The following is a 1,112,180-nucleotide window of genomic DNA, read 5'->3' on the forward strand; positions in this document are numbered from 1 at the left end:
ATCCTAGAGGGGAAATGCCATGAGCAGATAGATCTATGCCCTACAAACCAGCAGTGAGTAAGACCACTCTAAAGGATACAAATGGCGGCAAGGGGCATCATAAAGTCACTCAAACAATATGAACTATTTGATGAACTATGTGGAAGCCTGCAGAAAGGTTTTGTGAGCTCAACAGGTGGAAATGGTTTGTTTCTACCTCAAGGTTAAGATCGCTAACAAGGACCACAAATGCTATGGGCCAAGTTTGGGGGAGGAAAAGGGAAACATTTTTAAAAAGTCTAGAAAAATAAATGGTATTGGGAAATGCAGAAGAAACAGAATCAAGGAGCCTTCCTTGGGGAAGGTTTAAAACTAATTCATCACTGGTTAGTAGCTAACATGCTACCTACCTACAGATGATGTTGGGCTATACAGTTCCCAACATCTCTAACCACTGACCATGCTGGCTGGCAGTGTTGGGAGCTCAAAGTTCAACAATTTTCGGAAGGCACCACTTTGGTTCTTGCTAGGGTGGGGAGCCTGGACCCAATATTGATTCTCTCTCTTTTAACCAGGGACTGAATTACTGTGGGTTTAAGGCTGTCCAGCACTCTCCCCAAATAATCCCTGTGTTGTTGGTTTTTTTAAAAAAAAAAACACCACAGCCAAAGGACCCAATTTCTCCCTGTTTCCATGTCTTTGTATGATTTTAGGCAGGGTTGTGTTATAAAAAAGAACGGCGTCTTTTACTTCTCAGAATTGCTTCTGCTGCTTTTTCAGCACACACAGAGAGAGCTCAAATCGGCTTCAGGTACAGACATAGTTCATATCACATCCAAGGCTTTAAACAAGCACATTACATGTCAGGAATAGCATGGAAGAAGATGCCCACCTGCTGCTGTCTCCAACCCTGAGGCTGCAAGGGCTTAAAGCATCAAGGCCTGTCGAAGACATTGCTTCTCTCAGAAAGCCAATTACCCTGCCCCCTCTTCTTCTTTAAACTGTTTATCCCTCTCCCGTCATGTTACCATACCTGGGTCTCTCTCAGCCCACCCACCGCATATGGATGCAGCTCCCACTCAGTGCCTGCAGAGCCATCTGCCACCGAGTGCTTCCTGTTGCAGTTCAGCTGATTAGCAGCACACAGGAAGCGCCAATCTGGAAGGTGTGATTTGTCATTCCACTCCAGTCACCCTGCCGTGGGGGCAGCTTCCCACTCGGCTTTGCAGGGCGAGGTTTTCTCCTGACCCTGAGATATTGGCTGGCTGGATTAGCAGGGAAGCTGCTCCCATAGACCTTAAGCCATTATAAACAAGCTGGAAAGGGTTGGTGCCTGCCTCCGACAGACACTGCCTCCTGCTAGGAGCCCCATCCATTCACATTTTCAAGCGGCTGCCTGCAGACCCAGGAGCTGCACAGCTTTCCTGTGGGAGTCACATGGCATGTGCTATTCCCCGTTCAAGTACTGGCACAGGAACATTTAGTCCCACGCAGCCAGAGTTGGCAAGAGCTTGTGCGAGGCACCCCTTGTTTGCCAAGAGAGGTGTCTGCATTGATTCCATTGAGTCATGAAAGCGACGTGTGTGCCCTTCTGAGATGAAAGTACAGTGCATGAAGTGACAGCCAAAACCAAGCAAATCACTCTTCCTTTCGAAAGCTGCAGGTGCCGGGCACCCAAGCGGGTTAGGATGGATGACACTAGATCTGTTGCAAAGGCAAGAAGAGAGGAACTGCTCATGAACAATCTTCCATAGTTGAATTATAAATACTTAACGGGGGGGGGGGCTGTGAGGAATTATGGGATGCAGAGTATCCATAGTTCAAGTGCCATACACACAAGAACCAACGGTCTCACTCTACAAACTTTTGGACCTATTCCATTTTCTATAACCCCTCCTTCACTCCGCTGACTGCCAGCAGCCTGCTTTTTTCTCAAAGGACACCCCTTCTGTCACCTTCCACTTCATGTGGTAAAATCAGCTTATCATAGCACCACAAATAATGCAGTGGACCACAGAGCAGCTAGGGCCTTTCCTCTCCGCCTTGACTGCTGTCTAGCAGAATCACTAAGAACAGGATCCAGATGCTCAGTCCTTGGTAGGGCACTGGAGAACCCAGTGACCTTGCCCTCTTCCCAGTGGCCATGTCCCTTTATGAAAACAGCAGAGCTAAGCAATGCTTCACCATCTGCTAGGCATCACAAGAACAGACACAGCTGAAACAGGCACAACTTTCATTGAGCAACATCAGTGATGGTAAAGGAGCATCCAAGCCGTTTTTGTTTTTTTTAAAAAAAAACCTCTCTCACAGAAACAATTGCAAATGCTGAAGCAGCCCAGGGATTCATACCAGCACACAGTGCAGAAAACAATGGTAGCAAGACAAACTGCAGCTCCATAATTGCTAAAACACAACCTAAGGGTGAAAGAATTACAAGTGACTTTCACATGCAACAGACACAAATTGGAAGAGGCTTTGATCATTGGCTTGCCACCCTGCCTGTGGAGCTGCTAAAATTGTAAATAAGATCCAAAAACAGTTATACTGGCACGAGATTTGGTGTCCAATTCTATTATTCCTGAATGACTAGTGTGAGTCCCACACTGAATGGCATGTGGGTCTTTACTCAGCTGGACTTTATTCAAATATGCCTGAATGTCACTGTGACTGAACTGGAGGCATCAACCACACCAAACCTATGTCACTACTTTTAAAAACAAACCTGTTCTCGTTTCCATTAGGGCTGGTGTTTCTTTTTAAAAAGTACATTCACAATTCATGCTAGTTGCAGCAGAATTGCTGAACTTCATTTGACTTTTGCAAAGATAAAATTCAGATTGGAAGTAGTAGGTGGTTGAACAACCCTCATAAAAATGTAGGCTTTTCGTTCCAAGTTCCTGGCAGCCAGATGATTGCAGAAACGGTTTTAAATTTGCTGCCTCTCCCCGCCGCCACCACCTACACAGAAAATATGAGTCAAATTCATAATAAACACAAGCACGACATTTATTTAGGAAAGTAAAGAAACAATTTAGGATGAGAGGAGAATAAGGAGAAGTATGGGGCTAACGTTGTGGGGTGGCCTATTTTAAGTCACTGTCCTTGAAGCCCCGCCACGAGGATCTTCGCCTGCAACACATTTTTAAGTGATTGCAAATTCACATTAGAGTGGGGGAAAGGGTCGGTTTAGAAAGAAAAGAGCACCAACGGGCCGGGTAGTCAGAGACGTCCATGGCAAACCGAGGCTTTGCCTTGCAACACAGGAAGTCCTGTCTCCAGATAAAAGGAATGACCAGGCTTCCCACTGAGCAGCGCGCGCTGATTTTGACGGGCAGGTCCACAGCCAATGAAAATAGGCGGGACCGAAAAGGAACAGCCCCACCCACCCTGGAGGTACCGAGCGGAAGGTGACCGAACTTCGAGCCTCCGGGACTGGGCGCAGCGGCAAAGGAGATGGAACCCCCGGTGAGAAACGCGGGGGGGGGAGGGGGGTTCCCCGGGTCCGCCCCCCAGAGGGGGGGGGCTGCGCCCGCGTGAAGCAGCTCCCGCTGCTCGGTGAGCAGACCTTCCCACAATGCTCCGCGGGCGGGTGTGTTTGTGTGTTGGGGCTCCCAGCATCCCCTTCGGAGGGGCACGAACGTGTGAATGGACTCCCTTCTACTGCTGCCACGCTAACTGTCCGCATAGGATTGTTCCTGGGGGCGGGATACGGGCCGCGCTCCAAGGCTGCTGGCTCCCTTTCTCTCCCCCAGCCCCCGCTTTTCAGAGCTGCGAGATGAGCACAACTGCAACATGTGAAACAAGTCTTCTCCACAGGCACACCCGGCCAGTATGGAGATGTAATTGGGGGTGGGTGGCAACTCTTCTTTATATCTCCAGTCAAAAGAAAAAAAAGTTCCTTTCGCAGTACTTCAGCATCCCTCTACTCTTCCCCCTCCCAAAAAAATTTAAAAAATCACGTGCACACAAGGTGGGAACCGTCACGGCTCTGAAACATTTGTTTTTTAGCGTGTTGACCTGGCATGGTTTAAGAACCCTGAGCGCATGGGTGACTGGATGTGGCACGATTTTAGGTTGCTACAGGGGGAAAGTCTTAAGGTGGTGGTGGAGAGGGGGGTGGTTATCTTTATTCTTTGTCACCACACTGTTGTTCCCATATATCAAGTGGATTATTAGGGTAAGGTTCCTCACTTGCTTCGGAGAAGGGAGGACTGAGTGTATGAAGTAGCTGTTGTAGCAGAGAGAACGGGACTTTGAACTCTTGCACTAAAGGAGACCTGTTGCTTTAGGGCAGGAGTGGCTGACCTTTGGCTCTTGGACACAGTGTGGCAGGTAGATTGGGTGGAGGTGTCCCTCTGCTCAGCTCTGCTGGCCTCCACCTGCACAGTGGCATCATTCTGCCAGTATGGACCCCCCCTGTTCTGCCTGCTGAGCCTGCAAGTGTATGCAAGTGCCACTGGCAGGATCCCCGTCAGCAGCGCCCCACACAAAGCCCCAAAATTGGGTGACGTGAAGGCAGGGAAGGGCTGAACCAGCCTGAGATCCATTGCATTGCAAGTCAGCCTCACTGCTGATGGTACTGGACCCTGTCTCCATTCAACTGCTGCACCAGCTCCAGGCATCCCCACACCTTCCACCCTGGCCAGCCGAAACAGCATGGGTGTAGCCAAGGGGGGGGCAGCTGCCCCCCTAATCAATAAAAACCAGCAAGAATGCATAGCTAACTGAGGTTCTGCCCTCCCTAACAAAAGTCCTGCCCCCCTAACAAAAATCCTCACTGCGTCCATGGCAGCCATGGCAATCTGATAAACAGTACTTCTGTCTGCTCAGGGTTTGAATTTTGCAACCTAAATGATGTTGGACTCTCAACTCCTACCATCTCTGACCACTGGTCATGTTAGCTGAGGTGGAGTCCAACAACATCTGGAGGGCCACAGCTTCCCTATCCTTGGTTTAGAAAAAAAAACACAAAGGAGAAGGGGGAGCTGGGGGAGCAGGAAGGATATAGGAAGAGTTCTTCCTGGACACCTTTCCAAACAAAATTCTGTAGTTGTAAGTGGCCCAAGGTTATTCCCTGATGGCACAAATGAAATGTTAATGAGCAAGGGAGGCAGGGAATGTTTTTACCCTCCTCCTATTTAGCTTCAATGACAATTGATGTCTCTTTTGCATGGAAGTTGCTGATTCGGGATCCTCACATGCTTGTGAACTTTTCAGATAGAAGGAGTGATAACTGGCCTTTAATTACCATGTGATTGCCTGCCCTGCCTTTCCAAAGTAAATAGTGTGCCAAATGTAGCTATTGAAACTTTGTCCTTCCACAAACCATGTTTCAATTGCTGCAGGCTGCTGGGTTGATGAATGTATTGGTAGTTGAAAAAGCACCTTTGCTGCTGGTACAGAACAGACTTCCTGGTTTTGTCTGTTTCAAAAACAAGTAGACAAGAAACATCCAGCTCTTTTCTGTTTTGGATTTCAAACTTGGGACAAAACAAGTCTTGTGTGTCACCTTAAAGATTAACTAAGGACCCAGAATGTTCCAGGAGAAAGGACTTATAAGTAATATAGATTGTGTATTGGTTGTGGTGGAAAACTGAGCAGGAGACAGGGAGAAACATACACCCTATATCAGTGTGGCAGCTTAATTTGCTCAGAAGCAGGTGATGAGCTTCTCTCTCCTATCTACAGCAGTGATGTGATTTTTCCTGTATGCACATCAGTACATCTGCTTAGGTAAGAAAAGAAGTTAGGAGCAGCTGCTACAGCCAACCTTCCTCTAACCTGCAGAAGGTGCAAAGCCAGGACTGCTATGTCTCCAGCTAGCTGTGTGCTCTCTCCTTCAACTCACCAAAGTGTCCCCACCTTACATGCTTCCTGCCCTCTGTTCCAGCTTCTCACCCGGAAGCAGTTGTTACTTGCCACGAGCAAAGGGCTAATTGCAAGCATGTTTGTGTTGCTTTTACCTGGAGTTGGTCCCAACTAATTATGCTGCTGCTTTCTTTTTATTGTGCAGTTGTTGAATGACGCAGAGGAGATAGCTGCCTTGTATCGTGAGCTTAGCCAGTTCCCATCTCTTTCCAGTGCCTCTATTGGGCCAGAGGTAACAACTCAGTATGGTGGGAAATACTGCAACGTTTACACAGGTAAACCCTCTCCTTCATAGTTGCCAACATTAGTTGGGACCCGTGTTTATATTGCGATTCACTTTGGGATGCCTCATGAGAAGCAATGAGTACATTTTTCTTTGCCTTGCCTTGAACCATCACTCCTGACAAGATAAACCAGGAGACTAGCTGTCAGCACCAGAGTTTCTGTGGCTTTGACTGGCTGCTTCAGTATCAAACCAACTTTCATCTTCCTCTGATGATCATAAGAAATAAAGCCCAAAGATAGGGCTGTTGGCATTCTTGGCCATGGAATGGGCATGATGGGCCTTTATACATACATTCAATGTATAGGCGACCCTATAACTTCTCTGGGCAGTTCTCTGGGCAGCTTAATGGGATTTAAAACACACACAGAGAGGCCAAAATTAACAGTAAAACAAACTACAATCTGTATCATTACATAGTCACTAATCACATTAAAACAGGTCCCTGGGTATGGTCTGAATGCACATGAGGTCACCGCTTTGCTGAAGCTAAGCAGGCCTGAGTATGGTCAGTGTCTGGATGGGAGACCACCTGCCAACCACGTTGTGAGCCATGACAGAAGAAGGGTGGGATATAAATGTAAGAAAGTAAATAAAATATTTTTTGCAGCAACAAATCAATGTAAAATGGGGGGCAATGGAATAAAATCTGCAGAAGTCAAACCAGGATGAAATCATATCTTTAGACATGGGAAAATAAAGTTATTTGACTGGTGCTGGAAATATATTAAGGTAGGTTGACAGGCAAGTCTCTTGTGTGGGGAGGCTCCTCTTGTCTGCTCCTGGTCTTGCCTGAAATAGTTGGGGGAAGAGGAGGATGGGACAGTGATGTTGGGATTTTTTGTGGTAGAGGAAGATTGGTTCTTTATGTGGTAGGCTGGACAGAAACTGAGTTCTCTCATTCCCTTTACAGAGTGGTCTCAGCGAGACTTGGAAAGAGCTGAAAATATAAAATTCTGCCATCAGTACCTCATCTTCCATGACAGCCACTCCATCGTGTACTCAAGCCCCTCTGGCAATTGCACAGAAATCAAGGGAGAGTAAGTCTCTTGTTTGTTGTGTTTCACCACGCTTTCTGCAGAAACAGCATATGACTACCCAAAGCCTTGTGCTGAAGGGGGTCTCCCAAGGATCAGCACAGCCTTGAACCTCCAGTGCCAGGGATACATGTTCTGCACCAAAACAATCCAAACCCTTTAATGAGATCAGACTGCTGTATTTTCAGAATTATTTGAGAGTCCATAACTTTGGACCGAAAGGGCCTCTAAGGCAGCTGACTGAAAATCAGAACACTAAAACAATGGTTAAGTGCCCTAATCTGCAATATCTAGCACTGTCAGAAGCCACAGGGAAAGACAAAACTGCAAACCTGCCCAGCAGCATACACTTACTGAGCAGGAACTTCTGGGAAATCCCAGTTTTTACTGCTTACTAAAGATAAGCAGGCCTTGGTTGGCAGGGGTGTTCCACAGCTGTGGCACCACACTTAAAAAGGCTCTCTCTTGTGTCATCCTGCCCTGAGGAAACGTGAGGTGAGGTAGTTCTTCTAATACATTATATGTATTGCCATACGTTTACTTTATTACCAAATGACAATGGAGATGATCCACATGACCCATCCACCCCTTGCAATATCCTAGCTTGGTGTGTTCCAAAGCCTCTTGTGTGTGGTGTTTGTTTGTTGCCCTTTGCATCAGAAGGACCCCTTCCTTGGTGTCAGCACTGGCTGTTTCTCCCAGGACAGAGGGGCTGCTCCCCTCAGGCATAGCCAGCATGGCCACTGATGGGGAGTGGGGAGCCCAACAACACCTGGAGGGCCACATGTCCCCTGCTTGTCCTGGAAGGATGGGCACAGTCTGAGCTGCCTTCCTTTCTGGTACCTTCTTTGTCCTGGCCTGTGCCTGACCAAAGCCATCTTTCCTAGGCTAACCATCCCGTTTTCCTTCTTAGGCTGCTCAGTCGGGACTCTCCCAGTGGAGCACAGAAAGCCGTTCTACGAAAGACTAGCAACACCAAAGGCGAAGAGAAACAGTTCCTAGAGGTATATATAGCTGGCTTGAAGAAAGCTGAGCGAAGAGACATACCCTGGCTCTCTAATATGTTTATTCTGTGTAAGGCAGACCTTCCAGAGATGCTCTGCCCTTTCATTCCCAGAGCAACGTGGCTTCATATTTGGCCCGTTTGCTCAGTGATTCTCAAACTATCCGTCATGCTTCCAACCCGGGAGGCAGTTGTATGGCAGCTCTGACTTGAGTGGCTTTTGCTTCTTTTTGTTTGAAAGGAAAGGGGTCAGTTTGTGGCTCTTTCATGTGGCTCAGGATAGGTCCGGTCTCTGAGAAGACACTGGGTACATAAGAGACTAAATGTGCCATGTGTCTGCTCCCACAGGTGTGGGAAAAGAACCGCAAGGTGAAGAGCATCGAGTTGACAGCCCTGGAGAAGCATGGCCAGGTGTACGAGGACGGTGAGCTTTCCTTGCAGCTCTGTTTCCATTTGTAAGAGACAAGGGAAGAGGATAGCTAGGCTCCAACATTCATCCTTTCCTTGCAGCTCGGGAGTGCTGGTGGTGGTAGGGTGTCCTCCGATATCCCTGATGTGCACTGATAACGGAAGTCATTTTTGTCCTGTTTGAAAAGGGGACCTGGGAAACCTAGGAATGCTTCTGGTCATTGCATTTTTGATTGAGGTCAGTCAGTGAAATCTATTGTCATCTTGTTTCCTGCCCCAGATCAATTTGGCTGCTTGGCCTGGTCACACTCCGAGACGCACCTTCTCTACGTGGCGGAGAAGAAGCGCCCCAAGGCTGAGTCGTTCTTTAAGCCAAAAGCCCCTGAGCTGAGCAGCGAAGAGGAGCTGGCCAAGACAGAGCGACCAGACAAAGCCATTAAGGTAGAATGAACTTCTGCTTTGCCTTGTGTCCTGCGAGCCAGTATTTCAGTTTCTCTTCATCATCACCATATGCCATTTTTTTCCATACTCAGAGCAGCTTTATTCATAAGGCAATGCACTACCAATTACACTTATACCTGAAATGCAGTAAAGCTAATGCTTGCATCTTGAACAGTTGGCTCTGAGGGAGCAGTTGCCTCCGAGGGTGATGTCCCTGCAGTGGAACTGCGGAGTTTGTAAGCAAATGGGGGGGGGGCTCGCTCACTCTTCAGGAAGTGGGAAGCGCTTGACTGATGCCAAGTTGAAAACCAGTGATGCGGGCGCTGGCAATCTCCCAGGCAGGTGAGACTCCCTTTGCTGTCACTCGAGCTGCCTCTGCATCAGGATCTCTCTTTGCTTTTCCTAGGGAGAGCAGTTTGTGTTCTACGAAGACTGGGGGGAGGCCCTGGTGGCTAAAAGCACCCCTGTGCTGTGTGTATTGGATATTGAGAGCAACAACGTTTCGGTCCTGGAGAGCGTTCCAGAGCACATCTCCCCTGGGCAGGTCAGTACAGGATAAACTGAGGGAGAAGGTTGGCACCCAGTTAAGCCCAGTTGGATAAGGGTATTTTTATTTATTTTAAATACTTGCATTCTGCCTTCTAGCCCCAAGGAGGGGCTCTAAAAGGAACTTACAGAAGACTTCCACAAGTGTAGTATCTGGAACAGAAACAATGTGGAGTCATCCTCGATGTTGCCTGTTACTCCCACCCCCAAAAGTGTTATTTGCCAACTCCAATACTATAATAGCTGTTCCAAAATGGCTAGGATATAGTGGGAAAGACTCTGTGCTTGTCGGCCAAGATGCTTCCTTCCTGGAAAGATAATTTCAAAATTATCTTCTAAGACAAGAGCCAGGGGGTGTTCCCCATCCATTTAATTCCAGGTTTCCATGGTACAGTCATACCTCATGTTACATTTGCTTCATGTTCCTTTTTTTCAGGTTGTGTCCCGCAGTGACCTGGAAGTACCAGAAAGGGTTACTTCCAGGTTTCGTCACTCGCGCATGCACACAACCGCCAAATCGCGCCATGCACCATGATGCGGCGCTTCAGGTTGCGAACAGGCCTCCGGAACGGATCCCGTTCGCAACCAGAAGTACCACTGTATATATTAGTTGGGTCATTATACATCTGCTCTTGTCTTCCAACCTATCTTAACCCCGCATGTTGGAGATATGCTAGAGTCACCCACCTGCCTCTCCACACCTGACATGGCATTCCCTTCTCTCCCAGGCCTTCTGGGCTCCAGGCGACACTGGGGTGGTGTTCACAGGCTGGTGGCACGAGCCCTTCCGCCTAGGGTTGAGGTACTGCACCAATCGCAGGTAAGTTTCCTACCAGGACAAGTAAGAATCCAAGTGGGATTGACTATATTAGATAGATGAGGGACCAAATTTGGGGGGAGTGGGCCTACAAACATTCTGGGGTCTTTGGGGTTGGAGGTACTTTGTATGCCTGCAAAACACACCTGTAGCCAGGGAGGATGTGGTCTTGTGGCTATGGAGGAGCTTGTGTGGCTTCATGCAGATGAAGTAGGTGCCCAGATTGGATATGGGCCCTTTTTGATTCTAGAACGTGCCCATTTTCTGTTTGGGAACCACCCTGCTGCCTCATCAGGAAGAAGTCACCTCTTCACCCTGTCCTTTTAAACAGGGGCGGGAATTGTTTTTGTTTGTTACTATGTTACGTATTTTTGTGATTTTATATTGTAAACCACCCTCTGATCCTCAGATGAAGGTCGGTATAAAAATGTAATTAATAATAATATTCCTGTTATGTTCCTGTCTGGGTGATGAAGGAGACACTAGCTTGCAAGGAGACGATAGATGTCCCCACCCCCTTAGCCAGTCTCACGTGATGTTCTCCCATGTAAGCCCCACTTCTGTTTTGTGGTTTTCCTTCCAGATCAGCTATCTTCTATGTGGACCTGACAGGTGGTCGTTGTGGTGAGACATGTTTTCCTGTTTTATCATCATCGTCATCAGCCATGCAGTGACTTCTCAGTCCTCTTTTAATTCACTGTCTCCCTTCCCATTGCAGAGCTATTATCGGACGACAACAAAGCTATTTGGTCTCCACGCCTGAGCCCAGACCAATGTCGCATTGTGTACCTGGAGAACCCGGCATCTGGGCCTCACCAACAGTGCAGCCGTCTCTGCATGGTGAGTATTGCTTTTAAGCCTTGAGTCTTTGCATGAGAGACGAATAAGCTCCTGCCCTCTATATAGACTCCGGAGGTGAAGGCACAAGGAACACTTCTGAACTGGGCCCAGAGGTAGCAGGGGACCCAGACTCTTGAGTTTTCATTTTGAAAAATGTAAATATCTAGCCCTTTCCAGAAAGAAGGGTGTTACGAAGCAAAATGCGGAGGCATCAGTCTAACCCACTGCTTTGTAAGAAATGAGCTGGCTCCTGTCTTTCTGTGTTCCAGCTGAAGGAGTACAGTCACAGTTGTGAATGACTGATGAGTGCCGTAGAGAAATATTAGTCACATACACACCAGGGAAAAGCAAATTACAGCTTCACAATGTGTTACAGCTCATGAAAATTGAGGTTTTTGCCTGGTTTGGAGTTGGCACCTGGGGGAGAATAGTGTCAGGTAGAAATTCAACAGGTCACATATTTTCTAGGACAGAAACAGAATTACGGGGAAAGTTCCAGCTTTTGGCTTTCTGCCTGCCAGACATCTTATTACTTGTGTGTGGCCCCTGATTTATTGTTGGGTCCTCCTCCCTGCCCGCGGAAGAGAATGTCAATTTGTATGTATTTGCATATGGCCCAAATTGTATGCAAATTGGAGGCCTCTTCTGCAGATAAGGAAGTGGGCCCAATCCCCATGCAGAAAGTCCTGTTGGCAGCTTTGTGAACGAGTCATTGAGCTCTTTGGCCTTTGCCAAACTGATGTGTGAGATATCAGGCAAAGCACTGCATGAGCCTGAGTGAATTCTGCCTTGTTGGCAACCATCGTGGGGAATCCATATTTGCTGGCAGGGGCTATGAGGGTTGCTTCTTGGAGAGCTTGGTCAGAGGAATTGAGGCAGAGCTCTTTAGTGAGAGCATAAGGAGAACCAAGGCCTGTCATTGTCCACCCAGAACTATCACATCAGGCCACCTCAGCACCTCCGTGAAGCATGTCTTGATGCTATAAAATATTTGTGGGGCAGGAAGCTGTGCACTGCCACATCCTTTTTTGATGCCTTTTTATCTCTTTTCCCCCCAGTATGACTGGTACACAAAGCTCACTTCCGTCGTGGTGGAGATTGTGCCTCGGCAGAGCCAAGGTGTGTATTACAACCGTGCTGGAGCTCCCAGGGGTGTTTGATGGGGTCTGATGGAACCCTGTGGGTGCGCCAAGCATTCCATGTGCAACAACAAGCGAAGCCAAATGTTAGGACCACTGCATATCACACACAGTCACATATCTTGTTCAGAATGGCCAACATTTATCACTTCGTTAACTATAGGAGTGTGGAATGTGAAATCTGCCTATAGGGCTGTGGATGGTTTGGGAGAAACAAGGTGGTGTTAAGGAGGAACGAAAGGAGGAGATTCTGGGGCAGTAGGGAAAAGACCTGAGCATTGGGAAAACATGAAAACCAACCACAGGCTGCTCATGGCACCTTCTCTGTTAGGGTGTCTCTGGAAGCACCCCTTGGAATCTTTCTATATGTGTTGGAAGCCGCCCAGGGTGGCTGGAGCAACCCAGCCAGTGGAGCATAAATAATAAAATTATTATTATTATTATTATTATTATTATTATTATTATTATTATTATTAGCAGCAGCTTCTTTGCCTGCCTCAAGTTTGGAATCGGCAATGGCAATTAGGTTCTGTGTCTTCAGCAAGTATTTTTCTACAGAATCTTTTGCCAGTTTTTTTCAGGAATTCAGAATCCACTTCACCATTAGAAAAGCAGGCTCAGTAGGCAGATCCTGGCTGTGGAATATCACGGGGACTGGCTGCAAAGAGGGATTGGGGGGCCTTGGAATATATATGAAGAGAGACAGCATCACGGCTGACCTTCTCATTAGGCAGGGTGAAGTCACTCGTTATAGGTGGCAGTTTATTATCATTTTTGTTACCCTGAAAGGGCAGGAAATTGCCAATAATTGAATTTATTTTTTATCATTTTTACCACTCTGGGGAGTGCCAGTTGGGTTTTTGTTTTGTTTTGTTTTGCCTTGGTGTCAGAATTTCATGGGCTATTTCTGGCTGGCATCCATGAAAGGGGCTTATCATGTGGCTTCCTGGCCTAGGGGCATCCCTGTGTTTTCCACCAGAAGGGCAGCTGTTGTTTCAGTGAAGGTGCTTTGTCTCTTACAGGTGAATTCACTGGGATCTATAGCACAGCACTGTCAGAGCACTGCTGGGCAGCAGACAGCCAGAGGGTTGTGCTGGACACAATTCAACGTAGCAGGCAGGTAAGAACGAAGCGTAGAGTACCTTGAGCTTCAGACTGAAGCCAGGGGTAGTTCGGGCAAACTAAGCACAAAGGGCACCAATCAAAGGCTTTATTTGGCAACAGGCAAATTGAATCAGCACATCTAATATCTTTAAACTTCATGGGGATCTCACATTGATCCATATAACAAAGCAAAGGATTATAGCACTATCTGAACATTTGGCTCTTTCCAAATAGTGCGGTGGAGAAGGGATTGTTGTGCAAATCTTGCAGAACCTTGCTCGTGTATGTGTGTGTCTCCCCATTGATGAATTGCAGGACAGCTTGTTGTGTGAGAAGGTGCTTTCTGGATGCAACTGAGAGTAGATCTCTCTCATGCTGTCTTTTCCTCTAGGAGCTGATTGTAGTTGACACAGTGTCAGGCAGTGTGTGCTCTCTGACCAAGGGTAAGTAGCAAACTCCATAACTTGGCCCTCCATAATTAGTTCCTTCCAGTAACAGCAGTCTATGCTGTGTCCTGCCACTGCAATCCTCTGATCTTCTGGCAGAAGTGAGTCCTAATTTGTTTAATCTGTTTGGGGCAAAGCTATTCCAAGACAACAGACAAGCCATCTTGCAGTCTGTTGTTCAGGGAGTTCTTCAGACCTTTGTCATCAGCCAGCACAGTTGGAGATAATTGTATCTGGTGTCCTCACTTGCTTATCTTTTGCTTTTTCTCCACCCTTTTTAGTATCTCACTATACTGCCTTTGTAAGCATTTGGGTGAAAGATGCATCCCAAGCCAATATATTTATCCTAGTTTCTTAATGCCCACTGATCATCCAATGTGAACACCCCCATTGTTCTACTGACCTTTGCTTCACATGCACTGCCCCCTTCTCCAACCCCCTCCAAATTCTGCCAACGCTGCATTCTTAATTTTAGTTCAGGTTCCAGCCGTCAGCAGTTGGAAATTGGGATGCATCCAACAAAGCGATAACACTTGCAGAATGACTTACGTTTGCACAACAGACCTTTCCCTATCTCCTTACCCCACGACGACAACCCCCTCCCAAATCTATTCTGGGAGTTTCCCCAAGCCCTGGAGCCGATGCGGGGAGGAGAGTGAGGTGAACCTCCATTGCACAAGCAGGAGGACTTCTCTGGATACAACCCATTTTGTTGCATATTCCGTCCATTTTTATATATTTTTCCGCATATCAAGTCAGTTTTTCTCTGCCCCAAAGCTTTGCTCGTATCAGGCCAGCTTGCCCAGGCCTTCAGTGATCAAATGCTAACATACCAGGTCAGAAACAAAGCGGTGAGGGCTGCATACTCCACCTGAGCACAGAATATGGGTGAAGAGAAAACTTTATTCTTTTACTAACCTAGGTTCCCGTCTTGGAAGCTGGGCCCTGCTCACTGTCGACCAAGATCTGATGGTGGCCAGATTCTCCACTCCAAACTGCCCTCCCGTGCTTGTAAGTGTCCAGTGGCCAAAGGTTTGGCAGAGGGACCTGGGCTTGACACTCCTCAGAATTGCTTGTTGCAGTAATTCTAAAATAATACTTCCTGTGCTTTCTGTCACTTTACATTTTGCTTAGGACTATCCAAATATTAAATAGACCAAGCCTGTAGACTTTGACTTAGGAACTGGTCTGTATCAAATTAATCATTCGGGGCCCCTTTATCCTCAACTTGGAAAGTTATTTTTTTCTTTTTTTAAAAAAAAAAAATATTAGTTTTTCAACACAAATCAAACACAACACAGCATAAGCACATAAACGTACAAAAACATACAAACATATAAACATGTATAATTTCATAACCTTTTTTTCAATAAACCTTACTTCTCGGACTTCCCCTTCCCTCCCCTTCTCTGCATCCCTGTTTTAAAATTTCTTCAACAACCCTTCAGGCCAATTAACAAATCACTTATTTTCTTTTTAAATTTCTTCTCATAATTAATCAATCAATCAATTACAGCTGTAATTCTATATTTTCCTTTCCCTTGACATTTTAGTACTCATCAATATTGCAACAGTTCTTAAGATATACTTTAAATTTCTTCCAATCTTCTTCCACCGTCTCTTTTTCTTGGTCACGGATTCTGACCAAGTTATTTTTTCGTCTTATGTCAAAAACTTGTTTGGCTGAGATTTCACAAACTTTGTGGCCAGGATGCAACATCCTGTTAGTTATGTGCTTAACTGATTCTTTTTTTTTGGGGGGGGGGGGAGGGAATTCTGATGAGGGCAAAATATGAGGCACTGGGCATCATGTTTTGTTGCCTATAGTACAGATTTTTACAGCCAAAGCTGAAACAGCACAGAGGCTGTAGGGCCAAGGATTGTCGGCAGTGCAGTGTGTGATGATTAGGAGCCCAGGGACAGAACACAACGTCCACCCCCTGTCCCTGGTATTTCCATTGGGCTTGCCTCTTTTTTTCTTTTCAAATATCAGACGTGTGCTGCTATTTAGGGGACATGCTCTGCTCCTTATGTTCTGGGTGACCTTGTGTGGTCCGAGTAAGAGAGATCTGCTCCAGTGGTGCTGGATTCCTCTATGTCCTCTTGCTGCAGATGGTGGCCTTCCTGCCTCCTGCTGGCAAGGAAGCTGAAGTTAACTGGGTGTGCCTGGAAGAAGCCAGCCCAATTCAAGAAATCTCTTGGGATGTCCGTACCCTGCAGCCTCCTCCAGAACAGGACAACCCCCAGTATGGTGAGGGGCCAGAGAAAAAGAATTGGACAGACATTGCCAGAGATCAAGGAATTTCATTCCCTGCTTTGAGCCGGGGAAGAAATTGGGGCATTGAGGCTGTGATAAGCAGATTGTGGGAGGAAATGGACACCACTCACTTACGCTAGATCTGCCATTGCAGGGAGATGGAATTATCCTCCTCTCCTTCCCCTGTGTATTGTTCTGGGAAGTTCTCCTGACCCTCCACAGCAGATTGGAGGGAAGCACAGGGGGAAAGGCCTGTTGCTCTAGTGGGAGCCCTTGCGTTGACTTCTGTGAGTGCACTGGGTTAGTTGAATCTAGGCCTTTGTGCCTGATTTTCACCAGATCTGCAAACTGTGGTCTTTCCTCACAGCGGGCCTCAGTTTTGAAGCCATCCTACTCCGGCCCACTCAGGAGCCAAAGAAGGCCAAGTTTCCATTAGTGGTGTCACCCCATGGTAAGTGCTTTGTCTTCATCGCTCCCTTCCCCTCATTCAAGGCACAGGCCCTTCATCTCACTGGCACTCCCGTCTTCTCCTTTGCAGGAGGCCCACACTCGGTGTTCACCACCAGCTGGATGCTGTACCCAGCACTGCTCTGTCGGATGGGGTTTGCTGTGCTGCTGGGTAAGTGGTGGCCCAGAGCATTCTCAGTCACCCAGTGGGCTGCCGGGGTCTCAGTTTATCTTTGAATAGGGCATCACAATTAGGAGACTGGACTGTCAATGGATCCTCTCCCATGACAGCAGTAAATGACTGCAGCGTGGTCCAAATAATTTGGCCTTTTCCTGTCTAGTCCAGTCTGTCTCAGTTGCTCAACAGGTGTGCTATGGGAGTGACACTGGAGGAGAAATGACAGTAGTCAAGTTCAGGTAGCAGGTAGGGAGAGCTGGAGATTCCTGCCATGGTATCATCCTTCCATTAGAGGAAGCTATGACGATAGACTGCTCTGCCTCCTTTCTTTTAGCAAATGCTTTGTGCCACTGGGAAAGTGGTAATTCTGCATTGATTTGTTTTGGATGTTTGTATGTGATGCCAATAAAAGGTTTGATGATGATGATTAGAGGAAGCATCCTCCTGCCCAGTGATTCTGCAACCTGGTTGAGCAGAGTGACACCTCCTTGGAGAGCAGGAGGCTCAGCTCTAGCAAAGAACTGGAGATCTCAATGAGCTTGTTTTTCTCCCTTCCCTAAGTGAATTACCGAGGATCACTAGGCTTTGGCCAGGACAGTGTGGACTCCCTTCCAGGGAAAGTGGGCAGTCAGGATGTCAAGGATGTGCAGGTAAGAGGGTTTCAGTCCCCCTTTCCAGGGCAAGCGGGGGGGGGGGGTGGAGCTGTAGATTTTTTCACTGGTGGGAAGATGCTGCAGTGCGGTTTTCCCCGCTGCTGCACCCACCGCCTTCTTTGCAGTTCTGTGTGGAACAGGTGCTACAGGAGGAACTGACGGATCCACAGAGAGTGGCTGTGTTTGGTGGCTCCCATGGAGGCTTCCTATCCTGCCATCTCATCGGCCAGTACCCTGGCACCTACAAGGCTTGTGTGGCCAGGAATCCTGTGGTCAACGTGGCCTCCATGGTCGGAAGCACTGACATCCCTGACTGGTGCGTACCAAAGGCAGCCTGAGCAGCTGCAGTTTCTCCTTCATGCCTGTGGCTACTGTAATGAGGACACAAGAAGGCCCATACACTCCTGCATCCTATTCTCCCAGTGACCAACCAGCTGCTGATGGGGACCTGCAAACATGACCCAAGGGCAAGAGCACTCTCCCAAGGTGGTTCCCAACAATCGGTATTCAGAGACGTACCACCTCACGGTGAACACACCCATCGTGGCTAGTAGCTATTGATAGTCTTAACACACACATACCATGAATTAATTGAATTGTCCTTTAAAACCATCCAAGTTGGTGACCATCACTATATTCCATAGTTTTAATTTGTTTATTTATTTACCCATTTATAATCTGCACTTTCATAAAATGCACTGGTCCCAATGTACAGGGTTTACCCCGCTTTCTGCACCTGTCAGCTGGAAGAACTTTCCATTTATTCCTGCTCTCTGCTTCCCGTTCCCTCTGTTTTGATACCTGCTGTGCTGCTACTCCTAGGTGCCTGACGGAGGCTGGCTTACCGTATGACCAGACTGCCCTCCCAGATCCCAGGCAAGGGGCAGAGATGCTGCTTTGTTCACCTATGCAATACGTTGACAAGGTACAATACACACAGACCTTCCCTCTCCACATCCATTGGTCCAAGAACTCCATGATTTCGCTACTTCGTTTTCAGAGCTTTGGTTTTTCCACCTGCCTTGATATCTTTGCCCTTTTTCCTCCTTAGGTTCAGACACCTGTTCTTTTAATGATAGGAGAGGAAGATAGACGTGTACCCCCCAAGCAAGGCTTGGAGTATTACCGTGCTCTCAAGGCCAAGGGTGTCCCAACCCGGTAAGCATAATAGGCAAACAATGCAAAGGAGCTGGCTGAAAGGAGGCTCTGTAGGGACAAAGGGGTGGTGGTCAAGAGGCTAGAAATATATGTGACTGGGTTAGGAGGGGAGAATTGTGTTTGGGTAGAAGGTCTGGCAAGAGAGAGTGGTGTGAAAAATAACCGCATTACACCTAATATTTGTGTCTCTCTCTTTCTAGGATGCTGCTTTATCCGGGCAATAACCATTCGCTCTCTGGTGTGGAGGCCGAGGCAGACGGTTTCATGAATATTGCACTCTGGCTGATCCAGCACTTGAAATGATAACTACAGAAGCTGGCCTACTCCTTTTGTAACCCGCTTCCATACTAATAAGCAGCGTGGCCAGCCAACATAATCCAAGGCACTTCAATTCCAAACAGCCACCATAGGGACTGGTTACTCTGGTATTCATGTCATCCAGAACTTGAATAAGTACATGGCAGAGGTCACCTTCATCACACACTTTGTCAGATCTTGCCCTCTGATAAGTAGTTCCACCATAGCAGGTGGCTTATTTGGAGGTGTCAGGTGCTGGGTACTGATTTTTGAATCTCTGTCTTTAGCCTTAGTCTTTGGGGACAACAGGTAAACTACAAAGACTCCTGCTGCAAAAGTAAATAAAACACACCTGATTGTCTAAGACTGCTTGCTCCTGACTTTTGAGAGGCTGACTTGCAAAGTGTAATTCTTTATAGAGATTGGGAACAACTGGGGCTTGTCAACTACTGAGATACAAACTTTATTGGAGAGTACTGGATATTTTTTTGAAGAAGAGATAACAGGACTAGCAATTTTTTGACTCAAAGGGAAAAGAGGCAATTCACAAAGAGGATTTGTGGAATGTAATGCTCAACTGTTGCTTTTGCTCTTCAGAACTCCTCCCATCCAGCTTACAGCTACAGATGTCACCAGGAACTAAATCCCAAACTGATCATAGTGCATATGAACCTCTCATGCTGTGTTGTCTCAGGACAAATTCCTGCTTGACACTCTGCTATATAATTTTTCTCTTGTATATACAGGCACTGTTTTCTCTGGTGCTTCCTGATACATTATCATGGAAGTAGACTCTACAATTGGTCTTTCTTTTGAGTAGAGGGGGAATTCAGAGACCCTTTACCCTATCTGCTGCTGGTTTCTGTTGGGAACTGAGAGGTGGACTATCAATAGCCACCTTAACATTCTTGTTATTTTCATTGGCTTTGTCCCATCCCTTGTCAATTTCCCCCGATTATTATTATTATTATTATTAAAATGTCTATACCACCTGTCATCCAAGGATCATAGGGCAGTTTACAGTATAAAACCCCAAAACACAGTAACAAACATAACAACACACACCAGTTTAAAAGGCCATAGAATGTCTAATTAGCCTTGAATTCTTGAAAATGCAAGTATTTTTTCATTATTTATCTATCCATTTAAGAAACCTTAAATGGAACAGGAGGACATCTGATATTAATGTACTTGAGTGTATCACTAATTACCACCATTCTTTCTAAAAACATCCTGTTAAAGTTCCTGTTCACCTGTTCCTTCAGTTCTGCTTTACATAAGCCCCAAAGTAGCCAAAAACCTTCAAGACAGATTGGGTATTGTTAATACTTCCTGGGCTTTGAAGATGCTCAAACTCAGGACAAAAGGGAGAAACTTACTAAGAGGAAGGCATATTTGGCAAACCCTCGCCATGATCAACTCCCGCCCGGAAACCTATGTCCCCTCTGTGGAAGGACATGTGGATCCAGAATTGGCCTCCACAGTCACTTACGGACTCACTGTTAAACCATGTTTATGGAAGACCATCCTACTTGGCTACGAGTGATTGCCAAAGAAGAAGACTACCTTCATTTGTAAGACAACCACTTTTGGTTGGGTTGGGAGCCTGTGGCTCTCCCATTGTTGTTGAACTCCAGCTCTCCTCACCCCCATCTATCATGGCCAATAGGTAGGGTGTCCCTGTAGGGGCCAAAGGTTCCTCATTCCTTTCTTAAGATAGCTGCTTTGCATTTGTGCTGGGAACCAAGTAACCAGATTTTGTATTCCTACTAAATAGAAGATAGTGTAGGATTAACCATGCCACAATTTCCCAGTATTTTTGCCATTTTCATTCCAAGGGCTTGGGTCAGATTAAAATGTATTTTGATTCTCATGCTGTGTTCTGTTGGTTAAATTGTCCACTTAGGCCAGTGAACAGAGCTACAATTTAACTTGAATCTCCTATATTCACAGTCTGCCTCCTGTATCCCACTGCTTTTTCAGCAGTGCTGCATAAGAGTAATTGGTTGCATCCTTTGCGTTCTCCATAGGCTGTAAATGAAAGTGTTGTAACAAATGAAACGTTGCCAAGAGACCGCTACTGAAAGCACCACCCTGATCCCATCGCCTTCCTTTAGTTCTGCTGCTGCTTCCAGGGGATTGACCTTCCGTTGAGAAAATGTCTTGAGGGAGATGCACACACCAGTATGACTTGTTAAATTGTGCGCAGTTGTGGGTGAGACAGCATGAGCTTATCTGATATATATAACACCAGGTTCCCTCACAGCAGGGGACTATAGAATGGAGATTGGGGTCTGGGGCTAGGAGCGAGTTTTATTCACAGCAGCTGGTGTTCGAGCGTCTGTGTAATTGCGTTCTCGTCACCTGTGCGGTTTCCCTTCCTTCATCACATTGTTTTACTCTCGCCCTTCCAAGCAGCTTGCGGCAGGGCAGCGTGCAAGCGTGGTTCTCACGTACCCAGCAACCCTGCAGGTCAGCTGAAGTGAGTGAATGGTTATGAGAAAAAGGAAGAAGCAAAACTTTGTTGTTGTGGTTGCCTTTATTATGGGCAGGGAGGGAGACCCCCGATACAGTCAGTTCTCAGTGGGATCCTGCGCGTCTCACAGGGATCAGAAACAGCGCCGTCGAACACAAGCCTCCCCTTCGCGTGTATCTTTAAGTTTAGTTGCCTGCCTGGAAAAAAGGGAGCGGCGGGATCGGGGGCAAGAAAGGCCGCCACCCCTTCGGCTGGGCCTTCCCAGCAGGGATTTCCAGGGGGAACCGCGAGCAGAGGCCTGGCTCTGTCCCCGCCTCCTCTCCCCGCCCGGCCAATGGCCGTCGGCACCGCCCGCTTCCCGCCCGTGCGCTGTGGCCGCCCTGCTGTCCCGGGACAAGCGCCTCTCGGGCTGTTTCGGGGAAACTTCCAGGGCGATGGCTTCTAGAGCGGAGCGGGCGGAAGAGGCGGTGAGGCTGCGGAGCAGGGGAGGAGGGCGCTGGGGAAGCAGGTGCCGCCGGGCAAGCGCCTCCATTTGCCCTGAATAACGCCGCCTCTTCTCTCCTTCTAGCCTCCAGCGGGGTCGGGTCCTCTGGGCGCCCTGTACCGGGAGCTGAGCGGGTTTCCCCGCGTGACTTATGCCAGTGTAGGAGTCGGGTTTGCTGCCTGCGGCGGCGCTGCTGAGTGCCTGCCCCTCTACACGGGTGAGCCAGTTGCGCGGGTTGGGCGCTCTCCTCTCCCGGACCCCGCTTCAGAAAAGCCGAGCTTGTGTGGACAAGCCCAGTGGGAGGTCGGGCTGAGCTGTTGATGGGCGGGCAGTTTCCCTCCCCATTCTCTTTTCGACGGGCATCAGCACTGCTCCATTAAAAACACTGTCACATGGAATTAAAGTAGTGAACAGCATGTTGCAAGTGACTCAAGCCCACGCTGGGGAATAGACTAGGTTTATAAACCCAGAGAGTCTTCTGCTGGTTTCCTCACTTCCAGAAGTGAAGTTACACAGGGACTTTTCTGTAGTAGTGGCTCCGTCCCAGTGGGAACACCTTCCCTTCAGGTGTCAAGGAAACAAACAACTATCTGACTTTTGGTGCTTTTTGAGTCTGGTTATATATATACCTGGTCCTTTGCTGTTAATCAGTTGTTTTAAAAGCAAATATTAATATGCAGTGCCATCCGCTTTGGGCATCTCAGACCCCGAGCCAGTTAAACATGGAGTTGCAGTGGCCTTCCATTTGAACTATACAAATTCCTTCCAGTAGCACCTTAAAGACCAACTAAGTCAGTTCTTGGTATGAGCTTTCGTGTGCATGCACACTTCTTCAGATACAACAAGGCTACCTATCTGTAACTGTCATTTGAACTATGTCACAGAGAGAGGTTGACATAAGACAGCCAGGACACCTCTTACTTGGTAGCAGATGAGAAAAATATTGGATTGCCCCCCCCCCATCTCTTGCCTGTTACACCTCTGGGATTAGAAGTATCATGGCATGGAGGTCAGAAAACTAAGTTGCCTTTTCAACAACCTGCCTCCATTGGGGCCTTGTCTTAGGTCCGGAGGAGAGGAGTTGGCCCAGTCATTTAGAAACTCTCAGGTGTGTTGTAATCATATGCACTGCAAAAAGCTGACTTCACTGTGTAAGAATAACACCATCCCAGCCCATACATCTCAAGTTTGCAGTTACTTCCAAGTTAAAAGATGATGTGTAATTTATAAAAAGAAAAAGAAAATTATCACATATGCTGAATGCAAGGGGGGTGGGGAGTGGCTGCCCCCTTTCTATATGGTAAAGTAAGAGACTTGTGTATAATGTCAAATTAGGAGCCAAATATTATAAGTAACATGATTTGAGACTGTGGTTAAAAAAGCTATGTGCTGTCAGGCCTTGCAGCATCTCATGGCAACTGACAGTTTTCCTGCAGTGAAAGAGATGTTTAGGATGGGTTGTCACTGCCCACTTGCTCTACTGGCAGGAAGTAGAATCCTCCAGGAGGGGTTACCTGAGTGGGCTGGGCAACCTCTTTCAATATGCTAATATTCAAGCCTGAAAACTCTTGAGAACTATGATCAGTAATGTGGCAACCAAGAGCTGTAAGGGAGGAAAGCTTAATGGGCTGGATTGTAACAGTAGCTAAGAAATGAAGACAAGAGAGATGGCCGTATAGATAGGGAAATAAGAGAGGGAAACCCCTCTCCAGACTGCAGGATAAGGACCCCTGTTTTAAGTATGCTGATGGTACTCATCTTTATACACCTGGTTGTGGCTGATCCTAGTACCTGCAGTAGCAAAATATTACAACAGGGCAGGCCAACACCCCTTCTCACTGCAGAAACAGAGCTTAACACAAAGTCCAACATTCTCTTTTCCTTCATTGGAGGAGGGGAGTTTAGGATGAGTTTGGGTGCAAACTATGTCCCTGTGACCTGAAGGAAGCCTTTGCTGACACATATTAGCCCAGAGGCAGCTCTGGTAGAGGTGGCAGCTCTGCAAATCTGCCCTAGGAGAGCCTTGGTCCCAAATGTGGCAGGTGCTGCTACACTTCTGGTGAAGTGTACTATGATGCTCTGGTGTCCTTGCCTTGAACAGAGCCCTCCAAAAATATTGAAAAAGTTGCTATCTCAATATTTCCCATTAGTTTTCTCTGACACACAGAAAAATAAGTATATTTCCACTTTTGCTGCTCTGCCTGGTGTTGGTGAGAGTGGAAAGCCAGGCAGTTGGGTCTTGAGCATATGTAGAAGTTAGGTCCCAGTCCCACTCAATGAGGCTGTTAAGATAAAGCTGCAAAGTGGGCCAAGAATCTCACAGCCTAATTTGTATCTAATGCTAATGATTTCCAGCTATCTGTAGAATGTCAAGTGTCTGTTCTCAGTTAGAAAAATGTCACTTATGCTGAATTTGTAGCATGAAAGAGGATGATAACTGCATTATGTGTGACCTCTAAACAATGATAAGCAAAAACGTCTCTTGAAATTACCAATTCCAGAAGTCTTTAGTGAGACCCGTTACACATGCTGTTTACTTGCAATTTCAGTTCTGATGAGCTGCACTTCCCCTAAATGTCTCTAAACACAGTTAACTGTCATCTCTCACAAGATTAATTCTGAATAAAAAAATTCCTTCCAGTAGCACCTTAAGGACCAACTGAGTTAGTTCTAGGTATGAGCTTTCGTGTGCATGCACACTTCTTCAGATACGTCAAAACAAAATAAAAAAATTCCTTCCAGTAGCACCTTAAGGACCAACTGAGTTAGTTCTAGGTATGAGCTTTCGTGTGCATGCACAGTATCTGAAGAAGTGTGCATGCACACGAAAGCTCATACCTAGAACTAACTCAGTTGGTCCTTAAGGTGCTACTGGAAGGAATTTTTTTATTTTGTTTTGACCATGGCAGACCAACACGGCTACCTATCTGTAACAAGATTAATTCTGGTATAACACATTCTCAACTCCTTTATTGCTGGATGAGGTGCTCTTTCTCCCCGTAGCTCTACAGTCAGTTCTCCATTTCTGAACTCTGGTTATCTTAATCATGGTGTCTTGGAGCAGAATCGGTGTCTCTGTCTTGCTGGCTTTCTGGACTTTGTGCTTCCCACAGAATTCCACATAAAATTCAGAAACAGCAGTACTACACACTGGGATAGGAGATTCCAAGGCTCAGATACCCGGTCTTACCTCCCTCCTTTCCTGCAGAGTGGTGCCAGCCTGACCTGGGGCGCCGTCAGAAGCTGCATTTCAGCCGTCAGTATATCCTACACCACAATAGCAGAGCAATTGTCTCCGTTACTCCTGTTGGCGTTCCAGCTGAGATCCAGGACCAGTACGTAGAGCATCCAGTTGCCCTTAGCATACCTAACCATGCTTTAGAAATTCAATCCAGACTTGGATTGGGATAACCTGGCACAAGATAAAATATAAACCAGAGGAAGGATAATCAACTTTTCCCAAGGAACCAAGATAGGTTAGAATGGGTTGTTTTCAAGGGGGTGCTTTAAGAGAACATAACTCTTTTTGCCTTGGTGACAAATTGTGCTACCCTATTAACACTTAGCTATAACTGGCATCAGTTTCCGCAAGGCCAGGATCCCTCTTTGTGCAACCTGAAAGTCTTCTACTGGGAGTGATGGGAATCATAGGACTATTTAGCTCCTTTCCAGGTTGGAGGGTTTTCCTTAAAGCAGATGGAAATAAATGGGCTTTGACCAAATGACCTATCTATTGATTGACTTACACAGACTTTATGTAGAGGTCAGATTATATCGAGTCTTTAATGAGCATTCCTTCTACTTTGTTTTGGGGGCAGTTATGCAACAGTGAGTGCTCATCCTGACTTGGCTTTGGGTTGTTTTATATCATCCTGTCAATTTGCTCATCCCATACTTTGTGATGTTAGGAAAGTGACAGGGAAATGAATTTAAAAGTCCTTTTTAAAAAAAAGGATTTGTTGCACTAAAGTAACAGAGTGCTTTAACCTACTTTAATTGTGCAAACCTAAAGTTTTGGTGTGCGCTTGAATCCCTCCTGAAAAACACTGATGGCCTTTGGTGGTGGTGGGGAGTAGGGTGTACTTTGGTTTAAAATGCCTCTCAGAGCTGGCTGCTGCTCATGTTGTCCCTATCTCCTGTGCCACAGACTGCTGATCAGAATGTCACCCACTGGGATGCATAAGGCTGTTTTCACCCATCACTTGGAAATGGGGCAGAAGCAGGAAGTGATAGAGGTAAAATGGTGTGTGTGCGTGACAGTAAAGTGCATGCTAGCTAGGCAATACCCGTCACACCTACAGAGCAAGGATGGTGCTGCAAAGACTTATTAAATGCTTTGTGTAGAAAGAGTAGGAATAGTGTTGCTGCACCCAGGTTTGTGTATTTAGAATTTTGTAGGAATATACTTTTACAATACTGTATACAGCCATCCGCTTGTGGGCTGTTATTACCTGCATTATAAAATATTGTGGTTTTATAATAATAATAATTTGGAGAATTTGGTGGGTTGTTTTATTATTGCTGGTTCACTGGGGGTGTTTTGTAGAAATAACCTTGTATTTTACATTTTAAAACTGATGCTGTTGTATTATTTATTTATATTTTATAATGTAAACTGCTTTGAAAGAGTTATTCTCAGGAAGGCAATCTATAAATGTTTTAAATAGAAATAAATAGTCAAAGCTGGTTACTACAGGCCTCTGGATATAACAGAATAACTTGATAATTGCCTTTTTGTTAACATGAAATCTGAGATTCAGCCACGGATGAGAAGGAAGGAAGTCTGCAGTATTATGTGTGAAACATCTAGGGAATCTGCCTTTATGGGGATACATAGACAGACCAAAGGTGAGGGATTACATGCACAGTCCCTTTGGACTGGTATCACTGGGCACATGTCTCTTAAAATCTGGCACTGCCCTCCCTCACCTCTTCAGCTCCCCCATCTTTTTCAGTCCTAGCAGTGGAGTCAGGGAAGAAAGTGGTTATGGTGCTTGAGGGAATGTAGCAGGCCTGTTGCATGGTAGTGGTGGGCATTGGCTCTTGCTGATCTCTGTTTCTCAGCAGGTCTGGAACAAGAGTGGAAGGGTGAGAAGCATTAATCTCACAGCACTGGATAAACATGGCAGAGTATACACAGATGGTAAGGGCAAAAGTAGTGGGCTTGGCTGTATGCTGCTACTCTGCAGGCAAAGCAAGTGATGTTCCCTCAGTCCTGTGTGCCCTGCTCTCTCCCAGCACAACACTTGCTCATGCTTCTTCCTATTAACATCCTCTCCCTAACGCCAAAGGAGAATTTGGTTATCCTACGCTATATTCTTTCCTCTTCCACTGCCCTTTCAGGCATCTCTGGGTGGTGTTTATAAAAGGTCCTCCCTAACTCTCACTGGAACCAGGTTTTCAGATCTTAGTGACAAGGCTAGGCTGAACTGCTTTAGTGAATGTCACACTAGCCATGCATCTAGGTCACAAAGCACACACGCCTTTACATGTTTCTGTCTGTGAAAACAGGCTGAGGTAGAATTCTGGTGAGGCCACATTCATATTCAAATACACAGCACAATTTGAGACCCGGTCTATGCTACTTGAGATTTCACTGTCTGCCCTACTTGCTTAGCTTGGTCTTTAGATCGCAAATCCCGAGCTCTTTGCATCTTAAGCATTAAACTTCCACACAAAGGGGGAGCTTGGTTTTTAGGCACAATGAACAATTATAACCCCAAAAGTAGAGTAGGACTGTCTTTGGCTGATATTTACACACTGTTTAGTAACTTGTGGCTTTTCTCTGGGACAGTTTCAAGCAAATAGTTGCATCAGCAGTGCAACAAGTCCTACCGATGCAATGGGGCTTCCTCCCCCCCATGCCCCCCATCAGCTCTGAGGGGTCAGGATAACCCCAAAATAGTGTGCAAGGGGGAGAGAGGGGGAATTGTTCCATCAGCACAAGCAGAAATGCTTGCTGTGACAGAGCAAACGCCTTAGCACGATGCTGGATTCCACCCTCAGTCTTCACTAACCATTGATTAGGACCTCAGGAGAACACTCTCTCTTTTTTTTATATAATAGCAGGAGCTGCTGCCTTATACTAGAGTGCTAATTCCCCTGCAATGGCTTTGGGGAAATATCAGATCAGTCAGTCAACCTGTTACCCATAGTTGTGTGCTCAGCATTATGAACTGCTTCTCTTCCCACTTGTGTTCTGCTTTAGTGAGAGGGGTCAACCTTTACCTTTACCTTTAAGGAAGATCATTACCTATTTTCCTATCTGACCTTATGCCACCAGAGCAGTTTGGGTGTGTTGCCTGGTCCAGTTCAGAAACACAGATCCTTTATGTTGCTGAGAGAAGACGCCCCAAAAGGCAACCACTTTTCCCTCAAAGCAGGTCCCCCCCAGGAGAGGAGCCAGGTGAAGCAAGAAAGGTATCTACTTTTTTTTATTCGGCATTGAGATGCTTATACTGTGCCACATGCTTTACTATCTTTATTCTGTCATAGAATCAGAATTGTAGAGCTGGAAGGGGCCCCAAGGGTCATCTTGTCCACCCCCTGCAATCTAGTAATATCAGCTACAGCATCCATAACAGATGGCCATCCAGTCTCTGCTTAAAAACCTCCAAGGAAGGAGAGTCCAACACCTCTCAGTGGAGTCTGTTCAGCTGCTGAAGAGCTCATACTGTCAGAAAGTTCTTTCTGATGTTTGTTGGAATCTCCTTTCTTGTGACTTGAGTCCATTGGTCTGGTTGCTACCCTTTGGAGCAGGAGAAAAGAAGCTTGCTGCATATTCATGTGACAGCCCTTTAGACATTTGAAGTTGGCTATCATATCTCCTATCAGTCTCCTCTTATTCAGGCTAAGCACACCCAACTCCCTTAACTGTTGAGGCCTATATGTCTTTCTCATGGGAAACTCTATACCTGTATTCCTGAAGGAGCGTCTCCACCCCCAGTGTTCAGCCCAGACACTGAGATCCAGCACCAAGGGCCTTCTGGCTGTTCCCTTACTGTGAGAAGTGAGGTTACAGGGAACCAGGCAGAGGGCCTTCTCGGTAGTGGCACCCACCCCGTGGAATGCCCTCCCATCAGAAGTCAAGGAAATAAACAACTATCTGACTTTTAGAGGACATATGAAGGCAGCCCTGTTTAGGGAAGTTTTTAATATTTGATGTTTTTTCACATTATTATTATTATTATTATTATTATTATTATTATTATTATGTTGGGAGCCATACAGAGTGGCTGGGGAAACCCAGCCAGATGGGCGGGGGTATAAATAATAAATTACTGTTGTTGATGATGATTATTATTTGGATCAGGAATCTTCACAAGACCTTCCCCTCTGCTTTTTTTCCTAGGAGGAGCACTTTGTATACCATGACAATTGGGGAGAGGCACTGAGTGATAAAAGCTTCCCTGTCTTGTGCGTGGTGAATGTTGAAACCAGTGAAGTTTCAGTGCTAGACGGCATCCCAGGGCATATCTCACCTGGACAGGTTAGTGCAATGCAGCATGGGAATTTAATGGGACACTCCTCAAGCCACCATGGATTGCAAGCATTTCAGAATAATGAAGCAAGATTTAAATTAATAAAATGGGAGGAGGAAGTCTCTGACCCATTTGTTTTATTTGGTTTGCAGAAGAATCATGAAGCGGACGTACAAGGCGTCCTGGGTCATAGAGGTGGTTCTGAGCTCACAAATTGCATTTCTCTTGATGATTCTTGCACTTTTGCACCCTTAGCTTTTGAATAGTGTTGAACTGAACAAGGGAATCCGACAGTGGATTTCCATATCCTCCTAGAAGGTGCTTTTTCAGAGCCAACTTTCCCTCAGCCCAGAAAGAGGCTTCCACATACAGGCAAAAACAGACAAACCATCTCCCAACCCATCATGTTGCCTGTTGCAGTTGACGATCTGTTTGGTACAGGATGCTGTCACATTCGCTCCCCACTTAAATGCAGAAGTTCACATCCTCTCTGTTTCATGCAAAAAGCACCTTTGCAAAAATAAATTGGTGCTGGAGTACAGAGGTCTATTCATTTGTGCAACATCAGTTCAAGCACTAGAGGCTGGAGCTCAGCAGAAGCCTGCTGGAGAAAATGCTGCTTTCTCAGATCCATCACCTGACCCTTCATCATATCCATACCTCCCATGCTTTCTGCTTCCAAACACTTGTAACAGTAAAGTAGTCTGGTGCCTGCAGAGCCCTGGAGATTGGAACATCTCCCAGTAAACAGCCTTGTTGAATTTCAGCCGCTGCAGCAGCATGCTGCAAATCTTACGGGGAGACAATGGAGACGTAGCTTGGCCCATGGTGCAGCACACCCAGATGTGAATGGCTAATATTTTGGTTTTGCTTCCCTGGCCAGGCCCTGTGGTCCCCAGACGACAAAGGTATACTGTTCGTTGGCTGGTGGCACGAGCCCTTCAGACTGGGTTTGAATGCTTGCTCCAACAGAAGGTAGGCAAGGTCTCAGTCACTCTTAAGTGTGAAACCATGGATTCAGCTCTCCAGTTGGCCTTCCCAGGACCAGCCACTGCCTCAGGGAAAATTATGAGGGCAACATTTTGCTCAGTTTAGAGAAAAAAATAAAACAAAAAGGGGAAAAAACATGTCCTGAACAATAATGAGATCTTAGTCAGTGATCTCGGTGATCATTTCTAAAAAAGTAGAATCGGCAGAAGGTGATATTCTTGGGTTTGGAAGGAGCCCAATGGGTTATTTATTAGTCCAGCTCCACCCCTGTCCTTCCTAAAATAGTATAGACTATATCTAAATGATTCCTGATGGGTGCCAGCCCATATTTTCCTTGGTGAAAACCTCCAAGGAAATGCATTCTCCTTCTCTAAAGTAGCCTGTTCCATGAAAAATATATAAACAAATAACCTTGAAGATTTTCCTAAATCAATGGAAGGTGGAAGGGAAAGCCTCAAGATCCTCAGCTTCACTATATTTTAAGTGCAGTGTGTGAAAATTTAATCCTACAGGGACTAACATTTAATTCATCATGGGGTGGGTGGGTGGGTGAAAAACCCGGTCCTGTTGGAGACGTCTCACCCATTCCCCTCTCCCTGCCATAGGTCAGCCCTTTTTCTCTTCGATCTCTCTGAAAGTAGCTGTGGTAAGTCATCTTGGAGGCAGCTTATCTCTTGTCCCTCCATGCAGCGCCTTTCCTTCCCATATTCCTCCAACAGTGCTGGTGGTGAGGTGTACCTGTAGCTTCTCAGTCACTTGAAGCCCTAGGTGGATTTCCTGACAGTGACAAATGTTTGCACAGTTAGTCAGGGCTAACACATTCAAATATGTCAATGATTCTTTGTTGTAACTTCACAAATGGAAGCATTTCAGCAAAAACATTTCCTGCCTTAGTACTGCAAAGAAAGAACAACAGTGACTGCCAAATTTACAATCTGTGTGTATGTGCAAGCCAAAAGAGCCCAGTCTTCCATGGAATTCGGCAGCCCAGCAGAATCTCAGTTTTGCAGCTTAGTTTGCCTTTTGTAAGGGAGCTTAAAAATATCCAGAGATATGGCCTTCTAATGTTTCAGCAATCAGACATGTGGTTTGCATGGCCGGATTTAGGTTTGATGAGGCCCTAAGCTACTGAAGGTAATGGTGCCCTTTATATGTCCAGCTGTCCTTTGTCAACATCAAATTGTCACTGTTTTTTGTGTTGAATATATGCTATATGGTAATTTATGGACCTAATAGGTCCATACACAACACAAAACACTGTTGCTGTATGTAGGTTTTATTTTATTTGTTCTTTTATCTTATATTTTGGAAATGTACATCCAGATTTTTTTCTTTAAATTTTTTTGGGGGGCCCCAAGAGAGTGGGGCCCTAAGCTATAGCTTGGTTAGCTTATACTGTACATAAATCTGGCACTGCCTTTACAGGTTACTTGTTTCAAACTTACTTTGCTTTCCAAAGATGTCTATAGTTTCTTCAGTTACTATTGCTCCTTTCTTCTATGTTTTATTTTTTTCAAAATGTGAGTAAAGAAGTGTTGTCAGAAGAAACCTCAGAGGTAAATTTACAGGGACTTTTCAGAAAAGGAATTCAGATTGTCCACTGTTAATGTTTTTCTAATTTCATCACCTGGGGACTTCTGGCCAATTGCCTTTATGAGATGGGTCTGTATGTCTGTATGTCCTGATATTGCATTGTATCTGTGGTTGCAGAGTTGCTGTCCTCAGATTCCGAGGCTGTTTCCTCTCCCCGGCTCAGCCCTGACGGAACTCGCCTGCTTTACCTTGAGTGCCCTGTATTTGGGCCTCATCGCCAGTGTCTGAAGCTACAGATGGTAAGTGTGGAGCTTCTGGTAGGTAGTTTCTTGGAAAAGAAGGGACTGTGGGTACAGGCAGGTCATAATAGCAAAGGAACTGTGGAATTTGAAATGAGTATGCAACAACAACAAAAAACATTTAGAGAGTAGAAAAACTGAGTTCAACATGGCCTTATTATAAAAAGTTAAAATGATATAGTTCTTAAATGCAACTAATTCTGATTGCAGAATTAAAACATTGTAGAATTTAGCATTTATTGAAAGATGCTGTAAGGGAGATTAGCTTGGAATCGACTACTGAAAAGATGCAGAGCAACTGTTCTGTGGGATTCAGTGGAGGAGGAGAGTGAAGTTTGCTGCTTTGTATTCATTACCTGATTTTTCCCCTCCTGCTTAGCTCAATTGGCAAACTAAACTCACATCTACAGTGGTGGACATAGTCAGGACTGCCACATCTGGTAAGTCTCAATTTCAGAGACGGAGCATGCAAAATTAGAGTTGCTTTTTTATCGCCTTGCCTCTTTAGTTCATACATGTCCTACCACCCAGCTCCTGCTACCAGATACAAAAAGAATGCTAAGGCTTGCGTTTGTTACCCAAAAATGGAGAGTCCTGCAGTCAGCCATATACCTCCATATACACCGTATTCCACACAGTGTCTTTTTATAATATCTGTTTGATGCTGTTCTCCAACGTTTCTCCAAAGCTCCAGACTTCAGCCATGTTTTACTTTAACCATTTTCTCCCGTTTCAGGGTTTTTTGGGATTTACTCAGGGGCACTGCCTCTGCTTTGTTGGGCTGCTGACAACCATAGAGTCCTGCTTAGCACTCCTCAAAGGAGTAGAAAGGTATGCTGAGACCAGAAGGTAAGACTTCGGGGTGTGAAGATGGTGTACCAACGCAAGTTTGCAAATGCTTTCCACCAGTCCTGAGAATTTGCAGGATGTATAGGAAGATGTTCAGGTTTATGTAGTGTGAATGCAAAACAATTGGCTTCATAGAAAGTGTGTGTGTGTGTGTGTGTGTGTGTGTGTGTGTGTGTTTTCATATATTTGTCTTCCACCAATAACCTCAGAACAGAGCTTTAAGACTCACAACAATCCCTATGATGTTGGTTGGGTTTAAATATTGTTGTGACCTGCTCAGTGAGCTTTGTATTTAAACAGGGATTTGATCTTGGCTTCTCCATGTCCTAATAAAGCACTTTTGCCACTCAGATACACATTTCAGAAATGTAAGAGCCAAGCTTTAATTACAGCTGGGGAATGTGAACCATGTGTACTGAACCTGAAAAGGCTCATGAGGGTGTAAAAAGTATCTGTTGGAAATCAGAGATGAAGAAACTGTGATTGAGAAGCTGGCATACAGGAGGCCTCAAGGCAGCAGTGGCTTTACTTCCCTCACTGCCTTAGACAGACAGGAACATGGAATCAAACTTGGAACTAATTTGCCAGTTCCTGAGTGTCCTCCCCAGTTCCTTCCCTGCCTTACCTAGGAACTGAGCCTTTCTCTAGTCTTGGATTACTTCAGAGGCAGCAAAAGTTGTGTCCTCCAGATGCTGCTGGACTTCCATCATCCCTGAATACAGTCATACCTTGGTTCTCAAACGGCTTAGTTGATGAACAAATCGGCTCCCAGACGCCGAAAACCCAGAAGTACGTGTTCTGGTTTTTGAACATTCAGAAGCTGAACATCCGATGCAAATTCCACTTGAGTGCAGGAAGCTCCTGCAGCCAATCGGAAGCTACGCTTTGGTTTTCAAACGGTTTCAGGAGTCAAATGGACTTCCGGAATGGAATGAGTTCAAGAACCAAGTTTCCACTGTATTGGCCATGCTAGCTGGGGCTGATGGAAGTTGGAGTTAACACTATTTGGAGTGTTACATTTCTTCAAGTGGCTACAGCACATCCCCCTCCCCCCCCCCCCGGATTACACAATAGATTTTGGACATACTGTGGTTCCAATCTGTGTCGTTCCTGCCTCAGAAGAATGTTCTCTGCCTTTCTTGTTCTCTGTGCTTTGACTCTCCATCAGGATACAGAACTGGGGATACAGAACTGGCTTTAGGACCTTGCTAGTTAGTGCAAAGTTTGATCACATATCCCTGACTTTGGTGACTGGGTTAACACATTGTTATTTGAAGGGTTCTTTCACACCCACTGACAGGAACCTTCGTGACCAGTGTTCCAAAAATGGGGAACACTGCATCTTCTCTGAGATGATGTATGTGGGGGGGAGGAAAGAGGAAAAGCTTTTTTCTATTATTAAGTTTCCATGGGCTCTTGTAACAGAGCAGCCGCTTTCCTAGCCCTCACTTTCCTTCCTTTATTATTTCTTGCAGGAGCTGCTGGTTGTGGATACCGAGCTGGGGAGTGTGAAGGCTGTTACAGAAGGTACAATCAAATCTTAGCTTGCAAACTCCTGTGGCCGTATTGTGTTTGCTGAGATCTGTCCCAAAGACCAGGCACGTTAATTGAGAAGTCTCCCATATCCTGTATTTCTGCCCATTTCTGAGATCTCAGGGAAAAGGAAGGGGCTAGAAGGCTACAGCCAAACTCTTCCACTTCCTGTATGCTGGCTTACATTCTCAACAAGAGGCAGCCACTACTAATCCATGCCAGATCTAGTTCCCTTTCTTTATAAGGGGTCTTTTTTTGAGGCAAATGAAGCTAGAATATTGGTGCTAGACTACTACTTCTGTTCATTGTGCACATGTTTTTTATATGTGTATAGAACTGGCCTCAGCTACATTTCGCATCATTCCTTGCTGGGGCCAAAAAGCCTCCTGAGTGTTGCTTGCTTGCTTGTTCTCCTATGAAGCAGCCAGCATTCTGTTACATCTGTAGTTGTAACCCATTAATCGTGTGGCACCTTGATGTTTTCCATTGAGATTATGATCCCAATGTGGGGTCCCACTGAGATTGGATACGAATGTGCCCCTGAGATACATCAGTAAAAAGCTCTGGCAGATCCTTCTATGCTGTTCAGGATGAGAAGGAATTCTGTGATCCTATGAGTAGGCTTCTTTGCTTTATGCTTCAGCTCCCAGGGGACTCTTTCAGAGAGTTGGGTCTTTCATCACTTGCTCCATTCAGAACATGGTTCCTGTTAGATGTTAGTAGCTGCTCCTTGCTCCCCAGTATTACTTGGGTATGCAACTGCTCATCTAATTTCATCAATAAAACCAGTTCTCCTCTTTCCCCATTCCCTATGTGAACATTTGCATTTTAATATCTTAATTTCATTTCATTTTTGAGGATTATGCCCACCCCCTCTCCAGGGAAAGAGCACCCTCCTCCTTTTCTTCTTCTTCTTCCTCTTCTTCTTCTTCTTCTTCTTCTTCTTCTTCTTCTTCTTCTGTGATCACTCATAGCCGAGTAAGATTGTCTTCAATGAACGCCGTATTAACAGTGAGTCCATAAGTGATTGTGAAGCCCAATTTTGGATCCGCCCGTCCTACCACAGGAGTTGATCATGGTGAGAGTTTGACAAACATGCCTTCCTCTTAGCATGTTTCTTCATTTCATCCTGAGTTCAAGTGTCTTCAAAGCCCATGACACCTTTGGTAAAGGCTGTTCTTCAATTGGAGCTCTCACAGGCCAGTGTTTACCAGTTGTCGGTGTTTATACTACAGTTTTTTAGATTTGCCTACCTACCTACCTACCAGTTGTCGGTGTTTATACTACAGTTTTTTAGATTTGCCTACCTACCTACCTACCTGCTCTATTCTCTTTCCCCCTTTAAATAAGCAAAGAGCAATGTAGCAGGGAGACATTTTCTTTCAAAGCCAGGTGCTTTCTTTCCTCCCCTCTTTCCCCTCCTTCCTGTCATAGCTGACCTGTTGAGTCACTGACAGCCCCGATAACTCCTAAGCAATATTCTCTGTAACCCGTCCCAGGCACTCCAGAAGGTAGCTGGACCCTGCTGGGAATTCAGCAGGACCTCCTGGTGGTGAGCTGCTCATCTCCCAATTGCCCTCCAAGCCTGGTAAGAAACTTACCTTGCAGGTCAAGGTGTGGGTTGCTTCACCCTCCAATCCCCTCGCCATTATTCCTAGGGGAACCTGATAAAATTGGCAGGTGCCGGAGTGAGCTTTCATACTATGCTCTTTTTCATAATGCTTGTATGTGAATTTTTAGCAAGGCTGTAGCCAAAAAACCCAATGTGAATGTTTCTTTAGTGTGACTATTTAGCTTTGTTCAAACCACAGATATGCCTCTGTAGCCCTCCAGATGTTGTTGGACTCCAACTCCCATCAGCCCCAGTCAGCATGGCCAGTTATCAGGGATGCTGGGATTTGCACTCCAACAACATATGGAGGGTCATAGATTTCCCATTCCTGATTTTCACACTGGCCTAGTTCACACTGAGCCATGGTTTGTTTGTTTGCTAGCAGCAAATCACAATGTGAAACCAAGGTTTATTTCTGGCTTATGAGTAATGGTTTGTTTTATCTGTGGTTGGTGCTATGTCCAAATTAGGCAGCCTTACTTAACCATGGTTTATTTGGCCACTTCACCCATATGCTCAACAGGCTACAGAGGAATTGAGGAGAGAATAGCCGGAAAACAAACCAAGCTTTAAAAAGCTGTGGATTGTTTGCTCGTATGTGAGATGATATGTGGTTTGTTGAACAAATTGTGGCCAATACAAATTATGGTTTAGCATTACATTTTAATGTGGTCACTGTATATAGCAACACAGATACAGTAAGCAATGTCATCTTGGGAATACCTTCAGAAAGAAAGAGAGCCAGTGTGGTGTAGTGGTTAAGAGCGATAGTCTCGTAATCTGGGGAACCGGGTTCGTGTCTCTGCTCCTCCACATGCAGCTGCTGGGTGACCTTGGGCCAGTCACACTTCTTTGAAGTCTCTCAGCCCCACTCACCTCACAGAGTGTTTGTTGTGGGGGAGGAAGGGAAAGGAGAATGTTAGCCGCTTTGAGACTCCTTAAAGGGAGTGAAAGGCGGGATATCAAATCCATACTCTTCTTCTTCTTCAGCCCAAGCCCTGGAGCCCATCAGCCTTGTGCTTGGAATAAAAGCTCATTCATGATTTGTGCTAATTATAGTTAAGACACCATAGGCAAACCATGGTTTTGAGCTGCTTGTTTGCTTTAGTTTTCCTTTTGCTCAGCACTCATTTCTCCCTGAAACAATTGGCTCCAGAGGTAGAGCAACATCTATAATTGAAGTTTATGAATTCTGGCAAACTATGGTTTGATATCTTGGTTTGGCAGCTTATCACAAACACTTACTTTTGAAATAATATAAGTTCAGCCATAAAACAAGCCATGATTTGCACTTACAAACCATGGTTTGGCATGTCAGTTCGAATATATCCTTAGTGAAACAAACAGTTGTGTAAATTCCCTTGTGGATTGCAACAAATGCAGACTCCATCAAAGATAGATATTTGAGGACAAAGCTAGTGCTATATAGGCTACTTGCAACGCTAAGTGCAGCACACTGTTTGGTCCTTCAGGTTAGGTAACAAACTATTATACCTGCTTCGCAGAAGGTAGGAGTGCTTCCCCCTGCAGGATGTGAGCTGGAACTGCAGTGGACGAGTGTGGAGGAAGCCTCTGAACTGCCAGATATGGAATGGAAGATTCTCACAGTACATCCTCCCATGACTGAAGACAACCAGTACAGTAAGGATGCAGGAACAGGGAGCCTCGGGCCAGGCACTTGACTCACTCTCTCACACGCACTGTTGGTTGTGCTTTACTCTGTACTATGCAGTAAGTTTGTCTTAAGTGGGACTAGGTTTGACTGTCTGGCATAAGTACAGTTTGTAGGGAGACAGCCTGGCTTATGGGAATGGTCAGGGCTCCTGCATAGGTGAGGTGCATTCTTCATTAATTCATTTTGTGTGTTGTTGTTTTTTAAAAATCTAACTAAAGAGTAATCTGAGCTTGGTGTAGAAATTGGGGATAGATTCATCACCTTGCCCTGAGTGCTGGGACAGCCCAAACAGAGTTAAATAGGATGAATGGAATGAAAGAGTTCAGCATTGGGTAGCCTGGATTCTTCATCCATAGTGTCACTGTAATGTTTGAGCTGCAGAGGAAAATTGGGAAGGACTTTGCACTGATAGTCCTTCGTAACATAAATTAAAGTCTTAAGGCAGGCATCCCCAAACTTGGCCCTCCAGATGTTTTGGGACTACAGTTCCCATCATCCCTGACCACTGGTCCTGCTAGCTAGGGATGATAGGAGTTGTTGTTCCAAAACATCTGGAGGGCCGAGTTTGGGGGTGCCTGTCTTAAGGCCTTCTTTTGCATTTGGGGCCCTGAGCAGGAGGAGGTGCTAGGTGGAGGAGGAGGGGTGCCTGTAAAGCTCTGGGGTTACAGGTTGACTCCCCCAGGGTAGTGAAGTTTGAAAAATGGCACTCAGCAGCAAATAGCTAACGTGTGGCCTTTTTTGCAGCTGGCCAGGCATTTGAAGCCCTGTTGCTGACTCCTCGGGGGAACAAACGAGGAGAAAAGACATTTCCCCTTATTGTTTCTCCACATGGTAAGTCACCACAGCTCTTTTCTGCTGCCTGCCCTGACAGCTGGCCCCATCCTTCTTTGCTTCCTTCTTGTCGTTCTGTTAGGACCCTATCCAAGGTGATCATTTTACATTTTTCCCTATGAGAGCAGAAATCTTAAGACTGAATTCTGGAATGTAAAGAGGGCATTTCCAACCTGTTGCCTATTTTCTTATTTCCTGAACACAAACTTCTCAGCTGCTGATTGTGAAGGGGGTATATGACAGATCGGTGGTGCCTTGACTTCTCTGAACTCTTTCGCCAAATTGGGAGATGTCCTTTAAAGCTGACATTCTGTTTCCAGGTGGCCCGCATGCTGTCTTTGATGCTTGTTGGCGTCCTAAAATGGCAAGTCTCTGCCAGTTGGGTTTTGCTGTGCTCATGGGTGAGTGCCAGAAGACCCCTGTCTCCCAAACCCACATACACTCCTTGCTGCTGATCCTGAGGGCTTGGCAAGAGTGTCAGCACATGCATTTTACTGTGTGTCTAACAATCCAGTGTACAGTTGTGTATTGGATGGGAGAAGGATGCCTTGCTGAAAAAGAATAGCCATTTGACTTCTTGAAGGATGTCCTCAGATTTCCAGTTTCCTCTCAGCCCTCCCACCTGCCCCCCTTGAGAAAAAAATGCCATGAACAAGCCAGGAAGTTATTTCCAGTTCTGCAGAGCTGAGTTAGACTAGCCTTTTTCTGATTTATTCTTACTCCTTGAGAAATGACTTTGCTTGAGAAATACCTCACAGGTTTAGTATGCATTGTGACAAAAAGAGGGTGAGATTGTCTTGGTGTGTCCTAGCAGAAGTTGGGAAACAGAACAAGAAATTCCCTGTCAAATGGCCCTGAAGGGGTTTTATGTGTGTGAGAAGACAGTGGAGCCTCATTTGACCTAAAGCTAAGGGTATGCAGAGGCAGAATTTTCTGTACTCTGCAACCCAGGCAGTGGCTTGCAATTCAGTTTCTAGGCAGCACTTAAGCCAGTTTCCTGGTTCAAATATTATGGCGAACTGGGATTTACCTGGAAACCAGGAAATTCGCTCTCAAGCCAGACATGTGCCAAGAGTAGAGAAGCACTTGAGGTGAGTGCTTGTTTCCATTCCAACAAATCAGTTTATTGTAATGGCAACATTATGTCTAAACTGGACCAACAATATCCAGTAATTGTGCCATAGGAAATTGAAAGCGGGATATTGTCTTGCATGTGGTTTGTAACACTTCATATTCAAACATAAGTGTTCCCTGCGCTGCATGTTCCCTGTGCCAAGCACACCTCAGGGGAGCAGGAAAGCCCTGAATGTCCCTTGAGGACATAACAACTCACACTTTGCTTTGCCTTTTTTTCTGGGCAGTGAATTACAGGGGTTCCCTGGGCTTTGGGCAAGCCAGCATCGAGTCTCTAATCTCCCATGTGGGAGTGCAAGATGTGGAGGACACACAGGTCAGCCCCTTTCCTTTCTTTCTCCATTCCCTAGGGTAAGGCCAAGCTTTGACGATAAAAGAACAAAGGATGATAATGGCACTGAGTATCAGTTTGCACTGCTTATAATAGCAGGCAACCCATTTCCCCTTTAGCAGCTGGTGGGGCTGCATGGGTGGGGCTCTGTCGCTGTCCTGGCTTCCCAACACGATGGGCTGCTGCAGCTTACTGAAGGCTGAGGGGTAAGGAGTTCAGCGCATAGTGGCAGAGTCATTGAATGGGCTCACAGTGCACCATGCTACAGGGTGGGAAGGAGAGGTAATCACAAAGCCCACCTAAAATTATCTATAGGCTCTGCACACATGAAGACTGTTCCTTCTGTTCAACTCCTTTCTCCCTTTCATCTCAGCAGCTTGTGAGAAGTCATGGCAAAGCCATACCTGCCAGCTTGACTGATGGCATAGATCTTCTTGGTCAAGTGTGAGATATGTTTTTGAACAGCAGAACCCCTAGACCTTGAGCCCCAGGGCGCTAATGGGACAGCTCTATACAGAGACATCTGTCCACATATCTCTGCCAGCATCCCTCAAGAAGACATACTCTGCCTTGTGCAATCAGTTGATGTTCACTGAGCTTTGGGGGATGAAGTCAGGTGGGGCCGGGGAATCACATGTGAGAGTGGATATGATAGGCTACAGGCTCAGGATTGAGGGCTGCCTTCCCCACCCCTGTTGGTTGAGCCTTTTTGGAAAGAGGTTTGCACCAGTCCCTGCAAACATACCTGACTTTGACTTATTTCGGCTCTGGCAGCTGGCAGTGAAATTGGCATTACGGACGGAACCTCTGGACCCAGACAGAATTGCTTTGCTGGGAGGGTCTCATGGTGGCTTTGTCTGCTGCCATTTGATTGCCCGATACCCAGAAATGTACAAAGCTTGTGTAGTCAGAAGCCCTGTCATCAACATGGCCACTCTACTGGGGACCTCTGACATCCCTGACTGGTAAGGAACTTCTTCATTTTTTTCTGCCTTGCCCAAGCCATTTTCATTCACCCATCTCTCTGCCATGTCCCCTTCCTGTGTCAGTTTGAGCCAATCTCCCTAATCCTCACTATTCAGGTTGCATTCACCCTCTCTTCTTCTCTGACCCCATTGCCCCACTCAACAAGGCCACTTCTACAGCTATCTGAAAATAGTTTTTTGTTTGGCTCTTTGGTAGAGCTGAGGATTGAGGGCATGATGCTAATGGACTGCATCGTTTCCATAGGAGGTATGCAGTGCTAGGTCTGCCATACTGCTTTGAGAGGATTCCTACTGAGGAAGACCTGACTGCCATGCTGCTCTGCTCCCCTATAATTCATGCTGCAAAGGTAAGAGACAGTTAGTAGAACTGTTCATTGGATGTAGCATGTGTCCCTCTAGGAGGTGCCGTTTTTTGTTGGGTTGTCCCCCAGCCCACCCTTTGTGCCATATGTAGGGCTCTGTGTATTGCCCCAGTTTGGCACCAAAACTGTACTGCTGCTTAATTTGCATTTGCAGTATGGAATTCAGCACCCTAAGAACCCTTATGGCTGAAGACAGACTTGACTGTACATGAAAAATGCTTCCTGATATTTGAGCAGCCAGAAGAAAAGCTAAATAGGATTTCTGGAGTGTGTGTGCATAATCTCATTGTCCTTAATGGCAACAGGGATGCCCTTGACTATATCTATAAATAGCAGAAGCCAAATAGGCATCTAGGTTCCACTGGCTTCATTTGCATGGTCTATATAGTTTTCTTGGCACAGCATTTTTATTTTTTACTTTAGTGAAAAGGCAGATTTTGGTACTTGGCTCCAGGCAAGAAGCAGGGCCTTGTTTTTGTTAGTCACGCACTCCTTCTCCTACAGGTGCACACACCATTACTGATGTATGTGGGTGCCAAGGACCGGCGAGTGTCTCCGTACCAAGCTCTGGAATATTACCGTGTGCTGCGAGCCAGAGGTATCCCTGTGCAGTGAGTTCTCATCCTTTGCCTTCCACATATTTGGGTTAGCAATCTTCACACTTTTGCTTGAATGGAATCCCATGCCCGGTAGCTGAGCTATTCTCTCTTCCAGAATGTATTGAAACAATCAGTGTTTGTAGAACACAAGTCTCTCGCAAAACTAATCCAAATCTGAGAGCATGCATACTTTGAGGAGTGTGTGTGTTCCTTGTGCAATCCTTCTGTTCCCAAAACATGCCAGGACCCTTCTTCCAAGCTTTTCACATTGCATATGCATAACTGCTCTGGTTTCTCCTCAGTGTTGTTCCTTATGTTTGGCCAAGGCCTTCTCTTAAATATGGAGAGTGAACACACCAGGGAATTAAGGTTTCTCTATATTTGACTACAGTACGCTTGGAATCACTGGCTTGGTGGCTGTTGGTGGAATAACACCCTCAGTCACTTCCACTTGATGTTCATGAAGCTTCTGAGCCCTTCCTCGGTTTGCTGCCCCATTCATCTTGAGGTGGTGAGAGTGATTACCTTCACACCCTTCTGGAAAAGTGCATGGAATTGAATGGGGAAGCTAGAAGAGTAATGCTTCTCACTTCCTCCTGTATATGCTTAGACTCAGGTCAGTACCTGAGTGGCTGAATGGTAAGCAGAATAACTAAGAGGAGAGGAAAGAAAGCAATTTGGGAGTCTAGGAGGAGGACAGTGGAGCAACTGGTAGCAGGTGGAGGGAGGAGGCAGAGAGGTGAAAATTGGGTGCTGCAGGAGTCAGTAGAGAAAGAGAATTAAGTGCCAGAGAGCAAAGGCACACACATGTATTTTCAAGTTGGATACAGTAAAATTGACCCTCTTGAAATGACATAATTTATAATTTATGACATAATTAAGCATCACCAGCATCATTGTGTATGTCTGCATTGATTGAACCATGAAAATGACAGCTCTGGAACTTTCCAGTCCTGCCATGGCACAAAACCATGGATCCAAGGCACAGATCATCCTGGGAATTCTAGAGGATCAGCTTTAATTCTACTGGATCTGATTTTTACCCAGACCCCATAGGAAAGCGAAGTCTCTCTCTGTGTGTGTCCGTGCATCTGTTGTGAGGGGAAATGATTTGAGAAGGTGACAAGTAGAAAAGAACAACTGGAGGGGGTGGTGCTGATGGCATTCTCTCATAATTCCAAATGTTCCCAGAGGACCAAAAAGGTTGGTGACTCCTGAGCTATGCCATCCTTGCCTCCTTTTGCCCATTGTGTCCTGCCTAAATGAGGTTTCTTATCAGGAGAAGCAGCAAGCTAACCAGTAGGTGGTGCTGGTGCTTCAGTATCTACCCTTTCAGTCAAAGGAGAGAAATTCCCTTTATGCAAAGTGTACTAGGTACACTATATTATTGCTGCTTTGATCAGTTTTCACTCAGTTAAGCAACTGTCCACACTTTGGATACTCCTTAAGATCATTTTTTGCATGTCTGTGTGGCATAGTTTCTTTTAAAATTGTAGTATCAGGAAAATGATGCAATATGTAACAGATCTAAAGTTGAACAACTCTGTATCTGGAAAGACTAGCTTCAGCATCTAACTTGCATTACAAAAGAGGCTAAATGGACAGGTACAAGATAATCTGTTAGTGCTAGAAGCACATTATGGAGGACTTCAGCAATAAATATCTGTGGCTGGGTTGCAAGGCATCAATACCAAAGGGGGAAGTAAGGATTGAACTGAGAGTAGATATGGAAGGATAAAAGAAAACATTTCAGAGTTACTTTTCTATATGGTAGCTGTATGGACATTTTGGTCATAAATAACAGTATAAGGCAGGGGTGGGACTTGGATGAAACTACATTTTATAATCTGTTCTGTTTTTGCTAACCTGTAAAAAAGGCCATGTACAGCTAAAGGAATTGATTTCATATAGTGGTTTTGCCAGCCCAATGCCCACAGGAACCATGGTGCCTGCAAAGACTGTAACTGGTGCTTACAAGCAAGGTCCCCAGACTCTGAGCTGCTTCTTTTTTAAAAAATGAATGTCTCTAACCCTCCTAGAAAGAAGTTATGGAGCCAGTGTGGTGTAGTGGTTAAGAGCGGTAGTCTCGTAATCTGGGGAACCGGGTTCGCGTCTCCGCTCCTCCACCTGCAGCTGCTGGGTGACCTTGGGCTAGTCACACTTCTTGAAGTCTCTCAGCCCCACTCACCTCACAGAGTGTTTGTTGTGGGGGAGGAAGAGAAAGGAGAATGTTAGCCGCTTTGAGACTCCTTCGGGTACTGATAAAGCGGGATATCAAATCCTCCTCCTCCTCCTCCTTCTTCTACTTCTTCTTCTTCAACTGGGGAGGTACCCTTCTAAATGATTTCTGTAAAATGAGTGAGGCTGGCTTCTCCTGCCTGTCATTGTTTCTAATTATTGAAGTTAGAGCTGTGATTGATAAGTGAGTTGTTTGAGCACCAGGCAGCAGGAATTGCTGGGGTTCTAAAGAGCTGCTGTGTCCCTCACCCTTTTAGTGTACCTTTCCTGCTCTGTTTTTCTGGAGTCCTTGGAGTGCCTGGAATCTCCACTATTTGCCCTACTCTTTTTCCCTATCAACCAGGATGCATTTTTCCTGTGTTGATTTTGTCTAAGATCAGGTTATTTTCTGCAAATATTACTACACAGCAGGCGAAGCTTGGTGTTAAAGAATCCCCTCCTCAAATAGCGAATGCAAAACATTGCAATGAACCTTAAGACATTTCTGTAGGTGCGGGAACTGTTGTCCAGGCACTCGTTTAGAATTAATTGTATAGTTAGCTTAAAGTATAATGGTGTACATGTCTTATTCAGAAGTATTTCTCCTTGTGTTTAATGGGGCTAACTCCCAGGTAAGTAGGTGCAGGATGGCAGCCTAGGCTTTGGTTTAGGATTGGCATGGAATAAAACAGGGTTCTTGATCTGTAACTCCACACTGACTTCCCGTGATAAATTTGAGGTCTTCTGGTAGACAGGGGAGCAGCAATGGCTGTACACACTAATTTGTGTTACATTTGTGGCAGCCATTTTGTGACAGGCACCCTCAGCACTCTCAAAATTCAAAATGTGCTCAACTGGTCCAAAGAGGTTGGCAACCCCTGTCTTATATGCTAATTTACTACAAAATCATGGTATGCAAAATATTGGGGAAAGGCTCAGATACCAAACATGACTGAGTGGGAATTGACAATTTATTAATAGGAAGTAATGGGGAAGCTTACAAGTTATATAAGGGGTAATGAAGGGAAGGAAATGATTAAGAGACTTGTTCAGAACTGGGAAAAGATGTATGTTTTTTATTGGTATAATAAGGCACATACTTCAGGAACTTTACATTTTTTTACTTGACATGCTGTAACAAGAAACAGGTAGTGAAGGGCAAAATCAAAGTATGGATGTACTATATAGCGTGGAAGTGTTGCATAGCCTAGTTATGTTATTAAACTTGAAATGCATATGTATTGCATTCCTAAGTAAATTCCAAATGGCGGCTGCAGTACACAGCGGAAACCATAGTTCGTTTTTGGTTGCACTATTATGCCTACAAAGTAGGTTGCAAACTTTCAAATCTTGTATGTTCTTTCTCAGACATAGCTGTTTAAAGGAAATCTTTTTTTAAACACTGTGTTCCGTTTTATAGCAGAAGAGCCGAAGGGAAACAGAAGGGCGATGGAAAGGGTGGCACAAAGACCACCCCTGTTAGTACAATCAGTTTCCTATATCCACAGGCATCAGAATATAGTACAGTGGTACCTCGGGTTACATACGCTTCAGGGTACAGATGCTTCAGGTTACAGACTCCTCTAACCCAGCAATAGTACCTCAGGTTAAGAACTTTGCTTCAGGATGAGAACAGAAATTGTGTGGCGGCAGCGGGAGGCCCCATTAGCTAAAGTGGTGCTTCAGGTTAAGAACAGTTTCAGGTGGACCTCCAGAACGAATTAAGTTCTTAACCCGAGGTACCACTGTACATGGTCCACAGATAATATAACTGGTGTCCCAGAATATCTATTAACATCTCATCCTGCAGAGCAATATGGTTCGTTCTTACAAAGCCAAGTAGGTTGTGGAACACCCATGATTTAGCAGACCTATTTTCCCATGCCTAGGCTAGGCTGTAGGATCACCTGGAGTAGCCAGAAGATGAAGTGATATCTGAGCTTTGCCCCAAAGGGGCAGTTCAAACATCATTAGAATTGCTAACAGAAAGCCGCACAAATGCCTTGTGCTTCCACTTTTTCAAGTTTTCCGAACATCTCAATATAACAAACCTTTGGCTACCACAGCCTATGACTTACGTCAACCGCGACTAATGGTTTTCTAACTTTCTTTCTGATTTTGCATGTTATTTTAATAGTTATTGCTATAAAATCCAAATCCTAAATAAACTCCTTCTTAGTCCTTTTTTGCAATAATTCATATAATTCTCCTTACAAAACTTTTTGCAACCCTACAAGCGATGTCAATTGATTGCAATTGTCTTCCAAATATATCATAAATTTCTTCCAATCTTTCAGGAAAGTCTGGTCTTGCTCGTTCTGAATTTTCCCAGTTAATTTCACCAACTTGGCATAGTCCATCAGTTTTATATGCCACTCCTCTTTTGTTGGTAGTTCTTGCTTTCATCGCTGGACTAATAGTATTCTTGCTTCAGTTGTTGCATATAAAAACAATTTTTTATCATGCTTGTAAATCTCTGTACGTCATTTTCATTATATTTTCCTTTAAAGCACTGCTGGCAGTGAAATTTATTCCCTCTTTCCATAATTTCCCCCAATCTTCTAATTGTATATTATGACCAATATCTTTAGCCCAGTGTATCATAACTGATTTAACATCTTCATCTTTCAAATGCCACTCCAGTAATAATTTATACATTTTGGATAATACTTTAACTTGTTATTTATCATCTTTAAACATTTTGTTAATTTGCTGATAATGCAACCAATTATTCACAAAACCTTCAACTTCCTCATAAGGTTTTAATTTCCATTGGTTATCCATCTCCACTATTGGTTCATAGGTGGCCCAATTTTTATTCATATTTATTTTTTTCACACTCATTGTCTCAAAATGCATCTATACTCTTAAAGGTAAAGGTAAAGGGACCCCTGACCATTAGGTCCAGTCGTGGACGGGACCCCAGTCTGGGGTTGTGGCGTTCATCTCGCTTTACTGGCCGAGGGAGCTGGCATACAGCTTCTGGGTCATGTGGCCAGCAAGACTAAGACGCTTCTGGTAAACCAGAGCAGCACATGGAAACGCTGTTTACCTTCCCACCAGAGCAGTACCTATTTATCTACTTGCACTTTGACGTGCTTTTGAATTGCTAGGTTGGCAGGAGCAGGGACTGAGCAATGGGAGCTCACCCCATTGCGGGGATTCAAACCGCCGACCTTCTCATCGGCAAGTCCTAGGCTCTGTGGTTTAGACCACAGCGCCACCTGCGTACTCTTAAGAGGACTCAATTCCATGAAAGGTCCTGAATGTAGAGCCTGAGCGGAACCAAACTTAATCTCTCTCTCTCTCTCTCTCTCTCTCTCTCTCTCTCTCACACACACACACACACACACTCTCCAAAAGCAAAAAGTTAGTACTATCTAAAAGGTCCAATCCCTGCTCAACCATACTGATTGTTCAGAATTGTGGACAACAGCAAAGGCTATCCCCAAGTATACAACCTGCTTACATATATGTTGACAGGATTTTGTAAAGTTGAATATGATGTAGTGCCACATGTAGGAGTATGCCACTATTGCTGAAATGTGATTGGAGCATGATAGAACAGAAGTGTAGGCAGAGAACGGGGGGCATTATATGGAGGAGCAACTGCTAGCAGCAGAAGGCAGATAAAAAGTTAAGGACTGTGGCGATCACACAGGGTCCCCGGACGTTTAACGGTCTATTGATCCCTGTGCCACCACTGCGCTCTCTTCCCCGCTGCCACCAACCCGTTACCCTCAGGTAAAACACTGAGTCCAGACAGTTGTTAAAAGTGAACCAAATAAACAAGTTTATTTTATAAACATTAACAAGTTTATGGTTTCTCAGATAATATTCCTTTCAGTATCTTAACTTTAGTTATCTTTACCGATCTATACCTTCCTAATACCTTCTGACTGGTTATCTCAACTGTTTGGCTGACTCCTCTTAACAAATTCTCTCACTCTCTCACATCAGACTAGCCTAACCCACAGACTTATCCTCTCTGTCTCTTCTAACTCCAGACTATCTTCTCAACCACCCTAACTCTAACTAACTCACTTCCCTTGGGTTCCCATTGGTTAGTCATTTTACAATTAGTTAACCCTTTCCTTATGAACCCAGTATGATGTCACACACCTAGGAGGGCAAATGCCACAAGGACGCAGTAGGTGGGCACAGCATTTGCTAAAGAAATGATTTTTAAAAGTCCAAAGCAATACATAGAATTATCACGACTATACAAGCATTTCATTTGTTTCTTCTTTTCATATGTGTCAATTGCTGCAATGCCTGTATTTCAAAAACAATTAATAGATAGCCTAATAGTCTGAAAACCTAAAGGTCCACAGTTGTGAGTTTGCATTAACCACAGTTTGAAAACAGTGACCCAGTGTTGTTACCTAGGCATCATTTCAAAGATAGAGTATTAGTTAGTTTAAAATGCCATGACAAAGTGATCAAGATTCACAGGGTAATGGGGGAGGGGTGCTATTGGATTGCTGTTTTTGTTTTTATTAGGTATTTTGTGGTTTTATATCTTGATTTTATTCTGTGAACCGCCCTGAGACCCCCAGGTATAGGGTGGTATATAAATTCTAATAATGATGATGATAATGATGATGATGATAAATTATAGAATCATTCAGTCAACCAGTGCTAGGATAAAGTTCTCTTTAAGGTGGATGAGCTGTTGAGGATCAGATTAAATTTGAGGTTTGCTTGCTTGCTGACTGGAAACTGTGGGAAGCAAAAGATTGAAGCCACCTGTCACCATACCATAGTCCCAGTCCAGCTTCCTCATTCCCTTCAGTGTCAGCTCTTTACCTTAAAAAACACACACACCAAAAAAAGCAACCTAGGGCACTACATGACAATTATGACATTTAAAATACCTGTGATATTTTTTAAGGCTTTGCTCCTGAAAGAATCTGGGTAGCTGCCTGCTTGAGTTTGGGATTAACAAACACCAGGAGGATACCGTGAGCAGAGGGGCACATTAGCTGCACCACTGAACACATTATTGAACCAAATCTCTGTTCTGATTTTTCATAGTATTGAAATATAAGCAATAGGTGTGCCATGTAAAAAGTGACATAAATGATCAGGAAGGAGAGCACTGTCCCAGCTGCCTTGATATGAGCTGCTGTTTGGCGGCTCCTGAAACTGGTTCCTTTACCTGTCATATTGCAGATATGTCTGCAGAGCGAGGCTACAACCATGGTGGAGCAAAGTAAAGTCACAAGAAGGGGACAGCTTGAACCAGTAATTAAAAAGAAGAGTTGTAAAGAACTGCCAGTTTCTATCCATGAGTATCCTTGAGTCATGTTTGTTATGTTGGCTGTTGTGGTGTTCTGATGTTGCACTGAAATATTATGAAATGCATAGGCAGAAAAGAGCAAGGAGGCAGCTAGAGATACTGCAAGAAGCGAGGGCACCAGGTGTGATATCCTCAGCTTGCACCAAAGGAAGAGGGAGTGGGTGCTGTTCACTATCTTGATGCAATAGAAGACGCAGAACCAGGCAAGGAGCCAGTATCGGAAGAATATGACAGAGGCTAGAAAGACATGAATCATTCTCATCGTTATGTGGTTGAACTCCAACTTTAAGTAGTAAGTGATTATTGCTGGAATCATCAAAACTGTGACACAGATACTGGACGTTCCCATGGACAGAAGAAGTTGTTCCTTGGCATCGAGGGTCCTGCATTTAGCCCATTCAGCAACCATCACTGCAGTTATAAAGCTATTGGAGATGAACCCACAGAGGGCCATGTCGATTACAACCACCAGAAAGGCAATGATTTGGGAAGAAGGCATATTTCCGGATTCTTGCAGATTGCTGTCTAGGTAGTCGTTTGCCAGCCAAAGTTGTTGAGTTCAAATGGAGAGTGCAAGTGTGGTAGCAGATCAGCGACATGCTTTTTAATGCATTGGGAACTATGCAAATTAACTGTGTGTCAAACCACCAATTTCCATAATGCTTTTATCTGGGGTAGTGGTGTTGATACTAACTATATAGAAGGGCTTCCTGTCACACAACTTTGTGTGTATCAGGAATGCTGCTTCAATTTGGTGTTTATGTGAATAAGAAAGTTAGCCATAGGCAACCCCTTTGTGGCCCAGATTTTACTGCTCACTTAAAGAATAACAGGAGCTGGAAATACTGCTGTTGAAACAAGGAATAATCCGCCTCTGTAAACTATATTTAGAAGATGTTAGCTGGCTTGCTTGCCCTCAGGTCCCCCTCATTTTGGTTTCCAGGAACTTCACAGCCAATTCTTATATTTGCTCCCAGATCATAAGCAAATTCTCAGGCCCCAAACCAAAAGCTTGTACAGCCCTTGTCAGTGCACTTTACCTTCCTAGTTCCTAGCTGCTCATCTCCTCATATGCTCCCCCAAAATATTGCTTCTTCTTCATGAAAAGATGCACAATGGACGAGGCAAGCTAGAATCCAGCATGGGATGGTCATAGTAGCAGGGATGGCTCAGAGGCCTGTGGTAAAACACTCTTTTACTTTTTTAAGCTTAACCAGAAGCATTTCTACTTATTTGGAGTAGTGTATAGTTGAACTACGGAAGCATAAATTTTGGTGACCAGTTCTCAGCTGACTTACTAAATATGCTGAATGCCTATTGATGCTTAAATCAACCTCAACCCTGCTCTGTCCCGTAGGACACGCAAAATGTGAAACAAGTTTTTTTGTCAGGTGCTTTCATTTCTTCTTTTTAGTTTTAGTTTTCTTTTTAGTTTTCTTTTTAGTTTTCCCCAAAGGGCCTCAATACTTGTCATCCTGAGTAAAGAAATTTACAGTGCTCATGGATGCTGTCTATGCCAAGATCTTCTACTTATACTGAGTCAACAGACAGACACAGTCCAACTCAGTTTATTTATTGGCAGTTTTTAACACCCACCATTGAAACTTAATCCTATGAATGAATGAATGAATGAATGAACCAGGATAAAAAAACAACAACATATAAATAAAATAGCAGTTAGGATTTTTTTTTAAACTGATAAATGTTGGAGCAAATAAGGACAAAGAAACAAGCATAGGATAAAACATCTGAATAAAATACAAGATTAAACATGGATAATGGATGGATAAAAACTGATAATTAAAGGGGTAAAGGGGACCCCTGACCATTAGGTCCAGTCGTGGCCGACTCTGGGGTTGCGGCGCTCATCTCACTTTATTGGCCAAGGGAGCTGGCATACAGCTTCCGGGTCATGTGGCCAGCATGACTAAGCTGCTTCTGGCGAACCGGAGCAGCACACGGAAACGCCGTTTACCTTCCCGCCGGAGCGGTACCTATTTAACTACTTGCACTTTGACATGCTTTCGAACTGCTAGGTTGGCAGGAGCAGGGACCGAACAACGGGTGTTCACCCCGTCACAGGGATTCAAACCGTCGACCTTCTGATCAGCAAGTCCTAGGCTCTGTGGTTTAAATAAGGACAAAGAAACACGCATAGGCTAAAACATCTGAATAAAATACAAGATTAAACACGGATAATGGATGGATAAAAACTGATAATTTAATCCTATTACGTTATATGGGCTTATTCTTAGGTAGGCGTACATAGACATCTAGGTAATTGATGTGTTTATCTTTCAGATTACGATAGGCTTTTTTTTTATTTTGTGCAGGAAGGAGAAACCTATAGCCTCCAGATGTTTCTGAGCTACAGATCCCATCAACTAGCTTTGTTCAGGGGCGATGGGAGGTGTAATTCAGCAATATCTGGAGGTTCACCACACCTGCTTAAAAAGCACTTAGGTTTGTTTACAACTATTTACCGAAAGTGAAATGTAAATATGGGTCCCTGATAAAGCACAGTGTTAACTATATCCATTCTTTATTTGCATTCCTGTAATTGCCGCTGAGGATTAAGTAGACTTAAGGTGACAGCAGATCATCTATTAACTATGAAAATAATTCCAGTTACAGATAGGTAGCCGTGTTGGTCTGCCATAGTCAAAACAAAACAAATTCCTTCCAGTAGCACCTTAAAGACCAACTAAGTCAGTTCTTGGTATGAGCTTTCGTGTGCATGCACACTTCTTCAGGTATCTGAAGAAGTGTGCATGCACACGAAAGCTCATACCAAGAACTGACTTAGTTGGTCTTTAAGGTGCTACTGGAAGGAATTTGTTTTGTTATGAAAATAATGTTAGGGAAATGTAATGGATATAATATCCCTATTTACGCTGGATTCATCTATTTCAAAAAAGAGAGCCTTCAATACAATCGAAACCTGGGCTATACAGTGGGTCATACAAAACTGCAGATTTGACAGCAGATATAACCAGCTATTGCAAGAAAATAGGAAATAAGGCAACAGCAACATATCATCTCCACGTAAAGACCCACCCAGTACCTTTAAAAAGAGGCATAAGGCAAGAAGTTAGCTTATCACCTAAACTACACTCACCTAAGCTATTTACATTCACCTTGGAAGGTGTATTAAAAGCTGGAGTGGTAAAAAAAAAAAAAGGAATCTGTGTTAACAGAAGATATCTAAATTTTCTATGATATGCAGGTGTTGTAATAATGAAAAGTCGACAAGAGCTACAAGAAATGCTGGAATAACTGAACAAAGAATCAAATGAAAAATAAAAATATTTCTTTAGACTCAAAAGCTAAAGTGTTCAATACAGTGGTACCTCGGGTTAAGAACTTAATTCATTCTGGAGGTCCATTCTTAACCTGAAACTGTTCTTAACCTGAGGTACCACTTTAGCTAATGGGGCCTCCCGCTGCGGCCACACGATTTCTGTTCTCATCCTGAAGCAAAGTTCTTAACCTGAGGTACTATTTCTGGGTTAGCGGAGTCTGTAACCTGAAGTGTCTGTAACCTGAAGCGTCTATAACTCGAGGTACCACTGTATGTGCATATTAGCTGTGATGTGTTATGAAGAAGTGGACACACAAAGAAACATGAATATTTAAAGAATAATGCAACATGCCATGGGACTCACAATAATAGGAATATCATTAAAAGATTGAAAAACTAATAATTGGGTACAAGAAAGACTGAAAGTTGTGGTTGTAATGGAAAAGGCTGTGAAGCTAAAGTGGGCAGGTCATGTGTCCAGGGACGATTCAGGCCAATGGAATAAAGCAGTGTTAGTATGGTGACTCTACAGTTTTAAAAGACCCCCTATGAATTTGCTGCCAAGGAGTGTGGTGGAGTCTCCTTCTTTGGAGGTCTTTAAGCAGAGGCTTGACAACCATATGTCAGGAGTGCTCTGATGGTGTTTCCTGCTTGGCAGGGGGTTGGACTCGATGGCCCTTGTGGTCTATTCCAACTCTATGATTCTATTCTATGATTCTATGTTCTCTAAGAAACCACAACTATTTATTTTAGGAATAATGACATCTGATATTAAAAACAAAATAAGACTGCAGTTCATGTATGCAGTCACCACCGCCAGGAATCTAATAGCCAGAAATTGGAAAAGGGAAACACCACCACCAACCAATAGAATGGCAAGCTAAACTGGTAGAATATCTAATGTTAGCGAAAAAAATGGAACCAGTGAGAGGAGCCTCAGAAAAGGAGGTAGACAAGGAATGTAAAATGGTGAGAGAATATCTCCAAAGATACTGCAGTAGTAGAGGCTTTCTGACATTAGAAGAATGAGTAACAACATATGGTATTAATACAAAAAACAATAATGACAAAATTAAATAATGGATATAAGTAGGAAGACGATGTTTGGATCTAATGGTTACAGCAGGAAGAGTATTATGGACTTAATTAGAAGTATTCACATTTATTTTTATTTCTGTTTGTTCCACTGTATATAGGCATGTTAAATTATATGTAGGTCGCTACGATTGATTGAGCTGGAACATAGATTTGTGCAGTTTGTAAACTTAAATGCTACATTTTTCCTTTATGGGAAATCTTTTGCTATTTGTATTTTCTTTCTGGTTATTATTTTCTTTGTTTATAAACTCAATAAAGATTTTTTTTTAAAAAAAAAAAAAGACCACCTATGTGATGGTTGGACCATCCAAAATTAACAGCAGAGCTTATGTGGTTGCAGGAAGCAAACAACAGAAAGTGATGGAGAGAACTTGAAGAGGGGTATATCCAAAGATCAGTGGAGGTGAGGAACAGGTTTAAGGATCAAAATTCTACAAGGCAGGCTTAAGCAGTACAGTGGTGCCCCGCAAGACAAATGCCTCGCAAGACGAAAAACTCGCTAGACGAAAGAGTTTTCCGTTTTTTGAGTCGTTCCGCAAGATGAATTTCCCTATGGGCTTGCTTCGCAAGACAAAACGTCTTGCGAGTTCTTGTGAGTTTTTTTCCTTTTTTTTTTTAAAGCCGCTAATAGCCGCTAAGCCGCTAATAGCCACTAAGCCTCTAATAGCCGTGCTTTGCAAGACGAAAAAAACGCAAGACGAAGAGACTCACGGAACGGATTAATTTCGTCTTGCGAGGCGCCACTGTATGTGGACTGAGAACACCCAGAAGTGAGGACTTCCGGGTTAGCGCCATCGGCAATGGCGGTGTTCCTCTGACTGAGAGGAATCCGCTCCGTGGAATTTGGGTTGTGCCGCCGCGGCGAAGGCGGAGACCCTTTAAAAATCCTAGGCGGAGGAAGCCTGGGAATGTGGGATTCGGCTGACACCAGGAGCCGCAGGGAAACCCCTTTTTTGGGGTTCCGAAGTGATGTGGGGTGAGCGGCGCGGTGTTTTGAATTGACCGCTATTTTTTACTGAGTGAAGACGCGTAGCCGTTGCCGGAGAGTGCTGACTTTTTCTTGTGGACAATTGGATTTCAAACAACAACCTGTGAGTAGAACGGAAATTGGATTTTTAAAGTATTTTTAAATTGGCACCGATCGGGGAAGGTCTAAACAGGAAGTCCACCTCCCCTTTCTGTAAATAAACTGAAGCAAAGAACTTGTTAACTAAGGTCATGGAGAGTCTTACCTAAAGGATTAAAACTCCACTGATTGAAACTACTATCAATACTCTTTTGGGAAGCAGGAAAGCTTGCAGGAGAAGGTTAAAATTTGGGAATTGAAGCACCACTTCCCTAAACCCGGGAGCAGTCTGCGAGAGCCCGTGGATGGTGAAGAAATAAATTTGACAGCTAGCTGTCAAGATACAAAAGAAGGACTTTGTTGCTATTGTCAGTTTCTGTGTTTAAAAAGAAGGAAGGCAATTGGATCTGCTACAATTTTACGTTTGGGACTTTTGGAACTGTGCTAGAAGGAGTGTAAATGGAAACTGTGTCCCTCTAGAGGGAGTTTTGGGATAGTGTTGCAAGGTTCTAAAGATAAAGTCTCTGAGAAACTAGCTTTGACCTTGGACATTTCAAGGATGGCGGATGAGAAGGAAGTCGCGTCTGAACTGAATAGGACATTTTATCTGCTGGGAAAGCTGCAAGAACAGATAAACGTCATGGCTACTAATGTTGAAATTTTGGGAACAAAAGTGGGCATCAGCAAAGAAGTAGACAAGAACCCGGCACAGGAATCTCTTTTAATTGAACAAATTGAAGAATCAGAGAAGGAGAAAGTTGCTGCTGTTAAAGTGATGCAAGGGGGAGTCGTAACCCTACAGAGGCAAATGGTGGATTACAACTTTAGGCCTTATACATTTGCAACTAGGAGAAGCCAGTTTTTGGAGATGAGAGCCTGGCTTGGTTTGGAAAATGAAAGATGGAGAGATCACCCTATGTGGGGATTTTGGGATTTGAATCTGAGTCAGGTGGTGATTGGAGCCTCTGGGGCCTTTGGATTTGGTAGGAGTGTGAAACAAAATTTGGAATATTCTATGGGCCCTACCCTTAACTATGGAAGTCTGGCAGACTTGCTAAGAAGGAATATGACTGCCGTTGGGTTGGAGCTCCCCGAAATTTGTTTTTTAACACCAAAGACTATCAAAAAGATCGGCAGAGGGGACATGAAAGAGAGTTAAGAGCCTCGGACTTAAGATCTCCGGGTTGATGGACTTTTGGAGAACTGTTGGCAGGGGCCGAGACCGGGGAGGGGAGATGGTGAAAGAAAAATTGGGAATTTAAAGTGTATATATTGTGATATTAAAAAAAAAAATCTTTTAATGAGAGATGGGGAAATCGTGGAATGGAATTTTTGTGACCCTAGGGGAAACGTCTTAAGAGAATAATTTCAGATATATAAGTTCTAAGGAGAAATAAGATTAGATAAAGTAAAAGTGGATGGCTAATTGGCGAATGAGAGAATGGAAAATTACAGTATATTAAGATAAGTTATAAGGATAAAAATAAAGTTGAAGGATTTGCTGAAATATCTATTTGAATTAGAATACAAAGAGGGGAGGTGTGAGGAGGTCAAGGAGATTAGTTAAGAAAGGGAGTTATATTAAGGTTTAACTTGTTCTTTTGTCTTTTTTGATTGTATCTTTTATTCTTTTTAGCTGTTTTTGCTTTTTTATTTTTTTGCTTTTTTATTTTTTTTTCTTTCTTGGATATGTTTTGTTTTTGTATATTGTGTTCTTTTTTGTAACCTTTGAAAACTTTAATAAATATTATTTGGGGGGGGGGGGAGAGAACACCCAGAAGTGCAAGCTTGATTTCGAAGGGGCAGAGGAACCACCAGAGACCAAATTGCAAACATGTGCTGGATTATGGAGAAAGCTAGAGAGTTTCAGAAAAACATCTACTTTTGCTTCATTGACTATGCAAAAGCATTTGATTGTGTTGACCGCAGCAAACTATGGCAAGTTCTTAAAGAAATGAGAGTGCCAGATCACCTCATCTGTCTCCTGAGAAATGTCTATGTGGGACAAGAAGCTACAGTTAGAACTGGATATGGAACAACTGATTGGTTCAAAATTGGGAAAGGAGTACGACAAGGCTGTATATTGTCTCCCTGCTTATTTAAGTTATATGCAGAATTCATCATGCGAAAGCCTGGGCTGGATGAATCCGAAGACGGAATTAAGATTGCTGGAAGGAATATCAACAATCTCAGATATGCTGATGACACAACATTGATGGCAGAAAGTGAGGAGGAATTAAAGAACCTTTTAATGAGGGTGAAAGAGGAGAGTGCAAAATATGGTCTGAAGCTCAACATCAAAAAAACTAAGATCATCGCCACCGGGCCCATCACCTCCTGGCAAATAGAAGGGGAAGAAATGGAGGCAGTGAGAGATTTTACTTTCTTGGGTTTCATGATCACTGCAGATGGTGACAGCAGTCACGAGATTAAAAGACACCTGCTTCTTGGGAGAAAAGCAATGACATGGAAGTTAGAGCTGGACCATAAAGAAGGCTGCTCACTGAAGAATTGATGCTTTTGAATTATGGTGCTGGAGGAGACTCTTGAGAGGCCCATGGACTGCAAGAAGATCAAACCTCTCCATTCTTAAGGAAATCAGCCCTGAGTGCTCACTGGAAGGGCAGATCGTGAAACTGAGGCTCCAATACTTTGGCCACCTCATGAGAAGAGAAAACTCCCTGGAAAAGATCCTGATGTTGGGGAAGATTGAGGGCACAAAGAGAAGGGAACGATGGAGGACAAGATGGTTGGACAATGTTCTCAAATCTACCAACATGACTGCGGGAGGCAGTGGAAGACAGGAGTGCCTGGCGTGCTCTGGTCCATGGGGTCATGAAGAGTCGGACATGACTAAACGACTAAACAACAACATATGCAAAGATGGATGTGAAATGCTATAGAAGAAGAAAGAAAGAAAGAAAGAAAGAAAGAAAGAAAGAAAGATGGCAGTATCTTTATTTAGATGCCTGAAAAGTCTAATTCTTTCATTACCGCTGTGCTTCAGTTGTCCCTTGGGATTTGGATATTAACTTGCATATAAGGCAGGAGAAAATGCAGACTAATGTTGAAGAAAGAATGTGTGATTTGAGCACACAGAAAATTCAATTTTACACAATGTTGAGGGAGAGACATTTGGTGTACAATGAAGGAGAAACAATACGCAAAGAACTGATCATACAGAAACATCAGAGCAGGGGGGAAAACCGTATGCATGTTTACTCAGAAGCAAGCCCGACTCTGGTAATTTTCTTCTGGGTAAGCAGGCATAGGACTGGGCATTGTTCACGTATCTTGATACAACAGAAGATGCAGAGCTAGGCAGAGCCAAAATGGGGAGAATATGACAAGCTGCAAATAGAAAATGCTGTGAATTCTCCAAGTGGTTCCTAAACACTTTATACAATAATTAATGAAAATTGCAGTCAGTAAAACTGTCTTGCAGATATTGGGCATAGTTTGGGACAGAAGATGTTAACTAGTAGTGAGACTCCCATGTTTAGCCCATTCAGTGATTATAAGTATAAAGTCATTGCAAATGAGCCCGTAAAGGACCAAGTCAGCTGCAGTTCTCCAAAAGCCAATGTTGCAAACATTGCCCAAGGAAATACATGGGTTGAACCCTCTTCTTTTCAGCCACTGGTTCTGGTTTTTTTTTTTAAAAAAATAATATTTTATTGGGTTTTCACAAGAAAAAAGTTAACAACAAAAGATATACACCAGAAAAATGCAAAAACCAAAAACTCAACACAGAAAAAGAAAAAAGAAGAAAAAGAAAAAAGAAAAAAAGAAAAATCCCTCTTTTCAATTTCTCACCATTCTTTACCTACTTTCCTGACTTCCTCACACCTCCCTCCTTGTATTCCATTTAAAAATTTATTCAGCAAATTCATATATATATTATTACTTCATATTTTCAATTATGATCCAACCATTCTTAGAAATTCTTATCTTACCTTATTTCTCAAACCACTTCGTTTTTTACATTAATTTCATTAATTTTATCTTGCCCTCAAATCGTTGAAATTTCAAAGTTTAACCCATATTTTAACTTCTAACCTTTCTGCTAAGGCCAATTTCTTTCTTTCCAACATCTTTTAATATTTCATTAGTAATACACTAATTCCATAAATGTAGTTTTATTACAAAAAGCGTTTCTCATTCTAAGTTTATCCAAAAGTCCCTTTTCCTGGTTCCGGGTAATGGCAGTCCTTATGCCTTTATCCCTCATCAGTCAGGTGTTCTAATATCTGAGGCTCTCAAGTCACTTCCAAGCCCCTTCTGCGGGTTTTCTTGTTCCTGTTTGTAGTTGCATAGATCCTTATTCCCTGTTGGGTTCTTTCGCCTTTTCTTTTCTTCTCTTTCTCCTTGGGGGGCCAATCTCCGGGGAGTTCCATACAGTAATAATCTTCATTTTCTTTTATCCAGTTGTCCCATTCCCCGGTGTTGCACTCCCCAGTATTTAATTTGTAATCCAAAAAGTAGTTATTCCTAAAATGATCTTCCACTTGTTTCACAATCCCGCCAGAGATAAAAAGTTTCTTGACTCCAAAATTTTCCCAGTGTCCTCCAAGTTCAGTCTCCCAGTGTTGCAACTTTTGATCATGTGGGACTTTACATCTCTGTATCTTTTGAGGTGCATTCACAACCACTTCCATCTTTCTCTGCCCTTGCAGTTGCTCTGTTAGGCCATTTTCCTGGGTAGATTGTTGTACAGTTTCTATAACTGCATTCCCCATTGGCACCTCTTTGCCAGCTGCAGCTGATATGTAGTCCATCTTTTGATTCATCAGAGACACTTTCTCGTCCAGCTGTAGCAGCACATCATATATTTTGCCCAGGGCAGATAAAACTTCCTCTAATCATTTCTGTCAAGGTCAGGGAGCTGGTCCCACGATCTAATTTTCCTAGTTACTATGTTCTCATTATAAATTACTACAAACACACTGGCTGACTTCCTCTAGGGGGTGTTGTTACTTTCTGGCATCCATTTTTTAAAATGTATCCAACAAGAAGAAAATTACTTTCGATTTTCCGACATTTTGTTTCCTTTCAATATAAAACCAAACAGGCAGAAAGCAGCATTGGAATTAATTTTTTCCTTTCCAGTTCTATCTGTCAATCTTTCTATTTCAGTTCTCAAGTTGTAGGCTTCACCGACGATTTCTTTCCTGTCATTCCGTCCCCAGGTTAGGGACAGTGGAGACTCATTTTCTTAACTCTCTCTCTGCAGGCTTAAAAAGTCCAATTCCCCCCCCCTTTCCTCCTGCTGTCTAGGGGGACTTGATGGTTAAAAGTGCAGGAAATTTCAGGCTGTCAATTTTCCGGGCACTTAGCTTGTAAAATCTTTGCTTTGATCTTTATACAAAGAATGGGAGGCGGACTTCCTGTTTGCACCTTCCCGTTTCGGGTCAAATTCAAAGCTATATTTTGATTTGAAAGTTTCAATTGTCCTACTCACGGGTTGTTGTTTAAAATCCGAATTGTCACAGGAAAAAGGACAGCGCTCTCCGACATCAGCTGTGCAGCTTCGCTCCGCAGAAGTAGCGATCGACTGTCAGCACTGCGCCAATCACACCCATCTCACTCCGGAGCTCCTTGCGGAGTTCCTTTGCAAAACGGGGGCGCAAAAGGTGCCCGCCGAGTCCCACGGTTGCAGGCTTCACCCGCCTGCGGTTTTCGAAGGGGTCCCCGCTTCGCTGCAGCGGTAAGACCCGATTTCTGCGGAGCTTCTCCCTCCAATTCAGAGGGAATCCGCCATTGTCGGTGGCGTCGCCTCTGGAAGTCCCTTTTCAGCCACTGGTTCTGGCTGTCCCTTTCATGAATCCCCCCCCCAAAAAAAGCTAAGCACTATTAGTCATATTGGTTAAGTGTCATGCCACAGAGCTGAAGCTCAGCTGTGAGGACATTACCATCCCAGAAATCTCATTCTCACAAGGTGCTGAAAATAGGGATGAGCTTGAAGCTCCTATGAAATGCAAGGAGGCACTTGGTTATGCTCCTAGGCTGAGAAACATCCAGGCCCCAGGCAATAATCAGTGGTAGTAGTATTATAAGCATTGTTTGCTTAGACACGACACTAGGTTTTTAGAAGATCAGCAACAACAAACTACTGCCTCTGGTTGAGAAGTGCTGAAACAAGTACTGGCTTATACCACAGAGCAGGCATTTCCAACTCCCAAGAGACTGTGATCTACTCCCAGTACAAAAAAACTGGCAGTGATCATTGGCATTGAGGGAGGGGGAGCTTGCGTGGGGTCGGTGGGTGGGTGAATTCCACAGAGTTGTTGAACTTTTTTGGGGGGGGGGGAGGACTGCACAGAGTTTTTTGGCTTTCCCCCATAACTTTTTGTACACAGTCAGGATCCCGCAATCTACTAGGATCAGCCGGGGATCTATCAGTAGATCACTATCTACTGGTTGGACATCCCTGCCATAGAGGTTTTTCCTGACTTACCACAGGGACACCCTCATTCTCAGAACAAGTTCCAGCTGAACTGAGGTACTTGGTAACAATAAACTTAGAGTTCAAAGGGACCCAGAGGGTTGTTTAATCCAACCCTTCAATACAGGATTGATTGCTGCTTTAATTGATATGTTTATCTGTCAAATTAAGATAGGTTTTTCTTTCATCAGTATCTTTAAAGGCATACATTTGTTTGCAGCTGTTTACAGAAAGGAAAATGCAAAGATGTGTGCCAGAGATAGCAGAGTGGTAAATATATCCCTTCTATATTTGCATCCCTGTGATTGCTGGTGAGGATTAAACAGGCTTGAGACAGTGCCTTTGTTTAGATTTATGAAACTTCTAATTCTTTCATTTCCTCTCTGCTTCAGTTGCCCATTGGGATGTAGATAACAACAGAACAGAAGGAAATGCAGACAATTCGTTTGACCAATATGGTTCTACATGTCTATACTTTTGAATAGCTGCTCTTTTTTGTATAAGTGAATATGGAAGGTCAATATCCAATCAAATGGCTCTGAACTAAAGCTCATACATCAGTCATAAGGATAATCCCACTGCCCTGCAGATGAATAGATAGGATTGCTAATTTCTTTCTAGTCATTCATATTACTTACTCATTCCGACTAGGCATAAACATTGCCAGCAAGGTACTCAAAAGGGCTGTTGAGATGCCTATAGCAACAAGTCGTTCATTTGAAGTTACCCAGCAGCTCCTAGTTTTTCTGCTGAAATAGACATCTCAGTAGCCCTTCTGTGTTTTGTGCAGTGCAATTTTGGGGAAGATAGCTGTGGAGTTGGAAGGTTCTCGTGGTGACTTTGCTGCCACTTATTTGGTTGATTCCCAGAGATGCCCAAAGCCTATGCAGAAAGCTGCCCTGTCATCAACATGGCCACTTTACTGGGGAACTCCGCTCGCCCCTAACTGGTAAGGAACTTACCTGGTTCAATAGTTCTGCCTTATTAACTGTAGAGTTGGAATGTTTAGTCAGAATCTTCTTTCTTGTTATATGAATCCATTGGTTCAAGTCCTGCCCTCTGGAGCGGGAGTGGGGGGGGGAGAGAGCTTGCTTCATCTTTCATATGACAGCTGTTGAGATATTTGAAGACGGCTAGCATATCACCTCTCAGTCTCCTCTTTTCTAGGCTAAACATACCCAGCTCCCTCAACTGTTCCCAATAAGGCTTAGTTTCCAGACCCCTAATCATCTTGGTTGCCCTCCTCTGCACACGTTCCAGCTTGTCAACATCCTTCTTAAATTGTGCCCAGAACTGGAGACAATACTCCAGGTGTGATCTGACCAAATCATAATAGAGCAGTACTCTTGACTTCCCTTGATCTGGACACCATACTTGTGTTGATGCAGCCTAGAAGAGCATTAGCTTTTTTTGCTGCTGCATCACACTCTTGACTCATGTTACACTTGTGGTCTACTAAGACCCCTGGATCCTTTTCACATGTACTACTGGCAAGCCAGGTGTTCCTCATCTTATATTTGTGCAGCTGGTATTCCTGCCTAATTGCAGAACCTTATATTTGTCCCTACTGAAATTCATTGTGTTAGTTTGAGCCCAGTTCTTCAATGTGTTATGGTCATACTGAATCCCAATTTTGCCTTTTGTGGCATTAGCTATCCCTCCCAGCTTGGTGTCACCTGTAAATTTGATGAGCATCCCCTCAATTCCTTCATCCAGATCTTTTATAAAGACATTGAACAACAGCGGACCTAGGACAGAACCCTGTGGCACCCCACTGCTCACTTCTTTTTGGGATGATGAGGAACCATTAGTGAGCATTCTGGGTTCAGTAAGCCTGAGACCTGTGGGTATAGGGTGGTATATAAATCCATTAAATGAAATAAAAATCAACCCAACAGGGACTTCCGGGTTAGCGCCATCGCTTAATGGCGGATTCCCTCCGAGCTCCGGAGGGAATTGGCTCAGCAGGGGTTGGGTCATGGCGATGCGGGGACCCTAAAAAACCACAGGCGCGGAAGCCTGTGGACTTGGTGACTCGGCGGGACCATTTGCGCCCCCCCAACCTGCGAAGGAGCCTTTTTAAAGGCTACGGAACGGGGGACGGGGAGCGGCGTGGTGCTAAGAGTCCTCTGCTTCCCCTGCTGAGTGAAGCCGCATGCCATGGACGGAGAGCGCTGACTTTTTCCTGTGAACATTCAGATTAAAAGCAACAACCCGTGAGTAATACGCAAATTGGACTTAAAAGGGAAATTTTCTTTCTGAATCTGGCACGATCGGGGAAGATGCAAAAAGGAAGTCCGTCTCCCCACCTTGTAAACAACTTAAAGCAAGGACTAAATAACTAAGGTCGAGAGAATATCTTCTTCTTTATTGAACAAAAGTTATTAATTTCACGATTGGACAGTACAAGTAATTTTGCTGGAGGATAAGAGTTGATTTTGAGAGCTGAAGTGTAACCCCCCGGGACCCGGGAGTGATCTGCGAGAGAGCCTGTTGGAAAGATACAGAAGACTTTGACAGCTGTCAAAATTAGCTGTCAGAGTTGGGGAATAAAAAGAAACATTGTTTTTGTTGCCTTTGCCGGTTGGATTTGCTACAATTTGGTTATAAACTGTCGAAAAACAATTTATTTTGATTTTGGGATTGGAATTAGAAGGATAGTAAGTATCCATAATCCCTCTAGAGGGGGTTCTGGGACACTGCAAGAATGGCTGCAAGTGGAAAAATACTCATTGAGCTGAACAGGACTTTTTATCTCCTGGGAAAGCTTCAAGAACAGAGTGATATTTTGGCTACAGGGGTCATGGAACTGAATGAAACAGTAAATAATTTTACTGAAAATGGAAGGGACTTGACTCAAGTTTTTGTTCCTGAACCAAAAGCCCTTGTAGCGGAAACAAAAGTCTTTGCAGCTGAGCAGGAAAAGAAACTTGATAAATCTGAGAAAGCAGAACAAGAGATACATGATGATCTGGAGGGAAAGGAAGGAGGAGTTACAATGCTGCAGAAGGCTAAGGAAGGCCAGAGGCCTGGCAGGAAGGACATAAAGGAAAATAAGAACTGGATGATGAAGACTTGGCCTGAATTGGAAAATGAAGAACGGAGAGACCTACCTAGATGGAGACCTGAAGACCTATGGATTACAAATTTGATTAAGATGGAAGTTGGAGCTTTTGGGACACTTAGATTCAAAAGGATTAAGAAACAAGATTTGAACTCCACTTTCGAATATAGAGGTCTGGTTAGAAGAAAAACAGACATTATCGAGACAGGGTTTCTCCGAGATTTGAGGTTTTACACAAAGGACTACCAAAAAAACTGGCAAAGAGGAACTGAGAGAGAATTGAGAGCCTCTGGTGTAAGGTCTCCGGGCTGAGAATAGATAGACTGATATATATTGGGGATTGAAACCGGGAAAGGGGGGGGGGAGTTTGGGAATCCAAAGGGTGTATAATCATATTTTGATTTCTTCTTTCTTCTATTTTGTTTTGTTATGAGGATAAAATGGGGAAACCGTGGAAGAGAACAGGGGTCGATGTTAGAAAAAGATTTTAAAGTATAAAGACTGAGGTGTATAAGGTAAAATTGGTCATATAATAAGGAACTAAATATAATAAGGAACTAAATATAATAAGGTTAAAAATTGGGGATAAGAACTTGTTGAATCAAACATATGGAATTGGAATACAAGAAGGGGAGGTGTGGGGAAGTCATGAAAGTATGTCATTGGAAATAAGGTTTAAAAGGTGGTTTATTTATTTTTTTTGCTCTTATTTTGTATTTTTTGTATTTCTTGAAAGTTTTAATAAATATATCTTAAAAAAAAATAATCAACCAAACAGTTACCTTGTCCAGCCTACATTTTACTGCTTCTATACAGGAAATAATAACCAATAATAGCATAATTGATGCAACTCATGAATGCTAAATATGGAGATGTGTGATAGTAATGTGTTTGGGTTTGATTCAGCTGTTTTTCAGAAGCAGGGCTAATTTGCACGGTTTACCTTGGAAAAAATGTTGGGTGATATTTCAGAGTACATTTGGTTTGTCAGGTGACAGATCAACCCTAATGGTAGACACACTGCTATGATTAGTACTAGATGATCGTTTCTTTCCATGTCTGTTGTGATAACTGTCTTCGTATGCAGGGAAAGTCCCTAACTCACTGAGGGTTTGAGACCCATCAACTTCCCTCACCTGGTTTAGCCAACTATTCGAAGCCATTACCAGGGTGTGGCCACAGCTGCATGCTGACAGCTTCCAGAAGCCACAAGTGAGAGCTGAGTGCAGGGTGGGGCCCAGACATGGACAAACTACACTAGAAGGAGCACAATGTATTCCCCATCAGAGGTACTACCCCTTCCAGCAATTCCTGAAGCCAAGCTGGTGCCAAACGTATTGCTCTGCATTCCTTTAGACTGCATCAGCAAGGCTGAAAGAGGGTCTTGTTGTCTGGGCAGCCCAGGACCTCCCTACACACTGCTCAGGCTTGCACTTTGGAGAGGTCACTTTGGTGCTGCTAACACAGCGGTTTTTCTTCATCCCAGAGGCATACTCCATTGCCTCTTGGCACTGACGGAATGCCAACAACAATGTCATAGCTGACAACACAGCTACAGATAATGAAAGGTCAGCTTCTCTATCTAACTTGTATGACAGGAGATGCAAAATGGCCAGGCACAAGACAACCAGTTAGTGCCTTAAGTATACCAGGAAGGAGCACATTGTTAGGGTTGAGCAGAAGTGTTAGGAACTTAGGAACATTTAATAGTAGGCAAAGTGGTCTAAACCACTTGGGCTTGCCGTTCAGAAGGTCGGTGGTTCGGATCCCTGCGACGGGGTGAGCTCCCTTTGCTCAGTCCCTGCTCCTGCCAACCTAGCAGTACAAAAGCAAGTCAAAGTGCAAGTAGATTAATAGGTACCACTCCGGCGGAAAGGTAAACGGCGTTTCCGTGCGCTGCTCTGGTTTCGCCAGAAGCGGCTTAGTCATGCTGGCCACATGACCCGGAAAAACTGTCTGCGGACAAACGCCGGCTCCCTCGGCCTGTAAAGCAAGATGAGCGCAGCAACCTCAGAGTCATTCATAACTAGACTTAACTGTCAGGGGTCCCTTTACCTTTATCTAAAGGGGAATTAAGCAAAAGCTTCTGTACTTGAGTAAGGATTAACTTAGAGAAGGAAGGGAAGAGGCAAAGAAAACATTCAAAGTTATGTTCTCATATGGTATCTGTGTAATGAAGCAAAGAGGTTTTGGTCATCGATATAGAATATAACAGACAAAAATGACACTGCGACAATTTGGATTTTAGAATCCATTATATTTATACTAACTTGTACAGATGAGTCCATAGTCTTAATGCCATGTATCATTGTAGCTGCGAGATTGTGTTATGCAGAATAGGTAGGGAAAGGTTTGTGGCAAAGTGGGCGACATAAATGTAGGAATATACTGTAATAAGAAGCTTAGGCATTGCATAAGGGTGAAAGGAGGAGGCAAAAAATTAACAGATTTGTTCAGCATTGGAAAATGTTTCTTGATTAGTAGCCAAACCCCCCAGACACACCTTCTGGTTTTTCCTTGTGAATGTAAGGCTATGTTTTCAGAAGCATCTGCGTAGCTGCCTGCTTGAGCTTGGGATTAGCCAACAGCAGGATGGCACCCTGTGCAGGGGAGTACATTAGGATCACTGTTAGACACACTGAATAAACAAGGGTGATTCTTTCAATATTTTCAAGTACAATTATGGAATGTGCCACGTAAAAAAAAATGTAAAGGATCAGGAGGGAGAGCACTGTCCCAGCTGCCCTGACATGAGCTTTTGTTTGGAGGCTTTGAAGACTGGCTCCTTTACCTGTCATCTTGCAGACATGTGTGTAGAGTGAGGCTACAATCACAATGGAGCACAATAAAACCACAAGAAGGGGACAGCCAGAAGCAGTCATTAAAAAAAAGCCTTGCAGAGAACGAGAAAGTTGGGTTGCTTTCTTTCCTTGAGTCACATTTGAAGTGTTGGTTGCTATGTTGCTCTGGAGCTGAAAAGAAATATGTGGGATTGTAATCAAGGAAACAAAAACCGAAAAGACTTGGGATCCCACAAGAAGCCAGGGCAGCAGCTGCGATATCCTCAGCTTGCACCAAAGGAAGAGGGTGTGGGTGCTGTTCACTATCTTGATGCAATAGAAGACGCAGAGCCAGGCAGTGAAACAAAATCGGGTGTATGAGACGAAGGTTGCAAAGAAGTAGAATATTTGAAACACTAAGCCGTTGCTTGAGTTGGTTATTAAGAAATTAGTAATGACTGCAATCTCACAGGCAGTGGCAAAGATATTGGACGTACCCAGAGAGAGAAGTAGTTGTTCACAAGTTGCAAGACTCTTGCATTGAGCCCATTCAGTGACCATCACTGCAACTATAAAACCGTTGGAGATGAGCCCACCTAGAACCCAGTCACTTGCAGCCACCAGAAATGCAATGATTTTGGAAGAAAGCATATTTCCAGATTCTTGCAGACTGCTGTACAGGTGGACTGACCAAAGTTCTTGAGTTCATGCAGCGCACAAGTGTGATGGTAGCAGATCAGCAGCATACTTTTTAATCCATTGGGAACTATGCAAATGAACTGAGCATCAAACTATGTAAATCAATGCGCTACCAAGTTCCACAAGGCTCTTATTTGGGAGAGTGGTGTTGATACAGACTGTATAGAAGGGCTTCCTGTCACACAACCTTTTGTGAATCAGGGATGTTGCTCCATTTTGGGAGTTATATGAATAAGAAAGCTTGCCACTGGCATCCACTGCAGTGGCCCAGATGTTTCTCTGCAGGGAAAAAGTGTTAGGAGATGGGGAAATGGCCCTTGAAGCAAGGAAGGAACATCAATAAATGGAATTGGAAGATACTCGTCGTCTTGCTTATACTCAGACCCCCTTAGTTTTGGTTCTCATGACTTTTTAGCCTATTACCGGTACAGTTTACTATTTTTTGGTGGCTGCTTATTTCTCTGACCCCAATCCAGCTGTTGACATCAATCTGTCGTTTTTCTTCTTTTTGAACAGATACACAATTCAATGGCGCAGTATCAAACTTCAGCAAGTGACAGCAATGGAGTTAGCTCAGAGATCATTTTTCCATTGCACATGCTGCAGTTGCTGCTCTGCTTAAATCAGCTCCAGCTCTGCACTGACACACAGTATACTCATAATGTAGAACCAGTTTTTAATACTGTCAAATGCTTCTGTTTCTTCTATTTAGTGCAGCCAAAGGACTTCATTGCCTGTGCCATTCAAAGTAATGTTTTCGATTGTACTCAAGGGTGTTGTTGCCATGCTAAACCTCTGAACCTTTTAAATATATATCTGCATTAAGGGACATAAACAGCCCAAGCTATACATCCTTGAAATTCAATCATACTATATTCAATGGGCTTACTCTATGTACAGTGTGCATATGATTACAACCTTAAATTATAGGTTTATTTGTTAAATAATTATAGGTTTTTGTTTCCTTAGTGTATTAAAAGCACACAGATTTGTTCGTTACTGTTTTCCAGGATGGAAAAAGATTTAGTGTCTTTTACTAAGTCTAGTGGTAACTATTTCTCTTTTCTTGCATCACTATACAGTGGTACCTTGGGTTACAGATACTTCAGGTTACAGACGCTTCAGGTTACAGACGCTTCAGGTTACAGACTCTGCTAACCCAGAAATAGTACCTCGGGTTAAGAACTTTGCTTCAGGATGAGAACAGAAATTGTGCGGTGGCGGCATGGAGGCAGCAGGAGGCCCCATTAGCTAAAGTGGTACCTCAGGTGAAGAACAGTTTCAGGTTAAGAACGGACCTCCAGAACGAATTAAGTTCTTAACCCAAGGTACCACTGTAATTGCAGCTGAGGATCAAATAGGCATAGGACAAAATCTTTTATTAGAGTCATGAAACATCTAATTCTTGCATTGCTTTTTTGCTTCATTTGCCCCTTGGGATGTGGATAACAACCTACCTAAAGGGTGGGCAGGGGAGCAAAAAATGCAAACTAGCATGTAATAAATGTGTTGTGCTTAGAACACACGGGAAATGCAATAGCACCATGTTGTCGTGCGACCTTGTTGTACATAAATCAAACTATTCAAAGTAGACAAGAGCACAGTATGATCAGAAATGTCTAACTCCAATAAATAACAACCAACCACATGTTCCTACGAGTCAACAGACAGCACATAAAAGTGATTGCCTACCCATTCTTTCCACCTGCAGCATGCTGAGTCTGTTTCTTTCCACATGAAGGCTCCATTTAGCTATTCTGATGAATAGCCATTGATAGACCTGTCCTTCATGGTGCATCTAATCCTCTCCTAAGATCTAGGGGGGACAGCAGGTGGCTTTGAGGATGGAGCAGGTCATGGCAGACTTCAGAGGGAGATGAGGCTGTGATGGAGACAGGCCTTAGTGTCCTTACAAAGAAGGAGATGGGACTGAAGGGAGTACATAGAAGCTATAGATGAGAGTCTTTGCTCATCGTAGTCCACAGGAACTTCTAAAATATAATTTTTTGTTGTTACCTTTGCAGGCTGTTGTGGTACCCAGAAGAGAATCATGCTGTAAGTGGAATGGAGGCTGAAGCAGATGTCTTTATGAACAGTGCACAGTGGATTATGCATTACCTTTCTAAGGAAGCAGACCCTGAAAGTCAGCAGCCAGCTGAGAAATAAAGGATCTCAAATATTAAAAAGCAGCCAGCCTGTGGAGATACACATCATGCCACATGAAGATTGCCAGATAGAATAGATCAGGGGTCAGCAAACTTTTTCAGCAGGGGGCCAGTCTACTGTCCCTCAGACCTTGGGGGGGGGGCAAACTATATTTTGGAAAAAAGGGGGGGGGGACGAATTCCTATGCCCCACAAATAACCCAGAGATGCATTTTAAATAAAAGCATACATTCTACTCATGTAAAAACATGCTGATTCCCAGACCATCCGCAGGCCAGATTTAGAAGGCTATTGGGCCGGATCCGGGCCCCGGGCCTTAGCTTGCCTACCCATGGAATAGATCTAGCCTTTGTATCCCTGACAGGAATCCCTTTCCTCTTTCAGTGTATTCTTAAAAGATGTGCTGCTGGTGCCTTGGAAGCAGCCTTGTACAGAGTCAAACCTTTGATCCCTGCAGCCCAGTACTGTCTATGTCGACAGAGAGCTGCTCCCCAGGATGTCAGATATCTGAAGATGCTGAGGATTCAGGCTGGGACCTTCTGCTTGGGCAGATGTTCCAACACTGTGCCACGATGCAGGTCCTTTTCAGAAAATCTGCAGCAAACAGTCAACTGTCTAATTGAACTTAACTCTTGTAGCAAAGCTGACGTCTTAAGAATTTGTATTGCTGCTTATAACTACAAGGCTTTGTGGATAGTTCTTTCTTATTTATTTACAGGACGCCAGATCTTGGAATAATAGGTGCTAAAATTTAAAAAAAAACCCCTCAACCTTCTTGTTTTTATTGTTATATCTACTAAGCTATACATTACCAAACTGGTCCCTGAGGGAATTAAATGTCATATAAGATTATAGCTTCAAGACTGTGGTATGCAAAATATGTGGGAAACACTGATATACCAACAACAACTATGTCACAGTGAGAACCCTAAATGTAGGAATATACAACAATGGCAAAGCTTATGAGTTTTATAAGGATGAAAGAAGGAAGGGCAAAAATTAACAGGTTTTTCCCCTAAGATTGGAAAATGTTTGTTGATTATTGGCATAATAAAGCACTTACTTCAGGAGATAATAACACTTTTATTTGACAAGATAAAAGAACAACAAATAGGTTTAAAAGCTAACAGATTTAAGTATGTTATGTTATCCTGAGTGGCAAGTACATATATAAATATTTTGGGTGTGGTGATTGTAAAATGTGAGGTTAGAGGGAAATGAAACGTGCAAAACCTCCGACAATGAGAATTACGTATTTAGCAGTTGTAGTTCACAAAACAGTTTTTGATGTCCCAGATATTGTTGCATTGGTAAATAAATACAATGTGCTAAGAATTTTCTTTTGCTGTTCCGTCAACAAATATTGCAGTGAAAACTCTTGATGTGTATTGTAACTTAGTGGATTCACATTGTAGTGTACAGTGTACCAGACAGTTAAAATGCATATTGCCATTTCTGATGTCCGATTTTTGTCCATTTCTTATTTTGCATAGAGATTGCCCTGTGTAAAATGCAGAAGGGCATAACTGGCAGATGGCATATATCACATGAAGAGGAGAATCAATCCCTTATGTTGCTGATGGCATTATCAGGCCCGGGAAAGGCACTACACTCTAGTTTGGCCCTAAGAATTTTCTTAAATAATCCTTGTTATTGGTATTTTTCAGCACAGGAATAAGAAACCTGTGTGCCTAACAGAACAACACGGGGGGGGGGGGACACCCCAAACCAATAACTTAAACACAATGCTCTCTGTGTGGCCAGTGTCAATGTCCTTAAGAATTGTTAAGTCTCTGTTTTTGGAAACATCCTGGCAGCCGCCTGCTTGAGTTTGGGATTAACCAACACCAGGATGGCAACCTGCACAGGGCATTACATTAGTATCACTGCTACACACACTAAAATAACATATGTGGGTGGTTTTTTTACCCTGTCCAATTGTAAGCAAGGTCTCTGTCGGGCAAAAAGAGAGCATCAGGAGGGAGAGCACTTTTTCAGCTGCCTTGATGTGAGCTACTGTTTGGGGACTCTGAAAATTCAATCCTTTACCTGTCATCTTGCAGAAATGTCTAAAGCGTGAGGCTACAACCATGATGGAGCAAAGGAAAACCACAAGAAAGGGACAGCCAGAACCAGTAAGCTGAAAAATTCATTCTTTCTTTCCTTATGTCACGTTCGTGACATTGTTTGGTATTTTGCTGTGTATTATATTATAAATATTCTGCACTGCAAACGGGGGGGGGGGGGGGACAGTGAGATGAGATCCCACAAGAAACCTGGTATCCTCTACTTGCACCAAAGGAAGGAGGAGTGGGTGCTGTTCACTATCTTGATGCAATAGAAGATGCAATAGAAGATGCAGAGCCAGGCTGTGAGCCAGAATCGAGAGAATGTGACAAAGGTTTTAAAAACAGCATTTGCGGCATTAAGTACTAACTGGTGAAAAATGGAACCATGAAACCTGTATAGCAGACACTGGACATACCCAATGCCGTAGTTGTTCGCTGACAGCAAGGTTCCTGCATTCAGCCCATTCAGTGATGATTACTACAACTATAAAGCCATTGGAGAGGGCCAAGTCCATTGCAGCCACCAGAAACGCAATAATCTGGGAGAGAAGGCATATCTCTGGATTCTTTCAGACTGCTAGACTTTCACTAGCATTGAGATGGGGGGTCCAAGTGAGGTAGCAGGTCTATAGTATACTTTCTCAATGGTTGGGAACTATGGAAATGAACTATGCATCAAACTATGTAAATTCATGGGACTCTTGGCCTGCCCATTTCCATGATGCTTCTAGATAGTGTAGTGGTGTTGATGACAAACTATATTGAATGGCTTTGTATAAATTGAATTGGTGCTTCATCTTGGTGGTTATATGGAACAAGAAATTTTGCCCAAGAGAACCCTGTTGGCGGTCTAGATTTTACTGCTCAGGTAAAGAATAGGAGGAACTGGAAATACTGCTGTTGAATCATGGAAGGACCACCCCTGGTGTTTACAATATGGGGTATCATAGGGCACTATTCTATCCCCATTGCTGGGAGCAGCCATTAGGACTTTGGGGGCCAGGTGTGATTTGTATGCTGATCCTCAGCTTTCTTTATCCAGAAGTTCTGAATCAGGAGAAGCGATGTGGGCCCTGGGCTGATTCCTTGATACAGACTTGGGATGGATGAGGGGGAATAAGCTTGTTTGTATCCTGGCAAGATGGCTTTGATCTGTGGAACTGTCACGGTTACACAAGCCACATAATATCTGTTCAGTAGCTGTAAGAAATTGATCTTTTAATGTGGTAGCACCTAAACTGGAACTCCCTGCCTATTGATATCAGACATATGCCTTTGCTGTGCTCTTTCTGGTGCCTGCTTAAAACGTTCTGTATGTTCTGTGCAGACGTACAGAAGTTACAGTCCTTTACGTAATCCCTGGTCAGTGGCGTAGCGTGGGGGGTGCAGGGGGGGCCGGCCGCACCGGGCGCAACATCTGGGGTTAGGGCAAATCCACGGGTTAGGGGGCGCAAATCCACGGGTTAGGGGGCACAAATTACTTGCCTTGCCCCGGGTGCTGACAACCCACGCTACGCCACTGCCCCTGGTTACATAAACTTTGGGATGAGCGCGTGGCAAACCTGGAAGTATTTTACTGGGTTTCGCTGCGTCTGCATGCACAGAAGCGGTCCTCAGGTTGCAGAAACCTCAGGATCCGACCGGACCTCTGGAACAGATCCTGCCCGCAACCGGAGGTAACACTGTACATGTGTTTTTCTCTTTTTCGCTACTGTCGATTTTAATTAGTATATTTTGACTGCTTTTAAATACATACAGTCGTACCTTGGTTGTCAAATGGAATCCGTTCTGGAAGTCCGTTCGACTTCCAAAAACGTTAGACAACCAAGGCGCGGCTTCCGATTGGCAGCAGGAGCTTCCTGCACTCAATTGGAAGCTGCAGAAGCCGCGTCGGATGTTCAGGTTCCAAAGGACGTTCGCAAACCGGAACAGTCACTTCCGGGTTTGTGGCATTCAGGAGCCAAAACATTTGACTCCCAAGGCGTTCCAGAACCAAGGTACGACTGTACTTGTTCTTAAACTTTTTATTGAGAATTTTTTTGTTTATATTTTTGTAACCAGTTAGAAGGGTTGTGGGGTTTTTTTACAGTCAAGGGCACATAAATTTTGTTAAATAAAATAAACAGTAACTCCGGCTCTCCACTGACCCACAGTATATTCATAACATAGAAAAAGCTGTAATACTGCAAAATGCTTTAGTTTCTTCTGTTAGTTTAGCCAAAAGACCTCATTGCCCGTGTCATTCCAAAGTAACATTTATCACTTTGCTCAAGATTGTTGTTAATTTCTGAAGTATGTTTTTAAATTAAGGGACACAGACAGCCCAATCCTATGCAACCATGGAATTTAATCCTACTGTATTTAGTGGACTTACTCTAAAGTAAGTGTGCACAGATTGTAGCCCTAATTGTTCAGTTTACCTGTCAAAACATGATAGGTTTGGGTTTCTTCAGTGTCTTAAAAAGCATAGAGATTTGCTTGGTGCTGTTTTCCAGAACAGAAAATGGAAATATATGTATTTTATTAAGCAAAGCAGTAACTAATTCCATTCTATATTTGCATCACTGTATTTGCAACTGAAGATCAAATAGGCAAAGGACAGTACTTTTTATTAGATTTCTGAAACAGCTGGTTCTTGCACTGCCTCTGTGCTTCTGTTGGCCCATGAGATGTGCATAACAACCTTCATAAAGGGCAGGGAGAGAGAGAGAGAGAAATCAAACTAAGCTGTAAGAAATATGTTGTGTTCTGAGCATGCAAGAGCTGCAATCACACAAAATGTCGAGGGGAGACATTTGATGCATAAAAAAGAGCCACAAAAGCTTCTGGTAGTTGGTGTTTAACAACATCTGCAAGTGGTGGGTGGTAGGGTAGCTTTCCAGGCGTCCAAATTGCCTAGCAAAGTTTGAAACGCTTGTGGTTGATGAAAAAGGAAATTATAAAGGTCTAGCCTTCCTATAGACATGCAATATTCTACTGTTGGTCATCTGTCCCAGATGAGGGCATTGTGGAGAAGGGGACCAGTTGCCAAGAGGAAGTGGGAAGAAATCGGAGAACTCCAGGGAGGGAGAAGCTAAATCCATTTCATAGGACACTCTGGATATAGGGAAGGGAAAGTGTGGGACAGAAGTAGATGAAGAAGAAGACAAGGGGGAATTGAAGGAGGTACAATAGGGCTTCATGATCCACATTAAGCCAATGTATGGATGGTGTGCCTATTGAACTTAATCTTGCTGGCAAGGTTGTCGAATAAGAATTTGATTGCAACTTATGATTTCTGCCATTATCTTCAGCCAAAACAGATTAAATAGTGCTTGCTTGATCGCTTCTTTCTTTCTTTCTTTCTTTCTTTCTTTCTTTCTTTCTTTCTTTCTTTCTTTCTTTTTCTTTACAGGGTACCTGATTTTGGTATAACAATTTCTAAAGACAAAATCTGACCTTTGTCATATTACCCTTGTTATATTTTATTAACATATAAACACACACACACACACGGTCCAAGTATAACAGAGGGAATTTAAATTTTATGTGAGTAGAGTTTCAAGGCTGGTATGCAAAATGTTTGGAAAAGGCAAAAACCATGACATAGTGAGAATTCAAAACGCAGGAATATGCAGTAATGGCAAAACTTATGAGTTTATACAAATGAAACAAGGGAGGCAAAAAGTAAGATGCTTATTATTCAAGATAAGAAATTGCTTATGGATTGTTGGCATAATAAAGCACATCAGTAAATAATAAGACTTTTATTTGACATGCTGTAACAAACAAGAACAGTGAAAAGTCGTAAGGCAGAAAATAAAAATTATAATATTAGTAGTAGTAGTAATAATAATAATAATAATAATAATAATAATAATAATAATAATTTCTACCCCGCCCATCTGGCTGGGTTTTCCCAGCCACTCTGGGTGGCTTCCAACAAAACCTGAAGATACAATAGTTCATAAAATATTAAAAGCTTCCCTAAACATTTTTCCCTATAGAAAAAAATATACAATTATTCTGAGTTGCAAGGGTATGTTGGGGTGGTGACCGTAAAAAGTAAGATCAGAGGAAATAAAATATGTAAAACTTTGGACAGTGATAATTACATGGTTAACAGTGGTAATTTCCAAAACAATTTTTTATGAAGCAGATATCATGGCACCATTAAGTACAAGGCAAATGGACAAGAAATTATTTGGCTCAGTTCACTCCACAAATGATAGCACTGAAACTCTTGATATATTGTGATTCAATGGTTACACGTTGCAGTGTCCCTTTGAAGTTCCTTTGCTGTAAGACGGCAACTTTAAGGTTATAGAAGCATTCTGCCAAAGGCTTTTTGAATATTGCAATCTCTGATGTCAGACTTCTGTCCATTTCTTATTTTGCATATAGGCTGGCGTGTTTGTCCTGTGTAGAATGCAGAAAGGAGTTTCTGGTGGTGGATATCATGTAAGAAGATTGCAGATATCACATTGGAAGATGAGGAGGTGAACAAACTCCTGATGTTGTGAACAGCATTCTAAGGCTGTGTAATAGTATTGCCAGAGTGAATTTGTGGACAGAGATGGCATCTGCGTCTGCCACAGGGGCTGCTGGTATACAGATGCCTGGTGTAGGTATGTTGTTTCTTGGGAAGAGCTGTTCAAGAGCAGGAGGTGCCTGTAAACATCACGTTCCTTTGTTTTTGTTTTGCTGTTTTCTAATCTCGGTCTCTCCTATGGCAATTCTTAGATGTCTTGACCAATGAGCCTAATGTTTCATTTTAAGAAAGGAAGTAGCTGACTTAGGGGGAGGAAGCAAGGCTGCTTGTGACTGGGGCAAGGTGGGGCAGGAATCTTTAACCACTCATCACCCCCCATCCCAATCAGAACCACAATGGGAGGAAATCTGCTGTTGGCATCAACAGGCCTTTTCTTCCCATGGCAAGTGGCAGGCATGATAGGAGGGGTCAATTCCAGTTTGTGTGCTGGAGAAAACATGCACACTCTACTCCTGACCAGGCTTGGGGCCCCTGAGCTAGCTTTTCACAAAAGGCAACAGCTAAGGATGGTTAAGGCTTTCTTCTTGGAAGCATCCTGACAGCTGCCTGCTTCAGCTTGGGATTCACCAACACCAGGAGGGCAGCCTGCACAGGGGAGTACATTAGTATCATTGTTATACACACTGAAATGGCAACTATATCTTTGTTAATACAGCCAGTTATAAATAAGATCTTTGCCACGTAAAAAGAAATGGAAAGCACCAGCAGGAGGAGGACTGTCCCAGCTGCCTTCGTGTGAGCATCTGTTTGAAGGCTCCTAATATTGGATTCTTTCCCAGTCAGTTTGTAGACGTGTCTGTAGAGTGAGGCTACAACCATGATTGAGCAAGGAAAAACTATCAGGAACGGGCAGCCAGCACCAGTAATCAAAAAGAAGATTTTGAAATTAGTAGCAAAATCAACCACTGTCTGGTCTTGCGTCATGTTTGTAATGCTTCCCTGGGATTTAATATACGCACTCTGCAGTGCAAAGAAGGAAACAAGCAAGGAGATGGCTTGAGATCCCCCAAGAAGCCAAGGTATTATCCGTGATATCCTCAGCTTGCACCAAAGAAAAAGGGAACAGTTGTTGTTAACGATCTTGAGATAATAGAAGAGGCAGAGCCAGGCAGTAAGCCAGAACCGGGAGAATGTGAGAAAGGTTCCAATGAAGTAGCATATTTGTAATATTAAGGGGCTGCTAAAGTCAGAGATTAAGTAGCACTTAATTAAATATGGAGACAGAACACCCGAGAAGCCAATATTGGACATACCTAGAGACAGAAGAAGTTGTTCTCTAGCATCAAGTTTCCTGCTTTTAGCCCACTCAGTGACTATCACTGCAACAATAAAGCCATTGGAGATGAGCCCACCGATAGCCAGGACAGCTAGAGACGCCAGAAAGGCAATAAGTTGAGGAGAAGGCATCTCTCCGTATCCTTGCAGATTACTGTACCAGGTGGCCTTTCACCGATCCAAAGTTGCTGCACTGAGATGCAGTGTGCAAGTGAGACAGAACATCTGCAGCATCCTTATGAATGACCGGGGAACTATGCAAATGAACTATGAACCAAATTATAAATTAATGAGACTCTCCAGCTGCTCATTTCCATAATTTCCATATGCCTCTATCTGGCATAGTAGTGTGGACAGAAACTGTATCAGAGGGCTGCCTGTCACTCCACTTTGTATAAGTGGGGGGGGGGTTGCTCCATTTTGCTGGCCCCGTGAATAAGAAAGCTTGCCACAGGCAACCACTTTGCAGTGGTCCAGAGTTTATGTAAAGAATAGGAGGAGCTGGAAATTCCAGCTGGCTTGTTTGTCCTCAGACCCTCCTGCTTCTGGTTCCCAGGCCTCTGCAGCCTTTTCTTTTATTTGATCCCAGATTATAGGCAAATGCTTCTTCCTCAACAGCATGCCCCAAAGTAAAATCTATCTGCAGTTATTTCCAATGAAGTTTTCCTTTCCTTTGCCTGCCGCTAATTTCTTTAACCGCAGTACAGTATTTATTCTTTTAAAAACAGATCAATGCAAGCTCAAATTGCAGTGTGTAGCAATCACAATAGCAGACTTAGCTGCACTCATTTTTCTATTGCACATTCTGCACTGCTGCACATTCTCCACTCCAGTTCTGCATGAACCCAGTATATTTATAATGTAGAAGCTATTTTTAATACTACCCAGTAGTTTTGTTTCTTCTGCCTAGTTTTTCCAAAAGACCTCACTGTGTGTGTGATTCAATTACCATTTTGACTGCACTGTTGCCATGCCAAAGATCTAAACTTTTGGATCTTTAAACAGAGGGACATGTCCAGCCCAGTCCTACTATATTCAGTGGCCTTTCTCTAAGGTTAGTGCACCTGCGATTGCATTCCTGATTGGTAGGTTTACTTGCAAATCATGATAGGATTGTGGGTTTTTTAGTGTCTTAAAAAGCACAGATTTGCTTGTTGCTGTTTTCCAGAGCGGGATATGCAAAGATGTGTATTTAATTTAGCACACTGGTAACTGGATCTGTTTGCCTATTTGAGCCTCAGCTGTAATTATAGCAATGCAAATAGCAAAGGACAGCATCTTTTATTAGGGTCTGTAAAATGTCTAATTCTTGCACCGCATTTGTGCTTCCATCACACTTTGAGCTGTGGATCTCAACCTTCATAAAGGGCAGAGAGAGGAAGAGAAATGCCACGTAACACATTAAGAGAAATGTGGTGCTTTGAGTGATCAAAGTTGGTTCCAGTAATATTTTCAGGCAGGAGCTGACAATATGGCCGGGTAAGACAGCACTGCCGCTCAGGGTCCCTCTAGGTTGCTGCAAGAGAGGGAAGCAAGGTAGCAGAGGTCTCAGTGTAGTCCTCCGGGTGGCTTGAGTGCACCAACCTCCTCACCCGAATTGCCTTACTCATATCTCCTCCCTCTCAGTAATAAGCATGGACCTCGGACTTGGGAAGTGAGGAAAGCAAGACTGCCCAATCCCACCAACAGCTGCTGTCTGCAGGACATTAGGTTACCACACGGGTGGCGCTGTGGGTTAAACCGCAGAGCCTAGGGCTTGCTGATCAGAAGGTCGGCGGTTTGAATCCCCACAGTGGGGTGAGCTCCTGTTGCTCAGTCCCTGCTCCTGCCAACCTAGCAGTTCGAAAGCACGTCAAAGTGCAAGTAGATAAATAGGTACCACTCCAGTGGGAAGGTAAACGGTGTTTCCGTGCACTGCTCTGGTTCGACAGAAGTGGCTTAGTCATGCTGGCCACATGACCCGGAAGCTGTACACTGGCTCCCTCGGCCAATCAAGCGAGATGAGCGCCGCAACCCCAGAGTCGGCCACGACTGGACCTAATGGTCAGGGGTCCCTTTACCTTTACATTAACTTATTTCACTATTACAGGGATGGGGAACCTGTGGCCGTTCAGATGTTGTTGGACCACAACTCCCATCATCCCTCACTAGGAGGACCAATGGTCAGGGATGATGGGTACTGTAGTTCAAAAACATTTGGAGACCCAGGTTCGGGAAACTCTGATCAACCCCCTGCCATGCAGGAATCTTTCACCCAATGAGGGGCTTATTTTTGGACCTATGAAATGAACAGGTATAAGAAAACAGGACCTACGTTCTGTCCTGTTTACAGTGTGGGCAGGCAGGCATGATACAAAGGCAAAACAACCCCAAGACAGGCAAGTGGGCTTCAAATCCTATAGAAATGTATGATAAAAGTGACTAACAAATTTAGTAGTAGTAGTAGTAGTAGTAGTAGTAGTAGTAGTAGTAATATCATCCTTGGGAGAAAGTAACTTACAGTGATGATACCTTTGATTTCTGAAACATCTAATTCTGACATTGCCTCTGTGCATCAATTGCCCCTCAAGATCAGGCAATAAGCTTCATAAAGGACAGGGAGGGGGGAAGCAAACTAATGTAATAAATACAGTATGTTGTGTTTCGGGCACACAGGAAACGCTATCATACACAATATTGTGGGAAGAAATAGATGCACAGAGGCTGATCCATCCCATTCTGTCTAGTTAATAGCCATTGGTAGACCTGTCCTTCACTGAAGCATTAATCCCCTTCTGAGATCCAGAGGGAGAGCAGGTGGCTCTGAGGAAGGAGCAGGTCATGGTAGGAACTCAGAGGGAGGTGAAGCTGTGATGGAGACAGACTTTAGTGTCCTTACAAAGAAGAAGATGAGACTGAATGGCGTTCAAGGAAGGAAGGAAGGAAGGAAGGAAGGAAGGAAGGAAGGAAGGGTATATGGGAGTCTTAACCCCTCATAGTCCACTGGTATTGAAAATGTATGAATATGTTGTTTCATAAGGGTGAAAGAAGGGAGGCAATAAAGTAACAGGTGTTTTTTTCAGGATCAGAAAATGTTTATTGCCTCCTGACATAATAAGGTACATACTACAAGATATAATTAGGCTTTTATTTTACATCATGTAAAAACAAGTAAGAATGGTGAAGAGACTCAAGGCTAGCACATTTATGCATGTTGTCCTGGAGTTGCCAGTACAAATATACGTCTGGGTGTGGGCAATCGTAAAAAAAATAAGGTCATAAGGAAATGAAAAGTGTAAAACTTCAGCCAGTGATAATTACATAGTTAACAGTGGTAATTTCCAAAACCGTTTTTTAAATGTGGATATCATGGCACCGTTAAGCACATGGAATGTGCAAGGAGTTCTTTGTGTCGGTTCAGTTCACAAATGATATTGGTGAAAACTCCTGATGTATTGTAATTCAGTGGTTTCATGTCTCAATGTCTCTTTTGAAGTTCTTTTGCTGCAGGATAGCTATTTTCAGGTTATTTACACAGTGTCCTAGGACCTAGAAGGTTTCAGTGTTCCACCACTTCCTTTTGAATATTGAGATTTCTGACATCAGATTTTTGTCCATTTTGTATTTTGTGGCTCATTCCTCCTCTATAGAAAGCAAAAGGGCAGTGCTGGCAGATGATGGCAGACATCATGTTGGAAGGTGAGCAGGTGAACAATCCCCTGAGGTTTGGGATGGCATCATTAATCCTGAAACAGTTTTCCCAGAGTAAGTCTGTGGACAGCATCTGCATTCCCCATCTCCATAGCCCTGTCATGGGCATGTTGTTCCTTGGGAAGAGCTGTTTTGGTTTAGGAGATGTCTGTAAGGATGTATAAGTCAACAGCCAAGGCGTGTGAGAGGGAAGTGTCATTCTCCAGACTTGGGTGTCGATAACTGATGAAATGTGTGGGTGGTTTCATTTGGGGGCTGTAAGTGGCATCTGCTTTGTTTTGCTGTATTAGATGAGCCTTGTACTTTGAGGAATGCCTGGTGTAAGTTGTTCAGCAGTGAGTCCTTATCCCGTGATCCTGAAGAGATGTAGCAGGCTTCATTTTAAGAAAGTAGCTGCCCTGCGGAGGGGGTGGGGAGAGAAGGCTGGTTGTGACTGTGGCAAGGAGGGCAAGGGACTTTAACCATTAATCCTTCCTTTTCCCGATCAGAATCGCAGTGGCAGGATAGCACTGACTGGAACCAAGAGGGGCTTTCCCAGCATTGCAAATAGCAGCCATGGTAGAAGCAGGACAATGCTGATTGAAAACATGAGAGCAAACAAAGTGTTACAGTCCTTTCTCCACTTTACACCCTATGCTTAACCAGGCTTGGGCCTCCTGAGCCAGCTCTTTTTACAAAATGCAACATCTAAGAATTATGAAGGCTTTGCTCTTGGAAGCATCCTGGCAGCTGCCTGCTTGAGCTTAGGATTCACCGACACCAGGATGGCAGCCTGCACAGGGGAATACGCTATTATAACTGTTAAACACACTGAAGTAGCATATATGTTTTTTCCAGCTTGTCCAGTTATAAACAAGGTCTCTGCCACATAAAAAAAAATGGAAAGAATCAGGAGGAAGAGCACTGCTCCAGCTGCCTTGACGTGGGCTTCTGTTTGAGGGCTCCTAAATTTGGATTCTTTACCTGTCATCTGGCAGACATGCCTACAGAGCGATGTTACAACCAGGATGGAGCAAAGGAAAACTATAAGAAAGGGACAGACAGTATGACCAATTAGAAGCAAGCCTTCAAGAAAGCAGTCAAGATTATTCTCTGTCTTCCCTTGTGTCATGTTTGCATTGTTGACTGTTGCATTGCTCATGAGAGAATTGCATTGCTCATTTTGAATTGCAATGAAGGACGCAAAAAACGTGATGACAAGAGAGCCCCCAAGAAGCCAGGGCACCAGGCGCGATATCCTCAGCTTGCACCACAGGAAGAGGCAGTGTGTGCTGTTCACTATCTTGACGCAATAGAAGACACAGAGCCAGGCAGTGACCCAGAGTCGGGAGAATAGGCCAAAGGCTAAAAAGTAGAAATATACACCAAATATTATGCCTTCGCGGGTGCCAGACTTTAACCCGTATCTAATTAAAAATGAAGTCAGAGTAAGTGTGAAGAAGATATTGCACGTACCCATGGATAGAATAAGTTGCTCCCTAGCCGCGAGGGTCTTGCATTTAGCCCATTCAATGACTATCACTGCAACTACAAAGCCATTGGAGACGAGCCCACCGAGGGCCAAGTCAATTAAAACCACCAGAAAGGTAATGATCTGGGAAGAAGGCATCTCTCCGGATCCTTTCAGACTGTTGTACAGGTAAGACTTTCAGCAACCAAAATTGTTGAGCTAAAGTGGAGAGTGTGAGTGAGTTAGCAGGGCTGCGGCATACTTTTAAATAGGCTGGGGACCATGCAAACGAACCATGTGCCGGACTATGTAAATGAATGGGATTTTCAGGCTCCTCCTTTCCTTACTGCTTCTATCTCACATAGTGGTGTTGATACACTATACCAAAGGGCCTCCTGCCAAAGTTGTCTTGAGTGAGGATGGTACTCCTTTTGGGTGGTTTTGCGAATAAGAAAGTTAGTGGCCCAGACTCTACTACTCAGGCAATAAATGGCAGGAGCTGGAAATTCTGCTGTTGGCACCTGGAAGAAACCACCTTGCCTTCAGACTCTCTTCAGCCCACACTTTTTATTGGTTCCACTTTAAAAGCAAGTTCTATTTCCTTAACAGTAAGTTAGTTTGCGTCTCCAAACTAAAAGCCTTATGCAGTCCTTTGTAGCTGGTCATTCCTTTCGTAGCTGCTCATTTCTCCACCCCAACACACTATTTCTTCTTTAAAAACAGATACAAGATTCTTAATACAAGATCAAAATCCAGCATGTGACAATCAAAATAGAAGTTAGTTCAGAGATCCACCACCACTCATTTACTCATTGCACAGTATGCCTTTCTGCTGCTGCTTAAATCCACACCAGCACCACACCCATCCAAAGCTTATTCATAATGGAGTTTCTAATACTGTCAGATATCTTTGTTTTATTTTGCAAAAAGACCTCATTGCCTGTGCCATTCAGATTAACATTTTTGACTGTGCTCAAGGTTGTTGTTGTTGCTGCTATGCCAAAGATCTGAACTTTTGAGGAGGTGGAAATCAGTGCTGTTCACAATCTTGATACAATGGAAGACACACAAAGCCAGGCAATTACCCAGAGATGGCAGACATGTACAGTATATATATTTGATGAAACACACAGGTATACTGCCCAATCCTATTCATGCTTGGAATTTAATCCTAATATATTCAATGGGCTTTTTCTAAGGCAAGGGCAGATAAGATTGATCAGTTTACCAGTCAAATCATGATAGGGTTTTGTTTCTTTGGTGTATTAAAAAAGCACACAGATTTGCTTGTTGCTGTTTTCCAAAACAGGAAATGCAAAGATGTGTCTTTTATTTAGCACAGTGGTAACTGTATCTGTTTTCCATCTCCGATGGTTCCTCATCCTCCTGGGGGAAAAGTGACAAATGAGGTGCCACAGGGTTCTGTCCTGGGCCGATTATTGTTGTTCAACGTCTTTATGAATGACTTGGAGAAAGGCATTGAGGGGGTGCTCATCAAATCTGCAGATGACACCAAACTGGGAGGGGAAACTAAAAGACAGAATTTGGGGACTTCCGGAGGCGGCGCGAACGGTAATGGCGGTCCTCTTCCTTTCGTGAGGAGGAAGCTCCGCGGAAACTGGGTCGTCCGCTACGGCAAAGCGGAGACCCGCATCAGAAACCCACAGGCAGCAAGAGCCTGTGGTCTTGAGACTCGGCGGGCGCCAGAAGCGGCTCCCAAAACGCAGAAGGAACCCCGTAAGGGGCTCCGGATCGTGGAGGGGGTATCGCAGCGCTGTGAGTCGATCGCAAATCTGTGGAGTGAAGCCGCGCAGCTGCTGCCAGTGAGCGCTGACCTCTTTTCCTGGAAACTTTTGATTCGGAAAAAGCAACAACCCGTGAGTAAAGAAGGACTTTTATAATTTGAAACTAAAACATTGAATTTGGCTGAAAGCGGAGAGACGTAAAACAGGAAGTCCGTCTTCCGCTGTTACTGAACTTTAAAGCAAGGAGCTGGAGGAGTGGAGGCGTAGAAGAAACTTTCAATCCAAAAGATCTAAGCATCCATTGAAACTGCTTTTAAACAAAGTAAGGACTTTAATCATATGATTTCTTCCCTTTATCTGGACTGTGCTAACTTTCTTCTATTGGAACTACAATTGGAATGAGAAACCCAGGTGCCGGAGCTGCCTGAGTAACAGAGCTGTCAGTTTTACAGATTTGGTTACTGTGTATTAGGACTTGTAACAATCTGAGGGTTTTGGACCTGTTACTTTGAAACACCATCTGAAATACCAGTCAGCACTGTCAGAAACAATGTAATGCTGTTAACATTAACTCTGCTTAATACCTGCTACTGAAGGTCCTTGGGCATTAAATTTGACTTTAGTAATTTTATTGGAACTGGATTCTTCCCTAAAGACATTTTAAGCTCCCCCTAGAGGATTTGGGATTTACAGCAGTGACATCATCTTACTTTCCTTTTCCCTACCTCCTGTTTGACTGTTTATCTCTGGGCTGTTGCTTTCTCATGGGAACAACTCAGCTTGACCTTGACTTTTAGATAACTTTGGAATGAGTGGCGCAAGAAAAAAGGGACCAAAAACTAGACAAACAACTTTAACAACTTTAACCTCAGCCTTGCAGACACGTAGATCATCTGTACCTACTTTGCCTTCGGAAGAAGAAACTGTGTCTACTCTGCCACTGGCAGGGGAGGGAGAAACTGAGCAGTCACAACTGGAAGATATGGCCTCAGGAGCAACTGCTTCCATTTTAGAGAAAATTTATGAAAAATTGGAATCTTTGGACAAGAGAGTGGAATCTTTGGACAAGCAAGCGGATGAACAAACAGCTAAGATTGATCAAAATACAGACTGTCTAAATAAAATAACTGGGCAGGTATCACAGAACATACAAGCAATTGGGCAGCTGACGGAGGCCACAGCAGAAAATCGTAAACTGGCTGAGGATACTAGCCAAAAACTTGAAAATTTAGAACAAGAGGTAAGACCACTCTGCAAACAAGTTGGTGAACATCAGACTTATCTTTCTATGATAGAACTGCGGAACCGGGAGAGTAACCTAAGGATAAGGTCGATACCAGAAGTTGAAGAAAGTAACCTAGCTGAGTTCTTGACCAAAGAATTTTCCAAGTTTTGGAATATAGAGGAGAAGGACTTTAAAATTGTGTCAGCTTTTAGGCTTGGAAGATTTGCAAAGAAAGAGAAGCCCAGAGATTGTTTGATAACTTTGAGATCAAAGGACGAAAGGGACAAGATATTGGGCCTACACTACGAAAAATCATTGGACATATTGGACAGAAGAATTGAAATTTATAAAGATATCCCGAAACAACTGTTGGACCTTAGATCCGCCTATCTTGAACTGGTCAGACTGCTGAGGAGCAACTCAATTATTTTTAGGTGGGAATTCCCCCAAGGACTATCCTTTACCTTCAGAGGGAAGAAGGTTAAAATTAGAACATTGGAAGACAGAGATAATTTTTTTTACTACATACGGAGAGGACCTTCAGAAAGGAATTGAATCACCTTCTGGGCCAGGAGCACCGGCCGTTCCTGCACCCTTGGAACCTGAAGACCCAGCGAAAAAGATACCACCCCCAGAAAAATAACAGATTTATTCAGGATGTCTCTGCAACTTCTGAGCTGGAACATAAATGGTTGTAACTCCCCGGAAAAAAGGAGGAAGATATTCCACATATTAAAAAAAGAACCATTGGACATTATTTGTCTGCAAGAAACACATGTGACCAGGCTCCACAAAAAAGTGTTAATAAATAAAAGACTTGGCCAAGAATTTATATCTTCGGATCGAGTAAAGAAGAGAGGCGTGGTGATATATGCAAAAGAGAGCCTGTCACCTAAATTCCTATTTAAAGATGAACATGGAAGAATTTTGGCAATTGAGATACAACATCAAGGAGAGAAGCTTTTGATATTAGGAATCTATGCACCAAATGAGGGGAAATCGGAATTTTATAAGAAGTTGCATGAGAGCATGCTGGATTATCTGGACTATAACAACATCATTATGATGGGAGATATGAATGGGGTCGTATCAACTAACATGGACAAGTCACAAAGCCAAAATGTTACAAAAGATGGCAGACTACCAAAGACTTTTTTTGAAATGACAGACAATATGGACTTGATTGACATCTGGAGGACAAAGAACCCCTTGGGAAGAGAGGGAACATTCTTTTCTGAAGCCCAACTGACATGGACAAGAATCGACCAAATATGGATATCTAGAGGTCTGGCACCTAAGACCAGAAAGGTGGAAATCTGCCCAAAGACTTGCTCCGACCATAATGCAGTAAAGATGGACATGACACTATTACCAACCGGCTCCTTTAGATGGAAGATGAATGACAATCTGTTTAGAGATCAGGAGATCATCAAGAAGGCCCAAAAAGTTTTGAAGGACTATTTTGAGATAAATTTGAACACTACGGTGGAAAAAAGAATCATCTGGGATGCAAGCAAGGCTGTGATGAGGGGTTTTTTGATACAACAGAATGCTGTAAAGAAAAGGACACAAAATGAGAAAAAAGACAAGATCCTGGAGAAAATTAAAGAATTAGAGAAGAAGTTAAGGTTAAATCCGAAGTCACAGCCGACTCTGAGAGAAATTAAACTCTATCAAGCACAATATTCTAAATTGATAAACCAGGAAATAGAGTGGAAAGTTAAATTAATGAAACAAAAAACTTTTGAATCGGCGAATAAATGTGGGAAACTGCTAGCTTGGCAGTTGAAGAAGAGACAAAAACTAAATACGGTTACAAATTTGGAGATTGAAGGAAGAAACATTCAGAACCCTGTGGATATTAGAAAGTGTTTCCAGAGATATTTCAAAAAACTATACACTCAAGGGCCGCAAGACGAGACCGAGATTAAACAATTTTTGAAAAAGAATGGACTACCAAAATTGTCACAAGAAAACAGATCAATCCTGAATTGTAAAATAACACGTCAAGAGATCGAACAAGCCATCCAGAACATGCAATTGGGCAAATCTCCAGGGCCAGATGGGCTGACCTCCAAGTATTATAAGACATTGAAAGATTATTTGATACAACCACTGATGGAGGTTAGCAATGAAATTATGGAGGGGAAGAAGGCGCCGGAAACGTGGAAAGAAGCTTTTATCACATTGATACCAAAATCGGAAACTGAAAAGACACAACTCAAGAACTACCGTCCCATCTCTCTCTTAAATGTGGATTACAAAATATTTGCAGACATTTTGGCAAGTAGACTGAAAAAAGTTTTAAATGAAGTAATTCACAAGGACCAGGCAGGCTTTCTCCCAGGTAGACATTTGTTTGCTAACACAAGGAACATTATTGATATCTTGGAACTCCTGCAAACAAATATCAATACAAAAGCAGTGCTAATTTTTATAGACGCGGAGAAGGCCTTTGACAATATTTCTTGGAAATTTATGAAGGGAAATTTAGAAGGGATGGGAGTGGGACGGGGTTTTGAAAATGGGATTGACGCAATTTATTCAGAACAAAAGGCTAAATTGATAGTTAACAATGTGGTTACAGAAGAGTTCAAAATTGAAAAAGGAACACGACAAGGTTGTCCTATCTCCCCATTGTTATTTATCTCGGTTCTGGAGGTGCTCTTGAATATTATTAGAGGGGACCGGTTGGTGGAAGGAATCCAGGTCGGAGTGAAACAATATAAACTTAAAGCTTTTGCAGATGACCTAGTTTTGACCCTGCAGGAGCCAGAATCTAGTACGAAAAGAGTACTACAATTGATTCAAGACTTTGGTGGTGGGATTTAAATTAAACAAACAGAAAACTAAGGTATTGGGAAAAAATTTGACAGATACAGAGTCAGAACGGTTTCAGAGAGAGACAGAACTAAATGTGGTTAAAAAAGTAAAGTACCTAGGGGTAAACATAACAGCAAAAAATCTGAGTCTATTTAAGGATAATTATGAAAAATGCTGGTCAGAAATTAAGAAAGACTTAGACAGCTGGACAAAACTGAAACTTTCTTTGTTAGGCCGAATTGCTGCTGTCAAGATGAATGTATTGCCAAAAATGCTGTTTTTGTTTCAAACACTACAGATTGTGGACAAAACAGAGTGCTTCCGGAAGTGGCAGAGAGACATTTCCAAGTTTGTCTGGCAGGGCAAAAAGCCCAGAATTAAGTTTAAGATATTAACTGATGCGAAAGAAAGAGGGGGCTTTGCCCTGCCAGACTTAAGGTTGTATTATGAGTCAGCAGCTTTCTGCTGGCTAAAAGACTGGCTACTTCTCGAAGACACTGACGTATTGGATTTGGAAGGTTTTAACAATGCTTTTGGTTGGCATGCATATTTATGGTATGACAAGGTTAAGATCAATAAGGCCTTTAAGAACCATATTGTCAGAAAAGCAGTGTTTAATGTCTGGACAAAATATAAAGACTTATTGGAAAATAAAACTCCAAGGTGGCTCTCACCTTTGGAAGCTAAGGCCCGAAAAAGACTCAATATGGAGGCCAAATGGCCAAAATATTGGGAGATATTAGAAAAAGATGGAGACAATTGGAAATTGCAGAGTTTGGAGAAAATGAAGGATAAAGTGCGAGACTGGTTACATTACGCTCAGATTAAAGAAGTTTTTAAAAATGACAAAAAGTTAGGGTTCCAGGTGGAGAAATCAAAGTTGGAAACAGAACTGTTAGAACCTAGGACTAAGGTACTTTCAAGAATGTATAACTTGCTGTTAAAATGGAACACACAAGATGAAACGGTCAAATCGGCTATGATAAAATGGGCACAGGATATTGGGCATAATATTATGTTCGAGGACTGGGAAAGGTTGTGGACCACTGGGTTGAATTTCACTGCATGTAATGCTTTGAAAGAAAATGTTATGAAAATGATGTATAGATGGTACATGACCCCAGTCAAACTTGCAAAAATATACCATGTGTCTGATAATAAATGTTGGAAATGCAAAGAGAATGAAGGAACATTCTTTCACCTCTGGTGGACCTGTCCTAAAGTGAAGGCCTTTTGGGAAATGATATATAATGAGCTGAAAAAGGTATTTAAGTATACCTTCCTTAAGAAACCAGAGGCCTTCCTTTTGGGCATTGTCGGTCAGAGGGTGACAAAGAAGGACCGAACTTTTTTTCTGTATGCAACAACGGCAGCAAGGATACTCATCGCTAAATATTGGAAAACCCAAGATCTACCCACACTGGAAGAATGGCAGACGCAACTGATAGGCTACATGGAACTGGCCGAAATGACTGGCAGAATCCGAGACCTGGGAGAGGAGAGGATGGAAGAAGACTGGAAGAAATTTAAGACTTATTTGCAAAAACATTGTAACTTGGTTGAATGTTAAGAAGGATGCTGGATCATAAATAATTTGGCACCACTAAACTAGAATGGAGTTATGAGGATAAGCTACTTAAGAATTTAATTTTTTTTTGAACAATTACTAGATTATATTTAATCTACTAAGATTTGGTCACAGGGTGTTGGAGATTAGAAAGTTAGATAATAAGAGTGAAATTAAGATGATAAATTGCTGGCAAAATTTTATTGGAATGAAGCGGGAGATGAGAGGAAGTCCAAAGAAGTGGTGAAACTATGTTGAGATATATGTTATACTGTTTTATTTTTATGTATTGTATTAAAAAAAGCCTTAATAAACATTATAAAAAATAAAATTTAAAAAAAGACAGAATTTGGATTCAAAATGACCCTAACGTATTGGAGAACTGAGCCCAAACTAATAAAATGAATTTCAATAGGGACAAATGTAAGGTTCTGCCCTTAGGCAAGAAGAGCCAGCTGCACAAATATGAAATGGGGGTTGTGGGCTTGAGCCCCACATTGGACAAAAGATTCCTGCATTGCAGGAGGTTGGACTAGATGACCCACGTAGTCCCTTCCAACTCTACAATTCTATGAATATACAGTATGTGTAAATAACCATATATCATAAAGACACCACAGTCTCCACTGTGCCTCATTACCAAAAGGAAACATGAACCCTGAGTAAGCACCTGGACCCTGGTAATCTTGCATCACTTGGAGATTAGGGTGGTATGCAACAATATTATTACTATACTATACTATACTTAGAGCCTTTTTTCCATTGGAAAAGTAAGTTACTTTGTGAGTTCCCAGGCACTGATAAGGTCAGCCATGCATTGAGCTTCAACAACGTTAGAGCATCATGCTTTGCATTAAGTATTGCCTGTACTCTGTTATTAATAGTTTCAGAGGAACTTTGAACTGCTTGTTCAACTTCAGAGTCAGGACTTTAAAAGAGGATTTCATTAATGGTTAAAAAAAACAGGTTACACAAAGCCTGAATAATGAAGCTTTCTTTCAGTGAATGAATTCTGACAAAAAGGAATGAATTATTACTATTAATTTATTACAAAGTTCTTTTTTAATGACATAATAATAATACCAACAATATGGAAACTTATTTTGTAACAAGACAGACAGACAGATGGAAGTTCTTAGGAAACTCGGTGCCTTGCTTAGTGGGGGATGCAGTGACATGGAGCCTGCGGTGTGGCCTCAGCCTATATGACAGTCCCTGGGAGGGAGAGAGGAAACCTTCCTTCAAAGAGATGGGAAAGTGTGTAAAAGAGCTACTGCAATGGGGTTGCTGCTGGAGAGAGCATGACACCATATTATTTGTTCAAACCTTCTGAAAGTGTGTGTTTCTGTATGGAAGGTACATAACCAATGTAAAAGCCTGACTTGAAATGGTTTTTAAATTAAATACACCTGGGATAGCTCAGGTTGTAGAGCATGAGACTCTGAATCTCAGGGTTGTGTGTTTGAGCCCCACATTGGGCAAAAAGATTCCTGCATTGCAGGGGTTGGACTAGATGATCCTTGTGGTCCCTTCCGACTCTACAATTCTGTGATACATGGGATTGTGTTGTGATGCATTCAAACAAATTACTACTGTATTGGTTTGGTGGTGTTTTGTTCTATTGATATACCTGTGATTCCATGATGACAGCTATTCCTGTAGAAGGAGAAGAAAAGTGTGCCTGGGTTATGGCAGCATTTGTTTCAAAAGCATCGCCTGTGTGTTCCAAAAGGGCAGGCTCAGCACAATGTTCCCCCAAAGTTCACAGCCTGGCTTGGAAAATGTCCCCCCATTTGGCAACACTGATCCTTATTAAAGGACCTCAAGGATGGTGATTGTGGAGGAAGGAAGACTTCATGAGGAGTTGGTTCCAGCCACACAGCTCAGCTCAACTTCATTACTTTGTTGATCCAGTCAACATAAAGGGAGACACGGATGAAGGTGGCAGGCTTCTCTTTGTGAGCGCAAACACGGTTGGGGGTGATCACCCCTTCCAACACCCAGCAGTCATGAGTCAAGCAAGCCAAGGGGCCTCCAAAGTCACGCTGCAGGTGTGAAGCGGAGAACAAAAGACAAATTCAGTTCAAACAAAAAATGGCTCAGTGCCTGTAGGGTAGAGCAACACCATCAAGGCACAAGAGATGGTTTTTCTTCTTCCTAGAATCTGCTCAAGTATTTATGTCTCCCCTTTCCCTGTCATGAGTTCCTTTCTTTGTGGATCCCCTCATCCACTTCTTCCCTCAGAGGACTGTTTCCTGGTACTGATCTTAACCTTTCTAGCCTTTTCCTAACCCTTCCCTCTCTGCAGGTCCCTCCTCCTCTTGGGAATCTACATGAGAAGCAGAAGGAGGATATGTGTCTCACCTCACATATCAGGGCACTCAAAGCAGCTCAGTTCAGCCCCTCACATACCCTGCCTTGCTTACCTCACAGGCTCCCACAGGTACGTTCAAGGGTGCCGTGCACAATTCACTCTCCTTCACACGGCCTCGAAGAGCCACATTGCAGTCTTGGTTGCTCATGATTGGCAGCTTGGCCACATTGAGGACATTTTCATTACCAGTTCCTGCATGGGGAGCAGAATCAGAGGCTTAGGACCAACGGTTGGGGGTCGCCCTGAGGGTGAGGGCAGTATCCCCCCCCCAAAAAAAACTTTGTTTATGGCTTGCAACCTGGGTAGGTGGGGGGTATGAAAGGAAAATTAGTGTGGAAGGAAAATTATTGGTTGCCTGTTTGGCTTCAGACCTATGATAATGGTGGGTATAAGGCTCCTGTTAGTGAGAGCCTGTCTAGGAGTCTCTGAACTACCCCAAGTGAGAGATGGGGGCAGGCTCCCTGGATACTTGAAGAGTCTCTCAGAACCACACTATGGGATGCAGGTATATTATACAATACTTTTTTTTTCTGTGTTTGGCAGTAGTCTAATTTTAAGGTGTTAACCTAATTTTAACTTTTGTATTGTTTTATACAATGTTGACTTTTTGTACTTATTTATTTGATATTATGGTTGTTTCTAATAATATTCTTAGAACTGTTATCCTTATTGCTCATTTGATATGCTGTGAGCCACTCTGGGCACAGACTCCTGGAAATATGGCATACGAATCAACAAATGGTGGTGAGGATGAACTGGCTTAGGCAACCTCCTGTATAGCTGGACCATGTCATGAGGGACACACTCTGTGAGGCAGGGTCAGTGAGTGGGTCCAGCATGCATCAAAGCTTTTTATTCGACTGGGGAACATAAGCTCTGTAGCTGATGTGGCAGAAGGAAGGAAAGTGAGAATAGATGGAATTAGAGAGTAGCCACTAAAGAAGTTCCTGGCAAATTGGAAGGGTGAGTGGCTGCCAGACCATGATTCTGTTTAGAGAATTGAAATGTGTGGTGTGTGGGGTTGCCTTTTAGAAAAGTTCAGAAACTACAGTTGGCCCAATATAAGACTACAATATTTCTAACTGGGACTGAGTGATTCAGTCATATTACTCCAGAATTTTGTTAGCTGCGCTAGTTCTCAGTCCATTTTCAGTCCCAATTCAAAGTGCCAGTATTAACCTTCAAAGTGCTGAATGGCTTAGGACCAGGTCAGATCAAAGATGGCCTCCTTCCACATTTATATACCTGGACCTTGAATGTTCTTCAGTGGCCTTTCTTCAGGTGCCCCCACCAAGTGAAGCAAGATGGCAGACTGCCTGGGGGAGGGGACTCCACAATGGTAGCACTCGGTTGTGAAGTGCCCTACTCAAAGAGACTCACCTGGTACCTTTGATATGATAAGTTAAGCACCAGATAAACACTTAAAACAAATTCCCAAATCTGAGGTTTTAGTGTCCTGAACCATTATTTATGTGCTGTATATTTTTATTATCTGCTTCTATTCTTATTTTAATATTGTTATGCTGCACACTCTTGTTTCAATGATACAAAATAAAAGAGAAAAATAAAAAACAGAGTCACCCAGATAACAATCTTACTGAGTGGCCTTGTATAAACATAGTAAATAAATAAAAAAATCATCTACCCACCAATTGTTCCCCAATACCCTTTTTCTGAGACTGTACCTCTGGTGTCTCCCCATCCTGCAATCTCACATATGGTGTTCGCAGGCACAATGTAACGCTCAGGGGGAAGACAGATCAGTGCCACACGCTGATTCAAAATTGCTGGCCTTCAGAAAGAAAGAAAGAGGCTATAAAACCACCAATATTCAAATAAGAGAGCCAAGATAATACCTTTGCAAGTTGCTGGCTGTGCCAGCGTCATGCCTGTGGCCGGCTGCTCATGCAACTGCAACGCTTACCGAACTTTTCCATGTATAAGTTAGGTTTTTTTTACTTTAAAATAAGGTTAAAAATCTGGGGGCGTCTTATACACGGATAGTGCATATGCCCATTTTCTAAATTTAGGGTCTCCAAAAGTAGGGGGAGTCTTATACATGGGGGCGTCTTATACACGGAAAAATACAGTCATTCTGTGTGTGTGGCAATAGCTTCTACACATAGCTATGAGCAGGGAGCAGATCCTGTAGGAGATGTCGTTGGGCTCCAGCTCCCATTAGCCACAGCTAGCATGACCAATGGTCAGGGATGCTGGGAACTACAGTCTGACCACTTCTGGAGGGCCATTCCTGGGTCAGGTCCATTCCTGATTTAAGTTGGTTCAGTTTCTGAGATAAGTTGGTTCAGTTTCTGAGAAAAGTTATCAGTAGAGGCAAAGTAGGGTTGGCTAGCCTTTCAAGAAGGGTGATGTAAGTAAGATTCCTACTTCTGGCAAGGGCTGTTGATGACCATTGAAGTTCCTTCTGTTGTGCTTCCATTATTCCATGGCATAAGAGCTTTGAGATATGGAGACAACCACACAACTCACTGAAATCCACTATAGGTGAGAATTACAATCGCACTTCCCTGGAACTCCCCAGGGAAGAAGAGTCTCAGAATTTGGCTTCCAGGAGAACATCACCGTTGCTAGGTCCAAGAAAGGGAGGTGCCTGTCAATCAGGCAGAGGAGAAACAACATCCTCAAAACCTAAAACTGCTGCTGAATTTAGCCTTGTCCTGGATATCCTGTCCCACCTGTTAAACACTCCTGTTGAAATCCATCCATCACATCACATCACTTTATCTTTCTCATCTGCCAACTCCCTCTTGCACATATCACTGCCTTCACAGGCTGCTCCCCTGAAGGCTATAGTTCTCCATAGAATGAACCACAGGAGTAGAATTCTAGCTGAAGATCAGAAGATGGTGTCCCAACTTCCAAGGTGGTAGGAGGCACTCTACACTTGAGCCATCATTTAGTGTTATGCACCTAGGCCAAGAGGCAAGCCAAACAAAAAAATATATTGGCGTCTACTATAATAATAATAATAGTGTGTGTGTATATATCTTTTGATGTAATAATAAAAAGTATCTGTTTTCTGTTAACCTAACACAAAAAGGAGCATAGGAAGCTGCCTTATACTGAGCCAGACCTTTGGCCTATGTAGCTCAGTTCTGTCTGCTTCAACTGGCAATGGGGTTCCAGACTGGAGTCATCCCAGCCCTATAGGGAGATGCCTGGGATTGAACTATGCATGCAGAACAGATGGCCCATCACTAAACTATGGCCCATCACTAAGCTATGGCCCTGCCCCTATTTAAAAATAACGGTTAAATGCCAAGACCCCCAAGATAAGAACAACTTGGCAGGCTGGTCCCCCGACCCCAGATTGGACTGTGGAATTGCACTGGCAGGTATGGAACACCCTCAGTCTTCCATGCACTGCTCAGTCCCACCTCATTCTGCTAAATGTGTGCATTTATGGGGGGTGACGGTCATCATTCCCTTTCCAAGACTTGAAGGTTTCACAGCATCCAGTTGGACTATCCAATGTCAATGAGGGTGGTCTCAAGAACCAATGTACACATATTCAAGAATGTGCAAGTGCAATGGGTAAATAGGATCCATCCACATCTTCAGACAGAGCTAGGGAACCTGAGGCCCTAGAACGATATCCAGGCCTCTCTATCTGGCCTCAAAACTCTCTGCAGTTCACACACACTCATTGGCCCTGCATCACACCACAGGTGTTTTTGCCTGCCTAGAATGTGTCATTGAATTCTGAGGGTGCCTCTTGCTTGTCTGGATAGGTGTGTGTAGAAAGTAGCCAGCTGTACAAAGATAGAATTTACATTTGTTGCTCTGCCCACTTTTGCCTCTGGAACTGTTTGCCACTGGCACATTGCCTGGAAAGGGATGCAGGCTGAAAAACATTCCCCACCCCTGTTTTAGGATACAAAACATGGAAGCCACATCCATTCTGTAGTAGACACAGAGCCCATCTCCAAAAGGCACTCACCTCTCCAGTTTCAGCATCACCAGAAGAGACTCGGAGGGGCCACACACAATCTTGGAGATGGGAATGGCCTGTTTGTCAGGGTCGTTGGGACCAGGGTTCCTAAAGAGTGTCCCAAGCCAGACTTGATAACCAGACAAGTCAGCTTCACTGCCAATAAGAGGAACACAGTTATCATAGGGGTCCAAAGATTGCAATCCTAAGTGGCAGCTTCCCTACTTGAGCTCCTTTATAAGTGTGTTATGACTGCACAAAGGAGAGGGCTTCTTTGGTGTTAGCATCCCAACTCTGGAACATCCTCCTCAGGTAGGCTTGACTGGCTTTGACATTACAGTCGTACTTTGGCTCCTGAACACCCTGGGAGTTGAACATTCTGGCTCCCGAATGACCAAGAACCAGAAGTGAGTGTTCTGGTTTTCAAACTTTTTTTGGAAGCCAAACGTCCGGTGCAGCTTCCACTATTGTTTCCGACACGCCTGAGCAATCAGGAACCAATCGGATGCCACACCTTAGTTTCCGAACTTTTCAGTAGTTGAATGGACTTGCGGAACGGATGCTCTTGTCTTTCCAGACATTTTACATTTGTTTATAGTTTACTTTTTGGTTTTAGCTGTTGCTAACAGAGGTCACAGCAAAAGCCTATTAAGACAAGCCATACTTTTTTTTAAAAAAAATGCAGTTTGCAGCTTCCTCCTTTGAAAGCAAACGTGAAATGGATTTACATTTCCTGAATGCAACTCTGGGACAGGAACTGAAGCTGCTGTTGACTGGGTGCTTTAAATGAGCTGTGCTAGCTTCTGCAAACCACGTGCCCTTTGGATATTATGGACTACAACTTTCCTCAGCCCTAGCCAGCATGGCTGACTGGAGTTGTAGTCCAAATCATCAAGAGTTGGGGAAAGCTGAGCTAGGGTCTTTCTTTACCCAGGGCATTCCTCCCCCCCCCCCCACCTTTGCAGAGGCTATTTCCATCTAGGATAAATGACTGGCCAACAGTCAATGGTTTCAGCAAGGTGGCCCCTCAGCAATTTCCTGTGCAGTATGAGGAATTAGGCTCTGCCACAAAACAACAGTACAGTGGTACCTCGGGTTAATAACTTAATTCATTCCGGAGGTCCATTCTTAACCTGAAACTGTTCTTAATCTGAGGTACCACTTTAATGGGGCCTTCCGCCACTGCCGCGTGATTTCTGTTCTCATCCTCAAACAAAGTTCTTAACCTGAGGTACTATTTCTGGGTTAGTGGAGTCTGTAACCTGAAGCGTCTGTAACCTGAGGTACCACTGTACTGCCTTTCCCAAGGGGCACCAGAAGGAGATAGCGGAGGAAAACTCAGAGGAAAACCAGATAAAATGCTTACCAGGAAGAGAAGCACTGGCGTGTGCTAATGACCCACTGCTCATTCACCAACGATCCTCCACAGAAGTGGACTAATTCCCTGTAAGACATATAATACAAAAAAACCGATCAGCTTGCCAGCCTGCTGCTGAGAACTTTCCCTTTTGCAGTGCTTTCATTGCTTGGAACACACAGTGAGAGATGAGTAACGAAGATGAAGGATAAATGAAATGAGGCGGTATCACAGGGCTGAAATCTCCCCTTGAAGCCATTGGATTACTGAGGTGGCTCTTTTCCCATCAGTGCTTCCTGCTGGACAGATTCACTCTGATTTCTTCCCCATAGCAGATTTGTCCAGACCATTGAAAACTTTTCATCTTCCTTATGGAACTCTACCACCAGCATTCGTATACTTCTCACCGATTGCGGATGCTGACCGTCCAAGGCGAGTTCCCAGGTCGCCCGCCCACAATACGAGCCCGAAGCTGCACTCGTTCGTCCCTCCTGCCACATTGGTCAAAGACCACGTTATCTGCAACCAGGAATGTGAGAGCGAAGTCAGGCACAATGCTCTCGGTGGTTAAAAGCAAAACAAGAGATTTCAACTTCCAAAGCTTGTTGGCAAAGTCCAGGTTCCCCAGCCCAGCTGCACTCCCTTCTCATCAGAACTGCCTCCTTTCCAACTGTCACAGGCATCAGGCACAGGAGACTTACCCGGGTTCAGCAAGTTGGACAGCTTATTATCACCGGCTAAAAAGAGGAAACATAGGGCTGGTTTACATGTGCAAACACAACACTTGCTTTCTGTACACCATTTGATTATTATATACTTCAGGGCTGGTGAACCTGCAGGCCAAATCTATCCTGCCAAGTCTCTGCAGGTGGCCTGCCAGCCCTCAGTAAAACTGGATGCCCCATCTCAACTCTATGCAAGAACAGGGCAATTTTAATCTACTCATACTTAGGAATAGACCACACTAATCCCCATCACAGCAATGGGCTGAGAGAAGAAGTTAAATCCTTCGAAGACAGAGGTCCTCTGGCTGGGACGGGACGATATGGGATTGAGGGGGCAACTCCCATCTCTTGCGGGGGTGCAATTAGTGCCAGCACCGTCCGTTAAGAGTTTGGGTGTAATCTTCGATACCTCCCTCTCCATGGAGGCGCAGATTGCAGCTATAAAAAGGCGGCATTTTTTCATCTCCGCCAAGCTAAGCAGTTGGCTCCTTACCTCTCTCGCCCTGACCTAGCCACTGTGATCCATGCGACGGTCACCTCCAGACTGGATTATTGTAACTCGCTCTACGTGAGGCTGCCCTTGAGACTGACCCAAAAACTCCAGCGGGTGCAGAATGCCGCAGCGAGACTCCTTACGGGGTCTTTGCTGCGAGATCACATTCATCCGGTGCTATACCAGCTGCACTGGCTCCCGGTGGAGTACAGGATCAGGTTTAAGGTGCTGGTTTTAACCTTCAAAGCCCTATACGGCCTAGGACCCTCGTACCTACGGGACCGCCTCTCCTGGTATGCCCCACAGAGGAACTTACAGTCTTCAAATAAAAACATCTTGAAGGTCCCAGGCCACAGAGAGGTTAGGCTGGCCTCAACTAGAGCCAGGGCTTTTTCAGCTGCGGCTCCAACCTGGTGGAACGCTCTGTCACAAGAGACAAGGGCCCTGCAGGACTTGACATCTTTCCGCAGGGCCTGCAAGACAGAGCTGTTCTGCAAGACAGAGCTGGCCTTTGGTCAGGGCACAGCCTGACTCCCTCCTTTGGCAATCTTTACAAAACTTTAGTTTATGGTTGCCATCAATTTTGATTTTAATTAATTTTTATAATGTTTTTATAATGTTGCACTGTTTTAGTGTTGTTAGCCGCCCTGAGCCCGGCTTCGGCCGGGGAGGGCGGGATATAAATAAAATTTACTATTATTATTATTATTATTAAATTTCTCCTTGCTGCTGTATGTTGCAATGGGATGATTTGTCCAGCACAGCACTAAGCTGTGGGAAGAGGTTTAATGCTGATCAACTCCGTAATGGAGAAATTGTCCTGCTTCAATGCTAAACTGAGAAGAATGGTTTAACTCTCTCCTCTCAGCCCAGTGCTGTTAACAGGGTGATTTTAATCTCCAACCACATGCAATCTTCTATCACATGTGATCATTTTTGCATGTTTTGGAATGCTGAAACAGAGCAACAGTGTGCTTTACAGGCCTTCTTCAAAACAGGTGTAGGGGGTCAAGCTGGGGTTTAAAACCTGAAATACAGAATGTGTGTGTCAAATGTTATTCCAATATCAAAATGCCCAAGGGGGTTGCTGTGTTGCAGACAAACCTACAAACTAACCAATATAGAACAGGCAAGGTAAGCCAAAGGCTTCACTCCATAGAGTGCACAAAACAGCTGGCAGGGGTCGCAAGTTGCCCACTATTGGTAGAACTGACCAGGACAGGGGGGTCATGTTCATCATGACATTGGCCTAACTCTCAACATTGGCTCAGAGACTCACCACATGGCTTAATAGCACAGTAATCAAACTGAGTTTTCTGATCCATGGTGTAGCACCAGGGGCCATGGCTGTCATTGTCAGGGTTACGGCAATAATTTTCTTCAAGATGCACAGTGGGGAACATGACAGGGAAGACCCTAGGAGAAAGAAAGGACAACCATCCCTTCAGCACATGAACACTTGATTGCCTCTTGTTCCCTAAATCCCCAAGGCCTATCTGGAAGAATTCCTTGTCATGCAACAGATACCCTACTTTCAGTTATTTGTTGTGGTTGATTCAGACATTTGGGAGCACCTGCATTGAGCAGGTATTTGCATTTCCCAGCATACAAATGACAATATTTATATTGTCAGGGGGTGTGCAATTCTTTCCCCACAGCTAGTGATACCATCTCAAATGTAATTGCACAAGCAACATAACATAATGTGCACTAGGCAGAAGGGGTTAATTTTTGTATGTTTTCTTCTTTTCTTTAGAATAAAAGCCAAGCTAAGCCACTCATATGTGGAAGCACCGACTCAGGTAGTTATCCGCAATTTTTAAAGTGATAAACACTGGCAAGGCTACAACATCCCACTCCAATATCCCATTTTGTGGAGCTTCTCATTTTATTTTATTTTTCAAATTTAGTTCTTTGAGGGCTGTGTACTCCTTTCTCCAGTGCTAGTACAGATTCCCCCCACAATAAGACAATCCCTCTTCCTCACTGTTGCTACACAGGGATGTGGTATGGTGCCGAGTGTACTGATTCTGTACCAATACAGTGCTGGCAGGTTCAGGTAACCTGAAACATTAAAAATGACAAAGAAGTGCACTTTATTTTACTCTATTCTATCCCCCCCATTTATTTTGGGGATGTACAGGGCTTACAGGTTTGGGGAAAGGAATTGATGGCTAGGCCCCAAAATCCGGGGGGGGGGGAGGCTCTTTACCTTCAGAACTCATATGGATGAGGGCAGAAATTTTCATTAGGACAGACCATCACATACTCACTGTGGTTTGTGAGGTGACTGCTCTTTCCACTTCTGGCAAGTGATTCCCTTCCGGGTTTTACTAACGGTGCCTCGATATTCGACTCCATTTCCATGGTAACAGTCTGTGAGGACAAATGACCCACCTGAGTGCCATTGCCTACTATACACTTCAATATCATCTCTAACACAGCAAACCGTAAGGATATAAAAACAGCCTGGTGGATCAGGGCAATTATCCAGCTAGTCCAGCCTCCTGTTCTCACAGGGGGTAACCAGATGCCTATGAGGAGCCAAGGAAGCCATCCCTGTTGTTGTTGCTGTTGAGCCACCCTGAACAATTAATCAGCAAACCTGGCAACCTCACTGTTTACCTGCTAACTCTAGGTCATTTATGAACAAGATAAAAAGCACAGGTCTGGATACTGATCTTGGAGGGACTCCACTTTCTCCATTGGAAGAACTTTTCCATAATTCCCACTCACTGCTTCCTGTTTCTGAACCAGTTATTGATCCACAAGAAGACCTCTAAAAAGGAGACTCAGCATCACGGGCCCCGGTGCCGTTGCTTTGCGAAAGTCAATTGCAACCGAGAGTCAAGTGTCAGCTGGACCACTTCTATCTGTTTGCTTCTTGGCATTTCCAAAGAACTCAAAAAGGTTCGTGAGGCAGGTCTTAGCCTTACAGAGGCCATGTTGGTTTGACTTCAGCAAGACTTGCTCTTTTATATAGTTAGGTGATTCTATGCTTGGTAGCTGTAAACTTGGAAACCTCCATTGCAGCTCTGTCAAACCCTCCAATACCAAATCACATACAAAAGCTTTTTTTATGGTGCTATAATATAATATAATATAATATAATATAAATTATAATATTTTATATTATATTGGCACTACCCAGACTTGAATAGAAAGAGAAAAGAAAGAATCACTGTTGAAAGGATCCCACTTGATCCCAGCTCATCATACCAGTCCATCCAGCTCTCACCTTCTGTCTGCACATCCTCAGCACAGCGTTTGATCTGCAAGCAAAAGGCCGTCCTCATGTTGGGGAGGCTAGTGAAACACCAAGGGGCCTCTGAGCCATCCGGATTCCGGCAATAATTCTCCTTAAGGCCCCTAGATATTGCAAGACAGAATATCAGCAGCTTCCTCACCTGCCCACAGAAGCACCAAAAGACTCCTATCTGGGCTCAACTTGCACCTGGAACTTCTGGGAACTGGGCAAATTCAAGAATCCCTCCATGTTGCTGAATAAGGACCTACTTGCACTCATATTTCTCAGGCAGGAAATGGTGACGGTGAGGCATCTGAGAGTCCCAGCGTTGGCAGGGGATTCCCGTTGCAGTGATGTTCACTTTGCCTCGATAGTCTTCTCCTTTCATTCTGAAGCAGCTGGTTGTAGACGGGAGGTGTTGGCGCTTCTCTACTTCCAGGTGTGGAAAAAGGAAATCAAAGCCACAATTATTTCAAAAACCAATGTTACCACACCAATATAGTAGCATACATCATAAATAAGACAGAAAAAACATAGCTACAAAACTAATTCTAAACACACTTCAAAGGCCTTGTGAAACAAAATTTCAAGTTACTCATTTGTGGGAGAGGGTTGCAGCTGAAGTTTCAAAACTGATATTTTACGTATGTGCTTACATTCTGGATGTTTTTTAAATTAATGATGATCAGTTTCAGAATTGATTTTTAGACTTTCAAGACAGCATTATACAGACTTCACAGGAAAATGCAGATTTGTGTGCATCACCCGTTTTGGGAGTGGAAGTTTTGGGGTCAGAGGTTGCATGCATCAGGTAGATGCTGAGGTGAAGATAAATGGGAATTTTTCACCTTGGGCACCTGTGCATATTTAATCACCTATAGCTGAGTCCCTGCTAAGTGAATTTAGGATTGTTCAGTGTGAGTTTCTACGGACATTTGCACACTCCCCTTGAGAGCAAACATATCATTGCCAAAGCTCATTGTCACTGGCTCTTGTGTGGACCTTGGGTTAAAGTGGGCCCAATCTTCTCTATCGAACTGAAAGGGAAAGAGGTGTCTGTTGCTAAATGGCTGCTCTGCCCGCTCCCTTTTCATTCCATAAGAACACTTTGTACTCCCTGTCCTCGCACATCAGCAGGTGAAACAAGCCCAAAATTTCTTGGCTCTCAAGTCACTAATAACAGTAGTGGTGACAATGCCACCTCAGAGGGTGAGCAGAAGAGGGAAACCCAGCAGGCAGGGGTCAACCTGCTGATTTTTTCTTAGGAACAGATTTCACTCAGTAGCATACCCTTTAAGACAATACTCTCCCTACTGTTGCTATCAGGTGGACCCTGAAATCAGGAGTGGAGAAAGGGGGGTGCGGTGGGGGCGGATTGACCTGGGTATCACCACTGAGGGAGGTGACAAAATGCCAGATGGCACTCACCGCAGGGCCTGCAATGCGCCCGAGCCACGCGTCTCTCCTGGGAATGACTGGGTGGCTTGGGTGCCCACAGGCTCCAAGCTACCCCAAGCGGTCCGCCTGCCGCCTCCGCCTCTGCTGTAGGGCAGCTGAGTGGGAGGAGGCAAGTAGACTCCTGGGAGGCCCCACAGAGCATCCTGGCCTGGCTGGCCCTGCCCCGTGGGCAGCTGGCCCCGCTCCTGGGTGCAGGGCACACACATCGCCCCAGGCGCCCAATCGGCTTGCTCCGCCACTGCCTGAAATCTCAGGAGGACTTACTGCATTTCCGAATGTGGCAATATTCTCGCTCCTTAGTTGGATCTGTTGTGTAACACCAAGGACGCTCAGAACTGTCAGGATTACGGCAGTAATTGTCATCTAGGTCTTTATCATGGTATCTTTAAGCAGCAGGAGAGAGAAGAAGGATGTGTGTGAAACCATGTGCACATTGTTTCTATTTTCACTTGCTCCTACAGCAAACCACGATTTGCACCTCCTGCAAATCTGTCCTATTTGAATATGTCCCATCCGATATGCACACATTTCACTGGATGTCAGGACTGGATATCCCCCACTCTGAACAAAGGAGAGATGCAAATAGCTTCTCCTTCTCAACAAGCACCACGGTGGCTGGTGTAGGCACCTTTTTCCATTGCGGGGGCGGGGGGCATGCCCACACCTTTTCCTCTCCTCTTTTAATGTGGGAACCATTTTGTGCTATGCAGACACTCTACAAAGCAGCCATTTTGTGACCAACAATATTTTCTCAAAATTCCAAATGCGCCCACTGGCCAATTTCTGTTACGGGCCTAGTAGTTCACTGTGAGGCACCAACGTAGCTTGTGGCAGATTCATAGCTGTCAACATTTTCCTTTTTTTAAGGGAAATTCCCTTATTCTGAATAGGATTCCTCGCAAGAAAAGGGAAAAGTTGACAGCTATGGGCAGATTCCCACGTCTGCCAAAAAGCTCCATAACGAGGGGCTCCTCAGTCACTTTATGATGTGAAATGTCCCTACCCTGCCCTTTAATATGTTTCCTAAGGACTGGAACTTAGTACTTGTTTGGCTGGTATGGGTGCCTGTGAGGGTGCTGCAGGTCCCAGCGTTGGCACTCTCTGCCAGACTCAGTGTGATCCACGAAGCCACGATAGTCCTCCCCATTACAGGACAGACACGCAGCTGTAATTCAAAGACAGACAGAGAGAGTCACTGCAGAATAAAGCCTGCTCAAGCCTCACCTGACACCTCAGCTGGAAAGGTGAAGAGAGGACACATTCTGCAAAAGTTACTGGCATGAGCAAACCCCAGAAGACACGAGCAGATGAGAAAAACCTGAGCAAGCAAAGTGTGCCCCAGGCAGCTGGTTTGAGGTATCCTGAAAGGGCAGTAAAATATACTTGGAGTTGTGTAGTGATTTCATGCTCCTTATTGCAGCTCGTAAACAGTGAATGAATTTCCACCGAAAACCTCAGGCTTTACATACATTATTTGCACAATGGGTCCCCTGTGATTGGCTGACTCTGCTTCCCTCCTGGAGCCTGATTGGGCTGCTCCTGCAGGCCTATCGGTGGTTGCATTCTAGAATCCTACCAGCCTAATTGGCTGATTAACTTCCTCCTGAGGCCTGATTGGGCTGCTCCTGCAGGCCAATCAGGTTGTTGCGTTCTAGGGTCCCACCTGCCTATTGTTCTAGGATCCAAGCTCAGTACATAACAGGCAGCAAAAGTGATTGGTAAGTTCTTTAATTTACTACAGCAGGGAAAGGGAAAAGCACTTGTAGGGTTTTCTGCCTCAAGTGCCACAATCAGTTGGCCGCCCATGGCTCTTAGGCATGTTGACTTGATCTATTGCTCCACCTTAGGCAGCAAAATGTCTTGGGCTAGCCTTGTCAGCAAGCACCGATACCAATGCAAGGCAATGTGAACGTACACATAGAAAGAGAAGACACCAGGCAACTTGAGCAGAGGCCAAACAAGCAAGATCAGTCGGAGACAAGATATGAGACTCCTGAAACCTAAGCAGATATCAGACAACACAAGCAAAGCAAGCTGACAAGAGCCAGCATGCAGTGAGATGAGAGAGGACACCAGACTGGACGTAGGTTGATAACCATCAGCGCCATCTCACACAAATAAACACGCAGAGACAGCAGGCAATGCCAGACATCAGACAGAAGCAGGTCTCAGTATCATTGCACCATATTTAACCTTAATGCTTCTTGCATGTTGCTTCAAAATCTGCAGCAGATACCGTACAACTAGCAAGACTAAATTTCGAAGGGGGAATTCACGTCATCTTCAGTTATAGACAATCAAATTAAAATAACTGAGCAGTGTCCAACTAAGGTTTATGCAGAACAGGCCCATTAAAATTAATGGACCTAGCTTAGTCATGATCATTGATTTCAGGAGGTCTATTCTTGAGTAAAATACAACTCATTGTTTGCACAATCACAGCAAGCTGGCGCTGGCCCAGAAAACATGTCCTCCTGATCCACAATATTGTGTTCCCATATGGCAATCATGGGCTCAGCATAAAGGGGGAACAAAAGTCCAGACTAGCTGTTTTCATTACTGACTCTGAGGAATTCTACCTGGGTTAGTGCTAGTCAGAGACAAGATCTTGGGCTAGTTCTTGGAGTTAATTAAAAATGATGTTGGAAGAGGCTTCACTTTATTTGAAAATCCCACTGGCGGCTTTCACCTGAAAGGCTACAATATTGGGTCCATTTTTCCAAAATTATTGCAGCATTGAACCTGGCAATACCAGTGCTTCAAATGACATTTTTGTCCTTGAGATATTTGAAACTGAAACCTGAGTAGTGCAAATGCGTATTTGCCAATAATTGTAACTTTGTGAATAATTTTGTGAGATTAGTCGGTGGCTCAGCGAGTGAGTGGTATGCAGGTTTCTCAAGCCAATCTACATACCATTTTCACATTTCTTGATGCCACAGCTTTGGTGCCGGGTTGTAGGGTCAGTTGTGTAGCACCAGGGGCCATGCCCATCATCATCAGGATTTCGGCAATAATTTTCTTCCAAACCATTATATCGTGATGGGGAAAACCTTACAGAACAGAGGCAAACTGTCAGGCTCAGGCAAATGCTCCAAACCAAAAGGATCCTTTTAGCAATTAATCTAGAACTCTCTGCAAAAAATCAACCCTCTGTTTTATTCAAACAGAAACCTCAATTTTGAAGCCACAATTAATTAAAACAAAAGTTAAAATACAGTTGTACAAGTAATTAAAATACAGTTTGCCCTGACAACAGTCCAGCAATCAGCACAGTCAATCCATTCACTTTCAAAGGCTTCTTTGAATATGAAGGTCTTAACCTGCTGACAGAAGGATAACAAACAACTCCCATCATCCCTGATCGTCATGCTGGCTAGGACTGATGGGAGATGGAGTCCAACAACATCTGGAGGGCCACAGGTTCCCTACTCCTGCTCCTGGTCCTGCAATGTTCAACAATGGACATTTCTTAACTCATCTAACACACACAAGCCCTGGGAAGAAATAATAATAATGATGATGATGATGATGATGATGATGTATTTTTATACCCCACCCATCTGGCTGGATTTCCCCAGCCACTCTGGGTGGCTCCCAACAGAATACTACTACTACTACTACTACTACTAATAATAATAATAATAATAAGGCGACAAAACATCAAATGTTAAAAACTTCCCTAAACAGGGCTGCCTTCAGATGTCTTCTAAAAGTCAGATAGTTGTTTATTTCCTTGACATTTGATGGGAGGGCGTTCCCACAGGACGGGCGCCACTATCAAAGGGTACAGTAGGACCATGTTCTCACTATTTACACTGCACCTGTATTATGTTGTTGTTTTAAGGATTTCTATTTCACTCTTACTTCGTCCCTCATAAAGATTTACCTGTGGTCGTGCGGAGTCTTTTTGCCCCAATGTTGACAGGTTTTCCCCTTCTCAGTCACCGACTGGTTCCCTCTGTAGCTTGTCCCATTTCCCATGATGCAGCGCCTTATGTAACCTGCGGAAGGGAGAGATGATAAGTGATGGGAGATACTCATAAAGCTCATGCACAAAGGCACAGGACATCTGAGCACAGCAGAGCAGTGTAACTGGACTTCTGTCCTTTGATAAATTCCAAGGTGGCATGACACAAGCGGATTAGCATAGAGCAAACGTTAGTTGCCCCCTCATTTTCCCATACTCCACAAAAACATGTGGGGGGTTCTTAATGGGTATTTTAACTCTCAGCCCCCACCCTGGCCTGCTCCTGGCTGCCCACGGTCATCTCCCTCTTGACCTGCTTAAGTCAGTGCTCTCACTTACAGCTCACCCAATCATTGAACAACTTTTGTTCTCCAAATTGCAGCAGAGTCATTTCTCTGTCTCAAAATAAATACATCTGTTGACTGAGGGCCCCCCCCCCAGAACATATTTCCATTGCACATTTGTGATGATTCCTCACATTCCCCTTCTTTGCAAAGTTCAAGTCCGCCCCATCCTACCTTTTTTCTGGTAGAGGTCATAGTGGACATTCCTCTGCAACTGAGTGTGGGGTGTATTCTGGGTGAAATTCAGCAGCTGACATCGATTACTGTGCAAGTTGTAGTGAAAGGCTCTGGAGGAGCAACACAACAGCAGAATATTCATTGGCCCAGAAAAGCAACCAGAATATCCCATATCCTATTTTGGCATTTGCTTCTATATACAACAGATTCCCAGTTAGCTTCTGCTTTCTATTGTTATGTGAATTCTATCTTGGCCGCCTCCTCATACCTCTGCTAATAATAAGCATAAAGTCTTATTGTGTTCATAAATTATTTCGGCAGTCCTGACAGCAACTATGTATGGTAAGTCAATATAATTCCTATATTCCAGCTGTGAAGGTAGGGATGCTGAAGCTGAGATAGCAGCTTCCTGAAGGCCACCAAGGCTAGATAAGCCAAAGACCTAGGTTTTAATTTTGTTAGATTTCTATCCTGCCTCCCCGCCCCCGACCACCATGGAAACTAAGGCAGTCTACCAGTGATTCTCAAGTGGCCTCCCCATGCAGGCACTGACCACCAGACCCAGACCTGCTGAGCTTTAGCAAGGTGGTGGCCTTGCGTGCCTTCAGACCATCTCCTGGGACCAAAGGCAGGTCCTTCTGTTTATCCCTGTATGATTCTGTAGTTCCTGTGCCCTTGTGCACCCAGTGTTCTGGCTTTGCCTCTTACCTGCAGTCAAGCCACAAGACACAACCCCGTGCACACTCTTCTAAGGCCTTGGGCTGCTCCGCCCTCTGGTAGGACAAATGGATTAGCTTAGTCGCTTTTAGTTTCTGGAAGTCATTCAGAGGAGAACGCTGGCCTGGAAAGACATTTTTAAAATGCACATTGCTCTGGCCCCTTGAAAAGAATCCAGAATCCAACCAGCTCCAGAAGATGCAGGGCACAATCCAGAGAAACAAGCAAGCAAGCAGGGCTTCTAACACTTAAGATGTTATCACCTAGCAGTTTGTGAAGCCAGGGAGTAAGGAACAGTTTTGGAGCTGGGGATGGAGAAATCTGTCAATTTTGGTTTCCTTCCATTTCTCATTTTTTCCAATCTTAAATTCTGTTCTCATTTACACATTGCTTTACATTTTTTTTAAAAAAAGAAAAAATCATCTGCAAATTTCTCATAATATACACAGTTTTGGAAAGCAATTTCTCCTGACGTAATATTAATGTTATTTTTGATTAATATGTGCGGGGGTTTGCACACTTTAGTTGAGTACATGCTTTTTTTGCATGCATTAGCTATAGAACTGCATTGCCAAATTCAGACCCACTGAATGTTGGTGATGAATCTGTCAAAGGCTCTTGAGCCCTGCCAGGGGAGAGAGGGAGGCAGAGACACTGCCTAGAAGTTGGGCCAGATTCAACTCAGGTGTTGCTCTAGCTGGAACCAGTGCAACAAGTCCCACCAGCACTATGGGGCTGTTCCCCTCTCTCCTCCCTCCGTGTGCCTCCACGCCCCCTCTAAATCAGCTCTGGTAGGTGAGGGAGTCTGGAGAAGCCCCAAAGCAGGGCATGGAGGGAGGAGAGGAGAGATTGTTCTATCTAGCAAACAGAAATACCTGCACAGATGAAACAACCACCTTAGCGCAATTTTGAGTTCCACCCATTGTGTTTGCTCTTAGCAATTGCTTCTTGCTTGCTTATCTAGAGCTCTGAGGGGACATGAGAGATTGGGATAGCAAGAGTTGGGAGGAAGACAAGCTCTTTCTCACTCTGCTCAGATTGTGTGCTTCAACAGGACTAGAGGCTCTTCCAGACAGCCTGCTTATTGAACATCCATTCCAATTCACATGCACAAAGCTTACACTGTGGTTAATGTTTACTGAGCATTTGTTTTTGATTTGCTCATGGGGAATTATACAACCACACATGCAGAATTCACCATTTGCTTGAAGTGTTTATAAGTCTTCCTGTTAATCAAGTGTTTGTTCCAAACTTTTCAGCCTGTTTCCCCATCACTTTCCAAACCACAAGGGATTTGTCACACTAGAGCACTTTAATCCACGGTAATCATGCAAACCAAAATTTCCAGTATAGAACTGAATCCGTCCCATAAAATACTGACAGTTCGGAGGCAGCCCAGAGTGGAAGCACCTCACCAGGAATTCTTACCCACCTCTAGTCAGCATATACTCAGAAATGGGAGAGGAGGTTTCTTACCTGTGCTGAAGGTACAGCCCAACAGAAGGACCAGAGCGCCCACGGCCTGCATGATTCCCACCGGCAGCACCAGCCTTCCCAGCTTGGCTAAATGGATCTGCCAGCTGGGCTGTGCACACAGGAATATCCCAGCAGGAAGCAAAGGCACAGAGCCCCCCTGACCCCACTGGCCAAATATTTACCCAGAGCTCACGTGTCAGGAATAATTCTGGAGGAGGGAGAAGTTTAGAGGGCCTGGGGTACAGTTGCTCATGGGAGACTTATCTGAGTGGACCGCCTTAAGTACCTCTCCACTTTTTCTTTCCCAGCTCCTTCAACCAGTGGGCTGGCACCTTCCCCAGGTCCCAGCTGACACAAAACACTCAGAATATTTTGTTTTTAAAAAATCAGTATGATGCAATGTCAAGTTAGGAAATTGCTCCCACCCAGTCCGAGCTGGCCCTGACTCAGGAGCCTTCCCCTTCCTGTAAGTGGCCTGATGGGTGCTACGCCCCACATTCTCAGAAACCCTCCCCAGTGAACAAGCCTCAACGGAGGAAAAAGCTTAAAAAAAGAAAGAAGAAACAGTCAGCGCAGAGTGAAGATCAAGAGCCTATGGAAACTGTTTGCAAGGTTATAACTGGAACTTCAAGCCGAGGGCAGCCACATCCACAAAGGGGTAAAAGAAGGCACTTCGGAAGAGCAGAATCCCTAAAGGAGTGGGCAACAGAGCAAAAGAGAGACTTACAAGGAAGTGCACAGCCTGGGGGCACAGAATGAGGATGCGCACCTTAAATGGATCAAAGCTCTATGTTCTTTAGGCCGTATCTGAAGAAAAGCAGTACCTGCTGCTTTCTGCCTACTATGCAGCTTTAAAGGCATGTGGCCAGGAAACCAAGGTCCACTGGGAAACTGCTGTTTACACACCCACATCATGCCAAAGTAGAGACCAACTTGGTCCCATCCCTTGGCCAGAGAGGGAGCAGCTGCAGGGAGCTTGCTTCAACCTTACGTGCTAGACGAAAGCTCTTATTCAAACTTATTTGAAATAACACTTATAAGAAATAAGAAATAGTGTCTGAATTTAGTTTTTTTCCTTGTCCTGCCCGATCCCTTTTCCTTTTGGGCTGCGTCTTTTAGACTGAAAGTTCAAGGGTGTCTTCTTATGATTGTTGTAAGCTGCTCTAAGAGCCCTCTAAAAAAAAAGAAGAGCAAAGTAAAAATACTTTTTAAAACAAGCAAGCGAATGGGGGTGCTGCCAAGAAAATGTGTGGCTATTTACACAGTCTAGGAACAGAGAGGTTATTGCTGAGAGTATGTTGATTTGGAAAATAGATATCCCAACCAATTTTGTTTCCTTGAATGTATTTGCATACACATTAATCAAAACAAGGGCAATTCCAAGTTAGATTTAAGCCACCTTTTCCTCCTGACAAGGAGAAATTCAATAGGTAACGCTTTCTCCAACAGTAACAGGGCATGCACCTGTTCAGTTTCTTTCCATTATGCAGCAGTAGAACGCTGAAAGGCACTGTCAATGTCACACCTGAGGTACACCCTGACAGCATGTTCTTAAGCGTATTTGCTTACAAGTTCTACTGAGTTCAATGAGACACTCTAGTTAGTAAATGTGTTTGGGGTTACACCCTAACAGCTAGATCTTATCATGCACACACGGGATACTTCCAGAAAGGGCTTTGTACAGATTTCTGGGAATATGGGAACGCCATTTAGGTTGCCAACTATTTAGTTCATTTTTATATGTTTCCCATCATGACAGACACTGGATGCTATGCATCTGGCACTGAACTGTGTTGAATTGTCTAAACAATCAGGCCTGGTTTTTCTCAGTGTGTGATTGGCACACTAGCTTTCATGCACTTCTGACCCCAGGGATGGACACTGCTTGCCATTCACACCAATGGGCAGAGCTTCACACAGAATGCACATGGGCTGTGGTTTTCGTCTCTCCCCTCCGAAAGCCCTGCCCTTTATTTCTGTACCCAAACACATGCATCTTTAAATATGAAATTCACCGGAAATACACAATAGCAAATGTTATTAGTCCTTAGTTATCATGCTTCACAATAGGCTTGTACTTTCAAGGGATGCGGGGGGGGGGGCAATATCCATTTACCTACATCAATCTGGAATTTGATTTGGTGTTGAAATAGGTGGAAACGCACAACTGCAATAAAATATTGAAATCATTGTCGCACTCACGCCATTCATTTAAAGCACATGGCTTCCCCCAAAGAATCCTGAGAATTGTAGTTTATCCCTTGCAGAACTACAATTCCCAGCAACCTTAACAAACCAGAGTTTCCAGGATTATTTGGGGGAAGCAGTGTGCTTTAAAAGTTTAAATGTATTGTGGGATTGTGACCTATCATAATGAGGTCTTGTGCAAAATCACTGGATTATTGTACGTCTGTTGTATGTACTGTGATGACAGACTCCAAGGTAATCTTGCACATTGTGAAGGTCTTGAGAGGATAGCTCCTCCGAACCAGGTTGTTTGAATCCAGGCATGCTTTCAGCATATGGCAATAGGTGGATACAAGCGTCTTTTGTTTGGCATTGGAAACTAACCCTGTGCCCGGGTAAGGAGCAAAACAGAAGTATAGACCACCTGCCAGAAACATCACCACACTTGTGACAAACTACCCACCATGAAACAAAAGAAATGATTACTTTTCACACCAGCGGTGACTGTGGATGTGTAACAGGTGATAAATATTTATTGGATTTTCCATGGTAAAGGGAACCCCAGATTTGTTCACATATTTATTGAAGTAGAGGCTGCCGTTTTGATGACACCGGACACTGCAAAGATGTTCGTGTGCCAGTTCCACAACAAATTCTTGTCTGGAAGCACCCAGACTTGAAAAGGCCCACTAAATTCAACGGAGCGCCCTTTCACATAACATGGCAGCTGAAAAGAAATCCTCCGAGGGTTGTCAGTATGGGCGGAGGAGGGGCAGACTTGAGAATGGTGCTTACCAGCGGTGAATATAAAGGGAAGAAATCTGCAACAGTTTTAGTCGATCCGGAGGCTGCTCGACGTGGCGGCATCGGAAGAGAGGCCACGGAGCAGGCTGGAACAGGCACAGAAATATAATTAAACACAGGCATATTCGGAAAGGCTGAAGAGTGCGGTGGACCTGAAATGACAGCAGCCTTCTAGTAGCAAAGGTGTGGCAGGAAGGGAAGGTGCTGAAATTTCCAGAAAGGAAACGAAGCGGCGCCACCCACCAGAAGGCGACCACGACGAGCACTATTGCCATTAATGGGCGTGCGACTCCTGCCGCAGGAAGATCCAAGCGGACATCTCTTTCGGGTGGAGCAACGCAAATGCTTGCAGCTCCTCCACGCCGAGGCTGTGCTCCGATTTCTGCAGCCAGCCTGCTCTGTAATGCCACTGCATCCTCCTGCGGGCAGGACAAATGCTCCTCCTTAGCAATGCCGGTCCTTTTAGTTAATGAAACTAAAGGTACGGTGACAAAATGGGACCTGACAAAATGGGATCCACGCCTCGGTCGCCAAGTGCATCTCTCTCTCCCCCTCCCTCCCGTCGCCGGGTTGGGAAGACACCCGTCCTGAACTTCTGCATAATAAAGTTGTGGAATTTAATCCGCCTCCGCCCTCGCGCCATTTCCCCGCTAGAGAGCGCGAGCGCCAATACATTCCAGCGCCTAACTCTGCACGAGCCGCGCGGGCGACGCCGAAGCCACAGGTCCAGCCCAGGCGCCGAAACGTAGACCGTAGGCTTCTGGGAGTCGTGGTATGTTTGGGCCCCGCCGAGCGTTGCCAGTGCGCGCCTTGATCCGTGGGACTACGCTTCCCAGCAAGCTCCTGTAGGGGGTGGGGTCAAGCCGCGCGGAGCATCATGGGACTCGTAGTCCAGCCGTAGCGCTGTCACAAAGCTCGCTGGCTCAGCAAGGCGGGCCTGCCAGGACTCCAGCTCCCAGAGGACACGGCGGCGGCGGCGGCGGCACCGGCACCCGCTTGGAGGGAGGAGGAGGAGGAGCGGGAAGAGGGCGAGTGATCTATCCAGAGAAGGAAGATGGTGGAGCAAGCGGCGTGGTTCCCTCGTCAGGCAGCGACCGGCCCCGTCAACCCGCAGCAGCGCAGAGATTCTTCCCGGCCCCGAGTCGCCTCCTGATAACCGCCCAGCCCGGCCATGCCCCGCTCACGCCGGGGCGACGGAGCCCGCCGGGGCGGCCGAGGTGAGCGCGGGGAGTCGGGGGCTGCTTCTCGCCCTCTCTCCGGCCGGGGTTTGGCCGGGAGGTGGGGTGGCGGGCGCCGGAGTCGCTCTGCTTAGGAGAAATAGAAATCCGGATCAGGTGCTTAGTCCGCGCGCGCTTCTGCTTCGCCCGGGGATCCCGGACATCTGTTGCGCCGCGTGTCCGGACGAGGTTGGCGCGCGTTCGCCTGCGGGACAGATCTCCGCCTCCTCCGCCCCTGCCAGTCTCTCCGCTGCCCCTCTCTCTCTCCCGCAGGGCGGAGGGGCCCGGGGGCTGATGTGGGAACGGGGTACGAGGAGGGCTCAGTAGGCAGCTGCCCAGGCAGCCTCCGCGCCTCGACTAGAGAAGCGGGAGCCGCCCGAGCGGAGCTTCTCCAATGAAGGCATTTCAAAGGGGGCGGGGGAGTCCGGGTGGTCTCCGGGCTCATTGGGAGCACGGCTGTCCCCAGCCCCTCACCACGTGGCCTTTGAGAGAAGCCGCCCGGCTTTTCTGTTTCCTCGTTCTCCAGTTGCACATCCCGTCCCAAGGCGCCTTCCCTTTCTCACTTCCTGCTGCCGCGCTTCACTTCAGAGCGGAGTGCCAAAAGGGCTTTAGTCCGACGCGTAAAGCCATGGCGGTGTTTCCGAAAGTGACACGTGTATCTCTGTCTCATGTGCATGCATCCCCCTGCGTGCGAGGCGAAGCACATGCGTTCAGGCTTCCTCTTTTGCCCTGCTGTGGAAGTGCTTCTGAAACTCCCGAAGTGGCTTTGGCCTTTGCTGCTGGGCTTCATAGAGGCATCTGGTTGTCCACTCTGGGTAGCATGAGATTGTCCTTTATGGGACTTTGGTATGATCCAGCAGGGCTGCCTATAGCAGTTGAGCAATGGAAAACAATAAGCCACAAATTAAGCCTTCCAGATAAGTGGATGGTAGAAAGAAACACAGCTTGACAGAAGTAATTGCATGTTCCTATAGCGTACATTTGTTCTGAAATGCTTATTCAGTATCTTCTGGTTGCCACTTTCTAAACCCTGAGCAGTTCCTGGGGCAAATAGGGATGCATCTGATATGATAAACTGATTGCAGTTTGCTGGTTTCTTTGGCCAGTTAATAAGAAAGAATGCCATTGCTTAGAATTTGTTGCTTTTATATAACATAGCTTGGCTACTTGTAAGCAACAGTTCAGGCATCTGGGCTCACCCTTCTCTCCATTTGCATGCTCATCTAGCTTGTCTTACAGTTGGATGCTGGGCTTTTCCTGTTTGTTCTGTGATGGAAGTCAAAGAGTTAGATCACTGCTGTTGCAGTCTTAGTTCTTACTGAGGTCGTAAACCTGTTTTGTGGTCCATACCACTTCAGGTGGGTGAGATACCATAATTTACCCCCCCCCCCCATGAGGGGTTGCCAGCGTGATGCCTACCTATCCTGGCAATGGTGCTCTTGAGGTCTTCCCTTGGTGCACCTCTCTCTTATAGCCCCATGGATGGGTCATGAGATGGATGAAGCTGCTGTCAGTCAGTGTAGATCAGGCATAGGCAAACTCGGCCCTCCAGATGTTTTGGGATTACAACTGCCATCATCCCTAGCTAACAGGACCAGTGGACAGGGATGGTGGGAATTGTCGTCTCAAAACATCTGGAGGGCCGAGTTTGCCTACGCCTGGTGTAGATAATACTGAGCTAGATGGACAGCGGGCCTGACTCGGTATATAAGGCAGCTTCCTATGTACCTATTTCAAGCTTGTGTCTTTTCAAGGTTCAGATTAATTCTACTCAATCTGATATTTACCCTTGTAAAAGCAAAGTGTGTGTTTGCACTCTCTTTGTCTGGGGGGAGAGCAGAGGGGAGGCTGATCTGAAGGAGATTAGAGAAGTGACTTTAGTGCACTTTGCATGTGCTCAAAAATCCAAATGTGCCCAAGGGCTTTAAAAAGTTAGTGACCCCGGACATGTAAGACAGTTCTCTGTACATAGAAAATAAGGGAGAAAAAATTTAAATTGCTCTGCATAGAGGGGCCTTCAGTCTGGTGGCAGCATGAAATAGTAGAGTCCTGGCATAGTTTTCGTATCTCGGAAACATCTAGGCTACAGAGAGTGATGGTTAAACTTTCTAGCTTCCAAGTCCATAAAGAAGCTAACCATATGTTACATACCTTGGTGTAAATCTCTTATCGGATGCTTTGCTTTCTTATAACAACCATTTGATGACTGTGTTCTTTGAAGTGTTTATTTAAAGCAAATAATAGGCTCAAACTCAGGATCAAACTCTCACAAAGCAGCTTCCAGCATAAAAAATTCCAATGTGTAGTCGATAATCTATTACTTAGATGCAATAACATTACCAAATTAGTGTTACTGTTGGTCATTCAAATCACAAACCTTTCCAGTAAAAATTATGAAATCAGATAAGCAGCTTAAAATTAATTCCTCTGTTTAAGAGAGATAGAGAGAAGGCAGTTTTAAACAAATGGCTCTTAAGGGCCTCCAGTGATGGAACCTTACATTGCTCAACTAGAAAATAATTTTACAGCCATGGGCCACCACTGAGTAGTTCCTGTTTACTGCTACACATGAAACTGGAACAACCTTGAGAAGTGAAGCTCTGCTTTAAGCAATCTAAGCTGTTTGTGTCCAGACATCTTCAAGTTATAAGGTGTAATAGAGCAAATACGGGAGAGTGTGCAATTATAGAAGGTATGCATTATGGTAGCTTTATGATCCTGTGTTTAATTCTTCAAAGTCTGTAGACACCTGGATTGACTGTATCTCACGCTGGTCAGCCCCTGTGTAAAATTATAATCCTTGGCTGGAATTACCCGCTGTGTGACTTTTTTGTACCTTCTGGTATAGCCCAGGCCAGGCCAGTGTATGGCTCAGTGGGCCAAGCAGCATTGCTAGCCATCTAGGCAAAATTTCTGTTGCGTATGGCACAATAAAGTGAAATTATTTAGCGGAGTCTTTCTGGAGGCTTGGAAACAATTACATTTGTGGAAGGGTGGCTTTGCATTGTGCTTTTTTCTTTTCGTTTTAAAGGCACACTGCTGCTTTAAAAATTGCCTACAATGCGGTGGGGGGGGGGAGAAAGAAACAGCACTTTGTGACCTTTACAGGTGTACTAAACAAATTTGTTTGCCCCTAAGAACACACAGCTGTAAGTGTCCCAGTCCTTTTATGTTTACTTTTTGACATCATCAGCAGGAGAAGCACCTGCTTCTTACCTGTGTGCTGTGGAACTCTCTGGGAATCAGCATCTGTCTTTCAGCTTGGTGTCATCTGGAAAGCATGCAATACTCTCTCCACAGATATAAGCTGATGCTGCTTATGTAACAGTCTGGAAGCATGTGTATCCTGGGTGCTGCCATGCTCAAGTAGGTCTTTTTAGAATGTTATTATGGAGGCAGTGCTGGAAGCATGTGTTGTAGTTCTAGAAACTTTTTGGAAATTGAAGCCTTTTTGTACTGTGGCAATTGACAATAGCCTGGCCACAGTTATCCATGCTCGAGCAGCATCTTTGGCTTGGCTACTGCCTTGCATTGTTTGTGGCGTGAAAGAACTCTCAGAAGGCTGATTTGGTTTAAAATACAGCAGATAGGCTGCTGTCTGGCATGGACTATGTGAAACAGATCTCAGGCTTCCTTATGTTTTCAGCCGTAATTATTGAAACTGTTCTTTTCTCCCCTTGTTTCTAAGAGGATAAGCCTTTTCTGTGGTGGCTGTCTGCCTGTGGGTTGCCTGTCCTAGGTCTGTACAGTGGTACCTCAGGTTAAGTACTTAATTCGTTCCGGAGGTCCATACTTAACCTGAAACACCACTTTAGCTAATGGGGCTCCTGCTGCTGCCGCGCCACTGGAGCCCAATTTCTGTTCTCATCCTGAAGCAAAGTTCTTAACCTGAAGCACCATTTCTGGGTTAGCCGAGTCTTTAACCTGAAGCACATGTAACCTGAAGCGTATGCAACCTGTGGTACCACTGTATGCCCAACACCCAGTGTTGTGTTTTAAGCACCAGGTAAAAACGTTTTTATGCACCTAGGTCTTTTAGTTTAGTGTGCGGATAGTGCCCTTTATTTCGTTGGCTGCCTCTCTTTGAATTACAGTATTTTAGTTGGGTGGGCTGTATGGTGAGATGTACTCTACGCTTTCTATTTAAGAGGTCTGTGGCAGTATCCTAAAAAGAGAAAGCCTTACAGAAGTGTCCTCCTTTAGAAACCACAATTTTGTCTCTTCTTGTATTTTGTCAAGTACGCCTTTTACACTGGAGCTGCCTCCCAAACTCATTTCAGTTAGTTTCCCTCCCACTCTCCAAATGTTGTTGTGACTTTTCCTCACAGGCTTCCTTGCCAGTTCTAATCCCCCTTTTAGCCTCCCTCTCTCTGCCTTTAGAGATGCTGGATTCCCATCAGCTTCATCCTGCATTGCCAGTAGCCAGGAATGGTTGGGAGTTGCAGTCCAGCAATACCTGAAGGCCTGCAGTCCCTCATCCCTGCTCTATATAACACCCATGTATTGCTTTACAGAAGACGTTTGCTATAGGCAAGGGCAAGGCACAGTGGGTGCTAAGCATTTTTACATCCTGTTGATTTCAGTGGGAGAGTTAAACATATGCTGGATTCTGCTCTGTGAGTCTTAACCTGTTTTATTTGCATAGTCTATCTTTATCTCCTGAGCTTGTAAGTCTTTGCCACTTAAGAATCCTGGCCTTTTGCTTTCCAATGGGCTGCTCTTGACAGGAGTATCAGAGGCCTAGCAAGGCAAATACCACATGCCCAAGAGTGCTAGAGGCATGATCTACACTAGAACCTAACTACATGCCATGTTATGCATGTGATTAGTAATCACGGGGTTTGTGTTTAAAAATTAAATAGTAGGAAGAGGTAGGTACCAGGATCAGCACAAAGCAAAGGGAAATGCAAGCTCTTCTTCCCCAGCCAGCAGTCTCCGTGAAATTCCCAACCCCAGTGCAGCAATTAGCATTGGGACAGCCGAGGCAGCAGTGCTGGTACACTAGAAAAATTCGCAAACCAGTAAGAAGACAATTCCTTTATTAGGACTCGCAAAATAGTGAGGTGGCTTTTAAGTGATGCAGAACTCCTTATCAGGCTGGGTGTTAAGCAAAGCAGATGGGGATGGGTGGAAAGGAGGGAGGGAGGGACGGAGGGAAAACTGGCTTGATGTCTGAAGCCACAGCTGCCTTTAATCACACTCCTGAAGGCAGAAGTCCTGTGCTGTAGTAGATTTGAGGCTTAATTGGATTAGGTTGCACTAGGTGGCATGAAGGTGTTGGTGAGGACCGCCCTGACATGCCTTCAGGAGCCACCCCAGCCCCCAAATGGTGCAAAGCCACTCTCTCCTTGCAGCTCGGCAGAACTCAATGTACTGTTCTTTTGGCATCTGTGGAGCAAAGCATTTGTAGCCTCTCTGAATAAACACAACCTCAGCCGGATGAGTATGTTAAAGTTCGCACATGCATCTCCCCCCCCCCCCCCGCTAGTTTTGCTGGTAAATTATTGTTTTTGCGAGGGACACCGTGTGAGACGAAACCCTTTGCCCTGTTGTCTGTTTTGGGGCTGGAGTGCCTGCGTTCCTTATTGGCAGCTAGCAACCCCTGGAGTTGGCGGTGCAGAATGCTTGCTCCAGCCTCCCTTCCTGGGTGCCACCATGCTGCTCTGTTCATTGTGGGGCCCAGCTGTGTACTCAGCAATCTGCTTTCATCTGGCTGGTGCCACCAGTGCAGCCCTCTCCTTGTATGGGGCTTTGAGCCAGAAGCCTCTTAACCCTTGAGTGGCTGCTCCCTTGATGTCACGCCTGCTCAGCAAGCAACGCCTGCTGCTTTGGGTGATGATTCAGTAGCGTTTAGCATCCCAGCTATTTTGCAGTCTAGCTGGCTCCTAGGGAGCAGGAATCAAATTCCCTTTCCTCCTCTCTCTCTGCTCTGTTCTGCCATAGCCCTAAAGCAGGGGTCAGCAAACTTTTTCAGCAGGGGGCCGGTCCAATGTCCCTCAGACCTTGTGGGGGGGAGGACTATATGTTGCCATGATTATGACCCGCATTTTTGGCAAAAAACCTTAATGGGACCAACCCCAACGTTGCCCAAATGTGACTTTTTTTTGGGGGGGTTCCCTCATGCACCCACGCTGCTTCCTTTGTGTTTTATGCGTTGACAGTTATTATTTCTCTCGTAAGGTGGGGTGGGGGGGCTGAGGTAAGTGCGCCATTCCTGTCAGCCCTGGAGAGTGTTTGCGCATGTGTGGGTGAAGGGGAAAGCCATTGGCCACGCTTAGTCAGGCCGGTGCCACTCAAGCAAAAATGTTCTTTTCCCCATGTGAAGGAAGATGAGTCAGTGACTGTTTACCTTTCCATGGCTCGCACCGTGTAGCTAACAGAGTGCAGAACTGATTTGGAGTGCAGCCGCCCAGGCGCTCCCCGCTTCCTTTAGCGGGGAGCACCACCGCCACAGACACCGGCGGGCATTGCTCCCGAGGCGCCTCTGAGCCCCTGCTGCCGCAACTGCCCTTCCTGAGGTCAGTCGCTGGCAGCTCCATGATGGAAATCGGAACTGTAGCTCCTTTTCCCTCTTCCCCACCCCATAAGAAAGTATTGCTGCTCGCGATGGACAGAGAAGGGGCTTGTCTCAAGCAGCCACCTGCCTTACTTTTGACCCCCAAGCCTGGCTGAGTCACAAAAATCATTGTGCGTGTGTGCTCTGCCAGCTGCCTGGATTCCTGGACTGTCCGTCTGTCTAGAAGGCAATTGGACCTGATCTGGCCCGCGGGCCTTAGTTTGCCGACCCATGCCCTAAAGCCTCAGTCCTTGTCCTTTTCTAGCCTTGTATTCTTCAGTCTTTGGCATTTCCACGACTCTGCTGTTTTTAATAGGAGATAGCAAACAGATTTGGTCTCTTGTGCAACCCAAAAGCCAGGATGTCCTAACACATTTATTTCATCAGGCACCACAGTGCTTTTCTACAAACATGATGTCTGAAACAACGCTGTCGAATTGTTCTGAGCTGTTTGACTGAGCCATTGTCTGCCAGCTGTAACAATAGCCTCGCTTTTCTGTACAGTTCTGCTTTGGGTTTGCTTTCTGTGCTTTAAAAATAAATAAATTAAAAGCTTATCTGCCTATGGTAGCTCATTTGACACTATCATGGCAGCATCTTCGTTGTTCCATGCTAATCCCCACCAACACATTTGGGCTGCATCCAGCCTAATGGATCACAGTTTCTGCGAGCATAGCAGGGGAAGGACGGGTGGCCCAGCATAGCAGCTTGGCTGCCTTCCAAGGCTGCTTCCTCCTTGGCTTCTGCTTGGGGCTAGCTGAGGTGACAGAGCTCTCTCAGGCGGCTCAGCTGCTCCAGGATGCCCTGCCTAGGATCCTTTGCACCTGTCCGTCAGGGTAAGGCAACTGCTGCAATCTGTGGGCAGACGCGGCCCTTGAAGTCATTCTGCTGCAGCAGGAATGAAATTAACGCAGTTGTTGGTCCAGTCCGGTGTGATTTTGATTAGCTGCTGATACAGTTCAACAGTTGGGAGTGTGAACTTGGACCTGTGAAGCATCTGCTGGAATCCAAGTTTATTCAAGGCCACACTCTGTGGCACTGAGTCGTCATTCCTTTTGCCATGAGTCTGTCAGGAATGTTGAATGACAGTGATGAAGATGGGGGGTGGACAGGAAGTTTAGAAGCATAATAAAGTAATTTGCACACAAATGATAAATAGCAACGGTGATAGTGTAGACCACCTTTCCTCAATCTGGTGCCCTCTTGAGGTTTTGGACTACAACTCACATCATCCCTAGCCAAGACAGCCTGTGTTCAGAATAATGGGAGTTGTAGTTGGCAACAGCTAGAGAGTACCAGGTTGGAAAATGCTGGTATAGACATTGAATTTTCAGCATGTTTCCCATCCCCCTTGGGACTGAGGTGGTTTGATGGTGGATTTTGGCATATGTAACTATCACCTCAAGCTTTCTGCATAGCTATCATTTCTGGTCCTATATAGATTGCTTGTAAGCGTGCATCAGGTCCAGCTTTTCTCTGTCCTGTATTTCTGTCTGCAAATCTGGAGTCCCCAGTTGGTTACCCAATGCCTTCCCCAACTTAAGACTAGACAGAATCATAGAATCCTAGAGTTGGAAGGAACCACAAGGGTCATCTAGTCCAGCCCCCTGCAATGCAGGAATCATTTGCCTAACATGGGGTTCAAACTCACGATCCTGAGATTAAGAGTCTCATGCTCTACCGTCTGAGCAATCCCAGCTAATAGCTACCTGAGACTATTCTGTGCCATTTCTTTACCTGCCTACTAATGGTGGGATGGGGGGGGGGAGGGAAGTTCCTCCTCCGGTTATTGAAGAATTGAGATCCCTGGTTAAACTTGCAGAAGAGATGAGGATTAATTTTATTTGCAGATTACAACAAGGTCATGTCAAACCCTGGCTGAAATGAACCCCGGTATTAACCCCTCTATGCTTCTAAGTCATTTGGATAAATCTGAATTTAATCATGCATTTTATGAAGTTGTGATCTGTGCGTATTGATTGTGGCAGTGCTAGGTTGTTTTGGTTTTGCAATTTTACCATAGCCTATGGGTGAAACAAATAAGCTAACAGACTGAAGCTGTGCTATTATGTTTTTGCCTTCACCACGATACTCCATTTTCTTAACCACTTGCTTCACAACTTGGCTACTTCTGTTTATTTCTATCTGAAAACAATCAATAATAACTATGAATTTACCCAAGCGTCTTTTCCTGGTAGCTTTAAATAGTTCTAGAATGGATCCGACTCAACTTATTCCTTTGGGTGCTGAAAAATCATTTGACAAAATATATTGGCAGTTTTTATTTTGTTACTTTGTAAAAAATTGGATTTCCTCAGGAATTTATGAAGTGAATTAGAATTTTATACCTCTCTCCTAAATTGTATGAACAAATGGTTCCTTCAGATCCAGATTTTAACCATATAGGGATTAATGGCTGATTAACAAAAGTTGACTTTGAGCCTTATGGTGGCTAAGAAACTTATGCTTTTTTGCTGTCCACTATCTATTACACAATGGTTTAGAGACCTTACTTCCTTGGTTACGTTCAAACATATTTGATATAGGTGCCAATCTCATGCAGATACCTATCTGGACATATCAAACACTTATATTAACTAGCATGTCTATTTTAAAATCTATGTACTGATGGGCATTGTATTTGCAATGGGAACATATGGCAATTTGTTAATAGTATATTTTTATTTTCTCTTTTTTCAGTAGTTTGCTTATTTTTTTCTTTCTCCTTTCTGTTCCTTGTTAAAGCTGCAAGAAAATAAAATATTTTTTTTAAAGCTCTGGTCCCTTAAAGTCAGAAAGGGTTAAAAGGGGGCCCCCTTCATCCCCTTCCATATGGTTCTGATTATCTCCTGGTCCAGGCCTTGAACATTTATCAGTAGGGTGTGTCAAAGCTGACAGTGCTGACTTTAACCAAAGGCAGTAGCCGGCTAATAGCTATCCAGGGATGTCAAGGGATTGGGCAACTCGTCTTGCTTTAGGTGAGTGGGAAAACAGGGTTGTCCACCCTTCCTTTCCTGACAGGTGACTGCAGTTTTCCGGCTAATAGCTATCCAGGGATGTCAAGGGATTGGGCAACTCGTTTTGCTTTAGGTGAGTGGGAAAACAGGGTTGTCCACCCTTCCTTTCCTGACAGGTGACTGCAGTTTTTCTGCAGCAGAACTGCCCTAGCTTACTTTACCGTTAAGGCTTATGCAGTACAGTCTTGGACAGTATCATTGTTCACTGGAGCTTGTGAGAATGAGGTTTCATAGAAGCATCTTAGACTTGTTCTTTACAACAAAAAGAAGCATAGTTGGTTAAAATGAAGGTGCCATTTTGGTTGTTGTTTAGAAGGGAAATGCAGACACAGTTAACAAGTCAGGGTGCATACAGATTATCACTTACTAGGCAACAGCACATCATAGTCTGCATGGAACTACTTGATAGGGCATATGAGCCCGTATAAACAAACCATTCTGCAGTTGCTTGTTTGTCTGTACAGTCATACCTCGGAAGTCGAACGGAATCCGTTCCAGAAGTCTCTTCGACTTCCAAAACGTTCAGAAATGCAGGCGCGCCGGAAACAATAGCGGAAGCTGTGCCAAACGTTTGGCTTAAAAAAAACACGTTTGGAAACCAGAACACTCACTTCTGGTTTTCGATCATTCAGAAGCTGGAACATTCATAGAATCATAGAATCGTAGAGTTGGAAGAGACCACAAGGGCCATCGAGTCCAACCCCCTGCCAAGCAGGAAACACCATCAGAGCACTCCTGACATATGGTTGTCAAGCCTCTGCTTAAAGACCTCCAAAGAAGGAGACTCCACCACACTCCTTGGCAGCAAATTCCACTGTCGAACAGCTCTTACTGTCAGGAAGTTCTTCCTAATGTTTAGGTGGAATCTTTTTTCTTGTAGTTTGGAACCATTGCTCCGTGTCCGCTTCTCTGGAGCAGCAGAAAACAACCTTTCTCCCTCCTCTATGTGACATCCTTTTATATATTTGAACATGGCTATCATATCACCCCTTAACCTCCTCTTCTCCAGGCTAAACATGCCCAGCTCCCTTAGCCGTTCTTCATAAGGCATCGTTTCCAGGCCTTTGACCATTTTGGTTGCCCTCCTCTGGACACGTTCCAGTTTGTCAGTGTCCTTCTTGAACTGTGGTGCCCAGAACTGGACACATTACTCCAGGTGAGGTCTGACCAGAGCAGAATACAGTGGCACTATTACTTCCCTTGATCTAGATGCTATACTCCTATTGATGCAGCCCAGAATTGCATTGGCTTTTTTAGCTGCCGCGTCACACTGTTGGCTCATGTCAAGTTTGTGGTCAACCAAGACTCCTAGATCCTTTTCACATGTACTGCTCTCAAGCCAGGTGTCACCCATCTTGTATTTGTGCCTCTCATTTTTTTTTGCCCAAGTGCAATACTTTACATTTCTCCCTATTAAAATTCATCTTGTTTGTTTTGGCCCAGTTCTCTAATCTGTCAAGGTCGTTTTGAAGTGTGATCCTGTCCTCTGGGGTGTTAGCCACCCCTCCCAGTTTGGTGTCATCTGCAAATTTGATCAGGATGCCCTTGAGTCCATCATCCAAGTCGTTGATAAAGATGTTGAATAAGACCGGGCCCAAGACAGAACCCTGTGGCACCCCACTAGTCACTCTTCTCCAGGATGAAGAGGAACCATTGATGAGCACCCTTTGGGTTCGGTCAGTCAGCCAGTTACAAATCCACTGAGTGGTAGCATAGTCAAGACCGCATTTTACCAGCTTCTTTACAAGAATATCATGGGGCACCTTGTCAAATGCCTTGCTGAAATCAAGGTAGGCTACATCCACCGCATTCCCTTCATCTACCAGGCTTGTAATTCTGTCAAAAAACGAGATCAGGTTAGTCTGACATGACTTATTTTTCAGAAATCCATGCTGACTATGGATTCGACTCCTAAGGCATCCTTCGGGAGCCGAGGTATGACTGTGTTATCCTGGCACATGGTTAGAAAGTTGTTTCTGCACAAGTGCAAAGTAAATGAAATGGTTATCTATATGGGTTCCACGGCATTGTCCTGCCAAATGGTGAAGATTAGACAAGGGCCATAACTTAGTGGTAAAATATATGTCTCAGGTTCAGTCCTTGGCATCTCCTAATCATCATCATCATCATCATCATAATCATCTGGGCGGCTCACAACAGAATATTAAAAACACGATAAAACAGCAAACATTAAAAACTTCCCTAAACAGGGCTGCCTTCAGGTGTCTTCTAAAAGTCAGATAGTTGTTTATTTTCTTGACATCTGATGGGAGGGCATTCCACAGCGCGGGCGCCACTACCGAGAAGGTCCTCTGCCTGGTTCTCTGTAACCTCACTTCTCGCCAGAAAGCCCTCAGAGCTGGACCTCAGTTTCCAGCTGGGAAAGATTTCTGTCTGAAACCCTGGAGAGCAGCTGCTAATCAGTGCAGACAACACTGGGCTAGATAGGACAGTGGTCTGAGTGCTCCTGCTTTTTCAGATTTCTGATTAGGTGTAGAAGTGTGGCAAATATCTCGTCTACTTTGAGTGGGCACTTAGCTTGTTAAGTGGCGGATTTCATACCATGGTAAATTCCTTCTTTGCAAATAGTCATCTGTAATCCCCCTTGGTCTCAGGTAGGGAAAAGGAAGACCCTGTCTCATGCTCCACATTCTTCAGACAGGGTGCATTCTAGGGAAACACAGCATGCATCCTGTAAGTCATACAGGTGAGCGTCTCACTTGTTCTGACCTTTTCTTCTCTCTTCTGCTTAGGAGCTCACCGGATTGCAAAGATGGAGTCTCAGGCCAGTGATGACGAGGCAGCCAGTGATGTGCTGAGTCACTACAGCAGCGCCAGTGAGACGACCAGTGTGACTGAAGAAGTGACAGGTGAGGGTGGGCAGAAGTTAGTGACGGAAACCCTGGCCTTCTGTGTATTGAGCAAAACTTTAGATTTCGTAAACACTACTTTCAAACCTCAGGAAGCTCCGCACAACATAGTGGTTTTTCTTCCTGGCATTTTTTTCACCCTTCAGAATTTAGAGGGATGTGTGCATGTGTGTGATAATTTTGGGGGTGCGGGGTGGGGAGTCATTGAGAAGGAAGACTTGCTGCTCTTCAAAAAAGATTGGGGACAGGAGAATACGTGAGCTTTTTAGCAAAACTTCCACCACATGTTCAGGTTTGTTAGAATCTCCTCCAGGTCATAAGACAGGGAAAGGTGACAAAATTTGGTTATTTTGGGTTGCAAATTACATTAGCAGATAACATCTGCAGACTAATTCACAAGCTTGCAAAAGAAAAGAAAAGAAAAGAAAAGAGAAAAAAACCACCTCACACAACAATCTGGTATGTGGAGTGTCTTGGAATCAACATAAAGAGTTTTAGGATGCTGTAATGGATGTGATATACCCCACCATGTGACCACATAATAGGCACACTTCCAGAGACATCGCTTTGTAAGCATTGTATGAATTTTTTTCCACCGAGTCGGTACTCAGAGTGGCTTTCAACAAAGCAATTTAAAGCATGGATGTTTTAAAAAAAACGGGTGTGGGTGTTGTTTTTTTGCTGTTACTAAAACTTCATTAATTACAGTATAATTCCATTTGAGCTGATACAGTTAAATGTCATATCAGTTGCCAGGACAATTCATAACTCAAGACTGGCCAAAAGCCTGTTGAACAAGCGTCTCGAACATAAAACCTGTTGAAATGCTACGATAAAGAATCCACTGGCAGTTCTGCCAGCACTGTTCAGACTTTCAACCCTTGTTCCCCTTTCTTTAGGGGTACAAGATCTGCTGGCTGTGGGTCTGGATGGTCCAATCTTACTTTGACGCTTTCCTCCTCTGCTCCCATTTTTTTCTGTTTTTCCACAGGAGGTGAAGCAGTGGATGAGCAGGCGCAGCAAGAGGAGGTGGAAGATAAACTGAAGGAGTGCATTGACAATGTGATGGACAAGAGGTGGGGCTCATAGGCTGTTTTTAAGCTAAATTCAGATGTTGTGCCAAACCGTGGCTCTGGAAGCTTATTCCATGCCCCCTGAGGATGCTCAGTCCTCCCTGGATTGTTGTTGTTTTTCCCCCACCCCTTTAAAGTTTTCCCTCCCAAAAGTTACTTTTAATTCTGGAAAGTAGTTCTGATTCCTCCAAGCCTGCTCTTACGTACAGAAACATAACACTCATCACTTGGGCTGCCTAAGAGGCGGCAGTCAGAGAACTGTGTTCCCTGTTAGCATATAGACTGCTTCAGTGGCAAGCTGCCAACCGGGATAGGCTGGGTGCAGCTCCATTGAGAAGAACTTGGCAGAAGTGCACACAGCACTTGTCACTTCTCCTCACTACAACAGTATGAATTACTGCTGCCCTTCTGGCCATGCAGCCTTGATTATTCAGAGTGAACTTCTGAACTGGGGTGGTGGTCTGCACAGTCCACAGAACATCATTGACTTAGCGTGCCTTCTGATCTCTGTCACACCATGGAATTATTAGGAGGTGCACACATGGTATATATCATTCTGGTATATTTCCTGATATACAAAAGCGGTTGGTTCTGAGCCTCAGAACTACACACTGCCCTTCCCCAGTCACAAAAGATATGTTTCTTGTTCAGTTCAGAGCGCATGCCATGTACCCGTTAACTTCACACTGAATTCGTATGGGTTTTGTAGCAGGTGAAGAATTTGCTGAACTGTTCGGAAAGATGAAGTAAACCTGCAAAATTCGTTCAGAGCGAGCTGACTTTATTTGGCACTGAACTTGGATTCTTGTGAGGCTCTTGCATGGCTCTTGTTATGACTCCCATCTCTCTCTTTCTGACATCTTTTCAGTGCCAAGACACGGCAGGTTGCTCTAGAGAGCCTGCGGCTGGCCTTCTCCTCCAAGACGCTCTTTGACTTCCTGTTGGAACGCAGGCTCACCGTCACAGACTCCTTAGAGAAGTGCCTGAAGAAAGGTGGGTCTTTGCAACCTTTAGTACAGCGCCATTATGTAATGCAGACGGGGGTGATCCAGCCTAACCAAAGCACTTCCAAGTCCCATTTGGTTTTAGCAGGAGCACCTGCTTTAATTAAATCTCTCCCACTGACAACAACTGGGCACGAAAGTGGTTTGGGTGGATTGTGTTAGCAGTTTCATACTTTTCTAAATAAGGTAACTTCTGGTCATTTTTATTGTCCTTTTGTAATTTGATACTTCTGTTAAGCGTAAAGATTGTGAAGTTACCATATTTGATGCATAATAATAATAATAATAATAATAATAATAATAATAATAATAAATTATTATTTATACCCCTCTCATCTGGCTGGACTTCCCCAGCCACTTTGGGCGGCTCATGTAAACATTTCCACATAAGTTTTCATCCATCGTTAACAACCACCTTATAAGATAGGCTAGTGTCATTATTCCCTTGTTACAAGTATGAGTAGAGGGCGACTGCAACTTGCTGCAGGTTTACAGTGGTGCCTCGCAATACAAAATTAATCCGTTCCGTGAGGCTCTTCGTATAGCGGTTTTTTCGTCTTGCGAAGCAAGCCCATTGACAGCTTAGCGGATTAGCGCTATTAGCGGTTTAGCGGCTTTTAGCGGATCAGCTGATTAGCGGCTTAGGAAAAGGGGGGGAAAAGGGGAAAAACCCGCAGGAACTCGCAAGACATTTCATCTTGCGAAGCAAGCCCATAGGGAAATTCGTTTTGCGAAGCACCTCCAAAACGGAAAACCCTTTCGTCTAGCGGGTTTTCCGTCTTGTGGGGCACCACTGTACTGTGAATTTTGAACCAAAGCTTCCTGGCCCTCTCACAAAATGAGGCACGTTAGTGCTGCCGTTCTCCCATCCGTGAAGGACTGGTAGGTTTCTGTGACATCTCCATTGTTATATGGCAAAGGGATAGAGCTTTACTTCTCTATGTTCATTTTAACACCTTGCATGCTTCTTGCCTGCCCTCTTGATGTTGCCTTTGAAATGCCCTCTGCATCAGAGATGGTGAGTCTTTGCAACCCTCCCCGATATTGGGCTACAACTCCCATCAGCCTCAGCCAACATGGCCGATGGTCAGGGATGATGGGAGTTGTTGTCAGACAACATCTGGAGGGCCACAGCATCTTTGTCCCAGTTCAACATCCTGTAGGCAACCTTTTTACTTTAAAACCGCTTTGGAATATTGTGAGACAGTACTGCGCCAGGGCTAAAAAGATGCCTCTTCTGGTGCTCTGTGCCCCCACAATTCATAAGTTTCATAACAGCTTATTCTCTTCCTCCTCTCAGGTAAAGGGGAGGAGCAGTCCCTTGCTGCTACTGTCCTTACACTACTGTGCCTTCAGATGGGCTCGGGGCCCGAGGGGGAGGAGGTGTTCCGCAGCCTGAAACCCCTCCTCACCACCATCCTCACAGACTCCTCGGCCAGCCCAGTTGCTCGGCAAAGTGTGAGTAGCACCTCTTTTCTTCTGCCTCGGAGCAAACCTTGTGGGAGGGAGATGTTACTGGGCACTCTGGGAAATGGTTTCTTAAAATGGCTACTCGGAATGGCTTTGACATTGCCTTATCCTGTCTTCCTTTTTCTCTTCCGTCTCCCCTGGTAGTGTGCCACTGCTCTTGGGATGTGCTGCTACATCGCTGCTGCAGACATGGAGGTAACTTACACTAATGCTTTAACTTGACAGGCGGTAGCCAATGAAGCAAGAACCTAGATCTCCCTCCCCTCCTGTATGGGGTGATGTAGTAGTAGGGGTCAGCAAACTTTCCCAGCAGGGGGCCGGTCCATTGTCCCTCAGATCTTGTGGAGGGCTGGACTATATTTGGGGGGGGGGGATGAACGAATTCCCATGCCCCACAAACCCAGAGATGCATTTTAAATAAAAGGACACATTCTACTCATGTAAAAACATGCTGATTCCCTGACCGTCCACGGGCCAGATTTAGGCGATTGGGCCTGATCCAGCCCCCGGGCCTTTTTGTCTACTCACGACTAGAGTGTAAACACCCTGTCTTTGAATACTGATCCTTGGAGTTTGTCAGGTCTAGATTAGTTGTAAGAGTGCCCGACTCCACCATGCTCTCAAATTATTTCAGAGAGTATTTGTTACTTTCTGAAAAGTGGTTAGCCAAGTATTTTAGGGAAGCCATTCGTTTTGCATTGAGAAACAGCCCCTTGGCTACTGATTCCTTGCATAACTCAGTCTATTGAGACTCCTCCACAGTCCCTTCTGATTAAATAGCTCCTGGTTTTTCCATCCACAGTTTTTATCCCATGCTGCTTCTCTGGTATACCGCTTAGCTATTGCTTTTGTAGCTACACAGAGGACTGACAACCTCACTAGAGGTAGAGCCAATTCCTTTTGGATCAGCCCAGAGAGGTGGGACTAAGATGAGCTGCTCTCTGCATTAGGTCATGGTCATAGCTGGACTTACCTATTCAAGTTGAAACTGTTTAAGGCTTCATTCACCAAAATGGACTCATTCTTCATGCGCAGGAATACTTAACAGATTTATGGGGGAAAGCACATACTGTAAGTGCTTTGGGGTGTGCATTTCATTTCTAGAATAAAAGAGAACAAGAAAAAGCACTTAGGGTATCATAGAACTTTAGGGGGTGCAGTCTACCCAACTTTCCTGCAGTGGCAAACCTGGCTCCCTCAGAGTTGATTGCCAGCGTAATATGAGCCCAGATTGTGTGCCACCCTGAAGCCCCAGCGTAGTTCACCAGAAACTTAGACACTCTTCTGGTTTATTGTATCCTTTTTAGTTTCTCTTATTGTTTCTGTGAGAACTGACTGATCACTTCCCACCCCCTTCAGGACTTGGTTTCCTGTCTTGCCTGCCTAGAAGGCATCTTTGGCAGTTCCTGCAGCACGGATGCCAGCTTGGTGCCCTCTCATCACAGTCCTCTGCTCCAGACCTTGCATTGCAATGCACTCCAGTCATGGTCTCTGCTCCTCACCATCTGCCCAAGCACCCAGATCAAGAAGATCCTGGACAAGTGAGTGTTGAGCTTGATGATCAGAATGGGGAAGGGGCTTCCCATGGGCATCTGGTTGGCCACTGTGAGACCAGGATGCTGGACTAGATGGGCCACTTGCCTGATCGAGCAAGGCTGTTCTTACATTCTTACCTTGTGCTCTCCTTCTACAGTCACCTACCCAAGTTGCCTCTGATGCTGTCCAGTGATAACGTCAACCTTCGGATTGTGGCAGGGGAAACGATTGCACTGCTCTTTGAACTGGCTCGAGACATGGAGGTAGGATATAGCACTTGCTGATACTTGCATGCACACATGTGAGGTCCTTCTTGTGCTTGTGACCATTCTCTATTGGAGGCAATAATGCCAGCTTCTGGGGGGCACAAACGCCTGCTGCCTTCATATCACAGAGCCCTGTGATTGCCCATTGTGAGGAAACAGGTTGCCGAACTAGATAGGCCTTTGGTCTGGTCCAGCAAGGCTCATCTTGGATTCTTGTGTCCCCTGAGGCCTTTGTCAATAAGCTGGGGGGGGTGGCCTTAAGAAGATCCCTTCTGGATTAGGTCAATGGCCCATCTACTCCAGCCTCCTGTTCCCACAGTAGCCAACCAGATGCATATGGGAAGCCTGCAAGCTGGTTGGAAGGCCCAGTGAAGAAAATAAGAGTCTTGACAGCAATTCCAAATCTATCAACTTCCAAGTTTCATTCCCTGTATGCACACGAACACACACACCCTTAGTGTCTTAGGATATGATAATTTGAGGCAAACCCTGCAATGTCCTTTGGCTTTGTTTTGATAAAAGACTGCCTTAGAAAATTTAATCTTGAGTAAAATGCTGTCCCACTCAAAATTTGTGAGTCTATATGAGGAAAGGGTGGATCGGTCTATTTTTTTGTCTTTGTCCATTTTGCACATATTCATGAGTTGTTTCGTATGGTTTCTGCAGCCACCTTTTTATTGCAAAACACTCATTTTATCCTTAAATATACATTTTCTAAATGTATGTCCGCACATTGTTGCTGTTTTTTGAACTGAGCGTTGAATTGCAAAATTCATAAGTGTGAAATCCAAATGGTAAACTAATTTCCAATCTACACATTAGTCCAGGAAGTCAGATTGGGTTGCAGTGGAATTCACAGGAATTGAGTTCCTCAGATCCCTAGATCTGAGGCATAGGATCCTGTTCCTTAAATGGATGTGGACTGATAAAAGACTGATAAAAGTACATGCCTGGACAGCAGGTGCCGGGAGCCCCATTTCAGGCCACAGTGGGTTTCCCGAAGGAGTTGTGAGATACAGATAAAAAAGTAAAACTAGGGAAAGAGCTGCGGCCTCTCTATCTCTTTGCACCTCTCTCTGCATTTGGGGTAGCCTGCAAGTTGAAGCTTCTGCTTGACACTGTTCATCTCCTTTTTTGCCATAGGAGGATTTCTTTTATGAAGACACTGACCTGCTCTGCACAAAACTGAAAGCCCTGGCCACAGACAGCAACAAGTACAGAGCCAAGACCGATCGGCGCAAGCAGCGCTCCATCTTCCGCGATGTGCTGCATTTCATTGAGGTACCTTGCCTGGCTCATGCCGCCCTTGCCTAGTTCAGAAGAGGGCTCCTCCCTCTACACTGCTTCAACCCTTATATTTCCCAGAAGAACAAGGCGCAGGGACTTGAGGGCCTTTATATAATTGCACTCCTTTAACTCTAGCTTTGTGATGCACAGGCTGCGACTATTCTGAGGAAAAATGCACTCTATGCATGTACAAGAGGCATTCTCCTCTTTTTTTGCCCCCATAATGTTTCATGTGTTCCAAGCTTATGACCTGGTCTTCAAAATCTGTCTCAGATTAAAACTCTGGGCTTACCCTCTTGTTCCTGGGAAGGGAGGAAGGGAGCCTGTCAGTAGAGGGTTTTCTCTATGAGAACTTAGGGCAGCTCTACTGTCCTGCTTTCCAGGGCATAGTATCCCTGGGGTAGGCACTGGGGTAGTGTGGTGCTTGCATGAAATGCCTGTGAGTGGCTTTCTTCTGCTGTGAGGTAGTGTCCATGGAGCTGCCACTCTTAAGCATTAAGAGAGACAACATGGTGCCGAGCTTTGCTCGTGAGATGTGGGGTGGGATGAACTTCTCTTTCTCTACGGAGTCTCCAGCTGCCTTTTCTTCCCTGCTCCAGAATGGGGAGTGCCATGAGGAGACTATCAAGTTTGGACTGGAGTGTATGTATGTGGACAGCTGGGCAAGGAGGAGAACATACAATGCCTTCAAAGAGGCTCTTGGCTCTGGGGTCAGGCACCACCTTCAGGTAAGGGCAGAAGAGTCCACGTGGGGCTCCTAAGGTTTATTCCTTGCCTTTGTGCTTGTCTACCTGGGCTGCTGCTCTCACAGCTCCAAGATTTTCCACCTAATGGGTGTTGTCGTCTTGCCCACAGAACAATGAGCTCCTGCGTGAGATATTTGAGCTGGGCCCCCCGCTAGTGCTCGATGCTGCGGCTATTAAAGCCAGCAAGATATCACGTTTTGAGAAGGTACGTCAACGGTGCTCCTAGTATTTCTGCTGCCGTTAGCTCCCTTGCTTTGCTTTGTTAAGTTTTGGTGTTATTTTCTTCTCTGCAACACCAGCAAACCTGTGTGCATCTTTCCCCACCAATGGCAGCTTGCCATAGATAACACATTTCCTAGTAACAACCTTTAGGTTATGTGACCACTCCGGCCCTCTAGAGAAATGTGCAGTGGCAAAGCCAGATTATGGCTGAAATGCAAGTCTTCAGATGGTGTGGAGGTGACATGTAGAAACCAGTAAATGTGTGTGTTTTAGGCAGGGGGTGAGGGGTGTGTGTGAATGTAATATAATAAAACCAGGTGCTGGGGGGAAAGGAGAGGGGGTTCTTGCCGTGCCTGTGAATGTCCCTGAGGCATGGCTAGCAACTTCTGCAGACACAATGTTGTACTTACATGTCTCTTTTGGTCTGATTTGGCAGAGTTTTTCTGATGTTCCCTCAGCTAATTTCCCCCTCTGTCTCTCTTTCTTTTCTCTTTCTGCATCCCCACCAGCACCTCTACAACTCGGCTGCTTTCAAGGCCCGGACGAAAGCAAGGAGCCGTGTTCGAGATAAGCGAGCCGACGTCCTTTGAATGAGGCTTGTTTCCTCCTCTTCCTCTTGCTGCTGCTGCTGCCGCCTTCCATAAAAGCCAATGCGCTACAGACCTGGAACACTGTGAACCTTGTGGGTGGAGGGAGAGCCTGTGGCAAAGGAGCCCTGTTGCCTTCGCTCTTTACGAAAGCTGGGCTTGTGCCATGCCCCCCTCTGCTCCCCCACCATTGTCTGGGGGCTTTTATATATGTACAGAATAATATTTAAATGTCTCGAATGTTTGAATCGTGGCGGGATGGCAATGGGCAGGTGCCATTTTTATTTTTTTAACCAAAAAAAAATATATCTAAGCGAGGTTGGGTATTGGGGAGGCTTATTTTTTCTCCCCACTGCTTTTTTAAGCCAGTGATTCTTTTTTCTAAAAGCCCCATCTTTCCCCCTGTCTCTGATGCTGAACACATCCTGCAGTTGCCGTTGCAGTGTGCGCAGTGAAATCAAGGACTAGATCTTCCCACCCCCTTCTGCAGTGAGAACCCAGTGCAGGAGGCTGGCTTAGTTGTAAGGCTAAAGACTGCAGTTGTCCAGGATGGAGGTGGCAAAAGTACCGGCTTGAGGTTTGGTGCCTTGGGTTCTTCCCCTCCGGTGTTGAAGATATTTTGCCTTTGGGTTGAATGAAATGTACACTAGAAATCAGTGTGGTTGTTTATTAAAGGCTGGGCTGACAGCACCATGAAAGGGGCTGTACCTCTTCTCTGCTCATGCAGCTGCTATTTTTCGCAGCCTCTCTATGACACCCTGCCCAACACTGTCTTTAATTCTGTTCTCTCACGTGATTATAACACTCAGTTTTGCTCCGCGCTTGCATGGCTGCTGCTTCTCTTTTCTTCTTTGATGGCAGAATGAAAAGCCAGCAAAAGCCTCAGGACAAAGAAATGGCCCATCCTCTGGCCATCCTAGCAAAGCTCCTCCTCATAGTGGAGCATGTTCCCCTGTTGCAGGAGAAGGGTTATTTGGTTGGTGTAAAGTTGGTGTGTGGTGCTTTGCCCTGCTCAGTGGGCCCTTCTGCCTTCAGAAAGCTGAATTCTGTAAGCATATATTGCATAATTTATTTTAAGTCTGCTATGTGGTGGTGGTGGTGAGCTATACAGGGGCCCCATTACTTTGACAGCTGCAATTCTTGCTATCCCTCATCATTTTTTGCAAAGCATGGTCTACGTGCTTCCTCTTTTGTGCATCTGTAAAGACTGATATCCAGATTAATATATAATAGGAGTGATCTGGACCAGCTAGTTGTATTATGTTTCCATTGATTTCAGCGCGGCTTAGGTGAAACTAACTTAGTTTGGATCAGATCCTGTATAAATATATACTATGCTTGTGCTCTCTCTTTCATTCACATACTTCTACATATTCTTAGGAGGTTGGATTCTGTGCCTAAAGTTAGTCTGTGTTTGTGCAGTGCTCACTTGCACAGAATCCTAGCCTTGCACTTGAGTACCAGGAAATCAGCAAATGGAGGAATCTGGCAGTATGAAGAACTGCCGCTCACCATTTTGCTTCCCTCATTTGGCTTCTCTAACCTTTGCTGTCCAGACTGGAGACATAGCACATCATTGTCACAGAGCAAAGTTAATGGAAAGTATGCTTTTTCTCCTGGTACCTTGCTCTATTGATCTCTGAAACACATTGCCTCACTTTCATAGTGTTGTCAGCAGAAAATGCCCACGTTGGCCTATTTGGCTTTAAATCGAGAGAAAATATTAAACATAAAGTGGTATGTGAAAAGCCATATTCCTATCGACATGACCTCATCAGTGGTGTATGGGCATAGAACTTATGTCTGGGGGTTCAAGAGTTTCAAGCTTCATAGATATTTGCAGAATTAATCAGGGGTGTCCTCTTGTGCGTCCTGCAGCTCAGGAGCTGTGCCGTGCCTTTCCTTCCCATACATACTCCGACTCCAGCTGAGTTGTGCAGATCCGTACAATGAATGCATGCATTATTATTATTTATTAGGTTTGTTAGTCGCTTGCGATCTGAAGGTCTCCAAAGGACTTACAGTACTTACCATGTGATATGTACCCCCATATCGCAAGACATCTTGAGTAGTTGTTTCCAGAAAGCAATTGCTCAAGAGGATTTGCCCTTGCCTAGTGCCAAACTGAAGGGTTGTCCTAACTCTTGTGGTTGGGCCATCTGAGATTCTGCTGCTGGTTTCCTGCCATTCTTTTTACTCCGGGTTCAGTTGTGAACTTTGGGGCTGGTGCATCAAAGCAGGGAGTCTACATGTCTGCATTGCTATGACCGTAGTTAGAATCAGAGTGTAGAATTCGGATAATTTCAGCTGTCCCTTTTTGTTTTAAAATAAAATCTAGCTGCCTTGAAGAACAGATTGGGACCATACACCCGGTTTTTTCCTTCAGAAACGGTCTTGAAAAACGAGTATTGGGAATCCTGTGCACTGTCGAGTGGGGGGGGCAGGAATTAGGCACTAATTAAGGACAGGACAGGCTCATATGTCACATTTACATGTAATTGTTCAACAAAAGCAAGGTATTCTGGCTGCAGAGAGGTTTGACACAGGTAGTTCGAGCTGCTTCCGTTTTAGCAGCCTGAGAGAACACAAGGGTTCCTTCTGCTCTGCTCCAAGCCTAGTTTGTAGGCCGACAGTCCCTCTTCACCAGATAGAGCCTGGGCAGATTTTATGCTGATCAGCTGAAGAGAGAAGCACAGCTTGGCAAAGGAGTCCTGTGAGTTTCATCGTCATTTATTAAAACATCTCTGCAAAGGTGCCCCATGGGCAATGATTAAAAGGTGGGTATAAAGTAGAGCAACATAGTGCAAATAAGGTGCTGAAAATAGTTCTCAAATAAAAGCAAAAGTGTATCTGAGGCGCTGAGGAAAGGCCCTCTGCATCAGTATCTTCCTGTCTGTCCCTCCTCTCTTCAGGAAGATTCCAGTTCTGCAGCCAGTGCTGCCCATAGGGCACATCAACCTTGGCAGCACCCCACCGGTGAGTTGGGGGAGGTTGCTTAAAAGCTTGCATAGTCTAGACCAACACATGTCCATCCTCAACGTGCCAAGCAGTGAATCAATTTTCCCATCCGGCTCCCCAAAGAAAATGTTTGTGGGGGGTTGAAAGGTAGGACTCTCTCAGGTTTGAAATCCTGAATCGCTGGCATTTAGCTGCCTCCATAGCTGTAAGCTCACAGCTCTCATTTCTCGGATGGCCTCCTCCTGGGACTCCAGCCACTGGGCAAGGACACGCAGTGACTCACGCTGCAAGACTGCAGAGAGGAGAAGCAGAAACCACGTGACTAAACAGCCTCTCCGTTTTATTTTTTGAAGAAATGTATTGCAGGCACTGTAACTTTCACTATTTTGACACTCATTCTCAAGAGCAGTTTACCACCAGGCACATCAGACTTGTACGTTGCCTTGCTAAGAGCGAACTGAGGAGCTCTTCTGCCAATATAAATCGTCTGAAATATTTTACAGACAGAATGTTGATGAAGCAGCACTATGGGAGCCGTCACCAGAACGGTGAGGGAGCAAACTCGTTCTCTGGTGGAGTTTGAGGGACCCCATTACATAGAGAGGATTCCCCCAAATCCAGAGGCCACAGAGGACAATCCTAATGCTGGAGATTACATACCTTGGTTTATATTATTCTTGGACCTCAATAACTCAATACCATGCTTTCCGTTCAGGCGATATGTAAACGGCCCTAATATCCTCAGATGAAGGGCGGTATATAAATTTAATAATAAAATAATAAATAATTCTGGTGACAGACTCCTTCATCAAAGCAAGGGCTGAACAGCCATGCTGTAGTGGTTTTCCTGCGTAAGCCGAGGGCTGGACTACATGGTCTTTTGAGGTGCCATCAAGGGACCCCAAGAGTCCTCTCGTCCAACCCCCTGCAAATTCTAAGGCCCACTAGCTGAGGGGCAGCAGTCCTCTGCTAACTAAGGGGTGGTTTGGAAAAACTTCCTATTACATTGGTCAAGAGTACTTCACATTGGACTTCGGCATAATCCGTTTCAGTCTGGGGATACTGCTTTTTAGCATGTCCTTAGGTCACATCTGTGGCAGCCCTTCGCAAAATGTAAGCTGAGGTATAGCTTCCCGGAAAGCTGGATGTGAGGACAATAAGTTTACAATAGTTGCATCATTAGAAGTGGATGGGTGAGAATTCAAGTGCTCAAGGGGAACAGGCTGGATTCTGTACCCCACAAAGTAATGGCTCAGGATCTATGGTGTATATATGCATTTGGAAATTTGACAGAAAGGGCTGTGGATTCCACAGAATGGGGTGCCGTTTGAGCTACTGTTTTAAGCCTATGTTTTTCAGTGGATGCCCAAATAACTTACCTGTTTTATGGTACTTTCTCCTGCATTGCCCAGGAGAACCACTATGGGGCATGATAGGTCCTCAGTTTCCTACCACCCACATTTCATCTTGCATACGGTCTGTTACCTGGGACTGGCCAGATGAAAGTACTTGGGTCCCACAGAGCCACCCTCTTCCCTGGCCCCCATGGTGGTAGGTACCAGTTCCCACCAGGAGCTCCTTATTGTCAAGAATGGCCCACCAGACCCTGAACCTACCACTCAGATACACGGCCAGTGTGGCTAGGCCAAGGCTGGCCACTACGAGCACCCCGAGGAGAGCAAAGAAGCTTGAAGGGCAACATGTCGGACCAAAGCAAGGGCAGCAGGTGAACGCAGGGAGGAGATGGAGATTCTGGACGGGTAGAAAGGATGTGTCCTCTTCGTTTGGGAAAGTGAAATGTTTGGAGGAAGTGCTGTGAGGAGTCCATGGGCTGTTGGGCTGAGATGGGCTGCCCCCTGGAAAAGAAGGGGAGAGAGAGGAATGAGCAGGAGTGGGGAAGCAGCCACTGTTTATATTAGGCTGAGGGGGGCTCTTGTCTAGGGCCTCAAACTGCCCCCTTAGGCTTCTGGCTGACATGGGGCTTTCCTCAAGCCACAGCCTTCATTGGTCCCTCAAGTTCTTTTATCTTGTGTCCTTGAACTGTTGGCAATGCCTTGCTTACCTGGATCAAAGGACTGAGAGATGTGTGTGAGAGGAGGTGTCGAAACCTCTGACTTCTGCAAGACTGGAATATAGCCTGCTTTACACAGGTTAGAGTCGCATCCACTGCTCTGCCCACTTCTGCCTCTGCCACTCTCACCCTGCTCACTGCCTGCTGGTTGCCCATGATGAAATGTGGCCTTTGGGCTGAAAAAGGTTTCCCACCCATATTAGCCCATGTAATAGCCCAGTGCCAGCTCAGCTCACAGTGTCCTGTTTTCATGGGGAAAGCTCATTACTGGTCTGGGGTCTTCTTCCTACTGCTGAACTGCTGTTTAGTTACTCTGGGCACTCGTGAGGTTGCTTGAGTTCAACTCGGGGTGCTGGGTACTACATACCTTCTGAGACCCTGGTGCTCTCACGTCCGCCGGATGCATAATGCAGGTCACTAATGGACTCTACCGCGTGCAAGTTTATTTCTGCCATGCCATTTTCAATGAGTTCCCTATCGGAGGAAGCAGCATCCTTTGCCATGGTGTCTGCACAGGAAAGAGTGGTTTGGCGTATGAGAGGTGGAAGTGCGTCACAGCTATTTTCTTCAGTAAGGAATAAGGCTTTCCTAGAAAGTGCAGGAGGATAAGAGCCTCCCTTCCCTCAGTAGTCTCCATTCACTCTCTCCACCATCCCACCAAGTCTTTTGGTAGATACCAAAGAAGCCCCTGCCCGTAATCTGTTCTCTTAACAATTGTCATTTTTCTAGAGCTGCTCTAGTCATTTTTCTAGAGCTCCCGTGTGCCTTCTGTTGTTACACTTGCTGGTATGTTTGATGCGACGGCTCTGCCTTTACCCATTTTGTGTGAGATGAGGCCCTCAGAGACAGTAACTAGCAAAGATTTACACCCCCCACCCACTCAGGTTCTTGTGAACCTGAGACCATCTTCCATTACCAATTGGCTGAGGCAGCTGAAGGCCCCCCCCCCGACTTTAATACTTCAGATTCTGCCACTTAAGAGAATATGCACCACTTACCCTTGCTGTGTTTCTGCCCTTTCCCCATTTAAACTTCTTAGCAGCACATCCAGGGACAGGATTTCCAGTGCCTCTTTAGCAGGGATGGAATCCTGGACAGACTCTGCTGTCCTATGTAATAAGCCCCTGTACCTTAATATAACCACTGGCCTGATTGTACACATACCATATGACCCAGAGGCTCATTTGTCAAGCTGCAGAAACTGTAAGCCTGAGCTGTATATGTTGATGCTACTGCTACCTGGCTGTCATTCCTTGCCTTTCGAAAAGCAGATTTATGCTTTCGCATATAGATCTTCCAAGTTACTGACTTTTTATTCATTTCCTTGTGTTTCTTTGTGCTTTCCCAAACTCTTTAATGGTGACACAGGTAAACATTCAACAGGTGAAGCCTATCAGAGAATTGTAGAATTAGAAGGGACTATGAGATAATATTTCGTCCAGCCCATTGCAACACAGAAATCTTTTGCCCAACATGGGGCTTGAATCCACAACCATGAGATTAAGATTCTCATACTCTACCAACTGGAGATCTAGACAACTTTGCCTGGGGAACAACTGCCTGTTAAATAGTAGCTGAAAGAACAACACTCTGCCAGGGTGGGGAGAGGACTAAGTTGGCAACCTTATCCTTAGCAGGAATGCTTCCCTGATTACAGAAGTGTTGCTAGCTAGGTCTTGGCTCAAATTGACAGGCACTTTGGGATCGTATCTTTCAAGGACACAAAGGACAACGCGGCCTAATTACACTTAGCACAGCAGTGTCACCTTTTCCCAGACAGGGAAAATACCTTTAATTACAGGCTAAGACAGAAATTCAACAGTGACATTCTCTCAGATTCTCTGCCGGAATAAAAAGGCCACAGTTGTGGAATTTCTCTTTGCTGACCATCTGTTAAAGGCACAGTAGCAGCACTGGAAAAGTTCTTACACTTCCACATGTTTACCCAAAATTAGTTGTGCTGAGATTACATGTCTGAAATTACTTTTGTGGGTGTGTGTTTTTTTTGCCATTTTTAAGCACGTTTTATAGGTGAAATAGGTGGGCTGTACACTACGCAAGTGCCTAGACAAAGAAAATGCCATGTTAATTAATCAAAATAAAAGAGGTTAATTGTAGAATTGTAAAAGGCTACCATAAAAATGCTTTGGTTGAGTGGAGAAGAATGGTCCTTTCAATAAAAACATTGTGTGTGGGCCAAATTGCTACATGATGTTAATTGCTATAACACGGCCCTCAGATTGTGTTAGGGAGCAAACAACCATGTTAATTGATAATATGAATACGGTTGTAAAATGGAGTGGTTATTATAATCAGGGTGAATGACCATAAGAACTGAACTGAGGATTGAAATGGGAGGCATTCCTATGAAAGTTGGAAGCCCATTACACGTAGACATAATTGCATGGCAGGAAGAGCCAGGCTACATTGCCTGATCTTTCCTGTAATATCTCACATCCCAGCAACCCAGATCCCTATGTCCATGAGTTGAAAGCAGACATCTGCAGAGGGATGCCTAGTCACACACAGTTGAACATTTATTTATTTAATAGCATTTATGTACTACTTGGCTGTAAACAGAACCTCTAGTCTAAGTGGTTTACAAAAAATAAAATTCTAAGGTTGTCAATAAAAGACAAGTTTAAAACGGGTATTTTGAAAATTCAAAATATAATTTTGGACTACAACTCCCATCATTCCTAGTTAGCAGGACCAGTAGGTTGGGCATGTGATGGCAAGAGGGACAGTTCAACCCTATATGTGAAGATTTTCTGAATAGTGCTTTGGTTGTGTCAGAATCAAAGAGTATAAAGCATTTAGCTGTGGGTTATACTTCAATGAGGGACGCGGGTGGCACTGGGGGTAAAAGCCTCAGCGCCTAGGGCTTGCCGATCGAAAGGTCGGCGGTTCGAATCCCCGCGGTGGGGTGCGCTCCCGTTGCTTGGTCCCAGCGCCTGCCAACCTAGCAGTTCGAAAGCACCCCCGGGTGCAAGTAGATAAATAGGGACCGCTTACTGGCGGGAAGGTAAACGGCGTTTCCGTGTGCTGCGCTGTCTCGCCAGATGCAGCTTTGTCACGCTGGCCACGTGACCTGGAAGTGTCTCCGGACAGCGCTGGCCCCCGGCCTCTTGAGTGAGATGGGCGCACAACCCCAGAGTCTGTCAAGACTGGCCCGTACGGGCAGGGGTACCTTTACTTTACCTTTTTATACTTCAATGTGACTTGGATTGTGATATATATTTTCCAAGTTGTCATGGCAGGGTATTGGGAAAAGTTGGCAATTAACAATAATCATGCCTTGGATTAACCTCATTGGCTACGATACTGCCACTGTGCAAAGCTAATGGGACTTGGATTTACCTCAGCAGTAAAAAACTAGTGCCTATGTCTGGGCTGTACCACGTCTGAATGCAAGGGGCATAGAATCATAGAACCGTAGAGATGGAAGGTACCCTGAGGGTCATCTAGTCCAACCCCTTGCAATGCAGGAATCTCAGCGAAAGCATTTGTGGCATAACACACATCCTCAGTGTGTGCATGTATGTGTTATATGTGTGCTTGTTCCCTTCCATACAGAAAGACTCCCTGAAAAAGGTAAAACTAGATGTGAGGGAGAAGGGCTTCTTTTCGCTGACATAACTAGCTTTCTGTGTAGAGGAAGGCTTGCCCCCACCCCACCACAGATGTGTCTTCTGCCATGTGAGCTGAAACGGTAACAGTCCAGGCACTGCTGTTTGAGATAAAACTGGGCTCACTTGCTGCTATATTTGCTAGACTGTGCAGAAATATTCTGGTGGGACGTTGCAAACTCCCCTTTTAATGCAGTTAACTTACAACTCAGCCTCCGGAAGTATTTTTCTCTTTGAACATCAGTTCCTTTGCTTTTAAAAGTAGTTTGTAACAAGTTTATTTGACTGATGTTCAAATGTTCATCTGGTTCCCATTGAACTTAGAGGATGTTTCTGATTCCGACAAGGAGACACATTCACATCTGAGAGCGATGTTCTCATACAATCAAGCTCAGCTAGAGCTGAAATGGGGTCCATTAACTATCCAGCTACATTTTGAGGGCCCATCATATTTCCTGCAGCAATCGAGTTAAATAGGATCTTAAAGTGTAACTTTGGCCTTTCTCCAATGTTCCCTTCAGTTGCCAGTTCCATATTACCCAAGTATCATTTCCACAGTGTGGAATGCAAGGAATACCAAGAAGCAGAACAAAGCTTTTGTTCCTAACTACAGTTTAGGGCAGTCTTGCTTTCCACATTTCAATCATCATGCAACAATGTGTTTGAATAGGCACGCAAAGAACTATTTTAGGGCGACATCTGTCTTCACTGTAGTTGAGTGAGCAGGAAGCAACTTTTAATTGCTTTAATTTGCATTGCATTGAGAAGGAATTGTCTGTGTGAATCAGGTCCTATTGTCCTATATTGGCAACTCAAGGGCAGGTCGTCTTGTAAAACACCACAACTGTATTATTTTGAAACCCTATGTGGTCTGCGTATTTTGCTGCGTGGGCAGAGTCCTACAGCTGAAGCAGGTTTTATTGCTGAAGGAACAGGTTATAGTAGTAAATAGGTTATAGTAGTAAATAGGCCCACATGGTTGGGTAAAAGTGGAATCTTTCCTGAAGCAGCAAATGGGACTGCGGTGAGTAAATGGTATGAGGGAGGCTTAGTGTTGGGGCTTGCACCGGGCTCTTCAATAAGCAGCCACTGCCTCTGAGTCAGGAGCCGGTCACTCTGAGTCAGGAGCCGGTCACTCTGACTGGACAGCTTCCATGACTTGGACCGAAGGCAGCAGGAGTGACTCAGCCATGTCTGAAGAAGTGTGCATGCACACAAAAACTCATACCAGTAACAAATTTAGTTGGTCTCTAAGGTGCTACTGGAAGGAATTTTTTTTTATTTTGTTTCAGCCATGTCTGAGAGAGAGAGTTAGTAAGCAAGGGGAGACCTGTGGCTTAAATCTCAACCAAATAGGCTTGCACCTAGATAATTTCCGTCCCTCTTGCCTGTGCCAGGATCAGGCTCTTATGGACAATGTGTTTCATTCTTTTGAACCTGTTCAGCTACAGCAATATGCTCTCAAACCTCTGCTTTGAATTTCTCAGACCTGCACCAACTACAGCCACCAGCCAGGATAAGCTCAGGTCCTTTGACAAGAATTCCCCCACAACACCTATATAAAGTCAAGAGCAGCCAAAATTCTCTCTCATTTCCAGCTGTCACCCTCATTGCTCACTGTGCCGGTGGCAGTGACAGACGAGCTGTCTTCTGTCCTTTGAACATTGCGACATGGCTTGAGACCCAGGCCTCCTGTTGCCAGGAAGGCAAGAGAATCAGATCTCCTGGTTGAGTTTTGCAGCCTGGCCCTCCAAAGAGGTGCTAGAGTCATGTCTCAATGACTAGAAGATTAACCCTACTTCAACACGCTCTCTACAACTCTCTCCCCCCCCCCTCCCCAAAACCCCCAGACCATACCTTCTCCAGTGTCACTGGACATCCCTAGAACCAGAGTCCTCTGTGTGTGGCTGTTGCAGAAGCTGTGAGGGGCCTGTGTGCAGATCCCCCTGGAACCTGATGGGGAAGTAAACACAGGCTTCTGCCTGTCATATCAGCTGCTCAAGCTTAAAATAGGAATAAGTGGAGCCCAAGGAGGAGCTATAGATAGAGACCAAACAGAGGGGCTGGAGAGGATACAGTGGGGGCTTATGTTAAGTGAGTGCTGGGAAAAGAAAGAGCAGGCTGGCAGAATGCAGAAAGGCTACTGCATTGGGGAGAGACAGACAACTGTGGCAGGAAGGCAACAGTTTCCTAAGAACAGCAAAGGTAGGATGAAGGAGTCAGTATGGAGGAGGGGGAAAGCACGGAACCCTTATTTTATTTATTTAGTTACTGGCTCTCCCTGTCTCCATATTATTAGATCAGGCTGAGAGTGAGTGACTGGCCTAAGGTCCCTCACTCAGCTTCATGGCCGAGTGAGGATTTGAACTCAGGTCTTAGCCCAACATTCCAACCATGGCTCTTAGGTTAGCGAAATGGAAAATCAGATTATTCTCCTTCCTGAACAGAGATTCCCCCCCCCCAAAAAAAAATGGTATCAGAAAGCAGCTAAGCGGCATCTGACATCTCCCGAGTATGTGCTCAAAGAAGCAGGCTGCACATTGATTCATAGAACAGCAGGCAATCAACCATGGGAGCTGTGTGCAATAGGCCAGTGGCAGATGATGATGATGAATACTATTATTATTAATTTATACCCCACCCATCTGGCTGGGTTTCCCCAGCCACTCTGGGCAGCTCCCAACAGAATATTAAAAACACAACAAAACATCAAACATTAAAGACTTCCCTAAACAGATGTGCTCATAGCTCTCCATTGCAGAAGACTGAGTTTGCTTGCAAACCGGATGCTTGGCTTCAGTGCTTAAACTATCAAAGGGGACGATCACAGCTATCATTGCAAATGTTTTATCCAATTTTAAAACACCTGAACTAGTACACTTCAGTGTGAGTCAGTGAACGGTGCAAGACTGAGATTTTTGCCCAGGGAGCCAAACTTGTATATTTCCATATGTAATTTTGTACAGATTCTACCTACTTAGAGCCAGAAGAAACGTCTTCAGGTAACTTTTCTCCTTGTTTCAAACATAAACAAGTGTGAAAACAAATGTACCCCACAAATATATATAAAACCCCACTGTCATGCATTCACAGTTTGCCCTTTGATATTTGGATCCGTATTTGTTGTCTCGCCATTTATCTGATACTTAAAATATGCTGGCTGACACTGTATAGTGGATGATATTCAATAATTATGCAAAACACTACAAAAGCCTTGAACAATTCCAGTTCTGAAAAGGAGAGCACCCAGTCCCAGAGCAAAAACAAGAGGAGTGGTATGACTTGATCTCGCTGTACAGCAGCCTGCCATTTTCCCAGTTAATGATCAACCCTACATCATCCAGATAAGCCCATTCAGTCATATGGAAACATATTGTGTAGCCTTTCAGGCACAACCAACCAGAAAATGCTCTTTTAAACTAATGACTGTTCCTATCAAGTTGGGCTTGCCCCCAAAACAAGCACGGTCGAATGCTGATATCATTTAGCATTTCACAGACAGAATTTAGATTTAAAAATCCAAAGCTCCTAAACTAAGAATCCTGGAAGGAGATAAAGCAGAAAACGAAACTTACATTGCTTTTATGGTTATTTAAAGAACCACAAAGAATTGCTTTGAAGATGCTTTTATTGAAGTTATGTTTAATCCATTTTTAGCCCATTAAATTTTCATACCATTATTCTAACACCATCCTTAACTTTCTCCTTTAGCTACTTGAAGATTAGAAGGGAAGGGACAACAATCAGTGTGGCCTGTCTTGTGTAGAAATGCATTAATGGTGCTGGGATGCTAGTATCTATAATTATTCTTGGAAGCTGTTGGGTGTATTGTTTTGGAAAAAGCACTGAAACCCTTCTCTCTTGATGGAATGCCAGCCTGGGCTGAGATGTGATCTTACTGGGTTCTTTTTAACTCGTGGAATTAGCCATAATAGCGGAATTGAATTCAGCATTGAAACCTACCACGTTCCGGGGTAGCGTGCTTGTGAATATCTCATGATAGCAAAAGTACAAACAACTGGGTTGGTGGGTTGATGTCTTGCTCTGTTTGTGGGATTATTGGAAGCATGTTTGGCAAAGGATACTGGACTCTACTGAGTCTTCTAACCTTCATTTTTTATGAACTTAAGATTGAGTGACACCAATACTTGGAATTGCTGAGACAGAAAAAAAGAAACATGTGGTTTATTTAAGGAGCCAAAAACCCAGCACAGATGCATTCAAAAGCTAGGCAACTGGACCAGAGCCTCCCAGGAAATTCTGGGAGAATTCACAAAGTCAGGGGGAAGAATTCAACATAGTACCATGGCAATCATTCTACCAGTGCAAGCATTGCAGCTTGGCCAACAAGCATTTTCCCTCTCCTCCCCCACTCCCTGCATGGTTCTGGGTTCTCATCACCCCCCCCCCCAAACCAATTGGGGGAAGGGAGGGGTGGCACATGGGGGAAGAGAGGGGAAAGCCTCAAAGCACTAGCAGAAACCCTTGTTCAGGGCTTCTGCTAGCAGGTCTCATTAGGTGAATCTGGTGCAGGATGTTTTGGTCTCACGTAGGGTAGACTAACATACCGGCAGACACACACTTCAGCATATAAACATATGTAGCTGCCTTATATTGGTCCATCTTGCCCCACACTTTAATTGGCAGTAGCTCCCCATGGTCTCTGGCAGATGTAATTTCCAGCCCTGATAGCACCTTAGACAGGAGACACTGGAGAATGAGTCTTGGTCCTCTTTGTGCATGCTTCCAGGGAGGGCTACCCATTTCATGGAGGAGCTGCTATTGTATCACACTGCACGCCAACTGTCCTTTTGTTTACAGTAGTCTTTTCTCCATCTGTGGCAAGGTCCTGGTGGGGAAGAGGGAAGACTTGTTGGTGCTCACAACACTTTTTAAAGGCTAACAGCCAAATTGAGGGGCAATAAATAGGGCTCGGCATCTAAATAATTTTAGTTCAGTTGGACTTAATACCACCCCCCAGCAAAAAAAGGATGCAAGGGGTCAGAGTTGTGTCACACCTGCTGACAAGCCTTCCCCTATCTAGTGCCTTCCAAATATTTTGGCTATAGTTCTCATCCTTGACCACTGGTGATGCTGCCTGGACCTGATGGGAGTTGTAGTCCAAAATATTTGGGAGGCACCAGATTGGGTAAGGTAGTTCTTGACCAACAGCCTCGTGGACACTATCCAATAAGTACCCATAATACTCACACATCTCCCCATTGCCCTGCATTCACCATCATGGTAGTAGCACTGCCCTGTGTCTGATAAAAGGCAGTTAGCTCACCCAACTATTGCAGTTTCATCTGGGAAAGTGCAATATCCTTGTAGCAGTAACACAGGTGAGAGGAAATGAACCCAAATCTTGCATAATAGTTGTTCAGCTAAGTGTGCTAAAAAAACAGACTGAGGGAGTAAAGTGAATGAGAGAAGCCTTCCAACTCACTTGCTTTCTCATAGCTTTTACTGAAGTTGGGGGGGAAAGAGACAGAGTGGTTATGAAAAGGTAGTTATGACACCAAGTTCCAGACATCTGTCTCCTTTAAGCTGTAGTGCTAACAAGTGTAGGAAGGGTGTGCAATGATGACTTTCATGGTGGTAGTGAATGCTTCCATTTCCTAGCATTGCACCTGCCAGATCACATACAAACTCTGAAGGTATAAGGTGCTCTCATGCTACAGCTCTTTAGGGTTTCCAAGTGTGTCTTTGTTTTACTAGATGTGCTTGGCTACAGTTTCGAAACCCAACAATGCCTAAGCCCTTACTTTAGGCTTACACCTGAGATCATTTTTAAATTATAGCGCACCATCAAAGAAGGAAAAAGTGTGTGTCTGCTATTTGTCTACATCCAGACCCCACTCTGTTTGGAAAACGGAGGAGTCACCCAGTCAAGAAATGTCTAGAACAGATATCATCAAAACTGCCCTTGGAGTAAAGTGCTGGATCTGCAAATATGTGTTATTGGAATTCTGTCTTTTCATCATAAAAGGAAGGAGGACAGATGTTTGACTTCACAACAACATTGCTGACATACCCTGCATGAAATATATTGTAATACTGTTGAGCTTGACTACACTCCGGTCCTTGGACAGGCTCCAGCCACAGTGGTGTCTCACACGAGGCTCCAGTCCACTGAGGATAGCAGTGACACTGAAATTGTTCCCATGCGAACATGTCTTGATCTGGAAAATCTGTCATTGAGGACTCCTCTTCCCACTTCTGCGGGTCCAGGTGGAGGAAGGCTTCCAGTTCGCTGGGGTCCTGTCTCATGCAACGTCCATGCCCGTGGCACAGCTCACGGCTGCACATGCGCGCTGCCGTGGTTACGTTGACGATGTATGGGCCCAGCGTCGTGGTGATGTAATTCTTGAGGCTCCTGCAGCTCTCCTAGAAGATGGAAAGCTAGGATTACAGCTGAGAACATTCTAGGGATTGGACCCATCGGCACTGAGGATGGGAGCTTCTAGACATTTCGGTTTAGGCAGAACCAACCACATAGGCAGGTGAGCATGGTCATTAGTCAAGGTATCAAGAAAATTGGGAGAGGAGTGGGAGAAACAAGTTATCCTATCCCCACCAAAGCTGGAAAGTAAGGGAATAGCTGCTGGGCTACCGATGAGGTGGGCAAAGAGGGTATCTGTTTTCTCTCTCAGGCTGATTCTCAACTTAGGAAGTACAGTGGTACCTCGGGTTAAGAACTTTATTCGTTCTGGAGGTCCATTCTTAACCTGAAACTGTTCTTAACCTGAAGCACCACTTTAGCTAATGGGGCCTCCTGCTGCCGCTGCGCCGCCGGAGCACGATTTCTGCCCTCATCCTGAAGCAAAGTTCTTAACCTGAGGTACTATTTCTGGGTTAGCGGAGTCTGTAACCTGAAGCGTATGTAACCTGAGGTACCACTGTATATCCTAGGAAGAGGGCCTTCTTGGCCATGGCATCCCACTGATCAAATGCTTTCCCCATGGATGCTGGCACCTGTTTTGGTGCCTGGTAAGTAGCTTTTTATTTCCTTTAAATAGTAAAAGTTTTAATATAATTGTTTAAATCTGCTGCATGATTGTTTCACGGTAAGGCTGTATTTGAATACATTATAGGTATTCTCAGGAAATGTAATTGCAAAGCATATAAAGGTGGTTCATGAATTAATAGATGGACAGGACATTGTTTCAGAGGTACTCACCGGTGACTGGGAATAGGAGAGGTCACCCCAGAGCACAACCCCAGCAGCCCCAAGTGCTGCACTCTCTCCAATTGTATACACCAGGTCAGCCTGAATGGAGAAAAGGAGAGAACTGTTAGCACTGGGCAGCTTTCTACATGAGAAGTGCAACGTATCACTTTGGTGATATTAGCACATTGCATTAGGCAGGTTTTCTGGCTAGTTACAACGGATAGATTTTCACTGAATTTTTCTGGCCCAATTAAGTTCTCAGGTCAAACATGAGTTGTAGTTTCTGTAATGCTTCAAAAGTCTGACCAATTTGCTTAACCAGACAGCGCAGGAATGTGGATTGTGAACCCCTTTTTGTACATCATTTTATTCTATGTTTATGCAGCATTTTCCTCTAGCTATTGCTTACCCACACTTTCTCCTCCCTAAATCCAGAAATTCCAGTTAATCAGCAGCTTCTAGCCCATTGGCCAAATTTGGTCCAGGATGGATAGACCCCCATTTGGCCCGCAAGGCTAATTCCCCCACACCTGACGGAGCTGGATCACCTGTGTGACTGAGTACCTTACAGGGTTTGTGATCATACAGCCAATTCCTGTGGAAAGCAGGGTTGAAGTCATCACCCATCAGTGATGGGCAGTGAGCTCAGGCCTACCAGACTGTCTGTTACCAAGTTCCCCATGAGGAACATAGTTATGAGATGATTGACAAATGGGTTGCTCCACCAACCTATCAAAGTTGGCGCACAGAATTGGGGAAAGATGAGGGTGTTGCCAGCTGGGCCAAAAGGATTCCCCATCCCTGACAACACCTTTCTATTAAAGCAGTTAATTAGTTGCTTCCTGTTCACTCATAGCTGGCTGCAGCATTAATGAAGTGCCTCAATTAATTAGTTACTGTGACTGCGTGCGTGCGCGCACACACACATACACACACACACACACACACACACACATATATATAAAAGTGAGAGCTGGACCATAAAGAAGGCTGATCGCCGAAGAATTGATGCTTTTGAATGATGGTGCTGGAGGAGACTCTTGAGAGTCCCATGGACTGCAAGAAGATCAAACCTATCAATTCTTAAGGAAATCAGGCCTGAGTGCTCACTGGAAGGACAGATCGTGAAGCTGAGGCTCCAATACTTTGGCCACCTCATGAGAAGAGAAGACTCCCTGGAAAAGACCCTGATGTTGGGAAAGATGGAGGGCACAAGAAGGGGACGACAGAGGACAAGATGGTTGGATAGTGTTCTCAAAGCTACCAGCATGAATTTGACTAAACTGCGGGAAGCAGTGGAAGACAGAAGTGCCTGGCGTGCTCTGGTCCATGGGGTCACGAAGAGTCGGACACGACTAAACGACTAAACAACAACAACACAACATATATATATATATATATATATATATATATATATATATATATAATGGTGCAACATTCCATCTGAAGCATTAAATTGACTGAATGGCCTTGGGCCAATAATTTTCTCTCAGCCTAACTAGCCTACCTCACAGGGTTGTTATGAGAACAGTGTAATGAAATGTGACACTCCAGGCTCCTTGGAAGGACAGGATAAAAATATAATAAATAAATAATGTACAGTGAGGGGGGAAAGTATTTCATCCCCTGCTAAATTTGGCCGTTTGCCCTCTGATGAAGAAATGACCAGTCCATAATTTTAATGGTAGGTTTATTGCAGCTGAGAGAGACAAAATAACAACAGGGGATCAAATACTTTCCCCCCTCACTGTATGGTGGCAGCTAATATTCCCCACAGAAGGAAGTTTCCAGCTAGGTAAGAGATCTGCACCACAGTCCTGGCTGTGTTTACTCAGAGGTAAGTCCTACTGAATTCAGTGGGGCTTACTCCCAGGTTAAGTGGGTTTAGGATTGCAGCCTTAACCTTTATTCATTTGCTACCATTGTTGAAAAGTGCCTGGGCCTATCATACGCAGTTGGCACCTCTCAATTCTTACCTCAGTCAGGTACCGTGGAGAATGTCTGTAGGAGACTCTGGAATATGCGATCACAGGGAGAGGCTGCTTCACGCCAAACTGTGCCACGCGAAATGCTTCTTTGAGGCGGTGGTGAACATAACTCTGGTGGTAAGATGTTGGGAGTTTTGGTGGGAGGTAGATACTGGGATAGAGGGCAGATGAAACCTTCCAGAGCCACATGAGATGATCATTCCACTGGACCTCTGTGGGGTTGCAATGACCGGTGTAGTTCTCTTCGTTTTCCCAGTTGTAATTGAAACAGTCAGGGAACCCATAGAAGCCCCAGAACCCCTGTGGCCTCAGAGACTTCCCCATTTCTAGAGTTCTCTCCATGAAGGCCCGAGCTGCCTGTTCAAACTCTATCTCCGCAACATAGGATTGCTCCGTGAGGGGTTCATCAGGCCTTCTGTTCCTTGCCCATTTTTCAGAGGCCACCCTATACACGATCTTGGGGCCCCAGTTCCGCCTCCAGAGAGGCCGCCACTCCTCCCAGTCCACCACGGCCAGTCCCTGGAAATCAGGCTTCAGGCTTTCCAAAACATCTCTTGAGACTGTCTCCAGGTGCTTCTTCAGATCGACGTTCTGAGGTATCCCTCCATTGTGCCATTTGCCATCTGGAGAGATGTAGGGATAGAGCCCAAACTTGTTCTTGTAAAAAATGGTTATGTTCTGGCCACGAAAAGCATTGTCCTTGTTCTCCACAATGCCATAGGCTTCCAGAGGCAGGGTGATCCCAAATTGCTCTCGACACTTAACTGTGGGCAAGTTCCACACCACCACAAATGGCTCCTGCTGGAAAACAGAGCTGGCCGTCATTTGCTCCCAGCTATACCCTCTCAGGCACTGGATGACCCCAAGGAGGAAGATGATGCGGACTGAAATGGTTCTGTCCAGGATCATGGTGGGTGTAAGAAACCAATGTCTCTTCTGGGGCCCCTCCTGCTTTGTTTACAAATGTGCACCCTGGCAGGGAGAGGGGAAAGACAGAGTAAGATCTTCCCCCGAATTTCAATATCTGACACACAGGGCCAGGGTAGTGTAGCAGTTAGGCTCAGATTATGGCTAGGGACAGCCAGGTTCAAATCCGCTTACCAAGGTGACATGATGTGCCAAGGTAAGCAAGGCAGTTTTGAATCCATGCTCCCCATAAATCACTGGGTGGCTTTGGAAATCATTCTTCCCCTGCCCAGGGAGGTGGGGTAGGCGGGTCTGGCCCCCTCAGGTTGGATCCAGAACTGGCCCACCCTCCATAGGCCGCTCTGACAGGTGTACAAGAATGCTATTCAGCAATTACCTGGAACCATATTATGTGAAGTGATTAAAATTTAAACCTGCAGCTGCAAACTTAAGATTGCACTCTTCATTTTTCCTTCTGAATTGGGCACTGGGGCTGCACCTGCTATCATGTGACAGGTGACCATGGTTTGGGCCAAACCACCATACAAGAAGGCCTAACAAGGTCTCACGGATTTTACAGGGAAGAGGCAACCATGCCAGTCACCTGGAGCTCCTTCAGAAAATGCGGAACATAAATATAATTAATTCAACTAGCCTCACAATATTTTAAATTGTATTTTAAACCTGGATATCTGGGCTTGACATGGATTCCAAATGTGATTGCTTACCTTGAATATCAAGGTATCTTGGGGTAAGTGTCTAAGTTTTAAGGGAGATAAATTCATGAGGTAAACCCAAGGAGAGGGAAAGGCTGAACACCAGGAAGCGGAGAGCTGGCTGTACTGGCTGATGTGTAAACTTACCTAAAGTCACCTTACTGGGAACAGAAGCTGTTTGGATTACACAGGCATCTATGCTGCCAGGTATTTTTCCACAATGGAGAAGCCCAAAACACCAACTGGGCTGCTTCCACTTGTTGGTTCTGTTTTGTTTGCTCTGTGTCATCCCCCCTGGCTTCATTTCCCACTCTAACACTGCACTACGGAGGATTAGAATAATACCTAAGAAACTGCATGCCAGGATCCTTCCCTAGTTGAACAACTGACTAGCTAGCTAGCCTCTGAACTAGAGACGAGCTAATTAATTAATAGGGCATATTGTCTGAGCCAGCCTGTCCAATGAATCAGGTGTGGCTTAGGATCAGAACCACATGGCCACTCTGAAGCTAACACGTCATCATGCACAAACCCCCAGTCCACCCCCTCCCTGCAAAGGAACACCAGGGTTCAAACTCAAACTTTATTAGACAGGCCAATTCATTGACTGGTTTTGCAATCATCTTGGGACTAGATAAGCCAAGCCATCATCTTGGGATCAGGTAAGCATTCTGCTTCCTGAGTCAGCATGGAAAACCCCAGCCATCATCTCTCTGCATTGCAATATTTCCTTTTAGTGGAACAGGTGTGACAAAATGTCCTTTCTCTTAGCCTCTTTCCTGCTATGATGTGCACTCTGATCTTCATGTTACTGGTAATGCATAGAAATCATAGCATTATTTTCCTTTCTCCATCTTTTCTTCTAACCACAGTTTGGTGTAAAGCTACTGCTAGATGTCTCAAGAGTTCTGAATTTACTAAGGATATTTGGCTTCACTTAAGTGTGTAAAGTGTTCCTTATTGCAGAAAAGATCTATGCAAATCTACTCACAAATTGAAGTGCCCAGTGCACAGAAGGGGTGAAACAAAAAAGGGTCTCTTGCGCCCTTGGCAAGAAGCTGTATTGATGCACTCCCCCTGAAAAACCCACTTTACCGCAATAGCCGCATTATTTGTCTAAAATCACCCCCTCTACTCCAGTATCTCAATTTTTTCTGAGGTGATTCTGTCATCCAGGCAATCTGTCTCTTGCGACCTTTAACCCACACAACTAACTCTCTTGGTCAGAGCAATCTGGGGAGATTTTTGCAGGGGCCAGTTTCACCATCCCATAGGTGCTCCCCTGAGCATACAAGCTAAGAATTATCGTATTAAGTGAGCTGTCAGAAATAGCCTCACATGCTCAGAGATGGGACTCGACAACCAGGAATTGGACATTGCTGTACAGCAAAATCACACTCCCAGGCTTGAAGAAGCCCCTTTGCATAATTAAAACATTAATATGTAAAATGGGAAGTGCTGGAGTCGAATCCTTACCCTTACAACTCTTAAATCACTAAGGTATAGATGCTGGTTTTGGTTACTCAGTACTGTAATGTGAGAACAAGACTCTCACATGCTTATTTCATGTTATTTCAAAGCTCAGCTCTGACGCTGAAAACAGACTTTTGGGCTTTGTGCAGTTCAAAAGAACTCATTTGTCATTTCCACCATTTCCTTCTCAGCAGGCATGCTGATTTGCATAATTCACCAGCTTTTATAACCTCGACTCAGGAGTGATGTATTAATGAACCAGGTGTGTACAGCAATATGGATTAAAGAATATATGAAGGTACAGTAATGTTAGCCTAGGAGTAGAAGCAAGAGTCGCCATTCATGGGGAAGAAGATTTGAAGATTAGTATGTTACAACTGCAACAATTTGATCAAGGCTAGGGCGTGCATTATTCTGTTTTTTTAAAATTACATATTGCTGAATTTGGTGAATATAAAAGCACCAATCATAGCCCAGCCAACTTCCCACCAGAAAAATCTGTTTATCGAGGAATTTTGTATGGGAGAGTCGGATAGGAAAAGTAGAAACGAACCAAATTATACAGTCTCACCATTCTAACAATACCGAAACATTTTGATGTGCTAATCTACATGCAGGAAAACATCCTGCTTCCCTCTACTATGAAGTCTTAAGAGCAGACAGCTGGCAACAGGGATCACTTTACTGAATCCTCCCTCCCATTATTAGTAGGCTGAGTTTCCTGCACGCTGAAAAATGGAATAAATTGCAACAATGAACTTACAAATAGCACAAGTAACATAAGAATAATATTTGTCACCTTCAGCTCCTTCAGGTGCAAGAGAGGGAAGTATACTGAATAAATAATTGCGCTTACTCCACAAGCTGGCAGTCCGCTCTTCTCATTCCACAGGACATCTGAGCCAGAAGTGCTGATGTGACCAGCCCAGCTGCATTGTTAGTACCCAAATGGATGACATCATCACCTACTGCACCCCATTTCTATCTGGGGCGGCTATATCATGGCAGAACGAGTTACTCAGTAGAACTGAGCCAGACTCAAAACAATTGCTACCTGTATGGTTGCCTCAGGGCAGCCACCTCATGGCAACATGGTTAGAAAGCTGATTCTGCTCTTATGGTAAAAGATCCCTAAGCAAGTGTCATGGTTAACTAAATCATGTTTTGTTGACTTACGTTGCACCAGAAAGTTAAAAAAATTAAAATATAACAAAAATTCATTTTTTCTTGCCTGATTGTTCAGACAACTTGGTAGGTTTAAATCTACAGGTTTTTGTAGAAGTAAACAAGAACTCAAAATGGTTTGCAGTTTGCCAAGTTCATTGTGGAAGGCAGCAAGTGTGGGAGGAAGAAGAACATGTAATAGCTGCTAATGTGTAGTTACACAGGCCAATTCACGTGCTTCAGAGTCTGATGACTTGGACTGACCTTTTTAAAATGCAGCTTGTTGTGTTGTGACTTTTTTTTAAAAAAAACCACACTTATTTAACTTGTTTTTCACCTGAAACCAATCGGTCCCAACAATAATAAAACAATAAACTGAAATAATTCAGAAGCATAACACACACAACCCCCAAACCAATCCCTAAAAAGAAAACAATAATAACATTATTTACAACTGAAAAGCAACCCCAAACATATAAGCCTAATTATATTCCATCAAATATTTCTCATATTCTGGGATGTAGGCGATGGTTTTAACCTGGCACCAAAGATGTGAGTTAGTACCAGGAGGGTTTCAATGGAGAGAGCATTACATAGATAGGAGTGCCCTCTCCCTAATTGCCACCTTCTGAACCTGTCTTTAGGGGACACTCAGAGAAGAGCCTCAGATGATGCTCGCAGGGTCTGGGTATGTTAGTTTTTGGAGCAATCTCCTTATCAGTCTTCTGTGTATGGTGCTTAAAGCATGAGGCTTTCCCAGCTACATCAGTGATGTGTACTTTTGCACAAGATGGGTTCAAAAGAGCAAAGGTGTGAAGCCAAGAAAGACTCTGATCTGTAATCTGGACTGACCTTTTTAAAATGCAGCTTGTTGTGTTGTGACTTTTAAAAAAACCGCACACTTATTTAACTTGTTAAAGCTATATAGTCCATGTTGCTATATAGTCCATGTTGCTATTTCAGCCTGTGCTCAAGTCTCATACAATCAAATCAGCACACACAAACTGGACTGAATTCAGACAGATCAACCATGTTTTGGCCAGATGTGAACTGAACTAGCTGAACTAGCTACGTGGCCAATTCTGTGCATGTGCAACAGCCATCATAGTGAACGGTTCATGTGAACAGGCCCAGCAAAGGGTTTAAGAAGCAGAGCTGAAGCTGCTCTGTCTGTCAGGCAATCAAGGGTATCCCTTCCCCTTAGGAATGTAAGAAGCTGCTTTAGAATTAGAATCAGACAATTGGTCTATGAAGCTCAGTGTTGTCCATCTCTAGACTGGCAGTGGCTCTCCTGGATCTGCATGCAAATAATGAACCCTACTATTGACTTGCTGTCCATTTCCATTACTTCATGCCACATAAATTACCTATAATGTGCAGAGAAGGATGAAACATTGAAGGCGTAATACTTGTGGCATGGTCAATTTCTTTGGCAGAAAGTGTCAGATTCCACAACACCTTCACAGAAGAGGAACAATCCCTACATACAAAAGAGAGGTGTCCAGAGCATATATTCGTGATTTTATTTGTATGATCAGAGGAACTTTGTATAAGGTTTTTTTTTTGGGGGGGGGACTTCATTTTCCTTCGAGGAACTAGAACTCTGAACTGCCCTGAGACCTGCAGGTATAGGGCAGTATATAAATTCAATTAGTAGTAGTAGTAGTAGGTACAGAGGAAAACAACCCAAGGTGACCAGACTTTAGGAAATAAAATGTGGGAATCCTGCAAACCACACAGATCTATTGTCTCTTCCAAGAAACAAGGGACAAAGCTACTGGTGTGGTTTCAAGCATTATTACTAGAAAAAATATAAGCAGGCTTCTTCACATGTACTTAAATGAAAATGCTTCATAGGAAAATGCATTGAATAATGTACCGGTAGATAGTAATACACAAGCTGGCAGCTGTGTTGCATTGAACCTGCAATGCCATTTGTGCAGTTTCGGGTGAGGGATTGCAAGAGTCAATACTTGGTATGAGTTGGAGATTATTTTCTGTTAATGGAAACCTCAGCATACAATGCACAATTCAGAAATGAAAACATCTGTGATCAAGCACCCAATACCCTGCATGTGGAATTGTTGTTTGATAACGGACACATAAAAGTTGCACTCTCTCCTATAGCAGCCTTTTCTCAGCTGCATCCACAGGACTGCTGTTCCAAGGCTGGAAAGGAGGAAATTCCAAATGGGCTTGGGCTCTGCATTCTTAAGAAGGAATTGTCAAGATTTTGATGTCGTAAATGAAAAGAAATAATAATAATAATAATAATAATAATAATAATAATAATAATAATAAATTGTTTATATACAGTAGAAGTTTGAAGTTGCATCAGACTGAGACGTATTAAATTTCTGTGATAAAATAGTTTCATGGTTGTACAAAGTCTTTAATTACTCTTACTGTATTTTGCTATTGTGACTATAGGACATGGGATGTAATTCTCCACAAAATTGTGGCATTTATTTTCTAGCTTTGGGCTCCATGGAACAGACGTCACACTTTTGACTGTCCCCCTCAATGGAGAATGTATTTTATAATACCAAGAGCTGAGCCAGCCTAGTTTAGAAGTATGCTTCCTACAAGAACACTGAAGGAGAAAGAGTATTAGGGCCATCTCACGCACTACAGTTTTAACATGTGCAAATGATTTCAACCTTACCTGCAAATGCACATGACCAACACGTGTCTGCAAAGGAACACAATTAATATATAGAGGGATGTTCCTAACGTGCAAAGCATGAAACTGCCTTAGAAGTGGGATACTGCCTTGAGCAAAATTTAACTATGGCAAGATGGCATACAAATAATTGATGATGATAAATTACTGAAATGAAATGAAACCACAGGCTTAAGAACAAATAGTCACAGAAGGAACAGTGAGCACTTTTACTTAAACACACACAATTGGGTGGCGGGGTGGAGAGAGACTTGACTTTCCTAGAAGTTTTTAACACGTGTCCTTCACTGTAGGAACCTGATCCTGTAATTCCAAATTGTTGGGCCTCACAGTGGTTGCTCAAGAGTGAGAGGAAAGTACTACACATTGGGTGGAATTCAACGATTTGCTAAAGAAATTGTTCCATCGGGCAAACATAAATGCCCTGACAGAGCAATCTCCCTTCTCCCCCCATCCCTGTATGCTGTGCTGTGGTTATCCCGCCCCCCCCCCCCCCACTGATTTAGGAACATGGCTTGAGGAAGGAGAACCCAATTATGCTAGCAGGTCTAATTGAGCTGGCTTCCAATAGCACAGCTATTTAGCAGAATCCAGCCCACCATCAGGGACACTCATTTCACCGGCCTCATTTTAACTGTGATCATTACCTCATCTATTACGAGGATAGCATCACGACAGTTAAATTAGGCTATGAAGTTGATCTCTGCCTCAGACCAAGTCATTAACCTGACAATTAAAAAACACCTTTGCAATCAGGCAAGCATTCTGTTACAAACATATTTCTGGAATGCAGGCTTCCCAGAACAGACCAAGAGGCCAAAGAATGATACAGGTTTCCAATTAGAATCGTGTGTGTTTGTGAAGGACAGGCCTGCTCTGACATTATCCTACCAAAATACATCTTTCTCTCGGTTTTATCTAATCTTTGTGGGGACACTGTTGCCTCCTAGTGCTACTGCACTGACTTCTGTTAGCATTAATTCCATGGGCTCTGAAATACACCTATCTGTGCATCCGCTGCAGAGTCAGAGGAGACGGTTCAGATATTTCAGAGGTGCTTTATTGATAAAATGACATCAAACTTGAAGGCAAGGCAATTTACGATACACAGCTCAGCACAGGCCCACTCAGCTATGGCAACCACCACTGGAAGACAATGGGGAACAGTAGATGGCCTTGAAAGTGTATCCAAAATAGATCATTGTCTAAGCGAATTTCACATTTTTATGGCATGAAAATGGGCTCTTGTCTGAAAAGAATTCTGGTAAAACAACCGTGGAAGATAGAATCTATTGGCTTTGTTTGTGTTAGAATAGTTCTCTCACAGCCCATCTCACTGGATCCAAAGCTGAGCTTTTCTTCTCAGCATCTCTCTGCTCCTTCAGCCGTCATTTCATCTTCATCACACTTGCATAGGCACATGGTGAAAGGGTCAGATGTCCTTCTCCATCCAGAATATGGGCCGCCCCTTCAGGTCACGATATGGCGTTTCTAGAAACAGCTGGCTCTGGGCTTTGTCCCCCGATGGGCCAGAAGAGGCAGAGTTACAGGAATCGGGATGGCCTGCCGAAAGGGCCATGGACAGAGGTGGAGGTGGAGGAAGAGGAGGTGGGGGAGGAGGAGGAAGGTTTGCAACCAAAAGAGGCACGGTGGCTGATTGCGAGGGCGGAACAGAAGCATTCATGGCCTGGGAAGAGGAACTGTGGGAAGCTACAGAAGCTGACAGGAGGGAAGGGGGAGAAATGGTGGCAGCTGCTGGCGGATAAGAATGAACAGGAAGCAATGGGGGTGGTGGGGGAGGAGAAGCCGCTGAACAAACCGTGAATGAGGAAAGGTGTGCTGAGGGTGGCAACGGAGGAAGGCTTGCTCCGCATCTCCTGCTGAAAGATGTACTTGGCTCATGCTTCCCAGACCCTGTGGGAAGTTCCTTGTCCTGCTGAAGGGGAGAGAAGCTCTCCAGAAACTCCATAGGTACAAGGGAACTCGCGAATCCTGCACACTGAACTGGCTTGGACAAGCTGTAACCCAGGTGGGCATAGAATTGCTGCTTGTCGTGGGTGGTGAGGTGCAGGCGCCTATAGCTGCGGGACCTGGCGTAACGCTCAACAGCTTCCATCAGCTTCCTGCCATAGCCCTTTCCCCGGAGGGCCTTGGCAACAACCACCGTCTCCACAAACAAGCTCTTGGGCTGGCCAACCACACGGGACAGCCTGGCATGCCCCAGGAGTTGGCACTGACTCTTGGCTGTCTTCCCTTCAGCGGTGTCTTCCACTGACCTCTGGGTCCTAATCAGCACCAGGCACATGGGGAAGCTGTTGCTGGATCTCTGCAGGGAGTGGATGCGGGAGGTCCTGCTCCTCTTCCACTCTTCATTGATGAGGTCGGCACAGGCCTCTAGGAGATCGGGCCTCTGGTGAAGGGGCACCGCTGTGAGCATCTCTGAAACAGACCCCATTCTTCTCACCACCAGAGGACCAAGCGGCGAAACCTTACATGGGACACAGGGAGCTTGACTCACTCCTGAAAGCACAAACACAATGAAGTGTGTTTGCAGTGCACAATCAGTTCCAAGAGACCTACTAACCCTTTCGCAGGGAAGCCTCACCTTGCCAGGATCAAACCCAAGCGGAAGGAGCTGCAGCATCCTCTGTAATCATCCCATAAAGCAAAGGGCTGCAGATGCCAAGACAGCCTTAGCTCTTGGTCTTACAAAGGCACAGATAGCCAAGGCAGTGTGATTCTAATGTTGTAGCCCATGACTCCCAACATCCCTATTGGCTATGCTGGCTGCAGCTGATGAAAGTTGTAGTCCAACAACATCAGGAGGACATTGCATTGGCTATTCTTCCACTTGGTCTTTTACCAAGTGCTGATTTGGGGGCATGCGTAACAAGACATCTAGTCTGCATCCTCTGCTACAGTGCTGGAGAAACTGTGGCTCTCCAACTCCCACAGTTCCTGAAAACTGGCCATGCTGGCTTTGGCTGATCAGTTGGGAGTCCAGGAACATTTGGAGGGCCACAAGTTTCCCAATCCAGTTCTACTATAAAAACATCTGGGAATCAGCGTAGACTATAAGCCAATTCCTATAAATGCTTGTTTGAAACTCGGCTTTTATTTTTCCCTTGGGGACTGAAAAGGATTCAGTCATACAGAAATATGGTGTACACCCTCCCAAGGAACAGAAGTACGTAACATGGTTCACTTACTATATTCATGTAAGTGCAGTCTGGCTGAATGCAACTCATCCCTTGTCCATTGGAAGGCCCACTCAAGCTCTATGAGTTTCTAAACTGCCAACATGTTCCCACATTTAATTCACAATTATGGGAGTATGCTCTGTACTCCATGAGATGATGATGGCCATGGAGATTCCTGGGCAGCCAGACTGCAGACCAGATACAACTTCTTAAGCTATGAGTGAAGAGCAATCCACTTTAGAAGAAAACTCAGGTTCCGTTTGGCTTCTTTACCCTTCTTACAACAGTCCAGTTGGGACCTTGATTCAAGAGTGGTTTAAAATTGAAGGTACTCTGATATAGCTTAGGTACTCGGTGGCTTCTTTCAGGACTGTCACACCTCCTCTCAAGAGATGACACCTAAATATACAACACAAGTTGTCTTCTCTTTGCATCTGCCTACACTGAAGATCATTCAAGTGAATATTTGGATATACCGTGCATTGACCAATAACATGCCCAAACTGTGAAAGGCAGTTTCCTTTTTTAAAAAAATAAAAAATCCAGCAAAATCTTCCTCATAAAATGGAAGCAATGATCCCAAGGACCACCTTACATCACCACTTTTGTCTCATCTGGAGCACGTGGGAACTGGCCAAGCAACTTGTTTCCACATGTCTCCATAATGCAATGTGCCACTTCCTCCAAAATCTCCCAGAAGGGGACTCAGCTATAGGTTTGGCAAATTGCAAGCAGGTGGTATGTTGAAACGTTCCCCTAAGCAGTCCAGAATGTCACAGATGAGCCTCAAATGGTTTCAAGAGTCAGCCCACAGGGAGAGTTCAAACATTGTATTAATCTCATTGTACTCTGGTTGGCTCATGAATTTGCTGAGAGGCAGCTGTGTTGAGCAGGACCCCGGCCCCCCAGTGAATGTTAGCAGGTCTCGTCACAACTCTATCCTTCTCTGTATATTTTTGGAGGTGGTGGTGGGGTACATACAAGTGCAAGGGGCATAGTAAGTCAGTGACAGAGCACACACTTTGCATGAAATAGTTCCCAAGTTCAACTCAGGTATCTTCATAGATGGGGCTGGTAAAGACCACTGCCTGAAACCCTGGAAAGTTGAGAAGAATATAGAAAATATTGAGTCAGATGGCAATGGTATGAAGGTATCTTCATGTGTTCAAGTGACAGGGGGAGGGTGGGCTTCCATTTACACAGTTTTGTCCTCTTAACTCTTCATCTCTCTGATGTTTCAGACAGCACAGAGAATTCTCTTCAGGCTGCCTGGGAGGAAATGGAGGAAACTGGGGAGAGAAAAATGTTCTCATTCATTCTTTTCCCCCTCGCTCTTTCTCCTTTGGATCTCCATACCTTCCACACGGTGAGACTCAACGTTATCATATAGACTCTCACTAAACCCATGAGGCAGCCTCCAAATGGGAGCCACACTGGAAGGTGAAAAAACACCCAAGAGACAACAAGAAAATTAATCCTTTCACAACCCTTTATGAAGTAGCTTATGAAATTATACCATGCAGCCACTGCACTCAGGTTATGAAATAGGAACAGAACATGCCCTCCAAAAGGTGGGCTGAGGAGATTCTCACGACAGGGACATTAGCTGGGGGCAAATCCTAGAGCCACGTAAGCAGAGGGAACTCTAGGGTATTGCTTTAGAGCCTTAGCATCATCCAGTTACTGCAGCACTGAGTTTAGAGAATGCTATTTTGACAATACTGTGTTGCATCTGCAGACATGCACAGTTAAGTCCTCATGATTGCTTATGTCTGCTCTCATTTACCCACAAACAGCAGATGACTCAGTTCCATCTCAGAGGCTAGATGTAGCCCCCTCACACAAGTTTTCAACACAGCCCGTGCTACCTTTTCTGCAAAGGTGCTCTGTGACATTACTGGAAAAGCCATATGTTTGGGGAAGGAAGTGTCTCATACAAAGAGTTTTCTCAATAAAGGCTAAGAACACCACAACTTGTGCCTCCAGTTACTGGCAAGGACTGCTCCTCAAGACAAAATTTGGTTGTGCACCAAAAGGAATTAATGTACATCTTTTCAAAGTTGTTGCATTAGCAGCCCACTCAAGTCACAGGAGTGCATTCCCACCAGGGCAGAGAATCAGTCCAACGGTCTAAAACTATTTCAATCACCTCTCACAAACATCAATTACTCATGCTTATTACTAATTATGCATATTAAGTACATAGGCACTTTTCCAGGCGCTTCACATGAATTCCACTGAAGTAACCCTTACAACAGCCTTGTAAGGTAGACCAGTTTTATTATCCCAGTATCACAGTTTGGGTGGGTATGGGGGGTGGCTGAGGCTGAGAAAGCAATGGCCTGCCTAAGGCCACCTAATGAGTTTGTGATTGACATAAAGATGGATGTAAAATTACTGCTGAACTCTTTTGATAGGCTGGTACTAACATTTTGCTATGCACTGCTGTCTTCGTTATTTTCTTCTGTATCTTAAGCCATTTGGGGAAGCTCTTGAGGGAAAGGGACATACAAAGGGACTGACAGAGGTGATGATTGGTAAGGCGAGGTTTTCACTGGTTTGCCAACCACAGCTCGTTCTCTAACCATGCACAATGCCAGCTTCCACAGCCTTTGCCCTCCTGTTGCCCGCCAGATGTTTTAGGCTGTGGTTCCCCTCAGCCCCACACAGCATGGCCCCATTGGCTGGGGCTAGCAGGCGTTGCGATCAAAAATATCTGCAGGGCACTAGGTTGGTGAAGGCAGCAGCAGAGAATATGCCTGCGCTGCCTAGGGTCGGCCCGCTCCCAAGGGGGGCAGGGTGTGCTCCTTAGGGGGGCAGAGGGGTGCCCTTCCAGGTGTGGGATAGTCGCTTGGCTGCAGAGAGTGGCATGTGCGCCCTGCAGCCAGGGTCGGAGCGAGCCACTCATGGGTTGGAGCAAGCCGCCCATGGCAGACATTCAGTGCGCTGCCACCCACGACTCCCAAGCCTCCCCCAAGGTGTCAAAACGAAAGGGGAAGGGGAGAATGCCGCCGGCTAGGCGTTGCAGGTGGGCAGCGCACCAAATGTCACCCCTCTCAGCGAAGACACCCGGTCCCACTGCATCCCCTTTCCACCGCCCCGGGTGAAGGCTGCCTTCAAGCAACAGATATGCACACACAAAAACGCCTCTAAGTTTGCTCTGGACTACCTTTGTCACCTGTGAGCCTTGCCAACGTGGGGATAGACTGCTAAAGGGAACCTGAATTTACATTCTCGCCCATGTAGGTTCTGCATCCGCATTACAAATTGATTTAAGCACCAGGTGTTCAACTGCTTTGGGAGCTTGCTCAGCATCAGGTGTCCAAGAATACACAGAAAAGGCACTCATCATAAGACCCCCTGGAAGGAAGAGACCCCAGGTATGGCGTGAAGGCACATGAGCCTATCTATCACCTTGCTGGAGCTAAAGAGGCTGCCACATTGCCTGGATGAGTGACTGCCTGAGAACCATGCACATACAGTGGTAGCTCAGGTTAAGTACTTAATTCGCTCCGGAGGTCTGTTCTTAATCTGAAACTGTTCTTAACCTGAAGCACCACTTTAGCTAATGGGGCCTCCTGCTGCTGCCGTGCTGCTGGAGCACAATTTCTGCTTTCATCCTAAAGCAAAGTTCTTAACCCGAGGTAATATTTCTGGGTTGGTGGAGTCTGTAACCTGAAGAGTATGTAACCTGAAGCATATGTAACCCGAGGTACCACTGTACTGCCTTGAATTCCATGACTAAATGAATGACACAGAGGTCAGAAAATAAATAAAAATCATACAACTTGCCTTGTGTGCACTATACAAGACTCCCTTGAAGAAGAGATGAGAAAAGTAATTAACGCACCATACGTGAATGACCTCTGTTGCATCACTCACAGACCGTTGTGGAAAGCACTCTAGCAGAGAACAGGGCAATCAGAAAATAGCATACCCCTAGGTAGACTGATAAGCCCTACTTGTGCTAAATTCCAAGTTACGAGGCAGGCCTGGAAGTTCTGGTCCAAGTAGCTTTTCTGACAAAAACCTCTATATCCAAGGTATGCACTGCTACAGGGGATTTCTTGTTTTCAAGAATCCTGGCTCTGGAAATAAGCCGGCAGTGTCATCACAACACATCACTAGCAATACCACCCAAAAATGTCACACAGTGTTTCCTTTTTCCATTTCTAAGCATCCTGCTGCCAACTTGGGCACTAGGATTCCCTACCCCTCCTGCTAAAATCAACAACACACTCTACACATCCTGGAGGAAAAGAAGAAGAGGCTGAACAAATTCCATTCATCCACACCTACTCCCAGCTCTACTAGAGCAGCACTAGATGAGAATCGCTCCTTGCGTGAGGTAAAGATTCTATCCATCTTAACAACAGCCAGCAGAGCATCCCTCATTCCTCAGTTTCTACTGGTACCTCTCAGAACCAGGCCCACATGACAGCATGACCCATATGATACCCTGGTCCCAAACTTTCAAAATTCTGAACAGGCACCAAACCTACATACTTTATATCCTGTCCATCCCAGTTTTATATTGCCTGTTCCTCTAGTACAGCTGCCTGAGCACAGTATACATGTTTGCTACAGGATCCCTTTATAACAGGATGAGAAACTCATGGCTCTCCAGGCGTTGTTGGACTTCATCTCCCATCAGCCCCAGCCTGCCTTGCCAGTGGTCAGGATTGATGGGAGCTGTATTCCAGCTAGACTTGGAGAGCCACAGGCTCCCCTCTCCTGCTCTACAATAAGACCACCAGCAGAAGAAAAGAAGTGCCAAATACCTGTGGCAAATGGGAGCTGCCTGAAGTGCCGCTTCCCTCCTTTGGAGATTCTGCTTGCAATGCTAAGGCTCAAGGGAAACTGTCTACTTTCGCAAGAGCATGACAGGAAGCTACACATGCGCCTACAGCTCATTTCTTCTTTTAAAGAGTGAGCTGTCTGTTTACTTGACACCCAGGTCTTGGAATGTAAATTGTGTGCTGAGTAGCCCAGCCCAGCCCTGACAGGAGCCAAAGGCTGGCACCCATCCAGACAACAACAACAACAACAAAGCAGACACAGACTTCGTCTATGGGGTTCCCAAACAGATGCCTTCAACCACTACAGCTCCTAGGTCCAAGTGTAGGCTGAAGTATCAAAGAACTCTATTTTTGGGTGGTGGTGGGGGGGGGGAGAAATGGACCCATTTAGATTCTGAGAATCCAGCCCCTAATAAGCATCCAGCCAACTCACTTTGGCAACAGCAATTCTATCATGAGTAGAAAGGAAAGGGAGCAGGGCTCGCAACCATCCAACAGCAAAGAAAGCAGGTGGGCAAGGAAGGCAAACTGGGCTTGCTGCTTACCGTGCCTTAACCCCTCCCCAATACTTCCATCTCCACATATCACAAAGTGAGGCTGCTGAAGCAAAAGGCTGGTAGTAACCCAGACTAGCCTTTGTACAGTAGTACCTTGGGGGGACGCAGGTGGCACTGTGGGTTAAAGCCTCAGCGCCTAGGACTTGCCGATCGAAAGGTCGGCGGTTCGAATCCCTGCGACGGGGTGCGCTCCCGCTGCTCGGTCCCAGCGCCTGCCAACCTAGCAGTTCGAAAGCACCTCCGGGTGCAAGTAGATAAATAGGGACCGCTTACCAGCGGGAAGGTAAACGGCGTTTCCAGAGCAGCGATGTCACGCTGGCCACGTGACCCGGAAGTGTCTCCGGACAGCGCTGGCCCCCGGCCTCTTGAGTGAGATGGGCGCACAACCCCAGAGTCTGTCAAGACTGGCCCGTACGGGCAGGGGTACCTTTACCTTTACCTTTACCTCGGGGTACAGATGCTTCAGGTTACAGAATCTCCTAACCCAGAAATATTACCTCGGGTTAAGAACTTTGCTTCAGGATGAGAACAGAAATTGTGCAGCGGCTGCAACAGGAGGCCCCATTAGCTAAAGTGATGCTTCAGGTTAAGAACAGTTTCAGGTTAAGAACGGACCTCCAGAACGAATTAAGTTCATAATCTGAGGTACCACTATATTAGTCTACAGCAGGGGTGGAGTGGGGGGGGGGGGCTTGAGGCCCTCCAGATGTTGGACTCCAACTCCCATCAGCCCCTGCCAGTGTGGCCAATGGTCAGGGATGAAGGGAGTCGGAGTCCAGCAATATCTAGAGGACCAGAAATTCCCCACCTCTGATTTCAGTTCTCAATGCTCTCTTGCCACAGCACAAAACCCCTCTTGCTAGTACAGGTACTTTATCTTCTTGATTAGAGGCATGTTTCCAAGCTGTTATACCTACACACCAGTTCTATGAACATATAAACTTCGGCTTATTCAGTGTCAACAGTGGATTGATCTACAGAGCCAAACGGAGCTTATGTTACTAGAGTAATAGATGGAAACCAGGCCTACTGGGGTGGGGTGAGGAGGCCAGGGAATCCACTGGGCAGAACTAGGACATTGCCATGAAGACATTCATCCTGCCCAGTCTCCAGAAACGACAGGATGGATGTTGTTTACAAGGTCTCAAAGCACAGAGGCTTGTTCTCCTGTGCTGTCTTCCAGTGTCAACACATAGTGCAACACAAGGAGGAAACAAACCTGCTCTGTGTCTCAGGTAATTTTGGGACGCACCTGCTACCAACAAACACTCCTTGGTAAAAGGTCACAAAACTCATGAAACTGGGGACAAGACAAGGTGGTTAGACTGTCCACAGGCAATGCAGTAGTCTGTTTCCTACCACTATTAATGTACCCAACACAGCTTTTCCTGCAATGGAATTAAAAATACCAATTAAGTTTCAATTCCCTTCCATATCCTGACTTCTGGAAAACAGTCATATTCTGTTTGGGGACACAGAAAACATTCATATATTCACAGAGCTCTGAATAAGTGGAACTGCTGTTTACCCATTGTCGGATGGGAAACATAAGCAAGCAAAAGGGAATTGTGACTATGCCTCAATGGACAAAAGGCACTGACAGCACAATCCTACTATACATGCCTACTCAGAAGTAAATTCATTGAGCAATGGGGTTTACTCCCAAGAAATTGGGTACAAGAATGTAGTCTTAAAGTCAGTCATAATGAAGCCCCCTTTCAGTGCTTTCCATGGGGCTGAGTTACAATGAACTTCTGTCATCCAAGTTGGTGGCTATCACTATATCTAGAGGTCTCAAATTCCATAGTTTAAAGATGCGTGTCTAGTGTTCAAAATTCACATGCGACCAAGTGAAGATGTTCAGCCCCCAGGATGGCGCCTGATGTCTCCACCATCTGGAGGTGCATGCCTGGGGATCTTTGGGTCTTGCCTGTTTTCACACAATAACAACACATCCTGTAGAATTATACCCATTATATTTTATCTGCACAATCAGAATGAATTTCAGGAACCAAAAAGTCATGGTGAAAAATATGTCTTTCAAGCCAATGTGGCCCCAAAATGGCAACTAGGCATTCTGTTTTGGCAACTGTAACCCTGGTTTAAGGAGCCATTTGGCACCTAGCTTTTTATATGTGAGTTTCTAATAGTGGATCATGTGTCATGTGAAGAAGTACTTTCTTTTATCTGTCCTGAACCCCCCAATATTAAACTTCATTGACGGTCCCAAGTTCTAGTACTACAAAAGAGAGAAAAGCTTCCCTTAGTTTATCTCTACCCCATACATAATTTTATACACTTCTATCACGTCTGTCCTTTACCCACCTTCTCTCTATGCTAAAAAAGCCCCACAAGTTATACCTTTTCCTCGTAGAGCAGTTTTGGCTACCATTTTCTCAACTTTTTCCAGCTCTACAATACTCTCTTTGAGGCAAAGGAACTATATTATTTCAAGTGTAGCTGCACCACAGATTTGTATATCATTACAATATTGATAGTTTTATTTCCCTTTCCTAACCCAGCATGCAATTCACCTTTTTCACAGCTGCTGCTGCAGGCTGGCTCAACATCTTAGTTGAGCGAACAGCAATGACCCCAAAATCTTGTTTCTGCTCAGCCAACCCCACTTCAGATCCCATGAGCATGTATGTGAAGTTAAGATTTATTTACAGTGATACCTTGGTTTACAACCATAATCCGTTGTAAACCAAAACAGGTTGTAACCCAAGGCGCGCTTTCGCCAATGGGGCCTCAAAAAAAATAAAATGGTTGTAATCCAAAAAAGGGGACACACACTTCAGGGTTTGACGTGGTTGTAATCCAAAACGGTTTTAATCCAAAACGGTTGCAAACCAAGGTACCACTGTATTTGCCCCACTTTACATTTGCTTTCACTGAACTGAAATTACCTTTTTTTTGTAAGGGAGAATCTTATAAAAGCATAAAATGAATTGTTCATCCTATGTTGGAGCACTCACAAACCCCTTTTCAAATGGACCTAAATTTGTGTGCCTGCAACCCACTCACTAGGATACAGCCCACTAAGGATGTGGGGGACAGTGGCTGTGTAGCTTCAACAGACAGGCTATTTGGCCATATCTTCCCTAGCTAGTGACCATTGGCCTCATTGGGATCACAGTAAGCTACCCTCTTCTACAAGAGAGGCTCGCCTGGCGCCTTCATTACATATTTTTAGGCACTAGGCAAAAAAGTTTCTATTCAACCAGGCATTCAGCTGATTAACATTCTATGGCTTTTTAAAGTGTTGTGGAAGGTAGGGAGTTCATTGGTTTGTTTTGATTTGGTATTTTCATTTTATCTTTTACTTTTGTGAACCACCCTTGGATCTTTAGATGGAAGAGTGGTATACAAATTTAATAAATGATAATCATAGAATCATATAAATGTAGTGTTGGAAGGGACCTAATAATAAAAAGCTTTTGTACTGGTGCACCCTCTCACATATTATTATTCTTTTTCTGATTATGCAAGCAGTTCACATGCACTTCATCCAAAGCACTGGGCAGTGGAGAATCAGAACTAGGTCTTTGCAGTACAAGTCCTGGATGCATGTACCTGTCATGTGTGGTTGGGTTACTCTCAAGAGATGGCTTGGCCCTCTTTAGTAAAACTGGGATCTGCCAGCCAACAACACATCCTTTCCCATGGGTGAACGGATGCATCGGTGTTGTTTATGGGATTTCCATCCCCAACCCTCTCTACTAGTTATTCTGCCCAAGAGTCATGCTGCAAAAACCACTGTCTAGACCCAAAAGAGAGGACAGTCAATAGATCACAGTTAAAATTACCAAAGCGCAGGGAAACCCTAATAAAACATTTTCAGCCACAGGAAGAGTTGAGACCAAAGGTCACTTCTATAAACAACTTAATGCTGGGGAAAGGTGAGTTCATGCCAGTGCTTCTCACATCCCACTTATTTCCAAATGAGTGCTTGGTCCTCCTCAAGGCCTTAGCATGCACTGTCTTTAAAAAAAATTTTTTAATGAACTACATGAACTAAACTCAGATTCATTCACACATGCAGTCGAATCCTATGCATGCTTAGTCAGAATATTGCTGAGTAAGTATACAGTGGTACCTCGGGTTACATACGCTTCAGGTTACATACGCTTCAGGTTACAGACTCTGCTAACCCAGAAATAGTGCTTCAGGTTAAGCACTTTGCTTCTGGATGAGAACGGAAATCGTGCTCTGGCGGCGCGGCAGCAGCAGGAGGCCCCATTAGCTAAGTGGTGCTTCAGGTTAAGAACAGTTTCAGGTTAAGTACCGACCTCCAGAATGAATTAAGTACTTAACCCGAGGTACTACTGTATAGGATTGCTGCCTCTCAGGTGCACATCTATAAAGAGAACTGAATTGCGCACTGGTTCTCAATCTCCTCCTAGTGAAAGAACACAAAAACTCAAATAAAAAGCTGCCTACACATTACAGGGTTTAGGGATGGGTTCATTGCTGAAAGGCAGAGGTACTGGTTCATAAACAGCTGATGCCCAAAGCAATATCCTCCAGCCCTGCCTAAGGCAAATCCAAGGATGATAGAGGAGGCAGTGTGCCTTGCGCTGGCAACACACATGGTACTCCTCTCTCCTGAGACTCATTATTATAATTCAAGGATGCTACAGCCCCTCTAGCGCAATATGGATAGAGTACAAGAGCGACCTATTTCAGTAATGGGGTGGGTTAGATATTAGGGAGGAAGCACTTCAGTTGCCTTGTCCCGTGTGCACCTGCGGGAATATTCTGTTTCAGATCCCTGGGGAATCCACCTTTGAACTCTGAGCGGATGTTAGTCATTCTGCAGTGGCTCTGCAACCTCAGCTGAGGTCGATGGCCAGCCCTGCTGCATCCCTTCCCTTTCGCTCTTTCTGCTCCAAGCAACTGCCAGCAGCCCCTTCTCTGGCTCCTGGTCCGGTGGATTGGCGTCCCTCGTCCGCCTCCCCTAGGGCAGAATCGCAGCTCGAAAGTGCTTTCCAAGAAGCGACGCGAGGTGTCAGCAAAGCTCCTGCCAGCGCGCTAGCAACCCGCCGCCTCCCCCCGATCTAAGGGGCGGCCAGCCGGGGAAGGCGCTCCCTTCCTTAAAAGCAGGCCTTTCCTCTCCGGGGGCCGCTCTCCAGGAGGCACCCCCTAAGGAGAAGCGGGCATCTAATATTATTTCCCCCTTTCCTTTCTTTCTCGCTCACTCGTGCCTGCGCGCAAATACTGGACTAAGAAACTCTTGCAAGTCTTTAACTTGAGTCACTAAGCTGGATCCCAGGAGGGAGGGAGGGAGGGAGGGACGGGTGTCCTCGCCCGCTTCCCGCAGAAGCCTCTCCTCCTTGCCAGAAGAGGTCCAAGCCCTTTTATGGGCACAGCCTCCTGCTTCCTCCGAGATGCCACAGGACAGACGCCGCCGGGCCGGTCCCCGCCCCCCCGCTCGTAGGGGCCACCCTAAAATCCGGCACGCGATTCTGCCCCCCCCACGCCCCGAGAGAATGGGGGTGTCGCCCCGTGGAGAGCCCTGCTTCCCGCTGGAGGGGATTTCAACCGGGCGTAACCTCCCCGGCACCACCTCTTCCGACCCGGGCGCATCCCCGGCTGTGCGATGATGGCGAGGCCGGCTCCGCGAGCGCTTTAAGCGGGGACGGGGCGGGAAGAGATACTGACATGCTAGCGAACGGCAGGGACTCTCAGCCGCGCGCTCAGCTCTCCCCGCTTCCTCCGGCTGTGCAGAGCAGAACTACCCCGCTTTCGCCCTCGCTCGTCCCTTTACGCACAAGTCGAGGAGAGGCGGGAAAGAAAGACGTCCTGCTTCTTCTTCTGGAGGCCACAGCGCCGCGCAGCGGCAAGGAAATTTCTTCCTCAGGAGAGCCTCCCGCTCCCCCCCACCCCATCGCGTCTTGGCTTTTTCAACCACGCGTCTAGAAGCATGTGTGCATTCGGAAGACGCGCGTACGTCGTGAAGGGGAGATTAATGCATATTGTGCGCGTGGAATCCGCAGAAGAGAAGAAATTCGACTGTCCGCCATGCAGTTGGAGAGACCATTTGAAACCCTTGTTTTGCTTGGAAGAGGCATCTGTTCAATTTAGCATAGACTTAATAGATTTAGTAAGCATACGTTAGTAAAATTAGGTACAACATAAATATTATTACTTAGTTTTTAGTTTTTCTTACAGAATAAGAAAACCCTGGCAGGATGTGAAGAACATTACCTGAAGCACCATTTCTGTTTTCTTTTTTTATATATATATAATATTTTATTAAGTTTTACAAGAGAAAAACAATACAAAAGAAAAACAATACATATCAAACATACAACAGACATCAAAACACCAACAAATACAAACAGTTAAAACACAGCAAAGAAGAAAATATATAACAGAAGCAAAAAGAAAAAAAATTTAAAAATTAACAAAAAGAGAGGAAAAAAAACCTCTTTTCAAATTCTTATTATTCATAAACTTAATTTCCTGACTTCCACCTACCTCCCTTTCTTGTATTCCACTTTAAAATTGATTAGCAAATTCATTCTTATTAGTTTTATCCTTAAATAATTTCCCTCACGTATTATACTTTCCCGATTTTCATCCAATATCTATCCTTTCTTTCATACTCTTATTTCCCTTATTTACTAGAACCCCTTCATTTCATTTCAATGTCATCAGCATTCAAAAATTTTACAGTGTTTTTGTAAATAGGTTTTAAACTTCTTCCAATCTTCTTCCACCCGCTCTTCTCCTTGATCTCGTATTCTGCCGGTCATTTCTGCCATTTCCATGTAGTCCATTACTTGCATCTGCCATTCTTCCAAGGTGGGTAGATCTTGTGTCTTCCAATGCTTTGCAATAAGTATTCTTGCTGCTGCTGTAGCATACATAAAGAAAGTCCTATCCTTCTTTGGCACCAATTGGCCGACCACCATTTCTGTTTTCCTTCATGATACAGGCTTCAATCCTATGCAAACTCACCTGGTAGTAAGCCCCACTTAACTCAAGGGAGCAGACATTTACAGCATTGCATTGTTTTTCAGCTACATACTGGAAGTACTCATATTAGCATATGTTTTTATGTGATAGACAGTAGGTAGGTTAGTTTATTATATGTCCTTTCCCAGACTCAGTTCTTAAGAAGGATGGAAAGACCTGCTGTCATTGGTTCCCAGGGGTAGTGTAGACAGGCATGCTTTTACTCAGATCTCCAGGATTTCAGGAGAATTTCAGAAGAATTTGCACTTCCACAGTAGGACACAGCAGGGAGGGGCCTGCTGTCACTCTACCTCCATTAATGAAGGCCTGGTACTTGACTTTGTACAAGAAGTGCATTTTCAGGAGAACAAACACTTCCAGGAGCTTTCCCATCACAAGTCATTTGAGAATGGGCTGCCCATATAAGTAATGCAAGAGTGGCTAATCCTAGTTTGGGGGCGTGATCTGCTTCTACAAGCAAATGTTTCTGACTTCCCCTCCATGACCATACTGATTTTAGGTGTAGCAGGAAAAATAAACACAACACTGGGATGGGGAAAACCAAGAGCATAACCTTGACGGGGGTGCAGGTTGCTCCTTCCCAGGTAATTAGATCTTTTGATGAGCAGAGAGGGGACCATTACCCCTCCTCTCAGCTGATCTGCATGGATTAGCTAAGGAGGGGAGGCTGCGGGTGTGTCTTGTGGGTGCACGCATGCAAAAGTGGCCACACTCACCACTGGTATGTGGCCTGTGGAAGGTTGGCCAAGGGTGAATGTGGCCCTAGTATCCAAAAAGTGTTGGGAGGGGTGAAGAAGGTGCAACATGGAACAGAAGTGCCCATTTGCAGATGTATTTATGTGCAACAGGTTCTAACAGATAATGCAAACACGGACAGTAGTTTAGACATGTAGTATACCACTTTTTTTTTTTTAAACACAGCTGATTTTTATTGATTTAAAAACTTTGCAATGATTTTTGGTTCTTGCCAATAAACCGAGTAGCATAAAAATTATAGCAGGGATCCAGCCTCTACCTCTACATGCAGGGAAGCATGAAGAGTGGCTTCTTCTGACTAATGGCCTAAGAATTACTACCCAAAACCCCCAGAAGCAGGATCATACACCAAAAACTATATGCTGGGATACCACATTCAATCTGCTGTCCTAATTCGGCCTTCCCCAACCTGATGCCCCCTAGATGTTTTGAACTACAACTCCCATCATCCCCAGCCAGCCCATGAATCTAAAACATCTGGAGAGACCAGCTTGAGGAAGATTGTCCTTATTCAACTGCAACACAACAGCCTTGCTGTGTTGCCATTGGGTCTTATTCTCTGGTAGCTGCCTGCCACCACCAGCCTCCCACTTACTCTTGCAGCCCAAATGGGTGATGACCTGGGATGCACCAAAGCAATTGCTTTTCAAAAGGTCCCGAGCCACTGCACCTGGCATTCCTTGGTTCACAAACTGCTAGGGAAATCAGGACTAGCTTCCAGCTGCCTTATCCTGGTCCAAGCTCAAAGTAACTTGATTGTTTCCCTGGCAGACCACCCCTAACTTCCTCAAACCCAAGAACTCTGAGACCAAGGGCACTGTGCATGTCCCAGACAGTTCCCTTGTCAGTTACTCAGAGTGTAAAGACAGCCCACACTCCCTGAGCCCTTCCCAGATCTCGGAAGAGCATGCTGGTCTCTTATACTCTGACCTTAAACTTTCAGTAGCATAAATTCCAAGCATCTCTAGGCACATGGTTACGGTGGAACCTAGGTAGACAAAATAACCTGCCACCTCCACTCCTTCATGGTCTCCTGAGAAAGTCGGATGCCAATATAAAACAAGTGGGGATTCTAAAACTCTGAGGCTGGGAATAACACACACTTCAGTGGTCAGCTTAGGAAACTTTATTAAATCTTTATGAAAGGTAAAGGAAAAGCAGGCAGGTGGTCAAAACAGAATACAAAATAAACCAGGACACTGTGGCTCTAAAACTAGACTAATCCTAGCCTAGCCATTACAATATGATTCTAATTTATTTATGAGTAGACAACAAAGATGATCAGCTTTGCATAAAGTCCAGTCTGAATCCTGGATGGTGGGAGAGAACACAGAGGCAGCTAAGCTTTCTTAAAGGTTCTCTCTCCCTTGTCTTCTTGAGGGAGTGACTTCTGACAACTGCTGACCAAGGGGGCCAATGTTGAGGCCGCTGTAGTCTCTCAGGTAGGCGTCTTAGGTGCCCTCCTTAAAACTGAAGAGAATTGGCAGGAGATACTTGACAAACTGGCTTAGAGAAATGGTGGGGCAAATCAGGGCCTTTCTCCACAGTCCTAATAACTAACAAATCTGAGAATAATTTCAGATCTCCTGCTTGAAACATAAAGTCTACTCCTGAAGACAGCCAGGAGGGCAAAAGTCATATGTGAGATAGGACAGAGTGTTGTGAAATATTGCAATGGCAGGCCAGCAATGTATCTAATAGGCATTTAACAGTTTGATTTAAACACATGCACACTGGTCTATTGATATGCATGCACATGGTTAGTTTTTTATAAGGACAGGCGGTGTGCTATAGTGCAGCCATGCCTGAAAAGCATTCCCTCTCTCAGTCTACTTCTGAGTAGATTGCATATTTCAGGAGAAAGCCAAGTATGTGCTTCTGGGGAAAGTATGTATAAGCACATGTTGACCAGAAGGTACATGTGGAGATCCTTTCATAAGTGTGTAGTGGTGAGGGAAGAGAGAGAGAGAAGAGATTTTTATATCCCTAAGGAGTACAGGCTGGTGCAATGTGCCTTTCCTGCAGCTTTCCTTGCCAATTACCATATTTTTCGCTCCATAAGACACACTTTTTTCCTCCTAAAAAGTAAGGGGAGTGAATGCCTATGGACGGCGGCGGGATCCTGCTGCATTTGTGAGCAGAGGATCCATGGCTCTCCTTCCTTCCCTCCTCTGAGGCTCGCTTTAAAGCAGCAAAGCGGACAGGAGCTGCCCGCTTTGCTGCTTTAAATAGTTTAGTACAACATTTGATTCAGAATATTTTTCTCCGTGTTTTCCTCCTCTAAAAACTAGGTGCGTCTTATGGTCAGGTGCATCTTATGGAGCGAAAAATACGGTAAGTGCCTGTGCAAACAGATAAGGTGCCTCTCTCTCTTAAGTAGACTTTTTCTCACACTGCGAGCCTTCCCAGCCGCTGTAACATTGGCATGCGAATTCTTTGGCCATCTGGACTTGCTCCTTCGCTGACATCTGACCCCTGACAACAAAGTGTGGCTCTTCCGAATGCCTCTGAATAGAGAAGCTGGCAGGAGTGAGGTGCAGAAAAGCATCGAGGTGCCCGTCCTGCCGCACACAGCGGCCATTCTTTGAACACAAAATCTGGCTACACAGCCTGGTGCTGCTGGTCACGTTTACAATGTACGGACCAAGGACAGTGTCCACGTACTTCTTCACATCGAGGCAGGCTTCCTGAAAGGGGCAAAACCAAGTCCAGGGGAAGAAAGTTAGCATTTTCCCATTCCAAGTGGGCAACAGCCAAGTTCCTTCAACACATCCTTGATGTTGTAGGACCAAACCTTTAAGAGCATAAATGGGAGGATTCCTCCTGCCACTGCCTGATCTCCAAGCCCCATCTTCAGTCCCCCGTGAGCTACTCACAAAGCGAGACCAACATCAACACACACCTAATCACAGCACTAACAAAATTAGGCATTCGCCTTCATGACCTTAATTTTCATTTTTTTAACGGTGTCTTATGTTTTTAACCTTGTATACCACCCTGATATTTTGTGCTATGGCAGTGTAGACTTTTATAAATATAAATAAATAAGCCTGGCTGGTTAGCTGACTTGATGATGCAAAAGGACTACCACTAACCCCATCCAAGCTAATAACGGCATCCTACCCCAGAGGTTCTCCTTCAACCTATACATTTGTAAATATAAAAAGTTTTGCAAAGAGGCAATAAGGTTCCAGGGCACATTCAGGACTGTCCCCTTCAACATAGACTTGTACCATAAACTGGTACTTCCCATCATTTGGTAAAGGAGGAGAAAAGCAAGTCAAAAAATAAGGATGCTTCACCTCTCTCTTAAGGGACTTGCAAATCTGAGCACCTCATAGTCACAGATTTATTCACAATCACAAGGCTGCTACCGTAACTCACAGGTTGATGTACAAAAGCAGAGAGAAATTTATGTACTGCTTGGTTGTAAGAAAACAAAACAAAACTCTGCTCCATAGCTACAGGATCCTGCTGCTGTCCCCTGACTGCTTCACTTATTTGGCCTCATTTTTTTCCCTCAAGGAGCCCAAGGTAACACATAAAGTTCTTCCACCCTCCCCCAATTTATTCTCACAAGAACCCTGCAGGGTAAGTTGGGCCAAGTTACTGTGACTGACTCCAAGACCCCCCAGTAACTTCCATGGCTGAATGAGGATCTGAACCTGGGACTCGACAGGCTCCCTACACTCCAACCACTGAACCACACTGGCTCCCACTCCCAATCCTGCTCCTCTGCATCACTCACCTCAGAGTTACTGTCCTTTGTGCTCCCCCACAAGATGACCCCAGCAGCACCTTGAGAAGCACTCTCACCAATGGTGTGGACCAGGTCCTCCTGCAGAACAAGCAGAGCAAAAACAGTGAGTTCACCAGTTGTCTCTTCTCTGACATCTGGATTTGCATGCCCATTATTGGGTCCTTCTTGGTCCATTAAAACCAGAGGTGAGGAAACAGTGACTTCTTGAACTCTAGCTCCCATTAGCCCTGGCCAACATGGCAATGGCCAGGGGCGATGGGGAGTTATAGTTGAGCCACATGTTCCCCACCCCTCCTTTAGACAGCAGCAACACCCCAGCAACACTCTGGGATTCTTGGCCATACTTAGGATTATGTATTAGGAAAGGAATCAGGAAATGATCAGTGATTAAACATTTAGCCTGCTGCCTTTAACAAAGTGTTTAAAAAATAAACCTTTTTTTTTTTTTGAGATCTAACTCCTTCTCCTCAGTGGCTCCTTTGTTAATTGACCTTTGTGTGGATGACCTTCAAATCCATCTGATTCTATCAGATCACTTGTCTCAAGATATCTTTCTGATCTGACACTTCCTCGTGGACATGCCAGCATTATTATTACAGGCCCCTGTCTCCCAGGCATGCAATGCTTTTCTTAGTCATCTTCAAATTCCTCCACAGTCAAGTCATCACCCAGTGTTGATGCTCCTTCCTCTTCAACATTCTTAGAAACCACCTGATTCCTCCTCTCATCCATGCTCTGGTCATATCCTGCCTTCGCTGCTACAAATCCTGCTGCTCATCACTCTCTGGTCCTCTCTCCATTTCAGCAAATTCAGAAAGCCTCAGCTAAAACGATCCCTCTCTCTAAAGATCCTGTAGTAAAATTATTTGGATATGTAAAGTATAGTGTACTAGAAAATGATTTAGAGATGGTGATTACTTTGCTAACAGCGGCCAGGCTCACAACATGACAGAGCCATCCACTGGCACATTGAGTTAATTGGATAGGCAATTCCTTGAGAAGGGAAGTTTGTTCGTCTCTTATCGGAACAACAAAATGCAGGATTCAACAAAAACCTATATTTGCCACTGGTTTAATCTCTTGGAATATGTTATTTATTATTATTTATTTAATAAATGTAAACACCTCTTGATTATTTTTTTAAAAAACCTCAAAGCAGTTTACAAAATTGGAAGTACAGATCAGGAAATTTAAATACAAGAAGCACTGTACAGCAATATGCTTAGTATGCTCAGCAGGAAGAGGGAATCATATGTTCTTAATTACATGAATATTTCTTAGTATACGATATTTATACTGGCCTGTTTTCACACTGACTTTGTTCTGTGCAGGCATGGGGTGGGGGAGCAAAAGTGTTTTTCAGAGCTTGCTTGCAAGGAGATGCTCGCTATGTGGAAATAGCGTGAGAGGAGCCTGGGTTTTGCAGTCACCACCCACCCCAAATCTTCCCTATGAAAGGGGCACAAGGTGAGAAAAGGGTAGAAGAAGCAGTGGGAGGGGGAGCAATGGTGTCTTGAAAAAGCCTGATCCGAAATGAAGCTCTGGCTCATTTCCCTGCTACTCCCTACTAAATATATGGAAGAACCTCTCCCCCTCTGTTGTGTCACCATTGCAGTGTTTCATCTCTTCCTTTAAATAGCTTCCCTCTGCAAAGTCTTTCCTGGGCTCCCATAGATTCACTTGTTCCATGCCTCTCACTAGCTAACTCCTCTACAGCCTTCCTTCCAAAACATCCTCACCCCACCTCCCTACACCCCAAATCAAGGCTTATTTTCTCATTAGTTCTGCCCATTACTGACAAACTGAAGTCTGCTGAGCAGGGACTGTGCTAGTCTGAGGTTTTGCAGTACATTTTCATTACTGACACAACATCAACATTTATATATTTTTTTTAAAAAACCCGATTTTCTTAAAAGAAATCTGAAATAGGAATAGTTTGATATTTTTCTTTCATAATATTTACTTATAAAATGGGGGAAAATTAAAATACATAACAACATTCGAAAACACAAGAATTTTCAACATTGGCTTATTGAAAAACAAGAGCCTTCACAATATTTCTGACCAAAAATAAAAGTGTGACATATACCAGAAACAGTTGCAAAAGGGAGAACAACAACAGCTTTTTTGCTTAACCAGGAGAAATGTTATGAACATCTACATGTTGGGGTAAGTGTTTTTCTCAAAATAAAATATTAGAATATTAATATTAATATTAGAAATATTTGACATGGCTACCGCTCATTCCCTGGGAAATCACTGTAGCAGATTCTTAATGGCAACTGCACACACTGAAGCCAAGATTCTCCAAGCATCCCGACAGAGAAGAATCTCCCACTTCCATGTTGTGTTTTCAGGTTAAGTACTTATTGGCAAAGATTGGTCGTACAGTATTCTGCATTGGGACATCTGGGAAAGCTTACCTGTGACAGGAAGCTCTGTGTCTGTGTGAACTGATATTCAATGGAAGCATAAGGCAAGACTGGGATGCTTCCATTCCCCGTCTGGTTCACTATCCTGAATGCCTCTTGGACTCGATGACGGACAAACTCAAGAGTCTTGTTGAGGAATCTGAGCTCTTTGGGAAGATAAATACTGGGATAGAGAGCTCGGCTTTGGTTCCACAGCCACTGCAATTCGTCATTCCTCTGCTTCTCAATCTCTGGACATTCTCCGGTGTAATCGGTGCTTTTGTATCCATTGTTATAGCAGTCAGGGAACCCATAGAAGCCCCAGAAACCCTCCGGCCTCAGGCTTCGGCCAAGCGCCAAAGTCAGCTTCATGAACGCCCGACTCATTTGCTCGAATTCTCGCTTAGCTTCCCTAGCCACCTTATCAGCAGGCCAGTTGGGGTGCTGCTCCTTCACCAGCTCTATGGATTTATTCTGGTAGATCTGCATGGAGTCCCAGTTGCGAACCCACAAGGGACGCCAGCTCTCCCAGTCCATGACCGCCAGACCTTTGAAACCTGCCTCCGAAATTGTTTTTTCAATATCTTGCCAAGTCTTCCAAAGATGACTATTGAGGCTGGCGTTTTGGGGGGTGCCCCCATTGACTGCTGTGCCGTTCTCAGTGTAGTATGGATAATATCCTAACCTGTTGCTGTAGAAAAGGGTAATGTCGCTCCCTGTGAATGATTCATTCTGGTTGGCAACCACATCAAAAATCCCCAAGTCAAGGGATACTCTGTATTTCTCTTCACATTCTTGACTGGGAGCATTCCAGACAGTGATGAATGGGTGATCCAGTATTACAGGGCCTCCACCAGCCATTCGACGGCTCCAAGCCACTGAGAAAACATCCAGCAAGCAGACCCACAGTGTCAAGTATGCTGTAATAACTGCCATTTTGAAGCTGATTTCCTAAGATACCTTTGGAAATTGCTCTAGGCTTTCACCTCCTTTTCAGCACCACCTGCTTCTGGCAGAATAATGTCCCTTCCAGCAAATGGGGAAGTAACCTCAGCAGAGAGTCAGCAGGGAGAGAAGTTATCAGAGTCAGCAGTTTGCTCTTCTTACCCCATCTCTCAAGAGGAAGAAGTTATAACAGAGGACAGCTTGTTGGTCTTCATAATTTTCCTCCTCTGTTTCCAGATTCTTCCAGAAGCAAACCAAGCAGAAAATACACGTCAGAGCCCTACAATGGAAATGTTGCTGGGGCTGACCTTTGGTCTTTGCTTATCCAGTGACTTTGACAAACATTTTGATAGTGTTGGCAGGGTGGGCAAAGGGATCCTTATCCCTTGGACTGCCAGTTCTTTGGTTAGCAGGTTTGGCTAATGTCTCTGTTTCCATCCTCAAGCAGAATCACGTTCCTCCTCTTCTGGATCATTGCAGGGTCATTCTACAGAGGCGGCCCTCACAATGAGGAGGCTGGATGTGTGCAAATAGACAGGACCCTCTGAATGCAGGTCAAATCTCCTATGGTGAAAAAGGGAAGCATCAAGGCAAAACAGGGATCAAATAATGGTACTGATGTAGCACATTTCAAGTGTTCAGTGCATTTCAACAAAACATTACCTCAGAAATCCTTACAGCAGCCCTGAAAGGTATTACTTTCTCAGCACCCTTAACAAATTACAGTTTCCAGGATCTTTTGTGGGAAACCATTAATGTTTGAAGTGGCATGAGAGTGCTTTAAATGTATGGAGCGAGCGATGGTGGTCTTGTTTCAGTATCAGCAACAGGAGAGCTTCCTCCAGCACACCTGGTGACATCAACATAATTACAGGGATGCAAAACAAGCCACATGGCATAGGTCAGGGGTGCCCAAACTTTTTTCAAAGAGGGCCAGATCTGATGAAGTGAACATGCGTGAAGGCCGACCAAAGTTGTTGAGCTTTTTTAAGGATTTGATTCCTAAACTGCCACAGGGGCTGGATTAGACTTTGTAGACTTTAGACATGCCTGGCATAGGTAACTCTCTCCCCCAGTGGAAGGGCACAGCCAGAGGGCATAAGAGAAAGGGCTATAGAGCTGCCGCCATTGGCCTCTCTTCTTTGCATGTGTCTATTGAGGCAATCAGCTCTCTCTGCCTAAAAATACAGTCAGCTCTGTAGAGGAGCTTTGAGCCATTAGTTGCATTGTAAGAGTCAATAATGTTGCCTCAGACTCTACAAATCAAACAGTTCTGAAAGCCACCCACCCGCTTCAAACAGCAATCTGAAATAAACATGGGGGGGGGGCGGAAAATCACATCATTTTCTACAGATGCTTGGTGGACATCTTGCTACTTGTTTGCATAAAGTACAGCACTGACAGGAAAAGTAAGTACAGGTGACTGAGAAAGAATAGGTATGTAGGCGTGGATAGTTAAGAATGTATTTCATCCTAATATTGCACCCCTAGCTGCCATTCTTTGAAAGCATTTTCCCTCCTTGGTACTTAGGAAGCTGTTCAAGCACTTAATCCCGTTCACTATAGCAAGACCAAGTCATGTGAGATCATTTGAGCCTGCCAGTCATTAGCAATCACTGACCACCATGTAGGAAGAAAAGAAGCTCCCAGGACAATACCACTACAATATGAAGACACTCACAGGCATAAGAGCAGGGAGATAGTCTACGAACTGTTGGTCCTGGCGATCATGACGATGAAACATTTGTAGAGTAATAAATTCTGGAAGAGCTGCAGCAAAAATGAGAGTCTTGTGGAACTTTATGAGATGTAATCAAGCTAAGCATTGACACTCCCTGCCCATATCACTGCAGACAGATGCTATGGTGGCCTTTTTCTATGCACTCCAATTCTGAGCTTAAGGAATCTAATTTAGATGCCAATTAGATCAAAGTGATGCATCAGCAATTTCCTTATTTTTATTCATAGATAGGCAGGGGGGCTTTGCAAAGTATTTCAGGCTTTCAGCAACAAGGCTCAAATGTAAACTTTGACAGAGAATAAAGGCTGGGGAATGGAAACTCATTGATGTTGTATAACTCTTAAGATCTAAGTACCATGAGTAATCTAGCCCTGAACTGTGTAATCAGACAGACAGTTATTTCCAAGTTTCATCAGAATTCTTTCCCACCCTTGTTAGCTGGAGAAACTGGTGACTGAAGCCAGAATTAAAAATGCGGTTTTTGAAATTAAAAAAATAATAATTAAAGCAGATTTTTAAAAATGATTGCTTAACCATTCCCCTCTTGAATTATGAAACAACACATTGTTTCATGCAGTGCAGGACAAGAGGTCTTGAGAATTCCGAATTCATTGGCAGACGCTTGGAGCAACCGGCCAGAAATTTTGGGTGGGAGTGTTTCATTACCGTGAAGGCTGTCGGCTCCCGCGAAGAAGAGGGGATGGGAATTAATGGCCAGGAAACGTGCGAGGAAAAAATACCGCACATTAAAAAAAGAGAGACTTACCGGCTCCTGGGGAAGCGGAATATTCCCCAACCCCGCCCCTTTCCCAAACTTTCGGCCAATGGGGATGGAGAGCGGGGACGTCACTTCCAATACAGGACGGAGGGGGCGCGTGGGTGCTCGCCAGCTTCATACACGTTCATGGGTGGGATTTAAAGGCGCGTTTTTGCGGGAGGGGAAAGGAAAGTTGGCGGGGACAGGCGGGGTGGATGAGGAAGAAAGGGTGGGAGATCCGGGGTAGGGCGGGGGTGTTGCTCGAAGCGTTTCTCGTGATGCCCTTGTTGTAAATCTAGCAGGCAGATCCGGCTATTATGCTGCACCCCCATGGAGACCGGAGCTCTGCCGCCTTCACCGCGAAAGTGAAGGATTCAGAATTCCGACGCAACCACTGTACACGTGTAAAGTTATATTGCCGTACGAGGCTTCCGCGCCGCCCGTTTCTGTTTTCCAGGAAGAGGGTCGAGAGGGAAATCGTTCTCTGTTTCTCTCCCGGGCGCGCTGTTTTGGAGGTCGGGCCATGTGGGGGGCGCTGATCGGCAGAGGGCAGCAGCGATCCCACGCCTGCAACCCGGGAGGGCGAGGCGCCAGGCGGGGGAACAAATCCCTCTTTCCTTCGGAGTCTGGTTTCTATTATGCAGCCTGTCCCGCTTGCTTGGGCTCCGAGGAGGGGGCGGAAGGGGTTTCGGCGAAAGGAAACAATTAAGCTCTGCAGCTTCTGGAGGCAAAAGCCCGGGCTGTGCAGCTGTGGATCGTGGAGGCTTAACTCTTCCCTTTCCAGGACGGGCGATGCAAACCTAGAAATTACTAGAATTTTAAATTTCACAAAGGCAAGCCAATGACTTTCCCGTTCAGATCTCTCACCTGCACCGATAGCTGCTCGACGGGAGCCTTGATGAGGCAGAGCAATCGAAAGTGGGCAATTCAAAGAGGCAGCATTTTAAAAGTGATAAAAGACGCAGGCAATCAATGGGGAGAGTGACCTGATGGGTACTGTGCTGTATTTGAAGCCACAAATATTAGACTGACTTCAGTTCACACACCTAGGGTTAACTATATATATTTTCTAATCCCCGAGAAACTTCTGTTCTACCCTTAAAAGCTGTATGATAGACAGGAGTTCAACAGGCACAGCTTCCTCTTGCAGTGTGATAAATGACGGGAGTTGGGGGAAAGCGGCACCTGTTCTTTTCCTCTTTCTAATGTTACAAGAGCCCTGGCGGGTGGGATGAAGGAGAAGTAGCAACTTGAGTCTAAGCTTTGAGATGGTCTTTCCTGCCACTGGAGGCTTAATTTGAGGCAGACTTTGCCCTGGAAATATTTCAGCAGCTGGACTCAGCCTTCAATTACACAAAATAAATGCAGTACAGCACCTTTTGACATATACAGAGCGTTCCCTGTCGCTACAATCCACCAATTTCATCTGGGCTATCAAAGCAATAATTTAGGCACAGTCTCTTGCAGTTTTTAAACAAAAGGGTTGTTCTGTGCACAATTGAAAGGCACTCTGCATATGCTCAGAGCCACTTTGCCATAATCGTTTAAAAGAGTGTTCCCAAAAGAAAGACAAGAGTTTTTGAACACTAAACGTAGTTGTTGTTTAGTTGTTTAGTCGTGTCCGACTCTTCGTGACCCCATGGACCAGAGCACGCCAGGCACTTCTGTCTTCCACTGCAGTTTGGTCAAACTCATGTTTGTAGCTTCGAGAACACTGTCCAACCAACTAAACGTAGTAACCACACTCTAATTCAACCTTCCTCAGCCTGGCACCCTCCAAATATTTTGGACTCCAGTTGCCCATCACCCCTGACCATTTACCATATTGGGTGGCGTGGATGAGAGTTGGAGGCCACTGAGATCGCCACCCCTGCTTTTAGACACTGCCTGTTTCTCAGCATCAGCTTCTAATTATTAGCAAAGTGGAACAACTGATTCAATCCAGCTAATTATTGTCCAGTTGGCTCAGTTATGCTGTGAAGAGCTGACCTCAATTACCAGAACTAATTCAGTCTTGCAAAGTGGATTTCTTTCTTTCTTTTGTCCAGCTCCCTAAAACATGTCAGTTTAAATTAGAATATGCCATCCTAACTGGAAGATGAAGCAGTCCTGTAAACAACTACTCACCCCAGTAAAATGCGACACAAGTTATACAATAGAGAAAGATAGCTTCCCCAAAGCATCCTGGTCTGGGAACTGTAGTTCTGTGGGGGAAATCACAACCCCCTGGTGCCCAGAACAAGCTACCCTTCTTCTCAGGAAGATTTGGGCAAAAGTCCTGGGAACTATAGGTTGCTCAGGGCACCTGATCATCACTCTCCTTGCAGGGCACTGGAATGGACTGGCACTGCTTGGAGTGTGACTTCAAAGGTACCTCTTGCAGCTGTGAGGATGTCAGCACTTTCAGGCGCTAGATGCACAGCAACAACCCCCACGTATGTCACTTCCTGTCCTTTTATATTCCAGGATCACCGCATCGCACGGATACTATCTGTTCCGCCTTGTGCGATGGGCGGGATTGAAAAATCATTTGGACAAAAATTGGGATAGGAGCCTGGTCCCCCCCAGCCACCTCAGGCCCCAGGCTAAAGTGAAGCAAGCAATAAGCTGTTTGATTTCCTTTTGGCCTAAGTCCCAGCTGCAGCCACCTGAGTACCAACGTCTGTGTGCTGCTCTGTTACCAACATTCCCTGGCAGCATGATGGCAGTTTCCATGCACAGTCCTTAGTCTCTGATGAGTTGTGGGGTGGGCTAGTTGGGCATTTCAAACATCCAGTACAGTGGTACCTTGGGTTACATACGCTTCAGGTTACATATGCTTCAGGTTACAGACTCCACTAACCCAGAAATAGTACCTCGGGTTAAGAACTTTGCTTCAGGATGAGAACAGAAATCGGGCTCCGGCAGCGCAGCAGCAGCAGGAGGCCCCATTAGCTAAAGTGGTGCTTCAGGTTAAGAACAGACCTCCGGAACGAATTAAGTACTTAACCCGAGGTACCACTGTATTTTTATGTAAAGGGTCACAGCATTTTCATCTGATCCATTTGGGCTTGCAGTACATGTGTCTGTGGCACAACTGCAGAAATAGAAGGGACTGAGCAATCATAACAGAATTCAGTGGGGAAAACGTATCCACACAACATCAGTGTAACTTTGCAGCAAATGATAAATGAATATGCATTTATTCTACCACCCCACCCCATCCCCCCAAAACCCCAACTGAGTATGTGGGAAAGATCCCTAGACTGTGGCAACAGGAGTCACCAGTAGATGTCTCCCTCATTCTTGTCCTAGATTGTGCAATTCAGAACTGTTCTAGTGAGAATGATGAAACTGAGCTTTGGGAAAGGCGATAGTTGTTGGATTTATGAGAACAACTTTCTGTAAATTCTTTGTCCAAACAAACCCCACAAATTAGGCAGAATGGTGACCCTATTGTGTTTCCACAGCTGGCCTACACAGATTCTCCTGGTGGGGAAAGTGACAGAAAATTGAACTGCAGGGATCAGTTCCTGAAATTTCAAGATACAGTGGTACCTTGTGTTACAAACACCTTGGGTTACAGACTCCGCTAACCCGGAGTAGTACTTCAGGTTAAGAACTTTACCTCAGGATGAGAACAGAAAATGTGCGCCATCAGTGCGGCGGCAGCGGGAGGCCCCATTAGCTAAAGTGGTACCTCAGGTTAAGAACGGTTTCAGGTTAAGAACGGACCTCCGGAACGAATTAAGTTTGTAACCAGAGGTACCACTGTACCTAGGTATGGGGTTTGGTGGGTAGAGTAGACTCTCTTCTACAGCTCGCTGCAAACATTCCCGTCAGCCCCTGCAATAAAACAAAGAGGCTTGGAATCCTTGCCTTTCTGAAATGATAAACGTTATGGTGGGTGAAGAGCAATCTCCCTTGATGAGACAGAGCTTGAAAATGGAGGTGGGTGGAAGGAGGGGAGCGGCGAACATTCTTGGCAAGCGCATCAGAGGAAAAAAGAAAGCAAACACTCTACGTGGGGTTCAGTTTCTCTCCAGGCCTCCTACTCTGTTGGTCTCTGCGCTTTCCAGACAAATTTTAATAAACACACTTTCACTGCTGAACTCACAGTAGTGCCAGTCCAATGTCAACAATAGTATAGTATTCTGTTCCCATTAAATAGGGAGAGAGGGTCATGGTAGCTTTCTTACCAGTTTTTAGGGATGGGAAGAACAGCCTCTCTCCTGCCTGACACTTTAAAAAGAAAACAGGAAGGATGTGTGCTGGAGTTCACACCCTGTACTAAGTTAAGTTTCCACTTCTTAATAACTGAGAATAACAGAGAACCTACAAAGGACAAATGGGATTGGTGGCATTTTACCACTTTTAAAGAAATATATGTTTCAGTGGTGTGGTTGCATGCAATGCAGCTTTTGCATGAAATTGCAAGGTAGGATGAACTGAGCAGGAAAGGGTATTACTTTTCTCAGTGGCAGAGTAACATGTCCCTTCAGCAGGCATAGAGGAAAGACATCTGGATCTCACATAAAAAATGAGAAACCACTATAGTTACCCTTCTCCCTAGGCCTAAATAGGCTCCAGGACTCCTGTTTTCTAAGGCAGCCCATAAACTCTCTGCAAAATCTTATTCAACCCACATTTTAAACAACTCTTATAGCCTGATCCTAGGCATCTTTACTCCAAAGGAAGTTCCACTAAGTTCAGAGGGGTTTACTGCAAAGTAAGTTTATACAGGGTTGCAGCCTTGTATATTGGATTGCAGCTGCAATCGAGGGAGGCATATCTGTAGAAAACTAACCCACGCACCCCCAATAAGTTTAAAACCATGTAGGTAGTGCTTCTACCTTCAAGTGTAATTTGGAATCAGTTTTACAACCTGCTAAAGAAGACAGACTGTATGTTGTCCGGAACTAGATATGAGGGAGGGAGGTGGCTGTTGTGCACATTACCTACTAACCCAGTGATGTGGTCTCTCTATGTCTATCTCCCACACATTGCACCCCAACCCCCAGACACCACTACCTTTCTCCCCAGTTTGCACTCAGAAAGACTCCCTCCAGCACCCATTCTGCCACTTACCCAGTATTGCCTCATGTATGACATTTTAGGGGCCTTCCATCGGGGCACGAGGAGACCTTTTGCACCTTCATACGAACAACTGGATCCCTAATAACATGAACTGCAAGACTGCTCAACTATCTATAAGGATCAGGCACACTCAGTAACACACTAAACATTGATTTGGAGGTGCACTCTTAGAAGGCCCTTCACACCTGTTTCTTTTTAAGAAAGGTGGGGGGGGGGAGAAATCTCCAGATATACAACTTCATGTAATGCCCCCCACTCAGTGCAGCCCTAATGTGGGTGCATACCCTCCAACATTTCTCCGATGGAAATAGGGACATCCCGTTCCATAATGATACTTTTACTATTTATACGCCACACATCTTATTACAAACCACTCTGGGCAGCTTCCAACATACATAACCACTTATTAACCACTCTGGGCAGCTTCCAACATACATAAAAACATACTAAAACATTCAACATTTTAAAAAACACCCTTCCCTATACAGGATTGCCTTCAGACAGCTCAGGGGTTGGATAACTCCATACCCTCCAACATTTATCTGGTTGCTCACTGTTAGAACAGTGTGCTGGACCAGATAGATGGACTTTCAGCCTGATCCATCAGGGATCATATTATGTTCCTAAACAAGGATGTGAGTGGGGTAGTGGGTGAGAAGGAAAGATTTCTTTGCTTTACTGCTGGGTGATCTGCTTTGCTCTGCATAAAGAGTCCTGGTTGGCTTTCCTATCCCCCTGCCCAGTAGCAATGCCTATGCAAGAGGCCCCCTCTCCCCCTCGCTTCCTTCTCTGTTGTTCTGTGGTTAGGATTAGCCACACAAAGCCCTTTTTCAGTACCAGACTCGAGGCTGTGAGTGGCCACAGCAGTGAAGGCTGATGATTATTTAGTGGCATTAGCATGATGAAAGCGGAGAGGGCGATTCCAATGGCCCACAGAGAAAGCATTTCATTCACCTCCCATAGCTATTGACATCAGCATGAGAACAAGGGGGTGAAATTTGCCATTGTGCTATCAGGGGCACCAGTGGTTTGATCTCTAGCTCTCAGAAAACTCAAGGCAGTGGATGGGAACCATCAGCTCTCGCTCGTCTTCAAGGACCTCTAAACCAGGGATGGATGAGCCGTGGCCTTTCAGGTATCACCACAACATCCCCGTCCATTGGCCAGGGTTAACAAGTGTTTAGGTCCAAGAATATCTGGAAGGCCACAAATTTCCTAACCATGCTATAACTTCTTCCCACCTCACAGGATGATGGTGATGCTGCCATGTATGCCTTTCTCTCAAACACCCCCCCCCAAAAGAGGCTGCTACTTCTGCTCCCTCCTCCCAAGGCAGCACTGCCACACCTCATGGTGGGTAACTGAAGTATCTCTGAGGAAACTGAATCAAAGCGCCTTTTGAAAATTGCCACCACCTGAAGTTCTTTGTCATGCACTGAGCCAAACTAAGAGACAGATCTCTTAATGACCAGGCCAGGAAGCTTTTAAACAAGAATTACAGTGGTACCTCAGGTTACAGACGCTTCGGGTTACAGACACTTCAGGTTACAGACTCTGCTAACCCAGAAATAGTACCTCGGGTTAAGAAGTTTGCTTCAGGATGAGAACAGAAATCGCGCGGCGGCAGTGGGAGGCCCCATTAGCTAAAGTGGTACCTCAGGTTAAGAACAGTTTCAGGTTAAGAACGGACCTCCGGAACGAATTAAGTTCTTAACTCGAGGTATCACTGTAATTAACCCACACACACCCCAGCAAGAGAGCTTTGGGGCTGGGGTAGGAGGTCTTCTGGCTCACACTTAAAAATACCCAGGATTGTATCCACGCTGGGTTTGAGAAACTGTTTTGAAGTACAGGGATTGGAATTTATTTTAAATGATCGTATTATACAGAGGATTGGCCACAGAACAAATCTTCAGGAATCGGCACATTGCGGATTTTGTAAAAGTGCACTGAACACATTTGTTTTGTGTTCGTCCTTTGAAACAGAATGACACATCTTCTAGCTACATAACTGTGACCTATAATTTTGTAATTCATGATATATATATATCTATATCTGTCATGCTTAGCCACTGTTCTCTTTCAAAGAGTGACGGTTAAAATGACTAGTTAAAGAATGATAAAAGCTGGGAGTTTTCTGCTTTTTCAATACATACCTATGGGCAAAGTGCGGGTGGCAATTCACGTTTAAGTGACTATGAGTACCGAATCAGGGGTAATCATTAAGAATTCTAGATCCATAAATCCAGAGTAAGAATTAGGAATTTGTGTAGGTGCATAGACTGGCTGGTTCCCTACAAAGTGTTAAAACTGTAAGCATTCGCACACCACATCCCCAAGCATTTCACATGGCTTTTAGTAACCTTTCTCCAAGTCTCTCTGCTCAAGAATTTGGCATGGCCTTAAACAAAAGACAACTAGTTTCTGCCTGACTATGACAAGTAGAGGTGGAACTTGACAGCACAAAGCATATTCCAGACTCAGAGAGGGAACCGTGCAATCAATGTGACAAAAGAGAGAATAAAACAGGGGAAATGCTTTCTGTTCCAGTGTCTTGAATATATGGAAATGTGTGTGGGGAAAGCCATGAAAGGCTGAGAAAGGGAGCACATCGAAAAGCAAGAAGATGAAGGGAGAAAACATGTTCGATCCTGGGAAAAAGATTTAGAGAAGGGAAAGAAATGGCAGCCTGCCATCAGATCAGCCGTGGGCTGGTATATACTCTGGAGAAATCAAACACAAGGACAAGCCAAGGCTTGCATTGGTTGTGGCTTCCGAAAAAAACTACAGATAACTGCCCACATAAGCAGCACTGGCAATCCTTGTGCAACACTCTGCCCTCCTAGGGAGATAGCAACTGAGCTTTGATTTGTTGGCGCCCTTTGTGGCACTAGGGGGCGCTCTCCTACTGAACGGAAAGCAGGAGGACGTTCGGCACTGACCCTCGCACAGTAGATGTTTTGACAGGGACCCCCAAGGGAGCGATATTCCTTGTTTTTCCAAAGCTAAGATGGAGAAATTGTGCACTCCTGGTTTTCAGGCAAAGGGTGGGGAACAGACCAACCTCCCTCATCCCCCAGCTCACACATTTGTCTAAAGAAACAAGTGGACTAGATTTGCCTCTGGACAAAGCATCTTCATGCATAACCTCACAAATATTATCATCCACTTTGATTTTTTTTTTAAAAAAATAAAAGTTTCTGGCATTAATAGGACATGAGATGAGACAAAGTGTACAGACACTATTCTCATTTGGGGGGGGGGTGAATTAGCTTGCTCCCCCATTTCAGCATTTTACTTTGTGCCCACCCCCAGAAAAATTCCTGTGCTACTGTTATAGGTCCTGTTTTCCCTTTCCCAAATAGCAGTCTAATCAGATGCTTAATTGCTCCAGTTATCTGAACCGTATCCATGGAGATTAATCTTATACAGGGGTCAGCAAACTTTTTCAGCAGGAGGCTGGTCCACTGTCCCTCAGACCAAACTATTTTTTGGGGAGGGGGAATGAACGAATTCCTATGCCCCACAAATAACCCAGAGATGCATTTTAAATAAAAGGATACATTCTACTCATGTAAAAACGCCTGACTGTCCACGGGCCGGACTGAGAAGGCGATTGGGCTAGGTCCGGCCCCCGGGCCTTAGTTTGGCTACCCATGATCTTATGCCTTTTTTCAAGCACCTACTTGCCCTTTATGCTCTTAGGTATATGGCATCACATTTTATGAGGCTCCTGGGGGCAATGAAATAAATACCTCAATGGACAAAAAAACAAACAAATGAAGAGCCGTGTACCTCCTTGCTCCCCCAGATTGTCTCTAATCAAAATGTGTGTGCAGTGAACAGCAGTACCCCTGGCTGAACTCAGCTAGCAGAGGAATGCTCATATTTATAGCACTGGACATGTGCTGTACACGCCTCTTAATCCTATGATTTAAAGCTGGCTTGTGCCTCTTCTCACAATTAAAAAAAACATTCTCCAAGGAAATGCAAGAACCACAGCTCACCCCAGAGTCATCTTGCATTCTTCTGTGCCCAGGGACTGTTCAGTTTTTTGGACAAGATGTCATTATTTCTGGAAGTCTTCAGGTGGGAGTTTTAGGTAGGGTTGCAAGTCCAGAGCACTTTCCAGTTCACCTAGAAGAGCACGTGGACAACACACACTATGTTTCTATACAGGGATGGTAAACCTATGCCCTTCCAGATTTTGCTGGATCCCAACAATCAGCCTGAGGCAACATGGCCAGTGGCCAGGCATAAGGCTGACTTACAGTAGGCAGAAAAACTAGCCCACCAAGAGCCATCCCAGAGGAGATGCCTGCTCTCAAGAGACCCATCTTAGGCACCGTAGCAAGAGGCATTTTATGTGCAAGAGGATTAGTGAAGTTTTTCCTTCACTGTGAAACAAATAATATCCACTCACATCAGGAATTTCATTTCAATAAACCCCATTCCCTTGGCAGAAGATGACCTGCAGCCCAACCCCTGGGCAGAAAACAGGGAGGAGTTGTAGCTCAGAGTTACAAAACAGGCGCTGGAGGCTCCAGGGTCAGATCGTAGCATTTCTCAGCTCGATCACTTAACTGGATGTATTGCTGGAAAACATTTTGGTAAACAGAACAAAGAGGTTGGCTGCTGCCAACTGCTTGACAATACGAGTGGGTTAATAGTACTGGGCAAAATAACCCACTGACCTGGTGCAGTGCGAGGCAGCTCCCTGTGTTCTCAACACCAATTTGATCACAGGCAGCTGAAGGGCAGATAAGAAAACAGGCTGCAAGTTTGACGCAGCTCTACCTGCCTGTTCCCCAAGTCAGCCCAAGGTGCCTCTTAGCTGCCTTCCAAACCAGCAGCAATCCCCCCCTCACAGAAGACAACCCCATGAAGCACCACAATTTGGTTCAGTATTTCCAAGCTTGTTTTCTACAGATGCCCAGCCTCTTCCACTGCTTTTAGAGATGAACAAGTCAGGATCAGCCAAGAAACAAGCAGCCAAAGAAAACTAGATACACTCCTAAAATCAGGGGTAGGAGAGCTCAACCAGCCCAAAGACCAGGTTGCTCTGTCTTCCATCCAGTGAAGCAAGGAGGTATCATCAGAATTCAAAGAAAAGGCAGGCGAAAACAACAGAGGGTGCAGTGCACAACCAGTGGGAGAGGAAGGCCTAGGGGGAGGGGGTGTGGCTTGGGGGTGAGCCCTGTATGGCAAACAGAGAAGGTCCTCTGTCGACTGTAAGAGAAGCAGGGAGAAAAGGAACACAATGGCAGTCAGGCCGCGCCCCTGCCTGCAGCCTCTCACTCTCCTGTGCAGGGCACATGACCCTGACAGAGACACCCAGTGTTCCTTCCACTTTGGCAACTGCTTGGCTTTGCCAGCCAAAACTCGTTGACTTAATTACAAGGAGCAGGAAGTCCGGACAAGGAGAGGCAGCCCCTTGCTGCTCCAGTAGAGACAAAGAGCAACACTGGGAAGGAGAGCTGAAGGCCAGGCTGGCAGATGGCCTCTGTACAAACAGCAGAAGGGGAGAGGGGGTGCAGCCACAGCAGCAACAGGCCTCTTTCATTGGGGGTCTCCAGACTCTCTGGCCGCACCCGAAACAGGAAGAGCTGAGGGAATTGTTAAGGCAAGTAAGAATGATCTGGTTCAGGCGCAGCTACTCGGGGATGGTCACAGGAGGGTGACCAGCACTGGCCAGAGCCACAGTTCTGTGATGAGAAGGACAAAGCCACACACGATGGGGGGAGGTGTTAATGAAAAGCCGGCCAACGTTTTATTGGGGTCTGAAGGCAAATACCACTCACAGCTGGAGCCTCCTTATTGGCAAGGAGGAATGGCATGAAGGGCCCCTCGGGGCAACGAAGCAAGCTCCCAACACACAATGCAGAACGCCAATTACGTTTTCTCGGTGTGTCTTTAATTCTGAGGTAAAACTTTTTTGGTTTTCCTGTAACGGATGCAGGGCACCAGCTCAGCACCGGCCACACACGGACCGGGGGCATGGCACTCCCGCACCCCACGGCTGCCCTTCTCAGAGCAATACAAATGTTGTTTGCCCACCCACCCAGTCGGTCAGCAAAGGGCATTTTCGCCACCAGAGCTTTCTACTCTCTAGGTTAAACCCCACTGGCTGGGGAATGCTTTCTCTCCTTCTCTATCGGCTATCCTAAAGAGGCATGTTTTAAACAGCAGCAATTTTCTCCTCACTACAGCAGCTCCACCAAACCCATCACACCTCTCCTGAGGCCTAAGCAGGCTCCAGGACTCCCATTTTCTAACCGTGCCCCCCTCCCTCCTTACAACAGAAGAGCCAAACACCCCTCTCCCTAATCCTCGCCCAAAAGAATGCCGAATGTGGGCACCTATTCCTCCCTCCTCCCCACCCCCAGGTTACCCTTCGACAACTTTCCCCACCCTCAAATTCCTGCTTCTGTTTGGGTAGCTAACCCAAGGCACCAAATCGATTCCTGTGTTGGAGATACTTCTGGACAGCAAGGGAAAGGCAGGAGAGGCAAGGCCTCATGGCAGCCCCCCTACCTTTGCCAGTCCTCACCTCCAGTCACCCATCTGCCTGCGCACAGAAATACTGTCAGTGGGGGGGAAGGTCCTTTTTCACTTTTTTGCCCCTTAAAGGGCCAGTGGCACAGATGGGAGAGGTAGGACAGTCTCTTAAATAGTAGGTCTGCTACATCACTGCTAAAGAAATATATATATATAAAAACGAGAGGCTGGCGGCTCTTATTTCTCCCTTTCCGCCTATCACCACTGCCTGCTGCACCAGGAACTAGTTTGCGGCTGCAGAGATTCCAGTTGGAGGCAGCCTAGTGCAAGCAGGCCAGCAGACAGAGAGTTATCAGCAACTGGAGTCCCAGGTTACTGCGAAGATAGGGGCCGCCCCCAGGAGGGTTCAGCTGCTCCTTGCATCCTTTCCCGTGCCATCCCTGGTAACAGTGGCACTGGAAGTGGGCCTTGAGGAAGGCAGTGTCATCCTGAGAGAAGTTCCCCGTGGCCTCAAACAGCTGCTTGCCCTGCCCAGGAGCGTTGCGGTGGATCTCGAAGCTGGCTGGGTTGAGATGCAAGAAGACGTCAGTGTTGCTAAAAATGCGCCGGCAGCGCCCGTGGCCGCTGCACAGAGCGTGGCTGCAGAGTTCGGCAGCTGTGGTCACGTTGACGATGTAACGGCCAAGGCCTTCCTCTATGTAGTTTTTAATCAGCTGGCACGTTTCCTGCAGAGAGGATTCAAAATTAGCAACAGGAACTGGGAGACTAGCAGCTATAGCCAGGTGGTGAGATTTCACTCTTATTGAATCCCTGATGCAAGAAGGTCCAATGGAAGCCTCTATCCATACATCCATCCTGCAATCTAGCAGTTTAGATTTCTGAGCCAAAATACATATCTGAGAGTAAATTCCATTTATTTCCATGGAGTTTACTTCTTGGTAAGCATGCATAGGGTTTCTGCCTTGGTCAGTATTTATCCCTTTCTTAAACCCTAATAACACATTACTTATGTGTGGAGCATTTCTGTGTGGACCCATGCTTCCAAGTCTTGAACCCAGGTCTGCAACCCCCTCAGCTTGCACCCGACTTCGTCTGCAGAGAAAATTCTGAGCATGAGCACCTGCTTGTGCAAAGGGGCTGCATGCAATCAGGACACCCAGGCATGAAGGAAGAAGGTCTGATGGAGGAGGTGGGGCCAAAAGCCCAGCCCCCTCTGCTGACATGCCCTACATATGAATAATGCATGAACAGATGGGGCTGTATTTGGTAATGGGAATTTATCACTTCCCTCTTTCAAGAGGATGCACTGAAAAGACTTAAGACATCAGATCCGGATGACACAATCCCAATACTAGTCAGTACGGTTGCTTCACATCCTTGTAGGAAACTTGGAAGAACTGTTCCCAGAGCAGCTTCGCTAAACACGGTGCTTGAAGGCCAGTATAAAGGCAGTGTTTTCAGCTCAATATGGCTACCCACAGCTGTTAGGGTGTAGGCTAGGACTTTCACAGCACAAGGAGGCCTCCCTCAAGACCAAAAGGCTTGAGTTGTGTACAGCCTCAGACTCTACTATTTACACTGAAAGCAGTTATTGCCCATTATGTACTCTGGACACCAAAGGGGGTATCTCTCTATGGTTCCATCTCTTTAGGAAATGATGCATATGCTTGGTATCAACACTGGAATGGCAACTAGTTGAATTCAATACAAGGAAGTGCTATGGAGGCCTTTGGTGGGGACCATGCCCCCTTGGACAAAGTAGCAAAGCTCCAAGGAAGAGTGTCTTTGTATCCCTCAAAGCCAAAAGCCATTAGTAGTCAAAAGCCACCCTTCTCCCTCTAGTACCAGGTGGTCATTGCATTGACAGTATCTATCTATCTATCATCTAGCTAGCTAGCTAGCTAGTGTGTATGTGTATTTATGTATTGCTTAAAACAATAAACAGTGCAGCATGTAAGAGGCAACACGGGATCTGGGATTGAAAATAAAGCAATGGCAGTAAAGAGAAACAATACCAGCCATAATACAATACAAGCTAGATCTTTTCAGGGATGCATGAAATAGCCACTCCCTTGGGAGTCATGAGTTGCCAGGGGACCACAATTTGTGCTTGACCTATTAATAAAACTTACAGAGGGAAACAAAATTCTGTCAAATTTATCATGTCTTGTCATGCCTCTTATTACTCTGTGGTGGTATGTTAGATGTCCAGAAAGCCCATTTGTCCCACACCTGAGACCACCAGCGTTCCCTAGAGGGCCTTTCTGGGGTCTTCTGACATTCAGCAACTTCCAGGCGTTGCCAGTACCTTTGTCAACACATGCCTCTTCCCATACTTCTCCTGACAGAGAGAAGTGTGAGAGCCAGTGTGGTGTAGTGGTTAAGAGCGGTAGTCTCGTAATCTGGGGAACTGGGTTCGCGTCTCCGCTCCTCCACATGCAGCTGCTGGGTGACCTTGGGCTAGTCACACTTCTCTGAAGTCTCTCAGCCCCACTCACCTCACAGAGTGTTTGTTGTGGGGGAGGAAGGGAAAGGAGAATGTTAGCCACTCTGAGACTCCTGAAGGGGAGTGAAAGGCGGGATATCAAATCCAAACTACTACTCCTCTTCTTCTTCTTCTTCTTCTTCTTCTTCTGACAGCCCACCAAAAAGAGGCTGTGCTGATGCTGAGCTGCTAAACCGAACAAATTTCAGAAGTAGCTCCACTAAGAGGGCTGCCTGCTGAATTAAGACAGGACCCGACATGCTGTTGGCAGAAGTGAGATCGAAGAGCCGTTTTATCTGAAAGAAGTTCCCTCTTGGCTTGTCTCTCTGCGGATGGTGGGGAAACATACATACCCGACTTCTAGTGTTCTCTGCATCTCCCCAGAAGATCGCACCAGCTACCCCCAGAGCAGCACTCTCCCCGATGGTGGAGATCAAATCTTTCTGGAAAGAAACATCCAGGTAGTTCCACAGTTAGTACAGATACAGAATATTAGGAGATTAGTAGGATACTCTCTAGCTCAATAATGGATAGGTTGCTGTATTATGACTGTTCCTTATTATATAGTAAAAGGGGGTGCCTTTTAACACCAGTTTCAGCCTTATTGGTGGAGAGAAAGGATAATTCACCTTTCAAAATACGCACTGTCAGATAAAAGCAACATTTCAGACTGACGAAGAGAAACAGGTGAAAGCCTTGCCTGGCCAACATGTGTGAGGGAGTTTCTTGTTGGTGCTGTGGAGGAAATGGATGAGGCCCTTGAAGGCTTCATTCCCATGGAAGTAAGGTAAAGGTAAAAAGGTAAAGAACCCCTGGGCGGTTAAGTCCAGTCAAAGGCAACTATGGGGTTGTAGCGCTCATCTCACTTTCAGGCCGAGGGAGCCAGCGTTTGCCCACAGACAGCTTTCTGTGTCATATGGCCAGCAGGACTAAACCGCTTCTGGTGCAACGGAACACCGTAATGAAAACCAGAGTGCACAGAAACACCGCTTACCTTCCTGCTGCAGCAGTACCTATTTATCTACTCACACTGGTGTGCTTTCAAATAGCTAGGTTGGCAGGAGCTGGGACATTGCACTGGGAGCTCACCCCGTTGCGGGGATTTGAACCACCAACCTTCTGACTGGCAAGCCCAAGAGGCTCAGTGGTTTAGACCACAGTGCCACTCGTGTTCCATGGAAGTAATCTGTTAGGGTCACACACTTGCAGTGGGCGGGGCCAGAACCTCTCTACATGCAATCTCTCAAGAATCTGAAGATACAGAAAGAGTGTAGGGTGGTAGATTATCTCAAGTTAAAATCATCGCCACCTCTTACATTTTCCATCCGTCAATGCACATGCACCACACAACAAAACAGGTGTCACCTGGTGTTGGTAGGCCAGAAAATTCCACGAAGGATTGGGAATGCCTCGCCACCCGAAAATCTGGAGAGTGGCTGCCAGTTCATGAAGGTAGTACTGAGCCAGACTGAGCAATGGTTTGATAGTAGACAGAGCAATGGTAAAGCACAGCCCCAATTACATGGAGGATTTACCTTCATTCAGTGAGCACTCCCCAATGCAACATGGGCAAGTTCAGGGACACATTGAGACATGCACAAGGTCCTTGGAGGAAGGCTTGTCCCCATCTTCACTTTCAGCATCTACATTTTCAGGCGTGTGAACATGCCTCTGGTAGAGTACAGACAACCAGGACAAATCATGCTACACCAAATGCAGAGATCATCCCCAGAGCTCAAAGGGGTTGGGTGAGGAGTGGAACTTCAAATTGTATTCTATGGATGAATAGGCCTTTAGGCATGTGTGGTTAAAGCTGCCATTTTATTATCAATGACTGTTGCCAAGCAAGAAGGAGCAACAACTTTTTTAAAATACAAAACTTGGGCGTTACTACCCCTTGCCTAAACATGTCTGAAGTTTGTCATTTTAATTAGCGTTTCACTTACACTGCTTACTTTCAGAACACCCTCTAGTTAATCTGAATGATTCCTAAGTAGCAGGGATAAAAACCTCCATTCACTAACTTCCACTCTATCCATGGGCAAAGTCAGCCACATAACGAGCAAGGGTTGCATTTTTGAGGCTCTAGAACTCACCACTGGCCACAGATTATTATTATTTTCCAAAATGCTCAGCTGTAAAGTTGCTCTTGCCTTTGGTTAGAGGTAGAGCATGAAACCAAATTAAGCTCTCAAAGAGAGAAAGACCCAAGGTGCGTGCAGGTATCATGCCCAGCTCTGCTTCTCCAAACAGCGGATCTGCAAGGTGCAAACTTATTAAAGTAACTTACAAGGTAATTGCAACTGCTGACATAGGTGCCAACTCTCTGGGGCCCTGGGTGCCTGAGTACCCAAAAAATTCCCCTTGAAGGGGCCGGGCACCCACAAATTTCAATGCCAGGGCCATGCACAGTGCATGGCACCCATGGCCCCGGGCACCCACGGTTGTGGGGCCAAGGTGGCACTCCTGATTGCTGAAATTCAGTTGTGTAAGGGCAGCTGAAAATTCTGTTTTGGAAACTTCCCCCACCCCAGCCAAGGCAAGATAGAAGCGGTCCAGTCTTAAAACTCATCACAGAGCCCAGTGATGTGCAAAGTCAGAAACTCTGGAAGGAAATCCCCCACCCTGAAGCTTAAGTGCCTTTCCTATTGTAAGTAGCAAACTCAGAAGTGATGGGTCCCTTTATGATAGTCCCAGCCACACACCTTCTAAGATTATATAACAATCTTATAATGATAAAATAGCAATAACTGGGGATGTGTAGCAATAAAACGCTTTCCACCTAAATCTACTGTTTTCTGCACACATACTTGGGAAATGATTTGGAGTGCTCCAATATCTTTCAGAGTAACTTATGTTGCGTTTTTCATAATGTCTCATTACATGTAACATAACTTGTACACCATGGGTAGACAAACTAAGGCCTGGGGGCCGGATCCGGCCCAATTGCCTTCTAAATATAGCCCACGGACGGTCCGGGAATCAGCATGTTTTTGCATGAGTAGAATGCGTCCTTTTATTTAAAATGCATCTCTGGGTTATTTGTGGGGCATAGGAATTCGTTCATTATTTCCCCCCAAAAAAATATAGTCCAGCCCCCCACAAGGTCTGAGGTACAGTGGACCGGCCCCCTGCTGAAAAAGTTTGCTGACCCCTGTTGTACACCATTCTCTTGAAACTCAGGCACCTTGTGTTTTTGGTGTTCCAAAATGCATAGCTTTGGAGCATAGTGGCTAAAAAAGCTTCCCTTTCATGCTGATCATGTGGCTTAAGGTCACTGGAGACTCTGCCGCAGAAACAGTAATGAGCCTTTGATTCCCCCCACCCCAAGGCCCCACATCACTAACACTACATTGCTGCCTGCTGCTTCCTGTAAGTCCAGCTAGGATAGGGAAGTTTTTTCCTATATGAGGGAAACAGAAATCATACTGTGATAGATTACCGATTACGATACAGTTACAGGGACCAACTATCTCAGAAAGCTTTCGCTCCCAAGTTGTGTGGGCCAAGGCAGAAGACAGAAGATAGTACATTTTTGCCTATGGACAAGCCAGTCACATCAATCCTGACACTAGCCTCAGTGGTGCTCAGACCTTGGGGGCATCTGCATGATCCTGCTGCATCTTACAGTGCCAGGTAGCCTCAGAAGTTACCTTGGGAAACTGCAGGAAGCAGAAGCAATGCAGCTTGGCTTTCAGCACAGATCTACACTCCAAAGGCTGTGGCACCATGGCAAAGGACTACTCTGAAGTTGGCATGCCTGGATGTTCTTCAAGCCAACAGAACTTGGGTCAATAGACTACACCCCCTTACCAACCCTGTGTGCTTCAGTGCGCCAGAACTAAGCCCACCCATAGGAACAATTTGGAGTGCAACTTCCGACTTCTCCAGCTCAGTGGTCCCCAATGGGCTGGAAATGTATCCAGCCCAATGGCTCCCTATTCTTTAGAAAAGCCCTTGGCAAAATGCCAGACTAATGATTCTTTCTAGGAGAATTAAATGTCCATAAAGAACAGCACTTTTTTGCAGCAGTGCTGCCACAGCCATACAACTGATGAGGGAGACAGACAGAAGCAGCTGCCTCCTTCCCTCCTCAGCCCCACTCTAGACTTCTTAAGTTTCCATTACACATCAAGTCAATTTGCTTAGGACCAAGATAAAGGAGAAGTCCTTTCCCACCCTCCCATTGTACAGCAAATCCACAGGAACCACAGCTCACAGGTGCTTCCTGGGAGCAGTCCCAGCCCACAAAACTTTGGTTGGAGACCTAATTAAAGCTTCTGATAAGCAGCCTTTATCTGATCATGCTTATCAGTTATTACCACAAACTAATGCATCTCAATTATTGCTATAACAGGTCTGAACAACGTTTGACCCAGGAAGGCAAAAGCAGCTCCCCAGCTAGGTATTGGTGGCCAGCTAAGTGCCAAGTAGCCTCCCACCCTAGCCCCATTGTTTCAGTGTCAGGCAGACAGCACACCAGAAAGTTTATTACACCCCTGGAGAGTGCCATACATTGCTGGTGGATTACATTTTGGGAGGGTGGATCACAAGCTGGGCTGACCTGTCCTTCAGACTGCTCCTCTTCATGGGACAGAAATCCAACCCCAATGGCCCTGGATTCTTGGCTATTTCCCAATTCCAACAGAGTAACATTTACCAGATAAGAAAGGCTTTCTTACCTCGCTTAGGACATTCTGTGTGCGTATATAGGTGGGCCTGGTGTAGACAAAGACCGGTAGGCTATAGTTATCATGGTGCTGCTGGGAGATGCGAAGGGCCTCTCCTACTCGAGACCTCACAAACTTGCGGCCATTTGTGTGGTTGGCCAGCACCTGCTCCAGGTAGATGGAAGGGTAAAGGGCAGTGCTCTCCTTCCAAAGCCAGAAAAGATGGTCGTTGCGTGACTTCTCCACATCTGGGCAGCACCCTGTGTAGCTGTCCTGGTTCTTACTGTAGTCGTGGTTGTAGCAGTCGGGGAAGAGGTAGAAGCCCCACAGCTGCCGGGGGCGATAGTACTTGGCGTATCTCAAGGTCTCACTCATAAACTCACGGGCATACGATTCAAATTCATACTGAGCCTCCTTCTTCACCTGGTCCTCCAGCAGGTGAGGCTGCCGAGCCTTCACAAGTAAACGGGAGACATTGCGGTAGATGTCTTTCGACTGCCAGTTCCGGACCCAGATGGGTCTCCACTCTTCCCAGTCGATCACAGCCAACCCCTCCTTTGTCTCAGTGCGGATGTATTTCCTAATACTAGATTCCAGTTGGTTCCGATGCTGCTGTAAATTGCTGTTTTGGGGGACACCCCCATTCACAGCCTTCCCCCCATCATAGTAGGGATAGAGGCCCAGGCGCTCTTTATAGAAAATGGTCAAGTTCTGGTCCACAAAAAGTTCATTGGTCGAGGCGTGAACGTCAAAGATGCTGAGATCTGGCTGGACACCATAGCGAGGCTTGCATTCCTCGGTTGGCGCGTTCCAAGCAACAATGAAAGGTCTGCGGGTGAGAATGGGGGTGAAGGCGGGCTTCTCTTCGTCCTGCCCAGGGGCGCCAGCCACAACCAGGAACACAAACCAAGTCACTTCCAGCACAGAGCTTCCCTGCATCCTCTCCAAGTGGTTTGGGGACAAGGTGGTGGCAGGTTGCAGGCAGAGCAAAGGCCTGCAAAAGAAGACACAAAAAGAGCAGAGAAATGTGTGATTATGCTAAAGTAAGGAAAGGGAATCACACTTTTTGACCAGGTGCAAACTCCTTGGTACAACAGTATAAGCTAAAGGCGGCCATTTGAAATGCTTCTTTGGAAACAAAGAAAAAAAGAATTCCTCAACCAGAACTTCTATCTCTATCAGTAAAACTCCTCCCTCCACTAGACTTTATCGTACTCAGAAGGTGGGAGCTAATTGGGAATTGAAACACACACACACCAGAGAGCTGGCCTAATCTGGTATACAATGACTGTGGCAGTGTTCAGAATTTAGCTATTATTGTTATGATCCCAACCCCCTTTTAAAAAAAAACCTGTGGCATCTCAACAGGCAACATGCTTTTATTTTCCAACTTTCGTACCAGTTCCCAGAGCTCCGTCTGCAATCTGGCGTAACCCACCATCTGCTACAGGACTGAGAGTTGGAAAAGTCTACAGTGTCTAGCAAAAGCATGGCAGGCACAATCAAATAAACAGCAGCGGAGAGCAGAGCAAAACCTGGCAGAGAGGTTCTCAGAGCCTCAAGAATCAGCATGGACACATGGGTCCAGAAAACCAGCCGCCTGTTTATTTAGCGGCTTCAGGCCTGCCAGCACTGCAGAGATACTTCCTAGACAGGGCAGTTCTTAAGAAGAACCTTCCTGCTTTCTTTTCCCTGAAGGCCCGTCATCAGCATAACCCTAGACTAACTGGACCTAGAGGGGAGACAGGGCCATTATACAATGGTGGACCTAGAGGGGAGACAGGGCCATTATACAAGCATACAGATTGCACAAAAGCGCCATTGGCCTCAGGAGGAAAATGGGGCAAGTAAACAGAGAAGTTAGCCCATCACAACCCTGGCAACAGAAGCTTTTCACTAAGGAAGCCAAGCAAGTGAGACCACAGCTTTGATGACCCTTATCACTACAGCTGAAAGAGAGTCCAAGAGCTACTTTGAAAGAACTGCATTTAAAGCCTTCCCCAAAGGGATGGTCCTCCGATATCAGAACACTTTCTTAAATTTATACCAAAATGCCTACCTTCCTAACATGAAAGTCAGTATTTTCTCTTTCAACACATCAACAAAATCAACACCATTTTTTAAAAAGAAAGTTATCCTTTGTTCGTAAAATTTTGCTTCCCCGTTATACACTCTTTAACATCTTGCTGGTGAGGAACAACATAGCTTCTAAAGTTTTGCCCCCCCCCCCCGAAAAGTTCACAAGGTGAACTATTTGGTGGAAAGAAAGAATCCCTATCAAATAGCATTTGAGAGGAAAGAGTTGTGGGGAAATGTGGATGTCAGAAACTGAACTACTGTAAGTCACTTTTGGAAAAAAGAATAGCTTTAAAGACTGTTATTGCAGCAATCGGACAACGCTAGAAGAACAGGCAGCAGCAAAAAATGGGAAAACTTAGCTAGAAAAGAAAAGAAAATCAAGACCCAAGTAGTTACTGAAGCCGGGTCAGCAGAACAGATGGAAGAGCACTTCCACGTGCTAACGCAAACACCAAGTCAAATATTCCGAGTTCCGAGCGAGCGTGATCTTTCCAGCAAAAAAATCTGCCCACTAAAAAGCAAGTAGCTTGAAACCGTGATGTTCAGCCAAAATGCAAACCAGAATCACTCGCCACAAAATATTCAAGCGGTGCACATAGGAAGGGGCCGGAAGAAATAAGTTCAAGCGAGAAAGAAAAAGATATTTTCCATTCACTGGCTCGGCTTCCTCAAAAGGGCATTTCATCAACTAGGAGGCTTGCCAAACCAAGCAGGGAAAGCGATCTGCAGTCTTGCAGAAAAACTTACCCCTGCACAGATGCGCTAGGGGACCCGAGAGAGGAACAGCTAAGCAGAAAGAAAGTACTTTAGGAAAAACCACACTAAACACACACACACACACACCTCCTTCTCCTCCTCTCCGATTCCCTGCTCAACTTCAGACACTCCTTGCCAGCCAACTCTAAACCAGCCCGGAGGGCTCCTCGAGCCGCATCTCCATTGTCCTACAGTCCTGGGGCTGGGGGCGGGGAAGCTCTCTGGGTCCCGCACTGTGCGAACTCACCTGGGTACTTAACTTATCACCCCCCTTGCCAGCTTAAGCAATATATCCTCCTGGGCGCAGAGCAGCCTCTACTTAAAGGGCACATGAGCCCAGTACCACCCACCCGCTTCTCCGGCAAGTCCGCTTCTCCCTTAAAAGATCAGAGCGAGGGACAGCCCATTGCCGATTTCAGGAAAGGGGGAGAAGGGGCACACCATGGAACAAGCCTTCTGCGGACTTTTGCGCGAGCAGCAAGAACCGAGAAAGACGTTTGAGAGCTGATATCCTTGCATACTTTGATTTTGCAACGCTCGGGTGCAAATGGCGTTGTTTTCGCCGCCCCCTCAGTACTGTCCAATGTGAGTGCTCCCCCGCCTAGCGGAGCCACTTGGTACAATCCAGCTGCTTTCCGTATGCCAAGTGTGGCTTTGCCTCTTAAAGGGACGCGAACATCATCAGTCGGGTGGAATGTAATATGGTAGTAGGCAAGATGCCAGCAAGTTCGCAGACCCCGGTGAGCAAAGGCGGTTGCAGTCACCCCCCTCCACCCCGGCCACCCCCAGCCTCTACAGGAAAAGGCGATGGGTTTATGGAGGAGTGGGGCTTGAGTTGCCAACCACTCAGAGCTCTTCTTCGCAAGGGGTTGCTCACTCGGGATCAGGAAGGCCAACTTGGCTCCGCGACTGAGGGTGCCCAGGGCCATGGGTGCCATGCATGCAGTGTGCATAGCCCTGGCACTGAAATTCCCTTCATGGGGAATTTTGTGGGTACTCAGGCACCCACCCAGGCCCCTTGGGAGTTGGCACCTATGCTCGGGACTTTATTCAAAGTAGAAATTGCCAGGGCTCAGCCCTGGAACTAATTTCCAGCACAGTACCAGAAATCTGGTAGGAGTGCCCCTTGGCATGTGCAGAGTGCCCTTCCTTCAAAAGTCAACGCACTCACAGCAACCCCACACCGTGCATATCATTAGAGAATAAAGCTCCTCGATCAAAGGTTGCAGCAATTTATATCAAGCTCAGCCAGCATAGTGCCCTTGGACTACAACTCCCATCAGATTCGGCAATTTCGTGCGGCCAATGATCAGGCATGGCAGAAGTTGTAGTCTAAGGTCAGGAGAGCCCCATGGTGACTGCCCCGGTTCTTATCATTTATGTACACTTACATGAAAGGTTTAGAGTGCAGCAAACAGCAGCCCGGCAAGGTACAGTACCTCTGTTATACAGTATTATCCTCATTTTTGCATATCACAGAGTGAAGAGACTGAGAGATGGTCATATAGTGAGTTCTTGGAGAGGAGAGATTTGAGTTGGGGACTTTTCTGATTCTGAGCTTGGTTGCAGGAATTGTGCCACACTAATTCTAGGCAGGACTGAACCCCATCACCCCTCTTTTTAGCAATTAAGTGCTGGGAATGTTGTAGGCAACCAGTGCTATCTTCATTTTACAGTGGAACCTCGGGTTAAGTACTTAATTCGTTCCGGAGGTCTGTACTTAACCTGAAACTGTTCTTAACCTGAAGCACCACTTTAGCTAATGGGGCCTCCTGCTGCTGCTGCACCGCCGGAGCAAGATTTCTGTTCTTATCCTGAAGCAAAGTTCTTAACCCGAGGTACTATTTCTGGGTTAGCAGAGTCTGTAACCTGAAGCGTATGTAACCTGAAGCATATGTAACCTGAGGTGCCACAGTATCTATGTGCCCACCAATACCTTCTGAAGCTGCCCCCTTTATTCCATCCCATCAGAGTCCCCGTTCATTTCTGCCTTACTTTCTTTGCTGAATAAAGTGTTTTTCTTTCTTTCTATGTAGTTTCAGAACAATGGCAAGGGACAGTATTTTATATGATCAAAATTGTTTGTTTTAAACCATCTTTCCTGTTTGCATGGCTTGGCATAGACAATTAAGCTCGGTCCTTCCCCAAAACTGCCGCTATAATGAAATGGAGGTGGGGTAGGACTGGAGTTCATGAAAAAACTTCCTGAGAAGGAGAAACTGTAGAGGAGGGTAATGGAGACTCCTGGCTGGCTATTACTGAGCTTCATTAATGCAAAATTCTGGGGTTCATAGTTAATGAAGTTCTATTTCTGGCCTCCCAAGGAGCCTTGAGCGGGAACTGTTCTATAAGAGCTTTTGCCCCAAACAAGAATTTCTGAAGGCCAAACAACTTGTGGGCACCCCCCTTCCCACACCATCCATCTCAGTGGCAATTGGTATAAGGATTGACTTGGGAGCACTGGCTCTATTATCAAGACCACAAAGCGGTTGTTATGTCCAGAGCTTGGAATCCCTCAGAGCAGTCATTTGATTATAGACTGCAGATAAGCATCTGCCGCAGGAGCAATCTGCCTTTCACTGAACAGCCATTGTCTTGTGAAGGAGAGTCTTCTTCCCAGGAATGTGCCTGTCGGCCTCGCTGGGTGGCTCCCAGTATCCTGGCAACAGGGGGCATCATGCCAATGCAGGATGCTGCCATTGCAAACAATTAGCACATCCCTACTGGCCAGTGCTTTGGAGCTTTTCCAAAGTGCCACTAGAAATTGGGAGAAAATGCAGCTCTTGAGAGCCAAGATGCCACATAGTTGGGTTTTGTTCAACAATGAAGTTTGGCTCCTTTCCCCCTCATGCTGTCACCAGAACACACACTTCACCAGAAAGCATACCCAGGAGTCAATGGAGAGTGTCTCATTTTGGAAGCCCAGGAAAAATGCTGCAAGTGACACCAGCCTGATCAGGCCCAAGAGCATTCTGTGCTCCCAGTGTGTTGACTGGTTTTTTACCGGCACAAATATTAACATCTGGGAGTGTGGACCAGAGAAGGGCTGAGCAGCCTGGTGGCTGGCACCATCCTGTGCCTTATCTACTCTTCTCTTCCTGGCCAGTAAGAGTGTTCATTATCTGATTGCTTCAAGTTGATAGTATGACTAGGTGTGTATGGGTTTTGTTTTTGTTTTTCTTTTAATCTGCTTGTAAGATGAGTATTTGTGTGGAACCTACTATGTTGATTGAGTGATTACAGCTGGGAGCGTGATGGTGGACCCAGAACTTATCTCAGGTTTGACTCATAAGTACTGACGAGGCTGTGTGTGGTGGGGTTAATCCTGAAGTAACAACCTTGGAAAGTGATAAAGGACACTGTCAGTTAGGAACAGGAATTATTGGCCAGTGGCTAGGTCCTGTGGAAGAAACAGGCCTGTGGCCTCAGTGAAGGTAAGCCTGGTTCTGTTGGGGTTCCCCTGAGTGGGTATGGAAAACAGATTCTGGCTCGCAGTGTGGGTCATGTTTGTCACTACTGGTCCTTCATTTGCTATCTTTGACCCTAATTCCTGTGCTGCACACACTTTAATTGGATGATGGTGTGAAGATATGTCTTGGTTGGGTATGTGGCAGGGAGCTACTATGATACTACCTCAGTTTTGGTGGTTGTGAGCAGGGTGAGCTACAGTTTAAGTGGAGAGGCTGATGATCATCTGGGGAAATGGCTGGTCTCTATGCCCTTTTTCTGATACCTCCACTGCTTTTGGTTGCTTATCTGCCGAGTGTTCTGGTCTTGTGCTGCTTCTGCTGCTGTGTCAATCATCTTGCTTCCTAACAGGCTTCCTGAGCAAACTGGCAGAGGAGGCCTCTACCATGGCCAATAGTTCTGGGTGACTTTAACATCTACACAAAGGTTGCTCTTGGGACAGTTTGTGACTTTGTGACCTCTATGGCAACCATGGGCTTCTCTTGAATGGTTGTTGGTCTGAAAGATCAAGCAGGACACATCCTGATTCCTGATGTAGTCTTTGCTCAGTGGTGTGAGGGATGGACTGTAAGGGTATGTGCGAAATGCATTCCTTTGTCATGGATGGGCCACCATCTAGTGAAGTTGGATTGGTGGGGACAATTCATCCCTGCAGCGATGGTGGGTCTGCTGAAATGGTCTGTCCTCAAAGACTGAGGAGAGTCACTTTACAATGGAGAGACTTTGACTCCACAGTAGTTTCAGTTTCAGTGGAAGTGTCCAATGACACAACCTTCGATGCGTTGTAGAATCACTTTCAGACGATGTGAACACATGGCTTGCAGCTTTCCTTTATATCTGACTATGTGCCTTCTTGCCCTCTGTTCCTCTTGGCTTATTAAATCTAGCAGAATAAATTTAACTGGTTGGGTTTAGAGTGTGGTAAGCTCTTCTTGGGGATTTTTGTTTTTTGATTATGAAGTCTATGCGTTTTGTTGGATAATATTGTCTCCCGAGACAGAGGGATGCCAACCAATTGCTTGGGACGTCCTAGAGTCAAAATGTATGTATGTATGTGTGTGGGGGGGTGTGTGTGTGTGCTTTTAAAAATAATTATTCCAGCTCTGTTTACCCATCTGAAATAAAAAAGTTCCCTAAATCAACAGAAATCTCTACGAGAAACATTTAGGGCTTTTTAGTTTAGAGAAAAGGGAAGTAATAGCAGCGCATAAGGCCGGGCATGCTGTGGACAAACTGGATTGCAAAAAGCTTTTCTCCTCTTTTGTAACACTGGAACTCATGAGCATTCTGTGAAGCTGGGAGTGGAAGATTCAGGACAGAAAAATGTACTTCTTCACAGAGCACCTAATCATACTATGGAATTCACTCCCACAGGAGGCAGAGATGACCACCAATTTAGATTATTTTAAAAGAGGATTAGACAAATTTATGGAGGGTGTTGTGACGTGGGGTTTGTGATTTCAGCTCTCTTGACATAATATGCTGGAGACAGCTCTCTAGTAACACTTCTTTATTAAAGCAACAAGACTAAAACCTGAGGAGGGGAGAGCTACATTTATAGGGACAGGGAACTAGCTAGAAGGGATACATTTTGGAGGGAACAATATCAGGCAATCACAGTCCTGCCTTTTGGAGGCAACCAATAAGACAGAGGATCCAAATACAGCAGCTTAAATGAACCAATAGTAGCTGTACCCTCTGGAACCAAAAGGCAGTTACTTTACCCTAATGCAATTACAGACAATAATAATACAGACATAAAATCCTTTGACTCAATACACAACAAAGGGTAAGGCTATCAATGGCTGCTGGGCACAATAGTTACGTTCTACCATCACTGTTGGGGAACAGTAAGCCTCTGAATGACAATTGCTGGGAATCACAAATAGGGAGCGCTTGGGTCCTACTTTGGGGATTCCCATAGGCATTTGGTTGGCCAGGATGCTGAACTAGATGGGCCGCCACCGACCTGAACCAACAGGCTCTTCTTATGTTCAGGCACTGGATGCTGCTGAAGAGAGGAAGTATGTGAGATTTGCGGCAAGCAATCCTATGCATAGCAGTGATTGTGAGGGGGACTTTTCTGTGCTAATTAACCTCTGAGATTCTTTGTGGCATTTGACTTGTTCACAATTGCCACCTTCCACGGGAGGGACAGGACTGTTACACAGTTCAAGAACATTTCTCTCTCTCTCTCTCTCTCTCTCTCTCTCTCTGTGTGTGTGTGTGTGAGAGAGAGAGAGAGAGAGAGAGAGAGAGAGTGAGTGAGTGAGTGAGAGAGAGAGAGACTGGAGACATAGTATAGCCAGCCTGTCAGAAAAGCAGCCTTTTTGTTGCTAGATTTCACACTACTGCAGGAAAATCCAGCTTTTTATTTGGAGCAGCCAGATAACGCCAGGGAACGTCCATTTCCTTCCTGCACAGGAAGTTGCTCCACCCAGGCATCATGTTAGAGGAAACCCCTGAGGGGGTTTGCCTCTGACAGGCTCAATTTTGTACGTCAAAGCTATACTTTCACCACACATGAAAAAACAAACTGCATCACCAGGTGTGGCCAAGAAAACAGTGTGATGTCCAGAACGATGACAATGCTAATAAGGTTTCCAGATTCCTAGATCCCAACAGGATACAGAGACATTTCTGCAAAGAGGCACAGCATATCCAAATAACTGGAAATTTCTACCACCTGTCCCTCTGGCAGTGCTTCTGCACCTGTAACAGTGCGCTGGTACTTAGCGATAATGCCTTCAATTTTGAGGTTCCCCAATGTGGTGCTCATGGCATCCATGGTCCCTGAGCAGCATTCCTTTGATGCCCACAAAACCTCTGAGACTCCCCACCCACAGTCCTGTTGGTCAAGAGGCAGTGAGCGTGGTGAACTTTTTTTTCCCTTTGAAAAGTAGATACATCTGAAGGAGGAGGTTTGCACAAGTGACTTTCTTTCCCACTGCTGCATTAAACCTTATGCTTTTTGAAATTCTAATGAATTATTTTGACTTTTTCACAGATTCCTTGGAAAAGCAGAGCGGGCATGTGCACAACTTCATTCTCCCTGTGTGTGTTGTGACTGATCTGGGGAGAGAAGTGATCAGAGGGGTGGCATCCACAGCACACACTCAAAAATCCTAATGTGCCCATGGGCTTAAAAAAAAAGTTGGCAACTCCTGCCTTAAAATTCAGTAGTAGAAAGTCTGTTTTTTAAAAAGCATACTGGGGAGTGTGTGTGTTGCAGGTACACACTCATGGTTGTAAGTGGGATGGTAAACCAAACACAAAGAGGAAGAACTGCTGAACGGTAAAAATAAAGGAAAACTCAGACCTGGAACCTCACATAAACTAGTGTTTGAATTCTTCTGTGTTTCCTTTCCTTCTGATTTTTCTGTTTACAATCATCCCCACCATCCCACCGTGTGTCTCTCTCTCTCTCTGTGTGTGTGTGTGTGTGTGTGATGGTTAATTCTGGTCCACAAAAGCTTATGCCATAATAAATATGTTGAACCCACAAGACCCATTGCTGTTTTTGCTGTTAACAGGGTAAGATGGCGACCCCTCTAGAAATCTTTGTAAGAATCCCTAAGCTGAGAGGTCTTGCAAAGTGTGCTTGCTGGTTGAGAGGCCTCAGTTGGACACCACAGGCTTCCTAACCAGTGTTGCTGTCCCACCTCCCCCCCCAGCCACCTGTTCAGTCTGACCCCCAGTTCCTCTGCCTTGTTCCAAAGCGGATCCGGGATGGGGGAGGGCAGCCCATCTGCAATCTGATCACAGCTCCCCCTCCCCCCTCTCTCCTCTAGGAGTGGGGGCCCTGGCTAGATGGCTCCTCAAAGGACTGAGTCCTTTCCACTTCTTCAGAGGATAAAATTCCCAGTGGGAGGGAGAGGCTGGATGAATGCACTTGGGCAAGGCTGCAAATCTCTCCAGATAAAGGAGTTGCCACAGCCTGCCCTCACAATGGGGCTCTCAAAGGGGGTGGCTAGACTGGGAAGGAGCACAGAAGTTCGTCCCCACACAAAAGAGCTGGACGGCTCAAAGTCCTGGCTGATAAGCACTGAGGGAAGAGGTGGAAGAGGAGATTTTTGTTATCGGACTGGACCTCTGCAGATCTGGGATTTAGAAATGCCACATCAACTTGGAAAGGCTGTTTTCACATGTAACACTTACCAATCTTTCTGCATTTCCCATGCATAAAATTTGAATGTAAAAACTGGCTGTCTTCTGTTTTCATTAACATGCAAGGCAACACATTACTATCTCTGAATGTGCCCTCAGTTTAAGTGATATTTGGATACTCTCTCTTACACACACTACCCAAGGAAGCTGTTCTTCTCCACCTCTTAAGGTCTCTGGGGAAGAAAATCTAGTGTTCTGTTAAAGTGGTACCTCAGGTTAAGTACTTAATTCGTTCCGTAGGTCCGTACTTAACCTGAAACTGTTCTTAACCTGAAGCACCACTTTAGCTAATGGGGCCTCCCGCTGCTGCCGCGCGATTTCTGTTCTCATCCTGAAGCAAAGTTCTTAACCTGAAGCACTATTGCTGGATTAGCGGAGTCGGTAACCTGAAGTGTATGTAACCTGAAGCGTATGTAACCTGAGGTACCACTGTAATTAGTTTTATTTAAACATATACCTAGAAAAAAAGCTGACCATGTATTACTCTTCAGTGACACCCAAAGCTAGTTATATCATTTAATATGACATTTGCATTTACTACGCATGTTTGTTTTTAAATGCAAGTAGCATCAGTTGGGGAGAACTGATAATTACAGTATCAGAATCACAGTGGCAAGGGAGGGGAGGAGCTTAATCCTTTCTTCCCCTTATTGTGGTCCTGAAGTGAACCACTCTGGTTTCTCTGAGGCTGCAAGCCTATCTGCGCATGGCAGGGAATAAATCCTATTGAACTTTTTGATGCATAGGATTGCATTGTGAAAGTGTTATTTGTATGGCGAGACAGTGTGCTGTCATAGAGTGTTGAACTATTGCGTGGGCGACCAGAGTTCAAATCCCCACTAAGCCATGAGGCTTACCAAGTGATCTTGGGTCAGTCACTATCTAACCCACCTCACAAGGTTGTTGTGTGGATAAAATGGGGAGTGAAGAACCATGTACACCACCTTGAGGAAAAGTTGGTATATAAATGTAATAAAATAAATAATAAATTTGTATGGAGAGGACCCCCCTCCCCATTAGCATCAGATGGAAAGTTCTTCCCAATGCAAATAGCACTTTCGGAGGAAGGTTTCCTCCCAGAACCACATCAGAGAGTGAAAGTATTTAAATTCTCCCTCTATATCTGCTGCAGCCCCAACAATTATCTTCCCACAAGCTGATATTTGCATTTAAAAAAACCCCCACAACCTGCATCTTAAAGGCAAATAAAATTTTAACTTGATATCTAGTTTTTTCCTCCCTTAGTCTCATAGTAGGGCTGGCCATGCCTTTAGGAGAGAGCCTTTCTGTAGAAATAAAAGGTCTCATTGAGGGTATGCACCATTCCTGGGTGTAGGCAGAGGCTTACATGGCTGGATTTCTCAACATACACCTCACATGTAGAAGACTGGGCAAGACCACACCAGCCTGATATCTCATTATCTATAGCTAGGTTTGTTGTAGTTTTTAAATTGTTTGGACAGAGCTGTAGCTAGTGGGGGTGTGGGGGTGTGAAATGTAGCCAGGTTTTTTGCCCCGGGTGAAGCCTCTAGAGGGGTGCTATTGATGCTCCTAGCCTGTGTGCATGTGTATGCAAATGTGCATGTGAGGGGGACCAAACTGGTTTTTTGACCCGGGTGAAATAAATCCTGGTTTGGAGGAGCAATTAATCATCTGAGTCAGCACATACAGATGGAAGAGTTTCATCCCACATGTTTACTACCTCAGGGAGAACTAAACCCAAGTATGCCCTAGGCCCAGCTTTTGCCTCGGACACCTAAAACTTCTTTTTTTAAAGTCTCTCTTGTGATATCTTCTTGCAATATGTGGAAGGAGGATACATACTCGGGCTGCAAAATGCTGACAATGCTTCTGTTCATTCTTCCCTTTCTTAACAAATAATGATAATCTGGGCAGAGAAACATTCCTGCTCAGGAAAGTTAGGAAGCTTACACAGCCCCCAAAGCATTAAAACAAAACGAAGCCTCAACAAAAGGGTCACGGAATAGCAAGACACTGCTGTGTTTGTGTGTGCGTGGCGTAGAATAGTCTTACTGACCACATGAGCTCTCTGTTCCCACAGAGCAATTGTTAAACGGGCACACGTGATCACCAAGGAATTGAAAATAAAAAATGGGATGCCCCAAATGTTGTGTTCATTGAAGCATGGTGGGGCCTAGAATTTGTCTCTGTCATGAGTGCCATGGGGGTGTCATGAAGGCATCTGCAGAGGAATGGGAGTTGGAGCTGGAGGACCCTGACGAGGGTCCTAGCAAGATGTGGGTGGTGGAATCAGGACCTGCCTGAGCCCAGGGAGGGGTCTAACTGAAATCTGGATCCAGGGAAGAGGCTGTTAGCTCATCCACACTTCTGCTTGCCCTGTATTTTGCCCTGTGAAAATCCTGCTGAGCCTTCTAACCTGTACCAATGTACCTATCTGAGTTGAGCATGATCGTCTTTGGCAGAACTAGGAGTTTGAGTTCTTCATCTGGCAATGAGGGCCAGGACAGTCTCATATACACCAAACATTTAAAGCACATTTCCCCTCTCAACTGTAGTTTGTTAAAGGTGCTGGGAATTGTAACTCTGTGGAGGGTAAACTACAGTTCCCATGATTCTTTTATTGTGGCAGTGTGTGTGTGTGTGTGTGTGTGTGTGAGAGAGAGAGAGAGAGAGAGAGAGAGAGAGAGAGCATTATTTAAATGTGCAGTGTACATGTAGCCACAGCCCACAGGGAAACCTGAATGGAGATAATAAATACATTATCTGAGGGAAATACTACATTTCCACTTGAGAAAACATTGTGGCCTGTATGATAAAGCAGTATCTCTGAAACAGAAAAACAGCCTTTGGAGGGTGTATGAACTATGTGAAACAAAAGAGAAATGTGCACTGATTGCACAGGGAAGTGGAAGGACCCTTAAGCGCATCCTTTCGGCCCAATCTTTTGAGATCACTGATTCCAGGAGGTCGGCCGAAGACATTTTTTGCTGGTGAAGGACAAGTTTTCCATCTCCCCCATTCCAGAAGCTGATCACATGGCCAGTTGAATCTTCCTTCAGCACTCGCAACTGGGCAACATTATTCACAGCATCCAATGACAGCAGGATAGCTCTGGGGTATGCGCGTGCAGAGCAGGTTCTGTCCTTCCAACACCTCACCACCTCTCCCTGACCACAGACATCTGTGTCTCCCTCACTTTCCTCTTGCCACTTGATCCTTCAAAAAACTCCCAACAACCTCAGTTTTACTCCCATCTATAGTCTGAGTAACTTGCACTAGGTACACCAGGATTAATCACCAGAACTTATTTTCAGTACTACATCTGAATCCTGGAACATGTAAAATAAGAAAGAGCTTTTGAGTTTTTGCAGGGCTCACTCTCCTAATCCTTGAGTAACTACAGCTGTGCCCCTTCTGGCATTTGGGAGAAGCTGTGTGTGTCTCCTGATCATGGGTCAGGGAGAAGGCTTGGCTTACCTTCTCATTGAAATCTATTTTTTCTACAACTCCAGGCAGGCCTCAGCCCCAGGATCTCTCATTTCTGAGATCAACTGCTGCAGGCAGCACATGTCATGCTGTCAGTGTTTCCTCTCATCTCAATGTAAATGGTCAGTTCCCTACTGTGCCCTCACCCAACTGTAGGAAGACAGGAAGCTGCCTTATACTGAATCAGGCTATTGGTCCATCAAGGTCAATATTGTCTACACTGACTGGCAGCAGCTCTCCAGGGTTTCATGTAGCGGGGTCTCTCCCTGCCATATCTGGAGATGCCAGGAATGAAGTCTGGGATGTTTCGTATGCCAAGCAGATTACCTAAGGCTCAGTTCCCCAAGGGAAGGAGGCTTGTAGGGACATTGTAACTTCCCCGACCCCTCAGATGTGTGGTCTTTGCTGCCTGTGACTGGTGGCAGCCCCTGTGGCTGAGTTACACAATAAAACTGCCCTTCGCCTCTCTCTGCTTCGAACAAACAAGCCTCAGCATGTTGAGGAGATAACACACAGTTCCATCTGACTTCTTGACAGCACAGGAAACCCACATGTGCCCAAGCCGAAGGAAAATCCCAAAGAAACGCAGGAAGCCAGGCTCATAACAAGCAGGAAATACGAGAACACTTGCTGACATTCCAGAACAGGGAGTGAAACAGTGCCTGTTAATCCCCGAAGCCAGCACTCTGGGCCCCCTGAGCTGTTCCTTAATGTCCATTCACACAACAATCCCCCGCATTGACTCCTGCTGGAAACATAATTCTGTTTAGCACGTTTTGTACATTTCTCTGATCGCTTTCAGGCATTTCATGGTGGGTGTAAATGAAGCTGATAATAGTCTCTGGGCCAACAGGTATCCCAGATAGGAGAAACTGTGTTTTTTAAGCGATAATCATCTCACCACCTGTGTGTCTGTTGTATTCTTTATATCACCTTCTACTATGGGTTACACTGCTGGTCTCTAAACCACTATTCTTCAACCATGGGCCCCAGATGCAGCTGGACTATAACTTCCATAATCCTTGACTATTGACTAAGATGGCAGGGGATGATGGGGGCCGTAGTCCAACAGCATCTGGGAACCCACGGTTGAAGAACATAGCTCTGCACCTTATGTATGCACCAGACCCTTGGCATGTTGGAGACCCAGTTCTCATTGAGGTGGTAAATCTCTTATTGGACCTTACCACTTCAGACTAGAGGTAATAACTGCCATCATTTAATGCTATCTGATGCAACCCTTTTTAAAGCCTCCCCCCCCCCAACTAGCTGTCAGACTTAAGGGTTTAAAACTAGCATTCTGACAGCCATGGAGAACTATGACTCTTCAGATGTTGTTGGACTCCAACTTCCAACCAACTTAGCCAAAAGTCAGGGATGTTGTGTGTTGTTGTCCAACATCTGGAGGGCCATAGGTTCTCCATCCCTGGTTTAAATGGTAGGAGAGATGATTTACATTAGAGGCTAGAACAAATGGCCCAGATAAGGCATTGAAATATTTTCACTGGCCATTAGAAAGAATCTGGACAAGTATACAGTCATCTGGCAGACATGTTTTAGGTCTGCTTTACATGCTAATGTGATGAGGGGTACAAGTATTCTTAACAAATAACGAAAGTAAATGTGGATCCTAGATGTGTGTCAAACATATATGCAATGTAAGGGAACCAAAATTGGCTGTTGTAGGAATATTTCACAGCAAAATGTTTCTGTAATCATTTGTTGTATGTAATATGTGGGGTGTACCTTATCTGTATGGAAGAGCTGGAGAATCCCAGGCCTGGGAAGCTATCTTTTTCATGTTCTTCAGATCAATTTTGTTGATAGGCTGTCACAATGAAGTGGGAGAAAGGCAGGAAAGTTGGAGTTTATAGGCCACCTGGACTAGAAGCTACCTGGATTAGTAATGTGGCCATTTCAGACCAGCTAAAGTCTCCTAGTTGTATTTAACGGCTGACACACATTGAACACTTTGCAATAATCATACTGCACTCGTTATATTTTCTTCACTACAGTCTTCCCCAATTCTTTTCTGAATATTTAAGGTATTCTGTTGTCCTTGACAAAGTCCCAAAGCAATGTTTAAATGTCATTTGTTTTTAATTAGGCACACTATTTGTTGCTGTCCCCAGATGCTCCCTATTGGTTCTCAAAGGCTACCATGACCAGATCAAGGAACAATTAAAGAAGCTTTCAGAAAGAGTTGGATCTATGTAAGCCCGGGATCCAAACTTTAACAATGGAATGCTGTAAATGCTTGAGACAACATACAGTAGCTATTTGTTTTTGTTTGCTTATTTAAAAAGCTATTCCCACCAAATTTAAAATGGGCTGTTTTACGATCATCGAATGAGAGAACAGTAGAGTTGGAAGGGACCCTGAGAGTCATCTGGACAAATTAAAACAGTAATCCAGTTACAGTTTTAAAACATACATTTCAATGTACATCTAAATAATAATGTTCTATGGTATTTATCAGGTGAATCTCAAGGGAGAATTGATTCCAGCATTAAGACTGTGTCAAAAAAGACTCTACCTGAAGCCACAAATTATGGACTAGAGAAAACAGAAGGAAAATGTTATGTAGTGAAGTTTCACCCTGGGCCAGCGGGGGGATACTGTATATAGTTTTCACTCAGGTCTGTAGATAGTTTTCCCTCAGGTCCGCGTCAGTTATTTTAGGCGGGAACTCTGGGCTGTTGTTGTTACAATGTTGACAGCCGGCTGCCTATAAAAGCAGGCCGGCTGAGCTGTTTGCAGTCAGTTCTATTCCAGCTTACGAAATAAAGAGCTACTTGGAGAAATCGCTGTGTTGTCTGCTATGTCAACCCACAACTTAACACTGGCGACGAAGGTGGGATGGATGGACATCAGAGCACAGCCAGATGCGGCCAGCCTCTGAACTGAGCTGAATCACTGAGCTGAATCACAGAGCGAAATCACTGAGCGAAATCACTGGACAGAACCAATTCAGAGCTGACTGTTCTGGCTAGAGCACTGTGTTCCATCCATCGCCCTTCACGCCGGCATCGGAATCATGGCTTCACTTGTGCCTCTACCGCCGTTTGCGCCAGCCTCTGAATCATGGGATTCCTACCTCGCTCGGTTCGACTGCTACCTCCAAGCCAACGAGCTGACAGCAGTATCAAAGGATCGTAAGCGGGGCCTATTCCTCAGCCTCTGTGGGCCTGAGGTGTTTGAGACGGCCCGAGCATTGGTTGCGCCCGAAGCAGTCCAGGCAACACCATGGGACACGATCCAAGAGAAGCTCCGCAACCACTACGCACCAAAGCCGTCCAAGATTGCTGCCCGCCATGCGTTCTACCACCGGAACCAGGCAGAGGGGGAGTCAATCAACAACTACACCACCGCCCTGCGACAGGCTGCAATGCACTGTGAGTTCCGAGACTTAGACGATGCCCTGATGGATCGAATCGTCTGCGGGGTCCGGGACATCCATCTGCAACGGCGTCTCCTCGCCAAGCCAGACCTCACGCTGCAGAAAGCCATTGAGGAGGCTGTGGCCTCAGAAGCTGCTGAACGCTCCGCCCAGGAGATCCACAAGTGCAGCAGCCCGCGTCTTGCTAGGGAGCCAGTTCCGGTGCATCATGAAGAGGCCAGCAGTGATGAGGCATCCTCCAGTGAAGGCGATGACGTGCACCAGACAAAGCGGGAGCACAGGAAGTTCCAACAGAAGTCCAAGGGCCAACCGGAATGTGCCGGCTGCGGAGGCAACCATTCCCGTGCCAAGTGTCGATTCAGAGACGCCATCTGTAGGAAGTGTTCCAGAAGGGGCCACATCGCTAAGGTCTGCCGATCGGCTCCGTCTGACACCCCCCCCTTCATCGACTCGCAAGTCCAAGCCTTCACTCCAGTCTGCCAAGGAAAGTTGTTTCGCTCTCACCAACTGCCGCTGCCCGTCTGGAACCACGATTGGCCAAACCGACTCGCCTACGCGACGCAAGCTGAATGTCACGGTGCTCATTGAAGGAGCTCCATGTGACATGGAGATCGACACCGGGTCTGCCCTGTCCATCGTGTCGTGGAGCACCATCAAAAGACTGGTACCCAGAGTGTCCAAAAGGCAACTCGACTCTCACCGCGTACACCTGAGAGACTACCAGGGAAACGACATTCCCGTGGTAGGCGTTGGCCGGTTCCGGATCGCCTTCAAGGATTTTTCGGGCCTGCTTCGGTTGGTGGTGGTCGAAGGTCAGCGGCCAAGCCTCCTAGGGCTAGACTGGTTTGATGCCCTCGGCCTGGAAGTCACCGGCATCAACTGCATCTCTAACGCAGAGACTGAGGGTCTGGTCAAAGACTTTGCCGAGGTTTTTGACGGCACCTTGGGGCAATATACAGGTACGCCCATCTCCTTTAGCCTTGATCCACAAGTCGCCCCCATCAAGCTAAAGCCACGCCGGGTTCCCTTTGCTCTCAAGGCTAAGGTGGACGAACAACTGGACAAACTGATCGCCCAAGGAGTTTTGGAGCCGGTTGACCACGCCAAGTGGGAAACCCCCATCGTCACGCCTGTCAAGCCAGATGGGTCGGTGAGAATCTGCGCTGACTACAAGTGCACGATCAACAAGGCACTTCAGCAGCACGCTTATCCGGTTCCTGTTGTCCAACACCTGCTGCATTCCCTGGGTGAGGGTAAGGTCTTCGCTAAGCTGGACCTTGCCCAAGCCTATCAACAACTGCCAGTCGATGATGCCACTGCTGAAGCCCAGACGATCGTCACCCACCGGGGGGCATTCCGTTGCCGCCGGTTGCAGTTCGGGGTGAGTGTGGCTCCTGGCATTTTCCAAAGCCTTATGGAGCGTCTCCTGCAAGGGCTTCCGGGCGTGGTACCATATTTTGATGACGTCTTGGTGTCTGCAGACTCACACCAGCACCTGTTCAAGCGCCTCCGTGCCGTGCTGACCAGGTTCCAAGAGGCCGGGCTCAAGGTAAAGAGGGAGAAGTGCCAGATCGCCGTTCCACAGGTAGAGTTCCTGGGCTATCTTATCGATGCCTCCGGCCTTCACCCGACCACATCCAAGATCCGCGCTATCCAGCAGGCCCCCACCCCAAAGAACAAGACGGAGTTGCAGGCATTCCTGGGGCTGCTGAACTTTTATAACATGTTCCTGCCCCACAAAGCCACAGTGGCTGAGCCTCTTCACCGACTCCTTAGTACAAAGACGCCTTGGGCCTGGGGTCATCGGGAGACGGCGGCCTTCAACGCGGTTAAGGCTCTCCTTTCATCAGACAGTGTGCTGGTACAGTACAGTGAATCCAGGCCGCTGGTCCTTGCCTGCGACGCCTCACCTTTTGGCATCGGTGCTGTCCTTAGTCACCGTTTTCCAGATGGAAGAGAAGCACCGCTCGCCTACTTTTCCAGGACACTATCTCTGACGGAACGGAATTACAGCCAGCTCGACAAGGAGGCATTGGCACTTGTGGCTGGAGTGAAGAGGTTCCATGAATACCTCTATGGCAGGACTTTTGACCTCATCACTGACCACAAGCCACTCCTGGGCCTCCTCGCCGGTGATCGTCCAACTCCACCGGTCCTCTCGCCACGCATGCTGCGATGGACTGTTTTCCTGGCTGCCTACCACTACCGGCTCATCCATCGCCCGGGGAAATCGATGGGCCATGCCGACGCCCTCAGCCGTTGCCCTCTTCCAGCATTTGTGGAAGACCCGGCTCCAGCTTCATCGCTCCTTCTGATTGAGGATCTTCCGGCAGCGCCTGTATCAGCTGCCACTGTGGCCTCCGCGTCTGCCCAGGATCGCACCATCAGCCGGGTGCTCAACTGGGTGTGGAGGGGGTGGCCACAAGGGCCTTTTGCATCGGAGTTCCAGCCCTTCGCAACCAGACAACATGAACTCTCAGCTCATCGCGGCTGTCTGCTGTGGGGAGACCGCGTCGTGATTCCCCAGGGACTCCGTCAGCGCGTCCTGGAGGCTCTGCACGTTGGCCACCCGGGAATTGTCAAAATGAAGGCGTTGGCTCGGTGTTACGTCTGGTGGCCTAATATGGACGATGCCATCACTGCCTGGGTGTCCGCCTGTCAAGCGTGCCAAGAGTCGAGGCCTGCACCACCGGCAGCTAAGGGACACACCTGGGAGACGCCAAAGACACCCTGGTCGAGGGTGCACATTGATCTGGCTGGCCCCTTTCACGGCCGGACCTTTATGGTAGTGGTGGACGCCTATTCCAAATGGCTGGAGGTCGCCCTGATGCCCTCCACCACTACCGAAGCTGTCATCCGGGTGCTGCGAGGCCTGTTTGCAACGCATGGGTGTCCTGATGTCCTTGTCTCTGACAACGGACCACAGTTCACGTCAGGCACGTTTGAGCGGTATCTTTTGGGACTGGGCATCCGCCATGCCCTAACGGCACCCTTTCATCCATCCAGCAACGGGCAAGCGGAAAGAATGGTGCGCTCGGCAAAAGAGGCACTGGCGCGCCTGGACCGGGGAGACTGGCATGAGCGGGTCGCCGAATACTTGTTCGTGCAACACATCACCCCTCATGCGGCCACAGGGAGGAGTCCTGCTGAACTGCTTATGGGCCGCCGCCTCAGGTCACCGCTCGACCAGCTACACCCGGACTTTGCCGTGGCTGAACCCCCAGGCTGTGCCAATGCGCCACGGTCATTTGTCCCAGGAAACCAGGTCTTTGCCCGGAACTATGTGGGGGACATTCCTTGGGTGCCAGCCACAGTAGTGGGAGTCACTGGACCTCGCTCGTACCAGGTGGCACTCGAAGACGGACGCTTGTGGCGACAGCACATAGACCAGCTTAGGCGCAGGGTTGGGGACTTGGACACTACCGAGGTGCCCCCAACTGCGCTTGCGGCTCCAGAAGAGACACGTACAGATGGCGAGGCCCCACCTACACCTCCCTCGCAAACTGCCAGTGTGGAGCCGAACCAAGCCGCTTCAGAGGGTCTGCCAGACTTACCACAGACTCAGACCACTCCACTTGCGGAGGCTCCACCCACAGCAGCGGATCCAGGGGAGTTGGTTCCAACGCCACCTAGGGTCGCACCACAGCCTCAGCAAGAACTGTGTGGCCCTCCGGACTTGGCTACCAGTCCCCGGCAGTCTGGCAGAGTTCCCAAGCGCCCAACTTATTTAAAGGACTATGTTGTTGGACATGTATCACTGTTGGTCTAAGTATGGGAAATGTAACCAATATGCTTTTGTGCCTAATTGAACCGTTACTCGGTGGGGAGGGGTGTTATGTAGTGAAGTTTCACCCTGGGCCAGCAGGGGGATACTGTATATAGTTTTCACTCAGGTCTGTAGATAGTTTTCCCTCAGGTCCGCGTCAGTTATTTTAGGCGGGAACTCTGGGCTGTTGTTGTTACAATGTTGACAGCCGGCTGCCTATAAAAGCAGGCCGGCTGAGCTGTTTGCAGTCAGTTCTATTCCAGCTTACGAAATAAAGAGCTACTTGGAGAAATCGCTGTGTTGTCTGCTATGTCAACCCACAACTTAACAGAAAACTTCTTCGTGTGACCTCAGAAACTGAAAGAACTGAATCTTTCCCTAAATAATGTAATTTTGTTTTGACTATGGCAGACCAACACGGCTACCTATCTGTAAATGTAATGTTGTGCCATCTTAACTCTCCTTTTATTATCCAATAAATGGAGATTGACTTTATCAATGCAGAAAGCTCTCTCCTTTTTCCATTGTAATCGTCTATGAGAATCCTTTTCATTCAGACAGATGCTCTTCTGCTCTCTCTATAATTTCTCACTACTGTACACTGCACTTTTATCTCAAGCAGTAATATTTACCCACTCGCTAAAAGTAGCCCAGTCAAGCACTCTTGCTTACTTTTAAGAGAGCTGCAGCAACTGGTTAAACTCTTTGAGCAGAGCACAGGCGCCATTGTGGGGCTTTTGTTTGAAAGTATTTGCTATTAAGTCTCAGCTGTAAATATTCTGAGGCAGATACCTTTGATAACTATTTGCTGCCTTTCCGTGACACTCAAAGTCAGCTGCCTGGGGCCTAACAAACAGGTGAAGACTTTGTGCAAGAACAGGAAATTCAGAGAAGCAAGAGTGCCAGATAAGACATAGCAGACATAAAAGACCGTGATGTAGGAACCAAGGCAATGCAGGAGAACACTTTGGAAATAAAAAAATTCCTTCCAGTAGCACCTTAGAGACCAACTAAGTTTGTTATTGGCATGAGCTTTTGAGTGCATGCACACTTCTTCAGATATGAAAGCTCATACCAATAACAAACCCAGTTGGTCTAAGGTGCTACTGGAAGGAATTTTTTTATTTTGTTTCGACTACGGCAGACCAACACGGCTACCTGCCTGTAACTAGAACTTTGGAAATTGGCCTATAACACTTTTTTTTTTAGTTGGCAGGAAGCTGAGATGGTGGGCCCTGGGTGCCACCCATTTAGCTTTGAATCAAGCATTGCTCTTGCTTATACTGAGTAGAAGAAAAAACAACTCAGGACAGAAGTTCCTTAAGCCAACTCAGGACACCACACTGCAGTTTCTCCATATCCTGAATATGCATTTAACGGCCTCTAAATAATAATAAATTGCCTTGTAGACATTTTTTTCATTGCTTCAGTGTTGCATCATCAAGAACTTGTTTCCATGCAAAAGGCGGAAAATATATTTATATAATTAGCTTTCTTTATTAGGTTTAGCCACTGGAAAAAGAACCCAAGCCAGAGTAATAGGGAGGTTCTTGCCAGGTCTCCACAGAACACCAAAACTGCTCCAAGAACAAGTCTGAGAGCCTCTGTTTGAGCTGCTCAGCCTCAACCTCAAAGGGACAATGGATTTCTCAGCAGATCCCCTAGACCTTCTCTTGCAAACCTCTAAGTTAGCCATTTCTTGCAGCTCATGCATCACTCTACACCAATGATGACAGACCCCTGCTACCGTTTAAATAAGCATTTTTCTGTCCTTAAAAAGAGATGAGTCAAAGGCCTGGAATATGCTTTTGCCAGAGGTTAGTGATTCTCCTTCAACTTCCTTCTGCCTCTCATTCACCCATGGGAGTGCAAACAAGTCAGAAGCTGAAGTGAATCAAGGTACTGTTATTTTAAAATAACTCCTGGCACAAAATGGATCCTATTGGTGCATCTATATCCCCACCATCGCTGCCAATCTCCCACGTCCTATTCACCACATCAGCAAGCCAGTGCAGTTGCAATACTTCTGCAGCGCTTGGGAATATCTGGTCAGTACTTACAATTGACCTTGCAATTCCAGCGATCTCAGTTTGAAGGTAAGGACACATCTCAGTATCCTGAGAGCAGGATTTCCTCTGCTTGTCAAAATGCTGATGGCGATGCCAGAAGAACTGAGTCAGCATTTGAGCCTCGGTTCCTTCCTGCCCCAAAGATGCAACTCTGCAGTGTTTTACAGGATCACGAGGAGATTAAAAGGAAATGAAGTCTTCCAGAGTGTTCCTGACTATAGTTACCTACTTGGCTATAGACACACAAGGAATCTCAGCAGTACAGGAGCAGTGAATCCTCACTGCAGCTGGAAGGGGGGAATGGGGAATAGTCCAGGAGAAGAAAATCACAGAATCACTCATGCAGAAAAGTTGGAGAATGGATTTATTTATTTTTTTAAGAGAGTGGGATGGGCAGGTTCAGTATTCTTCAAGATACGGCAGCACCACTTGCAGCAATCCTGTAAGACCCTATTCTTAATCTTGAAGGGAAATATTCCGTCTCAAAGCTAAGTGTATGAATTTGCCTATGTGGGCATTCAGGCATCAAGAGCCTATTCTGTTCACTCTTGGAAATCAAAGAGTAATGTGGGAGAGACTAGGTCTTTCATTTTTAATCCAGGAAGGTGGGTTTGGGATATGGAGCCTAGTCCTAGATATCCAGGGACGTGGGTGGCGCTGTGGGTTAAACCACAGAGCCTAGGACTTGCCGATCAGAAGGTCGCCGGTTCAAATCCCCGCGACAGGGTGAGCTCCCGTTGCTTGGTCCCTGCTTCTGCCAACCTAGCAGTTCAAAAGCACGTCAAAGTGCAAGCAGATAAATAGGTACCGCTCCAGCGGGAAGGTAAATGGCGTTTCTGTGCACTGCTCTGGTTTGCCAGAAGCGGCTTAGTCATGCTGGCCACATGACCCAGAAACTGTATGCCGGCTCCCTCGGCCAGTTAAGCGAGATGAGCACCACAACCCCAGAGTCAGTCACGACTGGACCTAATGGTCAGGAGTCCCTTTAACTTTACCTTACCTAGATATCCAACAAGGAATGAGGCATGGAATATGGTTTACATCTCTCGTTAAGCTGGGATCCTACAGAGGATGTCATGCTGGGTTGCACTGAGTATGGGAAACATTGGGTTAAGGCCAACTAAAGTTTTACTACCTGAGGTGGTCCTGTCCATTAATTTTGATGGCTCTGCTCTATGACTAACACTGGATACGACTCATGATTTACAGTAGCACATCCCATTCTCTGGAGGGCTCAGAAAAAAACAAGCACAGATGAGAACATTCCAGAATTTGTGCTGACATAAAGATCCTTCTGACGCACAACAGGATGCCCAACTAGTACACTGCTGAGCACCAGCAGGTCTTGCTGCTTTATACTGAGAGGATTAAAGGCTCTAAGTCCGGTGTGGGGAACCTTTGGCCCTCCAGATATTGCTGAACTACAACTCCCTGGCTGAGGCTGATGGAAAATGCAGTTCGGCAACATACAGAGGGCCAGAGATTTCCCATTACACTTAAAAGAAACTTAAAATACAACCCTATGCCTGTTTACTCTGAAGTAAGTCACACTGGGATTCCCTAGTGAATATATTGTTCCATGCCACCCCCAATCTCCAAGAGCGGTGGAAGAGACTCCAGAGATTCCAGGCACTTAGCCAGGGTTCACGTTTCCTTTTGGAAACAAGGCACAGCAGAGACTGTGGTGTCTTTATGGTATATGGTTCATTTACACACCTATATAACCTGAGCCTGTGGTGGAAGGGCTCACAGCATTAACACTCCTCTAGGGTTTTGTTTCTCCCATGGCTGTGGCCTTGGATCCAAACAGAAATCTGCCATGGCTCTCTGAGGCTCTGCTCCAGTTTGCTGCGTTTTATAGACTGGCACTATTTTCTGCCACATCCCAGCCAACTGCAATCCTAAACTCAACCCTGCTTCGTGTATCTTTCTGTGAAAGGAGGGACTCACACCCACCTGGCACAGATTGTTTGCTTTGTTAATCGCCCATTACCTTCCTTTTGTTATCCATAATGGCTCTTCTCCCATGCAATTTCCTGAATGGGAAACTGGTTTGGCCTGCATTTTAACACTTTGCTAAATCCAGCATCTGGAAATTAAGCCTCAATTAAACTCCAGTACCCACCAGAACAAGGAATTTAGGGGAGTTGAAACAAAACAAATTCCTTCCAGTAGCACCTTAAAGACCAACTAAGTCAGTTCTTGGTATGAGCTTTCGTGTGCATGCACACTTCTTCAGATACCAAGAAGTGTAGGGGAGTTGAGGCATCCACAAACTCACAACAATATTTAGGGATGCAGCATCAACATATCATTTTTGGATCCAAAATATGGTGTCTCTACAGGGAAAGGAAAGAAAAAGCCTCAGGCATGGTACTGGGCATACCTTACACTGAAGATATTGACCCCATTGGCTTGTATAGGAAGTGCTGCTGTGAAGAGCAAGACCCGGGCTGGCGTCTCAAGAACCTGGATCAGCAGAAGAGGGAACTGGCAGCAAAGCACAGCTATCTGGAGCAGTACTGGGGTTTTGCTGCATGGTTCAAAGGCAGGTTTGTCTTCTGGGTTTGGCAGGGCAGGGGAAGGGACTGTTCCACGAAGGGCTGAGTTAGGGATTTTCCACTAGGAGCTGGAGAAAGATTTCCTTCATATATCTCTTTTGTACATGATTTACCAGGATCCAAAGAACCACGCAACTCGTCCTGCACACTTGTGAGAGGCTTTCTCAAACTGCAGTGGCCCCCCTCCCCATGCCCATGTCCCCTGGCAGGCAATGTTCAAGACTGACAAGACTCTAGAAAGCAGCCTGAGATATGGCAGGAGGGTCTGCAGTTCAAAGAAAGACAGGCAAAGGTCAAAGGAATTTGAGAAGAGGCCTGCTGCATCAGCCCAAAGTCTTTTATCTAGACCTTCTTCCTGTTTCTCACAGCAGACAATGGGGAGCCCGCAAGTAGATTGTGAGGGCAAGAAAACTCTTCCACAGCTATTTCCTTGCAACTGGCATTTAGAGGCATGCTGTCATTGATCCTGGAGGTATCATATAACCATCATGACTATTAGCCATTGATCATCCATGTATTTATCTAATCCAGTGCTTGAATTACAGGGGGGGGGGAGAATTCTAGCCCCCTTGCCCTTCTTTGACAGCTATTGTTTTTGGAACTTGACCTGTGGGGGAGGGAGCATAATGAGGCCAAAAAAGAGGTGCATGGCTAGGTAAAAACCTGTGGATTTCATTCAGAGCTCCATACCTCCATACCCACTATATATCAAACATATGAGTGCCGATGGGAGCCAGTTATTCCTTTACACCTTTTAAGTTTCAAGGGTTTCAACTGGGCTCTTTGGCAGGCCAGGCCTTTGGATGGCACAGCAGGCGAAGGGAGAACAGGGAGGCGGGAGGATGCAGCGCTGCAGAAAGAACATCTAGAGTGCAAGGGCAACTGCCCTACATTTGGACTGAGCTCGATGCCAGAGTATCTGAATGGCAGGACGGTTATGGGGACGGGAGTTGCATTCAGGAAAGGAAACAGCCAGTGAGTCACCCCTCCAGAAGGTTCAAGGAGGAATAGAAGGAACAGCTGTTCAAACTCAGCTCCATGCCAGCTCTGTGGGTAATGCGGAGAGACAACACTGGACAACATATACTCAAACAAGGCATGGAGCCAAAGAGTCAAAGATCTGCTGGGACAGTATCACAACACATTTATTAGGACCTACTAAATTTTAAAATGTGAAATGTAAGCTTTAGAGTTACACAAAACTTTCCCTTAATTTTAATAAAATTCCTGAATTTTATTTTTATTTATTTTTTTTAAAAACCTTTTTTTACAGGAAGACAGAAAGCATGTTGTTAAGCCCTGGCTTTTGATTTTTTTTTGTCTGTCTTCTTTATTTTGGAGTATTTAGACTGTACCAAAAAAAATCAAAAGTTATCAAGGCAGCTTCCAATACAGTAAAATAGACAATTCTATAGACAGCACTAGAGCGGGGCAAAGGTATATAAAAATTTCTCCTCTTAGTTCTCTGATGTTCCAGCAAGTGCCAGTCTGTAGCAGTTGAATCCAGAGGCAGAGCTAGCTGCTGCGGCACCCAGAGCAGTGCACATGCTGTGCACCTGGGGGGCAGGGCTAGTTGGGGGCGGTGCCACAATGTCACCCCCCCCCAGGGATGACACCTGGAGCAGACCTCACCCCCTTCCTCCACCAATGGTTGAATCTCCTGCCCAGAAACTGACTTGAAGCAGCCAGGTGTGTGTTAGTCCCTTGCAGGTCAGGGCTTCCTCACTGTTTTCTGTTGTCTCTTATAGACCAGCCCCTGGGCTCTGGAAGCAGGTGTTGGAGGAGCAAAGGTGTTAGATGCCTCCTCTCAGTCCTCAGAGGTTCCAACTGCTGCTGGGACAGTTGAAGGTTATGGAGGAACTTATTGAACTGTGTTGTTCTCATATGACATTCTTCTTTTATCAGCAGAATCTCACCTGTGTGCGTCATCCAAGGCAAGCAATCGTAGACAATGACTGTGAGGACATTGTAAGGGTTGATAATTCCCTGACATTGTGGTTGGAGCAGGCAAGGCTCCCAAGAGATAATGCCCCCTTTTTTGAGAACCTATTATGCAGGTCTTCTAAGTTTCCTACTTTCCTCTGCTGCTGAAAGATTGATTCCGGCACGTAGTCAGGAAGTGACATTTTTGTCTTCCCATCCACACAGGACAGGACAGGACAGGACAGCACAGCACAGCACAGAACAAAACAGAACACAAAGAAGACAAAGAAACACCCCCAACTCACTGTGCCCCCAACATCCCACCCCTCAAAACGGGTCAACAGGAAATTTTCCTATGACACTGCCTGCAAAATGCTTCTCAGCTCAAAGCAAATCTCTGATCTGCCCCTAAAATGGTTTGATTTTTATTCCTTTCATCATGGTGTCCTCAACTGTGCTGAATGACCCACTACCACCCAAGAAACCCTACTTTATTTTCAAATAATTTCTTCATATAAGCAGGGATGTTTAAGTCATATGATGCTGCCTTTTAAGAGGTAAATGTGTCTTTTTCTCTACCTCTTTGTAGATACCAGTCTGAATCTGAAATGCAGTTGACATCTTCCAGATATTGTTTTCCTTGTTTGTTTAATTTACAGATCGCTTCCTGGAAATTACCCTTTTTTTGAATCTTGGCTCTTACAAGTAGGTTGTTCAGGAAACAGTTATTAAAGAAAGACAAACCACTATATAGTACTTGGAACGGATAGGTTGGGATAGAAGAAAACTGGGCGCTCGTAGGTAATTTGCAGAAGCTATCAGTATATGCCAGAGCTTACTTGGTGGTGGCGAAGGCATGCTGTGCTGCCTCCACTGCATCCTCACTATGCCATTCAAGAGAGGTTTTCTGGGTAGTACTGAGCCAATTGCATTCTGGCCCAAAGGAGGTGGTAGAACCAACAGTAGCTCATTGTGACCTGTTTGCAAAACATTTTGAGGCTAAAATCACTTGTCTCTGCCGGGACCTTGATTCCACTGTTACAGCAGATGAGTCTCAAGAGGTGTCCAGAACACTGGCTGGTGCTGTTGTGTTGGATGAGTTCATGTTAGGAAGGCATGGACAAAGTGCTTGGCTTGGTCCGAATACCTGTGCTCTTGCCCCTCATGGCTGATAAAAACTTGCAAGGAAGATACTGCTGTGGCAGGGAGGTGGTTAATGCCTCCTTGTGATCCCTGGGGTGGTCCCTGCCTGCTTAAAGGAGGTAGTGTTTACAACCACTTCTTAAGAAACCCTCCCTGGACTCAGAAAATATAAATAACTACCAGCCAGTCACTAATCTCCCCTTCTTGGGCAAGGTCCTCAGGTGGGTGGTGACAGGCCAGATCCAGACATGCTTGGATGAAACCAATTCTCTAGATCCACATTAATCTGAGTTAATGCCCTGTTTTGGCACAGAAACTGCCTTGATCACCCAGCATGATTACCTATTTCAGGAGAGAGACAAGGGAATATATCTCGATTAATTCTCCTTGATTTCTCTGTTGCTTTTGATGCAGGTATTTCAATCCCTTTACAGTCTGCTTTGCAACTCTTATGGCAACAGCTTTAAGAATATCCATCTTATTTATGACCTTTGAATCCTCCCCCTCCCCCCTCATTTTATTCTCTGAACAGCTATATGAGGCAACATAGGTTGAGAGGTAGTGACAGGATTTGAACATAGGCCTCCCTGATCCAAGAGCATCATTCTAGCCACTAAATACCAGTCGTGCCTTCAACAAGGGGCAGCGGTGGACACAGGTTGAGGCCTTGGATTTGCTAGTAGCTATTGACGTACGTGTGATATCACACATATCCAATGAGCAAGTGCAACTTTTAGAAGTTTTAAAAACTTAGATGGTGAAGTAAAGATAGCCTGAAGAGAAGCATCAGGGAGAGTCGGGGAAGGAAGGAAATGAGCAGATGGGGAGCAGGACTGCTGCCAGGGGAACCCTGGCTTGACTTTTATTGTTCAGGGGTCATCACAGATGAAATAACCAGAAAGGGGAAAATAATGTAAGTTGAACAAATTGGAGATTGGTTGGGAAACAAGATCTTTGCCTGGCATGTTCCAGCACTGCCCCTGCCCACCCTTCCCCTCCTGATCATGGATGTTCCACTTCTCATTTCTTCCACTACTCTTCCTTTACAGGGTCCTGGGTTAGCTTCCAAATGCTCAATCCACATCGAGAGGTGCAGGGGAGGGGGAGGGAAGCAAAAATTAATAACCCGAGCAAGGAACTCTAGCAAGTGTGCAAACTAGGAATAGGGGCAAACTGAGCTTTTATGTGTGACTATGCTTGGCAAGGTATAGTCACTTCAAAACGAGATATCTGCATTAGGCAGCACAAATTACAGTTGTACCTTTGATTTTGAACAGCTTAGTTCTCAAATGTTTTGGTTCCCAAGCGTTGCAAACCTGTAAGTGATTGTTCTGGTTTGCGAACTATTTTTGGAAGCCAAATGTCCGACGGGGCTTCTGTGGCTTCTGATTGGCTGCAGGAGCTTCCTGCAGCCAATCAGAAACCGTGTTTTGGTTTCCAAACATTTTGGAAGTCGAGCAGACTTCCAGAACAGATTCCATTCAGCTTCCAAGGCGCGACTGTACTGACTCAGGCTGCCAGGCTCCTCTTGATATTCCTGCAGCTTCAAACACTCCTGCAGGAACAGGCTCCATGGTCTTTAAATAAACAGTGGGATCCTCAGAGTAAAAGCAAATCCCACTTTTGCAAAGTGATCTTCCTATCAGTGTCTTCAGGGTGGACTTTGGTCTTTCAAATTTCAGTGGTGCCCCGTGCAAGGCCAAAACTCAGCGCCCCCTGCCCTTCACCTTCCGTTCTGCTCCATTCAAATACATCATAGTTGTGATGCCCTGCTGTTCTCCTTAGGCTCGGCATCCAGAGTGGCAGAACCAGTCGCGCTGCCCTGAATCCACTCCCGGTGTCTTGTCAGCATGCTTTAAAACATATTCCTGGATTCTTAGAATCACTGACTCAAAGAATTGTAGAGTTGGATGGGATCACAAGGGTAATCTAGTCCAGCCCCCTGTGAAGCAGGGATTTTTTTGCCCAACATGGGTCTTGAACTCACAATCCTCCTGCTCTACCAATTGAGCTATCTGTGTGATGAAGAAACAGCACCTACACAGTTCGGCTTTCAATCACTCTCACTGATTTTTATGGACAAAATTGGCTTGCCATTTCAGACAGTTAGAAGTGCAAAAGCTGCATTGGAGCGTTGAGGGACACTCAACCAGTATAGCTCACACTTCCTTTGTGTCCTAAAGCGCACTCTTCCTGCAAGGGAAAAGAAGTGTTTCAGTTGGGAGCAATCCAGTGATAGTTAACTTGCTTACCAACCATCCTTGACACAGGGACTCCACACTGTGTGTGTGTGTCCATGCGCACACTGTGACTTTGTGAGCAAGAGTATACGCTGCACTTCCCTAAGGATCTCTCCCATACACAGTCTCTCCCTCTAAATACATGGCCAACACATTCATTGCTCCATTAATACCACTCAAATAGGCTAGTCCCTGTGTGAGAGCATGGTCCAAAATATTGGCTTAATATCTGTAATGCCTTAAGAGAAAATATTATGAAAATGATATATAGGTGGTACATGACCCCAGTCAAGCTTGCAAAAATTTACCATCTGCCTGACAATAAATGCTAGAAATGTAAAGAAACTGAGGGAACATTCTTTCACCTTTGGTGGACATGCCCAAAGGTTAAGGCTTTCTGGGAAATGATATATAATGAACCCAAAAATGTATTTAAATATACCTTCTCTAAGAAACCAGAGGCCTTCCTTTTGAGCATTGTCGGCCAATCGGTGTTAAAGAAAGATAGAACTTTTTTCATGTATGCAACAACTGCAGCAAGAGTGCTTATTGCAAAGTATTGGAAGACACAAGATTTGCCCACCCTGGAAGAATGGCAGACGCAAGTGATTGGCTATATGGAATTGGCAGAAATGACTGGCAGAATCCGAGATCGGGGAGAAGAATCGATGGAAGAGGACTGGAAGAAATTCAAAGACTACCTTCAAAAACATTGTAAAATGTTTGAATGTTAAAAAGATGTTCGATATAAAAATAATATGGCATTAGGGATTTGGTAAAAAGAAATATGTAAAAATGATTTGGAATAGAAGGGATAAGACCAGAGTATTATTATGTTGTGATTAAACAAATGATACAAAGGATTAAGCTATACAGAGTATGTGATAAAATGGTTTTAAAAGAAAAGGAAATTAATTGCATAATAGTCTGAAATATATAATATCGAATATGATTGGAAAGAGGGTAGGAAATTGCTAAAATTGATTGTGTAAAGGGGAACACAGAAAAGGGAGATGTGAGGAAGTCAGGAAAGAGGGTTGCAAAGATAGTAATGCAAATAATAATTTTTTCTTTTTGTATTTGTTGTTTTTGTTGTGCTGTTTTTGATTTTTGATTGTTGTATTTTGTGTTCATGATTTGGATTTGTTCTGAAAAACCTATATATATATATATATATATATATATAAACAAAATATTGGCTTAATATATGCTCAGAAAAGTCATGGCTAACAGTCTCTCTGCAAAGAAAATATCTATACAACTAGCGATGAGACCATTTCCCTGAGCCATCCTTGGAAAACCAGAATAGTATACACAAAAGGGGAGCAAAATCTCAGGAGAGTTTGTAAAGGAAACAGGTGTGTGGCCCTCAAAAGAAGTCTGGAAATGTATTTGAGAAAAGACAGGAGGGGAGGAGACTTCCTGGGTTATGAGAGGTTTTTACAGTTGCTACTGAGACAGAGCAGTGGCGAGAATAAGGGATTCAGCACTGGCCGCTGCAGTAGCCAGACATTTTGGATGGGTTCCAAGAAAAAAGGATCAGAAGCACGCAGGGGCTTGGCAGGACTGACTTAAAAGGCAATAATGGGAATGTGCACAATGCATCTGGAACAATGACTGAAGGGCCGAAAGGTTGCGTGGGTTGGGGGAGGGTGGCTGGATGCAAGCGCCTTCTGGGTGAAAATGCCACAGAAGCAGGGGAAGTGCAGAAGGGAGAGGCTTGGGCTGGATATGACATGGAGAGGAAAAATAGAAGCTCAGTCACAGGAAGACCTAGCTGAACAATGAAACCCAGGAGGCAGCGGAGGCAACGCCACCCCACAGGAAAGGCAGGGTGGGGTGGGGAGTGACAGCACCCCTCCAGCGCAAGGAATGTTAAACATGATTGTTGCAGAACACTGGCCCAAGACTGAAGCCTCATTATACCAAATTCGTAATAAATAGAGCCTCTCTGTCCAAAGAACCAAGACAAAGGGTAACAAAGTACACTCTCCAATCAGCCCAAGGGACCAGGGGCCACTGGGAATCTGCACCCCTTGCCTCCCACAAAGAACAGAACAGCAATGGGGTGTGTTAAAGAGCAATAAAGCTTGGGGTACCCCTGCAAAAGGGGTTTACATAAACCCCCCGTTTCCCAGAATACATTCCCAAAGGCATCATAAAAACATCGTGTCAGGGAAAGAAGTGTTGGTGGCAGGTAGAAATCTGAGCCTCAGACATACCGCTGTCACTCAAGGCAGTGATTAAGCATCTGTCTTTAATCTCCCAAAGAAAGCATTTTTATTTGTTATTTTTAATCAGCACCCTATATTCAGTATCTATGATTTTAGGTAGCAGGGCAGGAAAAGAGCCTTCTCTGCCGAAAACCTTGAAGAGTCACAGCCAACCCAAGTAGACAAAACTGGCCTAGATGGACCATTCAACAACATAAGGCAGCTTCACTCATTCAGCACTGGGGACACCAGAAAATTGCAGCTCTCTGTGACTTCTCTAAGCACATTTTATTCCTCTCCAGCTCTGCCGTTATTCTATGAAACAGTTTAACTGTCCATAAGAACATGCTTTTTTGTGCTCGTTTCCTAATAATCTTTGCATCAATATTATAACACTATAACAACCACCCCCAAACCTAAAACAATATAACAGCCACCATCATAGTATTATTGTCCTTTCAATATAAACTCCTTTCTGGTAGCCACACAAGATCTTGTGCTAGAATCTCTGGAGCAACTTGGCCTTGATTTACCATTATCCTGAGCTATTCTATTCTCTCTTGGGTGTAGACATCCTCTCTTTTGTGATTCCACATACATGCCACCCACTCTGAAGCTTGATAGAAATGATAAGGCTCTGATGTTGACAAGTTTTTCTTTTATACCAAGCAGGGTCTATGCTAAGGGATGGCACACAGCCAGGTGAAATCCATCACGCTACTTTCAGAGTTTATCTCTGAATAGCATATGCATACTTGATTGGAGCCAACTTGGTAAGAACAGTAATTAAGTAGCTTTTCACATTACCAGGGCAGTGGTGTGGTTTTTTGGGTACAATCCATAGTTATTTGTTTTTTCATTTGCTGCACAGACTCTTCTCAAGGCTGTAAACTAGTTGTATGGTTACAGGCAACTCCCCATTTATGTGGTGGTGATATTCCAAGGCACCGCGAGTTTAAGTGAAATTGTGTATATTAGGGTTGCCATATTTTAAACAGCTGGCATGGGCTGCCATATGTCTGGATTTTCCTGGACATGTGGCTGATTTCTGCCTGGACACTGCTAGAGACAGCTGTATTCCGGATATGTCTGGGAAATCTTGTACGCATGACAACCGTAAGGCCTGCAAACACCACAATCACTCTTCCAAACCTCCTTGCTCAAACCTCAACTCTCCACAGGCCTCAAAGGTCAGTGCAAGGGCTCCTGGGATTGCTAGGAGCAGTTTCTGCACCATTATTTCCCGTGTTCACCCTCTTTTAGGACCATTTTTGTCCCTTTTCATGTCACTTCTGGGTTTACGGTGATGCGTGTATGCGCAGTCGCATGTGCCTCAAACGCGTGTGAATGTGGAGTTGTTTGCACTGCATTTTCACTCAAACCGATAATATCTTTACCTGGGAAAGAATCATACTTCTTCCGAAGTATGGTCCTCTGGTTATGTAGCAGAGGACTTCTGGTCCTCTGGTTATGTAGCACGTGATTGCTTGACCCATCACAATTATGTAACATTTGCTGCTGAAAATTTTAAAAAATTATGCTCACAGAGATAGGAGGGCAAGGCAAAGAATAGTTTAACAATAACAAGTCCATTTGTCTAGAGTGTTCCCCTGAACCACTCCCTCTGTACAACAACTCCGTTTACACTTAGGTTCCTGTCATATATCATAATTACAAAACCATGCCATCTATTGTTTGGTTTTTGGAAGGAACAACACTGCTCAAGCACATTATTGTACGATTTTGTGAGTGTGTTTTGGTGTCTTTTTATTTTAAGTGTTGCGACTCATTGAAGGCAGAAGGACCATTCTCCCTCCTCTCTTTCTGTCCCATCAGAGCCTGTTACAACCAGAAGCAGGATTATAATTGGAAAGCATTCTCTACTGGGGGTGGGGGTGGCTAGAGGCCAAATGAAGACTGACACAATCCAGGTTCCAATTCTCACCCATTCCTGAAGCTTAGTAATGACCTAGTGCCAGCTGCTTTTTCCCAGCCTAACCAACGACACAGTGTTGTTGCCATGCCCTCAAACACATTGGGGCAAAAAACCAAGATGCTGTCTTCCAAGACCATGCTCCCGCGCGAGATCCTCAATAATAATAATAATAATAATAATAATAATAATAATAATAATAATAATAATATATTTATACCCTGCCCATCTGGCTGGGTTTCCCCAGTGGCAAGATTGCAGTACCTCAAATGGCTACTGTGCTCTTGCACGAAAAGAAAACAGAATGTCCTGGTTTTCCCGGGACAGTAGATGGGTATTTTGTTGGAAGGATAAAATAGGTAGAGGGTGAAACCAGACACAGAGGGGGAAACTTGCAAGCCACCTTCAGCCCCTAATGGAAGAGTGGGATTCAAAATGTAATAAAATAAATACATGGACGGCGTGGAGCTCTACCCCAATATGTTTCTGTTGATGGGATTTACTTTTATTCAGGATTACTGCACATTTTGTGTCAAAAAATATTTTTCCTTTAATTCGAATTGGATAGCGGAGTATGTGTACATGCAAACACTGCACTCAGTGCAGTCCTAATCCTGTGGCCTACGGAGGCCAGAAGATGGGGCTATGCAGCATGTGGGTGGATGGGTCAGCTTAACTTCAAGGAAGCAGAGTAAATGGACTTCTGCTCCCTTTTAACCCTGTCCTAACTACTATCCCTTTAGCCATGATTCCCAAATTATATCTAATGCTGCTACATAATATCTCAGCGGTAAGCGCCCCATACATTATACTCAAAACACAGGGCAATCAAATTCTAGGGAACATTGAGAGTGGCAAGGGCTGGGAGATGTCATTGGGGCAATAGGTTTCACAGCAATGAATTATTTTTCTGACACCCCCCCCCCCCAGCGGCTTCAGATTTGTCTCCAAGTGATCCTTTCATCAGTGCCATTTATCTGATCCAGTGATGACTCTACACCAGCTGGTCTCAGTTCAGAGCAAATCATCTGCCCTTCTTTGTTACTCTCCAGGCTCAAAATATGACCTTGCGCTGCAGAGGCAACATATTTCAGAGCCCAATTAGCCACTTCCTCTGATCTCACAGCATAGCATGTGCCCTTTGGGACTGAATAACCTTTTGTCACCAGGAAAGACCAAAAGTGCATCATGGCTGAAGTGAGGGTTGGGGGATAGGCAGGAAGGGAGAGAAGGGAGGTTTTCACTCTTCAAAGCAGGAGACCTGCCAAATCTTTCCCATCTCTCTAGACCCCAGCTAAGGGGGAGAGATTTTGAAATTTATTTAATGGTTCCTGGAATGCCTTGCCCTTTCACCTTGGCAAGCCCTGCAGCGGCCTTTTAAGTGTTTAAAAGGCCTTGGGGGTAAAGACAGCTACAAACTTCAGGAGTCTAATGCCGATAAGCCTTTGTTGAATTACTGAAGCAAAGAAAGCATTTTGGGATGAGTGTGAAGAATTCCTTCCATATCCAAACTGATATATGTCACATTATTTATGCTGGGCTAATGATAGAACTGTCATGACTACAAATAAAATCTATTTGACTTTGCATTGTGTCATTATGTCTTAAGGAAGAGGTTCCCAATTAGGGGAACCACTAATTGTGGGGTGCTCGGCCCCATCCCGTGCCTCCCTCCCAACTAAATTTTTGCCGTTTTTGGCATATTAGGGGCTACCCCACATTTTGTTCTAAAAACTGCTTTGCAGAGGTTTAACCAGAGAGTTATCAACATTTTCAAAAGTAGGGGGCCGGGGCTTAGGTTTTGAAAACAGGGGGTCCTCAGTAATTAGCTAACTGGAAACCACTGTCTTAAAGGAAATGAGCCAAGCAAGTTGCAAGTCAGTGTTTTACCTGAGCTTCTGCCTCTGAAACCCTAGGATGGATAGGACCTATCCAGCCAACCTATATACAGTATAGGAAAAGAATCATATCCCTAAGGCTCATAAGAGTGAAAGCACCTTCATTGCCAGGCAGTGCATTGTGGAGAACTACTTACTGAGGAGATTAACACAATGAATCTGATATTTTACACACTAAAGGTATCAGTCTGATCCTATAGTTGTAACTGAAATGTACTGGTGCTGACCTGGCTTGGGAAATAGGTTGGTTTGGGCTAAATAGCAACAGGCTTCTATTTACACAGCTGCATGAACATCAAGTATACATAATCTGAAGGAGAGATGAGCATCTTCAAAGAAAATGTATATAATTCAAACATTATCAGCTACAAGAACACAAAAGGAATAGAGCTGTCACTTGATTAAAGAAATCTTATTCAAGCAGGAGTTTTAACCCCTCAATTAAATCTGCATATATTTACATATAAATAGTTCTGAAGAAAGAAGCACCCTTTGTTTTTAGATAATGCATTTATATGTCCCAGCAGGCACGTGAAAGGAATTCCTCTTAAAAGTATTTTGTCACACATGGACTTGTAAATGGTGCATTAAGTTATATACTTTTAAATAACAACCAGGGTCACCTTTTCAACTGATCAAAAGAAATTAAGATAAACATTGCATCTCTATAGAGAAGGGATGTCTAACCAGCGATCTACAGGTTGGTTGAGGGATGTCCCTGGTCACCTCCTCCCCCCAAAAGCTCAACAACTCTGGTCAATCCAATGGGTAGATCACTGCCAGTTTCTTTATATTCAGGTAGGTAGCTGTGTTGGTCTGATGCAGTCGAAATATATAAAAAAATTGTCCAGTAGCACCTTAGAGATCAACTAAGTTTATTCTTGGTATAAGCTTTTGTGTGCATGCACACTTCTTCAGATAGTTTTTTTTATAGTGGGAGTAGATTGCAGTCTCTTGGAAATTGGACGTGCCTGCTATAGAGGAAACCCATTTGGTGCAGTGGCTATTGTGGTGGACTGGGACATGAGAGACCAGGGTTGAAATCCCCTCTCAGCCATGAAGCTCCCTGGTTTACTTTGGACCAGTCACTGTCTTTCAGCCTAACCTACCTTACAGGGTCGTTGTGATGATATAATAGGAAGGGGGGACGGACGGATAATAAATGCCACTTTGAACAGCTTGGAGGAAAGATGAGTCACTAATGTATTAGTAATGGTGCTGATAGAGGAGTGCTGTTAAGCTTACTCATAGTAAATCATAGCAAATGTTTTGAAGTTAGACTGTCCTCTTAAACTGACTTTGCCCAAACACTGCTTTCTATATTCTCAAGAAACAAGTGCTGTCTGCTTGAAGAAGAATCCTCTTTAAATGTAAACGCTTGCACAAAAATATTCAAGTAATGATAATAAAAAGGAGTTCTGACTTTTGTCTCTTTGGCTCACATCAAAATAAGGAACATTTTGCTGGGCTACTGAAACCTAAATAGGCCTCTGGCTAATGATTAATGACACAGCAGAATGGAAGCAACCTCAACAAACCAAGTCGAGGTGCCGGGCAAAAAGCTTTCCATCAGCATTACAGTAACTTAGAAGGCACTTCAGTTTTTTTTACAAGAGCTCTCTCCTGATCATCACCGCGTTTTGCTCTTGAGAAGAGCCCACAACTTGATTATAGAGCTGCCATGGCCACAGCAGCCAGAAACTGATGGGTTTGGTTAGTAGAAGCTGGTCATATTACACAATTCCAAGGAAACCTCTCAGCAGAGGGTGAAATACCACAGGACACAGCAAAGTTGGAACAAATCGCTCATTGTCTAGGCTAAATGGGGGCCAAGCCACAATCCTCACTCCTTCCCATAACCCAGAAATTAAACTAAAAAATCAGCCAGGGCTGTTTGAAGTGGGAAGGGGACACTCAAAGCAGCTGAAGACTGCCCCCTTATGGGCAGCAGCAGCATTTGAGCATAACACGCTGCCATTTCAAATGTTTAATTTTTCATGCTTGCAGACGCTTTCACAAATCATCTCCCCGAAGGGATTTATTAAAAGCACAGACATCCCATAAGCATGGAAACTGCACAAATCCTTGTGCAGTTGATGGGTGACAAATGAATACGCAGCTGCTTTTCTGTATGTACTTGGAATAGGCAAGTGCATTTGCCACACATGATGAACTATATGGAAGATTCGGTTTCCTATACGGAGTTCACATTCCCAGAGGAAGTGTCTCATAAAACAGATTGGCATACTAGCTTGTAAGTGTATCCATCTGTCAGACTGACGTTACGAAGATGAACCATAGGAAACAACACACAATACTGGAAGCAGTTCTAAGTTAGCATGCTGCTTACGGTCATAATGTGATACCAAGTCTAAGGAACCCTTACTGGAATAGGTCAGATGCTGCTCTAGGAACCCTAATGATTAAGGTGTGAGATACAATAGAAAGAGAGTTTGGAATTACATTCCTATTTGTCAAGATCCAGGAATATGTGTGATTTCATTGTGTGAAAGCAACTTGTGGCTGGAAATTTACCATATGAATGACCAAAGGGCACCCTGGTCCACAGGCTTGCATTTAATGTAGCTTTCAAGTCACAATTTATTACTTCCGGCCTTTCAGAATTTTAGTTAATCATTAGCACCGGCTTGGTTAGTTTCAAGATATCGAACTGCTACCCTCTGGTTCAGATGCTCTGTAGGTGTCTCCAGATTTAGCATAGTAGGTTTTTTTATCTTCTGTGATGTGATCAGTCATAGGAATTAAATAATTCAGCATAAATACTTATCAGTGCAAAAACAAAAGAAGTGGCAGAGTCTACACTGCTGCAGCTTATCTGATATATTACGCTTCCTGGCCTGAGAACACAGCAGTTCCAATTACCCACTACCCTCACAGCTAAAACATGTTACAGATAGGTAGCCGTGTTGGTCTGCCATAGTCAAAACAAAATAAAAAAATTCCTTCCAGTAGCACCTTAAAGACCAACTAAGTTAGTTCTAGGTATGAGCTTTCATGTGCATGCACACTTCTTCAGATACGAAGAAGTGTGCATGTATCTGAAGAAGTGTGCATGCACACAAAAGCTCATACCTAGAACTAATTTAGTTGGTCTTTAAGGTGCTACTGGAAGCTAAAAACATGAACATCTGACGAATTGCAGGTCTTAACTTTCATTGTCAATGTTAACTTCTACCCCTATCTCTTAGGCTCTTAGTAGGTACCTAAAATATTTGTGTGTGTATCAAACATCCATTCCTCATAGTTTTAACATGACTCATTATTTTTCCCTTCCCATTTCAAAACCACAATTTCAGAGTACATAGTTGAAACCCTTATTTAAAATTGTTAAGGCCTTTTGTTTAAGTACTGATGAATTTCTATCTAGCTGTATTTCAGCATTTCATGGTTTTCAATTTCAGTATGTCTACAGAGATATTTAGTGCCATTTTATGGATGTTATGGGCCCATCATTGATATAATAGTATTTATTGATTTTCACCATATCTACTCTAATTCAGATTCTAATGGTACAAACTATTGTACACTACCATGAATAAAGTTTTGAATTTGTCCACATATTACAATTCCAAGCAATTACCTTCTACAGCAGTAGATTGAAAGACCTTGAAACCAGATAATCTCTTTGAATTCCATCAAAAATAAGATTGCCTCCATATTTCAACAGATCATATTGATTATATTGCATATACTGTGTGCCTAAGAACTTCCAGAAGGGCATTTGCCTGTTGCAACAGACACAAAGAATCCTGTGGCATCTTAAAGACTAACAAATTTATTGTGACATAAGCTTTTGTAGACTACTAGACTCTAATCTACATACTTGTCACATAACTCTTTTTACTGTATGCCTACCATTACATCCTACAGACAAGTCTGGATCAAATAGACAGATATATCTATGAACTGTTTAGGTTGACAAGTTTATTTTGTTTATTTTGGGTGGTGGGACTCAATTTTCTGCAAACCACTGAGAGCAACTGCAGACTGCAGCAATCAACAAGTGATAGCCAAGGTTTGTGAATGGACTTCAATTAATCAATGTTTTGGTATAATCAATTGATAATAATTACTTATGCAATGGCAGCACAGTTGTGTAAAGCTTGATAAGGAGATAAGCTTAAATTTGCAGAGATGCTGTAGGAAGACTAAGCTACAGCTGGCTGCTCTATTTACAAACTGAGTTCTAAGCATAACTCAATGGCTTGAACTTAACCTCCCAAACAGTCAAGAGGCAATGTTAGAAAAATCAGTTCATAGTCTGAAATGCATTTAGGCCACAAGCCACAAACCTAACCATTTAAGAATGCTGGTTTTCAGAAAAATAAGGTCAAGCATTAGGCAAGATTAGCAGGGTGCCTTAAGGTAGCTTGCTTAGCAGAGCAGCACAAAGACAGAAGAGATTTACTTTCATTTAGAATCAACAGGGCCTACCAGTCCCTTCATTTTAGCGGGTGATGATCCGCTACCAATTGACAATCAGAAACAGAAAATAAAGTTCTGGGACTTACAAATAATTTTATTGAAATTTAACAAAATTCAACAAATGCACTTCAAGGCAGAGAAACAAACCATAAATATTTTACACATTTGCCTTCAGGGTTCCTATCCGTATGCTATAGGAGCAGGAAGTGTAGTGCTAGTGGGTTCGGGTCTTCTACACAACCACATATGCACAGAAGAGTAATAAAAAAGGAAATAGAACTTTTTGCTTGTTCCAACAATAGTGATAATATATATATTTTATTTACACCAACTTTCACATTATCAGCATCCTGTATAAAGCCGTCTTCCCCGAGCCTGACAACAGCTGCCACTCTCAACAGAAATGGGGCTGCCAGAAAGCACAATGAGAGGGACAGTATCGGTAGGATTATAAAATCCAGGAAGTCTTAACTGCACAGCTACAGTCTCAGTGGGCAAGCCAGCCTTTTAGAGAAATGGATTGAAAGCAGCTGCCAGTAGCTCCAGGGAGTCTGCTACATCTTAGGAGAAATTTCAAGCTAGGCAGAAAGGAAGCTTTCTCTGGGTACGGGCTCCATTTAGGTTCCAGTAGGAGGGAGGTCCCCAGCAGGATGGATATAAGCACTAGAAGTGGTGGGGGAAATGAAAGCCAACATTGCACAGTTCTTTTCTGACCACAGGGTATTTGCTTGCTCAAAACCAAGACAGCTAATGAAATAACATAAATTGGGTATTTTAGGAAATTTCAAACGGTATCACCACCGAGCCTTTCACTCCCAGTATCTCTCATGACTATCAAGTCCCATGTAACAGAGAAAACTCTCTAGTGTGAAGATGCAACAAACAACCCTCACATACAGCAAAGTGCTTCTTCTTGAACTAGCTGTGGGGCAAAACTTCTAAACGGCAGGCTTGATATCTGTTGTCAACTATACTGTTCAAGAATAAGGAAGTCTCCTCCCACTGATTTCAGCCTGAAACTCGTTAAGCACAATAATGCAGAGACAGAGCTTTGCTTTCCAATGAGTGTTGCAAACACACCTCCACCCCCGGGATGCTCTTGTTTTGGTAGTGGACACTCCCTTCCCCAATGAAGGATAAAGATGCCAGCTTCCCATCATTACCCAAACGAGATTCAACTGAAAGATAAGTGACACATGAAGATGGAGGATGGAAATATGACACGGAACCAATGCCAATAGTTTATGCTCTTACCCTTTTATGGTTAACTGTATAGTTCTACACCTGTATAGTAATACACAAGTTCTGCATGGAAGAGAAGCTGCAACTCAGGAAGCCACCGTGCACTAAGGAACAATCCTAACATACAACCCTCGACATACAGTTGAAAGGGTGACAGCGAGGCAAATGTGACAGTCACTGAATAGAGAGCTCAGTCAACATTGCCACTTAAACTCCACCCTGTTTCTAACCTGATTCGTAGTGCTTAAAAAGGATTCCCATGTAGGTGCAGAGATGACACAAACTTATTGATGCTGCTGGCAGGCACAGCTTTGCACCAGCAAATTTAAACTAAACATTGAGGTAGCAAATGCCTGAAGTGCTCAGAAAGGCAATGACATGCTCCGGGAAGGAAAATATGCTGTGCAATGAACCAACTCTTACAGCTAACTCGCCCACAGTTCGGTTTTAAAGCTTTATATAAATTCTGAGAGTTGGCAGAAAAGGCAGGCAGGCAGGCAGGCATTGCATATGAAACTGTCTTCAAAAGATAAAGAGTGCCTCTGACAGGGTTTTGCCTGTTCAGTTTTCAGCAGCAGGTAGCTCTAAATCTTAGAAGCAAAAACTTGGGAAGGAGAGGCAGGTGTACCACTTCAAGTCAAGTTTGGGAAGTGGCCCTATAAACCAAACATTTCACATTCATACATTGGGGAAAAGGGTAGAGCCCTCCCAAAACACATAGCCTTCCTTTAAAGTGTGCTGCACTCTCCCATATCAGGCAATACCTGGCCCAGTCCAAAGAGTCAAGGAGACTGTCAAAGGAAGATCACAGTACATTATTGTTTTGTTTCGTTTTCCTTTGGAGGAAAGGGGCAGGGGAAGCATACAATCACGTTGGTAAACATTTTGATCAAAGCAACGTAAGTTGCCTTAGTGCCAACAGCAAAACCTAAGGATTAAAAGGACAGTGTTACCTATTTCTGTTTTAATTGAGGGGGGGGGGGAGGGAGAGAAATGTCAGCAGTAAGAATGGAGTGAGGAGGGAAATGGCAATCTGCCTTGCACTCTCCATTTTTACTCAGAGTAGACCCACTGAAATTAATTACCATGACCAATTCACCATGGTCTATTAATTTTAATGGGAATACTCCCATGTAAAAGCCAGTTGAATACAACCCAGTCACAAGATGCAGATTCACAAGAAGGAAGTCTGCTTTGGAATGAAACCAGAACCTGTCGACAAACGCCTTCTAAGAGGTGGCCTGTTTGGTAAGGCTCCACAGGAAAACTGCAAGCTCAGATGCTGCCGCCGCTGCCAACAGCCTCTACTGATGTGCCACAGCATAGGAAGAAGTCAGTGGAATTTTCCAAGCAGTGAAGTTGAAAAAGACACTGCCTGCAAAGGAAATAGTGCAACTCACTAGGAAGATATTAGAGAGAGGGGGAGCAAGGCTTGCACATCAGTCTGTTTCAATAGGGAACCCTGCCTTGGACAACTCTGTTATCATCCTCCACCCCTCCAAGTACAGTACAGCATTAGGTTATTCAGTTATGTTACGTTGAGGAAAGGGGTGGAGAAGCACAAGCCGCTTAGTGCTCACCTTTACTCTCATATACAGCATATAAACCGAAACTTCGTTGTCAGCATTTAAAGAATACTGATGGGGAACTCAGAAAGCAGGCCACCTGGTCAGAAAAAGGTGCAGGTCGGTTCTCCGTGGTCTCAAGACACTTGAAATCTGCTGCCACCTAAGGCTGATAATGGGATTTTACTCAATTCAGCAAGGGGGATTTTTTTTTCAGGAGGTCACTAAACAAGGCCAAACATCTCACGTGACACAGGTCCTACCAACACACATCCCTAGCCAATGCTATTCCTGGTTATACGATCCCATGATGCCGTCAGTGCCGTAGCCGTTGCCGCCTCATCCTAGCAGACAAGCTTCAAAGCTAACCATGCGTCTGTGCTCTTGATCCATCACTCTGAAGGGAGACGTGGCTGCCTAGCTTGGTTTACGTGAGGTACAGTAAAACTGGGCAGGTAAGGTGCCTTGATAGCACACACTGACAGTTCACACTGCCCTCCATGGCTCAGACCTCACAGATGATAACAGGGAAGTCCACATGTATCCGAGGGTGCTCCAGTTTCACTATGCCCTGTAAAGAGAAAGATGCAACAAGGATGAGATAATGCCACTTGGAAATCAGGCTAAAAATGATGTGGAATAAAGGGACATGGTGCCAGTCGAGTTAATACAGTTCCTTGCTTAATGACTTCTGGCCCAAAAGCCATACCAAAGCAACTGGGCTATTTGTGTTAGGTCATGGGTATGAACTCTATCTAGAAACTAGACAGGAACAAATTGAGATAAAGGATCAGAAAACTGCATGAGCTGGAAATGTACGGCCAGTTACTTCAATACCTCAAGGACCGTCTCCCTCCATATGAACTGACCTGGACCCTGCAATCATCACCTGAGGTTTTCTTTGTGTGCTCCCTCCACAAAGGGGCTCAGAGGGCAGCAACATGAGAATGCAGCCTTTTCTACAGTGGCTCCCCATTTTTGGAATGCTCTCCCTGGGAAGGTTCACCTGGCACCTTCAATACATATCTTCAGTCGCCAGGCAAAAACATTTCTCTTTAAGCAGGCCTTTGGCCAATTAAACATTCTATGGCCTTTTAAATGTGTTTGTGAGAAGGAAGTTAATGTTTTTTGTTTTATTAGGTATTTATGTTCAACTCTTGCACACCATGCCATTTTCCAATGGAAGCTCCTTCCCACTGTAAAGTTATTATAGGTTTTGTTCTATAGGTTTTGTTCTTATAGGTTTTGTTCTATAGGTTAAACAGCAACTGGGGAGGGGGGGAAGAGGAGAGATTTGAACAGAAAAGGGTTCAGGGGAGATTTTTTAATACCCCTCCCCCTTCTCAGAATCATGGCATTTACTCAATTTAACCTGCCATCAATCATCTTTCACGCTGCCATCTACTTTGGCCTTAAGTAATTCAGATGTTTTCCATTCTTGCTGAATGCTAATGGAATAGAGAAAGTCGCCAAGCTTCCAATGGACTAGAAAGTAAACTCATTGATTAAAGCAAGGCTAATAAAGTGAGTTTATATGAATTTGGCCAAGTGAAAAACCTTGGATAATCACATCTTGGATTCATAAATGGAGATACTAACAAGCTTCATATATCTGCCTTGTCCCTCCATATGCACAAGCAGCCAAACAAGCCAAGAAGCTGCAGTAAACCGTAGCTTACAGATAGGTCAGGAGATGAAGGTTGAAAGTTGGCTTCACTGGAAACCATTAATCAACACTTCCCAGTTTGGACATTTAACAGGAAGCTATGTTTAACAATGGCCTGCTGGCTTGTTTGCCTCCTTGAGTGAAGGAGGAACAAAGCAGATATGTGCAAACATGCAAATGCTCATTCATATCTCAATTTTTAAGTCAAGATGTGGTAATCTAGGACACGCTGGCTTCATTCAGATTCTTCCAGCAATAAACTGATTGGAAGGTATGCTACCTCCAAGTACTGCCTCATAAAACTAACTGGTCATGCATTAGTGGTATTTGACAAACTTGGTCCAGCACTTCTCAAGAGAATTATATGCCACAAGCAATATTGAGAGCCACAGCGCAGAAGTGAAAATATTTCATCACTACTTTTACTTGAAAAATGGCAAATACAAGATGTTATGGAAGCCTCTAGAAGTCCATAATATAAAAGCATTAGCAAAGAACATTCCCACCCCCCATGATGCTTATAGAAACAGTAGCCACAGGAAGGTTTTTATAGTTAATGGCTATAAATAGCACCAGATAACCAGACTTGTACTTTCGATTGAACTATATGCATACCCCATGTTCCCTGGTGTGCTAGTTACAAGACAGAATCAAGCTGGTCAATGGGTCCACAATCAGGACGGACAGAAGAGTAACCTTTTGACAGGGCAAAATCAAACCCAGGTTATGACAGCCATAACTGACCCTCCACACTTCCCATGCTTAGGTACATCTACAGTGAAGATTTTACACTTACTTCTATACAAACAGTTACCTTTTTCCTTATCTTCAGGATTGTAGTGCTCAACAAAAGGTGTCAGAAGCTCTTGAGATAGGCACAGAATCATAGAACTGAAGAGTTGGAAGGGACCCCGAGGGTCATCTAGTCCAACCCCCTGCAATGCAGGAATCTCAACTAAAGCATCCAAGACAGATGACCATCCAATTTCTGCTTTAAAACCTCCAAGGAAGCAGTGTCCACATACAGGACAGACAACAGAAGAACAAGCCTTCTTTATCCTTCTCTTCTCAAGTGCTGGATCATCATTAAGAGTTTCATTCAAGTGAGCCCAGAACCAACAGAACTTTACACATCATGTTTCCAGCATGAAATTCTACCATATACCAACCAGTGTCATCTACAATTTTACCAAGTCATCACAAGCATCACATTATTTTCTGACTAAAATTTGAGGCAGCGCTGCCTTGCCTTCTCTATAATGATAGGGAACCTTGTGACTCCCAAGAATCTGAATTTTTGTTGTTGATGCAAAACACTGTCCATTACAACTGCAGCTTTCTTATCCACTAGTAGCTGTTATTTTCTCCTCTGCTCATTTACACAGCTATAGTCACCAGTATTTTGCACTGATTTTAACCAGAAGCAGTTCCACAAGCCTCCCAACACATCAGTTCATGTTCAGTAAGGCTTGCCTTTTTAGCCTCCTCTCATTTTCACTGTAAACTGATCGGGCAAACTCTACCCATGATTTCAGCAGGGGCTGAGACTCAATGAGCTACTTTAGACATACCCAATGAAATGTTTGATTTTTCCTCTTCCAACAGCAGATACTCCCTCAAGCCATTTGAAACACAAATTCAAACTCTTGGGACCACAGTGCACAGTTCCATGGATCTAGGCCATGGGTGTTTACTACTATGGAGGGATTTTACAAGAACAACATTCGTACCTAACAGCAGTATTAATATCTATTTGGGCCACCTACACAGGTGTGGATGTACAGTAATTCATCCTAAGAATTAGTGCCCCAAGGTTGTGGAACTGCTTCCCTAAGGAAGCATGGAGATGCTCTCTCTTCTCCTAAATCCAGACAGGGTACAAATTTCACCTACGTTGCAAATCATATGCCTGCTAATTTATGCCATGATATGTAATCTTATTATTAAAAACTCGGATTGCTTTGTCTTAAATTACTTTGGTTCAATATGACTAATGTATTTGATCTAAGCTGACATGAGGTTGCAAAACAGCAGGATAAAATCATTTCAAACAATAATGAAATATTTATTATGTTCCCATCATTCATTACGAAATCCTCAATAACCCAATATAGAATGTTATGAAAGTGCTCATATTTACTACGATCCAGTTCCAGAAATGAGGCATCTGGGTCTTTTATCACTAGCTCAAAAGACAGAAATTCAAAGTGGCTGATGTTCTTTCAAGAATGTGACAGTTGCTGCATACAGGAACTTGAACAAGCATTTTAAAATTAGGTTGTTTTGTCACCATTAAAAAAAAAAATCCCAGGGAAGGTTGACAAAGACTCCTAGAACTGCATCTGTAGTGATTTCAAGATGGCCAATACAGACACAACCATTGTTGCTGGACACGATGAAGGCTGGTACTGGTGTCCCCACAAACATCAAATCCAGTATTTCAGAAGACAATACAGTGGTACCTTGGGTTAAGAACTTAATTCATTCTGGAGGTCCGTTCTCAACCTGAAACTATTCATAACCTGAGGTACCACTTTAGCTAATGGGGCCTCCCGCTGCCGCTGTGCAATTTCTGTTCTCATCCTGAAGCAAAGTTCTTAACCCAAGGTACTATTTCTGGGTTAGCGGAGTCTGTAACCTGAAGCGTCTGTAACCCGAGGTACTACTGTACTATAAAGCTGGCATTGGCCACACTGGCAGGGGCTGATGGGAGTTGGAGTCCAACATCTGGAGGGCCTAAAGCCCCCCCCCCACTCCACCCCTGCTGTAGACTAATGCAGTGGTACCTCGGGCTAAGAACTTAATTCATTCTGGAGGTCCGTTCTTAACCTGAAACTTTTCTTAACCTGAAGCACCACTTTAGCTAATGGGGCCTCCTGCTGCCGCCGCGCTGCCAGAGCACGATTTCTGTTCTCATCCTGAAGCAAAGTTCTTAACCCAAGGTACTATTTCTGGGTTAGCGGAGTCTGTAACCTGAAGCGTCTGTAACCCGTGGTACTACTGTACTATAAAGCTGGCAAGGTAGAAAACCACTTCTATGAAAATTCAAAGGAATCACATGGGAATGACCAACGTGTGGGCCTCCAGATTTCTACGGCTCCCATCATGCCTGACCAGTGGTTACACTGGCTGGGGTTGATGGGAATCCAGAAATAGCTGGAAGACAGCAGGTTAGCTACCCTTGGTATAAACTCAGAGACTCTCTTGTTGCTCAGTATCCTCAAGTGTTAGCTTGAAACCACTTTGCAACAGCTCCCTTTTACTTCTGATTGTGTTACCTGAGGTATCAGGTTCTTGTGGATTCTTTTCAGCTTGGCACGCTTTCTCCCATTTTTGGTGACTATTGTCTCCTCATAAAACTCATGGGCAAGGTCACCATCCTCATCGTAATACATAGAGCTGCGAAGAAATGAAAAACATTTAGAAAAAGCTTCAGACAGAAGAAGCAAAAGCAGCTGCTTTTCAAATCTGCGACTAAGAGCTAGTAGCAAGCCAGCTAGCTGGCAGCTGTTGCTGCCACCCATTTGCTAGCTCCTCATCCCTTGCACTACAGTAAGGAGAAGGTTAATTGTCAGGGGAAATTCTGCACGGCGGTTGCCTAAAATGAGCAGAAACCATACTACTACTAATCAACCTACTCTCCCAACCAGTATTACCACAGGTCGCTCACTCTTGCACTAATAGTTTACACAGAACAAATTAACTTTTCCACAAAACTCATAGTAAATGTTGTCCCATCAAACAGATGGCGATTCTTGAGATCATATTCCATCCCAGTAATAACATAAAAAGCTGTGTTCTATCAAGTCGGACCATCTAGCTCAATATTATCTACAATGGCGGGCATCAACTTTCCAAGGCTTCTGGTAGAGATCTTTCCCAGCCCTACTTGGAGATCTTAGGAATTGACTCTGGGTCCTTCTGTATGCAAAACAGATGCTCTAACACAGTAACATTTCAAAGTATGTGCAGACACATATTGAAGACTACCTTACAAACCTGACTAATTTTTGCCAAGAGTAAAAAGAAAAACACTTGGTGGAACTATTGAAGTGACAAGATGTCAGATTCTCCTCAGGGAGAGAGCATTTGATTTAAAACAAGTTTATAGCATGGCAAAACCAAAGTGTAGAAAAGTGTCATGGTTGCACTTAAGCACAATGGGCATTTAACTAGAATTAATCATAATTAATCATAATGATTGATTTCTTAACATATTTATTGGAGGTAAGATGCTGACAGGATTGGATAATCACTCCTGCTACATAAATGCCAACAGCTCCAAGAATCATAGAATCATAGAGTTGGAAGAGACCACAAGGGCCATCGAGTCCAACCCCCTGCCAAGCAGGAAACACCATCAGAGCACTCCTGACATATGGTTGTCAAGCCTCTGCTTAAAGACCTCCAAAGAAGGAGACTCCACCACACTCCTTGGCAGCAAATTCCACTGTCGAACAGCTCTTACTGTCAGGAAGTTCTTCCTAATGTTTAGGTGGAATCTTTTTTCTTGTAGTTTGGAACCATTGCTCCGTGTCCGCTTCTCTGGAGCAGCAGAAAACAACCTTTCTCCCTCCTCTATGTGACATCCTTTTATATATTTGAACATGGCTATCATATCACCCCTTAACCTCCTCTTCTCCAGGCTAAACATGCCCAGCTCCCTTAGCCGTTCTTCATAAGGCATCGTTTCCAGGCCTTTGACCATTTTGGTTGCCCTCCTCTGGACACGTTCCAGTTTGTCAGTGTCCTTCTTGAACTGTGGTGCCCAGAACTGGACACAGTACTCCAGGTGAGGTCTGACCAGAGCAGAATACAGTGGCACTATTACTTCCCTTGATCTAGCTCCTGACCAACAACAGAATGTTTAAAACGGTATTTCTGCCACTTTTAAACAACTGCCCAAAGCTTATGAAATTGGAATTCTGTCAAGTCTAAATTTAAACATTCCTCACTAACATACTCAACTACTTCAGCAAAGCAGTGTTCAGAATTCAGTAACTTCTTTTCTTTGCTGTGTTGCCACATTCATAGCAGACTGTATGAAAATCCACAGGAATTCTCAGGATACATTGGGGGGAGGGGAATGAGAAAAGAGAAAATAGCAAGAATGTGCAACTCAAAATGAAAATGACACCTTTGCTTCCATGATATAGAAATTTTGCAGCCACTCTGCCAACAAAGGCATTTGATTCAACATCTGGCCAGTTGCCTAGCTAGTATGGAAATACAGATGCCAGTCATTACTTTGGAAGAAGGCAGGCATTCTGGCACAGCTGAAAATTTACTAATTTAAGAGCTGGCAAGGGAACAATAGTGCAAAAGGACCTAATGGAGGCACTATTTCCCAGCCACTAGAATGTGCTTGTCACATTTCTTGCTATGCTAGTGACTTTACAAGCTCGGAATAAATCTAGGCTTATCCCCACAAACTGGTCCAAAAAACTTTCTAAATTTCTCAAAAAACACCTAGGTGGTTTTACAGAATGGTCTGTTGTTGCCAAATACTTCAGGCTGCAATTCAACATCTACATAAAAACAGTATCAGCTGAACTTTGGAGCAAAGAGGTGCTATAAACCAAATGTCAGGCAACAAGGAAAACAGAGCGTTAGACAGTCTTATCTAAATCCAGGAGGCATGCACAAGGAGATACCCCCCACGATTAGAGGCAGTATGCCTGGAAGTCAATATTCAGTAGCTGAACATTGCCCCTACCTCTATGAAACCTCTTTGCACCATGATGGCGTGCAGAAAACAAAATCTCGCCCTTTGCCCGGCAAACTCTTCGGGCACCACAACCTTAGAGAGACCAGCAGAAGGCCGGCAGAGTCCTTTAACTACCGAACTTGCAACCTGCGCCCACGAGGCTTTCTGCAAGGGGGAGGGAGAGAGCGAGGAGGAAGACTCCGGCACCGCTGCGGGTGGGGGGAGCTGCAAGCGGCACATGAACTTGTGTTGGGGACCCATGGGCGCAAGGGAGGCTTCAGAAAGCGGCCCCAGAAGCGCCAGGCGGAGCCTCTCCCGCGGGAAAGAAAAGCCTGCTTCCTCTGGCATAAGGTCAGCGCCGCATCTCCGTCCACTGGAGGAGGCAGAGCCTCGGATGGGGCGGCCGCAAGGGGAAGGAACCAGCCTGGCCAGTCCCTGCGTCGCAGCGGGGTCAGGGGTTAGGAAAGCGGACGAGCACCGGGGAGGGTTGAGATGGAGCCCTGCCGCCGCCTCTGCAAGGTCTACGGGCCGGTCAGGGCGACCTCCCTCCCTCGCTTTCCCGCGGCTCCCTCGGCGGCAGCAGCAGTCGGCTTTGCTCTTACCCGCGGCGGGTGAAGACGAAGGGGGTGGCCGAGCAGAGTCCCCGCGCCCGGGCCAGAGCCTGGTCTCCGCCCGGCCCCTCGGAGCCGCCCGGCCCGCCCGAGCCGAAGGGCCAGAGGCCCCGGGACTTGGAGCCGCTGGCGCCCATGGCTCAGAGCGGCCGCATGGCCGGGAAAGGGGAGCGGAGGGAGGGAGGGAGGGAGAGGAGCCTGCCGGTGCCTCCGGGGAGGCTGCTGGCAACGGCACCTTCCCCGCACCGGAAAGCTCCGCCCCTCTCCCGGCTACGCAACTTCCAGGTCCGCCGCCTCCGGAAGTCCGCTTCCAAAAGAAGGTCGAAAGCGCCGCTCTGTAGCGGGGCTGCGGCGCGACGCAACTTCCGCTCCCCTGTGGAGGTGAGAGCGGGCTGCCTGTATAGGCGAGAGTGGGTGGGGGAAGCGGGATCCATGTTCTCAACAGGACGATTGAGACCGACAGCTATTATACTTCCATCAGAATCCAGCGCTCAAAACTACACTTCCGACACACCTCTAAGCAAGTGGCAATAGGATGACTGGCCTCCATTAATGCAAATGCTGCTACAAGCAGACTGATGCAAGTAGCGAGGTCAGTATGTGAACTGGTTTCTAAACAAATTACCTTTCTGGTAAAAATAAACTGTCATTCAAGAAATTCAGATTACCTACATTAAATTATTTTAACAAAGAAATACCCAAATTTGCAATCCTACTTATTTGTAGCTTCAATGGCCTCACTGGTACACTTCCAATTTCTGTTACATTTTTATATATGTTTTTATGCTGCAATGCTGAAAAACCTACCTCAAGTCAACGGGACGTATTCCCAACAAACATGTTAATGAACAGGTGCAGTGTGATGCAGCGTTTGGGGAAAGGTGAAGCAAAAAATTACTTAAAAGTTCATAGCAATTGCATATCCAAGCCAATTTCTATTTCCAGAACAATATAAACTGCATCCATGAAAATATATTTAAGGCTGAGACGTAAACAAAATTATCAGCGGTCTTCCTCTCTCTCTCTCTCCTCAGTTATTAGGGCTGCACTGAAAATCCACCTCTTTTGATCTTCAGGCCAAAAGTATACAGTGATACCTTGGGTTAAGAACTTAATTTGTTCTGGAGGTCTGTTCTTAACCTGAAACTGTTCTTAACCTTAAGCACCACTTTAACTAATGGGGCCTCCCGCTGCTGCTGCACGATTTCTGTTCTCACCCTGAAGCAAAGTTCTTAATCTGAGGTAATATTTCTGGGTTAGCGGAGTCTGTAACCTGAATCGTATGTAACCCGAAGTACCACTGTATTTCAGAGGCACAATGTATCCCTCGTACCCTAAGTTATGCAAAAATTCCTATTCACCGGCATTTTTTCCTTGATTTTTTACATCTCCCCCTCTTACAGTGGGTTGTCAGCTTGATAATATGAACCACCAACCTGAAATGGGAACCACATAATGAACTGGATGTCATTTTGGAAGCAGTAATGCTTTTGAATATCAACCAGCTGCTGGAAACCACAGGAGTCGGGGAAGTACTCTTGAGCACAAATCCTGCTTGTGGGTTTCTCACAGCGATCTGGCTGGCCACTGTCAGAAGATGCTGGACTAGATGGGCCATTGGCCTCATCCAGCAGGCTCCTATGATGTTCATAAGACACTATGTAGCCTGATTTGGCTATCACATCACTAGTAAGGACAAACAAATCCAGTTCAGAATTGTTCTTGAACTGGGTAACTCTTTTAAGTCCTTTTACAGCATACATTTTCCTGTTGTTGAAAACGGAGATGTATTGAAGTGTTTTGTGAGAATCACATGCAAAAGGGCAAAAGGACCCATGCTTTGGCTATAAAAATCTAGTTCACAAGTTATTGGACTGAAAAATAATTTTGCCAGCAGGATGGCGCCCAACCCGCAAGCTTGACAAAGAGCAATCCATTAAGTACAGAGGAACTATATGGCCACAATTTGACAAGGACTGAGGACTTTGCAGCACTGAGGTATGGATGACACTGTCTCTGGTCCTTAGGGAGTCTCTATGATATTCTGGGGTTTATGTGCAGTCTGCTGTGCCTTCAGCAGACCACTTTGGTAGCCAGTGGCCACACCGGATTTTTGTTTTGCAGATGATATTTGTTAAGTACAGTACACTATCCTGCCTAGGCCTGAACTGCAAGGTATGAAAAAGAAAGTTTTGTTGTTTTTTTGAATGTGCCTTTTTATATTTTATCTTATTGTACCTTTGGCTATGAAGTGTTTATAAATCTGCAAAATGAAATAAATAATATGAAATGGCTTGTGGATCCCAATGTACCTGACAACATTATTGGAAGCAGGCACCAAGGCAGTTGTGGGAGATATAAAAGGCTTATTAACCAATAAATACATGGATTTACAGAACTGCATCAACATCTTCTGCATGTGATGTCCTGTGGGGTCTTGAGGGCTCAACAACTCTCTGTTCTAAGGAAGGCATTCTGTTTAGGGGTCACCTATTCTGCTTCAATTCCAGAGCCAATAGTCACCTTAATACAAACTAGAGATGCGGGTGGTGCTGTGGTCTAAACCACTGAGCCTAGGGCTTGCCGATCAGAAGGTCAGCGGTTCGAATCCCCGCGACGGGGTGAGCTCCTGTTGCTCGGTCCCAGCTCCTGTCAACCTAGCAGTTTGAAAGCACGTCAAAATGCAAGTAGATAAATAGGTATCCCTCCGGCAGGAAGGTAAAGGGCATTTCTGTGCGTTGCTCTGGTTTCACCAGAAGTGGCTTACTCAAGCTGGCCACATGACCTGGAAAAACTGTCTGTGGACAAACATCGGCTCCCTTGGCCAGTAAAGCAAGATGAGCGCCGCAACCCCAAGAGTCGATTGCGACTGGACTTAACTGTCAGGGCAGGGGTCCTTTACCTTTTAATACAAACTGCTTCTTGCTTTGAAATATAGTTTGGGTATCAGAAGGGGCAATCAGCAACAGAAAATGTTTTGAAAAATAAGGATTGCATTTTAGAATTCTCTCATTGGCATCTACACAAAACTGAAACCATCCTAGGATGTTGTAATTCAAAGCTGTGGTGGACCCTGATTTGACCCTAATCTATCATATATCTACATTTTGATTTCATACCAACTGTTGGATGTCCTTGTTGAAATCTGAGAGGTGGGTGGCAAAGGGCCAGAGTTAGGAGCACAGAACAGGAGTACAGTCTTAATGGGAGAACTGCATTTTCCACTTATACTTCTCTAGTTTATCGACTGTGGAATGACCTTATTGTCCCAACATGGTAGTAGTTCTCAAACACATATTACACCACGCATTTCTCACCCCTGAATCTTTTATTGAATTGTATACAAGCAGCGCCATTCATAACTTGAGCCCCCAAGGTTTTTAATCCATTGGATTCTCAAGACAGATAACAAGACAGTCCTGATTTGAAAAACTACTCTCCAGAAGGGTCAGCCAAGACTAGGAGGTCCATTTTCCTTTGGATACCTGGTCTGGAGAGTGTTTCAGAGTGTTTCGGACTTTAAAAAGAACAAAACACTTATTGCAGTACAAATACCCCCTCCACCAATGAAGTTCTACTACTACACAGAGAAGGTTTTATTTCCTGCCAGGTCGTGCCCAAGTCAAGGTTGCCTTTCAAGACATACACCAATGCCTCTCATGCATGTCTATGAGAGATTGCAACATATAAAGGAGGGTGGCCAAAGCTATGGTTGCCTTCAGCAGAAGAGAAACCTGAATCCTGATGATGTTACATCCCTGGTTTTCAGATTTTTAATAACTAGAGACTAATAAATTCTGTCTGGGCAATAAAAAGTGTCTCTCTGTTCCTTCTTTCATGGGTTATTTGGGGGTCCTTGATCACTGCTCTTACCATACTATTCTATATTATATTGTTTTTTATAGTCCTTTTTTCTGCGGAATCAACCATAGTCCAAATATTTCTAGATACTATTTGTATTGCAATTATGGTGCATTTTGGTCTGCATGCCCTTTCCTATGTATCAGAAAAATAATCAGGAACTCTACCTTTTCTTTGGGTTCTGCTAATCAGAGTTTCCTTTGGCATTTTTTGATTCTGGTTCAATTACTCTTGAATCCCATTCAGATCCATCTGAGATGGGAGTCAACAGACATTTTCGTCATTGTTTTGTATGACCATAGTCTGAGCAAAGTCTATATAGGCAGGTAGTTCCATTCTGCTAGCAGTCTTACTGTTATATGAATCAGTATCAATCTCGACAAATAAAGACATGATTGAACATATCAGATCAATCCATGGGCCTTCAAAGTTTGATTCTGATAGAAATACAAAAATGGTATTGTGAAGGAAGGTGCTTGCTAAGGCCACCTCCCTTCTTGGGAATACATCAGAATTTGAGGCCACTTTCATTTATTTTGCTTATGTTAAATCTCAAGTGATCTTTACACCAAGCCCACATAAACCTCATTTGGACACACTGTAGGTATAAAAGTGGCATTAGCATCCTGGCACTTTGAAAGTAGCTGCTGTAGCAAGGCTACTCAAATTCTCATCTTCAAACACATCCCACAGGCACTTCCTTACTTCCCCAACTGATCCCATTGCATCATGCATGCAACATCTCTATTAACCACTCACTCCATGGAGAGCACACACACATGCACCAGTCACGGGCTCACAAACCCCTGTTGTCCCTTTCCCACCCTACGCCCCTCCAGAGATACATTCAACCCACACAATCGCAGGATCGCTTCACTCGTAGTCTTCTTGGCTTCACCACTTCTCTGCATCTGGCATCTTATATTTACTGGAGTGCTGGGTCTGGGATGGAGCACCTCGTCAACCTGGTGTGCGGGTGGCCAGAGCTTCTTGCATCTTTTGGCGGCAATGGGAATATTTCTGCAGGATCTGTCGAATATGCTCTTCCTCTTCACGCTGCAAGATACGCAGGAAGTTCTGTAGCTCAGGCATGCTAAAGGCATCCCACTGCAGAAAAATGTGAAAAAGCAAGTAGTGACCACAGTGCTGATGGCACTTGTATTAGTATTACAGTCATGAGCTCAGTGGTACTCCAGGTAGAAGCACAGCTTTACTGGTAAGGAGGGAACCTAGACTTGTGGCAAGAGGTGCAAGGGGTCAATGATGTATGCATGTAGAACAAGGCAAAAAAATAGCCAGAGTGTGTATAAGGGTGGTATATCTGGATTTCACAATGCTCCAAGATTCAAGAACAATACTGAAACAGGACTGCACAGATAACTGGCATTTTCAAGATTTCAGGAAAGATTTTAACCTAAAGTGAGCATTTGTTATTGCAAATGCTAAGACATCCCTATGAACAGTGTAGAACAGATCCTTTTGTAATTCATTCTCCCATGTTATACACTCTTGATCCAGAGAATTAATCAACAGCGTCTATGAGTAGACCAAGAACTATGTTCTACCACATTAATTCCATTATGTGAGATTTTTTCTACCATGAACATTACCTTTAAGAGCTCTGCTCTATAGTCAGTCTTGTTCTACAATTAAGTCCTTGGGTCATTTTCAATGGGGCAATAAAGTGTCATCAAGCCACAATGTTTGAATTTTAAAATCATGCTCTGAATATTCTTTTTTTGCTGAAGGTTCAGCCCTTAACTTAAAAACCCCTCAAGCTCCCATCTATTAGAATGTATCATGTGTCAACATGAAACAAGAACAGATAGCCTGTGTGCTGCTGCTTTTGTTCATAGTTATAAATTAGCAGTAGTTTTTTTTCTGAAATACATTAAATCAAAAGATGTTATGATCCCCAGCATTAATTGGCATCCAGTTCAGCATGTTTGACTTCAAGTTTTTCCAACCATAAAACTCAACTATTTGATTGGTGAAAAGGCTAGAATAATTTAATTCAGTTTAAATGCTATGTTTGAACCAATGCTTTACTCAAAAGGGCTTTTTTTTTACTGGAACGCATGTAAATATTTTAAGAGATGACAAATAGCACATATTGCATCCCCACACCCCCCAATTTTTTAAAAAAGAAAAATAACGTAGCACTGGCAGCTGTTACTAATTTTTGCAAACCCACAGAGCTGTGCACCATGTATGTTCAAGGTACAACTTCCTGACAGAGTACAAATTTGTATTCACTGATTATGTTAAACAATATATTTCTAGAAATGTAATGTTTTATGCAAGAAAAATAATTGTGGGGAAGAAGTTTCTACTCTGCATCACTAGTCAAAGCCAACCACGCAACTGGAACTAGGAGCATGAGTGCCCTTCTTTTATCTACTGAGATAAAGATAAAAGTAAACTTGATAGCAAATATTATAGGCTTTGTCAGTTCCACATAACTTGACATGGAACCTCAGACAAACCATAAACACAAATACTCACATTGACTTCTCCAGTTTCATTTTCCTTCAGGACAAAGCTCAGTGCTTTTTCACTAGGGCCAGCTAGTAGCCGGAGACGCAGGGGCTGCTCCTCATCAGAAAGCTTGCGGAGATATACTGACACACAAGAACATTAGAAGCGGGATTAAATGAAGAACTCAATCACCCTGACTCTGTATAACAGTCACCTGGACAGATCAGACTGGCCATTGTTTAATTTAAGCAGTCTATTTTTTGCCAGCAGAGGGTGCAGTTAATCCACTAGTTTTCAATTTCCATTTCTTTTAGTAAGCAGTGCTGCAGGGAACAGGTCAGGAAAAGAGGATGTACCGTATTTTTCGCCCTATAAGACGCACTTTCCCCCCTCCAAAAATGAAGGGGAAATGTGTGTGCGTCTTATGGGGCGAATGCAGGCTCCTTGGCTTCAGCGATAGCAACGCGAAGCCTCTGAAGCCTGCGCTCCGGAGGCTTCGCGTTGCTTCTGCTGAAGCCAGGAGAGTCTGCTCTTTGAGGCTGGCGGTGGGGGAAAGCAGCGCTTCCCCCATCGCCAGCCCCAGAGGATGGGGGGCAGTGGGAAGGCGTGCGAAGCCTTCCTGCTACTCTCCAACCCGGCTTGGAGGCTGGCGGTGGGGAAAGCAGCGCTTCCCCCATCGCCGGCCCCAGAGGATGGGGGGCAGTGGGAAGGCGCGCAAAGCCTTCCTGCTACTCTCCAACCCGGCTTGGAGGCTGGCGGTGGGGAAAGCCGGCTTTTCCCCAAGGAGGGAGAAGGGACGTACTGGCGGAGTCCGTCCCTTCTCCCTCCTGTGGGCTTTTGCGGGAGATGGGGGAATTCCCCCACCTCCCGCAAAAGCAGGCAAAAGCCGGGCGCTCTTTAAAGCGGCTGTGTAGCTTCTGCTGGCTTTTCTAGGAGGTGGGGGAATTCCCGTAGAAAAGCCCGTAGGAGCCGCGCAGCCTTTAAAGAGCGTGCCGCTCTTGGGGGCTTTTCCCCAAGGAGGGAGAAGGGACTGACTGGCAGTTTCAGTCCCTTCTCCCTCCTGGTCGAAAAGCCCGCAGGAGTCGCAGCGCAGGAGCCCTGTGGGCTTTTCCAGGTGGTGGGGGAATTACGCCACCTCCCGCAAAAGCAGGAAGAAGGTCTTGGAGTAGTGCACAGGCTGCGTGCAGCCTGTCCGCTGCTCCCAGAGCTGCGGGGGGGGGGGTGTCATATTTTTTTCCTTGATTCCCCCCCCCGAAAACCGGTGCGTCCTATAGGGCGAAAAATACGGTAAGGAAGATTCAGCTTTTCTTCCTTCCAGCCTGCCTCAGTCAGCAGCAACATAAAATGATGAGACACACTCTAATACAGACCTATAATTAACAATAATGAGAATACAGTCTTATATAAAGCTTCTCTGCTACATCAGCAGAAACTTCAAAAATGAAGTCAGAACTATATTTAGAATCTTCAGTAGAAAGTGAACAAACTTGCTCCGTATGATTTACAGACTGCTTTCTCTCAACCTCCTCTTATTCTAGGACTAATTGCTAAGATTACATCACTTGGTTTCAGACCATGTATTAATAAATCAGCTTCACAAGTAAGTGCAAAAATTAAGGGCCCACAAAATTTTACTAGCCTCTTTGCTCATTAACACTTATGTTAGTTGTTCACTGCACTCTAACAACCTAAGCAAAGAAATGAACTTCTTCCCATCTGATAAAACCTTCCTTTCCTGGCCAACTGGAACCAATTTATTTGCTGCAGGTTACTAGGCAAGCTGCTGTTTAGAAGTCTGCAATATGTTACATGTTGGCTTCTCAAAAAACTGGGAAGGGGGAGATCAGGTACCTTGGTCATCCTTTTCTGTTCTCTCAAAGAGGGCAAACTTGCGGGGATTGTCAACTACCATGAATTTCTTCAGCAGAGCTTCAATGACCTCACTGGCACGTGTACAAGAAATTAAATGCAGGTGCTTGATTGTGTCCTTGGGTAGGTAGAATGAGGTGCGCCGCTTTACTGCCTGGCTGCGTGAGGAGCACTTCCTGGTGTCCTGGATAGAGGGCGCCTTCTTATTGGCAGGTACCGAGACAGGCCGTATCAGCTTTAATTGCACCTTGATGAAACCAGTGTAGGAACCATCTTTGTTCTGTAGGAGCAGAAGTACAGTAAGCATTGCATGAGGGTCACATGGTTGTAAAAGTAAGAATAAAAACAGGCTACAAGTCAGTGTCTCTGAAGGGCAAAGAAGCCAAAGTTAATTCTTACAAACCTGGGAATGAACAGGGTTTTTCTACAAATACAGGATGCCATCAAAACAGGGATGGAATATGCTTGCGATGATTGCTATACAGTAGTTTTCATTTTAAGGATTACAATGATGGGACAGCAAATGCAGACATAGGCCTCTGAATTTTAGCTACCAAGTTATACAGGTAAAACTGCCAACCTAGCAGTTCAAAAATATACCAGCACAAGTAAATAAATAGGTACTGCTGCGGCTGGAAGGTAAATGATGTTTCCATGAACTCTGGCTTCCGTCACTGTGTCCCATTGTGCCAGAAGTGGTTTAGTCATGCTGGCCACATGACTTGAAAAAACTGTCTGCAGACAAATGCCAGCTCCCTCGGCCTAAAAGTGGAGATGAGCACTGCACCCCATAGTCGAATTCGACTGGACTTAACCATTCCAAGGGTCCTTTACCTTTTAACCTTACTAAGTTATACAAGGGCTAAGAATTATATCTCTCCTGAAACTTACCAAGCTCATGAAGAGGTTGCTGTTGATCTGACTGTTGTATTCTTTTATCCTTTGCTCAATCTCAGTTTGGGACAGAACTGGCTTGTCCCAGTCGATCTGTTCATCCTGCAGAAGAGCAGGTAATCTGGAATTAGTTTTCAATGCAATCCCACAAATATAGTTCATTTCCCTTCATGGCAAGTTAAACGACCATTTGTTTAGATACAAATGATCGAGTAGTGCAGTGGATCAGACCTTGTATAAATTATGGAGGTGGTGTCAAGAGAAACTACAGGTTTCAGGTGAAGCTTTCTACATGCCAGTCCTCACCACTCCTTAGCTTGCTTTGGGGTTGAATGAACTCATTATACCAAGAAACAAAAACTTCCTAATTTCCATTCTCAGCTTTGAATGGTAGATTACAAAATCCTTGTGTGCAAACAAATCATATGTGGGTGTGAGAAGAGGCTGATAATCACATCATGCCTGCTTGGTGTTACACCATCCCAGAAACATGACTGTACATTGGCCCCATGATTAATATGCAACACCCAAGGATCAGAATTCTCTTACCATTAAAAAGGCTACAAAGTAGACTTATGCTGTACCTGCAAACTGCAGCATCTAACCACACCTGAATTCCCAGAAGCTGCAAGAACAGGTATTCAGAACAATAGGGGTTACCAGTGTGGCACACATGTGCCTGCAAGGGCCTTTCTTTGTACCCACTGGGTCCCCTCCTGCACTGAAATGAAGGCATGAAAGAAGTATTCTTACAGACAATGAAACCCCCCTCCTTTGAATAATAGAATGCCGTATCCACTGGCTTTCACAGTATTGCAAAAATAATTTTTGATTTGTGGTAGGACACATAGAGGGTCCTCTGTCATGAGAGAAGCCACCATACAAAAAATCTGCTTCAATACACCAAAAAGGCAACCACCCTTCTTGTGAAGTATTTGCTTTACTAATGCAGAGACCAGGGTTCTCTATTTAGAGCCAAACATCTACCCTCAAACATGCAGAAACGGAAGCAACACCTTTCCAAACATTTACTTCAAACTGAATTATGGAGAATTACATTGAGATACAGTTTCACCTCAAGGATCTAGCTCTACCTCAAATAGGTACTTTGGCATTATGCACCGTGGTGGTAATTCCAAATGGTTTCCACGTAAAGTAAACTCAGTATGGTTTACGTTGCTAATACATGAAACAGGAATCCGACTGAGATTAAAAGGTAATGGGGCTCTCAGAACCAAAAGGATCAACAGAGCCAAGCTTCTTAAGAGACATTAACTCCCAACATTAGTAACTTAATACAGTATAGCCCTCAACCAGCTGAAAGCCAGGAATCTGTGCAATAAAAAGTTTGCTTTAATATGTACATTGTAGCTCCTCTACAGAAGAGAAACTTCCTTCTACAGTACCTCTAGAATTACATGCACAAAATGAGCACCCTTCTACATACACACCCACAACCAGTTTCTCTTTCAGATTTTCAGAAGAAGTGAATTGCTCATGGTTGCATCAGCCTCTTTTCCTGTTGACATCACTCTTTTTGGTGGGGGGAGGGAGATTGTAGGGAATTCCAGATGAGCTCACCAAAAACCAATCAGAAATCTCCAGGGATTACTGGGAACCACTTCCTTTCCCACTGCATGAGTAACCACATGAGCAAAAGGAAATGGGAGAGATCAGCTCCTATTCTCCCAGGGTCTCCTTCACAGAGGAGACCTATGAATAAAGCAATATGCAATCCTCTACACAGTATAAATATAATACAAATCATTTTAGCTGGAGACATGGGAGCCAAGCAATAATAATGCATTTGTGAGTCACTGACAATGTCTGTTATATGACCTTATATACTACTTCTAAAAAAATAAACCAGGACATCTTTTATTGATAAAGATGTATATTTATAAAAATACTGTGAATTAGAAAATGAACACAAACATCAATCACAATAACAAGAAAAGGAAGCATGAAGATAAAATTATCAAAAGCAGTTCTAAGATTTCATCATATCTTAACAGCCTGAGAAAAGCCTGGTGCTTCAAAAATAATTAAGTTAAGGCACCAGGTAAGAGGCTCTCATTACTACTAGTCTTACCTCATTTGGTGGTGTGACCCTAAGGAAGGTATCCAAGATAGATCACAGCACACAGGCAGGTTGGTGGGGTCATATAGTGTTGGCAACCTGTGTCCATGTTGTGTGGAGTTTTGGAAGAAAAGCACCATCTCTTTGAATCATGTACAGAAATTAACCATGAGCCAGTGCTGGTCTTTAAGCAACAGCATGCCCTTCACATGGCCCGTTAGCAACCTTGTGGCTCTATTTTGCAATAGCTTGGTAATACTTAAGCCACAGGAGTAACTCCCAGGAATTAGTTCTCCCTTTGAAATTTAAGTGGCTTGAGGGACGCAGGTGGCGCTGTGGGTTAAACCACAGAGCCTAGGACTTGCCGATCAGAAGGTCGGCGGTTCGAATCCCCGCAACGGGGTGAGCTCCCGTTGTTCGGTCCCTGCTCCTGCCAACCTAGCAGTTCGAAAGCACATCAAAGTGCAAGTAGATAAATAGGTACCGCTCTGGTGGGAAGGTAAACGGCGTTTCCGTGCGCTGCTCTGGTTCACCAGAAGCGGCTTAGTCATGCTAGCCACATGACCCGGAAGCTGTATGCCGGCTCCCTCGGCCAATAAAGCGAGATGAGCGCCGCAACCCCAGAGTCGGTCACGACTGGACCCAATGGTCAGGGGTCCCTTTACCGTTACTTGAAATTTAAGTGGCTTGAGAGATTGTTTGCAAAGGAAAATAGACTAGCATTTTTTGGGCACACCTCATGTGAATATGTGCCAAATTCAGCATTACAATTTAGAGTTGTACAGTTAATACTTGCAGAAGAATGGTACTTGGCCTAGAAAACCTGGGTGTGCGATAGCTCAAGACATTACAACTTGCCTGCCTACTGGCAGGTCAATCTAGAGACAACTTATTTTACCATTTAGCTGAAATGGAAAAATCCTTCTGATTTCCAATGTTTAAAACAGAGGTGGGGAACCTCTAGCCCATGAGCCAAATTTGGCCTGGCAGAGGTCCCAATTTCATTTTCCCAAACAATGGCCACTTGCCCCACATCTGATGTGATGTCAAGTGTGGGGCAGGTAGAGATGCAGCTGATCCCTGCAGAACAGCTGCATTGATTGAGTGACTAAGTTCCCATGGGAAACTTGACTGCACAGCAAATTCCTGCAGAAAGCAGCTTTGCCAGGTGTATGTTTGGCACTGGCAAGCACAGGGCTGGCAAAACCCTTGCACTGCAGTTCCCAATGCCTGACATCCTAACATTTTAAAAACAATGTGTGATGGACTTTGACAGGTGGGTGGGACCTCCTGCATACCAATCATTTGGTGCTATAATGACTTCAAGTGATTTACAGATGGGTTGTTCTGCCCAGGGGAGTAGGGAGTGATAGGAATCTGGGCCAAAAAGGTTTCCCACCCCTGGATTTAAACCATGAACTTTCAGCTCCAAGCATCCCATTCTCTGTAGGCAGGTAGTTGTAGCCCAGGCACTTTTAGCTGGCTCTTTCCATTAATTTTCTTACTCCTAAAGCAATGTCACATACCACTATGCCATATTCACAGGTGTGGTGAAACGAAGTCCATTTCTGTGCCATATAAAACTAGTGAGCACTGTGAATTACAGAATAATGTATTGCCACTTGGTTCACACAATGCATGGCTTGCAAAACAACAATGTACCCTCTAAATCTAGATGTGTTCAAAGTACAGGGCAGATATTCCACGTGCTAGAATCATTGGCACTATAAATTTTTTCTGTCAATTTAATTTTGCTTTGTTTTGTTTTTATCCATGCCTTTTATATGGCTTCCATAGCTATTACAGGTAGTATATTACAGAGTAGTAGAGGAGAAGTGCTTGCAGTCTTCTCTGTTTCAACTGCTCTTCTTTGCCTGCCAAGGCAAACTACCAACTGCCTTTGGAAAGGATACCAGAAAGGTGAGTAAGAAAGGTGAAATGAAGTCTGCCCCTGCTTCAGCTGGAGTCATCCACTACTAGGTGCCCTGTGGGAAGGATCCTTATGGCTTGGTATTTGTTAATTTTGATTACTGTGTGCGAGTGTTAATATGCATTGATGGTACTTGTAAATAATTTTGGAAGGATTTGTATCCTGAAAAGTGTAATATAAATAATTGTAACAAGTAAGAGAGATGGGGTGCCTCCTTTCCCAAGCAGAATCAAGAACAGAATCTGCGCCATGCTACAAGTGTGCCTCACAACACAATCTGTATGAATTACTTCTTCAAGAGTCCTGGGGAGATACTCTACTTACATGGTTGAAATCATCTGCCTAGTCAGCACACTCATTTATGTAGTATTCATATTTTACAAGCATTTTAAAAGCTTCTAACCCATCCCCACAATCCACTTTATGGCTGGAGAACCAAGGTCAAGAGTTACTTTCTTCAGAGTTTTCCAAGACCAGAGCTTTCCAAACTATGTGTCACACAAATGCACTCCATGCTCCTCCCAGGGTTGGTACCCTTTATCTTTACCTTGCTAGTAAAACTGAATTACTGTGTCACGAAATTATGGATGTCTAAAAAGTGTGTTACCAACATGAAAGGTTTGAAAAGCTCTGCTATAGATGAATCCTTCAGAGCTAAATTGCTTATCATATCCCTTCAACAAGGAGTTGCCATACTAGCTATATAGAAAGATTTGCAGCATATTCAGCTTAAGGGCAACATGCTATTCCCTCTGTTATTGTGATCCTGCTTAACAGACCCTAGAAAACTTCCATATTAGCTTTTTCTGACATAAAAAAGGTAAAGGACCCCTGACAGTTAAGACGACTCTGGGGTTGGGGCGCTCATCTTGCTTTACAGGCCGAGGGAGCCAGCGTTTGTCCGGAGACAGTTTTTCTGGGTCATGTGGCCAGCATGACTAAGCCGCTTCTGGCGAACCAGAGCAGCGCACGAAAATGCCGTTTACCTTCCTGCCAGAGCAGTACCTATTTATCTACTTGCACTTTTGGCGTGCTTTAGAACTGCTAGGTTGACATAAGGTGGCATCAAGAGGATAGAACAGATTAAATAGAACTACTAATTATCCTAAGCCCTCTACATGTTCTTGCATTCTCCCAATCAACTCTTCCACTGTCTTATACCAACTGCTACATCCCACAGCAGCAGAAAAAACATTTACATTCACACTAAGTCCCAAGGAATAAAATTGGGATTTTATTTATTTTATATTTACCAGGGAATGGGACATAGCCAGTAAATTATTTAATCTAGTTTCCTCTCCAACAAGTAGATGTTTCATAGGAAGTAAACAATGCCACCCTCTTCTTGCTGCTCATCAGTTAACTAGGCACAAGATTACAGAAGCAGTGAGTTCTACAGAAAAAAAATCTGTCTAAACCTGCCATGCACCACTCTACAGGAGCTTACATGCAAACTGACAAATCCAGCAAAGCCTGGATTGTGGGAAGCTGGGTGTATTGGGGTGGGGAACATTTCCTATGGATAAAGTTTTGACCCAAGGAACAAAATGGGAAGTTGCTGTATCCTGTGGAAAAGAGCAAGAGGAAATCTGCAAGGGTGGAACAAACAAAGGGGAAGATGGCTCTAGATAGGATGGGAAGGGCAGCTCCTGCTCCCCCAACACACACAAGGTAAACAAGTCAAGTTTGGGACACAGGCATCCTGTTTACAAGACAAAGAGCCATCTCTAGGACTCAATCCTATTATACAATTTAGAGTATACAATTTTTTTGATGTCTCCTGCCAACCTAGCAGTTCGAAAGCACGTCAACGTGCAAGTAGATAAATAGGTACCGCTCTGGCGGGAAGGTACACAGTGTTTTCGTGCACTGCTCTGGTTCGCCAGAAGCGGCTTGCTCATGCTGGCCACATGACCTGGAAGCTGTACGCCAGCTCCCTCGGCTAATAAAGCGAGATGAGCGCCGCAATCCCAGAGTCGGCCACGACTGGACCTAATGGTCAGGGGTTACCCTTTACCTTACTAATGATGTGCAAATGCCATAAATCACAGCTGGGATACTGTAACTGAAGCAATCCAGAATTAACTACCTCAGGGTTGCTTAACAATCATTATATTATATATAAACATGAGCCAACACTGTCTAATGGGCAGTGTTACCTCAGACCTAGTGTGCTCAGGCACAGATACCAAGAACAGACAAACTAAGGTCCGGGGGCCGGATCTGGCCCAATCTCCTTCTAAATCTGACCCACGGACAGTCCAGGAATCAGTGTGTTTTTACAAGAGTAGAATGTGCCCTTTTATTTAAAATGCATCTCTGGGTTATTTGTGGGGCATAGAAATTCATTCATTCCCCTCCCCCCCAAAAATATAGTTCGGCCCCCCCACAAGGTCTGAGGGACAGTGGACTGGCCCCCTGCTGGAAAAGTTTGCTGACCCCTGCACTATATGGTTTGTGACCTGTGGGCACCTTAAATACCACTTAATATTAAAATGTGCCCATGCACTGAAGTCTATATGGGTGCTCTTCTCTCTAAAGTTAAGAGAGATGATAACCAAAGAGAAGGTATTCTCAGCTATTGCACCACTATCTTTGGAATGTTATCCCCAGAGAAGCTGTCCCACATATTCTTGTGAGAATAAATTAAGTAAGGATTATAAAATTTAAAAGCACCAAAGATATAATAGGATGATCCTATCACAAAGAAATTGGGCCCTTTGTATAGCCTAACTGCAATTGTATTTTCAAAAACATATGCTCTTGCTGCAGTAAGTGGTGAGCAATGCTGAAATTAAAGTCGTAATTTAAAATTAATTTCAAGTCTGTAGCCATTAATGGTACTTGTGAGCCTACTGACAATGCAATTTTTTTAAATCCTAGAAGCCTCAGAAGTCTATTGTCTAGAATTTTTCTGGAACTAATTATTAACTTTTATGAATATAAAAGATATATAAGTATTGAGAGTTCTCCTGCTGCACTCTGCTTGGTACAATGACTCATTAGATAAGATTTGCTACCACCTGCATACTTCCGTTTAAGATTAGACCCTTTCCAAAACACATGATTTAGAAAGACACTAATTCATGGACTTGATTGTGCCATATGTTAAAGCAGCTGAATAGCTTACTTTATGAAGAATGAAGAAAGGCAGACTTTGCTATCATCATTATCAGTTCTGACCTCAGGAGTGCTCTCATATGAGTAAAGAAAAAACCATAACCTCAGAAGTTAATTAACAGAACATAAACCCCCAAGTGTGAGTGATGCAGGACTGCTAGGTTGTGCCATTCTTTGCTGAAACAGGGGGCACAGCATGAAGACGAAATGCCCTGCAAAGACTGAACCCTCTGAGTCCCTACACACTAACACTAGAAACGTTAGCTCAGGACAGCTGCTGGATTCCAGTCCAATATGGACTCTTAGCTGCATTGCTGTGGCCAGGGTTGTTTTGTTTTTGCTGTGCTTTTCTTAGAGCAGTTTTGTGGCATATGTGGCTTTTATGTAAAGAAAAACCAACAGCGAAGATGGCCTGTGCACTCAGTGACTCAGTCCACATGTGAACAGGAAAGGAAGGGAGCCACAGAGAAGAGACAAAACCTCAAGTAAAAGAAAGGGGGGGGGAGACTTGTATTGGTCAAGGGATTTAAGGTTTAGAACTAAAGGATGACTGCTATTCTCAACACTTCTCTAGTGTCCTCATGGTTCAACAGATTTCCATAAAAAGTGCCAGCAACATAAAACCCATGCCAATTCCAGGGTTCTGCCCCTGTTGATACCAGTGTTGAGCAAAGAATCATGGGGCTTAATTCCTACTGAAATAAGCAGCATAAGAAGACGCCTGTTGGGTCATACCAAATGTCTATCTAGAAGACTAGCATAAGCTACAGTCAGCATGCCACTTTTTATTTGTCCAACTCCCTGGTAGTCTCTCCTCCCTTCCCCGCATATATAAATGAACATGGGCATTACCTGGTGTCCCAGGAGAACATGAAGACAGACACAGCATAAGCCATCAGCAGACCACTTGGGAACAAGAAAAAAAATAGTTTACTCTTTCACTGGAGGGGGGGGGCGGAGAGAGGGAGGGAGAGAGAGAGAGAGAGAGAGAGAGAGAGAGAGAGAGAGAATTGTTTACATACTGAGATCTTTAAAGTTATTGGATCTCAGCAAAAGTTAACTCTGTATTAGTCACAACCCTTGGCTAAAAAACATTTCCAGTTGTGCATTCATCCCATGTCAAGCTGCACTTTTGGGACTCACTGAAGGGTTTCTAAACTCATCTTGTCTATCCTGTGGAGGTCAGAAAGATACATATATTCTCCCTGGACCTGAGTGGAAACTCACTGGTGGAACTTTACAATACTGTACCAAACTTCACACCAAGGCTATGGAAGGGTAAAGGGCCTTCAATCCCCATTAGACCTTGCAAACCACATCATGCTTAACACATATTAATGGGTTTGTAGTTGCTAATTTCACATCACAGGTCTGAGGGGTTTTTAGATCAGTATCTTGGATCATTTGCCAACTCCCACATGCCTTTCCATTCCTCCCTCCTACCATTCTCTTCACATGATGCAGACTAACTGTATTTCAACCCTGCTTTATCATACTTAATCAGAGGTGACTAACATTTTCTAATCAACAATGCATCCCAAGATGCCTACTGCTTCTACTTTGTCTTCATCATCTGTTGGTCATGCTCATGAAAACCTCAAGAAGAAGAGCTTATTTAACTGTTGATCACACTGACTCCTTTCTCACCGTCCAAGTAAATTAAGAAAATTCCACTCAGACCTAAGACAGAATGAAAACAGCACCTCATCTACAAAAGAGCACTTTATATTTGGGCTCTACAACCCTCTATGTAAGGCTCAGTAGTTGTCACCCTGCAGACAACAAGCCCAGACTCTTTGGATGCAACTTGCACCTAGGTGTCCACCCCCACACTTGCTTTGAATCCTCAGGCAGGCTCAGCTGCTCCTGGTTACACAATAATAACTAGGCTGCCTTTTTTCTTGGCATACTGGCAACTGGGAAGGAGCATCTGGTAGCATGAAGGCAAGGCTAGAAAGAGAAAATGCTTTGAAGGAACTGCTTTTTCTGCAACACCCCTCCTCCATACTAATCAAAGAGAGCCACTCTTAATATGGTGCCAGTCTGCATCTTCATAGTGCTAATGTCTTTAAGGGAAATTTAACAAGAGCACTCACTTCTTTGTTAGGCAGTCATATGCATACACTTCATCCTATCAGAGACTTGTCTAAAGGCTAAGTGCATTTCAACATCACAAAATTGCTTGTATCTTTTTATAAAAAGCAAGATATCAAGCTACTAGAATTAGCTTTAAGGAATTAAGGACTGGTTCTTCTGGTTCTGGGATCTCTCTTATTTAGATCTCTGGACAATGCTCTTTGCCAGATGAAACAAGCAGGTTCCCATTTCAGATATTGTCCCAAACAACTTATTGGCACTGATTTGATAAAAGCTACATTTCAGTTCCCCACATGCACTGCCAGTACCAAGGTCAAGGTTTTTTGCATGATTCCTTGCTTAAGCTGGGATGCTTAGTCTAAAATGTATGAGACACCACATATTTTGATCCAAACACTCAAGAGAATAAGAAAGCAGCTCCAAAAGCGGCTCCCTTATAGACCAAAGCTAGAGGAATCATTTTTGTTACTTTCATTTGGTGGCCGCACATAAAGGATATCATCATTGCAAGCAAAGCTCATCATACTCAAACCCACATGAGTGAAAAGTTTATGACCAATTGGCTATGTTGGTCTTTGCAGTGATACACACACTAGGGCTTGGCCCATGTAAAATTAAAACGGATGATAGTTATTTCCGCTGTCTTGTCATCGCATTGTAGCACCATGTGGTAATCTCATCTTGTCCCCAAGTGACCACTCATGCATTATTCTCAAACAAAGCTTGTTAAACTGCCATGAAGCCGGATGTAGACCCCTTTTAAGACATAATCCCACACCTGTCATTACTATTAGTCCTCCTCCCAAAAGGACTCTTTTCCCATGATATCTGGAGCAACCACATTAAAGAGAAGAACAATTTTGCTAGCATGGAATGGCAAAAAACTCAAACTCACCCCTTTTCAATTTATTGTCATACACATGCTAATATGGTGGAAAATACAAGTAGTCAGAAAAAGAGAGAAACAATACACTCATCCAGGCAGGACAAACTGCATAGTACCATCAAAGGCAGTGCCAACCTACACCTCTGTGTATTCATGTTGCTCTCATCCCATACTGTACTTAAGAGAGCCAGTGCCCTCTCAGTGAAGCTCTGCCTACATCAACACTCTACATAAGCACTTTCTCCTTTCCTTGCTCAAAAGTAAGTTTGTGCTCAGGTTTGGAGCCCCACCCTACAAATAACACAATTGTGCTCCCTGCTGTTCACCGCAATCCCTGGACCCATAAACCAGCTACCTACCCAAATGCTACTGCATGCAACCTAAATCGTCCCCCCTCCCCCAACTGTCCTGTACTCTCGACTATGTCTTTGGCTCCTAAACAGTGAACAGACATAACTGGTTCCGTTTTCGAGCTAACTTCAGGGAGACAGAAAAATGAAGGGATTTCTCCTGCTCGGTTCCTCCCAACCCTCCAGCCTGCTCTCCAGGGAAGTTCCAAACAGAAACTCATTCTCACTGTTATTAACCGCAGCTGGTTTCGCGTTTGACCGAAGGTACCTTCCACCCGCTTTCGGTTTATGGAAAACCTAATGTGTGTGTTTTTTGGGGGGGGGGCGAGACAGAGACATAAGTGGGCTGGTCGGAAATACTATGCCTTCCTTCCTTCCTTCCTCTCCCCGCGCCAACCCCTATGGATTTGGGAGCTTGGGAAGGAGATTCTAACACCGCGTGGGCTTCCATCCCATCCACACAGCGAGATGTAAGCGCCGCGCATTTTGCATTAGAGCCGCCTGGAGACTGACCCGGCGGGGGGGGTTGCCTCACCTTCTTCTCCTTGTGGGGCTTTCGGATGAAGGAGGTTCGGGCTGTGAAGTACTGCTCTAGCTCGGAGTCCGAGTCCTCTTGGCTGCAGTAGCCGCTGCTAGTGGTGCTGCTCCAGGTCATCTCGAAGGACGGGGTGGTGGCTGCCGCGTCACCCTCGCCCATGCCCAGCTTAGGCTTCTCCTCCACTTCCTCTCGCTCCCTTTGCTTCTTTCACGAGAAGACCCGAAGATCCCCGCCCCGCCGCCGCCACACACCAGCGGACCAAACAAACCCAAGCCGTCTGCGTGCCCAGAAACCCGGCAGAGCTGGGGAGGAGCTGCGCGGCTTCTCTCCGTACAAACTGCCTCCTGACGGGAGGAGGGAACGATAATAAACGCCTAGAAAGGGCAGCCCGCGTCCGTTGGTCGCCTGCGAACCCCTCTTTCAAGCACTGAAGCCACGCCGGCCGAGAGCCGCCTCATGGAAGTTCCCCGCCTTCTGCCGGGCGAGGGCTGCTCGAGTGGCAACAGACTCCCGAGCTCCCTTTGGAGGCGGAGACGCCTCCTCTCCCTCCCTCCCTCCCTCCCTCTCCTGGCAGCCGTTGGGATTGAAACGTATACAGCCCCCGCACGCGCGCGCCTCATTGGACGGAGGCAGGGGAGGCTGACGTGGGAGAAGCCCCCCTTCCCGTCGCGGGCGAAAAGCTCGGCCCCGCCCTTTCCCTCTTCTGCGGGAGCGGCCCGCGCAGTGATTTCATCCCCAAGCCAGCCACGCGGGAAGTGGAGTCACGCTTACTGGCTCTCCTCTCCCCGCGCCTTTCAAGTCCTCCCGGAATAGCAACACCCTAGAGCCGCCCTCAACTTAACCTTACGCAGCCCCCCCCCCCAAGCCAAAAAAAGAGAAAAGTTTCAAGGGTTGCGGTATGCATTCCCGGCATTCCCTTCCAAGTATACTGTATATATTGTCTGGGATAGGCAGGTTTGTTCGGCTGTATTTGTAAACCTACTCAGACGTAGGTCTCGCAGAAACATTTTAATAATTGGGTGGTTCATTTAAAAGGCAAAAACGCAGTTTCCCGTTTGGTTGGGTTGCTCCACTTTTCGGGGGGGGGGGCAGGGGCAGGGATGAGCAGCTGCTAGAAATTCTGCATGTAAGCCTCACACAGATCTCTAGATTTGGAAGAATAAAACTTACTGGATTTCTGCCTTGTGGGTACAGAAATTTGCCACAGTAAGAGACGACTGTCACAAAGACTTTGGAGTGAAGTGTTCCTATTAGTTCTAGACAGGACTAGAACTAAAATGACAATTATAAAGACTACAGTGACTACCTATCTTATTTCAAAGGCATGGGTAAATAAAAAGGTCTTCAAATTCCACCGGAAAATGGCCAGGGAAGAGGACTGTCTGATCTCCCCCAGCAGGGAGTCCCAGAGATAGGGTGCTTTACAGAGAAAGTCCTCTCTGACATTGGACTTCCATGCTACCTTCACAGCATATGAGAATGACCTCTCCTCTGATTGTAAACTGCATGTTGGGATTATCTAAAGAAAGGTATTCCTTCAAGGATTTATGACGGGTACAACAATATCTGGAGGGCCACAGATTCTCCACCTCAAGACACAGAGAAAGGCAGAAATTCAATCACATGTTCCTTATACTAGCCAGATTAGAAATATTCTAAATTTCCCAGAGCCACGTGTACAAACATCACTACAGTCACATGTAGAGAACATATCTGTTATGTACAGAATTCTAAAAAACAAAGTACAAGCCTATGGCCTCCACCTAGGAACTTTCTCAGATCATTTTCACTACGGAAGAGCTCTCAGGTTGATGGGGCACTGCCTCATAACATTTAGTACATGAGTTAATCTAGTCTTGTTTAACTTTATTTTTGATCCTTTAATCTTTGTTGCTTAAAGTATTTAGTTCTGTAAGTGGTAATCTCTCACCACCCCTTTGTTGCTCTAGACCTAAACAGATAGCATGAATAGCACACCTCCAGGCATTTCTGGTTATAACAGATAAGTGAGGGAGGGAAATCTCATAACAATATATGTTAAGACACCTTTACCAAATTACAAGAAAGAAGATTCTGACTAAACATCAGGGAGAACTTTCTGATGGTAAGAGCTGTTCAACAGTGGAAGATGGTGGATTCTCCTTCATTGGAGGTTATTAAGCAGAGGCTGGATGGCCATCTGTCATGCATGCTTTAGTTGAGATTCATGCATTGCAAGGAGTTGGACTAGATGAATCTCAAGGTTTGTATTAAGAGGTCAACGAGATGGAAGAACATTGAAGAGATGACACTTTTAGCCAAAAATCAGGGATTCCTCCCCCACCCAATTCCCTTGTACGTGCATGTCTGTCTGTTTCTGTCTGTCCTGGGAATAGTTTGCAAAAGCTGTTGCTAAGCAATGTAGTTCCATGACAGAAGTGTTTAGTCCAGCACGTGGCAAAATGTTAATTGGCAACGAGCAATGCCAGCTGGGCTGATGGCCTTGCATCTCTAAGTACCTGCCCTTTCAGCCCTCCCTGCCCCTGGGACATGATAGCAGCATCTAGCCCCAGCTGCAGCAAGCAGCTCTGCCAATAACAGGATGGAATTGGATCTGTCAGAACCATGATGAAATCTGTGGACCCCTCCCTTCTGCTAAATCTTGTCTTGTTTTGAAAATGCAAGCTGATTGCTGCATTTATCGAGAGGTACCAATGGCTTCCCACATATGGCAGCATCAAAATTCTCTTAAGCAGATAAGACAGCCAGGGATAAACCCTCCATAATTTATAATATGCCTAGTGCAATGCTAAATATGAGTGAAGATAAGAGAAAACCTAGCCATGTGAAGGAACAGAAGTGATTAGTGTAGGGAGCTCCTGAACATCTTAGGATTTTCACACTTGTATATTGCATCAAAAATCCACTCTGTGTCTCTTCCTGCCTCATTACAGGCAGATGCAATCTGAAGGGTAATCTGCAACATGTTTACTTACCAATTGAAAACCATCAAAAAGTACACCTGATTTTAATAAGCTTGTCTGCAAACACTATCCTTTCAGACATATTCCTATATACATTTTGGGGAGCACCAGACAAATATCGCACCAAGTCTGGCAAATCTATGAGTCCCAAGAACAAAAGGTATTAACAGAACACAGGTGGGGAACTTCAGGCCCAGGGGCCAAATACAGGACCCTTGGAAATCTCACATGGCCACATACCCTCCACAGGCCACGCCCTTCACTGGCACTGCTCTGCATCCTCCTTGAGTGCTTTTGCTAGGCTGGAATGTGTCCTTGCAGTGTGATAATGCATCTTGCTTGTCTGGATGGAGAGGGGTGGGCCCGTGCCTGAATTTTGCATGGCTGGAATGTAGCCTACTGTACAATGGAGAAGTCACATTTATTGCCCCACTAACTTCTTGCTGCTAAGCCCTGTCTACCAGCGGTGCACCCTGGGAAGCTGCACAGGAGGGAATGCAGCTCTTGAGCCAAAAGAAGTTCCTCACCCACTATAAAAAGAAAGGAAGTATAGTTTGTAGTTCTGGCTATTCCAGCCTCAAAATGACATCTAGCATGTTAATTTGGCACAAAAGTTACAAATGAACATAAAAATCGCCTTGCCAAGTCAGTAAATAGTGTCTCTCCTACCCCAAAGCCATGGTTCATAGTACCAAGGCCAGCCAAGTTATTCTCGAACTTCTCCATCTCTCCAACAGTAAATAATACATACATACATACATACATACATACATACATACATACATACACACACACACAACAGTTTGCTGCTCTTTCATGACACCCCATATCAGCTGCCTATGACAGTCACCTCATCATGCCTAATGGTTGGGCTGGCACAACTTGCAGCATTTGTGTGAGCATTCAAGTTCTTGTAAAGGAGTGTTTCCGGCTATTCCAGATGCATTTTCTTCAGTGCAAAGAAGCATTTTGCATTTTTACAGCCCCGTGTATGATAGGGTTGCAATTTTCCAAAGACAAAAAATCCGGATGCCCCCCCCACATTCGGGGGACCCCCCACCATCCCACATATCCATTGCTCACCCCCTCCCTGCCGCTGACCCCTTCCTTGTCCCCCTGCTCGCCCCCTCCTTCCATCCCCTCTCTTACCTTCACTGTCTTTGGCCTCCTGCTCTCTTTTCAGGCTAGGCACTCCTCCTGGAAAGCCAGGCAGGCCTTCCCCAGGCTGTGGCTGGCCTCCACTGCCTCTGAAGAAGTGGTGCAGGCCCTTCAGTGGCTCTGTGGCCGCGGGGCCTGCAGGGGCTCCAGCCTGGAGGCCGCTGAGGGAAGGAGGAGAGACGTACACATGGCCGCCAAAAGTAACAGCGCCATGGCTGCCCCTTCCTTTTGTGACAGCACCGCTGCTCAGCCAGTGCCCTCAGCACACCAAAAACAAAAAACACAACCCCATTAAAAAAATAAATAAATTAAAAAATCCTCCTGGACAGTGATCTCACCCTTGAAATCCCAGCCATTTCCTGGAAATTCCGGACATATGGCAACCCTAGTATATGACTCAGAACTATTTTCTTACCACATTGGTGTCTTTTTCTACTGTCTGCTCGTTGCCTTCATTCTGTTCACTGTCTTCATATCTGGGGCCACTGCAGTCTAGCCGGATAAGGGTGCGGCATCGGTAATGACAGATGAACTTACAGTCTAAGGAAAATAAAAAGAAGACAATCCATAAGGCAAGGGGGGACAAAGCTCAGGAAGAAAAGGAACCCACAGGTTTAGTCTGCACAAGGAAACGCACCACATGTCAGATCTCTGGGGGAGAGCAAATAGGCTATTGCTGCACATCACACAACTTTGCAGGTATGATTAAGCAGGAAGGGGTGGGAGGAGATGGTACTCAAATCTCAGTAGCAATATGTCAATTAGGTTTCAAACTGCTCAGGACCTCCTTTTTCCTAATTCTCAAGAAAAGGCTTACTGTAAGCACTGAAATATATTGTGAGATAGGCTAGTACAGTCATACCTCATGTTATGTTTGCTTCAGGTTGAGCGTTTTCAGGTTGTGTCCCGCAGTGACCTGGGAGTACCAGAAAGGGTTACTTCCGGGTTTCGCCGCTCACGCATGCACAGATGCGCAAAATGACGTCACACACATGCGCAGAAGCAGTGAATCGCAACCCGCACACGTGCAGACATGGGTTGCGTTCTGCTCATGTTGCGAACAGGCCTCCGGAACGGATCCCATTCGCAACCAGAGGTACCACTGTACAGTGGTACCTCAGGTTACAGGCGCTTCAGGTTACAGACGTTTCAGGTTACAGACTCCGCTAACCCAGAAATAGTACCTCGAGTTAAGAACTTTGCTTCAGGATAAAAACAGAAATCGTGCAGTGGCAGCAGCGCAACAGCAGCGGGAGGCCCCATTAGCTAAAGTGGTACCTCAGGTTAAGAATGGTTTCAGGTTAAGAACAGACCTCCAGAACGAATTAAGTTCTTAACCTGAGGTACCACTGTACTTCATATGCCAAACGTAATCCGTTCTGGAAGACCGTTCGATTTCCGAAACATTTGACAACCGAAGAGCAAAGAGTGGTCTGCAAAGTCAATGGAGAAAATTGGGGGGGGGGGAACTCAGCAGAAGCTGTTCGATTTCTGAGGCGCGTTCAAAAACTGAAATGTTTGGCTTCCGAGATGCTCGAAAACCGAGGTACCACTGTATTTAAAGCAGACTTCTTTCTTGCCTTTCTTCTCCCCTCACCCTACAAAAGGGAAGCTTATCTAACCTTTGCCTGATCACACCAGAATCATGGTCAACACTTCATTTTTACTATCTCTAGAAGCTTCATTTTAAACTTCTCTGTCTTTTGCGCTTAATATGCAATGCTGGCCTCTCATCTCCAGAGCATTGTTTTAATGCATAGCCATTGTAGCCTCTTGGCAGAAAGACAGACCAGAAAATTACCCCTCCCCTCCCCACTCTCTTCAAAGGAAGAGACATGAAAGAGCCTCTGTCCCAAGGCATCACCTTTCCCTGGCAGCCACTCTGCCGCCTGCCAGGATAAAGGCCTCATTTTAAGAGGCAGCCTGCACTGATTATTTTCTGCTTGGATGGACTGAATCTGCTGCATAGGATATGTGCTCACGTGAGAGGAATGCTTAATGCCACTCACATAGTGTTGAGGCACAATGTCACCCTCAGCATTGGGAATGCCCTGCTCCCCTAGGCCTCAGACAATCTGGATGGCCTTGTACTGGGCAAAACAGAAAGATAACAGAACAGCCACACAAATGGCCTTCTCCAAGTCCCCCTTTTTCTTGTGGCCTCATCAGGCAACACAAGTAAAAAATGGTAGGAGGATTAGGGGTTTTATATATGCTTTCTAAGTATGCTGCCTAAAAAAAAAAGGAAGTAAAAAAGATGCCAGCACACACATTTGTAAGATGTCTTCAGTTATAACATGGAAAGACCAACACACTTTTAAGAGAAGATACATGTTCAGCAACACTATGGAAACAGACTAGGAAAAAATATGGCAGAAATTTCTGGAAATCAAACAAAGCATGCTCATATATTTATTGTGGGAATGCATGTCCTCAGAAATATTTCCAGTCTTTGCCTGGGGACTTAAAAAAAAAACCTGATTTCTCTATGTTGTAATAAGATACAGCATTGTAAATGCTAAACCCTTCTGTATCTGCAATTTAAGCAGGACTTGATTAATCATTATGCTATGTGTAGATTGGAGCCTTTTGTCTGCTGCAATTATCAGATGTCGTTTTCATGCAGAAACAGCACAGCTTTTACTAAACAGCTGAGAACCATCCAGATTTCATTGCTGCAGCAAGCACCTTTTGTTACAGAGGAACTGTGCTTTCCAAGCATTCAAACACTCAATCAAGTTGCTGGAGAAATGCAATTATTTCTCTAGAAAGAACGCAGAACACCTCTAGAGTCCAGACAACTGGTTTATTGAGCAATCTTCCTGATTTTCTTATTACACAAAGCTCACATGGAGGTCAAATTAGTATATCTGGTCTTTATTGAACATTCATTCTGATTTGTTTGCAGGGCAGTTGTACAACAAGCATTCATCCCGATCTGCTTGTGGGTGTTTATACATCTTCCCATTAATTATTAACCCAATCCACACTTTTCAATCCCATCACTTTCCAAACTGCAAAAAGCCATTCTTTTTCCGACTGGATTTGCTCTAATAGGGCAGGGTTGGGGAATTATTGGCCCTCCAGAAGTTGCTGAACTACAACCCCCAAGAGCCCTAGCAAGCATGACTAAGGGTCAGGGATGATGGCAGTTGAGTAATTTAGTACTGTATGTAGGCAAATCACTCTGGAGTCCATTACTCTCTCCAGAGTCTATAGCCAACCATCATACACTCATTTTTAGACTGACTCTGTCAGCTGTTGAATACATAAGCCTGTTTAACTACCTCAGTATATGTAATGCTGCTTTTATCTGTGGAGCAGTAACTGGGCAGATTTACCCTTTGATGAATCACTAAAATGGCAGAGAACAAGAGCTGGAAAATAACTGGCTCCACCTAAAAATCATAAAGATTAGTGAATGAATATCTTTCTCACCTACATATTTTGCAAAACCCAGCTTTATTTTCCACAATTTATGGCAGCACATATTCTTATTGCACAACAGTAAACTCTTAGGTTTTATACATTCTGCCCACTGAAAATAGAATCGTGGTTATGTTTTGGCTCTCAGATAGTGAAGAAAATAATGAAAAGTGAAAGCAATCTGTGTCTTCAAGTCTCTTAGGCCAGAAGGCAATTATAATTTAATGAGTTTAGACCAAGCATGACTTTAGGGCCTTGACCCAAAGTATCAGCATCAAGCAGCGGGCCTGCCACTAGCCACAAACATCGCAGGGCTGAGGACAGAGAAGAAGAACAAGACAAAACCACAGAGAAATGGTAATTCTATCTCAGGGTTCTAGCAGTTGCCAATTGTCTTGCACCAGTGCAAGTACTGAGCAGCAGAAAGCAGTGCTTTTACAGGCATGTATAAGAGTTGCCACCATGATTTTTCAATTTTTAATTTTTTTAAAATGAAGCTCCTCAGCAGGAGAAATGCCTTTAGCAATTTCATTATTCTAATACAGTACAGTAATGCCCAATTCCACACTGCAAACTGTTAGATTTATTTCTGATTTGTCTCTTTGCCTGTTCTTTTCGAGGGAAAATAACTTTTAAACACTCTGACACCCTCTAGTGACATCTGCTCTGCTTTTACAGGCATTAGGAGAATGCACTTCCATTAACCTATTTGTATCCCGTTCATTAAGGTGCACTATTTTATTCTGGATCAATTACTCTGGAATAATTTCTCTCAATACTGTAAATATCTTTAATTGTAATCAGTAATGGATTAGACTTAAAATGAAACACTAACACCAGAGTTCTAATTTATATGGGAGCAATTAATGCCAAACTGTTAATCCTACCTGAATTCTAGAATCAGAACTGCTCTTGACTGAAGGACTGCCTTATACAATTAGGATGTAGTACTCGAAAGTATTCCATGCCATTGCTATTTTTGTATGAATTTGGCTCTAGCCCTCTGCATCTCAAATCAATTGTTGTTTTTAACAAAAGCAATCAAAGTGAGCAAAGGTGCAAGAAAAAATTAAGTGCTCAAAGTGTAACAATTCTGTTTTTAGTTCCAATTTATATGACATTTTGTAGGATGCAACAAGTTTGTTACAGGAGTTTTCCTTGCTAAGTCTACTAAACATTATTCAGCATTAACAGGGTGCTAGACGTTATACAAAACTGTTAGTCAACAGACAAACTTGCAGGATTAGTGTAAATTATGGGAGTACCAAATGTAAGGACACAAGGCAGAGGACGTGGTAGCAATTTGAGAAAGTGGCTGGAACAAACAAGGTAAAACAAATTTCTCAGGGTGTATGGCAGCCAGAGACAAAGATACAGACAAAGGTAGGCTCAGGGATACAAAGCCTGTTATGAGGCACAGTTAAGGAGCTCTTCGCAAATCACACCCACTGAGTTTAGAGCAGCCACATCCTTTCAGCTACAGTTGCTGAAAGGATGGGAACACTGAGGGTAGGCCAATCAAATTACTCTCAGCCATTCTTTGTGCTTGGTACAAACTAAGTCTGGAAGCAAGTCCCAGTCCTAAGAAGACTGCACATACGATACTGTTCCTGCTCAGAAGACTTATTATGTACAATAGATTAACAAGACAGAAGCTATGCCATCTTCCCCCCGCCCCCCCGGAACAAGCCTCTATGCCGGCAACAGCTGCTTATCAGGTAGAAATTCAACAGGGGCAGCCTTCCCAGCCCTTGATGCTCCACAAACGTGCACAAACTGTGGGCAGGAAGGGCTGAGTTTTTCACATAGGCTGTCACTAAAATAAGCAGCCACAAATCAGAATCATCTGGGTCCTGGCCTATCAGAACAAGAGAAATAAACAGCTGTTTTCCAGCATCCTGCAAGCACACACACAAATACAATATCTGTATGCATGCCCCAGTGAAAGGTGTAGCAGAGCTTTCCCTGGCTTTCAGTGACACACATGCAACTTTGGTGCACAATTCAGCACTGTTTTCGCACAATTATCCTTTTGGAAAATGGGGTTGGCAGGAATTCCAATCCATTGGAATAAAGGAAGCTGGTGAACCCAGCTGATTTCAAAGACCCAGTATTCTTTTTGACGTGGAGCATCCTTTTACATGCAGCATCAGTAGTCACCGCTTAGCAATAAATCAACTCTGACACTATAAGCCAGCAGAGGAACGGAATACACAGGCAATTGACAAGAACACCAAAGGTCTCCCAAGCACCCAGTAGCCTTCTCTCAGAATCCAACCCAACCAAACAGGACTTCACTGCTGGACTTAAAAATAGGGGATTTAAGTGAATAATATTGGATATGACCATGCCACACCTGCTTTCATGAACATACACAGACTCCCACATGCATTTTCTCAACATGGAATGATTCAGTGGCAGAGAGGAAGGAGAAACAGATACTGAGTCATCTCTGGCCCAAGGAAACCTCATTCAGTTAACCTAGTTTCCCTACATGTCCTCTGATAAACAATATGCAATAGCTTTAAGAAGATCCCCCAGGGTACTACTTGTTGATTGCCTAGGGCTAGGCCCCAGGACATTGGAGAAGTTTCTAAATTCACAGTTTCTTTTTTTAATTTTTTATTTATAAAATTTTCAAATATAACAATAAAAGAAAAACATTCTATTTGAATTATACATCCAATTCTAATCTTTCCACTTTCAGACTTCCTTCAGTCTATCTGGAAATTTTCATGTTTTCACAGTTATTCACATTTCTTGCATATGTATTGTTTTGGGTTTTTTTAACCAAATTAATCTTAACAATTATTATAAAACAATATTTCTTTCCATTATTATCACAGAGCTTCTTGAAAACCTACAAACGTTAGGTGAGGATTTGCTGAACAAACAATTTGAATTGGAATATAAGAGAGGTATGAGGAGGTCTGGAAAATAAGTCAGAAGAAAATAAGTGGAAACGCTATGTGTTTTTAAATTGTTTTTATTTTTGCATTTTTGTACTTTTGTATTTTTTTTTCTTTTTGTTTTACAATGTATTATTTTTGAAAACTTTAATAAATATCTTATATATAAAAAAAGAAAACCTACAAATGTTAATTGATCTTCTCATATATTTTTAATATACTCTGTAAATTTATTCCAGTCCTCGGTAAATCTCTGGTCTCGCCGGTTCCGAATTCTCCCTGTTAGCTTGTCTAATTCTGGGTATTCCATCAACTTCATTCTCCATTCTTCTTTCGTCGAGATTTCTTCCTGTTTCCATTTTTGTGCCACCAAAATTCTTGTTGCTGTTACTGCATATAAAAACAACTTCTCATCCTTCTTTTTTATGTCATTTCTTAGTATACCTAACAGAAAAGTTTCTGGTTTTTTTAACAAAGGTATATTTCAACATTTTTTTCCAATTCATTATAAATCATTTCCCAGAAACCTTTCATTTTTTTACATTCCCACCACATATGATAAAATGTTCCTTCTTTCTCCTGACATTTCCAACATTTATTACTCACTTTATACATCTTTCCAAGTTTTACTGGTGTAACATACCATCTATATAACATTTTCATAACATTTTCTTTTATTGTAGTACATGCAGTAAATTTCATTCCTTCTTTCCACAATCTTATCCAATCATCAAATTGAATATTATAACCTAAGTCTTTGGCCCACTGAATCATTGCAACTTTAACCTCTTCATCCTTAGTATGCCACTCAAGTAATAATTTATACATTTTTGATAAAGTTTTAACGTCATTATTCACAATTTCTTTTTGAAATCTAGATTTTTCATCTTGAAAACCTCTTTCCAACACCTCTTTTTTAAACATCGCATTCACTTGGAAGTAGTGTAACCAATCAAACACATATTCTTTAACTTCAACGTATGGCTTCAATTTCCATTTATTTCCTTCTTTTATAATTAAATTCTCATATGTAATCCAACTCCCTGTCATATTGATCTTCTTAACACTCATTACCTCCAATGGCAACAGCCAGAATGGAGTTTTATTTTTTTTTTATAAAAAAAATATTTATTAAGATTTTTAAATGCAAATGCAAATGCAAAAAAAATAAACAATATAACATGTATCATAACATAGTTTCATAGCTTCTTTGGACTCCCTCACGTCTCCCGCTCCCACTTACATCATTGTAGATTTTTACCAGCAATTTATCATCTTGTTTGCGTTCTTATGTCCCGCTCATTTAAATATAATCTAATAATTCTCCAAAAGATTTATATTTTCCTCAATCTCACTTATCATCCTAATTCCATCTAATTTAGTGGTGCTCAATTATTTATGATCTAGCATCCTTCTTAACATTCAACCAAATTACAGTATTTTTATAAATAAATCTTAAATTTCTTCCAGTCTTCTTCAACCTTCTCCTCTCCCAGGTCTCGGATTCTGCCGGTCATCTCAGCCAGTTCCATATAGTCTATCAGTTGCATCTGCCATTCTTCCAGTGTGGGTAGATCTTGAGTTTTCCAATGCTTAGCGATGAGTATCCTTGCTGCCGTTGTTGCATACAGGAAAAAAGTTCTGTCCTTCTTTATCACCCTCTGGTCGACAATACCCAGGAGGAAGGCCTCTGGTTTCTTAGGGAAGGTATACTTAAATACCTTTTTCAACTCATTATATATCATTTCCCAGAAAGCCTTCACTCTAGGGCACGTCCACCAGAGGTGAAAGAATGTTCCTTCATTTCCTTTACATTTCCAGCATTTGTTATCAGACAAATGGTATATTTTGGCAAGTTTAACTGGGGTCATGTACCATCTATATATCATTTTCATTACATTTTCCTTCAAAGCATTACATGCAGTGAAGTTCAACCCAGTGGTCCACAACCTTTCCCAGTCCTCAAACATGATATTATACCCAATATCCTGTGCCCACTTTATCATAGCCGATTTAACCATTTCATCTTGTGAAATGGAGTTTTAAACTCTAATAAATTTTTGTACCTATTCCATACTTCAATCAGCGGACCTCGGAAAATGTGATTTTCAAAACCTTTATGCACTCTTTTTTTCTCATACCATAAATATGCGTGCCAACCAAATCTATTATCATATCCTTCTAAATCCAAAAGTTCTGAATTTTCCAACTTTATCCATTCTTTCACCCAGCAAAGACATGCAGCCTCAAAATATAACTTTAGGTCTGGCAGGGCAAAGCCTCCTCTATCTTTTGCATCCATTAAAATCTTAAATTTTATTCTAGGCTTCTTGCCCTGCCAGACATCTGAATTCACAGTTTCAATTATGCCACGAGAACTGAGATCCTTGGCTGGATGCTGTCCTTAACCGTCATAATTTGGGACCGTAACCCCTTTGGTCTTCTTCAGCCCCCCAACTGGGAACAACTGTGACAGCATGTTCATTCACATATTTATGTTCGTTATCACCCATGGTAATTCTTATAGTTAAACATCTACAGTGGATCATCTCACATCAACACAAACAATATTTTCAATGTGGGAGTTATTGTGTTTAGCTGCAAATAATCAGATGATGATGACACACACACACGAACCAGCTTCAAGTCCATGTAGAACAATGTTTCAGAAACAAGTGAAAGAATTGTGGAAGCCCTTTTCACGCATGGGAAAATGTAAACTGCTTGGTGTCTGAGACCTCTAATCATTCCCACCCGCTTACTATTTTTTTAGTCCATCTTGTGCCCCTTTAAAGAAGAATTTTGAGAGTCTTAAAAACTACTCCTGCTCTTTGGAGTACATGTGAGAATTTATATAGCCGGAGCTTAGATGGTACCACCACAATATGATGATTGTGGGCTGCTGATTAGACTGGAGCAAATATTCATATGGGATGTTCTGAGTTGCTCTTAAACAGAGGTAATTCTGGCCTGTGTTAATCAGAAACAAATGAAGAAAGAGAAGGGGACTCCAATTTCTCCTACGGTCTGCACATACCTACTCCTAAATCAAAATATGATCCAGGTAATCAAAATGGTAGAAAAGAATGAGGATGTTGCTTGGCATTACTGAATTAGATTTTGATTCATTCAGTTACTGTTAAGCAAGTATTGCTGCAGTATAACAGACATTGAGAGAGCCATCACTCATGATGGCATGCACAGTTAACACACTGTAAATCTGCATAGGACTTCACATGCTCAAATGGTATGGGAATACAATATGTGAGAACATTCACTGGCATAGAACACTGTCTAAGATCATATCCAAACCATATATTTAAAGCACATGGCTTCCCCAAAGAATATTGGGAACTGTAGTTCACCCTTCACAGAGCTACAATTCCCAACACCCTCAAGAAACTATAGATCCCAGTTTTATTTGGGGAAGCCATATACAGTACGGTACTTCAAATACTTGGTGTGGGTGTGACCTCAGAGTCTTCTTTAAGCTCCACCATTTGCTTAAAGCTGCAATTCTGTGCATACTTTCACCTAAATCCAAACAAGCTACCAGAATAATTATGTATGTTTCTTTAGCCCCAAACCCCAATTCCTCTGAAACTTAAAAACTTTCCAAAGCAAATTGTTCTCAAGCAGCCCTTGGGCCAATACAAAATACGTCCTTTACTTATCCTTTCTCTCTGTGTGCCATAGGCTTGTCGCCTTTCTTATTCAAGAGCTCTTCTGACTTTTAATAGCTGCAGGACAAGCAGTATGCAGCTTCTTTCAGCAGTGAGAGAAGTGATGGGGAAGCTATCCCAGTTGAATTTCTACCTGTAACGGAAGCCAGATAGGGCTACATCATCCTGGACTACTTAGCTTACTTTTATTACTCCTATTTCTCTTCCATTTCTTTTCAAATTGATGCTCCCTGAACCGAACGCTACCTTGCCCTCCTGCTGCTCCCAGAACCTCCCGCGAGGATGCAAAGCGGCCTGGCAAATGCCGCCACGTGCGGCTGGAGGCCGGTACTCACGGATGCACTGCAGACGCTTCTTGTACACGCCCCAGATGAATTCCCCGCACAGATCACACCAGGTCGACTGGCTTTGCGCGCAGGGCTTGAAGACATGCCCCTCGCCCAGCTCCTCAGTCAGTTTGGGGTCGCTCTGGCCGCCCAGGAGTCGGATCTGGCGCACGCGGCTCAAGATCTCGGGCACTTTCCCCGGAGAAATCCTCAGGGCGTTGGCCCGCTCCAGCCGGACGGGACGTTCAGACGTGCCTCGCGGGCCCCGCGTCAGGTCGAGCTGCTTCTCCAGCCCCAAGTTCTTCAGCTCGATCATCTCCTGGTCCATCGGCCGGTTCATGGCCACTACATAGGCTGAGGATGCAAAGCGGGAAAGGGGCCCTGCAAACACATCTCACAAGGGGCCCAGAAACATCCCCATCTCGCCCGCGTTCCTTGGGGGGTCCCTGTGCTGTTCGGAGCAACCCGCACGCCTCTCTCGACCCCTTTCCCAGTCTGCCAAAAGTTCACTTCTTGTCTGTTTTCTCTTCCTCTCGGCCTGTCTTCTCCCCCGCCCCTTTTCACCCCTTAGCTTTAAAGCAGCAGCCAGAAAAAGTCACAGGCGATCTTTGTTGGGAAGATTAGAGCTCAGTAAGAGCCTCCCGCCCCCACGAGCGGGCGGGCAGCTCCACAGCATCAGTCTCCTTTGGTTCTACAATCGTGCTCCATAAGAGAGGAAGCTGGGGAGAGTTGCGTTAGTTTAGGTCCTGCCTCTGAAGTGCTACCAGTTGCTGGCTTGCTCGCTCTTTTTTTTGTTGAACAAGCAAGAGGAAAGGTCCCCGCTCCCTTCCCCTTCATGCATTTCCTCCTTACTGGGGGGGAGGGAGGGGGGCGAAGAGACCAACAGGCGGCGCCTAGTCCTGTACGCCTTGAAGCTGTGGCTCGTCTTGCTTTCCGCCCCCCGCTTCTCCCGCATTAAGCCACCTCCGGAGTAAGACCGAAGAAGCGCAGCAGGTTTGAGGGAAGCGGCAGCCGGACGCGCTGCCAACTCCCCGACAGCTGCGCGGCATCATTTCGTGGGACAGGCTGTGTGTGGTGGGGGGGGGGGGGGAGAGACATGCAGGGGGAGCCAAAAAGGCGGGAGAGGAAGACACAGCTGTGAGGGAGTAGGGGAGAGTTGGCGCGGGAGTTTTAAGACTCCAGAGCATGGGTAGGCAAACTAAGGCCCGGGGCCCGGATCTGGCCCAATTGCCTTCTAAATCCAGCCCGCTGACGGTCCGGGAATCCGCGTGTTTTTACATGAGTAGAATGTGCCCTTTTATTTAAAATGCATCTCTGGGTTATTTGTGGAGCCTGCCTGGTATTTTTACATGAGTAGAGTATATGCTTTTATTTAAAATGCAACTCTGGGTTATTTGTGGGGCATAGGAATTCGTTCACCCCCCCATATAGTCCGCCCCCCCCCACAAGGTCTGAGGGACAGTGGATCGGCCCCCTGCTGAAAAAAGTTTGCTGACTCCTGCTCCACAGTCTCCACGCTGAGGGTTTCAGCAAAGCCGTCCCTCATAATCCCAAACGCTGCGTCAGAGAAAAGGAGACCCCCCCTCCCCAGGGGAGCTCCTGCTCCCCACGGCTCCTTAAGGACCTCGAGCAAATCGCCTCCCCTCCTCGCCCGCGCTGGGTCCTCCGCCCGCGCTCACAGCGAGGTTCCCGGGCTCGCGCTCCACTTCTGTGTTTCTATAGCAATGCTGCTGCTGCTGCTGCTGCTGCCGCTGCTGCTGTTTTTGAAGCGGGCAACCGCAGCGCTCCGAGAGGCCGGCGCCTGACGTCAAAGTCTGGGGAGATGGAGGAGCGCACGGCGAGAGACGGCGCGGCTCCGTCTGAGCGGCAGCAAAGCGCCCACCTACCCTCAAAGGGAGGCTTCTGCGACCGGGTTATCAGCAGCTGGCAAGAGCAAAAGGAGCTCTTCCCCAAGGAGTGGCACCCAAGGGCGGCCGTTTGCTAGGACGTCAAAATAGGGAAGGGGTCTCTGTCACTCAGACAACCACCATTTTCACTAGGCCTGGAACACCAAGAAAGGATGAAAGAATGCTGAATTTGCACATCCCTCCTCTACTAGGTGTGGGCTGCCTTGCTTGAGGGCCCATTAAATCCTGAGGCTGACACTGTTGCCATTTATTTTTCTGAGGAGGGAGCATGGGCGTAGCCAATTTTTTTGGGGGGGGGCAAGACTTTTGTTAGGAGGCACAGAACCCACCTGAATGATCTGTTAAGTATTTCTGTTGTTTTTCTTGATCTGGGGGAGGCAACTGCCCCCCCTACACTCATGGGACAGAGAATCTTAGACCTTTAAAAAGCTATTTAATCTAATTTTATGAGGGAAAAGGAAAGATTTATCTGTCTAGGGATACAAGATTACAATGCACACATTCCATATGCAATAAATACCCCGCAATTGCTCGTTCAATAAGTCTGGTGAGCATGTACCATTTGTTCTTTGAACAGAGTGTATTATTTATCCATCTTAGCTATCTCAAGATATTAAAAATAAGCCATTCCTTTGTTCTTTTACAGAAGGCACTGCAACACATTTCCAGTGCCAAGCAAAACATAGTTTGCAGTTTTAAAAATATGCAACAGACTTAGTTTAAACGAGCTGCTATATCAGCCTTAATGAAATCAAAATGTTAGAACATTCCCTTCATTCCTGCTGCATAATGTCTCAGTACTAGATCACCTCCTTGAGACCTCTAATTGGTTTGGATATTGCTAAATGTTGGTGTAAAGCATAAACTTAGCAAGGAAACCAACTCTTATACTCAGTACACACATAAAGTACTGCTTACACTCACATTTTTTATGAAATCTGTCTGACCAGCCTCCTGTTGGCCTGCATGATTTGCTATTCTTGGCTTAAGTAATTGCTTACCTGTTCTTCATGTAACTTATTGTGTAAATGTTCACAGCTGTGTTTTTCATTATTGCATAATGTAATTTAGAGGGTATTGTTGTTTTTTGTCCTTGTTTGTGAGGGCCTCCCTACCCACTTACTGCCCCCTCGGACAAACTAACTGTCAACACTTGGATGTTGGTGATGGGGCAAACAGCCACATTCTCAGAGAAGTAGCCATCTGGAAACATTGTGCTTTTGCTGTTCACATTCTACTGAAGTCAGGGATCATAAGCAATGCATGGAGATTGTGGACATCATCTGCATTTCCTTCCCCTGTGCTTCCTGCCTGGGAAGTTCCACAGTGTAAACAGAGCCTAATCATTTGTCTTTGCATAACAAAAATGTTTTTTTCTTGTTTGTAGTCATAATACTCTGGACTTCCTTAAGTCTTTAGGGTTTAGATACACAACTTCTTGTAAACTTTCTGAAGGCAGGACTGCACTGCACCGCACTGTGATGGTCATACTATATCCCTAAGCAGGGTTACTAAGGATGCTGCTGTTTTGTTTTGGGTGAACTAATTCAGTGAAGCAAACCATGAAGTGGGTATCTTCAGCCTGCTTTTAGTTTGATTCTTCACCATTTGTCAGTAAATGATTGATTGATGTACCTCACCCATCTGACTGGATTGCCCCAGCAGCTCTGGACAGTTTCCAACAAATATAAAAGCATAATAATAATATCAAATACAGAAAACTTCCCTATACAGGGCTGCCTACAGATGTCTTCTAAAAGTTGTACTGTATAGTTACGGTATTTATCTCCTTTACATCTGATGGGAGAATGTTCCACAGAGTGGGCGCCACTACCGAGAAGGCCCTCTGCCTGGTTCCCTGTAACTTCACTTCTATCAGTGATGGGACTCCAGAAGGCCTTCAGAGCTAAATCTCGGTGTCCGGGGTAAACATATTTGCCAAAATGATGCAAGTGAAGGTGGCATTTTTAAAGAAGAATTTACAGTTTCTCATCCACAAATGTTCTCAAAGGCTGCCCTTCTCTTCAAAATGATTTGTTCTGGTTTGTTTTGGCTGTGGCAAATGTTTAATAACAACCACCCTGGCAGTCCCCACATCTGCATTTTCCTTTTGAGGAAATCACAGAATTGGGACAATTAAGTTTTCCACATGACATGTAGTTTCACTAGGTTTCTGGCAACACAGAAAGTCCCCAGAACTCAGCTGCTTCCCCACTTTGCTTGTTCATAGTGAGATGTGTGAGTTATATTGTGGAACAGATGGGGAAGGTGAAACAGAGAAAATAATTGGCTTTGTCTTCCTGCTTATTCTGAGAACAGAGTTAAGAGGCCACAGATTTGGGCTGGCATTGCAGACAACCAAACTAGTGGTTGATATTTACTGTGGTCCTTCCCCATTTTATGAAGTACCTCTCCATTAGCATTGCACTGGGCTTCAGATGCATCCAGAACCAGAAGGAACAATGTCCTGTTGAACCTCTGGAGTGCTCAAAAGCAGCAAGGCACCTACATAGCACTGAATGGCTAAAGGGCTGTTGCAGCAATGTACTGCAGCCTTGTTACCAGGTGTAAATGATGGCATGGCTTTTCCTGAGTGGCCTCTTGATGGATGAAATCACTAGCTGATCTTTATACTGCTGACACAAAGCCCTTGGCAGGTTTTCTGCAAGGCCCTATTGCTGAAGGTTGGCTGCATCCAAAGTCCATAGTAGATTGTTGCTAGTGGTTGCTGTGGAACCATATTGTTTGGTTTGCTTATTTTCCTAAAATCATCTCTCAGTTTGGAATGGAAAAAACAAGTCAAGGAGAACGTTACAGGCCTCTTTCTTGCTCTAGGGAGCTGGATGTTGAACTTTTGCAAGAAATATCCATGGGAATAAATCCAAAAATATTATTGAAAAGAGTCTAGAGATGGGTCTATTTTTGTCATTTCCTGGGAGTAAACATCTGCCAGAGAAATGTTAAATTTGGAAGGATGTAAGCAGCATACTTTGTAGTAATTTGGCTGGTTTTTTTAACCTTGGAAGATCCAGTATTTTTCTTGCTACTTAAAATAGTTGGAATTATTTTCTTTTAAAACATCCATCCATCTCTGTGGTTCACATTCATGCTACATTTTTTTTGAAGTCCAGAGATCTGCCCATAATCAAAACAGTTGTCTTGATTGTAATAATAGGCAGTTGAATGACTTATGTTACATTGTGTATTAATTAAAATTGCAACTTAAAGTTGTAAACTTAAAAATAATAGCAATCCTTCTTTTACTACATTGCATAAACATAGGAAATGGATGTAAATCCAATATGTAGATATGTTTTCTCTCATCAAAATATTTGAGTTTAAATATACTTTCAGAGCTGCATAATATAAATTTGGGGCCATCCATTAAAGCTGAATGTTGGAAGATTCAGAAAAGACAAACGATAGTATTTATTTGCACAGCCCATAATTAATCTATAAAAATTGCTCCCACTTATAAAATGGCCATCAAGTTAGATAGCTTTAAAAGTGTATTAGACAAATGCATGGAGGATAAGGCTCTGTTTTGCCTCCAATGCTGGAGGCAGTATGTCTCTGAACACCAGGTGCTGGATATAACAAGCAGGGAGAGTGCTGTTGTACTCAAGTCAGTGCTGCAGGCCTCCCATAGGCAACTTGTGGGCTACTGTGAGAACAGAATGCTTTTCCAGCAAGACTTTTCTTGTGTTTGGATTCCCCAGACAAATTGGGTTGCTAATAGCTGAATTCACATTGAGGCCTTAATTCCATATGCGAGTGTTACTTTTGTTTATTCAATCATGGCCAAACTTGAACAAAGGAACTTAAGAGGGAGATTGCAACTTGAAAATTTAGGGCCAATATGTTAACATGTGTTAATTGGCTTACGAATACCAGGATGTCTGTATTATCAACGGCTATTTCGTGAATTACCGCTATCAATTATGTAACTGATTATGTCACTGTACTTTCTGCCTTTCATGTTTTTTTTACTTCATTGCTTAAAATTCACCTCTGAACCATTTGTTTCTATGTACATCATAGATAACACAAACCTTTTCACTTTAAGGGAAAGGTGTACAAATCAACTATGTTGACAGCAGTGATATTGCCACTGTTCCAAGAGTAAAAAGTGATATGTGAAATCTCTTGTTATTTCCATTCCAACGTCTGCCAAGCCAACCCACTCCCATATCTCAGCTAGGAAGGACCTAGACTTTAAACATGAACAAAACTGATGGAACATTTCCCCCTCTTGTAGATTGTCTCCTTCCTTCCTTCTAGCTGGTTAATCAGTTAAAAGCTCATTTACAGGACAATAACCTCTGATTTGCTATTCTTTAGTTTCCTAGAACAAGAAATGTTTGCAGGATATGTGATGTGGAAGCAAAGCGGAAATTGATAAAGGAATAGATTTATGTTATACATAAAATTATGTACATGCGCATATGCTGCTGCATATTTCCTTGCCAGAAAACAGCGCTTTTTGTTTACACAGATGATATCCTCCAAAGACCAGAGATTGTTTCATAATTGTACAATGAGTGGTTATCCTGGTTATTTTAATGTAGAAAACTAAGGCCCGGAAAAACAATTAGCCAATTCTCCAAGGTCAAATCTAAAACCTTACAATTACCAAATGAGTACTGTACATTCTCCTCTGCTGTTTCTCTGAAGAATGTAGGTGTGTGTGTGTGTGTGTGTGTGTGTGTGTGTGTGTGTGTAGGAAGAACAGTTGTTCCCGCCTTCTTTTACTTTCTCCATAAGCTTTTATTTTTACCACACACAAAAAGCAGCTGAGTCTTGGACTATAGAATGAAGGCAGGGAGGAGTTTAATGGTCAACTACTTTGCTTCCCACTACAGTAAAACACAATCCCACTTCAACTAAAATCTAGAATTAGATAGTCAGGAATTTCTAAAGTAAGCCTTAAGTTTAGTAAATGCCTGTGCACAGCCTGCCTAGCTCAAGAAGTAAACCATATTTGAAATGCAAAACTTTACATGTCTGCTCACTCAGAAGTAAGCCTCACTGAGTTCAGTGGTGCTTACTCCCAGCTTAGATGGTCTAGGACTGCAGCCTTATAAAACGAGGGACAGCTGGCATACTTATGGACAGCTAATGGTGAGAACAGTACTAGAAATGTGGGAGATTAAGATATATTATTATTTCTGCAAAAGCTAGCTGAGACACAGCTGGCTCCTGTTTATTTTTGTCACTGGAAGACATCAAAGAAAGGTTGAAATAAAAACATCATGTTGGTCATAGGTCTGGTTCTTGAACTCATGACTGATTAGAACAATGAACATCAACTTCCATAGTGCCTGATGTAAAAGAAGTATCTTCTCAGAGATAACAAGCGCTGTAAGAATTTTATAAATCTTGAGCAGTAACCTTTATCATCATTTCAGCTTGATTTTTCCTTATAAGACCAACTATCAAGAAGCATACCTGAATTCATACCATTCATTTATCTGGACTGGATGACCTAAAATTAGAAAAGGCCATTTAAACATTATTCTTAATATATCTTTTAAGTTTAGCTAAACCAGTAATTCACCTCCAAGGTTAAACTGCATCTGACAAGCTCAATCTTGTCACTAATAAGCCTTCATTAAAAAAACCCTTTCATCTTCTTTTTGCAGGTACAATTCTCTAGGCAGGATGACTGTGACATAATGAAAACCAGGCAAAATGAGCACTGTAGTCAAGGAACCATGAAACAGCACTTGTTTGCCATATGTGTGTTATACCATGATGCTAGTCTTCATCTCCATGGCCAAAGAGCACAGCTGAATTCACAGAATCAGAGTTAATGACCCAAAATATCATCTAGTCCAACCGCTAACCTGAAACTATAAACTCATCAGTCCTTCCCAGACTAAAATCCATCTGTAGTCCCAGTGTGCTAGAATTATATGTGTGATGTTTGCAGAGCAAGCATGACGCAAGCAAACAGAACCAACCACACACTATGAGGTAAGACAGTGTCCCTAGTCAATCAGTGGATGTGTGTAATTGCTCTTTCCAAAGAACTGCCAAGTGAACAATACAATAAATATATGTATTTTATGCAGATGCCAGCTCATTTCACATATAAGGGTTTGACTGGATCCACTCTTTACACTAAAAGGAATGGGCAGAGGTAGTTTGAAACCCACCCTCTTTCACCTTACCTTGCTTTCATTCACTTATTGAAGCAAATTTCTTCTGGCATGGCTCACCTCTGGTATCAGAACAGGATTAAGGAAAGCTGTTTAAAGCAGTGGAGGGCAGCAAGGTAACACATGGTAGGGACCGTTTCTGCTCCCCACACTGTGCTCTTTTTTCTGTAACAATAGGCCCCAGCCACCTTTTTATTTGCATAAAGGACAAACACTTGCACAACTATTCCAGCATGTCTAATTTAGCCCTGAAGCCCCTGGGGAATATAAGCAAAATGGATAAAAGGATCAGTTTACAAGGGGAAAGGACAACAGTGATGGTGGGTATTGATAGGATTCTTTGGCAAGCTCTGAATAACTATAACTTTAAATATTGAAAATATCAAAGCCAAGACTTCCTTGATACTTTTAAACAAGACTTTCATTTACTCCCATGGGACTTCTTGCCTGAGGGTATCAATTACACATAGCATCACACTCCTAAATGTTCTCACATGGCAGACATTAGTTTAATTTTTAACAACTAAACAAGGATTAAATGACAGAATCAACTTTCTCAGTAAAGATGTCATGTGTTGTACTCTCAATTCTGAAACCGTGCAGCTCAGCAAAACTGAAATTGTTTAATTAACCACATCCTTTCCCTGTCTCCTCCCTTGGTTTAGCACTCAATGCTTCTGAAGCAACCAGATGGGACAGTTGATAACACTGCCTGTTGGCCCTCTCCATTCTTTTTGTCCCATAGTACAAAAGACACATATGCTATTTTGAGATTTCAAAATATTTCTAAATGCTGGGATCCTGGTCCATATAGAGTGCAGCTATTAAAGTAATTGACATAAATTGGGATCAAACAACATGTTATATATAAATGTGTATAACTTAGTCTTTACAAACACTACCCCATGAGGTGAAAGCTACAAGTGGGGGCAGGAATTTTGAACAGGGTAATATAGTCAAGCACCCATTCTGATCTGTTGCTTCTCATTACCCCCTTCAGAAGCAGCTTTTATCCAAAAACAGCCCTTGAGCTACAATTTGTATGTAATGTATATTTTGCAAAACAATTAAATTTAGTTGTTTTGAACAAGATGTAGAATAAACTGTCTCTGGGCTGAGATTCAAGTATTCAGGATATAGCTATAATTTCTAAAGTAAATTTAAATTACTGAGATCTAATAGGAACTTTGTAAATTGTAAGAATGCTCTCTGTGTGTGAATGTGTCTATACACTCCACAGTGCTGAAAAATGGGTTGAATTTGAACAAGATATTTCATGCTCTTTAGATTGTTTTACTTCTCTCTGAAAAGCAGCATAGGGAAGTCAGATAAGGAGAGTGTCCAACATTATAGAATGGCATATGAAAAACAATCCAGAAAAGATGAGTGCCTTCTGGGTTTAATGATGATTTTCCATAAAGGCTTAAAAAAATAGGCTTAGGTTTTCATTCTCAAATCAGGTATATAGGTATCAGTGTCTGCATCGGTTCATGGAAAGAAAACAATTGTGAGTCAGCTTCATCATTTCTGCTGTTAACTGTAGCAGGGAATCTGGTGAATTTCAGTGCCATGGGACTGGGCAGGCTCTTCATCTAAGCCAGTATGCAAAACGATTCCATAGACTTAAAAATTCTAAATGACAAAGTAAAGAAGCAATTCTAGCACAACTAAAATTCAGCCCTTCCAAATTCCTAGGGAGTCATTCTAGCTCTCTGTCACTAGTACAGGAACAGTCCAATATGCATGCATCACATTCACAGTCCAGGAGACAAGCAGCCGTGGTATTTTAAGATTAAATTGGCATAGGGGAGAGAACCTAAACCAATAGAGACTCAGTGGGCTCAGTGTTTTCTTGTGCAATCTCTTCTAGTGTATGAGAATTTTGTTCCTCTAGCCTAGGCTGTATTTGTTTGAAAGTTTGTTAAATCTGACATTAAGCGGCTTCCTGTGTATGCTGTTAATAGGAGGGTATTTTCTAATCTCAAATTCTAAAATTTAGCCTATTTGTCAAAGGAGGAATTGGAGCAAACTCCTCTACCCATCAGAATTACTTGGAAGGAGTTGTCTGCACTTGTACATCTTCCTGTATTTTCTTCAAGGTATCAGCCATCAAGTTGCAAGCTTTCTTGTGCTTCTGCCAGTGCTGTACCTGGCACTCTCTGCAAAGGGGAGAGTGAAAAAAGAAAGGATTTTAGAAAAAAATAATAGGTAGCTCAGGAGTCAGAATGGAATATGGATATATCAATTTGTTAACTGCAAGATTGAAGCCTCCCTGATACCTTTAGCAGATTGCCATTCTACTTGAGGTACTGCCTCTTGATTTCTATGATCTCCTTTGTGGAATTTTAGTAAACTGAAATGTTCATTATTGTGTTTTGTTATTTTAAATTTGTTTGTATGGGTATACCAGTATGAACTTGAGAAAAGTTGTACTGTATATGTCTTAAAACAGTATTTTGCCTCGAGTGTTTATATCACGCAGTGATTAAAAATCTATTTTTAAACAGTGATTTGGATGCGGAAACTGGAATTGGTGTTGTATAAACTATATACTGTAAAACAAGTTCACTTTGGAGTGGGGCACCAATTTGTGATTTTTATCCACATATTTGAGAGTGGGACACTGATTTGTGCTTTCTTACCCACATATGGATAAACAGGAATTCTATTATCCCTTATATATCCTTCTGTAGCCAGCACAATGTGTATTTTTGCTTTCTATATTTTTAAAGAAAGTATAGCATTGTGGCTAAAAATACAGACTATGATGAGTTTATTAGTCCTGGATTCAAATCTCTCATCAGCTTTAAACTCTCTGGGTAGCCTTAAACAAGCTACTATTGCTCAGCTTCTCATCTTCATATGCAATATGTAAATAATAATACTGTCCATAGCTTACAAGGTTGTTGGGAAAAACAACTTAGATAATATCATGAAAAGTGCTTTGGGTTCTTAGGAAAAAGCACTATATAAATTTCAAGTTTTAATATTACTAATAATTCTTCCCCTATTTTGCTTTATGGACAAAACTGGCTGGGGGAAATCCAATGCAGATTCATACAGAATAATTTCCTCCATCTGAGCTGTGTTTTCCACTAACCCTTGTTTGGAAATTAAGTGTCAGAGCAATGAGAGGTAACCTTGAAATATGACATCGAGAAAAACATATCTTCTGACTCAGTTAAGAAAGCAAAGGGCAGCCTCAGTCTGCACAACTCCTCTTTATAATGGGCATGAATGATACACATGAGAGTTGCTATGGTATATTGCAAGAGGTTTGATCAGCCCTATAAGATGTGAGGAATGGTTAGCTCATGTCATTTAGGATATGCCTAATCTAATGACTGTCTTATTGTTAAAGGTCTATTAGATAAGAGAGAGTGGATATAAAATGAGGAACGTCGAAGCATGGATCTGAAATATATTTCATATAATTTCATATATTTCTGTGAGGAAAACAGAACTGCAATGGAGGGATATTCCTCTAATGGAAGTTTAAGAGTCTGCACTGTGGACTCAGTAGGAGTAGTAAAATACCTCAGAATAGCAAATGTCTGCTAAAGAAAGATTGTTTGAGATAGTCAGTGTTCCTATTAATAAGATTAATCAAGGCTATAAGAAAAAAGTTTATTTAATTTTGGAACTATGATTTAAAGATTGATTAATACTGTGTATTTTTTGCATAAGAAAATGCTTACAAAGGAAGATGAAAAGACTCATATGGAACAGTATAATCACTAAGTTGCAGAGCTCAGATTGCAGTAATGTTAGTAAATACTACGAGATTTCACAACAAATGAGCCAGAAAAGCAAGATTGTAGTCTAGGTAAAAGCCAGTAAGGTGTCCTATAGTATTCAAAACACCGGCTTTAAAATGAATGGCTTTTGCTCTGAGGGGTATCTCTGAAGCTTTTGACTACATATGAGCTACCCAAAAAAGGGCTCAGTATAGCACAGCAACTGTCTTATGTCAGGTGTACTTACCTTTTGCAATACCATTCATTCCGGCAACGAGAGCAGCGTTTTGCTGCCTCGAAGCCACACATCCCACACTTGGGTTTCTCTGGGATCAGGGCTTCCATCACATCCAGGTTGTATGTTTTTGCCCATCTGATTTAAGACAGAAAGCAGGCTTCAGAAAGTCCTTCAAGCAACAGCAGATAATTCCAACAGTTACTTTAGTCTTCGTCATGTGCTACAGGATAGAGCCTTTACATTCAAGACTGATATCACATTCAGCGGAATGTCAAGTGGTATTGTAAGGTAGCTGACAGCTAGTTGAATTTAGTGCAATATGAGAACATAAATAAATAAATAAATAAATAAATAAATAAATGGATTCACAATCTTGATTTAAAACAGTGTTATAAACACTTCATACAACTGCAGGCTGGACACACAATGACATCACCACATAATGGAAAAGCCTTTTCCCAAAGACTTCCTTACACCTGGAGAACAGAACTAGAATTCAGACACTAGCAAGTTAGAGATAATTAGAAATACTTAAACACGTTCAGAAATGAAATGAAATAAATTTAGGAAAGTTTTGATGGATCATACTTGTGGACCCATTTCCTAATTCTAAGCTTTCTTGTGCTTTGGACACTGCTAATTGAAAAAGGCAATATAAAATATAACTATAACACAGTCCTAGAGCAACAGTACTTAGATGTGGTGTCTGGGTCCTGTAAGGTGAGTATGTGGCAGGGAGCCAAATCCCTTTGGCAAACACCCAAATCTGACTCAGAATCTGTGTTTCACATGATCTGAGGGGCTCTTAACAAGAGGCTCTTATAGGTTTGAACTCCAGCTGTTTTGCTTTGGTTTCCTTGGATGATGCACATCTTAAATTCCTGCTTGGCAACTCCAAAGGCCTGAATACCCAGGCCTTTGGTGGATGTAAGTACCTAGGTGGATGTAAGTTCTGAACAGGGACACGGGTGGCACTGTGGTCTAAACCACTGAGCCTCTTGGGCTTGCCGATCAGAAGGTCAGCTGTTCGAATCAGCACAGCGACGGGTGAGCTTCCGTTGCTTTGTCCTAGCTTCTGCCAACCTAGCAGTTCGAAAACATACCAGTGCAAGTAGATAAAGAGGTACCGCTGTGGCAGGAAGGTAAGTGGCATTTCTGTGTGCTCTGGCTTCCGTCATGGTGTTCCATTGTCCCAGAAGCTGTTTAGGCATGCTGGCCGCATAACACGGAAAGCTGTCTGTGGACAAACTCTGGCTCCTTTGGCCTGAAAGCGAGATGAGTGCCGCACCCCATAGTTGCCTTTGACTGGACTTAAGTGTCCAGGGGCCTTTTACCTTTAAGTTCTGAACAACTCCAAACCGAACACTCAGTCTAAAGGACTCTTTCTTCATGACATTATGTTACATGAATATAACTTCACATTTCACACGCGAAATACCTTCTAATTTTACTATAGGAAGTCAAATTTCATCCGGGGGTTCCTAAACCTAGTTGAATTGGGAAAGCTGAATGTTTGTTATTCAGCATGTGAGCTTTCAGATTCTGTGCATCCAGCTGGCTAAAACAAAGACTCGCCATAACATAAACTCTGATATAGTATGAATCTGAACATAATATAATTTTACCTGCAAGCCTGGCTTCTCAGTTCCTCCTCTGAAGGGCTAAACATGTTGTTTACCTGGTGCTTGGCAATTGCTTGCCATTTCCCAGAGTTCTTACTGACAATGTTTTCCCATATTACAGGAACCTGTTAGGACAGCGAAAGAAAGAAAGGTGCATCCATCTAAAGTAAGGGATTTGAGAGCATTAATAATTCCTGAAGCTCAGTAGAGCACAAGCACATTTGGAAGCGATAAGCATCTATATATATATATATATATATATAAAGCAGGATTTCCGTCTAGGTTTAACTGATTAAAGGGAAAGTATAACAATAGAGTTGAATGGGGAGACATCTGAAGGAATATTGAACAGTTTTATGTAACAGTGGACAAAAGCCAAATAGAAGAAATTTCAGTATAATTTTTTAAATAAATTGCAGCCTCTTTTTTCTAGACAAATTTGAATTAAGCTTAACAGCATGAGCAATTCCTGGCCTGCTTGTCTACCTACTTTTTTTAATATAAAAAAAACTTTCTGTTTGATTATCTCCCAAATCCTTGCTTCCCCATGCTAGAATCCGCTTTACTGCTAGGGCACAACTAGCTATCAATTTCCTGCATGTTGGTTACATGAACTAGAAATGAGGGAAGTCTTGCTTAGAAAAGAAGCATTGATGGAAAAAACAGACTTATTCCATTTAGCTATTAAACACTCTGTGTGTGTATCTGATGTTGTTATTATTTTGGAGGGGAGTGAACCCTGTCTGTCCCACTGATGATTACATATTTATAATATAATTTGTAGTGTTCAGGTCTTCAGAAAATACAATACCAGAACGCTCCAGGTTTCAGTAGGAGGCCCCAAATACTATAAGTTGAAGGTGGATATTGAGGCATGAGCATAGAATGTGGAACTGGTAGTTTTCAAAAAATCTGCCACATGGCTAAAAGCTTACTTAAAATAGAACTTTCTGTAATCTGTCAGTTCCCTGAAAAGAAACACCCAGGCGTGGGCTTTCAAATATGAGAGAAAAATCTGGCAAAGGGCAAGTGTGATGAAGTTCAGCTCTACAGGAAAAGCTGATGTCTCAAAAGTGTTGATGCCCCTATCGAGTAAAAATAGCAGTGCAGGGACTGAGAGTCAAAGACTGCTCTGTGGAGAGACGGAGATGGAAAAAAGCCTCTTCATCATTGCTTGGCATAAAGACAGTGGGTGAGTTCATGGCTCACTGGGAAGTTTGCCTTGCCAGGGTGTGTACAGCATAGCTGCAGTCCCATTTCCCCCACCCCTGCCACCACCAAAAGTCTCTCAGAATGCCAGTTCTCAGTTACTGGTACCAATATAAACTAAGAGAAGGGCAGGGCTGTAGCTCATTGGTAGAGCATTTGCTTTGCATGCAGAAGGTCACAGGCTCAACTCCCAGCATCTCCAGGATAGGGCTGGAAAAGCTTTTCTGCCTGAAACTCTGGAGAGCTGCTGCCTATCAGTGTAGACAGCACTGAGCTAAATGGGCCAATGGTGTGACTAAGTATAAGGTAGCTTCCTAAGTTCCTGAGAATCAGTAGACTAGAACTGCTCAATAATTAAAAATTTAGACACAAGCACACTGGATTCAGCTTTTCTGGGATCCATTGCACACCTTTATATTCTTGAGGAGTAACTTCACATGCTTTCATGCTCTCTTTTTCTGTGGCTTTCTCCTAGATTACTTTCCCACGTGTTTGCCTATTTAGAATAATGTTACCTGCTGACTATCAATATCCTTGCTTTCTATGCTCAAATGCTGTAATTCTGAGGATGTTAAAACAATCCTGTTCCTAAATTCATATCTGCCTTTGATATTTGATTGCTCTTAAGTTATCCTTAGAATAAGCTCTAATGCCAAATCATCTAATTCCAGAGTTCTCTAAACATGACTTTTAATTTTGCTGCTGTGTATATAGATGGGTTCTCCTGTGTGCAGCAAACCTTGTCTGAACTGTATGCAGCTAACATAAAACAAAGTTAAGTAGTATAGTTTTTCTTGCATTTCTCCTTTCAGCATAGGAGTTCCATATGACCATGCTTGGGGCTTAACCTGTATTTTACTGAACTGGTATATTTCACCTAATCAACCTGTAACAAACTTTGGAATTGGTAAACTCTACAGTCAAACTTATTTGTTGGAAACCATCAACACGAAAATAGGAAAATACAAACAGTATAGAAGTAGGTTGCTAAGGCAAACACAGAAACCTTATATGTTGTATATTTATCCCCATCCATCAACAAATAACAGTTTTTCTTATTATTCAAAAAGGAAACTCTCTGAATAATTCCTTTAATAAATCTATCTCTGGGAGAATTATGAAGAGAGCAACAGAGCACATATTGAACAATGTTTTCCACACCTTCCTTGCCACAGATACACGATGATTTACAAGTATTGTGGCATATTTTCCATTCAGATATGCTGTGGGCATAAATCTGAAATATCAAAGCTGCAAATGCCTTCAAAAATCCAATGATAAGGAAAATTGAAGTGCAAGAATAAAAAAGTTGGCTAAAAGAAGATGGTTTTGGATATACCTGCTCTAGTATGAGGTCCTTCTTGGGTGGAGCAGGGTCTGTCACAGCAAGATGGCTCAGGAATCTTTGCAGCTCGAGAAGATTGGGGAATTGGTCGATGAGGACATCGGTCAGGAAGGCACGGAGCTAAACAGAGATGATCACAAGATTTTTAAAAATGTTAAGAATAAGCCATATGCTGACTAAAAGGATCTGCATGAACAACTGACACCTCTGTACTTTCTCTCTCAGATCTGTCTCAGATCTCAGAGTTGGTTAAGTAAAACAATGCATTTCAAATTACCCAATCTCTACTGCTCAACAAAAAACTGGAAGCAACAATACAAGGAGGCAGAAATTTGCTACACTTGGAACAGCAAGGAGGCCATCGGTTGCAACTATTATAATTACTGCAGAGAAACATATAAACAAGTAGCCCTCCAGCTCCCATATTAAGCAGATGCGAGGGAACCACCAGAAGGCCCTTGGAGCTAGATTTCAGTGTCTAGGCTGAAGGATGGGGGTGGAGACACTCCTTCAGGTATACAAGACTGAGGCCGTTTAGGGCTTTAAAAGTCCATACCAATATAATTTCTATACAGAATGCAGTACCAGTGTCCTAAGCAAATTTATCTTCTTACTCTTCAATTGATTTTTTAAAACCCACTCTTTGCCTAAAAAGGCTCTGAAAGTGACTTACAGATCACCAAAAAGAAGGAAAATATGTGGGAGGATGAAACAAACTAAGTTACAAGTTTTTGTAATGATCAGCCAGGGTGGAAATGTTCAAGGAAAGAAGGCATCAAAAGTTGCTGGTCTCTCAGCTGCATGGATGGAGTGGCCCTGCATCCTCTGTTGCAGCAGATGGGATGTGATGGAACAACAACAACAACAACAACAACAACAACAACAACAAAATTTGTATACCACCCTTCATCCAAAGATCACAGGGCTGTTCACAATAAAACCAAAATGATAACACAAAATACATAATAAAACAAAAACAAAGCAATATCCCCCCCCCAACACATGCAAAAGGCAGTGTTGTAACAAAATTTGTGTGTCACCAAATTCTCAATATTTTTAGATAATAAAGGCATTTAAATTTACCAAACAAAAGCTACCACATACTGTTAGAAGAAAAGGGCTTTTCAATGTTTCCTTCAGAACAAAAACATCCCACTCCCAAAATAAATATCCCACAGATAAAATTTGTCCTCTGTTGACTAATTAATTTAAAATTAACTAATATTAATTTGCCAGTTAGCTCAATTAAGGCCTATAGGCCCTACTTTACTCCCAGTTGTGATGGATTAGCTGATGAAAAATCAATAATTTTTAATCCTGGTTCCTGCTACATTGTTTAAAGCTAGAATAGTATATCTAAATATGCCAGACTAAACATTATGAGAATCATGCACTTGCAGTCTGTGTCCTCTGTAGTCCTGTACCTTCAGGAGCTGGCCTTTGTTAAAATTATTGAAGTTGTACTTGCGCTGACATTCTGAGCTAAGGAGCAGGTTATAGAGAGCAATCCAGACTTGCCCATCCAACTTAGTCATCTTCACATGGTCTTCATAGGGCACCTCATACCATGCACCATTCTCATACTTTTTCAGCTTCCCTGGGGAAAATGATAAATAGTGATAATAAAGAAAAGGACATTTTTTAAATCACAAGTAACATTTAAATATGATAAATATAGATCTAGTAGGCAAAAATCTCCAGGCCAAGATGGATGAAAAGCTGCTTATGCAAATGTGACTGAAACTTTGGGGGCGGGAGGAGTGTATAATTTGCACACTTCCTTATGTCCAGTTTGTTTCTTTATCCCTTCATTTAGTCCTTCAGAGGCATAACGAGCAGGCTGTTTTTCTGGCCCTGGAACCCTATTAGGACAGCAAGAAGCCTCTCTATTAGGGTTCTTTTTGTAGAACTGAAGCTACAGAATTATTTTTCCTTAACTATGGTTTGCATCTGTCTGTCTCAGGAGACAATGGAAGAGTGAGCCTTCAAGAGTAAAGTCAATCTGTTGGAGATTTACAGAGCCTGCCATGGCTGCAGAGACCAACGCAGGAGAGACATGTTTTGTTGCAGCTGGGGCAGATGAAGGAATCTGGTTTTGCTGCTACAGCTACACCATGAGATTTCTTCTAAATCAGTACCCTAGTGGTATCCTTATACATCTCTTGTACATACATGCTTCCTTCTATCATGACTGTGGTCTACTGCCTGGTTAGCTGAATATTCAGAAGATTTTCTGCTTCTTGGAATGACAGACTGAGGTGCCTGCTCATAGATACACAAGGGTGAGTAGGCACCCTAGCTTGTTCAGTGAACTGTCACATTTGTTCTTCACAGTTCTACTTATCTTTAGAGGTAGAAAAAGCAGTACAGGAACAGAAAGGGACAACAAGAAATAGCTAGGCTCAAATAAAAAGGAAACAAACAAAGAAACTAAAACAGAGGGGCTATGGTAAGGATAATTTTGAATTTCCACAACTGGTTACAGAGCATGGGTTGAGGTGCAGCCTGTAACGTATATTAATTACATAAAATGATGAATCATGCAAAAATTAGTTGAAGACATAGCCATCAGAAGTAATGGATGATAAGCTACAAATACATTTACTGGGCAGAAGAGCTATAAAAGGGGGAACCCTGAGTTTTATGGAGAAGAGTGTTAGTCTATCCTGATGTTCCAGTCTCAATTTACAAACAACAGAGGACCCAACCAAGAGGAACCCTTAATACCCAAGCCTACAGAAGATATTATCAAAAGGAACAAGGTCATGTGATTCTTTTTTGATAGGAACAATCCCTAGCCCATAATACACACCTTCTTCACGGCAGCTCCATGGAGAATGCTCTACCAACTCTACTAAGAGACATGGAAAGTTGTGGGTATTCAGAATTCTTGTCGCAGCACTCACTGGCAAACTGACAAAACATAAGGCTATATTGAAGATGCCAGTTTTATGCAATCGAGCAGCTAAGTGGTTTCGTCAAGGTTCACAAAACTAAAATTAATATGAAAAATTTAAGTGACAAAAATTAAGACCTCAGTTGGTAATCATGCTAGGATTTTTACAGTGAATCATCAGCAGTGAAGAATACACACCAGCAAGCAGTGCTAAAATCCTATCACCATACTTATAGCAAAACTAATATACTCCAACACTTCAGTGAGTAATACAGTAAGTGATTAACAGCACTACACAATGAACATATATAAATGTTTACTCCTATTCAGGTAAGGATGTCATCAAGACTTCAATGGTTGTATTCATAGCAATTTAAGTCAATATGCAACTTAAATCAAAATTCAGCTTCTCATTATATTACAAGTTATGAACTAACCCATAGGTACCAACTCCCTGGGGCCCTGGATGCCCGAGCACCCACAAAATTCCCCATGAAGGGACTGGGCACCCACAAAATTTGATGCGAGGGCAATGCACACTGCATGGCACGCACAGCCCCAGGCCACCCATGGGGCCAAGGTGGCACTCCTGAACTAACCCATAAATGAACCTTCCAAAATTGAAACTAGCAGACATGGGAATATAGAAAATGCTTTACTCCTTCTCCCAGGCGTTTACCTCAGTTCTTCCATGAAAACTGAACATACCTCTCTAGTAGACCGGTAATGAAACGGAACACAGAAAGCGTTTTCAGTGAGATCTCAAACTCCATCTCCTCAGCTTGTTTCTTTAGTTCCTGGAAGCAGCAAAATTCACACAAAGCTATATCTAAGGCTCAAACACTATAAGTGATGCTGCCAGGTGCTGGTGGGGAAATCTGAACCTTTTTAAGGTCTCTCCATATTCAACAAATGACACTTAGTCATGGCACCATCTCAAGCAGTACCTGGGCCAGAGGTGAAGTTGCAGAGGTGCTGGACCCAGGCCCCAGCAGCGAACCTTAGCTCCCTGCATCATAATTCCCAAAGATAACATTCCCTGGCCCCAATCTTTCTGAAATACTGCTCCATAGTACCTGCTCCCCCATTCAGGCAATACACCAGACAGGAATCAAGAGAGAAATGTTGGAGTGTTAAGTTTGAGGCTAGAAAACTACATCTTTAAAGCTTTCTACCCCTTGAGGTGGAGCCTAGGATGGGTAGCTAAACACAAAGGGAGGGGGATAAGGGTTGGGAGCTAGGAGCCTGTAGGAACAAGCTGCCTGCACTCTCTGATCTGTCCAGGGCACTAAAAAACCTGTATCTAATTGCACCTCTTCTCTGGTCTGGCTTCTTGATACTGCATTGGAAATGCGGCTATTACCTATGCTACATAATCTCAAGCTGGTCCTGCTTCCTTACAACTCTTCAGTGAGTACAGCCTTACCAGGACTGAACAGTTTATGAAGTAGTTGTGTCCAAAATCAGAAGGTGAAGGGTTTACAGGGAGATGATTGCATATTCCTTTACTTAGTGTCTGAGAGACTATTAACTCACAGCAAGTTAAAAAAAAAAAAAAAGTAGTGGGAATAACTGCAGAGAGCAGATGTGGTTATGGAAACTAACACAGAATGTTTCAGAGCTTTGCAGACATTTTTTCTCCTGGTCCTACCATGATGCAAACTGAGACAGGCACTTCAGAAAGGACATTTGTGAGATCAAAGGGTAGCAAATGATCTGTTTTTTAATTAAATATTTTATGGTGTGGAGGCACCACATGAATTTTCCATCTTGGGAATTAAAGGGTGAAATTCCACATTGCCTTATGATGAAGATTCAGTTTGTGCAAGCATTTCAGCTTGACACATGGAATGATCCCCCCTCCCGCACAAGCTGTTCTAGTGGTTCTCTGACCCACCCCACCCCCCGGCAAGAGGTATGCAAGGGAGAGGGGTGAAAACCCCACTGCACAAGTAGAATTCTTTTCACAGGGTTTCCGCTGATGGAGCCGGTTAGGTGAATTGCACCAAAATCCCATCAAAAAGTTTTTCTTTTACCCAAAGAGGCCATCTAGAAGTGGGAGGTTGCAACTTTTACCAACCTGCATTGATGAAGGATTGACAAGATCCTCTGACTGAAGCTTCTGTTCAACTGGGATCTTCCCACAGGCACTTCGAGCTGCTAATAGGGTCAGCTTCCTATGGCTGTAATCTATCAAGTCCAGAATGGTATCCTCTGCTGATTCACAGATTTCCTGCACAATAATAGAAATGCTAAATTCTGCAGAAAGAATGGAAACAATATTCCAAAATGAAGGCAACTCATCACTTAAAAAGTGGCTTTGGTTACACTCTAGTGTATAAATTCTCTACAGTGTGTCTCTGAAAAAGCATAGCTGTCAATGAGTTAGGCCTAATTTCCAGTACCTGGATTAAATGAGTTTCTTCCTTATCCAAGATACCTTCTTGCCTGACCATGCATGTCTAATAGCTAGGATAAGAAGCCATCTGGTTTATTCTGTTGGGAGCTAAAATGTTGTTTAGTGAAAAGCAAGAGAATACTGAATTACACTGTTGCAACCAGTTTAGCAAAAGAAATGTACTAGAAGAGAGTCAAAGGGATATTCCACATTAGATCAGGTAAGAAAAGATAGGATACTTGACCAGGGATGAAGTAAAAAGTCTGGGGCAAATATTTGGTTTCTGAGGGGCACTTGCCTGCACTTCAGATTGGTAGGGGAAAAGGTTGTAATGTCTGGTCCCAGATGGGCCAGTGGAAATTTACTTCTGCCAATCTGGGGAGCAGCAGACCTGCAACGTGAAGTCACATAAAATCTTACAGAGATTGGCAAATCAATGACATTGTTACTTGTAGCTCATGCAGAAGCCCTAGGTGACCCTACTCCACTCTAAAATAATCTGTAGTAGAGGAATAAGAAAGAATAAAAAAGCCCAGATCAACAATTATCCCCTGGACCATATTACCACACTGAGAAATCTCCACTTAGTGAATTATCATGATTCATCCGCAGTGACCTAAATTATCATGATGAAATTTTTGTCCATAATCTTTGCTCGTAACAGTCTAAATTTGCTGCCTACCTTGTGAAAAAACACTGTCTCCAACAGGTTAATAATTGAAGCTTCATGACGTAGCTGAGGTGGAAGAATAAAGCATAAATTATCAAAATGCCATTTACTGGAGACATTAGTAATGTCAAAAAACAAGAGAATATGTTGTAAGAAATAGAATTCAACTTTTGTGTCATCTTAGTGATGTGAGAACGTAGTCTGTGGGACAATTGCCACATATCAGATTAAGATTTAAAAGATTTAATGTGTGTGATGTGGGTGGGTGGGTGGGTGGGTGGGTGGTGGTGAAACCATCTTTAGAAACTGCAGTTGATTACACTGAACCTTGGCCTGTAGGATTGTTGTGATCAGAACAGGGTATTACATACTGAAATAAAAACTGATTTTCTGTATTCAGGATAATAAGTACTAAAGTGAGGTGATACCATCTTGAAAGGGACAATTTATTTTGATGTTTTGGAAGCTCTAGCTTTAACGAAATAATTAGCTTTCTCAGAAATTTAGCTTAAAATTTATTGTACATGAATAGTACATATAATCTCCTAATAGTGATAATTCTGGGATGTGTCAGACTAATTTAGCTAGCTGAAGCATCATTGTGTCATACTTTCTTACAGGTACAGTGGTGCCTCGCAAGACGAAATTAATTCGTTCCACAAGTTTTTTCTTCTTGCGAGTTTTTCGTCTTGCGAAGCACGGTTTCCCATAGGAATGCTTTGAAAATCAATTAATGTGTTCCTAGGGAGACCACCTTCAGACCGGGTCCGGGGACAGTCTGTCCCCGGACCTCTTCTGAAGGCTGGCGGGGGGAGAAGGACTTTTCTCCCCACCGCCAGCCTTCAGAACAGCCTTCTGAAGGCTGGGGGTGGGAAGAAAAGCCCTTCTTCCGCCGCCAGCCTTCAGAAGAGTTCCTGCAGGGCTGCCTAGGCTGCTGATAGCAGCCTGCTGCCCGGTGCGAGGGACGCTCTGAAGCAGAGCGCCCCTCACGCGGGGCAGACATCTGCAGCTTGGGGAGCCCTGCAGGACTTCCCCGCAGGGCTCTCCAAGCTGCGGATAGCAGCCTGCTGCCCCGCGTGAGGGGCGCTCTGAAGCAGAGCGCCCCTCACGCGGGGCATACATTCGCAGCTTGGGGAGCCCTGCAGGACTTCCCCGCAGGGCTCTCCAAGCTGCGGATAGGGGCAGCAGGCTATCCGCAGCTTGGAGAGCCCTGCGGGGAACTCTTCTGAAGGCTGGCGGGGGAGAAGGGCTTTTCTTCCCACCGCCAGCCTTCAGAACAGCCTTCTGAATGTTGGCGGTGGGGAGGAAAAACCCTCCTCCCACCGCAAGCCCCGGGAACAGAGGAGAGGCGCTGCGTGCCTTCTCCTCTGTTCCCGGACCTCCCACCGCAAGCCTTCAGGACAGGTCCGGGAACAGAGGAGAAGGCGCGCTGCGCTTCCCCGCTGTCCCCGGAGATTTCCCTATGGGCTTTCGTCTTGCGAAGCAAGCCCATAGGGAAATTCGTCTTGCGAAGCTGCTAAAAAATCAGAAAACCCTTTCGTCTTGCGGGTTTTTCGTTTAGCGAGGCATTCGTCTTGCGGGGCACCACTGTATTGTGCAGTATAAGTAGCATAGTATTATGAAATATTCTACCTAAAACCCTTTTAAAACTTACCACTAAGTATATGGGAAATGTGCTTTTTGGTCTGAAATCCTCCAGTCTGCAAAGTATAGGGAATACCTTATGCTTCCAGATTTCCACAGTGATTAATTCCTCAATCAGAACGGGGATCTAAACAGGAAAAAACAAATAATCAGGAATGAGTGAGATATGAGGTCTGTAAGGCCTGAATCAAACAAAAAAATTTCAGGGCTTGTGATATGTCTCTCTGATGTTCAAACAGCTTACTGCACGCAGAATAAATTCTCTCACTTTACACACTGCTGTTCACAGAGCAGACAAAAAACAATTAGCTGTGACTATGAAAGAAGGTGCACACAGTCTTTCTTATGGAACACTGAAAGCCAGTGTGGTGTAGCAGTTAGAACTGCCCTGACATATATAAATCTATATAAATCTAATAAATAATAAGAATTAGTGTCGGACCAGGACCTGGCAGACCTCAGTTCAAATCCCCACTCAGCCATGAAGCTCACTCGGTGATCTTGGGCCAGTCATTCACTCTCAGCCTAACCAACCTCACAGGTTGTTGAAAACATATTTACCTGGCACTAAGTCCCATCTCAAGGGACATGGGTGGCACTGTGGTCTAAACCACAGAGCCTAGGGCTTGCTGATCAGAAGATTGGTGCTTCAAACCCCTGTGATGGGGTGAGCTCCTGTTGCTCTGTCCCTGCTCCTGCCAACCTAGCAGTTCGAAAGCACAAGACCTTGTCATTATTGGTTTCCCCATTTGTGGGGATGTCTCTCTCTCTCTCTATTGTTATTAACTTTCAGGAATAATTTGAAAACATTCCTATTTACCCAGGCATTTGCTTGCTGAAGAATATGATTCCAGGCAACCATAAGATCACTGAATGAACTAATGCTTTTAACTGTAATAGCTCTTAGAGCATTTTAAACCTGTAAGTGCTCTTAGATAGTTTAACTGTAATTGGTTTTTTAAAAAGAATTTTTAGTTGTTTAGAATGTTTTTCATTTAAAATTGTTGATGTGTTTGCCTCCCTGGGTTCTTCTGGGAGCAAGGGCAAAATATAAATTCAATAATTAATTTGTTAAAAATCTCACTTAGGATTGTGGCCTTAGAGTGCATAGTCAAAATCACTGAATGCAGCTTGAGTTAGCTCCTAATACCATAACCACATCATGTAGCCACAAAGAGTGCTGAAGAAGTAATTTTTTCTACCCTGTCAAGTAAATTTGGAGAGAAACTATAATAATCATCATTTATGGTTGTGACCACGGTGGGGCTAGTAGTTACTTTATGTGGGATATAAGTGTATAAACTTGAGTAGCTCTTTGAGCAACCTTATGTATGTACCAAATAAAACACAGTTCAACTTTGTTCACGGGAACATAGATTCTGTCAAATCCAATGCTTCTCTTATTGGTCCACAGTTGAATGCATCATACCTTGCCATTGTTCACCAGAAGCTCAGTAAGGAGTTGCTCATGCCCAGCAGAAGCACTCAGTATTGCCTGCATGTTAAGCTTCTCAATGTGCTCATGTTGCCTTATCCACCTAGGAGAGAGGGTGAGAGTAGTTAGTCCCCATTTCTTCTCTGCAACCACCGCTAACAACAATTTCTTCTGGCTATCAGCCACTCTTTTCACATTTTATTGCACTGGATTATACTTCACAAGTGTCTCTGATCTGATGACATCCCTAATTTGAAAATGCTGTTAGCATCCAGTGTCCTTGAGAAGAATTAACTGCCTCTTATCCTTTCACTCCCTTGCATCAGTCTTCAGCTGATGGGATAGCATGTGCTCTTCTCCCCATCCCAAATTCAGGGCACTTCAGGGTGCAGTGGCAGTTCTACATAGGCAGTGTGGCAGGGGGGTTACGGTGTTGGGAGAAGAGGGTTCAAATCCCCACTCAGCCTTGAAGCTCACTGGGCAACCTCACCCTCTCTGTCAGCCTAACCTACCTTGCAGGGTTGTTGTGAGGAGTAAAGTGAGGTGGGGGATAACCATGTAGGCCACCTTGAGCTCCTTGGAGAGAAAAGGTGAAATGCAAATGCAATAATATAGAGATAAATAATCTCTTGCTGCCCACGTGGCTCCTGTGCCCAGGGCCGGATTTCGGTTTGATGAGGCCCTAAGCTACTGAAGGTAATGGGGCCCTTTATATGTCCAAAGCTATCCTTTGTCAACAACAAATTGTCGCTGTTTTTTGTGTTGAATATATGCTATATGGTAATTTATGGACCTAATAGGTATCTGAAGCCTTTTGCACATGTTGCCATGCAATCAGTCCATGCAGAATGCGGGTACCCCAAATAAAGAAGTGATCAAACCACTGATATTTTAGGGAGCAGGGCTAGCAGGCAGGGCCCATGACTTATATCACAGAAGCCAACACAACACAAAACACTGTTGCTGTATGTCGGTTTTATTTTATTTGTTTTTTATCTTACATTTTGGAAATGTACATCCGGTGGTTTTTTTCCTTTAATTTTTTGGGGGGGCCCCCAAGAGAGTGGGGCCCTAAGCTATAGCTTGTTTAGCTTATACGTAAATGTGGTACTGCCTGTGCCATTGTTTCCCCACCTGTGGCAGGATAACAGGAGATAAGGGATCCTCACCTTTTTAAAAACAGCTGGGGCAGGCAGAAATCCTACAGGTGAAGCGAAGTGCGGTGGCTTTGCCTGTGAGATTCCTGCCTGCCATCCAGACACTCGTCCCCGCAAAGGGGCTCAGCCTCCCTGCTTGACTCTGAGGCTCCCTTCCCCCAGCGAGGCGCTATTTCCTGTCGCCCATGGACACCCCCTTCCCTCCTGCTCGGCCTCCTCCTCGTACCCGTAGTTTCCGATATCCCGCAGCTGGAAGTTCCTTAGCGACTCCACCAACGCTTCGGTTTCGCCGGGCAGCAGGACGGTGGGAAGCGCCTCCTCCATCGTGGCTTCGAGGGAGACGCCAGGCCCCACGCGGTCCCCATGGAAACGAGCGCGGGCTGCAGCTGCAGCAGTAGCAACACCACCAGCGACCTCTAGTGGAAGGACTTGGCACTGCGGCCCACCGACATATCCCTGCTGCGGATCCAGAATGGGCCTCCGCTTTCACTTGCGGACACACCGTTAAGACCGCCGCGTTCATGGAAGACTATCTTAGTTGGCCACGAGTGATTAGGAGAAAGACAGACCTGGCATCTAAGCCTCATGCCGTGGGAATGCAGTGCCGTAGAAGACAGAATCGGGATTCGATATGACCCCAACAGATTTCTATATGGATGATGATGATGATGATGATAATTTATTTATACCCCGCCTTTCCCAGTTCAGAAAACCGGGCTCAGGGTGGCTAACAACAAATTTAAAACACTTAATTGATCTAGTTGAGGTTCCTGCATTGCAGGGGGTTGGACTAGATGACCACCGGGTCCCTTCCAACTCCACAATTCTATGATTTTATGAAGTTTCCCCTAACTATTGGCCATGTTGGTTGGGGATTGTGGGAGTTAGGAGTCCAACAATATTTGGAGGGCTGCATGTTCCCTTCCCTACTCCGGTTAGAAGAAACTATACACTGGACAGCATTGGTCTTAGCCTAAGGAGACCACATTCAGATCCCCCACTTGGCCATGGCGCTTGCTGTGTGATCATTATAAATCTTGCCAGAACTGAATCTGCCCTTCTCCACTAACACCTAAGTTGGGGAGGGAAGGCTAAACCTAATCCATCACATGGACTTCTAGATATCAGGTGAGTAGTAGTAACAGCAGCACCGAGACTGAAAGTAAGGCTCTATTTAAAGTATAACTTAGATCCATAACCTTTTTCCTTTCTTAAATATCAGGGAAGGTAAATATGGGAGATGGTTAACAGAATGCCTAATTTATTAATCATTACCCACAACCATCTTAGAGGCATGGCGGTTGGGTTAAGAGAATTCAGTAAAAGGAATACACTGCTCCAATATCAAAATACATGTCATCTAATAAATCCAGAGGTTTGGGATACACAAGTGCAAATGATTTAATAAGAAGGGTAATTAAATATTAAATTGGAGACACCCAAGTAACCAAACCATTTCTATTTCATTGCGAGTGTCAAATCTTTGTGTCCGCTATCTATTGCTTCTACACTTAAATTCTTATTTGCACAGAAACATGATTTGGTTCCACATTAGCTTTATAAGATGCCTATCGTTCCTCCTCATTACCAGTAATACACAGGAAGGACTCAAAGCAATTGGGACAGGAACAAGGGTAATGAAATTATCTTTCTGTTTTATTTGTACAAGTCTGTTACCGAACTTTTTCCTTCAATACTTTACACAAGGAAATGAATTATGTGATTTCTTGCTACTACAGGATAATACTGCCAGATTAATAACAACCAGCATTTCAGCCTTGTAAACACACATCCATAACACCATGGGTAGCTGGGAACAGGTTTAAGCAGTCACCTGCCCCACTGCTCAACTTCATAGCATTGCAAAACTTGGTTTAATTATTTTTTAAATGAAAATGGAACTCCCGAAACTTCTGTGTGTTTTGCCCAGACAAATGTGATCTTCACTAAAACGTGTATCTTCACTAAACAATCCAAAGAAATCCAAGTCCATCCAGCTCACTTGTTCTAGGCACCAATGGTGCATCATGCCACACAATTTGAGCTATGTTGCTTTTAATGATTTCTGAAGAAATCATGAGCAGTCCCAGGCAGCACAGCAGTAAACAGGACATGATGAATAATCACCCCCCTTTTTGGAGACTCATTTCCAGCAAACAATTATATTGGGGTCATTCTCCAGCCTTTCATCCAGCTCCCGATAGCTCATCCCTAAGAAGGAAACACAAAATACTGGTGAATGAGGATATAAAGTATAACTAATAGGACTCCATGGTGACAGATATATGAAAGTCCTTTTGAAGGTATGGGACCCCCTATCAGTCACAATTTTTTCAGCTGCCACTGACAGATCCCACTCCAAAACAAAAATCTAAAAGAATTTTTGAGTCAAGCCTGTTGGTAATAGCCTGCGGGAGGCTCTTAAGAGTCCAATTCATTTGCAACACAGCTATGGCAGCCTGATGAGGAATAGTAATTGGGCAAGATTTAGGGGCATTACTATTTCATATGTGTATACGTATATACTGTGGGTATCCCTAATTCATTTTTTGGTACACTCTTTGGTGCACCGTGCTCTTTTCATGGTGGTGCCAAATCTGAATTGGAGGCATGCTAAGCAACATTGTTCCAGTTGTTCTACCCCTCATTTGTCTGACCACAGGGAAGAACAAGGAGAGCCTGAATAATCCTCCTTCCAGATGCATGCTAAATAATTTCTGTTCCTGTACCAGATTTGAGTGTGATTTTATTCTGAGAACCCATTTTAAGCTGTACTGACAACCTCTCAGGGCTATTTAAGTACTCTAAGGAAATAAATAGTTCTAGGCATGTTGTGAAGCCATGCATTTCAACAGGCTTTTGCAGTGTAAGTTTTATCACTTGGGTGCTTTAGTCACTTTTACTACTGCCTATTTCATTGCTATGTTATGTTGTTTTTTTATCCAATTTGCTGCTTGGTAGACTGTAAACTATGTGCAGTTTCACTGCTGGATGGATAGGTGTAGACGGATAATTCCTTACCTGTTTTACAGCAGATTTCATCATAGCTATGACAACCTGTGTACAGTCTGGCTGGATGACTTCTTTCATCCCGGGCTACTTTCACAGGATACTTCTGGAGCCGTCGAATAAGGCCCTTCATCAGGCCAAACTGGACAAGCTTCCTGAAAGAGAGAACTAAAACATTCAAGGAAAGGACACAGATTTATTACATAAATTAAAGTTCTTTATATAGTTGAAGTTTGTGTAAATGGCATGATGTCCAAAACATGAATTCTCTGGGGACTAAGAATTCTCTGGGGAGTGCTCTCTCTCAGCTCTTTCACAATGGAGTTACTTGTGGTCAAAATTAGAATTAACAAAAATATTAAAGGGATATATATCAGAAATGAAGAAAAAAATAATATGCAGATGATACAGTTTAAAATCTTAACAGAACTAATGGATTTGTGTCTAATAGGCAAACAAACCTGTTTGCGATTTAGGCATTAAAGTAACAGAGCAGATGCAATATTTGTATCAGAAAAAGTATTAAGCCCTATTTAAAGAATGTAAAACTTTGCTGTTAGGATGGCAAAAATTATATTTGTTCTTTTCAGGAACAATCCCTATGATCTCTACAGGAGACCTAGAAAAGTCTCCGAGAATGAGTAAGTGGCTCATTCTGTCAGTTGCTATACTGAGCATTACTTTTTGTAATTGGCAGAGTAAGCAGTGTTCCGATTATAGGGGAAAAGGTGAGGGTACTTAAGGTATTTCATGAGCCCTACCCTCTTGATTCTTTCCAGTTTTAGCCAAATCATGGTCTCCTCTCTTAGCCATCTGAAAACAGTAGCTAAGGAGGGTACAGCAAGGTCGTATGACTTGAAGAGTCATTCCCATGCGTAAAAATAATATAAAATAAGCCACCCTCCAACCTTTCATCCACTCTCTGGAGCTGTAGGGTGTAGCGGCAAATGAGGTCTCGTACAGTTGTGCCAGGGCTCAGCCCACAATAGAGCTGGAAAATGTCTCTCAAACTGGCTCGCTTGTGACCTATCCAAAAATAATACAAGAAAATGTATTGAAACATCTGGTGATCACACTTAAGTATATCCTAATTAAACACACCCAGCTAAATGTATTTCAAATATCATTTGCAACTGGAGGACACTCATGATCAATATATACCAATATATGACAAACATCTTTCATACCTGGTTTTGTGACGTAAGAGAGGCATTCATCTTGAAGACATTTGTCATCCACCAGATCCTGGACTTTAGGTGTGGTACAATATACATTTGAGTACTGAGGAAGAAAGTGAGAAATCTCAGTACACTTAAATCATTTCAGTTCCCATTGGAATTCGTAATGATTGCTTGACAAACCCATCCCATCAGTAGAACACAGTGTCAAATAATGAACATGCCTGGGCTGAAGGATGTGAAAATTAAGATTACTTAGGAAAATTGCATAAAGCAAACAAGGGAAACTTTCTAATGCAGAATACATGGAACCTCTACTCACGACCACAATCCATTCTGGAGGCCTGTCCTTATGGCGAAACGGGTCGCTGGGAGAGGCGCTGTTGTGCACAGGCGGCAATCACCCGCTTCTGCACATGCACAAACAGCGATCGCCGCTCCTGTTACTTCCAGGTTTGTTGTGGTCGCAATTTGGAACGTCTGCTAGTGGAGGCAGTTGTAAGTAGAGGTTCTACTGTATGTGCATTTATGAACTAGACATCACATTGCTTAAAATCAGCTCAATCATGTTGAGCCACTTACCCATTAAACTCACCTGAAGTATGGAAACTAGAGTCACTACTCCATAGTATCTGAAAAACATGACAGCCATTAGAAATAAACCCATGCTAAAGCTTCATACACCAAAAGAGTGCAAAAGTATACAGTAGTGTAAAGAATATACTTGATATAATTTCTATACAGATCCTATAGTAGTAATACTGAAGACATTAGGACAGGATAGATGCTTAACATGCAGGAAATGTGTTAGCTTTAGCTAACATAGTGTTAAGCGCATCCTGCAAAATTTCTGTAACCCTAAAAATAAACAACACTTACATTCTAAGACAGGTGCTGGGATTTCTGCTTGGCTGGTATTCACTATGCTTCTTGACATGAAAGACACCGCCCTCCCCATCACAGACAAGAGCGGGAAAGACACAAGTTTCCACAGTGCAGTCACAAGTAGTGACTTGCATGTGTGAAAAATATATGAGAGACTCCAAAATATGTGTGACTCTAAATGCTGCACCCTAAAGGACATCAGTTCATTATTTAAAGTTAATTGACACCAGGCACAGGATTCTCCAAATTTCCACATTTTACACTCCATGCCTACATGTGTGTGTGCGCGCACACACACACACACACACACACACTAACACGCTTCAAGTTCGGAGTAAAACATTTAGTGTCTAGTTTAGCTCTGAATCCAGGGTTTGTTTGTTTGCCTTTTGCTTTAGATGATTGTGCTTGAATTGCAGACAAAGTAAGAGGTGGTAGAGCAAAGAGAGAGCTAAAAGAAATGGAGGACAGGAAAACAACAGGGCTGAAATCTACCGAATCTAAAAATCCCAACTGGTTTGCAATCAAGCTAATGCCTTGTTCTCCCTTTGGCACCCGGTACTTACAAGAGGTTCTGGACAGCAATTCGAACCAAATTGAGCTCCACGTCTGCCTCAGCTGAGATTTTCTGAACATGCCGAAAACCATCAATGTATGGCAAGATCTTGGAAGAGAGGATATGCATATAATGCAAGGCTAAGCAGGGATGTACATGCACAAGCACACTTTTCACACAACTAGGAAGACAAGGCCTGATCATCTCAGAATTGACATGAATGTAGAAGGCTCAAGTGACATCTGAACTCAAAAAATCTTCACTTTCAGTATCCAGGTCAGAATCAGGGGAAGCAGTAACAGTATTAAACATGTGTGAACATTAAGTATTTAATAATGTTTGCCTGCATCTCATGACCCCTTTTTCTTTTATAAACCAGCATTTCCCAAACTTTATTGACACCATGATGAGCTTATAAAGTCATTGACCTCAACCCTAATTCTTAGGAATGTAAGTGAAATAGCAATATAAAATCAACATTTATTAATCATAAGTCACCACTACTAGGAATCATAAAACAACAAATCTCTGATTAAATACAGAGATTCCTCACTGGCAAGGGAGGTGCACTCTGTACATGCCCATGCCCTTTACTTCTGAATCTTAAGATTTCTTAATTATTCCCCTCCCCACTATACCTCAAACTTCTTTTTGACCCCTAGGTCTTCATTCACCCTCTGCGCATCAACCATAGGGATAATGCTGCTTTAAACTGACCAAAGGTAAAAGTAAAGATAAAGGACCCGACAGTTAAGTCCAGTCGCAGATGAATCTGGGGTTGCAAAACTCATCTCGCTTTACAGGCCGAGAGAGCTGGCGTTTGTCCGCAGACAGTTTTTTCCGGGTCATGTGGCCAGCATAACTAAGCAGCTTCTGGTTCAACGGAACACCAAAACCTGAGCAGCGCACAGAAACACCATTTACCTTCCCGCCAGAGCAGTACCTATTTATCTACTTGCACTTTTTGGCGCACAGGGACCAAGCAACGGAAGCTCACCCCGTCGTGGGGATTCGAACCACCAACCTTCTGATCGGCAAGCCCAAGAGGCTCAGTGGTTTAGACCACAATGCCACCCGCATCCCCTTAGAGGATTTTTTCCTAAGGTGTACTAAACGAGAAAAGTGCGTTCCTGTCCACCCTCCAGGCAACATGACAAAAGGAAGCAATTATTAAAGTAGCAGTAACACAAACCCAACTATACAAGTACACTTCAGCAGTATTTGAAGTCATCTGTGACTAGTGCTTCAGATTCTACAAAGTTTGATACTGGAGGCTCCTCTCATTATTAAATTCTGGGGAATAATCTTCTCATGTGTACCATTCAGTGCTCATTGAGAAAAATGAATCAGTAAGTATAAAAGTAACATGTTAAAGGGAAAGAAAAACAGGCACACCTTACAGAAACACATTTCTTCTCAGAAGACTTGCACAGGATCAGGCTGCCTAAAAATCACATATTTCTTGTGATAATTTGCCAATTGACTTTAATGGCCAGCCTCTCCCACAAAATTCTATGGCCAGGCAAGGTTAATTACGGTAGCTGGGGTGGGGGGACTGAAGATGCCTTTGCTACCATCACACTACTGTATTAAACAAGACAATTGTGGGTACCAACCTGCTGAGTGGTGAGATCCCACTGGGAATTGAAGAAGTCATCCTTATCTTGGGTGAAGACAGGAACGTCATATTCCTGCACAATGGGGGGATCTGGGCGTTGCTCAATCACTTTCAGGTGAATGGTGTTTGATTCATCTGTATGAAGGAGCAAAAGAGGACAGAGCTAGGGACGTCTGAAGATGTTTTGTTGCCTGAAGCAAAGTACAAAATGGTTCCACCCACCCCAATCTATGTACAGAAGTTAATTGAACTGGCAGCTGAATCTTAACACTGGTTGATAGGACAGCTGCAATTGGAACACATGGATCTCTGAACTGTACTTTGATGATGTGACTTTTTTAAATATAGCACAACTGGGGTGGTTCCATCCCAAGAGCTTACAAATAAGAACAATGTTCCTGAGCCACTCCGGGCTCTTTTGGGATGATGGCAGAATATAAATTTAATGAAATAAATAATTAAGAAATGTAAACCAAAAGATCTTATCTAAATCTTTTGAAGTCTGAACTTTAGTTTGTTGCTTGGTTCCCAACTGTAAAGTTATCAGATGGGGGAACAAAAGGGTCCCTAGAAGCAGACAGGGTTGCATGCCTGAAACAGGAAAGGGAAGCCTGATGAAATTAGCACAATGAGCTAATCCAGATTAATTGAATTGGACTAGCTGTACGAGTTAATCTGGTCTGTGACCGTTTAATAAAATTTGATTTGAATTCAGATTAATTGAACAATGACAACCAACAACTTCTCTCTTTTTTTGCACTATTGGTCATGACAGGACAACAGCTGACAGGAAAATAAAGGTGTCTGAACATCAGAAATAATTCATCTATGACAGGAAGAACTTGCTTGAAAGTCCAACTTTCAATCAAATCAAATCAAATCAAATTTTATTAAACGGTCACAGACCAGAATAACTCGTACAGCTAGTCATCGAAACATAACACCGGAGAAAACAAAGGACAATTTCAATACAGATTAGGCCATAACAACAATTTAAAATTAGACAGAATGAATAAAATTAAGTATTTGCCTTCGCCTGCATGTTGACATTGGAAAGCTCTTGTTTCCTGCGCCTAATAGCGGCTACACAGAATTTAGCAACATTGATCGTGATTTCAGGAACCTTATCTTCTACCAAGGCTCTCATACATTGGAGTTCTGGTTCATTTTTAAGCTTTTGTAAAACTGGGGCAATAAAGGTCAGGCGTAGATCCTCGTAATAACTACAGTGCAGCAATGCATGCAAACTTGTTTCCACTTCCGATGAGCCACATGGGCAAACACGTGACTCATATGGTTTGCCCTCATATCTGCCTAACAGCAGGGCAGAGGGCAGAATGTTAAATCTGGCCAGGGTAAAGGAGTGTCTGTACTTAGGTATTTGTAAATCAGCCAGATAATTTGCGGGTGAAAACCCTCTCCCAAAGTCTCTAATTGTGGCGTGTTTATCCATTTTGCCCATATGACATTGCAGCTCTATGTCCCTAATGCGCTGGAGCACTTGACTTCTGGCTCTCTCATATCCTGCCGCTATCAAGATCTGCGGGGAGAATCCCAAGCTTCTTATCTTTTCAAACAGGGAAGCTTTCCAGGTAGAATGAAAGGTGTCTAAGAGTGTTAAGGGAGCCAAACCGGCCGGGGAAAAAATAAGTTTTAACCAGTAGTGTATCTTTAGAATCCACAGCCGCGCGTTAACGGGTAGTTGTCCAACTTCTAAGCGGACAGCTATATTAGATACACAGGGAGGGATCCCCAATAAACACCGATAGAATTTTGCTTGAAATGCCTCCATAGGCGCAAAATTTTTAAAACTACAAACCTGGGATCCATAAGTGAGTTGTGGGAGTATTTTTGCAGCAAAAACCTGGGAGGCCGCCGGAACGTATTTACCCCCTTTCCCATGAAAAAATCTTGTAAGGGCTTTATTGGCCCTTCCTGCGTTGGCAATGGCGTTTTTCATCTGTTGGTGCCACGAGACCCTTTCCTGAAAAGTTATTCCCAGGTATTTGAAAGTTGCTACCTGGTCAATAGGTTGACCATTAATTCTCCATTTGTGTTTCCTTCTTTTTTTTGAAAACACGATAATTTTAGATTTGCTGTAATTTATTGATAGTTGTTCCGCTTGACAATAATCAGCAAGTGATCTCAAAAGCTTCCTCAAGCCAACGCAGGAAAAGGAGAGTAGGACTGCGTCGTCTGCATACAGAAGCACCGGGAGGGGCATACCTGCCAGTTTGGGAGGGTGGGCATTTTCTTTCGCCATATTTACTGCTAGGGAGTTGATATAAAAATTAAATAGCGTTGGCGCGAGGACACATCCTTGTTTAACCCCATAGTGCGTTTGAATTTCTTTAGTTAGATGGCCTGACCGATCGCATCTTACCCTCACCCTGGTGTTTTCGTATAGACCACGGATAAGGCGTAATAAGCGTTTATCTATGTTTGTAGCGCCAAGCTTTTCCCAGAGTCTGTCCCTTGGTATTAGATCAAAGGCCGATTTAAAATCCACAAAAGCTGCATATAAAGACCCCCCTTTTCTAGAGTATTTGTCTGCCAGGTGTTGAAGGATAATGGACATTTGTGCCATTCTCTTGAAGCTAACAAAAACTAAACTCAAGGGCATCAATGTAGGATTTAATATTCATATACCACCCTTTCCTGAAATACACCACATTCTACAGCAACTGGACTATTTCTATCTTTCAATAACTGGAGGAAAAAAGAGAGAGCAACACAACACTAAGTATTCTCCTGCTCTGAAAGTGTCACACTTCCATCTTTCCCTGCATTTCCTTCAAGAATCACTTGAAAGCTTGCAATTTAACATGCAGTTTGAAAAGGAGCATTTGCTGCTACTTTTTGGTTGACAGTTACCTATAGGAAGAGTGCATTTGCCAGTGGCATTTAGTTCCTCAAGTAGGATGGTCATGATGGGTATCAACTTCTGTTTGCTCTCATCAGTGGAAATGAAGCCACTCTCAAGCTAGAAAGAACAAAGTCAATGATTAGCCCCAACCAAAATGCAACTTTAAATATACCATGAGAAGCAGAGGTAGTATTGTGTGCTGAAAGTATCCCATACTAAATAAAAATCTTTCATGGGGAATGTGCATGTATATATGTGTGTGTAAACAAACACACCCACACCTTTTTATACAGTAATGGGAGAAACTTCGCCATTAGTGCAACTGCAGGATCGGTAACAATCCTCCAGCAGTTGTGTGATAAGTGGATAGGAAGATATTCCTGCTGCTGAAGCAGCAACCCTGAAACAAGAGAAAAGGCTATATGCTTCTTGAAGCAAATAGGCAAATAAACAGGAGATGTGTGCTTTTGAGACTGGTGGGAAGGGAGAAAGTATATATCATTGATATTTTTTTTTTAAATTAGAAAGGAACATCAACATGGCAGAACACTGCTGCAAAGAATTAGATAATTGCACCATTTCTTCTCAGAAATGGTAAAGTAGGTAAATATTCACACTTTACCAACCTTAAAGATGATATATAAACTCTTCAAAAGCAGCTGCACAGTACCCTAAGAAAGAACAGGGAGAGTGCTCTGCCAGGTCATCAGTGATGTCACAGGTACTATCCAACAGGTATCTGTGACAGTCACACACATCTATCACAGTAGCACTGGTTGCACGTTTGGGTGGTCAATTTCAGAGTTCAGCAGGCGCAATTCAGCAGAACAAAGAAAGAAAACACAACAATAAAACAAAGCAGAGGAGACTTTAAATTAAGCTTTCATGTTGCTAAAATATGTGATCTGCACATCCTCTTGTGGAATGGCATATTTGTGTCATGACTAACCTCTAGAGTGGTAAGATAACCTGCCAGTTTCTTCACTATAGGCTCCAGTGCACAAGTCTTAGCTCTAGCATCACAAACGAAGCCAAGGTTGAAGAGCAAGGCATTCCGGCTGTACTTCTTATGCTCAATGCAAACTGGGCAACCAATTAGCTTTTTCCCCATAGCTGTACTATTAGAAAGAGAGAGGATGTATTTTAATGTTATTGAATATAATATTTTTGTGCTACTTTGCCACAGATGGGCATGATTAAAGGGGAAGGGTGGTCTACAAGACTCATGTGGATTTTTTCTACTTACACAGTGATGAGCTTGTTTTGCAGTTCAGGTTTGGTGATGATATAGACCTGAACTGTATCAAAGAGTTCTCGGGAAATGAAATCCTCTGGTACCTGCAGGGTCAGAAATTAAATCTGCAGATCAGTAGTCACAAGATGAGATCTATGGACTCCTTTGAAACCCATCTAAACATATTTTTATAAATCAGTTTTTCACTGTCAAGGAAGAGGTATGCTGCAGAGAGAGACCCCAGAGCATAGCTGCCACTCAGAGTAGACAGTACTGGGCTCAATGGACAAATAATCCAACATAGCATAAGGCAGGTTTCTCAATGTCCCACAACTATATACTGACCAGTTTCTTTATACCATGATGCATGGTACCACTAACCTGATATGTTATCTTAGGCCCAAGTGTTGGGTGGAATTCACTGAAAAAGATACACTCAATTCTGCTGCTGACTTCCATAGTGATAACTGCAAGAGATCAAGTATACACAACTGATGATACTCCCAAGTAAATACCTCATAATTTTAAGAATTGTTATTTGTAATAGGGAGGGAACTCCACAAATCCAGAAAGATCACAGGAAGGGCACGACTTCTTGTAGCTGTTAACCATGCCTCCCTCAGTTATGTACAACATCCCATCATATAGCTCTTATAAGTCTCTGAGGACTTTTATTCATGAGCAGTGGCGTAGCGTGGGGGTGCAGGGGGGCCCGGCCTCACCGGGCGCAACATCTGGGGGTTAGGGTTAGGGGGCGCAAATCCATGGGTTAGGGGGCGCAAATCCATGGGTTAGGGGGCACAAATCCATGGGTTAGGGGGCGCAAATTACTTGCCTTGCCCCGGGTGCTGACAACCCACGCTACGCCACTGTTCATGAGTTTAAGTTTATGCAAGCTTTCCCACATATAAAGGAACAGTGACAAGCAGTGTGATTTCCTGCTGCAGCTAAGCTCTCCTTTCCGTCCCCCCTCAGTTCCGGAGGGCTTCCCTGGCTCAGCTCAGCCTGAGCTTTGAACCCCTCACTCTCCTTAGCTCAGTTTTCCTTCTAAATTGTTACACTTCCGGCTGGCAAAAGACACTGGAAAAAATTGTTCCTGTGTAGGAAACTCCAGGTTCATTGCTAAGTGGGCAGACAAGTAAGAGCTACACTCGCACACACATTTCCCCAGGGAACGCAGCACAAACGGGCGAAACAGCCTGCAAGCGCCCCCTCCCTCCTCCCCAAGTGAACGAAGAACAGCACTGAAGGAAAGGCGCACTCACCGGCGACCGAGAGAGGAGAGCAGCAAGAGCACGCATGCGCACACTATAGTCCTGAGTATGGCCGGAGTCGGGGAGAACGATTGGCTTTTCAACGCAGGCGCAAAACAGCTGGGCACGCGCGCGCGCGCGCGCGCGCGAGAGAGAGAGAGACTAACGTTATAGCGCATGCGCGTGCCGTCACCGTTTTATCTGGCCTAGTGCCGAGACTGCTGTCCCGGAGATGCGCGCACACAGATTTCTCTGACTTCCGATAAAACGAATGGCAATTCCAAACAAAGGAGCCGTCGAGGAGAACTTGCCCAGTTGGTCACGTGTCTTATCAGGTTGAAGGCTTCATTTGACAGAACTTCGCCCGTGATGGACAGCGAGGCTCAGCCTCTCAGATGCGCAGGGTGACAGTCAGGGTAGGCGGGCCCTAGAAGGCCAGTCTCGGCCTTGCCCAATCAGCAGGTGGCGCTTGCTTCCTCTGCTTCTATCGGAGTTCCTGCTCCCTTGCGATGAGGATCATCCGCGAGCAGGTAGGTGAAATCCGCGCTCCCCGGGATCTACTGTTGGACACGGGTGTGTGTGTGTGTGTGTGTGTGTTCGGACTAAGGAACTCGGTGTGTACGCGAACCCAAGTGGGAAGGGGGGCGGCAGCGTGGGTCGAGATCTGCCCCCTTTTGCACAGCTGTCGTGGGTGGGGCTGTTCCTGTGACTTGAAGCCTTGCTGGGGATGCCTTTGTGTGACCCGCATCTTCGATCTTGGCAAATCGGCACCTGAACCCAGAAATCTCCTGCTCCTCAAAATCTCGCTTTGCGAAGAGTTAGGAGGAGGGGCGGGTTACTTATCCGAGGAGAATGTGCTTTTGGATTAGGGAAGATTGGGTCCTCCCAATGACTATCGAATATATAAATATGTATATAAGCATATATGCTATACAGTATACCGTATAGTAAACGGGGGTCCGAAGGGTCTGTGGGTGTTCCCCCCACCCCTGTAATTTGGCAGACTGGGTATCCTCCCTCCGCAAATGAATAGGGTGGGGAAGAATAATGAAGCACACTAAATCTCGCTCTGCCATTCATAGTGCACAGAAAGAGCTCCGGATCAGACTCTGCAATAACAGGTTGCTGAGGGGAGATGAATGAGCAATGGCGATTCTACCACATTTTCATACTTAAGACAACAGGATCAGTGTCCCGACACGACAGCTGATCAGTGGCAGCAGGTTTAAAAGAAAGGGATGCTGGTGAGAGTGAATATATTGTATTTTCCTCCTGAAGTCAGCTGTGGTTTAATTACTGCTTAAATAAAATACGCTAAACTGGATAAGCACAAATGCCATCCGGTTACAAGATCAAGCATAGAGGTGGTAATTTCACCATTTATGGCTTCCTGGGTTTGAACACTTATTCATACTACTTTGGAAACTACTGAATGAGCTCTCTTACTCTTTTAAAAGGGAGTGTTCACTCTGACTGACAATATAATTCTGTGTTTGAAAAGAAGTGAATGCATCTCTGTTGGCTGTGGTCCCTTTGAGTTTAATTTCAGTGTCAATCTCATTTCTTTGTCAATTCAGGGGTGAACTAGGCTTTAGGGAAGCTTGTAATGTTTAATAGACTATTGTATTTTAATATTCTGTTGGAAGCTGCCCAGAGTGGCTGGGGAAACCCAGCCAGATGGGTGGGGTATAAATAATAAATAATAAATATAAAGTATAAATAATAATAAATTATTATTTATTATTATTAATTTCACCTGGGTCAAAGACCCAGTTTGGCAGCCACATGCATTTGCACACACAGGCTAGGAGCCTCAGTGGTGCCACTCTGGAGACTTTACTGGGGCAACCCCCCCCCCCACACCGTGCATATGGCCCTAGTTAACCCTATGATTTCATTCCAGTAAGAAGGTGGGTCTGTAGACGGTACAAAGAAGGGATTAACAGGGCTTGCACCTTGCTTCAGCTCTCCACTCAGGGTTGCTTCATCTGGGACAAAATTCATGTAGAGAAAGCAGCGCTGGGTAGAAATGAATGTGCAACCCATGTGTACATAAGATGTTTGGAGTTCTCTTGTATTGCCACATAAAAAACAACAACCTGGAACCTTCCCCCCTCACCAGTTGGCCACAGGTTTCTGGTGTGTTTAATCAATAATAAATTGATTGATCAATGAGAATCCAGGAAGCAGAATAGGACTATAGTTTACATATTAAGCTTTGCATGAACCAGGGAGAATCTATTAGGTGTTTCAGTTGGTGCTGGTGGCTGAAGATTTGTTCAAGAGCTCTAATCTTAATTTGGGAATTCCACGAGGAACGTAAAGAAAAATGTGGTTATGCCTTAGCCTGCCAAATGCTTCCACGTTTCAATAGCATTACTCCATGGAGCTGCAGCATCAATACTTGCTGTCATAAAATGAAATATGTCTGTGACTCAACAGGCTTTCTTAGCAAACCAATAATAAGAGTGGTGTAACTCTTGTAGTGCTTTATACTGGCTTTGTAGTTTGTCAGTGTGTCCTAGTTTCTCCCTGGTGAAAGGCGTCTGCCCTGCTGCAACCATGGGAGTGGGAGACTTTCTTCTACTGCACTCATTCTGGCGAGAAGATGTGCTAAGACAGCACATTTTGTGCACATGCCAGGCAGAATGTGGCATGGGCAAATGTTTCTCTTTAGTACCACACTATCACAGGTATTGCAGTTACAATGAGGGAGGGAGAAAAAAGAATGGGCATGATGAAGGGGAGAGTTCAGCTGACTTCCTGAAACAGCCCATTGCTATTGCTAATAAAATAAGCATATGGTGGGGAACAAAGTCTTCTTTTGCTAGCCGGGATTTTTCTTTAGTCTGCCCTTAAGATTCACCAGTGAAAGTTATTGCTCGGCCTTGTGCCATCTTATGACAGATTTGTTGGTGTTAACAGCTTTGCCTGTCTTTTTCTCAGGTAACTAACAGACGTATGAGAAGTATGTTTTCCCCATCAGCACAATAACATTCTATCGTTTCCCCTTCATGTGCTGGGGAAGCTGATACATGCTGCATACAGAAAAAGGAAGCTGGTAACTGGTGAAGGGTGGAAGGTCAAGATCCTGTCAACTGTGCTGGAGAAGACATGGCTCTGACTGTTGAAACAGAATCGCGAATATACCACTCTCTCAGAGCTGTCTTTGGTGCTACTGCGCACCTTGCCTCACTTGGATTTACCATCTTCGTAGCTGTGGTGGCTAGACCTGGATCAAGTAAGTAGGATGCAATGATAGGTGCATTGTTAAATCTGCTCCAATACCTGTGCATAGGTTTGATTAAAAACTAAGACATGGACAGATATACACTCAATCAAAATTCTGTCTTGAGTGTGAGTAAAGAATGTTAGTCATTTGAAAGTAAGACTTATAGTCCAGCACTTTGTAGAGCTGATTTCAGGTGGTTTAGGCCTCACTCTGCATATAGCCAATGGGGATAGGCTTCTGAATAGTCTAAGCTCTCTAGGGCACTTCTGCTCTTAAATATAATTGTTTTACAGGGCCTAAGCTGATAGGAATAGCTTCTGCCTGACATAACACATAGGATGGTGTCTCAGTCCTACAAGAAACCTGTGCATGCTCCTGATGCACATTTTAATGTTCATCCCCTTCATGGTGTTTTTCCAAACCTTATGTGAATTAGGAAGACCATCCACATGAAGTTTACATGTCTGTGACTACAGTCTTTGATTATTGCCTGGAGAGAGTTTGGCCAGTGCACTTTACTGACGAATAGTGTAGCATTTCTGTTTTTCCATTACAAAATGCATTACATGAGCTCTGTCACAGTAAACCAATCCTTTGCAACATCTCCTGTTACTAACTTTGCAGTCCTAGATGTTTTATGAGAATAAACTTTGAGCCTCTCTCTGTTAAATGAGTCTTCTAGTGAAATATGATCCTTTAACATAACAAAAGCTTTAGACAAGATCACTAGGCCCATTTTCAGTGATGCCTTAGGTATTTTGGCATAGGGCACTGCATTCCTGCTTGCAGTCTCAGCAAAGCACATGTGTTGAACCAAAGGTGAGACTGCGAACGCCATCTTGGTAGTCAAGATGACCCTGAAACTAATTGGTAGTTGTTGCAACAATGAGCTCACCTCTATATGCACTTGCTTTGTTATAGACTAATTGGATTGCTTTGATGCTATGCTTATCTGTGGGGCCTGGGATATTGGGCTCTTGGCCCACAGAGGGGGAGTATCTGTAAGCCTTAGATCAGGCTTCCTCAAACTCGGCCCTCCAGCTGTTTTTGGCCTACAACTCCCATGATCCCTAGCTAGCAGGACCAGTGGTCAGGGATGATGGGAATTGTAGTCTCAAAACATCTGGAGGGCCAAGTTTGAGGAAGCCTGCCTTAGATAGTTTCCAGCTATGCCCTCAGATGGATTGATGAGAAGTTCTGGTCAAACAAAAGTATGCCGTCTTTTGTATAAGTAATGCTTAACTTATTAGCACTTTGTGGACAAGTCATGATTGCTTCCTGCTGTGGTGTTCCCCCCATGTCTGTAATGGCAGTGGGGCTTTGCAGGCTGTGTTGTAAGTTTATACTTTTCTTTAATAAAGCACTAGAACTGGCCATTCTGGTGTCTTTGATTTTCTCTTTTGGTATCTGCACCAAACCACTTCCACTGACCCTCCTTTGGGCTGCAGATCAGAGCAACACACCACATTGCTCAAAATATTCGATTTTTTTTTTTTTAGAGGGATATAATCTGTGTTGTGCCAGATTCTAAAAACATCCCTGTTGCACCTACAACCCACAATTTAGTGTAGCATAAGGTTTCATGTACTTGTGGCCCCAAATTTTATACCGCTGCAGATCTGTTCCATCTTTAAGGTACCACAATGCTTGTTTATCTTTTTCCTACTACAAAGTAAATGGCAACCTTTCCAGAATTCATATGCAATTCCACAATGTGTTTGGAGTGCTGTACTGCATTTCTTTCAGCGCTTTGGATTTTGAAGTCATTTTGTTATGTCTATTTTGGGGAAAGTTTTGCTCCTCCCTCAACCTCACGTGAGAAGGAATGACAAAGGGATCCAAATTGAAGTACACAGTATACAAAAATGTGTGATGGCTTCTCTCCAGCAACAATGATTCTAGTACACTTAGTATTTCCACACAATTGGATTAATTATAGGATTTAAATGGATGTATCCTATTTCCATAGCAGGTAGCACATTTTCAGCTGTATGCTAACTGATCGTCTACAGGGACTCACCTTGCTTTTGTTTCTTTCCAGGCTTGTTCTCCTGGCATCCTTTCTTAATGTCTCTTGCGGTAAGCCAGCCACAGGCATTCTTTACAACCATCTTCCTAAATAACTAATTATAACCTTACCTTATCTATATCGGGCTTTGTTTAGTGGACCGAATAGTCTGAGAAAGGGCTGGAGGCAGCTTATTGTGGAGTAAGATGGAAATTCGTGCTAAGGAATTGGAAAAGGCAGAGGTGATGCAGCTGCTCCTGCCTGTTGTGGGACTGGAATCCAGAATTCCCTACTGGTAGATAGGATTAAAATATGAGATAATTATCCCTTCATTCTCTGTGTGCAGCTCACAAAGCTTTTATCTTCTCCTTTGCTGATGAGGATCACTATAAAATTTGTACCAGCCAGATGGGCGGGTATTATTATTATTATTATTATTATTATTATTATTATTATTATTATTACTACTACCACCACCACCTTCTTTAGAAAAGAGAGAAGCCTTTCCATGACAGAACAATTTCTTCTCCAGTATTTGGCAGGAATTCCCAAGTTATTACACAAAGTTAAATGCTGGGGGAAAGCAAGGAAGCTTTTGTTCTTGTTGTTAAGCTGGGAATGAGTGCAATTTTACCATTGGCTAAATGTAATGTAACAAACCATAGTGATGTTGTCTTCTTTTGCCTCTCCAGTTTTCTTTCCTGATGACAGAAGCCCTGCTGACTTTCTCTCCAGAGAGCTCCCTCCTCCAGTCCTTCTCCCGGAAGGCCAAGGTCCGCTTCCATTGGGCTTTACAGTTGCTCTCACTCACCTGTGCAGTGTTGGGCTTGGCCATCATCAGCTATAACAAGTACCGCAAGGGGAAAGACCATTTTGTCACCTGGCACGGTTTGACTGGCTTGCTGACTGTGCTGTATGCTACCATGCAGTGCATGGGGGGCCTTGCTCTGCTCTACCCCAAGCTGATGAAGAACTGGACACTGAGCAAACTCAAGCTTTACCACGCCACATCAGGGCTGATCGGTTACATTCTTGGCTGTGCCAGTTTGATGCTGGGTATGTGTTCCTTGTGGTTTACCATATCTGTAACTGGAGTCTCCTGGTATCTTTCCATGCTGTGTCCTATCCTCACCAGCCTGGTTATCATGAACCAAGTGAGCAATGCCTACCTCTATCGCAAAAGAATCCAGCCTTGAAAGCCATCCTGAAACAGACAGCTTGTGGGATCTCTGAAGAATTCCTGCATTGTCAGTAAGGAGTCAGGTGATCTTACAAGGCAGTGGGACTGAAGAATCTCTTTTTACTTGCCTATAGCATCGTATGGTATTTTATGTAATTTCTGACTTTTCCCTGTGAAAATCCTGGAGATGCCCATCCTGTTGAACCAGCTTCCTTTTGGTGCCAGAGTGTCCATGTAGCATTTTCTCTTCTCTGTCAAAATACCTCTGGAAATATGGCCAGTGCTAAGTAGCCCATTGCACTCTGCTGATGCCTCCCTGTGAAAGAACACCAAGTATTGCTTAGGTCGTTCTTGATTCTGGTAGCTGCTGAAATCCTTCTCGCATACAGACACACACACACACACACACACACACACCTCAGCTGTTTTAATATACTTTCTCTTGGTAAACTGTTTGGGGTTCAGATGTCCTGGTTTGGGTATCAGATTGAACCTTTTAACACTCTGAATAAGGGAAGGGCTGATCTCTAACACAGTTGTAAAGGCCTGAGTTTCTGTCTAAAAAATCTGTCCTGACTGTGCAGTGCTCTAAGCTGTATTAGAAATGACAGGGTAATTTGAGCTAGGCAGGGTCTAAACATATTATGTGCTTTAAAAACAAAGCTGTCTTGTATGGAGACTCTACAACCAGAAAGTGGCAGGGGAGGACAGAGGGTCTAACACTTCTCATTTTTTAATGCTCAAGAACACCAGACCACCCCTGTCTAGCAGGTTTTCTCCCCAGCAGGATTCAAAGTGCATGTTAGCATGTAAGTGTACATTATTATTATTATTATTACTGCTGCTTTATCCGTTCATAGCCTTGTAGCTGAAGCTCTCAGGGGGATTTACATAAACAGTTTAAAAACCAAACCTGATCAACTATATGTGTTAGACTGGCTGAGTAACTTCACTTCCTGAAATAGTGAAGTGGCTCAGATGTGGATCAATTAGCCATTGGCGTTTTCCAGAGACAATTTGATGTGAAGAGATGGTGGTTGACATGTAGAGCATTTTGTACAACCTGTCTTAGATCTAGACAAACGTTAGGAGATACTTGCCATTTCCTTCCACTGTTATAATATTCTGAGGGCTGCAACTCCTTCACTACCCCACCTTCTCTCCTGTGTTTTTTTGTTTTTTTTACTCTCTTAGAAGTCCTGTCATTCCATGTCTGCACCACTCAGTTCAATGTGGCTTAGTCCCCTGCTACTCTGGACTGCATTGCAGGCTTGTTTACCTGTGCTTGCCTTGTGTTTGTGTGGAAGTAGGGGGAAAGGAAGAAATTGCTACTGTGCCCTCCCTTCTGTCACCACTCTGGCCCTCAGTAGTTACTGTGGCCTTTTCTTTGGTCAGCTGCTATAACAGCAGCCATTTTGAGAGGAACTGCTGCCTAGAAAACAACAGGCAAACACTGAGAACCAGGAATAAGAGGGGCAGCACAGTGATGGATTCTCCTCCTCCTCTTCTTTGGTGGAAAGATGTGAGGCAGGCAAAAGTTACATGAGCATATGGTACACTGAAACTTGAGAAAGGCTTTCAAGAATGGTATAACCGAGTCTCTGTTCCCTTCTTTACACTGATAACTTCTGGGTTCCTCCTTTCAGGTTGACGCGTGCACTGTTCATGGGAAAGCTTCACGAACAAAAGCACAATACTATGTAAGCTTAGGAATTTCTCTTTGAACTTCTGGCCTAGTGGTATAGGTTCTCATAATCTTTTATCCTATACCTGGAATGGTATACCACAAGACCACATTATTACCTGAAACTATTCCTGATAGAGGGAAGCTTACAGCCCGGCAAATGTATTTATGCCCTCTCAAGGTGGAGAAGAAACCTGCTCAGTCCTTTCCCTTCTAGGTGTACAGAATTTCCATTCACTCTTGCATTATGGTAGATGAATAGTAGCTTCATTTTATGGCCAGGTAAGCAAAAGGGAGCTCTGATGTCCAAAGGTTTCCCACTGATCCAAGCACAGAGGTTAGAATAAGTATCTGCATGGCTGTCTTCTTTTGTAGCTCTTAGACCAAAACTCCCAGCATTTGATTTCTCATGAGTCACAGTATTTAACAGAGACGATCCTGTGAACAGGAACATGGAAGCAGAGCACTGAAATACAGATAAGCGCTCTTCTTTTTTCAGACTTGGCACTGTTTGCCGATACATGACATGTTCTGCACAAATGTAACGTGTGATCAACACGTGTGTTGATCTACATACAATCTCTGTGTGGAAATGCTTTCTACACAGGAATGTTGAGGCACTCAGAAAAGCTTCTAGATGGGCTGATGGTACTTAATCTCTTGCAGTTCCAAGGCAAGGATGAAACCCAGTTGCTTTTTTATCATTAGCTAACAGCTGACTTCCAGATTTGGTTTGCTTGCAGCATGTTTAAGTGGCTTCAACCAAAGTGCATACAAAGGTTCCCACCAGCTGTGGGACTAAATCAAGGAAAGTAGTCTTTGTTTTGCTGCCTGGGAAGAAGAGAGAATGACTGCCTTAGCAAAGAATGAGAAAATGGGCAAAACTGGGCCCCTTGTTTAATGGGATTGGAAGCAGCACCATGGTTGCAAGGAGATAAGGCACTGGCCCCGACCTAGATAAAGTTAATCATGACTAAAGCTCTTTGAAACCTATGAAAGAATGTGACTAATTGAAGTCCCATTGTTTTCATCTTCCAGTGGTATGTACCTTAGATGTCCCGTGCAGCATCATTTGCTTCAACATATAGTTTGCCATAATGTATTATGTAAAAATGCTACATTTTTATGGACTAGAGTACCTGGTTATCTTTTCTATGGAGCCCATGGTCCCCACACCTTTTCTTGCGTCTATGCGATACCAGTCCTTTCAATGACAACTGCGACAGGCATTATGTCAGCAGGAATGCTTCATTTTCACCAGTTACATGGATTGATTTGGCTGAAATATATATTGCTGTTACTGAAACATCAAGCGTTCTGCCAAATCTGAAACTGCACCAACGAAGATCGTTGTTTGCACTGGACTGTTTGTGATGAGTATATCTGCCAGGCAGGTGTACCCATCATTGAGCTTGATCAAAGAAAGGTAATCAAGAGTGCTCTATTAAATAAAGCTTTTGAACACCTGTAGTGGCTCTGGCATGTTGCCTTTTTATTTGTTTTTGCTCCCTTCTGATCCACTAAGATGAGATATCCTCAAGCAGAGTTCATGAGATACCTGGTATCTGCAGATAACATTGCTCTTTCTTGCTGGCATCACATCTATTAATAACAATTTTATTCTGCCCTAGTCAGACCTCATCTAAAGTACTGTCTACAGTTCTGGGTGCTGCATAGGCAAATTGGAACAGGTTCAGAAGAAGACACCAAAGATGGCTAGTGGGGTGGAAAGCCAGTCTCATGAGGAAGGAATGGAAGAACTGGCATGTTTAATGATAGCACTTTTCAAATACCCAAAGGTCAGTTACACAGAAAAGGGAAAATACTTGTTCCTTGCAATCCCAGAGGACAGGACTAGATCTAATAAGCAAGTTGGGGGAGGGCTTATTGCAGCTGAATGTTAGAAAAGCTCTTTTAATGACAGTGAAATCAGTTGCTGAGGTTGATGGGCTCTCCCTCATTGGAAGTCTTCAGGCAAAGGCTGGACAATCATCTTTTGGATGCTGTAGCTCAGGATTTCCAATGCTGAGCAGGGATTGGCCTAGATGGTCTACAAGACTCCCTCCAACTCTTACGATTCTATGAATGTGTTCATTACCAGTAATTGTCATACTGATTATTACCAATAGGTGGCACTACAACAGTAAAGGATAGCAGAGATTTAACAATTATTTCTGCCCCTGGCTAGAAAAGAGCTGTTATGGGAAGCCTCTGGTGTTGGCAAAATTATCCAATGCCTTCAAGGTGCACCAGGATGATAATAAAACAACAAGTAGAGCCTAATTGCTATTTGAAAGCATAATTGAATCCAGAGTGATTCTGCAGCTGCTCCTTTAATACGGTGCTAATAGTAAAGCTCCCTGTTCCTCAACTTCCTAAAGTTGTTACTGGGGTGAAGTAAACTGCAAGGAGTCAATGGGCAGCTTGAAAATACCTCTTGGTGCCAAAAATTCTTTCACAGCAGCCCAGAATTTAGTTATGAAACTAACAAGGCCTAGTGGACTTAGTGCTTCCCTCCTGTGATTTTAGACAGCATGTCTTGGCAGCCAAAAAGTATATAATGGATAGAACAGTGACACCTAAAACTGATGCAGTACCAGCAGTTCAGAAGTCTCTCATAAATTTCTATAGGACCAAATATTATGAATGGGTATAAAGTTAAATTCCACCTACAATGCAGGATTGTACACTGTAGAGAAAAGAGGTACATTTGACTCCCGTTGCAACAGTTTTAGGAAAACTTCCAACTATTGTATACCTCTCCTGATAGTGAGAATTTATAGGTGGATATTTCGCATCAGCAATATTTCTTTTAAAGAGAGAAAATGAGAAAAAAAGCTATAAAGAAGGATCCTACAGGAACTAGCTCTGTGTATCTGTGATTGACATGAATCATTTGGCCTTTAGACCAGTGCTCTACCTAACTTGCAAGGGCCCAGTATGCTCTTCAGAAGAATGACTTAGTACTACACCAAGGCACCTGGCTAGCACAAATCACTGAAGCATCCAACTGGCCTTATTGGGTCATCTAGCCCAGCATTGTTTACTTTGATTGTACTGGCTTTTGACAGCCTGCTATCTCCCTTAAAAAAAAAAAAAGGAAAATGCCTTTTACTTCCTAAGTAAGGAAGACCCAGTATATAAGGACTGCAGGTTATCCCTATGGGATTCCTTTCCTGAAAGCTCAGCTGAGTCCACAGACGACCTTCCACAGGATGCTGCATTCACTATCCTCTGCTGTACTAGAACCCCACCCAATCTTATTTACTCACAAAACATCTCCCTAACAGGAACGAGATCTCCAGGTATAGGGCGGTATATGAATTCTAATTCTTATTAACAACCCACCACAGGCTATAAAACCTTTCCACATACTGAATGCAAGGGTATGAATTTAAGTAGCGATTCCTTAGAACCTTTGTTAGTGCTGTGTCTCCAGTAGCTGGCTATCAATCAGCTTCCGTGCAACAGTGGCTACTGTTAATGCTGTCTGTTGGCACAGGTCCCTGGTATTGTATCCTTGTTCCAGGATGAGACACACAATTTGGAAATTACAAATCATGGTTGTTTGCAAGTTACGACCAACATTTATGATACAAGGCTTACAGTTAGGACTATCAGGGTGGTGTTGTAAAGCACCCAGTAGAATCATAAAATTGTAGAGTTGGGAGGGAACATTATAATAATAATTTATTATTGATACCCCGCCCATCTGGCTGGGTTTCTCCAGCCACTCTGAGGGTCATTTAGTCCAAGCCCTGCAATGCAGGAATCTTTCACCCAACGTGGGGCTCAGACCCACAACCCTGAGATTAAGAGTCGCATGCTATACTGACTGAGCTATTCCAATACATTTCCTGTCAAAACGAAGTGATGCCCAACATCTTTCTGAGATTTAGTACAAAAATCTTATTTTGCAACAGAATCAGAACCTGGCCTAGGAGTATTGAAACATTGTATTTCTTATGCGTCTTGCCTAGATAGAGATTGCAATGGCTTAGAACTCATAGGCAGCTGCATTAGTATTAGATATTTTTAGAAGTACCTACCCAAGGAAGTCACTTACGTCTTCTTGAAAAATTATAAAATTGACCACTTCTTAATGAGCATCACGTTTAGTACTGATAACTTCACACAAGATGAATTTCCTACATGTAAATGCTTCCATGTAGAAAAAAATAAGTGAAAGAAGGGATGAAAAGAGAAAGTACAGGTAACTCCCAATTTACATGGGGGTTACGTTGCAAGGCGAAACCTTGTATATTTGAAACACCATTGAAAAAGCCTCCAAACACCCTGTTCCACCCCTGCCCCCTTTTGTGATATTTTCAGGTCACTTCTGGGTTTGACACAGTTGCGCACATATTGGATGTGCCTAAAATGGTTGCTGCCTGTATTCCAAATGTGTAACAATAAAATTATCTTTTTCGTCTTTTTATTAATCTACCAATGCAACACACACAAAAAGTATACATCTGCCTTTCACAGCAACTTGCCAGGTGAGATTTCCTTTTGGTAAAGGAAATTCATATTGTGTGAAGCAGCTCTTGGTAGAAGTGCCTACTGAGCAGGTTTAAGTACTCAGTTAAAGAGTTTTGCAGAAATCAGGCCTGAAATCCCTAGTCTGCCTCTTGAAGCTCACTCGGCAAACCTGGGCCACTCATTACTGCATAGTGGTACCTTACACAGATGCTGCAGGGGTGAAAAGGGGTGAGAAAAAAACAACATCCTAGACAAAAGCAGGACAGAAATATAATAAGACTTAGAAGTTACCTGAAAAGATGTCAAAAGTCAAGCCTTCAGAAGTGAAGTGATTGTCCTTCAGTCTTTTATGCCAGTAAAGCTAATCACTTCCCTAAATTGGTTGAAAGCCTTTTCAGCCTTGTGTCTGTGTTCTTCAACTGTAAAGCTGTCTTGAGTGAGCCCACAAAAGAAGACAAGACCCCAACATTTGGAAACGTCTCCAACTAGGAGGCTTACATGGTCATATACAAAGGAAGGTTTACAAAGCCAATCAAGAAGCATTCTTCAAAAGAACTGTTTATTGATACTGAAATTGTGTTTCATTACCTGGTTGACAAAACCTTGTGGTCCTTTTAAAAAATTATCACAACATTGTCTCACACTCTCTTCCTGTTCTGCTAAGTGTCCCCTCACCCAGTCCTCCAGCTGGGTGAAGTGTACCCTTTGGATACTTTGGGGTTGGGTGTCAAGGCAAAACATCTTAGGCCTTGCCAACCCACAAAAAAAAAAGGGAAGAAAAAGCATCTCATCCCAGAGGAGAGGAAAGGGCTAATAATGATCTAACCAAAGAGAAAAAGCAGGCATCAGAAGAAATGTCAAGGGTCCCACAAAAAGCACCTTTTAAAATAAAACAGAACCAGCAACATATATTCTACTGTAGCAAGGAGTTCATTCCAACATCCTGTGATGCTTTGTCATTTGAATCACTGCAAAAGGAAAATGAAGAACAACCAAAGGCTAAAGAACAGAAATGAAATTAATTCCCTCTGAGTTATGGAAAATCTGAGATAATGCTTTTCCACAAGGTAGTCCACATACTAGTAGCAACCTGCTCTTTATCCCTAAAGCCATCACTGTCAATAATTCAAGAGGTGGACCGAGTGGCTATGCTGTTATTAAAAAGGCTTTAAGCTGCTGGTTCTGTGAACGCCTAACCCAGCAACTTGTTTTGGCAGAGCTCCCCAGGGCTACCAAATCTGTAAGGAGGGAGAGTTAATACAGCAAAGCATTTGTTTAAAGTGCTTGCTCATTTAATCAACAACAAAGCCAACTCTGAAAGGAAAAGGGGGAGTTGCAGAGTTGTTTTGACAACCAATGCTGCCAAGGTAAAATAAAATCAAGAGGGAAAGTGCTGTGTTGCTTGCTGAGCTTGCTCTGGGATGCCCTGGTGGGCTTATACAGTGGTCTAGCAGTTATAGCTCAGAAACAGGAGCCAGGCTGGGCAAGCCAGGGCCCCACACAGGTTGACTGGAACGGCCAGCCAGAAGGAGCCAAACACGCACACACATACATGTGATAATAGCCACAATGGCAGCTACTTGTTGGAGATTTTGCAGGTTGCTTTATTCAGATGAACGCTCCTTATTGGGTTGAAGAGATGCAGCTCTCCCTCTGGCCTGCCAATTCTGAGCCCAAATCCCAGATCTGTGCAAACAGTTTTCACCATGAGTCCTGGGACTTGGCACCAGCCAAGCGTGGCAAACAAACGTTGGAAGGGACGTGTGGTCTCCCTCAGGGCCAGCAGGCACAGTGTTTTGCTTCCTGCAGAACAGGCAGCACTGTGAGGAAGGACATGTGAAGGATCATTAGCAGCTCTGGCATACAGGGACACATAGAAGAGAAGGGCAGGTGCCTCCTGGTCACAACTGAGAGGGGGCATCCTCAAAGGTAATGAGGCTGGACTCCTGGCTGCCTGCTTTCCCTGCAGTGACAGAGTCTCGGCTCTTCTCGGGTAGCAATGGAGTATCAGCCTTGATGTTTTCTTCTTCTTCATCCTCCATGCTGGGCCATGACGACTGATCTTCTACACGCTTCAACCGCTCATTCAGTGCCTTCAGGGCCAGTTGTCTACAGAATGAGAAAATGATCCATAGTGAATGTAGGTTAGTTTGCATATTAAGTGTGGGTATTTTCTAGTGCAAGTCACCAAAGGAGTCCAGAGACCCTCTAAGGCTGGGAAGGCCACAGACACCCTTGGCCAACCCTCCAAGGATAGAAAGCACAACCCCAATCATGTGCATTGAGAGTGGAAGTGGAAAGGACTCTGTGAGCAACAGCATGCAATGATGTGCCGTTGCAATCAGGGATTTTGTTGTTGCTGGCACCTGTCTGTCATGAGAGACACTGGAATGTGTCTCTGGGGTGAAGTCAAACTGCCGCACACATCGTGCTCCTTCTGGGGCAGCTGGTCCACCTTTGGTCCCCATCCTGCACTCAACTCTCACCTGTGGCTCCTAGAAACTGTCAGCATGCGACAGTGGCCACACACCAGGAAATGACTTTGGCTGGCTAAACCAGATGAGGGTAGCTGATGGGTCTCAAACCCTTAGTGAGTTAGGAACTTCATTTGCATGCAGAGACAGGCTCCAGCGGATAGAGCAGATGAGTGGTCAAGAAGGCTGTTTCTGCACATGCTGTAGAGGGAAGTGATAGGCAGACGGGGCTTGTCAACCTGGGAAGGCAAAACATCTATGAGAAGGAAAACTCTGATTCTAAACCTCTTGTGGGCTATCTCCAGGAGATGAAAAAGCTCAGGAGTAAACCCTACACAAATCTGGAGGAAGTCCCTAAGACTGTTGGATGGTTCCTCGTATGCTTCTTTCTTGCAACTCCTGCAGCCATGCTGGTACCAAACATTGCTCTGCGTCATTTTGGACCACATCAGTGAGGCCAAGGGGGGGTGTGTGTCTTGTTATCTGAGCAGCCCAGGACCACCACACACACTTTCCAGGCTTGAGGCCTGGGGAGGTCACTTTGGTGCTGCTAATGCAGCGGTTTTACTTCACCCCTGGAGGTCCATTCCATTGTTTCTTGATACAGACGGATGCCAACAACAACCATTTTAGAAATGTTGTATTTCCTCATTTTCACCTAAAAAGAGCAGTCAAGGCTACATTCAGCTATTTTGATAACCTTCAAAGGCATGAGGAACCTGTGACCTCCAGATGTCACTGGCCTCTAAATTCTGTCACCCCTGTCCATTAGTCATGCTGTTTGGGGCTGACAGGAGCTGGATTCTACCAGTATATGTACAGCTACAAGTTCTCAGATGTACCAGCACTTAACCTTGATATTCAGAGATAACCTTGATATTCAGAGAAGAGGTAGTCTGTTGCTGGGTCCTATCTACGTCTGCCTTTGATACAATCAAATAATTATTTAGATCTGCACCAAATTGCTCATCATAATCAGATAGTCATCATTCAATTGTTCCAATATGCATGCTGAACACCTAAAAAAACAGGGGTGGCTAACCTTGGGCCCTCCAGGGATTGCTGACCTGCAGTGTCCATCATTCCTGAGCACTGGCCATGCTGGCTGGGGGCGCTGATAGAGAGTTTGAGGCCAACAATATTTGGAGCATCCCTATCTTACAGAATATTCCCATTCATGAGGTGAATATTTTACTAGCACAAAGTGAATACATGTGGAGTCTTTGCCTTCCTAGAAGAAAATAGTAAGGGATTTGTCATATCCATTCTGCCTGGAGCTCCTGTGCGAGCAAGGCTTCCTTTGTGCCAAGCAGAGCTCCAAGCATGCCACTGGGACATGTGGGATAAGCTTCTCCTAAGCTGAAGAAAGCTGGCAAGCCTTTAACAGACACAATAGATCTTCTGCATATGTAGCATATTTTTCGCCCTATAGGGCACACTTTTTCCCCTCCAAAAATGAAGGGGAAATGTGTGTGCGTCCTATGGGGCGAATGCAGGCTTTCGCTGAAGCCTGGAGAGCGAGAGGGGTCGGTGTGCACTGACCCCTCCCCCTCTCCAGGCTTCAGGAAGCTATCCGCAAGCCGTGAGAGCCCGCTGGAGTTCCCCCCGGGGTCCCCCGGCTTGCGCAGAGCTGCCTGCATCCCAAAGCCCCGGCGCCCTGAGCGGTTGTGCCGGGGCTTCGGGTAGCTCTGCGCAAGCTGCGGGATGGCTCCCCCGGCTTGTGCAGCGCTGCCTCTTATCCCGAAGCCCCGGCGCGCTCAGCAGTCGCGCCGGGGCTTCGGGTAGCTCTGTGCAAGCCGGGGGAGCCATCCCGCGGCTTGCGCAGCGCTGCTTCTTATCCCGAAGCTACCCGAAGGCTCCCCTGGCTTGCGCAGCGCTGCCTCTTATCCCAAAGCCCCGGCTCGCTCAGCAGTCATGCCAGGGCTTCGGGTAGCTCTGCGCAAGCCGCGGGAGGGCTCTCACGGCTTGCGGAGAGCAGCCTCACGCCTTCGGGGGGGGGGGAATATTTTTTTTTCTTTATTTCCCCCCCAAAAAACTAGGTGCGCCTTATGGGCCAGTGCGCCCTATGGGGCAAAAAATACGGTAATTGGGACAATACTTGGCTCAAAGCATTAGCACAATGTTGTACTAGGTGATTTTCACACCTATATTTTAGGCAATACAGTTAAAAATCACACCTAGCTTTGTTAAAATGCTTCAGAGCTGAACACTGCTGAAAGCTGTATTAGTGGAACACACTGCACAGTTATATCTACACAGTGCTATTAACTGCCTGACAACTTGACTTAATCATTCAATTTGCTCCAGACATTCAGAGTTCTGCATTTTGATGGTGTAAAGTGCACAATAATGACTTTCATCATCAGATTCTTTCAGCTCTATCATTTGGAAATGCGAAACTAAGTTAAAAGCAAGAGACATATATAGGTGTGGCAATTACTGAAATTGCTGACTTGCTTTAGACCAGTGTTTCCCAACCTTTGTTCTCTAGCTGTTTTCGGACTACATTCCCCACCATCCCTGACCACTGGTATTGCTAGCTAGGGATGATGGGAGTTGTAGTCCAAAAGCAGCTGGAGACCCAAGGTTTGGAAACACTGCTTTAGACTACTAAATTTCCAGATTACTACAGTCTTCAAACAGGACTAAAGCAAGGAAAAGTATACATACACTTTTGCATTCTTAAAAATTTATGCTAGTAATCTGTGAAAAGCACAATAAGATTTTAAGTTGGATACTCACTGGCAGGGTTTAACAAGATAGTTTGTAAAGAAGAGTTTTTGGTTGTTTATGAACCAAAAACAAATCTTAGAATTTCTTTTTTAAAGAAACGTTCTTGGAGTTAGTGTGACTACAAAAACATGACTACTCTACAACTGAACTAAGTTTTAAGTGTCAATTGGGACGCGGGTGGCGCTGTGGGTAAAACCTCAGTGCCTAGGACTTGCCGATCGCATGGTCGGTGGTTCGAACCCCCGCAGCGGGGTGAGCTCCCGTCTTTCGGTCCCAGCTCCTGTCCACCTAGCAGTTCGAAAGCACTCCTAAGTGCAAGTAGATAAATAGATACCACTTTACAGTGGGAAGGTAAATGGCGTTTCCGTGTGCTGCGCTGGTGCTGGCTCGCCAGAGCAGCTTCGTCACGCTGGCCACATGACCCGGAAGTGTCTGCGGACAGCGCTGGCCCCCGGCCTCTTAAGTGAGATGGGCGCACAACCCTAGAGTCGGACACGACTGGCCCGTATGGGCAGGGGTACCTTTACCTTTATCCTTAAGTGTCAATACGCAGCACCACTGGCAAAGGACAAGCTGGCTGCAATCCTATGGCGGGGCTTACTCCTAGGTAAGTGTAGAAACTCAGAACTGCACTGCTAAGCTCTTCAGTTTGACAGGAGTAAATTTTATTGTTTTTATTTCAGCAGCAGTGCTATTCTCACACTCCTTAATTACACGTACGTTTACTAGAAGAGCATCTAAATACTCATTAATATACTTATTATAACAACTAAATATTAATAGTCTTGACTTTTTAAAGATTTTTGCTTTTTTAAAAAAACAAGTATTTGGGTGGATTAAATGTTTTTGTATGTATTCTGTGCACAAAGAAAAAATTAATGCAACTTCTTTTCATGGGTCTTAACTCGTTAGTATATTTGCTGTCAGTGTTAGAATTTCTGATATATAAATGTAGGTTACAGACACCACAATGGAATGTCTAGGCTCCTTTTCCCCAGTTGAACTTTTATTATTATTATTATTATTATTATTATTATTATTATTACTACTTAAATTTCTATACTGCTTAATATTCTAAAGAATGAAATTCAAAGCAGTTTGCTACACATTACAGTGGTACCTCGGGTAACATACGCTTCAGGTTACATACACTTCAGGTTACAGACTCCGCTAACCCAGAAATAGTACCTCAGGTTAAGAACTTTGCTTCAGGATGAGAACAGAAATGGCGCACCGATGGCGTGGTGGCAGCGGGAGGCCCATTAGCTAAAGTGGTACCTCAGGTTTTCCGGCGGCGCGGCGGCAGCAGGAGCCCCCATTAGCTAAAATGATGCTTCAGGTTACGAACAGTTTCAGGTTAAGAACGGACCTCCAGAATGAATTAAGTACTTAACCCGAGGTACCACTGTACTTAGTATGTCCTTGTGCACCCAGTGATTCAGCAAACAGTGCGTGCTGGGCTGTCCCTGCAGGGAACACTTGTCTGGTACAATTCCTTCATGTCACTTCAGACATGTATGCAAACAGATGGGAAACGTGAACACGGGAGTTGATAGTTTGAGGTCCCCATGTTTAGTTTCCCCCAAGTACTTGCATACTTGTCTCCCTTTTACATACTGCAGAAACAACATGGTGCTGTGGAAATGCAGGGGTTGTCTATAGCAGATTTTAGAAAATCTGAAAATACACCACAAACAGTGTTAGAAACTAGCCAGGCAACAGGTGCATCTTGGCTTGGGTCCAACTGCGACCATGTGGAGATCTCTGGATGCCAGGTTGGTGATTGGGGAAAGCAAAAGGTCACTTAGAGAAGGACCTGAAATATTTTCCTTGAAGCTTGAATTTGTTTTATTCTGGATTGTTTTGTTTGATGTTATACAGTGGTACCTCAGGTTAAGTACATAATTCGTTCCGGAGGTCCGTTCTTAACCTGAACATCCGTGCCGCCGGAGCACGATTTCTGTTCTCATCCTGAAGCAAAGTTCTTAACCTGAAGCACTATTTCTGGGTTAGCGGAGTCTGTAACCTGAAGCGTATGTAACCTGAAGCGCATGTAACCTGAGGTACCACTGTACATCAGCCTGCTGACTGCAGCTGGGCTACTCCTATACAAAGACAGAACAAACACACTGAGCTTCAAAAAAATCTTGAATCCTCAGTTTTTGTTTTTTTTAAAAGATCCCGATAGGCACAAATGGAGTACCAGCAATATAGAAGAATCTTTTAAAATATTGAATTAGATGACTTCCTCCATTTCCTTCTCATCAATGTTCAACAGTGAACATAAGTAGTCTCCAAATTTTTTTATATTGCAGGAATATTACCTTCTCCGTTCAGCATCCTGAGGATCTGTTCCTGGTAAGCTGATAGTAATAGATGAAGGGGCACCAACATCATAACGTTTCACTGTTTTTCGACAGACTTTCACTTTGACCAAGACGCTGTGCACAAGGTTGGCTAGGAAGCCAACCACTGGTTGTAGGATCTCAGGGAAAAATGTGGCAAATGCAAAGTGGTCTGACATATCACCACGTCCTCGGCTGTGCCTCTGGTAAAAACGGAGATATATCCAACTGGAGAGGACTCCAAAACCATAAGAGGCCAAGACATTGCTTTCGATGAGGGTGGTCAATCTCAGAACTGCCAGGATCAGGAGCAAAAGCATGGGAACAACCTTCATCCGTACCTGAGGTACCTTCAAGACAGTACTGTCACCCATAGTCTGTTTGAGAGCCACCAAGACACCACCAAGGAAGCCCAACATGCCATAGATGCGAATGGTAAACAGGTACGACAGATTGAATGATGCCATATAGGTGAGAAGATAAGCAAAGGCCCCCAACAGCCCCACTGATACATTCACCACTGCAAAGAAGATCAAGAGCTCCAGGGCTCCCCATAGCGGCTCCAGCAGCCTCCCTGCCACCACTATAGTAGCCAGGCTCACACCTACATCCCAAATGTGTTTTTCCACCACACTGTGGGTTGCTAATGTCCAAATCCAAAAGTTGGGTGGGAAGAGAAATCCAGGCGTCACCCCGAGCCCATACACAGTGTCCACAGCAAAGGAGAGAAAGTAGAGCAAGATGACGATGGCACATATGGACTTCACCACCACACTGGTGCTGGCCAGAGCAGCCAAGAAGTGTTGCCGAGCTACTGGGAGGTATCTGTTCATCTTTATACCCACAAGCCCTGCCCCACGAGTCAGGGTCCGAGGTCCAAGAGTCTTCGCTTTAGGGGCGATGCGTTAAGGCGTTGATGGCGGCCCACAAAACCCCTTCTTTTCCTTAGCACGGATTCGCGGTCGATTCCATCGCCGCCTTCCACGGATCGCCCAAACGGGGGCGACAGCCACAGGCCGCTCTGTATAGAGGAAGAGGAGGAAGGAAAGGCGTTCTCCTTTTATCCGGCCTCGTCCCAAATGGGAAACACCGGCAGCCCCCGCGCCCCACTTTCCTTTGCTGCACGAGCGCGCGCGGCCCTGCAGCACCCAGCGAGGGCGGCCCAGTCGAGGGCGGCCCCCTTAGCGGAGCGGAGCGAGGGAGGCGCGCGCTCCGGAGCTCACGGGACGGCCAAAGCGGAGGCGCAGCTCGCCCCCTCCCGCAGCCGAGCCCCTCGCAAGCCCCATTCAGCCCGCCGGCGGGGGCGGGGGCCGCTCAGGGAAGGCCTCGCTTCGGCCTGCTCGCCGCCGGAAGCCGGAGCCTCGGCCGCCCTGGTTGAGGCCGACTCCCAGGAGCCTTCTCGCCGCCACTTCCCTCTCCAGGCCAGCACTCCGCTCCTCGGCAGGGCTCCGCTCAGACGCAAACAAACAGCACGGCTGCGCACGCGTGGCTGTTCTATGAGCTGCGCGGGGCACGCCGGGAAATGGAGGCTCGGCTTTCGCGCGCGGCGGGCGCTGCCCGCGGCGAGAGGACTGCGAATCCCAGCATGCATCGGGATGCGGGATCCGCGCAGGGAATCGCGGGAGTGCGGGAGGGGCGGGACAAAGAGGCACCTGGGAGGCGGGGGTTTAGGAGGTGTCCCGGCTGCGAGGAAAGAGCGCGGCCGGGCAGGGCGTGGCTCTTGCGGCCCAAAGCGCAATGGTCGTTGGCGAGCAGATGAGGAAGCTGGTCTGGCCGCTCTGCGCAGTGGCGGCGTCACCACAGCGTCTCCTCCTCCTGTTTGCTTTGCCTCGTCACGGTAACTTGTGCTTGGCAAAGGACCGAAAGCATTGGCACGTGCCTGCAGGAATAGGGAGCCCGCCCTCCTGGGTGCGGGGTTGGCGGAGGGGCGCAGCCCTCGCTTCAGCATTTTTAGTCGCCAGTGAAATCCATTCCGTTCACTTTAATGGCGTCGCCCTGCCTAGTAAAAGGCAGCATGCATTTCGTGGAAAGGGTGAGAACGAGAAACGAAGCCAAAGGTTGCAGGACTGTATATTAAATGCACATCTACAGCTGTGAATTTACAAAGCTTTGCTGGTGAATGCTGCCTTTAGCACGTCTGCGCTTCTGAAAAAGTAAAGCTGTGCACACTTGGGAGTCAGCCGAACTGAACTCGCGAAGACATATTTCAGTGTAAACCTGCAGAGGACGAAGCTATATACAGGTTCTGGCTTCAGAGAGGGTTAGTTCAAAGCTCTGATACACCCTTTCTATTTGTCATGAGAAAATTGAGAGGGATTCAGAATGGTGTGGAAAATGAGGTCCAGAATTGATTTTCTGCTGTTACATCCTCTGTGTGATGAAGTTTCCATAGGGATATTCCCCTTTTTAAATAGATGCCCCTTATAGCGACATTTCAATTTGTGGTGGTTATGCAAGGCTCAGCCAAGTACAGTTACGGCCTGCACTTTGTTACATTCAGAGTTTAATTTTGGAAAAAACGGGGCACTATCCAGCCAAGTTCAGGCACTACTGTCCTATAGACGCTCCGTTCCTTTAGATATGCTTCTGTAGACATGCATAGAATTGGACTGGACATTGTACAAGTGGGAGAGTTAAGCAGTTGATCATGTTTCTGCTACAGAAATGAACAGGAAAATATACACTTTACAATGACTGTAATGTATGTGTTTAATTTCAGGAGCATTTGCTGTTATAATTTTCCATTTCATATCATTCATAGTAGTTAGAACAATGTTACCAATTCAGGATAACTAGACAACTTATTTTTTTAAATTAAAAAAGTCATTTATTTATAGCAAAGTAACTGAGGACAGAAGTACAAGCTAACCTAGTAAACATAGGAATGGAAGGAATGGTGGACAGGATAGGGTTGCTTAACCCTTCCCCCAACTATAAATTCTCCCTGCAACTCTTCCCCCTTCAGTTTGTGTGATGTCAAAGCTGACTGGGAGAAATTTTGGGGGGGAGGGGGTCGCAATGGAGCATTAGGTTACAGAAGAAAAGGTGAAACACCCTCTCTGATTCTCCCTTCTCCTGTATTAGTGTTATAAGGTAAACATAGGAACCCCATTTCTGATTTGCAATACGTAGTTTCTGTTTAAGTTTCATAAAGCTATTTTGTATTCCAATATGCCACCCTCTGTTTCTCATGAAGGAATTCGCTGGTGGGTGTAATAATTACTAAAAGGTTTGTGTGCCAACAATGCAAAATGGAGTGTAGAACTTTGTTTCCTAAGTATGTGTGAGGTAAACACCTTTATGAGATAACTAGTAAAGTTGCTTGTAAGAAGAGATGGAAGGCTCTCTAGGTAGAGAATGCAAAGGCATAGGCGCAAAAGTACAAAGCCTCCTGCTTACTTTCTTACAAACATGGAGTCTGGTGGTCAGTAGCAAAAGTGATACATGACTTTGTTCTTTAGTGTCTGGAAACACACAGCAATACATGTGACATAAACAGAAATCAGCAAAGAAGTGTGCATGCACACGAAAGCTCATACCTAGAACTAACTCAGTTGGTCTTTAAGGTGCTACTGGAAGGAATTTTTTTATTTTGTTTAGAAATCAGCAAAGTGTAAGATGGACAAAATTGTGGGCCAGAGCCCATTTTGTCTGCAGAAGTTAATCTGCCATAATACAGTACTCTTTGTGGTTTTTGCTGCAAAAGACTCAGCTAAGAAACCAGTTTTTCTTCATTGTTTCTCCAAGGACTGGATAAGCCAGGATGCTACCAAGTAGCCAGCCCCACATATTGAGGTCCTTGCATATCTCTTGACTATGGCGTGTTCCTCTAGGGGGAGATAATGTCTTCTCACACAACAGGAGAAAAGTGGCTATATTTTCTATGTCATAGCAAATATTCTATCTTGTGTGTGACATACCCTGCAGCAGCCAGTGTTGTATAGGATTAAAGTGTGCACTGGAGCTGACGTCATAATACATAACATTTGCATAGCACTCTTCGAATGTTCAAAATACCTTGTTTCATTATCTCAGTAAAGTGTCAAGGGGGACGGTGGCTGACAAGTGTGTGGACTTCAAAATGTGGTTTTATCACAGTGTCCTTGAATTCAATATTTTTTTCTCATTTCGAATTTGCATTTCCTTCAGCATGTAATCATAAAGTAATATTAGTGAGTGTTGTATCCAAAGAAGTCCTGCTCCTAATAGACCCATTAAAAGTGAAAAACCTGCATTAGTCATGTCTCTTAACTTGAATTGGTCTACTCTGAGTAGGACTAGCATTGGATACCACCCTTAGATGCTTTGTTAGTCTATGTGGTGTGCAAACAGCTCTGCAGTCCACATCCTTCTGATTTAGCACCTCTTCAGTGTTTTAGTCATCACAATACAGTCCTAATTTAAAGTGGAATTGTGATCCAGTGAAATGAAAGAAACGATGGACCTACTTAGGAATGCTTATTAGTTGCAAACTTGATTGTGGATTAATTCCACTCAAGTTCTCTATAGACTTCAGTTACTAGCATTAACAAAATACTCAACAGCTGGTATGAGAAAATATTTTTGCAATTATCTTTTATCTGGGACTTGTTTCAGTGGCACCCTGCTCTCTTGACCACATACTTTGAATCCACAAAAATATTGTAGGCAATTGAATGTTGTGTCTCTTATTTTATTCGTGTAGTGCAACAGACTTCAGAGTTGCACACAGATGTCTAGGCACATGGGGCATGCATCTTTGTTTGTAATGTGTGTCCAAACAGTTGACTTACTAATGGTTTGAGCAAGCTTGTCTCCAGGAGTTTTTGGATGAGATCAGTTTTGTACGTTTTTCATTGATTACACAGAGTTTTCAAACCTGTATGTTTTGTGTGTATGTGTGGCAGGATCAGGAAGGGTAGTTGAAATTCCAAAGCACTAATAGTATCAGTTACACTACAAACACCATTCCACAAATACATGTCTGCATTATTTTGGTCTTTTGCAAAGTTTTATTATGTTTTTCTGAATAGTCTTCTGTAGGTTTGTGGTCTTCTGTAGAAGAGTTATTGCACTAGTACAAATCAAACACATACCCCTTTTCTTTCATTCTTGCAAACACCATCAAAGCTGCTGTCATCCCATTATGATAATTAACTACTGATTTTAGAATGAATTGATTTTAGAATGCTGCATTACTTTACTGTTGTTAGCCGCTCTGAGCCCGGCTTCGGCTGGGGAGGGCGGGATATAAATAAAATTTTATTTATTATTATTTTATTTATTTTGCCTATAATATTGTTGTTTATCTGCATACTGCTTTTTGACTCAGAGTGACCCAAAACAGTAAGCAGCTTTTTTTAAAAAGTTTTGTCTGCTTAGACCAGTGGTGTCCAAACTTTTTCAAAGAGGGCCAGATTTGATGAAGTGAAGGGCTGTGAGGACTGACCAAAGGGCCAACCAAAGTTGTTGAGGTTTTTTTTTTTTTTTAGGATTTTACCCCAGGAAATAAACTGCCACAGGGGCTGGATTAAACCGACTGGTGGGCCGGATTAGGCCCCCGAAACGGACTTTGGACATGCCTGGCTTAGACATAACCTGTACTGAACACCGTGGGAATTGCTTCTGAGTAAAGATACACAGGATTATACTGTTAATCTAGTTTGTTTTTTTCACTTTGGAAGCTGTGCACACCTTCAGAAGAACACAGCTGTGTATATTTAAAAAGGGAGTGGAGGTATAGAGCAGCACAGCTATTATTTCCATTGTGTTTGTCCTGTCTATTATATGCAGAGAAGTTATCATGCCATTATTATTATTATTAAGCACCACGCAAGGCTGAAATGTAATTGGGGCATGCTTTGACTTATGTAAGAAGGCCCAATGTAGTATGAATCGACAGAGCTGTCAATGTGCATAGGTTATTCTCAGGCTTCCTTTTACCTGAATTCTGTGGTGGTTTGTTCTGATCTCTTAACTAGGCCTGTCTTTGACAATGTCAATTCACTTTCTGTCTCATTTTATTCCGCACACACACTCTGTGCACTCTTTAAAGGGAGCGCGGCTCTTGGGGGAGCCTTAGCCACACGCAGCCTCTCCCAGGCAGGGGATGAAGACTCCCCTTGCTCGGGAGAGGCTGCACGCGGCCAAGCAAAAAGCCAGGACAGTGCGCGGGATCCATCGGTCAGTGACGGGCTGCCCTTCTCCCTCCTCGGGGAAAAGCCCCCAAGAGCTGCACACACACTCTGCAGTTTCTTTCTCTTTTTATCGTCAGTCTCTATGTATTCATGATGTACAGTCATACCTCGGGTTACAGATACTTCAGGTTGTGTGTTTTCGGGTTGTGCACCACGCCGAACCCAGAAGTACCGGAACGGGTTACTTCCAGGTTTCGGTGCTCATGCATTTAGTGCAGAAGCACTAAATCGCGCTTTGTGCATGCGCAGAAGCGCCGAATCGCAACCCTTGCGTGTGCAGACCGTGCACACGCGGGTTGCGAACGTGCCTCCCGCACGGATCACGTTCGCAACCTGATCGTCCACTGTATTTGTTTTGTGCAAACAGAGAATGTGGGTAGCTAAAGAGAGTTGTTACAAACTAGCCAGGCGACAAATGCATTTTGCGACAGGCAAGGGTCCAATTGCAACCACATGGAGATCTCTGGATGCCAGGTTTGTGATTGGGGAAAGCAAAAGGTCACTTAGAGAGGATCTGAAATACTTTCCCTGAAGCTTGAATTTGTTTTTTTCTGGATTGTTTTATTTTATTTTTAATGCATAATAAACTGCTTTGAGATTCATTCATTAAAATATAAAGTATTATAGAAATGAACAACAATAATAGTAAATTCCACCAGAAAAAGGCGCCTAGACATTCCATTGTCACAACCATAACCTAGGGCTGGGCGATAATCAGCTTTTTAACATTGTGGTGTATCACCAGCTAAACATTGTGGTCTAGCCGTATACTGCAATGCTGAATAAAACAAGCTACATTGGCCTCAGCCCTCGAGGTGCTGGTGAAACTGCAGGAGCTGAGGCGGTTTCACCCCAGCGCCTCATGGGCTGGGACAACACAGCTTGTTTGCATGGCTTGGCTGGGGTGCAGATGGGCTCCCAGTCCCCAGCTGAGCCAGTCCCAGTGCAGCCCTTGCTGGTGGGCAAGTGGGAGGAGCGTTGGGGCTCCTTTCCACGGCTCAACTGGGTGGGGGAGCAGTTTAAAGAAGCTGAGGGAGGACTAAGCTGCATCAGCCCAGCGATACAGCTTGCTCCTCCCTCTACGGTATGAGGGGCAGAGTGATAGCAGTTTCACCTGACAATATATCACGGGTGAAACTACCGCTGCTCCCGAGTCCCTCTGCTACCAGCAGTCAGATGTTGAAAGCGGTGCTGGTAGCAGAGGGACTCGGGAGCGGTGGTGGTTATACCAGTGATATACCACCGGCTGAAGCTGTATTGATACGTTGCCCAGGCTTATAGTTTATATATCTGAGTTTCTAACAATGGCTAAAGGCCCAGAAGTGGAGGCACCTGATAGAATTTATCTTGACCCCAGATCTACAGTCTGTTTCTGAGTACAGTGGTACCTCGGGTTAAGTACTTAATTTGTTCCGGAGGTCCGTACTTAACCTGAAACTGTTCTTAACCCGAAGCAGCACTTTAGCTAATGGGGCCTCCCGCTGCTGCCACGCCGCCAGAGCACGATTTCTGTTCTCATCCTGAAGCAAAGTTCTTAACCTGAAGCACTATTTCTGGGTTAGCGGAGTCTGTAACCTGAAGCGTATGTAACCTGAAGCGTATGTAACCCGAGGTACCACTGTATTATTGATGGGGTAACTGTCAGGTTGAAGGGCTCCCTTTATCGCTTTTGAAACCTCAAGCATTTGCATCCCTTCTCATTTGGATCTTACCCTGTATCTGGTTGAACGCATGAGAATCTTTCCACTGGCTTCCTCAGGAGCTAGATTGGTTCCTTGGATTTGTCTGCCATTAAATAAATATAGGTCCTAGACTTCAGGAATTCTCATTTATCCTTTTCTTGCACTCAATTGTAGACACCTTATTTATTGCATGGGGACAAAGGTGTTTTTAATAAAACAGCTGAGTCAGTTTCCTTTGCGAATTTTTAACAGAAACATGATAAAGATTGCCAAACTCAGGTGAGCAAAGACATACTGATTTTTCCCTCTTCCTGCTGAAAGATAGCTTCCCCCACCTTTCAGGACATCAGTGTGTTACAATAAATGACTAATATAGATGTGAGTCAGCACTTGACAACCAGGCTAGTAAATATTTCTTTGTGTGTGCATATCTGCAAAGCTGATAATACTTACACAACACTGTTCACCTAATAACCTCTCTTGAGATTGGATGCAATAATTAACCTCCTCTAAAGAAACAGTTTATTGAAAGTGTCCAATTTTATGATACTTGTTGGAAGTGCAACAGCTGGGACCATTCAGTTTTAACTTAAGGTTTAATTACGTCAGTGTTGAAGTCACCTAACCAAGATAGGAACGGGTAGTGTTGCTTAGCAACCAGGCAGAGTGGCATGATGCTCACTGAGATAGTACATGCCCTGATTGGCTGTGTAGTTCTGAAGGAGTTTACCTCTGTATGTTAGCTAAATGTCATCTGCTATAAATAAGGCCTGAAGAAAGACAAAACCTCTTTATTTGAGAGCCAGTGTGGTGTAGTGGTTAAGAGCGGTAGTCTCGTAATCTGGTGAACCAGGTTCGTGTCTCCGCTCCTCCACATGCAGCTGCTGGGTGACCTTGGGCTAGTCACACTTCTCTGAAGTCTCTCAGCCCCACTCACCTCACAGAGTGTTTGTTGTGGGGGAGGAAGGGAAAGGAGAATGTTAGCTGCTTTGAGACTCCTTAAAGGGAGTGAAAGGCGGGATATCAAATCCAAACTCTTTTTCTTTATTTCTCCTCTCAAATTATACTGTTTTTATTCAGTTATCCTTGGGAAAGTGTTACCAGGACTTTTCCCTCTGGACTCCACCTGTGTTAAGTGGCTTTGCTACTATGGATGGCATCTAATGTTCTGCATGCATAGATGCGCTGGTGCAATTGGACTTCCATTTCCTCTCCTCCACATTCACATCCCAAAATTTGATCCCGATTGTATTTCCCCCCCCCCCAAAAAAAAATTGGAATGGAAGCTCCAGTGTACCAGTGGAGCTGTAGCATTGGCTATGACCCTTTATATTTTGAAGTCATATCTTTGTATGATCCCCAGTGATCAGCCTGTATATGTGACCAGCCAAGCTTGGCAAGACTTTGTGTGACTCCAGGAGGTCCTGCTAACAAACAATCGGTGTAGATTTTATCTATTTACCTCCCAGCATATGGCAGAGCTTCTGAGAAAGTAATGCAATTTGTGTGTGTTTTAGGAGGTACATCAAATAAAAGCATTTCCAGGTTGTTTGAAAGCTCTAGGTAACCATTAATTAATTAATTAATTAATTAATTACCATATCTCATTTAACCAGCAAGAACTCTGAAATGGTCTGAAATGGTCTATCCCAGATCAAAAGTAGAGGCTTACAGAGGGCTGGAAAGAGCAGTAAGGTTAGGAATCAAATCTCTCACCGCCCTCACCCAGTTCTGAAGCTACGTCACAGTTTGAGATAGAACTTTCAGCTCAACTCTATTGATCCTTACTATTTTTTTCTATTTTCCTCATTAGGATTTGCAACGTGAGAAACTCGGAACAGTAAACGTCAGAACACGAGACCAGAAAGGTACCTACTTATCTAACCATTCTTAATGCGTTGTAAATGTAAACCAGTAAAAGAGCCACCACATTTGAAGTGAAAATATGAACATTATTTAATAACTGATCCTCTGTAATAAACAATTTGAAAATATTTTACAAGGAATCACGCACACAATATTTTACAAAGATTTTAGTCTTTTTTAAAATTTTCCAACTCTTCTGTACAACAAAAAAGAGATTCAAATAATAATTAAAAAAAACAACCCTTTTTGAATTAGTAGGGGGGAACAAAACTTTCAGATGAAGAATGTTAGGAATTGGATCCCAGCAGCTATAAGGACAGCTACTTCATGTTTTGCTTTTATCCCTTTTGTTTTTTAACTTAAAATATAATATAATATATATATATTTATAATTATGTATATTTGTTTTTTTTCCATTTTTCTCAAATGAGCAGCACCCGACTAGACTACAGATTTACACACACTCCTGGTAACACAGAGCCAGCCATCTGGTCAAAGCACAGTTCCCATAGACATAACCAAACACACACTGAAAAAGCTACAAGCAAAATGACCTTTAATCAACCTTGTCATTATTAGTGAATCTCCTCCCTGCCCGCTTGGCTCTGGAGTCAAACTTCCAAGACCATGTTCAGGGTTTTCATGGACCCCCCTCCCTTTCCCACCCACCTACCCTACCACAAATTGTTTTGCTCAAATGGATTTTAAAATGGACAAAGCATGTGAGGTGGGTTGAATCATTGCTATGTCTCACCAGTACTGCTAGTCACATGTGAGAACAGACTGGGACATAGGGAAGCCTGAACTAGCCTTCACTCAGCCCTTTGAGATCTGCTAGGAGGATGCCTTATTGGGAATGGCCAGCAATCTCAAAAGATTTTACAGGCTTCTCCATTCTACAGACTTTCCTGTACTGGGCAAGTCTATTGCTACCTACAGACTCTCATCTTGTACAGCTTCATTCTCCTTCAAGGTCCTCTCCAGGATTCAGAAAATCACCATTTTAAAATCACCAAGTTCACAATAACACACACAGTCTCCTTGCTGTTTCTCTGTGTCTTTCCGTGCCGATTTCAGATATAGTACTTCATGGTAAAATTCCTTTCGGCTCTCCAATTTTATGCTCCCAGAACTATTTCTTCATTCTAAGAGCTTGGGAAGCTATTTCCATTCCTTTCCTATTATAAGATAGGTACTATGATTTGCGAGGTTATCCATTTTTCTACGTTAGAGATAAAAGGTAACCCCATCATGCTCTTGGCTTCCCTCAATCTATTTGTCTTTGTACCATCCCCATCTGTCAGCAGACAAAGCTGAAATGGAGACAGTCTTACAGGCAACCCATGGGTGATTCTGACTGGTGGGGACATAGTTCTGACCTAGGGGGACTCTAGGACACCCTACAGATAATCTAAGTTGTGCTGGGAATGGGTTTCCCAGCCCTGATTTATATTTCTAAGCTATTTGGAAAGAGCTGGTTGTTGCGTAGATCAATCTTGTACACTCATTTATACATAACACCAGGAGATCTCATTCTTAAAATGGCAAATATCACTACTGTGGCAGGGGAATAAACCAGCACAACTTCTACCCATCTTCAGACTTGCACATATTGGGATGCCATCAACTCATGCACAAACAACAACCTTAAAAACAAAAAGGAATCATCCACTTGCATTGAAAATAGGGCAACATTTTCTCATCTTAGGAAAAGTTCACCATCCAAATATTTGCCTGCTTTGGCTTTGAAACCTAGAGAAACAAGGCCTTTGTTTCATTCATATAACCATTGTGAAAAATGTGAGGGAGGGGTGCTGTTGGACTGTATGATAGGAAAGAGGGTCTTCCACCCCAGTTCCCTTTTGCCTTAGCTCTGACCCAGTGACATCTGACATGGCTTCCACAAATAGAAATGAATGGTGTGGGAGCAGTGCAGCATCTCCATCACATCTGGTACTGATCTCCTGACCAGTCAGTCAAGAGGCTGAATGCCCTGGTATCCAGGTGTGATGTGGGTAAGTACTCCCAAGTGGAAAATGTGCTGTGTTGCAATCTGTGCTCTGTCTGGTGTTGGGCTACTGGACATCTTCCTTTCCATCTCCAACATTCTCTGTTCAGCAGTCTTCACTCCTCTCTGACAAACCAAAGCCAGGTGTTGGGAAGGTCTATAAGCTGTAACAAGGATAGATGTGCTGCATGGAAATGCAGAAACAGGCAAAGCTAATCTCCATAAGCTGGACTGGAGGCTTAATGCACCACAGTTTCAGTTGAACAAATGCCAGCATCACCAGGAAGGATTCACTGAAATCTAAGCTAGTAGGAAAGCAAGAGTTCCACAAGTTTAGGTAGCAGTCATCAGAACCACTGCATGTCACTGGGAGACTATGTCACTGGGAGACTACAACATTGGGACAATGTTGAACAACTGCTAGCACGTCATGGCTAGAATGGATCTCGAGAAACTCTTCCGTATTATCTCCAGTATTACAGTAGATGCAAGATGACTCGGCATACTGGTCGCCGGGGGACATCAGTGGAAGAGTGCTACTGAATTGATGTGCTTGGGGGTTTCCCAAAGACATCTGATTGGCCACTGAGAAACAGGATGCTCAACTATACAGTCCTTTGCTCTGACCCAGCACAGCTGTTCCTGCCCACCCCCCAGCAGCACCTACACATCTTTCTGTCTTACAACTTTGCTACCAGTTGTAACCACATGTGAGAAGTAGAGCAGCTTTTTTAAAAACCTTAGGGTGCATACAGATGTATAGGATTTGAGTGCTGAACCACCTGTATAAGCCTGCTTCAGGGAGGGACACTGGTCATAAGCCAGCCTGTCCCCTATGCAAGGCTGGAGGCGCGAGGCTCTGACACTGTCCTGGAATCCTCCTACCTCCTTCCCAAAGCATGGTAAGCACTTGTCTGGCTTTTGGAAGGAGGCAGGAGGCAGGAGGACTCTTGGAACCCTGTCAGAACCCTTCCTGAAGCTGGGCAAGTGCTTATTGGGCTTTGAGAAGACACCTTTCTGAGATGTGTGTCCACTGCGGCCGCACTGCCCACACTGCCCTAAATCTGCCCTTGCCTGCTTACTGTACTTTGTTCAGGTGTATTGTTTTCTTACCCGGGTTGAGCTCAGGGAAACTATCTCTACATGGTTGGAGCAGAAGCTAGCTGTGCATAGCCCTGGTTGGCTGGAACCACTGATGCTCCAAAATCACATCAACATTTCAACCTTTAAAACACAGTTCCTACATTAAATTTAAAAGGGGGGGAGTTAACTGCAGAAAGATACATATGTTTTAAAATATAAATTTTTAAAAGTGGATATCCCACCTGAAGGTGGGGGAGGGGCAGGCCTGAGAATTGAATTTGTGGTCAAATCAGTGGTATGTATGCCTTTTTTGCAGCAAAGTGGCCGGAAACAGGTTCACACCAGGAGAGGAATGATGGCGATTTTAAGCTATAGCTGCACGAATTATGGATGCAAAACACTGAGCTGTTGCTATTATTATTTCTTTATTTCCATTATTGGCTGTTCTGGGCATAATGCTAACCTTCCCAGCACTGCTGCTGATATAAATGAACAGTGGAATATGCCTGGAAAAATTGTAATGAGGTTCTGTTAGCCATGTACAAGTTTGAAAACCACCTCTCTAAGGGGATCAGTCACAGTTCAAACACCAACACAAAGACCTTGATTTGATCCCAGTGGATAGTAAACCAGGTATTGAGTGACTGTGAGATGGTAGGGTAGCCATACTGTTTGTGGTCTAAAGTGCTCTAAAGTGGGGCAAGGCCCTTTTTATGAAACCATCTCTCATTCAGCTGACAGGCACTGCCGTATCCCAATCTATGCTCCAACTTTCTCCATCCCTGAATCTCTCCTACTAATGAAGTTCACCCTATGAACATATGGTGGCTCCAGAGCACTAGCCAAACAGAGTCACAGACAAAGTGGCGTCGGGGAAGACTATGCTTTTAGTCAGATCAAAGTGGGAATGAACCTGGAGGATTTCAGCCAAGCACACCATAGACAGTTGCTCACATCACAAAAAACAATCACACAATTTGGCACAATTTGGCAGTCTCTGCTCAGAAGAGACTAGCAAGATACTGGGACTGTACCCACAACTAGTACACTTGATTATTACTGGAAGTCTACTCAAGGAGTAATGGTTCTGTCTCTCTCTACTGTGTGTCTGGTAGAGTTGGAGCTATTTGTAACTTCCCAGTTTGCTTCTCTAGAAATCTACACAAGGCCAATGAAGCAAAACTATTAACCTTAGCACCAGTGGTATCATTGTGTATATAAGTCAGCTTGGGGAAGAACAGTGGGAGACTTGGAGGAGAAGGTTCTTTCAGACAGTATTGATGATTTGGAACATAGGACATTTGGGGTAGGACAGGGGAGGGGGTATGTAGACAGTGGATTTGGGACAGAGCTGGTTTTTGAAAGGTTAAGAAACTATTTCTGATCTCAAGAACAAGGATCACTAGAAAGAAAGCAAATGCACCTCAATGTGTGTGCTAAAGGTTTGCTTCCAGATCTCTCAAATGATTTTTTTCTACAACAAAGTTACCTCTTTCATGTATTTACATTGTACTACCTTGCATATGACAGCAGTGACCTGTTTTTTACCCCCATTCAAACCAGACCAGACCAGGAGCGCAAAAATCCATTTTCAGCTTTCTCTGAAGATACACCTGTAGTGCATTGCAGCATGTTCTTTGGGACTGTTTGGGCGAATCAAAACCTCCCAAGACGAATCAGGTTTTTAAAGGGGTTCCTGCCATTTGCCTTGCAATGAAACACCTTAATAGTGGGGCCACCAGAATCTGCACAATAAATTGTGATGTAACCAGCATAGGAGTTTGGCATGCTACATTCTTTCCAAGAGACTTTCTCTAAAATTTTGGCTTAGTACTGAAGCACCAAACCAGGGTTACAGAAAGTTCCCATTCACACACATTGTTGAGCAAACTTTCTTTGCCTAGAAACTTACAGGTTCAAGTAACCGTCCCACCGTTATTTGCTTTCTAGAGTTCCTTCTAACAAGGCAAATGGAATTCACAACATTGTAATTACTCACAATAGGTTGTATGCCAGGATTTGGATTAACTGGAAAGAGAATTTTGGTTGAGGAAATGAGCATGTGAAGTCGAAATGAGGTACACCAAGCTATGCACGACATTTCATCCTCCTATCACATCACATTGTTCTGCAAGGAAATGCCATCAGAGTTATTGACAGCGCACTTAACTGCTTCCTTCTGATGGAGTTGCATTACACTGTGGCATAGTGCTGCTGCTCTTCATATTGCCCAATATGTGATTGTGGCTCTGACATCACACTCAGCAGAAACAAGACAGGATCCTTCCCACTTTGCTGGCTACTCTGAGTACAGAGACAATGCATGAGGGGATATTTGGCTGAAGAGAAATAAATCTTTGAGTTCTCTGGGGACTGAAAAAGCTTTCATTAAGTGGCAAGGTATGTTTATCACTGTGTGTGCAGAAAGAACAGGCACAAAATCGGATAACCTGCCCTCAACAGCAAGCAGCTTTTGCAGAGACTGGGTGATGAATTCAAGTTTTACTCCTGTTTTCAAACCTCCAACAGTATATATGGCTGCTTTCAGTAATAATCCTCCCAGCCATGAAATATGTACCTGCAAAGTCATCTGAAGTGTTCTGTGGGTTGGAGGTGAATGGCAGGTGTCATCATGACCTTCACTACGATGCAGAGTTCTTTCACCTTTCTCTGCATGGACACTGGAGACAATTAGCTGTCTGCAAAACATCTGCATTTAGAGCTCTAGTTGTGGCCCACCACTGTGATTCCATTACTTCATGGATAGAGGGGACTCTAAAGGTGCAGTCAGGTTTCTGCACAAAGTCCAGGAAGAAAACCTTTAGCTATCACCTTCTTGGTTTGGCACAAAATGTTGCTGCCAATCATGGTGGACAATTTCCTTTAGAAGAAAAGGGACAGTGTGAACTGGGAAGAAGGTCATCTTTATCTTGGTCAGCTCCACCCTTTGTCCACCTCAAGGGTAGAATGCTTCAAAAATCCCAAAATGAAGTCTTCACAGTGATTTGGGGGAGCAGAAGAGATCATCTTGTTTTCTTGATGGACTTAAACATTTATGGGCCACGCAGGGAACAGGCTCGGCAAGGAAAAAAATGAAGCCAGGGACTGCTGGGTTTTGGCTGTTTCTTGCCCACTAGAAATACTCTTGCTATTCATTTTGCTAAAGACAGTGAGAGCCACTGTGACCTTCAACCATGTATGGGTTACTAGTATGCCTAAGGATCTTCACACACTTCCTTCTCCCCTGCTTGCTCTCCAAGTCCTCTCAGTATGGTGTGAGTTAGTTTAAATAAATAATACTGACCATAAATTCAAGTCAATTTCTCCCCCCCCCTCTTTTGTGTCTTTGTTGCTGACAACAAATACTATAATTTGTCAGGATAAAATGCTTGGAAATTAGATGTAAAAAGATCTAGATTAAAATCCTCAGGCTAAAAATAATAATTTAAAAATTGATTTGAAATGGGATCTAACTAATGAAAGATTCAGCAGCGATGGCCTTCGAAAACACAGAGCGGGCTGGGTGGGATGGAGATGCCGTGGTGACATCCTAGGATTACTTTTGAGTTTAATAAGCCATTTAAATTGGCTGAAAAGTTAAACTAGACTACAGAACCAATTTGGCAAGAATATACCATTGTTTTTCCTGTTCTATTGAATAATTTTGTCGTTGCTGCTGTTTGCATGACTGGGATGGGAAAGTAAATTGTTTCAAACAGAATAGCAATTTGTCAGCATTGTTGATTAAATACTTTTAAGACAATAAAATGTGAAGACATATCCTGATGAAAACTGGCAAAGGTCTTCCCAGAATTCCATGGATTCAATGGGGAAAAAAAAACTTACGAGGCCGCTGTTCTTTGTTATTTGGCCACAGCTCAATGGGTGGAAAGGGGAGCAATGAATCAAAGCTCAAGGATGTTCACTGTGTGGAGAAAGTCGCAATGGTTCGTGCTTCCCAAAGTCTTGCTCAGAGCTCAACCTGCACAACCTGCTGTGCAGAGACACTGGAAGGGCAAGGAGAGGATGACAGGAAACAAGAAACAAAACAATGAGAATAGCTTCTGGACTTCTGAATGATGAAAGAGAAGGTCCTCATGAGTGAGTGCCAAGGTGTAACCAGAGTTGATGGGACTAGGCAGCTGCCCTCTTCTGGCAAGTCTGGAAGGAATGGAGATGGTGCACAAAGCAAAAATGAATGGGCTAGACTAAATGGATGTTTCAAAGGCAAGACACCAAGGGCAGCGGATGGCGACTGGCAGTCAAATAGAGGAGGAGGAGCTGCAGAGATAACAAGATACTCAAAGAAGGTCTAAAGGAGGCCCCTCTTCCACAGTCTGAGGTATCTTCCTATGGAAACAACAAAAAAAGGATAGATAATTTTGGTCATTCCATATATAGGCACAGATAAGTTACTTCCCTGCATGTTTTTCAATGTGATTTTCGAAAGCTGTTCAACATGAACCACAATAGTCTTTATAATTCAGTAGACACTTCAATCTCCCATCCTAGGTCCATTACTCTCTGTACATATTCTCACAGTTCCTATAAGCACGGGAAAGGAAAATTATCTCTCTTTTTTTTTAAAGATAGAGCCCAGTGAGATTAGAAGGACTTCCAGATCAGCTCTAAGGAATAGTTGGCAAAAACAGTGCCACCTCCCAAATAGAGTGGTTTTGCCACTAGAAAAGGAGTGCCTTATTAAAGAGATACTCATCCTCCCAGAGGTGCCATCTTGCGAAGGTGATTTAGAGGGGGGCAACACTGCATGTGTCACATCACACATGCACAATGTCCCATCATTGCACATGCAACATCAGGCCGTCGGGAGAAGCCAGGGAGTACAGCTAAACGCAGCAGTAGTGTAGCTTCAACGGCTGGTGGCTCCTCCAGTGAGGGACTGCTTCAGCCCTCCTCCTCCTCCGTGGCAAGTGAACAGAGGAGAAGGAGCTGGCCACTGAAGCCACCCCTTGCTTGGCTCCATGCTTGGCCTCCTCTGCCCCCTAATTTTTTGGGAAATTGGGGGCGGGTGCCCCCAATATTTTGGGCTGCTTGTTCCTGATCTCCACCCTTTGCAGTGCATCTTGCTACACTGGGACAAAGTGTTACCCCACAGTAAATATGCCATTTGAATTAGCAAGCTACGGGGATGAGTAGATGGACTAGCGGCCTGGTACTCCAGCTTCCTATTGCGAGCAGTACTCTGACTGAATCCCTTAGGGACATAGGAAGTTGCCTTATACAAAGTCAGATCATTGGTCCATCAGACTCAGCATTGCCTACAATGACTGGCTGTAGCTCTCCAGGATTTCAAACAGGAATTTCCTCCAGCTCTACTTGGAGACGCCAGGTATCAAACCTCCTACATGTAAATAGGTGTTCTCCCACTGAACTGTAGCCCTCCCCTACATACAGCCCTGATATGGCCTTTCATATCAGCACAGTAGAATGGTTTGACAAGCAAAGCTCTAGCCTACAGCTTCAGCCTTGGGTTTCTCAAATTCCAGGCTCTACTCCTAGCGGAGCAAGGAGTAGCCACTTTAGATATATCCATGCACTCCTTGTGTCCTCCTACTTACCGTTGCATTGTAGTCAAAACAGATGTGGGGACCTTTTCGATACCGTGGCTTGTCTACTAGTTCACACTGATTGGGATCTCCCGGTGGAGCTTTGCAGTGTCAAAGAAAATATAGCACAAGGCAATAAATACACTTGTAGTGATATGGAAGAGGGGGAGGAGTGGGGTCAAAGAAAGGAGCCCTTGATTATGGAGACTAGCAACCACATGAACTGCCCTGCTGGATCAGACCAAGGACCTTTCACAGGGGTGGCCAGGTCCTGAGCTTCCCCCTTCCCTTTGGGCCTGATTGGGGGTTGACCAATGATGTCTGGTGACTCAACTTCAAAGTATCAAATAATATCTGAGTGTCACAGCAATTGTTCCATTTGCACTGTTATAATCTGGCCATGTTTCCACCCAACAAGCACAAGCACAGAATATTTGCAGAGCTATAGTGCAAGAAACAGGAAAACCATTGCAAAACTTGGGGGGGGGGGAGGTGGACTGAAGAGGCACCAATCATGGAAACACTGGGGGCTCATGACTGCATTGTGTGGATTTACAAGTAAACAAAACATTACAGTAATGGGAGAAACCAGCAGTGTGGATGTGGCCAATGTCTGTCATGAAATTTTTCACAGGGAGAGGGCAACGGCTTATTCGTATCCACTGCTTTTTGTTACATGTCTATTAATGCTTCATCAGAAAGATACCATGTGATAACTCTCATTTTCAAATTAAATTCACATGAACAGAATCCCACGAGGATCCCTACCTACTGGTAGGCATGAAAGGAAAATATGCAACCATGTGTAGACAGTACATTAGAAGAGCCTGCTGGATCAGGCCAAAGGCACATTTTGTCCAGCATTCCGTTCTCACAGTAGCTAACCAGATGCCTTTGGGAACCCCACAAGTAGGGCATGAGTGCAGCAGAACTCTCCCCACTCATGTTCCCCAGCGATTGATTTTCAGAGGCAGACCAGATCTGATACTGGAGACCATATACAGCCATAATAATTGATAGCCATTGATATTCTCCATGAATTTGCCTAGTTTCCTTTTAAAGCCATCCAAATTGATGACCATCACTACATCTTGTAGTAGCAAATTCAATTGTTTAACTGTGTGAAGAAATACTTTATTTTGTCTGTCCTGAATCCTCCAACATTCTGCTTTGTTGGCTAGACCCAGGTTCTAGTATTATGCAAGAGAGAACTTCCAATTATTTACTTTAATGTTTCTTATGTAACTAACCTGGCTTGTAAGGCCTAATGCTATTGTGACTTTTTCTGGTCTTTCTGCTATTTGAGTATAATTACCGGTAAGCCATAAATCCTATGGAACCTAGAGTGTGAATGTGTGTGAGTGATTTCCTGTTACAGGGAAGGAAGAGATTGCTGTGGGAGTGAGAAGCAACTGGAGTGAGTAATCGCCATAACATAACAGCAGCCAAAGCAAGTCTGGGCCTAGCTAACAGGCAATATGTAGCACTGTGCAATGTAATATCAGCCACCCTGGAGAGAGCCAAGGGCCTATTTGCCAGATAAGAAGGAAGTATAACTTTTCTTTTGGTTCTGCCAGTGGCAACATGGTTTATAGTTTTATGGTCTCTCTGTCCATGTGACAGTCTAGTGTAGTGAAAATATGTGGTGACCTTTGAGGTATAAGAACACCTCAAAACTAAATCAAGTCGGAGATCCACAGCAGACTCTTGAGGCAGGCATGCAGACACCCAGAGGCACTGGTCTCTCATCAACACATTACACTTGAACCAGCCACCCAGGTTGTGCATTAGTAAGTATGAACGCATGTTTGGTGACTTTATTCATAATTTGAGCATATTGCGGGGTTAAGAGCACTAACTGCTATATTCTGATTAATAAAGCTTTAAATTTTTACATTACAGTGGTACCTCGGGTTAAGAACTTAATTCGTTCTGGAGGTCCATTCTTAACTGAAACTGTTCTTAACCTGAGGTACCACTTTAGCTAATGGGCCTCCCGCTGCCACCACTCTGTCGGTGCGCCATTTCTGTTCTCATCCTGAAGCAAAGTTCTTAACCTGAGGTACTATTTCTGGGTTGGTGGAGTCTGTAACCTGAAGCGTCTGTAACCTGAAGCGTCTGTAACCCGAGGTACCACTGTAGAGTGTTTTTCGACTCCACCTTGCCCTGTCCTGATCAGCCAGTTTGATAAACAGATTGCACCAGGAACCATGCCTATAAAGGGGCCACACGTTTTAAAAAGAAGTTTCTAGCTCTCCTGGAAGGAAGGTTATGAAGCAAAACATGCATGTACAAAGGTGTGTAGGTATCTCAATTCCGGGGAAAAGAAACTATCAACTACCTATCACCCAAAGGGACTTCACACCCCACCGCTTGCATTAAGACTTAGCACAGGTAAGTATTTTCATATGTGCATGCCAACTGATAATGGGGAGGTGGAGGTGTGCCCTGGAACAGCCCATGTGACCTGAAAAGCACCACCCACTTTTCATGCATCTCCCACTCTAAATGTTGCCATGGGCCATGGAATTGCGCAATGAATACAGTCCAATATTCATTGGCATGTAGAAACAGAGCAGCAATTCCACTCTCCACAAAAACAACACTGCAATGCTGAGGCAGGGGGGAGAAGGGGAGGAAAGGGTTCCAATGTGGTTGGGCCCATTATGTTAAACCTGATACCGCATCATGCAGCAGAGCTGAGAAGCAAAGGATACCCTTTATCTCCGCTTGGAGAAGCTTGGTGGACTCACACTGGCTGCATATTGGCTTTTCTGCTACAACAAACAGAAGGTTGGTGCGAGCAAGCCTTTGTGCATGGAATAGCCTAGGGAAGAAAAAGAAAAGGGCGTGGGGAAAGGAGGAAGTGCTGCTATCATGCTGATTTAGTACTATTTCTATTTACTGCAGATTATTACAACAATTCAGCTCATAAAATAAAGGTTAAAGTTACATTTGGCCTTATGGCAAAACTACACATGCCCAAATACAAAATATATGCAAACTGCATCAGATAAGAGCTGTATGTGTGTGCAATTTGCCACTTTTTACCTTTCTAAATGCATGCAACTGGCAGTGGAAGAAGGATCAGGCCCCACTCTTGTGTATTTGGAAGGGAAACATGACTAATAATATAGCAATACACAATTTACTTTTGGTCATGATTATGCTTGCTTCTTTACTTATCTAGGCATTATCCATCATATGCATTTAGGTCCAAAATACAGCTTATTTTAAATGTGTTCTCACACCTAATGTGACTGCTTATTTTATTTAAACAATTAATCACCACAGGGCAGGGGAGAGACCAAGACTGTAGGGAAAGGATTTAACTTTTTCTTCCCACTGCAGTCCTGATGAACGCCCCCCAACCCCAGCTCCTATTTCCAGTTGCTGTCAGCCGGAGCTTCCCTCACAATGTAAACAACAGTTTTGGAATGGAGTGATTTTCATCAGAATGGTGGTTAGTGTGTATATGAGGGTAAAAACTCCTCACATTGGCCTGTCATGGTCCTGCTCCTGATTGCCCCCAAACCTCCTGTGGCATCTACTTTTGCTTTTAAAATAAGGCATTTGACACAATGTTTGGTTTGGTTTAATATTCTAATTGGCTTAGTATTCATTCTGTCTGCCTAGGACAACCAGATAACTGGAATTCTTTGAGCAGGGCAGCTAGGAATCTGTCCACCTTCGCCAAATTTCAACTCCTAGGATTTTTTTTTTATTTTTTTTTTGCGCCATGATAGTTAAAACTGTATAAAAATGATATCAATCTGTAGTGTAGACACACCCACCCCCCAATTCAGACCAATATTGCCTGTTCCTGGAAACAGATAGGTAGCCGTGTTGGTCTGCCATAGTCAAAACAAAACAAATTCCTTCCAGTAGCACCTTAAAAACCAACTAAGTCAGTTCTTGGTATGAGCTTTTCGTGTGCATGGGTATCTGAAGACGTGTGCATGCACACGAAAGCTCATACCAAGAACTGACTTAGTTGGTCTTTAAGGTGCTACTGGAAGGAATTTGTTGTTCCTGGAAAGCAATCTATTTGCATAACTCCACCAGGATCTCTTGTATCTTAGCCAAATACCACTCACTGCCCTTCACTAGTTTCTATACTACTAATTCTGGTGATAATTTTAACCCTACTTTAAAAGAGACCTGAGCCAGAAGGGATTACCACCTTCTAGGGACCAACAGTTTTGATCAGCTACTATGAATCTTTATAGCAGGGACATCTCCCACTGACCTGGAGCAATTTCCACAGTCAATGATGGTGTTGTAGGTGTAGTCAACTGTGCTAAAATAGTATTGGGTCTGCTTCATGATGCAGCTGGTCTCCTTGGATTCCATGCTGTCAGCTGCAACATCCTCTGTTTGGACACACAATACATATAGTTGGAAATAATGGAAGTGGCAAACATTTATCTTTCCTGAATCATCTAAATTAGCTGTTCTCCTTTAATGTTGTGTCTAAGGGCTTTAACCACACATTATGTTAATTATAGGGCTTGCAGACATGTCAGGGGATAAAAAAAAAAAATCCTAAATGCAGTTCCCACCAATTTCCATGGGAATAGCAGCACCTGGGGAAGGTTTTTTTAACCTGTGTGTAAATTATAGGTATGGCACCTGCACAGTGGTGGCTGGTGACATTTTGACTTGATAGGGCTACAGTTTTTGACCTTGCTGTTTTCATCACAATAGGAATTGCACAGCACTTATTTAGAAAAGTGTGCCATTACAAGTGGGCAGAATGCCATTGTCTCCTCCTTTCTAAAAACAAACAAATAAATCAATTATTCTCTGCACATCTATGGACAGGGAAAAAGCTCCCATGTAACAGGACCCAAGTATGGTTTTCAGATAAGATAAACTCCATACCTCTTATTTAGAAATTAAGCCATATCACATGACCCAAGTTTTTGCATTCATGTAATGTTTACACTTACACACCTGTTGCCAAAAAAACCCCCTAATCACACAAAAACTTAAATGTGAGGAAAACTAGCTTCCAGATGCATGCAGTAGGGAGCTTACCTGTTTGAAACCAGCTATTGTAGGTTAGTCCATACAAGAACTGCTGAAACAGAGACCTTATAGAAGAAAACAGCAGAGCTATTAGGTGAAGAAAACAAATGCAGGTCACCAACCCAAATAAGTTTCTTGGCTTATGGGACCAAAAAGATATGAAATCTCACTTTTCCAGGCCAAAAGGGTAAAAAGAAGCAAGGAACCTCAAGATCAGTAGTTCTCAGACTTTTTTGTGGGCCACTTAAAAATTGTTGGGAGTCTTGGTGGATCACTTAGCAAACTTTCTCATTTTTGTTCACCTTTTTAATGGTTTTCAGTCTTTTAATTAAAAAACAAGGCTTATAATTCCAATTTTAAAAGACTTCCCTTTCTAATGTGATGAATGCAAGCTCTGAAGTTTGGTGTCATGTTTGTCAGTTTACAAGAGGGGTGCAACTGGGTGGAGGCAGGGCTGGACATAAATCTAGTTCCAATTTTGTTTAGGGTGCTTCTTTTTCATTAACAGCTACTAATTGATATTTACATTATGTACTGTATAGAAGCAGACACAGCTTTCCTTCCATGGTTAATTCCAAGCAATGACACCCTTACATGCACACAGTTGACTATCTATGTCAAATAAAGCTACAAGTGTAGGTCAGCTGAGTTGCATCTCATGAAACCCATGCATACACAGCTGATGAAACCATGTTACCCTAGCATGGTAGGGTGGTATGAATTTGGGAGGGAAACACAAGCATTTCACTCCTGGAGTAAACATGAAGAAAAACAAAACATCATGGTGAAAATCTACACCATATAATCAAAATAATGGGCCCTAGCTCTTGAAAATGGCTCCTTTATCCGGTAGGTAAAAAGTCAAATAATGAAAATTATGTTCAATAATCCAGCTCAGGCTAAGATGGCATCAATTTCTGTCATGGGGGAAAATAAATCAAGTACAGTGGGAAAGTACAGACATTTTTAATAGTTCTGCAACCATTCTACATTCTACAACCATTTGAATGGACTTTGCCTTAGATCTTTGCAGAACTTGTTGAAATGTTGACAACCCTAGAACTATTCTACCAGGTACTTCTTGATGTGTGTTCTCTCGGTATTATATGCAGTGCAGAGTGGCCCAATGTGTGACATTCCTGTCCTGCTCTAAGAGCTTATCCAGTAAAGGGCAAAAGAAAGGCTTACCATGCAGCTGCTGAAGTCCACCAGGCCAGGTTCAGGAAATCTGCCATTGTTGGCTGGACATAAAGGGATAAGGGAAATGTGGTTGTTAACAGAAAAATACCACTGTTAGCTCAAGCTCAATGTGCTGTAGCAGCTTTTCACATGCTAAGGATCAAACACGAAGCCCAGAGGCAGGATTCTGTAATGTTTTGAAAAACCCAACCTTTTGACCACATTTATCTGCATCTAATGGTGCTTTGCCACTGATAGAGAATACACAAATAATTCTACAAAGGGACCCATTGGTTCATGATGCTGAGAAGACAAGGTTCACAAAGAGCCGGAGCAACCCTACTCATGAGCACTGCAAGCACACCCAGGCATGCAAAATTTGTGATTAGATGGCCTTGCCTGGCATCACTTCTCTCATAATACAATTTCTGAGATACCTAGCACTGATTTTACTAGTACTACTAGACAAAGATCAGGAGCTTGGAAACATCTCAGTGACTCATTGTGCTTAGTAAACTACCAGACCTCTCTTGTGGCCCATGAATAGAAGAAAATGAAATGACTTTATGAGAAGAAATGGTGATGAATTACCAATTTAAAACAACTCCATTTGCACTCTGATGCAACTGTACTAAATATATGGGGAAAAGAATGGCAAAGTGTTGCTAGATAGCAGGTAGTCATTGTTTGGATTATCCATGCTCTGCATCACTGACAGACCAAGGCCAATTCTTACCTTTGAGTGTGGGAAGTTGCTTGAAAGATCACTTGATGTGATGGCTCTAATATGCAAAAGCTACTCACTCTCCAGTTCACCCACCATGTGTGGAGAATATTCAAGCCACCACCAATTACAATGTATGCTACAATTTATCACAATGTATCACAAACAGTAATGTTCACCTAATTTAAAAATTCAACAATCCTCATCCTTCCTAAACATTGCATTGATACAGGTGACAATTCTTCTCTTTGCCTTAAGTATACTGTGGTTACTGTGTTTACATAATTCCACCTGTCAAGCAAATCCCCACTTGTATGCACAATGCTGAAACCTCCAGGTAATTCTTCACGGCATGGGAGCCCCCACTCACCACGTAGACCCCACGCGGAGCACCTCCCGTATTGCTCGGAGGTTCTGGAGCGCAGACTGACTGGAAGTCGTAGGATTCTTTCCGTGTGAAGAACGAGTTGTTGTAGAGAGCAGACATCAAGTGAGCGTCGACCTCACTGAAGAACTTCCCTACCTGGAAAAGGGAAAAAAAGGGATGAAATAATTCGTTTAAGCTGTATCAAGCCGATTATGCATTTTCCAACCATGGGTGCTTCCAGACAGGGACCTTTTATTGCAGATGGGTAACAATCAGATTTTTCTGGGTGCAAGTTTGGTACTTCAGCTTCCATGCATTCCCCCCGCCCCGTCACTATATTTGTTAGTATTGCTGTCCAAACCAGTGGGCAGAGCTTGATGGAATGCATCTCAGCCGTTTGGATTTCTGTCCTTCCTCTTAATCATTAATCTCTCCACTGTCTTTTCCACCCTGTATCTCTATGTGTGTATGCTTGACAATGGGAAAAATGGAAATTTATGCTTTCTTTGGAAAGGACAGTGCCTACTTCTATTTGGTTTTCTTTCTTTCTTTCTTTCTTTCTTTCTTTCTTTCTTTCTTTCTTTCTTTCTTCCTTTTTAAAAATGGAGGTAGAACATAGCCATTGAAATCTGGTTTAAAGTAGTGGCTAGCATTTTGATAATGCCTATGACATTGGTTGGGTGCTGCAAAAATACTTGTGAGCATTAGCAGTAATGCTACCTGCCTAATAGAAATGGGAGCAATGTAAAAACTCTGCTAAACATGTAGGAAGCTTCTGAACATGCATGTTGGCAACTGGGGTCCTTCATGTGTCAATTGTCTGATATCATAATGATGTTAGATGACCCAAAGTAATGACTCCCCTTTGTGGGTGTGGTTTGAGCCACTTGCATTCAAACTAGTGATACAAAGGATTATGAGCTGATCAGTGCTTATAGCAAATCCCAGGGATTGGCTGCCCTATGGTACCCCCAGCAAGGAATTCTGTAGTGCAGCTGATCTCAGTGGGCTTGATAGCAAGCATTCCTTTACCTAGGGGCTGGGGCTGGCAACAAGCCTTGCTTGCCAAGCTCTACATTGTTCATATATGCATTTCTATCTGCCCCACACCTTGCGTTGCATATGACATTGGGTGTGTGACAAGTAGGTGTGATTTGGGGGAAACGATGAGCTAAATTGTTACCCTTGTTGGGCCTAATTTGGCCTGTGGACTGGAGGTTCTCTACCCCTGCTTATAGAAAAAGCACAGCTTACCTGGAACCAGTAATCCTCCTGGTTGGAAAGTACCAGAAAACCCCCATCATCGATGAGAACACAAAGGAGGTCCTGAAAGATTGAACAATACTTTGTGTTTTGCAGTGGCTTCTAAATTCTGGTTTAGACATTAGTCTACATGCCTGATTGTCTCCATAATGAGCAAAGGCAACTGTAACTGAGCATTCCTTGTCATTCTATAAACATTTATGGTGCTCACATGTGTTTTAAGGATCAGGGTAGTCTAAGAGAAAGAGAATAAAGGTGGTGGAAACAAAGCTTGGTATGTTTATGTGTATGCACACACACACGCACAGGGCAGCACCCCTTGTTTTGCCGCCCGAGGCAAGATCTTGTCAAACTGATGCCATTGATGGCATGATTTATCCACTGGAGGTGGTGCCCATGACTCTTTGGCTTATGCCGCCCAAGGCGACTGCTTCACCCCACATCAGGATTTCTGACAGTTTTCTGGTTTAGGAAGCAGCTAAGTATACACTACAATAAGCAGTTAGAGTCGCTATGTAACAATCAGCAAAAAGGCCCGGTTATTTTCCATTTATTTTCCATTTTGTTTACCTTGTAATTAGCCTCACAGTCCATCTCGCAGCCTGTGGAGGGGTCACACTGGAAATGAAAGAAGAAAGGCAATGACACCAAGAGAGTTTGAAACACACCTCAAAACTGACTTACTTAAATCCTACATCCACACCCTTCCTAATCACAAGAGGAACAGGTTCTACAATCAGAAGGGAATTGTGAGGAAATGAGAACAGAGACAGCTTTGGCAACATTTATATATACTCTGGTAATGTTTAGATTGCTGCAGTGTGCTGTATGTGGGGAATTACGATGACTGTCCAGTTGGAGTAAAATGGAGTGTAATAATCAATTCTCACAGATCTGCTTCTGTCCACCCAAGGTTAAAGATACGGCAGGGGAGGAGGGCGGGGAAGAAGGGTGCCAGACCAGTTTTGCAGGATTGAAGCCACTCCTGCTGAGAACAGTAATAACAGCACATGGATTGTTCACATGGAGATCCATACTGGGAGAAAATGTAACTAGTAAAAAAGTCGTCTTAAAAGTGGTTTGAAAATCGTTCTAAGGAATAGAAGTGAAACGTGCCAGCAAGAAGCAGCAGCAACAGCAGCAGAAAAAACACTAACATGGACTGGCAATGGGATTCACTGCTTGGTGGTCTTCACTTGTTTTAAGGCACAATTCAGTGTGCTGTCTTGTCTTTGTCCTACAAAGCTCTAGATGACTTTAGGTTAGTAGATCTGACAGACCGCCGTTTCTCATACAAATCTTGCTGTTCTTTAACTTCCTCTGAGACCCCAGGTTTGGGAGCCTCACCTTTTAGAAACTAGGCTGGTAGTTACCAGAAATGTCTTTGTTTTATTGGTGGGCCCTTCTTTATGGAATATCATCCCCAGATATATTAAAGTATCTCTATGTTTAGAATCTTAATGTTTTAAGCATTCAGGACCCTCAAAATGAACTGGAGGGGCAAAGAAGTGTTATGAAGTAGGATGATAAACCACCTCTTTCAAGAACAGTAAGATAGATATATAGATATAGATACAGATTGGGATATACCGTATTTTTCGTCCCATAGGACGCTCCGTCCCATAGGACGCACCTACTTTTTTGGGGGGGGGGGGGAAATAAAGGAAATTTCCCCCCTTTATTTCCCCCCCAAAACCAGGTCGGGGAACAGTGGGATGGCGGCGCTGCGCCTCCCCGCTGTCCCCTGAGCTTGTGGGGCTGGTCGATGTCTGTCCGGCGCGCGGGGCGCCCTGCTTCAGGGCGCAATGCGCGCCGGGTGGCAGGCTGCTATCCGCAGGGTGGGGAGCCCTGCGGGGAACTCCTGCAGGGCTCCCCACGCTGCGGATGTCTGTCCGGTGCGCGGTGCGCTCTGCTTCAGGGCGCCCCACCCGCCAGACGGCAGGCTGCTATCCGCAGGGTGGGGAGCCCTGCGGGGAACTCCTGCAGGGCTCCCCATGCTGCGGATGTCTGTCTGGCGCGTGGGGCACTCTGCTTCAGGGCGCCCCGCCCGCCGGGCGGCAGGCTGCGGACACCTGCGCGAAGCACGGGGCGTCCTCCAAAGGGCGCCTCGTGCTCCGCGCTGCCGGCTGCCGCCCGCAAGCCTTGCGCGCCTGGGGGGAGTTCTCCCGGGCACGCAAGGCTTGCGGATAGCTTCCTGGAGCCTGGAGAGCGAGAGGTGTCGGTGCGCACCGACGCCTCTCACTCTCCAGGCTTCAGCAAAAGCCTGCATTCGCCCCATAGGACGCACACACATTTCCCCTTCATTTTTGGAGGGGAAAAAGTGCGTCCTATAGGGCGAAAAATACGGTAGATATATAAGCTCTGGGCAGTCCTTTTTCTGGGGGGATGCAGGGGTATGCATACTCCTAAACATTTTGTGAATCTTTGTACTTTTGTCCATTTACTGTATTTATTTTTTCCTGATTTGAACTATAAAATGGTGATTTTCTTGTGTCAAAATGAGAGTACCCCTAAACATTTTAAAATAAAAAAAGCACTGCCTCTTGGGGTTCATTCACTGTTGCCAGAGGGAACCTGGCATGTCAGTGGCGAGGGTGACTGCTCTGCTGCAGTGTTAGAACAGCACTGGGGATGCAAAGTGGACTTGCACGTGCTCCTCAGCTCCAACCATGTTATCTACAAAATGCAAAATCCCAGATCCTTTTCCAGAAGGATATTTTTCACCACCTACTCTTCGTGTCCCCAGCTGATCCCTTTCTGTTCGGTTACTTGCAAGGACTTTAAATTTTTCCGCCCATGCCTCCAGGTCAAGTTTCACTCCTACCACTGGAAAGGGAAAACAAAAGAGATATTTAGGTTAGAAAAATGTTGTCTCCTTTTTTTTGTCTAAACACCTAGGCTGCATAGACACCACACATTTAAAGTTCATGGCTTCCCCCCAAAGAACCATAGGAACTGTAGTTTACCTCCCACAGAGCTACAGTTCCCAGGATTATTTGGCGGAAGTAATGTGCTTTAAATGAATGGTGTGCATCTAACTCAGCTGTTCTGTTGTTTCTTATTAAGTACTACATTTCGATGCATTTTTCCTAAAACCAGCTTCATTCAGAACTGAGAAACAAAAACGACTTACCGTATTTTTTGCTCTATAAGACTCACTTTTTCCCCCTCCTAAAAAGTAAGGGGAAATGTGTGTGCATCTTAGGGAGCGAGTGCAGGCTGCGCAGCTATCACAGAAGCCAGAACAGCAAGAGGGATTGCTGCTTTCACTGAGCAGCGATCCCTCTTGCTGTTCTGGCTTCTGAGATTCAGATTTTTTTTTTCTTGTTTTCCTCCTCCAAAAACTAGGTGCGTCATATAGAGCGAAAAATACGGTAGCTGCTAACGTGTACACAACAATTGTGACAGTATGAAGGATTACGCAAAGGCCACATGAGCCTTCAGCCCAGTAGAGGGGTTTGTCAACCCAATAGTCCAGAGAAATCCAAGCGTTTTTGTAGCCTAACTGAAGACAATGAGCTGGTATTTATGTAGACTGCTTGAGAGGCTGCGGAAGGCTTCACAGCTGCAACTGATGTAGACCAGAAGACCTGAAGACAGGAGAGACATTCCAGAGACAAAGATACAGGCAAACGCCCCATCATTCTTACCTGCTGGTTTCAGGTGCCTCTCCCCAAAGTTGAGCTCAACTGCTGTGCTGACAAGGATCCCAACTGTGTTGTTTTCCAGTTCCAGCCCTCGGTAGTTGACTATAGGGGGAAGAAGAAGAAAAAGGACCTGCCAGTCTGTGGATGGCACAGGCAGCATAACTGTTGCAAAGCTCTCTCTGGCTTGGGTGGCAATGCTTTATGGTTCCATGCAGGGCTGACTTCCTGCCAGTGCCCTCTCCCTGCTTCCTTGTGGTGACAAAATGAAAGGCTGTGCCTTACTTTTTTATTTTATTAACATTCTAATTAGTAATCTATGACGAGAACACTTTTCTGCTTAAGCAATTACCCACTGCATATAATATGAAAGGGTAGCCACAGCATATGCAGCAAGCAGTGAACCGCTTTATTACATTACCCCTTGTCCTCAGTGGAGTTTGTGAATGCAAAGTGGCAGGTCCCTTATGGTGCAAAAAACCTAAGCTCAGAAGCTATAAATTACGGACCTGGAGGCATGATGGGGTTCTTTGCCTGCCATTTATTACAGAGCTTCAGGAACCATGGCTTGATCAAGACTATGTAAATACTACATATTACTATCACTGTCCTTGTAGTAAGCCTTTAAGCAGAATTTATTGCCTCGCACCTTGTATCCAGATGTCTGGTGCCAATTCCTGTAGTTCCATGCTTATAAAGGCTATCGAAGCTGAGGGCAGGGCAAACCAGTCCCACCCACTTGGAGCACTGTGTAGGGCATACTTACAATCCCTGTAAGGGGTCTTAAAGATGTGGCCTTTGTTATCCAGGCTTCTCCGATAGAAACTGGCGTTGAAGGGCTCCCGGTCTTCTTCCCAGTCTTCAGCAGCTCTTTAATGAAATCAACCAGCCCCACAGAATGTCACAAGCTTTTGGCAGAGATTTTATTTTCCATATAGCCGCAAATAAAATACTGGCTTTTTAAAAAAAAACCATCAATAATATGTACTATGAACATTTATACTTTCACAAACTCCAAATGTTCATTATACATACATATAAACAGAATTGTAGAGATGGATCACCATATGTAAACAAATAATATATTTCACCTCTGAAATATAGGATGGTTTTGAGCCATAAATGTTCTTTTATTAAGACTACCAGCTATTTACTGTGGCTGTGGTACAGTTTTCATTTTGCACAGAGACAAGTGCTTGGCAAACCCACCCTTTTTGCAGCCCCAGGCAAACAGAGGATCAGGAAGTCTACCAGGCCCCTTTCAAGCTGCATTTGGTTTAGTGAATCACAATCTACACGGGCACAATTCATTGTCTACTGTCAGCCTTTAAAGATAATTGCACGCTTTCAGAAACCTCTAAAACCACAAGGGTCACAGAATCACAGCGATGATTAAAACTTAATAATTGGTAGCCTATATTCCTTTGAGCATCAAGGGCACCTGAACCCAGTAAATTACCACTAATAATTTCCCCCTGAAGGAGGTAGTTGGGAATACAAATCTATTTTGTCGTCAGGAAAAGTGTTGTGAGGGTCTTACTAACCAGAAGTGTCCTTCAGTGACACAGGCTGCAGAGTTGTTAGTGGGTACACTTTGACATTACCTTTTGCTCCTTGTGCTAAAAAGAAGGCCATTCAACACCTTAAAAGAACATATCAAGGAATGGATTTTCTGGACGCCCAAAAGTAATGTGGTACCATTAGTATTCTGTCTACCTCAACAGTAATTTTTGGAAACCTAGCAATGCCAACAGTTATGGCTTTTCCCATCTGCCTTGTCCCACCCTCCAGCCCAAGGAGCCTTCATAAGGGAGCTGTTTCCAGAGGAAGAACCATGAGGGGAGAGAGACTCTGTTCGCCATGGGGGGGGGGGGCTGGTTTCACCTGTGTGGCTCCACCTTCAGCCCAAGGAACCTTCAGAAGGGAGTTGCTGCCATGGGAATTATGCGTTTGTGTATTTTAATAAGATGAACAGAGGGTGTGGAGTGTCTGCGTGCATGAACTTCACAGCGCTTAGTTCATCTTTTGGTTGCTATTTTGTTAATGTTAATAGTGTTTTATGGATTATAAGTGCTGCATTGATTTGTTAATCCTATGACTTTTGCTTTAATTGTGATGTTTAGCTTATTTTTTAGTTTCTTGATTTGTTAACAGTGTTTTATAGATTATAACTGTTTCACTGGAAATTTGTTAATTATTTGGTATGATTTATACTGTATTTGTGATGTTCTATTATTGTTTGAAGGCTGCTTTGGGATTCAGTTGAATTAAAATGACATAGAAATACTGTATAATCAATCAAATCAAAATCAAATCAATTCAGATGTTAGAAATGCTTAAGAGGACAACAAATGCAATAAAATGTACATAAAATACTTATAAAATATGTTTTTTTCAATGTAGCTTGACATGGATAAAAATGCGTAAAACATGTTTCATATAGATATGACAATACATGAACATTTGCACCCTTAAGGAAGTAATTAAATTGTTGCATTAGTTTCACTGGGACTTGGGCTGCAATTTAACTGTAGTTACCTGGGAGTAAGCTCCACTGCACTCAACAGGGCTTCTATGTAGATGTGGTTAGGACTGTATCCTTAATCATTACTAACTCTAGATTACGGAAGATTGGGGCCACTAAATGCTAAACACATTCTCTTCAGCTACAGATAATGCAACACTTGTCACTTACTTGTTAGGGAAGACACGTGTGATACCACCATCTGTGGCAACAAACACAGCTAAGAGGCTATACCTATAGAAAGGCAGAGATAGAAAGTTACAACTTCAAGCAATATACCAAAGTTCTGCTTCTCATCAATTTGTCTTTGCCCTGCACCTTTAGTCTATGTGTTGATCAGTATAACTGTGGTAGGTATGGTTTGTGTTTTCCGCCCTTTGTTTTCATTTTGTATTATCTTCAGTGCATTTTTACAAGAAAATATGGTGCCGGTACTCACCATGAAGTTGTTATATTTTAACATTTGAAAAAAAAAAGTGTCCATACCCTTGAGTACCCCCAGAAAAAAGCACCAATCATATTGTATGTTTATGTTGTGAACCTCCCTGAGATCTCCAGATGAAGGGCGGTATAGAAAATTAATAAATAATAAAAGGGGGTGTGCGCATTTAGGTTAGTATAGCCCCCTGGGAATGGGAGTGGACAAACTTTTGAAAATGAAAAACTTTTATCAGATTTTATACTGAACTGAAAGAACTTCTAAATGGTCAAGTTACCATGTAGTTTAAGTTGTGACTTGCAGTTTAGCTTGAATAAAATTTTAACTTGTCTTCAACTTTAACTGGTTTTAAATTTACCCTCTAGCTTTGATAAACTAAACTAGTTTTCACTGGTTTTAAACTGAATGGAAAGCTGAAACTTTCAGCTGAGCCTTAAAACCTTCCGCTTAAAACCTCACCTAGCCCTTTTAACATAGGAAGACTTAAATCCACGTTAAGCTTGTTCTTAAAGCTAATCCTATTTTCAAAAATCTAAGATTACTAGGTCTGTATCGTATAGAGTTATATATTAGTTGGGTTTCCTTTTATCCCTTCTCCAGAACTGACCAATTGTATAGGCCTGCTAGCCTCTCAGAAGAGAGTTTCAGGGTGAACACTGCTATATATCTGCTTTCTTCCTGGCTGGAAAATACTCTTGTTGGGGCACCAAAATGCTCCCAGTGTCTGAAAGAGCATTGAAATGAAATTGTATTTACGTGTTAAGGTCTTGGTCCTTCCACACTCTTTCCACCAGCTGTTGGGTGATTCCTGTGTCCAAGATGAGGTTGTGAAGGAGGAAGTTATCACCTTGAAAGAGAAAGAGAGAAATGTTTCCAATCCAGAGTCTTGCTTATTGAATATCCCCTGAGGAGGGCTCCACTCCATTTTAAAGTATGATGGTGAAGAATCCTCTTTGCCTTCTACTCTTGCTTGCCTTTTCCCTCTCTCCTTGCATAGCCACCTTTTCACTTGTTTCAGCAGCAACTTAAACTGCATCGGAAAGCAAGGATACTGCAAGGTGTGCAGTGGACCCTTTCAGTGCTCACTGGTTAGAATGCCCTGCAGAGGTTGCCTTTAGTTGATAAGCTTCTGAGGTTGCTGTGTGATCCTTATAACTTGATTAGTTGGCTATGTATATTAAGTTATATATGTTCACAAAAGTAATAAACCTTAGAGTACATGACCAGCTCTGTTAGTGCATCCCAGTACTTTCTAGTGTTATGCTAGTTTTGCAATGTTGTCAATGATTCTCCTCTCAATCCTGGAAGACCTACCAACTCTGCTGGTAACCTGTTGCACCTTGGCTTCTCCAGCTCTGCTGATGTCTCTCAAGTTAGAACTCTCTTACCTAAGTTGTCCTGGTAGGACAGGCAGCCTCTGGCATAATTCTCCACATTACTGCTGCCACCACATGGTAGGTCTATGTCCCCTTTTACTTGACTTAATAGAGGTGGGCACCACTGGCAGAGAGAGTCTAGGTCATGTATGACGGAGAACCTGCGGGTCCTTCAGATTACAGCTCCCATAATCCTTGAGCATTGCTGAGGCTGGTGGGAGAAGTCCAACAACATTTGTGGGCAACAGTTTTCCCATCCTCCACCCCATCCTAGAGCATCTCTTAGCGCTGCTACTATGCGGGGCACATTTCCTTCCCAGTTGTTTCCTCCGTGCATTGCCCTATGGGAAAAGACTCTGAGCCTTTCCTGGCCCTCTTTTGTTTCATGCGATTGCCACAGATGTCTGCCAGCTAAGCCACATAGTTCTCTGCCATGTGGGCATGGACTTTGAGACTGCTTCAATTTCTCAGTCACGCTGAGTGCAGCAATGAAACAAAAGCTTAAAAGTGGCATTTCAGTTATAGGCAGGATTGGAAGGGGACTTCTAGAGCTTGTTGTCACCAAACTAAGGATACTTTAGGTGAAAGACTTAAAAAAATAATAATTCATACACAGAGGGGAGTGATAGTCCATAGGCTTCTTACCTTATTTTCAGTGCTGAATTGCGTTATCACTAGAAAATTTAACTGATGTTTAATAGCAGGCTGTTTTCTTGCAATGCAATCTCACTGTTTTTATGCTATCCCTGGAAATGGATTTGTCTGCCTTGGTTGGGGATTTGTCTCAGGAACAGACCGGTTTTATACATGAGGTACTTTTGTGAAATGTGTACTACTAACATTAGAATCAGAGAGCAACAGCCTTATATGGAATATGACCTGGTCCAAACCAGATCACAACTAGAGTACCTGCTGATGGTCACATTTATGCTTGACATACTGCATTACTCAGTGACTGTGCTTGCAATCCGAGACACCCTTTCCTGGGAATAAGCCCCATAGAATTCAATGGAGTTTGCTTCCAAGTGGATATGCCCAGTATTTCATTGTGAACTTAGGGGTTTCATTCATCATTTGCATCCTCCTTTCATGACACCAGATAACCGATACTACAACCTTCCCCAGAGAATAGTAACCCACCCCAATTCTTTCTTCATAGGGTGCACACTATCTAAATCAGGTGTGGGAAAACTTTGCCCCTCCAGGTGTTGCTGAATTACTGCTCCCATGTTCCCTGGACATTGGCCATTCTTGCTAGGGCTGATGGGAGTTGTGGTTCAGCAACATCTGGAGGGCCAAATGTCCCCCCACTCTTTTATTTTTTTGGAAAACATAAACTTTGCTCCATTTTTTAAAAAACAACAACATTTAAATGCATATCTTTTAAAGCAGAAGCACACTTTTGCTTCTGGGTTTTTCCTTGGTTCTCTCACCCAAACAGTGCTGAGTGTTTCTTGAGAGAGGGCTGAGTCTCCACTGCATGCCCCGGGGGTACTTACATTGCTTGGAGTCAGGCGTCACCTTTTCCATGAGGGCGATAAAGTTTTCCAGGAATTCAGTGTTGTTATCCGACTGGCTGAGGTCTTTGCAATATTCTCTGGGATTATGATGAAAAGATTTGTCGTTTGGAAGGATGAAAAAGTTACTGTCAGTTTTCTTCCTCTCAGAACTGCTATAATCATGACTTTGTGTGCAACGTAGGTGAGGCTGTTACCCAGTCATGTTGCTGTTGTGCCTAAGAGAACACTTTCAATACTGTCTGCATACATGTTTGAGATAGGAGTGGTGGGGGATTCCTGTAAAGATATTTGTCCTGTCCATGAGCAAGGCTGTGTGAGACATCAGTACTTGTGTGCACTTGAAATCTATTTGTACAAATGCATTTAAACGTGGGAATGTGAGGAGGAGGAAGTAAGTGTGGAAAAGGATATGTGTAAAAACCTAAAATACCTTAAAAACAGATCTTCATATTGAAGATACTCATACGCTGTTCTGTATGACTTGGGCTCAATTTGGAACATAAGTGGATACAGATTGTAATCATTATTTATTTCCTGCCTTTCCCCCCAGGTGGCTTACAGATAAATTAGATGGCACTGTGCTCAATAAAGGTGGTATTTGGGTTTCCCACACTGCTATTATAGTGCCTCTCAAGAATATTAGAAGACTATTAAATAATGTGGGGCTGATCTATGGAGGAATAGTGGGCAGTCTGGGGAATTTAATGACCATATAAAAATCTGTGGCATTCACTCATTCCTGTTATTGACTGATGCCACCCATCACCATCTGAAACAAGAAGAACACTATGAATACTGTGACTGCTTCTCTTCTGGATTTGTGTAGCAATTGCGCTGCTATTCTAAGAATTCAGTTGTTTAATTAAACTCCTTTAATTCCCCAACCCGGTGCCCTCCATGCTGGCTGGGGCTGTTGGGAGTTGTAGTCTAAAAACTTTGGAGGGTATCAGGTTGGAGGAGGTTGCTGTAGGGAAGGTAGCTTAATTAACCATGATACTTGCTTGAACCCCTTTAGGTTTAGAAAGACTGTGGCAAAAGAAGGCCTTCTTTCCTTCAAGCTCATCTATTTTTGTGAAGTTCCAGAACTGTCCTTTATTCTGATTTTCAATATGGCCTCTGCAGAAGCTTTACAGAGCTTTACAGCTCTCGTAAGAAAAAAAAGCTTCTGTTTATAAACAAGTACTGTTCGACAAAAATGGAAACTTTGGTAATCAGGATGGTTATAGATTTATATACAGCTTTGGAAAACAGGTATGGGGGACTGTAGTTTCACCTGTGCAGTTCTAGCAATAGGTTTTTTTCTTATCCATCATTTTATCTACATTTGGTCACAGCTTTATTTAACTCTGGTTTCTTTGGTCTCTTTTTAAGCACAGCTAAATAAATATGACTCCTTCATGTATGTAATGAGATCCCACAGTGGGAAACTTAGGATTCAAAGATGATATAACTAATGCCTCTATTAATCCTAGTAGGACTTCCAGTAGTAGCAGGTCTCTCTAGAGCAGTGGTGGGCAACCTTTTTAAGGTCAAGGGCTGCATAAGAGTCTAGATGGAAGATGAAGCCCTCTGGCTGTAAAGTACATAGCTCCCTGTGAAGCCACAATACTGGATAATGATGTCTGATTGTATTCATACCACACTGGCTTCCATTACAAGCTAATGCAGTTTAGGTTTCTGGGATACAGGCATTATGAATGATACAACACTGTAGTCAAAGAAGCATGACTTTTTTATGTCTTTGAGAATAATACTCCTGCCTCCTAAATGAAAGTAACTCTGACTAGAGATGGGTGAATGTGTCAATTTCAGTTTCTTATTTTTCAAATCTTGAGTTTGGGTCTCCACATTTCCACATCTGTTTGAGATCCCCCCCCCCCAAAGTTCCAATGAAAATTTATCAACATTTTAATGCAAATTTCTAATACATATACATTCTTGTACGCAATTTTGCCTACATTTTTGCAAAGCAGTTTCCCAGAATATAATGCATTTTGTGATATTTTCACTATTATATGTATTTATGGACACACTTTTTCTCTAATACATACCTTTTTGTACACATTACTTGGCTGGAGAACTGCACTGCAAAATTAGGTAGGTTTGCCTTTAAATGTGAACTGAATTGAATATCTCCCATCCCTATCCTTAACTCGCTTGTGTTAGGTTCTCCCTAAGAAGCAAGTGCATCCCCAAATAAACAAAATAGAAAGATACAAGGATGAGCCATGGCTGTCTACAAATGAAAGATGTATACACAGCGCAAGTCACTTATATAATGTGCCACTTTATGCAGGCCTAAATCTTTTTCATTGAGACTAGTCCAGCCAATCAACTTGCTTTGCCCATTTTGAACAATCATTTTGAGGTTCCTTCTTTGTATGCTTTCCCTACAGTACATTTACTGCTTCCTACATAGGCTTTAACTATTTCACCACATACAGTGGTACCTCGCAAGACGAATGCCTCGCAAGACGAAAAACGTGCAAGATGAAAGAGTTTTCCGTTTTTTGAGTCGTTCCGCAAGACGAATTTCCCTATGGGCTTGCTTCGCAAGACAAAACGTCTTGCGAGTTTGTTTCCTTTTTCTTAAAGCCGCTAAGCCATTAATAGCTGCTAAGCCGCTAATAGCCATGCTTCGCAAGATGAAAAAACCGCAAGACGAAGAGACTCGCGGAACAGATTAATTTCATCTTGCGAGGCACCACTGTACTTTTCTGCAAATAATTATTTCTGACTCTAACCCTAAAGAGCAATGGACTGAGGACGGAAAGAACTACAAGTTAGCACAGCACATCCGAGTTTTCCCAAACATTTGTTAGCAGTTAATAATAATGTGAGCGCTGGGCATTTACAAAAGAGAATAAAAAGGAAGAGGAGATGTTTACTCCTTCATCTGCTCCCTCTACCCACCACACCTACCCAGTCGCCAAATCTCTCTCCTTTCAGTGGTCTTAGGAGGCAGGCGAGAGTAGTTGTTGGGAAGGATCAAGCCCACCACTACTTTTTATATGCAGATATGCACCTCAACCTTGCACGAGTCATATGAGGCAGACATGGGACTGGGAACTCTGTGTTTCCTTTAGAAAGTGTCCTTTCTCCTCATCCCTTCTCAGGCTTATTGAACAAAGCAGGAAGAATATAAGTGGAGCACACTGTAATCCAGTAGGCAGACAGACTAGCAGCAACAACTGTCCAAATTGCATTCACCATGTGTTGATGTATACACAGACATGCAAACACATAGGAAATGCCTTCTGATTCAACTGTGCACCCAGGAGCACTGGTAAAGTGAGCAGGACCATAATGCAAAGGGGGAAAGCGGCAGATTAAGCACTTGGTGACTGGAGTATGAAGGGCTGTGCTTAGGAGGCAATGAGCTTTGAGGCAAGATGGCTCAGTTTCTTGCATGAATTGAACTGTAACTTTGCATATGGGACTCCCTTTGTTATCGTCCTTTTGCAAGAGAGGAATAACGATACTCACCTGGACAAAATTTCTGGTGTGCCATTTGGCTTCACTTTTGAATGTTACTGAATTTGAAAGCTGCTTCTCCCATGAAGCTTCGCACTTCAAGGAAATGGGGGACATGATAGTAGTGAGTGGAGAAGGAATGCATGAGAGAAAACCCTGAGAATCTGTTTCATTTGTGGAACAAATCAATATTCCATAGTGCACAGACGTTCTCTGGACAGTAACAGAGAACCACTCTTCACCCACAGCAAAAAGAGAACAAGGTGGGCAGCCATGCTTTGGGTAGGAAAGCACATCCTTCATATAGATTGATAGGGGCTAACTCTAGACTGTAGAAGGGCATGTATTTTCAGTACAGACTTGTATCCTCTCTCTCTTAAAAAACAACCCTACCCAGGTGATAATTCGTGCTCTTACAGACCCCACACTTCTAATGGGTTGTTGTCTATCAGGATTGCCGCCCCAGAGTGTGTGTTTGCATGCCTGCAAGTATATAAAAGACGGAGAATTATTTATTACAGAGATCCTGCTGCAAATAACAGCTCTGTATTTGGCATTATGCCAGTATACTTCTGTCTCTGGAAGCTTTCCAAGAGCTGCAGCTGTGAAGTTCTTGTGAACATTTTTCACTTGCTGGCTTTGCATTGCCAGTAGCTAATGGCTAAGGATGGCGAGAGTGAGAGTGTGCCTGGCCTCATTCCTCACTGCCTCTCAGGAGTAAAAAGTAAAGGCGGACGTTCATTTAGAGGGCTCATGACAGCACACCATTGCATTTTCTGATGCTAGAAAAAAAGAGAATTTACTGAGTTTGCCAATCACAGTTTATGGTAGCTCCAGAGGCCCTAAGGGTTTCTCACAGCTGACAACACTGGGAGAAAAAATCCCCTACATACGGGGCTTTTGAGAAAACTGCTGAATGCATATTCAGGCATTAAGGGGCTCATGCAGTGAGGGGAGAGTGTGGACATGCTAGTTGACCCCAGCTCTTCCTTTTGCCTCCCCCTTGCTGGCCCTGCCACCCTCCCATCATTGGAGGAAAAGTTCCATACCAGGAAGCCTACACAAATACAGCTGGCTTTCTGCTGTAGACCCTCTTCTCTTGTCCAACACAGAGAAGGCAATGGGAACAGTCAGGCCATCTTCACCTTAACTCATGTAATGCTAAATAGGTCTTAAAATAAACCTAATAAGAAGGCTTACCCAGGGCCATGTTTCTAGGTCACCTCCAGACTGCCACTATTTTGCAGGAGGGATTTAGTCACAAAAATGACACAGACACAGGCTTGGCCCAACCACAAAGTGGCAGAAGCCCCCGAGGCAGTGCATCTATGGGTGCCCTGCCGCCTCTGGCACTGGCGCTGACATGGCATCTAAATCTTGGAAGATCTCACTAGAAATTGGTGCCACTTTTCTGGTGGTGGAGGTGGGGGCAGGACTGGGCAGCACATCCAGTTATGTCTCAAGCAGTGAAATGGGATGCACTGCCCCTGCAGAAAAATGCATTAGAAAGTGTGGGATAATTTTTGATTGACAGAAAGATGTGTAACCTCTACGCAAGCAAGTCAGGATGAATGCTGAATCAAGAGCAAACACCATATATAACCTACACACCAGCTGTGTTCAAGGAAATCAGGATGATACTCTGGACTGGAGGGTACAACTCAAACCAATGGCTTCAAGTTACAAGCAAGGAGATTCCGACCAAACATTCAGAAAAACTTTCTGACAGTAAGAGCTGCTTGGCAGTGCAACAGACTCCCATGAGAGGTGGTGGACTCTCCTTCCTTGGAGGTTTTTAATTAGAGGTTGAATGGCCACCTGTCATGGCTGCTTTAGCTGAGATTCCTGCATTGTGGGGGTTGGACAAGATGACCCTAGGATCTCTTCCAGCTCTAAGATTCTATGATTCTATGCTGAATAGACAGGGCAAATGGAAGAGCCTCTAACTCGCAAAGCAAGAGCAAATCCACTTTATTCCCTGCTGTATCATACTGCTCCCAAGGAGGTAATCAGCGTGCATATCTTGTTAAGTTTGGCTTTCACAGAAAGCCTAAACCCTGAAGTAATTGTGCTTCAGTGTTCTGGAGACCACACAATCAATTCCTCAACAAGTATCAGATGTTGTGTAATTGAAGTCATTAACTGGTCAAACCAAGGAAGCTATATATCCATCATAGTGACTGGGCAATTACCTGTTGTGTTGCACTCACATTGTGAATCACTGGAGGTGCTAGTTTCATCAGTGCATGTTGCTTCTGTTACTTACTTCAATCTCATTAATACACTGTTGTTGAGCCAAATTCTTGCTGCATTTCTCTAATGAGGGCTGAGAAAAACAGCAGTAGATGTACAGCAATACAGTGCACTCCACTTATACACCCCGTATGTTTTTATGGACAGGCCTTTGTATTGAACAGGCACATTTTTTGCACTCAAATGCTTCAAGCTAACCGTTTATACTTCCTACCTGCCAGATTCTGGAAAATGAATTCAAATAGCACTTAAAATATATTTGTAAGAAGAGATTGAATAAGAGTCAGGCCTCACCTGTAAATGTCTGTAATCACATTTTAGGAGAGGCAAAGCTATTTTACTCTGCTAATTTCCTGACTTTCCATCAATATATTGCAAGTCCTCCTACGTTGAGTATAAAATCATCTCGGCTGTCCACATAATTTTGTTTCTCAAAGACCTAGAAGTACACAACACTGCATCCACCAATATATCTACACAAATGTGTACAGATATATGTGCTTGCACGCCCACAAATAGATCATTAGTGATATATGGTTTCTGAAAATTACCATGGACTATTGGCCATATTAGTATTGATGAGATATCATACAGTCTCATTAGTATGCTGTTTGGTATTATTGGTGTTAAAGGGCTAACAGATGGTGCAGCTGAAACTCAAGTGCTATCATGTGACCTTCTGTATTATGACTTGACGGAACAGGAGTCTGTTTGTTCCGATGTAGCAAGAGACCTGATTAGATGTTGTGTTGTAACGAATATTTTCCGAAGAATTTGTTTGCAGTGTTCTGGTTTCTATTTATAGAAAAAGTCTAACAAAATTGTAAATTTCCTAAAAAACAACAACATTAGATTCATGTATACATTTCACATTAGTGTGACTTTGAACACTGATTTGGATGCCGACTATGTAAAGCTCTTCAATTATAGTATGGATGCTAGTGATGGACTGCTGCTCACAGCACAGAGATGGGGAACTTGTGAGTTCCCAGAAGTTGTTAGACTACAGCTCCCATCAGCCCTGACCACTGACCATGTTGGCAGGGGCTGATGGGAGTTGGAGTCCAACATCTGTTCACCTCTTATGCTATTATGTTCTCACTGATTATGCTTTGTATAAGAGAAGCATCTTAGAATAGTAAATCTAATAGTTGTATAAATAAAAGTTAGAAATCAACACACCCTCTTCAGTATTATTCTTTTCTGTACAAAGCTGAATTTGTGGAGGGTTATCAAACCCATGTGATGTACAGAAATTCTCTTCCATTTTTAAAAATACCATATTAAAGATAGGAGGGACTAATAGGATCTCACCATTTCACTTTACCCAGATGCCAAATGTAACATCAGTTTATTGGATTTTGGCTGACGTTTGCCAATAAACCCCCTTCTCTGTCTCCCTATGGCATTTCTATCTTGGCTTGCTTTGATAGCTCATGGCAGCAGCCATCGTTATTTGACCTTCCAATTTTACCCTCAGAACAACTCTGTCAGGTATGTTAGGCTGAAAGAGAACCCAAAGTCACCCAGTGAGCTTCATGACTAAGGCAGGCTTATGAAAGTGGCTTCGTGATTTTTTTACATATAGCAGTAGACTATTTTATCATTCCTACTGTATTAATATGGCCTCACAAAGGTCTTTAGCAATATTGAATCATGTACATTTTGAAAATGCTTTCTGAACAACACAGTGTCTTTATGAAAGCTTGGAAGTATTTTCATTAATAAAAATAGTGCAGTGAGTGAGTGATTCATGCTATTGTGGTGTTGTTTATCATTAGGTATTTTTAAATTTTGGTATTTGTGAAATCCAAAAACATAAACAAAAGTGACCCAGACCTATAATTTCTTTCTTAGAAAAAAACTGGCAAAACGCCAGTCTTGTGTTAAAAATCATTTGGTCAATAAATCATGGGTCAAACAAATGCTGTGTGATAGGTGCACCTAGTCAACAAAATCAAATAATGGGATATTTGGAGCAAACAACGCTTTGGGGCGGAAAATATTGGCTGAAATCATTCAGTGGGAAATCTAGATGGCATTGCACATGATACTCCTGCCTTCCAAAGAGGGCTTTTGGCTTAGACAAACACTGTGTATTAGATATAAAAATGTATTTCAGATTTAACTAACATGATGGCATGATCTCAACATGATCCAAATAGGACTGACTTATTATTTTGTGAGTATTTTCAGAAACTATACCTATATATGTATGTGCACATAATATCTCATACGCCGGCATACATATATACTCTTCTTATGTAGGTGAGTGAACAGAAGGTGGGACCACTGCGCTGCCAACCACAGTGGCATCTCAACAAGGTGCAGGTGGCAGCTGTAGTCTCAGAGTGGCACACAGGCAGACGACAGACACAAAAAAGAAGGAAAGGAAAATGACCAAGACTTTGGCACAATGAGGAGGTGTCAGCTCAGAAGGGTGGGAGTGATGAAGTAGAATATTTAAAAGGTGTGGCAGGGAGGGAAGTGGGGATGGGAAAGGGGGCTGAGTCAGTCCCAGGATCAGTGTTGAGGGGAGAGTGGTTGAATGGACACCTCAGCAAGCTCACACGCAAAGCTACCTTGGAGCAATGAATACATGTCCCTCGGACTCAAAGCTGTTTGGCAGCAGGTATTCAAAATCTGCAACAGAAAGGTAACGTTATCCGGCAGGGGTTTGAAATGAGGGAAGAAGAAGGCTTCAGTCTCAGAATGTGACAGAAGGTAGAAAAAGAGAAAAAGAAAAAGAGAAAGAGAGGAGTAAGGGGAGAGAGAGAAAGAGAGAAAGAGAAAGAGAGAGAGAGAGAGAGAGAGAGAGAGAGAGAGAAAGAAAGAAAGAAAGAAAGAAAGAAAGAGAGAAAATAGACAGGAATAAACAAAAGAGGCAAAACAACTGACTAGTTTTAACAAGAGAGAAAGGAGAGAAGATTCTTTGGTAACTAGCATCATACAAAGTTATAGCCAATATGGTGCCAACATTTGGAGGATTTTGATATTTTATTGTCTATATATATATATTTATATATATATTTAAAAATCATATAATTGAAATTAAATATGTTTGATAGATTGTATATGTATTGCTTTAGGGCTATACAGTTACATATACACATATACACACATATATATCCTCATATTTATACATATACATATATATATGTATGTTTGGTAGGTTATATGGACATCTCTCTCTTATTACGATATTAACAACAAAAATAAACCACATGCTCTGCTCATACGGAAAGAGAATTACCAAAACAATATTTTGTAAGAAAAATTATCTTTCAGGCATCAACATGGCCAAACCAGGGTCCTTTATGAAGACAGTCCAACCAAAGACTTACCCATCAGATAGAGGTAAAATGCAATGCATTGTCAAGAGTGCAGCAGCTGCCTTCTAGCTGACAGTGGTCTCAAAGCACTGCAATAGCCATCCCTCCCTAGTCCAAACATAGAACACATCCTCCAGATTTCATAGGAGCAAACAGATGCAACCATAGCAAGCACAGAGCAGCATATGTGCTCTTCCAATGCTGAATTTCCAGCTCTATTGGCAGATGGCTTGAATTTGTCTTTCTACCTGCCTGTCAGTTTGTGATATGTCCAGTACTCTCTCTCATCTGCTTAACAGGCATTCAGCTTAAATGGCTTTATTAAAACAAAGAACTAGATGTGCAAACAGGGCATATGCTAGATTAAGTTAAAGCTGTGCCCAGATGAAAGTCTCCAGCCTATTTCTGAACAGAGAAATTGGGAGGATCATTTCACTGATTTTTCCCAGTGTGAGAGGAGAAATCCTCCATTTATTTCTCTAGAATGGAGATCACCATTCAGTGGCAGGTACAGTTTCTCCACCCCTCCTAGCCAGTTCTTTTTCTGATGTTGCTAGAAATGAATGCAGCCACAAATGTGTTGGCCACCTTGCCACCGATTTGCGTTCTCTACAACGCCATAGACCGACTGTTATTCTGGGGCAGTGTGTGTTTAGATGGCAGCCACCACAAAAAAGAAAAGAAAAAGAATGGTGGTGAATATTTGGAAAAAAATTTGCATTGTAGTCTTGCTTTTCTTAGGAATGTTTGGAGTGGGGGTGAGAGAAAAAGGAAAGACTCAAAAATATTCTCAGCAAAGTGTCTAAACAGCAGAAAAGAGCAGCTGTGAGGGGTGCTCAGCTGGAATGGCACAGTTGCTGAAGAAACAGCCAATTTACCAGTCTTCGAGGAAAGCAATAACTTGTATACCAGTTTGTTAAGTTGTATTTTATTTTTCTACTGGCTGGATGATTTTCAGTGATGAGATGCAACAGAAGAGCGGTATCATACACCTTTAATAGTTGTGTAGAAGATGGAATTTCAAGATAGAGGTTTCTAAATATATATATATTTAAAATAAATTAGTAATCATCATGCCTGGCCTTTCTATTGCAATATAAATAAATAAATAAAATAAAATAAAGCCTTGCTAAATGGGTCAGGCCTCCTCAATAGCCTGCTTCTTAGGGGAGAGTGTATTCTTATTTAGAATTGAACTATCCTTCATAGATCACCAGGCCTATTGTTCCTAGAACAACCTCAACCAGGAGTTTCACAAAGAACTTAACAAGGATGGGAGAAGAAAATAAACCCGCAGGACCATGTGGGAAAATTCCCATAGGGAAGTGCAGTAATCACTCCCTGAAACCATGCTATGAAGTAGGAACAAAACCATTGCAAACTAGTTCGTCCAGTTAACCCTTGGCAGATGGTCCTGACTGATACCATGGCCATTGCTTTCAACAGCTGCTGAGAGATCTAGGAGAATTAACAGGGCCATTGTTTCCTGTCTTGCTCCTGGTATGAGTCTTCTACCAGGCAATTGAGTCAGTTTCCATCCACAACACATCCTGAAGTCAGTCTGAAACAGCCAGTTTCAACCAAAACGAGCCAAGCCAAGCTGGTTTTCTACCGTCTGCTAGACCTACTTTGCCAGGAATCACAACTCTGAGATTAATTTGTAATTCCCCAATATAAGGGAGAATGCTTTTCCAACAATGATCTTATCATCGTCTTACCCTGATGAATTAAACCCTCATGCAATTATTTCAACCAATATTACTTTATCGGTCAAAATGGACAGAGAGAAATCAGCAGGCATGTAGTGGGATGGGCCACAACCAATACAGGAAAGGGAGATAGAATCCTTATGGACCACAGCAAACATTGCTCCCCATCCAGCAACCTTATGTTGCTCCAATACCCAGCTAGAAGCAATTTGGACCAATAGGACCCACTGCCTCATCAAACCAAGCTTACATAATACCAGGACGCCCCTATCAATTCACCCCTATCCTAGCATGGATGGTATCTATATTATTTTGGCCTGACCTGGTATTTTAAAAGAAACAAATGAAAGATCATTGGAAGGCTGACTGAGCTCCCTGGAAGTAAAGGCCTCAATAGAGAACTAAAAAACAAACAAAAACAAAACACCACACGAATTCTTGAATTTGTCTAACTAATGGAAACCTAGCAGATCTCTCTGCTCTCCCCCCAGAGCTCCCAGCTCCCCTATATCTAACCCTGGTCCACAAACATCTACCTCTGCCAGGCACATCTGAGCTCTAATCACCATCTCCACAGCGTAGTAGCAATTAGCAATAATTAATTAACACTCCACACTTGGCAGCAGGATAGTGACAGCTCATAAGAGGACACACAATTAACTGCACACCAGAATTTAATCTAAATTAATGGCTTAACTTAAAAAAAACACCCTTCTAAGGGATATAGCATAATGCCAAGTGAGGATAAAAAAAAGTTCTGGAGAGCTACAGAATTAATCACAGTAACCACAAAGGAACAATGCAACCTTATTCTCACCGTACTGGAAGATATTAATGATATTACCAATAGGGAATATAAGCAACTCTTACTGGGTAAACTTCTGGTGGTACATGTGATTGACTAAAATATCAGCCGCCATCATTGGATGGGCTCAGTCCAGACAAAGGCCGAATGCCTATCTTAATCAGAGAAAATGTAAGCATTCCCAATGAATATGCTAACTGCCATACCATGCTCAGTGAGCAGCCCTAAGGGAAGACCTAAAGGGACAATCCCCTTTGACATCACCCTTTCAGCGGCAACCTGTTGGGAGTATTACCTCTGGCAAAGCCCTCAGATCTGAATGGTCCCTTCTGGAGATGCACCTCATCAGAGCATCCTGGGGTGCCTGCTGGCTCTTCCTTGTAGAGCACAGGAATGGAGGGGTTTGGACACTCACCCCAGCTGACTCACTTCTGCTGTCACTCCCAGGGCTGTGGTGGAGAGAGAAGCCCCCTGGATGGGAATCTGGAGGTGGGTAGTTGTTAAAGTCTCTCACTCTTGCTCTTCTTCTGCCGGTGTGGAATGTGCTCCAGTAAGAGTCCTCCATGGTCCACACAATCAATGCTGTTGAAGCTTCCACTGGGCTGAACGCTCCACAGTTCAACTAAAAGCTTAAAACCTTTGCTTCTTCTGCATCTGAACCATATATATATATATATAAAGCAGAATAGCCCTGGACATCAAGAATAGGGAAAACCTCCAGATGTTGCTGGATGCCAACTTCTATTAGCCCCAACTAGCATGGCCAATAATCCAATATTATCTGGAGGTTCATAGGTTCCCTATCCTGTTGCACAGCTTTCCTAAAGGAGCAGCAAAAGGATTCAGGCAGCCAAAGAGGCTGACAATGTGCCTAGAGCAATACAATGCAATTTGTGTGCTTATGGGCAGCAGCCTGAGGTCCAAGACACAGTTTAGCACACTTCTCTTCATGCTATATGAGCCTGTCTGCTTATGTCCTTCACCACACCTGAAGTACTGCTGTACAGAGTGTGGGAGCCACTATTTAACTGTGCTGCAAATTATATGCATTAAAAATCCACTTAATCCCCCCCCCAAAAAAAAACCTATTTTGCTATTTTTATTCTTAAGGGTGGGGGAAGGAATATTTAGAGGACTGCCTCCAATAAATCTGTACAACTGGATGTTAATGTCTCCAGGGAAAACAATTTCCTATATGAATTCCTTTGACTTTCTTCTCCTAGCATTCTGCACTTCAACAGTGTTCACCACTGGAGACCCCAAGAAAGTGAATGAGATTTATAGTACTCTGCTTTGACAATTAGAGCAATGGGGGATCTTATCAATTCAGCAACATTTTAACCAGAAGGTGATACAGATGAAGCACACTGGTCACCCTAAAGAAGCTTATAGGATTTTTGCTTAGTTCTATGGAAGGAACAGTAGCAGTCAAATTTATTGCTCATTTTTGTATATTCTCCCTCGCATGTAGCATCATAGTATTTTAGCTCTTCATTCAGCAATCTGAACATCTTTTGGTTTGACTACATAGCCCACTCGTGTGGCTGAAACAAAATGAGGGATAGCTGTTGCAGGCTTTCCTCTGAAGGACACCCACTCACTTTTAATCACCGTCCAAGCAACCTTACCGCAGTTATGCATTTATCTTAGCAGCAAATTGTCCGTTCAAGCATATCCATATCAAGACATTGATTGTGAGACCACTAAAACGCCTCTCCTTCCCCCACCAATATCTCCCACAATGCATTACAAGACATACGTGGCCCTTTGTCAGGGCAGCACAGCCATAGGTTGGACTGCTATTTTCGAACAGGACTAAAAGGCAGGGTCTGGATACAAGCCAATGAAAGGAGGAAGAGGAAAGGAATACAAAAACACTAAGTAATTATTCCATCAGCATTGCCATTACAGGGTCACCGGGAACAGGCAGCTCAATGCTGATAGAACAGGGCTGATGACAACAGACAGAACCTTAGTGCTTGAGGTCAGATCCCTGCTGCTAACTCTTTGGTACCACAATGTGCCAGCTACCCATACATGAACGGTGTCTCTTCCTTCCACTCTGTGTTTACGGCAAACACTTATTTTATGTCTATCTGCACACACCTTCCCAACTGCTAGGCACCTTAAGGCATAAAACGTAAATGGATGAAATAGTCAGTATGCTTAACCCCCCACCCCCCAAATTCTATTTACTGGCACATCTCTGTGTTTCTGGATCCGCTGGTCCAGGTTGTAAGAATGCATGTATTCTTGGGTAGTGACAAGGATGACTGAGAAGATCAGAGGGCAGCATATGCATGAAGATAGCGCTCTATATTCAATTCATTTTGCTTTTGTGTGAATGGTAAACCCTTCACCGCACAGACTTTGCCAACTCAGGCCACGTTAAAGGACCTTTAACCCTGGGAATAACTGACAGTATAGTTGGTCCCTGTTTCAGCTTTGCCCTTGCCAAAATCAGAGTTCCACTCATGGCTTTCATGTAACCTGGGCTGTGTACACACTTCTGTTTACTCTGCACCCAGGGCACTCCCACCACAGATTTATGAAGCTGTGTACCCATGGCATTAGCCATGATCCACATCTATCCTGTCATTTCTTCAGAAACACTGCATTTTGATGTGTTTTCTCCCAAACCAGCTTCAATCCAATTGGAAAACGTAAGCCATATGAAGACATCCATGCCCACTGATGTGGACAGGCAGTGGGTGACCTGGAAATTCATCCAACTGCACTGACATGCAAATGCAAATTGAAATGTAGCAAAAAGGGGAAAAGAGAGACCTTGCTGCATTTTAAACTGATAATGTGCAAACAGCCTCAGACCATAACATATAAGGAGTGCTCTAGGATGCCTTTGTTCCCCATTGTCAATATTTTGCTTTTGCTACGGAGCAGTCTTTAATAACTCTTTTTCTTCTGCTGCTCATGCCATAGCTGGATGAAATGCTGCAGTGGATGCTGAGGTTGCACATTCCTCTATACCAGGGATGGGGAACATGGTGCTCTCCAGATGTTGCTGGACTCCAACAGCCAGCAGAGCCCATGGTCAGGGATAAATGGATGTTGTAGTTCCAAAGCATCTGGAGGGCCACAGGTTCCCCATCTTTGCTGAGCTCATTATTTAGCAATACAGAACCCTGATAACAGTGGCATCTGCATTCTAAAGCGTCTGCCTCAATGTAGGTGGCCTACAAGACAGTGGCATTGGAATTTTATTGTGGAAAGCTTCCAAGGCCCAGAAAGGTCTTCTGCTATTCTTAATGTCCCATGTACACATATTCATGTTCATAATTGCGGGGAGATGACCAGCAGATCTTATTTTATGTTCAAAGTGAAGTGCAACTGCTCTGCAATTCTCAGGACTTGACCCACAAGAGAAGGAGGAAACAGAAATCTATGGAGACCCAGGCTCTATCTATAGCCCCCAAAATGCAAAACAGGATGCAAAACAGTTTTAGCCTAAGGTGCCAGATAGACTGCGACTGGATTCTCAAGGTGCTGAATCAAGACCCTTGCGAGAAATTTACCACATCAAATTTAGTAAATTATCTTCACGCTGTACCCTTTATCTATGGGAAGCTAAGGGACAGTTATTGTTAATGAAGTATTGTTGCTGGCTGCAACTTGCGAGGGCTATGTCTTTTGGGGAAACAACTTTGATCTGCATGTAGCTAGGGTATGGACAGATCAGTCTATTTATGTGCCCATGACAATTTCACATTCCTTTACTCATTAGTCCAGCCCAGCCCATTTGTAAATTCATCTGTGAATTTTTAAAGGTTTGTATGAAACTTGGTATTTAAATGAGTGTTCAACTATGTTCTTAAATAGTATTTGATCACAAAATACATTTTTAAACCCCTATTTATCTTATGGCACACATTTCTAAATGCATTTTATCCTAAAGTATTTATTTTAATGCATTCTGGTGCATTTTTTTATAGTTGAGACCTGTCCTGCAAAATTCTAAGGACTCTGATGTCCTGATCTGTGTGTCCATCCAGGAGGTGTGAATTAGGTCTGTTTGCTTGGAAATGCAGACCAAAAGGAAGTCCTCCTCCATCCCTACACACACTGTGGACCTGTCTGAGATTTCTACTTTCCCTGCTGTTTCAGTACTCAATAAGCCTAAATATTTTCTTGTGGAAGTGATATTGGACTCCATTTTCAAACACTTCTCAGTCTGAAGGTCTCTGCACAGCCCTGTCCCATTCAGGTTGAGTTGTCTTCAAGAAGAAGGAAAGCACAGGGACAAGGATAGGGGAAGAAGATTTGTAGGGTAGGTGTGAGACAGGAGAGGAGAAAGGAAGGAAGGAAGGGCGTGAGGGAGGCATTTTTGCAGGGAGAAAGAAGAGCAGGATATTAAAACTAGCTACAAAAAACCTTATTGAATTCAAACATAACAATTCCATATGAAGTTGGCTCGTCTTAAACGGACTGAGTCTCTGAGCAATGCACAGGGAAGGAGTGGGGAGATCAGTAGTGGTGAAGCTATTATGAACATAACAAGACATGTTGCTTTAAAAAAAAGGGTGAACGAGTTTGAGGGGAGGAAGTGGAGGAGCAGGAGACAGGGAGGAACAGGTTGGTGGTGGTTTGCAAGGTTAGGCGTGGCAAACGGGCAAGGTAATGGGCAAGCAGGCCGGGTAAGTGGTGAGGGGGAACGGTGAAGGTTTGGAGTGACAGGTGGGGGTACTGGACACGGGTGAGGAGAAGGGGGGGAGTGGAAGGGGAGTGGTCTAAGACTGAAAATACTTGCCCTTCAATTTGCTTGGTACTGTGTGAATCCATCAGAGAGAGAAAGCAAGAAAAAACAAACAAAAAACAGAAAACAAAAAAGGGGGGTTGGGTGGAAAGGGGAAGGGGTACAAACAATATTTTATTCAATGGCTGTTTGAATAAAAATATTGTGTATCATAATCATACCGAAAGGAAACCTCTTGCAAAAAACGACATGAAAAAGAAACCAAAATAAAAAAAAGAATAATAAAAGTACCAATAAAAAGGCCACAGTAATAAAATAATAAAAAATGTATAGATATAACTAGATAAATAGATATATATTATATAACCAACAGAAAAAATGAAATTCAGTAGCAAACAGTTTGCAACAGTCTTGATATAGAAATGTTCTTACTGAGTTAGCAGACCATGCAAAATTCAAGATTAACAAAGGATACATACAGAGAGAGAGAAAGAGAGAGGGAAAAGGAAAAGAAACAAAGGGACAAATGAGAGGGCGAGGGTGTGGTGAGCCTGGGTCTGTTTGTGAAGTGTGTGGGTGCACCTGTCTTCAGGAAGAGAACCTTACAGGTAGAGGAACCTTGGAAACAGACCACTTGTGGAGAGAAGGTCTGGCTATTATTATTATTATTATTATTATTATTATTATTAGCGCTGTGGTCTAAACCACTGAGCCTCTTGAACTTGCTGATCGTAAGGTTGGTGGTTCTAATCTCCACAACGGGGTGAGCTCCCATTGCTCGGTCCCAGCTTCTGCCAACCTAGCAGTTTGAAAGCACACCAGTGCAAGTAGATAAAAATGTACCACTGCAGCAGGAAGGTAAATGGCATTTCTGTGCACTCTGGCACTTGTCATGGTGTTCTCTTGTGCCAGAAGAGGTTTAATCATGACCCAGAAACCTGTCTGTGGACAAACAGCAGCTTCCTCGGCCTGAAGCGAGATGGGCGCCGTACCCCATAGTTGAATTTGACCGGACTTAACCGTCCAGGGGTTCTTTTCCTAATTTCTTAATTTTCTTTTGCAAACACAACCAAAAAGTCTGAGCCCCACCCTTCCTCCTCCAATTATGCTGCATGGAAGGAAACTATATGACCACTTTAAAAAGAAATGGAAAACTTGCTAAGAAGGTGTGGGTGCAGCAGGAGTAGCCACTAGCAGTGGTTCTGGAAGGACCAAAGGTGATAGCGATGGTGGAAAATGTCACCGCATCTGTATATTAAGTTCAACACAACATTCAGGAGAGCGGCTGTGTCTCAGTGGTAGAGTGCATGCCTTGGAAGTGAAAGGCTCCAGGTTGAATCCCTGGCACCTGCAGACAGGGCTGGGAAACACCGCTGTCCAAGACCGCAGTGAGCCACTGCCAGCCAGTGTCAACAATACTGAGTCAGATGGACAAACAGTCTGACTAAGTGTAAAGCAGAGTCCTACCTTTCTAAGGGAGCCAGTGAGTACCTACTCTAGGCTGCCCCAGATTAGGTGGGATCATGCCTTAACCAGTGCTGTTGAGAAAGGAAACATAAAAAGTGCCTAAAGCTGCACGTTAAGCCCTGGGCACCAATTCTGCAGAATAATTCTGTGAGCCACCATCCTGGTCTGGTAGTGATACTGACAGATTCTTTCTCTCTGGTTTCATTACTGAGCTTGAATCAGTCAACAGTGGATTTCAGGGACTGAACAACCACTGTGCCATTTAGAATGCAAGTTCTGGAGCTCTTCTCTCAAGGAGATGATGTAACTTCTGGACATAAAACCCAGAACACTGTGGCCAGAGTAGGATCTTGCAAGGAACCACCTGAGAGAAAAGGCATCCTCTGTTCTAGGTGTTTGTGGGAGATGCTGTCTTGCTGAGATCATATAGTATACTCATGGAGGCATGAGCAGGCAGGAAGCAAATGACTGACTAGAACATGCAGGAAACCTTATTTGATTCATACATGCTGGTACGGTCCTCTCATGGTACTGTACCACCACAGAAAATATATGGGAGCATTTATTTATCTGAAAGTACCTATCACTTAGAAATGTTCTATGTTTTAATATCTATCATATGAGGAAAAAGGATTGCTAGGATATTTACCCCTAGAACAGTAGTTTTTTTATGTGGATGGAAAGTAAGACATGGGTATGTTAAAAGAAAACACAACATTATTCAGGAAGACTATCATGAATTGTTGAATTAACTTTCAGTCCATGTTTTGAGTTTAACATGAGTATGAAGTCCAGAATCTAGGATGATCCCTTTGTTGAATCTCCTTCAGAGACAAATACAGCCAACATAGGAGTACGTTTTACTCTGCTAGATCCAGTGACCTAGATTACTCATGTTCATTAATTTCAGTGGTTCTACTCTGAGTAAAACTTACTTGAAAACCACCTATGGATTTAAAAAAATGTTTCACAGTGCAATACTATGCAGAAGTAAACCTCACTAAGTTCAATGGGACTTATTCTCAGGTAAGTGCGCCCAGAATCACAGCCTCAATATCTTTTTTGAAGATGGGTTACACTTTATTTAAATAAAAACTAACATGTTGATAACCAGATCAGAGTTATCAAGTGAAGCGCTTTGGAAGATATTGGCACTATTTAACATAAAATCTGCTATTCAAGTGGTAAGGTGTGTGTGTGTGTGTGTGTGTGTGTGTGTGTGTGCGCGTGTAGTATGGGACTTATAGAAGGTAAAGGAAAAGAAAGAGAGAAAAAGATGAGAAAGGAGAGAGATTACAGAGACAGAGGGATAAACACAGGAAGAAAAAGAGACGCAGCCAGAATCACTCAGAGCAGGATGTTAGAGACGCCCTTGGAAGTCGATCCCACCCTGCGATGAGAGAGTAGGGCCCAGGATCACACACAAGGGTAGGCTAACACACAAGTACACAGATTAATTGTAAATTAGTTAGGAAAAAATAAATCCAAAATTTAAATAAAAATAATAATGGTTTGAAACAAACAAAACAAAACATGCAAACTTTCCCAGCTTTCAAATTAACTGGCTGCTACAGAGTTATCACCTGGTACATAAAAAGCATTTAAAGCAGCAACTCAACCTCATCTCCCCTGGATGTTTTTTAAAGGTTTTAGTTTGTTTTATGCAAAGTGTCACGGGAAATCTTCACATCCCCGGGAAGCCTGCGTTATTCTTCCAGGAATAAAACGAAACCTCCTCTTCTTCTATGTGTAGGGTTGCTCTTATTTTTCATTTGATAAACGATGTAAAAAGTGACTCTGGCGCTTTGTTTTCTCTTATTAGCCTTCCTTAGGCTAGCTGGTGGGTTCAGGGTCACAGAGCACACAAAAGGCCAACAGCAAATGGGAAGTATCTACTTACACTTCACCTGGAGAATTTGGTCGTTGAGGATGGCTTGGATGTAATACGTGTTGTAGTGCGGCAAGACCAAACCAAGGCTGGTAAAGGGGAGAGAGAGAAAAAGAGTGTTTCTGAAATTGCTGTGATAGTTAGGCACAAAATGGTTTGTACAGTTGCTAGCAATTGATGGATGAAGACATGGGCAAAAACAAGAGCAGGGATGTAATATATTGACCACCCAGTATAGTACTTTAGTGAGCTATTGACACAGGATGACCTTTGGATCTGTCAGGAATGGAGCATAGTGTATTTTAACTATCACCTTCTCAAGGGGTGGATAAACTGGACCTTTATTTGCGGCACAAACTGAGGCATGGGGGTGCAGTGGAGCCAAGGAGATAATAACACAGATTAGAGGAGATGAGAACAGGCATCGACTTCTGTCTGGAGTTTCCAAGGAGCCAGGGCTTACAAGCACTTCCTCGTAATGGGGTCCATCGGCCATAGCAGGTACAGAACCCGCCCTGAGACCAGCAACAGTTATTAAGAAAATATGTGGAGATGCACAACAAACAAGGCACATTTCTAATTCTGTACATCTGTTCTTCAGCGCAGCTTTCCCCAATCTGGTGCCCTCCATGTGTTTTTGAACGAGAACGCTCATCATCGAAACAAAATTTAAAAAATCCTTCCAGTAGCACCTTAGAGACCAACTAAGTTTGTTATTGGCATGAGCTTTCATGTGCATGCAGTTCTTCTTCAGATGCACACAAAAGCTCATACCAAAAACAAACTTAGTTGCTACCTACCTGTAACAAGCACTCATCATCGCTGCCCATTGGGCATGATGGCTGGGGCTGAAGGGAGTGTGGGAGTCTTTGAGCAACTCTAGGATAAGAAGTCCTGAAGGACACTTGCTTATGTAGCTGGGCTGGACAGGTTCTTCTGTCTCAAATAGGCCAAGTTGTTACTGCACTTTATAATGTCAGCATCAACTGCACTAGGAAATCCCTGGGGAATATGTGTATTTGCAACAAACAACTGTGCACTAGGTGGCAGCCTCACCAAGCACTTTCAGGCTTCAGTACTCAAAACGATGCCTCGAGCTACCATTAAAGTAGGGCAGCTCTCTAATTTTTGTCACAATTTAAATGCACAAAAATAAGCACATTTAAAATGCATTATTATTAACTGAGAAGGGCACTGTGCATTAGAAATAGCTGCATTTTACCTTTCCCCATATTGCATTTCCACACATCTTATAACAATGGGTGTGCATACAATGCAATGCAATGCACAGCTCCTCAAGAACAAAGATGCTTAAACCTTTTCAATGGATCCATCAAGATAATGATTCTGCAGTACTTCTTCTCAGTACTGCATTATTCACTTACTATCACTGAATAGTTATTTTTGCCCAATTGTTTGATGCCCCATTGGTTTTGGATAGGTTCTGCTAATCGTGTGTTGTATTCTACTCTGCCAGCACTAGAGTTTATTATTAAATGAGGGGTATGGAAAATACTATAAGGCAATTTGCTACTAAATCCTAGTTATCTATTTATCCATCCATCCAGCCTCATGGATCTTTTTACATGTGGGAGTAACTCTTCAAAATTATTCAGAAAGTCATTATATCATTGCCCCACTATGACTCCACTTTGAATAAAGCTCCTTTGCCTAAAACTTTATACCAGCTTAATAACAGATATTATTGCCAACTGCTGGGTTTTTGTCCCAAATGTACGCATCACATAGGATTATGAGAAGCACAATCAAATGGCAAGAACAGAAAAAGCAGACCTTACATTTTAGAAAAGGTGACTATATTCATTTTGTTTTTCCTAGTTGAATAGTAAAGCTGTAAAATGTGACAGCTATATGTGTCATACAGGCTGAGAAAGTGTACCCCCCTCCGCAAATCATTTCTTTACAAATCTTACTATTTTTAGGTGTGGATAATGAAAGTTACATCAATATTCTTGATATTACAGGTGTTGCAGCCATGGATCGGACAGCTAAGGAACAACCCATCATTACTGGCTCAGGCTTGTTGTGAAGATAAAATGGGTAAGGAGGAGAATGATGGATGCCACCTTGAGCTCCTTGGAGGAAAGGTGGAATATAAATGCAAACAAACAAACAAACAAACAAACAAACAAACAAACAAACAAACAAACTGTATCTGTCTAGACACCATCCTGAGCAGCATCCTGGTGCTGATGAAGAGATGCCAGCCAGATCCATTGGATCTACATCAGCCACTAGCCACAATGGTTATATTCTACCTCCACTGTTGGAGGCAGAGATCCCTACTGCGTTCTAAATAGCTCTCTTGAGATTCTGAAGCACTCTTTTCATGGTGGAGGTTCAGCTGAATAGGACGAGGGAAGCTATTACTCCATGCTGCTTCTTGTTAGCTCCTTACCTGTAGTTTGTGCTTTTGATAGGAGCCCAGGTATAGGTCCTGTAGACTTTATCTATGTATCTCTGGAAGGTCAAAGGTGAAGAAATAAGAGTGAGAGCATTTATTATCATCATCATCATCATCATCATCATTTCGTCCATGCTTTAATAAAGCTATCGGGGCATCACACAGCAAAATAGTAAAAACACCAATATTAATTCACAATAAAAATTAAAGAATATTCATTGTAACCAGTCCTTTACGTTCTTTCATTTAGATTGACTGTGAGTCTTCCAAAACCTGCATTCTAGAAGTCTTCCCAATTGCTTCATAGCTCTTAGGCTCCTCAGAAAACAAAGGAGCCGGTTGGGTTCAAGTCAATGTAAGAGCCTGCCTAGGAGCAATTGTGGAAACTGCATGAACATGGTGCCACTCTGGATCGATATCAAAACCCAGAATGATGATGTAATAATCCAGAACAACTTTTGCACTCTCTCTCTCTCTCTCCTAGTAAATTGGCAAGCCAGCAGCTGTGCCGCTAGCTCACTGCCACATTGCATGAAACTGAAGCCTCAAAAAATGCTGAAAAATGATGGCTTCCACTACTATTTCCAGCAACGCTGACTGTACCACAAGGGCAGCCATTTCTTTTTCAGTACAAAGTCCCCAGACGCTGAAGCAGAAACTATTGTTTCAAGGTGTCATTTGAGGTTTCAAATCATGCAGTCCTGCAGTGAATCAACTTGGCAGCAGAGCTGCAGACTCCGGCTACGGAAGATGGCTATGGAGACTGTCATAATGTGTGCCTGCCCTTCTAAATTTACTACTACTCTCATCTCTGTATCCCATTGGGTGATTAGAATCTATATAGAAGCTCCAGGAATGCAGATTGGAAACTGCCCCAGTGGTCTCGGGAATCCATCTGGATCCATCAACCTCTGAGAGAGAGCCATCCTACTAGATTCCCAATCCTTGTGGAAATACATGGTCAGTGAAAACCTAAATCTTATAAGGAACTGGTCTAACCATGACAAAATGAGCCAACAGAATCTTATCCAAATCCAGATCACTATCCTGCTGAATCAAGAACACCAGGCCCAGAGTGTGGGGACGATGGTATGTTGGGGCAACCCCATGGCTGCCATGGCAGCCATGAAATCCTGAACTGCATCTGACAAGGCAGACTTCGTCTATATACTGCAGTCTTCCAGAACAATGACAAAATGCCCCAAATCACTGCAACTGACTCAGGCAAGGAGAATGCTTCCATCATGGCTGAGCACCAACAGGTCCTGATTACCCAAAACCAGGTATAAGCATTCAGGAGCCAGATCCAACTTAACCACCACCCTGGAGAAGGAGATGGAATGTATATAGACTCCAGTAACACCTTTCCAAGCTTTCCAAACTTGGTTGGCACTGTACCAAAAATAAGGTGCACAAAGCCAAGGAGGTCATAATCTCCCAGCTTGTTCCATTCACATTTAGCAAATACAAGTCAGGTTGGTTTTCTCACCCAAGATCAAGTCCTGAACAACAGCTGTTTTTTGTCATTTTGTGCCTTTAAGCTAGCCATTAACGAGAATGGCAAAGCCTCTTCTATAGAACTTGGAAAGCCATTACCAGGCAGAGAGGAAAACCACCTTCAACCTTTTTGGACCTGGGACCCACTTTTAACCCAAACATGCAATTGGGGACTCATTTCTTAAACTTTCCCCATATATCTGAATGGTTGTAGTGGTTCTGTTGCAACCTACACTGGATCAGGCTGTGGCCCAGTAGTGGAGTGGTCTACATGGGCTAATGGGTTAACTCAATATAAGTCAACTTCAAGGGTTTATATGTTTACTCCCAACCCTCATGCATTCCTTCTCTATTAAGGACAAGGCAAACTGATCCAGTCTTTTAAAACTCCTGGTTACACTGACCAATTCACTCTTATGTTTTCTAAACAATCTGAAAGTTCACCACAAGTTTTTACCTCATCTTGGGACTTGACCAGAGTCTTGATGTATCGCTGATCCTTAAATCCATCTATCATGCTTCTCCGGATCTGGAGTGGGGGGCGGGGGGGGGAAGGACGTGAAAGGAGGCATTGCACATGGCTGAGTGCCAGAAGTTGCACATAGCAATTGGACATCTTTCTTACCTCTCTAGAAAACAGTTTTAATATTCTAAGATAGGTAATTAAAATGAGAGTTCTCTACCCATGTTTTCCAACTGGATGCTGAGAAAGTCCAGAATACTAGACTCAAGGATGGAGATAGGATTTATACCCCAAGATGCTCCCTACCCTTCTCCCTGTGCGATCTCTCAGTTATGGCATAAACACAGGGCACCATTTTTCATTGGCCAAGGAACAGATCCCATAAGCAAGTTCTGTGAAAATGCATCAGGATTGTAACCTGGGATACATGGCCAGGCCTCTAAGGGCTATTTCATGTGTGGCAATTCCTAAGCAGATAACACTTTCATGTAGCAGCTTGCACACTTTCCCTATATATACATCATGTGTACATGGGGCAAGAAGCCCTGTTTGATCACTGATTACTATAGTATGAGGCAAAACAGGCATGAATATATTTGATAAGGATGTGGTAAACCTCGATTTAGTTCACATTTAAAGGTGAACCCACATAATTCATGCTTTCCAAAACAATACACAAAGCATAGCCATCCTTCACTGATTTTTTTCAGTGCAGTTCTCCAGGAAAATAACGTGTAAAAAAAACCATATAAGGCAAAGTGTGCATTAAAATTAATGAAAGTAACATATACAATTACACCATATTGGGGGAAATTGCTTTTCAAAAATATTAGGCAAAACTGCAAACAAAAATGTATGTATTAACAGAAATTTGCACTAAATTGCTGATGAATTTTCATGAGGACTTTTTTTTAAAAAAAAAATGCAATCTGATGTGGAAATGTGACATACTGAACTCAAGACTGGGAAAATGAGACACTGAGAGAAACCAAAACTGACATATCTGCCCATCCCTGGTTCTACATGTTGGCATATTTACTGGGTAAGTGCATTTTGCTACATGGAAGTGTAAGGTCCTCAGGATGTACACATATCTGCAGCAGTCATTGCCTACACTGCCATTACTGGGAATCTTGTTAAAACGGTAGCATTCACTTTATTGAGGAAAATGAATTGCTGTTTAATATGGGGACACATCTGCAGACGAACCCGTGGTGGAATCTTACTTTTCTGCCTCGAGCGAAATGCTTCTACAAAGCCATAAGCATATTCACAATTGGCTTATAGCTTTGCTTTTGGCCACATGGCCACGACTTAATAGTCTTGTATGCACTTAACTTCCTAAAACAGAACAGACCCCACCCCCAAGGTTTCACTTACCTCCTCTTTGTTCTCGTCCTCTAGTTCAGCATCAAGGAAGTCCAGGGTCACAGGTTCCTGGAATTCTCCCCCCTCCTTACATTTTGCAGTTGAGAAAATAGAAGCACAGAATTTACCAAAAAAAAGAAAAAAAAAGAAAAAGGTCTCTCTCATCCTCAAGCGCCTCCCCGCCCCCGTTGATAGCAAGGACATACAAAGTTAATGAACTAACCTGGACTCTGCAGTCATAATCTGAGGCCCTTTTTCATGGGCCTCCCTCATGAGAAATCTGGAGGGTGGCAATATGAGAGTGGACCTTTTTTTGCGGTAGCTCAGTTTGTGGAATGCTCTCCCCAGGGAGGCTTACCTGGTGCCTTCGTTACCTATATTTAGGCATCAGGAAAAAACACTTCTCCTCCCAGGCCTTTGGTGAATTAAATTACCTATGGTCTTTTAAACTGCTTGTGTATGAGGGGTATTGTTTTTGTTTGTTACTATGCTATATAGTTTTGTGTTTTTATATTGTGAACAACCCTGCAATCAATCCTTGGATGAAGGGCAGTATAGAAATTCAACAAAAAGGTAATTTATCTAGGGCTGAGTGTGCCAAGGTGAAATGGTGGTTCTACCTGAAGAGAGATACTTGTGCAAAAGTTGACTGAGTTCAGGCCAAGCACAGAAAATGCATCGAGTCTTGGGTGGTGGTGGTGGTGCTACTCTGCTGAGCAATTTAAATGGTTATTGATCAGAGTGAGACTGAGGCAAGTGAATAAATTGGTGCTCTTTCTGTCCGTCTCTGCCACATCACTTGCCCATTAATAACACTGATGAACTGAGTTGGAAGTTTATGCCAATGAAACATATCTCACTCTGATCGCTGCCATTTCTCAGTGCCCTAATTCCTGGCTGGCCTCTTAATGATAGATTTATCTGAACGGTATCTGAGCTGGAAGCCTGTTTTCCTTGCCCCACCCTGATAGATGTAGAGCGTCCCCTGAGATAAATTAGCCTGGGGCTCCTCACTCACTCCTTCTTGTGTGCGTGTATAATATCCCAAGGAAGTAATATTTCATAAAAAGGGGCCAGCTAATTCCTGTCTACACCTGCCAGGAGTAGAAGGGAAGTCCATATATCACGTCCCTGAGAGGTGGCAATTAGCGCTCTGTGGCTGACAAGAACACCATTTCCTGCTCCGCATTAAGTACAGCAAATGGCTCCCAGCGTTGGAGTGGTGAATAATTAGCTGAACTCTAGATTAATTTAATTCCCAAGCACCTAGGACCAGCCCTGCCCAGTTTCCCCAGTCATCATTCATCCACCATGTTAAAACAAATAGGTTGTGCAAATACAAGCAAAGAACGAACAAGCAGAGAAGTCACAGTTGCGAGAAGCGGATTATACCCATCTACACACACTGCACAATGGGAGTCCTGCAGATCATATACTGATTCTCTGTTTGCTGAACATCACAGACCATAATCCTCCTCTCCTGAGAAGATAGGAGCCGCTGCGGGGCCAACTCATGCCTCTGGCTGATATGAAATCTCTTATTGCTGCTGCCTTCCATCAGCCTGGGCAATTTGTTGTTGAGGGAGATGATGAGATCCTCCCCCTCTGCTAACGGACTGGCTGACACCCAAGGTACTCACCGGCTCTTGGGTCAGAGTGTTTGGCACGCATGGAGGCAGCTGGTAGGAGTGAGACATGCAGCCACAGAGAAATCTGTTGATGGTCTACATTTAGCCTCAGAGAATTGGCAGATGGAAATGCTCCATCTGTTGGCACACCCTTACAGGACAATCCTTTGCATGTCTAATCACTCTCTGATTTTCCTTGCCCACATCCCACTCAGTTCAATGGGGTTTTCTCCCAGTCTTAATCTCCCACTTTTTGAAAAACATTCGGTTTGCCCTTTAATGGCTTGCTTGTATAATTCTATAATTCTATGAACTATCATATGCAGAAGGGCTTCCTGCTCACACAGCGAACTGGAGACTTTCTTGGTGCGGCAGATAATGCAGGGAGGCCCAGATCCCAGTCCTTACCCAGACTTCCTTAGTAACCTTATTTTTTAGGACATAGTGACCAAGTGCAAAAGAGAATAGTGCTGCTGTGTCTTTATTTTATTTAACAAGATTTACCATATTTTTCCATGTATAAGACGCACCCATGTATAAAATGACCCCTGTTTTTTGAGCCCGAAATTAAGAAATAAATATTTTAAACATTCCGTGTATAAGACGACCCCCAATTCTAAACTTAAAAAAATTGGGGGGAAATATAGTCTTATACACGGAAAAATATGGTATATGTTGCTTAATAAAAGAAAACACCTCTAAGTGGTTTACATAAAATAAAATATTTGTAAGAAAACATACTTTTAAAATGAGTGGGCCTAATAAAATTATCTTTAATCTTTAATAGTCATCATGCAAGGGTGAGAAAAGTGAAACATTCTATTCCACAAAACTTTTAAAGGCACAGGAATCCCATCCTGTTTGGCATCTTACCACATATGGGCAATCCAGCTTTTTGCATTCCAACCTGTATCACTAAGCTACTGATGAGGAAGTGCTATAAAATGGAAATGAGAGTAGTGCAAAATGTATATGTGAAAGGTTAATAAAAACAAAAAACCACAGAGAGGTGCTGGAGACAGAAAGAGCTGTGCACAGGTATGAGCTCTGGAGAGAAACCCAGGATGGCTGAGGAGAAAGACATGGAGGCAGAATATTGTGGAAAGGGTCTAAAGCAAAAAGGATTCTTTTATGTTGCTAAGAAAAGTGGAGATGAGAATGGCTGAATTTCACATTTTGATTGGAAATAGCTAGTCAAACCTCTCAGCAGTTAAAATATTAGTGAACATTCTGTGACATCACAGCATGTTTCTGCTCTTAGTTCAGACTTTAGGGGAAGGCTTTATGAGTCTATGCCATGACTGAGAATATAGCTCAAGATCAGAAAAGCATCCATATTAGATGGGAGGATAGAAAAAAGGTGTGTGCTGCAGGGAGGCTGGAAAGGTAGTGATCTAGGGATGTTAAGAGCTAGGAATCATGAGGGCAGGTACCAAAAGAGATGGATGGAAGAGAAGAAACTTCACAAAAGATGTAGGAAAAAGAAGGGCCATAGAAATAGAAAGGGCAGGAGCTGGATAAGTGCAAAAGGCTGAATTCAACATATTGATTTTAAATAATTAGGCAAATAGTTGACTGTTGGTCAATAATAACAACAACCATCAACAGAGAGAAAGCACATGTTTGCTTTTTGGTGGCAAATCTGTGGCTGAATATGGACAGTTCACTTGTTTGTGATAGCTGTTTGGAACTACTTTCAATCTGGTGTCAAATTGTCATCACTAATATTCCCACCTAATCATTTGTTCGCAGCTAGACAGCAATCCAGCTGTAGGCAGGTATATCGACCCTCTGCATAATAGCAAGAGAATTTTGCACCAAGTCACTGCTTATTACATTGAAGTTTGAAGGAAAACATGGCAATGACCTATGGAAATGTTCTTTGAGTGAATGGTGTGGTGAAAAGCAGTGACAGAGAGCAGATGATGCCAAACAGATACCCTTTCATTTTGTGGGGTAAATGGGATGGAAAGTCACCTTATCTTTTGGTGGTGGTGGGTGGCAATGGTTATTCAAAGGAGGAGAAAACTGCACCTACCTGAGGTCTCAGATTTGGGTGTAGCAATAGATATCCATTCAGATCAATAGCAAATATATAGCCGTTGGCCCCTAACTGGATGGGAGGACAACAAGAGAAACAAATTACAGCTCAAGATGAAAGAGCGGAATTGCATCAAAGTTCCCATGCCACTGCCACAGATAATCTCTACAGACCTCTGTCCCTCCTCCATTAATCAACCCAAGCACAGAACAGACACCTAAGACCTTCTAAACGGGTTTGTTTTTTTCCAATTCTCTCACTGCAGAAGAAGCAATGACTATCAGATAGGTGGGGCTGATTTGGAACTGGAGTGCAGGAAGCAATTAGGAGAATTCTGTGCAAATGTGAACCTCATGCTAATTCCCAAAGATGCCTCTCTTCCCCGCCTGCTTGCTCTTTATCACGGCTGAGACTTTGCAGGGACTGGCGTGTGGAAGAATGCCACTCTGAGGGAAGGAATCCATTCCTTACGCACATTGTATCGCTGCGTCAGCTTCTTGATGTCGTTCAGAGTCACGTCAATCCCCACAACACCAAGGATGAGCTGGTTCTGAAAAAACACAAGCAGAAAAAGCAGTTATATTCAAGAGACTGAAGTCGTGGACAACATAGATGCCATCCAATAGTGATGTAGTTTTTTATTTGCCCCCATGTCCTTGATATAAAGAGAAGGACAGGAGATAACTTGTCATAGCCAAGCCATACAGGGGAAAAGTGTAATACAGTGGTGCCCCACAAGACGAATGCCTCGCAAGACGAAAAACTCGCTAGACGAAAGAGTTTTCCGTCTTTTGACGTGCTTCGCAAGACGAATTTCCCTATGGGCTTGCTTCGCAAGACGAAACGTCTTGCGAGTTCTTGCGAGTTTTTTCCCTTTCCCTCCTTTTTCTAAGCCGCTCAGCCGCTAATAGTGCTAATCCGCTAAGCCGCTAATAGCCGTGCTTCGCAAGACGAAAAAACCGCAAGGCGAAGAGACTTGCGGAATGGATTAATTTCGTCTTGCGAGGCACCACTGTACTTGTGCAAGATGAGGGAGATCCCCGGTTGAAGAGGATGGTGGGATGACACTTCACCACTTCATTATTCCAAATGTTTCACATTTGAACCTCCTTTCTCTGACATCCCACTTATACACCTAGATTCAATAATATGTCTCTCTCTCTCTCTCTCTTTCACAAGCACATATACTCATTTTTAAACTAATATTTAAAATAATCACAGGGAGTGTATGATAAGAAGACTCAGCAGCCCCCTTTTTACATGGGAAAATCAATATGATTTCCTTTTAATTTTCACATGCACGTATCTGGATTGCACAGCCTTCCCAAATGAAGTAAAATGATGGCATGGCGATCCACAAAATGCTTGAGCATTTCCAAGACTAACTCAGCTTATGTACTGTGCAAGCATTACAATGTAGAGAAAGCACAGTGTCATTTGGACCTACCCTTACAGTTTCTCTCTCATGGTATTAGGTAAACAGGATGGCTGGCTGGATGGTTGTGGGACACATTCAACTGAGCAAAGCTCAGCTGGAGCTGGAAGCCATCTTACATTGTTTCCTGTCCAGCAGGATCCAATGGGCCGCCCAGGTGGTTTCAGCTGGAGGATGGAAGCTCACTGAGAACTGAAGCTCCCCCCAGCAGCTCAGTGGTTCACCCCATGAGGGAGCTGTAAACAGCTAAAAGCAAACTAACCCCAACAGTAAACAGAATCCAGTGACTGACAAGGGCCGTGAAATCAGTGTCAGTCCCTTATTAGGCTCTTCTACCCTAACCACATGCTTCTTTAAGACAAGTACATTCTCCTCTTAAAGAGACACCGGTGCCTGCACCTGCAAAAAGCCACAATACCAACTGCTACACTGCACGCCATGGGATAATGACTGCAATGGAGTTGCCATGCTGCTTTATGAGGCAGTAACTGAGCTCCCCGGAGAATAAATGGCTTGGTCTTTGGCCTTGTCGCTTACCTAGTTGAGAAACAGATCATTGGCTGTTTAACAGAAAGCAGCTATAGAATGCCATGGCAGGTCTATTACTGCTAATAAATCTAAACAAACATGAATTGGGAAGCATAAGGCAAATGAGACAGGCTGCTGACACATGCTGGGATTCTACTCACTGGGGAGAAGGGAGGCATTAGTGCTCAGTCTAGTGGGGCTTGTTTGTTTTGGAATTCAGGTGCCATTGCAGGGTGAGAAAATCCAACAGAAATACTTAAGCTGATAGGCATAATAATAATAATAATAATAATAATAATAATAATAATTTATTTATACTCCGCTCATCTGGCTGTGTTTTCCCAGCCACCATGGGCAGCTCCCAGTCAAATATTAAAAACACAATACAGCATTAAACATTGAAAACTTCTCCAAACAGGGGAACACACACACAACACACAGTGTAGTGTGTTGGAGCTGACTTTCCAAGACTGCTGTTGCTGCTGGACTCCCCCAGCATGCCTGTGCAGTCCTCTCCTTTCTGCCACCCGAGTCCTGCCCAGGGAAGCTACAGCGACGCAGGCATCAGGGTGGTTCTGTGGCTCTGCCAATTACATTAGCTGCTACCGATTGTTATTATTGTTCCTCCTGTTACTGTTACTACTGAATCACCAACTGCTCTTCTCTGGGAATGCAGAAAGGAGATTTCAGTGATCTCTCCTCTAGGTCGGTGCCCTACCTAGCTTTAGCAATGCTGCAGCATAGGGAGCTCCTACACTATTCACACTTCTGTATCTCATATGTAGTTAGTGTCCATGTCTGTTTCTGACCCATCACTCTCTGTAAGGTGTTCTTCTATAAACAATAGCACAGCATTCCTACCGGTTGACCCATAGAAGATGCAGCTTTTCTTTTCCTCCAGTGATACAGCTACACCCAAACCAGTGATTTTACAGGGCACTATCCACCCCAGGACTTGGACACAGTACACGGTATTGAATACAGATATAACTGGGTGAAGTTCTGCTTTGTGCAGTATTGTAGATTATACGCACACTAGTATGTTTTAAAATGCTTACTGCTCACCTGTCATTTGAAGGAGGAATTTATGCCACTCCTAACTTCAGGTACCTTCCCAGTTAACAAAGTTTAATAAATAAACACTATATTGGTTTGGCACGCAGCCCTGGTCATAAAGGTATGATGCTGATGTACATAAACAATAAACACAGGACAAGAAGGTGGTCAGCTGGTGGGCTGACTGTCTTGCATTTGCTCTGGAAAAATCCCAGCCAACTGCCCCTCCATCATTTATAATCTTAGCCCATGTTTACGTCTTTTGAATGTCATAAAATTTGGCAGGGAGATGCTATACTCGGCTGATTCAGATTGATTGATTTTGAATTGACTCCACAGCATCATTTTTTGTTTAAAGGTATCAGTGACATCTACATGGAAGGCAAAGAACAAAACAAACCTTTGTTTGGATGCTAGAGTCTCTCTCTGTCACACAAACACATACTTCACAGCAGGCTAACTATTGTGGATATGAGCAAGAAGAGTATCAGCAGTAGGTCAAAATCAGAGTGGGGGACATTGCAGGAAGAAAACATACCTTCCTTTCACTGCTGCCATCTTCAGTGAGGTTGAACACCGGCAGAGTGCCTGTTATGACCAAGCCCAGACCCTATCAAATGTCAAAAGCAAGAAAATATGATAAACACAGTTATCTAAGTAGGTCCATACTCCTAAGGGTCAAATAGGTGTGACATAGGAGATCTATTATCAAATGTCTCTTAAACCCCCCCCCCCCAAAAAAACCTCGAAACAAGTCACAGGGAGCTTTGATTTTTATTCCATTGCCCACTGTCAATTATATTGTGCAAACCAATGGCCTTGAAACACGGAGACGGGCCACGCTGGGAGGTGTAAATTATTATGTCTTGTGTGTATACCACTGTACAGTGGAATATGCAGAGCCTGTTTCTTGAAAGAAATTGGAGAAGATATCAACTTGGGAATGTCAGACTTGGGACACTGAAGAGGTATGTGACATAAAATAAATTAAGTAGGACAAATTACACTGCAGTGGATGGGTAGACCTTACAAACAGGAGAAAAGAAATGAAAAGCAGAAGACCAGCTGTGGGAACTCATAAAGTTATTTTACTTACCAAAGCATCCCTATAGACATTGGTCCACTGAACCTGTTTTGCTTTGTTCCCTGCCAAGACCATGGGTCTTCCTAGAACATCCAGATATTCCTGCAGAGAACAGAAGGAGAAAAGCACTCAGATTAATTCACTTGTGGAAGTATGTGATATACAGTAACAGATGTATAAAGGTAAAGGTAAAGGGACCCCTGACCATTAGGTCCAGTCATGGCCGACTCTGGGGTTGTGGCGCTCATCTCGCTTTACTGGCTAAGGGAGCCAGTGTACAGCTTCCAGGTCATGTGGCCAGCATGACTAAGCCACTTCTGGTGAACCAGAGCAGCGCATGGAAACGCCATTTACCTTCCCGCCAGAGTGGTACCTATTTATCTACTTGCATTTTGACGTGCTTTCGAACTGCTAGGTTGGCAGGAGCAGGGACCGAACAATGGGAGCTCACCCTGTCGCGGAGATTCAAACCGCCGACCTTCTGATCAGCAAGTCCTAGGCTCTGTGGTTTAACCCACAGCGCCACCCGCGTCCCATAACCGATGTATACCGCAACATTATTCTTGACTGAAGTAGAATGATGTTTGTCATGTTCAGTTCAGTTGCTCATCCTGCTCCCCAAACAAACAAACAAAACTCCCTTAACTTTAGGAAAGGGTTACAGGCAGAGGATGGATTCTATCCCACTAGCAGAGGCCACATGTGCAGAGTAGAGCCCGGTGGAGGTGGGATGTGAGCCCCGACTTGAGTCAGGCTATGCTGGAAGAGAGATGGACCCAACTTGAATTAAGCTGCCCTGTTCAAACGCAGTTTGCATTTTGAGCTTCCTTCTATCGAAGACTTGCCTCATCCCAAAACTGAACATGGATCTCTTTCCTAAGATAAAGGTTATGAGACTGGACTGAAACAGGGCTGGCAAAGCGAGGTTGCCATCTCAGGTGGCTGATGCAGGTTGGTGGTGGTGATGAGGAAGCAGTGGCAAGCTGTTGAAGAACAGAGCTGTGGGTGACACGTGGCCTGCCATGCACTGCTTCATCTAGTGTGTTTCCCTCAGGAGCAGTGGAGGATGCTGCCAGTGTTGACCTGAGATTCAGCTTCCAGGAGGGAGGGGTCATATTGTCCTTTGCCTCAGACAGCCAAATATCTTGAGCTGGCCCTGACTGGAAAGCTATTGAATCATAGTTGAGATGTTGCTCAGACAGGCAAGGCTAAGCCCTCTAAAGACGGAAGCCCAGAAGAAGAGAACCCTTTCAGGGCAAGGTCAGACTGTAAAGACATGTTAGGTTAAGTAGTAAAAATGAGATCTGTAGGCTGAGAAAAAGCCTTGGAGAAAGTAATCTTGTATGTGGATATAATGCACGATGCAAATGGAAACACCGGCTTCCCAATGGAACTCTCAGTTGAACCCAGAACTCTGTCAAGAGCTGCTCGATTCTATATATTTCCAGGAGACTGAGAAAACCTGTTGCCTGTGTTTTATGAAAACTGAGATTTTAATTGTAGAGGCTGGCTTCTGTTCAGAAAATACAGGTCAGCTGCAAAATACTATTTCTCCCATTACTCCAAAACAAATCCTTGAGTGGATATACAGTAACACGTCTCTGATACAAATCTATTCCCAATCATCTCCACTGCAGTGCTGACTTGAGAGTGGGTCAAGTATTGCCTGAGTATTTAACAGGGACATCTGGCACTTTGAAGGTGGTATTCAGCTTCATGAGTTCCATTCTCTAATTACGGATCTCTGTGTAGACAGTCTCCACCACTAGAGGGGACATTGCACCACAACTTGAATGCCCTGCTATAGACTAATATGCACACAGTATGCTACTATACAGGCAGAAAAGGAAGCAGCATCATTACAAAGAACTAATATCTGATTCAGGAAGATAAAAGATAACTCTCAAGTCATAAATTTCTTGCATGGTGTCATGCAGAAGCTGAATTTCAACATCCAGCTTTGACCAGCACATATGTGTAACCTTTCAAAAGCAACAGGTAAGGTTTTGGCTGTGAGTCCTGGAAGTCCTGCTCCCTGCCTTGCTGGCCTTTTTCTACTGGGGGGGGGGGCTGTCTGACTCCAGCAACAAAGGCTGAGGTTGCTGAACAGACTCTTGAGCTGGGGTCTTTTTTGGGTGGGAGGGGAGCTGTTGCTATTTTTTCTATTATGTTTTGTATCTTTATTTAGATCTTCTTTATGTGGAAATGGTTCAGTCTAGTTGTGCATTTTTTGATGTTTTATTTATTATTTATGACTACTTTTGTTATGTTGCAATTAAGTATTTTTTATGCTGTAAGCCGCCTTGAGAATGGAAAGATGGCATACAAATAAAATTATGTATGTATGTATGTATGTACGTATGTACGTACGTATGCATGTATGTTTTCCCCCCCCTTTTCTTTTGTGTGTTTCACAAAAGATACTTCAACAGAGCAAAAGTTTCCAAAATAACAGGCCCTTGTTGTGTGAGATTGGGCTTCAACAAATGTCAGAAGGACAGCAAACATTTGCTAGATGCTTTGTCAAAAATGTTATCCCATCCTTGAAATACTCTGTGGGGGGGGGAGGGGCAGGAAGCGTGAGACTCTAGTAATTGGCTCCTTCTCATTTGCAGCACTGAATAGACAAATATTGGAAAATTCCACCGGCAAAAGCATTTCATTCATCTGTGTTTGACGGTGAAGGTATGTGTGCACAGGAATTAGTGTGCAATCCATGCTCATAGACTGTGATGTGTGACAAATGCATATTCACAAATTTCATGGTGTACACACCCAACATGCTGGGAAGCAGCTGCCACATGTGACTTTCTAGTGAGTGTACTCATAGGGACACACACACATGGATGCTTCAGTTTAAATTCCTACACAGAAATGCAGGACACACACACACACACACACAATCTCAATACTCTGCCATTTCCAATATTAGACTGATTTCAGCAAGGGCAGAACTAAGTAATGACAGAGTTCTTTTTTGCTTCATTCCATAACTTCTTCAGCTTGAGGAGGAAGATTTAAGCCACTGAGCACATTTAGTGTTGAAAACCACAAAGGTGAGGGAAGAAGGGGAAATGAACAAGATGTAGGGGAGCCCTGTACCAACGTGCATGGGGTCCTGCTCCCTTTATCCCTACAGGAATGCCATGTAAGGCGTGGGGAGGGCTGGGGGAACGAATGGTGACAGCAGTTCATTGTGCTGAGAGCTGTATCTGCCACCTGTTTGTCTTCTGTAAGCATGTTAAGGGACAGTATGTGCCAATCAGCCCTCGCTGTCAGCATGAAGGAAACACGCCCTTTCCCCAAATCGATTAACCCTCCCTGCAGGTTGCCATGGTGAAGTGTGGCGCTGTGGCAAGCAAGAGCTTCAGCCCTGAAGCGCATGGGGAATGTATTATTTCCGGATGATTTAATACAGGGGGAGAGAGATGTAAAGGGAAAACAGCATCACAGAGAGGAGGCAGAGATATAGGCAGCAGAAGGGGAAAGCGGAACAAAAGCAGAGATACAAACAGAAAAGAGAGGGGAGAGGGGGAGTAAAGGGAAAGTCATGTCACACTTTCAAGATCACACACTTGAACTGTGGGTTGATTGCTATTCTTGGAGAACTAACATCCTACCTTTCTTGCTCCTGTAAACACAGCAAAACAGTTGTTTACCTGTGATTGTTGTTCTTCAGAGGCAAATAATAAAGTGGGGTGGGGAATGTTGCTGGACTACAACTCCCATCATGCTGATTGGGGCTGATGGAAGTTGGAGTCTAGCAAACATTTGGAGGGCCACACGTTCCCTACCCCTACTGTAAAGAGTCCTTCATAGGTGGCCCCTGTGGCTGGCCACATGACAGGAAATTCTTACTAACTGCTAGTAAACTGAGATATTTATGAAGGTAAAGGGCTGAACCTAGTTTCTGAGGCAATCAGAAGACCTGGGGTTCTATCCAATGATAGCCCTGGTCTGACTTAACTTAGGTCCATTAATTCTAATGGGTCTTGTCTGACCATAACTTAGTTCAATACTGGGCTCCAAAATTCACTTAATTTACATTTTGATATCTTCCCCTTCCTCCAAGGAGCTCAGGGTGGTGCACACATAGAGTTAGCCTAACCTACCACAACTGGGTTGTTATGAGGATTAAATGAGGAACCATGTACATTACCTTGAGCTCACTGGAGAAAAGGTGTGATATAAATGTATTAAATAATTAAGTAAAAATAAATAATTATAAGTGACCAGTTTACTAATCCCACACTTATGCTTTTAGTCAGCCAGTTATTGGGACATTTTAAAAATTAAACACTGTGGTTATAACAATTTGTCTTTGGTTTTACACAAATAACTTTCCAAACTCTCCCTGCATGCAGTCGGGGTGTTTATTTTAACACTTAACAGCATAAAGTGCCTGTGTGGTGCATCCGAGGCTGTGGTTAGCCAGGCACATATTGTATTTTTGGTTATTCCAGACGGACAAGTAGATGCATACAGCTCTTAAAAACCATACTTAATCGTAGGCACAAATGAGGCCAATAACTTAACATCTGGCACTGCTTTATGGCAGCCTGGCTTTACTACACTAATTTCTATGTTGTAGCAAATGCTTCAGATCTGGGATATAAATGGCTCCATTACTCTGCCTGATCTGCTTCTCTCGGGGACCTCAGGCAGATGAAATCTGACGTTTTTGATGACAGGCAGTTTAATCATAGGCTCCCATAATTGGACTAGAGACTTAAGGCAGTTGAGAGTCCAGTTAAGTGTGATTATTTGATGGGCATACTTGTTGTCTCGTTTGTGCATCAATGAAAGAAACACAAATGGCTTCTTGCTAATATAAGGCTCCGCTGAGAGACAGGATGATTAAATGCCATCAATGTTTGTTTCTGCTGTGGTATGTCTTTGAGCGAATCCGCACTAATAGGTGTTAAAGGTGGTAAGAATTAAGCAACTAATATTGTACAATTGTCACAATTGGCTGGGTGACAGTAGCCAAGAGATATTTTCTAAGGCTGTGTAAAACTATTTACCGCTCCTACCAGATTGTCTGCTCATATAAATTAGCACTGATGCCTTTTCTTTCATCAGTGAATAATCTGTGCATTACCAGTTAATGGCTACACCCAGTGCTTTTTGGTGACAGTACTCAGTACTCACTGATACCAAGTATTGTCACCTCTTTTATTTTCCTGCCCATGGCAGACATTTTGTGCTGGCACCCACAGGACATTTATCAAGATATAATTACTGGCACCTCATTTGTTTTTAAATAAAATAAGCATTGACAACACCTATGATTAAGGATATATATCTGCATTATAATTGTAGACCAGGCATGTCCAACAGGTCGATTGAGATCTACTTTGGGTATTCCTGTCCCAAAAAAGTTCAACAGCTTTAGTCAATCCAATGGGTAGATCACTGCCAGTTTTTTTTTAATAGTGGGAGTAGATCGCAGTCTCTTGGGAGTTGGACATGCCTGTTGTAGACAGATATCCGACTATTTGTACCCACCATCATTTACCTCAGAAAACTATGAAATATTTATTTTACTAAGAGTGCTGTGAAAGTATTATTAGGGATCCCTAGTTCTTTAAGCAGTTGCCATTTCCAGGGCTCCTAGGTTGAATGTTAAGCTGCAGTCTTGCATCAACGTTCTTGTTGTAAGCTGTGTTGAGCATACAGTGGGGCTTACTTTTTATCAGATGTGCACAGGACTGCACTGCACAGCATTTAAACCGCATTGAGATTGGCTTAAATGTGCAATACATGACTACGGCAGCTTTGTATGAAACTGAATTAAGCTCATATGAACTTAGCATTTTGTTGCCAATGAAATGAGAGTGACAGCGCAATCCCCAATATTGTTGGCAGGCAGGGGTGGGGGGTGGGGGGTTAGGCTGGCAAGTAGTTGACTCTCTGCTGTCTTCTGGGGAACACCATTTTGGAAGGAGGAGGCTCAGCTGAATTGGAGTCCCTGAGGTTCAACCTGATGGCTGGGAACAGAGGCAGACTGGATCTGTCGCAGTGGGAACCAAGCTTCAGGGATGCTGCAGAGGATGCTGAAATCTTGATTTAGACTGGAGTGCAAGAAGGGGGGGGGATTTTGGCATTGCACAGGGCACTGGTGAAATTTGAGACCCCAAGGTTTGTGTTACCTGCAGAAGTTCTCCTGTGGGCAGTAGCCAGTGGAAATCTTTTAAATGGGGCATTTTGGCACAGGGGTGAGGGCAAGAAGCTGAAGCAGGGTGGGTGTGGGTGTCCTCACCTTCTGCCTTGCCTGGCATGAGTGGCAGCGGTTGGTTGCAGCAATAAAGCTGCCACTTAAGTCTGCCTGGTTGCTCCCTGGGCAGGATTAGAATTGCTCTGCCTGTGTAGGAAATGGAATGAGCAGGATGGACTGCATGTTCATAAGATTGTTAACAGAGCAGGACCACCTCCATGCTTTCCTATGGCCCTTTGTTCATCTGGTTAGTTTCTCTTCATAAACAAACTCATTTTAGTGTTAGCCACTGTACTTTGGGGTTTATAATGCAGCCCTCTTGAACACCAAATAACATTTATCTAGGGATGGTGAAGAAATGTCGATTCAGTTTGCATTTAAATATTCACTTACCTAACTTGCACTTTCTGAAACAAGATGTGGACCAAATTTGAAATTTGGTTTGAAATTTGAACATTTCCAAATTTTGCAATGCAGTTCATCAGCCAAGCAATGTGCACAAAAATTCATTCACTTGTGTAAAATGTGCACATAAAATGTATATATTAGTGGAAATAACATATACACAATGTTACATTAGGGGAAATTGCTTTGCAAAAATATGTGCCCTAGGCAAAATTGAGTATGAAATGTGTACAATAGGAGAAAATCACACTGAAAGTGAATTTTCATGACTTTTTAAATTGCAAAATGATATGCAGAAATATGGAGAACAGAACTTAAAACTGAAAAAAAATGCGAAAAAGACCCAATATGGAGGCCAAATGGCCAAAATATTGGGAAATATTAGAAAAAGATGGAGACAATTGGAAATTGCAGAGTTTGGAGAAAATGAAGGATAAGGTGCGAGACTGGTTACATTATGCTCAGATTAAAGAAGTTTTTAAAAATGACAAAAAGTTAGGGTTCCAGGTGGAGAAATCTAAGTTAGAAACAGAATTGTTAGAACCAAAGACCAAGGTACTATCTAGAATGTATAACTTGCTGTTAAAATGGAATACACAAGACGAAATGGTTAAATCGGCTATGATAAAATGGGCACAGGACATTGGGCATAACATTATGTTTGAGGACTGGGAAAGGTTGTGGACCACTGGGCTGAACTTCACCGCATGTAATGCTCTGAAGGAAAATGTAATGAAAATGATATATAGATGGTACATGACCCCAGTTAAACTTGCCAAAATATACCATTCGTCTGATAATAAATGTTGGAAATGTAAAGAAAATGAAGGAACATTCTTTCACCTCTGGTGGACATGCCCTAAGGTGAAGGTCTTCTGGGAAATGATATATAATGAGCTGAAAAAGGTATTTAAGTATACCTTCACTAAGAAACCAGAGGCCTTCCTTCTGGGTATTGTCGGCCAGAAGGTGTTAAAGAAGGACCGAACATTCTTTATGTATGCAACAATGGCAGCAAGGATTCTCATCGCAAAAAACTGGAAAACTCAAGATCTACCCACACTGGAAGAGTGGCAGATGCAGCTGATGGACTATATGCAACTGGCCGAGATGACTGGCAGAATCCGTGATCTGGGAGAAGACAAGATGGAGGAAGACTGGGAGAAATTCAAGATGTATCTACAAAAACATTGTAATTTGGTTGAATGTTAAGAAGGATGCTAGATTATAAAAAATTGGCCACCACTAAATTAGATTTAAATTTGATGATAAGTGAGACTAAAGAAAATATGAATTTTTTTGGGAGAAGTGCTAGATTATATTTGAATGAGTGGACATGAGATTGTAAACAAGTTGATAATTTGTTTGGAAAAAAACTTTTAACGATGTAAATGGGAGCGGGAGACGCGAGGGAGTCCAAAGAAGTGATGAAATTGTTGTGATAGAAGTAAGATTGTTTATTATTTGTGCATTTATATTTAAAAACTTTAATAAATATTTATATAAAAAAAAAAACTGAAAAAAATGAGAAACAGAGAGAAGCTAAAAAGGGCATATTCACCCACCCCTACTCCTATCTAAAACTCCTCCTGCCTTTCTTTAAATCTGTAATGTCTTAAAGGTTGGATTTACAGAGGCTTTCATGTTGGTGTGCAAATGAGATGTAATGTATCTACAACTGGCTGAAACCATCTTTGCAAAAAGTTTAAGCCTTTGGGCTGGGGGAAACAAGTATTTTGGTAGCCATCCATTTTCTTACATATCCAGATTTTTAAAATAAAAACCCCAAACCATACTTTTCCTGCTGCATGTTGCCATCTACATTTACTTTAAGAACTCTCTCTCTCTCTCTCTCTCTCTCTCTCTCTCTCTCTCTCTCTCTGTGTGTGTGTGTGTGTGTGTTTGGGGGTGGGGTGAGCTTGGCACAGAATTTCTAACTGTGGTTCATTTTGAAGAATCACAGGTTCCGTTCCTCCACATTTTGTCGGAGAAGGTTTCAAACGGGCTGCCTGGCCCTACAAAGAGATGAATAGGTACTTAAGGATGCTGCTGAATGAAAGAGGGCAGCATGCCACAAAGCACAAAGAGGAATCAGCTGGTCAATTTGCTGGCAATTCCCACCGGAGCTTTAGAAGCAAGCCAAGGGGGAGTGCGCATGTTGGCCTGATGCACAGTCTCTCACAGGTCTCTAGGTGGTGCTCTCTGTGGGGGACAGCAGATGTTCTACGCAGGATGAAGGCTTCATTAGAACAAGCTTCAACTGTACACATAATTATCTGCTATGCCCTGCAGCTCCCCACACTTTTTTCTTCTCCTTCCAAAGATGCTTTCATCTTTAAACAGAGCAGTGTGCAGCCAGGAAAAGAAATGAGGGTGGCGGCGTTTCAAAGCTGTACGATGGCCTTGGTGATTTAAAGCTTAACTGAGAGAATAGGACATTTACTTAGCTGATTTAGGAGCGATGATGATGGGGCATCCGCACAAATGAGTACACGAAGTCAGCAATGGACACACACAGAGCCATGTTTTTTGTGTGCATGCATGCCTAAGTCCAGGCATATGTACACCATCATTATCATTTAATTTGCACACTCATCTGCATGGCTATATAGGTATTCATAGAGGAGCAAACATATTTACATACATGTTGATAGCGAGGGAGGAATGGGTATCCTGCAGGATCTTTCCATTCAGCTGATCTGCCTCTCCTCATCCCCGGCCCTCTCCTAGGTGCTGAACAAGCCCTCCCTCCCTTGTCCCACTGGAGGGAGGATTCTTGTCAGAACTGCACACAATTTTAATGAGAATCTGCCCCCTCCCTGGCAATTAGACTTGTCAAAAAATGGGCTTCCAACACTGAAGGCACTTGGGAGGTTGTGGACTCTCCTTCCTTGGAGGTTTTTAAGCAGAGGTTGGATGTCCATCTGTCATGGCTGCTTCAGTTGAGATCCCTGCATTGCAGGGGGTTGGATTAGATTACCCCTGGGGTCCCTTCCAACTCTATGATTTAATGATAGGTGAGCATTCATATAAATAACATGCTAAGATGCATGGCTGCCCAGACATTTAAGGGATCGTAAACCTTCATGCAGGTGCTTACAGCTGACACGCTGTATCCACCCGTACGAGAATCCATATCAAGACTGACAGCTGCCTTCCAAACATATTGATTGTTGCACTACTACTATCTGTCAAGATAAAAACAGACACCATTTATTCCCCAATGCTGTTATGAACAGCAGTACTAGCTATATATAGAGAGAGAAACTTGATACCCACCTATTGCAACAGGGTAACTTCATACCCTCCTCATCACTGGACAACTGCAACATCACATAACGACTTGCATGTGTAAAGCAGCTGTCACAGATGAAACACCAGTTCAGAAAGAGTTTTCATGCAACAAGACATCACTTAAAGCAGTGGTTCCAAATTGGTGGTCCTCAGGGAGGAGGTCCACATAACCCACCTGGGGGGGGGGAGAGTCTGTGGCACCATTCACATAACAAAAAATACCAGAGAGATATCAAAATCTTCAAAGGTCCAGGGCTTGGCTTTTGAAAAACAGGGGGTCCACATTATTTAGCTAATTGGGAACTACTGACTTAAAGCATCACTTTTTAGTAGAGGCAGCCAGGGATGCTTGTGAAATTTGGTGGGCCTGAATCTCAAAGTGGACTCATCTGGTCAGCACCTCTGAGTTTAGCATGCAATTTGGGACATGGTCTGCTTCGAAATCCACTTCCACTGAATTTCATGATTTTGGTCTGCCTTTGCTTCTTTCTTTTTAAACTGGCACTAGCTGCTTTGAGAAGGCAGAATGCACTACTGCAGCCACATGAAGTGGAGATGGCTCTGCAAGCAACAGCATGCAATGATGTGCCACAGACTCAGGCTCTGCAAGCAACAGCATGCAATGATGTGCCACAATCAGGGGTATTGCTGTTGTTGCTGTTGTTGGCATCCGTCTGTTTTTGAAAGACAATGGAGTATGCCTCCAGGGGTGAAGTGAAACTGTTGCACACATTGTGCTCCTTCTGGGGTAGATTGTCCATCTTTGGTCCCCACCCTGTGCTCAGTTCTCCCCTATGGTTCCTGGAAGCTGTCAGCCTGTGGCAGCAGCCACACCTTCAGAATGGCTTTGACTGGCTGGCTAAACCAGGTGAGGGTAGCCAATGGGTCTCAAACCCTCAGTGAGTTAGGGACTTCCCCAGCATGTGAATATAGGCTTCAGCAGACTGAGCCGACAATATGTGCATGGAGGTCCTGAGCTGCCCATAGGACAAGATCCCCTTCTTGGCCTCACTGATGTGGTCCAAAGGAAAGCAGAGCAATATGTTTGTCACCAGCTTGGTTGCAGGAGTTGCCAGAAGGAAGCATACAAGGCGCCATCCTACTGTTGTAGGGTCTCCACTTGTGTAGGGTTTACTCCTTAGCCTTTTCTTCTCCTGAAGATATCCCACAAGGAAGAGGAGGTTTAGGATAATGTTAACAACAGCAGCAGCAGCAACAACAACAACAACACTTAAGCTGCCCCTCTCATCAACCACCTATGGATCCACAGGGTGGAGAGGAAGACCTAAGATCTTTTTAAAATGAGCTTCTGTATTTCATGAACTGAAGGCTGAGAGAGATCCCACTGGAATGTATATTTTCCTTCTGTTTTTAACCTAAGAAACTGGCATAGGGGTGGAAGGGATTGCAGACAACCCTTTTCCCTCCAGCTGGTTTCTCTCATCAAGTCGGAGGGAAAGGCAGTGGAGAGGTTTTGAATGGGAAAAACAGCTAAAGGGGAAAGGGTTAAGAAACATCTCTCTTTGCTGTCCTTTTGCTTAAATCTGCAGCCTCCATACAAAGGAAAACAACCATGCGCACACAGACACAAATAACCCATGGGGGAAAGATAGATGTGATTGCATGTCACATATAAAGAAATAATCAGGTAAGATTCTCAAGGTGACATCAGGGACTTTTGAGAGATAATGGGCTCCTACAGTGTTGGGAGAAACCCACCAGATGGCACTGACACACTGTTCTGTGCTCTCTGCGCAATACAGAGTGAAAAATGAATCAGCAACCCAGAGGGGAAGCTCCTGTCAAAATCCTGACTCACGTCACTAGAAATAAATATTCAGTAATGAGCTATTAACCTTTATGGTTCCCTAAGGGGGCATGGGGAGGGGACATGCTAAATACGATACTACAAAGCTGCACAGGATCCTGCCTAGCTGCGCAGAAGCGCACCTTTGCAGGATGCTTCCAGGCCAGAGGCTCCTCAGCATCAAACTCCAGTGTGGGCTTGGGTAAAAGCATGAGATAGACAAAGTCTGCTTGCATAGGGCTTTCAAGCCTGTGATTAGTGCGAAAGAACAACAAGAGAAAGAAGATCTGAATGATTCAGATAAGCTTCAGGCATCATTGCAGAGGAAAAGGAAGAGGACCCATACTGGACCAGGATGACCGACCCCCCACTCCCTTCTTTTCTGTTCTCTATAGCAATGCTCATGTCTTGATTTCAGCTCCTCAGCTCCCTCTTCATTTATACTCTATCCACATCAGGAATCATATGATGCTTCCAGAGACGGATGATTTAGCAGCGGCCAAGCATTGCTGTTTTGCTCTGAGCTTCACGAGGAATAGCAAAGACTCTGCTTCCAGACTTCTGGAATTCAAATAGCATTCTGCAGCCAAGTGGACAGTCCTTTCCCCAGTCATAAATGTTGGGGATAATTTTTAGAAGGACCATATTGTGTGTTTCTGTGAAATAAAAGCATTGTTTGGCAGGGGGGAGGGAATGCAAGGTTTATAGAGACAGAGTTGATTTCTAGAAAGGAGAGATGAACCACAGAGAAGAAAATGGCAAGAGCAATCTATACAGGTCATAACCAGACCCAAAATTTACTGAACAGCTGCCTGATTTATTCTACATCTGGGGAAATTATGGAGCTGTCCCATGAAGTTAAAATACTTGGGATTTTCTTAGCTCTGAAAAAAACCATTAAGAGCAGTGTGTTTTGTTCTTGATGTCATGTAGTTGCTCCATAAAAAGTGAGAAAACAAAGCGAGGCTATTTCACAGTAAATGCTCAGTGTGAAAACAGCCGTAGAATTTGAAAGCACCAAAACTCTATCACACCATCACAGGGCAACACTATCTGCCCACCAACCTCTCACTTATGAAACCTGAATCGCAAAATCCCTTTTCACGTTGCTCAAAGCAAAAGTAAACACAATGAACGATGCCCACAAAACATACTACCCATCCTCATTCCCTTTTGGAGTCCTTCATATGCAGAATCTACATTTTCTGACACTTTAGATTTGGACTTTAGAGCCCTGCAACCAAAGATATGGTTGGGTATTTCAAATCAGGCTAGGTGAATTTCTGCTTTCCTTGCTGCTGAAGTTCCTGGCCATGCACATCTTTCCCACCAGCCCACCCTTCCTGTCTCAGAATCATCCTCCTCCTTTTTCCTTGGATTTTCTTAGCCCATAGCTGTCAACTTTTCCCTTTTCTTGCGAGGAATCCTATTTGGAATAAGGGAATTTCCCTTAAAAAAAGGGAAATGTTGACAGCTATGTCTTAGCCATTACTTCCCCTCTGCTTTATTTTCCAATCCCACCTTCCCTTAATCTGCTGCTTCATGAGACACAGACATTTCCCCCTTTGGAAGTACCTTCTGCTTCTACTGCTCCTTCCTAAGCATTACAGCAGCTCAGCCAATCTCTGCCAGAGGTTTTCTCACCACCACACATTTTAAAAAACAATCTTTAAATACTTTACGATACTGATTTATCTGTTTAATCTGCATCTAAATCTGTTTACCTTAAATTGTCAGGCGGCATTGAGGCCTGGCCATGGGCCTGGTCAGTGATTGGGCAGTCAGCTGGGGAGGCTTGGAGGCCTGGCTGCAGATGGGCCTATGGCAGGCCAGCCTGGGTCCAGGGATTCCCCCGGGTGCGGGCTCAACCAGCCAATGGCCCTTGCTTGGGTCTGCCCCCTGGGGAACAAATTGAGGCGAGTCCAGCACTCCTCAATTTTTCTGTTGGATTTATTTGTTTAATCTGCATCTACATTTTTCTCCAGTGAGCTCAGTCCTTTAATCCTCACTACAGCCTTGGTTGGTAGGCTAGGGGACTCTCCCTCCCCTCCAACAGAATCCTGGGAACTGTAGCTTCTCCTTCACAGTGGTACAATTCCCAGTGAACACCAGGGATTTGAAATTCTAAACCAGCAGTCCATGCCTGCTGAACATGCTCAGTCTTCAGTGGGCTGCTACGAGTCTTCCACCACACCCAGCCTGGCCTTAGTTTTCTTTCTTTAAATATATTTGTACTTTGTGAACACTGAGGTTCCCCCAAGTCTGTTCATCACATCTCTCCCTCTTATGTGTGGATGGTTCTATTTTGGCTACATAAGAACCCACACTCGGAGAATGAGTTCCTTATTAATTTATAGGGTAATTCCCCCCCCCCTCACGCACTCTTCACTGAATTGAAACCAGAGCAGTGTGATGCCTTGGTCTTGCTTTGGAAAAATGAAAGAGAGGAGCACCCTAGTCCTAAACCAGTTCAGGATGTACGAATAAGTACATTTTGTTTTCTAGTAGTTTCTCATTTTTCCATTCCTAAATTCAGTTTGTCATTAAAAAAACAACAACAACCTCACAATTTCCTCCATATTTTACTGTGTATTTATCCTAATATGCACATATTTGTAGCCAATTTTGACTAATACAAGTATTTTTGCAAGCAATTTCCTCTAATATAGTGTATTTTTGTATGTTGTTTTCCCTAAAAATGTATTTTAGCCATTCTTCCCTTAAAATACAAATTTTTGCATATATTTTGATGTTGGAGAACTGCAGGGAAGTGAGAATTTTGAGGGATAGTGGCATTTCAGTTAGCTTTCTCCACAACCCCTAATCCTAGTTTGGATTGGGTTTAGCATGCAGAAATTATGCCCTGGGTGCCATTCACCTCACTCCTGCAAAAATATCTTACATTATGATGGGGGAGGTAGAAAGGAAGTGTTCTGCTTTCAGTTCTGTTTTTAACTGCAACTATTTTTAGAATTCTTAAACTGTTATAGAATACCTTTTATTTACAAAAAAAAAAAAAAAAAAATGTGGATATGTTTACCGCTCTGGGCTCGTTTGGGAGAAAGGGTGGGGCACAAATTAAATAAATAAATAAATTCCTGCTTCCTGAGATAGGAGACTGTCACAACTTAACATTTATTTTGTCATTTGTCTGCTTTTGCTGACTTTTATTAGAATGCTGCATGCATCCGTTGCCAAGAATCTAATGGCTGGAAAAAGAAGCATACAGTGTCTGTCAGTGGGGCTAATATGCCGACGATTTTTAGTGCTGAAAGCTTCTAGAGCTACTATAGCCAAGCATCCAGCCTACCTACAGTTAGCTAGTGTCAAGCTGAGAAAAAAAGGAATAGCATTTCCCTTTTCTCAATCTTCCCCCGCTTCCTGTCTCTGCCTCTCTCCACCCCACCCTACTCCCCATTTTCCCCTTGGCTTTTGGCCTGAAGATTTAGGCATCATTTGAATGGAAAGCTATTAGCTTTGCCTCGTCACCCCATTTCCAGGGCACTAATAACTCATCCCAAGCTCCCTCTCTCACAGGCCGCATGTCGACTCTAATAGCTTGATAGATCGGGCAGTTTGGCTTGCTCCTCTGCATGCTGATTCAAGCACGAAGTTTTAATAATTAGCCACATAAATACAAGTCCATATAACAAGGATGCGAGAGTTTTCTCCATGGATGAGGCTGTGCTGCGATAGCAGGGGGCCTTACAAGTTATGATATTAGCAGAGCTTTGTGTGAGGATGCTGTGTTTCTAAGACCGAAATAACAGGGGGTTGTGCCAACACAGAGCAGTGTGAGGTAAGTAACTAAGGCTTTGTGAGCCCGGAGGACCCAGTGTGGGTTAGTAGTGAATAAAGTGGTACCTCGGGTTAAGTACTTAATTCGTTCTGGAGGTCCATTCTTAACCTGAAACTGTTCTTAACCTGAAGCACCACTTTAGCTAATGGGGCCTTCTGCCGCTGTGCTGCTGGAGCACGGTTTCTGTTCTCATCCTGAAGCAAAGTTCTTAACCTGAAGCACTGTTTCTGGGTTAGTGGAGTCTGTAACCTGAAGCGTATGTAACCTGAAGCATATGTAACCTGAGGTACCACTGTACTTGAATTTATGTTCAGCTGTTTGTCCTTTTATTAACTTGGTGATATTAGGCTAATCTGGAAGCATGGGCAGTGCACTGGAAGAGGCTCCAGTTCAGTTGGAGAGCACAGATGGTGTAAATGGACAAAATTCCAGGTTCAGTCTTCTGCAGCCTCTCCAGTTAAAAGATTCCTGGTAGCAGAGCTAGGAAAGACGTCTCCCGAAGACCTCGAGGCAGCTGCTACATGGACCAATGTTTTCTGACTGGCTGAAATGCATCTCTTTATTTTTATAAGGCAATATCCTCTCCCACCCCCCCGGTTTGATAGAATAAAGCCAGTCACATATTTGGCAGAATGCACACTGATAACTAGGCCGACACTCTCCCTTGGCGGCGGCTCCTAGGGACATGTGAGGGTGCAATGTCGGCACTTGAGTTTTTGTTGGATGCTGAACTCAGAACTGCATTAAGTGGAATGTTGAGCCGTTTCAAGAGGGACATGAAAAAGGTACGAGGCTGTAAGCAACATTTTTCGCTTTTTCTCAAGAGCCAGATTTGAAAAGGCACGCAATTTTCTCTCATCCGCTCTTATCCCCCTCATGTTCTGTAATTCCTTCAGAATACCCAAGGAGTAGAGACTGGGTTTTCCCTAACAGATAGAGCAGATGTTTAGCAAGACGGGAGTTGAGTCTGGTATAATTGGCCATTATAGGCTCTATAGCGAATGCAGTCTTGAAAAAATGGGCATACAATATACATCCCAACCTAATCAGAAATAATAATCTTGATTACATTCTTTGCCCTATGCTAGGCAAAAGGTCAGGTTAGATGCCAGTAAAGGTACTTTAAATTATATGTTTGGACAAATTGTGTTTCGTTTCCTTACCTGTGTGTTGATTCGGATGGCCCCAATGGAGGGAATTTCAAAATAATATCCTTTAAAAAAAAGAGACAAGAAAGGCATGACACAAAGAACTTTAGAAGTGCATTTTAGCATGGCACCTCTTAATTCATCAACAAACCCTCTTGTGTATCCCATCAATTTCAGCACACAAGCTGCAGGCCCCACAATCAAGCAAGTCGTGCATAATCTCATTGCTTTTAATTAGTCTAAAGTATGGATTAGATTGTGGCCAAATCAGCCTCCTGTTTCAGATCTCAGAGCTTGCTGGTAGAAGCCACATTGCATGCTGTTACAACTGGATCTAAGAGATATGTATTGTGTATATTAAAGGGCCAGAAAAAGGTGTGGAGATGGAATACCTATCCTTCACGAATAAGTGGAAAGTGAAGAATTGAATATATATGACACCATTCATACCCAAAAGCGAGAAAAATAGATTTCTGCCGTGAGGAACTCAAAATCTAACTTTCAGCAGTGGTGTGGAGGGGAGAGGTTCAGATAACAAACAAAAGAGAGAAATGGGATTTGAGATAAGCAAAGGAGGAGTGGGGGGCAAATTCAATTATGCTCACTTGGGTTCCACTTCAGCTTGAGATAAAGATCCCTTTGGGATCTGAGGAGGGGTTTGAGGAAAATAAGATGGAACCATGAGGTGTTCTGTGCAGGATTTCCAGGCATTGGGGCAGCGAGGGAGAATGGGTTAAGGCACTCAGGTGCCTTAAGGCACTCAGGTGTCTGGGGGGTCCCAGTGTTGGAGGAACAAAGGTCACAGGGGACTGGAAACATACTTGGCACACAGGCAGGGATGGGAGAGGAGCCCATTTTAAACAAATCTATACTCATACTGTAATTCATTGGTTCCAAACTGATCAAGCTTTGTTCACATCAGAACACCTCTTGTATTGAGATCCTGCCTATGTCTCAGTTGTTCATGCATTGTCAGGGTTGTTGTTTTTTTAAACCAACTGCATTTATGCAAAATTATATGTAAGAAGTGTGTATTAATATATATAAATGCATAATATATATAAAAGGGTCAGGCTTCATGCTATACTATTTTTCTGCAGCATAATTTTACCCACAGCAAGATACACAGTCAGTAAGAGCATGAGACTCTTTATCCCAAGGTCGTGGGTTTGAGCCCCACATTGGGTAAAAAGATTCCTGCATTGCAAGTGGTTGGATCAGAGGACCCATGTAGTCCCTTCCAACTGTATGATTATGATACATATGATTTTTATATCATTATTTGCATCATAATATGTATCTGTTTATGTGCTGGTTATTTTAGGAAACCTGAAGTATATATGCATATAATATGGAGGAATTGTTCGTGGTCTTAGCAGAACCAGAGAAAAAAAAGTTGGCTGATGAGATGAAGGTGAGGTACTGGAATTAAGGGGGAAAAATTCTGTGTAGATAAATTAGACACCGGGATTTTCAGAAGATTCCACCACATCTATGGCTAAAGAGGGCTTTACAGTCACGCTTAAGGGATTTTGGTTCAAGAGTTTTATCTTTCACCCAGTTCCCTTTTTAAAACAGATTTTCCCGTTGTAGGAAATACAATGGTACCTTGGTTTTTTAACATCTACGTTGATGAACATTTCGGGTTTCAAATGCCGTAAACCCGGAAGTAGATGCTTTGGTTTTCGAACACGCCTCAGAAGTCGAACATGCCACACGACTTCCACTGAGTGCAAGATCCTGAGGCCTAGCTGTCGCCTATTGAGTTTTCAGGTTTTGAACGTTTCAGAACTTGAACAGTCTTCCAGAGTGGATTACGTTCGAAAACCGAGGTACCACTGTAATTGGTGCTACTTATAGTGATACCCAGAGCCATTTCATCTCACAATGCCTTTGGGAAAGGACACTACCTTACAATGTAGCTCCCTTCCAGGGAATCCTTCCCCTTGAGGGAAAATATATATATGCTTGATAAGGCAACCAGGCCCCCGCAACAATGTCCCCAGAATAGTGACGTGAGGTGAAATTTTTCGTAGGGGAACAGTTAGGGCCCGAGCATTACAAATAGGCCATTGTCATCTTAACTGGTTCCCATTCCATTTCTGAGCCCAATTCAAAGTGCTGCTTTTTCACTTCAAGGCCCTTCCTAGCTTGGACTCATGGTACCCGGAGGATTGACCTTTCTGTACATTTTATTATCATACTCCTTAACTTGTTGTTTTTAACATGTTTGTTTTTATTCCATAAGTTGCCCTGATAGCTTTTTACGATCTGAAGTGAAACCAGAGTACACCCTGACCTGATAACTTTTTGTTACAGAAGAGCCTATAAATACTGAGTGAACAACAAGCAATCAGCCCTTGGAAAACAGCAGCTTCAGCTACTCCTGCAATAGTTCAAATTGTTTTACAGTCCCCAACCCCGTAGCTAATGCCTGCTTGCCACCCACCATGAACGTACAGGTCAAGCAAACACTGAGATGAAGAAGTCCAATTCCTGCTTTTAGGTTTGTTGTTGCAACCTCAGTAATGTCACTCCAGCATTTCTGAAGCCAGTAAAAGGTTCACAACAGCGGCAGAAAGAAATGTAGCTTGCATTTCATTGTAGCTTTCAAAAAGCGTCTAAGGACAGTTACCCAGCAGAGGGAGATTTTCCTTTAAGGCAGGGGGAAAACACCTCCAGCTTGTTTCTCCCTGAGTTAACTGATCTCACGGAAGAACTGGCCAGCAGCCTGATGTCTCTTGCAAACACAAACAAAATGCACATCAAATAGCGGGCGCTGAACCTGCATTACTTGCTCTGCAGCTGCTGCCTGGGATGGTTGTAGCTAAAATCTTCCACGTCTTTCCAAGGGGAATGCCACATGATGGAAAGAGCACGAGGCCAACTTGAGAGCAGAAGCAATAATAATAATAATAACTACAGTCCATTTAGCATCCGAGGCTTTTACAGCAAATGTCTGTTGCTCTATCTACTGGTCTATGGCATCTGTCCATCAAGCACATTAGTGGACTACTCTACCCAGTGCAACTATTGGCCCATCTATAGCATCTGTGAACCTAGCTGTCCACAGTGCTGCCCATGACTCTGCAGCATCTGCCTATTTAGTTACCATATCTGTTTAGCAGCCCCCCTATGAACTCTGTATATGACATCTTTATCTATTTCTCTACAACTTCCCTCATTTATGGTAAATTCATCTACAATAAATGAAGGACACTGTGCCTTTATTTTCTGTAGACAGGGAAACAGAGGTACTGACAGCAAACAAGTGCCAAATGATGGAAGAATGAATAAGATACAATGGCAATTTCTCTCACACATTTTCTGTTCACGTGTTTTAATAATCCTTGAGAAACTTAATTGTATAAAATATTTACTGACATGATGAGCTTGGAGAACTATGATTTTCCCTCTTTGTACACAAAGGCAGTGCACAAAACTTGAATGTGTAATTGCATTTATTTTGTTTTATTTATTCATATAGAAGGTCATTAGTTTCTTGTTAAAGTTTGTCTGCTTTCTGTTGCTTTTCAAGTTTAATGTTCTTGGAAATAGTTGCTGTTAAGCAGAACTTTTCCAATAAAAGTTGTTTTATACAGTATTTTCTACTTTCATAATGTAAACCTGAGGGCTGGGATTGCCTTGGTTTTTAAAAAGACTGACCCATAATTCACTCTGAAGACTTTTTTGGCTGAAGAGTGGAAGAACAATAATGCTTAAATATGTTAGTACATCCTTGAGATGTGCATTTGGCTATAAGCAGCACAGGACTATCTATCATCCCAGCCCCCAATGTACTACTCGATCTACAAAAATGCTGCTCTAAGGCTGTCTACCCCAGCTGTTAAGTGGTTATATGGGGAAATAGTAATACAAAAATTCAAGCAGCACTGCATGCAAGTAAAGGCTAGTACTTTTCTTGGATCTACAGTGGTACCTCTAGTTACGAACTTAATTTCTTCCGGAGGTCCGTTCTTAACCTGAAACTGTTCTTAACTAGAGGCGTGCTTTCGCTAATGGGGCCTCTTGCTACCGCTGCGCCACCAGCACACAATTTCCAATCTCATCCTGGGGCAAAGTTCTCAACTCGAGGTAACTCTTCCAGGTTATCAGAGTTTGTGACCTGAAGCGTTTGTAAATTGAAGCGTTTGTAAGGTACCACTTACAAGGTACGAGGTACCACTGCAATACATTATTGCTATGAGTTTGTGGGAGGTAGATTGTATACCTGAGCCCCCTTCTAATTTCTGGATCCAGCATAGATTTAATTCCTGGAATAGCCAGGCCCTCTAAGTTTGGGCCATTAAAGGAACAAAGGAAGTGGCTCTGTGCCATATGAAAAATGATAGTTAGCAGTGTTATTTTTCTAGAAAAAGAGGTGCTGGAACTCACCATTGTTCTCTTATAATGGCAATGGCACCCACCTTAGAGGTGCCGGGAAAGACAAATGCCACAGTTGGGAGTTATGTGTGAGAGCTAGAAGTGAGAAGCGGCAGGTTGGGCATATGAGAGAGACAGAGCTATGCCGGATTCCTGTTTGATTCCCATAGCTGTGGCTATGTGAGAAGCAAGACCCTTCTGGGGTGTCAATGCTGTTTAAATAAAGCATATATTGTAGGGACACAACAGGCTCCACCATCCTTCATTCCAAGGAAACAAAACTCTGGGTAAAGGCATGGAACCTACAAGGGATCAACGGCAGGGAGGGGGCAAGCCAGTGAGCAACAGTGTCAGTGGGATGGTGTGGGGTGCCCCAAAGGTTTCTCCCTAAATTTTTTTTGGGGTATGCTAATCTACCATGCCCAGTGTGTATAAATGTAAATTAAACGATATTGCAAAACTTCCCAAAGTCTCAATATTTACTGCTCACATAGAAAGCTGCTCCTGGAACTTACTCCTGTTCGGTAATGTAACTGAAGCATTACATAATATGAACTAGGCCATAGTTGTAAAGGTTGAAAAAGTTACTACTAGGGGCAATCAAGAAGGCCAGATTCATATTATGGTGCTTTAACAAACAGCAAACATTTCCCCTCAATACAAATTTTCCTCCTAGACCTAGAGCTTCTTCTTGCGTCCTATTCAATTGCTGGAATACAATGAGAGTGGACTCCCTTGTCCTCATATTCTTAAATTATATGCCCCTTTTATTCTTGTTGGTAAATAAACTTAAAGTGGTAGCCAGTAACAAACAGTTGGAGATCCCTCTTGCTTTATCTGCCTAAACTCATTTCTTTCTGGTTCAGGAGCGCCTGCTGTTTTCAGTGGAGCTCCTTCCTGCATGTGATGTCACTATTGCTCTCAAAATGCCTTTGATGTCAGAACCAGAGGCCTGGGGGCACTAGCAGCAGGAGATGACAAAGCTCTCAAGAAGCAAAGGCTCAGCTCCTCCTCCTCATGCCACTCAGAACAAAGGGCACAGGGAGAGAGAAGGGGAGAACAGAGCCTTCATCCATAAGGGAGGGCACTAAATAGGTTTCCAAAAGGTCACCGAGAAAATACAGGGAGGCAAGTGAAAGCCACAGTTGGGATAGTCATATAGTTGTCAGGGAGGAAAATAACGAAAGGAAACCAAAGCCAACAATAGGAGCTTGACAACATAAATGGCTGCCCAAATCTATTCCTTTGCTGTGGTCTAAACCACTGAGCCTAGGGCTTGCCGATTGGAAGGTTGGCGGTTGGAATCCCCACAACGGGGTGAGCTCCCATTGCTCAGTCCCAGCTCCTGCCAACCTAGCAGTTCGAAAGCATGTCAAAGTGCAAGTAGATAAATAGGTACCACTCTGGCGGGAAGGTAAACTTTTTTCTGTGCGCTGCTCTGGTTTCACCAGAAGCGGCTTAGTCATGCTGGCCACATGACCCGGAAAAACTGCCTGTGGACAAATGTCGGCTCCCTCGGCCAGTAAAGCGAGATGAGTGCCGCAGAGTCATTTGTGACTGGACTTAACTGTCGGGGGTCCTTTACCTTTACCATTGGTAAAGTAGATGCTACATGCAATTAAATGCAATGAATAATTTGTGGCTGTAAAAAATGGAAATCAGCCTTGGAAGACCAAAATCTTGAGAAGACAAGTAGCATTTCCAAGGAAATGTGGGGTGGAATGTGGCTGAGGAGCAATTTGGAGCAGAAATGTGGCTGGCAGAGTTAAGTGTTAAGCAGCTCCTGCCCCAACTCCTTCAATCCAAATAGATGCCTGGGGCTGCTTTTTGTTTTAAAAAATCCACACAAAACCCACTGGTGTTTTATGATATGCGTATGTGACGTCTAGTTCAGAGGTCATCAACCCAGCACCCAAAGGCATCTTGGTGCCCACAAAGGCTTTCACTGGCGCCTCTGGGCAGGTGCCCCCAACTATATTTTCCTGGTACTGAGGAATGCTCCCTGTTGTTATTAGATATCAACAACATAACTGGGTTTGAATGTGGCCAATACTGTGTGATTGCCACAGTCAGGGCCAGCAGAACATAGCTGACTTCATACTGTAAGTATAAGGTTGCTTGAGGGGGTTGTTACTTTACTTTTTTATTTTGCCATGCCTGCATGGCAGGCCTTTTGTAACTGGTGCCTACAGCACTCTCTAAAAATTCAATATGTGGCCACTGGTCCAAAAAGGTTGATGACCTCTGGGCTCCTTTAACCCTGACAGGGTTAACCACAGAGCTTGGTTTCTAAGATGAAGGTGTTGGCAATGGTGTCTTCTAGGAAATCACTCTGATTATTATTTGCTAGATTTCTTGCTGGCCTTCACCATGATGCCCCAGTGTGGCTTACATCATTAGGCAATATTAAAAACAATTAAAACAGATTACAAGGGCCTCCCGATTAACGCTAGTTGGGTGCAGAAGTGTTTGTTTACTCGGTGATAAGGCAGCCCTCACAAGCACAAGGGAGATAAATTCTGTGCTGCTGTGTGACAAAGTCCTGTAGCACCTTAAAGACTAAGAAATCTATTTTGGCACAAGCATTCATCATCAAAGGCCCCTTATTCTTTATTATTTCTTCAAATGCCCTGGAGTTGAGCCATGACACTGACAACAGTTTCTGGGGCTAAACCCTAGCAAGCTCTGTCTTAGTACAAATTAATTAATCAAGTTAAGCAGTTGAGGCAGGAAACAGTTGTGCCTCTGGTGAAGAGCTCCTCAAGCCTGATCAACGAAATGCTGAAAACAGATTATGACAATTGCTGCTGACATTATTTCACTTGATGTGATGATGTGGGAGTGGGGGAAATGTGCAAGGAAGTGGTCAGAAAATAGCAACAGCCACATGTCTGCCTGATATGAGTGCATGCATCAAAGCTCTGGGATGCCTCTCTTGGCAAGCTCCTGTGCTGGGATGCAGAGGAAACCAAAGCACTTCCATGCATACAAAGACGTGCAATAAAGGCTGCTAAGTAAGATGCCCTGATACATACACACAAAGGCATCCTGAAAAAGCATTGTAATAAATCTGGGATATAGTATATGATGAACTTAAAAAAAATGTTTAAATATAACTTTGTGAAAAATACAGAAGCTTTCCTATTAGGAATAACAGACACAGGTATAGCAAAAGAGGATTGGAAAATATTTCTGTATGCCACAGTCTCGGCGAGGACCTTAATTGCCAGAAATTGGAAGAAAGAATTTGTGCCAACAAAAAAGGAATGGCAGGATAAATTAATAGATTATACTGAACTGGCCAGATTAACAGAGACAATTAGGGGACAACCTAGCCAGGAATTCCAAAAAGAATGGGGAAAATGCAGAGAATACTTTACCAAACAGTGCCCCAAAATATACACCTGGACTTGTTTTTCTATAGGAGACTTTGCGGTTTTTAAAGTCATAATTAGGAAAAATTGTAATAATCACATATAAAAGAAACAGTATACAAGAAGTAAATAAGGAGGCCATTTACAGGATAAAGGAAGTCTTTTATTTTTATTTTTATTTTTTTGTGTAAGGGGATAGGAGATTAATTTTGATAATTAAATTGTCAATGGTGGTGGGTTTGTTTGTAAGTATGAGTTGTTGTGGACTGTGCTGTAAATAAAATAAATAAATAAATAAATAAATAAATAAATAATTCGAACCCCAATGAGAATTAGCTACTACATGTACAGCTGATAGAAAGTCACCACAACCCAGGTGAGGCTGAAAAGGCCAGGAACCGAAGGAGAGAAGAAGAGAAATAGGAATTTGAGCATGAATGACCAAAGGTATTCTCATGGGACAGGACAATGGGAAGATGGATTACTGCAAGCCCAAAGGTTCACAGGCCTCCACCATCTGCTGACAGATACAGGAGGTGTGAAAGGAAAGCCAGAGCTGCTGAACAAAAGGGCAGATGAGGCAATCTTGGATAAATGAGAGGCAGAGACAGGAGGCTTCAGATACAGAGGAAGGTGAAGGAGATTAAAGGGGACTGAATGTGATGAACAAAGGGAACTTCAGACGGCAGGGAATGGGAGGGGTGGACAGCAGGGAACAAGAGGGAGGCCTTTGTAAAGCATAGGCAGATGCTGCCATACTGGTCTTGCAGAATAAGAGACAAAATATGGAAAGTGATATCCTAATCTGTTAGCATAACAACATGCAAACTTTTAAGTTACACAGAACCTTTCATCTGTGTAACATACGACCTTGCATACTTTTAAAGAAGCAGAAAGAGATCCAGTATAATAAATTACTACTGATCCAAATGGCCTTTAACTGGCGTGGTCTTATTTTATTCAATATGCTGCTGATCTTTTGATTTACTGTTGCTTCATTGGGGTTTTGATCATTTGTTTTTGCTGGCTGTTTTATATTTTAAGATGTTGCTTATCTCTGAATTTTGTAATTTTAAAAAGTTTAAACAACACTATATCTTTTCAGTTTTGTGCTTTATAATTGTGGCCTGATGCAGACTGCATGGCTCCAACCTCAAACCCTGCACACTTTTTTGCTCCTCTCCTCCCTCCATTGCTTTGTTCACCATCTAGCTTGACGAAGAGTTCTGCAGAACTCAAAAAGCTTGCATGCTACTTTGTGACATTTTGGTTTGCCTAATAAAGGCGTTGCCCTACTGTGGATTTTTGAATTTGTTTAGAAAGGTAGCCAAAAAATGTTTTGGACGCACACTGCTTTATCCCATTTTTCTCCCTGAGGGAAAAGTATAAATGGCAAATGATTGTCCTGTACAAATTTAAATGCAAGAGGTAAACTGCAGAACACTAGATGCTTCATGCATGATGATGAACCAGCCTCTAGCCCATGGGACTTGTGCCATTTCCCCTCCAACCCAGATCCGCATCTTGCTATTCCCCCTTCCTTTTCAGGCATGAGAGCTGTGAGGAAATGGAGCTATGGAGTGGTGGCACCTACACAATGGAACGCTTGGTCGTTATTTGACCCTTACCCTGTTTACATTTCATTGACAAGGGAAAACTTGGTGTGTTCCCCATAGGATTACCTGGATGTTTTTAACAGCTGCTGTCCCCCCCCCCCCCGATTATGAATTACCGTATTTTTCGCTCTATAAGTTGCACCAGCCCACAAGACGCACCTAGTTTTTGGAGGAGGAAAACAAGAAAAAAAATATTCTGAATCCCAGAAGCCAGAACAGCAAGAGGGATTGCTGCGCAGTGAAAGCAGCGATCCCTCTTGCTGTTCTGGCTTCTGGGATAGCTGTGCAGCCTGCATTCGCTCCATAAGACGCACACACATGTCCCCTTACTTTTTAGGAGGGAAAAAGTGAATCTTATAGAGCAAAAAATATGGTATTTTATAAAGCGATGCTCCCTGATTCTTATTGCGTGTCTGGTTTCTTGATGATGACGATGAATGATTTCAAGGGGAGGAATCCTTTGTAGCCTGAGGGAGGCATTCCCTTGTAGCTACCCTTCTAGAGGCCACATCCCAGTCTTAAAAGGTAAAGGTAAAGGGACCCCTGACCATTAGGTCCAGTCGTGGCCGACTCTGGGGTAGCGGCGCTCATCTCACTTTACTGGCCAAGGGAGCCAGCGTACAGCTTCCGGGTCATGTGGCCAGCATAACTAAGCCGCTTCTGGCGAACCAGAGCAGCACACAGAAACGCCGTTTACCTTCCCGCCGGAGCAGTACCTATTTATCTCCTTGCACTTTGACGTGCTTTCGAACTGCTAGGTGGGCAGCAGCAGGGACCGAGCAACGGGCGCTCACCCTGTCGCGGGGATTCGAACCACCGACCTTCTGATCGGCAAGTCCTAGGCTCTGTGGTTTAACCCACAGCGCCACCCGTGTAGCTACCCTTCTAGAGGCCACATCCCAGTCTTAGGTAGGGCTAATGCAAACAAGTGCATGAGGCAACGAGGGGACGCAGGGAGTTGGATGGGGAAGTCCCCATAAGACTACCTCCAGCCCATGGGCCAGAGGTTCCCCCACCTCTCTTTCATACACTGTTTTGGGTGCCACCTCTCAGTAGAAATATGGCCTGTAAATGCTAAAATATATAAACAAACAAAAATATTATATTTATCTGCAGCTATAATTAGTGGCAGCGTGCTGGGAAGGCTCTTGTTTTCTCTGTGCTGCAGCTGTGCAGAATATTCAGCCAAGCAGTACATACTGTGACAGAATGCTTGCTGTTACGGAAACGTCCTCCCTGTTTCTAGTAGGCTTCCTTTCTTTGCCAAAGAGCAAAGTGCTTTGCCCAAACTGTTTATATACTTTGCTGCTGAGATATTGGCCTCAAGGTTTCCTTAGGTGAGCAGACAGACAGCAGCTGGTTGTCTTGGCTGAGCTCTTGGTAGCCATGGAAGGAGTTAGCCCAGTGGAGAGAAGCTCTCCGTAGGCGTATCTGGATGGCGATTGAAGACAAGAGCATCTATGATCTATTTTCACAAACTAATGTTAGAGTGGATTGGGGGTGGGGGTGGGGACTCCATCAAAATAGTACTTAGACAACGAAGTGATTCTTTTGAACTAGAAAACACAAGATGATTGTGCACATAAGTACATTTTCACCAAAAATATACCCCAGAGTTTCATTATAATGTTCCCCTAAAATTCAGCTTTATCAGGAAAAAACCCTGTTATCAGGAAAAAACCCTGTTAAGTGTTCTGGAAGGAGAGAAAAGGGAGAACAGACAGTGAGGATGGAAGTCTCATTAATGCATGGAAGTTGTCCTGAATGATGGGACAGGGCAGGTTATAGATCTAAGAAGGTATGAATGAAAGTGAGTTAATTCACAACCCTTGCTACCTATGTTGGGAAGATGTGTTCTCAGGCACTGGGTGCCTGAATAGTTTTTGTACAATTAGGAGAGGTGACTGAAACAAGGTCTGATGTAATAGCTGAAGACTATTCAGTAGATTAATCTGATGGCTTAGAGACCAGGAGATCCAGCTGAAGTAAGTATAAAGTTAATCAAATAGGGGCTATAAAAATGGTTGTCTGAATCTGGACAAGGTGATGCTCCCTTGGAGAGAGATGTTGGCCTCACTTTAGGATCAGGAATGGTGGACGGAGATGTTGTCTATCAACACTGCATTATTTCACCTGGATGTGAATCTGAACGTGGATTTCCATCCACTTTCTGAAGCAAATGGCTATGCATAACTACAGGTGACTGCAGGTGAAGTGGAACAAGTAAGTTCAGACAAGGGCCTTGGAATGTGGAGCTATTAGGCTCAATTTATACAAGATACAGGGTATGGAAACATCAGTTATCAGTACCATGTTCCACATGAAACATTCCTTTAAAAACTATACTTAGAACATGTGCCAGTCCGTTTCTTGATTCTGGATGCCGGGTGGGCTGACTCAAGATTGTTCACATCAGAGATTTCTTGAATAAGAAATGTTGCTTGGCCTTCGCTGTCTTCATGCACATATCACACTAATCATGCTGATTATGTAAAACTAAACCAATTAAACTATGAATAATAGCTGAGCATCACTGGCTCAGTGGAGTGAGTTGCTTACACTGGTCTACTCTGGAAAACAGAAAGCTAACTTTCCCCTCCACTCTTCTGACAGCAGAGGATAGTTTCTCCCCTCTCACATTCTGCTTGACAGGCTAACAAGAGGTAATTCTGTACTTAAGCCACTCTCCCTACCTTTGTTAGCACACGCCATCCACTGCAGAGGAGTGACGTCATAGTTATGCTGTCCAACAGAAAAGGTGAACACTCGCACCTGTGAAAAGGGAAAAAAGAGTGATTTCTTTTTAATAAAGAAAATAAAATTAGTAGCATCCTTCAATAACCGTGGAGGGTTTGCCAACACCCCAGCCCATAAATGCACACATTTTGCATCTGAAATGCAAGTACCTGTAAAGGAAAATGGCAGATAGAGATTCTACAGGTAAGTACTTACTAGGGACTTATCTGTATGACCACTGGCTGCATAGTAACTGCATGGCACCTCCCTCCCTCTGGCCATGCATCTCCTGCAGCAAATATACTTTTTAAAAAAATACATTTTCTAAGGTGTGGCAAAAAGTTTGATCTTGCACATGGTGGCAGCTGGCTGCACCCAACTAGCTGAGGAAGCAAACACAAAAAAGGAATGTTCAAGCAGCTACCATGCCTTCCAGTTTCCCTGTGCTAAGATAAATGCTTGAACGGTGCAGTACCTGCTCTGCAGCTGGGTGGCTTCATGTACTCTGTAATTTATAGCCTGCTGCTTGGAAGCACAGTTCTTGATCATTGCTCCTATTGTAGTGATAACTAGAAAACCAGCAAAACAGCAAAAGCTTAAAGATAAAGGTAAAGGGACCCCTGACCATTAGGTCCAGTCGTGGCCGACTCTGGGATTGAGGCGCTCATCTCGCTTTATTGGCCGAGGGAGCTGGCATACAGCCTCCAGGTCATGTGGCCAGCATGACTACGCCACTTCTAGTGAACCAGAGCAGCGCACGGCAACGCTGTTTACCTTCCCGCCAGAGCGGTACCTATTTATCTACTTGCACTTTGATGTGCTTTCGAACTGCTAAGTGGGCAGGAGCAGGGACTGAGCAACGAGAGCTCACCGACCTTCCGATCGGCAAGCCCTAGGCTCTGTGGTTTAACCCACCCACGTCCCGCTTACACTGTGTTAAATAGTAAAATGGAAATTATTTATTTATAAATACAAATTCTCCAGAAGGACCAAGGTGGCTCACAACACTATAAAACCCATCAACAATGTTAAGCCCTTGATGTACTTAACTAGGGGGTCTGTTCCTACAACCACTGGATGGGTGGCAGTTGTGGAAAAAATGCTAACACATGCTGGCTCACATCAGCTGTGTGTACCTGATACTGTGATGTGCCCACCCTTTGGCACAAGCAAGCAGGTGCCACTCTAAACCCTTTCTTGCAGTGGTATGGCAGAAGCAGAACCCTGTGTGTCATGGCAACTGCCCATGGATTTTCAAGCAGCTGCCACCAACCCAGTGGCCACCTGGGTTGGCCTCCCTCGGATCAAGTACCTGGTGCAAGGGAATATGGCTGTTCATCACTTACCAGTTCAGGTTTATCACTTAACAATTTGCATCACTAGCATAAAGTGCTTAAATTATGCTGGACATCATTGTGCTGCTATTCAGCAACACCTCTGCACAGATGCATGTCACAGAAAGAACTATTCTGTCTAGTTGTCAAAGCCAGGAGCTACTCGTTTCCCAATGGCACAATGAAGAAACCTCAGTTTTCAAGCAAAATGAAGTAAGCAGATTGAAAAGCAACAAGTTGACAAAACCACATTCCTGAACGAAATGTGTTTGGGATCTAGGTCCAACTGTTAGGTTTTAAATACATATGGTTGTATCCAGTCTTAAGTCTTATGCAGAGTTTGGGTCAGCAGAGGTTTCTGAGTCCAAGCCAAGCACACATTTATAATTGTGAGATGAGTTGCAAGCTAAATGGACTGCCATTCCTGAACCCGTTATGTGGGTGGAGAGACCTCTATCCCCTAAATCAACAGGCCCACAGGAAAACTTGTGTATATTATTTACAGATTATCTGGGAAGGGTCTTATCACACAAGTGCTAGAGGACCGGACTCTCCATCAAATGGGGTCAAGAGGGAATAAATTTGACTCCCACACTACTATTGGTAAGAGTGGCTACTGTTGTAAGCAGTACCCACTCCCTCAATTTCTTTCCTTTGTTGCCTGCATGCAGGTACAATGAATTTGGAAATAGAATAAAAATATGGAAAAGGTGATTTTCTGTGTGCAACCCATGAATCAGAAGGTGTAGATGCTTTGAGGGAACTGTGCAGCGGCTGAAAAGCATCAGGATTGCTATGAAATACTAGTGAAAGTAGGGAAGACGTTCATGAGACAGAAACTGGATTTTGCTTTGGTGTAGCATTTCACTGATCTTTACTGTGAACGAGGAAGATGATGTTTCAGTACAGTATCCCATTTCTCACTATTGAGATCTCTCATCTGGTTTAAAAACAGCAGGTGTTAGAGATCATACCCATTTCCTTTCCCTCCTGTATATAGGGAGGGAGGGAGAAAATAAGTCCAAGCCATTTGAGTACTTCCACCCAGCAGGCTTGTGTGCGTGTGTGTGTATGTGTGTGTACACACACACACACCCATGTGATGGAATATCTCCCAAACTCAGGAGTGTTGACAAAGATGCACCTTTTCCTGTAGCAGCAGCCTGTGCAAAGTTTCAAAGGAAGTTCTGTCCACCTTTTTTGGCATTTCAAGGTCGGTGCAGGTAATAAAAACAGTGCCAGCGTGTTAGACGCCCCATTAAAGGGGCAGTGGCTCAGTGCGGGAGCAGACAGGCAGGAAGATCAACTGTCTAAATAGCTCACATCAAATGAGGCGGAATCCTGCAATAAAGCATGAGTTAGCCACTTCCCCTTGTTCCCGTGACTGAGCTGATCCAGGTCACACAGCTGGTTCCTCAGCGATTTGGTGCTGTGTCTTGACTCATTTATAAGGTTCCATATGCAAAGTTCTGGGCGGGGTGGTGCTGTCTTCCACCCCTCATTGGCTCATGCACAGATTCTATCTGGAAAAGCTAATAACAGTTTGAGCAGGTGAAGAAGAGGCACAGTATGACTCCACCTGCCCCCTTCCCTGGCATAGTTCAAGCCTCCATATGGTACATTCGTGCCAAATGAAGAAGCACAGAATAAGGGAGGCACAGTGCACACTATTGTACTGTCTGGTATATGTTTTGGCTGCAATACAGCCATTTTGGGTAACAAAGGTCTGTCAGAGGCAAAGCTTAAACTTTCAGAGAAAGACCAATTCACCTAACGAACCCTGACAGCAGAAGCCTGACACAAGGGCTTCCACTTGTACAATGGGGCTTTCCTTCTGCACCCCCCCCAAAATAGGCTTGGGGGGACTCCCAGAACATTGCACAGGTTGTTCCATATGGCAAGCTGCTATACTTGTGCAGATGGAGTGTCTGTAATAGCACACCATTAAATCCCCCACAAAGACTTCTATAGAATATGTATGGGAAGCTACTCACAAGTAGCTCTGTCCTAACAGACAGCAGAAAAATCTCTTTCCCTTTCCTGCTCCCAGGTAGAAATCAAACTTACAATGCTTTTGAATTGGCAACACAACAACAACGACCCCTTCTATACCTGAAACTTGAAATCGGGAATTTCTTTCCCATAAAGGCGAGTGGATCCCACTCCACCCCCACCCCCCGTCCCTTGTAGGCAGCAACATGAGTGAGACCATTCGGGAATCTAGCTTGCCAGATGCTGTGAGTGAGTGGCTTGTTTTGCTCTCTGACTGATTGAGAGCCAGCAACACTTATCTACAATGGCATGGTAATTTACTTCATAACTAACAAGTTACCTTAATCGGAATCAACAGCGTTTTCCATCTCTAGCTAAGAGCTGCTTCACACATTATGACATTACATGCTGGAAAACTGTAATGCATTTAACAGCCCTGTCAGAATTTTAGCTAAGACAGAGTGCTATTTTTGCATTCATTTTCTTATGCAGTACTTTATATTCTGGTTTTACCTATATGAACCTGCTTGCTTAAACTTGTGTCCTGTGATATTCAAAAACACAAACATTTAGATTAAGGCCTGTGCATATTGTGTGTGAGGGGAGAATTTGGAAATCAGGGGTTCCAGTGGGGAAGGGTCTCATTGCTCTGCAGACAGGTTCAACACTGTGATGGAAGACTTAGAAGACTTAACTGTTTCCCTTAGTTGTCTCCCTTCAACAAGAAGAGAACAGACACAGAAACAGAAAATTCCTGACTCCATCCAGATACAATAAAGCCTAGTGTTGTCTAGTGACAAAACAAAATAATGGCATGTGATCTCCCTCCAAGCTTTGCTGCAGATCAGGGATAGCTAATAACGGCCTATGGGCATTATGGGTCTACATCTGCCATTGGCCCCAGCCTTCATGACCAAGCAACAGGGATGATGGGAGCTGTAGTCCAACTATTATCTGGAAGGCACATTGTTGACTACTGCTACCACTACTGTAGATACATAGAGAATGAGGTCTCTCTGTGCACAACAGTTAAGTGGGTCAAAACTCAGGTCTGCAGCCTATAGCTCAGAAAAACACGCTTGGGACCAGAGAGAAGCCTGAAAATTAGCTCTTGCCTGATAACTGAAGATAATAATGGGATATATTTATAGTATATTGCTAGGCGTGGGGGTGGGGGTGGGGGTAGAACAACAAATGCAAGCAAACTCTGAAATGAACAGCATCCTTGGCCTTGCCAAGCTACTTGCCCCTGTAATGAGCAACTCCTGACAGAGAAGCTGGAACTGAGGCAACCGGGAGTAGCCAGAAGAAATGCTATGGTGGAGCCTCAAGGTCAAACTGCACATACTGCAGGACATTGCTGGTGTACCACCCACCCTGATGCCCAATGGCCTGCCTGACCAAGGTTGCCTCCAGGGTCACGTTGGACATTATTGTTTTGGGTGGCATCAACATCATGCTGAGGCTGCCTCAGGGCTAGCTTGAGTTTGCATGGCATCCATGGGACTAATTCAGATAGTTATCACCCCAACGCACAGGGCGAGGCATACTCTCAGGGCTGACTCATTGGCAGGTCAGAACGGAGACACAGAGACTCAAAGTAAACCCAGGTTTTTATTCCAGAAAATAGTATACAAGCAGAGAGCATGGAGGCACAGCTTTCCTCAGTGGTGATGTTGCCAAGATTGGCTCTTGGCCCTTGCTGCCTCCTCCTAAACCTCATCCTCTGGATGTCTCTCAAACTGGTGTAAACTCCAGTGGGGAGGGTGCCCCCATGGGCTTTCTGAGCTTTCTGTTCAGCTACATGCAAAGCCCTGTGTGACCTTGGAGTCAAAGGGGGAGGGGAGCTTACTACAGTGTGACCAGGCAGCTGCTGAGAAGCTGGTGCAGCTTTTGTCCCTTCCTCTTCCTCCTCTCTTTCAGGTCTCAGCCCGTCTCTGTCTGCACCCTGTTCTGCCCTTGAAAGGCTTTCTGCCTCTAGCTCTTTTCTTTCCCTCAAGCCTGTTGCTTCTTCTGCCTCCCAGCCTCCCTCTTCCTCTGACGTGTCTTCAGAGTCCCATCACCACAATTCTGGCTGTGAGCATTCTTTCTCCTCCTGCTTCCCTAGGGGGCTCTTTGGCTGGAGCCTCCCACTGCCCCTCTTTATCCAGCCAGTCCTTGACAATTACACTTGACTTAGTCTTTCTTGTAATGGTAAGAGGGGGATCTTGATATGAAATGGTGGTCATAATCCCGTTGTCGTAGTCAGACTAGTTTTCGTGGCATTTCAAGGATACATTTGCTCAGCTCCATAGCACTTTCAATGCAGTAGATCTTGCGAATACTGTTGGGGTTGTCCAGTACATAATTTATGGGATCTGCTTCAGTTTTTGAGACCCAATAATGTAGACAGAACCTTTGCAATGATGTGACTTGCTTCTTGCTCTCTTTACCCATGCTCATCCTGGCTGCTGAGAGCCAGTTGGGGACAATGGATTGGCAAGGTGTGGTAAACATGCAATGGAGTGGTGCCTGCTGTCCTTAAACAGGCAGTAGTACATCAATTCCTAAATAAATCCATCTTGGACCCTGTGGTTTATACCAACTACCACCCAGTGACAATCTCCCCCTTCTTGGGCAAGATGGTGGACAGTGGTGGCAGAGCAGCTGCAGAAGTTCCTGAAGGATGCAGCTTATCTGAAGCCATTTCAGTTTGGCCTCAGGCATGGTTTTGGGATTCAATCACCCTGTTGGATGACGTGCATCAAGAGCAGGACTGGGGGGGAATGTGACTATGACAGTAAGAGCGGTTCAGCAGTGGAACAGGCTCCCTTGAAAGGTGGTGGACTCTCCTTCCTTGGAGGTTTTTAAGCAAAGGTTGGATGGCCATCTGTCATGGATGCTTTAGCTGAGATTCTTGCATTGTTGGGGGTTGGACCAGGTGATCCTTGGGTCCCTTCCAATTCTAAGATTCTATGTTCCACATCTTTTGAGACCATTGATAATGGTATTCACCGGGATCAGCTCTGTAGGATGGTATTGGGAGCACTGTTTCACAGTGGTTCCACTCCAGCTGCAGGACCATGTCCAGACAATAGCATTGGAAGATTGTCTCAGTCCTATGATCCTTGTGCCATGGTGCTCTGCAGAGCATGATCCTGTTACCAGTGCTGTTCAACATCTACATGAAGCATTCGAGAGTGGTTATTAGGAGTTTTGGGCAAAGTGCCATCAGTACACTGATGACACACAGCTTTTTCTGTCCATAACATGGACATGAGTCAGAAGAGGCAAAATGTGATCTGAACCATTGTCTGGGCACAGTGGCAAACTGGAGGAGGGCAAATAAACTGTGTTTGGACCCTGGGAAAAGGAAGGCACAGTGTGTGGGTGCTTCCCATGTCCGAGAGATGGGCCATTTGCCTGTTCTGGACAGAGGTTCACTCCCTCTGAAAGAGCAAGTCCATAGTTTGGGAATAATCCTAGATCTGTTTCTGTCCCTTGAGGTTCAGGTAGCATTTGTTCAGGAGTGTCTTTCAGCTATGGGTGCTATGCCAACTACAGCCATTTCTGGACAGTAATAGATTCATTCACTGGTAACCCAGGACTTGATTATTGTAGTGTGTTCTATTTGGGGCTACAATTGGTCCTGGTTTGAAAGCTCCAGCTGATGCAAAATGCTCTGACTAGACTGTTGATAGGGACAGACTACTGCCTGCTCATAACACTGGTGATTAAAAGCTTGGACTGGCTGCTCATATGTTATTGGGTCAATTTTAAGATTCTTGTTTTAATTTACAAGGCTTTTAACAACTTGGATCCAGGATACCTTAAGGACTGCCTAATCCTTTATATCCCCACCCAATCAATGAGGTCTTTGGGGTAGTCTTTGTTTATCTCTCTCTCTCCCCCCCCCCCCCGATCCACCAGAAGCTGTGCATTCAGAATTAGTACAATTCTGTGAAACCCCCTTCCAACTGAGATTAGACTAGGCCCCCTCCAGTTTAAACACTCACGGTCTTGTTAGGCCAGTTGTACTTCTCAAACACATCTTGCACTCGATCTTCTCCTCCGTCAGTGAACATCATGATCATCTTATTGCAATTGGCTCTCGTGATGTTGGACTGCAAATGGGAAGCAAACATTTGAGTGAGTGCACAACTCAGAACCAAAGGCAATGCCCTAGAAAGGATTGTGGGAAGAGAATGCCAAATACGTATATTTGTATGTTTAATACCCTTTGCTTAAAATAAAGCGTAGAGGGGCAGCATCAGCATCGTGATTGCATTTTTTTCAGAGAAACGATCTGGTTGGATGGATAGCTGATGAGTGTGTGAGTGAGAGAGAGAATATGAATGAGTGAGGTATGTGTATATGCAAAAATGCAGTTCTCCTCTCACAATCTTTAAACATGGAAGTGATCTCTACAGTAGATAAATCCCCACAGTTACTGGGTTTACAGGCATGTCAGGGCTAGTGAAGGGAAAAGTAGGATTCAAATCTGAAGTAAATTAGTGGCAGCAGATACACACAGGCTTGTGTATGCGTAAGCACGTGCTTCTTTACTTGTAAAAGAGAATGGCAGACGCTAGACACAGATGTTCTTGCTAACACAGAGGCGTACACAGAGTAAATGCTGGGACTACAGTTTCCTGCCCTTTCCCAGCTGCGTCTTCAGCCCAAGAAACTGGCAGTGAGGGATCTGTTTTCTTTAGCTGCTTCTCCAGGGGTGAAGGTGGTGCAGATGAACAGGGAGAAGGAGGGGTTGTCTGGACGGAAATTATGTTGTGGCTATTACCGCTCAGCGATTAATAGGGCTATCCGTCTTTATTTTGCCCAACGTCACCGTAGCCTGCCTGAGCCGAGCCCTCTCAGATAGGCCATGCTACCTTTCTAATGAAATGGAAGAGGCAGCTGCTGCTGCCATTAAAACTTAAGTGTCAGTCACTGATGCTTTTCATTTATCTGGGGAGAAGCAGGCAACACCAATGCCCTGTCCCAGTATAGCTCTATTCTTAAGGCACATAGACCTCCCCCCCCCCACTACAATGTCAGGGAGAATAACATGGATGCTTCAGCCCTGCTCACCACTTTGCAGCTGCTGTGTCATTGGGAATCTAATGCCGTAAGAACAATCTCCAGAGATGGATTGTTGGTTACAGAGGAATTTCCTCCAATTCCAACAGCATCCGCTACTCCAAATTAGACTCGTAAACAACTGTTTCTTTTTCTTTGCTCATGCCAATGCCTCAGAATGTTATTTATCCCATTATATTTTTTTTGCCCTGCTCTTCCTCTAAGAAATACATGGTTCCTTTTCCCATTTTATGCTCACAACTATCCTAAGAGGTATAGGTTAGGATGGCAGTCAGTAATTAGCACAAGGATTCCCAGTCACCTTTGCAGCTGAGTGGGGATTTGAATCTGGGTCTCTCCCTGGTCCTAGCCTGACAGACACCCACTCGCAGTGTGAACAAAGGAGCCATGAATTAGTGGATGAGCCATAAAGGCCATTTCTCATGATGTGTGAAGAAGAATTTGGAAGGTGGGTGATGTGGTAATGTTGCAATAGTATGTGCAAGTCTGAGACACACCTCTACAAAGCTTCCTAGGAAGCTTCTCTGCTACTCATGCACCTCAGGGCCAAACGTCTTCCCCCACCCCAAGCACCTGCCAGGGGAGCAATTTGGATAGGGGCTCTGGAGAAATTAAAGCCCCTCCCTATCCCATGACGTTAATGATCTTAGCCCTGTTTATGCACCTTCACGCCTAGTTTGATCCTCACCTTCACAGCTCCATATTCTCCGGCACACACATCTTATTTGAATTCCAGATTTCCTCTCTTTGTAGTCCTTCCCCTGCCCCACTCTGAGTTTATACCCTGTGCTTACATTTTGCAACTGTTCAAAGGCATATTCAAAGCCGGCCTTGTAGTCCGTGGTTCCTTGGGCCTCCATTAAATCCACCTTTTCTTTAAAGACCTTCTTGTTGCGAATATTTGCCTGGACTAAATGCTTGAAGCAAGATACAGGCTGTGCATTTTGGTTGAACTGGAAGACAAGAGGTAAGAGAGGTGCAGTGCATTAAAGGAGGCGAGAAGGCAATGCAAAAGTTGTGAACCGCATCCACCCCTCCCCTTAAAGCTGTGTCTTGTTTAGTTAACAACGGAACCATGGATGTTTTCAGAACTTTGGGTTTGGGTCTGAGCAGTGGCAAGCAGAGGTCTGCTCTCCCTTCAAAGGCCACCCCCCACAAGAAACATTTGGGAGTGGTGATAAGCTGCATTTAGCACATCAAACTGTGAGAGGAGGTGCTTTGAAACTGTAGCTCAACTGGTGCTGATTTTCTGCCATCCTGTTTTGGGAACTGGCAATGGTTATGCTCCTCCAAGATCTGCTGCATATTTTTGCACCACTGGACATATCCAAACTCCAGATTTGAGCAGAAGTAAAGCAGATAACCTTAGCAGTTGTAGCTCTTTTGTGGGAAGGAAGGACAGCTGGGCACATCAAACAGAAATTTCTCTTTGCCTTGTCAGCTGCAGTTCACAGGATTCCCCCTTTGGGGAAAGGCAAATGAGAGAGTATATAAAATGGATATGTTTGTAATGTAGATATGACCACAACGAGAGACTCAAAGGGAACCAAGATTCTGCCTGAATACACACCATACATTCAAAGCACATGGCTCCCCCCAAAGAAGCCTGGAACTGTAGTTTGATAAAGGTGCAGGGGATCAAAGCTATGTGAGGGGTAAACTACAGTTTCCATGATTTTTGGATGTGAGTGGGTGTGCTTTAAATGTACACAGCCTCCAACTATCTAATACTTATCCTGTACTTCTTCCAAGAATTTAGGGTGGCAAAGATGGGTGACCCCCCATCCTTTTATCTTCTCAAAACCCTGTAAAGTTTGTTACTCTGAGAGATGGTGACTGACTCAAAGTTATCCAGTGAGCGTTATGGTGAAGTAGAAATTTGAACAAGTTGCCTTGGCACGACCACAAACCTTCTTAAGGTTCCAAAAGAACAAAGGATATACAGAAGATATTTTGGGCAGCCCTCCTATGCCCCCGCCCCCTCTGTGAATGCAATATTCACAGTCCGTTGTCCCAAATGCACAAGGCGAGAAAGAAAATCAAGGAGTTTGGATAAAAAGGTGTGAGGAGAAGTGAGGGAAATAAACAAACAATGGGCATAAACATGCTTTCAGCCCCTTTGCTGAAGGACAGGGTCTTCTTATAATGAGGGCCACATTGTCCCCCCCATTCTATAGGTTTAGATTGTGGAGGAATTCTTTGGCATTAATGGTATGATGTGATTTACACCCCCCCCAATCACCACTCAATGCGCAGCTGAGAACAGAATGAATTTGCTGAGAGAGAAAGCTGTGATTACCTGAACACCTTCAGGCGTGTTTTCTGCAGGACATTTCGGTGGCTTATCACAAGGTCACAGGCCCAGTTAAGAGCATGCCCTGTGCTAAGCTCCTGTTAGGAGAGGGCTGACTTTCCACTCAGAGTTTGGCCAGGCGGGTGAAGCGAGAAGGCATTCGTTTTTGCTTATGGCTTAGTTTGCTGGAAATATGGAACATTCATTTAGGAGGCAGTGAGCCAGCAAAAGTAACGAGGCTAGACTCGTTAATTAGCAGAGCCCTAGCACAGGCATGTTCCATGCCAGACAGCAGGCACGTGATGCAGAGAATGACAAGAGCTCTTCATTTTCTTCCCGATATGACTTTCTTTAGGCTCACAGAGAAATAAAGTTGCAGAACTTTTTTCAGACTTAATTTGGGCCAAGGCTACAGCTGATCAGGGCTTAGCAGCAATGCTATATAGACGCCTGCCCTATAACATGAAGCAGCAGTAAAGAAGACATACCTTTGTGTTTACGAAAATTGCCTTACCACTAACCACAACCCTTTCCAGGGCAAAGGGGATGGTTTCCAAGCAGGCATTAACTCTAGCATTATAGAAAGCAAATACTGGCTCCAGAGCATAGGAGGAGGCATCAAAGACAAGGGTTGTCCTGACCTATTCTTTGACATTCTGCCCTTGAAAAACTCATCTGAGGCAGGCAGTACACAAAGTTTATTCTCAGCCTATGGGATCACTATCTAGCGCACAAGTGGGCAAGCTTTTAGGGCCAAGGGCTGTATGTGGAGGCTGATCCTCACAGTCACATATGCATGCACCCACTCATCCATCCACACTTGGCCTGCTCTCTCTCTGACACCTTAACCCCCTCCTTCCATTCCCAGCTGCATGAGGAGGGCAGGGTGGGGAGGGAGAGCAGGGAGGTTATGCACTCCCTTAGTAAAATCACGCTGTCCCCTATGCTGCTGTTAGCATTGTGGGGTCAGAGCTCTTGATTGCATGAGCTTAAAATCTCCCCCACGGCAGCCCATCCCAGTGTCCCTTTGCTGTGTAGCACTGCAGGAACAGCAGCCTTTCCCCTATTGCTCAGCATACGGCTGCTCGGCTGTCCAGTGGGGAAAAGTGGTCAGGGCTCCCTGGGGCTTGGGGGGGGGGCAAACCTAAAGGCGACCATGGGCTGGGTTGCCCATCTGTGTTCTAGAGCAGAACTAGGCATAGACAATTGTAGGAGACAAAAATGCTTGCTGCTGTAGCTGCCGCCTGTACTATTGATTAATTAGTTAACCTCTTAATGCAGGGGTCAGCAAACTTTTTCAGCAGGGGGTCGGTCCACAGCCCCTCAGACCTTGTGGGGGCAGTTATTAAACAACTACCAGACTTTTAGAAGACATCTGAAGGCAGCCCTGTTTAGGGAAGCTTTAAATGTTTGACAGATATTGTATTTTAATATTTTGTTGGAAGCCGCCCAGAGTGGCTGGGGAAACCCAACCAGATGGGCAGGGTATAAATTATTATTATTATTATTATTATTATTATTATTGGGAATGAATGAATTCCTATACCCCACAAATAACCCAGAGATACATTTTAAATAAAAAGACACATTCTACTCATGCAAAAACACGCTATTCCCGGAACATCCACGGGCTGGATTTAGAAGGCAATTGGGCCAGATCCGGCCCCTGGGTCTTAGGTTGCCTGCCCATGGCTTAATGTCATGATAGCTTAAAAATGGTTCACAAAACATAAAAATCAACCACCCACACTATTAGGATACAGAACAATTAAAAACACATCATGATTAAAATACATAATAATAAACCACTAACATGGAAATATCTGTGCTTAAAATATGCAATAAAGCAATCCCATTGAAGCATTACAGCAATCAAAATGGGAAACTCAGGTCAAGAGATCAAGGAAATGCCTGTGTAAACAGGTGAATTTGCAAAAGCCAGTAGAATGCCAATACAGATGGGGCCAGTTGAAGCCTATACACTGTTACTACTCAAAAGCCAAGGTGGGCAAGGAAGGTCCAACATAATTTCTGGTTAATTCAATTTGTTGATAAGCTACATCACTTTCCCTTGTACTGCAATGCACAGAACACCTTCCCTTTCCATCCCCTCAGCTAAAACACCTGTTCATGCTCTAATCACCTCCCACCCTATTAACTGCAACCTTCTTTTCCCCGGCCTTCTGTTGTTGCACCTTAGCTGCCACAGTCATCCATCTTTCTTGGTTCTCAGTTCTTGTGACAGCCCCCTTTCAATTCTTGCGCTGGCTACCTATTCATTCTCAACTCTTTGGCTGTGGTTTTAAAAGCTCTTCACAGACTCTCCATCCCACCCAGATTTCTCTGTCCGTGCATCTGGATATGTCACTACCTCTGGCACCTATTCCTCCAACTCTGCCACCCGCACATGCCCAAAGGTCTCCTGCTCTTTCTTCCAGAATTCCATCCAACTCCTTTATTAAAGGTAAAGGTACCCCTGCCCGTACGGGCCAGTCGTGTCCGACTCTAGAGTTGTGCGCCCATCTCACTTAAGAGGCTGGGAGCCAGCACTGTCCGCAAACACTTCCGGGTCATGTGGCCAGCGTGACGAAGCTGCTCTGGTGAGCCGGCACCAGCGCAGCACACAGAAACGCCATTTACCTTCCCGCTATAAAGCGGTACCTATTTATCTACTTGCACTTAGGGGTGCTTTCGAACTGCTAGGTGGGCAGGAGCTGGGACCGAAAGACGGGAGCTCACCCCGCCGCGGGGATTCGAACCGCTGACCATGCGATCAGCCTTACTTCTTTATTAATTAGCCTCAAAAGAGGCCTTACACAACTAAAAGCTTTTTCCTGAAAGTTAAGCACCGAGAACTTTCAACACATGACTCCTGTGCAGTGAAATGTACAGTATGAGCCTACTATGATAGCCACCTCCAAATATCTAAAGGGCTGTCAGGTGGAAGATGGAGCAAGCTCGTTTTCTCCAATGGATTCAAGTTACAAGAAAGTAGATTCTGACAGTGGAATGGATACTTTCAGGTGGTGGTGGACTCTCCTTCATTTGAAGTTTTTAAGCAGAGGTTGGATGGCCATCTGTCATGGATGCTTTAGCGGAGATTCCTGCATTTCAGGGGGTTGGACTCTAGTCAGGGCCCCTTCCTGAGGGTTCCTCAGGATCCTTCCCAACTCTACAATTCTATTATTCTATGATACTTTTCCAACAAATGAATATGTTCCCAACACAGTCCTAGCAATCAATTTAAAAGGGAGGAGCCCTGAAATTGATGATAAGCCCCTCACCATGTCACAGTCTGTTCCTCTTGTCTTCTGTCTCCTTTTTCCCTTATCTAAATATTGCCAATTTTACCTGCCTGTTTAAAGCCCAGTCCCTGGTGCAAGATAAACCAATCAATAACAATGATGGCAGCAATCCAGCAATGGCTCATATCGGACTCTCTCGGGCATGCAGAAGTGAGGAAGATAGGAGTTATGTGCCCACCTTTCCCGACACAACAGCTGCCAACAGTTTAACAAAATGGTCTTATGAGTGAGGAAGAGAATATTTCCCCCCAGGCATCTATCTTGATATGTAACTGGCCAAATGCATTAATGATAATACTGATTCATAACCAGATTGCAAGATCTTCACAAGCCATTTGGGGGGCATTTGTCTGATCTTTGCAGCATATACATGTTGTATTTCTGTAATTATAATCCCCCCCCAAGGCTCTTCCCCTTGCAGGACTTCCAGATGTCCCTGAAAACACACACACGCTCTATCTATCTATCTATCTATCTATCTATTAGTTGGGCAGAATGTAGTGGGTTATATCGAATTCTAGGATGGCTTCACACCTTCCAGGAAGAGAGAGCAAGTTCCAGGCATTTTTACAACACAGCAGCTATTTCTTTAGCATTTGAAAGGGAGACATGCAGGTATCAACCATTCCACTTGCTACCTCACTGGTGTCAAGTGCCCCTTGTCTCCTGATGAGAAGGGCTCCCAGCAGCCCCACAGGGTCTCACTAGCACAGCATTATGGATAAGGATAGAAGTAGCAGGAGAGCCAGTGTGGTGTAGTGGTTAAGAGCGGTAGACTCGTAATCTGGTGAACCGGATTCGCATCTCCGCTCCTCCACATGCAGCTGCTGGGTGACCTTGGGCCAGTCACACTTCTCTGAAGTCTCTCAGCCCCACTCACCTCACAGAGTGTTTGTTGTGGGGGAGGAAGGAAAAGGAGAATGTTAGCCGCTTTGAGACTCCCTCGGGTAGTGATAAAGCGGGATATCAAATCCAAACTCTTCTTCTTATTAATAGGGCTATGGACTCCCCCCCCCCCACAAAACTGGTTTTAGAGGTATTTTAACCCATCCTGAATCAGGGCCTACAATTTCAAAGGGTGGTTGGGAATCAAAATACCAGAGAGGGGAACAGGCCACTAACCATGCTGCTGAACATGATATCCTCAAAATGTTCTTTATTTGAATGATTTAATGGTTTAAAGCTGCTGGCTCTATCTGTGGCTTTGGGGAAACAAAGAGAGTGGCATTCTGGCTGCAAAAATGCTTCCTTCCCCATGGTGCATTTGATGGGGGGGTGCATCTTGGAAGGAAATATGATGACAGTCAGAGTTCAGCTTGTGATGCAATCAATGGAGCTGCTGGGAAAGCTGGCAGCTTTAAAACTCTTAAAACAGTAGTAGGGAACTTCTGTGGCCAATTAGGCCCACCAGGTCCCTGAATTTGTCCTGAGGCCATTCTGAGCAAACCACAACCACCTGTCACTCACCTGATGCCATGGGGATCTGGTTATCTCCTGAGTAAGCACTAATGCCCAAGATCAAAGATATGCAATCACTTAGCTCCAATCCTATCTTAGCGCTGTGAAATTTCACAGCGCTAAGATAGGACAGAAGCTTATATCCAGTTTCAGCGCTGTGGTGCTTAACCACATAAGAGATAAGCTTCTGTACACTCTTTGGCAGTTTGTGGTATGTTTACCCATTATTAATGCTGATGCCATTTCTATTGTTGATTCTAGGCTTGCCTTGGTTTGTATTTTGTTCTCGAATTGTTTTAGTTTTCCATGCAAGCTGTCTAGAAGACTTTTGGCGGAAAGATGGGGCATGCCTCTTTTCTAGATCAGGTATACACCTTCAGAAGGGAAATGGCAAACTTCAGAGGCAGAGCATGTACATTGAATGCATAAAGTCACAGGTTCAGTTCCTGGCATCTTCTGGTAGAGCTGGGAAAGACTCCCATCTGAAGCCCTGACAGTCAATGTAGGCAATACTGAGCTGTGTGGACCAATGGCCTTAACCTGGACACAAGGCATTTTCCTATGTTTCTATCCTCTCCAAGACACATTATGAATAATGCTCAAGCCTCTCTGTGCTTAATGTCCCTGACCCTTCTGCCCAGCCTGCCTCAAGACTATTCACTCATGCGTGCAGCAGGCCTTGTGTCCCTTCTATCTGTCCCCCTGAGGTTTGAGGTTTTATTCTGGAAGCATTTGAGCAGTTGATGTGATGCAATTTGACAGCTGATTATAGTATTACCTCTCTATGCCACTTCGGCAGACCAGATAGGGAAGACTGAACTTTGCCTCCATTTTCCTGGCCTGGGAAGGATAATGGAAACAGACTGCCTTATGGATGTGTAAACGCCTCACCCATATGGCCTCAATCTTATGTGAGGGATGGAAATATGGTTGGGTAGAATGAGGCTGCCAGATAAGGGGCTGTATTCACCAGAAGATTCCTTGGGAATCACAAGGGGGGAGAGAGTGGTTTTGTGTTTATGTCCTGCTCACAGGCTTGCCATAGGCATTTGGTTGGCCACTGTGGTAACAGGCTTCTGGACTCGATAGGCCTTTGGTCTGATCCTTCAGTGTTCTACTTCATGGCTTAGCCCAGCCAGCCCAGCCCGATTCTCTATCCACTATGCACAACAGTGTTTCTCCTTGTATCATTGAACCTGGTATATATCATGGGCAAGTGTATCCATCAAGGGCCTTAGCGAGGCAAAGGTGAGAGAATAGAAACCTGTGTGGATTTCTTGAGCCATTTAAGTCCAGGGAAGGAAGTGTGAATTTTGGTGCTATTCCTTAAGACACTGAACAGAATATGCTTTATTAGCTGTACAGCAAAAAAACCACAACAACCCACATGTTCACTGACTACTCTGGATTGCTTAAATATACTAATATACTGAAGGACTATATTGCAATATCATTACTTGTACCTAAAAATATACCACTCTGAAAGGAGCCCAGCTCTGCTAATGATGCCTATTTCATGCATCATCTTGCATGCTTAAAAACCCCCAAGAATCTTACCTGTGTTTAGTCTAAGCTTGCTACAGCTCAGGCCCACTGAGAAACATGGTCTCCAAAGCTAACTGGTCTTCTGTGGCTGTACGCCTCTTTGCCAAAGCTTTCCTTCCCCTCACCATCAACCTGCCCCCCACAATAAACACCTCATGCAAACAGAATAGTCCATCAAAGCTGGCATGGGGGAAATGGCAGTGGAAGGATGTAATTTATTTCTTGCAGGTGTGTTTTGTCATTTGCAATCGATCAAAGGCAGAGAGCAGTCGGGAGTGCAGGGAAAGGAAAGGTGACAGAAATGGTAAATTGGGCTGCAGGAGCTGCACGAGGCAGAGGCCAACGCCTCTGATGGGCGTTTCCCTCTTCTTTCCCATTATACAAAGCAATAAATACAGCAGAATAAAGAGCACACTTGTTTTCACAGGGCTGATGTGGCATTTTGTTTTGAGATGCTTTCAGAACTCATTTCCTAGAGAACCTGTTGTTTAACTCCTGGAGGCTGGTAAGTGCAAGAACATGGATTGAAAACTCCATATAAACCCTGGAGAACAGCTTTGCTCATTATGCAGTTCACTTACTGGTGATACACTTTCTTCACTCTTGAGTGGCTGTCATTCCACTCTTACCTGCCCCTTGCCCAGCACGATCACACTTGCCTATGATGAAACTGGCTTTAAAAAGTCTTGAGCAAGTACCATGCATATCCAGATTATTCAAAACGGTGCTCATTATTAATACAAAGGAAAATTAATTAATGAAACACTCTGTCTAGGAAAAGCAGTAGATTCTCAGCCACTTATAGGATGATGATGACGATGATGATGATGATGATGATAATAATAATTACTCTGTGCATTAGATTATTTCTATGTAGAACTTTTGATTTAGTTCTATCAAATGTTTAAGAATGCTTGGATTGGGTTCATATTATGCCCTGGTTTCTATCAGATCAGGGAAGCAAGGAAAATATAACAAAAAGGTTCTGATTATACATTTAATTGGACCAACTATCTTGACAGGATGTGGTAGCAAACATTCCTCAGTCCAAAATAACTCAAAAGCTGTCTTCCTTACATGGCAATGTAGTTGAGTTCTATGAATCACTGGGCTAAAGATCTGGGACAGAATGTCTACCTGATAGTTCCCTAAGGCTATACTAAAGTGCAAGTCTACAGGCCTGGCAACCATAGTCAATCTTTCAATAGATTTGGCAATCAAATTAGAATGTCACTGGACAATACCCTCCAGCCATCAGGACAGATATGCATATCGCCTTCTGGCCATAAGGATATCAAGAAGTGTTAGACAACTCTGAACCTAGTCCTGATCACTAAAGAAGATGGAAGATGACACATGGACAACATGCCAAGGATGTGGCAGAAGTAGACCCTTCTGTCTCTTTCTAAGTAAGAAGAAGAGAAGGAAAGAATGAGTTGATACCTACACCAGCCTCTCTCACTCAGTTACATGTGTCCTGACACCCCCATGCCAATTATTGGGCATAATGGTGTCCTGTAGAAATGGCAAAGCAACTTACTCACTGATTATCATGTAGCACCTTCACAACGACAACGGACCCATGCATCTTTACTGCCACACTCGGTTCTTTTGCAGTGAGGAAATAAGACTGCAATTAGAGGGCACTTAAACTATGGTACATAGAAATTACCATGTAACGATACCTTATAGACTTGTACACACAGCTCTCATCTCCGTTACAGTTATTTAGTAGCTCAGCAATCCACTGTCTCATAGCACAGAGGAGCACTGAGGTTAGTTGTCTATACCGCAGATCTATCTGCATAACAATTATGGTGTGCTGGTTAGCAAGAAAGAAAGGCTACAATATAATTAGTGCCACTCGATTTATCTCTTTCCTAAACAACAATATATACTACGAGACATAACTAATAGAGTGTGCACACAACGAAGTCCCCAAGGTAAGTGTATTAGGTGCTGAATCTGATTTTTAGAGCTCTAAGCTATCCTCAAGTGAGGGTACAGACTGGAATTTTGTTCTTAAATATAATAGATTCTACATCATGAAAACCAGTCTTGGATCACAGGATGCAGATCTGCAAAGGCTCTTACTTTACATGCATTTTCCTTTCAAAAATAGTCATTGTTTCTTCCTAATTTTTCATCTTTATCCTAAAGACCACTGGCTGGAACTGAAACAACTGGGAACCTAGAGGTATATATGCTAGTGTGTGTGTGTGTGTATCACCACTGATATCCATGGGGGATATTAGGTGCCATGAAGCCACATAAGCCTTCACCACTTTCATTTCCTACATCTTTCATTCTACCTCCACCACCTGCCTCTTGTTCTGCCAACCACAAATTAGACACTCACTGAAGCCACATTGACATAGTCGTCATCTGAGAGAGTGTTGAGCATGTCATGGACTGACGTCTTCATCAGTTTCAGTGTCAGGCCACTAACGCTGCCACTCCTGTCAATAAAAGGAAGAAACAGCTCATGCCGCCACTTTATGACTACAGGGGAAAACATTTTAAAAAAATTAAAATCCACTGCCCTCCCATTTTGAAGAACCCCTCCCTGGTTTCTGAGCTGGGCCCCATGAATAGTGACAACCCCCGGACCCCCACATGTCTTTGAAGTGTAGCAGACTTTACAGTAAGACATAGAATTATAGGATAAATCGTGGCCTTTGGACTGAGGAGGTACAAATGCCACTGAAAGTGGCTGATTTTGAGGAAAGACACTCACACATCCACGATGATCACCATGTCCTTTGGGGATGAGGCGCCTTGAATGTACCTGCATTAAGGAAAGACACAGATAAAGTGAGAACCAGGCATCCAACAGCCTTGATGATCCCACAGAGCACCACAAAAATGGCAGGCATGCCATTTGGCAGGCTGAGGCAACACATCCAGGGGGCCAGTTTTGGCATATGGTTAAAGGTAAGTTAGCTACCAGTGTTCTTTCGTTTATTATTCAACACTTACCACTAGAATTTCTGCCTCACGAACAACTGTGTTAGCTATTAAGCAATTTTGTAAACATTTAAATACTGTACTTAATAAATGAATATTTTTCTTATTATGTAGCCATGAGTATAGTTCAGTCACAGGTAAAGCCTGTGGCATTTGAAACCCCCCCCCCCCCACATAATGTAAAAATGATTTGATCATTTAATTGCTATGTTAACATTTGGCAGATAAATCCATGTATTTCTTTTAATAACAATCTATCAGCTATAACTCTGAAACACACATTTTCTATAATACCTGTGAAGTTAATTCAATAAATGTACTTGCTGGGGTTTTTTGTGGTCAGAGATTGACATGTTCTCTACATCTATAAAATATTACTGTGAAATCAAAGTTATACATAATGTACAAGAAAGCGTCTGTAAGATTATTAAACTACAAGCTTTGTTTTCCATCATGAAACATTCAGATTCTTCAGAGATGACAAAAAGAAATGCACTACTGAAGTACATCTAATGTTAGTAGAGAGAAAGGAAATATAGGTTCACTAGGGACTGCATGCCTGCTTGCTCTGCCTACCAACTCCCTTGCAATTCCCCCCACATTAACTCCCTCAAACTTCCCCTAACTACCCGATACAACTACTAAGCTTGCTTTTCACCTTCCCAACCCCTTACCTGAAACCATATCTTTCTTGTATCTGCAGCTCCATTCTGCAGCCCTGTGTCCACCTTTACCCCCTTGTCCATGCCTCTCCCCACTCCTTTTATGCAATAAACCACTCCCATGGTAACCTCCTGCATTCAATGCCCTGGCAGTCTGCAGAAGGCATTCAGGAAATTCGCAAAAATGAAGGGAATTTTGCTTCAACAAGGCCAATCTTTAACATGGCACACCTATTAAGACCAGCATACAGCATGTGAGCAAATTATGCAGAAATGGATACTGGGTTCATCATCCTAGTACTTCCAGAACTTCATCCTGACAATTGAAATCAGAATGTAGTATGCTGCACTGATTCTAATCAGGCTTGTACAACTTGTGACCTGCCAAGCTAAATGCAGCCCATGAACAATATATTATGTGGCCTGCTGGGTGCATGGCAGCCCCCATTCCCTTTTGTACCTACAATCAAGCATCAAAAATAGAAGGTTTACAGAGTCTTCGGTGCATTGCCGTACATAGATGGTCAGCTGTGTTCAGCTTGGTAGGGAACAAAGTATGCAGGCATGTTCTAGCATGAATTGCATAATCCCCCCCCCCCATGAATTGCATAATTAAACTATGGAATTCACTCCACAATGCATCATGATAGCCACCAACATGGATGCCTTTAAAATAGGAATAAGCAAAGAGGAGAATGAGGTTATCAGGGACTACTATGTTCTGCATTTACTGTCAGAGGCAGCATGGTTCTGAATGTGGTGTCATTCCTGGTGTGGTGTTGAAGGGGAAACATCTGCTCCCCCAAAATAATATACCAAAATGGCATTCAATCATGACGTAACAGCATTCAGAGAAATATTGTGGGAAACAGCGCTGCAAACTCTGCTACAGCAAAAAAGAAAAGCAAAAGTAAAAAAAAAAAAAGGAAGGAAGGAAGGAAGGAAGGAAGGAAGGAAGGAAGGAAGGAAGGAAGGAGAGGGGAAACCTCTGTTGTCACTTTTCAAGTGAAGCACTTCACCTTTCTGAAAATTTCATTGTTTCTTCCTGCCCCCTCTGAAAAATACAGAAAATGCTTTCCCTGCCCCTCCTTTAGTGGCCTCCACCTGGGCCTATGAAAGTGAGAGGGTATTTTTGGCACAGCTCTCCAAAGACACTGATAGTGACCTGACTGCCACTCAACACTGTGTCAGCTTAACGAGTTCTAAATGCAAAAGTCTTCCATAATCACAATCCCTTTTTAGTAGCGGTGATTGTGCTGACACAGGCGTATATGTTATGATTTTATTCCCCCAACCCCTGATGCTTTCAAAGGCCAAACCTGATTAGGATATTTTTAGCAATTGGTAGGAGAAAAGAGCACCTTCCTTTGTAAACAGCAAATAAAATCTTTTAAAATGACATCCATTTTTAAAACAGTGTACATTAAATCTGGCTATATGGTTTTTCCTTGTTTGTTTTGACCTTTTTCCATTTTGTTATGTCATGTGAAAATATGGAAATGAATACACATAAAAACATGACAGACCTGAGTTCAACCCCTCGTTCTACCAAGAGTCTCACTGACCCACTTTGCACCAATAATTAGTTTCTCAGTCTAACCCTGGGGTCCCCAGAGGGTGCCATGGCATTAACCCTTTGGCACTCAACATGGTCTTTCAATGTTGGTGACAAAGTGTTGCCTGCTGTGTTTTAGTTGGGTTTCTTTGGTTTGTGTGTTTGTAGGTGTTTGCCCCTTTTTTTGGGGGGGGGGGGGGGTTCTGAGCATCAACAGTTTTTCTACTGTGAAATGGGTGGTCCCCAATCTAGTTTCTTAGATTTCTATCCATGTCCACTGGGCCATAAAAAGGTTGAGAACCCCCTGCCTAAGCTATCTATGATGGCAAACTATGTGGAAAAAGCTGTTGTGTGAATGGGAGCCCTGTGCACACACGCACACACATGTTCTGGGCTTTATCTATATATAGGAACTTACCTGGGGTTTTATGGTGTGTGTGTGTGTGTATTTCTGTAGTGAGGACAATATATTGTGAACAGTTCTGTTGTGAAATGTTGTGAACAATATAAAAATTAACTATTATTTTTAACGATAGGGGAATTAACTATTGGGAAATTAAGTATAGGGGAACCAGCTTACTCAGATAATAGTTTTTGATTCTCACTCCCTCACTATTCTATTTTACTGTGTTTTTCCAGCATAACCTCACCACTCAAGTTTTTCCAAAATGGATGTCTCTCACTGCTGCCACCAGACTGGGCACCCACCTGAAGGCACTTTGCTGAGGGCCACCTCAAAATAAGAGCCATGACTGGGTGATAGTAAGAAGAGCTAGTATAATAATGGAACACGATGAGCAAGCCCTAGGGAACCAATAAAGGTGGATGCGATTAGGAAGATTAATAGGAAGCAGGATGAGGAGAATACAGCAGCATGGCCACCTGTTAGCCAAGTTATTAGTATATCTCTTTTCCACATGCTAACAATGTGGCCTGATTTCTGCTCCAAAGAACAACGTGGGACCATCATTCTACTGAGCTCCATTTAAAAGGCTGCTCCAGTTTCCACACACGTTGTAGCCTGTCTGGTAGATTTTCTTTCAGCTGAATCCTGTAACATGCTCCCCAGCTTAACCACTTCCTCAGGGTAATAAGGGGTGAATGTGTGCAAATTCAGTGGAGTGGGGTGACAATCAGGAACGGTGGCTCTAGGGGACACATTTTTCCTTCTGATGCTCAAAAGTAACTGACAGTCCAAGAATGCGTATTCTTTTTCACACTCTCTGCTTCGCTCTTACACTCAGCTCATCCCTCTTTTTACAGCTTCCTCATTTTTACGTGACAGAAGACACCCTCTGGAAAAGTTGCTCATGGACCGAGAAGCATACAGTAGTACTGCTTGCCTGCCAAGCTGAGTTACCTTCCATTAGAGCACTCTCCACCAGAGTGCAGAAACACATGGAGACGGAGGAAAAAACCCAGCCAGAAATGGCACACAACGTGTACAAAGCAATGTGTGCACAGAAAGTCCAAGGGAGGATTTTGACGTCAAGCTAAGGCGATCATTCCATCAGGACAAGCATTTCAGCTTTCTAGATGGAATGGTCCCCACTCTCCTTGCCCCCAGTACTGTTTCAGGGGTTCTACTGACTTGAGGCTTAGCCAGTTTGGGGGGGATGGGGGGGAGGAGGAGGAAAGCAGCATCATGCAAGTGGAAGTCATTCTGCTGGGCTTCCATTGATAAGACTCACTAGTTGAATTCCTCCTAAAATATGTGGAACATACTCAAAACTGCACTGAGTGTCAGACTAGACAAGGGATTGGGCAATCTGTAAGATCTCCAGAATTTCTTCCTTAGTTTAAAGCAACTGGCAGGAGCCTGAGTTGATCAGGGAAGCTGCACTGGGGGACCAAGTGTCAGTTTTCTGATCTAAATCATTCCTGAATCTACTATTTGCCATATGGGGGAAAATATAGTTTGGTTGGTACCACTTGATACTAGCAATACATAAATATTCTCTCTTTAGCTGTCAGTTGGAGCAACTGGCAATTTAGGTTTTATCCAGATTGACGTTTGCTCCAATTTAGCACTAAAGAGTGGGTTTTCCCTGGGAAGGGAGTGGGGCAAAGAGAAAACCACCCAGACCCATACCTATAAAGTGCACGTGAAGCAAAAAACTGTTTGGAGCTGTGCTTTTTTAGGCATGGGAAGTGTGGCCAAGCCCATTCTCTTCAACTTGGCAGCAATGAGATGTAGGTTGGAACATCACCCCTAAATTCACCAGGCTAGCTGTCAGGGACCATGCTGAAGAGGGCTGCACTGAGAAGGAATAGCGGGAGCCACCCCCTCCTCTTGATCCTGATCCTGGATCTTCCCAGGAGCAGGAGGACAGTATAGATTTGGAACAGTGGGTTGCAGAAGGGCATAGTTCAGAAAGCAGAAGCTGGGAAATACTGAAAAGGGAACAGCTAGCAGAAGAAACACTAGAAGAGAGAGAGTTAACAGGTTCACAGTCTCTGGATAGTATTCACCCCCCTTCTCCAAAGTCATGGAGAGCTCAGAAAGTGTCAGAACAGAAAGCGCAGAGGTTACAAACTCAGATTACAAAATGTAGGAGTGACATAGATTAATAGGGACAGAGGGGGGAGTGACCCTTAATTGGGAGCACCGCCATTCTAGGAGATGTGTTCTTTGTTCTCTCACTGTGATTATTAATGATTCTAACTGGTAAGATGTTACTTTCGTTTGATCCTTTGTTTACTGCCATGGGGGAGGAAGCCAATTTCATGAAGCCTGACAGTAGCCTAACTTACCAACTTAGTTACTTTCAACACCTGACAGTTATGACCACAGGTAAAGTCAATTAAATCAAATAATCTTTATTCAGACCATTCATATAATATGGACTAGGTGAGAACAAGGCTATCTCATAGCCAATTCTTAGAAGCCCCTCCCCCTCCCCCTCCCCAATCTGCTCAGCTTCTAATGGAGTGACTGGCTAATCTCATACTGCCAACAGGGCAGGTGGGTGAGTTGCCACACCTGAGCTGAAGAGTCTTCCTTTAGAGTGGTGCCACCTTATGAAGATGTGCATCTTTGTGACCACATGCTGAGCATTGGTGACACATACAGAGGCACATTTCCACATGTCTTCATCCTTGCAAAGAGGGAGGAGGAGGACAAATGGACTTCCTCCTAATATTTGGAAGAGTGTCAGTGTCATGCATATTCAGAAATGCTAGGAGCAAGGGAGAAGAGTAGTTTTGAGGGACAGGTGGTACCCACCCTTGCAGTGCTTACTGCTCTCTATTACTATGTGTTATTTATTTCCTAGGAACTACAGCTGCCTGAGCACTGACCATCAATAGTTCATTTATTAAGTTCATAACATTTCTATACTGCTTGACTGTAGAAAACCTCAAAGCGGTTTACAAAAAGACAGTAAAATCAAGAAAAATTTACAACCCTCCTTTAAAACATACAAAAGTTAAAATACTTAAAACAGATTAAAATTACCTCATTTACTTCTTATCTAATATGAGTGCATTAGAGGAGGGTTAGGGTAAGGAAAACTCCACTTAGCTGTGTTAAAAATTCATTACGCTGTTAAATTATAAGTAAAGCTTGAGACATAACTGGCTGATGTTTCCTCCGATGTCTACACAGAGCCTGATCCCTCCTTCAAAGAAGCTAGAGGGAGATTTGGTGGCACTGGCTGGCTCAAACAGGATCAGTCCCAGCATGAATTAATTAGTGCTTAATTACTGTCAATTACTCAGCATTACTGGGAATTGCTTGCAAATGGACAGCCTTTGATTGCTAATCCCAATTACTAATGTTATCTAATTGGGAGTGATTATATTTTCTTTCGGTGTGATGCGGGGCTTTATGCTTCATGTGCGGCAAAGAAACACATTGCACTCTCTTCATGCACAGTGGTATATGAAACAGACCTCCCCACCATGCCTTCCCTGTGTTTGTCCCCTTCTGGGACCAGACTGCAGTGCCACAGACCATGTGGGAATTCATCTGGAATCATAGAAGCAAAGGCTGCCCGAGGTTTTTGACGTAGCCCCAAAGGACGTATGTAACCTGGGCTGCTTTCATGGTAGAAGAATAGCGCCCCTGAGACAATGTATGGCCTTCATGCAGCTGCCTGATTGCATGGAAACCTCCACACAACCTTTTGCTGATTTCTTTCCTTCATTTTTCTGAGGGAGAGAAATTCCATTAGCAGGGCTTCTGCACGATCAGGCAGTTTGTGTGGAGGCCTGGCTCATACTGCTTAACGAAGATGAAGGGGGGTGGGGGTGGCAGCAAGCAACTCCTTCATCATGCGAATGCTCTAGGAAATGTTTGATCTGGAGAAATAATTTGTCCTGCCTGTTGAATTTAAGCAAGAAAAAGAACGATGGCAACACCTGAAACCAGGAGTTCAAAGCTATGTTTATAATTTTGTATAAAAGGATGTTCCTAAATTATTATAACAGACAGACACAGCACTGACACCAAATGTCCTCCTGCCCAGATTAGAGATGGACATAAGGATACCAGCACACCAAGTCTGGCTTGGAGAGACCAACTCTTGTTTCTGGTACTGCTGTAATTTAACTCTGACCTGCCTTGTAACATTAGGCTGATTCTGGAGTTAGCAGAATTGGCTCTTCTGTTGTATCTGGGGAAGATAAAACCAGATGAAAAATAAATGTAGTTTAAACAGGAACAGAAAAACTGGATTATGTTCCCCTGTGTGTATATTATGCTTCAGGGGAAGAGGAAGTTATTTCTGTCTTATTTACCACAGAGAACCTCCATTAAACAGTGCAAAGGAATTAAGGTTGTCCACATTAGATCAGACCTTAATTCAGTTTCATGTGACTGAGCCAATCCCATTTCAATTAGACACAGATCCAGATCATTTTGCACTCTATCAAATCTATAAATCTGATGTTGTGTGACTTCTCCTTGCTGTTATCCCAGCGTCACTGGTGTGAAAATATACAATGCACTAGAAATATTTCTGCTTAAAACACTTAAGACTGTAAATAAGTCACACAGTAGGCTAACACCAGAATGTGTAGAGAGTGTTGACGGTTGGCCAGAGATTGCAGAGAATGAGAGTGAGCCCAACTTCGGGGGTTGGTGGTATATGACAGAATCGTAGAATTTTAGAGTTGGAAGGGTCTGTGAGGATCATCTAGTCCAACCCCATGCAATACAGGAATATAAGGTAAGAAGGTTAGGACAGCAGGCAGGGAGAGAAACTTGATTATTAATGATAACTAACACCACTTGGAACAGGAGCTGAGAATGAGGTTAGGGGCAGGGTGGCAGCTGTCTGCTGCTGGTTTGTTACTGTCCCTTTTGCTCTTATGGCCCAGCTAATCCCGGTCCACCGAGATTCAGTGAAGGCCTTAGTATCATAATGGAATGCAAGGCCTGTCAGTCTTCTCTCTGCTCCATCCCTAATAACTTGAGGAAAGTTAATAATTAATGTGGAACACTCATCAACAATTAACCAGAGTGGCAGAGTCATTAATTTTCTGACAAAGGAAGTCCAATCACTGCAAGCACTCAACGCTATTTGTCAAGGAGGTGACACAGCATGGCTTAAAGTAAAATTGCCCGTTCGGTCAGCTGATGTCTGAGATTGTAAGACAAGTGAATATACAGTGAAAATAAACAGTTGAATAATTGTTTTCCATTTACAGTTTTCGCTGGTGCCTGTTATTTGTGAACTTATGTATCATTTCACATGCTCTCTCCGCTCAAGACAACTCCATTTACACAACTCCCCCCTCCCCACTGTTCACACACTCTTGGTTCATTCACACATCATTCATGCAGCAATATGATTCACACATCCCATTCACATGCTCAGTAGAAAAGAGGTCCTAAGAGCCCTTCCTTGATTTTCCACACAGGATGAGGTTGCCAGAGATCCCATGAGAGTAGCCTGCAGCTGCACAATAAATCTGAACCAAGCCATATTCTACCTGGTCTCAAAGTCAAATAATCACCTCAGCCCCGTACTTATTTTTTCCTTCAACCAATAACTATGTACACCCCCTCCCCTAGAGAAGCTGAGCAACAGGATGTGGCAGAGAAAATGATCTGCTGTCTCCTAGAACCTGTTTTGCGGCACCTCCAAGGATGGTGTTGATAAAGCTAGCCTTGGCTTACAATATCTGTGTTGCACTGTGCCAGAGTGGAGGCCTTCAGGACAGAGGCTGCAAGATGCCATCTTTGTCAAGGTTCTTTAACAAAATCTGCAGGAAGCTGCCGCTCCACAAATAACTGCATTAGATGTCTTTCTGTTAGAACGGCACATAAAATGAAACAGACCACAGTGAAAGGTAAACCGGGGAGGTATTTATTTATGGCTCCTAGGCAGCAGTTTCTCAGAAAAGGCAATTTCTTCAGTGTGCTCTTAAAAGAAGGAATGTTTTTTTAAAAGCGGTTTTCATCTAGTTTGGTGCTTTGCAATGTGTGGCATATGCCAAGTGCTCCATTCATGTGGCTGCCTATAGATCTTCTGGGGTCATTTGTCTTCTAAGCACATATAAACACAAATGCAGACAAATTACATGTTCACATGCACAAGATACTACTACTACTACTAATAATTTATATGCCTCCCATCTGACTGGGCTGCCCCAGCCATTCTGGGTGGCTTCCAACAAATTATATAACTACAGGTGGAAGGTGACAGCCTACCTCATATGGCACAGACAGAGAACCTGTGGCCCTCCAGCTGTTGTTGGACTACAACTCACATAATCACTGGCTTTGCTGGCTGGCTGGGGGGGGGGATGGGAGTTGGTGTCTAGCAACATCTGGGAAGGCCATGGGTTTCCCATCCTTGTAATAGGGCCTAGCCCACATTTCCTTATGGAGAGTGGTTATGAGAGATTCATGCTCAAGACCACAGATATTTATGGCTAGTCAAGGCCTGCAGTGCTAGGACAGATGTTCTACAGGTCCAAGAACTTGGGGTACTCATTTATTTATTTCCATCCCAGTGCAGGACTCATAGAGGCTCGCAGCATGAACGAAAAGCAGATACAGTTTTTAAAAACCCACACAGATTAGTTATAATTGTTAAACAAACAAACAAGTTACCATCCCTAAAACAGCACTGAATCAAAACACCAAAACATTTAAAAGCATAGCAAGAGGAAAATAATAACAACAACCCCACCAGTAAAATATCCTGCCACAACAACTAGTTAGAGGCCAAAGGTCTGTCTACAGAAAGTTATTTGCCTGCTGGTAAAGGGAAAGCGGGGGGGGGGGGGGCAGCCTAGCCTCCTGTGAGAAGGAGTTCCACAATCTGGGAGCAGGCACCAAGAAGGCCCTCTCCATAGCTTTCACTGGAGCTTAAACGGAATGAAGCTAAGCTGTTTCAAAAACTCAGATCCATCTCTTTTGAGTGGCAGGTGCAAAGATCCACCTGCTAAAAGAAAACATTTTCTTCATATGTGATGTGCAGAAGAACCAAAATAAGTCCCTTCTTGAGACCTCTCTGCCAGGTGCCTGTGCTTTCAACTCTACCACCATGCAGTTGCATTAATGCATGTGCAGAATGGAAAAGATCAGACCCACATTGCACACACAGAGAGAGCTTTATCCATCCTGCAGGCAGCCCTGTGGCGACTGTGCTTTGTCTGTCTCCCGATAAGCGGGGACCTGAAGTTTAAAGGACAGACTTGAAAGGAGCTGCTGCTGTTTATGTATATGAAGGCTAAAGGGAAAAAAGAAAACTGCCTCTGACTCAGATATTTTCTCTCTTTTTGTTGCCCAGCCAGGGCTTCCTGCTCAAGATCCCCCATTCCCACCCCACTGTCTCTGCGTGGCTGGTAAATACTTGTTTGAGCAGACTTTTGGGCGAGAGAAAATGCCGGCAACAAAAGGAATGTCATTCACCCCATGGGAAAAAGAGAGAGAAAGATCCGTCTAGGACACGGGCAAAATCAATGTAAAATAAGAACAATGTTTACCTACAATCTAAAAGTAGCATGCTACAAAACAAAGATGCCGTAATTTCTCTTCCACCCCCCCTCCGTGTATGTTAAGAGCGTGCGCACACATGAATATTCTGTACTAAGCAAAGCCATACCTGTTCTGCTCATATACAAGAGCTCCAAAATAAATGGAGGAAAATTAAATCCTAAGCACCCTGCACTTGCACAGGCGTAATTAGTGCTGCCAAGCTAGTGCCTTTTACCTGGGCTAATCGTAACTGATTCAATCATGCTTAACTTGGTGTGTGGCTAAATTGACGCTTGCAGCTTTCACTTAAATGTAGTCTGTCGCCGTGTGCCACATTTATCTTCCTGTCCTTCTGGCTCTGCTCCTTGAGAGTTATTTGTTTTTCCTTTTCCATTTCTCTCTCTGCTCCCTCCCTCTTACAGAAGATGAGAGCCCTACCTAAAGCTGTCTGTGAATAAGGGCTAAATTTACAATTGCAACTTCAGTGGGGAGGACGGAAGAGCCCTGCCCCATTTATCTGTATCTAAGGTTATAATCTATCTATCTAACTCCCTCTGCCTCTCCTCTCCAAAGATATACAAAGGGAGGGAGGGGGAGGAAGCTGATGAGAGCCGCAGCTTGGATGCCTCTGCCTCTGTTATTGTATCCATTTTCCAATGGCAACGATGTGTGAAATGAAAATTGGACAGAGCTGGCTGCTCACAGACCTGGAATTTCATACAGACTAGTTGAGGGAAGGAGGGAGCAGAGACACAGAGAAGATATCGGAGATGGGAGGGAATGGGAGAGCCTGCTGCACCCATGGTCTGGGTAAATCCCGCTCCAGTTTAATAGACCCTTGTAGTGGCAGTGCTGAACATACTGTGCTCATTTACATTTCATTACTCAGAACGCTCTGTTAGTTTCTGGTAGCTGAGACAATTTACAGGGGCAGAAAGGTTGAAGACAAACTTGACGGCACTCAGGAGTTATCCCCTCCCCACCCGCAATGCCTTTTGCTAAGCAGAATGCTGAGGCTCTGTGCCACCTCCTGCAAGTACACTTCTAAAGGCCAGCACACGGGACTGACGTTCTGTGCTCGTATCTGGTCTCCACCATTTAACCAACAAGTATGGGATAATCTGCCACCCAGGTGCCGCCCAGAGCCAATAGGGTCTGGCCCTTTTCTGAGACAGCTGCTCCAAAGGCCTGTTCAGATGCTCGTTTATTTGCACAATGAATAAATGCACACTTGATGCTCCCTTGTTGAAGGGGATGTAGATGCATTCACTCCAGGTAGTACTTTTATGATGAGGAAGATGTTGCACTTTTCTAGCACTTAACGTTGTTGCCAGGAAATGGAATGTGTGGGTTGGGGGAGTGGGGGAATTACGTGGCCTCAAATAGCTGTCTGCAACACGCAGGCAATCACCTTTAACACAGTAATTGCACAGGCAATAACAGCACTAGCTTTGGGTGGGCGCATTACTTTTTGTGTGTGTGTGGCTTTCCCCCCTCTGTTCTTTGCTGTTTTGGCATTTCACAAATCAGAGTGCTCATCTGCATCTGTGCCACGAGGTGCTGTGTGTTTCAGCCTTCCCTCCCTTCAAGCGCTTCCAGCATTTCTAGTTCTTTGCAGCATTTCCTCTCAGCTCTGCTTACACGTTTTTGCCCAGTGAGAAGAAGATGTCCTTCCATGACAAAGCCTTCTCTCCACTGTGAGTCTATTGCTTCTCCCAGAAGCATCACAGCTATGGATGAATACTATGCTATTCAGCCCTACCATTAGGCAGAGGGAGAAGGTTGCCTTTTCTGGGGAGCATCAGTGTCAGCTTTCTGAGCCATTCCTCCAGAGCTGGTACCTGAGGGTGGGGTGGCGATTCTTGGTTTTCACAGGAATGGCTGCTTGCCTGCCTTGATCTGCAGGCCCAAAGGAGGGCCTGCGCAACTAGTCTGATGCAGGGATACTAAAGAAACTTGTCAAAAGTGCCAGTTCTAGTGCTTTATTAAAGAAATGTGTAAACTTACCTGCAGTGCCCTGCTGCCTTTATAAGCAGCAAGCAGTTCTCATGACTTTCCCGCATGTGGGAAAGCATTTAAGCATTACTTATACATAAAGCAAGCTATGAAAGCTGGCATCAATAGCCCTTTTCAACTCCCAGAAAAGGGAGTAGCTGACAGTCAGCCAGTATGAGAAGCTGCCCCTCGTCTAACTACCTATGCATCCCAAACCCACAGATAAATATACCATCAAAGTGAGCCAATCAGCATATATCAAAGCAATATATCAAAGCATGTGTGGTCATTCTTGCAGCAACAAACAATTAGTCTCAGGGTTATCTTGACTACCAAGATGGCGTTTACAGGCCTTCCAAAACATTTTCATCATTTGGTTCTACACACTGCCACCTTTTTCCATAGATGGTCCCTTGGACCAAGTGAGCAGGCTGAGAGAATTCTAGACTGGACAATGCAATTCAGCAGGTATCATGTGCGTGTATGCACTGCTCTGCTGACACGAGTCGTGGTGGCTCAGCTGTTCCACTTTGGTTAAGGCTTATCACTGAATACAGTTTGCTAGAGCGAAGCACTTTTAAAGATCAGTTAGCACCAGAGTAAGAGGTGGAAGAACAGGTGCAACTGTAATTTGAAAAACATGCATGGGTGTAGTCAACTAAGATTTACTCAGAGTAAACCCTTTACAATTAATGGACCTAAATTAGTTAGTCTCATAAATTTTAATGGGACTATGGTGAGTAAAAGTTAGTTGAATGTGCGTAGGTGTGCTTAACTCTACATTTTAAATGATAGGCCCCCTGTTGTCAACTCTGAGACTATTGTTCCTGTGGTATGCAACCCAGGATCCACCTACTTCAGTGCAACTCTTCACTTACCAAGGTCTTCGTCGGACATCGTACAGGTCAATCTTATTGGGCATCCTCCAAGGAGTAGCTTCAATTACAAGAGACAATTAGAAGTAGCATTAGAAGTAGCACAGCTGATGCCTATACAGGGAAATACAAATAGTGGGGAAGGAAGGCAGCAAAGTGTACATGTGGAAGACCACCTGCTACGAGTCAATGGCAACAGAGCTGATTATGCAAAAAGTGTTATCAGTGGCTAATTTAGGCTGATGCAGGTGGTTTCTCTGCATAGGGCACCCAGCTGAGGGGGACACAAAATTGAGAAGATCCATAATCAAGAAGATCGATTTAGGAGAGCCAAAATTTGGCCTTGCACAGGGTGCCATATTATCGGTGGTGGAGTAAGCTGCTTGGGTGCCTGGGGAGGCGTGCCCAGGGGCAGGGCAAGCCTCCCATAGGGGCAGGGTGCACTGCGGGGCCTCCATAGTCTGCTTGCCTTTTCCCACTCAGCCGCCCTACAGCTGGGGGGGGGGGAGGCTGCGGGCAGACCATTTGGGCAGTGCGGAGCCTGTGTATGCCCAAGCCACCATGTCTCTCCCAGGAGAGACGCGTGGCTTGGGTGCGCTGCAGGCCCCGTGGTGAGTGCCACCTGGCATTTTGTCACACCCCTCAGTGGTGACACCTGGGGCTGACTGCACCCCCACACCCCCGCACCCCCGCACTCCCCTTCCTCTGCCCCTGCATATTATGAAAGATTACCAAAGTCCGCCCCTGGTGTTATCTGGCAACAAGAAACAATACTACAGGCCAGTGAGGATGAATTCATATGGATAATATTGAGGGGAGGGGTACATGCAGTTGTAGGGGATTGTGGTCCACAAATCACACTAATCACATCTAGCCATTGGCCCACATTGTGAAATCCTGGATGGAATGGAAAGACAGGAAAGGAAGGGATGTGTAGCTGTCCCTATCCACCATCCTAAGCAGCTCCTGTTAGTACTGAACCAATAATGAAATCCAAACAGAACTAATATTCAAGGACAAAGACACAATGGGAAAAGCTGTCCCCCCCCCAACACTTCCTCTACTCCAACTATACCAGACACATTACATGTATAATTGTGGTGTCATTGCTCAGGCCCATATCAGTAGGTTTCCCCCTCTTTCACTTTAGAATGGCACAAACCTGGGTAGAAGCGAGTCACGCCTGTGGCACTCCCAAAGACTTGCCATAGCAGAGATGGATCTTCTTTTCGGTTTTCAACGAATACATCCTCCAAGGCGTCAGTCCAGTTGAGTTCGTTAAGGATTACTGTGGCTGCAAGAAACAAAAAGAAAACAAGATCAGCGTGCCTAGAATTTGGACACCAAAGGGCAGATGTATCCCTTCTCTGTAATTTAGAAAGAAAAAACACACAAGATGCTTCCACAAAGCTATATGGCCACAGAGGTGCGGAACTTCTTTCTACCCTGCCCAACTGATGGAGTTGTTGAGATGGTAATAATTTGTTGAGTTGTTGATAATTCCAGTTGAAGAATTATGATTGACAATGCTCATTATCCCTGATTGTTGGGCTAACTGTCAACAGTCCTTTCACAAGAAGCAGGAATTGCATCAAGTGTATTCATGACCACACCTTACCATTACTACCAGTGCTACAACTGCACTAGTAGGAAGACCAGCCATGTTAATGACTTCATGAGTAACACCTATGAATGTGTCTACATCACTAAACACCATCAAATGTATTTATCTGTAGTACTGGGAACTAGCTGATACTTGGGTGTTGGTTACAATGCGTCACAGGTGGTGTAAATCATGGGTAGGCAAACTAAGGCCTGGGGTCAGATCCAGCCCAATCGCCTTCTAAATCCAGCCCATGGATAGTCCAGGAATCAGTGTGTTTTTACATGAGTAAAATGTGTCCTTTTATTTAAAATGCATCTCTGGGTTATTTGTGGGGCATAGGAATTCATTCATCCCCCCTTCAAAATATAGTCTGGCCCCCCACAAGGTCTGAGGGACAGTGGACTGGCCCCCTGCTGAAAAAGTTTGCTGACCCCCTAGTGTAAATCATGACATTATCTGTCCCATCAGATTCAATAAATAGCACAGAAAAATCCCCAAATAGGACTAGAATAAGACTAAATTGACAATATTTTGTCATTTCTTCCTCAAAAATGGAGACAAACCCAGTCCCAGTAGTGTTTACACTTAGATCACTGGCAGAGGTGTGTTTTTTTGCCTTCTGTTGTAGCATGTGATACACACAGATAAGCAAATGGAACGATGAACTCCTCATGCCACTCACACCAGTTATTAGGAATATGAACTCAATTGTACTATTGAGACTGAAGATTAGCTTTGGGTTGTCCCTTAGCACCTTGCAGATATGCACACTGCCATACCCTGTTCATGTGAAACCACTCCACAAATCCACAAGTTAAACACCCACCCACCCCCTGACTGGATGAAAATTATATTCCAGGCATGAAGAATATCAAAGCCTTCTGAAGAATAAGAGTCAGTGCACCATGAAGTGCATTTGTCCCTCTGGCCACCCACAGCAGATGGGAAATAAATTGCCTGCATCCCCTTTAGGAACCACAGCCCAGTTTCTCCCCTCTAAGCCAGTTCCAAAGAGACATTGAATGAAGTGGGGGGGGGGGAGAGAAAGACCCTACTGGGGTTGGTCCCATTCTGCATTCATGGTGGCCCTCGTGTCTAATGCAAAAGCAATTAAGACGCCAGCAAACAGAGGTTTTAAATTATTCAGCTATTAAGGAAAGTGATAAGCTCAGAGCAGCCTGACTCTGTGATTAATCAGCTGGGGCCAGGATTTAAGGAATGTGCAAAAGAACAGGCACTTGGTTACTTGTCGCTGCCAGCCTGTTCTTTCTTTCATTTTTTTAAAAACCTCTCTCCCCTCCAACATGCCTCTATTAACAGCACTCAAGGGGAGAAAATCAAGTGGAGAATTTCCTAGAGAGCTGCAGTCAGAGCTGAGGTGGGGGAAGTAGTTTTTTGAGCACAGGTTGGCAAGATGAAAAAGAGGTGTGAGCCCCACCAATCATCATCATCATTCTAGTCATCCTCTCATATTCATCCTTCGAAGATCACACATTCTTCTGCAGCGGAGGATTTCAGAGCTTTCTATGAACAATCAGGAAACACACCTGAGGGCAGCTGAGTTTGTGGCATCTTACAGCCAAGAAATCGGGGCATACAGGCAGGCTCTGAGAAGGGCTCACAGTATCACAGAAAAGCACCCCAGCATGCATTAGCAATTGCTAGAGTCACAGTCAAGGTGATAGATGCAAGACTTATGCTATGACTATGTCAGTTCACACTTACAGGTCTTTTTTTCCAACTAGACTTTTGGAAAGGTTCAAAGCACAGGTAAAATAATTCCTTTCTTGCTTCCTGATGCAGTTCCTGTGGGGGAATACTGGAGTTTATTGGGTGTGAGCTCTGGCCTGATTTCTTAGATGTACTCATGTACATCCAGCCGCTGTATCCACTATTATGCACATGCATTTCTGGGGCTGTAAAGGCATCCCTCTGCATGCACCTTTGAGATCACACTCCCTAAAGAAGGGAAAATGGCTTTAACCTTCTCTCTTCCGTGCTTGGACGATGACTCGGAAGGGATTTCATAAAGCTAACAACCATGCCAGAATGTTAAAATAAAACGTAAGAGATACTCCTTTCACTAGCTAGTGTCAAAGAGTTTATCTACGGAGCTGTAGTGTGGTGACACCTGAACATGGGCAAGCATGCCACACCATCCAAGCTCTGAAGAGGGCTTAAGAACTGTGCCTTCTAAACAGACAGTGGCAAAAACCACAAACAACACACTGCTGGAGAAATGGAATGAGATGAGTGGGGAACTAATCATTTTTATTTGTATGCAAAGGCAGGCTAAATGGTTATTTCAGGTGTTCTCTAATGCAGCCACTACATAAGTAACATGCTGCTGTTTCTGAGGTCGATGGAAAAGAAGACAGCACACTTCAAAATGTAGAGCAACTGCCAGCATTGTGGATCAGAGTGTAAAGCCAAGATCAAACGTAGCTAGTTACAACTTGCCAGTGTTGTTGCTCAGCACACTCTGCTCAGCTTCCACTTCAAAGGTGAACTACCGGCTTCATGCCCATCTTTTACTGGTTAAAAAGAAAAAAAAGGTAAAGGATCCCTGGATGGTTAAATGCAGTCAAAGGCAACTATGGGGTTGCAACACTCATCTCGCTTCAGGCCGAGGGAACTGCTGTTTGTCCACAGATAGCTTTCCGGGTCACGTGGCCAGCATGACTAAACTGTTTCTGGTGCAACGGAACACCGTAATGGAAACCAGAGCACATGGAAACGCCGTTTACCTTCCCACCATACCGGTACCTATTTATCGACTTGCACTGGTCTGCTTTTGAACTGCTAGGTTGGCAGAAGCTGGGACAGAGCAACGGGAACTCACCCCTTCGTGCGGATTCGAACCACCGGCCTTCTGATTGGCAAGCTCAAGAGGTTCAGTGGTTTAGACCACAGCTAGCTGCTAACAACATGTCTATCATCTCCTGCCTTCTGACTCCTTCCTTGTGCAAAGCAGTATGGATAATTTTCATTCTACAATTCCATTGTGAAGCAGTGCTATGAACAAGGGGGGCAGGGCATATGTGTGGAGAGTTCTGATAGCTTGAGGACCATTTAGTATTTTCACATTTATTGCTAGAATAGTTTTAGACTACTCTCAGTTTGTTCTGTTTTGCAATCTCCTGCTCTCCTTTCTTTTATGCCCTTAAAGGTTCCAAGGCTGTGTTTATCTCCCAAGCCTGAGCCTGGAATCCTGCTAGAGAAAAGTGGTATGGGGAGTCTTAGGATAAATGTTGCACATGGCCAGGACTTCGCAGTTGCAAATCACTCCTTGATGAGAATGCTTTCAAAGCAGAGAAGCGTCCCTCAGGCTAGTGCTACATGTGGCTGTGTTTTAATGTGTAGTTTATATGTGTAGTTAATTTATATCTATATAATCAGGAAAACTTTACTGAAAAATTAGGGGAGATCATAATTTGTTTCTTACAAATGACATCTCAATTGAAACATGAAAATGCAGAATTAGAAACTATGTTGTAACTGATCACTTGGGATTCAGAGAATTTTATGTTATCTGAAATATTTTTAGCCCATTCTTCATTGCAAAAACCAGTTCTTGAATGGGTTACAAAAACATACACCCCCCCAAGTGTGGGACTGCTTTATTTTTCCATGTCAATTTTAAATATGCAAGAGGAGCAAGTGTGGAAGGTTTGACAAAATTAAAAAAGGTTGCCCCCCTCTAGCTAAGAGTCTTCTACCAATAGGTCTATTCCCCCCCACTCCTTACATGCTGCAAGTTAGATAACTTGTATTCCTTCTCTTAACGTCACGTACCATCCTCCAGTCAACATAAAAACCCATTACTTGTCCAACACATGGTATGCGGAAGATCTGACGAGACGCCGCCTGCAGCACTGCAGCGACTGCTGCCATCTTGCGCCCCAGCCCCACAATGCTAAAAAATGCAGAACTGCATCCCCCCCCCCCATTTTAATCCGACAACTACAGTCTTGGTTGACACATCAGATGCTAGACTGATGCTATACGACTGCACATAGTTTTGAGCTATGAACCTAGGAGCGGTATTAGATGTTATTTGCTTGTGTATCAGGCACACATAGAGACAATCTATTGGCTACATCTTTTCCATTTATGGTGAAAATTTCCCTCCAGTGTCTAAATGCCTCCCAGAAAACCTTTTCCCTCCCAAATTTCAAAACAATAATTGAAACAGTAATTCTCTACGGGGAGCTGGCTTCAGCCACCAGGCCCATTATAAAGATGTTGGCCAATGTGACATGTAGGCTGGCAACATCAATCCCACCATGTGGGAATTCCTTGCAGATGACTGCAGTGCCTGAAGACAGACAGTCAGGTTGTGTATCCATAGCAATAACCAAAGGAGGAATGACCACTGGGAGGAATGCAGAGAGAAGAAACACCATGGTGTTTCTGCAGTAGCACAACCAGACGCCTTCATCTGCCCCAGCTGCAACAAAACATGTTGGTCTCTACAGTTGGTCTCTTATAGGTCTCTACAGCCACCATAGAGGCACTGTAACTCTCCCATGGTCTGATTTCACCCCCAAAGGTACACTGCTCCACTGTCTCCTGAGACATATGTATACCGGCCATTTAGATGTACCTTTGATTTCTGTCTGATTATAATGCTGTTTTTTTTACTGAATTATTCCTTTTAAATTCCTTTGACTTTTACTATTATTGGCTTTTTTAATGAGCCGCTTTGTGGGTGCCATATAGGACTGAAAAGCAACATATAAATATTGCTATGAATAAATACCCAGTTTTCCAAACTGAAGATAAAGCTGCAATTTGGCTGATTTAGCATGGAGTAACCTGCAGAAAGACCCACTGGTTTGTTGGCTGGCTGATTAATAAGCACACTGTCCTGTATGATTTGGATTCAAAACAAGGCAGCACCAGCAAGATTATTCTATTTTTTCTAGCTTGGACACTGAGTGGGACACACAGCCCATACAGGAAGAGAAGGCTTTGGGGGCCCTGAGGAGATAGCAAGCAAATCCATCCAAGTATAATTCCTTTGCTGATATGAGCTACAGATTCTTAATGTAACTATTAATGAAGAATATGGTGTCATAGAGTTGTTCTAAAAGATACTGACCTCACAGGCTGTTGGTGAAACCATATCAGCAATAAAGCAGCTTCCAAACAAAAGCAGCCAGTATCACAGTGAATAATGAAAATGCTCTTAGGGCCAGTCACTTTCAAATGTCAGTGCTGTCAAGAGGATGGATTTATGGAGAGGGTGACAATTGCCCAATGCGATTCTTTCACACAGCCTGCTTGCTGCAGGAGTTTGAGTGCATGAGGTTGAAAGCATCTCATGTAGCGAGTAGCATCAATTCTATCTGGCTTCTTTGAAAGCTGACACTTGGAGGGCTTAGCCTCTTGGCACAACGGATCCTCCCCTTACTTCAAAGTGGTGGTGGAGCTCTGCAAGCGCATCTTCATTGCACATACATCAGAAACCTCCATCAGAGCACACACAGAACCTTGGATTGGGGGCAGCCAATCATCATCACCATCACCATCACCACCATCATCATGTCATTCTTCTCTCAAAACCCTGAAAAACCCATGTGAAATTGTTTCTTTGACAGCTGGTTAGCAAAAGGACATGCTATTGCAACATGGTTTTGTTTTTTGTTTTTTTGAGAAACAGCCTATATTTAGCACTTTCCATAAATTCTTCCTGCAGCAGCCTCTCCTCCCTTGAACTTCATTATTCTTGCTACCCTTTGATCAAACCCCTAAGGATCATTACAGACAGATGAATCACACTTCAGATACTTTTACTGAATTCTGCTTCTTTACTCAAATAACTTTATTCTGATTACCACAACAATTCTGACAATCCTGGTGTGCTGGGAATTTTTGTTTTCATGTTCAGTATAGTATCAGGGCTATGTTCCTGGTGATACCATTTGCAGAACTCTCTTTAGGGTTTGGGTTTTTGTTGCACATTGTCGGAAAACATTTTACAATAGTAACAAAGATAAGGTTGATGCCTCCTTATCTGGACTTTTGAATACAAATCTCCAAATTCACTCCAAATTTGATGAGTTGTAGAAGGCCCTCCCATAATGCAGCTTAATGCCTATCAAACACCTGGCTGTCACAGCCAAGTTAGAGTCCAGAATCACCATCAGCTACACAATTACTGAAGCCAAACAGCTAAGCAGGCATTGGGAGAGCAGGTATAAGGTAGGGCAGTGCCGGATTTACGTATAAGCTAAACAAGCTATAGCTTAGCCCCCGCCCCCAAATTTAAAGGGAAAAAAATTGGATGTACATTTCCAAAATATAAGATAAAAAACAAATAAAATAAAACCTACGTACAGCAACAGTGGCAAATGGCCTTAGATACCTATTAGGTACATAAATTACCATACACATATATTCAACACAAAAAACATTGACAATTTGTTGTTGGCAAAGGACAGCTGGACATATAAAGGGCCCCATTATGTTCAGTAGCTTAGGGCCTCATCAAACCTAAATCTGGCCCTAAGGTAGGGGCTCGAGCAAAGGTGAACTAGGGCAAAGGACTGGTGTGCATGTGTGCCCACAAGTTGCTTGGTACTATAGAAGAGGGAACCTCAGAATTCAGGCAAAACAGCTCTGATCAGAATGCTGAGGATTGACCAATGACCTAATAGGAATTTCATATAGGTTTTGCAGCCTATCAAAGGTTAGGCAATTTCAGTTGCCACGTATCAGTAACTTTAGAGGAAGGATCAAGTATTCCACTGATCTTGCACCTACCTGTACATCTGAAAAATCTATGGATACATCTCCCATTATCTGAATTTCTGATTTGGGGGCATAATTTCCCACAGCCAGTGTGGTGTAGTGGTTAAGAGCGGTAGACTCGTAATCTGGGGAACCGGGTTCGTGTCTCCGCTCCTCCACATGCAGCTGCTGGGTGACCTTGGGCTAGTCACACTTCTCTGAAGTCTCTCAGCCCCACTCACCTCACAGAGTGTTTGTTGTGGGGGAGGAAGGGAAAGGAGAATGTTAGCCGCTTTGAGACTCCTTAGGGTAGTGATAAAGTGGGATATCAAATCCAAACTCTTCTTCATCATCTAAATGAATCACACCTGATTTCTGTTGGAAAACTAGTGCAGTAAAATGTTCATTAAATTTAAGGGGGCTTATTTTGTTTTGTTTTAAAGAGGCACTTCAGACACAGTCTGTTGAGAACTTGTTCTGTAAAAATCTCTTTTAAATGTTTGGGAGTTGTAAGAGTTCTGTGCAATTCCCTGGTGAATTTTGCTTCGGGCCTACAGAGCATCCATAATAGCAGCTGAAATCTAAGAGCGTCTGCAGGTGTTCAGAATTTCTGAAATGAGCCTTAACATATCTCATGCTGCATCCTCAAATATTAGTGGCCTTTTGTGCCTCATTTCCCCTAATGACTATAGTGTTTTGCCTCATAGGCAGGATTTGATGATAAACCTGTTAATGTTAGGTTCGCAGCCCTTACAGTGTCAAGCACTTTACAAAACTCCTACAAATAAATAAAGGGAATTCTTCCATTCAAATAACTCCATAGGCACATTTCTTGCTACTGGCATAGTAAAATTTTAAAATAATCACTATTTAATTCAAGTTTGTTCAGGCATGCAATACACGTGCACATAGAGCATTTCTTCTCCCCCCCCCCCTTCTCCTTCCTTTCCAATGCTGATTTATCTGCAAGTATGGGGCAAGAGAAACTACTCATTCATTCAGGTTTCATATGCCCCAGCACCTCATTCAAAAGCATTTCTAATCCTGTGTACTGTTATCCTCTTCATCTGCAATGTTTGCAGGTGACTGATTTATGCCAAGGAGGAGGCCACTATTGTGTGTGGATGCCACATGCTAAAGACCTGGTGAACAACAGAAACAATGTCAATGGGAGTTTTCCTTCTAGGGCTAACAGCAGCTTCTCAGGGCATGTGAGTGACCGGGGCTATGGTAGTGGGGGGAAGAGTCCATTTCCAATGAAACAGCCTCTCTGAATACCTACTCAAAAGGCTTTAAAAGCTACAAAGACATGATTCGCTAATGACAAGTTTAGTATCATAGCTAGTTTGGCGCCAAGTGAGTTTTTGGCACGCTTGAACTCTGCGTCAGTAAATGCTCTTGTCCACTTTGTGGCTCGTACAAATCAGTCCCTAGAGAAAAATACACAGGCGCTTCCCTTCTTGAGTGTGACATGCTTTAACTATTTTCTATGTATGTAATTGCTTTTATGTGTGTTTTATTATATTGTGAATTGCTTCAGGATGCCTCATGGAAAGCGATCCATAAATAAAACAAATGCATGCTTAATAGAAAGAGGACTTCCTAAGATCCCCGACTGGGCAAGCTCAAAGGCCTCTGCAGAGGTGTGGCGTTCCGCCAGGCTCCTTCGCCCTTTGCCTTCTTAGCACACCTTCTCTTTCCCCCTTTTTTGATTTTCCTGCCTCCTTGCAGTCAATCAATGAAACATTACATGGTATAAGATTCTGCATTACCAAGGCTGAGAAAAATGCTTCATGTATCGATTTCCTTCAATCATTTTATACAATGGAGTGGAGAAGGGAAAGCAAAATATTAATCTTTCCAAAATCTCCAACAGCCTCTCTCTCATTGCATCCAGTTAGAATGGGCTGTAACCACTGTGACTTCTCTCCAGCGAAGCAACACACAGCGTCAGCCTTGTTTCAGCTTTCTAATGGACCTGTGTGGTCATGCTGGCGGTCCCTACCCACATGCATGCATGACGGCAGTGTGCTGGAAGGCAGCTGTGCATATTGATGCATACACATAGACCCCCAAATTCACTGGCTTCGATAGCATGGAATGCCATCACAAAACTAGAGACTTAGCAGTTCTTAAAACAGGGGCAGGGAACCTGCAGCCCTTTCCAGACGTTGTTGGACTCTGACTTCCATTAGCCCCAGCTAGCATGGTAGATGGCCAGGGCTGATGGGAGTTATAGTACAACAGCATTAAGAGTACTATAGGTTAGCCTTCCCTATTTTATAAAGGTAGCCCCACAGAGAGCACATTACAACACTTCAAGGCTGGACATAATGGACAGCAGTAGCCACTAGGTCACCTTTCACTAGGAATGGACACAACTGACATATAGGTAGATTTGAGAAAAAGGTGGCACATGGGCCTTCTGCACCAGATCCAGAACAGGAAAATAATAATGAAGAAGGAAATGCAGGGCCGCCTGTGTTAAATTGAATCTGTTAAATCAATATATTAATGATTGGGGTTTGTACGTTTCTGAGCACAATTCAAAGTGTTGGTGCTGACCTTTAAAGCCCTAAATGGCCTCGGCCCAGTATACCTGAAGGAGCGTCTCCACCCCCATCGTTTTGCCTGGACACTGAGGTCCAGTGCCGAGGGCCTTCTGGCGGTTCCCTCACAAGTTACAGGGAACCAGCAGAGGGCCTTCTCGGTAGTGGCACCTGCCCTGCAGAACACCCTCCCACCAGATGTCAAACAGAAAAACAACTACCAGACTTTTAGAAGACATCTGAAGGCAGCCCTGTTTAGGGAAGCTTTTAATGTTTAATAGATTATTGTATTTTAATATTCTGTTGGAAGCTGCCCAGAGTGGCTGGGGAAACCCAGCCAGATGGGCGGGGTTTAAATAAATTATCATCATCATCATCATCATCATCATACATTCGGGGATTTCTATCTGCCATAGTAAGCAATGCAGGCCATGTACCTGTGGCTTTGGATCAGAGCCAATATATTTTCTTAACACAGCTACTTATTGCAGGGAACACCTTGGCTGCATATACAGTCTAAGCACACATTCCTTATTGAAGGCACATGAGCAAACATCGTTTGCCAAATAACATCTCAAACAGGTTGCCTACAACAATAGATTTTGTCTGTTTTAGGGTCCATGTGGTATAACCAGTAAGATCAGGGCTAAAGAACATGCAACAACAGCCTTGTAGAGCAGGGGTTGTCAATGCAGTGCCCTCTAGGTGTTGTTGGACTACAACTTCCATCATCCCTGGCTTTGATTAAGCTTGTTGGGCTGATGTGAGTTGTAGCATTTGGAGAGGACCATACTGGTTACCTCTTTGGCAACTATCTTCATGTGAAAAGCAGCTCAGAAAGGCAATGTTCGCCATTTTATTGAAGACCCCCCCCCAAAAAAAAGTCTGTGATGATGGCGAAATTGCTTCCCATGTGGCTTCCCAAGTGACAAAAGCTGAAAGCGCTACCCAATGAATGGGGAAGCCTACACAGGTGGGAGTTCCAAATGGATATTTGTAGACATGCACTGTCTGGTTTGGGGTGGCAAAATATGCACAACCCTAAGTGAAGTGCATTGAACACCGCACTCTTTTTCTACAGCTTTAAAAATGTGATCGATCATGTCTTTACTTACTGTTTTATTATTTACCTAATGACCATCATATATTTTTATTGACTCAAAGATGAAACCCATACTGACACAGAGTTTCCTTAAACAGTCTGTTCACATTTCTTTCAGATCTGCTCCTGAATCTTTTTCTTCTTTAAAAAACTATTAATGCATTACAGTGGGAAGAGGCTATTGTATTTCTGCTGACAGATGCACCTCTGATCAGCAGTTTATTGAGTCACTATCTCAGTAGATGTTTCTTAGAGAAAAACACACCCTTCCCTCTGTTATCAGCCTATGATTTCCTGTTTATCTTATTTTGAGTAAGTTTTCATGAAACAAAATGGCTGGTTTCATGAGAAAAGATTGAATGTATTAACAGTTTACAGACAGATATCAAAGCAACATGGCTTTATAGTATGTCAGACTATTTATAACGCCAAAACTGAAGAAACACATAAGGAATTGACATTTACTCTTGGCTTATCGACCTGGCATTATGTGACTAATACTATTCTGACAGCATAGCGGAGCAAACAACTCTGGCATTCATACTCAATGCTGAGCATACTTTTAGGCCACAGTAAAAAACAAGACCAACCAACCTGGGGTAAGGCAAACTGAAGCCAGTGGAGCTCATGTCTGAATAGACATGTACAGGATTGCACTGTTAGCAATACATAGAGGCAACCTTTCAGAAGAGCCCAAATCTACCTGTGCAAAAAACACGTTTAAAAAATAATCCAAAGGAAAGTCCCTTCTAAGGAGAGTAAAATCATGCAAACAATCTAGCTCTAATTGCCCAATGAGTGTGATCAGTACATTTCCCCCGTAACTCATGCAAGTTGCTAACCATGCAACACACAGACACACGTTAGCTAGACAAATGGTGGGTGGGGATAATGCCGGTGTGGGGAGATACCATAGCCTTGCACAGCTGCACTGGGAGCACAGCTACGTGACTCTTTACACTTCCCCTCCCCCCAAGAAACCTCCCCGCTTTAAATGTTACAATCTGTCTCTTGGGAAACTCCTTTTAAACAAAGTCATCCTTCAGGCTAAGAGCTATCATGCTCAGTCATCATCATTGGTTGCCTCTAATCTAATATCACTAAAAACACATCTGAACAGCAAGACAATAAACTCTCCAGCCTGGGATGTCGCTCAAGAACCTTGTTTCTTGCAGCCCCTTTCTCATCCAGACACATCCCAGGTTTTCCTCTTTCTGAATGTTTTTGCAACTTGGACTTGATTCCCCCCCCCCATCCATCTTGTGCTCTTTCCCTTGGAAGGGACCCCATTGTGGGCCTAACCTGAAAGGCTCAAACCAGCCCCTCCAGCCAGGCAAGGAGATCAAGAGTCCAGGCCACGCCCTCTCCCCACCCTTCCCTGGCAAGTGATTGCAGATTTAATTAAAACTGGCGCAGTAAATAAAAAACATATAAAATGCAATTTGTGTGTGTAGCGACGGGTGACTATGGAGGGTGTATTATTAAATGTTTTAATTAGCATGCCAGCTCGCGATAGTGCCCCTCGATTGCTTCAGTGCTGAAATCCTCAGACAAGGGTGGAGGACTAGGAATGTGGCATACAAGCTCTGGGTTGGCAAGTCAAGAGGAACTGTTTGTTCATTTCAATCCCATTACAACCTCTGCTTGTGTCTCTTGCAAAAACCACTGCTGCTTCCTATCACCCATAACGGCAAATCAACGGATAGATATTAGGGATATTTTGCTTTACACACGGCAGTGAGAGTTTTAAAAACTCCATTCTCTGTGTAAGGTAGCTTGTCTTTACAGAAGTGAAATCAAAATATAATATGCACAGCATATTATATTTGTTTATTATGGCCAATATGAAATGTATTTTTCATGTTTCATTGCTACAGATTCCAAAACTTTATTTACAAAGTCTCTATCTGCCAATCAAATATTTAATGCTTTTGCTTACAAATCATCACTTCTATTTCGCAAAAAGTTATAACTTTCAACTGTTCGCATGTTAAAAAATGTAGCTGAAATCTTTATCAAGCTTCGACAATGTCAGTATTTTCATACCCCATATTTCAGATGAGGGGGTGGGGTTGATAAGGACTGAAGATGAGAGAGATAGAGTGACTTGCAAAAGGCCATCCAGTGAGTGCATGGCAGAGACAAGATTCAAACTTGATTTGAAGTTCCATTTCAAACCCAAGTCTTTCTTGAGTTGCAGCTCAGTTTCTTAGGCACTATGCTACCCCAGATCTTATAGCCCTGTCTTCCTGTCTGTGTTGTGGGCTCACATTCCCTGCCCCTCTCCCAGCACCAACTAAGTGGTTAGCTTGCATGTATCACTTCTCTCCTTTGTGTTAATTCAGCAGCATCAGGGGGATTGGACATGCATGAGAGATAGCATCACTGATATGGCTGCGTTCATGCCACATTCTTTTATGGTACAATCTGTGAAGCACTATGGAGAACCTAGCATATTTGCAAAAAACAAATAAATCCTTGCCTAGTTGCACCTTTCATAACTCTTTTCTGGGACAGGTTAGAGTACAATCCAAAAGAAGGGGCATTCCTTCTTTGCAATTGGGGTGAAAAAGGTATAGGAAGATTAAATAGGTAGGGGCTGTCCTTGGTGCTGAAAAGACAGCTACAGCCTGTAGACGGAAAAGCACTTTCCTTTTCAAATAAGATGAAGTTTAATGAGGAAGAGCTCTGTCACAGGCTAATATACTCACAATTTTCAGGCTCATTTAACCCTACTACTTAGAATGTCTTTGTGGATAAATGCTGAATACAGCCCACACAAACTTAATGTCGTCTGGCCGGTGACCCAATTCCCAAGGGCTAGAAAACCAGCAGCTTTCAGGTGTTCAGTAGAAGCAAACTGGCTGTCTCAACATGGAGGAAACCTCATCTGAAACTTGCATAAATGATGGAGCTGAGGAAACATGGGAAAAACACTTCTGCTCTCCCAACAAGGGGGGCTCCTTTCATCATTTTTGGGCCGTAGGGGTTCAAGAGCTCATATAAATGTTTGTGAAGGGCATTCCCATTGCCAAGACTTCCATGTCAATGCTCCTTGTTTTGTTGTACTGCACTATAAACGTGGGCAATGGAACAACCACACAATAGCCCAGCCCAGCATGGATGTATTTGACAACTAGGACATTGTTCCTTCCCCACCCATGGAGAGTGAGGGGCAACATAATTGACTTCATTTGCCCTCAGTAACGTGATTATGCAAGCCAATCTGATTAGATGCATAATGCTGTTGTGAGGTCACTGAATTTTCTTCATGCTCCCTGATGGGCTCAGACCACTTGGAAAAGAAGAATGCTGGGGCTAAAAAGAGGAAAAGAAGAATACTGGGTATGGGAGGAAAAACAAGCAAGTTGCTTCCGCTTAAAAGCTACCTTTTTGGAGTTTAGGGAGGAAATTTTTGTACCCCTCTGAAAACCCCTCCTTTGCCTCCAAAACATCTGAGAGGAACAATTTACCACAGTGCTAAATATATTCCAATTACCATTCTCATATATAACATTTTCTTGTGCAATTATCTATAAAGGACCATAACAGCATTCTGTATTTTCCTGTTCTTGCTGAAGAAGAAAAAGTAGGTTGCTTCTGCGTAAGACTATCATTCAATGTGTGTTGCCTTCAAAATGTATAAATTTCACATTATTATTCAGGCACAGTAGTACCAGAATAATTAAGGTTGCATCAGGAATATAATGGGGGCTAAAACATTTAATATCTCAAAAAATACACGATCAATCTTAATGAAACTTTCTAGGGGGTTAGTTCCAAGGACTTTTCAATTTTCTAAACAGTTATGGTTTACAGCACTTGAATGTTAAGGGGCATGTGTTGGGTTTCCTTTTTTTTTTTTTTTTTAAAAAAAAAGAGAAATGTGTCCCAACTCTCTTTGAAGCATATTTTTGCAAAACGCTTAAAGAAAACTCTCAATCTGCTTCACAGGAGCTTTATTGCAATAGCTTAATATACAGGTGGCTTAAATGGATTTTAAATTGCCCCAAATGTCAATTATGGGCATTTGCTGAAAACAACGGAGCATGTTCTTCAGATCTTTTCTATGAATAGTTTCTATGGCATTATTCTTTGAGTGGATACCATGTGGTAGCAGCTTAAAATTTACTGCTGTGGTGACTTTGGCTCCATGGAAGAGAGTATAATCTGTAGCCTCTGATTCAGCACCCCCCTCCTTCAGAAATGTAGAGAAGTGACAAGTGGTTGAACAGTTCTGGCCTTACTGTGTGGTCAGAGGCTACAAAAGAAGCAGCTCACAACTCAACAAGTTTCTAAACCAGCTATTATACGGGTCACAGTTGCCAGTTCCCATAAGAGGGTGAAGCAGAAAATGGAATCAATCTCCTCTGGTCTCCTGCAAAAAGAAACCCTGATGACTGCAGTAGTGCCAGGTTCTGGGGGTAGGAAATTGAATGTTAATGAATCAAATGATGAAATGGCAAGAGATTCATTGTTCTCATTAATTCCTCTCTTCCCCACAAGGATATTAACATTTTGCACAACTTGCTTTTTTAAAATGGTATTTTTATCTTAAAAATAAATACATTTACAAATAATGAGTCTATTAGAAGTAAATTATGCTGCTCCTAATGCTCTGCTTTAAATGCCATTATGGATGTATACTGAATTGATCATGAGCAAGTAGTTAACTTCTTAAGTGGAGCTCTCTTTGAAAGTTATTTTCAATTATCTCTATGAGTTAACACAGCTCTGGAGGTGCACCCCACCCTCTGCCAGATCAAACCGTGAGGGGAAGAACAACACAAAAAGTTTATGCAGCCCATACAAGACACCATCACTTAACACGGGGGTTCGGGAAGCTGGAAGGAGGAGTTAGATGGAGTAAGATGCTCTCCCCCTCAACACAGTTATTCTAAGACCCTCGGGGACATGCAGCTCTTTCTTCATCTCTCTTGGACTGGTCTGATAGGTAAACAGGGCCTGGCCTTGGCAGTAGAGATCATCCCAGGCACTGCCCCCAACTCCCCCCTTGCCTCACTGGACCACCATTCCCACTGAGCTGAGATTTTTGCCCATCATCTTCCATGCTTGCAGGCTGTCCTCTAGAGCACAAGCTTAGCATTTTCATAAAAACCCCCAAGTATTTTTAAATCTCATGTTTTAAGAGACAGATTGAAAACTATCATCCCTAAATGGTTTAGCTACTTTGTTGTTCAAGTGTACTGCTTTGATTGGAGGCTCTTTAGTTCTAATGTATTAAATCCATTGTATTGCACTGTGACTTTTAAAGTTGTGGATTTTGAATATTGTTATGTTATCTTGGGTGCCTTTGAGTGATTTTGCAAGTGTTGAGGTGGTCTTTCCATATTTTATAGCTGTTTACCTTTCTTTTACTGCAGTGTGTGTGTGTGTGTAGTGTTTGTACACACACACACACACACACACATGCACAGAGCCCTTCATCCTATTTAGTATTTCAGGACGCTATGCAACCATTTGTACTGCAATACGAATACTGCAACAAAGCAGCAGGGTAAGAACTTTAAAACAGCTAAAATGCCCCCAAAGAGCTAAAATTACAAGTTAAAATGCCAACATGAAGAGCAACATCTTGTGTTGAATAGACTGATGCATAAGTGCCAAGCAAGCCTCTTCAAGGAAGGCATTCCACAACTGGTGAGCCACTACTGGGAAAACCACCTCTGATAAAGAGAAAAGAGACTTGGCAGATGATCTCAGAGCACAGGGAAGACTGATATTGTCAGAAGCACTTCTTCAGGCTTGTGGGACCTAGGCTATTGAGGACATAAAGTCACACTGAATTGTGTGCTTTTAAAAAAACTGGCATGACATCCATATACAGTACCTGGCTGTACTGGTCAATTTTTAGTGGCCATCTCCTGTACCGGTTGAAGCTTCTAAGTTGTTTTCAGAAGCCGCCCCATGTATAACACAAACTAACTGGGAAGTTCATAGAATCATAGAATCTTAGAGTTGGAAGGGACCAAAGAGTTGTATAGTCCAACTCCCTGCAGTGCAGGAATCACAGCTAAAGCATCCAAGTTATCAGAGCTTGGATCACTGTGGTAGACTACGGCCAGAGGCGGTTTTAGGGTGACACGACAGGTGCGGTTACAGTGGGGGTCATGCTGCAGAGGGTGCCAAAACAATGCTTTAGAACAGAATGTGAGAGGCAGGGGGCACCAGATTTTAGTGTTACATGGGGTGTGGCTGAAATTTGAGAGGCAGGAGTCCATCACTGCTACAGCATCTGTCCAGAAATGGCTGCAGCTGATGGGCCAGGCAAAACTGATGAAAGACACTCCATATCACAACTGCCACCTGGGCTTCTAAGATTCCCTAGACCAGCAGTTCTCAACCTGTGGGTCCCCAGGTGTTGTTGGACTACAACTTCCATCATCCCTGAGCTCTGGCCTTGCTAGCTAGGGGTGATGGGAGTTGTAGTCTAACAACATCTGGGGACCCACAGGTTGAGAAGGGCTGCCCTAGACTGGGCTATCAGCTTTCAGGGGTGGTGCAGCCCTGTCCAAAGCAGGTCAAATAGGAATAATCTAGGAATAATCTCCACACTGTGCCCTGTCTTGTCAGGATTCAGTTTTTAAGTCCCCATCCAGCCCATTACAACATCCAGGCACTGGTTCAGCTCCTCACAGCTTCACCAGACTAAGAGAACAAGGAAAATTAGAGCCAAATGCTAACAGCCTGCTGATGGTGTGTCACTCCACATTCCCAGAGGAAACCCACACAGCAACTTCATATAGATGTCTAAAACCATGAGGGATAAAATGGAATCACAACATGCACCCCTCCAGCCCCCATGCTAGTTCCCTCAACAGTATGCTAGGTAAAGTAGGATTCAGCATTCAACAAAGACTTTTGGCTGCGATGAGAAATTAGCAATGAACACATTTGTATCTGACTCTTTGCATTTTTGCAACCAGTCCTTCTTTCTGATTTGATATGTCGTTTAGTTTACTAAGCAGTTTAGTTGCCACATGTTGATTTCGTTGCTGCAGCTAAAGTCTATTTTGTCTCTTACTGGTGCCTAAGTGATTCTCCCTCCTTGATACTTCATAGTTCAGCATGTGAACTGCCTCCGTTTAAAAAAGTTGTGTGATAATTAATATAAGTACTCTATAGTGTTTGTTTTAGGAGAGCTCTTTCATGCGTTCAAGTCATCACTAGCTGTTATCAAATAAGGAACATGCATGTGTGAATCACCCTCATTAGTTCATATACACACGCAGCCTCCTTAGAAATGAGGATTTTCTCCTACTCATCAAGCCACCTCACTGTACTGTAAATGCTTCCTTAAAACCTTTGTTTCTGCTGTGCCTCGTTCTTTTCTGAAAGATACCTGATCAGTTAATTTGCTTGCTCTGGAATGCAGATCATAGTCATTGCCTAGGCTTCTTACAGGCAGAACATTTTTCACTTTAAAAATACCAGCAAATTACCCACTCCTCCCCCCTCTTAAGTGCATTTGCCAGATGTGACAAAAGTGACAGGTTACCTTGTTATTCTCCATTGCCCCTTGAGAATTTGGTACCTTTTGCCTGGGAACAAAGCCAGAAACACAGCCGCTGCCTATTTTCAGTGGATACAGCTCTACTGAAACCAGTGGAGCTACTTTGAAGAGCAGTTGCTGAGGATCTATCCAATTAAAGGGTCACACACACTTGTCACTTCTGTAAGTCTTGCTTGTGATTTCTTACAAATCTAATTCCAAACTACAATAAAAGGAACAAGCTACACCCAAGTCTTTTCATATGATAGTTCATCCTGCATCAGTTGCCACCTGCCCTCCAAAACTCAATCCATCTTTGGACCCCCAAATCAGCTGACAGTCAAATGATGGTTCTCCCTTGATTGCTCTTGAATCTCCTCTTCACCACCACTTCCACCAATGCCTTCCTTTGAGCTACAACTTGCCAACTCTTAGCTCTGAAACGTGGAAGCAGCCATAAAGAAGAGAGTGCTTTGAAGCATGTTCAGAATGCTTTTGTTTTATCCACTGAGTAACAATAACTAGACCTCACCATTTTTTATTTTAGAGAGACAGGCTTCCAAGGAAGAGGGCACAAGCTTCAAGCAGAACTGGCCCACCAACCATTTCTTTCTTTCTTTCTTTCTTTCTTTCTTTCTTTCTTTCTTTCTTTCTTTCTTTCTTTCCATACAGTACCCAAGCCCAGCCAGAATATACTGGCACTTGGAGTAGAAAATCCCACAACTGTCTCTCTCCATGGCAACAAAAAAATCCCCAACCCCCATTTGCTGCCTTTTCATGATATCAAAGCCCTGCTGCCTAAGCTGGCCACCTCACTCTGCCTACCCAGGGCAACTGAGTCAGATGGGTGGGGTACAAACAATAAATTTATTATTATTATTATTATTATTATTATTATTATTATTATTATTATTACCCTGTTCTGAGCCAAGTAGCCTTGTGTTGCAGTACCTCTTATTTTAGAGACTACTTATGGCTTGCAGTGTGCTAAATGGGATATGGTTATATTATAGGCAAATGAATCAGTTATATGCTTCCCCCCACCCTCGGAAAATTTAATGACTGTCTTTTGTGCAGTTTGTTCCCTGCCACAGCTCCACGTCTCTTCTTCTTTAGTCCTTGCTGTAGCAAGCCCTGTATACTGTACAAAAAAAATCATCATATTCTCCCCTGAGATGAAGTATGGAAAGCTATACCTTCAGACCTCTTACTTTGCCTTCTAGCTTATACCTGCTGCAGGTGTGATCTATGATGGTTTCAGGTGAGAAAATAAACACAGTACACGTACTGCAGAACCTTCACCATCCATCTTGGTAGTTGTTTATATCTTGACCTCTACTGATGAAGTGGGTTTTGCGCCTTCCTTTCTTCACTTACTGCATGAAGGTTCCCTAAGTTACTATGATGCGCTGCTTTTTTGGGCCAGCCAATGAAGAAAATGCAGGGTGGCAAAAGCCAAAACCCCAGTTAGCTCATAGCAATCAGCTCTACAGGGGTTTCGAATTGAAGCTCTCATGAATAAGTAGATAGCCTTAGACACTGACATGCACATCAGTCACATCAATGGCATCAGTCTGAATGGTCCCAATGAATATATGACAGGCTTCCTCAAACTCAGCCCTCCAGATGTTTTTGAGACTACAATTCCCATCTTCCCTGACCACTGGTCCTGCTAGCTAGGGATCATGGGAGTTGTAGGCCAAAAACATCTGGAGGGCCAAGGTTGAGGAAGCCTGCTCTATGAGGATGCAAACCCTTGACAGTCAGGGTTCCCATCCCCATTGAGTGAGCTTTGAGTACATATTTGCACCCACAGGCCCCCCTTTCAGACTGATGCTGATTGTGCATTGGCAAAGGAGATGGCTGATGTCTACAGTTCTCTTATGCATAGGGCTAGTGCATTTAATAGAGGACTAGGGCATTTACTGAAATTGTGATACTGTATTATGATGATGATTGTTCTGGATTATTATTCAGAAATAATAGACAACACCCCACAACACATAATGTAATGCTTCCTTTCCTTCTTCAATTATATTTTCTTACCAATTTCCTTGCTCACTTCCTTATTTTTCATTCCGGAATTGCCCAATGTAATAGGCTATATGCCTCTCAGGGTCCACACTCCTGCTTTAGGGCACTAATCAAACACTATGGAAAGTTATATGCACAAGAAAATGTTAACAACAACAACAACAACAACAACAACAACAACAACAACAACAACAACTGTATTCATGGGATCTTGAGGCCCAGAAAAATTAATATACATGGAAAAGCAGGGCATGAACAATCGATTCTTGTAATAGCCTTATTCCTCTGACAGTTCCCTGCTGAGGAGAGGATTACAATAGAGTGACACACATAGCACTAGAAACAATAGTACTTGTTTAGGGCACTTCATTCTTCCATCCTTAACTAATGTATGGAATAATCATATAACCAATGAGGGTTTGGAAACTCTGGTTGGAAGTTCTCAAGTGAGGCCTACAAGGTACAGAAGATTCTGCCTGAAACAGTCAGTAGGAAGCATAAAAGCTTTCTTACTGCTCCTAAAATTTAGTGATTGAAAGTGTACATCCTGATCTTAGGATGCACACAGTGGAACAGTAATACCAATACTAGGCTGGCCATTACATTTTCATCCATAAAAGCAAAAGTAGGGGTTGGGGTGAAATGAACTGAATATTTGCCCTATCCCTAACAGAAGCATACTGGCAACTGCAGGTTCCACTCCTGCATATTAACTTCAAGGTAAAAGGTAATGTGGATGGCGCTGTGGCCTAAACCACCAAACCTCTTGGGCTTGCTGATCGTAAGGTCAGTGGTTTGAATCTGCTTGACGGTGGAGAGCTGCTGTTGCTTTGTCCCAGCTTTGAACCTAGCAATTCGAAAGCATACCAGTGTGAGTAGATAAACAGGTACCACTGTGGTGAGAAGGTTAACAGTGTTTCTGTGTGCTTTGGCATTTGTCATGGTGTTCCGAGCACCAGAAGCGGTTTAGTCATGCTGGCCACATAACCCAGAAAACTGTCTGTGGACAAATGCCGGCTCCCTCAGCCTTAAGCGAGATGAGCACTGTACTCCATAGTCAAATTCGACTGGACTTAACCATCCAAGGGTCCTTCACCTTTACCTATTATTCACTTCAAGATGGTACTTTTCTCCAGCTGGAGATACAATCACCCTGCTTATTTGATCTCTCTCTCTCTCTCTCTCTCTCTCTCTCTCTATTGGAGAAAACATTAGCCAAGTGGAACCTAGCAGTTTCTAGGTTCCACCTGGCTAATGGTTATTGTACAAAGCATTTTATACAATACATTATTGTTTAAACCAGCAGAGGAGCAAGAGGGCGCTGCAAAGTCAGGATGTGAATACTATGGGTTCACATTAAGGTAGACGTGAAGGTAATTAGGTAGCTTGACGAAGCATCTGATATAATTCTCAGGAGATCTTCTCAAAATTAATTCAGCCTGGCATAATATCAGCATTATTGTATGAAATGAAAAATTTAAGTGATATATCAGAGCAGCACACAAACCTTTGGTAGGTGACAAAGGCTTGTTGGAATCATGGGATGCTAGCTGATGAGATAACAACTGCATTAGCAAACCGGCAGATAACTTATACTGTGATTCACCGATAGTAACAACTTGGGAGGAACTGCAAACACTAATGATGCTGAAGAAGCAATAGAAAGCAATACAGGTGCCTTAGAGGTAGCTAGCCTTATTAACAGTCTCTGGGTTCAACAATAAGAAATGAAACATACCTTGCCACCCTTGGGGATGAGGGGTCGTCTTATTACTACGTTTTTACCCAAGATACCCATTGAGCCAAATACATTCACCAAAAAAAGCACCTGTGGTGACCATAAGATATCAGCTGCCTTTCCATGCAAATTCATCCCATAGTAGGCAGCATTTTCAAGTCACCAGCAGGAAATGTCTGGCAGTGGAGTGGAGACCACATTTCAAAGATTACCCATACTTCATGTGGTGGAAGTAATATTTATTTTAAAAGCATTTTGAAACCATTGTTTCCATATAGTGAGATGCTTTCCCCATAGAAAACCCACCCCACACCCTTATTTTCCTCCACCATATTATTATTATTATTAAGCAGGGCATAACACCCCAGAGTGAGTTAATCTCCAATTTGATTTTGTTTCATGGCACTGTGTGTTGATTTATGTGGCTTTGGCAGGGCACCAGTGCTTGTTCTGCATTAGAAGCAGGAGGTTGGAAATCATGAATATTTCATCCTGCTCACCCACCCCAAGGTCTCCTCCCCACATCTCATGATTTGGTTCATTAGCTGCTCGGCCTGGACTAGGTAGGTAATAAAACTAATTGCCATTTCTAATCCACTGATGCCGGTGCAGTGAAATCATTCTACTGATGTCGTTCTCCACACATTTACGAGCCAACATAAGTGCATGTTGGAATACACTGCCAAAGGAACAATGCAAGCTAGATGCTGGGTGGCACAGAGGCAACCATTGTCGAAACCCCCCAAAATGTGAAACCCCCCAAAAATGTGACCCAAAGAGCCAGTGAGATATTGTGTGTGGTTTCCTGTTCTGAGGAAAGTCACAAATGTGGGTGAGGTAGATTCATAAGCATTAGCGGCATTCTTTAATGTGGCAGCAATCAAAACATTTAAAACATGCATGTTACATCAGGAGGCAGACTTTCACATTCCAGTGAGCTATCACACATTATACCGTAAGGATAGGCAGCTAGTTTGACTCAGCTTTCTAAGGTTAACGCCATGCTTCCTATTTTGCTGTTAAGTTAGGTGGAATTAGTCTCTCTACACAAGGATATTAACGAGAGTTTCAAGCGAAAACACACCTAGCTCACAGTCTGGCTGAAAGGCAGTAAAAGTTAAGCTTCTATGTCGCTTTTGATTAGATTCCTAAGTGACTTAATGGAGAAATTTTCAAAGCATATTAAAGTCTCAAAGCAAGCAGGTGCCAGAGACTTAACAATGTGGATATTCAGAGCGGCCACTAAAGGGAGACCGAGAGCTGTACTTTCTAGTATGTGTTATATGCACAAGACATGGGAGCCCCTCTGAGCTCTCCCCAGTATACAGCCACAAAATGGTTGGAATAAGGAGTGGCCATGTGGGCTCAGGGAGTATTTGTGCACAAAAAGTCTTTAGAGCACACATGGCAGGGGAGCACAATTCCACCCTGCTCCCCTGCCATGCAAACACTGCTGCTTACTGCTCTTTGTTCCACTTACCTGCTCTATGCCTGAATATAAGGACCAGCAGCAAGGAGATATATTCAATGCAAACTATGCTGTGGCTGCTGGAGAGGTCAGCTGCAGGGCTGAGGAAAGGGGTTGCATTTCCTTCAATGTAGGACTTCCAGTGTATATAAACAACAGCACAGACCAGCTCAGATTCACATCTTTTCTGTGGAAGAGGGCTGCTTGCATTCCTCTTTGATCTTTGTTGTGAATGGGTTCAAACAAACATTGGCCTTTTTTTGAAGAGGCCTTGAATTAGGTTGCATCTTTCTATTATATTTTTTAACACTATGAATGCATGGCATATTCTCCATTCTAGATTTCACCCGGAAAAAGAAGCTTCTGCATTTGAGCCACCACTCCACATTGCCATACATAGGAGTGTGCATATCTGGAGGCAAGTGCCCACTTGTCAAAGTGCCTGGATCCTACCCTGCTTTCATTCACATTTGTTGCTGTCCACGGAGAATGCAAATTAAAGTAGCTTTCAAAAATCTAAGCATAGTGCTAGGCTTTTATATTGCGTTTCAGTGGATGCTCTGAGACCTCCTTTTGTCTGCCAGCAAAGCTCCCTCAAACAGAAGCAAGTGCAGAGGCAGAAAAAGCCTTCGTGAGCCCTCAGCTACAATACAGCTGAGTAAAGCCAAGTCTTAAGAACAGCTCTCCCCTCCCATTTTCCTGTGGCAACAGAGAGTCTAGTCCTTAGGGGGGTAACAAAGAACTCAGAGCTCCTGGTGAAGATTCGAGGCTTTGCTGTGGCTGCTTCAGAGCTAGTGAGAAAGAATGAATTTTCTACCCAGTGATGAGCCATGCAAGGACAAAGCACTAATTGGACTGCAAACAGGCAGCATCACTAAGAGCTTTTGAAAACACCTAGGGCCTTTTCCCACCAGACCGTAAATCTGTTGGAAGCATTTACACAGTGAAGGTTTTCCAGAATAAAAACCTTGATGATGGGTGAGACTAGATGCATATTGTAATCTCATGTGCTTGTGCAGGACTGTTATGATCCCAGCGACCTCAACAAATCTCTCTTTCATAATCATACATACATGCACATGGATGGGGCGTTTGTGAGAGAATTTGTGTGAAAGACTATAATTTAGAAAGGACCATATGAAAACACTTCCTTTCAACTTATCCCTCTAAAAAATGCATTTGGACTGGACTTCTATTTGTTGGATGTTACAGAAATCATATGCAGGTAGGGATGAATGAATCTGTCCATTTCAGCTTCTCTTGGTTTCTCATTTATTCAGCTCACCCGATTTCCACGTCAATTTGTGAATTTTTCTTTAAAAGTTTATGTGAAAATCTGTATGCATTCTTGTTGCATTTTTCTTAAAATATACAATTTTGTATGCAAGTTCACCTTACACACACATCTTTGTAAGAAATGATTCCTAATATAATTTTGCACATTGTTCTCAGTGCATTTTTGTGTCCACTTTTTGGTTGGAGAAGTGCAAATTTTGAAGAATGGAAAATATTTCATTTTGTTTACTGGTTTGGGAAGAGAGAATCAGGTTTGTCTTTCACGTAACCTGCCTAATTAATTTCTTCCTCATCTCTACCTACAGATGGGAGTTGTCATTCTTCACCCTTCTTTTTTTCTGCTTCCCTGATTCAAAGGCTGTGGCTATTATGGGATAGGCCAATTACTTTACAGTTACATGGGGGGGAGTAGGAGTGGGTGTGTTATAACAGCAGAAAATCAGAAAGAAATGCAAAAAAGCAATGCAAATAAATAGTGTATCAAATAGAAATTTGATAGCCTGTAGTGCAAATTATGCACATAGCAAACTGTTCTGTGACTGATCATTTGCAAAGACGAACTTGACGTCTTCTCTTCTGCAAAAAGGAAGCAAAAGCCAGAGGGAATGACAGAAACAAGGGCAAAGCAGTCTCAGATGCAGCGTAACAACCCTGATGGGCATGCGCACCATGACAAGCCGTCAGGTGCAGCGCTGTGACACGCAGGAGAGGCATCTTCAATATGGTGCTAGAGAAATTGGCCGTGCCCCCACCTTAATTAGAATGGCAATTGCACTTTTCAAAAGCCAGAAACCATTATTTGGAAAACAACTGCCCAGGTGAAAGCTGTTCTCTGTAACGTCCACGGGAAGGAAGGCTCAGCACGAGACTATAAAGGCGAGGCTGATCAATACCAACTCTCAGAGAGGATCAAGCTGCAGAGCTTGCCAAAGGGCATGTAGCCCATCACAAAAGCGATGCAGGCAACAGCAGCAGAATAAAAAGCAACAGGTGGTTTTGGTGCAGTGCAGCTACACAGCAAACTGGCAGCATACCTGCACCAGGTTTAGGCTGGTGCAGGCAGTTCCCTCACACAGGGCACCAAGCAAAGGAGGTGCATTATTATTATTATTATTAATAATACCTATACTGTGGAACCTTGGTTCTCGAATGCCTTAGTACTCGAACATTTTTTCTCCCAAACGCCGAAAACCCAGAAGGAACTGTTCCGGTTTTTGAACGTTTTTTGGAAGCCAAACGTCCGATGTGGCTGTCAGCTATTGTTTCCGGGGTGCCTGCACCAATCAGAAGCCACGCGCTGGTTTTCGAATGTTTCAGAAGTCGAACAGACTTCTGGAATGGATTACGTTTGAGAACCAAGGTCCCGCTGTATTTAGATGAGTAGCTACTCAAAGTTGGGGTGTGCGCCCCAAATTTTGTCCTTGCTCATGGCACCATATTACCAAAGTCCGCCCCTGACCTTGCCATACTAAGGCAGCAGCAATGAAACAATCCCAGATTACTCTAGTGTAGAGCGAGGCAAAAATACTTTGATTTTGTGTGTGTGGATGTGTGCTCATTTTTCAGTGGAGGCTGGGCTATTGTTTGGGGAAGGGCAGATCTGGTTAAGCTCAGCTATAGTTTATCTAGCATTTATGTGCAAGGATAAATTAACCCAACTATATTGTCTATTATGAAGCTTGAATAGTTAATCTATGGGAGAGGTGGGGAACTTTTTGGGGGTCTACAGGTGGCATTACCCTGGGGGAAAGCTTTCATGGGCCACATTCCAGCAGTGGCTGGCTCAGATCCAAAAGGGGTGGGGTGAGATGCACACAAAATCACATACCCTTAATATGCACATTCACATAGACACACAAACAGTTACTTCTCATGGAAACAAAAGCATATATTTAATTTGCAGTAACTCTAGTCTCACCTTTCATTTTCTCTTAATTTCATGTATTTCATAAAATGTATGTACCACTTGGTTGCAGTAAAACCTCTGAGCTGTTTACAATAAATATTAAATTTATCAGTAAAAACAGTCAAAAACGTTTTTTAAAAAATAAGTAAATTTAAGAGAAAAAATGATTCAAATTCCTCAGACTCTTAGAAAAAAGTTTGAAAAGGAAAAGCTAACAGCCTTTGTCTCTGCTGACTATAGAAAAGGCAAAAAGAACTCGGTAATCCCAACAGAAGATTGCAAATAACACCAATGCACAGCTGAACTGCGAGCCCTGCCTTACAGCCAGTCAAAGACTCAAACTCCAAACTGCAATTGTTTCCCCAAAATTGCATGCGTGCAACTGCATATTGCATGGATGCTTGCGCTCCTGGAAATATGCAAAAAGTCTGCCTCTCTGCTGAGGCACTTCTCCCTTCTTGCAGAAAGAGGAGCTGCAATCATACACACTTTGCCCAACATCAGAACCTCATTTCCCTCTCAGCTGCTTCCTGCTGAACAACTGGTGGGTGGAAGGGGCTCTAGAAGGCCAACTGTCCAGTTGCATTTGGCCCACAGGCCAAGCGTTCCTCACTCCTGATCTATGGGGGTTGTCTCCAGACTTAAAACGAAGAGTTCTTTGAAAAGGGGCAACTCACAGCCTTTGTAGATGTCTGTAGGTATCTGCACAGCTGCATAAGAGTAGTTAACCTTCGTTTTGAAGTTGGCATCTTCTGTGAACTCCAGTTTCAGGGAGTTGGACTTTTCTTTTTCAATTTCTTCTCCATCTGGATCTTCCTGGACAGGAAAAAGAGGAGACAAAAGTTCAGGTCAGTTTTATACAGAAGCAGCCAGCAAGCTGGTGCAGCAGATTGTATGTGGCGTCTGCGGCTGAGTGGCAACCAATATGAAGAGTCCCCATTTTATCTGCTGCAGTTGCTTTGTAATATAGTAATACAGGACAGATAGACCTGCTTTTCGTGGGCACACAGCTGTTGATTGACCATCAGCATCACCCAACATAGGCTGCTGACATCAATTGTCTCATGCCTGCATGGGATGTAACTGGCCATTCAGCAGCTACCTGCTTGCTCAGTGCTGACCTTATAATTCCCATAAGAGCAAGGGCTTCACCTCACTTGACAGCAGCTCAACAGAGGTAGCAATATATATGCTACCTGCCACAACACCTTACTGGCTGCTGCTTGTGGTATTGAAATAGGTCCCACCACAGTTCTGGACACCCCCCGGTTGGTTATAGATGTCGTCCATGTTTAAAAAGAAAATGCTAGTATTTTCAGTAACTTCCATTTGAACATGGCAGCTGTGCAGGAAGATCCACAGCTAACTCTCCTTGTTCAGCAGGCAGATATTATTTTTAGTGCAGTCTTCTCTTGAGCATGAGAAATCCGGTTCTTTAGTTCAGTTCTGAATGGGGCACACTCAGCTATAGCTCATGGCCTTGATCGCCACAGGACACCGCTGCTAGCAGTTTTTCCCTTGCAGCCAATGGTCCTGGCCCATTCCCTGGAGTGTGTGTTGCTGGGAAACCAGGACATTTATACTTCTGAGCCCTCTTCAAGTAAACTCCATAGCAACAGCAGGAGCAGCAGGAGCTGTGCCTGGAAGGGGCTGGGAGTGGAAGAGCTGCTAAATCTTTTTTAAATGCAGCCTTTGTGCGTCAGGTTGAGGTGGCTTGTAAAGCAAACTGGTTGAGAAGATGCACTGATTCCTGGCTCATTTCTTGGCTCTGTTTAACCTTGCCTCTCTGTTTTCAGTAGCATGGCAGGTATTAAATCAGACAAAACCCCCTTGAAAATCAATTAGCAGCAAAAGGCGACTATCAAAGAACAAATTAAAACTGAGTGGAGCTTAGTGCTTTGTCAATAAGCAATGCAAACAATATTTAATTATGGTAGAGAGAGATGGCAAACTCCCTGCTGCTGAGGCTGGAATATGCGCAGGTTCTTTCACACTCCACTTCTCTCTCCCTTCCCTGTACAGATTGCCACAGCTTTGGCAGTCAAATCGAACAAACTGAGGGCTCTTTTGTTCTTTGTATGAGGAGATTTAACCTGTTTGGAGAAGCAAACATGCTTTCTTCCTGGAGCATTAAAACTGAGAAATCTTGATCAGCCAGTGCAGGCAAGAAGATGATGTGTAGGACATGGCACTTCCGAATCCAGCCTTTCCCAACTTCAGCTTGTTTGGACAGGGTATGGGGAGAAGTGGCTCATGGGAGGAGCTGCAGTGGGGAAGTGACTGGCAGTGAGAGCTAAGCACCCCTCTTATCCAAACACTTCCCCTCTGAAAGATGCTTTCTTCTAAGCAACGGTTTGTTTTGGTACACATGTTTGGTGTGTTAGACACAGAGGTGGGTTAAAAAAGAGAGAATAAGACTTAATAATTCATTGTGGCAGGGTCAAATCACAAGAAGGTCACAGGGTCCTCACCTTTATTCTAGTCAATGTTTTTCGTGGGCTAGAGGAAAGCCATGATTCTATGGAACAAGAGATGGAGCTTTAAGATGCTATTAAGAGGCTCCTCCTCCTCCCACGCCAATAATTCAAGCATTGTAAAGCCATTAGCTATGATACCTAAATGGAACCTTCAAGTTCAGGATACTTCTGAATACTAGATGCTGGCTGGGGATAGGTAACAGAGGAAAGCTGCTGCATTCAAGGCACACTTTTGGACTCCCAGCTGACCACTCGGCCAAATCAGACACTGGGCTAGATGTTCTCATACTACCCACAGTGGGCATTTGCAAAAAAGCCCTTCTACTGTGACTTTTCTGACTCAGAAAATATATCACAGGAATTTCTGTAGGTGTGAAATTAATTTTAACCCTGAATAAATTTCTGTCCCTAGCAATTATGCCACCTTGGTATCCAATGTTTCCCTCCTCATATTATAAGTGGGCATATAAAATAACCCCCTGCATTAAAAATGAACCTGGCTACTGGTCACAATGGCTGCAGGCTATCTCCAGAATGAGGGGAGGCATGCTTGTGATCACCAGTCACTTGGGAACAACAGCTGAAGAGAGTTATTGCCCTTGCTTGCGGGCTTCCCATAGGCAGTAGGGGGTGGTATTTAAGATTATACCCATTAAAATTAGTGGGTTTCAGTTAGTTAAGACCATTAACATCAGAGTCTATTCTGAGTAAAAGAATACAACCCAGGATGCTGGGCTAGATAGGCATTTGGCCTGATCCTGCATTGATTTCCTTAACTATTTATCCCTTTCATTCATTTCTTCCTTGGCTTCTATGTCCCATTCCACTCATGTCATGGCTGTGGGCTGCTGGTGAAGGAGCATGTGTGTTTACTGTAATAGGTTTAGCTGTATGTTCATTGTCACCTTCAAACAATTCTAAGAGGAATGCTTTCTATTTACAAAAAGTATGCCTCCTCCCTAGCATATGGCATTTAACTTAAGAGTTAAATAAATATCATTTATTAGAAATTTTACTCATTTATCTGAGTATGGTATACAGTGGTACCTCGGGTTACATACGCTTCAGGTTACAGACTCTGCTAACCCAGAAATAGTACCTCGGGTTAAGAACTTTTCTTCAGGCTGAGAACAGAAATCGTGCTATGGCGGTGCGGCAGCAGCAGGAGGCCCCATTAGCTAAAGTGGTGCTTCAGGTTAAGAACAGTTTCAGGTTAAGAACGGACCTCCGGAACGAATTGTGTACTTAATCTGAGGTACCACTGTATAGGCCTGTAGGCCTATCCCTTTCAAAAGCCTGTTGTTATCTTAGCTTCCTGTCATAGTCTTCTCATGCAGTTGCTGAGTTTAGTAAGAAAGCTACATATTGCAGTTAGCTATTTTGCAATTTCATATTTGAGTTCCTTCAGAACTCTCAGATGAATGCCATCTGGTCCTGGTGACATATTACTCTTTCATTTATTTGCTCTTCTGACATGTCAATTTGTGACAATTTCTTTTGCTGCTGGTATCTCCCTGATGTCATCTGCAGTGAAGATTGATGCAAAGATTTCCTGCACCAGAGGTTCTCTGCACTGGCCATAACTTTCTTTAATGTGCTTTTACCCTAATGGCTCTAGCCATTTCCTAGCAGACGTTCAGTTTTTTGATCTGCCTTGGGAATATTTTTTCTGGGGTGGGAAGGGAGCACGTAAAGGTTTCTTTTAGCAGCTACTCTTGAAATGTGCTTGGCTGATTTCCCTTACTACAGATACACACTGCCAAAATTTCTCCTTTTGGCTGTTTTTATTTATGCATTGCATTTCCTTCAGCAGCCTCATTTCACTACCATCGATTCCTGCTGGGGTTCTTTCCGATTGTTTGCAGCCTTCCTTAAAATTGGAAGTGAATGCTTATTTAAATCCAGGGTTATGGTATATATGTATAGCTCCCATGCAACTTTTATTCATTTTGCATCTGCAATGAATTCCTTTCAGTCCCCTCTTCCCCATGCAGCTGCCATGTGTGAGGCCAAGCGCTGTGGCAGTGCCTCATCTCACGCGCCACACCTACTTACATGGGAACTCTTTGATAATTTGTAACAAAAGGCTTCATCTGTGACACTGAAAGCTAGATATATTTTCTAAACAATTAATAGCCAAAACCTTCTTAGCAAAAGAGTACTTCTATGCCAAGGAAAAAATGGAGACATTGTTTGCAGAAGACTAGCATTTCTCTAGGACTTTAAAGACAGCAACTGAAATAACTAATGGGGAGGAAAATGTCCCTGTATATAAGCTTGTTTTCTGCTTCTGCATGCCAATTCATAGCTTCAAGATTTGGGTTGGAGAAATACAATGGGACAATGATTGCATATCAATTAATTGTTTGGGGGAAGATTTCCGTTTTGCATATGCCATTCCTAACAGTATCTGCAAGCACACATTTGCATCTGCCCTCTTGCTGAATATGCCTTGAAAAGATTTGATCTAGGACCCAAGAAATGAAATACAGATGAATTTTATCTGCCCCCTTCAGTTTCAATACTTTTATAGTTCAGTACCACATGTTATGTGTGTGAATCAGCAGTCACCAGGGCTAGAAACTTTACTGGAATTCTATATTGTGTTCATAACCAGGGGCTTACAAGCAGGAATCTTCCCTGCGCTAAAGCATCATACAGGAAGAGGCTTTACTCCTACACTGTGGAGCTCCTTACCTGTAGAGCTTTGGCAGGAACCATCCCTGCTACTTTCAGGCATCTTCTGAAAGCTGTGCTGCTTAGACAGGCCTGCATTATATGATTTTTTCTTTAAACCAACTGGTATCTAATGTTTTTAATTGTGTTTAATATATATTTATAGATTGATTTTATTGCATTTTATATGTTGAATGCCTCCTTGTTATAGTCTATGAAAGAGTGGATTATGAATTTATTATTATTATTAATTTCATTTCTATACCACTTTATATTTTTAAGGGAAAAATATTGAAGTGTTTTATTATTATTACACATTGAACATCAAATAAAACAATGCAGAATAAAACATTATGGAGTAAAGTCTGATATAAAGTATACATTCATAGCAACATTAACAGGAAACTATTTACTAAAAAAATTCTGAATAAAACATTACAAAGCAGGTCAACTACAGAACGCACATTTAACGCAGCAAAGTTAACAAAAACAAATTATCTTCGACATTTCAAAGGAAAACATTACCATTCCAGTTTGGTATTGTCTACTCTACACCATCACCTTGCCAACAAAGGTCTGTATAGTAAAAGCTATGGTTTTCCCAGTAGTGATGTATGGAAGTGAAAGCTGGACCATAAAGAAGGCTGATCGCCAAAGAATTGATGCTTTTGAATTATGGTGCTGGAGGAGACTCTTGAGAGTCCCATGGACTGCAAGAAGATCCAACCTTTCCATTCTTAAGGAAATCAGCCCTGAGTGCTCACTCGAAGGACAGATCGTGAAGCTGAGGCTCCAATACTTTGGCCACCTCATGAGAAGAGAAGACTCCCTGGAAAAGACCCTGATGTTGGGAAAGATGTTGTTGGGAAAGACGACAGAGGATGAGATGGTTGGATAGTGTTCTCGAAGCTACCAGCATGAGTTTGACCAAACTGTGGGAGGCAGTGGAAGACAGGAGTGCCTGGTGTGCTCTGGTTCATGGGGTGACGAAGAGTCGGACACGACTAAATGACTAAACAAGAACAACAACAACAACTCTACACCATGGGTAGGCAACCTAAGGCCTGGGGGCCGGATCTGGCCCAATCGCCTTCTAAATCCGACCCGCGGACGGTCTAGAAATCAGCATGTTTTTACATGAGTAGAATGTGTCCTTTTATTTAAAATGCATCTCTGGGTTATTTGTGGGCATAGGAGTTCGTTCATTATTTTCTCAAAATATAGTCCGCCCCGCCACAAGGTCTGAGGGACAGTGGACTGGCCCACTGCTGAAAAAGTTTGCTGACCCCTGGTCTACACTATCTGGCAGTGACTCTCCAGGGCTCATGACTAGATTATTTACCAGCTCTTCCTGGAGATGCTGGGGATTGAACTGAGGACCTTTTGTATGCCAAACATGTGTTCTACCACCAAGCTATAGCCCTCCCTCTACTATTTGTTAGAAAGCACTGGTACCTGCTGGAGCTCAATATGTGGCCAATGGATCACTTTCAGTTTGGCAAGCCATAAATTGTCCAAGCCTAATTTGGATTCTGAGACGTCAGGGCTAGGACCTGTTTTATCTATGCACAGTGCCTAGTTAAGTGTTATACGCTTTTGCAAATATTGTATCATAACTGTTTAGCAACAAGATGTTCAAGCTTTCTTTGCTGGCAGAAAGCCAGGCTAATATTCTGTTGTATTCTGTCATCATCTCTCTACTGATGCTCTGGACACAGACTGGAATCATAAATGACATTGAAAGCATTGTAGGAAAGGCTAATTTTAGCCCACTGAAGTATAACTGTGTAGCTACCAGCAGAGACCTCCTTCCTGGATACCATCCTCACAAACAGCAGGTTAGAACAAACTTATTTTTTCATGCTTTGTGTCAGAATGAAAGAAAGGTTAAATTAAGTTATTCTGGACTCTGTGGCACAGAGCAGAATAGTCAAATTGTAAGAAGAGCTAAGCTTTCTTTAGTTCTGACCCTTTGCTGAGAGAAAAGAAAGCACTCATTGCATGATCCATTTCCCTGTGCATAGCTCCTGCTTTATAGCAATCTGCTGTATGAGACTGCAGGCTTGTCCACACTTGAGCATTCATTAGCTGCCAATCCACATTTCCTCCATTTGAATCAGACTGGAGTAGTCCATACTGTGATAGGAATTTTGAGGGCTTAGATATATGTTAAATGTTCATAAGCGTACCAACCAAGCACATACATAGATCAGCACAGGAAGACTGACCTGGAACCATTTTGATTCCCAAACTGTCCCAAACTGACCAAATGTTTTCTCTGCAAGGTCAAAGCAAAATGGAAAAGCCTCCCCATTGTCTTTTCCTTCACAAATCCTGTCTTAAGGGTATGTCTGTGTCTGAATAGGGTGTGAGCCTGTGACATGGCCCAGGAACTAAGTATTTATCATTACAAAAGACTGGCCAGGCTACCCAGGCTCCTGCCAGACAGGAGATAAACAACAACAGGAGAAAAACAACATTCAAATTTCTGTTTTAAGACCGCCTTTTCTGTGATGTAGGTATGATGTATCTGAGGGGTGGTCTTAGGTTACACTACTTCTGTGTTGTATGTATGATGTTTCTTTTCTGTTCTGGAACAGCTCTTGAAAAACTGGAGTGTGCTATATGATCTGCAAATTCTGTTTGAGAGTTAGCCTCCCAACAGGTTGGCTACTGCCAGAGATCCAGCCAATGGTGCCATAAAGGAAAAAAGAAAGAAAAAGACACACAAGTAATTACTATGAACTAAAATGCTCATCTGATTTCAAAAAAGTTTTCCCATTGATTCTAACCATTGAATCTTTGCAGTCAAGTAGAAATGCCAAGAGGGGCTTTAGAAAGAAAAGTCCTGATAATACAGCTTCTGCTCTCAATCTTCTCCAAGCGTATTTCACACCTGATGGTTCTTTCTGATTGCAGCTGCAACAATCAGATGCATTTGAGACAACAGAAGCAGGCCTCAGGTCAGGTCTTCAAGAGAAGTACCGCTTTGTTTGATCTGGCATAAAGCCCATCTAGTCTTCTGTGGCGGCTGGACAGATGACATCTCAGACTGATGCTGCGTAACAGGGCAGGAAGCAGAAAGCTCAGAGACCTCCAAGGCTATACAGTAATACTTGTTCTGCATTCTGATGGCGATGCCTCTCAAAAGCATGACAGACAGAAGCAAACAAAATGTTCCTTTACTACAGTGGCCGGAACCAGCACTATGCCCGTGGTAAAGGGGGATAAGATTTGGACAAAAGTATGCAAAATCAGTTGTGGATGGTGTGTTGGGGTTGCGCCCCCACTTGGCCTCCTTCTGCCTAAGTCGCAGCTGCAAAACAGGTTGGCAAGGGTAAGAGGGCAGTGAGGTGGTGAAAATGTTAGAATTCCTGCTTCGTGGTTGCAGTCATGGAGTTGTTGTCTATCACATACGGTATATGTTTTGACTCCACAAAGTGGGAAGTGACAGAGACAGGATGTTTGTGTTACTATGTTCCGTGAAGTGGGACTATTGTCCTTTGTTCTTTCTCTTTGCTGTCTGATGCTAGAGAGAGAGGGAGCAATGTTGCAGTGCTCTGTGTGCGTTTATATGTAAATAAAGTAGATTAGCCAAACTGCTGAGTTGCTGAGGTCTGCCATGCAAGCTGCGAAGACTCTGTAGATCCCTAAGTGTGCCAATGTCTGTTGGCATTGGTCACTGTGATGTTCGGGCAGAAGAAAGCTTTTGAAGCTCCCAAACAATCGACCAGGAGGGAGGGAACATGCCAGTCGGGCATGTGTCTCTACAAGGGTCCTACTCAAGTGTAGGACGAGCTCCTGACAGAAAACATGCCAGCAGGAGCAGCAGATAGGCGCTCCCAGTGCATCTGCACCTTGCCAACCTGACCACCTTTTCTCCCTCATCTCTCCCTCCATCCTAGCATGCAGCAGTGACTTAGCCAAAGGGCAATCAGGTGAGCAACGCAAGACTGCTGCCCTCAATATTAGAGATGTAACGTGGAATCCTCTGGACTCCCACTGAGCAGCAGGTGTAGCAAAGGTTCTCCACAGAGCAAAAGACCCTACAGAACCCTACTATCATATAGACAAGTCCAGGGCTGTTAAAGGCACAGCTCAGCATTTCTGAAAGGACAAGCACTGACTGCTTTGGGGATCAAATACACTATTACTCTTTGGCAACAGAGACTTCATTAGGGACCTCATGCTCTAGGGCAGTGCATTTGTATTGTGCAGTGGCAATTAGCAAGAGGACACTTATGAGCTGGAAGGTGTAGGGAGTTTTTAAAAGTTTCCAATCTAGTAAAATCTAGTTATATTAATAATAATAATAATAATAATAATAATAATAATAATAATAATAATAATAATAATTATTTATACCCCACCCATCTTGCTGGTTTCCCATAAAATATACAATGGTATATTTTATGAAACTACGTATAAAGTCAGTTTCAAACCGAAAGCTTCTCTTTTGAATCAATGAATGTAATGAAACGGAAGATAATTTACGGCCTTGAAACTTGTACACACTAAGTATAAAAGCAGCCTAGTAAAAGTACAGAAGGTTATTTTTGTGTGTGAAAAGAGCTGAAATAGGATTGTATGAATTCATTAAATACATGTTCCTCTGAACAATGCCACCTGCACAAGCTTCTGAGATTGGTTGGTTATCCTAGACTGCAGAGTATTTCTGTATTAGGTAGGTCCTCTTGTTGCTCATAATAAAGAATTCATCCTTATTTGTGCATGCAGTTTGCAAAATGATTTGGAAAAAAAGTGAATGATTCTTGCATCCCCGATCAGGGATAGTCCCAAAACACTAAACCTAGGGATGGACAAATAGGTCAGCTTTGGTTTCTCTCAGTTTCTCATCCCCCCACCCCAGTTTCAAGTACAGTTCTCCCACATTTCCACATCAGTTTCCTCCTTGCTCCATACGTGCAAAAAAGCTACACAGTGGTGACCTGAATCTATGGAAACACTGGTAGAGATGTATGAGGGGAACCAGAAGTGGACCGGTGAGAATACAGATTGGAGCCAAGAGGTGGTAATCCAGTCACGCAAGCCTACAGCTTCTTTCTTCTGTCCTGCTCCTAATAGTATCTAGCATGCACATAACATCCGAAGAAGCAGCCTTGGTCAACGCAGCCTCCAGGAACAGGCCAAATGATCCTGCACACCTGCCCCTCCCCTGCTACCTGTGTGGATCCGCAGCTAAAGCACCTCCAGGCTTGCAAGCAGCTTATTTATAGCAGATGACATTTCCTTAGGTAAGAGGTTGCCACTTACACCAGAAGGAGCGAAAGCGTTACATTTCTAAAATCAGCCCCTGCCCTCCCTGCCATGTCATGCCTGCCCCTGACAGGTGCCAATTATGGCATCGCACCACTGTAGACACAAGCAAGGGAGCAAACCGCCCACTCTGCAGTTCGTCTCAAATGACAGAGCCTAACGATATAATTGGAGTGATGTTGAGGAGGAGAGCAGAAAGATAAGAGGCAGCAATTTAATCCTGCAGGTGTGTAAAAGGGAGAGTGTGGGGAGAGGTAAAGAGGATAAGTATTTCTGTACATTGTTTCTGGGCTACAGAGAAAAATGCACAGACACTCAGTGCTGCCACTCTGCACCCCATAATAGGCAGTGGCCATATCTGAGGCCAGCTGTGACTACAAGCAAGGCAAGATCAGGCATTAGAGGTGGCTCAGTGGACTGCAGCTTGCATGGCCCTGTTTCTGAAGAATGGATGGGGGAGAAATTTCATTCAGTTCACATTTAAAGGGGAATTTGACTAATCTGCACTTTCCAAAACGATAAGCAAACCGAAACCCAGAAAATGTGGGTTACTCTATCTGAGTAATGTGCACAGATATGCATAATGTGTGCATAAAAATGCATATATTTGTATAAATGGATAAAATGTATTAGAATGGAGAAAACTGCATTATAAGGGACAAAATTGCATCCACAATTGTATATATTAGGAGAAATCTGCACCAAAAAGTTGGTGAACTTCCATGAGGATTTTCTTCTTCTAAGAATAATCACTGACTGATGGGGAGAACTTAAGTCTAGAAAAATGAGAAACAGAGAGAAACCAAAGTTGACAGATTTGCGCATCCCTGCTTAAAAGCATCACTGGGCTGGAACTATGTACATCTCAACTTCTCAACATGTTACATTTTTAAGGTGGAAATCAGGGCCACAGTAGACATAATGTGGAAGATTTTTCATTGGTGCTCAATAATAAAAAAAAGCAGTCATAACGTACTTCAACCTTCATCAGAGCCTCAGCTCTAGGATGGAAGGTCAACCCTTCTCAGCCTTGCCGTTTTCCCAATCAAAATCATCTCATCCCCATGCAGCTATTAGCTTTGATGGGGGGAAATTCAAGAGTCTGTATCGTGTCTTATATCCCCAGCAATCCCCAGCAGAGCTAATAGCAGCTTTGTGGAAGGGGGTGATTTAGATCGGGAAAATGGCACAGGATTAAAGGGTTAATTATACCCATCCTCCAGTGTTACCACCAAAAAAACAAAAACTTAAAAACTGACTCCCTGCTCTGAAGTGGTGATGGTGGGGAATCCACTTTAGAATTTTTGCATATCAGATCAAAAATCTCCTGTGTCCTTTTGGGTTTTCAAATCTCTTTGCAAATACATGCACCACAGAGGCAAACTTTTCAGAGAGCTGATTGGCTGTGGCTCCCTGCCAAGTATAAACCATTTTTTTCTGTTGAATAATATGTGAAATTACCTTTAGAAGAAAAGACTAGTTTCAATCATTAAGCATTTTGTTATGCTCATCTGTGTTTTTTTTTAACATTAGCTTCTTTATTTATTAAATTTCTGTACTGCCCTTCATCCGAAAATCACAGGACAGCTTACAATATAAAAACACAGAATATGTAGCATAGCAACAAACAAAAAACAATAGCCCCTCTACAGTTTAAAGGGCCATCAATTGTTTAATTGGCCATTAGTTCCCTGCAGTGAACATCTCATTTCGCCAAACAGATGGAGTGACTCTGCAGAGCTTCAAGACCTGCTAGCATTTCAAGTTGTGACATAACACCATGTCCAGGCACATTATTGGTTGAGAGGGTGGTTGAGACTACCACCACTGGGCATCATGGGGCCACCCAAGAATGCCCCTGGGAATGATATTGTATGGTGACACAGCATCATTCCCAGGGGTGTTCTGTCCCAGAAATGCAGCAGGACTGCTAGAGGCACCAGGTTGCTGCTTGCCCTGTTGGAAAGCCTTTCTCATTATTATTAAGAAAAGGAAAGAAAGGAAAATAAAAATGCTTGACCAAGAGTCACCCTGAAAAGTTGCCAAAAATTCTCACCCAGTTTTGTCGGGCAACAGATGGTCTGATCTGGTAAAAGACAGCTCCCAAAATCCCATTCCAGATAGAAAAAGAATGAAAAAAGAAAATTGAGGTGGGGGGGGGAATATTTGGCCCCGTTTGAATCAAGAGCAAAGAGCAATCTCCCTAACAAAATATGTACCTGGCGATTTTGTCACCAACTACTAATGGAGTTTTAGCAGTGATTCTGGCTCCATTAATCCTCTCTGGTCTAAGCTTCCAATTATACAGTAACACTCTTTTGGAAGCAGTTCCCACTGAAATCAAATTATTTCCAAGTAAATGTAGGGTTCTGCTTCTCTCCCACAAAGAAAAGAATGGGAATTTAGTGTGAAATGAGAGATTGCTTAAAATGCCGAACAGTCTGAAGAGAGGGGAAGGAACTTCTTAAATTTGCTCATTCTGTGAAGTTGAAAAAAAAAGACCCAGCTACCCAAATCCTGAAATGAAAGAGAGTATTTTATATCATTCTTTCCTCTAGATCTTTAGCCTTCATCTACTCTCAGCACTCCCAAAGAGTCCACAGACTCTAGCTGCAAAGAGTCCACAGATTCTTCTTCTCCAGTTGTAAAATACAGCTTGCCAACAGGGAAGATTGGTCAGGAAGAAGAAGAGGAGGAGTTTGGATTTGATATCCCGCTTTATCACTACTCGAAGGAGTCTCAAAGCGGCTAACATTCTCCTTTCCCTTCCTCCCCACAGCAAACACTCTGTGAGGTGAGTGGGGCTGAGAGACTTCAGAGAAGTGTGACCAGCCCAAGGTCTCCCAGCAGCTGCATGTGGAGGAGCGGAGATGCGAACCCAGTTCACCAGATTACGAGTCTACCGCTCTTAACCACTACACCACAAAGTAAAAAAAGCTAGTTTTAGTCTGCACGTATGACCTAAGATGGGAGACAAAGATGAGTTCTGAAGCTGTTGTCTTCCTTATCTCTGTACCACTACTCAGCTGTTACTGGGCATTCCTGTAAGTCAACAAGATGAGTGACCCGCTGGAGTCTGTCCAATACACTGCCAGGGCTGTGCTGCTGAAAATGATTCAACTTAGCAACACACCTTGCAATGATCACACGGCCTCTTGTTGAAATTGTCATTTCATAAAGAAGTTGCATGTTATTTTGCTTAGAGTAGAAATGGGCCAGAGCCTGGCCCAATAACACTGAATAACCCTTAGTTCTTTACGTTGTGAATGGGCAAAATCAAGGAAAGCAAAATGATTATTGTGAAAGCTACATTTCCCACTACAGAGATCAATTAACTTACAATTGCCAAGTTGACAGTTTTATCACCTATCACTATTGTTGTAAATGGTCACTGTATTTATTTTGCCTATGTTCTAGCTTTTGTTGAATTGTCACAACAAAATTTGTGCTTTCAGCATTTCCCTCTGACCTCACAGTTTCCAACCCCCAGCTCCATACCTAGAACTGAGAGTTACACTTTGTGCATGATGAAGTGCACTCTAGCTCACAGAAGATTGTGCTATAATTTGTTAAGTCTTTGAGGTACCACAAGACTCTTTGTTGTTTTCATCATGAACAGAAAGCACACATGAAATACTTGCAATCTGTTTTGGACTGAGTTTGGAACTGGCACATTAGAGCTGTGAACACTTAGGATTTGCTCTTACCAAAACACATGTGCACTCATTTATAGGAAGTGATGTTTTTATTCAGGACCTTTCCAGCTAACAGAGTCTGAAATGTTAGGGGTGGGAAGCAAGAAGTTTTGAGCCAAGGGCAGAAGACTCCTTTGCACAATCACTGGTGTATTTCTAGCATCATTTGCAGAGAGAGGGGACCAATCAACGTTAATTTCTCTTTAAACTGCACATAATAAAATGTACGAATAAATGTCCACCCGCGCTCAGACAAAAAAAGCTGTTTTCCAGCGCAAATGCTTCCTCACAACTCCTTGCTGCAATGAGGGAGACACAGACCAAATTTCCCTTGCAACATATTTTTTCGTTGGGGGGCCGTTATAACATGGACTGATCTCTTTGGTAATTCTGAAAAATGATGGGCCTCTTTGGGTCAATGCTCTGAACAGCGCAGGATCTCAAAGCAGATGCTGCAGCAGGCGGCTTGTGAAGTCCTATCAGATCATTGACTCTCAAACTTAACAAACCCTAGATGTCAGGGACTCAATATTCTCTAGGTCAGTGATTCTCAGTCACTGTTTTGTGGCTTGCAGCCAAGTTATAGGAGGATTCTTGGCTTGGCAGGCACATATGTGCTTCAGCTCTATAGCCTTTTCAAGCTTTTCTGTTAACTGGCAGGTACTCTTTCAATGAGTTTGAAGCATGAAGAAGACTGAAACTTCCCAATAGATTGTGATACAGAGACTGTGTACACACCAGACATTGAAAGCACATTTCCTGATTGCCTAAGAATCCAGCAAACTGTAGTTTGTTAATTGTGTTGGAAACTGCAACTTTGTGAGGGTAAACTGCAGTTCCCAGGAAGCGCTCTCTCTCTCTCTCTCTCTCTCTCTCTCTCTCTCTCTCTGTGTGTGTGTGTGTACATGGATGTGTGCTTTGGATGTATGGCATGTATGCAGACAGACAGTGAACAAATATGGTAGGGATATTTTTGCCTATCTGTTCCTAGTTGTTCAGGAAGGAGGGAAAGTCGTCTTTCCACTGATATTAATATAAAAGGAGATCAGGAATTATTTGTCTAGAATTTTGTATTCTGCTCTGAAGAAGAAGCCAATTTCTATACCATGGTTTGTATCCAATGCTAGTCCTATTAAGGTTAATGGATCAAAATTCGTCATCTCTATTCATTTCAATGGGTCTCCTTTGAGTAATACTAGCATTGACTACAATCCCATATTTAAGATTTAGGGAGAAGTGCCAGATATTTTGCACTTTGGGGTATTTTCTGTTTGTTTGTTTTTTATTGTAGTTTCAATAACCATGGAAATTTCTCCTGAAAAACACTGGTCTGAAATGTGTGTCCATTGCTTCCTTGCTTCCCTTGACTACTGCTTTTTTAATACCACTTTGTACCTCACTGCCACTTTCCTTTTCCTGGGTTTGGCACATGGCTGTTTGCAGCTAATCAGGAACTAGGTTGTGAACAGGAAAATGTCATCACAACATTATGTAGCTGATCAAATCTGGCTGTTTGAGAAGGCTGCTGAAAGTGTGATAGAAACTGAAGTTAAAAAATATGCAGGGAGTGCTGGAGAACTGTTAAAGAGGAGAAGCTGATTGGTTCAAACTTAAATGAAACCATTTCAAAGGGGGAAAAAATGCTAGATATCTGTAGTCAAGTCAAAATACGTTAAGAGGCCTCTCTCCCTCTCTCCCTCCCTCCCATCTTATTTTATTTTTGTTCTTAAGACCTTTGTCTGAGAAGGGGCCTTGTGCAGATTGACAGCCTGAACACTTCTAGGCTGACTTCAGTCAATAAAATTTATCAGGCACAATCCATCAAGCACTGCTCCATTTAACATCAATGGGGCCACAAAAGAATCATTCTTGGGGACTTGAACTTATCTTGTTTATGTTTAGGTCTCTTGGCTGTCTTTTTAAGGCTGCTTTCTTACTTCACTTCAGATGATCACCCTCAGATTCCACTAGGACTCAGCAACTAGTCACTTTTGCTCTGGGTGGATGAATAGGAGAAGGGAAAAACCCTCTTCTTGCATTATAGCATGCACAAGAAAGTGTAGAAATAATGCTCTCCCAGCACTACAAGCCTAGCAATAGCTTTTTCCACAGTAAGGGAGAATAATAGGTTGGCTATGCAATGTTTACTTTTTAATTCCAGCAGATGTACTCAGTGTAAACGCACCATATACAAGGGTCTTAATGGAGCAGCTCTAGTGGCATGGAAAGATTCAGAGCCCAATTATGTTTTCAGGAGCCTCTACCAGGATACAACACAGCTGCAATTCCCCTTAAGGGGCAACTCAGTAAGCTAAATTTGACAATGTAATAACACAGAGCTAGATTCTCATCTTTTCTATATTATTGCATTGCATATTTAGAGACGAGAACAACTTGAGATTTCATGGGCAAAGGAACCCCTAGGTTTATCTAATTTGCTGTCCTCCATATCAGAGGTTACACCACTGTATTCTGTCATTTCCAGCTTGAGTTGATAACAAGCCAAAGAGAGAGAAAGGAAACGAGCTGAGTAGTACTCAACAAAAGCACACACTCAAAAACTAAAGATTCAAAAGCAAATCATTGGTTAACAAAAGAGCAACTCCTTAAAAGCAAACTACAATTTACATTTTACCAGAATCAGGAAGGATAGCATATTTTAGAATGTTTTACTATTTTTCTTGCAACGTTTTATTATTGTCCTGGAAAGACAATACAGTATGTATTTGAAAATACTGGATCATCTATAATGCTATTGCCATCTTAGAAGCTTGCAACCTTTTCATTCACTTTGATATTCAATATTTCTTATGGTATGATTCAGTTTTAGCCATGTGTAATTATTTGTTAAATGTAGTCTGATTTTAAGACACAATTTTATTTGTTTCTATATGTTCAGTTTTGTTGAGCATAACTCTGTTGGGTGCACTTTTACATGCAGTACTGGCAGCATTTTTATTTACAAAGGGAGATACCATTTTTTATTTTTTTGCTTTAAAGCAGTGATAAAGACCCTGGTATTCCCCAAATGTTGTTGGATTCCAACTCCCATCAGCTCCAGCCAGCCCTGTAGCCAGAGTGGGATCCATTGTCCCCCTTGAGCTAAGCTCGCCCCCTAAATTTTTAAATGGCAACATACATTTATAATTTATGACATGACAGACAATGACAGCCCCATTTAAAGAATGGCAGCTTGTTTTAAAAACAGGAGCAATGTAAGAACAGGACCCTCTGAAAAAAACACACACAACACAAATAAAGCAGGATGCTTGCACAACAAAAGCCTTCAACCAGGTTGCGGAACAGTTGAGAGTATCTTTATTTGGCCCAACTCTTTATTTTTTCTGATGATGCAGACTGAGAAAGTTTTGAACAGGGACAGATTTATCTAACAGGCCATTCACGTTCTGGCCTTGGCCTAGTGCCTGTGAGCTTCATAGTACAGAGCTTACAGAAACATAAAGAAACAAAAAACATAAAGCCTTCAGAAGCAGGCACATCTTTCACATTGGAAATGTGTTGTGACATCAATTGAACTCTATTAAAATATCTGAAGAACACTAGCTTGGGAAAGCTGGACATATAATGAAGTATTTGAATTAGGTATGACCCGTAGAACAACAACATAAAAAGTTTACTAAGTAGCCTGCTGAGACCCCAAGTAATTTTTGTGTGGTGCATGAAAAAAAGTTTGAGGAGCACTGATTTTTGCCATAGACCAATACGCCATCCAACTACTGTCGCCTCCCCAGCTGCCTGTGTTGCTTCTAGCACCCATGCATTGACACCCCTTTCCCACTGTTTCTTTTTACCATCATGCCTCTTTCATGGCGGAATGTGCTGTTGCTCTTGCCTTCAGCTCTAAGAAGCAAATGTTCATTACTGGTAATTTCCACCCAACGTTATCGTTTTTATTCACTACTTCAAAGTGCCGGAACCAGTGTGTGTAATTACAGACACCCCCCCCCCCCGTTTATCATTATTCTGTTGCAACATTCACTTGTGAGTGGTTAATTTGTATTCTTTAGGACTTGGTACAATCTGGCTGTCTCCATTCATATGTGAATATAGTTACGCATACAAGCTGAAGGAAAACTCTGGGGGAGCTCAGCTGAAGCACCGAGAATCTTGGTTTCCAAGTGGAATCGTGGTACTTCAAGGGAAGGGGAAACAGCCACTCAAATTCCCAATTGATCTAAGATAGTTTATGCTCTCCTCCACAGTGACATTTTTTGGCCTACCTCTCCAACACGACATGACAGTACAGCTCAGGAAGCCCTGCACTGTATCATTTCTCACCTTCTAGAGCAGCCTTTACTGCACAGACAGGAATCAGTGACCCTGCAGATGTTGCTGGACTTCAGTTCCTAGCATCCCTAACTATTAGCCTTGCAGGCTGGGGCTGGAGTCCAACCATAATTTTCCCTTAAAAAATAAATAGAGGGAATGGTGATAGTCTGATAGCCTCTCCCTGAAATGTATATATGTTGATATATGAGATATTTGATATATGAGATTTATAAGGGTGATATTTGGCAATGCAATTTTATGTTTCTGAATCTCAGTATTCTTTTTTTAAAAATGCTGTTCCAATGTCTTTGCAACCAAGAATACTTCTCGAAAACCATGAAGCTTAAAATGAAGCCACAATACCCATCCGAATTACTAAACACACACATGTGCGTGCGTGCACACACACACACACACACACACACAGAATTCTACCAAGCCTAATTAGGCTGCTGGCAGTACAGTTGTAAGATGTTTGACAGCAGCATCACTGAAAAGTTGTATTTCTCTGATGCTTTGCAAACTACCTGGTCTTTGTCATGTATAGATTTCTACTAAGTGATGAGCATCCTCTTCACTAATGAATTAGTCCTGATCCTAAAAGCGTTCTAATTTGTCTTGACGCTGCCTTTGATTTTGACATCAGAACAGGCTTTACAGAAATCACCTGTCTCTTCTATCACAACTGTATTGCCATGGGAATCCCCACAGAGAGGCACTGATGTTATTATAAGAATTAATTTAAGCTAGTAACGAGGAACTGAATTCCAAGTGAGAAACGAAACAAGGCTGAAATTTGCCATGTGTAAATTGAAGATTGCTCAGAGAGCTCAGTCACACACTACACAGCAGGAGCAAGTGGACAAAGATTCATTTTTCTCATTCTCTCATATATTTTTAGAAGCCCCCCCCCCAATATGTGGAATGCTCTCCCTAGAGAGGCTTGCCTGGTACCCACTTTAATGTCTTTTCACTATCAGTCAAAAGACTTCTTTCCCCCTCAGTCTTTTAAACATTTTTAAAACATCTCTTAATATCCTTTAATATCATTGATATTATAATTTCCCACCTCTGCAGAATAACGACAGTTTGGCTGGTTCTTCTTTTTTTAAAATAGCTTTAGTAGCTTAACTGAACTTTATTGGATTCATTGCTGGGTTTTTAATTTGCGTCACTCTCTGTTGGATTTTACAGCTGGATTTAATCTGTTTCTGGGTTAGTTCTACGGATTTATGGTTTTATTAAGTTGTATTTTGTTGCTTTTATTATGTATGCAGCCAAGAGAATATATTTTGCTAGGGGAATCAGAAATGGAATAAAATAAGACTACCCTATAAAAATGACTGGTGGTAGATTCAGGAGGTAAAGCAAAAGGAAGTACTTATTTGCACAATGCATAATTAACAGGGATTTCCTTTGCTGCAAGTGTTAAAGGCTGCTAGCTTAGCTCTAAGAGCAAAACCCTGTTGCTGTTGTTGCCTATGATGCAAGGATGGGGTGCCAGGAGGACTGAATGTTTGGCAGTGTGACTGCATGCATGTCTACACAGAAGAAAGCCCAACTGAGCACAGTGGCGCTTACTCCCAGGAACGTGTGCACCAGTTTGCAGTCTGCCAAGGATTTGGGTTTTCATTCTTGGGTCTCTTCACCTCTCCCTCACTATACCTCCTTGCCTCTGTGTTCGCTGGCATATGCAAGCGATTTTAAGGCAGGGCGGAGGGGTGTTTGTTTGTTTATATAATATCTAATTTGTCACATTTGTTGTTTTTGAGTTATACAAGATTGATTGATACAGAAAAACAGGTGTCGGTGGGCAAGAGTTAATCTGTGCATAAACACATGGGTGGGTAGGGAGGCGATTGGTCCATGCACTCTTATATGGTGAGCCCTGATCAACCTTTAGTAAGAAAGCTGATGAAATGCTACGGCTCATGCTGGTTTAGGCACATGAAATCAACTTATGTCTAGCCCATCAACTCGCTATGCTATCCACGGATGCAGGGCAACTGATTATATGCTATTGTACACTTCAGTAACACTTTACAGGCCTACATGGCCACCCTGTTTGCAATTCTAATAGCAACGTTTGTGACCTGTATTGTGCTAATTACAGCCATCGAGTCTGAAATCACAGCGCCTAATCAGGGGCGTTGCAGCCCATTTCTCCGCTTGAGGTGAAACGGGAAGTGCCACCTTGCCCTACCGCTGCTGCCACTGCAGTTCCTCCACTCACCCTGCCGCTTCTGCCGCAAGCGGAGCACCAGCACTGGTGTTGGCACCAATTTTGGGTGAGACCTTGCCCGACTTTGGTGGGAATCTTGCTTGTTCTGGAAGATCTCATGTGACTTTGGCTGATCCCAGTGCCACTTCTGCAGAGCTGTCACCTTGGAGGCTTCTGTCACCTGAGGCAGCCGCCTCAACCTGCCTCATGGCTGAGCCAGCTCAGTGCCCAAGGGCTGAAGAGTGCTCCAGTTCATCTCCATGGGGTATTAAATCAGAGAAAATGGTGCCTTCTTAAGTATCAGCACTGAAGACTGGTTGAGGGTTATGTTAGCAGAAACAAACTCTGTGGTATGCCTCCCTTCCATTTCCTCCAACACAGTCTTCCTCAACCTAGTGCCATCCAGATATTTTGGATGGCAACTCCTATAAACTGTGCTGGCTGGGATCGTGGGAGCTGAAATCCAAAACATCTGGAGGGCACCAGGTTGGAGAAGGCTGCACCTAGTTTCAGAAGTGTGTACTGCACTGGAATTTCAGGTAGTTGCAACAATATGCAGAAACAAATGAACAAGAGCCTGCTATTAGACTGCCGCATCTCTGCTTTTATAGTTGCACTGGTTATAAATAACAATCAGTCTCTTTCGCTTGTTTGCTTCTATTTTTTTAAGGGGAAAAACACACACTTTGCCAAAGGTACTGTTTAGAGATCTTTCTAGACCATTTATTTTTAAATTACCAGCCAGAGGAGAGGAGGGGAAAAAAAGGGGGGGGGGAATCTCAGACCGATTGCTTATCAGAATGAAATCCAAATGTCACATTAGTTGAGAAAGTTGGGAGATTAAATTTTCCAATGCCCTTCATCTGCTGTTGACATTTTGGGAGCTTTGCTCCCCCCTCCCTCCCTCTAGCGCCTGCTTTTCAGCCTTAATATCTTAAACACACACAGAGACACACACACACACAAAACCCAAACAAACCCTGCACAAGAGAGATGGCTCTGCAGACTTGAATGTTAGAAAGCTTCTTAGAAGTGGTCTTTTTTGGTAGGCTTTAGTTTTGACCTGAGGATTGCATCTAGCTCTGTGACTGCACATGCAAGGTACTTGTAAGCTTTGTGGGATAAGATTTTGACTGGAAACCTTGCTTTTTTTAAAAAAGTCATTAATTTAAGCAGGTCCACTGTTATTATCATTTAATGAATGTTTGCTGGCTTATGGCCTGCAGTTCTTTGCTTTCAGCATGTTTTCCTCCATCTGTTGAAGAGCCACAGTATTATTAAACACAACACTACGGAAACCATCTTCAGCCTATACCTCATCAGATTTTTATTTTAATCAGGTTGGTTTACAGTAAGAAGAATTTAAGAAGAAAAGCAACAAGTGGGGTTTGTTTTGTTTTGACTTCCCTGTTTCAGGTGATGGAGTCAGTCAGTCAGTCAGTCAGTCAAGCTTTCCCTTCTACCGTAAAGGGCAGGAAATAATTTTGCAAAGGAACACTGACATTCTAATACCATTTTGTGATTCCAAGCAGTAGCTTGATTAAAAAACAACAACAATAAAGGAAAAAAGCCTCACCCACGATCAATCTCACAACAAAATCAGCATTGCTAGCGGTATCAGGCTGCCAAAGGGTAATAACACTTTATCACATCTATTGCAAATTCCATGCAATAATGGTATGCTATTTTAGAATTAACTCCTGCCATGCCAGATCCCAACAGCCTTAATTTTGTGGAAGCAGATTTCTGTTGTCCTTTTTTGCTTCAAAACTATAATGACACTTGATTTCCAGTGCCTCTGTGTATTTGACCCTGGAGAGCACCAGGGGTGCTGCCACCACATTCCCACATTGGCAAACACAGTTGAGGAAGAAAAAAAATATATCTGCTGCTGGGTATTACAAATGCATATCCCTCACCCTCAGAATTTGTTACCTGCATAAGATTATGGATTTCCCCACCTTCTTTTGTGTCCTCCACAACCACCCACCCATGTGCAAAATAGTAGTAATAATAGTAAGAATAAAAAAATTCCAATTGGAACTTTCAGCACAGTGTTACTATCAACACACTTGCCTTCTCTGGATAACTCTCCTATAATTAGCTAATTATTCATGGATTTGCAGAGACTGGGAGAGAGCGCTTGGCAAGTGATGGCTGCTTTTGTTTAGAGTCCTGTCAAATCCACCACTGAGCATGCAGCCATTTCTCTCAATCCTCTCCCATGCCTGGAATGCAGTGAGATGCAGATGAACACTTCAGCATGCTCTCCCCAAGTTGTCAGTTATTAACAGTTTCTGAGAATGGCCCATCTCCTGTTAATGCAAATCTACCTACAGCTCCATGCCAATCATTCTGTTCCATCATATCTGAACATACCACCCTCCTGGAGCATCATGTACCATACCAACCTGGAGGCTGCAGCAAAAAGGGGGAAGCAGCATGAATGATGGTGCCTATCAGAAACATTTGGCTCCCTTATTAAAAGTGCAGTGACTTTTAATCAGGTACGATTCAAAGTGCTGGTGTTAACTGAAAAGCCTTTCAGGGTCTGGGACCAGGACATTTGAAGGATCACCTTTTCTCTTATGAGCCACACCACCAGCCAATATCTTCATCAGTAGTCCTCTAATGTGTCCCTGTGGTCCTCCAGATGTTGCACTAAAACTCACATTATCCCTTACTATTTGCCACACTAGGGGTGATGAGAGCTGGGTTTCCAACAACATCTGGAGGGCCATAGGGTCTCCAGCCTTGAGCTATCTGGTCGTAAGTATGGTTTAAAGATAAATAACCATAAGAAGGGAGTGCATCGACTTTTAAGGTTCCCACCAAGAGTGAGCACCTGGATAGTAGACTTGAGAAAGCATGCAGATCTTGATCACAGTCTTCCACACTGTGTCGAAATGCAATGCATGTCTGTTTAAATCATTGCAGTTATTTCTAGGTTTGCATTTATATCTATGCATTAACATACACAAACCTGTATCCTCTTTTGTCCTCTTTTTTGGTGATGAAAAAAGGGCCACTCTGTGTGCAGTTGTTTTTGAAGTACAAAACTGATGCCGTTGAAATCAAAACGAGGTCCTGTTTCTCAGCATGGCCAGTTATCTGCAAAGTGGTAGCCTCCCCCCCTCCCCCCAAGAATAGAACTCAGGTAATAACTCTTAGTGGGAAATGGTGCTTGAGAGAATAAGCTTCTTGTGCTATTGTGGACATTTTTGCCGCATCAGAAATTCACCAAAAAGAGAGTGGAGGCATGCTGGTGTTGTCTGAAATAACCACAACCGCCCAGTCCTCATCTCAATTTGGCTTCACTTTAAACAACAACAACAACAACAACAACCACCACCACCACCACCAATACACTAGGATAGAATTGGAAGCAAGAAAGGGACAGTCGTGGGAATTTGCTTACTGAAGCAGGCTGCTTCAAGTCACTTCATGGCAAAGCTGGCCCTGTACTGATCTTCATTTTTCTTTCCAAAATAGTGCCTTGATCTCCATTAACAGATCTGGGATTGTTTATGTCCCCTGAGTGTGTGAGAAGACTAGCTGTGACTCACAGGGTTCCCAAACGTATGAAGCATTATTTATATCCTGCCTGGCATGTTGTTCTATCTGTGTTTGATATGCCATTAAGCAGCGTGGCGGAAATATTATGATTTATTGGTAAAGTGCTTTTTTATATATTTCCTGCTGGCCTGGTATAAATATCTGATATTTATAATAATTACAACGACAGCATCAATTCATGATTCTAAGGAGACCGTCTGGCTGCCATGAAATTGATCACATTTATGAACTCCATTTTCAGGCAAGCATTGACAGCTCCAGTGCCTCCCATTCTCTGGAGTCCTCAGCAGTGCAGTTCACAAACTCCTGCTGATTGTATGGAAACCCATCCATTTGCATTGCTTAACACACCCATTGATGTGGCCGCCTCCAATGCATCAATCACTTTCCTTGTGACTTGAATTTCAACTTCCTTTATAAGAAATGAAAACAGGGGTGGGGTGGGGGTGAGGGTGAGGGGAAGCTATATAGTAACATCCATTTGCTCAACTTTCCAGCAATTCCTCTTGTCCCATGCCCTTTGCAATGGTAATATGTGAAAAGTTATTCTATTTGTACCCACTGGCGGGGGAACGGGTGTGCAGAGGGACCGGACCTCCCCCAGCACCACTCTTCTGGTAGGGTGCCATTGCTGCACCCCCCGGACATGCGCTGTGCACCCGCTGCGCGCCGGGCGCCACGCCCCCATAGGCGGCACATCACGCCCCCAAAACGCCCCCAATGCCCCTGCGGGCAGCATACCACGCCCCCACCAGCTCTCCGCCCCCGGTAGCAGAGGATGCAGCTTTGCCACTGTTTGTACCATACCTGGACTGCCCAATCCTAAACATGTTTAGTGGTATTGACTTCCAGGCAAACACGCGGGTGGCGCTGTGGTGTATACCACTGAGCCTTGGGCTTGCCGATCAAAAGGTTGGTGGTTCGAATCCCCGTGATGGGGTGAGCTCCCGTTGCTCGGTCCCTGCTCCTGCCAACCTAGCAGTTCGAAAGCACACCAAAAAGTGCAAGTAGATTAATAGGTACTACTCTGGCGGGAAGGTAAACAGTGTTTCTGTGTGCTGCTCTGGTGTTGGTGGTCCATTGTGCCAGAAGCGGCTTAGTCATGCTGGCCACATGACCCAGAAAAACTGTCTGCAGAGCAGACAAACGCCATCTCCCTCGGCCTGTAAAGTGAGATGAGCGCTGCAACCCCAGAGTCATTTGCGACTGGACGTCAGGGGTCCCTTTACCTTCACCTTTAAATATGCTTAGGATTGCAGCAGCCTTTAGGAAACTACATGACATGTACTTCCATGATTCTTTTTAACATGAGGCTAAGGCTGCAGTCTGAATACTGCTGTGGAAGAAGTCCTCCATTTCTGATTTCAGCTTCAGCATCTGATTTGTCTAAAAGACAAAAGCCTATCAAAAAAGTATTATATGACATGTAAGATTCCCCCCCCCCACCATGATGCTGCTGATGATAGCAAAGAACAGCCAGCCAGTTAAGAAGGAGAAAGAAATCCAGATTATACAGATCCTATTTGATTGCAGAGATCAATCTGACTTCAGCAAGGTCCCTCTTCCCTAGGAGGGAATTTTTCTCCATAGATAGAGAAACGTCTTTGGATGCAGTGGAATTAAAGAGGCCTCTAGCCATTACTTTCAACTTCAGCAGCTTGTGCATGAAGGGTCAAGCTTTCCGGCTTTTGCCTGCAATTTCTCACATCAGTTGGCCATTTTGTACCAGCACAGTGAGGCCACAAAAAATGACAGAAAAATGAATCAAATACAAACGTACTCATATTTCGCTAAAGTATGGAACCGGGCTATTCTGTGATTTAAAGGATCAGACCCTTTGGAATGGCAGATTGTCAGGGAACTGACATCGGCGCCAGAAGTGGAGGCAGGGCTCCCAAGCGATGCCGGAGAAGGGCCAAGCAGGGAGAGAGGGAACTCATCGGCTGGAGAAGGAAATCAGCATAACACCAGGGATAAAGGGGGGCGGTTGGGGGAATCGGAGAGGGGTCTCCAGGACTCTTCGCTGGAGACCAGCGGGGAGAGCACAGGTCCTCCTCTGCCCACACCCACCCTGCGCAGAAGACTTCCGCGCAGGGAAAGTAGGCGTAGACTTGGCGTCAAAGAGCTTTTGTGCTGGAAGAAGTTTAAGAAACGCCCACTGACGGATTCTGCCAGCGACTGAACAGCCACGAAGTGAAGGGTTGTCCAGTCAGGAAAGGTTTAACCAGGCTACCTAGCCAGGTGTGGTGGCAACTTATGCACGAGCAACCCCCATACATTCATTACACAGATGCAAAGGTTCCCCTCATTTATACCATAGAGCACATTGTTTTAGCACACACACACACATGCATCCTGGATCAACCCAGAAAAAAAAGCCTACCTGTTATTTTTTTAATTAAAAAAAAAATACTAGGAAATTAACAATTTATCAGTCACCAGAGTCAGGTACAGAAAATGAAAGCTATTGCATATGGTGCGGTAGAAATCCACAAAGTTCTAGTGACAGCAGCAGAATGGTGGCAACTTAATAGAGCTGGGGATCTGGCTGGAGAATTTTGGCCTCCTCTATGATTTAAACATTGTCTTCCAACCATAAACATAATAATAAGACTTGCAAAAATAACTGTAATTTTCTCCCGTTTTGCTAGTGGCATCCTATAGCGATTGTTAGTTAATTTAAACACTTCTTTGTGAATAAACATTGAAACCCTCTCCTGCTGGAAGAATGAGTAAAGAGGAATTTTAAACTCTCCTCTCCTCTCCCTTTTCTTTCTTTTTACAAATATTGTATATCTCGAGCTCCCATTTACACACAATCTGGCATCCCCATTACCTTTTAAAATTAAATTATTATTTTTTAGAGGTCCACAATCAGAATTACATTGGGACGAACTAAAGGTGCAGTGAATAGGAACCTCATTTCTATTTCTTTCTGCATTTATATCTGGCATAAGCTTCTTGAATAAAGTCACAGTTTTACTGAATAGGCTTTGTCTGTCTGAACTAACTTCATTTGAGGGAGATCATGCTCAATTTAAATTTTAAAATGAATGTTAACAAAAATGGAGGATCTGTGGTTTCTTTCTATTTAGTTCCACTGCAGACAATTCGGTATCTTTTTAATTTCATCATCACCATCATCACTTTCACCATCATCTTTTCTTTATTTGTTGGAAGAAAATTAGCTGGAATATTGCTGAGTGTGAAGCAATAGGCTTAGGCAGAGAACGCTACATGTGTTTTCAATAGGCGAAGGACCATCATTTTACAAAAACCAACAAAAACCTATCTGAATCTGTAATAATATCAGACACCACCATCAACAAGCATAAAATATACTGCTCTGAGATATTAATAGTCCTGGAAACTGATTTCCTATCCCCTTTCCACCTTCTTACAGTTTCAGAGTTCACAGGCTGTCTGAAGGTTGATTAATTTTTAAACATTGAGAGATTTCATGCTCTAGTATTCATGAGAGCTAAGCAGGAAAAAAAGAAACCTGACCGTGGAAGTTGATAGACACCATAGGTCTGCCAGTGATGGTTCCCTAACTACCAAGTCAGTCTCCTTTTCTTAAGCCTCCTGTCTTAATTCTGCATTGTCTGCTGGAGTAGAGTAGTGAGGTTCATGAGGTTGGGGCTAGGGCTGGGTGATTCCTGGTTTTCAACATGACAATACATCACCAGCTAAACATTGCAATATATTGATATATCTCAATGTTTGCAATAAGGATGGAGCTATGTAGAGGCATTGGCTGGCTTCACAGTTTTTTCTGCGTTGTGATTTTTGCCGGTGCCTGCTCATGTTATTTGCTGCCCCCCCACAGGAGGCAGGGGAGAGCTGAGCCAGCAGAGCTAACAGGGGCTTCAGGAACTGAGAGAAGCATTGGCTGGCTTCACAGTTTTCCCCACATTGTGATTTTTACATAACACACCCTCACACACCATGATTTGCAATATATTGCCGGGTTATAATTTATGAAACTGATATAACTAGATTTGGATGATATATAAGGTCCCAGGGCAGGTTACAACAATTACAATGAAATATATCTCAGCCCTAGGTGGGGGCTTCTAATCTATGTGATCTTGTATTCTATACCTTCAACACAAAGCTTCCTGAATAAAAATAATGTTCATGTTGCAGCTTCCTCATGCAATATAACCCTACCAGCATTGTACTGATCCAGCATTCTCAGCACTATCTAACGTGGGTGTGAGGTCTTCTGCTTGCTGTGAGGATGGAATTTTGTGGCAGCCTCAAAAGCAGATAGCAGCGAGCCGATCACTGTTATTACTATCAGTGAGGTTAGTTAACTGCTGAAGAGTTATGAAGTGTGCTGGCACATCATACCCTCCAACATTTCTCCAATGAAAATAAGGATGTCCTTCCTATTTACTTACTTACTTACTTACTTACCCACCCTGCCCATCTGTCTGGGTTGCCCCAGCCATTCTGGGAGGCTTCCAACACACATAAAAACATAATAAAACATTAAGCATTAAAAAACTACCCTATACAGGGCTGCCTTCATATGGCTTGGGGGGGGGCGGTCAGATAATTCCATACCCTCTAACATTTCTCCAATGAAAATAGGGACATCCTAAGGAAGTTGAGCTAAATGATGTCCGTGCTCCTGGTTGACCTTAAAAATCCATCCATTATTAAACTAATCACCTGTACACTATGTGTCTGTAGGAAATCTTACATTTCTGCTCTTTACAGCACCATAAATTCTCAAGAGCAAAGGAACAGGCATGCCAGAGTTAAAGATTTACCACCTTGTGCTCAGAAGTATCTGAATGTGATAGGGAAATGCTCTTGGTTGGCCTGTGGTCTTTCTCCATATTTTGGCTTATTATAATAAATTAATTACCTGCCCTTCACCCTAAGGTTCCAGGGCAGGTTACAACAATTACAATGGAATATTAAATAGTTTTAAACAATTGAAAATTACAGACATAAGGTGGGTACTAAAAATATACATCTCAAGTGCCAAAAACCATAGCCTCAGATTTTGGGTTACTTTGATGTAGAACACAGATTGTTCTCTCTTGTATTCTGTTTGCTGCCCATTTGGGTTTTAGCTGGCCATTGTTCATAGAATTAGGTTTGAAAAGGGTATTAGAAATGGCTATTCAGGCACTTACTGCCAAGAGTTGGTATCTACTCCATTCCAACAGGTACTGTCCTGTGTTACTACTTTTTAAAGGCTATGTAAGGTAAGGTAATTGAGAGAGTGGTTGCTGAACAGCTTGGTAGGTTTCTGGAGGAAACATCGGCATTAGATCCATTTCAGTCCGGTTTCCGTCCTGGTTTTGGGACGGAGACGGCTCTGGTTGCCCTAACAGATGATCTCCGTAGACAACTGGATCGAGGCGGGTCAGGACTTCTGATCCTTTTAGATTTGTCAGAAGCCTTTGACATGGTCGATCATGATCTTCTGGACCACCGCCTCGCAGACGTGGGGATACAGGGCATAGCCCGTAACTGGTTGTGCTCTTTTATCTCTGGTCAGGGACAGAGGGTGGCACTAGGGAGGGAAATGTCGTCGCGCCACTCCTTGGTGTGTGGAGTGCCGCAGGGCGCAATTCTCTTCCCGATGCTTTTTAACATCTTTATGCGCCCCCTTGCCCAGATTATCCGGAGCTTTGGGCTGGGCTGTCACCAATATGCTGATGACACTCAGCTCTATCTGCTGATGGATGGCCACACTGACTCGGCCCCGAACACACTGACCAGATGCTTGGAAGCTGTGGCTGGATGGTTTCGTGGGAGCCGATTGAAACTAAATCCTTTGAAGACAGAGGTCCTATGGCTAGGTCGGGATGGCATGGGGATGAGGGACCAACTCCCTTCTCTTGCGGGGGCCCAATTAGTGCCATTGCCTTCCGTTAAGAGTTTGGGTGTAATCCTTGACGCCTCCCTTTCCATGGAGGCGCAGGTTACAGCAATAGCCAAGGCGACATTTTTCCACCTTCGCCGCATCAAGCAGTTGGTCCCTTACCTTTCCCGCCCCGACTTGGCCACAGTGATCCATGCGACGGTCATCTCCAGGCTTGACTACTGTAATTCGCTCTATGCGGGGCTGCCCTTGAAGCTGTCCCAGAAACTCCAGCGGGTACAGAATGCTGCAGCGAGGCTCCTCACGGGGTCTCTGCCATGGGAGCATATTCACCCAGTGCTTTTCAAGCTGCACTGGCTCCCGGTGGAGTACAGGGTCAGATTTAAGGTGCTGCTTTTGACCTTTAAAGCCCTTCACGGCCTAGGACCCTCGTACCTACGGGACCGCCTCTCCCGGTATGCCCCACGGAGAGCCTCAAGGTCCATAAATAGCAACACCCTAGTGGTCCCGGGCCCTAAGGAAGTTAGATTGGCTTCAACCAGAGCCAGGGCCTTTTCAACTCTAGCCCCGACCTGGTGGAACGCTCTGTCTCCTGAGACCAGGGCCCTGCAGGATCTGATCTCTTTCCGCAGGGCCTGTAAGACAGAGTTATTCTGCCTGGCCTTTGGCTTGGAGCCAATTTGATTCCCTCCCTCCCTCTCTCTTCCTCTCTCTCTCTCCCTCTCTCTCTCTCTTTTTTTTCTTCTTTTCCTTCTCCTCCTGCGATGAGGCTACATTTTAATATTTTAATGTTCCATTATTTTAATGTTGTATTTTATTTTTGTTTTTAAGTTGTAATCATTCATCTTGTTTTTATTATTGTTTGTAAGCCGCTCTGAGCCCGGCCTTGGCTGGGGAGGCCGGGGTATAAATAAAAAAATATTATTATTATTATTATTATTATTATTATTATTAACTACACCGGACCCCTCAGTCTTTGATTTATAATGCTATGAAGTTTAAGGAGAACAGCTTTGTCAAAAGTAGGCGCCAAAGGCTTTGTGTCCTCTCAGCAAGCTGAGGCAGTTTAATATCTGTTCTTCCTTTTCTTGGCCACAGGAGAGGGCCCAAGGGCACACCTTGCTTCAGCATTTAGGCCACCCAGGAAGACTCCAAAGCACTCCAGAAAGCTCTATAAAATGCAGCCATTTCTGGGATGAGTTAAGCCCAGTGGCCAATGCCTGGGAGTTGTTTTGAACAGAGCTCTATTCACATTGCACACAGTCACTAGCAAAGGCCTATTTCCTTGGGGAACTGAAGCTCTTTGGTTTGTACTTAACATGCTGATTGCCAGAATTACAGGATGGCTGTGCCAGGAGGAGGGTAGAGAATTAGATTCTGTCTCTAATTAGATGTTTGCTCTTCATTTGAATTTCAGATGCCAGCTTTAATTTTAGAAACTTTCCCAGGAAGCATAGTGACTTTCTCTAGCAAACGTGCACCTGGCTCCTTCAGGCTTTGTCTGATGGGCTGTCACAAAATAAGCACAGAGTGGAGCCAACCACTGTCACCCCTTCTCTAGGTCCAAGGGGCAGACCTACTGCCTGTCAGATTTCTGGAAGTATCATTCAGGTAAAGGAAATCTTCCTATGTATATCTACTTAGACGGATGCACCACTGACTTCAGGGAACTTACTCCCAGTTAAACTTACAGAAGATCACAATGGTGGACAGGTATGCTTTCAAATGTGATTGCAGTAGATCTCTTTGGCCTTGCTTTTCTGAGCCAACATATGACCTGCCCCATGCTATATGAAAGGGTCTGACAAAGAGAGAGATCTCTTCTGGAAAGAAAGATATTCCTCTCAGAATAATCAGTCAAGAGAGGGAATATGCACCAGTCATATGTTTCATTATGTTTAATTGGCAATGTAGTCATCATTTCATGAGATCAAATGTAATCTCGTAGACTCTACAGTTTAGAGTTTCAAGCAGCATTCAAAGAGACCCCCCCCCAGCATTCAGTTGGTAAGGGGGTGGGTTTTCTCAAGTTCCACAATTCACTCTGAAATAGGGATTTGAAAGGAAAAGCACACATTTTCATCAGAAGTCTCATCTATTTGGATGAAAGTATTGTTTCTTAATTTAAGAGCTGCAGTGTGATTTCAATGTTTGCTGCAAGGTCCCATTGTCATTATATGTTTGCAATAAAATGACATGTTACACACATATATAAGCTACACTGATATAAGATGGGGGACATGTGGCTTGCCAGTAGTACATGTGAAAATGATCTAGAGGTCTTAGTAGACTATAAGCTTAACATGAGTTAACAGTGTAATGCAGCAGCAAAAAAAAAAAAAAAGATAATGTTATTCTAGGCTGCATCAACAGAAGTATAGTGTCCAGGTCAAGGGAAGTAATAGTACCACTCTATTCTGCCTTGGTCAGACCACACCTGGAATACTGTGTCCAGTTCTGGGCACCACAATTTAAGAAGGATATTGACAAGCTGGAATGTGTTCAGAGGAAGGCAAACAAGACGATTAAGAGTCTGGAAACCAAGCCTTATGCTGAATGGTTGAAGGATCTGGGTATGTTTAGCCTGGATAAGAGGAGACTGAGAGGAGATGTGATAGCCATCTTCATATATCTAAAGGGCTGTCACATTGTTTCCTCCTGCTCTGGAGGGTAGGACTCAAAACAACGGCTTCAAGTCACAAGAAAGGAGATTCCAACTAAACATCAGGAGTAACTTTCTGACAGTAAGAGCTGTTCAGCAGCGGAACAGACTCCCTTGAAAGGTGGTGGACTTCCCTTCCTTGCAGGTTTTTAAGCAGAGGTTGGATGACCACCTGTCATAGATGCTTTAGTTGAGATTCCTGCATTGCAGTGGGTTGGACCAGATGACCCTTGGGGTCAAACTATACAGTTTTATGATTCTATGAAAAGAGGTGGAATGATCTGAAATCTTCATTTTGCTTCAATACCCAGAGCAGAATTACATTGCCCATCATACAATGTCTCTGCAGATTTTACTGTGGTATCCCATGCCTATATTTGACTGAAACATGTTCCCTTACATGTGTTATTGTATTTTTCACAAGGCTTCATGGGAATGTGTCTAAGATGAACACAATTTAAAGAGAAAAAAGGAGTTTAAAATAGTCAAATAATGCTGCCAAATCTTTTATGAAATGAAGCAAACACAAAAATGTATGCCTGCTGTGATTCCCTCCCCCAATTCAGTTCCCAAGATCAATAAAAACAACTTTATCCCACTTTCAATTCTCTAAGTGCCTCCTTGCTGGAAAATATTTGTCATAAGTAAAAGGAGTTCTGAATTCTCCTGAATTTAACCATTATTGCTTCTTTCTATTACCACCCAATGAGGAAATATTAGAACTTGCAATTCTATAACAAAAGCCCATTTTGTTCACTGCCTTAAGTGTAGATCCTGTGCTTTGGAGCCAGTCAAATTACTCTGAGCTCTAAACAAAGGTGGCAAAGTAGACAGTGGAATTCTAACTTGAAGGAAATAACATGTGAAACTCATTCAGTGCATAAAATATAAGTGAAGGACAACTGGAAGACACTTACATATTCTGTGTCAGCCTTGGAGTCATAGTATTCAATATCCTCCTCCTACAGAATAAAAGGGAAAAGGTGTGATTAGTACAGTACACAGTCCCAGGCCACAGGAAAGAGGTTTTTCAATGTCATCAGTAGGCTTGCCAGCATTTCATTTTAACAAGACTGTGACTTGTCTGGGGGCTGGGGTTTCTGGTGAGTTCTAGCATGTTAAAGGCAAAGTTCATTGCAAAATGTTTTGGGGCACTTATGATGTTGGTATGGGGAGGCACACTGGGCTAACTCTGTGCTTGGATTCCACTGAAGGGTTAAAGAACCATGATGGGAGAGAAGCCCCCACAGGGGCCACTGCAAGTTGGCCACATTCTCTGTCTTTGGGTGTCCTGTTTACCTTGGCTCAAAAGAGCTTGCAGAGAATATCTGAAGGTATCTGAAGAAGTGTGCATGCACACAAAAGCTTATACCAAGAAAAAACTTAGTTGGTCTCTAAGGTGCTATTGGACAATTTTTATTTATTTTTATATATTTCAACTGCGTCAAACCAACATGGCTACCTACCTGAATCTTGCTGAGAATGTTTGGGTATTATTATTATTATTATTATTATTATTATTATTATTATTATCAACCCAAACACTCAGACAAATGCTAAGGCTGGCATACAGAAAGGATTCCTGGGAACTAAGGGATGGCATGACCTGATTCCCCCCCCCCCATGGCAGAAGTAACTCCTTATTTTAAAAATTGCTGTTGTTGTTTAGTCGTGTCCGACTCTACAGGTATTTTAAAAATAATTACTTTAAAAATAAATTCTTTTCTGAGTTTGAACCACATTGATGTCAATGATATCAATAACTCTTTTTCCTTTTCTCCTTTAGACTAGGGCATTTTTACTGGGGTGAAATGCAGTAGCACAGCAAGGGTTGCCAGCACCTGGGGCCATACAGGGTGGGAGTAAGGGCACACACATTCAACTGCCTAGCGGCATCCACATCATGGAGGAGATTGCAGTCACAGAGATAAGGAAAGAAGAGTTGTTCTGCTGTCTAGAGAGGTCACTTCCTGGTTTGCACGGGGAAGCCATTTTCAACAGAGCCCAGGGATGGAAGCACACAGCTGTATTGAGGCAGCACTGGCTGTTGAAAATTAGCACCCCTTATCAATTTTGCACCTGGGGCAGCCGCTCCTGCCCCCCCCCACTATGCCACTGGTGAAATGGATCTATTTCTCTTCCACTCTCACACTTGTTTGCCCATAATTCAATTTTGTTGTCTTCACATTGATCGTCAAAATTATTTTAAAAATACTCTTCATAATTAAGATGTAAATGTATATTCTTCCTCAAAACAGTATTGAAATGCATGCCTTGATATATTTCAATGACAGAAAACTGTATCACAATATTTGGAGAACCACAAAATCCTACTGATAGTGATGTTCCAATCAACACATTAATCTAATTGGATGACATTTTGATTAGGGATCCATGAAGATAGAATTCCTCAAGCACCCCATATTTTTACATTGGGTAGACTGTAGAGCCTGTTTCCTGTACCAGAATACAGAAACCACTTACTAGTTGGAAACTTAGTACAGTGTACAATCATTTGATAAGGAAGTTGTCTGCATCATCCTGCCAACTGATCAGCAGAATCCACTTCTCAGTTTCCCTAGACCGATAAACTCAGTTTCCCTAGACTTCTGATCAGTTGAGAAAGCCAGCAACATTTTCCTTATCACTCATAAGCCAGACAGGGTTGGCTCTCTAAGGTTTCAAACAGGAGTCTTTTTCAGCCCTACCTAGAGATTGAATCATGGACATGTTGTCTGCCCTTAACTTGCTTTGCAAAGAAGAAGCAGGCAAACTTCAAAGCTATGGGGCTGAAACATGTAGGAAACCACTGAGCCTCTTGGGCTTGCCGATCAGAAGGTTGGCAGTTTGAATCTGCACAATGGGGTGAGCTCCTGTTGCTCTGTCCCAGCTCCAGCCTACCTAGCAGTTCAAAAGCACGCCAGTGCAAGTAGATAAATAGGTACTGCTGTGGTAGGAAGGTAAACAGCATTTTTGGGTGCTCTGGTTTCCGTCACAGTGTTCTGTTGCACCAGAAGTGGTTTAGTCATGCTGGCCACATGACCTGGAAAGCTGTCTGTGGACAAATGCCGGCTCCCTCGGCCTGAAAGCGAGATGAGTGCTGCAACCCCATAGTAGCCTTTAACTGGACTTAACTGTCCAGGGGTCCTTTTCCTTTACCTTTTACCTCCACCCTTGATAAATAGGCATTTGCATTCATCCAATGTTTCATCATGAAACAAACTATGGCATACCTCACTAGAAGGTCACACTAGCTCAGTTACAAGTAATCTAAGAATGAGTACAGGAATCCAAGTGTTAACATTTCCAAATCTGTGCTATTCTATGGAAGGTCACATTGGAGGTTTATAATACTCTCTCTCCCGACTCTGAAGTCTCTGAATCTATGGGAACAAGAAATACATTATCATTTGCTGGAGGGGAATGTGTGCTAATGGTGGAGATCTGAGATGCTAATAACCTCTTCTACTCAAAACCACAAAACAGGCAATGAAAAATTAGAGAGTGATTTCATCATTCCAGTGAAGAACTGCATGTCATTAATTTGCAGTATTTAGAAACTATTTACATAGAAAGGTCTCTTCCAATCCCTCTTCCTCCTGTGCTAGGACATGCAGCAGCTGATAAAATTCATAAAGGGACAGGCAATTCAGAGAGCAGTAATACTGTCAAAATAGAAGTTCACATTCCATCAAAAGGTATAATTAAAGGGCAGTTGGACTCTCCATTCTGCATGCAAAAAATGGGAGTGGGGATGCAGAAGTCATGGCAGTACATTCTCCCCCTGAAGCAAGCTCAACATCACTAGTTCTGCCATTCACCAGAAGAACGTCTTTCTAGGGACCTGAAATTCTGGAATGCTATTCTCAAACAGTATTCTCAAATTACTCTCACTACTGCGGGTATCCTGCATATGAAAATTGCTATGGAGTCAGGCCAGACCAGGAGGGGTTTCTTGAATTCTTGGAGGACCCCCAAGGTATGCAGAAAAAATGTATTTTTAATGAAACAAAACACATGCCCCAAACTGCCTGACTCTGTGCAGACTAACAGGCACACTTACTGTATCTGCTGTTGTCACGCTGCTCTGAATATAGGTTAGGCTGAGGGGAAGCAAGCAGTTTGCCACTTGCTTCTCTTCTGCCTGTGAAATAAAAGAGGAGCAGAAGTGGGTTACCCAGATTCCTCCCACCACCCAAAAATAATATTTTAAGCTGCAAAGGGAATTGCCTTTTCTTAGTTTGAAGGGTGAGGGCAGAAGCCCCCTTGAGCCTAGGTGAGGGAGATGATCTCCTCATAGCTGAAAAGACCATGGGGTGAGTTTGGCTCTGGAGGTTGTATTGTTTAGAACAAGAGCCACAATAAATGGAATGCCCATTGAAGTGGGCATCCAAGCACAGAAATCACTTATCCACACTGCATTGATTTAAGTGGAACGGCACACTTGGATGTGCATTCACTGAAGGCAATGCAGTGCAGATAGTAAATGCACTCTGATATGTATTCAGTACACACCTGAGTGACACCACTAACATTGGTAATGCTTTGCTTTTGATGGAAACCCTGCTCAGGTGTACATGCAAGTGGATATTCCATAAAAAAAGCAGCACACTATTAAGACCATTCATGTTTGAACGTGCATTTAGATGTGCACCTCTGCAAAGACCATGAACATTTTCGTGGAACGACAGTTATTATCCCTGCTGTGGGAAATCATCTTTTCTCAGAAGTGCAGCACAGATGCTTCCTCTACCTGAAGGTGCTTCTCAATTTAGTTTCTGCCCTTTACCCATGCACTTATATCCACGATATCAGTATCAAGAGCTCTACAAATCAGCTGATAGTGAGGGACACATCAATGCAGATGTGAAGACAGCTGGAAGCAGGCAGAAGGAGCTGGGTACATCTTTTTGTTTACTTGGATGCTGTTCTGTTCCAAGAGGATGTATCTGTTAACAGATGGAGTGCTGCAAGGAATGGCCCCATGTGTCCGTATTATTATCAGTCATAGCAGCAGAAGGATCTAAATAACTGTGCATCGATAATGAATGTGTAAAAGACCCCTTTCTGGATGCAACCCACCAAGTCCTAATGCTCAGCAGCTCCCATTAATTTAATGAGGTTTGCTCAGGGAGCCCTAAACAAATCCCATTGAATGAATCAAAACTGAACAGTCGTAGTGTCTGGTGGGCTGAGCTCTGTGTCACTATTAAGGGGGCTATGAGAGAACAGCCCCAAGACGACTGGTTCAGTTCATGAATCAGAGATGTCACGGTTCACAACTCAGTCTCTAAACTAAGCTGCTAAGCCACACACTTTCTCACAGCTGACTGAAGTATTAAACTCTCAAAGGGGTGTTGCTTTAAATGATATGGTAACTAAAAGAATGACACCAGAGGAGGGTGAAACAAATCTACAAACAGCCTAAGATATCTTTAAAATAGCGCGGCCAGTTTGGCAAAGTGAAGCTGTTCAAAGGCAAATTAAAAAATAAGTGAATTGCTGTTACAAAGAGGGGTAGCTAACCTGTTTATTTGTTAGTTTATTAAACAAGTATGCATATTACTTAATAAAAAAAATCTAAGTGGGGAAAACATATGTTTTACATAAAGCAGAATAAAATTCAAACATATGCAAAAATTGTTCAGTCAACTGAAATACACATGGCTGGTCACACCTCAGGGAAATAAAAAGGTTGGTGGAAGCATGCAAATATGCTTGATGCTTATAGGTGTTTATTGGCCTGCCGGCTGGCCCTGAAACACTCACATGCCATCAGCGGTTGTGACCAAAGCTGCCGCACGCACACACAAATACCACACTCCCCCTGCCTACACCACACACAGATAGGTGCAGATACCACACATAAAGCACTCTCTCACACAAGCACAATGCAGTTACTCTGCCAGCTTCTCTTCAGTGCAGTGGGTGACTTTCCTGATAGCACTCCTGCCTCCTCTCTTTCTTCTCATGCCTCTCCCTCTTGCCTCAGTTCCTCCCTTCCAAGCTGCTCCTGCATGCGCTGCCCTACCCCATCTCCACTTCTCCCCTTGGCATTCAACTGAAAACCCTTTGATGACTGCCTTGGTTTTCTTTTCTACAGCCTCCTTCTGTTGCACTGACTGCAGCTGCAGCTTGTCAGTCCCATTGGGTGGGCTAGCAAGAAAACAGCATATTCCGCTCCCATCGTCGCTGGATGCTGTCTCTTGCTGCTCTCCTAATGCAGTGTTTTGCCACATGGCCGGAGTGGTTTGGCTGAGTGATTCCCCAGAGTCTGCTCACAGCAATAAAGACATTTCTTTTTAGAGAAGCTTTTCATCACTAAATATGGTGGGATTTGACTCTGGTTTTTGCCTTTCTGCTTAGATCATCAAGGTTTGTTAGTTGTTTGTTATAATATTTTAATTGCTGTTTTATTTTTTAAAATTACACTATAAAGTTTACTAATTTTCTGCTTTGACTGTTCATCTGCACTAAAAATGGATGGTTAAAGGAAATGTAAATCAAGTGGACCATGATCTCCACTTCCTTGAGGAAGGATTTCTAGCCAGAGATAGGTTGTACCTCACAGCGCTTGGCATTGTGCACATTCGCCAAGCTTCATGAACTATGCACATTTTTGTTCTTTGCCAGTTGCTTTGGGTTGTCCTGGGCAAGATAAAGCAACTAACAAATGTAATAAATAAAAACAATAATAAATAATTCCTGGTTGATACACATAATCCTCAACAGGACTTGGGGAATGCATATATCTCGACTGGATTTTGTACATTGTCTGGGCAATATGCACATTCTCCGGTGAGTATACATAGCCTCCAATAAACCTGCCGCCCCTCCCCATTTCCTTTTCAGAAGTGTGCTATCTACGCTCCTTGGGTTGCATCTGGCCCCCTACCTAATCTTATATGGCCATCAACATCCTCTCCCAATGATGAACCAAGCATCAGGAAGAAGGAAGGGGGCTCCAGATCAGGATCATTTCTCCCCCACCCCACCCGCAGCTCAACCTCCTTTCAGTTGCTCATCAGTCAGTTAAATAGCACAAAGAGAATTGCAGAGAGGGGGAAATTTTAAATCTCCACTCCACTCCCCTGATTCTGATGGAAATGCTATGAAGCGCAGGAAGAAGCTTAATAGAAGCATTTGGTCAATCTTCATGGGAATTGCAGCAGAAGGGAGATCTAACCAGCTGATGAAGGGTTGCACAGCAGGTAAAAAAGGGCTGGGGAAGAAAGAATGTGAAGTACCTCAACCAGCGGGTACAAAATTCAGATGAGAAATGCCCAAGGTTTGATGGGGATTGTGTATACTACCTACTGAATGCACAAAATTCAGTTGATATAAACATGTATCTCAAAATCTGCTGATTACATGTATTGACCGGCAAATGTGCACCATTTCCTCTTCATGGGAAAATTATGTGTAGATTCTGCATGAGACCTGGTGAATGTGCACAATGGCTGGTTGTAATGCACATTAACCACTTAATTTACATTCCCTTTAACCCCCCCCCCCCAACAATTCTAGCATGGCATGAGGCATGATTCCTTTATAACTTTACAAAAATATTAGCTGATTTACATTATTGACCACAAGTTTAACTTTTATTGTACACTTAAGACTTAAACTGCAAACTCTCCAACACAGAACTCTGTATTTTGTCAGTATTACCAGTTCTGTCATGCTGAGGAACCTACACAATGAGCTGAGAGAGACTAACTCCTCTTTGGAGTTATCATGGAGACAAAACCTGCTCAGCTAAAGCGATTTCCTCTTCCTTCTCCAGACTGCTAAAACTCAAGCTGACAAAATGCTTCAGCTTAGGGAGATCTGTGCCAATTATTTAGGCAGAGAGCAAGAAAATCATCAATGGGAAGATGTTTGCTAGCTGGATATAAAGGACTAGGCATAAGCTTATATTTAACATTTGGCATGAAATTCACCCTCCTCAGCAGAGATTACCATGTTTTCAGACGTATGTGCCTCTCATGACAACTTATAAATGCATTCACCAGTTTAGCCTGGCCTAGTTATAGTTTGGAAAGGATATTACTGGTATTTGATCAAACTGACCCCTTCAACCAATGTGGATAAGGGATACAAAGAACGGAAAAAAGAGGAGGGAAGCACATAAACCCTAAAGAAAGCAGAATACAGAAGCTGATGCTCAAAAGTGGTCAGCTAATATGGGGCCTCCTTGTGGGGCCTCCTTGCGGGTTTTGTGCAAGCTGCTTCACTTCTGAGAACAAATTTCTCTTTTTTGCATTATTTCTCTTATGGGAGACAACAGACCTGTTCATCAATGCAGGATGGACTTTATGTGGGTGATGTTAGATTCTTTTTGGAGAGAGGGGAGAGGTGAAAATCAGTGACTTGGGAAACATGGAGACTAGAGGGGGGAAGCGGGCCAGCACCAAAATCCAAGAGTAGCAAAGAAAGAGACTTGATGGGGGACTGCAGAATGATGTCTTCATGAAAGGGCAGGGAGCTCCATTCAGTAGAATGAGGAGGAACCCCAAACACTGCAATGCTGGTTCAATACATTTTGAAGCACTGCATCTAAACACTCTTCTGCCTATAAAACCAGAGAGCCAAATTCAACTAAATCCTTGTGCGAGCAGAACAACATTGGCTTGTGCAATTAGACTTTCCCTCTCTCCTTCCCCCTGCACTGTCCCTAAATTTGCTCTGGAGGATTGGGGGAAACCCCAGAACAAATTTAGGGGCACATAAGTGGAGGAGAGGGAGGGAAGTCCTTTTGTGCAAGTAGAAGCCACTCTACTCACACAAGGATTTACATAGCACTACACTGAATACAACATGGAGTCTAAAATTACCCAATTTACAAGGCTGTCAGTGAGGATGATATGAATCAAGTGTTAACACTGGCTAAACATAGATGTTTAAAATAAGTTTAGAAGCATACCTAATTTCATTTTAATATGAGTTCTGATAATTACAAGTATGTGTTGAGGAGAAATTCAAGATCTCTAAATGAGGTGAGGCAGAGGGGCCAGACTTGCCTGATTTTGCACCATGCTCTCAATCCCTAATCTCTAAATGAGGGTTTGGTGTAAATGCATAGAAAAAAATTAAGCTGCAAGAGTCAATCTATCCCTACCAATGGAATCATGGGTGGGCAGATCAACCTTGGTTTCAAATCCTCGGGGAAGGGCTGGATTAAAGCGAAAATTCAGTTCAGGAACCCAATTCATCATAGCAGCTCCAGTAATGAGAATCCCCTCCAGTAAACCATGCCTTCAGGGCTCCCTCATATCCCCATTTATACTCCTCATGGTTGTTTCCCATAAACTATTTTACCTCCAGGTTCAGACTCTCTGGATTTCCCTCCCTCTTGTTCCTCACCAAGAGTACCCTCTATCCCAGCCTTTGCCTCTGCTGTGGAAAAGGTCCTGTGCTACCTTCTGGGTAGTACCTACCCTTTATTCGTTTATGGTGGTTTACAATATAAAATATTTACAAAACCGCTGTTGGGTGGGTGTGAGGAGGAGGGAATGCATTGGATAGTAGATGCTGCCATGCTGCACAGACCTGACCCCTCACACATTAGTGGACCATTGGACAATGTTCAGTGGACCATTAAGGTTTACTGTTGAATGGGATTCTTCCAAGAACGTTCACCTAGGTGTGCCGTGCTCTGTCCCTTAATGTTCTTAAGCAAGTGTATATACCAAGCACCACTTAACACAGTTAATATGTCTTTACTGTTAAGGGATCCTGAGTATGAACACTTACTTTGTTGATTTTGAGGACTCATTGATGGACTTGGGGGTATTCCAGAAGGGACGGGGGAGAGTAAACAATGTAAAACTTAAGCCAGCCAACCACTAATTTAATGTGCAGAAATATGCCTGGGGGCATTTCAGATGGAATTTTTCTATGCTGTGGTGATCAATGGGTGAGTTCAATCTCACTCAACAAGTGCACGATAATAAGAGCTAACAGAAGATAATTTTAAAAGAATGTATATGAAACTGGGAGAGACAGCACTCTCAAATTGAGGGAAGGTTGCTTGTGCTGCAGTTAGAGTGAAGAAAAGGTGTCATTGTCAACATGTTTTATTTTCTTGGTTGGACATTTAAATATTAAGAAGGTTCTCCCATTCAAATCACACAATTTCAAAATGGCCTTGATTTTGTGACCCAGTTCTGGGCATTATGTTTTCCCTCACAGCACATTAAAAACCTGCAGTTTTTCAATTTGTTTCCATCTGTGAACCTTTCCATCTGTGGTTCATGGAGAAGGCATGCCAAAGACCCTTTTCACATGGTGCAAACACTTCCTCTCTCCTAATCCTCAGCTTGACTTTAATATTTCTTGGTTGTATGCTACATGATAATCTTTTATTGACTGCCTCTGTGCCTTTGTGATGTGCTAATCCTTCAACAACTGAAAGTTGTGCAATGTTGTCAAGCTGTGAGATCAGATCTAAAGGAACCTGGGTGGAAGGTAACTGCATTGTGCAGAAATGTCTGGAGACTTTGCAACTGACTGGGTTCTCATTGCTAAACTCCCCAGCATCTGTATCAGTATAGAATATATATGTTCATAAATGCACATTCTGAAACCAAACCTCAGAAATAGTTAAATAATTTGCAGCAGGAGAAACTAAGACCTTTAGTTACTGGTATATTGGCTTTTCCTAGAATATTTGACACATAAGATTCTAGGAAACCTTTAGAATTCCGACTGCATCACTTCCTGTAGGCAATTTTTTAAAGAGAGCCAGTGTGGTGTAGTGGTTAAGAGCGGTAGTCTCGTAATCTGGGGAACTGGGTTCGTGTCTCCGCTCCTCCACATGCAGCTGCTGGGTGACCTTGGGCCAGTCATACTTCTGTGAAGTCTCTCAGCCCCACTCACCTCACAGAGTGTTTGTTGTGGGGGAGGAAGGGAAAGGAGAATGTTAGCCGCTTTGAGACTCCTGAAGGGGAGTTAAAGGCGGGATATCAAATCCAAACTCTTCTTCTTCTAAAGCATTGCCTAGTTTAGGTCAGCTTAATATTTCACCTAGGATGTGTCTTTAAGCCAGGGGAAGGCAATATGGTGCTCTATAGATGTCTCCAGACAACAACACTCATCACCCCTGGCCATTGGTTGTGTTGGCTGGGGCTGATGGGAATTGTAGTCTAAAACCTCTGGAAATCACCAGCCTTGGGCCAGTCGGGATGTAACAGCTGATAGTGGGAAAAGCTTATGGAAATGAGAGCAAAATTACAAGTTGCTACCTACAGCATTTGCACTTGAGTTGGCAATTAACACAACATATTAGATTGTCTGGGAAGTAACATGAGATGAGAATATTTGCTGCAAAATGCAAAGGCAAAGTTACCCAGGAAGATTTTAAAGCTGTTGTCTTCCTGGTTTGTGAGGATTTAACTAACTTGCAGATAACATCCTTCCGCTAGTCTTTCCTGACTCCCTTTTGAAATTGACAGTGTTCTATTAAACTGTGGTAGATTGTGTTCTATGTTTTGGTGCTATCACACCATTCAAATTATACAATGCAGAGCAAGACCTTAATCTATCCCATGCTTGTAGCTTTTGGCACACACAGTATGTAGAACTTATTAAGCTCCTTGATAATAGATCTAGACTGCACTGTGCACAGTGTTCTCCAAATCACCTCTTTGTCAATCCCAGTTAAGCACAAGCAATGGTAAAATAAAGAGAAGCTGGTTCCCAAAATCTGGTGTGAGATTTATAGCATCAAATTTTTATATATATAAAAAAATCATGGATGGAAATATAGGTGAGGCTTTCTTCATGGGGGTGGGGGAGTGGGCTATGAGGACCATGACACCCAAACATCACTAAGATTCTGACATGGAAAGAAAACCAGCAGTGCTGCAATCAATCTCCTGTTTGATGACATAGTAGGATGGAAACTTCCATTCCTGATTAAAACCTCTAAGCAGATTTTTGACGGCCTGGGCTTGATGAAGCCTTGCTGTCATGACACAATGCCACCTTAATGGGGAAGTCACACTTTCTGCCATATCAAATCACCCCTTTTCACCTCCCATAACTCTGTGTCACGTGGTCTTTTTTTGCCCCTGGGGCCACAGCTCTAGTAACTGAAGCCCAGCTAATAAATGGAAATGAAAGAATATCTTTTGTACCTATTTAAACTGAAGCAGGTGGAATCTTCAGGAGCCTCTGTGCTACTTTTAGCTTCCCTGCAGCACATTACCAACTCGCCTGCGTGGGGGGCTCACCTGTCATCATGATGGAGCAGAATGACAAACTGCAACTTTGCTGCTAAGTGGGGGCATCTGCTTCTAATTACACAAGTGAATGCTGGAGCTCCACACTGAGAGGCAAAGGAACCCAGTGAGGCACAGGGGAGTCATTGCAAGCATCAGTGAGTAATAAAAAAAAGAGGAGCGCCTCTTCAGTAATAAATTATCCACCCCCCTCCCCCAACACTGCTCACATAACGCTGCATACAAAAAGGCAGAGAGCCATGCACATAGCACTGTGGGAGGAATTCAGTGTAGCGTTGGGAGATTGCCCCACTGGCATAAGCATCTTTGCTTCCCCTAATGGGATGATCGCCCCTCTCCTCCCCCTGCATACTGTTCTGGGAAGTTCTCCTGACCCTCACCACCCAATTTGTGGAGGCTCAGGGGGTACATGATAGGATGAGAGGGCTAATGCAGGCTTTTGCTAGCAAGACTGGTTAGTTGAATCTGGTTTTTTACTCCTTAACACAGCATCTTCTCTGTGTCCCACCTAATGTGGAGCCACAGTTGGATGGGAGCACAAGACAGGGCCATCCCATCACTTACCCAGACCTTGCCCTGTGAAGTGTAGTTGGCCACATTTATCACCTTTTTTTTGCCACCAAGGCTTTGCCTTTTTATTTCTTCAGCCTTTTGTTTTACGAGGTTGATACTAAACAGCTCAAAACATTTACAAAAATCATAAAAACATTATTTTTATGTGTTGTGGACCACACTGAGTGGCGCAGTTTACACTAAAAAGCCAGGATATAAATGTTGGGTGGGTGGGTGGGTGGGAATCCTGCTTCTCACAAAACCATATTACTATATCAGAACTGCCCCTGGTATCCTGGCATGAATTAATATATCAGCCTAGTTCACATGACATGCTAAGCCACACATTGGCTTTGCAAGTCTGCACAAACATGTAAGCTCCCTAAGAGCCACGTTACTCCTCCCTAGTCCTTTTTGCTCTTGTGCTACAAAACTGAGTGAACGTTGGGTTACTGTGACATCCAAACTGGGACTCGCAGTTAAGCTCTCTCCTCACTTTGAGCTGTAACCCAGAGCATACTCCTATCAGCCCAAGCAAGTATGATGCAAGGTTATCAATGATGGGAGTTGCAGCCCAACATCATCTTGAGGGGACCAGGTTGGGGAAGGATGCTCTAGAGAAGGGGTGGGGAACCTGTAGCTAGGGGACTTGATTAGTTCCACCAGGCCTGTCAATTTTGCTCACAAGGCCATCTTGGCCAAGCCACACCCACTTGCCAGTCACCTGACACCATATGTGATGTCAACTGTGGGCAGGTAAAAAAGGGGCATCTGGAGTGCCACCAATCAGCTGACAGTGCTTCAGAGGCCCAGGTGTGATGCTTTTGGAGTCCTGCTGGTCAGAACTTCATCAGTTATGTGCATCTGGCTTTTGAAGCACCAGTGGTCAGCTGAGTGTTAGAATTTCAAATCCCTTTTGAAAGAGCCCTGCGTGATGCTTTGTAGTCCCATCAATCAGCTGATTTAGTTGGGGGTTCAAAGTGCTCGTCACCAGACATAATTGTGATGATGGGTTTCACCCACTAGTCAAATCTGGCCCATGAGGAGCTGGGAAAATCAAGATCTGGCTCACCACCTGGGTCATTTCCCCAACCTTGCCCTAGAATGACCTGTCACATGGAGAAGGTTCCTATCGCTGAACCAGCCACAAGGAGTAGTGTAGCAACAGAATGTTTCTCTGAATGGTAATGCCTCACAACTGGCTTGCCAGGTGCTGGCAGCCATCAAAAGAAGTAGCCCTCACATTAGCCAGCCATTCACACAAAAGAGACCTTAAAGTGCTGCTGCTGTCACTTTTCCATTATGCTTGGTAGGTCCAAGCCAGGTGGAGACCTGCTTCCTCAAATGGAATATTTCCTATTTGAATAAGAATCAGTTGGCTGGGAGTTTTCTCTGCTGCTTCAGTACAGTAGACAAGCCAATACAAAAATGGGGGCTGGGAAAAGGAAGCCCTGCAATGGGTCTGGGTTGTTCGGCAGCCAATGAGACTCAAATTAGCATGGTGATTTTTTTTCTTCATTTTGTTTAAAACCTAAAGGGAAGAAGGGTGTGTGTGGAAATAAACTGATGTGGCACCTTCCAATTTCTGCTACTTAAAAATCCTAGTCATTAAGGCAAGTGTGCTTATTAATTATCTGTGATTTGTTGTGAAATGCTGAGGGGTTTAAAACAACAAGGAAAGTAAAAATAAATTAATTTATATTCTCTCCAATTCCCGAGTCCTTTTCCATGCCTCCCCCAGCCCTGCACAAAGCTTTGCCCCCTTTTTCCAAAGCTGAGTTTCCTCAGGTTCTCGGCCATCTGCACTTCATAATTAAAAGAATCCCCAGGGGACCCGTAACACAAACGAGCTAATTTCATGTTTAATGATCTTTAATCAGAAGTGAGTGTGACTAACAACAGTCATCCAGAAGGTGCTTTGTTGTTCATTTTATCTTCCATCGTTCCCTCCAAAAACCCTAAATTCTGCTTTGACATGTGAGGGCCCAGCTCCTACAGAGGCACAGAATAAAGCCGGTAGCAGTGCAGCCACAAAATGAAGTGAAGATTAAAGAGATGAGCAATGCCAAGCAGGCTGAGAATATCCAAGAGCAGGCTGTGTAAAATACCACTCTCTTGCTGCTTCCAATGTGATTTCAGTTGACTGAATGACTCTACAAAGCAGGGTTGCAAACTGAATTTCTGTGAACATGCCCTATTCCATCAAGACCATTGGTCTACACAGCCTAATTATAATATACTCTGATTGGAAGTTGATCTCCCTAGTCTCAGGTAGAGGTTGGCTCCCAGCTCTGCTACTTGTGGTCCTTTTGACTGGAAATGATTTTTGATCTCTGAATTGTATGCAACCTTCAGGGGCTTTGCCATGTTCTTGCTACCCGAAATTGCAAATGTGGAGGGTTGCTAAACACAAGACACAGCAAATTTGGGGGATGGTTCTGGATCCATCTTTGATCGTGGATGCGTTGGTGGTAGGAAAGCAGTGTGTACTGCAATTTTCCCCCAATAAAACTGCTGACCACTTTTCTCTGTTATGTTTACCTGGAAACAACCATTCAAATACACTGAATGGAAGAGGCAAAACCAAAACAGTCTTAGGGCCACATGACATTAATTATATCATTTGGTGAGTGTGAGATTTTTGTTCCAGGGGCGGCCAGCATGGGCCCTCCAATCCAGATTAGGTGTAGGGGATATGTTTTTTAAAAACGAATTTGGCTTCGCACTTTTAATTCCCAAGGTGGACCCAATGCAGATTGGGCCCTCTGAACCTGAAATCTGCATGATTCAAAAGCTGCCATGGGCTATTTATGCAAGAAAAATCCTACAGTCTAGGACAAATGATGTGATTAATGTCACATGTAGTTTAGGCCCTATGTAAAACACAGACAAGGAAAATAATACATAACGAAAGAAATTTTAAAATAGTAACAAGCCAGGATGCAATAGATACCAGTACAAAATATCGCTCCTTCCTCCCCCACCCCCAATGCTGCAGATGGCGGAAGTAGCCACAGGACAAGAAGATTTTTGTGCTTCTCCAGTGAGATATGATTAATAACATTTTAGTCCTGATTTGAAACCAGCACTCTGGGTTCCTGGTTCTGCAAGCACTGAGAATATCAGCAAACTACCACAGTGGTAGTGCAGCCTGTGAAAACAAGGCAGACTCTCACCCAAAGCCAGGAAATGCACCTTAACCACAAACTAATATCATCTCTATCCCTAGCCGCAGAGTTTCATGGAAAAAGAGAACGGCCATCAAACAACTTGAAAGCCTGTAGTGAAGTCTGATTTGAACATACTCTCTCCAGAACAATCCCAGTGTTTAAAATTAGGAAGCAGAGGACCGTTCAGCCCCAGGAGATATGACAGAAGACTTACGTAGAGCTCTAATATGGCTGCTCTAATATTAGAAGTACATAATGAAAGAGATTTCCATAATAAGTTCAGGAATAAGATCCTATTTTTAGTAAGGGGGAAAAAAGTATCCAACTGAGGAAGAAAGGAGAAAAGGTTTAATAGTAAATTGGTCCCCTCCATAAGTATCTATCCTGGTTGAAGGGTGTGTGTGTGTGTGTGTGTGTGTGTGTGTACACTTGGCAAGAATTGTGAGCATTGCTCTGTTAATGAAGGTCTCACAGAGGTGACTTGCACAGAGCATCAGCACAGAAGTGAGAAAACAAGAGTCTTTTGTCTTTGCTCCAGTGATGTCATGTTCAGCCAGCATGGTGAGCGCTGTGGCCAAGCCCTGTGCATTGGCGTCTGTGCCAGTGACAGCAGGTGACTGCACGCTTGTGCCTATAGCAGAGTAATGAGGTGGGAGAAGAGCAGGCAGCGGTGCAAAGCCAGCTCTCCTCTGCTAAATATCACTACCATCCATTTGCAGCTGGTTATCAGAGGACCTGGCAGACAGTGACACTCCCCGCCTGTTATCTCTCCGGCAGCAGTGGGATGCCCTTTGACACATTTCTCTTTCTATCCCCCCCTCAGCCCGTCTCTAGAAACATATAAACATCAGCACAAGGGATGGGAGCGCAGATTAATAGACAGGACCGAAGGGAAGGAGGAAAGGCAGCTGAGGGAGTTTGTATTCCTTCTTTTCTTCTGCAATCCATTTCAGAGCTATAATGCTAACCACCAGGGAACATCCATTACCTCCTACTTTCTGGCTAAGTACTTGGTTTCCATAGAAATCCCTCCCTTTTTTCTTTTAAAAGAGCAACGAATTAAAAGAAAGCAAGGGTAGCTTGGGCTATGCCTCCTGCCCGCTGCACCCTTCCAAGAGTAATCTCCATCTACTGACATAGCACCGCACAGGGTGTCCAGGAATGGCTATGGTTCCCTTGCTGCACAATCCCAGCTATGCTCAGTTGCCAAGAATCCTTGGAATTTGCTACCTACTGATGCACCATAAAGATGTCTGGGCACAGCGCTTTCAAAAATGGATTTTACATTTCATGTGATAATCAGCACTGTAGTCCGCAGACATAGTTAAATGCTTAGAGGGGGTGGGGTGGGGGAGCTATAGCATCAAAAATTCAGCAGGAGCGAAACAACATTAAACTAAAGAAAAATGCCAAAGCTTAAAATGTTCATTTTTAAAACTTAAAAAATAAAACATTTTGACACGGCAAACTGAAATGCTTCATTTTGATTTTAGTTTCTGAGTCACAACACGTCTCTTTGACTGAGAGTTTGAAAGAACATGTCGATGTTAAAGAAAAAATGGCCTTTTCTAATTCAGTTTTAAAAGCATGAGGTTTCAAAAAAAAATTCAAAATGTATAAATTACTGAAGGCTTAATGAACATATGAGGTCCTGAGATAAGATTACACATATAATTCAAGTGTTGATGAAACCTTGCAGCTCTGTCATTTCCCATGTGAACCTGGCCCTGCATCTTTTGCATTTTACTTAGTTTCTAGCCATAGTTTGAAGGTAGTCAAAGTAAATAAAGTTAAATCTGTTGTCTTAAAATATCTCCCTGGTGACACATACATCAACCCATGTCTATTTTCCACACATATATACGAGGCACAAAGTATATCAAGGATCCTCTTACAATGCCCCCTACACGCCAGGAAGGAAGATTTTCCTGTCTTCTTCCAACTTAGAGCCCCAGGGGAGGCCAGGTTAGTACAGGTTGCAGGTCACATCTCAAAACCTTGGCCTTTGACCCACCCTCCCATGCTATTCTGTAAATTTCTAAATTTACATAATATTGTATTTTTGGATTTCTGCATTGTGCCTTGGGATCTTACAGTGAAGGGCAGGTAGGAAATCAAAATGATATCAACAGCAGCAACAGGGTCAAGGCAAGGAAAGTACAGTAGTTGGGTTAAAGTCAGTGCTCCAAATTCTAACCTTGCAGAATTTACAATGCCAGGACTGATTAGGAATGCACACATGGAGAACGATTGCCAGCAGCAGGCTGAAGCCTTCTGAGGCCTTCTGAAGAATGAGGGCTCAGAGGATCACAGAGAGAAGAAATGCCATGATGCACCAGAGAAAACAGGAGAGGGCCAAGCTGAGAACACGAGGTGAGGGGAGGCTCAGAGAGATTTAACTCCACCTCCTCTTATGACCGAGGGCTGAAAGGGAAGTGACCCCTGGGGGCAGTTGAAGAGAGCACAAGTAAACTGGTACACCTGCCAAAGATTTGGCTGAAGACGTTTCAAGCAAGTGATCTAAACCATACTATACAGGAAAAGAGAAATGGCTCCAGAATCCCTAGTCAATGTGGTTATCTTCAGACATTCAAAGTGGGCACATAAAATGTTTGCAAGCCCTGTCCCAAACACCCTGATTTCCATAGGTGACCTTTGTGTGCTGAGCACAAAGGGAGCTTCTAACTGTGTTAGAAGCCTCTGTAAGAACAGGAATCTCACATTGTTAATAAAAATAACCACAGCCTCATTACTATTTCTTGCTACTTTTCTCCCCTCATCATCTTCTTCCACTCGGCTTTCCCTTTTTGTTTCCATTTCAGCTGTTCGTAAGCAAACCCATCCAATTAATGTCCATCTGTTGGTGTGTGTGTATTGCTCCCACTGTGACAAGAAAGGTGTGAGGACTGTGGTTAAATATGCAGTAAAGCAACCATCTGATAGTTGGAATCACTCTCGCACACTCTGCCCGAGATGCTTGATAGTACGAGCTGCAGCCAGCCCCGCAGGGCCCACTGACTGCAGCCGGCCAACCAGCCAGCCATCCAAGATATCCTGGAAGCAGCAGCTGCTGCCATCAGCAGAACTAACGGAAGCAGTTGGACTTTGTGACCCTTGCTGGTTCCAGGGTGTCGGTGGTGAGAAATTGAAAGTGGATACATCCTCTTTACAGAGGGAAATGGAACCAGCAAGATTTTTAAGAATGAGACTTACTATGTTATAGGGGTTGTAGATATGAGAAGAGATGGATTGCTCACTGCAGTCTAAAAAGATTAATTGGCCTCCGGAGTGAAATGAAAGTCTTAGGCAAGTCCTTCTCCCTTATTCACATTTACAAGGCCAAAAGAAGTATGAGAGATGGGGCTAACTCTTAATGAGAAGATAGTAAAGTGTGGTGGCTTTATAAGCATTACACAAAACTGTCTTATGCAGCTGTAGAGGGTTCATTGAAAGCTGGCAGTCAAATAAATGGCGCATGAGCTTTTAATGTCTTTGTCATATAAATTATGTTCTCATGAGCATTCATTGTCATCACAGAAGCTTAACCTATTATCTGGGGATGAAGGCTTGTAAGAGAAAGAAAGGTAATAGCCACTTTTGGACAAATATACGATACTAGTATTTTCACAGACCACTTGTTGTAGTTTCTATCAACAGGTAGCTGGTTTGGCCTGATGCACATTACAGTGGACCAGGGCAATGGAGGACTAAGAAGCTACGTCCTTGGAATTGAATTTCTATCATTCCCAGCCTGCATGGCAAATGGTCAGGGATCATGGAATTTGTGATCCAACAAACCTGGAGGGCCCCCATGTCTGCTATTCCTACCACAGGGTTCTGAATTACACCTGGTTCGTGCAAATTCACTGAATGGTTTCAGAGCCTTTTGAGGAAAAGCCATTAGCCACAGCCTGCACCAATGATACTTGCTGTGGGTGGTATGCAATGACGAGGCCATCTTCCCTCCCTATTTATTTCCTGTGTCTTTGACATGCACACACACACCTCTCAAGCCACAGTAACTCTGATTCTACATTTCAATTTCTGCCCTGCCCTTCACGACAGACCCTAAAGTGCCAATAAGTGATTAATTAAAAATAAATTAGAGATCTCCCTGGAAACTGGAGTATGGCCCATCCCCCCTTTCTGCTCAGGTGAGCCTCCTATTTCAGCCTGAACTGTGTGGAGGAGAGGCTGTGACTGAACCTGGCAGGATCTGGTGCTGGGAAGGAGACTTCTCAAGCAATTGGACTGACCCATGTGGTGAGCAGCTTTCCAATATTCTCTGCCTAGGAAAATGTTCCTGGAAAGAGGATCTGCTGATATGAAGCAGCCCAAAATGAAGGGAAGAGAAAGACAGTGGTAAAAACAACAACAACCCTCCAAGCAATGATATCCAGAGGAATTAGTGAAGTGTCACTCAGTAGGGGCAAGTTTAGTGTTATAATCTGAATAATCTCTTTTTTATAGCCAGTCTTCACATAATGCTAAGACAAAACATGGCTGAAGGAGCAAACATGCAGGTCCCTGGCTGCTTTTCTCCTCACCAGTTATTCTATCGCTACACTGTACTGTTCTAAGCTATGGTTTGGCTTGGCATGTCACCCGGACTTGGGTTTAGCTCTCTTCAAACAAATCACAAGCTATAACTAAAGGTTTTCCTATGGTTTATGTCTCATGGCTTATCTGGGAACGCTAAACTATGAACTTGGATTTGGGCAACACACTAAGGCAAAGCACACCTTAGCTCAGTGCAACACAACAGCAAAATTGCCAGGGAGGAGCACAGAATCTGCCATCACTTGTCTGGGAGCTTGTGCATTTGCTTGTTCACACTAAGCCATGGTTTTGGTTAGGTTAGCTTTGTGTACAAACAGGGGCATTGTGTGTGTGTGCGTGCGCTGGATATCAGAGCAAAACTAGCAAATTCTATGGGAGTAACATCCACATATTGGACTCCAATTTCATATTGATCGAAGGCTCAGGTGTGTGTCAAGAATTAATCAATTCTTAATTGTACAAGTTCATGTAAAATGAGGAAGGGATGAAATGCTATCATAAGTTAATTTTGTGTTGGGATAAATCCATTAAGGTCTGTAAGATGCTCAGATGCTGAGAACCATTCTAAACACCTTGGAGAGGGGGTTTAGAATTAAGATGCTGTCCCAGATACCTAGTCAGAATTTATTGCAGTGCTGATCTTGTGTACATTTAAGTACCACTGTACCATTCTCTTGCTGGCAGGGTCTAGAATCCACATATTTTTCTATTATCTGTTCTTCTGAAAGGCCAATCAAATGAGATAATCCTTTGCTTCGGGTCAATATATCTTCAGGGAAGTCCCCCCCTCCCCAAGTCCTGCAAGGGTCATCCTGCTAATCAGTCATTTTAGCAACTGATCTGGACAGTTCCACCAATTCCTGCTGTCTTGTATTGATTTTGGTCTGTCTCATAATCCCCAGCTGTGAGTTTCATTCACCCAAGCAGCATGGCCCCAGTTTGTACAAAGTCTCTCTGGAGGTTTAATTGGCTTACAGAGGGAGTCTTAATTTTGTGTTCTCTTGTCCTGGATAAAAAGAACAGAGTAAACAAAACTCTGGCTACTACAGCTCAGCTCCGTCTTAGTCTCAAACTGGTAACTCCCATCACTCTCTACACCTTTACAAAGGATACTAACATCAGTCATAAAGAGACAGCAGAGAGTTTCACAGTCCTTTGAAAACCTACAGCATGATTCCCCCACCACCACCTGCCCTGCTTTTCTTAGGTATCAAGGCTACAAATAGAAGAACAATGCTGGGTGATGCAGTTACCTGCCCTCCTTCGAAGTTCCTTCCAAGAAGGCTTAGCTTGCACTCAGGATCAGGGGGAGGAAATATCAGAACCGGAAAGAACTTTTGACCATGTCAGACTGGTTAGTGGACTTTAGGGAGAATCTTCCTGTCTGGCATGTTAACTATAGAGTCACATATTCTTTTTGAAATGGTTAGAAATCAAATATTATGTTTTGCTTCATACTATTTTATTGTTGTAATTATGTAGTATGAGTCAATATATATTATTTTGCTCTTAATTTGTATTGTGTTTTTATTTCTGCGCTAATTAGTGGATCGGGCAGTTGTAATTTAATACTAATTTTATTAATATGTGATGTTTTGATGGTCCTATTGAAATGTTATTTCTATTCTTCTATTTTGCTGATATGTTTTCACTTGTTTGTTTATTGTTTTAGAATATTGATGCAATATTTTATTATGTCTTATTAGTTTATTGTAAGCTGCTTTGAGTTTACGAAGGAAAAAATGGCATGCAACTAAACATAATGAGGGTAGCATGTAGCTTGGCTGGCTTACTTAAGTCACCTAAACCGTTGCTTTAGAATCACTTTCTGGGATGCATGTACACTTTCTTGCAGTTTGGGTTATGGACACAGTGGGTGGTGTTCAACTGAGTTTTACTCAAGAGTTGTTCTTGGCAAATGTCTGTGCCACAGGACAATGGAGTGTGCCTCTGGGAGTGAAGTCAAACCACTGTGTTAGCAGCACCAAAGTGGGGCAGCACCCTGGGGCACAAGCCTGGGCAGTGTGTTTGGAGGTTTACTCAGAGCAGAAACACTGAAATGAATAAACATGACTAAGTTAGGCCAATTATTTTAATGGATTTACTCTGAGTAAAACTTGGTTGAAAAATACCTCTTACAGTGGTACCTCTGGTTACATACTTAATTTGTTTTGGAGGTCTGTTCTTAACCTGAAAATGTTCTTAACCTGAAGCACCACTTTACCTAATGGGGCCTCCTGCTGCTGCCACCGTGCAATTTCTGTTCTCATCCTGAAGCAAAGTTCTTAACCCGATGTACTATTTCTGGGTTAGTGGAGACTGTAACCTGAAGCATATGTAACCTGAAGCATATGTAACCCGAGGTACCACTGTAATTTACTCTGGTGTTTTTTTTATTTAAAAAAAAAAATCCCCCCAACTCTCTCTCTGTTACATTAATTGTTATAATGATACTAAAGGCATGGAAATGTGAGATTTCAGATTATTTGAAAGGCACTTCGCTTTTCCAAACATGATTTTCTTTTTTGTGGTATTAGTTTATGATTTTAATTGTACATTGTATTTATTTTTAGTGTGATATTTTTGTAACCTATCCTGGGGCTGTTTGGTGGAAGGCTATAGCTGCAAATATTAAGTGGACAAAATAAAATTTGTATAGAATTTTACTTTGTGTGAAACACAGTAAGGAAAAACTCACCGAGAAACACTGCCAGTCTTAACTTGTTTTGCTTTCCTCAGAATCCCTATGTAGTTTTATCCAAGTAGGCTATCAAGGATTTACTACAAAAAGCATGGTATATAATGCATATGAAAAAGCTGACTATGCGTAACCAGCTCTGAGATGTTGCTTTTTCTCTCTGAGATGATACAGGATGCATCTAATATATCTGAAATCTGTCACACTTCCACCAAAATGTTTCTAGTACTTCCAAGGATATAGTATTTATTTTTGCATGCTGTATGTATCTGTGTTTTGGTCAGTGCAAATTTTATATATTTAGACATGCAGCTGAGCTAAAGTTATTTGTGACTAACTTCCACTGAAATGTAAAAGCCATGACTGATGTCCCACTCTTTCCAATGAGATTCCCCATTTGACAAATTTTATATGAACTGGGACCATATTATTTCACTTTTTTAAATTATTAATTTTTACATTAATACATTAAATATAGCATTCTCATATCCAAATATGTGCTTCACAATTAACATAAACCTACAGACCTGAATTTGTATCCATTCACCAAAACAGTCTGTTTAACTTTAACCAGTCTATGGAGCTAACTTTCATGTCTGGATGTCAGGACTGAAATGAAGATGGACATCCAGCACATTGAGGATCTCGCCTGGCCCACTCCTCAGTCAGCAGAGACATCTGATGGGTTCTGGCATGCCTGCAAGGCATAACCTGGCTTCCTCCCAACCAAGCCTTTTTTTACTTTCACAGGAATTGATTGTGAAAAGGTAAATACGGAGGTGTTTGCCTCCTAGATAATAGTTATGCCCCTTGGGACTGAATAAGGAGCAGGGCAGAATTTAGCGTATGGCAGCGTATTCGCTATGCAAGACGCTTTGCAAAATTATGTGTTTGATAGTGATATACTTCGTGGGCAAACAATGCGGCTGCTATTTGCACAGCTGTAACTCTCGTGTTGCCTCAGGCATTAAAAGCTTGACAAACAAAAAAAGGGAGGGTGAAACAAAGTGGCAACTGGCCCCCAAATGCTGATAAACGTGACATGACACACAGCATTTCAGTGAGAGAGTCACTGTCTCATGGCAGGAGTGACTGAAAGCAGTTATCACATGGCCTCTCGGAAATCAATGGTTGTTCCAAAGTCTTTGCCCAAGTGCTAGGAAATGACACACACACACACACACACACACACACACACACACACACACACACACTTAATTGTTTGATAGCTTTGAATTATATGCAAAGGTCAAAACTCCATAAATGGTCCATGGGACTGAAGTCTGGACATAAGAAAGGGTGCAGAGGGCATTACAATAATCTCTTGAAATGCTCAGTCTTTAGTTTGTTCAGTTGATGGGAGAAATTGACATCTGCTGTGCACAATTTCCAGAGGGACAGCTGCACAGAGAGGTGAAGTACTCATATATTCTAGGCAGAGTAAGTAAAAAGAATGGTGGCAAGTGGCACCAAGGGATCTGATCCTTGTGTCAAGTGCCCTATGATATTAACAGAATTAGGCAGTCATGTAAAGACTGGTTTCAAAGTAGCGGGAAAATGTATAATTTGAAGCAGGGAACCTAAAAAAACCCCTGTCCCTAAGGAACTTCACATAGGCAGCAAATGATGCTGTGGCAACACAGGGAGCAAAGCTGTCCTAAGGGATGCTTCTCAGTCTACATGGCTTTTATTACCTGAATGCCGTGTACATGTACTTCATATTGGTTGAAAGAGGATAGAAAAGTAACCCCAATTCCTTTTCTTTCACTGAGGAAAGTGGTAATTTAAAATTACCTATGATATATCAACAATGAGGCATGTGTAAGATGTGTAAGTTATAAAGCGAGCTGTCTTTCAACCTTAGTCCCTGGGCCACATGGACCTTCTTTGTTGTTTTGAAGCTTCCAGCTCTTATGAAAGCTGAAATTTCAGTATATCAAAACCAAACTGAACATTACAGGTTCCGATGTCTTTTACAAGGGTGATTTTGAGAGTGGGGAAACAGCTGGGAAGATTTAACAATCCCCTTCTGACTTGTCCTTCTTCTGCTTCTGATTGCAACCTCAATTACTCCCCCCCTAAGAGAATTTAGAAAAAAGTTACTTAAAACTCCATATATGGTATGGTTGTTTATAGGTTCAGAACATTTCATGCAAATTGAATGCTAAAAAGCAACTGTCTGTCATGACCCTGGAGTCCTGCAGTGACTTGGATGCAGAGTAAGAGGCTACAGTGCTGCCCAGCTAAGGAGCCAGGCTGGCTTCCTGGCTCTGAAACTGATGCTTGTGATTAGGTACCACTGAACCTGAAGCTTGCAGGCAGGAGCACAACAAAACAGGTGTCACAGCACCAGGGCCCAAAGAGCTAGAGGGAGGACGCTCATCAACACCTTCCCCTGGATCTGAGCAAACAGAATGCCTCCCACAGCACCTTGCCAAACTAGTGGTTTAGGGAGTGCACTGGATTGGAGGACATGGAAGGCTGGAGAAGCACCTGTCTTCAGACCAGATGGTCAAGCTTTTAAGAGACTAAGGTAGTTCTAGGTGGAACCTAGATAGACTGATCATTCAAAATGACCAGCTTGCTCTCAACTCTTGTGGGTGCAAGTTGTGAGCTCTCCATGGTGCTAGTTTCTTTGGAAACACATTTAACTTTTTTGTGTGGCATTTGCATTACATAGGTCTACTGATCAGCAAGCAAGCAAAGTGTTTCTACGCTGAATGTAATTTCTTCTGTAATGATTACAAACATTAGGACATGCACAATTTTTCCAGTCAGCTGAATGTCCCCTTTCTGTTGTTAGAGTTTTCAGTTCTCGAAGTTCCATTTTAAAATATTAGTTGTTTATCTGCACTATTTTATCACATTGTGTTAAATTTTGTACATCACAGCTGAGGAATGCAGACTTTAGGTCATTGTTTCTGTCAGTTTTGCCAGAGACTTCAGGAGTGTAGTTGAGCTCCACTGACTACTCTTCATAATGCTCTCTTCAAATGTATGTCTTGAGAGAGTCAATTTATTCTCAATTGTATTTGTTTGCGGCAGAAGTTCCAATTCTGTTTAATAATCTGCTTCATGTGTTGCAGTTCACAAGACGCATTTCATAGATTTGCTCTCAGTCTTTGAAAACTTATAGAGAACATATAAGGAATTATATTTGTTTGCCTCTGATGTTTTCACTTTAAACTGTTTACTCAGGCTGCACAATGCCAAGTTTGAACAGTAATGGCTATCTTTCCTAGAAGTTATACTGGCCACCACTGAAACAAATCCAAATTTGCCATCAGCTAACTATGCAGTAATGTTTAATGTTTCATAACCCATTTTGGCTCAGATCCAAAGCCTTGCCTCAGAAAATCTGAAGCTTAGTGCAATCCCATTGACTTATAATGGAGGTATCAGGATACTTTTTGATAGAAATGGAATACATTTTCAGTCCCTTCCAAATTACACTTACCTTATTTCAGAGTTATAGGTGCAGGGGTTTTGTGTTAGGTAAATTTTAAAAAATATATTTTTAAAAGGGAGGTGCCTATTGATTTATTGGAGAACTGGATGAATATTGTAGGCCTAGTACCCTCTTGAAAGGGAGTAAAGGCTGACAGATTTTAGACAGATAGGTAGAGAGGTTTGTGCAAGGGGGAATCTTAAAGCTGAAGATGTAAAAAGGGATTTTTTTACACCCCATTAGGTTCCAGAATTTTTTTATAAAACTATCATGCACTGTAGAGGTTCCTAAAGGTACATACCATTTAATATTTCAGATGGTTAGGCACAGGGGTAAGAGAGGTATAGTGAATAAAAAATAGTTTGCTGTTTTGTTTTTCTTTTTGCTCAGTTTGCAAGACCTGAATAAGTTGAGTTACTTCTACAACCTTTTCAATATGCTCTTATTCCCTGGTTGGCGGCTAGAGCTGTCAGTCAGTAAACGACACCACTTTTTTCTTCCCCTATTCTTCCTTGTACTTATATGAAGAGCTTGGTGAAATATAATGACTTACAGACAGTCTGAATCTCTGAAGTATCCCTGAGGTTTCGGGAGCTGCCCAATTTGGTTTGAAACAACTTGGAGACCACCTGCTTTGCTTCAAATTTCTCTGCACTGACCCCAATTCAGCCCAGGGTTCTGAATTCATCCAAACTAGTTGAGACAGACAGAATGAAGGGGTGTTCTTTTAGGCTGATAAACCAGAGAGCATAGTAAGGAGGAAATGAAAGGCTGAATGGCAAAGCAGCAAGAACAGAGAAGGTAAGACTTGGAGGTTGGGCATTCAGGAAAAGAAGCATCAGCAGGAGTGGAGCAAGACAAGTGTGGGAAGGTCAAACAGGATGTGAGGCTCCATTAAGAGTCTGCTAAAGCTAGTTGCTGGATGACTTACCCAGAAACATGAACTGAAACCTAATTTGAAGAGCTACTAAGGACCAGCCTAGTTGTCATGAGGTATATACATGTAACTCATGCACATGCCAGCCCCATATAGAAGGAGGATGGGGGAATCTACTCCTTTTCTGAAAAGAAGTACAATGGGACAGATGAGCAAAAACTCCTCCCTCCCCTGTTTTGCTCTCCCTTCCCCTTTGCACTTAAGAAATGTCTTCCTTGTTCAGCTCATGTGGTACTGGAGACATCTCTGGGGGAAAGGGTTTAAAGTGCAGAAAGTTAAGGTGGGGCAGGAGGCAGATTTCATTCCCCTCCCTAGCATCCTGATGGACCTGACCAGGTCCTGATAACACAGACAGCTTGGCTAGGAGCTTGGCTGGCTTCATAGTCAAGTAGGTAATGTGAAGGTTCCCTTTTTGTAGATCCTATAGCAAAAGGATCAGTCAGGGTGTGAGTTGTGATTGCCAGTGAGGGTGAAGCCCCCCTCATCAAGGTGGGTATCTGGTTGAACACTGGAGGACCAAATTTCAGTGTCTGAGATATGCAGATGCAGCAGATGCACAATACCATGTAATACAAATCTGTTTCTAGCAGAATATGATAACATTCAAAGCTAGGCTGGTCTGTTGCCTGACATGTCACAGTATTTTGGCTAATGGAAATTTGAGCACTGCATGAGTGAGGTCTAAAATCATCCTGCCTCTCCCACAAACTCATGCCTAATATTTCCTTTCTGCTGCATTCAACAACATGAAATGCAAAATGTATTACCGCACACAGGTGGAAACGCTGGCATAATCCACTTTGGCATCTCTCTCCCCACCCCCCAAAAAGCAATTTTCTCTTTCTGCCTCTCTGACAGAGCTGGAGAAATATTTAAGTGACCCATCAACAGGCTTTTTCTTCCCCTGGAGAGGACATTTTATCTGATCTTGCATTCCTGTCTACTTTTTCTTTTGATAGAGCCTTTCTCTACCTGCATCAGCTTAAGACTTGCTAAGATGAAAACTGGGTAATTCCCTTTATGGAGCTCTCTTCTCCATATTATGCAACACATCTTGTCTTAGCCATCTGCCAATAAAGCAAGGGTTCTATTCAAAGTCAGCCCAATTTGTCTGGGTTCACACTGCTATAGAAGAAAGCCAGCAATCTTCCCTGCAGAAGACTGAGGCCCTATGTTGTGTAGGCAGCAAAGATTGCTACTGCTAACAACTGTTCTGAAAATTCAATAGTGCATGCAAATAATTTATGAGAAACAATATTTTTTTAAAAGGCAGAAGAAAGAAAAGCAACGTTATACTCCCAAGTGACAAACGTCCTATGTAGCATAGAGACAGCAGAAAAAGCTGGATGGGTGGGGAATTGTGGGGTTCATCTCACACCACTTACAGTAGATCTTGTTCACAGATGCAGGTTCATCCCTGAATGATTGTAAGCACTATCAAGTGACAACATGAACATGTGACTGGAGCATCAAAGATAAAACACTACAGACAGAACTTTCAGATTCAACGAAAAGAATAATGTTTTTCAAAGGATCAAGTTCACACATCCAGCGGTGAGTCATTGAAACAGAGAGAGACAGAGAGACAGAGAGAGAAATGCATATGTAGGTGTGGATGAGTTTTTGAAAATAATCATATTTAGAAATTAATCTCCATAAAACAGTAATTTTAAAAGGAACCAGGTCTTTTATAGATAGCAGACAGACAGGCAGATCTCATTTTGCCCTTTGCACAAAACTGTTCTTATGGCCAGAAATGTGGAGCCTCCCAGATCATATTATTATGCCAGTAACATTATAAAGCAGATTTTTCTGTTGTATCAAAAGGAGAAAGAAAAGCCCCTTCCCTGATGGCATTTCATTTTCTGTTAAAAGTGGTTCCAAAGACGTGTGTGTGTGCTTTTTCCTGCTGAATGGTTTTTCTTGTTTTACTTTCTTTCAGAATGGTTCTACAGCAAGGTTGGTGCTTTAACACAGAAATTTGCAGTGCGCTCTCACAGGATAATGAAAGCTGACATTATATCAAACACAATAAAGAGTCTCAGTTGATGAAGATCATTCCTGAACACACAAACCTATTAAACCGAAGAAAAAATATCAATTCTACACACTCGCCAGCCAAAAGAAAATGTGATTTGTTATCTAAAAGGGAGTTATAAACACAGCTTCAATGCACTTTTTGTGCTGTAATGAAAACTGGGTTTGAAATGGCAAGATGATTGCAAATTAGAGCATTTGGTTTTATTTTCTAGCTTTTTAGGTAAACCTTCCACAAGGGCAAGTAGAAGGTTAAAGAGACGATCTTTCTGTTCTATGCCGATAAGTGGGCTCCGTAATTAAGGGAGAATAAAAAATGGAATGGGGTGCTGAGCTGCATTTGCCCTTCTTAACATGCTTTGAACACAAAGGACAGACTTCAGTAATGCAGCTCTGAAAATAACGAGATGATAGGCATCATGTGTATACATAAATTATTGTATATACCACATACGCCCAATATATATGGTGTGCATATCTTCCAGGCATTTTATGAAAATGACAACCTTTTGCAGCTGCTGTATATATTGGGCCAAGACAACACTGAAAATTAAACCAAAAATGTTATTCCCAACCCCACACCACTTCAGAACTAGAACAAACCCTGAACCATCATTTGAAGATCTCTGCTAAACCTGAACTGTACCCATATCCCTAAAGAAAACACCAAAATAATACCGTAATTATTAGGTAACCTGTTAGCATTAGCCTTTGGCTAATGTAGTGATGGGAAGGGATGCACACTGATCACAGCATGAATTAATCATCAGTGTTCTCATATGTGTGGAGTTTATCTACACTTCTATTCTTTGTTATCTTGAAGGTCTGGGGTACCAGAGACAGGAAAGAGGGCTGGAATACACTGCCGAGCAGCCTGTAAAAGCAGGAATTGTTTATTGCACTTGTGCAAAATGATGATACCCTCAAGTAAACATTATTGGCTGTTTTAGGGGCTGACGGGAGTTGGAGCCAAGCAATTTCCAGAGGGCACCACATTGGGAGACACATTTAATTGTTGTTAAAAAACAACAACATAATCACTTAGTAGAACCCATGATTTGACCTGATATATATATATATGCTGCTGAGGATGAAGAACATATAGGACAAATGTTATCTTCTAGTAATTTCATGAAGTTGAACTTCAATATTCATTGCAAGGTGGAATTCAGTTCTAAATGTACTCTACTCTCTGGGGCCACCAATACAGAGTGGGTTCTAAAGAAACTGGTGTGATGCCCCCAGTCGGTCACTCAGTTAAGGAAAACTGCAATTGTTCAGTCAATGATGGTCAAGCTGGCAATCCTGCATGCCTCTCCTGTCCAATATCTTTCGCTGAGCCCAAGATGGTGGTGGTACATTACCCCATGGTCTGAGAAACACCACCACAAAAGGAAATTGGAGCACAATTGCTCCTACAAAACTCTCTGACAAACTTCATCCAAATGAATAAAATGAGAGAGATAATTAAAGTAACACTACAATGGGCGGGATTCACCTATCAAGTCCTCCCTCCTGCCCCCATGCTCCCCCAAAATGGCTCAGGGCAAGCATGCTGCCTTGCCCCCATGATTGAGGAGGCCAGGGCTGGGGCAGCACCACATCAGCACACCATGTGTTCACACCCTGCTGCGTGCAGACATCACTTGTGCATGCTATGGGGCGTGCTGATGTCACTCTACAAAGAACGGTAGGGTTGGAATGGGCCTCAAGGCAACCCCTCCAATGCAAGAATCACAGCTAAATAATCCCTGACGGATGGCCATCCAATCTTTGCTGCTTTATATTTTTATGCCCTCTGATATAAATTTTTAGTTTTAATGATGTTTAAAAATCAAGGCACCCAAGGTACAGGTGGCAAAATGCATACACAAACCCAAATTCTGAAAAGTTGTGATACAAGTATATAGTGAAAATTCCATGGGGAAAGAGAGGGATAGATACCTCACAGAACACCATATCTGCCACAGCTTTTAATGCAGAGTAACTTGACAACAAAGATCTCTAGCTTTATAAGGACTGACTAAAGATGGCTAGAAATATATCAAGCTCCTCTTGTCAGAGAAGGAACAATTCACCACTTCCAAATGGAAGCACTCATGAAAAACTATGATTGCTTTGAGTTTCCACCAGGCCTCAGGGATGATGAGGTCTGAAAGTCCCAGGGGGTTAGCAGGTAGCTAGGACATCTTCTGCATTCAACACTTACAAGGAAATGAAGCTGCTTAAGGGGATCTGCCAATTTTCATGTCAGACTCAAGGGGAAAAAAACCCTCTGTCTTTGCTTTAGGGATGTTCAAATATCTTTTTCCTAAATCACCACTGTTATAGAAAGAAAGTAGTCTGACATTTCTGAGACTGTTCAGACTTTTCGATCTGTTAAAGCTTCAACCTTTTTATCACTTTTCACAAAATCACATTCAGAATGGAGTTCAGGTCAGGGTGTAGCTTTAGTCAAGACCATGCACAATCATTTATGTAAGATTCCCTAGGTACTTCTGTTGATAGCTGTCCTGGTAAAATTCCAGTTTGTCTAATTATAGTGCCAACCTAATTTCTCCCAGCAGTATCAGATGGATGAGATGCAATTTGTCAATTCATCTCCTGGACTGTTGTGTGATGTATTGTTTAACAGTTGCTGTGTTCCATTATAGGGGAAAGGGATTCCTCCTTGCAGAGCGAATGTGAGTAGAAAGAATGTGAAGTCCTTGAAAGACCCATTAGACTGACCTGTTACATAAGACATTTAAAGTACTGTTCTACTGTATACACAAAGCTGTACTCTATTTCCAGTTTTACATCCAATATTAATCTAAAATAGCTTAATGAGAAATACTCTGGATTTTCACAAGGCATATATGGGAAGATATTATTGCTTCCCTCTTTTGGTGCAAAGGCACACTTAGCGATCACACATGTACAAGACAATAAAGTGGCATTTGATCAAAATGTTTTACATTTTAACTTGCTATACCCTTCATCTTTATAATCTGTACACCAGCATACATGCAACTGTTTCTTTTTAGTTCCAAGAACCAAGCAAGCGGTCTGTATCATTTCAGAGCTTCATCCCATAGAACCCTCAAATATAGCAATGTAATTTGTAAATGTGCAAATTTAAATGTTTCAAATACACATCCTCCTGTGCTGTGGTGAACTGAACGGGTGAGGTCACTGAGGACAGGAGGTGGGCAAATGCTGTCCTAGTCAGCTTGACATTGATGCCAGGAAAGGTCCTAGAACAGATCATTCAACAATTAGTCTGTGAGCACTTAGAAAAGGATGTTATAATAACTAAGAGCCAGCCTAGGTTTCTCAAAAGCAAGTCATGCCAGACAAATCTCATTTCTTTTTTTGATAGAGTTACAAGCTTGGTGGATCAGGGGAATGCTGAGGATATAGTATATCTTGATTTCAGAAAGGCTTTTGACAAATTCCTCCATGATATCCTTGCAGACAAGCTGGTAAAATATGGGTTGGACAGGGCAACTGTTAGGTGGATTTGTAGCTGGTTGGCTGACCCAATCCAAAGAATGCTCACTAATGATTCCTCATCATCCTGGTAAAAAGGGACAAGTGGGGGGTGCCACAAGCTTCTGTCCTGGGTCCTTTGTTGTTCAACATCTTTATAAATACCTTGGAGGAAGGTATAGAGGGGATGCTCATCAAATTTGCAAATGACACCAAACTGGGAGGGGTAGCCAATGCCTCTGAAGACAGATTCAGGATTCAATATGACCTTGACACATTGGAGAAAAACCAGCTGCACAAATATATGATGGGGGTTACCTGGATTGTCAGTAGTACATGTGAAAAGGATTGAGGGGGTCTTAGTAGGCCACAAACCTAACATGAGTCAGCAGTGTGGTGCAGCAGCAAAAAAAAGGCTAATGCTATTCTAGGCTGCATCAAAAGAAGTATAGTGTCTCTATCAAGAGAAGTAATAATCCCACTCTATTCTGCTTTGGTCAGGCCATGCCTGGAGTACTGTGTCCACTTATGGACACCACAATTCAAGAAGGACATTGAAAAGCTAGAATGTGTGCAGAGGGGGGCAACCAAGATGATCAAGGGTCTGGAAGCCAAGCCATATTACGAGGAATGGGTGAGGGAATTGGGTATGTTTATCCTGGAAAAGAGGAGACTGATTATAGAGGAGAAATCTTATAGAGGAGAAAATAGACATCTTCAAATATCTAAAGGAAGGCCTGTCACATGGAGGATGGAGCAAGCTTGTTTTCTCCTGCTCCAGAGGCTAGGATCTGAACCAATGGCTTCAAGTTACAAGAAAGGAGATTAAACATCAGGAATAACATTCTGACATTAAAAGCTGCTTGATAGTGGAACAGACTCCCATGAGAAGTGGTGAGCACTCTTTCCTTGGAGGTTTTTATGGACAGATTGGATGACCATCTGTCATGTATGATCTAGTTGAGATTCCTGCATTGCAGGAAATTGGACTAGATGACCCTTGTGATCCCTTCAAACTCCACAATTCTGTGATTCTACAAAAAACCTCAAGACTGCAGGTTTAATACCCATCTCATTCTCTGCCTCCTCTAAACTACATAGCTATTGCTTGTGGAACTGAAGCTCTGATCCTATACACCCTTACTTGGGAGTAAATCCCATTGAATGAAATGGACTTTTCTTCTGAATAAGCAGAATAAGTGATTGGTTTCTTCTATTATTATTATTATTATTATTATTATTATTATTATTATTATTATTTACCTGCCCTTTACTCTAAGGTTCCAGGGTGGGTTACAACAATAAAAACGCAACGTTAAAAACAGTTTAAAACAACTTGCAATCACAAAACAATGGTGTTGTTCTGATTCTCTGAAATCCCTTCCCACATATTATGTCCAACCATTACCTACTGGAACGTTAAGTTGTAGTCTAGAGCAGGCATAGGCGAACTCGGCCCTCCAGATGTTTTGAGACTACAATTCCCATCATCCCTGACCACTGGTCCTGTTAGCTAGGGATGATGGGAGTTGTAGTCCCCAAACATCTGGAGGGCTGAGTTTGCCTATGCTTGGTCTAGAAGATACTTAACGGAACCAACTTGTTTATTGTGGGATGTTATGTCTATTTCTATTGGGGAAATCAGTCTGTTTCTGGTAGGCATCATGACACAATTCAGCAAATGGAGTATTCTAGTTCTGGAGACAATGCATATATCACAAAATACTGCTGTGTGTGTGTTACCATGGAGCTCTTACTATGTATAAACTTCCTCTATATGAGCACCTTGCTTAATGAGGGGAACAAACGTGGAGGTGAATGCTGCTCATCAGTATATCAGAGAAGTGAGCAACTTGCAAAAATGCATTGTTTCGCTCCAAATAGGACACTCACACAATAGATTTCTTCATGGGTATGATCTGGGACAAGAGAGACTGAAAGGGCAGCAGGACCGAAAAGATGGGAGACTGAAAATGAAGAAGGCAGTGGAAAAAAGGCAGGAGAGAAACAACAGTAATAAACATTTTATGAAGCAGAAAATGGGTTATAAAGAAGTCAACTTTTAAAGGCAATTTATATAATCCTGCCAAGTGCACATAAATTGGGAAATAGCTCTCTCTGCAACCACTAAGCATTTCTTTAAATGGGACAAATAGCTTCAGCAAAGGTTTTTGGATGACCAAACCAAGCTACTAAAAAGAACGCTGATAATGATAGGCAACCCACTTTCAGCAGAGAAGTGTGGCATCTGGAGAAATGAAGAATGTATCCACTGAAGGCATATGAAGATTTCTAGCACTCAGCTAAGTGCTCCATCCCCATTTTCTACCTTCTTTGTTGGGCTGAGTGAGACAGAGAGTGGCTAGCAAAGCCAAAAGAAAAACATGTTAAGCTAATAACTCCAATTGCTATCTTCATGCCTCCCTTTTGGATTCCTAGGACATCACTTCTTCCTTCTGTCGTGGAGAGCCTGGAGGATGGCCCTTGCTATCAAGATTTGCAAGCAGCAGTTGCAAATAATAAAACTAATAAAAAGGCCAGATTTCTCTCAATAACTCATAAAGTAATGGTGGCAGCAGTGGACCATGCACTGAGCTCCATGGAGGAAAGGTGCGATAGAAATGTAATAAATAAATCTTTAAAAACAGAAATAAAACCAGGGCACTTGTAATGTGCCATTTTGCACGGAGGTGCTAGAGAGCTGGATTTGAGGTTTTAAGTAATGTTTTAGTACTTTGAAAGGCACAGAAACCTTTACAGCTTTTATCTGTTTTTCTTAAACATCTCTGTGAATTTGAACAAGGAAACCCTGAAATGACCAAATGTAAAAAGAAGCAAGGCATATGTCAGATTATGCTGAAATTGGGCACATTCTGGTGTTACAAAGAGAGTTCTCTGCACTCTGAACAAACTACAGTTCCAATGATTCTTTGGAGGATCCTCACGCTTTAAATGCATTTTGAATGTATGAGGTTAATGTTTGGTTGTTGAGTCTACAATGCCTTCCATTACGTCTTGAACTTGAATATACATTCATTATGTGGTTTCAAATTTGCTTTCTGCCTATGAAGACTGTAAGGTAAAATGTTGTGGGGTGTTTTTGGTTGTTGTTTTTTTAAGATAAGGAAAGATGCACTAACAATCAAACAGAATTCAGCAAAGGATGAATGCAGAATCCTTTTTTTTTTTTTAAAGAAAAAATAATCCACAGCATAGCAGGACAGAAACATATGGACCTTAGGGATAAGGTCTTGGATGAAGGGAATGGTAAATATGATAATGTGGATCTTTTGATTCCATAGTCTTCCTGTGTTGTCCAACCTAATATCCAGAACCACAACATCATTTAAGGTTGGAAAGAACCTTAGCAATTGGGTTGACCAGCTGCAGTTCCTTGCTCAGGCACTCATAACTCTGCTGCCCCACACTGGGCAGCTGAGACAACATTCAAAAAGTACTGATGCACAGCATCAATTGTGTTTGGTTCCTGTGTCTTAGTGCCCTCTGGTGCAAATGCATATTAGGTTGGACACCCCGTCTCCCACCAAGGATGATGCTCAGCCCACTTTTCTGCAGGCTCAAACCCCAAAGGAGTCTCATTCACTAGCTCATTCACATACATGTGAACCTGTCCCACATGCAAACCTGGAACTGGCAGACTGGGAACCTAGTCACAAATCTACATGCAATTGCACTCATGTGAAGGAAAACTGTATTCTGCCCCCAAAGTGCAGAAAACATTTGAGGGGATACAGCACAGGCATTTGTCCCCCACTCATTGATTTTAGTAGGTTTGGTTGTACTAAGAAGCACAAAGAATAGCCTTTTGGACAGATACTTTTGATCTGCAGCTGTTGGCTGGAAACTACCAAAAAAAGAGAGATGGCTCTTCAGCTCTGCAGTGTTCCCTCATTTGCAAGGGGCACATAAAAGAAAATTGCAAACAAAAAAGCCACCTTCTGTAATTTTTATAGGTACATTTTGCACCTGTTTCTCATCTAAAAGAAGTGGTAAATGGATGGCTGAAATCTGGAGAACACCACTGTAGCACTCATTCCAGATCAAAAACATCTAATTTGCCAGCTGTCCAGGAATATCCAAGAGGAGGGGAGAGTTTTACTGATGACCTGGCCTCTCTTAACCTCCCCCCCGCAGCATTTCATACTGTTTTGCTGCTACAGAATTAGTTTGTAGAAACAAAACACATCATCTATGAGCAGCAGTGATGCTAATTGTGTATATGAGTAAAAATAATCTAGCTAACAGTGCCAGAACTATATAGGAACAACCCTTTTAAAGGAAGTAACAAAAAAGAATAAGTACCTGAAATTGATGAAAGCTACAGTTCCCCTATGTGGGGAATTGTTCTGTGCTTAACATATCCAAGGAAATTTACAGGGTTGTGGGGAGGAGATGAAACATTTTTTAAATGTGTTGCTTTTTAGTAGTGAAAGACTTGACCCGGTTTTCTGGCCACTGAAGCTGGAATGTGAATTAAAGAGAATGTGGGCTGCTGCCACCACCACTGACAGCTCCAGGTCATTTTCTCCTCCTTTCCTTGCGAACATCTAATAACACAAAATGCATGATTTGAAGCAATCCTGTTGCCTGTTTACTTATTCCTGTAAGCTGCAGATGAAGGACTGGAGCAGGAACAGGGGATATTGTGCCACACAGAGACATTGCCTCCAATGTTGTGTATTTTTACATGTTATGCAGGAGAGGTAGAGGAGATGCAGGGCTGCTGGTGCAACCTTTGGATTTCCAGCCTAGAGTGCATGCATATTCAAGGTGAAGGGAAAGTCAATTACTCTTGCTTACCTTTCCACAATAACGTATACCGTAAAGGCAACTGGCCTTTACAGCACTTTTGCTGCAGAAGATGGTCTTTTAACTACTCAAATATGCTGGCTTTTTATTTATTTTTTAGCTTATCCTCTTAACTGCAGAAATTTTGAAGAATAAAATAAAAATAAAACACAGGCCTGTGGGTTAGAATTTAGAACAGAATACAGCCAGAGTGCAGGGAATGCCTGTCTTCCTTTCCTAAGTAGACAACTGAAGGTCACTCGAAAGGGTGTTGCTGTAATTAGAACCTTTGAAAACAGAATATGCTGGTGTATGGTTAATACAGGGGAGAAACAAAGGGGGGGGGGTGAGAAAAAGCAAAAGCAAGAAACTTTCCATGTAGGGATCACAGTTCTGACTGATTGCCCAGCCGATGATTGCTGGAAACAGCCTACCAGTCGCTTTCACTCCAGCTCTTGTTTCATTTCCCCCTGAACTTCCATAGCAACCCATCTGCAGTGAGTGACTCTAATGTTTAATGGTCCTGCCATTAGCACTAATGCATTCCAAACACTCAGCATCTGCTGTCGCGCATTCAGATGGAAACACAAAAATAACCACGTTCGGCGCAATCTGTCATAAATTCCAGCTTGAGGTTATAAAATGACATACTGGGAGATGGAAAGAGAGAAATGGCCAAAATTAACAAGTCACTTGTTAAAAAACAAAAGAATGAAAGAGAGAGGAATGTAAATACACAATCAATAAATAAGGAAGATGCACGATGCAAAGGGACATCTGGAAAAGAACAGGGTTGGATATATCCACCCAGAGCTGCCCAGAGAAACAGCAGAGACATGGTTGCTCTCCAAGGTGCTGAGTTAATATTTGCTGGGCATGTTGGTTAAATGTGAACAGAACCCAGAATACAAATAGAGGACACAATTATTCAGAAATAAACTCTTGTGGCATAAATAGGTTCAGATAAGAAGGATTCTGACATAGTCACCTCTTATAAAATTGCTGAAGATCAAGGAACTAGCATGCAGAATTGTCACTACTGGGCCTGCAAATTGCACTTAGAATTAAGGTGACATGAGGTTGGTTTGAATAGGATATTTATACCTTAGGAACAGAAAAAATATGTTGTATTCAGCAAACATGTTAAAGAAGACACACATGAGGAAATCTGGTCTCTATTAGTAGGAGTGTTTTGCTGTGGGCAAAATAAAATAGGGAATGGCCTAACTGTTTGTTTATTGCTTTTATAGCTCACCTATATCTTCCAAGTTGCTCAAGGTGGTGTGCATGGTTTTCCTCCTTCCTATTTTATCTTCACACAACCCTGTGAGGTAGGTTAGGCTGAAAAACTGTGACTGGCCCAAGGTTATGCATTGAGTATCATAGCTATTAACATGTAAGTGCTAAAATATGTACTCATTTACTAAATTTATTAATACATTCAGTATTGCTTTTTAGATGTTGTCCAAAGAGAGAGAAAATATATTAAAAGAAAAACACAACCAAATACAAAAACTGCATTTATTTATTGCAAACATTTAAATTATGCTCAGCTTTAATTAGGCATGTGAAGAGAAGCTGCCTGCAAAATGGAAGAACTTCTGCTTCTCAACTTAGATGAAATGGGTCGAACAAAGCAAGTTGTTCAGAGTCTCTTCCAACAAGGCTTCCTGTTATTGCTTTTAATGCTTTGAACTAGTGCTCAGCTGAACTATCTGCATTTTGTAAATTTGGGAGTGGGTATGAACTGGGCATGGTGAAAGTGATGCCTTAGCTGCTAGTAGCAGCCTGGTCATGTTGCTGGTGTGGAATGTGCCTGGGAAGGCAGTGTCATTTCTCACATAAGAATGCCCTTCTTGGAATGATGCTATGTGATGTTGCAGCATCCTAAGCAGGGAAATTCTGTGTTAGGAACATGGGTGGGCTGCCACAGCTGGAAGCTGTGTGTGTGTGTGTGTGTGTGTGTGTAAAAAAGAAAAGAAAAAAGAAAAACCATCATAAACAACTTAGAGGATTCGCCCCCCCCCCCGCTACAGTTAGGCAGTCTACTAATTTTGTTAGATAAAAGTACAATAAGATTTTTTTTACATTTGCATGCCCCTGAAAGTCACTGAATATCCCCCCACCCTATTTTCACAGGGACAAATGCAGTAGTGGTTGGAGGTGTGGCACTGCTTACCTGACTTCCTGTCACTGCATTTGCTGTGGTGTGCCATGGGGGGAGAGGAGGAAGGTGAGGCCAGCGCAGTACAAACATGCTGGTAGCCCTCAATTTGGCCTCCCATTTCTTGGCACACCCACAGAAATGGAAGCAATGACAGGAGGCCAGGTAAGCAGTGCCATCCCAACAACTGCTACTCAACAACTGTTCTGACGAACAGGAGGGGGGATATTTGGCATGCAGGTAATGCTGCTATCAGAGATTCTTGATTTATTTATGTAGGGCTAAGAATTGACTTAGATTGACATCCTAAACATAATTACCAGGGAATAGGTTCCATTGAACACAGTGGGACTGAGCAAATATGCACATGCTTCAGCTGTAAAATTATGAGATTGATAGCAACTCCATGAGTTGGTAGATGAGATTATGTGAAGCTTAAAATCTCTCCGAAAATATATTCAGCCTAAATAATACATTTTCCTCCACCCCCGGTAGACTGTGATATAGGAATATGTGACTGCAAACATTGTGATGAATGCTTAGATCATCTATGTAGTTACGCATAGTTTTCCTCTCTCCTATGTATTTTGCAGTTTCATAATAAAGAAGCTGCCAGTCTTTCCTTTCCTGAGCTAGAAATTATTCTGCTGCACCAGTTTGGGGGCTGGGTTCAATGAATGGGGTGTTCTGTGAAGAGCGACCCAGGTATGCAAGTGAGCAGCTCTGGGCTATCCTGATAAAGCAGCTCTGCATTTTGCAGAGAGGTGCCAGAGCATATCCGATTTGGGTGGCTTGTTCCTAATTACCTGCATCCTGATTAACTGGTACGATTGGTACCATTAAAAATATTTTCCAGAGGATTTCTGAACAGTTTGCAGCTAGTGGCCCACAGGCATGAAAAATCATTTTAAAGAAGGTAATTAACCTCTTTATGCCCCTCATAGACACTGAATCAGATACGGTTGATGCTGGCAGTGACCAAATACCCCCTTCCATCTGTGTGATGCTTAGTAGTCTGCGTGGAATGAGGCTATGGCTACCAATGGAGCAAGGAACGGTTTCTAGCCTGCTGGTCAACATATTACATATTCCTCTTTCTTTGTGCCTGTTCCACAGAAAAGGAGAAATACAATAGAAATCAGCTATAAAGCCCAGGACTTTGTGAGACCTACAATGCCAACAGGACTTTATGAGACCTGGAACACAGTATGCAGATTAGGCTCTCCAACCCACTCACAAAAGAGGACACATCTTTACATTCCTGAAGGAGCATCTCCATTCCCCTTATTCAGCCCGGACACTGAGGTCCAGCTCCGAGGGCCTTCTGGCAGTTCCCTCACTGAGAAGTGAAGTTACAGGGAACCAGGCAGAGGGCTTTCTTGGTAGTCACACCTACCCTGTGGGACATAGTCCCATAAGATGTCAAACTGATAAAAAAGCTACATGACTTTTAGAAGACCTCTAAAGGCAGCCCTATATGGGGAAGTTTTTAATGTTTGAGGTTTTATCGTTTTTTAAATAGTTTGTTGGGAGCTGCCCAGAGAGGCTGGGGCAACCCAGTCAGATAGGCAGCATATAAATAATAAAAATATGATTGTAATCACCACCACCACCACCAAGTTTCCATATTATTTGTGCCATATGCAAATTCATGTCCTCATTTGCTGGTAGAAGGTAGAAGTAGTCAGGCTGGTTCATCTAACAGAAGTTTCAGATGCAGAAGTGTATCTGTTCATTTTGCTTCATAACATTGTTTTTAAAGGTGGGCTAGAGACATACTTAAAAGATAAAAACTGGCTGTGGGACATGCACATCAGTACTTCTGTAGCCACTTCTTGGTGGCCCTGATAAAACCTGCACCTCTTCAGCTTAACCTATAGTAATTCTTGCTCACATGCGAGTCCCATGGATCTTACAATCCATCTAGAAAATGAGTTTACTCAGAAATCCTAGTGAGTTCAGTGGAGGCCTCTCCCAAAGTCAATATGCACAGGACTGTAGTACTATTGAAACAAATGCTGAGTGCTGGTTGATCTACTTGAAGGAGATCTGAGAGGAAAATCCAGCACTGACATCTAAGGTGCCTCTGAAGGGGGGGGGGGAGGAAAGCACAGAATCTTATGTTGTCAAGGAAGCCCTTTTATTTGGGAACACAGGAAGCCTCACCTGTACAATAGAGGATTTGTGCTGCCACTGCACTGAAACAATGAACATTCCAGATACAGATCTGCAATGTCACATATCCAGCCCACGGTCTCTGAGCCAGGGGCTGGGGCTGGGGCCAGGAGCAGAACTGGCAGAATGTACTGAGCAGGCAAGAACAGAAGACCAGGATCTCAGTATTTATATGTATTACTATATCTCACAGCATCAAGCTTCAGGCAAGAGCTGTACAGTGGTATCTCGGGTTACAGATGCTTCAGGTTACAGATTCCACCTCCAGAACAAATTAAGTTCTTAACCAGAGGTACCACTTTATCTACAATGTTCTGCCTAGGCACTTTGAACAGCTCCAGAACACAGGCTAGCCTATCAGTTAAAGAAACTCCAAGTGCCACAGAAACATAGCATGACGTGGGCAAGCCCCAAGCCTCCTCTCAAGCTTGATGCTGGGATGGAGCCTGGGGGTTGCCCTCAGACCTTCCGAGGCCATTGGAGTGCCTCAAGTGTGCAGGATTTTAAACACCTTCTCTGTCCATCTGTGGACTTCTACACACCTCTATTTCCTCCTGAGGAGAGCCGGGCACATAGACTCTAACATAGGCTTCCTCAACCTTGGCCCTCCAGATGTTTTGAGACTACAATTCCCATCATCCCTGACCACTGGTCCTGCTAGCTAGGGATCATGGGAGTTGTAGGCCAAAAACATCTGGAGGGCCGAGGTTGAGGAAGCCTGTACTAACACCTTGACTCAAACGCTTCTGCATTTCTACATCATCAGGACTCGGTGCAGCTTGGTTTTGAGAGACTGCTGCAAAATGACAAATCTAAAATGCTGCCTAAGCTACCAAGGCCAGAAGCACCAAGGTAAAATGTTGATGGAAATGATAACATCAATGGGGCATTAGCAAGGAAAAGGAGAAGAATAATGACCCAACAAGAGAAACAGCAGGAAACGTGTGTTTTTCAGGACAGTGTTATGAACTACATTGATTCTGAGCGGAGGCCATTCCTGTTCTTCCTCGTTGAGAAACAGCTTTAAGAACGGAGGCATAAAATCAAACCTTTTCTCATACCAGCAAGAGAACAGCTGTTACCAGCCCAAGGGAGAAGGCATGTGTCCAAATGAGAAAATAAGGCCCATGGGGGATGCTCCTTAGGAAGCATCTTGCCACTTGCTCACTATTAATACAACATGCCCTGCTGGCATGCAGCTATGGCTTATACAGAAAGATGCCCAGCCTTAGAGTTATAAGTTCCAGTTCCAAAAAACTCTGACTAGTTCTCTCTTGTCTGCTCTGTATGCAATTCTGGGAAAAGTAAGTCCTTGCAGTTCCAGTCCTACGAACGCTAGTTTGGAAATGTATGAAATGAAGATAAGCATAGGAATGTGTTGTGGGGTTGTCAGTACCTTGGTTATAGAGCACAGGGTCCTTCTTGAGTGCAGGGCCATTCTTCTGACACAGAGCTTTCCAAACTGTGTGTCATGACATTGCAGTGTGTCGTGCGAACGCTCCCCTTGCTCCTTCTGGGGCTGGAAAGGGGTTAGTTTAACCTCTGGCTTACTAGTAAAACTAACAATTACTGTGTTGCGAAATGATGCATGAGTAAAAAAGTGTGTCACCAACAGGAAAAGTTTAGAAAGCTCAATTCTAACATTTTCTCTTTATAGCTATATACACTAAAATTGGTGAGGTGTTTTGATACTGTAGCAAAGGCAGGTTTTTTTTTTTATTAAAAAAACAATATTATGTACCCTCAGAGAGCATAACAGTCAGTTTTAGCTATTTATACAGTTTCCTTTTTGTAACAAGACTGCTGTCCCTAACGCCATCTCCCTTTTCTCAGGACTTTGAACAAAAACAATTGTAGCCATGCCCCAAAGAAAGGATTGAATGTTTTAATTCTCTCCCTCTGTTCAGCAAAGGAACCAATACAGATATGCTTCAAGATAACCTGCATCCCTGTTCTTCAGCTAGGGAATGGAGATTAGCGGCGCTCTGCATCTTTACAGAAACGTATAGCAATAAAATAGAATAAAAACAAGAAAAAGGCTCTTCACTGAAAGTACCTGGTAGTATGCAAGGCATTCGGGCACCCCAGTCCTTTGCATTGGGAGCCACCAATAAAGATGTGAGGGAAACCAGTAAAAGTCAATACAGGATAATAAAAAGGATTTGCACTATACTCCCCAACATTTCACAGATGAAAACAGGGACACTTGTGTACATCTCACATCAAGGGCTCCCTGCTTGAGTGCCTGCACTCCACTGTCACACATATCCACTATTGCTGAAGGCTCTTTTCTCCCTGCTGTATGTTGCACTCATTTACTCTTTAACAGCCTGTCCCATATTAGCGTCTGAAGCAGCTGTGATAGTAAACAGAGTGCAATACAGATAGGTAGCCGTGTTGGTCTGCCATAGTCAAGACAAAATAAAAAAATTCCTTCCAGTAGCACCTTAAAGACCAACTAAGTTAGTTCTAGGTATGAGCTTTCGTGTGCATGCACACTTCTTCACTATCTGAAGAAGTGTGCATGCACACAAAAGCTCATACCTAGAACTAACTTAGTTGGTCTTTAGAGTGCAATAGTTCGCTTTAAAAAAACTATCTCCAGTAACTTGATGGAATATTTAATCTTACAATGGATCTCTGGCTGTCCTTGTTATAGAAGGCCCACTGGAACTCAAATGCATTCAGCAATATTTATTGTTTAGATAGGCAGCTAGGAGTTTTGTTTTGGGGGGGGGATGGAAAGAAACTGCATACAGTCTGCTGCATATATAGTGATTTTTCAAAAATATTTAAAACACACAACTCTAAATGGTGTACAAAAGGCAAAATAGGGACAGAGATTTGGCAGGCAGGTGTAACAGAAAACAGGGGCTGCTGTTGAAAAGCATGCCAAAGGATCAATGTCTCAGCAAGTAACGGTCTGGAAAATTGTGGCATTTTCCACCAGTCATAGCTGGCATTTCTCTCCTGGCACACTGCATGGATAAGAGGGGTTGGCATGGTCCAGAGCAGAGAGGGAATGGAAGGAAGATCAAAGACAGCTAAAGGGAGAAGAGCTCGGTTTCTGCATGAGAAGGAAATATAGAGGAAAGACTTTTAGGAGGCCTCTCTTCTCTCCTTCTCCTCAGCCTTTTGAGATCTACTACATGGACACGGGTGGTGCTGTGGTCTAAACCACAGAGCCTAGGGCTTGCTGATCAGAAGGTCAGCGGTTCGAATCCCTGCAATGGGGTGAGCTCCCATTGCTAGGTCCCTGCTCCTGCCCACCTAGCAGTTCGAAAGCACGTCAAAGTGCAAGTAGATAAATAGGTACCACTCTGGCGGGAAGGTAAACGGTGTTTCCGTGCGCTGCTCTGGTTCGCCAGAAGCGGCTTAGTTATGCTGGCCACATGACCCGGAAGCTGTACACCGGCTCCCTCGGCTAGTAAAGCGAGATGAGCACCGCTACCCCAGAGTCGTCCGTGATGGGACCTAATGGTCAGGGGTCCCTTTACACTTTACATTTAAGGTGATACTGCTTAAGACTCCATCCTCCATCATTATAGCAGGAGGTTCTCAGTGGTGGCCCCAGCAATACAAAACTTACTACAAAGTCATTCCTCACTGTTCATTCTGAGTCCAAGTTTTTACATAACATTGTAAATATTTCTTACTATGAACTCAGTGATGTTTAACGACTGAAGGTTGTTATTTTCAGTTTTGCACTCCCTCTTTCCAGATGCTGCTAAATGTTCTGGTGTCGCTGTTTGTTGGTTTTTTATTTATTTTGCAATTTTATTGTTTAATTCTTTATGATTTTTTGTTGTAAGACAACCTGATTTTTTATTTTTTTAATGAGCTGGATATAAATGTTTATAGCAACCACAAAAGCCGTTGATTCTCCAGGTGCAACTGGTGATGATAACGATGAAATGCTTGCTTATTGATCTGCATGGCCTGAAGAGAAGAGCAAACCCCTTTTCCCTGGACTGGTGGTGAAATGAGCCTGCCGGACAATGACTCAGGGAGCACAGTCAGAGGATGGATTTTGTAGCCATCATCCAAATGTTGCTTTCCGGTACCAGAGGAAATTATCTTTCACTGCTGCTTATCTGTAATTCTGCAGAATCAGCACCATCTCCTGCTAATCAGGGCAGGCAGCTCGTAGGACACACTCAGAGGAGCAAAGGGACCACAATATGTGCTAGCAGCAGAGAGCAGCTGCAGCGGCAGCAACTGCAGTAAGAGGATTTTAAAATCATTTAGGGTTTTTTCTTTTTAAGTTGGAATGAGGAGTATTTAGAGTGGGCTGGGGAAGAAGGAAGATTAAGGGAATCAATGGTGCAGTTAGAGAAGAGAAAGAGATCCTTGAGAAGAGAAAGAGATCCACGAGAATCTCTCTTTCCTGTTCATTTTCTCTTGCTCTTTTATTTTCTGTTTTGCCCATAGGTCTGCTACAATGGAGAGGAGCCACATGCATTGCAGCTAACCCCATATTTACTTTGCCAGTGATAGGCTTGGGCTCAATGAATCCATTGATGCCAAAAGAACATCACCAGGATTTACTGAAACAGAAGGACAAAAGGAGCACAAAGCCCCTGAAATGTGAGAAAGGGGGAGAGTAGGCTCAAAGGCAGTGCGGTCTCTGTTTACCTGCAGCTACTTACCTGCATCTTCCCTCATTTATAGACAAAAATAAAATAAAATGGGGAAAATGGAGGTTAAGTCTGGGGAAGATGCTTTCAGCTTGATCACCTTCCAAAATGCACCAAGAGCAGGTACACAAGCTCTCAGGGCAAAGGTGGGAAATCAGGGTTGCAAAGATATTGAAATTACCCTCACTCTTCCAAACAAACCTTGGTCAACTGCTTGGCCTCTTGTTTGGCCCCCGTTTTCAAAGACAAGTAGATTCCCTTACTTTCTTTTTCCTGTATCTTATAGGGGTCAGGTGCTATTTCCTTGTAAATTTCCTAAGCTCCCAATAATTTTGAGGAAGAATAAGGAAGGAAAAGCGAGAGAGAGAGAAAGAGAGAAAAATAGATTGGAAGTGGTGCAGGAGATGAATTAACCGGGCATAGCAGAGATGATGAAGGAGAGCGGGAGTAGAGTCTTTAAGCTCTTCTTTATACTGGGGGTTCTGAATGCCTGAGATAACAGAGATGAAATATGATTTGCTAATGTTTGCATGATGGCACAATGCCCCATGGGTCACAAACAACAGGCAAGAAAACATCTATGGCTTTTTTGGGGAGGGGGGAAGGAAGTCACATACAGAGGCCTTTGCATTGTTCACTAAGGTCAGCGCTTCTTGCTGTCACCAGCCCAGGAGGAAGGTTATGTTCCTGCCAATGGCAGATAACAATAGCCAGCATGGTGTCACCCCACAAAGACGGCTTTTGTTCACTCCCACAGCAAGTGTGCCCCCAACCCCGCAGCAGTAGCCTGTGACACTTTGATTAGACTCTGCTGCACATAGACAGTGGGGTCTCAAAATCTTTCAAATTATTCCTGTGCCAGGTACATAAACTAAGTTCATAGCAGTGAGACTGCTTTGAGCAGAAGATTTGCACATTCATGCGAAAGCCTTATGATAATCTCGCCTGCCTTGTGTATGTCAAGATATTAATTAAGACTCTTGAATCAATTATATGACTAATGATTAGATTACAATTTGATTGAAATGTTCAGTCCTGATTTATCTATCTTACTTCTTTTCTAGGTAGGCCTGGTGCAATTGTTAATCAATTTGACTGTTTACAAGTTTATGTCATATTTCTAGTACCAATCTATTAAGATGCAAATCCCATACCTTGAATCTACCCTTCCTGTTTAAAAAGCCATGCAAAATCCTTAATAGCTCTTGGAGAAATTGAGGAGGAGGAACTTGTGCTGCTACATGCTGAAATATTTGTGGAACTCCCAAGAATATGGAATTGTAAATTCTATTTAAACTTTACACAAATCTCAGAATCATTCAGGCTTTTGTTTCTTGTACTGTGCGGTTTTATAATTATTATTTTGACTGGCAGCTTTTCCCTTCTGGATAGGTGCCGCGTTTGCATTGCCCTGAAGATCCAAAGTCTATATAGCAGTGATTATAATCCACAGAAATGGAAGTTTGTAGCTGACTAATATGGAACATCCTTCGGGTCGCTACATCAAAGAAAACACCAGGCAAGGGCAAGCTGGCATCTAAGCCACTCAGCGTGGTGGCAAGTGGATAAAGAGAGAATACGGATACATTTAAAATCTATTTGCTATGCTGTTCCAAAGATTTTACCAGACAGGTGCCCATTACAAGTGCCAAATTGCAAAGCTGAAAATCCTTCTTTGATGCTGATGTTGCCAAGAGGGGCTGGGCTCCGAGGCACCCAACTCAAGGGACAGGTCAAGGTGGAGCACGCTAACCTCAGTGCTGTGGGGGCTCATCTGTCTTTCCCGGAACAATAACTTTAGCTGCTCACTTCATGTCTGCTTGCATGAGTCAGCCATTGCCTGCTAGTCTTGCTGTTTTGAAATGCAGAAAAGCATAGAGGCTGCCCTCTGGCTCCCTGTGCTTGTGCTCCAGTGATGTTAATAATATCTTGATGGGAGTGGAGATGCTCCTATGGGAATCAGGCTCAGAGCTAGCAATTTGGCGTTGTCAGTGAGGCGACCTTGAAGCCCAGAGATATTGTCTGCCTTCCAAGGAGAAAACGGGCATCTGAGGGCATTTCTCTTGTAAACTGAAACAATAAAACCCACTTGGTTGTGGGCTTTGGTTTAAGGAAATGGAGGCTGGAGTGATGAAAGCATAACCCAAGTGGAAACAATCGTGCTCTATTCTTGCTACAGGCAGAAGAGGCTCAAGGCCACCTTTGCTCCTAATATATCCTAGTTAAGTCAGCTATAGTTGCCGTGGTATGCACACTGCTACATACAGCGGAGGGGGAGAGGGAGGGAGAAACTATGGTGTCTGTCGTAACACTGGGTTACTTAAGAGCATATGAAAAGCCCTGGTGGATCATACCAAAGGTTTACCTAGTCTACCACTCTTTTTCCAAAGTGGCCAACCAGATGCTCATGTGAAGCCCACCAGTAGGATATCAGTACAATAGCATTATCTTGATTATGTTCTCCAGCAACTGGCATTCAGAAGCCTATTGACTCTGAACCCAAAGCTGCACCCATCATGACTGGCAGCCAGCAACAGCCTTATCCTCCATGGGTTTGTCAAATCCTCTTTTAAGGATCCAACCTTACCACCTACCATCCAAGTAGGTGGTAATCATTGCATATTATGGTATCAAAGCCCACAGTTTAACTACCGGTATGCACCGTGTTAAGTACTACATTCTCTTGTCTTTCCTGAATTAATGACCCTTAAGTTTCATAAGTTGACCCTGGGTTCTTCCCATGTATGTTCTCCACACAATGCCTAATTTTAGAAACTGGGGAGAATATTCTGGCATGAACCAAAGATTTTACAAAAGATTTTACCAAAGAGTGGGCTTGGTTAGGTGCATAGGCCAGAGGTTTCTCATTCTCAACATAGCTTTTGGAAATAGTGCCACCAAAGTTAGCAAGAGTTAAATAAATTAAACCTACTTAGTTTTGAATAGTGACATAGAATCTCTTACATTAGGGTTATAACAAATCTGAAGGATACCTGAATAGAAAAAAGTGAATTTCACACCTACTCTTCACAGGCATCTTATCCCATGTCTGATTGAATGAGAAGAAGCAGGTATTTTAAGTATTCCTCATTGTGAGGCATGGATCTATTTTTAAAAGCTGCTTCCCCTACAGATACCATTAAAGATTGCAGAGGAAGAGGTGATGGGTGGGATGCAATTCCTATAAAGAGCCAGCTAATTTTTCAAAGCCTAAAATCTGGAAGCCAGTTTGCTTTAGCAGCACTTGTTATGAACATTTTGTATATTTCAATAATTCATACTAACAGTAAAATTACCCAACACGGGAAAATAACTTGTGAAGCAGAGCAATTTCTGCCTTTGGCATGCCAGCAAAACACTGAATAAATCCAGGCTTATGAAACAAAATGCAGAGAAGTCAAACACATGGGTAGCAAACCTTGCCTACCACAAACTGCTGTTATTGTTAGACATGTTAAAGTTGCAGGATTATGTTGATAAAGTGTGCAGTGGTGTAAGAGTCACCATGCCCATGTCACTGGTGCAACCACCTTCCACCTAGTGCTTATAAGGGCAATGGAAGAACTATTTTGAGTGCTGGGAAAACACAGGACAGAAGCACATTTTTTTTTTCAGGAAAGGCCCTTGGATCCTGTGCATGAATGACAACCACTTTATATTTCTCATACGAAATGAACCTCTTCCCTTCCCTAAATAGGTTTTAGCTTCTGATTTATTGAGAAGTCAAGGCTTACTTGTTAAGGCAGCCTCTGTAGCAGGAATGGGGAATTTCTGGCTTGTGGGCCTAATTAGGTCCACCAGTCCTCTGCTTTTGGACTGCCAGGCCATTTTTAGTCAAGCCACGCCTTCCTGTCCTCCACCTGACATCACACATGGCATCAGGTGAGGGGAAGGTAAAGTCATGGATGGGCCAAAGAGGGGTTTTGCAAGGCTATTCAAAATCCTGACTATCTGCTGATTGTTGGGGCTTCAAAGCACAGTGCAGGGTTCTACGAATACCCAGAATCATGAGTATGTTCATATGTTCTTTGGGGTCCTTCCAGGTTCCATTCCTGCCTGACTTCCCTGTTTTCCACATATGTACACTCCATATTTTCCCATTCACCACAGGCCCTAATGTCCTTGCCTTCTTCTTTCCTCTTTCCTCCTTCCTCCTTCCTTAATAGAAATTTCCATTGTGCCACAAGAGGTCTCAGTGGGTTGCACATTGCCATTCAGTGTGTGTTTCACCCCTTTGTCTTTTCACAAATGATGCTCTGGTTGACTCTCAGGTCTCGAACTCACTCAGGTGTAAAGTTATAACCACAGACTTTAGCAGTGCTCAGAGTGCTTGCCCTTTGATCCTTTAAAGAAGTAAAAGGAATGTCAAGTTACCTCTATAAAAAATAATCCATCTCACTGGAGCAAGCAGAATGGCAAGCTGTGGAATGTGCCCTTTGCTGTGGGAGAACTATTGTTTTGGCAAGGGGGTGGGACTCAGCATGTCAATGTTGTTGTTGTTTTTAGTGAACTTCACTGGAGGGAGCTTTTTGCTCCCCACAACCACCATCTCATTCTTCTAAATAAGTTTATCAGAATATGGATTCCTTTTATTAAGAGACAGCAAAAGGAAAAGCATTATATCTTTTCACAGACAGCAGGTTTGGATGTTGATTCTGGTGACGAAGGTGCTCATTTATATTAGGAGAGGAAGCTGAAAAATAAAGTGGAAAGGGATCCCAAGCTTTATCAAGCCTAACCTCCTTAAGGCTCTCTCATCGCCTGTCCCACCAGATTACCCTACATATTCTGCATAAATACTGTGCTATAAGCAGAGAAGAAGAATGAAGACGGTGTCTAGTGGGGACACTCTGATGCCCCCCGAAGCGGAGAACTGCTCTCCTGTAGCATCTATCAGCTAGAATATGAAATGAGACCGAAGAAGAAGAAGAAGAAGAAGAAGAAGAAGAGGAGGAGGAGGAGGAGTTTGGATTTGATATCCTGCTTTATCACTACCCGAAGGAGTCTCAAAGCGGCTAACATTCTTTCTCTTCCTCCCCCACAGCAAAACTCTGTGAGGTGAGGGGGGCTGAGAGACTTCAAAGAAGTGTGACTGGCCCAAGGTCACCCAGCAGCTGCATGTGGAGGAGCGGAGACGCAAATCCGGGTCACCAGATTATGAGTCTACCGCTCTTAACCACTACACCACACTGGCTCTTTAAGAAACTTATTTGCCCTAATGCTGTCTCTGAAAGGAAGGGAGTTTTCCCTCTCTTTTGTCTTCCTGTAACAATTTAAATGCATTTCCTAGCAGAATGCCATGATTTCTTGCTGAGCTTTAGCGCCGCCATAATTACAAAGTCAAATGCAATCATTAAAACAGCAACATTTGCTTGTCACCATCTTAGATTGCTCTTCACCTCCTCCTGAACAAACTCCAACTGGAATGAGTTGCATCAAATATTATTAAAATGTGAATGCCATTGTATTCTTATATGTGAGAACCCAACCGCCCTGCCCCCCACAACTGGACTGAGCAAACCCTTGCCTGTAGGGCCACCTCTTAGCACATCATGCCTCTTGCGCTATTAAGATGGCACGTTCATAACAGAGCTCTCCACAGCAACTCAAAAACAAAGCTTTTAACTGTTAGTTTTACCTCCATCTCCTGCTGTCTGCCTCGTCTTATTACCTGCACATGCAGATAGAGGCGATACTAAAAGTGAGCTCAAAATGACTGAATTCACTTTCATTTTGGCTGGCCAGCACAGGGATACTAACAAGCAAATAGCAGGGCACCTGTAAATACAGAGCTTTCTGGAAAACCAAGGAGCTGGAAAGGAGAAGGAGTGATGGGGCAGAGGTAGAAAAAGGAAGTGGAAAATAGAGAGAATGAAGACACAATGGCTTTGTGAAGTATTCTGAGAATGAGAAGCAGAGGGGAAAAGATTTATTTTAAGGACCTCATTGTATTCAAGAATTTATTTTAATTTGGTCATTTCATATTTATATTGGCCTACAATGAATTTCAAAAGGAGCAAGCACATTGATAGAGCCACACCCACCTCCAAAGTGCCTGAAATGTAATACAAACCCTGCTGTAAACATAGTGAGAGAAGACCTGTGAACTGCAGAGCAGCAGCTGGAATGTGAAGGCCTTTCTTTTACCAGACATATGTATTTATAGAAGCGCTTACATCAGTTGTGCTTATTTTGTGTTGGACACACAAACAAACATCTGTGTTTCAAAAAAGTTCACTTGAAAGAAGGGGTTTGACAGCACATGTAACACTGAAGTGTGTGTGTGTGTGTGTGTGTGACAGACAAAGAGACAGGCAGGGTGTGTGGTGTGGTGTGTGTGTGTGTTCAATCCTTGATATGATTAGAGGCCACAAAAAAGAGGTTTACCTTGATGTTGTCTTGCCAACGATGGGCTTTCTGAAATTTCTCAGCCGCATCAGCCAGTCTCTGAAAATGGAAAAGAGGGAGGGTAAGTCCACAGAGAGGTAATGTGAACTGCAATAATGAAAGAGGAGTTATTTTAAAGCTGTTCTAGCACATATGGAACCAGCTACATCATTCCTGGGGCTTACAAGGTAACAAAGCATTTTCAGCACCCTTACTAAAGCAGTTCTTGTTATGAAAAGAGATTAATTAAAGGTTTATGGGTTCCCATGACCATCTTCTGTATGCAAATCTGATCTTGTTTAATTAAAGGAGCAAACCTGTGAGAAGCCTTGTGCTTCAAAGTCTTTTATGAGGTGAATTTACTTTCCTTCATAAGGGAGGTTGGCTTCCATTGGCATTTGTGGGCAAAAATGGGCTGCAATCTGTGATGATGTTGAAGTTAGGGCAAAATCTATCCTCTGTCCTTAATGATAGAGCTGCTCATGGGATCTAGGATTTGCCTTCACCTCAGTAATGCCTGCAATGGAAGCAACTTCATTTCTCCCACATTTAAGTTAATTTGGTTAGTTAGTTAATTGAATCCATGCATCGCTTCCCACCACCAAGAAGGTCTGAGTGACTCACAAAAGATAAAATGCAGGGGGTGGGGGTGGGATACAATCTATAGCATAATTCAACCTGCCTGTAGTTTAGGAATGACCCTAATTTGCTCCTATCTCAAATGTGTTCTTGCCTATAGAAGTCAATGCAAACCATTTCATTCCCTGGGAGAAACAGAGTATTAGTCAAGTCAGGTTTCTGCAAACACTATACTTCAACTGGTTCAGAACAGATACATTAACAATAGTAATCCTATCCAGGCATTTATTCACACACATGGGGCTGGGTTCAAGTAGCCGATTCTGTTACTGGAAGGTAGCACAATGACTCCTATTGGCACTACAAAGCTTTCCTTTCACTCTCCCCCCTGATTTCCCTTCCAGGGGGTTGGGCAGGGGAAGCCCCAGAACTGTGCATGGGAGCCAGGTTCTGCTTGCATGCTTCTCACAGGCATCGGTGAGAATGAGATGCTGGATTTGATAGGTCTGGTCAAGCAAGCTCTTTTTATGTTCTCATGAGGTTGCTCCATCAGGGAAGCAGAAACACCTCTGCTCAGCTGCCAGACATTGACTGCTGGTGAAAGTGAAATCAAAACCACCAGAATGCCTATATTACGCAAATCCACTTGAAAAAACACGTAAACGTAATAGGCTGTATAATAGCAATTGTAACGTTATTTACTAGAAACTACTTCTCAAAATTAGATACAGCTTCTCATAACTTCAAAATCAACATCGTAACATAACATATTAAAATGTAGCTTATTCAGTTAACCACCAAATCCAGTATGTACAAAATGCAATTCCTATTTTGTCAGTCCCGTAGTACATTCATTTCTAATTTCTTCATCTCCTCTTGTATTTTTCTATCTGACCTATTCCTTAGAAGAGTACCATGAAATAGTCTTGTAAGTGTCTAATGAGGATGATAAGGTTGGTAGACATAAGAAACTGGCACTGGTAGATGCTAGCACAGGTAGACAAAGACAAGGATTCCTGGATATTCCCGTTTTGCCCCAACTGAGAATCTATCATGAATAAGATCCATGTAGCTGTTATATACAGTAACGAACCATGCACAGCTGATGAAGCCCTTTGGGACGAAACATCCTCATTAGACATTTATCAGACTATTTCATGGTACTTTTCTAAGGAATAGGTCAGATAGAAAAATACAAGAGGAGATGAATTAGAAATGAATACTACAGGACTGACAAAACAGGAATCACATTTTGTACATACTGGACTTGGTGGTTAACTGAATAAGCTGGTGAAAGTGGGCATGTGAAGGTATGAGTGGGGCTAGCCAGCAAGGTATCAAACCATACTCACACATTGTTTTCATGAGTGAAAAAGGAATGCAGAATAGGGCTAATATTATTCCCAGGAATGTACTGCAAATGTGCACCATCTAGAGGAGGAGAAGCTAAACCATACCAGATGTTCTTTGTTTCCAAGAGGTACATTATTGAGCTGATACCTGTTGGTCTAATTCTGATGTGCACATTTGTCTCCAAAGTGACCTGCTGATGTGACAGTTTCTTAGCAGCAGCATCAAACAGTATTCCAGCCTAAGTAGGGGGGCAGGAGGTTCTCTGATCTGCCAGGCTGCCAACTTGAGGTTGGTGGCAGCAAAGACAAGCGACATGTGGCTCACTCACCAGTTGCAAGCAATGATCAGAGGGAAGGCCTGTACCTCCTTAGTTTATAATGAAGCATGGTGGAATATACCCACACGTACCATGGCTGTGTTCACATGTAACACTACAATAGAGCTATATGCTGTATAGGGCTGTTGAAAATCTCTACACTATTTTCGAAGAAAATGAGTGGTGGTGGTGGTGGTGAACCATTTAACCAATTTTAACCATGGGGAAGGTGAAATTTTCCAACAAGTTTCTTGGGAGTGGGCTCATCATTAGTATTGGCAGTAGCAGCCCCCCCCCCAAGGTTTTGTGTTCTTTTGGCTGCTTCTGTAAATGGCAGAAGCAGTAATTGTATTGGCCACTGTTCTGCATTCCCCACTATGCTTTAAGCCTAATGCTCTTCTAGGACACTGTGCTACATTTCAGAGAGCAAGGAATGGCAGTAGGTGGAGAAAATTTTGCCAAGTGGAATTCTTATTCTGGTAGGGTTTTTAAAAAAGAAAGCATTTTTGGGGAGTGGGGAGACGTATTCAGAGAAATTTCACAGCTTAGGTTATCTTAGCATAGGCTACTTGACCAGCATTTAGTTCTGCTTTCACACTATCTTGTCTTGTTGTGTTCTGTGAACCACAGGTCATGGTTCAGTATTTTAAAAAGCAACAAGCCAACTTCAAATCATGGGCAATGAAGTTGGCTTGTTTAACTAATCACAATTTGTTTTATACCACTATCTCTAGTTTGTATGACATGACAGTGCTGGTGAAGTCCTTCTCCCAGCTGCCTGGGAGCAAGAGAGTAAAGTCAGGTTCATTCCCGCTAGTGCACATCATGTTAAACCATGGTTTGGTATTACTTGCAAACTGAGCTTCTGTCTATTGCAGAGGTGGAATAACATTCTTGCCAGCCTGAAGGCTCACAGTGATTTTTGCAGAATTTACAGTGCTATCAATTGCTGAGCAGATTTCATTGCTTAGCAGGAAGTTATAGGACACCCATGTAGCTAGAACGAAGCCAACATGCTGAGTTATTGGTGAAAATAAAAGTCTTTGTCTACAGAGGATCACTCATTCTAATTTGGTGGTTACAGGATTTACCAGAGTGGTGATTTTTGTCTGAGGCCTATTTACTTTTCCTTCACTTTGACAGATTATTTTTACACTGCCAATTCAAACTCCGAGGAAAGCCAGTGTATGTATGCATAGCATCCAACCAGTCGCAATGCGCCAGCCATTCCTGTGAAGCTGTGAAGGGGCTGAGGAATCAGGTAAGATATCTGAACAAGCTCTTCCTTTAATTACAGGCTGCAGCAAGAACCTCCAGGCTGAGATAGCATTTAAAGACAGCCTGACAAGATCTAATCAAGCGGGATGTTAAATGCAGATGCAAGAGCCATCTTCTTTGCTTAAAATGTATGAGATTTAAAAAGGGGGCAAAAGGGAGGGAGGGAAGGAAAGAAAAACCCGAAGTGATTTTGTAGAGTTTGCCGTTGAAGTGATTGCAGAAGCATGCCTCATTACTTAGCAGGAAGCCATGGGGCAGGATTTCAGCACTGTCAAGAGCAGAGCATCATCTGTCCGCCAAGCCTCATCATCCCAGCCCCTTTGGCCATCAGGAGCTTAAAAGGGCAGGAGGCTCAAAGGAGGTTAGGGACAATAAATGGTTCTCCTCCCAGGGATGCAGCACTCTTCTCCTATGGCATTATTTATTTAATGCCTATTTCCAAAATATACAGGAGTCAGCTGAAAATTAGTGATGAAAACAGTTCCATCGCAATCAGATAAGAAAACACAAACAAAACCTGGGTTTGCTTCAAAGCAGCTAATGCCATGCCAAATATGTGTGTTGTTTTATTTATCTTTCAAACAGAAAATTCAAATATCCAAGGCCTGGGCAAGATGTTTTGTGCCTGACAGCAGCTATTCCAATGAAGGCTCATGGGGGGGAAATTATCAGTACTTACTCTTTAAAAACTTTTGTTGAAAGGTTTCTGGGGTGTGAGAGATGCCTTCCAAGAAAGATGGGGATTGTTTCCAGGACAGCACCCTTCCAGCTTTTCCACTCTCCCCAGCCCTTTGCCAAGCTCTTGAGAGTTACATGAGAAGTGCTTTCATCTGCTCAGTTGTTGCCATGATATTCCCTACCCCTCTCACAGTTGCAAACATTTGGTTCTCTAGTATGTGTTCCAAAGGAAGAAACACAATATATTATTGGTGGAAGTGCATCTGACCGGAGAGGTACAAAGCTTGGAGATACTCCTTTATCACACTTCAAAACGACCTTGACAGATTAGAGAACTGGGCCAAAACAAACAAGATGAATTTTAACAGGGAGAAATGTAAAGTATTGCACTTGGGCAAAAAAAAATGAGAGGCACAAATACAAGATGGGTGACACCTGGCTTGAGAGCAGTACATGTGAAAAGGATCTAGGAGTCTTGGTTGACCACAAACTTGACATGAGCCAACAGTGTGACGCGGCAGCTAAAAAAGCCAATGCAATTCTGGGCTGCATCAATAGGAGTATAGCATCTAGATCAAGGGAAGTAATAGTGCCACTGTATTCTGCTCTGGTCAGACCTCACCTGGAGTACTGTGTCCACTTCTGGGCACCACAGTTCAAGGAGGACACTGACAAACTGGAACATGTCCAGAGGAGGGCAACCAAAATGGTCAAAGGCCTGGAAACGATGCCTTATGAGGAATGGCTAAGGGAGCTGGGCATGTTTAGCCTGGAGAAGAGGAGGTTAAGGGGTGATATGATAGCTATGTTCAAATATATAAAAGGATGTCACATAGAGGAGGGAGAAAGGTTGTTTTCTGCTGCTCCAGAGAAGCAGACACGGAGCAATGGTTCCAAACTACAAGAAAAAAGATTCCACCTAAACATTAGGAAGAACTTCCTGACAGTAAGAGCTGTTCGACAGTGGAATTTGCTGCCAAGGAGTGTGGTGGAGTCTCCTTCTTTGGAGGTCTTTAAGCAGAGGCTTGACAACCATATGTCAGGAGTGCTCTGGTGGTGTTTCCTGCTTGGCAGGGGGTTGGACTCGATGGCCCTTGTGGTCTCTTCCAACTCTATGATTCTATGAGCCAATGCCATCAGTGGAGGCTCAGGTGGCCTTAGTGGTATGAACTGTCTGTTTCCAGGACCGGGATAGTCTGATTTCAGTAACCCATGGTACCATAACCTAATGTTTGAACTATTCCAGTGTATTCTGTATGGGGCTACCCTTGAAGACAATCTGGAAGCTGCAGTGGGTGCAGAATGATGCTGCCCAGCTGTTAAGGGGACAGTGAAATGTGACCATATACCACCCATTCTAAAAGCACATTGCTGTCTGCCTGTGTGCTACTGGGCTCAATTCAAGGTGTTACTACAAGTGTACAAAGCCCAAGTCCTAACATTCTGAGCGTTTTGGCACATAGTATAAGATTCACTGCAGTACAAGGGATTTATACCATGGGCCTCTGCATTATTTTTTTCTCTAGGGCAGCAGGGGAGAGTAACACACTTAAAATGATGCATAGGTTAGCTTTTCATTGAAAGAAGAGAAAGGGTGCCAGTATATTTTGCCTCATACCACAGATTCTTGCAAATGCAAGCAAGCCAGTCTTTTTTAAAAATGAAAATTTGGGGTTATAGTTTATTGTGCAGAGGTTGGGGTGGGGTGGGGGACGTGTAATACTAAGGGTTTTGTAGGGTTTGTTTCTTGAGAGTGCAAGATGAGAGCACCAGGCCTGTACGTCAGTTGTGCTGCTCATAATTTTAAATCAGCTTATGTTTGAAGGAAGGTGTTGGTATATCTTTGTCCTTGAGCCTGCTTACAAGTACCAGGGGTGTACGGCTTTCAACTGCTGCAGCTATAATGCAGCTCAAGCGCCTACAGCAAGACACAGTAGGCATGAGTGGGGAGATCCTAAGTGGTGATAAGTTGCTCTACATCAGAGTATACCACCTGCAACTCCATATAGGAGTTTTCTCCTAGCCAGGGCACCACAGCTATTTCTGGAGGGCTATCCTGGAAAACATTTCAAGAAAAGGGATTTAAAATAAAATAAAATACATAAGCATTTATAAATCATGGGGCAGGGATGGAATGATTTAAATTGGTGTCATCTAGAAAATGCCTTTTCCTTCTCTGCTGTCCAGCAAAACACACACTGCCTCTAGTTTGTTGTGCTAAAGCTTTACAGAGCTGTGTGAAATGCATCAGAATCTTTCTTTGCCACCCAAACACAGACAATTTATTTTAATTCTCTCCAAGTACTGCCATTTTGTCGTCTGTTGCTCAGCTGAATGCAAATGTATATGGAAGCGTTTCAGAGGCAGCCTATGGCAGATAGGAAAGTTTCCCACAATCCCGTGCCCAACAGCTCAACAAAATAAAAGCTGGGAAGTAGGGGATAAAGAAATTAAAGTGCAGAGAATTGATTTGTATAATGAAATTGCTGAGAAGTAGCAGTGGTTGGGGTTTGTTTTCTTTCTTATTTTTATTAAGCCAATAGGTGTGAATATACAGAGGCCAGAGACTTCCAGGGGGATCAATTTTGCACCAGCAAGTAAATTAAAAACAGAAAGCAAACTAAATGACAGCCCCCTTCAGGCCCTAGTCAGTCTTTGCTTCAGTTCAGGAAAGGGAATGCTGCCAGGTAAGGAGAATAATTGCAACTGTGCTTATGGAGCCAGCCTTGACCTGGGAGGGTTCAGGTGTCAATCAGAAGGCAAAACCATTTGTCACAAGGATGTAGATTAGGGAAGAAGAACATGAAAGCATTGTTTACTTTATTGCCCATTTTGTACAGCCTAAGGGTGGAAGGGAATGTGGATGGCTGTAGGGTTAGATCTTCATTTTGTCCAGCACTTATTACAATTCAGTATTAAAATTATACATGCGTGCACACACATCATTCATTTCAGTTTCTCCAATGTGCTGAATTCTTCACAGCATAAAGAAGGGTTTAAGAGATACAGTAGTAGCTGCTCTTTGCTTTTGCTGTCCCCTCACCCACCCAACAATCCCTTAAGTTCCATAGCAAGTTTCTAATTGCAGGGCCTGGTTTTAGCATCAGCGCGTATTTCTCACCAATACCACACAGGAGCATGGCTTAATTTGATTTCAGTGGTACCTCAGGTTACAGACGCTTCAGGTTGCAGACTCCGCTAACCCAGAAATAGTACCTCAGGTTAAGAACTTTGCTTCAGGATGAGAACAGAAATCATGCTCTGGCGGCGCAGCAGCAACAGGAGGCCCCATTAGCTAAAGTGGTACCTCAAGTTAAGAAGAGTTTCAGGTTAAGAACAGACCTCTGGAACGAATTAAGTTCTTAACCAGAGGTACCACTGTAAGGTTTTCTTAAACAGGACTAAAGAATAACAAGGACTGTATTTCTCATGAATATCCTGTTCCCTGCCCTTAGTTCAGGGCAGGAATCTGCACGATGTATAATCACAAGTGCGTTTCACTGCAAACCTTACAAAAACTGGGAACAACTTGCTTACACACACACACTATGGCATGAACATCTTGCACAGTGCTTTATCCATAGCTCTATGGCTAATCCAGACAATGAACAGGAAAATAGCTGTGAATCTACTAAGATAAACACCTTTCAAGGAACCTATTTAACACATTACTGCATCAGACCTCCCTGAAATCCATCAAGGCAACATTTATTACAGGCTTTGAACACAGTAGGCACCCTGACTGCTAGCAACGACAAAAAAAGCACACACAATTCTAACATAAACAAAATGTATTCATTAATTTACTTTAATATCTCACCTATTACACAGACTCCACACAATTTGTGACCAACAAAACCAAATGTGCCCTACTAACCTTATTGTGATCTGTCAAATACTGTTTTTCCAGTGTCAAGTAGAGGTTTACTGAGTATCTGACATAGGTGGGGTTGTTTTTGGCTTGGTGAATTAAGCTGTGCAGATATGCTCTGGGGAATTCCTCTCTCTGGACAGGACAGCTTGCCCACACACCAATGCTACCTCCTTCTACCCATGCAATCGAGACCACAGTGTAAAACACAGCCAGCAAAGTGGTGCTGTAGAAAGGGTCTTGCAAAATAGTAACATAAGACAATCCATTTCCCGATTCCCAACTGATCAGTCAGAGCCTCTGTATGAGCAAAATTATCCACGGTGCCACCCATTTTGGAGATGAATCTTACTGATAAATTTTATTTCATTATATTTATATTCTGGGTGCCAGCTGAGTTCAGTGCTACTGAATTCAGGACTCTTTGGGAACTGATCTGTATTGACACCAATTCAAGTTATTAACAATCATGACCAAGAGACAAAAGCCAGGGAAGCATCTGGCTTAATTCTTAATGGCTCCTCTGGAGTTATATGTACCATAAAGTAAGTGAGCATAAGTCAAGACATTTAGGAGTGGGGCAAAACCACCTTCTCTCTCTCTCTAGACACTGGCTTAATCATAGGCAAGCAGCCACCTTAGCTCCCACACCAATCTCCACAAACATCATTCTTCCCACATAATTGGTTTCCTGGCATAATTCACCCCAAGCCATCCTTTCCATGCCCACATCATGCAATTATTCTCCTAGAGAAGCCCACTTCTCACTGTCAGCCTGATTAAAGCTGTGACAAATATGCCCTTCCCACGTTTGTGGGGCCATTCATCCCAGGTGGAGGGGAAGGGAAATATTCAAGGTAATTTCAATACTAGGTAGCCGATGGGGAACGATGGGTGCCTAAGGTAACCCTGGGAAAATGCTACTCCATGATGTAGTAGCATTTTCGCAGGATTCTTTGTCCAAGCAATGAGGCTGGAGCAGCCAAGATTTTGCAGAAAGTGGCAGCAAGGCTTTTTATTGTTTTTTTAAAAAGCCCAGGGTAGGGTGAGGTGCTAGGGGAAAAAAAAAATCATTGATCATGTCACATTTAAAGATAATTCTTCTAAGACCAATCCATTGTTGGAACACAGTTTTTGCCACACCACACTCCAGATTTATTAAATAATACTTCAGCCTAGCACTCTTGTGTGAGCTGAATAGTCAGGATAGCTCAATGGGCAAAAATAAACTAAGGACGCTGTAACTCTCACATCCCCTACATATAAAGTGCACTTAATTCTTATCAACGATAAAGAAATGCATATTTCATCTTCAAATGTGAGTTACAGAGGGGGGTTTTTTTGTTTAATGGTTTTATTTTGCTATTTTTTTAGTATCCAAAGTATATTTTTCTTCCAGAGTTACTGTTAAGCTGGGAAAATATTAGTTAATATATTATCAATTGACAGCAAATTTGGGGACAATAAGTACTTAGGCTTTCTGGGAAAATAATGTTGTCTACAGCAAGCGGTATAATAGGAAAAAAGCATCTAACTATTGATTTGTGGGCCAAATGTGTATGCATTACAGTTGTGCAAAGGCTTTAGTTGTTGTATTTCTAGTGTCTGCAGGTGTTTGTATTTTCTTATGGATTTTTCAAGACAGAAGAATCGCGTGCTCTGTTGTGCAATTATAGAGGGAGAAGATCAGGACTTCTGTTACAGTTTCTCACCAACTACTGTTGGTGAAACAGGAGTACTAGTGGAGCCTGCAACAAAAAATGTTGCAGTGTATCATCACAACCTAAGAGTGGGCTGCTGTTCAGGGTTTCAGTCAAACATTACTTCTAAGCAGGTCATTCCACTCTCCAACCTGCCTCTTTTCTTTTCCATCTGATGCTCACATTCTACAGCCCCTGGATTGTTGTCGTTTCTTGGGGTGGTAGTACTGGGAACTGCTTTGGATTTCTAGTTTTTGTGTGTATGCTTCTGCAGTGACCAAAGCATTTGGCCTTCACTGTTACATGGTTGTAGACCAGGATTTTAAGGCATGCAGGGAGCTTCCTCAAGTATACAAGGCTCAATGCTTCAGAAGTTTGTCCACCAACTTATGGAGGAGACGAAGAAGGCAATGGAAATGAAGCTTAGTATACTCATCCCTGCTCATGTGTTCAGAATCCACACCTTTTGCTGAAACTTGCAATCTATTCATTCTGAAATACACATAGCTAATTTGGTTCGCCTTGGGAAATGATCTATAATGAGTTGAAAAAGGGACTTCCGGGTTGACGCGATCGGTGTAATGGCGGATTCCCTCCGAACTCCGGAGGGAATCGGCTCCACTGAGGACGGGTCTTGCCGCGCCGGCGACGCGGGGACCCTCAGAAACCACAGGTGCTGATACCTGTGGACTTGGTGACTCGGTGGGCACCTTAAGCGCCCCCCTCGACAGTCGAAGAGCCTTTTTAAAGGCTGCGGAGAAGGTACGGGGGGTGGCGTGGTGCTGAGAGTAGACCGCTACCTCAGTGGAGTAAAGCCGCAAGCCATTCACCGGAGAGCGTCAACTTTCTACCTGAAAATTGGACTGGAAACAAACACCCCGTGAGTAGAAGGAAATTTGGATTTTTAAAAGAATTTTTTACTTTAAATCGGGCGAACGGGGGGGATGTGCTAAAGGGAAGTCCGCACCCCCCCTTCATACAGGCAATTGGAAGCAAGGAGAGAAAACCTAAGATCGGAAAGAAAGATCTTGTGTCTATTGAGACTGATAAGAGATTCCATTAATTTTCGAGAATAAGCTTTTAATTTTTTTTTTTAAGTTGTGCTGGAGGGAAGAGGCAAATTTTGGAAACTTTTGTGACCCCCCCCCCCCTTGGACCTGGGAGCGTCCTGCATCAACCTAGCCTGAAGGAATTGGAGTTTGACAGCTGTCAATTGAGCTGTCAAACAGTTGAATAAAGGACATAACTGTATTACTATATATCTCTTTGGTTGAAAAGTGTTACATATAAGCAGATCTGACTTGAAACAAAGTAAATAAACAACAGGGTAAAGGATTGCTGGTGGAGAACTTTGAACAATGGCAATCCCCCTAGGGGAAACCAGTGACATTACAATGGCTGCAGAAGGAAAATTACTAGCAGAAATAGAGAGAGCTCTTTTTCTCGTGGGAATTTTGCAAGAACAATTCACGACCTTGATTTCTAAAACAAGCAACCCGGTTGATGGAACTAAAGATTTGTTCTTGAAAGACTCTGCAGCTGAACCAGAAATGATATCTTTGGAGTTGGTGGAAAAGGAAGTCGAAGAAGTCGGAGAAGGGAAACTGTGGAAATCCATGTTGCCAGGGAACAAAGAAACCCTTTGGATTACAAATTATGAAGAGATGAAACTGATGAGAAAAGTTAAGGAAGAAGTCCCCGGAAACTACAGAATGTTGAAAGTTAAAGGAGTAAAGAAATATAACTGGGACTTCCTCCTCTTTTCTGGCCTTGACCACTTGGAATCTGGGGGACTTTTGGTAGAACCTTGGCAACAAGTTTTTTCAATTAGGTTTGAACTGGGAGAAGATGAAGCAACTGCGACAGACATCCTTCGAGATCTGAAGACCAGCAAAAAGGACTATCAACAGAAAAGCCAGAGACAGACTGAAATGGACTTGAGAGCCGTTGATGTGAGGAATCCTGGCTAGGAGTTTTATGGGAGGATAGTTATTTGGGAAGGGATAGATACCCGGGCAGTGAGGGAGGGGGGAAAACAGATTCTTGAAAAATTTGTGACTTTTGGTTATTGTAAATTTTAATATAAAAAGGGGAAATTTATGGTATAAAAATCTTGATTGATCTTAGAAAAAGGATTTATTGCATATAAGAAAATAGGGTAATAACACTAGGCCTAATAAGAAGAACTAAGTTGGAAAATAATGAGAATAAGTTTAGAGAAAGGAATAAGAACTTGCTGAATTAAATAGGGGAAGTGGGATGTATGTGGGGGGGTGGGGGGAAGTCATATGTGTTGTTTGTTATTATAAAATGTGAAAACCCAATAAAAATTTATATATAAAAAAAATATAATGAGTTGAAAAAGAATGTTTAAGATAACTTTCCCAAAAAGACTGGAGTCCTTTTTGTCGTGAATAATTCAGACTGATGTCCCTCAGTGTCAGCAAAATTTATGTATGCAACAATGGTGGCCCAAGTTTTGTTAGCCCCCAAATGGAAAGTGAGGGAGGTCCCAGGCAAAGAGGACTGGCAACTTAAGATGTTAGACTACGCAGAGCTTGCAGGTTTAACATAATGAGAGCAAGAAGAACATATATTCAAAGAAGAGTGGAAAATTTTTATTGGGCATATGGAAAATAATTGTACACAGCTCAAGACGCTGGCAGCATTAATATAAATTCAACAGTGTAATTAATGTTTGAGGGATGTAAAAGTGGAGAACTGACTAAATGGTTATGACAAAATATGCAGGAATGAAAGATAAAATGAACCATGGAAAGAGGAGGAGGTAAGCCATTGGATACCTAACAGTATGTAAAATGTTTATTTTAAGATGTAAAATTTAATAAAAACTATTATAAACAACAATAATTTGGTTTGCCTTGGTTAGCAGCCTCTTGTTCTCAATCTTACAGGTACTCCTGACAAGAACTAAAGCTACATGATTTCAGAAATTATTTAAGCATTCTTTTGATTAACTAGAGTAAACTCTAAAAATAAACAGATGCGCTTTCCCAGTCATTCCCTTGAGATATAGCTGAGAAGACACTTAACATTTCCCATGGTGTGAAACAAATTAATTTGCAATGAAATTGTACCTGCTGCTTTAAAAGAACTTATACTTCAGAACTTTATATTTGCAGGGGGCTGGGCTGAACATCTGGCTCACAAGCTGCTTACATTTTGTCTGGCCACATTTTGTGACCAGTTGGTCTTTGAAGTGGGTAGCCACCTTTCTAGTGCGATAGAAAACCCCCTCAAATATAGCACATTCAAAAATAGTGGTGAATAAACCATGGAATTTCCTCAGCAGACTGAATGAAGCAATGAATTGAGTTGTTATGTTGGGAAACAACCAGCCTGGGGACTTGAAATGAAGGTCACAGGTATTTGAACAGGAGCCTTCCACCGACTTGAGCTTCCATGTTCAAATGTTTGCAAGCATGATCAAGGAGGAGAGGGAGCTCTGATTGTCTTATTCCTGCAAGTGCTACCACCTGTTTCCTCTTTCCCACAGTAGAGGATGTTCCTCCTTCACCTTGTCCCCAAGGATCTAGCACAGGCTTCCTCAACCTCAGCCCTCCAGATGTTTTGAGACTACAATTCCCATAATTCCTGACTAGGTCCGCATGCTAGGGATCATGGGAGTTGTAGGCCAAAAACATCTGGAAGGCAGAGTTTGAGGAAGCCTGATCTAGCAGCTCACCTGAGGCAGTTCATGAGAAGGCAGTGGTAGGTGTTCCTCAGACTCCAGTGCAGCACATTTCCCCGCAGAGGTGGGACTGCAACTTCCAGTCGCAGAATCCTCAGTAGGAAGGTGATGCTACTGAGAAAGCACATGCACACTGTCTCCCCAGAAACTACCACTTTTATTGTATTCTCATCTTCATATCCAGGGTAACTGAACATAAGAATGGAGCAGGACAGGATGGAGCCGTAACACAACATAGAGCCATGTTCTCTCAGCTTAGCACAAGGGTGGCTAAACTTTTCCAGGCCAAGGGTAGCATGATTAACCCTCCAGGATCTCCTTATTAAGTATGAAGTGGAAAACCTTCAGGGTTTTTTTGTAACACACACACACACACACACACACACACACACACGTGTACATTTAAAAATGCCAATTTGGAGGAGAGAGAGGGACCACAAAAAAACCTTTCGGGGGATGAATGAAACTCATGGGCCATGAGTTAGCTGCTCATGGCTTGGCATATTTTCAGTATATTCACATTCTACTGAATGTCACTGGATCACAGACTTGTAAAGTTTGAAGGGACTACGAGGGTCATCTAGTTCAATTCCCTGCAATGCAGGAATCTTTCACCAAATGTGGGCCACAAACTCATGATACTGAGATTAGGAGTCTCATGTTTTACCAACTGAGCAATCCCTTGGTAATAATCTGTAGCAGTTAAGGACAGGGACTAGGGGCAGATCTATCAACCTTAATTTTTCTCAGTTATGCATTTTTTCAAACTTAAATTCAGTTTCCCACATTTCTACATCAGCTTGCAATTTACTTTGCATCTTCAAGCACATTCCTTTTTAAAACACATTTTTGTATGTAATATTTGCAAGCAATTTCCCCAAATATAATTCATTTTTTCTACTTTAATTTCACTAATATATGTATTTTTGCAGATACTTTCCCCTAATACATTTCACACACATGTTTTTGGCTTGAGGAACTTTATCACACAATTCAGAGAAGTGCAAATTTCAAAGAATAGTTGTGTTCTGCTTTGTGTATTGGTTAGAAAGTGCAAATTAGGCTGGCTCACATTAAAACGCCAACTGAAAGAATTTCTCCCACAACCTTAATTTTCTCCCCATCGTTTATCCTTCCCTAGCTTTCAACCTCTCTCAATGATTTAACACGCAGTTGCTGTATTCTTTGTTATCTGTCATATTGTCCTGCCATGTACATCTCTTACATTCATGGAAGATGTGTAAATATGCATTATTGCTTTCCTTTCATGAACAGAACAAAGATCATGAAATGGAATATTTTAATATGGGGGAGTTATTGCATGAAAATACATAGGCTTGGATTCTAAGGTATCCTCTATTCATATGGAGCAGGCCTGATTTCTGCCACCTCTTCCTTCCATCTGCAGCTCACCCTACCATTGCGCCACTCCTGGTCAACCTCACTAAGATTCCAAGACTATGTGTATGCCTGGGTTTAAATTACAATAGCAGGTGAAGGAAAAAATGTGTGAGGACTATGGGCAGCTATATTCAACAAGCACATATTCAACAGGCATGCAATTTCTGGTCAAAGATGCAAGACATATAGATTCCAACCCCTTCGCCATTACATTTTTACTTCTCATTAAGCTGTTAAAGTGGGGTGGGGAAATAAGTCTTAAGTATGGATAAGAGGGAAGAGCAGCCGGCTGGTTCTTTACTGTTTAAGTGCTTGAGATCAAATCTCTTCTGTTATGGAATAATAAGGAAGGGGCTGAACAGAAGACTGCAGGAAGGAAGTGATTTGAATAGAGTTTTGTTTATTTATTCATTCAGTTTTAATCCTGCCCTTCTTTCATTGCATTGATCTTAGTGCCGGCTACATCTTAACATGTTATTAAAGTGAAAGAATAGAATAGCTCTCATAATTAAGACATCAAACTCAATATCCACAATAGCTTTGAAAGGGGTTGTTTGGGACTGGATAGTGGTTATTACAAATCTCTGGGTCCAGGGAGGGCTTCTTGAGTAGCTGGGATATCAAGGTTGAGCATACCCAGGTCATTTACTGAGGAATTAAGATAAAGGTAAAGGGACCCCTGACCATTAGGTCCTGTCGTGCACAACTCTGGGGTTGTGGCGCTCATCTTGCTTTACTGGCCGAGGGAAGCGGCGTACAGCTTCCGGGTCATGTGGCCAGCATGACTAAGCTGCTTCTGGCAAACCAGAGCAGCACACGGAAATGCCGTTTACCTTCCCGCCGGAGCGGTACCTATTTATCTACTTGCACTTTGACGTGCTTTCGAACTGCTAGGTTGGCAGGAGCAGGGACCGAGCAACGGGAGCTCATCACATTGCGGGGATTCGAACCGCCGACCTTCTGATCAGCAAGTCCTAGGCTCTGTGGTTTAACCCACAGCGCCACCCGTGTCCCACACAGGAATTAAGATAATCCATGGTTAAATTCAGAGCAGCTATAAAGCCAGCCCTCACCTCCGCTGATCCTTTCCAATGCTCAGTTACACGGCACATTTCATCTACTCTCCTGCCATAACATTCATTTGCAATATCATAGTCTAGCCTTAACAGCATAATTCTTTAGCAAAGCCTTCCAATGTGGCTGCAATGGGTGGTGAGCTTTTAATAATCCAATTCCAACAGGACTAGAATGAGATGGCCCAGTTCAGCTTTGCCAGCAATCTGAGCTGCTATGCTTCCTAGCTGCTACTCTTTCCTCTCCCCTTCACTTGGGAGGCAGCAGTTGGTAAACAAGAACAGGGGAACTGCAGGTGGTGCTTGAAGACAGCCATTCTAATGCCAAATGAATTCATCATGAATAATCTTATCATGATCAATAGGGCCAAAGGATTACTTTTAAGCTCTAACAATGATTAAACCATTACTTTTTAAAGTGTGGCAGATCAATCGGTTCATTTCAAGGTGCACCGCGTGCACAGACTGCAAGATGTACTGGAGCCAGGCAGCCAAACTCATGGCAGAGAAGAAAAGCAGCCCTCCTGCTTCCTTAACTGGAGGCTGACTGCAAGAACAAGGGAAGAAAAACGCTACTCCAGGGCAGCTGTCCTAAAGAAAGGTGTGGTGCAGGGAACTGACTGCATAAGGACAGAACAAAAGAGACTGCAGAATTAAATAGAAACACCTTCAGTAATTTTTGCCAAAGGCAAAAGTGTTATTTGTTAAAGGGTCTTTGAAGCAAGGACAGATCACTAATGGGCAAGAAAGGCTAAATTTTATTGAGCAAACTAACTTTAAACAAGGGACACAGGTGGCGCTGTGGTCTAAATCACAGAGCCTAGGGCTTGCCGATCAGAAGGTCCACAGTTTGAATCCCCGCAATGGGGTGAGTTCCCGTTGCTGGGTCCCTGCTCCTGCCAACCTAGCAGTTCAAAAGCAGGTCAAAGTGCAAGTAGATAACTAGGTACCACTCCTGAAGGAAGGTAAACAGCGTTTCCGTGCGCTGCTCTGGTTTCGCCAGAAGCGGCTTAGTCATGCTGGCCACATGACCCGGAAGTTGTACGCCGGCTCCCTCGGCCAGTAAAGCGAGATGAGCACCACAACCCCAGAGTTGTCCACGACAGGACCTAATGGTCAGGGGTCCCTTTTCCTTTACCTAACTTTAAACACATACACACACACCTCACCCAGGTTCAAATAACAGTTCCTGCTTTGCACAAGGATGCACAAATAATCCACAAACCCTCATGCAGAATAACTAAACAACCAACAACCCCTCCCTCTTCATAAAGATACAAACAAAAACAGACAGTAAGTCCACAAAGCATACAATACCGGACAGCCACCTGAATCTCTCCTTCCAGCTGCAGGGAGCCCCATAAGTACCAGGAAAGTGGATCTCAGTCTGGCCAGTTTTTGCAGCACCTACAGCAACATAGGTGTATCAAAGCTCCCCTGGCCTTCCTGACTGAAGCCCTATGGTTTTTAGCTGCTCCAGGGATGAGGCTAAATGGCCTAGCTATTTCCACCTGCCTTGATTGTTACTACCTGCACCTGGCCTGTGGCTCCCATGAGTCATTTCCAAAAACAGTAGTGCTCCTGCAAGCTCTTCAGTCAGTATTAAATGAAGGGTTAATTGCACAAGCCCACCTACACCTTCTCGATTACAATTCTTCCACATTTCCACTACAGGTAATATGCAGAGTTCAATTCTAAAGGAATACAGAAATACCAATTTTGGGGAGTGTACGGGAATCTAGTTAATCACTTGACTGTCCTAGTTGGGAGCACCCAAAGCGTATTGCAAGAGGTACATGAATCTACTTCACCTATTCCTCCTGGGTTCTTATCTAGTACCAACGATATGATATGCACTGCATGGATCAGCCAAGACCCATACTTTACTGTCATACTTTCAGGAGGAGAGGAAAATCACCTGCAGCCTCTTTGGAGGAGTGGAAGAATTTACCCTAAACACACGCCTTTTCCTTTCCTGTTGCAATAACATCTCATTCCCAAGGCAGGGGAATCCAGATTTTCTCCTCTTGGGGAAGTTAACATTATCCTACTTTTGGGCACATCATAAAAATACATCCCTAATAACCATATGGCTCTGAATATAAACAGAGCCAGCATGTGCCAGGAGGAAGCAAACACACTGACAAAATATTTGTATGCAGATGCCAACACATTTGCGGGCACATGATATTCATGATAAATACCACCATTTCCTAAGCTTGGTGTGAGGAAAAAAAACACACCACCCCCAAACACATTGAATCCACCAAACAATTTACAGGCTGCACAGGCCAGTGGAAGAAAGATCCTCTTCTCATCAAGAAGATTGCTTTGGTTACTGGAAATGTAGGCAGGCCCTCTGATATCTGAAGCCAGTGCTTTTATGCCACTTTACATTTGCCCTTTTGCCATTGTTTTAATTCTGTTTTACTATTTTATCATGCTCTTAGTTCTCTCCTTTGAAATATATGTTTTCAAGGACATGGTCTAAATACATGCATTAAGCGGTGAACTGGTTCAAATTTGCATATATATAGTCAATGTGGTATGCCACTTTGAGTTTGAATTCAGAGGGATAAGTGCTTTATATCCTTAGGTTTACTATTTTTATTTTTATTTTTATCCTTAGGTTTACTCCATCCTTAGGTTTACTATTTTTAAAACAAACATTTGTTTCCTCAGGAAAAATAAAAAAGTAATCAGCACATATTTTCCCCAAATAACACGTGAATGCAAGTTGAAACCTTCTCATTAACCTTCATTTAATGGGCTTAAGCGCAATTCACATGTTATGCTTTCCCCACTTTAACTGTCACAATATCCCCTTCTAACATGGGAGAAGGTACTGTTTGACTGCCCACGCTGCAGAGGAGCGCATGCTACCTTGTGACCTGATTGGTGACAACCTGGCAGTGAGCAATGCCCCCTTTCTGTATGACCACACTATAATTTCCTTCACTGTCACTGCTCTCTAATGAAATTATCATGTCAGTATCCATCTCACCTTCTTTTAAACCACCTCAAGCTTCTGTTTCCTGGTACAGTTGGTGAAGGCTAGAGTAAGGAAACTTTGCTGATTTAACCATGCCTTTTTCTATGGAAGGGCATGTATATGCCCACAGTATTAGTGCACGGAGTAATACTTTAACTAAAAAATAAGCTCATGCAAGTTTCCCAAACTTAGGTCTCTGCCCCAACTGATCTATCCCACATGGTCAGGTTTCAGTTTCACTGAAGCCAGCTGCTCTTGGCTATGGTGGTAAAAAACCGCAGCCATATAAAAAATGCCCACAGACATGGAAAAGAAAGAGGATTTCAGTAAAAGAGCTGCATTTCACTTCTCAATAATGACAAAAGAGCCACATTTTTATGGGGATAAGTTAAAACACTGAAAAAACCATTTCTAAAAGTTTTCTGTTCTATGGAGGAGAAAATAGTGGGTGGAGGGCTAAAGCTATGTTCCCAGGTCACACAGAAGAATACAGGAAGCTTGAAATGCAATTGTAAATCCATGTTCTAGCATGGCTATCAGATCAGTCAGTTTATAAACCTGCATATCTATATATCTGTATATATTCTAAAACTGCATATCTGCCCTTCACATCTGCAGACCCACAGAATGAGAGGTCAAAAAAACACATATGGAATTGGCCTTGGAGAACATGTCACACTAGCACTTAGAGGAAAGGAAGGTGGAGATTGAAATGGGCCACCACTGCTCTTTCCATTCTTACAACAGCTCTTGAGAAGTCAGCTGTTCCCTTGTAAGTCTGACTCACACATTGCTCCTTCTGCATCTTGGATGGTTTGTGTGTGGTGCTTTAATTATCTCCATGGCAACATACAGGCAAATTGTCATGTCCAGACTTCATGTAGCAAATATCTTGATTGCAATGATCAAAGAAAAACCAAGGGGCTATTAGAGGTTTTAAAGAAGGCAAAGCAAAAGAATTAAATATCTGCCAAGTCAGAAAGGACTAAATAGTATGCTAATGTGCAACACATTCCATGAACTCCCTCCAGAATTCTACCTGCCCCCTCACCAAGAGCATCCCTGAAGGCTAAGTAGGAGAGATTTGGAGACTGAGAACAATGAATTTACATAAGCCAGCAGATCAGAAAAGGCCAATCACAGACCAGAGGGTGGCCCGTTCTTCAAAGTCAGCAGCCAGCTTAGACAGGCTTGATTGGGGGTGGGGGCACATGCAGCTGGTTACTATATTTTATTTGTCTGCTTTAATATTCTTCTCACACCTTCTCGATTTCATTCATCACTTGGGCAAATCCAGTTTGAGCTTTCTATTCAGAGTTCCAAGTCCAGGATTAAAGAATCTCAGCGCTGATTCAGAACTCAGGCTATGACAAATGGAAGAAGCTAAGTTTCTAGAACTTAGACAAACAACAGAGAAGTGAAGGAGAAGTGAATAAAAGGAGAAATGTCTGTGTGCACCTACATGACAAGATGGTGGGCCTTCACTGCACAGGGCCTGCTGCAAACCAGAGTTGGACATGAACAATAACATATTACAAAAGTTATCTCCCCTTGGGCCATACGTTGCATTTATTTATCAGGTGGAGTTATGGTATTCCTGCTATCTTTAGTTCACACATTAACTCATTCAATGTTCCTTAATCCATCGAAGCATGCAAGTAGTGGCTGGGGAGGTGGGACAGAGGGCAGAATGAGGCTGCCGCCACCACCACCAAGTGGCAATCAAGAGGGAGGGTGATCTCATGGTCTTAGGAATGTGTTGTATAGTGGCAACTGAGAGGCTAAAGCAGCACTGTGCAGGCATACTCATACCCAATGGCCAGAAGTACCCAGCATGGGATGATGATATCATCACCCATTCCTGACTCCACTGCTGCCAAGTGATGCCAACAGTGTCAAGCCCCCTATTGCAAAATGCTACCCAGTAGCAAAGGCTTTGCACCTGTCTCCACACCACCTAACCAGATGCCACACATAGCCGATTACCTGGTTAGTCTAGTTCATACATCTGGAACAGTGTCTTAACTGCCTATCAAAACGCATGCCAAATCAAGCCAGTTACAGTTCTCTGCATGCCCCTGCTTCAATTTGCAATACAAACTACCCTTCTCTTGAAGAGGAACTGCCCCTACAGTCTAATGCCCATATGCGATTACATGACACTCATTTCTTTGCTTCACTGAGGAGTTCAAGCATTGACTGGTAAACATTTCAGCTGGGCTATGAGAAAGTGAGAGGCACATTTCAGTTTGGTCACCCTTGTGGGAAAACTTGGTAAGGAAACTAATAAACGTCTTAATGGGATGCTGTTCTGCAACACTGAAAGCCAAGTTGCCTGTTTGTTCTGCCTCTGCCTCCTCCCTTCTTTTCTTTTAGCAGTGGCTGAAAAGGATAAAGCTGCAATCATATGTTCACTTAAGTAGGAACAAGTTGAAACACTTGCATGGAAAAAGTCCTATTGAACTCAATGGGGCTTACTTCTGAATATCTTTGTATAGCGTTGGGCTGTACAAGGATTTTCTAGACAAAAGTGAGAGTTACAAGAAAGCCAGCAATTGGCTAGTCATAATAGGACTCATGCTTGTCAAGTGGTGTAGAGAAACCCTTCCCACTCTCCTCTGCAGTAACCCAACTTGTGTACATTATAATAGGCTGTGTGCCTTTGTCACTTGTACATGCCGTGTACTAATTTTTATTCCATTGATCAAAAATAAAAGTCTATTAAGCTGGCCCTCCATTTATTTATTTATTTATCTATATAGCATTGTCCGCATGCATACACTATGCTTTTCAGATGCAAAGAATCAGATCTGTGAGAGGATCTACTCCTTCACGAGCAGCTTCTCTGCACAGAAGAGTAGCAAATATCTTTTATTTTTAAATGTTATTCATTGCATTTCTATCCCACCTTTTTCTCCAAGAAACTCAAGGTGGCATCCATAGTTCTCCCCCTCCTCGTTTTATCCCCCAACAAACCCTGTGAGGGAGGTTAGGCTGAGAGGCAGTGACTGGCTCAAGGCCACCCAGTGAGCTTCATGGCTGAGGGGGGATTTGAACCACTTTAACCACTGCACCACACTCAGGAAATACCTGAGCTAATAAATCCCCCCCCCCCCGATATTGAGCAGCTGCTATAGTCAAATGCCATCTCAGCAAAAATAACACAACAGCTCTAAGGAACAACATTTTCAGAGCGGGGTGGGGGGTGGGAGGGAGATGGATTTTTAAATCATTTCTTCTTGGTTGATAACACATTGGGATTTTCCCCATAGGAAATAACTGAAATGGTCAGTTCACCATGCAAACACTCACCTTACAAACCATATCTCGGGAACATATTACCTTTGCATAGCAGGACCTGTGTGTATTGCCATTACAAACTAGTGAAGTGAATGAGCATAGCAATATCTGTAAGAGATGGAAAAGCTTGTTTGACATTGGAGATTAGACTACAGTGTCAGTGGGCATTATCTGCTGTTCTTTAGGGTCCTGTAGTTCTAAAGAATTGGGCTAGCAAAGAGGACAGTTCATCACTTTGTATTAGAAGTTACTTTTAAAAGAGAATACTTTCATATAGAGGTATCTTTGATGGTAAAAGCTTGGGCTGTGTGTGTCACCCCTTCTACTGGGTATGAATAAAGAGATTTCTCTTTCCTAGCTGAAAATCAAACTGCAAGCCAGTCCCTCTAGAGACAGAGCTCCTGCCATAAAGTTACAAAGTACAATTTAAATCAGTGGACCTTTAAAACATTCACATATGTTTATGGATCTGACCATTATCTTCCATCTGAGACATCACACGTTCTATGACAGCAGCAATGCAAGGCCACAAATAAAATATTAACCCCAATTACTTTGAAGTGACCTTCATCCCTCCCAGGATCAAAGGGACAGGGGTGCCTTCTGTCTCTTCCCTTTTCAGGGAAAGTAGCTGGTAAGAAAATTAATTAAACAAGTGGCTGGATAATTGATTTGTGCTTAAATGAGATAAAGCATTGTGTTCTTGGCAAGGAGGCAAGTCCCTCTTTCAATGAAACAACCAAGATGATTTCCAGTATAAAACAACAGCGACTATCTCACACAAGAGATCATTATGGACGGATTATGAACCCTTCTGGTATAATGCAGGAGGCCCTCCAGAGAAGGCATTACCAGGTGTTATGAAGGGACTATAACAAATAATATGCCTTTGGCATTATTTGCTAGTCTGGCCCATAATCCATATATAAAACCCTCTCTGGAGAGGCTGGGATAGCTTGCCAAGGTGGCTGGTAATCCCCCAGAATTCTTCTTCCAAAAAACCACCACTCCTTGCCAAATTGCATTCTGAAGGTCCCAATAACTTTTATGATTTTAAATGTCCTCAAGCACTGAGAGAAAGCAGCACAGATATGGCTTCAGGCTAGATGTCTGTGTCCTGAAATATCTGGCTTACCCTGGAAAACAACAAGGGAGCTGAAGGTAAGAGAGAAGATGCTCTTATAACAGAATTGAGTGGTATCACTTATCAGTGATGTCATGGGCACCAGGGTCTCAGGATAATGCTCGTCCGAGTATGTTCCACACAGCATTCCAAATAGGTGGAGCCCCACCAGCTAAGGAAATAATGGCATCTCCTCAATATATTTGTCAGAGCTTGATCATGACCAGCAGGATGAGTTAAGTCAGGAGCTAGGGCACATGATATTAGCCAGGAGCAAAAGGCTAACTAAAAGGCAGAGTCAAATAGCAAGTCAGGACCAGAGGCCAAACCAGGAGGCAGCACTGAAGCATAGCAACCAGAGCTCAGGAAGACCTTGCTGCTCAACCAAAACCCTGCTAGAACAAGAAGTTCCTTATATTCTTCCTGCCCAGAAGGATCGAATAGTCAGCCTGACTGAGTGGAGTCAGTCTGAATGGTCACTTGATGAACTGTAACTTGCAGTCCAATGGCTCTACATACTGTACACAGGGGCTCTCCATACAGGTGCAGCAGCTGCTGACAATACCCTACCATGGGCAAAAGGGAGGCAGTTTGGTCCTGATATTTTCACAGAATAAGAAAAGGACAGTGATAGTGCACAAATAAATGTTTGTTTTCCACTACACAGAGTGAACAAAAGCTTCTTTTTCCACTCTCATTTCTCAAAGTGGAAGTAAAACTCCTTAAGAGACTGGCAGAACGAAGCATAGCAAAATTTGTCATGATTAAATCAAGATGAGGCCATAAAAAACACTTTTCAAAAGTTCTCTAACAGAAGGAAGGTGCTACAGATTCCTGAAATCTCTCTTAGGAGCAGGTGCTGAAGGCTTCCATCACTTCATTTAGACATGGTGAGATGAAGCCTTTTGGGAAACAAATTTTAGACAAAAGAATTGAGTTAACCTTGGAGCGGATCTGTTGCTTTGGTTGCTCTTCTCTTCTTGCCATTCAATTTCCCCCCTTCTGTCCCCAAATCGCTAGACAGAGAGAAAATGATAAGCCCCCTGAATTCATGCCATCTCCGGTTGCTTCTGGAAGCATTCTCTGTTCAATGGATCACAATCCTTTGATTTCTGCATCTGACAGGGTCCTGCATGGGCATTCCAGCCCCCTGACCCAAAAGAAAATACTTGTACAAAACCAAAATGAACAGTAGTAAGTACAACAAAATAAAAAAATAATATCAATCAGAAACAAGAGGGACAACCCCCTTCTGTACACATAGGGAACATAAATCACCAGTAAACACTGTAAAGCAACCAACAATCTTGTCCTGTGCTAATCTCTGAGACAGCTGATCCCAGGGCTCGTATTAGGCATGCAGCCCTCATCTGAAATCCACTAGACAGCAGGTTGAGCCATGGCTAAATATTGATCAAGGAGGCAGCTTCATAAAACACTGCCGCATTTTTCTTTCAAGGCACTAACTTGTTTGTCAATAACTCTCTTTTGCATGGCGGGAGCTGAGTTTAAGAAGAAGATGTAGATTTTTAGATCCGGATTTGTATATCTTTGCTGCATATTTATGTTGGCTCGGCTCCCAAGGAGTGAGAGATGAAAAGGAGCTTGTGCATCCCTGAGACCCTTAAAAGTCTCTCCAAAGTACCAGAACAGTAAGAAAGGGGATGTTGGGCAGGGTGGGGCAAGAGGGAATAACTGAAAATTGGACAGAGCCACTTTATGCAAGCAGTGGAGTGGTTCTATGCATGAAAGTCTTTTCATGCTACTTGGGCTTCAGTCTGATATTTGTGACTACTGGCACCCCAAAAGCACTGCATATTATGATATTAAAGGCCTGTGATCTTCCAGGCCTCAACCTGAAAGCACAGTGGTAATGGATCCTGTTTTTAGCATCAGAATAAAAAATGAAATGAAAAAAGGGAGTTGCAAAAATCGAGCTGCAAAACAGAATACAGATAATAACTCTATTATCAGCAGCAGCAGCAGCAGCAACAACAACAATGTGAGATTAAGACTACTTCTTACCTACATTCCCAGGAATAAGCCCCACAGAACTTTCCTGAGAGTAAAGTGGACATGTATAGAGATTGTTCTGTAAAGTACTAGTGAAATGGGGGTTAGATCACATATATGTTATTCACAGGGCTTCTTTCAGCCAGAACTCAGGTGAGCACTATGGCCTTCTAAGAGAACGAGGGAGGTATTCATGGTGAGTTCCAGTACCTCTTTTTTTATAAATAGAAAAAATAGCATTGGTTATTTCAAATGAAAAGTAAAATAAAAAGTGCTCTCTTGTGTTTAGCTGACTTGCAAACAAAACACCATCTTGCTTATGCCCTTGGTGTGGCTGTTTGGAAGATCTGAAGAAACCCTTATTACCTGATTAGATAATAGCTGGCACTGAAGGAGCCTGGAATCTGAGTCCATAAATATGCTGCTGCTATGTATAAGATAGAACAGGGAGTGGGTTTGTGATGGCTGTGACATTCCATGAAGGCAATGCTCTGTCCCTTGGAATAGAAACGGTTGCCTTGCAGATGGCCGTGTGTGTGCATCTGCAGGGTACCTGACTTTAAACATGGATAAGGAATGACATCTGTCCAAGAAATTTCCCATATTTATTCTAAAAATATCTGTCTTCCAGAATGGACCTTATATTATCCCATAGGGGGAAATACCAATGTCAGGCAAGATGTCTTGATCTAGCAGTGCATTTCATGCTTGTGAGGCTTATCTGGAGGTTACAGTTTTCCTAAGATAAGTATGAAAATATTTCTTTTTTCATTGGTTGTTCCCTTCAAGTTCTGATCTCCTGGAGTAGAAGAGTGTGACTGACAATTGCAAGAGAAAATGTGGAACGTATGGGGAAAGATTAGATGACCTGCTCATAGAATTGGGATTTTTTTTTTTTATCTTCTTTGGCCCAGCACTGTTGCATGTGGGATAGACTTGGGGCATTTATTTGAGGTATCAGCAGCAAAATTAAGAAATCACTATTATTATTAAATTTATTCTCCACCCTTACCAAACCGAGCATCAGAGAACAAACACACAAATAATAAAACAATTAAAACACTTAAAAACAATTCAAATGCAGATGCAGGCTGGGGTTCAGCTTTCAACAGGGAACCACAAGCTGCCTATTCGTGCGTTACTTGTGTGCAGGACATATCTGTGTTAACACCGGAGTACTTATTTGGAACCACCATTTTATCCCCATCCCTGCTGTTGGGTGTTCTTCCTGTAACAACTGTGTGTTGTGTGTGGGTGTCTGGAGAGAAAACATGCAACCACCTAGCTGTCTCTTCAACCTAATATCCAAGTCAAGTGGAAAGCAGCAGATGACAGAGGGCAGGAGGCAGCAGCAATGAGTTGGAGGACAGCACTATGAGTGCCATTTGACCTGACCTTCACCCCCTAAACCAGCCTGCTGCCTTCAGATGTGATGAAGAGCACTGTCCCATCACACTGAAGTGAGATTTCAGTGGCTAGTCTGCTTGGCTTCCATATGTGAAAAGGGGGACAGACATGTGCAGGTTTGTCCTCAAGTAGTCTTGGACCAACCCTGCAAATGGGTGAAAATCTAAAAGGGACAAGGAGCAGGTCAAAATACAATTTTTATCTCATTATTACTTTAGGAATTTTTTTTTGAAGTTTTCACAATACAATTAAAAGAACAAATTAATCTACAAGGAATAAAGAAAGGAACTAAAGAAAGAAGAAACAGAAATGACAAAATCCTTTCTCACCGCTGTATCTTAACTTTCATCCCCTACAGAGTACAGAGAATACAGAGACAGAGAGCACTGCAGATCCCCAGTTTAAACATGAGAACGTATTTGAGAACAGAGCAGCAGACAGGTACAGGTGGCAAAGAGCTAGTCTCAGGTGCTGTGCTTTGCATCTGTGATACAGAATCAAAGGTCTGATTCATTTTTTCATGCTTTCTCCTACTGCATGAAGTAGTAACTTCTGAGTACGGTTAGCGCTTCAGCATAAATGGATTTTCAAAGGTTGCCTTGTGTATGATAAATCCAAGCATCACAATTTCAAATTGTTCCCATTTCACCCCTCTCACAATGCTCAGGCATGCAGATTGCTACAGTGCGTTCTTCATAGCTGTCTTATCCTCCCCAGTACCATACGTATTTCTCTGTTGATTCTCATCTGTTGATTATATGGTATTTATAACGTGTATAATGCTGGCCACCTGGTTCTGCAAGGAGGCTGTACGCATGGCAGCGTGCAGTGGGGGTAAACTGTGAGATATATAAAGACATAACTACTTGGTAGTATTTTAGGAAGCAAAATATAAATATATACCCATATAAAACATGTATGAAGCTAAGCCTGTATTGTCTCCAGGTGCGGAAAGAAAAAGCTAATCTTGGGAACTGCCACTTACAGGTTTACACTGGCCAAATATAAGCATTTTCTCTCTCTCTGTTGAAATAAATGAGAATCAAAGGTGCTCGACTTCCTCTGGATTCTTTTTTTTTTAAAAAAGTGCAACTCTATTTTAGTGCCAAATTCCAATATTGGCTGTCCTTCTATCTGGCACCATTTTATGAAGGAGCAAGTGACTATCCACACACCAATGAATTTTCATATGCTCAATTCACACCTGCCTGGGTTTTCTCCCTGAAACTGCAAATGCTGACAGCTTTGCACTCTGTCCCTGGACTCTACTTTGGTAACAATGGGATCCAGCGTATTTCTATAATATTGAAAATGGGTGTGTGTTATGATGAGTTGTGAATCTTTGTCACTGGAGGTCATCTGTTGCTGAAGAGGCTGTATTAATGTAACCACATTTAGTATCTTCCTGTGAAGAAACACATGGTGTCCAGAAACACAAGACCCCAGAGAAGATAAATAATAACTTCCTGCCTTTCAGACATTTCTGAAATAGATTTTCTGTCAACCATAATGTCTCCATGTTTAGGTATGAAATCTGCCAGGGCTAGATATAAATGCAGCAGCCCAACAGGGAAGGGAGATTCTCAACAAAGCCAACCGTCTGAATCGATACAAATGGGAATTTTTGAAAAGCAGATAAGCTGAAGAAGAACTGGGATGAAACCAAGATGCTAATGTCTTACAATTCACAACACTGCTGGCCACTCACAAACCTGCATTCCCTGCACAGGCTTGGGCTGTATACCAGTTAGCCACATAGATTATTGAAGGGATGCCTAGGCAAATTTATTAGAGTACACATAAGCAATAGTAGTTATAATAGTTAAAAAATAAATAAATGAGACTCTTGTGGGGTAGTGAAAAGAACAGAGGGGAAGAAAAAGACACCTTGCTCATGTTCAGAGGACTCACTGTTGCACACAGGGAGTCTTGCAAAGAGTCTAGGGCAGTATGTATAAATGTATGTATTCTCTCTCTCTCTCTCTCTCTCTCTCTGTGTGTGTGTGTGTGTGTGTGTGTGTATGTGTACAAGAGCAGAGAGGCTGACATGCCATCTCACCCAGTCAAGATACACAACAGGAGAATGCAAGAGCTACCCTCTCTCAAGCAGCCCTGCTTTGCACTTGGTGGCTCCCCACATTCTAATGGCAAAGAGCAGGGGTCAGCAAACTTTTTCAGCAGGGGGCCGGTCCACTGTCCCTCTCACCTTGTGGCAGGCTGGACTATATTTTGGAATAAAATAAAAAAAGAATGAATTCCTATGTCCTACAAATAACTGAGATGCATTTTAAATAAAAGGACACGTTCTACTCATGTAAAAACATACTGATTCCTGGACCATCCGCGGGCCGGCTTGAGAAGGCGATTGGGCTGGATCTGGCCCCCAGGCCTTAGTTTGCCTACCCATGACAAAGAGCATGCAGAACAATGGTGCTAATAAAACATTAAGCTTCCACCCCATCCTGCTCCCCATGCCTTTAAGGCTGGAAGCCTGTCTTCTAATGAGAGTCCAGCCAAAGGTTTGCACAGGAGCCGACTGTGAGCTAAAAGCTTTGGGGTGGCTACTGCTGTACTTGAGCTCTCATTACAAAATACTTAAATGCTCTTTGCACCGTAGAGCACTGCTTCTAACTCTTGGGCCATAGCTCTCCTTTTGCTACTGAGCAGAAGTAGAATGGGATGTCCAGAGGAGCCCTTTATTCATGCTCAGCAGCTGAGTGGCAGCTTCTCTTGTTGGCAAGTGCTAATCTAGTTTCCTGCTCCTCCTGGCCATACTTGCTCCTTTGTTTATTACAGTTATTACTTTTGCCAACGGGGATCTAGCAGTGCCTGTGCGCTGCCATTTATATGCTAGCAGCCACACCCTGTGTGTCTCCTGCCTCCACCCTCCCTCCTTTCATCAATTGTTGCTCAAACCTACTCCTGGCACATTTCATTTGTTATGGGCGGGCAAGCACTGCAAAAAGGTTTTCATTACCCATCTTGCTATTTCTGGGTAATTTTCCACAAACGGCTCTTTTTTTGGAAATAGGCTGCCAGGGAGATTTTATAACTTATGCAACTTAACAAGCACCACCAGACACTCGTTTCTTCAAAGCCCACTTGTTCTGGGAGGCAGGCGCTTGGAAGGGAACACGCACCAGTCAGTACTCTACCTTTGGCAAAGTGTTGCGCTCACCTCTGCTCTCCCTCAGTAAATAGAAAGATCACATTCAAATGGAAAGTGTTCCACATTGCTGAGTTTTAAGTTTAAGGGGGCACTTCTGTCACGAAGCCTTGTTGCAAAAATTTCAGATAGTGCCATGAAGAGCTGATTATTGTTGAAGCACAATGCATTTCTGCTCCGCAGCCTGTTTAACCTTTCACCCTCTCTAAAGCAACAGTAATTTCTGTTAAGGAATTGCCCTAGCAGCAACAGAACGGAATGTGAGTCAGTGCACCTAGATGTCTTATGCTCATGCATGGGTTACTGGAGGGAAAAGCATGAATATTACAAAAGGACAACTCAATCCTATGCACATTATGCAAACTTAAGTTCCACTGATTTCAATAGGAGAATTCTGTGTGTGCTCAACTCTCTATCACTGTCCCACTTTGCATGTGAAGCTAAACCAAACCACAAGTAAACATGTGGGTTTGTGAGTGAAGATTACAGCCCTGCATTACTCCCCCAGTCCTGTCGCTGTCATTCAACCCAGGGCTAAACCATGGCTTGGCTTCCTGTTACACCTAAACCTGGGCTCATGGTTTGTTTCACTCCATACAGGCCATAAATGACAAACCAAGAACAAACCTTGGTTACAGATCATGGTTTATCTGGACTCGAGCAAGACAAATCCAAAGCCCAGGTTTCCACGTAATGCTAAGCTGAGCTTGGAAAGCACAAGAGCTGCAGGACCAGGTGAGGAGCCAAGTGACTGTGATCTTCACTAGTGATCCTCATGCCTTCTCATGCACAATAAGCCATGTTCTGGTTTAGTGTGACATTTGAACCAGGTCACTTTCTTCACTGGGAATGATAAGCGGCTGGACTGTGTCAACTGCACTTGGGATTATGGTGTAAATACTGATGTAATCTTACAGTTCAAGTTTAAAATTAAGCACAGTTAAACCACCCGCAAGACCTAAAATGGTCCACTCTCAGATGCTTCATTGGTATTTCTCCAAGTGTAAGGTAGGCTTACGTGAGAGGTTCAGAGAGTTTCAAGAGAAAGCAAACTCTTCCTTGCATCTTCCAAGGGTGCCTCTTGGCCTGGAAGAGGCCTTCCCTTGCAGTGCAGCAGTGTCGGCAATGCAATGCAGCCAGTTAGTACCAATATCTGTTTCCACTATTTGTTGGGCTGATGCCTCCAGCACCAATCATATCAAACACTGAAACACAGCTGCCAGTGTTGGTGTGTTCTGCTCCATGTTTAAGGACTGAGGCAATTGCTTTCATTGCTTTCCCTCAAAAGGGCCTGTCACACATTCATCCAATCTGCCAAAAAGAGTATCTGTAGATCTGCATGGTGCTTAGCACAGTATTTCCTTTAAAGTGCCCCCCATGAAAATAGTTTGATCAGGGCAACACCAACATGAAACCATTAGTTAATTTCTGCTCCATCTATAACTCAGTGTTGTAGCAGAGATTCAGAGGTGTCCTCTGACTTCCATCAAGGACAGTCACCTATTCTTATGAAAGAAATGCAAACTGTAATCTAGCTATAATCATTCCACTGTTCATTTTTAGCTTTGATGACCTATTATGCATGGTGTATTCTGTAACACCTCAAATTACTCCTCACAGCCTAGTCTTTCTTAAGAGATACTTATATGAGGTATTTAATGGCTTTGGTTGCTTCTGTTTAAAAAATGAATAATTGGAATTCACAAGAAGCTTGGTGGCTCATCTCAGTTCTTTGCTGTGTGACACAGATTTCTAAACACCCGTGAGAGTGTGTGAAGGAGAGAGAGATGCCATCAATAAACTGCAGTGCCCGCTGCTTCCATTGATATCTTAAAAGATTTTCAGCAACATAACTTGTTAAGTGAGGGTGACACTTCCACTGGCCCATTGTAACCCTGGCTTCTAAACTATTACAACTCAACAAAGGATGCTGACCCACAAACCAACATTTCTATGTCCTGATCTAGTGCTCCCTGACAAAACCATGCCACTAGCTTACTAATCATAGGAAATGTGAACTGTCAGGAATTGGTCTGGCTCCAGGGCCATAATTCTCCAAGTTCCCCAAATGCCTTAATTCCACATTTCTTATCCCCTTTAAAGTGGCTCTTGGATAAATAATTATTGGCTCTATTTGAGCTCCATTTGAAGAACTGGGTACTTTAAAAAGCTGCAATAAATCCTAAGAACATGTATGGGGCCCAAGTGCAGGACTGCCTGGAAAAAGGCAAGTATTTTACAGACAGCCTTAAAATATTGAAAACAATCAGTAGCAGGATTGCAAAACCCCATACTAAGCCACACACACCCTCCATCTTTCTATATTGTTTAATGATTGCCTGGGTACTCTCCAAAAGAGAGTTTGGTGCTTATATTTGTGCAATGCTATTTCTCATCCTTAGGCCTTCCGTTAGGATAGGCTGTCAATAAATGTATCCAGCTTGGGGGTGGGATGTACAAGTCCCAAACTCACTGTCTATCCTCACAAAAGCTGGCCTCTAAATTTACTCTCAGGATGCCATATGCACCAGTAGTTATTTGCTAAGCCTGTTCTTTCTCTTGCTGAGAAGGCTGTCCTGCTTGGCAAGACACCTGACATCAGATTGCCTTCTGAAATGTCATGAATCAAGGGGTAAGAGAAAGCACACTTCACCTCTCAGAAAGGTTAATAGAGTTCACCTGAAAGGCAGGAAGAACCTGGGGTGCTAGGCTTTGCAGAGCAGTCAGCATCTGGAGAAGGTGCATGCGGAGAAAGCAGGCACAGAGACTGAGCTAGTCAGCACTTTGGGCCATTTCTCCAGACGTATCTCCTTAGTCAGAAGGGGGGAAAAAATCACAGATAAACTCAAACCATTCAATCCAACAACACTTACTAAATCACATTAAAATAATCTGTGGCGCTCTAGTTGTGATCATCAAGCAGGCCTTGTCACAGTTCAAAATCCATTACAATAACCACAAGGCATTTTGTCTCCAATTATAAGAGATAGTTTCACTTAAAAATCAATTTTACTTAGCACTCAGGGGAAGAGTTCTTTAAAAAGTGATATACAGAGCCTGCCTTTTGGGCAAGAGAGCAAGGAATACATCTGGGTAGATCTTATTAAGAGACTGATAGATTATGATATGGTACCATGTGAAACCATTCATTTCACCCCTTTTCAAAAGTAATACAATATATATTTTTAAAAAACTGATTCTTTTTTTTTAAAGTTAATTTTCATAAGCAGAGTGAAATAACTTAAATAAAATTAATGTCATGTGCCTGGAAGGTCAAACCAGGTTACCTAGTCATTGATCTTCCAGGCTGGAATTTCCATGGATGAATTGCCAATTTGCATATGCATCTCAAACTGGCAATTCTTGGTTACACTGGCAACTGTCATTTATCTTGTGTGAACTTTGAATATGATCATTTGAGATGACAGCCTGTTATTACCAAGAGGCTTCAGAGGAAAGTATTAGCAAATAACAGTTAGGCAATTGGCAGAGTGGACTCGTATCACCATGGGTACCACTGAGCAATTAGTACTAAGGTTAGATTAGGATACAGGACTATTTACTTCCAATAGAAGACAGCATGGTGAAGAGCACTATAAGGCCAGCCAGCTAAATTAGACAGCAAATGAATCAGTATCTATTTGCTCATAAGTGATACTATGGGGTTTTTCATTGTTATGGGAATGAAATAAGGCCCCATACGGTTTAGCTCCTTCTTAGATTGTTCAGTGCGTCTTACTTGTGCACTATGGAAGCATGGAAGCCTTATGTGTTGTGCTCTCTTTATAAATGTTTTTTTCTTATGGCCTAGCAAAGGGTTGGCGAATTTTGCTTCACAACAGAAACAAGAATAGTACTAAAAGTGAGCTTTTGCCATATTTTTAAAAGACCTCTACACTAAGTATTTAAACATTAAAAGCACTGCTGGTTCTTGATAGCTCTAAATGATCAGTTTACTAAACAATGGATCACAGCTGGCCCTGCCATTAGCCAGAGTTACACAATCACCTCAGTAGGCAGCTGTGGCAAGAGTCTATCAGCCATCGCCCTCTGTTGAGGGACAAAGCTTGTGTGTGCCTTTGCTGCACCTCCTAAACTAGACCACTTCCCTCTGATGAAGTTAGTGGAAGACTTGTCCCATTGCCAGTGCTGAAGTAAGATTCAATTGCCGGCTTCTGTACATGGAATGGGAGGATGGACACGATTTTTCCCTTTGTCTAAGGCAGCAAAATGTCTTGTGCAGGCCCTGCTACGAATATCATGTATGAAATGCAAAACCTCAATGGGCTTTCACAATCCAGCAATTAACCTAGAAGGCAAAAAAGTAAATAGTCTTGATGCCCTCATTATTAAGGCTGTAATATTTAATCAATTAATTGGTTTGAGTAATGACTGCAAGCATTTCAACTTGCTAACAAGATGCCTCAGTGAATCAGGATGATTTTAAAATTATTTTAAGAAGTATTTTCTCTTCTTCCACAAAAATGCCTTTTGAGTTAATGCCTCTTGATGCTTTCTATGATACATATAAAGGTAAAGGACCCCCGACAGTTAAGTCTAGTCGCGAACGACTCTGGGGTTGCGGCGCTCATCTCGCTTTACTGGCTGAGGGAGCCGACGTTTGTCTGCAGACAGTTTTTCCGGGTTATGTGGCCAGCAAAACCAGAGTAGCGCATGGAAACACTGTTTACTTTCTCGCCGGAGCGGTTCCTATTTATCTACTTGCACTTTGACGTGCTTTCAAACTGCTACGTAGGCAGGAGCTGGGACCGAGCAACGGGAGCTCACCCCGTCGTGGGGATTCGAACCGCTGACCTTCCATATCGTCACCTGCGTCCTTATGATACATATATGTATCATCCAATAACCAAGATTATGTGTCTTTTGCTTCAAAACGATATTTTTGCCTATATATAAGCAAATGTCAACCACCCCAAACCCATCAATTAATCAATTAATATTTCTTTAATCATGCGATAACTCAAATGATTGAATAAAGGCTTCTATCAATTAAATACCAGCTTTTTCAACCTTCTGCACAGATAAACAATCCCAACATGACACAGATCCCCATAGAAGATGTCTTATTTCTAGTTTTTTACCTTCTCCATAACCTGTTCAAATGATGTTAATGCCAAGTCCAAGCCCAAGATGCATGCCAGACAACTTGAAGGAGGAGAATGATGGTGCCAAAAATTACGGGTGCCTAGGATTCCAGGCCATCATGGTATCCCTACATCTAGAGACTAGGTACATGGCTATTTGTGAGGGGGCATTCTTTGTTGTGGTACTCTGCCTTCATAATACTCTCAGGAAGGATACTCACCTGGGGACGACTCCGAGATTACTTAAGTGCTGAGCAAATACTTTTTTATTTTTCAGCTGTTCTAATTGGCCAATGTCATCTGACCTGGAGTGGGAACTCTAAAGTGCAGCATATGCATCTTAAAAAAACCCAAATAGTTAAGAGTTATGGCTGATCAAATCCAAAATCCCACTAAAAACCTGTGTTTTATTTTATTGTTGTAAAAATAAAACTAATCCTAATAACCTAATTCCAATAAACAACATACAAATTATTCTAGCCCACATAGAGCATATATGGATTCTCTTTCTTGCAAAATGCTAAAAATGCTTCTCCATTTTCTTACACACTGACCTGTTGGAGAACTAATCCACCAAGTTCTTCCCAGATGGCATTTTCTTAGTACTTCATAATAATAATCCCACCCAATATACCATTTTTACTTCTATCTGAAAGGGGAAAATAACTATATTGGGTGGGGGGCTTAATCATTTTCAGGAGGAAATTTTATCCTGAATAAAATGCTCTATTAAGCTATAAGATTTTCTTTTTAATGTAGCAAATGTGTACCATTCCTCTAAAAAAAGAAAAAAGAAAAAAGGGCAAAGTTTTCTAAGTGTATTGGGGAGCAATCCAAACCCAAGTTCCCCTAGGAAGAGCAAGTTGGGATCTATTGGATCTCCAGTTCAGCTGGCCCATTCTCAGCTCAGCTGTGCTCAGCCTGCAAAAACCCCACATCCCTGCTCAGCTGAAGATATGCTGGCATGGCTCCTTCACCTCAGCTCAGCTGGCTCAGCTAAGACCAGTGGATCTTATCCCAACATAAGCCCTGAAAAATGGGTGTTCTGGGAGTGTGGTGGGGAGGTACCAGGAAAGGGCAAGACTTATGCTGGATCCTAACATTGTTCAGCTAAGGCATCTAACCTCACCACTCAGCAGTTCTTATGCCAGCAAAAAGGGTGGTGTAAGTTTTCCCTTTGTCAGGCTTGGGTTGGCTCTCCTGAAGTAGCCCCACTCCTGAACAGAGTTTGCAATGGTCAGTTTATGTTCCACTGGCTTCCTATACTTAGGACTGCTCTCTTAGATAGAAGAGATTGCACATAAGCACCTCTCTGTGGACACAATCCCCTTCAGATGTTCTCCTGCACGTGCCCATTTAAAGTGAGTAGGAGCTATTAGTGTTGGTTCCAAATGTTACAAGGTCCTCACCCAAGTGGCTCTCAGTGGTCTACTCCTCCTCACATGTGTCACCTCTGCCCAATCACTTGCTCATTTCATTGAGAGCCAGTGTGGTGTACTGGTTAAGAGCAGTAGTCTCATAATCTGGGGGACCGGGTTCGATTCCCTGCTCCTCCACCTGCAGCTGCTGGGTGACCTTGGGCTAGTCACACTTCTCTGAAGTCTCTCAGCCCCACTCACCTCACAGAGTGTTTGTTGTGGGGGAGGAAGGGAAAGGAGAATGTTAGCCGCTTTGAGACTCCTTTGGGTAGTGATAAAGCGGGATATCAAATCCAAACTCTTCTTCTTCTCCTGGACTCATGATGCCAGAAGGGGAGGGTGAGGTGAGCAGAAGCAGCAGCTCCTTCTCCTTGATCCTGTCCTGAATGCTTCAGAGGGAGGAAGAGTGGTAGTGGCAGCAGGGCCAGGGGGGACCCAGGGGTTAGAGTCAGACCACTACTGCAGCATGGGCCTCAGTGGGTGACCAACCATGCTGCCCCTGACAACAACTCTGGGAGCTGCACAGAAGGACAGTAGATCATTTCATTTCAATGGGACCTGTGCAACGGATAGTGTCCCACTGAGGAGGAAATGAAATGAACAGAAGTGCATATGTTTGTCTCTAAACAGAGAACTCTAAAGAGTCAAACGCTAAGCAAGCTTCAGACTGAATTTTGCTGAAATACTCCCATCCAAGTTGGTGAATATATTTTTTCAAAAGTACATCAAGGGAGAGGGGGGGAAATCTATTGTCTCCTCGAGAGGTTTTGCACTAAATTCAGCAACAAAACTCAGCCACAATTCAATGCGGAACAGTAGGGGTTCAGTTCTACAAATCACAGAGCAGCTGTAAGTACAGAATTTTGCCTGTGCTTCTGTGCCACATACACACCGCAGAGCAGGCCTGGTCTAATTGCTCTTTATAGAATCCATTTAGGGGACCCAGCTGGGATGCTTTATACATCTCCCATCACTGTACCTCCTTAAGCAGACAACCTGAAGTAACCTCCAGAAGAGTTGGGTGGGAGTTAAAAAAATGTATGATGGAACAAAACAACGGATGGCAAGTAAGTGAAAGGACTAAGGAGCCAAATGTTGCATCTGCTGTTCACAGGAACAAAACTCCTATAGATTGCAGTTGCATAACCACTTTGGAAACATAGTTGGGAAGCAGTTGAGGAATGTGAGAAATACGGTAAATAAATTCACCAAGCCCAATTGTCCAGAAAAAGATGGGGAACGTGCTTGCATCCTGTGCAGCATCTTGCCTTCAGTACTTGCTATACTAGATAAATATGCGCACATATGCCAACTTATACCCACTACCATGGGTATCCTAAACTGCATACTGATGTTATAGTGCACCATGTGCAATATGGTATTAGATATCAGGGGAAAGAACATTATCAGAGCCAATACAGCATCTATGCATTTTAGAGCAACACAAAGCAGCAGTGAGATCAGGGAAACTGTCCCCTGAAGGTTGCACAGATGTCCCATCATTTGGGACACTGAAAAGTATGTTGGACATAATAAGTGCAGAGCAGCCTGTTTCTAGGAACAGCCTCCCAAGAGCTGCAAGGTGTGGAGCACATATAAAGGTAAAGGTACCCCTGACTGTTAGGTCCAGCCGCGAACGACTCTGGGGTTGCATGCTCATCTCGCTCTATAGGCCGAGGGAGCCAGCGTTTGTCTGCAGACAGCTTCCGGGTCATGTGGCCAGCATGACTAAGCCACTTCTGGCGAGCCAGAGCAGCACACAGGAATGCTATTTACCTTTCCGCCGTAGCGGTACCTATTAATCTACTTGAATTTTTTTGTGTGCTTTCGAACTGCTAGGCTGGCGGGAGCAGGGACCAAGCAAAAGGAGCTCACCCCATTGCGGTGATTTGAACCGCCAACCTTCTGATCGGCAAGCCCTAGGCTCTGTGGTTTAACCCACAGTGCCACCCTATATGTCAAGCACATATAGTTTGACCTATTTGATTTCTGACAATTGCTGTACTTCTTTGTTAAAAGTACACAAAAATACTCTAAAGCAAATCATGAGTTTTGTTTCTGAAAGTCCATTATTACGAATACACAAAATACAAATCTGTCCTGGACTTGTATCTACATTTACTTTTCTTTTTGGCCATAGCTGACATCCATTGGTGGCTTCATGGATGATGATGGGAGTAAGAACTTTTTAAGTTAGAAAGTCAACAGTGTTGTGCTTCTGGCAGATCAGTTTCACACACTTAAACAATGTGTCGGAATGTGCATTCACATTTTTAATAGCTGGTACCTATCAGAGTGAGCCATTGGAGCTAGCTGTGTAGTGAAGACACTTTCAACTGGATTTCAACATGTGAACTGACAGGATCCCAGTCTTATTGTATATCAGCTGCTTTTGGCAACATAAAACACTTCAGGAACAAAAGAAAAGGGGTGGGGAGGGGAAAGACACCTGTATACATCAATGAAGATAGATATATATATATATATATATATATATATATGCAGGTTTTGGTGTCCTCGGGGGTCTTCCCGTGTAAAAGTTGGTCAGCTGGAAGGTTTCCTCCCCGTAGAGGTAAGATATTTGCTTTCGTAGATTTTCACGGGTACAGGAATGCAGGTTTTGGTGTCCTCGGGGGTCTTCCCGTGTAAAAGTTGGGGTCTTTTACACGGACATGATATGTCAAGACATGATATGTCTTGACATATGGTTGTCAAGTTTGGTGTCCCGAGGACACCAAAACCTGCATTCCTGTACCCGTGAAAATCTACGAAAGCATATATATATATATATATATATATATATATATATATATATATATATATATTTGCTTTCGTAGATTTTCACGGGTACAGGAATGCAGGTTTTGGTGTCCTCGGGTGTCTTCCCGTGTAAAAGTTGGGGTGTCTAGGCGACGTTTCGACGAGGTCTCACTCGTCATCTTCAGGCTGGTGCTTTCGGCTTCTTGTTACTGGAACAGAGCAGGATCTCAGTGTTTGAGTTCCTATAAATACTGTAGAGGGGGTGTGGTGTATAGCCTCCAATGTTCTGGGCAGAGAGGAAGTTCCCAGGCTAGTGTGCCTTTTCTTCTTTTGTTCCTTAATTACTTGAGAGATATCTTGAGTGATTTCTTGAGTGATATCCTGAGTACCACTTAGGTGGGTCATTAGGTGTGGATTAGTTGTTAAAGTCTTTGTGTCTTGACCTCTTGAACTTTGTGAAGAGTTTTCCTGAGAAGATGGCTGTACTGTACTTAGTTGTGCTCTGGCTTGGCTTCGTGTATAGGGGCGAGCTGTGGTTTTGTGGCTTGTGTCAGCCAGATCTGTGTAGGGATTGCAGGGGGGTGCAGCATCCGGAGGTGCCACCATGGATTGGCTACTGGATGGTGTCTGTAATTCATCTGTGGAGAGGGTCTTGGTTTGGGTCTGGTGTGGTTGATTGGTGTTGGCGTTCTGTGTGCCTCTGGATCTGGTGTCAGTTTTTGTGGGGAGGGCTAATTTCCAGATGTCTGGCAAGCGGGATGTGTCGTCACGCTTGTTCATGTTGTGAGGGTGTTTCTCTATCTCGATGGCTTCCATGATTATTCTCTTGTGGTGATGTTCCGTGTTAAAGAGCAATTTGGAATCTGCAAAATTAATTTCGTGTCCTGTTTCTTTCATGTGTTGGAAAAGAGAGGAAGTTTTTTCTTCTTTTTTGACGGCATTCTTGTGTTCTGCGATACGTGCATTTATTCGTCTGTTTGTTTGTCCAATGTACGTGGCTGGGCAGACTTTGCAGGGTATTTCATAGATCCCTTGGTTTTCCAACTGGATTTTATCCTTGGGGTTTCTGAGGATATTGGCTATTTTTTGGTTGGTGCATCTTGGACACATCTTGAATACATCTTGGACCTGACCAACCACTGCCTAACCAACACGTACTTCATCCACAATGGACAAAGATACAAACAGATAGAAGGAGCACCTATGGGATCACCCCTCTCACCGGTCATCGCAAACCTGTACATGGAACACTTTGAAACCAATGCTTTAGACAAGTCAGAACACAAACCCAAACTTTGGCTCAGATATGTTGACGACACCTTTGTAATTTGGCCACACGGGAAAGAAAAACTGGATAGCTTCCTCACACATCTCAACAACTTACACCCCAAAATACAATTCACTATGGAAATAGAAGCCAACAACCAACTTCCCTTCCTTGACGTCCTAATCTACAAAAAACCTGATGGCTCCCTAGGACACACTATCTACCGGAAAAAAACACACACCAACCGCTACTTACATGCACAATCACACCACCACCCTGCACAAATAAACTCCGTAGCCAAGACTCTCATCTCCAGAACCAAACGCCTGGCTGACAAAGACCACTTGACAACTGAGTTACAGAATCTCTCAAACGTGTTAATTGCCAATGGATACCAGCAAAACAGGATTACGAAGCTAATCCAAAAGGAAACACCCCCCAAAAACCAAGACACAGAAGAAAACAATGGCATGGCCCTCCTTCCTTATATCAAGGGCACTACAGATAAAATTAGCAAAATCCTCCATAAACACAATATCAAAACAGCCTTTTGCACCAACCAAAAAATAGCCAATATCCTCAGAAACCCCAAGGATAAAATCCAGTTGGAAAACCAAGGGATCTATGAAATACCCTGCAAAGTCTGCCCAGCCACGTACATTGGACAAACAAACAGACGAATAAATGCACGTATCGCAGAACACAAGAATGCCGTCAAAAAAGAAGAAAAAACTTCCTCTCTTTTCCAACACATGAAAGAAACAGGACACGAAATTAATTTTGCAGATTCCAAATTGCTCTTTAACACGGAACATCACCACAAGAGAATAATCATGGAAGCCATCGAGATAGAGAAACACCCTCACAACATGAACAAGCGTGACGACACATCCCGCTTGCCAGACATCTGGAAATTAGCCCTCCCCACAAAAACTGACACCAGATCCAGAGGCACACAGAACGCCAACACCAATCAACCACACCAGACCCAAACCAAGACCCTCTCCACAGATGAATTACAGACACCATCCAGTAGCCAATCCATGGTGGCACCTCCGGATGCTGCACCCCCCTGCAATCCCTACACAGATCTGGCTGACACAAGCCACAAAACCACAGCTCGCCCCTATACACGAAGCCAAGCCAGAGCACAACTAAGTACAGTACAGCCATCTTCTCAGGAAAACTCTTCACAAAGTTCAAGAGGTCAAGACACAAAGACTTTAACAACTAATCCACACCTAATGACCCACCTAAGTGGTACTCAGGATATCACTCAAGAAATCACTCAAGATATCTCTCAAGTAATTAAGGAACAAAAGAAGAAAAGGCACACTAGCCTGGGAACTTCCTCTCTGCCCAGAACATTGGAGGCTATACACCACACCCCCTCTACAGTATTTATAGGAACTCAAACACTGAGATCCTGCTCTGTTCCAGTAACAAGAAGCCGAAAGCACCAGCCTGAAGATGACGAGTGAGACCTCGTCGAAACGTCGCCTAGACACCCCAACTTTTACACGGGAAGACACCCGAGGACACCAAAACCTGCATATATATATATATATATATATATATATATATATATATATATATATATATTGTGTGTCTGTGTGTCATGTGTGCATATTAAAAAACAATGTTCATTGTAGAGGACTAAGATGAAAAGCTTTCACAGGAAGAGTTTGTGCTGTAATGGGGGTTGCATGGACCGATGGAAGGAAATTGGCTTGATATCCTAATTTCAGAAGATTGCTCCAGTGGTATATCTAGTTCAGTGCATCAAATTTTTATTTTATTTATTTTTATTTTATTTTATTTGTATATCATCCTATACCTGTAGATCTCAGGGCAGTTCACAACATAAAAGACCCAAGCAGGAAAAGGCTGGGCTCACACAGAGATGGAATATGCAATGTGGACTCTTTGCTTTCACTACAAATTATTCATCTCATAGAATCATAGAATCATCATAGAGTTGGAAGAGACCACAAGGGCCATCGAGTCCAACCCCCTGCCAAGCAGGAAACGCCATCAGAGCACTCCTGACATATGGTTGTCAAGTCCCTGCTTAAAGACCTCCAAAGAAGGAGACTCCACCACACTCCTTGGCAGCAAATTCCACTTTCGAACAGCTCTTACTGTCAGGAAGTTCTTCCTAATGTTTAGGTGGAATCTTCTTTCTTGTAGTTTGGAACCATTGCTCCGTATCCGCTTCTCTGGAGCAGCAGAAAACAACCTTTCTCCCTCCTCTATGTGACATCCTTTTATATATTTGAACATGGCTATCATATCACCCCTTAACCTCCTCTTCTCCAGGCTAAACATGCCCAGCTCCCTTAGCCATTCCTCATAAGGCATCGTTTCCAGGCCTTTGACCATTTTGGTTGCCCTCCTCTGGACACGTTCCAGTTTGTCAGTGTCCTTCTTGAACTGTGGTGCCCAGAACTGGACACAGTACTCCAGGTGAGGTCTGACCAGAGCAGAATACAGTGGCACTATTACTTCCCTTGATCTAGATGCTATACTCCTATTGATGCAGCCCAGAATTGCATTGGCTTTTTTAGCTGCCGCGTCACACTGTTGGCTCATGTCAAGTTTGTGGTCAACCAAGACTCCTAGATCCTTTTCACATGTACTGCTCTCAAGCCAGGTGTCACCCATCTTGTATTTGTGCCTCTCATTTTTTTTGCCCAAGTGCAATACTTTACATTTCTCCCTGTTAAAATTCATCTCGTTTGTTTTGGCCCAGTTCTCTAATCTGTCAAATTTGATCAGGATGCCCTTGAGTCCATCATCCAAGTCGTTGATAAAGATGTTGAATAAGACCGGGCCCAAGACAGAACCCTGTGGCACCCCACTAGTCACTCTTCTCCAGGATGAAGAGGAACCATTGATGAGCACCCTTTGGGTTCGGTCAGTCAGCCAGTTACAAATCCACTGAGTGGTAGCATAGTCAAGTCCGCATTTTACCAGCTTCTTTACAAGAATATCATGGGGCACCTTGTCAAATGCCTTGCTGAAATCAAGGTAGACTACATCCACTGCGTTCCCTCAATCTACCAGGCTTGTAATTCTGTCAAAAAACGAGATCAGATTAGTCTGACATGACTTATTTTTCAGAAATCCATGCTGACTATTGGTGATCACAGTATTCCTTTCTAGGTGCTCACAGACTGTTTGCTTAATGATCTGCTCCAGAATCTTCCCTGGTATTGATGTCGGACTGACTGGGCGGCAATTATTTGGGTCCTCTCTTTCCCCCTTTTTGAAAATAGGGACAACATTTGCTCTCCTCCAGTCTGCTGGGACTTCGCCTGTTCTCCAGGAATTCTCAAAGATGACTGCCAGTGGTTCTGAGATTACATCTGCCAGTTCTTTTAATATTCTTGGATGCAGTTCATCAGGCCCTGGAGACTTGAATACATCTAGACTAGCCAAGTATTCTTGTACTATCTCCTTAGTTATTCTGGGCTGTGTTTCCTCTGCTGAATCATTTGCTCCAAATTCTTCAGGTCGGGCATTGTATTCTTTATCGGAGAAGACTGAGGCAAAGAAGGCATTGAGGAGTTCAGCCCTTTCTGTGTCCCCTGTTTGCATTTCACCATCTTCTCCTCTGAGTGACCCCACTGTTTCTTTGTTCTTCCTTTTGCTACGAACATACCCATAAAAGCCTTTTTTGTTGCTTTTAACCTCTCTAGCAAGCCTGAGTTCATTCTGTGCTTTAGCTTTTCTGACTTTGTGTCTACACGTGCTGGCTATTTGTTTGAATTCCTCTTTGGTGGTTTCCCCCCTTTTCCATTTTTTGTACACATCCTTTTTTAATCTTAACTCAGTTAAAAGGTCTTTAGATAGCCACCCTGGCTTCTTTAAGCACCTTCCGTGTTTCCGTCTCATTGGTGTTGCCTGAAGTTGTGCTTTTACTATCTCCCTCTTAACAAACTCCCAGCCATCATGAACTCCCTTTCCTTTTAGTACTACTGTCCATGGGATCTCACCCAGCACTTCCCTAAGTTTTATGAAGTCGGCTTTCTTAAAGTCAAGAAATTGAGTCCTAGCATGCTTGGCTGCTCCTTTCCGCTGTATAGTAAACTTCAGAAGAGCATGATCACTCGCGCCTAATGATCCTTCCACTTCTACCCCACTAACCAGGTCATCAACATTGGTTAGGACCAGATCTAAAATGGCTGTTCCTCTTGTTGCTTCTCCCACTTTCTGGACAATGAAGTTGTCTGCAAGGCCAGTGAGGAATCTGTTTGACCTTATGCTCTTGGCTGAGTTTGACATCCAACAAATATCTGGGTAATTGAAGTCCCCCATTACTACTATCTCCCTTCCTTTTGCATGCTTGGCCATCTGTTCCAGGAAGGCATCATCTATGTCCTCCGTTTGGCTTGGGGACCTATAGTAAACTCCCACAATGAGGTCACTGCTTTTCTTCTCTCCCTTAATTTTGACCCAAATGCTCTCACTTTGGCTTTGAGGTTCTAAATCTTGGATCTCTTCACAGGTATACACATCCCTGACATATAACGCCACTCCTCCTCCTTTCTTGTCTGGTCTGTTTCTCTGAAATAGATTGTATCCCTCCATTATTACATTCCAGTTGTGGGACTTATCCCACCAGGTTTCAGTGATGCCTATTATGTCATATTTAGTTTGCTGTACCAAGAGCTCAAGCTCATCTTGTTTATTTCCCATGCTTTGCGCATTAGTGTACAGACATTGAAGTCCATTAATCATTCCCCCGTGTCTCTTATTTAAGGATTTTTTCCTCCCACCACTAGGTCTGCGTGCTGTTTGCTCCATTTGGTCTATGACATTTGGATGATCATCTTCATCAATTGATAGACTCCTACCTTCAGAAGCACTGTCTCCCTCCCCCACATTAGTCAGTTTAAAGCCCTCCTGATGAGGTTTCTGAGATTTTTGGCAAAAACATTCCTCCCAACCGTTGTGAGCTGCAGCCCATCGCTTGCCAGAAGTCCATCTTCAAGAAACTGCAGTCTGTGATCTAAGAATCCAAACCGTTCCTGTTTACACCATTTGCGAAGCCAGCTGTTCACTTCCACTATTTTTCCCTCTCTCCCTGGGCCACGTCGTTCAACTGGGAGGACAGATGAGATGACAATTTGTGCATTTAATTGCTTCAATTTCCTGCCCAGAGCCTCATAGTCTCTTTTGATCTTCTGGAGGCTATTGCTTGCAGTATCATTGGTTCCCACATGAACCAAGAGGAAGGGGTATTTGTCAGTGGGTTTTATGATTCCTTGCAGTCGTTCAGTTACATCTTGGATCTTAGCCCCGGGGAGACAGCACACTTCCCGAGACATCTTGTCAGGCCCACAGATCACTGCTTCTGTTCCCCTCAGTAGGGAATCCCCTATCACCACTACACGCCTCCTCTTAGATCTGGTCGGGGTTCTTCCATGAGCTGTCCGTTCCAAGGTCACCTGCACATTCCCTGAGGACTGACTTTGCTGCTCGTCTTCATATACCTGACCGACTGTAACGAGGGAGAGCTCCTCAAATGGAGTCTGCTCTTCGTCTTCCATGCTAGGGGAGAGGACCTCAAAGCGATTGTGTATTTCTAAACAATCAGAGCGAACCCTGGGCCTTCTACTTCTTTGAGTCACGTTTCTCCATATATCTGGCTCCTGTGTTGGTGAACTAGCCTCCTTCTCAGGGGAGTCCCCTTTCTCCTCCTTGGTGGAGACGGTGTGCTCTGTTGCTTCCAAGAAGAGCTCCAGCTCTCTAATTCTTCGGAGCATAGCTACACGTTCCTCCAGTTGCTGGACTTTGTCTTCTAAGAGGGCAATCAACATGCAATTGCTGCAGGTAAAGCTGTCTGCAACCTTTGGCAAGATGGCAAACATTGCGCAGGAACCGCAGGCGACTGCAGCTGTTCCCTCACCCTCCATCTTGAGAACGTGTCGTTGGGGGTGGCTACAGCGGTCCTCCATCATAAAAAGCGTGAAGACAGGACAAATAACTCCCCCCCCAAAAACCCTAGGTCTCCCCCAACAAACGTTTGAGACTAGCTCCCCTAAATCTAAAAGATGGATCAAACTGTGCGCACCACTGCCCTGCAAGCTCTGATAAGCTCCTCCCACAGCTAATCACCTGCCTCAACAGAAACCCTGCCCTCTCTGACCTTTGCACAGGGAGAGCAGATACTTAATGTTCCCCTCATGTAATTGTTGCCCGGTAGTTTGAATGCATGATAATTTTTGACTTGATTTTTGTCTTCTTCTTTTTTTAAAAAAAAGATAATACCTCTACTCTGAGAATTCAGTGCTTCTCATTTAAGGAACATTTCCTACTCTGCGGACATAGTGCTCAAAAATTATAAAGCAGCCTGTAATGAGAATTCAGAGCTGCCTCCTTCTCTTTTGTACATTTGATTGTGCCATATTCAGAAGCCAAGGGAGATAGGCTTTCATCCTTTCCACAACAATGTGCGGCTTCCATATTGGAATCCCATCATGGACTTATTTCCAAGGCAAACAAAGATTCCTTAAACAAAGATTCATTGACTCTAGGTCTGTCTTGGTCCAGAAGCAGGGTGTCAGGTGGTGCTCTCACCCTCAAAATGGAAGGAGGAAAGGAATTTGTCTTATTATTTTCTTAATCTAGGATATGTCAAAATGCAGCTGTTTATGTGTCCTATGCAGCAGAAGGAAACTTATCAGAATCTTGAGGAAAAATCCTTTAAAGGATTTGCATTGTGTTACATATGTAGAACATTTCTGGAGTAATAGGCCCTGTCCCAGATTGCTTTGTAGCATGTTTATTTGTTTCATCCCTTGGTAGGCAAATTTTAGTAACTTCCTTTTCCTGATTAGTTCCCCTGCTTTCTTCTTATAAGCCCCCAAATAGCATAAACACTAGATTTGTAGAGGCTGGCTTTTGTTTCTCGCCTGATCCATTTAGACAGATAGACAAGACAATTAGTTTTTGGATTCTCTTTTGTTTGTCAGGGTGACCAAGATAGGCTGAAATGTTTTGCTTCACACTGAGTTTTAAGGGGACAAGATAAACATGACTGTAATCTGGGGCAAATTTGTACAGGGAACATAATCCCTTCCCCCAGGCTCTGCTAGCAGGAATCTCATAAATTTATGACCTCTCTCTCCGCCATATAACAATTAGTTTTCCAAGCAGGCTTTACTTAACATGATCCTATCCTGCACAGTGTATATAACTCAAGGGCTCAGGTGAGTAAAAAACAAACAAACCTAAATCCTACTATATTTTGGATTTGTAAATATAGTACTCTCATCTTACACGAAGAAAAATGAGTTTTACAACTGAACCCACTGCCACAGAAACAGAGTTTCTCTGGTATTTCTCTCTCTCTCTCCCCTCCCCCCCCATTTTCTGCCTGGTTCTTAAAAGCAAAATCCAGTTGTTAGCATTAACATGGGAAAAAATCAAACAAATTGGAACACTTTTTATTTTAAAAGGGAGGGGGGAGAGGGAGAGAGAGAATGAGAGAAAGAGAGAGAATTTCCCTCAGGGAAACGCCATCAACCGAAACAAGATTTCTACAACTACACATTCTCTGACCTTTTCGACAGTCATATCTTTAATGTTTCACTGGTGAACTTGATAAAAGGAAAAAATTAATAAAATAGATTTCATTTTTTAAAAAAGGTCAGGACATGTGTTCCAGGGGAAAACTCATTTAGGTTTCTACCTTCTGCCTCTCGAAAGCAGAAGTTCTGCTCCCCTCCTCCCCAGGAAACCTTTCTGCAGTCTCTGGATCTGAGTCATCAATTTTTGTTTGTTTGCTTCCAGCATACTCAGTGCCTGAAGAAGGTTGGGATTTTCTCCCCCTACCAGCCAAATACTGATTAAATAATCACTACTAATCACTTGGAGGTGGCAGATAAATGCTGGGGTGCATCCCATAACTAGTGAAATGTAGCTGAAGAACACAGGGGGAACCAGCAAATAATGAATAAATGTATGCTACACCAGCAGGAAGAACAATAACTGGTTTTATATCTTGGTTTCTGTTACACAGCTCTTACTCTGCCTTCCATCTTGGAACATGTCCCAAGAACAACTGCCCTTGGGCATGCTCCGAGCCAACCGTTTTCTCAAGAGGACCCTTTGGCTATTGGATGGTGACCACGTAAACATATATTACATAATCACATTCCCTCAGAGGCTGAGGAGGGGGGGCAGCTTACATCACTATCAGGTGATGTGTGGCAGGCAGCTGCAAGAAATATTCTTGAGAACCCTACATGCATTGGGCTTCTACCCACAGCATGCTGGTTGTGTCTGTGTGCTGTCACACACAGGGTGTAACTTTCAGGAGGCACTGAATCACCACAATAACCATGTTCACCAATGTCCTGAGTATAGGATGGGGTAGAAATCAAGTCTCGTTTGCATTTAATGCAGGCCTGTCTAATTTGCACTTTCCAGAACAATGCATGGGCCAAAATGCAGCTATCCTTCAAAATTTGCACAAAACCACATGTAATTTGCATTAAATAACACAGAAAAATCTATTCTATATGGGGAAATTCCATGCAAAATGTGTATGTTAGGAACGCCCCAATAAGATATTGTAGGTACTTACAAGTAGCCGCACCAAACACTGGGGTTTAAAGCAAGAAAGCAGGAGGGTCAGACATTTCCTTGCAGATTGCAATTAGAATCCTTCTGACAACCTTTCCCTATTCTATCCAACATTATGAGCTTGGAAGCTGACGCAACAAGCCAGTTTCTTGCTTACACTGAATCTTCACATGGCTCAATTTTCATTGCGATAGTTACAAGAGGGGCAGGAAGATCTTAGTGTCTACTCTTTTGCACATCTTCGGTACCTGTTCACAGCCATAGTCCAATCTGCTACTGCTTGAGATCAGGATAAGGGAGGTCTTTCCCACTGCCAAGGCTACACAGGTTCCCCACCTATGTTCTTTCAGACTGGGCTGTGCACCTCAGCGAGAGGCAGTGTCAGACTAGTTGACTCAAAATAGGGAAATGTCACCTCTTTGTTCGGAGAAGTGTCTCCCTGCAATTTTAGTTTCACAAAGAAGTGCAAACACTGTCCAAATAGGAGAGAGGAAAGGAGAAACCTTTGCAGGAAGCCAAAAGATTTCCAAAAAGTGTCCTGGCTCAACAGTCCTGTCTCCCACATGACACTCATTCCAAGAGAATGCTTTTGGAATCTGTAGGTATACAAAGATATTGGACTTCTGAGGAAAAATATATGTGAGCAGCATATCTGATTACTGTGAGGATTTAGACATAAACATTTTTACACATATACCTCCATAGAAATCATTCTGAAAGCCACACCCATTATGCCAAATGTTACATCAGAAGATCAAAACCCACCAACGATAGATGCCTCAATTGTTCATGTAAATGCCCTGCTGAAACGAATGGCAGTGGAAGAGCAGCAGGGGGTCTGCACTGGTCAAACACTCAGTTAACAAGACAGAAATGAAGAGCTTTGAGCTGGAAATTCCTATTAAGATCATTAATGAGGTACACCTTTAATCTTCAAAGTCCGAGTCCAGCAGTGCTGTTGACTGTTGCATTAGATTTTCAATAAATCTTTAACATTCTTGAAAATATGAATGACAACAGCTAAACTGAAACAATTATTTGCTTCAGTATTACTGTTAAAAGGGACTTTCAGTTCTCAGTGTGCTTTTACCTAGTTTTTGCCCAAGGCCTGGGCATTTTGAAATGACAATGCAAAGCTCCATAGGCTGGTTTTACAATTCAAGGAAACTTACATCCCTGAAGAAGGTGGACACAGTTCAGAGAAGCTCTTGGATTTTGGAAGCAAGAAAGCTCTGAAATCCATGAGTTTCTAGCAGAGTCCCTTTATGATTTAAACCACCCTTAGCCCTTCTTACAGACACATGGCCATGAGGGAGGGATTATACAGCCTATATAAAGGCATTCTACTCAAGCTTTAATGCAGTCAGGTTGGAGAACTATCAAGAGCTGGACTAGACACATTCAGGAATTGGACAGCATCGAAGCAGGATTTGGGGGGTTTCTGCACTGAGCCGTGTTTGAGGCTCACAGGAACACTTTTGATTGTCAAGAGTTTTTGCTTAGCTATCTGAGAAAAGCTTTTCTAACACCGAACATGCAAATTTCAATGCAAAAAGTTAAATTGAAAATTTGGCTTAGCCTTGTCGAGGGCACTAGGCATGCCATCTTTACATTTAGGTAAATTAGGTCATTTTTCACTAGAGCAATGGAGGAGGATAGAGGGCCACTTCACATATTATTATCTGAATAGCTACAGCATATAGAAACATGCTTTGCATTTCCCCAACAGAACAGTGTTTGAAGCCACGCATGGCTACTTTTTAAAACCTCTTGCACACCACAGAAACACCTTGTGTGGAGCTGGGTGTGGTTTTGAGGTGCAGAAAAGAAAACACCACATAATCAACTACATATATACACTTCAGACACGAGAGCTTTAGCAGTGACACAGTACAGGTCTATTTCTTTAGGAACCTTTTTGTATCAGAAGGTAAGAAATAACCTTAGTTATTTAGTTATTTTTGCTTAGTAGTTTTGCGTGTAAGCTATTGTTCTGCTGCCAGTTTGAAAACACTGACTTGTGGCTTTCTCAGAACACCTATCAATTTCTGAACAAATTGTGGAGGTATACAGTGGGTGTATAGGGACATGGGTGGCGCTGTGGGTAAAACCTCAGTGCCTAGGACTTGCCGATCGTCAGGTCAGCGGTTTGAATCCCGCGGCAGGGTGTGCTCCCGTTGCTTGGTCCCAGCGCCTGCCAACCTAGCAGTTCGAAAGCACCCCCGGGCGCAAGTAGATAAATAGGTACCTCTTACTAGCGGGAAGGTAAACGGCGTTTCCGTGTGCTGCGCTGGCTCGCCAGATGCAGCTTGTCACGCTGGCCACATGACCCGGAAGTGTCTTCAGACAGCGCTGGCCCCCGGCCTCTTAAGCGAGATGGGCGGGCAACCCCAGAGTCGGACACGACTGGCTCGTACGGGAAGGGGTACCTTTACCTTTACCTTTTACAGTGGGTGTATCGATGCAGCCATAATAATAATAATAATAATTTATTATTTGTACCCCGCCCATCTGGCTGGGTTTCTCCAGCCACTCTGGGCGGCTTCCATAAAAACCAGAAATACACTAAAATATCACAGATTAAAAACTTCCCTGAACAGGGCTGCCTTAAGATGTCTTCTGAATGTCAGGTAGTTATTTATCGCTTTGACATCTGATGGGAGGGCGTTCCACAGGGCGGTTCCCTGTAGCTTTGCTTCTCGTAATGAGGGAACCGCAAGAAGGGCCTCGGCGCTAGACCTCAGTGTCCGGGCAGAACGATGGGGGTGGAGACGCTCCTTCAGGTATACTGGGCCGAGGCCGTTTAGGGCTTTAAAGGTCAACACCAACACTTTGAATTGTGCTCGGAAACGTACTGGGAGCCAATGTAGGTCTTTCAAGACCGGTGTTATGTGGTCTCGGCGGCCGCCCCCAGTCACCAGTCTAGCTGCCGCATTCTGGATTAGTTGTAGTTTCCAAGTCACCTTCAAAGGTAGCCCCACGTAGAGCGCATTGCAGTAGTCCAAGCGGGAGATAACTAGAGCATGCACCACTCTGGCGAGACAGTCCGCGGGCAGGTAGGGTCTCAGCCTGCGTACCAGGTGGAGTTGGTAGACAGCTGCCTTGGATACAGAATTGACCTGCGCCTCCATGGACAGCTGTGAGTCCAAAATGACTCCCAGGCTGCGCACCTGGTCCTTCAGGGGCACAGTTACCCTATTCAGGACCAGGGAGTCCTCCACACCAGCCTGCCCCCTGTCCCCCCAAAACAGTACTTCTGTCTTGTCAGGATTCAACCTCAATCCATTAGCCGCCATCCATCCTTCAACCGCCTCCAGGCACTCACACAGGACCTTCACTGCCTTCACTGGTTCTGATTTGAAAGAGAGGTAGAGCTGGGTATCATCTGCATATTGATGGACACCCAGTCCAAACGCCCTGATGATCTCTCCCAGCAGCTTCATATAGAATGTTTGCCATGTTGCAAAATAACATTAAGGGCACACATAACAGTTCCATCACTGTCCATTTCCATCTCTTTATTATGACTTCTTTGTCCAGAAAGGAATAGTTTAGATGTTAAGAGCACCATAGCGATTTTCTGGAAAATCCTGACAAAATCAGATGGCCACCCAGCATACAAAAACAGTCCTCTGATCCTTAAAAGTAGTTCGCCACCACTCCTCCTTTGGATAATTGAAATTAAGTAAACAGTTCACTGTTTCTCAAAAGCTATTTCTAGATTTGAAAGGAAATTTTTTTAGTAGTCCCCCCACCCCCAAAGTTTAAACTCCATCAGACAGAATAGAGACTACCCTCTCAGAGTACTTTCTGAAATAACAACAACAACAACAACAACAACAACAACAACAACAATAATAGCAATAATAATAGCCATAGATGTGATGGACAAGTAAGGAATACCTGGTACTTTTTTAAAAAAACCACACCCTACTTTCTGGATGATTTTTATTGAATTACAACAAAATGTAATTCATTGATGCTAGTCAAAAATTACCGATAACATCATGCCAAGCTATTAAGCAATAACAATGTGTGCGGGGGGGGGGGGGGAGAATTACAGTACGTACTCTATTATACAGTATAGCCATCAGGATGAATCAAACTGAAAGCACACAATGGATGGGGAAAAACTCATTAATCAGAACATTAGTGTAGCAGAATATAATACCTGCCATACGGATTGGGTATTCATCTCTATGCTCCATACAGTTGGCAGGGGGAAGGGGCATGGTGCAGTGTCACTGGGAAACATTCATTCACTTCTAAGTGGTACCATCATACTGTGGCTATTCTTATGACCCACTAATGCAAGAATACCCAGGCTATCTTTTAACAAAAATTAGATTTATAATTCAGTAAGATACTGGGAAATGCATTGAAAATCTTAGAAACCAATTTTAAAGATATTGCAAATACATCTAGTTCATCAGTCTTTTTATTTGGTGCAGATTTTCGAGTTTCCCTCCCGACCCCTTCATCTGTAGTTCTCAGGGTGGTTCACAACATCAAAGTTCACAAGCATTAGATGAGGTCTGGATGGATCTACAAGTTCCACGAGTTACTCGATTCCACGATTTAAGGATAAATACTTAGTGTTATGTACTGAAGTTCTCACCCTGGGCCAGCAGGGGGATACTGTAGATAGTTATGCAAATGAAGGATCAAAAGTGACGTTCAGTGATTGGATAGTTTGTATGCAAATGAAGGATCGAAAGTGACATTCAGTGATTGGATAGTTTTAGAAAGTTGTTACAGTAACAAGGTACTGGAGCTCTATATAAGCAGGCTGACTGAGCCCTTCAGCTCAGCTCAGTTCTGGCCTCAGAATAAAGAAGAGCTGTTTGAAGAATCGCTGTGTCGTCTGATATGTTCGCCCACAACTTAACACTTAGCTCCACAAGGCTGCTGATCAAATTGAAGGAACTACTGGCAGGACTTCAGTAAGTGAAGCTCTACTGTAATATTGCCAACTCAGCAGTCCCATGCATAATCCAGACTGTGCAGCAATATGTTCAAGGGCACCAAAGCTCCAGATTTTGGTAGCCCTCAGGCAACATCTCCCACCCTTACCCTGGGAGATGTGGGGCAGGCACACTAAGAGCTCTCACACTGTTGCCTTATTGTAAAGCGGAAATAGCAGTCCTGTTAGGGTGGTGGGGCATTTGTTGCTCTTAGGCCCCCTAAGCAAATGCTGCTGTTGCTGCCCTCTAGAGCTGAAGTAGGGCACACTTAAGCCCCATTGACAACCATGGGAGAGTTAAGCACCAGCTTGAATCTTCCTCACTAAGAGCAATGAGATTTCAAAGTCATTAACTTTGGGGTAGATGTGTTGAATTTGGTCCACTGCTCTGCCTGACCATTTTAGGGGAAGCATTATATGCTCTAATTAAAAAGTGCAATTTAAGCCACAACTGGATATATTAACATTTTATTGTGAGCTTTTTGCTGAAGTGGACTAGAAATGGAACACAATTATGCTTGCATGTCTTTCCACTTTAACGTCCCTGCTCATTTTCAGCTATTAACTATTAACTTTGTGATAGCTTTTTTCTAAAAAAAGAAGAAGATGTATGACTCTTAATGAACTGTAAATTTCATACTTCCCATATCAATTGTTTATTTTCACATTTAGCTCTTGGCTTTTTCAACCTCTAGAACAAATAAGGCACACAAATACATCAGTGCTCTGTCGCCTCCTTGATTGCTTCAGTGTGTACACAACAAACAATGGCTAGATTTGTATCAAATGCACCTTCAGCATGTGCTCTGAGCAGCTGGTGGAGAAAACTGACTTTGTGAAGGGTTGTTTAAGTCCCAGACCTCAGTATGTGCAGCTGACTTTTTGAAAAATTCTACTCAGACCAATTTATGTTTGGCACTTCGCACAGTTTCTAACCTACATAGCCAAACGCAGTTCCCCAGCTGCATATGGCAAATTATGTAACAATGGTCCTTGGGTGTCATGTTTCTGTCCACCACCAATGGGTCCAGAATTATGTTGCATCAGTGCTGCTCCAGGAAGCATTGTGGGGAAGATGCGGCTGCTGGGCTGTTTAGAGAAGTATTGCTGTTGCATCAGTAAACACAAAAAACAAGTCTTTATAAAAGGAAGGGAAAAGCCTGTCACTGCTGCCTATATTTTTGTTATGTACTGAGTTGAATAGGATCCAAAAGGCAGCAGTCTGATTGGTCCTAGAACAATAGGATCCAGAATGCAGCAGGCTGATTGGTCCACAGGAGCCACCCAATCCAGCTCCAGGTGGAAGGGAATCCGCAACCTGATTGGCCTACAGGAGAATCCCGGAATTAGCCAATCACATGGGGCCCATTGTGTAAGGCAGACATTCTGGGGGAACTTCCATTCCGCCTCACCACTATGAGCTGAATAAAGAGCATGAAATCCACTCTCTACTCCGAGTATATTTAAATTTTACTGTTGTTTTTTTCTCCACCCCCTCTCTCCAAGAAGATGCCTTGCCTTTTAGACCACCTGAATACTCTTCAAAGATGCACAAACAAGTTCAGTGAGAAACTTTTGCCCTAGCTCTAAATATGTACACTGACGGTAAAAGGAGGCAAATGTTTGCTCAGCAATCTGGAATGCTAAAGAGGAGAAGCAGCAGGAAGTGTCATGTGCAGCAACCTTCCTTTGTCTTAACAAGCAGCACCTAAACCCTCCCTACAAGCTCTGTGTGATTTAAAGGAACACAGTTCCACTCATCTTCAAAGGAAGCTGCTCTGAACCAAAGACAGGCTGGCTGTCAGTTCTTTGGTTTAAGCAGATGGGGCCTTGATTCCTAAAGCCAAATTATATGGGGAAAGAGGTGCAAATGTTTGTTCCGATCTGTGTGATGTAAAAACCACAGTAAACAAACTTTTTGCCGCTCCAGTCAGCTTGTTGACATCTTACATCTGTTTAAGCTGTGTTGGGGAATATTCTGAGACATTTTCAAAATAATTGCAAGAGTTTTTCTGTTTGCATGGAACAGCTAATTAAATGAATTGTAAACAAAGTGAAATGGCAAACTCTTTCCGTTTCTGGTTTGGCATATCTCAGGCTACTCGATATATCATGTCTCTGAATGAAAGCTCCCCCTGCTGGTTCAGCTGCCACCATTTATCTGGAAAATATGCCTTAGATCTTGCCCAATGTGCATTAGAACGCCACATATCAGGAGCAGACACAAAGCAGGCTGTTCTCTTAGTGCATACTTTCTCAAATGCATCTGCTCAGCATATCAATGTTTATTTCAGCCGAGCACTATCTAACTTCCATTTTCCTTACTGTTGCAAAGAAAAGTCACAATAGCTTCACTCCAAAAAGCACATTATTGACTAGCTAAGGAAGAAAATGTGGTCTGAGATTTTCTTTGTTTTATATCAAGACAATGACACCAACATAAAGGGAAAGGAATGAAATGTGAGATGAGGGCAACAGGGAAGGAGGAAGGTAGCAAAAAAGGTGATGGGGAGGTTAAGGTCCACAGTTTTGCTTTGTTTCCCTTAAGTTTCACTTTACTGAACTTGGTTCAGGAAAGCAACACAGCTCTGTACTCCAGAGTCCTGGAGGTGAGGGTTGTTGGGGTTTTTTTACATCTGCTGAATTGATTAATCAAAAGGGAAATGTTCCCTTGCAACTATAACTGATGAACTGCCTTGATTAATCAGTAAAAGCTTATGAATGTACAATGCAGCCATTTTTGGAATACTATGTACAATTCCGTCTGATGCTTATACAACACAATATCATAGCGCTGGAAAGAATACAGAAAAGAGAAAAAAGAGGACCACAGAGTTGAGAACAGACATGTGCAGCAGGCAGCCCCATTTTCCTGCGGTCATCAGCTGTGAGAGGGACTTCTTGCAGCCAAGGCTCATAAAATGAGGATTCTTTCTCCCCTGCACGTGTGCCCTAAATTCACCATGTACTTAGCAGGCCAACTTGGACAGATGGGTGAGACAACCAACCTATCATAATGATGTCATACGATTGACAGGTGGCTTGTCTCACCCATACATCCAAGTCTGTCCATGGGGTTCCTGAGGCGAAAAGGGTCCCTACCCTTGTTCTAGACACGAGCTCCAGTGGCATGGAATGTCATTCACCAGGTAAGACCAATGTGCCAGCTGTGTTCCCTCCTGAAAAGAAGTAGCCTAGCTACTGTTAAACACCATGATTAGACTACTGTGATGTGTTGTATATGGGCTGCCTCTGACTATCCAGAAATGGCAGTTAGTTCAAAATACAGCTACTACATTGCTAACTGGGACTGGTCATTGAGAACATAGTTTACCAGTACTTAAAACAACTTCCTTCTGGTTTCTGAGCACAATTCAGAGTGCCCTGCTTGCCTTTAAAGCCCTATATGCCTTGATACCTGGATACAGATGTTTTTCTGCATCAGCCTCAGCCTCTACTATTGCACAGAGGTGCTCATCACAGTGCTTCCACCAGCTCCCTCACTGGATAGAAATCTTTCTTTCTTTGGTTGTGATGTCTCACTTGTGGAACTATAACCCTAAGGAAGCTGGGCTGGCACTTACACATTGTATTTTAGGTGCCAAATAAGTTTTCCAAAATGTCTTTTACCCACTGATGTATTTTCCTTTTGCTGCTGTGATTGTTTTGCCTTCTGCACTGACTACTATTGTCTTTTACTGAGTTTTACTAGTTACTGTAAACTGCCCTGGAACAGCTGTATAGAAATCCTAGAAATAAATGAATGCATGTGTGAATGAATGAATGAATGAATGAATGAATAAATAAATAACATTGGATAAATCTTCCGCTGATTCTTATTGTTTCCTTCTAGTTAAAGCCTGCTGTTAAAATCAAGTTGTTGCAACTCAGCTTTGAAGAGCTCCATGCTCATCAGCAGAAATAGCTGGTATCAGCAAAAGTTTTTGGACGGGGCAGCTGGGATTTAAGCCACTATTTTAAGTGATGGTTCTGAATGAGTCATAAAAAGGATTTCTTCACTAATAGAGTTCAGTTTTATTTCTCTAAGGAGGAGAATAACAGGCACTGGGAAAGCAATGCAGAACAACTCACAATGCAAATCGATTGCACCAGCCAACTCAGCTTTCCAGTGAAGGTTAAGGTGTAGAGCCATGCTGAAAAAAAACATTGTTACTTGATTTTCAACATGAAGTTTGCCTGTTAAGAAGAATGGGGAAGGCCCATTAAAAAAAACCCCTACAACAATATCTCCATTTTTCCTCCCAACACACTCCCCATCTCGCAAATACTTGAACTCTATTGTCAAGGAGTGTGGGGAAAATAACTAGAAAGTGTAAAAAAAGAGTTTGCAAAATACCCCACCCATTTGAGCTGAGCTCTGTGTCAGTGTTAAGAGACAGACAATATCTAGTGAAATTGCCTGTGATCCATTCCTGTGTTGGTTATCCTTCCAGGTAACAGCTCCTTACTACTCAGAAATAATATACGGTAATTAAAAGGAACAGCTTTTGCGGTTTTCTCAAAGGAAAAATAGAGAAATGGACCCAATCGTTATGTTCATTCTCTCTTTGACACAAAATATTATAGTTTTCCAGTCAGGACCTCAATCAATGCTAATTTTCATATACTAATGCCAACATACGTGCCCTGTATGATGACCTGTGTCGGAAGAGAGATGGGGGAATATGACCCAATTGCTCCCTCAGCACCTGTTGATACCATAGACCATGGCATCTTTCTGGTCGACTAGCTGAGTTGGAAATACCACATAACAGTGGTTCTGCTCCAACTTGAATACCCAGCTCCACAAGGTGGTGCCTGGAGAATATTGCTTGGCCCTGTAGGTTCTGTGCTATGGGGGCCTCTGGGAACTGGTCTTGTCTGTCATGCTTTTTAATATTTATGTTAAACCCTGGAAGGTGTCATATGGTGTGTTACCATCAGTATGCTGATGACATTATTTCTCATTTTCATCTTCTGCAGGTGAGATGGTGGATGTGCTGAACTGGTGTCTGGTCATGATAATGAACTGGATGAGGGCCAGTGAACTGAAGCTTAATCCAGACAAGACTGAGATGGTGTTAGTGAGTTGTTTATGACTGGAGAACCTGCAGTCCTCCAGATGTTGTTAGACTCCAACTCCCACAAGCTGCAAGCTGCATAACCAATGGTCATGTATGATGAAGTTGTATTCTAACATCATCTGGACGGGCACAATTTTAGCCACTTCTGGTTTAACTGGAAGGAAGAATTGCATGCTGTCCACCAAGAGCTGCTCAACCATTTCCATTCAGTTATTTTCTCAGGGCACTGAAGCTACTCATTTCTATAGTATTTTTTTCTGGTGAGAGACCAGCCTCTTAATAAACAGTAAGCACTTATCCCACAGGGGTTGATAGCCTAGTCATGTGCAAATGCCATCGTTCCTTCCAATCCCAGAGATATTTGGTACTTCCTTCTGACCCTGTTTTTCAAGGCCAAATGTATTCCTCCTACTACCATAGTTTTCTTTCACCTTCCAAGACATTATTTTTACACTTCTGTTAAAATACAACACTAAGAGAGGCTTCTTGACTATATTAACATTAGGAATCTAATCAGCAATCAGGCAGCTCATAATTTTCTGATTAGCTCTGATTATCCTCAATCTTTAAGAAAGGAGGGGAAAAAAAGTGAGTAAGAACAGAGAAAGAAAGAAAGACATACACCCAGAAAGCTTGTACTTTTTACAATTTTAATCCCCTCAGAAACTCAAGAAGACAAAATGTCACAGTCACCTATTAAACCAATGTGGCTGAATAACATGGGTGAATCAGCTCTTTGTGTTCATCGAATAAAGAAACAGGGGGTGATTAGGGTCATGATATCATGTTCCTAAGTGGAATTGCACCACTGACAAGTTGTGTCAAGGTGTACCAGGTGTCTCCAACCATTTGATAATCTCTGTTGCCTCAGTTTCCTCCAAAAGATAAATGTGCAACCTTTTCCTCCCCTTTTCTGAGAAACAAACAAATGGGAAATAGGGAACTAGTCCAGAGCTTGAGAGGGGAAGGCATGTAAATGGTGGGTGAGAGGGTGGAGAGGTGGGATTATCTTTCATTCTCATGGCCAGTCTAGCTTTTAATTACAGTGAATTATTTCCCAAATTCACTCCAATCACAGTGATATGTGGGACTGATGTTAAAGTAAACAAAGTTGTTTTGCATCAAGTTTGATTGTGGAAGCAGTGGAGTGGAGACTATGGGAGTGTCCTGCTTCTTTCTCAGTCAGTCTTTTTCTCACGACGTAATTAAAAACCTCTCACTTTTGTCTTTATGGAGGATACTTCCAGGATGGGAGATTTTTTCAGGTTTCTTTTAGTTTTAAAATTTAAATTTATATACTGCTCTTCATCCGAAGATCTCACAAGATAATGTTATTCAACATGATAGCCCCTTGACCTATTTGTATGAATTTTGGTAGGTTTTATAGCCAGGGGCACATCCTTCATGCCTCAAGGTTTGAAAATCACTGCCCACTTCCACCCAACAACATCAAGAGAACATAGGAGAGAGAATATAATCTCTATTTCCCAACCTGTAAATAGTAAAGTTTGTCCTTGCAGGAGAACTGGTGTGTCTATCTTTCTGAAGTTTTGCAGGTGTCACCCCCCCCCCAACGGAAAGCACCATTGAAGTTTGCATCCAATTGCGGAATAAAATAAAAAGCATTTTCCTTTTTAGCTTTTTAAAACATTCCTTGCAAGAAAACATGTAGATAGATCTGCCTGGTATTTGGTATGCTAACCCACTCTAGATGATGGGAGGTCATTTGTCTGCAAATTTCAGCCACTTATGTGAAAAGGGACTTGTGACCATTCTTTAGATTCCCCATTATAGTACATAGGGGAAAACAGAGCTTCAGATTCAACAGATTAGATTTGGACCCGCATAATGAATCAAAACAGAACGCCATGTAGTGGATCCAAAACAGATCAGGCTGCTTTCAAATGGTACAGATACAAGGCACAAACCTATTGAATCACCCAGATGTGATATACTCCTACTGTTTGCTAAATGGAGTGTTAACATTAAAATGCTTCCCCAATATGTAAACTTTAGTTTGAGATTATGCATCTTCTTTGTACCTCGGTCCTGTAATTTCTTCTGGATCTTTGAAAAATAACTACTTAGTTCCTTATCATGGGGATTTGATAACTACCCAGCAGATACTTCCACTATCTACCTAGTCAAATATCTTGTTTCCAGTCAATTTAGATCACACAGTTGGTTCATCTCTGTCTATAAGTTTCCTCTGGCTCTAATGGCTAATATGGTAGCTGATGTTCCAGAGAAAGGATTGGAAAATAATAAAACCATTATAATGACAATATACCTAACCAACACTGCAAAGCCATACATAGCAGATTCATTTCCAACTGAAGCAAGTGATGCTTTAGCATTGAAGCATGAGATTTGATTATTCATATCTAGATATGGTCTGCATAAGTACAGGCATTGTTAATGGTCATCACATTATGCAGATGGCTTTCAAAAGTCAGCCATGAGGGCAGCTGATTTTATTCTCTCCTCTGGCAACCACTTCCACAGGTGGATATGATGAGAGTATCAGATGAGTAAAATATCAATACCACTGATGTTGCCAGATAACTGCATATGGCTTGTAACTTCTGAAAGTCTCTATGTTCTTACAAAAGTAGCACTGATATATCCTGCTGTGCACCTCACATTTTTACAGCTTATCTTTACTGAGAGTTAAGCATGATTAAAACATCACTTTGGCCTACTTGGATAAATTGCTGATCCTTTAAGGTTATTATAAACTGCACCCCTAGCCAACCAGGCACCCAGTTTCAGGGACATATTGCTGCTAGACATACATTAACTTGGTCACAGAGCAAGAATAATTTGTACTAGCAGACCAGCCTTTTCCATCCTTGAGGGCACCAGGTTGGGGAACACTGTAGTAGAATGTCTAAATGTCCATGTATAGACATGGGCATTTTCTAACCTTTCCTTCCATTCCTTGAGGACTAGATGACATACTCTTATACGGAGCAGGCTAGAAACACCAACAGCTGTTGAGACTAGGGGAAGGTTTGGACAAAGCAATAACACTCTTGTGTTTATGAGCCTTGGGCTCATGAACTCCCCATCCCTTTCATACTCAGTCATGGCTCTGAGGAAGAGAGTGGAAGCTTTGAATTTCATTTTCAGTTAGCCATAGTCAAGCATTACACTGTATTTAATCATTATATGTTTTATCGAAACTATGCATAAACTATGGCTTGAAACTAGCTTGTTTTAGTAAACCGTAGCCATCCAGAGTGGCTGGGGAGGGGGGCCCCAGCCAGATGGGTGGGGTATAAATATTATTATTATTATTCACCATAGTTTATCCAGATTTGTGGTCGGATAAAAATAGAAGCAAAAACTTATTATCCCCTTCTCATGACCACATCAGAGAAGAGTGGCTGGGAAGCATGCAAACCCAAGGCCACACTTTATCCATAGTCACAAGCCAAAGAAGCAATAATGGCTAAACACTTTATAATACTAATACTAAAATACTACTACTACTACTAATAACAGGAGAACAGCCATTCTAGCTACTTACAGAGGCTAATGTAATCAGGGCTGCACAACTCCTTATGCACTTCATCTCAAGACTTTTAGAAACTGCAGACACTGGGCTTTGATGTCATGTCCTGCATTTTCTTCCCTCTACATATTTTTTTCTAGCATACAATCTGAGGAATGGTTCTGGAGACCTCCAGAGCTTGCTCATGACTGCGACATTTTGCTTGGTCCTATGCAAGGCACTACTATGCTGTGGCTCTTCAATATTAGCTGAAATCCTTTTTAAACTCCAGCTTCCAAACAGTGTAGTTTGAAATATAATTTATCCACGGAACAAGGCAAAAATGTGTTGTGGAGTTAGGTGGTTGAAGTTCTATAGTTCAAGAATAATTTTTCAGCTGTATGCTAATAACTATGGGAGCCAGTATTACTTGAAAAATGTAGGATTGGAATGCAACCTCTGTTTGAAGCAGGGAAGGCAGGGATCCTAGTCTACTTATGGATTTTGAATTTTAGAATAAGATTTCTCATAGGTATGCATTTCCAGGTATTATTCAGTAAGAAACGCCTCAGGTCTGGATTAATCCTCTTCCATTATACTAGCTACCATTTCGGCAAAATTTAAGCTCCCTTGATGAACACCGAGGAAGGGATTGTGTGTGTGTGTGTGTGTGTGTGTGTGTGTGTGGAGTCAAGCATGAGAAGAAAACACCAGACTGGTTAGAAGTTGGATTATCCTCATACATCCAATAATGACCAATTCATTTCAACCTGGCTACATTAATTCCAGTGTAAAATTGCTCCCAGCTGGAAATTGGAATTTGGCATGAGTCAAATGTATGATTAGTGGGTGGACTCTTTTGTTTATTTTCAATGAGGCATGAACTTTGTTGTTGTTGTTGCACTCATCACAAGCACCACATTCCAAAGCCTACACAAACAAAACCACATGCAAGGCTCCTATAATTAAAGTACCTGAATTTATGCATTAAAAGCTAGCCGAGTTCACAGAGATAGTGGCCTTTTACCCCCTCCCCTCCTCAGCACTGGGAAATCTCCTGGTTGCACTTCAAACCCTGTAATCACATCCATGGAGCCTCTTTTGTGAAGCAGCATTGGGGATGTAATTAGTTTGAGGTGACCTCTGGAAGAAAAAAAGTTCAAGTTTAAAAAGAAAATATATCTGGTTAATGCTATGCAAATTGTCAGAGAGGCAATCAGGCTGACTTTTTAAAAGCTAGCCCCCATCACAAGCACTTGCAATATGGGCATATTGTCTTTCTCAATTTGCATCTAATTACCCACAATCCTCTACTCTTTGAATGTAACCTTTTGGGGAGCACACTACAGCAGAGTGGGGGCTTGGACTAATATGGTTACAGGAGCTGACATGAATTTAACACAGTGAAACCCTTGAAAAGGCCTATTTTCAGATCTCCTTGGTCCATGGAAGTGGCTGAAATATGCCTGGAGACTTAACTCTAGAGAACAAACTGTGAAGTAGATGTATTTTTTCATTTTTTTTAATCCATTGAGTTTTCAAACTTTTTTGGCTCCACTGATGCCAAATGCAAAATCAGACCTACGTGATGTTGGAGCCTATACTGTGATTTCTACAACAGGCCTACAAGTTTCTATGTGCAAATCACAGCTGCCAGTGCCTGTGATGCTCCTTCACAATCATTTGCCACTGTTTTTAACACTTGATTGGAAGCCGCCCAGAGTGGCTGGGAAACTCAGCCAGATGGGCAGGGTATAAATAATAAATTATTATTATTATTATTATTATTATTATTATTATTATTATTATTATTATTAAAACAAATGGCAAGAATGCTAATTGAAAACAATGGGATCTTATCCAAAGGCCCACTGGAGATAATAGAACAGCAAATACCAAATGACACGACAAAGCGCCACTGGAAATGAATGCAAGCTCAAAAGTTAAACATGATGAAAAATCAATGAGCTATTAACAGCCCACTTGAATAAATTTCTCTCTTAGAATAGGAAGTGGGCAGAATCAATAAAATTGTCCTATACCCAGTCATTTCTATTGTTCCCAGTACTACAGGAATGGGGGAGTAGAGTATGCTCCTTTCTCCCTCTAGCCATCCCCGGCTATACATTATGGAGTGATCCATTATGTAACTTCCTATCCTGTTGCAAACTGATCTGCCCCCCCCCTAATAACCAGCCTTTAAGGCTAAGAGATTTTACTGGAATGCAAAGAACTAACTGGAGTGCAAGCAGGCACCTCTGTGTACCCTATCTCTATGTGAGAGGCAAGGAGGTCCCAGTTTGAGATTAAATCTGTAGCAAAGCTGCTTGAGTGAGGTCTGTGCATGATGCCAAATGCTAAAAGAAATGCAAAAAAGAAAATGCGAAAACATTGCTGCAAAATGTCTTCAACTGACATTTTATTTTGACCAGGATTCTTCAGCTGCTACTATTGCCAGCACCATACTGGCAGAGAAAGCTGAATTGAAAGCAGTAAATAATGCAGAGAATACTGGATTTAAAAATTAGGTCAAGTCATTCCTCTCCAGCAAGAATTAGAATCGCAGATTCAGAATAAAGTTATATCTAAAACTGACTAGTTTTTGCACAAAGGAAGCAGCCATTGGAAATAGAATCAGTTGTTATTATCAACACATAAGGCTTGATTTGAGACAGCCAACAATTTCTATAGGCTGTTAAGAATGGGTAAAGAACGTGCCTGTTGCCATAAACAATGGCAAGAATACAAAGAAGCAAACAAAAAAAAGTACAGAGAGAAGAGGACTGTTCCAGTAGCTAGGAGTGTAAGTGGGAGGGTGTCAATGAGTTGTGGCACTGCAACTAAACAATGCTCTTGGAGCCCCAGGAGCCGGTTTGGCTCAACTACACAAGAGCCCAATACCTGACACTACCAGCTGTAGTTTCAAAGTCATCTATTGATAGCTGCACAAGAGTTGGAATACTACCATTAGGAATTTTACTATGTCATTTTAATGTTTTGAACTTTATGGGGAAACGGGATATAAATGCTTATGTACGTGCGCGCGCGCACACACACACAAACACACACACACAAATAAGAGATTATAGTATCTAAATGAACTGCCAATTCCTGAAGGACTGGATGCCAAAAGACATTCAAGAGCAATCCAAATCCAATTTAGGGCAACCGTGGAGGCATCATACATACAAAGTCTACACTGTGAATCCATTTATTCCAGGAGTTTCATACCTAGCTACTTCTAACACATTTGGCCAATTTTATTTAAGTTGGGCATCCATCCTGTTGTTGTTTTTTTCTCTGTCCACATTTTCTGTCTACCCCACATCTTCCCCACTTGCTCACTTCTGGTTCCTCCCCAGTTACAAAATCCAGATTAAAAGCAGTTGAACAAATTTCCACTCTCTTATAATTTTTAAACTTCCTTTCAGAAGTTCTGGGGAGGTGGCAGGGTCTCCCCCCCCCCTTTTCACCCCTTCCATTTTGTTCCTTACAAGATGCCTGTAAAGCATTTTTCTTTAGCATCTTGTTCAAGCAGCGTAGAAGTTGAGCGTTGCTAAGCACCTCCAATGGCCTGGAGCCAATAGGAAGATGCCACATCAGTCATCCAGGCTAGAGGTGCCAAGACTATAAAGAGATTTTTAATAGGCAACAAAAAACACCACTGTGATGAAGAAAACGTGATCATTTAAAAACCCTTCTGAGTAATGGGGCCACCTCCCTGCTGCTCAAATCAACCGCTGCATTTGGTTATTATGATAACTAAATATGGCTGATTTTAACAGCTGGAAACACAGCGACAATATTTAAAAGAGTTTTTTTAATATAAAAAAAGTCAAGATTGTATTCAACAACAGTAATGGCCTATTTAAGATACATTGTTCTCTTTTTTTGCTGTTATTTTCACGTCATGCTGATCGGGCTGTGAAGCCAACGCTTGCCTGGAGATGGCAGGCACTTAACGCCAGTGCAAGAGGCCTTTTGGAAACTGCATGCATATAAGGACTTGGCAGTGACACACAGACATTATAACTTATTCTTTAGGCTCCCTCCTTTCTCCCTAGTTACATTTCCTTTCAAGAATTTGGCCATAGGCTAGAGGAAATCACAAATTGCTATGAAGTGTGCCAGGAGTTACAAAGAACTGCAACTCCAGAACTTATGACTAAAATAAGACTTGACCCAAATCCTCGGGAAGCTCGTTATCAAGGAAACGTACTGGTTGAAATCAACAAAATCTAGCAGTACAAGCAGCATATTGTCATGATGGAAGATACCTACTGTTTATGATGGGAAAGAAACAAAAACAGATAATACCTATTTCTAATGGAGGATGCTTTCTAACCTTTGGGTTGCTTTTTCAGATACTTTCTGCACAGATTCATGTTTATGAAACACCTGCATGCCAGTTGTGAATGGATTTGGTATGTTTTAGCTGATGCTGTTTTCAGAAAAATGTGCATAAGCAGAGGCCAAGTTCTTTCTTAATTGTTGCTCTATGTATTTCATCAAGAAAAGAAGACAATACAAAACATACATTATTTATAACCAACAAGAGACACATATATTTGATATATTTCATGATAGTTGCATGAAAAACTTTTAACATATGGTCTTAGTCAATGGCCCTAGTTTGCTCAGTACACAAACCAATCCTGAACCTGCAGGCTCTCAAGGAAGAGCTCGCAGCAGCATTGTTCCTCCCTGGGTCCTTCTGGAGCTAAGGTATGTTTTGGCTTAGCATAATTAACCCAGGTCTGTGGCTGAGTTCTCTGCAGACTAACCAAGAACAAACCTTGTGAAGCAGGCCTTTAAGGAAGGTAGTCTATGTATTACAAAAATATAACAACATTCTGGACAACAGAAATGTTTAGTTTACTAATTTTCTTTTTTTAAACAGAGATGTAATTTTAATATGTTACAAAATCAATGATCAACCTGGATCTAGTAGCCATGAGGTTTTATTGCATAGTAATTCAGTTATTCCTAAGCCTAAATGTACTAGGCATAAGCTGCATAAATAGGCATAACATTTTCTTAGCAATTTCTCCCTTAGCACAGTGACAGCTCCAGCCTCCTTTGATAGCTGGATAACCAGAAAAATGTAGCGAAGGAGAGAAAGCTACTACCATAGGATTCTGTATTTGTGCCTACTGATAGTGAACCATATCTTTGTATGTCCCATATAAGCTCTCAAAGCCACCACAACGCCCTTTCATGATATGATACAACTGGGAGGTTGGCCAGAAATACTGAATTGTCTTGCTAGGAGACATTTCATTCTGAGAATGTTCTCCTTGCTCTGAAGCTACTTAGGAGCAACTCAAGAGGTCATTAATAATGAGCTGACATAAATGCACTAGAGGCGGCACTTAAATGCTATGTTAACCATTTGAAGATTAACATTATGACACTTGCCGAACCTTGTTAGTGGATCTTTAAATAAAAAAAGCAGACTGAGTGATAAGTACTGCTACTGACAAGGAATTCATTTATACCTGCAATCAAAAGGGCAAACTAGCAAGCAATGGAATGACTCCAGAACTCCCATAATTACCTCTTCTTATTGGGACATGTGTTGTTACTCAGTCATGTAGCTAATCTGAAGCTCTTTACAAAGACCAGGTGCTCATCACTCTCCAAAGGTATGCCCAGGAGTCCTCTTTGCCTAGATTCAAGACTGCAGCACAGTCAATATCCGGTGTGGGGTGCTACATGGAGATGATACCAGTGATGATTTAAATGTTCCTTAAATAAAGGGCTTTAAGATGGTACCATTTCTGAATAATGCCAAGGATAGTATGCTGTCAAAAATCTGCTGAATACAGTAGATGATCTGAATTTGGGGAGTGGCAGGGCTGTCACCCCAACAACACAATTTCCTAAAGATTTATTCAAAAATCAACTGCTAGTTTGTTCCTCTTTCATCACGAGCTTTTCTGTGGAATGCTATTTCAGTATACTATGTTCTCCGATTAGACGTCAACAAAGAAATTCACGAAGAAGGGACCTCAGAGAAAGCTAAACTCTTACAACAAATGAAGATGTGACTCATTAGCTACCAGTACTCATATCAAAGAGCAGACCACAAACTTTTCATTATACTAATATGGAGAGGGGAAAGACTGGAGATCAATCTTCTCTACTAATCCAGTCATTTATCAATGAGATTACAAAGGAGAGCATCATTTCCCAAGCAACTTTTCTTTACCTTGATTAGAACTCAGTCAAAGGGGAGGTGCTTTTTGCAAGACTTATGGCAGTGGCAAAAGTTGTTAATGTCATCACAGTAATTTTTTAGATACTGACCCAAAACAGGTTGAATGGATTCACTAGAGTGAGAACAAAGTCGATCCTGGAAGTATTGCCTTCACTCTCAAGCAGCTTTGTGATACTGTCACTTAGGCAAATGCAACTAGCTATATTGTGTCATGGCGTCATCATATTGCACATGTGATTTCTAAATTCTGCTCACCTGACCAGTACCAGGCTTGTTTTGGCTTTCCCAACAGCTGCCTTGGAGATGTTCTCCTCTCCTTCTGGCCTCGGGAATTTAAATTTGGCTGCCCGTGATATTGGCCAATCACAGGCAGGTATTAGGAGGCTGCTGGGAAGGGCAGAGCCAACAGGAAAACTTGTCTTGGTTTCCACTTGGGCCTGCTCTCTCTGCATAAAAAGGGATCTATCTCCTAGCCTAGCACCACAATCAGCTTTTTGATCTCCCACTCGCCTTCTCTAATTTTCTTGGATTATTGTATAGTTAAGACTTTGCTATGGAACTAGCAGTTGCCATATTCGGGGCCAGAAAGGAATTTTGCATCCAGACTAATAGGGTGGTCTGGAGGTTTTTGCCTCCCTCATAGTAACTATCACAACTTTGGTGGTTTAAGATATTGGGTAGGATCCATAGTAATTATTGGGAAAGGGGTTTGTCTGGCTTTGCCTTACACTTCCAGGAAAGTGGGGCGCCCTATTAAAGGGATCCTAGGGGAGATGTTTTTGCCATAAGCCCAGATGGGGGCTGAGGGCCACAGCACTCCCCAAGGTGGTGATTCTGATGGGCTGCTCCTATTTGATGTATGTCATAGGGCAATGCTATCCCAGATTTGACCCCCCTGGACAGCAGTCAGCAGGCAGGCAGACTGAGTGAGTGAGAAACCACTCAGTGCCTTTGCCAAATTAATTTATATCTGTAATCAATAAAGTTTTGATCCAAGAACATTGTCCTGTGTTTCTTTATACAGTTATGCAAGGCACCAGGCAGTGGGCTCACTGCCCCGAGCATGCAATACTGTATAACTTTTTATGTGTTTCGTTTTACTGTGTGTTCTGTTGTGACGTGGGGTTTGTGATTTCAGCTCTCTTGACATAATATGCTGGAGACAGTTCTCTAGTAACACTTCTTTATTAAAGCAACAAGACTAAGACCTGAGGAGGGGAGAGCTACATTTATAGGGACAGGGAACTAGCTAGAAAGGATACATTTTGGAGGGAACAATATCAGGCAATCACAGTCCTGCCTTTTGGAGGAAACCAATAAGACAGAGGATCCAAATACAGCAGCTTAAATGAACCAATAGTAGCTGTACCCTCTGGAACCAAAAGGCAGTTACTTTACCCTAATGCAAATACAGACAATAATAATACAGATATAAAATCCTTTGACTCAATACACAACATGTTCCATCTGCTTTTGGTTTTTCTATTGCTCTGCTTTGTTGCCTTTACTGTGTTTTTAAAATGTATTGAATATCCCTCCCCCCCCATAATCTGCTTTGGAAGGTCATTTGGTTGTATGCTTCTTTTCGGACAATCTAAGTAAATAAAGAAAATTGAGATGACTATTCCCAAAAAGCAGTAGCATTTGTTAAAAAAAGGGGGGGGGGGTTGAAGAAGCAGCATATTGGGAAGGTGGAGAGATTACAGTGAACAGAGACAGCACACAAAGAAAACAAGGAGGATATTTTGGGAAATACTTTGGCACTACAAAAGCCCTGTGTTTGCCTTGAAAAATGAAATGGATAAACATTTGTTGAGGCTCCCTAGGAAGGTTACCTCAATTTAAAAGAATGATTATTCTAGTCTGACTCTTTGTAATGCAAAGAGTTATTGATGTCTTCCTCTCAAAATATGGTGCGCTACAACTTTTCCTTTATTGGATGTTTATTGGTAAAAAGTGCTGAGCCTTAGGTGGGCTAGGTCAGTTTCTAAACTATTTTATTTCTACGGATGCAAAAATCTATGAGTATAACAGCTCTACAAACTGCAGGAGATAAAATATAGGAAATCAGAAGGCAAAAAGACAGGGATATAACAATGCAAAATTAAGATGGGGGGGGGGGGAGAGCTTATCAGACATACAGGGTAAAACTTGGCAAGGACAGAGATGAAGGAGGAGGAGGGGCTTTTGTTCAGGCAGTGACCCAGGAGAAAAGTGTTATTTCAGTGCTTCATTCACGGGCACTGGTGGCCTTCACCTTGATGTCCATTTAATGTTGTCCTATTCAGCAAGTGTTCCTATGATCTGGTAATTATCTTTCACTTACAAAAGAGCATCTCTATGTTACAAACACTCCCCTCTCCAACTCTGCTATAGATCAATATCTCCTTAGAGCCTTGTGCTATTGTTTGGGTGAATGATATTGATTTCTTCAAGGAACAAGGGATGAAGTTAGGGGAGGGAGGAGGCTGATGCTGCAGCAGCTATGTCTGTGCCAGACTCTGGCTGACACATGTGCTATATAGTTCGGAAACAAATTGTGTTCCTTGGCATCTTGACTGCCAGTGTCACATACTGTACTTTTACCCTCAATGCAGAGTGAGAGGGAGGGGGAATTCAATCTTTACCATTTGCAGGTCACATTATTTTCAAATAGTTCTGTTTGCTTATCCTTCTGTTGAACCAAGCTCACAAAGCATAGGTTTAAAATTCCATCAACTGCTCATGCAAAGTGTTTGGCCAAATTGTAGCTGACATTATATTACAGCAGTAAGTGCCTCAGAAAGGCATTGGGAAGGACATAAATAGTGACAGTAGAACATATGAACAAATGATTGTGAATAAGGTTTTCCCCAAGCACTCTGTCATTTCTGGTAGAGGCTTCTAGTCCTGGCCTCCTAAAAATAGGAAGAGCAACCAATAATAATGCTGGCAGGTGAATGCAGTGGAGGAGGGAGCATTCATCTACCAGGGAACCTGTCTGCTGTGGCCCCGCACTTTTGCTTCATCAGTTCACCTGAATGAAGCTGCCGTGTTATCAGAATAACAATGGCCTCAGTATGTGCTGCAAAAGCACACCGTAGCAAGCACTGAAGTGTGATGTTCAATGATATAATGCCTATTGTAGGTGGTCTTTTCTAGGACAACCACTAAATATCACAGCCAATCAATGTGGCACCTTACACCACCTTAAAATGATATATCTATTGCAGTAGTATGGAACCTCTGACAGGTGGACCTAATTTGGCCTGCAAGTAGATCTTGGTCAGTGGCTCCACTGGAGGCGAAACCGCCCTCCCCAGCTCGCTCGCTCTCACTCTCTCTCTCTCTCTCTCTCTCTGGCTTAGATTTGGGACTGGAAGTTGGTGGGTAATGAGGTCGCTGTTCTATTTGCTCTGCCTACAGGGGAAGCAACTGTGAGGAACACAGGCATTTAAGTAGCTATGGGTACATACAACTCAAACCTATTGATCTTTGTCTTGGAGATTTGAGAAGTTAAATTGCAAAAAATACAAACAAAATGTGATCTGTAATCCAGACCTTTTCTTCCTACCTTTTCACCCTACTGAATAATCTGACCTGTGGCTTAGTATTGAGTCAATTTCGAAAGGCAAGTTCCTATAAATAAAGAACCAAGTCTTTTAAACTTTAAGATCTAAGGGGTTACCTAGCCTCTGGTCCCCAGTTTCCACCTGGATCCTGTCAGTCACTATTTCTGAAGTCTAATCTGTTCTTCTGTCAGGAAGATATACAGAGACTTTAAAATTTGACTCATATGTTGGCTCTTCTGCAATGTGTAAGAAAGGAAAGTACCTGTCTGTTATATCAGGTAGAGTATATTCCAATCCTAAATGTACAAGTTTTAGGTATATTATTCTGTTTATTGAATGGGTCACAATGTTAACTCTGTGTTTTACTTAATAAACATGCATTTTCTGGTTTAAATAATCCAGTGTGCTCTGTTCAGAATGAATATGTCTCATTCCACATTACTACCTTGGGCTTCTCAGGAAAACTGCTGAACAGGTAAAGGTTGACCCTTCCGGGTGTGGGGTGGACACATACTGGGAATTGGCAGAGTGGTGTCTCAGTACCCCAGTCAGATTCAATAAGCAAATCTGCTACTAATTTGTTGGGATAGTTAAGTATAGGTTTAGTCCCAGTCATAAAGATCAGGCAACTCAAACTCCCTTTTACATGGCCTTACATAGTAGCCTCCTGGACGTCCAGGTTAAATCAGAAAGATAAGGACACTCTGAAAGAACCCAGGATATATTCCAGATTCAAATTCTCACTTCTTCTAAACAGGTGTTGTTACACTTTGAAAGAGAAATAACCAGAAACAGGGGAAGTGCAAGAAAATAGTGTTGATAGAGCATAAGTAGACATAGCATACATATGGCAGCCAAAATAAAAAGCAGACCCTCCACATCTAGACAGCATTGGGACATGAGGGAGTGGCAAGAGCCTGTACTCTTTCCAAGAAATGTCACAAACTCAAACAAGGTTACAGAGAGACTGGACACAGAAAGTAACTGTGGATCAGTAAAGAAACAGTATTTAAAGAATTCTGTATAGCATCTGAAAATGCTGAATTTTATATTCAACCTTTTTAATATGGTGAGGGGTGGTGAGGTGAGAAAGTGGAAGGAGCTCAAGAGAACATGTCAAACTACATTAAGAGAGTTTGAATTAACCTGTTCCTAGAAGCTTTCCTGAAAGACAGGAGTTTCTGCTGGAGTGGAGTTCCTTGGCACTTGTAATCTTCTCAGAAACTTCAGTGAAAGGACCCAGATGGTGAATACCAGTGAACATTTTCCAAACAGTAAATAGTTATTATGTCACAGTATGTATGTAACCCCCTTTTTATCTGTACAGTGGTACCTCGGGTTAAGAACTTAATTCGTTCTGGAGGTCCGTTCTTAACCTGAAACAGTTTTTAACCTGAGGTGGTAATTATTATTATTATTATTATTATTATTATTATTATTATTATTATTTATTATTTATACCCCGCTCATCTGGCTGGGTTTCCCCAGCCACTCTGGGCGGCTTCCAACAGAATATTAAAATACAAAACCTATTAAACATTAGCTAATGCGGCCTCCTGCTGCTGCCACTGCTCGATTTCTGTTCCCATCCTGAAGCAAAGTTCTTAACCCGAGGTACTATTTCTGGGTTAGCGGAGTCTGTAACCTGAAGCGTCTGTAACCCGAGGTACCACTGTATTTGTACCTCCGCAGTAGATCTTCTGCAAGAAAGCTAGTCCTGTACTGTTTCAAAATGAACACAAGAAGTGAGGCTGGTTATCTGTAAATAGTGAAGAAAACTTTGCTACTCATTGGATGCAGATGTGTGTGGGAAATTCTCTTCACTACATGTGTGTGCAAAGTAGTACAGCCTAGTTTGACTGATAGCAGCCCTTTTAAGGGATCAGGAAGGAAGAAGTCAAGGATTATTGAACCTGAAACCTTCAACATGCAAAGTATGTGCTCTAAACTAATGTCCACCTGGCAGAACTTTACAGAAGAGCAGTTAACTATAGTCAACCAAAAACTTAACTCTTGTGACCTTAGAGTAAGGGTAGCTAAGGTGGTGCCCTCCAGTTATGATTAGACTCTAACTCTTATCAGCCCAGCCAGCATGGCCAATGGTCAGGAATGATGGGAGTCCAACAACATCCAGGAGGAACCACATTAGCTACCCCTGCCTTACAGGTTACTTACAGGGCCATTGTCCTGATCCACTAGGTTCTTCTTATGTTCTAATTGTGTGTCATCCATTTTCTATTTCAAGGATGAATTACAATGAAAATATCTTCACATCATACATCTCTGACAGTTTAAAACAATTTCTCCATTAATTACTCTACTTTCTGCTTCCTTTGAGCCATAGATATTTGTCACTGATCACAGAGGTAAAATGCTAATTGGACAATATGAGTTTGGCTGAACTTTATGGGAAGAAAAGGGAGACAAAGTGTAATCCAGTGGGTAACTCTGACATATTCACAGGCATATATGTGTTCCTACTTTGTTGCCTTCGAAGGGTAAGGGAAATTTCCTTTCAAAGCCAATTAGTATAGAACAACACATGGTGAGAGTTCAAACTTATTTCTTTGGCATCTGGCTTTGGGCACTGTTGGAAACTCAGGGTAATTGAATAAACAGGGCATTAGCTTGTTCTGGTATTGACTTCTGAGTCTCTAAAATGAGATTTTGGATATGTGCTAATAGAACCTACTGTGTCTCTTCTCTTTATGAGACTGTAGTGTTGTCATAAATGACTCTGTTTGCCAGTGGCAGGCACCCCTTCATTCCTACCAGCTGCCTGACTGCCACCAATAAAATCAGCACAATTCCCTTGCTGGTGTTCTGAAACTCTTCACCATTTTTGTCCATAAGATACTCTGGACATTGGTCTCCAAGTTCAGGAGTGCCAATGAAATACAGTGGTACCTCGGGTTACATACGCTTCAGGTTACACACTCCGCTAAACCAGAAAGAGTGCTTCAGGTTAAGAACTTTGCTTCAGGATAAGAACAGAAATCGGGCTCCAGCGGCACAGAAGCAGGAGGCCACATTAGCTAAAGTGGTGCTTCAGGTTAAGAACAGTTTCAGGTTAAGTACGGACCTCTGGAACGAATTAAGTACTTAACCTGAGGTACCACTGTATAAGGTTTGGATTTCTCCTACTCCTAGAGGCAAGGTATTTAAAGGTAGAATCCAAATGCTACTGCACATTTCTCAGTAATTTTCATCAGGGTAAAGAAATCCACTACCATTTTCACTCTGCACCATTCGGCACAATTTTAAACAACACTGGATAGGATTTTTGCTATCAAGACAGAGGTCATTATAATAGCAGTTTAAAAAATTAGGCAATGAATAAAAACGAATATGCATGCATTAAAATACATTAACATGATCCATAATTAGGGATAGCTTTCTTTATGATAAAAGTTTCAAAAGTGATTATGACCTATGAGACAACAAAGAACCAACCAAGGATCCTGTGCCTGCTGTCTGTATACATACATGAGGATTCTTCACTGTCAAGCAGTGGGTCATAGAAAGGGAACCTCTATTCTCTTGCTGTCAGTCTTCACAGTCTGAACCTGCATGGGAAGCTCCTTGAATCTTACTTTGGGGAATAAAGAGATGATTTTCTTAGGCAGCTGGACAACACTACACTCACCATCAGAGCTTTTTTTTAAAGGTCATGCCCCTATGGCAAACAACACTGAGAGTAAATTCCTCTCTTTCAAAGTCAGTGTAAGTGTATATTTTTATGAACACTTACAGGCAGCACATGAGGCTGACTTGTGCTTTATTTTCCTTTTTTTTAAAAAAAGAGAGAGGCATTCAACATCACCATCTAGAGATAACTAAAGATAGAGATGGCAAGAATGCAGAGAGTTGTACTAAACAGCACAATTTCTCCCTTTTTAGCTCTGTGGCTTTATATCATGAATTCTCGGGTGTCAGCTGATATAGTGTCAAACCCAAGGAAATAGAATTAAACTGTTGCCTTGGATAGGTCTGGGGATTTTATTTATTTATTTTCAGCCGTGCTTGAAAATGTTCCTCGGGTTTAATGCATTGCAACCTGTAAAACTCCAGTAGAAATACATTACTGGAGAAAAGATAGGTGGGGGTACTTGCAGGAGGAAAGTACTTGCATTGTTGTGTTTTATAACTGAATTCTTATAGGCAGATGTTTTCAACAACTTTCTTCTTTATGGGATGTTTGATCATTGCTGACTTGTTTGCCATATACAACCAAACACAAGATGCAGAAAGGCAACCTTCCCTCCACCATTTCTCTTCTAACATGCAACAAACACCCACCCCTTCCTCCCTTTAGATGTCTTGAATGTATACTTTGCTGCACAGATATAGCACTTCTGCTGGATTTCTCTGAAACACACAATGGAACTGAACTAACAAGAACCATGGAGTAGATAATTAGATTATGGGAGTTAGGAATATAGGAGCTGTAGTCCAACAACATCTGGAGGGCACCAGGTTGTGGAAGGTTGGTCTATACAGACTGGCATTAACTCTCCAGGGTACCAGCAAACACTCATTTCTACAGATGCCAGTGATGGAACCTAGGCAAAGCATGCCTTCTACCACTCAGCCACACCTGTTCATATCAGTTGCTGCCCTAGCCTGCACCAATGAGTTTTTGGGTGGTAATCAACAAAGTTTTAACTCAGACTAAAGCCACTGAATTTAATAAACCTGGTCATTAATTTCAATGAGTCTACTGTGAGTAACACGTAGTTGAATGCCACCCAGTTTTTCTACCATTGAAAACAAACAAACCCACAAGACAAGAAACAAGAATCATAGAATTGCAGAGTTGGGTGGGACCCCGAGGGTCATCTAGTCCAACCCAGCAATGCAGGAATCTCAGCAAAAGCATCCATGACAGATGGCCATCCAACCTCTAATTAAAAACCTCCAAGGGGGCACAATCCACAACCTCCTGAGGGAGACCGTTCCACTGTTGAACAGAACTTACTGTCAGAAAATTATTCCTGATGTTTAGTTGGAATCTTATTTCTTGTAACTTAAAGTCATTAGTTCGGCTCCTACCTTCTTCATTTTTATGCGCACTTCCCCTTAATATATGCATTTTTTGTAAACACTAGTTGGAAAACAGCATTAATTTTCGGGAAAGTATCAATATCTTTTTATCTTTACCTTTTTATCAATTTCAAAGGATAGCTGTGTTTCAGTTCACATGTTGCTTTGGAGAGTGCAGATTTGTTATTTTGTCTTTAAAATCTTACTAAATTGAATTTCTCCTCCTTGCCTACTTATTACAAATCCCAGTTACACATCACATTTCAGCACAGGTCACAACTTCTAAATCAAGAGTTTAACATACCCCCCAATTACATTTTGATCAGCATCTGCCACTGTCAAATAATATAATTCAGATGACTAGAGATCTCTGATCCTGAAACTCTACAAAAAGACGTGAAATGGGATGGAACTGGAAGACTGATAACAAAGGAAAAGAAGCTTCAACAGTTCCATATATGTGTTCAGTAAGATTATGATTTCTAAAATGTAAATGTATTATAGCAGTTTTCATCAATTATTTGCTCTCGTCATTGACTGAGCAAAGCATGGCACCAATGGGGTCATTTCAATGATTATGCACTACATTGAAGTCCCACAGAGGTCCATTTGTTAGGGACACTCCAAATATTAAGATGTGCATCACTGAAACTTAGAAACAATGATATATTTCTTTCAAAAAGTAGTTTCCAACTGGCAAGGACTTTTTTGTTAAATTTTTCAGAGGCAGAAATATCCCCAAGTTCCATATCTTATTCTGTTATCATACAACTGTCTGAAAAATACATGTAAGGAAGAGTAACATAAGAAGATGTTTCTAGATGTAGTACGATAACATCTGGGATTGCTGGGAGCAGGTCAGCATCAAAGTACCTCAAAGAAAAGCAGGACAAGATGAGGTACTCCGAGTTCCAACACAATTGTAGGTAATTCTACAGTTACAAAGTCTGGGTTTGGGTTGATTCAACCCTTCTCTCCCTTAACCACAATTTCCCCTTCTGGCTCTGAGTTATACCTCCCTCAGAACCCCCCTGCTATATATTGCTATGCTTGTTGCCACTGAATGCTCCTTTCTTTTTGGGCAGGCTTCCCAGTCCATATACTCCTGTAGAAAATTTGTTCATCCAGCCTCTGGCTCCTTTGCTGAGCTGAACTAGTAACAGCTTTGGCACTTCAACACCAGTCATACTACTTCCTAGGACATTCATGTTGGGTAGTGGTACAGGAATGTGTGTGTGTGTGTGCCCAGTACTTTTTTCACAGCAAAAGCAAATATGCCATCTGTTGGAGCAGTATTTGGGGGTGTTGGAGACAAGGCCTGCCCTGGCACATGATCCCTTTCATTAGGTGGGCTAGGCTCAGTGACTGAATCAAACCCACCTGGCGAACTTCCAAGGCTTATCAGCAATATGAACCAGATCTCACCATGCAAATTCCAACATACCAACCACTACACCTCTGGTAAGTGATATTACTAAAATGACAATTATGCTATCTACTGTTGCTTCATTTAATATATAAATAAGGATCAACACAGCTGCATGCATTTTTGGGCTTTCTTTGCAGGGCCTGACTATGGACTTTTCAGGGTGTGTGCATGGTAGCTGTCATGCTGAGCTCCTGGACTTTAAAAATATTACTTCATCACTGGTCAAATCCCAGCTCTTGGCTCTAAGAAGTCCCCATTGTTTTCCCCAAGACTGACAGTAAATACAATGGTACCTTGGTTTACGAACATAATCGATCCTGGAAGTCTGTTCCTAAACCAAAGCATTCTTAAACCAAGGTGTGCTTTCCCATAGCAGCGGGGGACTAAATTTACAAATGGAACACACTCAACAGGAAGCGGAACATGTTCTTATTCCAAGGCAAAGTTCACAAACCAAAACATCTACTTCCGGGTTTGCAGCGTTCTTAATCCAAGTTGTTCATAAACTAAGCTGTTCTTAAACCAAGGTACCACTGTAAAGCCTTTCCTGACAGGGATAACAACTTGAATAAAATATTGGTAGTGCACACACACCATCTGAACGGCAATGCCCATCAACTTTGGGGGACAGCCCCCTCTAATATTTTATTGGGGGGGCAAAGGGGCCTTGGATCCTATTAGTTGGCTTATATGCTTACAGATTTTCTGACTTAATATTCATGTTTTCTATAGATATTCTCATTTCAAACTATTACTCTGGCTCAACAAATGAGCAAATACTTGCTAATGAGGACTCCTGTTCTTGCTCTAATTAACTTTTTTTTTTAAAAAAAAAACCCACTTATGTTTCCCAATTAAATGAAGGTGTATTTCTTGTCAATTAAAATGGTGCTTTGATCAATTAACCTAATAAGTTACTTGAAGTTGCAGTCCTAATAACTGCCTGCTCCTTAGGATGGTATAGAATAAAGATCTAAATATTTTTTATACCACCCCAAGTTTGTGGTATCTCTTATTCCTGTTTATAAGGGCAAAGTTCTTCTAGTAAATGAATTCATCTTATTCTGAAGCCAAAGCATTGAGCTGTTGCAAATAAGCAGTTCTACGCACAAAGAAAGAAATCAGAAGAATAGGGAATGGGTTACTTCATACAGAACAGACACTGGATGCCTAGTGAAATGCTTTTGATAGGTATGATTTCTTTCCTGTATGTCCAACCCTAATGTAAGTTGTAAAATACGGACTTCCGGGTTAGCGCGATCGGCTAATGGCGGATTCCCTCCGAGCTCCGGAGGGAATCTGCTCAACGGGGGCTGGGTCTTGCTGTGCCGGCGACACGGGGACCCTTAAAAACCGCGGGCGCGAATGCCCGGGGACGTGGTGACTCGGCGGGCACCGCTAGCGCCCTCCCGACCCGCGAAGAAGCCTTTTTAAAGGCTACGGAACGGGTGCCGGGGAGCGGCGTGGTGCTGTGAGTCCTCTGCTTCCCCTGCTGAGTGAAGCCGCATGCCATTTGTCGGAGAGCACTGACTTCTTCCGTTTAAAATTCGGACTTAAAATTAAGAACAACAACCCGTGAGTAATTTGGAACCGAACTTAAATTATTTTGTTTATGGATTTGGTACGAGCGGGGGGAGGTGAAAAGAGGAAGTCCACCTCACCCCCATTGTAAACAGTCTAACAGCAAGGACCTGCCAACTAAGGTTGTGAGAAGAGCCGTCAGTTACCTTTTGTGATTGGATAAAAGATATTAATTCCACGGATTTTAAAAGATTAAGTTATCGTACTGGAGGGCAAGAGCTTATTTGCTTTGATTAAGTACCACCTTTCTAGAGACCGGGAGTAACCCGCGAGCCTGTGGAGGACTTACAGGAAGCCTTTGACAGCTGTCAGATTAGCTGTCAAAATCCGGAAAAACTGAAAGCTTTAATTTCAGCCGGTTATTTTGTTACAAAGTAATTTAAAGTAAAGGAAGATTGATACAAACAACACAGACTTTTGGGTCGGAAGTGAAAGGAACACTAAGTAACTAGAATCCCTCTAGAGGGGATTCACGGACATTACAAGATGGAACTAGGTCGGGAAATACGAGCTGAGCTGCAAGAGCTGGTCGTTCTCATAGGAAAGCTGCGAGAGATGTATGAGCAAGGTCATGTTTGGTCTACAAGCCCTCCAAAGTCGAAATCAATAGAAAATATAGCTACTGAGATGGAAAAGGGCCTGATACTCAAAACACGGGCAGCTGGACAAGAAATGAAACCAAAGAAAGAAGAGGAGGAAAAGATACTTGTTAAACAAGGGGCGGCCGAAATGATACAGAAGACAAATAAGAGCCGAGGATTTATCAAGATGATTTTAAACCCGACCAGAGGGAAAGTTGGACTAGTTGGGATGCATGAGCTTAAGAAACAAAGATGGAGCTTCACCTTTAAACAACTTGACTTGGTCGGAAAAACCACTGACAGTATTGAGAAAGTATTTTTTCGAGTCTGGGCAATTAATATAAAAGATTTCCAAAGAAGCCGGCTGAGAGGGACTGAAAGGGACTTGAGAGCCTCGGACGTAAGGGCACCAGGCTAAAAAGATAGACTTATGGCTTTTGGTTTTGGGGTTGAAACCGGGGATGGAAAAGGAGGGTTTGGGAGCCCGAAGGGGGCCTGATTTTCACTATGCAGTGTAAAAATCCTTTTTTTTTTCTTTACGTCATTTATTATTATTAAAATGGGGAATTCGTGGATGGGAACTAGGGATAACCTTAGGAAAAGTACTTTTATTTCTGACTTCTTTTGTTCTCTTATTTCTCTTACATTTCAATAAAGTAGATAACTTAAGTGTTACTGATTAAACCGAAGTAAATATAATACTGAAATAATGGTTAAAATATGTGAAGATACTAAGGTAAAAACTTGCTGAACAAATATGGGAAGTGGAATACAAGAAGGGGAGGCGTGGGGAAGTCTAGAAAAGAAGTTACTGAAAATGAGATTTAAAAGGTGGAATTTCTTTTTTTTTTCCTTTTTTATTTTTCGTTTTTATTCTTTGTTGTGCTGGTTTTGTTCTCTTGGATGTTATGTGCATTTTATGTCTTTTAGTTCTATTATGTGTACCTTTTAGAAATGATAATAAATATTATGTAAGTTGTAAAATACCGGTACACCCCCCATGCTCATGAAGACATATCAGGCTCTTTTATTCCATGTTGCCAGGGACAATGTACAGGGCCATATTGTGGCCCGTGGTGTGGAAGTAAGTACTGCCTGCATATTCTAGAGCTTCTGAAAGCCATACCTATATCCAACAAGCTTTGTATAACTCAACTGCCTCCAGCATCATGATACTGTGGTTACATTCTATGCAATTTCTCTCATTCCTTTTACTTCTGATATGGTGCAGAGCTGCACGCCTCAGACTGGATTTAATATTTCTCTTTAAAAGGCAAGTCTACTGAATTTCTATGCCAGGTCATGAAACCTCTAGCACAGGAACTGTCATGGAGGATTAGTCCTCCAAGAGTACAGGAAAGTCATCGGATATGCAGTCTCCCTCTCTCTCCCCACCCCCCAACAGCCTGTCACAAGCAGGCAGCTTCAAGGACAGTTCTGAAGACTCACCATGTGCTTCTTCTGTGTGGGCTGTCCTAAAAAAAGGAGAGAAGGGACTGCAAGGTTAGTGTTAAAGGACTATCATTTGGATGCAAACTGGCCTGTGGTCAAGTGCACAGAATAGTGATTTTTAAATTTTAATTTATTAATTAAAACACTTCTACCCTGATGAATCGTTGCAAAGAGCTATTGCGGACAAAAGTTGGGCTGCAACATTCTGCACTAGCTGCAAATTCCAAACCTTTCTCCAGGGGAGTCCCATATAGAGTGCATTGCAACAGTCTGGTGTAGCACACCAATGCCTATTCTACTGTGGCTAAGCTATACCTGTAGAGGAGCAACTGTAGTTGGCACAGCAGCCAAAGTTTGAAAAAAGCACTCTTGGCCACCCAAACCACCTATGCCTTCACTGACAGTGGTGGATCCAAGAGTAGTTCCAAGATACTTAGCTGCACCTTTAGGGAGAAGACAACCTTGTCAAGAACAGGCAATCTTCCAATTTTCTGAACTTGGGAACTGCTCACCCACAGGGCTTCGTTCTTACTGGGATTCAGCTTCAGTTCATTGGCTATCATCCAGCCCATCACTGGTTCCAGGCACTGATCCACACATTATTATTCACATATTGGAAATAGTTCCTGAGATGGAGCAGCCTGGAAAGAAGCTGGAACTGTGTACTTAGCTATGCCAGCACTAACCCCAGTTTCTTCTACCAGATGCATTAATCCATAATAAAGAAAATGGACTATATGGCTGCTATCAGCCACAGTCTCTGTTTGGGTGCAGTATTGCTGTACACAACTGTGGAATTGCTATTATGCAAATCAGCATTAATCCAAATTTAGCTAAAGCACATAAAAGGTACAAACATGACCCCAGCTTACTAACTAAAGCATAGGCTGTTTACATTTGGGATTTTAAATCAAACTATTATGTGAATCCCAGATGCCATAGCACTAAACACACACCAGGGGCCCATTATGCTAGGCACTGTACAAAGAGAGAAAAATGCATAGTTCTTTTCTCAAATGATTTAGCATCTACCTATAAGACAGACTATTTTCAGCAGTATGTACAATGCCACAGCATGCTGCATTCTAATGCATATCTGAGTGGGACAAAACAGGATTACAGTAAATGAAAACTTGTCAATATACATGGAATGTAGAGTTCTTTCCTGTGAAAGCCTTTCCCCACAAATCTTCCTGAGCTCCCAGAAGGTGTAGGTTCTTGCTCCCAGACAATAAAAGCTAGTGTAGAATCAAAGCAGAGAATGGATGGAGGCAAAAGTCCACAAATGAAGCTGGCAGAGTGCCAAACTGACACCCACTTTTTATCACTCCATTGGACCAAAGCTTTTCTTCTTTTTCCTGCATGACATATAGAGATGGAAATGGGAAGCCGAAAATCCCCCAGCACCCCCTCCCCCTGTAGATGCCACCCTAAACATCCTTTACTTGTTCACTAACCCGTCCCTGCATGCAGTGTATAGAAGAATAAAGTAAAGGTCATTAGAGGGTTGTTCTGAGCCCATAACCCCTATAAGCTCTCCCTATCTTTCCAGTTACCATAAATATATCACAAATTAGTAAGGCATATTTGTGTGCTTCGGACTGTTGTTCTTTCCATAAACATGGCAAAGAAGGACAGCTGCATGCCTCGGTGAAAGGGTTTATGAGAAAATTAATCAGAAATGACACTTTGGACTGTTTCTGGTGCTATGGTTCTTCCCATATTCAAGCTTGCTTGAATTCTAGGCAGGCATCAATCATTAAAATGTGTCCATATTTATTTATTTAAGAAAATGTTACCATTGCTGCAGGGTTTCCCCCAAGAAATCTCCTGAGGATTAACTGCTCCGAAAAAAATGGGAATCTATTAAAGGTGTCCATACCAGCATAAAAGGACCTACAGAACACAATGACTGCTTTGCAGTCATTAAATTTAAAATAAGTGTGTCTGTACATTTGTGTAAAAGGGTGAAAAAAAGAAGAGCACTGCAGGATCAAATAGAAGGTCTGTCCACTGCAGCATCCTGTTCCTTAAGGTGGCCAAATAAGTGACTCAGTGAAGCCCTCAAGGAGCACACAAAGGCAACAGCCCTTCCCTACCGCTGGTGTTAAGTGTAATCTTTAGCCTTTAGCCATCATGCTTAAAAGCCACTGATTGACCTATACTCCATGAATTCATCTAATCACTTTTAAAAGACATGCGGTCATCACCACATATCTTGGTAATGAATTCCATGTGCGAGATAACGATCTTGATAGCTTGACCGTTGAGCCGTGTACTCAGACAGCTTTACGATCCCAATCAGTCATTTACAGCGGTCCGGCACGCTTCCTTCTAGCTGCGCACCAAAGTCTGCTGTCTCTTTGGCCACGGCTCAGCAGAGTGGCTTACAGCGGTGTAAAACAGTCTTTTTCTCCCTTGCTCCATGCAAGCATACACAGACAGATTCGTCTATTTACAGTTGTTTATTGAAACATTTCAGCCCATCGCTGCTTGCAGCCATGTCGAAAACATGTCCGTCTCTCTCAAGACACACAGAGAGAACAACAACAAGATACAGTCTCCTCCCAGACTCCTCCCAGCTTCTAAAGCTGACGTCGGAAAGTGACGCACAGCTCAGAACACTTAACCAGTTAAGTTCTGAACTCCCACACACCCCCTTGCGTCGCTTTCTGACAAAACCTGTGTAACATCTTCAGCAACACCCTGTGAGATCAATCCCTTCCCCAATGCCTTGCGCCCTACCTTGGCGTACCTGTTGGGCATCTGTGGAATCACCTCACAACTCTCAGAATCGCACTGTGCGAAACTTACCCACGTACCTGTGGCCTGGTACCTCTCAGGTGGAATACCCTTGGTTGTGCGACTGGATCGCCTAGGCACAAACTCTGGTGTTTCCTCTGGCTCACTGTCACCAGCAGGTGTGTCCTCTGCATCACGGGATTCTCCCTCTGACTTAAAGCGTCTTCGAATCCTCTCCATTACACTTACAGGAGAACTAGGCTCACTCTTGGGCTGTCCTTTCCTAACAACTTGTGGAGACACCCCACCCTGCTCCTGACCCTGGTCAGTGACCTGGTCGTCATCAGCAGACTCAGCCTCTTCTTCCTCTGCCTCATCAGAACTGTCCTCTTGGTCACTGGGCCTCATCAGAACTGTCCTCCTGGCTTTTGGAGAGAGAGTCACTTAGTGGCACTGGCCTGTACTGGAGTGAGAGGGACAGGGGAAACACTTTATGTAGTGAACTGGTTATCTCTAGTTTCAGTTTTTACTGACTTGAGTTTACGCTGCATTTCTACAGCTGTACCCTCCCTGAGATCACTTGACATTGACAGCTGGGATACATACATACATATATATATATATATATATATATATATATATGAATATGAAGTGGTAATTTCTTTGGTCTGCTCTGAAATTTGTCTGTTTTAGAACTACTGCCAAACAATTTTGCTGGTTGACTCCAAATACGATAATTTTTTTTGTCCCATTTTCTGTGGATTATTTTTATGTACACAGCTAAGAAATGCAAACAATTAAGTGGTGTATAAATGTCTCAAATTGATAGATAAACAAATGCTGTTGCTTAACCCCTTAATCGTTTCAGCCAGCCCTTCCTACACCTTTTTCCGTTTTTGAGATGAGGCAACCAGCACTGTATGCAGCTGCAGATTTATTACAGTACTGGGAGTTTTATTTTTGTTCCTTTCCCAAATAGTCCCTTGTATAGAGTTTGCCTTTTTCAACACTGCAACATGCTGTGCTGACGTTTTCATTGCACTATCCACCATGACCCCAAGTTCTCTTTCCTGGTGAGTCACTGCCAGCATGATGCTTGTAGTAACAGTACACTAAGAAATCAGAAAAAAGTGGTTGAGAAGAAGGAGCAGCCTTGTCTTCTGCACCCTTTCTCTCCTTTCAGGTTGCTGTCTTCCAGGATCTCTGCCTTACTCAGAACCCTTCCTTTCACTTTGCCAGCCCTGGGGCTACAGACACTTGGTGTGGAATTCTATTGATTTAAAGGACTTCTTATCTGAAGAGGATTTTTCATATTACTTAGCATCTACACTTATAGTTCGGCTGGTAGAGCATGAGACTCTTAATCTCAGAGGCCCCCATGTTGGGCAAAATATTCCTGCATTGCAGTGCACTGGCATAGATGACCCTCATGGTCCCTTCCAACTCTGCAGTTCTATGATTATAAGATTTCTGTGGCTTTGCTTTGTACAACAGCATTCAGGCAGCCCACAACCACATTTCTTTCCACACCACACTATCTGTTTCCACCATTAGATGCTTCTGTTGCCTTTACAGGTCTGCGTTCCCCCAAGATCCCACATTGTACCATGATGCATTCCACCTCACATTCCTATTAAAAACCCAATTTTTCTTGCACCCACAGGTCTGTCATTGCTCCGCTGCAGCCTAGTGCTCCACATCCTTCTATAATTTGTTTTTTAAAAAACACCCACATGCCTCACACAATCAACCCTCCATTTCTTGTCTATATTATTGTCTATATATTATTATTATTATTATTATATGTGATGAGAAGGGGCACGGAATGCTAAAAAAATATTTTCTGATTGCTTCACTATCAAACTTCTAGGTTAAAAGATAGCTTTGTAATGAATGTAGAAGAACAGGCAAAGCTTGTGCTCTTCAGAAGTTTGTGAGATGGGTTGGGCAGCTCAGCATGTTAAGGTTTCCATCTTCAGTCTTCCATATGGACAGAAAGCCAGATTCATTGTGGCCTAATAGGTGAATGGGGACATGGGTAGCGCTGTGGGTTAAACTACAGAGCCTAGGACTTGCCGATTAGAAGGTTGGTGGTTCGAATCCCCGCGACGGGGTGAGCTCCCGTTGCTCAGTCCCAGCTCCTGCCAACCTAGCAGTTCGAAAGCACGTCAAAGTGCAAGGAGATAAATAGGTACCGCTCCGGCAGGAAGGTAAATGGCGTTTCCGTGAGCTGCTCTGGTTCGCCAGAAGCGGCTTAGTCATGCTGGCCACATGACCCGGAAGCTGTACGCCAGCTCCCTCGGCCAATAAAGCGAGATGAGCACCGCAACCCCAGAGTTGGCCACGACTGGACCTAATGGTCAGGGGTCCCTTTACCTTTACCTTTACCTTTACCTTTAATAGGTGAAGAAATGGGGCAGAATCTGTGTGGAATAAAAATCCAAGTGCTACTCAGTGGAGGGGGGGGGGGCCTTGAAGAATGCTGATCTACCCAGATCCCCTTCCTAGATCAAGCTTCCTCAGTCCGGCATCCTCTGTGCCTGATGAGAATTATAACCCAAAATATCAAGAGGCACCAGGTTGCATCATTCCTACTACTTATATCTCACATTTTTCTCTGACAGGGACTCAAGGCGGCTTGCAGCTAAAATATACCATCCATACAGACTCAGAGTCATATATTTGACTAAACCTGCACTTCTTGCAGTGTTCAATATGCAATTCTGTTTTTTGTGTACTCTAGTTACCCCTACAGCACTCTAATGAAGAACTGCCTTACGAACTCAGTAACTTAAGTATTAGAGGGACCCTTCTCTGAGCTCCTCAACTGCCATCACAACCAACGAATCCCTTTCCCCTGTCTGCCCAATGTGCAAAAGGGAAACAAAGCAATTTAAAACAGTTTATGTTGTGATTTTCTCCTCCTCTGCCCAAAAGGGGACCATCTTGCAAGAAAACCTGTTTATTAAATGATCCTTTTACATGTTTCATGTTTCTTTTTCTAAAAAAAATGTTTTATAAAGCTGTCACTGCAAAATGAGAATTTTTTTGTAGCACTCTTTGAAATAAAGATGTGATGTGGGATCAATTTTTTATGGCAGTAAAGTAAGAGGGGGAAATAGTAGCAATTTTCTCTTCTGAACATGCCCTATTTAATGGAATGGATGTCACGGTAAAGTTTTATCCTAGGGAGATGTAAGGAGAACCACAAAATGATTATATGGTCAAAGACTTCTGTATTATGTATTTCCCCATTTCCCCATATCTCTCCTGTAGCCACTTAGGATATCCTACTATCCTCGCATTCTTTACTCTCTCCTCCTTGTCCTTGTTCTGTAGGCCCACCAAAAGGTAAGCTAAACATGCCCAGGGTTGGAAGGAAGAAAGAATGGCATCGAAAGAAGAATGGATACTGAAGCTGATGGATTATGCAGAAATGGTGAAATTGACTGGGAAGATTAGTCACCAAGAAGATAAAAAAATAGAAATGAATAGATTAATTTTATAACATATATGAAGGAGCACTGCAAACATTTAAAAACATCAGCAGGGTTGGATTAGCACTTGTAATATAAATTGATAAAAGGTATTGAAAAAGGAGATTTTATAGAGCGCTGCAACCCCAGACTCGTCCGCGACTGGACCTAATGGTCAGGGGTCCCTTTACCTTTATTTAGTTGCAGAAAAGAGAAGAAATAAATATTGTAAACTGGGGAAAGGGGGGGGGGGAGTCCGAGGGTTGGAAGAACCCCTATAAAGATAGTGAAATTGTTTTGGATGAATGCAATTAATATTGTCTGCAAAAAAACTTTTAAAATAAGATATATATTAAAAAAACAAAAAACAAAAACAGAAGTTCAGCTAAACAAGCAAACAAAATGGAGATGTCAGATCCTACTCTTCTGGAATAAAAGACAAATGCAGAGCATAATATGTCTTTTTGAAAACTACGTACAGTACAGAAAATATTTGTTACAGCTAATCTCTGCCCCATCTCCCCAACTCCCCACAAGCTACAGACACTAGAATGGAATGGAAAGCCTTCTTGCTATTTATTCAAATTTGAACAGAAATTTGCCCACACCAAATCCCACTTCATTAAAATATCAACCAATGTGCGCAGGAACTGCCAGGACCCAAATACAACTATGTACTCTCCAGGGTTTACACCTGGATACACAAGGAGACCACCGTTCTGAGTGTTCAACACCCCTGCTGTGCAGGACTGGAAACTCCAGTATTCAAAACATGTTATTTTGTGAAAGAGAAAGACACACACACACACACACACACACAAACAGAGAGAGTATATATAGAATGTGCTGCCTATTCTGGTAGCAATAAGACCATTCTGGTGAAACCAAAATTAGTAAAAAAACAAAAATATGCTTTTGCCAGTACTGGTGATTCTAGAAGACTGCAGTCTTGTATTCATTATTCATTCATGCCTAATGCTGGAAGATATTTCCAATTGTCAATTTTACTCTGGAACCTTTGGTGTGATATCTGTCGGACACGTGTGACCGTGCAATTATTGTATCTGCTAAGACAACTAGCATAATAGGAATGTTTTAAAAAATACTGGAGTAACACCTTCTCGCTCCCTACTCTCACACATAGCAACTTGGGGAAATCTGTTCTAAAATTAGAGCTGTGAAGGGAAGTACATGTATGTGGGAGAGCAAGGAAAGAGGAAGAAAAGGGGCACAAGAGAGAAATCAGTGACAAGCCAAAGTGAGTGGAAATGAGATATAGCAGACATTAAGAATGGATGAGAGAAAACATCACAGATTAAGGGAGAAAAGCACAGAATGCTGCCACAATGCAAGCCTGCCTTAGAGACACAGTTTTCTGTCATGGAAAACAGTTTGTATGTGTAACAATATAATGGGAGAATGCCTGACTTAACTTAATTTGGTTCATATCAGTGAGCCACTACATTAGCCTGTTTGCGTTGCATCATGGGAATAGCCTCGGTGGCACTTACTCCTGTTTGTGACATAGAATGCATGATCAGGGTTCCCGACACCAGAAACTGCAATGAGGCGAGCATTGATACCGTATTTTTCGCCCTATAGGACTCACTTTTTCCCCTCCAAAAATGAAGGGGAAATCTGGGTGTGTCTTATGGGGCGAATGCAGGCTTTCGCTGAAGCTTGGAGAGCGAGAGGGGTCAGTGCGCACCGACCCCTCTTGCTCTCCAGACTTCAGGAAGACATCCGCAGCTGTCTAGGCTGCGGATAGTAGCTTGCTTCCCGCAGCGCCGGGCGCGCTGAAAGCAGAGCGCCCGGTACTTCGGGAACACATCCGCAGCCTAGGCAGCCCTGTGGGAGTTCCCGCAGGGCTCCCTACGCTGCGGATAGCAGAGCGTCCCGCACGCCGGACAGACATCGGCCAGCCCCACAAGCTCGGGGGGACAGCAAGGAGGCACAGTGCCGCCATCCCGCTGTTCCTCGACCTGGTTCGGTTTCCCCGACCTGGTTTTGGGGGGGAAATAAAGGAATTTCCCCCCCTTTATTCCCCCCCCCAAAAAACTAGGTGCGTCCTATGGGACGGAGCATCCTATGGGATGAAAAATACGGTAATTGCTGACAAATCAGGAATGTGACTGGGAAAGGCTTCTAAACCAGTAATTTATCAGCCTCTCGGGGAACAGATTTCCTCCAAACAGAAACAAGTGTCAACCAGTCCCAGTCATAATTTATGACATATTAGGCAAACCTTGTTTCCTTTAAATGCTGGAATTTACACCAGGTATTTCACATTCACAAGATGACAGTCTTGAGGAAAGTCACCAACTCCTGCTTCAAAATAATATTTTTATTTTCCTGTTTCACATCACCACTTCTGGGATTCTGTGATTCCCACTACCATTTTATATGTGCATCTATGATATGGTTCGGCAAACTAAGGCCCAATTGCCTTCTAGATCCGGCCTGCAGGCGATCCAGGAATCCAGGCAGCCTGCATAGTACATGCACACTATGGTTTTTGCGACTCAGCCAGGCTTGGAGGTCAAAAGTGAGGCATGCAGCTGCTCAAGACAAGCCCCTTCTACGTCCATCGCGCTCAGCAATCTTTTCTTCTGGGGTGGAGAAGAGGGAAAAGGAGCCACAGTTTGGATTTCCACCATGGAGCTGCCAGCGACTGACATCAGGAAGGGCAGTTGCGGCGGCAGGGGCTCAGAGGCGCCTCAGGAGCGATGCCTGCCGGTGTCTGTGCAGTGGTGCTCTCCACTGGAGGAAGCGGAGAGCTCCTGAGTGGCTGCACTCTGAAGCAGTTCTGCGCTTTGCTGGGGAGGCTGCTCATTAGCTACACGGTGCGAGCCATGGAAAGGTAAATACCCTCCGCCTCGTCTTCCCTCATGTGGGGAAAAGAATGTTTTTGCTTGAGTGGTGCTGGCCTGACTTAGCATGACCAACAGCTTTTCCTTTACCCACGCATGTGCAAATGCTCTCCAGGGCTGACAGGAATGTTGCGCTTACCTCAGCTCCCCACCCTCCACCCCACCTTACGAGAGAAATAATAACTGTCAATGCGTAAAATGCAAAGGAAGCAGCGAGGGTGTATGAGGGAACCCCCCCCCCCAAAATCACAATGTTGGGGTTGGTCCCAATAAGGGTTTTTGCCAAAAATGCGGGTCATAATCATGGCAACATATAGTCTGGTCCCCCAACAAGGTCTGAGGGGCAGTGGACCGGCCCCCTGATGAAAATGTTTGCTGACTCCTGATCTATTAGAACCAAAATCCCTTTTAAGATTGAGGTTTTCCATGGATTAAGCATCACATCATGGCTCCAACAAATTCCACACCCTTTCACATCTCTCTCAACATTTAGTGCTTCAGACCATGGAAGGGTTGCTGGTTGGTTTTAAAAGATGAGGGATTAACTCTTACTGGAATCCTGAATCCAGACCTTGGGTCCTGATCGCCTTTCATTCCTCCAAACGCAGAATGGCTCTAATGAGAGCTGAGAAAGATATAATTTTGCACCTCTCTCTATTTTCAGAGTTCATAACAAACGTTACACTTGCCCACTTTGTTTCCTTGTAGATTAGAGTCTTTCATTTCTTTAGATTAGGAGTGTGAATGTGCTTGGAACTATTGATTTTTATATGTACGCTTTATGCTGCCCATGATATTTATGGCACATTTCATAAATGTATCCTATCTTTCTTGTAATAAACAACCTCCTTTTGAGCACCCTTATGTGAGCATATTTTCTTGAGAGTAATAAAGACTGGGTAAACACACATTGGAAGAGCGCTTGATTGTTTCTCTTGCAAAAGTTCCTGCCTCTCATAAGTGTGTTTTAAGGTCATGTGTGAAGTACACACACAGGCATATACCAACACATGTAATAACATCAAGTTTATACCACATATAGGGTGTCCTGTTATAGGAAATTGAACTGGAGTAAATTTTGAGGAGCTATTTTGGGGAAATTGGATAAAATGTCTCTGGACAACCTAACAGTACTGTTAAGTATAAGTTCAAAGATATCTTTAAAAACTTGTAAGAACACAGCACTTTCATCTCAGTTTATAACACTGGATTCAAAACTCAGTGAGCAATTTGCAAATGATAACTGCATTGGTTATCCTATCACTAGTAAGGAGTCCAGACCCCACCAGATCTATTCACATCATTCTGTCCTTTTCAAAATTCTTAGTACTGTAACCTCTCTGAGCTTCCATATAGAACTGGTAACAAAATAATACTGCATGTTACAATAGTGATTAAAAGCAGTATTTCCTGGAAGAGAGAAGAATGCAGAATTCATTACTTTGATATTTGCCAACGACTTATTCAAAGAGCCATCTTTGCCCAGAGGTCCAAGCCTGCCTTGGTTTGTATATTGGTAGGGAATAATATATGTTAAAGGGATTTATTTGTTGTTCAGCACTGTGTCAGCTTTTGGACATCACAAACATTTTTTTTTAAAAAAAAAATCCAGCTTCTGGCTAGAGTGGGTGGAATAAATACAGAATGGATGATGAGAAGCCTGATGAACAAATACCTTATGCTATGGCTTGAAAAACCAAATCAGGAATTTGTGTATAGGTAGCTGCATGCACACTACGTGTGTATGTGTGCCTACACAAATCCTGTTGTGCAGAGAAATATATTAAGAACTAAGGGAAAGAAAAATGAGTCCCATGGCATCTTAAAAGCTAATTTATTCTGTTGTGGATTGGAGTCCACTTCAGAAGCAGACTTCACAAAAGCTTATGCCATGACATTTGTAATTTTAAGGGGCAGGAGGACTCTTAAATTGTTGGTTGGTTTGGTTTGGCTTTCCCCCCTTCTTTTTTCTTTTCTTTTTTGCTGTAGCAGACTTAGCATGGCTATTCACCCCAAAGCAAAAGGAGAGCAAGACATGTATACAGGTGAGCTCAATCACTGCTCCAGGAAAAAAAAGGCTAGAGAATTTATGTAGCTTTTACTCTGTTGTAAGATGTTCATAGCACTCACTCTCTTATTGTGCACACAGCATGCTTAATTTTATTCCACAGAAGTAAGTGCATTGGCTCCCATCGTGTCAGGAGTGGTTACAAACTTTGCTTTCAAGCATCAACCACATCCAGAAGTTGGCATATGCAGTCCAGCATTGGAGCCCTGCTGTCATAATTTGAGCACTGTTGTAGCTCCTTGCCTTAGGGGATCACAGAAAAGGTAGAGCATGTAGAAATGCAGAGGCACAGCATTTTCTGTGCTCAAAGGGAAAAATACGACAATTCCTAAAAATAGGTTCCTATCATAACCCAGATGCCTAACCTAATGCAGCAGCTCAAAGGTCAAAGAAACTGCCATGTGAAATAGAGCCAAAATTTCTCAGAAGGCAAGTTATATTTTTCTTGAAGAAATTTCTATTTTTCTTTTTCTCACTCCTCTAGAAAAGAGCCAACTTTTCAGAATATTCTCTAAATATTCCTCTAAATATTCTTTGGGTAGAAGCCACCAAAAATTCCCCCAACCAGTGGCAGACCTACATTGAACTGTCATGCAGTGCCCTTCACAACCAGCAGCAAGGCCTGCGTAATCACTTTTATCTTTTTCAGTGGGGTTGTTCCATGGAAGATCACCACAACTTTACAAAATCTGTGCTACTGACTCTCAGACTTTGGGATTGTTGAAATATATACAACAATCATGTGGCTCAAATTGGGACTACTAGACCCAACATTTTAAAGCAATGTGGACTAAAGTCACTTCTGGGGCTCCTCCATGATTAGGAGCTCTGAATCTTAAGCTTCATTAGTTTCAGAGTAGATCCACTCCTACCTCAAACCAGCTGTAGGCTTCTACTACAGCTAATGGTGAACCCCACTTATAAGAAACACTTGAAGAATTACTTGTCTCTGGGGGAAATCATTTAACTGGTCCCACCAATTTCTCTCTTTTTTTTTTTTAAAAAAAATATTATTAGCTGTTTAAAAATTACAAAAAGAAAGAAAAAGAATTAAACAAAACAAAACAATACAATACCAAAACAAAAACACTACATAAAACATTTAATTAACAAATCAAAACAAAAACAATTAAAAACACATCCAGTAATTTCCATATCTTATCTTTCATTCGCTTGTTTCATCGACTTCCTCACACCTCCCTTTTTGTATTCCACTTCAATTTAACTGTTTCAGCAAATCCTTTCCATCTTCCTCTGTTTTCTGTCCTGTAATTCTTAACATATTCTAACCTTAACATATTCTAATCTGGAGGGCCAAGTTTGCCTCTGCCTGTTTTAAATGTATCTGCTTGCTTGTTGTTGTTTTTTTTTACCTCTTTTTAATTTTCTGCTGGTTTTATTGTATATCATATTGAGATGATTGTGCAAAAGTCAAGAAGTAAATTAATGATGATCAAGATGTGTAATATACGTAGAAGCAAACACGCTAAATCAGCAAAACTTCTGAGACACGTTTTTAAAATCTGTGGAAGTGGCAGACTTCAGCAGTATCAGTGATTGCACTGCCAAGTTCCCTTTCAGTACATACCAGGCATAAGTGATTGGCAAAAAACTAAAAAAACCCTAACACAGTCATAGCCTGTTATCACACTATAGAGTGGAAATGTTTATTCAGAGGGAAAGTGAGTCATGAATAAGGTTGGAAGAGAATGCTGACGCAATACTGGGCTTGAGCCGGGTCCCATCACTGGTACAATGGGATTCAGTTGTACTTGCATTTAGACCCTGTGGCTTGGATCCTATGAGGCCTCTGTACGTCACACAATCAAGCAGACAAACCACAACTCTCAAGCCTAAGCTCCACCTGCCTAAGTTCCAGGAATTTAAATAGGCCTTGCAAAGCTTTAAAGATTAGACTGAGGAAAAGGGCAGGGAGCTTGTGCTTGTCACTATGCCTAGCTATCCATTTTAGATGTCATCAAAGTGATGGTAAACAGAAATTAAAATAGCTTCAATGCAAAGGTGTGGACTTACAAATAGCAAGAAAAAAACCTTGCAGAGAATTTGTAACTAAATAAATAAAAATTCACCATCAAGACAGTTCCCATTCACAGATCTGGAATCACCCACCAAGCAGAAGGAAAGAGTGAGCCGAACACTCAAGTATAAATTAGCCAAAGTGTCCCTAATGTACACAAGAAAGCAGAGACTACATGTGCTGCAAGCACCGGAGAAAACAAACAAACAAACAAACAAACAAACAAACAAACAAACAAACAGATGAGACCAGAAACACTATCTGGCAACAGGCACATCCCACTCCTCATTCATAGCTGGGCTCTTGAAATAATTAGCAATTCTGAACTACAAAACATTGTCCCAGTGGGATAATAAACTCCAGCATCTGTCAGAAAAGCAAGTGCCTATCAAATTGCCAAGAGAAACATTTTTCTCCTCATTCAATTCGCATCTAAATTGAAAACAACCCCGGAAAGTATCCAGTGGCACCAAATCACTATACGTCTCTGAAAGGATGCAAGCTGTTCACAGACAAAGCTCCCCAGCCATGGAGCGATCACTCACCCAAATTAACAAATCATTTAATTTAGATAGGGGAAGAATTTGTAATTGACTGATGACGTGGCCCCATATGGCACTGTAAACCAGAGAAGTTTTAAAAAAACCGAAATGCAGCCATTCCTCAGAAGCAACACAGGTTGCCCATAGGAATTAGCATCAGGAGATGTGGAAAAGATCAGCAAAGCAACCATGAATTGCTGGGGTGAGGAATTAGCAGTGACCAGTGCTAATCTACCCCTGTAGAAGATGGTTTAGGGAAGATGAAGAGAAAAAAATGCCCTGACATGCTTCCTGAAAATCACCAAGGGAGCAAACACCTGAATGAAGCAAGTTCCAGAGAGAGAGAGAGAGAGCATCATGACCGAAAAAGGCTTTTAGTGGTCACCAACCTAACTTCTCCTAAAGAAGGCAGTTTGGGTGCAGAGAAAGGCAGAGAGTGGGAGCAAAAGAAATGCCACTGGCTACACATCTCTTTAAACATTCTAGAGATGCGATGGAGGCTTTAAAATGGTGGGGAGGTGCTTTTAAAAAAATGCCCTTTAGAAAATATTGTTGATTTCCCACGTTTTAAATTAGAACTTCTCATCTGGCAGCCATGGAAAGATCTTTTAAATGTCTCCCCTCCACCATCCTGCACCTGTCAGATTAAGAGTGCCAATACTTTATTTTATTTTTTAAAAAAATGGCTGCCTGGAAAGAAAAGCAATTCAGTTGCCAAAGGGCAGAAATAAACCCCAAAGCAATGAGTCCAGTTTTCTCTCAGTTCACACTATAGTCTATGTTTCTACATTCTCATTTTAAACACATAACATGAGTTGCAAGAGCATGCCTACACAGCCTAAAACCTTGCAACATTGAAATCTTATAATACACACAAGATCTACCCACCCGGGAAGAATGGCAGATGAAGGTGATGGAGTACATGGAATTGGCTGAGATGACCGGCAGAATCCGGGACCAAGGAGAAGAGTTGGTGGAAGAAGATTGGAAAAAATTCAAAGTTTATCTTCAAAAATATTGTAAACTTAAGGATTGCTAGGAAGATGTTGGGAAAAGGAAATTATGTGGTTTTAGTAGAAATTACATGAAGGATTAAGTTAAAATGAGTTGATGAAAGAGAGAAGCTTGCAGGGCAGCAGCTGAAGAAGGAGCAAAAAGGGTTTTCTCCTGTGTGTGTTTCTTGTGGCTGATTAGCTGCTCTCCCTGTGCAAAGGTCAGAGGGGGCAGGGTTTCTGTTGAGGCGGGTGATTAGCTGTGGGAGGAGCTTATCAGAGCTTGCAGGGCAGCAGCTGAAGAAGGAGGAAAAAGGTGTTTCTTATGTGTGTGTTTCTTGTGGCTGATTAGCTGCTCTCCCTGTGCAAAGGTCAGAGGGGGCAGGGTTTCTGTTGAGGCAGCGCAGTTTGATCCATCTTTAGATTTAGGGGAGCTAGTCTCAAACGTTTGTTGGGGGAGACCTAGGTTTTTTGGGGGGGGGAGTTATTTGTCCTCTCTGCACGCTTCTTATGATGGAGGACCACTGTAGCCAGCCCCAACGACACGTTCTCAAGATGGAGGGTGAGGGAACAGCTGCAGTCGCCTGCGGTTCCTGCACAATGTTTGCCATCTTGCCAAAGGTTGCAGGCAGCTTTACCTGCAGCAATTGCATGTTGATTGCCCTCTTAAAAGACAAAGTCCAGCAACTAGAGGAACGTGCAGCTACACTCCAAAGAATTAGAGAGCTGGAGCTCTTCTTGGAAGCAACAGAGCACACCGTCTCCACCAAGGAGGAGACAGGGGACTCCCCTGAGAAGGAGGCTAGTTCACCAACACAGGAGCCAGATATATGGAGAAACGTGACGCAAAGAAGTAGGAGGCCCAGGGTTCGCTCTGATTGTTTAGAAATACACAATCGCTTTGAGGTCCTCTCCCCTGGCATGGAAGACGAAGAGCAGACTCCATTTGAGGATCTCTCCCTCGTTACAGTCGATCATATGAAGACGAGCAGCAAAGTCAGTCCTCAGGGAATGTGCAGGCGACCTTGGAACGGACAGCTCGCGGAAGAACCCCGACCAAACCTAAGAGGAGGCGTGTAGTGGTGATAGGGGATTCCCTACTGAGGGGAACAGAAACAGTGATCTGTGGGCCTGACAAGATGTCTCGGGAAGTGTGCTGTCTCCTCAGGGCTAAGATCCAAGATGTAACTGAACGACTGCAAGGAATCATAAAACCCACTGACAAATACCCCTTCCTCTTGGTTCATGTGGGAACCAATGACACTGCAAGCAATAGCCTCCAGAAGATCAAAAGAGACTATGAGGCTCTGGGCAGGAAATTGAAGCAATTAAATGCACAAATTGTCATCTCATCTGTCCTCCCAGTTGAACGACGTGGCCCAGGGAGAGAGGGAAAAATAGTGGAAGTGAACAGCTGGCTTCGCAAATGGTGTAAACAGGAACGGTTTGGATTCTTAGATCACGGACTGCAGTTTCTTGAAGATGGACTTCTGGCAAGCAATGGGCTGCACCTCACAACGGTTGGGAGGAATGTTTTTGCCAAAAATCTCAGAAACCTCATCAGGAGGGCTTTAAACTGACTAACGTGGGGGAGGGAGACAGTGCTCCTGAAGGTAGGAGTCTATCAATTGATGAAGATGATCATCCAAATGTCATAGACCAAATGGAGCAAACAGCACACAGACCTAGTGGTGGGAGGAAAAAATCCTTAAATAAGAGACACGGGGGAATGATTAATGGACTTCAATGTCTGTACACTAATGCGCAAAGCATGGGTAATAAACAAGATGAGCTTGAGCTCTTGGTACAGCAAACTAAATATGACATAATAGGCATCACTGAAACCTGGTGGGATAAGTCCCACGACTGGAATGTAATAATGGAGGGATACAATCTATTTCAGAGAAACAGACCAGACAAGAAAGGAGGAGGAGTGGCGTTATATGTCAGGGATGTGTATACCTGTGAAGAGATCCAAGATTTAGAACCTCAAAGCCAAAGTGAGAGCATTTGGGTCAAAATTAAGGGAGAGAAGAAAAGCAGTGACCTCATTGTGGGAGTTTACTATAGATCCCCAAGCCAAACGGAGGACATAGATGATGCCTTCCTGGAACAGATGGCCAAGCATGCAAAAGGAAGGGAGATAGTAGTAATGGGGGACTTCAATTACCCGGATATTTGCTGGATGTCAAACTCAGCCAAGAGCATAAGGTCAAACAGATTCCTCACTGGCCTTGCAGACAACTTCATTGTCCAGAAAGTGGGAGAAGCAACAAGAGGAACAGCCATTTTAGATCTGGTCCTAACCAATGTTGATGACCTGGTTAGTGGGGTAGAAGTGGAAGGATCATTAGGCGCGAGTGATCATGCTCTTCTGAAGTTTACTATACAGCGGAAAGGAGCAGCCAAGCATACTAGGACTCAATTTCTTGACTTTAAGAAAGCCGACTTCATAAAACTTAGGGAAGTGCTGGGTGAGATCCCATGGACAGTAATACTAAAAGGAAAGGGAGTTCATGATGGCTGGGAGTTTGTTAAGAGGGAGATAGTAAAAGCACAACTTCAGGTAATACCAATGAGACGGAAACATGGAAGGTGCCTAAAGAAGCCAGGGTGGCTATCTAAAGACCTTTTAACTGAGTTAACATTAAAAAAGGATGTGTACAAAAAATGGAAAAGGGGGGAAACCACCAAAGAGGAATTCAAACAAATAGCCAGCACGTGTAGACACAAAGTCAGAAAAGCTAAAGCACAGGATGAACTCAGGCTTGCTAGAGAGGTTAAAAGCAACAAAAAAGGCTTTTATGGGTATGTTCGTAGCAAAAGGAAGAACAAAGAAACAGTGGGGTCACTCAGAGGAGAAGATGGTGAAATGCAAACAGGGGACACAGAAAGGGCTGAACTCCTCAATGCCTTCTTTGCCTCAGTCTTCTCCGATAAAGAAAGCAATGCCCGACCTGAAGAATTTGGAGCAAATGATTCAGCAGAGGAAACACAGCCCAGAATAACTAAGGAGATAGTACAAGAATACTTGGCTAGTTTAGATGTATTCAAGTCTCCAGGGCCAGATGAACTGCATCCAATCCAAGAGTATTAAAAGAACTGGCAGATATGATCTCAGAACCACTGGCAGTCATCTTTGAGAATTCCTGGAGAACAGGCGAAGTCCCGGCAGACTGGAGGAGGGCAAATGTTGTCCCTATTTTCAAAAAGGGGAAAAGAGAGGACCCAAATAATTACCGCCCAGTCAGTCTGACATCAATACCAGGGAAGATTCTGGAGCAGATCATTAAGCAAACAGTCTGTGAGCACCTAGAAAGGAATACTGTGATCACCAATAGTCAGCATGGATTTCTGAAAAATAAGTCATGTCAGACTAACCTGATCTCGTTTTTTGACAGAATTACAAGCCTGGTAGATGAAGGGAACACAGTGAATGTAGCCTACCTTGATTTCAGCAAGGCATTTGACAAGGTGCCCCATGATATTCTTGTAAAGAAGCTGGTAAAATGCGGTCTTGACTATGCTACCACTCAGTGGATTTGTAACTGGCTGACTGACCGAACCCAAAGGGTGCTCATCAATGGTTCCTCTTCATCCTGGAGAAGAGTGACTAGTGGGGTGCCACAGGGTTCTGTCTTGGGCCCCGTCTTATTCAACATCTTTATCAACGACTTGGATGATGGACTCAAGGGCATCCTGATCAAATTTGCAGATGACACCAAACTGGGAGGGGTGGCTAACACCCCAGAGGACAGGATCACACTTCAAAACGACCTTGACAGATTAGACAACTGGGCCAAAACAAACAAGATGAATTTTAATAGGGAGAAATGTAAAGTACTGCACTTGGGCAAAAAAAAAAAAAATGAGAGGCACAAATACAAGATGGGTGACACCTGGCTTGAGAGCAGTACATGTGAAAAGGATCTAGGAGTCTTGGTTGACCACAAACTTGACATGAGCCAACAGTGTGACGCGGCAGCTAAAAAAGCCAATGCAATTCTGGGCTGCATCAATAGGAGTATTGCATCTAGATCAAGGGAAATAATAGTGCCACTGTATTCTGCTCTGGTCAGACCTCACCTGGAGTACTGTGTCCAGTTCTGGGCACCACAGTTCAAGAAGGACACGGACAAACTGGAACGTGTCCAGAGGAGGGCAACCAAAATGGTCAAAGGCCTGGAAACGATGCCTTATGAAGAACGGCTAAGGGAGCTGGGCATGTTTAGCCTGGAGAAGAGGAGGTTAAGGGGTGATATGATAGCCATGTTCAAATATATAAAAGGATGCCACATAGAGGAGGGAGAAAGGTTGTTTTCTGCTGCTCCAGAGAAGCGGACACGGAGCAATGGTTCCAAACTACAAGAAAAAAGATTCCACCTAAACATTAGGAAGAACTTCCTGACAGTAAGAGCTGTTCGACAGTGGAATTTGCTGCCAAGGAGTGTGGTGGAGTCTCCTTCTTTGGAGGTCTTTAAGCAGAGGCTTGACAACCATATGTCAGGAGTGCTCTGATGGTGTTTCCTGCTTGGCAGGGGGTTGGACTCGATGGCCCTTGTGGTCTCTTCCAACTCTATGATTCTATGATTCTATGAGAATGTAAAATTATAGTATATTAAGACAAATTATTAAGCTAAAAATTAGGTTGGAAGGATTTGCTGAAATAACAAATTGAATTAGAATACAAAAATGGGAGGCGTGAGGTCAAGGAAATAAGTGAATGTAAGTAAGTGATGTACAGGTTTGACTTTTTTTATCTTTTTTCTTTTTTTTGTTTTCTGGTTTTTGATGATGTTTTTTCTTTTTATATATGTATTGTTCTTTCTTTTTCTTTTTTTATGTAATCCTTAAAATCTTAATAATTTTTTTTTTTTTAAAAAAAGAAATCTTATAATACAGGATACACCTTTATAGTCACAGCCTGCACTGTGACACATCACTGGGTGATGTTGTCAAAGGAAATCATAGGAATGTTAAGATGAATGTGGCAGTTTACATCTCTCTAAGGCATGGTTTTCCTTTTTTAAAATGTAAATGGTATTCAGCTAAACAGCTACACTAGGAAGAGTGCTAGTGCAACAGGAATTTCCCTGCCTCCCACTACATGTGCCCCATGCAACCCCCAAATCAGATTTGTGAGAGATCAGTCTGCTGCACAAGAAGAAATCCCTGTGCTGATGGAATCATCTGCTTAGTGCTATGTTGAGTACAACACATCATCTCCAATACTACAGTCACCACTGCACAATTTTCCACAGGTAAATCAAATTAAAAATCCACTGATTGATCTCTGATTAATGAGCTGGTTCAGTGATTCATTAAAATGAAAAGATATTAAGACAAGAGAGAGAAGACAGCCATCTGATTTCCAACAGGAGGCGGTGGAATATCTTACAGTAGATCATCGTATTTCTTTAGCTTCACAAATTGTGTACAATAAGGGAAAGGGCGAGGAATCGTCTATTCCTCACTGCAGAAATGGTAAATGACTAATCGTCTGATGACAGAAATATTCCAGGCATTTACACTACTTTCCTGAAATCTTAAGAATTGCTGGTAAATATGAACATTTACAAAATTACAAGAGCCCAAGTCTGCTGCACTACTTCAGATCTGTATTATGATTACAGTTTCTACAAAGCTACAAGAGGGGAGAGAGAATCTCAAAACTTGAGAAACTTGAAAACAAAACAGACAGACAAGTGATGCATTGGAAATTTGTCATTTGCAGACAATAAATCTGTGCCAGCATTAGAACCAAAGCAAAGTTGTTCCTCTTCCTTTATATTGTCAACTGTATTTTTGCCAACCATGGGCAATGCTGGGCAAAATTTCTCTCTTTGCCCAAAGTGTCAAAATTGTTATGACTGCATGAGCAGAAGCATTTCATCAGCAAAGGAAAACGCCTTCCAGTATCTGTCCATGGAATGAGCCCCAGGACACCTCTGAAGAGTACAGCTTGAACTGACAGTATGTCTATCATTACTTAAGGAGAGGAGTGGAGAAAGGAAGGCATATTTGACTATTTCCTTCCACAATGGCTTTCCTTTTCATTTGTCAAATCAAGTCATTTTAACAGAAATAGGGTAAAACAGAGCAAGGGATATCCTTTTGCTTTGAGAGTTAGCTCTGGGCACCATGAATGACACTGCCTTGCAGAGGGAGAGCAGGCATGCCAGATTCCTGCAGCCATCCACCTATGGCCTGGTCTCCCCTTTCTCTGACCAATCAGCCAAAATTATCACACAACAGCAGCAGCAGCAGCAGCAGCAGCAGCAGCAGCAGCATTCTAGAGACAATTATTTGACCTAGTGGCTGCTTGAGGTTCTTTCACAGCCCACTGAAAAAATGTGGCGGGTTTTCTGGCTCACAACTCAATCTCTTGGTCACTCTGTGACACCACTTCTGGGTATTTTCTCAAGTTAAGCAGCTAGTACCGGGGAGAAAGACTGGTATGTAAGAAGAGCAGATCAGAGAAAGATATAGTGACAGGTCTCCTCATTACAAATACTGTCAGTTATGACAATATATTTCAAGAAAATCAAACCTTTAATGTTGAAGGCACTATGCCTTTCAATACCAGTTGCTAGGAGTGGCAGATGAGTAAAGTCTGTTGTACTTGGATCCTGCTTTTGGGCTTGGATGGTGCTGTACTGAGTAGCCAAGTTGGGGCGGGGGCAGAACTGAGTGGAATCAACCACCCAGGTCTCACATATACAAACCAGGCCAGCTGCCTCATCCATAATAATCAAATCATACAAAGGGGGGGGGGTCTTACAATGCACAAATCTGTCACTGAACAACAGCAACACCAAGTTAGGGGTATCAGCAGTCCAGTCACCAGCTCCCTGCCAGATAGGATCATTAAAAGAGACAGCCAGAAGCCTTTGTCCCCTTCTTCTTCTTTTCTGATCTATATTCTTGACCACATCATACTTTCCTGATTTGAAGCAGGATGCTCATACTCCTCCAACCTCTCCTATGCTTACTCAACCACATTCCACCACACTTGTCCTCTACTAACAGCTTATTCAGGCTGTCAACAAAGTGCAGCAGCTGTTCCCAACTGTCACTCCTGTCTTGAACTCAGGAATCACCTATTCTCTCAGAAATCACAGAAGGTTGTGCCCGTGAACTTGTTACTCCCTGAAGGAGTGACTCAGAGTGAAAATTCCCTTTGGTGTCTTCTACTTCAGTGTTGCCCTAGCCAGGGCAGCCAAGCATCAGCAACCCACAACACCTTGGTGCTGTGTCTTTTATAAGGCCATAGGCCAATCGGTCTGATGGGAACCAGCTGCTCCTATCTTTGCCACCACCTCTTCATTCCCTTTTTTTTTTTCCTCAACAGGTGAACGCCAGCAACAGGCAAAACAAACCAAGATAATTTTTGCTGGGTAATGGGGAGGAAGTTATCAAGCGCCGCTTAGCTCTTAACTTCCTTACCTCCTGCAAACACGTCCCAACAGCACCTGGGGTGAGGTGGCAGGGATGTCAGTGTAGTGGAAATGCATTAATCCATTCATTTCAATGGGTCTGCTGTGAGTAAAGGTTAGTTGCCTACAGCTCTCAGGTTTTAATCTTCTGGCCAAATAGCTGATTATCTATATCCACCTGCATCTCTATAGGATTCCTTAGCTAGACAATAGGACAAAGTGTAGTTCTCAGAACCTACATCAAGAAGTGGGAATAAGAGCAGAATGCGTATCAAACTTGTGGTAATTGATGCAGCAAGTTTGCTTTGCCCTTTCCACACCATTCCACCTAATGCACACTTCGGATTGATACTCAACTGTGAAGGCTGTATCTTTTGAATAGCTGCTACCTTCAATTGTGGAGATTAATGGCCAAAGGAATGTGTCTGTCTCCAAGATGAAAGAGTTTTGTTAAAAGCATGACAGTAATTATGTTCACATTAGTCACAAAACACTGCACACTCCTAGAGATTTCAGATGGGTGTGTTGTTTATTCTATTCCCCCCTTTTATGCCACACAAATTTGTTTAAATTGCTAATGAAGTTGAGATTAGTGCACTTGTTCTTGTATCCCTGACTACCCAAAGTCCCATATTCAATCAAATTCAGCCCTGGCGGTTCTACCAGAACCACTGACCAGAGGACAAAGCTGAAAAGGCCATTAATATTTTCCCTTGGCAAGGATATTTGTAGCTGACAGACACAAAAAGCTGATAAAGCAGGGAAAAAGAAAAACAATTGTGCTCAAAAGCAATGCACAGATTTCTATACCTAGAGCAGAGCCGAAATTTCTCAGCAGGTATTTTTGTAAGGAGATTTTTCTTTTTCTCACCCTCTTAGAACAAGAAGGTGACTTTGCAGAATTTTTCCAACCAGTCTCCACCTTTTTTTGGGGGGGGGGGTGGTTGCCATTTCTTTCCTAACAATTCCCTGGAATGACACCAATTCCAGGGCATTGTGGAGAATGCAATACAGAGAACAGGTAGCCAACATAGTTGTTGCTGTTGTCACTTGGGAGGCAGGGGACTGTGCTTGCACCACTCCTAATGGTATGCCCCACTCCCAAGAAATTGTTGGAGACATTCTTCTGCCTCTGCAGGAATTCAACAAAACAACCCCATGAATTTCTCTGCCCTCTAGAGTAGATAATTTCAAGCTCATTTTGAACCAAGCAAAAATTCTACTTTACAAGTTAGGTGTTTGGGTTTTTTATTTGGGTTTTCTTGTTGGACAAGCCATCTGAAATTCTTATAGGAAAGATGAGTGCATGTCCATTTCCTTGCCTCAGGAAGGCTAGAGAATATAAGAAGAGATTTCTGGATCAGGCCAGTGACCCATATAGTCTAGCAGGCCACCCTAGATACCCGCAAACCGGACCTGAGCACAACATTTCCCCCACTTGTGATTCCCAGCAACTGGCACTCAGAAGCACAGAGGCTGGGAAACAGCAGCTATTTCAGCAATGTGGGACATAGGAACAGCCTGCTGGCTCAGGCCAATGGACCATTGAGTCCAGCATGCTGCTTTCACAGTGGTCAACCAGATCCCTGGTATTCAAGAAGCACTGCTGCCTCTGATCATGGAGGCAGAGCATACCCATCATGGCTAGTAGCCACTGATAGCCTTATCATCCATAAATTTGTCTGGTCCTAAGATGAGTGGTTTTGTCCATGCATTTTCTCCTTCACACACATATGGTTTTATGGGTAACCAGTGTTTTTTTTTCCTGGGGGGACGCAGGGGTACGCATACCCCTTTTGTGAATATTTGTACTTTTGTCCATTTACTGTATTTATTTTTTCCGATTTGAACCATAAAATGGTGATTTTCTTGAGTCAAAATGAGAGTACCTCTAAACATTTTTAAAGAAAAAAAAAGCACTGTGTGTAACTATACACATATAGTTATTTGGGCACTTCAGCAGGGACTCTGAAATTCCTGCCTAGCTCACTATCTCCTCTGCTCCCCTGGCACTGGAGGAGAAGAAGGAGAGTTTGAGACCTGCCCAGGAAACTAGGAAGTTGGTGTGTACTACCCTTAGTTTTGGTACAGGGATGTGAATGACCCATCTGTTGGGGGTAAAGGAACCTTCTCCACTTCCTCCTCAGCTGACTAGACTTCTGGATTGAGAAGGGCTGAACCCTGAAAAGTTGTACCTGGCCATTGCTCCATCATAGCACAATTCTTGTTAAGAGATCTGCAAAGTCCTTTGGAAGTACCACAATCCTCTCCTGTTTAACTATACTAATACTCCATCTCCATTTCCACCAAACATTCATTTCTGATGTCCTTCCTTCCAAGACACCTTTGCTGTGCAGTTCTTGCACCTAAGAATAATGTGTGTTATCTATTCTAGAATCATACTAGCCATGCTGTTTAGCAGTTACAGTGGTACCTCGGGTTAAGAACTTAATTCGTTCCGGAGGTCTGTTCTTAACCTGAAACTGTTCTTAACCTGAAGCACCACTTTAGTTAATGGGGCCTCCTGCTGCCGCTGCACAATTTCTGTTCTCATCCTGAAGCAAAGTTCTTAACCTGAGGTTAGAGGAGTCTGTAACCTGAAGCGTCTGTAACCTGAAGCGTCTGTAACCTGAGGTACCACTGTATAGGCAAATAAAAGCAATTCATCCTGAGTATTAGCAAACATAGAACTTATCCATCTACAGATAGGTAGCCGTGTTGGTCTGCCATAGTCAAAACAAAATAAAAAAATTCCTTCCAGTAGCACCTTAAAGACCAACTAAGTTAGTTCTTGGTATGAGCTTTCATGTGCATGTGTATCTGAAGAAGTGTGCATGCACACGAAAGCTCATACCAAGAACTAACTTAGTTGGTCTTTAAGGTGCTACTGGAAGGAATTTTTTTATTTTGTCTTATCCATCTAGTTTAAAACCTTTTAATGGCGATACTGGAAGAAGCTGCAGGAAAAGGAAAATGGGAAGAATTCTGTTTCTCAGCAACAGATTATACAAAAAGATTGCAAAGCTGCCAAAACGCTCCATTTCTCAGCCCATATGTTCTTTAAAAAGAGATTAAGTATCATTGAGAAACCCCTGCAGGCAATAGGGAATGGGCACAGAAACAGGATACAGAGATCAGTCAAACAGATGTTCTCCCCATATTCATGAGACATCAAATGTGTACACCCTCAACACAGTACCACATTTCCAATGTGAATTTTTCCAGAGTATTCTCTTAGCCATACAGAAACTGAGATTACTGCTAAAGAATCAGCTATATTTACTGTAAATATATAATCCATCTTATTTTTCTCAAATGGGAAACATGGACCTGCATTAATCATTCCCAGCAGTCATCACAGATAACATACTTGCAGATTTCAATACAGCTTTAGAAAAAAACACATGGCATGGCAAAAAAATTTTTGAATACGTTTTAGTGTTTCTTGAAGAAAACTTGTCAAGCCTGAATGGCATATACACCCATGTTTATGCCCTCCATACACTGTATGTCAAGGAGAGAGTTGAAGTCTTGAACTGTTGTCTGGTAGCAGTGGTGTGGGCTAACAACCTGAGGCTCAGTCGTACTGTTGGTCACTACACAAGCTATTCCTGGTTTTGGGGTTCAGCCTGTTCTCTCTCTCTCTCTGAAGGATCAGGTTTGCATCTTTGGGCTGTTTCATGCCTCAACATTGTTCCTGAAAGGTCAGGTAATTGCAGTGGCCAGCAGCATCTTTGTCCAGTTTTTGCTTTGATTCGATCCTTAACCACCTCCCATTTTGATTACTTCAATGCACCCTATGATGGGCTGCCCTTGAAGAGTGCTTGGGAGCTGCAGCTAGTGCAAAATGCAGCAGCCAAAATGCTTTCCGGTGTGCCCTTTGTTGACTATATTACACCAGTCTTGCACAAAATGTACTTGATTTCCATTTGTTCCTGGGTGAAATTCAAGGTGCTGTTTCTTATTTATAAAGCCAAAAATGGTTTGAAGCCAGGATATCTGGTGATGGTGCAATAGCTATTTGGCTTCATGAAGAAATATCCATTAGATCTGGAGCTGAAATTCAGCCTACCTATACCGATTTAGCCAAACATTTATTTGTGAATGTGTTAAAGCTGGCATAATTTCCTACCAGTGTTTTTGAGTTGACAGACATCTGTAGTGAAGAACACATTTCTGTATTCTTAATGCACATATATAGTGCCTAATTTTAGCTACACAAAATGTATAAAAAAGTATTCAGGAGAACATAAAACCAGATATTCTGGTTTTGCATAATTCATCTTGAATTCCACACATGAAAATTCTTTATATGAAATGCATAGGAAACAGAAGCTAAGTGTCATGTAGGAAACATTTTTAATTTATAAACTGTCACACAAAGATGCTTTAGAATTAAAAGATAAGTGGGAAAATATCCTGGCATGTAACTGACATCTTCCAGAGCCTAAGAATGTTTTGTCTGATTATCATTTCTCACTGCAGATGAAATTTTCATATCATGCCAGAACACAGAAGCGGAATGTGTTCAAAGACAAAAGGCACAATCTAGTCAGGAGCAATGAACACATGTAATGGAAAGTAGATCTCTGGTAAGAGTTACAGTTCTTAAAAAGCCAGTTTATTTATTTTTTAAAAAATAAAACCATGGATCAGCTTAAAATATTTTCAGTTTTGAAGACGGGTTATGCTTAAACTTATATTTAAGGCAGGGGGTTGTGTGTGTGTGTGTGTGTGTGTGTGTGTGTGTAAACATCTCAAAAGGGTGAATACTTGCAAAAGAGATCCAATCCTCTACTCCAGTTGGCATCAGGCCAGAAAAAGTTAGTTGGATGTGTCCCATCAATAGGATAACATGGCTGCCACAAATTCAAATCTCATTGGTTTGAATGGAGTTTGAAGATACCTAACTTTTTCTAGGTCATGACCATTAACTCCTCCTCCTCTTCTTCTTCTTCTTCTTCTTCTTCTTCTTCTTCTTCTTCTTCTTCTCCTCCTCAGAAGTTGTTGTTTAAACTGTGGCTTGACTGTGTGATTCAAAATTCCTATTTTTTACATAATGCAGAAATAAGCTACTCCCATAATAAGTAGTAAAAAATCAGGAGTGGACTATAGTCAGGTAGTACTTACATTTTAAACCCCTAGTCTTTATTCACACTGCACTAATGCAGCCCCACAGATGATGACAAAATGCCCTTGACCAACATAACCTTAATTCATAGCAGTAAATGGGATATATGATTTTTTTTTTTTATTACTTCAATTTTATCTCCAGGCGTCAATGCGTCTTCTATCTCTGTTGCCACATTGAAAAGTTGAAAAAGAAAACAGCATTTTCTGTAGTTATATTGAAATTTGGGATTGTGTACAATAGGGTGCTTTGAGATGCCACAAGTAAATGGTCCAGAATGACTGGGAAACAGCTTGCGGCTCCTATAGAAAGTAAGAGTTGTTTTGGACTTTCTCCTGTCCCCAGCTAAGAAGTTTGTAATGAAGGTATCTTGCATACGAAAAGAACAATAGACTGCAGTTGAAGTAAGACCCAGAGGAAGAGATGGGAGCTCAATTTGAGCTTTGTAAGTATCTTAGGGTGCTGGCTTTCTTCCTGAAGATGATGTGGAAGCAGCGAACTTTCACTATCAATTGACTCTTTTCAGCTTTTCTACCAGTGCTCAATCTGGGTATTTGTAAATAAACACCAATATAATGCAATACCAATAACCTCCAGCAACCTCCTTCTGAAGGGAACTAAGCCTGGGTAAGCACTATGCTCCTTATCACCACTTGGGAAGTGCCATAAGCATAACTGTATATCACCAACACCAAGATATACGGTAATTCAGAATAGCTGTGCATGCCTTCCTGATGTTCCAGCAAATAAGGAAGCACATTCTCTGCTACTATACAGCAAAAAACAACAACAAACCACATTGAGTATTACAAATGATTAAAATGGCATCGTTTATTAATAATAATCTGTAATATTTGGAGACCTATACCAAACCACCGAATAACGTACTTTCAGCTAAGAACACCCTTCCCCACCCCCGACATCTTCCTTTTCATTTCAGCACAATGATAACGGGCACAAAAAGCACTGATCCTGAGATGCTGTTCCCGAGGAGATCCTTTTTGTGTCGTTCCCTGCTGAAAACTTGGTGCAGCATAAAGAAATTGGCAATCTACCTGACCCAATTGGCAGTGCTGAAGCATAAATTGATATTGTACGAATTGTTCCTTAAGTGCAATTATTGCTCCTTCTCCCAGCAGTCTCTCTGCTTCCCTTTTTCTTTCTCTCTCTACCTTCCTTTCTAGGGAAAGCGGGGGGGGGGGGGAGGGAAGAGGAGATGACAGATGCAATATTTTGCAAAATGAGATAATTATATAGCAGCCGCATGTGGAGATTAGATTAGTAAGAGATTTCAACACAAGGACATTTAATAAGAACGAGACACAGGTACATGAAAACCCAGACAAAGGAAAGGTCATCATCATCACCATCTTCATGAGATTATGAAACAAAATGCTTATGACCTACACAGCCTTCAATACTTGCAATAATTCTATAGTTATTGCAAACGCAAATAATAGGATTATTTTGTAAAGATGTATCTCTCTCTCTCTCTCTCTCTCTCTCTCTCTCTCTCTCTCTCTGACTCACACACAACTTTCCACCCACAAATACAACTACGTTAATTCAGATGCAGGACTGCATTCAAAATACATTTGCCATTCCACTCTCAATATTGCCAAAGGGCACAAAGAAGGGTCTGACCTGCAAATTGGGATTTTTTTTTGCTACTGATGCAAATATGAACCTGTAATGTAAATGCAAGAAGAAGAAGAAGAAGAAGAAGAAGAAGAGAGAAGCTACAAAGAATATTTCTTCTTGTTACCTTTTGACATTCAGTGACTATAACCATCTTAGTCACGTGAAATAAATTTTTTTAAAAATTGTCCAGTAGTACCTTAAAGACCAACTAAGTTTCTTCTGCGTATAAGCTTTCATGTGCGTGCCCTATAGACATCCAATGTGTGCCAGGTCTTTGCCTTGGGAGATGAGGGATTTGGAAAATATGAAGGTAGGCTGACCTCTTGGGACCTATGAAATGGTGAATTGACTTTGGGGACAGACAAGGAATCTAGCTGGAGAACCACTTTGCAAATTCTCCTTTGAATGACTTGGAGTATTTCCTCAAACTAAGTTAAAGTCTGGGAAAATGAACCCATCCTCAGTCTGTAATATGTGCACATGTTAAAGGCTGCAGAGGCAAAATCCAAAAGGGGAGGACTCTCATATTAGACACTGAAGGCTGGGAAAACAGATTCAGCTGGCACAGTTATCTGGGATATCATAAAGTTAAAGTGCATAGAGGATTCCTCAATCACATAATGACCGCTCCCTACATCAAATGGGGGGGGGTGCCTTTTGCGTGGTCGTGCACAGCCCCCCCCCAATCCCATGAGGCTCCCGGCAGTACAGCCTGGATTTGCCCGCCCCCCAGGCTGGACACCTGAAGGTAGCTGCCTACCTCTGCCAGTTACCCAATCCCAGCTGGGGAGGCGTTGTCAGGAGAGAGTTGGCCAGGTAAGAGGAGGGACTGCCATGCCGACAGAATAGTGGGCAGAAATTACCTACGAGTTCTCAGCTGGCTTCAGAGCTTCTCCCACCCTGCCCTCCCTCAGTTAAGCCTTCTTTTTCAGGATAACCTCTTCTTCACAGGTATGTGGGCGCTGCTACATCATGGTCGCTGTTGAAGGGCCGGAAAGGAATTTTCCTGCATTGGCAGGTTTTGCCTTCCCCGTAGCAAAACGTCACAACTTTGGCGGTTTCAGGCCTTGGGCAGAATCCTTTCGTCTATCTTCCCTAAATTGGGGGGGGGGGTTGAAGTGGTGACCCACGCCACGGTGGCGGTCGCAGGGTTCCCTGTTAAAGGGCTTGTTTTGAGGGGAGGCATTGGCCATACGCCAATAGGTTGTCATTGCTCTCCCCTGCGACGGTGGCAAAATGGGGGCCAGGCTCTCTGCTTGAACAGACATTCTCCAGAGCCAGCCCAATCCCCACACATTCTGGATAACCCTGATGTTCCCCAAATCCCCGACAGGGGACTGGGGGTGGGGATAAATGTCCAATGCCTAAGCCAAGGTCTCCCTACATCTGAATCTTTAATAAAGTTGTGGCCAAATTTTAATCCCATAGCATGTTGTCTTGAGTCATTATTCCATTAAGGTGTCGTCTGGGGTTGGGGGGGGGGGTCTCCGCCTGACTGCGCAATTAGGAAATCTTTATTCACAGTATGGGAAAGAAATAAAAAATTACTGGAACCCCAAACCCCTTAGTGGTTGTCACTGGTAGAGGCAACAGCAGTGAAAAAGAAAAACATGGACATTAATTGGCCAACTTATAAGGAAATATTAGAAGAAGAAAATAATCAATTGAAAATTTAAAAAATATGAGGAACTCAAGCAGGTAGGTGTGAACTGGCTACAATATCACCAGTTAAATGAAAATTTCAAGTCAGACAAAAAAAATAAATGGATTTGACACAAAGATATCAGATTTGGAAAAATAACTTTTATTAAATAATAAAAAGATATTATCAAAAACATATAGATTACTATTGGATTGGAACCTTAAGGACGAGGAGGTGAAGGAAGTGATGCTGAAATGGGCACATGATTTTGGTTATCCAATCGAGATGGAAAAATGGAAAAAACTATGAAAAACAGATTTAAAATTCACCGTGTGCTATCTAATAAAAGAAAACTTTATGAAAATGATCTACAGCTGGTACCTGACCCCAAGCAAACTAGCCAAAATAAATAAAAATAACAGTAATAAGTGTTGGAGATGTAGACAAAATGAAGGAACCTTATTCCACATGTGGTGGTCATGTCCCCAAATCAAAAAAAATTGGGACATGATTTATGAATAACTAAAGAAAATGCAAAAATATACATTTTTAAAGAAACCTGAAGCTTTCCTATTAGGCATTTTAACAATAAGCATCCCAAATGAATATAAAGGAGTGTTTCTTTACACAACAACAGCGGCTAGAATATTAATAGCTAAATACTGGAAAAGTGAGCTAATACTAACAAAAGACGAGTGGCAATTGAAGTTGTGTGAGTACCTCGAACTAGCCAAAATGACAGAACTAATAAGAAACCACTCAGGCGACCAGGTAAAAAAGAAATGGGTTGGCTTCAAAAACTATCTGACTAAATATGGTTCCAAAAATAATACTTGGTTGTGCTTAGATTAATTTCACAGATATAATGGAAAAATTGATTTGAATAAAGGAATACAGATTATTGATAACTGATGAGAAGTGTTGAAGCCGCAAAGAGATAGAGGAAAGTCAATTAACATATCAAGGATTCAAACAAGTTTAGTGGAACAGAAATAAAGTGACTGAAAGGGGGAAAAAGAAAATGTAATTTCTTTCTGGGAACCTTTTGTATAGAATATTCAAATTATGGCTTGTATCCTTTGAACAATTGTGTGTATCTTTTTAATTCTCTCTCTCTCGTAATTTTTCTTTTATTATTTTTCTCTCTTTTTCTTTTCTTTTTGTAGCTTTGGGTGTAATTTTTAATTTATGTCTCTCTCTCTCAAGTTTTCAAAAATGCAATAAAAACAAAAACAGACAAAACTAAACAAACAAAAGGGGAGGAGTCTCTTACACTAAGGATCCTCTGATGTCAGTGGGCTTTCCTGCCACCTTTGACTATATATCAGGGGATATATAATGATATTCTAGGGGAGAGGACCACCTTACCACTTATTAAGGTGTGAATATTCCATATTAAGGTACGCGGGTGGCGCTGTGGTCTAAGCCACAGAGCCTAGGGCTTGCTGATCAGAAGGTCAGCGCTTCGAATCCCCGCGACAGGGTGAGCTCCTGTTGTTCGGTCCTTGATCCTGCCCACCTAGCAGTTCGAAAGCATGTCAAAGTGCAAGTAGATAAATAGGTACTGCTCTGGCGGGAAGGTAAACGGCGTTTCCGTGCGCTGCTGTGGTTTGCCAGCAGTGGCTTAGTCATTCTGGCCACATGACCCAGAAGCTGTACGCCGGCTCCCTCGGCCAATAAAGCGAGATGAGCGCTGCAACCCCAGAGTCGTCCATGACTGGACCTAACAGTCAGGGGTCTCTTTACCTTTAATCCATGTTATGATGCACACAGATCTGCACTCGCTCTACTACCACCAGAATTGCAATTGTGTGCACTGTTGTTTCTTACAAATATTCATTATTTGCCAAATTAAAATAAAATCTAGTGTTTCCCTCCTCCTGGCCTAATAATATTCAGATTGGGCCTATATAATTCTGGCAAACTGGCAGCCCTAACAACCAATATCAGAAGTGAATCTGAACATGCACAAATTCTCTGTAAGGAGCTTGCTACTGGGTTATACGCAGAAAACTATTTCAGATATAATCTTCTTCCAGCAACTTTAAAAAGATCACGATAGGGGATTCTAATTTGCAGTTGTTTGGTGGCCCTGCTTCCCACCTACTAATAGAAGTCTAAGAAGCATCTATCCTTTTGATTTATTTTTTTTAAGCTCCCAAGGGTGCACTGAAATGAGTGAGACCTCAAGGGGGCAGCACGTGTTTCGCAGGCAACCATGATGTGCACTCAAAGAGGAATGAATTTGTTCAGACATATTTGGCACAAGATCCTGCTCTCTGGTCCGCAGTGCAGATTTCATATGCACACAGCAGGTTTTTCAGATGCAGTTCTTCTCCTGCTTCCCTCCAAGGATCCCAGAGTGCTTTACATATATTAATAAATGAAACCTCTATGCACTGAAAAGTACAGGGAATAGCAAACCCATTTCAGCAGAGAAAGTGATTTGTTACTCAGCCCGTAAACAGTTAGCTTACAGTTGAGTAAAAAAATAAAACTCAAGCACCCCACAGTCTGGCTTTCTTCTCTGCAGCAGCAGGCACTTCAGTTCTGCGGATGCCTGTAATCCACTGCAATATGCTTTTTTTAACCATTTCAGCACTGTTATCATCCACCCCAGGACAGCCCAACTTTCCATAGCAAGTGGGCTGCAGGAATACTTCAACGCAGAACCTGCAAGCCTTGTTGCATGGGCCAGGGGTGGGATTTGATGCCTCCCCAGCCCTCGTGCTGCCTTCTCAAACCAGTTTGGGGAGGGAGGCACGAGGATGCGGCAGGGCCCGAGAGACCTGCCAACTCCTTCGCAAAGCTAGGAAAGTGCCAACTTAGGCTTTGGGGAGGAGGCAGGAAGAGCCCTCACAGCTTTGGGAAGGCAACGCGAGGGTTTCAACAGGGGTGCATCAAATGTTGCTGAGGGCTGCTAAAAAGGCCTTGAGGGCCACATCCCTGTCTACCCTGATCTATCCTGTCATAACCAGACAGCTTCAACCCCAATGCTGGCAAGAGCCGCCGCCATCCTCAAGATTCATTATTTGCGTACTTCACCTCAATAGCTTTCCCAGGGCAGTTAGAATTTAGAAGAAAACACAAAAACAATTAAAATGGAAATAATGCCAAGGTCCTTTTTGCCCAGGATTGAATAAAGTGGAAATCCTTGGGGAGTTCTAAAGGCTGGGGGAACCTGGACCCCCCAGACGTTGGGGGACTCCAACTCCAATCAACCCCCACAAACACTGCCAATCACTTAACTGGATACTTTCCCTCATCAAATTCCCACCCTCACATCTACAAAGCAGTGGTTCCCCAGGTCAAGTTGCAATGTTAATTATGGACCATCCTGTCACTCAGATCCCCTAAGGTAAAGTTGAATTTTCTTGGTGGAAAAACATTTGGGTCCACTTTTGTGAACCGAAAATGCAGAAAGCATGGGAGTACATTCCTCTCAACAGGCCCAATTTCAGTGAGACATTCCAAAATCACAGAAGCCATCCAGCCTCTGATTCAATCCTGGATTGTCCCGTTTTTTAGTCCAGCATTCTGGCATGAGACAGCAGGCTGGTGCCAGAGAACCAGATGAAAAGACGCTCATTTTTTGAGTGCTGGATCAAAAGACACACTTTTTAAAGTGCTGGACCAAAAGACGCTTGATTTGGTTCAACAGGATGTTGGAAGGTATGGGAGAAGTATAGCCGGTCATACAGAAAATAAAAAAATAAAAAAATGGTAAATTATCCAACCTGGTTTGTTCTATGAGGGGTTGGAAGTATCACTTTAATGTATTTTTAATCTTTTGTTGGAGGCTGCCCAGAGTGGATTGGGAAACCCAGCCAGATGGGAAGGGTACAAATAATAAATTATTATTATTATTATTATTATTATTACTGCAGAGATATGCAGTAAGAGATCCATTTTTGATGAATTTGTGATGTATTAGCAGAACAGGGTGTTTCTTTGTGAGCAAGGATTCTACCAGGTTAAAAAAAAGAAAAAGACTGAAGGGTTGCTATCTACAAGTCTCTTCTAGTTAGCCATGTTTCCCTTTGGGCACCATTAACACTTTGACTTATCTGCTCTTTAATGTATCCTTGTGAGAATGCTCAGCAGTCAGAGGCAGGAATTTTCAGTTCTTGGTTTCAAGGCTAATTTTTTAAAAAACAAAACCTTAAAACTGAAAAAGAACGGAAAACTGCATTTTATTTTAACCTCTTGGGAGCTGTATAACAGACCATTGAAAGTACACAAATGCTGATAGTTTGGACCTTCAATTTAAAATGCAAAATACGAACAGGGTAAATAGTTGTGATAAAATGTTCCAAATATTTTGCTCATTTTTTAAAAAAATGCTTTGATAGTGTAACCAGTGAAATGATTAAAAATGCTAAGGCTGGCAAAATATATAAAGCTTTGAAGAGCACATATCAGAATGGATTCTACCGTGCTGGAGACAGCCTCAGGCTTTGCAAATCCATTTCTTCCTACAATTGTGTTCAAGTGCTAGTTTATCTCCCTTGTTAAGTAACCTGTATCAAACGATCTGCAGAATATTTTGAAGTTTCTGCTGACCCAATTCAAAATAACAATGTGAAATTTATTAGTCTCTGCTGGGACACGAATTTTTTGGGGGGAAGTGTGTGTCATATCTGGAGAGTGCCTTGTATATACATTTTATGCAAACTCTAGTTAAAAATGCAGAGTCTGCCACCAGTGACAAGATGGGCTGATAATGAGAGCGCCTCTGTTTCATTTCTGTGGCTGCAACCAGGTTGTTTGCCCACCCTTTCCCTGTCATTTGTTACAACAAAACTTAGTGTAATTCATATGCATATACACTTCCTGCTCTCAGAAGTATGGGCTTAATTTTGTTGTTCCAAAAGCATTGAACTCAGATAACAAAAGAGCAAGCATAGATTGCGGAGCAGGTAAAGGTAAAGGTAAAGGTAAGGGGACCCCTGACCATTAGGTCCAGTCATGACCGACTCTGGGGTTGCGGCGCTCATCTCGCTTTACTGGCTGAGGGAGCCGGTGTACAGCTTCCGGGTCATGTGGCCAGCATGACTAAGCCACTTCTGGCGAAGCAGAGCAGCGCACAGAAACGCTGTTTGCCTTCCCACCGGAGCGGTACCTATTTATCTACTTGCACTTTGACGTGCTTTCGAACTGCTAGGTTGGCAGGAGCAGGGACCGAGCAACGGTCCCCGTCGTGGGGATTTGAACCGCCGACTTTCTGATCGGCAAGTCCTAGGCTCTGTGGTTTAACCCACAGCGCCACCTGCAGAGCAGGAGGGAGATGTTAATAATCATTTGTCCAGATAAATGGCAAGAGCCTATGGGTGGCCCTTTTCTGAGGGGGCCTCCATGCCTTTGAACAACCTCACCACGGAGCTATGTCTTATTATGATGCTGGTGTCATTTCACAGGCAGGTGAAGGCATACTTCTTTGCTCATCGTTTGGGAGAAGGATGAGATGTACTGGGCATGCGAATTTTTGTTGCTGGTAATAGTTTTATTTCTAACTAAATTCTATATTTTTAGACACTGTTAAAACGTTGTTATTTCATTCTTCATTTGGACTGTGTAGTTACCTGCCCTGAGGCCTTCAGGTTAGGGGAAATTATAAATACTTTAAATAATTAAATTAGGTTTAATGTGTGAGGGGAAAGGACAGGAAGTGGAGCAATAACTGACAATCTGTTAACGGCAGAAAACCACCTTGACTCATACTATTTTCAGAACAAGAAAAGATATATAATAAAAAGCAATGGGGACATATTTATAATTATTATATAGTAACAATGATTTTATAAAATGAATATTTCTTACTTGAACACGGTGCTTTGCATATATTGGTCTTTAAGGTTCCCCAAGGCTCTCTTTTGACTTTGCTGTGAAAGACTAATGTGGTTATTCCTCTAGAAACACAAGTAAGAACTTTGCTTGTACAAAGTGTCCCAAAACCAAAGACCCATTGCTCATGGAGAACAAGCAAACAGAAAAGGTGTGCATGAATAATTCTCAAAAAAACTTCCTGGTATCTGCCTTTTGACTCCAGACACCTACAGACACAAGGAAGCCCATTTACACTGCTCCAACAAGGTGCCCTACAGAGATATGGAAAGAAGGGGACTCACCAAAATGTGTAATTAGTCAAAACTACACACAAAAATGTGTTTGTTAAGAGAAATTTACATGAAAATGCTGAAGAATTTTCAAGATGATTTTTTTAAAAAAGAAACACAACTATTGCAAGAATTGTGAAGAACTGAATTTAAGACTGGAAAAAATGGAAAGTGAAACAATCTAAATTGACAGATCCTTCCTTGACTAAGTAGGAAGTCGCTCTTCTGGTGTGGGGTTGTCACTTTTTGTAGTTTCTGCTGGGCTCCTGTGTCCTGCCAGAGTGTCCCAGCCTGGGGATACAGTGATAAGGACAGCTGTGTCTGTTGCCTTTCTCTCTCACAACTTTCAAAAGTACTGGGGCTCTCTGCAAGAGACAGAAAAATGGGAACCCTGGTTTCTCTTTGATGCTCTCAGAACTCAGTCTGCCAGATAAATTCCCCCCAAAATATTATTTCAGCTGTAACTCTGATCCTATTATAGTGACCTGAGCACTGAATTAAAATTGTATGTAGTACAAAACTGACTGTATTATCATATAGCAGAAAAGTAGGCCTGTCCCAAAGAGGTTAGAGTGTAAATGAATTATGTTATATATGGAACATGGTGCTCTAATTAGCAAGGTGTTACTGGAAATATAGAAAAGAAGGAGGGGGTACCCTTATGATAATCAGGACCACTCTGCCTCAGTAGCCCCATTCACCCCCCCCCGCTGGTGTGCCTCTACCCATTCATGCCATTGTACTGCCCCACTGTTCCCTTTCCTTTTATGTCCAAAGCGTGCCCATAGATAAGGGCAGACTGCTTTCCATGCCAAACTCTGGCTTCTCCATTCACAAGGCACCCAGCCAATCCACAGCCACCATTTAAGTAACTGTCAAACAAGTGACCAATCAGAACCCTCTATTTTGACAGCTACTGCAATCCCAGCCAATCGGAAAAAGATATGCCTGGAGAGTTACAAAACAGAGCCCCCTAACAAGAGCAACACGGGTACTACAGCCATCCAAGTCAGCTTCTGTGAACCCTGCTCAGTTAAGTTTGCAGAGAAACCCTGCTGGGAATAAGGGAAAGTGTAGTGAAACCCTTTCATAGAAAATTTCTGTAACTCCTGTAACGGATTTACATTCTAATGTTGTTCTACTCAGAGGGAAAATGGCTACCAGGGGAGGGGCTTGAACCCAGAGTAGCCGCAGCCATAATCCCTGAAGCATGAGACCACACTGCCTGGGTGATAATTCTTGGCATCCTGCCCCTGAGTGCCAGACTGGAAACCATTTCAAAAATAATGCATACCAAACCTCAGTAGATTGGGGTCACAGTCAAGACAAAGTGGTATGATTAACTTGGCTGGGAGAACAGGAAAATGCAAATACTTATCTTTGTTTCACCTAAAAGACAGGAATGTAGAGGTTATTTGATTGACAGGGCAGGTCTGGTGCTCAGGTTTCTACCAAAGACCACTCCCAATTTATGACATATGTGTGAAGTTTTTTCTAGAGTTGTTATGGGTAACTTTGGGAAACTTATAGTTGTGGAATGAAGTCTTGTTGCAACAATACAGATCAGGCCTACTGGCTGCTGTTTTGCTTCTATATCTTGGCTGGAGTCTCTTACTGACAAATCCAATCTGAGCCTGGCAAACTCTCCTCGACAAAGGTAAGATAGGAGTAAACTCATAGCTAAAGTTAAATTATCCTTTAAGTAAAAGTAAAAATAAAAATAAGGGGTGGACTGATACCTGATATTGCAGGTGCAGGAGATGGCAGGTGCAGGAGATGTGGAAATAACCAAGAAATTGTGTAATTTAGCAATATATAATAATTTACTTTGCTTTTTCATTACATTTAATCCCAACCCCCTTATGTTGGGTTCTTGTTAATCAATTGAAGATGATTGCTAGACAGCAGTGAGAGAGCCGAATAGGTTAGATCCAAATATATTTACCACAGTGAGTGACACATGTAGACAGAATTTGCTTGCAATTTTTTTATAACAGCTGTTACCTATGATAAAGAGACAAGCCCCTTTTCACTGATTAGCAGTTTATCTTTTGGGAACTGGGTTGCTGCGAAGAAAATAGCAAGCACACATGGTTCTCGCCTGAGCACACATATCTCCACTTTGGATCTAGGCCAAAAACTACAAAGTACATTATCCTTCCTGGTTTAGCTTTTATTTCGGTGGATGCCCTTGGGCAAGGAACTTGCTCCACATCTATACATCATGAGACAACATTCTCCTATGAACTCCTCCTATGAAGTACTATTATGTGTACATTTAGGGGTGTCATGAGAAACCAAGCACAGCTGCCTGTGTAAAGCAAATATTGCTGCTCAGTTTCTGTGTGCAGAATGAGGGTGAGCAGGCCAGCCCACCTTGGGTGAGCAGCCTACCCCCTGAAGTCCTTTGAAGGTGGGGATCACATGAGCTGGCAGAACTGCTAGCCCACACAATCCCTCATTCAAAGGTGGTTCACCCTAGGCTGCAGGGTGGTCCTGTATGGGCGAGACTGGAATAGGCTACCTTTCTTCTGAAGGTACAGACTGCACCTTCAAAGTCAGCCAGCTGCTCCATTCTGGGCTCAGAGGCTGCCCCATGCAAGCCAGTCTGCAATGAGATGTCTTTGAATGCGAGGACAATGCCAGCTGGCAGGGGGAATCAGTACCCTTCCGGTATTTTTTTTGAACCCCGAATCAATGCTTGAAGACTGGGGCTCCCTTTGGCTGAGTTCATTTTCAGGCCAAACAGCCTTCTGCTTTCCAACACCTAACATAAACTATCCAAGTTCTACAACATAGTAAGAACACCACGAAAATAACTTAAATAAGTCAGTTTGTTCAGCTCAAGCCAGGATCTTAGTCCAGGTTAGGGACTTAAACACCACTGAGTTTGGTTAATGGAACAATGAAATAGTGAAGGGGTTGGAATCCAACTATCTCCAGAAGAAGTGAGAGCATCACCTTGTCTGCTACTGATTTTCTTCTTCATGAGTATGACTAGTGAGCATCCACATATCATTCTCCAAGTAAAGGCAACTCTAGTTTGGAGTGAAAGATGCCTCTTAGGTTTAAAGAGATAATGTTTAAAAGTCATAGCAATGGTTCCTGTCCCCCACATAACATAGTGTCCTGCCAGACACGAACTGTAGTAACAAGTAATGAAAAATGTACTGCTGCAGTGCCCTTAGGCAAAAGGCAAACCTATCTTTGTCCTATATTCTGCGAAGGATGAAAGAACTGTTTACAGTTTGCTTCTGCTAATTGCATCCAGCTCTTAGAAGTTTTTCATCTGGCCTTCTCAAAGGTCCTTTGGTAAGAAGAATCAAAAACTTCATAACCAAACAGAGAATGTGAAGTCATCTACCAGAAGATACACAGGAAGCAAAAAGCAGAATAAAAACAAGGTCAATCAGGACAAAGTCCTGGTATTTGTGGGGCCCAGAAAACAGACCACTAGTTATTCCCCAATCCTATTGTCACCCCTACTTGCTTCATTACAATAGGCACCCCAAAAGATGATTGCTTTCAGCCAATTGGCACCCCAAAAGATGATACTAGAAGATATGACGTGTCTATTACAAGCGATGGGAGTAAACTTCCCATTTATTCCAATTGGTCTTCCCCTTGCAACAACATACTTCTCAGCTGAGACGCATGTTTAGCAGGAGGAAGCTAAGTTTAATACAGGAAGGTCTTCCCCACCCACTCCCCCAAACCATGCCAGATAGATTTTCCTTGCCCATGTGGGATCAAAAACAAGTTCTAAGTAACTCATCTTCACATGGCAGCAAATTCCTAGCATACTTATCTTGGAGGAAATCCACATTGAGTGCTATAGGAGCTGGGACTATACTTTAAGCCCATACAGTCTCAGAATCTCCCAATATATAGGCATTACTTGATATGGAATTTTCAGTTACACTAAACCCTATTAAGCCCATCCTGAATAGTAGCCCTAACTGAAGAAACTGTATAGAACACCTGTATGAGTGAATTCCTAGTACGTAATAGCTTTGTGTCTGGAGGGTGGAGGGTGGGTGATGAAGGGCAAACTCGCTGCATTTGAGTGGTGTAGATTTTTTTATTTTCTTTTTTGCTGACCTGTGGAAGCAGAAAACAAATAATGACAACAAGTGACATTTGATAGTTTACAAGAGATGTATGGAAGGCCACCCAAAAGAGTCAGAAAGGGTACTATACAACCTTGACATTTGCAGGATTGGTAGGTAGAGTGAAGGGCAATCACAACATCAATCCTATACTCTTCAGGGACAAACCTCATTGGTTTCAAGGCATCATTGTTACCTGCTTTGACCAAGCCTGACTTAAAAGCAAATCCTGTCTCAAATATATATGTATGAGAAGTTTGGTATCATATAAAGACTTGTCTCTGTGTTTAGAATTACTGTTATAACTAAAAAGAATTCTTAGTTAAAACTTTTCTGCAACTGATCTCGAAGCATTTTATTGAATGATAATTGCTAGCATGGCTTGAAAGGTCATCAGTGCAACCCCCATTTAAAAAATAAAGCCTCCACATATTAAATGTCACCATTCTCACTAGAGATTACCCCATACTTTCCAGATGATAACACATCACAGACAGGAGCAGGCAAGATGTCTAATAGGGAGGACACATCAAGAGACAGCTATGCAGAGTGACTTGCCCAAGATTATCTAGCAAACCTGCAACTGAGCTGCAAATAGAACAGACCTGCCCTTATCACTTCTGTCAAATAAATGCACTAAAGGGTATCAATAGCCCCGGACAACAAGAAAAAGAGAGAGAGAAAGAGAGAGAGAGAGAGAGAGAGAGAGAGGGAAAGCCAACATCAACTTCTTCAATAAAAATAGGCATATTAAGTATATTTGCTCAGTTTTGCATAATTTGTTCTTTATGATTGCAATGCAGTAATCATCTGGGTGACCAGAGGATATGGAGAGCAAAATGCATATGGTTCCAATATTAATAATTGTCATTTGAAGTTTAACATGCACCTTCCCCTCCTGCTCCATTCCCTGAAGTTCCTCCTGCCCCACCTGGAATCACCTGCCCCACCCCCCCAAAAACCCTCACTTACATTAATATTTAATTATATTCTCTGTTATGAGCATATAAGGTTAAAATATGTCAATCACACAAACCCAAAACATACTACAAATGGCTTCCTTTTCAGTAAACATTTACATACTTAGAAGGAGAATAGATTTCCCTCCACTGAAGCTCTAAGTGGTTAACTCTGGAATCCTGGCAATGTGCTGTAACTGCCTCTAGCAGATAAGTGACAGCACATTGCCATATAGAAGTTATTAATTTAAACACAGCCTGGTTTCTGGTCATTTATATCCAGTGTAACACATTGAAGCACCAACAGGCATATTCAGTTTAATTGAGGGCAGACTACATGATGTGTATATTCAAGCTCTAGAGGTTTCGTTTCAAGGGGAACAGAGAAGAGAAGGAACCTGGGGAGGGTTAACCATTACTCTGAAATAATTCATTAGCATGCATATTTTGGACAGTATACTGCTTAACAAAGACCACTGCTCGGCCCACATTACTAAAGCAGCTGAAGCTGTCCAATTCATTTCCTCATGGGAGCAAACTGGCTGAATAAAGAAAGAAAACAGAAACACTTGCAAGTGTTCTGCTGCTGCAACAAGAGCTTGAACGTTTTAATCATAGTGATTGTGCAGGAATTGGACTTAAATTAAGTGTAGAATAATGACTAGGTCTGAAATCAGTGATATCCAGGCCAGGGTGAGTGCAAAAAAAAGTAAGGAGGAGCTGGACATTAGACAAGAGCCCGCTCTGTAACTATAGCAAACAGGAAGATCTGTTCTGCTAACCAAGGTGGAATCTACACACATATAAAAACCGTTCTGAAAATGCTTTTAAAAAAATACTTTGAATTTTCCATAAGGCTCACCATCATCATCTAGTGTCACATTATATATTGCACTTAAAACACACTTAAAATGTTTTATTTGCAGCTGTATAGCTGAGTCCCAAGATATACATAAGGTCTAATTATTGTCTGCCTGTCACAGGGGCTGATGTTAGGTGCCCTTATAGCCAGTTCCGAGGCCTGAACACAAACAGTATCAGGATGATCACAAGGCTTGGTTGGTCTGGATCTCAGAGTTCTCAGTGTAAGCCCTCTGACAAAATGAGATTGGCTCACCTGTACTCATTTTCTTTTCAAAAGCAGCCACACTCAAGTAAACAGTAATGTCAGCAGTGATCCTAAGATTGATATTTCTGCAGACTCATACTGCATGACAAGGGGAAAGAGCTGTTAACATTTCTCCTGTCCTTTGAGGCTAGGGACAGGTGGCAACCCTGATGTTCAGTAGGTATTTCAGCACTTTTGAGAGCAGAGACGGACAGGTCTCTGGGCTGCTGTCTGCTGCTATTTGTTGCTTGGCAGCATCACCAAGTTCCATCGTGACCTCAAATTAGTTTTCTCACAACAAGCAAGAAATGCAGGGCAGAGAGCCATATGACCTGCTGTAATACCTGAGGAGAGCTTACACAATAACCAGAGGCTGGAAAATGAGGAGGAGAAACAAATCCCTCCTTTCCACTTATTTCAGAACAGCTCTGATAAGTGTTGGCCAGAGTTGGTTCAGGGTTATATCAGTAACACCCACCACCAAAACAAAACAAGATTACTAACTGTCATATACAGACAGAACAGAATGCCTGCCCATAGCTAGTATTTGTTATATTTACATTTCCACAGTACAGTGGTATCTCGGGTTACATACGCTTCAGGTTACATACGCTTCAAGTTACAGACTCTGCTAACCAGAAATAGTGCTTCGGGTTAAGAACTTTGCTTCAGGATAAGAACAGAAATCATGCTCCGGCGGCGCGGCGGCAGCAGGAGGCCCCATTAGCTAAAGTGGTGCTTCAGGTTAAGAACAGTTTCAGGTTAAGAACGGACCTCTGGAACGGATTAAGTACTTAACCCGAGGTACCACTGTATGCACAAAACATAGCACTGCAAGCTTAAGCATAACAATATTTTGGTCCTGTACTATATGGACATACATTTCTCATAGATATGAGACTGTAGCTTCATCAAGGTCCACCCTGCCTCCTTCGGTCATGTGATGCCAGATATATTTGACGTATAAAGATAGTATATAGTAGGCAATATCTTCATATTCCTAATTACAGCTGATAAGACATAGAAACCTGGACCCCAGTGACCGACTTCATCCTGAACATTCACTGTCACAAGATTTGCTTCCTTTCTGCTTTTCAGGTTTGCAGCTGACATTTTGGGGTACTGAAGTGGACATTAGAATATTATTCTAAAGCTTCAGCTTTTGGACTTTGTCATCTACCTGTTTCCACTACTGAGAACCTCACATTCCAAAGTACAAAATCCTGAGAGCTGCTGGAAATATTTGCCCTCAATGAAACTGGAACAAAAGGCTACAGCTCTGCCTTAGAGAATTAGAGGTAAAGAATCTGTTACATCTATAATTCCTCCTCTCCAGCAAGCAACAAGTGATGGATTGAAAACTACAAATTTCAGCCTGACTGCGCTACATTTCTGCCTACAAATAGTAGAGTTACACAACCGACTGTAGCAGTGCACAGGAATTGGGTAAATAGCTTCTAGCACTTACGGTGAAGCTCAGCTGAACTCATGGCTGGGAAGCTGCCACAATGGCTGCCCACAACAGCAACGCAAACACGTTCGGATCTCGCCTATCTATATATTTCAAACAACTGTGTTTATCCACCCTAATAAACTTATGTTGGCAAGTTCACAACAGAAGCATTCCTTGAGGCTGCATGATTCCTGGGAGTCTTTACAAAGGCAGGAATGGGGGTTGCTAAGCAATTGGAGGTTAAAATAAAACAAGCCATCCCCCAATTCAATTGTTTTGTTGCTAAAAGAAAAGCACTTGGTGGTTTAATAAAATATATAGTGATTTATTTTCAGATTAGATATAAATTCTGAGCAAGAATATATATGTTGAGAGCAACGCTCATAAATTCTTGCAGCGAGACTGCAAAAGGGCAAGGAACAGCTCCAGTCAGATCAGCCCATCAGGAAGCAGAATGGATCAGAAGATACAGCAGGGTTTTTCCCCCCCTTCCCCTTCACTTCTCATTTCTAAAAGGATGTTGCTCTGTTTTACGCACACCATGCATTGCACTAAAGAAGTTCATCAATAACATGTGGCACTGGGCCCAAAGCTTAGTGCTAGAGAGAGGATGTCAGGAGTCAGATGGGTTCTACAAGCTGGGGTGACAACAGTCTGACCTGGAGCTCCCAATGCACTTCTTGAGTTTATACTAGGGAAAATAGAGGAAATGTGTGTGGGGGCTCACTCTTAGTACAGCTAGAACACATTATGTTACAATGCAAAAATTAAATCAAATTATGTCGAAGTGTCACCCATCCACCCGCCCACCTTTTTTCTTTAGGGTATTATGTACACACGTCAGCAGTCTATGCAGAGTGAACTTGATGATCTTGGACCACTGTCTATATTTCTTTTTATCTCATCTAACAGGATAAAATTTATTAAGCCCTTGTATGCTCTCTGGAAAAAAGTTGGGGTTCAATTGTGGTCAGGACCACCAACAAGTACAGCAAGCACTGATTTACTGGGCCTTAGAACCAGCAGCACCCCCCAGATTCTCAGCTTCCTTCCTTCCTTCCTTCCTTCCTTCCTTCCTTCCTTCCTTCCTTCCTTCCTTCCTTTGTAAGTCTATAGCCCTCCTGGGGGGGGGAGAGCTATGAAAGGAAATGTGCATGTCCCCTTCGAAGTAATTTATGCAAAATTAGCAAACCTGGCTGCTCCCACCATTCAGTGTTTCAAGCCAATGAGTGAAGTTAGAGTTGTGATTGATGAGTGAGTTGTTTGGACACTGTGATAGGAATCTCTAGGGTCCTAAAGAGCTGCTGGTTTCCCCTCTCCTTTAGTTCACTTTTCCAGTTTCTGTCTGTCTTATTTTCTAGCATTCTTCCTGTTGTGGCTTTGGCTGAGATTTTCTGCAAATACTACTGCAATATAACTGTGGGGGGTTGTTAAATAATCCCATCCCCAATTGGGAAGTGCAAAATGGGAAAACTTTGCAAAGAGCTTTAGGTATGGCTCTTGCTGGGTGGGAGCTAAAGACCAGGCACTCATTAGGAACCCAACTATTCAAAAGCAAGTCTCTTTGTGTTTTATGGGACCTGCTTACTCTCAGGTAAGTGAGTAAAGGATTATAGGCTAGGCTTTGGTTTAAGGTTGGCACTAGGGTAAAGCAGGGTTATTGTGCCTTTAACAGCTGTGTGGAAGGCAGACATTCAACAAGATTCAGATTTTCAAGCATGGACATTCAGTTATGGAGAAAGCTTCATCTGTTTGCATTCTGTCTATCAACCATATTATAACGTGTGTGGCTACTGTTTCATTTTTGGACCCTCCACCTGCAAAATACGACACAAAACATGCAAATTTGTGCCAATTTGTGTTTTCTTTTGCAAGTGGGCCAGCATCACTCCCCTATCCACATACAGAAAATTCTGCCTGCAGGTTTGATTGTGGTTATCACCAATGCTTTTTTTTCTTTCTTAAAAAATGTTTAGGGGTACTCTCATTTTGACTCAAGAAAATCACCATTTTATAGTTCAAATTGGGAAAAATAAATACAGTAAATGGACAAAAGTACAAAGACTCACAAAATGTTTAGGGGTATGCGTAGCCCTGCGTCTCCATCCCCCCAGAAAAAAAGCACTGGTTACCACTACAACTACTGCTACTACTTGTTATGGAACCACCTCCCTCCCAGCTTGAGCGCTCTGCCTTGATGCTGCCAAGTCCTCAATGCAGCAAAACATTTAAGTGTTTGCTTCGTAGTATCACTATATGAGAGCATAGTATAACTCTTTCTAGGCTTTGGGGGATTAGAACATCTGAGTGGAGGTAAGGATTGCCAATTGATTGTCAGTTTATAAGGATTAGCTGCAATGAACGTCTCCAATTCCCAAAACAAGCGAGCAAATAGATCAAAACCGGTTAATAGAACTGTAGAGTTCTTCTGTCCACCATATTAAAAGAGATCTCCACTTTTTAAAACACACACACACACAGAGAGACACACGCACGCACATATTTGTGTCTGCCAGGTGCTGCTGGAACAGGACTGGGCTCTGAAGGAAGGATGAGGGGAAAGAATAAAATTCTTCCCAATTATTGGCGTAGAGTCTGTCCCTAAAATTTCACACACGCCCATCACATCTGTCAGAAATGATATGCTCAAAGAGACACATATAAATAAAACAAAATGAATGACTAAATAAATAAAGGACCTTAAAGTATCTTTAAAGAGTGCTTGATGTGAAACAAGACGACCACCCCCCTTGAGGAAATGTAATTGGGAGCAGCCTGAAGCAGCCTCGAGGGGGAGGGGCTCATTGCTGTCCCTGGTGTCCTGACGAGATCACATTGGACACAGATACTGAGCAGGTGGGGGGGGGGTGGAGGCACATAGGAGGGATGGACATGTTTCCTTGCTTTCATTCTCTATGTGTAGTGACCTTCCTGTCAATGCTAGTTATCCTTGCAGTTGTGGACTCAGGGAAAAACCCAGAGTAGAGAAAGTTTCCACAGTATAAACAGCAGAAGCAGAGAGAAGGGGCAAGAGGGAAGAAAACAACCTAATGGACTGATGCTCCACTGCTCATTGGAAATCAAGTCAACATGGGAAGATGAGTGGGGTAGGATGTGTTGGAGAGGGGGGTGGAAATCACACCCACTCCCCAGCCCGGTGGAGAAAAGGCAATCGAAAGCAATTACATGGACCCTCATAGTTTCCACAGGGGGTGCCAGATGAATAGTGCGCTGATCAGAAGGGACTGGCTTCATCAGGACAACAAGGAGCCTCAAACAATGGTTGCCCACAAAAAGAGAAAGGAAGAGTGAGATGAAAGAATCTGAGCTGATACAAACAAGGGAGCCCGTGGAGCCCAGCGAAACAAACAACTGACATTGTCTGTTCAGCAGGCTGGAATAACAACATTTGATACCCAAGACGCACTCACTGCACTATTGTGCCACAAAGAAGCTGCAACAAGAAAAGAGAGAAGGATGCTATTGCAATTCAGGAAGCTCAATGCCATTCAAAGCCAATAAAATCCAGCAAATTGGGGCTATTTTGTAGTTTTCCTAAACAACTGCAAACCATTCCTTTTGCTATCTGAAAACATATAGTGAAAACACATGAAAAGGTCAACCACTCATGTGATTATTTACTATGTGTGGCTCATCACTGTGGGTTAAACCACAGAGCCTAGGACTTGCCGATCAGAAGGTCGGCGGTTCGAATCCCCACGACGGGGTGAGCTCCCGTTGCTTGATCCCTGCTCCTGCCAACCTAGCAGTTCGAAAGCACATCAAAGTGCAAGTAGATAAATAGGTACCGCTCCAGCGGGAAGGTAAGCGGCGTTTCCATGCGCTGCTCTGCTTTGCCAGAAGCGGCTTAGTCATGCTGGCCACATGACATACGCCGGCTCCCTCGGCCAATAAAGCGAGATGAGCGCCGCAACCCCAGAGTCGGTCATGACTGGACCTAATGGTCAGGGATCCCTTTACTTTTTAATGTTGTAACCTGCCATGGGACCTAGGGTGAAGGGTAGGCAATAAATAAATAAACTTAAAGTTGACCTTCAGAATCAGTCACTTTGATGATTAATGCGTTGAGCCCACATTTGGATCCTGCACACAGTTACTTAAATAATCAATCAATTAATCAATCCATTTATTAAACCAATTATAAAGTCTCAAGATTTGAGGAAATAAAACTTTCAGCACTGCAAATTGCATGACAGCCATACCATCAACATTAACTGAGGTGCCGGAACACCAAAGTTATACGAACATTTGCAAAACGGGATTTCACAGGTAATGTTAGAGAATATCATTATGAGGATTCAGTGGAGGTGTACACATAGCGTACACTGACCACTGCCAACAAAAATGACACTTGAGGAATACTATCTTGAGAACAAAAACTGAATGAGCCTTTACACACAGTGATTGTGTGTGGGTGTGATACACAAACACACACAGACATACATGGAAGAGAGGTGTACAGAGAGATAGATAGCTCTTGCATATAATCTGTGTCACTAACCATTCTGTCCATTTGACTGTTTTCCTCTGCAAAGCTGACTGCAGTGGAGTGACACAAAGTCTGTTTGACGTGAAGGGAACAAATTATTCACAACCTCCCTGCAAATTGTTAAGCCATGTGGCAGCGCATATAAAATGAGAGAGAAAAGAGGAAAACTCAATCCTCTGCCTGGCAAAGCGATCAGGGGGAAAGCACTAACTGGAAAAGATGAAAGATTAAAAATGTCACCAGGAGAACATCGCTGTGAACACTCATCCATGTTACAATCCAAGGAGCTACCTGACACATGGACTCAAACTTGCAAAATGAAAGTGCCTCAGAAGGGTAAACCTGTCACTTTAGGAAGCATTGGTTTTATACCCAAATTTGTTTACCGATGAAACAGAGTACTCTCCTGTTGTAGACACATGAGCCAACAGCAGCAATATAAACCTATTAAAAGTCTCCAACCTCGTGAAATAGTGAGTATTCCCCCCCCATTACTTCTGTAAGCTATTAGAAAAACCAAAAACCTTTTAGTTTTTTTAAAAAATGAATTTGGTGAGTACTTGCAATGGAAAAAGATAGTACCTGTGCCTACAAGGTAGCTTCCACATGACACAATAAATATGTTGGCTTTGTGACTGATGTGACACAAATGCCTTAAAGTAGTTTGACAAACAAAAATTAATTTTTAGTTTTCCCCACTCCATGCTAGTTTCATACTTGGATAGCAAATGTAACCGAATGCTCCTCCGTACAAAATATTTTCTTCACACAGAGAACTAAACACTGAGAGAAAAAGTTCTAGCCTAGCTATTTCCCTGATATGCTAGTTTTCTATATGAAGACATTGTTTTTTTCTGTGAAGGAACAGCCAGTCATGTGAGTTCTTACCCACAACATGCAGTCCGAAGTGGTACAGATGAGACAAAGGCTTACTTCTTCAGTAAAGATTAGGCTATAGTGCCAATGCTTCAATAAACGTAGAGGAGAAATCACAAAAGAACTCCTGTTTATTATTACATCTTGTTACAATTACATACCATATTTCATGCAAGGAATGAAATACCATATAGCATACACTGTTCTCCCCTCCATCCATTTTCTCCTCGCAACAACACTGTAAAAGTTAGGCTGAGGGAGGAAGTCACACAAGGTCACCCAGTGAACTTCATGACTGTATAAGGATTTGAACTTGGCTCTACTCTTTCCTAATCTAATACTTTAACCACTATGCTACACTACACCAACAAGTGTATTATGGTTCCTTGAAGATTTTAATAAATATTGTTGCTGGGTCATAGCCAAGGTCCATTTAGCTCACATCCTTTGACTATGGTGATCCAGATTATGTGAGGATGGAGGGGATCAAAAGCAAAACACGATGGTAATATTCATATACTGTTCTTAAATCTTTAATAATTTCTGGAGAATCTGAGCTCTTGACTACCAGGGCCAAAGGAAACCAAGAGAGCTGAAGCTAAAAGAGTGGTTTAGCCAACGTTTAAAAAAGCAATTTATGCTAGTTGCCATCATAGCATTCTGTAGCAATAAATGTCATAAAATAATCATTTGAGCATTTTGTGGAGTGATTCATCTTTTCATTTTTCATAAGCCTACAGTCTGTCAGTTTCAGGCAAGGAATACGGTTTGGAACTTGAATGTTAGATGAACTTTTCCCTTGCACATTTTCTCTATATCACTCATCTATATTTATACAAGACAGTTCCTAACATTCTGCCCCACTCTCCTAATTGTCCATTATACTGTAGTATGACCAAAAAAGGGTGAAAAAAGATCTCAGGATGGGGCTATGCCATTCAAGCATCCCATGACAGCTGGTGGGGGTAATCAGGGACAGAGGAAGGTGCCTCATTCCAGGTGACACTATTTGTCCAACTAGCCCAGTACTGTCAACTACTCTGACTGTCAGTCACTCTCCAAGGTTTCAGGCAGCTGTGTTTCTTATCACCTACCTGAACTTTTAACTGGAGATTCCAGGGATTGAATCTGGGATGTTAGGCATCCAAAATATGTTCTCTACCACTGAGTTATGACGTCTAGCCTAAGCAACAGACTTAGGCTGTTGGAAGATCATAGAATCAAATAATTGTTGAGTTGGAAGGGACCATGTGAGTCATCTAGTCCAACCCCCTGCAATGCAGGAATCTCTTGCCCAACATGGGGCTCGAATCCACAATGTGGAGATTAAGAATCTCAAACTCTACTGACTGAGCTATCCAGACTCCCAATATGTTCAATATGTATCACAATGTTCCCTGTATAATTCCCCAAGAGGTAAGTTTTTGAAATACCGTATTTTTCTGTCTATAAGACACCCCCCATGTATAAGACACCCCCTATTTTGGGGGACTCAGATTTAAGAAAATGGGATTTAAGAATTATGGGGCGTCCTATCTATGTATAGGACGCCCCATAATTTTTGACATTATTTTAAAGGAAAAAAACCTAGTCTTATACATGGAAAAACACGGTGCATCCTTCTGTTTCCTTTTTGAACAGTATTGATAAAGCCTATAAACAAGTATATCATAATAATATGTATACCGTTTCAATTCTATTAATGTTTAATTGTTTTTAATGATTTTTTTTTGTTTTTGTTTTTAGTGATTCTTGGTTTTATCTGGAAGCTACCTTGAGTGCCATCAAGGGGAAAAGCACAATATAAATAAATAATAAATAAAATAAAATGAATCTGATAGGGTTAACTATGTAATATATATACAGTGCCTTTGCTCTAGCAGCTCAAATGATGAGATTAAAATGCATCACACAAAATGAGATTTAGTGAACCAGGGATCAAATGCTTCTCTTAACTTGATTGTAGTTTTGTGATGGTTAATGATTTTTAGGAAATAAATTTAACTAACTGAACCCATCTCATTGATTACATCCACTTACTTGCTTCATTTATTCATATAAACAAATAGCTTCATTAACTCCTACCTCCAATTCTAGATGCCTCATTGACAAGGACCTAATCAGATATGTCTTAGTGTGTATGTGCACATGTGCAAAGTTTTCTACACACACAGCATAGTTCAGTGGTTGAGAGTATTGGGAAATCACTATTTGAATCCGTATGAAGTCCCATGGACCTGGGGCCTGTCACTGTCTCTCAGCCTAACCTACCTCAGAAGGTTTTTGGGAAGACAAAATGGAGGGGAGAGAACTGTGTGCCTTGAGCTCCTTGGAGGAAAGGTAGAGTAGAAATACAACAACAACAACAACAACAACAACAACAACAACAACAACAACAACAACAACATTTTATTAAAGTATTTGGAATGACATCTAACTCAAGAGCTGGTCCTGGGATAACCACTCTCTATTTTATATACCCAGTAACAAAACGAAACAAGAATTTCAAGCAAACCATACTGCCCCAACAAATTGTATTTTCTTAGCATCAGCTGCTGCTCCTGGGCACCTTAGCTTACTGGGGAAAGGAAACTTAAGTGAAGCCCAAGTAGTTTTCCCATCCTGAAAGTCCCAATCATTTTGCTTTTTCCCCTTGAGAAAGATTTAGATCAAGTGGCCTTCCATATGCTTTAGCATGGATGCTTTAGCTGAAATTCCTGCACTGCAGGACTAGAAGACACTTTGGGTTCTTCCCAAAGACTCTCCTCCCTGGAAGAGAGGGGAGTGGTTGTGGGCAGGAGCCCGAGCTCCACCTCCTGGCCAGGGGCCGTAGCCCCCGCCCCTCCTCACCTGGCTGGTGCCCACGCCCACCGGAGGCAGCCAACCAGGTGTCTCCGGGGGGCATGTTTAGCAGCTTAATTCTGCGGGGCCAGCTCCGCCTCCTCCTCAGTCGTTCTATGATTCTATGTTGCTGGACTCCCAACCGCCATCAGAAAGTGGGGGAACTATGAGAACTGTAGTTGAACAACACCTGAGCCACAGATTTCCTATCTGTGATTTAGCTATCACCCTGCTTATTTTAATTGCTCTTCTTTTTCTTTCCTTCTTTCCTTCTGTTACGCCTATTTTAATGGCAGGGAGCAAACTGTCAGGACTGTTCTAAATGAGCATGGTAAGATAGCCGCATGCAGAGCTTCCAAAAGCATTCAGCATATAAACACTGCTTTAAATAGTTAAATGCTACAATTTAAAAGTACTTTTAAAACATATTGTGAGGTCATTCTAGGATGCCTAGATTCATTTCTGTTTTGCCACAGTCTTAACGTGTGACCTTTCAATTCAATCAGAGGTAGATATTTTGAAACTACAAAGGGCCCTTGGGCATCTGATTTTCATGAAAATTTGCTGGAGCTATGGGACTATACATGCCCTTTTAACCTTTGAAAAATCTTTCTCTTAATCTTGCTGCCCTTTATTTCCCTGGCTATAAAAGGGGGATATGGGATTTACTTCATCTTTCCCACTGGAGAATATAAAGGCAGGCACATTAAGTGTGAGTGTGTGCCTTTCATACACACTAAAATAACAAGATACAGAGAATATAACAGAGAAAGCGTGTTCTCTCTAGCAGAGAGCACGTGTTGCGGTTGGGAACAGGCCACCCTCCAGTGACTAGGCAAATTTAGTTGAATTCCGACCATTTAAATGGTTAAACTGGGTTGCTGGGGTGTTTTGATTGTTGCCATTTCGGAGGAGGGGTCAGAGTCTATATATACAGGGGCCAGTCTTTGGCACGGCCTCTTGGCCGTTTTGCATCGGATCAAGGAGCTGCTTAAAGACGGTTGTATTGAACCTGCTTGAATTCTTAATTTCTTGCTCTTATTTCCTCCCATTTGATTCTCTACCCCCCCCTCTCCTTTCTATATTTTCTTCCTCTCCCTTCCCCTTTGCCGTTTCCCTTCTTATTCTATTGGTTCTGTTTTACCCAGTTTTATTCCCTTCTTTATTTGAGTAAGACAGCCACTGCTTTATAATTTAAAGGCTGAGGGTGGGGATCCCCCCCCCGGCCTGGGGTAGGCCTTGGGGGGCAGGCTTGCGGCCACGTTTGGACCGCTGGATCATACACCCCCACACGATCGCTGGTGCCGCGGCTGTGGATCGCGGCTGTCTCCTCGCCCCCACCACCATCACCCCACGGTTTTAGGCCTTGCGTCGGCCTAGGGAGCCGGCGTGGTGAGCGGCCTGCTCCCACCCGGCTCTAAGTGCGTGGGTGGTGCGGCGGAGCTCCCGCGGCGGCGGATCGCGGCCGTTTCCTCGCCCCCGCCCCCGCCCCCGCCCCGTGGTTGGGCCTGGCGTCGGCCTGGAGAGCCGGCGCGGTGAGCGGCCTGCTCCCGCCCGGCTCTGGGAGTGTCGGTGGTGCGGCGGGACTTCCGCGGCTGCGGTTCGCGGCCGTCTCCTCGCCCCCGCCACCACCCCCACCCCGTGGTTAGGCCTAACGTCGGCCTAGAGAGCTCCCGACGGGCCGCGGACGCGCTGTGCCTCCCCCTCGTCGGGATCGCGGCCACCCCCGACCGCCAGGCCCTGCCGGGCTGCTTCTCCCTCCCGACCTGCTTACCTGTTAGGGAGGCTTCGAAGCGCGCCCGGCCCCGGTTCCTTGGCGCGGCTGCTGCGCTCGGTCCTCTGGAGCCTCTGTGGGGGGGAGATTAATTAAATTTCGCCATTGGTGTGGCGCGGTGAGCGGCCTGCTCCCGCCCGGCCCTCGGTGCGCGGGTGGCGCGGCGGAGATCCCGCTAGCCGTGCCTGTGCATTTGAAGCTGCGGGCAGGCCGAGGCTTCGGCGCGGCCTGCATTGTATTGTTTATCTGCCTTGGCTCCAATAGCTTCCTGGCCCTCTGGTGGCCACCTGGAGCAACTGCAGGCTGTTTGCTTGCGAGCTTCCCTAGTGGCTCAGAGTAGCACTGCAGCTCTTTAGCTCATTGTCTAGTGCAAACAGAGCCACCTTCTGGCCGGCCTAGGTATAACAGCCTGCTGTGAACTTAGCTCATAGTAGCTCTACCTAGTGACTCGGCCTGGTATTGCGCCTCCTCCCATTGTGCTTAGACTGCTAGTGCCCCCCCCCCGCAGGACGGCATTAGGGGGCGCACTGTGTTATAATCATAGAGTCACTTAAATTGATTATCTTTCCCTGAATTTTATTTCAGTAGTAATTTAGTTCCTTAATTTGGTTAGTCAAGCGTTACTTAAGTGATCGGTTGGTTCTCTAGTGGGTACTTCATCAGTGCTCCAGAGTAAAGGGCCTTTTTTGGCCGTTCCTTGTTTAATTAATTTCAAAGTTGACAGTTTTGCTCGGAATTTTGATAGGGGTCTTCTTTATCTTCTTTGTTTAACTAGCAGGTATGGCTCCAAAGAAAGCTTCAACCCGCACTGGCCCACCTATTTCTGCAAAGCGGCCTATTAGGGGGCCATCTCAAGCGCTGCGCTCATCGGCTCCAAAACAGCCAGCGGGGCGGGTGCAGTCCTTGGTGGCAAGCATGGCCGGTGATCCAGAAGCCTTGTCTCGATTCGCGGCGGATATGGACGGTTTCCTGCAACAATGTTCCAGTCAGCCATCCACGTCTGCAAGGCCGCCTTATACAGCGAGGGTGTCGTCGCCGGTGTCATCTGCCTCTAGCGGGGATGGAAGAGAAGGGCTGTCAGCTGGGGATGGTGGAGTCGATTCCCGGTTAACACAGCCCCGTTACTCACCTGCAGTTCGTGGCCTTTCACGAAGGACAAGTTGTTCTTCCAGGAGGGCACCGGGGAGAAGGAATCCTCCGGCACCTACCAGCCGCCGGGGCAGGAGTGCCCACCCCTCTGCTGAGGTGGCTGGTTCTGGCCTTTCACTTCTTGTCTCTTCTCCTTCAGCTGCAGATTTAGCGCAGGAGCCGGGTGCTTCTCAACCTAATTCCGACTCTGCCTCTTCTATGGAGGATAGCTTACCAGTCCCGGCTAAGAGATCTTTGGGGGGAAAGCGTCACCGCAGAAGATCTTCCCGGAAGCATGCCAAACGTAGAAGGGCGGACTCTTCTTCATCTTATACGGGTACGTCATCTAGCTCTGATGATGAGTCTGATAAATCAATGGAACTTTATTGGGGCTTTGGTGAGACGGCCTCGGGGCTCCCGAGGTGGGCCTGGGATCGGAGGGCCAATACACACCGTGCTAGGTACGGGGCCGTACAAGAATGTAGGGATGGTGTGCTGATACCTGACACCAAGGTCTCTACTAACTCGGCCAGGGACATTATTCCTGGTTCGCACCTGGCTACAAAGCTTCGGTCTAGGATATTGAATGGCCGTTATGTAGACATTTTCAAATTGGCCCCGCCGTCGGAGGATCAGGAGAAGGGGCCTTCTTACAAGAAGCGCCCTGGTGCCGCCATTGCAGACAGGACATTCGAACATTGGCTCGATTGTTTTCAAGTCTTTGCTGGCATTGTTGTGGCAGCCTATCCTCGGAGGTCCCTTCACTTATTTGTTTACTTATCCATCGTTCGCTCTGCCTTCACAAAAGCTGGTGAAAAGGCTGCGATCAAATACGATGAGAATTTCAGGCGCCGAGCGGCCAAGATTCCCACGGCCCGTTGGGATCGTAGGGATCTCGATGTCTGGACCACCCACGTGGCCCCGCTCATCGATAAGAAAGCGCCAGAACAGCAGAAATTCAAGCCGGCAGCCTTTAGAACTAGCCGCCGGCTCATATGCTGGGACTTTAACAAGGGCTCCTGTCAGCGGCAGGGGTGCAGATATGCCCATGTCTGTGACAGGTGCAATGGTTCGCATCCTGCTTCCTCTTGTTTTGGTGGTCGCCGGCCCTTTCGGGGGGCAGAGGGGGTTCTCAGCAAAACCAAAAACCAACCCCCTCCCCTGCAACTTCAGCAGCAGGGAAATAACGCTTTGACCTCCTTGGCATACACTCCGGTTCGCTTGCAGCCCCTGCAATTGTGGCTGCAGTCTTACCCCAATAGGGAGGCTGCGGTCTATTTGGACAATGGTTTTTCCGTGGGCTTTCGGATTCCTGTAGCCATGCCTCCCGTGGCACAGAATCCTGCTAACCAAAAGTCAATTCGCGAGCTGCCTCAGGTGGCTCGCAAGAAGATTGCGAAAGAGGTAGCCATGCAGCGTATGGCTGGCCCTTTTGATAGTCCTCCCTTTCATAATTTGCATGTATCCCCATTGGGTATCGTGCCAAAAAAGGCCCCTGGTGAATTTCGTTTAATTCATAATTTGTCACATCCCACAGGCACGTCAGTTAATGACGTTATTCCACCGGAGCTCTGCTCCGTGAGGTATGCTTCTCTTGATCAAGCGATCAAGATGATTAGGAAGTTCGGCCACGCAGCTTTATTGGCGAAATGCGATATCGAATCGGCGTTTCGCCTTTTGCCAATTCACCCGGAGGATTTTTGGCTGCTTGGTTTTCAATTTGAGGGCAGCTATTACTTTGACAAGGCTATGCCCATGGGGTGTTCGGTTGCATGTGCTGCTTTTGAAGCGTTTAGTACTTTTTTAGAGTGGGCCCTAAAATTTAAAACAGGTTTGGGCGGAGTCACCCATTATTTGGATGATTTTTTATTGGCCTCGGCGAGCGATACCGGCGATTGTGCGGTGTTGCTGCAGGCCTTTGCTGACCTTACACAGGAATTGGGGGTTCCCCTCGCCACTGGCAAGACGGAGGGTCCTGCAACTCAGCTTACTTACCTGGGTATCCTCTTGGATACAGTGGCTCAAACTTCCAGCTTGCCAGGGGACAAGTTGGTTGCCCTGAGGAAGGTTATAGAGGAGCTACTTCCTCTGAAAAAAGTGTCGCTCAGGCAACTCCAGTCGCTTTTGGGACATCTGAATTTCGCTTGCAGAGTGGTGGCTCCCGGGCGCCCCTTCTGTTCACGCCTGGCGCGTCTCACCGTAGGGTTGAAGGCTCCGCATCATCGGGTTCGCCTCTCTAGTGAGGTGCGTGCTGATCTTCGCATCTGGCTTGAATTCCTGGAGGAATTCAATGGGGTGTCCTTATGGCAAGACACTTTGAACTTGCATAATGACTTCCAAGTGCATTCCGATGCTGCAGGTTCACTGGGGTTCGGTCTTTACTGGAAAGGTCGATGGTGCGCTCAGCGTTGGCCGGCTGGGTGGCAGGGAAGTATGATTACGCGTGACCTAACTTTTCTCGAGTTTTTTCCAATTGCAGTGGCAGTGCACTTGTGGGTCGAGGAGTTCAGGAACCGTCGTGTCTGCTTCTGGACCGATAACCAGGCGGTGGTGACGGTGTTGGCCAAACTGTCATCTCGCTCGCCCAGGGTGTCTGCCCTTTTGCGGGCATTTGTTCTGCATTGCCTACGTTGTAATATAGTTTTTTCCGCTCGTTTTATTCCTGGGGTGTCTAACGAAATTGCTGATGCTCTGTCCCGTTTTCAGATGGAGCGGTTCAGACATCTGGTTCCAGAGGCGCGGAAACGTCCGGAATATTTCCCGGATCATCTCTGGAACCTTGGCAGCAATTAGTTTTTCAGGGAGTAGCGGCTTCGGTTTCCCCTTCTACCTTGAGATCTTACGGAAAAGCTTGGGCTGATTTTCTGGCATTTCTGCGCCAGTCAGCCAGGGGGCTAGCTGGGGTCCCACCCACCTCTTCGCAGGTGCTACAATATTTGGCTCATTTATTCCAGATGGGGCGTGCGGGCAAGACACTTAGGGTGCAGGCAGCTGCTATAGCATTTTTCTGTAAAATATATTTTGACACAGATCCTTGTGCGAAGTTTGTTGTTCGCAGAGCCCTTGAGGGTTGGGGTCGACTCTGTCCTTCTCGGCCACCAAACCGACGCCCCATCTCTTTTGAATTGTTGGGCAAGATGCGCAAAAAACTGCGGGTGGTGTGTTGGTCTGATTATGAGGCCCGCCTGTTTTCGGCTGCCTTCTCAATTGCCTTTTTTGGAGCATTGAGAGTGGGTGAATTAGTAGTGGAAGATCACAGGGATGGTCGTTCCAGGGGCCTTCTGCTCCAGGATGTGCAGCTATCCCCTGCGGAATTGAGAATCACGATCAGGCATTCAAAGACGGATCAGAGGGGCAAGGGGGCTCTCATTCGTCTCCCTGCCACTGGGGCGGCAGGCCCTTGCCCAGTAAAGGATGTTAACAAGTATCTAGTGGTGCGGGCACATGGGGATGGGCCGCTGCTCCGGCACGAGAATGGGTTATCCCTTACAAGGCATCAGTTTGCAGGGGTGATGCGTAAGGCGATCCTGGCATGTGGTGGCGTGGCTTCTGATTTTGCCCCCCATTCCTTCAGGATAGGGGCTGCCACGACTGCAGCTCACTGGGGTTTGTCGGCTGCTAGAATACAGGATTTGGGTCGCTGGAAGTCAAATGCGTTCAGGGGATATGTTCGCTAACGATTTGGTGTCTGATGCTGCTTTGTTTGTTTATCCCAGGTCGGTCAGCCGTACGCATCTGGATGGTGGGGCACAGCATCATCCATTGGGCTGGTGTTGCAGCACGGCAGTCCGGATTGGGGCCAGGTCTCGGCCTTCCTTCACATGTTCGGGTGTCCTGGCTGTCCAGACGAGGAATGCGTTGGTCGGAGTTTTTGCCACGAATTCGAAGTCAGTTGCTCCTGGAAGGGCCGCCAGACACTATCGTGGTGCAGCTGGGGGAGAATGACCTGGTTGCCATGGGCTGTTTATCATTACGTGCTGCAATTTTGGCTGACCTGGAGACGCTGAAGGCAATGGTGCCCATAGCGAAGATATTTTGGTCTAAGCTTTTGCAACGACGTGTTTGGTTGGGAAGTCGTTGCCCGGTGGCCACGGAAAGGGCCAGGAAGCGCATCAATGCGACTGTTTCCAAAAGGATTGTGGAGCTGGGTGGAGAGGTGATTTTTCACCATGAAATCTCCTATACTGCGGCGGCTCTCTTTAGAGCAGATGGAGTGCACCTTTCTGCTTCTGGGAATGAGGCTTGGCTAGGTGCGGTGGTGGCCAAGCTGAGGTCTTGGCTGGGGCTGTGAGTGGTTTGGCGGTGAGCTGAGGGCTCCATGGCGGTTAGGCATTGGTTAAATTGGTGCTTGGAGGGGTAAGTGCCTACCTCTCCAAATGATGCGAATGGGAATTCCGTTAAAGGAAATCCAGGGGCTTGCCATTCTTTCGTCCTTGTCCCCGGAGTCGGACTTGGGCCGTGCAAGCCCCACAGGAACATGAGGGTGAGAAGTAATGGTCTGCTTCCCGGCTTTATTTCTCACCCAATACTTGTTTCCCACGCTGGCTTCCGCTGGTGTCCGGAAGGCCAGCTCTGTCCCTGAGGGCAAGGACAGATAGTCATAACCAATGCCTAAGCAACCACTCACATTTGTGTATTTGAATAAAGTTGTGGCCCAAAAATTTATGCCAAAAACCTTAAACAAAAATTGATGTGTGAAGTGTGAATTATTGGGGGGCTACTGTGACTCAACACGCAAAGCGTGTTCTCTCTAGCAGAGAGCACGTGTTGCGGTTGGGAACAGGCCACCCTCCAGTGACTAGGCAAATTTAGTTGAATTCCGACCATTTAAATGGTTAAACTGGGTTGCTGGGGTGTTTTGATTGTTGCCATTTCGGAGGAGGGGTCAGAGTCTATATATACAGGGGCCAGTCTTTGGCACGGCCTCTTGGCCGTTTTGCATCGGATCACCCACCCTCCCGCCCTTTTATAGGGTGGTTTTTTGTTTTGCTCGCTTGACCTTGCTATTGCCTGTCATGGGGTCGTCCGCCTTGGTGCGGGGGCCTAGTAGGAATTTTGCCATCTGGCTGATTGGCTGGTGCCATTTGGTTTTTGCCTACTACGTAGCAAATCGTCACAACTTGTAAGGTTGGCGGTTAGGCATTGGTTAAATTGGTGCTTGGAGGGGTAAGTGCCTACCTCTCCAAATGATGCGAATGGGAATTCCGTTAAAGGAAATCCAGGGGCTTGCCATTCTTTCGTCCTTGTCCCCGGAGTCGGACTTGGGCCGTGCAAGCCCCACAGGAACATGAGGGTGAGAAGTAATGGTCTGCTTCCCGGCTTTATTTCTCACCCAATACTTGTTTCCCACGCTGGCTTCCGCTGGTGTCCGGAAGGCCAGCTCTGTCCCTGAGGGCAAGGACAGATAGTCATAACCAATGCCTAAGCAACCACTCACATTTGTGTATTTGAATAAAGTTGTGGCCCAAAAATTTATGCCAAAAACCTTAAACAAAAATTGATGTGTGAAGTGTGAATTATTGGGGGGCTACTGTGACTCAACACGCAACAGTATTATGGTGATAGAAGGTATCTCAAAGGCCATCTAGTCCAATTCCCAAAACTGGGCAGAAAAATCTATTGACCTTTCTTCAAGTTATCTGTTTTACAAGCATGACAGATGCAAAAAAAGGATGCAACAGCCCGATTCTTTGAATATTGCCACTTCAAGGCAATCCAAGCACCTGAGGGATGGAACTGCTTTCCTTCATTTTTCCAGTAAGGATGAGGGAGAGGGACAGGGCTTTGGAAAAGGTTGGGCAACAACAGGCTGGATGGGTGGGCTTTGTGGCGCCAGTGGTTTCTTGCTCTTAATACGTACCCCTTTCCCACTGAACAAATGCTCAGTCAAAAATACAAATAAAGGTTGACCTAGAATGCAAGAATACTTACTAGAAAAAGCTTGAACAAAATTAACAATGTTTTGAGTGTTGCAGCAATAGCTGATACAATGGCATTCTTGTGTTCATAACTGAGCATCTCTCCAAGTGTATTTGATGTCTTTTCATAAAAACAGCATAGCATATTTAATGGTTCAGAAGGGTTTCTCTGAAGTTTCATTTCTGAAAGATGAACCGAAGTCTGGATGCCGCAAAACAAGGGAGTCAGTCGTATGCTTGAATTTAAACACATGTGAGGATTTGTAAGACTAGTTTAATTATTAACAATGTGCTGAGATGCTCCACAAAGGGAGTGCATATTCTGCATGTCAGAACAGAGATTAAGATTTTAATTAGCTAATATGTTTTTCAATAAAGACAAATCAAAAGCTGTTCAAAATCTATGCTTTAAACAAAAAGCATACGTTCTTAACAAAGGCGCACACAGCTTTCAGAACCATTTCTGATTTGCATTTCCATTATGTCAGTCCACAGCTCCATGCATATACTACTATACTTTGACACACCCTTCCGCATACTTCTCTTCAAACTGAAAAGGGAGTGTCATAGATTGAGTCCCAAGACAGATACATTAGCTGCAGCTCCCGTTTCATGCTGCTGGACTCCAGCTCTCATCAGTTCCAGCCACAATAGTCAATAGTCAGGGATGCTAGTCTAGCAAGCTCTGCGGGTCAAATGTCCACCACCCCTGCAGGTAGACATTTTCACAAGTTAAAAGCAGAAAGAGCGTTCACACATTTGTCCCTGCTCCTGGACTCCATGCATTCAGCTGAAGGTCTGAATAAAGAGTGTGTTAAGTATAATTGTTTAATTGCACACTGAAGTAGAGAATGCCTGTATGCATATTGCTGAAGGTTTTAACATTGAAAAATTGCACTGCAGTATACTAAGCAAGAAAAAGCTCTCAAAGCTTCTAACTGAGTTGATAATTAACTGTTGATAGTCTCTGCTAGCACTCACATGGTGTTTAGATCATGTGAAGGTATTCAATTGCAAATCTTCATTTTGAAAAGGAGTTGCCTTTATCTTTTGTTCCCAGACACAGTGGGAGAAGGGTGTGTAAATGAGCTCCAAAAGCCTTAAGATGGATGCAGGGTAATGAAAGCTATGGGGGAGACTGAATTATTATTTTATATATTTAAGAAGAAGAACCTATCCTGAATATGCATATGCTTTATACAACTTTCTGGGTGTACCATTGATGTTTTTGTACCTGTTTTGAAGAAGCTCTGGTTAGTAAAGCTTTGAATAATACCTATGGCTCTGGACTATTTTTATTCAAAAAGGAGTCAGCTTTTATGTAACCAATACTTCCTGCTGCACAATATCTGCAATACTGTGTGCTTGTACTGGCAGAGCAACCGAACACGATCTCATTTTCCCCTCCATGTATTCACTGAACACAGATATATCATGTGACTAGGGCTAGTGAATCAGGCTGCTCAGGGGAAGGTGAGGCAAGGCAGAAAGGTCAATCTGGTGAGCCGAAAAGCCAATGATCAGAGAGGTGAGAGGCAAGAAAACAGGTAGGCAAAGAAGTGAATGAAAGCAGTTTGATTATAGCTTGATCTTTATCCCAGAAGACATGTTCCTCAGGCTGAGTCTGATCCTTCAGAGATAGTAATTGCAGCATTGCCTCCTGGCCATCTGCAATGATGGTGGGTAAGCACAGCAGACAGCAGGCCAACAGCTCCCTCTTCTGACAAGCTGACATCATGGTGCAAAGAGTAATTCATTTGTCTTATTAATTTAAATAGATTTTATATCCTACCTTTCTTCCATCATGGAACTCAAGATACAGTACATGGACCTCCCAGGCAGCCTGCCACACGCACTGACCAGCACCAGATCTGCTTAGCTTCTGCAAAGCAGCTGTATCATATGCCATCCGATCACATTCTGGGACCTGGCTCTGGCAGCCAGAGTGTACATATCAAAACTCCTGCAACCTTACAATCAAACAGGGCAACCAGAAATTTTATCGAGTCCACAAGGGATTGCTGTTGCTGCCAATCCATTTATATGGAGAGGGATCTGAAATTTAAAACATACATGTAGAAAGCCCCCTCTACGCCTGTTTTCAGTATTTTCTTCCAACATATTCCTCTTACAATGCTTTCCTCTTTCACTAATTGAACTATTAACCTTTTATATGTTTGAAAATTCTAAGGGGAAAAAGAGGGGCAGTGAAATCAAGCACTCCCAAGATTGCTATTATGAAGAGGAAGCATGAAAGAGGTTTGCAAAATGAAAAGGGAGAAAACATACTTGAGAAACTTTGACAATTTTCAAATGGTCTGGCCTGTTAGATTTCAGTTGCTTCCTATGGAAGTGGCGGCATAGTCATTATTTACCCCAAGGTCCTCATTATCCAGAAAAATGCTGCTCTAGAAGGTCAGCAGCAACCCAGACAGTTTCCTCCTGTCACCTGTAGCATTCTGATCTCCATCCTTCACTAGGACTCTCATCCTTTCCTCATGTTTACAGGATCTGCTAAAGGGGCAAGTAGGGTCAGGATGCTACTGAAATTTTCTGCCTTCTTTATATGTGGAGTCTGTCCCTGTGATATAATCACTGTAAACGTGACTGCCTTTAAGATAAACAAAAACAACAATTGTGCAGGAGCTCTCTTTTCTTCTGCTAACGCTTTGAGCCAACTCAAACGCAAGACATTCCCGCACCACCATCACTTTGTATAACAAATGCATCCCACCTTTGATGCATCCAGAGTTATTCCACCAGATATCCTCTGAAGCTTTTCTTCACACTGGGGTGCCTGCTTCATTGTGCAAGTCATCACCATGTGCCACACATGTGCACTGCCGCTCTAACTCCCACACTATAGAACTTTTTCTGAGACGCTATTTTCCAAATGTATTTCCTTCCACTGTATCAACATTATACAGTTACGTGTTAATTTGTAAAGAATTTGATTATTTGCTTTTCATGGGTTTTGTAGATAGTGTGTAGATATTAACAAAAATAAAATAATTAGAGTTTATACACACAAGAAGCAGGAAATGAACCCTACAGTACACATAATAAAACCTGGGTGTAAATAAAGGAAGATGGACCAATGATTAATAAAGCATGGCCAGGCTAAGAAATTTGACAGTTAAAATAAACCACAAGCCTAAGCCAGAGACTGAAATTGCAAGACTTGTGCACGCACACACATATGCCTTGTAATTTCAGACTTTATGCAATATTCTCCTGTACATTTTTGGGCTGTGCTGCTTATTGGCCAAGGTCCCTGACATACTCAATTAATGGACCCAAGTAAACAAAAAGGTCCCCAAGGTTTCGTTCTACTATGCTCACTTTAATTTGGTACATAACCTTTTCAGCAATGAGAAAACTCTTAACACTTTGAAAGACTACATCTGGGAATCCAAACAGCCTCTTACACGGTCATAAAGCCTCACAGCCCATCTACCACATACAATTTGGTGGTGCTTCTAAGGGATGCCAACTCTGAACAATGTTTATATTCCCAAGTCAGTCTGTTATCTCTTAGGGGCTCAGTTCACACATTATGGTAAATCATAGTTAATAGTTTCCCATGAATGTAGAGATTGTTCCTCCTCTGCTCCTCTTCTAACATGAGCAGAAGCAACAGACCACAAATGCATTAGTACCCTAGGGAAACTTTGACTTAACATTATAGTTTGTTTGGAGCAAAACAATTCACGACCATATAGCCCTAAGCTCAGGTTCATAGTTTGTTGCTTACATTTAGGGGAGAAGCAAACTAGAGCTGATCTTTGCAATCATGGTAACCCTTGATTTATTGTGACATGAGAGCACTGTCAGAATATTAATGGAACATGTCTGTACTATGAATTAGTCACCAGTGGATATTATGACATCCAGATATTTCCTGAAACTCCCCTGGCCCCATTTCAAAATAAAAGTGGGAGAACTTTCATCTGCATCAGCCTTCCACATCAGAGACAATTACCGTATGTCTCACAGACACAGCAACTCAAGCTGGCTACCTTATACTCTATCTTATTCCAGTCCAAATGTTTATGTGTACACAGCACTGCGGGTTTTTCCACTTACTACAATAAAGGATGAAGCTCCTTTTGCATATAAAGAGCTTCCCTGGCCACTGAAATTAAATACAGAAATTTATGCGGGTTGAGAAGCTCCATGTTTGCATCAGAGTCCCTGCCAATCAGAGTCCCTGCCAATGTACTGAATCAGAGTAAATAAGATTCTTCAGAGGCTTTAAAAAGACATAACAAAAATGAGTAAGTAATATTTCAGTGCCCAGGGAAATGATAGGCAATTTGAATCTTTAAGGCTAAAAGCATGATCACTGGGGGTAGTAGAAGCTAAAGAGAGAGAAATTTCTTCACAGGCAAATGTTGTAGAAAAATTTGAATTCTCATATCAGAATAATCAAATGATTATTGAATAGATGACAGCTATAGCCATTAAGCATTCCCACTGTTTCCAATCTGCAATTATATATTGTGGGCCTAGTCTTTAATTTAAGAAATCTCCACAAACCTTTAAGACACAAACAAATTTGCCTATTTATGGCAAGATATAAAATGACTATCTGTAAGAATCCTTTGAGTAAGGGGAAAAAAAGATTGTGTCTTACAATCAGTAGCTGATGCTAAAATTACACATGGATTTCATTTATTCCAAAACAAATGACAATGCACACACCTCCTCAACAAAGCTTTTAACCTCAGGACACTTACTTTGCAAGATAAATTGCTCGTGGTGAAAACACTGCCATCCGTGTACTATAGAGCTACAGTGGCAGAACGTGGGTTCCCATAATGAACTAAATCAAAACAAACCCACACATGATGGGATTAGTGTTTTATAGGTATTAGGTTTTCTTAGCACTTTCAGTTAGAAATATTCTATAATCCAAAGTTTTGACTCATAGTTTCACATAGGCGGTAGTAGTATAAAAACAAAGGCATATCTTAACATGAACCATGGGAGAAATAAAACCTATATATAACACCAGCTAATGTGAAAATCACCCAGGTCAAAGCCAGCAGGATAGTGAAGCAGCACAACTGAATTAGCATGCTGAATTGATTGAGATTTCTTTATGGTTTGAAATGGTAATTAAAGTGTTCCAGTGCAGCGTGCCCAACTTGCAACCCAGTTAATGAATTTTGATCAATGGCACAGTAAATACAAGTTGATATGCAAGCCAAGGCAATGATCTACTTTTGGAACATTAATGATGATGATGATGATGATGATGATAATAGTAATAGTAATAACATTTTATTTATACCCCGGCCAAAACCGGGCTCAGAGAGGCTAACATCAAATATATGACACGTTACCATAAAATCAAGCAATCAATTAAAATACATCTTAAAATCAAGTCAGAATCAAAGTGAAATCCAATCAGATGGCAACCCGCAAAGTAGGAATGAGGACCTTAAATGCTCACCAGGCCTAACTGTTTATACCAAGTTTCCTCAACCTCGGCTCTCCAGATATTTTGAGACTACAATTCCCATCATCTCTGACCACTGGTCCTGCTAGCTAAGGATCATGGGAGTTGTAGGCCAAAAACATCTGGAGGGCCAAGGTTGAGGAAGCCTGGTTTATACTGATCTTATATAAGTCTGTGAGAAAGTTTGGGGGACCACTTTCATGCAAGTTGGAGAGAGGGGAAGTCAGACTGGACCCCGGCCAAAGGTCTGGCGGAATAGCTCCATCTTGCAGGCCTTGCAGAAAGATGTCAAATCCTGCAGGGCCCTGGTCTCTTGTGACAGAGCATGCCGCCAGGATGGGGCTACAGCCGAAAAGGCCTTGGCCATGGTCAAAGCCAGTCTAATTTCCTTGAGGCCCGGGACCTCCAGAATGTTACTATTTGCGGACCATAAGGTCCTCCGTGGGGCATACCAGGAGAGGCGGTCCCATAGGTACGAGGGTCCTAGGCCGTATAGGTCTTTAAAGGTTAAAACCAGTACCTTAAACCTGATCCTGTACTCCACCGGGAGCCAATGCAACTGGTATAGCACTGGACGAATTGCTATACCAGTTGCTAAGTATGAGAAGACAGCATAATTTATGTTAGCTTAAGTTATGCCACAGTAAAGTATGCCAGATACAAACTTTGTTGAGAAGTGGGGCCACTGCTGACTGAGCCAACTGAAGTCTGGAAAAGGGAAAACAAACATTTAAAATAGAGTTTGACTGACACCACCCTTTTCTCCAGCATAATTTCCACCCCACTGCAGGTCACATGACTGAGCTAAGCATAGGATCTAGCCTAAGTGTTCCTGCCCAGTCCTGCCCCAACCACTCCCCTGGAACACCTATTTTTAGGGCTTATGCTGGTGTAAATTCTGCCAGCCTCAGCTCAGCTGGCTTAATCCCATCTAAGACACCTTGAGGGAGTTATGGCAGTATATATCTGGCTCAGTCAGGATCAAGGAGTTGACATAGCCTAGCTACGTCAGAGACCCACTGGATCATAAGTCACTCATCATTGAAGATCTTGGGTTTAGATTGCTATCTATATCTACATTTTCAACATGCCAGTTATCATCATGAATTGGCCTTCTTTAACACGAAGGGGAAAGGCATTCTGGAAACTGCAGTAGTGATGTCACAGGGGAAATGAGCAGCAGAAAGGAGCTAGACCCTTCTCCGTCATTGTGTGCATTGTGTGCGTGTGCATTTGTGTGTGTGTTCTTCCAACATGTTATATGTTGTGCTATATTTAAAAACAAGTGTCAACCACCAACAGTAACAGAGTTTCTACCATTAGTAAACATTTCCATTTTTTTGCCAATTTATTAGTAAATACCACTAGAACTGAACCATAACAAGGCCTTTTCAGTGGTGGTAACCCATTTCCCACTGTTAGGGTATGCAATCACTTTTAAATGTTTTAAAGATTATCTAAATGTTTTTAGTTGGTTTTTAGTTGTTTTAAAATACATTTTGTATGCTTTGTTTTAAACTGTATTAACGTTTTGATATGTGCCACCCTGGGCTCCTTTGGGAGGAAAATGAGTCAGTAAATGAAGTCATTCAAGCCAGAGAATGTTACCAGTAAGCAGTGCTATTTTTCTGGAAAAAGAGGTTCTGGAACTCACCATGAATGCCTCCCTTGTTCTCTTAGAATGGCAATGGTGCCCACCTGAGAGGTGCCAGAACTGAGTTCCAGTGAGTTCCGGCTGGGGGAAAAGCCCTGCCAGTAAGGGTGATTAGTTCTTGATAGCATCCAAGTGTTTTGCTAATTAAAAATGAACTACCTATGGCAGGGTTAATGCATTGGCAATATACTTACTCCACTTTCTGGCAGCACAGGGAATGGTCTGTTACAATGGTACAATTTCTTTCCCCAACATGGCGCCCTCCAGATGTTTTGGACTACAGTTCCCAGCCCTAAGCAGTGTGGCCAATGAGCACAGAACTGAAATCCAAAAACCAGGACTTGGAGAAGGCCACCAGAGGGCATTTGTCACTGAGTGCTGTGTTGCCTTCCATCATTAAAGGAACAGGAAAGCAATGCTCAGTGGGAGTTGTAAAAGTGTTGTTTATACAACCGTAGCCCACTGTTGACTCCAGGATACATTTTGCTTTTTGAACACACACAAGGAATCTTGCTTAGTTGAAGAATGATGGCAATACTCCTTTCTTTCAAGGGGTTGAAAGGCCTATAACTCAAACTCACACAGGAGGTATCAAAGGGCTGTTAGGCCTTTTCACAAGGAAAACAATAAGGCGGTGATTTTCACAGCTTATCACTGTATTTCATAGTGTGATATTTTCCCTCCCCCTCCTTTAAAAATATCATATTTTGGGGGGACAGATTAATGAATGAATGCATCAAGCTGACAGTTTTAAATCACCGCCAGCAACATAGAGAGGAAGAAAATTTGAAGCTGTGGTTGCCACTTCAGCCTCTTCTTTTCCCTTGAGGCTTAGAAACTCTTTGGGATCTCGAAATCAGTGTGCAATTGTACATGTTTGGCTAGAAATAATCCCAGCACCATGGGAGGGAGATGGCAAACATAGACAAGTTAATCACTTCCTTGCTTTCTTGGATATAAATGGGTGGGTGAAATATGAGTGTGTGTGTATAGTTGCAAAATACCATCTTCCTTTTAAAAAAACAACAAAGTGCTAAATTCTGTCTTGGAACATATGATAGTAATGCAAACATTCACAACTAATTGTCTCATCTTTCACTCAGCCTCCAAAGGAAGCTGATCTGAACGAAGAAGCCATTTGTTAAGTAGGCAACTCCTCCTGGAGTATCTGCTAAGAAAGCAGCAGTCTAGCAATACTGCTTTGTGCCTACTATAGTATCTGAGAATCTCACAGGTCAAATGAAGTTATGGCTCATGGTAAGGCCTTTAATCAAGTATAAATGATGAAGACCATGGAACCTGAATTCCAGACTTGTAGTCAAGTGTGTCTTCTGAGTTTTCTGCCATCTGTGCTCTGTGAGCTCTAGACATTTTATCATCTCAGCTCTGGAAAATACCATAAAGCAGTGATAACTCTTCAGTTGGGAGGACATTTAGGAGTGATGGTGCTAAAGCCACTATAGTGTCTATCTGGCTCCAGCTCTTTGTTCTATCTGAATAAGGAGAGAGAGTTCAGGTGCCTGACAGTTACACTCAGCCATTCATGGGCGGGATGTAGACTCCATGTTGTACATACTTCCAGCCATTTTGGCTCTTTGTGTAGCACAGGAACACTCCTTTACCATTTGTAAGAGCATTTTCACCCTACATGGCAGAGGTACCACAGTTTAAAGCTTCTCCAAGCACCTTTACGCTGTTAAATGTGCACAAAAGAAGTACAAAACAGCCCACAGAAGGCCCATGAAGGCCACTCAGTGCTTACTAGTTGCAAGGAGTAATGTATTCTCTTCACATTGGTGCACTGTCTTCACTAGCCTAAGAATTTTTGTTTCCTGTTCTGCTTGAGTGCCAGCAGAGAGAGGCATTTCTCCCCTTAAAAGACACTGAACTAGAGTTCAGCAGATCTGTCACTTTTAGTTTTTCTCTGTTTCTCATTATTTCAGTCTTAAGTTCAGTTATCCACATTTAAACATTGATTTGCAACTTTTAAAAAAGTCCTCATGAAAATTCATCTGTATTTTAGTGCATATTTCTCCTAATTTACACATTATTCTATGCAATTTTGCCTAAAGCACCCATTTTTGCAAACCAATTCCCCCTAATACGATGCATTTTCATTATTTTTTACCAATATATGCATTTTATGTACACTTTGCCTTGCTACTTTGCAAACTTTTCTTGGCTGGATAATTGCAGTGCAAAATTCAGAGAAGCGTGAATTTCAAAGGATGGCTGTGTTCTGGTCTGCATGTTGTTTTGGAAAGTGTGAAATAAGTGGGTTCGCCTTTAAATGCAAATTGAGTCAAGGTGGTTTACATGGTTCTCCCCCTCCTCATTTAAATACCAGAACAACCCTGTGAAGTAGGTTAGATTGAAAGATTCTGATTGGCCCAGTGAGCTTCATGGCCAAGTTGAACCTGGTCTCGGGACTTCCGGGTTGGCGCCATCGCCGAATGGCGGACTCCCTCCGAGCTCCGGAGGGAGCCTGCTCGGCAGGGGCTGGGTTCTACCACACCGGCGACGCGGGGACCCTCAAAAACCATGGGCGCTGAAACCCATGGGCATGGTGACTCGGCGGGCACCGTTTGCGCCCCCCCGACCACGCGAAGGAGCCTTTTTAAAGGCTACGGAGCGGGTGACAGGGAGGGGGTGGTGCTGTGAGTCCTCCGCTTCCCCTGCTGAGTGAAGCCGCATGCCATTTGGCGGAGAGCGCTGACTTCTTCCATTGAAAATCTGGACTCAAAAGAATAACCCGTGAGTAATTGGAACTTGGATTAAAAAGGGGAACAAATTTTTTCTTAAATTCGGAGCGAGCGGGGGAGGTGCAAAAAGGAAGTCAGCCTCCCCCCTGTTGTAGAGGAGCTAAAGCAAAGGACCTGACAACTAAGATCGAGTGCAACCTTTTTTTTTGATAAAGTTATTAATTTCGCGATGGAAAATTGTAAGCTGGGCTGGAGGAGAAAAGTGGAATGTGAATTAAAATACAACCCCCCCCCCCGAAAAACCCCGGGAGCGATCCGTGAGAGCGCCGGGAGAGGAGAAATAGAGGTTTTGACAGCTGTCAAAGGAGCTGCCAAAACTGAAGAACAAAAAGAGAACTTTGTTACGAGGACTTTGCTGGTTACATTTGTTATAAATTGGATATAAACTGTTTAAAACAAGGAACAATAAGTTATTTTGACTGGTGGGTATGATCGGGAAGGAAACTGAGTTATTATAATCCCTCTAGAGGAGCTGTGGGTCATTACAAGTATTGCTGGCATGGAATTTGAATCGGACTTTTTATCTCCTGGGAAACTGCAGAAATGGAACACTATTTTGTCTACAGAGGTCTACACACTAAAGGAGACAATAGATTTATCTATTGAAGAATGGAAGGGACTTGACGTAATGTTTTGTTCCTGAATAACAAAGCCTCTGTAGAGGAATTACAAGCTTTTTGGAATTAGAACATTTGTGCAGGAGAGCAGGGGGAAAAAAAAAAGAGGAGAAGAGAGAACAACAAGAACAACAAGAATAACAAGAACTGGACAAAGTTGGAAGATAGACCCCTTCCAAGATTGGACATTCGAAATCAAAGATGACCAAAAGACGGCAAAGACTATTAAAAAGACGGCAAAGTGGACTGGTGAAGGACTATGGCTTAGATGTGGGAGCTCCAGGATGACAGTAGACATTGACGGACATTGGGAACACAACCGGGAAAGGGGGGAGGGAAATTTGGAATCCAAAGGGTGTTAAATTACATTTTATTCTTTTTTCTATTTTTTTTATGTTAATCTGTATTGTATATTAAAGAGGGGAACTCGTGGAAGGGAACAGGTCGATTTTAGGGGATGGGAAAATATTTTTTAAATTGGGTTAATGATAATAATTTTAAAACTTGGGGTAAGAATTTGCTGAATCTATTTGAAAGAACTGGAATACAAGAGGGGGAGGGGAGGGGAAGTCCTGGAAAGATGATATTGAAAATAAGGCCTTAAATTTGGATGTTTTTCTTTTCTGTTATATTTGAAAATTTTTAATAAATATTATTTAAAAAAAAAAGTTGAACCTGGTCTCCCAGGTCTTTGTCTGACAATCTAACCATTATATAATGTTATATATAACCCAGTAATATATAGGTTCTGCATTTTCCTGAGTTTATTACACTAGTACATAACAATATTTCACTAGCTGAAGTGACTTGATAATGTGCAGTGTTTCTCAAACGTGGGTCCACAGCTGTTGTTGGGCTACAACTCCCATCATCCCTAGCTAGCAGGACCAGTGGCCAGAGATGATGGGAGTTGTAGTCCAACAGTAGCTGGAGACCCAAGTTTGAGAAACACTGGTATGGCATCATTAAGATTGTTTTAACTCTAACATTTCCAGTTTAGAATCATTTCTTAACTTGTATTCTTTAATTTTAATAACTTTTAAGTGTATTGGAAGTCTTGATTTATTTCCCATTGATGAATAAGCGCTGAGCGATCAAGCGTCTAATAGATCCCCCTTCAGGTGTTAGATTGCACAAGTGAATGTGCAACATACCTCAACCTCTACATACAACAACAAATGCTTTCAGGTTTTCTTATCAAACTTGGAAGGTGCCCCTTCCTGTCAGTGCCTGCTGCAGACAAGAAATTACTAAACTATGCATAGTATTCTGTGGTGTTTGGCTGATTTAAGCATAATCAGACTTAAATGCAAGCAATCAGAGAGAAAATGTCTTCACAGACACCTAATTTCCTATACTAATTGGCACAATGTATTACTTTTTCTTCCAGGGAAAGGGAACGGCTAGGTCAAGATCTTTAAATGCAGAAAATGGATAAAATGCACACTCACAAAACTATCTTTAATTTCAGAGCGAAAAGATGAAAAATAAAAGTGAGCCACGGAGGGAAAGCCTAAAAACCAATTAGAGCAACTTTAAAAAAATGTATTGCCCTCAATTCATTCCATTTTGGCACTATTCTTCAGAAACCCACATGACACTGCAAGTAAAAAAGAGGGTGGAGAAGGGGAGAGATAGAGGTACAAACTTAGGATATGGTCTGAAGGTAAATCATGCATTCACCTTGCTGAGCAGGTTTGAGTCTGGTGAGTGGCTAGATTGAAGGCTGCCTGGAGACTACATTGTGGCATAATATAAAATATTATAATAAGCAGCATATCAATGTGCTGATGCTGATGATGCCATGGCTGGCAAGATAACAATTTGTCATGCATTTGTGAATCTATTCTTGACCAATGCTGACATGAGACTGAATCTTACAGTCTCAAATTTCAGCGGCACCTGTGCAACGCCAAAATTCAGTACCCCCACCTTTCGTGCTCCATTTTAAATCATAGTTGTGGTGCCTCCTGCAGCACCTCTGAGGCTCTGTGCCCACTGCAACTGAACCCACCGCTGTTTTAGCCTATAAAGACTCTAACCTTAACCAGAATGCAACAAAATCCCATCATTTAATTGAATGCAGTTTCTGAGAAAGCTTAAACAAGGCAGCTGTCAAGATCAGCTTCCTTAGCAACTCTGCTATCTAGTGGATCTGACCTGTCAATACTTAAAAGATATGTAGTACTTATATGATATGCACCTCTCTTAAGCAGGCATAGGGTGGTGAATGCTGGGTACACTTGCCCCAGACCTCAAAGGACTAAGCTGGCCACGGGGTGGGGCTGGGGCTGCAGGGACTAACTGCTTCTTTTGTCTGAGTTTGTAACTAAATTCTAATAAGACTCCTGCCCTGGATGCGCCGACAAGTTCAGCACAGGCCTGCTCTTATGTATTGAATTCATTTAGCCATTTTCTCACCTTGACCTGGTCAGCACAACCTCTGCCTTCACAGTGCTACAAAAGAAAATAATTGCTGTATACCCAGTCATTTTGCTGGTGGTAGAAGGGCATCACCGAAATTCCTTTTGTCCTACTAGGAAACATTTCAAGGTCACTGCCTCCCCAGTCAATATTCTCCACAGGTTGTTGCAATCCCAGCAGCACTCCCCATGATGGATTCTGCCCTTTTCAGCAATACTGTGTTTGTAAGAGTGCTCTGAATGCATTGCTGATGACTGTTTGGCATTACCTGCGGCCCCATTTAGTTCCACTGCATTCTGCCTAATGCCCAATTGTTCCACTGAGGGCTCAGTCCAGCAAATAATAGCTATACCAGGCTTTCCACTAGATCTCCCCATTCTCATGCACTGAGAGATGCCTTAGACTACCGTAACTTAATTAAGCTGGCACAGGTTGCTAGGTGTTCTGTCAAAGAAGATAAAAGAAAAATAACACATTTAAAGACTGTGTGCAAGAAACATGAACTCCACACCAATTAATGCATAAGGGAAAGGAATGTGCAAAGTAGGTATTGTTGACACCTACTTAAGAACCTTTTAGTGCTGAACTTAACTACTGCAATCTATCTTTCCCCTAAATAATTCAGTTCATAGTATAATTCAGTTCATAGTATGTTCTCACCATCAGTTTGTGCTGACTGAAATTTATGGAACACTCTCAGGCACTAAGCAGTGATGTGGGTTTAATGGAGGTGTTGAATTGGGAAGTTTTCCTATGTAAATTTCTGTCATTTGCATAGAGAAACTTTTCTTACGTCCCAGAGAGTGATCTGATTTAGCATGTTTATTTTACATGTAAGCAACACTAAAAACTTTGAAACTGCCAAGCTTGTCTAATATCTGTATCTATTGATTGCTATTAATAAACTTATGGAACAGAGACATTTCCACAGAAAAATAAAGCACCAGATTCTTTTTCCATGGGGAATTTTCTGTCCAAATCATGGGCATCAACACTCTTGGATCATGTATAAAGGAGCGGGTGCATGCAGGCAGACGAAGGAGAGTGCAACAGGGTTAATGAAAAAGGTAGAGGAAGCAAACCAATGGTTTGCGGTGTCAGGTGAAAGGTGGGCCTGCTTTTATCCCCTGGGAGTGAACCTATCTGAAGTCCTCAAGGGGACTTGGTCAGGTTTGTCCTACAGAGTGAGCCCGCCCCTTAGCCCACCTGCCATAGGTCAATCTTGCAGGTGGACCAGATTCAAACTTTCCTAGTTGGAGGGAGACGACTGATACATCTCCCTCCAATGGGGAGACTCGGTGATACAGATGCCATGGCAGTGGGCCAGTCCCGTTCCGCATTACTGTGCTATTAAAGTAAGCATTGTTACTGAATAATGTAGAGGAAGCTAGCTTATATGGAACTGCACAGGATATTCCAGCTGGAAATAACTGCATGCCTTATTTCCATGCATCTAACATTTAAATTGCGGATCTTCAGTCTGCACAGTAAGACTCTACAAGAAGAACGAATAACTTCAGCTCTTCAACAACAACAAAAACTGTCGTTTTCAATTCATTTCTTGCAAATATCTTGGGGCCCTTTTAAAGTGCAGGTTTTAATTCTGCTAATCCTGTTAAGAATACCAAAAGAAGGAGAGCAGATATTGCAGCTTTTCATTATGGAGATTTTCCCTTGAAGTAAAATGTTACCTAGTAATAGGAGGAGCCATTTTTTATTATTATTCTTTGTAGTTTTCCTGTTGTGACAAATAAACCTGCAGCGCACATACTGTCTCATTTGCGGTGGGAAGAACAGAATCACATGCAAGAAGAAAACATTTTAAAGCATAAACCCAAAGGGAGAGAAGGTGAGTTTTGGAAGGGCGGGATGTGTGGCGAATCAAGCTGCACAAAAATCAAGTCTGCCTCTTCCTCTCGTGTGCACTCACCCACTTTCTCTTCCAATATAAATTGCAGCTGCAGTATGATGAGAGAAGGCACTTTAGTTTCCTCAGTGCTGAGGATTAAGTAAATTAGCTAGCAGCCTTCTGCAATAATGCATTCAATCAGTCCTTTTGCTTTTCCTCTAATTTTCAGCATCCATCAAGAAGTTACATGGCAGAAGTGGGGTCAAAATAAAAGTCTTTGGATGCCATCATGCCTGTCCTAAAAAATGGAATATTAGAAACCCAGACCATTAAAGGGCCAATTTGCACACTTTACATGAAATAATGACTGAATGGAATGATGAGAATCTGCCCATATATCACAAGTTCAAGTTGTAATCACACTATAGCTTGCATACGACAGTCTCTGCTGCCACAATGCAGCACAAGCCTTATCCACAATAAGCTGCTGTGTGTTTCTCTCAATTGTTTTTGTTGGTTTTTTGCTTTATGCTTCGTATTCTGAAAATTTCATATTTCTTTCAAATAACTGACAGACACAATAAATAGCCATGGGACTGCACAATGTGAAATCAATAGCATCAGTGATGTTCATGCCTTGAAACAATGTCAGCAGCCATGTTTATATTTGCAACCATTTGTCACAATGCAAAAAACAGAAAAACACAGCATCACTTCTGCACAGAGTCATCTGGACTAAAGGTTTGTTTTTGGTTTACAAGACCACGATCACTAAATGTTTGTGCATGATGCATAATATGGAAGGGCAGCTGTGATCTTTTGTCTCCACCACCCTCTCCTACCCAGTGACAGAAATCATCTGTCAGGGCAGGACTATGACAAACTATGCAGGGCCATCCATATGTAGCAGGCATATGGCATACAACAATATTGCACAATGTGGGGAAAACTCTGTGATGGCATGGACTGTAGTTTGCTCCTTGAGAAGGAAAGGAGGCAGTCCCTATGCAATGGTGTGGAGCAAATAGCACTTAAGTGTGGGGTAAATAAAGTCCCAGACTGTTTTCAAAACAAACACTCTTTTACTTATACAGTGGTACCTCAGGTTACAGATGCTTCAAGTTACATACGCTTCAGGCTACAGACTCCGCTAACCCAGAAATAGTACCTCGGGTTAAGAACTTTGCTTCAGGATGAGAACAGAAATTGCGCTGCTGTGGCAGCGGGAGGCCCCATTAGCTAAAGTGGCACCTCAGGTTAAGAACAGTTTCAGGTTAAGAACGGACCTCCAGAACGAATTAAGTTCTTAACCTGAGGTAGCACTGTAGTTTTAGTAAGGCAGCAAGGTAGATTTTTTTTGAGAAAAAGATTGAGGGGTGGAACTTTGTAGTTTGAGCAATTACCCATAAAATCAAATAAAAATGCATAGTAAAATAAAAAACACGCATAGTTAGGCATATTTTATATAGTTATCCAATCAGGAGAGCAGAGTCCTAGGTAAGTTTTATTTTTCCCTCAAGCACCAGATTCTTATGGCTGAACCTTTGACCCTCCTGTGCAAAACTTTCCGCTCTATATGTTAATCCTTCCTGATGTCAGGGACTGGGCAGAGGAGGAATGGTAAAGGCCCCTCCCCAGCATGACCCTTTCAGGGAGGAAGAAGAGGAAGACAATTTAGATTTACAACAGGGGTTTGAGGGAGGTCACAGCTCAGGGGCAGATGAGGGGGAAAGTTGGGAAATAATGGGAGAGGAGGAGGAAGCAGGGGGCAGGGGGGACAGACACAGTGTCTTTAGAAAGCATTCCAGACTCCCCCTCCCAGAACCCAGCGACCCTTGAAAGCAGGAGCAAAGAGCTCAAAGACAGAGGACATGTAGCAGCACCCATAGAAGTCACAAATGAGGAAGTGGGGGAGATGGGTGTGGAGATTCACTTGGGACAATGCCATTATCCAAGAGGCTGGATTCTATAGCCTCTCTGTAATATTGAAATAAAAAAGGACGGTAAGAAACTTTTCCTTGTCTTTATACTTTCCTGGGAGCTGCTGGCAGCACCCTGACACCTGTGAACTTTTGTCCCTCCTGTGCAGAAATACCTCCAAAACTCCATTTCCCTCCTGCTTCCTCAATCACCCACTTCCTTTCATGCATATTCTGTCTCTCTCTCGTACAAATCAATGCATACAAATGTTCACATGAATTCAGGCAAATTAACACATACACACAAAAGAGACATGGCAGCCAGATGGAGTTGGGAGAATTTGCCCTTTTTGAAAACAACCCCTCTCTCACACACACACATGCTCAAACACATGTATTCACGTGTATAAGCATGCTACATTTATACACCTATTCACACATATTTGGGATGAGTGCCAGTGATGTTGGTGGGGCAAAGTGGGCTTTTTTATAGTGATAGGGAAGTAGATGGAAGTAGAAGCATAGTACTGTAGTGGAAAGTACCGTATTTTTTGCACCATAACACTCACTTTTTTCCTCCTAGAAAGTAAGGGGAAATGTCTGTGCGTGTTATGGAGCGAATGCCTGCGGGTGGTGGTGGGGATCTGCTGCAGTCGTGAGCAGAGGATCCATAGTTCCCCTTCCTTCCCTCCTCCGTGGTTACAAAGCATGGATCCACATGGATCCTCAGGACTTTTGCATTGGGCTACTCCAAACTCACTGTCAGATCACATGTCTGTGGCCACAGCATGAACCACAAAAATCATATATCCACTATTTCGTTTAGAATATTTTTTTCTTGTTTTCCTCCTCTAAAAACTACGTGCGTGTTATGGTCTGGAGCGTGTTATAGAGCGAAAAATACGGTATATTAAATGAGTTAGCCAATTCATTACGGCAAGCTTATGGCAAAAAATGAAGCAGTTGTGCAAGACTACAGAAGCAGTATTAAACTGGTTGATCAGAGATACAGAGATTGTTTCTTCAGCACTGCTTAGGATGATCCCTTAGTCAAGAAGAGTCGCTCCAGGTTCTTTTTTGGGGAGTGGGGAAAGGGGTGGGGAGGCTGGCAAAATATCCTCCTTTGAGTCCCTCTGTGTCCCATCCCTTCTGTGTACTACAACTACCTATGGCAGCACCTCCTCTTTTTAATTGTTCGATCTGCCATCCAGAGGTAGTGTCACCTCCTTGACTAAATACCCCCTTTCCCAATCATGCAGAGACAAGAGGGAAGGCAAATGAGCACGCAGTGATGCCTAACCCTCCTTCTTAGCAGTAGCAGGTGAGAGACCATCATTGCCCCTCCCTAGCAATGTTGAGGCCTTTACCACTGCCCAAGCTGGCATTGTCAGGAGGAGAGTGAATAGAGATAAAAGGAGGTAACTATAGCCTGAAACCTCTAAGAGGATGGGGAAAAGGTGAATCAGCCCTTCTGATCTGACCTGAGCACCCTTGTTGAAGCATCTTTTGTTGAACACTGGAATAAAGTTAATTGGTGTTCTAAATATTACTAAAGCACTGCCTGGCATGTTTAATAAACCTTTCCATTTGAGAAAATTACCACTCATCTGGACAAGTACTGAAATGCTGCTACTTGGGGGAGGGGGAGAGAATTCAAGGATCTCAGTCTAATTTAAATAATTATCAGCATATTTCTGCTCTTGGTATGTTGCTGAAATCACAAGGAGATTCAACACTGCCTAAGCATAAGTACCTTTTCGTCTGCATATAATTTATTGATCCCATTTCAATCAGTCGAGCTTCTTGGCATGTCCATCCCACTGTCTGTGTTGTTGTTTTTTTACACAGTCATACGAGAGGGGTTTAAAAAAATAAATAAATAGCCATAGATAGTAAAATCAAAAGCAACTCAGCTATTTTTATGGATTCTGGCAGGAACTATTGACTGATAGGTCAGTTCCCAATTCTCTCTATATCTTGGTGAAAATGTTAGACCCTTTTGTCACTAGACTTAGCTAAATATTTTATAATGTGTCAGTCCCAAGTGATGACTAGAAGCAATTGAGGCTTCTCAGTGGCTGCACCAATACTGTGGTATACCTTGTGCTGTGAAGTGCAGATGCCCGCCTTTTCCGAATTTTTTTTTCACTGGCTAGTAAAAGCATTTTCATTCCAGCAGGGTTTGGACTACTAAAACAAATAGCAGGTGGGGTTTTTTTTAAAAAAAAAAAACACACACCTGTGATTGCTGCCATTGTGGCTTTTAAATAATTTTTAAATGAAGAGTGTTTTATGTGTTGTTCTATTCTTTGTATATTAATATCTTTTTATTGCATTGAGATTTTAAATTTTGTAAGCCGTCCTGAGTAGTGCATGTGGGCACTAAAAAGGTGGGGCAGATTTTTTTTATATAAATAAATATAATGAACACATCCCGGTAGATTATGTTTATTAAACTACATGTCTTGCTTTGCTAATGGACGAATGGACATTTATAATCAATTTTTTGTGATCCATAACATGATGTTTGCCAGTAACAAATCGTACCTGCGCTCAGAGGAGGAACAGGGAACAAGATGGATTAGGGTTGCCATATTTGAAAAAATCCAGACACAAAATAAGTTGTTGAGCTTTTCGTTGGGCAAAGTTGTTAAGCTTTGTTTTAGTTGTGCCCAAAGTTGTTGCAAAATCTCAAAAAAGAAGAAGTTTTTGAGCTATTTTTAAGGAAGTTTGACATGGGTTGCCATATGTCTGGATTTTCCCAGATATTTCAGTGGTTTTCACCCAGACACTGTTTCCGATGGCCAAATCCTGTATCTGTCCGGAAAATGCCGACCCTAAGATAGATCAGTTGGGAAGGTCCCACAGAATCAATAAGCACCTGATCACCAGCACCTTGATACTTCTATACTAAAAAATGGATGAAACCAATGAGAACCAGTCATGCAGCATCTGAAGGGCCCCCAAAGGGCATTAGAGTCCCTATATACCTCCAGGTCATAGTCACTTGTGATAACAACAAATGATGATTTAGTACTATACTGAATTTGAAACCAGATTGACTTTGTTGTTTTGCACGCTGGGTGTGTGTGGCTGTGTCTGATGCAGGGGTGCCAACTTGAAGAAAATATTGGGGGGAGCAGGTAGACACTGATATGGGAGGGAGGGTGGGGCACAGGGAGGAAGAAGGGGCAGCAGAAAAGAAACTTGATAATAAATGGTGAAGCTCTGGACAATGTCCCTCCCTCCTTTCTTGACTCTTACAGCGTGTCTTATGTAGTTTAAATTGCAAGTTTGGGGGATTTAAATGAGAGGACCCTGCAGCTGCAACTGTCAATGGGAGCTTATCTTGCTGCTGGAAGTACATGTGGCAGAGACTGTGATCTCTCCCCCCCCCCCCACTGCACAAACACTCTTCATAGGCTTTTCCTCTCTCCCCATTGCTCCCTCTGCCTTCTCCCTCTTTCCTCTGTGGTGTGGGTGGGTGGGGGGATATGTGTTGAAGAGAGAGATAGTGGAATGTAGCGTGGAATGTAGCTGGCTCCAAATGTATAATAGCGTGGAATGTAGCTGGCTCCAAAAGCAGAACAAAGAAAACTTCCCATTTCGCACGTGAATATTTTCTTTAGTTTACTCCCTCCCCCCCCCCCCAAAAAAATAAAGTGTGGTACAGCTGCGGAGCCATTGAGTGTGTTATGCACTTTTTTTAGTCATTTATTATTACCGTATTCATTGGTATGCCCCCCAAATATTTTTTGGGGGGGCTGAAGGGACCTGGGGCCCTTAGAGTTGGTGCCCTAGTCTAGATGTGCCTGATTACTAACAAGTAAGAAGAGACAGTAGGGGAATTGCTATTCTTAATTCTGGGGGAGGGGGGCAATTGTGTCTTTTCCTTCCTTCCTTCCTTCCTTCTTCCTTAATTCCTTCCTTCCTTCCTTCCTTCCTTCCTTCCTTCCTTCCTTCCGCCTATAAGCTGCCAGGTATAATGCACTCTTCAAGGGGGATGAAGACAACAGAGATAATCACTATTGTAGCTTCTCTTTGTTGGACACCAACTGCCAAGGCAGGAATGGATCAAACGAACAAAAAGTTGTTCATTACACATGCACACAACTTGCCATTCTGCTTCAGTCCAGTTCAACCTGAAATGATCCCTACACTGAATATATATTGAGTTCAGGCTCAATAGTTAAGTTAGCAGCTTCCACAGCCTGTCAATACTAATGATATTCCTGCAAAGTGGCAAACTCGTCGCAGTAGAAACATCATCTCTGGCTTTGAGCTAAAGCAGTTCCATTTATCAGCTCCCAAGACTTCCAGCTAGACTACTTACTTTGCAACATCTGACATGTGCACAAGTGAGTGAACCGCACAACTGGATTTGCAGAAGGAAAGTGCGGAAAGGAGAGGCCAGGAACTGACCAAACAAGTTAAAAGGATAGAAACGCAATAAGAATCTCTTCCCCTCCACTCACATATCCAGACACATTCAGCTAATGATCCTTCCATCTGTACATAGCTTTATCGAAGCAAGAATCCCTGAAGGGAGTATTCTGCAAGCCACAAAGGCTCATCAGTCTTGGCTCTCATCAAAACAGGACCAGACGCTTAGCTCAGGTTTAATGGAAACAGCGAAGGAGTTATACTCATTCCGTGTTTCCTGATGATTGTGGTGGTGCCTGAGGCTAGTGATAATGTTGCCAAGAAATAAATCTGAAGTGATACAATTAGCAGGAATAGTGTTATGGTTCAGGTTTTACAATTGCTGGGTATATACGGAATGAAGCACACTTAGAAAGGGTTTATTATGGTTGAATTTAGATATTCAGGGCAGAGGGAAGGTATTGTTTGTTTGTTTGTGGGGGGTACAATTAAATGGAGAATTCAAGGTACAGATGACCTTGAGTGGTCTTACTAATTTTCACATGTTCCATTGTTCTTGAATTAAACACATACACATCCAGACCCCTGTAAGTTGACAAAGCAAGAAGAGAATAAAGTTCATCCCTTCTATCAACATTTTACTGAATTATATTGTGGTTTTTTCCATGCAAAGGTTGGATAAACAGCGCCCACACAATTTCTAAAGGTCCAATTCACACATGCATGGGGATCATTCATTATGTGAATCAACTTTTACACAGTTTAATCCCCACAGGCAAAAAAAATCAGTGTAATTCAGTGCCAACACAAGCATAATACCTTTCAACAGAGATAGAGCACACATTTAGTTAGGAGTAATCACCATAGATTAAGTGATACACAACCTCTGCCCATGCCCAAAATATACCTTTCCCCGTTCTTTGTCACTGGCAATATAAAGCAGCTGTGGAAGCAGCAGTAAAAGGGAATTCTCCCCCAACTTCCCTCCATTACCTCCTCTGAAAAAGACTGTTATAGCTTTAGTTCCTCCTAAATCAAGGAGTCTATCATAACCCACTGTGCCTCATCAGTCTGGCCAATGAAGGAGAAGAAGGACAGGATCACTGGAGTAAATCCTCTGTGATTCAGATTTTGATCCCAATAAGAGTGAAAGGTTGGGGCTTGTAAAACTTAAGTCTCATTTTGAGGCAGGTCTGGGGAGAAATTCATTGGCATTTGTAGTTCAGTAGCCCCCCAAATCATGAAACGCAAGAGATTCGGAATTCATATTTCTAGCAGACAGCACAGTGAGATAAGGACAAGAGAGCAATGTGATCATCACCTTCATTTGGTTGAAAAGGTGCAGTCATTGGCAGAAGGAGGAGGGCTGGAAATAAGAGCCAGGAACAGGTAGAGGAGAGCTGGGAACAGAAGGGAGATTAGGTAGAAGGTATGGTTCGGGAGGCTGCGGCTGATTGATCTGGTCCAACGTAGGAATGAGGAACTCTGCTGCAGAGACAATTGGCTTCTGAGGAACACCCATGTTTATATTGCAAAGGACCAATAAGTGCAAAACACACAACATGGCGGGGAGGGTTAGCCCCCTCCAACATCACTGCTCCTTCAGTCCATTTTACATTTACCTCACACAGTGACTTCCTATTAAAAACACAAGTTTCGACATACAACCACAGATCTCCTGCAGCACATATTGATCAACTTTAAAATGGCATCTTATTGCTGATGCTACAGAGAGTCTGACCTTCTTGATCCACAGTGATTTAAAATGATTCACCAGAATCAGCACCCCAAAGCTTGAGATCCAAAGACACTGGCACCCCTGTTTAGATTTTGTTGGATTAAAAGTTTTGTTACATAAATACTGTATAATATACATGTCCACCTAAGAGCCTTTCTCACATCAGTTTAATCTACTTTATAGGCAGTATCTTCAATACAGGTTGGCAGATACACTCTTAGTAATTTTGCTCATGCATTTTGGAATTTACTAGGCTTTGCTGCCTCTCTGTTAAAATTATGCTTTTAATTACTGTATTTTTCCATGTGTAAGATGACATTTTCCTCTGAAAAATGTTAGTGATAAATTGGGGGTCATCGTCTTATACATGGGTTAATACAGTAAGTAAGTGAGGGCTGGAGCTGCGGTGGTAGCAGGGAATGCTTACTTGCTCTTCCTGGCTTAGGAAGAGTATGCTGTGAGTGCCAGTATGCGGTGAGTTACGGCACCAGTTCCGTCAGCCAGAGCAGGGGGATCGTCGAAAAACTGCTCAACAGCTCAGCAAACTTACAAGCTCAATAACTTTCTTAATTTTTAAATTTCTGAATTATGGGCTCCCAAAATTATGCACGGGGTCGTGTTATACACAGAAAATTATGGTATGTTTTTTTGTTAGGCACTCAAAGGTCTACAGACACAGGCAACCAGTAAATAAATAGAAAAAGTAGGTTATTATTGTGATATGTGACAGTCAGACAGGTTTTTCACTAATCCCTAGGAAGCAAAGTGTTTTGAACTAAGGGCTGTGGATTTACAGATGGTTTGTAGAGCAAGCTTAGGCAATTTAAATACTTTCTGCCGGCTAACAAGGATTGCTCTTTAAAGAACGGATCACAGAGTTTGGCACTAAACTTGCATTAAACTGATACAATCTCTTTAATGTTATCTGCAGCTTTTTATCACAATTGTATGTGCAATTTACATTCTTGTCGGCTCTGGGCTTTTTATTATTATTAAGATTTAAGAGATACCAAACTGAGATATTCCATACATTGTTCCAGCGTCACTCAAAAGATTTAATGGACATCAACTGCTAAAGGAAGAAAGAAAAGCTCTTCTGTGGGAATAGGGTAAATGCAATCATGTTTCAGGCTCATGTATTTTAGATTGCATCATATGCAAGAAAAAGTATGCTTACTGGTCATTAAATAGTATCTGTATTAAGATAAATGCATACTCAAATTGGTCTTCTTTGTCTGCCTAGCATAAGGCCCAGTGGCAGATAATGGGGATAGCAGATATGATGGGAAGTAGGCAATAATAAGTCGTCTTTCCCCCCAAGAATAATAGGACTTTTCTTGCTATTTCTCATTTTGTTGTATCTGCTGAGGTGCCAGAGGTTATGGTAAATATACAGGGCAGTATTCTACTAATGTGATCCATTTGTGCAGATACTTCCGCTTGCCTGATGGTACCTCACCCCCTTCTTGCCCCACCCCCTCCCCAAATCTGCTCCTGCCTAGGTGTGAGGATCCTTACAATTTCTCCTCCCTCAGAGATGTTCTACCTGATTTGAGCTCCCAGAGTTGAGAGCTCATGAATGTTGGTGATGACATTACATGCTGAGAACAGGGAGATAACTTGATCATCATTGTTTTTTAAACAGCTACAACTTAGCAACTCCATATCTTACAAAGGGCTCTTCATGCAACTGCATCAAGGAAGAACAGCAATTTCAATAAAGTGTATGAGCTTTTATAGTTAGAGCAATTAAAAAGATTTACCATAAATGAAAACAAGTTCCCTAGTTTAAACAAAAAACGGCTCTAATGTACCTTTCAACTAATTGAGACCTGTGGAACACAAAACTTCTATATGCAATTAAGCAACGATGGGTGATTGCAAATGTACTGCTTTTGCAATGGCTGTCAATGTGTATCAAAAGCAAGATTCAAGATCCGTTAGGAGCACAGGAATCTGCTGAACCACAGAGGTCACCTTGCAACAAATAAGGAAGCATGGGATGGATGGACAAATAGAGCAGAATAACTAAACTGGAACTCTGAGAGGAGGAAACCACAAAAGAAACATGGAAATAGCAAGAGCAGGTCAGAACCACTGTCTCCTCATTCATGAGCTCTTCCTAACAGGGCAGCCAACATATTATACTGGAGAAAGCATTAAAAAAAAAACCATAATAGGAAAGTACAGTGGTACCTCGGGTTACAGACGCTTCAGGTTACAGACGCTTCAGGTTGCAGACTCTGCTAACCCAGAAATAGTACCTTGGGTTAAGAACTTTGCTTCAGGATAGGAACAGAAATTGAGTGGTGGCGACGTGGTGGGAGGCCCCATTAGCTAAAGTGGTACCTCAGGTTAAGAACAGTTTCAAATTAAGAATGGACGTCCAGAACGAATTAAGTACCTGAGGTACCACTCGAGTAGTGAGAAGGTTTTCTGTTGTTAGTTGCTGGTATTAGCAATAGCTAGCTTGTTCATTTAGGGAAATTCAAGACAAAACAGAACAGCAACTATGGTCACAGTAATGTGTCATGCTAAACATTAGTTTGTGCTACATGCATGAGTCTGATAGAGGCACACACTCCACCTTTCCCTCTCTTCCCACTGTAAAACTGACATTTGCTTTCAGCTTCCTTGAATGTCAGCTTGTTATGTGGGACTGTGAGAAGAGTTTGGATTTGATATCCCGCTTTATCACTATCCTAAGGAGTCTCAAAGCGGCTAACATTCTCCTTTCCCTTCCTCCCCCACAACAAACACCCTGTGAGGTGAGTGGGGCTGAGAGACTTCAGAGAAGTGTGACTGGCCCAAGGTCACCCAGCAGCTGCATGTGGAGGAGCAGGGAATCGAACCCGGTTCACCAGATTACAAGTCTACTGCTCTTAACCACTACACCACACTGACTGTGGTTTTAACGAATTGTCAATTTCAAAACAAGCAAACCTTAAGCTATGGATTTTGAAGTTGGTTTCTTAAACTAATCAGAGTTTGTTATAAATTGTTGTTGTTTAGTCGTTTAGTAGTGTCCGACTCTTCGTGACCCCATGGACCAGAGCACGCCAGGCACTCCTGTCTTCTTGTTATAAATACCTGTCCTTGATTCAAATGACATGACAACCTGTCATAAACACTGACAAAGTCATTTTCCCAGCTGTTGGGGAAGAGGGGAAGGGAGAAAACAGGGCCGAATATCTCTTGGGCTCAGTCCAGCTCATGAACATTAGCATTGTCATGGTTTGGCACAAGAATGTGGAATCCCTGGTTTAGTATTATGTGTGAAGTGACTCAATATGTGCCTAGAATTACAGAATCACAGAATCTTAGAGTTGGAAGGGACCCATCTAGTCTCACCCCCTGCAATGCAGGAATCTCGGCTAACAGATGGCCATCCAAACTCTGCTTAAAAACCTCCAAGGAAGAAGAGTCCACCACCTCCAGAGGGAGTCTGTTCCTTTGCCAAATAGCTCTTACTTTCAGAAAGTTTTTCCAAATGTTTAGTTGAAATCTCCTTTCTTGTAGCTTGCAGCCATTGGTTTGAGTTCTACCTTCCTGAGCAGGAGAAAACAAGCTTGCTCCATCTTCCATGTGACAGTCCTTTAGATATTTGAAGATGGCTATCATATCTCCTCTCAGTCTCCTCTTTTCCAGGCTAAACATACCCAGCTCCCGCAACCATTCTTCATAAGGCTTGGTTTCTAGACCCTTGATCATCTTGGTTGCCCTCCTCTGCACACGTTCCAGCTTGTCAACATTCTTCTTAAATTGTGACACCCAAAACTGGGCACAGTATTCCAGGTGTGGTCTGACCAAGGCAGAATAGAGCTGTACTATTGCTTCCCTTGATCTGGGCACTATTCTTCTGTTGATGCAGCCTAGAAGAGCATTCCCTTTTTTGCTACTGCATCACACTGTTGACTCATGTTAAGCCTGGTGGCCAACCAAGACCCCTAAATCCTTTTCACCTGTACTGCTGGTAAGCCAAGTGCATCTGGTTCTTCTTGGCTAAGCGCAGGACTTTACATTTGTCCCTATTGAAATTCATTTTGTTAGATTGGGCCCAGTTCTCCAATCTGTTAAGACATTTTGAATTTTGATTCTGTCTTCTGCAACATCAGCTACCCCTCCCAGTTTCATGTCATCTGCAAATTTGATGCACATCCCTTCAATTCCTTCATTCAAGTTGTTTATAAAGACGTTGAACAACAATGGGCCCAGGACAGAACCCTCTGGGTTTAGTCAGTCAACCAGCTACAAATTGTTTAACAGTTACCTCGTTCAACTCACTTTTTACCAGCTTCCTCTTGAGAATATTGTGGGGGACTTTATCAAAGGCCTTACTTAAATCAAGATACACTATTTCCACAGCATTTCCCTGATCCACCAGGTTTGTAATTCCATCAAAAGAAGAACTCAGATTGGTCTGGCAAGACTTATTTCTGAGAAACTCATGCTGGGCTTTAGTAACCACAGCATCCTTTTCTAAATGCTTACAGACCAACTGTTGAATTATCTGTTATAGGACCTTCTCTGGTATTGATGTCAAGTTCATCAGTTGGTTGTTACCTGGGTCCTCCTTTCCCCTCTTTTTGAAGATGGGAATAATATTTGCCCACCTCCAGTCTGTCACCTACATTTAATTTGCTAAATTAGGCCTTTAATCCATATGGGGAAGCAGGATTTTGTTGATGAACACACACTCGATTCTACTCACTAGGAAAAGCAGTGAGCAGAGTATTTCCTTAATAGATAGTCCAGCTCCTAAACAGACTCCTAGGTCTAGAAAGAGACTGTTGAAAGATATATAGATACGGTGCACCGAGTTTAATGTTGCCCATAGCAAAACAGAACACACACACTCTAGATACTATATATTTACTTATTTATTCCCCAGCAACATCTTTCCTTACTGCATAGTATCTTAGGGCTCATAGTAAAATATATCTTTCAAATATTTATCAGGTGTCTCCTTCGGAGGGTAATGGCTTCAACTCTTCTCTCCAGGGCTGAAACTGAAATGCATCCTTAGTGACCTAGAAAACAGTAATCTAAGACTGTACAGAGAGGTAGAATTGCAGAAGTCCAGGCTCAGCAAGCATGTCAACCTCTTAAATACATGTTTACATGCATGTTTGGGGCCCATTAATAGTCTAAGAATCTTGCAGAGTCAGACATAAAAATCAGATATCCCAGACATGCCTTTCTCAACCTTGGGTCCCAGGATGTTGTTGGACTACAACTCCCCTCATCCCAGGCCACTGCTCCCGCTAGCTAGGGATGATGGGAGCTGTAGTCCAACAACATTAGGGGACCCAAGGTTGAGAAAGGCTGCTCTAGACTTTATATGCTTCTGCTTGGCACCAGAAGTTTCCTTCAAGTAGGAACAGTAGCAGCAAGGAGTCTAGTCCTGGTTGTTGCCTGCACCCAAAAGAAGCGCCAGCCTAGTTGAACTGCTTGCTGCTCGAACCTCCTTTTCCCAATGGAGATAGGGACAGCAATAGGAGCACATTGTGTGCACAGACTGGGAGAAGGACCAAACCAGCTGCTTAGCCCAGGCTTCCTCAACCTTGGCCCTCCAGATGTTTTGAGACTACAATTCCCATCATCCCTGACCACTGGTCCTGCTAGCTAGGGATCATGGGAGTTGTAGGCCAAAAACATCTGGAGGGCCGAGGTTGAGGAAGCCTGGCTTAGCCTGATAGTTCTGCAAGATTCCCTGATACCTGTGCATTTGCTCTCCATCCTGAAGCAATGGAGGATCCTGTTGCATAGGAAGTGGGGCACAGAAGAGAGCCTGGGAACTGTGCGGGCTGGTCCATTTGGGCAAATGGGGCACTGACCCAGAAAAAAGGGCCCTAACAGTGTAAGAAGAAGAACTGAGATCCAAGGGACGGATAGTATAGAACTTTTTTAGCAGTTTACCTTTCTGGATTACTGTGCAAAAATGTGCAATTACTATGAAACTGTTGTGGAGGATCTGAACTCCTATCTCCCTCTTTGCCCAGACATCCAGAGCAGCAGTTGCAAGGCACCTATATTTATGACTGCTGGAGAAATGAAATTTCCCATCCACCTAGCATTTTGAATCACCAAGGAAGGAAGGAAGGAGTGTGGCTGGGAAGCAGTTGCTGAAAAGTAATCTATTTTCCGAGGTCTTTCCAAGGCACTAAACAACAAGATGTTTTCTTTTAAGCTCATTTTGCCATTGACCTAATGGATGCCATTCTATTCTAAATTGTAATTTTATTTTACTTCTCTTTTGTTGTACACCGTCTTCTTTTTGTGTATGAAGGAATAAATTTAAATGTAATGGGCTGGATTTGACTAACTCATTCTGCTGATAGAAGCCAGTGCAAGGACTTCTGCTAGTGCAGCAAACTTTCGTCCTTCCCTCCCTCTTGTGTGACCCCCACACCTTCCCCCAATCCACTCTGAATGATTGGGAGAACCCCCTGAATATCATACAGGGGAGGAGGGTGAGTATCATTCCATGGGAAAAGCCGAAGAATTTGCTCTGACAGAACACTCTCCGTAGCACTATGTTGAATTCCACACAATAATTTAATTACTAATTGTTAACAAAATAAATAAATATAACACACATATACACATGGGTAGGTAGCCGTATTGGTCTGCCATAGTCGAAACAAAAAAATTTTTTTTCTTCCAGTAGCACCTTAGAGACCAACTAAGTTTGTTATTGGTATGAGCTTTCGTGTGCATGCATACTTCTTCAGATACAAAAGCTCATACCAATAGCAAACTTAGTTGGTCTCTAAGGTGCTACTGGAAGAATTTTTTTATATTTTGTTACACATATACACACACACTGCAGGAATCATGCCCAAACCCCAAGCATGTTGATAAACCCTCACAAAGCATGAAGCAGCTTACAACATTCCAAAAGCATAGTGGGCTGGGCTTTTGCCAAGCCTGCCCTGAAAAAGAAAGGAAAATACACATGCTAATCTGTATGAAAGTGCATGAAACCCTAAATCACTTTAGTATTATTAGAGGACTGGTTACACTGTTCAGTGAAAGGGCCCAATGCAGTTTTGATAGACTTGTTACAAACATCTGATTGCCCCTGATTAGATTAGACAATAAACTCCTGTCTTGGTGTTTGCATTGTTCAACTCCCACTCTGCAGTCTGTAAATTAGAATTCCAGACCTCAGAGATTGGATTCAAATTGGATTACTGGATCTGGTCCAGGTTGGGAAGGGTGGGGGAAAAACAATTTGGAGAAAACAGAGGGAAGTATGCAGCCACACACACTTGAACACATACGCTAACAAAATAAACACACAGACAGAGACAACAAGCCAGGATTTGATTAGGAGTAAATTAAAAATATAATTAAAACAAAAAACCCCAACCAACCAGCAATTAAAGAAGAAGTGGGAAAAGGGATGAATTGTCACTATTAATTAACAAAACAAGGAGATTATACCTTTAAATGTTGTTTTTCTCCAATTTAGGCTGTGTGGGTTTTTAAGACAAGTGCTCAACAGAAGAGACTAATTTCCATTTCTATTGTTGGGTAGGCTTATGTGCTTCCAGAGACTGCATCTGTGTATTGTGTCAATAGAACCTCTGCCTCCTAAGTTTCAGGAGAAATGTGATGAGAAGACAAACTTTTTTTGCTACTCCATCTGAATCTTATACATGGTCTAAATTCTATGGTGTAATTCTGAAAGCTAGAGTTTTCGCCTAAGCCTGCCACTGGCCTCCTATGTAATTTTGAAAAAAAGTCACTTCCAGTGCTTCCAGTTATCTGTACTGTATTTGTGTTTGACCTATTTGGCTGTACTTTGCTGCCTCTCACATTCTATATGATGTACAAAACCAGTTGGTCCTCAAGTGTGGAGCAACTGAAAAAGAAAACATATTTGTTTTATCCATAACCTGAATTTTAGTTCAAGGCAGTGAACGTGGTTCACACCTTTAATTTGCAAAACAGTTCTGTGAGGCAGAGCTCAGAATGACTGGCCCAAAGTCACCTAATCAACTTCATGGATGAGTGAGGATTTGAATCTGGGTCTTCCCAGTCCTAGCCGGACACGCTAACCACTGCACAGGCTCTTGTAGATTATTTCTTCTTCTTGTACAGCTACTCTATGTAGCTTAAAAGGTCAAATGCACAGTGCAAAGAACCTAGGTTGGGTTCATTTTGAGCTTTGGGGGGAGTAGCTTAGAGCCCCTCTACTGCACAGCCTCTCTATCTTACTCCTCCAGAATATAAGCAAAACAAAACCTCAGCAAATTACATTTGAAAAGTACAACACCAAGCTACCCACACCAGCTTGGAGCAGGCTTTCACCCCCAATTCAGCAGCACAACCATCTCTGTAATAAGCCAGCCTATTCTTAGCTGCTAACCATGATAGGGCCACAAGGCACTCTAAAGAGCAAGACAAGTCCTATTCTGTGACACGTCAGTTTTTTCATGGCATTAAAAACAATTTCCTGTCAGAGAGTTGAAGGACTGAGAAAGACGTCACTTAATACATGTAAGGAAAATAATACAGTTATAAGTGCTGTTAAAAGGATGCACCTGCCCACACTAAATGCACAAGATAAGCAACAGTTGAGCTTGAGATTGATAACTTCCAACTGAACTAAAACAGACTGAAGAGACAGCAGATTTCTGCTGCTGGAGAAATTTGGTTTGGGGAAAAAATAAGAAACTGAAATAAAGCAAAACTAAAAGATCCATCCCTAACTACATCAGGTAGGAAGGTTGGATGTGGCGGTGATTCCAGGGTCCCCCTCTTAAAGGGGTCATATATATGGGTGTCACTGGCCATACACTGAAAGGTCGTCAGTGAACTACCTGCATGCAGGGATCTGGACTTGGCTGTCTGCTACACTTACGTCTCGCAGAGCACCCCCATATCTCATTTACCCTGATGAGCCCCAGTTCCCCCTGGCTGGGGGGGCTGGGAGGGATACATGCCCAAGGCCTAAGCCAAGGTCTTCCTACATTCAGAAGTTTAATAAAGTTGTGGCCTAATTTTAATTCCATATAACATTGTCAGAGTCTTTATTCCTTCCTTATGATCCCTGGGGGCTGGGGCTGTCACCACTTGGTCACGCAAAACAAAACTAACAGATCCATTCCTAACTACACCAGGTAGGAAGGTTGGATATCTAGCCTTGTTCTTGAAATTTCATTTTTCTATGCGAAGGGTTCTTTGCATGCAGCTCTCTGCACCCAGTCTGTGTATAGTCCAAAAACAAAAATAAAAAACTGCACTACTTGATACTAATGACTGCATAAACTGGCCAAGCTTTGAGCATTTGGTGTTGGCAGACTAGAAACACAGAAATAAGCACAGGTTCAAGACATATCACCCTCCCTTCTCCACCTTACGAACACACATACTCATAAACTCCAATCCTCCCTCCAACAGAAGGTAAAGGTATAGATGCTTTTTATTGTTCGCACTCATCCTTCTCCATACCATAATCTAGATAACTACTGCCAACACAATGCTGAGGCACAGCATGATTAAGTAAGCTATTCAGAGTCACAGTCAATGTAAATATGAGGTAAAAACAAGTTTCCTCCTAAAACTGCACTCCAAATATAACCTCACACATTTTCTGCATTTTAAAAACAAAGCAAGGATGCTTTTAGACAACACATTTACCTCTTGCTGAAGTGTGAAATTGCATCTCAGAGTGCTCCAGTTACAACATCCATTTTGATGGGGTAACAATTCATGCACTTTAATTTGGTTGTTTTTGCCACAAAGAGAATCCTGAGCTGACCACATAAGAACTCCTGGACTGAACAATGTCCCAAACATTCTTCAACTGCACCCAAAGCATACAGGAAGCAGAAACAGACTACCAATTTTGATGATTTCAGAACTTTCTCATGATTGGTCAGTACAGGCACAAGGATTACTAACTGGTCGCTTAAGATTCTTCTCCCATTTCTTTCTGGGATATCACATTTTCCTAGATATTTTGTTATTGGGAAAATGTGAGAGTCAGACTTCACCTTCTCTTGAACCACAGTGCAAGAGGGAAAGAGAATCCAAATTCAGAGCTGAGCTCCAACGACTTGTACCAGAGGTTCTGCTATCAAAGAGATAAAGCCAGAGTGACTCTGCTCAGCTGCCAAACTGGATTAAGGACAGAGCGGGAATCTTGAAGAGAGCACAAAACACCTTGGGGCCTTTTTGTTATTGCCCCTCTCTGCAGTCCCAAATTCCTCTATCTCATATTACTGGACAAGATGAAGCCGGTGATAAAAACATCAACTTAGACAGCAGTCTTTATTCAGGTCACAGAACAGAAATTGTACACTTCAAGGCATAACCTCCAGTAAACTATGGAATATGCAGAATTCATAAGGCAAAGTAAATTGTCTGCGGCCCAACACATTACGTGAAAAATTAATAAGCATCAGCTGTCAAACAAGACATGGGGGAAGGGGGAGAGAATTATATTCAAATCAGCACATATTTAATTCAGAACTTCAAATGCCCATCCCACATTCTTCTGCACAACTTTTACGCAACACATTGAATGCACTGGAGTAAGTCCTATAGGAATCAGGGGCTTACTTGTAAGTAGACATTGCACTGTTACACCAGCATTTTCAGGTATAACTAGAAGCAATCTACCCTTTGGAGAGGGAAAGATAGCAAATATTAATAAAATTCTAAGAATGCAGCTTATGTATACTATACTATACTATACTATACTATACTATACTATACTATACTATACTATACTATACTATACTATGCTATGCTAATATTATGCATTGGATGAGGTGAAACAGACGGATGTCCCAAGACCTTTGCCAAAACTACTTGCCCTGCATTCACTCCTGCTCATCATCCCAACTTGACTCAATGAATATAACTTTATTTTTTTAATTACCACTTTCATGAGTCATGGATATAATAAGCAGAATGAGTGAGGTCAAGATATATTCTCACTTGGGAGGGAGACAGTGCCATAGAAACAAGACCCTGATCCTTGCTATTTATAAATCTAAGAAAAACCCAATCAGTTGCATTCCTTAGCAACTTGCTGTGCTGCTGTGTTGGAAGTAAAGTATGGCTATAACAACTAGGGGTGTGCATTTAGTTGAAATGAATTCTGAGCCAAGTTGGGCAGATTCAAAGAGTCTTGGGACTCTCGCAAGGTGAAGCAGGTTTTTGTCTTGACGTATTCCTAACTGAACTGGGATGTTCTCAAAGCCTTGGGGCCATTTTGGAAGATAAGCTTTGCAAACTACATACTGTATTTTTTGCTTTATAAGACTCACTTTTCCCCTCCTAAAAAGTAAGGGGAAATGTGTGTGCATCTTATGGAGCGAATGCAGGCTGCGCAGCTATCCCAGAAGCCAAAACAGCAAGAGGAATTGTTGCTTTCACAGTGCAGCGATCCCTCTTGCTGTTCTGGCTTCTGAGATTCAGAATATTTTTTTCCCTTGTTTTCCTCCTCCAAAAACTAGGTGCGTCTTGTGGTCTGGTGCATCTTATAGAGCAAAAAATACGATAGTTCAATCACATATATACAGTGGTACCTCGGGTTACAGATGCTTCAGGTTACACTTTGCTTCAGGATGAGAACAGAAATCGTGTTTCGGTGGCGTGGCAGCAGCGGGAGGCCCCATTAGCTAAAGTGGTGCTTCAGGTTAAGAACAGTTTCAGGTTAAGAACGGACCTCCGGAACAAATTAAGTACTTAACCCAAGGTAACCCTGTAGTGCCCAATTCTAAAGGAGGACAGGATTTCTGTACTGTTAATAGTTGTGTAGAAGAGAGAATTTTGGCTGGTACAGCTTTCTCCACATGCTGCATGACAAGCTACCTTCACTAAAATTTCTGCTTCTATAGCAGTTAAAGATGCACAAGCCTGTTTGCTCTTCACACGTGATAAGCCTGGCCTAGAAATCAGAAGCTAGAGTAAATTCCAGCTTCCCCAAAGTATCTCCTGACCCCCCTAAGTTCTAGGGGCAAGAGAATCATTGTAGAAATAATGGTGATCCGTCATGGATGCTTTAGTTGAGATCCCTGCATTGCAGGGCACTTGGGGTCCCTTCCAATTCTACAGTTCTGTGATTCTATGAATGGTAGCTATTGCATCAGAAGTTCCTAGCAGTCTTTGGGTGGATCGGAAGGTGGGAGGAGGAGAGATATTTGACCATTCTCTGTCTTCTCCTCACACTAGTTGCTGGCAAAGGCTTTCCTAGTGCCATGCTTGGTAACTGGAAATTTAATATTTTTCTTTCTCTGCAGTGGGACAGTGTTGCATGGAAACTTACCAGGGCAAAATCCATTTGACACATGTCAATGTTGCAACATGGGCCATTTTGGCTTGGAGAATGCTGTCACTACTGTGTCTTGCATGGTGCCAGGCATACCGTTGACACTAAATGTTAGTAGCAGCTGTAGTAATTATTAGGAACACATGATGTATTTGTCTCCTTTCAAACATCCATGTGAACTAAAAACTAAGTACAATCTGCTCAGCGTAGGTATAAAGAATAGAAGAGGTGACAGGAATACAAGGCTTAAGTCTACTGGTATCAATATCAGTAGTCACCGTCATTAATCCTTACACTTTCTGGTCAGTGGAACTTCTCTTTAGACTGGAAAGAGAAGCTGCTGAATTACAACTTATCACCAAACTTAAAACCATGGAGAAACCTGGTCTGAACAAAGACCTTGGATTCTTATCTCATTATACATGACAAAGCCATTTTTCACCTTTTCACCGCTTGCTTTTTCCTGTAAGACCTATTGCAGTCGTTAAGAGTCGTCAACAGGCTCATCACAGCTATCTGCCAATCACCCATTCCCACCACCCTTCTGAGTAATACCCCTCCCCACCTTCTCACTATATAGAAGGGTCTGGAAACTTCTGTTTCAGTGTATCTGAAGAAGTGTGCATGCACACGAAAGCTCATACCAAGAACTGACTTAGTTGGTCTTTAAGGTGCTACTGGAAGGAATTTGTTTTGTTTTGACTATGGCAGACCAACACGGCTACCTATCTGTAACTGTCTGGTCAGTTAAGCTTTGCCTACCTTGGCTAACTCATACTAATCAACTCAGCTGCTGTGCACAGAATACAGGCTGCGATTAAGGCTGACCACACTTTTGCATAATTGCACCTTAATATGTAGGTACTTTATCTTACTGCTGCTGCTTTTGAGGATCTGGCTGATCTGTTTTGGCAGTACTGATTGTTTTTTCCCCGCCTACAAACTTTTGCTGCTGAGGCTTCACAGTTTTTGATTTCATGGCCTATTGAAATTTGCTGTTTTGCTATCACCATTGAAACATTTATTTAAAAAGTAAACTGATATTTTGATATGTACTGTTTTATGCTTGCTGTTCTATTTTCTGAATTGCTTTGGGTAATTCCATGAATTTTGTGGGAAAGCAGCATGGAAGTTGTAATAATAATGATGATAACAAACCACCTTTATGATACTTATAAGTTGAAAACTATATATGCAGAAGTTTCAGTTAGAGGAAATGAAACAGATAATGCATAGGACCACATAAATATAAAAGCCCTTTGCTAAACCCAAAAGTCCTCAATGTGATGATTTCTAATCAGAAAAAGTTAAGTAGAAATGCCAGATACCTGCCCATCATCACATAAAGGGTCAGCTTCACCTATCAATATAGCTTAATCTTGCTTGCTTGCTTCAGCAGTAATATAACATTTATTCCTTCATTTACAGTGGAAAGTTAGACTGAAAATGTACCCCAAACCCCAAGATGAGAATGAACTGTACATCTTATCAAAGGACTCAGAATACTTTCTGCCCCTCACCCCCATGAGTTGTTTGCATGTGAGCACAATGGGTTACAGCTCCCAAAGGTCACTTCTTTGAATAACTCTGGGTAGGCAGGAAACTAAGATTCAGACATGTCAGGGAAGAGCGTTTCATTAGTCATGTTAAAAATGATCTCTAATTGCAACCCCTTGCATGACAGAGATACCAAGAACAAAAAAGGCATTTGGGCTGAATAGCAGTTATCCTTGGAACTTCATAAAATTCCCCAACTCTGTGGCTCACATTGATTCAAACATTGTTTGAATCATTCTGAATAAAGGATTCATCAGCTAGAGACTATGCAAATATTGGAATGTTGTCATACATACCAGTTCCATATTGCTCACTCCTTCTTCTACCAGACACACCAATCAAGGCTAATGCTCCAAGATTTGACCTTACCTTCAATGCCTGGACTTTCTTGGCCAACAGACTCTCAATGTCCTCTGCCACCTTTTCCACTATTTTCTCTGGGACATTCTCTCTTACATCAAACAGGCTCTTTTTTTCATCGTAGATCTGTTTAAAGATATTAAGATGGGGAGGGGAGAAGAAAAATGGATATTCTGAGAAACAGCTATATACACACATAAGCACCAGCTTTAAGAAAATGTATTTTAGGAACTATAGACTATGAAGTGTTCATACAAATAGCAATCATATGCCCAAGTCCTCTAAGTACTGTTAGAAATGTCATGCCTTTGCATGGATTAAGAGAGAGAGAAAGACAGACAGACGGACAGACAAAAATCCACCATATCCCTGTCCCAGAAACAAGGCAAAAAAAGTAAAGAAATGAATGGCTGTCAGATTTTCAGACCACTACGGTGGGAGCCATCATGAATTACTGTGGGAGAGAAGACAAATGAAATGATATTTGGCATCCCAATGCTAAGGCAGCCTTAAATAACCAACCAACCGGCAGGGGGTGGGGTGGGTAGCACTGAAGGTGGAAAGGAGACTAGTAATAATTCTCTGAAGCAGGAGGTAGTCCCTGAATGCCCAGTTCAGCTTGCTAACCTCCGTGAGATTTCCCACTCCCCCCCCTTTTCTAAATATCCTTTCACTGTCACAGACTGAGCACACCACACAGTCAGAAGCCTTTGAAACAGAGTTTCTCATTTTCTTGGGATAGTCAGATTGCCCCCAAGCCTCAATCAGAAAAGCACTTCATGAAATGCCACGCATAGTGCCCTCATCCCTCCCACTGTGCATATAATTTAGTGAGGATGGAGACTAGCAGCAGATGGTACATGGCTGAAGGTGGTAGGAAGAGTAAGCAGAGCTTAAAACAGATGGAAACAGGTTGGTATGATAAAAGGCCTGTAAGAAGGGAAGGAAATATTCAGGTAAATAAATACAAAACAGTGCAACATTATCTGTATGGATAGATAGATGATAGATAGATAGATAGATAGATAGATAGATAGATAGATAGATTACATAGAACACAAGAACTGTCTTACCCCTTGGGTTATATTTGATGGTGACGTGAAATATGTTTGGATCAAATTCAGCAATGGGGATAGATTGGCATTTTGCACCAGAGCAACCAACTAATTCAACAACCTAATGGACTCCTCTCACAGTGTTATCACTAAGCTTCAGAATTAAAGCTTCTCTTCACCAACATCCACACTACATACCACTTATACAAATGGTGTAAATAGTGGCCAACAGAAAGGTTGGGAAATAATAGAATCAATATATGGTGTGACAGCAGGATTGTCCTCACTTTTAGACCCAGTTCACTGTGATGCCTTGGCCATAGCAAGTGAAACAAATGTGTGCAGGAGTTCAGTGTGAATAAAGTAAACCTGATAACTTACAATCTTTACCTGGCAAAATGTGTGTGTGTGTGTTTAGGATAAAATGTGTAGCCAATACACACATGCATCACTGATACATTACATTCAATCTGTAGAGGTCAGCTTGCCTAGGGGCAATCAGGCAGAGACAAACCAGGTGAGCGCAATCCCATTTCACAACTGTGCATCTATTTTACAGAGTGTGCTCAGCATGTGAATAGGGCTACTGCTATCAGAATAAAGGAAAGCTTTGAGAATCAATTACAGAAATAGATTTTTGAAGTTTGCAATCCAAGCGGCTTCTGAAGGGCTACGAACACCCAACATGGCAATGTTTTGTTTTTTCAGATGTTGTTTATCGCTAGTTGCCCCTTCCATACAGTTCTTGAAACTGCCTTTGACCTGCTGTGTGAAATGGCTGCTCAGCAAACAGCAAGCTCCATCCTGATAATGTAAAGGCAGCTGGAAGTGAATTGATGTGTCTGAATAACAAACCTTAGTCCTTCTGCATGCCAGACGTGTGTGTGTATGCGTGCATGCATGCAAGGTGGGGGAATACTTTGCAGAAGCTGTTAAACAACAGAACTGAACATAACTGATTCTCATAATCTCTCTTACTTCCTTTCCCTTCCCATGCCCTATTATTCCTTGGGTAAACAACAGCATAACAAAATAATGTGTTTTGAAGGCACAGTGGCTCCAGCTGAGCAGTAGCAATTAGGGAAGCAAAAGAAATGGAGCAATCTTCAAGGAGAAAGCTTCAGATGCAGAGGGCATCCTGACATCAGTATTTTCCTATTATGAAATGGCAAATCTGCTCCCATTGGTTGTAGCTAGCCTTGCCCATGAAAAATGATGAGGGTGTGTTGTGCTTTTATGACATTGTGCCCTAATGCTGTCTGTCTTAAATGGTGAGGTAAGTCTATTAATTCAGTAGGGTTTACTGGAACATTTCAGTAAGGTGACAGTAACCAAATATTGTATGCATTTTTTATAGAGGGCACGTTGAACTATTATAATAACATAGTGGAGTGTGCTCATTACTGCAGAACAGATTGCTCTTGTTAAACAGCCAGCAGTATGGATGCTCATACAGAGAAAATGACGCTTATGTTGCCAGTGACTATTATCACTGAGCTTATCCTTAATCCTTGTCCTTAGTATTACATGCCCCTCTAACTACTGAAAAGTGGAACTGGTAGATATTGTATACTTGGGACTTCCAATAAGCTTTTGACAAAGTCCCTCACCATTGACTCCCAAGTAAACTTAGCAGCCAAGGGATAAGACCAAGGGTCTTGTAATGGACAGACAACTGGTTAAAGAGCATGAAGCAGAAAGTAGGAATAAATGGACAGTTCTCTCAATGGAGGAGTATTAGAGGTACCAAGAAGGCCAGTTCAACTGGAACTCTCCACAAACCCCAAGACCATGTGTTTATTTTTGTTTCACTCTAAGCAAGGAGCGTGGTGTTAGAGAAAGTAATTGGAGGAAGCCAAAGCCAAGTATAAGTGATGCTTAAGCCCAGTATCATTTATTTAGAAGTTCCTGCTGTAGTTAGGAATTTTCCTACAGTAACCGATATGCATAATGAATCATGTATATGCATGCGTAATTAACCCCCCCCAAACCAGTGACATATCTAATGCAGGTAAGGCCACTAACCTGGCTATTAATTATGCCTTGTGATCAATGGATTTCCTCCAGAAAGCACAACTCACTCTAATTAAAATATGTACCCTTGTTTGCATGTCTTGAGAATTTCAAGCTTGACCTCTGCAGCGGACACAATATCCCTTAAAGCAGTATTCTTTGACCTTGTGTCCCCAAATGTTGTTGAACTACAACTCCTACTACCCTCATCCAGGCTGGCTCAGGGATGATGGGAGTTGTAGTCCAACAACGTCATCTTGGAAGCATGGTTTTAAATAAGCCATTTTGGCATTAGGTTTTACTGTAACAATGCTTGCACCATAATGGTTGCTAACATGCATAGTAGTATGGAAATACTATATCTTCTGAAAGCCTGGGTGAGATTTTTTTTAAAAATTAAATATCACATCATGAAACAATGGGCTTTGTCAAGATTGCCTCAGTATGTAATCTTAGCCCATTGTAGCCTCAGTTACAACATAACAAAACTATGCTGCCAACGTTGTATGCTTCCAACTGTTCTAAAAAAAAAAAAAAATCTCTGCATGACAGAAATTATCTTCCTTACAGACACTGGAGACCTCTGCCAGAACAGGCAGTGATGCCCATTAGCCTACATGTCTTTAGAATAATCAGACAAGTTAATAAATGATCAGTCTATCAACAGCTATTAGCCAAATGGATAGCTAAATGGATCCTCCATATTCAGAAGTACTGTATCTGGTTACCAGATGCTGAGAGCCAACTATCAGGGAAGGCCATCAACCCCTTGCCCTGGTATATCAGCTGCTAGACACACTATTAAAAATAGATCACTATTGGAAACTGATCACTGCTGGAAACAGAATGCTGGACTGGATGGATCTGGGTGGTCCAGTTTGGAGATTCTTCTATCCTACTATTTCACTACCAGTGAATCAACTTAGCAGATGGGTGAATGAGGTCACACACCAGACTATTCCCAGATGCAAGCAGTGCTCAGTACTTGAGACAATGTCAGAAAGAACATGATTCCCATCTCATGGTTGCCCCATAATCATAGTGTTCTTAAATTTCATCAGCTGATACTTGTATCTCAAGGTGTGATCACAAGCATAGTGCCATCTATATTATGCTAACAGGATGTCAGGTTCTGTGTAACGTCAGAGATAATGAAGCAGGAAGTGGCAAGAGTGACAGCAGGCTTCATTGCCAGCATACCGGAACAGTTTCTGCTGCTGGTAGCCTGTTATGTGGAAATCGCCACATACCACTGTAGTGGCAAATTGGGGAGTGGTGCAGCTAGGGCTGGGCCACAGCCAGCATCTCCCCCATGAGCAAATAGCAGCAAATGAAGGGGACAGTGGCAAAAAGGTCAGCAAGGATATGCCAGTGTCTATTTGGGCTGATAGTGGTCACTGCAGAAACCTTCTTTTTAAATGTATTATATAAATGCAAAACGTCACATGCTCAGAGTGTTGTTGTTTTTTTAACACAGAACTGACAAACTATATGGGTTTTTGTTTTGTTTTTTACTCTGACATATTAGGGATGCAAAAGCAGTTAGTTGTAAAGCATGGAATGGTGGTGGAAAAGAAGTAATGCACAAGGCTGCCCAAAGGGGGTACCCAAGAGACTAGGAAGTTGAAGGTGTAAAACAGGCATCCCCAAACTCAGCCCTCCAGATGTTTTGGGACTACAATTCCCATCCTCTCTGACCACTGGTCCTGTTAGCTAGGGATGATGGGAGTTGTAGTCCCAAAACAGCTGGAGGGCCAAGTCTGGGGGCGCTTGGTGTAAAACTACATTGAATTCAGCACAGCTGAGATGGAGACTGAGACATATAGAGGTGGGGAGGAATTAGGAAAGAAGTAGCTATTTGGAAGGGGGCAACAACAACAGGAATGGGAAATAAGCAAACACATGCATTCTGGAGAACAAATGCTGAAGAAGAGACAAAACGGTGGCAGATTTAGGCTGCTGCAGTCTGTGTTGCTCGGAAAATGCATATCCCCCCTTCTTGCATCATGTGACATCAGTCCAAGCTGCAGCAGCACTGCAAGTCTTCCCGCAGCCTCAGTCATGCCAGTCCAAGATGCTGGTTGCTCTCCACTCTCAGAGCGGAGTATAAGCCAATTTTAGACAGGATGCACATGATTTAGGGACCAAACTACTGCCACGTAAACAGGCCTGGAGAATGAACCTACTGCCACTGCATCCTGCAGTAGTACATCCTTTTAAATAAGAAACCTGATCCTGGAGAGCTAGAATGCTCATGAGAGATTAAAAGAAAAGATGGGGGGAGGCTGACATTAAAGAAAATGCTTTCTTTTCACTCACCTTGCAAGCAGTTTTCCTCCTACCTACTGAACAATAAAAAGACTGTTCTAGCAGTTCTTTGCAAAATAAATAAATGAGAGAGAAACAGGGAGAGTGTTGTGGAAAGAAGTGTACAGTTAAACTGATCCTCAGGGACAAGAAACCCAATGAACAAAAAATCATGCAACACTGTATAAAGCCATAACAGGAGAAAGAGAAGATGCTAGGAGTTTAGCTTACCTAAAGCAATTGTGCTTTTTCCTATACAAATCCATGTTCTTACTTTTTACTAGCTCCCCATATTCCTGCCCAAAGAACTGCCTGAAGCAAGTTAATAAGAGTTGTCATTTCTATCCTGAGGGATGAGAGGAAAGGACCACCACTCATTTACATATGTATCTGAATATATACAAATGAGCATTTCCTCACTTCTTACCATAGGGCTGACCTGAAAGCACCAGCCAGATTACAAAAGATGCAGCTAGGCCAATTTAAAATGTCACCAGATGACAATCCTATGACAAGCAAGCACTGCCTGTGCATATCAAAACGACAGCTACCAATACCTGAACTAATTAGTTTGAATAATTATTAAACATTTTGTTCAGCCCTAACAGTGGGCTAGGTGCCAGAGCCAGAAGAGAGGCAGTGATGTTCCAGCCACATGGCCTTGCAATCTAAATAACGTTTTAAAAAGAGAGAAAAGAGGACAGGATTTGAGAAACGGACAATAGGGAGTAGCAGAGGAAGGGTTAATTGTAAGCTGGCAGCACAGAACAATGCTGTTGGCAAGGAAGAGAGATTCTGTGAAAAATGATGTTTAGAATCAAACAACAAGAAGGTAGTTTGGTTACTGAGGCTCTATGTAAAGAAACAATGATACTGGGAGTGGAAGAAATGAGGGGAGAGAGTCAATTATCATGTCAAGAGCAGGAATCTGGAGGATGAGAATTAAGGACACAATGTTGAGATGTAAAGATTTGGCTCCTGTAACTGATTCATTCATAATGAACCTGACACGCCTCGTGCATTCATGAATCTGGATGGTTGCTTACAAAGGTAGAGATAAACACGAACTATCTTCGAACCATACCATTACCAATATACACACCTATGTGGTTTTTTTATAGAGAACAAAATATATTCTAATTCTTCAAGTGCTACTCCTTAGCCAAAATGGTACCATCCATGCATAAGACGGAAATTATTGGAATGCTTGGGCAACTCCAATGTTTGCAGAAATAATAATAATAAAACCTTCTTACTGTTTTCTCCCCCTCCATACACTTGCCCAGAAAACTGCCTGATGCAAGTTAATAAGATTTGTCATTTCTTCTGGGGGACAGGGACTCAAAACCAGCCAAAGGAGGACTAAGAGTGCTCAGTGGCCACACAATGCCAGCTGATAGTTGGAAGAGGAAAAATGGAAAACCACATGGGAGGGGAATGGAATGGAGTATCTTCAAAGGCAGCATGAGTGGCTGGCTGGAATCCTGAACTTTAAAGTGGAAGGTTTTGCTGCAGATCCCATTGTATACATGTTGGCTCTAGTGATAAAAAAGAAGTTGCTTAAGTTTCTTGGCCTTTCACAGAATTAGATAATTTTGTTTCATATCTATTTCTTTGAAGACTTTATTCTTCTGGGCTGAGAAATCATATATCTGTATAGTAAACAAAGCATCCTCAAGGGAGACTTTACTATGTTTTTGGCCTCCAACCAACATGTGCATTCCTCTGATGCTCTGAGATATTCATAAACACATGCATCACTTCATTTCAGCATCAGCAAGAGGACATAAATTAACAATGAGTATCCACCAGCCTTCACAGCCCTTCACTGGCAACCACTAAGCTCTATCCAGCTGCCACAATCTCCTAAACTTCAAGGATATCTTTAGGTGGAATACAGCCACATCCAGAATGGGTTGAACATCACCACCTTGACAATATGAACCACCTATCAACAGCACCTCCATCTTGTCAGAACTGAGCTTCAGTTTGTTAGCAATTCCGCAGTCTCTTCAGGATCTCATATAAAAGAGAGGTGCCAGTGCTATCTACATATCAGTGACACCCAGCTCCTAACCTTGCTCATTAATTTCAGGTAGATGTTATGAAGCAGTGCCAACCAATGCAATCTTGATTCCATGGGGTCCAAATACCATGATACCAAACTATAGCCCTCTGCCCCTGCTCCCAACAACACCATCTAGAATCAGTCTTTTTAGAGAAGAATTGTCAAAACCAGAAGGACCTCATGACTGATGACATCAAAAGCTGCCAATTCAGAATAGGGTTAATTCAGGCATAGGCAAACTCAGCCCTCCAGATGTTTTTGGGACTACAACTCCCATCAACAGGACTGGTGGTCAGGGATGATGGGAGTTGTAGTCCCAAAACATCTGGAGGGCCAAGTTTGCCTATGCCTGGGTTAATTTATTGATTTTATGATACCTTATTTCATTTGTCTTCCCTTTTAATGAGCAAGTAAACGGAGTAATTTAATTAGTGTAATAAATATTTGCATTGTGTCACTGATGGTACTGCTAGTGTTGTTCATCCATTTAGCGTGGATTTTCAACTGTTGGTCAGTGACAAATCGAACACACAATTTGTGCATCTATTCCCGCATTGCTTGCAGTATTCATAATATATATATATAAATCTGTGCAGACATAGATTCAACATGCCGTAAATTGTAGCAATCTGAAAGGCAATTCATCATGCTTCATATGTGTGTGTATGGAAATTCTACAAATGGTACACTTAGTAATATTATTATTATTGCACCTAAAAGTATATCAGGCACATCACAACGGTCATTAGTCAGCAGCTCTTATCATTTCCTCATTATCTCCAAGCAGTCCTTGCTTTTTTGTCTATACTCTTTGGTTTAAATTGCGAGATTTACTAGTTTCCTCAATGTGAAATAACATCAGAATGACAAACACATTTATTTATTTTAAAATGTCATATTGATGAGTAGATGAACACTCTTTGAGAGCTTTGTGAAAGCATTTATTTATTTATATTTGTATACCACATGTCATCTGAAGATCTCAGGGTGTTCCACAGCATAAAAATGCATTAGATCAAAACACAAAATACATAATAAAAACAATAATAAAACAAATCTAAAGGTGTACAATGAAGGTGCCAGGGAGAGCATTCCACAGACAGGGAGCCACTGCAGAAAAAGCCCATTCTTGTGTTGCCACCTGCTGGGTCTTACATGGAGGGGGCACACAAAGAAGGGCTCTGATGATGATCACAGGATCCAGGTAGGCTCATACGGCGAGAGGCAATCCTTGAGGTATTGTAGTCCTGAGCCATTTAAGGCTTTAAAGGTCAAAACCAGCACTGTGTATTGGGCCTGTAAACTAACTGGCAGCCAGTGAAGTCTAACCAGGATCAGTGTTGTATGCTTAAACTGTCTTGCCCTGGTGATCAACCTGGCTGCTGAATTCAGCACTAGCTGAAGTTTCTGAACCATCTTCAGAAGCAGCCCTACATATAACATGTTGCAGCAATCTAGCCTAGAGGTTACCATAGCAACTGACCCCAGCCCAAGGAGAGGAGCCACCCTCTGAAATTATGATATGCATTCCACAAGTCTGGGGGGAAATGAGAGAACACACTCCCTCCAGCAAGGAAGCATTGCTTTAGGTTCTACTTAATCAAGGCCACAAGTAGTAAATTGAGTGGGTGTATACCTTTCTAGATCTTGTTTGGAAGCACTTCCAAATTAGCCAGTGCAAGATTAAGTTTTGATTGGAGCTTAAATTAAAAACCCAAAGCCACCACTGAATTCCACACATTCTGCCTGGACACTGAGGTCCAGCTCCGAGGGCCTTCTGGCGGTTCCCTCACTGCGAGAGGCCAAGTTACAGGGAACCAGGCAGAGGGCCTTCTCGGTAGTGGCGCCCGCCCTGTGGAACGCCCTCCCATCAGATGTCAAAGCGATAAACAACTACCTGGCATTCAGAAGACATCTGAAGGCAGCCCTGTTCAGGGAAGTTTTTAATATGTGACATTTTAGTGTATTTTTCATCTTTGTTGGAAGCCGCACAGAGTGGCTGGGGAGACCCAGCCAGATGGGCGGGGTACAAATAATTTATTATTATTATTATTATTATTATTATTATTATTATTATTATTCCAGAATAATGCATTTCAAAACCATTGTAAAGAGGAGGGTTATGAAACTGAATAAACAAATGAGCTTTGGAGACTACTATACATTTATTAGTTAAGTACCATTTTCCTAATCCATTCATTTTATTCTGGAGGTTGGTGGCTCACTACAAAGGGTTATCTGATAAAGTGACAAAAAGCACTAATGTAACCCAAGCTGCAAAGTAAAAATTACCTGAAAGCAAATAAAAATCTATGAAGGAAATGAACTTTGTGCACTTGGCACAGGGTGGAAAGCAAGTACATGAATTTACAAATGCTATTTCATTTCCTGTGTGCTGTAGATCATGCAATAGCCAGAAAGAGTACAGGTCTACTTAGATTACAAAAATTATGTGTAATGTGTGTACAGCAGCATGGCTATAAGAGGTATTTATGACAGATTTGGCATTAAAATGTAGGAAGAGATCACATGCGATAGGGATGTAAGATTCCAGAGCTGGAATGGTAAGGACTAGGAAGGGTGCTTCCCCCCAAAAGATTTAGTTGACTACAAGTTGAGAGGTTATGACAACATACTACATGGCAACAATGAGCTGGGAAGTCTCAGGTGCTGCAGTATCTAAACATGAAGTTGCCTTACTGAGTCACCCCACAGGTGTATTTAGCCCAACATTGACCATTCTAACTCTGTAGCTCACCATGACTGTAACTTTCCCATGGTAGTTTTCTCTGAGATTAGGTACTCCCTCAAAGTTTCACAATAAGTGCAGGTGGCTATGCAAAATGTGAAAACTATGCAAAAAGGCTTGGGTATGTATCCTGTTGTGCAGGAGCTAAGGATAAGGCAGTCATTAAGGCAGTCAGTACAATAGCAGCAAGTCTATTTGTGTTTCACAGGCTAAATGAGTACACAGTTGCTACCAAGGCTTTGGTTTATGGTTGGCATTAGGGGAAAGCAGGGTTCTTGTGCCTTTAACAGCTGTGTGTCAGGCAGAAATGCAACTGGTTAAGTCTTTTCTAGTAAGGAAATAAAATTATGGGTAAGTTTACCTCTTCACATTCTGTCTGTCCGATATTTTATTACATGTGTGACCACTGATTTATTTCTTGGAATCTCCACTCCACCTGCAAAATATGACACAAATTTGCATATGACACAAAGCTTATGCTGGGTTTTTAAAATGCAAATCTGTGTCATCTTTTTGCAAGTGGGGTCAAAACCACATATATTAAACTGGGCCCAGAAAATGCTATTGGCACCCATGCTTCCTCCTGGCCTAGTAAGATCCTTTAACTGGAGAGAGCCAGGAATGAACCTTGGACCTCATGCATACAAAGCATGTATTCTACCACTGAGATATGACCTCTCCAGGAATGTGATAAGTTTTAATTCTGAGAAGGCTCAATACATATAAATTTGGTGCTGGCTTCAAAACACCTGATGCTGACATTTAGAAATTCCAAACAGTTTCCCACCTCTGATTATATGAACTAGAACTTGTCTTTTTGCACTTACTGCCCCCATATAAAAGTGCCTAACTTCTCATATCCACAAGCACTGAGCACATATTAATGCAACAAAAGATGTAACTTTACATCAGAGGCAAATTGCAAGCAGGCTCCCCAGAATATTCAGTGAAAGGGTCTCTTTGCTGCTTCAGTGATGTGCTATTTAAATGTACATGCTGCTTAAAGCACACCCTCCCAGTGGTGCTTAAAGCACAGCCTCCCAGTGCAGTGCCACATTCCAGCTCCTACAACATACTAAGAGAGAGACCCTTCAAACTAAAGAAAAAAGAATATACAGTGGAACATGAAAATCACATTTCCCATCAGCATGTTCATACCTCAATCAGGCTTTCATTGCACAAAAGGCTATTATGTAGGAAAAGTCAGTTTTCCTTTTCGCAGAGTACTGGAACATGGGATTACGATGGGTCTGGAGAGAGATCATCCTAGCTAGTTTAAGAAACATAAAAGTGGGCCTATGTGGCATAAACAGAATCCTTCTCCTGAAACTCCCTCCCATTATGTATCAAGACATGTGCTGTCACTATTATTTTTCAAGCTTCTACTGAAGTCAATTCAGCAAACTTGGTTAGCAGAGATTTTTATCCCAGTCTTTACTGAGCTTAAAATGGTAGGTAGGTAGGTAGATAGATAGATAGATAGATTGATAGATGATAGATAGATAGATAGATAGATAGATAGATAGATAGATGATAGATAGATAGATAGATAGATAGATAGATAGATAGATAGATCGCTTTGGGATGTTTTATGGGAAGTGATTTATAAACATATTAAAAAATAAAAAATAGGTATAAAATAAGAATCTGAATCTATTTTATTTGTTTGTATATTATTTATTTTAGGCTGTATTTTTGTTTTAATGGATAGTGTCTTTATATTGTACATACTACACACCTCTTAAGACATTTATATATATATATATATATATATATATATATATATATATATATATATATATATAATGGTTTAGACATGCTTTTGAATGAATGAATGAGCATAAATAGCTTGGAAGCCATAGAACTGCCATATCTTTCTCACACTGTTGGTATTCCAAGTGTCTTGATCTCCACAGTTTGCAAAACTTAGGATAGCCAGAGGACACCTCTTCCCAACTACGTCTTTTCTCTCAGCCTCCACAGCTCAACACAGACCCAGTGCTCTGGAAAGAAGTGGGAAGGTTTTCCTCATTCCCCATTCCCAGGACAAGGGCTTCCCGATTGTTTCAGGATGTTGAGTCAAGAAGGTTCCAGGCCTCAAAAGAATAGAATTGTACTATAGAGTTGGAAGGGTCCCCAAGGGTAATCTAGTCCAACCCGCTGCAATGCAGGAATCTCAACATGCAGTCCCCCATCTACTTTGAAAGCATACTGGACCCTGCTTAGCTTTGCAAATGTGTTGAGCTTTGCAAATGTTCTAGCAAACAGTTTTACAATGGTACCTCGGGTTAAGTACTTAATTCGTTCCGGAGGTCCGTTCTTAACCTGAAACTGTTCTTAACCTGAAGCACCACTTTAGCTAATGGGGCCTCCTGCTGCTGCTGTGCCGCTGGAGCATGATTTCTGTTCTCATCCTGAAGCAAAGTTCTTAACCCGAGGTACTATTTCTGGATTAGCGGAGTCTGTAACCTGAAGCGTATGTAACCTGAAGCATATGTAACCTGAGGTACCACTGTATTGCTATACCACATATGAAGAAACGAGACTTTGAAGAGCCTGAGAAAGTTCTCTTGCATATGGATTATTATTGAAGACATTTTAGTAATTCTCACAGTTGTTCCCCACCACTCCCCCCCCCCGAAAATAATGAGCAAGTTCTGCAGAAAAAGGTAAAATGTTATAATTTCTTTCATATAGAAATATGGACACATATTATTGGTTGATGCTCTGATGCTCTGCAGGAATTGTGCCGAGGGGAAAAAAGGAATGATGGGTGTGGTAATGGAATGGGTACCAAATTCACCTAGGCTCTAAATGCACCCACCATGAACACCACCAACTTTTTAAACAGTTCAAAAGGGAGAAAATTAATTATCTTCATTTTTAATTGCAACATAGATGTCTTTCTTAGTGTTTCCCACAACTCTGACAATATGCATAAACCCTGACCTGTAGTTCTTCCTGCTACTATAGTAAATAATGGGCTTTCCTGTTCCTCAAAACTCTGGCAAAGGTTTTTTTTAACACTGACATATGACAAATTCTATTTCGGTTCTGCACCTGTGTCTTCCAGTGAATTACCACTACAAGATGCTGAAATTGCTACACTTATTTCACTTATGCTTTGCCAGACTCCAAAAGCAAGTGTTAGCAGCCCAGGGTCACATGTATCAGAAAGCCAGGATTTGTGGATTATTATTTCTGAGCTTGACACTGTTCTTTGCCAGCTCATGACCTCTATATAGGTCAACTTCCTCATTTTGGAAATGAGCATAAAGTGATTATCCTTCCTAAAGTGTCATTATGATTAGAGTCCCATCCCCCTCACCCCACAAAAAAGAAGTCAAAAGACAATGCAGCCCTATGCAGACATCCCTGGGAGTAAGCTTCCTTGTATGTATCAGGACTTGCCTCTGAGCAAACATGCCCATAATTTCTCTGTAAATGTGCTGTTAATATTCTGGTGTAAATCTCTAGAGCTATAAGGATGAAGCCTAAGCACTTAAGTTACAATAAGCATTATAAAATACCCTCATGTGTTCTAAGCAGGACCAGATTTCTTTAATGACCTAATCCAATTAAACATGTATCTAGCGCTTCTTGCTCCAGTACTGTATAGAACAGAATGTAAAGCAATTGAGAGTAATGTTGCTTAAGGTTGCAGATGTGGAAAAAACCCATACCCATGTTTTGGCATTACTCTCCCACAGTTCTAGAATGAAGTTAATCAGTGGCAGAAATTAATCCTTTCTGACAGCATGTTGCTTGTCTCCGATTTCATCCTTTCTTGCCTTGATCTTTTTTGCCAAGGGAATGAGAAATGTGTGACATGGACCCTCTTAGCTTAATACTTTATCAAAAAGAAAAGGAAAGAAAAAGTACAGAGAACAATAGATCCCTATGTCAGCTCACCCCACACGATGGCTGAAGGATGCAAATACATGTATACATATACAGTCACAGACATACATATGTTGTCATCCAAAACATATGGAGGGCAATGGATTGGTAAAGGCTGGCAATTTTAAATGAATCTATGGTTCTTTGTTCTTTATAGAGGATAAATTTTTGTTTTTGTTTTCATTTTTAAAAAACCAATGTGCAAATAGGGTTTTAAAAACCACATTTCCTTAAAATCAATGTTAAAAACTGAGGAAATGTGAAAGCAGTAAAAGATCAGACTACAGGTGAATGCAATTGAGAAAGAGAATAATTATACTGTCTCCATCTTCAAAAAGAGGAAAAAGAAGACCCTGGTAACTACTGACCGGTGAGCTTGACACTGATACCAGGAAAGGTCCTAGAACATATAATTCAACAATTGGTCTGTAAACACTGAGAAAGGGATACTGTGATTACTAAGACCCAGCTTGGGTTTCTCAAAAACAAGTCATATCTGATTAATCTCATTTCTTTTTTTGATATAGTTACAAGCTTGGTGGATCAGGGGAACGCTGTGGATGTAGTATATCTTTATTTCAGTAAGGCTTTTGACAAAGTCCCCCATGATATTCTTGAGGAGAAGCTGATAAAATGAGGGCTGGACAAGGTAACTATCAGGTGGATTTGTAGCTGGTTTACTGACTGAACCCGAAGGGTGCTCACTAATTGTTCCTCATCATCCTGGAAAAAACTGACAAGTGGGGTGCTGCAGGGTTCTTTCTTGAGCCTGTTGTGGTTCAATGTCTTTATAAACAACTTGTATGAAGGTATTAAGGGGATGCTCATCAAATTTGCAGATGACATCAAACTGGGCAGAGTGGCCAATGCCACTGAAGACAGAATCAGGATTCAAGATGATTGGATTACTGGGCCCAAACAAATAAAATGAATTTCAGTAGGGACAAATGTTAGGTTCTACACTTAGATAGGAAGAAACAGCTGCACAAAAATAAGATGGAGGAAACCTGGCTTACTAGCAGTACATGTGAAAAGGACCTGGGGGTCTTAGTAGACCACAAGCTTAACATGAGTCTACAATGTGGTGTAGTAGCAAAAAATAGCTAATGCTTTTCTAGGCTCCATCAACAGTAGTATAGTACTCAGATCAAGGGAAGTAATAGTACCACTCTATTTTGCCTTAGTTGGACCGCATCTGGAATACTATGCCCAGTTCTGGGTGCCACAATTTAAGAAGGATATTGACAAGCTGGAACATGTGCAGAGGAGGGCAACCAAGAGGATCAAGGGTATGGGAGCCAAGCCTTATAAGGAGTGGTTGAGGCTATGTTTAGCCTGGAAAAGAGAAAACTGAGAGGAAATTGATAGCCATCTTCATTTTTTAAAAAATAATATTTATTTTGGTTTTATGTAATAAAACAGACATTACAATCAAACAAAACAACAGAGAAATAGAATTAAAAAACATAATCCAACAGAGATAAAAAGCACAATATAAAAACATATAACAGAAAAAGTAAAAAAGGACAAAAATTAAAGAAAAATTAGTTTTTTGAATTCTTATCTTTATAACCCTCTTTCCTGACTTCCTCACGTCTCCCTTTCCTGCATTCCCCTTTACTCAATCAAATTTAGCAGCTCCTTACCCTCTTTCAAATCTTAATCAATATTATACATTCCAACCTATTATGTCTTATATTTTCCCTTTCTTTTTAAATACATTCTTGCATATTCTTTATAACTTAATACCTTATATCCTTTGTTTAGTTTCGACATAATTTTACTCTGGTCTTACCCTTTTTTCTTAAAACATTTTTGCATATTTCTTTTTACTATGTCACTGATGCCATATTATCTTTATATCCAACATCATTTTAACATTCAAACATTTTACAATGTTTTTGGAGATATTCTTTGAACTTCTTCCAGTCCTCTTCCACCGACTCTTCTCCCAGGTCTCGGATTCTGCCAGTCATTTCTGCCAATTCCATATAGTCTATCACTTGCATCTGCCATTCTTCCAGAGTGGGCAAATCTTGTGTCTTCCAATACTTTGCGATGAGTATTCTTGCTGCGGTTGTTGCATACATGCTTTCTTTGGCACCAATTGGCCGACAATGCCCAGTAGGAAGGCCTCTGGTTTCTTAGGAAAGGTATATTTAAATACCCTTTTTAGTCCATTATAGATCATTTCCCAGAAAGCCTTAACCTTTGGGCATGTCCACCAAACGTGAAAGAATGTTCCCTCAGTTTCTTTACATTTCCAGCACTTGTTATCAGGCAGGTGATAAATTTTTGCAAGCTTGACTGGGGTCATGTACCACCTATAGATCATTTTCATAATATTTTCTCTTAAGGCATTACATGCCGTAAACTTCATATCGGTGGTCCACAACTTTTCCCAGTCAGCAAACATAATGTTATGACCAATGTCCTGTGCCCATTTAATCATAGCTGATTTAACTGTTTCATCCTGAGTATTCCATTTTAACAGCAAATTGTACATTCTCGAAAGTATCTTAGTTTTAGGTTCTAACAATTCTGTTTCTAATTTCGATTTTTCCACCTGGAAGCCTATTTTTTTATCCAAGTTAAAGGCCTCTCTAATTTGATAATAGTGTAACCAATCTAGCACTTTATCTTTTAGTTTCTCAAAACTCTGCAATTTCAATGTGTCTCGATCTTGTTCTAGTATCTCCCAATATTTCGGCCATTTTGCCTCCATACTGAGTTTTTTCAAAGCCTTAGCGATAGCCATCTTCAAATATCTCAAGGGCTGTCATTGTGGAGGGTAGGACTTGAACCAGTATTCATTCAAATGAGATTCCAACTAAACATCAGGAAAAACTTTCTGACAGTAAGAGCTGTTCAGTTGTGGAACGGACTCCCTCAAAAGGTTGTGGACTCTGCTTCATTGGAGGTTTTAAAGCAGAGGTTGAATGGCCATCCATCATGAATGCTTTAGTTGAGAATCCTGAATTGCAGGGGTAGACTAGATTACCCTTGGGGTCCCTCCAACTCTACAGTTCTGTGGCTCTGTGATTAACAGATAATCCCTCCCTCAGTTTCACTGCACACCACAAACTCTGATCCTTTAAATTTAACAGGACATTTACATGCCACAGGGCAACATGGATAACCTGGACTACTTTAGAGAAAGGTAAGGTGGCCAGGAGCTATGGTGATGAAATCTACAAAAATAAAATTGGCGGTGGTGGGGTGACAGATGGAATAAAATGTGCTTCAGTGTTTTGTGCTGTCCAGAAATGCAGTTTAACAAAGCAGAGATAATGCAGCCAAATTCCTGTGTTATACTCCTATCTCCTCGAAAGCATGATATGCATAGATTAGCTGCATTCCAAGCAAGAGTACATACTGTGAGCTTTTTGCTGTTATCAATGCTGAAAGGAAATAATGTAGAGAGGAGCGTCAGAGGGAGCATTATTTGAAAAGAAATAATGTAGAGAGGAGCGTCAGAAATTCAAATGCTTAAGAAGCACTAGAGGAGATGAAATCTGCTTCCTTCTAGTTTGTAGCTGCAAAGAAAGAAATAGCACCATGCTTTGTATTAAATTTATTATTATTTTATACCTGTTTTCCTCCCCATCATTGGGTTACCGCTGGATACTAGCAATATATTACAGCTTTAGGACAATTTGGCCGAGGTCTTTGGACAGTTCCCATTCGTCCAAGTTTTTCCCTTCAGCATGGCCTCTGCTGACATAAACTGGACAATTATTTTATTGCATCTCAGTCCTTGACCCTGACCCAAAGTTACATGATTTCCAGTGAGAGATTCAAAGCAAAATTAGTCTACAGGCTTCTTCTCCCAGTGCTTGCTATTATAAAAGTGACTTTAGCTTCCACAATTAAAAAAGCTATTGACAGAGATGTCCATTTTTTTCCTCCTCCAGTCTTTATAGCCTTACTAATGAACTAAGCCAACATAATGCCAGATAATTCCCAGCAGAGACTGATCATAAAGCTGATGAGAATTTTATAGTTGCGTCAGAAAAAAAAGAATCTCTTTCCCCGCAGCACACCACACAGACCTCCCCCCTTTTCTTTAGAATCCTTATTGCAAAGATGCACAAAACCATCTAACATGAATTCACTACTCCCCCTCCCCCTTTAAAAACAGAATAATCTCTCCAGGCAGGAGATGCCTTTGCTAGCTATGTTTGCTATTATTGCCTCTGCATGGTTTCTAGTTATGTGAGCATTGGAAGAGAAGGGAAACAGAAAAATGCCCAAACTCATGCCATGCTTGTATCTAGGCCCTGAGATGCCTCTGAACATTTTGAATTAAATGACCCAGAAACCTTTTAAGTGATTAAGTGTTTATTAACTCAAAGAGCAAGCTGCATTGAAGAAATAAAATTAAAATGGAATAGTGGAGGAAAGCAGTTCTCTCCAAGAGCCAGGGAGTTTGACTTGATTGGAATGGAATCCACCTGACTCTTCACAATCTTTGTTTTTCTTCCATTTCCCCCCAGCAAAAGTTCCTGCCTCATAGCAGAAATGTAATAGTATATATGTTAGGGGTGATGTAAGCTGGGCAGCTAACTATTGTGCATAACAACTGCCACTGTGAACATTCCTCATGGAAAATGTGCACATAATCTGCCAATGAAGCACAAATTATGCACATTTCCCAGTCAAGATGCAAACTCTCCGGCAGGCCTTGCCTGGCAGGAATGTGCATATCTTGACATTTTGCACATTCTCCAGCCAATGTGCACATTATCTGGGAAATAGGCAAACATATTATTTGTTTCTCTCATTCAGAGCTGGGCAGCCTGTTGCCTCAAGCTGCATGCAATCTGCTGCCTACTTTTAAACAACTTATGTCCCCTCCCATTGACCTGCAAGGAAAAGAGGGTGTGGCTGCAATCTCCTTTTCTCAGAATAGCTAAATGGGTTCAGAAACAGTGATGGAGTAAACTAAGTCCAGCTCCAGAGGGCACAACTAGAGCCAATGAGGAAACTGTAAGGAAGCAGAGTTTGGCTAAACATGAGGAGAATTTTCCTAACAATAGGAGCTGTTTTGGATCGCCTCAGGAGTAGAGCTGCTATATTTCAAAAAATGAAAATCTGGACACAAAACCTGTTAACTTCTGAGATGGGTTGCCATATGTCTGTGATTTCCACCCAGATACTGTTTCCGACTGCTGTATTCTGGCTCTGTCCTGACGTATGGCAGCCCTACTCAGGAAGGGGCAGGCTTTTCTTTGGTGGAGTTCATAAAGTGGGGCCACTGAGCCAGCTGTCAGGGATGCTGTTGATGCATCATTTTTTTGCAGATCCTGCACTGGGCAGGGGGTTGGACTAGATTGCCTCCAGATTCCAAATCTACAATTCCATAAATATCCAAGAAGTAGATACCTGTGGAAAAATCAGTTGGGATGACTACTTTTATGGCCTGCCTGTAAGTTTCTAGAGGCATCTTCCTGAGCACTGCTATGGAGAAAATACTGAACTATATGGGCCTTGGGTTTGATACGGCAAAAGTTCTTATTGCCCATGTGTTGGCATTTCCTCTGAGTGAGGCAGGAAGAGAGAGAGAGGTTGAGTCATGGCAACAGTTCCCCAGAAGAAAGACATGGTGCTGCAAGATCATTGGAGGTAAAAAGGAGAAGTTAGTTTTAACCCCAAACCCATCTTTCTTCCCATAAAGCTTTTTAAAATTAAACAGACACGCACATACCACAAAACACACACACCCTAAAAACAGTCAGGAGTGCTACTAACAGAGCAGCTCTTAGAAATGGAAAAAGGCAGGTTGGAATTATAATGACAAAAAAGGTAGAAATGCAAAATACTTTCCTTGAAATGTTGAAATGCCAAACACATGCCTTCTATTCCCTCCAGAGTCTCCAACAACAAAACGGCTAAGATATTTTTTAATAACTGTGACACTAAATGATGTAATGCATATAGTATAATTATGCTTAAGTGCTTTCCATGTTAAATGTCATTTCAGTTATCACTTTTTAAATGCATTTTTATTGAGTGCACAATAATAATTGCGCTAGTGTATGAGCAACTCACAAAAAAAGGGAGCAGAGCTAGGTTGGGGAGACCCGAGACGCTATGGTGAAATGCACTGAATACAGAACGATGCTGTCTCTGAAAGCTTTAAATAATAAAAAAGAGAGCCCAAAATTACAAGGCTGCCAATTGTAATAAATTACAGCCTCTACCAAACCAGATAATGGAAACTGAAAGGGTGAGGGAGGGGAGGGAGGAGAGAAATCTGCATAATTTGCCACTGCTGGCCCAAGATGGGTGTGTAGCATTGCAAATACAGACTACTGTTTATAGGGCAGCAAAATCATAATCTCAAGAGGATGAGAAGGAAGTTATGAGGATCAACACAGTTCTTTTGATGGATTCTGTAGCAGGAAAATATTGCCAAGAGGTTTAAATGAAAAAGTTGGTGGGTTCAAAGGACTGCAAGTTTCATTGCATTATGCTGTTGCCTTTCTTCCAAGCACTCAGGACAGCATACATGGGGCCATCCCAGATTAACCTCACCAACAGCCCTGCAATACAGACTGGGATGAGAAAGAATAGGTATATGGCTAAACTGGGTTTTGACACTGATATCCCAGTCTCCCAATAATCTATCTGCCATAGCATACTGGCTTCATGGGTGGGGTAAGGAAAATCAAAAGTTGCATGGAAAAGGCAGAAACATTTGAAAATTGGGCTCAAATTTGTAATTTGGTGAACCTGAGTAAGCAGGGAAGTTGTGTATGGCAGATGTATAAGTACCCTTGGGATCTTAATATTGGCATTTAAAGTATTACCCTCATACAACTGCAATAGCTGCCTCACCCAGAGTAGATTAAGTCATCAAGAAGCAAGAAAGACCCTGTGGTTGATTCTAGAACTGTCCTAATCTAGAACTAGCATTACAAGGAGCAAAACAACCCCATCTCCGCCAAAACAACCTCATCCCTCACAAGTTAAAGGGGGAAAGATCAAAGGTGGAGCATATGCCCGTGCTGCCCAGGGCAGGTGTGCTCCTGAGGGGTATGTGGCATGGAGGGTGCCCTCCCAGGCACGGGATAGCCACTCGGGTGGCTGGAGCGGCACACGCACCCTGCAGCCGGGGGGCGGAGCCACCCATGGTGAACATTCAGCGCGCCACCCGCCCGCAACTCCCAAGCCTTCCCCAAGCTGTCAAAATGAAGGGGGAAGGGGGGAATGCCATTAGCAAAGCACCCACCACTTACCCTGATAGCTTGGGGTAGGTTTGGGAGTCATGGGTGGGCGGCACACCGAATGTCACCCCCCTTAGTGAGGGCACCCGGGGCAGGTCTCCCCCATAGCCCCCCTTCCTATGCCCCTGGGAAAGATTTCTCAAAGATGGTAGTGTCATCTGCTCAGACTATATAAAGGTAGAAGGAAACACCTACTTCTTATCCAACAGAATGTCATCCATGCTTTCAGTTAACATCTATAAGCAGACCGGGGGAGAAGGTTCAAGGCTCTAGAGGGTAAGTCTCTATAGGGTACTTCCACTCAAGATATATTCTTCCCAGTGAAAAGGGAGAAGGAGAGATGATTTTCACTGGCCCTGCTGCATACTCCTGGCAGCATAATGAGTTGTGTGGTACGGCCCACAGGACCTTGACACAGCCACCATGCATGCTAGCATGAACAGGACTTCCCCTGCATTTTCTGCTTTATGCTACTTACTGGATAAGTGAGAACCATGGAAAGGGTCTCATCCATCTCAAGTGGGACAGTGAGTGTGCACTGCTGAGCAGTCACACATGTATGGTGCATACAGAGTACTTGGGCATTATGAGAACTACACCTCCTGTATGATGCCCCATCTGTAGCCAATAGGGAAGGAGAGCTATGTTGGAAATAAGTTTTTATTAGAGATGGACACAGCTGCACAATTACAATGTACATGGGGAAGACATTCCCTTGAAAGGCTCTGAAACTAATTCTGTGTTAACACCTGCCTTTGAACTTGCCTCGACAGATTCTTCAATATTTTGTTACCCACCAAAATTAAGTAGGTCCCACTCCTAAATATTCTACAAACCCACAGGCTTCTCTTAAGAATATATACCTAAACCACCTGTGCCTTAGAATTAATGACACACAGAGGAGACATTAGCAGTCAGAAGCAACCCACTAAACCTGGCCAATTTGCCACGAGGGCAAACCGAGTTCCAAGCAAGACTTGGGGCTGTCGCTACGAAGAGATGACACAAAGAGGCGCTGCAGGCCAAATGCTGTGCTAGCTTTTGTAAAAGAGGCTAGTAGTGTCTTGAAGGTGAGGGCTTTGTGATAGGAGCGCTTGCTTTCCCTACTCCCTGAGGGTCCTCACCTCATGTGATGCAGCACAAGTCACTAATCAGGGCACAGAAAGATCAGGAGCTGGCAGAAGCTGGTCTCCAGCATTTTCTTCCCAGCAGGAGCTGAATGCCAGCACTTCCCCCTGAATTAGAAAGAAACAGCTTTACTGCTTCACATGAGTGAAGAAAAGAGGCTTCAAAGGTTTCCAGAAAGGGGGGGGGGGAGAGAGAGAGAAGGAATGAAATAGGAAGTTAAAGAGAATGCAATTTCCAAGTGAAGGACAGTAATTCAAGTGTCAGATCAGACCTGTTCTGCAGGGCTTAGTCTTGTGTTCTGAATGCTCCTCACTCCCTGGGCTCAAAACTGCACTGCAGTATTGCAACAGCTCCCTCGGTTTCCTTCTTCCCCCTCATCCATGCTCTGCTGCCTGCACAACTGTAGCCTGCATTGCAACCAGGACACCCCTGAATCTACTTCCATTTTCTCCTTATAAACACACAAGAGGAACCTCCTATCACCAATACACACTTTCCACAGGTCTGCAGCCCATCTCTACTTTGCAGTGCTATGAGTACTCTCCCATTTCCAATGCAATTCAGACTTTCACTTAGCATTATGGGATCATCACCATTCTTCCCTCTTTCTTCATAAACTGAACTTCCAGACTCTGCCAGCTCCCACCTCCCCTTTTGTCATGCTCCCAGATGGTGCCTGCTAACAAGAGCAGAGAGGGTTTTATTGCCCCTTGAGCTTGTTAAGTTCATTAGCTATGTTATGCCAAGTGGAACATGGAACCAGTGAACTTTATTAGCAGTGCCTAGAGGTACTGCTGGCATGGCCATGTCACCCCAGCAGACAGCCCCCTCTGCCTGCATATGCCAGCAGCCATCAGGCCAACTGGCTTATCCTACTCAGATAAACCACCAGCAGCCTGCATGGAGGTGGCAAGGGGGTTGATTGACAAATTCCGCATGGCAAACAAGGCACAGAAGCAAAGAGAAGATGGTTATTTATGACAACACTGAACAAAATGCTGTTCACCACTGCTTCTCTCTCCCCCCTTGCCCTCAAGCCCAAGATCTCTTCTTACTCTAGTTCTAACCCCAGATGTTTTGAAGCTCCAAAACACTCTCTCAACACTTTTTGCTGGAGTTTGCCTTTCCAACACTCTTAGTTTAAAAAAAACAAAGGCATGTTTCTTGCCCTTGCCCTGAGCAGCCCGCAATGAGCAGAATTAACTCAGGGCAGTTAATTCTGGTCCAACAACTGACATTACAGCCAAATAGCACCTTGAGAGCATGCTAAATTCAACAGTATTGTATGGGCACCAGTGATAGATTGATGGTTTTTGTGCAATTTCTTATTCTAAATATAATTTCCAGTGACAGAATCCTTACATTTAGACTCTCCCTCCTGGAGCTGTTGTATTTTATACCCAGTGCTATTTTTATAGAAAAAGAGGTACAGGAAGTCACCATGAACACCTCCCTCATTCTCTTAGAATGGCAGTGGTGCCCACCGGAGAGCTGCCAGAACTGAGTTTCTGCACAAAACAAAGGAAATACCGTGAAAATCCTTAAAACGAGAAGTAATCAACTAGAAATATTATCTTGTGAACTGAGTTTTGGCTGAAGAAACCCCTGTTTACATGCTAAATTATCTATCTACCATAGCTTGGGTTTGAGAGAATGTTATCTTGCAGGAAAAAGTATTTTAAATGATGGAGGGAAATGTATTTAGAGAGTCTGGGGAGGGGCAGTTGAAAATCTGAATGGAGCCATTAAACAATGTATATAAATGGACCACTCCATTCATGCTACCTGCCCCCACAGCACAGGATGTATGCCTCCTATCATTAGCACGATGATGGTATTGACCTGGACTTTCAAACATCCTGAAGAAAGCTAGCTGCCATAAATGATGCACCATTGGACCCCTGAGACAATAACATCTAATCAACTAGGCCGGGAGGTGGAGGGACAGGATCTTATGGGCCACAGTCAGTCTTACTGCCCTCATAAATAGTAAGCTGCTCTTGCTGTAGCAGCCTTTAGCTCTTACTGCATCTCCTTTTCTCCTTCCACTTGTAGTCCTTCCACTTGAATGCTTCACTGCTGACAGCTACTAATGACTCAGAGTCAGTTATAACCTCTGACTGTCTAATCAGGGTTATGCTAAACAAGAAGCTATCAAGTCCAATTTGACCCTGGGTCCCTTCTTCAAGAGGGGAATTGATGACACTACATTACAGGCACGCAAACAAAAACTGTAGCTTTCCCCACATTGCAGCAAAGAAAGTCATGTTAAGGAGGGGGGGGGGGGAGAAAACAATCATAGATATGTGTGGGTTAATAAACATGGAAGAAGCAAAAATGAGGAGCAGTTGAATGTGGAAAAATATACTTTCTATCCTTAAAGTTATCCAATAGTAATATAACAAAGAATGAAATATTTGTACCCACAATATATTCTCACTTATGAACTATTTTCAAACATTCAACAGCTGAAAAACAATCAGTATTTGAAAACTGTGAAGTATGCAGATTTCAAGATGTTGAAAGATTTCATTGAGAGGGGGAAATACTGTTTTCATTTCTAAAGTTCCAAGTTCGTCACTTGCAAGTGTTTCGAGTGCTTTCTGATTATTTAACAGCTGTGAAGAATGCAATTAAAGAAAGAAAAACACACCTTAACACAGACATTACTTTCAGAAGTCAAAACATTTTATTTTTTTGTCCATTTTTGACTCATCTAATCCTGACAAGATAACTCACAAGATGGAAATTAGCACAATCACACTCTCCTCCGCTCATTTTCTCAGCATACTGCCCTCAGTACTGGAGGTAATACAGCCTTTGTGACTAGTAACTATCAATATAGCCTTATTGTCCAAGAATGTGTCTAAAATCCTTTTGAAGATGTCCAAGTTGGTAAACATAACTACATCCTGAAACTGCGAATTCCATCGCTTAATGAGTCATTGTGTGAGGTACTTCCTTTTGTCTGTCCTCCATTCAGATTCATTGGATAGCTCTAAGTTCTTGTATTATAAGGGAGAAAAACTTTCTCCATACAGTGTCATACTTTTATACACTTCTACCATGTCCCTCCTTACTTGCTTTTTTTTCTAAACTGAAAGCCTCCAGTGTTGTAATCCTTCCTCAAAGGAGTGTTGCCCCATAACCTTGTTAATTCTGGTTGTGTGTGTTTTAAAAAAACCTATAGGGACCAGAACTAAACATAGTATTCCAAATGTGGTCTCACCACAGATATGTATAACAGGATCGTGATATTGGCAGGTTTATTTTAAATCACTTTTCCTAACGATCCCTAACATGGAATTTGCCTTTTTCACAGCTACCGGGGCAATATCATCATCAGGCTACCCACTAGAACATCAAAGTCTCATTCCTGGATAACTCATTCTCCAAGACAGCAGGCAAACTGTCACCCTGGAAAAGGGATACAAATATTTTGTCCCCAACAGCCTCTTCCACCAACATTTCTGCCTCTCTCAGCTTTTCCTGGTCAGCCATCTTGGCCTGAAGGGAACTAACCCATTCCCTGAGGGTCAGGAGTTCATTGTACCAAGAACACACCCGTGACTTCTGTCTATCATGCATAAGAAAGGCTTCATGACTGGGGAAGAAGATTGAAAAGGCAAATTGGAAAGCAAAGTAAGAAAGCATGGCATAAATTTGCACATTCTGCCAGTTGGCAGAGAACAATTTTAATCATTTAACAGCTTTAATCTTTTATCAGAAAGATGTTCACCTAAGAGGATTTTGTTGTGCATACAAGATTTGAAACAGATTTGTTTGCAATAAATATATTCACTTAACTTTTATTGGCAGGCAGATCCTGTAGATTGTGGCTGATTATATTTCCGTTTAAAAATATCTACTTATCTTGAAAGTCTTGATATTGCTGGGTCAGAACTCTGAGTGGGTGCTAAGCAGGCTTGTATGTGCTAGTTGTTGATTTGTTGGGTGAATTGTAATGTTGAGCAGTGAAGTTGTTAGGTGAGTGAATGATACGTTTGAGTTGATAGGAACATGTCCCAACAATGCTATCACCATCACAGTAGATACAGGCAGAAAAACATACTGTGAGATGTGGTACACACAGGTGTTTGCTCACCATTCCCCTCTCCGGTTTTTCTCACCATGTGGCAGCACCTCATTGCCTTTCCATTAGTTTCAATGGCCTGCCTGGTTGCATTGTTGTTAAATGCCAGGTTAGTTTGAAATAAACACTTTACTTATGTTCACAATCACTCAGTAAACAGGATCAATTTAGAAATAATATTTCCCCACCTGAAAGCAGTAGCATGGACTTTACAGGCCACAGGAAGATCCTTCTAAATGTGGCTCACCTAGGTTTGGTATGACAGCCCATTGACCAACCAATGCTAGATTAGACCTCCTGCTATTTGACCACAGTCAAATATTGTAATTATGCTGGCGATGCATTGGCCTCCTTCCTATTCAGCACAATTGTGCTGAATAAACTAGTGTTTTAAAATTGTTTCATGTTGTTTCATGTATACTGCCTAATTTTTATATTAAGTGGTTTACAGATTTTTCTAAATAATTAAAATAGTTTGTTATTTCTGTAATTATATTTTAATTAATTTTAAAAGCTACACTTAATTTTTTAAAATGTTAACTGTTTGGCTTTCATCCAGGAACACCAGGTTCATCCTAAGAGAAGAGATTTTCATTGAACAGACCACCTAACATTGCTAAAATCTGTAATAAATTCATTTCATCTTTTAAAAGCTGATTTATTTTCAGTAACAGTTAACTAATTTGTTTTTGTAATTATCAACCCAGTTGATATAACCATAATATTTTAAATGTTGTTCTAATGCAGTGCTTTAAAAATACTTTCCCATTTGACAATATCTGATCAGTCAACTGAACAAATCTTCACTCAAATGCACACGCTTGTACATGTAAGCTGTATATTCCCTGCTTCTGCTTTAGAGGAAACATAATTTGCTATATAAATATTGTTTGCTACACCAGGAAGCTTATTCCCCATTCCTGATAGACAGAATATGTTCTTCAGTACTATTCACCGTCAGGGATTTGCTGGACACTGAGGAGTGGTGGCTGGATTCTTATGAGTGGGCACTGAGAGAAAGGAAGCTGGAGGCTAACTTGGAAGAAAGGATCAGTGAACTGGGAGAAACTGTAATAGCCAGAAGGTGAGAGCCAGGGGAAGGAGAAGCTGTGGGAGGACAAAGAGGTAGATCAGGCTGGTATGGAGTCAAGGGTTTCCACACCTTTCCTGCTCAACTGTCTCCCAGGACCAGAAGAAGATTGAAGTAGGAGGAGTAGAAGGTTACACACAGGCAAAGTTCTCACCTGCTTGCATGTAGCTTGGATAGAAGAGATAGCATAAGCTGAGGTTGGGGGTAGGGCCTCTCTGTTGTGGCAACTAGGTGCACACCTAGGAGTAGCTGAGAGATGTTGAACTGATGGGACCTGCCTTTCCTTAACTTGTAAGTGTGCTTGTGACAATAAAGAGTTAATTCCTCACTCTGGACCTTCTGGGCCTGCCAGTGCTGGGCCATTCACCAACAAGTATCTCAATTCACTCTTCCTACTCTATCAAGCTATTAACTTCCTAAACCAACGGACAAATTTCTGCTATGACCCAGAAACATATACAGTAAGCCAACAACTTGTGCACATTGAGCTTTATGTGCTTGGCAAATAAAATAAATAAAAAGGGGACAGAAAGTGGGTGGAAAAAGAAAGACTTTGGCAATCTCACCTGCCGTTGCACCCAATGTGTTTCACAACTAGACATGATTTTGGCTTTAGGCACAACCCCCAAAACATAAACCCCATGTAAACTGCAGGCTTACTGTACAAATTTATGTGGATTCATAAAGCATGGGCATATATCCCCACATTGGTATTTTTCATATTAGAGTCTTTGCTTTCAAAATATCTTTAGCAGCATGTATCATGAAAAAACACCATGTAAATAAACATTAAAAATACTAGCTCATGTGAGCAACAGCATAGATTCATAAAGTGCTCATACAAATTGTGACTCCATAAAAAATGGTATTCCAACACAGCATGGAAAAACATTTCAACAGAACAGAGAAAGCCCATTTCCCAACTAGCAGTAGCAACAACTTTTTCACCTTATCTCTTTGCCAGCACTCTCTATCTAGTAACAAACATGTAGCAGCTAAGAGGAAGAGAAAAGCTGAGCACTTCACTGGTTTGTGACCTGAATCTTATGAGGTAGACTTACATCCACTTTGCTCATTCATATGATTAGAAAAACATGCCAGTTTCCTACTCAAAATGTCATACTACATTGAAGGCTTTGCTTATAATGCTTGTGGAAATGGTCCACTACACTCCTTTTTTTGTTTTTGTTTTTTGCTTTTAAGGCTGCATTCCCTTGAAGTCTTCTTGCAGTAAAAGCATAAACAGAAATAAAGTTACATATTGTAATGCAGGCTCACGTGAAATTAGGCCCACATCTGGATCATATGAAAAATGGGCCTCACTTTCTTTTTCCAGGTTTCCACATTCTTTTATAAAAACAATGCAACCTTTTCTAATAATTCTGGATTCTGGAAATCTGAGAGACATCATCATAAGATGTCAAAGTTATCATGATCCTTATTTCCATGATATTACCAGTGAGTCAGAACCCTTCTATAAAACCATAGAATTTTATACACCCTATAATATTAGATATTACAAAAAAGAAAAGAAAAGAAGTTTGTGACTGGTAGGGCTAATTTCACCTCTGCATTCAGTGTCAGTTCTTAGGGTATTGACTGTAAGCCTGGTCAGAAATGTGAGATCTTCTCAGACTTTCAGGGGAGGAACATAAATCTTGGCTATCATATTCACTCTGGAGGTAAGAGTGAACTTTTTGAACCCAGAAAGTTTTAAATGGTTACGGGAGTTCTGAATGCTATGTGTTTTTATTTCCTTTATTTTTTATTCTTTATTTTCCTAGCAAAATGCTGCCTTGAAAATTGAAAGTAATTTTGCTACTTCATATTGCCTTTGTGGGAAAGAAATGTGTTCTGATAACACATAACACTGTAAAGGTCTTAAAGTGGAGACGGGAGATTGAAGATCTTAAGGTGGATACTGAATTGTTTAAAAGATCAAGAGCATTCAATATGGAAAATACATCGTTGGACATTCCATTGACTATTGCCATCCTTCAGCAATTTTTCAATGAACAATTAAAAGTGATTAGAGCAGATATTGATGAAATGATGAATGAGGGCAGACCAGAGACAGATGAAATAGAAAGTTGAAGTAAAGAGGAAGCAGAGACCTCAGAGAACAAGAGGGTGAAATGGTAAGAGTTGGAGGCAACAGATGCTGAAATGGAGAAGTCCTTCACACAGGTGGCTTAATGTACCCTGTGCAACACCAAAATTCAGAACCCTCCCCACCCCTTGCATTCCATTCTAGATTATAGTTGTGAAGCTCCCAAGGCTCCATGCCCAGTGTGACCATAGAAGTCCTGCTCCCCAAAATCCACCTCTGATGGAATCCACATAGGTATTAGACCCAGCCACAGGGCCCCAAACCAGGCCAGAGCCTGACTGACAGTAGCTCTTCAGTGTTTCAGGCAGGGCTCATTCTAAGCCCCACCTGGAGATTGAACCTGGGGATTTCTGAGTATAATGTGTTTTGAGTATAATACCATTGAACTAGAGTATAATACCATTGAACTAGACCCTTTTCCCATCAGCTACAGCCCCTCACCTAATATAATATGGAAAGCACACCTCACATATACAAGACAAAGAGCTTTGATGTTAGATTGCAGTTTATTCAAATCAGTTCTCCTAATCCTTCATGGTTTGGCAGGCATTATACATGTGAACTTAAATTGTGTGGTATATATCAAGTGAACAGAAACAGCAGTAGAAAACAAACCTTACAACCTCCACCAGCAAAGACATCTAAAGGGAACCATTTCAAAGTATTAAGGTTTGCAGGTAAAATAATCTTCAAGATGGATGACAAGAAGCAATCATATTGGTGAAAAACTTGGAAAAAGCCACGCTTCTAAGGACATTGAAATGAGGTGTTGACTTATTAAATCAGTCAATAACATCCTACCTGTTTTGACAAGAAGCTGCTACGCACAGGGGGCTAACCTAAGATTGAAATGTATTGTTCTAATTGATTAAATCGTTATGGAAAATTTTACTAATAATGTCGCATAAACCAAACACAACATTACAGGCCAATTGAATTCTCTGAAAAATTTTGAGTTAGGCTTTTTGAACTGAAGTTCTTAAATAAAAATATATCTACTTAAAGAAAACACTACAGACCAATGTATTTATGTTCTGACTCCCAGGCAAGAACATGAAAGCTAGAGTCACAAAAACCTTTGATATCTTATGATGCTGTCTCTCAGAATTCCAGAAACCAGATTGTTAGAATAGGTGGGCTTCATAATATGTTACTAGTATTGGTATGAATTGTATTGTATTGTATTTTGCACTGTTACTCAATGCTATTATAAAAACTGAAATACAGTGGTACCTCGGGTTAAGAACTTAATTTGTTCCGGAGGTCTGTTCTTAACCTGAGGTACCACTTTAGCTAATGGGACTCCCGCTGCCGCTGTGCCACCACCGTGCAATTTCTGTTCTCATCCTGAAGCAAAGTTCTTAACCTGAGCTACTATTTCTGGGTTAGCGGAGTCTGTAACCTGAAGTGTCTGTAACCTGAGGTACCATTGTAAAAACAGAGATAATGTTTCTCTGCCTTACACCATTTGACTTACATGAAGATGACATACACATTCACACAATTTTTTTGCCTTTGCTAAAAAAAACCACTGGCCAGTTTAGCAAATGCACACCCAACACATCCTCAGCAGTGAACGTCAGCTGCACATCATTGTGCCTCAAAAGGATCCCAACTGCAGCCTACTTTAATCACTGTCATTAAATCTGCACAGCGTCACCACATGGTCTCTGATTTGTGAGGCAAAAGTGACCTCATATTGCTTCCTTCCTTGTCCTTTCCTGTCGTGTTGAAGGGGTGGTAGGAGGCAGCAACACAGCAGCTGTATTAATAGCCTCCATGTCTGGAGAAGGAGAAGAGGGGTTTTAAGTTAGACAGATGCTTTTTCTTAGAACTGCCAGTATGAAAACAAATCTCTGGTTCCAAAGCAACTGAAGATGAATGAGCATTTAGCACCTGAAATTTATTTATTACATTTACATCATCTAAGCAATTCAGGAAGGTTACGTGCAGTTATCCCAACTCATCTTCACACTACCACCATCAGGTCAAATAGATGAGAGAGAGATTTGCTCACAGTCATTGAATGAGTGAGCTTTATAGCTGAGCGTGACTTGAACCCTATTTTCTCTCATCAGAAAATATTGACTACTCCAAATGAATTAATAAACCACCTTTCAGAAAAGTTACCATTGACTGACAACACAGCCACTCTATTTTCTATGGAAATATGCCTAGTAAATGCAGATGCATTGCCCTTGGATACATGTATACATAGTAATTGGTATCCCCCCTCACATACCCAATGTGCAAGATCACTTCTGTATGCTGAATAGCAGGGAGGAGAACACTGGGTGATTTATTTATTTTCACTTTGTAATTTACTAGGCTCTAAGTCTTTTATCCATTTCAGTGTGCAACATTCAGCTCTTTCCTTAATTAGAACAACTTTAGTCTGCTCTGAAAAATGTATAAGTGAGTGTTGCTTATGTGCAAAAGCAGAATTATACCAGCATAGATTTTGTAAATATCCTGCAAAAGGAATGTTTTTTAAAAAAAAATAAAAAACTCCTCTTCAGATAACATATATATGTTGCCCCATTGCATCCACGCACAATAATGAAACAGCATCACTCGAAAGAATCCCCTTATTGGATGTGTGCCATACAGACTCTTCCTCCTAACATCTACTCTGGGGAATTGTGTTTAGACCCTTCCAAAGCCCTCTCTTAATGATGAGTGAACTATTTAGAAAGGACAGGAAGGAAAGAGCCAAACTGCCCATACACCCAGCAGCTCCCATGTGCCATTGCTCTCATCAGCCATTGTTGCCGTCACATGATTTAGTCAGCCTCTCTATGTAAAAAGAAGAAAGTCTGTGTGGCATGCGTTCTAACTGAATGTGCAGGCCCCTTGCCTGTGGACACCAGCCGCCTTCTTAAACATGAAAAATAAAAAAGCAAAAACCAGAGAGAAGGGGAGGGAGCATGTGAGGCCACTAGATGCTTGAGAGTCTGCTGGAGTAGGATGGCTCCAACCTTGAGAAAGATATAGCCCCCTAGTCTTCCTTGAATCCCATTAATGGAAGCAGAAATTCAAGGGTTGATACTGCAATGAGGACAACATAGCAGGTAGGATAACATTCTTTTGGGCAACCATTGGCTACATTCAACTAACGAGTCCTGCTAGTGGAAGCCTGTGCAAGGACTTCTGCTAGCACAACGGGGCTCTTCCCCTCTCCTTGCCCTGTGCCCCCAAATCGGGTCTGGGTTGTTGTTTTAAGAACTCCTGGAACAGCACGCAGGGGAAGGAGAGGGGATATTGTTCCACCAGGTAAGCAAATATGCTTGTATGGATGGGGTGACCTCCTTAGCACTATGTTGAATTCCTCCCTCTACCATTATATTTCATTGCTGTAGTGTAGTTATTTATTTGAATTACATATTTAGTCAGCATAGTCAGGTAATTTAGAATATATTTTTGTGTAATTACACACAGTTTTAGCATCTTATTACTGTGAGGCTGAACAAGGTTTTTGTTAATAATCGTATGTTTCATTGACATTTTGTTGTAATATACAATGTTCATTTAGCACCCTGACCTTATTTTTCGGCATCTACTACTTGGTCAGGGAATATATTCCTTAGGTTGGGTTATTCCCTATGAGAAAACCTATGCGTAGCACAGCAGAGCCAAGTACATTTTGAAACTAAGGGGCAGTGAATAAATCTAATACTGTTTAAATTTGGAAAGTGGGGAAGTAAGCTGAAGCAGCTGCTAGTCAGTACCTCCCTATGCTTGCTTGGGGAAAGAGATAAATCTGGCCACCCTGAAGGTCAGTTGCTGGTTGTCCCAGACAGAACAGTGTCCAGACAAGATGATTCATTGTCACCTTCTGCAGAAGGAATCACATTAAGCAGGTAGTAAGATAAGATCACAGTGTATTAGGAACAATGTTACATGGTCTGTAGTTCAAAGCATCACAAAAAGAAATCTGACAGAGCTTGGTGCATGGGGAAGAAAAATGAGAGTTGACTCATTCTTTTTACATCTAAAATATGGAGCAGAAAAAGAGTAGAAAAATAGACTGAAGAGCTGCAAACTCCTCTAGTTCAATGGTATCCATTAACAGTGGTTTAGCATGTTGTCCTATTAATGAAGGGATATGTGGAATCAAGTCTTCCACTACCTATTTCTCTGAAACCTCAGCTCTCTCAAATTCTTTCTTCATAGAGGCCCACAATTACTATATACATTTGTTTCAGTTAACCTGTACCTCAAAACTGATTTTAAACTTTATTTGTAGTTAATTACAAATTTAATTTGCTGTAATTGATTAAATTCATTTTGTGTTTTTAATTATAATTGTCCACTTTTAAACATATTAGTGTTTACATCTGTGTTGGATTTTGCTTGTTGGGGCATGAAGATGAGTGTGGAAAGCAGCTACTCAGCGATCTGCATGCTGAAGGGGGGGGGCACGAAGATTCTTCTCTGTGAGGAGCAGAAAGTACAAATAAACAGACAAAGCCAGAGGCCACAACATGAGTGCTCAGGGGGGAAGTTCCTGGGGAAAGGGTTTGTGTCCCTGTTTAACTTTTCAAGGACCGCCACATCTTACACTCACATCTACTGATGGACAGAGGTGAGCAGTGGTAGGGCTCCTTTATACATTTAAAAAACACACATTCCTAAATTGGACTGTTTGCAATCTGCTGTATATGTGGGCCTGCCCTGTAAGATGGTTCAGAAGTTGAAACCAGAGCAGAATTCAGCAGCAAGGCTCAGAAACCCCCTCATACAAATCATACATACAGCCATATTGCACACCAGAGTAACCATGTGTGGCTGATGGACAAATGATACCTCAGATAAACCAGCCTTGATTAATATATGCACATTGGTGCCAAAGCCCCAGTCTAGTGAGAAAATCCTACACCAGAAATTGCAACAAGCACTGCTTTTATGGAGGGGGGGACCTACTAGGAAATAAGACAATGGCTTTTATTAGACTGCAAATCCTTAATGGGCTATAAAGAACCTATAGCAATGCTTGTGGAAAATATTATGATGGCTAAAAGGTATAACAAGATCTAATACAGTCTGAGTAGCTAAAGATTTCTATTGATCCCCCCCCCCATATCTCTTGAAGGAGACCGAGACTGCCTTGCACACAGCTGCCATCATAAACCTTCTTAGCCAAACTGCCCTGCTTCATTATAGCTTGTCATCTGATCAGGGAAATCACTTGTCATGGAAATTTTCTTTTCCACTTAACAACTTCAAACTCAATTTGAATGTTTCACTCAGCAGGTTAATTCCCTGGCCTTTTGTCTCTGAAGGTCTGGCATACAAGGTACAAATGAGGAGAGTTCAACAAGCTCTGTCTTTAGCCACAGCACAAAACCTACACTATTTGCCTGCTACAGTAACTGTTATTGGATTCAGCAAAATGCTTGAATGTGCTTAAAATCCGCTCATTATCATGTGACCCCCAACCTGTGCTTGAATTAGTTTGGCAATTTACTCTGATGCTTTGCTAAATTAAACACCTACAAACTAGACGAGAAGACGATTAAATAAATCAGTAGTGAAAATTGGTGAAGATGGAAAACAGGAAATATTTGAACTTTGTATGAAACACAACACGCTCCTGTATCAATTCCATGTGAGGGAGAAAGGCTCATACTTCATATTTCTGAGTAGCTTTACGGTTTGGTGGAAGCCCTGCTGTGCTGGCAGAACATGAGATACTAGCACAACAGATATGCTAGTAGGATTCCTCTGATCTCCTGGCAGAAAGCCCAACACTGGAGCCAGTGAAGATCCATTGACCAAGCAGCTGAAAGAGGACAGAGTCCTACACATTCCACAGAGCAGCACACTTGTGTCATACACTATACCCTTTTCCATCCATGGCCATACCTGTGGTTTCAACAGTGAATCTTTACAACAGCCTTAGGCCTACCACATGAAATTTTTTAAAAAGCCACTCCTAGGTCAACCAACATGCCATCAACATAGTAAACTCAGCACCTAATCACAAAAACCCCCAACTCAGAGCTCGTCCACACTGCTGTTTGTACTGTACCTAGAAAACAAGGGTCTGATAGATTTTCCCCTTGCCCCACATTTTCTAGACATAGGCCCCAAGGCCTGCTTCTTTCCCAGGGAAAACCTGCTCTTTAGTGCTAAACTGGAGAAAACCCAAATTGCCATTTGCTCTGACTGAGCACTAAAGAGTGGTTTTCCCTGGGGGAAAGCTGTGGAACAAAGAGAGGCTAGAGAAACAAAACAAGAAGGACCACCTCACAAGTAAATTGGAAAATTTCGCCACCTAGTGGCGGAAAATAAAATTACTCCCATAATTTAAAAAACGCTGCTAAGACACAGGCTTGAAGTACAACCATAAAGAAAACTAGCTATACAGGAAAGGACATTTGAAATACCAAGTTCAGCTTCTAGAAAATAAGTTCTTAACACGGATGTCAAGTACTGAGAAGGAATTTTTCTCTGATAAATGCCAAAGTAATTAAAGTAAAACAAAATATTTAACTAATTTATTATTAAAACTTGGACCTTTTTTTCCCCTTTTTTTTAAAAAAAAATTAAATATTTGAGATGAACTGATAACAGCATAGGGTAAAACCACTGGAATCTTAACTGACTTTCAATCCCAACAGATAAAAGGACCAAATTATAGACTATAAACAGAGCATTTTCAAAGTTTAGGAATATATATATTCTTGGTTTGAAATAAAGATATCTAGATCAGAACCAAAAGGAAGAAGACAAATATGGGTTCTAAAAAATACCAAACTACACTGACATCTGGGTCAGGTCTACAAGTGAGAAGACAATTAACAGCTGAAACAGACCCCAATGCTGACATAAAAGACCTTATAATGGGGATGGAAAAGAGCCTGAATGATAAGCTGGACATACTAGCTGGCAACATCCAACAAAATTCAAAGCTAATAATAGACTTAACAACACAAATAAGTGACCTCTCACTTAAAAATAAAGAACTGGATAAATCTGTACAAGAACTTAAGAGTAAATCTACCAAACAAGAGGAAATGACGAAGAAATTGCAAATGGAAAATAAGGACATTAAAAAATCACAAGATTCATCGAAGGAAGAAATAAATGACCTAAAGAGAGCCCATGAAGAGCTGCTAGATGATATATCATTGATGGAGATGCGTCAGAAGGAGATGGTCCTCCACTTCCGAGGCGTCCCACAAACTCATGATGAACAAATTCAAGAGAAACTATCACAGGAGATTGCAAACTGGTTGGGAGTAGAGGTAGAAGAGATGCTATTGGATATTGATAAAATTTTCAGGATCAAATCAGAAAGATTGGACACTTATAAAGGGCCAGGAGATTGCTTAATTTTTTTCAACTCAAGACTTTTAAAGGACAAAATATTACATCAAAAAGGACAAGTGAAGTTAATAATAGAAGATAGGCCTATCAAAATATTTAAGGAAATCCCAAAAAGGAATTCTGAAGAAAAGGCAGAACTATAAGACAGTAACAGAAGCACTCAAGAAGAATTCGATTAGATTCCGGTGGGAATTTCCTGAGGGCATCACCTTCACATATAAGGACAGAAGAAAAACTTCTAGATTAGTAGACGAGCTGGGATAATTCTGGAGGAAGTACAAAAAAGAATTAACTGGAGATCCAACATTGGAGCGAGAGGAAACAACGCAGACACCACAAGAAGCATAGAGAGACAAGTGTGTATGGGGGGGGAGAGAAATTGGAAGAAACAGATTATCAAAATCCTAAAATTTCTGAGTTTTCTTTTTCTTTTCTGTTCTTTTTTTTATTTACTCAATGAAACCATTGTAGATAATAAATAAAGATTAATGAATCTAAAAATTATATCTTGGAATGTTAATGGTTTAAATGATAAGAGGAAGAGAAATAAAATAGAACATGTATTGAGGAAAGAACAATGGGATATTATATGCTTGCAGGATACCCATGTGACTAGAAATCACAGAAGGGTTTTAGAAAACAAGAGATTGGATCAAGTATTTATATCCTCAGATGTAAAAAAGAAAAGGGGAATTGTGATCTATGTGAACCCTAAACTAGACGCAAAAAAAATCTTTAAGGATGATGAGGGTAGATTACTAGGGGTAAAAATAACAAAAGGTAAAGATCATTTAATTATAGGAGGAGTTTATGCACCGAATGGTAACAAAACAGAATTTTTCAGAAAAGTAGAAGCTAATTTACTGGAATTTATAGAAGAGGAAATTATTTTGATGGGAGACCTAAATGGTGTCACATCAATAGAATTAGATAGGACACAGAGAGAAAGAAAATAAAAAAAGGCAGACTCCCAGACACCTTCTTTCAGATGGTAGAAAACTTAAATTTGATTGATACATGGAGATATAAAAACCCAGGAGAAAGACAGTATACACATTTCTCGGAAGTTAAAAAATCAGCCGGCAGAATTGACAGCATATGGGTATCAAATAACTTAACAACTAAAATTTAAAAAGCAGAAATACAGACCAAAATTATTACAGATCACAACCCAGTCACATTAGAATTAAAGGAATACAAGAAAACTAATAAAAGATGGAGACTTAATGAAAGATTATTAAATGACAAAAAGATTGTGAAAAAAGCGCAAGAACTACTGAAAGAATTTTTTGAATTAAATAAAGAACAGGATACAGACTTCAGGACAATATGGGATGCAAGTAAAGCTTTCATAAGAGGCTTTTACATACAACAAAGTGCAATAAGGAAAAGAAACAGAGAGCAAAAACTAGAACAAATAAGGAAAGAAATAGGAATAAATGAAAAATTATTAACAAAACAACCAAAAAATGAATTAATAAACCAAAAACTAAAAATATTACAAACCCAGGCTTCAGCAATATTAAATAGTGAAATTGAGGACAATATTAAATGGATGAAACAAAGGTCATTCGAATTTGCAAATAAACCCGGAAAGATGCTAGCCTGGCAACTGAAAAAGAGACAAAAGGAAAAACTGATTGATAAAATAGTGGAAGAGGGGAGAACTTTAGATAATCCTGAGGAAATTAAAAAGTGTTTTACAAAATATTATAATAAGCTATATAAAGCAGGAAATGAGACAGAGGTTGAAATAAAAGAGTATTTATGTGGAAAGGATATACCTAAAATTAAGAAAGAAAAGATTCAAGAGCTAAACTCCCCAATAACCACGACAGAGCTTCATCAAGCGATAATTAAGATGAAACTGGGAAAATCCCCAGGCCCAGATGGTCTTACCGCAATACATTACAAAAAATTAGAGGAACCACTATTATCACCTATGAAGACACTCTTAAATAGAATACTAGAAGACGGGAAGATTCCCAACACCTGGAAACAGGCACACATAGTAGTAATCCCAAAACAAGGATGAAATAAAGAGTTTATAACCAATTATAGACCAATATCATTACTAAATAATGATTACAAGATCTATGCACAAATATTGGCAACAAGATTAAAGACAGTTTTGCAGGATTGTATAAATAAAGAGCAGGCAGGGTTCTTGCCGGGCAGGAAAATGAGTGACAATATAAGAACAGTGATTGATATGATCGAGTATTTAGACATGAAACCAAGTAAGAAGGTAGCCTTTGTTTTTGTGGACACGGAAAAGGCGTTTGACAAAGTATCATGGAAATTTCTAAAAATATTATTAGACCAGATGGACATGGGAGACCAAATTACAAGAGGGCTAAAAGCAATTTATGAACAACAAGAAGCAAATATAATAATAAATAATGACACGACTGATTATTTTAAAATACAGAAAGGCACCAGACAAGGGTGCCCACTTTCACCTTTATTATTCATTTTGGTTTTGGAAATATTAAATCAAGACATCAGATTGGATTAAGAAATAAATGGAATATCCCTAGGAGAGAAAATATACAAAATAAGGGCATTTGCAGATGATTTAGTCTTAATGGTGGAAAATCCAAAGGAAAGCATAGCAAAGGCTCTAGAAAAAATGGGAAACTTTGGAAGGGTATCAGGTTTTGCTTTGAATAAAGAAAAAATGAAACTAATGGTAAAAAACATGGGAGATCAAGAGAAAAAGGAACTGGTAGAAAAATTTGGATTACAAATTGTAAAAAAAGTGAAATATTTAGGAATACAAATAACAATGAAAAATATAAATTTGTTTGAAGATAATTATAAAAAAATTTGGGAAGAAACAAAAAGAGAAATGGAGACTTGGACGAGATTGAAATTAACACTCTGGGGTAGAATTTCGGCTATTAAAATGAATATCTTACTAAAACTTCTGTTCCTTTTTCAAATGATTCCCATAATAGGTAAAGATGATTGTTTTAAAAAATGGAAAACGGACCTAACAAAGTTTATATGGCAAGGCAAAAAGCCACAGATCAAACATAAATTATTAACCGACATAAAAGAGCGGGGAGGTTTTGGACTCCCAGACCTGAGACTATATTACGATGCGGCATGCTTTACTTGGATCAAGGATTGGATCAAATTGGATAACAGTGACATTTTGGATTTGGAGGGATGGAACAACAGATATGGTTGGAATGCCTATCTAATTTATAACAAAGTGGCAGTCCATAAAGAATTTCTAAGCCACGTAATTAGAAATGCATTATACAAGGTCTGGGTGAGACATAGAAGGTTGTTAGAACCGAAAACCCCATTGTGGGTCTCACCGCTAGAAGTAATATCGGTTAAAAAGAAAAATACTATAGGAAGAATGGCAACATACCAGCAGCTCCTAAAGGAAGAACAGGGCCAATTAAAACTAAGACCATACGATGAGGTGACCCAATACTGTACCACATGGTTACAATATCACCAAACTGCACAAATATTCAACCGGGATAAAGTAATAGGATTTGAAAAAGAAGAATCAAAATTACAAAAAGTATTATTACAAAACTCAAAAAAATATATATCCAAAATGTATAATTTATTATTAGAATGGGAATTAAAGGATGAAGAAGTAAAAGAAGTTATGATTAAATGGGCATGTGATATAGGATATGTAATTCGGCTGGACCAATGGGAGAAATTATGGAAATATGATATTAAATTCACGGCATGTTATACAATAAGAGAAAATTTTATGAAAATGGTGTACCAATGGTACTTAACTCCGGTAAAATTGGCTAAAACTTACAAATTAAAATCGAATACCTGTTGCAGATGTAAAAAAGAAATAGGAACAATGTTTCACATGTGGTGGGAATGCCGACCTATTAAACAATTCTGGAATGAAATCTATGAAGAACTCAAAAAGATGTTTAAAATATATTTCAGTAAAAAACCGGAGGCATTCCTTTTAGGTTTAATTACAAATGATATCCCCGAAAATCAAAGGAAAGTATTCCTTTATGCAACAACAGCTGCCAGGATGCTTATAGCTAAAAACTGGAAAGGCAGAAAAATTCCATCAGTGAAAGATTGGCAAATTAAATTTTGTGAATACATAAATCTTGCAAGACTCACAGCTTACATAAGGGGACAATCGGACCAGAAATTATTAAAAGAATGGCGTTGTGCTAAAGAGTATATGAATTATAGAATCATAGAATCATAGAGTTGGAAGAGACCACAAGGTCCATCGAGTCCAACCCCCTGCCAAGCAGGAAACACCATCAGAGCACTCCTGACATATGGTTGTCAAGCCTCTGCTTAAAGACCTCCAAAGAAGGAGACTCCACCACACTCCTTGGCAGCAAATTCCACTGTCGAACAGCTCTTACTGTCTACTATCTCCTTAGTTATTCTGGGCTGTGTTTCCTCTGCTGAATCATTTGCTCCAAATTCTTCAGGTCGGGCATTGTTTTCTTTATCGGAGAAGACTGAGGCAAAGAAGGCATTGAGGAGTTCAGCCCTTTCTGTGTCCCCTGTTTGCATTACACCATCTTCTCCTCTGAGCGACCCCACTGTTTCTTTGTTCTTCCTTTTGCTACGAACATACCCATAAAAGCCTTTTTTGTTGCTTTTAACTTCTCTAGCAAGCCTGAGTTCATTCTGTGCTTTAGCTTTTCTGACTTTGTGTCTACACGTGCTGGCTATTTGTTTGAATTCCTCTTTGGTGGTTTCCCCCCTTTTCCATTTTTTGTACACATCCTTTTTTAATTTTAACTCAGTTAAAAGTTCTTTAGATAGCCACCCTGGCTTCTTTAGGCACCTTCCATGTTTCCGTCTCATTGGTATTGCCTGAAGTTGTGCTTTTACTATCTCCCTCTTAACAAACTCCCAGCCATCATGAACTCCCTTTCCTTTTAATATTACTGTCCATGGGATCTCACCCAGCACTTCCCTAAGTTTTATAAAGTCGGCTTTCCTAAAGTCAAGAAATTGAGTCCTAGTATGCTTGGCTGCTCCTTTCCGCTGTATAGTAAACTTCAGAAGAGCATGATCACTTGCGCCTAATGATCCTTCCACTTCTACCCCACTAACCAGGTCATCAACATTGGTTAGGACCAGATCTAAAATGGCTGTTCCTCTTGTTGCTTCTCCCACTTTCTGGACAATGAAGTTGTCTGCAAGGCCAGTGAGGAATCTGTTTGACCTTATGCTCTTGGCTGAGTTTGACATCCAGCAAATATCCGGGTAATTGAAGTCCCCCATTACTACTATCTCCCTTCCTTTTGCATGCTTGGCCATCTGTTCCAGGAAGGCATCATCTATGTCCTCCGTTTGGCTTGGGGATCTATAGTAAACTCCCACAATGAGGTCCCTGTTATTCTTTTCTCCCTTAATTTTGACCCAAATGCTCTCACTTTGGCTTTGAGGTTCTAAATCTTGGATCTCTTCACAGGTATACACATCCCTGACATATAACGCCACTCCTCCTCCTTTCTTTTCTGGTCTGTTTCTCTGAAATAGATTGTATCCCTCCATTATTACATTCCAGTCGTGGGACTTATCCCACCAGGTTTCAGTGATGCCTATTATGTCATATTTAGTTTGCTGTACCAAGAGCTCAAGCCCATCTTGTTTATTACCCATGCTTTGCGCATTAGTGTACAGACATTGAAGTCCATTAATCATTCCCCCGTGTCTCTTATTTAAGGATTTTTTCCTCCAACCACTAGGTCTGCGTGCTGTTTGCTCCATTTGGTCTATGACATTTGGATGATCATCTTCATCAATTGATAGACTCCTACCTTCAGGAGCACTGTCTTCCTCCCCCACATTAGTCAGTTTAAAGCCCTCCTGATGAGGTTTCTGATATTTTTGGCAAAAACATTCCTCCCAACCGTTGTGAGGTGCAGCCCATCGCTTGCCAGAAGTCCATCTTCAAGAAACTGCAGTCCGTGATCTAAGAATCCAAACCGTTCCTGTTTACACCATTTGCGAAGCCAGCTGTTCACTTCCACTATTTTCCCCTCTCTCCCTGGGCCACATCGTTCAACTGGGAGGACAGATGAGATGACAATTTGTGCATTTAATTGCTTCAATTTCCTGCCCAGAGCCTCATAGTCTCTTTTGATCTTCTGGAGGCTATTGCTTGCAGTGTCATTGGTTCCCACATGAACCAAGAGGAAGGGGTATTTGTCAGTGGGTTTTATGATTCCTTGCAGTCGTTCAGTTACATCTTGGATCTTAGCCCCGGGGAGACAGCACACTTCCCGAGACATCTTGTCAGGCCCACAGATCACTGCTTCTGTTCCCCTCAGTAGGGAATCTCCTATCACCACTACACACCTCCTCTTAGGTTTGGTCGGGGTTCTTCCGTGATCTGTCCGTTCCAAGGTCGCCTGCACATTCCCTGAGGACTGACTTTGCTGCTCGTCTTCATATACCTGATCGACTGTAACGAGGGAGAGATCCTCAAATGGAGTCTGCTCTTCGTCTTCCATTCTAGGGGAGAGGACCTCATAGCAATTGTGTATTTCTAAACAATCAGAGCGAACCCTGGGCCTCCTACTTCTTTGAGTCACGTTTCTCCATATATTTGGCTCCTGTGTTGGTGAACTAGCCTCCTTCTCAGGGGAGTCCCCTGTCTCCTCCTTGGTGGAGACGGTGTGCTCTGTTGCTTCCAAGAAGAGCTCCAGCTCTCTAATTCTTTGGAGCGTAGACACACGTTCCTCCAGTTGCTGGACTTTGTCTTTTAAGAGGGCAATCAACATGCAATTGCTGCAGGTAAAGCTGCCTGCAACCTTTGGCAAGATGGCAAACATTGTGCAGGAACCGCAGGCGACTGCAGCTGTTCCCTCACTCTCCATCTTGAGAACGTGTCGTTGGGGCTGGCTACAGTGGTCCTCCATCATAAGAAGCGTGCAGACAGGACAAGTAACTCCCCCCAAAAAAACCCTAGGTCTCCCCCAACATACATTTGAGACTAGCTCCCCTAAATCTAAAGATAGATCAACCCTGCCCGAGGGTTGACCTTTGCACAGGGAGAGCAGCTAATCAGCCACAAGAAACACACACAGGAGAAAACCCTTTTTGCTCCTTCTTCAGCCGCTGCCCTACAAACATTGTTCTGGAGTAAGTATATTGGTATGTAATGAATGATGCTTTACAGGGTTAAAGAAAAAGAAAAATGGTGTAAAAAAAAGTACAAAGGTGGAAGTAATATAATTAGACACAACAATACAGTAAGAGTAATTTTTTTGAGGTCTTAGAACAAAGGAAGGAAGTCAATTTGTGTTTATGTACGTAATGATATGGTTTTTTTTCTGTAGATGTGTGCTTTTTCGTTTTTGCTTAGTTTAGTTTTGTTTCCTTTGCTCCCCCCCTTTTCTTTTCTGTTTTTTTTTGGGGGGGGTATGTTCCGGTTTTTGTTTGTTTGTATAGTATTATTTTGGATTCAATATTTGTAATTTTTGTTATGATTCTGCATTGAAAATAAAAAAAATTCAAAAAAATAAAAATGTAAGTTTGCGCACATTGTTAACATTTCTGTGCCCAGAATACTAACAAGTATCCCTGCCTCCAGCACCAACACTCAGCACTCCACTCCAACTGGAGGGGCTAGGAGCTCCAAAATGATATCTCTGGATTGGATGAGTAACCTTTGAAATAGTAAATGTGATTCAGTGCAGTCATGCACATTGGGACAAAAAATCCTGACTTCACACAGAATCATAGAACTGTAGAGTTGGAAGGGACCCAAGAGTCATTTCATCCAGCCCCCTGCAATGCAGGAAACTCAGCTAAAGCAAGATAGACAACCATCCAACCTCTGTTTAAAAACCTCCAGTGAAGGAGAATCCACAACATCCTAAGGGAGTCCATTGCACTGTGTAACAACTTTTACTTTCAAAAGGTTCTTCTTAATCAGGCTTGCGCAAACTCGGCCCTCCAGATGTTTTGGGACTACAACTCCCATCATCCCTGACCACTGGTCCTGTTAGCTAGGGGTGATGGGAGTTGTAGTCCCAAAACATCTGGAGGGCCAAGTTTGCCTATGCCTGTTCTTGGTGTTTAGTCAGAATCTTCTTTCTTGTTACTTGAAGCCATTGATTCAAGTCCTATCCTCTGGAGCAGGAGAAAACAAGCTGTTAACTCATGTTAACGTTGTGGTCCACTAAGAGCCCCAGATCCTTTTCACATGTACTACTAGTAAGCCAGGTGTCCCCCATCTTATATTTGTGCAGCTGGCTCTTCCTGCCTAAGTGCAGAACCTTACTTTTGTCCCTACTGAAATTCATGTTGTTAGTTGGGGCCTAGTTACGACCTGTTATGGTCATTTTGAATCCCAATTCTGTCTTTTGCGGCAATAGCTAACTCTCCTAGTTTGGTGTCATCTGCAAATTTGATGAGTATATATGTTAGTGGGGTCTGAACCGGTGGTGACTGACTAGAAATGAGATTAAGGTTCTGCAGGGCTAACTCAACGAAGATGCCACCACAATGCGCAGCTATGAAAAAGGCAAATTTGTTATGACCACCAGCAGGACCAGTAGGAAAGGACAGCACTGCACATCTAGTTTCCGAACACTTGAGTGTCACTGCCGCTTACTAAAAGGGGAGGTGTGAGGTTCAGGGACCTCAGCATGGTGTGGGCATGGTAGCAGAGCAAATCCAACACTCCTATTCCATTGGCAATGTGGTTAGAGTGTTAAGACTGTGACCTGGGAGACATGGGTTCAAATCCCCACTCAGCCATGAAGCTCACTGGCTGACCCTGGGCCATTCACTCACTCTCAGTCTAACCTACCTCACCTGGTTGTTGTAAGGATAAAATGGAGAGCTCCTTGAGGAGAGTAGGGGTGAAAATCTAACATATAAATAACTAACTATATCGAACTCATTACTTTGCCTCTGTCTCCCAACTTGACTAGACATGAATCGTCAATGACAAAGGACTATATAATGGTAATGGTATTCCTAACAGGAATCTGGGCCCATTCTGGATGCTGATCAATAAAGCTTTGACTGTTTCCCATACACTGCTTCTCTATTGATAGGAATTGATAGGTATCCCTCCCCCATACATCCTTGTTTCAGCTGAGCTCCAGGCAGAACTGTACGTGGGGTTACATGGGGTACAGCTGTATTGGGAAGCAAAGGCCCTTTTATTATTAGGTCTTAGCTGAACGGTAAAGGGGCAGGCCTTTCGTGGTAAATGGATGTGACTGCCACTTGACAGGTTGGCGGATAGGTACAATGAGAGAACTGCTAGGATTGAGAGGGGGCTTTTCTTAGGAGACAACATGTTTCATCAACACACGCACACCTCAGATTCACATTTCAGCTTAAGTACTTTAAAGTGCCCTCTGCATAGCACACAATGTTATGTTTACACAATAAGCCTGCAATGCTATACCCGCTGAAATCAATGGGTGGCATTCAACTAATTATAACTCCGAGTGCACCCATTTAAATTATTGGACCCATCTTAGTTTTGTTCATTAATTTCAGTGGGTCTACTCCAAGTTAAGCTTAGTTGAATACCACCAGATGATACTTATTTCTGAGTAGACACATATCAGGTTTTGCTATAAATGTTATTAGTATGTCAGCCATCAACACATTATTCAGAAAAAAGTTTCACCCAACTTCAGTGGATCATGTTTATCATCAGGTAAGATTTAAAGGCTTTGGGGGGGGGGCAGAAAACCACTTGGAGTCCAATGTATCCAACTCCTCATGTTCACATACACTGACTCAAGGATCACAAGATAAACTTGATTCAACTCCTTCAGAAAGCACCTGGCACATTGACATCTGCTGCACCTGAACAGATACAGATTATCTTCTTGCTCCCAAACACCATCTATGGAAGAAAAAATTGAAAAACATTGTGGAAGCCTTATCTCGTATTTCCCCCTGACCCTAAACACATTAAGTTCTATTGATTTCAACTCCCAATGTGTTTAGGATCGAGGTGTCCATCAGTCTGACATAGAACTGGATTATGTCTCCAGATCTTACATCCAACAATGTCAAGACAAGCCTGCTAAAATGTGGACTTCTGGTCAACTAGTGAGTGCATACTGACGGGGGTGGGGTGGGGTGTCAAATCACAGTCTCCTCAGGTCCTGCTGCTGTTACTACACAATGCCTGAACATAGGGTCATAATTTGTCTCCAGAACAATCCACAAGCTATAGCCAAGGTTTCTTCTTTGTGAGTGGGTACCCAGACACTCCCTTTGCAATGGTCTGGCTTAGCATTATGTGCAAATCTCACTATAGAACATTCATCTACAAAGTAGGACTTCTTGCTAATGATGTTCCTCATGCTCCAGTAAGTCCAATACATTATTTTAAATCCTTGTAATATAGACATATTCCTGCGGTGACTAGCTGCTCCCTCTGTAACGGATCTTTAACTTCCTAGCAACCCCACTAAATTAGTTACACCAGAAACCAGCTCCCCTCTAATTGGTTTATAAGCCAGCAGGTCCTTTTGTTTCTAAATGGCTGATTAATTACCAACCTGCAGAATACAAAACTGCAATTCGCCTCTCTTTCTCCCTCTTGTAATTTTAAAAGAGTGGGCTAATGGTTCCAAGTGCAAAAGACAAGTCAAAATGACTACACCTCTGTCAGTCTTTTCTAGTTCAAATTAACTAAGTTAGTGGTTTTTCAATAATCTTCCCCAAGAGATGGAACAGACTAACTTTATAAGAGCCTTAACATGTGTGCATGTGCACATAGACACACTCACAACAATATTGGATGTAGTTCTATCCAAGCAAAGACCTCAACATTAAAATGACTTCCCTTACCACCTTTCTTTTTCCTAATCAACTGAAGAGAGAAGTGTGTGTGTGTGTGTGTGTGTGAGAGAGAGAGAGAGAGAGAGAGAGAGAGAGAGATTCATATCAAGTAGACAGAGAAATCACCACAAAGTTGGACTCACGGTGCAGATTTTTGTGCAAAAAACCCCAACACACCATGAGTCCAGCTTTGTGCTACTTTCCGTTCTCTGTAGTGCTTTTTAGGCAGCTGAGCCTTGAGCTACCGTAATCCTGTTTTTGTTCTGTTTTACTCTATTGCTGGCAATTGATTTCAATTAACATTTTCATTCCTCTCCCAACTGAAAAAAATAACCACTTGGCAATTGAGTTACTCAAGTATTACCAGCAGTGGCTGTTTGGCTTACTCATCTCCTGGCAGCTGGGAAAACCCAGGAAACATTAAAGCAAGAGGTTTCAAATCATTCAAAAAGTGAATGGGGAACTACAGCGATAACTGCAAAAAACAGAAAGCAACCTGAGTTACAGCTGAAAGAATCAAGATGGAATCTACACACGTATAAAAAAACGTTCTGAAAATGCTTTTTTAAAAAAGTGTTTTTAAAAATACATCGAATTTTCCATAAGGCTTGCCATTGCCAACATTGTATACTGCACTTAAAACACATTTAAAGCAGTTTATTTGCAGCTGTATAGCTGAGTCCTAAGTTTATTATAACTGCTGGAGTTATTTGTGTGTGACTGAAAGGCTGAGCACGGATGAGAAGCTAAAGTGCTGTGTGCTTTGCCTTTGCTGCCTAAGGGAACATCTTGATACTGTGATTGTGGATTCTATTTTAATTAAAAAAATATATGCAGTAAATGCCCTAGTATTATAGAGGCTGTATTCACACTACTGTATAACTTTAAGGAAAATTCAGACCACACACACACACACACACACACACACAACATCAAAATTCTGGGCACAGTAGGGTTAAGTGTTGCTGGAAACAGTACCACTGTTAGGGGTAATCTACATTCTTTCCCACTATGGGGAGGTGAATTGTGTGTCTGTTTAAATTCTGGTGATTATTTTTATATTTGTATAAATAGATGGAAATTAGCATATGCAAATGCTGTGGTAGTAAGTACCATCTTTTTTTGGTGATGCACTGTCATGGACTGGCTGGTTGCAGAAGAGTGGTTGGAGGAACCAGCTGGGGAATCTTCTTCAAGGGAAGAAGGCTCAGAGCCAGGAGAGGGGTGGTGAGATGGTGATGGGTGGTAAGAGGGAGAAGACTGGGAGGAGGAGGAGGAGGTATTGGAAGCTGATGAGGTAACAGGATTTACTAAGCACAAAGAGTTTGCAGCAGAGAGCAGTCCAGAGTCAAAGGCTGGAGAGGAGGGAGGTCAAGAGGCTGGTGAAGAAGCCAGGGTGTCTCCCCCTTCTGCTGAGACCAGATCCCATCCCTACTGGTCTCCCAGAACCAGAAGAAGAAGAAGAAGTGGAGGAGTTTGGATTTGATATCCCACTTTATGACTACCCTAAGGAGTCTCAAAGCGGCTAACAATCTCCTTTCCCTTCCTCCCCCACAACAAACACTCTGTGAGGTGAGTGAGGCTGAGAGACTTCAGAGAAGTGTGACTGGCCCAAGGTCACCCAGCAGCTGCGTGTGGAGGAGCGGGGAAGTGAACCCGGTTCACCAGATTACGAGTCCACCGCTCTTAAACACTACACCAAAAACCAGAGACAGGTACAGTGATGGGATCTCAGATTGCTTGGGAAGGACCTGGATGAAGAGGAGACTTTATGGTTAGAAAGCAGGGAACTTCAGTCCCCACAACTGCCTCATAGAGGCAAGATTGATCAGAACGAATTGCTATGCTCACCAGGCCTGGCCTCCTGAGCAGACCTTGCTTCCTTGAATAAAGAGTTAAATTCACTGACACCATTTACTGCTGATACCCTGCTCCCAACATGCATTTCCACTTTTTGTCTCCTCAGCCACCAACAATCCTCCAAACTCTGTCCTCCACCTATTTACTCAGAGGGGGGCAAGCAAAAGGATAGTGAATAAAGCCTCTTCCCCATTGGATGCCTCACACGCCAGGAACAAAATGCCTCTGGGAAATGTGCTTTTCATTTTGAGCCTAGGAGAGCTCAGCCATCATGAATTATCCTTAACAAAGGTGCCAAAACCACATCCTATATAAAAATTAAGAATATTTTCCATGTACCTTGATTGTGTCACTTTGTCTCCCTACTTTTTAACCTAAGCAGCTGAATCTAAGGAAAGAAGATTGGATGCTGGCATGGGCATAGCAGGATTTATGTTAGGGGACAGGCTTTATGCTAGGGGGGGGGAGAGAGAGAATCTAAGTTAGTTAAGAATTTTGTATTGATTTACTTGATTTAGGGGGGTGCAGCTGCCCCTCCCTGCCCCCCGCCCCAGTTACGCCTATGGATACTGAATCACAATCCTCTTTATCAGTGTTTCTGGAGAACTGGACAATAACAATGATGCCAAATTCAAAGGAGGGGAGGGATAAATAAATGATTGTGGGGAAAAGGCTGGAGCCATGAAAGACCACTCTTAGAGGTTTTATTACTGGAGTTTGGAACTGAAATTCAGGTGTTGTGTGTTAGTTTAAACACAGTAGTCCAGATTTCCAGACTTTTCGCATTTGAATTTTAGAATTTAAAGTTTTAGACCAGAGTAGACATTGTGATTCAGCAAGTTGTGAGAGTCCTGTCCATTGTCCTCACCCATGCTAGTTAATTTTCATCTGATAATTGCACTAACATGTGCAAAGGGAAATGCAACTAAATTAAATAACCAGGCAGGTTTTTGCAACACCATTTACTTTGCAGTAGAGTGTAGGAGCTATTAATTTCATGCTTCTTAATTTCTCAATCCCATTTCCTCATGTATAATGTGTGTAAACTTTTCATTCAGCAGCTCTTCTCAGCTTACACGTTTCGGGAGGTGTGTGTTGTGAGCATTCTGAAAATCACAAAGAAGGAAGACTTCTGGCACAGCCTCTGAAATACATGGAGAGGTCACCACTTTACTTACCAGGAACAACCCAGTATACAAACTCGCTTTCAAAATGCAGGGAATGTTCCTTCAATTGTCACTAAAAAAAGTAAATATTAGATGCCCAACCATTCTACAAACAGCAGAGACAAAATGTTTTATTAAATGTAACTAGAAGTTTCTAAGATTTGTGCTCCATTTTGCCAGTGTGTGTGTGTGTGTGTGTGTGTGTGTGTGTGTGTGTGTGTGAAAGAAAGAAAGAAAGAAAGAAAGAAAGAATCTGGTAGAACTGAATATTTCAGCACTTCGTAAAAGATGCTTCTGCATTCTTTATACCAAAAATGGGATTGGTTTCAGAATACTTAGTCAACATAGTTCATTAGCAAGTATTGTCTTCTTAGGCTCAGTAATCTAAGCACCTTCTGGACAAAAGGTGCTGGTACTGCATACCTTGAATACCCCCAGAAAAAAAGCACTGCACATATGAATAATTCCAGCATTACAGTATAGGTAACACTGAATGATTCCAACCTATATTACTGATGTTCCCTCTGGGCCTCTGAGCTCATCTTCGAAGTACCTACTTAAAGTCCTCTTAAGTATGTGCAAGAGTAGCCAGAGCTCAATAAATTCTCCTTACCTGTGGAACGCCCTTCCTGTGGAGGTATATCTTCAGGGTCTCTCATGTATTTTGTAAGGCTTTCTATTATCAGGAAAGCATTTGGTTTGCTGTAGGATATGACTACTTGTGCTATTATTGTTTTTAATCTGTCAGTTTTTAATTTTTTGCATGGTAGTTATATTTTTTGTTTTGTTTCTAATAGTTTTTAACTTATGTTGGACGCTATGATAGCCCTTGTGTTGAGCACCTACATACATACAGATTTTTTTAAAAAAAAGCAAACTCAAACAAGTGATGACAGTATTCACAGCCCCCAGCTCTGACCTACACACTGGGTGCTCCTCAGCCAGGAGCATTTTACCCTTCTCTCTCCTTCCAGGCTTCCCTTTGCCCACTGTTACCTTTGCATTCCATGACAGCATCTACAGTAAATGTCTCTGAATATACCCTTTGCTGAACTCTGGCTTAGGGGCTCAGAAAACAGCAGGGTTGACAAAATTGGAGCTGGCAGCTCTGCAGCATGAAGTCCAACAGAACATCCCCCTCTTGATTCTCTCTACCCTTCTCCGTTCCTTGCAAACAACACAGTGCCAGAGTGTAGCAAAAGAGAGGGCACAGCTGAATAAATGCCAGTGAAGCGTGGAACAGAAAGGAGGCAAGGGCACATGCAGAAGGAAAGCCAAGTCAACAATATGTCCTTTATCGGCAAATGTGATTACTTTTAATTTATTCCAAATGTGCCTAATAAAACAACAACAAGAACAACAACCATCAATCTTACCTATCCGAACCCGCCCCCCCAACTTTCCCCAATAGCTAACAAAAAAAGTTATAGCAAAGAAAGGGACAGAAATAAAGTAACAGTAAGCAGAATGAAGGTAGAGGAAGGGGAGGAGAAGAAAGAAAGAAAGAAAGAAAGAAAGAAAGAAAGAAAGAAAGAGAGAGAGAAAGAGAGAAAGGCTGGCAAACAAAAATTAATGGAAGGTCATCAACTTGAGTATGTAAACCAGCCTTCCCCAATCTGATGCTCTCAGCATTTAACATGGAGCCAAGTCCTAGGGGGCTGAGGGGTCTTTGAACTCCTCCCAAGTTGATAGGCACTGTCATTCAAGTGGTGTGCATGCACCACATCATGTGATCAATTATGTGGGGCAGGGCTTACCTGCCCCCCCAATAGTTTAATCATGTTGGCACCTCTGGCATCTAATATTGCATTCTAAAGAAGAGCAGAGGCAGATCTAGTAAGCAAGGTGCTTGGAAGGAGGCATGAGGATCTGAGGGTCCTAGAATCCTCCGTCTCAAAGCCAGGTTAGCACTTTCCCACTTTGGGGGAGGAGGTGGGAGGGCTCTAGGACCCTGCCAGAGCCCTTGCTCCTCCTTAGAATCATAGAATCATAGAGTTGGAAGAGACCACAAGGGCCATCGAGTCCAACCCCCTGCCAAGCAGGAAACACCATCAGAGCACTCCTGACATATGGTTGTCAAGCCTCTGCTTAAAGACCTCCAAAGAAGGAGACTCCACCACACTCCTTGGCAGCAAATTCCACTGTCGAACAGCTCTTACTGTCCGGAAGTTCTTCCTAATGTTTAGATGGAATCTTCTTTCTTGTAGTTTGGAACCATTGCTCCGTGTCCGCTTCTCTGGAGCAGCAGAAAACAACCTTTCTCCCTCCTCTATGTGACATCCTTTTATATATTTGAACATGGCTATCATATCACCCCTTAACCTCCTCTTCTCCAGGCTAAACATGCCCAGCTCCCTTAGCCGTTCCTCATAAGGCATCGTTTCCAGGCCTTTGACCATTTTGGTTGCCCTCCTCTGGACACGTTCCAGTTTGTCCGTGTCCTTCTTGAACTGTGGTGCCCAGAACTGGACACAGTACTCCAGGTGAGGTCTGACCAGAGCAGAATACAGTGGCACTATTACTTCCCTTGATCTAGATGCAATACTCCTATTGATGCAGCCCAGAATTGCATTGGCTTTTTTAGCTGCCACGTCACACTGTTGGCTCATGTCAAGTTTGTGGTCAACCAAGACTCCTAGATCCTTTTCACATGTACTGCTCTCAAGCCAGAGAGAGACGAGCGCCTCCTTACCTGCCTGTGAGGACCTGGCAGTGGGGGCTCCAAATTTTGGCTTCGCACAGGGTGCCATAGTACCCAGGTCTGCCAATGAGAAGACAAATAAGACTTCAGGAATTTGTTTTTAGTACCAGGAGTCACAGTCCTTTCACCCAAAAGTCCATTAGTAGTTGGCTTTCTTCAGTTCAGCAGCTTAGATGAATGGTGTCATTTTGTTGTTGCTGTTCTTCGACAATTCAGAGTTGAAACCTGCTGCAATCACCTAGAGATCTATTAGCAGACTCCACTGTACTCTACTCACCCCTGCATTTATAGTACTGATGCAACTAGAGAGAATACAAATGCTACAGTTCAAATCTTGCCATTCCTCCTATTACTGGAGTCTCTCTCACATCTAGAAAATTATAATCATTAGCAGCTGCCTTAATAGAGCCATATAGTGGTTCTTGGGCATTGACTGGGAGCTGAAGGGGTTAACAAAGAGTGGGGTTGTTGTTTTAAATGTATTCTGGCAGTAGAGGCAGGTACAAGCCAAAAGCTTTGGAAAAGTAACCAATAAAGGCAACCGAAATCCCTCCACAACTTACATTCATGCTATTGTATTATGGCAGGGGTGTTTACATGTTTACATCTTTGCATTTCTGAAACTGCTCCCACTCCTAACCCAGTGGCATCAGCCCTACTTACCTTATTGTTCAGAAATGGTTTAGAATGTGCTCACAAAGCTGAATGCCATTGCCTAAAACAATCTCAGCTGGGGTGGGGGGGTGGAGAGACAGATTCCATTTAGTCACCAAAATAAGAAGCAGGCTCTGAAAACTGGTCACAGGCAGCTGCATTCTAGAAACCTCTCTGGCCCAGTTTGAGCACCCCCTCTGTGCCATTTCACTCCTCTGCCAAGAACCCAGCCAGCCCTCACCACAACTTCCCCTAGGTTCAACACATCCTGGTCTCCTACAACACTTCAATTGCCAACAGACAGCGAGCTACATCCTTACTCTTCCCTTTCAGTGATCCACAATGGAAAAAAAGTCCAAGCCTTTACAGCTTACAGACCTCTTATCAGGTAAGGAGGTTTTCATGTTCCCTGCTTTCTTCTCACACACCCCTTGAGTTTCCCACTTGATTAGAGGCCCCTGTTCTATAGAACCATGTCCACTAGCAAGAAAATAAATGCTCCTTTTAAAAAATGCACTAGACCACCAACTGCCTTACTTTCTTCCTACAACACCATATCAAGGCTGCCTGGAAACAAGGTTAAATTCTGGATGCTCCTGTGTTTCTCTGTAAAAATACTTAATGAAAATACTACCCTATTGAGCTATACAGTCCCAAGAGCCTGTAACTAGGGCTTGATTTCTGACTGGTTTCTTTTACATAGCTGATGTGAGAAATATTACTTTGGGCAGTATTCCCTATCTTTTTTCTCCTCTTTACTCATGTGAATAACCATCAAAACATCTTTGATTCCTTCAAGCGCCAACATCACTTCATCGAACAAACTGCATGGTCATGTGTGCTACCTTGCAACTCCCAGTTCCTTTTCCATCTAGTCCTCACCTGCCATGTGAGAACTTTGCTCATAAAGTGCCAGGCCTACTCTCTAAAACATGTCTCTACTCAGGGCACCATATCCCCTATTGCTGCAGTGTGAAACTAGAGACTGCAATAAAAATTCTCCTTGCTGGTTTCTATATTTATATGTGCATCCCTTGCATTTTCAAATTAGCTTTTCAAATTAAGCCTGCTGTAAGAGGTCTGATATGCAGTATGCTGAGCACACACACACCCCTTTAGAGTTCATGATTTTAAAACAAAATAGAGCATACAAGCAACTGCCTTGCTGCTGATTGTGGCATATTGTTTTCTGAGCTCCATAAAAGTGAATGGATAAGTAAGCTGTTTCATGGAAATTTAACTGGGAAATGAGAGACAAGCACAGTAAATAGCATTTTCCATCTATTTATCCCTTCCCTATACTTTATGTGCATGCAGAAACAATTGGTGATGTTTCCCCGGGAGCTGGCGTGTAATGTTTGACATATTCTATCTATATTCTAGAATCGAAAGCCTTCAGTTTAAGAGAAGAGTTAATGAGCTTACAAATTCACTCATGACCAGAGCATGGAAATTGTCCATTTAGATGCCCATCTTATCTTCTGTAAGCAATAAATACTTTATATATTCCCACTTAACTGTGCTCACTTAAAACTTAGCCCCCATACAATAATGCTTCCCTACTTGTTCTGAAAAATCACCCAACTTAAACCAAGAGCCTCTCTCTCTCTCTCTCTCTCTCTCTCTCTCTCTCTCTCACACACACACACACACACACACACACACACACTCACAGGCAAACAGCTATCTCATGCAGCTGTATGTGAGAAAGAGAGGCAGAGAGAGATAATACCACAGGCGCATGGCCAGGGCTGCTTAGATGAACCACTGGGAAGATGCATGATGACTAGATTGGAAAGATCCATGCAGTCAGTTCTGTGTATGTGGTCAAGCTATTCTCTCTCTCACACACACATACTGCAGCTGCTCCCATATGGCTTTCTGTGAGCATGGAGGCCTTCGAATGCACATAAAATGAGCATGACTCCTCAACAATTGAAAGGAGAGTAACTGCTGGTGCCAGGTATAAAAGTTAAAGATGGAAATACATATTTGCCACTCTCCTCCTGCTGCCCCTCCATGCAAGAGGCAGTTTACAGGGATTCTTATAAAAAATAATTTAGTGTAGTTCACTGTGTAAGTGTGCCAAGTTTCATACTGTACTTTTAACTCAAAGTGTATGATTTTAGAAATAACTATTCCACTACCAGTGCTGTGTTTAGCAGCCCCTATACCTTCCTTGGCATCCAATGGGAGGCTAAACATTTTCAAGAAAACTCAGCCCACATGTTGCCTCCATCGTATTTCTTGCAACGTTTCAAGGGACTTTTGTATTGGTGCATCCAAGGCAGTGCTAAGCCTCTTGTCAGTGCTAGGATTTCCACTTGCACAACAGTACTCTTCCTCTCCTTGCCCAGAGCAACTCCATAAAACTGTTCTGGGGTTTCCCACAACCTGCCAGAGCAGATTGTGGTAGATCATGAGGTACATGCAGGGGGAAGGAGAGAGGGAAGTCCTGTTGCACAAGGAGAAATTATTGTGCTGTCCGGATGTGTTAGGAGGGTACTGCCCTCAGTTCTCAGGACAGCTAAGTGACATTTCCATGTCACTTTAATGACCCATTGTGTGACCACGGCCCTGTCTTTCTCTTTCTCTGCATCTACTCCCATCCTCTGCTAGGTTTATCTTTTTGCATGCTTCATTATTTTTTCCTTTTCATTTATTGTTCCCTGGAACAATGGGGTCTTCAGTCTCTGAGAATTCTAGTGATGTGAATTATGTTTAAAGAAGGAGGGGGGGAAAACATATCTTATAAAATGCCTGCACAGGCCTTTTATGTGTTTCTCATTAAATTTGTTTCTCACAGTTAGCTTTTGCATCCAGACTACAATGGGAAAAAAGCAATGCGGAAGGGCAATAGTGTACGCAGGGGGCAGGGTAGGCACAGCTTGATATTACAGTATATTAAGACTGCTACTGTAGTCAAATGATGTGTTTCTATACCAATTTTCTTTTTTAGAAAAGATTGGCACATTAAATAGCAGGTTTCATCTCCAAGGTGGTTCATAAATACTTAAAGAGAAAAGGGGGATGAGGGGAGGGAAGCCATCATCAATTTGGGTTTAATGAGGTACTGGGCATGAGACTTGGATCAGGGAGAGCTCTCTGCCAGTCTGCCATACCTACAGCCACCAGAGAAGATTAAACCTCTATCCAGCCAGGTTGAAAACACAATTTCAACAAAATGGTAGATGCAATGTCTCGCAACTAGCAGCTTTAATAAAACAAATAAATAAATAAACTATCCCTCAATGCAACAATAGCCAGTTCCCCCAGTTCTTAATGGAAGTGGAAAGGCTCGAAAGCAGTGATTAAGTAGTTGTATTTCTCTTTTAGTCTACTAGTTTCACCTCTGCAAATTGTTCATATAGTAGCTGGGGGCCCCTATCCTTGTCAAAATTGCAAATGAAGTGGTTGCTACCAAACTTCTGGCACCCCTTCAGCTCATAGTTTCCTCCACCAACTTCTCTTTACACCCTCTCCCTTGCCCCTTCTTCAACAGCCTTTCATCTCCTTTTGAGGGTACCATGCTCTGAAAGCCTCAGCTAAGGTTGACAAATTGTGTCCTCCCTAAAAGAGGGTATGTGTTGCGGTGAGACCTGGAGACCAATCCCCTGTGTTGTGGGTGGGTAAGATTGGTCAGCCACAACACCCGATTGGTAGGTCCCTTGATGTTGGGTTCAGTCTGACCAATGGGGCTCAGTCCAAACAGATTGAGGGACCTATATATACTCATGCACATGGCCCAGAGCTTCCTCTTTTGGCGCATGCATTCGGAACAGGAACAGCGTGTCCTCTGTGCAGCCGAGAGAGAGCGATTTACCTTCGATGGATCGTCCTGGTGATTTCTTTCCGTTATTCCTTCCTTTCCCAAATCCATTTTTTAAATTAATTTCATTTCCCCTCCTTTGTTGATTTTTAGTCCTTTCCCTTCCTTTCTCTTCCCTTTCCTTTAAGGGGGCTTTCACCCCACGGGGCCTTCGGCCCCTGAGTGCTCCTGCTTACAGAGCTCCCCACTGCTCATTTAAAGGGCCTTCGCCCACGGGGCTTTTGCCCCAGAGTGCTCCCTGTTGTGGAGCTTGCCGCTGCCTGAAATTCCAAAACGGACCAGTTGGGCAGAGGCCCCTTGATGAGGCTGCCCACTGGGCCAGTATGAGGGCGGCAGAGTCTGGATTCAGAACCTGGCTCAGACTCCCCAACCACGTGTGCGTATCTTGGATATCTAGATGAGGAATGCGTTGGGAGGAGCTTTTCCCAACAGTGCAGGCAAAGGTATCTGTGGAAGGCACGCCTGCGGTGATGGTGGTGCAGCTGGGTGAGAATGATTTGCCGGAAGCTCCCAGCTTGAGCCTGCGGACCTGCATGCAGGAGGACTTGGATGAGTTGAAGGCAACTCTTCCCTCTTTACTCCTTCATACCCTTGACTGCAACAGGAAGTTTGTTTTGCATTCTTTCCTGTCAAGGAAAACCAATGGCCAGCTTGGGTGGAAAGAGTCTAGTGCATGGTGGTTATTTACAGAGAAGGCTGCAACCTGCAGCTCTGCAATTCTGCAAACTTGGCTATGACATAAAAATCCAGTATTTCCTGGTATTTCCTACAGTCTGTTTGTTTTTATTAACTTTACTTCTGAGTATTCAAAACAGCTTTACAAAATCAACTGACACACAACAAATGTATAAAGCACTAAAACAGATTTCTGTCAAAACTGGAGTTTCAATGTTGTTTAGTTCCCAGCTAGTGCATCTGAAATTCCAGGGGCATTTGGTGGAACTGTGTTGGACAAATATATTTTTCAATTAGGATATTAACTTAAAAGAGGACAAACAACAAGTGATAGTTCAGTATTTCACTGTAACCTATTTTTTCACATTACACATTAGTCAAAATCTCAGTATCTGAAGATTTGCTCAACAACAAAGTGCTTTTTAAAACGTGACACCTTATTTGTGTTTCCATGTTAAAAGTTGTTAAAAACTTAATAATTTAAAGGGAAGATAAAACAAACTGGAATTAAAAAACAACAACAGGAGTTTTTAACTCCAAATAAAAACACTTTATATAGGAATAAGCCCTTTACATTGTCTCTCAATATTTCGCTATGTGGGTTACAAAGAGGAAACATTTCAAGATATTGGTCTGGGCAGACCAGACTCTTAACCTAAACATTCTTCAGATTTACAACCCAAACTATCATGAATCATAAGAGGATAAACTATTTTATTGATGGGGGAAATGGACAAGCTTGCAGATCCTGGAAATTCCATAATAAGGTTGCCGAGGGACACAGCTGAGCTAACTAAAAATGGATAATGTGTTCCAAATAATCTTTAGTAACTTGTTTCTCTCTGCATAAACCTTGTCCATCAAGCTTCTTCTCTGTACAATAGTTCAGCTATGAAGGAGAAAGGAATTCATTTTCAGTCTGCTTTGATATTGGTATGATTGCCACCATGCTGTGGAATGGAAAAAGAAGAGCTAGGCAGAAAGAGGTACTAATCTTGAATGGGTTACCAAGCACCTGCTAGTCAGTTACGACCATCTCACAATTAACTACAACATAAATGAACTGGAGCTGAGAATAACGTATTTGCTATCCGGCGCCTCATTTTTATTCTGTTTGTAAGAAGTAGGGCTGTCACCTGTTTAAAAGAAAGCTTACTTCATCACACGTTTCAATCAACAGACTAATTAATTAATTAATTAATTAATTAATTATAACTGCATTTCCTGCACACCCACATCATAGCATTCTCTGTGCAGTCATACTAAAATACTTTCCTTTAAAAAACAAAACAAAAGTCTGTCACCTAATTAATCAGGAAGAAGTTTTCAGTCAATCAAATGGTTTTTAATCAATTTATTTAGATAAACATTGCATCCCTAGTAGGAAGTGCCTCCTGGAATTAGTTGTCTTAATGTCACGCATCTCCAACACAGCTTGAAGACTTTTGCAGAAGACAATTCATGGACAAGACATTGGTAGTCAAAGTCAAAGCCACGCGTGATCTGGGACTAAAAGGCCAGTTCGTGGCTTGCAATGGCAGAGCACACAGACAAGAAGAAGCCCAGTTAAAGGAGAAAAGCAGTTTTACATCAGCACATTTATTGCCATAGGCAATAACAGCACTGAGCTGGAGGTGGCAGCACCAGAGACAAGAAAAAAGCAGCACCATCAACAGAAAGAACTGACCAGAGCACAGAAAAGGCCGAGTGACTTATGTTGGGTACCCACTAGGTTGAACAAATGCTGGCTTCTTTCTGCCAGACTTGGCAGAAGTCAATGGCAAAACTCCCTAACCGTCCATGTGCCACAATGATGCAAAACAGGAGAAGGTGAAATTTATGAGGATCAATATTCATATCTTTTGTTGAGTCTATTGCAACTAGGAATCAGTGCCTGGCAGACCAAAGTTTAAACCCATCTCTTGGGTATGATGTTGTCACAAAAGCAGTATGAGTATGGTCAATTTCTTCGAGACTCAACATTTCAATTTGGATCAGGTATTACAGGGCCTCTTGAAGGCCACGCTTCTTTTGCCAAAGAGTAATTCTATTGAAAGAGCAGGTGTAGAAGGCAGCTCAGACACAAAGAGAAGCTGTAAAGGCCACGGAGGGCAAAGTCAAACTGAAACCACATGTCTCATTTGCAAAAAAAAAGAAAAACAAAAACAAACCATTAACAATGAAAAATTGAACACATGACACAGAAAATACCAAGTCCAGGTGCTGGGATGGTTCTATCCTAGCTCTCTCCATGCCACCTATATTACAATGCCATCTCCAATCAAATAATTTTCAGTCCCCATCCCATAAGTAATCAGTGTAAGAAATTTAGAACAAAATATCGAAACTTGCGTAAGCTTTTTCTGACCCAGCCTAGAAACCTGAAGCACCAGCATCTTGAGACCCCTGTAGATAAATCTCCCTCAGATAAATGTGGAAGATTCAGAAAAGAACTGAACATTGCTAGTATTGATGGCAGAGACCTTCATTCACTTTTTCTTATAGGATAGTACTCTACTTCCAGTCAGAGACAATACCAGTTGCTGGGTATCCCAAATGGGGAGAGTGCTGTTCTGCTCAGGATCTGATTTTGGGTTGGACATTATGAGATCAGGATGCTGAATTAGATGGACCTTTGGACTGATCCAGGATGGTTCTTCTTATGTTATTAAGATAATCTTCATATAGCAAAAGAAGCACATATGGCGATAGTAGTTAGATGTGTGTTTCTTGCCACAAATAGGATACCAGTGCATGTATTGACAGTGGTGATCCACTCACTCATGGAGCGAATCTTGTTCCACAATGTATTAATAAATGTATTAATACTATTAAAATTATTTTTAACTTGTTTACAAAGGCTAGGTACTTTACATAAAAGAAAAATAATGCACAGGTTATGACCTCAGGCTTACAAGTGAAATAAAACAAGACAAGAAAAAGGAGGAGAATGCAGGGCAAAGGTAAGAAGTATAAGGTAAGAACAAGACAGTATGAAGCAGCAAGTATTTCTCAGGCATAAAAATGCACCAATGGACGGGTGTAAAGAGTCCAAGTGGCAGGGTTGAGTGTTTTTATTTTCCCTGGTGCTGGAAAATGTGGGAAAGACATCACTCCTGTAGTTTTTGCACAAGTTTTGATTTGACATCTAACTTCTATCAAGAACTCAAGAGACAACTATTTCACTTTCATAAAATCAAACAGAATAATACATAATATGAGAAGCATTACACACTACCCAAGGAAGTAATTTCAAGGAGTTTAGCAAAGAAAAAGATGCATTTAAGGAGCTAGTCTTAATTTCTGAATATTATGACAGCTACTAGAAACTGCAGGTGAGGTACTAAAAGCATCCGATCCCTTACTGGACTCACAAATTATTTATATTAAACTTAAGTAGAAATGATAAAACTAAAGAGAATCCTACATAGAATTTTCAGCAACATTACTTCCTAAGATTAAAAAAAAAAGTCATAACTTAGGGGTAATGTTTGAGTTTGGGATGTGCACAGACTATAACATTTGGTTCAGAACCTGACCTGGTACTTTAAAAAGAACTTCAGAAGGTAGCCCTATTTGATCTGCAGCACTTCAGAGGCTGCCTGATTCAGCTTAGTTTTTCATCCATTGTGGGGAATAAAAAACAACTTTAACTTTGTTTCCTTTTGAAAGAAGTTGACTAAATTTGCAAGCATTCACAAACAGAAGTCCCAGACTCAGAACTAGAGAAAGGGAGATAATGCTGTATACTGCTAAAACAAACTCAGACTGAAACAGTGTCAGTGACTGCTAATGATAACAAATGACTCAAAATAAAATAAATGGGGAGAAAATGGTATGAAAAGAAGTTGGTAACACAATCGGAAAGGATGTATTGGATGGATGCCTCCAAGTCCACCAGTTCAGAACTCTTAACACATGCCAGCCTTGCAAAACAGCAAGGGACACATTTATTGCAAGACTTTTTATTGACATAAGCATTCCTCTCTCAAAGCACTGAGACTGGATAGCCCTGGTGAAATCAATCCCTCTTATGACAAGCTACACCTGCCAGTCAAAATAGTCAGACCCTCTTCCCATTCTGACATTTTCTTTATATGGTACTAAGCTTGGAGAGATTAGTTTTGCTTTTCACAAACGTGTCCTCAGTGTGTTGTTTTGTTTTGTTGCATTTGAGTCAATGAGGAACAACAAAGAAATCCTTCTTTAACTTGGGATGCTTCGCACAGATTCCACTTTAGCTCAAGCAAACAAAATATCCCTCCAAGACACTCTACCTTAGCTTAGGATTTGTCCAAACCCAATGCACACCCCTAATTTGCACCCTGCACTTTGATGTGTGGTATTTATAAAACAAATTTATGACTATTTTTTCCCCATCTTGAAATGAATTGTTTCTTATTAACTAGCATCCTCTACTGAATTCCATCTCATCTAAAACTCTTTCCTTCCTTTTGATCCCACTGTATGTCAAAAGTGTGAAATAGGTAAGCAGGTTGCTAGGGCAATAGGTTGCTAGGAGAGCAAGGATGTATGTGGCCAAAGTTAACTAGTAGAAAGGTGTATCAGGCAAGAGTGAAACCTATATTTTCAATTAATATGCATGACACTATGGTGTCTGAAGTAAAAGACAGATAGAAGAGGAGAAAAGAAACAAATGAGATTTAGCACAGAGAAGATCTTTTGAGATCTGGATTAGAGAAGTTTCAGTCGCATGAGCAGATAAAAAACCAGATAGGGATACAAAAAACAGACTGATAGGGATCAAGGAGAAAATTATCAGTGAACATATTTTAGAGCTTGATAATGAATCTTAGAGGAAAAAGAACCAAAGAGATGAGATGATGGTTAACAAGAGAAAAAGAGGGCTGTGGGAATGGGATTTTTTTGTTTTGTTTTTAAAGAATTGGCAAGACAAGACCAAAATTAAAGTAGGGGAGAATAAAATCAGATGATACAAATAGATTAAAGATGTGAAACAGAGAAAGTTAGCAGGGGGTATTTGTTTGAGAAAAGAGGAAAGGAACAGGGTCTATACAGCAGCAAGTAGAATGAGAAGAAATCAGGGAGGGAATTCAAGGAAGTGGCTGAGGAGTGCAAGCAGCTTAGCATCCTGTTCTCCAGCTTCATTAAAGACCTGCTGTTCCACTCTGGGACAAAGCAAAGCATCAGTGAGGTGGTGGCAGGCTTCACCCCACTTCACATTCCCAGGCAAAGGGTGCAAGATGTCTGGGAGAGGCTACCACCTGGTGAGACCTTTGTCCAGGTTGATGCTCACAATATGGTTCCCTGCTGGGTTGTCTCAGTTAAATGGGAGTACAGTGTGAGGACTACAATGCAGGGGGTTGCCCAACGTGGAGCTCGAATCCACAACCCTGAGATTAAGAGTCTCACTTTCTACCAACTGAGCTACCTTTGTCAGGCTGCCTTTGTCAATGGTCCAGAAATGTCAGCTGGCCAGGCTGGGGACTGGTAAACATGATCATATTATGCTGAGCTGGCTTCCAGTCCATTCCTGGCCCAATTCAAAATGTTGGTTTTAACCTTTAAAACTCTAAATTATTGTGACCAAGATACTGGAAGGATCACTTTCTCCCATACATACATTTATGTTTTGCCTTGGATCATCATCTTGAGGTTCCTCACCATGTTCCCCCACCTTACCATGCTGCCCCACCTAATGAAGTGGGCACTGTTTCAGTTGTGGCATCCCGTTTATGGAATATGCTTCCCAGAGCATATTGAAGCTCACACTATGGTCTTTTAATTGAAATGCATACATCAGTCTGGTGCATTAGATTCTTGCACCAAGCTATCTCCTTGCAGGTTTTATACTGGTTTCAAATTGTTTTCAGCTGCTGTTTACAATGCTTATTTTAGATGGATTTTCTTTCTGTGGTTTCTATAACTGGTATTAGTGTTTCTATTATGCAAATCTTCATAGCTTTTAATTTCTCTGTGAAGCACCCAGAGAAGCTATTTATAAGGGAGGTATACAAATATAATGAATAAATAATTATAGCCATCCAAGTCCCCTTACTACCAACTCCAAAAGAAGACAAAATCTGGAAGAAATTGCAGAGCTTATGCTTCATTCTTTGGCAGGTGACTTGTTAAATTTACTGTCTTATACAAAGAAGAGGAAACTCCTTGTCCACAACTCTTTGACTACTAGGGAGGGCAGATAGCCATAGACAGGACAAAATAAATAAAATAATCTTTATTGTATATTTGTGTTCATTGATGACTGAGATTGTGACTTGATCTCCTTAGAGGAAAGATGGGATATAAATATAATAAAATAATACTAATAATTGCAAAAAAAATTCCAAGCACAAACATTTATCTGAGCCCCAATTTGCAGCACTTGCTGCAAACTGCAGAGTCCCTTTGCACTTATACACTCATTGTGGCTTACATGAAAGAACTCAATACATAAGATGATTCACAAATATGAATTTTCTACACAAGTGAAAGCACTTAAATAGCTGGTATCCAAATGCAATATGGAGAATGTTAGCAATTCTGATAAAACTGCACTACATCAGAAGCACTGATGAAATCACTTCACTTGCAAATGATAACAAACATTTCTGTCTGCATCCTTCTAGTGTAGCCAAGCTGGCTGTAGCAGACGGGGAGGTGCCCACCGCATGCATCTCCTGCCCAAAAGAAAGGTGTACTGCCAGTCAATCCAGTAAAATGCTAGTCATCAATCTATAAGTGAGCAAACACTAATACAGCAAAAGCTAATTTTATGACGTTCCACTCTGAGGACTCCTCTTTGTCCCAGCATCCTTCAGCTCAGGAGATTAGCAGTTCAAAGATGAAGAAAAGAGAAGTTATTTTAAAACGCAGCATAAAACTCTCAGACTCAGTGAGCTTAAAAAGAAAGATTGAGAAGGCATCAGTTTGTAAGGGCCCAAATAAAAGGAGAAAGTATGGGTGGAAAGAGAAAGATCATTGAATCTGCCAGTTTAGAAAACTGAAAACACTTATTAAACATTTTTATCCTCCTTTTCATATTCCTCTAGAGTGGAATTGTTATCTTCAAAACATCTGTGAAGTTCCCAAATTGGAACATGTCCAATTGTCCTTGGTCTAATGAAACGGTCAAATCAGCTATGATTAAGTGGGCGCAAGATATTGGTCATAACATTATGTTTGCTGACTGGGAACAGTTATGGACCACTGGTGTGAAATTTACGGCATGTAATGCCTTAAAAGAAAATATTATGAAAATGATGTATAGGTGGTACATGACCCCAGTCAAGCTTGCAAAAGTATATCATTTGCCTGATAACAAATGCTGGAAATGTAAAGAAACTGAGGGAACATTCTTTCACCTTTGGTGGACGTGCCCAAAAGTCAAGGCTTTCTGGGAAATGATCTATAATGAACTGAAAAAGGTATTTAAAAATACCTTTCCTAAGAAACCAGAGGCCTTTCTTCTGGGCATTGTCGGCCAATTGGTGCTAAAGAAGGACAGAACATTCTTTATGTATGCAACAACAGCAGCAAGAATACTCATCGCAAAGTATTGGAAGACACAAAATTTGCCCACCTTGGAAGAATGGCAGATGCAAGTGATAGACTATATGGAATTGGCAGAAATGACTGGCAGAATCCGAGACCTGGGAGAAGAGTCGGTGGAAGAGGACTGGAAGAAGTTCAAAGACTATCTCCAAAAACATTGTAAAATGTTTGAAGGTTAAAATGATGTTGGATATAAAGATAATATGGCATCAGTGACATAGTTAAAAGGAATATGCAAAAATGTTTTAAAAGAAAAGGGTGAAAAGACCAGAGTAATATTATGTCAAAATTAAATAAAACGATACAAGGGATTAAGTTATAAAGAACATGTAAAAATGGATTTAAAAAGAAAGGAAAAACCGGAGACATAATAGGTTGAAATGTATAATATTGAATAAGATTTGAAAGAGGGTAAGGAATTGCTGAATTTGATTGTGTAAAGGGGAACACAGAAAAAGGAGATGCGAGGAAGTCAGGAAAGAGGGTTATAAAGATAATAAGTAAAAAACTAGATTTTCTTTTTTTTTTTTCCTTTACTTTTTCTATGTCTTTTATTGTATTTTTCTGTTTTGTTTGATTGTGCTGTTTTTTATTGTCTTACTCTTTTTCGTTTGATTGTGATGCTTGTTTTATTATACAAAATCTTAATAAATATCTTTTTTTAAAAAAAAAACAATTGTCCTTGGTCTAAACAATTTTGTGCCAAACATGATAATTTTATACTGATTCAGCACATCAAGGTCCTTAAAGAGATATTCATGCAGAAGGACATGGAAGGCCATATAGCAGCTTTCCTGCAGCCTCTTCATATTGCAGAACGTTCTTCCGGTAATGCCAATCTACCCAATGCCTGACTTGTCAAAGCTGGCCTTAGATCTTCTGAAACCTGAAGTCAAAATGACACCCCTCTTCTTTATTTTTCAGAATGACATTTCTTGGAGGACAGACAGAGGGAAACAGTACCGTCCCTCTAGGCTGCTTCCCATGACCACGTCACCTTGTTTTATGGAAAGGGCAGCCCTTCTGCAGCTGGAAAACAAGGGAAGTGTTGAGAGCATGATAAGAAGGAAAACTAGTTTCCAATTCAAGGTCACCATGCTGTCTTTAACAAGCCACTCTCCCAGGCTATGTAACTGAGGATAACACAGAGGGTGAGTGCTGCGAGGTTAACTTCATTAATGTTTGTAAAGGGCATCAAGATCTTCCAGCAGAAGAGAGCTGAACTGGAATCACAAATAACACATGTGCTGATGGCAGTCCAAACAGAATGAAACTGCACACAAGAGAGAGGTGGAGCACACAGAGAAACACTTACATTTGATAAGTAGGAAAAGCAGAGGAATGGCTTCTGCAAGAGTTCATTACACTTGTTTATCTTCCTTCATTCTGTGCGTAATGTATAAATAGCATAATGGTTCTGGCTTTCCCACAAACCCCAAAACATCCTAACGAAAAATAAATGTATTTACAGGGAGACGTCAAAACAGCCCAAGACAAGTCAAAGTAATGTGCCTGCATTGGGAATGAGTGCTTTTATTTCATTGCTCTGCTATGGCCTTCAAGCAGATCACACAGCGCAGAGAGATAAATATTTTAAATAGCGACACTTCAGCAATGCACGGGTGTACTAGACAAGGAATAATTAGAAAATAAATTACTTTTTTAAGGGAAAAAAAGCACAGCATTACCACCAAACGTCAAATGAATTAGATTACTGACAAACTCCCATCCCTACCAGGGTTTCTATCAGTGCTGAGGGGTTCCTATGCAAATTGGTGCTCAGATAAAAATAAATTAAAGAAAGATTGGGGAAACACAAATAAATGCAGCTCCATGAAAGTGTTAGAGATCTGCTCAGCAACTTTCATAAATCTAAAAGATGTAACGTTTCTGCTGGCTTCACACCAATAGTTGGTTCTAAAAATAGCTTAATCTCCTTGAGAGCAAAAGGAGCAATCAACAAAACAGTCACACACTCTCAGCACACACATCTGCTGGCAGTCTCTCTCTCTCTCACTCATGCACACAACCTGGCAGCGTTTAATAAGGTTCATGGGTGGCTTCAAATATATAGCTATAGAGGTCTACAAATTTTGATTCAGCTTGGTAACCAGCCAAAATGTTTACATTCCAGTGAGCAGGGGTCTTATTTGGGGGTCTTAACTAATGTATGATGCTGACTGAGTGACTGTAAGGTAAAGGTAAAAGACTCCTAGATGGTTAAGTCCAGTCAAAGGCAACTATGGGGTGTGGCGCTCATCTCATTTCAGGTCGAGGAGCCTGGAGCCAGTGTTTGTCCACAGACAGCTTTCTGAGTCATGTGGCCAGCATGGTTAAATCACTTCTGGTGCAATGGAACACTGTTACAGAAGCCAGAGTACATGGAAATTCTGTTTACCTTCCCGTCGCAGTGGTACCTATTTATCTACTTGCACTGGTGTGCTTTTGAACTGCTAGGTTGGCAGAAGATGGGACAGAGCAACGGGAGCTCATCACTGTCGAGGGGATTCGAACTGCCGACCTTCCGATCGGCAAGCCCAAGAGGCTCAGTGGTTCAGACCACAGCACCTCCTGCAACCCTCATGACTGTAGGGGTGAACCCACCCACCTCTCCAGCCCAAGCTGGCGGTAGAGGGGGCAGTTGTCCCTGTCATGCTATGCCTCAGAGAGGTTTGAAAAGCAGTGACATTTCCTATTCCTTTTTTAGTCTCTCCAAGGCTTAGCATGAGCACATTTGTGAACCCCTGCATGGCAGCCACTTCCTTATAATCACACTGTTCTACTAACATATAAGATACCCAAAGCACAAGGGGGGTTCTGATGTCAGCAATGCTAACCCAGAGGGAAGCTCTACACTGGTACCGATATGTCTGATATCAGAGGTGACTAGCCTTTGTTTGATTCTAGGGCCATGTTCACTCTAGGCCAAGCCTTCGGGGGTCACATTCCAACAGTGGGTGTGGCTACCCCAATCTCACATGTGCGCACGCACATGTGCGCACGCGCACGCGCGCGCGCGCGCACGCGCACACACACACACAAGCACCTGGCCCTTCCTCAGTCAATATGTGCAGATCAACTGAGAAGGGGATTTTTGCTCCCTCTCTGGTCATCAGACGACTAGCCCAGTGATTGGGGAGGGGAACAATTTGCATTTCCATGAAGGTCCTGGGTTTCAAACCCTCTAACACTGTGTCTATTTTAATTTTGGTTTTGCTGCCACCATAAAAAATGGTGGGGTCCCGGGGACTCGTGAAAATTTGCCTTGGGGAACTGAATCTTTCATGTGAGCTTGCATTTCATACATGACTGAGTGGTGCTCAGAAATGGGCACAGTATTCCAGGTGTCGTTTGACCAAGTCAGAATAGAGTGATACTATTACTTCCCTTTCCCAATTTTGAACCAATCAGTTGTTCCATATCCAGTTCTAACTGTAGCTTCTTGTCCTACATAGAGATTTCTCAGGAGACAGATGAGGTGATCAGGCACTCCCATTTCTTTAAGAACTTGCCATAGTTTGCTGTGGTCGACACAGTCAAAGGCTTTTGCATAGTCAATGAAGCAGAAGTAGATGTCTTTCTGGAACTCTCTAGCTTTCTCCATAATCCAGCGCATGTTTGCAATTTGGTCTCTGGTTCCTCTGCCTCTTCTAAATCCAGCTTGCACTTCTGGGAGTTCTCGATCCACATACTGCTTGAGCCTTCCTTGTAGAATTTTAAGCATAACCTTGCTAGTGTGTGAAATGAGTGCAATTGTGTGGTAGTTGGAGCATTCTTTGGCACTGCCCTTCTTTGGGATTGGGATGTAGACTGATCTTCTCCAATCCTCTGGCCACTGCTGAGTTTTCCAAACTTGCTGGCATATTGAGTATAACACCTTAACAGCATCATCTTTTAAAATTTTAAATAGTTCAGCTGGAATACCATCACTTCAACTGGCCTTGTTATTTGCAGTGCTGTATATTGCAAGGCTGTATATTGTCTCCCTGCTTATTTAACTTATATGCAGAATTCATCATGCGAAAGGCTGAGCTGGATGAATTAAGATTGCTGGAAGAAATATCAACAACCTCAGATATGCAGATGACACAACCTTGATGGCAGAAAGTGAGGAGGAATTAAAGAAACTTTTATTGAGGGTGAAAGAACAGAGCGCAAAATATGGTCTGAAGCTCAACATCAAAAAAACGAAGATCATGGCCACTGGTCCCATCACCTCCTGGCAAATAGAAGGGGAAGAAATGGATGTAGTGAGAGATTTTACTTTCTTGGGCTCCATGATCACTGCAGATGGTGACAGCAGCCACAAAATTAAAAGACTCCTGCTTCTTAGGAGAAAAGCAATGACAAACCTAGACAGCATCTTAAAAAGTAGAGACATCACCTTGCCAACAAAGATCCATATAGTAAAAGCTATGGTTTTCCCAGTAGTGATGTATGGAAGTGAAAGCTGGATCATAAAGAAGGCTGATCGCCAAAGAATTGATGCTTTTGAATTATGGTGCTGTAGGAGACTCTTGAGAGTCCCATGGACTGCAAGAAGATCAAACCTATCCATTCTTAAGGAAATCAGCCCTGAGTGCTCACTGGAAGGACAGATTGTGAAGCTGAGGCTCCAATACTTTGGCCACCTGATGAGAAGAGAAGACTCCCTGGAAAAGACCCTGATGTTGGGAAAGATGGAGGGCACAAGGAGAAGGGGACGACAGAGGACGAGATGGTTGGATGGTGTTCTCGAAGCTACCAGCATGAGTTTGACCAAACTGCGGGAGGCAGTGGAAGACAGAAGTGCCTGGCGTTCTCTGGTCCATGGGGTCACGAAGAGTCGGACATGACTAAACAACTAAACAACAACAACAATTACTTCCCTTGATGTGGACACTCTAGGGCTAGGTTGATGCAGCCTAGAATAGCATTAGTTTTTTCTGCTGCTGTATCACGCTGTTGAGGAATGGTTGAGGGACTTGGGTATGTTTAGCCTTATGAAGAGAAAACTGAGAGGTGATATGCTAGCTGTGTTCAAATATCTAAAAGTCTATCACATGGAAGAAGGAACAAGAAACAAGACTCTGACTAAATATTAGGAAGAACTTTCTGACAGTTTGGTGTTTAACAGTGGAATGGAGTCAGAGGTGTATCTAGGCACCCTTGAGCCCTTGGCAAGAAGCTGTATCAGCACCTCCCCGTCCCTTGTGCCCTTGGCAAGGAGAGTGCATGGGCAGGCAGGGTCCTAGCCACTCTGAACCAGAGCAAGGTAAAGGTAAAGGGAGGGACCCCTGACCATTAGGTCTAGTTGTGACCGACTCTGGGGTTGCAGCGCTCATCTCGCTTTATTGGCCAAGGGAGCCGGCGTACAGCTTCCAGGTCATGTGGCCAGCATAACTAAGCTGCTTCTGGCGAACCAGAGTAGCACACAGAAACACCGTTTACCTTCTCGCCAGAGCGGTACCTATTTATCTACTTGCACTTTGACGTGCTTTCGAACTGCTAGGTTGGCAGGAGCTGGGACTGAGCAACAGGAGCTCACCCCGTCACCACCGACCTTCTGATCGGCAAGTCCTAGGCTCTGTGGTTTAACCCACAGCACCACTCGCATCCCCTGAACCAGAGTAGCGAGGCACACTTTTGTGCCCCTCTCCCAGGCCTGCACCCTTGGAGGGGGCCAACCTGGCCAACCCCTAGGTACACCCTTGAATGGATTACATTGGAAGGTGATGGAATCTCCTTCACTGGCAGTTTTTAAACAAGAGTTGGATGGCCATCTCCTAGGGACTCTTTAGCTGTGATTCCTGCCTTGAAGGGGACTGGGCTAGATTACCCTTGGGATCCTTTCCAATTCTGTGATTTTAAGAACACCAATTATACAGAAGTTCTGCAGCGGAAAGAATGAACAGGAGAAAGAAATACTGTGCCATAAATTACTCTGAGATAAACAGAAATGCACTTGATAACAAGGAGTGCAGGCGCAGTAACTGTAGGAGACACAATAGAAGCGAAGTGTAAGCAAGTTAGCAATAAAAGGATGGCATCTGTTACAGGACCCCAGAGAGGTCGCCTAAAACTCCAGGAGAGCTTTGCCAAGATGACAAAAATAAGACAAACAGATCCAACTGTGACTTCTTCTGAAATGTCATGTAATTAAGTCTACACTGTTGTATAACTACAATGTTGTGTAATTAAGTCTGCATCTGTATTGGGGTTGTTTTTAGATGTTTTAACGCTCATGTTTTTGCAGCTCTGGGCTCCTTTGGAAGAAAGGATAGGATATGAATATCAATAAATAAATAAAAACACAACGTGTCCTCATCCACATTTTTTTTTTAAAAAAACCAAACCCAAAAACCTCTCATAATGGATAGCTTTCTGTTGTTGCATTGGCTTCTATGTTGCCAGCTGTTCAATAATAAAGTAGCACACAGGCGGTGAAAATCTCCCTAACTACTGTGTATGCATGTGCATTCCAGTATATAGTAAATGGTGGGCAGAAGAGTCTTTCTGACTCAGTGTTACAACAACGACTTTTACTCATTGCTCATTGCTGATTTTTGAACTCACATTGTGCCAACACTTTTCACCTTCACAAAGTACTCATGCACTGTCACCATTATTTTACCTGTATGTATGTGAGAATGAATATGAGCTTTTCAGCATTCAGGTCAGTTTTTTGTTTTTACATGATATACAAGGAATCATATTAACAACTGAGTATAGTTGATAGTGCCTCTATCTGGAGATGTTGAGCCTGCAAGGAAGCCATAGCGTGCACACATCACAGGTTATCATACTTCTCTCCCTTTTTTGAACCGCCAACCCTCTAATCCAGTAGTTCTCAAACTTCTTTCTCTGGGCCACTCTTTCACAATAAAAATTTGCTTGCACCATGCCAATTTATTATATTATTGATAAGAAATACATTGGAAAACAAAAAGAAACAACTCCTAGCAGTTCTTGATTTCTAACATAGAACACAACTATTTTACAATAAGATCACAGGACAGTCAGAAAGTATAAAACAATGCAGCTACATAAGAACATGAATCATTCCCAAAATATAATTATAAATGAGCCTCTTACGTATGTACCTCAAGTACGTATAAAAATCCCATTTATATTAGAGGTCTGATTTGATACACTCATCTCATCAACACAAAGAAGCCTTTTCTCTTCTCTGAGCTTTTATATTTGTCAGGGTTGAAAATCCCTGTTCACAACAATATGTTGTGGAGAACTGTAGAAGAAGGGAAGTGTGGATACTGTTTCTGGTTGTATATATAATTATTTTGATACTTTGTCCTCGAATCTTCCCACCCCAGGTGCCCTCCTCTCCTGCCACACCAATGTGGCACACCACACCCTTGGAAAACCACCAATATAATCCAATTTTAAACTGAGAGAGTGTTGAGGGTAGCATTGGGATCTACCAGAGAACAGTCCACTGTAGCCAATAAATGTCCACATCAAAAGGATTAGAGTCAGCCAATCTACCAATCCATTTTAAAAAGTTAGTTGCATGGTTGACATCACAAATTCAAACTTGCAGCTTGTAAGCAGTGCAGCAGCAAGTTGGATAAAGCTCATATTGAAATACAAACAGAATGTATCTACAGTAGCAGGTATGAGAATATATATAAAAAATTACTGACAAAGTAATTGCTTTTTGTATAAACGTTCCTTTTTTATTAAATAGTTCTACCCAGGGTGGAAGTCTCTCTTTCAAAAGGAATAAATTTACTGCATGCCAATTTATTCACAGCTTGTAGATTCAGCATAATGAAATCCTCCTAAGTAAATATCTGATAAAAAAAGAACAAATAGGTAGCACTTGAACTCATGAGTTGGGTTTTCTTGACACGGTGCTCTACTGCAAAATAGCAAGAACCTCAACAATGCTGGCACATAGGGCTATAGGAAGGGTTCTGCTCCTAGCAAGACCTAGTGGCAAGAGTTACAATACATAGTAGCAGCCCAAGAGACAGAAAGAAGGAGACAGCTTCTAATCTATACTTCAAGTTGCTCCTTTTAGCTAGATTGTTATATCTTGCACTGAGCCAAAAAGGTGGTTTGCTGCAGGACACAGAAACTTAAGAATATTTCTTTGGAGGAGAGAGATCACCACTCCCCAGTGGTTTAGAACATGTACATCTTCCATGTCCCCCACCTGCTTTTTAGCTGAATTGCCATAACTATACTATCACTGGAGAATAAGAATGCATTAGTTCTTGGCTACAGCTATCATCCAAAGCAGAGTATCATACTCAGATATGATATCCATTAAAAAACAACAACAGAAAAGGGTTTTGTGCCTTCTGTGTCCAGGGAAAGTTGAGCAGGACGTTTAGAAGGAATAAACATTTACTTTCTCTTGCATACAGCCTAGCACAGGGACGTCAGTTGATGGTTCAAATTCAGTGCATCAAATTTGCCGAATTCACAAAAAAGTTGAGAATTCTGTGCTGAGTACAGAAATTGACATCCTTAGCTTTATTTTTTAAAAAATATTGTCTGTGGCTACAAAAAAACTGTGGGAAATGCATGGTGAGATCTTATTCTTTTCATTTTCAACCTATTCTTCCTCCAAACGGTTCAGAGCACACACACACACACACACACAACCACATATCCAGTTTTCTCAGCATCCCTCTGAAGTAAGAAACTGTGACAAGTCCAAGGTCATGCAGTGAGATGTATTGTGATTAAGGGAGTATTTGAACCTGGGTCTTCCTTGTTCTAGCCTGATACTCTACCCACTCAGAAGATCCTTAGAAGCAAGAGAAGGGATTGAGTAAGATTTATAGCTGTTACGGGCCAGAACTTCAGTGTCTTTCATATAGTTTTTCTCCAGCAGAAACTATTGGGGGTAGGTATGCTCGCTCTGGGCATGAATACACAGAGCCCTGCTTTCCATCCTTTCTCCCTCTCCTATATTGGCCCGAATATAAGCCACACTCAAAAATAAGCCACACCTTTAAAATTGGAGGGGGGAGTGAAAAAAAGAGAAAAATATCCAAATATAAGCCACTCCACTCCTCACTGCTCTTGGCTGCATACTGAGGGAGGGGGCACTGTGTTTGCCAGCAGCCTTTCGCTTTCCTCACTCTCTCACTTTCCAGACTTGGGGGAGAGGATAGGGGACTACGCGCAGGGCGGGCGTCGCTTTGCCGTGCTCCTGGCACTGTTTATCCTGCGCTCCTGGCTGCATACCGTAAGGTGGTGAATATAAGCCGCACTTTAACTTTTCATGGTCGGAATTTGGGGGGAAAGTGAGGCTTATATTCAGGCCAATACGGTACAACACATCCTAATATTTACATGCAAATGTTGGCACCGTTATTCCATCTGTATTAAATGGCATCAAACTGAGGACACCATGCACAAACTACCTGATCTTTCAACTAGCTTACCAATTGTGATGCTGCAGAATGAAATCTCTTTCAAATACATGAGATGCTTCTGCAGTGCCTAGAGCTATCCCTTTGCTACATTACAAGACATAATTCCGCCCACACTAGCCATCTAACTGACTGGGCTCTAAAAAGCAATGCAACTCCAGGTGCTCATAAGCCTTATAATCAGCTTGCAATCTGCAAGCATAGACCATTTCTTGCTGCCATGAAAACCCCTTCTCTCCCATTTAGAAGATTGGTAAACTGAAGGGGAAAGCCCCAGATATGCATAACTTTCCCCATATTTATTTACATTTACATTTTAGACTGAACCTTCAAAGTCCTCTTACTCTAACCCCAAGCTTGAAACCCCTACAACCTAATATCCTGCCATCTGTTCCTTGGTTGCCTTGAGCCAGTCAGGCCTTGTATCGTTTTCAGATTTTCTAGAAATGTATTAAAGTACTGCCACAACCTATATGAAACATGAGTGTAGAGGTTGGGAATCTTGCACCCAAAGCAGTTCACTGACGTTGAAACCATCAGCTACATCTACTTTCCATGGAACATCCTGCTCAGACTTGGGGAGAGGATATACCTGCTGTCAATGAGCCTATTGGGGATCCCAATATCCATCACGTCAAGTTTGGAAGGAGACCTAAGACTCTTGTTTGTGCCTTTAAATGATGTGCAAACACACTTTACTGAGGGCATGTCTGCCTTACAGATGTCCAGACTGCCCAGTTTGATGCAGTAGTGCATCAAAGGACATGCTCCAACGGGGGGGGGGGGGTCATTTGGTCTTGTGCTGTCATCCTCATAAGCAATAATGAGGAGCAGAGTATATATACTGGCTGGAACACCATGTGTGTGTGTGTGTGTGTGTGTGTGTGTGGACTGAAGACTATGGATATGTGCATATACTCAGTACTTTTTTCAGGGAGTTCCCAAGGGTATGCAGTAACGGCACCTCTTTTTTTGTTGTCAAAAAGTGTGGTACTTTCTGTAACAACTTCATGGTGTGTACCAACACCTATTTTTCTAGGGGGGAAAGCACTGCATATACTACACCCCAAATATGAAATGTTCAAGTAGGTTTCGAGAGTGTCAGGAACAGGTTTGGAACATTAGATGAGCAGTCTTTGCCCTTTTCTTACCCAGACCCAACATTTACCTTAGTTTCGCCATATGTAGCATCCCATGGTGTGGGAAAGGTGCTTACTGTGCGAGGAGACCTTGCAGTGGGTCTGCTCTAATTCCAGGAAAGCAGCAGGAGTCAGGATAACTTCAACAATTGTATTTATTGGTGACCAATGGATCAACACTCAGCGTAGAAGCTAGGGCTTGCTCCAAAGACAAGACTGGTTCCCACGAGCTATGAAGGGAATTACACATAAGGAGGGGTGGGGAGTTTTAATTACAGATTGGGCATGTCACTTAAAGAGACAGGCCACACACACACCACCATAGGCACCACTCTTCATTTTTCTACATGTGTTGTTTTTCTAGATCTGTCCCCACTCCCACTTTCTCTTTATCTGTGCTACTCTGTCTTTTTGCTTGAGCATGAGCCTGTGGTATTACTGTCATTTAAGCTGCATAATGATAATGTCAGACTTGTATGCAGCACTCTGGAAACATGCAAACCCAACAAATGATCACAGCCAGTCAAAAGGCTTCTGGCACATGTCACAGCATCAGCCACATATTGGCCAGGAATCAATAGTTTGCAAACTGTTGGGTTTTACAAGATGGGCAAGGCTTGTGGGGACAAAAACATCCACTTTTCATCAGCTTCAGGACAAATGTGTTAAAATTTTCGAGATCCTCCAACAGGGAACCCTATGAAGTGGCATGTTGTTATGCTGCATGTCACTCACTCTTTAAATAAGCAAACACTGAGAAACATATGCATCAGCCTTCACACATGCATAACGGATGCCAATGACAGGGGAAATTGAGAGGATACTGTATCAGTTTTATTTGCATTAATATCTAACAATGTTGAGGTAGCCCATCAGTCTGCTGGATAATATTTATCTTGCACTTGGGCTCGTGGGAGCACCTGTGTGCATTTGCAGTGACTGTTGCCACAGAGATCAAGACTTAATAGCGCCTCTAATTAATTACTTAACTAGTCCCCCCCCCACAATATCTGTGACACAGAGCTATCAGCATCTATTGCTCCCCTTCACTTAGTGCCTCTAACATTCCTTTGTTGTTGTTTAGTTGTTTAGTCGTGTCCGACTCTTCGTGACCCCATGGACCAGAGCACGCCAGGCACTCCTATCTTCCACTACCTCCCGCAGTTTGGTCAGACTCATGTATGTAGCTTCGAGAACACTGTCCAACCATCTCGTCCTCTGTCGTCCCCTTCTCCTTGTGCCCTCCATCTTTCCCAGCATCAGGGTCTTTTCCAGGGAGTCTTCTCTTCTCATGAGGTGGCCAAAGTATTGGAGCCTCAGCTTCACGATCTGTTCTTGCAGTGAGCACTCAGGCCTGATTTCCTTAAAAATGGATAGGTTTGATCTTCTTGCAGTCCATGGGACTCTCAAGAGTCTCCTCCAGCACCATTATTCAAAAGCATCAATTCTTTGGCGATCAGCCAAACATTGCTTGCTCTACCTGAACAACCTAACAAGGCAGAATCTTTCAAAGTATTTCCCTCCACACACACACATTCACAGATGTTGCTGTTAAGAACTAATTTGCATGGCTAATACCATCAAAACCAAGACAAATAACATTCATCCACCATTTTCCCCATATCAAGATTAGCTATAACATTCATCTGCTTCCAAATGAAAAGCATGCAACATGTGAGGAATGGAGGGGAGAATTTGCTTCCTCAAAGTCCATTATGTGTCTCCACTTTGACATTCATGGTTTTCTGGGAATAAACTACTGAGCTTCCTTAATTACAGTTTGCAAACCATCTTTTCTAGAATTCAGTAACACACCTCACCCCCACCCCTCTATCAAGGATTGCCTACATATAGGCTTATATTCTATTTGCCTTGAAACTGTGTTCTGATTTTTTTAAAAAATAGTTAGGCTGCATTAAGCTGATAAGAGATCACAAAATAATTAAGGCTGCAATCCTACAAACACTTCTTTAGGAAGTAAATCCTATTGAAATCAATAGAATGGACTTCTGAGTAAACATAATCAGGATGAAGCTGTTAACCTGGTATGGAATAGAACAAAATTAAACTAACTTTGGTGATGATGGTGGTGGAGGTAGAGGTTACATGACTCCACATGCAGAGAATATATCAATAGCCTCGTGCATTAATTCAAATTGCCATGTAGGTTATATACACATTTTTAGAAGACTGCCTTTAGAAGAGTGCTAGGCTGTTGCATATCAAGCAGAAGCCACATTTTCTTCCCTCTGTGTGGCCTTGCAGAAATCATAAAAATAAAATAAAAATCACAATGCAACTCTTTCACATTCAAATGTCATATTTTGTAATGGTATTTCTTTTTGGCTGTTAGTACCAAGAGGTATGCTTTCACAAGTTCACATTAACTTGCTTGTGGTTAAGTAGCTGCCTAAAAAACATGCTTGCCTAATGTCTAGGCTTCACTCCACCTATAAAGAGGGGGGAAATAACTTTCTTTCAACTTGCAACTGTACCAAATACAGCACAAGAAACTCAAATTTAGCACTTCAATGGCTTCCAAATTTGCCAAGGAACTGATAACAACATGATACAATGTGCATAAGTGTGGACATAGAAGCCTATGCTTAAATGCCAGCACAGCAGTGGACACATGCTCGACAGCGTTGGGCATGTTACCATATCTTAGTCTCAGCAAGATTCACAGCTTACCTAGAAATCTAACGGGCCCTTTGGTGGTACAACTCTCCCTCCTTGTAGCACTATGTAGTCTGGATTGCACTGCAGGCCTGCCCACTCATGAGGTGGTGTAAAGCAGCTACCTCAAGCAGTCAATGAGGTAGTTTCCCTGTGGGCGCCCTGCTGCCTTCAGTGCCAATTTCTGGCAAGATCTCATGAGATGTTGTCAAAATCTCATGAGGTTAATCAGCACAATGGAGGCGGGAGTAGCAGGGTGGGTTGCATGGCAGAGCAAGGTGGCACTTCTGACTTTGCATCAAGTGGTGGAACGGGATGCACCGCTCCTACTGGATTGCATAAATTAATATTGGCAAATGAGTCTTGGGAACCAATAGATAGCTGAATGATCTTGGATGTTGTGCCTTTCCAGCTCTTATGTTTCTACCACAACAGTCCCCAATCAAGATATAGTTGAGTGCTATGCAACATGTGCCACCCAAGACTGTGACTGGGGATGTATACACTCATTTGTATTGCACCATGGATGGAGAGGAGCACATTCAGCCACACCACGTTATCCCAACATTAGATGCCTCATATATGAATGTACAGCACAACAAAAATGATTATCTGGGTGTACAGTGGTATCCATTCTGCACATATGATTTTGGATCCAATAAGGGAATCCCCACTTGGAAGCTGCCTTCCCATGTCTCTCCCTCCCTCCCAAATCAGAAGGATACAGTTCTATCTTACTGGAATTTGGGGAGAAGAACAAGGTACGAAACTGTGAAGCACACTGCAAATTACAAATGCTGTACAAATGATTTATAATGGTAATAAGGTTATTTGCTGCCTTGTTTGAAGCCACATTTCAAAATGGATATGAAATTGAAACACAGCTTGAGCTCTGATAAGTGCGCTTACAAAAAAAACGTTACTATGACATTAAGAAAATCAGGAAGCTAGAGGACCCTTTTGCCTTCTGCCACACATCCACAGAGTCTTTTCTCTATATATGGACACTCTGACCTGGCTAAAATTTGAGTGGCCAAATGTAAATGAGATCTTGCACATTTGCAAGACTGTCTCTTTTACACAACAATTAAAAGTGCAGGATTCCTGTTTTCTTTGGCATAGGCTGCCCTAGTATCTATAATGACCTTACTAGACCTACCTAGCAGAAAGTCTGTAAGAACTGATGATGGCAAGAGATCAAGCTCCTCTTTCTCCTCCAGCTGATGCCTCCATGTTATCCCTAGCACTGTAGCTGCTGTCTGGCAGAGCAGAGGACTTTGTTCCCTGGGCCCATTATTTCTTAATCTGCCATGGCCACCTAATTTACTTTTCAAATGAAAAGGAGGTCCTCTTAAAAAATCACTGTCTAAAAAGTCACTGTGCATGGCTGCTCAGAAGTAATCTCCATTCAGCCCAATTGGAGTTAGGGCTTTTCCACATTTACCTTCCCTCTGTGCTTTCCAGGCACAGTTTGCTCTTTAAATGTATTTGTGGAATGGGGGGGGGGTATTGGTTTGTTTTTGTTTTTGTTTTTATTATGTATTTTGTGCTTTTAGTCCTGTATTTTTATATTGTGAAGAGACCTGAGATCTACAGATGATGAGCGGTATACTAAATAAACAAACAAATAAGCAGATAAATAAATATAACTGTGTCTAAGTGTCCTTTTCTTTTTTTTGCTCCAGAGCTATGCCTGCAAAGCCCACTCTTTAAAGCTCAATCGGAACAAAAGGCAATCTGCAGAAAACCCAAATTGCCCTTTGTTGTGTTTCAGCTTTAAAGAGTGGGTTTTCAAGGAGAAAGCTCCAGGGCAAAAAAGAAAAAAGAAAAAAAAGAGGGACATAGAGCTTTAAAGCGTGGAGCTTTGTCTGTAAAGAGAGGAGCAAAAGGTAATTGTGGGTAAGCCTGTACTCAATGTTAAGCAAGTACAAGACTGCAGTCCTAAGACAGTTAGTGATCAGTGCAGGTGGAGAATGGCCAGTTGCCCTAATAAACCTTTGCACTTTCTGTCAAAGTGGCAGCATTTCCTCTCTATACCATTAGAAATCAATTGCTACATATTTCAGCTCAAGTCAACTAACAGCTAGCCAGTTTTATTTTTGTAGAAAAGTAGGTGCCGGAACTTACAATGAACGCCTCCCTTGCTCTCTAATAATGGCAATGGCATCCACCTGAGAGGTGTCAGAACTGAGCTCTGGTGAGTTTCTGCTGGAAAAAAAAAGCTCTGCAGCTAGCCTATATTTTATGAGAGAACAGAAGAGTAAGTATCTCCCATTTTGAGAACAGGTTCCTTACACCTGGAAAAGAGGAAACCTACCAAGGGCAGTAAAGACAAATTTCCTACCAAGTAGAATTCTGGCACTGGGGAGGAAAATAGAGATACTGTAGCCATGCTAGAATTTTAAAATTCTTATTCATTCTGATTCTTGCCAGTGATAAAGCTACATTTTTAGTTATCAATACTGCTCATAGGAATTTGCATCCCAAGCTACATCAGCTCCCATGCTGTTGTCAAAGGAAAAGAACCATATGGAGAGAATAATAAGACAATTAAATATCCATTAAATAATAATATATCTGTGTTTTTAAGGAGGCAAGCTTTGCTAATGATACAGTATGCATCCATTGGGTCTTCATGGAATTGGAGTACAAGTGGGAGTTATGCTTTGTTTTTAAGAGTAAAAACAAAGTTCAGGAAAAATTCATCTCCCAATATGAATCTTGCCACAAGAAGAGCCATCATGTCTGCAGAGTTGCCTTTACCATGAAGCGATGTGGACTAGCTGCTTCAGAAGTACCACTTTTCACTTCTGGCTGGTTTAAAATGAGCTTCAGTAAATAGCAAAGTGTGGGGGAGGAGAACGTGAGAGTGCAAGTGAGATAAACCTTTTGCTTCTGGTGAAAAGCTGGATTGGAAGTGAATGAGGCAAGGTCACAAATCTATCTTGAACTGGAATTTTTTTTAAAAGAATGCTTTTTATTATTGCTGTTTATTGTCACCACCATTACCACCTGCCCTTACCCCTAAGTCCCTGGGGCATGATGCTGACTATGGGAGCTGGGTTAAAATCCCCACTCAGCCATGAAGTTCAGTGGGTCATAATGAGTTAGTCACTGATCTCTAAAAGCCTAGAAGAGTTTGAAGAGTTTGGATTTGATATCCCGCTTTATCACTACCTGAAGGAATCTCAAAGCGGCTAACATTCTCCTTTCCCTTCCTCCCCCACAACAAACACTCTGTGAGGTGAGTGGGGCTGAGAGACTTCAGAGAAGTGTGACTGGCCCAAGGTCACCCAGCAGCTGCATGTGGAGGAGCGGAGAAGTGAACCCAGTTCACCAGATTAGGAGTCTATCGCTCCTACCCACTACACCACACTGGCTCTCATACCACACTGGCCTAGCCGAGATCCTAGAGTTGTAAAGATTTGTTTAAAAAATGTGATAACCCACATATGTCATACTGAGCACATTGGAAGAATGTCTGGATACAGATGTATCTGTTAATACTGCTAATGCTACTAACAATAACCAATGCTATACCATATCCAGATATGTTTGCTGCTGAATTGCTGTTTTTCCTTTCTGTTGGCAAATATCATATGCAATATCTCAGGATGTGCATTCCTGACTGGAAAGAATTTAATAAGGGACACAAACACCACACAGCAAACCTCTCCATGCAGATATTCTTTATATATTATGCATACACATTAGCCTCATTATGCAAACGACCTAAACACTGGAGCACATGCTCCCCTGACATTTCCTAGGATGGATGGCAAGTGGAAGGAAAGGACAAAGAGGAAAGGGTGAGAATCCTCCACAGCTTCTTTTGCAGAGTGGTACAACAAGAGCCACCCATGTGTCTAATCAAGCCATTGAAAAAAAGGGAACAATTAGGATCTTCCACTCAGAAACAGAGTGGACACAGAAATTCGGCGGGGGGGGGGAATGGGCTGGATCACATATACTGGCATCAAAACCACCCTCCTATCAAAACAGATTATGTCAAGCCTACAGAAGCAACAACAGGTTACCCACCGTTGGTTAGGAGGACTTGCCTGATATAGGAGAAGAAAATCTAAGATTAAGTTCCAACTCCAGGGCTGGGATGGGGAAGGGAGAGTTTCACGACAGTGATCTGGATTTGCTGTTCACCTTTTTGGGGCCATGTCACCTTTATGTTGAGTTGACATCGACCTATATCTTCTTCTTGTATCTCCTGGTAACCCTTAAGTCAAAGTAGGTGTGTGACATGTTGTAACTGTGCCATTAAAATGGACCAGGAAAATTCTGAACAGAAGACTCAGATCAACACTATAAAAGAATCAACGGAAACATATGGAAAAGCCTATTTTCCTATACTATACCACTTTCTGCTACAGGTAGGAGCTTGTACTGTAGGTCTGAATGTTTCTACTGGGGGGGGGGGGCAAATCTGCACACAGAAAACTAATATATTATGGAAGTGGGTCTGACCTAGTGCCCCCCCTGACATGTTAGTTTTCCATGTTCAGTTTTCCATGAGGTCAGATTCAAGCAAACCCACCCAACCCCGCTGTACACTTGTGGACAATAGTTGCTCTGCAGTTCTGTTGCCTATATTAATTGGTCAACAGAGGTGACTCAGGAAGAGTTCACAAGACACCATTGCAGTGATTCTTTCAAATCTATGAAGACTTGGGAGCTATTTTTGCAGGTGGCTCAGTCAGTCAGGTGGCTGGGAGTGAGTGTGATCAGTGTTTGCTGCAGCACTGATTGTATAAGAACACACAAGAGAAAGGACAAGGGCAAAGACTGTCACTCAATCTGCATAAATCAAATGCCCAGCACCCCCTCCACTAGCGTATTCAAAGCTCCACTGTATACATAGCAAGAGCAAAATTTTCACCAGCTTTTAATACCCCTTAGAATCTCTTGCTCCAAGATTCAGGGTCACAAGTAAAGCAATGCCTGGCTCCAGATAAAGTCTCCTGCTACACAAATCTCACAGTTATTACCCTGAATTATCATCCCTGAAAAACTGGGTGTCTGTCTTCAGCTTCAAAAGCAGCTTTATCATGTGAAAAAATATGTTCCTTCTTTTTTTATCAATATCCTTACAGGAGCTCTAGTGACATTGGGCTGATGCACTTGACTTTCAGCTCTGCCGAGCCAAGTTTTAATCTTCATGCAGTGACAAAATGTAAACTGTCCAGAATCCATCACCCATTTTACCACAGGTTTCACCTCCCTAATTTAAAGTTACACTTCGAGAAATGTTCAGAAAGATGAGAATGCAAAGAATGTAGGGGAGGGTGGTTAGACAAACTGAGGTGGATTTGAATGGCAGATTGCAGTGTTTTGCCAGGGCTTGAGCCCACAGTAGTCTGTGTACTTAGAACACCAAGTATGTGGGCAAGGGAGATTCAGCATGTGCACCACATGCAGCTCTGGCAAAGGGAGGAAACTGCTGGGGTGATCACACCAGGAAAGAAGCTGCTCAACCGCAATAGGCCAGATCAGATCAGAGGATATTGCCTGACCCCTATAAAACCAGCAAGGGGATTCTGCTTCTAGCTAGCTTCTGTCTATTGTTACCTTCCTCCACTCTCTTCTGACAGGAACAGATTCTGACAGAATCAGGTCAGTACTGTAGCCCCAAACTGAAAAGCCAAGAATCACCCTAAACTTCAGGTTCTGTATGACTCCATAGAACACAGGGCTGTCATTGCTAAGTGGATTGTGCAGACAATATCACTTTGGCCAGCCCGGCTTGTAATTCCCTTCCATCTTCTGAACAGGCGGTGTGGTTGATCACTGGCCAAGTTCAGATGCATGTACCCTGCAGGAATCCAATGTGGTTTCTGACCACATCCTGTTCATCCATCCAAATGTGCATTGTGCAGGGAAAGTAGGCAAGACTGTAGCACATTGGCAAGATATCTGAGATTAAAACAGCAGATGGAGCTGTAGGTCAAGACAGTGCCAGGGAAGCATACACATGATTGCTGAACCCCTGGCCAATGCTTTTAGTCCTTCTTCACTTTCATACGCAACAAAATTAATAAAGAGCAGAACTATGTGGCAAGTAGACATGCCAGACTGTCAGCATGAGGTAATTAGCCAAGGAACAGAAACCACAATAGAGAATAAAAGTACTGATGCAGTGAATGCTTGTGAAAAGCCACTTAAGAAAAATGAAATGTCAAGTCAGTTAGAGAGGCACTCCAAACCAGCTCTGTCCAATCTCTTGCATTTGCCACAGAAGCCTCCCGGGAAAGGGTAGAAGTGCATGGCTCTACAGCATAAAAACCTTGTTTTTAAAAGAAGAGAAGGGAGCCTCTCTTTGGAAGAGCTTGAGCAGTCCTGGCTAACGACTGTTTTTTCCTGCCCTCTCCATGTGATTTTCTTTGAGTCGCAGTGACACCTGTTGAGGAGGATCAAATGCTGCTCAGCTGCAGGCTAGTCGGCTGTTGAGCACTGCCAACAAGCTGTGCACCACTCCCAACCAATGGCACAAGCTTTCAGGCCATCTGGACCTTTTAATGGACTGGGTGTTTTCCTCTTCAAAATGTATGAGAATGTGCCAATACTGTCCATTACTCAGCATACCATCATTGGATGATAAGGACATGGGGCCAAGCCAAATAGCAGCATTGTTTATGCCCCTAGTATTGAAAATGACAGGGCGGGGGGGGGGGGTGGAGGAAATAAAGACAAGAGATCAGGTCTGTTAAATTCAGCAGAGGACTGTCAGATACACACATTACGCTGAACTGTTGGCATGGACAAAGAGGAAACTCTTTGCAGTTGCTACACCTTTTTTTTCTTAATGTCTCCCTGTAAACCACCTTCTGGCAGACTCTTACTTACATAGAATGTTCATTATTACATAGAGATCTTACATAGTGATCAGTGGATACACACAACCAAGCCCACTATGGAGATAATTAGGAAAAGCTAGATAATTTTTCCAAATCTCTGGAGCTCACTTGGAAAAATAAATCTGTCTATCTAATTGGGTCCAGAGTTGATTGTACCTACAGTGTTTGGCATCCCTCTCTACTTCCAGCTGAGGAAACTAGGGTAAAATGGGTGGCATTAAAGGCACATACTTGTGGTGTGGCTGGGGTGTGTGTGTGTGTGTGTGTGTGTGTATGTAATACGACAATAATCCAGTTGGATCATAGGACTTCAGAGGAATCTAGATTAATAATAATAATAATAATAATAATAATAATAATAATTTATTTGTACCCCACCCATCTGGCTGGGTTTCCCCAGCCACTCTAGGCGGCTTCCAACAAAGATGAAAGATACACTAAAATGTCACATATTAAAAACTTCCCTGAACAGGGCTGCCTTCAGATGTCTTCTGAATGTCAGGTAGATGTTTATCGCTTTGACATCTGATGAGAGGGCGTTCCACAGGGCGGGCGCCACTACCGAGAAGGCCCTCTGCCTGGTTCCCTGTAACTTGGCCTCTTGCAGTGAGGGAACCGCCAGAAGGCCCTCGGAGCTGGACCTCAGTGTCCAGGCAGAACGATGGGGGAGGAGACGCTCCTTCAGATATACTGGACCGAGGCCGTTTAGGGCTTTAAAGGGCTTTAAAGGTCAGCACCAACACTTTGAATTGTGCTCAGAAACGTACTGGAAGCCAATGTAGGTCTTTCAAGACCGGTGTTATATGGTCTCGGCGGCCGCTCCCAGTCACCAGTCTAGCTGCCGCATTCTGGATTAGTTGTAGTTTCCGGGTCACCTTCAAAGCTAGCCCCACATAGAGCACATTGCAGTAGTCCAAGTGGGAGATAACCAGAGCATGTACCACTCTGGCGAGACAGTCTGCAGGCAGATAGGGTAAACAGCTGCCCTGGATACAGATTTGACCTGTGCCTCCATGGACAGCTGTGAGTCCAAAATGACTCCCAGGCTGCGCACCTGGTCCTTCAGGGGCACAGTTACCCCATTCAGGACCATCCGAATCGGTCCCACCTCCCTGCAGAGGGGATGGGTCGCAGAGAAGTCCAGTTGCACCAGGAAGTGATCTGACCATGGCACTTCTTTCGTTTCGCTTTTACTTAGTGTCAGATCACCAACATCCATAGAGGTAAACACCAGGTCCAAGGCATGTCCGCGGCTATGGGTTGAGCCAGACTTATTCAGGGACAGCCCCATGAGGCCATGCTTTCCACGAAGTCCCGAGCGGCCCCTTGTAAGGTCGTGTCGGCATGGATGTTAAAATCCTCTAGGACAACCAAGCTAGGTGTCTCCAGGAGAACATCCACCACAACCTGAAGCAGCTCGGGCAGGGAATCCTTGGTGCAGCGGGGAGGTCGGTACACCAAAAGGAATCCTGTACTGCCCCTATTGCCCAACTTCCAGAACATGCACTCGGAAAACTGGATCTTCCCAATAGGACGCCTGGTGCAAACTAATGACTTCCTAAAAATCACTGCAACCCCCCCTCCCCACCCACATGACCTGGGTTGCTGTACGTAAGAGAAACCTGGTGGACAAGCAGCGGCAAGGACAGGCCCATCTGCTTCATCCAACCAAGTCTCTGTTACACATGCCAGGTCAAGTCCTCCATCCATGATCAAGTCATGGATGGCAGTGGTCTTATGAATCATTGACCTGGCATTGTACAGCAACACTTTCAGGTCATGTGGGTATCCCTTGCTGATTCTAGTATCCATCCGGTCAGGACCAGACCCGGAGGCAGGGATAGTCCTCAGACAACAACTAAACCTGCCTCCTCTGTAATGACATGGTCTGGTCTTAGCGTAACTCCTCCTCCTACCCGTGATCACTGAGATCGGTTGTCCCAGTGCATCCCCCCCGTGGAACATGCCCCAGCCATTTTGTTGGCTGGGACCTACTCCCCAGCAGTCCTGACCCCTCCCCTTAAGAACAAAATAACACCTTAAAAACAAAAACAAATAAAACAATACAAACAAAAAACAATAAAAATTACAAAAACATAAAATCAAACAAATTCCCAGGCCCAATAAACATCCATCCCACCCCCAACATACAAAAAACCCTGTGAGGCTTCAGGCCCCGCCCTGGGCCAGGTAGATGGTAAGTGGCAAGAGCAGGGCCCTCAGACACTCACACAGGAGAGTCCTCCTGGGCAGCAGAGCGCAGCAGTCCTTGTGAGGCTTCAGGCCCCGCCCTGGGCCAGGTAGGTGGTAAGCGGCAAGAGCAGGGCCCTTGTGAGCCCCGCCCTGGGCCAGGTAGGTGGTAAGCGACAAGAGCAGGGCCCTCAGACACTCACACAGGAGAGTCCTCCTGGGCAGCAGAGCACAGCAGTCCCTGTGAGGTTTCAGGCCCCGCCCTGGGCCAGGTAGGTGGTAAGCGGCAAGAGCAGGGCCCTCAGACACTCACACAGGAGAGTCCCAATCCCAGTTGTCTCCAGGAGCAGGAAGGCAAACATCAGAAATCTAGTATTCCCAAACCTCTTTTTAAGGATTCAATCCCATCCCTAGTCTGATATTAAACCCTTGAGCATATCCTTTGGCTGACTGTGAAAAGCAAGGTAAGATGCAATAAAGAATAAAAGAGCCATTTTCCATCCCATTTTGATTACTCCATTTTCAATTACTGTTTCAATGGCTGCTAAGAAACACTCCAATTGATTTGAAAAGGCAGGTAAAGAATGGCCCCTGGGGCAGCCGTATAGGAATTTGAGTTTAGTAGGATGGGTTAAATTTCTTGTTCCTTCACTGATCAGCTCCCTACTTGATCAGTCCTTTTATGCCTCAATTCTCTGTTTGTACATAATTGGAATTAATGACTGTGAGCTGTTCTACAGTACTAATTAAAGACACACAGAATCTCCTTTTTTTATATAAAAAAAGGTCCAAACAGGGTAAGGTTTATACATAACATATAATTTTTGTTTGTAACAAGTAAGACATGTTTAGTTTTCCATCAACACATTTGTTAGCATCAGAGGCATGCTGAAGTCCACAACAGCAGATGGTCGGTTGCAACAACTACTGATTATTGTTGCCACAATTGGAGAGGGTTAACATGACATGATATAATGTGCCTCTTGTGTTATCAAGTTCAAGAGACAGTATTATAAGATTTAGTTGCATCAAGATGTAGGAGCTTAGGAAATACTAGCAATATATCCGTAATGTGAATTGATGGTGCTTTTTTGTTGCCATTAGTATTAGTCCTATTTTTAATTTGATAAATTCCCCCCTTTCTTTTGTTAAAATTTGCCTATAAAATTTAGATATACATGCACCCACCTACCAGCAAAACACTATATTGAACCTTACTGTCATGCCATATTGCAAATATTTATGATATATTATCAGAAGTACTTTGCAAAAAGATTCTTCATCTAAGTGAGCCTCTAGATTCTTAACTCATTATACAAATCTGGAATCTTCTCAAATGCCTCCAGGTATTCTACAACTTTCATGAAGAACCTGTTTCTTGAAATTATTTCAATAACTATAGAACTGACTACCAAAAATACCATAGGACAATATCAGAACATCTTTCAGTGGTAGTAAACCAAAATGCTCATTCAATCCAGAAAATGGCTTATAGTAATCAGGAATGGTTTAAGAGCACTATAAGAAACCTGCTGGATAAGGCCAGCATCCTATTCTCACAGTAGCCAACCTGCAAACAAGACTTGAGTGCAGCAGCTCTCTCCCACATTGAACTCAGGAAGACTTGTTCCTGAATAAGCATGCATAACTTTGAAGTGTTAAGGCCCCTCCAAAAATTCAGGTTCACAAAAACACTGAATTGAGCTCACAAATAGATGGAACCCTTCTTATCTCTCTCTTTATCACTAACTCACTTTCCTCTCTCTCCAGGCAGTGTGCCTTCACTACTTCAACAAGATCTCCCCTCACATCTCTGATTCATCTTTTTTTTTTAGTTGCTCAGCTGATTCTGTGCATATCCCCACCAATGTCCAACACATGTCCTACCTCTTTTCATTCTGGTTGGTCAGAAGCATGCAGGAACAGACTTCCTATTGGACTATGGTGTTAGTGGGAGCAGAGTAGAGAGCCACATGCAGATTCATTTATTTATTTACTCAATCTGAGTGGCCATTCTGCTACAACTGCTATTCAGTGGTAGTACCAACAACAGTTTGCCAAATTCCAGATTTTGCCCGAAAGATTTTGGATACCTGTCATGGTTGGTTCATTTTTTTATTTTTATTTTTAAAAAGCCTTTAACTTTAAAGACTCCTTGCACAAATTCCTCTGTATTTTACCTGTCTGGAATTCAAATGTTCCATCCTCTCACAATAGGCTTTTATGCCTGCAAATTTTAGGTAATTCTGCCAACAAATAGTATAATCAATGGGGAGTCCTTCAGAAATCTGAAGCAAAACCAAAGCAAACGAGGTGTTGTCTGAATTAATCCAAAGTGAAGTGGCCCCATATATGAAACACGCTCCAAAGCCATTGCTTTTTCTGTGCACACCCCTAAGTTATAGGGACAATTTGATGAGTAAACAATTCTTCGTGTCAACTCAGCTTGGTTCCTTCTTTGTTACGTTGGAGTTCATGGGATGTGGTGGTTTCCTTTATAAACCATTTTAATAAGGCAAACAGTAGCAATACCCTCAGAGTTTAGCCACATGAGGTTGTTCTGCCATTGCCAGTTTGGCAGTTTTGTGTCAAACTGAAAGTCTGATAGCAACATTTCCCCATGGAAGTGTATGCTGCTACCACATGGGGGAGGGGAGGGTTGATACCCATCTAAGTCACACTCACAGTAGACCTATTGAAATTGATTTTAATGGGTCAGCTCTTAGTAAAACTAACACTGGCTATCTCCCAAGCAGACATGCTTTGAAGCATCCTTTGTTACTGAATATAGTGTATGCATATCCAAACTACCTCACCTTATTACACAAAGAAGGAAGGTTAGAATTATTATAATCTTATTAGTAAGAATCCTATGTACATCTTCACTGAAGTGGACACTGATGCTCTAGTTTGCCAATATCTGTTGAGTTTTGCTTCATTTATCTTGATATTTCAAAATCTATTGGTCAAGGATCACTGGCATTTGTCAGTGAATTGCAGCCTTCACAGTACAGATACCATACTTCACAGGCCTTTAACAGATATGTTCCCTATGAAATTGGATATACCTTTCTCAGAACCAGTTACATCTGGTCCATATTTCTTGACATAATCAGAATCGCACTTGCTTTGTTGAAAGTAAACATAAATAGATGGTCAGTAAGATTGGCAGAAAAAATGCCTTTTTATGATTCCTGAAAACAGGAATAGCTCTGTTGTAGTAAGCAACACCCCTTGTTTCTGGAAACAAAGAAAGTGTTAAAAATAATGTTTTTAATATGCCAGCTGTCAGAGAAAATATCAGCACCATTACATTTTCTTACACTGTATTCTTGACAATAAATTTCATGCCTCATGTGGCAAAGCATTTATGAGATTTCAGTCAATAACCAATGCGCAGGTCCATATCCTCACCCAGAAAAGAGGGAGAAATTTAGAAGCAAAAACTAAAAAATAATAATGAAGGAGGTATTATAATTTTTATTTACTAACATGTCACTGCTTATAGTTAGACCTGAATTAAAAGGGAAAAGAAGCAGCTCTGCCTCTCAGACTGCACATCTCTCTCTCTCTCTCTCTCTCTCTCTCTCTCTCTCTGTGTGTGTGTGTGTCTCACATACAAAAGCTATGAGAAACAAAAACTGAATTTAAAACTTGCAGATGATGGTGTGTGACAGATCTGTAGGTCTGAGACTTTTATCTCCTCTGACATGCTTAGTTCTATTTTTAATCACCAAGACACAGAAGACTGAGTCACAAAATTAAGGAAGGACAGAGCCCCAGAGCACCCAAGCAGGTATCATGGCTCTGACTGTGCTAAGCGTCATTCAGATGCACAAGGAAAGAGATTCCTATTAGGGCTTTGCTTAGGAGCTATTATTAGTATTCAGATTTCTGTTTGTCTCAACTTCTATTTGTATTAGCAATTCTTTAAGCGGAGCATCAGGACCAAGAACAGGAAAACAACATTGCCGCTCACCCTGTCAGATTTGCTAAACGCGGCCCTCATCTTGGCTGAATGTCAGTATATCAAGTTCAACATTTAGCTGAGGCAATCATGGTTTCAGATTCTGGCTTGTTTTCACAAACCATAGTATAATTCTCCAAGTTCAGACATCATGAGGGATGGCAGATAAGTTTAAAATACTGCAATTACCCCAAGAACTGCCTCTCCCTATGATTGACCCAGACCCTACGATCATGAGAGGTTCAGAGGGTGATAACAGAAGAATAAGCTCCTTCTTTTTCGCAGTGGCTCTTCATTTGTGGAATGCTCTGACCAGGGAGGCTCACCTGACACCTTTGTTACACACCTTTAGGTGGCAGGCAAAAACATTCCTCTTCTCCCAGGCCTTTTAAATGGGGGGGGGGAGAGATTATTGTTTTAGTTTATGACTATGTTATGAGCTTTGTGTTTATATATGTTAGGTACTGTCAGGGATGCGTATGGTTGCTCACGAGTAAACAGCCAGGACTCCGACCTGCCTTTTTACCGGTTTTATTGGGTGCAAACTATGTATACAGTGCAGAAGTCCAAAGTTCATGCCTGCCTCAGTCACTAGCAGATTCCGAGAGTGGGTTCTTCCGGTTCCACCCCCCCCCCAGCATAAGAACCTCGACAACCCCAATCTCCTCCTCTTTTCCTTATGTTTGACTCCCTTGCGAAAACTAGGTGACAGAAGCTGCATGTCTGTTTCCCTATCAGTCTGCCTGGGAGTGGTGCTGGGGCTCGCAGTAACCTCTGTGAGCCTTTGCCTCACCTCCCCCCTCCTTTCCTCTTCCATTTTGCCTGAGGCTTCGCTCTCAAGGTGTTACTGCTCAGCAAAGTAGGAGGCTCCCTGTACGTTTCTGCCTCCCTCCCCCCTTTCGATGGCTGTCCCCTGACAGGTACTTTGTGTTTTTATATTGTAACCCTTCCTGTGATCCTCAGGTGATAAATAAAAATAAATTAGAAATAATAATAACAAATTCATAAGCTTTTACTTTCACTCTCCTCCTTGCAAGTGTAAAAGAGGAGAGGAGAAGGAGCCAAAGGTTCAATAATGTAACAGGATACCATGTTCCCCCATTACATCTGAAGTGAATCACTGGGTGAGGTTGGAGTGGGCAAGAGGCTGCTGTCAGTGACTATATATATTAGAACAGTGATGATGATGATGTCAGGCATATGTGATTGAAGTCTCTTAATAGCTTACAGATTGAAAGCAAGCACTGTGAGGTGTTCCCTGGTTGCAAGAGTGAGTCAAACACAGCATCACCCCAAGACTGTGGTGCTATATGAACATGAGAACCCAGACACCAATGAATGTCCATTATTTCTCCGGATGTAACCAGCTTTATCCAGAAATATTGTCACAAAGAAAGGAAAGAAAAGGCAAAACTTACCCGTTTCAGCTGATCAACACCACCAAATATCCTCATCACGCCATCAATCTCTTGCTCCAGTCTTCTGGCCCAATACTGCATTCTACAAGACAGGGGGAAAGAGGGCACACTGAGTCATTTAAAGAGGTACAAAAAGGGAGATGGTTACAAATCAGTGCCCAGGGCTTAGCTTGTACACTTGCCTCCTGACATTCCAGCTGTGGGCAGAATACCAAGCATGCCTGACCTCCAAGATAAGGATGATAAGCTTAGAATGATAAAGCTTATCAGATGACCAGCTTCCAAAATTGTAAATGTACACACAGAGAACAAAAAAATAAAGTCAGCATAAAAGCTGCAAGCTGCTTTTCTTCTCTGGTAACAAAAACTTAACACAGATTAGGAGGGGCAAGCTGGTCCAGGTCCTCATAATAACACCTTGTCTTCTATGCCCAACACTCCCAATATCCTTCCTTCAAATAGCAAACTAAGTTGGATGATGGCCTATCAGTTCGGAAGCAAGCAGAGCCACACAAAATAATTAAGATACCCATGTGTGCAACAACACATATGCCAGACCCTCCAAGGGTCCCTATTTTCCATGGATGTCCCTGGTTTAGAGAAGCCATCCCGGTTTCTGATTTCATCCCGGAATGTCCTGCTTTTCATTAGGATGTCCCTATTTTCATTAGAGAAATGTTTTAGGGTATGGAGTTATGCAATCCCCGAGCTGTCTAAAGGAAATCCTATATAGAGAAGCTTTTTTATATATTTAATGTTTAATGATATTTTTATATACGTTGGAAGCTACCCAGAGTGCTGGGGCAACTCAGTAAGATGTGTGGGGTATAAATAGTAAAATTATCATTATGGAATGGGACGTCCCTATTTTCATCAGAGAAATGTTGGAGGGTATGATATGCTTCTGAATTATAAGAAAGAAATTTTAAACCCTCAAACTGTCTGACAGGAACTTGTGAGCTTGCAGAGTGATGAAGGCAGCTGAGCCATTGGCAGAGGGAGGGAGGTTGGAGATAAGAACCCAAAAGTTAGGCCAACTGTTCGAGTCTATCAAGTCTATGATTGAGAGCAGTCTAATCACTAAATGTTTGTGTGTCAGTGGTGGGGCAGGGGAGAAAGAAAACAGAGGACAGGAAAAGAAAAGTTGCTGGTTGGCCTTGACCTATAAAAGAATTTTTGGGAGGCAGGTGGTGCTGTGGTCTGAACCACTGAGCCTCTTGGGCTTGCTGATGGGAAGGTTGGAGGTTCAAATCCCCGCAACGGAGTGAGCACCCATTGCTCTGTCCCAGCTTCTTCCAATCTAGCAGTTCGAAAGCATACCAGTGCAAGTAGATAAATAGGTACCACTGTGGCAGGAAGGTAAACAGCATTTCCGGGCTCTCTGGCTTCTGTCATGGTGTTCCGTTGTGCCAGAAGCAGTTTAGTCATGCTGGCCACATGACCCGGAAAGGTTTCTGTGGACAAACACCGGCTCGCTCAGCCTGAAGTGAGATGAGCGCCGCACCCCATAGTCACCTTTCACTGGACTTAACCATCCAGGGGTCCTTTACCTTTCACCTTTTATAAAAGAATCTTTATTAAATGTCTTCCCCTTTCCCATTCTGCAGACCTGAGTATTCTGTGCTCAGTCCTTTTATGGCTATAAAAATGGTCCAGTTTGGCTAGCAGTGATCTAGAACTATACCACACAGGAAGAAAGTCTTGAAGGGCAAGGAGAAGTGTTTGATATCCCTTCTACAATCCTCTGGAGATGTCTGAGCCATTAAGAAGAGTACTGTTCTTAGTGAATGTAGATACCACAACATGCCATATATAGTTGAACATAATTAATTCAGACTTAGGTTTAGTCCACTGGGACTTGCCATAAAAGGTTGTATTTATCTTAGATTTGTCAAGGGTTTTTTGTTTTCTTTAATCATTTGTAACAATGTTGGGAGGGGTGGCTATTTTAAAAAGCTGATCTGGTGTTTATGTTTCTGTGTGGCATACAATTAAAATATACACAGTAGAAGCATGTTGTTTTTAATATGCTGATTTGGGGGGGGGGGTTAAAATGCACCCGTGTACAGTTTCCTTGAGATGCAGAAAAACAAGACTTCACAATCCATTGCACTGCAGTAGACAGCAACAGATTTTGGGCTGCCTGTAGCAGGATTGAACATCTGGTATTTCCACTGAGATTTATCTACCTGTAGAATCTATGTACATATTAACATATGTCTACCTCTTGCCTTTCTAAGAACACAGATTGCTATGTCCAATCAGGTCGTTGGTTCACCTTTCCTAGTATCCCTTTGTCCTTGAAAATCACTTCTAGACTACCCAATGCATGATAGCGCTCCTGGTTGCGGAGCTTGCCGCTGCCTGTTGATTGGTGAAGACTTGACGTTTTCATCCCCCAAAAGTTTTTGATTTGAGTTTCTACTGAAATGAGGCTGCATTTTAATGTTGTGTTTTAATCTTGTTTTTAAGTTGTATTTTAATCAATTGTTTTTATACCTGGTGTTTAGCTGCCCTGAGCCTGGTCTTGGCTGGGGAGGGCGGGGTATAAATAAAATTATTATTATTATTATTATTATTATTATTATGCCAAGAAAAAGATCAGGAAGGAATTAGTGTTGGGAAGGATGGCTGGACCATTTGAGTGCCCTCCTTACCCGGATTTGCACCTTTCCCCTTTGGGTGTGGTGCCCAAGAAGGCCCTGGGGAATTTCACTTAATTCACAATTTATCTTACCCACAGGGTTCATCAGTAAATGATGCTATCCCTCCTGAGTTTTGTTCTGTCAAGTATGCCACCTTTGACCAAGCGGTCAAGTTGATTAGGAGCTTTCAGAAGGGTGCACTTTTGGCAAAGTGTGATGTGGAATCTGTGTTCCGCTTACTTCCTGTCCATCCACTTGATTTTAAGTTGCTTGGCTTCCTGTTGGATGGAGCATATTATGTGGATAAGGCCATGCCAATGGGCTGCTATATCTTGTGCAACTTTTAAAGCCTTTAGTACATTTTTGGACTGGACTTTGCATACCAAGACAGGTTTAAGGGAGGTGACCCATTACCTCGATGACTTTTTGCTACGTTCTGCAGCCAATTCTGAAAAATTGTTAAATGAATTACTGCATTCATTTAACAACCTAACCAAGGAGTTGGGTGTTCCCTTGGCAGCTGGATACTGTGGCACAAACTTCCTCTTTGCCTGAAGGAAAATAGGTGGCCCTGCGTGACATCATGATGGAATTTTTGCCATGGGACAAGGTTACCTTGAGGTAGATTCAGTCTCTGTTGGGCCATTTGAATTTCGCTTGCAGGGTGGTTGCCCCTGGTCACCCTTTTTGTGCACACTTAGCAAGACTTTCTGCAGGCTTGCGGTCACCCCATCATCGGGTGCGTTTGCCCAGTAAGGTCAGGTCGGACCTTGAGGTGTGGCTTGAATTCCTTGAAGGAGTTCAATGGTGTATCCTTGTGGCAGGATACTTTGAATCTGCAATTTGATTTCAGGGAGTAGTAGCTTCTGTTTCTCCTTCCACTTTGAGGTCTTATAAGAAGGCCTGGGTGGACTTTTTAGCTTTCAGAGCACAGCACTTGATGATTGACAGTACAGTGTCGCCATCCACACATCAGGTGTTGCAGTATTTGGCTCACCTGCGATATATGGGTCATGCTGTAAAGACCATCAGAATTCAGTCTTCTGCCATTTCATTTTTCTGTAAATCCCTCTATTACAGAGATCCTTGTACAAAGTTTGTAGTGTGCAAGGCTCTTGAGGGTTGGGCCAGGTTGCAGCCACCAAAGTCACCAGGTAGGAGGAGGCTGGTCACATTTGACATTTTGTTCTTGGTGCGCAGCAAGTTACGACTTGTCTGCTGGTCGATTTATGAGGCAAGACTCTTTGAGGCAGCCTTTTCTATAGCACTTTTCGGTGCACTGCATGTTGGCGAAGTGGTGCTGGAGTCAGCACAGAGAAGGGCTCCCAGGGGCTTGCTTTTGCAGGGCGTTCAGCTTTCTGATGCTGAGCTGGTGCTCACTATTCGAAATTCCAAAAAGGACCAGTTGGGCAGAGGTGCCTTGATGAGGCTGCCTGCCACTGGTAAGCCCGGCCCTTGTCCAGTGAAAGATGCCAAGAGATATTTGTCACTTTGCCCGTCTGGGGGTGGTCCCTTCCTGGTTCATGAGGATGGGTCCCTGTTAAAGAGGCATCAATTTGCTGCAGTAATGCGCAAGGCGGTGGCAGCATGTGGCCTGCTGGCCAGTGAGTTTGCACCTCATTCTTTCTGCATTGGTACAGCTACTACTGCTGCACACAGGGGCTTGTCCGTTGACAGGATCAAGGATCTGGGCCGCTGGAAATCTGATGCATATAGGGGTTATGTCTGGATGCGGCATTGAGGTGCAGTTATTAATGTTGTTTTGTTTATTCCTAGGTCCGCCTACCCTGCACATCTGGATAGTCAGGCACAGCATTGTCCACTGGGCTGGCAGGAGGGCAACGGAGTCTGGATTCGGACGCAGGCTCAGACTCCCCAACCATGTGTGTGTGTCCTGGGTGTCCAGACGAGGAATGCGTTGGGAGGAGCAAGCAAAGGTGTCTCAGAAGGCACGCCTGCGGCGATGGTGGTGCAGCTGGGCAAGAACGATTTGCAGGAAGCTCCCGGCTTGAGCCTGCAGACCCGCATGCAGGAGGACTTGGATGAGTTGAAGGCAGCTCTTCCTGGACTCAAAATTTTTTGGTCGCAGCTGTTGCAGTGACGTGTGTGTCATGGTAGCCAATGCCCAGCTGCCAGTGAGAGGGCCAAGAGACACGTCCAGAGCTCAGTGGCCAAGAAGATTCTGGCTTTGGGCGGGACGGTGATCTGTCACCCAGACATTACCTTCCTTGATGCGTCCCTTTACAGGCATGATGGGGTTCATCTGTCTGTGACTGGGAATGATCTGTGGCTGACCTCTGTGTCAGCAGGGTTAAGGGATTGGTTGCAGGTGTGAGTGGTTGGTGGTGAGCGTGGGTGTTCGTGTGACAGATAGATCCTGGTTCAGGTGATAGGGATGGGGGAACGCTCTCACCATCCCTATGTAAAGGGTATTCCGTTAAAGGAATCCAGGGATTCAAATGGTTTGGTCAACCCCTGAGAGCGGGTTGTGCCCATGCCTGAGTCCAGGGGGGCATTTGGGTGGTGAACATAGTCTGTTCCCGGCTTTTCACTTACCCAGGTGTTCACCCTTGGCTGACCTATGCTGGTGCCCTGGGTCAGTGCTCCCTGCAAGGGTGCAGGGAGCTAGTCAAACGAGAGCACCTTCTGTAATCAATAAAGCTGCAGCCTAAATTCTGCCAAAAACCAAACTAAAATTTGAGTCAAGTGTGAATTTAATTAGGGGGGAGGTCTCTGGGTCTGAACACGCAAATGAGAAAAGGCAGGCTTATGAAAAAGTGAAATGGGAACATGTTTTGAATATGTGGGTGGGAGGGGGGGAAATCTGTAATCAATTTGAGTAGTTTATTAACTACTGCACCATGAGGCATTTCTGCAAATATTGAATGACATATGATGTAGAGAACAGTGAATCTCATGACCAGGATTCAGATATTATCACTTTACATAGCAGTAGCAACACACTGACAAGATTACTATTATTTTAGTTATTATTTCTGTTCAGTCTTATCTGACCTGTCACCTAACTCTATACCTATTTAATGTACTTTACATTTTATGGAAAGTGAATAGTCAAGAGGAGAAGGACAGAAGCAGCAGATATGTCATTATGTACGTGTGGTTTTCACTCTATGACAAATCTGTACAGAAAATATAATACATGGCAATCACTGCATTTTAGGAGTATGCCTCGGGTGGTTTTACAGGGCTGAAGAAACCAGCATTCCTTGAAATTTCTTACCATTTTTGCAAAGTATCAAATATATGAAGAAAATTATCCAGAGTGGGGCACTTTCCACAGCAGGCCATTGATTGACACAGATGCAGGTCTTGTGGTTTTAAGGTGGTTTTTTTAAATCTTCTTGGGATTCCATGCAATGCTGTGCATGCAGAGTTCCAACCATGCAGATGGTCCTCCAGCTCTCTGGAGCAGATTCTGAAGGTATATGGGGGAGTGGGAGGGGAGGGGAGGGGGAAGGGATAGTTATGTTGTGCAAGTGGAAGTCATCTGAGCTAGTGGAACAGCAGCAATGGGTACAATCTTTGATAGTATATTTAGTGCCAAGGTTTGCTGGCAACTTGTAGATAAATACCATAAAAACCAGTTAGAATGCTTCAGCTGTGTCTAGATTATAGAAGCATTTCCCCAAATTTAAATAGATCTGCAACCTTTTGGGTGAAATATACCACCAAATTTGTCTTGAAAGCCCACCAAACAAGCTTGTAAAGTCAAATATAATGTGAGGCCCACGTAGGACTCATAACCCTGTACGTTACCAAAATGTCCATCTAGCCCAGCATCCTGCTTCCCACAGTGATCAATCAAATGCTTCTAGGAAACACACAACAATGGTATTAAACAATGGTCCTCCTCCACCACCGTTTGGTACTTCTTCACCTTTACCACCACAGAGTCAGCTCAATAATGAACTCTTACTTGTGTTGAGCTGGATTTGTCGGCTTCATTCCCTATCATCTTTCAACTTGCCTCATCCTCAGCTCAGATGTACCACATGGAAATGCTAAAGCTCTACTAAACAGAAGCTAATGCTCAGGAGTAACCATGCCAACCACCAGGGCCATCTCCATATTCTACCAATTGACCAGGACTTTGGTAGGAGCACCAGCCATGCCGGTTGGTTAAAAAAACCAACCCCAAAACAACATCAAAGCTCTCTGGAATCCATCAGACTCCATTCATCTCTGGGGTGAACATTTACCTCCATGAATCTTTACCTTCTTTCAGTTATTGAATATTTCCATTAATGAATTTTCCTCTTAATACTCCTTCCCATTCCCACAGAAAGGAAGAATGTGAACAAGTATCTTCTAGGGCTTCTTCGTCTTCTTTCTAATCTGTCCAGTGGCATTTCTATTTTAATAAAATCTTATGCCATTTGATTTGATTTTGATACTCCTTGATTTCCTCAAGTAATACTCAAATGGCTTACTCATAGGTAAGTGGAATGAAGACTGCAGCCTAAATTACCATGCAGTCTGAAAGTGAAGGAGGGAAATAAAGAGCCACTAGTTGGGATAAATTTTAATAATCTAATGGCTCTGCTTGAACTGAACATGTGCAGGAATAGAATACAAAGCCCAATATTATAGGTGAGCCATTCTGCTTGCTGAAGATGTCCTACCTTTCCCATGCCACACCTCTTCAGGTGAGGAAAACTTCTTAATTATTATATCCTTGGTGACCCATAACACTGAGCGAGTGTTAAAAGCCACAACAGTGGTCCGTACGCTGTCCATGAGTCACCAAGGTTCGTGTGCAAGTCTTGATAATCACAATTCACCTGGAAAAGTGCCACAGGATGCTCACTTATTCCTCTTTCCTATTCCCATTCCCTTTCGCCTCAGATTCCTGCCAAGTGGCCAAACCAGCTGTTTTAAACACCAACACTGACTGCCTAATAACCTCCCTGTTCTTCACCCTGCACTATCCAGCAAATTTCAGTGCAAGGCAAAAATTACTGCTTGTTCGCGTTAAAGCAACCAGCAAATCCTGTACTTATATCAAAAAGAGGGCAGGTTGGGTGACAACTGGAGACTAAAGAGGATGTCCCCAAGCAGTGATGCCAGTATGCAGCCCCATGCTTGCACCCTCCCCATCCTTCTCCCTGCCCCACTCATAATCACAATTTCACCTGGACCTCTCAATGGGAAAGCATCTAGCAAAATAGCACTGGTACTGGCTGTGAACTTCTGTTGTCTCTCTAAGAACAATGAGATGACAGTAGGCAAAACAACATTAAGTCCAGCCTCCCAAAGCTGGGTGAATACACTTTCACATTCTGTAGCTAACTTTAGCCATGTACAACTTTATTTACATTTGTTTACCACGAGTATGCAATGCACTCTGATAGAGAGCCAATTTTAGGGAAAGCAAGCGAGAGGGTTCATGGAAAACAAATTTCAAGCCAGAATACTGATGATTTTGCTAATGTAGCTAATCAAGGACCAAAAATACCAGATAATAGGTACATATTCAAAAAATGTCCAGTGCCAAACCACATAGTACCATATAGTGGATACTTAAGAATACAATAATAGCCCCCTGGACCAAGCCAAAGTCTTGTCTAGTCCAGCATCCCATTTCCAACTATGGTCAACCAGATGCCTCTAGAAAGCCCGCAGGCAGGACATGAGGGCAACAGCACTCTCCCACAGTTGTTACTTCACAATGGTAGAATGGTAGAGGCACACTGCTTCCCAGTCCAGAGGAAGAAGATAGGTATCCATATTCCAGTTTGGATTTTCCATTTTTTTTTAGTTAGTCAAGTTAATGTATATGCCACCTTTTCAGAATGAGCTTAATAATAAATTCAACATTACAAGTACACAAGCATTGGACAAAATGAAAATTTGCAGGCCATAAATGAATAAAACTGGAGGGAGAGAGGTCTTCTCAGCAGGCTAGATGATTTACAACTGGCTTCCTCACCTCTACCCCAGAGAAGGCAGACATCAAGAAAAGGAAAGTGGTGTGAGAATGAATCCTCTTCTTCAGCATCCAGGAAGTTCCAGCTGCTGGTGCTGGCCTCACTAAAATGCTGGTGAATTTTTCATTAGGGGTTTCTTTGTGTCAAAGAATAAATAAATCACAAACTGATGTGAAAAGGTGGAGAACAAAAGTTAAGATTAGGGAAAGTGAGAAAACGAGAGAAAATGAAACTGATAGATTCACCCATCCCTAGTCATCACTTGATGACTCTTTTTCACTACCAATTTTTTTTTCTCTCTCTCTCTCTCTCTCTTGGCAGAAAGTCCACATGACTGGCGGAATTTGAAGGGAAAGAAGAGACAGCATTTCTGGAACAACAACGATTACAAATTCTATTAAAAATTTAGAAATGCCGTTTGCAATCTGGCAAAGGATAAAGAATTACTGTTTGAAAGGTCCAATTTTGAAGACTCAGAATGCTGCTGGAACTGTAAAACACAGATGTAAAAGCAGAGGAATGTGGATTTTTTTTTTAAGTGAAATGGCAGAGAGAGCACATAATAGTCTGAAAACCTTATGCAATGCTTTCTAGCGGTTTGCTGCTGTGCTCTGGGCCCTCCTGGGTAGTTCCAAGATCAAGGGAAATAGGAGCAACTGTGTGGTGGTGCAGTACTCTCAGAGAACATTAAAATGATGCTCCATGAATTCAAAAGGAGTGGGAATAATGGTTAGTAGATGAAAGCAAGCGGAAAACAGTCAAAAATTGAACCAGAGTTGGCTCCTGGTCTAGAGAGCTGTGGCTGGCACTTCAGAAGGTTGAGTGCTTCATGGTACACAGTGAGGCAAATAAAAGGTTGGGTCACCCAGCTGATGACACTAATCTGACTCCATGAGACAGTGGCAAACATCTCAGAAGTTGGCAGGTAGTTTACAGCAGGGAAGAGAACTTCTTGATGCTGCAGTTAACCTGGGAAACAAATTGAAGAGAAGGGGGCATAAAGAATGGATGTACACTACTATTCTCAGGTTAGGACAGACATTTGTGTCTGTAATAGTTATGCTGCCACCTTAAGTTAAATGTATATTATGCTCTTCTTGTTCCGTGTGTCTTCCATTGTCTCCTGAGACAGACGGATGCCAACCATTGTTCTACATATGTCATTCATAAGCCATATTGAGAGGACTTTTGTCTTTAAAGGGAGTATAACAATATTTTAAACAAACAGTCCTGCCCAAAATCTGGGTTAACCCTTCCCCACGCCACATGCAACTCAACTTCTTCTATTATGCACATAATGTACTGTTTTGTAAAATGCAGCCAAAAGAAAGGGTATTCCAATGCAGGCTTAATGTTGGGGAACACTCTTATTACAAAATGTGCAAGCCAGCAACAGCTTATTCAGCATTTGAAGAAGTTCCACGTGGTATTCTTCATTATTGCTTCTCTCTTTTTGCTCAGCAGCTTCTGTGGCTCCTGGAATCTAAGCAAAAAGGGGGAGAACTGAAGAAGGTGCACTTCAATCATAATAGTGGGAACAGGGAGAGAGAGAAGTGGTGTGTGTGTGTGTGTGTGTGTGTCAAGGAGGGCATCTCATTAATCGCTTGAATCATCTATGGAATTATAGCTGGATGAAAACAAGGAAATTGGGGTCAGACATATTTAGAAGTCTGCCATCCTCAGCTTCTTGGGTTAATAGTGACATATCCAGGCAAAGAAAGAGAAACCCAATAGCCAGGGCTCCCAGATACCTTGAAAGACAACAAGCTAACAATCACACCTGCACTGAATGACCAACAGCGTTGGCTGTGACATAGGATTCTATTTCATTCAATGGCCAAAACCAAGCTAAACAACTTTCTCCACACTAGCATACTACACTTCACATTAACTGTTCATGTGTATGTGTGTGCTGAGCACATACAGGTGCATCATATCACACATCTGAGTTTGCTGTTTTTTATTAGATCACCACAACTATTGCCATCCTATTGCAAAGTGTACACCCACACCCAAAAAGGAGTAACAAATTCACAGTGTAATCACAGTGAACATGTGCAATTAAACCGGTTGCAGAGATGCAAAGCAATAATGGGATGCAACTAGGAGGGGGGTGAATTGGTGTCCATGCTACTTTCTAAGGTGTGCACTGATAACTTTGTTCTGTCCCATTTCCACATTAATTCATGAAAATACTTGTTTAAATATGCAAAAATATATATATATAGATTTATAGGCATGTGTTTTCTCAAAATACTCATTTTAAAACATATTTTATCTCAACTTTTCTGTCAGGAACTGCTTCAGAATATTCCGGAAGTGTATAAGCTGGCAGGTAACTGCATTCTGATCTGCACATTAGTCTGTGAGGTGAGAATAAGGTCAGTTCATATCAGTTTTTTCAAAGACTGAATTCCTCAAGCATCCCTACATGCACCATGGGAGATTTGCCATGACATTCCATTTTACTCAGTGTTGCAGAGAATAAGATGCAGAAGGCATTCTAATTCATTTCTGTTTCCAGTGCCTCCTCCCTGACTCATGCTGTGTATGATTGGGGCAAATATGCATGCAGACAGTAATTCACTAAGCTGATATGTGTTGGCCAATCCTATAGGGTAAGTCCCACTGTGTTCAATGGGGCTTAGTCCCCAGCAGGTTGCGTAGTGTTGCAGCTTTGCTTTTTATTTAACCCATTTCTATGAAGGAAAACTTTTTCCAATATTCACACAATTCACTACTATTGCATTATAATTCAGCAAATGGGATATCCACTTCAATGTTCCTTCCCAGCATCATCATGCTGTTTAGGCAACAAGGTCAAAGCTGAAGTTGGTTTGGACTTTTTTAATTGCTTCATTTTGTCCCATATAACACAGACACGGAACTAGTCACAAGGTGTAGTGTGAGGCAAGTCTATCGTTGTATACCACACTATAAATTCAATGCATCAGTTCTATAAATCCACAAAAGCAATGAGATTGTGAGCATGGGTGAAGCACCATCAGTGTGTATGTACCAACATGATGAACCATGAAGCTTTCCCAAGTTTCCTGGGAAGTGAACTCAGTAAGCACAGACCACAAATAAGTAGGACCAGGCAAGTCTGCCCATTAGAACTAATAAGTGAGGAGGGCACAACTGTATAGTACTTACTATCTGAAAAGAATTCTCTATCCATTTCAGTTGCGACTCACTCAGAACCTTTGCATGCCTCAATGTGAGTCAGTGGCAGAAGCTTATTTCAAAGCTTCCATCTATGCATTATTTTGTATTCTTAAGAGGACAGAGCGGTTAACTCTCCGGATAAGAAAGACTGGGGGCTCTAGGATAGCACATCTAATGGAAGCTCAGCAAGAACCTTGAATTATTAAGGCACTAGACTGTTTGTTTGTTCTGTGTATAATCTGTAATTCTCTCGGGAGGTGGAAGAGGAACAGAAGGGTCATCACAGAAAGGAACAGCATGAGAAAGCTAAGTAATCCGGAAGAACAGCCCAGTTACTACTAAGATAGGGCCTGGGAATTTATTGTCTCAGACAAGATAGGAACACAGAAGCCGCTTCTTGCAGAGCTAGCCAAGAGACAGAGCTGGCACTGAAAGAGCTGGCAAAAGCTCAGAAGTTATGGCAATGCCTGGCAGATGATACTACTTTCTTAATCATTCTGCTGGTCAGCTCTTTTTCACATCTATAATGATGTCTGTAACTGTGGCAACAGAAAGTTACATGGTGATGCAATTGTTATAAAAGACAACCTGGCTGCTTGCATGATGCAGTCAACAGAGAAAAACTGGGAATGCAGCACATAAACTGGAGGTGATACCAAGAAGAAGAAGAAGAAGAAGAAGAAGGGAGTCTGTGTTTCTTCTTGAGGAGCAAAAGAGGGAAAGGGTAGTTGCAAGATGGAAAAGGAATATCACAGCACAGAACTTACCAAAGCATGAGATGGTTTTCATTAAAACAAACAAACAAACAAACAAACAAACAAATAGAGTCAAGTTTAATGTTTAACTAATTAATTAATTCTTACATTTTAAAGTGCAGTGAAACCTATACAAATGTTTAGGTGTCAGTTTGATAAAGATACAAAATAGATCTTGGGCACAGAAGGAGTTTCTGGTGTACAGAATGGGAGTTCTGCAATACTGATAGGCCCTGTCCAGCAGTCGCTTGCTGTTCTGAACACTTCAGCCAAGGAAGGCAAATGACTGAAAGTTAATTCTTTATTGAAAAAAGCACACCCTTACAGCAGCTCCTAAAGTACACCAGATACAAACACACTTCCAGCATCTACATAGCTTGCTTTAACTTTTTCTGGTTTGTGCTTGGCAGAGTTGATGCAGCAGCAGGACCATGCCCACCTCCAGGGCTTTTGTACCCCTGTCTGATGGAGTACATGCATGCAGCCTGAGACTTCTCCTGTACCTACCCTGTGCTTCCCTCTTCAAGCCCCTGCTGGTTGTAGGAGACAGCTGAGTAGGGTACACTGCCTAATGAGAGCCAGTGTGGTGTAGTGGTTAAGAGCGGTAGTCTCGTAATCTGGTGAACCAGGTTCGCGTCTCCGCTCCTCCACATGCAGCTGCTGGGTGACCTTGGGCTAGTCACACTTCTCTGAAGTCTCTCAGCCCCACTCACCTCACAGAGTGTTTGTTGTGGGGGAGGAAGGGAAAGGAGAATGTTAGCCACTTTGAGACTCCTTAAAGGGAGTGAAAGGCGGGATATCAAATCCAAACTCCTCTTCTTCTTCTTCTACAGTGGGGATTTGACTGACCTGCCCCTCACCTAAACAGCCTCTTCCTCCACTTCAGACACATCCTGTGCCCCCCACCTTCATCTCTGACTGCTTGGATCTTTCCTGCTCTCTCCACCTTGGCTCCTGCCTCATGGGTAACACCAAACCCACATAAGTACTTGGCCCTTTTTCCTATGTCAGCCTCCAGCTCCCCTGCCTCTGTCACACACCTGTCAGAGCCCTGCCAGTCCCAGGCATTGGTGCTCTAAAAACTTCTCTTCTTCCTTTGCCTTTATTACAGCAGATCCAGCTTTTGTAAAGTTAGGAAAATATTTCAAGGATCTGGAATAACATGGGCAAAAGAGTAAGAATGATATTTCATTGATATGACATTATGCAGCTTTTGAAAGATTAGCATAACTGATGCTGATTGCAGAACTAGGGAATTCTACTACAGAATTCTAAGCTTGGTGACTATACAAGAAACAAGCTTCACACACAAACACATAAGAAACAACTCAGTAGCACTTCCAGCCAGTGAAACTACCTGAGCTTCCAGTGACAAAGTTTGATCCAGAAGCACACCCAAACTGTGAGCCTGCTCCTTTAGGGAGAGAACAATTCCACCTAGGGTTGGCAGCTGAGCAGTCTACTCGACATGAGAACAACTCACCCACAGTGCCTCCATCTTGCCAGGACCCAAGTGGTTTTCAGGCTAGCATCACTCTATGGTGGCAGTCTTTCAAACACTTTTTATACAGAGGGGGAAAGATATATCCTGCCAACTTCCGCTTTTTAGGCACAAAATTGGCCATGTGCAAGGACACATGGAGGTAGACATACTTCAGCTAATTTGGCATGGAGTATCTCAAGTAGTTACTTAGACTTCAAAATGCAAATCTCCTCCAAAGGCTGAAAGATATTCTGTGTGTAAAAAGGCTAGCAGCAAGAGAGAACTAAAGAAGACATTTACGGTAAGTACAAATTTCAAAGCAGTGGCTTCTTGCATGGGTTCGGTATATGGTTTCAGCAGTCTTCTGGCCACTTTAAGTGACTGGGTTGTATAAGCTTCCAGTTACATTAATCCACTGGCTGTGTTGTGCTAGTTTGCTTCTCCCCCCCCCCTCCCCGCTTACATATCATATATTCCTGGGATACTGAGTGCCAACCTGCTTGATGTGTCCTTTGTTAATCTACCAACTGCTCTCCCCACTACTGCTTCCCTGAAAAAAGTTTCTGGCTCCTAAGAACAGCATCATTAAGAGAGGGTGGTATAATCATAGTTATTATAAAGCACTTAGCAATGTTCACTCAGTTCTCTCGATAGCCAAGCATGCAGAACCCTGTCATTTTACATACAGGGTACTTTGTTCCAAGGAGAAGACTGTAGGATTGCTACTTTCCAGAAAGTGACTGTGGAGAGAGAGAAAAATGGAGGGGGGAGAAAAACAACTTGCTGAATATTTTGCTGTTAGATCATTGCCATTTATGTCGGGACTATGGAATCTCTGCATTATGTAAGATAGCATTTAATATCAGTTTAGAGAAATTAGTGTTTATCACCTCATCATCCTCCAGCATGGTAAAAGGTGGTGGGGGTGGGTTGTTAAAATTTTCAGTTTACTTTGCCCTCAACTTGGGCAAGTTTTTCACCTTCAAAGTAAATGCAAACAAACAAACAAAAATGGCCTGTCCCCAAGTAGGACTGTGAGCACAACAGAAACCAAGCTTAGCCCATCATACCTGGCAAATAACTGGACAAAACCAGATACACAGAAGCCCAGAATGCTAATTTTTAAAGGGATTCCAAGGATCAGGCAGCTCAGAGAACAGCCTGTCCTCCGTATGGGTGGATTTTAGCCAAAGCGGGCCCACATAATTTGGTGCCTATATCCAAATGGAACATGCCAAACAAGAATAGCACACTGTTCCATCTTGCTTCCCACAATAGCCAACAATGGAGAGACATGATTCTTCTCCTTTTGTCACAGAGGAATGCTGATGTTGTACATAGATAAAAGGATTAGGATCTTGTGGATACAGATGGCTCTTTTCCAGAATCCATTCACTATGGAAATATAAGTGCTTGCTATGGGTGGTGCTCAGCAATCTCAACGTTAGAATGGTCACTCCCATTTTTGGGAAAACCAAACACTAAAATAAAGCGTGCTTGGAAACACCTTGGAAACTATCTGATTTAAGTTAATTTGAGGGGAAATGCCCATTGAACCCAGTGGGACTAACTTTTGCTCAGGATTGCACTGTTACAGTGGCATAAAGAACTGAGGTGTATTTCATCAGATACATTAATCAAGTTGAGTTTGTGGTAGGTGTGCACTGTACTGGCCTGAATATAGGTTTCACTTTTTTCCCAAATTCTGACCGTGAAAACTTTAAGTGTGGCTTAAATTCTCAACCTTACAAAAACTGGCTTTTACGATATCGCTGCTGAAACAGACATACAGTAAAATGGAATGGGCGTGAGTGCCTGTGGAATTTTATTTTATTTTTTAAAATTTTTATTAGGAATTTAAACAAAACATATTATCTTAAACACATATCATCCTTAATCCCCCCCCCCCCATTTTCCCCCTCCCCTCCCCTCCCTCCCATAAAACAGTACCTCTAAAGACAGCTTAAGCCAAATGTTGTGTGGATTGCCAGGATGCACCTGCTCACTATTCATTCTTGACATCAGGCCAACATTGGTAAATTGATTTGAAGCTGGCAAGAACAGGCTAAAGGATCATTCCAGCTGCATCTCTTGTTGGTCTTCTAGCAAAATTGCTTACATTAAAACAGTCTCTAAAAATGAGACCAACAGACAGTTGCATAAATGATGTGAGGTTACAAAACATGCTTAAGGAAAACTTACAGATGAACCAAGTTGCTTCCTGTTGTACAGTACTTGTATGGTTTTGGTTTTTGTAGGTCCAAATGATCTGAGAATGTGCACCCTTTCATATATATTTTTATCTTTGAGAATCCCCACTTCTTGGAAAGAAAAGGGACCTTGCTATTCTTCATAATGAAAAAACAAAAACAAAACCCTGCTGATCACTACCTTGCAATCATGACATGTCTTCCTTGGATCCAATCAATGCCAACAGACACTTCAGAGGACAAAAAGTAGACCTTCTGCATAAGTTAGATATAAGTTGTTAACTCAACACTACGTGTAAGCAAGACACACACTTCTGTTGTGCAAATAAAGGGGGGGAATAATCTATTGAAAAGTGGTGCCCCTCCAGATGTTGGTTAACACCCATCAGCCCCAGCCAGCATGAGCAAAAAAGTAGAGTACGATTTGCAAATCTGTACTGTTAGATATAATTCTCTCTCTCTCTCTCTCTCTCTCTCTCTCTCTCTCTCTCTCTCACACACACACACACACACACAAACACACACAATCTCAGTATTGCTTAAGATGAAGGTAGTAAATGGCCACAGTGACAAATGCTTACCACAATCTAACCATCCCTCAAACTTATGAAGCTGTGGAGTCTCCAAGCAGCCCTACCAGCTGGGCAGAGAAAACTGGAAAGGAAAAGAACTTCCAGAAAAGGAAATTTCTTCCTCTTACTGGCCACTGGTCCACCCCACTATCACTCACCCTCATACAGTCCCACTCCCCCCCCCATGCATATATGCATATGCACGTGCACACACACACACACAGAGAGAGAGAGACACACACCAAATGCTCCACAGGCATGAACTCAATCAAGGAGAAAAGGGGATTGGCAAGTATGGAAAAATCCTTCCTTTTCCCAGAGTTTTGCTCCAACTCCAGCCACATTTCCACTCCTAGCTTCCTGTCTGCTGCATCCTCCCCCTCTTTGTGAGTGGTGGAGATAGTAGAATTTGGATAATGGCCATAGCTATTTGTTTTCAGAAACTTGACTGCTGCAATCTGCTCTAGTCACACTTTTTTGAAAAGCTATTTATAAGTGACTTATTGTGCCAGAAGGTGGATTCATCCAGTTGCAAGCAATGCAATGTGGATATACAATATCAATACCCCAACATGCATGTGTGGATCCACATCTGATGTACACTAGTAGTTCCTGATTCAGTAAGCAATACATGCATACTTATTTGGATGTTACCAGCTGTATTGGGACAGATATCTGGGGAAGTATATGGAATTAATTTGCACAAGAGGTAGTGATGGCCACAAAAAGGACACTAGGTTCCCATGGAAAGGAATGAGAGGCTGAACAGAAGACCCATGGATTCCTCTTGAGGTACTGAGGATATGTCATTCAGCAGTACTAGCTGCTGCCAGTGTTACACCCCCTCCCCACTGCCAACTTACTCTGCAGCTCAAGAAGTAGTGAGAAGTCAGGAAAGGGAAGTAAAGGAAGATCTGCAGTCTCTCTTCTATTATGCAGAATGCATCAGTTTGCTTCATTGAATAACTGCCCCTTCTACCTAGTCTCCACATGACTGCTGTTGTCTTTCAAATTTGACATCTACTAGTTTTTAATCATAGTAGTCCTCATAGGCATAACTCCTAGGGGCTGAGGCAGTCCCCCCCCCCAATGTATTTTTGGAGGGGCCCAGGCCCCTTCAATTTTCAGAGGATGTTCAGCTCTGCCCCCTGGCTCCTTGCACAGTTGTGCATGCAACGTCACATCGGGCCCCTTCAATCCTCTGGAGAAGCTGGTAGTCCTCTTACCACATTCATGTTTTCCAAAAGATCCAAGAGCTTTTTGTTGTTCTTCATCACACCACTGCTTTGCTTGTCCCTTTCTCTCTCTTATAGCTCTTTTCTAGTTGTACATGTTTCCCTCCTCACTTCCCCAGTACATTTATTAATGCTACAAGCACAGGGAAGTCAATGGGGAAATGGCTGAAGACAGAAAGAAGGTCTGGTTTGTACAGTCACATAAGAGCATTATAAAGAAAAGAAAAGAAGTCTGGTCAATGTGCTACGTGTACAGAACTGCTGTTTTCTTGACTCATAGATCACTCCCATGGGGGGAAAGCTCTTAATGCCACAGAATTTAAAACCGTAAGCATACGTGATTTGACTTAAATTACGGAACTTCACTCCCTTTCAGATCATCACATTTTTCTAAAAATAAAATAAAAGCTTTACCAGATTCTGAATAATATCATGACTTCTTAAAACTGGGAAGTTAACATGAACCCACTTTTATAAAGACCATTTCAGTCTGAAAACATTAGCTTATATTGGCAGTATCTGTTCTGGAATTGATTGTGCCAGAAGCTGAATGATCAATGCTGCCATTTAAGTAAAATGAGAACGGGGTTTTGGGGGAAGGAGAGAGCGTGTTCTGCTCCCTCTGCTTTCCTCCCTTGCAGCCAAAAGTGACTCAGACTCCTCCCCCTCCAAGCCAGTGATTCAGACTCCTCCTTCCTTCAGCTAGGGTGAGTAATTGGCTGCAATCAAGGACCAGAAAAGGGAGAGGAGAATGGGAAAAGTGACTATGTTGTACCTATTGGGTTTCATATGATTATGAAAGTAACTGGATGTTAAATGTGAAAGACTGCAGGATCAGGAGCAAAGTGAGATGATCCAAAACCAGAACCATGATTCAGGCAGTGGAATCCAGACAGAGAGTTGAGAAAAGGCAAGAAATTCTGCAGAGGGGCCCATGCATAGGCAGGGGGCCATGGGTGCTCCAGCCCCCACAACATTCCCCATGACAGGGCTGGGCACCCACAAAGGTTTGTGTCAGGGTCACGCACTCTAGGGTGGGGGGTGGCCATGAGAATGCTGCCTCAGCAGGAGCCTTGGGTGGTGCTGCCCAGCCAAGGAGATTGGTGGCAATGCTGCACTGTGATGAACAATAACCATTAGCCACACTCATGTAACTCGTGTCATTTGTGCTATGGGAAGCTCTGAATTTGGGACTGGAGGGTGGGTGGTGTATTTTGACCTCTGCTGGTTGAGGGAGTGGGGATAACCTTTCCTAGCGGGTCTTAGTTGATGATACAATCACACTGTGAGCCAGGTAATGCAGAGTTAAAGCTACATAATTTGGAAAACTGTGAGGGAAAGGTATCAGCTAATTTGTGTGATAATCTGAGAAAAAAACTCGGAACCCCCATATGTTCTGCAAATTTATTAAAGACTCTAAATCCAATGTATCTATTAGGAGCAAACTGATTTTCTTTGAAGACAGATTCTTAAAACATAGTTCTTTGCTTCCTCTTTCCTAGTAGATTAAACACGTATACACAGACAAAACAAGGATAATTTGTTTCTATTTTTAGCGCTAACACTTTCTTTAAACTAATAAAACCAAACAAACCTTTCTTTTTAGAGAGCCCAAACACCTTGTTCAGATAATATTCTGAGGTTTCTCTTTGTTTTCGAGAAGACAAAACAGATTCTTAATATGGTCCTTTCATGATGGTTCGTATGACATCATCAACCCTTTCTATTTAGAATAATGACTTCTTCCACACGCCAAGAGATTTGAAATTACCTGTGAAATATATTTCCCTAGGCACAGGCTCAAGAAGCATGTAAATTACCCAGCTTAATGGCCTCTGGAATTTCTGCCTCTTCCTCTCTCAGTCACACATTCTCACACAAATCAGATATGTTCAGAAAATATCATAGGATCCATGCTAAGAACCAGGTGAGTATTTGATGGGGGATAACAGTTGTGAGACTCAAGTTTCCCCAGGAAAACTCTGGCTCCCTACGAGGCTAACATAAACACATCTAGCCTCTTAAAATGAGAAGGATAACCAGATAGGAAATAGAACTTGGCATAAACTGTGTTTCTTTAAAAACACTTCCTGAGGGGTGTGTGGGGCTAGCCATATTTTACACAGTGTGCAAACAGCCAAATGTAAATAGCTTATGTTGCACAATTCATTTAATTTACATGATCCTAATATTACAGAATGTTAAATAACACAATATGTAGCCTCGCTCTTCTTAGCTGCATAATGAAAGAGATTGTGCTGAACTCTATGGGCCATTTTAATTTGGTGATTAGAAGGGTCTCTCTGTGTGTACCCCAATAATACGGTGAATTGGGGTGATTTGAATCATGATCTTATGTTCCAGAGTTGATTGCACCTAAAAAGGCATCTTGAGGCACACCGGGAACCTCCCAAGCTTTCACATTGCTCTGTGGTCTCAGTTTTTCCAAAAAGTTGCCTCCTTTCTTTTCTAAGAAACAAAACCAAACTGACTGGGAAAAGGCCCACAGGTTGAGTGTTGAGGGGAGGGGGAATTTTGATGGCTATGTCCAGTTTTTAATCATAGTGAATCATTTTCTGAAGTCACTCCACTCATGGCGATTTGGGGGAGAGATACTCAAGTTAAAAAAAAAAAAGATTTTCTTTTCTTCTTCACATAGGTCATAATTCTTCCCCACATTTTGACTGTGAGAGCAGGGTGCAGGTGGGTGACTTAGACTACTGGGGTGGCCTTTTTCTTCTCCAATTGTTTTCCCCCCAACAGTTAAAAATCAGCTCACTGAAATTTGGCAGCCTTCATCCATTTAAAGGGGGCAGCCATGCCTGCAAGTTGCATCTAATTTGGCAGAATTTTCTTTAAGGTAAAAAAAAAAATTCTTTAAAAAATAAATAAACTGCATGAATACTCCAGATGGATCTGCCTGAAATTTGGTAGGCTTAATCCACATGGGGGAGGGGGCTCAATTGTCTGCAAATTTCATCCACTTATGTGAAAAGAGAAGAAAAGGTTGGTTTTAGATTCCCGGTGATAGTCAATGAAGATGAAACAGAGGTTCATATTTAATAGATTGGGTTTCGATCCAAATAAGAAATCAAATTGGAATGATATGGAGTTAATCCAGAAAATGTCAAAACTTTCTCAGTTTAGAATTCCATTAACTAGATTGTGACAGTGTTTGAACTCCCATTGTTCTAAGCACATTTTATGACAAGGAATTTCATAAGTGTGAGGAGTTTCTGAGCTCTGGGCGCAGTACTGCGTCTAAGATTTCTGATTAAAACTGCAGAGTGGAAGGAAAGGAGGACATTTTCTGCCTCCCCACTTCCAGCTATTCTCTGAAGACTGGAGAAGAGACCCTCTTAAGAATATTAGGGGGGTGGGCAGGGGAAGCATTAGACCATATGAAAAATGAACATAATATTGTAGCTACAGTTTGTTCATTTTCAGCTTTGTATCCTTCTTATAAAAAAGTGTGCCTAGACATTCCATTGCTGCACCCATAACCTAGGTTTAAGGTGCCACTTAGATCCTAGCTTTCATATCTCAGTTTCTAACACTGGATTATAATTATGGTAACAACGGCAACATAAACTAAAGCTTTGCATTTCATGTTCAGATTAAAACACTACATACAATCTCACTTTTAGAATATGTACAGGTTCAAGGTAACAGCAGATGCTGAAATGGTTGTCATTGTGGAAATTTGTTGTTTTAAGTGCAGTTTTTCAAGCAGTTAAGAATTGCAGTGGAAGGAACTACAAATAAAGAAACTATATGCAAGGTACATTGGCTTTATTCCAAATACTAAACATGTAAATTGTGCACTTTCTATATTTGGATTACAAACTCTTGCAACCTTCAGAGTGCTGCAAATAAAGCACCTTAAAGATTAGAGCTGTATAGGCTAAAATATATAAACTGCTCAATCAATTGTTTTGCTAACAAGCAAAACTTCTTCAGGACTCCTGAATTTCCAAACATCCACTTTTGGTGATCTTCTCCTACTCCCCTTAGTCAAATTTAGTAGTTACCATGCAGTATGAAATTCACGGCTATTCTTCCATCATCAAAAGCCATCATTATCCTGTGCACCCTTACTTGGAAGCATAGGCTCACTATCACTTTGAGTGATGAACTCAGTGGGACATTCCATCCTGAGTAAACATGCATAGGAGTTTACACCACAAAGGTGCCAAAGTTCAGTTCAGTTCAAGTCAATATCAACAATGCATGTTTTAAGCCTGGGCCTTCCATAATATTGATGGGTATCTTGGCTCTGGTGTTCTGACTATAATCGGGAATATTCCATTCCTGCATAGGCATTTTTTCTGAAAAAGTATTTAATCTGTTGACAACTATATAAAATCACTAACACAATGCAGGCAGCTTTCATGGGTCATGACACCAAGCAACAATATACCGGTACCTCTAAACCAAAGTACTGACAAAAATCCTTTATATCATAAGGCAAAAATAAGGCATGGACAGAAGCTCTAAAACTAAGCAGTCAAGATCAGGGTTTAGACTCCATCTAAAAAAGAACAGTGTCCGTGGTTCACATCATACAGCACCTTCTGAGGCCCGTGTTTCAACAGGTCCCCCACTGCTTAACCCCCCTGGCCTGCCTCCTAACTTTTGCTGCTTTTTCACCTGCCTTCTAAGTGTACAGGTCTGCAGGGAGAAGGCAATGGATGAGTAGAGTTGACAGTGCGAAGGAGATTGCCCACTCCATGAGACAGCCCCACTGAGATATCCCTGCCCAAGAGCCCCTCAAAACCTGGAGATAAGACAAAAAAAAGACAATACTGCAACATAAGGTAAGACTGCTGGTGAAAAGATGGATATAATTATAGATGGAAGTAAGTAGATTAAATTGCTCACATGCTCATCTTGGCTGCAGGCACATCCTCCACTCATCTGTGATTCCCATATGACATGGCAGACCCACTTTCCAGTGAGAAGGCCATATGCTGAATTTCCCAAAAGCTGCTAAAGAGCAGATTTGTTAACTGGCTTTTTATTTTATTTTTTAAAGATGAATTCAATGTAAATAATCAGGTTCATGCACTGCCAGAAACTGGTAGAGAGTATTAAGTCAAAGATTCCGCTCTAAAATATGTACGTATGGATGCTATGCACATACTTAGGGTGTGCATGCCCCACACCATCCCCCAAATTCATCTTGCATCTGTGTATTTTTAAAACTTCTGATGTTTCTAAGTTGTCCTGTGCTTCAGTCTATAATTTGGCTCCTGACCCACTCTGTCACTATAGTGGAAAATCTAAAAAGTGTTACCGCATTTCCCACTTTGGGCCAAAGTGGATGAAATTTACAGACATGGGAACTACTCTGGAGTTGATTAAGCATACTAAATTGCAGATAAATAGGTCCAGGACCTTTTGGTGGGGGAGTAAAGAGAATTAACTTTTCTTTATAATTTTATTAAAGAAGAGCAATATAGGATATATATATATTTAATGAAGCTTTTAACTTTTTACATATCATATACTACTGTGCTTAATATCTAGAGCTCTTCACTGCTTCACAGGCAACATTTTGGACAGTCTCACTTCTTCCAGAGCCTATGTATCTCAAGAAACATAGGAATAATAGAAAACACAGCAATTCTGTAATTAAAAACAGAGCAACAGTGACCCGAGTTATCTGTGGCTTTGGGGCTAAACTGACCCAGAGGGTGTTATTGACATTGACATTTAATGCAACAGGGGAGAATACCCCCAAATGACTCTGGCTGGCCTTGCTATTGGCTCCCACACAAAGCTGATTAACACCCTTAGAGCATACCCCTCACCCACAGGTGCATTCTAATTCAAGGTAGATAGTATCTCACCTTCCACAGGAAATGAAACACATAAAGATAGCACTGTACACAAGATAACACAGAGCAAAGAGTAAAATAAATACTTTTAGCCAAGTAAGAGTAGTGGTGAAATCTAGACACTTTGTTCTGTCCTTTTTATAAATGACTTACAGTTCTACTTTTCCTCAACAATGCAACATGAGAAAAGCAAGCAGGAGGACCACAGATGAACTCCATATGGGCTATGTGCACCCTCACAAAGGATGATTCAACTTCTGTTCCAAAAAGCATCAAACACAGCCATATGAATATGTCATGCAAATACAGTGGTGCCTCGCAAGACGAAAAGAATCCGTTCCACGAGTCTCTTCGTCTTGCGGTTTTTTCATCTTGCGAAGCAACCCTATTAGCGGCTTAGCGGATTAGCGCTATTAGCGGCTTAGCGGCTATTAGCAGCTTAGCGGCTATTAGCGGCTTAGCGGCTTAGAAAAAGGGAGAGAAAAGCAAAAAAAAATTGCAAGACTCGCAAGACGTTTTCGTCTTGCGAAGCAAGCCCATAGGGAGATTCGTCTTGTGAAGCGCCTCGAAAAATGGAAAACCCTTTCGTCTAGCAGGTTTTTCGTCTTGCAAGGCATTCGTCTTGCGGGGCACCACTGTAAACGAAATATGACTACATTTACCACTTTTTCATAATTATAGTTCTTTTACTCAATGAAAGAGGCACAAAAAACTATTTAGAGCACTGAAGCCCAATCTCTGCATATTCTGATCTAGTCCTCTCCCTGATTTGGCACTGCTCACATTCAGCAATCCCACTTTTCTTACAACTATAAATCCTAAATCTGCATTGGAGTAGTGAAACTTCAGAAGTACTTAGTATACAGAGGACTATATTTGAATACCTGTGAGAAGTCATCCCTCCAAGATAAAGGCTGTCCACTCACCCATCTACTATCCCATGCACATACACACCAAAGTTAAGACCTACATACAGAAAGTGGATTATATTTCCCATTATAGAAGGAAATTAACAGAAGCCCAACATGAAAATCCTCCTGGGAACATTGTGAAATTTAAGACAGTCACAGAGCATTCATAGATGGAGATGTGTGGTGGCTGTTGAAGCTTAAATAATGTGTCTGTGAGTTGATTTATGAGGATCGTAAGTGTAAGTCATAGGTACAGACTAAAATTGTGCCTTGCAAAAGAACCTGGGATTTCTGATTTCTGTGGTCTTTGGCTATATAGAGAGACAATGCTTTACTCATCTTAAGTACAAATTGATCAAGACAAACAAGAGTCACATTCAACATCAGCTTTCTAAAACATCCTGATGATTACTTACCAAACACCGAACTTTTTCATTTAAGAACATGAGAGACTGGAGAAAAATTATTTTCTACAGCAATACCTCACAGACTGCACACTCATTCATGTGTAGGCAGATACACACTTCTTTCTGTTAAGTTCATGTTGACTCTCCTGAGGCTTCACATTCACTTTCATTGGTAAGAAAGATAATGCTGCTACACACCACACCAATCTTTGAGCGGTGAGAGATTCCAGGGGTTCCAGGCACTTACCGAGGGTTCAGGTTCCTTGGAATGAGGGTCAGCACAGAGTGTGATTTATTTACACTGAGCCTAAGATGGAAGGGCTCACAGTAGTAACAGGTCTTGCTTCTCCGTTAGTCACAGCTTGGATTCCACACAAATCAAAACTATCTCACCAACTTCTCGTCTGCCTCTCTGCTTAGCTCACATACAACTACTATTATTCTTCTAATTACCAGCCAGGTGGGAAGGAGAAAGCCCCACCCATTTACCCTAGGCAGAGAGCAACTTATTTGGTTGTACTAATGATGGTGCTTAAGTGGCAAGCTAAGGCCTAGTTAGGAATGGAATCCTCCACTCAGCTTTTAACCCTTACTGGGTAGTGGACCCCAAGAATAGGAAGGGACTCAGGGGACCACCCAACTGACCCTCGAAACCTGTAACATCACTATACATTTTACTGTCATTATAAAATGCAATCAAGCTCACACAATTCTTAAAAACATAATTTGGTTAAGTATTTTCCAAAGAGTACAGCACTGTGTCTTATCTGGCCCTGCAGTTGAGGGTGCGGGTGGTGCACTCAGTGAAGCTACAATCCACATCTAACTGGCTTCAGGTTCAGAATCCTGCAACACTCACTGGCTTCCATGCCTTCAATAATTAAATGTGGTTTCCTGTGCTGTTGTACATGGTGAGCAGCTGCATTAGGTTTACCTTTGCAGTGAGATGAAGCCCTTCTCCAGAGAATGGAACCAGCCACCCTCCCCCAGTTCAAACACATATGATTTTATCTTTTCTTCCAGCATAATAAATGCAGTGTTGACTGCATGTACTCAGGACATTTTGCTCCAATGTGTCAGTATGGTATTTGGGCTGTATTCATCCACACTACAGAGCTCATTCCAGAGCAACAATGCAATAGTACAACAACAACAACAACAACAACAACAACAACAACAACAACAAGTAATGATGAACATTGGGGAAGAATTTTTTCTTTCTTTCATTTTTTGTATTAAACTTATTTAATCCATTTGTATTTAATTCAGGTTTAGTTATTTCATGCTTTAAACTTTAGTTTGTTTCAGAAAATTCCTCTCCTTTGATTTTCATGGGGTGGGGTAGAGACTGCACATCCAAAATCAATTTTGAAGGGAAAGAAGCCCACCCCTGAACAAAAAATCTGTTGCCCTATTAACTTCATTTCTTAGAGATGTTCTTGTGCCAAGAAAAATTAAAGTCCATAGCTAAAGAGTAATTTTATAGGAACATAGGAAGCTGCGTTATACTAAGTCAGATCATTGGTCCACCTAGCTTAGTAATGTCTAGACTGAATAGCAGCAACTCTCCAGTATTTCAGACAGGGTTTTCTCTGAGCTGTACCTGGCTGTGTCAGAAACCATACCTGTGAACTTCTGCATGCAAAGCAGATGCTCTACCACTGAGCATCTCATGTGATATTTGAACACACTAAAAACAAAAAACAAAAACGTAAACTCTCCTGATTTCTTAGAGAAGGGATTTATCTTTGCTTGAGAAGGCCACAAATCTAAAGAAGCCTCTGTGTATGAAATTTTGGTATCAGTCAAACCTGTCCTGTCCTGCTGCACAACAAATTTGTAGTTCTCAGCTGGGAAAGGCTGATTATGACATCATTACTCCACTGTAAATATGTCTCAGTCACAGCAGAGGATATTGGTCATGAGACACCTTCAGATCTCTTAATTAGTAAGTGAAATACTTTTAAAACTGGATAAATAGTACAAGTGACTGATGGTTTTGAAGTCCACACTAGCAGCCTGTATGTATCTGGAAATAAATCTTTTACCCAAAACTTCCTCGCTTCTCTACTGAGACACCACATTGGGGGTACTGGAATTGAATGGAGTGGGTATTAAAGAATGTTCTTGATAAGCAGTAGTGTTCAACAAATGTGTTCCACAGTGAAAGACATATTGAGGTCATGGAATAGTTTTCTCCCAATTTAGACTGACTGGAGACACTTGGATTTTTAATCTACAACAGTATATCACATTGGGAAAGCAACTTGAGAGCCTAGAGTCTGTGTTCCTGGTTGTTCCCAGCCTTGAGGTCCATTTCTTTGGTTCTCTTCCAAGCATCCTAGAATAACTAGCCAGTGCCCCATACATAATATATGGAGATGGTTAAGCAGAAGAACTCAACTTCTAGAAAACAAAAGACCCATACTCTCAAAACAGCAGGAAGTTTTCTATTGCTCTCCTTTCTATGGGGCTGGTGGGGTACACTCTCTTGACTGACAAATAGCACTCAGGATAACTGAACTTAATATCTTTCTTATAGTATTGATGGTTGTATCTGTGTTTTCTTGAGATATAATATATATTGCTATGAAAATAGGGGAAAGTTCTGGAGTCATTCATGAAAGCAGTATCAAGGCCAAAAATTCTGAAATGCGTGTAAAGACTAATAATGGCTGTGTCTGAAATCCAGAAATGCCTAAAAAGTATCAGACAACACATTTTGGGGGTTGTGAACTGTATTTATTGGTTACTATATATGGGAGATCCAAAGATTTGATGGCAAGCATTCTGCTTTCTTTATCTGAAGTCTGAATTCTCTTCAGTGAAGAGTCTTCTTAAGATACAATGTGTACCACTTTGCCTTTGCCTTTCTACTCATGTGGGTGAATCCACAGCCAGTTCCAAAGGCTTCAAGACACTGAAATACTGTGTTTCCAGTTGGCACAACAGAACTGATTCTTTATTCACCTGATGTGGGATTCCATTGAGTTTCATTTAAACTCTTAAGGTCACTCAAGGAGCTGTATTGATGGCTTGCTTGCCATCAAGGTATCCGAAGCTCAGCTCAGCTCAGCTCAGCTCAGCTCAGCTCAGCTGTGCCTGGGGGCAGGGAAGGATTATCAAGCAAATGACAGGCCCAAATAGATTGTGTTGTCCAGCTCCGCTGGCCACAAATTGTGAAGGTCTGCTTTTAAATCATCATAACGTGTGTGTGTGTGTGTACGCACCCACACCCACCCACACCTTTGCAAAGGTTTGACGTTCAACATAATGCTTCTTTGGACCTTATTTCGTTACAAAACATTGTGAACCAAGGTTCATCCTTCTTCACCCACCATTTCTTATCAAAGTGCTTGTAGCACAGAAAGGGAATGAGAAGACTCAGTTCACCAGGAGTTTTTATTAAATGTACTGTGGTGAACATTTTCCAGTACATGGAGCAATACGATCAACAATTGAAGGCACATACTGAACACCAAGTAAGCAAAACTTTGTAGTGTACTGCATGACTAGTTCCCAGATTTGAAAACAAACAGGAAAAAAATCAAATCAGAATGAATATTCCATTAATCATTTCCAGCTCGGCATAGATCTTAGGAGAAAAGCCTCTGAGTAGTGGAGTGATTTGGCTTTAAATATGTGAGGCTGTATTTACATACTACTTTCAACTGTATAATGTTTCAGTCTGTTTTATTGTAGCTCACTACAGTCAGAATAGGACACGGGTGGCACTGTGGGTTAAACCACAGAGCCTAGGGCTTGCTGATCAGAAGGTCAGTGGTTCGAATCCCTGCGATGGGGTGAGCTCCCATTGCTTGGTCCCTGCCGCAACCCCAGAGTCGTCCGCGACTGGACCTAATGGTCAGGGGTCCCTTTACCTTTATCTTTACAGTCAGAATACGTGGCTGCATGAGCAGCAAATTAAGCTTTTTTGTTCTCTCCAGCAGCCCTGTAAGACAGGCCACTATTCTATCTGCAAACAGTAGTTGAAGATGAAGCTGTGAGAGATTTGTGGTTGAGGTGGGACCTAAACCAGAAGCTTTTTGGCTCACAACTCATGTTTTTAGTCCCTACTATATCCCAGTTCTCAAAATTATTATCACAACCCTACCCTGCCTACCCTGGCATACCTCTTCAATCATATTTTATTATTTATTTATTTCACAACAATTTCTATATTGCTTGTTTGTCATAAAACCTTCAAGAAGTTTACAAAGAAGATTACAAAAAATACACACTGGTATTGAACAGGGATTGCATCGAGTGCTATCCAAGTGAGTGAAATGGACGTGCTTCTCCTCTCCTCCTGCCTTGCATTCCCCTCATCCTACCAAAATCTGCTCTGAAGGATCTCCCAGACATCTGGAGCTGACTTTTTTTGGGGGGGGGGCTGCAGAGAGCTGCAGGAGGGGAGGAAATCTTATTGCTTCATTAGCTGTCAACTCATGCAAGTTGTATGCAAAAATATTGAACACTGAAAAATATTAATTAATTTATCTAATTAATTTATTAATTAATCTAATAGATACATAAATATAAACCACCATTAGACTCAATTGTTTCTTTTTTGCTTTCAAAGTTCACCTTCAAATATATTTATGAGCCTAACAGACTAAGCTAAGAGACAAAAGTTTATTTATTTATTTATTTATTTATTTATTTATTTATTTATTTATTTATTAGTGCTCATTGAAGAACCTATGCTGATTTTCCAAGATGCCAGGCTGCAGGAGCTAACTGATGGTGAGCGGATGCATGGTTCAATGTGTTCCTGCAGAACACACCATAGATAACCAACCAACTTTTCTTGGTTATTTGCTCCAGGTGCAGGCCATTTTGATACATTCTGAACTCCATGAATAAAATTGCATTCCTCTTCTCACCTGCCAGAGAAGGAAGCATTTTTATATTAAGCAAAGAACTGTGCAGATAATTTAAAATGAGGGGAAACTAAAGTATCATTAGAACTATTTAAGATTTTGGCAGTAATTTGATTCATCAGTTATTTCTGTATTGATTTAATTTTCCGAACGAGTCACATCTAAAACAAGCTTGGATGGAAGTTAAAAGAAAGGAGATTTAATGACAAGGTAAAATATTGCCAACCATTTTTCCTGTCTATCTTCTTTCTGTTTGTGCTGCATAACTGACTGCCAAGCCTTTCAGCAAGCAGATAGGATAATAGCTTTTAGTGGACCATCTTCAACTTCAGTTGATAAGAGTTTACAACCTTTCAGGTTTCCACAAAATGCTCCTTCAGGCAGAGCCAAGATTCTCACAGATAATACTCATAGGAGTCTCAGAGTGCTTCAGGGAGGACATGCCTTTATTAAATACAATGTCCTCCCAAACTGTGTTCAGTATAGACTAGGAACATACTGTGTTCCACAAATTCTGATAGATCTCTGCAGACCATTCACAAAGGGGGTGCTAACCATGGTGCTGCATTTTCTATACACTCTGTTGTGACAGAAAATCTGCATAAACATAGAACGTGGTTTAGACAGAGGCCTACTATTGAGGTGAATATAAAACAGTCTTCCTCCCAATCCTTACTCCAAATCTACAGTTCCTGGAAGACATCTAAGTAATTTGTTAAGCCTTAATGTGCTGCTCCTCGATGCTAGATGGTTGAATGGTATTATCACCACAGTCCAGGATTTAATCCTGGGTGAGAATTCCAACCTAGGTAGAGGATGGATTTAACCCATCCTAGCTGTGCTCATCAAGGTTCCAGGAGCAGTATAAACATTTGCCATCTTGTCCTTCAGGATCATTTGGGGGGTTGGGACCTAGAGGCACTGTTATGCAGTGCTTCCACTCCTTCCTCCTGGGGGTGTCCAGAAAGTGGTGTTGGGGGATGAGTGTTCGGACCCCTGGGAGCTCACTTGTGCTATCCTATCCCCTATGCTTTTCAATATCTATATGAAGCCACTGAGAGAAATCATCAGGGAGTTTCAGCTGGGTGTTCATCAATATGCAGATGATACCCAGTTCTATCTATTGTTTAACTTGGAACCAATGAGGCTGATAAATGTCCTGTGTGAGTGTCTGGAGGAGGTTGGAGGATAGATTGTAGTTAACAGATTGAGGTTGAATCCCAACAAGACAGAAGTACTATTCTAGGGGACAGAGGGCAGGCAGGTGTGGGGGACTCCCTGGTCCTGAATGGGGTAACTGTGCCACCAAAGGACCACGTGTGCATCCTTGGGGTCATTTGGGGGCACAGCTGTCCATGGAGGCACAGGTTAATTCTGTGTCCCGGACGGCTGTCTACCAGCTCCACCTGGAATGATGGCTGAGACCCTACCTGCCTGTGCACTGTCTCGCCAGAGTGTTACGTGCTGTAGTTATCTCCTGCTTGGACTACTGCAAGGTGTTCTACACGGGGCTACCTTTGAAGGTGATTCAGAAACTACAACTAATCCAGAATGCAGCAGTTAGACTGGTGGCTGTGAGTGGCCGCCGGGACCATATAACACCAATCCTAAAGGATCTACATTACTCCCAGTACATTTCTGAGCAAAATTGTGCTGACCTTTAAAACCCTAAACTGCCTCAGCCCTGGATACCTGAAGGAGTGTCTCCCAGACACCGTGATCCAGTTCTGAGGGCCTTCTTGTGGTTCACTCACTTTGAGAAGTGAAGTTACAAGGAACCAGGCAGAGGGTCTTCTCAGTAGTGGCACCTGCCCTGTGGAACACCTGCCCATCAGGTGTCAAGTTAATAAAGAACTACACAACTTTTAGAAGACATCTGAAGGCAGTGCTGTATACTGAAGTTTTTAATGTTTGATGTTTCATTGTGTTTTTAATATTTTGTTGGGATCTGCCCAAAGTGGCTGGGGCAACCCAGTCAGATGGACAGCATATAAATAAATCATCATCATCATCATCATCATCATCATCATCATCATCTATTCTTTGGCAGTGGTGACAGCTACCAAATCTCTCTTCTCTGACACCATTACATCTGCTCAGTGTCATCCAGTGGAGCCTCTCCAGTGGTAAAAGGCTTTCTACAACCTGGTAAAGGCAGGGAAGTGAAAGAACAACTCATGAACCACTGTGACTGTTTTGAAAGTTTTCACAGGTAATATCACTTGGATCAGTTCAGACTTTGAGTCTACTTTTGAAGCAAGATCAGAGACAGATGGTGCTATTGTGCTGTCTCACCAAGCTTTCATGGATCCCTTTCAGGTTGCTGGTCCTGAAGATGTAGACAGAGTGCATGGAGAAGTTAGACCAAGTACATACAGTATATGCTTGACCCTTAACCATCTTGTTTGCTGAAAGCAGCAAGACTGGACATTTCTCAATGGGTCTTGAAGGTAGTCAATGAACATCAGAAGAGCCCTAGTCCAGCATCCTGATCTCACAGTGATCTTTGTTTTACATGTTTATATTATATCACCTGTTTTCAAATGTGTGATGCCTAATATCAGACAAAACATCACACAACATTTCTAACTGCCATTTAAAAAAAAAAGAAAAAGTGAATACTATGCATCCCATAGGAATAAATAACTATAACTGGGGTGGGAATTGAAGCAAAGCAACAAATAAGCCATACTGCCAGACAATAGGATAAACTAATAAAGATCTCACATTTATGGAAAGCGGTAGGTACAAAGCATATACATTTCCTTAATCAGAAATAGCTCTCCAGCCTTTGGAAAATTTATTTCAAATACAAAAGATAATCAACTTGTTTAAAGGTTACAATGCTGATAAGAATTTATATTTTCTGTCTCTGGTGAAGTGGGCTCTAACCCATGAAAGCTTATGTCTGAATATATTTGTCAGCCTTTAAGGTGCAACAGGAATCTATGTTGTTTTGATTGAAACAGACCAACATAACTGCAGCTTTGGAATTTGTATTTGGATTACTCCACTCTGCTCCTGCATAGTTTAATTCCTAGTCTTGTATAATTTAAATGTGGACTCAAACATGAGAATAGCTTCTTAAGTGATCAATTGTTATACAGGATCCTCTTTCACTCCACATCAGCCTTCACAAGATCCTGCTTCTATTTAGTACCAGTTAGCCAATGCTGAAAAGTATTTAAAAGAAGAATCAGCCTCAAAGAGCAAAGCCCTTAATCCCATCTGTGTACACAGGCATACCCAGTCACCAAAAGCAACTTGTCAATCAAGTGCATACCACCCAACATGCCCAAGTGAATGGGCCTGTTCCAATCTCGGATTTTGCTTTTTAAATCTCGATGAGAAATTCTACGTTAGACAACAGGCTGAGCCAAGCCTTCCTTAGCTCAGCATAAGATGATTAAAACCATGCTACCCAGGAAGAGAGAGATAATATGAAACACCAGAGGTTTACTAGGGGACAGAACTAGGAACTGATATGCAAAACCACTGTGAATGTTTAAATCATATCTGAGTCGGAGCAATCCAAGTGCAAATACTCTAATCATTCTGCATGCTGCAGGCAAGACAGCCTGCTGTAATGGGAGGCAGCTCTAGAAATAGTTATGAAGGCTAAGCCCTTATACTTGATAATTTATATATATATATGTATTACATCCATGTGGAGAGAGAAAGAGCGAGAGGTAGTAATTCAGCAGGAACAATCTCTGAAAGTTAAGAGTGATTCTAATTTTAAAAGCTCAGTATCATTCTCAGCTGTGATACAATATCCCCTCAAATATTCCTTCAAACCTCTCTTCAAAACCCACCTTTTCCGCAAGGGCTTTGGCTTAACCCCATAATCTTCACTGTCAACTCCAACATATATATACACACAGAGAGAGCAATGTACAAAATAACAAAAAATTACCTTATACTCAGAAGACCAAGAATCTCTGCAAAATTTGACCTGTTTTATCAATGCAGTTAAAAAAAATAAAAAATTCAAGGGTCGTTACAATGAGGTTTGTAGATACAAGAAGAGAGGTTTTTAAGGAACATCCAAGCATCAAATGGGCAAATTAAAATCTGCTTATTTGTTTTGATTTGTAATATCAGCTAACATAGCTCCCCCAAAACATATGTGGCCTCATGTTATACTGCACAGTCTGGATAAATCCCTCTCCCCCCTGTCTAAAATAGTTATAAATTACTTGAGTATTCTTACTTGGCAAAAATGAATTATTGTATAGCACACCTGATAGTCAGTGACTTCTACAACTGACACTGCTAAAGGAGAGCAGATAAGGAAACACATCTTGTGCCATTCAGTTCTATTTATGTCTATTCAGAAATGAGTCCTGATGAGCTCAATTGGTTTTACTCCCAGGTGAAGTACGTGCGTACTGGAACCACAATGCCCATTTCCCCAATAATTAATTCATGCTAAAGCTTGAGAACAGATCTTGCAATAATTCTAACTTCTTGTGTATGAGAAAGTTATTTATAAACTATATTAAGTTAAAGAAATCTGAATAGGAACTACAACTTGTATAAGTACAACAAAGTAATTCATTTTTAATTAACCGTGTTATGTTCCAAATTCATTTTCTCGGAAAACACTGACACAGAATGATTGAGACGTTGGGCTGTTTTAGTGATCATTCACACAGAGAGGGAAAGTGATTATTTCTAAAGAGACTCCTTGCATGAGTAAGGACTACTCATTCAAACAGGAAGGCTGCAAGTTCAAACCCTAAACACTTAGCAATGAACAAGTGTTTTGTCTCCCTCACTCCAGGCAGAAACCTCTCTGAACTTTATATCCCAGTGGAATTTGTATGCATGTTTGGCAGGGAAAGTGACAGAAAGGGAGCCCTGCCGCTAAGTCTCAGGGGTCAGTAGTGTGTGGAGGCTCAGCTCCAAAGGAAAGAAGGAATGTAACATGGAACCTCCAGAGGAGAGGGAGAGGGGGGAGAGAGAGAGAGAGAGAGAGCTGTGGTGGGCAAAGAAATAATGCAGGAAACTTAAAAGGGGAGGAGGGCACCATTAGGAGCTGCAAACCATTGTAGCAAGCCATAATGATTGAAAATAAGGACTGAAAAGTGTTTCACTATGGAAAGAACCCACATTGCATCTTTACATGGGTCTTTAAGCAAGCATTCAATGCCAAGTATGTCCTTCAGCAGGTCACACACATTAAAAATATATTTCCAAGTAATATTGCTAAAATATGTTATCATAGTTGTACCAATTTATTATAATTAAAGCCCTCTGAAGGATTCAATCTAAACTATTGTACCCGAAATACCAATGGGATGTTAAGGTCAATGTGACCATTATTATTGATTTGTGTCATGAAAACATTTCTTCGCTGAAAGAAGCAGGTGACAAATGGACACACTGACAACTTCCAAGCCCCAAGAACAGTGATGTTTTGTGCCTCAAAATGCTGCATTTCCTGCAGCTACCATGATCAGAAATGTCTAGGAGAATAGGCTCTCAATGAATGTGGCAATCTCCTCAGCGGCAAACCATTTGCTACTGAAAGACATTTGATATGTTGCCTCTCACCTCCCAATCTCATAGTAGGATGCTTTCCAATCTTTGGTCTCAGCAGACTGGAATCAATTTGTCTCAGTTCAGGCATAACAACAACAATAGAGCCATAGATACTGCATGCAATGCAACTATCAATACATTAGTCATTTAAAACTCTGCTATATATACCTGGGCTGGAGAGTTTGTGTGGGTGCACCTGTAAGCCATAAAAGACATCTGTTTCTTCCATGACTCAAATTAAAATTTCAATATGTATATTTCTTTTTAAAAAAAAAAAAATCCCACTTAGAAACCAAAAACCTAAAGAACTTCAGCAACCTTCATTCCACTCCTAAGAAGATTATGTTAGGACCCTCACGCCAACAGTTTTATATAAAGAAGTGTTGGAGGGTGGGGGGAGAGAATGCAGAAACTGATGAAGCCACAGCAAAGAGGAGTTTAAAAATAGAAATTTGCTGCTGCCAACATTCGTACTGAAGTCGTAGCTATTTCAAACACAGATATAGGTGTAAACAATGGAGCACAACTAAATATGTTCCTCACTACTTCGTGTGATATTTCGAAACTTTGCACATATTAACAGTTCTCCAGCGAAGTGTTAACGCTAATATATTGTCCTGTTGGTCTTTTGCTTGTTTACAGTTGCTTAAGTGCTTCTTCAGCACTTAAGCAAAGGGTTTCTTAGGTATTGTTTAAAAAATGATAAAGGAGTTATCTCGGTCAGGCATTTTAGAACACAGAGAGATATGGTACACACACAACTTCACCCCACCACTTCGGAAGGGGTAGTTGGCTAGGATCCGGAACAGCGCTTGATTTGTGCCTAAGCGTCTGGGCGAGCGGGAGTCGGGGGAAGAGAGAACCTGCGCGCTAGCCAACTTCTCCCATCCGCCCCAACTAAAATGGGATCCCCCTTCCCCCAGACGTCCCCTCGACATCTGAGTAGCCCTGGGCAATGCAGATCGGCTGCACTATTTCTTTAATAAATAAATAAACAAACAAAAAACCCTAAGAACAACTGCAGTAGTATCGCTGCAGGTACTTGGAGTGGGACAAGTGCCAAAGCAGTCGCCCCCCGGCACGCAATCCGAATCAAGTTGCGAGGCGAGCGCCCGTCAGCCAGCCAGCCAGAGGCTGCACTCGCCCGCGGCGGAGGCTGCTGCTGCTGCTACGACTGCCAGGTGCCTGCCTGCCTGCCTGCCTGCCTGCCTGCCTGCCCTGGCAGCCTACATGGGTGAGGGGCTCTCACTTACGTGTACTGCTGGGGAAAGCTGTAGCCATCCGCGGCGGGAGCCGAGAGGACGAGGCACAGGATTATTTGGCTGCACAGAGCCGGGACGATGCAAGATGCGCCGCAGGTCTGAGCGGAGAACGCCATTTTTCCATTAAAAATTCAGCGGCGGCACCAACTCTTCACCCTCTCCCCGGCGGCGGTGGCGCTGGGCTGCCAAAGACACCCTCCCCGCTCGGGCTGGGAACCTGCGAGGGGCTTCTCTGAGGGACCGGCGCCGCTGGATCTCCTCCGGCTACTCCAGAGAGGCGCAAGAGTCCAGTCAGTCAGCTATAAGCAAGTGGTGGCGGCCGCAGCCTCCTTCCCGCCCTCCGTCCCCACACTCAAATGCCACGAGCGGGGCAGCTCTCGGGAGGCTGAGGCGAGAGAGGAGGGGGTCGGGAGAGCGCGGCTGGGGCTCCCTACACAGCCAGCCAGGCGGGTGGCGGCGGCGGCGGCTGCTGCTGCTCGCTCCGGCCCTCACGCGGCGGGCTCGGCTCCGTTGTGGCAAACACTGAGCGAATACAAACTGCTACTTTCCCTCAAATAGGCGGCCAACCTGCCCAGCCTCCTCCCCTCGCATCCCTCCTCCTCCTCCCCCTCCTCTCCGCATCCCTCTCTTCCCGCCGCCCTCCCCTCGCTTCGGAACGCTCTCCATCCTCAGCAGCCACCACGGCGCATGCTCCCGAGACAGCCGGCGGCTGGCGAACCAGCGTCCTCTCAGCCTCTGGACCTTTCACTGGGCCCAGGCGGCCCGAGCTGCTGCGCGCGCCCCCCGCCACGCGTCACGCACTCGCCCTCGCCTGCTCGTGGCAGCAGGGGGGCTGGCGCGCTCGCGTGCCTTTGCCGCCAGGGCACGTGCGAGGCAGTCGGTGCAGCCACATTGGCCGGGTCCTGTTAAACTTGCGCTCCTCCTGACCCCGCAAGTGCTAGCGAAGCGGATTTCTGCCCCCTCCCCCACTTCGCGGCCGCAGCACCACCAGCAGCAGCGCTTTCCCCTTCTCCTACTGGTGCGTACCAGTTACCCCAGCCTGGCAAACTCTCTCGGTGTGTAAGCAGTTTAATGCAGGTCACTCAGCTTGAGTCTGTGCCCAGCTCTTCTCTCCCCCCCCCCCCCCCAACGCAGGAAGCGCAGCTATCCTAGGAGTACATCCACTGCTTTGGACAATGAAAGTTAACACCTGCCAATCAAACTGACTCATCAGCTGCGAGTTCCTCTAGGCTACTGTGTATTATAGGAAATTAAATTGCAGGGGAGTGGAGGGTAGGAGAAATTCTGTACACTGGTACCTCGGGTTACATACGCTTCAGGTTACAGATGCCACTAACCCAGAAATAGTACCTTGGGTTAAGAACTTTACCTCAGGATGAGAACAGAAATCGTGTGGCGGCAGCGAGAGGCCCCATTAGCTAAAGTGGTGCTTCAGGTTAAGAACAGTTTCAGGTTAAGAACGGACCTCCAGAATGAATTAAGTTCTTAACCCGAGGTACCACTGTACATAGTTTGAGGCCGAACCCTGAGAAGGTACACCTCAGCAATTCGTCGGAGCTATTCCATTTTAGGAGTGCCTTCTATTAAACTGAGTTTGGAAAACCCTCGCCAAATTTAGAATTCGAGGAGATTCCTGAAGCAAGCCTTGGTCTGGCTAGTTTTAATTTTTGAAACTGGTTAGGAATTGAATTTTAACCGAACATGGACAGGCAGAATCCTCCAGACATCATGGTGACCAATCTCAAATATGTTCCTGGGTGTACTTTTGGCAGCTCCCCTCATAATGCATTAGTGAGAAAATACCAGGTTACCTGCTTCCACAGCAACTGGCGGCATAATGCTCCAAAGGCTGCATGCACACCTTAACTTTGAGAAGTGTATTCTTCTACCATCTCAAATTTGTATTTTGAAATATACTGCAAATTTGCCTATTTTCCATTGTACCTTGTTAAAAATACCATTCTCAAATGCGACCGCCCCCCCATTTTAAAATGGGATATGGGGGGAATGTTGTGAAAGGTAGTTGATTTTAGTGGGCAAACAGGTAGAAGGAACACAGTGAACATTCTATTCCATACAGTCTAGCAACTATGTACAAAGGGTGCATAATCCCACTGATTTAAATCCCGCTGATTTAGTAGTACATGATTTTCAATGTACCCTATGTAGGACAACAGTTCTATGCATGATTCTGCTGAAATAGCTCCTAATAGGGCTTATTCCCTACTGTAGGCCACTGCAATCCTAGACACACTGAGTGGAGAGTAAGTTCCAGTGAACACAGTGGAATTTACTTCCAAATAAGACTGCTTCAAGGGGACGTGGGTGGCGCTGTGGGTAAAACTTCAGCGCCTAGGACTTGCCGATCCGTCAGGTCGGCGGTTCAAATCCCCGCGGCGGGGTGCGCTCCCGTTGCTCGGTCCCAGCGCCTGCCAACCTAGCAGTTCGAAAGCACCCCCGGGTGCAAGTAGATAAATAGGCACTGCTTACTAGCGGGAAGGTAAACGGCGTTTCCGTGTGCTGCGCTGGCTCGCCAGATGCAGCTTGTCACGCTGGCCACGTGACCCGGAAGTGTGGCCTCTTAAGTGAGATGGGCGCACAACCCTAGAGTGGGACACTACTGGCCCGTACGGGCAGGGGTACCTTTACCTTTAAGACTGCTTCAAGTCGTGCTGCTCAGCTGCAGTCCTATGAATACTTACCTGAGAGTAGTTTACATTGAAGTATGTGTGACTGAAGCTGCTTCTAGACCTGCTTCTAGTGCATTCATCTTTACAAAACTAGGTGACATTGCATCAAAGCAAGAATTATCCCCCACTTTCCACTGCATTTTCCCATCATCCCAAAAAGTTCAATCTTTTGGCAAAGGGAGTTTGTTGTGAAAGACTACCCAACCAAGCTATAATTGTGTGATGTCAATTTGCCAGTATGTGATTGAATCCCACCCCAAAATGGAAGTTCCCTCACTTCCAAATAGATATACATAGGATCAGGCTGTAATGGTGATCTAAAAGCCTTATTATTTTCACCAATTACAAACGTGTAATGCTGCAACTGATCTAAAAGCCTTGTTATTTTAACCAAAAAACAATGTAAATGGGCAAAGACACATAGCTTCACAGTAAGAATCACATATATCCCACGTATCTTGCTGATTTTCTAGTCCTGAAATGCTGCATTTATTAACTCGACAGACTGGCTACTTTGATGAGATTTTCTCTGCTGGATTCATAATTTTAGGACTCTGTGGTAGAGATGGGAGGGAACAAGAAAAGGGGTTACCCAAGCTGAATATACAGCCATTTAGCACACATTTAAAACTGGACAAGTACAAACTCTTCAGGACCATTAGTGTTTCCAGTAACTTAGAAGACTCAGTGCAAATTAATCCCATAGAGAGAGGGGGAAATAGCAATGTACCTATTTAATAGGTATAATTGGAGGATATAAGAGTCATTTCACTGTGGCCTACCAAACAAATCCAGTACTCTAAGGGATTCCCCTTAAATGGTGCAGCCTCAAGAGTCTGCCCTACATATTGCCAGAGTCAAGTGTTGCTTCTAGAAATATATGTGTAATTTCTTAATTTTCTTTTCCTTTTTTTCCCCGTGGGAGCTCAGCTGAAAGAGTAGAAGGATGACAATGCTCTATCTACAAATTAACGCTGCTCGTGTGAGTCAACAAAAAGAGTGACAAAAAACATCGCATTGGGTGGCATTTTGAAAATACTTTTGTGCTGGGCTGCCTTAAACATTACTTCTCTTTAGTGAGTCTTGAGTGTATTTCTGTCACACCAAAGAGAGTTAAATCTTGCAGTATCCTGAGCTTCACTTGTCACACTGCATTGTATACTGGGTATATAAACCATAGGCTTCTTCCACAGTGGAAGGTAGCTTGTATGAAGACAGTGTGAAAGGTATTGTTTCTACTTATCATTTGGGCTCATGTGATGTCATCATGTCAAACATTTGTAGAAGTTTTTTGAAACTTTTGTACTCCCTACAACAGGAGAACCCTTTGTTCCAAGTATCTAACAAAGTAAGCTCCCCCAAATTCTCATCATGGGTTCTTCTATTACAGGAGTCTACTATCACCTGTTCTGACCACTACAGAAGCTGACCACTTGCTGAAGCTGAAGGAAGCTATGGTTCAAAATACCTGGAGAGCAGTACGTTGACTACCACTGCTCTACGCAGGCTCCACAGCAGCTCCTAATGCTTCTGTGCATGTACATCTTATCCAAGTCACTCCGCGCATGAAAACTATAGTTGCCATGATTCAAGAGTGTCCATGAATACATTAGGGCTTTAAATCAGGCTTTGTTGCTTGTTATTTATTTGATTAGATACTTTTATATGCATTGCTTTTAAATTGTTACTTGACCCAAGCCATTGAGGTGGGAGCAAGGCTAGAAATCAAACAAATTAAACTAACACATTACCTTCTTTGCCAGTCTTATTTTCATAGACCACTGGGATAACAACCACTTCATATACTAAAACGGGAAACACATTCCATAATATAGTGCGGCATATGGGGGCCATTATAATGCTTCAAATAATTTTAACATCAATATGTGTTCATGTGTATTTTTAAGTACTATAAAGTTATTTGGAGGACTTTTCTCTTTGTAACCTGTGTAGTCTAGAGTACCTGAGTATTATATTGTCCTGAACTCCTTGCCTACTTCCTTGCAAGTCAGTATGTCAAGTCCCAAGTTCTACAGCCAGGAAACACGGTCCAGGGTCAATGCACATATTTGAAGCCCAAATTCCAAAGGTTAGGAAACACACTCCAGAGTGAAACCCAAGGAACTGCCCTGCAGAGGTCCTAGAACATTCAAACCAAGGTCCATCAATGTGGGCAATTAATCAGACACAGCATCTCAGCTGTGCTTCCCTTTTATACCACCCATGCTGACTGCAGCATCTGAGCTTGATGAGGCTTGTGACCCTCACCTGTTCTGAGCCTACTCCAGCTGAGGAATCACGTACCTCCTCAAAGAGCTAGCAAACCCCACCTGGCAGTGGCGTAGCGTGGGTTGTCAGCACCCCGGGCAAGGCAAGTAATTTGCGCCCCCTAACCCGTGGATTTGCGCCCCCTAGCCCTAACCCCCAGATGTTGCGCCCGGTGCGCCCGGCCCCCCCTGCACCCCCCACGCTACGCCACTGCCACCTGGCCACCTTGGGAGCTGGGCTGTGGGCCCTTGCCTGCCTTATAGCCTTTGGAGGCTGTAAAGGGTTGGATGTGTCCTAATAAATTGAGACTTAATCCAGAAAAAACTGAGGTGGCCCTGTTCAGGAGAGAGATGAACCCTGGAATAAATATCAAAGTGTTAGTAATGACCCTTACCACTCTACCTGCTGCCTAAGATCTGCTGAGTCCCTTCTCTATGCCTCATAGTTGGCTTCATTCAGGAGAAGGATTTCATGGAAGGAAAAATGTTTATAAGAGCTGTTTAGATGCCTTGTGGACCTATTTATTTATTGCTTTTATATATCATCTGCCAAAGAACCCAAGACCATTTGCAACTTGAAATATGAACACAAATCATACAAAATATTATTTGGACAATTTTAGGAGCAGCTGGCATGGGCTCCTTGTCTTCTGACTAAGGTATACAGGTCTCAAGCAGCCCTGGGGAAATTGGAGGGTGGGTCTGCCTCAACAGTTACCTCAGCCCACCAAGAATTGCTTCAGGGGCTGATGGTAATTGTCCCCTGGCCTGGCTTCGGCCTTTCTTCAGGGCACACAGGTCTAAAGTAGCCTCAGGGAAGATGACAGTGGGGCTGCCCAACAGTTCTCTCAGGTGGCTGCTGATCCCTTCAATGGCTCTGTTATCCTTAGCCTGGGCTACTTAATAAATGTTGACAAGCATCATGTTTTATATGCAAAAAGTCCTAGCTCTAAGACCCTCAAGAATTTCTGTCAGAATGAACAGTACTGGGCCAGGTGGACAAAGGACTAAATCCAATCAACGGTAAGTCCTAGTCGGAGTGGACCCGTTAAATCAGGGGTCAGCAAACTTTTTCAGCAGGGGGCCGGTCCACTGTCCCTCAGATCTTGTGGGGGGCCAGACTATATTTTTTTTGGGGGGGGGGATGAACAAATTCCTATGCCCCACAAATAACCCAGAGATGCATTTTAAATAAAAGCACACATTCTACTCATGTAAAAACACCGGGCAGGCCCCACAAATAACCCAGAAATGCATTTTAAATAAAAGCATACATTCTACTCATGTAAAAACACGCTGATTCCCAGACCGTCCACGAGCCGGATTTAGAAGGCGATTGGGCCGGATCTGGCCCCTGGGCCTTAGTTTGCCTACCCATGCATTAAATTAATGAGCATAGCTAACTTTAGTCCATTAATTTCAATGGATGTGCTCTGAGTAGGACAAGCTTCCTGTGTTCCTGTACAGTGGTACCTCAGGTTAAGAACTTAATTCGTTCTGGAGGTCTGTTCTTAACCTGAAACTGTTCTTAACCTGAAGTACCACTTTAGCTAATGGGGCCTCCTGCTGCCACTGCACCGCCGCTGCACGATTTGTGTTCTCATCCTGAAGCAAAGTTCTTAACCTGAGGTACTATTTCTGGGTTAGTGGAGTCTGTAACCTGAAGCGTATGTAACCTGAAGCGTATGTAACCCAAGGTACCACTGTAGTCTGAAAGGCAGATAAATATTCTTTCAGACTTGATTTTATATACTATAGACATATCCTTTCTTGACTGACTTTTTCTTAAGCTAAACTGTCCTTATAAACTTTTTGTTCTGTACATGAAATACATTCCATAGCTCTGCTCAGTTTTACTGCTCTTCTCTGGACATTTAGTAATATTATTTGGGATGGCCTGAGCAGAATTGCTCAAAGATCTAATACTGTGGACAAATGCTATTGTCTGCATTATTTTCTACCTGTTGCCTAATAAATCCTACAATTGTATTTATCAATTTGAAGGCTGCAACATACTGAGCTGTTCCCCTCCCCCCAATGAGCTATTTAAAAGATTCCAATATATATTTTCTTGAGCAGAAATGTTTTTAATTCACTTTATAGGCTCAACTAGTGTTATTTTCTGGTTATGCATCACTTTAATTTATCAACCTTGCATTTCATTTGCTATTTCATTGCCTCTTCTCCTACTGTTCTTCAGCAGTCTGTTTCTAATTACTTCACATCTAACCTATCCATGATTGGGATGAACTGAGAATGCTAAACAGGACTTCCAAACACAAAGGTCATGATCAAGTCATGCTTCAGCACATAGAATTTTGCTCTTAAATTTATTTATTTTTTTGTTTTGCTTTTGCTAGCAACCAGTGTTCACTTTCTTGAGAGTAAATCCCGTTAAACTCAGTGGAACTTAACAGCCAAGTAAACATGCATGGGATCAATCTGAAAAAGACCCATTAATTTAAATGAGAGTTAAGCACTTAACTTAGACTGAAACATGACCAGAGGGGAAAGTAGCATAATCATTGATATGCAGAAAGGTTGTCCTATGGACTCACAAGTGTTCTTTTATAAAGGACATTTGTCCATTCCAGCAGTTGGCCTCACCATCTTAATCTATGTGTGAATAAAATTGAGCACCATTTCATAGTTATTTATTGTTAGAAACAGTATTTATTTGGTGTGCATCCTATTGAATTTAATGGGGCTTACTTCCAAACTTGCATTTTTACCTGTGACTTTGACCCACTGAATACAATGTGACATATTACCAGGTAAATAAGGACAAGATTTGGCAATTAATCTCTGCTTCTTGTCCTTGGGAATAATAATACAGTGGTAACAGAATGCAAAAGTGTTCAAAGTCTGCTCTGGCATTCCCATGGGTCAGATTCACCATATGTCACTGTTACCAGATACTTTTATGTATTTATTTAATAAAAAAAACTAGGCCAATGTCTTGCGTTTTGAAGTAACTTTCAGAAATACAGTGGTACCTCGGAAGTCGAACAAAATCCGTTCCGGAAGTCCGTTCGACTTCCAAAACATTCGGAAACCAAGGTGTGGCTTCCAATTGGCTGCAGGAAACTCCTGCAGCCAATCAGAAGCCACAGAAGCCCCATCGGACACTCAGCTTCCAAAGAACGTTTGCAAACCAGAACAATCGCTTCTGGGTTTGTGGCATTTGGGAGCCAAAACATACGAGTACCAAGGCGTTCGACAACCAAGGTACAACTGTACATGAAGCAAAGGCAGAACGGTCCTTGGTGAAACATTGCAACCAAATTACTATTTATGAAACCATATCGAACATTTTGCCACGCAACAATACTAGAATACCAGCACAAAGTTTGCCCATGGGGTGTACTACTAGCAATTGCTCTGCATCAGAGTAATACAGAGGTAATGTGTAGGTAAGACAGAGCAGAGAAGCCAGCTCTGGGGCTTAGTTGTTTGTTTGTTTGTTTGTTTGTTTGTTTGTTCATAAAAATGTTTATATACTACTGTATCATAGAGATACTGTGTATCACAGCAGCTTACCAATATCAAAACCATAAAGGAAAACCATAAAAATCCAAAACATGTTAAAAGCAAAATAATTAAAAACAAACATCAGCAGGTCATTGTAGGGGATGTACTCTTCATTAATTGCATTCTACCTGGCAGAATAGAAAAGTTTTCAGCAGGCATTTAAAAGTTGGCACAGAAGGTACCCGCTGAATTTCTGTTGGAGGGGTGTTCCACAGGACTGGGTCAATGACATCAAAGGCTTGGTTTCTTGTTGTCAAATGAGCCTCACCAACTCAAGGGACGAGTTGTTTAAGAGGCACTTTTGCCTGTATTAGAATCTTTCTACATTTATTGTTGCGGCTTGCTGAGACTACACCTGATTTTGGAGGTTTCTCTTAGAAATCTTGCTGCATACTTCACTTGTATATTTATTTTAGTGTTTTCTTACGTCAGTCACCCTCCTCTCCCTCCCTGCCCCACCCCCAGTTAATCATCCAGCCTTTTGCACTTGTGGTTGTCAGTGTTGCTAACTGGGTTACACTATGTTTATTTTGAACTTGGCAGTCTAGGAGCAGACAATCTGCAGAAAAGGAACTGTTTGAAAGTAATCAGAAATATGTTGGAGGGAGGACTGAAGGGATTAGTTAGAATATATGACAGGGAACATGCTGGTTTACACCTGCTTGTTTCTAGATTAGCCCTGACATTGCACGCAGCCAGAATCCATTGCCCAGGCTGCAAATGTGAATTAATGCATCAGAGGGTTTCATATACTATCATCTTTACCCAGACAGCTATACATGCAAACTTTGTAAATTTATGGCCAATCAGTGCAGACATCCGTTACCAGCATAAAAACTATATTGGATAGAGGCATGTTACTGACACACACACACAAACACAAACACCTTGAGGCTCTTCTTACATGGGGCTAAGGAAGTACTGGCATTTACTTCTGTTTCTCCAGAAGATCCATCTTTCATGGTTTCCATTGCGTATGTGGAGTGGAAGACTGAAAACACTTCTACGGAGGTTGGTTAATGACTGCTTGGGTGGTGCAGGATGAGTGAAAGGGGGGCATAACATTCTAGAGAAGGATAGGGAACAAAGGCAGGCAGAACTGCCTGAGAGAGAAATTAGAAGAAGAAGAGTTTGGATTTGATATCCCGCCTTTCACTCTCCTTCAGGAGTCTCAAAGCGGCTAACATTCTCCTTTCCCTTCCTCCCCCACAACAAACACTCTGTGAGGTGAGTGGGGCTGAGAGACTTCAAAGAAGTGTGACTGGCCCAAGGTCACCCAGCAGCTGCATGTGGAGGAGCGGAGACGCGAACCCGGTTCCCCAGATTACGAGACTACTGCTCTTAACCACTACACCACACTGGCTCTCATTAGGCAGTTTCCTGAACCAATTAGGCAGTTTCCTGAACCAACTGCAGTTTCTGGACCATTTTTAAAGGTTGACCAGTATTACAACAATCTAACCAAGAGGTTACCAGAGCAGTGGTAATTGTCACAAAGGTATCTCAATTCATGTGTATCTGGGCTTATCTAAGAGCAGAACTAAGGCAGAAGTGGCACCTGCAGTGAGGTGGAGCTGCAGAGCCACTCTTCTGACACTTGCATCGCTGCTGCTTACCTGAACAGGGCTGGGGCAGTGACAAGGTCATGGCCATGTGGTGGTGATGGTGGGGCCTGTGCAGCAACCATACAGCCCCAGTGTCAATTCCAGCCTGCCCCAGCTCTGTCCAGGCAAGTGACAGTGTGACACCAGGGTCTGCAGGGTGGCTCCAGCACATGTTGCACTTCTGAGCTAAGAGCGTATCAGAAATTAAGGGCCGATTCAAATGTTCCTTTTTACCTTTGGTTGCTTGCAGAAACTCCTGCATGGGATTAGGTTGTCACGCAACAAAAGAAAACTTGAGTCAGAGGTCTCCGGTGTGGGACCTGCAGGTACACATGAATCCAAGGAGGCCTTCTCTGGTAGCTGGGGATGGGGCAGGGTCTGCTCCATCCTCTTCTGCCTATCCTGAAATTAGGCTGGAAAGGCGCATCTGGTTGACGCCCATAGAGCAGGTTGCAGTGTGTGGAGTGTGTGTGGTACCCATGAAACTTTCTCCAAATTGCCACTATGTCCAGGTGCCCAAGGCTGGCAACCCCTTAGCTCATAAATAATGTAAGTTTACCTTTTTAATCTAGCAATTAAATATGCATAAATATGCGTATGGTTCTGAAGCAAGAAACCTTTGGTAATATTTTAAAATTATACATGCATGCTTTAGGGTAGGCATCATCTCAGAAGAGGTAGCCCTTCTTAGCTGTAAGCTGCTTTGAGTCCCTGTCAGGGAAAAAGGTGGGCTATAAATAAGTAATACAATAATAATAACCCCATCCTTTGTAATGTCACTCTGAAGAAGAGGCACACCACTTGCAGTATTTATAAATATTTATATTAGTACTTTTATTTTTAAAAATAAGAATTTGTAATCAGCTCACCTTTTTAGCAAATTTAAACAATGTTTATTAATTCATCTAATCAATTCATTGATTCAACATTGCAACCCTAGTTGTGGCAGATCTGTTCATGGAAGTGATAACACCGCATGCATTGTACCAAGTGTGCCACCCACTCATGTGCAGAACCTGCATGCCTATCCTGGTACATTCATTGGCAGACTCAGGGGGACTTATTTCCAAAACAGCCTCTCAAGGACTGAGCTTTAAGTTGTTATATGTAACACTAGAGTAATTTTATTGAGGTGTCCTAGATTTAGAACAGGGTTTGCCCCTGTGGCTAAGATTTAATTATGTGTTTATTTGGATTTTTAACCTGTCCTATTTCCAACGGCTCAGGGTGAGCGATACCAATTAGAAACAAGCAGCTAAAATACTTGCATGTATAATAATATGTACTTTTTTAAATAAATAAAAAATGAGCTACTAAAAAAACCCAGTTCTACCCAATTGCAGCCATAAGATAAAATGCCCTCAAAATAAGGTTTTGCATAGCTTCCAGCGCTTGCAAGTATACGTACCGCAATCTCTTATGCAAGTTCAGCTACTGAGTGAGAGTATGGGAAATGGTGGCTGACATACCACTAAAGTGAGACAAATAAGAACAGGAGGTAATTAAGAGAAAACAGATGATAATGGCTAATGCATAATGTGACTTTGGAAGCTTCCTCGTCTTTATCCAAGTATTCTTCAGCTTGAAAAGCTCAGCTGGTGATGTATGCTCATATGCATACTCCATAGTTAACCTATGGATTTTGCTACCACAAGATTAGTGACCATAGTTCCCCTTGGTTATTTGTTTGATTGTCAATACCTACTGCTTGTCCAGAGCTTATCCAGTGATAGGCACTGACTTTTAGCCCTTGCAGCATTTCAGGTGGACAAAAGAAGCATGTGGGGAAGAAGCAGGCCTTGGGTTATCGTCATTGTGGTGGTAATGGTGAATCAAGCCTTGGCCACCTCCAAAGATCCATCCTGAAGACAACTGAGGAGTTAGCATGGAAGAGAAGGTGGGTCCTCAGCTGCTACCTACCCCATATTGTCAAGCAATGACTCAGATGCCAATGCCAAAGCTTTTACTGAACAGCACTGGTGATAGAGGTGGTTCTGAAAACAGAACAGATGAAGAGGATTACCATTATAACAAATTGGCAGTTCCCCACTGCTGCATTCTCACTGCTGTGATATTGGCTTCATAAATGCATAACTGTCCACTGAGCAAGTTACAAAGGTTCCACTAAAACAAGAGCAATAATAGCTAGATGCATGCTAGTCACTGCTGATATCCTTGCCGTAGCTCTCATTTGTGGTCTGCATTTTGCTGGGTATGAGGAATTATCTTGCTTTTGCAACTCTTGGAGGGCTGCCTGGAAAGAATCATGGAAGACGCACAGGGACAGTAATAAGTCATTGTCAGGAGTAGCAACAGAGCAAGCGAGGGAGTGAAAGTGGTGTCCAGGCCTAGGTGCTGTTGCCTCAGCTTCCTTCCACCAATGGTGGAACTCCTGTTGTTTACATCGGGGGATCTACCTCTTGGTGAAGAGAGTGTGGTCAGTAATACAGATGTCAATGCAGTTTAGGTAAAAAGGTAAAGATTAAGGACCCCTGGATGGTTAAGTCCAGTCAAAGGCGATCGTGGGGTTGCGGCGCTCATCTGCTTTCAGGCTGAGGGAGCCGGTGTTTGGCCACAGACAGCTTTCAGGGTCATGTGGCCAGCAGGACTAAAACTGGCACAAGGGAACACCGTGATGGAAACCAGAGCGCACGGAAACGCTGTTTACCTTCCCGCCGCTGTGGTACCTATCTACTTGCACTGGTGTGCTTTTGAACTGCTAGGTTGGCAGGAGCTGAGACAGAGCAACGGGAGCTCACCACTGTTGTGGGAATTCAAACTGCCAACCTTCTGATCAGCAAGTCCAAGAGGCTCAGTGCCACCCGTGTTTAAGCAGTTCAAGCTGCTGGAGAGAAGTGGGTGTTTCTGCAATATCCTGAGTTTGGACATCTGAGGAAGAGTACCTGAAAAGGTTCTGAGAATAAAAACAGCCACCCTGAAATTACATATGATAAGGCAAGATGCGAACATGTCACTATTCACACTGGTAAAACCCTGACGCCAATGTACCATCTCCAGTGCAGTGAGTAACACTGCATTCTTAACCCTACTTACCTAGGATTAAATCCTACTGAATCTGATAGGACTTACTTCTGCATAGATGTGGTTAGGATTGTGCTACTAGGCTCCTAAGGCTCTGTCATTTAATAATAATAAAATAACAACAGCAACAGCAACAACAATAGGTAATTTCTTGTACCTAGCCCATCTGACTGGGTTGCCCCAACCTTTATTGGCAGCTGGATCATATGATTACATAATTTGCCTGTAAATATACACTGTACAATGAAAATAAGCAAATATGATTTTAAATTGCCAGAAAGATATAAAGCCTGTAAACTAAAAAAAACCCCTAATTTTAAAAACTGTCTGACAATAAGATAGCATCTAAATAGAGTGTTTTTATTGAAATGCAATTTAAAAAACTGCATCCATTTGATAGGTTACATACAGCGAATATGTTTTTTCTTCCCCCTCACCTCAGGTCTTTCTGACATTCTCCAGCTATTTACTCCACCATACTGTTATGAAGAAAAGAAGTCTCTAAGCAGCAAAATGATTCAAAGGCCTAGGAGACTGCCAGAGAGAAAAAGGGTATTTTCTGAATCAGTTCCCCATGAAATCACTGAAACTAGATTTGTCCTGGGGGATAACAGAATGGATCATTAGGTGCTTCAGAAAGTTCATACTGGATTTTGACACCACCCTGCAAGCAAAAAATATCAGCATTTTAAGCAGATAAATAAAAACACAGCAGTCCATTTTAACTAGAAAAAAAATGCAGTGAGTGAAGGTGGGAAGAATTTCTTAGGAGGAAAAAAATACTGGCTTCAAAAAAAATACAAAGGAAAGAAAGGTCTGAAAATTGTCCTTTCCTCCTCCGGTGATTTAATCACATATGAAAACTGTATAAATCAAAACTCCCCCTTTTCTCTCAAGTATAAATTAGCTCATAATTAGGCCATTGGACAAAATTTCCAGTTAAAATGAAATGCATCTTATTAATAGGTTGGAATATCTTTTGTGAGTATAAAGGCTAAATCATTTGTCTCATGCAAGTCCATCAGGGACCCAATTTTAGCCTCATTCTCAATGGTTTGACCCTAGTAACTCCCATTACTTTCTCCTGCTTCCCATGAGTACAGGTTAGCAGAGGCTCCTGCCACCAGCATTCAAGTTCTCGGGAGGGCAGAGAAAGCTATGGAGAATGCCACCATATTGCAATTTTCATCCACAGGACTGTACTTTGGCAAGTTATTCCCGTGATGAAAACTGTCAAGTGGGGAGTCATTTATATCTCCATCTACTTACAAGACATGCATGGGAATCAGGAAATGCCTTAGTCTATCTGTGTCTGGTATGAATAGGCACTGATATAAACCATTTTATTTTATTTTTCACCGAAGTAACTTGCAGGAGCACTAAGATTAAACTGTAGTGTAGAAAATGGACCTCTCGTTTCCTCATCACCAGTACAAGATTTGGTTTTATCAGTTCCTTCACTGGATGGTTTCAGAGCAGATATTCACTTAGAAAATGTATGCGGTGTCTGTATATACATAAATAGATGAAGTCTGCCTCCAGGCTAGAGGCTTTAGTGTACTTAAGAGTGGAGCACACTCTGTTCATGCTTTGCTCATCCTCTTCCACTCCAGAGAAGCTCACTGCCTCAGGTGGTATTCTAAGTTGCCTGCAAAACTTGTATTAGCCAAAGCATCAGTATAACCCTCAGTAGTGGTGCCCACCCTGTGGAATGCTCTCCCATCAGATGTCAAAGAGATAAACAACTACCCGACATTTAGAAGACATCTGAAGGCAGCCCTATTTAGGGAAGTTTTAAATGTGTGACATTTTAATGTATTTTTAATCTTTGTTGGAAGCTGCCCAGATGTGGGTGGGGTACAAATAAATTAATAATAATAATAATAATAATAATAATAATAATAATAATAATAATAGATGTACAACTTGTAGGACACAATTTATATTAAGTACCCAGCAACTGTATATTGTTTTAAACTGTTGCCACGCTCTTGTTTGGCCATCTGAATGACAGCCATTCTGCCTGTTAGACCGAGTGAGATAAGAACATTAGCATTTCAGATCTGGAGTTAAAGGCTCTATGAAAAGCTGAGGAACAAAGGAAACCTTGCTACCTTTTTCTGTGGCTGCAGCATAAATATCCCATCACAATGGGAACACTTGAAAGGTATTAATAACATTATGATATTTCAGGTGTGCTATCCCATTTTATTTGTACAATAATTCTAAAGTCAGGGGTGGGGAACCTCCAGTCTGCATGCCAAATCTTGGCCCACCGGGCCTGTAAGACATTTTCACCCAAACCACACCCACCTGTGAGTGTGTGTTTTCATCAGATAATGGGTACAGAGAGCAGGTATCAACTCTCCCATGGTTGCAGCCTGCAGTTTCCCAAAGGGAACTGGCATGCACAACCAAAGCAGTAAGATTTAACCCCCCACTCTTCAGTCAATGAACTGGGGGTTAAATCCTCCTCAGATCCCTGCAGGGAACATGAAGGTGACCCCTCTACACACACCTTGTGAGCCAATTTTAACCAGCTGGCAAGATTACCCAATTATCAGCCACCTGATGTCATTATTAGCCTGCGGGATAAAGGTTAAAAAGATCTGGTCGGCTAGACCCAAAAAGAATCTCTAGTTGGTAGATTAGACTGAAGCAAAGCAACTGCTCCCAATGTCCGACCCTGAGTTTCATGGTTCAAGCATAGACTTTGTTCTCCCCAATCTCAAACTGAATATTTCCCAGTCTAAGGGCTCATCCACACTGCTGCATGTCTCGTGCCTAGAAAGCATGGGTCCAGGCTGTTTCCCACTTGACCTTGCTCTGGGAAAACCCACTCTTCAGTGCTAAATCAGAACAAACCTCAATATAGAGAAACCCAAACTTCTGTTTGCTCTAATTGAGCACTAAAGAGCAGTTTTCTGGGGGGGTGGGAGCAGCGGAAGAAGAGGAAATGTGGATAAGCCCTAAGTCCAGCACTATGGGTGGTATTCAACTACATTTTACTCAGAGTAGACCCACTGAAATTAATGAACATGACTAAGGTCCATTAATTTCAGTGGATGTACACTGAGTAGAATGTAGTTGAATAGCACCGTGCATCAACTACATTTCACACTAAGGGAGGAATTCAACATTGCATTGTTATGAATGTTCCATCAGCGCAAACATTTTAGCTTGTCGGATGGAACAATCTCCCCTATCTTCCTTATGTGCTGTTCTGGGGGTTCTCTACACACACACACCTGAAAGCACTGACTGAGGGACACAGCTGAAGAGAGGCGGGGAGGCCCTATTGTACTAGTAAGACCCATTGCATGGGCTCCTACTAGTGCAGCTGTCTAGTCTAATCCAGGCCTAAGACTGCAGTCCTATAAACAAGTGGAGTAAGTCTCACTCAACACAGTGGGGCTTACCTTTGAGTATAGGATTGCACAGCATGTATTTAAGGTTTTAATAATTTGAGGCCCAGTGAAAATGTTACTTTGTCTAGGTATATAGTGAATACTGGACTTCAGAAAATCCTCCTACTAATTAAAGTTATGCCTGAAGACTTCAACATTTGGTTAAGGGATCTTTTGAGAAGCTGATTCCTTCTCTTTTCAAATTCCTGCATAGCAAAACATATTTATGCATAGAAAGGAGGTTGCTTTTGCTGGATTATATGGTACTGAATACTTTTTAAAAAAATGGGTGTTGCTTCAGCATGGCCCAGTGCAACTGACTTTATAACCCTGCAGTGGAGTTCATAAAGCACAACTAATTTCATACTAGTGACTATAAATGACCTTATGTTAATCCTTAGTCACGATTCAGGCAAAACAAGATCTGTGTTAAACAAAATCAGCCTAATAGTTTAAAAGTGAATAACTGGATCATAGACTGCACAAACCAAACTGCAGAGTAAAAAAATAAGATGCTGAATTATCGGAGCACTCTTCAAACCCAATTTAAATTTCATCCACTGCTGAGACTTCCGCTTACCAGCATCATAACTAATAACAGAAATGTTGCTGAAACATCAGTTTCACAAGGAGCCCATTAGGAGAATGAGAAAACAGAGACATCATACAAGAGAAACAACTCTTTTTTTAACAGCAAACTGTATAAACCCCTTGCGTAAATGAACAAGGAGTGTGTGTAGAAATGATAGTAATGCAGTGAACTGGCTGTTTCAAAGCCCGCCCAGTACGGTATCTAAGACTGCATTTTTTTTAATATACTGGACTGAAAAGTAGGAATGAATTCCCAAAACTAATGTTGCTCTAGCAAGTAATTAGTTGTTGGATGGGCCAGAGGTTTAAGTGCAAAAGTATCAACCAAGGGATCTTGTGCTTAACTCAGCCATCTGCAATCAGTTTTGGTAAGAAGTCTTGATAGTTACTTCCATGTAGCCACCAGCTGGATCTATAAAATTGTTGGGAGGAATTAAACACTGCATTCTTCTGATTGTTCTTTCAGTGCAAGCATTTCTGCTTGCCAGGCAGTACAATCTCTACTTTTCTCCCCCCAAGTGGTGTTCTGGGGGTTCTCCTGATCTTCTAGAGCAGATTGGGGGGCTCAGGGGACACACAAGGGAGGAGAGGAAGGGAAGCCCTGCTGAGCTAGTCGAAGCCCTTAGTTGTTACCCAACTAAGAGTAGATCTAATTAAATTAGTGGACTTTAGTGGGTCTCCTCTGAGTATCTTAGCTGGATATCACCCAAAAACTATAATCCAGGCATAGGCAAACTCAGCCCTCCAGATGTTTTGGGACTACAACTCCCATCATCCCTGACTACTGGTCCTGTTAGCTAGGGATGATGGGAGTTGTAGTTCCAAAACATCTGGAGGGCCGAGTTTGCCTATGCCTGCTATAATCCCTCTTCTCTGGAGACAAACAGCCAGTTAAGGATCAGCAAGAGTATATGTATGCCCACAGCTGAGGACCTACGTCTGTGTCTTCAACAAAATACCATTTGTTTATTGTATACCAATGTACATTGTCATCACTTTGCATTGTGCTCACAGATTATTGCTCCGTTATTCCCATGCATCTTTGAAGCAGGTGGAAGTGGTGACATTGCATCCAGCATTGTGCAGAGGCTAAGGTCCATGCACAGGGCCAACAACCAGACACAGATGTGAGAGAGATAAATGGAGCTATATAAGCCTCATGCCCACCTGTTCCCTGTTGGCACAGTTTACATTTCATTCTGTACTTCTCCACCAACCCTGGATGCAGTGCAACGTTAGCCTTGGGCCAAGTTGCAATTTCTCCCATTAATCTGCATTTGTTGTTTGTTTGGTTGTTGTTGTCCCCCCCCCTACTCTGTAGCCTCTAGTTGCAGGCAAGGCAGTTAACAAAAGTAGGGGTGGTGCCTGTTGGATAGGTTAGGCTGGGAACTGCAGGGGTTGGGAGATAGAAGAAGAAGAAGAGAGAGAACCAAAATGGATGAGCACCTGGAGGCACAAAAAAAGTGAAGGGGGATCCTATAGACCTGCAACACACATCTTGGGAATTTGGGAAGTGGTGAATGAAACCCCTTTGTGATTTGCAGTCATCGCATTCACAGAGCTTTGGGGTGTGGAGAATGGCAGGCACAGCTCCCTCAGCACAAACGTTAAGCATGGCCAGAAAAAGTCAGCATAACTACTCAGATGATGTGGAAATTTTACTAAATATCCGGGGTAGGGGGAGAAGATTGCTAATTTCTAATGGGTGGTGGTTCATTGGGAATGCATCAGGAAATGGAAGAGTTAACCCCAGCATGCCACTGTTTCCAGTTGCAGGGCCTGACATATCAGGTCCTAAATTAAGAGGCAAACCATAGGTAGCCACCCAGGAACAAAATCTGGCCATGTGCACAGGGTAGGAAGTGTAAATTAACATTAAGTCACCTTTTTATTCAAGGTGCATCCCTCCTTAGGCTTGTAGCACTCCAATATGGCCCCCCATGCGTAAGAAGATTGGAGACCCCCGCTTTAAAACCACTGCAGGGTGAGGATTTCAACTGCCTCATCTGTAGTTTAGCAAAGATCTTATGACTTATGTCCATTTAAAACCAGACTATATGGGATTCTTTTTTGAATGCTTGGAGTTGCATTCTTTTGCTCTAAGCATTATTACAAATTTACTGAAATTCACAGAGAAACTGAACTGGAGAAAGTTCTACATAGGGTAAAAAATTGCTAGTTGTAATTAGAATAAGCCAAAGCATTTTTCCTTATTTTTAACACTCAATATAAAAAAGTGCCACAGAGTTTTGTTTACCCAAAGGGCCTCCAATTTTTCAGCCCATTACTCAAACATACTTAATGATTTCTCAATCAGAAATCTATTATGGGTTAAGGAACTGGTGTTTCCCTGCCTCCTCCTCCTACCCATAGTCTTTTCATGCTAATGCCCTAAGCAAATATTGCTGGGGATTGCATCCTGCAATTTTTAGCAATATCTTTATTTTCCTCTCTGCAGTGCTGGGGTGCAGTCACCTAGGATGAGTTGGAATGGTAGGGGCTGTGTTGAGGGCATTACACTTACTATTATTGTTGCTAATTGGTTGTCTTACACACCATTAACAATAAGGTCCCCAGGTGGGTTACAATATAACAATATACGGTAATATTAAAATCAGTTAAAACAAATCACTAAAAATGACTATAATGGACTTTCCCTTCTGCTCTTCAGAGAAAGCAGTAAAAATACCATTGGGATGTATTCAACTTAGTACTAAGGAGAATGTTTCATCGGTGCAAGGATTTACAATTGTGCAACAGAACATTCTCCCCATCTCCTCCCCCTGTGCCCTCTCCAAATATGTTCCGGGGTTTCCCCCTACCCTCTAGAGCAGATTTGGGGACAGGATGGGGGAAGGAGAGGGGGAAATCCCATTGTGAAACCTCATTCTATGATTCATGCATTTATAAGTATGCTGTTCAATAGCACCCACTATGTGCATGCAGGTTCCTGCATACATGGTGGCAAGGCTCTCTGCATTTGGGACAAATGTAGAGGCTACAAAAACTATGCTCACTACTGTTTTGCTTTATGGAATGCCATAGGAGCATTCCATTTCTTCTTCTTCCTTTTTGCTTGGAATCCCATTTTAGGAGCCCAACATTTCCTCCTCAAAGTTGGGATCAACTTGCCTCTTCCCCCTATTTAAAACCCATTTGATATTGCTCCAGCAAATTAAATGCTCTAGTTAATCTTCAGAATACATAAAAGAATTCCACATACAAAAAGTTGAAAGGATCAGGAGCTCAGAATGCAAAAGATAAAATCCGAGAAAGTAATATAAGAAAGTGCTAAATGTACAAAATAACCACCATGTAAACCAAATGAGATTGCTGTTTTGAGATTGCTTTTGATATATGAAAATTTCTTTCAAAACAGTCTGAACAAAATGGGACCTAATTTTTGGAGAAAGACTATCGTTCCCTTCTCCTTCCACCATGTTGCAAGTGATGGTGGTGAGCTTTGAAGAGAGTGGAGATGCAAGTAACTGAGGGCAGGGCATGGATGGCAGCCTTTGCCTTATGTGGACAAGCCAATCTGAGGCCTTTCTAAGCTCTTGCTACTCAGTGGGGCACCCATTTGCCATCTCCATTGACATTGCAGGGAAAGACTGGTTAGTTAGTCACACACACACACACACACACACACGGGGGCAGGGAGCAGAAATATCTCCTTTCCATTCCTATTTAGATTTGTCAGATGTGTTTAAAATATTGTCCTGAATCAGAAAGTAGTAGTCCCCCACCTCCTGCAGTGTAATGTATAGAAAAATACCTAGGGTGTTGGGTTTCATGTCTGTGGTCAACTTGAATAGACTACAACAGGCAGAGGCATGGTAGGATATGGGATAGAAGGATTAAGAAACATGTAAAAAATGAAGAGGTCTTCTCCTGACAACTCATAGCTTTCTGGAAACATGGGTGACACAAAAGTGACCAGATCATCTACCCAAGGATCCATGGTGTGGCCAGGCTTCACTCTACACATCCCTGAGTTGTGTCGACTGTGAATCTGAGCCGGGAAAGGTGAGGTGATCCAGGATCACCCAGATGTTGGACAACTCATCAACGTATCCTAAGAGAATAGCAATCTATACTGTTTGACTGGCAGTTAGGTAAACTGATAAATAAGGATTTTTATTCCGTTATTATCATTCTTATTATAAATAAGAATTATGTGTGGAGTCTTACCATGCAGACCTTTTTTCTTTTCTTTTTTTAATAAAAAAATCTGTTCAAAAAACCACGAAGAAACCACCTTTGCCATCTTTGGATACATCCCTTGATATACTTAAGTTGTCAATCTGCAGAGGATGAGAGGGGGAGAGTTCTCAGTGTCTTCAGCTGCTGAACTGAGTGAGTGGAATATCTCAGATACGTTGCAAATATGCTGGCACATTCAAGTGCCACCTGATTCTATCTACTCATTTTGTATGGTAGTAAGTGTAGGCACCTCTAATACTGATATTTACACATGAATGATTTATTGTACAGGTGTCACTTCCTTACAGAAAATTATTTATGTGCCGTATATACAGTGTCACAAATTATGAGTACACACAATGTCTATTAAGCTGTGAATACATCTCACTGGAATCCCTATTTGGCAGTGCATCTATGTTGGTTGTTCATATGGGCAAACAGATGTATGTGAATTTTTCTACATAAGATGGCACGTATAAGCAGAGAAGTGACATCCGTCTAAGCACTCGTTATGTTTGGGGAGCCTTAATTATGCCTCAAGTAAATAAATGCTTTAAATAAGTAAGGAAACAAGTGCATTGTCGGGCCTCGCTCCCAAATTCTCCATTTAATCTGTCTCCAGCCCTTCCTAATTGGAAATAAGGTTTATTCCCCTAACTTATGTAGATTTCCAAAGTTAAATCTTCAGTGACATAGAGTGCTGTCACAGTAGCATTAAGTGCTTAGAGAACAATTGTTCTTGAAAGACTTTCATTTTTCCAACTTTCTGCTTCCAGAGAAAGCTGGGGAAATAAATGAAAACACTGCAAGCTAAACAAACCTTGGAGTTTTGAAGAGGGACCATTTCAAAAGGAGAAGCAACAGCCCAAAGCAATGCCTAGTACCATGACAAATAATTTTTTGAGTTTCCCAGTACCATATTTCTGCACGATAATAGGAATTTGCCTTATGAAAAGCCCTGTGCCTAACAGTTAAATAGCTCCTAAAAGGAATAACTCCTGAACTGTCAAATGTAATTCGGGGGGGGGGAGAGACCCTTTCTATTTAATAAAAAAGGAGACAGGTTCAATTAGTAAGAAATATTCCATATAAATGAGATTATTTTAAAAGCACTTGTAATGTTATCAAACATTCTCAGTAAATGAGCAGCTGTCAAACAGCACCATTTGTATCATATTACTCCCTCTCCCTTTTAAAAATTCCATTTTGTACTTGGTCACTTATTCTGTGTGTGCCAAAATCCAGAGTCACAACTCAATCATCATTCCTCATTCACACAGGGAAATATTTGCCTGGTTAATTGTTGAGTAAAGTCTTCCCTGTATGGTGTAGAGGCACACTTTGCTGAAGCTAAGCAGGTCTTGTCTCAGTCAGTCCCTGAATGGAGAGCCTAGAAACCACATGCATAACTCATTGGGTTCAATGACAGAAGAAAGGTGGGATATAAATGTAAAAAAAATAAATAGAAATGAATATTTCAAATATTTATTTACTTATTTTTAAAAATGTAAGAAGAGCCTATGGTTCATCTAGTCCAGCATCATGTCCTCAGAGGTCAACCAGATGCCAGTGAGAATTCTGCAAGCAGGTGGGAGCACAAGAGCATTCTTCCTTCCTGTGGCTTCCAGGAAGTGGTATTCAGAAGCATTGCAGCCTCTGACCATGGAAGTGGAGCATAACCCTCACGGCTAACAGCCATCGATAGCCTTATCACTTCTGAAGAAATTAAAATTACATGTCTACACAGAAGGAGCTCCAATCACATTAAGACTGTTTCTATAGAGCTTCTCTAGGCTTAAGAGCTTCAAAGTTCTGTGGCCTTTGAGCTGCTCCCACAGTCCTAAAACTAACACCTGGGGGTTAATAATAATAATAACTTTATTATTTATACCCCGCCCATCTGGCTGGACCTCCTCAGCAACTCTGGCAGGGTCCCAACAGAATATTAAAAACACGATAAAACATCAAAAACCTCCCTAAACAAGGCTGCCTTCAGATGTCTTCTAAAAGTCAGGTAGTTGTTTATTTCCTTGACATCTGATGGGAGGGCATTCCACAGGGTTGGCGCCACTACCAAGAAGGCCCTCTGCCTGGTTCCCTGTAACCTCACTTCTTGCCATGAGGGAACCGGCAGAAGGCCCTCAGAGCTGGACTTCAGTGTCTGGGCTGAACAATGAGGGTGGAGATGTTCCTTCAAGTATACTGCAAAGTTCTGGTATACTGTGCAGGTATACTGCAAAGTTCTGGTTCTGCAAAGTCATGTTTGAGACTGCCTCTGCTATATCTTTCAGATAGGTTGTTGGACAATGACATGGGTGGCACACTAACAAGACCCCTCTTCTGCTTCTCTGGCCCAACACCACTTGCCTCTGACTCCCAGATGGACTGATTTCCTGGTGAGAGGGATGGAATGGTTATGGTTGGTGGTTACCCTCCTGCCTGATCTGGAGGACCCTCCTGAGTAGACAGATGAAGAAAGATTACAGTGGTACCAGACTACAGACTCCGCTAACCCAGAAATAGTACCTCGGGTTAAGAACTTTGCTTCAGGATAAGAACAGAAATCGCGCGGTGGTGGTGCAGCGGCAGCAGTGGGAGTCCCCATTAGCTAAAGTGGTATCTCAAGTTAAGAACAGTTTCAGGTTAAGAATGGACCTCCGGAACGAATTAAGCTCTTAACCCGAGGTACCACTGTAGTTAAGATTATCTGAACCAGTCAGGAGTGACAGACAGAAAGTTACTCCTCCTTCAGTAACTACCTGTAGCTCGTTGTTTTTTTGGGGTTTTCGTCTGTCCTGCTCCTTCTCCAAGTTGGTCAGTGCTAATTTTCAATCTCATGATGACCGCATGTAGACGTCCGGGTTGGCGCCTCCAGCAATGGCTGAATTCCTCTGATCGGGAGGAATTTGCCTCGTGGAAATCTGGGTCTGGCCGCCACGGCGAAGGCAGAGACCCACCAAAAATCACAGGCGGGTGAAGCCTGTGGACGTGGGATTCGGCTGGCACCTTTTGCGCCTCCCCTACTTGCGGGGAAACCCGGATTCGGGGATCTGGAGCGACGTGGGGTGAGCGGCGCGGTGCTTCGAATTGACTGCTTCTTCCACGGAGCGAAGCCGCATAGCTGTTGCCGGAGAGCGCTGACTTTTTCCTGTAGACAATTTGATCTTAAAGCAACTACCCGTGAGTAGAGCGGAGAATTGGATTTTTAAACGTCTTAATTTGGTGTCAAAACGGGGAGGTCTAAAACATGTAAACTTATACTCAGATCAGCTTTGTTTACCAGGAGGAGTAATAAACCTTGGGCTTACCGGTATTTATTCTTTTAAACAGAAGTCTGACCAGACTATTTATTACTGCACTTCACTGCAATATATATACCAAACACCAACAAATGGAAGAGCTTCTCTCTTTCTCTCTGGCAATATCAGCCAGAAGTACATTATCAAGTGGGGATTCTGCATAGGAGGATGCAAAAAGCCTTTTTAGAAAATCTGAATCAGCCAGAGCAGATTTGCCATTAACTGTGTTAGAATGTAGACTTCACTGCATCCTGTTGCAGTCAGTAGAGTCACCACACTCCAGATGTCCTTCGGTTGAAGCCTTGCATTCTTTTAAAGACGTTTTGTTAAGTGACAAGATTTGTTCACTGTTTTACAAAACATTCAGGGGGACTCAAGAGCTTCCCGCCTATTGTACACACAGCTTGGCCTCTCAGGAATGTGTCCTAAAAGCATTTATGTCGACACAGCCACCCAGAAGACAAAACTGCTGAATTGATGCTGCAAGTGCTTTAGATGTGCTGTCACAATTGTCAATTATGGTGCCAAGCTCTCTGTGATCAGAGGTTCTCTAACCATCAAGCTATGAAATCTCAAGGCTTGTTAGAGAGCCAGCAGCTGGAATAGATGCAGTTGCCAATATGAATAACCAAAGGTAATTAATCACAGGCTTCTAGGTAATCAGAACAAAAAAGGAATATATATAGCACCAAATTTGTTATGTTTCAGTTCCTGCAAATTGACACATTTTCAAACCTTGTAGGGTTGGACTACTTAAAAGCCCACTTCAAATGTAAGGGAAGACTCCACAATTTTTAAATTATTTTTGCATACCCAAAATTTGAGTCTGAGGTGACCATTAGAGTTCTTTCATCAGACTTGGAATGAGCCCTATGCCTGTGTTCTCCTCTCTCAGCCTTGCTTCTTCCTTTCCCTTCTCACTGCACATATTTAGTTTCAGCATTAATATCCTGACTTGTTGAACCACAGTTTCCGGTAAAACCTTGTCACAGGAAACACCCAACTTAGCAAGCTGTGGTTTAAGGGTTTCCTCCAAACTAGGCCATCACATCTGTTGTGATATTCTGGCTTGTAAGCAGCATTCAAACCACATTTCCCCAGGTCAAAAGTCCCTGGAAATTGTGGTGCAACAAGTCAGGAGATTGACATTAATACTGGCAGTGTACACAGAAGAGTGAGCCACCTTGTTAGAAAGCTCATTCCCAGTCCAATAAGACATGATTTATGAGATTATGATGTCTGGACCCAGTCAATATTAATTTAGAATTATAGGGTGTTAGTGCAAAGACTTCTGCCTGCACAATGGACACTCCTCTCCCTTCTCTCCCTGTGTGTCCCCTAAATCTCTCTGGGCCCCCCCCCCAACTCTCTGGAGCAAACACTGGAGCACTCAAAGCAAGGAAAGGGGGGGAATGTTCCATTGCACAGCCAAAAAGAATATTTTCAATGAACAGAACTAGGAACATAGGAAGCTGCATTTTATTGAGTTGGACCATTGGTCCATCTAGCTCTATATTGTCTACATTGAGTGGCAGGGGCTCTCCAAGGTTTCAGATGGAGAGTCTCTCCCACTCCTACCTGGAAATGCCAGGGATCAAACCTGAAACCTTCTACATGCAAAGTGCTCCTCCCCTGAGCTATAGCCCTTCTCCTCTACCTACTTTGCTGGATACATATTTTCAGAAACCTCTCTGGCCAGTATCCTAGATTGCTGCTGTATCATGTTCATCAATTGATTATTTTAAAATTATATGGGTAACCAATTCCAACAGCACCTTCCCACACATAACTCTCCTTTAAAAAGTAAATCCATTAACACAAAATCTTGGAAGAAGCCTTAAGAAATCATATCTGGCAATAAAAACCTTTCCCTCATCTTCTAACCTTCCCTTCTCCCCTTTTCTCCCTCTGACTCCGTTTTTTCACTTTGTTTTATATGGCAAGAAAGTCAGATGCCATCAGCACAGCACACTCAAATCAACCTTTCTGATCTCTCTTTCCATTAAATGAACATTGCATACCTGCCATTATAACCTGCTCTATTATTATTATTATTATTATTTCCCTTATTTATCACAGGGAGCCTGCAGGGAGAAAGCTTTTGTTATCAATGAATGTGAGGCACAAAGCAACCTGCACTTATCTTATTAATTACTCCAGCGACTTCCCAAATCCTATCACTTGACTTGCTATTAATCAGCTATTACAGCTGAGGCTGCATGCTGAACAGCTTCTGTTCACAGAACCACAGCTTTTACAACTGCTGATTTTGCCCATAGGAGACACTTTCTGAAAAGCTTGCCGATTTGGGCCTTGTCACACCTCACGCAGCAGAATGAGGTGGTAGAACACTGAGGCGATAGGATGGTTTGTACTACTTTAGATTGCAGGTGGGATGCCACTTTTTGGATTGCTTCCCTATATGAAAAACTTCACGAAAACAGAAATCTAGCACAACAGGTTAGAGCATTTCTCTTTAATGTGCCATGTATTCTTTTTACTTGCAGGAATCTTTTTACATGTGGAATCAAATGTTATCTCTCTCCTGCAGTCTGAAGTGGTCCAATCCACCACTTTGTGCTTCTATCACTTCATTCTTCTGCATCTGTAGACTGAGCCTTGGGTGGGAATCTAAATACCTAACTTAAGGAGGTGGCAGAACAATGAGGGCACCGCTTGTCACCTGCGAATGGGGTGACAAAGAGGAGGTGTCTGTTTCACCTGCTGCTACACTGCAGGCGGGGAGTCGCATTTTTTGAATGTCCCTCGACATTTATTTTATTTATTACAAATATTAAAAATATTTCCACTGTACAGTTTTATATGGCTTTTCTTTTTTTCTTTTTTTAGAATATTTTTTATTCAGTTTTCCATTTTAACAATCCAATCAAATCACATTAAATATTCCAAATTATACAAATACATATCATAAAGTCCAAATATTTTGCCAAATTATAAATTTTTGTTGGGGCTTCCCATGCTTCAAGTTCAGTGGGGTCCAATCATCTTATGGTTCTACTGCTTTGAGTTTCCAATAGTTTCTTCTTTAAATCTTCCTGCTGTTGTCCTTCTTTCTTTCCTAGTTTTATATGGCTTTTCACTTGATTTTATATTTGTGGATGTTCTCATGCTTTTAAATTATATTCCTGTGATGTGGGGACTAAGAGATGGACAATGAAAGTGGATCCTATAAGCCCTTATGTTTGCAAAGAGACTTATGCCTCAAGGATAAATGCCCACCATCCGTTGCTCAATAGTCTGCAGATCTTACTGTCCTTTCCACATCTGAGCATATATCTTATGATCATCAATCTCATCTGGATATCCATTTGGACATATGGACTATCTATATTAATATGTACAGTATGTTTAAGTTAGTATCGATGGATTCTTCTTGCTGGTGTGTTCTCTACTGGCAGAGTCTAGCAGAAAACCCCCAATTGCTAGATCCTTAGTGGCTCTCTCACTGCTGTTGCTTTACAGCATCAAGGCCAGATTGAATCACTGTGCCAGCTTGGAGCTGGCTCAGGGACTGGGCCCAATTGTCCTGTTCCCTGCCCTTCTGCCCACCTTCTGCTGTGAGCCCCAGGAGTGACAGGCTGCAGATGTGGCAGCGGTTTCACTGTTCTGCAAATCCCAGCTGGCGAGAGTGTTTGGGTTTTGAAGTCATCTTAACATTTAAAAATCCCAAGGCTGTGTGCAAATAATAAAACATAAATAAACAGCATAAAAGTGACATAAAGTACAGTCCCACACTTTCCAAAATACCTGAAATAGTCCCCGGAAATAGAAAGCTAGCTTGACAGAGAACCTTTCTGGGCCAGCTGCCACAGAGCAAGCCAGTCAGTAAATCACACAGTTCAAAACTGGAGTTAACTCTTTATTAGCAGATTTAAATCTTCCCAGATTTGGCTTAGTGTCAGGCCTAATGAGCACAGTAGCTTATGCCCTGTAGGTTCTTCCTGGAGTAGGCTCCAGGAAATCAGTTGCCAAGACTTAAAAGTCCCCACCTCCCTACAGCCATCTATATCTCTTCCTCTCCAGGGTTTCTTGCATGCAATCAGAGACCGCACATGTGTGCAGCCTGTTTCATACCTCTCCTGGTTCTAGGAGTCGGGGGGGGGAGCTTGCACAGCAGGTGGGGGGAGACACCTGTGGGTCTTCACCAGCCTGACTCATCTCTGCTTCTTAACCTCTTCCTCCACTCACCTGCTTCAGCTTCTGCCTCTGATTCTTGACTTCTCTCTGCCACAGAAGCTCCCTACTCACTGAGCCCTGTTACCCCTTCAGCTTCTGACGCCTCCTCTTCTCAGTCCTCTCCCTCTTCTCCCTGTAACTACTCATTGCTATCCCACAATGCCTCTGCGCCTTCTTCCATTGGTGGTTCCACAGCTGGTTCCTCCCACCATTCTTCTGTGTCCAACCAATCCACGACGCCATAATCTCTCTGCCTGGTATACTTGTTTTCTAAATGCAGGGAGTTTTGACAAGGAGGAATATTCAGAAATGTTACAGCACACATTGTACTGCAATGTGATATAGTGCTCTTCTAGCATCTCATTCTGCTGCATCTGTAGATCAAGCCTTAGTCATGTCTCTTCCTCAGCACTCCTAGAAATTGGACTTGCAGCGATAGAAGGGCAAGATCCTTTGCCAGTAGGTTTGCCCAGCAGGATTCCTGTGACATTAGAATCACAGAGAAAGTTAGCAGGTAAATGTTTTCCCTAGCATGGAGATGGAAGGTATGATGAAAGTTTCATCTGCTAAATTTGTGCAGATCACTTACCACTGGCATTCTATCAGAAAAAATGGTTGACCAATGTGAGCTTGTAGGGAAGACATTGCCTTCTTAAAAAATGGCTAAGCTCCTATGCTCAATATTTACTGTGCTTAGTACATTTATGAACTGTATAAATAAATTATGATTACCTTTTTCTAATATATTTTTGGCTCATCATATCCCATGTCGATCCATATAAAGAAGTAGTAAAGAAACATATTTCTCCTTGTTATCCTACACAGTCATGTAATGATTACAAGAAGTGCTGCCAGGCACATTTCTCATGATTCCAGTGAGTCTCATAATTTTCAGGGTTTTAGTGTGTGATAAAATCATGGGAGTCAGAACTCTTGTGAATACAAATCCCCATCTTTTTATATTCAGATTTCCTTTGGGAGGTATGTTTGAAATCACCAGAAAAATAATTTTTTAGAGAAACCCCTGAGATTTCAAATGTTAACAAAAATTATTCTGCATGCAAATTATGCTGCATGCAAATCAAGAGGAATCCAAAGTCCTTATTGAGTTTTTTAAATGACTTACGCATAGTGTATTAATAATAAATGGAGGAATTAATAGTGAATAGAGACAAATGAATGCATAATAAGACTTCCTTCAAGAATTAAGTGCAGGTTTTATCCCTAAGTAACTAGGACTGGATTAACCATAAAGCATAAAAATAATTTGCATGTAATTTTAATTATCAGATCCCCCTTCCAAACATTCCCCCCCACCTGTTTCACAAACCCTTTTCAGATCTGTCCTCCCACTGTAGCTTTCTCCCAAAGTGTTCCTCGCTGTTTTGTAAATCAAAGTAACATATCCACATGACAAAAGAATTGTTACACAAAATGGGCCAGTATCAGTACACTTGTTTGCTTGTCCTTAATGTACATGATGAGTTAAAGTGGTGTTAAATGGCTTTGAAACGAGTGCAGAGAGAGTAGCTGAAGGGCTGACACATACTGGACATGTCATTCATCAAGGATGTCAGGTCTTGAGGGAGAGGGTGGCAAAGCTGTGACAGTTTGTGATGACAATGAAGGCTGGGGGCATCAGCTGAAAACTGTCCTCTCTCTTGTATTTCTTCCCCTCAGCGAACACACACTGCAGGATGTGTGTGCGTGCACTTAACTCTTCCCACATCTACTGATCCTCTCCTGAAAATGTCCTCTTGGCAGTTTTTGCCATGGCTGGCTATTTCTTGTCTTTGAAACTTTTAAAAACAGATGGGGAGGGTGGCATTTGCAGGGCAGAATTGGTAGCTGAGAGAATAGCAAAACACACCTTTCTATACACCGATTTTCCCCAGCTAATGCCCCTTCCTCACTAGGATCCTGAGACAAGCACAGCCCTGAGAAGCCTGGTTTGGCTCATAATGCAAAGGTGTATATGATTTGCCTGTTTGGTGAATGCAACCAAGTGATGATAATAAAAAACAGCACAATAAAACACACATAATACATAAAACATACATGCCCATATTTCAGGTCACATGGTTAATCTCTCATGCCTCCCTGAGCTGGGAAGTGTTAAGAGAAAACCTAGCTGTGTTGATCATAACAGACATAGCCGTGCTAGACAGCAGGCACTTAATTTTGCTGCTATCATTAAGCTGCAAAGGGTTCCACGACCTTGCCAGTACAATGGTGCAGGCAGCACACCAGATTCTATCCTATTCTATCTATCCGGATTCTATTCTAGGCCGTAGATTCTATAGGAGGCCATGAAGTGAAGGAGAGTCACCCATCTCCAAGGCAGAACCATTGTCCAACAAAGGAGGCAGAGTAGAAGAGAGGTGGACTGAAGTCAGAGACTCACAAACACATGGTTCATCTCCAGCCCTTGCTGAAGCAAATGGATCACTTTGAGCTCTCCATGGTGCTGCAACAGCTCACCTGCCTACATAATGGGTTCATTCCTGAGACTAGAAAGCACCCAATGCTGTTTCTCTGTTGTCGTCGTTGTCGTTGTTGTTTAATTTTTTGTGATATACAGATGACATCAGAAAACTTGGTATACTTGTTTGTGTAACATTATTCTTGTTTGTAAAACCCAATAGAAAATAAAACAAAGAAGTGCATTGACAGGGGGGACAGAGATAAGTTTAAAGTAAAAACAGAAGAGGGTTTATTTATGATTGCATACCAATCTATATCATATATGCTGTTTTTGGTATGTTGAATATGTTTTCTAGAAAGCTGGTACAGGAATATTTTAAATAACAGAAATAAATATTTAATTATGTACATTTAAAATAAAACAGTCAAACAATCATAACAAGATACTATTTGTTTCAACTCAAAAAAAGTAATGGGAAAACTCAAACCTGTTGCACTTCTTAAAGGTGAACTAGCTTTTAAAAATATTCTTTATTGAGTTTTACATTGATTAATTATATACATTTTCCATTCTTTCTTCAAAATATGTTAACTTATACATGAATGTAAACCAAAATAAATCAATACTTCTTCACAAGTGACTTCCCTCCACCTTATTGCTGCTTCTTACTTCTTCCTTATCTTTTTAACTGTATTGTTTTCCTTATTTCACTTCTTTTACATAATATATGTTATCTATCTGTTATTTACTTTGCAAACTTTAGTCAAAACACATCAAAGATTTTGTTTGAGAACAATGTTTTTTCAGGTACTCTTTAAAACAGCCCCACTCCTTTTTAAACCTTTGATTTGGTTGATTTCTAATTAATCCTGTCATTTTTGTGAATTCCAAATATTCACACAATTTGATTTGCCATTCTTCCTTTGTAGGTGTCCTATCCCCTTTCCAATTTTTAGTGATCAGCATTCTTGCTGCAGCTGTAGCATATAGGAACACACTCCTTTTATCATTTGAGATATCAATTGTTAGAATACCTAGAAGAAAGGCATTCTGGCTTCTTCACAAATGTTTGTCTAAACTATTTTTTAAAGTCCTCATAGACAAAGTCCCCCAAAATTTAAATTTTGTCACAACCCCACAAGTGAACTAGTTGTAGAAGATTATGAAAATGCATGAAGAATACATGTAAAAATGTCATTTACTACATTAGGATATAACATGCAGATATAACTTCAAATCAATGGGTGGTATCCAACTGTGTTTTACTCAGAGTAGACCTATTGAAATTAATGGCCTAACTTAGTCATGTTTATTAATTTCAGTAGGTCTATGCCAGGCATAGGCAAACTCCGGCCCTCCTGATGTTTGGGACTGCAATTCCCATCATCCCTAGCTAACAGGACCAGGGGTCAGGGATGATGGGAATTGTAGTCCCAAATATCTGGAGGGACAGAGTTTGCCTATGCCTGGTCTATGCCAAGTAAAACTTAGTTTAATACTTAGTACCCAATAGAATTTTCTGAAACTTTGTGCTTTCATATGAGGAATATATGCACACATCAAAACTGACAGTTGCTTTTGAAATTTGCACACATCATGGTAAAAAGGGTGTTCTTGAGACTGCTTGCAGTCTTAGACTTTTTGCAGTCACATTTCAGCAGCTTGTAGCATGCATCCTATATATTATAGAAGTTGTGGCCGCTTCAGTTGAAATAGCTACCATTTCAAATACCATTGCAGCTCATGGGGAGAAGGGTTCACACCAACTACATTCACCTGCTTGTCCCCAGCTATGGCCCTGGCAAAAGGCATTGTGTGTTCCTTCCAATGTTACCCTTCTGCCTCTGGAGACAATTATTGTATGCATATATTTGTAAAATAGTTTCAGTTTTGCCCCATCTGCATTGCCAAGTTCACTTGTGAGAATATACTGATAGATGGCAGATCACTCAAGAGTGAACAAGGTGTCACTGTAAATTGAACTTCATGGGCATGAAAATGAACTGAAGGCTGTTGCAGCCTAATCGATGCCCATCCATGTCTTTCATTGCAATTTTTCATTGAAGGTTAGAATGTTCTCACAACCTAGGGAAGCACAGCATCTTTCCAAAAGCCTCATACTTGACCTTTCATATGACATCTACATGTGTTGTTGTTGTTTAGTCATCTTAGTTCTGTTCGACTCTCTGTGACCCCGTGAACCAGAGCATGCCTTGGAAACTCTCACTTTCTTCTCAAAGCTTCTCCTTTTTTTATGTCCATGGAGTTTTCTTGGCAAAATACTGGAGTGGTTTGCCAGTTCCTTCTCCAGGTGGAGCACATTTAGTCTAAACTCTCAGCTATGACCTGTCCGTCTTGGGTGGCCCTGCACGGCATAGCTCATAGCTTCTCTGAGTTATTCAAGCCCCTTCACCATGACAAGGCAGTGATCCATGAAGGGGATCTACATGTGTAGTGAACCTTATATAGGGCATGACCAGTTGGGCTGGGTGCAATGAGTGAGTGGCTGAGTGTGACTGATTAGCAGGGAAATGGGAGAGTACGTTAAGGAGGGAGAGAAATGACAGCTAAAGTGGTGGAGTTATGAACATTTGAGAACTTATAAGGGATTTACAAAAGAGTGACTACGGAATTATATAATTTTACTTATAGCATATTATTCTGTCATTATTAAGTTTCAGTTATTAAATATTTAAGTATGATTGTTGTTGTTGTTAAGCATTTTTTGTATCGCTGGTTCACTCCAAAATATCCCAGAAATAAATCTTACCCCTGTAAGAGTCTAGGACTACAGAATTCATTCTAAGCAGAAACCATGTGGATGCCTGTCTCTCTCTCTCTCTCTCTCTCTCTCTCTCTCTCTCTCTCTCTCTCTTTTAAAAACCAATTCAAAACATTGACCACAAGTTAAGTATGTAGATGACTATTTGACATAAGAAAATAGTTGGCCATTTTGTGGGATAACAATGTCAGAATACCAGTATATATTGAAATGTTTTTGAAACCATATTCCTCAGGTGAAGAGACATTCCATTTTCTGCTTCATTTTGGCCCATACAGGCTGCTTCGGTCAGTGAAATCTGCCCTATCTTGGACACAGTTGTTACTAGGAGTTGTCACTAGCAGAATATATACAAGGAAATCTATGTGAAAGTCTCAAGGCTCCAAAATAGCTCTTCTCATAAAATCCTGACAGTTCTTTGGAATAATGCAGACTGCAAATTCTTGTCTCTTGGTTCAAGCACCTTCTCCCTCTCTTATATGTTACATAATAATAATACAGTAGTACCTCGGGTTAAGTACTTAATTCGTTCCGTAGGTCCTTACTTAACCTGAAACTGTTCTTAACCTGAAGCACCACTTTAGGTAATGGGGCCTCCTGCTGCTGCCGCACCGCTGGAGCACGATTTCTGTTCTCATCCTGAAGCGAAGTTCTTAACCTGGGTTAGCGGAGTCTGTAACCTGAAGCGTATGTAACCCGAGGTAAAATAATAATAATAATAATAATAATAATAATAATAATAATAATAATAACCCCACCCATCACTTCAGGTTATTGTATTTAACTCATTCAAAGCCGATTAGTTAAAAAAAGATACTGATGTAAGAAAAGCTAAAAATATAATAATGCTTGAGTGTGCTTGATATGCATGGCTTCAAAATATAGATCAAGGTTTGGTAATTACACTGACTTTCCTAAAGTGCAAAAAAGCAAGCCTCACCTCTTTCCTGACAGCTGTTCTGCTGGGATAAATATTATTCATGAGTCATATACATGTCAATCATTTTCATCACCTGAGGATCTGTATGCACTTTACAAACAGGGATAAATTAAAACTCATACCTTTGCTGGTAGGTAGGCAAATAAGTAATAATGTCCCTACTTTAACAGACAAGAGCAGGGCATTGAAAAGAAAAGTCATTTTTTTCATGCTTATGAAGCAAATGCCAGAATAAAGAACATGGCAGAATTCTGGTGATCTGTTCTGACTGTTACTCATAACTCCACATGAACGTATTCTATCATGCTGGTCTTGCCGACCATGACTGGAGACAAAATACTGGAGATAACCCTCAAGACTGACCTGATAGTGCAGGTCATGAGTATGTTTTTTTTTTTAACAACTTGAAATTGATAACTGTCATTTATTTGTTGAGAGGGCACTTAGGAACACAGAAGGAACATGGAAAGTTGCCCTATACCAAGTCATTCCATACCATTTAACTCAGTATCATACACACAGCAGATCTCCAGGGTTTCAGGCAGGGGCCATTCCCAGGCCTACCTGGAGACTGAATCTGGGACCTTCTGCATGCAGAGTAGATGCTCTACCACTGAGCTTTGGTCCTCCCCACACAGCTTTCTCCCAGGCAGCAACTTCTATTAATTAAAATACACGGAGGGTAAAGGAGGCAGTCTGATTAGTGGGGAAACAGAAGGGAGTCTACTTGGTCGTGATTTAAGAATCAGATAAATAGTTACTTTTAGGACAAAGGGGTCTATGTATATATCTGCTGTTATTCTTTTTATTTTATTGTCTTTCTTTTTGTAAAAAACATTTAAAGAAAAACGAACATACATTGTTATCTGAAATTATGTCCCTTATGTGAATCTATACTTATAATGAAACACAAAAGAAAGCAGAATGCATGCCCTCAAAACATACTGAGGTTTTGTTTTTGCAACTTAGTATTGAATATATCCAATAGAAAGCTTTTGAGCATTGTTGTGAATCTTGTTTTCCCCTATTGAGTCCCAACCCTTCTTTCTACCCCACCACTGAAATATGATGCAGTGCCCTTGGTATTTCTGTTCCAGAACCTATCAGTGACTGGATTTCCCCCTGCTGCAAGTAGAAGAGATCTTCCCAGAGGGTTTTCTAAATGTTTCAATAAAAGAACTCTGGAAAATCCTGCAGCTGTAGCTCCTTGAACATATTCCAGAAGGGACCAGCAGAAACAAGCAGCTACCACCTGCTGAAACACAGTGACAGAAATAATGTTTTCCCAGAAATTGGGCAGGAAAACATAATAAAATATTGTTACATTCATCCATGGAAGGGAGGAAGGGATGAAAGGAAGAGGAACTAGCCACAGCTATTTTAATGCCAGTAGTCCCAGCCCTTCCCCTCAAGCCCCTAATGACTTTATGGTTGGGTCAAACTAAATTCCATGCTATGTACAAGCACAGTTGATGTTGAGGTAGGAATTCAGATGACTTATTTAAGGCTGTATCCACCAGTCATGCCCCTGCTTCCCATCAGCCAATTGCAGTGTTCTCATCACCTACTCTCTCACCTCAGGTACATAGTACTGACATAGTTGATTACATGGTGAGCCAAATAAGATTTTTCCCCCCTCATCACCCATATTGTCTGAGGGGCTGATTCTTTTCTCCTATTGTGTGTGATTTATGGAAATTGGCAGTTAGTACAGGTTATGGTACTGTAAAACAGGATAGGACATTCGATTGCAATGTTGGGGCATTGCAGGAAGAAAATGTAGAACATAATGGGTTGTGTTCATCATATCCATTGGCCTTTTTAATCCTTGTTCCTTAAATATCCTGAAAAAAATGAATATGGTAATTATTAGTGTCAAGATTTGTTGCTTTAATACCAGACAAAAATGTAGCATTGTTAAACTACAGTGTAATCCTTGACTAAATACGAGTTGGTTGGTACTGATTTCCAAGAGACTAAATATTTGCCTAGTACTGTAACAATTATGTATAGAAAACAACGTATTATATGGGTCAGGGGCAGACCTTGGGGATTCTGTCTTGTATTGTTTAAGAAGTTCTGTGAGATCATAAAAAAATTCACCAGGCTATGCCATGGTGAGCAGCAGATGGGGCATAAAGCTAACCACCATTTCAACAGCAATGGAGTTTAGTGGAGTAGGACAGCATACACTCAAGATATAAGGCAAAGCATTTGACATTTCTGATCAAGAAATGAATGTGTGATCAAGTGAATTTCACAGGAACATATAAGATGCCACATCAAGTATAGGATATGTCAATCATATCTTGGAGAATTTTAAGGTGTCCTAAAGCTATTAATAATTAGGGCGCAGCTTAAGAGTAAATCTTGCTGGAATTACATTAATGCTGTACTATATCACCAGTGGGCTTGGTTTTCCTCGTATCAGTTGCTTCTGGATTTATTTGATGCAAATGAGATCAAAATCAGGTAAAATGCTTAATAAGGTTTTCCAGTTCAATTTGCTTTCTTCTCCACATGGGATTTGCTGCCTAGACAAATAGCTACCTTTGGGTCCTGTGCTATTTCCAAATATAGTGTCATCTGTGGACTTTGCCAATCCCATTGTCTGGATTCTGGGTGGTAACTGAAAATTTACTGTCCAGTTCCCATGTGGTAGTTGTCAGAGTTATGCGGAAAAGACCATCAAATCAGCATTTCCAAAATGGAGGACACTGTTGAGCAATGTGCCTGGGAAGAGGCATGTTTCTGAAAATAGGACATTAACTGTGTTCTGTGAAATCATCTAAAATAAAACATGCTTGTGTAAAATCAGGTCAAAAATTAAAATATGAAGTGTTTCTTTACTGTAACAGAGGGTTTGATGGAGTAGTAGATCTTGACTACACATTACAGCCACCGCAGTGTTGCTGTATGTTCAGATTTCTGAAAGTTCTTTCTACTTCACCTCCTTTACAAAAGTTGGGGAAAGCCAGAGAGGCTAGCCTTGCAGTCATATTTAGGGGGTAAGGAGGTGTTGCTGGTCAGCAGGTTTTTTAGTTTCTATTAAAGTTTCTGGTTGTCTCACTCAGCTAATCTTCCCTGGTGAGATGATATCACAGACCCCTCCTTTGCTATCAGCAGGGAACCTTCAGAATTTGGAATAGTTACAACTTAGATTCTCATTAAATGTGAGATAAAGCCAAGAGTAGCTGGTTTTAGACATTCTCTGTTCTATCCAGAGGAGCTGCAGCAGCAGCTATACTGCTAAAAGAACATTAGTGCGATTTGCGGAGTTTTCTGCAAGGTTCTGCAGGTCTGTGAGAGCTTGATACAGCAGAGTAGCAGTTTGAGGGATAAGTTCATTGAGGTGAGATGGTTAAACAAATGAAATAGACTCCTTGTGATGGAGCCAAGAAATACATAAACAACAAAAGGGTGGGAGACTTGGGTGAAGGACTGGATTAAGTGGTCATTTGGAGACTTGGGCGCTTCCAGATGACCTGTTTATTGAGCATTGATCCTGATTTGTTTTCAGGAGAGAGTCAGTTATGTTGGCTATTTATTGAGCATTCATTCCGACTGGAGGCAGGAAGCCTCAATACCAGTTCCAGGAATACTAAATTGATCAAATATACAGGTGCAGCAGAGGAATAATCTGAAGCATGGATTGGGGATTGTTGCAAGATGTGCACATACAACTGTTCTAAGTTGCATAGAGAGCCTACAAAAATACATAAAGATATAAGAAGAGGTCTGCTGGATCAAGCAAAACTCCATCTCCTCCAGAATCCTTTCCTCACAGCAACTAATCGCATGTCTTTGGTAATACAACAAGCAGAATTTGAGTGCAATAGCACTCTCCCACTCATATCTGATTTTCAATGCTCCTTATAAAAGAGGCAATATATTGCCATCATGGCTAATAGTGATTTACAACATTGTACTTGGTCTACATGTGGAGATCAGGTGAGAAGAATCTTATAGCCGCTCTTGAAGCCTGATCACATACAGCCCAAAATATATTTTGTTTATATATGACACTACCCACCCTGTTCTACCAAAATGTCACCATTTGTCCCAAGCCTAAGGTCAGGAGAACTATGAGTGGCTCAAATTCTAAGCCCAGTTCTCCCTTCCTGCTTCCCATCATGGAACTTTACTTGCAAAACCAAGCAATCAAATTTGTTTTTCCAACATTCATATGTATATACGTACTGTCCTTTGTGTCAAAGTTACAGTAGCAACATGCATTTCCACAAAGAGACCTGAATTTTTGGATTGTGCTAGCATCGAAACCTTTGTGGCTCTGCACTGAACAAAATGCCAATGCAGTGTGTCGTCAGCTATGTGGCATTCCTGTTCTCTTTACTTCCATAGAAGAGACAGAGAATGTCTGTTCCCCACACGCCCCCTAGCTCGCAGGATTAATCTTGCTTCCATAATGAGACTCTTCTGTCCTATCTAGGAGCGTGCAACTGTTTCCGAGGTGGTGACAGTTGTTTAACATTGCATAATGGTTCTGGGTAACACAGAGGAATAGGCTTAATCGCTCAGTAAACCAACTGGGAAGGTTTCACTAGGTAGGCAAAATACCCAAATTGCATCGTGCATACTGGGCCAAATGCTTGTAAAATCTGTCACTCTGTGGAAAACTACAGCAGAATATTAGTTGGACATCTTTTTGAAATCACCTACTTTCTTTCCGGGAACCACAGCAACCTTGTCTGAGATGGTCATTTGATAGCTTCTCTAATGACTTTGCCAGGAATGCAATGAGCAGTGGGCAGAATCTGCTGGGAAACTATCGTGTAGCATAGTTCTTGTGTTCAGCTCCCATTCATTTCAATTAATTAATTAATTAATTAAGGGCCATATCAAAATTAATTAATTAATTAATGATTAATTTCTATCCTGTCCTTCATTTGAAGATCACAGGGCAAATTACAATTCATTGGACTTCTGCAGGAGACCTTGTTGGTGGATTGTCACCTACGGAAAAAAACAACAAAACGTTTATGGATGGGATGTGTGATGCACACAGTTTGAAATTTTTGGTGAGCAGCTGCTGCCCGTCCAAGAGAACAATGGAGAAGAGCCTTGTTGGATCAGACCAAGTAGCCCAAGATTCTGTTTCTTGCTGTGAAACTGACAGCATTATGATGTCCCATTAAGGCGGGGAAGGGGAGACCTAGGCCTGCCTGAGAATGCTGTTTTCTATGTAGACCCATGTCTTCTGTAATGTCTCAATTTGTCGAAAGTGGTGGCTCTGACTGAGGAAATAGGCACCTTAAGGAGCTGGGGAGAGCACTTAAATCTCCATCCTTAACATGTTTAATAGTTAAGTGAACTTACCTCTTATTACTAGCCTTAAAAAAACCAGATAGCCTGATGAAGCAACCAACTACCTCATAAATAAAGGGCAGAGGGAGAAGAGGATTTTGACCCAAAAGTTGCTTTTTTCAATTAGACGAAAGCATGAGTTGAAAGAGAACTGAGTAGCACTTTTAAATATAGTTTATTGTGCCATTGTTCGCAAAAAGTATTCCAGAAGCCTGAAAAATGATTCCCCCACTTACTGATTTTGTTCTTTTCTTTTCAGTAAGCAATCATTATTCCCCATGTCTTTTAAATGAAGCTGAAATTAGCTTGGTTATTTTTATTTAACAACAACAAACTCCATGTATATGGTGCTTTTATCCTGCAAAGAAACAAAACAAAAACCAGAAAAAAAAAACCAACTCCCAGCTTTGTTTGTTCTCGGCATCAGTGATGATGTCAGCAAAGCTCCCGGAAGAGTGGCTGTTAATTGCTGGCTGCTTCACAGTCAGCAAGAGCAGTAACAAAATGATGCTCATTTGTACACCCTATAAAAATACCCTCAGAAAGGTTTCAGGTTTGGGTTTATTTAAGAAAAAAAAAATCTGCCTTATTATAGGATCCTATGGTCAGACTGAACAAGTGGTAGCAGAAGTTGTTGGGTGCACAGAGGCCCTGCCCTGTGGCTGTTGTGTGACTTTGCACCTCTATGTGACTCAGACTTCCTCGCTTCTGAGGCTCACACAAAAGGCTGTGGGAAAATTAGTATATCTGCTCTGGAGAAATGTTGAATTTTGTCCAGGAGAATGTACATTTTTAGGCAGGGGAAGAAACATACCCCCCATTTGCATGAACCCTAGAGGTACGGTGAGAGGAAGCATGACACCTCCACAAAATATGCAGATCCACCCAGCATGCTTTTGCAAGCTAGATGTTATAAGACTTTTGTATCTGATCTGAAATTTGTTTTTTGTTTTTAATATAAATTTTTATTAAAATTTTCTATAAAGAATTCCAATCATATCAATTTACACATCACATATTTTAGCTTATTGAAGAAGAAGAAGAAGAGTTTGGATTTGATATCCCGCCTTTCACTCCCCTTCAGGAGTCTCAAAGCGGCTAACATTCTCCTTTCACTTCCTCCCCCACAACAAACACTCTGTGAGGTGAGTGGGGCTGAGAGACTTCAAAGAAGTGTGACTGGCCCAAGGTCACCCAGCAGCTGCATGTGGAGGAGCGGAGACACGAACCCGGTTCCCCAGATTACGAGACTACCACTCTTAACCACTACACCACACTGGCTCTCAACAAGACCTCCCTCAACTTCTCTGATAATCATTCATTATTGGACCTCCCTCAACTTCTCTGATAATCATTCATAATTAAAATCCTATCTTCACATTCCTTAATTTTAATATTGCCATTAAATACTATATTTCTGTCCTTATTTGCCTTCTTACAATATTCCTTATATTTTCACAAAGCTTCTTTAAAGCACACTAGCGTTGTACATTCCTCACATACAGTTTTCAAATACTCTGTAAATTTTCCCCAGTCCTCAAAAAACCTATGATCCTTTTGGAATCTAATTTTCCCAGTTAATTTGTCCAGTTCTGCATAGTCTGTTAATTTGGTTCTCCATTCATCCAAAGTCGGTACTTCTTCTTGTTTCCATTTTTGGGCCAACAATGTTCTTGCTGCTGTTATTGCATACTGAAAAAGTTTACTTTCTCTCCTATTTATATCCATTCTTGTTATTCCCAGCAGGAAGGTTTCTGGTTTCTTAACAAAGCTATATTTTAGCATTTTCTTTAGTTCATTGTATATCATCTCCCAAAACCCCCCTACTTTCTTACAATCCCACCACATATGCATAAATGTACCTTCTTTCTCCTTACATTTCCAACATTTATTACAAGTTTTGTACATTTTTGCTAATTTTACTGGTGTCATATACCACCTATGTACCATCTTCATAACGTTTTCTTTTAATGTGATACATGCTGTAAACTTCAGGTTTTCATTCCATATTCTTTGCCAATCATCCATTTCTATGTTATATCCTAAATCTTTGGCCCATTGAATCATAACCACTTTTACTTCCTCATCCATTGTATGCCATTCCAACAAAATTTTATACATTTTGGAAATTATCTTACAATCATTATTAACAATTTCTGTTTGAAATTTTGAATCTTTTTCTTTGTACCCTTTTTCTTTCACATCCTTTTTAAACATTTCACTTATTTGATAGTAGTGCAACCAGTCATAAACATGTTCTTTTACTTGTTCATATGGTTTCAATCTCCACTTCCCCCCTTCCTTCACCACCAAGTCTCCATAGGTAATCCAATCACTTCTCATATTGATTTTTTTGACACCAATAACCTCTAATGGGGATAACCAATGCGGGACCCCCGTTTCTAATATATTTTTGTATCTGTCCCAAACTTCCAATAACGATCTCCTGAAGATATGGTTTTCAAATGATTTATAGCCCTTTTTCTTTTCTTTCCAAAGGTGCGCATGCCATCCAAATCTGTTATCAAATCCTTCCAAATCCAGGAGCTTTGTGTTTTTAAGTTTAATCCATTCTTTTAGCCAGCAAAGACATGATGCTTCATAGTATAACTTCAAATCTGGCAGGGCAAAGCCTCCTCTTTCTTTTGCATCTGTTAATAATTTATATTTGATTCTCGGCTTTTTGCCCTGCCAGACATATCTTGAGATCATCCTTTGCCATTCTTTAAAGATCGCCGCCCCTTTTAGTATTGGTATCATCTGAAATAGAAATAACATCTTTGGTAGCACTGACATCTTGATCATTGAAATTCTACCCCAGAGGGATAGTTTTAGTCTACTCCATACCTCCAGGTCCTTCTTAATTCCTTTCCACACCGGGACGTAGTTGTTTTGGAACAGATCGATATTTTTTGGAGTTAGCCATATTCCCAAATATTTCACCTTTTTAGCGATTTCAATACCCATTTGTTGTTGCAATACTTCCATCATTGTTTTTTCCATATTTTTAGCTATAATTTTGGTTTTCTTCCTGTTTATTATAAAACCTGCCACCTCTCCAAATTTTTCAATTTCCTCCAGTATCTCAGCTGCAGTCTCCATCGGAGACGAAATTTGTTGACCAAGGGAAGGAGCGTCTGTTTATTCTGTTTATTCTGGGGCTTACCAATTCGTCTCATGCCTTTTTTAAAAAAAAAGAAAAAGAAATATCATGTCCTTGGGAAGTGCCTGCAACTTCTGCGGATCACAATGAGTGAAACAATGAGTGAACAGAAGGCCATCACTGCAGTAAAGTGTTTAGAAACCTTATATCACCTCACCTATTCTTGATGTCAATGTTAGGGTATCTGTCCCTTGGTTCACTGTAGGGTCCCCTAGAGGCTGTGCATACTTCAGAAAGCCCCATGTAATGAAGAAATAAGAGAGGTGATGCAGGGTTTCTGCTGCATGACCAGGCAGCGACAGCCCCAGCCCCCAGGGATCATAAGGAAGGAATAAAGACTCTGACAACGTTATATGGAATTAAAATTAGCCACAACTTTATTAAACTTCTGAATGTAGGAAGACCTTGCCTTAGGCCTTGGGCGTGTATCCCTCCCAGCCCCCCAGCTGGGGGGGACTGGGGCTCATCAGGGTAAATGGGATATGGGGGTGCTCTGCGAGATGTAAGTGTAGCAGGCAGGCAGCCAAGCCCATATCCCCGCATGCAGGGTAGTTCACAGACGACCTTTTAGTGTATGGTCAGTGACACCCATACACATAACCCCTTTAAGAGGGGGACCCTGGAATCACCGCCACAGGGGGGTGAGTCACCACTTCACACACACACACACACACACACACACACACCATATAGGGAAGAAAAGACAAAAGGATTCCACCCAAGGCCATTACTGCCCAAGTTGTGGCGAATTGCTACAGGGAAGACAAAACCTGCCAGTGCAGGAAAATTTCTTCCCGGTCCTTCAACAGCAACCAGTCAAAGACCATAGCAGCACCCTCTAAACAGGAAGAAAAAGTTAACCTGTAAACAAGAAACATTAAACAAAGGGAGGGTAGGGAGGGTGAATCTCCAGAGCCGACTGCCTAGCTATTGTTGGCTCCACCCCCTATTTATAAGCTGGCCCCAACTCCCAGAAAGAAACTTGGTTACTGAGGCTGGGCATGAACCTCCAAAAAATTAACAGAGTCAAATATTTTCAGGAACCTGAGTGGCTTTGACTTGGCTTTTAATCCTGTTATTTGCTGTCTTGATATTCCGGTGCAGAGAGAGTTAAATACACAAATATAAATAATGTCCCTATTCCAGGAATGGTGAGATATTTGAATGAGGTTTTTTCAATTTCACATGTTAGCAACAGAGAGGCAAACTAAAACCTTGCTAAAACAAAAGGGTGTATAGGATTTCCCAGGAACCACTGTAACCCACCCCATTGTACTGCTTTCACCATGCATGGCATGAGAGCTAAGGGCCAAGCATAGCCCTGGGCAAACACTGCAGAGAGCAGAAAGAAAGAAACACATCTCTTAATTTCTGCTGGTAGCATTGTGTCATGTCACACAATGAGTTTGCAGCAATGGTGCCCAGACCTTCTCTGAGGCATTTCCTTGTCCCTACAGGAGGATGGGAGCTGCTGGTGCCCTGTCAATTCTACACCCGGACTTGTGCTCCAAGGGGTTAATTCCCACCCCTCCTGCGCTGAATCTCATCAGCGCTCTCCTTTGATGAAATCCACATGCAGATTCTCCAGCAGCGAGAAAGAGGGCAGGTTTTTCCCTTCCAGGCTTTCATTATGTTGCAGTTTTCATGATTTTCCAAAGCCGTCAGATTCATGAAAATTAATGCAATTCTGCCAGACTGTTTCCTTTGCATCCGATGTGCCCTGATGCATTATGAAAACTCTTCAAAAAACTGAAATTTCCATTCTGCTACATACAAACCATCAGAGCTTAATTTACACAGTTCTGAGATCCTTGTCCCTGACCTGAGCACTGTGCTAAGTGTCCTGGCTGAATGGAGCGGAAGGGCTTTCTGTAAAGCCAGAGCATTTGTTCAAATGCCTCTTCCAGGTTGATGGCACCAGCTCATTTGCTGAGAAGCAGTGTGTCGAGTCAACAGACAGATTTAGCAAAATATGTCAGTGCTGTAAGATGTCCAAAGCATTTGCTGTCTTTCTTTTTGCTCCTGGCCACAGAGAAGGAAACAGATTCTAGATAGGAAATATTTGCCACATGGGAGCTGTGAGAGGCCATAACAATGAGTGGGCTAGCAGAAGAGATAATTTGTCCTTTTGCCTGGTAGAGACTTGCAAAGTGTTCAACACTTGTAAAAAATAATCATCATATGTAGATCATTGGAACAGAAGCGCAGGGCTTCCATAGGATGCAGTAGTGTGCTTTGGTTTACCCAGTTTAAAAGTGTTATGGTTTGGAGAGCCTTAGGCAAAATTGCTACAAAATTTGTGGTGAGTAAATTATTTAAATTAGTTATGTTGCTGTTGTTTAGTCATGTCCAACTCTTCATGACCTCATGGACCAGAGCACGCCAGGCATGCCTGTCTTTATGCATTACTGCCTTGCCGTGGCGAAGGGGCTTGAATAACTCAGAGAAGCTATGAGCTATTCCGTGCAGGGCCACCCAAGATTGATAGGTCATAGTGGAGAGTTTTGACCAAACATGATTCACCTGGAGCAGGAACCGGCAAGCCACTCCAGTATCCCTGCCAAGAAAACTCCATGGACAAAGACAACAGGCCTATAAAAATTAGTTATAGCTGTATATATTACTGACTTAATTTGTTGTGATTTAATTAGACTTTGGAACAAGGATGTTGGTAAGAAAGGGCTATGGAACAGGGGAAGTCATTTCTGTTTTGTTTTTTTAAAATTATCATAATCACGAGGACTAGAAAATATGGATGCTGCCTTTTTTAAAAAAACTAAGATGTTTATGGTGCTGAATACTTTTTTTCAGATAGGAAAACTTGTACCCACAAATTAAACACAGAGAAATTTAGAAAATAGAAGATGGAAAGATCCCCAAGGAAGTGCTTTACAGGGAGATGGCTTCAGGCACCAGGTCCGGTGGCAGACCAGCTCTGTGTTACAAAGATGTCTGCAAATGTGACATGAAGGCTGGCAACATCAATGAGGAATGACAACATCAATGCCACAAGGGAATCCCTTGCAGATGACTGCAATGCCTGGAGACAGACAGTCAGGCCATGTATCCACAGCAGTGACCAGAGGAGAAATTACTGCTGGGAGGAGGCAGAGAGAAGAAACACCATGGTGTTTCTTCACCAGCACAACCAGACACCTTCATCTGCCCCAGCTGCAATAAAACATGTCTCTCCCACATTGGTCTCTACAGCAACAGCAGGCGCTGTAATTCTCTAATGGATTGACTTCACCCAAAAGGCACACTCCTCCATTGTCTCTTGAGACAGACAGATGCCAACACAACCCTTTGATCTGTGGCACGGGCACTGTTACAGGTGGCACATAATATTCATTCCATGCTTGTAAGAAGACGATTTTTTTAGCATAGAACCAGTATTTTGGAACTTCCTGCCTATCGATTATCAGGCAGGTACCTTTGCTGTACACTTTTTGGCACCTAAAAACATTTTCATTTAGGTAGCCTATACAGTCATGTAAGGTGTTGGCATGTGTTTTTATGTCTGTTTAGCTTACTGCAGATTTTAACTATCTTTTTAAATATTTTTAATTATCTGTTTTTAATTGTTGTTAATTGATAATTTTATCTTAGTTTTTTTGTGTGTGTTTTTTTGTTTAGAGCTTTTTATAATCAAGCGGTATATAAATTCTGTTAAATACTATCCCCTGGTATGATGAAAGTGATGAGGAGAAAGGGGGGGAATCATTATTTTAAAAGCTATACTTTTTCATGGCACATTTATGGCTAAGATTACAAGAGACAATCAAGGTAATTGCTGCAAAATGTAATTGCTAAACTTCTTGTGGTTTTGTATCTTGAGGCCCTAGCTTCTTGGAACCCTATTCAAACATGGCATTTTTCCATCTTCCCACTGGATTTAATTTGTCAAAGCACTCACTGCCAACAAACCAAAGAAGATAATTTGTCCAAATTTTAAAGAGAAAATGGAATAAAATTGCTGGAAAAGAAGCTGGGAGCTCAAGAGTAGCATGCATAGTTTTCAAGAGGCAAATCTAGGATTCAAAATCCAAAATTCATCTTGTGATCTCAGAAATCTGTATAGAAAGGATTTTGGATTTACCTCTAGGGAAATCATGTACAGTATTTTAAAACAACTACCCAATGCTAAGCTATCTAACATATCCCATTCAGTTCCATACTGAAAGGATGTTTCAGTTGTATTGACTAGATTGTGACACCAATGGTACAATATTCTCTAGAATGATCCTCAAGAGATGAACATAGTGTTTGTTCATAACATACTTGTTTGCATTTATTGGGAACCTTTAGTAGTGTGAAGTACAGGGAAGTCTTGGAAGAATGAGTTTCTCCTGGAGGAGAGACCTGTGTTTTATCTGGCCATTGACAAGCCCAGGTTGGAAAGAAATAAGAGGATCAAGTCATGCTAGTCCTAGTTCAGAAACCGTGCAGATCCATAATCTTACAAACTCGGAACACACTTGTTTTTACCAGGCCTCTGGTTCCATAAGCTTTCACCCTGACCCACACAATCTCTGCCTCTTCAAATGGTCTTCCCCATCAGACTCAGCAAGCCCAATGGTCAGAGTTGATGGAAGTTGTCATCACTCAAAAACTCTGGAGTGTTTGGGAGGGTTTCAAGATGAGGAAGGTTGTTCTAGGAAATTCCTCTTTCCCTTCCATAGGGTCACCCAGAAAACAGAATGGTAAAGATGATTGCTTTAGTGGTTTTGTCAGTTTACTGGCCAAATAATAAGTGGTTCCTATTCCAAGCAGCTAAAACCTGAGAGTGATAAATGATAATAAATGGTTAGTGATAAATGGTGATACATGGCACGACTAGTCTAGCCTTTATGTCGGCATACTTTACTTTTCAAATGTTCTGCCAGCACCTGAAAAGAACCTACATACTGCTATGAGTCACCCAGAAAGACAAGTTAAGACTGGGCTAAAATAACATACCGTGCTGACTTCCACTTCATTTGTAACAGGCTGCTATAATACAAACAATATATTTTATTCTAGTTTTCTCTTCACTTGTTTTGTGTGTACGAAAACATTTCTCAATAGGATGCCTTGATGCTATAATGACTTACTGTAATAGTTTCATTTCTGTTATACAATTTTGCAGTATATGATCTTCTGCAAAATTTTATTATTTAAAGCAGTCTTTACCAACTTGGTGCCTTCTGGATACAGTTCCCATCAGTCAGTTCCACTGTTGTACTGGCTGCGGCTGATAGGAACTGTATTATTATTATTATTATTATTATTATTATTATTATTAGTAATATAATAGATTTCTAAGCCACCCTTAACTATAAGATCTTATGGTAGGTTACTATACACACACACACACACACACACACACACACACACCGTATTTTTCGCCCTATAGGACGCACTTTTCCCCCTCCAAAAATGAAGGGGAAATGTGTGTGCATCCTATGGGGCGAATGCAGGCTTTCGCTGAAGCCTGGAGAGCGAGAGGGGTCGGTGCGCACCGACCCCTCTTGCTCTCCAGGCTTCAGGAAGCTATCCCCCCAGCCCGGCAAGCTCCCCCGCCCCCAGCCGCGCAAGCTCAGGCTTCCCCCGCCCCAGCCCCACGCCTGAGGGGGGGGATAATTTTTTCCCCCTTTATTTCCCCCCCAAAAAAATATCTAGGTGCGTCCTATGGGCCGGTGCGTCCTATAGGGTGAAAAATATGGTATTCCAAATCATCTGGAGGGCACCAGGTTGGCAATGGATTAAAATGGTAAAAGGCGGGGAGCAGAGATTTGAGCATCAACAGACACTAGAAGGTATAAGGAGGATGATTGTGATTTGGATGGAGACTCTGTAGATTCAATATATAAGAAGGGAAAGAGGCAGGAGGACAAACAAGGGAGTATGACAAAGAAAGCCATAGTCAAAATAAAAAGGTTTGTCAATTAAAGCTGAAGAATGCTCAGATGGATTTGCTACAGCAAAACATGGCATCACAAAAATAAGATTAAGAAACTTGGAGTCGATAACAAAGTTTACTTTCAAATCCAGAAACACACAGCATCAGTATTAATAATAAGAACCTTCTATTTCAGTGATTACAATCTTATTGTGATTCAGAGTGCAGATATATACTAGATGACAGGAAGTTATTTTCAATAGAAAAAGATGCCTTCTAGGTATGGTTAGAATGCAGGTGGTGGGAACACACTCTTTATTTTGGAAATTGCTAATCATATTTTCTAGTACAGCGAACATCCCAGAAGTGTTAAGACAATAATACTGTTATTATAGTGTTAGACAACTGGAACATTGTTATGGATCAAATTATAGAAAAATCCCATTATGCGGGATGAAGATCTTAGGGTTCAATACATCATACTGTCCCCCAGTTAGAAGTTGCTGAATTAGTAGGCATATGGAGGAGACTGAAGCATTTTGCTCCCTGCAATTATTCCTAGAGGGCCAACTGTGATGTCCTTAGAAGTAAGCCCCACTGTGTTAAGTGGAATCCCCAGATAAGTAGGTTCATATACCAAAATTCATATATTACAATTCATATTGTAAAGCACCCTGTGATCTTCAGATGAAGAGTGATATCGAAATTTAGAATAGAATAGAATAGAATAGAATAGATCACCTTTCTAAAAGTTTACTCTTTCAGAGATTTATTCACACATTTCTACACGAGGTCCTTCTTGGAACTCCAGTATTCCAGCTGTGTTAATTACACACCTGTATGTGTACAACATGGAGTACACATAGTGTCTCACATGATTGGGACCAACTGATGGCAATGACTTCCACAGCGGAGTTTGATAACATATCAGGCAGTTGTAATACATGGAAACAATTTGTGAAACTCAACAGCTGACAGTAGTAAAAGGACAGTATACATTTTGCATACCAAAGTCCCAAAGTTCAATCCTCAGCATCTTCCAATAGAGCTGGGAGAGAACTCTGTTTGAAATGCTAGCCAGGGCAGACAACACTGAGCTACATTGACTAATGGTCTGACTTAGTATAAGACAGCTTCTTTTATTTATGGTCCAGATGGTGGCCAAGACGCCCCACACTAAATCTCACCTCAATGAATCTAGAAGGTGCCTTAAGGCACCATCTTCTAAAACTTGGCTCCTCCCCGCTGCAAACTGTAACAGGAGTTATGATAATGGGAGATGGGAAATTTCTCCCTACCTGGGGAACCCATGGAAATCAGGACCATGGAAAGCTCCCCAGAGAGCCCTGCTAGCTGTAGTCTCTGCTGAGACAATGGAGAGGGAAGTTATCTGAAGAATGGCAAGGCCTGTTTTGCAGCTGACTCCACCCCTTTGGAGGAGCTGGCTGTACTTTTTAAAGGGCCCTTGTCTGGTTTGGCAGCTACTGGTATCTATGAGACAGTGTGGGAGACTTGTTCTTTGACTTCAAGGAAGGTGGAAAGGCCACATTTACAGACTGGGATGGCGTAAGAGCAGGGGATGAAAGTTTCTTCCATAATGTGTTTCTGGGGCGGGAATATGTCTCTATAACTCATGAATGTCTTCTTTGGGGCAGTGCAGGGGAGCAGATTTGGACGTCACCACATTTTCCAAGCCAGTCCAACACCTGGAAAAATTCCTATGACCAACCCACTCTGCCACCTCAAACACCTCACTTCCTTTCATCTCTCTGGCCAGCAGTAATGTTGGAGCACCAGGAAAGGAGAGGAAATAGAAAGGTTGTTCCCTTTCCCTTATGTCTTTATGTGGCATGCTGTATCGCACAGTGGTTTCTGCAAAGTCTCCTAAATTCTTTTCCAGGTCTGGCTCAGGAGAACTTCGCTGGCATCTCATAATAATGGGCTAAATTATAGGATTGTTCTAAGGCTTATGGGGGGCTCTCAGGTTGTTCTCTTAACCACTATGTTACAGGAGTACTTTGATCACTCTCCAGAAACTTGTAGTGTTTGGTTTCTCTATCCTATTGTGTTTTAAGATTGAGCTTTTGCTCACTTAAAGTAATCACAAATTCCTTCACAGCTTCCCATTTCTGTCTGGTGACTTGTACTCAGTTGCTGTGGCTCAGCAGAATCAATGAGGAATCATTAGGAAGTAGCACAAGGACTCATTCTTTCTGAAACTTCTCTCCCTCCATGTCATTAATTGGCTCGTTTGTAGCCAGTAGGGATTAGCTCTGCTCTGCTGCTCCCATAGCTAAGGAAGTAAGAGGAGGAGGAGTAAGAGGCTGGGAAAATGATAAATCATACGGAGATGCAGACGGGTTTGTGATGATCAATAAAACAAACAATTATCCTGTCATTACCCAATGCTCCATAGCAATGGCTTGGAGCTCCAGCAGGGAAATATAAATAATAACAATCATAAAGAGAAAGGAATTAGGACTTGTAAAATGCTGGTATTGGTGAGGGGGTGGGTGGGTTGATGGGAGGAAAGCTTGTGCAATGACATCAAGCCAAAGTTATGTCACTCATTTATTATTGTAGCAGGGGGCTCAGGGACTCCAAACAAGATCAAGCCCTTATTATACCGGGCATAATAAATGGAAGGCTTGCTCTGATGAGCTTACAGAGTGGTATCTCCCTCAAAAAGCTTCCTCCAGGCAATTTCCTGAGGAAACCCTGAAGCATTCAGTTTTATGTAATTCAATGACAAGAAGGAGCAATAATACCCCACCAATACAACTGCTGTTGTCACAGCAATGAATCAAATCCCCACCCCACCCCCCACACTACCATTTATTGAATGGCAGTGAGTCAAATTCCTGCTCCCTCATTTTGTGCACTCAAGAGCTGGATTAAGAATCTCCCCAGTTTTCCCAGAAATAACAGGCCACACTTAGTGGAATGTTGATAACCACAAGGGGGAAATTAAGCTTTTGATTCTTGTGGATATTTCCATGAAAGAGCATCCTCCAGAATAGATCACCCATGAAAATTGTTGTTTTTAAATCTTCCAAAGTGTATCTTAATTTGGAAGATAGTATATATCACCACTTCTTCAATGACTGCAGTGACTTCTGGTTTTTGGTCATACTTGGAAGTGTAAATCCCTTAATGGCTTGGTTCCTTGAAGGACCACCTTCTATCACATGAGCCTGCCTGAACCTTACAAGCATCCTCAGAGGTCCTCCTCTGATTCCCACTGCCAACTGTGGTTGTACAGGTGGTGACAAGAGGGAGGAGTCTTCTCAGATGTTACATGTTGCACTTGCTGTGCTCAGGGTTGCTTGGTGCCTATTCTGATGTCTCTTGATGCCAAACAGGCTTCCTAATTTGCCCAGGCACTTCAGCATCTTAGTTTTGTTTGCTATTTTATGGCTAAGCCTGATTTATTGAATGGATGCTATTTCTGTGTTTATATCATATCATATAATATGATTTTTTACTTTAATTGTGATGTTTAGCTTATTGTTTAGCTATTGTTTAGTTAACACTTTAGTTATTGTTTAGTTAACAATTATAGAATTATTTCACTGATGATTTGTTAATTATTTTATATGATTTATGCTGTATTTGTGTTGTTCTATTATATTATTTATTGTTTGTAAGCTGCTTTGGGATTCATCTGAATGAAATGTGGTATAGAAATATAACCAAGCACATTGTTTTAACTGTACACTGTACACTTTTAACTGTACACTGCGCAGTGCATAGGAGTTTATGCTGGAGGGTAGCTCATAAAATCCACCAATAGAGTAAATATATAGAACCCACTGAGTTCAGTGGGATTTATTCCCTAGGAAGCACAAGCTTAATTCTTCATCTTATTCTCCACTGCCAAAGAGACACATAAATGAGGATGTTAAGGGCACCAAAGAATAATGTGGCAGGTGAAACTACACACCTTTGGCTTACCTCCAATAGCTGTGCACATATAATGAAATAAAGTTTTCTAGATGACAATACCTCCGTTTGCATGATGCTTCCACTTCCTCTTGCATTATGCCTGCAGAAGTAGAGCACACCCTGGGGATATGCTGATAAGCCCCTGAGAATTTACAATCCAGGAGAGAGTCAAAGGCAGAAAGTAAAATGCAGAACATGGCTTCCCCATTATTGTACAGCACAGTGGCTGATAGGTGAGCTGGAAATAAGCCCCAGCTCTTATGGATCTGAGCAATCCACTGTCTTCTGGATATAAGTGGTGATCAAGGGAGAGTGTTTGCAAAGTGGAAAAGGCCAGTGGAAAATGTTTCTAAAAGTCAGGATTCCCCCTCCCAGCTGCAAGAGATCATGCCTTTGGAGAAGATGTGAGAGTTCTAATTGAGAGTTAAGCCCAGCATCTGTTCTCATTAGCCGCAAAGACTCATCCTGGGGTTTCCTTGTTATCAGCTTCAGAAAGAGAGAAATGCTGATGCCAATGAGGTTGTCTCTTGCCAGCCCTGATTCATCCCTCCTTTTATTTAAGGGGATGGCAAAAATCCCCCGTAGTTTCAGCTGAAGCAGCAGGCTCAGGGCCATGATGGCATCAAGGATGCTTGGCACGCGTGCAAACATTGGGATGAAAACACCTGCTTTCCTTTCAGCACCACTGCAAAGCATAGGATGCATTGCTGCAAACCATCCGACAGGATTGGGTGCTCCACCCTGCTCTCTCTGAATTAAGTGCAAGCCTTACAAAGGACTCACTCTCAGAATCCTCTCAGGTATTCTGGATACATACCATAACAGCAGAATGCCCCTGAATGCCAACTGCTGGCAGACAACAGCTGAAGAGGGCGATTACCCCCCTTGTCCTGCTTGTTGACTTCCCATAAGCATCTGGTTGGCCACTGTGGGGAAGGAATGCTGGATGGGATAGACCTCTGTGCGTATCTAGCAGGTCTCTTCCTAGGTTGAACAGGTTGTGGGCCTGGTGGTAGATACACACACACACACACACACACACACACACACACACCACTGAATGATCACTGCCTTAGTTAGGCCTGAAAACTGCCTTAACTAGGTCCATCATCATCATAATCATTATCCCATTTCCCAGAATCAGAAATGACATCCCTCCATGGGTATTGTCATTATTCGTATGTGCACAAAACCTGTCCCTTGGGTGCTATGGCAAAATACATCTTCCTTATTAGCAGTAGGGAAAGTGCATAATGGTGCTTTCCTCTGGGTTCAGCACAAATCTGCCAGTACAGCAATTTGAGACCAGCACAGAAAAAGTTAATGTCATCCAAGCAGAGGCAAAATGGCACTGAACTTTTTCACTTAGGCATGAGGGTCTTATTTTTGAAATAGTGTTTGAAATTATACACATAAACATCTGGAGCGCTGTAAATGCTAAGAGTTTTACTGGTTTATTACATGCAGTAAGTGCCACTACCAAGGAAAGATAACAATGTCACATTATTAGCACCTTTGCCATAAATGTTTGTAAAGTTGGCATATAACTTGCAAAGAGCAATTTGCAAATGGATGCTTAAAGTTTTTACTGTTACTGCAAGGAGCTACTACTATTATTACTCTGCTATGACTGCCACCTCTGTGACAACCACAATTACTGTGTCTTCTATTATTATAGATGTGTTATATATTACAAAATGTGTATCAGAAAGACAAGATAAGAAGCAATGGAAGCAAGGTGAAAACTATGACAGAAGGGGAGCAGCATTACAAGAAAGCTAACTGATAATTCTGGCCAAAACAATATATCATGTTTCACCCCTTTTGGAAAAACATTATTACCACCAGTATTTCTAGAAAACTAAGTTACTCAGCCAACTAGGCCAAAATGAAATCTCCCTTGAAGGGAGTACCACCTCACTATCTTTTCTGTGTGGATACAATGGGTCTTGGTACTGACAAAAATGTTGAAAAGCAGCCTGAAAGTAAGTTTTTATGAGCACAAACTTTGCTTCTCAAAAAATCAAACAGAATATTTACACGATGGAGGATATGATGTGAGAGCATAACATAGACAACAATACAATACTAGTGGTGCTAACAAGGAAAAACATCTCAAAAGCTTTCTAAGGATTGATAAGGTGCATAGCTTTAAATAAAAAATATTTCTAGATGTCCCAAACGAGAAGTCCAGGTGGAGAAGTAGCTGATAGTGTCCTGCTCAATGGGCATTAAAGTTTCATATTTATAACTGAATTGTTGTGATCTTGCAAGGAATCACCAACTTCAAAAAGAATCTCTGCTTAGCGCTTAAACAATGTGGCTGTTTAAATTTTCAAAAGTCCAAGGAATAATATTTCCTCTGATCTTCATTCATTTCAGCATCATAAGAAAAACTGAATGCAATGCCAACTTTACTAGCTAACCAGGTCAACCACTGGATCCATTGTTACTGAAGCATTTTAATTCTAAGAGAGGAAGGAAGGAAGGAAGGAAGGAAGGAAGGAAGGAAGGAAGGAAGGAAGGAAGGAAGGGGGGAAATCCTAAAATCAAAAGATTTTGAGATTGCTTCTGAGGGAGTTTTGCTGGAGTGAGGGGAAAAGACTTCTGGGATGAATAAAGCAACAAAAAGAACGAGGTAAACTCAAACTTTCCCTCTAATACCATGGCAAAGACAATACTGTATCTGGTGTAGAAAGGACACTTGAAGTCAACCAGTCTAGGAGGCTGCTCAATGCAGGATCTGCAATGCAAGCTGCAGCTGCAACATCACTGACACAATGCCATCTAGCACTTGCTTAGGTACCAAAGAAGAGCTGCATCTGGCTTCCACAAATGGAAAACCTGATTACCGTTTGCTCTGATTCAGTAGTAAAATGTGGCGTTTGCTGGGGAAAGTGCTGGGACAAAAAAAGCCACACAGAGACACTTGGACACAGAGCTTTAAAGCCCAGACTTATACCTAGAAATGTGGCACAAAAGGCACTCTGAACGAACCCTTAGAGATACAGGATCCTGCGAATTAAAACACATCTTTGGTTTATTTTGGCCCAAATGCAGGTGGGGTGAGAATCTAACGAACCCAAAGTTCTTTAACCTCTGAACATGCCTTCAAAGGATATGAGTAGTGTGTTGTTGTTTTTTAGTTGTTTAGTCATGTCCGACTCTTCGTGACCCCATGGACCAGAGCACGCCAGGCACTCCTGTCTTCCACTGCCTCCCGCAGTTTGATCAAACTCATGCTGGTAGCTTTGAGAACACTGTCCAACCATCTCGTTCTCTGTCGTCCCCTTCTCCTTGTGCCCTCCATCTTTCCCAACATCAGGGTCTTTTCCAGGAAGTCTTCTCTTCTCATGAGGTGGCCAAAGTATTGGAATCTCAGTTTCAGGATCTGTCCTTCCAGTGAGCACTCAGGGCTGATTTCCTTCAGAATGGATAGGTTTGATCTTCTTGCAGTCCATGGGACCCTCAAGAGTCTCCTCCAGCACCATAATTCAAAAGCATCAATTCTTCAGCGATCAGCCTTCTTTATGGTCCAGCTCTCACTTCCATACATCACTACTGGGAAAACCATAGCTTTTACTATATGGACCTTTGTTGACAAGGTGATGTCTCTGCTTTTTAAACATGCTTTCAAGGTTTGTCATTGCTTTTCTCCCAAGAAGCAGGCGTCTTTTAATTTCATGGCTGCTGTCACCATCTGCAGTGGTCCTGGAGCCCAAAAAAGTAAAATCTCTCACTGCCTCCATTTCTTCCCCTTCTATTTGCCAGGAGGCGATGGGACCAGTGGCCATGATCTTCGTTTTTTTGATGTTGAGCTTCAGACCATATTTTGTGCTCTCCTCTTTCACCCTCATTAAAAGGTTCTTTAATTCCTCCTCACTTTCTGCCATCAAGGTTGTGTCATCTGCATATCTGAGGTTGTTGATATTTCTTCCGGCAATCTTAATTCCGGCTTGGGATTCATCCAGCCCAGCCTTTCGCATGATGAATTCTGCATGTAGGAAATAAGAGTAACGAAAGTTAAAAACCTCAATCGCATTGAAAAAGCCAGGTGCACTGACGACAGAGAGAGCTGCTTCACCTGTCACAGGTCCCAGACTTTTGACTCGCACCCAGGGCAGTCTTTAGCATATGCGCCGCTGGAGTGCAAACATCCGCCCAGAGCCCCCAAAATTAGTTTAGCCCCCAAACTAGCTTTTATTGTGATGTAAGAGTTAATTTTGCATGCACGATGCCGTTGAGAATGATAAGCGCCGTTTTTGAGTCAAGCACTGCCATTGTGAATGACAAGCACCGCTGCTGGCACGGCACGTCTTTGGTAAATGAGCGCACAAAGTCGAAAGTCCTGTAGTGAAACAGTAGGTATACATTTCGGTAATACCTAGGTATATATGTATTTTGTTTTTTTAGCTTGATCAAAATTATTTATTATTTCATAACAGGTAGTTAAGAGCTTGGGTAGTTTCAGTGGTGGGTGCCGGGTGCCCCCAGAATTCAGTGCCCAGATGCCCTGCACCCCTTGCACCCCTGGGTAAAGAAGGCTCTGCTTGCACCTGACCTTTGTGATGTGATGAAGGCTCTTGCCATTGGCCATTTTTAAACAGCTTCCATCTTTAAGACAAAATGCCACATTGAAAATAGCCCATGCTACACACTGGCAGTGTACTCAAGAAGTGCTCAGAACACCCGACGCTGTTGGGAATGAGACCATTAGATGCAGGAAGCAGAACCAACAATGATGGTATTCACAGCAACATTTCTCTTTGCTGTTATGTATTCATATACATCACTGATTTGAGAAAAGAAACACTCTCAGGGGTTTGGGGGGGTGCACCCCTGGCTTTGTTGCATGATGTGATCTAAATTGTGTAGCCCGATCTGGGAGAACCCAATAAATGCACAGTCCTGTTTAATGGCTGGAGTTGAACCAAATGGCCTTTTGGTCCAGCTAACCTTACATATATGGACTCAGTCCAAATATTAAAGCAATGGTCATTTTTCACTAATCTGGTTAAAGCTTCCTTCTAGCCTTCTTATTAAGGCTTTTACTCATATATTTTCTTCTGTTATAGTCTTATTGAAGTGCCCTGGCATAGCTGGTAAAATCAACCTGACAATTTCCAGTGTAATTTATATTTTTGCTTGGCTGCTACAGAGATGTCAAGTTTTCTCTCTCTTTTTTTTAAATGAACTACACCTATTGGGTGAGAGAGATGGATTTGATCTGCTTGAGACATTGCTGCATAATTTTGCCTTTAACGTTGCGTAGGCGCAACTTTTCACATATGCCATGAGATTATTTTCCAGTGACACTGATTTCGACAAACTAAGAGCATGCACAAAGAGATGGTAGCCACTAAAATGGAAAACAAGCCCAGTGCTAGAATTATCTTGGGACTGCACCCTGATGGGACAACATAGTAAGGAACTAGACTCATGTCATTATATGTCACACTGATTATTTTAACCTGAGGGCACTTTCATACTTTTAATCCTTCAGCTTTAGTGGAGCTGAGTTTGATCTGATCTGATTTCAGATTACAGGCATGGTATAGTTCTCCTAAGATGCTACTGTTCAGAAAATGAATTGGGGAGGCAGGAGAGAAGTTGCAGCAAAACGCACCACCACCTGCAGTTGGATGCACATTTTAATGCTGTTGCCACGCAACAGGGTTAAAAGGTTTTTTATATTGTTTTCCAAATTATTACAAATCCTACCAAATTACTTTAATTTAATACAATTTCTTCAAATCAGGTTTCCCGCTCCTGTTGCATCATATGTCCAAGATATTTCCCCACTACTACTGTGATGGCAGGCCAGATTAGTTGTTATCCTTGCACATAATTCTTGCTGCAAATGTTACAGTCCTGGGGTGCATGCATGCATGGTTGCAAGAGTAGAGTACTCTGTAAAACTTCTCTGTCCTGATGTTTTTGAACTTGCACAACCTAGGTTGGTTGTTGTTTTTTTTAAGATAAAAATGTTGCTCCACAGAAGTGGCCTGATGATTTGGGGAGAACGAGAGCGCTTAAAGCTGTCCCGCCATAGAAAGAGAGAGGGGTGAGGGAGAGGAAAAAGAGAGACAGAAATGCTTACCATTTACGATCACCCTGCAAAAAATAAACATACCTTGACTCATTCTCCAGAGAAGTCAGCAAGAATTATGTGGACCCGAGGACTTTCCATATGAATTGAGTCAAATCAACTGTGGGGGGGTAGTTTGAGTCTAGCAGCTCAGCTGCCACCATGTGACCTTATTTTAGGTCACCAGCGCTGTGTAATATGCCTCTGACAAGGACCATAGGAAAGGCATTTTCCCCTCCTCTCTAAGCTCTGGCCTGCTGATCCAACTGTATCATTGTCTTGATGTCAAAGACCAAAGTGTGAGCAGATGGTAACTACCCTCTAAGGAGCTGTGCTGTTACCTGATAACACTGAGCAAACCCCCACCCAGAGCCCGCCTGCTGTTCCACCAGAAATATGTAAAAACTAAATATTCCGCAGAGCTGCTGACTCTTGCAGTTTTAACACAGCTTTCATGGTGCCGGATGGTTTCTTAAAGCATAACACTATGAGATGTTATGAATGTGTGCGACAACCTCAACCTTTTTTAAAAAATAAAAAATAAATCAGACTTCTAACACTCCTATTGTGTAGGAAGTTTTAAAAAATATTTCTGCAGCTCTGCCTAAATCTCAAGAAGTGCAAGTTCCCAGTCCCTATGCTGCAGATAGTATTTCCAGGAACTGAACCTGGGAACTTTTGCACACAAACCATGCCCTTCAAAACCGAGCTACCGCACTTCCCTCTTGCTTGCTTCACCGTTGCAGGGCACTTTATGCAGTAAATAGCACCAGGTGAGCAGTGAAGTAACTGCTTTGCCCCATTGTACTAGATGTTCCCTTCACTCTCCTATTTGCAGACACTGAAATATCATTTGAACTTTTGTCCTCTCCTTTCCCCTTTTGAAGAGTCTGCCTCAGTGTGTTTGGAATGGACAGAATGGAAAGTAAGGAAAAATATAAGCATGGGATATACAGTGGTACCTCACGTTAAGAACTTAATTTGTCCTGGAGGTCCGTACTTAACCTGAAACTGTTCTTAACCTGAAGCACCACTTTAGTTAATGGGGCCTCCCACTGCCACTGCGCTGCCACAGCCCAATTTCTGTTCTCATCCTGAAGCAAAGTTCTTAACCCAAGGTACTATTTCTGAGTTACCGGAGTCTGTAACCAGAAGTATCTGTAACCTGAAGCATCTGTAACCCGAGGTACCACTCTATTCTAGATAGACCTTTTTAAATGAAGTGGTAACTTTCCCCGAATCCCTCAATTCCTCCCGAGGTGCTTTCACATCACTGCAAGTCAATGCCTTACTGCCAGTACTACAACAACCCAATCCTGCACCTTCACTGTAGCATCTGGGTGCATTCATAGATGCAGGGAAGGCCACTGTATAGATCTGGGTTGGGGGATTTTTTTCATCCCCTCTTGGCCAGTCCTCTGAGGGCCATGTGCCAACAGTGGGCATATGGCCACACATGTGCTTACATGCATTGTTTTGTTGTTTAGTCATGTCTGACTCTTCATGACCCCAGGGACCAGAGCGCGCCAGGCACTCCTCCCACAGTTTGGTCAAACTCATGTTAGTAGCTTCGAGAACACTGTCCAACCATCTCGTCCTCTGTCGTCCCCTTCTCCTTGTGCCCTCCATCTTTCCCAACATCAGGGTCTTTCCCAGGGAATCTTCGCTTCTCATGAGGTGGCCAAAGAATTGGAGCCTCAGCTTCACGATCTGTCCTTCCAGTGAGCACTCAGGGCTGATTTCCTTCAGAATGGATAGGTTTGAACTTCTTGCAGTCCATGGGATACATACATACATACACGGGAGCACATGCATACATACACATGCATTTCACACCCATTAATACACCGTCCCCACTTCCACACTTCCACACCCACCCACTGAGTAATGAGGGTTGGAAACTGAAGGTTAGCTTTTTGGAAGCCTAATTGTGAGGTGGGTGATATTCCTAGAGGTTACAGCTTCTAGGGGGAAATTCACCCTTCTACCCCAGCTGCATTCTCCATGAATATTATACCCTTCTACCCCCACCCCCAGTAGTTAGGCTTTCAGTCCAGGTTTTTTGTGTGGTGGTGGGATGGGGTATTTTCATGTATTGAATGTATATGAACAACTGAAGAGTATATGCCATATTGCACATTACATGCAAATCTGTATAATAAAATTCCAGATTCGGAAGGGGGGGTTTTTTGGTAATGAAAAGCAGCCACAGGAGGCTGTGATCTTCAGAGGAAGAGCAGAGGCAGGCAGGCATCACTTAATCCTTTCCCTTCCAGCCATTTTTCTGCTCAAAGTCTGCTCCCACAGCTGCTTCCCTCCCCGACGGGATTACAGATTTGTACTGAAATAAGTGACAGGATGAAATTAAAGAACTGATAGGAGCGGGACAAAATCACACTCTCAGGACCTATCTGCAATACCAATCGTAAACCGGTTTTTAAGAACCCGCTGCACACCAGCAGTGCTTTTATACTCATCCTCTGGGCTTCCCAGAGGCATTGGTTTCTCTCTTGTGAGAAACCAAATGTGGGACTAGATGGGCCTTTGATCTGACCCAGCAGGATTCTTGTGTTAAGAATGCACACATGTATATTCTCCACTGTGATGGCCTGGGATTCGGACTCGGAGGCTGAACCTGAGGGATCCCAGCCTGCACAGGATTCCCCGCCTCCAGAACCAGCTGAGCCGGGGCTGGGGCTTGAGCCTGAAGGGTCCTCACTTGTGCTGGATCCTCAGGTGCAGGCAGCAGCTGAGTCTGCTCTGGCTCCTGAGGTGATGGAGGAACCATTGCCTGCAGGTGCTCCACTCTCAGCCCCGTCAGAGGAAGCTGAGGTTGCTTCTGGGTCCAGTAACCCTCCAGCCTCTCCTGAGCTGCAGAGGCTCAGGGCAGAGAGGCGGAGGGAACTAAGTTCCCGCAGGAGGATTGCTCACCTCCAGGCCAGGAGTGGTGAGTCACCAGAGGATCGGGGCTGCCCTATGCCTCAGTGCAGATAAAAGCCGGCCAGGCCCAGTCCCAAGCTGCGGGAGCAACATTGTTGGTTGCCAGTTCCTGTCTGAACCCTGTCCTGCTTTCCTGCCTGAGCTCCTGGCCCGCCCTGGCTCCTTGCTTGCAAGCCTGTTCCTGACTTCACCCGGCTCCCTGCCCTGCACCCAGCTTCTGCTACTATGGACTGCCTCCCCATTGCACCTTGACCATGGACTGGACTTGGACCTCGCCTCTCGGGTAACCCACGGGACCAGCACACCCACTGAGAATATTTGGTGATCAGAAACACACATGTCCAGACCCTCGAAGTGTCCCTGATTTAGAGAAGCCATCCTGGTTTCTGATTTGTTCTCAGAATGTTCTGCTTTTCCATAGAACGTCCCTATTTTCATTGAAAAAATGTTGGAGGGTATGGTAGGCTGTCCCTATTTTCATTGGAGAAATGTTGGAGGGTATGGAGTTATCCAACCCCTGAACCTTCTGAAGGTAATCCTGTATACGGAAGTTTTTAAAAAAATGTTTAATGTTTTATTGTGGTTTTATATATTTCGAAAGCTCTCCAGAGTGGCTGGGGCAACCCAGTAAGATGTGTGGGGTATAAATATTAAAATTATCATTATGGAATGGGACTTCCCTATTTTCATTGGAGAAATGTTGGAGGGTATGCACGTCTATCAAAATGAACAATCCCTTTAAAATGTATAGCTGGGCACAGCCTTCACCAATTTAATTTATTTCCAGCCCCTTGTTCTCACCAGCATTAGGCCCTGTGCCCTCTCCATCAGATGAACCGACACAAAATGGAACATGATTTATTATTCTGTACCATTATGCCTGTTTCCAGAGAAACTAATTATTCTGCATTGTTGTATTAGATACTTTAAGAAAGATTACATTTTCTTACTTTAGGCTGATAAAAAAATTAAATCCATCAGTTTTCCTAAACACATTAGAGTAAAGACAGAATTTCTGCTCCTAATTATTAATCAGTTGGATTTGAGGACGCAGAGTATTTGACTTAAGCTCAATATATTCACGAACAATGTCCCAATATCACATTTTGTATTGAAACAATTTTTCACTTTATTAAAGTCTTTAGGAGATGGACCCAAGCTGCAGTTCCTGCTCAAGGTCATAAAAGCTTAATGGGCCTCTTCTATATAGCACTACCTAAATGTTATCTCCAGCAGTACAGGCAGCAGAAGCATTCTCCTTCCTTCCTTCTCCCAAAGTGTTGATGTGCCAAGACACTTGCAGAGAGACTAACATTTGCCTGCCATGTATATGCTGCTAATGTGGGAAAGTTCTCTGTGAGAAGATCCATAGGCGGGGCTGTTTCATAGGTGAACAGCTAAGATTAGATGTAAGGTTTCAATTGAAAGTAGCCATGGGCTACTTTCCCAGTCAAAATCATATACGCGGCAAATAGACTGGTGACTGGGAGTGGCTGCCGAGACTGTATAAGACCAGTCCTGAAAGACCTACATTGGCTCCCAGTACGTTTCCGAGCACAATTCAAAGTGTTGGTGCTGACCTTTAAAGCCCTAAACGGCCTCGGCTCAGTATACCTGAAGGAGGGTCTCCACCCCCATCGTTCACTGGCAGTTCCCTCACTGCAGAAGGGAAGTTACAGGGAACCAGGCAGAGGGCCTTCTTGGTAGCAGCTTGTCGTGCTTTTAATATTCTGTTGGGAGCTGCCCAGAGTGGCTGGGAAAACCCAACCAGATGGGTGGGGTATATTATTATTATTATTATTATTATTATTATTATTATTATTTATTACACCAATCTGCTTTCTTTCCTACCTCTGGGCTGTCCCACCAGGACTCTCTTTTCACCTCCCACCATGCTTTCTAGGCCATGCTGCTACATTAAGTTCACTCCCACTCCCTTTCCTCACCCCATTCCCCCTATGTATGTGTGTGTGGTTATGGGTTGTGAATCACCAGCAGTATGACCTCTCTGACCACTTACCTCCAAGAGAAGGCAGCTCCTGGGGCTTGAAGGTAATGTTCTCCAGCTCTGCTGTAGTACTAGTTGTTGTTAAGTCTCCTTCCAGAATCACTCTAAGCTCTAACATCCTATATCGACATTTTTCATCATGTGGTGGATGTTATGAACTTATAAACATTACCAGATTGCCACAAAGCAAATGATCCTGGGGTGATCTGATCATTCGCACGATCCCACTAAGTGGTATGGAGGATGCTTATTACAGGGAGTGTGGTGGTGGTAAGCTCCCATTGCTTTGTCCCAGATTCTGCCAACCTAGCAGTTTGAAAGCACACCAGTGCAAGTAGATAAATAGGTACTGCTGTGGTGGGAAGGTAAATGGCATTTCTGTGCGCTGCTCTGGTTCGCCAGAAGCAGCTTAGTCATGCTGGCCACATGACCTGGAAAGCTGTCTGTGGACAAATGCCAGCTCCAGGATCCTAGATTTGAAGCAAGATGAGCGCTGCACCCCATAGTCGCCTCTGAATGGACTTAACCGTCCAGCGGTCATTTACTTTTTTACTTTACATACCATGGACAGATCTGAGTTTGAATGCTTGTCTCTGTGGTCTGTATGAAATGAGTAATAACAAGGGCCCTGCAAAATCTTGAAAGCAAAACATCTCTCAAAGAATATCTCAGTAGTGAAATGGTACAAACAAAGTTAGAAATGTGTTTAAGTCCCACTGAACCTGAACTTTATTAGCAGGAAGAAAGAAGACTAACCAGATTCTAAATCTTCCTGCTTGTTGTGGGACCTAGTTAGTTGTTAGGGAGTTAGTAGCTGGTCAGCCTTTGTAATACTTTTCTGAGCCTCTTAGTCATCTTTCTGCCCAGCACTTGCAAACTGGTTTGTGCTTCCCTGCAGCACTCTTTAAGACTGGGATGTGGGATTTAGCCTTTCACATAAAAATAAATTCTCCTCTCTTACCTTGAGACTGGGTTTAGCTTATTTCTGGTGGAATAAATTCTCCTCTTCATGGTGTATTAACCATATTTGTGCTGGAGGGATACATTTTATCTAGGCTTCGGTTTGGCTTTCAAATGGTTTCTGGGAGTTTACCTTTCACAGTTCCCATTATCTGAGTCAGACCCTGGCAAATGTCATTCCAGTTACTCATTTGAAAAATAGGCTCTTTGTTTTCTGCATATGCAGATGAACGCTGAACTAACAGTGTGGTCATATATGCACACTTTCTTGGGAGTAGGCATCATTGAATTCAATTGGACTTGCTTCCTAGTAAGTTTGCCCAGGATTGCCTTGCAAAGGTTGAGAAGATTTGCCCCTTCTCCTGGATCATGCCCATGATCTAACTTGCAGGACTGTTGTGTGGGGATCACATGCCAGGGATGGGAGGAGGCATTACAAAACCATCATAGTTTTAAAGGTTTTTATACATGGGAAACCACTAATGCACCGCAGGGAGATGGCTGCTTGGTGGGTCATTAGCTGCTTCATTACTTTGAAAGAGAACACACAAGGAAAAATATGGAGAAGCTAATGTGATAGACATAGGGAGTGGGGGGGACTTCAATGAAATAAACCATGCAAATAAATATGTATAATTCCACTGCCTGTTAAAAATACACATTGATCACAACACAATGATGGCAATAAATATGTATTGTTCCACCATAACAAACAGCGGGACGGCTACCAAACTATTAGACAGAAATGAAATGGCACAGAAATGAAACCAGCTTGTTTTGCAATGAACAAATGACAGAACAGGCATTTCCGTCCATCCCTATGTCCTATCCTTTCATTACTCTGCCACTCAGGTTATCTTTTCCCATCTGTTTCATTTCCCCCACCCTGCATATACAATGAATTATTATTATTATTATTATTATTATTATTATTATTATTATTATTATTTTATCATCTTCTTCTTCTAAAACACTTTCTCGGGGTAATTCACACATTAAAACAGTTAGAAACACAAGAACAACAAATATGTTTAGAACAGGACTAAAACCCAAACAAGAGGACACTTTTGGTAAAGACACATTTATTTATATAGAAATTAATGGTTTTAATTCATACCATCTGATAGCATGGAGGTATACACTTTGCCATAGTTACATAGAATTTAACACATTTTTGCTGCATAGAAACAACAGTTATTTTATATTTTTTTCTTTTTTGAAAAGAGGGTCAAAAGCTAGCTCATTTGCTTGCCTGTTTCCTAAAGACCCCATCAACATGAGACTTGGCACCCCAAGATTAATGACAGCAAAATGCAGATCTATTGTCAGTTCCATTTTAATTCTCATCTGTGTTTTGCATGGAAGGTGTCACTTTGATGTAAAATATGGAATCTGACACTTTGTCACTTCTGTCAGGGGCAAAGCATTGTGGGGGATACAACCAGAGCCAGGGCCTTGTAGTCATTCTATTTCTGAAAATATCTTCCTGCAGCAAATTAACTTTTATTAACCTGTCACACACTCTTCCTGCGTCTGCTTTCTCCTGATGCTCTGTTTGAGAGATGTTTTGCTTGCCATTCATTTCAACCCATATTTCATGGACACGTTGTGATGGGAGAGATGGACAGCCACAGTGAGCCTGGAACATAACTCATGCACAGCCAGACATGTACAAAGTATTCCACAAGATTTCACAGCAGCCTCTGGTCCTGAAGCCTGCCCCACCTCCTGCCCCATTGCACCTGGAAACTATAGTCCTGCAGAGGGATGGAAAATGTCCCCCATTGGCTGAAAACAGGCATGCTTCATGTATCATAGGCAAGAGAGAAAACATCTTTGCTAAAGCTGCTATGATTTGTCACTGATTTCCCCATTCTTCTTACAGCCTTTATCCATGTTTAGTGTCTCTTGACACATTTATGAGCACTTTATAAGGAGCACTTTTTGATGTCTTCATTCATGGTGGTACTACATAACACTTATTGCTTTTGGGGGTCTTTCCATCACAACAGACTTAGCACAGTCATTGCAGAGGACCAGTTCACTATGTAAAAAAAGAGAAAGAAAGAGAGAAGAGAAGAGAAGAGAAGAGAAGAGAAGAGAAGAGAAGCATCACATAGAAACTGCAGAATCCAGATGCACAGCCATTTGCATTTCCACTTCTCTTCCTTGTCATAATTTTAGCATGATTTTTGCCAGCAGTTTCTGCCAGCAGTCAGATTGTAGACAACACCAAGCAGTCAAACTGCAGATATATGCCTCTGGAGGAGGAGGAGGAGGAGGAGGAGGAGGAGGAGGAGGAGGAGGAATACTAGCTTGGGTCTTCTCCTTCCCAGAGGAGGATTGAGGCTTGGCTCATAGGATGTTCTGTGAGAAGTCCAAAATAAATGTGTGCCTGTATAGGTACATTTGTGTTCTCATTCCTCCGTCCGTTGTCTGTCTCAGTGGTAGCCAATGTTTATTATTGTACTGTGTATTTTATACCATAAACTGCCCTGTTATCCTTGGCCAATGGTCAAGAATGCCTGGAGTGATATCTGAAGAGCACCATGTTGGCTACCCCTGGATGTAACTGTGGGACTGAATTCTAAGATTTAGGAGCAATTCCTATTCAACAAGAAGTACCGTACTTCCTGCTGCGCTTGGAATTTGGGAGTTGCCATTGTTGCTTGGGGGTAGCAGTAGCTGTGCTGCCCTGTACGGAACTGCTAGCCCATGTGAACTATCATAGATCATTTCGGGAATCCTTGCTATAAATTGTACGAACTGTGCTCAGTCTCTCAGCTGGTTCAGAGCACTAACAATCCACAAAGTCCTATGCCTGAGACCACTCTATATTTAACAGATAGGCCAGTTACCCCATGTTCTGGCCCTGAATTATGCTGAACTGTTCTGGCCCTGAACTCTCATTTTCAGACATAGCTCAACATTCTATTTTTACCTCCATGCTGCAACTGCCACAGTAATCTACAAGAAATTCCCCATAGATCATCAGATCTGAGGCTGGGCAACTTCCTTAAGCTAATATATGGAAATGAAATTGGCATCATGGCCCCCTTTGGCCATCTCTTTAATACTCATTAGATTGTGACCCCTTTAAGGATGCACTGGAGAAGAAAGCTTGTACTAACAAACTTCCTTTGGCTGAATAACCTTTCCTTCTTTGTTTCTGTTAAGGGAAGGAATCCAACCCAGCTCCCTACGTTTGCATCCAATTAATCTGTCACCTTCAAACTTCTTCTCCCTGCATTCTCCTGGCTTACTTCAATTTAACTAGAGCCAACTTGTGCTCTCAGTGCCAGTGCAGATTTCTGCAATCTTCCTGTGGGAGTGTATTCAGTACATGAATGCGCTAAATGATCCAAGTTGCATTCTGAGCACTAAAGAGAGAACACATAGATAGCACTTTTTGCTAAAGCGGTCGCCTTTTTATGCCAAAGCATTCAGACATTCTCCCATTTTTCTTGACAAAGACAGAGGAGCACTGTCAAATGGTTCTAAGAACCATTTCCGTGCCTCTGCATCTATCTGTCGATCTCCTTCCTTTTCTTCCTCTCTATCCTAGCACTTCCTTGCCTGCTATATATAGACTCATTGCTCTCATGATTTATATTGTCATTTTGCAGCCTCTATTTAAATAAAAATCAGGATATGCGCGGCTTGGAGTGATTTTTAAAATACCTGGATGGATGAAATAGTGGGTGAGACTGGCACCTGATCTTCATCACCATAGATTCCTGCCTTATTTCATTTATAACTGGAAAAATTAGACCCAGGAGAAAGGTACAACCTCTGAATTCTGGTCTATCACCAGGGGTTGGCTGGGTCAGGCACTGCTGACAATCCCAGGGGATCAGAATGGTCTTTCACTGGCCCAACCTGGTTGTGTCACTATTCATCACCTTCCCCATTGAGTTCTCAGATAGCTGTGTGGGCTGGTGGGTGGTGCTATTTTGGAATGGGGGCCAACCTCAGCTTCCATCCACAGTGGCTACCCACCACCTTAATTACCCCCAACCCCCCAGTCAATAGATCTATGAAATCTTGGCCACAATAGAGGAGTGATGTGTATATGCTGGGAGAGGAAAGCCTATTGGCAACAATGTGCCCCCTGAAGTCAAGCACTAGCCTTGTTGGAATTTTGTCAATCTGCAGAACTAGTTTGGTCAGAATTTGGAGCATAACACCTTTTGTTTGATACCACTTGCATGGATCAAACTATCAACCATTTATTATACTGGCACAGATCCATTAAACAGGGATACATTCTTGACTGTATTATTACAAATCCTGTTACCCTGTCACTATGATTTTGAAGGATATGTAGCACTGGACCAGATGAACCAGTGATCAATTACAAGGCAACTTCATACGTATATTTCCCTAGTAATCTTCCTGAGAACATGCTCTGGTAGTCCATTTTAGATTCAGAAGATACCTAAAGCTCTAACCTGGAGGATGCAACTTTTTAAAGGGTGATCCAAGGAGTTACATTTCCTGTGTGGGTAAAGAAAACATCCTCCTTCGTCTGCTTTTCTCTGGACCAGGCTTGCAAGTTCATCAGGGCTATGTGGTTTCGCTAATGCCATGTTTCCCACATCACTATCTGGATCTGTTCAGCGGCCCTTATATGGTGTTCTCCCCTCTTCTGCATCAGCATCTGACTGTACAAGTGTGCAAATGGCTGAGTCAAACTGCACGGAAAAAATGTAAGACTTTGAAATGGACACTGTTGTGTATAACACAACTGGGAGGAAGGAAACAAGCTTGCAGAAAAGTCGAGTTTGATTGGTGCCCCAGAAGGTGCATTAAAGTACTCCTTGCGTTTCTGCCCGCCTTTTTCTTCCATTGTCTCTGACGTGGGGAATGATCGGGAAAGTGACTTACACCACTTTTTTTCCATTCCTAAAGGATGGTTTTCTTTTTAAAGTCTGATCAGATTTGTCAACATTCTTTTAGCTTTATCCAGTTTCGGCGGAGGGAGGGACAGGAGACCTAGCTTTAAAAGACAACACACAGACATCATATAACTGGGATCAACAGATAAGGGCAAAGAATCCCTCTTCAGTACACCGGTTAATTAAATGACATAGATAACCTTCTGCATGCCCATAGTTCCCTTTCTGAAATCATATCAGTTGTTTAATTATCCCTGAGCTTTCACTGACATTTTCTGGAGCTATGCTTGTACTTTTGGTGTCATTCATTTCAATAAAAGGAAAACTTTTTCCCCCTTACACCTTACTTTTAAAATATTTTATTTGTTTATTATTTATTTTCTGGCTTGCTTGGTATATTAAGTGCAACATAATCCTATGCATATTTACTCAGAAGTTAGTCCCACTGTGTAAATCAGAGCTTACTCACAGGTAAGCATGTATAGGTTTCAGTTAAGTTTGCCACTTAAAAATGTAGATGGTGTCATTTCCTCCTGATGGATGCCCAAAGCAGTTTACAGTATAATACAAATGCATAAGGCAAAAAATAAAAATATTCTAAAACACAAGTTTGGGGGACAGAAAGAAATGCCAAATCATTTTAAACTTTAATCCTCGTAATAAAAATCGTGAAAAAGAAACTCTGAAAAATAATGTTTCCACAATAAGAAAAATGATAGGACTAACTGAGCCTCCCTAGTAGGGGTGTTCATTTGTTTAGAGACTAATGAAAATTGAACCAGTGTTCAATGGGGAACGGCCATAGCTCAGCAGCACAGCATCTTTCTTGCATGCAAATGGTCCCAGGTCCATCTGCAGCATCTCCAGGTAAGGATGCAAGAAACTCCCCATCTGAAACCCTGGAGAGCTGTTGCCATCTGTGTAGACTGTATTGAGCTAGATGGATCAATGGTCTGACAGCAGTTTCCTGTATTCTTTTGTTCTTCCTAGCAATCTGACTTGATCAACTTTTCATTTTTTTAAAATAAATGCAATAGGTAACAAATGGTTATGAGTAGTTACTGGTTTTGGCAATCCATTTATCATGCATTGTCTTGTTTGAGTAGCAAAGGCAGCAGCAAAGCTGATTTCAGAGCAGGCTGATGGTGGCTCTTATTTTTCTGGCATCTTATTTTTCTAGAATGGTCTAGTCATTGGGTCATTTCAGAGAAAAATGGTGGATATGTCAGTGGGAAGTCTCTGTTCCCTCACAAATCGGCCAGAGTAGTGCAGTCTACCAGGTATTGTGAGAAAAGAACATGGTGGCCATCAAGCATGGCTGCTGCTCAGATCAACTCTGCTGCCACTGGCATAAAAAGGTAAAGGTAAAGGACCCCTGACAGTTAAGTCCAGTCGCAGATGACTCTGGGGTTGTGGTGCTCATCTCACTTTACTGGCCGAGGGAGCCGACGTTTGTCCGCAGACAGTTTTACCATAAATAGACAAAGTGGGGGGGGGGTGCCAACAAAATGTATGTAACAAAATGAATGGGATTATACCAAATCAAGAGTAAAACAAATGTGATTTTAACAAATCAATAAGTAACTCAAAGAAGTCTTTAAAATGAAAATGAATGGAGTCATGAAACAGCAAAATTAATAAATAAAACTTGCCTACTCCTACGCTCCGGTGAGGAGATTTGCTTGTCAGAACAAGTCCTGATTCTGCTGGTAGCTGAGCCAACTTAGCCTCCAAATGAGAAGATGGATCAAGAAGCAAATAGTTTCACAGATGTAAGGATATGCCTGATATTGTGTAGGATCAGTTTCCATAATCTTCACTCTTATCCGGAGGGTCTTTCTCACCTTCCAGTAGCAAATGGAACAAGAGGATTAATCCCTGTCATGTCAGGCAAACTGAGATGACCTTGGGTGGCACTGCAAATCAGTGGCAGGAGGGGAGAAAGAGCCCAGATTTTCCAAGTTACAGACTAGTGCCCCTTCCATTGGATTCTTTTGGAAGTATTCTGTGCCTCATAATAGCGTGAGATGCTGCTGCTGCTGCTGTTGCTGCTGCAATTAGAGCTAAGTGGTTTTTGTTAGAGAGGGAACTAAGTGAAGGAAAGGGCTGTAGCTCAATTGCTGAGTATCTGCATTGCATGCAGAATATCCCAGGTTCAATCCCAGGCATCTCCAAGTAGGACTGAGAATTTCCTCTACCTGGATCCCCAGAGATCCACTGCCAGACACTGTGAACAGTGCTGGTCTAGATAGGCCAATGGATCAAGCTTAGTAGAAGGCAGCTTCCTGTGTTCCTATGTGATGATTTGGATTTTCCTGTTCTTTCATCAGTCCTTTGAAATGCTTCTCCTGTTTTGAAGGACTTGGCAGTTTCTAACATAGCCAAACAATCAGGACAAAAACAGTCCTCGTTTTCTTTACAGTTTTCCCTGGGGGGAAATGGGACAAATGGTTGAAAACTATTGAAGTGACTGTAATTAGATATGCCTGTGTCTAGTGCATCCAAATTTTATACACACACAGACACATACACACAGAGAGAGAGCGGGGGCAGAGTAACATTTTGAGTGCACTGATGAAGTTTTTTGGGTGCCTTCCCATGGTGCTTGCATGCTGACAGCAAAGGCTCTTTGCCAGCTGCTTTCCCTGCATTAAGTGCTCTGCCTGCTCTCGTGCACATTGGATTCTCCAGGACTGCATTATTTTCTCTTATCCGGAGAGCTGGCAGCTGGTGTTGAGATCATACGCACAGTGGCGTGCACAAAAGCCAGCACACGGCTTACATCACACTTCTTCCTCTTCCCTAATAAAGCACATTGTGATCTGAAACATAAGCAGCCAGGAGTATCACTCACTCGTTTTGCCTCTCCCTGAAAGTGCTTTGGCAGAATTCCCTTTGCAGAGTTCTTTCTGCAACCTGGAAGCAGCAATGGTCACATGTTGCCTTCCAACTGCCAAACCAATGACTTGGAACACTGGTCAACTTCCTAAAGCTGATTCATGTTGTGTGTGTGTGTGTGTGTGTGTGTGTGTGTGTGTGCACACGCACACTCTTAAAGAAACCAGGTTTAAAGGGCAGAATAAACCCACAGCAGCAATTGTAAAAGCACATACACATACAATTAACATAGAAGTGGAGATGGGGAAAAGATCAGGCCCATGTTTATTTAGTATTTTTTAAATTAATAGTAAGACCTCTGTTTGAGTACAAAATGTATTTCTTCCAGTAGCTGCATAATATGTAATAAAATTAAAGATTACAACAGTAAGAAATGATGCCCACACTTCCTTGTTTGTTGCTGGAAAAGCCAATCATTGATAATTCACGAAAGGCCACCTAATATGGTCAGGATCTTAACTCAGGTCCTAAGATGATAAGGTCCTATGATGGCACCTACCACAATAAGCACCAACTGTTGACCATTGTCCAAGGCATTATTCAACCACTGAACAACCACTGATTATGCTAACCTAGGACATTACCTTTTCCATAACAGTTGAATATATTCCTCTTATAACATTTTCATATGTTATGGTCTTAGATAAATAACAAATGAGGGACACAACCCAACCGTCCTGGATTGGCTGTATGCAGAGGAACAGTGGGAGGCACCAGTTAGGGAACCTCCAGGGGAAGAAGGTTCAGAGCCAGGGAATTGGTGGTGTGACGACATTGAGTTGTCAGAGGGAGAAGAAGGAGCAGACTGGGAGGAAGCAGAAGAGGGTTTAGTGAGCAGGAAGAAGCTGTGGCAGAGAGCAGTTCAGACTCCGAGGCTGAAGCGGAAGCTGGAGAAGAGGCTGGCCAAGAGGCAGAGTTGAGACAGGCTGCTGAAGAATCTAGGTAGTCTCCCCCACCAGCCACGACCCAGCTCTCTTCCCCCAGTCTCTCAGAACACACAGACAAATGAAAAGGCCAGAGCAGAGATTGGTTGTGTGCAGACGCAGTTTGCTACTGCTTGGGAAAGACCCTGGAGAGGAGGAGCCTTAGAGAGCAGTGGGAAGATGAGGACCTTCAGTCCTCGCAACTGCCTCATTGGGGCAAGACTGACAGAGAAGAGTTGCTGAGATTACTAGGCCTGCACTGTTTCGGTTTCTTTGAATAAAGAGCTAACATCATTGACACTGTGGGTTTTTTTTATTGCTGACCTATGCCTGACAGCAATCTTTCATGTGTGAGCAGGAGGATACTACAGGTGTCCCAATGTGCTGTTGAACCTATGCCGGTCATAGCCCATGAAATTACCTTATAGCCCTTGCTGTGGCTGGTCATAGACCCAGGCTGCATCTCAGGGGCTTAGGAAAAACTCAAAGGGAATTGGATACATCAACATGCTATGGCTCTCTGGGTTAGGTAACCAGTATGCAATTCCTGAACTCAGTCAGTCAGTGTTTTGCCATTGTGCCACACCCGCCCACATTGCCTTATGTCACTTCCACTACTTCATCTATTCCTGACAGAAGCAATCAAGGCATCATTTAGCTGTAAAGGAATCACTGTAAGGAATCACTTTAGCAGTGATTCCTGCATTGCATGGGGTTGGACAAAATGACCGTTTGGGTCTCTTCCATCTCTAAAATTCTGTGATCAATACAATTAACCAACTGCAGGATGATATAATATTTTCTCTTTCTCTTCCTCTCACACACACTCACAATTAGGCATGGTCCTGTTTTTCTGAAGTGAGCGGCATGCATTGGAAGGTATCTCTGTAGACCATAAATCAGAATTATATTTCAGCTCTTTCTGTCTTCCTTTGTGATTTAGACCTTTCCACTGCAGGGTGGGGAAGAAGTCTATGCTTTGCAGCTTTATTTTCTGATGGGCCCTGCATTTTTCCAGCTTTCAGTACACTCCTGTATCTTTTCAATAATGCACCTGATTTTCCCTCCCAACCCACCTTGCCTTTATTCTGCTTCTCTGATGTTTGATAGACAGTTTTTACGCAGCCTGTCTTATAGCAGGATTGATAGTAAATTTTTCATCAATCCAGCGTGGAATTGCTCTGCAGTTTTTAACCTGGTCCTTTGTGCCACTAGCCACCCGTCATTTGCTACCTCTCTGCTCCAGAAGCCCCTGTTCTGAAAGGCTTGTTGCAGGTCTACAGACAGAGCTACATATCTGACTAACCTTCAGTAAAAAATGAAATAAAAAAGGAGGGGGTTCTGAGCTAAAATCTGAAGTACAGTTTTACCAATAGGAGATGTTTTGCCGTAGGAAGCGAGGGAATGGGGAGCAAGAGATCAGACAGCAAAGGATGTCTCTCTGCTCTCTGAGGGTTGTTGCTGCAGAGCAAGAAGGAAGAGATGAAAAGCAGCCTTCAGGTCTCCCTCTAATCTGAAAAACAGGTGCAACTGGGCAACCAGCCATGCAATCATCCTCCTTGGGAATTCAGATCAAGTTCCTTATTTCTTCAAGGCATTGGAAACGGACAGCTTCTGAATAGTGCAGGAAATTCTGATGTTTTGCCCTTTTGCCTCTCCTGAAAGCTGACCCTGGCCCCAGCGCAAGAGAAATGGTTCTGTTTCTTAAACCAGCTACATCTACCAGCCTCCCACTCCTCCAAATTACAAGGCTCCCCAGCTACTCTGTGACTTCCCATTGTTTCCGAATAGAATTTGTCAGCTTCCCATCCGTTACAGAGATTAACTGCAGGCTGAGAGAATGGGAAGGGGAGGCTGGGGGCTGGAGCCATTTAAGCTGTCACTGGCACGACCGTCACATTTAAATCACTGCCACAGAATAACAATGCTATATATTGAAGTTTTTATTTTATTTTAAAGAAAGCCCAACCCATCGCTAGAAACAATCTAGAATAAATGAATCTCCCAGTCCTGTTGATTGTTACCTGTTGGTGAATAATATAAACTCACACATCTAAACACTATAGAAAAGGGCTTTGTGTAATATTTTCTGGCAGCGTTCTGTATGGGTTCTGACTCTGAACACTTCCCACATTATGCTTTTATGACAAGGGAGCGTTCCTGAGTGTTCTTATATCTTCAGAGTGCTTTATACATTATATTTTTCCTACACTGAGCTAATCCCTGCCTTTTTTTTTTGTAAGGGTAAATAATGTGATCCATATTGTTTAAAATGTGGCCTGTTGAATGTCACATGTGAAGGTGTGTGTCCATACAGTGTCTCCTGCTCACTTTCTGCTATGAACGAAACAATACCTCCGAGGTTTTTTCTTGAAATCACTTGGTGAGATTCCACAGAAGATATGTCGCACGATGACTATGATCTCTGCTACAAACATTCCCCTGTCTGCCCTTTGAATACTGTGGAAAGAGGTTGGAGTAATTTGACTTTGGAGTGCATCCTCTTAAAAGAGGCAGTGATTCATATTTTTCTAAAATGATTCCCAGAAATCTCCCCAATGTAACTGCTCACAGAATGAGGATTTGTGAAGCAATAAGCTATGTGACAAGTGACTGTGTGAATGAGGGATCTGAGCTTGACTTGGACTTTGAGCAATTTGACCACAGACATTTCCCTCTGCCACTATGGTGGCAAGTATCTCCTCAGCTCATACATTTCAAAGCCATCTTTTCTACCTGAAAACACTTTGTGTGCTTTGCATGCAAGGTGAGCTTTCTAGAATGAGTGGGGGATGCAATGCTTTTCATGAGACAGAGGACTCCATTTGCCACAGGCTTTTACAAATGGCACTTTAGTTGCCACACAGGAGATGCTTTTTCCTTGTAGACTTCTCCTGTTTTAGCTTTGGACTGATTCTTTCACAGCACAGGAGAATCATGATTAAGAGAAGGGATTGCTCAACTCACAGGAATCCTGCCATTGTCTCTGATTGCATAGTATTAACTGTGTGAAATTATACCCTTTTGGAGGCCGCATGTAAAATAAAATAAAATGTCAAAAGAAAGAGAAAAAAATTGATGCTGAAGATAGAGGAAACAATCGCTTGGTTAAGTTAGAAGCTTTAAAAAAACAAACAGAGCAACCCTTTTGGTAAAGGTAAGAGGGAGGGGCAAGGAAAAAGATTTCTATCCTCTTTTTCTTGAGCAAATAATGGAAATAATGTCAAGGAGGTGGGCTGTGCAAATGGTGTTGGCCATGACCCTCAAAGATGATCCATTGGCAGGCAAACCTGCATAGGCCCATAGCTGTGACGGGGCAAAAGGAGAGAGACTTGCATGTGTTTGGATAGCAGCTTCAGCCAAGACTGAACCCAAGTTCAGTCTACTCTGCTGCCTTTTAAGTTGCAATCCCATTAGATCAAATTAACTCAATTGCATCACTTCTGTGCAAGGGATACAGTAATACAGGCTCTGTGACTGCTGAGAGGTGTTTTAAGATTCAGCATAAATGGTTCATCTCCAGCTCACTTTGCCATGCCCCCCAGAACATCTGTGCCAGGTATCAGCACTACAGGTAGTCACTGTGCCACACCTGGTAAGGTTTGCTGCTGCCAGAGGGGTAACACAAGCTTCAACTTTTGTGCCAGCAAGGCAGTGCAATGCTGCGAGCTGTGGCACTTTGTCAGCACAGCAGTCCTGGTGCCCAAGACTGCCTTCTTATTTGTCAGCACAGAAGCTCAGAGGATTTGGCCATAAAGCACCATCTGTATTTACAGGAAGAAACAAGCAACAACTCAAGGATGCAACTATGAGATCTGATCTACCAGAATGGGGTCGTTTTTGTGGTGTCGGTTTGACCTCAAGAATTGAGTCTTCAGTGTGCATTGTCCAGAATGATTAAATCTCCCAAGTTCTCCCACAAGGGATAAGATATCCTTTAACTAGGCTTTGATCTCAGCTTGTAAACTACCATTTCCCCCAAATGCAGGAATGATGCAGGCCATCAAATGCATTTGAAGGCTAAAGAGGCAATAATAAATGATTGGGGGCTACAGAATCTTAGACAGGATGGAACTAATGTAGCACCCAGGCTCAGCAGCAAGGCATGTCTCCTAAAACTGCTGCTAGATTGTTGTCTAGGGCTGGCCAGATGGAACATATGACTGTGGTCCTATTTTATCTTCATTGGTTACCTATTCTAGGGGTGGGGAACCTCTGGCCTGCAGGCCAAATAAAGCCTAGCAGGCTTCCATATTTGGCCTGCAAGGTGCTTTCAGGGAAGCCACACCCACCTGCCTTGCACCTTGTGCCATAGGTATGAACAGGTGTCAAAGTTAGCCCATTGGGGTTGGGATGATTAGGATGTGGCCCACTGGGGCAAAAGTTTCCCACCACATGCCTATTCACTTCCAATTTCAATGTGCCAGTTCTTTTTACCTTTAAAAACCTACACTGTTTGGAGCCTGAATGTCTTAACTACCTCTTTCTCCCATCCTTTCCTTCAATGACTGAGCTCCTGCTTTGGGTTCCCCTATTAAATGAAATGTGTCACGTGGAGACAAGGAGCAGGACCTTTTCAGTGTCGGCACCAGCACTTTGGAATGTCTTCCCTAGTATGAGTGGTGTAGCACCATCAGCATATGCCTTCAAATACACTCATCACACAGGACTGCTTTTGTGTCTGCGCACAACTGATACTACTGTGCTGCTGCTGGGAAACAAAAGGATCTATTCACTTTTTTCACCACCGATTATTTTATTTGCTGTGTTTTTATTTTGTTGTTTCAGTGTCCTGATTATTCTTTGTATTTTGAGGAGATTTTTTCTAACAAGCAAAGAATTGTGCCAAATGAGGTAATGAACTAGAGATTGGCTTCCTGTCTTGAGTTCTGGGGGGAAAGGGGGGGAATCTGCTTGATATAGTGGATTTATATTTTATAGACTGAAAGATCAGGAAGTACTGTTATGATCACTGAATCAGATGTTCTAAGGCATCAGTCACAAATTTTTATCTACTCAGTCCTGTACTGGTGCCAATAATTATTGGCAGAGCATGTATATAGATTTCACCTCTCCTGGGGATCCCTCCTGACATTAGGAAAGTGTTGCAAGATCCATTTCTTGCTGGCTTCATCCAATGGTTGGGTCATTAGCCACTGTAGCAATGCTTAAAGTCTCAGCACCATTCGCATGGGGCTGATTGCATAGGTGGGGAACCTCAACTGTGCTCCCCGCTAGAAGGTTGCTCAGGAGGTAGTGTGGTTTGTGGATGGGAAAAGGAAAATAGCCCACTCTTGGCAGAGTTACTTCCTATCAAGTTGCTTCCTGCCTTTCTCACTAACTTACAACTTGAGAGTGTCCTGGCTCCCACTTGAAGATGCAGCTATCAGACTCACAGTGTGATTGTTGCTAAAGGCTTTATTCCAAAATTCACTACAAGGCTCAAAGATACATCAGGCTACAGCTTACACAATTCACACGTTCAGAGCAGAGCTCTAGCATTCCTGGCATAAGCTTATCTATCTGTTACCCCCACACTTGACATGCCCCATGATCTCCCCTCCTGAAGAGCAAGGTGGGCACAGTCAGTTGCCTGGTTGTCGTCCTGTGCTTCAGGACTGAGCAAGCAAACAAACACCCCTGTGAGTAGGCTGGACCTGCTTTAAAGCTCCACATCCGAGCACCTTCCCCTCCCCCCCCACACCAAGACCTTTCCCCACAAAAATCCACTCTTTAAAGCTGAATCAGAACAGAAAACCAGAACTGACATTTGCTCTGATTCAGCTTTAAGGAGTAGGTTTTTTAAGGGGGAAACATGCTTGGACACAGAGCTTTAATATGTGAACCTGTGCCTGGAAAGAGTGGGGCAAAAGGTAAGTGTGGATAAACCCTTTGCTGTTCTGTGCATCTCCTTACGTTTTCTAGGAGCAGTACAGTTGCTGAAAGAGAGCTCATGTATTGGTTTTATTCAGAATAAAACCGTTGAAATAAATGAGACTGAAGTTCCATGTAGGACTAAGTCTGGCTCAGGGGTGCCAACTTGAAGCCCCGCCCCAAATAATCAACCACACACACACACACCATTTGAATGGCAATGTTCAATAACTTTTTGGGGGGGTTGGCTTCCTCAAATATTTTATGGGGGGGGCCAAAGGGGCCTTGGTCCCAGTAGTTGGCTTCTATGGTCTGGCTCCAACCCTACATTAAAAACAAAAGAAAAGCATGACATATTTTTCATAGGATTATTATTATTATTATTAAGTGGAAGGGCGATATTTTATTTAGCTCTGTTGGCAACAGTTCATTGCTCAGAGACCCAGGTGACGCCTGGAGATTCTCCCACAGAAGGGCTTTCTTTGACTCCATGGGAGCTCACTAAGGCTGAGCACTATGGCCCGCTGCCTTCCCTTTCCAGCGGCACGTATAGGCTTTGAAGCCTCTGAGCCACAGGTTTCTTAAACTAATATATGTCCTATAAGAATTTTACCTCCAGCTCTTTTTTTATTTCATACATTAAAAAGAAAACAGTTTTCACTTTATGGCTGCTATTCCATCAGGGCGAGACTGAGCTATAAGCACGGCATACACTGCGCAGCAACGGCAAGAAGGAGTTAACCAATTTCTAGCTGACTGTGATACAATTTGCTTGAGTAATAGTATAAAAAAAAGAACAATACTGGGAAACATAATTTTTAAAATGAAGACTACTAAATCAATAGGCGCTACATGACTAATCATCTTCTATTTACCCAGTGCAAGAAGGCAGAGCTGTGATCAGAAACCCAAAGCACAGCTCTGAGACTCTTCTGCTGCAGGCATGAAGAGGGCTGGCTCCAGAGTTACACTCAAGCAGGAAGAAAGAGGGCAGCGAGGGGAGTTTTGCAAATTCCCCTCCCACATGTCTCCTGAAAATGAGCACTCAGGGAGCAGCAGATTATGAAAGTCCAGATAAACAGGCCCCAGATCAGCTGCTGCTGCTGCTGCTTCTTCTTCCTCTTCCTCTTCCTCTTCTTCTTCTTGTTATAGTCAGGAGCAGCCACCTGGGCCAGCACATGGTTACAGATGGCTGCTTTATTATTGTTTTTTTACTTTAAAAATATCCCTCTTCCACAGGAAAATGGTCATTTTCCCAAGTAAATATATTTTGCAGGGGTCACACCAACATTGCGCCCATAGGCACCTGTGTGCCTGCCACTACCTCCTATAGTGCCCTCAAAATGGCTCAGTAAACATCCTCTCAGAAATCCGCTCTGCAAGAGATGCTGCTAGCTCTCCCTGCTCAGTTGCTGCTTGTACTGGCTCAGCCTCTCACAGCCCCTATGCCCTCAAACATGCCCAAATTTCATTGGATGCCAGGATAGGACACCCATCTTCCCATCTGTTCTGAACAGAGGAGAGGTGCCTGGAGCTTCTCTCTGTGAGTGAATGCAGTGGTTGCTGATGTGCCCTTTCTCATTAAAGGGGGGCTTGTGGGGAGGGTCGTGACCATACCATTTTGATATCCTGTCTCTTCTTCTGTTCTTTCAGATGTCACGGCCACCTTGTGCTTTGCTACATACCCATTTTTGTGACTAGTGACAATGGCACATTCTTAAAATTTTAAAAGGCTGGTGCCCCCTGGTGCTGAGCAGAAACAAACCCTCCTGTATCCCGATAGCTGTATGATTTAAGTGAGCTTAAAACATGAACCTGCATGTGCTCAGAGCATTTCTCTCTCTTTTGTTTTATAAGGTCTGGCAAACTGTTTGCTTGGTGCTCTGAGAGAGGGATGAGGAACCTTAGGCCCAAGGTCAAATGCACCCCTCCAGGCCCCTCTATCCAGCCCTCAGTACTCTCACCAACCCTGATCCACACCCTTTCAGCTGGCTGGGATGTGCCCTTCCACTGTGACAATGCCTCTTGCATGCCTAGATGGAGAATGGGGGGAAAGGTGAGGGTCTACCCTCTAGCTTTTGGGTGGTTGTGGATAGAGAGGGATGTGTGAGAATGTGTAGAAAGTAGCCTACTGTACAAAGGTAATATTTAAATCCATTGCTCCTCCCACTTCCCCTTCTGGCTCCACCCTCTACTGGAGGGTGTGGCCTCTGGATGAGAACCTCTACATGAGGGAATGTGATGCTTGGGCTGAGAAAGCTTCTTCACCCCATCTGTGAGAGATCAGGAATGTAGAAGCTGTTGCAGAGCATGGAATAGTGTGGGCAGGGTGGGGAGGGAGAAAAGAAAAATGCCAATATATGTTTCCCAACTAAGTAATGCAGGTGGGCATTTCAAGCACCCCCTCGCCCTCCCATAAAGCCATTATCCAGGTTCTAAAGTTAGCTAGCTGCCTAGAGGGTTTCAATGAGCAGGCGATCCAGAATCACATAACCTAAACAAATGTTTGTTAATACTCACACAAACAGAAGCCCCCAGATCATGCAGAAAAAAGGGGGGGACAGCTCTTGGTTCTCTACTGAGCAATTAGGAGCAGCGAACAATGAACCAGTAAGCTTGAAATAAAGCCAGGCACCTTCATTCCCACAGCTTACCTAGCAACCAGAGTTGTACAGAAGAATTTCCCAGGAAATATCATTTTAAAGCCATTTTTATGTGAAAGGTATAATAAAAATGAAATTGCCCTTCCTAAAGAAGCTGAGAGTTTATGTAGAGCTGGAAGGTGAGGAGCGGAAGTTTAAACCTGATGATAAATAAGTTAATAATACTTCTCATACACAGGTCTAAATGCTTTTCCAGAAGAGAGGGGATTTTTATCTTCAGGATATAGATCACAGCAGCATGCCTGGGAAACACAGAAGCGAATCCAGGGGAATAGAAGCTACAGTAGATATCTACGATGCTGTATGTTTCATTAAAGGAAGAGAACACGGCTTGTCCCACCTCTGCTTTGCCTCACATTGTCATAGCCTCACTTAGCTTTGCTTTCCTAATCCCTGTCTTGACTCATTTCACATGGCTGGATCTTGGTGCATCTTCTGTCCTGTCTGATTTGGCACCCCTGGCTAAGTGACCTTGGGGGCTCTAGCCTACTGTTAGCATCTCAAGGGTATGATGTGACCATGGACTGCTCAACTCCCAATCCAGTTTATGGTTTTTCCAGGTAGACACTTTCATGTAATAGATAATGTCAGCTAACAAAGCAAGGCAGTTAACCAGACAGTCTATTAGATTTATTTCTAGCTTGTTGGGCCAGAAGGGGAGAATTGGAATTGTGCACACAGCTTCCCCAACTTTTCTGTTCTGGGGAGGAATGGTAAATGCATTAGACAGGTATTAAAGCTGTTGATTTTGTGACATGAAGCCATGTAAGAGCTGTATGCAGTTCTCTGCTTTTGAGAGCAAGGAATATTGATTTGGGCTGCAAACCTCAAAGTCTTAACTTGGAAATGAGTCCATTCAAAACAATGGGAATTACTTTCAAGTAGACATGGTTAGGGCTAAGCTTGCACCACCACCCCTTTAAAAAACCATCATAATTATTTCCAGCAATGGTGTGATCATATTCATCCATGCATTTGGTGTATTTCATGTGGCGCTCCAAGATTTGCAAGACATTCACAACAGCGGCAATGTTTATTTATTCTAGGTTGTATTGCACATATGTTTACTTAGGAGGAGCCCCGTTGAACTCCATGGAACTTATATCTGAGTAAACATGCACTGAGTTCGGCTGTAATGACTCACAAAATAAAGAATAGCAGTAAAGCACTTTGCACATTGCAAAGAGCTGCAGACATTATGCATAATAATGAGGAAGCCGACATTTCTGAGAACATGTTTCAGAGAGCGTGTTTTTAGGAGATTAGTCCTTACTCGCTAATAACCTTTGATTATGTTTACTTCTGCAGCTGATGTGCTCAGGTGTTTGGCACATAAATGCAGAAATAGGGGTCGGTGACATAGCCTGTTCATGCGTCAGCCTTCAGAGTTTAATAATTTCTTGGCAACAGACTGGTTGATTTGTTTTAATAATTACTCACACTCTTGGGGTGCCTTTCATGTAAGGAGCTTGATCACTTTAAAAATAAATATTAATTAAGGCTCGTGTCATTCTGTGGTGTTACACAGGGCACTAGAACACCAAGCAGATTAGTACGTTACCCAAGGTCAAGCACAGAGTAGGTGTCAAGGCCTTTCATCAGCCACAGAAACCTCTAATATTGATTTCTCAGGTTAGATGGTGTTTAAAAATATCCCTCCTTCCATTTTACAAAGGGCTATACAGGCAGATTAGAATGTATTGATGGGAATTAAGTTATAAACTCCTTGTTATGGGCTCAGTGGTGCAGTTACAATGATGGTGTGAAACTGTCAATCATAGAGCTGCAACCAAGGATTGATTACAGTGATGCCCCACTTTTTAGAGCACCTCTTTTAAAAATCTGGCCTTCAAGACATATGGCTGCATGCATTCTGAGGTCGAAAAGTGCTCCACCAGCAGCTGCTTTCCTGTTGTAGGAACCTGTCATAGTTCCAGCAACTGCTCCAGAGGGGTCTTCCCCCTTTCCATGTTAAAGACACCCCTGGCGTAACAGTGTTTCAGTAAGGATGCACCCTCTTTAATTAAAGCACATTGATCTCATAAGGTAACTGCTACCAATCTTCACTTTAGAAACCCCAAACTAACAATTGTCATCACCAAATTAGACGTTCTATCAATTACCACAGTAGCTGTTTAAAAACAAAATCGAAAGCAGCTTTTGGCAGGAAACAATTTGGGAGTGTTTAACGCCTCACCCATGTTGCAGTATTGCAGCCCAACCAACAGAAGGTGGTTTTAGTATGACCTGGACTAGAGGAATCGGCTGCTATGGATTCCAGTCCATTGACTAGAAGTCTAATTTGGCTTTGGGTGGTATAATAATAAAATCAGCAGACATTTTTGTGCCATAATAATAATAATATCAAAAGTCTTTAAAGTGCCACAAGACTCTTGACTTTACACAGATCTCAGTTTCAGTACCATGGATAGCTCACCACCAGCCCCCTCAGCTTGAGAGCTTCTATTTTTAGCCATTATTTCCCTCAGAGTTGAACTTAATACACCTAACAGGTTCTTTGGCTGGGCTGGAATAGTGAGGATGGTACTGCTATAGACATGAGATTACTGCTTCAATTGTTGTGCTCTTTCCCAATCCCTTATTTAGTGGGTTAGCATTTGCTAACATCACCACATCATGCATTTCCATGCCCTGCTCTATACTGCTGGCTGCTGCCCATGAGGGTGAGAAAATGTCAGGTGTGATAATGTCACATCAACTGTTAAGTGCTGCTACGCATTACCCACTGTTGGATGTATAGTTAAGCAGTCCTACTTCATACTTGAACATTAGGTTTTAACGTTTGTCTTTGTTTTGTTTTATTAAAGAAAAAGACCTTTACATCACTTAGAACTTTTAGCATATCCCCTTAAGACATTTTCCAATCCCTCCCAATGTATATTACCCATAGATTTGTTAAGTATGAGGTCCCCCCCCCCTTTTTATTTTTTAAAGGATAATATCAACCAGTTAAAACATCACAGGAGCAAGCTGGGAATGGATTTTTGCCAACCATTCATAAAAGACACGAGCAAGCTGGGAATGGATTTTTGCCAACCATTCATAAAATTCCACTCTTGGGCTGTTGCCCAAGGGGGGGGCAGGGGGAATCAGATAATCCTTCCAGTAAAAAGTGTTATTTAAAGCAGATATCCATCAAATTAGTTAATATCATCAAATATGACATTTTATTCGCTGAAGTTATTATGTGCATCAATCTGAAACAGCACGTTAAGAAGGATTGACACAGCAAATTGACAAAAGATGTTATGTAAGCTGTGAGGTGATGTTTTTATTTGACCAAGTTTATTCAAAAATATGGACTTTGTTGTCTCTCGACACCTTCCAAAGCCACTTGGCAACGGTATCACTTTTATGGCATGTGCATTTCTATATGGTCAAATATAAAGTATTCCATTATCTGCTAAGCAATATGACTATAACAACACCCCAAAATCTATGTTTAGACAGAATAGAGATACAAGATCACAAGAAATCTTGCTATGACAGGCATTCGAAGATGGTCTGGAAATTGCAACTGGTGTAGAACTTAGTGGGCTAAGAGTTAACTGGGACCACATGACTCGAATATATTACACCAATTCCATCCTGGCTGCACTGGCTTTGAATATATACCGTGGGCCAATTTACAATACTGATCTAAACCTATAAACTTTACACAACTTAGAACCTAAATACCTTGAGGAATACATTTTCCCATATGAACCTATGTAGACCATACACCAGTCACCACTGGTGAAACTCTTCTGAGTGCCCTCTCTGGCAGTAGTCCTGAAGATGACAACAAGAGAAATGGCCTTATCAGTGATGCCCCACACCTTGCATTTGTGGAGTGCTCTCCCCAGGAAGGCTCACCTAATGCCAACACTGACACCTTTCTGTCACCAGACAAAAAGGTGTTGTCATTGGGGTTTTGTTTTTACTCCCAGGCATTTTACTGGTGAAATTTCTTTTGCTGTTTCTTAAATAATTGTTTAGTTAAGTAGCTCAATACAATATAATGAAGCACATCACTGGTTTAGAGGATTTTATTGTTGTTGTTTTTGAACTTACTAAGGCTTTTGCTGTGGTCACAGTGGATTGTTTGGTTTTTAAAATATGTTTTAATAATAATAATAATAATTTATAATTTATACCCTGCCCATCTGGCTGTGTAATCCTGTTGTATTTGATATACATTATCATGTTTTTCTATGCTGCTTAGAGGTAGTTTGTGTTAAGTCACTTAATAATAAATAAATAAATGGCTGCCAAATGTACTGATACATCAAAGGATGTGTAGTTTTACATATTTTAATTTTAATTTTTAATTTATTAAATTTGTATACCACCCTTAATCCACAGCTCTCAGGATGGTTCACAACGAAAAGATACAGTATAAAAGCACAAAATCTGAATTGCACTTTTATGTGTTTTTATGATGCTGTTTTACTGGCTTTAGGTTATGTGTCTATTGCTGCTTTAATCGTGTAATGTTTAATCGTGTAATGTTGGTTTTTTAGACTGCACACCACTTACAGATTTTTGAAATATTAAATGGCATTTAAATGCTCTTAAATCATTTTTAAGCTATGATGCTCGTGCGCACACACAGCAGTCCAAAGTGGACTTGATGCATCTCAGGTGTGCATGTTTTTCACTTTACCCACAAAATGTGGTCCTTATTCGAGTGGCAGCCCACACTTCCTCTGATTTAATTCAGATTTTCCCAATTCATGGATAATGTGATAATGGAGGGAAATCCAACATAAAATTGTGTAATACCCAACTGTGAAAATACTGAAGCACGTTGTGTGGATGGGTGGCTTTTTTAAACACAAGTGGTGATGCTTTGCTGGGTGCTATTTATCACCATGCCCCCTGCTTCTGTTGGTGAGGCAGTGAGATGCTGGTAGAACCAGGCACAATGCTCACCTCTTTGTTTTGTGCTAGTGCACATGTCCACAACTGACCTCAGGCTTCTGGAGTTCAAAAAGGTGGCGGGGAAATACTAGCAGAGACAGGAGGACAACAACACACATGCAAATGCCTCTCATCAAGCACCACCCACTAATGTGGATGAGAAACACTGAGACAGAGCTCAGTTGAAAGAACTACATGGAAAAATGAAATATGTGTGACCAGGGCCGTCTTTAGTATATGCGCTGCCGGGGTGCAAAGATCCACCCAGCGCCCCCAAATTTAGTTTAGCCCCCAAATTAACTTTTATTAGGCTTATGTCAGACACCACACTTACGCCTTATCTCTTGTTTACAAAAGAAGGGAGGAAAAAGAAACAAACTTTTTTATTTGCTCATTTATTTACAATGCACTTATACTTAAGTATACAACAACACCACACTTAAACTTATAAGTATTCTTTAGGAACCTACTTTGGAGAAACATCAGTCGTGTCAAAGGTGCCGCTGACCCCGCTGCCGCATAGCAGCTCAATACAATACATAACGTAATATTTTGTAAGAGTTTCACATGCACGGCGCCGTTGAGTCTGAAAAGCGCTGCCTTTGTGAAGGACAAGCGCTACCGCTTGCACGGCACATCTTTTGTAAATGAGTGCACAAAGTTGAAAGTCCTTTAGTGAAACAGTAGGTATACATTTCAGTAATACCTAGGTATATATGAATTTTGTTTTTCTAGCTTGATCAAAATTATTTATTATTTCATAACAGGTAGATAGTTAAGTGCTTAGGCGGTTTCAGCAGTGAGAGCCTGGCATCCCCCAGAATTCGGTGCCCGGGTGCCCCGCACCCCTTGTACCTCCGGGTAAAGACGGCCCTGTGTGTGACCCACATGGCCTGTGTTTTGGAGATATAGAAATATTGGTTCTGGTAAATGAACACAGTTTACATGTGATAGGTAGCTATGCAAGCATGGATACATGTGCATGCACACAGGGACTGCAAAATGTATCCCCCATAAAGAGTATTGAACAAAAGATAATGACTGAGTGATAACAAAATGTTGATTTCCTGCTGGGATGAGCAGTGAACGAGGGGACTCGTTTTCTTTACTTTGTTCCCTCTGGGAACAGAAGCCAGTCTGAAAAACTCTTGGCAGCATATTAGCATTGCAGTGCAAATTATTAGCAGAGGGAATGTGGACAATGATGTATAATAAACTGATTAGAGTGATAAAAACTCCCACCCCAACATTAGAAGCAGAATGACAGCTGAATACTTTCCAATACATAGATAGGAAAACAATTTGGCATATCTCATTGGCTGGGGATAAGGAACAACAGGGCATTGCATGCTAATTGATTCCGGGTGAACATTAATCCCTGGCAGGAGCTGTAGGTTCAGTTTCTTTTGTGATGGTGGACTTTTATAAGACATGATATTGAACCCCTCATCTGGGTCTGGACACAACATCATCTCCCTGCAACTGCCGCCAGTGGGGAGAAGGAGCAGGATAATATTGCTAATAACTTATTTTCACCTCTTGCTTTTAGAGTGTGATCATCAATCCCACCATCTGAAATGAGAGAGGCTTGAATGAGGTGCCCTCTCCATAGCTCACCCAGGGAAATAAACAGAAACATTTCTTGCCATTGAAGAGAGATGTTTAAAGGTGGGAGTGAGGGCTGAGACAGGAGATACGTCCCAGCAGGAATACACCAGCCAGAATCTTTTTGTTGCAACCTCAATGTCTTAAGGAGTCATCCTTTTCCCCCTGGGTCTTGAGGGACCTGTGACACAGTCCCTTTAATCTTCTGCATTTATAGTCAATATACTGTCACGGAGCCTGTTTCAAATATATCTCCCTCAAAGCCACACATGCCTTTGAAATCTCCTAGCTTGACTGCAAGGTGCTTTCTATAAGAAGTGTGTAAAGTCCATTTTAAGGTACTGCCTAACTCAAAAGGAAGCTTTTGAAACTTCATTAACTATGAATTGCAAAATATGGGATCCCCTGCAAACTAGTGCCAAAGTTTTGCAGTCATTTTGCAGTGTTTTATAGCAACCCCCAAACCAAGTAACTGATACATCAAACCAGGGTGTGTAGTTAGCACCAAGAAACCCAACATTATTCAATTCACTCCAAACTGGTGCCAAAGTTTTGCTAGCATTTTGTAGCATTTTGCAGCGAAAACCCCATACTTTGCAGCATGCCCCCCAACTGAATAATTGATATCAAACTGGGGGTTACAGGTATCACACTAGGGAGCATGGTGAAGTTTATTAAAACAGAGTGGAAGGGTGAGCTTTGATGGCCAGAAATCAATCTTTACATGTGAGAGCTCATTATCAGTTTCTGATCCCAATCTTCTGATAAAATTTCACCCTAAAATTCTTGTCACTGTTTTTGATCTCCAGGCTTAAGCTCATAATTTTGCTTGACCAATTACCATGGATTTTGCGGTCTCTGTTTGGTCCAATGTGGTTAAATGTATATCTGAACTGTCTCTTTGCTCTGTGGTCTGCGTTGGCATAACACAACAAATTTAAGTTACAGAAAACTCCTTTTTAAATGCACTTTCTCTTCACTCCTTATGTGTCAGCAATCAGCAGCATGTATTGCCCAAAGCAGAAAGAGAGAAAAAATAAGCAATATTTTACTGCTGAAGATCATGGTATCATACATTGATTTCATTTAGAACCATGCACATTTCTTTTTCTTCTTTAATGTTCTGAAGAAGAAATGTTTTGCATTAGTTTAAATGTTCAAAATCATCTCCAGAAAATATTCATTTACTAACTGAATATACTTTGTTTTTAGGAAGCATGTGTTTGTTCAATAAAAGTCAAGGATAATTAAATGCTTACATACTTTTAACATTTTATTACTAATATTAAATATTTTGTATTTGTAAATAAAATGTGAAGGTGGCCAAATGGTTGTTATTGTACTATTATTTTCTTTTTTTAGTGCAGCATGGTAAACTAACAATTAGAGCAGTGGTGTCCAAACTTTTTTTCAAAGAGGGCCAGATTTGATAAAGTGAAGGGCCGTGAGGGCCAACCAAAGTTGAAGTTGTTGAGCTTTTATTATATTTTACCCCAAAGTTGTTGAGGTTTTCTTAGGATTTTACCCCAGGAAATAAACTGCCGCAGGGACCGGATTAAACCGACTGGCGGGCTGGATTAGACACCCCCGAAACCGACTTTGGACATGCCTGATGTTAGAGTGACTAACATTAGATTTGGCTGACAAAGGTCATTGGCCTTTGTTTAGATTCCTATTTAGCAGTTAAAAGATTAAGTGTCTGTCTCTCTGAGCACAGAGAAAGGGCAGGAGCAGTGTGTGGGGTTGTTCCTTTGGTGATCCTCACAAAAAAGAAAAGACTAAATTGAAGAACTGTACAGTGGTACCTCGGGTTAAGAACTTAATTCGTTCTGGAGGTCTGTTCTTAACCTGAAACCATTCTTAACCTGAGGTACCACTTTAACTAACAGGGCCTCCTGCTACTGCCGTGCGATTTCTGTTTTCATCCTGAGGTAAAGTTCTTAACCCGAGGTACTACTTCTGGGTTAGCAGAGTCTGTAACCTGAAGGGTTTGTAACCCGAGGTGTCTGTAACCCGAGGTACCACTGTACTGTTGTTTGTTTATATGTGTGTGCCTTGGAAGCAAAGAAAGGATCCAATGGTGAGGTGGCTGGTTGAGGCAAAAGGAACTGGGGGGGGGATGTAAACAATAATGCATAACATCAAGGGTGGGAGGAATGGCAAAGCAAGACTATTTATTTTGTGGTGGGGACATATTATAGAATATCCAATATATAAAGTTAAAACACATGCCGTTCTTTTCTGTGGCTTACTTGTGTGTACAGGGGGCAAACTATTTGCATGGGAGTCAACATCAGTCACCTTTTAGAGAGCCTGAACTCAACATTTTCAACTCAACAGCAGAGCTGAGTTCACAGGGCTGAACCCATACTGCAAACATGGGCTAAGTATTGGTATGAACAGAGCCAGCATGAACCAGAAACGCAAACAAGCTAAAACACAAACATCCCTACTAGACACGTGATTCGGTTATATCAGTTCTTGAATTTGTATCAGATGTTTTATCCTTCTGTCTTTAAAAAAAAGGAGTGGAAGAATCACAGGAATTAAGCATTGAAGACAAATGCACGTGTCACCCCATACCATATGAGGTGGGGAAATAGTGTGCCTTCATGGGATTCCCATTTGTGACTGTGTGAGCCAAGTCCCCTATGCTATTTAGCTCAGTCTAGCTCATATTGATGAACCCTTCTCAACCACATCTGGATATCTGTCATGGTTTCTACAATGTTGCCATGCAGTACAGTGAACTTAATGCACAACTATTAAACAGAGGTTCTGTGGCAGGAATAGGGAACCCTTTTTCAGCCTGAGGGCTGCTTCTGGAGGCCATTCTGTAAAAGTGGGCAGAGCAATGGATGTGACTCTTACTTTTCTACAGAAGACTGTAGCCATGCAAAAGTCAGAGGTTTGTATAATAGCCATCTTTCAATATCTCAAGGACTGCCACATGAAGGATGGAGCAAGCTTGTTTTCTCCTGCTCTGGTTTCAAGTTCCAAGAAAGGGGATTCCAACGAAACATCAAGAAAACCTTTCTGATAGTAAGAACTGACAACGGAACGGTCTCCCTCAGGAAGTTGTGGACTCTCCTTCCTTGGAAGATTTTAAGCAGAGGGTGGATGACCATCTGTCATGGATGATCTAGTTGGGATTCCTGCATTGCAGGGGGTTGGACTAGATGGCTCTCGGGATCCCTTCCAACTCTACAATTCTATGATGCTACACATGCATGTCACACAACTCCCCATCCTCCTTCAGACAAGCAAGAGGTAATATCACAGTCCAAGGACACATTCCAGCCACTCAGGAAGGGTGTGGCCTGGGAAGACTCATGAGGGCCAAACAGAGACCCAAAGGGCTACATGTTCCCCCTCCTCCCATAATATTGAGTATGAAAGCACCTATAAATGATTTCTTAGAGGTGTGGAGGGGCCTGGTCTGTCTCCCCCTTGTCTCCCAAGGATGTGTTGGATATTGTCAAAGCATTAACCATGCACATATGAACCCAATACAGCAAGGAACACTGAACACAACCCTAGATGTTAGATATATTTGGTAGTATCCCACTTAAACCACATGAATTACATTGAGCAAGGCAAATTCAACATGGCAAGCAGTTTCTGTGCTCCCTTTTACTACTAGATGCACTGAAAGGGACCCTGGGCATCTTTCTGCAAAGGTCCTCAATGTGTCCTTGAGAACAGCTGCAGCTGGGTGGGGGAGAGATTTTACAAGGCTAGGTGGATTCATTTTATGCGTACAGGCAGGGGCATTTCATGGAGTAGATGAAAATGATCACAAAGGGGCAAACAGTATGTCCTTCTGTTTTCCCAACTTTTACTCGGATGGTGGTGGCACAGGAAGAATGCTCCATCCTGACGTTTTTGGCCTGAGTAAAGACTTGGCAAAGTCCTTTGGCCAATGTCAGTCATGCTACTGGATGAAAACCTAATATCTCCTCTGTAAGCCACCTAGATTCTGCCCTCACAAGAGAAAGAGATGGATAGTGTAATGGGGTTTCTCCAACATTTTTGTCTCCCATGATACTAGAAGAAAAACTTGGGAGGCAACCAGATTCTATATAAAGAGCTGCTAATTCCTGTTTAATTTTCTCCCCTTTATTACTAATCATATCACTGCAAACATAGTTTACAGCAATATAAATAGGAGCTGTAGCTGGAGGGAATTGTGCAGCTTCTGTCAAGTTTTCAGCACCCAAATGTGAAACAGAAACAATTAAACTCTGAGGGGAAAATGTAACAGCGTGGAACATATCAAAAACCAGGTCATGAATTCACACAGATGGGAAAGCCAGGAAACAGTGGGAAAGCAGGATTTGATTGACTCACCATCAGCAGTAAATGAGGAATTGGTGGTTTGCCTTCAGTTCCCCCCCCCTTTTTTTTTTTTTTTTTTTCAAGTTCCAGGTTTGAGGCTTCCCTCCACTTTGCTTTTGGAGGCAGGAAGAGAGAGAGGAAGTGAGGAGCACAAACAAAATGCAGGAAATGCAAATGAAGCAGGGAAAACTCTTGCACAATTTCAGTTTGGGCTAAGATTGTCTTAAACTTTATTCTGTTAAACTGGTTTGAGGGTATTCAGAAGCACCCAGAAAAGTTTGGGTTGTTGTTCTCCACTCTGCCTATTACATATGCAGCTTACAGCCTAGCCCTAAACACCCTCTTTATCTGCTGGTGTGGTGGCACCAAACAGTGGTTTGTGCCACCACGGCTAAAGTGGCACCCTAAGCTCTGTTATGGTTGCCATGCATATCATAGAATTGTAGAGCTGGAAGGGACCACAAGGGTCATCTTGTCCAACTCCCTGCAATGCAGGAATCTTCCGCCCAATGTGGGGTTTGAACTCATGACCATGAGCTTAAGAGTCTCATGCTCTACCCACTGAGCTATCCATTGTGTGTATGAGGGACAGGCTATGCCACTGACTCTGCTCCAGTGGCCTTTACTCAGGCTACATACAAACCATAAAGTGGGAAGTGCATTTCCATTTCATATACTCTTTTATGCAGGCTAGTAACTTAATAGTGAGGGGAGCCAGGCATTGCTAGAGGAAATCCTATCTGCTCTGCTTTCCTAATTCCTTATTGCAGCTACTTTTCCTAGAATCTATATAAACCAAGGGAGTCATTAAACTAAGGTAAGTAGACGGGAGAGTAAGCAGCTTCTGTGCAAGTCAATTTCAGTCATAAGGAACAACAATAATAAATCCTGCCCTTGAATGTCAGAACCTTGTACAAAATGGTGATAAAACCATGAATTCCTGCAGGCATGTGAACAGGAGCCCACGGTTTAACTTAAAAAAAAGGAGAACCCCTATAGCTTACACATACACTACTTTTTCAAGGAATGCCACGCCAAAACAGCTCAAAATGTTCATGAAATAAGTATCAAAATACAGCATGAGATTGGGAAACATTTACAAAACGTGCCCATAAGAAGTTCCAGAATTGTTCTGAGCGAGAAAATAGGAGAGGAGAGTGCCACACACATCATGAGCACTGTTTAGTATTGGTGCCTTTGACATTCACAAAAGCCACCTACACATCTATGGCAGTCGTGCAATAGCAGCACCTCTAGTCAGTGCTATTTTTCTAGGAAAAGAGATGCCAGAGCTCACCCTTGTTCTCTTAGCACCCACTTGAGAAGTGCAGGAGCTGAACTCCAGTGTGCTCCAGCTGAAAAAAATGCCCGGGTCTTCACCATATGTCAAAAAGTAGCAGCAAAATAGGCCCCACATGCCTTCTTAGCCAGTAGCCTATCTTCTATAGGCTGGACAAGGAAGAGGGTCTCATAAATTGATCTTAACAGACTGGTGTGTTGATGGTGGGATGGTGGGAGGAAAGGGTTCATATGCAAAAGGAGAGATCCTGGTGTCTCTTTGTAGTGGGTAATTTAGCAGGACCAGGGGGACAAGAACCAGCCTGGAAGCTCACCTTGAAATAATGCCCAGATGACGATGATCCATTATGGTGTAATGAGTTTCCCGCAGCCAAGTGGGATGTCACACTTTAGCCGCAGCTTCCAGATGGTCTTTATGGACAACCCTTTCTAAAGTGCATTGCAGTAATCCAAATGCAAAGTTAGCAGTGCATGTACAAGAGGGGTCAGATCATCCTTCATCATAACACCAGTCAAACTCCAGCCAAGAAGCTGAGCATTAGATCTAGCATGACACTGTTATAATTTTGGCAATGAACATTACATTATATATCATCATCATCATCTCTATACTAATAGCCAACTTGGTGATCCAGTGCCTATCAGTAAGGCAGCGAAGCAGGGCAGCTTACATATAGCCCCAAACCTTGGCCATCAGTGCTATGCAGCAATTGTGTTGCAGAATTAGATGATGTGCATAGTGGGATGAGCAGAGAGTCACTCATCTATCCCTGCAGCTCAACAGATTCATGCTGTTCTGCTGTTGGGAGTGGGATTCCCAAACACTTTGTGAACAAGTGTGTGAATCTGAACTTATGATATGGTTTGTCTCTGTAAATCGTGGCAAAAGTGTAAGACTGACACAGCTTAAACACGACATGAGATTCTCCATCTTGACCTTGGTACAAGCATCGTCTCAGGAAACACTTCACACCTTGAAACAGTCAACACATGCAATTCCAGTTGCTAGCACAAGTCTATTCAAACTCCTGAATGAATGCTTTCAAGCTAATGGTGGTCCAGGAGGAGGCAGACAAAGAGATGGCCAGGCTCAGTTAATCAGCAGTGGAGCAAGCCAATCAGGTGCCTGGGGCAGTGCGCATGCCCTGTGCCCAGGGGTGGGGCCAGCTGCCCGCAGGGCGGGACGAGCCAGGACAGACCGCTCCGTGTGGCCCCCAAGGACTCTGCCTGCCTCCTCCCACTCAGCCAACCTACAGCTGAGGGGGAGGTGGCGGGCAGTCTGTTTGGGGCAGCTCGGAGCCTGCCGGTGCCCAAGCCACTGTGTCACTCCCAGGAGAGATGCATGGCTCGGGCGCACTGCCGGCCCCGCGGTGAGTGCCGCCCAGCATTTTGTCACTCCCCTCAGTGGTGACACCCAGGGCAGCCCACCCCCACCGCACCCCCCTTTCTCCCCACCTGCAGTTACTCACTCACTATCAAAAGTCTTCCACTCTTTTGTCAAGCAAGCAGGATGGCCAGGTTTCAGTCATTTTCTCACTAGGATGGGCAAGGTGAGAAATGGGCAGGAGCTCTGGGGAAATGACAGGGATTGCTCATCTCAAAGCCCCTCCCTTCCCTACTAGGAAGCATTTCCTAAGGATATTATTACAGTGGTACCTTGGGTTTAGTGCTTAATTTGTTCCGGAAGTCCATTCTTAACCTGAAACTGTTCTTAACCTGAAGCACCACTTTAGCTAATGGGGCCTCCCGCTGCCACCACGCCGCCGGAGCACAATTTCTGTTCTCATCCTGAAGCAATGTTCTTAACCTGAGGTACTATTTCTGGGTTAGCGGAGTCTGTAACCTGAAGCATATGTAACCTGAAGCGTATGTAACCTGAAGCGTATGTAACCTGAGGTACCACTGTAAAACAAAGGATTCTCTGGTAGTTAGTAGCTTTTCTAGCTCTAATTGGTCAGAACTTACCTAGCACTGCCCAGGATTCCACATACTTCTGTTTCACTTTAAGGACAGGTATACTTTCCGCACCCCACCCCCCACCACTAGTTTGGGTTTATGGCAACATTGTCATGCCCACATTTCTGTGGGCTTTTAAAAAATACTTTGGGAAACTTTCACTCTTCAGATCAAAGGGTGGGTGGGTGGGTTGTAGGCATTGCTGCCTGCTTAAATTTTAATACAGTGGTACCTCGGGTTATATACGTTTCAGTTTACAGACGCTTCAGGTTACAGACCCAGAAATAGTACCTGTGTTGGTGGCACGACGGCAGCAGGAGGCCCCATTAGCTAAAGTGGTACCTCAGGTTAAGAAGAGTTTCAGTTTAAGAACGAACCTCCAGAACGAATTACGTTCTTAACCCAAGGTACCACTGTATTTGTTTTTTTATTGTGTTGCAAACCATTTTAAGTTTTTATTTCTTAAAAATATAAAGTGTTATAGAAATGAAATGAAATGAAATGAATAATATTTTTCCGTTGTTTCATCCACCTCAAATTTGGCTCTTTGAATACATTGGGTGAGGAAGTGGGGGAAAATTGCAGGGAAGAGAATTGGAGCAGCCACTATTTTGTTGCTGTTTTTTTTCTGAGAGAGCTCTATTCTGAGGTGCTTTTTGAATTTGGAGGAATTAAAAATTTCTGCCATGTTGACTCTTTTGTCACCCACTGGGCTTGCCATTATAGCAGACAGCAGTTGGCTATATACAAAAAAAGCACACACTTTTATTCAGTCAGTTGATTCTTCCCCCAGAATTTCATCTTCTATGAGAGGCGCTGTGTTAAATTCCCCTCCAAAGAAAGGGCAGTGATTGAAGGAGGCTTGTTAAAAATATGAAGTCACAGTGTGTCATTCCATGCAACCATACTTTTAAACCTGAAATACTAAGAAAACTTTGTTTTTACTTTGGGGTGTCTTACTTTTATAAATATTGTCTTACAAAAACCCAAATACAGTCATACCTCAGGTTGAAGTAGCTTCGGGATGAATATTTTCTTGTTGCGCTCTGTGGCGACCCGGAAGTAACGGAGCGCGTTACTTCCGGGTTTCGCCACTCGCGCATGCGCAGATGCTCAAAATGACATCACGCACGTGCGCGGAAGTGGCGAATCGCGGCCCGCAGACGCGGGTTGCGTTCACTTCAGGATGCGAATGGGGCTCCGGAACGGATCCCATTTGCATCCAGAGGTATCACTGTATACCTTATTTGAAAACAGACACAAAGGTTTTCAAAGTGTCCCATGCTGTATTTTTTTTATTTAAAAAAATGGTAGGAGGGCGAGGATCAATTACCAATGCATGTCTACTCAGAATGAAGCTCCATTGAGTTCACAGGGATTTATCCCCAAATTGACAAATTGGTAATACGATTTGGCAAAACAAAGTGGGTCAATTTCATTAAACTGTTTCTTCTCAAAATGTCATGTCAATTTCACAGTGTTCTCTCTGCTCCCCCCCCCCTTTCTGAATCACTGTTTCTCACTAGGTCTACTACAACCAAGAAACTGGAGAAATAGTCCCTAGTGACGGGAAGAAAAAATATTATGCAAGCCCATTCTTAAAAGTCTGACTTACTGATTACTCTGGTTTAACATTCATATGATTCCACCGAGCAACTATTTTACCCAGTATGAATGATAAGATAATCATCCCATGTCCATAATATGCAATATGTTCATTGTGCAAAGTTTACTGGTGATGGGAATTAGCTTCCTCCGTGAAAAATCCCAGTGACTTTTGTGGGAGTACAATTCACAGAATATAATGTTTAATCAACATGAATGAATGTAGCAAAAGCTGGGCATTATTTCACTTTTCATGTAGTGACTTTAATGGACTCCGTCTGGCCTTTGCGCAATATGAGCTGCGAAGCATGCCTCTAAGGTTTACTGGGAAGGTGGCAAGGGGGTGGGGGGCAAACTGCATAGTAGTGCTTGTAAAGTAATATGTGGTTCATAGAATCAAAAAATGGAAGAGTTGGGAGGGACCATGAGGGTTATCTAGTCCAACCCCCTGCAATGCAGGAACATGCAGGTTGTTATGGGGACTGAACCTGCAACCTTGGCACCACGCTGTAACTAACTGAGCTAAGTTAAAGGTGGTTATGGGGTACATACTCTGATATGTCCGTGTGGTGAATTATGCAGAATTATGCATTATCCGTATTGGGAAATGGAAATTTCTAATGTTCTTATTTTTAGAAGGCAAAGATAGAAGAAAATGTGCTCCAATTGGCTAGTTGGCTATGCAAGGAAGAGGATAAGGCCTTCATTGACAGGCTTGGAAAGATTTCCCCTTGCTCCTTGAATATGGCATATTGGACTCAGGTGCTTAACAATATTTATGTCCTATCCAGTCCCCACTTACTCCCTTTTTATCATACACTTTTCTATTACAAGAATAAAAGCAAGCCGCCCCACCCTCCACCCCTACCAATAGTCAATAATAACAGTGTTCAAGCTTCCTGTGAAATGTTCTACTATTTGGAATTATTAGTAACTTTTCAGCTTTAAGTGTGAATATCATATGGCCTCAAGGACAATATCCTGATATTTTATATAAATGAAATACCTACAATATTACTACTACTACTACTACTATTTTAAAGAAATAAAATTCTGCTCTGAATTATGCTTTTCTTTTGAAGTTTTTCAATTGCTGATTATAGTTTTCCCAACCAGGGGATACTACATCTGAGTATTGTAGAATGCTGGCTTCATTCTGTAAGTTACTATGCCATCGCTCATGAATAAGCACTCAGACACCATTGGCTATTTTCAGATATGAGCACAAGATGATGTAACATGCAGCTAAACTTGATTGAATGGCCTTCACCTGCAACAGCCTGTTTCCTCTCTACCAGTCAAGATGGCAACTTCCAGCTCTTAGGACCTAACTAATGCGGGATTAGGGATGCGGGTGGCACTGTAGGTTAAACCACAGAGCCTAGGGCTTGCCAATCAGAAGGTCGGTGGTTTGAATCGCCACGACGGGGTGAGCTCCCATTGCTCGGTCCCTGCTCCTAGCAACCTAGCAGTTCAAAAGCACGAGGTGCAAGTCGATAAATAGGTACCACTCCGGTGGGAAGGGGAATGGCATTTCCGTGCACTGCTCTGGTTCGCCATGCTGGCCACATAACCTGGAAGCTGTACGCTGGCTCCCTCGGCCAATAAAACGAGATGAGCACCGAAACCCCAGAGTCAGCCACGACTGGACCTAACGGTCAGGGGTCCCTTTTCCTTTTAATGCCACATTAGCCTGTGCATCACAAAGCCCAATGGATGCTTTTCCTATAGAAAACCAGCATTTGGTGCATTAAAACTAGAGTGAATAAGTAGTGAGCCAATAATGGCTTGGAGGTAAACGTGAGGGGTGGCATGGTAAACCAATAGAAGTGAAGAAAAAGGGGGGAAGAAAAATAAAGAAAGAAAAAGGCAGAACCCTAAATTGGTTATCAACTTTATCAAATGCATTCCCCAGAACTGCCCCCTGAATAAATATTGCTTAGTACCCGCTTTGAGATTCTGCCTTCCCTTTGCTTCTCTGTGAATAAGTTAAACTTATGCTTCCCACCCACCGCAGTAGAAAACCCCCCTCCAAAAGGTTCTTTTCCCAGAAAAAAATATATATTTGTGTGTCTATGTAACATACAGCTCTGCCCTCAAGGTGACAGTTCCACTTTCTAATAGCATATCTCTAACTGGGGGGACTATATTTGGTGACTCCATCATCAGAGTTCTGATGACTAGGTTCTTGGATTCATCGCCCCACCTTACTCCCACTGGCACTGTGCACAACTGGTGATTTTGCAGACACTAACCATTAATACAAGCCAAACAGCTATTTATCTAGAAGGGAGTTTATTAGATTATCCCAAATACCCACCTTTCCAGAAGCGGAGGAAGAGCCACAGTGACTACAGCACCCACTCGTAGTCTTCGGCCAAATGCTGTCTTCATTCAGGAATTCCCAACCTAAAACAAAACAAGGTTAAAGCATGATGAACGGAGGCAGTGATTACAAGTCCTTCAAAACTGGGGTCTGCTGTCCTTTAATGGTGGACAGCTACCATAGTGCTGTACTGCTCTTTCCCCAGAGGGCAGCCAGTACTCCTCAGAACTACTTCTGCCACAGGTAAAAGGAGTGAAAAGAGGCATCTGGCACAGCAATGGCGAGAGCAGGAAGGGTTCGGAGCTAGGTAGCAGAAGGTATGGATCAGTACTTCTCGTGTTGTCTCTGCAAGCCAACACACTACTGTAGCCTCAAATTCCTTTTTCTTTTATAAGCTGCCTTATCCAATGCTGGACCCAAAGGAGATGTGTATGAGCCTGATACTCTGCACAAGCTGTAGAAGGACTCAAGCTGTTTTAGGAGTCATTTCAAGCCCACATAGAGCAGCTGCTACCTGAGTGCAGAGCAAATGGATCAATAGACCTGACAATTAGATGAGAGCAACCAAATGTTATACTCTTTCCTTTTGCTGTTTCCTTCACACTTCATCTGGGATGTATATGTGAGAAGCTGAGCTCATATCGAGTGCGCCCCAACATTCCATCAATAGCATGCAATTATGCAGGACAAAAACGAGGAGCACATGTGGGGGGGCAGGGAGGATACAGCATTTACAATATTTGTGCCTATAGTTAACATATTGGCACAGGTGACATTCCTTCTGCTGCTCTTCCTGCTAGGAAAAAAAAAATCTACACCATAAGCACATTAGAGAGCAGAAATGGAGAAATGTGTTGAAGGGAGCCTTTGGGGCTTTAAGGGACAGGAAGAGATGGATAGGGACCCACCTCCTCACCCACCCACCAAGGTGAAGGACAGCTGCATCTCATGAAAGCAGCCAACAAATTGGGGTGGGTGTGTTAGTCTGCATGATGCCCAAGCTCCTTCTAATTCCTGGGGCCCTGGATCCAGAAAGGGTTAAAATCTAATGGAGGGCTCCATTGCTGTAATAGTCAGGCAAGCTTGTGAGATGACGGCCTCAGTTGCCACCTAAGTACCATCTCAGTACCGTCGTTAGTATAACCAAAGTTGTTGCTCAGGTATTATACATGTGTGAATAAACCATAAATCATAAAGACACCACAGTTTCTGCTGTCCCCCATCCCAAGGAAACTGGACCCCCTGGAATCTCGCACCGCTCAGAGCTTGGGATGGTGTGTAGCAGTATTCTGATTTCTCAGCCTATCCATAGCAGAATACCTTCATGACAAACTGAAAATTGCTTATTGCTGACTGACTGCATTTCCACTTGAGAGTTCTCTCTTATTCATTCTCTCTTGGAAAAAAAGCACAAACACTTGCATACCCAGCCTTTGGGACCCACTGAAGGATATGGTCTGAATCTAAGTCCATTTCATTCCCTGTTCATCTCACTCCCTATATTCATTCTACTGTTGCTTGGTTTTTCTTTTTCTTTCCTAACTGAATGGTATGGAATCATATCAGAGAGATTTCCCACCCTCGGGGGAATCTATGCCACCGGTGCCATCACTGTTCAGGAAACACTTCAGTGAGGTGGGGTTGGGCTGTCCATGAATAATAAGGCTACAATCCTATCCACACTAAGGGGCTTGTTTCTGAGTAAAGGACCAGGCTGCATGAGTATGAAAATAATAGTCCTACAAGATCTGGTCAAAGCGGTCCATTAGTACCCTGATCTCAGACAATGATAAGATCAGGGGTAGGCAACCTAAGGCCTGGGGGCCGGATGCGGCCCAATCGCCTTCTCAATCCGGCCTGTGGATGGTCCGGGAATCAGCGTGTTTTCACTTGAATAGAATGTGTCCTTTTATTTAAAATGCATCTCTGGGTTATTTGTGGGGCATAGGAATTCGTTCATATTTTTTTTCAAAATATAGTCCAGCCCCCCCACATGGTCTGAGGGATGGTGGACTGGCCCATGGCTGAAAAAGGTTGCTGACCCCTGGGTTAGAGTAAGGTGTTTTCAAAACAGAGTTATATCCAACTAAATTATTGCATGCATGAAATAATCAGAAGTATGACAGAAATTTCCCTCCTCTGCACCACCCTCAAATCAGCTCTGGAGGGTTGGGGAATTCCCAAGAGCATATCTAGGAGATCTGCGATGCAGAGGAGAAGGAGGGGAAGTTTTGTTGTCTTTGTGGAAGCCATTCCCTGCACACAGTGACTTAGGAGCCTCCAGCCCATGGTGATGTAGCACAGGGTTCTGAGAGAGGACCATAATTCTGCTCTTTTTAACAGCAGGTACTAGAAACCATAGCCTGCCAGTGTAGTGCCTCCCGGCACACATGCATCCACAAAGGGCTTCCCTGGTGCCTAGAGAGTCCTGTCCCCACCCTTTTCAAGCCTAAATGTTGGGGTGGGGGTGAATGTGCATGTGCGGCTGGCAAGGCACATGTGTGCAGTTTGTGGCACAAGCATGGTTCTTACAACAGTTTCTCCGGCTTGCAAATGGAGCTGAAATTTAGAGCAGGGGTTAGCAACCCCTGCTCTAAATTTCAGGTGTCCCTAATTACAAATATTCTTATCTTCTATTAATTTTACCATCCCTTTTTAAAGACAGAAAAGAAAAGAAACTTTCATGAAACTAACCACTTTCTCTTCCAGTGAGAGAAACCATACTAGCTGCCTTATATTAAAATGCATTTTTCTTCTGAGACTGATGTTTGCCGGTCTCATTGGGTGCCCCTTACTAGACGGTATAAAGCAAGGTAAACAATGTTTTCCTTCTGCATTTTATTTTCTCCAGCCCCATACTGATCTCTCTGTCTTCTTCTTCATCATATTTTCAGTCAATCTCTGATTCGCTTGATATTCCTCTTTGAACTTTTTTCCATTCATCTATACAACTTTTTGCATGCATTGATCAAAACACTAGCCAATATTTGAGATGTACATACTCGGTTTATAGAGATGCATTATAATACTGCCATGTATTTTTATCTGACTCTTCCTTTATCACTCCTGACAATCTCCCCAGCACAGCTTGAGTGGAAATTTCCCTATTCTCATCAGTGAGAACTGCTTTGTGTGCAGAATGGGGTGGCATCCACTGAGGAAAATGAAGATACCTCTTATCTTATAGAACCCCATTTACACATCAGTGATTCCCCCTCTCCAAACTTTGAATCATGGATCAAAGTAAGATATTTACATAAACATTGTGTGTGTGTCCTTTGCCTTAGATTTCCACATGACCTTTAAGAAGCTCTTTACTATTCGTAAATCTCAATTCCCCTGGCTGATTCCCCCCCCCCCATTAAAATTAAATCTGGCTGCAATATACATGCATACAAAATAAAAAATGAGATATTTTTGACTTGAGTCTATCATCATCATCATCATCATCATCATCATCATCATCATCATCTGTATGTGTAACCAGTATGCACATTGAACACAACTCTTTTGTTTGGCTTCATTGTGCAACTACCGTAAGTAGAATATCCAAATGTGTCCCACTGCCTAAGAGTTCATTCATATTAGTGAGGTGGAATGAAAATATTATTTCTCTCCCCACTCCCCCAAGTTGCAACCCCCTGCGTTGTGTTGTGCCAGTTTCCATCTGTGAAACAGGCACAGCGGGATGTGTGCCAAACATGGAGAGAAATGGGGGAAGTTAATCAAATGCACCTGAATTGTACTGGGGAATTTTCAGCAGGAAGATGCTATAAAATTACAGCATGCAACTGGCAGAAATCAGTTTTGAAAGCAGTTGGTGGGGGGATACCGTTCATAACGCCCCCACACCCACTATTTAGACTTCTCCTATTTAACTGAATATTCAGGTTGAACAGAACCTGGAATTCAATACACGGAGCCTTCTGGATTCAATGTAGGTCAAGTCCCTGCTCTCTCCCTTCGAGTGGGCAGCAGCACTCTGTCCCCTTCCTTCATGCATTATTGCCAAGCACTGTCATTATACAGGCAGTAAGCCACATGGCTTTATTAAACACCTTTGGGTTGTATTCACAGCTTGAACATTTAATGACAGAAGCTTCTTCTTCAGTTGATGATGTGCACAAGCCCACTTGGTGATTTGGCACCATGTCCCTCTTTCACGGTCACTTATTTTTTCCCCCTCTGCAATGCTTTTCTTTCCCTGGGTGTATTATGATCTGCCCTTTGGTACCTCCAAACGTTTACCTCAACAGCAACACTATGGGGTGGGGAGTGGGGGGAGGCTCTGTAATCAGGACATAAAGAGAGGAGGGTGGCTAAAGATGTAGGTCAAAAATGGCTGGAGCCCGTTGTAGGAACATTTCACAGTCCAGGTAACTGGGAATCCTCAGCTATTTTCTTGCCTGTTGTTTTAAGAAGACACATTTATTTGCAGGCTGTGGTGGCTGGTGTCGATTGGGGCTGGAAGGGTGGAAGGCAGGGAGGCCCACAGCAAGGGGAGCCAGAGCCAGCTAATTCTGGTTTTGCCATCCTCCTCCTCCCAGCTAAGTTCCCCCAGGGCAAAACTGAAACCAGGGGGGAGGAAGCCAACGGGCACTGCCACCTCTTTGACTGGTAACTAGGAAGGCAAGAGGTGGGGACTGGCTGGGGCCAAGTGAAATTGGTAGGACAGTGCTCTGTTAGCCTGAATGGACTCACATCTGCTGTTTACAGGGTGCCCAATGTAGGGGCAAAGGCTGAAGAAATAGTCCATGCAGAAATAGAGTAAGTACTTGAATTAGGGAAGTTTTCATATGACCAGGAAGGGGAAAGAACAGACAAACTGGAAATAGAGGGCTCATTCAAATGCTTGGCTAAATCCTACAGACCTAACTCAGCTGTCCGTTGTGTGTTTTGGTCAATGTTTACTGGGTCATTCACTGGGTGGGAAACAAATAACATCCTATGCCAAGGTGCATTAATGCATGGAGTTTTCTGGTGGAGCTATTGGAAGCAATACCTACTAGCCTTAATGGCTATACATACTGCCTCCAGTATCTGAAGCAGCATAGTTTTGAATATCAGTTGCTGGGAAATACAAGCAGGAGGGTGTATTGTGCTCATATTCTGCTCATGAGCTTCCCAGAGGCACCAAGTTAATGACCAGGAGAACAGAATGCTGGACTAGAGAGGTCTTTCATCTCACCCAGCAGGGCAATCCTTATGTTCTTACAGCTTTTACTAGAATTCCAAAAACACTAAACACACTCCGTCCTTTTGACCAATTGAACACACTTCTTATCTGGAATGTCCTGGCTGAGTGGATGTGCACTGTCACTTTGGAGAGGTCTCGGTTGACCTACTACCCAATGTTTCTAGGATATTTCAAGCTGAGCAGCAAAAGTGGGTGCTTCTGGTGAATTTATCTTTTACAAGGCAGCCCCTACACAGAGTTCTTATACTTGGAATCCACAGAGAAATAGGGAGTCTGTACTAGAAGCCTTGTCTCAGAGTTCCAAGAAATAGAACAGTCTTCAGTGGGGTTTTTGGGTGGGGGGAAGGAAGGAAAGCTGAGGTAGATGTTGGCATCTAAAGTCTGACATTTTCAGCTAGTCCCAAACCATATGGATGTGGGTCTGCAATAAGTTTTCAAGAGCCCAAAACCCTGGTGGATATCTTCAGTAAACACTCCTTGCGCTGATAGAATCCATCCAGCTGCATCTCAGATATTCCTCACCATTCTGAGATGGGTCAGGGATTATTTGGAGGTCTTTCCTATATATCAGTGACTTCTTATTTATTTTACTGACTGCCACTTCCCCAGGAAAGGAAGCACAGCACATAACATTCAAGTAATAACCATTTGGGGCAATACTGGCCTTCTGATAAGGGATGCTGTTTTACGGCACAAAAAAGGCAACATTGAGCCGTGCTGTAAATTGCAGTGTCCATCACTTAGCCACTTAAAAGCTTCTGTTACAAATATCTCTCTATCTGTGTTCCTAAAGTCCCAATCAATGCAGCAACCAGGCAGTAACAATTAATAGTCACACAGTGAGTACTATAGATGCCGCACTGCTATTCATTCTGCTTGCCTCCTGTAAATGAGGCAGTGTTTTTGCCACTCTTTCTAAGGGGAAACGTCCTTATGACAGCCATCAGGCAGAGAGTGGGATTGTAAAAATTTACAACAAGCATGTTCAAAAAGAGTGGACATTTCTTGGCCAACTATACACTGTTCCAGTCAGAGCAATGCAATTCCATGAGAGAGAACTGCTGGAACATTATTTTGAACATGAGATTTTTTTTAACATGCAAGGGTGATGCCATTCAATCAGGCAAGATAGGTAGCGTTTACATTGCTTTTCCTATGAACAATGCAATCCTTTGCAGGTCTGCTCAGAAGTCGGCATCACTGAGCTCAGTAGGGCTTATTCACAGGTGTGTGTAGGATTGCAGCATCAATGCCCATTTCATCAGCTCCTGGGAGCTCCAGGGCAACCAGCATATGCTGACCAGAGCAGCTGGCTTTGGGGCACCAGTGATTTGGTGAACACTGATAGACTGTGGGCACGCAGCAGCCCACCAACCATTCCAGGCTGCTGGAGGGCTTTGGGTGGAAATGGTGCCTGATTAGTAAATCAACTGTGTATTATTCTGGACCAAGTAATTATAGGATTCAGAGGCACTGTGGCTAACAGTGTGTTATTCTGCATGAGTCGTCCAAAGCACCTGGGCTAAGCGCTTCCTTTCGGCATTGTGATAACTTTGCTTCTCCGCTAGATACTGCAATACCATTCCCATACCTGGAAGACAGGGAGAAAACTCAAAAGGCAAAACCAATAAACCAACAATGTAATTAGATCTGCTGGTTAGATGAAATTGGGTGATAAATTAAAAGTGGGTCTTGCTGGAAGTCTCCCCAGTAGGTATTGATCAGCTTCAGGTGATCTAAAAACTACCAGAGGGGAATTTATTAATTAGACACAGACATCCAATTCCCTCTCTCCATTCTCACTCCAGGGCTAGGCTCCTTGTTTGCTTGTTCCTTTGGCAAAGGCAGCAGGTAAATTTCGTTAACCTTCCTTCTTTATCTATGTCGAGTGGGCAGTGAAGTGGAAGCACAAAGCCTTGGAAAGCTCATTAGCTGCAGGAGGGCAACTCTTACCTTTGGTCCCTGTAGGGATCATCTGGTTCATCCAGCACCCCTCATCTCTGGCACTGTTAACTGTGCTGACATTTTAGGCACAAAGCTCTCTGGAATATTTCCGTCTCCCACTGGCAGATGCTCCCTGTGTAATAAAAATTCCCTAGTGCATCTTCAGGGTTCTGGGGCAAAAGGACCCATGGTGGTTTCCATAGTCTACTTGTCACTGGATAATACTACTTCAGGAGGGAGGTGAGCATATAAGAGTTAACATGCAATCATGTGAGCTGCCACCTGCAATGTGGATGTGGTATAACCTAGACCCAGGTCTATTGCCTCTGTCAAACTTAAGCTCAAGTACTCTACTGATAGCAAAAGGATACTGATGCCCTATTCACAATGCATCAGAAATATATTTTAACTCGGAGGTGGTCAGAAGGTAGATCAGGGTCTGCTGGCAGATCTCTGGGTGACTTGTAGTAGATCACCAAGCTGATTAACAAGAGCAACAAAATGTTTCTTTCTACCTAAATCAGGCTGCCAAAATGAAGAAAGCTTAGTGGACTTGGGGTGAAAGGGCTGCGAGAGCCATTCAGTTCTGATTCTGAGGCTTGGGCTGTGTACACTCCACCAGCTTAAAACACAAGTCATTCTTTTTCTCAGTTCAGATCAAAGCTGGGGATTTTTTGGGGGGGAGGGGAGGCATCAAAATGCAGTATTCCATAAGAAACAACAGGATAGGTACAGAGTAGATCTGCAATGTGGCTAACTACATGTGCGCACTGCTTCTCAAACCAGCAGTAAGAGTAATGGAAGCAGAGTAAATGGAATTGTGTACATGGTCTGAATGCGACCAGAGGCCCCCTGTTCTTTTATTCTGTTTTCTGCCTTGAGTCCCATCAGGGCAAAAGGTGGGGTATAAATATAAATATAAATATTATTATAATAACAGCAACAGCAATGGCAACAACAATATAGATTTTGCAGCAGGCTCTGGTTAGTATATCTTGGGGTTTTAGTAAAAAAGCAAAATGGATCGGTCAAATCTGAAGCTGGCCCAGTCCTGTTTTAAACAACAGGCCATTCACTTTCTGCACATAAGGGCAACACTAGCAAGCTGTACTTTTTAATCTCTAGAAAATGCACTATGCATATCATAAAGGTCTATAACAAGCAGCCATGAGTTTATGTCATTAACACAGTGTGGGGGGTTTTCAATACCCAAAGCATGCTTTGGGTTTGACTGGCGCAAGTCTGAGGTCCTATGAACAGTGAGACTGCTTAACTGACATTGACTGCAGTGGGATTTTGCCAGTCAAACAGTGTGCAGGATTGCATGCCACGATTCTTGCCACCAAGTTTGATGGATAATGGATTTTCCCCTCTCTCGCTTCTATTAAAAATAAAACCAACAAAACATCATGAAGCTTTTCCTAAGATTTATTTTTTATGTCTAGTTAGTCATAGGGCCCAGAGGTTTCCCTATGTGATTTATGTATCTTTTCACAGGTCCTTAAAGTTAATCTGTTCCCCTTAGCTGTCGGCAACTTGAAGAAGGGGTGAAAAGTATGAACGATTGAAAAGTGCTAAAACTCTCAAAGCTTCCATGGAACTACTAATACTGTCCTCTGCAAATGTGCAAAGATCAGTGTGGGCAGTTGGGTACAAACAAGTGCACACAAACTCTACCTCCAAGCTAGTGTTTCAAAAGACTAATTGTGCACTTATTTTAAATAACTGGACAGACTAAAGGAAGCACCACTAGATGTAGCAACAGCCCCCAACTTATTGAAAAGGGAATTAGCCAAATACATGGAGGACAAGGCTCTCAATGACTGGCAGTCAGAATCATTGTTTACTGTCTCCAGAATTCCTTGGGGTGCCAGTTATCAAGCTCATGCCTTGTTTGTTGGCTTCTCAAAGGCATATGGTGGGCCACTGTGGGGAACTGGAGACTAAACTGGGTGGGCCTTTGCTCTGGTCTAGCAGGGCTACTCTGACGTTCTTATGTTAACTATGCCAGTGGGTATTTTCATTTTTGACTAGGCTGGGGGAGAGCAGTTTCATGGGGACCACAGCAGCTAAGGAATAATAATAATAATAATAATAATTTATTATTTGTACCCCGCCCATCTGGCTGGGTTTCCCCAGCCACTCTGGGCGGCTTCCATAAAAACCAGAAATACACTAAAATATCACAGATTAAAAACTTCCCTGAACAGGGCTGCCTTAAGATGTCTTCTGAATGTCAGGTAGTTATTTATCGCTTTGACATCTGATGGGAGGGCGTTCCACAGGGCGGGTGCCACTACCGAGAAGGCCCTCTGCCTGGTTCCCTGTAGCTTTGCTTCTCGTAATGAGGGAACCGCCAGAAGGCCCTCGGCGCTGGACCTCAGTGTCCGGGCAGAACGATGGGGGTGGAGACGCTCCTTCAGGTATACTGGGCCGAGGCCGTTTAGGGCTTTAAAGGTCAACACCAGCACTTTGAATTGTGCTCGGAAACGTACTGGGAGCCAATGTAGGTCTTTCAAGACCGGTGTTATGTGGTCTCGGCGGCCACATAAGGAAGGCATAGTTTAACCCCACCTTGCATCCCAACAAAAGTATACCTTGTGAGTAATCTTTCACTGCATAATAATTTAATTTATGGGGTTTGTGTGGTACCTACCAGCCTACAGTACTGTTATTCTAATGAAACTTTTTTAAAAATAAAAAACCTATCACTAATGAAGGAAATGTTTACACAATGCATCTGCCTAACCTACAAATTGAAAATTACTTCATCTAATGAAAGCTGCAATCCTAATCCCACTTACCCATTTGAATACAATGGATCTTACTTCTGAATAGACATAGTTAAGATTGAAGCCCTAATTCTGGGAATTATAGTTTTGTGAAGGTGCAATTTGAATTCCACTTGAGACCTCGTCCGTTCACAGAACTGCCCCTGCTGTGCTAGGAATCATTACTGAGTAGGCAGCTGAGATCTGTCAACATTAAGAAGTGGGGCAGCAAGGAGACCGGAAACAGAAGAAGGCCGAAAAATTATGGTTCGACTGCAGTGAGAATATGGGTATTATTGCATGCTCAAGCACTGATAGGCATGTGTTCTATTTGCACAATCAGCCTGCTCAAAGTGACTTATGCCAACATTACCAGGCACACTGAAGGTAAGCAAAGGGATCCCATTAAAATGAGCAATGTGTTAGGGAGAAGGAAATGACAGGTGATTTTCTCAAAAACAAGGTGACAACCAACATACTCTCCTCTGACCACCAAGCTCAAATTTAGCAAGCATTTGTGTGGAGGAGGGGTGAGGAACCTTATCCAGCTCACTGGATACATTGCCTTTTGGGCAACCCCCTAGGGATCATATACCAGAGGTGGGCATGACCAGATGAAAAAGTGGGCAGGGCAACCTATGTGTCTCAGACCTTTGGTACAGTTGTTTGCATTCCAATCATGCACAAGTGACAGTATCTTTCTTCCAGGAAAACAAGAGATCAAGGGCACATTCTAGCTAGGTAAAAACCTTCAGGGAAGGCATGGCTGGCGGGGGGGGTGACCTGGGGAGGATCCTGAGGACCAAAGGTGGCATAGGGAAACACCATGCTTCTTTCTGTCTCCTAATTCTATTGTTAGGACATGTATATCAACACAAAAACAAGCAATGGGGGGGGGGTGGGAACGGGCAAGAAAGTGGCATGTTCCCTTAGCTACCATGTCCTACTGATTTTTGCTCTATGGGGATAGCAGCAGGGGTGACATGGAAACAGCAGGCAAGCATCTGTGGCATAAAAGAGCTGCCTTTTTGTGTCATTTGTGAATCATAGAAACATTTGTTTATTTATTCTACTGCATTTATATCCCACCTTTTCTCTAAGGAGCTCAAGGTGGTGTTTGGGGGCGGGGCTTGATTTAATCCCAGCAAGACAACCCTGTGTGGCAGATTAGGCTGAGAGTGAGTGACTGCCCAACTGAGTGGGGTTTTGAACCCTGGTCTCCCAGGTCCTAGTCCAACACTCTAACCAGAACACCACGCCATTAAGAGAAAGTCCCAAATACTTCTTCCATCAACCTTTCCACCCATTTCCACTTTAATTAACACCTTTAACATCCCGTAGTACTTTCCCACAAATGTGTTTTACTCCTGGTACCATGTGTTGTCCTCAACCTGAAGTTCCAGGTTCAATGTAGTCATTTCAAGCAGATAATAATTTTAAAAATAAGAATTTATTATTTATACCCCACCCATCTGGCTGGGTTTCCCCAGCCACTCTGGGCGGCTTCCAACAAAAGATTAAAAATACGTTATGACAAGCTAACATCTATATATGTACAGCACCCATCAATTGAACTGAACCTTCTTTATCTGAAGAAGCTACGGTAACTGATGGACTTGCTCTTTAGATTCTATTCATCTTAAAGCTACAAATCAGAATCTGGGACAGCCTCTCTAAATCTGGGACTGTCCCTGGAAAACATGGACACTTGGAGCATCTGTGGGTCTGAGCTGGAACCCTTTCCAAATGACCCAGGTGGGTCTTCTCTCCTCAGAAAGATTTTGAAGAAGCCCACGGAGATGGATCTGTTTTGCTTTCTCTCAATCTCTCTTCTTCTGTTTGAGTTTGCATGCCTCTTCCTCAGTGGAAGAATACTAGGCAAACAGAGAACACAATTACTCATGCCGCAGTCACTGAGGGGTGACAGCATTACAGCTCTCCTGGGCTGCCAAGCAGCAGCCCTGGCCCAGAAAGTAGAAGGGGGTGAGGGAAGAAAGAACAAGGTAAGTTTATGACTTCCTTTATGATGTCCAAAAAAGCCTGGATGATAAAACTCATCTCCTGCACTTGTAAATTATAATCTACTGAAAGGCATCTGTTCTTGTCATACCTCTGAGGAGGTATTGTGTATCCTGGGTGCACCCACATTAATTTGTGTTTGTATTTACATGTCACTGGCCCAGGCTATCTAACTGAAAACACTCTTGGTCACAGTGGCATTTGGATGATAAAGTAATTTTGAAGCTCAGTCGATTAGAGCATGGTGCTGATAATGCCAAGGTTACAGGTCCAATCCCTGTATGGGACAGCTGCATATTCCTGCATTGCAGGGGGTAGGACTAGATAACCCTTGGGGTACCTTCCAACTCTATGATCTATGATCTAAGTGCCATACACACTTACCCTGGAGTCAGGCAAGCAGGCATATACCAAGCTGATTGCTCAGAATTTGGTTTTATTTTATCTTGACACAAATAAAACAACAAAAACTAATTCATCTCAGTGTGTGCATTCAGCTTGGAAACCCCGCCTCCCCCCAAGTGCCTGTTTCAAGGCTACTTCTTCATATGCATTACCAAATGTATTTCGATTCTAGAAAAGGCAGGCTAGCCTGCACCTCAGGGTTGCTAATTGCTCAGGAACAAAGGAAGTTGCCCATATATTTTCAAAGTTGAATCTCATGATTGGCATTTGGACATTCATAGAACTTTCATATTCTAAAGCACTCTTTGGCCCACTGAGAAAGATAAAGCTGTCTGTAGAGAGTGACTTGATGCCATAGAGGGCAGGGCAAGCATGTATTTAATAGTTGGGTTAAAGAAGGAATTTCATTAGGTGCTACCAATCATATCATAACGCTGCAGGAATTTTATAAAGCCTCTGTTACCAAACTTCCTGTGCAATTTGTTGTTGTTGCTGTTGTTATTGTTGTTATACTTACTTATTATACTTATGTGAGGGTGACCAATGGCATTTTTCTTTGGGCAGTTCACAGAATAAAATACACTTGAAAGGAAAACTTCCAGCAAAAGGGGTGGGGGGAGACTTCCTGCATACTGAATGATAAAAGCAGGTAAATAATGATTCAGAATACTAAAAACACAGGTATCTTAACAGGCCTGGAAGAAGAAAAATGTGCTAAAATGACCATAAATAAAACACCTCGTGAGGAGGATATACAAGTCCTCTTTAGTCCCCTTACCTGCTTAGTCCTGCATCTATGCCTTACCTGAACTCTGCCCACTTTGCTGTCTAGAGAAGCCTTCCAGCTCTCCTTCATCTAGAAAATTGTGGATTTAACCTTGAAGTTCTCTTATCGGCTGCATCGCTTTGTCAGAGCTGCAAGAATTAAACTGTCTTGCATTGTCCGTGAACTGAATGAGGTGAGGGCTCCAGCGAGTACAGGTTTAGAAGCACTAGAATTGATACCAAAACACTACAGGTAAGAAAACAGCAAACACACACTTCTTTCCAAATGTGCTCTCTACTCTCTCAGCGGCTGATAGTCCCTCTCCAGATAACCATTACAATTTCATCTATCAAAGCAGAACAGCCAATGCTGATTTCCCAGCCCTCTAGCTTAGGTTAGATCTGTGCAGCGTACCTACAATCATAGAATTGTAGAGTTGGAAGGGATCCCAAGGGTCATCTAGCCCAACTCCCAGTGATGCAGGAATCTCAGCTAAAGCATCCATGATGGATGGCCAGCCAACTTCTGCTTAAGTCAAGTATGAGTGGGGTCTTATTATGAATCCATCTGGAGTTAAATAGCAGCAGCACCAGATCCAACAACTGAGCAGCCAGGTGTGCGGAGGAGAAACATCCTCCACGTATCTTTGAGATGGATGAGAGAACATTTTCGACTGTTTTTAGAACGTTTTAACTGTAGCTGTTCTAAATTGTAACTTTCTAGAAGGCTTTTTTTAAAAAAATGTTCTAGATGCAACTCTGGGCTCCTTTAGGAGGAAAGGAGGGATATAAATTATCACCATTATCTATATTTCCTTCTTTGTAGGTGGCCCATATGATACACAAACTGTCTGACGCACGAAAATTCCCCATTAGGGAGAGAGCAGTGCTCCCTGCTCTTCTGCCTGCCATGCTACTGATAGGCATGGATCCTCAATCGGAACAATGGTAGGAACCCAATCACTTGCTGCTTTCTCTCACCCTAAGGATTAGGAAATGAAGCCAAAACTCTTTCCTACATTCTGAACGCAGTCAATTGCACTTCTTGCTAATTGGCACCCAGCTGAGACCTCCTTCTGCTATCCCTAACCTCCCACTTCTGCTAATTTACTTTGACCTTTCTGAGCAATAGTGGGGAAAGTGGAAATGCTACAGGAAAGTCCTGTGAGTAAAAGACAGAGTGGGAGAAGAGAAGGCTTGCTGCTAAGACTTCCACTCGGATAAATCGTGCTCTTACCCACAGTTGTTTTGCTTCCTGCTTTCAAAACAACAACAACCACCCTAGAACAGCCCCACAACCCATCCCCACTCTTTGAAATATCAGAGGGACTAATGCTGTTATGACTGGGAAAATTTCCAACCCTCCCTTTCAACTCAAGATATTGAGTTGAAGGGAGGGCTGAGGTAGAAATTCAGTTCAGTTTGCATTTAAAGGTGAACCAACCTCATTCACCCTCTCTGGCCATTAGTGCCCAGGTGGCCACCTTAAACAGATTTAGGTTGGTCACAACTGGCAAGGTTATGTTGAGGAAAACATCAAAACCAGGCAGAAGGCCTTCTCAGTAGTGGCTTCCTCCCTGTGGGACACCCACCCTTCACATGTCAAGGAAATAAACAAGTATCTAACTTTAGGAATACATCTGAAGGCAGCCCTGTTTAGGGAAGTTTTTTAATGTTTGATGTTCTATCATGTTTTTACTATTCTGGTGGGAGTAGAATATATAATAATAATAAATGTCAGAATATGATGAGCATTAAGAAGCGTGTCTGAGGTGAAGGGGGGGTGCCCCTTAGGCTATGGAGTATGGATGCCCTTAGCAGCCAACTAGGGTCACCTCCCTGAAGAGAAGGAGTGGTCCAGGCCTTCCTCAACTCCATGAAAGGTGTTTGGCCCTGGGGAAGGAGTAGCAACTGACCCAGACCCAGATTGGCTCACCCTACTTGGAAGCTCATCCAGTTTAAAGCTAACATCCTGCCCATGTTTAGTTATGGATATGACTAGATAGTATATCTAGATGACTAGATAGATATGACCTTAGCTCACCCAACACCTGTGTGATTCTGGAGTACACTAACTGATTCATAAGCTTTCCTTCTCATCTAGACACCTGTTGTACTTTAACATTTTTCAGGGCCCAACATGAGGGTGGCTAAGTAGTGGTCTTCTAGAGTACAACTCCCATCATCCATGGCCATTGCCATCTGGCTGGAGCTGATGGGAATTTGAGTCCAACAACAACTGGATGACCATAGCTTCCCCCATTCCTGATATATAATATTAGCTCACAATAACGGCATAAAGTTATTTTGAAGACTATATTAGCTGAAAGATAATGAAGTCATAACTTAATTTAAGGCTATTTGTTTACTGAAGAATGTGTGTGTTTGTGAGCTCCAGCTCCAAGGGCCTTCTGGCAGTTCCCTCACTGTGAGAAGTGAGGTTACAGGGAACCAGGCAGAGGGCCTGTTTAGGGAAGTTTTTTTAATGTTTAATGTTTTATTGTGTTTTTCCTTTTCTGTTGGGAGCTGCTCAGAATGGTTGGGGAAACCCAGTCAGGTGGGCAGGGTATAAATAATAAATTATTATTATTATTATTATTATTATTATTATTATTATTATTATTATGTGTTTGAATGAGCAGCAGTCAGCGGCGAGCGGTTGCCTTCTCTATAGATCAGTGTTTCCCAACCTTGGGCCTCCAGCTGTTTTTGGACTACAACTCCCATCATCCCTAGCTAGCAAGACCAGTGGTCAGGGATGATGGGAATTGTAGTTCAAAAACAGCTGGAGGCCCAAGGTTGGGAAACACTGCTATAGATAATGCAATTTTAGATGGAAACATTTTTGCCAAGTGAGAAAACAGAAGTGTACATGTTCCAGAGTGTTAGTCCCTCTCTGGACTCTGCATCTTGACTGTTTTGAGTGGGTGCTGCATATCTCCTCTCACAGCCGTTGTTGGGGAATGTATGGCCATTCTTGCACTGTGATTAATTGCTCCCATTATACACAGTTGGGGGGGAGGAGCTTCCCTGGGTCTCCAGGTAGGAGCCCTAGTAGAAATGTTTACTTTGTAGGTGAGCTGCAAATTAAAATTAATGAAGATGGAAATTCATGCTGGTGTAAAAGGGCCCTTGCAGTGGGCTGTGTTCCACTTTTGCTCTTTGGAGAGGATGTGCTGCATGGGGGCCAATCAAACAGTGAGTGACCAGAGATGAGGTTGCCTAAGAAAGTATAACTAGGGCACTGGTGTGTTTATTTCTTCCCCAGTCCATCCATTATTGTAACACTCTGCTAACATGGAAGAATAATTTAAATTTTCCTTGTCCAGTCTTTTTTTGAACTTACTTCAGATATTATAAGGCAGAGCTTTCCAAACTTTTCAAGTTGGTGACACACTTTTTGGACATGCATCATTTCGCGACACAGTAATTCAGTTTTACTAGCAAACCAGAGGTTAAACAAAACCTTTCCGGCCCCGGGAGGAACGTGAGGAGAGTTCATGTGACACACCTACACACTGCAGCTGACACACTAACGTGTTGCAACACACAGTTTGTTTGTTTGTTTTTTAAATAATATTTATTAGATTTTCAAATAATACAAAAAGCAAAAAGTAATAAAAAAGAGAAAAGAAAAAAGAAAAAAAACCAAAAAAGTTCAACCTTTACAGTCCATATTTTCAGTAACTTTTTTCCAGAACTTCCCCTCGCCTCCCCCTCTTGTATTCCATGTCCAAGTATTTGTTCAACAAGTTCTTATCCCTAAGTTTTTAACCTTAATTTGTTGTTATATTTAATTCAGTTTATATATCAACTTTTAACTTATATACATCAATCATATATGCTTACACACTTTTTCTAGGGTCGACCCGGTTTCCCCATTTTTATACTAATGACAACATAAGAGTAGGAAAAAAAGAATAGTAGAAAGAATCAGACACCCTTCGGATTTCCAAACTCCCACCCTCCCTTCCCCGGTTTCGATCCCTGGGCCATTGTCCATTAGTCCGTCTACTATCAGCCTGGCGACCTCACGTCTGAGGCCCTTAACTCTCTCTCAGTCTCTCTCTGCCGGTTTCTTTGGACACCAGGTCTTGGAGGGGCACTATCCCTATAATGTCCATGTTCCTTCCAGCCAGACCTCCATGGTTAAAGGTGGAGCTCAAATCTTGTTTCTTAATTATTTTAAGTCCAGATAACCCAAAGGCTCCAACTTCCACCTTGATCAAATTTATAGTCCATAGATCTTCAGATCCCCACAAAGGGAGATCTTTCCATTCCTCATTTTTAAATTCAAACCAAATTTCCCTCATCCAGTCCTTATTTTCTTTTATATCCATCTTGACAGGCCTCCGGCTCTCCTTTGCCTTCTGCAGCATTGCAGCCCCTCTTTCCTGCTCCTCCTGTTCAGCATATATCCCTTTCTCCACTTCCTCAATTTTCTCAAATTTCTTTTCTTGTTCAGCTGCCTGGGTTTTGTACATCAAGTTCTTTTCCAACTCAGTAGATTCATTTGCTGTTGGCTTCGAAGTTATGGCACTTGTAGACAAAACATGACCTTGCTCTTGCAACTTACACAACTTTCCCAAGAGAAAAGCAACCTCGTCCAGGTCAGCTAGTATTTTCCGACCTATTTCCATTCTTGTAATGTCCCTGAACCCCCTCTAGAGGGATTCTGGTTGTTCAATATTCCTTTCACTTCCAACCCAAAAGTCAAGTTCATTTGTTTCAATTCTTCTTTTATTTTCAACAACTTATAACTATATTGTATCTAATGTAACCGGCAAGAACATCAGAAACAAAGTTCTCTATTTTTTCCGACTTTGACAGCTAATTTGACAGCTGTCAAAATCTTCTATGTCTCCTCAGCAGGCTCCTCTCGCGGATCACTCCCGGTCCCGGGATGGGTGGCACTTTAACTCAAAAAATTAGCTCTTATCCTCCAGCACAATTACTTATGCTATCAATCCGTGGAATTAATAACTTTTATCCAGTAAAGAGAAGGCTCTTCTCTCGACCTTAGTTGTCAGATCCTTGCTTTAAATTGTATACAATGGGGGGGAGACGGACTTCCTTTTTGCACCTCCCCCGCTCGTGCCGAATCCAAGAAAAATTTTAGTCCAATTTCCAAATTACTCACGGGTTGTTGTTTTTAAGTTTTAGTCCAAATTTTCAGAAGAAGAAGTCAGCGCTCTCCGTCGAATGGCATGCGGCTTCGCTCGGCAGGGGAAGCAGAAGACTCACAGCACCGCGCCGCTCCCCTTCCCCCGCTCCACAGCCTTTAAAAAGGCTCCTTCGCGGGTCGGGGGGCGCAAATGGTGCCCGCCGAGTCACCAGGTCCACGGGCTTCCGCGCCCATGGTTTTTGAGGGTCCCCGCGTCACCGGCACGGCGGGACCCAACCCCTGTCGAGCAGATTCCCTCCGGAGCTCGGAGGGAATCCACCATTTGGCTGTGGCGCCAACCCGGAAGTCCCCCCCACAGTTTGGAAAGCTCAGCTATAAGGGTTATTGAAAGAGCAGATTTCCCAAATTGACAGAGATTGGAACACATTCCCTTTTAGCGATGGGGGAGGAATTTGATTCAGTTCATATTTGAAGGTGAACCTACGTAATCCACACATTCTGAAAGAATACCCAAACCAAAACAGTCATTCCTTAACATTTACATTTCTTTGCATTCTGAAATGCATTTCTTCAGCCAAGTAATGAGTACAAAAATGCACATTCTAGGGTACCGTGTGCATAAAAGGCATATATTAGTGAAATAAACATTCAAAACAGAATTATATTAGGGAAAGCCTGCTTTGCAAAAATGTGCATAGTAGGCAAAATTGCAAACTAAAAGGACAAATTTGCACTATAGTTCTGAAGAATTTTCATGAGGATTTTTTCTTTTTTAATTGCGGAAATGTAGAGACTGAACTTAAGACTGGAATAATGAGAAACTGAGAGAAACCCAACTTGACAGATTGGCCCATCCCATCACTGTGATTCTATTATTCATGGTTTGTGTAGGATAGATTAGATTAGAGGCTAGTAATGCGCTTGCTTTTGATTAGCGGCCAAAGGCTGGGTGTACCTGCTGCTTGGACAGAGCAAATAGGTTCTAGCTTAGTCTCCTGGCAAACAGGAAATGCTTTTTTGAGCTGAAACTCACTTGGTTTCATGGCTGAGTCCAGGCACTTACCAACATGCTGCTTGCAAGGCTGCTCATTTGACTTTCAGGAGCTTGTGCCTAATCATCTAAATGTATATGCATGTATCTCTGCAAAGCATTGGAGCTCGCTGTCAAAGGATTCATTTAAGGGTGATCATTTGGGGAAAGATGTTAGCACTAAGCCAAAGCTCACATGTTCAGAAGAAAAGGCTCAGCTCTTGTTTACTCAGCATTCTCAGCTCTTTGAAGGGAGAGGAGACTAAACAGGAACTGGTGGGTGTTTCACGTAAAATAGAAATCCAATTGTACCGAACGCTGACATAGAATTTGCATGTTTTGTTAAACTGCACCATGACCTTTGGAGGTGATCACATGGAACCGCCGGAAGTGAGATGTCTTGAAAACCCAGTCCTATGCATGATCTCTTCAGGCATTATCACCTGAAGGAGGAACCCAGGTAGAGCAGGGCTGTGTTCATCCCTGGGAACAGAAGAAGTCCACAAGCCCCTTTGCCCTCACAGAGGATTTTGGCAATAGGGAGGGAGCCTTGTGTATTCATGAAGGTTCCCCATGCAAACTGAAGATGGTACCTCCCATTGTCAGGGAGCTTCCACACTGCACTCCCTGTTGCAGACATTCACCGTGAATGTGTGAAGGAGGCAGAGGAGCCGTGTACCTCTGAGGGGTGGGCAGGGCTAAAGCTAAAATAAAAGGGCTATAGGGAACCTCAAACTGACCTAGGGCGAATCTATAGTCATGGTTTTAAACATTAAGTAAGGGATAAGGGATAAGGGATGGTTTTGAAGACCATATGGACACCTGATGTTCTACTTTTAATGTTCATAATGCGTTATAAAAATGTGACACCAGAGGGTGCTGCAGAGCAACCGGCGACCAGCAGTAGGGAGTAGGCTGTTTTGACAGAAAGAACAAAGGTAAGAAACACTTTACAGTGGTACCTTGGTTTATGAACTTAATCCGTTCCAGAAGTCCATTCTTAAACCAAGGCGTGCGTTCCCAGCAGGGGACTCAGTTTACAAATGGAACACACTCAACAGGAAGCGGAACATGTTCTGCTTCCAAGGCAAAGTTCACAAACCAAAACACCTACTTCCGGGTTTGCAGTGGTCTTAATCCCAAGTTATTCATAAACTAAGCTGTTCTTAAACCAAGGTACCACTGTATTTTACAAGTATGCCCTGTGACGTTTTAGAACGATATATCTAATATCGGTCTAATAACATTAATCAGGTCATTGTAGATCCAGCCCTAGTCACCATCATGACTGGAATTTGAAGCCCTTGGTAATAAATGCCTTCACTCGAGGCATTTAAGCAGAGTCTGGGTGGCCAAGTGACACACTAATGTTGACACACTAATTCCAGATGCCAGGGATTAGCTGTGGACAGAGGCATAGTAAGGTCAGGTGGTACCCGGTGCAGAAAATTTATTGTCACCCCACCACCACCACACTGAAATCTTTTTGTTGAGCTTTTTGGGGGGGATTCTAGAGTTTGCCTAAGTTGTTGAGCTTTTGGGGGAATTCCACATTTTGGGTCCAGAGTTCCCTCCATCCTCCGCTCACCTGCCTCCTCCGTGTCCTCTCCCTGCATGCCTCCTCCACCAGACCACAAGCACAGGGCTGTAAAAATAAAGGCAGAAGGGGGGGGATTCCTCAACTCCCGCCATTCCCCAGATGGATCGGGGTAGCCGGGAGTAACGTGCAGGCAACGCGCCAAATGTCATCCCCTTCTGAGATGACACCCAGGTCAGTACACCCCCACCCTGCTCCACCCCTGACTGTAGATACCCAGTGATGAGGGTAAGGCATTCTGTACATGCTCAGGTCCACTTTGCAAAAGACAAAAGTCCCAGCTCATGTATGATAGGGATCAGGGTATTTAAATGGTTTCCAGGAGTGAGTCTTGGTGAATCTAGACTGAAAATAAGCCCTGTGTATTACTTTAGAGTACATCTAGCAAATTAAGTTGTGGAACCTATCCTTTGTGGTCTCAGTGCCAAACCCAGCTAGATTTAAAGACTTTGAACAGCCCTGCGTCAGTTCATAAGCTCCAACATTCTCACACAAATGCAGAAGGAGTAAGCAAAATATAACTCATTTATAAAAAGAAATTCAATTGCACTATCCATCTTAAGTAAAAATTCAATATTTCCCAATACAGGCTGTTTTGATTTGATGAATGGGGAAAATCATTCTTTCTAGACTCCCAAGCATCTCTTATTTGTTAAAGCAGATCCCTTATTTTTGTTCAAAGAAATGTTAGCATAAGGGCTGGGAACCTGGAAATATTCCTTGAAGAATAAAAGAGGATGATGGATAGATAAGAAAAATCTCTCTGAGCTCTTACTCTGGGTCACAGGGGCACATTGAGGATCCCCACATACATACATTCCAGTAAAGTGAGTTTTCATCATATTACAAGCAGCAACGACCCTCTCTGTGATGTAATGATAAGAATACATACACAGTGCTAGGGGAGACATTTATTTTGTGCATTTATTTATTTATTGGGTACTTCCTGGAGTCTGGAGCACAGAACTGCTAACAACAAAGAATGAGTAAAACAACGATAAGACATCATTAAAACAACAAAAGCATGAGAAGAATACCACAATAAAAAATACAGAGAAGCTAAGGCCGTAGTAGCAAAAGATTAAGTTCTAGGCCTAATGGACAAAATAAAAACTGACAAATTGACAACATTTCCCCATGTCATCAGTGCCAACATGTGCCATGATTCCTCTCCAAACCATCTACCAGGCTAAAGTATCTAGGCAAAGGGCAATTCTCTGTCTATACACCCATACACCCAACGATCTATGACTGACTCACCCACTGCCATGATCATTCCACCCGTCAAAGAAGTTGTCCTCGGCATGAGAGGATAGTGGTTTGTGGTTCGAGGACCCAAAGTGGAATGAAAACACAAGGACACGTGATATAAGGTTAATGGGCAAGAAAAGGCCACAACTTTATTGATTACAGCAAGTGAAAAGGTATTGGCTTAGGCATTGGATTACGTCAGCTGACTCCACCCCCTCAGAGAGGGGTGAGTCTAGAACAAGGGGGTTTATTCACCAGTAGGTGGAGCCTGTTGATGGCTCCACCTATAAGCTCTCCACCTATAAGCTCTCCCCTGATGTCACCGAGGGTCGTGCCATGGCCTCCCGCCACGCAGGCATCGGACAGAATACACGACCGCCGGATTCCTTTAACGGAATACCCAAAAATTGAAGGCGTAGGCGACGGCCACACCTAGCCCTTCGACACCACAACACATTATTCCAATGCCTAACCTACGCACCAATACCACGAAAGTTGTGATGATTGCTACGAGGTAGGCGAAAAAACCAAAAAGCCTAATGCCAAATGGAAAAATTCCTACCGACAACCGGGGCGACCAACCTAAGGTCCATAGCAAGGCCAAAAGAAAATGAGACCCTGAGCTCTAAGGGAGTGGAGGGAGGGTGACTCGCGACAGGACGCCGAAAAGTGAGGCCAGGAGGCTGGGGCCGCAGCAGTTTAGGCTGCTGTACACACCCCCTCGAAGGCACCTGGTTGGGTGCCTGCCCGTGGGCGTGGGCGCCAGCCAGGTGAGGCGGATACCAGCTCCCGCCCACAACCATTCTCCTCTCTTGCAGGAGGAGAGTCTTTGCCCCACAAAGAAAGGACTCTTCCTAAGGGAATGTTTTCCTCTGCCTCAAAGTGATGCTTCCATTCCTGAGACACTCATCCTCCCAGACAGCCAGGGAGCTGTCATCGTTGGAGTAGGGCACAGCTATAATGTTCCTGAAGGCCTCATCCACCAATCTCTCTGCCCTTCTTACCTGTTCCCAGTCTCCTCAAGACAAGCAGAGTTCTCGCCTCTCAGCAGGAAAAAAAAATGACAATGTGGTTTCTCCAAGCTTTTTAAAATCAGTTTTAATCTTGCTGGCTGTTTTATGCTGTCCGTCTGATTTTGTGGCCTATTCGTCTCGTTTGTTTGAATTTGGATTTTAATTGTTTGTTTGTTTGGTAAACTGCCATGGGAATATGACTGAAGGGTAGTATAAAAATAAATAAAATAAATATTGCCATCGGATTTTCAAAATACAGCATACGTTGTAACTTTGTTAGATACATTTCCTATGGAAGTTGGCTAGTGTCCTGCCAACCCCTCACCCAATCGTTCTATGTGGTAGGAATGGTGTGTGAGAGAGAAAAAGAGTTTATTTGTGGGTCTCTCACTCACTCACTTTCTCTCTCTCTCTCTCTCTCTGTGTGTGTGTGTGTGTGTGTGTGTGTGTTTGTCACAGCCCGGTCCATTTTTGCCATATCTCCACCTACTGTTGGCTGTGCCCCCGCCTGCCACTTGCATATCCTCTCCCCTCCACAAGGGAATGTGACCCAAGGGCTGAAAACAGTTCCCCATGCTTAAGTTTGATCAGGGGCCACTGATCTCTTTTGGGACCTGTGGATACATTTGCAAGCTGGAGACACTGTTGTGGGCAGCTCACCTGCATGGCAACCAAGCACACACTGTGGAACATATTCAATAAGTTATGAATGCTTCTTTCAAGACTGATTTTGGGGGGACGGGACTCTGTGGGTACCAAGGGAGTCCTCTGCAGGCTCACATATCTACCTAAGGGCCTTTCCCATTCAGATGCAAACAGTTAGTAGATGCACACTTGTGATTATTTGCCTATTGAAATAAAATGTTGGAGGTGTGCTGTGTTTCTGGAATCCCAGAGTGGTTGCGGGAGACAAGTTAGTTGTTGTTTTCACAGAAATCCTCCCTTGTCCTCTCCACTCTGTCACGCAGTCTCCACAACTGGCCAAGTGACATATGTTAGAAAGGCTCCTTGTTCTTTATTTGGGATGTTAATAACCTGCCAGCCCACCCTGTCTCCAGGAGCGCGGGGGTGTCTATTGTCCTGACCCACTTTGAAGTAAAACTGCAAGGCCTCCGTTGAGCTTGTGTTCCTCCTTGATAAAACACCCTCCCAGCTCGGTCTCCATATGGGGGCCTGCTTATCTAATCTCACTTCAAGGTAGCAGAAGTTCTCTGGCCGGCACTGATTTGGCAAGCTCTCCTCCCACCCCGGCTGTGAAAGAAAGGCCAGAGACCACAGAAGGGATGAAGCAGATTCCTCAATGAGACACATCAGTCCTTTTTTTGCAGGGGGTAAAGAAGGAGAATGTAAAAGAATCAGGCAGGGGGTTAAGGAAAAAGCCACCCTCTCTGAAATGCATGGAACAATTCGGCAGTCTCCCCACCCAATGGCCTCATGGTGCCAAACAGGACAATGGCCCAATCTTAAAAAGTGATTTGAGGCAGGTTCAGTGTGGTGCCCTACACCTTGTGGTCAATTCCTTGGTCTATACAACAAACTGAGCTGGATGCTAAGAACCACCCATTACAAACTTCACAGAGCTTGAAACAGGCTCCACGAAACTCAGAAAGTTTTGCAGGTAGCAGGATCCGTGCCACACACCCCCCCCCAGTCTTAAGCAATAACACAGCAAACCAAATACTGTAGCCATGGCAACATACCGTTCAACTTTAAATTCTCTAGCACATAAAAAGGCAATTTTCTTTATCCTTCCCCCCCCCACCCTCTGAATTTTTATATATTTCTGAGGTTTATAATGGCAATCATGGCCTCAGGTTCTTGCCTCTGTCAGTCAGTCACTAACTGCCTGGAAATGCTGACTTAACAGCCCAATCTAGGAAGCATGCCATCTCCACCGAAATCACTGGAGCTTGCTGCTCTCACCGAGAGCATCATTACATGAGCAACCACTGGGAAGCAAGGGGGGGCCGAGGGGGGCCGTACAAACACATTGGAGAATTCCAATGATGAGCTAAGACAGCCCCACTTTTTTACTGGCCTGGCCCCACTGCCTTGATCACCAGCCTGAGGCACAGAAAAGAAACAGCTGGGCTTTAAAAGGACTGCAGCCCAGTGACAGAGCATCTGGCTGTGCATGCAGAGGGTCTCAGGTTTGGTTCCCAGCATCTGCAGGCAGGACTGGGAGACACCCCTGTCTGAAATGTCTTACGTTCTCGCATCTCTGGAATTCATGCCCAGAAAAAGCACCTCGTGTGGCTTTGAAATGCACAGGAGCAGGGCCACTAAAGAAAGGTTGTCAATCCTTATCAAGGCCGTTATGGTCAACGTTGCCATCATCAGCATTCTTTTTTTCTTTTTTTTTAAATAATATTTATTCAGGTTTTAAAACATTACCAAAAAAAAAAACAGAAAACACAATCCAAAAACCAACAAGACATTTCCAAGAAAAAATGCAAAAAATAAAAAAGCAAAAAAACAAAAACAGATAAAAAGGGGGGGAAATAATTAGAAAATACATACAATCAAAACAGAAAAAAAACAAGTTAAACATTTACATAATTTTCTTTCTATGACTCATTTCCTTGACCTCCTCACACCTCCCCTCTTTGTTTTCTAGTTCAAATAGATATTTCAGCAAATCCTTCATCTTTATTTTTATCCTAATAATTTATCTTAATATACTGTGATTTTCCATTCTCTCTTTCACCAATTAGCCATCCACTTTTACTTTATTTAATCTTATTTCTCATTAAAACTGATATATTTAAACCTATTCTCTTAAGACATTTCCCCTAGGGTCATAAAAATTCCATTCCAAGATTTCTCCATCTCTCATTAAAAGCATTAAAAAAAAAAAAAGATCTCAATATATACACTTTAAATTCCCAATTTTCTTTCACCGTCTCCCCTCCCCGGTCTCAGCCCCTGCCAACAGTTCCATCGGCTTACAACAGTCCATCAACCTGGAGATCTCAAATCCGAGGCTCTTAAGTCTTTTTCATGTCCCATCTGCCGATCTTCTTGATAACCTTTAATATTAAGAAACAGTTCTCGGGGGAGCTCCAACCCAACAATGGTCATATTCCTTCTTATCAAGTCTGCCAGATTTCCATAATTAAAGATAGGGCCCATAAAGTATTCCCGATCTTGTTTCACACTTCTTCCGAGTCCAAAGGTCCCAGAAACTTCGGTCCCCTCCTGGCTCAAATTCATATCCCAAAAGTCATTTGATCCCCACATAGGGTGATCTCTCCACTTTTCATTTTCCAAATCAAGCCAGGCTCCCATCTCCAAAAACTGGCTTCTCCTAATTACAGTCATGTAAGGCCTCAACTTGTAATTCTCCAATTGTCTCTGTAGGGTTAAAGCTCCCCCTTGCATCACTTTAACAACAACTTTCTCCTTCTCTGGTTCTTCAATTTGTTCAATTGAGAAAGATTCTTGTGCCGGATTCTTGTCAACTTCTTTACTGATGCCTACTTTTGTTCCCAAAATATCCACACTGGTAGCCATGGCATCTATCTGTTCATGCAGCTTTCCCAACAGATAAAATGTCCTATTCAATTCAAGCGTAACTTTTTTCTCCGCCGACATCCTTGAAATATCCAAGGTCAAAGCTAATTTCTCAGAGTTTTTATCTTTAGGCTAATTTCCCAGCTGCATTCTTATGACCATGTCCCAAAACTCCCTCTAGAGGAAAGCAGACTATCAATCCTTCCAGCACAGTCCCAAAAGTCTCAAAAGTAAATTAATAACAATTCCAGTTACCTTTCCTTCTTTTTAGACGCAAAAATGGACAATGGAAACAAAGTCTTTCTTTGTATCTTAACAGCTAGCTGTCAAATTTGACAGCTGTCAAACCTTTCTATTCACCGTCAATGGGCTCCTCGTGGACCTCTCCCGGGTTTGGAGACGTGACGCTTCAGTTCCTAAATTTTACCTTCTCCAGCAGGCTTCCCCTGCTTCCAAAGGGAGTGTAAGTAATAGTTTCAATCAGTGAAGTTTTAATCCTTTACGTAGAACTTTCCAAGACCTTAGTTAACAAACTCTTTGCTTCAGTCTATTTACAGAAGGGGGAGGTGGACTTCCTGTTTAGACCTTCCCCCGTTCCTTGCCAAATTAAATTGTTTTAAAAACCTAATTTCCCGTTCTACTCACGGGTTGTTGTTTGAAATCCAATTGTCCGCAAGAAAAAGTCAGCGCTCTCCGGCAACGGCTGTGCGGCTTCACTCCGTAAAAATAGCGGTCGATTCAAAACACCGCGCCGCTCACCCCACGTTGTTTCGAAAAAGGGGTTTCCCTGCGGGAAGGGGGGGCGCTCCTGATGTCAGCCGAATCCCACGTTCCCAGGCTTCCTCTGCCTGGGATTTTTGAAGGGTGCCATCATCAGCATTCTTATTGGCCATGGCCCTCTTCAGTGTTTAGTTATGCGAAAGGGGCAAGCATGGTGACCGGGCCCTACCATTGGGCAAAGTGAGGAGGCTGCCTCAGGCAGGAAATGCCAGGGGATAAAGAGCATCGTAAAAATGTTGGAGAACCTAAGGTGACCTTCTGCCTTCACATGCTGTGCAAGGGGCTGTCCCATCTGCTGCTCTCCACATAGAGTCATAGAACTGTAGAGTTGGAAGGGAACACATGGAATCATCTAGTCCAACCCCCGGTGATGAGGGGATCTTTTTGCCCAACATGGAGCTCGAACCCACAACCCTGAGATTAAGAGTCTCATGTGCTACCAACTGAGCTATCCCACAACATGGAGACCCCCTGCGCTGTTTTTGTTCTAAATCATGCTGGGAACCTCTACGCCTAGAGTAGCCTCCCCACTTTTGAATGTATGCTACCCCCAGCAGCCTCGTGGTCCTTTTCATCTTGCTTTCCCCCATCCCCTGAGTAACACCTGAAAAGAGGGGTCAGCAAACTTTTTCATCAGGGGTCCAGTCCACTGTCCCTCAGACCTTGTTGGGGGCCGGACTATATTCTGAAAAAAAATAATACGAATTCCTGTGCCCCACAAATAACCCAGAGATGCATTTTAAATAAAAGGACACATTCTACTCATGTAAAAACACACAGATTCCCGGACCGTCTGCGGGCCGGATTTAGAAGGCAATTGGGCCAGATCCGGCCCCTGGACACGCCTACCCATGTCCTATGGCATCCCTCCATATGAGGGCTGTGTATTCTAGAGGAAGCCTGCAGGAGTCACTGCTGCTCTTTTTGCTTTCCAAGGCGGGACTGGGGGTGCCTTTTAAAAGCCACACCCACATGCATTAGTTGGACACAGCCGGTTTGCGGTGGCAGGGGAGATTTCTGTTGGGACTGTGGTGTGTAGGAAAGCTAATGTAGGGGAAGTTAATGTAGGATTCCCTTGAGGGCCTAGTAAAGGACCCCCATACGGTTAAGGCCAGTCAAAGGCAACTATGAGATTGCGGCGTTCATCTCCTTTCAGGCCAAAGGAGCCAGCATTTGTCCACAGACAGCTTTCCGGGTCATGTGGTCAGCATGACCAAACCTCTTCTGGCACAACGGGACACAGTGACAGAAACCAGATTTGTTGTAGGCACACAGAAATGCCTTCCCGCTGGAGCAGTACTTATTTATCTACTTGCACTTTTTGGCGTGCTTTCGAACTGCTAGGTTGGCAGGAGCTGGGACAGAGCAGCGGGAGCTCATCCCATTGTGGGGATTCGAACCGCCGACCTTCTGTTCGACAAGCCCAAGAGGCTCAGTAGTTTAGACCACAGTGCCACCTGCATGGGCCTAGTAGGAGATGTGTGGATGGTGTTGGTCAGGCCTGCAGCAGGGGAGGAAAGGGGAAAGCTCTCCTCCTTGCTCTGTGGCCCCACCCAAAATCAGAGGCCCACGGACTTACCCTTTCCAATTAATGTGGTTGCCAATGATGTGTTTAGCAGCTTGTCTGGTTTGCCTTTTGTTTAAACTATTAGACATGGCAATATGCTGCGCTGCGATTTATCCCACCTGCCCCTCCTGCTATATAGTACTGTACACTTTTTTGCTTTTAAATCATGTGGGCAGACCCAGACGGTGACTACGTTAATTCTTGCTTGCTTGTCTAAACACAAAATGACAGTGTGCCGTATCTCTGCTATCCCCCGCATAATTGCCTTTCAAGATACTAAATGTTGCTGGATATGTTTGAGTTCCAGCTATTCTTTAGTAAATATGATGCTTCGTGGTTGTTTGTATAAAACGAAACTTATGATTAGGTTACTAAGACACCTGCTTTAGGAGGCGGTTGGCAGCTGTAGAGAAAATGGTTCTGATCCAACAGCATTGTGCACATAGTCTTTTAAAGAGAATAAATCCCACCTATCTGCTGTTCGCTTGAGGAGGGGAACCTCCCCAACAGCTGACCCCTGCCTGGTTCAGTGTACAGCAGATGGAAGAGACCTATTAGCTGGGCGTAATAGTGGAGGGAGAGGGAGGGGGTGCTGCTGGGAGACTAGGAATGGTACACAAGAATTGCCCACAAATTATTTTGGACAGGTGGATGTACTTACTTACCTTGCAATTTTTTTGCCTTCCTGGGGGCCCCTGGCTGATATGACATCTGAATCATCTCTGCTGACATGTAAACAGACTTTTTCTCTCTCTCTCTGCTGGTCTGTGGTTATATGATTCTTTTTTTGTCGCAGTTGTCTGTAAGATATGAATGTATTTTTTAAATAAAATGTATTTTAAAATGAAGGAAGTGTCCTTGCTTCCATCAATGACATTTTGGGAAGCCTGACATCCAGAAATTAAGCAGGGGTTTAAGCTTAGAGTTAAGTTGGGGTGGGGAATGTTACCTACTTCATTTCTCCATGCCAGGGACAAGAATTGAGCCAATAAGGAAATGGCTACTCTCTGTCCTCTTGCCTTTGTTCCCTTGCCCAGTGGTTCCAGGCAGTGCCGGATTTACGTATAAGCTAAACAAGCCATAGTTTAGGGCCCTACTCTCTTGGGGGCCCCAAAAATAATTAAAGGGGGAGACTGGATGTACATTTCCAAAATATAAGATTGGAATAAAATAAAACCTACATATAGCAACAGTGTTTTGTGTTGTGTAGGCTCCTATGATGTAAGTAATGGGCCCTACCTGCCTGGTAGCCTGCTCCCTAAAATATCACTGGTTTGCTCATTTCTGTATATAGGGTGCCTACATTCTGCATGTGCAAATGGCTTTAGATTCCTATTAGGTCCATAAATTACCATTTGGCATATATCCAACACAAAAAGCAACGACAATTTGTTGTTGACAAAGGACAGCTAGACATACAAAGGACAGCACCCGCATTACCTTCAGTAGTTTAGGGCCTCATCACACCTAAATCCAGCCCTGGTTCCAGGTCTTGATTGCCAGCTTTTCCCTGACTTTGTTCCTGTGCCTTTAACCAGCAGCCTGTCATTGAGACAAGTGGCGAGAGAAGCCTCCCTGTCCTCCACAAGGTGTTCACTGTAAGGCACAGGATCAGGGCCAGTAGCACATCCTCAAACACTTGTCTTTGCATTCACACATACACACTTCACTTCCAAAAAACTAAATTGTTTAAAAAGTTGTAGACCATTTACGCACGTAAATAATATAGCCTATCTGGGCAGCAATGACCAATTCTTGCCTAATTAATTGGGCACAATAATATATTATATGTGAGACCGTCCCCGCACCCCAGGGCTGATGCACATGCACATACACACATTAAAGGATTTCAGATCATTGGATGTGATGATGATAGACAAGAAAAGTGGTCTGGATTTTATTTTCTTTGCTGGGTGTTCATAAATATTTTTACAAAGCATTAAGAGGGCACTGGGGGAAACGCGTTGTTTTTATTCACATTAGTTTATAATGGCTTCTAAAACAGGTCAAACTGAGGTCCTAAACTACTTGACTGTCTGAGGCCATAAGCTATTATGACATTAAAGACTGGAATCTTTTGCAGAAGGTCATAAAGGAGTGCATTGGATGACCCTGGGTGGCCAGGTGGGATAGAGAAACAATAGCAAATGTCAGCAGATTGAGCCATCAACATCCATCAGCTCTCCCTTCTGCTCCTCTCTCAGCTGCTGCAATATGAAGCCATTTCTCCCAAGACTTAAACCAACTGGGGCCAAACTGCAAAAATGCTGGGTGACTAAATTTCCCAGAGAAGGTCTCAGTCACGAATGACTAAAAACAAAATTATAGAGCAATCCTGGCTGACTGAGAGCAGAATGAAATGTGATTCATTTTTCTCCGCCCGGCAGGGACTGCAGCAAAAATGACTAACTTAACCCTTTCTCTTCTACAGCTGCCTGTGTTTTTAGGGTTTGTTTAAAAGAAAAAGAAAAAGCACCCTGCTTGCCTGAGAAGGGTGGAAATCATAATAACATAGTCTGACAATTGCTTGGGAACACATGATTCTAAGTGCCCATGTGGGAATAATGGGCAGTAAATCGTACGACAGCTTTTTAAAATTTCTATACCACCACAATGCATAAAATGTGTAGCAGTATTTTATCTTGCAACTTTTTGTTGTAGGCCATTATTATCTACATTTTGCAGGTGAAGGATGCAGGCTGAGAGATGATGGTTTGCCTGTGTGGCTACACATTGAGTCCAGGGCTGTGGTGGGTGCTGATGATGGCAGCTCTGGCTGATAAGTAGATAAAGGTTAACCACTAGATGACTGTTAAAGATGGGCACAGTTTAACAGGTTATACAACATAGGTCTGACCTGAAATCCCCACAGCTTAACTTCACACACACACTGTTCACAGGTGGCAAAGTTCAGGAGTATTTTAATAATTGGGTTGGGGCATGAACAGATGCACTTGTTGTTGTTTGCGTGGACAGGCGGAGTCCCCAGATCCCGAGTGGTCCCCCCGTCATGTGGAATAACGACTCTAGACAACGTGCTATGGGATTAAATTGGCCACAACTTTATTAAATTTCAAATGTGGGTAGACCTTGGCTCAGGCATTGGGCGTTCTCCCTCCCTAGTCCCCAGCCGGGGACCTAGGGAGCATCAGGGTTATCCAGTGTGTGGGGGGGGGATGGGCCGGCTCTGGAGAACATATGTTCAAGCAGAGATAGCCGCCCCCGTTACGCCGCCGCAGGGGAGAGCAATGACGACCTTTCGGCGTACGGCCAAAGCCTCCCTTCAAAAACCCCTTTAACGGGGAACCCTGGTATCGCCGCCGCAAAGAGGAAGATGGACTAAAGGATTCCGCCCAAGGCCTGATACCGCCAAAGTTGTGACGTTTTGCTACGGGAAAGGCGAAACCTGCCAATGCAGGGAAATTCCTTTCCGGCCCTTTAACAGCGACCTTATCGTAGCAGCGCCCGCATACCTGTGGAGACAGGTTAACCTGCAAAACCTATGAAAAAAAAAAAAAGTTAACCTGCAAAAGAAGACATTAACTGAGGGTGGGTAGGGTGGGAGAAGCTCTGGAGCCAAGTGAGGATTAACAATTAAGATCCACCCTCTATTGTGTGGGCAGGTAATCCCTCCCCTTACCTGGCCTGGTTTCCCTGGCAACACTTCCCCCAGGTGGGATTGGACAACTCGCTGGGGTAGGCGGGGACCTCCAGGTATCCCACCTGGGGGAAGGCAAAGCCTATGCTGATGGGGCCACTCCAGATCCAGGGCTGCACGCGTCCACGCAAAAGGCGCCCCCCGTTTTAAGTGGGGAGCGGTCATTAGTCATTTAGTTGTGTCTGACTCATCGTGATCCCATGGACCAGAGCACGCCAGGTACTCCTGTCTTCCACTGCCTCCCCCAGCTTGGTCAAACTCATGTTGTAGCTTCAAGAACACTGTCCAACCATCTCGTCCTCTTTCGTCCGCTTCACCTTGTGCCCTCAATCTTTCCCAACATCAGGGTCTTTTCCAGGGAGTCTTCTCTTCTCATGCAATGGCCAAAGTATTGGAGCCTCAGCTTCAGCATCTGTCCTTCCAGTGAGCAGTAAAGTGTAAATTTACTAGTGGTGGTTAATTGTGATCCTGACTGCTTCAAGGTATATATTTATGCAGTGTGTGGTTTTTTTTCTGGGGGGACATAGGGGTACGCATACCCCTAAACATTTTGTAAATTTAACGGAAGAATCGTCAGCATGGTGAATCATCAGTTCTGTTACTACCCCCCGATGGTGGCCTCATTTCCTTTCCCGGTGTTTCCTGAGCCTCAGACGGAAATGAGCGTTTAATGTGTGAAGCAGTGTGGAATGTGGATGTGTGGAATCAGGAAGATGTTAGTGCACACAACCTCATGCCAATGTGGAAGTAATTTTGTCCATTTACTGTATTTATTTTCCCCGATTTGAACTATAAATGGTGGTTTTCTTGAGTCAAAATGAGAGTACCCTTAGACATTTTTTTAGGGGGGGAAGCACTGTAATTATCTCCTCTATTTTTCACCCATTACCTTCACTCTAATTTGACTTCATGCTTATGTCACATGATGTGCCTGAAGCTAAACCTGAGTAAGGGTAACACCTTCTTCTCTCAATGATTTGCCTATTGGAAGTTGGAAGCATAGTCACAACCGCAAGACAGGACCATTAAACAGGTGGTGGCAATGGCAAAAAGTTGAGCAGGTAGTGGTTTCATTACCTGATGCACGTACTTGAGACCTCTCTTTCAAGCTGAAAAAGCTCTAATAATATCTTTCTGCTCTACTCTATTAAAAGATAATATCCCTTCAAGGTCACAAAACCCTCTTCATTAAGGATCTCTGTTAGTTTGATTTTTCAATCTTCTTTCCCCGAGGTCCCATGCTTCACTAGGTCAACATATCCTTTATATGTTTACAGTTCACTGAGAATATTCTGCTGTCAAAAAGGACCAAACACAGGGCCTTTCACCTGAGCTGCATAGCTGACAGGGTGGGTATTATTTGTGATGTGTGAGGAGGCAGCACTCACAGTTAGATCAGACATGGCTGTTCCCTATTGGGGGAAAAATGCATTGGCATTTATTCTTGAATCTGTTCTAGTGGATCTGCAGCTGGGGTCCCGTGTTGCACACATACACCATTCCTACTGGGTTTGCATCTCTTGCCCCCAACATCTTGAGTCATCAGAAAAACCAGGAATAACTTTTTCCATGTTTTGCTGTTTCCCTGGGTGAGACCTGCTTTTGTCCTTCTCCAGGGCAGGGGTCTGGCAAGTTGTTTGAATTCCCACTTGATTTTTTTTCCCCTTGTCCCAACTTGGTAGTTCCACTGAGTGAAAGAAAAGCCATTCAAAAAGAGGGATGAAGGAGAATTTTGTTCGGTCCACGTTATTCGTTGGAATTTTCCAAATTTTGCAATATAGTTCACATATCAAAATGTGTTTTTTTTAAAAAAAAGAAGTGTGCATTGTAAAGGATAAAATATATATTTATATAGTATATTGTGACAGAATATGGGTTTGAGTATGGGCTTTTATATATAAAAAATTAAGTCCTCAGAATAATGTGGAAATGGGGTGGACCTATAAATGAGCACATATAAAACTGACATGGACCTGAATACATACATGTAAAATTGACTCAGCCCAGAAATAAGAGTGATCGATTCATTCCTAGCCAGAGCTTCTGAGAGCAGTTAGTAACGTTTAGCACTTCTAGATGAACAACCATGGATTACAGAGGTTGCGAGGTGGGGAGCAAAGATGGTAGGGCGGCTCGTTCTCCTGCCTCAAGCAAAAAAGTCAGGGACATCTAAGAGAATTGTTGCTGGAGGAACAGAAAGCCCAGGCCTCAGAGGAGGGGTGGCCCTGGATGTTTTGCCATTGTAAGCAATATGCCCTGTCGTCACACGCACCTCACCGCTGCCTCCCAACCACCCCCACAGATCTAGACCCCCTTGCTGCCTCTGCTGTCATGTCAGCACTGCTGCCAGCCTCAGCACCACAACTGCACCCCCACCTGCAGCTGCACTCACGTTGCTACAACGATGCAGAAGCAAAGGTGTAGGGTTAGTGGTGAGAGCAGGAGTGCTGTGGCAGGAGTACAGCTACACGGGGGCTGGCAGTGGGGCAATAGGAACAGGGAGACAGTTGGTTCTGCTTCCTGAGGGAAATTGCTTCACTGGAAGTGCCAGCCTTGCCCCAGAGGCACAGGGAGAATTTGGGCCATGCTCCATCACTGGCCAAATTTAATTACTGCAGCATTTGCAAGTGTTTGTAAAGTCATAAGCCTTATATAGCTATGGCTTTTTAAATAAAAGTTATGGCCTATTTTAATTCCACGCTACTGCAGATATCTCTTCATTGCATTTGAAACGGTTAGTTCACAATCATTTGTGACAACTATGCTGAATTTCTGGCGTGCGCATGTCCTCAGGCTCCTATATGACTGCATTCATGTAAAGGGGAAAGTGTTTGACAGATGCTAAAGGCCAGGCCACAGATCTGCTCACTGTGGATAGAGACGGGATTGGAAATATTGTGTGAATCAGAAGTGCATGGTTCTCGTGCTACACACACTTGCTGCGATTCTCAGCAAATTGTAACAGCTGTGCTTTCTTTCTGCCACAGTCAGAGGAATCTCGACAATTTCATGTAAAATTCTGTGCCATTTATTGCATGGGAGGACGCGTGCAAGAGGCAACATTAATTGTTAGAAGGTTAGAAGGAGATGTTGTACCAGCAACATCCAAACATCAACTGGGAGATTGTAAAGCTGCCCATGACTTCCCCCACTGTTAATGTTCTTTCTTCTGATTTGTTGTTGTTATTATTTTATTTATACTCCGCCCATCTGGCTACATTGCCCCAGCCACTCTGAGCAGCTCCTCAGTTACGCTCTATGCCAGGCATGTCCAAAGTCCGTTTCGGGGGCCTATTCTGGCTCCTGTAGCAGTTTATTTCCTGGGGTAAAATCCCAAAAAAGCTCACCAACATTGGGGTAAAAATGTAAAAAAAGCTCAGCAACATCAATCCTAAAAAAAGGACTTTGGTCGGCCCTCATGCATGTTCACTTTATCAAATCTGGCCCTCTTTGAAAGTTTGGGCACCCTTGCTCTATGCTTTTAAAAAATTTTAAGTCACTTGTTGGAGACTTCTTATGTGCCAAACAGCTAATAAATTCTAATAACAGAGATAGTAATGGCTGTTACCTCCAGAATCATGGAAAGCAGAGATTGTGGCTTAGCGTGGTCATGGATGGATGGGACTCTTCCACCTTCCAGCTGCAGTGCGGTGGGAGAAACCACACTGGAAGCTGGGAAGCGCTCTTGTGCAAGTAGCTTTGGAGTGGACCAGAGAGACGAAGTCTTCTCCCTGGCCTGTTCCCTGGCTCTTTAAACCAGCCATGTTGAGGGAAAGGCAGGAATAAGGAGGGGAGGAGGGAGGGAGAAGGTAAATTTTGAACGGTTGTGAAGAAAGATTGAATTAAACTGGAAAAGCTACACTGAACCTTTAAGTTGTCCATGCTATTTGTATACAAATGAAGATTTTTCAGAAGCACTCTGGCAACCTAGCCTCTGACTGAAATTTAATCAATAAGTCTTCCATTGACTTCAGTGGATACAATCAGTACATCACTGTGTGCTTCTGAGAATCCTATCCAGAGTGCAATGCATTATTATTTTAGAAGACACTTCTGTTTGCCTGTGATTTGTATTTACCTTATCTGGCTCTGCTTTTATACTATTATCTTCCCTAGCCTTAGTTTGACTAGGTAGCTTGAATTGCATCAAGCCTACATCACCCTAGCGCAAGATAGCTAGAGGAAAATGTGTTCGTTTCTTACATTATGTTTGGTCATTTCACTCCAAAGAGAGAAGGAATTCTTCCAGGCTAGAATAGGATCACAAAACCTCAGGAGTCCCTGGGTTAAATTGAACTAGGCAGGTTTTAAAAACTCCTGGTGATGCCATTAATAGGTTAAGGCAGGTAGTCAAGGCAAGACATTGTGTCCAATTGACACAGCAGGGTGGAAATTTGAAGGAAGGCTCTGCACAGTGGCTAAATTAGAATGCACCCTAGAGCCAACAATAGCCCATGTAGGGGTGTATGGTGATCTTCCAGGCTACCACTGCTGCGCTATGGTCAAGGAGGTTGGAACAGCATAGTCTGCATATAATAGGCATCTCTTACCCGTGTAGAGTCCTCTGGTAGCATGCACCAATGATACCAGCTCTTCACATGTTCAGCTCTCCGCTACTTAAACTTTGTGAATGAAACCCTGCCCCAAAACTTGACCTCCATTTCGCAATTGTTGTTGTTTAGTCATTTAGTCGTGTCCAACTCTTCGTGACCCCATGGACCAGAGCACGCCAGGCACTCCTGTCTTCCACTGCCTCTCGCAGTTTGGTCAGACTCATGTTTGTAGCTTCAAGAACACTGTCCAACCATCTTGTCCTCTGTCGTCCCCTTCTCCTTGTGCCCTCCATCTTTCCCAACATCAGGGTCTTTTCCAGGGAGTCTTCTCTTCTCATGAGGCAGCCAAAGTATTGGAGCCTCAGCTTCAGGATCTGTCCTTCCAGTGAGCACTCAGGGCTGATTTCCTTAAGAATGGATGTGTTTGATCTTCTTGCAGTCCATGGGACTCTCAAGAGTCTCCTCCAGCACCATAATTCAAAAGCATCAATTCTTCGGCGATCAGCCTTCTTTATGGTCCAGCTCTCGCTTCCATACATCACTACTGGGAAAACCATGGCTTTAACTATACGGACCTTTGTTGGCAAGGTGATGTCTCTGCTTTTTAAGATGCATTTCGCAATAGCAGCCAGTAAACAGCACTCCATGATGGCCTGGAAGCACAACATGCATTTTAAGACACTGTCAGGCAAGGAATGTCCAAGGTGAGGAAGTAGTTCTTTATTGTCAAGTTACAAGTTAGGGAAAGGCATGTCCATTGGAACTAGGTCTCTCAGCTACTCCTAGCTGTGCACCTGATGAGGCAGTTGCAGCAACAGAGAGGACCCGCCCTCAACCTTGACTTATGTATCTCCCCCGCCTGAGCTGTGCACAAACAAATGCAGACTCCACCTGTGTGTAACCTGCTTCTGCTCCTCCCTCTTGAGTCCTCTTCTGGTCCTGGGAGACAATGGAGCAGCAGAAGTGGGGGCAGCAGGAGGAGGAGGTGTGGTGTGGTGTGGTGTGGTGTGGTGTGGTGTGGTGTGGTGTGGTGTGGTGTGGTGTGGTGTGGTGTGGTGTGGAAGCCCTTGACTGTACACCAGCCTGACCTGTCTATTCCTCCTCCTCCACCTGTTGCTCATCTCCTGGCTGTTACAGTGAAATATACTCAGAGTTGAGTGTTGATTTCATGCTCCTTATTTCAGCTCATGGTAAACAGTTAGTGAGCAATTTCCCCAAAAACCTCTGGCTATATATACACTATTAGCACAATAGGTGTCATGTGATTGGCTGATTCATCTCCCCCTCCTGGAGCCTGATTGGACTGTTCCTGCAGGCCAATCAGGTTGCTGATTCACTTCCTCCTGGAGCCGGATTGGGCGGCTCCTGCAGACCAGTCAGGTTGCTGCCTTCTAGGATCCTACCTGCCTAATGTTCTAGGATCCAAGCTCAGTACATAACACACAGTTTTCCCCAGATCACTGTACCTTTCTTCCAAGACTATCTCCAACCCCACTTCTCCCAGTCCCCACGCATGAGAATCCGAATACTACTCATCAGGTGAACCACAAAATGGAGTTTTCCCCTTCTCTGAATCATGCTGGGTGGGTACAGAGCCCAAGAGACCCCAGAGCCCAAGAGCCCCTGCCATTTTTCCCTAGGGGTGGGAGGAGACCAGCAGTGCCTTCTATTTGCCAAGAGGCCACATTGACTGTGGAGGTGGCATGGGGGAGCTGCTCAGGAGGTGACAGACCCGGCCTTCAAGGGTCATGCCACAACTGTCACTGCCATCACAGCAACAGCAGGCAATGCATTCCTTGGATGCTGGGTCTCATGTCCCTGCATATCTTGCTGCCCGAGTCAGTCACCTCACCTTGCCTCATGGGTGGGCCAGCCCTGCCACTGCCCCATTAGCATAAAACAGTGCCTGGAATTGGATCTTGCTTAAACGCCCTTTGAAAGAATCCAGTCACTATTCACTTGAAAATGGGAAAGTGCCTATTTCCTGCAGCACCTGCCTTCTACTGTAATTTCCCATCTATGTAAAGCATAGATCTGATGCTAATTAACTTATAAGATCTGACAAGTTCACAACCCTGGGTGGTCTGGCTGTGGCTTCCTGCCTTAGCTTTCAATCACTATTTATCGGGACACAGCAGCTCCCCCAGTGCATTGTAGCTATTCATGGGGATGACTTGCCAATATTTTTTTTTCAAATGGGCATGTGAGCTGATATCCCTTAATAAAACTCAGAGCCAGTCTTAGCACGAAGTGACGTAAACAGTCGGCTGTGGGCAGTGAATTCCAAAGGCAACCTTATTTTCCCTGTCTCAATCTTTGAGTCCTGATTTTCAAATTGGCTCTAATTCTGATGGGTGGTGTGCTTTGTATAGATGGGAAGCATCCTCTGATCTTGTGCTTTCGGTGGGTGGGTGGGGAATCAAAGGCCAACATTGCAACAATATTTTGCTTTTCGTTTGAAGGCCTCCAGGAGGAGAGCTTGTGATTCCTGGGATGTTTTAGCTTATGTTTATATTTGTGTGGCTTATGGAGCAAGGAGCAATGTGCTTTTGCCCATAATGGCTGTTGACTTTATAGAACATTTCTACAGCACAATCCCCATTCTGATCATTCTACTACAAAATCTTCCCTGTCCGTTGGTGGCAGTGATAGGAATAAGGACCACAGTAAGAAGGCATTCGCTAAATTCCATAAACAACTCTATCCATTCCAGTCAATATAACAAAACATCAGGCAAAGGCCTTCCTGCTAGCAGTATAGCAGAGTCTTGCCAACCCATCATTAAAAAGTAGCATTTTGCTCCTGATTTAAGGCTCTAATGAACTTTGGACAAAGCCAAGCAAGTTTTTCCTAGAGCAGAGCCAGCAATAGATTAACCCGAACGAGAAGTCTCCCAGGGCCAAAGCAGCACACTCTCTGGCAATTTGTCAAGGTAGAGTTCTGCACATCAACATGTTCCTAGCCTCAGAATGTGTGATTTGGGAGCTGTTCTTTGTTATTTACTGAGCTATCTTGGGTCTTTGTGAATAATGCCTATAAGGAGAGATGCAGGTGGGAGAGAGAGGGTAAAGGCAGGGAGACTCCAGGGTAGGAAAGGGGGTGGACACACACCCAAAGCTTCTCTATAGAGAAGCACCATACAGATTTCACCAGCAGCAATTTGCTAGTGGAGTTGTTTGGAAGCATCTATGCTTGGTAGTTGGTTCAGAAACTAACCAGACAGACAAATTATTAGGGCTAGGGTGTTCTTGTTAGGGCTATTTTGTGTGATGCCAAAATTCAGCACCCCCTGCCTCTCACCTTCCCTTCTACATCATAGTTGTAGCGCCCCCAAGACCCCACACCCAGTGCGCTCCCCTGAATCTGCCTCTTCTACCAATTGCACCCACATGCTGATGAATACCAATAAACCCCAAAGCTGTTAGAATCACAATTATGACTGTTCCTTTGCTTGGGCACGCTAGTTTAGATCTATAAATGGTGATGAACCATGGGCAGTGTGTGCAAATAAATAGGTCACAACGTTCTGCTATAAAGAAGATGTGAGTAAAAGCATCGCCATGGTCTGAAATGAAGAAAGAGATGGTGATCTGTCACCACAGCTGTAACACCCAGGTGAGGCAACTACCTCAGGTGGCAGGATCCACAGGGACAGCAGATCTGGCCTCCAAGGAATGCAATGCAGTATGCTCCTTGAAGGCTGGATCTGCCACCTCTCTATAGCCCCTGCCCACCTTGCCTCCATGCCGCCTCTGCTGCAGCCTCTTGGTGAATAGGAGACACTGCTGATCTTCTTCCACCCACTATTCCCCATGTTGCTATTTATTCCTCCCCTTGTTCTTGATGTAGGTCTTCACTCCCCTCTTCTCACCTGGTGAAGGGATGCCTTGATAACACCACATCAGTAGCAAGTAGTCTGATAAAGGAGAGCAACGGGGACTGCAAGTTTACCAAGGTTCGTAACTTGTATCTGCATTTTCATGGAGCAAAATGAAAGAACTTTTAAGAGTTGCACAGTTCTTTGTGATATTTTAAGAAGGATGCCAAAGCACCTCCTATGGTTCTGTCTTGTCTCATGATGCTGCATGTTTGACTAAGCCCATTTAACCTTGTGTATGTTTTTATTCCATTAGTGTTTTGAATTCATTTAAGACTATAACAGTTATAGTCTGTAACAACTTCAATTGAAATACAGTGGTGCCTCGGGTTACAGACGCTTCAGATTACAGACTCCGCTAACCCAAAAATAGTACCTCAGGTTAAGAACTTTGTTTCAGGATGAGAACAGAAATGGCACGGCGGCAGTGGGAGGCCCCATTACCTAAAGTGGTACCTCAGGTTAAGAACAGTTTCAGGTTAAGAACGGACCTCCAGAACGAATTAAGTTCTTAACCCAAGGTACCACTGTATACATATGTGGAAATGGCTGTTTGGATAATGCAAGCCCATAATGCATTGAAACTGTAGGCAAAACATCCATACAGAAAAAGTTCCTAGAAACTTTGATTAGAGTGAACCCATGGAGGAAGCAGATAATGGAAGTCCATCTAGGACAGGCCAAAATTTGATTTGAGCAATAAATTTTCCACAGGAGGGTTAGTCACAGACCTATGCCTGGAACACTTTTTTTTTAAAGTGTGTATACAGAGCAACTGCAGCACAACAGCTCTCCAAAGTAGCTTCTAGTGCTTAATTCTCTGACGATCTCTCTGTTAACTGATTTGTCCCGGATATTTCTAATTTAGAATATGTGTCTGAAGTCTACCTTCTGTGTTTCAGCTCAGGGATTATGTGGCATTTCAACAGAGCAAGAACCCAGAGTGGAGGAATAAAAATATCCACAAGCGAGGGGAGATCTCCCCTATGCATTCTGCCTGCACAAATCTTTTCCATGTTAACCCAGAAATTGAACTGTTCATCTTGCTGAAGCAAAAGTGAGATGCTCCATGCTCCCAGCCCTGAACAACACCACAGCCACTGTAGCTTTGAATCAAGCCGTGCTGAATTGCTCTGCTGGGGGTTGAATGGGCTTTGTTGCATGCAAATACACAAGCTCAGGTTGGCACAAAGTGGCCTTTTTCTATCACAAGAAGAGATGTTGGAGGGCTTGTCATTTCACACTGTTGTGCAGGTGACTGTGTCATGAACATAACTCTTTCACCATGTGGCAACAGTGCTGGCTTCTGGAAGGACATGGACAGTGTGGCTCCCATGCACTGAGGGTTGCTCCAAATGGCCTATTTATTGACCATTTGCTTGCACAAAGCTCACACGAAAGTTAAACTATGTCCAGTTTTTACTGTGTTCATCCTGATCTGTTTGCAGAAAGGTTATATGACAGTGAGTATTTGTGCTGCATTTATCCTGATTCAGTTGAGCAGTGGTTATCCATCTTCCCATTATTCATTTCACACTTTTTAGTGCATTTCCTGCATCTCTTTTCTAACCACAAATTATCTGGATTTTTTTTTAAGGGTTTGTTGTACTAAGGCAAGAGAGTGCTTTAATCCATGAGTTCTCTTTAATTGCACACACATTGGGTGCTGTTCAGTTAAATTCTACTTAGACCCACTGAAATTAATGAACACAACTAAGTCAGGTCCCTGAATTTCAATGGGTCTTCTCTGAGTTAACACTTAGTTGAATACCACCCTAAATTTCCAGAATGAACTTAAACCCCTTCCACAAAAATACAAAAGGTGGCAAGACTAAGGCCCATTAATTCCAATATGTCTACTCTGAGTAGGGTTATTGGGTTGTTGTTTTTATTTTGAGTATATATTTTATATTTTGATTTTATATTTTGATTTTGTTCTGTGAACCGCCCTGAGACCTCCGGGCATATAAATTCAATAAATAATAAGTAAGCAAATAAAAATAACTGGGGGGGGGGGACACCCTAAAAGCCTGGACGTGACTTGGATTTCACTCAGAATGGGAGCCAAGCTTTGCTCTGTAACTTTCTGCAATGGAAAGAAAGAGAAAAAGAATGACAGGACTAGTTTTGAAAACCTAGACCAATTACAATGTGTTGGGAGGGGGAGACCTTGGCTATTATAATTAAATATTAAAACCAACAAGACAACAGCATAAAAAATGAAAGGAACCGAATGAAAACAATTAGCAAAGAATGAAACAGGGATGGGAATGATATTAATTGAACCTATTATAAAACACTAATGACATTCGAAAACCTAATTTTTGCATTGTCAGGCCATTTTGATTAAGTGTTAAATGCTGCTCTTGTGAACCTGCCATATTTTGTACTAGAATATTAATTCCTGCCTATGTTCGTCTTTTATCTTTCTTCCTCTGAAAAGGTGCTTCTGTGCCAAGTCAGGTAGCACAGGCCTCCCTCATTAACTCTTCTTGGGTTCCCTTCTAGGGACATATCACAACATCTTCTTTCCTTGCCTGCCCCCAGAAGAATAGTTACACCCTGGCCAGCCCAGAGGATGAGCCAGCAGAAATAAGGTGGGGGTATGAGAACGGGGAAGGGAGGTGAGCCGTTATTGATGGGAGCTGTTGCAGTGCATTTCACAAGGCTGGAACTTTTTAGAATGGAATAAACACAATAATTGAAAGGGGGAAATCTGACTTCTGATTGCTTTTTAAGTGTTTAACATGAAGTTTCATCTCAGGAAATGATCGCTATTTTTATCTTTAGCTGCGTCGCTCATGCTTTTCCCTTCAAGAAGTTATTTCTTGAGCTCAGGATGCCAGCTGCAAGTAGCTGCCTGAAGAATGACAATGGCCTGTACCACTACAAGGCATCAGTCATAAAGCACATTCGGGAGGGCAGAAGCAAGCAGCTGCAGCGCAGGAGTTCCAAAGTTCAAGTCCAGGACTTTGATTTCAACAGGAGTCAAACACCACATGCATGCCATATCTTTAAAGCACATTTCCCCCCTCAAAGAAGTCTGGGAACTATAATTTGTTAAGGGTTGCTGGAAATTCTAACTCTAGGAGGAGTGAACTACAGTGCCCATAATCCTTTGAGGGGAAAGAATGTGTTTTAAATGTGCTTCAGAGCTATGTCAGGCATCCCCAAACCCGGCCCTTCAGCTGTTTTGGGACTACAAGTCCCATCATCCCCGACCACTGGTCCTGTTAGCTAGGGATGATGGGAGTTGTAGTCCCAAAACAGCTGGAGGGCCAAGTTTGGGGCTGCCTGGCCTATGTGCAACTAAATGGTGCTCAAAATCTAGGGTTACAGCTTATGTTCCAGAGAAAAAGAATCTCCCCATTGGCCTGCCAAGCCATTTTGCTGAAACCATTCCCAACTGCCCCACACCTGATGTCATATGTGATGTTGCGTGTAGATTAGGCAGAGATGTGGCTGCAGGAAGCAGTACTGAAACCCACCCACAAGTGCAGACCCTCCAAGTGTCCCTATTTTCCAGGGGTGGCCCTGATTTAGAGAAGCCGTCCCAGTTTCTGATTTGATCCTGGTTTTCTTTAGGATGTCCCTATTTTCACTGGAGAAATGTTGGACGGTATCAAGTTATCTATTAAATATTAAAATTTTAAAAGATGATGCTGTTAAAGTGCTACACTCAATATGCCAGCAAATTTGGAAAACTCGGCAGTGGCCAGAGGATTGGAGAAGATCAGTCTACATCCCAATCCCAAAGAAGGGAAGTGCCAAAGAATGCTCCAACTACCGCACAGTTGCACTCATTTCACACGCTAGCAAGGTTATGCTTAAAATTCTACAAGGCAGGCTTAAGCAGTATGTGGACCGAGAACTCCCAGAAGTGCAAGCTGGATTTAGAAGGGGCAGAGGAACGAGAGACCAAATTGCAAACATGCGCTGGATTATGGAGAAAGCTAGAGAGTTCCAGAAAGACATCTACTTCTGCTTCATTGACTATGCAAAAGCCTTTGACTGTGTCGACCACAGCAAACTATGGCAAGTTCTTAAAGAAATGGGAGTGCCTGATCACCTCATCTGTCTCCTGAGAAATCTCTATGTGGGACAAGAAGCTACAGTTGGAACTGGATATGGAACAACTGATTGGTTCAAAATTGGGAAAGGAGTACGGCAAGGCTGTATATTGTCTCCCTGCTTATTTAACTTATATGCAGAATTCATCATGTGAAAGGCTGGGCTGGATGAATCCCAAGCCGGAATTAAGATTGCCGGAAGAAATATCAACAACCTCAGATATGCAGATGACACAACCTTGATGGCAGAAAGTGAGGAGGAATTAAAGAAGCTTTTAATGAGGGTGAAAGAGGAGAGCGCAAAATATGGTCTGAAGCTCAACATCAAAAAAACAAAGATCATGGCCACTGGGCCCATCACCTCCTGGCAAATAGAAGGGGAAGAAATGGAGGCAGTGAGAGATTTTACTTTCTTGGGCTCCATGATCACTGCAGATGGTGACAGCAGTCACAAAATTAAAAGACGCCTGCTCCTTGGGAGAAAGGCGATGGCAAACCTAGACAACATCTTAAAAAGCAGAGACATCACCTTGAAAACCAAGGTCCGTATAGTAAAAGCCATGGTTTTCCCAGTAGTGATGTATGGAAGTGAGAGCTGGACCATAAAGAAGGCTGATCGCCGAAGAATTGATGCTTTTGAACTGTGGTGCTGGAGGAGACTCTTGAGAGTCCCATGGACTGCAAGAAGATCAAACACATCCATTCTTAAGGAAATCAGCCCTGAGTGCTCACTGGAAGGACAGATCCTGAAGCTGAGGCTCCAATACTTTGGCCACCTCATGAGAAGAGAAGACTCCCTGGAAAAGACCCTGATGTTGGGAAAGATTGAGGGCACAAGAAGAAGGGGACAGAGGACAAGATGGTTAGACAGCGTTCTCGAAGCTACAAACATGAGTCTGACCAAACTGCGGGAGGCAGTGGAAGACAGGAGTGCTTGGCGTGCTCTGGCCCATGGGGTCATGAAGAATCGGACACGACTAAAGGACTAAACAACAACAACAAATCAAGTTATCTAACCCCCAAGCCGTTTGAAGGCATTCCTGTATGGGGAAGTTATTTTAATGTTTAATGTTTTACTATGTTTTTATATCTGTTGGAAACTGCTCAGAGTGGCTGGAGCAACCCAGTAAGATATGTGGGGTATAAATAGTAAAATTTTCATTATGGAATGGGATGTCCCTATTTTCATTGGAGAAATGTTGGAGGGTATGCAAGTGTCCTGGAAAAACTGGGACATCTCATTTTTTTCTGATGAGAGGACGGTGGCCATTTTGGGTGCCATGATCTCACACAATTTTGCACCGTGATTTTCCTCTGAACAAAGCACTTTTTAGTTGCCACACTTTTGCTTGGTGCCCTGAAACACATGTTTAGGGTCCCATGCCTGAAAAAGAGTGCTTTTTCCAGGGGGGAGTCACAGCATGAAATCACACAAGACCACAGCACCCTAAAAGGCCACTGCTCTCTCATGGGGGAAAATGGGAAAATGGCATCCCAAAAGATGATGTCCAAGTTTTTACCTTTGATTTATTGGAAGGTAGGGTGCAGATGCTAGAAGGAGCAGAAGTCTTGCTAGCTTCTTCCATGCAAGGACTTTTGAGGTGCCTTGTCTAGGCCTCAAGGTAGAGGGCTCTGACACCTTCCCTTTGCCTATTTTCATTTTGCTCATGCAGACATCCAGTTGCAATGTATGTATGTGGGTTTAGTGCCACAGGTCACCACTATTGACCAAGAAAGCGCTAACACTTGCTTTATTTATTTATTTATTGGGGAAGTATTGGCGGTGGGGTATTGTTTCCGTTTGTTACTACATTATGTATCTTTGTGTTTTTTATATTGTAAACTGCTCTGTGGTTCTTGGGTGAAGTGCAGTAGGGAAATTTAATAAATAAAAATAGATAGATAAACAGCGACTTCCTGCACGTGCCGCTGATCTTCGGTGATGCAAACACCTGCCGTTCCCTCTTCACATTCAGCAATGTGTGTGCTTGCACTTACATGGAGTATACAGCGGCCTCCCTCCATAACCTCCTTATGCCAGCCCTGCAGCACTGGCAGCACACGGCACACCTCCTGTGGGCTGCAACTGTTGGCACTGCTTTTGCCGAAAGCTTATTCTTCTTCGCTTTGCGGGTTTTTCTCACTGCTGTGTTCCTGCTGCATTAGTTTTTGTCTCCTGTTACTTCATTCTTCCTTCTCCCAAGGGCTGCTTTCCCAGGAGGAGTCGAGTCGAGTTGATCTGCCATTTCATTACCTGATGTGTTCATTGCTCTGCTTGCTGTTTGTAAATAGCCCTGCTTGTATTTCTTTCTGGGCAGGAGAGAATGGGAGGTGCAGCAAGGAGGTAGCAGTAGCAGCAGCAGCGTAGCCAGACTGCAGCTTCCGCAGAAGCAGGACACCTGCCAGCAACACCTGTGCTCGGCAATGTGCGCTGTCTCCCTTGGTCAGCTCCCAGCATTCGGGGGGGGCAATGGATGTGTCTATTTTCCATGGCAGCAAAACAAACCGGCTGGCTGGAACGCATGAAGGCTCTAACAAGACACATGGCCCCCTTCCAGTTCATTCCAAATTGCTTCTGCCTCAGAAGTCCACATTATGGGTCTCATCAGGAAATGGTGACAAAATAAGGGGGGTGGCCGGTCTATCTTGCTTTACCTTGCTTTAGATTCCTTTGTCGAAAGGCTTTAATATCCCAAGAGAACCCTTTCACAGAGCAATGATCTTGTAGTAAATTATTTACAGCGAGGGATTTAGGACTATGGTGTGGGGAAGAGCAAACTAGACATTTTGTAGGCGCTCCCCTTTTCCTCTCAAAAAGCAGCCATAAAAGGGCTCCCAATTTATACTGGGGCAGAGGCACAGTGGATACGGATGGCGACATTAACCCTCCCCGCAGGGCAATTCCCTAAAGCTAATCCCCCCCCCCCAGCTGCTCTTTGCCTATTTGAACAACCAGATCTGTAAGCATGACACCATCATTCACGCACACAAAATAGTGTCCCCTTTTAATATTGATGCATTTACTGAGGAGTTTAATATTTTCCTGTGGAATAATTGCCTCATACTGTGCTAAGCATGTTGGTCCTCAAACGACTGATTTTTAAGAAATTGTTACTGCTCTGTAGGTATGGAGAGCCTGGTGGCTAACCTTACACAGCCCTGTAGTTGTGCAGCCATCTCCCAAGCCTTGATACTGTATGGGTTTCCTGTCAGGCTTGTGTGAGTAGGACTCCATTTGGTGTTGCTCTGAGGCAATATCTGGTCAGAACCTCTGACCTGACAAATGAGTGTTAATAGCTGGGTGATGTGTTTCCATGGGAACTAATTGTTAAAGAGTTTCCTTTAGTTTTCTGAATGACTAGGAAATACCTGAAAGGGGCAAAAGACAAACCTCCCACCCCCACCCAGCTCCAGTTAAGGATGTTGTGATCTAAGAATATGTATCTGAAGAGAGACTCCCAGTGCTTTTTTCTGCGGGGACGCAGGGGTACACATACCCCTAAACATATTGTGAATATAAGTTTGGCCTCATTGAGGGGCAGTATTTCAATATGAGTAGGAAAATGAGAGTACCCCTAAACGTTTTTTAAGGGGGGGAGTACTGCCCAAGAGAGAGAGAGCTGAGTCTAGGTCAGGGGTCTTCAACATGGCACCTGAGGACACCAGACACTGCCAAGACCCACTTCCCATTCCACTTAAAAAAATACTGTTGTGTGCACCCTCACCACCACCACCGAGTCTCCAAGCAGCAGGAGACTCAGAGGTGCCAGTACTTACCCAGGGTTCAGTTTCCTTGCAATGGTCAATAGAGACTGACTTTAAGATATATGGTATAGATAGAGATAGAGATAGAGATAGAGATAGAGATAGAGATAGAGATAGAGATAGAGATAGAGATATAGAGAGATAGATAGATAGATAGATAGATAGATAGATAGATAGATAGATGATAGATAGATAGATAGATAGATAGATAGATAGATAGATAGATAGATAGATATAGATGATAGATAGATAGATAGATAGATAGATAGATAGATAGATAGATAGATAGATAGATAGATAGATAGATGATAGATAGAGATAGATAGATAGATAGATAGATAGATAGATAGATAGATAGATAGATAGATAGATGATAGATAGATAGATAGATAGATAGATAGATAGATAGATGATAGATAGATGATAGATAGATAGATAGATAGATAGATAGATAGATAGATAGATAGATAGATAGATAGATAGATATAGATAGATAGATGATAGATAGATAGATAGATAGATAGATAGATAGATAGATAGATAGATGATAGATAGATAGATAGATGATAGATGATATAGACAGACAGACAGACAGACAGACAGACAGACAGACAGACAGACAGACAGACATATATTTCATTGTGTAAAACCAAACTGAAAATGCCCCAGAAGGCCTGAAAACACCATCTTGGTAGTTAAGATATTGTTATTTGCTGCAAGAATGAGCTCACTTATGTTTATTCACTTGCTTTGATATTATGCTTATCTGTTGGCTTGGGACACTTGGCTATTGGCCATGGGAGAGGAGTTATCAGTGTACTTTGGAGGCCTGCCACCCATGTATTCATAGTCAGGTGGGCTTAATTGGCCAGCTGATGTATGATGTTTTCTGTATAAGTAACATATAAAATCCTTCCCGGGTGTTGACATTCATGACAAATGCTTGCTGTTTCAGTTGTCCATCCTGGGACTCAGCTACATTGGGAAAGAAAAAGTGCTGTATATGTTTTTGCCAACCTGATTTCTCATATAAAGTTTACAATGCTTTTAACTGAAACCTCTTCTTTGATTTGTCTAGATCCAGCCCTGAGCTGTAATTGCAAGGTCTCTAGTATTGTCTTGTTAAGTTTCCACCTTCTTATACTAAAGCACTAGAATTGATCATTCTGGCATTTTGGACATCCTTCTTTGGATCTCCTGCACCAAACCACTTGCACAGGCCCGCCTTGGGGCCTGTGGAGCAGGACAATCACACAGCCTCCATTGATGGATCTGTAGTTCTTCATCACAATTCTGGATTTGTATGATGAAGTCAGGGTGGGGAAAATTGAGAGGGCAAAAGTGGAAGCAGAAGCTTGAGTAAAGGAACTGAGAGGGAAATAGTGGTTAACGGAGCTGTGAAGGAATGGGGTTTCTGAGATGGATTGGGGGGGGGTAAAGTAGCTGTGCAGATTGGGTGAACTGTAAGGGGAGGATTGGGGCAGATTGGTGAGCAGGAGCAGCAGCCCCTAGTACACATATATATGCAACCTGAGCACAAGATGGAAGGTCTCACAGCAGAAACACTCCACCCAATCTTTCCTCCCCATTAGGTTTCTGGAGGGAGGGGGCAAGCCATAGCTTTGGTTCCAGCACAGTTAAGTCTCTCTGTACCCAGCTTCCACAGCCAGCCACACACACACACACACACACACACACACACACACAAATGTGGCCTATGGTTCTCCTAGCTACAAGATGATGTTGCCTCCAGCCAGGTGAGTATTGGTGGAAGCCTATCTACTCCTGGAAAGCATCATCACCCAGTTGTATCTATGGCAAAGCCTCTGTTCTTCACTGTCATGCAGTTGAGCATGCTACGCTATTAGCTCAGCGAAGAAACTGGCTTGACTCATATTCCACAGCAAATGATATTCAGAGGCATGCCACTTACAATATTGTGGGTCGTACACGGTCCATCGTGGCTTGCAGCCAACCAATAGTCGTTTCTTCCCTGAGGATTGGTTTACATTTGCAACTGTGCGACCTAGATTTAAAAGGAGCAAAGAAGAACAAGGAACATCTGGTTTCTTCAAGATCTTGCTCAAGTAGCCACATCATAGATGCCACCTCATTCCGTTGTACAGTCACAGGCATGCTGATTCCTGGGACCTCAAGGCAAGCACAGGGAAGGTTTTCCTGCCTGCTTTGGGCCACATGGGAGCTGCTCAGTTGTGCCCTGATTGCTTCTATGCAACCATCTCATTTCTCCACTGCAGTGTCCTGCTGATGGGATTTGCTACCATGCTAAATGAATATGGATTTAGGCATTCCTGATGCATGTGTGAGAGTGAGAGAGAGGGTGGGCAGAGGGGGAGAGAAAGTGCCTTTTCCCCATTGCTGGATTTCTTGCTCCATTGGCTTTTGAGTATATGCCATAGATCATGAAAAGGAGCTCTGCGGGCTTGGTTTGTGGCTAATTCTAGAGTGTATCAACATTGTTTTTTAAAAAATAAAACAAAATTGATCTGCTTATTCAGATACACAAATCTTTTCACTGGGTTTTGTTTCCATTATTTCCAGCAAAGCCAGAGTAATTTTACAGCACACTAAAAATACTTCTTAATTTTTCAAATATTTCTCTGATGAAGGGAGAAATAACTCACCCAGTAAGCTATGTCTCTTGCTCTCCTCCTCCTCCTCTTCTCATGTTGCCTCTAATTCCTTTGCTTCTTTCCTTATTATATATTTGGACGCCTTGACTCTTCTTAGAATCAAAGCATTGTACAGTTGGGAGGGATCCAAAGTGTCATCTAGTCCAAGACCCTGCCATGCAAATACCCTGCATTCTTCTACCACCCTGTCGTTATCATCATTGGGTATTTAAGGCTAGCTTTTATGAAGGCTGCATATTCCTCTTAGAGACATGATTTAAAAACAATCAGGGTTCATTTATGTAAAATGTATATAGCTGCTGACATGCAGCTTCCAACTTAGCCTTGAACATTGAGGACCAAGCCATTAAAACAAACTCTCCAACATGTCCAGGCCAAAAACCAGGGTGCGTGACTTTTGGACCACACTTCCAGGTGAGTCACATGACCCATAAGAAGGTAAAGGTAAAGGTACCCTGACCATTAGGTCCAGCCGCGGACAACTCTGGGGTTGCTCACTCTATAGGCCAAGGGAGCCGGCGTTTGTCCTCAGACAGCTTCTGGGTCATGTGGCCAGCATGACTATGCCACTTCTGGCAAACCAAAGCAGCGCATGGAAACACTGTTTACCTTCCTGCCAGATTGGTACCTATTTATCTACTTGCAGTTTAACGTGCTTTCCAACTACTAAACCGGGATGCGTGTCTTTTGGACCACACTTACGTGATGCATAAGAGAGTACAGAGCCCCAAAACAAGGATGTCCTGATTTAATTGAGGCAGTTAAGGGGTATGCAAATATGATTTGAACCACTGCACAATGTATTTATTTGTTATTTACATTTATACCACACCATTCTTCCAAGGAGAGCAAGCTGGCATACATGGTTTCTCCCTCCCTATTTTATGCTCACTCACAACAACCCTTTGAAGTAGATTTAGGTTGAGAGACAGTGGCTGGTCCAGTGTCTCCCGGTGAACCTCTTAGCTGGGTGGGGATGTTGACACCAGTTTCCATAGTCCTAGTCCAACACTCGAATGCAGGGATGGGAGAATCTTTTTCAGACTGAGGGTCACATTCACTTATGGGCAAAGTTTAGAAAGTTGCATGGCAGTGGTGGGTGGGACCTCAGGGAAGAGTGTGGCCTGGGAAACGTTTTGAGGGCCAGATAATGGGGGGTGATGGTATGGTTTTAACACTGCTAAGTTTCTGGAAGTATTGTCTATTGGTTGTGTTTTTAATTCTTTACATGTTTTAGCACTGTCACCTTGAGACAGTTTTGTAGAAGGCATCTAATACGTGTTAAGCACTATCATCTCATGAAATGTATATTGGGTTTGTTTAAACAAATTGTATCATTTGTATCACAGGTTTAAACAAGCCTTCCTGAACCAGGTTAGGCCATCATGCTGCCATTTGTCAGAAATCCTCTTCTCTCACATATTTCACACCTTGTAGCCTATTGAGGGAACACTCTGTAACCCTTTCCTGTTGCAGATTAAAGCATTCTGCCTCATTGTGCTATCTTAACTGCTTGTCTAGTATGATGTATTTATCTGATTCCCTGCACCTAATTACAATACATTTGACAGCCGCAAACAGGGAGTTTAATAAGTTCTCATCTTGTTCCATCGAGAGAGCCTTCTGTACACTGACTTTAGTCAGCTTTTGGCACCAACTATAATGGGTGCTTCATAGGCAAATAGCAGAGCTATTTGCTCTCCACCCCAGCAAAGGGCCTACTTGTAATTGAACCAGAAACCACAAATTCTCTAGTAGCTCAGGATTAGACTGAGCCCAGAGGTGAACTGGCTATCCACCTTTTGAACTGGATGTGTTAGAGATCATGTTCAGGGTTGATGAAGGCATATCAGTGTTCAGACAGCTTGAATAGACATACCTATATGCAGTGCTGAGATGTATATTTTTTAAGGGTGCCACCTTATTTTTGTGATTATAAGTTGTTTAAAGCTTCTTAATATTGTGTTTTAATGGTTGAAAACTGCCCTAGGCCCTTAGGCATCAAGAAGCAAGTCACCATGTAAAACCCACACAGATTATTCTCAAATATCCATCTCATATCCACCAACATTTCAGGAGGGCAAAGCAGGAGACCACCAACTCCCCACCATCCCGTCACCCTCGTTGCCCACCCACCTGCTCTGCTGCTTTCCTCACACCCTCAACCACCCACCCGTCCCACCACTTCTTGCTCTTGCCCTTGCCCACCCCACAAAATCCGGGCACCCTGGGATGAAGGCAGAGTCCATGGCACCTTGAAAGAAAGCAGGTCTGTCCCGCTTCAACCGGGGCACTTGGCAGGTATGCTATCTTACAGAGACATGTGAGAACAACAATTGCTGCTGAGTTGTTTGAGTGAAGGTCCAATTCTGGTAGAACAATATCAGCCTCCTGATTTTGAAGAAAAGAAACACCTATCCGAAATCCACACTGGTTGGCCACTAAAACCTCAAGGATATGAGGACAATTGCGCACACACTTCTCTCCAGTCAAGCACCTGAGATAAGGCTTTGTACCATATCTGCACCAAATCACCATTGACCCCCAAGCTCTCTCACCAGCATCTCAGTCCTCAATGGTGTCAAGGACTGGACTGAAGAGGAGGAGGAGGAGGAGGAGGAGGAATGGTGGAGGTCTCTACCCCCCTTCTCCTGTAGCTTCCAGAAAGGAATAAGGTAGTATTGAATTACAGCAGGGCTTTGAGGAAGATTACAACACTGAGACAGGAGAACAGCAGTTATGCAGTGTTAGGAGGAGGAGGAGGGGAGGCAGAGCAGCTAGCTGACACGTCATTGGACAACATAACCAACACACACACCCTTCTCCCAAAACGCGGTGTTCGTTAAGGGTGCAAGAAGAAAGAGCACAAAGAAAATGGTCCACAGACAGACGCCGTAGAAGCAAGTGTTGCTGCTAGAGGGGGAAGGGGGTGGAGTTCAGTGCGAGCAACTCTATCATGAAGGAATGACCAGAATTCTTTGTCTCATACCATGATGGCTGAATAAATCATATGTAAGAACTTTCTTGTTTCCTCCCTACCTCTTGGTGCCATAAGGGGAAGGGAGAGGATTCCTCAAGCCTGACAATTGGTGTATATATGAAGCTCAGAGGTTTTGCCCCAATGTGTGCATCACTTGACACATGTTTCCAGGGAGGTAGCCCTGTTTGCCTGCTGCAACAAACAACAGCAAATGAACAAGCTTGTGGTTCTCAGTTCAAGGGAAGATCACATCCCAAGGGAGCCACAGAAGCAAACAAGGGGAGACAGAAATGGAAAGTGACTTGGGTTTCTGTGACATCCAAAGTGGGAACTTGCATAACTCCTCTGCAGTCACAGCTCCCTTCAACAGGACAGCTGATCTGCTGCTAACCCGAATCCTTGTAAGTTAGGGGATCTTTCAGTAAGTTGGTGACATTCCCTCTGTTGCCAACATATAGTGATGGTGCCCTCTGGCAGCTGCTTTCTCTGTAGGTTCCCTGGAGAACCACTGAAACAAGTGTGCTATTGTCAGCTTCTCACCTTCCATTACCAGTTCAGGTCTCCAGAGACAGCGAGACTCTTTTTGCTGTGTTTGCCTGCTGTACACTGAAAAGAATAAGGTTCATGTTTGGTGCAGAATGGCGTAGAGAAGTATGTGTGCTTTATGTTTCAGGTGGAAGAGTGAAGCTAAAATCACCACGAGGCTACTGCTAGCCTAGCCTAGTAAGACAAACTTTCCAAGGGCCATCAACATGGAATGAGGCAAAAGTTCTTTACGTGACTTTCAGAAGAGAAAATAATCATATTTACTGGTGCAAACCAGAAAATGATGCAAAGGGGAAACTGGAGTATGTAGTATGGGGTTTTACTTAGCACTGTGTGCTTCTTGCAACAATATATTAAAAGGCTGCTTCTCTAGGCTTCTTTCTACTTCTTGGTTTGTGTTTCCTTCCTTACATACTAGCATTTGTGGAGCTATTTGGTTCCTAATTTGAATGACTGTCAATTTACCCATGACCTATTGGTCTGGACCTTCAGTATTATTCCACTAATGACCATTGCCTTCTAGGGTTGCTTTTTTTTTTTTTTTAGATTGCATGTGCCATCATAAAGCAATTACACACAAAAAGAGCTTGTTGGCCCAGGAGCAATGATAAAACTGCATTTATTTCCCAGTAGCATTTTTCTATCATTTGTATTCACACCGGGTAAATTAATCTGGGTACAGACGTGTCCCTTGGCAAGCAGGGTTAGTGTTCTTTTATTGGCTGTGTGCATTGCTTTCTTATTAAACTTACTACCATCAGAACCTGGATGGACCAGAACTAAGAGTGGGCAGGGTTCTTCTAAAACAGAACAATTGTAAGTTCCAACTGATGTAGGCAGGAGAGTTCATTTTCTCATTTAAACCAGGGAAACCTAAAAGTGATTGCACTTTGGCAACTTGTGCCAAATATCTGTGATTACTATCTGTGATTACTTACAAAATAATAGAGCATTGCCTCTTTTTTTGTATAATTTGCTACCATGCTTGCTTAGGACATATTGCTTTAAATCGTCATCACCATTTGAGCATGTTAGTCTCTTGTAACACAGAAAAAGACCTCAAGGCAGCTGGTTTTAATGTATCTATGTGGAGTTCTTTTTGAGGCTGTTTGGTTGTTTGTAAATCGCTTTGAGTTGCCTTTGGCAAGAAAAAGCAACTAATCAATTTAATAAAGAAAAATAACAGCCTGTGTGCTAAGGGACATTGGAGGCAACAGTTTAAAAATAATAGAGAATTATAGAGTTGGAAGGAACCCTGAGGGTCATCTAGTCCAACCCCTGCAATGCAAGAATCTCAGCTAAAGTATCCATGTCAGATGGCCATCCAACCTCTGCTTAAAAACCTCCAAGGAAGAAGGGAGTCTTTTCCACGGTCAAACAGCTCTTACCATCAGAAAGGTCTTCCTGATGTTTAGTTGGAATCTCCTTTCTTGTAACTTGAAGCCATTGGTTTGAGTCCTACCCATGTGGCAACCCTTTAGATATTTGAAGGGGGCTATCATATCTCCTCTCCATTTCCTCTTATACAGACTAAAATAAATAATAATGATTTTTATTATTTTTTTAGTCTAGGTTCTGGGAGGGAAACCACTCAATATAGCAAGGGAATGTGCTCTCTTAGCAACAAATTTTATCAATGTATAAACATAAACTAAATTACATTAATTCTACAAACAGAGGGGAGAAGAGGGGGGAAAACAATCAATCATGTTCAAAGAAAAAGATAACATAAAAATGTATACACACTCAACTTCATATAGAGATAACATAAATAACTTATACCAGAGCCAATACATCTTGGCATAGATTATTACCCTGCATAGAGCATTGAATGGTATAAAACTCTCATGAAAAGTTTAACACATAATAATGCAGCCCTGTCACCTTAAAGATTTTCTCCTGCCAGAAACACTTCTGGAAAGGAATTTTATTTTGTTTAAGTGAGAATGGTCTGTAAAGCAAAGCATTTGCTACTTATGCATTTCCTTAGAAGTAAATAGCTTTCATCTTTGTAGTGTACAGAAACCGGTTACTTACTAGTTGCCTTACCAGGTGTTGCTGCAGCACAATAAGCTGCCCATATTCAGCAGTTGTAGGATCCAAGGGGAGATGCATAGCTTTCACAAAGGACACTAACAGCACAGTGCAAATACACACATGTTTCCATAGCAGTAAGTCCCACTGAATCCTGGGAGCACAATGGAAGGGTGGGATAAAAATACTTCAAAGAAATACATAGGTATAGGATTGCAGACTATAGTTGGTATGCAAGTTCCCCACATTTATGTGTTGGACGAAGGAGACACACAGGCCAGGATTATTTAGAAATGGTTTCCTTTTGCTGGCTATATTACATTAGCAACATTCAAAAGTGACACGTCTGATGATGAAAAGTTTTCTCACTCAACTCGCCAAGTGCTGTTGGAGAACATATGATCAATATCCACCCTGGCAGAAGAATGGCCCACAGCCTATTTCTCCATATAGGAAGATGCTAGAGTATGATCTTTACTAATGGCCCCACACACCTGGGACTAGGAGGAAGGGTTTCCAAGGCAGAAGGTGTCACTGTGTGTCTCTGCATCCCTCATTTTAGAAATTAAGTGTTGAGTGTATATCCTACAAGGAAAATGTACAATCATTGGTCACAGTAGTTCTCCTCACTCCTTGGAAAAAGCTTTCTGTTAGAATGCCAAAGAGTGTGTCTTCAGGTTCTGGGTGGAAAAGAGGGACTGATCCAAGCTCCCATAGTGCCTCCCTGCCTGCCTTTCTTGCAAAGGCACTGAAGAGGGCAAGGCAATTAGACAATAGATGTACATGGGTGCATATCCTTTGGTACTAGGATTGTGCAGAAGAGGGAATAAAGCAGCTGTAAAGAGGTAGGTGGCTGGTTTGTGGCTGCAGGCTAATAAGTGGAGTCATCTATTATATCCTCTGATATAATAACCTCCCATATCATCAATACAGAACCTGGTAAGTTCCCTTAATGAACCAGCAGTCACTGAACTAGTTAAAGGGAAAGTATGTGGTCTAAGGCAGGTAGGCTGTAACAGCCATCATTGCTCCTATAAATGGAAAAGGTAGGGCCATTTCAGTTGCATTTTCTTCTTTTTGCAGGTGTTGAATGACCCTGACTGCTTCCATTTCTCTTTAGAATATTTCTACCAATGTATGCCCAGATTGGAAAAAGGTGAAATCTTGTTTATTAGAAGAATTAAAGGAAGAAGAAGAAACCTGCCTCACTCTGTTATTTTTGGCACAAGCTAATTGTGTTTCTCTTCCACCTTGTTCAGCATCTGACAAATTCTGACACCGTAAGCTCTGATCTGGATCTCTGGCAGCACAACACAAGAATTAGATAACTTGTTCACTTTTCCTAATACAATTAGATAATTTTATACTGTTTCACCAACTTCTTCTCATATGACTTAAGTGCCAAGTCTGTATGTCTGGGAATAAGTTTAATTCCTGCCCACGCACATGTTCCTCTTAAGTTGTCATCCTATCCTGTCATTATATCAGACTTGCTGCCTGGGATTTGTTAGTGTAGAGCTGAGCCCATAGTATGACTTTTAGAATGAACTGCCTGCAGCATTGCTGCTTTTGCTGATGTGTGTGTTCACGTCTGTGTCTGTGTGTGATCTCTCAGACCTTAGGGGGAGAAGTAAAACTCTGGTTAAGCCTTCAAAAACAGGTGGCTTTTCCTGATTATATTTAACCTTAAATGAATCCTTCGCTGATGGATTTGTCTTGCCTACAACGGAGATATATTTTTTACAGAGACATGTTCTTCCACGATGGTCAACTTCCGATTAAGTCAAATTACAGATGTATCAAAGAGAAGGTTTCTTAGTCTGCCTAGTTCAGTACAAAGAGAAGCCTAGGAAATTGATTGCAGGGAGCAGCTTGTCCATTAGACTGATTTAGGTAGTTATATTTCTGCAAGGTTGAAGTGATTAATTTGCTCACCTGCCTTAACACACCTCCATAACACTCTCCAACTAGACTACAAGCCACGGGCAAAGATGAAGAATGAAACTATGTGCCTTTCAAAACATGCCCGGTTCCTTGCTGCATATGTGACTAATGCTCTTTGTGTATATCTGCACCAGCGAGCGTTGACATGATTTGTACATGGAAATACCACAATTAACTTGCGCAGTCCATCTTTCATCCCCTATAAAAAGTCTGAACTGACACAGCTGACTAATACCTGGGGCAGTTGCACCAATTTAGCACAGATGCAGAGTCCCTTCATGCACATAGAACAGTGTGGAGCAGGCTTCCTCAACCTCGGCCCTCCAGATGTTTTGAGACAACAATTCCCATCATCCCTGGCCATTGGTCCTCTAGCTAGGAATCATGGGAGTTGTAGACCAAAAACATCTGTAGGGCTGAGGTTGAGGAAGCCTGGTGTGGAGCAACTGACCCTAGCTGCATATTCACATCATTAGTGATTGCATAGGAATAGTGCAATTGTTGCTATCCATCTGTCTTGAGAGACAGTAGAGTGTGTCTCCTCTCTAAGGTGTAAGATAACAAGACCCTCATCTCAGCCTTGCTGGTGTTGTCCAAAGGAAAGCAGAGCAATGCATTTGACATCAGCTTGGCTACAGGAGTTGCTGGGAGGCGACGTACAAGACACCATCCAACTGTCTTAGGGACTCCAGTCCAGATTTATGTAGGGTTAACTCCTTAGCCTTTTCTTCTCCCACAAGGAAGCAGGTAAAGATTTTCTCCAGGGTTTACTCCCCAAACCTTTCTCATGAACGAGGATAGTTGCAAGGCAGTGAAGGTTTAGAGTTTTCCTTCTCCTATATGGCCAACTTCCCAAGTTGAGAAGCCCCATCTGCCCCTCATTTCCCTCTACAGCATGTGCAGTAATCACCTTCTTGACCATTGGGTCCACTATTGGTCTTGTCCACTCAATCCACTGGAGCCTGTCTTTGCATGCTGGGGAAGTCCCTAACTCACTGAGGGTGTGAGACCCATTGGCTACCCTCACCTGGTTTAGCTAGCTAGTCCAACTGTTTCCCAGGGTGTGGCCACTGTTGCATGCTGATAGCTTCTAGGAGCCACAGGTGAGACCTGAGTGCAGGGTGGGGACCAAAAGTGGACAAACTACCTAAGGTACTACCCTCCCCTAACACACAACATAGGCTGTATATTATATTGTGTATAAAGTATAAATAATATTAAAAATGCAAATCCAAGACCGTACCTACATTTTTTCTGCTAATAGAGAAAGCATAGCTATTTATATATATATATTCCCTTTGCAAAATGCTTGTCTAAGATTTCTTTGCTGAAATTGATGGAAGTCTGGGTAATCTGGAGATATCAGTTCATTGAAAACAATGGCCAACTAATTACTGAACAATTTAAGGGGCATTTTTAGATGGAGCCCTCTTCCTGTGGGAAAAACAAGCAACTTGATCACACAATCTTTTTCCCCCCCATCCCTCTCTGTGCTCATTTTCTGTGTCAAAAATCCTTGTGGGAAATTTGTCTTCTAGTAGGGGAGATCCTTTAATTTATTTTACAGTTGGGGGGGGTGCAGTACTGTACTTGTCTGCTAATCATAGGTTTTTTTTAAAGGAATAGTGTGATCCCAAGGGGGAAATGGGTCATGTGAGAAAGAGTCACACAATCAGCCCCATGTACCTAGTTGTGATATTCACTAACAAACTCTTGAGCAGTTTGTGACGGAATCACCAAAAGCAGATTCCATGCATTCATTCAATGAATACAAGCTCCTTTTTGTGCTTGTGCTTGTGTATGCAATACTTTTGTGTACAGAGGTTTCTAGCCACCATTTCTTCTATTTCCAAGTTCAAGCATAACTCTGTTGCTTGTGTAACCATAACTCACCAATCATTACCAAGTGGGGGGTATCAGTAGGTTTGGGGGAACTCTTGAGGTTTGCACAAAATAATTAAGATGAATTCACCCCAAGTGTGTGTGTGGTAGTGGGGCAGCCCACTATGGATTGAGTATGTCCAGTGGCTGCAGAATGCTGGCTGACTGTTGTGGAGGAGGGGGTGGGAAAGATTGGATGAAGGCGGGCTCCACAGTGCAACATTTTCTTGCAGTTTCTACTTGCCCTCTTCTGTTTACAGATTCCTTCTAGGGATGAGCGGATGCTTACTGTTCAGTTTTGTTATTGTTCTGTGGTTGGATTCCTCTCCATGTTCTGCTCTACCTGTTCTCTGATTTAATTTGGAGATTTTCTAAAATTAACTGCAGCATTGGAACAATACTCATCTTGCCACACTTTTCAAGTCTTATCTCTTCCCGCCCCCTTACAGGGTCCTGATGCACACATGCACATCTCTGCATTTATTAAATCACAATGGAACAAAGACTTTTGATGCTATTGTCCAATGTATAACGCTTCCTTTTTTGCAGTGTTTTAATCAATGTACAGTAGGTTTGTGCATGTTGGTTACCTGTATAGTAAGGAGGGGTGGAATATGTGAGCTCCACACTGCTTCTCTGTTCATCCATCTGAATGAAGTCTGAAAATAAAAAAATGGCATGTTGCTAAGATCAGGCAATTTATAGCTCCAAAATCCGGGGAGAATTTCATGAGCACCCCTAATTCCTTCAAGTCTACTTGTGTAATTTATTCTATTTTTCTTTTGTCTCAGAGGAGAATTATTACAGGTTATTTCAGGACAACAAAGCTATTTCTTTTTCACTTTCCCTCAAAGAACAACACTCTGTTTCCCCAAATTTTCACGAACCAGGAGGTTCTCGGTGTGTGTCTTGGTAATGATTCTTCCAATTATGGAAAGTTGAGTGTATTTCCTAAGTTCTTCACCACAGTCACAGCTCTTAGAAAAATGTAATTAGAAAGGAGAAACAGCACCACACACTAAATCCCCATGCTACCTGAGCAGCTAAGGAAGCGTGCATCATGCCGTAAGTCAGTAATAGAAGAAGAAAATGTCAGATGGTTCTCCTTGAAGTACAGGCAGGGAAATAGGCGCTACTGTCCTGAAATGACATTCAATCAGACTCCTTGAGGCCTGCAAAGCTAACTTTTTGGGGACACACATTCAGCTCTTTTTATTCATGTATGAACCTCGGCATATACATTACTTTTAGATTACAACCTGTAAAAATCATAGAATCATAGAGTTGGAAGAGACCACAAGGGCCATCGAGTCCAACCCCCTGCCAGAGCAGGAAACACCATCAGAGCACTCCTGACATATGGTTGTCAAGCCTCTGCTTAAAGACCTCCAAAGGAGACTCCACCACACTCCTTGGCAGCAAATTCCACTGTCGGACAGCTCTTACTGTCAGGAAGTTCTTCCTAATGTTTAGGTGGAATCTTTTTCTTGTAGTTTGGAACCATTGCTCCGTGTCCGCTTCTCTGGAGCAGCAGAAAACAACCTTTCTCCCTCCTCTATGTGACATCCTTTTATATATTTGAACATGGCTATCATATCACCCCTTAACCTCCTCTTCTCCAGGCTAAACATGCCCAGCTCCCTTAGCCGTTCTTCATAAGGCATCGTTTCCAGGCCTTTGACCATTTTCGTTGCCCTCCTCTGGACACGTTCCAGTTTGTCAGTGTCCTTCTTGAACTGTGGTGCCCAGAACTGGACACAGTACTCCGGGTGAGGTCTGACCAGAGCAGAATACAGTGGCACTATTACTTCCCTTGATCTAGATGCTATACTCCTATTGATGCAGCCCAGAATTGCATTGGCTTTTTTAGCTGCCGCGTCACACTGTTGGCTCATGTCAAGTTTGTGGTCAACCAAGACTCCTAGATCCTTTTCACATGTACTGCTCTGACTGTAACTCCCAAATTCTTAGTCCCAAGTGCTGGACCACAAGCCTTTTAGAAAGAAATGCAATCATTATTTCAGCCTGAAATTTCAGTGTTCACAACTGGCTGAACTTATATGCAAATGCATCAGATCCACGCATGCTGCTTTCAAAATTAAGTTTAAGCCATATCGTATACAACTGTGTGTACAACTGCTTGGGTTAATAATGTAATTGGTCAAACTCACATATACTAGGACACAGAAGTAAGGCTGCTTTCATCATCATCATCATCATCATATTAATTTTCCATACTGGTTAGATGTCAAAATGGCTTCTAAGCATTTAACAACTATTAAGTCAAGATACAATTAAAACACACAATAACTTTAAAGCATCATTTATTAAAATATACAATTAAACAAATAATGTAAAAGCACGAAATTTAAATCAGTTAAAATAATAAAATAGTTCCCCAGTTCAGAGCAATGCTTGCCAAAGCAGGTGTGACTTACACCAAACTTTTTGCCAAGGCAACTTCTACTGGGTTGGGTTGTTGGGTCACATGGTTGAATTGAAAGGAGTTTGGGATGGGATGAGTCTTCTCTTCATGGAGCGATAATGACAGTCAGGTTTACACCTGTCTCAGCTTATTAAGTACAGTGGACGTTTGGGTTGCAAATGTGATCCATGCGGGAGGCACGCTCGCAACCTGAAGCATCTGCAACCCACAGCGCCGTGTCTGCGCACGCGTAGGTTGCGATTCAGCTCTTCTGCGCATGTGCAAAGCATGATTTAGTGCTTCTGTGCATGTGCGAGCACCGAAACCTGGAAGTAACCCGTTCCAGTACTTCCGGGTTTCGGCGTGTCCATAACCCGAAAATGTGCAACCTGAAGTGTCTGTAACCCAAGGTATGACTGTACACAGGAAGACAGCATCGTAAATGTTTGGTTGACTGTACCCAATCCCTCCCAGCCCTCTGGTGGAAAGGATTCAGATATATTCTAGGTAAATTCCTCCACAAAAGATGTGAATGTTTTCCCTACTTGGAAAAAGTCCAGCCCTGTCTCTTTAAAACCTCCAGTCAGCTTCCCTGATAATAAAATCTGATGTGTGTGATTTCTGAAGATGAGCAGATGGCCATATCAGTCAGGGGGACAAGTTCTGAATCCCCTGACTGAGAAGCCTTGGGAGGATATTGTCTGAGACTGAGGGTTTTGTTTCTTTCTCTAGTAGCAGCCACAGCACCTGGAAAAAAGTGTACACATTCCTCCACACACACACACATGCGCACACACACACTTTGGTTACAAGTCACTAAATACCCATTCCAGATAAGATGCTGGAAGAATTTCATGCTGGGTTTCCTGTTCATTTATGCTAGCAAGGGATTGGGTAGGTATTCTCTCTCTTTTGCTCTCTATGTGCTGCCTGCCAACTATTCCAACCCCTCCTGTCTGGCTTCAGGTGGCTCATCAGTTTTCTTGCCTGTGAACAAAAATATAACAAAAGCACTTCATTTGTTGCAGTCATCTCTCTGGAAGGGATAAAACAGTACGCCAGTCAGATGCTCCATTCTCCAGCTGATAGCACAATCTCAGCATCCTGTCTCTGTTATGGTAAGGACCAATCCCTTTCATACCCGCTGCACATGACAGCCAAATGAAAACTTCATTGATCTGCTGATTTCTCTTTCAAGGGGGAGCGTGGTGCCGTATTTGTTTCAGAAACACAGAGCAAAACATTCTTTTCCACGGCTCTTATTATATACTTTGGCTTACTAAGTGTGAGGTGGGTGCATGTGGTATCCAACCAAAGCACTCAATTCCCGAACATTTGCGGGCCAGAAAGAATAATAAACAAACTAACAAACAGCCCCCTCTCCTCCAATCAGCAAGAGCCTTTATCTAAGGTTGTCCTCTTTTTGTGAGAAGATGCCCTGTGCCTTAGGAGCTACACAGCAGGAAGAAGTCAGCAGGTGAAGATTTTTCCAGGTACCAAGGTGCACCTGGATGATGGGGAAAACTTCACTGGCTGATTTCTGGCTGTTGTAGGCTCCCCATTTCTGCCCGTAAGAAGAGGGAAAGTCCTGCTTCCATCTGACAATATGAGCTTTTGCCTCATAACAACCAAGGTATGGCTGCTTCGGGTGCCACAGGATCATTTATGTATCCAAACCCTTTAGATCCACATCTGGACACCAGGATTCCTGTTGGCAGAGGTGATGGATGTTAAACTGTTATTCTAAACCTACTAGCAGCCCACGGGGTTCATATATGTCTAGTCAAAATAGGGTGACCAGATGTGAAAGGGGATAGGGCTTCTGAAAAGGTATGCCTGGCAAAATCTTCTCTTCTACACAACCATTAAAGGTGCAGGAGTCGTTTCTTCTTTTGCTCGTGGCCACCCAGAGTTAACAGAGGGAAATGTTCCTGTAGTTCTATACATGTGGTACAGAAGCTAAAAACTTCAGCAAGTGAAGCTGATGATGCCATAGTACTGAAAGAATCAACAAGTCCCATCCAACCAAAAAGTTCACATCTATACAGCTATGAGAGCAACACAAACTCTATCCTGTTATCACTGGATAACATAGTCTTAGTTTAGGACTCCATTTGAGTTACACACACTCCAGCCCCCTCTTAGTCTCTTGTCTCCCAGTGTTCCCCATCTGCAGCCCAGCAATACCTGAAAAGTATTGAGTCCCACCATTTGGAGGTCACTGAAATTGATGTTTTAAAGACAATGCCTGCTTTTCTCTACAGGCAGCTTCACACGTGTGTGTGTGTGTGTGTGTCTGTCTGTCTGTCTGTCTGTCTGTGTATGCACATCCTGTAATAGCAATTCTTTTGAAGCCTGCTGTCAGAATGTTTACTTTCTCTGTGGTAGCTTTTAACACATGCAAGTGGTAGCTCCCTTAAGATGGGGACTGTGCTTTAGACATCTTCTTCACATGACTGGGCCATGTGAAGCCAGAGTTGCCAAGAGACGTTTGTGCATTTATCCTGGGCGGCATCTGGAGCCGCTGCAATTATGAGGTAAAGGGTCAGTTTGTTGGCCTTGTGCGCTAATACACAGATAGCTCAGCAAAGCAAAATTAAACTGCACAAAATTTAGAACAAATGCATTTCCAACACTACAGGAGCCTTCAAAAGTCAGACACTTTCCATTTGTGAAGAAAATTAGTATCCCTTGTGGAGAGAAAAGAACAAACGTTCTCAGCCTGTCACTTTAGGTTTATCGCATTGTCAGTTCCCTTTTCAACATATCAGGCAATGGTATTTGACTCTAATCCTCCTTTCAGCACTGCCAATATTTACATAATACGTAGAAAGCGAGTTCTAGAGTGTGACATCACAGAAGGGTGGGTGGAATCTGCTGCAACTGCTCTGGGTTCAACATTCTTTCAAGGGTTCCTTGTCAGGGACTGGCTGGACGATGAGGGTTGGTGGGAGGCTCCAGCTGGAGAACCTGCATGGGAAGCATAAAAGGAAGAAGGATCTGAGCCAGAGAGTGGTGGTGGGGCATGGAAGACAGGTCAGAGGATAAGGGGCGGCAGAATGGTTGGAAGCTGAACAAGCAACAAGCTTGAGTGAGAAAGAGGAACCAAAGGTAGAAAGCACTGCAGATGCAGGACAGGCAGCTGAGGAAGAGATGGGGCAGAGGCTGCAGCAGCTTCATGGGAGCCTGCCGGTCCCACTGTATTAAGCTCCTCTTGTCCCTTGTCTCCAAGGGCATGGAGGGCCTTGCATGAAGCAGAGGGGGCTCCCTGATGGAGTTTAAGACTGCTTGGAAAATATCCGGCCAAGGAGGAGACATAGAGGGAAATGGGGGGGCACAGATCGTCAGTTCTGACAACTGGTTAACTGGGAACAAGTCTTGCCCATAGGTTTCTCTGTTTGCATTCTGTTTCCTTGAATAAAGAATTAACTTCACTGCTCATCTCTGAGTCTCCATGCTGACCTGCAGCTGAACCAGCCCTGACATTTCTTTAGCAATTGTCTGGTGCCATCTGGTTGGTCACTGTCAGAAGAGAATGCTGGACCGTCAGCCTGATCCAGCAAGGCTCTAGATCATAATTCCACTAGCATGGGGGCAAATGATACAATGCCACAGAGCTGCCATGAAGTAACATGGCTTCAACTCGTTGGCATTTGCGGATTAATTTATTAAGATATTGATAGGCCACTTTCCACTATAAGTCACAAGACAGTTTTGCGAAGAAGTAGATGGTTGGCTAGGAGTCACCAAAGAGAAGCAAGCATCACTATCAATTCCCAGCTGAGTACCTTTCAATATTGGAAGTGCATTATACTACGTCAGACCATTGGTCCATCTAGCTGGGTGATGGCTACAATGACTGACATTGGCTTTCCAGGGTATCAGACAGGATTCTCTAATAGCCCTATGTGGAGTTGCCAGATATTGAAGCTGGGACTTTCTATATGCAAGTTACAGTCCTTGAAGAGGAAGAAAGACATTTCATACAGAATATGAATATTTAAAAATGCATATATCAATGGTGTCTACCCTTTCTGGCAATCAGGTCAAGTCCCAAATATGACATGTAGTCAGCCAACTGTATGTCCCAATGGAGAGCATTTACAGCCCTTACATACTTTGCAGTGAAATCTAATGCACATGTACTTGGGTTTACTTCTGAGTAAGCACACATTGGCTTACACTGCAAATGCCTCATGCGGACAAACCTTTCCATGTTCCATGCCACTGTGTGGGGAAAGTGTGAAAACAAGGACAGGTGGTCTTCTTCTTTTTCAAGAGAAAGAGACACTTCTCCCTCGCAGTCAATAAAAGGGAACGCAGGAAAGAATTATCCCAGCAGAGTCATATTTATTAAATATGAAGAGCACGGCACAAGAGAGGTGACCTCCTGCGACACTCATGCAAAGATAACCTCCAATTCTCATTCTGGGCATGCCTGACACCCGCAGTGCTTGGTGACACAAGTTAATTGCACAACGATCAGGAGATAAAGCAGTAATTGAAATGTAAGGTAGCATGCAATGTGCACTTTATTTCCCTTTTCTCCAAATGGAGTTTGATCACTGATTTGCACCAAGGCACTCTCTGTCTGCCTATGCTCTCTGAGCCTCTTGGACCGCAGCTGCAACAGCAATGCAACAGCACCCTGCCGAGCGCATTGAAGCGCTTCAGTGCACACAGAGCCACAGGAGGCTCTTAACAATGTCTCTGCAGCAGGAAGTATGGAAAGTGAAAATACAGAGCAGAGCAGGAACATCATCGTCATCATTTTAGGGTTAGAAAACCCAATGCTTCATGATTTGCCTGGACCTTTGTTGTGGGAAAGGAAACATGTCTCAGGAAAATATGTCTCTCTTATTAATAAGGTTGATGGAGCCTTACACATTCTAGAATCTCAAGATGTTCCGTTGTCAGAAACACCGGCCTTTTTACAGGTTTTCTTTGTAGCAAATTGCTTTTCAGAGAAGGAAATGTCACTATTGTTTTTCGTTTTTGTTTTTATGCCTGTAGCCAAGGAAGCATAGGGTGATAACAATGGCTTAAGGCTGGCAACAATAAAGTGTATAAAACTGCAAATGTTTTTATTGATTTATTTAAAATGTTTCTCTACCACTTTTCATTTGGAATTACAAGGCAGTGTACCGTTTTTTTTAAAAAAAAAAATACAATGTAAAATAAAACAGCACCCAACAGGCCAGAGCAGACGTGAACTGAATCAATACAACTGACAGGTACTCGTGGCCTAGAAATGCCTGAGAAAAACAAATGTGTTTTCAACAAGTGCCAAAAAGGGTGCCACAGCTGGAAAGGTCCTTCCCTTGGTTGCTGCAAGATTAATTTCTACAGGTTGCAGAGTGGCCAGAGGTAATTCATCAAATAATATCTCTCTCTCTCTCTTTCTCTCTCTCTCTCTGTATACACAGTGGTACCTCGGGTTACATACGCTTCAGGTTACATACGCTTCAGGTTACAGACTCCGCTAACCCAGAAAGAGTACCTCGGGTTAAGAACTTTGCTTCAGGATGAGAAAAGAAATCGTGCTCCGGCGGCACGGCGGCAGTAGGAGGCCCTTCAGGTTAAGAACAGTTCCAGGTTAAGAACAGACCTCCAGAACGAATTAAGTTCTTAACCCGAGGTACCACTGTGTGTGTGTGTGTGTGTGTGTGTGTGTGTGTGTGTGTGTGTAATTTTTATTGGTTTTTGCACATTTTCCAAACATAACATCCCATCTTATACCAATTCATTAGATAATCTTACATGACCAGGCAGGTTGAGACGGGAAAAGGTGCTGTCTCAGGAATTTTCGTCCCAAGATGTTCAGGTAAGTCAGAACTAAAGCCATAAGCCTGGCCCAGTAGCATGCAGGTAGCTGCTGAACTACTTCTAAGAATGGTGTAGCATGTGCCCACTCAGCAACATAGCATTCTGCACTAGCTGTGGATTCTAGGGCAGCCTTCAGGGCAGCCTCACATAGAACACATTACAATAGTTCAGTCCTGAAGTTGCCAATGCATGAGTCACATGACAAGGCTATATATGTCTGATTCTATTTATTTATTACATCTATATTCTGCAAACCTCCTGCAGCAGAAAATTGCTCTCAGTCAGTGCCTGATTAGGTGGTGGGCGGGCATGCAGAATCCCACTGACAGCACAATCCTGTGCCTGTTTACTCAGAGGTAAGTCTCAGTGCATCTGATGAAGCCTACTTCCAGGTAAGTGTGCACATGCCTGCCACGTAGATATATGATATAATTTGAGATTCAGGGCATATGAAGGTACACTAAATCCCTATGATTTGATCTACCTTAAAGGATAAGGTGTGCAATATGGCAGCAAGAATTGGACATGCATATGGATGGCTGTTCTTGAAGCTACCAGCATGAGTTTGACCAAACTGTGGGAGGCAGTGGAAGACAGGAGTGCCTGGCGTGCTCTGGTCCATGGGGTCACGAAGAGTCAGACACAACTAAACGACTAAACAAAAACAAAAACATGGATGGCTGTGCCCACGTACGGCCAGTGTCATGATATATCTTAAATCTTGCCAAACAGCATGGTTTGGGGTTTGAACATAATTTTATAAAACTGTCATGTGAATGACTATGGTGGAAATGAAATGGAAGCATTGGAGTTAGCATCTAGAATGTTGGCAGGATGCTAAATCTACAAAAGTTGTTGGCTTATGCTAGTATTAACTCACAGGTCTTTCACTGTTAGCAGTTTTGTTAATGGGAAGAACATCTGAGCTAATCGAACTTAGAGTTAATGAATATATTCTGCAGAATAATATATATGTCTGTATATAATTGCTTGGAAATGAAGCATCTGTGCAGTGCTTATGATATGTCACTGTCTTCAGTTGTTTCATGTTCCCTTCGCATTATGACATTGGAGACCTTGAAGCATTATTGAATTTCTTATTGCAGCTGGAAGTAAATCCCCTGAATAGATACAGGATCTTACTTGTATCTTTTTGTTATTATGTACAATAGCTGGGACAGCTTGACTCTTAACATTGGAGCGACCTTCCTGAGTCAGATCAGTAGTCCTTTTTGGCCCGGTCTCCTGTTCCTGACCATAACTGTGTTGAGAGGCGAACACCCCAGACATTTTCCCATGCAGCTTTCTTCCAGCTACTCCTACACTGTGGGAGGAATTCAACATAGTGCTAAGGATGTCGTTCTGCCAGTGCAAGCTCCTCCCTCCCACCATACTGTTCTGGGAGTTCCCCTGCTTCACACACACCCTGAGCAAATTTGGGGTACATGGCGGGAAGAGAGAGGGGAAGCCCTGCTGCAGGTGGCAGAAGTCCTTGCCCTGGCATCTGCTAGCAGGACCCATTAGTTGAATCCGGCCCCAAGTTTACAATTTGCTAAAAAAACAAAGAAACAACACACACCTCCCCTTAGTTCATGGATGGATTCACTGATGAAAGGGGAAGTTCTTAGGAGCCCTCCAATATGTGACACAACCATCTGGATCATTTCCTCTGATAGTGGCCAATACTAAATGCAATTGTCAAAGTGTATTCTAGTCTCTTTCCTTTGATCTATTTCAAAAAGTCCCATTTGCTCGTTTTCAGCTTTTTCCTGGTGTGGGACAGTTTCAGGACAGCAGCCATTCAATCTGTAGCAGCAAGAAGGCAGCCTGGAGGCCAACTGATCAATTGTTGCCTGCTGTGTATTAGTAGCCCAACACAAACCTTAAATTTGACACCTCCTCTATTGGCTCTGAACCTGGTCTTCTAACAGCAGCTGGGCATGAAGAAATTTGGCAGGCAAAGGTTTTCCAATGACTTTTCTCCATTGCCAAGACAAGGTTTGCAAACTAAATTTCTGCCTATAGCATTACGGTTAGAATGCACAGGAAGAGGAGCAATTCAGAAAGCGGGAACCCCACTTGGTGATTAGCAGGAGTTTTCTTCTTCTGATTGATGGACCTGCATTTTTAACAGATGCATGACAGGAAGAATTCAACAACAGTAGCTTTCCCCTGGATTGTACTTCATTGCTGGAAGAGGCCACACTAATTGGATTTCTGCCTGCCATGCTGCAACTAAAAATACTGACAGAAGTGTATTCTCAGAGTACTAACAGGAGAGAACAACTTGTTAAAAAATGGCAGCGATAAGCAGAAAGACTAGACCACTATTTCCCTGCCAATGAAATCTCAGAGGGTGGGGAAAGGCAATGTTTCTCGATGCTTGTAGCAGTAGAACTTACTTCCTTTAAAGGAGTTTGGTGCAACCACAACAGCCAAGGGACAAAAGTTTGGCAGAATTGCAAAAGATCTTGTCTGACCACTATATTCCAAGGCCAAGCATAATTGTGGAACATTTTGAATTCCATAGTAGGAGAAGGAAAGAAGGCTAATCTATAGCACAGAGTAGAGCTGATCTCAAAAAGCTGACTGGACCTTTTTCTTTTGGAAATGTTCTGGAGAAGATGTGAAGAGTTAGATTTGTGTGTGACACTGGTGATATTAAAATCCCAAAGCAATTACTGGCTGATGGGGAGCTGACCTGCAACAAATCTGCAAAGGCTGCAACAGCCGTGGGAAGAAGCAGTGAGAAATCTGTAGGATTTGCATCTTGATAATAAAGACATTCAAAATGAGTCTATAAACCAAGTGCACAGCCCACAACAGAGACTTAGAGGTCTGGAGAGGTGTTGTCATTTGTGGAAGAATGCAGTCACTGTCTGCTTAAAGACTCAGAATGTCCTCAGTGCTATATATGCAGGAAAACTGGGCACTTAGCAATAAATTGCAAAGGGCTGCACAACTGAGATGGGCCAAGGGATAGTCAAGAAAACAAAACAAAAACTCTTTTAAGAGTTGCACAGTTCTTTGTGATATTTTAAGAAGGATGCCAAAACACCTCCTATGGTTCTGTCTTGTCTCATGATGCTGCATGTTTGACTAAGCCCATTTAACCTTGTGTATGTTTTTATTCCATTAGTGTTTTGAATTCATTTAAGACTATAACAGTTATAGTCTGTAACAACTTCAATTGATGGGAGTGTCTGCATCTGTGAAGACTACAAAGTCACAAGCATGCAAGTTTCTGAACAAGACAACTAGCCCATTCCACAAACTAAGCAGTGCTTGGAGGAGGCAGACATTTTTGCAAGTTGGACATGTCCCAGGCTTACTAGAATATGAAACTTGAGGAGGACTACAAGAAATTCACTGCAACTGATACACACAAAGGGTTGTGCCAGTGTAACAGGTTGTCCCATGGAGATTTGTTGGCACCAGGCAGATTCCAAAGGGACACAGAAAACATCTTATAGGAAATCCTGGAGAGACTTTCCAAGAATCTAAGAAGCAACTCAGATCCACAGAATTGTTGGTCCACTTTGACCTTTGTGACGCTTCATCCTGTGGACTGGGGCCTGTTCTGTCCTGTAAAATATATCCAGCCAAAGAAGAGTCTATTGGTTCTGCCTCCAGGACACTAAGAGGTTATCCACACTTACCTTTTGCCCCACAGAGGTCCGTGCTTAAACGCTCCATGTCTGAGCAGGGTTTTAGTCTTTTGTGGGGGTGGCCCAAGCTTTCCCCTCAAAAACCTGCTTTTTAAAGCTGAATTGGAGCTAACATTAATTCAGGTTTTCCATAGATTGATCTTAGCTCTGATTGAGCTTTAAAGAGCAGGTTTTCATGGAGAAAGCTCTGGAGCAAAACAGGGGCACTTTAGACATGAAGCTTTAAATGGAGCAGACTGTGCCTGAAAAGAGTGGAGGAAAGGTAAGTATGGGTGAGCTCTAAATAAAGCAGAATGGGCCTATTGTCAGCTGGAAAGGGAAAGCCTAACTATTCAGCCTAAAGGAGTTTCACCAGTATCTGTATGGGAATCCTTTCACCCTCACAAGAGAGGGCTATTTATAAAGAATAAAACAGTGCCCATGATGGCTGCAGCCTGACTACTTTCATTTTCCTATATAGTTGTGTGTTTGGCCTGTTCATCAATAAACAGCCTGTTGTTCTGGGCATACAAAGTGAGTCAGCTTGTCTTATATTAAATAAGAACTTAACACGCACTTAGCTTGTCCCCTCTCTAGAAACATGCTCCTGCAAAGGTCAGCTAAATGTCTGTGCCAGCAGGGCTTATGCAAGGTGTGGAACACAGAAAATACCATTTCATATCCATAATTTTCAAGATCTAAGATAAGTCCTGTCTATTGCATATCCTTCCTTTTCCCCAGGTGTCTAATACAGTGGTACCTTGGGTTACAGATGCTTCAGGTTACAGACTCCGCTAACCCAGAAATAGTACCTCAGGTTAAGAACTTTGCTTCAGGATGAGAACAGAAATTGTGCTCCGGAGGCACAGCAGCAGCGGGAGGCCCCATTAGCTAAAGTGGTGCTTCAGGTTAAGAACAGTTTCAGGTTAAGTACGGACCTCCGGAACGAATTAAATACTTAACCCGAGGTACCACTGTAGGGGTGTGTGAAGTCTGTTCTCAGCATTTCAATGTTGCACCTATTTGAGTTCATTATTTATGTTATGCATTATTACTCCACGTTTCAGCCCAAAGGGGTCTTGCATAACATTAGTAACAAGCTAGACAGTCCCCACCCACAAGCTTATGATCTTAAAGAAATGAAATAAGGAAATAAAAGTAAAAAATGGATGAGGAGGGAAGATTCTAATGTTGCAAAGTTCTTACAATAACCTGTCTGAATGGAAATGGTTCAAGGAAAGGAGAAACCAAGTAGCACTGGTCTCTCAGCTGAGCTAGTGGAGCCCTGCTCTCCATCCCCTCAGTTAGTTACTTCTTGTCATGGAGCTGTCAGGAGCCCTGTCAGGAAAGGTAACCTCCCTACATTTTATTGTACACATCTTTTGTTGCTATAAACTGCTCTGAGAAGGTTGCAGCCCAGCAAAGGACAGGGGGACAGTATTATTCCTTGTTATTATCCAACCAACAGATAATAAAAATAATAATATATAATATAATATAATATAATATAATATAATATAATATAATATAATATAATATAATATAATATAATATAATATAATATAATATAATATAATATAATATAATATAATATAATATAATATAATATAATATAATATAATATTATAATAATAATAATAATTTATTTGTATCCCACCCTCCCCAGCCAAAGCCGGGCTCAAAGCGACTAACAACAGGTAAAAAAGATGCAAAAGAATAAATGAAGTTGCTTCCTTGTGCTTCCTTGTGACCACATTTCCTTCCTGCTGCTTCCTTGTGACCACAGAGTTTTAAACCTGTGGCCTTCCAGATATTGTGGGACTGCAACTTCCATCAGTTCCAGCCAGCATGGCCAATGGTGAAGAACGGCTGATGTTGTACTTCAGAAATACATGGAGAGCTACAGGGTTCTCCACCCTTCGTTTAAAGGGACATGTGCTATCTCTGGTTGAAAACCTGGCAATCTTGATTCTTGAGGTTGACATGGATGCACAATGGTAAGTGAAGTGCAACTGCACAGCAGGGTTTTTTACTAGCCGTGTTTGAAACTGCCCATAGCCCTCTCCTTTTAAACATACAAGACTGCCTTAGGCCATTGGTTCATCTAGCTAAGCATTACGTTGACTTGGGACTTGTCCATACTTTGCCTAGAAGGCATGGGTCTGGAAGGTTTTCTGCTTTCTAGGCATGGGTCTGAGTGGTTTTCTGTTTGACCCCGCTGCAGGAAACCAAATTGACGTTTGCTCCAATTTGGTGGTAAAGAGCAGGTTTGCCTGAGGGAAAGCGGTGGGACAAGCGGAAGTGTGGATGCGCCCTTGTAGCGGCTTTCAGGGGTTTGGGGCTGGGGATTAAACCTGGGTCTTTTTGCCTGCAAAGCATGTGCTCTACGCCTGAGCTCTGCCCTTCCACCGACCGCAGTTAACACTTCACATCAGCAGTGCTTGATAAAGCTGTGTGTGTCACTTACCATGGTGGCTCTGTTCCAGTGCATTTAACAGCAATCTGATGTAGGATTTTAGCCGGCAAAGCTTTTGTCACCACTTTTTGTTTTTACTGAGCTGTACCCACTAAATCTCTGCTTGTCAGACTGCTATTAAAGACACAGGGCTCTTCCAGATGACCAATTTATTCAGCGTTTGTCCTGATTTGCTTCTGCAAAGCACACATGTTGCTTACACACTGACACAGTGCATTGAAAGCACATGGTGCCCCTCCAAAGAATCCTGGGAACTGTAGTTTGTTAAGGCTGCTGGGAACTGCAGCTCTATGAAGGGTAAACTACAGTTCCCATTGTCATTTGGAGGAAGTCATGTGCTTTAAATGTAAGTTGTGTGTGCAGCCTAATGTCTGGACTTTATCAAGTATTTGTTCTGATTTGATTGTATGGCGGTTTCATGGCACTGACTATTCATTCTGATTTGTTTATGGGATGCTTGTCTTCCTATTAATCACCCATTTATCCCACGCTTCTCAATGCATCGGCCTATCATTTTCCTAACTACAAGGAGTCATTTTTTAAAGTGGATTTGTTGAGCTAGGGTGACAGAGTGCTTTAATCCAAAAATTGTGTGAATGTAAATTTCTGGTATGCAACCCTAGGAACAGAAGGATTCATTTTGTAAAAGAAGTGAAGTGACGTTGGTATAACGAAATAAATTTTCAGTTTATCTAACAATGCTGGGTCAACCTATTTGTATTCAGAGATAATTATGCATAGCTCTTTTATCCTCCTCACCTGGGAACAGATTGACATCTACCTTTTTGCAGTCATTTTGAAGTTGCCCTCTGGTTTTTAAATTATTTTGGTCTTTTGAACTCCTGCTCTGAAAGCAAGCATGAGTGTGCATGCGCATCATTTGGTCTTTAGCAGCTGCCAGACCTGGAGGCCTAATCAATGCAAGTTATTGATAGCAAATCAATTAACTCAGACAATGCATCAAAATGAAAGCGCTTTCACTAAATTAATAAGTGAGTTCAAGTCTTTTAAGAAAAGTGTCAGATAAGGACAGCTCAGTCTTCTGGGATGGAATTTAGTATCCAAAGGCAATCAGTGACAGATAGCTTTGTCTTAATAGTATTTCTCCCCCTGAATTGTTCTGATTTCCATAGCAGTTAGAAGCCACTGTCTGCCTGCTTCAGTATTTTCAATGGAAGTCGGCGAAGTTCCTCCTGTTATGATCATAGTATCTTGGAGTTGGAAGGCTCATCTAGTCCAACCCCCTGCAATGTAGAAATCTCAGGTAAAGCAAATCATTTCTTAGAATCCTATCTATTTGCTCTGATTTGCTTACATTAATGCATAATTTTACCCCACCCCCACCATTCCTGCAATGAGCTCAGGGCCCATAAGGAGCTTATGGCAAGGCAGATAGATCCACAACAACAACAACAACAACAGTATAATCACAACCTTGGGAGGTAGGCCAGGCTATGAGATGGAGATTAACTCAGAGTCACTCAATGAGCTTCATGGCTCAGCAGCCTTTGAATCTGGTTTTCTGGCATAGTTGAAGTGCAGCAAGTTGCCCGCTACTCCACCATGTCTAACAGGAGTGGGAGACCTAGTGCCTTCTGGTTGTACTCCAGCTCCCTTCATCTCCAGTCAGCATAGCCAACTTTCAGGGAAACTGGAGTTCAGCAAATCGGGGGGAGGGGAACATATTAACCAACCCTTCTATGTAACTTGAGTGCAGCATGCAGTGTGCGTTGGGTGGCAAACGTGCCTCTTTCCTTCCCACTGCCACACTCCTCGGACTGACAGCCTCCTCACAAGCAGCTTTGGATTTAGAATGAACGCTATGGGCAGCTGATGCCTGCCACAAACACCTTTATTGGTGGTGGTGGTGGCAGAAGCCTTCTTGAAAGCCTTCATGTGGGATAACCACTCACCCTAAGAGTCTATCACCAAAGAGATCTGACGTCACAAACCTGTGTGTGTGTGTGCGTGTGTGTGTGTGTGTGTGTGTGTAGGATAAAACTCTCCCGCACCACCTCCCTTTCCATCTTTTCTTTTTCCTTGGATAAATGAAAAAGCTGTAACGAGCAAATCAAAATCTATTTGGTATTTGTTCTCCCTTGATAACCAGGCAGCCGATGCCTATCGCCCTGCCGAGGCTTATCGGCTGCCTCCAGCCTCTCCACTGCAGCAATCGGTTCCTCCAGGGTCACAGAGAGAGACTGATAGTGGAGGCAAGGGACCTCCCTTTCCTTCTGCGGCTCCTGCCAGGTTGCCTCCTCAGAGTCCATGTTCCTGAGCAAGAGGAGGAGATAAGGAAGTAGAACGAGGCCAGGGTGAAGGGTTCTCAGGTATTTTTTAAAGGCCGCCCGTTCCCTACTTCCCCACACCTTAGCTGGACATTATTAAACAAAAGAGGCATGTCCTCCCTACTTTCACATTTTGTTCCTATGCATCCAGAACATGTCTATGTAATTGGGCTATTTTTTTAAGAGGTTCTGTCTCAAGTAGCTGAAAAATAGAGAAGTGGGTAAATTAGTGCATAGCCAGTAAACTGACCCCATGCTGACTTCTTTGTCAGGGGAGTTTATGTACAGCGATAGCCATTGTATGCTCACACAGCAAGGCTGCAATCCCAAACCTACTTACCTGGAAGCAAGCCCCACTGAAGTAAGTAGAACTTACTTCTGAGTATGCATGATTAGAATTGTGCATTAAGACATTATTTCTCATATCGAAGTACCAAGTGGATGAGATCAGCTTGCTGTTTTCTTTTCTTTCTTTCTTTTTTAGAAAATCCAAGACACGTTTCTGATTTTACCTCATATAGACTGAGCTGAGGGTCATCATTATCAAACTACTTAAGCAATCTCTACCGTACTGATATGCTGATGAAACTAATCCTGATCCTAATACAGTGGTACCTTGGGTTACAGACGCTTCAGGTTACAGATGCTTCAGGTTACAGACTCTGCTAACCTAGAAATAGTACCTCGGGTTAAGAACTTTGCTCAGGATGAGAACAGAAATCGTGCTCTGGCAGTGCAACAGCAGCAGGAGGCCCCATTAAGCTAAAGTGGTACCTTTAAGAACAGTTTCAGGTTAAGAACGGACCTCCAGAACGAATTAAGTTCTTAGCCCGAGGTACCACTGTATTGAGAAGTTTGTTAGTGGAGGAAATCCATGGTGCTCCAGAACTTTTGTTTTCTGAGAAGATCAACAGATTCTGAAGCACAGCCAGTGTTGATCAGGACATTCATTCAAAGAAGGCATGGGAGCAATTCTACAATGGATAGCGGAAAGGCTTGAGGGAGAAGACGGCAAGCTTTTACAGTATCGGAAAAGCAAAATTTAGAGAAACATCCAAATGGTTGGGTAAGTATGGTGGTTTTTAACTTGTGTTAATACATCTAATCACACTTTTAGTTTTAGTAATGCAGAACATTTGCCATCTCTGATGCCTCCAGAGATTGTCTCTCTCTCACACACACACAACCTCAGAAATCCAAACAGTGAAACAAATCTGATCTGAGGTGCTTGGGAAATGAGCTGCAGAAAAGCTGGCTTCAGGAAAAATTATATTCAGTCTACCCTTTTCATCTTTAAGTAGGGTTGTCAGGTCTTTGCCCAGAGATGAAGTTCATCATACTATTCTTTAAACCAAGAAAACAAGTAAGGCTGCTGCTTCTGTACCTCGTGTCCTGGACCTCTGTGTCATTTCACAGTCTTCCTCCCTCACTTACTGTGGCCACTAAGGTTCAGAATGGGTTCAGAGGCCTTCCTGCACTGAAAAATGGAGGCTCCACTTCCACTCGTGGGCTGGCAACCTAAGCTTGATAGAAGTTCATCCTTCTTCATGCAAAGGCGCTTTTCAGAAGAGCTGAAATGCCTGTGGGCATAAAGGAGCAGGAGCAGAACTGGCACACCCATGAGGTGGGGTGAGTTGACTGCCTCAGCTGGCACCCTGCAAGGGGTGGCACCCCTGTTCCACTGCCCCGCTCCACTGCGGCAAAGCTCTGCAGAATGCCTGCCCTGCTGCTGAGTTGCTGAAAGGGGAGGCGTTCCACCACCCGGGCTGTGAAAGCAACAGCCCTCCCCAGTTTGGTGCCCCTCCCCAGCAACTGGTACCGAGAGGAATGGAACCTGGAGATTGCGTATAGTGAAGCCATCATGAATGGTAGCCATAGACACACCCATCCTCCATGAATTGTAAACACATCTAAGCTAGAGGCCATCATCACATCAGCTATGGATTCTGCAGATTAACTATATGCTTTGTGAAGATCTAATGGAGTGGGATGGCTGAAGGACTTACTAATGGAGTGGGAAGGAACATGGATAACTGCATATCGTACTAAGGAAGGTTCATGAAGAGACAGAGAGTTGGGGGCTACAGAACATGTTTTAGTTCTAGCAGTGTGTGTGTGTGTGTGTGTGTTTAATTAGCCCTTCATTAAAACCCCTCCCTGAAACCTGAGTGTTGCAGAGAGCGGCCACATATGTGGGTGTAAATTGCACTCTGCAGCATCTTCAGCATCCTTCTAACTCTTTTTAAATGCTTCCTGAAGTGATCAAAACAGACCAAGGCACAGATTTAACAGTTTAAAATAAAGGTGGGAAAATGCCTGCTGATGAGTATCTGAGGAAAATACCGCCGCTGCGTGTGTTTTGCTTAGACGGAACAGGAGCATGTTTGGCAAGAGGTGAGTACAGGAAATCCATTAAGAAATAGTTGTATGTGCTGCTAAGAGGTGAGAACTGAATGGAGTTGCCCTTGTCTGTTCCGCTGGATAAATTAGCATTTCTTTAGAGGCTGGTTGTATAGATTAGTGCGCACCCTTGTCAGGTTGACAATGTGTAAAATGCCACCTAAGTTTCAGTGGCAGCTTTTTTCCGGGAGATAACGCATAAGGAGGGGTTGAGAGTGACAAGAACCGTACAATCAATTGTTCAACACTAACAAATGGCTAGATACAGTTTTCCATGCGGGTGAAGTTATGAGATAGGTTTGGAAATAGCCAATGGCAGGGGAGAACAAAAAGGTAAAATTCTGAGAAGGCCCAGCTGAAACGTCTTTCCTAGATAGCTTGCCAGAAGTCGTTTTGTTATTTCTCCCACCCAGATCTTCTAATTGTTTTGCACTGTGCCATTAAGATTGGAAAATGGATATAAGAAGATGGAGGCATGGGTTACTGGAAATAACTGTCCTGCCTACAGTTTTGGGCAGTTCTTTATGGTCCCAGACCGTTCTCCTGCATTGTGGAACCATGGTCTTGGACAATTCTCCTGAGTTGAGATTCTATTGTCTGCAGCCGTTATATCTAATGGTCAAAGCTGAAGCCAACAAAGGTGTTCTGGGGAATGGGCAATCAAGAGCCTTTCATCCAAGCAATCATTTAGGACAAGGCCATTCCTTTGAAATGAACTTAACTGCTAGTTCCTCAAAGCACTCCACTGGCACAAATGATTGCAGAAAGAAATAAAGTTTATAGAAATGGGGCTTGATCAGAGCAGAAGAATAGAGTCAAATGGAATGATTTATTGCCTCTATTTAACCACCAAGTTTCAGAGGGAAATACAAATTGATTGAGATGAGCTGATATGATAAATCATTCATGTTTATTAGCAATCCTCTACTTTATAATAACCTGTGCAGTGTTAAGTCTACGGCTTTCTCTTTTTGTTCCATCCAGGGACTGCTCCTTATATTACTTTCAAAATCTATGGCTTACACACTCTAGAAGTGCACATACAGCTAATACTTAATATTCATTTAGCATCGTTGGCTCATGAAAGTGTAATGTCAGAACTATAGTTTATACCCTCATGCCTAACAGAAGGATCTATGGCTGTGTATTAAAAGGGAGAGGGGCTGGATTTTTTCATAGACGCCCATCGCTTAAGCGTCAAAATAGAATTCTGTCCTTGGATTTTGCACTCAAGCTTGCTTTAGGTGCGTCAAAGCAGAGCTGCAGCTATGGGGGTGGGGAGGTTGGCTAGCTGGGGTTTTATATGTCCTGGGTGAAGCCTCCAGAGGGGTGCCATTGAGGTCCCAGCCTCTCTCTCTCTCTCTCTCTCTCTCTCTCTCTGTCTCTCTCTGTGTGTGTGTGTGTGTGTGTGTATGCAAATGCACATGGGGAGGATGCCAAACTGGGTCTTTGAACCGGGTGGAATAAAGCCTAGGACTACAGGGAAGGCACTTATTTGGCTGGTGTCAATAAGCAGGGAGTTCCAAAGCATGGGAGCTGCCACAGTGAAAGTTTGATTTCTTACAAATGTGAAATGAGTATTGCGTGGCACCTGCAGTAGTGCCAGTATGTTAAAGGTAAAGGGACCCCTGACATTTAAGTCCAGTCGCAAACAACTCTAGGGTTGCGGAGCTCATCTCGCTTTACAGGCCAAGGGAGCTGGCGTTTGTCCGCTCCACAGACAGTTTTTCTGGGTCATGTGGCCAGCATGACTAAGCCACTTCTGGCAAAGCCAGAGCAGTGCACGGAAATGTCATTTACCTTCCCGCCGGAGCGGCACCTAATTATCTACTTGCACTACGTGCTTTTGAACTGCTAGGTTGGCAGGAGCTGGGACTGAACAATGGGAGCTCACCACGTCGCAGTGCCTCAAACCTCCAACCTTCCAATCAGTAAGCCCAAGCAGCACAGTGGTTTAAACCACAGCGCCACCCATGCCCTGTTATGCAATTATTATTCTTTGCATGAAAGTAAGTTTTATTTTTCATTGTTAGTTCGATAGAGATGTCCCTACATTATAAAAATGATTCAGAACCTATGTTGATTCTCCCTCCCTCTCTCTCGCACTCACTCTCCCTTAAGTCTCCAGATCTGAGCATAAAATGGGATTGCTTCTACAGGAGTTCTCAGCATACTGTTTTTGACGTCTCAGTTCCAGAACTGATGTAAACAGTGTGTGTGTGTGTGTGTGTGTGTGTGTTGTTTTTTACAAAATAAAAATCTTACAGAGAAAGATACTGTGTGCATCACTAATCTGTCCAATAGGAAACTGACTTGTTTGGCCTGAAATCCATTCTGCTGAGCAGAGAAGTGGCAACGTTCAAAAGCTGCTTTTCTGGTGCAATTTTCTTCTCAACACTGAAATTCTGGGCTCATTCCCCCCCCCCCCCAGACATGAGTTCTGTACATTTCACATATGCCGCTTACACCCAACCCAATAACAGTTTTTCATTGCTTATTTGTGCAGGTAAAAATTGACCTTAAGAAATCAGGCATTATTCTTCCATCATCAGGCCTGCCTGTGTACATGATCACCAGTAATGATCTGCACAGTAGCAGCTTGTTTTCTGCTATCAGGCTTGTTGGAGATGATGTATGAAGTATAAAGAATACTGTGAGATGTTTTTCTTAAGCTACGTTAAACCCACTGTGCTGACAGCAGCAAAACGGAACTTGTTTTGACAGCGAGCTGAGCTAATGTGACACTGAAGTTAAACATGGGAAGGACAAGTATCTCTATCAGGCTCCAACATCAATTTTTCATTTGTGGGTCACTTCTAAAGGCAGGGTGTTTTTTGGGGAGTGTTTTTTGCAGGGGGGAGAAGGAACAAATGTAGATCCTTTCCTCCAAGATTTCCAAGCCATGATCTTCAACTGTGCCTGATCCACAATCAGGGCTTCCCTAGAGTAGTAAGGGGCCTGGGGCAAACCACTCTGTGTGCCCCCCACCATCCCATTACCTTTGTGATTCCATACATACCACACATTTAAAGCACACTTCCCCTGCCCAAAAGAATTCTGGGAACTGTATTTTGTTTAGGTTGCTCAGAATCAAAGCTCTGTGAGGGGTGAACTACAGTTCCCAGGATTCTTTGGGAGGGAAGCGTACTTTAAATGCACACATGTTGTATGTATGCAGTTAAAATCCTCCTTGCCTCTGCTGTTCTCCCTGTTCTACAGGATTATGATGGTAGCTCCTCCCCTCTTGTCATTTTGCTGTGCTTTAGCAGATGTGACCTCTCTCCTCCCCACTTTCATTTTGCTTTTGCTTCTGGTCCTCTGCCTTCTCTCTCCCTGTTTTCCTTACTGGAGGACAGAGGTGGACAGCTTCACTGGTTAGCAGGAGGTGGCAGGGCCAGCCAAGCAGAGGGACTGCTGGCCATATGTGTTGGTGGCAGGTGCATAGCATGAGACTTGAGGCATTCACCCCTATTCACACACCCTAAGGAATGGCTCCAGGAGGCCCAACCTGACCTGGTTGAAGCCCAGATTCCTCCCACCACCTCCACCATTGCCGCAATTGGCCAAATCTGGCTGTAATTTGGAGGACACCAGGTCAGGGAAGGCTGAGTTAAGACCACAGTTAAATCCAGAGCAGGGGTCAGCAAACTTTTTCAGCAGGGGGCCAGTCCATTGTCCCTCAGACCTTATGGGGGGCCAGACTAGATTCTGAAAATAAAATGAACGAATTTCTATGCCCCACAAATAACCCAGAGATGCATTTTAAATAAAAGGACACATTCTACTCATGTAAAAACATGCTGATTCCTGGACCGTCCACGGGCCAGATTTAGAAGGTGATTGGGCTGGATCCGGCCCCCGGGCCTTAGTTTGCCTACCCATGATCCAGAGCAGTTTCCTAGCTTGGCTGCTCTGCACTGTAGCATGGAATTCCTACTCATCACCCTGAGCTGTCCATGGTCCTGTGTCTGGAACTGGTGCTCCCCTGGGCAGATGCTTGAAGGTGCCAAGAAACACGTGTGTTCATAGAGGCACAGACATTAAGCTGCATCTCTGGCTTAGCTCAAAGCTACTAGCCCTGCACCAGAGTTTGACACTGGAATTGTACGGTTGCTTTTTCTAATTGTCAGATGAAATTAATCTTAGATTATCTGCTTCACCAATCCAAACACGGGCTCCTGCATTAGCATTTATTTTTGTTAGGCTTGAATCTTTCAGGGAATAAGATGCAAATTCCGAGAGCTACGTGACTCTGTGAAACCTGTCAAATCCTGGTTACAGCACGATGCAGCCTGGGAGCTGGAGAGGAAATTGTTGCTCAATTTATTTACCACAAATTGAAAATTAGTATTGTGCAACAGTGTCTTAAAGCTACAGGCTCAGAATTTAGCTCAAATTACTTGAAAGTCGGTGTCATCTAGCGTGCTGCTTGGTTAGTTTGAAACCCAGGCTTCCTGCCTCCCAGTCAGATTGCATTTGTTTGTGTGTATAGCTTTGCTTCACAAATAGGCAGTTTTAAATTGGCATACACTGGAATAAAGAAAAACATTCATTAACTATCAGTGGAAAGCAGATTATGAATACTGTATGGGGAAGAACTAAAGTGAAACAAGGTTAGCCCCGCATTGCTGTTGAGGTTCAGACTTGCTACCAGCATGGTTTGAGTTATGGAAAAGAAACTAAAAGTCCAGTGCAGGCATTGCTGTTGTTCCTTGCAAACCATGGTTTGCAAACTAGCCGGTGAACTAGGATGCAGATGGCTCCTTCTCCAAATATTAATCCTCCGTTACCCAACAGTACTGTTTGATATTCTTTTACCATAGGAGCAATAGCCCTGGAATGCATGCCCCCTCACATCACAGTATAAATTCCCTTGTTCATCTTAGCCTGGATTAAGCATTATGTATGCCAGATACAGGGAACCTCAGACCTGCAGGCAAAAAGTGTTTCCCCACAAGCTCCCTATCCAGCCCTGGAGACTCTTCCCAGGCCCCAGCTCCTTCCCCAACTCTACATCCTTCCCTAGCCCTGCTCTGATCTCTCCTTGAGTGCTGTTGCCTGGCTTAAATGTGTCCTTGCACTGTTATAATGCCTCTTGCTTATTCAGATGGACAATGAAGTGCTGTGGTTGGGAGGAGTATATTGAAGCTGACTATTGTGTAGCTGGATCAAGCTCTAATGTACAAAGCAATAGTTGCCTTTGCTGCTCCACCCACTTTGGCCTCTGGCACCAACCCAACACTGACATGCAACCTCCAGAAGATGACCCACAAGGGAAGGCAGTCCTTGGCCTGAAAAAGGTCCCCAACCCCTGACATACACAGTGCTGCAAGCATGCTTAACATATCCAGGATTGCTGTCGCAATCAAGTTTAGAAACCAGGGCTTGAAATGTGTTTGCATCAACCCCTGGCTAAAAGGGAACCTGGCTACGTTAACCACCAACTGTTAGTATTTGCTGCATGTGTAAATGAGTTCCCTGGACAACATTAGGCCTGAAGGTCATGCTTCCATCTTGCCACTTGGTGTCCCCTTGCAAGAACTACATTGTTTGCATGACCTTTTCCCATATCGTTGAACATCATAAAGTCCACCCAAGCTGATGAAAGATAAAAGTCAGAACTGGAGCTTGTCTGCATCAGTCCTCCCGCATTGCTGATCTTCTCCATGGATTCAGAGGCACATGGTGGAGTTGCTACGCATTCCCCCCCCCCTGAAGCCAGCTAGCCATGCTATGTGGTCTACTGACAACTGGTCCACCTCTGGTGCGAATTCATTGGAGAGTAAAAACCTTATGTGCATTTGTCACAGAATTCAGTAGAGATAAGGCAGGGGTCTGGGAACATTTGGTTGTCTAAATGTTGCTGAACTAGAACTCCCATCAATCCTAGCAAGCATGGCCAATGACCAGGGATGGTAGGAATTTAAGCAACATCTGGAGAGCAAAAGGTTCCCCTCACCTGAGATAAGGGGTTATCTGAGTAACAGAACAAACATGAAGGTGGGGGGAACCAGAGATGGAGTCTAGAGAGGCTAGGGAGATAGATATCCTAATGTTTTTAAATGACTGATTTTTTTATCACAACCAGGATTCATGTGTTAACACAGTAGCTATTGCTAAAATCCACTGGCTTTGTATTTTTTATTTTTTATTATCTATTTATTTATTCATTCATTTCTTAATTGTGTTCTTATTAAGAATTGTGACCTTGATTTCCTATTGGGTAGCAAGGCAATCGGAAATGTTTTATAAATAAATAATAGTGAGTCAACAGGCTGCTTAGAGATAACAGGAGGCTACCATTTGCACGGCCTTTATTGGGAGATAAAACACTCATATATCTAGGCTCTCTTGGTATGACAGTTCCACAGATAAAGTTGCCACATCTCTGGTTGAGGGAGGTGATATATTTATGGCACACTTGCACCCATTAATTCATTTCCAACATTTAAATTTGTGATCACTCATTGACAAGGAGGGAAAGCAATAAATAAATCAGAAGATTTAAACCCTAGTGAAATGATTTCTGATTTATGTGCCTTTGAGACATAAAGGATCTGCTGGCTTTCTGCTCATCATGGGAGTGATATGCACAGAATATAACTGTGACCATTGGACTGTTAATAGATTGCCAACATAACATGCACAAGGAAGGAAAAGCTAGGGGAGGAAATAGAAAATGTTCAACCACCTCATGGCTCTTTGTTCTAATTTCACCAATAGCTCTGCCAACCCCATCAAATTCAAATCAAGACTTCTGACAAAGCAGGTTACCTGATCCCTCCTTCATTTCTTTAATATGCTTTTGTGGTTTGAGGTTTGGTTCCTGGAAGTCTCCTATTGATGCAGCTGTCTCCATTTTCCTGTTGCATTTGTGAAAGTGCTGCGAAAAAGGCCTGAATTCTTCCATGGGTGCAAAAGCGAGGAAAGCTCACAGGTTAGACCGAGACTCCTACCTTTCCCTTGGACAATGCTCTTTACTAAAATAGTCATTTCTGCAACATCATTAATGTTAAATTGACTAATGAGGCAGGAAATCGTACCTTTGTCTCTTTGAAGCCATTCCCTTTATGTGGCACAGCTGTTTGCTCAGTTGAAATAGCTAAGGCTTTTTGGATACCTTGCACTTACAAGTGTGTTGGTGAATCTGCTACCATTAAACAAACTGAATTTTTTAGAACGCTGCACACCATCAGCAAGCAGTAAACACAAACGTGGTGCTCCAGAGTGAGATGGAGAGCACAGGCAATGCATCAATAGAGAGCTGGTAGCATAGAATGGCTGGTGGCTGTGTAGCCAAAATGGGGCGACCAAGAAACAAGGAGTGAAAAAAAAAAAAAAAGCTTTAAGGGAAATAACCACAAAACACCCAGTGAAGACTGTGCGCTTAGTGGCCAGGGGATGCTAACTTGACTGTGGAATGGAATGGAGTAGCCTGAAAGAAGGCATGGTTGGCTGGCTGGCATCCTGAACAGGATCCAACCACCCTGCAACATGTTGCTGTGAGTTTCGCTTGCAACAACAATTGTGACTTTATGCAACTTTAACAATGAGTACCAGTACTTGCTTGTTTTTCCTCTTGCTCTATTCCTTTTGCGCCATAAGCCTGTTAGCTGAGCCTATGTTGTTATCCCTTAGTACAACACTTAGGAGATTGTAGGCACTTTATAAATGATGGTTTCAATGACAAAAGAAGAGTTGTGAAATGTCTCTCAATGATCACATTAGGAACTGAAGAATAATTTCAAAGCTAAGGTTCTGCTTAAGTGATATTCAGGCATTTTACCTGGAGAGGCATCATGAAGAGAAAGAAATAGCCCCAATCACCTCAGTAGTCTTTTAAGGAATCAATCCCATCTTCTCACATACAATAAAATTCCTTTAAGTATCTCACATTGGGTTCCACCTTGGTTTCTGCCACAGAGAGTCTCCTGAATAATATGCTCTCCTTACACTTCTGATTAGATGGAAAACATGATAAATGGAAGCAATCAGTGACCATTCTTCATTAAGATTCTAAGCCCCACAATTAGAAAACTATCAGCAAATACAGACGTGCTGTATCTAAATTAACAGAAGAAGAAAAAAATCTACATGAAATATGAATTAAGGCTGATTGTATTCATCAGATACCAACCAGAAAAGATACGATCACTTAATGTGGTAGTCAACACCCCTTGACCCAATCTCACGTGTCATGCCAGCAGCAATGTCTCACAAGGATTTAAAATATATTTAATGGTTTTGAACTTAAGATGGGTAATGTTGAGTATATAGGATACATAGTCATTTAATTAAAAGTTCCAGTTACAGATAGGTAGCCGTGTTGGTCTGCCATAGTCAAAACAAAACAAATTCCTTCCAGTAGCACCTTAAAGACCAACTAAGTCAGTTCTTGGTATGAGCTTTCGTGTGCATGCACACTTCTTCAGATACACAGGTGTATCTGAAGAAGTGTGCATGCACACGAAAGCTCATACCAAGAACTGACTTAGTTGGTCTTTAAGGTGCTACTGGAAGGAATTTGTTTTGTTTTAATTAAAAGTTGGTTACTAAATGAGAATAAGACCTAGGGTGTAGGACAGGACACATGTTGGGATTAAAGCTGACTATTCACAAAACAGTCCCCTTGCCTTGTACTCTTTGAATGTCACATTGAAAGGCTGAAGAGTGCAGCTTGTAATACTGATGAATATTTACGAAGAACCAGCATCAGAATAACTGTCAGGATAACCCTCTGGCCTCAAACTGTGCAGTCCCCCTCACCCAGCTATGTATATCCATACCTGCAAGTCAAGATAATGCTTCATGCATCTGGTAAGGTGGACCGTAGTCCATGAGAGCTTATGGCGTAAGTCCATCTTGGCTGTGAGTCTGGGGGACCTGCTCCCTGCCTTGCAGGCCTTTTCCACCTGGCTTGGGAGGGTGGGGCCCTGACTGACCTCAGCTACAAAAGCGGAAGCTGCCGAACAGACTCTTGGGTTGGGGTATTGGTTAGAGGGTTTTGTTATTATTGCCCCAATTGATTAAAATGGTTTAAATTGTTTTTAACTTGTGTGTTTTTAAATTCAGGGTTTTTGTTGGACCCTCACAGGCTGTTTTATCCAATGCATTTCCAGAAGGCTCTGGGGCGTTTTCTGGCTGATATGACTGGTGCCCTGTCAAAGCCCTGGCTGATCTCTGAAACATCTGAATGGCTTGGGCCACTGACACGAGCATCCTTGCCTGCTTCGTGGGGCCTGCTTAGCTCCCTGGTGTACTCCAGAGTTTAGGGTGAGGAAATAGATGGCTCAAACATGAGTGGAGGAAAATGTCAGACAAATGCAATTGAAGACTGGTGAGGGCTCATCGTCGATCCTACCTAGTGGCAGTGAAGGCATCAAAGGAGGCCTACTTTGCTGCCTCCATTGTATCCTTTCTATGCCATCCAGCAGAGCTTTTCTGGGTAGTGCAAGGCCTCTTACAATCTGGCCCAAAGGAGGTGGCAAAGCCAAATGGTAGCTTGATGCGACTAGGGCTTCTCAGACCCTAGTATCCCCAAAGATTGCCTGATACCTCTCTTCCCCCCCCCCCTGGCAGGCTTCACAAAAGGCATCTCCACAGAGCCTTGCCAAGGAATGATGGCAAGAGTAACTGCCAGAACCACTTTAAGGAACGTCAACAGAATCCTGACCTTGAACCTGAGAGTCTCTGAAAAGAGCTCTCTGGGGGAAGTGCCTGTGCATCCTAAAACCCTGGAGCCTATTAAGAGTTAATCACTGCAGTTATAAATGATCTGCAAGCATTTAAAGTCACTGAATAGCTGGCTGAGGGTGTGAAACACTGTTACATTCCTATTAACTCCAAACAGCAGCTCTAAACCCAGAAAGTGGTGCCCAGATTTTCAAGTCAATATTAATTTTACACTTGGCACCACAGGAGAGCAAGAGCAGCTGAGTTCACAAGGGGTCAGTCTAATAAAGAGACAATGGGGGGGGGGGAATAAAAAATGAAACCCCCTCAAGATTGAGCTCCCTTTCCCAGGCACGGAACGTCTCATAACAAAACAGGCTGCACAGGGTAAAGGGGAATTCAGCTTTGTAATGAGGGGTAACCGACAGCAGGACTTGGGCCCTGCAGGAGATGTCAGATCCGTATATACGGAGCATTAACAATGGCGATATCAGCAAGTTTAACACAGCTGTCATTATGGAATGAAGGCCATACGAGGGGGGATTGTCTGAAGTCGCGGGAATCTGTGGGCAAGAGGTTGAGTTTTGTCCCAGATTTAAAGGTGGCAAAAATCAACTCTGATGAAAAGTGCTTTTCCACACATGCTGTAATTAGGCTTTGGAATGCGCCAGAGCAAAGGCTTTCAAACTGTGTAATTAGCACTGCTATGAAATGTGCTAAAATGGGCAGTTTTATACATTTTTCCTCTCTGAGCCTCCCTCACAAGGAGGGAAGAAATGTCTGTGCTTTCTTTTCTTTTCTTTTTAAAAAAGTCAGTATGTACTGATTCACACAACCATGTTCCTAGTCAGAAAGCCACCTAGAGGTGAATTTCCCCCTTATGTGTTTGCAGGATAAAGAGGTCTTGTGAAAAGTACCTTCATACTGTTTTGTGTGTTTTAGCAACACAGGGAGGCGCATTCAAAAGACTGCATTCTTGTCCTAAAAATGAGTGGGAAGCCTACCTCATAGTAGGCTTGATTGCCTTTAAAATTTGCCACAAGCACACTCACCCAGCACCCATTGGGATGCCTTGTGTGGTTTTGCCCAGGGAAGGAGTTACTGGGAGGTGCAGGGGCTCATGCTCCCAATGGCGACTGGGCAGTAGATTGGTTTCGTAAGTTGGTTCCGTCTCAACTTCTTCCTCTTTCTTCATTTGAAGCGCCCTCCTTCCCTGTATAATGTGGGCTTTGCTAGTTGTCTTTTACAGGGTTTTTAAAGGACTCCTCTTTCTCTCCTACTTCACATTGTCTAATTGGCTTTGGGATAGCATACCTGGAGTTGAATTGGTTTAGTCTAGGCAAGTGAGGTAATTTGGACAAACCAGTTGGTTAAACCTGAGGCACTGTTATATTTATTTATTTATACATACATACATACATACATACATACCCCGCCCATCTGGCTGGGTTTCCCCAGCCTCTCTGTACAGCTCCCAACAGAATATTAAAAACACGGTAAAAGATCAAACATTAAAAACTTCCCTAAACAGATGTCTTCTAAAAGTCAAATAGTTGTTTATTTCCTTGACATCTGATCGGAGGGCGTTCCACAGGGTGGGCGCCACTACGAGAAGGCACTGTTGAGTTAAGAACCCTTCTCCATCCCCTCCCAAAACCTTTGGCTTGGGCGGTGCTTGGGGGTGCCCTTTAGGCTTTGCATGAGCACCTTGGTGGACCTCAGACAACAAGGCCACAGTGTGCATGTCAGGTTCGCATACCCAAGGTTCACATAGCAAGGAGCGAGAATTTACTTCCAACCATTTGATTAATTGGTTTGAATGGTTGCAGACCTTCCAGACTGTTGCATTTAATAAATAGAACCTTATATACAGCACATGTTGTCACAAATCTTCTTATGTGTATGGTGGCAATGTTTGGTTTGGGCACTCGTCAAAATTGTGCGGGGTAAGAGAGGGGTCACACTGGCTGGCCCTACCCTCTCTGTTGCATCTCTGTGCCCAACCCCACCTCTCTAAGTGCACTGGAGGAAGAACATCTGCAGCGGGGAGACTGCTGTCCTTGCAGAGGCTCCATGGGCAGCTTAGAACTCTGGTGGATTTCAGAAGATGGAAAACTTTATTCCTTAGGATCATTGGGGTCTGTTTTATACTGATCTATCTACCTCATTGTTGTCTATATTCACTGGTAGTGGCAGCTCTCTAGGGTTTCAGATGAAAGTCTTCCTTGCCATACCAGGAGATACTAGGAGCTGAAAATAGGACCTTCTACCTGCAGAGCAAGTAATCTGCCAAGGAGCTTCATCTCTTCTTAAATTTAGTGACTGGTGAGAGGTGCCCTCTTTATTGGGATGCTTTCTCCAGGGAGGGTCTGATGCTTCTACTTACGTCTTTCTAGTGCTTGGCAAATAGTTCCCACCCGCAAGGCATTTTTATTTTTTATTTTTTTAAAAAATATTTTTTATTAACCGGCCAATCAAATCAAATTAAATCACATCACATAAATTCCGAATTACAAAGCCGAATTTTAAATTTTGTTGGGGGGACCCATATTTCAAGATCCGAAGGGGGATTCTGATCATCTTCTTGCTACTGCATTAATGTCCAAATCAATCCAAATCAGTCCAAACAGAGTTCATAATTCTATCCAGTCTTATCTTGCTGTTTCCACATCACATCTTGTTCATATATTTTCTCTTTTTTCTTTATGATCTCTTCTGATAGACTCCTTAAGCCGATAAACACCAATAATAATCCTGTGTGAATTTTCCGTTCTTCCAATCCTCAAATTGAGATGGTTTCCATATATCATCACCTTCATAGATAACAGCACTCTTTCCATCATTAATTACAGAACTGAAGAAGTGTGCATGCACACGAAAGCTCATACCTAGAACTAACTTAGTTGGTCTTTAAGGTGCTACTGGAAGGAATTTTTCTATTTCTCTATTTCTCCTCTCAGACTTAAGTCCTCCGACAGAACTTCCCAATATGGCGATGGCATTTTTAACTGCGTCATTCCAAAGCTCTTATACATTCCACGCTCTTCTTAAAACATGCTTTGGTTCGAAAGTTTATCTCCACACAGCCTTAAATCCACAGCTTAAGTCCTTAAAATGACAATTCTGACTCGTGAGGGGAGGGGATTCTTGTTTAATCACATAAGGAAAGAAAGGAAAGTTTTTTCCCCTCCCCCATCAGTCATTTGCCATACCGTATCTTGGCGTATCTTCTCATGTTTTATTCTTGTCTTGTTTTATCAGAGATCTCTTCTGTTAGCAGTCTTTACTCCCCCTCCTTCCTTGAGATATGTGCATTCCTTCATCCAAATTGTTTCTTTTGAAGTTCTTGCAGCTAGTGGCGCGGATCAGGGACGGCGTCCAGAAGTGCTGGAATCCCACAGGAGGGCTTTGTGCCTAGTGCCCCCATCCCCACAAATTCGGGGGTTGCATAGGGCACAGCAGGCAAGGGCAGTCCCCCCCACCATCCTGGGAGGGGGGTAGGGAGGCTAATTACTCCCATCATAGCCTCCAAATTACCCCGTGTGGGTCGGAGAGATGTTATTGTCAGCCATCTTCCGATGCGCCCCCTAGCGGGCCCCCCCGCAAGGCATTTTTAAATATTCACCGAATTTGGTGATAACATAGTTGTGTTTTACAACTTCTGCTGTTTTAATTTAACCTTGGTCGTCTTATCATTTGAACCAGGTTTGTTTTTTGTTTTTTGTATTATTGTTAGCCACCCTGAGAGTGTTTGTTCTCAAGAACTGGATGGCATTTTAAAAACAATAATATGTTTGTTGCCTAGTGCTGTCAACGGATCTGGTGGAAATTCCCCACTGAGAAGATCTATGTTGAAGACAACAGCACGCCTGTCTCTCATCCTGCCTTCATGTGACTAGCTCTGAAATAGCTGTTTAAAGGTAATTTTATTTAATTGCAACTTTTTATGGCTCTTCTATATTTAACTGCGGTTGTTGCAGTAATAACTTTGGCAATTTATTTTAAGACAGTAACCTTGGCTTGCTTATTATGATAGCATCGGCGGCAGCCATTGTCAGCCCAGAGCAAACAAAGCCTTCACAGCACTGCTAAAGTTCACCCATGCATTCTTTTACCGGCGTGCTGTTATTCTCCTTCCAGCCCATTGTAGGACACAGACCTTAGAACATGATTTCTGCTCATCCTTCCATAACATAATCTTTTCCTTTCTTTCCCTCCCCCTCCTCAGCCCACTGCAAGGAAAGGGGGGGAATCTCCCTAGTGCCTCTCTCGTCCATTACTCTAAAGCAGGGGTCCTCAAACTATGGACTGCAGTCCACATCCGGCCCCCCAGGGTCCTGAACCCGACCCGCCCGGCAATTGCAGAACCCGCCGCTGTCTAACAGGTCTATGGCGAAAGGAAGTACAGCGTTTATGGCTTCACCCATAGGGAAAAGAGGGAGCAGCAGTGCCCCAGCCATCATGCCTGCTGCAACTGAACTATGCCAAGACCCATTAACTTCGCCAATGAGCAGCTCCAAGCAGAGGGATCCCAACAGTGACCTAGCCATTCGTCGCTGAAACAAACCTGCCTGGTGCCTCCCATGCCGCTCTCCATCTCCTGGGCAGACGGGCCATTGGGGTGAGGGGAGAGGAGAGCTCCTCCTTGCCTGGTGTGGTGGGAGGGTGGTGGGAGAAGACATCCTACCCCCCACCCACTCACTACTTTGCCAGCAGGGGAGGCGAAGGACCAGAGGCTCCTCCCTCCATGGCGCCCCTTTCTTGCTATGATCCCAAGGTGGGAAACCGGGCAGAGACAGTTCCCCACCCCTCTTGCAGGCCTCGTTGATCTCACAGGAGCAGGTAAGGGGTTGATTGAGTGGTCGGCCCTAAGCGATCGTGCATCCTCATCCCTTTCTCCTTAAAGCGCAAGCCAGATGTCACGCCTGCCCCCCCCCCAGCCACTTTGGTAAATGGGGCGGCTGTGGTGCGCGCTGTCACTCGAGGAGTGCCGGCTCCCTGCAGGGAATGCTGTCAAAAGAGACCCTCAGATCTCATTCTGGTAAGTTCATTCCTTTTCCACGATGCTCCTGTTCTATTTTTAAGGAGAGCTCACTAGTCCAGAAATGCAGAGGGATCCTTGGGATTATGTGGGGTTGCTGGAGAAATCCAACCTGGGGGAATACCTGGGGTATAGGAAGAGATTTCCTTGAGAGCGGATTCCTCAATATATACTGGAAAGGGGCAACTAAATCATGTATTACATTATAAAGAAGAGGACAGAGAGCAACACATACACACACCATGCAAGCAAGCTTGCTTGGGGCAAAATTGTTCTTCATTTTAAATATTGTATTGTTTTTCCTGTTTTTTTGTGCACCACAAATAAAATATGTGCAGTGTGCATAGGAATTTGTTCATATATTTTTTCAAACTATAGACCGGCTCCCAACAGTGTCTGAGGGACAGTGAACTGGCCCCCTGTTTAAAAAGTTTTAGGACCCCTACTCTAAAGCCATTCAATCCAGTACAGCTGATGTCCATCAAACAGGAGATTATAGTAGAACCTTGTCAGGCAAGGTCAATGCGCTAACTGTGGCAATTCAGAATTCCAGATGCATCCACTGGCTTCACTAGCAAACAAGAACCAAGAAGAGTCACAGATCCCTTCTCTTTGGCAGAGATGCAGCAGCTCCCTAAACTATTAGCAGGCATGAACAACAATATCAATTCACGGACTTTGGCCTCCAAGGTATTAGCATAATCTGATGAATTATAGAGTGTAAGTCCCTAGTGTATTTTGTCCTTAGCAACTAGAAGGCATAAGGCACAGTCCTGTATTCTAGATGACCTAGCTGAGGTGCCATAGCATTCAGTGAAACCGCTGCCACATGAGTGCAACACCAGGTACTCTGCCACCAAAACAGCTATGCTGTCAGAACATGCTGATGCCAGTGTAGATGTTCCACTGGCCAAGCAACATGACAGAATGGCTGGAATGGGGCAGAGTCATGCACAGGGCATGGGCAACACAGGAAGTGTGGATAGCACAGCTGTCCCCAGACCCAGCACACCAAATACCCTCCCTATTGACTTCAATGGAAGAAAGAGATGTGATGTGATAGATGTGAAAGGATTTCATTTGAAAAGCACTGAAGAAGCCACCACAGGGAAAATAAAGAGTTTGTTAAATTTCCTTACACTCTACTTCAGGGTTGAAATCTCTCTCTGGGAGGCACATGGCAACAAGGGCAGTCCTACTCAAAGATTGTGGGTGCATTAGATAGTATAGCTGAAGATCAATTACAAGAGGGAGAAACTGTATGAGAGGCGGAAAGCACTGCAAACAAGATGCAAGAGCTAGTTTGTGTTCATGTTGACCCCATGGACTGAAATTCTGCAGTGCTTTTATTGCACAAGACAAGCTCTCCGAGAAGAAGAATTGGACTTGCAAACATGTGCAGACCTCTGCCAGTCATTAGCAGAGCACTTGCACACTTTGAGGAACGATCTCAAAAGATTTGAAGACATATCAAAAAGCAATCTTCCTGATATTGACTACAAAGAAGCCCAGTCCTACAAGCGAATCAGGAAAAAAATGCAAATGATGGCAGCGCACCAGAAACAGCATTGAATCTCAGAGATAAATTATGTGTATACCGACTACACCATATTTGACACACCTGAAGCTAAAGTATGGATAATATGGTGAAGCATACGAAGAAGTATCAAGTAGATTCTTTTCTAAACAATATAGACTTATCTGATGAACAATATGCACAAGGTCCTCAAAAGCTAGCTGACTCATACGCTCTTGTCTTGAACAGGAATCTCTGTAGAGCAGTATAGCAGTTCTGCTGTTACATGTGCCCAAAATCTAATGAAATAGAGAAAAATGCAGTCACATTGAGCTATATGACACAATTGTGAAAGACAGAATACAATGTGTATGTCCATATGCAGAGACCACACTACATACTTTCCTAGCATTGATGCTTACTAAATATTCCACACAGCCCTCTTTTTTCTTTTTCTTTTTTTTAAATAATTTTTATTAACTGGCCAATCACATCAAATTAAATCACATCATATAAATTCCAAATTACAAAGCCAAATTTTTAAATTTTGTTGGGGGAACCCATACTTCAAGATCCAAAGAGGGATTCAGATCATCTTCTTATTACTGTGTTAATGTCCAAATCAGTCCCAATCAGTCCAAACAAAGTTCATAATTCTATCCAGTCTTATCTTGGTGTTGCCACATCATATCTTGTTCGTATAATTTCTCTTTTTCCTTTACGATCTCTTCTGTTAGTCTCCTTAAGCCGATAGCAAGTGTTATATTCCTGTGTGGATTTCCCGTTCCTCCACTAAGTCCAGATGGTTTCCATATATCTCCTTCGTAGATAACGTCACTCTTTCCATCGTAAATTTTGGCATTTGTCGCTCTTAAGTCCCACCGAGAAGTTGATTCACGATATGTAAACAACTCTATTTCTCTCTTACTCCTCCCAGACCCAAGAGCTTCCACAATGCCTCACAAAATGGCGACGGCATTTTTTCCTGATTGCGTCACTACAAAACTCTTAGCTTTCCAGCTTCCTCTTGAAACATTGCTTTGGATCGAAAGTTTATCTCCACACAGCCTTAAATCCACAGCTTAAGTCCTTAATTTCTGACTCATTAGGGGAGGGGGATTCTTGTTAAATCACATAGAAAAGGTAAAGGCAGGTTTTTCTCCCCCTCCCCCCTCAGTCATTTATCATACCGTTTCTTGACGTATCTTCTCGTATTTTATTGTTGTCTTGTTATCAGAGATCTCTTCTGTCAGCAGTCTTTACTCCCCTTTTTCCTTGATGTATGTGCAATTAATCTCGTCCAAATTTTTTCTTTTAAAGATCATTGCAACCAACGGCGCGAATCAGGGACGGCGTCAAGAAGTGCCGAAAATCCCACAGGAGGGCTTTGTGCCTAGTGCCCCCACCCCCACAAATTCGGGGGTGGTATAGGGCACAGCAGGCAAGGGCCGTCCCCACCACAATCCTGGTGGGGTTAAGGAGTCTAATTACCCCCATCATAGCCTCCAAATTACCTCGTGTGGGTCGGAGAGATGTTATTGTCAGCCATCTTCCAATGCACCACCTAGTGGCCCCCCACACAGCCCTCTTTTTTCTGAGCTGAAAAGAAGAAGTAGAAGTAGAAGTAGAAGTAGAAGTAGAAGTAGAAGTAGAAGTAGAAGTAGAAGTAGAAGTAGAAATAATAATCTTCAGAGAACAACAATGTGTCAGGACAGACTTGATTCACTTTCCCTCCTGTTCATGGAAGCAGAAATGCTTCGCCAAGTCAGTTTGATGAACTTATCCAGAATTTTGCAATCAGAAAATTTCAAAAGAAGCTTTTGTATTTTCAGCATACATGTAAGCTTGGTGTCAGTTCAAAAAAATATATTTTTTATTTTATGGTTTAGTGTCATCTTTATTTTGCATTACGTATGGCTGGTACCATCATATTTCCAGAGCTGAGGGCCTCTAAATGTCTTAATCTGGCCCTGGGTGGCATTTCTCCACCCCGCTCTCAGTCACATGCAAAGCGAATGTGGGGTTGTTCTGCCAATCTCCAGAGGGATCTGCTCTGACTCCAAGGGTCCCCTTGGAACATGCTGGGGCAAAACACTCTTCAGAACAGCTCTGCAGCATCTCTGGCATCCCAAGGTGTGTAGAAGAAGGTCGCCATACATTTTTAATGGCCCCGCTCCTGTTTCTTAAACAGTGACTTGATGGACATTTACTAGGCAAAGCTTTAATCCATCGCTGATTTGCCGTGCCAGGAGCAGTTTCACCTTGTAAATGTCTGCATGTCAACTTGCTGCTAACTGCATGACTTTAAGAAAAGGAAAAATATTCCTCTCCTTTTTTCAGTCAACCTCACCCCCACCTGAAGGAAGCTTCAGCCTAAAGTATCCTACTTGCCAAGGTACAGTGGTACCTTGGTTCTCAAACTTAATCCATTCCAGAAGTCTGTTCCAAAACCAAAGCGTTCTAAACCAAGGTGTGTTTTCCCATAGAAAGTAATGCAAAATGGATTAATCCGTTCCAGACTTTTAAAAACAACCCCTAAAACAGCAATTTAACATGAATTTTACTATCTAACGAGACCATTAATCCATAAAATGAAAGCATTAATCAATGTACTGTACTATAAAATAAATAAGACAGTATTGTAGATGATAAAAATTAAATTATTATTTTTTTCTCACCTGCACTGATGATAGTCATTGTTTGGATAAGGGGCTTTTATGCGTTTCCGCAGTCACACAATCAATCAATCAGTAGCTGAATTGGGTTCCACACAGTCACAAAAACAAATTAAGCCTCAAAAACACAAACGCAAAATAAATAGCAAAAACAAAAGCGCCAAACTTAATCTGTTCCAGTAGTCTGTTTGACTTCTGAAATGTTCAAAAACCAAGGTGCAACTTCTGATTGGTGCAGGCACCCTGGAAATAGCTAACAACCGCATCGGATGTTCGGCTTCTGAAAAACATTCGAAAACCGGAAGACTAACTTCCGGGTTTTCAGCGTTTGGGAACCAAGGCATTTGAGTACCAAGGCGCTTGAGAACCAAGGTACCACTATTATAGAATCATAGAATCATAGAATCATAGAGTTGGAAGAGACCACAAGGGCCATCGAGTCCAACCCCCTGCCAAGCAGGAAACACCATCAGAGCACTCCTGACATATGGTTGTCAAGCCTCTGCTTAAAGACCTCCAAAGAAGGAGATACCACCACACTCCTTGGCAGCAAATTCCACTGTCGAACAGCTCTTACTGTCAGGAAGTTCTTCCTAATGTTTAGGTGGAATCTTCTTTCTTGTAGTTTGGATCCATTGCTCCGTGTCCGCTTCTCTGGAGCAGCAGAAAACAACCTTTCTCCCTCCTCTATGTGACATCCTTTTATATATTTGAACATGGCTATCATATCACCCCTTAACCTCCTCTTCTCCAGGCTAAACATGCCCAGCTCCCTTAGCCGTTCTTCATAAGGCATCGTTTCCAGGCCTTTGACCATTTTGGTTGCCCTCCTCTGGACACGTTCCAGTTTGTCAGTGTCCTTCTTGAACTGTGGTGCCCAGAACTGGACACAGTACTCCAGGTGAGGTCTGACCAGAATACACAATTATGATTATGAATACACAATTATGATTATGATTATGAATGATTATAAATACACAAAGACAGTTTGTGGCTCTGATTTCTCTAGTTTTATTTTATTCTTTAAAATGTACAGCTCAAAATAAAGTGTTTGTTATGGTGGTTCAGGAGTTATTGAAAGTTGCCCATCCCCACAAAAAACAACAACCATGATCAACATTTTAAAAATAGAATTCAGGCCCCAGTCTCTGCAAGCCAGCATCTTGAATTGTACGTGGATGGCCAATGCAGCTGTTTTCAAATAAGCTATATTTACAAGGTCCACCATCTGTGCAGGTGCTAGACTTGTTCGCACAGCTTTTATGGAGCAAACATAAAATCTTCATTCTGTTGCTGGACTCTGTGCAAACTAGTATGCAGAAGGAGTGACATGGAGAAGGATTATATCCCAGCACTGCTTAGAACCATCATTCCACTGGGCCCCAGCTGGAAGCCTTCATTGGGGATTAAGCACACACCATTGGCTGCAAAACCTCCTCCACAAACCCTGCATGAACAGGATGCTGGTGCCAAGCACCTTGGGGCAAAGCCAGATCAACACCTGCAGCTGCAGCAAATCCCATACTAGCATACCAAGTAGGTCTCCTCATCTCAGGGGCATCGCAAGCCTGTGTAAATGAGTATATATATTTTCTTTTCCAGTGCAAGGTGTCAACTCTAAGAGGCTGAAGGTGTGACCAAGGCTTAATCCAGAAGACAGGGAGCAGGTTGTACACCAGTGGACTATTCAAAAGGTGAGGCAAGGCTTGTCCTTGGAATGAAGGTGGAATTAGAATCACAACTTCATTGTATTGCTTGTCTGATTTGCAGCTTAACTACTAGATAAAGCAAACAACTTATCACGTAGGTGAGAGCTAGGCCATCTCTCCTTGTTTCTTGAATCCACCCTGGCTTTAAGCACTGGATCACAGCACCTAAAGGTGTGGGCAGGTGTCCCACCAGCATCAGCAGCAGATGCAGATTTAGGGGAGCATGACTGGTTCACCTGCACTGGGCACCAAGAGGATGTTACAGGGGATGCCACAAAAATGATGAACAACAGAAGTTGAGTGACAGAATTTTGGTGTTGCACAGGGCACTGCTGAAGCCCGAAGTCCACCACTGTCATCAGTCCCATGCCAATAAGCTTTGAGGACCAGCTCCCTGCCCCCAAATCCCCCCCCAAGCCAGTAAAGGTAAAGGGACCCCTGACCGTTAGGTCCAGTCGCGGACGACTCTGGGGTTGCGATGCTCATCTGGCTTTACTGGCCAAGGGAGCAGGTGTACAGCTTCCGGGTCACGTGGCCAGCATGACTAAGCTGCTTCTGGCGAACCAGAGCACTGCACGGAAACACTGTTTACCTTCCCACCCGGGTGGTACCTATTTATCTATGTGCACTTTGACATGCTTTCAAACTGCTAGGTTGGCAGGAGTGGGGACCGAGCAATGGGAGCTCACCCCGTCTCAGGGATTCGAACCACCAACCTTCTGATCCCAGTCATCAGTCCCATGCCAATAAGCTTTGAGGACTAGCTCCCTGTCCCCAAATCCCCACAAGCCAGTAAACTGTGTGTAAATATCCTTTCACCACTCTGATGCTTTTGTATTTTCCCCCTACCTGCACTGAACCTGCCACTTGTAATTTATTTTATGGCAAGGCCAAATAGAACCCATTAGCGAACTCATGCTACGTGACAGAACAGAGGACATGAAAGAGGTCAGGTGGGCAGGTGGGCTGTCACTGCACTGAGAGCTGAGCAGTGCTGGATTTACGTATAAGCTAAACAAGCTATAGCTTAGGGCGCCACTCTCTTGGAGGCCCCCCAAAAATATACTTCTTCCTAATTGTATTTTAGTTCAACAATTACTTTGATAAAATACATATTTTGTTATGTGCAAATGGTTTTAGATACCTATTAGGTCCATAAACTACTATATAGCATATATTCAACACAAAAAAAGTGACAAATTGTTGTTGACGAAGGACAGCTGGACATATAAAGGGCCCCATTACCTTCAGTAGCTTAGGGCCTCATCAAACCTAAATCCAGCCCTGTAGCTGAGTGTTAGGAGAGGGATTATCTACCTTCAATAAGCACTGCTGTCCCTAATTGGCTGGTATGCACAAACGTCTCCTCCGATCTCATCCCTCAAATGAGTCCATGTGAAACTGGCCCACACATGGCCATCAAGGTAGTACTGGGTATAGACCAGCAAGGAAGGTGGGGTCAGACTGCGTCTTCAGGCCAAACCTTTACTGTGTAAACAATTTGCCCAAGAGGATGAAGAGCCAGGGAAGATGCTAGAAATGAAATCCCACTGGTATCAAAAGGCTGAGGAACATGCTGCATGTGCCAGGGAGCATGCAGCCATGCTTCCTTCCAACCATTGGCAGTGCCCAAGCACGATGGGTAACAGTCTGAAGGTACTGAGTATTTGGACAGTTTCTAAAGGCTAGGGACTAGATCTGACAGTAGTCATAGGGGTTACCATAGGAGGTGTTTGGCTCTGCATCATACATTGCATTCCCTTACAAAAAGGCATGTACCCTTCCTTTGAATTGCAGTGTGATTCCGCACCGCCGCCCCTGCACTTCACACACAATCAGGTGAACACAGGTGTGGGAGCGGTTTTGTGAATCAACTTTCTTCTGCTCCTGCTGCCTTCCCCCCTCCTGGGGTAGGGGGAACATTCAGGGTGCACATCCAATATTATAGAGACTATATCTTGTCAATGGATGCTGTGGTCAAGATATGAGAAATACCTGTGAATACTAACCATCCCCCAGCAGCCCAGTTATCTGTGCTCAGGATATTCTGTGAATATTTCAGCTAGGGTCATCATAGAAAAAAGAAGACTATTACCCATTTGTATGTGCTCGTTCACTAAATATATACCAAATCACCACCATCACCCAGATGTGGATTGTACATAATTATAATAATAATAAAAGCTATGCCATTTTAAAACTCAACCAGACAGGAACCCTAGGAATAAATTAACCCCATTGCAAAATGCAGCCTTTTTCACCAGGGGAATGTAAAGATGACATGGTTGTGTTTATATTTGTCACTATTGAGTGGAAAGTGCAGAGACAGAAAACCCCTCTAATATATGTGATGGAAGGGCACCACCCCATGGACAATTGGAGTATTTCATTCAGTGCTATAATGTTTGTTGGCTATTCCATCCACCCCCTCATCCCGAATTTAAAAAAAAAATCAGAAATCTGTATTTTGTTTGCCTTTTACTTTTGTTTTCTTCTTCCATGAGTCACTCTTGCATTTAAGATTTTTGTAAGTCAATTTTACACTACGTTTCATGATAAAAGTCTACCAGGCTTGTGTGTTGAGCACACTGCTTTGTGGAAGTGAGTTGTGGGCAACTTAACAACCATCAGGAGTGACCCCTCAATGTGCTGCATGGGGAAGAATTTGGGTATTAAACAGCAGGATAGAGTCTCACTCATGGATGTGTTCTTCCACACAAGATGTGGCACACGCACACCATTTGAACGGCAATGCCTA

At 43.2% G+C, this 1,112,180-nt stretch overlaps 20 protein-coding genes across 68 annotated transcripts; 6 read left to right on the forward strand and 14 right to left on the reverse strand.

Moving 5' to 3' along the window:
• Positions 1–3,294: 3,294 nt before the first annotated feature.
• On the forward strand, positions 3,295–19,267 carry APEH (acylaminoacyl-peptide hydrolase). Of its 2 annotated transcripts, none has more exons than XM_081851307.1 (22): positions 3,295–3,444; positions 5,993–6,122; positions 7,044–7,170; positions 8,081–8,171; positions 8,519–8,594; positions 8,859–9,019; positions 9,426–9,563; positions 10,294–10,385; positions 10,966–11,006; positions 11,101–11,222; positions 12,281–12,341; positions 13,384–13,481; positions 13,857–13,908; positions 14,834–14,922; positions 16,024–16,162; positions 16,536–16,619; positions 16,707–16,787; positions 17,355–17,443; positions 17,572–17,762; positions 18,269–18,371; positions 18,498–18,604; positions 18,805–19,267. In XM_081851307.1, exons 1-22 carry the CDS (start codon positions 3,433–3,435, stop codon positions 18,905–18,907), a joined length of 2,187 nt encoding a protein of 728 aa, XP_081707433.1. In that variant the 5' UTR covers positions 3,295–3,432; the 3' UTR covers positions 18,908–19,267. The 2 variants fall into 2 exon arrangements, with proteins under 2 accessions (XP_081707433.1, XP_081707432.1); XM_081851306.1 differs by lacking the exon at positions 3,295–3,444 and adding an exon at positions 3,661–3,949.
• Positions 19,268–21,329: 2,062 nt separating this feature from the next.
• Positions 21,330–93,008, forward strand: LOC309335961 (acylamino-acid-releasing enzyme-like). 15 transcript variants are annotated; one of them, XM_081851297.1, is made up of 26 exons: positions 21,331–21,844; positions 21,946–22,078; positions 25,070–25,196; positions 26,009–26,096; positions 26,926–27,004; positions 28,145–28,281; positions 29,213–29,350; positions 30,226–30,317; positions 30,938–30,978; positions 32,043–32,164; positions 32,544–32,604; positions 32,901–32,995; positions 34,489–34,540; positions 36,046–36,134; positions 37,664–37,799; positions 38,578–38,664; positions 38,985–39,065; positions 40,026–40,114; positions 40,904–41,094; positions 41,360–41,462; positions 41,982–42,088; positions 70,073–70,103; positions 76,666–76,760; positions 81,151–81,186; positions 81,718–81,766; positions 82,616–82,746. In XM_081851297.1, the coding sequence occupies exons 1-25, from the start codon at positions 21,392–21,394 to the stop codon at positions 81,743–81,745; spliced, it is 2,691 nt and encodes an 896-aa protein (XP_081707423.1). In that variant the 5' UTR covers positions 21,331–21,391; the 3' UTR covers positions 81,746–81,766; positions 82,616–82,746. The 15 variants fall into 15 exon arrangements, 11 of the variants coding, with proteins under 11 accessions (XP_081707422.1, XP_081707423.1, XP_081707415.1 ...); XR_014153825.1 differs by lacking the exons at positions 81,151–81,186; positions 81,718–81,766; positions 82,616–82,746 and adding exons at positions 62,375–62,454; positions 71,707–71,816; positions 72,277–72,348 and having other exon boundaries at positions 21,332–21,844; positions 76,666–76,746; XR_014153826.1 differs by lacking the exons at positions 81,151–81,186; positions 81,718–81,766; positions 82,616–82,746 and adding exons at positions 71,707–71,816; positions 72,277–72,348 and having other exon boundaries at positions 21,333–21,844; positions 76,666–76,745.
• Positions 48,777–50,999, reverse strand: LOC309334770 (taste receptor type 2 member 40-like). Its single transcript, XM_081849364.1, has one exon. It carries the CDS (start codon positions 50,092–50,094, stop codon positions 49,183–49,185), a length of 912 nt encoding a protein of 303 aa, XP_081705490.1. The 5' UTR covers positions 50,095–50,999; the 3' UTR covers positions 48,777–49,182.
• On the reverse strand, positions 65,340–68,464 carry LOC309335986 (taste receptor type 2 member 39-like). The gene has a single exon (XM_081851352.1). It carries the CDS (start codon positions 67,998–68,000, stop codon positions 67,101–67,103), a length of 900 nt encoding a protein of 299 aa, XP_081707478.1. The 5' UTR covers positions 68,001–68,464; the 3' UTR covers positions 65,340–67,100.
• LOC309335987 (taste receptor type 2 member 8-like) lies at positions 76,900–78,989 on the reverse strand. Its single transcript, XM_081851353.1, has one exon. It carries the CDS (start codon positions 78,218–78,220, stop codon positions 77,324–77,326), a length of 897 nt encoding a protein of 298 aa, XP_081707479.1. The 5' UTR covers positions 78,221–78,989; the 3' UTR covers positions 76,900–77,323.
• Positions 91,615–111,917, reverse strand: MST1 (macrophage stimulating 1). Of its 4 annotated transcripts, none has more exons than XM_081851323.1 (18): positions 110,879–111,917; positions 109,394–109,526; positions 108,683–108,795; positions 108,084–108,198; positions 107,111–107,247; positions 105,239–105,359; positions 104,459–104,577; positions 103,006–103,165; positions 102,728–102,858; positions 101,763–101,865; positions 100,769–100,905; positions 98,973–99,008; positions 98,679–98,790; positions 98,281–98,358; positions 96,924–97,070; positions 94,612–94,754; positions 93,015–93,154; positions 91,615–92,633 (listed from the first exon to the last, which is right to left on the reverse strand). In XM_081851323.1, the coding sequence occupies exons 1-18, from the start codon at positions 110,928–110,930 to the stop codon at positions 92,472–92,474; spliced, it is 2,139 nt and encodes a 712-aa protein (XP_081707449.1). In that variant the 5' UTR covers positions 110,931–111,917; the 3' UTR covers positions 91,615–92,471. The 4 variants fall into 4 exon arrangements, with proteins under 4 accessions (XP_081707449.1, XP_081707448.1, XP_081707450.1 ...); XM_081851322.1 differs by having other exon boundaries at positions 103,006–103,168; XM_081851324.1 differs by having other exon boundaries at positions 94,648–94,754; positions 103,006–103,168; positions 110,879–111,319.
• Positions 111,918–114,823: 2,906 nt separating this feature from the next.
• On the forward strand, positions 114,824–138,073 carry IFRD2 (interferon related developmental regulator 2). 2 transcript variants are annotated; one of them, XM_081851342.1, is made up of 12 exons: positions 114,824–115,086; positions 127,413–127,529; positions 128,521–128,605; positions 129,471–129,595; positions 130,907–131,064; positions 131,221–131,271; positions 132,436–132,617; positions 132,770–132,875; positions 134,022–134,159; positions 134,765–134,893; positions 135,021–135,116; positions 135,643–138,073. In XM_081851342.1, the coding sequence occupies exons 1-12, from the start codon at positions 115,041–115,043 to the stop codon at positions 135,721–135,723; spliced, it is 1,314 nt and encodes a 437-aa protein (XP_081707468.1). In that variant the 5' UTR covers positions 114,824–115,040; the 3' UTR covers positions 135,724–138,073. The 2 variants fall into 2 exon arrangements, with proteins under 2 accessions (XP_081707468.1, XP_081707469.1); XM_081851343.1 differs by lacking the exon at positions 114,824–115,086 and adding an exon at positions 124,572–124,620.
• A 361-nt stretch (positions 138,074–138,434) lies between these two features.
• Positions 138,435–146,360, reverse strand: LSMEM2 (leucine rich single-pass membrane protein 2). The gene is made up of 4 exons (XM_081851359.1): positions 146,236–146,360; positions 141,117–141,257; positions 140,295–140,534; positions 138,435–138,970 (listed from the first exon to the last, which is right to left on the reverse strand). The coding sequence occupies exons 1-4, from the start codon at positions 146,255–146,257 to the stop codon at positions 138,837–138,839; spliced, it is 537 nt and encodes a 178-aa protein (XP_081707485.1). The 5' UTR covers positions 146,258–146,360; the 3' UTR covers positions 138,435–138,836.
• Positions 146,361–147,988: 1,628 nt separating this feature from the next.
• LOC309335976 (hyaluronidase-3-like) lies at positions 147,989–174,836 on the reverse strand. 5 transcript variants are annotated; one of them, XM_081851334.1, is made up of 5 exons: positions 168,461–169,095; positions 153,526–154,509; positions 151,559–151,648; positions 150,413–150,765; positions 147,989–149,227 (listed from the first exon to the last, which is right to left on the reverse strand). In XM_081851334.1, exons 2-5 carry the CDS (start codon positions 154,444–154,446, stop codon positions 149,194–149,196), a joined length of 1,398 nt encoding a protein of 465 aa, XP_081707460.1. In that variant the 5' UTR covers positions 154,447–154,509; positions 168,461–169,095; the 3' UTR covers positions 147,989–149,193. The 5 variants fall into 5 exon arrangements, with proteins under 5 accessions (XP_081707460.1, XP_081707458.1, XP_081707457.1 ...); XM_081851332.1 differs by lacking the exon at positions 168,461–169,095 and adding an exon at positions 174,700–174,836 and having other exon boundaries at positions 147,989–150,765; XM_081851331.1 differs by having other exon boundaries at positions 147,989–150,765.
• Positions 174,837–177,886: 3,050 nt separating this feature from the next.
• On the reverse strand, positions 177,887–186,750 carry HYAL1 (hyaluronidase 1). Of its 2 annotated transcripts, none has more exons than XM_081851339.1 (4): positions 186,399–186,750; positions 182,959–184,455; positions 180,524–180,613; positions 177,887–179,462 (listed from the first exon to the last, which is right to left on the reverse strand). In XM_081851339.1, exons 2-4 carry the CDS (start codon positions 183,880–183,882, stop codon positions 179,148–179,150), a joined length of 1,329 nt encoding a protein of 442 aa, XP_081707465.1. In that variant the 5' UTR covers positions 183,883–184,455; positions 186,399–186,750; the 3' UTR covers positions 177,887–179,147. The 2 variants fall into 2 exon arrangements, with proteins under 2 accessions (XP_081707465.1, XP_081707464.1); XM_081851338.1 differs by having other exon boundaries at positions 186,299–186,408.
• Positions 186,751–197,212: 10,462 nt separating this feature from the next.
• HYAL2 (hyaluronidase 2) lies at positions 197,213–208,355 on the reverse strand. Of its 2 annotated transcripts, none has more exons than XM_081851336.1 (4): positions 208,201–208,355; positions 205,131–206,112; positions 200,802–200,891; positions 197,213–198,688 (listed from the first exon to the last, which is right to left on the reverse strand). In XM_081851336.1, the coding sequence occupies exons 2-4, from the start codon at positions 206,055–206,057 to the stop codon at positions 198,284–198,286; spliced, it is 1,422 nt and encodes a 473-aa protein (XP_081707462.1). In that variant the 5' UTR covers positions 206,058–206,112; positions 208,201–208,355; the 3' UTR covers positions 197,213–198,283. The 2 variants fall into 2 exon arrangements, with proteins under 2 accessions (XP_081707462.1, XP_081707463.1); XM_081851337.1 differs by lacking the exon at positions 208,201–208,355 and adding an exon at positions 208,041–208,194.
• A 38,366-nt stretch (positions 208,356–246,721) lies between these two features.
• On the reverse strand, positions 246,722–257,721 carry TUSC2 (tumor suppressor 2, mitochondrial calcium regulator). Its single transcript, XM_081850518.1, has 3 exons — positions 257,431–257,721; positions 254,400–254,520; positions 246,722–250,026 (listed from the first exon to the last, which is right to left on the reverse strand). Exons 1-3 carry the CDS (start codon positions 257,574–257,576, stop codon positions 249,961–249,963), a joined length of 333 nt encoding a protein of 110 aa, XP_081706644.1. The 5' UTR covers positions 257,577–257,721; the 3' UTR covers positions 246,722–249,960.
• Positions 257,722–260,748: 3,027 nt separating this feature from the next.
• Positions 260,749–292,750, reverse strand: RASSF1 (Ras association domain family member 1). 3 transcript variants are annotated; one of them, XM_081850498.1, is made up of 6 exons: positions 292,017–292,750; positions 282,079–282,203; positions 266,539–266,643; positions 265,630–265,927; positions 263,806–263,921; positions 260,749–262,407 (listed from the first exon to the last, which is right to left on the reverse strand). In XM_081850498.1, exons 1-6 carry the CDS (start codon positions 292,345–292,347, stop codon positions 262,261–262,263), a joined length of 1,122 nt encoding a protein of 373 aa, XP_081706624.1. In that variant the 5' UTR covers positions 292,348–292,750; the 3' UTR covers positions 260,749–262,260. The 3 variants fall into 3 exon arrangements, with proteins under 3 accessions (XP_081706624.1, XP_081706626.1, XP_081706625.1); XM_081850500.1 differs by lacking the exon at positions 292,017–292,750 and adding an exon at positions 291,815–291,899; XM_081850499.1 differs by lacking the exons at positions 282,079–282,203; positions 292,017–292,750 and adding an exon at positions 277,540–278,100.
• An 8,842-nt stretch (positions 292,751–301,592) lies between these two features.
• Positions 301,593–319,040, reverse strand: ZMYND10 (zinc finger MYND-type containing 10). The gene is made up of 12 exons (XM_081850486.1): positions 318,653–319,040; positions 317,264–317,372; positions 315,845–315,961; positions 314,203–314,256; positions 313,203–313,355; positions 311,831–311,919; positions 311,039–311,139; positions 309,651–309,823; positions 308,221–308,346; positions 305,676–305,797; positions 304,060–304,185; positions 301,593–302,234 (listed from the first exon to the last, which is right to left on the reverse strand). Exons 1-12 carry the CDS (start codon positions 318,748–318,750, stop codon positions 302,123–302,125), a joined length of 1,380 nt encoding a protein of 459 aa, XP_081706612.1. The 5' UTR covers positions 318,751–319,040; the 3' UTR covers positions 301,593–302,122.
• Positions 319,041–320,064: 1,024 nt separating this feature from the next.
• NPRL2 (NPR2 like, GATOR1 complex subunit) lies at positions 320,065–331,347 on the reverse strand. Of its 3 annotated transcripts, none has more exons than XM_081850496.1 (12): positions 331,219–331,347; positions 330,154–330,239; positions 329,785–329,876; positions 329,488–329,656; positions 328,547–328,655; positions 325,671–325,807; positions 324,065–324,162; positions 323,209–323,245; positions 322,623–322,716; positions 322,344–322,461; positions 321,448–321,590; positions 320,065–320,637 (listed from the first exon to the last, which is right to left on the reverse strand). In XM_081850496.1, exons 2-12 carry the CDS (start codon positions 330,229–330,231, stop codon positions 320,570–320,572), a joined length of 1,143 nt encoding a protein of 380 aa, XP_081706622.1. In that variant the 5' UTR covers positions 330,232–330,239; positions 331,219–331,347; the 3' UTR covers positions 320,065–320,569. The 3 variants fall into 3 exon arrangements, with proteins under 3 accessions (XP_081706622.1, XP_081706621.1, XP_081706623.1); XM_081850495.1 differs by lacking the exon at positions 331,219–331,347 and adding an exon at positions 331,038–331,171; XM_081850497.1 differs by lacking the exon at positions 331,219–331,347 and adding an exon at positions 330,934–330,958.
• An 80-nt stretch (positions 331,348–331,427) lies between these two features.
• CYB561D2 (cytochrome b561 family member D2) lies at positions 331,428–340,599 on the forward strand. Of its 4 annotated transcripts, none has more exons than XM_081850512.1 (5): positions 331,436–331,555; positions 332,108–332,269; positions 333,972–334,266; positions 336,299–336,336; positions 336,958–340,599. In XM_081850512.1, the coding sequence occupies exons 3-5, from the start codon at positions 334,140–334,142 to the stop codon at positions 337,459–337,461; spliced, it is 669 nt and encodes a 222-aa protein (XP_081706638.1). In that variant the 5' UTR covers positions 331,436–331,555; positions 332,108–332,269; positions 333,972–334,139; the 3' UTR covers positions 337,462–340,599. The 4 variants fall into 4 exon arrangements, with proteins under 4 accessions (XP_081706637.1, XP_081706636.1, XP_081706638.1 ...); XM_081850513.1 differs by having other exon boundaries at positions 334,054–334,266; XM_081850511.1 differs by lacking the exon at positions 332,108–332,269 and having other exon boundaries at positions 331,428–331,555; positions 334,054–334,266.
• A 4,592-nt stretch (positions 340,600–345,191) lies between these two features.
• On the reverse strand, positions 345,192–352,259 carry TMEM115 (transmembrane protein 115). Its single transcript, XM_081850502.1, has 2 exons — positions 351,143–352,259; positions 345,192–345,720 (listed from the first exon to the last, which is right to left on the reverse strand). The coding sequence occupies exons 1-2, from the start codon at positions 351,994–351,996 to the stop codon at positions 345,513–345,515; spliced, it is 1,062 nt and encodes a 353-aa protein (XP_081706628.1). The 5' UTR covers positions 351,997–352,259; the 3' UTR covers positions 345,192–345,512.
• Positions 352,243–440,958, forward strand: LOC309335457 (uncharacterized protein; the record flags this gene model as incomplete). 14 transcript variants are annotated; one of them, XR_014153510.1, is made up of 4 exons in its annotated part: positions 352,243–353,000; positions 360,835–360,889; positions 409,237–409,359; positions 410,510–411,613. XR_014153510.1 is itself a non-coding variant. In XM_081850507.1 (3 exons), the coding sequence occupies 2 exons, from the start codon at positions 352,243–352,245 to the stop codon at positions 360,863–360,865; spliced, it is 789 nt and encodes a 262-aa protein (XP_081706633.1). In that variant the 3' UTR covers positions 360,866–360,889; positions 409,237–409,900. The 14 variants fall into 14 exon arrangements, 2 of the variants coding, with proteins under 2 accessions (XP_081706633.1, XP_081706634.1); XR_014153511.1 differs by lacking the exon at positions 410,510–411,613 and adding an exon at positions 409,927–410,479; XR_014153512.1 differs by lacking the exon at positions 410,510–411,613 and adding an exon at positions 399,633–399,674 and having other exon boundaries at positions 409,237–409,900.
• CACNA2D2 (calcium voltage-gated channel auxiliary subunit alpha2delta 2) lies at positions 367,312–908,843 on the reverse strand. 4 transcript variants are annotated; one of them, XM_081850469.1, is made up of 40 exons: positions 908,204–908,843; positions 886,032–886,085; positions 871,347–871,428; positions 777,410–777,526; positions 596,505–596,564; positions 544,132–544,176; positions 511,170–511,308; positions 483,708–483,839; positions 482,549–482,606; positions 469,296–469,346; positions 468,918–469,017; positions 458,752–458,910; positions 456,877–456,984; positions 449,513–449,591; positions 437,462–437,511; positions 420,789–420,878; positions 420,231–420,302; positions 417,149–417,223; positions 416,671–416,745; positions 413,017–413,091; positions 411,631–411,702; positions 409,671–409,732; positions 407,264–407,340; positions 403,951–403,968; positions 395,922–395,982; positions 387,592–387,689; positions 385,473–385,563; positions 384,449–384,511; positions 382,520–382,623; positions 381,760–381,858; positions 380,841–380,935; positions 378,680–378,727; positions 378,101–378,172; positions 376,850–377,002; positions 375,765–375,817; positions 374,586–374,641; positions 373,795–373,918; positions 372,263–372,372; positions 369,558–369,646; positions 367,312–368,328 (listed from the first exon to the last, which is right to left on the reverse strand). In XM_081850469.1, the coding sequence occupies exons 1-40, from the start codon at positions 908,326–908,328 to the stop codon at positions 368,200–368,202; spliced, it is 3,420 nt and encodes a 1,139-aa protein (XP_081706595.1). In that variant the 5' UTR covers positions 908,329–908,843; the 3' UTR covers positions 367,312–368,199. The 4 variants fall into 4 exon arrangements, with proteins under 4 accessions (XP_081706595.1, XP_081706597.1, XP_081706596.1 ...); XM_081850471.1 differs by lacking the exon at positions 886,032–886,085; XM_081850470.1 differs by lacking the exon at positions 403,951–403,968.
• LOC309334408 (uncharacterized protein) lies at positions 734,650–740,005 on the forward strand. The gene is made up of 2 exons (XM_081848613.1): positions 734,650–734,800; positions 738,180–740,005. The coding sequence occupies exons 1-2, from the start codon at positions 734,683–734,685 to the stop codon at positions 738,752–738,754; spliced, it is 693 nt and encodes a 230-aa protein (XP_081704739.1). The 5' UTR covers positions 734,650–734,682; the 3' UTR covers positions 738,755–740,005.
• Positions 908,844–1,112,180: the final 203,337 nt, after the last annotated feature.

Source organism: Podarcis erhardii (assembly GCF_964252035.2).
Source record: "Podarcis erhardii genome assembly, chromosome: 2".
Taxonomy (NCBI): Eukaryota; Metazoa; Chordata; class Lepidosauria; order Squamata; family Lacertidae; genus Podarcis; species Podarcis erhardii.

Excerpts from the sequence above, each read along its gene's own strand:
- APEH (XM_081851306.1), top strand. The coding sequence starts at position 3,755 with ATGAGCACAACTGCAACATGTGAAACAAGTCTTCTCCACAGGCACACC. Across the intron at positions 3,950-5,992 it reads AAAAATCACGTGCACACAAG|TTGTTGAATGACGCAGAGGA; the intron begins GTGGGAACCGTC and ends TTTATTGTGCAG. Across the intron at positions 9,564-10,293 it reads AGCACATCTCCCCTGGGCAG|GCCTTCTGGGCTCCAGGCGA; the intron begins GTCAGTACAGGA and ends CTTCTCTCCCAG.
- LOC309335961 (XM_081851289.1), top strand. The coding sequence starts at position 21,392 with ATGGTTATGAGAAAAAGGAAGAAGCAAAACTTTGTTGTTGTGGTTGCC. Across the intron at positions 40,115-40,903 it reads AAGATGTGGAGGACACACAG|CTGGCAGTGAAATTGGCATT; the intron begins GTCAGCCCCTTT and ends CGGCTCTGGCAG. Across the intron at positions 41,463-41,981 it reads CTATAATTCATGCTGCAAAG|GTGCACACACCATTACTGAT; the intron begins GTAAGAGACAGT and ends CTTCTCCTACAG.
- LOC309334770 (XM_081849364.1), bottom strand. The coding sequence starts at position 50,094 with ATGCCTTCTTCCCAAATCATTGCCTTTCTGGTGGTTGTAATCGACATG.
- LOC309335986 (XM_081851352.1), bottom strand. The coding sequence starts at position 68,000 with ATGCTTTCTTCCAAAATCATTGCATTTCTGGTGGCTGCAAGTGACTGG.
- LOC309335987 (XM_081851353.1), bottom strand. The coding sequence starts at position 78,220 with ATGCCTTCTCCTCAACTTATTGCCTTTCTGGCGTCTCTAGCTGTCCTG.
- MST1 (XM_081851322.1), bottom strand. The coding sequence starts at position 110,930 with ATGCAGGCCGTGGGCGCTCTGGTCCTTCTGTTGGGCTGTACCTTCAGC. Across the intron at positions 98,359-98,678 it reads ACGGTCAGCATCCGCAATCG|GGAATTAGTCCACTTCTGTG; the intron begins GTGAGAAGTATA and ends TATGTCTTACAG. Across the intron at positions 93,155-94,611 it reads AGGGTATTGGGGAACAATTG|GAACTGGTAATGAAAATGTC; the intron begins GTGGGTAGATGA and ends CTCCCCATGCAG.
- IFRD2 (XM_081851342.1), top strand. The coding sequence starts at position 115,041 with ATGCCCCGCTCACGCCGGGGCGACGGAGCCCGCCGGGGCGGCCGAG. Across the intron at positions 115,087-127,412 it reads AGCCCGCCGGGGCGGCCGAG|GAGCTCACCGGATTGCAAAG; the intron begins GTGAGCGCGGGG and ends TCTTCTGCTTAG. Across the intron at positions 132,876-134,021 it reads AACTGGCTCGAGACATGGAG|GAGGATTTCTTTTATGAAGA; the intron begins GTAGGATATAGC and ends TTTTTGCCATAG.
- LSMEM2 (XM_081851359.1), bottom strand. The coding sequence starts at position 146,257 with ATGTCCAGTGACACTGGAGAAG. Across the intron at positions 141,258-146,235 it reads GTCCAGTGACACTGGAGAAG|ACACCATGGCAAAGGATGCT; the intron begins GTATGGTCTGGG and ends TTTCCTGTGCAG. Across the intron at positions 138,971-140,294 it reads ACTGGCCGTGTATCTGAGTG|TCTTGCAGCGTGAGTCACTG; the intron begins GTAGGTTCAGGG and ends TCCTCTCTGCAG.
- LOC309335976 (XM_081851332.1), bottom strand. The coding sequence starts at position 154,446 with ATGATCCTGGACAGAACCATTTCAGTCCGCATCATCTTCCTCCTTGGG. Across the intron at positions 151,649-153,525 it reads CTCCACGGTACCTGACTGAG|GCTGACCTGGTGTATACAAT; the intron begins GTAAGAATTGAG and ends TTCTCCATTCAG. Across the intron at positions 150,766-151,558 it reads TCTCCTATTCCCAGTCACCG|GAGAGCTGCAGGAGCCTCAA; the intron begins GTGAGTACCTCT and ends TCCATCTTCTAG.
- HYAL1 (XM_081851339.1), bottom strand. The coding sequence starts at position 183,882 with ATGGCAGTTATTACAGCATACTTGACACTGTGGGTCTGCTTGCTGGAT. Across the intron at positions 180,614-182,958 it reads CACAGAGCTTCCTGTCACAG|GAGGACCTGGTCCACACCAT; the intron begins GTAAGCTTTCCC and ends CTTGTTCTGCAG. Across the intron at positions 179,463-180,523 it reads CAAAGGACAGTAACTCTGAG|GAAGCCTGCCTCGATGTGAA; the intron begins GTGAGTGATGCA and ends TGCCCCTTTCAG.
- HYAL2 (XM_081851336.1), bottom strand. The coding sequence starts at position 206,057 with ATGCAGGGAAGCTCTGTGCTGGAAGTGACTTGGTTTGTGTTCCTGGTT. Across the intron at positions 200,892-205,130 it reads CACAGAATGTCCTAAGCGAG|AAAGATTTGATCTCCACCAT; the intron begins GTAAGAAAGCCT and ends GTTTCTTTCCAG. Across the intron at positions 198,689-200,801 it reads CAGAGAACACTAGAAGTCGG|GAAACGTGCCAGCTGATTAA; the intron begins GTATGTATGTTT and ends TCCTCTCTGCAG.
- TUSC2 (XM_081850518.1), bottom strand. The coding sequence starts at position 257,576 with ATGGGCGCCAGCGGCTCCAAGTCCCGGGGCCTCTGGCCCTTCGGCTCG. Across the intron at positions 254,521-257,430 it reads TTCGTCTTCACCCGCCGCGG|CTCTATGTATTACGATGAGG; the intron begins GTAAGAGCAAAG and ends ATTTCTTCGCAG. Across the intron at positions 250,027-254,399 it reads ACAAGAACCTGATACCTCAG|GGCATAGTGAAACTGGAGCA; the intron begins GTAACACAATCA and ends TTCTCTTTACAG.
- RASSF1 (XM_081850498.1), bottom strand. The coding sequence starts at position 292,347 with ATGAACCGGCCGATGGACCAGGAGATGATCGAGCTGAAGAACTTGGGG. Across the intron at positions 282,204-292,016 it reads GAAGCGTCTGCAGTGCATCC|ACTGTAAGTTCATCTGTCAT; the intron begins GTGAGTACCGGC and ends TATTTTCCTTAG. Across the intron at positions 265,928-266,538 it reads GCAACCTCTTCATGAGCTTG|AACAAAGATGGTTCCTACAC; the intron begins GTAAGTTTCAGG and ends CTGCTCCTACAG.
- ZMYND10 (XM_081850486.1), bottom strand. The coding sequence starts at position 318,750 with ATGGAGGAGGCGCTTCCCACCGTCCTGCTGCCCGGCGAAACCGAAGCG. Across the intron at positions 317,373-318,652 it reads CGGGATATCGGAAACTACGG|GTGGATAAGGCAACATGAGC; the intron begins GTACGAGGAGGA and ends CCTCTCTCCTAG. Across the intron at positions 314,257-315,844 it reads CATTTCCCATATACTTAGTG|CTACGTCATGAAGCTTCAAT; the intron begins GTAAGTTTTAAA and ends CTTCCACCTCAG.
- NPRL2 (XM_081850496.1), bottom strand. The coding sequence starts at position 330,231 with ATGGAAGTCAGCAGCAGAATTGAGTGTATCTTTTTCAGTGAATTCCAC. Across the intron at positions 324,163-325,670 it reads GGGATCTCACCACTCAGCAG|ATCTTGCCATACATTGATGG; the intron begins GTTGGTACCCAC and ends CTCTCTTCCAAG. Across the intron at positions 322,462-322,622 it reads CTCTTACGTCACAAAACCAG|GTCACAAGCGAGCCAGTTTG; the intron begins GTATGAAAGATG and ends ATTTTTGGATAG.
- CYB561D2 (XM_081850511.1), top strand. The coding sequence starts at position 334,140 with ATGGCTCTGACTGTTGAAACAGAATCGCGAATATACCACTCTCTCAGA. Across the intron at positions 334,267-336,298 it reads GGTGGCTAGACCTGGATCAA|GCTTGTTCTCCTGGCATCCT; the intron begins GTAAGTAGGATG and ends GTTTCTTTCCAG. Across the intron at positions 336,337-336,957 it reads CTTTCTTAATGTCTCTTGCG|TTTTCTTTCCTGATGACAGA; the intron begins GTAAGCCAGCCA and ends TTGCCTCTCCAG.
- TMEM115 (XM_081850502.1), bottom strand. The coding sequence starts at position 351,996 with ATGAACAGATACCTCCCAGTAGCTCGGCAACACTTCTTGGCTGCTCTG. Across the intron at positions 345,721-351,142 it reads CAGGATGCTGAACGGAGAAG|ACAACTGGCCCTGAAGGCAC; the intron begins GTAATATTCCTG and ends CTCATTCTGTAG.
- LOC309334408 (XM_081848613.1), top strand. The coding sequence starts at position 734,683 with ATGGAGGATAGCTTACCAGTCCCGGCTAAGAGATCTTTGGGGGGAAAG. Across the intron at positions 734,801-738,179 it reads CTCTTCTTCATCTTATACGG|GTCGGTCAGCCGTACGCATC; the intron begins GTACGTCATCTA and ends TGTTTATCCCAG.
- CACNA2D2 (XM_081850469.1), bottom strand. The coding sequence starts at position 908,328 with ATGGCGTTCTCCGCTCAGACCTGCGGCGCATCTTGCATCGTCCCGGCT. Across the intron at positions 413,092-416,670 it reads ACCCAAATCTGAGACCTCAG|GAGGGGGGAGAATTCCAGGA; the intron begins GTAGGTGCAGTT and ends GCAAAATGTAAG. Across the intron at positions 385,564-387,591 it reads GACGCCTGACTCCAAGCAAT|GTGATAACTTCCTCCTTCAC; the intron begins GTAAGTACCCCC and ends TTCTCTTTCAAG.